General features: G+C 35.1%; 6 protein-coding genes, 3 long non-coding RNA genes, 1 other non-coding gene and 1 pseudogene across 18 annotated transcripts; 3 read left to right on the top strand and 8 right to left on the bottom strand.

Moving 5' to 3' along the window:
- Positions 1-123,204: 123,204 nt before the first annotated feature.
- Fezf1 (FEZ family zinc finger 1) lies at positions 123,205-126,479 on the bottom strand. Its single transcript, XM_003475149.3, has 4 exons — positions 125,347-126,479; positions 124,960-125,094; positions 124,595-124,727; positions 123,205-124,224 (listed from the first exon to the last, which is right to left on the bottom strand). The coding sequence occupies exons 1-4, from the start codon at positions 126,145-126,147 to the stop codon at positions 123,875-123,877; spliced, it is 1,419 nt and encodes a 472-aa protein (XP_003475197.1). The 5' UTR covers positions 126,148-126,479; the 3' UTR covers positions 123,205-123,874.
- A 523-nt stretch (positions 126,480-127,002) lies between these two features.
- On the top strand, positions 127,003-131,382 carry LOC134472687 (uncharacterized). Its single transcript, XR_010042618.1, has 4 exons — positions 127,003-127,898; positions 128,372-128,497; positions 128,798-128,941; positions 131,010-131,382. It is a non-coding gene; the product is annotated as an uncharacterized LOC134472687 (long non-coding RNA).
- A 9,261-nt stretch (positions 131,383-140,643) lies between these two features.
- Cadps2 (calcium dependent secretion activator 2) lies at positions 140,644-630,978 on the bottom strand. 8 transcript variants are annotated; one of them, XM_063241432.1, is made up of 30 exons: positions 630,500-630,978; positions 516,477-516,590; positions 456,502-456,834; positions 433,869-433,949; positions 427,705-427,941; positions 421,889-422,010; positions 384,794-384,905; positions 364,212-364,351; positions 314,310-314,376; positions 292,502-292,610; positions 291,084-291,284; positions 279,175-279,311; positions 276,731-276,918; positions 265,576-265,677; positions 256,645-256,708; positions 253,254-253,377; positions 251,293-251,313; positions 229,726-229,829; positions 220,269-220,425; positions 208,653-208,794; positions 208,409-208,528; positions 203,671-203,826; positions 202,128-202,275; positions 201,523-201,537; positions 194,861-194,935; positions 181,545-181,628; positions 181,408-181,440; positions 166,621-166,728; positions 148,077-148,181; positions 140,644-141,639 (listed from the first exon to the last, which is right to left on the bottom strand). In XM_063241432.1, exons 1-30 carry the CDS (start codon positions 630,839-630,841, stop codon positions 141,466-141,468), a joined length of 3,915 nt encoding a protein of 1,304 aa, XP_063097502.1. In that variant the 5' UTR covers positions 630,842-630,978; the 3' UTR covers positions 140,644-141,465. The 8 variants fall into 8 exon arrangements, with proteins under 8 accessions (XP_063097502.1, XP_063097508.1, XP_063097519.1 ...); XM_063241438.1 differs by lacking the exon at positions 201,523-201,537; XM_063241449.1 differs by lacking the exon at positions 208,409-208,528.
- Positions 392,284-392,385, bottom strand: LOC111758439 (small nucleolar RNA U13). Its single transcript, XR_002792614.1, has one exon. It is a non-coding gene; the product is annotated as a small nucleolar RNA U13 (small nucleolar RNA).
- LOC134474248 (uncharacterized) lies at positions 474,129-524,467 on the top strand. The gene is made up of 3 exons (XR_010044981.1): positions 474,129-474,625; positions 497,685-497,808; positions 524,300-524,467. It is a non-coding gene; the product is annotated as an uncharacterized LOC134474248 (long non-coding RNA).
- Positions 475,560-477,606, bottom strand: Rnf133 (ring finger protein 133). Its single transcript, XM_003475150.3, has one exon. It carries the CDS (start codon positions 476,752-476,754, stop codon positions 475,636-475,638), a length of 1,119 nt encoding a protein of 372 aa, XP_003475198.1. The 5' UTR covers positions 476,755-477,606; the 3' UTR covers positions 475,560-475,635.
- Positions 477,687-492,385, bottom strand: Rnf148 (ring finger protein 148). Its single transcript, XM_063241503.1, has 2 exons — positions 481,785-492,385; positions 477,687-480,140 (listed from the first exon to the last, which is right to left on the bottom strand). Exon 2 carries the CDS (start codon positions 480,126-480,128, stop codon positions 479,217-479,219), a length of 912 nt encoding a protein of 303 aa, XP_063097573.1. The 5' UTR covers positions 480,129-480,140; positions 481,785-492,385; the 3' UTR covers positions 477,687-479,216.
- A 100,918-nt stretch (positions 630,979-731,896) lies between the features above and the next one.
- On the top strand, positions 731,897-733,050 carry LOC100736237 (dnaJ homolog subfamily A member 1-like; annotated as a pseudogene).
- A 26,519-nt stretch (positions 733,051-759,569) lies between these two features.
- On the bottom strand, positions 759,570-760,463 carry Tas2r16 (taste 2 receptor member 16). The gene has a single exon (XM_003475151.1). The coding sequence runs from the start codon at positions 760,461-760,463 to the stop codon at positions 759,570-759,572; it is 894 nt and encodes a 297-aa protein (XP_003475199.1).
- Positions 760,464-853,208: 92,745 nt separating this feature from the next.
- On the bottom strand, positions 853,209-1,042,224 carry Slc13a1 (solute carrier family 13 member 1). 2 transcript variants are annotated; one of them, XM_063241413.1, is made up of 16 exons: positions 1,042,140-1,042,224; positions 1,037,395-1,037,488; positions 927,082-927,210; positions 920,531-920,667; positions 918,076-918,263; positions 917,381-917,438; positions 917,250-917,298; positions 877,890-878,041; positions 871,518-871,637; positions 867,850-867,948; positions 867,322-867,423; positions 864,344-864,450; positions 862,419-862,528; positions 858,735-858,896; positions 857,419-857,556; positions 853,209-855,742 (listed from the first exon to the last, which is right to left on the bottom strand). In XM_063241413.1, the coding sequence occupies exons 1-16, from the start codon at positions 1,042,178-1,042,180 to the stop codon at positions 855,605-855,607; spliced, it is 1,824 nt and encodes a 607-aa protein (XP_063097483.1). In that variant the 5' UTR covers positions 1,042,181-1,042,224; the 3' UTR covers positions 853,209-855,604. The 2 variants fall into 2 exon arrangements, with proteins under 2 accessions (XP_063097483.1, XP_003475090.1); XM_003475042.4 differs by lacking the exons at positions 1,037,395-1,037,488; positions 1,042,140-1,042,224 and adding an exon at positions 952,752-952,907.
- Positions 1,042,225-1,075,955: 33,731 nt separating this feature from the next.
- LOC134472684 (uncharacterized) lies at positions 1,075,956-1,087,632 on the bottom strand. Its single transcript, XR_010042617.1, has 3 exons — positions 1,087,524-1,087,632; positions 1,082,355-1,082,411; positions 1,075,956-1,081,785 (listed from the first exon to the last, which is right to left on the bottom strand). It is a non-coding gene; the product is annotated as an uncharacterized LOC134472684 (long non-coding RNA).
- Positions 1,087,633-1,090,714: the final 3,082 nt, after the last annotated feature.

The raw sequence follows: 1,090,714 nt of genomic DNA, 5'->3' as shown, positions 1-1,090,714 counted from the left end.
TTATTCCGTCCCATCCTCCCTTACTTTTCTTCCTATTCAGAGTTTCCTTAAACAAATTAGTCATTACGAGTAATTGGATACCTATTTGGGAAGAAGAAATCCAGCAAGTTTCTAACTTTGTTCTATTTATGTCACAAAATTTTGCATTTCTTCAATGAACATCAATTTTTCCAATGTCACCTATAACACATACACAGTAATGTCATTCTACTTTTTATAAATTGGGTTTTACAAAAAAGTGAAAACTAAAATATAGAAAAATATGAAGTAGTTTAGAAATTTTTTTTTTGATTGGGCTTGGTTTGGTTTTCTTCATCTTTAACTTTTTTTATTAGAACATGTTCAGTTTCTACAGTTTATAGCCCTATTGAAGAGTGGTTACACATACAGAAAAACAAGTTTTTAAAGGAAAATTCCTTTTGTTGCTTAATCCCCAAATTTTCTTAGAATGAACACAACTTATCTTTTTTTTTTATTTAAAGAGAGAGAAAAAGAAAGGAAATAAAATTTAAAAAACAAAGCAGTAAAAGGGTACAAATAATACAGAATTTCAAGGAAAAAATACAGTAAGGTATCACTAGTTAATAGGTTACATACTGTCATCTTTGAAATAGTTGTCCAAATTATAAAATTAAAGCATGTAAAGTGAACATTCATACAATGAGATTGCAGACAGTGCCGATCAATGATCCCACAAAAGTTCAATAATATGGATTTCCATCCTACACACTCAAACATACATGCAGTTATATCCCTTAGACCACCTTCCTTTCCTCTCTTTTTAATAACAATTACACTTTTTGGGTTTTTTTACTCCCACAATTCTTATTATTTTTTTGAGAGAATAAAACCTAACATGGCTAAACAAAACAGAGTCGGTTAGAACAAAAGGATGGGCATAGTACATGATGTAAAAATAGAATAACAAGTGATCTAAAATGGTTACCATTGTGCCTCTTGCTATTTTTTAAAAAGTTTCCTATATCGTCAGGTATAATAGAATTGATCAAAAGAGTACAGAACAAGACCAGTAAAACCTACACTGGAGACCTTACAGGATTTCAAAAGAAGATAATAATCAAACCATAATGGGCATCTAAGTGAATCTTATTGCCTTCAAAGTGGTTGCCTATACCCTCAAACTTGATACTGTCAAACAAAAATAGAATATAGTAAAATCTGACAGAACAAGGTGGGGAGAGCAATACTGGGGATCATATCAGTTTAATAGGAAAACAAAAAAGTTACTATAATATATCCCACTATTTTTTAATTTAGTTTTCCCTTAATTGAAAAAAAAGTAAGAAAAAAATAGATTAATTTTTAAAAAGGGTGGGATTGAAGTAGAAGAGGACATTGTATTAGAACAACACAAGTCAGAACCCAACAATTTAAGCATCATTGAAACACAACTTTTTAAAAAGTATTTTAAAATCCATTCAGGTGAGGAAAGAGCAAAAAACAACTACAGGCAATATACATTGAAATTTCTGCAACCAGGTTGTGGGTGAAGCTAGATGTTCAGGGCATTGTTGTACCAACATCTGCCACCTTAGATAAAGGAAGAGAATTTAACAGAAAATGCCTCCCCTCCAACCTCAGCCACTATACCTCAATGTCTTAGTTGTTCAGGTAATAGCTCGTGTTGCTTCTGTCTCCTAGAAACAGCTGGTCACCATGTTGTATAGCTAATCACTGTGATACATGTTATAAAAACCATCCCCCGTTGACAAGCTATTCTGCTTTTGTACTTCCTGCTTGCTTATCCCATATAAGTCCTAGACCACTAGAGATCAGAGCCTGATATTCTGGGAATGATCCCAATCAGTGCCAGCCTATGTAAATAAATCTTCCTCCAAATCCTGCATGTCGTTTCCATGTTTCTGTTTGCCACTACAAAAGATCATTAATTCCTAGTTAATTAGATGCTATAATAATATGAGCAAATTGAGGGAAGGCAAATTTTTTATTTAATCTCTCTGATATATGATGGATCTAATGTATCCAAATAAAGTGTTCTTCCTCCATCCTCACCTTTCCTAAGAAAAGTCTCAAAGTAGATGATGCCTTGAATTATGAAGATTAAAGAAGGGGGAAACTAAATTAAATTAACAATTAATTAAAGTAATTAAATTAATTAACAAATTAATTAAAGTAACATAAAACATATATTTAATCTTTCTAGAGATTGATCTGGGTATAGCCATTAGATCAGCTTTACAAGCTTCAGGATTTTCTCTCCAGTCTGGGTGAACTGAAGGAAATCAGGCTTTTACATTAGTCATCTGACTATTGAAATTGGAAAGAAAAAATATATATATATAATTTTTCTGCAGTGAAAAATTAGTAGCTAAGAAAAATAATCACCAGCTAGGCAAGGTCAAAACAAAACACAAGGTGAAAAAAAGTGGGAAAAACATCCGAGATATCTCAGATATTAACCTGACTTTCACAGTAGTTGCTATTTATATAGCTTCTCAGCAACAAGTGTAGTAGAATTTGAAAGGAAGAGAAAAAGAACAACAAAGGAGATGCTCTCAGTGGCTACTGTTATGTTGTCACTTCTCACACCAGCACACACTTGTGCATCTGATAGGGGAAGGATTTAAAGTAATAATATGTAAAGCACCTTTGCAAATCAATAATTTAAAAAATAAAATAAAGTGAAAAAAGAATTAAATTGGTAATTCTTCAAAGAAGAAATACAAATAACCAATAAAGAAATTATAATGAACTCAGTATCATTAGCCATTATGGAAGTACAACTCAAAACTATTATAGGACATCACTTCACAGCCACCACTGTGACTATAATAAAAAAGACAGATGACAGTATTGGTGAAGATGGGGAAACTTTGGAACATAGATGGATTACAGGTAGGAAATAATATAGTGCAGCCCTTTGGGAAAATAAATTGCCAGTTCCTTTGATGCCTAAGCAGAGTTAGCATTTCATTCAGTGATTAAATCCCTAGCTGTATACCCAAAAGTAATAAATAAATGTCTAAAAAAGAAAGTTGTACACAAATACTCATAATAATTATTCAGATATCAAAAATGGAAACAACATAAATGATCACTAGCTGATTACATCTACTAACATCAAAATGTGATACATAATACAGTGGGATTTTTCCAGTAATAAAAAGAAATGAAGTTACTAACACATGCTACAACCTGAACCAGCTCTAAAACAGTATGTCACTTGGTTAAGCTTTTAAAAAAACATACAAAATACCCACAACGTATAAAAATCCCACAAAAGGAAGATCTATATATAGAGAAAGCAGATTCAAATTTGCCAAAGGATGGAAGTGATGAGACGATCAAGAGATGAAAGCAAAAACTATGGAGCATAGTTTTGCAATAATTTCAATGTTCTAAATTTAAATAGAGGATTGCTATACAAATCTAGGAATATAGTAGAGAGCAGTGAATTGTATAACCTAAATAGGTGCACGATATGGGATATGAATTATACATTATGCCTCTGGCAGCTGTTTTAAAAGAGACAGGTAGGAAGCCGATTGGACTCTAGTGGTGGTTAGAACTTAGGTTATCTTGCCTGAGTGTACAAAAGAATCACCAAAAGGACTTGTTACTGAAAAGATTTATAGGCCTCACAAGAAGTATTGTACTTGGTAGGTCTGTGACAGGACAGAATAATCTACATTTTTAGCATTCCTTCAGATAGAGCTCACGTTATAAGTCAAGGGACCAGACATTAATAATAATAATCACTGAGCTACATCCTTTGCCCTTTCACATTTTGAACTACACTATATATATATAATAGTGTATAATATATATATATATATATATATATATATATATATAAAACGTGTGTGCAATTTGTATTTGGTATATATAAAAATTGTTTTTAGGAAATCATGAGAAGAAAGAAAAGAAAAGAAGGAAAAAGGGAGGAAGGAAAGGAAAGAAAGAAACCAAACGAGGGGAGGAAACCTCAGATGGGACTCAGACAGGGAATTTTTTATCCAGACTATTTTTCTTGGAGTCCATTTCCTGACTAAACCTGTTTGGGAAGTTTTCCTGTCCAATAGTCTTTTGAGAAGTTTGTCTGTAAGAAGAATGAGAAGGAATTGAAGAGAAAGATTTTTATAACCAAGGTTTAATTTTTAAACAAACATGGTAAAATCTATCTTCTTCTTCATCTTTTTTTTTACAGTTCCATGAATTTTAGCACATGCACGGGTTCATATAACCACCACTACTATTTGAAATGCAGTCATATTGCTCTCAAAAATTCACTGTATACTACCTTTGGTAGTAACATCGTAAACACATTCCTAACCCTGGCAATCCTGATCTATTCTGTGTTGCTATTGATTAGCTTTCTAATTCTATGACAAAATACCTGAGATAATCAACTTTTTAAAAGCGAAGTTTGTGTTAGCTCTTAGTTTCAGAGGTTTTCAATCCGTGATCAGTTAACCTTATTGCATAGGATCTATGGCAACACAGAAAGACAGGACAAGGACACATAACAGGAGATTTTCTCACCTCCTAGAGGTCAGAAAGCACGAAGAGAAACAGAAAGAAACTTGGGCCCTAATGTCTTTTTAAAGACACAAACCTAATCACCCAATTTCCTCCCACTAGACTCCATCTCCTAAAATTTCTACCACCTTCCAATAGTGCCATGGGCTCAAGAGCAGACTTCAACCCACAAACCTTTGAGGAATATTAAGAACAAAACTACAGCGGGTGCTACAGTTTTGTCTCCCCAATATGACATATAAATGAACTTACAGGGTTTATAATCTTTCGCTAAGCATAATGCATTTGACTTGTATCAACTTTGCTGCATATAAGGATAGTTTGTTTCTTTTGTTTTTGAATAGTAGTCCATGGTATCCATGTACCCCATTCATTTGCTAAAAGGTTTTGGAGTTATTTCCAGCCTTTTGGAATTATGATTAGAGCTACTCATAGGTGCAAGTTACTTTGTTTTCATTTTTCTGCCTTAGGAGGAGGGTTGCCTGATCATATTGTAACTTTGTAAGAATCCTCCAATATATTTTCATACAAAACAGCCTCTTTGGTGGAATATATTTTCATGTGTTTTGCTCAATTCTAATCAGTTTTTTCTCTTTCTTTTCAGTTTTGAGCAATGTATACTCCAGATACAAGTCTGTGGAAGATATTTGGGCTATAAATATTTTGTGCCTTCTCTAATTTACCCATTTATTCTCTGAATAATGTTTTCCACAGAGCAAAAGTTTTTTATTTTGATGAAGTCTGAAGATATGAACAACTATTTCAAAGAAAATAAGAGACATTATGATAGTCACTGTTGATTTCCTGTTATCTCGTTTTGAAATACTGTGTTGCTTGCGTTTTGTTCTGATCTGCTTTGTTCTGTTTTGTTTTGTTCTCTTTAAAATAAACAAATTTTGATGAACTCTAATTTATTGTTTTTTTCTTTTCTTCATATGTCTTTGATGTCATCCAAAAACTCTTTTTACCCCAAAGCATAAATATTTTTCTCAGGCAATTTCTAAAAACTTCTAAGGATTCAAGTGATATACTTAGATTTATGATTTATTTTAAACTGATTATGTGGGTGGTTTTTTGTTGCTGTTTGCGCTGGGAATTGAATCTGGGGTCTTTCGTGCTAAGCATGGGTGTACCACCGAGTTGTACTCTTTCTCATTTACAAAACATTTTACTGGATATCAGATTTGAGTTGGCAGTTCTTTCCTTTCAGTGCTTGAAAAATGTGGGATTTCTTTTTCTCTTTCATAGTTTCTGATTTTGTTATTGGAATAACTATTACCTGGAAATAATGTCATCTTTTGGCAGGGGCTATCTTTGAAGACTTTTTTAATGGACAGCAGTTACAGTTCTCAGTTATCTTGCAGTCATCTTGTTGCAGTTTACTGAGCAACCATCTTAAATCTATAGGTTCCTATCTCTTGCCAGGTTTGGGAATTTGTATCAGTACATATTAGTAATGCAGAACAATTGGATTCATTTTGGTAGACTGGTCCTGCAAATAACATAGTTTGATTATTTTAATTCCCATTAACCTCCTCTCCTGCCCCGCCACTCCTTGATCCCCTTCCTTGCCTCTGAAAGTCTGTTTTCTAGTTTTCTGTCATCCTTCATTTTTTATTTATTTTAGGTTAAATATTGGTCTCTCTGAGACTGTTAATTACTTACCATTTAGTTCTCTCCATTTTCCTGTAAATAACACCGTTCTTTATGACTTGGAAAATTTTCAGTTGTTGTTTCTTCTAATATTTTTGTCTACCTCATACTCCATCTTTCTCCTCTTTGTCCTTTGATGACAAAGTTAAATACGTTGGTATTGCTTCACGGATCCATTATACTTTGTTCATTTTGTTTTCCAATCTTATTTCTTTCCAACTGTTCAGAAAGCATTATTTTCATTGAACTTGCCTCAGGTTTACAGACCTTCCTCTATCATCTCCATTTTGCTATTAATCCCATCCAGTGAATTTTTTCTTCTAAAATTTATATTTGGTTCTCCTTTCTATCTCTTATTTTTGGTGACACTATATCCTCTCATTCTTTTCAGAGGGGTTTTTCTATTGTTTCTTGGGGTATGTTTATAACAGTTGCTTTAAAGTTTTGTCAGATAATTCCAACATCTGCATCACTTCAGCACGGTCGTCAGCTAGTTACCTTTCTATGGTGGAACTTGAGATTTGTGCAGCTCTTTATATAACAAGTAATTTTGGATTATCCCCTAGACATTTGAATTTGAAGTTATGACAGTTTAGTTCAGGTTTAAATCTTGTGTAGAATGCTCATAGTTTTATCCTGATAGGCTCAAGCTGCAAGTTCAGACAGGCCTTCTATGCGTTTGGACCCCGCTGTCAGTTCATTTCTCAAGTCACATGTGGGTGCCACTCAGCAGCCAGTCTGGAATATACTTAGCCCATTTATCAAATCCATTACGCTATTTATTTATTTACTTATTTTAATCTTTTTTATTTAAAGAAAGAAAAAAATTTAAAAAGAACAAATTAGAATACAGAATTGAAAAATATTAACATCATAAAATCACTAGTTGATACATTACATATTGTCATCATAATGATAGTTGTTAAAGTTACAAAATCAAAGCATACAAAGTGGCTAAACACTCAAACATTGACAGTGTGCACTCTGTACAGTGATATAACAGAAATTTAGTAACACAGTCAACTATCTTACACACTGTACATACCATTATATCCTTTAGAGCACTTTCCTTCCCTTTCACTTTTACAATATCTATTATACTTTTTGGATCCCATTATTCTGTCAGTTCTTATTATTTTTTACACTAGAGAGACAATGTGATATTTACTCATGTGAGTCTTGTTTATTTCACTAGTGAGGACATTCTCAAGCTGCCTCTATTTACCTATAAAGGCCTCAAGATTATCCTTTTTATAGCCAAATAGTATTCCATTGTACTAAAATACCACATTTTTTTCATCCTCTCTGCAGTTGATGGGCATTTTGGTTGTTTGCCAGATTTAGCTGTCACAAACTGTGCAGCTATGAACATGTAGATGAATCACTGTGACACGACCTTTTCAAGTTTTCTGGAAAATACCCAGGAGGAGAATAGCTGGATTGAATGGAATTTCCAATCCTAGTTTTTTGAGGAATCTCCATACTGATTTCCACAGTGGTTGCACCAGTCTGCACTCCCACCAATAGAGAAGTGTTCCTTTTTCCCTGCATCCCTGTCAACATTTGTTATCAACTGTTTTCTTGATGGCAACCATTCTTTCGGGAGTGAGATGAAATCTCAATGCTGTCTTCATTTACATTTCTCAAATGACTAATGATGGTGAACATTTCTTCATATATTTATTTGTCACTTGTATATCTTGATCTGAGAACTGTGTGTTCATCTCCAATGCCCATTTTTGGAAAGGTCTTTGAATTTGGGGGCTTAATGTTTTTCAGGTTTTACAGTTTTTATAAGTCCTTTGTCTGAGGGATTGTTGGCTAAAATTCTTTCCCATTCTGTGGGTTTTCTTTTCACTTTGTTGGTGATTTCTTTTGAAGTGCAAAAACTTTTTAGTAATATGAGATCCAAGTTATTGATTTTTTAAAGTATTTCCTGTGTGGTTTGCAATTTATTCATGAATTTAAATTCCCTCCCTACTCTTATGTCTCTGAGATTTTTACCTACTATGTCCTCCAGTAGATTTAGTGTTTCTGTTTTACCATTTAGATCCTTGATCCACCATCACTTTAGTTTAGTGTATGGTGATAGGCATGGGTTTATTTTCAGTCTGGCATGTGGAAAGCCAATTTTTCCAACACCATTTATTAAAGAGGCTTTTTTCCAGTGAACTTGTTTAGACCCTTTGTCAAGTATAAGTGGCTGAGTGTCTTTGTAGTAGTGTTTATACCTTCTAATCTGTTCCATTTATCATCAGATCTATTTCTTTGCCAGTACCATGATGATTTTGTAACTGTGGCTTTGTAATAAAGTTTCAAGTCAGGAATTGAGATGCCTCCCTGTCTTGCCTTTGTTGGCCAGAATCACCTTTGCTATTCTAGGTTTATTATGTTTACAGATGAATTTTAGAAATATTTTCTCTAGATCTTTAAGGTATGTTAACGGTATTTTGATTGGGATTGCACTAGATCTGTATAACAGTTTTGAGAGTATGGCTATTTTCACAGTGTTGGTTCTTCCTAACTGAGAGCAGGAATATCTTCCATTTTCTAATATCCTCTTCAATCTCCTTTTTTAGAGTACTGTAATTTTCATTGTATAGGTCTTTTATATTCTTGGTTAGGTTGATTCCTAGGTATTTCATTTGTTTAGATGCTATTGTGCAAGGCAATGTTTCTATAATTGCTCTCTCATGGAGTTTTTTGTTGCTGTACAGGAATGCTATTGATTTTTGAGTGTTGACTTTGTATCCAGCTATGCTGCTGAATTTGTTTATTACCTCTGGTAGTCGTTTAATGGAGTTTTTGGGATCTTCTATGTAGAGTATCATGTCATCTGCAAATGGTAATTTAACTTCTTCTTTTCCTATTTTTATTCCTTTTATTTCTTTCTTTTGTCTGATTGCTCTGGCTAATATTTCCAGAACTATATTGAATAAGAGTGGTGATAGGGGACATCCTTGTTTTGTTCCTGATTTTAGAGTGAAGACTTTTAGTTTTTGTTCATTTAGTATAATATTGGCTGTTGGTTTGTCGTAGATGGCCTTTATGAGATTGAGGTACATATTATCTATTCTGAGTTTCTGTGGGTTTTTTTCTTATCAAGAAAAGGTGTTGGATTTTATCAAAAGCTTTTTCTACATCTATTGGATGGTCATGTGATTTTTATTTTTAGCTGTGTTGATGTGATGCATTATATTTATTGATTTGCGTATGTCAAACCATCCCTGCATTCCTGGAATAAATCCTACTTGGTTGTGGTGTATAATCTTCTTGATGACTTGCTGCATTCTATTTGCCAATATTTTATTGAGAATGTTTGCATCAATGTTCATTAGTGAGACTAGCCTATAGTTCTCCTTTTTGGTTGGGTCTTTCTCTGTGTGTCAGAGCAATACTTGCCTCCAAGAATGAGTTAGGGAGGACTGATTCTCTTTCAATTTCATTGAATAATTTAAGGAGTATTGGTGTTAATTCTTCTCTAAATTTCTTATAGAATTCAGCCATGAATCCATCAGGAACTGGACTTTTTTTTGTTGGTAAAGTTTTAATCACATTTTCAATTTCAGTAGCTAATATTGGGTTATTCAAAATTGTTAAGTTTTCTTGATTGAGCTTTGGTAGTTCATAGTCCATTTCCTCTGATTTTCCACCCTTTGTGAGTAGAGGCTTTCAAAGTAGGTGTTCATGACCTTTTGAATTTCCATGGGATCTGTAATAATATCCTTCTTTTCAGTCCTTATTGCATGGATTTTAGTTTTTTTTTTTTCTTTTTCTTGATAAGGTTGGCCAAGGGCTTATCGATTTTGTTTATTCTCTCAAAAAAACAGCTTTTGGGTTCATTAATTCTTTGTATTTTTTTAGTTGCATTTGCATTAATTTCTGCTCTAATCTTCATAATTTTGTCTCTTGTATGAGCTTTGGGTTTGGCCTTTCTTTTTTAGAAACTTGAGATGTAGTATTAGGTTATTTGTGTTTGTTCCATTATCTTCATGTGACTGTTTATTGCTATATATTTCCCTCTTAGGACTGCTTTCATTGCATCCTGTAGGTTATGGTATGTTGTATCTGCATTTTAATTGTATTGTAGATATTGTTTTATCTCTTCTTTAATTTCATCCATAGCCCACTGGTTATTCACAAGGCTGTTATTTAATTTCCATGTCTTTATGCTGGTTTTATAGTTGTCTTACCATTGATTGCTAATTCTGATCAGATATTATGCATGGGATACTTTTGCTCCTTTTACATTTAGTTAAGAATATTGGTTAATACATTGTCTATTTTGAAAAATGTCCCATATGCAGCTGAGAAGAATGTATATTCTGATGTGGTTGGGTGAAACACTCTGTAAATATCCACTAAGTTCATTCACTTATAGGTATGATTCAGTTCTGTTATTTCTTTGCTGACTTTTTGTCTGGTTGATCTATCTTTTTGCGACATTAGGGTGTTAAGGTCTCCTATTACAATTGTGTTCTTGTGTATTTGGTTTTTCATGTGCATTAGTGTTTGTCTTATATAGATGGGTGGTCCTGTATTTGGTGCATATGTATTTATAATTGCTAGTTCTTACTCGTGTAGTTTTCTACTTACAAGTATGTAGTGACTTTATTTATCGCTTTTAATCCTTTTAGGTTTGAAGTTCACTTTGTCTTCAAACAGAATAGCTACACCTGTATTTTTCTGGATTCCTGTTGCATGGAATACTGTTTTCCATCCTTTGACTTTCAATCTAAGAGTTTCTTTTTGAGTCATATGTATTTCTTGTATACAAGAATATTGTGGGATCCTGTTTCTTGATCCATTGTCAACCTATTTCTTTTGATAGGTGAGTTGAACCCATTTACATTTATGGATATCACTGACATATACTGGCTTGAATTTGCCATGTTGTGTTCCTATTGTTGGTTTCCTGTTTTTCTCTCTCTTTTAATTTCTTGTCTAGCCTGGTGGTTTCTTTCTGTTGTTAGTCTGGAGATTGTGGTCATCTTTATCTCTATCTAGCATGTCTTTCAGCACTCTTTGTAGGGTTCGTTTGCTGGATATGAATTCCTTCAGTTCTTTGTCATGGAAGTATCTTGTTTCTCCATTAAATCTGAAAGACAGTTTTGCTGAAGGTTCTTGAAGATGGTGGCTTGATAGATAGCAGGATAGAGAGCCTCTCTGAGAAAAACAACTCAGACACTAGAATTTAACAACATGGAGAAGACCAGGTGAAAGGAGAGGGGTTCTCATGACCCAGGAAGAAACTGAGGGGAAAAAAAGGAAGAAAGGAAAAACATGGACTAAAGGCTGGAACCAGACACACTCACTGGGACTGGTCCCACACTGTGCTGGGCATGCCATGGAGTTGGATGATTCACAGCTGCACTGAAGCCACGGCTGTAGATAATAGGAGTTGGTGAGTCTGGGGCCTTTGGCGGGAGGACGTGGTGCAGTGTAGAGTGTAGCTAAGGTGGAGAGCTGAATTAATTCATGGTGAGTGCTGGAAATTGAGTCCTGTGGTGGGTGTGGCTGGCTGGAAGACATATTGGAGTTGGGCAGAACAAGGCCTGACCACTGGAACCATAGTGGTATCAGTCAGCTGCCCTTGGCCCAGAAAGGACTGGTGGGATCTGCTTGGGCTGGGTCACACCCCTGGTTGGGACCCAATAGTCAGGGACAAAACTGTCCCATACCTGTGATGTCCGCACAGCATAGACTAACATGCTGAAAGTACTCGCTGGTTGTCTGGCTCAGAGGAGAGGGGCCAGCCTACATCTCAGATAACAGTAAACTGGAGAAGGCAACAAGCCCCCAGACAGCACACTTTAGAAAAAACATGAGCAATATGGAGAGGGACTGAGACCTCCACCATACACCTGTCTGAAAGAAACCAGAAACATGACAAGAGAAAGAAATAAGAAAAAGCAGCCAGCCACTGACCCTGGGAAAGTAAGTCCAGGAGAAGTAAATACAGAAGAGATCCAGGGCAGCAATCATGCAATATCAGCCACAGCATCAGTGGACATAAACAAATACCTTTGTGACCTCATAGATGAACTTAAAATTGAAATTCTAATTCAAGTGAGGCAAGATATGAAAAGATTAATAAAGGAAATGCTAAGCCCCTCTCAAGAAGACACAGATGGAAGAATGGAGGAACCCAGAAAAAGAAGAGAAACCTTTGATGAAGAATAAACAAAACCTAAAATACATGAAGCAGATCCAAAGAGATTACCAGGAAATTAAAAACTCTATTGAAAGCTGCCAAAAGCCTTGACAGAAACTAAAGTTAGCCTTTCAAAACTTGAAGATAGATTTGTAATGTGTAATCATGAAAGAAAAAAAAACCCTCTTAAAAATAACAAGGAACCAGGAAGTAACAATACAAAGACTAGAAGACAATAAGAGGATCTATAACTTAAGAATAAAAAATGTGAGTGAAGAAGCAGGAGTAAGCACAAATGAATTACAAAGGCTATTCACAGGAATAATTAAGGAAAACTTCCCAAACATAGGACAAAGAAATGATATCCAGATAAATGAGGCATACAGAACTTCAGCCAACTACAACCAAAACAAATCTACACCCAGACATATAATAAGATCCCAGAAATTCACCACAAAAACAGAATATTAAAAGCAGTCAGAGAAAAGAAACAGATTACCTATAAAGGAAGACCCACCAAAATAATGATGTGTCAGCACAAACTATCAAATCAAGGAGGGCTTGGAGTGAAGTAGTCCAAGCCCTGAAACGGAACAACCTCCAACCCAGATTGATGTACCCTGAAAACCTCTCTCTCAAAATTAATGGAGAAACAAGATGGTTCCATGACAAGGAGGAACTGTGGGAGTTTGTGACCACCAATCCAACCCTACAAAAATACTGAAGGACATTCCAGAGAGAGAGAAAAAAAATACCAAGATTCCAGCAACAGTGGCAGAGAGGCCTCAATGAACAGGGAAGACAGTGGAATGAAGGAGAAAAGTGGACAAATAATAGCAGAAAAATAGAATAGTAGAGATGAGACAGAGAAAGTTGGCTATAATCTCAAATATAGATGACCTGGATATCTAACAAATAGAAACACAGGTAGAGTAGATCAGGAGGTAGGATCCATAGAGATGCTCTGAATAGAAAATACATTCAACCTGAAAGAGGGTTAATAAACTGAAAGTCAAAGATGAGAAAATGATGCTCTATGTGACAGGGAACCAGAGAGAAATAGGAAAAACTCATCCAGAAGCTGCAGATAGGTTGGAAAGTCATGACGCTTTTGTGCAGTGGAGAGCTACTCAGCTAGAAGGAAGGAAAACCTTGATGTTTTATTAGGTAAAGGAATACAGCTCAAGATCAAGTTCAGGGATAAAAAGGTTCAGTATCACTTTGGTAGATGATGGGTCACCCCCCCCCCCAATCTAAAAACTAAAGGAGTGGGACCCAAAATATACAAAGCACCCTGAGAAAGGGAAAGGGGAGTAACTGCCTAAAAAAGGAAGGAAAAGGACATTGTTAATATTGTGTCAGGATTTAAAAGCCACATTAGTCTTATTGCTCTGCTTGGTTTGATTTTACTTTGTTTCAGTCTGTCTACTCATATTAGAATTGAGGGCACAGATAGCTATCCCAAAAATAGCAGGATATACTAACTATCTAATAGGAAATTAAGGATAGTTACCTAATAGGAAATTAAGGTAGTTAATCCTAAAATAGTTATCTAATAGTTACAATTTCCTATTAGATTAAACTAAAGCCCTGTTTTACTCACATTGTCTTACTATGACTGATCTTATTTGAATCTGGTTTGTTAGACAGCTGTTTTGTCCTGACTGATTTTATTCAAATTTGGTATGCTTGATAGTATCAAGTCTAAGGGTAGAGGCTGCTACTCTGAAGATGACAAGATGTAATAAGATACCCATTCAGGTTTGACTATTAATTGCTTTTGAAGTCCTACAATGTCTCCAATGTTGTGTTTTTATTAAAATTGTTATGTAATGGTATATTCAATTATATTATGCCTGATGATGTAGAACAAGTCTATTGAAAATAACAAGAGACAACATAGTAACTACTGTAGATCACCTAGTACTGTGGTTTGATATGTCGTTTTCATTTCATGTTTCTAAGAATTTGTTTTGTTTTGCTTTGATCTGTTTTTCCATGTAATAAAGAAAAAATAGGTATACATGTAGAGATTCATACTTGTGTAGGATTTCTAAACAGTTTACAGGAACATATTATATAATGCACAATGCAATGAACAGATACTCTGAAGAAGAAAAGTCACTAAGATACCCAGTGTTAATTCTGTAGCACTATGATATAAAATCTAGCAACACTATTATTCACTCTTCAGAGTGATATTAGTCTAGTCTCTTATGTTTAATTTCAACATATGTAAAGATATGGACAGCTACTTCGAAGAGAACAAGAGACATTATGGCAACCATTGTTGACTTCCCTATTGTCTGGTCTTGAAGACCTAAAAAGCCTTCATCATCTTGTCCTGATTAGCTTAGTACAATAATGTTCAGTATGTATTCACTGTATATGAAGATGTGGACAACTATTTGGAAGAAAACAAGAGGCAATGTGAAAGGCAGTGAAGATCTCCAGTGGACTTGCTTTGAAATCCATATTTCTTAAAATTGTTTCCTTATGATCTGTTTTGTTCTGTTTAATTTTACCCACTTTTAAAAAAAAGACAGTTTTTGTGAGTACATAAGTCTGAGTTAGAAGTTATTTTCTTTTGGACTTGAAACACTTCACTCCAAGCTCATCTCAACCTGAAGGTTTGTGCTGAAAAGATTGTCATGATTCTAGTAGGCTTTCCTTGATAGGTGAGTTGTGTCTTTTCTCTAACACCTTTTAATATGTTTTTAGGCTGCATGTCTGGGATCTTAATTATTATATGTCTGGGTGTAAATTTATGTTGGTTGTGGCTGTTTGGCATTCTGTATGTCTCACTTATTTGTATGTCAGATTTTTCCCCTTTTTGAGGAAATTTTCTGCTATTACTTCTGTGAATAGTTTAGTTATGTCATTTGCATTGACTCCTGCATCTTCACTAACAGACTCCTGCCTATTAGTGTTATATTGTTTCCCTTGGCATCATCTTGAAGCTGCTGGGTTGAAATTTCATGTTGCTTTGTTGTTTTTATAAGCTCTACTCTTTCATGATTGCTGTCTATGGTCCTGTCCTCAAGATCCAAAACTCTATGCTCAGCTTCATTTAAATGGCTTTGCCAGCTTTCAATACAATTTTTTTGATCCTTGTATATCTCTTTGAATTTGTTTCATGGATTCTGCTTGTTTTCTGCATTGTTTATTCAAAGTTTCAATCAATTTCCCATGCTCCTATGTATCTTTTATCTATTTCTTCTCTAGCTATGTTGAGCAACTCATTTACTAAGATTGTTATTTCTGTCTTTATGTCAGATATTATTTCTAATTTCTCTTTAGCCTCATGGATTTGTTTCTTTACTTCATTTGTTATCTTTTCAGAGATTTCTGGTGTATGACTTTTAAAGTCCTCTATTTCAATATCATCTGTACTTGCTCCTGATGGATCAAATGTTTGAGATTGCATTTTGCCTTTTTGTTTTGTCATTTTCACCCTTTGGGTAAATATTTGGTTTTTCAATCCCAAAAGTCTCAACTGTCTGTAGTATGAATTTTAGGGCCCTACTGTGTGGTTGATGTTTGTCTAATTGCTGGGTACCACAATAAGGGGAGAACCAGTCACCTGAATTCCTCCTACAAGGACCTGTTGGGTGAGTCATATATTCTTTGGGCTCAATAGCCTAGAAGTATTGATGTAGGTCAACTCTTATTTCCTGTTGTTGCTATAGCCTCAGGTTGTTGCAGGTTGCCAAGTCTCCCTGTCTACAGTGTTTGTGTCAGCTGAGGCCCTATTATATCACTGGGGGTCCCATAATCTTTTTAAATTTTCTCCAAATTGGGGGAGGGATTATTAGTGCACTCCTCAATCTATCTGATTTTCTCTATGTGGGGAAGGGGATTATCCACTCTTTTGCTAGGTTTGCCAAGTTCTTACAGTTGGAGGAAATTTCACTTCTGCTCCTATTTACCCACTGAAGACCTCTATTTTAGGGGCAAACTCATCACACTGACTGGAGCTAGCTGAGGTCTTCTGGTTGGTTGAGGGGTTCCTGAGTCTTGCATCCAGCCTGCATAGTAATTCGCTATTGTCCAAGGTTCTGGGAGAAGGGATTGGATCCAGAGATCAACTGCAGTACTAGGTCCAGTAGGCAGGTGGGTTCCCCAAGGGCAGGTCCACAGTGGTTGGAGGCAAGGCAGCTCAATCATGCTGGAAGCATCTCAGGCATGCCTGACTGAAGGATGGGCCTCCCCCCATTATGCTATTTAGGATCAAATCATTCACATGTAATTGAGTTCTGAGCCAAGCAGGCAATAAACAACATTATATGTTTATGTTACCAATCGTATCTCTCTCTCTCTCTCTCTCTCTCTCTCTCTCTCTCTCTCTCTCTCTCTCTTCTCAGTTATTCCCAGTATTTTCTACTTGCCTTAAGCTCCATTTATCAGTCCTCTAGTCAGAAAGCTGAAGTTTCAGTTACTCCTCTCTGGCACTCATTTCCATAACAGTACCAGACCAAGTAACCCGAAAACAGTAAAAATAAATAAATAAATAAATAAATAAATAAATAAATAAATAGGGCTAGCCTATTCTTTTGCTATCATTGCTGCTCCAATAAAGAAATTTTTGTCTCTCTCAAGTGTTTTAGTCTCTTAGGATCCTTACCAAATGATATTTATACCTTTCCTCGTGCTTTAACTAAGCAGCTAAAGAATTTGCTCCACACTCTGACCACTTCACTGTTCATTTTTAAGCTTCTGGTAGCTTGGAATATGGATTAGGAGCCTAGAGCCTAGAAAGAAAGTTATTGATGGTCTCATTGTACTTCAAATTTGTGTTTCTTCTTCAAGCTACCTTCCACTCTTAAAATTTCAGAAACTTTAAACTGCTAGTCCTTGCATTCTCTCCAGAATTTATAGCTTTTTTGAGTGGAAATGAAACAAACTCAATTAACTTACACAGACTTGAATTTGTATTAAATTGTTATTGTCACAGAAAATGCCTCCCTGCCCCCAGCCAATATACATCAATTTCTTAATTGTTCAGGTAATAGTTCCTGTTCCAGTTCTGATTGCTTATGGTATCTTAGAAACAGCTGTTCACTGTGATGCATAGCTAGTCACTATAATGTGCACTGTATAACCAGTCGCCAATTGATAAGCCACTGTGCTTCCGTACTTCCTGCTTGCTTATCCTGTGGATTATACAGGATATACTAGACTATCAGAGATCAGGGTCAGATATTCTGGGAATTATCCTGATCAGTGCCCATTAATGCAAATAAATCTGTCTCCAAATCCTGGGTGTCTTCTTGATATTTCTGCTTGCAGTTGCATTATAATGATACATGATTTTATTTACAGGTATAGATAAGGCATGATTGAAGAAAAAAATAAAAATACTAGGAAAGTAAATAGTAGGATTCAGGAGTAAATTTAAAGTGAGTGACAGGGTCAAGAACAGACGGGAAAAGATAAAAGGTTAAAATGGAGGAGTACGTCTACTGAAATGGGCAGAATAAAGAAAACAGTTAAAATATAATGGAACATAATGACATATCTCATACCCAATCTCTCCAGTGAAAGGTAAGACAAAATAGATCTGACAGCAATATGCAAAATATTTCATTCAAACATAGGTGAATACACATTCTTCTCAAACACACAGAGAAAATTTTCTAGAATGGAACACATTACATTGCAAAACAAATTTTCATGAATTTCAGAAAACTTAAACCATTTCAAGTATTTTTCCCAAACAAGATGGATTTGAACTATAAAGTAATAGCCAAAGGAAAAAGGAAAAAATCATACATACATGAAAATTGTATAATACACTCTTGAGCAAGACTTGGACCTAAAGGGAAATAAAGGCAGACATTAGAAATTATCTTCAGACAAATGAAAACCAGACATAGCAAAACATAGGGCATGCAGCAAAACAGAGAAATTTATATCAATAAATGTCTATACTGGAAAAAAAAATGATCTGAAATGCAACACTTAACTCTATACCTCAAGGAGTAGTAAAAATAATTAAACCCAAAGTTGGCAGAAGGAATTAATCAAAGACTAGACCAAAAATAAGTCAGAAGAGGAACAGAAATAAAACTTTTAAATCAGCAAGATTTATTTCCTGTATCATGATTCCATCCATTTTTGTACAAATGACATGATTTCATTATTTTTAATGACTGAATTCAGAAAGACAAATATATATTTTTCTCATATGTGAAATCATAAAAATGAAATGATTTGAAAGTAGAGGTGGAATTATTTAAAGAAGAGGAAAAATGAGAAAGAGAGAACGGAAGTAATGGGGACTGAAAAAATTAAGGTATACGATATACATGTCTGAATCTGCCACAATGAAACTCATTCTTCTGTGTAACTAGATGCACAAACAAAAGAATTCAAAACAACTAGAAAAATTAAATTAATTTTTAGAAGATAAAATTTTCAAACTTTTAGAAAGACTAAAAAAGAAGAAAATTAAATGAGTAAAATGAAAAATGAAAGAAGAGACATTACAACATTTAATAGAAAAACTGTTCATAAAAGATTATCATGAATAATTTATAGCTGAACAAATTGGACAATCTGATAATTTATAAAGTCCTAGAAACGTATAGTCTACCAAGATTGAAATAATAAAAAAAGAAATCCTGAAATGATCCATAGTGAATAAAGACACCATATTAGTATTTTAAAACTTTTCAACAAAGAAAATCTTAGGACTAGGTGGTTTCATAGATAATTGCACCAAACATTTAAAGAATAATTAACAACAGCCCTTCTTAAACTCTTCCAAAAAATGAAAAATAAAATGCCAAATCTGACAATGACAACCCCAAGAAAACTACAAGTCACTATATGTGATAAATGTGGATGCTAAAGGCTTTTTCAAACCACTCCCAGACTGAACTCAAAAGCACAGGAAGAGGATCATATACCACGGCCAACTGGGATTTGTCACTGAGAAGCATGGGTACAAGCAAAGCAATCAGGATAAGAAAGTGCATTAAGAGAATGAAGGAAAGAAATTGCACAATCCTTTTAATAGATGCAGAAAAGGTCTTTTGCAAAGTGAAACACTGTTTCATGATTTAATAATACTCAAAATATTAAGAATAGGAATAAATTACTTTGGCATAATAAAGGCCATATGTGAACAGCCCAACTAGGATCATATTGAGTAGTCAAAAGCTAAATAGTTTGGGGAAGCTGAGAAGATGGCAGATCAATAAGCAGTAAAGTCACTCTGAGAGAACCAACTAAGATGCTGGAACAAAACATCCTAGAGGAGATTAGACAGAAGGAGATGGATGCGCTTGAACAAGGAAGAAACTAAAAGGGAAAAAAAAGAAAAGAAAAATGTGGACCGAAGGCTGTAGCCAGACATGCTCTCACTGGAGCCTGTCTCCCACTGTGTACAAAACACGGCAGGAGTCCGAAGAGACACAGTCATGGTGAAGTGGAGGTTGGTGAGCCCAAGGCCTTGGTGAGAGCATGAGGTTCCAGAGGGAGCAGCAGAGCAGAGACTAGCACCAGCTCAGAGATCTGCACCAGCTGGTGGTGAATGCAGGGAGCTCAGTCTTTCTGTGGGAGTGGGTGATTGGCAGGGCAACATTTTGGAATCAGGCAAGATAAGCCTGAAACCAAAACTGCAGTGGCATCAGTCAACTACCCCCAGCACAGAGCAGGTGGGTGAGAATTACTTGGACTGAGTCCCACCACTGTGTGTGATTCAGAAGCCGAGGACAAGGTTTCTCTGAAGCTATCTCCATCTAGCCCCATCCATGTGGCACACACTAACATGGTGGAGACTCCCAATGGTTTGCCAGCTCATAAGGGAGGGCCAGCCTGCCTTGTCCCCTTCCCACTTGTACTTCAGTGGTCATCAGCAGACTGGGAGGGCAGCAATCCCTAACCAGCACACTTCAGAGTAATCTTAATCAATACAGGAAGTGCCAGGGACCCCTGTTATCCACTCATCTAGAAGAAACCAGAAACATAACAAGAGGAAGAAACAAAAAGAATCTAACCCAAATGGTACTGGCCCAGGAGAGGTAAACACAGAAGGGATGGGGTTGCACACCTGCAGTTTGTGAAAAAGCAGCATCTGACAAAGAATTATCTTCATGACATTGTAAAATAACTCAAAACAGAAATTCTAATGCAAGTACAGGAAGATATAAGAAAAATAATAACAGATATGCCAAGTACCTCTCAAGAAGAAAAGATGGAAGAATGGAGGAGCATAGGAAAAGGAGAGAAACTTCCATGAAGAATATAAAAAAAATCTAGAATACATGAAACGGATTCAAAGATACTACTAGGAAATTAAAAATTCCATTGAGAGCTAGCAAAACTGCTTGCAAGAAACTAAAGATAGACTATCAAACCTTGAAGACAGGTTTGCAATGTATGATTGCAAAAGGAAAGATCTCCTAAAAATAAAAAGGAACCAGAAAATACAAAGGCTAGAAAATGACAAGAGGATCTATAACTTAAGAATAAAAACAGAGAAGAAGCAGGGGTAAACAAAAATGACACACAAAGGCTATTTATAGAAATGATTAAAGAAAACTTCCCAAGCATAGGAAAAGGAAATGATACTCAGATATATGAGGCATACAGAACTACAGCCAGCTAAACCAAAATAGATCTTCACCCAGACATAATAATCAAGATCCCAGAAATTCAACACAAGAACAGAATATGAAAGCTGTCAGAGAAAAGAAACAGATCATCTATAAAGGAAAACCCATCAGAATCATGACAGACTTCTTGACACAAACCATCAAATCAAGAAGAGGTTGGAGCAAAGTATTCCAAACCCTGAAAGACAATATCCTCCAACCCAGAATGATGTACCCTGCAAAACTATATCTCAAAATTAATGGAGAAACAAGATGCTTCCATGACAAAGAGGAACAGGGGAGTTTGTGACCACCAATTCAATCTTACAAAATATACTGAAGGACATTCTAGAGAGAGAGAGGGAAAAAAGACCATGGTTTCAAGAACAGTGGCAAAGAGGGTTTACTGAACAGGGCAGATAGTGGAATAAAGGGGGAAAGTAGACAACCAATGGCAGAAAAATAGCATGTGAGAGAAGCAGAGAAGATTGGCCATAATCGCTAACATGGGTAACCTCGATACACTGATAAAAGAAACACAGGCAGAGTGGATCAGGAGATAGGATCCATCAAGATGCTCTACATAATAAATATATTTAACCTGAAAGAGAGTTGATGGACTGAAATTCAAAGATGAGAAAATAATGCTCTATGTGACAGGGAACTAGAAAAAACTGGGGGTAGCTCATCCATCATCTACAGATAGATTGGAAAGACATAACACTTTTATACAATGGAGAACTCGGCTACAAGAAAGGAAAACCTTGAGGCTCTTGTAGGTAAATGGATACAACTTGAGACCAAGCTCAGGGGTAAAAAGCCTCAGAACCACTTAGACAAATAGTGGGTTGCCTTCCTTATTTAAAAACTAAAAGAGTTAGTGGGGTATAAAGTGTACAATGCACCCTGGGAAAGTGAAAGGGGAGGAATTATCTAAATAGAGAAGGCAGAGGACATTGGTAATTTTGTATCATGATTTGAAACCCATATTGCTTTCATCACTCCATTTGGTTTTGTTATATATTCCGTTACAGTTTGTCTACTTGTACTAGATTTGAGGGCATAGGCAGCTATTCCAAAGATAGAAGGATATACTATGGCAACCATTTTCAATTTCCTGTTAACTCAATCTGAAACTCTGTATTGCTTTCACTGCCTTGTTTTGACTAACTTTATTTGAATCTGTTTTGTTCTATCACTGGCTTGTCTTGACTGATCTTATTTGAATCTGTTACATTTGATAGTATCAAGTTGGAGAGTGTAGGCAACTACAATGAAGACAGTAAGATTCACTATGATACCCATTCTGGTATGACTAGTATCTTCTCTTGAAGTCCTATAATGTCTCCAATGTTTTGTTTTTATTGATTTTGTTCTGTACTGCTATGTTCAATTTTATTGTACCTGATGATATGGGCAATTCTATGGAAGGTAACAAGAGACATGATGGTAACCACTGTAGATCACCTTTTATTGTGATTTTAAATCATGCACTATGTCCATCCTTTTGATTTGAATGAATTCATTTTGTGTTTTTCCCCATTGATTTTATTCTTTTCAAAAAAAAAATCTAAATAGTTTTCCTCCAATGAGAAATCTACCAAAGAAACTAAGAAAACAACCCCAATTTACAATAGATCTTAAAAGAATAAAAATTTTCAACTAAGACAGGCAAAAGACTCATATGCTGAAAACCACAAAACATTGCTAAAACACATTAAAGAAGATATGAGCACATAATAAGAGGTAATCTGTGCATGAGCAGGTTCACTCATGCATACATAGCATATACAAAAATGTTTCTGTCTTTCTTTTTCTCTAAATGTATCATTCTAAAATATCTTTTTTACCCATCTATTGCACTCATGTTTTTGTTTCTCCTGGGTCACTAGGAGAAACAAAATCCTTAACTGCTGTTTGAGGACAACCAAAACATACTGCTTCTGGTGGTGATTAAAAGGAATAACAAGGAGAACCTAACGCTGTTTCTTCACCTCATTCTATTATATAAATGGCTCTGATCTCCATGTGGGGTATTGTAATGTATACGTGTGGTTTCTTCAGATGAAATCATAATTTCATTGACAAAGCAGTTAAGTAGTTAAATTTTGGTACTTTGTTAACAAACAAGTGTCAGTCATAAGAAATAGAAGAGCTAGTGTCAAAGGGGGAGTTTCAAGAATCTGTGAGCCTGGGTGTGATGCAGAAGAAAAACTAGACTGAACTAGATAGGATGAAAAATGATAGAAGATAAACTAGCATGTTCTGTGGCATCTTGATTTCTATAATTTGTCTTTTCTTCCCTCTGGGGTGCCCTCATAACAGAATACATTCCAAAAACCAATAGCTAAACAAAAAAAAAATATTTATTTTATTAACACCAGAGCAGATACTTTATATTCTAATGGCAAAAAGACAAATTAGTAAATACAGTGTAGGTTCCAGATTGAAGTGAGTTCTGACACTGTCTTAAGAGTATTAAATAGAGGAAAGTAAAGTTGGAGGTAAGGATGGTATGCCGAGCAGATATCTGATTCATTAACCCAAGAAGCTTCATGGATAAGACAGTATGCCTATTTCATCTACCAAATCTGCTTGCTGTGAGAGTACTGTTCATATATCTAATTACCGTTTAAAGTTAATATTGTACAAGAGGTTCTTATGATTGATACATTGTATCAATTTGAGAAGTTTAGAATTTTAACTGAAAAGCCAGGAGTGGTGGTGCATGCCTGTAATTCCAGCACTTGGAAGGCTGGGGCAAGAGGGTCATTACAAGTTTGAGACCAGCCTGAGTTATGAAGTGAGCACAAGGCCAGCCTGAACTGCATAGTGAGACACTGTCTCAACATGTCAAGAAAGAGAAGCAGAAGGAGAAGAAGAAGAAGAAGAAGAAGAAGAAGAAGAAGAAGAAGAAGAAGAAGAAGAAGAAGAAGAAGAAGAAGAAGGAAAAGAAGAAGAAGAAAAAGAAGGAGGAGGAGGAGAAGAAAAAGGAGGAGGAGAAAAAGGAGAAGTAGCAGAAGCAGACGCAGAAGCAGAAACAGAAGCAGAAGCAGAAACAGAAACAGAAGTTGTTTAACTGAGCGACTCAGCAGAGATCCAGGACCCTCACTCCATAAATATCCTCGTCCTGTGTAGAAGAGGGCAAAGAGATTTTGTGAGTGCTACACTTGCCCTGGGGGAGAGGTGGTCTGTATACAATATAAGCCAGGGCAAGAGGCTTATTTCCCCCCACTTTCGCTCTTGCTGCTGCCTTGAAGTGTTGCCCAAGTGCCATGCCACCCTGCTTTGGTGCCAGCTGATTATGGACTGAAACCTCAACAAACTGTAAGCTAAATAAATCTTTCCTTCATTTTGGGCTTTGGGTGTTTTGTTCAGCAATGAGACAAAAATAACCAAGACAGAGGTAAAATGTGACAGCCAAAAGGATTAATTTTAGCAAAGGGTGCAAACTCCTGTGAATCAGGTTTGTAAGTCTTTCTCTTATGTAGATAATTGTGCAGTGGTGATCAGAGAGAGAAGGACTCGCTTAAAAATTCCTTTTCAGTAAGAGGAACACAACTATCTGCAGTTGTGAAGTGAACATCTCTTTCCTATGAACAGAATAGCAAACAGGAAGACACAGAAATTCTTACCATTTCCAATAAACCCAATGATTTCAACAGGAACACTGGTGTAGGAAGAGAGCTTAGTGCAAGTTGATTTCCTAGATTCATTTTAAACATTGAGAATAAAATTAATTATTAGATAGTAGTAGTTTTTGTTGTGGTTGTTTTGGTACTGGGATCAACCTCAGGACCTTGTACTTGCCAGGCAGGTACTGTACAGCTGACCTACATACCTGGCTTGGTAGTAATATCTTTAAAATGAAAACAAAATCATAGGATGTAGGCTTCAAGAAAATTTCTGTGTAACTGGAAAAATGATATTGTACATAACAATGTATTATTGAATGTTACAAATAAAAGTTTATACATTTGACCTTAGGAGATGGTAAAAATTTCCCAAGTCCTTATTTGTTCCTGATTTCTGTACCCCAAATTTTAAATAACTTCTAGATCCCTGATCTCCCAAATGAGTATATGGCGGAGGTTAAACAAAAAAGACAAATTGTATGATTTTTTAGGGCTTCAGGAGGGCAAGACCCCGCCCACTTTATTTATGAGGTTCAAAACAAGGGGCGGGGAAACTGAGGAAAGTGCAGGCAATGAGCAGGACCTCGGGAGTCACTCAAGGATATCTCCAATTAATGAATCAAGACAAATGAGTAGCACTGTCTTGTCATGAAGACACGGTAGAAGTGAGACTGTAGGAGTAATTTCTGCAGCTGCAGTCTCAGAGATCTTGTTACTTGGGGTTGGAGCCAAGTGTCCGCAGCTGTGGCTTCATCTTGCCCTTTGAGGTGATCTCTGGCCTCACAGGCCACTCCAGGCCTCAGCCAGGACCAGTGACTCATAGAGGTTCCCTTACTATGAATCAGCTCCCACCGCCAGGTAAGGGGCCTAGGCCTAGGACAGACTCACAGATAAACATAGAAAGCCAATTAGTAAAATTTAAATCCTGCTCAGAGCCACTTCATAGTGGTCTCAAACAGTGATAAACTCCCAGTAGACCAATCCATTTTACTTAACTTCTTTATTCTTAGCTGGTATGGTGTGCCACACCATAGTAGATGCTGAGTTAATTAAAGGGGAAAAAATGAATGTTGTGTGTACCAGCTAACTATAGCTGGCTGTTGTTGGCTGTGTTCATTAAATATTCAAGATTTTTAGAGCTAGTCCTTATTAACTTGAGACTCATGAAAATGAGTATATTTCTATCATGGAAACTAGCACACAGTATGAAATCAGGGTTTGTTTAGACTTGGTTTATCAGCACCTTGTTCTTATCCAATCATGTTCACTCCACTCTGATTTTTTCAAATTGAGACCATCACTGCTTGCAGTGCTCTCAATCCAGATGGTTATGAAGCTAAGTAGTGTTTTCTCTGTCCATCTTTAAGAACCTCAGAAACACATCTAGTCTCAATTGAGAGAACATTTGGAACCTAAATGTAGCAAGACATCTTAGTTTGGATTTGCAATTTATATATTTTTTTCTCCAAAAACAGTTTTAAATAAGCATCCGGGCAGAGTTTTGGGGCTGGGGATATGGCACAGTGGAACAACACCCACCTGGCAAGTGTGAGGCCCTGAGTTTGATTCTCAGTCCCCCCAAAAAAGAAAAAAGATAAAAGTTTAATGTGTAAAAGTTAACACTGATAATGATAACCTAAGGCAAAGCTAAATAAACCCTGACAACTGAAAAGAACTGATGGTATTACAGATGCCCCCGCAGATCCCCTGATGTGCTGTGGAGAACAGTGCCACTGTTTTCTTCTGTGCAAAGCCTACTTAGCCTTGAACAAAAGGTAAAAGATTTACTCTTTGAAACACTTTATCACAATTTCAAAGTCAAGGTTTTAAACACCACCACATTTAAGTGGCTCTCACAAAACATTGCTCAGACTTTAGCTACAAGAAGAAAAATAGCAAAAAAATATTACTAATGTTGCAAAAACATTATTCATGCCTGTGGTATTCATTTAAATAATCTTTTCTCAATACAATAATAAGTGCAATGAAACCATTGAATTTGAAAAAAAAAAAACATTAGCTTACAAACCTGGTAACCATTAGTGCTTTATTACTAGCACAAAGCCATTATTCTTAAAAAAAAATCATTAGCAAACTTTGAACACTGATAACTAACAGTTTCTTACCAGTAGACCTGATTCATACTATCCAATAGATGCAAATAACTCTATGTATGCATAGAGTTATGATTCTAATCTTCCATTCCATGAAAGTCATACACCAAAGTTGATCGTTGTCAATTTTATTAGCTCCAAGGCACCTAGGGGATTAGCAAACACATTTCTAGGTGTGTCTGTGTGGGTCATGGAGTTCTCATTTTAGAGTCTCTGTTTAGTCCCTGGATTCCTCCTCCTGGGCACCGTTTTCCAGTTTGGCTCCCCAATCACTGTGAACTAAGTGGCTTTGCTTCATCATACCCTTCTGCCATGATGTTCCTTGTCTTGTACCCAGCTAATCATAGACTGAACCCTCAAACTGTGAGCCAAATAAATCTCTCATCAAGTAATGTTTTTCTTCCAACAAGGAAATTACCAAATGACCAATCACCATGGGAAATCCAGTGTAGCTTCTCTAAATTCAAATTCCAGATCCTAAAGGTGTTTTAAAAATTTGTGGAATAATTAGTTCATGCAAAACATTTATCTGTAAAACATTTATGTTCAAAAATTTTGTATTCTTTTTTGAAATAGAATCCTTCAAATTATATAGTAATCTTCACTTCTCACAAGAATCAAGATCTTCTCAAGCTCCACTCTTTCTGGTTTCTTACACTAGGGAGACAATACAGTATTTACACGTGTGAGTTTGATTTATTTCACTTATGAGTACGGTCTCAAGATGCATCCTTTTAACCCATAAAAGCTTCAGTATAATCCTTCTTTATTGCCGAGTAGTATTCCGTTATATAAAAATACATCTTTTTTATCCAGTTGATGACCATTTGAGTTGTTTCAAAGATTTGGCTCTTACAAATTGTGCTGCTAATAAATTTGGTGCACATATATAACTGTGGTACGATGTTTTCAATTTTTCTGGGAATATGCCCAGAAGTGGAATACCTGGGTCAAATGGGACTTCTAATCCCAGATTTTTGAGGAACCTCCAAAGTTATTTCCACAGTGATTGCATCAATCTACACTCCTACCATCAATGCAAAAGAGTTTCTTTTTCTTCACAGCCTCTCCAGCATTTGTTTTGGTGGTTTTCTTTATCCTGGCCATTCTTTCTGGAATGAGATGGAATCTCAGTGCTGTTGTAATTTGCACTTTTTCTATGACCAATGATGCTGAACATTTTTTCATGTATTTATATGCCATTTGCATTTCTTCAATTGAGAAGTATGCATTCATCTCAGATGCCCATGTTTGAGTCTTTAAATTTCAGGGGTCTGATTTTTTTTTATTCTTTATATGTTCTAGATAAAAATCTCTTATCTGAAGGATGATTACTAAAATTTTTCCCAGTGTGTTTTCTTTTCACTCTTGGAGATTTCTTTTGACTTGCAAAAACTTTAATAAGATGGGATCTCAGTTGCTGATTCTTGGAAGTATTTCCTGTGCAGTTTGATTTTTGTTCATGAATCCTTCTGCCTACTCCTATGTCTACCTACTTTGTCTCCCTGCACATTTAGTGTTTCTGTTTAATACTTAATGGATCTTTGATCCATTTGACTTTAGTTTAGTGCATGGTGATGGGCAAGGGTCTAGTTTTAGTTTTTAGCATGTGGAGAGCCAGTTTTTCCAGCACCACTTATTAAAGAGGCAGGTTATCTTTCTTCCAGTGAATATGTTTGGCTCCTTTGTCAAAGATAATGTGGTTGTATGTGTTTGTAGTTGTGGTCATATTCCCTAATCTATTCCACTGATCTTCAGGTCTGTTTTTTTTTTTTTTTTTCAGTACCATGCTTATTTTATGACAACACCTTTCTTAGTATAACTTCAAGTCAGAGATTGTGATGCCTCCTGCCTTGCCTTTGTTGCCGACAACTGCCTTTGCTATTCTGGGTCTTTTCTCATTCTAGATGAATTTTAGGAATGATTTCTCTAGATCTGTGAGGTATGCTATTGGCATTTTGATTGAAATTGCAATAAATATGTGTAACAATTTTGGGAGAATGGCCACTTTCACAATATTTGTTCTTTCTATCCATGAACAGGGAATGTCTTTCCATTTTCTGGGATCCTATTTGATTTCTTTTTTCAGAGTATTTTAACTTTCACTGAGTAGATCTTTTACTTTGTTTGATTGATTTCTAAGTATTTCATTGTTTTGGATGCTATTTTGAAGGGTGTGGTTTCTCTTATTTCTCTCTCAGTGAGTTTGCTGTGTGTGTAGAGGAATGCTATTGATTTTTGAGTACTGATTTTGTATCCAGTTACATTACTGAATTTGGTTATTACTTCTAGAAGTCTTCCAGTGGAGTATCATGTCATCTGCTAATAATGATACTTTAACTTCTTCCTTTCCTATCCTTATTCCTTTTATTTCTCTTTCTTGTCTAATTGCTCTGGCTAATGTTTTCAGCACTATATTGAATTTGAGTGGATAATAATAGATATTTTTGTCTTGTTCCTGATCTTAGAAGGAATGCTTTCAATTTTTGACCATTTAATATGATGTTGACTGTTGGTTTGTCATAGGTGGCTTTTATCAGATTGAAGTAAAGACCATCTATTCTGGTCTATTCTGATTTGCTGTAAATTGCTTATTATGAATGAGTGTTGGATTTTATGAAATGCCTTTCTGCATCTATTGAAATGATCATGTGATTATTTTCTTTGGCTCTATTGATATGGTGTATTGTGCTTATTATCTTGCATATGTTGAACCATACTGGCTGGCATTCCTGGGATGATCACACTTGTTTGTGATGTGTATTCTTTTTGGTGACTTCTTGCATTCTGTTTGCCAGTATTTTATTGGGGATTTTTGTATCTATGTTCATCAGGGAGATTGGCTTGTAGTTCTCTTTTTTTTCTTGGTTTTTTCTGTGGTTTTGGTATCAGGATAATACTTGCTTCTAGGAATGAGTTAAGGAAAATTGCTTCCCTTTCAATTACATGGAAGAGTTTGAGGAGTGTTGATATTGTCTTCCTTGAATTTCTTGTAGAACTCAGCAGTGAATCTATCTGGACCTAGGCTTTTCTTTGTTGGTAAGGTTCTAACTACATTTTCAATTGTATTAATTGAAATTGGGTTGTTCAGCAGTTTTACATCTTCTTGATCCAGCTTTGATAATTCATTTGTATTTGAGAATCTGTCCATTTCTTCTGTGTTATCAACCTTATAAGAGTAAAGATTTTCAAAGTAGGTATTGATGATCTTCTGTATTTCCACAGGGTCTTTAGTGATTTCACTCTTTTCATTCCTTATTGCATGAATTTGAGTTTTTTTCTTTCTTTTTAAAAATAAGTTGGCTAGGGGCTTATCAATTTTATTTATTCTTTCAAAGAAGCAACTCTTCGATCCATTCATTCTTTATATTGTTTTATAAGTCTCTATTGCATAAATTGCTGCTCTGATCTTTATAATTTACTCCTTTCTTTTGCCTTTGGGTTTGCTCTTCTTTTTAGATGTTTGAGGTGTAGCATCAGGTTGTTTACTTGTGTTTGTTCTGTTTTCCTAATGTGGGAATTCACTGCAATGAATTTCACTCTGAGGACTGCTTTATTTGCATCCCACAGGTTTTGGTAAGTTGTATCTGCATTTTACTTTGCTTCTAGATATTGTTTAATTTCTTCTTTAATTTCCTCTGTGACTCATTGGTTGTTCAGTCATGTGTTACCTAATTTCCATGTATTTTGTCAGCTTTTGCAGTTTCTTTTGTCATTAATTTCCAGTTTCATGGCACTGTGATCAAACAATATACATGGGATAGTTTTGATTCTTTTGCATTTACTTGAGCATGTTCTATGGGCTAATATACTTAGAGAATGTTCCCTTTTCAGCTGAGAAGAATGTATATTGATGTTGGGTGGGTGCTTTGTACACATCTACTAAATCTGTTTGTTCACATGTTTGATTCACTTCTGTATTTCTTTGCTGATTTTCTGTGTAGTTGATCTATCTCTTTGTGTCAATGTGTTATTCAGTCTTGTTATAATTTTGTTGTTGCTTATTTGATTTTTCATTTTTAATATTTGCTTTATATAGCTGGGTGCTGCCATGTTTGGTGCGTATATATTTAAGATTGTTATTTCTTTCTCTTGAAGGTTTCCCATAACTAGTATGTAGTGATCTTCTTTATCTCTTCTGATCATTCTTGGTTTGAAGTTCACATTGTCTGCCAACAGAATAGCTACCCCCGATATTTTTTGGGAGGGTTCCTGTTGCATGCAGTATTGTTTTCCATTCTTTGATTTTCAGTCTATCAATTTCTGGATTGATTTATATTGGTTTCTGGTACACACCATATGATTGGATGTTGTTTTTTGATCATTTCTGCTAGTCTGTTTCTTTTAATTAGTGAAGTGAGGCCATTTACATTAATAGTTATAACTGATATATATTGGCTTGTTTTTGTTATGTTATCTTTCTGCTGTTGATTCTTTATGCTCCCCTTTTGTTTAACTGTTTGCCTTGCTTAGTGGTTTTTTGTTGTCGTTGGTGGTGGTGGTGTTCTTGAAGTTGTAGTTATTTTTAAAATATCTCTAGAATACCTTTCAGTAACCTTTGCAGGTTTGGTTTCATGGTTCTTCTGCTATTTTTTGTTGTGGAGGTATCTTATTTCTCCATTAATTTTGAAGGACAGTTTTGCAGGGTACATCAATCTTGGTTGGAAATCAAATTTTCTTTAAGGATTTGAAATACTAAAATTTGTGCTCTTCTTCATTTCATTGTTTCAATTAAGAAATCTGCTGTGATTCTGATTGGCTGTTTTTTATACATTGTCTCTTTTCTCTAACAGCTTTTGATGTTTTTTCTATGTTGAATGTCTGAGATGTTGATTATTATGTGTCTTGGCATAGATTCATTTTGGTTATGGCTAACTGGAGTCCCATATGCTTCACTTATCTGTATGTCAGTTTCCTTTCCCATGTTTGGGAAGTTTTCAGCTATTACTTCTGTAAATAGTCTTTTTTTATATCCTTTGTGTTGTCATCTTCTGTTTCATTTACACCTATCAGTGTTATATTGTTTTTCTTTGCATCATCTTGCAAATGTTGAATTGTTATTTACTAATTCCTTGTTACTTTTTAGAGATCTTTCCTTTCCTGTTAACTATCTGTAATCTTGTCTTTAAGTTCTGAAAGTCTATCTTCACATTCATTGAGGTGGTTTTGCCAGATTTCGATGGAATTTTTGATTTCCTGGATATCTTCTTGAATCTGCCTCATGCATTCTGTTTCTTCCTTATAGATTTCATTCAAGGTTTCCACATTTGGGCATTGCTCCTCAATTTTTTAAAGCATGTCTTCTTTAGATGTGTTCAGCATTTCTTTTTATTATGTTTATCATTTCTTCAGATTATTTCTGATCTCAGTTCCTTTACATCTTCATGGAGTTGTTTCTTTACTTCAGTTCCTTTCATTTCAGAACTTTCAGGTGTATGGCTTACACTTTCTTCTATGTTCATGTCTCTTAGGCTTGTTTGGGAATTTTTGGAGGCTGCAGATTGCATTTTGTCTTTCATTTTGACATTTTCCTGTATTTCCCTGGGGAAGCCACCTGTAAGGTCTTAGCTGCATCCTTAGCTGAGGGTCTTTCCATACTGCAAGTAGTTTCCTTAGTTGAGTGGGGGTTCATTAGGTAGGCCTTACCAGGTCCCTAGTGGCCCTGGAAGGCTCTTCAAATGGTGGGGAGTATGCTGGATGACCTTCAGCACACACCCCATGTGGCACTCTGAAGCTCCCCAGCTGCTTGTGGTTGTTGAGTGGGACTCTTATCAGGTTCTGAGTTATGTGCCAAACCTGAGTAGCTAGATGGAATTCACTGCAGTCCTTCAGTTTCTACCACTTACCTCAGGATGTTCCCCTGCCACTGGAGGTCTCTGGTTGAGGCATAACCAGGACCTGAATGGCCTACCAAAGGTCCCCAGCTGTTTGGTATGCTGGGTGGGGCCCTATCAGGATCTGAGAGGTACCAAGCTTGCATAGCTAGATGGAGTTCACTGTGCAGGACTTCAGCCTGTGCCACTCAGTAGAGGTTCCCTCAATACTAAGAGTTAGTGGATGGGCCAAACCAGGACCAGAGCAACCTATTAAATTTAAAAGCTTCTAGCCAGGTGTGGTGGCACATGCTTGTAATCCCATCACTAAGGGGACTGAGGCAGGAGCATTGCTGTGATTTTGAGACCAGTCTGGGTTACAAAGTGAGCTCAAGATAAGCCTAAACTGCATAGTGAGACTCTGTCTCAAACAAAAAAAAAAAAGTTAAAATAAAGGCTTCTGCCCAACAAAGGAAACACTCAGTAGAATGAAGGAACAACTCACAGAATGAAAAATAATATATCAGTAATTCTTAAAACAGTAGCTTAAAATTTAGAATATGTAAAGAAATTTTTTTAAAAATTAACTCCACCAAAATAAAAGACTCAATTAAAAAAATGAACTAGGAAAATGCATAGACACTTCTCAAAGGAAGAAATTAAAATGGCCAATAAATATGAAAAATTTTCATCTATCTAAATATCTATGGCTATTAGAGAAATAAAGTTCCTAGAGGCACAATACCATTATCTATCTAAATATCTATGGCTAGTAGAGAAATGCAAGTTAAGTGTCCAGCCTACATCAGAAACAATAACAATCATCAAGAAACCAAAGAACTGTGGCTGTGGTTAAGAAGTGACCCTACATTGTTGGTGGGAAGGTAAATTAGTACAACCATTACGAAAGTCAGTATGGAGATCTCTCAAAGAACTAAAATTAAGAATTCCTTTCAATCCAGCTATTCCCCTTCTAGCTATCTTCCAAGAAGACCTTAGTAAATCATAATAAAATTATACATGAATACCAACCAGTCCATCAACAGATGAAGATGATGAGGTATCTAAACATAGTGGAATCCTACTGAGCTATAAAGGAAATACTTGAGAAATTTGTAGGAAAATAGATATATCTATATAATATAATGGTATGTGAAATAAATCAGACACACAAACTTAAGTACTTTAGGGTATATCTCATTTAAGTAAGACAAAGTATAAGTGCATAAAGAGAAAAATAAAGAAATGACAAAAGGAAACAGGCAGATAGATGCTTTTCAAAGACCATGGGCAAGGGACACAAGTAAGGGGAAGAGGAAGGGAAGAAAAAAATGTAAGATGTGCCTTATACATGTACCAAATACCTACAAGAATGAAAATATTGTATGTTGTAAAAGTAGAGTAAAAATATTATTAAAAACAATAATAATGAAAATGGGGGGAAAGATTTAGAAACTAGGCAGGGAGATGGTGGGAGGGAAAGAAGAATAAAAAAGGCAAGATGTGTGTCGTGGTTACTTTTTCTTATTGCTGAGACAAAATACCTATCGCTCGAAATTAGGGAAAGAGAGGTTTATTTAGGTTACAGTTTTTGGAGGTTTCAGTCCTACTCAGCTGGCTCCAAGGCAGGATGGCATGGCTAAGGAGCAGCCATTCATGGTGGTTGCAAGAAACAAGAGTGAAAGGGCAAGAGAGGAGGCAAGCAGACCTCCTTCCCTCCCTTATACTGTATGCCAGCTCTGGCCCTGGGCAGGTGCAGCACTCACAACAGTCCCAGTGGGAGGCAACGAAACAATCACAAATGCTGGATTCAGCTGCCCCACGACTGCAAGAGGCTTTGGGAGGACCTTTAAACAAGGCATGCATTGTGTTATATGCATGTACCTACTCCCTGATATGAGCACAAACTTCATGTATTTCACAAATATACTAATAACATTTTTTAAGAAATCATCTTTCTTCTGCAATGTTACAGCCTGTATAAAACTCATATTCATTTGTGAGAAAGAACACTATCAAAGGGCAGAGAAAGACCATATTGAGTCCTTCAAGCAGGGTGAATCTGAAGCTAACACTGTATGATTATATTTTTCTTATTGTAAATACATCTCTCTTCCCTCAGCCAATTTGGTTCGGATTTTCTGTCACCCATAACTATAAGAACTCTAATATATCAGGTTTGTGGTAGAGGCACTATAACACATCATTTTTGGTGAAGTTAACACTTCTAAGTATCAGATCCCACTGGTGCTAGTTAAGGACATTAGTCTGGAGGACAAATTACTAGAAATTACAGTGATTTGAAAATGAGGTCTGGGCAATGCCAGCAGTTCATTCTACTCTGTATTATCTCCATTAACTTTTATTTCCTAAGCCATCACAATATTAAACCCAATGTTCTTTAGTAAGAATATTTTCTCAGTTTTGTGACAGATATGCTTAAAGTGTCTTTCTAAAATTTTGCATTTTAATTACCTTATAGCAAAAATGTAAGGACCATGTGTTTGCTATGCCCATATAACACCTTTACAGTTGCCACTGAAAAGGCTCTCCACAGGGAGCCCTGGGAGTTCCTGCTTGTCCACACACTTGCTTCCTTTATGCTTTCCCAAAGAGAAATTGTGGAGCTGCATTAACTAGAAGGTGAATTTCAACATTTTTCTCACAAGATATACAAAGAATGATCAAAATGTCTCCTTATAGTCAGGGATGAGACCTAATTTGCATTTTGTTTGGCTTGATTTTTTTTTTATTTTTGGTTTTAATTATTAACTCGTATTAATTGTATGAATTAGTGAGATTCACTGTGATATTTCCTTTCCTGCATACATCATGCACTGATCATTTCTGTTACCACTTCCATCGTCCCCAGAACTTTTCCTTGTCTCTGATAACCTCTCTCCTACCTTCAGTGACCTAGATTTGTGGTGAGATTGATATTGACAGCCAGTATCCAGGAAAGAGATAAGACGACAACAAGCACAAGCTTTTTGTTATTAGGGCTTAATGAGATGATGTCTGAATTATTTCAGAGATGACTGCAGAGTTGACAGTGGTTAGGCTTTCATGTAATCCTTATTATATGTCTAATTTGTTGTCTAGATCCATTTCAAAGACTTAGAAGTGATGAAAACTGGAACTTGAATTATTAACTTGAAGCTCCTAGAGGCACAAAGATGAAACTATATTCATAATGACACTGCCACACCAAATATTTAGGTTTTTCACCTTTTGTTGCCTTTCCAGTCCCAGGCTGAAACCCTATGTGAGCATTAACAGGCAGTCTAATTCTCATTTAGCTCATGCAGACATTGCTGACAGACTCCCCCTCCAAATGCCATGTATATTCTCACAGATTAGTTTTGAACAATAGGTTGAGAAAGGTAAGGGAGGAGACTGGTGCTACCTGCAGTGTAGAGGGTCATGAGTTCATATTCCATTTATGCTTCCACTAATTCTATTTGTTTCCTGTGCATTAGATGTTCCAAGATAATGAATACTTCCATAGCAACAAAAGCCTGATAATAAACTGTTACCTTGATTTCCACACTTTTAAAGAAAAATCCCTCAGTAGTAACCATACCAGGAGCCTCAGTTCTAAATATGCAATAATGGCTACAATGTGAACAGCCTTTCTATTCTATTTTCTTAGCAACATCATTGATTGATTCTCTCATGAAGGAATTTTGGTTAGATTAGGTGATTTTTTCAGTTGTATAGTTTATTGGCAATTAAAATATGCAGTTACTTTTGAAACAGTGTAATAAGTGACTTTGATGCAGATTTATTGAATCTTGATATAATACGTATAATTTATTTTATGACATCCATTGTCTTTGTCTCTCTGATTACAATTGTCAAAGTACTCTGACACTAAGAACATATGTGCATAACTGGAAAAAGTATATTTTAGATACAATGTTCTACCAGTTAAATTTAAGAGCTGCTGTTTCTGCACTTTCTGTATTTCCCACTCTTTCTTCTATGCACAACATAGTTTGGGGCAACCTTTTTTACGTTGTGTGAGCAAGAAAATGTTTTTTAATGAATTAAAATTAAGAAAGGGAGTATACATATTAACCTTAAGGAACATAAGTTCTGTCACCTGGAAACTGAGTTTTGGCAGTTTTGAGGGTTTAAAACATTCAGTATTAAAGCTTTCATTCTCTTTGTAAGTGCTTGACTGGACCCACATATAGCACACAGGCCAGTGCAAACTGACCTCTGATAATACAGAGCTGCAGTGATCTCAGTATAAAACCTGAAAAGATAGCTGCCTTAACATGGACACTAAGAAAAATCCAGTGGCAAAAAGCAAACAGACATCCAATTTTTAAAAGCAAATAGTCATCCAGTTTTTAAAATAGGCAATAGACATTTCTCAAAATTATACCAAAAATAGCAGCAAATATATGAAAAAGACCACCATTAACAATCAGCAAGGAAGTGTAAATGGAAACCACAATGGACTATTGCTTATCTCTAGTAAGAATGCCTGTTCCCAAGAGCCTAAAAACAAATGCTGCTCAGGCAATGGAGAGGACACATATGCACCTGCTGATGGGAGTCTACATTAGTATAGTAATTTTGGAAATAATGTGGAAATTGCTCACTAATTTAAAATAGAACTACTTCATTATTTTAGTAAGCCCACTGCCAGGTACATATCTGTTATCATCTAGATCTAAAATGTCATCAAAAAGTCTCATGTGTCTAATGATTTTTGGGTGATGATTGAATCATCAAGGTGGATTACAGTGGATTAATGAGTTCATGGTCGAATGAGCTGTTGGGAGGTGGTGATTCACTAAGAAGGTGAATCACTAGGAGAGTGATTCAGAAGCATGTATTTGTGTCACTGGCTCCTCCCTTTGTTCTCTGCCAGGATTGAGAAGCTTTCTTCCACCATGGCCCTTTTTCTCTTGAAGCCAGGTAACCAAGGACTAAACCCACTGGAAATATGAGCCAAATGTGGTGTTGGGTGTTACATTCCCACAGTAGAAAGCTCACCAATACAATATCTAAAGGAAATTAAATCTGTACATCAAAGAGGCATCTGTATTTCATGTTCATTGCAGCACTGTTCACAATAGTTAAGAAATGTAAACAACTAAGTACTCATCACAGAAGTACAGAAAAAGAAAATGCTTTACACTAATCAGAATACTGTTTAGCCATGAGAAAGGAAAAATCTTATGCTGCCTTATGTCAGCATAGATGGAACTAGACATAATTATATTAGAATGAAATCAGCTAGATACAGAAAGACAAGTGCTACATAAGCTCACTCACATGTGGAATCTAAAAATCAATGATTTCATAAAAGAGTTGTTTTCTGAGGCTAAAGAGAGAAGATAAGAGAACTAGATGGAGAAAGGCTGGTCGGTGAGTACTAATGTGTAGTTTAGAAAGGAGCAGGAAATTCTGGTATGCTATTGACAGTAAGTTTGCAGAGATTCTATTAATATATGACATATTTTTAAAAAACAAGAATTTGAATGCTTTCACCATAAAGAAGTATCAAATGTTTGAGCAAATAGACATTTTACATGATTTATCATTATATAATATATACATATTTCTAAATATCACAGAATCTCATAAATTTCTACAAATTTATTATTGATATAGCAGTTAAAATGAATTTGATTTCAATTTTTAAATGTGAAATATTTATTTTGCTTTCTGGAACTTTTTCCTGTGGCCATAGGAATTCAATAAATAGCCTTCTTACCTATTTCATTGTATCAGGAATCTGACGGATCAAAGCATAAATTTTATTATTTTTTATTTTGAAAAGAATAAAACCAAATGAGAAAAAACAAAACAAAAAAATGGAGTCATTCAAAACAAAAGGATGGACATGATACATAATTTAAAATGAGAATACAAGATGATCTACAGTGGTTACCATGATGTCTCTTGTTACCTTCAATAGAATTGCCCATATCATCAGGTACAGTAAAATTGAACATTGCAGGACAGAACAAAATCAATAAAAACAAAACACTGGGGACAATATAGGCCTTCCAAGAGAAGGTAATAGTCAAACCAGAATGGGTATCATAGTGAATCTTCTTTTCTTCCCTGTAGTTGCCTACACTCTCAGACTAGATGCTATCAAACAGATTTGAGTAAGGTCAGTGATCAAACAAAACAGATTCAAATAAGACCAGTCAAAACAAGGCAGTTAAAGCAATACAGTGTTTCAGATTAAGTTAACAGAAAATTGAAAATGGTTACCATAGTATACCCTGGTATCTTTGAAATAGCTGCCTATGTCCTCAAATCTAGTACAAGTAGACAAATTGTAACGGAATATATAACAAAACCAAGTGGAGTGATGAAAGCAATATGGGTTTCAAATCATGATACAAAATTACCAATGTCCTCTGCCTTCTCTATTTAGATAATTCCTCCCCTTTCACTTTCCCAGGGTGCATTGTATACTTTGTATCTCACTAACTCCTTTAGTTTTTAGATTAGGAAGGCAACCCGCTATTTACCTAAGTGGTTCTGAGGCTTTTTGCCCCTGAGCTTGGTCTCAAGTTGTATCCATTTACCTACAAGAGCCTCAAGGTTTTCCTTTCTTGTAGCTGAGCAGTTAGTTCTCATTGTATAAAAGTGTTATGTCTTTCCAATCAATCTGCAGATGATGGATGAGCTACCCCCAGTTTTTTCTGGTTTCCTGTCACATAGAACATTATTTTCTCATCTTTGACTTTCAGTCCATAAACCCTCTTTCAGGTTAAATGTATTTCTTATATAGAGCATCTTGATGGATCCTATCTCCTGATCCACTCTGCCCGTGTTTCTTTTATTAGTGTATCGAGGTTATCCAGGTTAGCGATTATGGCCAATCTTCTCTCACATGCTATTTTTCTGCCATTGGTTGTCTACTTTCCTCCTTTATTCCACTGTCTGCCCCATTCAGTAAGCCCCCTCTGCTGTTGTTCTTGAAACCAGGGTCTTTTTTTCCTCCCTCTCTCTAGAATGTCCTTCAGTATATTTTGTAGGATTGAATTGGTAGTCACAAACTCCCCCATTCCTCTTTGTCATGGAAGCATCTTGTTTCTCCATTAATTTTGAGATATAGTTTTTCAGTGCACATCATCAATCTGGATTGGAGTATATTGTTTTTCATGGCTTGGAATATTTTGCTGCAAACTCTTCTTGATTTGATGGTTTGTGTCAAGAAGTCTGTCATGATTCTGATGAGTTTTCCTTTATAGATGATCTGTTTCTTTTCTCTGACAGGTTTTAATATTCTGTTCTTATGTTGAATTTCTGGGATCTTGGTTATTATATGTCTGGGTGTAGATCTATTTTGGTTTCGGCTGACTGTAGTTCCTATATCTGAATATCATTTCCTTTTCCTATGCTTGGGACATTTTCCTTAATTATTTCTATAGATAGCCTTTGTGTTTCACTTGTGTTCACGCCTGCTTCTTCATTCACATTTTGTATTCTTAAGTTATAGATCCTCTTGTCATCTTCTAGCCTTTGTATTGTTATTTCCTGGTTCCTTGTTATTTTTAAGAAATCTTTCCTTTCATGGTCACATCTTGCACCCAGTATTCCAGGTTTGATAGTCTATCTTTAGTTTCTTTCAAGCGTTTTCCACCTTTCAATAGAATTTTTAATTCCTGGTAGTATCTTTGAATCTGTTTCATGTATTCTAGATTTTTTTACTATTCTTCATTAAAGTTTTTTTTTTCCTTTTTCTATGTCCCTCCATTCTTCCATCTGTGTCTTCTTGAGAGGTACTTAGCATTTTCTTTAACATTTTTCTTATATTTTCCTTTACTTGTATTAGAAATCTGGTTTTAGTTCTTTTATAATGTCATGAAGATAATTCTTTATGCCAGATGCTCCTTTTTCAGATATCACAGGTGTGCAACCCTGATCTCTTCTGTGTTTACCTCTCCTGGGCCAGTATATTTGGGTTGGAGGCTGGAGACTTCCTTTTGTTTCTTCCTCTTGTTATGTTTCTGGTTTCTTCCAGATGAGTGGGCATTTCCTGTGTTGGTTAAGATAGCTCTGAAGTGTGCTAGTTAAGACTCCTGCCCTCCACAGTCTGCTGATGACTGCTGAAGTACCAGCAGATTGGGGCAGGCTGGTCCCTCCCCTCTGAGCTAGTCAACCACTGGGAGTCTCCACCATGTTAGTGTGTGTGTGGCACAGATGGGTTCGGTTAGGTACAGCTTCAGGGAAACCTCGTCGTTGGCTATTGGATCCTGCACAGGGGTGGGACTCAGTGCAAGCAATTCTCACCAATCTGCTCTGTGCTAGGAGTGGCTGCCTGAAGCTGCTGCAGTTCTGATTCTGGGCATATCTTGTCTGACTCCAAAATGTTTCCTCATATATTGCCCACTCCCACAGGAGGACTGATTTCCCTGCACTCACCACTAGCTGGTACAGATCTCCCGGCCAAGTGGTACTCTCCATTCCACTGCTCCCCTTCATGGCTGCATCCTTCCACCTAGGTCCTCAGGCTCATCAACCCCAACTTCACCACAACTGTGTGTCTTCAGATTCCAGTGGTGTTTCATACACAATGGGACTGGCTCCAGTGAGAGTACGTCTGGCTACTGTCTCCCATCTATGATTTTCTTTTCTTTTCCCTTTCTCCCTCCCCCTCCCCCCACCCTTTAGTGTCTTCCTGGGTTGAGAGGATCTATCTCCTTCCATCAGGTCTTCTCCAAGATGTTTTATTCCAGCATCTGAGCTGTTTCTCTCAGAGAGGCTCTTTATTTTGCTGATTATTGATCCACCATCTTCCCAGCTCTCAAATTTTATTATTTATAAAAGTTAGAATAGAGGATGTGACTGAAGTGTTCAGCCTCAATATGTTTCCTAATGCTTTGCCCTTTATTAAATTTATTCACCAACAATGATAGACAATACTTTATCTCTCCTGCAGAGACATTCATTCTCTCTGTAGACATGTATTTAGTATTAACTGTAGGCCAGATATTGTACTTGATGCTAAGGATTCAACAAAGGAATCAAAGTAACTGCATTCATGGAGCTTTAGGGACTTACCAATAGACTAATTAATGTACAAAGTAAGAGACGGGGCATTACATTGAATTAGTAGTCACTGGAATATTTACAACAGATAAATGACTCTAAGGAAAATCACTCTGCTACTTACAGAAAATTAAGGTCGAAAAAAAGTCAAGTATTACTAGAGTTCAGGTAAGAGATAATCATCATATCAGTCATGTGTCAACAATGTATGTCGTTAGAAATAAGGCAGTTGGGAATATGTGATGGTTTTCTCTTGCTCTTTGCTACCTTATTGATCTTTGCTCCATGGGTCAGGAAACCAATATGAGTGTTCAGTTTGTCAGTGGCTCAGGTGATCATTAGGATTGGGCTATGATAGTCTGTCATCTTGGGTAGGCTGAATTACATTTCATGTAAACTCTTTTTCATGTAAATTTCAATTATGGCTGTTCAGAAGAGATTCTTGGAAAAGATTAGGGTGCCAGATGTATACATATGTATCTATTTGTAGATTGATAGATGATAGATAGATAGATAGATAGATAATTCCTTTTCTAGCTACTATGGTTCTGAATTCCATGTTCCAATATTCTATGGAAACAGCTTAATCAGGTTCCACAATTGTTCTGTAAAGTCAAATCCCTACAACACATTATTTTAGATGCTGTTAAATATCATAGTGTTTCTGCTTTGGTAATTGAACACTGATACAATACACTTCAAGTAGGCTTCCAGCAGAATTTGATACAATACATTTCAAGTAGGCTTCCAGCAGAATATTGGCTTTTTAATACAAAATAGAAGAATCAAACAGACTCCATGGTGTTTGGTATAAGCAAACTAGAAGACCAGTCTTAGCTACTTTTCCCATTACTAAGACAAATTACCCAGCATCCAAAGTTAAAGGAGGAGAGGTTTGCTTCAGCTTACAGTTTTTAGTGGTTTCAGTTCATAGTATGTTGTTTCCAACATAGAACAGTATGACAGAGAAACATCAGAAGAGAAACAGTCCATGGCATGGCAAAGAGAAGGCAGGTAGCAGCAGTCAGCATCAGCAAGCCTACCTTCTCTTTCGCTTTTGTATCTCATCCAGGCTACTGATTGGTGCCACTCATACTCAGGGTGGGGCTTTCATTACCTGCACCCTTAATCCACACTCGCACTTCTAATCCAGCCACCTTTGAAACTCCCCACCGATGACTGCATGAGGTGAAAATCACTGGTATGCAATTGAGTATGGTAAATATATATTTAAGGATAGTGTCTGCCTCAGTATACAATACTGTGAAGAGAGGACCAGGGCACTATTCTGTTGTGCACAATCAGGTTTGAAAAGGCAAGGACAAACAAGGGTAAAGTGAAGAATATTCCATTTTTTCTCTAAAATCCTTTGGTCAGGTGAATGGGTACCCTTGCACATGGAGAAAAAAGCAAAGGGAAAGGAAAAAGCTGGAGCATTTCTTTTCCTCCTTGAGAGTGCAGTGGGAATTCCCTCCCTCCTTCTAAGAAAAATGAAGAGCTATGATGGTACAGGAGTAAGCATTCCCATAATATGAAGCACCATATAATAGTATATCAGCAGCATAGTTATACATTCTGCACTGTAGTGCAAGTTTGCTTTGAGGCACAATTTAAACTCCAATTTTATGTAAATATTCTAATATTCCTAGTAGGATTTGTTTCAATTAATATAACAGAAAAATATTCCTTGACCACAAAAATAGAATCCATGATAAAAGAAAATTATAGGAAATTACATTATGAACTGAAATCTCTAAAAGTACCTAGGGGACATTTTCTAAACATATTTCTGAATCCCTCTTTCTTTTTTGTCTGTTTTCATTTGAAGACATCTCAAGAATAGATCACTTGTGAGCACATCCCTGTGGACTTCTCTAGTCTGCAGAGTCCCAGCCCTACACGATTTGCCAGCCACAATTCACTACATGAATTTGTCCCTTGGAGCTAGAGCTAGGGACAAAGGAAACTGTGATAGGTAGGCCAATGAATCAAAGTCCTAAAATTGAAAATTTTCCATGTAAGCTGAGTCATCTTGTTTCTGTGACTGGGAAGTGGAACCTATAAGTAAATTCCATAAAGGGTACAAAGAGAACAGAAGATAATGACTTCATGGCTAAACTCTTGATTGGATCAGTTTTCTGAGGTTTCCAGAACATTGGCTTTGCAGAGTCACCTGACATGTATGTGTGTTATCTGCTACAGAAGACTGTGTAAAGTAGAAATGTGAATGGTAAAAAATAATTCTTTGGAAGAACACAGAACTACCATCTTAACTTAGAACATTCTAAGTACAAAGAATGCCAAAAGCTCATGGGATGTTTTTATGAAAATAAGATTGTCTCTGTTCCTGAGATCTTGAAATGAAAATGCAAATTTTTATCACTTAAAGGAAATCAAGTTGTTTTAAAAATACATAATAAATTAAAATATTAGGAAATTGTATACACATTCTAAAATGAAAATTTTATTCTTGATACTACTTTAACATTCCAGTCACACTTGTGAGAAATTTGAGATTTTAATAAGTTGCTCCTATTAGGAAGACTAAATTTCAATATTGTTATTTTCCTGTATAAGAATTACCATTTAATCAACAGAAAGGTTATTTACATTCTAGTATGGTGAAAGGGTCAATACATAGAGTGAGGCTCTCCAAAAATATGAAAAAATATTTTCATAAATGACAGTAATTTTAGCTCACAACTATAATTAACATCAGTTGGGAGAACTTTTAAAAAATATGTACAGATGCCAGCACACCACTCCAGATTAATTTTAGCATAATGAAATAGGAAATAGGTATACAGAGAGAGCATAGGTGTGCCTTAGAAGTGCCTTGAGGAATTTCAAAATATATGTGTTAAGGACGATGATTCTCAGTCTCACTACACTTACAGTTACAATCACCTACAGTGAAAAATGTTAATGACAAAACCACATCACTGACCAATCCAATCAGTGGGATTTATTGCTGGATCCAAGCACCAGTTAAACTGTCATGAGACATTAAAATGATATACTGCCAAGGTTGAGAGCCACTGCCTTAGAACCACAGGTCTAATGGTTTACTTTCTTCCTTAATATTAGCATTAATATTAACTGTTTACTATAATATTGATAATTTAGTTAATATATGTATATGTATTTCCTTGATAGAAGAATATATTAATATTATTCTTGCACCAGATATTCTACTGACAATAAAACGTCACAGAAAAGGGGTACAAATGTGGGGCAGAGTAAGGTGTAAGTCCTAACAACCAGCCTAAGTACTCACCTCTACCCATTTTCCTCTGGTTGAATGGATGTTGTATGGGTCCAGAGAAAGCTTGATGAGAAGAGGAACTGGGCAGCCATCACAGAGCATGAAGTAGACACAGAAAGGTCAAAGCTACAGTGCTGTGGAGAAGAGGAGCATGGGTCTGGGATGATGGAGAGGCTACCCATCACCAGCCTTGAGTTGACTTTCCTGACTTTAATAAGAATGAGCACTGTATCTCTACTGTGTTTACATGTCAGCTGTTGTTTAGTTGTTTCTTTCAACAGCCAGACCTATATCCTATTTCAAATCCTGACCATCTAGTCTTGCTAAAGGAATATGTAGTCTTCAAAGCATTTATATGATTGTTTCTCTACCTGCATGAACAAAGCTTACCTGATATTTCAATGAAATGCAACTTTGAGTAAACTAGTAATTTTTATTTAGTGGAGATTTTCACTCTTAATTTTGGAAACTAGGGAGAAATTTCTCATATTCTGCTTCTAAATGATTTTCAACTTCTAGACATTTGCAAGGTTTTCTAAGCTGAACTTAATATTAAAGTTGTTTTTCAAATATAAATAAAAGTGCTAATTAACAAAATATTAAAATATTGTCTATGGTAGTAGTTGTCAAATTGTTGTATATCTTTGGTATTTAAATCTTTTTGAAAGAGTTTTTTCCAGCCTTTGTTGATTAACATATTGAGAGGTGACACATTGACATTTTATAAACAAAAATCTCCAGAATAAGCCATGACTCCCTTAATTGCCATGTTTTCGCACTGTTTTATTAATTTATGTTGCAACTGTATGTATTCCAATTTTTACTATTTTTCTTCTAGAATTACCATATTGTTACCTCTGTGAATTGCAGTTAATTTCAATTTGAAATTCTTTCCCTCACAATTGTGCTTATGCTGCAATTTACAAGTTTGCCACAGGATGGCACCACATTTCACCTTTTCATTTTTTTCATTCGACTGCAGGCTAGAAATAAAATTTTGAATTACAAGAATTAGCCAAGAACCAAATATTTTAATACTGTTAAAGCACACCCTAATTTCTGAGTCAATGCTGACACCATCATCTTGAATCATATGTTTGTAACTGAAAAAACAAATTATAAGCATGAATCACCATCACAACTGAAAAGCACTCAATATGGGTTGTATGTAACAACAGAATATTTAAACTTGAAATTTAATTAATTCAAAAGAAAGCTGTTGAATACATAAGTTTCAACAAGCTCTAAGAAACTTACAATGCATGGATAAAAAAATAATGCAAAAGTTATAATTACAGGTATTTGGGGTGGAGAATCTGAAGCTCATGATAACTTTACTGCATTATCTTCTCTGCATACTCACATCGATGTCTCATGCCCTTCCCAGAAAAAAATTACTACTGCTAACAGGTTTATGTAGGTAAACTTTTTATACAATTGGATCACAAAATAGTATTCTTCCGAAAATTCCTAGTTTAACAATTTATCTTAGGACATTTTTATGCATCACTATACACACTTATCTCAGTTTTTAATTTGCTGCAGCATAGTGATTCCCTGAATAATTTTTTCCATGATTTATTTTACTAACACCCCACACACAGATATTTGAACTATTTGAGAACATTTCAAATAATAATACTTTAATGACCATAATTGTATACATTTATGCATACATATTATTGAGTATCTGTAAGTAAAATCCCAGAAACAGAATTTCCAGGTCATAGAACATAAGGACAAAAATTAAATGGCTTTCTTGTCAAGGTACTATATCTGTGTTTGATCCCTTCTAGTTAAAAAAAAAAATCTCATCTCCATTTTCCTTAAATTTTACATGGAAATCACAATGCTTTGACATGACCTGCATGTTCCCTGGCTGTAGCAGAGATCTGCATCTCATGGATGAGATAAATAAGTTTCAAATGTGATAGCAACCTGACAGATTTACATACTTAACAGATTTTACATATTTACACATTTGACTTATGCAAATGTAAGCCCACATGACTGCAAAAGCTGAATTCATTTTCCTATGCTGCAATTCATGTATATATACATTATGCATCTATAAATATGGTTTCTGTTAAAACAATCTGAATAGAAAAACTAATTAGCTTCTGTGGGACTTAGGATCTATACTTTGGTTGAATTTCTGCTGTTTTCTGAACAAGAAAGAAGAGTGGAATCCTCAGCCTGCCATCTAAACCTTCTGGCACTGCAGTAACACAAGTCAGCCCTTCCAAATAAGGGGACATTTGAAATTTTATAATAATCCACGGATCAAAGAGCTGACATTCTATCTGGAAGTTTGGAGATTATAGAGACCAACAGAATGTGATTAAGCAAAGCAGCACCTGAAGTGAGAGGCTGCTGTCAATTTGTAATTCAAGGAGAATGAAAAACTGCTAGCAGCAGAAACATATGTTTATTTGAGCCAGATAAAGAACTCAGATACTGTTGACATTTACATTATATTATTTGTAGTGATCAGAAAGGAAAAAACTCTGTGTATTTCCTTACATGACATGGAACTTGCTTGAAGAGCAGCAGTTTGTTTCTCAAGTCAAAATTTCTCTCCTTAAGCTTCTCTCAAATACTGTCACTCAAAACAACCTTCTTTGCTCACCCCATCCACTTCCTGAACAGCGTTGTCACAGCAGAATGCATCTGTGTGAAGTCAACCTATTATTGCCCTCTTTTACAGGGAAGAATACAGAGTTCCTAGTAACTTCCAATGTCAACGTGTGGTCATGACTCACTCATAATGTTCTTTGTGCTGCCCCAGAGGCCAGAAACCTCTTCAGGCTTCAGTCAGTATCACTCCTTCCACTCTGCCTGGACCATAACTTGCTAGTTCTGTACCTTAGCTCCGGCTGAGGCCAAAATATATTCAGTGATTGGATATATGTGCATTCTAAATACAGTTGCATGTGTTTGATACTATGTCTCAAAGAAAAGTGACAAATACGTTTGATACTATTGTATATGAAGTTATGCTCAACTGTTTCAAAGAAAGAGACATTATGGTAGTTACTGTTAATTATGGGTTGTCTTCTGGTTAAATACTGTGTTGCTTATATTGTTCTGTCCTGATCTGCTTTGTTATGTCCTGTTTTGTCTTAATCTCTTTAAAATAAAAAAATAAAGTGACAAGTAGCCCTGAAACGAGACTTTCATCCCAGGGTGAGGAATCCATGCAGGGATTCTGAGGGCCCAAAAGGAACCTCCTACAGGCCACCCCCACTCTAGTATTCTTCCTGCCATGATGAAAAACTTCCCTACTCAATCCTAAGCCTTGCACCAAAATTAGTTCTCTCCTTGTATGTCTTGCTCAATTTCATTTCTATACATTTTCCCCAAGGAAATATGTTGGAAGTAGTTAAGAAATAAACTACATCTATAGGATATATGTACACAGAATAGTTGTAATATTGCAGGGTGAAGAATCTTCCCTTCATTCTTATTCAGAAAACAGCACAAATCCAACTAGCGTATGCCCTCATGATTAAATCTAGAAGTTCCATTCATTATCTTTGCATATAACCTGAAGCACAGTCTCTAAGAATTTTTCGGGGTTGGCGGGGTGGGGGTTTTTCCCGGGATTTAAACTCAGGACCTTGTGCTTGCCAGGAAGGCGCTATATGACTGAGCTATCCCCCCAGCCCACTAATGATCTTTTAAAATTGTATTATGGCCCATTAGCTCCTCTGAAAGTCCTCCCTACTTTGTGTAAATCCAGATTTGGTATCATTCTGTGTGGCAAGATAAATGGATTCCCAGATTTCTAGTGAATAGCTTGTTTCTGTCTATTTTCGACACATGTTTTTGTATATCTGTATTGTGTTATGAATATTGGTTATGATTCTTGGTTGAAAATCACTGAAACAAAACTAACTTAAACTGAAAAAGAAACGCAAAAGTTCAAGTGGTAAACATTCAGACAACTGGATTTACAGGCTCCAATAATGTAAACTTTGGATTCTCCCTCCGTCTCTTAAGCCTGCCATGTTTTGATTGTTTCCTTCTTTAGCATTTGTCTTAATTTTTTTAAATAAAGTGACCTATGAGTAGCTTTACAGTTAAATTTCACTAACATAAAATCCACAGAAATATTTTTTTTTCTAAGACCTGAAACAAAAGTGTCAGAATACCTTTAGTTGATTTGAGTCCCAAGCCCAGATTTGAGCCAGTTACAAAACTGGAAAGAGTATGTATCTGAAACCTGCTTCTGGGTAAATCTCCATGCAACATATGACTTGAGAGTGGGTGTCACATTCTCAAAGAGTAAGAAATATAAGGGTATCTTCTATTCTTTAATGGCTGCTCTTAATCAGATTCCAAATTTATCAAGAGTAAGAACTACAACAGATAATTATTTGAATTCCCAAAATACTACTTAAAACAATGATACACATGAAAGCTCACAAATAAATTTGTACTTACAAGTGTTCTGGATGTCTAGACTTCATGTGTTAGAAGTAGACTTTATCTAGATCAAAAAGTCAGTTCCTTTTCTTAAAAATCATTGCCTAAACTTCACTAACATTCAGTGAGTTAAAACCATAGAGAAGGGTCTGTACATATAATTTTATGTGTATTATCTAATATGATAGTTCCACCCAGTGAATACATACAGAAAGATGAAGTTTTACTCAGAGTCTCATAGTTAATAAATGATGAATCACGAGGATCATTTTGATTCTCATATGGAATTCTCTCCACTAGACTAGAGGAAAATAGAGGATAGAAAAATATTTGCACAGAAAGAGAGTTCAAAAGGAATAATTTTGGGAGAGACATGCATTCATCCTTTGATGCATAAAACAATCTATATGGATTTGCCACTGGCCTGTCATACATTTATGAACCCTGCCTGATCTTCACAAGCTCTCCAGTTAGGGCTCTGCACAAAAGCACGAACTTAGAGAAAGATAAGCTATCTGTGCTCCACAGCCTCATATCAGTGTTATTTCCATGTTTATAAGTATAATATTTATGCATTTTTAAAAATTACATGTAAGTTATACAACCTTGATGAAGGATAGAAAAATAGAACAAAGTAGAGAGAAACAGATGATTGTATATGACTAAAGCAACATTCTACCTAATAGGTGAGGACTGACCATTCAAGGAATGGGGTCTCAACTGGCTGTACATTTGGACAATAAAACATTTGATCTGCCTCACACGATACACAGAAATAAGTTATAAAAGTTAGATACTAAGGGAAAATACTAACAGATGTTTTAATAACCTGAGGGTAGGCAAAGTTCCTGTAAGAAATTCATGAAAATCAGACTTTAAAAGAAGATTGAAATATTTGACCAGGTAATATTTGGACCTTCTATTTCATGGAAGGCAGTACAAACCCATCACAAATTATGGCACACTAAAAGTGATTGTAAAGCTATTGAAATCAAATAAACAGTATGGGGAATATACCAATGTCAGTTCCCTGGTTTTAACAGTGCACCATAGTTAAGGTACTATTGTTGGAGGGTGGGTGAGGGCTGTGCAGTGGTGATCACCTTTGTGATGTACCTTTGTCTTAAAATAAAATGTTTAAAAAGTGTGTGTATAAGAGAACAGTCAAAACCACTTTGCATTTAGTTGTGGGAAGCAATAAATATGTAGATAGTTGTACAAAAAAGCAAATAAACATTTTCTTTGCACAGCATTATCAAGAGCTAGGTTCTAAAGCCAGCAGAACGGAGCCAGAACCCAGGGTTTCCTACACAGACTCAGCCTTCATTCGGCTGGGTTTCTCGTCTGTAAAACAGAACTCAAAATACCTACTGCATTTGGGGTACTGTGATAACTGAATGAACTAATTCCTGAAAAGCACTCAGCCTAGCACCTAGAAAATAGTAACTACATAATATAAGCCTGCTATAATTAATATTATGCCATATTTAACTGTATCATGTAGAGTCAACACCTTCGTAATTTTGGGTTTTTTTCCCTAGGTGTTACCCTGGTAGAAGTATTTTTTTATATATCATGGCAACTATTTTTCACTTCAGTTTTATGCTAGGAAATAGTTCATTAAATCTTTCTTGAGAAGCCATCAGAACTTTAATTTTCTTCACTACTAGTTCACAGCATCCTGGAAAGTAGATTATGCTATTGGCTATTTAGTCTTGGAATTTTGTTCCCACTGTTCTCAGGAAGTGTTGCCAAGGAGAACAGATGAGAATCAGAATTGTGAACAGTTTTTATCCAGATCTCACTGCTAGCTCCATCTCAGACGGCTGGTCACATTAGAGACTAAAATGAGTTGTTATAATGTGACCTTTAAACTACACAATCTTTTTATTAAAAAAAATATTATTTACTCAAATGGCAGCAGGGACCTTAGAGCCCACTGCTACTTACAGCATTTTCTGCTATAGGCAATTTTCTGTCCTGGAGTTAAAAAAAAAAAAAAAAATGAATGAGCCTGCTATGGGAATGACCAATGAAACTACATGAGAGACTAAACAGAAAACTAGATAAAGGATAAAAACACAAGTACTAAATGTCACAGACTGCTCTCATTATCATCAACATATCAGGTCTTCTAGAAGCACTGGTTTTAGAATCAAGTCCTTAATGTCATGTTTAAATGATGATGCTCAGCTTTAGGTACAAATGCACACAAGAAATTTTCAGAAAATTTACATTTTTCATATATGCAAATTTGTTCTCTAATCCAGACTGTTTTGCCACCAAGTAAAAATTGGAATTAGAATTTACATTTCTACTTGAAACTTCATATGGGAGATGCAAAAAAAATACAAATGAACAAAATGTAAAACTAAGTAGCCATCAAACAATATATTTCAGTTAATTGTGAAATGGAAGTTTTAAAGCTTCCTTTAGAAACGGTGAGGAATTCTCACTAAAATACTGAATGTCGTGATGAATTAAAGGGGACATGTTCCCATGGACCTTGGACCAGTAACAAGGGCAGAGGTGGGGGAAAGCCTTCCTTCCTAATAAAAGGAAAATGGTACAGTGCTTTCATTCTACTACTATCAATGGTCCTACCTCTTCATAGAGATTTGCTAAATCCAATTTACAAGAATGCTAAAACGCCAAAGAACTACTGTTGAACCCAATCTGAATTGCTCAGACCCAGATCTGCTCCTCAGGTTATTTTCAACCTGTTTTTATTATTAAGCTGCTTTTTAATGGCTGCCGATAACACTGAATAATGTCTTTCAGTCTCAAAATCTTTTCTGATTATAAATGATGGGATAGCTTAATGGCAAAGTGCTTGCCTAGGACGCATGAGGTCCTGGGTTTGGACCTCCAGTCATGACCAAAGCGGGGAAAATGTTAAGGGGACATAAGAACTGATTTTGAATGACTGGAGTCTCGCTCAAACTGTCTGGAGACTAAAACAAAAGAGAAAATTTCACTTAATATTGGACTTGCTCTTGCATTTCTGCCCACTTTAACCTATAAAACATGATAAATGGGTCCACTATTCTTTGTAAGAATTTTTTGTAAAGATAAAGTCAGTGGTTCATTATAATAGCATGATTTCAGTAAACTTAATGATAATCAAATTTGTGTTAAGAAATTATAATGATTAAAGAGAGAGAAAATATCTACAGTATTTAAATCAGCAATTACTTCCCCAAACTAAATTAATAACTAGAGACACAATTTACAAGTAAGAAGAGACTAAAATGACCCAGATATCTAATTAATTCTAGATTTTTCTGTTCTTTAGGCAAGGTAGAGGTCACAATGTGAAGAGAGCAACAGCAAAGGTCTCCCCACAATGCCAGATCCTGAGTGGAGGTAGAAACTCAGTGGTGAGTTCACAGAGTGGTAAGTTCACAATTTTCTGATTAAATTATTTGCTCAGCACGTCTATGTGGGAGATAAGCTAAGAACTTTTTTCCTCATTCATGCTGGCATCAGTGATATTGCTCAGATTATGTAAGGCAAATCAGCTTTAGTCTTCTTTTTAAGTCATCTGAGCTCCCTAAATTCATGACTGATAAAAATGGAATCAATGTCCTGAGAACAGCATGCATTTTCTGAATCAAAGAGGAGCTCAAGACCTCATAAGCAACACAGGGAGAGGATAAAATACAACCACAGATTGCTTTTACTCAAACTTTGATCATAACACTAATGAAATCATCCTAAGATGATATATGAAGGGGTTATACTAAATTCTTATCAAAATATTCATCTAGCCATTTTCCATATTAATTGATTATGAATTGATATTCCAGAGAGTAGTATATTTTGTTAAAAGTTTATATAGATGCATAAATATTATCCAAGATATATGCATTGTAAGGTGATAAATGACTTGTCCAGAAGTGCCTGTAAATTAAATTAAATTTGAGAGTGAAGTTCTTCTCTGTCAAAAGAATCTCACACAATCTATTGCTTTTCCCCTGCTGAGTGTGCTAATTTATTTTTTCTTAACTAGAAAACCATGAAATCTCTAAGACTTGTTTTTTCGTTTATTAATTTCTTTCATTGATTCTAAGATATTTTCACCACAATCATGCATCAGTGGATACAGTATTTTCAAGCTACCTAATATAATGTCAGACAATACGTTTCATAGCAGGAGAATCTTTTAGAGTGTTAGGCATGTTACTTCCCAAAACACAACATCATAAGATGAACTGTTACAAGCATTGATGAATTACAAAACAGAACATTTTGATCAACAATGCATGCAGATGGAGTAAGATTCCCAACCACTTTACTTAGGAAATAATTCAACATAACACATTTAAGTAAAATATTTAATATTATTGGCAGTTGTTTATGACTTTTTCCTTATTCATGGAGCTCAAAAACCTCAGGCGAGTACATAGTACCACTCAACCTGTCAGACGTAACTTATAGCTAATAAGTACAAAAACTTGGTCAAAGGAACTTACCTGTGATTCCATGTCTATGAAACTGTAACCTCTTTTCAGCATTCTATTCCTTCCAATTTACCAAGATTTTGCTCTACAAACTTTTCAATTTTTAAAATTAATTTGAAATTTTAAGTACTGTAAGAGCAGGTTACCAGAGCTATACCGCTAGTTGCATGAACTTGGAGAAGTGATTCAGTTTCTCTACACCTAATTCTTCACATACAACCTGACATTATTTTAAACTTTCAGAAGATTGAACAAGACAGTAAATATTTAGTACTCTATGTAGCAAACAGTTCATGTTACATGGACTATAACAAAGGCCAATTACAAACTGAAAGCAAGTTTTAAATGTGTTAACTTAAAACTCTTGAATCAAAATGGTAGAGGTTTTCCTGGGGTTTTTTTTTTTTGGGGGGGGTAGAGGAATTTTTTCTCTTTAAATAAAATTTTTAAAAAGATTGAAAAAAAGAATAAAAGGTGAAAAAAATTACAATCTTAGGTAAAGTTACAGAAATATTGAGTGGAATTGAGCTGTGCTAAGATCTTTGCAATAGGATTTAGGAATTATTTTGTAGCTTTCTTCAACATACATGGCAACATTTTCAAGAATAAGCACAGATAAAAGAGAAATAAGGTGTGTGGCTTCCAAATTACTAAAGAACAAATATATGGTGAAAAAAAAAAACCCACAAAGACATAATAAGCACAAAGAGTAAACATGATGCATTTAAAGCTCGAAGTTAAGTGATTCAAACTGCTAAAAAGCCTAGTATTGCACTAGTCAAAAATGAAGCAAGAAATTGTTGAGCTAACTTCAATATCAAACTTTAAACACCTTGGCCAGATGTGGTGGCTGTGAATTCAAGGCCACTCTCTTCTACATAGTGAATTCAAGGTCAGCCTGAACTGCATAACAAGACTGTCTTAAAACAAACAGCGACAACAACAATAAAACAAACAAAAAAAACCCAACTTTAATTGTGATTTTGTTGAACAAAGATGGAAATTTAATAATCAAGGTTTTTTACATCTTTAACTTTTTATAGGCCTAGTAAATTTTCCTTGAAAATAACAAAGGAAATGAATTAAACAAGTGATGAAAAACTCACTATCAGAGAAGGGGCTTTCACCCAGCTCTATTACTAAGAGACCAGCAGACAGGAAAAAAAAAATTTAAAAAGAGCAAGCTACACGTACATAGAACACCCCTTTTAAAAAATGAAGAATTCAAACTCTCCTCAAGCATATATGAACAAGTAAATCGTTGACTAGAAGTCAAAAATCAGGGCTTAAGAAAAAAGACACAGTTAAAACTCATAATTCCAAATAAATGCAGCAGAAGCATTTTGCTATGAGCATTAAATCTACTCATACATATCACTAAGATGAAAATTTAAGAGAAATATGATTATAGAAAATGAAGGCTTTAACCTTCGGCAGTATTAAAAATAACATGTCAAGCAAATTTTTAAGAAAGAAAATGACAATAAGAGTAAATCCTGCTCCCACACCTCAAAGACCTCAGTAGCCAACAGACCATCAGTGACACCTTCCATCACCTGTGATATCTCAGGGGATTGGTAGGAGCCTTGGTAACCCCACTGCCAACCCAGAGGACCTCAGTGGGCTGGTGAGAGTGCAGTGAGCTCTCCCCAAAAAGAGGACCTCAGTGGGTCAACAGGAGCCTCAGTGAACCCTCCCCTCACCTGGAGGACTTTGAGAACTGGCAAGACCCCAGAGGAGTCCTTCCTTACAGAGAACACTGGGTGGTTGATGAGAGCACCACCGAGGCTTCCCCACTCCATGTGGATGGAATCTGACTGAGCCTGAGAGACCCCAGTGACACAGTAAGGTCCTGGCTGGTGTGCACAATATTGACAGGTGGACCTGGAACAGACTGAGGCCATAGTAAGAATACGAGCTAAGGGTTGGTTCACATCAATACCCCTAAACTGGTCAGCCTAGGAAGAATAGAGGACTCATGTAGTTGATCTTCGGGATGAATTTAATGACTGGCCCCTCACCTACATTATAGGACCCAGCAACTGGTTGAACATGAGCTCCACAATAGGGCTTTAAGATAAGGGTTTTAAGATACACAAAATAGCCAGTCAAGACAGGTGGGGTTGAGAAGAGCAAAATATTAACCCTAGAGGTGAAAATGACAAAATGAAAAAGCAAGATGCGATCTCAAACACCCACCCCATCAGGAACAAGTACAGAAGACCCTGAAATAGAGGATAGTAGGAGTCATATGCCTGAAATTTCTGAAAAGATAGCAAGTGAAATAAAGAAACAAATACATGAGACTATGGAGGAAATCAGATTAGAAATAATCACTCAGGTAATGAAAGAAATGGAAATCTTAATAAAGGAACTGATCAGAGTAACTAGAGAAGACATGAATGAAAAAGTACAGGAGCATGAGAAAATGATGGAAACCTTGAATGAACAATGTAGGAAGGAAACAGAATAGTGAAACAAATTCAAAGAGATATCCGGGAAATTAAAGATTCCACTGAAAGCTGGAAAAACTGCTTGAAGGAAACCAAAGATAGACTTTCAGAACTTGAAGACACAATCAAAGCTAGCAACTACAAAAGGAAAGAACACTTAAAAGTAACAAGAGACCATGAAATAACAATTCAGTGGCTCTAATATCTTGCAAAGGAAAACATTCTAAGGTGATAGGTGTCAATAAAAATGCAGCCATCAACACAAATGACATAAAAACTATTTACAGAATAGCAGAGAATTTCCCAGGCATGAGAATAGACAGATAAATGAGAAATATAGAACTCCAAACGGCCATCACCAAAATAAATCTACATCCAGACATATAATCAAGATCTCAGAAATTCAGTATCAGAACAGAATATCAAAAGCTGTTAGAGAACAGAAATATCTCACTTATCAAGGAAAACCCACTAGAATCACAAACTTCTCATCAGAAACCCTCATGTCAAGATGAACTTGGAGTGAAGTATCAAGCCCTAAATAAAGTAATCAACTTTGAATTGATTGATGTACCCTGAAAAATTTTCTTTCAAAATTGATGAAGAAATGAAATACTTGCATGACAAAGAACAACTCAAGTAATTTATGTTTACCAAACCAACCTTAGAAAGACTACTGAAAAAAATACTAGATAGAAGTAAAAATAAGCACAATCCCCAGAACTACAGGAAAAAAAACCCAGGCAGGGCAAACAATGAACCAAGGGCTGGAAAGCAGCAAACTGACAACAGCGAATAACATGACAAAGTCAAGTCGGTATGTATCAGTTATAATCATGAATGTAAGTAGTCTCAGTTTACCAATTAAAAGAAATAGATGGATTGAATGAATCAAGCAACAATATCCAACAAGATGTGTACAAGAAATATATCCAATGCAAAAAGAAACTCATAGACTGAAAATCAAAGGATGGAAAACAATATTCCATGTGACAGGAAACCAGAAAAAAGAAGGGTAGCTAATATGTTTGCAGGCAATGTGAACTTCAAACCAAAAATGATCAAAAGAAAAAAAGAAGGTCATATATATATATATATATGAACACTCAATTATATAAGACAAATAGTAATAGACATGAAAAATCAAATACATAATAACACAATATTAAAGGCGGGCCTTAATACATCATTGTCACAAAGAGATAGATCAACTAGAAAAAAGTCAGCAAACACATAACAGAACTGAATTAAACTTGTGAACAAACAGACTTACTAGCTGTTTACAGAGTGTTCTACCCAACAACATCAAGTTGCACATGGGACATTCTCTAAAATAGACAATAAGTTAACCCATAGAACATAAGAAAATGCAAAAGAATAGAAATTATACCATGCATGTTTCTTGATGATAGTGAAGTGAAATTGGAAATTAATGGCAAAAGAAACTTTAAAAACCTACATAAACACATGGAAATTAAATAACACCATCCTGAACCATCAATAGGCTACAGATACAATTAAAGAAGAAATTACACTATATCTACAATTCAATGCAAATGCAGATACAACATACTGGAACCAGTGGGGCGCAGTGAATGGGGTCCTAAGAGGAAATTATAGAGCAATGAATTCTCACATCAGGAAAACAGAATTAGCACAAATAAACAACATAATACTTCACCTCAAGCTTCTAGAAAAAGAAGAGCTAGTCCAGACCAAAGCTCATGGAAGGGAGTAAACTATAAAGATAAGAGCAGAAATTAATGTAATTGAGACTAAGTGTCGATGTCCGCTCCCGGCCGGCAGGAAGGACACACGACAAAGTCTGGTAGTGGACAACCTTTTCTTTTTATTTTCCTTCTCCGTACAGCCTGCCCTGGGATCGCTCCCAGCCGAAGCCTCCTCTGGTCCGCTCCCCGCGGCTCCTTCCGGGCTTCGCTCCGAAGCCTCTACCGGTCCGCTCTCCGCGGCTCCTTCTGGGCTTCTACTTCCGGGCTTCTACCTGGCTTCTTCTTCCGCCCAGGGGTGGCACCGGTATATATACGGGTACAGTGTCCAATCATGTTAAAGTAAGCAAGGCAAGCTGATTGGCTAACATCATCAGTTGCCAGGCAGACTATATTGTTGAGCGGGTTGCTTACGCGGTAAGCAGGAAACTAACGTGCTCGATGGGAGGGGCAATCTACCTCAGGCTTCACTCTTTACTACAGGCCTCACGTCCGCCAAGTGAGGCGACCGGGCTCGGGGCTGTGGCTCCCAACAACTAAGAAAATAATACAAAGAATTAATGAATTGAAGAGTTGGTTCTTTGAAAGATTAGACAAAATTGATAAGCCCCTAGTCAATCTTATCAAGAAAAGGGAAGAAAAAAACTCAAATTCATGCAATGAGGAATTATAAAAGTGAAATTACTACAGATCTTGTGGAAACTCAGAAGATCATTCACACTTATTTTGACAATCTTTACTCATAGAGGCTGGAAAACATAGAGGAAATGGATAGATTGCTAGAAATTTATGAATTGCAAAGCTGAATCGAAAAGATCTAAAAATTTCAAATAATCCAATATGTTACTGAAGTTGAGAGCATAATTAAAAACTTACTAACAAAGAAAAGCCCAGGTCCTGATGGCTTCATGGCATAATTCTACAAGAAATTTAGAAAAGATTTAATGCCAGTGCTCCTCAAACTGTTTAATGAAATTCAAATGGAAGCAATTCTCCATAACTCATTCCTGGAGGCAAGTACTACTCTGATACCAAAACCAGAGAAAGACTCAACCAAAAAGGAGAGCAATAGGCCAACCTTCTCAATCAACATTGATGTAAAAATTTTCAATAAAACACTAGCAAACTGAATGCAATGAGTAATGAAGAAAGTATGCCCTATGATCAAGTAGGATTTATCCCAGGAATGCAGGGAGAGTAAATCAATAAATGTAATACACCACATCAACAGAGCCAAAGATAAAAATCACATGATCATCTCAACAGATGCAGAAAAAGCTCTCAATAAAGCCCAACACTCATCTATAATAAAAAAAAAGCCTACAGAAAATCATAATAGATAGTCTCTACCTCAGTCTGATAAAAGCCATCTATGATAAACCAACAGCCAACATCATATTAAATAGACAAAAACTGAAAAATTTCCCCCTAAAGTCAAGAACCAGACAAAGATGTCCACTATCACCACTCCTATTCAATATACTTCTGTAAATCTTATAGCAATTAGACAAGAGAGGTAAAAGGAATAAAGACAGGAAAGGAAGACGTTAAATTATCATTATTTGCAGATGACATGGTATCTTACATAGAAGAACCGCCAAAATCTAGAGTGAATAAGCAAATTCAGCAGTGTGTCTGGATACAAAGTCAAGAAAATCAATAGCATTCCTATACACAAACAACAAACTCATTGAGAGAGAAATTATGGGAATAAAACCTTTCACAATAGCATCCAAAATAACGATATACCTAGGAATCAATCTAACAAGGGATATAAAAGAACTACACATTGAAAACTATAGTACTCTAAAAAAGAAATTGAAGAAGATATCAAAAAAATGGAAAAATAGCCCTTGCTCTTAGAAGAACCAACATAACAAAAATGGCCATACTCCCCAAACTGTTACACAGTTACACAGATTTAATGCAATCCTGATCCAAATACCACTGACATACCCCAAAGATCTAGAGAAAACATTCCTGAAATTCATTTGGAAACATAAGAGACCTAGAACAGCACAGGCAGTCCTGGGCAGTCAATGCAAGGCAGGGGGCATCATAGTCCCTGACTTGGAATTATAGTACAAAGCTACTTTGATAAAATCAGCATGGTACTGGGGAAAGAAACAAACCTGAGATCAATGGAACAGATCAAAGATGCAGACGCAATTACAAAGACACTCAGCCACTTAATCGTAGACAAAGGAGCCCAACACGTTCACTGGAAGAAAGCTAGCCTCTTTAATAAATGGTGCTGGAAAAATTGGCTTTCCACATGCTGGAGATTAAAACTAAACCTATGTCTATCATCTTGCACTAAATTAAAGTCAAAATGGCACAAAAAATGAAATATTAAAATAGGAATGCTAAGTCTATTGAATGACAACCTAGGTAGAAATTTTGAAGACATAGGGATAGCCAAAGAGTTATAAACAGAGTGCAAATCACATAGTGAATACTTCAAAGAATCAATAACTGGGGTCTCATCTTACTAAAACATTTTTGCACTTCAAAAGAAATCATCAACAAAGTTAAAGAAAACTCACAGAATTGAAAGAATTTTAGCCAACTGTCCCATAGACAAAGGACCTATATCTAAAACATACAAAGAATTAAAAAACATCAGGCCTCCTGAATTCAAAGACCCAATCCAAAAATGGACATCTGAGATGAACATGCACTTCTCAGATGAAGAAATACAAATAGCAAATAAATACATGAAGCAATATATTTTTATAGAATAAAGAATATAGAATAAAGAAATGTTTACCATAACTGGTCATTCAAGAGATGCAAATTAAAACAACATTGAGATTTCATCTCACTCCCGAAAGAATGGCTGCCATCAAGAAATCCAACCAATAGCAAATGTTGATGGGGTTGTGGAGAAAAGGAACCGTTGTCCACTCCTGGTGGGAGTGTAGACTGGTACAACCACTGTGGAAATCTTCAAAAAAGCTAGAACTGACGGTCTCATTCAATCCAGCGACTTTCCTTCTGCATATTCTCCTAGAAGAATTGAAAACATCAGGCCACAGCAATATATGTGCACCCATAGTACAATTTGTAATACCTAAATCTTGGAAACCACCCAAATGTCCATCAATCAATGAACAGATAAAAAGAGATTATTTTTTATATAATAGAGTTTTACTCAGCTATAAAAAAGGATAAATTTGAGACTTTTATAGGAAAATGAATGCAACTTGAGACCATACTTGTAAGTGAAATGAATCAAAGTCACATGGCTAAGTGTCATATTGTCTCCCTAGTGTTAAAAAAAAAAAACCTGAAAGAGTAATGATCCAAAATGTACAATAGATATTGTAACAATGAAAGGGAAAGAAAGTGCTCACATGAAATAAAAACAGGGATGGATAAAGGAGAAAAGGAAGGAAAGAGATTACATATATATAGGTATACATATACATGTGTGTATGTAATATATGTACAAGACGGATAACCAAACTGCTAATCTCTGTAAATTCATCAAAAAGAACAGTTTGAGATTTCACTGTTTGATTATTTGATTATTTTTTCATACCTAAATCTTGTAATCTGACTTCTAAGATAACAATAAGCAAAATACTAACAAGTGTTAAATCTTCTATTTTTAAAATTTCTGTATCATTTTTATCCTTTTTAATTTTGATTTTAAAATAAAAAAAATTTTAATAAAAAGTAAATCCTATAATCTCACACTTTCACACTTTTATTAGTAAAAAAATTACTATTCTGCAAAATTAAGGTTTAGCCACATGACCACATCAAAAGAACTAACAAAAGAGGTTGAAAATAAGAATGCAGCTATCAATTGGAAAATAAAAGTTAAAAAAAACTAAAATAAAGTACAAATTTATTCATTTTCTTATACAAAGAAAAAATTCTGTTTAAACTTCTTAAATTGAAATTTAGAAGTCTGAGAACAACATATAAAGTTATAATATTCAGTAGAAATTTTAAAACAAACCAAAGCTTTCCAAATTATAAAAAGAAAAACATGTAGACATCAGAAAATTAATGCAGCAGAAGGAAGATAATGGAGAAACAGCTTCACTTAAGAAGACAGAGATTAAACACAGTATGTTATATGAATAAATATAAATAGCATAAAGTCTCTAAAACCTTTCAGATTGAATAAACTTTTAAAACTGTATAATTTTTGTAAAATATATGTGGAATAACAGGGTTCAGAAAAGGTTAAAAAAATTATATTACATAATGGCAGGTACACAAAACTAACTAAAATAAACCAGAAGTTGAACTATCTTTTCTTACAGTTCACATTTACTTAGTCCTGTGCACCAGGAGTGTGCTTTATTTTCATATTCTTAAAAACAATCTTCTGAGGCTTATTAGCCTCATTTTACAGATAAAGGAATTTAAGTGCAGAGAGGTTTTAAAACTTAGCTGAATGAGATCATCACATTAAGTGAAATAAGTTAGACCCACAACCTTAAATATCACATGGTTTTTCTTATATGGAAACCCAAAATATAAATAGAAAGCAAACAAAAAAAGAATCATAATAGGAAATAAGAAGATAAATGTTTCACAAAAGGGAAAAGGACCAAGATATGGAAGGACTGGAGAGGGAAGAGAGGAAAAGAAATTAAACCGTGTTAGGTCCATGTAAGACCTTCCCACAAGAAATGTAATCATGATGTACTGAAAACATGAATTAATAAAAATAAAAACTTATCTGAGTTTATTATATCCTTCCTCTGAGGAGACAGAACTCCAACACAGGTTTTCTAGCTCTAGATGCTGAGTAATTAGTCATATCATGCTGTCTTACAATTAAAGAAAAAATACATATACTTTTATTTATATTATTTCAACACAGCAAGTTATAAGGAAGGATATGATATAGTATTAAAATAATAGTTACTGTTGAAAGTATCTATGAATGATTAGAGGCTTTGGGGATTTTTTTCTCCATTTCTTTGTTTCTTTGACGTGAGACCATTTATAGATTGTTCTCATGTAATATTGGAAGCATACCAAAAATTATGTAATACTTATGTATATATTTGACAACTAACTATAAAATGAACCATGGTGAATCATTAAGAATTAAGGAGACATTTATTACAAATGCTATCACATCTGGATCCTATGGTAACTTTAGGATGCCACTTAACATCCTTTAGGACATCACATGTATGGTACTACATGTGAATGTAATAACAATATGTGCAACTAGATGATATAATAATACCAACTTTGACTTCTTTATGCATTAATAAATATTCTTAAAAGTACCCAAAAAAAGTGGATCTGAATGTTATTTTCTCAAAAATGTAATAGCTGGAAGTCTCAGTCACAATCAGAGATGTGACATCACTTTAGGCATAATAATGCCCTTGATGACATCTGAGTACCCCACTTCAGAGAGTGTGAGACACTATTGAAGTGTCCATTGTAAGTTTATATAGCATGCTACGTTATAACCCCCCACAAGAGTACATGAATCCCAAAAGAAGAAAAGCAACTTTGTGCAAGTGTTTTGCTTAAATATAATGTCTACAAAAAATCACCCATGACTAGAGACTCTTATCACTATTAATGATAATAGGAGGACTTATCTCCATAGGTACCATCTGCTTTTATCCCTCTACTCTTTGTCTCTATCAACATCCTTTTTAGTTCAAAGAAAGAGAAAAGCACCTGGAAACCTTGAACCTCAACTATCTTTCCTACTTGATTCTGAGAGGAACAAACAAGTATTGTTCAACAGTTTTATAATAAGGTTAAGAACCTTTAATAATAATGCCAGCACATTGGCAGTATATTGTCAAAAGCTTTATACTAACTCTAAACGCAGAAGCAGAATAAGCTGTGTCATTGGTGCTTTTAGGTTTTCTTTCAAAAACCATTTTTCAATAATCTGCACTGTGCTAAATCTCTAGTACTTAATGGAGAAGTTTTCTTTCCTGAGACAGCTACTTACATGAAATAAATTTTTTGCCAGCAAATTGAATGCTAACGGAATTTTTAAATAAGTTCACATTTCTTAGAAATACATTTTATATAATGCATGCTTTTCAAGTGTTAGTTTACCTCTTTCACTACAAACAGTTGAAATGACAATTCAGGAAATTGGATGTGAAGATGGTATTTGTAACACTACAAAAAGCAAAAACAAAAATACTTCAGTCCTACAGTATAAGTCTAACAGTGCCAGCACAAATATATTTTCAGCTTAAAAGTATGAGCCACAGGAAGCCCTGTTTCACAATAATCTATACACTGTCACACTATTATTTTGTAATACATATTAAATACACCCAGAAGCTGTTTGAAATAGTTTATCATTGTACTTTGAGGTAAAATACATAGTATTATATAAAAATAATTTACTAGCAGGAGCCAAGATTGTTAGGTGCCTTATATGTACATATCAATATTCTACTTAATCATCCAAATGGTGGACCTATAATTGTCTCCTGAGGAAATGAAAGGTTAGAAAAATTAAAGAAAATGCTCACAATCCTAATGCACAAATGTGGCAGTCCTAGCTTCTGAACCGGGGTCTGATCACCTCAGAAGTCTTTTTTTAATGGACCTTTCATCCCATCATGTATAAATCTTAGTTTTTCATCTAGGTCGGAGGTCAGCCTAACATATATTTGTTTACGGTAATTTAAGGGAAAAAATGATAGTTTCATGTCACCAATGGGCTTTTGCTTTCATGAAGCAGCTGATCATTTTTTAGCAATCTGGAATTTCTAGTCATTACCACCAACACTGCAGCAGTCTACCTTTCTGCTCCTATTGTACCTTTAGTCCACTATCTACACACCTTTACAGTACAGCTAAATGCTATGAAGTACGTAAACAAGTACCAGATAGCAAGACAGGAGAACAAACACTCAACAATTTGCAGTAGAATTAACTAGTAAGGTGATATCTGTGCCCCAAGCTAGCTTTATAGTTTCCTCAGACAATGGCTCATGAGTTAGATGCTTTGAAATGTCAGGGTTTATGAAAAATGCTACTTTTTATTCCAAATTGGAAGCTGACTCTGAGAGTGATTAGCCTATAGGGGGTTTATTAGTGATCCGACTTATAGGATCAACACCAAGAAGGTAGAAGCAAGCTCTGGCCAAGATACTGGGCTATGATCATCCTCTTCTGACTACACAGGAAGATTTAGAGATAGGATGACCCCACTAAGTTGTCCCAAGTTGGGATAAAGGGGTATACAATTTATACTCACTGAAACAAGCACAAATCTGGAGCAAGACAATTTTTCTTCAGCTGAGGCAATCCCAATGTAATCTGACTTCTAGAGAACATTATTATTTGTATCCAGCATTATTTGCGTCAGCTAAAGAAAACCTAGACAGGATGTCACATGTTAACCTCATGTTGTTGAATTACACACTCCCTAAATTCCTATGCTAAAGCTCTAATGTTTAACACATCAGAACATGATATTATTTGGAAACAGGATCACTGCAAATGTAATTAAAATGAAGTCATGTTAGTGAAGTGAGGCTTTAGTTGATTATGATTTAGTTGATTTTATCGATTATGATACGATTGGCATCCTTACAAAACAAAGACACTTAGAAGAGATACATACAGGGTTAATACCATTTAAAGATGAATGTGGAGATACAATGATATCTCTGTAATTCAAGGAACATTAAATATTGCAGGTAAACCACCAGAGCCAAGAAGAGAGGCCGGGAGTGAACCCTGCCAACACCTTTATCTAGGACATCTAGTACTATGAGGCCATAAGTTTGTGTTTAGGAAGGCACTGTGTTTGTGGTATTGTTAAAGCAGCCTTGGTAAACTAATTTTTGTTGGGATGAAATTATTACTTATAAATAATAGCATTGAAAGAGTTTGCCTTATTTTTTTAAACATACATGTGAAAAAAAGATGAGTTGGTAATGGAAATAAAAAAAGAGATGATGGGGGCTGGGGATTTAGCTCAGCGGCATAAGCACCTGCCTTGCAAGCAGGTGGTCATGAGTTCGATCCCCGGTACCGATAAAAAAAAAAAGAGATGATGCATGAAAACTCAGAGTTTAAAGGTGGAATCCTAAAAAATAGCATATGGGTTAAGACACAGGATAAAAGGTTTGGGGATAGAGCTCAGCCACACAGTGCCTGCCTTACAAGTGTGAAGTCACGCGTTTGATTCTTGGTAACAAATAAAAAGTGGTACAAGGTAAAAAGCAGAGGTGGTACAGCTCTGGCACACACTTTAAATACAGTTACTCCAGAGGTTAAGGCAGAAAGACTGAAAGTTCAAGTCTAGCCTAAGCAACTTTGCAAGATCTTATCTCATAAGAAATAAATAAAAAATGAAATGGGCTGGAGACATAGCCCAGTATTCTACGGATTCAATCCTTGACAATAAAATCAACCATACACCAATCTACAGATTGGTTGATGTGTATAAAACTCTCTTCCAGTGTTAATAGTTGGATAAATGTTCATAGATACAAACTGAGATACAGCATAGCATAAGAACTACTATTTATAAGCTTAGTAGCTTTTATATAGTATATTATATAGTATAGTATATTGTTAATCCAAAAGCTTCATGGATTACAAGGATTTATAGTCGGCTCGTAGTTATCATGGGCTAGTCACTGAGAGTCTGGCCTAGAATGGTTTATCTCCCTTCCCACCTCCTGCATGCATCTTTGCTTCCCTGACACTGTGACATGTGCAAATGTGAGCAGCTCCTCTGCTCTACCATGTCGTACTGCCTGGGCGTCTGCACTTTAGTCAAATCAGATCAAAACCCCTACAAACTATAAGCCAAAATACACCCCTCCTCCTCTGAATTGTGGGTGTCAGAGATTGTGTTTCAATAACAGAAAGTGTTTAAGACAAGAACTATGCCTTGCAATGTGGTAACTCCTAGCATGTTAGCTACTGAGCACCTGCAATGTGGCTGATTGAACTGATATATGTGAGTATAAAATATGTAGCACATTTTGAATATTTAAAAAAATCATGCAAAGTTTCTCAATAATTTTTATAATGACTATATGTTAAAATAACACTGTGGGTATTTTGGAAAATATATTATAAAATTAATTTTATCTGTGTATATTTATCTTTTATCATGTGTCTACCTGAAAATTAAATTTTTTAGCTGACTTACATTTGTCACTTACATTTTATTTCTATTGGACAGTGCCCATCTAGAAGCTTTCTATAGATTCTGAGAAGGTAAAACCCCTATAACTCTCACAATGCATAAAGTTTTAAAACTAAGTTTGTGATTCCTGTTTGCTTGTTTCCTATAGAAAAGAGCTGGAACCTCACTGAACATCAGAATTCAGACAAGAGGTGATGAGTGTAACATATTTCAGAGCAGTGGTAAAAAGTAGGTGGCACCTATTCAAGGCATACAAGCTCTGAGAGTGTCTGGGAAAAAAACAGTGTGAGGCTGAGCTTTGTACCACCAAAGCCCAAGTTTTTCTCCTCCCTCTCAACCATGAGACCAGACAGAAAAGGCTTGATGTCAAAGAGTAAATGCTCTGTCACTAACACTGAGAGGTGGCTCCTAAAGGACAGTTAAAGAGGAATGTGAGAGATAGCCACAGGTAAAGTTGGCAGGGAAATGCCTGATGATTGCAGTCAGAAGTATGAATACTTAGCTGAGTTGGTGGTGCATGTTTGCAATCCCAGCACTCTGAAGGCTAAAGCTGGATGATTACCAGGAGTTCAAGGCCAGCCTGAACTACATAGGGGGACCCTTCAAAACAAAACAAAAGTACCTTAACGCTCAAAGACATTTGAGCTGAAAAGTGGTTTTAAGGAAATTTAGTATCCTCCGAGGCTTTACAGCACTGGGAGCATTGGAACAGCGGAGGAGAGAGTGCACTTGAAAGAGATCAGCCTCAAGGCTGCCCTTCAAGTGCTCTTTACAGGACTAACAAGGAGGCAAGAAAAGTGGTGGCCAAGGCCCCATCAGTTTGGCAAATTGAGATTGTTAATCCAGAAGCTCAAAATGACACATTGTTGACCAGACCTCACCCCAAAACCTACAAATCCACATACCACTTAGTGATTCATCCCAGACGCAGATCCATAGTCATGTGCAAAGATAATACAAATGGAAAAGCCATGCCTTGACTGTTCCAGACCTCAACCTGGATTATTTTCAGCTAAAATTCAGGACAGCTGGTTGTCCTAACTTGTAAAGGATTTTATCTTCCAAAGAGAAAAAGAAAACTACTTGTGATGAAAGTTTCTGGGCCCATAACACTAGGGTCTGGCCTGTCTTTTCACCAGTTGCTCTAACAACATCAGTGAGGATATTGATTTCAAGTTAACTATAATTTGACAATAAAGCCCCTTAGCGGGATGATTGTGTGTAACAATCAATATCCAAAACAGCCTAAATGATCACCAAACCTAAATGATGAAATATATCACACCAAAATTGAATGTCACATCCTGTGTTTAAAAAACATAAAGGAAGTTTAAGTACATATGACAAATACATGCCTAAAAATGACTTAAGCGCTTTTCACTTACCACAAACTCACTTTGAGTGCACTGTGTAAAGATGTTGCCTAAGAAATAATGAGCTCTCCAGCTTTCCTAAGAAATCCAAATGAAAAGAGATAATCATCTTACTATCCCACGCTGGCCAAACCACACCTAAGGTGCTAAGTTCTATTCAAGTAGCACATTCCCAAGCAATGTGCCCATATTTCCTCTCTGCTTGGAAGAAAATTAGCAGATGATGAAAGACCTTCATTCTTTCAGATGGTGTGAAAAAAAAAAAAAGAAGCTGGCAAGAATTTACCAGTAAAAACAACAAAAATGTTTGAAAATCCAAGGTACAGAAAATGAACTCAACTTATTTTGAATGAGCCTGAGAGGCAGAGCCAAAACTAGCAGGTAAAGGTTTCAGAAAGACCAGACACTTTTAAAATCTCCGCAAAGGAAAAGGACAGAGTAGCCAGTGAGCTCCTTCTGAAGGTGACAATTGTAGCAGGCTCTCTTAACCCCTCAGCAGGAGCAGCAGAAAAAAGATTTGCGCAGAAACAGAAAACGCACCTTCCGCGAATATAAACTCTATGACTCACTCATTCCTGATGGACACCTGCCTGGTACTTTCAACGCCTGCTTCTGCCCGTGTCATCTGTTCACTTTATATTGCATTCTTTTTTAGGGTCACAGAATCCTGGACTCAGAAAGCACCTAGGTAACCTCTAGTGTAGTTCACCTCCGAGACCCTCTGAGAGAAGGGTTCATATCACTACTTCTGGGCTCTTTTCTGACACATCTCCCACTGTTTGTTTCCTACAATAGATCCACTGCCTTATCCCTTTCATCTCCATCTGACCTTGCTGATTGATAAAAGTGATATAAAGATGAAATCTGTCCATATTGATAAAGATTTAGAACAGCGCCTAGTATATAAGTGCTCAATAAACATTAGCAATTATTACTCTTTGTTTACATTTTCTTCACTACCCTGACTGTAGTTTTTATTCCTGCCTGCCTTTTACTTCCCTTCCTCCTGATCAACAGTATACATAGCCATAGCTTTAACCAAGCATTTCTGAGAGTAAACGCATGAGAGGGACATTCACAAAATGTTTATGATTGTTCCCTGTCATTGTTCCATGCAGAAAAATTCCCATTACATTATATTAATAATAAAAGTAAAGATGGTTTCCAAAGACTTGTTTGTTGAACTAAACCACATTGTGGTGCTGGCAAAGCCATCTTGTATGAGAGAATTGATGATGAAAAATATGCAGCTCTCTCCCTCTGCCATATCAACATTTCTGTCCTGCTGCTGGACAGAATATTTCTCCAGTATATTAGGATGACAGCACTCTTCTACGACAGCCATTAAACCTGCTTCCCAAGTCTTCAAATTGATTAGCTTCATGGAATAATTACTTTGCCATAATGATCTACTTTATAAACCCTTTCCAAATTCCACATACACCCTACCAATCTAGAATGATCTAAAATATGCCGTGGGAAAACCTGACCCTATCTCCCACAACTTCTACTACCCTAAGTTTATTAGGAACACAAAAAGTTTCCTCAAGAGCAAATGCAAATAGCACTGAGTTGTTTATGTCAGAAACCAAAACTCCCACGCTGTCAACGTCCCCTGCTGCTTGATGCCCTTCCTAGGCGTCCTGTGCCTAAAAAGCTCGGCCTTCCTCAGTCTTTCCCTGAGCTGCCTCCATTTCTTCCAGCCAGTGGCAGCAACAGATCTTTGAAGTCCTCGGGTTGAGTGTATGCAGCTTAATATCTACCACTTATTCCTCCAAGCCTTAGAAAAACAACCCATCATCTTAGTCAGTAGGCAGAAGCCAGAGGAATCACTAGGCGGTCACATTAACCATTGATTTTGGTGTCTTCTCCAAACCCTTTCCAGATCCCACCAGCATCACCAGTCTCCACATTTTTTCCTATTCACATTACACTCATCACTGGTGACATGCCACAGCTAAGCTTTGTTGGCTACAACGTGTCAAATAGAACATAGCCAAATTCTATTTCGATACAGTGTATAGGTTGGTGGCTCCCCTCCTCTACTCCCTAAGCAGAGAGGATGACTCAAGGGGAGAGGCCAAAAGAGTCTTTTGTTCTGATTTATCCCAATTCACCATGGCTTATTAAGACAATGTTTAAGAGTGGTAAAACTGGCCTTTCTGATTACTTACAAATTCTAAGTCATACAGAATTAGGAGAAACTAATCTTTTGGTGGTGCCTGATTCCATAAAGCATAGATAAGATCACTTGAATCTCATCTGATCTAAATGCAGTCAGGAGCTACTTTTTGCCTGAGAGCTATTGTATATGATCTTGAGATCCTTAAATAAAGTTTCCAGAAAAACCCAAAAACTGTTATATTAAACTTTAGTTAAAAATTCTAGGTATAGGTATTTACAAGAAATTTAAATACTAACAAGTTAATCTAAACTATAAAAATTAGGCATTTGACACTTTAATAATAGGAAAGCCTTGTATACCACAAAGGTCCCACAGTTAAGGAAAATGTGACATGGGAGAAAAATCAAATGTACACACTAATAATATATATGTCACATTTTTGAATGAGAGAGCTCCTGTGATTCATTTTATGTTTCAATTATGAAAAATAATTTATTTTTCAATAAACAAGATTAATAAGGGAATTAAGCTCAAAATCCAAAATATTAATTCTTATCACATTTATAAAGCCCTAAATTATTATTATTATTTTCTTTGGACAATCCTTGCTAAACAGGAAACATAATGAAAGACAAAAAGTGTGTGCAATGAAAGCTTGAATGAAATATATACATTTTCTTCATTCAGCTTGAATGAAAATATACATTTTCTTTAAAAGTGAGAGGAAAAGTGAGAAACTAAAACTATACATGTTTTTAAATTGAGTCTGATTCTTCTTAAAGTACCAAAAACAAATATCAGACCATGTTACTTTTAAGTTTTTGTGACAGTGGAAGGATAAATAGCTGAGCAGATCAAAATTTTCTTAAGGACTATTTAAACAAACAGCTTACTTTTAAGCAAGACATAGATAGCTCAGGTTTTCAAATCTTTATTTTTAGCTGGAAATTCTGTTTAACACCTTTTGCACTGCCTCTTCCTTCTGGCACAGTGGTGAGCAACACAGAAGGGAATATAATGTGTGGTTTCTAGCGCTGTTTTCAGGCACTCCTAAAAGAAGTACTCACTCCCCTCAGTACAGTAATAGCCCCACTCCTCTCAAATACAATGACAGCTTTACTTCTGTGATCCAATTAGGCTAGTCTCAGTACCTCCTCTGAGTTTCCTGCTAGATCTAATTGATAACAATTAAATATCACCAGTAGGTCCAATCCATATTATTTTTAAATGTACCATCCCAACTTATCCACAGGCAATAGATGCTGCTGTTCTGTGAAAGACTCTCAGATGCAAGACTACTTTGCAATTACAGGACAGCATGAAACTTCCATCTGCCTGCCCTTCTGTGTTCAGCAGCTTAGTCTCTGGGTGTCAGCCAGCTAACAAAAGACAGTACAGCTCTATCCTTATTAGATTATGCTGTTGACAGTATGATAATCTGTGTGTGGGGCAAGGCTGAAAAGAAGGGGAATGAACAGACTTCTCTTTCACTCAGCAAGCCTGTGAAGAATGTCATTTGGATTTTGGCAAAGGATACTGTCCTAAGAGCATCCCTTGTTACATTTCCGTGTCAGCTCTGTTTAGATGGCATTCTCAAAACATCTGCTTTCCTCCTCTGTTCTCCTAGCTCCAAATTGCACTGTCAGCTCCTTGGGGACAGGAAATCCCATGTGTATTCATTCCTCAGGTCTCTGGAGGGCTGGCGGTCTTCTCTGAGCAGTAGGTAATCAATAAGGACCTGTTAGGCTAATTTGTTTGCCACTCCTGTTTGCCAACAATTCACAGCTTCAGCACATTGCTTGATACAGCACTTCAGTAAGTCACTTAGGAGTCCTTGTAAGTGTCACACAATGGAAAAAACATTGAGCATCCCAGTACCCAGAATTTGGCCCCAATATGCTGTTTAAATTTTAAGGATGCTGTCCAGAAATGTTCCCTTCAAGGTGCCTTCACGATTCTTGACACGTCCTCAGGGAATCCTCCATGTCACCTTTTTAGTAACATTAACTAACTCCTGTTTCGTTAAAAATACAACCACTAGCAGCTGTAATCCAGAAAGTCCTCTCCCTCATTATTTTTTCCCCATGACTTAGCACCATCTCGCATGCACGCTTATTTGTTGGAAACTATTGAGAGACTGATACACATAAAACATCAGAATTAAGAATTACATTCATGGGCTTAAAAGCAGACAGACTACCATAGAAAAAAATCAGTAAAGTTGAAGACAAGTCAACTGTACAAACTGAAATGTGAAGATTGAAAATAGAAAGAGAGCTGGGGGTTTAGCTCAGCGGGTAAGTGCTTGCTTGGCAAACACAAGGTTGTGAGTTCAATCCCTGATACCAAAAAAAAAAAAAAAAAAAAAAAAAAAAAGACAATAGAAGGAAAGTGGAACCATATACCTGAAATTGCTTGCATAACACCTGGGAGTCTGGTGTATATAATTCAAATGCTAGAAGGAAAGAATAAAATTAAAATAAGAAAAAATTGAAAATATAACAGCAGTTTTTTTTTCCAAGTGTGCTAAAAAAACTTGTCAATAGATGGGCCCTAGAGGCTCAATGAGCCACAAATAGAACGCTCTTCCTCTCTCACACAAACAGATAAACTACTGAAAAACGAAAGTAAAGACACGGAGAGCTGAACAGGTGAAAAATAGAGAAGAAATCAATGGCAGAGATCCATGGGAGGAGCGTCACTGTTATCTAGGACAGAGAATTGAGCTGAGTGGAGCCAGACCAGAGTGGGTGCTCTCTTACTATTTATCCAAACACTGAACAGATCTGAGATGACATGAGGGTGTGCCCATTCTCCCTACTGGCAAAGGGGTGCCCCCAGCTGAGCCTAGAAGTAGCATGAGGTTCTGCGGGAGGGGCTGAGGACATCCATGGGGAAAGTTGTTGAATGACACCTGGGCCAGTGGGTTTGGGTCCCAACCTCCTTGTCTAAACAAGGAGAGTCCCTGGAGGGAGTGCACAGAGACATCCATGATATTTACCCCCACACTGCAAGCTGATTAAGGTAATCAGATCCACAGACACACGCTTGAGGGTCACCCCTGGGCACTGCTTGCAGCTTACATGTTGAGAGGGGTATGGCCTTGCGCAGGAAATTGTCAGCCTACAGGAGGAAACCACTTCTCTGCCCAAAATCAGATTGTGAGGCCAGTATAAGCTCTCGATTAATGCTCTAATGTATGTGTTAAGGTTTTAATCCTTATCTTTTCTCATTCTTTTTCTTCTAGTTTTGCTTCTTTTTTGGTATTGCTTGGTTATTACACTTTGATTTCCAAGTTTTTCCATTTGACCTGCTCCCTTCATAGTGCTTCTTGCTCCTTTTAGTTTATCCTCTTCCCTCCCTCCTCATTATTCTTTTCCTCATTATCTCACCTCCTTGCCTTAGTCTTCCTTTTGTCCGCCAACCTAATGGCATAACTATAACACTGGTCTGTATAAGTGCATTAGACAATAAAATTGAACTGATGCTGTAACTGAAATAGTACCATTCACAGACAAGTCAGGGTAATTCTTAACAAAATTCAATTTAGATAATCAAACAAAACTACCTACAAATATATTAATAGATTCTGACAATCTCAAAACTTCTTTCAATCTCTAAATTCACTTCAAACTATCTGCATACCTTTTGCTACCTACGCCATTATTCACTCAAACCCCAACACTAGTTCCTAGCCCAGATATAATAATAATCCCAACAGAGGCTGACTCCTGTCCATTTTTTCCCTATTGAAATTTCTTAGCTGTGTTTCTCATTGACTTTTCCCCTTCCTCTCCTCTCCCCGCCTCCACCTGCCATATTGCAGATGAACCACAGACAGCAGTGTAAGAGAGTCCAAATGGATGAAATTCTTCAACTAGGTCTTAACGTTTATGATTAATGCATGCTTGAATCTGTGGATATTGTTATAACCAGTAGAAATTCTCTCCATATAACACAGTGCTCATCCAACTTAATTGAATTCAATAGGTTGTAGTGGAAAAAAAATACATGTGGAGAAGTAAAGCCAAGAGCTCACCAGTGGAAAACACAATTAAAGACACAAATTGTTTTCATTCTACTTGATGGCCCAGCCATCAGCACACACACACACACACACACACACACACACACACACACACACACGTGCATGCGTGAAGACATATATGAAAAACAAGGTAGAAGAAGGCTTCCAAAGATTCCCAAGAGACAAGATAGAGAAGAAAGCAAACATCACACATCTGAGCTATATGAAATCATTAAAGAAAAAAAAAAAAAAAAAAAAAAAAACCTCGAGTTCACAGAGGATCCAGCTCCCAAAATAGAGAAATTATTGTTTTTTAAAAAACTGGACCAACGTGATTATGGGAGAAACAAAGATGAAGTTGATCAAAATGTTTGAAATTTACAAAAAAAAAAAAAAAAAAAAAAAAAAGCCCAAAAGAGTGCCAAATAAAAAAATCCTGGAGATGAAGAATTCTATGAAACTTACGAGTAGCAGAAATGACTGATTTCAAGATAGGACTTCCAAAACTGAGGCCAAAATGGAAATACACAATGATTTACTCATAGAAACTTTTAAAAAGATAAGAGGAAGTAAAATTCATGCAACAGTTACTAGATAACAGTAAGACTAACCTAAAGCTGTGGAGTTACACAAAAATTAGAAGATACCACACATAGAATAAAAATCTGTGTGCAGAAAACTTTCCAAGTATGAAGAAAGAATGCCATATGCAGGTCAACAAGGTCTACAGGACACCAAGTAATTATAATGAAAAAAAAAAAAAAAAAAAAAAAAAACCTCTCCAGAATACATCCTAGTCAAAATTCTAGTCAACAAAGAGCCAGAATCTTAAAAGTTCTAGAGAAAAACAAAGAAAAAAAAATCACTTACAAAGGTAAACCCATTAGGATTATATAAGATTTTTCAACATAAATTTGAAATTCATGAGAATTCTGAGTGAAGCATTTCATGTGCTAAAAGAAACAACTTCCAATCCAAAATAATTTATCCTGCAAAACTTTTTGAAATTGATGGAGAAATATGGATGCTTCATAGCAAAGAATAATTTAAAAGGTGCACAAAAACAAACCAGGGCTAAAAAAAAGAAAAAACTGTTAAAGAATATACTACAGAAAGACAATGAAACCAACAAGGCCAAAAAGTCAGGTGTGGTGAATGCATCAAGCAAGGTGAGCAGTTAATCAAAAAAGAGAAAATGGAAGAGTCAACCTCAGGGAGAATAGAATGCAATGCCAAAAATAAATCATAACCTATAAGTAATAACCTTCAATATCAATGGTCTCAACTCCCCAATTAAAAGATAAAAATTGGCAGACTGGATCAAAAATAGACCAAATTATTTATTCTATTCAAGGCACTCATCTAAATCTGCCATGTTGCGACTTGAAGGACAACAAAGAAATCAACCAGCCAGCCTTCCTGGTAAGCAGGCTGTGCAAGCCACGCATATTCCAGGGAGAGAAAAGACAACAACTGGGTGGTTTGAAGGACAGGCTAAGCTGATAGCAACTAAAGTACATAAAGCAACTAAATGCTTCTATTGTTTGGTTGCCAGCAGTCTGACCATCTCTTGGGAGATAGACAGTATGCAAGATAGCAAATTTGGGGGATTTCCTTCAATCTTGTCTTTGAAGTCCAATATTGTTCTCACTGTTTTCTTTGTTCTGATTGTTTTGCTTTATTCAATATTCTGTTTTGATTGTGTTTTATTTTTGGTTGATTTTGCTATTCTTAATAGAATGGACAACTATTGTGAAGATATTCTACAGTAGCTATTACTGTTTTATAGTTATCCTGCTCTGAAATTCTGTACCAATTTTGCTGCATTGTTTGATTGGCTTTGTTCTGTCTTATTTTGTTGGATTTTACTATCCTTAAAATTAAAAAGATACTTATCTAATAAAAAACGCATAGACTATAAATCAAAGGATGAACCACAATATTCCATGCACCAGGACCCTGAAAACAAACAGTGGTTAAAAAGATATCCTCATATAAAGTAAACTTCAAGTTAAAACTGATCAGAAGAGACAAAGAAAGTTACTACATATTAGTTAAGGGAACAATTCAATAGGAGGAGATTACAGTTGTAAACATATATGCACAAAGTATCAGCATATCTTACTTGATAAAATAAATACTGTTCAATCTAAAAAGTCAAATAAACACCAACACAGTAATAGTGGATGAAATTGAGGTATCATCTCAGTTTCACAAATAAATCACCCCAAAAAATTAATGAAAAATCTGAGCTGAACCACACCTTAGAACAAACAGACTTAATAGATATCTACAGAGGGTTGTATCCTTCTATAATAGAATAAACAATCTTCTAAGCAGCACATAAGCATTCTCCAAAATGGAGCATATAGTCCAGTCAGCCTGCTTAAATATATACAAAAGAATCAAAGTGTACTATCAGATTATAGTGCCCTGAAACTAGATATGAATGCCAAAAGAAATCACAGAAATTTCACAAACACAAGAATATTAAATAGTATATGCCTGTATCATCAATGAGTCACAAAGGAAGTCAAGGACAAAATGAAACATTTCCTAGAATCAAATAATGCCAGTGCATCATATGAGAACCTATGGGATATAGTGAGAGCAGTTGTAAAAGGGAAGGGTATTGTTTGCTGTGAATGTTCGTGTTAGGAAAACAGAGGGAGCTGAATATAAAGAATAGCACACCTCAAGAAACTAAAAGAACAAGAACAATCCAAATCCACACCTAGTACAAGCATGGAAATCATAAAGACCAGGGCAAAATTAATGACGTTTATATTAAAAAATGTACAAAGAATCAATGAACTGTAAAACTGGTTCTTTGGAAGAATAAAGAAAATAGAAAAACCATTAGCCAGATTCATCAGAAGAGGAAAAGAAAAGATCCACATTAATGCATAATGAAAAATGTGTGGCTGGGGATTTAGCTCAGTGGCATAAAAGTCTGCCTAGCAAGCACAAGGTCATGAGTTCGATCCCCAGTACAAAATACTACTACTACTACTACTACTACTACTACTACTAATAATAATAATAATAATAATAATAATACTATTTGGGGTTGGGGATTTAGCTCAGCGGCATAAGTGCCTGCCTTGTAAGTGTACAGTTGTGAGTTTGATCCCCAGTACCGATAAAAAAAAAAAAAGTGTGAAATCACAATGCACTCCACTGAAAGTCCAGAGTAATGAAACAAAACAAAACAAAACAAACAACAACAACAACAAAAAACCCTACCAACCATGAAAAGCCTAGGACCTTGTGCATTTATCACTAAATTCTAAAAGACCTTCAGGGAAGACACAATGCCAATAACCCTCAAACTCTTTAATGTAATTAAAAAGAAAGGAAACTTTCATTTATATAAGAAAGGAGAAGTTCATTTATGTAAGTTAACATTACTCTGATTCCAAAACTAAGCAGAGATCCAACTAAAAAAGAAAACTATAAGCCAGTCCCTTTTATTTAATTTTTTTTATTTTAAAGTGATTAAGACAAAAGAGGACATAAACAAAGCAGATCAGATCAGAACACTGCAAGTAACAGCATTTCACTGCAAGACAACCCCTAATTAACAGTAACTACTATAATGTTTCTATGAAATAGTTGAGTATAGCTTCATATATGATAGTATCAACATAGATGCAGAAATATTCCACAAGACACTGGCAAGTAGAATGGAACAAATCATTAAAAAAAAAAAATCATACATCATGCCCCAGTATGTTTCTACCCAGGTATGAAAGGATGGTTCTACATTCACAAATCAATAAATGTTATGCACCACACAAATAGAAGCAAGGACAACAATCAAATAATTATATCAATAGATCTATTATATCAATAGATCAATAGATCCAATTTTGACCAATCCAACTTCCACTTATGACTTTAAAAAAGGAGAAAATTGGCATAGAAGAACTTTATCTCAACCTGATAAGTCATTTATGAAAAATCAATGACCAACATCACATAAATGGGGGAAAGCTGAAAGTTTTCCTTCTGAAATAAGGAAATAGACAAGGATATTCACTGTCACCACTTCTGTTCAATATAGTACTAGGTTCATTAGCTGTAGCAATCAGCCAAGAGAAAGAAGTAAAAAGAATATACATATATATGTAAAGAAGAAATCAAATTATCATTATTTACAGATGACATAATACTCTACATAGAACATCCAAGCAAGACCAACCAAAAGACTCCTAGAATTTACAAATTCACCAATGTAGCAGAATACAAAATCAATACACAAAAATCAATTGTATTTCTGTACACTAAAAATGAACATACAAGAAAGAAATTAGGAAAATAATATTATTCATAATGGCATCAAGAAATTACATAGCAATTAACCTAACCAAAGAAATAAAAGTCTCCTTCAATGAAAACTGCTTTACTCTGAAAAATGAGATCAGAGAAAGCATCAGAAAATGGAAAGACATCATAGGCAGAATCAACATTGTCAAAACAGCTTTCCAAAACTAATATGTAGGTCTAAGGCAGTCTCAATCAAAATACCAACAATATTCCTCACAGAGCTAGAGAAAATAATCCTAAAATTCATACAAAACTACAAGAGACTCACAGTCACAAAAATAATCCTGGGTCTAAGGGCAATACAGGAGACATCACAATCCTGGATTTCAAGTTATATTACAAATCTACAGTAATAAAACCATCAAGATACTTGCACAAAAGCAGACATGTGAACCAATAAAACAGAATAGAAGACACAGAAACTACTATAGACACATTCAGCCATGTAATCTTTGAAAAAGGGGCCAATAGCATACACTAGAGGAAAGATAGCTTCTTTGACAAGCAATGCTGGGAAATACCCCATGCAGAAGAATGAAGCTATAGCCATAGCTCTGACCACATACTGAATTAAAAGCACAATGGCTCAGAGATCTAAATATTAAAACAAAACACTTAATCTGCTAAAAGATAAAGTCAATAAAACTCTTGAAGTCATTTGCATAGGCAAGTGCTTCCTGAACAGAGCCCCAATTACATAAGAAATAACATCATGAATCAACAAATGGGGCCACATCAAATTAAAAAGCTTCTGCACAGCAAAGGAAACAAGCAACAGAGTGATGTGAATATACAGAGTGGAAGTAATTTTTTTCAACTACACCTAGGAGAGAAGGTTAACATCTAGAATGAATAAAGAAGTCATAAAAATTACCCCCCAAAAAACCCTGTATGAGTCAGTGCTCACTAGAGACAGATTTAATATAAGATATATAAATATATAAGGATTTAGAAGGTAGGTTTACAATGGCCATCTGAAGAGTCAAGTGTGGAAGAGGGCAAAGAGACTGTCTGCATACTGTAGATCCAAAGGACTCAATCAAATGTTGAAGGCCAGAGCTCACTGTAGAGTCCTGTACGAGTCCAAGAAGCTGAAGTGTCTACACTGGAGGGTGAAGTCTGCTTCAGGACACCAAAGCCAGGAGATAGACATCCAAGGTGAAAGCAAAGACTGGAGCTCCTTCTGCTCAAGAAACAGCAGTGAGACTTCTACCTTTGTTCTCTTTTTAAATTCCATTCCAGGCCACAAGCCTATTAGTTGGTGCCACTCACACCTAAGGTGGGTCTTCTATCTTCAGTAAATCCATTCAGCTACCCAGCTACGCTGATTTAACCAGTTAGAATTTCCTTCCTCAGCTTGGCACATTAGTTAACTATCAAAAAATGGGGAACTCAAATAATCACTTCCCAAAAATATAATGGACACTAAACAGATGGAAAAAAATGTTCAATGTCTCTGGACATTAGAGAAATGCAAATTAAAACAATAGCAAGATTTCACCAATGCTGGGAAGGCTGTGAGGGGAAAGTAGCACCTTAAATTGTTGGAAGAAATGCAAACTAGTACCAGCATTATGGAAACCAATACAGATATTTCTCAGAAAACTAAAACTAGAAATTTTATTTGACCCAGTTAAGTACCTTCCTGAAAGGTCGTAAAAAGAATTCAGGTATGCCAGGTATATGTATCAACTACTCACAATGAATGCATTCATTATGTACTAAAAATGTATGGAGAGGATTTAAAGATATCATATTACAGTTTTATACGTGTGTCCATGTTTATAGCAGCAGAATTTGTAACTAAATCTTGGAAGCAGCCTATATGTCTATCAACAGATGACTAGGTATAAAGTGATATTTACACACAGTGGAGTATCACTGTACTATAAAAAAGAATAAATTTGAGTCATCTGTAAGAAAATAGGTACACCTTGAATTCATAATGGTAAGGAAATTCCTAAGTCAGACACACAAGCTTAAATATTATATGGCTTACTCTATATGAGAAACCCAAAGCACAGCTAAGTTAAAGGGCTAAATAAAAGATAACAGGGAACAGGAACATAAATCTTTCTCAAATTGGAAAGGAACCAAGAGATTCAGGGAAAGTGAAGAGAGCAGAAGAGGTCATAAAAAGAATTCAGATATGCCAGGTATATGTATCAACTACTCACAATGAATGCATTCATTATGTACTAAAAATGTATGGAGAGGAATATATATATATATATATATCAAATCATATATATTTTCTTCAATATATAAAATATATATATATATTCTTCAAATCAACTTAAAAGCTTTTGATGGTTAAAAAAATAATATCCTAAATCTTGTTTATTTGAGGTTTATAGCATATATAGAAGTAAAATTATTAAGAATAAGAGAACAGAGGAAAGTATAAAAGTAGTTATATTACCCTTTTCAAAATGTAATGCAATACCACCTGGAGTATATTGTGGTAAAATGTGGTAATATAATCTCTACAAGAAACACAAAAAGCAAAAGACAGAGCTATACCTAAATAGACAATGGAGGGAAAAAATCGAGTATAAAAAATTACTTCATCCGAAACAAGGCAACAAAGGCAAGGGTGAGGAGTGGATAAAATACAAATGGTAAGAAGAGGTGGGAAAAGTACACAAATCTATAATTATAATTGTGTATATGAGAAGAGGAAAAACAAGAAAAAGTCCCCAGCCCCCAACCCTGAGAACATTGATCCAGGAAAGGTAAATACAAAGGAGATTAAGGACAGCAAACATGCAATATCAGACATGGCACCAGTAGACCTTAAGAGACATCTTCAGGACCTCATAGATGAGTTTAAAAATGAAATATTTAACCAAGTAAAGCAAGATATAAATAGATTAATAAAAGAAATGCTAAGCACCTCTCAAGAAGACACAGATGGAAGCATGGAGGAACAAAAAAAAGGGGGAGAATCATCTGATGAAGAATATAAAGAAAATATAGAATACATGAAGCAGGTTCAAAGAGATTACCGGGAAATTAAAAACTCCATTGAAAGCTGGCAAAACTGCTTGCAAGAAACTAAGGATAGATTATCCAAACTGCAGGACAGGTTTGCAATGTGAGAGCATGAAAGGAAAAACTTCTTAAAAATAATCAAGGAAACAAGCAGGAACAATACAAAGGCTAGAAGATGACAAGAGGATCTATAAATTGAGAATAAAGAATGTGAATGAAAAAGCAGGGGTACAAACAAAGGAGCTACAAAGGCTATTCACAGAAATAATTAAGGAAAACTTCCAAAACATAGGAAAAGGAAATGATATTCTGATATATGAGGCACACAGAACTCCAGCCACCTACAACCAAAACAGAGCTACACCCAGGCATATAATAATCAAGATCCCAGAAATTCAATATTAGAACAGAATATTAAATGCTGTCAGAGACAACAAACAGATTACTTATAAGGAAAAGCCTATCAGAATTACAGCAGACTTCTCAACATAAATCATCAAATCAAGAAGAGCTTGGAGCAAAGTATTTCAAGCTCTGAAAGAAAATAACCTCCAGCCCTGATTGATGTACCCTGAAAAACAGTCTCTAGAAATTAATGGAGAAACAAGATGCTTCCAAGACAAAGAGGAACTGGAGGTATTAGTGACCACCAATCCAACTCTACAGAGAATACTGCAGGACATCCTAAAGACAGAGAAAAGTACCAGAATTCCAGGAACAGTGGCAGAGAGGCCTCAATGAATGGAGCAGAAAGTGTAATAAAGAAGACAAACAGACAACTAATGACAGAAAAAGAGCACTACAGAAATGAGGCAGAGTATGTTGGTTATTATCTCAAATATAGATGGCCTTGATACACTAATTTAAAGAAAAAAAGAGAGAGAATCACAGGCAGAGTAGATCAGGAGGTAGGGTTCATTGAGATGTTCTTTATAGGAAATATAATTAACCTGAAAAAGGGTATATGGCCCGAAAATCAAATATGAGTAAACAATGCTCTATATGACAGGGAACCAGAGAGTAATAGGGGCAACTAGACCAGTATTTGTGGATAGGTTGGAAAGACAGGCTTTAATAGGTAAAGGAATATAACCAGAGATCAGGTTCAGGAGGGAGAAGGTTCAGAACTGCTTAGGTAAATAGCAGGTTGCCCCCCCCACCAATTTAAATCAGAGGGTATTGGTGAGACCCAAAAATGCACAGTATACCCTGGGGGAGTGAAAGGGGAGGAATAGTCTTTAGAAATATGGCAAAAGATATTGTTAATAGAGTATCAGGAATTAAACCCATATTACTCGCACCGCTCTGCTTAGATAGAACTTATACCCAGTTTGTCTACAAACACTAGATCGGAGGGCACAGACAGCTATCCCCAAAATATCAGGATATAGCACAGTGATCATCTTTAACTTCCTATTAACTTAAACTGGAGCCCTGTATAACTTTTACTGTTTTATCATGACTGATCTTAGTTAAATCTGGTTTGTTTGATTCCTATTTGTTATCAACAGATTTTATTCAAAACTGCTATGATTGATCCTATCAAGTATGAGAGTATAGACAACTACACTGCAGATGACAAGATTCACTACGATACCCATTCTGATTTGATTGCTACCCGTTTTTGTAGTTTTACACTATCTACAAAGTTGTGTTTCTATTAATACTGTTATGTACTGGTATGTTCAATTATATCTGATGATATAGCCAATTCCATCGAAGATAACAAGAGACAACACAGTAAACTCCTTGTACAGCAGTTTTATATGTCTTTCGTTTTGTCTATAGGAATATGTTTTATTCTGTCCTGCTTTGTTTTGTTTCTCTTTCTAATACAGAAAGGATAGAAATACATGTTAAGACTCATGCATGTGTAGAACCTATAAACAAGAACTGACCTTATGACATGACGAAATGAACAAATACTTTGAAGAAAAAGAGATGCTACAGTACCCAGTGCTGATAACAGTGTTATGATGTGAAATCCAGCAATACTAGTATTCCTTGTTCAGTGTGATTTTTAGCTGGCTTTGGTTTGTTGAATCTCAACATAAATGAAGATATAGATAACTGCATGTATGTTTAAATGTAGAGGATTGATAACTATGATGTTAAGTTTTTGCTGGATAGTTGAACAGAACTATTTGCAGTCTCACTGTTTGAATTCCCATTTATATGTTCCACTTTTGTATCTTGAACAATTATTTGTACGAGGACAATATGTAAACATCAACTAGTGATTTATTACTGTTTATTTTTTCTTTGAAATTATGTATGATTTCTACTCATTTTCTGTTTTTAGTCTGTATTTAAATAAAAGTATTAAAAAATTTAAAAAATGAATATCTATGAAACAAAACATGCTATTCCATAAGTATGTGCAATTTTATGTTTTGTGTATTAAGTAAAATGAACTTTAAAATTAAAGTGTTTAATACATTATCATTTCAAAATTTGTGTGATACAGCCAACATAGTGTTTAGAAAAAAGTGTATTGGTGTAAATGCTTATTATAAAAAAAGCTTAAAATCAGTATCCTTGCTCCCACTTTAAGAAACTATTTTTACTTTAAATTGAAAAGAAAATTAAGCCTAATGTAATAAAAAACAACAAAAATAAAGAAAAATCATATAATAAGAAATCAACACACAGTAGAGAAAAAAAGACTTCTTATTTTTAGGTAAAGTTCCTCCATATGGCTTGCGTTAGCTTGAATTTGTGATCTTCCTGTCTGTGCCTCCCAAGGATCTGGGATTGCAGGTTTGGGCCATTATACCCAACCAAAGGAAAAAAAATATTTAAAACTTGAAAATTCAATTAAATTAATAATCTCCTAAAAGTGAGGATATGGATCAAAGGCAGAACAATTTCCTAACACGTATGAGGCCTTCCATTTGATTTTTAGTGCCATAACCAGTCAATCAATCAATCATCCTATAGTGTATCAACCAGCTTTCCATTGCTTGGGGGGAAAATGGATCTAATGTAAAGGAAGGAAAGGGTTTCAGATGTTTTGGTCCATGATCTCCTGGTTCCAAGGTAGACATATTATAGAGGAAGTGCATGGTGGGATCAAGCTGCTCCCCTCATGACAAATGGGAGGCAGAGAGAGGGGAGAATCCTGGAGGAGATGCATCCTGCGAAGGCATTGCTCCCAGTGACCTGTTTCCTCCAAGTAAACCCTCTGTCATTCAGCTATAAAGCCATCAATGGATAAAGTTAATGTCCTCATAATTCAATCACCTATCTAGGCCTCACCTCTAAATATTTTCACATGGGGGATCAAGCACTCAATACTTGAGTACTTGGAGGACATTTGGTATTTAAAGTTTAATATCTAGCAAGAATAATTAAATGTTAGATGATGCACAAATTTCCAGTATTGTGGTGAAAGTAGATATCATTACAGATGTTACAAATAGCTAAAAGATAATCAAGAGATATTTTGAATAAGTTCATGTGAATAAATTTGACAACGTAAAGAAAATTTCTTGAAAAATGCAACTTATGGGCTGAGAGTTTAGCTCAGCAGTATAAGTACCTGCTTGGTCAACATGAGCTCGTAAGTTTGATCCCCAGAACAAAAAAAAATAAAATAAGATAAAATAAAATAAGAAAAGAAAATGCAATTTACCCAAAGAAATACAAGATAAATTAGAAAATCAAATACCTATCAAAGAAAGTATACCAAAGAAAGTGTAACCAAAACTTTGCAACTATCCTGTGTCCAAATGAATTCATTAATAAATTCCAATAATTCTTTAAAGAAAAAATTAACTTACATAAATTTGACTGAGTTAAGAAGATCTCAGGATAACTGATAAAATGTTACTTCTAAGTGTGCCTGTGAGGCAATTTTTGAATAAGATTACCACTTGAGCCAGAAGACTGAGGAAAAAGGATCACTAATGTGAGTAAGATCTCTGTTCAGGGGATCCTGAGTAGAAAAACAAAAGGAAATTCTGACTCTTGCTCTCTTATTTAGTTGACGTATCTATTTTTTTTCCACACTTACACCTTACTTTTTGACCCTCCACACACAGAATGAATTACACTACTGGATTTTCTGGTCTTCCAACTTGCAGATCGTGAATGTGGGAATTCTTAACCTACATAATTATGTGGACCAATTTCCTCCAATAAATTTCTTCTTATATATATGATTAAAGTTTAGATCAAAATTGCCCCTCAAAAGTCTGATGTGTTCAGAAGTGGGACCTGAGCAGAAGACATGAGTCCCTGGGGGAATGACCTAAAAGGGTATATTCTTGTTCCTGTCTCCTCCCTTCTCTGTTTCCTGGTTGCCATGAGGAAAGTAGCTTTCCAAGATGCCCTTCCTTCATGCCATTTATGCCTTGGAGTCAGTCAGCCATGCATAGACTGAATCCTCCAAAACCATGAACTAAAATAAATCTCTCCTCCCCTAAGGTGCTAGTGTCAGATATTTTGTCTCAGTGGAAGGAACATGACTAATATATAGGCTATCTGTATAAACAAAGATAAATAGATACCCTGTTGATCTTATTTCTCTGGACAACTTTGACGTAAACCTAATATCACACAAACTATTTCAAAAAATAGAAGAGGAAACTTTATCCTGAATCAATTTATGAGGTTAAATCTGAAAAGATACCACAAAATGTAAGTGTTACAGAATAGTATTCTATGGAAGTAGAAACACAAATGATTTTAACAAATCTCAGCAAATCCAATTTACCAATAAATAGAAAAGATAATAAAATATGGTCAAGTAGAAATTAATCCAAAAATTAAAGATTGATTTTACATTTTTACATCAGTCAATGTAATTCACCTCATTTTAACAAAATAAAGGGAAAAATTGTATAATCATCTAATGTATGGATAAAGGCATTTGACAAACTCATGAGAAAATCTTTTAGCAAACTAGAAAGCAAATAAAACATCCCCGTAAAAAGAATGTAGTAAGGAGTTGTGAGGAGAACAATTAGAATCAGGACACAGAATTTATATTATTATTTTACGATGATCACCTAGACGTAAATGCAAGAAAGTGCAGGAAACCTGTCCACAACACTAAAGACACAGAATATTCAGCCATGGGTCCACAGCAATGTCCTGCATGAGTCCAAATGAAAACCTAGATCCCGTGACAACACCTCCCAATGGGAATCCAATGGGAGGTCTAGAGCCGGTGAGAAGGATTTATGCCAGTCTGTTTTACAAATCCGCGTTGGGAAAGCCCAAAGGTCAGCGGTGGAAGCTAGAAAGTCTATGCCAGTGGGGTGAAGAAGCTGTGCTGGTAGGTTGAGTGTCCTACACTGGAGCTGAGAAGTCATGCTCAAAACAAGGATCAGGGCTGCCCTGAAAAGCACCACGGGCATCCTCAGCAACACAGAGGTCCCAAGCTTCTCCAACAATAAGAGCAGTCGAGTACATGCCAGAAAGCCAGCATGGGAAGTTTCTCCTGGAGATTAAACAGTATGCATCTTTCCCTGAGGAGCCAGGAAGCAATGATTGATGTAAGGACCAGAGCTCCCCAAGGTGAACCATAGCCACTCTCACCAACAAGGTCCTGAGTTCCTCCGATGACAATGGTCGAACTCACACTGGGGAACCTAGTCATGATGAGCTCCTCCAGGAATACCAATGGCTCAAACAGCAACACTTATAAACCCACACCGCCCTATTCATCTTCTCCGTGTCTCTATTTATGCTAGCAACTTTCCTCAGGTGGAATATCTATGCTCAGCACAGCACCATGCTGATTTAATTCAGCTGTTGTTAAGTTGACCACTAATTTTTAATCCAGAATGAAGAACATCCATGAAAAATCTATAAGTATTATTACACATCATGGTGAAATACTGAACACTTGTTGCACCAATAATATTAGGAAAAACACAAAGATATCTGCCTTTACACCTTCCATTTAACATTATAAATGTAAGTCTTAGACAATGAAATAAAACAAAAGAAATAAAAGTAACTACTGGAAAGAAAGAAACTATTCTCAGACAACATGCATACGGAGAGAATTGTACATACAATAAAACTACAATGGTCAACATGCAAAAATGAGCTGTATCTCAAAACAATTTAGAATTAGCTTTTTAAAATAGCATCAATTTAAAATATATAATTAGGAATAAATCTAACAAAGATTGTGTAAAAATATACATTGAAATTACAAAACAGTTGTGAAGAAGTTTTTTAAATCCCAAAGGAAAGATATGTCCTACTAAGAATGAAAAAAATCAACATTCAGGTGGCTGAGGCAGAAAGATCACCTCAAATTTGAGGGTAGCCTGGGATACATAGAAAGTTCAAGTCCAGCCTGAGAACCCGTCTCAGAGAAATTTAAAAGAATCAATACTGTAAATGTTTCTTGTCTCTTCAAACTGTTTTCATTTTTACTACAGTTTGTTTTCCTATAATTCTAGGAAAATTTTGGCCTTTATAGAAATTTACTAGCAGATCCTAAAATTTTTATGAAAGTGCAAAGAACTTAGAATATTCAAAGCAATTTTGGAAAGGAAAATTGTAAGGCTTACATTTCCAGATTTGATTTTTGAACTTCAGTAATTAAAACAGTGTTTAATTGGCCTAAGCATAGGTGAATAAATCAGTGAAACAGAGCAATGAGTCTAGATACAGACCAACACTCAAGTGGTTCATTCAAAAGGAAAAGGAAAATTTTTAACAAATTATTTGGAGCTTGATAGATACATGGAAAAACATGTCTCCACACAAAAAGTTTAATCTGAAATGTAAAAACTTCAATGTAAAAGCTGGATCTATAAAACTAGTAGAAAACCTAAGTATATATCATCATGACTTTAAGGTAGTAAAAGGCCTCTTTGATAATAAAAGCATTAACTATAAAAGAAGAAATTCAGAGATTCTCTTTAAAAAAAAAAAACTCTGCTTGGGGCTGGAGATTTAGCTCAGTGGTATAAGCACCTGCCTTGGAAGTAGGCGGTCATGAGTTCGATCCCCACTACCAATTAAAAAGAGAAAAAGAAAAAAAAATTGAAAAAAAAAACTCTGCTCATCAAAGATGCCTTTATAAATTGTTGCAGTTTATATCTAGATGGGTCCCCAAATCTCATGCATTCATAGGTGTTGCTTTTGGGAGGCTGCTTGGTCATGGGTGTGTAATACTGGATTTTGGGTATGTGATAGTTGGAGAAGTCCATTGATTTATTTAGCATAGTTCTGGGTGTGGATACACATTATTCCTGAAAGCACAACCCAATAACCTACATGGACAGAGATCTAGCTCCCTTTCAGTTTATTTCTCAAGAAATCCAAACTGAAACAATTAATAAAAATCATCACATGATGTGCCAGAATTAAAAGGTCTACAGTTTAGAAAAAAAGTTTGTGATAAGGATAGGAGTGATGCTAGTCCTCCTTAGAAGTGCAAGTTATCGATTTTGATATTTCATTTCTAATTTTGTTTCTCAAAATGCAAGCTTGCATTTTAAACTCTAGCATAGGCAGACTCGGTGGTGTTCTCAGAGGAACTGCTACCCCACTACTTGAAAGCAGAGGGCGCTTTGGTATGGTACATATGAGAGCAAATTATACTTTCTGCAGCAAAGAGAAAAGGTAGTTTCCAAATGGCTAGTGCTTATTATTGGTACTGAGAGTTCGCTAGAGAAAAAAAAAATACATATATATTTGTATACCATATACCTTATAAAAAAAAAAAAATATATATATATATATATATACACACACACATATATTTAAAGGTAAAGAGGACAATTAACATTCAATATTGAGGAAGAAAGACATACACACAATATAGGAACAGTCATAATTGGAAGTTGTTACCTCAAATATGGCCCCCACACCTCTTTTCTGTGCCAGATATTTTTTACTAGACCCCAAGTACAGAGTGCATTAATCATAATCCTAAATTCAGAACAGGCTTTCATCATTTGTACAAAAAATGCTCTCTGTTTCTCATTGTGAGCTTTTAGGCTTTAATAATATAATAAATAATTGTGAAATAGTACCATACAGAAAGCAAAAGCAGTGGTAATAACTTGCATCCGTATGTGATCCTTCTTCACCTAATTCTCCTGTTTCCCATGTTGAAATTTTCACATATTCGTTGTTGCCTAACTTTCCTTTTGATACAGTTTTATTTTAGCTGTATGTACATACTTTTGTTTGGGTTGTTTTTAAGTTTCTAAAAAAACTAACTTTACACACTGTATTTTATATTTCATAGTAAAAAGGATTATCTAGTTATCAAGCAGGAAGTAATCTATAAAGACTTCTTCATGTAAAATCATAATCCTAAAATTCACCCGTGTTGTCATACATATCTGTGTCCATACATTTTGTCACTCATTTGTTTTTGTTATTTTAAAGATAATGTGCTAACTCTAAGCAATACAAAACTTTCATGCATTTCTGGAAATTCATCCATATATGCCATAATTTTTTCTTTATTCTTTAAATTTTTAAATCTTTTATTTCCTCTATTTTGCACAGAATCTGCATTTCTCTTTACTCAGGACACTTTTTCTTTTTCCAACACAATTTATAGAAACCCAGGACTCACTTGCTTCCACCACAGGAAGAGGAATGCTTGTTTTTCTTGAAAACTGGAACAGAGAAACACAAAATGCCATTAATATAATACCCACATTTGAATACCCCTGCTGCTCACACATAAACGATAAACCGTGTTCTTATGGGTCCCTTAAGCCCACCTGAGGCCTTACACCAGTTGAGCTGTTTGTAAAGATTCATTTGGTTGGGCATAAAGAAATCTCCTGTGGTATTGAAAAACAACCCTCAGAGAATAAAGGACCAAGCTGTTGGGCATAATGAAAAGCAAGTATTAAACCTAAGCCATGCAGGCACTTCAACACACCTGGAACAACAGCCTGATGCTTTAGTGAGACAATAGCAGAAAATGAATCTCATGTGTATTCCAGATGGTTCTGAAGTATCACAGACAAAAAACACCCACCACCACCTCCTTTCTACCACAACTCTGATTAAAATTTCCTGTGACTTTCAGCTAAATACTAAAAGTTAATTGTTTGAAAAATTCACTGAGATGTGGCATGCTCCCATCTTCCCAACTTGCATGTGAATGTGAAGTATTGAGATTACACTGACTTCTGAGTGGGGGTGATGACCCACAGAACACACAGATCTCCACACAAAGATGAATGCCGTAGAAGTAGCAAAAGAGTTAAGGTCCACAATGCTGGAGATTCAGAGGGTGAGAGAAATCCCGGTTGTTTGGAGTAGGAGCAGTGGATGGTACGGCTACTTTTCTCCAGATAACAGAAGGTAGACAGTTCCACCACTCACAACAGCTTTTAAAAGAGCAAATATTTTCTATTCATTCTAAAGAAAATTATGTTTATGAGACTAGAAAATTGTGTGGATGCAAATTCTCCAACCTGGTAATTATCTCTGATCCATTTCAATAAGCAAAGGTTTGGGGGTGTTATTCATGTCTGAATCATTTTCACTGCTTTTTATTTGCAGAATAGATTGGAACTGATGAATAAGAGACCTTCAACTCCTATTAACATTTTGCATGCAATAGAGGCTCTCCAGAAATTAAAAGACAAACACTGGTAAATCAATAAAAGAAAACATTTTATTTCACCTTGGGCTCAGCCACCCACTGCCTATCTTCTCTCCATCCTTGGAAGTTTTTCTTTTGAGCTGATTGAGCCAGAATATAGACAGTTGATGAGGAGGTGGGAGTGGGCATTGTCACTGAAGCGAGCTGCTTGAGTAAAGGTAAGATTTTTTGGAGTGGAAAAAAATAAAATGATTTCTTTGGTGAAAGGAAGAGGTTATAGAAGAGGAGGCAGACTTCAGAGGTAGCTGCATATTGGGAAAATTGGAAGGAACAACCCCTGGGGTAGGAGTGTGGGGGTGGGTGTTATTGGAGGACTTGGGGTAACCAAGCATGGCCAAAGAGAGGCAAGAAGTCATGAGAGACAAACAAAGGACTCACATCCAACAAACCACCATTAAGATACTAACTGTGCTGCTTGCAGACTATGCAAACTTGGACAAGTTGCTCACTTTTGTCTATTACAATGTTATCTCTCTCCAAAATGGGGCCAGTAAGAATCCCTAATCCATGATGTGGTTGACACAATTACATGAAATTATCGATACAAAGTACCAAACATATTATGAGAGCAAGTGTAAATATTAGTCACTATCATTGTTAATCGTTGCTATTAAAATTATTTCTTGCAGAAAATTAATTCTCTATAGGAGATCAATAAAAATATTCATTTGCTAATGCACAGAGTTGTGATATAAAGGAACCAATTATGGGCTATAATATAGAGCAACTAGGACACATGCTGTTTTCATTTTAAACAGTCTTAAAATTTGTACCTTTCTAGGAGCAAGCCACTGCAAATTATTTATTTAAAATATCCTGAGCGCAAAGTGAATTTTACTTTTTGAAGCTGCCAAGAAAAAGTTCACGGGAACTTCAGCTTAAATTCTGTGGGGAAAAAAATTGGCTCAATTCTAGAAAAAAAAAAAAAAAAAAAAAAAAAAAAAAGAGTTAATTCACACGTGAAAGGCAAGTCCATGCAGAAAAGGCAGCACTGCCTCTGAGTTTGGAATCACCTCCTTGGGGAGGAGCAGGGCGGCTGCAGATTGTAGCAGATGGGGATTATGTTTTCTTTGTTTGGCTTTATGAGGCTAAGGCACAAGAACTCCATGGAGTTACTCAACTGAAGATTAGGCAGTTCTATACCGACCTCGTGCTCATTTTCTATTGAAGGAATGAGGAAATTCAATAAAAAAGACATGCTCATTTTCTAAACAAGCAATTTAAAAGTCAAGTAAAACAGACTTATGTTACCTATTGAAGTGCAGTTACTGTAGGAGGCAGAGTAAAGCTCACCAACACAAGGATGGCGTATACAAAATCAAATCCCAGCTCTTCATTTACAGAGCAAGCTGTGTGCTACCTCATTTGTTGTAGAAGAGCTTGAATTAGATGACCCTAAGTTTGTTTCCAAGTCTCAAATTCTGATTCTGCATCACACACGTTTTCCTGTGTCTCCTAAGTCCTTCAAAAAAGTGTAATCTTTTCTTGCATTTAAAAACCTACGACATTTTGCCCTCTTTTTGAATATTTATTTTGTCTGACTTGTATGTAAATGTATGTCTTTTGTTTTTCTTCTGACTATAACACCCTGTTTTGTTGCAGTTCTGGGGACAAAACTCAAGACTTCCTCCATGTTAGGCAAGCAACATACCACAATAAGACAGAAGGCCAGGGCACAGCAAAGCTCCAAGATCCTACTCATGAACTTCTTGCAAGAACTCAAGCAGGTTTTCCTTAGGCTGACTGAGACCTGACACCAACCTGAGGAGTAAGAGACACAAAAATAAATAAAAATGAACCACATGCTCCTGGCTTCTTTCACAGACTCTACTTTTATACTGCATAGTACACTTCTTTTCCCTACTATTTCTTGGCCCCAACTTGCTTTGTAGAGCCTGATTCTTTTACTACTTTCAATAAATGTGAAACATTGCTATAGTTATACTTGTCTAGGCCAATTCTTTGCTCAGAACAGAAAGAACCTAGAAACCATCTCTAGAAGAGGACTCCAGCACTGCAATACCTGGTAACAACTGAGTTAAATCTCAAGCCCTAGGTTATCACTATCTATGTCCCCCAAATTGTTGTAGGACCTCCAAATGATATAAGGGAAATATTATAACTCCCAACATACTAGATATCTCACGAGTCGAGTTGTGTTCCCCAAAATTGAAGAATGGAGGTTTCTAAGGAACAGTGGAGGTTAAGAGTAGGAAATTTTATTGAGAAATAACTCCTGAGAGAGACAGGAGGGGACACAAAAAGGAAGTTGCTGCCAACTCCATTTTACAGGTGATGATTTATAGGGAAAGATCAAAAGGTGGGTACAAAATTATGATCAACCAATAAGATTACAAGTAAAGACATTTAAGTAATATTTATCCGATGGTAGCAAGGGCATATAGATGACATCACTATCCTTGGTGCATAATCTGTAGTCATAGCCTTAATCTTAGTTTTAGCCTTAGCCTTATGTCTTAGTCTTAGTGGGAGAGGATGGTCCACTTCTAATGAGGTATGGAAAATCTCAAATGGGTGGTATTGCTAACTTCAAATTCCCATTTATTACTTACGAAAGTATGCAAATCTGGCCAATGTGACTATGATCTTCTTCAGATAGTCTCCAGTCATTCTGATATTTTCTCAGCTCCTACACCAACTCCCTTGAGGGCCTAGCTCTGTCTGATTGCCTACCATGTTTCTACCTAACTTAACTGTCTACAATAAATTCATTTATCAGTGCATTGTGATCCAATAACACATAAAACAGGTTATATACTGCACTCAAGTGAAATTTATTCTAAGTATCTAAGACCAATTTAATATTCAAAAATCAGTTTCTTTAATTCATTGTATCAATATGCTGGCAAGAAAAATCATGTGATTGTTTCAATTGATACAGAAAAAGCATTTGACAGTATCCAATACCAACTCATGAAAAAAATGTTTTGCAAAATTGGAAGACAGCATTTCTTTGGCTTGATATATAATACCTACAAGAAAGCTCCTATAAGTCACATTAAACTTAATGGTGAGAGATTGAATGTGTTTTCCTTAAAATAAGGATAAGGTGAGGAAATTCACTTTTACCATGCCTACTGAACACTGTACTAGTGCCCTACAATAGCTTGTACAATAAAATGAGAAAAAGAACTAAAAACACAGATTGGAAAAGAAGAAATAAAACTGCCCTCAGTCACAAATGGCATGCTTACCTACTGAGGAAAGACTAAAGAATCCAACCAAGATATTCCTAGAAAATCTAGAAAGAATCTAGAATCTAGAAATCCAGAAAGAATCTAGAATCTAGAAAGAATCTAACCAAGATATTTCTAGAATTAATAAGCTACTGTAGCATGATGAAAAGATACAAGGTCAATACAGAAAGGAAAAGTCGCTGGTTTAATATACTAACATTCAGTAATTGTAACCTAAAATTTGAAAAACTACCATTTATAATGTCACCAAACCATTCATAAATGTAAAATAGAATCTATATGTGGAAAAATATAAAACATGAGTAAAAGAAATTAAGGAAACTTAATGAAGACATAATTTACATGTGTTAACTGGAGAGTTGAATTAGTGAGGCCTGGGAGATTTGGGAAATATTGAAATGATTCTGTATGGAACTATAACTGTGGGTACACAATGCTATATACCTCTCAATACCCGTGGAATTACACAGAAAAAAAGGGTTACTTTTGAGGGTATGGTTTTCCAAAATCTCTCAGGAGACATTGGTAACTCAGGAAGGCAGATATACTGGACAGGAGAATCTAAACGAATAAAGCCACCTCACTGAACGGGATGAGGGTAAAGGGCTGACATAAGTAACATTGAAATAAGTATCATTGAAATAAGACAAAAGATACACTAGCTGAAAAATCACTTTGTCCCCGTTGTACAAGTTAGTAACTCAAAGATCACTGAACATGAACAAAAAATTAGTGAAACCTTGGTTCCCACGGTTGTACTTGGATGTTACAAAATAAAGGAGGGGAGGATGGGATGACTCTGGATTCAAATTCAAGACCTAAGTATGAACTGATGTTTAACTTAAAGATGCATATGGAAATGGTATACTTACGTGAGTACGCAGCAGTATGTACACATACGTATCTTTGCTGTTAGAGAACTGGAAATAGAGACAGGAAGGACAGTAGCAAAGAACACACCTCATGTTCAGATCCTGACTCTGCTAACATTCACAATAAAAGGAAGAATAAAAGGACTCCTCAAAAGAAACAATTGAATCTAGAATGGGTGAAGAAAATATACAGAAAGAATCTGGAACATCTCATGGGGTGATTTATAAGGAAACATGCAGGCATGCACATCGGCGCACACACAAACATGTTTTTATGAGCATATGTGAAAGGAAACAAAGCGTAAATAACTTAAAACCTAATATAAAAGATAGACAATAGGTATCGGGGAGATAGATCTTTGCAAATGGTAAGATGATCTGGACACAGAAGGAAAGAAATAGTGAGGAAGGGAAGGAGAAAAAAAGAACTAAGATACGTTAAATACATTTACTTATCTCTAACATGAAAGTGAACATTATATACTGCAAACATGTACTAATAAATTAAATAAATAAATACATATTTTTAAAAAGGGACACAGGCCAGGCATGGTGGTGCACACCTGTAATCTCAGCACTCGGGAGGCTGAAGCAGGAAGATGGTTGTGAGTTTGAGACCAGCCTGGGCTACAAAGTGAGCTCAAGGCCATCGTGCACTGCACAGTCAGACCCTGACTCAAAAAGACAAAAATAAAATAAAAAACAAAATAAAAAGGGAGGCATGGATGCTAACTGAAGAACACTCGGTGATCAAACCTGGAATAATTTCAGTACAACATAGTAGCATGGAGTTATAACCTAAAGTACAAGAATCTGACCTCTATTGGTACTATATTTGGAAGAAATATTGCTGAAAGCACAGAAGTGATCACTGGTAAGTGAGAACTAAACAGATTTCAGTGTCCATCAGTAAGTATGGTACACATTAAACAAGAGTTTGAGATCATCAACAATCACAAAAAGATTAGTTAAGGGGAGCCAGTGATAGGTAGGCCTACAACAGGACCAGTTCAGATCACGGTTCTGATCACAATTGCCAATTCAAAAATGCTTACACTAGGAGAATAAACAAGAAGTTTACAGAGGCGCTGGAAGCTGAAAGAAATCCACCAATTCCCTCCATATTCATTTTACTAAATTCTGTTGCCTAGCCTATGGGAGGCTATTTTAATTAAATTGATATTGATTGATATAAATTAGCATAGAATAATAATAACAATGCTAGATAGAATATCACTTTGCTATACTTCTATAATTTTCTACTTTGTGACTCCCTGCCCTTTTGACCGGTTCATTCTATGATTCTACCATAATAATGTCCAGTATTGTTGCTTCTTTTGCTCCAGAATTAAAGATAAATGTTCTGGGCATTTAGATCAGTGGCATAAGCACCTACTTAGCAAGCGCGAGGTCGTGAGTTCTATCCCCGATACCAAAAAAAAAAAAAAAAAAAAAAAATGCTACATGTGTCTAGATAACTCCTAGCATATTGTCAAGGAAACCCTTTGGCAGCAGTCAACCTAGGCAAAAGAAAATTAAAGCTTATAGAAATCATGAGAGGCCAAGTTGTGAAAGAAAAGAAGCAAAAGCCAGAAACGCTAACAGAAATCAAAAGACTAACAAACTCCAAAGTTATGCAAATATTCAATTGAATTGAAATTTGCAGGAAGCCAAGAAGAGGCAATGGAATGGAGCAAAAGCAGACAATAACAGCAAAACCTTGACAAGGAAGAACATGCTTGGCCCCTGACTTGACTCCTCATTAATTCAGGAGAGCATCAGTCCTGAAGAAGTCTGGGTAAGTGGCTGCAGCACATCCTAGCTGACTAGAGAGGGAGATCACGAACAGGAGTCCCGCCCTCTGCCTCAGGTGGCTCTTTAGATACTTAGAAAAGAGCAGCAAGAAGCCAGCAGTGGCAAATGGACAAAGAACATGGATAGATAATACACAGACAAGCACAATATATACATAGCCAGTGAACGTATAAATAACACTATTCAAATTTTACCAGACAAAGACAAGTACATTAAAATAGTCTTTAATATTAATTGTAATCTTTGTGAAGATGATATTTGAAACTAGGTAAGATGCAAGGAAATGTAACTGTGCTGGTCAGAATACGAATGGAAATGTTTTTGAAAAACATTGTGTCCGCATGTGGACGTGCAATGCCACACAGAATACACTTGTTCATTCACTCATTCATTCACTCATTCCACAGGTCTTTGTTGCATGTTTGGTGTTAGATATTAAACTAATGTCTTGTCATCAGAAGCTCACAGTGTCAGGGAGGAGAGAGGACAGTCCAACAAACACAGAATTCACTATGATTTGTGATAAGTGAGCACATAATGAAACATTGTAAGAAGCTGTGAAACCGTAAAGGAGGAGCTGATGTTGTCTTAGTAAGGCAGGAAAAACTTCATTCCTTAGAAACTGATATTTAATCCGAGATTCAAGAAACAGAATTTAAAGAGGTGAGGATTGAAGATTCTTGGGAGGGGTGACTGTTCCAATCAAAACAAACAACACAGCAAAAGCCCTGAGAGAGAAAGGGCTTGCATGCTGCCATGTTTAAGAAGCTAAGAGCACTTCAGGGCAGAGCAAAGGAACAAGCACGAAGTAAAGGATTTAGGCGCAATACCCCACCTTAAACTCGGGAGGGAAAAATCTCACAACGTGATCAAAAGTACACTGTTTTAGGTCTTTAAGGGGACCAGAGGCTTTACTTTTCAAGCAGAATAAAAACCTAACTGGTGAAATGTTTTATATATATATATATATATATATATATATATATATATATATATATATGTATATGTATAATTAAAATGTAAATATAATATAAAATATAATATATAATAAATTATATATATAATTAACATGATATATGATCATGTGTATAAATATTTAAATCATTAAAGTCTCTGGAAATTGTCCTTAAGGCATATAGAACACTCCTTTGAGAAAATCAGCTGACTCCTGCTGGTGACTGTACAGTCTGGGGTCGGAATTGCGGCTCCTACCTGTCTCCCACTCCCAGCTTCAGGGTAGTGAAGCTCTTCTCTGGGTCCTTGACTCCAGGCAGATGTGGCCAAGATGGAGACTGTGTCTCCTCTCAGGACTCAGCCCTAGACTCTGGTTTCCTTTAGCCATCGAGCTGTCATCACTTCTCATCCCTAACTGCAGCCCTGCTTTGTAGCAATGTATTACAGGGTGCCAAGACAATGCCCAATATCTCCCCTCACAGCTCAGGCACGGCACAGCTGAGCTCAGCAGCAAGGAAAGGAAAGAACGGGATTAGGTGCTGCTTTCTGTGGGGACCATGGTGGCTTCCCTACAGATTTTGATCTTAGTTACACAACTCTACGATTTTACTTTTTCAAAAGTGTGCACCTTAAACTAGTGAATGGTTTACTCTTAATACCTCAGTAAAGCTGTTTTTTTTTTTTTTTAACACATCTTTCCTGGTGTTTTAAATTTATTAGATTTAAGAAAAACTACACGGTCTGTGAAATCACTTCATGTTCAAACTCCAGGCTCAGCCTCAGCGAATAAAAACTTGGAGAGTGACAGATACTGTGCAAAATAAGGACTTTTTTCTGTTTATACTAGTTACTATTTCAAGATGAATAGCTTCATAAATAGTTGTTTATAAGAAATTGACTTACTGTCTTTCTTTACAACAAGTTTATTTTGGAGAGGTTCAAGTTCAGATGTCCTTTCTGATGAAACTATCTATAGATTCAGCATAATCCCAATTATGATTCCCCAGGATTTTGAATATTGACAAGTTGATTCTCCAGTGTATGTGGAATTATCCCAAAATAATCATAGTAATTTGTACAAAGAACAAAAATAATAGTAAAGGTTTACTACAAATGTACTGTAATCAAGATTGTATACTATTAGAATAAGTATCAAATATATCAACTGAACAACTTATGAAGCCCAGAAAGAGACACACAATTCTATGGTTATTTGAATCTCAACAAAGACACTAAAGTAGTCCGATGGAAAAAGAAAAGAAAGGTCTTTCAACAGATGGTGCTGAAAAACCTGGATATACATATGAGGGGGGAATATGACTCGACCCCTCCCTTGTATCCTTCTTCACAGTGAAAGATGGATAATACACCTAAACATAAAGTTAACAGATAGCACATTTACAGAAAAGTAAGAGAAAATATCTTAATACATTTAAAACAGGAAAAAAACTCAGGATTCTCAGAAAGGATGGACAAAAAGAGAAAACACTGGTAAATTATACTGCACTAGTATTAGGAAACACTTATTGAAAGTCACCTTTCAGAAAAGAATGGAAGAAAATATTAGTAAAACTTATTTCTGAAAAAACATTGGATTTATTTACCTAAGATATATTAATCATTCTTACAACTTGATATGTATAACAACCTTAAAATAGGTTAAATATTTTTGTAAATAGCTCATTTTTTTTTTATCAGTACACATTTGCAGTACACAATTTTTACATTCCTTGTGAGGGATTGTTACATGTACATAACACTGTAATTCCTTTTTGTATCCTTTCTTTTCCCTCCTTCCCTCTCTTCTACCTCTACCCATGTTTTAATCTCCTTTCTTTAGTATTTTATACATGTTTGCAGTACATAGTGTTTGCCTTCCTTGTGTTGATATATGAATAATCAGTGATCACATCAAAATGTATTCAACGTTCTTAAAGAAATGATGTATCACTATACACACGTCACAATGGCTAAAATCAGAATGACTACTAGCATCAAACATTGGCCAAAAGCAGAGTGATTGGGGCTGGTGAATGTTTCTGATGGTTTGTACAATGTTACAGCCACTTTGGAAAATACTTTTTTATGAATTAAATACATATCTTTTGTAGGACCTGATAACCTCACTTCCTGGTGGTTACTAGAAAGAAATAAAAATGTGCTTACAATGAAGCTTGTAACATGCTTAGAATAGCTTTAGTTTCAGTAGCCAAAATTGGAAAAAGTTCTCAGGATGTCCATCCACTGGCAAAGGCATAAACAAACCTCAGGATGTTTACACTATGAAATACTATTGTGTAGCTTGAAAAATACCTGCTGTCATACCAAACAACATGGATGAATCTCAAAAGCCACATGCAAAAAGGGGTCTTATACAAGAAAGTACAATACTGTGCTATTCTAGTGATATAAAGTTTCTATGAAGGGGCAAATTAAATCTGTTAGGAAAAGAAACAGAAAAGTTACTTCTTAGGTGAGACTACAGGATTAATTTAGAAGGAAAATGAGGAACTTTTGTGGTGAAGTTCTGTTCATTGCTGATGGTTTAGATTATATTAGTATGTGTATTGACACTTCAGATTTTTATAATTCATTTGTAAATTTTATTTCAAAAGAGAAAAGCTATACATAAGTAGTAAACTGTAGTTAATATATACATGTGAAGTATCTATTGAGAAGGGTATAGAAAATTGAAATTCACTGAAAAGCATTATGAAGGTCCCCCAAGATGTATGTAATTACTATACACTGGAAACATACATTATTAATTTCAAAGGGAGTACTGTGAAATAAGATGGACTGTTGGGTTAATGGATGGATAGATAACAATATGTAATTTGTCAAGTAGTGATTTCTTAGTGTTACTTCTTTTTGGAAATTCTATATTATTTCTACCATTTTTTCTGTTTTGCTTTTTTTCTCTAAATAAAGAAATAGATGGATAGATACATGATATATCAAGTATAGTAAAATAATAATTAAAGAATGTATGCAATGAGCGTATGTGTTTACATAAAAGTTCCTTCAAAATTGCTGATTTTTTTCACAAGAATAAATTAGAAAAAAAAGAATAAATTAGAAGCATATCCAGAAGGAGACACATTGGCTAATTTCTCTGAGTCTCTTTTTGTAAGTGATGAAACTTCATTTTCATTGGCAGGCACACCGACAGATGTCCAACGTCAGCGAAACACTGGAGCTGCCCACATCGACTGGCAAGAGCCAATTTCTAAATTGCCAGGAATTCTGATTTGCCAGTGAATGTCACATTCGTACCATCAACTGGCTACAGTGTGATTATTAACACTAAGGATATTGCTGAATACTACAAATCAAGAAATTTTGGGATTTTTTTTCTTTTGTTCTGAATTTTGAAAGCCAGTCGTTAAGCATTTACAAACACAACATTGCCCATCCTCATCAAACCTCTGTTCAAGGAAATGAAACATGATAATACAAGTCAAGCCAAGTATGTCTGAGTGATGAATTGTAATATGGTCACTTGAACCAAATTAAGCCTTGTCCAGCATGAAAGAAAATTATTAATGACAGGCAAGTGACATTGTATATCACACACTGCTTATTTTATTTTTAATTTTTTTTTATTTTAAAGATAATAAAATCCAACAAAACAAGACAGAACAAAGCCAATCAAAACAATGCAGCAAAAACGGTAGAGAACTTGAAAGTTGGATACTAGGAAAACAATAGCTACCATAGTATATTTTGTTATCTTCTTTGTTATCCATTCCATCAGGTATAGCAAAACCAAAAACAAAACACAATAAAATCAACCAAAACAGAATATTGAATAAAGCAAAACAATTAGTCAGAACAATGCAAAACAGTGAAAACAATGTTGGACTTCAAAGACAAGACAGAAGGAAATCCCCATATTTTCTGTATTGCATATAGTCATCCTCCCAAGAGATGGTCAGTCTGCTGGCCCTGGGCCTGAATAATCAACTCAACAATTCAAGCTTTTAGTTGCTTTATGTACCTTCGTTGCTATCAACTCAGCCTGTCCTCTGAACTTGCCAGTTGCTTGGGGTTGTAGGGAAGAGTGGTGTTTGATTCTCAGCCTGTGTGCTGGTAGGCTCACGGGACTCTCTCTGGAAACCAGCGGCTTTCATGGCTTACCAGGAAGGCTGGCTAGCTGATTTCTTTCTTTTTTTCTAATTTAATTTTATTTTATTTAAAAAGGGAGGTAAAACTAAACATAATAAAACAGAACAAAGCAGATCAGAAGAAAACAATGTAAGTGACACATTTCAAAATAAGACAAGAGATCTACAGTGGTTACCATAATGTCTCTTGTTTTCTTCTAAATGTCTATATCTTCACACACAATGAATTCATACAAAACAAAACAGTATAAGACTGATCAGAACAGGGTAATTAAGGCATTACAGACCTAAAAAACCAGACAATATGAAAATCAAAAATGGCTGCCATAATGTCTGTTCTCTTCAAAATAGCTGTCCATACCTTCATGTATGTTGAAATTAAACAATACAAAACAGCCTAAAACCACTCAGAACAAAGAATAGTAGCATTATTGGATTTCACAGCGTGTTGATACAAAATCAGCAATGGATACATAATATCTGTTTTTCTTCAAAATAGCTGTTCATTGCATCACACATAATATAATCGATTCTCATAAACTTTAGAAGTTCTAGGCATGTATAAGCCTCTACATGTATACCTATCCTTTCTGCATTAGAGTGAAAAACAAAACAAAACAGATTACTAGAAAAATAAGAAACAAAAAAGACAAGTAAATAACAATAGCAAAGAGCCCAAAACAATAATGATACAGGCCTACAAAACATGGTGGTAGGAACAGAACAAAGGTTGCTATTTTACATAGTGATCTTCAAGGGTTCCTCAGGTCACAAACATGCAAAATTGTTCCAATCCTATGAATATTAACTGCTTTATTCTACGAACTTATAGAATTTGTAGCACAATCATCTTAGTTTATACAAATTTAGATATTTTTTGTTTTCCCTTCCTTTTTACTGATTTTCCCTGAGATATTATTTTCCCCCTGTAAGAAGAGCCTTACCCTTTCACTGTATTTATTGAGAATTTTGTATCTTATATACTCTTACCATTTCTTACACTAGGGAGACAATATGGTATTTACTCATGTGAGTTGGATTTATTTCACTTATGAGTATGCTATGCTCTCAAGTTGCATCCACTTACTTATAAATATCTCGGTGTGATCATTCTTTATAGCTGAGTAATATCCCATTGTGTAAAAGTACCATGTCTTTTTTATCCATTCCTCATTTGATGGGCATTTAGGTTTTTTTCCAAGATCTGGCTATTACAAATTGTGCTGCTATAAACTTGTGTGAACATATATCACTATGATATGATGCTTTCAATTCTTTGGGAATATGCCCAGAAGTGGAATAGCTGGGTCAAATGGGACTTCCAATCCCAGCTTTTGGAGGAAACTCCAGACTGACCTCCACACTGGTTGCACCAGTCTGCACTCCCACCAACAGTGCAGAAGAGTTCCTTTTTCCCCACACATCTCCAGCATTTGTTGCTGGTAGTTTTCTTTATCCTGGCTATTCTTTCTGGAGTGAGATGAAATCTCCATGTGGTTTTAATTTGCATTTCTCTAATGACCAATGATGCTGAACATTTTTTTCATGTATTTATTTGCCATTTGTATTTCTTTATCTGGGAACTGTGTATTCATCTCAGATGCCCACTTTTGGATTGTGTCTTTGAATTTCAGGGGTCTGATTTTTTTTAATTCTTTATATGTTCTAGACAGAAATCCTTTGTCTGAGAGACAGTTGACTAACATGTTTTCAAAATTCATGGGTTTCCTTTTTACTCTGTTGAAGATTTCTTTTGACATGCAAAAACTTTTTAATAAGATGAGATCTCAGTTATTGATTCTGGGAAGTATTTCCTATGCAGTTTGTCTTTTGTTCATAAATTTTCTACCTACTCCTATGTCTTCAAGGTTTCTACCTACCTTGTTTTCTTTCTTTTTTTTTTTTCTACTTTGTTTTTCAGCAGATTTAGTGTTTCTGTTTTAATATTTAGATCTTGAAGTTATACTACAAAGCTACTGTAATAAAATCAGCATGACACTGTAATAAAAACAGATCAATTGAATAGATAGGAAGATTCAACTACAGCTACAAACACACTCAGCCTCCTTATCTTTGATAAAGGGGTCAAACACATTCACTGGAAGAAAGATAATCTCTTTATAAATAGTGCTGGAAAAACTGGCTCTCCATATGCTGAAAACTAAAACTAGACCCATGTCTATCACCATGTGCTAAGCTAAATTCAAAATGGATCAAAGATCTAAATACTAAAAGAGTTTATTTTTTGGTTGGTCCTCCAAGTCCCAGCATGGCTGATTCTCGGGTGACACTGACTTTTCTTCCTCTGGAACCTGTGTGGCTTGCACATCTTACCAGAAAGGTTGGCTAGTTGGTTTCTTGATCACACTGCTTATTTTGAGAGCAAATTATGGCATCAATTAAGCTATTTAATCTTTACAAGAAAATTATCACATCAGATAGTCATTTATATCATGAAATATGTTAAACTTTTATAATTTAATTAAATTTTAATTTCACATCTACAATTTTGTTATATTTATTCAGACTTAATAAGAGCCATTAACTTTTAAATGAATTAATTTTTATAACTTGCTCATAATATTAAGTAATAATATATTTTAACTACATGCTCATTGCATTTTTAATAAAAGATGAGGTCTTTAGTTAAACCAGAGAATAGCTGTTTGTTTAGTTACAGGCAATAATTTTTTTAGATAGGTTTGAGCTGAGAGGAAATTGTTTTCTTCATAAACAACAAAACCCTTTTTGGCAAAATGAGAAAAGTGAAGCACTGAGGCAGAGCCTTCCCATTATGTGTTGTCTAAGGACCAAGAAGTATAGAATAGAAATGCTTAGTCATAGTTGGGAATTGCCCAGGTAGCTTTTGCAAAAAAGAGGAAACGTTTTTCTCCAACAAATTATGGGCAAACTTGATATGGAAAAACTCTTCACTAATGCAATTTTTAAAAATGGAGAAAACTGTGTGTTAAATATATTTAATGGCATTAAAAACTCAAGGAAGTGAGACTCCAGATCACGACAAAGAAAAGCCTGAAGAATTAACCTGAAATGAAGCTTCATTTTTCTGTTGTCCTGAGTGCTGTCCCCTGAAAAGATCTTCTGGATTCTCATCTTTTGCATCCTATCTGAAATCACTGTAGTAGAAATTCATTCTCAAAAGATAAGGACTGGGAAGTACTCTTTCTAATATCTTTAAAAAACAGCTGATAAAAGGCAAAGTATACATCTTCTCTGAGTCTATAGGAAAGAGATTTGCTTTCGAAAAGCAAATTCTAATGATAGGTGTCCCAATCATTTGTCACTGCATAAGAAGATATACGTTTTCAACTCTATGGCCTATGATGCCTGTTTCCTTACCACATGCTATCTAAAGCAATGGCATACATTTGCATCTTATCACAAAACCCAACTTCTAAATTAGTAGAAATTTCTGTATTAAAATAGATAACCTGTGTTAATAAACATGATTCAAAATCTGTAATAAAGCCAACAAAATAAGTTCATATATTACCAATCCAAATAAAGATTACAAGTAGGTCAGTGGCCTGTGGTCACTGGGAATCCATGCTCTTTCACCCCAATGCTTCACAATCCCTGTCATATCTGGCCCACTAAGCACAAAGTTGATTGATGGCACAATTGCTTATTAAAGTTGCTGACCAGAAGTCAAATACCATACTTTACTTAAATACATTTGTTCTTTATTTCTGGGTTTTATGGATAGTTTTATCACATGTATTTTAATTTTTATAATTAATAGATTCACATAGTGTGAATTCTTCAGTAACCTATATTTTATGCAAACTATGTTCCTGACTTTTACTCATTTTTTGCACATGGCAGTATCTCATTCTCTTTACCGCCCAGTGTTTAATGCAAAGAAGAGAAAAAACACTTCAGGTATTTCTAGTGCATTGTACAAGTGCTTTATAACTTATTTCTTATTTTTCAGTAAATAGATGTTCATGTTGCTTCTAAGTTTTTATGATTATGCTATTATGAAAGCTTATACGTATCATTAGGAACTTTTTTTCCAAAAACTCTTTGAGGGCTGCCTGGTAAGCCCAAGATCCTGAGTTCAAATGCCAGTACCAGGAAAAAAAAAATAAGAAAAGTAAAAGAAAGAAACTCAAAAGCTCTTTTATATATTTAGTTAATGGAAGAAGTTTTGGATAAGAGGGAAAGTGAAAGAAAACTTACAATGCAAAAATATTTTGAAAGCAACAAAAATAGATTACTTTCCAATCAGGAGATTATAGTGTTGTACATAAGCTACATACTTAACTACCTTTGCTATTATAAGTTTGTTGGGTCTGAAAATGAATATTGGTCATTGGCATTTTGAGAACTTAAAGGTTAAATATTGTTTTACATGTCTATGGGCATTTGTTTTATTTTCTCCCCTATGTAATTCTTTTTTAATATTTTGCCTATTTTTCCGTTAGTTTTTTTTTTTTAATTCCTTTACATGTAGTTTTGTATTCCTTTTTCTTTAGGCTTACTTTGGCTCACCATGGTTTGCTGACTTCAAAGCAGAAACAGCATAGTAGAAGTGTATGGTGGACAAAAGCTCCCTAACCCATGACATTCAAGAAACAAAAAGAGAAGAGAGAAACCAGGGACAAGAAAATACCTTTCGATGTCACACCTCCCGTAACTGGCCATCAATCAGGCCTCATGTCCAATCAGAACATTTAGCCATGAACTCATCAATAGATTAATTCTCTGATGAATATAGCATTCCCATGATCCAATCACCTTCCAAAAAACCCATTTCTGATTACATGAGATTTGGAGAGATACTTTAGATCTAAACATAACCATGTGTGCTTAAGATTTTAGCTCTTAGTCAGGTGTGGTGGAATATGTCTATAAACCCAAACTCAGGAGATTGAGGCAGAAGGATCATGAGACTAAGGCCAGTCTGGGCTACATAGTGAGTTCAAGGTCAGCCTGAAGTGCATAGGGAGACCTTATCCCAGAAACCAAAACAAACAAACAACAACAAAATAGCTCATACATGTGATATAAACACTTTGTCTATAGTACTTTTGTTCTTTGAGCATAAGACTTTAATTTTAATGTGGTAGAATTTGTCAGATATTGCTTTTATGTTAAGCTTTTTCCCAGATCTTAAAGAAAAAAATAAAAATATATATGTCACATATTTTAATGTGTTACCTTTCATATGTAAGTCTTTAACTCAAACATAATTCTTGTATGGGATGTGAGGTAGGGATTCAATTTTATTTTTCCCAGCACTACTATTTTGAAAAGTCTGCCTCTTCTTGCTAGCATACTGTAGCACCACTTCTTATATAAACTGAGTTTTTTATATTCAAGACTTAGTTCCTGGGATCTCTCTGTGTGTGTGTTCCAACTGCACTGCTCCTTTGTATTTGATACAAGAAAAAAAAATTGCCTTAGAGATTTCTAGCAGACAGGGGTTAAGGCAGAAAGGTACATTTCAAACTCATAAGAGCTGGCAGAGCAGAAGACACTGGGAAGTAATAACCTTAAATTAATATTATAATTTAATATATAGTTATGGAGGCCAGAAATCTGCTAGAAGTGCTGCCAAGTTTGTAGCCCCCATATTTACAGAGAGTGAACAGACAGTACGACATGGAATCTAGCAGATACACTCATTGCGACAGTCACTTCACGAAGAATGCTTCCCACTTTTTCAGTCTTCCAAACTTCATTGAAATACATCTCTTTGGTGAACCTAAATTACATGCGTATACATGGCAGATGAATTTCAGAAAATGCCTTTCGCTTCTATCACCTACACTACAATGAAAAATAGTGTAGAAAAAGATGCCAAGTACAGTGGACCCTTGATTTATGACCACAATTCCTTTGTGAGTGCTGGCTGAAAATAAAGTTGATTGTAAGTCATGACTATTTTTCTGGTAAGAAATAAGGGAAATACCCCTAATGCATTCCAAACCTCCCAAAGCACCCCTTAACTAACCTTTTCCTGATAAAAGAAAAGGTGTATAATGTGTGCAATTTACCAGAAACACCAATAATTTTCCTTGTTGCATTCACTGAAAATGTTTAAAATGTGCCTAGTTTACTAGAAATAACAATTTCACATTGTACTCACCATTGAAATTGATGTTTGGCTTTTAGCAAAGGATGAAATGGAAGGTGGTTATTATTTGGAAGGAGAGTCCCCTTCCACAAGAGCCTCAGGAATCTGGCTCTCTAGTGTTTTTTCTCTCCTTGAAAGAGTCCATAGCAAACTAGACACCTGCTTCTGGCTCACTAGGTTTCAGTCTTTTCAGAACTAAAAACTGGTCTAAGGTTCTGTTTCTGTCTTTTCTTTAACAGTCCTCTGTAGTGTGACATGACATTGTCATTAATCAAGTGAATGCAGCGATTGGCTTTTTCTCTGTCTGGGTGGGTCTTCTCCATGAGTAATGGTAGTTCTGCCCATTTTTTCAGGATTTCCTTTATTTCAGAACTTTGCTGCACTGATGGTTAATACTTCCCCTTCTCTTCAAAAAGCTCCTCAGCTGCTGCTCTCTGTTGCTCAGCCAGAAGTGGCTGAAGTTCCTTTGTAGACAGTTTTTCTGAGCATTCCTCCACCGGTGCCTCAATGTCACCACTGTCTGCCTGCAAACCTATGGACTTTGCTTTAGCAATAGTGTCATCTTATTGGGTCAATTAAAGGCTCAGGCTCCTTTACACAGCCTTCAAAGATTCTCTCCTGTATAATTTTTGCCCATACTTTCTTCTAAGACAGATCTCAGTATCCTTAAGACATACTGGCTCAGGATATCTCCATGTATCCCATATGGGAAAGAATGTTGCAATGTTCCTTACAGAACACTTTAAGTGTTACATCTGTATCTGAGACCATCTAAAAGCAATTCAGAAACATTTTCTTGGTGTATAACCTCTTAAAGTTAGCTATAGCCTGTTGGTTCATAGGCTACAAAGAAGAATTATGTCTGGTGGGAGAAACTTGACTGAGAGTCATGGAATTCTTCAGCAAATTCTTCTTTAAAATCTCATGGGCATCCAGGAGTATCATCCATGATGAGTAGAGCCTTGAGTGGTAACCTTTGTTCAGAAATTTCTTAACAGTAGGACAGAAAGCCTTCCTGATCCACTCAAGAAGTAGTACTCTTGTTACCGAGGTTTTGCATTAGATCTTCACATGACCTCCAGCCTATTCATGACTAAGTTTTCTAAACATTCTAGAGATGCTAAACCAAGAGAGGCTCTATCTTGAGGTCCCCACTTGCATTGGCGCATAACAATAAGTTTAGCTTATCTTTCATAGGCTTGTGGCCTGGCATTTTCTTCTCTTCCTGGGTAATGTTTGTTCTCCTGGGCATTTTCTTCCAGAAAAGGCCAATTTCATCAAGATTAAAAACTTGAGAGCAAGAGCCTTTCTCTCTGTCTTTGTTTTGAAGCAGTGTATGTAATTTCCAGATGCCCTTTTATCAGCATCGCCTGCTTCAGCATGCCTGTTATACTAGGAACTCCAGTTCTTGCTTTAAAAAGTGTGATGCTGGTCTTTTGTTCCCCATGAAACGGTTCATCCTGGATTTCCATTGTACCACAATTTTGTCTCTTGCTCTTTCTTCTTTGTTTCTCTCTCTCTCTCTCTCTCTCTCTCTCTCTCTCTCTCTCTCTCTCTCTCTCTCTCCTTCCTTCTTTTCTTTCCTCTATGCTCTGTAACACCTGGAAGGAGTTCGGGTTCACTTTAGGGGTCGCAGATAACTGGCATCCAATGTAGCCTGAATCTGTGGCATTCTCACCTGCCTGGTGGATTCACTAGGACTGCTTTGATGGCATTTGGATCCTGTGTGATAATTCCAGATATGTCCAGCATAGAGGTAAGGACTGTCCTCTCCATGGATTCACTGCCAAGTTCTATAAGAACTTGAGGAAGACCTAACACACTTCAAACTGTTCACTGAATTAAAAAAGGAAGCAGTACTCCAAAGTCATGCCTGGAGCATTACCTGATTCCCAAACCAGGAGACCCAACTGAAAAAAGAGCTACAGGCCGATGTCTTTAACGAACATAGATGCAAAATTCCTCAGTACAATACTGGTAAACAGAATTCAGCAAATCATCAAACAGATCATATATTATGACCAAGTAGTACACATTACAGGGATGCAGGGATTGTGCAACACATTCAAATCAACAAATGTAATACACCACATAAGCATAATAAAGGACAAAAATCACATTATTACCTAAATAGATACAGCAAAGTATTCAAAAAAATTCAACATGCATTCCTGACAAAAACCCTGGAGAAAATAGATAAGGAATGCTTTTATTTCAATCTGATAACAATCATGTATGACAAATCAGTGTCCAACATCATACTAAATATAGAGGAGTTGAAAACATCCCCTTTAAAATCACAGAAAAGTCAAGAATGTCCACTATTACACTATTGTTCAATATAGTTCTTGAAACATTAGTCAGAGCAATTAGACAAAAGAAAGAAGAAAAAGGAATATGAGTAGAAAAAAAGAAGTTAAATTATCATTATTTGAAGATGATGAGATAAGATAAGGACATGCATATTGACAGAGAAGCCAAGAAAAGTTTGGATATGAATATCAGCCTAAGGGGCAAGATTGAGGCTGATAAGGTAAATATAGACTTACTTACAAGATACATAGAGGAGATAGCATGGTTATAGGTTAATACAGTTAGCAAAATTTTGAATGCTTGAGTATAATCTTGATCCAGATTAAAAATGCAGAACTACAACAAATAATATATTTACCTCCCAAAGCCCCACAAATGCAGTCTTTGAAAAGCAACCCATCCTTCTTTCCCTTAAGTAAGTTTTTATTTCACCAATAAACATCTGTCTTTAAACCCTACATTCATGGAACAGTGTAGCAGTTGTTTGTATTTTAATTTAGTTATTTTAGATAAATGTGATGATATTTACATGTAATAATGAGGCGAATTATATTCCAGGGTGACCAACAAGTGTGACCAATGAAGTCTAGTAACTATTCATAATTTTATCAGCTATTTGAATATCTTTTTCTGTGAAGTACCTAGTTACAAAAAGTCTTGCATTCATTTGCAAAGATCCTATTTTTTATTAAATTATAAATATTTCTATATATGCTGAACTCATTGAAAATATCTTCTGTAATCTGTGCCTTGTCTTTTCCAATGTTAACAATATCTCTGAAGTTAATTAGACTCTTTAAAAATTTATCTCACTACCTAATGGTCACAAAAATATTTTTAATGCCATTTTCTAGAATCCTTCTTTTATCTGTCATGTAACAATCTGCTATTCAGTTAGAATTAACACTTTTTAGATTATGGAAGGTGGTTTTTTGACTTGATCTAACATATTAAAATAGACTGTCCTACATCTGCTCTGTGGAATTACATTCTTTTTTCCCCCTAATTTTAAACAGAAAACAGTAAAAAAATATTAATAAACAAAGTTTCAAAACAGGCTAGTAGGAAAGTAACAATATATCAACACATTGCATATTGTTATATTCATAGTAGTTGTTCAAAGTAAAAGACACAGTTATGAAATGTCCATAAAGTTACTAGCATAAAACTTCCCCCTCAATGAACAAAGTGAAACCACCTGTATAACTGTCTTAACTGTCTTGTGTGTGTGTATGTATATATATATATATATATATATATATATATATATATAATTTTTCCTTTTCTTTTCCTCCCTTTGCCTTTCCATCATCACAGTTTTTCTTTTGGAAGCCTCCATTCTGAACATGGCTTTCTATACTCTTGTAACATTACCATGGTCCATTAGGAGTAAAAGTGCTACACAAGATCATAATAAACTATTTTTTTCATAATATAAATTGCCATATGTCACAATATATCTAGAAATAGTGTAATAGTAAAAAAAAATAACAAAATAAAGTTGCCAAGCCATGCCTTACCAGCACAAAACGTTTCAGCATTACCACTTGATAGATTATCCTCTATGAGATTTGTACTTATAGCCCTCACCTTTTCACTATAACTTGCCACGTGTCTTTTATTTATCCATAATAATAGCCTTTCTACCTCATCTGACACTGATGATCATGGCTTATTAATTTTAGTAACACTTTTAGCAACACTAGCTTCCTAATACAAATCTTTTCTCCGTAAGATTTTTGAGGTGGTGAATTTTGACAAGCTGTATGTACATATTAGTGACATGGGTCACAAAAACACCACTGTCTTATTTCTCCACAGTTTCCTTCTTTTTAATTGTTATTGCTTTCTTTATTCTTCCTTCCTTCCATAGCTTCTTTCTAGCCTTTTGGGGGCCATTCTGATAGCAGTAATCATAGTAATCATGTAAAGCATCCACACACATGTACATCTGGGCTCAGACTGATGCTTACATACATTTACATATGCTTTTCTGGCATCAAGAGTCTTTATTTACAACTACACAAGCAGTTGAAAATTTAGGTTATAACTCAAGACTTTGGTCACAAGTTAAACCTAAAATTCCTTTTCATGTATGAGGCCAGTCACAACTTGAGGGTCCATTGTATTTACACACTACCCAGTAGTTTCCCTCATCTGACTAGCAAGTATCTATACACAATCTTTTAAGATACTTAAACATGCCACCTACTACTGTATTCTTTCACTCAACATCAGAAAACTACTGCTTAAATAAACTAATGTTGTTATCTTCTCCTCAAAAATATGATCACCAAAATTCTGTCACCCCCTGTATTTACCTCCTCTAGCTCAGTGACTTTCACTTTCTGGTACAATATAAATCACAACAATAGAATACAGGATATAAAAGGGTATGTGAAAAGAGTAAACAAAAGAATTGGTTAAAGTATAGAAATATGTATAAAATAAAGTGAAGAAGACAAAGTATAGCTGTTGTGGTCTTAATTTTTGCAAATTACCACGTGGTTATAGTGGTACCTTTAAATCCCCTCTTTATGGATTCCATCCTCTTTTTATTTTTAGCAAGCACTTTATAGTCATTCTCATCTGCCAGTGTGAATCTATTCCTCAAGAGGAATATTGATTCTACCACTTATATTTGCTGTAATTCTTCATTAGATTATGACAGTGAGCATAAGAATATTGGAAATCCTTAGAGAATCTTCCAGGTTTCATAAACATATTTTGTTATGAAACTTGTTAAACATTGTTTATAGCTACCTATTTCTCCTTGACAGGAAAAAGCCAGCCTGAGCCAGTACAGTCACCCATCTTTGACTATTTCCTCAACAACTTTATAAGACCTAAAGTGATACGTGAATTTGCCCTTCCATTTCAATGAAACCATGATTATGTCCCCTGATTACAGCTTTGCTGCTTTGTAAACTAAATACTAAAATCTATCATATGTGTCAGAAGTAAACTTTTGCAACTGAAATTGCAGAAGTAGTAATGAAGAAACACTCAAAACTCTCTATTTTCTACATGAAATGAATCACGGAGAATTAGCACTGAGTGTTGGTTGTTGGGTTAGGATACACAGGGTATCCTGTAGGACAGCTTCATTACTTTTGCACAGTGTTGTCTCTCATCTGGCATACAATTCAATTGACAAGTACATATTCTTGGGACTATTTCTTCCAGGTAATAGTTACAGGAGACTATTGCAACTAATGGATGTGAACCCACTAGTTCCATTTTATTGGCATAAAATGACTATTCTAGACAGCAAATGAGAAATTTAAAAGCCATGAACAGAAATGCTGGCAAATGTAGTGCGTAAGAAAGACAAACCTATACAGACTATATGTCCATTCCACCAAAACCAACATGTGGCCCTCTATAAATAAAGAGTCTAAGTAAGCCATGTATTGCCTGCTAGTTTTCTGGTCTCACCTTAGTACATATTATAGGTTCTATGTTGAATTCTAGTATTGGTGGGAAGGCTATTCAGTCATGAAATCTAGGTCAGTCTTAATAAATGGAAATTCCCTGAGCCCTTCTGTGTCTTTTACATTGCCTTTATGGGCACTGTGTTTATCAGTTCACTAGGCCAATACTGTGATGGATGGGGAGAATGAATTATTGACATAGAACAGGTTATGGTCTGTGTGATAGACAGAAAATTACAGGGGCACACATCTGTATTGTCAGCTACTCAGGAGGCTGAGGCAGGAGGATTGCAAGTTCAAAGATAGCCTGGGCAACTTATCAAGACCCTGTATAAAAAATTAACAAAATATAAAAGGGTGGGTATGCAGTTCAGTGGCAAAGTGAACCTATCAAGCAAAAGGTCCTGGGTTCAATTCCTAGCGATGAAAAACAAAACAAACAAAATCATTTCATTAGAAAAGCTTTCCCAAATACCTATTTACTCTGAGACTTTATTGGATTCTTCTTTCAGAAACTGTCAGTCATATTTCACAATATGCTTTGTATTTATAATTAGTTGTTAGGTATTTATAATTACACATACATGACTGAGACTCAACACAGCATGGGCAGTGTACTCTGTTTCATCTCCATTGTCATAGCATTTAGTGCAAGGTTTTCCCACAGTAGGTACATAATGAAGTTTGGATAATGAGCTGATTCAGCATTCGCAGCACTTTTCACATTTTTCTTTCAAATGCCCATCTCAGAGTCCTATGGGCTTTAGGGTAAAGTTTGAAACAATGTGCTGCATACTTTAAATTTGATTTCTTGGGCCAGGGATTTAGCTCAGCGGCATAACTAGCAAGCGCGAGGTCATGAGTTCAATCCTTGTACCAAATAAATAAATATGATTTCTTATATTGTAAACTCATTCTTAAAACATTTGCATTTCAATGAATAGCACTATGTGTATGCTATTTGAGTAGCATATGTGTACCATGAATTATGTGGAACAATGCAGCAACTTTTGAGATTCAAAGTAGTCCTGCTTTCTGGCTTTTTTAATACTAGAAGATGAGTCCACAGCTACTGCACTGAGCTACATCCCCAGCCCTTTTATTACTTTTTTATTTTGTTAAGTTATCTTGTTATATGGTTAAGTTTACCACTTTGGACTCAAACTTAGGGTCCTCTTTCCTTGGCCTCCCAGAGTACTGGCATTACAGGTATGCTAAACTGTACCCAACTTTGGTCCACTTATTTTTAACCATACTACTTCTCTGGGGTTTACATACCTCATTAAATAAATTGATTAAAGTAGTCCCCAACAGACTAAAGAAATCATATATATTACCAAAACTTTTATAACATGTGTTACTTGTATACCTTGCAACATTGCCATATTGCACTGGAGTTAATCTGTCCTTCCATGTTATTTGCCCTGTGCCTCCTTTGAAGTGTTAATCTTGCAATTTGGGGCCACTATTAAATAAAGTAAGGGCAATTTTAATGCAAGCAATATGGATAACTTACCTGCTAAGTGACTGATGGGTACATAGTGTATACAGCATGGGTATTCTGGACAGAAGGATGATTCATGTCCCAAGTAGGATAAAGTGGAGGAGGGAAAGAATTTATCATGGTACTCAAAATTGTGTGCAATTTAAAACTTATGAACTGCTTAGTTCAAGTTAGTATTTGCTTATGGTTGACCATAAGCTAATGACAGTATGGAAAGTAAACCATAGATGTGGGGCTTGGGAACAACAGTATACAAATAAACACGTTAAATTATCTTAAAAGTAAAAACAATCCAATCAACCAAACCACATACAATTCTATTGTCTACTATTAGCAGTGGAAACCCCCAAAATTTCCTAATTATATTAATGCAGAAGTGCTTTTTATTTTACTATCTAAATGTTCTTTCTCATATTTAATTAAATTTGGATTTTTTAAAGTGTAATTTTATCTCCAATTTTGGGAATATCAATTATTTGATTAATGGCTACTATGAAGTTGAGTTTTTCCTAGTCTGGGTCTACTTTTGGCTCTAATTAAGTCCTACTCCTGGGCTGGGGATTTGCTCAGCGGCTAAAGTGCCTGTCCAGCAAGCACAACATGGTAAATTCCTCCTCAGTATCAAAAAAGAAAAAAAGAAAGAAAGGAAGGAAGGAAGGAAGGAAGTCCTACTCCTTCATTTTCCCATGTCATTCATTCTCCTTGCTGATCCTAATGCTTTTCTTAGGAGAGGTGAAAGTGATCTGGGATTAAAGTCAGAAGAGGAGAACCATGGTGTGCTGTGACTGCTCTTGGTTCTGCCTTTTGCTATCTGGGTGACTTTGAGTAGGCCTCGTTCTCTCTGAAGTCCTCAAAACCCTTATCTTCAAAATGGTGCTGTCAACTTGGTCTTGCTAATTCAAACTTTTGCAGAAAATTCAATGAGATTTTATATACTGAAGTTTTAAAAATATAGAACTGCACACCATGCCACATCTCTCCCAAAGCTGGTTAGAAGCAATGGAGACAGCCATCAATGGACTGGAACCTCCAAAACATGAACCAAAATAAACTTTTCCTTACTATAAATCATTTATCTCAGGTATTTTGTTACAATAATGGGAAACTGATGAACCAACATTCTAGTAAGTCAGCTGGCACCACATATTTTGAATTACTGAATGGATGAATAGTGAGTTTTAGCTGTGATTTGCTGAAAGTCTTGCTGTGCAACCCAGGCTTAGACTCTGAGTCACTATATAGTACAGAGATAATTTCTCTCATGTATGAATTGTCCTCCAGTGAACCTCCACATCCATTTTTCCCCACTGCCTAAACTAGCCTAACCATTATAAATTTCTTGTCATTTGCTTTTAACTTTCTCTTCTTCTCAGGAGAGTAACAGATGAATTGGTGCTTTCCCTTTAGGTCATCATGACTCTTGAAAGGCATTAAATGGCCCATCTCCTCACCCTCTTCAAATCCTTCTATATAAATAATTGCGTCTTAATTTTTAAACATTGTTACAGATGCTTAAATCTGTATCTTGTAAAGCTATTAATCCCAGAATCAGATTTATAAGTAAATTTTTAAAATGTAATTAATGCGTAAGGGTAGTAGAATTATTACCCTGCAAGGAAAAAAAAAATGGTAATCCAAGTATTTAGATTACTAAGGAAGATGGATTGCCGCAAGTTTGGGGTCCACCAGGTGAGTTCATGGCCAGCCTCAATGAGACTCTCTCTCAAATAAACTAAAACAAGGGAAAAAAAGAAAAAAATATTTTGTAATGAGATATTTTTCAACTCTGTTATATGAAATTTCAAAATTAAAAGTATTTCACAGAAAAAAAATTTCACAAGTAAAAAGAAACAAAATGTGTTACGTCCATCTACCAGCCTCTAACAATAAATATAATCATATGTAATGCAAACACATACTAGTAAAAATTTTTTAAAATTTTTAAATACTCCACAAAAAGAAGAGATAATAAAAATTGAACAAAAAATAAACATCCTGGGGCTGCTCAGTGGCATAAGTACCTGCCTCGCAAGCAGGCGGTTGTGAGTTTGATCCCTGGTACTGATAAAAAAATATATAAATAAATAAACATCCTGTTTAGATTACATACAAAGAAGGATTCCACATGTATAATATAACCTTACTTAACATCATCCAATTTCAACAATTACTAGTTCATGGTTAATCTTATTTGATCAGTACTCTCACCCACTTATTTCCTCCTACATATTTTCAAGCAATTTCCAGACATTTTTTCTTCCATTCTCAAATAATTAAATAAAGAGTTGGAAAATATTTTTTAAGAAGATTGTAGTACTTTTTTCACCTATGAAAAGAAAACAATTTCTTAACTTTAGTAAGCACCCTATCAGTGTTTAAATTTGTGACTTTTATGTTTACATTCTACTAGTAGAACTAGAATTAAAATAAGATTCACACATTGCAATTGGTTTTGTTTTTAATAATTTTTTAACCAATAGGTTTTATCTCTACCCTTTTCTCCTTCTCCTCTCTTCCACCAACTCATAATTGTTTGAAGAAGCTGAGATGCTAGGTCTGGATTTTGCTGAAATTTTTAAAAATGTAAATCCATCCTTACTTAAACCTTGTGTCAACAAAGTACACTTTTGGAATGTTTCACTCACTGCTATGGACAGTCCTCATAATTCATATGTTGAAGTACTAGCAACAAACAAATGGAACTTGAGCCTTTGTGAGGTAAGCAGGGTGAGGTGAGATCATGAGGCTATGGCCCTGGTCTGCTGGGGTTAGCGCCTGCATGAGAACAGACACCAGCCAGTTTGCTCTTTCTTCCATCTACAACCCTTCCCCCAGCAGGCCCAAAGAGGTCCTCCTGAGTGAACAGCAAGAAGGCAGTCAGTCCTCTGCCAACCTGAAAGGGAAGAGCATGGTTATGCTATCATCTTGTTTAGGAGCTCTCACCCTCTAGAACTGGAAGAAAATAATTTTCAAGAGTTTAATCTACTCAGTCTACTATGTCAGCTCAAGCTAAGACACAATCTGGATTTGGTTCATGTTTAACTGATGAAATGCATTTTTATTGTGAGTCATTAAAAGATACCCCTTATTTGTTACTGTTGTTAAAAGGCCATGCACTAGTCTGAACTTCCAAAATTTTACCACACAAAAACTCTACACCATCCCTATCAAGAACAACAGAATGAATCAAGGTGGAGATCTGCTCTTCGTTTTGTAATAAGTTTCTAGTCCTGATCAGCTTTCTCTCTCCATTACCACTGTTCTGTACCCTTAAAAGCCACTTGTTTGACAGCAAAATATTAATTCAAGGGACTTATATTGGCAGAATTTTTTTCCATCTTTACTTAGGAACTTAATCTTACTAAGACCAATAGCAACATGATTTTATTTGACACCAATATCATTTCAGTCTTAAAAAGGCATATGATAATTTGTGATAATTTTATTCCCATTCTACCGTGTGATGAATTTTAACTTTTTCTCAAAGTTCATTATGAGTAACTCATTACAATGTTTGCAATACACAATACATGCAACACATAACAAAAGCATATATATATATATATATAAATCCCAAAGGCACTGAGATACCAGGCTTCCTCTACTCTATTGCATAGTCAGATAACCTAGGTTGACTTAAACTAATAACTGCTTTAATACCAAGAGTACAGAGATAACCATTATGTTGGTTAGTATATTGTTATTTGTTTTTAATTTGCCCTGGAGGTAGAAGGGATACATGAATTAATTTCTACAAGCAATGAGATCTTTAACAAGCCGTATTCTATTTACAAATATAGTTATTTTTGTTTTTAATTAACATACTTCTTGTGCGAGAATAATGTAGTTTCAGAAAAGCCTTGCAAAAAGGCAGTGATTTATTAGGTTCAAGATTTCTTATTCCCTCAGTAGCCAACAATTTTATATTTTTACCCACTGGAATTTGGTTCATTTTAAATGTCAAGCTCTCTCAGATGCATGCTGTTTGGTAACAAAACAAGTCATCATCCTTTAAAGTAAACTTCATGAAAAACCCCACAAAGGTTAGTAAAATGATTAAATATTTTTGTTCCTGCTCCAAATTTTGAGGTTGAGATCATTTTACATTTTGTAATTGCATGTTTTTGGTACTTTTAAAAAGATAATAGACAAACAGTATATTTATATATTGTTCAATTTCTTAAGTTGTCACATGTTCAACAAAACTATGATTTTTCACATTAACAACTGGTATACGATAAGCAGAAAAACCTACTAAATAGGATACACATATTCATCTGCATTATGTGTTGCAGATGAATTTCTTCCACATATGGAAAAGAACAAAGTTCCATAAGAAACTCTCTAATTTTCAAATCTCACTAACAAGTACACATTTTCAGGAAGTTACTAACCAGAGCCTTCATTTAGCACTAAAATCCAACAATTTAGCTCTAATCTTGTGTAATAACTTGCTCTTACACTCAAACTTTGGAAGTCTGAATGAATTACTACTTTCAGGAAGAGATTATGAAACTTCAGCATACAGCTTCTGTGTTAAAATAGGTAAAAATTAACTACTTGCACTGTTAATCCTGCTATGTAACATTCTTATTTCCAAACACTGAATAAAACCTAAGTTTCCAGTGGGTCACTGAGTTTCTAAAATTGGTCTCCATGACCACAGAAGCCGTCTTCCTCTGTACCAAAGTCAATTCTGAAAGGAGGAGCTGAGGGTACACCAGTTCTCTCAGTAGGTACCCTGGACACTAGAGTCTCATCCTCTCTAAACACAAGAGAAAAGAAGCTGGCTTGGGACAAAACCAAGCTGCTGCTCACGGTTACAGGTAAACTATTTTATAAGTAAGCATAAAAGTCCATGTAAACGCACAGCCACGCACTCACACAGATACATGGACATGCAAAGGCTAGCGAGCTAGAGGGAAAACAGCCTCTCAACATTTGTTGGAGCCAGTAAGACTAAGGGTCTCTCTGTGTCACTGCAGCTCATAAACTTAATCTCTATGTGCTAAACTCACAGTCTTTTAAAGGAGATTCTCCTTCATGTTTAGGAAGCTCTGAGAGTTTTGTCTTTAATCAAAGTTCATTAATAACTCACCTCCTAACAAGCAGTTTTCTTGAGTGCGGAGTTTTAGAGTATTTCTTTTTGGTCACTCTACTCACCTGCTGCTGAAACTTGTGAGCCCAAGACAGTCATTTCCTCCTGCCTCCCTTCACAAGAACACTGCACCGTCCCAACCAGATCTTACCTAAAGTCCTTCCATATAGCAGATCTATGATTTTAAAAACTCTTCCCCTCTCTAATTTTTTTCTCCCTATCTCTCCTTCTATCCTTCTTCCAGCATCGCCAGACACCCATTGTATTCTTCCATTTTAAAAGCATTTATTTTCAGTATGTCAGAGTACACTGGCACCAACCAGGAGCTGGGAACATTGCATATAAATACTCCTCAATTGTAGGACTTTGTGGTTTAGTAATTTACCTCAATAATGCTCACTTTGTTTTCCCCCAGAACAATCTTGTCATCTTGAGTGTCTGAAAAGATTACAGCGTGGGTTCTGAGAGTAAGTTCAAATACTTATTGAAAATAAACTCAAGAAGCAGAAACCATTGTCTACCTTCTAATTAAATGCACATACTAAGAAAATGTATATACTGCAAGTTTTAATGATCCTGATCTCGTCTTTATTCAAAGGTGGGGAAAAACTGCTTTCAAGATCCAACCAGAGCACCTTGAAAGGTGGCTGTCCTCAGCCTCCTGCTGATTTCCTATAACTCGGTCTGGGGTACCTGCAGCTGTGAGGGAATGTGCCAGGACCTGGGACCAGACAGTCAACTGTGTATGCAGAGAGATGGTGCGTTTGGATTTCGGGCAGATTCAAGCTTTCCAGCTGCAGAGTTCCCTACATGCCCCTAGCTTTCTGAAATCAAATATAATAAGGATTTTGTTCTAAACAAAAGAAAAAGTGTGTGTGTGTGTGTGTGTGTGTGTGTGTGTGTGTGTGTGTGTGGTGGAAGGTAACAGATCAGCAAAGGGAAATAACTAGATTGCTCACAGCCTGGGTTGGGACTGTTCCCGGTGCCCCAGGGAGGGCGGTGCGTGCTGGGCCGAGCCCTGGGGCGTCTGGACACCTCTGCACTGGGGAGGACCTCGCCGTCCTCCAGGTCCTTTGGAGCTCGCGCCTGCCGGCCGGACAGCCTTGAAGGACACCAGGCAAAACAAGTTCGAGGGACCATGTGCTGGCTCCACCCTCGTCCGCGTTCACCCCGCGCGGTCCTTTGCCATCTTCTTGTCTTGAGGGCCACTTTTGGTGCCCACAAACGTCACGCGTCTGGCTTTGAAAGGTGAGCTCGAGTTCGCAGGGAAACCGCCGTGGCCTCCCGCGCCGCAGCCTGCCCTCCCGCCCGCTGCACCGCCTTCGCTCCGCGCAGCAGGACGCACAGATTTAAACGGCCTCGCAGCCCCGGCCAGCGGCCCTGAGGCCACCAGGAGCGGGCTGCACCCGGGTGTGAGAAGAGAGCACCTGGGCCCCGTGGGGCCCGCCCGCGCGTGGCTCCGCCGTGGACCCTCGCTGCCCACGGCTCGCTGCCCACCGCCCGGCCACTGCGCTGGGGCGAGGGAGGGGCCGAGGCTCCCCAGAGGCGGGCGGGGTCTGCGGGCCGAGGCGGGACCCCCGCGGCCGCTCCCCCAGCCTCACTCCTCGGACGCGGCCCCGCTGCAGCAGCACTGCTGTGCTGGGCCACGAGTTTGTCTGGCAGCTTCTACTGAGCAGCTAATAGTATAACAACCCGGCTTTGATAAATCTGAACTAATTACCCCTCTTAATTAAAGTCTTTAGCAGTTGTTTCACTGTTTTGGCAAGAAAACAGGAGAGACTTGCAGTTAGAAAACATCAGAGCCCGAGCTCACTGCGGAGCTGCTGATTAACACTTGAAGCGTTTCAAGGACCTGGCACCCGCCAGAGTTTGGTTTTCATCCATGTCTCCTCCTTGAATGGAAGTATATTCATCTACAAACATATATACACATATACAAACACTGAGGCTTGCTTTGCCAGCTGTGTGGAATTGTCAATATGTGCCTTCAGGATGCAAACAATAGATATCTTTCCACATGTTGTAATGCATTTGTGAAAATGCATGTAACACCCAGCTCCTAGACATATTGTCCTCACTTTATCCACTATAAATATATCAGAAGATCCGAGGCAAAGTCATGTTTCTATTCGAAAAATAGACATTTTTTGTCTGAATTTAACCACATTTCATAACCTTGCCCAACGCAGTAACTCTTTAGAGAGATTATTTGCACCTTCAGATCAAACCATGAGTTATTATTTAACCCAAAGTTCAGCTTTAAAAAAAAATAAGACAGAGAAGTATTATTTTTTAACTGAAAAATACACAGCACTAAAGTTTGTTGATTAAATAAGCATGTTCCAAGTATTTATTTCCAAAAGTCAATGAATCAACTTTCACGTGCAAGAATCAAAATCAAAATTCAAATTCATTAATAATTAGAAACCCTTATCTAATACGTATGTGTATAAGCATTATGTGTGTGCTCCAGAATGTGGGATGCACCTTTACAGGCACATACATCTATGTGTGAGTATATAGAACATACACACACTGTTCTGTTATGGCAGAAGAGGAGGAAATAACCATCAGCAGGCATTTTGAGATGGCAGGATGGACACAATGAAAATATGTACAGTAATAAAATTAAAATGATGCAGCATTCCCGAGTAGAATAATACAGATCTCAATAAATACAGCAGAAATTTGCTTTAAAAACAAAATAAACACCATCTCTCCACCCGAGATGAAAAGTCTTTGCAAATTAAAAATATCATAAAGCAAACCCGTCCAAATTTCTCGTAATTGTTAGCGCCTATTTAGAATATAATACACAAAATCACTTAGCAGATACATGCAAGAGGCAAAAGGCCAAGGAATGCAAAGACTTCGGGTCGCTCTGACGTGCGGGGCCCATCATGCCTTGGGTTCTGCAGAAGAGCTTGAACGAGGAGGTCCGGCTCTAGCCTGCTCTTTGCCGCAGGGTTGGGAGGAGCCTTGGCGGAGCTCACTGGTGGAGCCCGGGCTGCAGTGGCCCAGCGGGCGGCAGCGCAGCCTGCAGAGGCGGCAGAGTCGCTGGAGGCTGCTGTTGTAGCGAAGGTGGCGGCTCGCTGCCTGGTTCCCCCACGGGCGTTCGGGTCAGCCCCAGGCTGCTGTCGTGCAGCTTACGGACGTGCTTCTTGAGGTCAAAGTTCCTGCAGAATCCTTTGCCACAAGTGGGGCAGGTGAAAGGCTTCTTATCGTTGTGGGTGTGCATGTGGAAAGTGAGGTTGTAAACCTGGTGGAAAGCCTTGTTGCAGATATTGCACTTGAACTGCTTCTCCCCGCTGTGGGTCAACTTGTGGTTTTTGTAATTCCCTGAAACAGACAAATGACAGGGATATGGCTTTTAAAACAGCTTGAAAAGGAGCCGGTGGACGCATGGACGGGGAAGAGGGACAGAAGAGCAGGGACAGCTCTAACTGGCAGTGCAGGGCAATTGCTTCCCGAAGTATATTTTTAAAGAGGAAGTTTCTGCTACATTTTAATAACATTCATCACTTATCTAAAACAAGGTAAGACAGTTAAAAAGAAACATCCCTTATTCCTTTCTCTCACATTAATCAGATCTTAGGGTAGGAGGTAAGAATGGCTCCAAGTAACTAGTTGTACTTTAAAAATTGTTTTCTAAAAGATCCCTAAAAGATTTAAGACCATCTTGAGAGACAACATCTCCTGGGTTGCATACCTTTTTGATGAAATCCTTTGCCACAGAATTCGCACACAAATGGTTTGTAGCCTGCGTGTATTCGGGTATGTGTGTTTAAAGTGGAACTTCTATTAAATGCTTTACCACACTGGTTGCATTTGTGAGGTTTTTCCTAAGAAAGATGGAGGGAAAAGCAAAAAGTTTAAAGTACTTTGTAGAGTCCTGCAAGCAAAGCACGGTAATATTCTAAAAGCTTTTATGTAGAACAAAGGCAAACAATACATGTCACCCTCAGCCTGTCCAGCTAGCCCTTTAAACATATCCTATGCTAAAGAATAACTTTATTGGGCACTCTCCCAAACATTTCAGAAGTATGCCATGTAAACTGAGACAGATGTACACACCTGCGTGTGGATGATCTTGTGCCTGCACAGGGTACTGGCTTGTCGGAAGCCTTTTCCACACACTTTGCAAACGAAGGGTCTGGCTCCTGTGTGCACCGGCATGTGACGGGTTAAGTTATAGTGTGCATTAAAAACCTTAAAATTAAACACAGGTACAGCAGATTAGCCGAACAATCAATCTGAAATCAAACTGGGCGGAGGGAGGCTAGAAAGTATAACATATATATGCAAATAATTACACCCCAAATAACAGGAAGACAGGGAAGGCAAGAAAAACAGGAGGAGGGAAGGAAATGAAACAAAACGAGGAAGAAAAGAAAGAAGGAAAATAGGGAGAAAAGAAAGGAGAAGAAGAAAGGAAAGAACGCCTTTCTGCATAGTACTTGCCTTTCCACACACTTCACAAGTGAAAACTTTGGGCTTGGCATTCGGAGAGCCTCGGCTGAATTCTGAAGTTTTGAATGCAATTTTTTCCGACAGAAGCTGGGCGCTTTCTTTCATGTAATGCTGCAGCTGAGCCTGGGACAGGTCTTTGAAAGCTACTCCCGATGGGTACTTCTCCACCGCCGGGACCACCAGTTTATTCCTTTCGGCTAAATACGCTTTCGGCTGCGGGTGCAAAGGGGAACTGAGAAAGTAGGAGGCCACCGGGTGGATGTTCACTCCCGTGGCCGGATGGCACTGGCCGTCACCTCGGTTCAGGTAGCACAGGGCGCCCATGGCGTGGAAGGAAGAGTGGTTGACCACACGCGGCCTTACCAGTTTGTACTGCTGCAGGGGCAGAGCATCGCGGGCCAGGTCGCCCTTGAGACTCAGTGCACAGTTGAGCAGGTCGCTGCAGCTGAACGCGGGTGCGGAGGGCGCCACCGCGGGTGCTGTTGGAGCTTCCAGGCTTGCCTTCCGCGGCTCCGACCCGGTCAGTCCGGCCTTGCAGCTCGTGTCGTAGGCCACAGGCACGAAGGGGATCATGCAGGGGATCGTCGAGTTCAAATGCAGAGAATGCTTGGGATCCCCTTTAGGCACGGCTCCCTGCAGGAAGTGGGGGACTGGCAGGGCCTTGGGCTCTGGGGTGCGCGCCATGATTCGCTCGATGGAGAAAGCCAAGGGTTTGGGTGTGCTCATCACGTTGCCCCGAGCTGGAGCAGTCGCTAACATTTTGGTGGTCGCGTTGGGGCAGTTACTGTCCATGTCTGAGTCGCCAGCGTCTGTCTGTCAGCCAGGGCGAGGATCCTCGGTCGTTGCCTTGTTCCCTGCTTGTCACAGACCTGCGGAGAGGAGGACAGGCACCATCACCACCAGCAGCCTCCTCCGCCTCCTCCCCAGCATCACCAGCCGAACCTGCCTGCCCAGCCCAATGGACTCCTGCCAGCCCATCGCAGAGTTCTTGGCGCACCAATGACTCCGGGACAATCACTACTTATTTCTATCAATAGAAAGTGTTGTGTCAATAACGCAGCCAAGATCTCGCCAATCGTTAACTTCCAAGAGGAGAAGGTAAACTAGATAATTGCTCAATTCGCTTCCAACCGTCAACAGGAAAACTTTTTTTTTTTCTCTGCAGTCGGAGACTACTTTTCATTGGCGAGCGATGTTCCCCCGCCCAGAAGAGGCGGGGGCGCTCTCCGCAGCGCCCCGCGCCCGCCCTTCCGCGCGCTCCTTCCCCTGTTCCTAGTCTGCTACCTTCCCGCCACCCCCCCCCCCTTGCTTCCTCTGTCCTTTTAATTCTCAATCTGTTTAACCAGGCTTTAGAGGCTAGGCAAATCTGAGATCAATTTTCTCGTTTAGCTCTAAGTGACATCATCTAAAATCATTGTGCAAGGGCTAAATAAGGAAACAGAGTCTAATTCAGGGGCAAATGCCAGGCTATATTTATCAAACGCCAGGCTTCAAGAAAGCCTGGGCCAGGAAGCCTCTGGCAGCGAAATCCGAGGTTTCCTCGCTAGGTTCCCCTGGGCTGGGATCCGGCCGCGCCGCCGCCTCCACGGCCCTCCTCCTTCCTCCGGGGCGGAGGACTTTAGGCTCACGGCTTCTGGGTGTCTCCACGGCCGGCACCGAGTCTGGACAATTTGGAAGACGCCAGCAGGTAACTGGCCTCCCAGAACACCCCTGAGAACTAAAGGCCTCGGGAGGCTCGTTATGTGTTTGTGCTTTTGTAAAGGCGACGTCCAGGCAATAGGCTTGGGAATGATGCACTTTCATCCACAAAGTTGTGGAGTTTCAAGGAGTGAGCGGGTGTGACACCGCCAGAAACCTTGATTAGAATCTGACCCCGCCCGGGATACACAAAAACACCCGCGAGTGCGCGCTTCACGAGTTTGCTTTGAGAGCGCGGAAAGAACATGTCAGCCTGCGTTCAGCTAGAGCTTTCTTTGAACAGAACATTTCAGTACTGAATGTCAAGCGGAGAAGGGAAGTAACTAGAACTTCTGGTCCCACCTCAGCTACCAGTGTCTGCGTCTCCTCGAAGCAGTGCAGACAGCAGCCAGGGTCCGCGCGCAGCAATGCGGCGAGAAAGGCAAAGTGCGGGCGCCGAAGTAGTCGCCTCCGCCACACTCACGCCTCCCGGAGAGCGCGGGAAGACCGAGCCCCAGCCACATCCCCTCCACCCCCACCAGGCGCTCTCGGGGTGTGGTGCCGGAGGGCCGTGAGGTCAGCGTTCGGAGGGGTTCCGGGAAGGCGCCAAGGGGCAGATTCCAGCTGTCCGGCCGGCCGGAGCGCACGCGCACCTTCCTGGGTACCGCTGATTGCAAGCCTGAGACTGCGCGGAGCTGAGCTTTGTGGCCAGGGGCGCACTAGAGGCTGCAGGGAGTTGGAAGACGCTGCAGCCCTGAGCTGGCACCGGGAGGCCAAGGGAGAGCGCAGAGTTGAGAGGACAGGGCAGTAGGCCTGGCTGTCTGCAAAAGTGGCCTTCTGCAGCATTCCAAACTGCCATCTACCTGGTGAGTAAACTCGAGTGAGTAAGTGTGGAAGGGGGAATCTGGCTAAGCCTGGTGTGTTGTCTTTGCGCGGGAGCCCTGGAAGGGATCAGCAGTGAGGCTGAAGGAGACCTGGAAACCCATAGGATGCTGAGTCCCTGACCAGTGTCACCCAAAGATGAAGCTGGCCTCAGCATAGTCCTCCTCCTATCCCTCATCTCCAGCACAGGACAGGCCAAGAACCCAGACCCCTCAAACCCTCAGACCCACGCTGGCTTTATGGCGCCCGTTTAAGAAGCCGATAGAGGTGGAAATCAAGAGGCTTGGGCTAGCAACGCGCTTGGTGCCCAACTTTGAGGAGGAGCAGCTGGCCGGCGGTGGGTAGCTGAGGGGGTGGGGGAGGGAAGTGAGTTCCATTTGAAGTTGGGGGTGGTCAAGAGGCCAAAGAGACCTGCCCCAGCAGCTGGGCCTGGAAGTACCTTATTTCTGGTCGTTAGGTGATTTACGGCTGAGAAAACGGATACTGCAGTGAGCAAGAACAGAAGGAAGCCAGCGCCGGACAGCTGCGCAGAGCCGCCGAGAAAGAGGTGATACAAGACCTGGAAAGCGCTCTAGAGCCTTCGGTACTGGACTGCAGCCACTGGGGGTCCCCCAAACTGGAAAGTTTCCTTCCTTTTGCTCTTGGGGTTCCAAAGTGTGTCCTCCTTTCCCATGCTCAGACAAAGGGCTCAGGACAGGCTTTGTGGGAGGAAGGGCAGCGCGGGTGGGTGGGTGGGGGAGGTGTGGAGGTGTCTCTGTCCCACGACAGATGGGTCTCAGTTAAGACTTTAATTGCTGCCTTTGGGGGAGGATCAGGTTCCCTTTCCTACCTGCGGCTTCCCAATAGCGAAAAATCCCCCTCCTGCCGCACTCCTCCGTCACAGGGCCAGCTTTAAAGAAAAAAGCGGAGAAGCAGAAGATATCCCGGCTCCGGAGAGCTTGGAGCACCCAGCGGACTTGTGCAACTCCCTGGGCTCTGGACCCTCACCTGCCTTCTCCAAGAGGCCACTAGTCTGTTTTACAGCGGTGTACGTCCCTCCCTCTTTATCTCTCCCCTCCCTCCTCTCCTCCTAAGCACAGAAACAGTCTTCATTTGATCTCAGTAAATTTCTCCTTCAGTGGACACTAAATTAAAAAGGGAAAAATGTTGGTTAAGGGGGATGCATGTTTTGTATAGCTAATATAATAGTTTGCTTTTCACTGGTCTTTATAGGATTTGCCTTTTTGGCAAGCGTTTGAAAGTGTCATTTGAGTCATACAAATGTGGCAAAGCATCAATTATGCTCTTCTTTTAAAATAGCCCTGATCTTGCTAATCCTAAAGACTGAAGAGGTTCTTTACAAATGCAGGTCTTGATAGCCCAACGTTTGTTAATATTTTCCATTCAAAACCTGAACAAAACCTGTTAATTTTGAAAAATATTTCCATAAAGTAAGGATTGTCTTCAAATATATTTAAGAGAGGTTATTTCTTGCCAAGTCTATATGGTAGTATGTTTTGTTTCCAAATATTTGGAAAAGTAATAAATGCAGAATATATTTGACAAATTCAGAAGCTTCTAAAATGCTTCAGCATTGAGAATTGTTTAACTTACTGAAAAGAACAAGAGAAAACTTTGTTTGTTTTGTTAATGGCTAAGTGGAAACTCTTTTATGGAGTCTTTGTGTTTTCTTGGAGATATCTATCCCCCACCCTTTTCCCCAGAGGTAATGATTAAGTGTTCCTCCTCTTCTCCACCATGGAAAGGCAATATTTCTGTGCCATAACCATCCACACTCAATTATGGTGGAAGTTCAGAATTTTAAGTGTTTCGTTTATCCTGAGGGTGCTAGAGATGTCCTTCATAAAGAAAACAAACCTGGGTTAAGATCACCTGGAAAAAATAAAACTCCTCCTCCAGACTGATCTTTTTTTTTTTTTTTTTTTTTTAGGTAATCATACTTTTACTTCAATAACTTCCTAACCTATATTCTTGCTATTACTCAAAAACTTGCATAATTTCCTTGTGATTTTTGCTTAAGCCCCTGTCAGAAGGGAATGTAATTGCTGCTCAACATTTCTGCAATTTAAAACAAAAACTAATATAATAGAGCCTTAAGTCACCAACCAAGTAATCCACTATCTTGATTTTTTTCCTCTATAAGACAATGTATAAGACAAATCATGCTATTGAAATTTTTTAAATAGGAAAGAACTTTAAAACATTGTAACATACTCAACCTTCTGCTGAATGTATTGCTTTGACCCTGGTCTTGTTTTTAAGGTTTTCAGGCCAATCAGGCATTCCTAACCTCTTCCCCTTCCCCAAAGCAAGCTGGGTTCTCTTTGCTTCTTACTAGCTGCTCTGAGATGAAGGAGGGAGAGAAGGAAGCATTATCATTATTAATCTGACCACCTCCCAGGCATTCAGACACAGTTACACTTTTTTCTGATTAGGAAATAGTATCAAAGGCTTTGCAATTTACCTCCAGAACAGGGAAAACTTTCCTAAATTCCTTGTAGTCTTTATCTCTGATCATTTTCTTTTTTCCTGGTGTATGATGGAGAGAAGGTAGTGGGTAATGAAATAGAGTATAAATAGGAAAGATAGATTCTGCATGGTTTAAGGAATGCCTTTCTGAGTATCTCACACTAGTGAATGAATACAGCAAGAACTAACTTCCCAGGATATAAGCAAACTTAGGGCAGCAAGCTCAAATTTAAGGCTGCTTGTGTGCTTTTAGTTAGTTCAATAGCAACTAAAGAATTCTTGCTAATTATGTGTAACCTGTGAAGGTTAGTATCATAAGTTAGGAAAAGGAAAGCTCCTTGAGCCTCCTCTCTTTGGGGGAGGAGAAATGGGAGGGTAGTCTGTCGTTTGTCTCTAGAACTTTCTTGTTAGGATTTCTTTTATATTAAGATTTCGTTTAAACCCAGTGAAACTAGTCTTCTCAAAACGACATTTACATGTTAAATCAGTTTACAGAGGGAAGTAAAGAGCCCCACGCCACGTGGGAGCTGTGGAGGAGGGAGCAGGCTTTCTGACAGGGGTCCACTGGGGAGGTGAGTTTCGGCTGCTGCCACTAACGCTGGGATTTTTCTCACCCGTCTTCACAGGCCCCAGAGTTTTGTCCCTCTGGACTGTGACGCTCCAAGTCAGGGCCGGACTGCATGGAAAGCCAAGTTTATAAACAAGAAACTCTATTCTCCAATGTTTTCGAGGGAGCGGCTTAGGAGTCAAGCAACAAGAACAGCAACAACAAAAACGGCCAAGTTTTGCGTGCAGTTTACAATGGTGTAACCAACCAAACTTTGAAAGGAGAACAGTTAGAAGTCACCACAAACAGGCTACTTTGTTCCGTTTTTATAAGGTGCCTACAGTGAAAGGAAAAACTGGTTAGTGCGACTAGCTGATCAGAGTTTTAATGTAGTCCCCAGACGATTTTAAAAAGTAATTTTGTGGTCAGAATTAAAACTTACTCAACACACAGTGCGACTCTTTCCTTGATGGTACCTAAGGACAACATTGAAAGCAGTTTTGACGTTATTTTCAAACTTTGTCCCTTAAATGATTCCATGAAAGGACAGTAATAGAAATTCAAAAAACACCAAGTGAAGAATGAGCTTATACAAATAAACAAGCGGGCTGGGGATTTAGCTCAGCGGCATAAGCACCTGCCTTGCAAGGTCGTGAGTTCGATTCCCCGGTACCGATTTTAAAAAAGAAATAAATAAACAAGGAATAAAGGTAAATCAAAACCCTTGAGCCAAAAATCTCTATAAGAGTCGTTTATGAATCGTTACCTTCTCAGCTCCGGCAGACCGCTGCGCGGGCTGCAGAGCGCCCCGCGCGCCCGCTGCCCTCGGCCACCCCGCTTTCGTGGTCTCGTGGCCCCCGAACTGTGGCTCTAACGGACCCCCGGGAACCCGAGTCCCGACGCTGGCACAGCAGCAGGGGCGTGCGCCTCCTGCACGATTCGTGTGCTACAGCAGTGTCATTTCACAAAAGCCTAAAGCAAAACAGAAAAGCTGAAACTCTCCTGGTCGGGCTCTCCTTCTCTAAGTCTCGGTTAAACCCCTTGCTGGCAAAGCTCAGGGTCCTTCTGCAAGGACCTGGGGGCGGTGACTCCGGAGGCGCGGAGGGCCCGAGGACCGGGGCGCAGCTCCCGCCCTCCCGCCTGCTGCACCGCGCTCCCGGGCAGCTCCGCAGTGCGGGTCGGAGCTCGGTCAGGGCGACGCCACCGCTGGTCGCCCCAGGACCTCGGCGGCCTCGGACATCAGCGTCTTCGCCCGCCTTCCGGGCGCAATCGCGCGGTTCCTCCTCCTGGTAGCCCGCGGGCCCCCGGCGGCTCGGTGGAGAGGGCGGTGGAAGCCCGGTGCGCCAGGAGAGGCCGCTGAATCCGGGAAAGACCGAGTGACAGATGGCGGAGAGCTCTCACTTGGGAAGTTTTTGAACACAAAGTTCGCTAATAGCCTTGCCTGGAAGACTAGGGTGTAACTGAAGGGCAGTTTAATCTAGAGGTCAGGTGAAAGAAAACAGGCCAGGAGGTGTGGCACGCCTTGGAGTAGAGCGGTTTTTTATTACTAGTTTTGCCTGTCATATTCTTAAATTCAATGAAGTCTTGATCTTAGCCAAAGGGCAGAGAAGCGCTAAGGTAGCACTTCTGAGCACAGTTTATCCTCCAGAACCCCTTCCTGGGCATTGCCATGCATTGTGCGTGTGCGTGTGCCTGTGGGTGTGCATGTGTGTCTCCACCTCTGCTCCCGACATTTCGGTTCTCCAAACCCTGTGGTCTGTGCCTAGCAGCGGTTGGCGCCTCCTGTGTCCCGGGAGAGGATGCAGATGTCCCAGCCACTTCTCCGCTGAGGCGCTTTCCCTTCCACCTTGCAGGCTTGACTTCCTCTCGCAGACCTTCCATTCCTGTTCCCGAGCTCTGCTCTGGCCCTGAACCTCCTCCACCAGAAAGGCGATGGCAGTGTGTGTTGGGGTGGGGGTGACCCCGCGGCCTCCTGCAGCTGCACCCCAACCCTCTGTCCTTGTCCAGGGTGGACACCCTCTGCTATCCGCAGTTCCTTCCTTTAGTTCTCTCTCGGACAGGATCCTCTTCTGGAGTTGTGCATTTTTCAAGAGTTTAACACCAAAAATTCCAAGGAAAGACTTGGCCCAGCATTAGGAACTTTACTAATGTTTCAAACACTAACTTAAAGTACTGTCTTCTTTGATTTAATTTGGAAGTTATTTCTTGTGTTCTCTTGCCGTGGATATAGTCATTTTGCATTTCACTAACGCTGACTGCCTTCACTTTAGGACTGGATGCGCTGCGAAGCATGAAGCGCCGGGGCAGGCAGGCCACACTGCAGCAGTGGCCTGTGGCCTGCGGTGACCTCCGAGGGCCGGGCCGCTGACGTCACCAGCCGGGCCATTCCCTCGGCCTTGGCATGCTCGCGGGCGAAGGGTGGGAAAGGAAGTTTTGTCCCGGCTGGAGGAAGAAATGCACGGGGCTGGGAATCATTTAGATCTTGAACGGGGTCGCTCCTGTTGCTTGTGAAGGCAGGCGGGGGTTGCTGTGTGTGAGTAGGGGGCTGTCTTCTCTACCTAACCCTGTGATTCACAGCTTCTCAGAGATTTACATAATACAAGGGCGTAGATGTAAACCTAAAGGACAAAAATAATAATTCAACATCACATATTCCATTTTCGCACCATGGGCCTGGATATGTTCCCGGCGTTGGCACATTAGCTGATTTTCAGAGCTTTATGCTCACAACGGAGAACATCTGAACTTTCACACCACTATTGAAAGGAAAGGGAGACAGCGAAAGAGAAAAAGAAATTGGCTTTAATGACGCTGATTTAGATTTCTGAGTAATGGCAAAAGGTTTTAATAAATTAAGAACATATGCTGTGTACAAAAGACAGCAGGCATGGTAATTGGGGTCCCTCACTTTCCAAAGTATTTATTCCCCTTTTATTTGGCTCTCAAGATTTCATTCTGAGCAAAGCCTTTACCCTTTAGCATTAATAGAAAATTCCAATTTATGATTTCCCCAAATCAGTGAGGGCCTCAACACCTAATGAAAGAGACCCTGTTGTCAACAGGGTTCCACTTGCCAACTCAAACATAGGATGGAAAAGCAAACCGGATACAAAATACACGTTATCGCTGTCCTGACTTTTCAAATAAGTGTTTTTGCTTCCTTCTGGCTTTGCTTTGGATGCCATCTGAAAATCAAATTCTGGTACCCCACTTGCTAATGAGTCCTTATGAAAGGTGGAAAGAGAAAAGCTAGGGCAGAGGCTGTGAGATCCCACCATCTCTGTATTTTGACTAAGAGGAGCCAGTATACTGCCTTTCACAAGTGAGCCTGGTGTCCACATCTCTAGAAAGCTCCAGGAAACCTCCCAGGGTGCGCAGTAGAGGCTGCCTCTCTGTTCAGGTTCGGAATCTTGGTCATTGGAAATCACAAACGGGAATTTTTTTCTTTCCCCCTTTTCTGCTGTCTAGATTTTATTGTTGTCCTCTTAAAAAAAAAAAACCTGCAAAATTTGCCATATTGCCTAACAATGGAATCCCTCCCGGTTTGTGGTTACTATTTTAAGTTATTTTTAGAGGCTTTCAATTAGAAGCTTCACATGTAAGAATTCCAGAAGAGAATGCCTTCTTTCTCAAATGTAAGGCCTTTACTCAGCCCCCAACTGCTGCCTTCCAGAAAAGGAATAAAATATGATCCCTCTTTTCCCTCCCCATTCCTATGCTTTGAAAGTTGAATTCTTTAATTATCTGTTGAAACCAAGAAAATCTTTTCCTTCTTTTTAAGAAACTTCTTTGTCAATAGTCACAGGACCATTTTAGCTGGGATATTTAGGACACTGGAATTAATGATGCCAATTCCCTGATGAGTCTTGATCTTCTAGCCTGACTTCCCTAATCGGGAAGCTCTGCTGGGATAGCAGATTCCTCCATGAGCAAAGGCTGCTATGATTCTCTTTGCTTTCAGAATGAAGCCTCCTTCATTCCTGAGAGGTGTTAGGATTGAAGAGATTTTAAAAATAAAGTTATGTATAAAAAGCTCTCACCTTGCTAAAAAGCTACTATAAACTTTTCCAAAGTTTTTGGACAACTACATTTAAAAACAGTCCCTCTGCTCAGTGGTAGATTTTAGGTCAAGTACATCGAAATGTTAAAGTACACAGAGGAATCACATTTGCTGAATTATATTTTTACAACCTCAAGGGCTTTCTTTGTTTTGGGGAGCCCACTTTTCCACATTTAGTCCTAACCCTGTGATCCCCAAAACACATTTTTTCCCCTGCAGATTCAGGACTGGTATTTACAAAAGGATTTTTTAAAAAATCTCAGCTTGGTGTTTGGTTAAAGCTGATTTCATTTAAACAGTTATGCACCTCTAAAACTTGTTAACTTTTATATATACTATTTCAATTGTATGAAAAAGCATACCTAGTAATCACACAATGTGACAAAATTGTAGCGCTTGAATGAATGATAGTGAATGAGCTTCTTCAATACAATAACTTTCAGTATATTTAAAAAATTATTACTAAATCATGTGCCTGTACTAATAAAACTTTCCCCTCCCAAATCTGCACCCTCAAGAAGTCTTTTTGTGCTTGTCTTTCCACTTTTGCAGATGCCGTTCTATTGGGCTATGACCTTTTGCTATGTGACCTTCTCTAATGAAAATTTTCTACTTCCCCACAAAAGTTTCTTTCAAACATAAAATTCATTTTGCTTGCCTGATATGTTAAGAGGATGTCCTAAAGAATAAACTTCAGCAGTCAATTAAGTTTTCTTTCTTTCAGTCATCCCCAAGAGAGATGCTACTGTAGGGCAGGCAGGTAAGGAGAAGAAGGTAATAATGCTAAAGGGCAAACCAGAGTAGATTTAGAGAAGCGAAGGTACTAATTTGATGGATCACTTTTAATTTTGGTGTAGGAACATACTGATGTCATGTTTTGTAGGGCTCTATAAACAAATAGGCCAGGCTACAAAGAATAGCTGCTAAGTCTGATGGGTTTTGAAATCACCTTTTCATTTGAAATCAACTTGTCATTGAACAGTGAGAATCACTGATCCTGGGGGAAGATAATGTAGTTGGAGATGGAGGATAGGTGTAGAATGTTTATTTGTTGATTTCTTTTTTCTGTTGCTCACAAATATGCACACAAATAGAGTAACAATAGGGAGCAAACTATAGGAAGATCCAACTGTCCTAGTATCAAGAGTCCTTAGTTCTGGGATGCAGAAGCTGCAGGTTGGCTTCATGAGTATTCAGTTCCAGCCTCCTCAAGGCCATTGAGTGTCTTGCTTTGGCACTGCCTGGGCCTGCACCTCCAATGCCACTGATGGCTGGGTGGTGAGAGGTGGGTCCCTTTGCTGTTCTAGTTTTCAAGGTACCCAAGAAGTGCTGTCAGGTTAGCAGGACTAGCTGGTGGCTGGCCCTAAGTCCCTGCAGTCTTCTTTTGTGATTGACTGCTGTGTCTGGAGCCTTGCTGGGAAACCTTTAGGTAGCTGAGGGCTTCTGTCTTAGGCTTTGCACTTCACAAGTGCTTCCAGTGTTAATTTCTGTTGGGGAGGCAAGATGCCATTCTAGACCCTTTACACCTTGGAAAATGTCTGAGCACCACTTCACCCCTGAAATTTGTTGGAAGTCAGATGTACTGGCCACAGGCTGAGGCCTGGAATTCTTCAAGTGTGGTCTGGCCCCTCCTGTATCTACTGTCTTCACCCCAAAGTTTCAGAGGCCCTGACCACCACCATCCCCAGGTGAATTCAGGGTACCCTGCCTATGCCTTCCTTCCCTATCAGCAATCCAAGTAGTTTCAGGGCCTGAGTTGGCTTGCCCTCCTCTCTCTCTTCCTTTAATCCCACCAGGCTGGCCAGCTGTGTAATTCAGGAATTAGACAATTATAAACAGTGAACAGACCGGCCAGGGCTGGGGCTGCAGATTTGCAGAGCCGAGAGTGATCCAAAAGGACCTGTACTAGCCAGGAAAGGATGCATGATGACACCAGTGGTCTGTGTTGGTCCCAGTAGGCCTCCCATGGAGTTTCTTTGAAACTGTCATCACATTAAGACACAGATAATAATGGCCATAATTTGAGTCTCTAATCCTTACAGCAATTGTCCTTACTAAATCCCTATTTTAAAGGTAAGTTAAATAATTTATCTAAGGGCACAGTGCTCAGATACATAGAAAAAGTGTAACTCTCGGTATTCCTTTACATATTCTAAGGCCCAGAGGTTTACCTGGTGGGCTTTTGATGTACACTCTTGGAGGCTGAGATAGGACTGCAAATTCAAGTTCAAACCCAGCCTGGGAAAGCTATCAAGACAGTCTCAAAAAATGAAAAAAAAGATAAAAATGTAATTTCATGGGAAGGCTTTGAGTTCAATCCCTGGTATTAAAAAAGACAGAAAGGATTCTTTTAGTGGCCCTTGGTGCTGTCAGGTGCAAACTTTTCTGATTGGTAGTTGTTTAAATAAGAGGTTTTCTTCATTTTGGAACAGATCAAATTTCTTGCCTTACCTCTTTGGTGGTACACACACTCACACTCAGATCCTACAAAACAACCCCATACTATACATGGACAGTCTGTTCCTACTGGGCTGTCTCTTGTGACTTCTGGAACCCAGGCTTGGTGCTTTACCTTCAACCTGTTCTATCTGCACCCCTCTAAATATCTTAGTCGACGTCAGAGGAAGGCAGCTCTAGGTAGCTCTGCACTCCACTTTCCAGACAGTGGGGCCTGGGGCGGCCCAGGAAAAGCCAAGCTTCCTTTCCAGCTCCCGGTGGTGGGGCATTTCTGTGGCGGTGACTGCTCCCAGTCCTGCTGGCTACCTCCCGAGGCTCCAATCTGGACTTAACTCCTCCGCAGCTAAGAACCAACAGCCTCAGACTTCCTAGGGTTCCCCAGGAGACTCACTTTCCAGCACTTCCCTACTGGCAGCTGTGGGGACCCTGGTTGGTACATAGGGCGAGCCCTGAGATTCCACAGGTCAGACCTCCGAATTTGCACAAAACGGGTTGCGGCGAGCGCAGGGCAGCCGTGGGGCCCGTGGTGAGGTGCCCGAGGTGCTGAGCCCGGTCGCCCTCCCGGCCCGAGCCGCCCGAGCCCTCTCAGGATCACCGATCCCGGGCTCTCCTTTAGGGACCCAGGTCGGGAAATTCCCATTTTCTATTTTGGAGATAATAAAAGCCGCCACACTCTTGATCTGGTCTCCCCTCTCGGGTCCTTCAGGTAGGACGGGAAGCCCCCTCTCCCGCCTCTCGCTTAGGGGTGCGGGGGCCTCAGAACCCGGGGAGCGCTCAGAGCACAGCCCCGCCAGGGTCCCCGCAGGGCTCTCCCTCTTGCGCCCCGCACCGCGGCCCCGGGACGGGGCTTCCGTGCTCTGAGCAGCGGCGAGGTGGGACCTGTGTCCCGTCCACCCTGCGCACTCCCGGGCTGGGGTGAAGGGGATGCCCGACCCGCCCTGCAGTCGCCTGGGGCCAAAGTGGGGCGCGGGCGGAGCGGGCGCCCCCAGACGCAGCGCACCACGTTTTGTGCCAAAGTAGCAGGAAATCCCTTCTCTTGAGCGAGGGACAATGAGCTAGGGATAAAGGGAATTCACGTGGAAAAATACGTGATTGCGAGGACGACCCTTGGCTGGAGCAGTTTTCCCCTGAGTTCGCTGCTGGGCAGAGCTTTTTCTTTCTGGAAAAAGGCATTATTGTTAAAAGTGTTTGCAGAAACTTTCCTTCTGGGTAGGTCCGTCTCAAGAAGGTATTTTTTGCCCTTTCCCAAAACCCGCTTAGGAGGGTAGAGCTGTTTCTTTTGCGTTAAAAAATGATTTTGCTTAAAAAAAATTCTGCAAAATTTGCTTGTTTTCAACTAAACCTTTTAAAAACATACTGTGTTTTAGAGGATAACGCAATGTAAAAACGTGGCTTCTTTTAATATAGACAAATGTTTGACGGTTTTCGTCTTCATCTGCCCCCCAAAATTATTAGGTCATTTTAAACAATTTGCAGCCAAGCTGAAGAAAATTTCTGGGCAAAATCCTCCAAAGTACTTTTCAGTCTTCTCAATTACTTTATAAAATTCTAGTTATTCATATAGTCTCAAAGGTCACCATAGGAAGTCTTTTAAAAAGTTGAGCGCAGCTCCATGACCTGCCTGGAGGGCTGCTGTCCTTGGGGTGCACCCATGGGAATGGGAGGCAGGGAAGGCAGCCTTTAAAACTCTCCTAGGTGTGGAGGGTAAGAGGAAACACCACCGAAATCTGTAAAGAACTTTAAGGGGCTAGTAGGCTGGTTAGACAAGGGTACTAGGAGCAAGGACTTCTGGAGTCCCAAAACTTTCAAACCCTGAATCATATGTATTCCTTCTGTATGTCTGAATGTTATCAAATACTGTTTTCAGTACTTTTAAATACTTTTAAAAAAAAAGTACAATAGAGTGGTTGTCAGTTATTGACACTGTAGGACACCATAGATCAGTTGCACCAAGATGACCCATATTAAGGAAATGCTTATTTTATGTAAAGGAAAAGAAGGGAAACTGGGCAAGTGCCCAGTAGTAAACTCACTATGAGTGAAGTTCTGGGTTCAGTCCTAAGGCACAGAAGACACGCGCGCGCGCGCGCGCACACACACACACACACACACACACACACACACACACAGAGAGAGAGAGAGAGAGAGAGAGAGAGAGAGAGAGAGAGAGAGAGAGAACAAAACAAAACAAAGAATGGAAAGCAAGAGAACAAAAGGGTGGGTAATTTGCAAGTACAGACCAATTTGAGCTGTGGGGAGAAACCTTGGAGAGGTATTTGGTAAATTTATGCAAAGTTATGTTTCAAATCTTTAGAAGTAAAATACATTGGTTCTCCAACTGTGTTCTCCTATGATGTTATAAATACTGATTAGGTACCCAGATTGGTCCATGAAAACCTGAATTTAGGGTAAAATGATCTGGACACTTGAGGGCTGGAAGAAAAGGGTACTGAGTGTGGCAGTGGAGAAGAAAGGCAGGAAGGGCATCCCAAGACTGCCTTTCAAAAACACTGACTTTGTAGAGTTCATCTCTTATCTAAGAAAGGAGAAGAAACCGCCTGGTTTCATGTTTATCTTGTTATCATACCCCAGGACCCAACAGTTGAGCCCAAAGGATACTGAAACAGAAACTGTGGATTACACTTATCTTGCATTAGCTGCCTTCATTTAAAGATTACTTATGAACATAGCAAGATGTGGTGGCAGGCCTCTGTAGCCTCTTCTACTTCCAGGAGTTTGAGGCCAGCCTGGGGGAACACAGAGAGAGCCCAGCTCAGAAAAACAAAAGACAAAAAAAAAAAAAAAAAAAAAAAACAAACAAACAAAAAAAAACCACATTTATTAATTAGTGCAGTAGCATAATATGCCAGTATATGTTGGGAAAAAATTACCAAAAAAATCAGAGAGAAATTACAAAGCATAATACTATTATCTTTCAAAATCGTAGCAATTAAATACTTTTAGGGAATTACTTCTAATGATACCAACTCCTACTTAATGTTACTGTACTGACAATAATAATTAACATTAAATGGTAATACTAGCTAATCATATATACTATTGGAGTATGTAGTATTTTTCTTATGAATATTTTATGTCATAGCAATTTTACAAACAAATCTTTGTGCCTGGTAAGAACAAAAGAGTTAATATCTTTTGGTTGATTAAAAACAAAATAAAACACAAAACACCAACGTTTGAAGTTCTGCAAACATCTTTTACTGCATTTAATCTATACAACTCTAATAAATACAGAGGTTGTGAGGACCAAATGGAATTTTATTGCCAGCAAGCTCTTGAGAGTATGGTATGTTGATGGAAGCACATCTTGGGACTTCCTACACTTAAATGTTCAGAGTGAAACAAGACAGAAGAAGCCCATTGGATAATCTAGTCTATATTTGGGTTGGTAGTCCTTTAAACTCAGGGTTATCCTGCAGACCAACTCAAGGTAATAAAAACCAAGGTGAATGTTTTTATACACATCATAACACTGGTGAAATAACAATAAAACCAGCCTGGCACATAAATCATAAACTTTAAGGTACACAGCATTTTAACAAAGGACTGGCACAGTGATCAGACGTGGCTTCTTCTCAACGATGTGGTATACGGAAGTTACGTGTTTCACTTTACACACAGGACATTGCTTGGATGAGATTATAGGGGAAAAAAAGTCAAATTTGCTTTAAAAAGTAAAGAATTCATGTCCCAATTACAGAGTCAAAGCTCATCGTAGGCCACACTACACAAAACAGAATGATCTTCCAAACAACACTTGGCATTTTTCCCCCTTTTCGTACCGGGGATTGAATTCACAACCTCGTGCTTACAAGGCAGGCACTTACACTGTTGAGCTAAATCCCTGGCCATTATTTTTTCCTTTTAACTCTAACTTTAAATGTCTTTCTTAAAGAAATACAAGCATTTTTATTTGGTCAAGACAATAAATATAATTACAAGGACAAGGTACAAAAAATAGTGCCGATGTCCTCTTTTCTTCCAGCACTGCACGGCATCAGGCCTCTTCTTCCTCATCACTGTCTTTCATAGTGATGCCCTGAAGCCCTCCTCCTTCCGAAACAGAGGCAGTGGCCTCTTCCACTGTGAGACGTCTGTGCAGAGTATCATAGGTCTTACTATTGAGTGTTCCTTCCAATACACCCTGCAACCGAAAGTCCCTGTAGGTTTTCTGGAGGAAGAAGAAAGAATTTGCTTAGATAAGCTAGATGACATGTCTGCATGTAGATGTGAGGTGAGGTCAAAATATACAATAAATATTTACATTGAAAAATGTATTTACAGTGAAAGATGCATTGCTATCTATCTCTCTCAAAATACTTGCTCTCACTCTGAACACACTTACTCCTATGCTCACTACTCTCTGAAGCAGCCTCTATCAGTCTTTTTTCATGCGTATCTTTATGGGGTCTGACCAAAAATAGGTTGAATGTCACAGCTGAGTGTCATATAATGGAAAAACAGGCTCATAAAAAAAAAAAAAAACCTTTCTGTGTGTCCTCACCTACCCTCCTACAGAATGTGACACCATTTGACTTCTGGATCTTCCCCAAACTCAACGACGACTGCAAAAGGTAAATAAACATCTGGAATCAATTCCATACAACAAGGCAACCACAATAGTGTGACTGAAGACGCTAGGAAAAGATGAATTCCAGAACTGCTTCAGGAGGGGTTAAAGCCAACGGGATGGGTGCGCTTCAAGTTAGATGTGTTTGCAGTCAGTATTTTGAGGGGGATTAATGGCCATGCATGCTTCATGGTAATATTTTTAAAATTAAACATTCACCGTATTTTTTTTATTACAATCTGTATATAATTATATGCAGTCAGTTGGCATTTAGAAAAACATCTTGGATAATCCACTAATGGATTCAGATTGTGACTGCCCACATCAGTCACCTTGGTGATACACTTCTGGAATGTACATTTCTGAAGTGACTGACATGGAATAGTAATACTCAGACTATAATCACTACGAAGAGATCAAAATGTTATGACTTTTAGGTGACAAATTTGTTCCCCTCCTCAAAACATTACTAGTTGAACTTCATAGAATTTACTGTTTGAATCACCTGCAACAAAAATAAAATGATTTGTATGTACATATATATTAAATAAGAAATTCTTAGTATTTCAATTAACACTGTATTTTGTAAAATGCACTATTTTGGAGGGCAAATATATTGAGGGAGAGGCTGATCTTATTATCAGTGAAATAAATTCACACTCTAAGAATTTGTGAATCGCTAAATGTATTTGCATGTACAATGGATTAAAAAAATTCCTCCTATTAGGGAAAAATTTTGTATACCTAATTATCTGCACAAATTTTACTAATTTCTTTGAAACCCTCTTAGAATGGAAAGGGCCAAATTCTGGCTAAAGCTTTCACAGATAGGGTAATGAAAGAAGTATTTGTACTTTTGTAATATAATTAAATTTATATGTTATAGTTATAATTCTAATAACAAAAATTTAAAAAAAAAATATGTAATTTACAGTGGTTCTAAAAACCTCTTCTGTGGCATTTAAAAGACATAAGCTTCCTAATGTTTATTTATTTTTCTTTGGTACCAGGGATCGAACTCACAACCTCATGCTTGTCAGGCAGGTGCTCAAGCTGCTGAGCTAAAATCCCAGCCTCATGTTTACTTTTTTAAAGAGATTATCTCCATACCCTTTCCATGTCTAAGGGAGACTGTTATATTATTAGAGATACTATTCTAAATTTTTAAAGTTGGAGACAAAATTTTTTAGCTAGTTAAATACAGAAGTAAGGGACAAATGAAGTAATCCTGTTCTGTGTTAGGGTTACAGTGAGGGTTAGAAGGCCTTCATTAAAATTCTTTCTGAGAAGTCTTGTTATGTTGCCCAGGCTGGCCTTGAATGCGTGGGCTTAAGTGATAGTACTTCATTGGCCTCCCGAGTAACCAGGACTGTCAACCTGTGCTACCTGGAAGACCACTTTTAATGCTAACCATTTTTCACAGGGCTCCTACTGCTCTGTAATACACTAAGCATATTAAGCAGTCAGACAGACTTCAATGGATTGGCCCAAAGAATCCGTGCATGTCAATATAACACTAGTCTGTTCTAATTGATTGTTAGAGGGCTTTTTCTTTCTTTTCTCTCTCTCTCTCTCCTTTCTCTCTCTCTCTCTTTCTCTTTCTTTTCTCTCTCCCTCTGCCATTATTTATACTTAATAGATGAAAAAAAGTCAAATGAGAAGGAGGAAAATTACACTTTAGGTCTCAATGTCCTAACTCCAGTAGCTGGAAATTATCAATAAAAGATGCTTGATTTCGCTGAACACAATGAACGTATTGTAATACGTCTATCGTTACAGAAAATACCAGAACAAAACTCAAACACTTGAACTGAAAGTACTTAGTAACACGAGTTAGGGAATGCCTGTTAATCCCCTCATTTAACACACGTAGCCTCTACTAACAGCCTTCTGGGAAAAGACCATTGGGATTTTCACATTTTATCATCCTCTCTTTCATCATTTAACTGATGTTTATGTTATCATTCCAAATTCAGAAGCACTATGTAAATCATAAGGGTAGATGATTATGTATTTTTTGATAATCATTTGCTTTAAATAAAATTCATATTTGAAAAGTCTATTAATGTCCAAAAATGAATTGAACTCCAAAGAATGTTCCAAATGGAACATTTAGACAGAATTAGAATGGATTTAGACTGAGAACACTTTTTTCTCAAGTAACCAAATCTATTTTCACTTAAATTTTAATAGTTTAAGACATATTTGGTCTACCAGCTTTACAGTCTGTCAAGTGAGTAAATGATAAATTACATCAGCTTATGATGATAAAAACATCAGGTTACTCTGAGTTATGAATCATGACTACAGTGATATTGAATGATGCCAAACTCATGGTAACTCACATTAGAACCAGTGAAGTAATTCTGAAGGGCAAATTTTATCTAGAGTCTAAATACTAATATGCTTTGCATTTTCATCACAAAATTTTATGTTCAAATTTATAATTGTAGTTAGATTAAAAATACTGTACATCAAGAACACAAAACATTTACTGACAGATGAGATAAAGTATTATTGCCTCACTGACCTACATTTGTCTTTCTTGTTTTATTGGAATGACTTCCTTTAGACTAGGTTGGCAAGGACAGGTTTTAATTATAGATTTGCAATCCCAAAGGCTTTCTAATTTATATACAATTAAAACAATGTCTTTATTCCATTAGCAAGCAATAGCCAATTCACTCTGTTTAAAATTCACAAAACATTATCAACACTGGAATATCCTCCTGGTATCCTCCGTGGCTGCCACAATGGCTTGGTTGGTTCCTGTTTCAGACAAGTGCCTGCCCCAGGGTGCTGCTCACTTGCCTTCCTTTCTCCCAGCATAACAGGCAGCTAATTTATGGTAACTGCTTTTAACTGCCTTATGGACACTACTGAGAACATAAATGCAACAGCCACTATGATTTCTGGGTGGACTGTATTTTCTCCTAAATAAATCAATCTGATGTTAAAATTTCACACATAACTTCAGAGACCTTGAGTTTGTTTTGATTTTTATGGAAATCTTACTGGTTTTTGTTCTTAGTAAGCAACATAAGTGAAGCAATTAGAGTGTAAGTGTCTTTATAGGGAAGCTGGCTATCAACCATTTTGATGGCCAGTGGTCTCCACGGGCCCAGAAGAATGGTAAAGCTTGTGGGCAGTAAGGACTGGAATGCCAGTGTCCAGCAGCTTAGCTCTGGGTAGAATGCACCACTGCTGCAACACTCGGACCAAGTCCTTGAAAGAGAAACCTTCTTTATGGGCCTTGCTTTTCAGGGAGTGGTTTTGAGACAGGTTTCACATTATTATAGGTCAAGCTGGCCATGAACTTTCAGTCTTCCGGGCTTAGAGTCCCAATTGTTTTATAAATTCTTAAATATTCACTGGGAAATGATCATTATGAAAAAAAAAAAAAAAAACTCATTCTGAAGAATGATAGATATATATATATGAAATTGGTAAAGTTTATTTATATTTAAAGTAGGGGTGCCGAGGCTATAGCACAGTGGCATAGTGTCTCCCTGGTAAGCACAAAGTTGTGTGTTCAATTCCTGGTACCAAAAAGAAAGAAAAAAATGAAAAAAGACAGAAAGAGAAAAAGAAGAAAAAAGAAAAAATCAGAACATTAACCAATTCACTATTATTTTCATTGTGAAGGGAATACATTTAATTATTATTGAGAGCTTTATGTGTTAATTAAATGTGCTAAAGCATTAACTGAGCCTGGTGAATGCTTATAAGAAGTAAGGCATCTATGAACTAAGGTAAACTGGACTAGTTATGTGTAGTGGCACATGCCTGTAATTCAGCACTAGAGAGGCTGAGGCAGGAGGATCACTGTGAGTTGGAGGCCAGCCTGGGCTGCAAAGTGAGATTTTAAAAAACCAAAAAGCAAACAAAAACGACTAGAGTACAATGAAATGTCATTGTATAATTTATAATAATAATAATACTTTGCAGTAGTAGGGATTCAATCCAGGGCCTTCACACAGTTACACCCCCATGCTTTACTTTTATAAGTTATTTATTTATTTATTTCAGACATTGTCTCACTAAGCTGCCAAATTGCCCAGGTTGGGATTAAATTTTCAATCCTCTTGCCTTGGCCACCCACAATGCTGAGATTACAGGCACTCACTTTCCATGCTCAACAATTTATGTTCTTTAATGTTAAAATATTCACTGGTATAAACCTCAGCAAATATATGTATACAATAAATTATTAACTATAATCATATTGTACATTTTGATTATATAAATTTTTGTCAATTATACTTCAATAAACCTGAAAATAATTTCACTGGTGCTTGTTTTTTTTTTTTTAACTACAAGCATGTGAAAATGAAAAAAGGAATAATTTTGAAAAAAACAAATGGAGGCAAATAATAAAGGGAGATTTTAATACTAAAGAAAAAAAGGCTTAATGATTTACAAGCTAATTCCAGTTGCTGAGTATGTAACTTCCAACATTCTGAATAGAACAGACATTAGTTAAAAATGACTGACTGACGGATAATAACCAGCTAACGCTAATATGCATCACAGTGCAGCATGGACTGAAACCCTCCAGGTGTATGTCTACAGTAAACACATTGCCTTAATTCTCTTTGATAAAAGCATACTTTACTTGAAATCTCTCCAACTCACATATAGAAACCAGGAAGAAACAAAGGAAAACTAGTCAAATAAAATATATCAGAATGTGCTTTTGCTTTCTTTGTAAAACATAGGATGCCCAGTAAAAAGTGTTCTGGATTAAAGTGGTTTTGTTTGTTAAATGTATTGTATAGCTAGAGTATTAAAAATTTTGGTGACAATAAGTTGTCACTTGTGATTAATCACAATTACTATTATTATAATATTACATTATAGATCTGGTTCTACAGTCCAATAGATTTGTTAATTTCTGACTTTGAAATAGAACTTTCTGTTCATGGTTCTGTCTAACCTGTGATAACTTAGGTGTCTATAGCATGAAACAATTTGTATTAGACTACAGAAAACAAGAGAATGATGAAAAGTATATTAAAATTATTTTAATGATATAACAGATTTTCTTGGTATGTGTTAGAATCGTCTGACGGCCCTATTAAAATAGTGAATGTTGGGTCTGACCTTTGGTTCCTGACTCCGTAGTCTGGGCTAGAGCCTAAAGACTTGGAGTTCTTACACGCTCTGAACTGATGCTTATAATATTAGGACAGGAACGACACTTTGAGAAGCCCTGCGTAGTTTTGCACATACATATACTCATAATGTGTATGTGTACACATTAGATGCTGTTATAATGGAAGTAAAGATATGTTTAAAGAAAGTTGATTCTCAGTAGTTTAGAGTTATGTTCTCATCTATGAGTTAGATTTTTTTCTTATGAAGAGTTTACCCTGGGTTAAATTTTTTACTTTTACTAGAATTTACAAAAATTATGTTGAATGAATATATTATTTTAAATCTCCTTTTCAATAAATATAACATATATAACCTTTTCCCTTAAGGGCAAATTCAAAATGGCCTAGTGAAGTTACATGACATCTTTGTTGGTGGTTTTAGATGGTTTCCAACAATCAAATTGATAATCTTTTATATATGAGAAGGGGCATGCATGTTCCAACAGAATTTAGGCAGAGACAATGTGTTATGTTCATTAATAAGATATAATAAAATAATCAAAATTGTCCTTACTCTATTGGCAAGCACTGTTTAAAAGCCCTCAGAATGAAACACCATCCTAGTAAACACAAAGTAAATGTTTGTGAGAAAATACTTTTTTTAAGAAAATTGATTCAGTTATTGTAGACCCCATTACATTTAGGTAAATGTGCTAGGGGATTTATGTACTTTATTATAAAATGTGATTGCTTGTTAACAATATCCTTTTACTTATTGGTGCAAATACATATATAAATTTATATTTAGCAATCTAAAGATTACCTATTAAAGTGTTTGAGTTATGCTATTTAAGTGTTTACATTCACATTTTGTGTAAAAATATCTTGCCATTATTATTTATAGCTTGATGGGCAATTCATATCCAAACAAATTTTGTTTACCTTCACAATCTTGATGAGAGTCTTTAGTTGGTAAATATGAAGCTGGAGGTCTAATCTATCAGCCAACCACACACAAATGACTTTCATGGAATTGCTGTACCATTGCTGGAAAGAAGAATGGGGGCACAGAGAACAGAAAAAGAAAAAAAATCCTTTTTAGAATTCATTTAACAGATTCGGTAATGAGGGGGTAATGAAACATTGTGAAATGACCACAGATAAGCACTTAAAGTCAATAATGCTATAATTTCCTGTTAACAGAATTGTATGTTTTGGTAGAAAATCTGCTAAGTTGACCTGGGCTGTTCTTTACATGAATTAGCATTATGGTCTTTCAGCTATAATGTATTCATAGGAAACAGTGCTGTTGCACTTTGCAGCCTAGTAGACTGCTTTGTAATTTTTGAGCAACAATGGGTACTAAACATATATTATAGGACCAAGTAGATGGCTGAGCAGCAGGAAAAAGACAGGTATATTATTTTGAAAGCAAAATTTCCTATTGGCTTGTATGTTACATAAAAGATCAAATAGTGATGTATTATATTATAATGTAGTAAATACTTAGAAATAACATTTTGAAGGGCTGATGGCAAAAATATCCACACTTTATTAAACAGTAATACTGTAATAGTCATACCTCCATCTTCTATCAGTTAAGAATTTGCCAAGATGTTTTAAAACCAACTGACACTAAGATTTATTGAGATCACAGGAAGAAACACTATCAAAATGCAATTCAAGTATAAAAATCATGAAACAATGTCAGTGGACTAGATTATGAAAGGTAGAGGTCAGTTTCACTCAGTAAATGTTTCTGGAGGAGTTATAGCTTTTCTCTATTTATTACAATTCTGAAGGATATACTAAAATTGTTCTCTAACATAATTTTTTGCTCCTACATAAAGTACATGGGAAGAAAAAAAAGAAGAAATTTTGTTTCCTGTTTTCAAAGAAAGGCAATCTAGCATTAATTGTGACATTTTGAGGGATTCAATTATTATGCTACAGAGCTAGGTTTACATAAAATGGTAAGAATAATGTACTATGTAGATAAGAGAAATAGCATCCATTCGTCACATAAGAAATGTCAAAAGAGTCTTTGAAAGTAGTTTTATGTCTTGTTTGCATAAACACAACAACAGTACCAACATATTTCTAGGTATTTAAACACGGAAAAATATCTTAATATTTTTTCTCTATTCAGCAAGACAGTAAATTTGATTTCTAAGAGGAATCTTAATTGATACAAATGTGAAATTTCTCTGAGCTTGTATTTAGTAACATTGTTCAAATACAACTTAGTATAAGGAATAGTAGTTTAAGTAAAATTAAAAATAAGTTTCACATTTCATCATTCATTTTTATTAATTTGTTTGAATACTTTACATGCTTAAAATGAGACAAGCAAATTAAAATAACTGATTTCTAAGTATTATCAATCCAATAGATGAATGAACGTGTCAAGTTTTTAAATTGTGGGTTAGACTGTGATTTTTAAAACATCTGTTACTAATGTACCTAGTTTTTTGTTCCTTCCTTATGAGTACTTTTTGATTTTCCAAGACATATCAAAATATGACAAATAAATTTTATAAAATGAAGTAACTACACTCTGTTATTAAAAAAATTAACCCCTAGGGAATTCAGTATCTTAGCTGAAATGTTAAATCCCAAAGTCATATATGTATAAATTTTAATTTCTGATATTCTTTAAATTCCACATTTATTTATTTCAGATTATAGCCTCAAACTTTTGAGTTCATTTTTACCACAGGTAAACACAGGCGTTGATTGGCAATATTGAATTGAATATACTGAATTAAGATTTTTTTCACCCCATGCCACTCTCTAGATACTCTGAAAGTTAAAATATGAAAGTGGATACGGTTTTTGAAAGTTACAGCACATTATAAGGGTTAGTATGTTTTTTTATTAAAAAAAAAAATATATATATATATAGTACAAAGTTTAGCAATAACATTCTAGTTAATTTGTTAGAGTATGTGATTATTATATACACAGGTAAGTTGTATAATTTGAGGAAAATGAAAATACTTTCTTAAAATTACTCCATATTTATGCCTTTAAAAATCCTTACATAATAAAAAGAATTCAACTATATTTTCCATTACATATTAATGATACTTACAATTGATAACTGACAAGATATTTAATGTAACACAGGGATTATTAATATAACTTTTAGCCAGTGCCAATATTATAATTTGAGAGAAGAGGAATTTGGGGATAAATTTTTCTAAAGGTAAACGCAGAAAGAGTAAAACAGAGCTACTGTTTAGTAAAATTTTTAAAGCTATTTTGCCATCATCTTATTTTAGAGCAAACTATTCCACAAAGAAAAGTCTTTAAGAAAAATTATTGTATCAGATAAGAATGCACGTGTTTGGTTCCTGAGTCAGGGTATTTTGAAGAAGCCTCGCAGCTAAGTTGTGTGAATGAGGAAGGGAGAGCAGGAGCTGGGCTCAGAGCTTGGCGTGTGCTGCTGCTAAGAGCAGATGAACATCAAGACCTACTACACGGCTGCTTTCTCCTACATGGGGAGTGTCCCCGACCCTCAACAAACAAAACCACACTCAGAAACCTCTAGAACCTTCTTCCTTCCATAGTTGGAATTAATATCTCCTTTGTTACGCAGTTTAAAGGAGAGTGTCCCATATTTTCAAGTTGAGAAAAGAGTCAAAATTTGGATTAACTTCGTGTCTCTTGTCAAACCAAACCAATCCTCCCAAACAAAGCAAGCAAACAAAAACCTGAGAAAGGTGAATGTGCAGTAAAGTGTGAATGTTAGCAAATGCTTTTTCATTTTGGAAAAGTTAATATTATAAAATAAGTGTTCGCTTTTGCCTTCAGGGGTGACATGGAAGGGGCACGCTGGCCTGCCCGAAGCCAAGGGCACAACGGGACCATTTTATTCTTCGCTTTGGTCTACACAGGAATAAAGCAGTAACTGTATATTTTACAATTTTTTCTACATCAATCCATGACAGCAGCCTACCACTTTAACAAAAAATATGGCTTTTTTTTTCCTTTTTGTGGTTCATTCAACTCCTGTAAGGGCATGCATTACTCACTTCATTTTCTTGAGATATCTCTTTTAAAGGAAAAATAAAAGAAAAGGAAAGGCTAGGGTTGACTCTGCGAGACCCTTGTATTTATTCACACTTATTGTGCATGACTGTAGACTGGTAAATCATATTAGCAGCCCGTCTCCCTATCAAGCTGCTACTTGCTTTCCAGCCCTGGGAAGGTTCAACAAATCAACAGGAGCACGGAAAACAGAACATCAGTCTAATCTAGTGTTTAAGGTGAAGTTTTCAAACCCAATCTAAGAAGATCTTTAGAGCAAGCAACAAGCTGAAGGGCTCAGAAGGTGGTATTGACAATGAAAGAGTGTTGAAATATTGAGAAGCGCAGCACTTGTGCATTTTTAATAACAAGAGGGTCAACAAGGACACAGCTCCCTCAGTGCCAGGCGCTGCCACTGACTATGGAAATTGCCACACCAGGGCTATAAACGCTCGCAGTTCATCAGCTTTCTTAAACAGTTCATCAGCTTTCTTAAACACCCTGAACCCCCTCAGTGGACCTTTAGTCTTGAATTAACAAACCAAAGCAATGAAAGAGGGTGCAGGCTGAATGGCTGGCATTGATCCCCAACTGTGTCAGCACTGCTACAGGCCCTGAAAAACTCTCTCCATTGTCAATAGAAATTGACAAACCTCCTCTCCTAAATAGTGCAGCTGAGCCGGCGGGCTCCACGCAGCTGTAAAGGGCTCTGCTCTTGGGGCCGGGGAGCACTAACAATAGAACAAGCATGAGCTCTTTGTCAGTCCCAGACTCGGCAATTTTCTAACAAGGATTAAAGTTGTTTCTCCGCAGAGCTGGTGAAAAGAGATTTAGCAACATACCGTGCTTTCTTCATGCAAGTTAAAGAGAAGTAGTTAAGGAATTTCATTATTCGGTTGACTGGTGGAAATATAAAACAAATATATTAAATATGCACAACTCTTTTTTGGCCTAATTTATAACATTTGGAGCATGATTCCATTAAATATAACACTTATCACCTAGGAACAAGCACTTCACATTTATTTTGGGTGTTTTATTTTTCAAAAGTCCAGCTGCTTGCCACCTGGAATGAGGTCTCAATACATACTAATGCACAATGCCTTTAGACCCTCTGCAGTTGATATTCCTAAATCTGAATCACAAGACCCCATAGGGTTTATATATCAGGGCTGCTTCAAGCAAATGATTTCTGTCAGAATGTGGCTTCTGATGATGGCAAGGTAAAAACAGATGCTTAGCTAGGGCACAAATCTGTGACATATTTTCTGCTTAACTGTTTAGCTTTTTATTGATTATGAATTGGCACAACTGGTTGATATATTGTTTTTCTTCTCCAGTTATGCTTGTCTCAATAGGTGAACAACAAAAGAGGGAAAAGAAAAGAGCCAACATTTTTTAGTGCATCAAGAGGTGGTACGGCTAAATTTCTACAAGATATATGTATTTCTTCACTTATTTCAAAAGATAGCTGTTCTATGAGTAGCCACTGTATTGAAACAGCACCAAGAAAATCTCATCTTAGGAAATAAGTATTTTGAATTGAATAAAAGAACAAACTATTATAAAAATGCTAAGTGAAGGCTTTGATGGTTGAGAAATCTAAGCCATTCTTTAGTGGCTTTAGAGATCAACAAAAGAATTGAAAATATTGATGTCCCATAGTTTCACCAGTACTGTACATTAAAAAAGTAAGTGTAAACACTTCATTATTTATTGAGTGCTCCTTTGGTCAACAGTATATCTATTTAATTTCACTGAATTTGTGGCTCCCAACTCACTCTCCATTTCTAAACACTCAAATGTAAATTTTGTGCCAACAGTAAATTCAACATAACGCCCCGCCTCCATTCAAGGCATTAGTCTGATGCTACAATATCTTGATTCATAACAGGCTCCAACAGCAGAAGCATTTTGAAAGTTTTAAGTGTGAGATTTTTGACTTAGAAATGGATAAAGAGAGACAGTTGAGGAAAACTGGAAGCAGCTTATTTACAGCTCAACATTCAGGAAGTGTTCAGTCCAACAGATACCTACAAATAATCTCAGTTAGGCCCAGAGACGTTCTTGGGTGTGAGGGCAGGGATTTTGGCCATAGCAGGTGAGGAGGGCAGGTAATCCTAGCCTTTCTTGCTCTTCTACTTGCTTGACTGGACCTGTCAGTTGACCTGTCCATACCTCTGTTTTCTTACCTATCAGAGGGGGACACTGTATGAATCTAGCTTTAACGTAAGATTCTTGTGCTCAGTAGAAATACTGTGAGTTTAGAGTTGGCTGTTAGAGGAAACAATGTAATGAATTTGTGATTCTTATAAAAATGAACTAAAGGGACGGAAAACCAAACAGTCATTCTTCTGGTTTTTATATGCTTCTACAATATGGCTTTATTCTTTTTTTATAGCTTTATTCTTTCAGAATAAAAAAAAAAAAAATCCAAGTCCAGAGTTTCAGAAATTTCTACTGAGTGTTTTTTTGTATTTAACTTACTCATTTTGGTCTCTGAATGAAATATAGTCCTATTATAAAAATTAAATAACGAAGCATAGTAACAAATGAATAAGATTTATAAAGAATTGTGCTATTTGTCTTTCCCCCCTTTTCTTCCTCGTCTTCTTGTTCCTTCTTCTTCTGTTTATTTGTTTTCTTTTTTTCAGTCCTAGGAATTTGATCTAGAGTCTTCACACTAAGCTACATCCACAAGCCTCATTTTTTGAGACACTGTTTTGCTAAGTCAGTAAGTTTCCCAGGCTGGACTCCAACTTGCCTCACATTTCAAGATTTCTGGAATTATAGGTGTGTGCCACCTTGATTAGCTTAATATTCTTATACATTCTGATTATAAAGGCATTTGAGTTTTTACTTTTTGTCTTTTTGAGACAGGCTTGCTATGCAGTTCAGTCTGGCCTTAAACTCATTGTGTAGCCCAGGTTGTTCTCTAAATTGCAACCATCCTCCTGCCTCAGCCTCCCAAGTGCTGGGATTTCAGGTGTGCACCACCACACTCAGCCTATGAGTTTTTATTTTTCGTGGGAAGTTCAAGTGGATGTTAAATTTTTCTTTTGTTCTTACATTAATTCTGAAGTAGATTTTATTATTTCCATTTTACTTATCTGGAAACTAAGGTTACACAGGGAGAAAATTGAGTTGAGAGCCAGTAATTTACTTATGTAAGTTTGCACAACAGCTGTACTATGTGGCATGGTAAATATTTTTCTCTAGCATCAGTGTCCATAACTACTAAGTTATTTTATTTTCCTTTAGGCAATAGTCTGTATTTATGATCTGTCAATAAAATCCCTGATTCTTAAGAATTGTTTGATGATCACAGAAAAAACTAAAAACAACAACCATTCCTGGAGGTTCCCGAATTATGGCACAGGATTGTCTACAAATTCAGGAGATGTCTTTTAATTGTTTTAAAGATAATTAAAATTTTTTTCCAGTTTGAAGCAATTCACATTTCCAAAGGACAAACATATCTGTAACTCCAATAATGTAATGTGCAATATAAATAAATTCTTTGAAAGATCACACTCCATATTAGATAACTAAATGGTTGTATGTAATATCTCTCCTATAAATGCTCTTTTTTTTTGTCTTTTTCATTTTTATCGTTACCAGGGATGGAACTCATGACTGCCTGCTTGTAAGGCAGGCACTTATGCCACTGAGCTAAATCCCCAGCCCTTATAAATGCTCTTTTAAAGATTTGTTTAAAGTGTCATATCTCCTAATGCTTAAGAACACTAGAAGATATTTTATTTAGTGAAATAATTCCATGTGGAGAAAAGATCCTTGGTGCATGAATAGTGAAACTATATGCTATGTTAATTATTTTTAACAGTAGAAAGTAGTTAATTCATGTCTATATTTTTCTTCTACATTTAATAAAGTCATACTCAGGGTGATTTTCAATTTTTAATTCCACCAGGAAGTTTTTAACTTAGGAGCATTATAATACTTATTACGGTACAGAAAATGTCAAAAGTGCTAACATGGGAGTGTTGGCATAGCAGGTGCTCAGAAATGTTTGTTGACTACTGAATGAATTATCTTGGCAGTTTCATTGTTTCTCCCTTTGAAAGTCCATGACCATAATAACAGATAATTCTAGATGTGTTAGAATTCCTTCAGTGACAGAGAAGGTAAGTGACATAACAGGACAAGTCCCATAAATGGGAAGCGGCATGAGCTGTGGTTAGTTTATTACCCTTTCATTAGTCCAAAATGCCCTTCATTACAAATTATCCTTTTTTTTTTTTTTTTTTTTTTGTACCAGGGACTGAACTCGTGACCTCATGCTTGCCAGGCAGGTGCTTTTGCTGTTGATCTAAATCCCCAGGCCCTACCCCAAATTATCCTAGTAAACTACAGTAATACACTTTTTGACACTATACATGGTATACTAAAATCAATACTGCTCCATATTCTTTTCATCAAGTAGAGAAGTCTCTGTAAGTTTATTCTGCAGCTCTTTTCCTAAGATTAATGACTACAAACTAATAATTTCAGAAAATCACTTATTCCACCCTCCTCATCTCTACTCTGTTACTAGTGACAGGATGCATACTAATATTTTTGAGTGAAATGATTAACTAATAGTTTGGCTGATTCAGGGGTCAATTCAGTTACAACAGCACCCACACCAATGCCAGAAGACACATCTTTTAATGATTTATTTGGCACTATGACCTTTTATCTGGTTAAATCATTCATTTTGAATATTTTAAGATTTTGGTTAAAACCTTATTTTAAATCAAGAACATATGTCTTAATTAAAGATGTAAGGGGTTGGGGATTTAGCTCAGTGGCATAAGCGCCTGCCTTGCAAGCAGGCAGTCATGAGTTCGATCCCCAGTACAGATAAAAAAGAAAAAGACAAAAATAAATAAATAAATAAATAAAGATGTAATGAACAAATGCAGCTGATCTTAAATGGTACAAGTGAAGTTTCAAGATAAAATGTAGGCTACTAAATGAGTCTTCCTTTTCATTTTTCTTGTAACAATGAGTAACTTTTCAAAACTTTTTTTTTTTTTTTTTTTGAGCGTGTCACAGGTAGGCAACCGAAGTAGACAACTGCCTCTCTGTCTCTAAGTAATGGGGCATTGCTGCAGCAACCAATGGGGAAAACGGAGTGGCCCAAATCTCTGCTACATATTAAGCTTTCTATACCTGTGGAATCTTGGCCTGCCATTTCTTCAGTTTGGACTTCTATTTTCCATGTCATCTTCCTGGCTAGATTCACATTAGCCTTTCAGAGTCAGCCCATCCATTATCTCTGCTATGAAACCAACACTAGTTCTTATCAGGGAGAATTAAGTGCTCCCATATTTGCTGCTACTAGCTCTCTAGCTGCGTGTCTGTAAGATTGTGGGATACTGTAAGAAGTCTATCTTAATTTGCTTTGAGTATCCACAAGGTATTAACTGACCTCTGATTTTACTGGTTTCCATTCCTTAGCAAAATTTCTGGCACATAGCATGTATTATGTATTTGTTGAAAGACTAAATGTTTCTAATTATTTATAAATATGAATGGTATTTTTAAAAACATTTTACATTTTATATGTCCCATATCTATACTTTACACACCTACAGAACTCTTAGCCTTATGATTATTTATGTTATACTGCATATAGATACAGAAAAGTAATGGCAGAGTAGCTTTTTAATAGGAAAAGGAAAGATGTTTACTAGTGATAAATTCATGATTTACTGGAATCACATTTTATTAATAGAAACAATTTATAGACATTGAAATTATAGAAATTATCAGAAAGGAAACAATTCCATTGGCTACTGAAACTTAAAACAGGAGCTTAAAATGTGACCATCTAGTTTATTTTAGGTGGTGAGTGAAATAAAGAAGTACTAAAAATTAATAAAGTTCCATATCTATCTCCACCAGTGCCCACATATGTACTCTCACACAACAAAATATGCTGATGCTACAGGTTTAGGTGTTTCTATGCTCATGCTGAGTGGCCCTCCAGAGGCTGTAACCTAAGCAGGAACTGCTCATCCCAGCATATATTCTGGTGGGCTGACACCCATTCCTAAGAGGATCACAGGCTGTGGGGCATATTTGGGGACATGGCTGGCTATGCCACAGGCATATTTTCACTATGTAGTGACATGCTCTGGATACTTTCTATACTTGTTTGCTTTGTGAGCTGTTTTTATAGAAAGAGAGAAAAAGATGGTGCTATGGGAATGTTCATCCTGTTTGAGTACCTTAGTTTTTGGGCAAAGGACCCAGGATAGCAGGGAATGACTGAGGCCAGCCTGAGCTGCAAAGTGAATTTAAGTGCAGCTTGAGTTACATAATCAGACCATTTCTTATCACCCTCCCCTGGAGAAAAAAGCCCCCCAAAAGAAATCACTTCCAAACTCACCCAAAATCAAAACCAAAACTGAAACCAAATCAAACAATTACATCAACAACAATAACAAACCTCAGGCAGAGACAGTAGGGAATTGTAGTCTGATCCCAAAGTCAGGGCATTTGGTGTCAGAAGTACTAGAGCTAGGTACAAATCATGTTGACACTGAATTTTTAGCAAGTTTTCAATTATGCCCTTGAAACAGAAGTAAATAATATGAATAGTCACTATCGTTTATTTGAAAGGGTATATGATTTTAATTATGTGTAATATTTTCATTTGAAAAAAGTATCTGTATCTATTCTACTAGTGCAAAACTGAAAGGTTATGTGGCTATTAACCATTTCTCAAGAAGAGTTGTTTATCAGAATGTGAGCTCTTTAAGATAGAAATTAGCCTGTCTTGTTTAATACTGTGGTTCCAGCTGCTCGAACAGTGAGTGATCTCCACAAATCTTTAAAAAATACTTACTGAATAAAAAAGAAAAGGAGTTTTTCCGGTTCTAGTTAGAATCTTATGGTGTCATTGTGATACATATATCAAACTATGTGGGACAAAACCAGTCCTGAATCCTAACAGTCACCACCATCGTTTACATATGGTAACTGAATAGTGTAATATTTGTTTTCTAGACTCTTTACAGGGGAAGCATCATTTGAATGGATATTCTCCATCGATGAACATATTAGAATAGGACTAATGCAGAAAGTCAATGATAAAATATAAAGACCATATAGACCAAGTTTATGGAGATGAGTAAAGCAAAAGTGTTAGAAATCTATGTATTAGAATACATAAAAAGAAATGAGGCTTGACGGAATCTGGTTTAGCTACACTCAAATACGGCATCTTGTTCCTGACTATAGATCTTCAGCATGACTGAGAACACTGAGAAGTTTCAAAGGGGAGCCACAAAGATGATTAAAGGGCTAGAAATAGGACCTATGAAGAGAAGTTAAACAAATAGGGATTATTTATCCTGGAGTAGACAAGTATGACAGGTGCCTTAATAACTGTCTTCATCTATATGAGGGATTATTCACTAGAGGATGCTGGCTGCTTGCTTTTTATTCTCCAGTGAGAGGAAAGGGTAAAATAAATTAAAAATGCAGTATAAATAATTTAGACAAGATGGGGGTAAGAAGTTTCCTTTTTTGGAACCAAATATCTTGCTCACATTAAGACAGTGAAATTTATATAGTTCCTGTGTAGGGTTGGGCTGAGATGAGGAACTACAAGTCTCTTTAAGTGTTTACGTTCTTTAAAAATTACTGTTGTATAATTTCCTGTCAATGCATTCAATAAACACGTCGAATGATGGTTTAGCCACAAAAGCTTCCATCCACAGATTTCTTTTAGTTGGAATTAGTCAATAGTGGCAACCTCGCTGCCACTGCTGTGCCCACGTCTGCATAGTGCTGACCCTGCAGAGGGGGCTGTAGAGAGGACTCAGAAAGGAGGTGGCTCACAGAGGGGGGAGTACAAAAAGCCACGGTAGGAAACGGCCTTGAAGCCATATGTGTTATCAGCTTATGAAATTAGAACTGAGGGAAAGGAGAGCAGTAGCTGTCAGCCCCATGAAAACAATGCACTGGTCAACTTCTAGAGATGCTGGTCTCAGGGGAGGTCTGGGCATTCTCATTAGTAAGTCACTGGTGGCCAGCTGAAGTGCAGGCATGCAAAGTCACCAGGGTAAAACCAAGACCTACTTGACAGAGCCAGAATTTCTAGGCCATCTTAAAGTGAAAGAGGCATGGAATTTTGGAAATGTTCAACATGTTGCTTACAATCTAACATTTAAAAATGTGCCAGTGACCATGTCTAAATCTTTAGTAACTAGTAAGTCTTGACTGGCTTGTGTGGATGAGTGCAAATGCATACTATGGGTGTCTAGAAAAATTTCTGGATGAATATGAAAGTTCTGTCACCTTCCATTCATCAAAGATAATTTTACCATGGCTAAGAGAGCACAGGTGATCAATATCTTTTCCTTATTCAAACAAAAATTTCCAATCAGTACACAAGTGGAATTTTTAAAAATTGTGCACACAATTAAAGGTGAGTTAAGGCTCTGGTGGAAATCTAAAGAGCATCAGCAAATTTGAGCACTGCTCAGCTTTTGAATTGCTTTTCTACTTCTCAGTTCTTTTAAATGGTTTTCTATGGCAGGAACATTTTTCTTAATTAGTCACAGCTAATTAGTGTTCTGGCATAGACAAGTAATCAGAAATGTCAGAGCTGCAAGGCTACATCTCCCTAATCCTTTGATAATAATTTAGCCTCCTGGGAGGGCCCCAAGCTGTGGTAAGTAGTGACTGACAATAAGGCAAAATTAGGTGGGCAGCAGACCATTAGGATAGAAAAATAAAAAGCACTACCAAATCCTGCTGAGCACCATCAGGCAACTAACTGCACTGCCAGATGAGGTGCCTGTTTAAGCCTGTGTTGTTAATTAGCTGATTCTACCAGACCTGCCACACATGTCCAGGTGCCTCATGCAAAGATGTGTATTTCTGGGAATGTGCCAAATGACAATTGTGCTCCACGATCACATTTCAGGAATCTAAGTAAGAAGTCCACATATTTCTTGAAGAATCTTTTGATTATCAAAGAAATAAGATCAACAAGCTACAATACATTTTCTTGTTGAGTTTCTTTTAGGCCATTAGGCACGCTTATCTCAAGTTTCTCAGGTTTTAATTCAACAACGGCTTACATTCAAATAAGGGCCTTTGGCCTCTCTGAACAGAGTCTGGGCTTGCTAAAGCTATTTTGGCATACACCCTACATCAAAAGTAGATCCTTTTATAAATTCTTACACTTACAAATAATAACATTAAAATGAGGATTATTAACTTAAATGAACCAGACAGCTATAATTCTGTAATTTGAGAAGTTTTAAAGAGAAACAAACTTTGAGGGGGGTTAAAAAAAAAAAAAAAGGAGCAAGATCTACATGGCATTTCTTGAGGCAGATAAGAAAACACAGAGAGCAGGTCTGATTATGAATATCTTAAAAGAGATCAGACAACTTCAGTGGGAATATAAATAGATAGGGTAAAAAAGAAGGAATATAATAATTAGAAATGGAAAACTCTCGAACATCTGGAAGGCAGTATATTAAAGCAGCTACTTCTGGTGCTAAGATATGTGAGATGTGGGGTAAATAGATGTTATTTCTAGAAGATATATAACAGATTATTCAAGCGCTTAAATTTACCTTTACACTACTGTACTATATAATTAGGTATTAGGGCACAAAACAAAACAATATTTAGACATAAATTATTCCAGGCAGCCTTAAATACATCATCAGACTTATTATCTTGCTCTATTGATGGAGAAGAAAATAATGGTTATGACACATGGTTAATGTTAAGTATTTACTTTTGAGTGCTGACAGAAAACTCATGGTTGGCCATAAGGAACTAACAATAAATGTTTTATACTTGCATACTTTAAAAAAAAACTTGTATACTTTTTATACAGAGACAAAGCCAAAACCTATTCTGTAATAATAATCTGTATTAATTTAGTCTATAAATATAGCCATGAATAATTTGAAATGGAATGATCAACTGAAAAGAAGAAAATTGCCATTTTAAAATTGACATTCACATGTGGGAGAATATAATATCATTGAATTGTAAGAAATGCAAGAGGGCAAAGACGACTTCCATCTTAATGGGTTCTAGCTTGTATTGCTAATAAAAAGGCCAATTACATAGACACAAAACCTCATTCAAAGAAAATGACTGAAAAAGAACAATGTCACTTCTAACTACATATGAACAAGAGCATTGGGAAATGTTTTGTCTAACGGTTATGCCCATCCATGTTTTGGTGATTTCAACTATTTGTGGAAAAACAACAACACATGAAATCTTTAAGTAAGAGTAATATCGATGTTACCAAAGATAAATACACTTGCATGAGAAAGCTTGCTCTGTTTTTGATTTGGCAGTCCAGAGACAAACGGCCATACACGTGCAAAATTAGTTTTGTTTTTAGAAGCATATTTATTTGTAATATTTCCATTTTTTATCAAACTACAAATGAGCTCATTTATATACTTTAGGTCAACTTGCTTAAAATGTCTACTTTTGAGTTCTTTAGTAATAAGAATTCTTTTCATAGAAAGTTGTTAGAAATTAATACTTTATGAAACATTGGATGAATATCACTGATTAGCTAGCAGTTAAAGAATTACCTGTAATTTTATAAGTCATCATAACAATATTTTTAAAAGATTTCATTGAGATGAAACTCCTCAACAATTAAATATTTAATCAGTTTATAACACAGGAGAATGTTTAATCTGCATGACTTGCCAATTATATACTGCACCCTGGTGCGTTTTCAGCAACATGAAATCTACGATGAGGTTGTTTCCAAAGGACTTGAGATGGGCAATTCCCAATGCATGCATGAAAGGTTGGTGACTTGAGCAAGGTTACTGTGCATCTCAGAAGGTAACAAATATTTCACCCAGCCCTCGCTCGGCTCCCCACACTGTCACGTTCTTGGATCTTGGGAAATGATAGCAGAGGGTACTCTTGTGGCAGACGTCAGTTTTGACTTCTAACACAACGCCACTTTCCATCCCAGAGAAGTGCAGCTGTCTAGGCATGCCCTGCAAAATCTTTTCCAACACCTGTATACCTGTGGCTTGTGCCACATGACTTGAAATTTAGAAGAGTGAATATCATTGTACCTGGGAAGAAATGTCAAGGCGACATTAAAATTGAAAGTGAAGAATTAGAAAATCTTTGTCAATCTTTTATATTGACATTAAACAACTTGAAAATAGTTTTGATTTGACAATAAATTTAAAAAGACATGTGGCAATGGTTTTTATGTTAAAAGAAAAAAGAACCCTGAGGTAAGAGAAATCACCCACAAATCAGATCCCTCTCCAGGCATATCTAGGATCTTTCCTACTAAAGGAGAACTTCCTTTAGATTTCTCTTACCCAGATAGAGCACTATTATTAACTGAAAAATAAGTATAACATGAAGATTTTAAGCAGCATTATATGTCTATAACCACTTGAGAGGCAGAGATAATTTCTATATTAATAACCTGGTCACTTGGAGAAGTGAGGCAGGAGTTCCAACTACTGCTCTAAATTTTGGATTCAGGACAGTGTGCAAGATACACAAAATGTCACATGGAAGAAATATTAATTTATATAGACTTTTCTACTTATCTACTGCACTATTACTTTTTAGTGGAACACCTTGCTTCCATTTGCCTATCATGAAAGAATTTAAAAATTGCTACCCTTGCTGTAAGACTCTTTATGCAACTGACTTGATTTCTGCAGCCTTTGTCAAAAACTGTTATGAAAAGAATCACTGGTTTAAAATGTGGGTGGATTTCAGAAACCATCTGAAATTCCACTATTTTTACTTATGAATCCTCAGCAATTAAGCTGTGTTTTGAACAGCTGATGTGATTTCTGAAAGTTATCCAGATAACTAATAACATTACTGCATTTGAAAGTGAGGTTCCTGGATTCTCAGATTTGTGCTCCTCCCAAAGGACTATTCTATTATTTCAAATCCTGTAACTCTGAAGTATGGTTGAGGCATTATAGACTTTGATCAGTGGATTTTGGAGAGTCAGTTTTAAGCCTTGGTATCTAATAAGTCATTCTGTGGGGGAAGATTCGTTAACCTAAAAATAGGATAAAATAGGAATGATGGCACCTAGCCCAGAAGTTTGGAAATGATAAAGATAAACATCTAGTACATTTTCTGGCATAAGGAAGTGCCCACGGAGTAACAGTAACAACAGTTATTATTTTGATAACATGAAAGATTAGGGATGTATCTTCAACTCCATTATTCTTGTTAACAGCATGGACCTGTCATCATTTATTTACAGTATTTAAAGTTATTTATTTTAAGCATAAAGTTTTTCCTCAGCTTAACTACTTATAGGGTAAAAGAGAACTCCTTCACACGTGTTCTATTATTACTTTCACTATTTCAGGATTTCACAGAAAAGTCTAATTCATCCTATGTGTGGCCTTTAGGGTTATACAGATTTTCATCATTTCCCTCGACAGTGCTTTGAGGTTCAGAAGCAAAATGTCTCATCTATAGAAGCTGGAACAAGAGGAGCAGGACAGGATGCCCAGCCACACGGTTCATGGTGTCTGGGTGTGCAGGCTGTACATGGAGAAGGCTAACATTCATGTTCCAAGCTGTTGCAATGCAGCGGACACAAATCTAGGGCAGTTATTATAATTATTATTATTTTATTTAACTGATAACAAATTTTAGAGTTATGGACACCATAATTACTTAGGGAAAGTTCCACAGGCTTTTCAATAGCCTCTTCCAGAAAGAAGATTGTGTAGAACACATGGATTCTCTTTTAAAGGCTTTGGGCCAGGATCAATGTCTTTTCTTCTTTTGGGGATATGTTTATGGTATATAATGAATACATTTTTTGTGAGGAGTTTGTTCATGTACATAACACATCTTATTTTTCATCCCATCCTCTCACCTCTGCTACCTCCAACCTGTTCTCTTTCCCATTTGCAAAAGCTCTATTTCCACATTTTTTTCTAATTCTCTTTTCCACCATCTCTTTTCCCTTTCTTTCCTCTCCCCTCCAGGAAGAATGTCTTATAGGGTAATTATTTTATACAAAAATGGTATTAGACCTAGTAAGTAAATTTCACCCAGGAAAACAGTATGATATTTTCTAAGAGTTAAACCTTCACATGCATGACTGGAAATTACAGTTACTGGTCCCTTATCTGAGTTGATAAAACCACTCTGTGTTAAATCACCATAATGTGTATGTGCATGTTTTCTTCTGCCTCTGAACTTAAGAGGAATCATTTACTTACTTAGGAAGTATGCTAATTGGAATAATGAAAAGTTTGTCATGATGCTGAATGCAATTGTTCTGTTCAATCTTTTATCTCTAATAGGCTAAGGTTGCTAACAGCATATTTAGGGTCGTTATTTTCAACTGTTTTTTGACACCTAACAATATTATTTTAAGCTTCAGCCAAGTGGATTTCCAATAATTATATAACATCTCTCAGTAATGATTTGTTGCTTAAGATACATGTTCTACTTTACCTTTCAACACATATTTGATAACCTCTCATTTACTAACTGTAATTGAAGCAAATTCCATGTTGGCTAATTAGGGGCTCTTAGTGTCCCCTCATACATGTTATTCTTGATGACATATCAATAGAATTAGGGCTTATTTTTATTTTTAATTAAAGTAACAAAAAGGTACAACTTAAAGTATTAGACTGTTTAGGGACATTTCAATTATTTTACAAATAACAAGTCCAGTGTCCTACTGTGGATGTGCAAAATGACAAAATCTTTGTGACAAAAATGCAACGGTTTAGAAGCAAATCCTCAGCCATTCCAGATGCTTAGGTATGAAAAGAGAAGTATAAAGGGCATTAAAACTGGTGGATTATTTGAAAGTTGGTTTCCTTGGAAGCATTTTAGTCAGCTCCATTTGTTATTGTTGGCACATACGTGAAAAGTTCATGAAGGAAGAGGAGCTTAAGTGAGGAATATCTTTGAGGTGACAAAATTCTATATTTGTTACGCATTGAAGCTGAGTGAGAATGGTTAAAGTTTGCAGGTCACAAATAGGTCCTCAGACAAAGAAACGAAGATGTTAAGAAAACATCCTGCCTTCTGACCCCTGCCCTAACAAATCTATCTACAGGAGTCTATTTCCAGGATTGCTCTAGCTTATTTGCACCAAGGATATGGCTTTAGCTATGCTAGAAGGAAACCTAAAGGAAATAGCATCAACCTAACTTCCACGTCAGTTCTACATTTTTGAAAATCACAACATAAGCAAAAAAGTAAAAGCAGACTTGGAAATGAAACATATGCTTACGGAGCAATACAAATGGAAGCAGAAGTTGTTAATATGGTTTCAGTATTTTGTCAAAGAGCCAGCTGGATGGATGATAATTTTTCTACCCCTGCAGGGCATCAAAGCTTTTAGGAAATCATTCTTTTCACACATATTAACACTTAGCTTATTAAAACAGATGATACTTTTATTGTAAAATAGCTTGGGTAGAGGCTGGAAACATAAACTCCGAAAGATAAGATTAATTTTGACCACCCAATCTGACAAACAGCAAACACTGACAGGACGCGGACCGTGGTGGAGATGATGACGTAGCAGGACCCTTTATAACTGCCACAGCTGAACTGTCACCAGAGAGCCCGTGAATTGTTGTTATGAAAACATTTGGAGTAACTTGCATAATTAAATGAAACTGCCAGAAAAGCATTTCTAAAATGCAGAGAAGATGTATATAAATAAATACACTTAGAAGCAAATACATTTCAGAATCAGCATTGCAGTGGGTTATGCAAAGTTTTGTCTCAAGCAGAGTGCTGTTTCTCTTGAAATGAGTTAACAGTTGCAAGTGAATGACAGTATTGTTATTTAAATTGACTGCTCCCTTAGTTACTTGTATAGATACTCAATAAACAAAACTTGATAAGCAGGGTATCTAAAACCACAATCCCCCAAGTCTTCTTGTCATGTCTAAAGGAAGACTGCAGTCTGGACAAAACTGGAATATATACATTTTAGCACCTATCAGTACTTTAAATAGATAACAATGATTAATAACAGTGCAGTAGCAGGTACTTGGCTTTCCTGCTGTGTGGTTCTTTAACTGAAAAGTATTTTGACTCATGAAAAACTTCTGCAGTAGGAAGCATATTCATTACAAATGTTCTGTTTATGGAATGCTGCACAGGCAAGTGAAGTGAAACTGTACACAAGGGTAAACTGATTACCGCAGTGTTTGTTAAAACTAACCTCTAAAGGCTGTTGAGATTCTTATTCTAAAGGTGATAGTTTTCACATAGAAAAGGGAAGTTAGTTAATGCTTCTATCAGCAGTCAAGAATATAAAAATTATTCACTGTATTAGCTGCATAGAAGGAAGAGGATCAGGGAAGCCAGCTTTGCAAACATACCATCAAAATGCAAATTTTCTCTGCAGTGTTTTGTTAACACCAGCATACATTGTGGGGTAACTACTTACATCAAACAACTTTTCTATATACATTTCTTCATTGACCTTTTCTCGAAGAATATCCTGGTTTTGTCGAACAAACATAATATAGGTGTCAGCCAGATCCATTCCTGGTTTCTGTTGTAAGGGAAAAGCATGAGGAATAAAATAATATCAGATCTCATTCGGGAAATTATTATTTATCATTTCCTGAAAAACAATTTTGAAAACTGTTCTAGTAAAATATTCTAGAGTCTAAATCAAAATACGAACCTTCAATAAATTCCATAATTGAATAGTTTATGTTAATGGTCAATTTTTGATGTCATATTTATTATTTAAAAGATGCAAAATGCCTGGTTGTGGAACAGGGATTTAGCTCAGTGGCATAAACATCTGCCTGGCAAGTACTAGGTCGTGAATTCAATCCCTGGTCAAAAAAAAAAAAAAAAAAAAAAAAAAAGCTTGGTTGTAAGTCTGTAGGTATTTTTATAAAAGGCTATCTTGAAAGGTCAATCTGCCATGCAGTATACATAAAAGTTATTTTCAAAAATTTTTCACATGTACATAAAAAAAAAAATAATGTAGAAGGGGCTGGGGATTTAGTTCAGCGGCAAAGGTGCCTGCCTTGCAAGCAAGCAGTCAGTTGTGAGTTCAATCCCCGATACCGATAAAAAGGAAAAAAAGACAAAAAAAAAAAAAAAAAAAAAAAAAAATCCACATGAGATTGTTTCCTAACTGCAAGTATAATTCATTATTAAAATATTATTACTGTTAAATGCTTTCTTGCAACTGCTTCTTTTGATTACTATGAAGTGTCAAAGGAATACAAACAAAATGTTTTATTAAGCACAGTAAAACAGTTATTAGAAAGACACAGAACTGCTGGGTGTGGTGGTATATATCTGTAATCTCAGCTACTTGAGAGACTGAGGCAGAAAGACTGCAAATCACCAGTCTGGGCAAAAGAGAAAAAGCCTATCTCAAAATAAAAAATAAAGAAGATCTCAGAATATAGCTCAATGATGTAGCACTCCTGGGCTGGACTCCCACTATTGGGAGAGTTGGCTAAAAAGATTTATTATGAAGTGAAACATAAAACATGTATTAGCCAATGCTTTTAATTATTTATTATCTTAAGGATTTATTTAGACCTGCAATGAGAACATCAGAGAACTAGTTTATGTAGAGAAAAGAGGTAAATTATTTAACTTTCTAAAGTTATTTAACATTTGGTGTTTTTTAATGTTACAGAAGGTATAAGAGTTAACAGTCTCTTTTGCTATAGACTAAAAAGTAATTACTAAGAAGGGATACAATCCTAAACAGCTGCTAGAGTTTTCTTCTCAATTTGTGATTAGCTTTTTTTTTTTTGCATTTCATAAAGCTTGACTAGCTAATGAAAATAAGTATTTGCACTGTCTACATCTGGGGTTAATTCATATTCTGTATTAAGTTATTTGATTAGAGTATATTAGAACAAAATAATGGAACCGATCCCCAAATAGGACAGTCATGCATCATTTAATGTACATACGATGCACTTACAACCCTTTGTAAAGACTCATATATAAAAGTAAATATTATAAGAAAATCAGATCAACAAGCACAGATCATTTAACTACTGCTACTTTTAGAAAAACAGCTCAAGCTGTACATCTGAGTGATGCTAGCACAGTGGGAGCACCTTAAAAGACAGAAAGTCCTTGCTTCATTTTTTTGGTAGAGAGAGGAAAATATTTTATATATCATAATAAAATTGGTATCTCTTTCTTAATGTGTGGTATGGGCAATAATCTACCACATTTATGGTATTTATAAATGTTAACTTTTCTCTTAGAAAAACTTCAAAGATAAAATGATAAACAATGGGATTAATTTTCAAAATAGATTAGTATGACAGTTACAATAGTTGATACATTACGTACTGTTGTCTTCTGAGTAGTTACTCAGAGTACAGAATTTAGACATGATATCTTGTCTAAACAATATTAGCACAAAACATTCTTTTCAAGGAACAGAAGCTAGCTGTATAATTATCTTAATTATCTTGTGTGTATATATATGTGTGTGTGTGTGTATACATATGTGTGTGTGTATGTATGTATGTATTTCTTTTTCCCTTTCTTCCTTTCCCTTAGAAAATTATTTCTGTGTGCTAAGGATCACTTCAGTTTCTTATTGTTCTTATATTTAGCCTAAAGCGAAATATATGCCATATAAATTCAAGGATCTTTTTCCTACAACACTGGCATAACAAACTTTGTTAAAATTTGAAATAACTATGCATTTAAATATCCTTACTGGTCACTTCCTCAAAAATATCATCTATCTATCTATCCATTTCAGACTTAAAGGAAGCAACTTAACAAATTCACTCTTTTCTCTCTCTATTTTTTTTTTTTTTTTTTTTTTGTTACTTGCACTCAAACTCAGGACCTAGTGCTTACCAGCAGGCACTTATACCACTGAGCTATATTCCCAGTCCTCCACTATTTTTCTACAAAGTTGTTATAATCAGCATTTGAAAGTCTAAGTAACTATAGGGGGAAAACTTGGGGTTTGTTTTTTGAGGGTGGGAGTGGAAGAATTATACATCAGTTTTTCGAATGAAAAGCTAGTTAAATCATACAGATTACTGATATTTAGGGGGGTAACTAACCCATTAGATAAGTATTTTTCTCTGTGACTCTCAAACTTTGTCAAAACACAGAAAACGAGAACATTCAGAAACGGTACTGCCACAGGATGAAAACAACACGAGGACAACTTTCTACACTTAATAGCAAGTTATCTCTGTATCTGAGTTTCAGTCAGGTGCCTGGAAACAAGTTGATATGATATACATGATTCCAAGTTCTGGGTACAGCTACACTCAAGAGTGGAAGAATAGACAAATGAGAAGCTTGCCAAAATCAAATGATAGTTTACAATTTAAACCTAAAAGAATCCGAATGCTATATCCCATTGGCTGATTCATGGGACAAAATACTGAAGTGCATAAATTATGACTTCTATAGCTTTTTAAAGACACAACAGTCTCTGGTTGAGGATGAGATATAAAGCATTTAAAAGTTTATTCTAAGAAATTAAATACTGTTTTTTTCTTTTTTGAAATTGCATTTTCCCCCTTTGCCATATTAAGATCTACTTGCCTGGAAAACAAAACCTAGAATTCTTATATTCCTCATCAGCATTATTTCTTCCTTTATCTTTGAGCTGTTTACCTATGCTTGAAACTGTGACATATGGGAATTTCACACCTAGTGAATATATTTTCATGTAGCTTGTAGCATGAGACTATAATCATTAAAAGAATATACACAAGTAAGAGTAACTGCAACAGCTGGTGACATTTACCAATTAGAATTATAGTTCTTTAAAACACTTTATCCTTCATTTGGTGTATGAAGGGTAATTATCTCTGATAAATTGCTGAAAAAGATGTAATTTTCCTTTTAAACAGTTTCTGCGCACAGTACAAATGTGTTTGGATAGAAGAAATTATCACTGGTTCAGTGCTCCTTTGTGTAAGGACTCTTGTTTTATGGCAGTAGAATTTACACACTTCGAAAGTCACTGCATCTAATTCTACTACTGTTTATCTTATTAGAAAAGAAAGTATATTAAAGAAAAAAATCAAAGTAGGCACAGTACTAAGATTTTGGGCATGTTTTGAAATGTAAACAAAAAGAATGCATGTGATTGCTTTGTGGAAATAGAATACATAGTTACAAGTCCTATTACAAGTAGATGCTTAGCTCTTTTTACCAAAAGAGGAGCCCTGGTGAACTTCAATAATGGCAGATTTGGATGAGATTTTATCATGCATATTGTATCCTAGCGAGTTATATATAGAAATCTTTTCTAAATTGGTAATTAAATTATACCTTCCTTAATGAATGTGAAAAAATAACAATTAAAAAACCATACAGCCAGTACTCTCACATATTAAATACCATTTAGGGAGAGTAAATGATTTATTTTTTTCTACTCTTATTTAAAATTCTTAGCTCTTCAGCTCACTAAACACTAACTTCTCTGTCTTGTTTATTAATGTAATCATCTCCAGATCAAAAGAGGAGTTCTTAAATTACTTTAAATTTGACCAGAAAAGAACAGAATTTGGTTCACAAAGTTATAGTAAAGAGATACAAAAATCTAAAAAAAAAAAAAAAAAAAAAAAAAAAAAAAAAAAAAAAATCCCCGGAGCGTAAAGAAATCAATCACTGTGGAAGGAAATGAAGTATTTAAAGGTGAGTTCCTCTGACACTGGCTGGATAAGTAATCGAATACATCAGTGAGTGAATGAGTTTAAGTAAGGGTGCAAACTCCAGTGATTTTTTTTTTTCAAGCGTTAATTATTAGTTAACCTAGCAAGATGAACATGCTGCTTAAAGAGAAAAAAATTCCTTGTTAATTATATGCTGCAAACGCTCTTACTTCCTGCTGCTACACCTAATCCCACAGGTGCAAGTCTTTGCTTTCCCCATTCATGGGTAGGTGGGTGCAACGCTGCAGTCATTTTTCACAGCAACAGATTTAGATACAGAAGAAGCTGCTTAACCTTCCGCTGGAGGTTAACAATACAGTACATAAACACTGTCAGGGTGTCTGTTTAACAAGGAGACAAATTTTTAAATATACTCTTCTCATCTCAAAGATGAATAAACAGCTACAAAATAATTGGTTTAATTTTAAAGTGTACTTCTCATAACGTAGAAAAACTTGCCTTTGAGAAATAATCAAGAGTGAACCTGTGATATCCTCAATCCTGATGATCTAAATGCTTCACAAAAGAAATATCTGTATCTGGTCATTCTCTACCATTTTAAAAAGTAGGTCTAGTAAGATGCAAGACAAGATCACACCTTCTAAATCTGAACATTTTATAGTTTAGCTCAGTTGAGAGTCAACACTATACTTGATCATCAAGGAACACAGGACAAAAGCCTATCTCAGTTATTGAAAAAAAGTGATTTCACTGCTTAATATCTTTTTTTTTTTTTACCTTGGCACTTATATATCAATTTCTGTATTTTTGAATTTGAGTAAAAATTAAAGTGTCAATGTAGTTAAAAAATCAGAAAACTTTACATATATCAATCATGATACTGCAAAAAATCCAAACATATTTATCAAATATTTTTTAAACCAGGGAGAATGTTATATTGTATTGTAAAATGTTATATTGTATTGAATTGTTATATTATATTGTATTGTATTTTTTAAACCAGGGAGCTGTTATATTGTATTCATTCAGAGAGTCAAAAGGAACTACCCAGAGCTGCAGTCTTCAAATTAGATTCATGCTAAAACTTAAAGCCTGATGGAACAAGAAACAGTTCATAAAAAAGGGTGCCGGGAAGGAAGTTTAAACAGTGATGTTTATAAAAATAGGAAATTTTGAAGATTTTCTAGTAGATTTTCTAGTTTTTTTAAAGCAATGAAGGAAAAAAATTCTTATTAAAAAATTCAAACTATTCTGAAAATGCAGTGGCCACAAATCACGTTTTTCTTTGTAGCAATATTCAAATTCTATTAATTAACATTACATTTACTTTTTACTCCAAATTGAGAAGAAAATTCTGAATTAAAAATGATGGCATATGCTTTTGCAAACGTCTTTGGAGTGTGTAACATGTGTTTTAAGTTTGAACATTTCCCTCAGTCCTCATCTGAAAGTGGAAGGCATCCCATTGCTCCAGAGCTCTTGTCCTAGATTGAGCCTTCTGTTTTTGCAGCAGCCTTTAAGAGGTGACATCCTTCTGTAACACTGTGAGAGCAGCTGATACCAAAATCTGATACACTTGTTGCCCCTGGAAACTTATATTGCAATGAATCCTTTGCACCATTTTCTCTAAGTAGTGACATAGTTTATGTATCTGTAAGTCTAGAAAACGTTGATATAAGCATTTTTTTGTACCAGGGATCGGATTCACTACCTCGTGCTTGCCAGGCAGGTGCTTATATCACTGAGCTAAATCCTTGGCCCTATATAAGCATTTTTGGGTTCAAATATTTTAGTGTACCTGTGGAAATCTTTCCAAAGGGGGAAGTTATTTTAAATGTTAAAAGGAATTGCTGGGGCTGGGGATTTAGCTCAGTGGCACAAGTGCCTGCCTGGCAAGCACAAAGTCACAATCCCCAGTGCCAAAAAAAAAAAAAAAAAAAAAAAAAAAAAAAAAAAAAAGGAATTATTGAACAAGAGTTTAAAACATTAGGTTGAAATACTTAAAAGGAGGCAAGTTGTTTCTCCACTGAGGTTTTTGGAAATTATTATGCTGTCTTCATTTAAGACTACAATCAGCTAACAACTTCCTAGCTACTTCTAATCTATAATAAGAAATATCTCAATTGTAGGAGTAGCTGCTCTTAAAGCAGCATCCATGAGGAATGTACTAGTATCAAATAACCCTTACACCATATTTGTAATGATCTCATTGATGATAGTTAATTAAATCTGTCAGTTTAAATACTGTCCATTAACTTTTCCTTCATCTATTTCTATGAGGACTTGAAGAAGTGAAATTAAAATGCTGTGAATATGATTTCATTTTTAGATTTTAATGTTTAGAAGAAGAACTGTGACTGATTCACTCAAGCTTTTGTATTATGGATTAAGGGTGGTAAGAGAATGCCAATGAGCAGAGGCAAACTGTAAATTGACTTTAGATGAGAAAGAAGATCTAGATAGGCAAATATAGGGGATAAAGGTAGACAAATAAATGCTCATTGGGAAGCACAATACACAACTCACACTCCCTATGTGTTCCTTTCATGATGTGATGGTTGGTGTCTAGATGTCCCCTCAAATCCTCATGAGGTCACCAGGATTTTTCGGAGGTGACTGAATCTAGGGTGTGTGATTAATCTGTAGTGCACTGCTGGGATTAAGGGTGCTGGATCAGTCCATAGATTGGATTGGCACTGCCTTAATCCTGGTCTACTGGATAATACAAGGGAGAGAAAGGTGTTTGTCTCTTTCTCTCCTTTGTTGCTTAAATTGTTTTCTGCTGCCATGAACAATTGTTCCCTTGTCATATGCTATGGTGCCCTTGAGCAAGCTGACTGAAACCTCTACAAACTGTGAGCTAAATAAGTTGTTTCTTCTTTAGCCCTGGACGTTGGGTATTTTATGTCAGCAATGAGAGAAAAATAAAACACATGACAAGCTTCTGAATCTGGTCCTGGCGTGCATGTCTCTCTCACTAGGTGACTATGTCCCAGTGGGCAGGAGCTCCAGTCCCCAAGTTCTGCTGAGCTCTCATTGTGACGTAAAGCACTGAGTAGTCAGATGTTCTTATCTAAGTAACAAACAATATCAGAAGCAGGTAAGCAAAGGAGGAAGCAGAGAAAGACTAGTGTCACTGAACGAGCCAATTATACCATTAAAACTCAATACTAATAAGTGCAAAGTGCTTACTATTCTAGAACAGAGGGAAATATAAATTAAAGCTAACAGAATCTTTATTTTGGAAGCTTGTTGCATTCTGAAATTGGGCTGGAATGTGTAGAAAAACACATGGTAGCAGGCAGTATCATTCTTAATAGAAGCCACGATTTCATTTATTTCCATTGTGCTTTATGTGCGGCAGAACATGTAGGGATTATACTATTATTCTTACCTCACAGCTGAGAAAGTGGAAGTCCACAGGTCAAGCAGTTAGTATGGACAAAAGAGAGATCTGAATTTGGATCTTGGATTTTATACTAAGTATTTATAGCACAGAGTTATGTTCAAATAACATAGAGAAATCTCTGAATGGGGGATGGAAAGATTAGAAATGCTGGGCAAGTATCATAAAAAGAGGATATTTGAAAGATTTACTAATGAAGATTAGAAAACATTGCTATTAAACATGGCTATCTTGTCTGTTAGACTTTTTCTTTCTTCTAGTTACAGTAAAAGATATTCTTTGTTCTGGGTCATTATTTTCAATGAAGGGACCCAGGTTCAATGGTGAGACCTTAACCATCCAGGCTGCTTTCTACAGGAGGAAATAAAAAGATGTATTGTTTTAAAAAGAATTATGTGATATATCCACAATAATTCTAATATGATCAACAAATACTTATTTTCTAGAAATAGAGACACTAGATTTTATTATGATTACAATAATATATGATAAGATATTTATTGAGCGCCAATTCTACTTTAGGAATTATGAAACAATGAGCCTGTAAGAGGCAGAGTGAGGTCTCCATTTGGTAGACAAGGGAATTGGTGCCCAAGGTCACACTGATAATAAACAAAGCGATGGAGCAAGGATTCAAACACAGACAGACTGGTTCTCTGTAATCCTTTCTGTGCAGCCTCTATAGACCCATCCTACTTGATTTTTTTAAAAAAGCCATTAACCTACATTATTGTTTCAAGTGACTTTTCACAAAACTTTGTAAGTATACATCGCTTTCAGGTATATCCTACCACCTTTATATTTAAGCAATTGTTTGCTTTCTGTTTTAGTATAATACTTCAGCCCTACTGAATTTCTGGTTTTGCTCAAGTATGCCTGTCTGTAAAGCCAATGTGAAAATTTTCATCCCAGTCTTGTATTTAACATAATGACTACTCACGTTGGGCTTGGGTTCCCTAATTACTGTTGCTACAGGTTCATTCAATCCAAATCTTGTGCTTTTTAATTTTTAAGAAAAATTTTTGTTAACCTACATTTGCAATGTGAAATGAATACATTCATCACTGCGAACTGGTACCTTTACATACCACATCTTGGTCTTTTTACTTTTTCCCTCCTCTTCTTCCTTTCTGTCCTCATTGCCTGCACCCTTATCTTCAGAAAAAATATCTCTCCCTTTCCTATAATCTATTTTTTATTTGGCTATTTAAATTATTTAAACTTTGGTCTTCATATTTAAGAGGAGCCATGTAATATTTAACATTGTGTTTGATTTATTTCACTTAGCATTATGGACTCAAGGTTCACCCATTTTTCTACAAATGACTCCTATGTATTCTGTATGGCTAAGCAGTACTAAACATTTTTATGCATCTAAGGTTTCACAACATGAACATCTGACCCCTATAATGGGTTCATAGCCCATGTAATGCCGTAAGAACTCTCCAGGGTGTGGTTATTGAATCCTGAGTCAGTCTACCAAACTGTCCTGGAGAGTGCAGGACTCTACCAGCTCTTTCACCAAGAAGCATAGGTCCTGGAATTTATTTCTATTCAGAAATATGCTGGTGCTTTATCCTTTCATGGACTTTTTTTTTATACCAGGAATCGAACTCACAATTTTGTACTTGCCAGGCAGGTGCTGTGCTGCTGAGTTCAGCCCTTCTTAATCTTCTTTTTTATAAAGAAGTGTCAGAAAAGTTATATATTATGGTACACAGAAACATAAGATTATGTTCACAACACACTGTATTTAAACGGCTTGAGTCATTTTCTGTTATGAAGTCTTACATATTTTCAGTTGTGGTATAATCATTCAAAATGAGTATGTTTCAGCCATATGAATGTCTCTCTCTTTTTTTAAAACAAATTAGGAATACCATTAATTTCATAGGTAATTTTCACTTTATAGAATAAATGTATTTGTTTTCAAAATAACTTTGTATCACAAAAAATTATTATTTTTTTTTGCCACAGAATTATTTCTAGCTCTTTATCTGCTTATCATATTGCAAGGGACATTTTTGGGTTCTGCTGTCTCTTGGATGCAACTGCACAGATACCAAAAAGTCACATAGTGACAGATTGTCACAGTTAGACCTAATGCTGATTACATAATGCCCTGGCCCAATTTATAAATTACTAAACTGAGGTCACTCAAGTGAAATAGTGCCCAAGGCCAGACAGTTAAAACGAATGAAAACTCAGCTATTATTAAGTTCTAGGCTAGTGTTTTTTTTTTTTTTTTGAGACTGGGTTTTACTATGATTTCCTAGGTTGACTTTGAACTTGAAATTCTCCCGCATTAGTCTCTCAAAATACAGTTTTGTGCCACCATGCCTGAACAATGCTTTTTTTTGAAAATAAAATTGCAATTTTAGAATCATTTTAGATTTATAGAAAAATCTTGAAAATATTGTATTTATCCCACATCTAACTTCCCCTTTTATAATCAACTTTGAATAGTATGATATATTTGTTACACATGATAAACATATATACTGATACATTATTACTAACTGAAGTCTATACTTTATTTATTTATTTATTTTTTACTTTTATATTTTCTTGGAGACAGAGTCTTGATACGTAGTTCAGGCTGGCCTTGAACTTACTATTAAGCCAGGGTGGCCTGGAACTCATAGTGATCCTCCTAGTGCAGCATCCCAAATGCTGGAATTACAGGCATGTGCCACCATATCCAGTCTATTCAGATTTTTAGTTTTTATCTAATATCCTTTTCCTGTTCCATGGTTTCATCTAGACACATTATATTTAGTTACCATATTTCCATGGACTACCTTTGACTGTGTCAGTTTCTCAGACTCTCCTGGCTTTAGAGTTTTGAGGTATATTATCAGATATTCGCAGTATACCCTCTATTAAAGTATGTCTAATTTTTTCCATGATTAGAATAGACTTACAGGCTTTCTGGAGAAAGATTATAGGTAAAGCATCATTTTAATATATTATATCAGGGTAAATATCAATATGACTTATCACTGTTGATGCTGATCTTGACCCACTAACTCGGAAGTATTTGTCAGATTTCTCCAAAGTGAATCTATTTTTTCTGCTCCACTTTTCATACAGTGCTCTTTGGGAGGAAGTTGCTTTGTGAAGCTGACACTTAGTAAGTGAAAAGATTTTGAGGAAGTATCTGTATAAATTATTCAGAATTCTTCTGTATTGGAGTTATTGTTTTAAACTGATGTCACTTATATAACTCCCTGGCCCATCAACCATTTTTGCAGCATCAGCCATTTTTCTGAGGAGCCCTGGCTCATCTTACTGGAGATGGGAGACCAATCTCTGGGTGTCCTGTGAGCTTGTTGCTAAGGAGATACCATTGCTTCAATGTTTTCACAGCTAACAGAACAAGGGAATGTATGTGAGTACACCAATTTACACATAGCTATGTGTGTATATTTAGAAATATCGTTATATGGAATCAGCCCTATCTATATTAAGCAAAAAAAAAAAAAAAAAAGTTTAGGTTGATGTTTCCATCTCTAATCCATTACAAAATCACTGCAGACTCTCCCTTTAGTTGCTTCCAACACTGAGAACATGGATCCCTCCAACCACCATCCATTTATTTAATGATTTAATTCTAGGATAAATGTGATGGTTCTGAAGCACTCATCTATAGAGAAAAACTTTATCGGTTAGATTTCAATATTTATTTAGAGTTGCTTTCTCTTCTATTCTTAAAGATACCATGCATTTCCAAAGGCATTAAGGTCAACATCCCTCCCAATTATCGTCAGTAGTTATTTCATATATTTTCACTGGTTATTTCATCACAGTTTCTTTTCCATTCTGGGAACCTATGACAAGAGATTTGATTATGTTTTTAAAAATTCATAGATTTGTGTTCACTCTTACGTTAACGTGTTGAAGGACAAATAGTGTCACATATTTCCCATCATAGTATCATATGGAATAATTTCATTTTTTAAAAGAATCCCCTTTACTTCAACAATTCCACTCTCTGTGATCTTGAAAGGTAGCAATTACAAATCCACTTTTAGTATTTACAGCTCTGTCTTTCATAGAACGTGATATAAATGGAATCATATAGTATGGAGTCTGTTCATACTGGCTTCCTCTAGCATTACGCATCCATCCATATATTTAGTGTTATAAGAGTTCTTTTCTTTCCTGTTTGCTGAATAATATGGCATTGGATGGATATAGCTATGCTTGCTTATCCATTTACCTAATAAAGAACATTTTTTGTTTAATTCTAGTTCTGCAAATGTTCAAATGGGAAGAGGAACTAGGGAGGGAAGGGGAAAGAAGGGAAAGGAAATGGGAAAAAACTTGAAAAAAGAGGGAAAAATGGAAACTAAACTAACCTATTTGTAAATAGGTAGAGGGGTTGTAAACAGGTAGGGGAATAGGGAAAAAAGAACCAAGATCTATTATGTATAGGTACCAATTCCCATGATGAATGTGATCATTACATATACCTTAAATGCAACAATAAACTTAATTTTAAAAAACCCAAAACTTCTTGGAACATATACATAGAAGTTTTGGTGTAAACACATATTTTTGAATTCATTGGACAAATACCTAGATCATGACTGATGGGTTGTATGGTAAGACAATGTTTAGTGTTACAGAAAGTTGCCAAATAGTCTTCCAAAGTGGCTGTACTGTTTTGCTGTCTGCCTAGCAATGAATGAAAATTCTTGTTTTTCTGAATCCTTAACCTTTTGCTTTTGTCAGCTTTGGACTTTTGCCACCCTAATGGGTGGTATTCTGACAGCTCCTTGTTTTCATTTGTATTTCCACCATGACAAATGATATTGAGCACCTTTTTATATATTATGTCTTTTTTTGCAGTTAAATACTCAGATTTTTACCCCATTTTAAAAATTGAGTTGTTGCATTATTATGTATTGAGTTCTACAGACATTTCAGATACATGTCCTCTATCAAATACATATTTTGAAATATCATTTGTCTTTTCATTGTCTTAACAGTGCAGAATTCACTTTTCAATTTTAAATCAAAATAATTTTTTTCTTTGATACATAATGCTTTTGGTATTTTTAGTATCTACAAATTCATCAACAAACTCAAGGCTGTGTATATTTTCTCTTATAATTTCCTCCACAAGTTTTATACTTTTGCTTTTTACAGGTGGGTCTATGAGCCTCGGGTTAATTTTTATGAAAGGTGAGTGGTACTCTTTTTCTCATGAGTTCTCCTTAAGGAACTATTTCAGAAAGACATATTGCTAGAGTTTGGGTATAAACAATAGTAATAGCCAAGAGGACCTTCTCGTTTTGAAGTTCATAGTCACAGGCAGAAACTCATTATTTGATAATCTGCCACAGGAAAGTCATGTCTGAGACTGGTTAAAGCACTTTCTATCTCTTTCAATTCTGAAATTCTATGGGGTATAATGGATCTACTACAGGGTCAAATAAAGAACTTGACAAACCTTAAGAACACGATTAATTGTGGCGTCTCGTTCTGTTTGTAAGTCAAAATAAACCAAAACTGTAAATGTGATAAAAGTCCATTGAAATTTGGATATATACATTACTACTGGTCCTTTCCTTTTAGGACATCACATCACGTGTAAAATCTTTCCCTTAATTCTTGTTTTTTTTCTCTTTTGTGCTGCCACTCTGCAGGATTCTATGTGTGTGCTTCATTACGTTTACGACTTGTACTGATTTTCTGATTCTAGATACAAATCAAGAAGCATGTGAAAATTTCTTTGTGGTAATGTTAAAAATAAAAGACCTCCTTCCAAAGACATTCCATGGAAAGGCAGTAATGTCCGGGGCCTCTTCATTTAAAATGGTCATTAATCATTATTATAGCAACATCGCCAGGGACAAGTGCAAGCATGAACTCCAAAAATAAAAGCTATCTATACATGACCTCCAGGGTTTGCAAGGACTCAAACTCTAGCATTCATCATGATGATATAGATATGTGACATTTCTTAAGTAGGAAGAGATGATTTAAATTTCATTTAGCTTTAAATTTCAAGGCTTTTACCACTTGTCTAGTTCTTTAACAATATATACATATACCAAAAATCTATCATTAAATGGAGCCCCTTAGGCCTTGATCATATATAATATGTATGTGTGACAGTAGAATTTTTTCTTAAATTTTATTTAAAAGGAAAAAGAGAAAAAACAAAACAAAACAAAGCGGTATAAGGGTACAAGTAATACAGAACTACAAAAACAAACAAACAAACAAACAAACAACAACAACAAAAAACCAGTAAGAAATCACCAGTTAATAGATTACACGTTATCATCTTAGAGACAGTTGCTCAAATCACAGTATCAAAGCATACAAAGTGGACATTCAAACAGTGAGACTGCAAACAGTTGTGTTCAATGATCCAACCAAAAACATTAATGTTGTAAAAAAGAGAGGGAAAAAAAGTGCTCTAAAGATAAAACTGCAAGTGTGTTTAGGGGTGTTAAATAGATGACAGTAGAATTTTTTAAAAAGCTAATGTGATATGATGATCATGGTTTTAAAATGCCATACTAACTTCTTGGTTATGTTTATCATGCAAATTTTTTTTTTTTTTTTTTGCCACGGCTACGTTTAATGAGGTCTTTAACTGGTTCATCTTTAGTTATTTTTAATTCTTTTTTTTTTTTTTTTCAGACAAGGTCTTGGTTTGTATTCAGGTGTTCTTGAACTCACTATGAAGTCCACCCTGGATTGGAACTTCTGGTGATCCACTCTTTCTGCCTCAGTCTGCGGAGTGCTGGATTACAGCTGTGTGCCATCATGAGCAGTTGTATTTTGATTCTTACAAGAAAACTGGTACAGTTTTCATTTGAAAGGAGAAGACAGCAAGGATCTTTCCTTATAGTTTGAGGTGTTTGCTATACCATTTTAAAGTGCTACAACTTCTTCTGCAGCTCTAGGTTCACGTTCTCAGGTTGAACTAACCTCTTTACCAGATCCTGAGTTATAAGAGAAACAGTGTACTGAAATCATGTCGTGCAGCTTTGTTATGAGGGTTAGTGTTTGCTTAAGGAAAATAAACTCCTCCCTAGGGGATGGTATAGTTTAAAGATTTGAAGGAAATTTGTGGTGAGTTGTAATTATTTTAAAGGGAGGAAGGGAGGGAGAGAGAGAACTGAGAATTATATAGTTTGAAATATAAAATACTTACAGGAACATCAACATATTTTGCTGCTGCTTTCACCTTAAATGGAAAGAGATAATTGTGAGAATTATATTTTTAGCTGCTCCATACCTACTATGATAACAGTTAAGAGGCAGCAAAAGAGAACTTATTCAAATACTTACAGTGAATGACAGAATGGATGAAAAGAAGGATCCTTCATCATACCTTGACAGCTTGGACAACACCCCTTCCAGGACTGAAACAAACTACAATATTGTTTATGGTGAGCATCTAAAATGTTTCTGTGCATACAATCTAACAGCAGCCCAAGAAAATTCTGATTCAACTTTTCCAAAGGCATAAACATCCACAGTGAACAAACTGACAGCTGAATTGTAATGTTTACTCTTTCACTCTGAAGATAAACTCCAAGGCCCTTTCCTATTGCTGGAAATAAATATCCCCCTTAAAAAAATAAAGACACAAGCCTAGTCATCCTACATGCGAGATCATCTAACAAGTAATCTTAGGTTTGTGAGACAATTCCTTAAAATATTTTCCAACTTCAGTACAGATGCTGAAAATCAATGACAGTCAAGATTAACTCAGATTCCTTTCTACCATCACTCAGTTTTGTCTATATCCACACAGGTCATTGAATTAAAAAACAAACAAACAAAAAAAAAAAAAAACAAAAGTAAGGTGTAATAGTCTGTACCCTTATAGCACTGAGCAAACTCTGATGTTTGTTAATAAGCATTTGTCAAGCATATTTAATGGAGACATTTAGGGAACATCTCTCCTTTGAGAAACTTACACAGCATCCTGGAAACTCAAACTGATACATGCACTGCTGCCTACAGTGCACAGCAACAATGAACTTAGCGTCCATATCTTGATCCCTTCACTGCACATTATGTAGGCTCATTGTGACCACTGTGAATCTCAGACATCCATTCTTCAATCAGTTAAATGTGTGTGTTGGGGGAACAGGGAGAGTATATAAAATACAAATTACCCTCAAGTTTTTTGTATTTCTACAGTTTTTATTTCTATAAAATTAAGAAGTACAATGTAATAATAATAATATGAAAAATTTGGAAATGTAGGAAGTTTTATTTTATTTAAAAGTATATAAAATGAAAACGTGAAAAATTTTACTTTATTGCATAGAAGCATTAATATCTGGCATGATGATCAGTGGATAGGAGAAACTAGTAATGTGCTGCCCTAAATATTTCCTCTACAGAACTAAAATAATAGGCACTATTGACAAATTATACATTCCCAAGGGGAAAATACTGACAAGGTTTTTTAAATATGAAAAGGGAAATTAACGAAGGCTGAGTTTTGTTCACATAGCAGCTCCTTTCAACAAAGTGATAATAGTTTCAGGGACACAGTTTATTGGTCTCTGGTGACCATGGAACTCACTGTGAGGACACAGAAGACAATATTTTCTCTACGGCTGATCAATTACTGCAAAATAGTTTACGTAAAAGTGGCAAAATCTTCCCTATTGGTTTCTTCAGCACATCATTTACAACATGATGTAAGAACACAGAAACAAACTCATGCAAACGGCTGGCCAAAGTTTTATTTTTAAAGAATTATATTTGGATAAAGTGTTTTAGATCCTAAGGGATCTAAACAGCAAAACACACAGAAGTATAAATGGTTCACAACTGAAAGTTGATTTAGCACTTTTTTTGCTGCCCATTAGGATTTCTTACCAGTCAACTTGATATGGTTTGCAAAGACCCAGAAGACCAATACTCAAGGGCTATGTCTGGCCAGGGGAAGGGAATTCCAAACTTAATGGCCCTCTGTGGAAAATGCCTTGTCTCTTTTAACTCAACTCTACGGGAGTACGTGTGTACTGGGTGATCTCATTTGCCACAAGGAGAGCGACAATTGCTATGGTTACCAGACAAGCTGAGGCATTGAGGCCCAAGCAAAGCACCTCATTCTTGAAGCATTCTATTGGGTCTGTTGGGTCACATGTGGGTCTGTACACATGTGAATGGTGCAGAGAGAAGGCAAGGTAGAAGCAAGAGTCCTGCGTTCAGATTTAGAAGCTAATGTGTGTGGTCAAGTTATAGTTCTGCCCGTTTGGTTCTAACATAATATCAAGTCATTTAGTTTGCTTTGCCTTCCTTCAAGATACTCATCAGAAAAATGGGGAAAACGAATATATAGTGCTCCCCTATGAAGAAAGATGGTGATGATTTATGTAAAAAGTCACAATAATAAAAGAAATATAATTAATGCTATTATGATTAGTTAAATCACTACTATTTGTCTAAAAAGCTATGCTCCATCACAAGTTAATTAGGACTGCTTAGTTACAAGAGCAAAAATGAATTTAGTGCTTAGTTAATGGATCTATTCAATAACTGTGGAGGTCTTTGTGAAGACAGAATAAAGTTGAGGCTGTCAGGAGGCTGCCTGTTGGTACACTGGAGAGGACAAAGCCTTTGAACACGGATGTCTTGCTCAAGGGTCCACACTATTTACTATCATGCTACAGAACTGAAGAACATTAAATGCAATGATATATATGTATGCAGCACATACATGCTCAATAAAGGTCATTTTGTTACTATTATTGGATACCTAAGATAGGAAATATAAAATAAAAAAAAATCTTAGATCTTTCCCTTTAAGAATATACAAACTAGAGAAAGAGCCAGACATAAACACAACAAGGTACGTCAGAAAGAAAAAGTGAGTGTTATAGGCACAGAATGTAAGTGAAACTGAGGGAGAGAAAGAATAATGCTGGCAGACCTGCCCAAGCTTTGTTTGACATGGTAGAGGAGGTGGGATTAAGGAAAACAGAGGTGGAAAAGATAAAATGCTTCTTAGGAAGCTTACTGGCAGAGAATTTGGGGCAACGGTCTATCCATGGAGGCATCTGGCAGGCTGTTTGGTTTCTTCTCTCTTTAGAGTATAAAGCATCATTATGTTATAACCAAGTAAGTTGTATGTATGGCCTGTGGTCTGCTACAACTAACCACAGCATTCTTTTCCTCCATTTCAACAATAACACATGCTACTCTTTGGGTTCCACACCGGTGGTCCCTGTGGAGTCCAATACAGCGGGGACTCTAAGTGCTTACATGCTGTGAACAGCCACTGCACCTCTGGGATCAACCAGTCGAATTCACACAGTTCCTACAGGAAGGTTTTCTTTGTAAGAGTTTGGTTGAGGCCCAGGCAGTGGAAGAGCTACCTTTAAAAACCAAACTCCATTAGCATCAAGATTAATAATGACACATTATCCACTTGACTTTTAATTGCAGGAAAAAGCAAAATTCCAAATAAATCTAATTAAATGTTGGATGTTATTGCTGCATCTTTAGCTGCTTCCTGTGAACTCTCTCTGTACAGCTCAGGGAGTATATAAAGACTTATGGGTTTGCCTTGTTCTTTCTGATCTCCTGAGGGTAGCAGGTTTGAATGAAACACTTTTAATCTCTTTGTCTCCCTGTTTGTTTTTTTTTTTTTTTTTAATTGTGGATGCCATGTACTGGATTTGTTTGAATAATATTTAACACCTCCAGCCTATTTGGGTAATTATCCCCTTTGCCTCTTGATAGATTATCTCCAGGAAATTAAAGATGAAAGCATTCTGGAATGACTTGGAGAATGAAACATAAATGTCCACAAGGCACATTGGTTTAATTTCCTATTGAATTTTAAGATAAAATAGGAATCATTTAACAATATCTAAAATTGACATGGATGACAGAACCAAAAATTTTAAGCAGCGATGAGGAGTCCAGCAATAGACTGATGGTTTCAAAATACAGAGCTACTGCATTTTTAGCAAAGACATTTCATGGGGTTAAACAAGGCATTATTCTCAGGATTTGCATTGCCAGTTATAAAATTTTCCACAGAAACAGACAGTCTTCCAGAAGACTAATTATAAAAAAATAGGTAATGTTGGTAAAGGGAAACTAGAGATGATTATTAGTAGATGTTTTATTTTTTGTCTCATAAGATGAAGATTAATCAGCATTATTAAAATTCCATATGATAGGCAGAATATCACAGGACACAAAAAGTTTTTCTTGAATTAGTATGCTAATCTTCATAGTATAATGCAATGGTCTCTTTCCCATCCTTTCTTGAGCTGTGAATCCACATTCTCTTTGAAGCTTTGTTTCAGTTGGCTCTAAGAGGTCTTTACAGATCATGCACATCTATACAAAGGTTGGACAGGGCTTGATGGCAGCTGTTTATTCATAACATATCTTATTCTTCAGAATCTCTTAAAACAGTTTGTCCAGATGCTGGTGAATTCACTGTCTTCTCTCACTGTTCCTTTTCTATTTGTCCCATTTAGAGTGACATATCTTATCTTTTATAACCTTTCTACTATGGTTCCCAACACTGTATATTACTCCTTTTAACTGCATAACTTGGAATGAACAGGTGCCTTCTGAATATATGGCCTTGATCCAAACAAGTACATTTAATGAAATTAATTTCATCAGGCTGAGTTTGCAAGATAGTCTTACATCGTCTAGGCAGTCAGCTAAGAATTGTTTTCTATGTTATCCTTGTTAAATTCAAGAAAAAGTAGTCTACATTATCAAAAAGAATGTGTGATTCATCTGTACCTATTCATCTGTAACTGTATACTCAGTGAGAACGTAGCTCTTCTTTTGTAAGGTTTTTTTTTTTTTTTTTTTGGCAAAAAAGCAAGGATATATAGAAAGTTGAATACTATTGTGGTGATATTTTAATTTAAAACCAGAATTGACAGAACCTGTTATAGGAATGTGTTATAACAGCAGTCATTTTCTCCTTCTTGGCTCTGCTGATTATTTGCTATGACCAATTATTATTCTCAGTCTTCCGGTTTGTGTATGGCATCTTGATCACTACGTATGAATTTTATTCTCATCTACCTGACTTTCAGTAGCTCTACCATCATACATGCCCAAACTGGGCCCACAGTATGTACCTCTGGGTATGTACATATCACACAAGGAACACAAAGACAAGTTCATACAACGTGGGTATAATGAGTATATCAGTGGAGGATGAAGTCACCACTCTTTCCCTTTCTGGTATTGTTAAATTCTATACGGTGCTGTAAACAGGTTCTAGGCTTAGAGACCAGGATGAACTTCTGGCTGTGTTGCTCTGTATTTACTTTCTGACTTGGAGCCTCTATTTTCTCATTTGCAAACAAGGGGCAACACACTGGTGATCAGGCTGACTTGATTAATTTTAATATAAAGTGCCAATAAATATGACATTTCTTGTATCCTTTCCTTGACAACATTTTTTTCTTCTCAACATTTGTCTTCTCAAATTTTTTTTTTCCTTGGTAAGACGATTAAATTCCTTTCAGGTTGGAAGCAACTCTGTTTTACCTCTTCCTTTTCAGGTTGCTCTTCATTTCTTCTATGAGGACCCCAGTTGCAGCACCTCAATCTCAGAGTAGCTATTAACATAGAATCATATTAAATGGCTGAAATTTTATGATACATTTTGAACCCATCTCTTCCCTGCACTCAAGACTCAAGTATTCAAATATCTCCTTTGAAACCTTTCCCTCACATATCCAAAGGTATCTCAGTCTCAACATGTAAGTCACATAAACAATGATATTGTCTTGGTTACTTTTCTCTCGTTGCTGAGACAAAATATCTGATGCCCAAAGTGAAGCAAGGGAAAGTATTATTTCTTACAGTTTTGGGGGTTTCAGTTCATACTCATCTGGCTCCAAAGCAGGCTGGCATGGCCACTACAAACTGCAAGCGCAAACAGAGCAAAAGAAGAAAGACACACCTTTTCTTACACTGTATGCCTGCTCCAACCCTGGGCATGTGCAATACTCACATCACCCATCCTAGTGCCAGACTACAAACCAATCGTGAAAGCCAGACTCAGCGGCATCCATGACTGCACGATGCACATCCAAACACAAACCCTAACAGATATAATAGCCTTTACTTCTAAATCTCTTTGACTCATCTCCATCAGTGAATGAAATTATTATCTATTCCAAGGTCTGAGCCATGGATGTAAAAGTAATCACTAATGCTTTCATCTGCTAAAATCTTTCAACAGTACATCTTAAATGCCTTGGGTTAACTTATGAGCGACCAATGTAACAGCTTCCTCCGTAATATAAGTTTCTTCTTTAAAGTGTTTGCTAGGGGTATTCAATGAGTCTTCTAATCCAAAGCTGATTTATTCCTTACCTGACTCCTGATACATCCTAAGCATCTCTCCACCTTTGCACCTCCATTTTGCACCAGTTCCTGGGGCCTGCAATTTCTCTTACTGTTGTAGTCAGGGGTTGTAAGGAGGGCAGTTATACACAGGACACAGAATTCATAGTGCTATTTTCTGATGATCAGCCAGAGTTAAATACAGGAAAGTGCAGGAAAACCGTCTACACACCAAAGACCTAGAAAATCCAGCCGAGGGCCTAGATCCCATGGCAATATCCTGCATGAGCTAAGCTGAAAACCTAGAGCCCATAACAGTGTCTCCCATGAGTCCAACTGGAGGCCCAGAGCCCATGATAATTACACAAATCTGCTTCACAAGTCTGCACTGTCAAGGCCTGGAGTTCAGCAGTAGAAATAGAAAGTCTATTCCAGTGGGGTGGAGGTCTGTGCCAGTAGACTGAGTGTTATGCAAAAAGTGATGATCAAAATAAGGACCGGGGCTCTCCTAAAAAGTACCACAGCCATCCCCAGCAAGAAGGAGGTCCTGAGCTTCTCCAACAATGAGAAAAACCGAGTAAATATCAGGAAACCAGTGTGACAAGTTTCTCCTGGAGATTAAACAGCACACACCTTCCCCTCCCGAGCCAGGGAATGATGCTGAAAGTAAGGACCAGATCTTCCCCAAAATGAACCACAGACACTCTCAGTGACAAGGTCACAAGCTCCTCTGATGATAACAGCCAAGTTCATACAGGGAGGTCAGTGTGACAAGCTTCTCCTGGAGAACCGATGGCTCACAACAACAGCAACAATGAATAGGAGAACCCTCCAGGTCTCCTTTTTATGCTGGCAACAGAATCTAAAGTATTTATGGATAGATAAGTGGTAGTGTGGTGTTAAGACTTTTAGAATGATGACACTCCAGAGATTTAGTTTTCTTTGAAATTGCCTATGTTTTGATTACAAAAAGACCCACCAAGGGAAAAAAAAAAAAAAGCTCCAACAATCCGGCTGCTATTAACTCACTTTCTAAAAACCTTGTTTTGAACTGTCAAGCAATTTATACACTGTCTGAACACATGGCAAATGACAAACAACTTGCATCATTTTGTGGTTGTTGTAGCTTTCAGAAATATATGCCAAATAAACCTTCCAGATATGATATAATAATATATAATCTGGTAGATGTGAAGACATTTTATACCTTAAATGTGAAAAATTATCCTGGATTCAGTCACCAGGTTTTAATTTCTGGAGCAATAAACCATATGATACTGCAAACAGACTTGTTGCACCTATTTAAAAAAGTAACTGGAATGTCATATTTGACAACTGGTTCACAGTTACTCAATGATGTTACATCTGCTAAAAGAATACCAGTTGACAGAACAGGATCTATTCACAAGAACCAAGCAGAGATTCTTAAAAACGCATCTCAATAGAGATGTATAGTACAATCCTTGAATTTCAGAAATATATAATGTTGGTCTTATGTATAGTGAAGAAAGAGAAAGCAGTATTGATACTGTTGATGTTACACAATGATGATAAGATTGATAGTGAATCCGCAACACAAACGAAGCTAGAAATTGTCGCATTTTACAGCACAACCAAATGTGGATTAGATGTTGTTGACCAGTTATGCAGCAAGTATAATGTCTCTCAAACCACAGTGTTGGCCAATGGTTGTGTTTTGCTCTATCCTAAATATGTCAGGCATAAAGAGCATCATATTTTAGAAAGAAAACACCACACTAACATATCACAGAGAGATTTTCTTAGATAACTGGGACTGGAATTGGTAAAAGATCAGAAGAAAAATATGTATCTGCCAGAATGCACAAGAATTCTGGAGCAGACCAGTGAACCGACAGGTGAAACATCATAAAAACATCCTAAACAAGTAACAAGATCAGAAAGACGTCAAGTATGCTACCAAAAAAAAAAAAAAAAAAAAAAAAGACAGAAAAACAAAATGCATGTGCTACCACTGTAAGTGACACTTGTTTATAGAACATGCTATTTTCACATGTGAAGACTGCCTTAGATGTCATAATTCAAGTAAAGATTTTTGTTAGTTTTACTTTCATTTTAGTTCATTTGTTTTTTGTTTTTCTAGATTTTGTAAACAAAAGCCAGTTGATATTGAAAATGTTGATGTTTATTATAAAAACTCAACAAATATTTAACATTAAAAAAAGAGTAGCACTCATAACCAGTTCAAATAATATTTAAATAGTACTTGCCTTGTGTGGGTCACTGTTTCAAGATCCTATTTGCATTAATATTCATTAATACTAATAAATAGTAGTCCATACTAATACCTTTTATATTAATAGATATAATTTATGATAAGAAATACTACTATTATACTAATAAATACTCTTACTTTACAGGTGAGGAAACTGAGCCACAGACAGTATAGTTAAGAAACTTGTCCAAGGTCAGATAGCTTGTGTTGAAATCAGAATCCAGGTCTACAGATGAGCTTTTATCCTAGATTCTGCAAATATGTATAATAGGATATATATATATATCCTATATATGTGTGTGTGTGTGTTTCAAGAACAACAACATAAAAACATATAAAAGTATGTCTCACTGATAAGATAGCTATATAGATAAATGCAGAATAATATAATTCCATAATTATGGTATATGAATCACTTTTAATTCTCATACAAATATCAGAAGACAAATACTAAGAATATATGTAAGCATAATGATTTGGCAATGGGTACAGAAGAACAAATTATATTCTGACATCAGTAACAAGTGGATATGTATGTGTATGTGTAATGAAAGTATAGACCTTTTTATATTAATAAAGTTATTAGTGTAAAACTACTTGTCATAAGAAGTTTTAGATGAGTTGTGGTGTTATGGCTTGAGTATGGATGTCCCCCCCAAACCTCATGCAGTCAGGGAGGTGGGCTTCTAGAGTTTGTGAATGACTCATAGTCCAATGCTGGGATTATAGATGTGAGGGCTACACTCAAGTAAGTGTGGCCTAGATACAATATAAGGGACAGAAAGAGTCTTCTCTCTGTGTTCTCCTCTTTTGCACTTGTTGCTTGTGCTGTTTTCTGCAGCCATGAACTGTTGCCTTCTGCCCTGTGCCACTCTGCCTTGGAGCCAGCAGATTATGGCCTGAAACCTCCAGAAACTGCGAGCTAAATAAATCTTTTCTTCTTTAATTTTGGGTGCCTGGTATTTTGTCTTAAGTGAAAAGTAATCAAGACGTGTGGCAAACAAAAGAAAAACTTACTGAATAAAAAACCCCAGTGAAAATAACCAAATATATTACTACAATAAATCATTGAATTACAAGGAAGACAGAAAGAGGAAGAGAAGAATCAAAGAACTAAAAACAGACTGAAAAAAACAACAAAAATGTAGCAATGTTAAAGTATTGGCATATATAAGAGAAATATGTAATTCTTTACTTATCAAGAATTACATTAAGTGAAAATGAATTAAATTTGTCAATTACCATAGACAGAGTAGCAGAATGGATAAAAAGTCAGATCTATAGCCTGGGGATTTAGCTCAGTGCTCAGCAGGCACAAAAATCTGAGTTCAGTTTCTAGTCAAACAAAATAAAACACAAACAAAAAAAAGCCTGAAAAGATAACCAGTATTGGTGAGTACGTAGAGAAAAAAGGAACACTTGCACATGTTTGGTGGGAAGTAAATGGTGTAGCCACTATGGAAAACAAGGTAGAATACTCTGAAAATATTAATACAGATATGATCTAGCAATCTAACTACTCAATATATATTCAAAGAAACTGAAATCAGAAGCTCACAGAGATAGCTATATTCCTGTGTTCAGTGAAATATCCTCAATTGCTAGAACTTGGAGGCAACTTAAATGGATAATGAAATTATGCACATATCATATGGATTATTATTCAACCTTAATAAAGAAGGAAATGATGCTATTTGGGACAACACAGATGAATCCGGAGTATGTTCCATTCAGTGAAATAAGTCCGACACAGGAAAAGCACTACAAATCCAAATTACATGAGGCATTTAAAACTGTGACACTAATATAAGTAGAGCACAGAATAGCGGTTGTCAGGGTACATGGTAGTGATGGTGCACCTTTCAGAGCTTTCAATGATACAAAGAGTCACTGCAGCATATGTGCCAAAGGTTCACCACCACTGGTCTATGGGGATGAGGAAGTGGAGTGCTATTTTTCAAAAGGTGATTCAGTTAGGCTTGAGATCTTCTGTACACATAATATCTATAGTCAACAATATCATTTGCTAAGCAGGTAAAGCTTATTTATTTATTTATTTTTGTATTTTTCTTTTTTTATCGGTACCAGGGATTGAACTCACGAATGCCTGCTTGCAAGGCAGGTGCTTATGGCGCTGAGCTAAATCCCTAGCCCAGGTAAAGCTTATATTAAGTTTTGCCATTTCCTTCTCACCAAATAATAAATTATCATGGCTGGGATTTTTGGAAATGATGCATAATTTTGTGGCAATGAGCATACTGAATTTTCATTGAGTACACATATGTTTCCAAACTTTTCAAACTAAACACATTAAAACATGCACCAGTTTTGTCAATCATATTTCACTGAAGTGGCTTAACATATAATTATAGAGATTCATTCTGAACCAATTAGAAGGTATCATTTATTTTTATCCCTTATGAAAGCTTGTTTGGTCCAACTTATCAAATTAACTTACGCTTTTCAACTGAAAACTGAAGATTATAAGCACTATTTGATGACAGGAAAAATAATCCATAAATGACACTGTAATTTAGGCTTGATTTCCAAATAACCAATAAACACACAAGGCTACATTAATTAAAGTTAAATGAGAATATAATTAGTTGCACTAGTCACATTTCATGAGCTCCACAGACACACAAGCTAGTAGCTACTCGAACTATGCAGAATAAATATTTTTATCACAGAAATTACTGTTGGATAGTACTGATCTTTTAATCAGCTTTTCCTGACTTAACTCAAATATACTACTTTTTTCTATTAATGAGTTGTACCTGATGTAGGAAATTTAAAGTTTGTTTATTTGCCGGAACTGAATGTAAGAAGGTGTGCTGCTCTCTCCCCAGCCCAAATTGATTGGACTTTTTCTTAGGTGCCTCGTTAACCCTAAATCATCTACGTGCTAACATGCAATTGGATGACTGAGGTTATAATTTAAACTTCTCCCAAAAAGCAGGTCTTTGGAAGTTGGGCTGACCGAGAGGTTCCACCTGAGTAAAACTGCCCCGGATGCTGCAGAGGGAAGGAAAGGACAGCGTTATCTTTCTTTTTAGTGGGCTGACTGTGGTGCTGTAAGCTGCTGTGTCAGACTCACTGAAGAGGGAATCTCACTGTTTTTTGAAGAGCTTGATTCTGCAGTGGTCCATTTTCCCCTCCCTGCTGGTCAGTTTTCCCTTTCTCCTTTTCCTTTTTGACCTGTTGGCAAACATTCGATGTGCTTTTGTAGGTATCCAATTGTTGTGTTTGATAAGGTAGAAGTCAGGCAAACAAGAAGCTGAAGAGGTGGTATTATTCTAAAACTGTCATCCTTTTTTTGTCTTCTGCCTCAAGGCTTGCTACCACAGACTTTGGAAAACATACATACACATTAAAAATAATCTAAAAATTTTTTAGATTTTTTTTTTAGATTATAAAGTCATCCTCCTACCTAGTGAACGCTTATCTAATAGTCTTTTCTATGTGGTGAAAATTTAGATCATACTTTACACTTCTAAAAATTCAGCTTTTTTCTATTTAGCACCATATTATGAAATTTTTCCTTTATCAAGTCTTTAAAAGCATAGTTTCTTAATATAGATATTCCATGATTTGCTTTCTCATTTTTTGTATGTTAGAGATTAAAATTGCTTCCAAATTTTAATTAGACATGATGGAACAAATGTCATTATATATATTTTATACATCTCTCTGAGTAATATGAAAATAATACAAAAAGTGAAAGTGTGTTTATGTATTTCATATATACAAGCTATCTTCAGGGATGGCTTAATAATTTAGACTTCCATACACAAGAAATGTGAATGTCTCATCTCACCTTTTTAAATATTAGATGCTAGTTTAAAAACATCTATGCTGAGTTACTAGAAAAGTGCATATTATTATAGTTTTACTGTACATCTCTTAAATTATTAATGAGGCTTAAAACTTTCCATGATTATGGGGTATCTCTACATTTTTGTCTCAATAACATGCCCTTTGTTTATTAAATCAAGCTGATTTTTCTTTTGCTTCTAGTACATTCTTCCAATTATTTTATGAAGCTCAATATGGAGTGCTTTGACCACTGGAAGAGAAGAGATACATCTACATATATGTTATCACATGTGTCACTTGGAGCACACCATTTTCTTTCATCACTCTCTTTTTTTAAAAGGCAGATAATGATTTTAGATTTTTTGTGTAATTAATGTTTTGGTACATTTATACATTGTGTGTTGGTTAACTCGGAATACTTATAAATATATTTAATCTCAGATATTTATATACTGAATGTATGAGAACATTCAAAAATCCTTTCTAGATATTTTGAATCATATAATACTGATAAACATTACCTTGTGTGTAATCGATCAACAGAACTCAATCCTCTTATTTAGCTGTGATCTTGTTCCCATTAACTAATACCTCTTCGTTCTCCTTTTTAAATTTTGGTGCTCTTGGGTTTTCCATTACCAATTGGTCTCTGATCTCAAATGCATGCATGACAGTCTGGTACCACTTAGTGAGATTCTAAGTCATCTGACTGCCAAATAGCACACCCATTTATCCTTCATTTGTACTTATATAATGAAAGGCTACACCTTTCATCGAAGATATTTCAATCATCAAACAGGAAATCTTTGGAGAGGAGCAGCTCAGAAACTGCCTTGCCAAATTTGTCTGTCTTTGATACCACATCTAGATCCCCAGGACTGTTACTACAAGAAACAGGCTACACTCATGGCCCGAGGACTACTATATCAGCTCCAGAATTAAAACAAGTAGAAAGAGAGCAAGAATATGATGTAATAACATTACTGGAAGTTATTTTTGAAGGAACAACCCTTGCAGAAAAACCCAAATTCATTATATATATATACAAATCTCAAGAGTTATCAATAAAATGTTCAGTTGTTTGTGCTGACTTTTCTAAAAATTAGAACTTCTCTTGCATTTGCTTTTTAAATGACAATTTCTCAAGTATCAAGAAATGTGATAGTTCTAAAAATTCTCAGTTGAAAATTATTTTTAATTTTATTCAAAAGGTTAATAAATAATACATTACCTTTGAAACTAGCAGCGAAATGATTTCTTTTACAGTGTTGTCAATCAAATCATCTATTTTTGAATGGTACTGTTGCTAGACATTAAAGGACAAAGATGAATTAGTGGATACGGACACAAAGCTTTTGGCATAAGTCATAATGTTCTAAAGCTGCTAGTTATGACATATCAGATTTACTTAAAATGACCATTTTGAACATTAAAAGAACAAAACCTTGAAAATGATCTACCCAATCAACACATTTTACATTGTGATTTGAAAATTTTCCCATGTGCACTGTTGAGTTAAGCAGCTAATGGGGTTATTATTTCGATGAATTGAATTCTTATTCTTATTCAGGTTCAGGAATGTGAAGGATACTTTTTGTCTTCTCCTCTGTAATTAAGGTGGCCATGTATTTTCTAAAGGGTTGGTTTAGCTGGAGAAGCAAAAAAGGCTTGAGAAAGATTTAATTAATACAGCATTTCATGTCTGACAACTCTCATTCATAAGTTATTTTAAATGTGCTTTAGAAATAAAATCAGCTCCCAATTGTTCTCACTAAAAGGACCTTTTTGTTATCCTAGGAAGCAGCAGTTTATACAATTCTTACAATATGCTCAAGCAAGGGCAAAATTAAAATTTCGTCAACAAAGGTGAATAGATGGTAACAAATTAATAGGCCAAAAAAGGTAAAATAAAACGGCACTCACTCCCCATAGTTTTATTACATGAAAGACGCCTTTAAATAAATACAAAAAACATGTATTTAAAGTAAACCTGAAAGACTTTTTTTTTGGCTTTCATTAGAGAATACTAGAGGGTTTCATTCTTAAATTAACAGGAGTTGGGCTTCCACGGCATGCGAAGGCACATCCATTTAAACAGTAATTCTTCCTTTAGAAGCATTTATCTGACAGCAGATTGTTGCCAATAGCCACTTCACAGAAATGTGACTTGTAAAGACTAACCCTATCTTGATGGTTCAAGGCTTCTTGGAGCAGCTAACATAATGCATAGAGTAAAAGTACTCAGGTCAGTATAAACATTAGACCAACTTAACAGCTGCTGGTTGAATGGTTTCCTTAGATGTAAGTTTTTGAAAGCTATTTTTTTTTTTTTCTTCTGAAAACATGTCTCAAAGTTTCCACACAAAACAAAACATCAACTCAGGCTGGCTTTGGAATATTTGGAATGATTCCCATCCCCTTATGGGACCTGAAAATTTTAAATGGCCATCTGTGTAAATAATAAAGGAAGGAAGCATAATTTTTAAACTTTCGAATCATTTTATTTCCCTGAATGTGAGTGTGTATGTGTAATGATAGTGGCCTAAAACAAATTACATGGATGTAAACATAGAACTTGCTCAGCATATATCCCATTCAGGGAAGCTTATGATTCTCAAATATGTGGTTCCTCCGAGGACAAACGGAACAGAAACCCAGGGGATATTAATACTGACATCTTTGCTTTTGGAGTAGCTTACAGACAAGGAGAAGGGAAAGCTGCAATGAAAACCAAAGTAGAAGCAAAAGAGCTTGAGTAAGCTGGCACTTCGGATCCAGGCTACATCAGTCACTTTCTGAGTCAGGCACGCACCATGACATGGGCACAGTTTAGACCAACTGAATAATTCCGGGGCCTAGATTGATTGGCAGGGTAGGCCCCCCAGAGGCACTTATAAAGGGCCCCCAGCTTCCTAAGAAAGCAGGCACTGACTCCAGCAGTGGCTGGAGGGCTTATGTAAATTAATAAGTCTCCTCAGATCTGGCCCAAGATCTGGGTCCATGTAGCAAGGGGAAATGAAATATCAGCCCCGGCTCCCCAGTAGGGTGGAACAGGAAAAGACACAGGAGACTCAAGCTTCTCATTTTACTCTAATAGGAAAAGTAACCCAAAACATAACCCAGACCTCCAAAGGGATAAATACATTTTAACCTCAAAGCTTAGCTTCATGTTATATATTTCATTTTTAACACAAAAGTCTAAAATATCACTAGAAATCTATTAGATACAAAGTAATAGACCTTCCCATGTTAAATGTTTTTAGGTTGAATTAATTTTAGCAATTCTTAGAAACAAAAGGCACTGATGAGGTCATTTAAGCTCATTTTATTGAAAAATGGGAAAAAATCAATGAACTTTAGCATCAAGAAATCCCCTTGAAAGGCACACCTTTTGATTGTTATTTTCTTTTATATCTCATCCAGCCATAAACAGAGAGGGAGAGAGAGAGGAAGGAGGAAGGAGGAGATGGAAAGAGGAGAGAAAAATGAGAATGAATAAAAACAAATTTAAAGTTAAAAAGGGGAAAACAGAGAAATATACATTGTAAATGTATAACCAGATGGGTAAACCCAAATAGGCTAAGGTTTGTTAGGTTTTATAATCTAGGGTCTTCTACTATAAATTTACTTGATGAGATCTGACTATGTCAGTTGTTAGAGGCAGTCTAGGAGAATGGGTCTAGAGATGGGCTGAGAATACCTATTTATATATATTTATCTATTTATATTTTTTGCATGATGCATTTATTTAAACAATATATATTATATTATATTATATTATATACAATACTGTGCAAAGACAATAATCAATGTAATTAAAACAGCTAGAACACTGCTCATTATGAGATCTGGATAGCTTTCAACGAAAAAATACAAACATTCCCAAAAGAGATAACAAATAAATACAAACAAAATTTATCTGCAAAGATATTTACATTGCCTAAGCTGAAACTGACATGTTTTCCTCCGCTCAAAGTGCATTGTTGATACAAATTTTGAAAGTTTTTGTCCTCAACTATAAAAGTATGTAAGATTCTTATTGAATATTTCAACTATATACCAAGGTTTTCGTAGATTCTAGCTCACTCTTCAGCTAATTCTCCATATACTTGTCCTTACATTGTTTATGCCCTGGTTCTGCAGCAAATGGCTGTGAACTTACATTAAGATGACCATACAGGAACCTTTGTTGCATGAAGTCCAGGCCTCCCTATACTAGTGATTACCATAGTTTTATCTCTTATTATGTATGATGGCTTCCCATCATTATGTCTAGATGTTCCCCTAAAGATTCATGTGGTCACAGTGCTTTTTTCTTTGGAGGTGGTGGACTCTAGAGTGCATGACTGATTCAGAGGGAAATGCTGGGACCATGGGAGCTGGGATTAAGGATGGACTGCTGGATCAGTGTGCTGACTGGAATGGCATTGAACAATCCGGCACTGAATAATATTAGGGATAGGAAGAAGCTCATCTTTATTTCATTCCCTCTTGTTCCTTTTGCTGTCTTCTGCTTCCAGGAACTGTTGCCCCCTCTGCCATGTGCCACATTGCCTTGGAGCCAATTGATTATGTATTGAAACTTCTACAAACTCTGAGCTAAGTACACCTTTTCTCCTTTAAATTTGAGTGTTAGGTATTTTATTTCAGCAATGAGAAAAGTAACTAAGACATCACATAAAAACATAAGAATGAAAACTTAGTGCCAGTGTAACCAAGATTTCTTAAAGATTGTGGTCCTTCTCTTGGTATATCTTTTTTAAAGGCACTGGGTTTTAATTCTGGAAACGTAAGCATTTTTCTTTGAGAATAAATCCTGCAGCAGTGGGGTCCACTGGTTACTTGAGTTGCCCATTAATATGTTCTTATCCTCATCTTCAATCACTGGACACACTGGATGAACTGGCTCCAAGGGCAGATAAATGCCTCCAGCTAATGCAGTCACCTGCTTCTCTGCAGCAGTGAATAAGGATACTACACACTATGCTGGTTTTGTGATCTCAATATCCTGAGGAATGGGTCTGCGGTTGCTGACTCATTGCACAGAGCTGTCACATAAGCAGATCATTCGCTTACTAATCACTCCATGCAGGACCCTGGCAGAGTATGTTTGCATCATCATTTGGCATGTAAGAAAACAGAATTGTAATTTAGAAAACAGAAAATGCAGGGTGGTAGGAAGTAGGAAAGGGTTTTATCTCAACAATGACAACAGATTTACCTCAGAGAGGTAATTTCCTTATAACAGAAACATTTTTTTTCTAGGTTTAACTGAGTAGTATGTATTTTCACACAGTTCTGAATTGTCTATTTAGTTTTTTCAAGAACTTTATGTTCTATAAAATTGTGTCTACTTATTCAACTGTACTTGTAATATACGTACCAATATTCAACAGTTCTAAATATATGTGTAGGTATGTTACTAGTGAAAAAGCAAAGTACACAGTCTTTTTTTGTACTGAAATTCTTATTTACCACTTTTCAGAGTTGCTAATGGGTTTTACACCTGGACATTTTGAACTATGTTAATTGTGTGAAAGTTGTGAGGAACTAATTGTCTCTGGTGAGTAGATACAGGTGCAGACATAATGAACAGTATCAGATTATTCCTCAAAAACCCTCCAACTCTTAATGTAAAGAATCATTTGAATATTGGACAGTGTTTGACATTTGTGTGTGCCTGCTTTTCTTTTCAAGTACTAGAATGAGTTGTTTCTTACAGAGGAGGATTTTTAAAGCAGTTATTAGTCAGTCTGTTCATTTACTCTACAAATATTTACTAAGTTCTTATTATGTGTCAGGTACTGCAAATGTGTGCTAAAATAACAATAAATGGACAAACCAAGAATTAATGGGAATAGGCAAGATGATGTTATAATAATCTAGATGTGAAAAGAATGGGCTTATGAAGAAATTTAATATTCTCAGGCAGACAATCAAAGGCTTACATCCGAGTACTGAAAACCATGAAGAGGTGATTAGGAGTCACTGGCACTCAAACCAGCTGCCTGCTCATCCAGATAATTAGAGATAATAAATCATGTTGTAAGTGATCAGAGAATAATTACTGAACATTCTGTAACATTTATGTCAATTAAAGTGTGTGTATGTGTGTGTGTAAAGCTATGTGCTATGGTATTAGAAATACATAACCTCCTGAATTTCTTAGAGTATGAAATATGAGTACATACACATATATTATGGCCCAGCAGTTAATTGTCTATATCTAGGATAAGTAGGTATGAAAGTCACAAAGAGTAGGTCTTCTTATCTACTTTTTCCCTTAGCTAAGTTCTTATGTTGGGGTGAGAATTATTTGCTTTGTAAGTGTAGTTCTGTGTTCAACTGTCACATGTTAAGCTATAGGGTTTGTAAGAGTTAACTTGCTTTCAGAACACAGAAAAGATCCTAACAACATCCGAAGAATGTAATCTAGCCAATCCTTTACACAGAAAGGGTTTGAACTCATGTATTTCAGAGGCATTGGGTATTTTTTCTGGAAGACTTTGAATGTGTAAGGGTAAAAGTGTCGTGACAAAGGCCTGTTTTTCCTTGACTCCGATGACGTTTACATGCCACAGTATTGGAGAACTTGTACCTCACTAAAATCTACAGATCATTCTATATAAAGTAATTTTGGCTGTGGCTTCCTGATGCGAATACTTAGGGGTCATCCTGAAATGTTACATCATGTAAATTTCCAAACTTTATATTTTTCTGGTATAGCAAAACTCTATAGATATAAATGTTTAAAAATGTTAACAGTAACTTTGCTCCTAATTTTATTTAGATTTGCTTTCAAAAAACAGAATTCATTTGGTTTTAAACAATACTATCTTGTAGAAAAATTTTTTGTTGGTGGGAATATAAAGTAATACAACCACTATAGAAATCAGTATAAAATTTTTCCAGGAACTAAAATTAGAGGTTACATTTAACCCAGATATCTTCCCCAAAGAGCTAACTACATTGTATTACTACATTGTATAACTACATTGTAATACTTTCACACCAGTGTCTATAAAAGCACAATTCATAACAGCTAAATACTGGAAGCAAACTATATGCCCTTCAGCAAATGAATAAATAAAGAAAATATGGTATCTATACATAATGAAATATTGCTCAGCTATAAAGAAGGGTAAATGAGATATCTGTAGGAAAATGGAAGCACCTAGGAAACATAATGTTACATGAAATAAATCAGACACACAGGCTTACATGATATATGGTTTCTCTCATTTGAGTAAGGCAAAGTATGAATACAGGGCAAAAAAAAAAAAAGCATGACAGAAGGAAACAGGAAGATAGATCTTTTGCAAATGGGAAAGGGTCCAGGGGATGATATATAAGAGGGGACGACTGGAATGTAAAAAAATGTAACATGTGTCAGGTACTTGACAAATATCCATAATGAATGTGAGCATTACATCTCATAAATATGAACTAAAAACAAGAAGAACAAAAATAGGAGCTGTGGATTTAGAGACAGACAAAGGGAGGTGGGTTGGGAGGGCAAGAGAATGAAAAAGAATTAAGACGTGTTATGTACATGTACCTACTGGCTAGGATGGATGGAAACTTCATGTACAGCAAACATGTGTCAATGAAAAAAATCTCATCTTTAAAAACTAAATGAAGTTTACAGATTTTCCAGGCCAACAATGAAGAAACATTATCCTTGATATTATTTAAGACATTGAGTATTTTTATGTATCTCAGTTTGTCTTTGGGCTAATCTGTCTGCTTTATATACTTGCACACACATACATATATAATCTAAAAGTCTAAAATGGAATAAATGATGCCATTTTAACTTGAAAAGATGAAAATAAAAACACATTGATAAAAATAATAATTCAAATGAAAAATGTGCTTTAAAAAAACACTTACCCATTGACTACCCAACTGGATCATGCCACAGGGGAAATGATGATGAAGAGAACATAGGGAAGAATAAAGAAATTATGGAAAAATAAAATGTAACTACAATGGAAAAAAAAAACCCACAACAAAATGTCAACTTAAACAGATAATCTAAAATCAACTTCCATCAAATTACCACTCATCAAAAATAAATCATAGGATAAGTTGAAATTGTATTTCTGAATGTATAAACCAACAGAAATAATGGAATATTGATTGATAAGAACTAGGGTTAATTTTAAAGCACATTTCTACTTGATCTTTAAAAAATGAAAACTTTTGTGTAAAGTATTTCATGTAATATATTTTGTGGCTTACTATTATGAATGCAAACTATGGATATTCTAAATTTGTATAAACAAAGCAAGTAGCTTTTTAGTTCTCTAATTTGCTTATAAAAAGCAATGTTTATGAAAATATGCAACACCTAAAAGGTGTATCTGAAATCCAATGGCCACTTGGAAAATTTTAGCCAGTATTTACATGATGAAAGAGACACTTACATGAGCCAAGGTTTCTCCCCTACCAGGGCTCTCATTGCTGCATGTTCACAGGGTACACACCCCACTCACCTCTTGTCCTCCGTCCAGGGCACAGAGTTTAGTGCTTTGTTTTTTGGCATCAACTAAGACATTAAACATTGTGCACACAGAAGCAGGAATGCGCAAGTCAGTTGTTTTGCTTGCCTTTTGCAGCTTGAGTTCAAATGCAGTTCTTGTTCTAGTTATTAAAACATGAATTTAGAGTAAGAAATTCTGACATATGCCCCACTTATTTTGTAAAAAGAAAACGACACTACAAACTGCTAATTTAAAACATGCAAATAAGGAGTGAGCAGGGTGGCACAGCTTGGGATGAGAGTTCTTCTTTACAGGTGTATCAAATGAAAGGTCAGAATGTGATATTTTATTTAAGAACAAACATTTCAAAAAATTTTTTTTAGTATTTTGGGAATGAGCTTTACATTGTCATTCAGAAAATATCACTATTTAAATGAAGTTTTTTGTTGTATCTTATACATTATAATTCCTGGAAAAACCTCACAGTTTCACTGAGCTGCCTGAATTTATTCCCAAATAGGGAAAAAACCCCAAAAAACAAATAAAAAAACACCCTATGTCCTTCTCAGTATTAAAGCAGAATAAGGGCTTATCTAATTATAAAATTAAGTCTGAAAACCTGTGAAATACAATGATCTGTACATAACAGACAATGTGTATTTCTTTCAGGTCACTTACATTTTTAAATATTTGAGATTATAGTAGGTTTTTAAAAGATACTGCATAATAAGCAATTTGATACTGGTTTTGCTAAAGTTTTGAAGACTATCCACAGATTTGAATTATATATGTTTTTTTTTTTTTTGCATAACATGAAACAATCTAATTCATAGCCCTGCTCGGGGCGGGGGGCACTGAAGACAGAATTTTTCTTAGTTTAAAGAGTTTAGGAATCCAGTGTTTGACTGTTATTCTAATATGGTACCCCCCCCCATTTGTGCTTGAACATATCACAAACAAGGCAATGGAAAAAGGAATGCTTGATCAGTTAGGATAAAATATTGGTTTTGTAGAAGATATTAAGAAAATTAAAGCACATTTGGAAGAATCCAAATCTTCATAATTTATTTCTAGTTAAATTCTCAAGAATGCAGATAGTTGCAACTCATATAATGTGGGTAAAGAATACGTGAAAATATTGAATAATCCCAGAGCAAGTAAGTGCTGATATTTTGAGTTTGCCATACTCATACTATTTCACAGAACACAGACAGAGTACGTAATGCATAAAGAACTCAACAAACCTTTTCAATATGTCTCATAAGATATAATTTTGGGAAATTTAAAGTGCAATATTCCCAAGGAGATAGTAAACAAAACAGAAATGATTAATATGATATGCATGCTACTGATCAGGATTTCAGGATTGGGATATCTGAAAAAAATAGTATCAGGTCATTTTATAAATTACATAAGTTGCCAGAATTTAGGTCAAAGAACCTAATTCCATTATATTTAGGAACAGCAGCACATGTGGAATCATTTTCTGTAACAATTATAAGACAGGTATTTGGGTGCAGGTATATTAAGGAACAACTTGAAAACTTATGTCTACCTTTTGACACAGGCTTCTATCATATCACTGGCCATGAGTTTAAGTCTTTGTTCTAAGTGATGGGCAAATTCTTGTTCTGGCCAATGAAGATCAAAGACAAACATTTGCAGTGCATCAAGTTTCCAGAAAAGATCTTCTGATGTTGCTGAGCCATTGCTAGAAGAGAAAGGAAAAATGAAGAAAATAGTGAACTTCCACTGTTAGCTATGTGGATCACCAATACATTTTTTAAAAATTTGTGTATCTATTTCCATCAGTGAAAAGAATACCACATAAAGTCTCTAATGAGCCAACATTTCCTTTGTTCAATATTCTAATTCCTTTTCACTTCTTTATTTTTATTTTTGATATACTGGAGCTCTAACCATGGTCTCTCCATACTAAACACATAAACCACTGAGCTACATGTTCAGCACTCTTTCCACTTCTTTGAAAGACATGGCAAGGAGGAAAATAAGGAATAAATAGAACAGAAACATTTCATGAAATGGGGTAAAATGGATAAGGATACTAATGAAAATTAAGGAATAAAGACAACTTTTAAATGTTCTTAACCAATCTCTAAGACAGAAGAAAATACAGAAATATTCCCCCTTTGAAAATCCAAAAAGAACATTTCATACAAGAAAATTCATATGCAATGATGAATTCAGCAACTAGTAGCTTTGCTCTTTTATTCATGCGTATGTCTCTGTCTTTGTGTTGACTTCTGTTTCTCTGCAGGTGTGTAGCAAACAAAGCCCTTACAAATCTGTCTCAGTCTCAGGTAAATGTGAAATAGGTGCTGGAAATAAAATGACAGGACAGGTAGGGAAACACTCCTCCCTTTGTAAAAAAATTCTGAACTGCTTTGTGCCTTCTGTAGCTCACAATTAAAATCCAACCTAATACAAGCTATGCTCTCATGAAAAATGACATTTAAGGTACTGTGACGTTGGGGCAAAATCATGCATTTCAAGTCTTTATGCCTAACTGAAGAGTCAGGATTTGCAGTGCATTTATTACTATGGTAAAATTAAGGGCAGTATTTTCACATGATATATGGAGGTAATTTGTAGAAGAGTTCATATAATATTTGGGCAAATGACAGTGCTACTACTTTCCATAATGCAAGTAAATAGTCTGATAGTTAAGCAGGTTTTGAAAGTAAAATATTACTACATTAAAACATTGAGACTTAACTGTAGAAGACAACAAAGTAAAGGCAAAACAATACAAAGCAAAAACCTGCTGTCTAATTTGTCCTCAGATTTCTAACCACTGCTACCCATGTACTAAACTAAAATGTATATTTTTACTTTACAAAATACAAAGAAATAAAACAAACATTTATTACAAAGGCATAGAGAAAAATTTTTATAAAAATGAAATTATTTAAATAACTTTCCTGTTTATCTTAATATACTTTAATTAGCCAGTTTTAGGAAAATCCTTCATTGTTCTGGCTAATTAAAAGCTTTGGGTCTGCCCTCCACCCTGGCCTCAGCATCCCCGCTCCATCACTAAACTATGCTGCTTTCTCCTTTCCATTCAGACAGATTCCTTGTTGTGTCCTGGTCTACCCAAAAGGTCCGCAGGGTCAAGTTCTCAAGGGGCCAATCACAGCCAAACAGTGAATATTACTCATCGAACTTTACTCAATTTGTTTCCTCACTTTAATATGTTCTGAATACACCATAAAAAAAAAAAAAACAAAAAAAAAAAAAACCTGGCAAAACCATTCTCAAACTACTGCAAAAAACGTGTGAAAGAAAACATCATCCTTACCTTTCCTTTGCCATATGTAAATAAAAGTAAGAGAAAAGAATGGCTAGGCAAAACTTCCTGTAGGTCCGTAGTACAGAAAGCAGTTACACAGTGTGATAGAATAGAGGGCTTTTGTTTGAATTGGATATAACTGGCAAAGAAGCAAATTTGCGCCTCATAATGTTTTATTTTGAAAAAATACAACTTTAAAAATATTCTTCAACAACACAATGAAAACAAAAATCATCATCAAAACAAAATTTATTGAATAGCAAAGGAACAATTCTATTAAAATTGACTTTCTAAAAATACATAACAATGAAATCTTTACAGGGAACATGGACAGTATTTTTTTCTATTCGATGCTATGGTAGAATTCTAGACAATAAAAGTGCTTAACTGGCAATGTAATTAAGATAACAAGTGTTTGTTATAATTAAACAGATACATGAAAAATGTAAATAGGCTTTCTCTGGAGTTGGCATACGTAACCTGCAATTTACTCAGGGCTTTTTCATTTAAATTATTTCTAATCAGTAACCAATTCCTAAAGGTATTATTAACAGATTAAAGAATTCTTGTGTGAATAATAGACTATAAGATCATTTCCTAAATATGCCAGTGTGAAATTTAACTTACTGGCATTTCTAGAGCTAAAATGTTAGAAAGGAAGGTTTCACATACTGAATGTGCAGAAATACTCTTCCTTCTTTTTTTCTCTCTCTTCCTCTTTTCCTCTCTCCCTCCCTTCCTTCATTTCTTTCCTTTTTTTTTTTTTTTTTTTTTTTTTTTTTTTTTTTTTGGACTAGTTGTCACTATGAGCCATGAATTAGTAGGTCATTCAAACCCGTGGTCATTTTATATATTTGTTTTTCTGATGCTTGGGGTTTGAACTCAGGTCTGGCATTTACTAGATTTGCTTTACAACTGAGCTGTATCTCAAGTCTGGTTACTTTTATATAATTCCTTTTATATAATCAAGTGTTGTGCCTTTAATTCTTATGCAAAATGGAAATGTTTCTTGCCTTTTAATATTTTATAGTAAAAGAGAAAAAGTAAATTTTAGTTACATCTTTAACACTAGGAATATTTTTAGCCACCATGACAGAGAGCCTAATATTGATCTTTAGTGAGAGAAGATAATGGAGATCAACCATGTAAAATACATACATTTTGCAATTTATTTAGAAGGATGAAAGAATAATCACTACATTTATAAAACTATAATTTGTCATGATGTCTGTTTTAAAATTCATATTTTTAAAAGTGGTCTTCAATAATGTTTCAACGTTCACATAAACATCAAGTTGATGAAATAACAATAAGTCAAAATTAAATTTTAAGCATGCTGCTTACAATAGTGTCCTTGATTAAAATAAATTGTTAAATAGATAAAGAATGAGGGAGATGAGTTAAATTATATGACAGTGTAATGAAATACACTAAAGCACAGATGAAGACAGTTTCATTACACTTTGTTGGTAATTTCTGTGCATATTCATATACCACTCTGCATACCATAATGTCTCAGAGAATTTGCCTATAAGAAAACAATTCACAAGTAACATAATATCCTAGTAGTTATTACATGTATAATGAGGATGTTTAATTTGGAGAAATATGGCCATACTTCTTGGCATGTTACTATTTCCATTCTTGGTCATTTGCTTCTTGTTTCCCTGACTATATGTATACTAAACTAGGATAGATATGACAATTGGTGGTGGGATAAGGACAAATATAGTGTGTTTTTAGGCATTCTGGAGATGAAATAAATTGAATAGGAGTTAAAAATTTGTAGGCAAGCAAGGAAAACTGGGTTTTAATTTTACCTCTGTCATTGCTGTGGGGTATTGGGCAAGTTCTGTTTCTTAACTTGAGGTTTCCTTAAGTGTACAATGGAGATAATGACATTAACTCCCAGAGTTGTTATAAGAATTAAATGAGATAAAGAACATCAAATTCTCAATAAATGGAAGATATTTTTCTTCTAATATGTATTCTTTCTAGCTGACTCCACTTGAGATCTTGGGCAAGGATGTGACTGTTTGCATTTTTACATCTGTAAACTAGGATTATTACTTGTTTATTTGATTGCTGCAAGGCTCATATTTAAAAAACTTTATTATAAATAATGATGACAGTTATAATGATGATGATATAGAGTAGTAATAATTATCATTTATTGGGAGTTTTGAATATGCCAACATGACTAGTAGGAGTCATTTATTGAAAGCATGGATGTGATAGGTACTTTTATACAGGTTTTTTTAATCCTCACAAAAATATCTTTAAATTCAGTGTCAACTATTTCAGAGTTGAGGAAAGTAAGGATAAGGAAGATGAATAATTTAAATTAAGAATGAAATTCAGGCCTTATCAATTTTGCGTCCCATAAATTTTCACTTTAGTGATTCTGAGTTACTGAATCTGCAATAAAGTAACCATGTATACCAGTTGAGATTTGAAAGGAACAAAACAAGAACTCCCTGGAGTTGGGAAATAAAGGACAATGTTTTTCTTGCTAGATATAATCCTGTTTCTTTAATATAGAGACTAAGATAAAAATGGAAAAACATTTTATTCTCAAAATTGTTCTTATAATTGTTTTTGACACGCAAAGGTAAGTTATGTGGGCGGTAAGAAAGCTGAACCTAAGCATCTTTCAAATGTGTTTACCACACTATTTATATAAGGAGAACTCTGATCATATCACTCAAAGCAGACACCTTGGGTCACAAAATGAACTTTGTACCACAGATTACTTATGCATTAGACAAACCAGAATGCTTTTTCTTTTTTCATTCTGTATCATTTATCATCAATATGCTAAGCTCAACAGCTTAAAAAACTCATACACATAAAGCCAAAAACATAGTACTCCTCAACCAATGATGATAAATGCCATGCAATCTAAACACATCTACACAGAACACAGCCCAGGCCATGCACTAGCTAATACACCACCAGGAAATAAGTGAGGAATACACACGTGGACTCATATAAAGAAGCCATCCATGAAGAAGTAGAAAAGCTAGGAATCTGTGGAAGATTAAGAGGCAGACTTGGAACTTTTGGAAGAGCTACATTGGGAAGACTGTTGGCGATATTCCTGTAAAGAAACAAACAACGTGGGAAGGGACCACCATAAGCAATAACTACAGATGGCCATGTGTAAAGTCATAGGGTCAGGGTTGAAAAGTAGATACTCTGTGAACACTAGGTAAGATACCTACTTGACAGGCTGCCATGTCTCTTGCTCAAAACCTCTGTGAACTGACTGGGCGATGGAAGACTCCATGAGATCCACGTAGCGGACAACCAAGGGCACAAAGATCTCTTGCAAGTGTTTGTGAAATTTTCCATTACACAAAAGTGCTGAAATAGCCAAGCAGAAACAGTATTTGTCAGAGGAAAAATATCAGTCACTTGGAAAATATGGATGCAATAATATTTCCTGATCCTGATTGAAGAGAACAGATAAACAGTTCTGATATATAGAGATAAAGGAGGTTGTTCTCTATATTGAATTCATACCATGGAAATTGACCAAAAAGTGTAATAGCCTTTTATATGGCTGTCAAAACAAAAATAGACTACATCTCTATAAAATGTTCCTGGTAGGTGGTATGTTTGTCCTTTCTAAGAGGTTTAACATATAGGTACACAATCTCTTTTAAAATTTGGGGAAGCTGCCACTTTCCCTGAAGGTCCTGACACATTTAAATGCAGCAGTTAAAGAGAAAGTTAGATTCTCTGTGATAGATTGTATATCACAAAAGAGCTAAACCTGTGCAATTCTAAGAGGTAAGCTTAATTGCTTCTAAGATCTTGTATTTGCTTTTTCACTAGGATAGTGACTTTGGCTTTGGGAATATCTATTTTGGTTCATGAACTTCTTAGTTATTTGTGGATTTTCTTTTTGGTGACCCAGTTTACACCTCTGTATTGCTTTCAATGATTGGAGAGTGAATATTGGAGATTGAATACAGGACTTCTTATATATGAATACGAAATCTACCCCTAGTTACACCTCTACCTTAGCACATAGGTATTTGAAATAGCATATCTTTTGGATTTTTTTTTTCAGTTTTCTATCATTCTTTAATGAGTTGCAGTTTGGAACATCCCATTTAAAGCAGCTGTGGAAGTTTAAGATTTTATGCTGTTGGGAGAAAACTTTTAGTCATACTCTACCTACGTCATCCAGGAGATGGATGCTTTCCACATGCAGGATGTAATTTCATAGAACACAGGTCAGTATGTGCCTAAAAATACCTAGAAAGAATAGGCTTTCTACAGGAAAATATTAATACTAAGTAATATGTAATTAAGAATTTGTAATTTTTTGGTTAATATTGTTATTGATTATAAATAGTTCTCAAATGACATATCCTAAAACTAATTATGACTTTTTGTAACAACCTCTTGAAATGAAAATATTCACTAAAAAAAAAAAAAAAATATATATATATATATATATATATATATATATATATATATATATTTAATGGTGAGAAAAGGTTTTTCTGCAGGACAGCACAGCATCTTGGTTAAATCTAAATAACAGAAATGCTTTCCATGGAAGACCTGGAGGGAAGGTTTCGCACTAAGGAGACAGCTAACCCAAATTTTGGAAGAACAATAGATTAGTATCCTTTCAGAAAGAAAAGAAAGCCAGAGGAGGAAGTTAATACCCTTTTTAAAAGATGAGGAGTAGAATAAGTAATGGGAAGAGTGATTCGTAGAAATGTACAGATTATGGAGCATGGTGAAGGGGATGGGTTTTATTGGGTGCAATCTATTGTTTTTATTATTAAGTTAGGGATAGATGTGATAATCTCTGGCTGCTGTGTGGAAAATGAAGTAGATGATTAACAGCATGGAGAAAGTTAGCGATCAGCTCCTGCAACACTGATCTATTTTTTCTGCTTCTGATATGGTCAGTCTTTCTTTGTGGTAAAAAATCTTTTCTGACTTATCTGCATGCTAAAAACTTTCCCATTATATTAGTAAGAACATATTTTATGACAAATGCCTTGCTTAGAAGACTAATGTTATCTTGGTATTTTCATTATCATATGAAAAGGAACTTATTTATTCTTGGAGATTTAATCATAGAGAGTACTGTATACTGTGTGATTCAGTTACTTTTATCCAACGCCATCTAAATAAGGATGCAATATTTTCCCTCAAATATTTAAAGTGAAATCTGATTTATTTGGTCTTTAAATTTAAAGACTTCTCTCTCTTTTTTCTCTTCTTCCTTCCCAACCTTTCTGGAGAACCAAAAATTCAGTTAAGTTAAACTGTACATTTTCTTATTTATTCATCACAAAAGGGTGTGCAACAAACTATGATTTCAAAATTGCTTTTATCAGCAAGAAAACAGGAACAGAGAGCTCGAAACACTAGCCTAAGTCCATTTAGTCATAAGACAATAGAACTAAGACTTGAAACCAAAGCCCCATGTTCATCTTGGTAGATTGTAATAGTATCCTCTCCTTACTTAGGTTACTAGAAACCACTGGTTATTAGCCATCTTCCAACCTAATCTCAGAACATTAATATCTCTGCTATAGGAATACTGAATTAGAATTTTGAAAAAAAACTCCTCAGTTACAATATGAAAAAGCTATGTTGAACAAGACTACTACATTTAATGACTGGAAAAATAAATAAATGTTTTGAAAATATTAAATTCAGTAATAATGTAATCCTCAGTGAAAGATGGGAAGTTGTACATTGGCATACAGCAAAACTATATGCCTAAGCCTTCATTTATATGGTCTATTAACAAAAAAATTAGAACACAGGCTTTCCATCTTGATAGGTTCTATAAACTATCATCATTATTTTTAATTACATCTAAGACCAATGTTTATATAATAGATTTTTACAAATGAGCAATGCACCTTACCAGTTCAAAAGTTACTTTCTTATAGTAAAGCCATATTTAGTTTGTTAAAATGAAGAAACATATAAGGAGAATTATACTCAGCATTGCTATTAAATGTTATGATTCCAAGATTAAGAAGCGATTGACTCAATTCTATTTCTAGGAAGAGGTATCTTTTTTCACAACTTTGATAGGTACCAGATTTACTGTCTTGCTTAAAAAATCTTGTATTCCATCCTCAGAGTAAAAAAGATTTTTCTACATAAGAAACATGAAAGTTCCTACCACATGCTTTTTTCTCACTTTCTACACCCCACTAGTAATCAAGACTTGTTATTTTATATCACACTCTTATACTACGTCTTTTTCCTTCATGATACCGGTGTTGGCCTAGCTTAGCCCTTTAATCTCTTGTCTTGATCCATGCGCTTACTTCCTAACTGGCCGTTACTCTAGTAATTCTCTCTCTGCCAATCCATATTCTCAAAATCTAGAGGGTTTGCTAAAATATGAAACAAGTAATTGACTTCTAAAGACTGTAATCCTTTAGTGGATCACCATGACAAACTTCAAAGCCCTTCATGTAGTACAAAAGTGCTCCAAGATCTGTCTTAAAATGACCTCTCTGGCACACATGCTGTGTGCCTGACTCCCCTATTTACTATGTACAAAGACTTTCAAGATTCACTTGAAGTCCTCAAATATTTTAAAAAAGGCTTCATTCTGCTGGCTCCTTGACCAATTACTGGCTTTCCTTGCTTATTTCCAACTCTGCACAGGCTTCCATGTGGTTCTTCTTGTACAAATGGTGCAAGCATCTCCTGACATCTCTGACCCTGAGGTAAGATCCATGTCTGTGTTCTCAGTACCTAGCCACGTTCTTGCCTCAGAGCAAACGTTTAAAAGTTTATTGAATGAATAAATACTTGAATGTAACTAAAATAACTATGTTATTACTCGGGAGATTGTATTAAAAGACAACAGTTAGAGCCTAGATAAGTCTAGAGATTGCCTCACACTTCATACATACATATGGTAGGAAGCAATACTACTATAGGAAATCCTACTATTGATGTAACATGTCCAAGATCAGATTGCTAAGATTCTCCTGGATAGAAAGGTTGGTTATTTCATAGCTCTTTTTTTTTTAATGATGCAGCAAGAGAAGATTTTTTTTTCTGATCAGTTATGGTTCTTAAAAATGAATGATGTTTTCCCCCACAGAATTTGGAGAAAACGGAGATTACCTAAAGTTGCTATGAACTACAACAAATATTCCATTTTGGTAAAACTTTGCTCATGTTTCTGCTGAGAGGTTTTTTTTTTTTTTTTTAAATTCAGTGCATGAGCCCGTATTCGAAAGTTTTGGAAAACTGACACTGTTATTTCCTTCGTAGGTGAGCAAGGAAGAGGAGGGAGGAGGGAAGACAGAGATGGACAGAGAAAAATGGGAAGAGGGAACGGAGAGAAGCAATGAAGGGAAATACACATAAAGGGGGAAAAGAAAGAGATCATTTGGTATCAAAGAGCAGCACTGCAGGAATATGTACCGCAGTATGCATGCTTATGTAAATGTATGCTCTTTTTCTTAGTTGCCCATATGCCAGTTTGTATCCTACTCCTATCAGACACTGACAAAAGCACCTCTTAATACGTAGCCTGAGGCATCAGAGTGAGTGCTTCCACCTTCTCCATCTGGTTTCATAACGATAGGTTATGATACGGGGCTGGCACCTGTCTAAGTCGAGCCTTCACAAGATACTCCTTGTTAACAATTCACTGGAAGAGGCAAGTTCTCAACGTGGCCTCATCCAGGAATGTTTCTAACACTGCGCCTGAGGTGTGAGAGCAAAAAGATTGCTTGAGTCTCAAAAAGTGGTTACAACAACATCGCTGGAGGATCAGCACCTACTTTGTTCATCAAAATAACTGTCTTTCTCCCCACCCAAATTACATGTTTGCCAATATCACCTTGTCAGAAAATAATGAAGCATCAATGACACAAACCCTATGGTACAATTAGAAATGACAAAAAGAAAGCAAAAGGATTAAAGCCTGAACTTTTTATAGCGATACATAAAAGCTTAATTATTTTGATCACCCTAATAACTAATAAATTAGAGTTGATTATTTACATACCTAGAAGTCTTACGACAGTAGCTGTCATAGTCTTTTTAAGAGTAAGATTTTGATGAAGAAACTAGGGTATAATCCAATTAGTAATACTCACTGAGACGATAATCACTAGGCAAAATAAATAAGCAAATAAAATAATTTGTGGGTTTTTTTTTTTTTTTTTTTTGTACCAGGGATCGAACTCAAGACTTTGCACCTGCCAGGTAGGTGCTTGTGCAGCTGAGCTAAACCCTTGGCCCCCGTTTATTGTTTTTAGAGTAAAAATGTGCTTCTAACTCTTGAACTCAAAATCTAGTTTTAAATTGGTGCAATCCTTTTCAGTTAGTTAGTACTCCTAGATTATTAGTAACAATGCTCTTTCCGCTAAAATTCTATTTAGGTACTTTAGAAGAAAATGAGTAATTTATTCACTAAAACACAACAAACACCAACCACAATAAAATTAGCAGATGGCCCCAAAACTACAATTATTCAAGGAATATAATTGTATCAACCCTGAGTAAGATGAACAAAATGGATAAAGATATAAAGTTAATATGCTGCTCTACAAGTTGACAAGTGCATGTAATGGCCATCACAGGAAATATGAGCTTCAGGAGAAAAGTCAGAAGAACTACATCCACAAGGTAAAATATAAAAGGAAAATATACACAAACTCATTTAGAACATGCTGGGATCTAGGAATAGCACCCAGCCATGAATCTGCCACATTAAATAGGCACTCAATAAGTGTCTGTTCATAGCATAAATGTCAATAAAAATCTGCCTCCTAAAGGCAGCCCATTAAGTAGAAAAGACAGTAGATTTTATTCTTCTGCAAGATTGGTAAGTAGTTTATGCAGTTTATTACTGTTACTTTATACATTAATTATCCTAGATTCATATCCAACTCTCATTTTCCCCTGGGGCATTTGTTAAACATACATAGATTCACACATATACCCATGTGTGCATATGTACATCAAGAGACAGAAAGTGACAAGAAATAAGAGAGCACAGATTAACATCTTTGGGCAACAAATTTGCAAGTCACAAATACAAGTTTAAAACTATAATAAAAATTTCATAATGTCAGTACATGAAACTGACATATCTTACATATACAACATACTATATTATAGTTCATTGTGCATCCATCTCTTCCACTATATTCTATACTTTTCAGGTGCAGGAATCATTTTTCATTTACCCAGGTATCTTCAAAGTGTCTGGAATTTGAAAACTATAGGTGTTCAGCACCTATTTCTTGTGGGATTCAGTAAATGTCAATATAAATTTTAACCAAGAGTTAGGGCAAAGACAAAAAAATTTCACAGGCCAGCAGTTCTCACACTGCCTTTTATGAGATTATTTAATATCATGACCAAATGCAGAACTCTGTAATTTTACTGCACTTACAGCCTTTCAATCTTTGAGCTTTTGTCTTGCAGTGCCTGCTCCTATTAATGGGAACAACTGACTACAGCTGTAACACTATCAACTGCCGTCAAGTGTGGGGTTCTTGATATTCATAGTCTGTAGAAGTTAGATATTTCTACAAACCTGACGTGGAAGACGCAGAAACACTTCAGAGCAGGTTATTGGCTTGAAGTTATGAGACTCTAAACAATAAAAAAGTCAGATTTAAATATAAAGACAATGTCTGCAGTAAGGAAACTAGGGATGTACTGTGGATTTCAATTGAGAAAAGAACGTAGTTCTTCTCTGCTTTTATTATTCCATTAAATAAATTGTGACACATAATTTTGAATTCAATGAGCTCTAGGGATTACAGTTCAATACAATGTCACATTTTGGTGTCATTCCATCATATGTAAAAGTACCAGCCTATAAAAACTATGCTAGTACATAGCCTCAGTGTGATCGAGAAGTTATACTCTTTCTGCATTGTTCTCAGTATCTGTACATACAAATATATCTATAAACACCAATTTGTGAATTTCAGACGTACCCTTCACTTAAGCACTTGAGGTGGAATAACACGCAGGTGTCAGCTCTTCATATTTCAAAGCCTGAACATTAACCTAATATACAATATGGTGACCTAACAATTCCTCATTTGAAAGAAATCTGAAAAATAATCTCTGATACAGCCTAAGTGTGAGAATAACCCAGCGGGATTTCCACCTCTTCATTTCTTAATGAGTTTTTTGATAATGAGCGGCGACTTTGCCAGTCACTCTGGGCTCTATTATGGCTAATTTGACTCCACTTCACTCTCCTTGTTAATTATTAACACTAGCCTTTTTATCCTCATGAGACCACATTCCAATTTTTCCTTTTTCGATTTTTATGAGCCCATCTTTATGGAGGTGAAAGTCTTGGAGAACAGGGTTTTCACTTAGTGCCAAGCCTGAACATTTATTATTCGTTTATGTGGAGATGCTGTGACATTGATTACATAAGCACGGGTGTTCTTCTGGACGGCTTTAATGTGCTAGCAATGTGAAAAGGCTGTTAATTAAAGAAGAAGCACCATGGTATTTTTCACTTGGGAATCAGTTCCCAATAGAATGGTCATTTGCCACTTGCTAGCATATCCACAGATGAAAAGGTGACTAGATCCAAGGGTTTGCCTTTCAGTAGTGCTGAAAGAAATGATCTGTGCCATTTACAGATGGCTTTCATTTGTCAGAAGTGGTCACTTGCCATATCCATTCTCTATGGGACAATTGTGGAAAATAGCATGAAAGGCTAGAATCTATTTGCTCTGGCTTTATACTCATTCGGTATCATTTAACTATCATGCTAATTGCTTCATTACAAAAACATTTATTTCCTCTTATTTTCAGCACATGTCTTTCAAAACTGTTTCATTAGATACCATTTAAATTGACTGCTTAGCTAGTGCTGTCTTGATCTGGGGGCAATCGCTGGGGTAGGTAGAGGTAGAGTAAAAGGCAAGCAGGAGCTTTGGTCTTTTCTGGCCAGAAATGAGGGAGCCTGGGTCTGTTTGTGTCATCATTCTTGCTCTGGGAATCAGTGTGTGAGTCTGGGAGGGAAGGCAGACCTGGGGACAGTGGCTGGAAGTGTGGTGCAGCTGGTCCTCTTCCCTGGAGGAAAACACATTTCATATCCAAGGGTTCAAAGAGCTATGGTTTTCTATGATCCTGGGTAACTGTAAGGCAAGACATGTAGCTCAGACATGAAGTGGTTTACTTCTCCTTAAGGTAGAAACCAGATTGGTGTTCTTAAGTCTGTTTTTCTGCTAATTAGTTTAGCTCTTGGAAATTCTGTCACAGACAAGATATTGCCTACTTATGTACTAAGATAATACATAGCTATCTTTGATCTCTTCTTTATCCTCTACCCAACTTCTTCTGTCCCGATAAAAATATAATGCTCTATGCTTTCTGGGTTCATAATAAAAGTTGAAGGAATCTTGGATCTCTATTAACAAGATTATTTAAAAAATATCCCCAAACCTCCTTTTGTTACTGTGGAATGAAACTAAAGATCGAATGAACAAGTTCCAATTGCCCTCTGTCCTAGGCTCCTGTGGGCAAGCCCCGGCCCAGTTTCTTGCCTTGTAGGGATTTAATTTTCTGAGCAGGAAAAATGAAGAAGCTTTTTCAAGATTTCCTTCACATGCTAGAAGATAAACGTACATTTCAGAACATCAAAGCATAAGGATTTTAATAAAAATGATGGTAAATAATTTATGGGCACACCTGAGTTATTCACGGAAAAAAATCTCTCTGTTAAAAGGTTCTCAAACCAAAATAGTGTACAGATTCTAACTAATTATTTCCATTTGTTTGAGGAGTCTTAGCAATTTTAATTTTAGTAAAGTGAGACTAGTTATTAGTAATAGCTAGTGATTAGTAATTTTAGTATTGCCAATTATTTCTTAGTAAAAAACCACAATAATTTAAGGTCTATAAATAATTAATATCATAGCTTGTATAACACAGATACACAGAGAATTATACTCTGTAAATAAGCAGTATTATTTAGCAAATTATCTCCCTTCTCAAGACTGACCATTCAGAGTTCTCTGTTCCTAGTACCCTGAGCTATTTGAGGCTACAATTAATTGGTATTTGCTCCATTGCTCTAATTGGGTCAGTATGCAAAAATTACAGCCAAGGCTATTCTCTTTTCAAAGGGAGCTAAAAGGATAGATGGTCAATGTTTTCCCATAGATTTCTAAAAGGATAATTTGGGGGTAGTTTGAGCAGACATTAAATATTTGAACTGAATTTACTAAGTCACTAAATCACACAATTATTAATGATATTCATTATTATCATCAAGAATTATAGCTAGAAAGAATTGTTTTACCAACCTCTGAGCTATTACTCATTGGTCTTGGCTTTAGGAAGTAACTTATGAATTGGTGGTGAAAGTTACTGCTTTCTATTTCAATTCCCAGGTCACACGATGCTCCCAGTACTGAAAGGAAATTATGGCACTGGGGAACATTTCTATTTATCTCACTACATAAAGGAGCTGTTTTTCTCAGAAATAATTGATGTCTTCTAAATTCTGCTAATCACTGCAAAATCAAAGCTAAGATCTATACTCATCTTTGAAACTGACAATGTTCAAAAGAGGTCAGTAATGAATGCTTCTCTAATCAACAAGTAGTATAAAGTACATATTTAGTAGTGGTTGACGTCATAGAAATGGTATAAAACAGAAGAATATAAAACTCATGAATTAAATACTTGCAAATATACTTGAAAATTAAAATTTTGTCATTCTCATCTTGATAAGCCAAAAATTTCTATTTGTAATGCAGGAACTCTTCTTAAGAGTAAGTAGAGATTTCCCAAGAAAATTTCTAAGACATCTACAAAATGTTTTGCTTGTTCTATAAAAGAAATTTAAGTATTTTTGAACAAGTCAAATGATTTATCAACTGTACTAACTGCTTGATTATGAACACTGTTAAATAATTCTTTTTAAATAAATTCCAATTTAAATCTAAACATACATTCAAATAGGGAAAACAGTGTTAGAAAAAAAATCCACACTTCTTTATCCTTATTTAGTAAATGAATGCATGTATTAATTTTTGGCAGGTTTATCATTATATGTGCCTTAAGATAATGTTAACTTGGAGTTTGTTAGCAAAACATGAATGATAATAGGAAACTGAGAAATGCAAAGGGTCATTCAAAGTCTGCTAGCTGGTAGGTGGGAACCAAATTGGACTGTCACAGCTGGGTAAAGCTAACATGGAGGTTATCATATGTGGATAATTAATTGTGGGTACTAGTAACTTCTAGGAAGAGGCATTGTAGTTGAATCTGAAGTAGGAACTGTCATTCTTTGACTTTGTAACAGCGTATTTTGGGAATAAAATGAAACCAAATAGAAGAAAAAGTAAGATATCTAAAAGATTCAAGAAAAACTTTGGGCTGAAAATTGATAATATCTGCAACTTTATGTAGCATCTATTATTATTTTAGTTAATCACGCCACCAATGATACTATTGGTATCATTATTTTCTTTCTTTTATAGGTACAGTACATAAAGCTAAGAAGTTTAATTATTGTCAGAGATCAAGTAATAAGTGGCCAAGAAATGTGACTCTGGCACCAAAACCAATATTATTGATTCCTATAACACGAAATCTCTTCCTAGGACAGAGGTTCTTAACTTGCTTAATGTTCTAAATCTGGGATGGTCACAAAAAGTACAATGTTACACAAAATTTCTTCTCTATATAGATTTCTCTTTAACTCCCAGCAAGTTTTAGCAGGACTCAAAAGCATAAACAACCAATGAAAGACAAGAAACATGAGATTATAGCGATAAGCAAAACTGACACAACAATATTTTTTAAAAGAAAAGACAACTGTAAAAAAAAAAACAGATTTAAGTTTAAAAGTAGAAAAATTTAGCAATGGCCTTTTGGGAAAAGAGTAACAAAAATGTGAGTTTTAACACAAAGAAGGTTCTAAAGGCATTAACAGTGTGATCCTTAGGGAGTGAAAGCAGCCTCAAGCTGCAGGAAGATAGGGCAGAGGACTCGTCCTGCTCATAGCGTGTGGGAGATTTGGGTCGGCAGGTGAGTACTGTGTCCTGTGCACAACATTCCTGGTACACAGAGAGATGCCGTGAGGTCTGTTCAGGTAGATGATGAGAATGGGAATGGAGGAAGACTTTACCTGGGAATAGTATACTGGAGAAAGAAACTCAGGACAGAAGATGACTATCTCACTGATCAAGGAGAACATGTTACAACACAGGTAAAGAGGAGGGATTTAACTTGGTCTAAAATGCACTGGCTGCTCGACCATCTAGCAGAGTAGCTGTAAAAGTTATCATTGCATTGGGAAAATAGTCTCCATGGAGGACTTTTACACTCTTTTTAAATTCTCCATACTCTATGGGCAAGTCATACCACTTACCAACAATACATTATCATCCAAAGAAATAAATTTACTCTCAGGCCAGGAGTATTACCACAATACATGTCAGTAGGAGCCTTCACACAGAATGATTTCCAGAATGACAGATTTCTGAGGTCTCTGAGATGCAAAAAGTACGCAAGTATCCTTAAGTATTTCAGAAGTGCCGACCTGTGTGGTTTTCCATTTACATGGAGGAGTGTGAAGGGTGCCTGTGTCATGGGTCCTCAGTGGAGGCTACAGGGCAGGAAGAAGAGGAACCTCAGAATTCAGGGAAGCAGTGTGGCAGTTCACCGGTCTCCCTCAGACCTTGGCTTGAGATAGCCACGAAGGCTAAGCAAACATTGATATTATCCATGTCAACTCCTGTTAGGGCAGTGTTAGGGTTCTGCAAATACTCTTGGCATTCTCCCACCTCCCAGTTTCACACAGGAAAGAAAATACAGGTGCTCACAGTCATTTCTGAGGAAATTATTAAGCAGTTGGAAAAGAGGAAAACTATCCCAGGAGTCTTGTGGTTGAGCCTCCAGTGCAGTATCCATATCTACTGTGAATAAAGCCCAAAATTTCTCTGCATGCTCAGCCAATAAATCAGGCCACCAGGCAAATGCCTATAAGAGCATAAAGAAAGAAAGCAGAAATAAATTGCTTGTTAGAAACATATATAGATATGGTGAGACTTGAGAATACTTTACAACATGGCTTAGTTTCACAAACAAGTACAACAAAGTCTAATATTTTGTGACAAAAAAGTTATAGAGTATGTATGTTTAAATAATTTAGTATTTATGTATAAAATACAAAATTTAAACTAGAATTAAAATATACAAAGCTATATGTTGTTTTACAAAATTAATATTTGGCATAACATTTGGGAGATTTATAATGGAAAACAAAATTTCTTATACATAATTTAAATATCAGGACTATGACTGTTTGCTGTATTTATTTCCAATATTTTTCTTTTTCATGTGAAGAGAAACATTAACACATTTGACATTATAGTCTACAATAATTTTTGCCTTTACTTTTAATGACAACATAATATTCTACATTAAGGATATACTGTTACTTATCTATTCCCTACTAAAATAGCTATTTCCAATTTGCAACGACAGTATGATAAATATTTTTATATAAAAATCCTTTGATATAATACTGACCATATCCTTGGGAAAAACTAATTATTACTGGGTCAAAAGATATATTAAGAGTCTTTATGTGTCCCAATTTACAATAAAATTTGAAAGCCTTCCCTGATACACAAAGTTTTGTATTGCTATGCATTGCAACTTTATGAAGTTATGAACTTCATAAAGTTATGAACATAACTTCATAAAGATTTCTATGCCCTTGAAACAAACTAGACACTTTCTGGTAGACACTCAGCTATCCAGTATTTTTATTTCACAGAACCTAGAACTGCTTATTAGAATACATATGTGACTTTTAATGTCTGCCTGTTAAATTAGACTGCAAGCATTTTAGGAAAAATTTCTGTATGTTTTAGTTATTATTTTCTACTTAGTGAGGCACTTTAATATGTTTTTTAGCTAACAGATGTAATTACTTTAAAAATATCTCTGTTTGATAGGAAAGTTTTTAGAATTCTTGAAACCAACAGAGACTTCTCTGGCTTTAGTTTTGTTTTACTTTGCACTGCTCTAATAAAAAAAAATCTTCACACAAATAAGGACCATTTTTCTTTTTTTATTTTTAGTTTATGCTTGTAATACTTACTAGTTATGCTTGTTTTGGGGAACTGATGCATGTATATAGCATATCTTAATCATTTTCCTCTCTTTTACCATGTTCCTAATTCTTTTTCCTGATTAGCATCCATATCTCTAAAATATTTGCTTTTTTATTTTCTAGACTCTCTCCTTTAACTCTTATATTTACTTATGACCTAGGTTTCTCATACAAGCAAAATTATATGATGTCTAATTTTCAACGCTTGAAAATTAGACATCATATAATCACTTAACATTACAGTCCCAAATTCCATTCAATTTTCTATAAATCACATTGTTTTATTCAGTTTTGCTAAGTAGTATTCCACTGTACACACACAGCCGCCCCCACTTGTCTTTTGTTGATTATCTAAGATGTTTCCAGAGCTTAACTATTGTAAATTATGCTACTAAACACATGGGTATGTACATATTACTAAAGTACAATATCTTTAACTCTTTTGGAAAGAAATAGCTGGGGGAAATGGAATTTGTAATTTTAGTTTGTTCTTTCTTTTTTTTTTCTTTTTTCTTTTTTGCAGACTCTTCATACTGATTTCTATGGTGGCTTTATTAGTTTTTAATTTTCACTAATGACCAGGAGGGTTTGAAGGACCATTTTTAACACCATTTTTAGTGAAATATCTTCCAGGTCTTCTTATATGTTTCTACTGATCTTTTAACCAAGTAACAGTAAAAAAATTCAGACTTCTATAATACAGATATTTTCACTGTTCTCTCAATTAAAATTATGCATTAAAAAGATTTAAAATGGTAAAGTTGGAGAAGTCTTTTATTTTCAAATTCTACTTAGTTTATTAAACTGTAAATTAGATAGCTGAAAAGAGATAAACCACAATACAAAAAAGCAAATTACAAAATATTCACATACTATTTTATCAAAAAACTTATAGTGACTATGGCCTTAATATAAGAGTTTTAAAAATTATTTTTAGTACCAGGGATCGAACTCATGGCTTAGCGCTTGCCAAGCAAGCACTTGGCCGCTAAATCCCAGGCCTAGTATAAGATGTATTATAACAAAATAATAATATAAAATTTCTACATAACTATCAGTAGATCAATAAACGAAAAAGTTGACATAAGAAGCAGGCATGGTGGCACATGCCTGTAATCTCAGCACCATGGGACACTAGGGCAGGAAGATCAAAAGTTTGAGATAAGTCTGAGCAATGTAGAAACTCAGCAAGATCCTGTTTCAAAAGAAATAAGAATTGAAGATATAGCTCAGTGCAAAAGCTCTGACTTCAATCTCCACTGTGGAAAAAAGGCTGAAGGTTAAGGAGAAAAAGTGTGTTATAGATAAATAATAGATGAGAATTAGTGACATTTTACTCAGTGTTGTGATAAGCACTCGTTGGGAGTGCTGTGCTCTATACAATAAGATGTGCTGTTGTTTGCAAATATTATCTCTGATTTTTTCTTGGTTTAATTAACTATTAGAAGAGGTATACGACAATAGCCTAACCATAAAAGATGGGATGGACACACGATTTCACTCCATACATTGTTCCTGGCCTTCATAGTGGTGACACAGCAGAGCAGAACCCTAGGAAGAAAGCAGTACTGCGGCTTTGGCAGCACATAGTGGTACTGTAAAAAGACACATTTCAAAATCTCACTTCCAGTTCACAGCCAATACCTCTGCAGAAGGTTAAAATTAAGGAAATAATAGTCATGTTAGGTCATGATGGTTTCTGGACTTTGACAAAATTTCCCAAGGCTTGCTTTAAATTTAACTTTAAAGACAGAGCCAGGGTGGAGAATGAAATAGAACAGAATATAACTTCAAAAGACAGCTTTAAGATTTGGCTTCAAACTAGACAATCTCATATTTTAATTATATATTTATGACTCCAGTCGTACTTCTGGTGCTATTCCTGGTGAATGTAAGCCAATCTGTGACAAATGCCTGCTATTCTAACCATGACTGGAGAAAGGTTTAAGCAACCATTGTCTTTAAAAATTCAAAGCAAGAGTTGCAGGTACCGTGAGGGCACAAGATCATTCCTGCCACCTGTCCCTTCCTCTTTCTTACTATTCCACTGGTGCCCTACCCTTGACTGGAGCCAAGAAGGGCTATATAATTTCCTCCGTAGGGTATTACTTCATGGGAGATGATAGAGGTCCAACAGCATCAAGGCCTTCACCAGGCAGGAGACACCTTTCTCAGACATGCATCAGTCAGGGGGGCACCAATCAAAAGTCATGATTATCTGGGCTAAAGCTATCTTGGCTCTATAAACCACTAATTAGTGTAAAGAGATGGCAGAGGCAGAAGACAATGTTTAATTTGCTTAAGAGGGAAATAAAAGGATGTGGGATGCTGATAATACTTTGAAAGATTGGCCTCTTTACCAAATATAGCTCTAAACAGTGGCAAGTCAGAATAAATCCTGAACCTGAAAGCAAAGAAGAATTTTTGAATATATTGGTGGAACTCAAGTAATCAGAAGGACATCATTTCTCATCATTCCCATTCCTTCATTTGCAAGTTGACAATAGCAATATTTATCCATGTGAAAAATCAAGTCAAAATGAAAATTTATTGCTATTAAGTGTAAATGCAGCTATTGATGATTACAAAGAAGTGTTAAAATTCACACACAGATCTTACAATGTGGCTGTGTTTTAAAAACAGTGTCCAAACTGGTGTGGTGGCACACACCTTGAATCATAGCACTTAGTGAGGCTGAGGCAGGAGGATCAAATTCCACCCCACATTGGGCAACTTAGAACTTGTCTCAAAAACAAAAAACAAAACAAAACCAAAAACAAACAAAATGAAACAACAACACAAATGGAGGTCATGTGGCTCAGTGCTAAGGCCTTGCATTCCATGTACCCTACTGCCCTAGAAATTTTATAGACACTTAATTCACCAAATAATCCTTTCAAGTAGCTGGTATAATTGCTCTTACTTTAGCAAAGAGAGATTGAGTGCCTTGCTAAGGTCGTAAGAGTTTGTAGTAAGAGAGCAGTGCTTTGAATCCCATCCAGCTATAATCTAGAGATCAAGTCTGACAAACACAGTCTTTTCTTAAAACACTATGTAAGACACACTGGCCATTTATCATTTATCTATCTGTCTACTCACCAATCAACCATCTATGCTTTGCAGATTGGTGAGCTATTAATTGTCTTTTGACTTTTTTTATTGCCAGAAATATCTATCATGGTCTGAATTTTAAAATATTTTCTAATTTCTCTGATGTCTGAGGCATTTGATTATTTTTACTCTCAAAATATAATAAAATTTAAAACAAAAAAGGAGGGTAGCTGCACAAGGGATCAAAAGCAATAAACCTGACTTTGGGATGTATCTCATAATTTTTTTTCCTTCCATGATAACATCAGTTTGTGATCTCATAATTTGTAGATGATCCTAAAGCTCTGGTGACAGTGCTACCAGTGCCTAGTATTCCCTGCCCTTGCCACCTATGTGGACACACACATACCCACACAGCTCATTATCTTTATAGATCTATATTTATAGATCTATATATACAGATCTATATTTATAGATATAGGTTATATATCTATAATAGGCCTATTATAGAAATATTTAAGCTTTTTGAAGTGGCCAGTAGAATGAACTAGAACATTCAAGGTGATACCTGAAGTAGCACTGAACTGAACGAATATCAGATTCTTCTGATTCAATTTTGAATACCTCCCTGATTTTCAGGTTCACATATAAATAATGAAATAAATAAAAGAGCTCATGAGCTGAAAATGCCTCATGTCAGTTTAAAGTATTACTCTGATATTTACATATTTAAAAATTAAATATCTAGGAATAACTTCTTCCCTCTTTCATCCCTCCCTTCCTCGCTTCCTCCTTTTCCTTTTTCATGGAGAGTGAACCCAGGGGCCAGGATACAGCCACAGCCCCCCTTTTTTTCTTGAGACAGAACATTGTTAAATTGTGCAGGCGGCCTTGCACTTTTTCTCCTCCTGCCTTGGTCTTCTGAATAGCTAGGATTATAGGTTTGTGCCATCACTTCAAGCCCCAGGTTAAATATTTCTGCAACTAAACTGTAAAACACTGATAACAGAAGTTGAAGAGAATATAAAGAAATAGGAGACACCCATGTCCATGGATTGGAAGACTTGATATTGTTATAATGTCCACCTATAATTAATGCAGTGCTTATCAAAGTATCAATGACTTTCTTCACAGAACTAGAAAAAATATACCAAAATTCACATGGAATCACACTCATACAAAAATCCTAGATTAAAGCATTTGTGAGCATAAAGAACACAACAGAAGGCTTCATAGTACTTTACTTTAAAATATACTATCAATTAATTAGTAATTAAAACAGCATACAACTGGCATTAAAAAAACAGATCAACAGAAAAGAGTGCCTAGAAGTAAACTCAAACTTCTACAATAAACTACTCTTTAATAAAGTTGTTAAGAATACATATTGGAGATCCACATTCAGAAGAATGAAGCTAGACCCCTTTCTCTTGTCAACTGCAAATATCAACTGAAAATGGATTAAATGAATAAATGGAATAAATATAAGACCTAAAAATATAACACTACTAGAAGAAAACAGGGAAAGTACTTTGGGAAAATCAAAGGTTATGTTTGGATAAAACCTCAAAAGTACCAAAAATAAGAGGACAATAAACAAATAGTATTATATCAAACTAAAAAGCTTATGTACAGCAAAAGCAATAATCAATATAATATTAATAGCCAGATGTGGTGGCTCACGCTTGTAATCCCAGCACTCGGGAGGCTGCAGTGGGAGGATTGATGCAAGCTTGAGACCAGCCTGGGCTACAAAGTGAGCTCAAGGCCAGCCTGAACTGCATAGCAAGACCCCGTCTCAAAAAAGACAAAAAAAAAAAAAAAAAAATCAACATAATATTGAAATAATGCACAGAATGGAAGGAAATATTTGCAAACTATGCACTTAACAAGGGGATATCCAGAATAAATAACGTATTTACTTAGCAATGAAAAAAAACTGTAATTATAGAATAGAAAACAGATCCAAATAATGTTTCTCAAAGGAAGACATGCAAATGAACAGAATATATGAACAAATGTTCAATAGCATTAAACATTAGGGAGATGCAAATCAAAACCAAATTGAGCTATTGTTCCACCTAAGTTGGAATGGCCATTATCAGAAATACAAATGATAACCTGCTGTTGAGCATATGGAGAACCTTTGCACACTGTTGGTGATAATGTAAACTTGTATGATCATTATAGAAAATTGTGTGAAAGTTCTGAAAAATGTTACAAATAGAACTACCATATGATTCAGCAATCCCACTTCTGGGTATACGTCCAAAGAATACAAAATCAGTAGGTAGAAAGGACGCATGCCTTCCTGAGTCTATTGCAGTACCATTCAGCAGTCAAAAAATGGAAACAACCTAAGCGCTCATGAACTAAGTAATATAGAAAAGTGTAGTGCATATACACAACAAAATATTAATCAGCTTTAAGAAAGCATGAAAACCTACCATTTGGAAAAGGGTGAAAGATTTATACGATCTGAAGAGAAACCAGAATATAATTCTACCATTTAGGACCACATACATGGAATTGGTGATTGCTAAGTTAAGCAAAATTCCAACCAGACCACTTAAATAGGAAAATAGCAACAATTTAATTAGAACATGTTGGGAATCTAACCTGAGTTTTAATCTAGTCACAAACTAGCTGGACACCTTTGACAAGCTGCTCAACCTTGCTGGGACTGCTTTCTTATCAGAAGAATGGGGTGTGGAGGGAGCATTTCTGGTAGGCACTAGAACTTTCCAGCCTTGTCAAGTGAGTGGCTTTTGGATGAAGAGCTGGTTTTCAGATCAGTTTACCTGAAGTTTCCGGTCAGATGTGTTAGTCACTAAAGTTTGGAGACAGCCTTAAAGATATCCTGGAAAGAAGTTTAAATCATCTGAAGAGAACACACAGGAATTCTAAAGAAAAAGTTTGAGGAGAGGTTGAGAGGCCTTCAGAAACAAGGCAAGACAGCCTGGTAAGTAAGTTACTGTCAAAGATCTGAAGGACACGAAACCTGCTTTACTGAAAATTGTTGAAGGATGGAAACAACCTCTCAGCCCTGTAAACTACCACTGTGGCGAGAAGTAGGATGAAAAGGAAGGAGCTGACCCAGGAGCCACTTGAGGGTCTCTCTGAGGCAGACTATTAATCTCCACCAGGGAGCTAAGCTAGGTGCTCTTTCATGGAGTCAAGAAACTCTAGCTTGAACATTCAGCAAAACAAATCTCAGTGTAGAGTGCAGCCCACCAATTCAATCTGGAAACGATTTTGGAGTCAGACCAATTCCCTCTCCAGAATTGCTCAAAGAAAAGTTAGACCTGATTTAAAGGTGGGGTGGGGGAGACAAACGCCAATGAAAAAAAAGGAATATATCAAAGGCTGTTTTCGTTTATTTGATTTAGATAGTTGATAGTTATAACTTTCACAATTTTAATAAGAGATATTACCCATTTGGTGCAACAAAGATTATTCCATTCCAGTCTATAACTCATGAAATGAATTAAGTTGGCTTTAGAATTACTATAGTTAGAGTGAGTTGTCTCTTAAATTTAAATAAAGAGTTATCCCATGCAAGGAAAATAGTGGAAACAATTTTACTCACCTCTCTTCCCTGAGGATTTCCAAGAATTTGGAAGCATTGTGGAATAGAAAAATGCCATAGTGTTACAAAGCATTTTAAAAAGAAGTCATCATAATAGATTTACATTTAGTACATAGAAGAATATTTATGTGTTAGGATTGTCTATTTTAACAAAGTCAACTATATTTTTGTGGATTCTAAAATAAATAGTATTTGCATTTTAATTTATTGATACATTATACTTTAGCAACCATTTTTATGATTGCATGGAGTATATTAAGTAATGTTTAAATTTTAATTTCTTTAAAATGAACAGAAATATTAGATATACCCGTGTAGCTAAAATCAATACTGCAATTGGATAATAAACCATTTTCTTTTAATTTAGAAAGGCTAATTACTCTTATGATAATGACTTTTAACAAAAGACAAAGACAAATATAATGTATATTTTATCATATAATCATTTTCATTGTAACATAGCAGTGATACTAGCCTTGAAAAGATCCTCCTGGGAATTCATTTCAAATTATTGAAGCAGCTGTTTCTTCAGTTTAAAATAAAATATCCATAACAAGTTCACACATGACAGATGCAAGCTAAAAACTAGATTCCACAGTGTGAGCTAAAAGCAGATGTTTTGAATGATCATATTTATAACTAGAGACAATAAATCTTAGTTACCTGTAGAAAGATTTTCATGAATACTCTTTTCCAAGAATTTGGTTGAAATATAGTTCCTGCAGTTTTCTGTATTTTGGAAAACTAAGCTAAATTAAATTTAAATGTTCTATAAATGCCTATGTATCTGGTCCTTTTTGTTGTGTGTCCTCAAGAATAAAGGTCCTCTCAGGGCACTGCAGCTTAATGCATTTATGTAATTCCACACATTTCCTCTACCCAATTCAAAGTCAGGAAGTATTTTGCTTTGTAAATAAACTTGCAACTATTAGAAGGAATGAAAATTTTAAGTCTTAGAATAAACAATTTGCCTGGTGAAAAAAATACTGCAGATCTGTAATAAATGTTAATGTGTTGAAATTTTCTAAATGATAAGCAATGCCAGGACAGTGAAAAATTAAAGTTTGATGGTATGAGGATAGAGGTATCAGATGTGTACAATTTTGAATGTTTTGTATTATATTTTATCCTGAAGCTGGTAAAAATTTTCTATTTTAGTATTGATTAACTTATGTTTCTAAACCTATAGGGATCGTAGTACAGGAGTAAAAACAAGCAATTTGTAATCACAAGATGGGTTTGTGTTCCAGCTTGGTTTTGTATTCTGCATGAATCCTGGGGTTCATCCCATAATTTCTCCTTAGAATATGATTCTTATCAATATAATATTTAATATATATGGAAAAATACACTTTGTAATATAGAGATCTCATTTCCAGGAAATTCACATATAGTCTCAGCTTTCTACATGTGAACAGCCAGATGTTTATCAAGATTATGCTCAGGCTTTTTCAATATTGCTTACACTATAGAAGAGCTTTAAGGAGAGCTTTACACCATTGTTAAAACAAGTGATCACCTCTGCGTGATGCTCTTCATTCTGCTGTAAGACTTCTATGCAGAGCTCTGCTAGATGAAGAACCTCTTCCAGCTTCCTGGCAGGAGTTGCCAGGTTCATGGTCTCTATATAAAAAAAAAAGATTATAATGTTACCTTGAAAATACAATGCCAAACATTCTAAGATGTAATGATAATACCAAGGTATTGAAACAGAAAGAGAAAGCATACTTTTGAGAAACAAAGGATGCAAAAAAATTGAATATATTATTTGTTAAAAACCCAGCTCACTAGATTGCAGAAAATATTTCACCCACAAAGCAATCACAGGGATCTGCAAGTGCTTTGCCATTTAGTACATAAGAACTAACAGGTGCAACAGCACATTAGATGCTCAACTTCTGCAACAAACAAGTTATATTTCTCCTCAAGGTCAAAAACACAAAGCAAGCAGATACCACAGTCTTTTCCTTCTCTCTGTATTGTATTATAAATACAATACCATTCTTACCAAATGAGTCATTCCTAGCATTAGCAAAAGCCAGGCTTTCTTTTTTGTTGTTATTTGAATTCCTAGCTTGAACATCTATAGTTCATGTTGATCTTAAATTCAAGAAGTACAAAGTCACCTAAAACAACTGTGACAGCCTACAATTAACTGATTTCCTTCTTTACCTCCCTGCCACCTTCTCACCCCACCTTGCTACTGTGGGGATGGGAGATGGGGAACAGCAGAAGCATTCTTTGAAGCTGAAGGTTCTTTCAGAATTAAACAAATTGGTGTGAAAAGGAATGGGCCGTAATAAGATTAAGTGCGGCTTCCCAACAAATGCAGAAGTGAGATTGGCCCTGTACAATAAAATTGTTTCCAGACTAAATATGAACAGAGTTTTCATTTAGAAATTTAAAGATAAAACTTTGCCTTAATCTATTTTGTGTTGCTTTAACAAAACACCCAATACAAGGTACTTTATAAAGTAAAAAATTTATTTAGCTTATAGTTTTGGAGGCTGAAAACCTAAGACTGGGTGGCTGCATCTTTTTGGCCTCTGGTGATGTCCCACCCTCACATAAACACAGCATGGCACAGCAGTTGGTGGGGAAACAGCCACATAGGAAGGGACCAAGTGTATGCAACTACTTTGTTTTGTAACAGCCTCTCTTTAGAGGACTAACTCCAAGAACTAGGTCTGAGAGATCATCATTAATCCATTCTGAGGGCAGTGCCCCCATCATTCAATCACTTTCTCCCAAGTATCACATTTTAAATGTTCCACTACCTGGATGCCATCACCATGAAGACCAAATTTCCTGCAAATGAACCTCTGGGAGGCACATTGAGACCGTACTGAAATCAAACCACAGCAACTCTATGTTAGATTCCTGTGTTGTATTTTATTAAGGAGGTGGTAAGCAAGGGAAATAAAAATCAGAAAAAGAGCAGCTCTGTGGACCTTATATGCCACTTTTTCTGCAACATTTTCATTCCCTCAACTTTTCCTTAAAATCTTGGTCTTAAATTTGGAAGATTCTTTGCTTTGTCTCAACTCATTTCAAAGTATGTATAATGATCCAGTGAAATAGTTTTTACAAAATGCTGATTCATTATATTTTGTATAACTTATTGTAGATCAGAGTGTGATGCACATGTGGTTCACATCCTGGGCCTCTAAGCCTACTAAGCTCTGGGAGACAGAAGGCCATTGCTTGTTCATGCAGAGACTAAAAAGTTCTGTGACTCTTTAGGAGTCATATTATCAAATGTCATAGTTAAGTTTTTGTGCAATGCTCTTATCCATGGGAAGTAGGAGTCAGGGTGAAAGAAACTGAAATAACCAAGGTTTAGGCTTTCTAAGGCAGAGTCAGGAGACTGCAGAGCACTGTCAAAGGAATATTCATTAGATTTACACAAACAGCTAAGGTCAATATGCACTGGCCTTCTCTCATCTAAGAGCACCAAAGACCACTAATCAGAATGGGTTTGTAATTTAGAATTTCTGCTCATATGAAAATCCTCTGTGAGAAACCTGTGTTGTGGCTGTCTTACACCTTGCAAGGCTGCCCCATTTCAGGGCACTAAAAATTACAACTCTTTTTTTTTTTTTCAAATAAATGTTATTTCCTTTGACTTCCAGATCATTTTTTAAATTAACAGTAATTTAAGACATGTTCCTGACTGCAAACAAATTCAAAACCTAAAATTACAACTGAAAGGATTCTTAGACGTCAACTGTCAAATCCTCCATTTCACTAACTTTTCAACTTCTCAAACAAGGATAAAGTCAAGTGTGGGAAGCCGCCTGAGATGGCGCCCATTTCCTGCTTCCGGGTTCTTCCCGGCCTGAACAAGCCCGCCAAATTGTCATGTCTGCCCAGTTACCCGTGACGCTAGCCTATCAGCTTGTTAGACGCGCTTCTCTGTGATTGGATACTGCTTCCCCTTATAAGAGGTTGTTCCTGCCCCCAACAGGCGGAAGAGGAACCAACGTTGAGGGTGGCGGACCTTGTTAGATCCGGTTCGCTGTACGCAATAAAGTTTGAGAGCTGATCCTGCTCGAGTTTGGCCTCCTGTCTTCCGTGGCTCCGGTCACACTCTTGACATAGCACAAGGACTTACTCTATTTGGGGCATTTCTGTTTAGTCGGGAAGCCAAGACCCTTAAGAAAAGTTGGAGACAAAGAGAAATGGACACTAGAAAGGCAGGGCCTGGGAAGAGAGACTGATGCATGCAATTGGGGAGAACTGTCATGGAAAGGTAAGTACAGTGATAAAGAAACAAGCTCCCAGAGTCATAAGGGGAAGGGTCTTTAGAGAAGAGGACTTGCAGGACAAATGTGGCATATTTTACAGGTCAGCAGTGGTGATGATGATCGTATCTTATCTGTCATAGTTTCTTGAGGGCCATTTATGTGTCAGGTACAACATAGATACTTCTTAGGAGATATCATGCTATTTTCTTACCACCTTTAAATAGTCTCTTTAAAAAATTTGTGTCACTGACAGATAAGAACATTTGCTCAAACAGATAGAATATATCAATTCAATGATGAAGGTGAGACTTCAACTGCATGTGGGTTCCTAATATTTAAGTCCTGTTTTTACTTGACTTAGAGGAAGCATGTGCTAGGGAAAGCTAGGTGAGGGAGGAAAGCTTCAAGCATGCCCATATGGAAACCGGAAGCTTTTTTTTTTTTTTGTCTTTTTCCTTTTTATCGGTACCAGGATCGAACTCACGACTGCCTGCTTGCAAGGCAGCACTTATGCTGCTGAGCTAAATCTCCAGCCCCAGACTGGAAGCTTTTGCTGATAGATAATTTCATTTCTTAGCAGGGCCTCAGAATAACTTTATTTTTAGGGAGTGTATTTGGTGGTTGTGTGCAACAAGGATTGGTGAAGTTTTGTGACGTGGACCCTGAGGGTCCTATTCAGTGGAACAGTAGACTATGGGATGATGACAGGGGAAATGGAAAGAAGGGCAGCAGGAAGGAAGAATGGAAGTCATTCATTAACAGACGCTAAGAGTAACGAACTAGATAAGCTCAGAGGTTCATTCTAGATTAGAGAAGCCATGCTACCTATACATTTTGGGTTTGATCTAATGAATTATATTATTTTAGTGTGTGTGCGTGCACACACGCATGTGTGTACATGTGTGTGTGTACACAATGTATTTAGCAGGAAAGAGAAAAGCAAAATGTTAATATTTTTTAAAGTCATACGTGAGGAACTTATTTTTCCTATATACTTTATCACATTTTTTACTGAATCTTCACAACCAATCTAGCAGCTGGGGAAAAGTGACTCCCATTTCTAGTCTCAGAATGGTTGAACAATGTGTACAAGATCATGTAGAAGCTTTTTGTGATGAGATTAAAATCTTACTCTCAATGACTACAATTCTTTTTTGTTCAATTCACTTAAGTTCTCTTTCTTACACACACAGCTCCTTTCATATCCTTAGCTGTAAGTATTCAATAATGGGAAAAAATCACAAAAACGATTTCAAAACTTATTTAAGTGTGAATGTGTCTAAACCAGCATTTATGCTTGATATTATCATAAATGAAAACTGAGTGTACCCTGTGCCCAGGGTAAACCTTAAAAAACAGTGTAACACATTTTATTCTTCCTAGATTAAGTTTACTGAGAGGTTCAAAACTTTGCACTTGAACATAATAGCCACTCTAATACTTTAAATAAATAGCATTTTTATCAAGTACATGATTGTATTCCACCCTTGGCTTTCACCCATTTGACTACAGTCAAGAAGTTTAATGCACTCGATAGTTAGAATTCTATTAGATAACAAGGTTATCAATAGCTCCATTAAAAACAGGAACACTGAATATTTGAGAATTCCTCCTCAAGATATTTTCTTTAGCTCTTTCTCTAACATTTCCACAGCATTACAGATTTCCGCTCCATTCTTCAAACTGTACACCAAGTTGCTGATTGTTGTAGTACATTTCAAATAGTGACATTTAAAGCAAATATGCCCAAAGCAGTAAGGATTCTTGATGAATTTTAATGCATTGCTTTTGGCTATAATCCTTCTTCATTTAACATTTTTAACGTTCTATGATAACACTCCTTGGCTCCCTAAATAATTTCCTCTGAATTATACCTTTGTACACTTAAAAAGAGACCCCACTGGGGAAAGAGTAGGGTGGTGGGAAACCATAAGAAGACAGCCTGACTGCTTTCACTCAATAGGCTTTAATTCTGTTCTGTGGCTTTGGAAGAGTGCAACTCACTCCTAGCACATTCTGGTTGGCTGCTTCTCTGGCTGCCATTTCCGGTCAAGGTCTCTAGTGATAGTATACAGGGAGGCTCACTGTCAAGGCTGCAAAACTCCATGGGAAGAATACCACCAAGATTAGTTTGGTGCCTTTTTCTCCACATAGGATCTGTTGACATTTGTTAATACTTTTGACTTGAGCTTTGAACTTTTTTGAGAAATAACAATTGAATATACTCAAAGCATACACTAGGATTCACATGGGTGTCCAATCTTTGGTCCTGCTGGGCTGCACTGTGATGACAAATTGTCTTATGATGATGAAGGGCTAGGGCAATAGTCTCATCCCAATACTGTGATATCATCTTGTCTTTCTTGCTTTTAGAACATGATGAACTTTTAGAGAATACAAAGAAAAGCACTTTCTGCACATGCACTCAGATTTCTTATTTTTTTCAACTCTCCAGATTTTATGGTCTTGTATTTCATCAGTAAATATTGATTATGTGTAACATAGTGTATTGGGAACTTGTGGGACGCAATGATTAGAAATATAATGTTTCTGACTTTGAAGAATTTATGGGCATCTGTTAGCTGGATGATCCTGTGAAACCCAGCTGCAAAAACGATGGCAGTGGGATAATGTTTGGCTACTAAAGGTCCAAAACATATTAAAGGTCGTAGATTTCTAATTAATACTGGGGAAAGATACAGTAGAGTCACAGTATTAAACTAAATCTTAAACTAAACTTGTGCATCTCATTCAAATGGTGCCTTTGAAGGAGGTGTTTGGATAGGCTGAGCACAATGCTTTTATCTTCTGCAAGGTTATATTGGTATGCCCTCTTTATCTCCAATCAGGAAGGGCTGAAAAGCACATAAAATAAACACCTGGGAAATACAAACCCAAATGGAGTGTGAGCTGATCTTTTCATATTCTACTCACTACAGAGATGTATTTTGCTGTCTAACTAATGACAGAGACTTTCAGGAGTCTGAACAAGAACAGACACACATCATCAATCTCATTTTTATAAAAAAAAAAGCAGTAAGAGACACTTGAGGTGAGAAATGTGAGAAGAGATTCAAGAGGAACTCTGGCAATAACATCCAGAAAATGGGGAAAACTGTAGAAAGCAGGAAGGACATGGGAACATGATCACCAGTGATCAAGGTGAAGGCAGGATTATAGTCTGGAAGGTGTAGAGATGTGAAATGGTAGGAATTTACCTAAAGCTCTGAGTCCTGAACAATGAGGCTTCAATCTGAGAGCAGTAGAAGTTGGGACAAGGACGTGGCATCTGATTTGTTCTGTCACCCCCCACCGCAAAGCTCTCTCAGGGGCAAACATTGTCAGCTTCTATGGGGCCTGGATACTGGCAAAGCTTTTCTCACCTCAGGACCAGGTGAAGAAATGGTGGATGGGTCCCTTCATTTCCCTTTCCTCTCGTTACAGCAGATGGCGACACCCCCACCATAAGCAACACACACACATATGCACATATGCATGCGCACACGCACACACACACACACACACACACTGCTATGGGTAAAGAATTTGCTTCAACTAGAAAGACCAGACTCTATCCTGGATAACTCCTCTATGTAAGATATCTCCTATGTACACATAAACTATAAACCCAGGGAATTTGTCCTGGCACCCTAGTTTGTTCTAATTTGAATTTTTTTTTTTTTTTTTTTTTGGTACCGGGGATCGAACTCATGACTGTACGCTTGAAAGCCAGGCGCTTATGCCACTGAGCTAAATCCCCAGTTCTAATTTGAATCTTAAATTTGTCTGGTGTCACTGTTTTTCTTTGCATGGTTCAGAATAATGACTCAGTTGGAAAATCTGTCTCAGTATTGAGGTTTTCAGGCCTATCCTCCAGCTCCAGATAGAGCAATTTAGTAGTGAGTATCATGGTGTCATGGTCTAGAGCAGCCAGGCTTAATCTTGACCAGATCAAGCTATTCATGGGCAATGAAGGAGGGAAATCAGATACTTCTCATTTAAAGAAAATCATCCTTCCCTCATCATCTGCCTGCCACTTCTTTGCAACAGACTAATTTAGATGATTCTGAGGTATCTCTTTGGATTTAATGCCTTAGAGGGATTACTCTGTAGCTTGCTGAGAGGACTATCTCAAAAAACTGGGGGGGGGGAGGTGATTACTACAACTCAACTTGGCATATATTTGCTATAATATCTGTAACACCTCCAAGACCTGGCACTGGCAACTTATGGAAAAGAAAATGAGGCATCACAGACACACTGCCTACAGCCTAAGTGATATTACAGTCTATGAATTCTGGGACATACAGAGCTTCATCAATGAATGGCAATCTTCATTATAGATCTGCTGATCTCAACCTCAGCATGCAGCAGAACCACCTGCATGGCTTGCTAAAACACATATTTGCTTGATGTTGGCTGCAGAATTTTGGTTTAGTCTTTTGAGGTGAGGTCCAAAAATTTGCATTTCTAACAAGTTATCAGATGAGGCTTGCGAAGTTGGCCCAGGGAACCCACTAATACCTATGAAAAGCAAAGTAAAAACAAACATGACCTATGTAAAATTCATTTCCCCTTTACTTGAAATCAAGCTATATCTTTACATAAAGCTCATGTTAGATAAAACATTTCTGTAGGGTTACCTCAGAAAGGGGGTTGTTTATATTTAGCCAATCCTATGTACAAATGAAAATAATTATGTAATAAGATATGGGCTCCCAATGGTAGTTTAAAATCCATATCCTCTAATGCCACAGTTGTTTGAAAACAATAGGTCTGTGGCTTCCTACTTCCAACAGCTCTCTTTGGGACCAACTCATTAAATGACCCTGTCATTTAAAGCAACACTTTCAGTTAGTATCTCCTTGGAATTAGCCATGCTAATGACACAGCACTTTGGAATAATTGTTTGTGGTCATAGTCACATTAGCTACTTCACTTGGATTATCTTTCACATCAGTAAATTAACTTTTAAGTCAATAGCCAACTATGGAACAAAGGAACAAAAGCCACTGGAGCATACATGTTGGCAGTTGCAGGGGATCTAAAATGAGCAATGTTTATCATTCACAGTAAGTGGTGGGTCACAGGCAATAGGCCACAGAATGTCAGTCATGGATGCGAGATAAAAGTAAGTGTGTGAGACTTTCTTTGGGAAGAATTTAAAGTGTATTTTCCTCTTAAGACCTTAAATTAAAGAATGACAGTGATGAAAGTACACAGAAAATATTACTAGCATCCTCATATATAGAAATTATTGTTTATTATTATCATAAACTTCAGGTTTTCACAGTTATTTATAAGAGGTGAAAAACACAGACATCTTAATTTGAGTTTCATTTACATTGTCTTTTTATTGAGACCTTGCCTCTCTGTAAGATTGTAAAGTAGGAAATCTGAGGTCTCTTAGAGAGAATATATCTCAGTACCTCTGGCTACAAAAACTATAAAGGCTTGAAGTAAAAGAGGGTTTCTATGTTATATACTTAGTTTGCTCTGGTTAGATACAGATAGAACTATGTTTAGGATTTTAAATGACAATCTGAAGAATTTTTCACTGTAATTCTCCAGCTAGTTGCATAATATATTTTTTCCCTAATGACTGGTCTTGAGTCATATCATACATACATGAAAGTATGTGTGTACTGAAATGATAAACGATCCTTTCTAGCTGTGTGTATCTTCATGTGTACATTGTATCCATTTCTCGTAAATAGAAGTTGAATTTTGAGACTGAAAATTGCAAGAATAATCATAGTGACAGTCAAGCCCAGCATTAAATCATTATACAACTGAGGTCTATAGCATCTTTCATTTCATGCCTGTATCTTGTCTTTTGGTTACATTTACCTAAAACATCTTTTCCATATCATTTGCTATACTACTCACATATAAAAGAAATATCATTGCACTGCCTCACTCATATGTGTCCTCTGTCCCTATTTCTTATCCTTTCTTTTTTTTTTTTTTTTTTTTGTCTTTTTCCTTTTTATCGGTACCAGGGATCGAACTCACGACTGCCTGCTTGCAAGGCAGGGGCTTATGCCGCTAAGCTAAATCCCCAGCCCCTTTCTTATCCTTTCTAACTCATTTTCTTACACTCAAGGAGAATATCTTCCAGTGAATAAGGAAGAACACAAGCAAGGCATGGTCAGTGAGGCAGTTTGGCATGATGATACATTGCTTAGGAGTGGATAAGGCAGAAGGTAACAGCTACAGGGCCTTGTCAGCTACAGGGCTTGTCAGTTAGAGGGACCGAAGAAGAAGTAAAGAAGAATTTTCTAGAGACAACAATACTATTTGAAAAGATTTTTGAGCCTTGGGTAAGAAATTGATCAAAAGATCTTAATGTCTGTATTTCCTTCCTTCAATATGTGATCAAGGTCTTCTAGGGCAGCTGAGTCATGCATTAGTAGTGATAATATATCTGATGTTAACACTTGGAGAAGGTCTCTTAGATAAGTGTAAAGATGAGGTGTAGGGTTAGGGTTATTGCCACCTAGACTATTTCTATAGCGTTAGCATACTGGGTCTACCAACCACTGTGAATAAGTGCATGCATTGATGCTTTACAGATATTTTAGAAGTTTCTTCTTTGAAATTATATATATATATATATATATATATATATATATATATATATATATCCCTGTGTCAAACAGCTCCAATTAGGTGTTTAATTTTTTAGTTTAGTCTTTGAAACCATTTGGACACTTAGCTCTGGCCTATAAGGAATGAGCCTGTCCTAATTTTCAAAACCATTTCATATATTAAGGCTTTCACAACCTAAAAATACTGCTGAAAAAGGGAAAAACCTGTCAGTTTGCATTACTCTGATCTTGTACAATTGGAACAGGCTTTTTAATACATCTAAACTACTCAGATTAACAAGGTGCTGCAGGAGCCATACTGCTATATGTCACTTGGTTTACCTGTTGACACATGTTAGTAAATAAATGAGGAGGTCACCAATCAGCTGCTTTCAAGCTCTGGTTTTACAGAATGACAACTGCTACAAAACTGCTTGTAAAAGGTAAGGAAACTTGTTATTTTTAAGACTGCATTTAGCTATAGATTGCATGCCACGTGAAAGTAAAATCAACAAGAATGACGAAAAAAAAAATATATTACATGCTGTCAAGTGAGCTGAGCAAACTGACATCCTCTTTGAGACCTTTCAGGGAGCAGGTGTTGAACACTTGTAATGAGATTGCCATGTATCTTCAGAGCCAAGGGGAAAGATTCTATCAAGTGCCGTCAGTGTCACAGATCATGGCAGAGAGGACTCCTGGTAAGGAGCACACTGAAGGCGACATTACAGAAATGTTCTGCTTTTTTTTTTTTTTTTTTTTTTCCCCTTTCAGGAGGGGATTATACTCTCACTCCGACATTTATCAAGACAACTGTTCACCAGAGAGAAACATTTTGAAGAATAGAATTTTTCCAGATTCTGGGAAATCTGCAAAATGTATTCTTAGTGCATTATCTATATATCAGCCATTCCTAGGTAGGGAATAATTAGAAGTAGGAACATGCTCTGTTTTGTAAGAGTTAAAACAATTTTGTTTCAACTTTGATATAAGAAATACCTAGAAAATTATCTAAGATGTGAGAAGATAAAAGTTGAAGATATTTAAATAATAAAAATGCTGAATCCATATTGATAAGTATTTTCTTCATTACACTGACATCTCTAATCTCTCTGGGATCTAGATTTTATCAGAGAGAAATCTAGTTTGTTTTTACCAACTGAAGCCCCCATTTCAAATATCTCCTCCTAAGCAGCCTTCAATTTCCTCACTGATTAGTGCCTCATTTTTACTGCAGCTGAAGGGAGCAGGCTCACATGTACACAGGAGAAGGTTCTACATTCCTGTCTTACCTGGTGTTGGTTTCTGAAGATGTTTTAATAGCTTGTATTAGAACCTGGTAAGTCAAGTCTCTAACACATCATTTTAGGTTAGATTACTTATTCAGTACCTGTTCTTGCCACAGAAATCCTCAATAAAACACTGGTAAGTAGAATTCAACAAGTCATCAAGAAGATTATACACCATGATCAAACAGGAGTCACCCCACTGATGCAGGTTCAACAACTCAATACATTGTATTAACAGAAGCAAGGACAAAAACCACACGATCATTTTAATAGATGCAAAAAAAAGTATTTGACAAAGTCTTATACTTAGTCTTGATAAAAATAACTCTACAGAAAACTTTATCTCAATTTGATAAAATCCATCTATGACAAACCAGTAGTCAACATCATAATAAATGGTAAAAAACTGAAAGCTTTCATGCTAAAATCAGGAACAAGACGAGGGATATCCAGTATCACTACTCTTACTGAATATAGCTCTAGAATCATTAGAACAATTAGACAAAAAAGAAATAAAAGGAATAAGGATAGGAAAGGCAGAAGTTAAATTATAGTTATTTGTAAATGACAAGATATACTATATAGAATACCCTCAAAAAATTCCACTTCTAGATTTAATTACCAAAAACAGTACTGTACCATAATATAAAGTCAACACTCAAAAATCAGTAGTATTCCTATACACAGATAACAAAGTCACAGAGTGAGTAATTAGGAGAACTATAACTTCCACAATAACATCCAAAAATTGAAATACTTAGGAATTAACCTACTAGAGGCAGTAAAATAGCTTTACATTGAAAACTACAGTACTCTGAAAAAAGGAGATTGAAGAGTATATCTGAAAATGGAAAGATAGCCCTTGTTCTTGGGGGAAGAGAACCAAATATAATGAAAATGGTCACACTCCTAAAATTATTATACAGATTTAATGTAATCTCAATAAAAATACTAATGGCATACTTCACAGAATTAGAGAAAAACAATCCTAAAATTCATTTTGAACTAGAAAAGACACCAGAAGAGCAAAAGCAATTCTTGTTTACAAAGCTAAGGCAAGGGGCACCACAATCTCAACTTGAATTATACTATAAATCTACAATGATAAAAACAGCATGGTGCTGGGGAAACAGCACCCCAAAATCCAGACCTCAGGATTAACAGAACTGACTACAAGATGCAGATGCAACTCCAAACATATTTAGCCACCTACTCTTTAACAAATGAGCTGAAGATCTTCACTACAGGAAAGATAGCTTCTAGTAAGTGGTAATGGAAAAACTATCTCTCTACATGCCAAAAGACTAAAACTAGACCCTTATCTCTCACCATGCACTAAGCTAAAATAGAAATGGATCAAAGCCCTAAGTATTAAAATAGAAACACTGAATCTGTTGGAGGATAGAATAGCTAGAATTCTTGAAGATGCAGGTGTAAGCAAAGACTTTATGAACAGAACTCTAATCACACATGTAATAAAGAGTCAACAACAGGAATCTCATCTTATTAAAAAGCTTTTGCACAACAAAAGGAACCACCAACAGAGTGAAGAGACAACCCACAGAGTGGGAAAATTTTTTTTTCAGCTGTTCCTAAATGGACTAATATTTAGAGTACATAAAGAACCAAAAATATAAGACTCTCCAAATCTAAAAATCGAATCCAAAACTGGGCATCTACTTCTTCCCAGATGAAGAAATAGAAGTGACAAATAAATATATGTAAAATAGAAATGTCAAATAAATATATGACATCACTGGTCACTCAAGAGATGCTAATTAAACAACACTGACAGTCTATCAATAAATCAACCAATAATAAATTCTGGGGCTGTGGGGAAAAAAAGCAACCCCACCCCATTGCTGTTAGGAACACAGACTGGAATAACCACTGTGGAAATCAGTGTGGAGATTCCTCAAAAAGCTAAAATTAAGAAGTTCCATTTGACCTAGTTACCCACCTTCTCTGTATGTTCTCAAAAGAATAAAAAGCCTCATTCCATATATCTATATTTATATCTATCTATCTACACTTATAGCAGCACAGTTTGTAATTGCTAATCTTGAAAACTGCTCAAATGCCCATCAACTGATGACTGGATCAAGAAGATGCAGTTTTTAAACATAATGTAGTACTATTCTGTCGTAAAGCATGATAAACTTGAAACATTTCTAAGTAAACCAATGCACCTTGAGACCATATTCTTAAGTGAAATAAGTTGGATACACATATTTTAATATCTCATAGTTTCTCTGTTGTGAGAAACTGTAAGTATAAATAAGGACTAACTGATAATACATATTGGGAAACAGGAAGAAAACATTCAAATGTGAAGGGAAATGGAGAGGAGGGAAGAGGAGAGAAGAAAAGAGAACAGGAGGGAAGATGGAAATGAGGAAGGGAAGAGGGCGGGAAGGAAGGGGGAAAAGAGAGTTAAGATGATTCATGTACAGGTACACAGTCCACATGATGAAAGTTATCATGGGTATCTACAATGTACCAATAACATTAATTAAAAATCTTTTTAACACAGGTTAAAAAAGTTCTTATGATAACCTAACCTGAAAGGAATCCTAAGCATAAATCATGTTTCAATTCTTATCTGTAGGACTAGTGATGACCAGCACAACTGCTTGAGATTTACCTCATCTATTACAACTAACACACTGTACAACAGAAATATAGCTGGGAAAAAAAAGGACAGGCTGGATGAGTCATAGAGATTATAGATAAAGGAAAGGTGTCCTTTGTTGAGGTCACAGAATACCTCTGCAGAGGCAAGACAATTTGGTCAGTGCTGGCAGGATTCATTCCAATTTAAGAGGGAGAAAGTCCAAAGCAGAGGGTGGTATGAAGCTTTGTCAGCAGTTTTAAGTGGAGTGAAACACAGTATCACTTTCCTAATATTAAATTTAGATGAAGCAGGAAGGATGCTAAAGGAATACCTGCTCAGAACCAGTTTCCAAGGACAGAGGGGCAAGTGGACTCAAGTGTCTTAAGGTTCTCCTGAGGTGGTCAGAACCTTCACTCCTTCCTTTGGTCACTAAAGCTGTGGGCAAATAGCAAAAGCAAGGTCCTGAGAGTGTTGCAAGTACTGCTGGCCTGTTGCCTCCAGTGTACAAGATGGACCTCTTGCTCTCTTCTGACTTCTCACGTGCTGAGTTGGTTACTTGAGTTTGTAAGAGCAACTGACTGGGCCACTGCACACTACAGACTTTCTTCTGTATGAACAAATGAAAGGGACACACTGAGCTTGAAAGACTCACCAAACGTGACATGAGCAAACAGTATCTTCATTTGTGCTTTTCAGTCAATAATCTCTTCAGCCACTGCTTACTATGCCCCTAAGATACCTTTACATGCAAAGGAATTACTCGGTTAACATCACGATGAGCTAATTAAACAGTGTGAACACAAACTGCGTAGTGTAGGATTGTTTCTTGCTTGGGTTAGTGAATAGGAGAGGCAATAAATCCAGGAGGAATCTTGATTCATTTCAGGTCAGATGTAGAAAAGGCCAAAGTGAATTACTATTATTTCCATGGTATTTAGAAGGGAGTATGTTCTTGATGTTTTCCAATAGGTGCATTAAATAGAAAAGGCAAATTGTGTGGCCAAAGAGCAGTGATGAAGACATCTAATTCAATATATTAAGTGAACACATTGAGTAAAGTGGTTTAAAATTAACACTTCAGTTGTACTCTGCTACATTATGAAATCAATGTAAATTACAGTTATCAGAAAAAAATTCATCTACTTAGGCAATTTAAAGATTTAATTAACTATGTAAAAACACCCATAACTTTTCATAGATAGTACAAAAATAGTTTTCAATTTGATCTTTTATCCATATAATCATAAGTACTAATGCGTGTAATACATGCAGTGAGTTCTCACAATATAGATACATACTGCTTTACAAACTAAAATCTTTAACACACTTTCAATTTTCTTAAATATTCCGAACAAATAATAATTGTTTTAGAACCAAAAACTATATGTATTTATCTGTCCCTTCTCAGCATGTGATTTAGAAATAAATTTTACTTTTCCCAAATAGCCAGATAGAAATTCCTTAATTACCTGTTGGTTTTTTTGGTTGAAGATTCAATTTTCTTTATTGTACAAATTATTTTTAGACTTAAAGTTTAGGGTCTATTATTCAAATTTTATAAAACACAGTTTACAGTGACATATCATATCATTCTCCAAATAAGCCAAATTTATAAGCAAACCCATATTTATAAGAGAAAACTACTACATTATCCTAGAAATCCTGGTAAGAAATTATTCCTTGCTAACGAAATATGTTCATCAACTGTGCAGTTTTGTATGTACACCACATTCTAGACACAAATTCTTGAGTGGAGCAGATTTTATTTATTTATCATTATTGTCTGACACAATAGTGCTAAATTAAAATGCCACCCAGATGGCACACACATCCTAATGATGTAAGAACTGCTACATGCAACTTCTTTTCTCAAAGTAAGCGCCATGCCCTGTGGGAAAGCCTTTGTATCCCATCCAACTGAGACTCTGAAAGTGAGCACGCTGGGGGTTAGAACTGAGAATCTGGCAAGAGAGGGCTGAGAAGAATCCTTGTGGCACAAAGACATCTCCTATTTGGATCATGCTGCCTTTTGTTGCCTCCATATTTCGAGATTCAAAAGAATAAGGCATCAAGTCTATGCAAAAGGTCCCATGTGGAGGCAAGGTCTAAGGTGCACTTCCTTGTTGCTAAGTCAAAAGTTATAATACACAGTGTCCAGAAGAAAGCAGGGACTGTGATTAGATGTATGTTATTATCCTGATCTCTAAGAAAGTCTTTGAACTAAAGACCAAATTGATTTTTCTTTAAAAATACCGAATTTGCCTGGGAAAAAATCTTAGTGAACTGTCCCTCAGACAAAGATTTTCTTTCTAAAACATATAAAGAATTTAAAAAAAATCAGACCCCCAAAATTCAAAGATCCTATCCAAAAATGGGCATCTGAGATGAATACAGAGTTCTCAGAAGAAGACATACAAATGGCAAATAAATACATGAAAAAATATTCATCATCATTACTTATTAGAGAAATGCAAATTAAAACCACACTGAGATTCCGTCTCACTCCTGAAAGAATGGCCAGGATCAAGAAAATTACCAACAACAAATTCTGGAGAGGCTGTGGGGAAAAAGGAACTCTCCTGCACTGTTGGTGAGAGTGTAGACTGGTGCAACCATTGTGGAGGCCAGTCTGGAGATTTCTCAGAAAGCTGGGATTAGAAGTCCCATTTGTTCCAGCTATTCTAGTTCTAGGCATATTCCCAGAAGAACTGAAAACATCATACCACAGTGATATATATATATATGCCCATGTTTATAGCAGCACAATTTGGAATAGCCAGATCTTGGAAACAACCCAAGTGTCCATCAACTGAGGAATGGATAAAAAAGTTGTGGTATTTTTATACAATGGAGTACTACTTAGCTATAAAGAATGATCACATTGAGATATTTATAAATAAATGGATGCAGCTTGAGACCATATTCATAAGCGAAATTAATCAAACTCACATGTATAAATACCGAATAGTTTCCCTAGTATAAGAAAAGAATACATAAAAGTATGTGGTAGTCTTGATCCCCCATTATATTGCTCTGAAACCTTATAATGTAGTCATTCATTAGTTGGAATGGTTTTATTCTGGGTTGTTTGATTTTATTGTCTGCGATGATATGAACAGCTATTCTGAAGAAAACAAGACATTTTAATAGCTAGTGCTGATTTAATATCATCTTGTTTTGAAGTCCTACCATGCTTTTGTTCTTCTGTCTCCATCGGTTTTATCATGTTCTATCTTATTGGATTTTATTAGATGCAACAGTATAAACAAAATTTTTTGTGGACAAGGAGATAAAATAGTAACCATTGTTCTTTTTCTGCTAGTTGGTTCTGAATATCCTGTAATACTTTCTCTTAAATAGTTTTATACCGTTGTTTTATGTTTGATACTATAATGTATGAAGGTATACTCAAATATTTCAAGGAAAGAGACACTATGGTAGCTACCGTTAGGTCGGGTTGTCTTGTGGTGAAACACTATGTTGCTTAAACTGTTCTGTTCTGACCTGTGTTGTTATGTCCTCTTTTATGTTAATCTTTTTAAAAATAAAATAAAAAATTATTGAATTTGCATCAATAAAGTATGACATTTAAAAAGAAATCAATAGGAAAATAAAGTTTCTAAGTCATTCTGAATTTTAGAATATAAAAAGAATCTTACCACTACATAACTAGTATAGTTAGTGATAAAATTACACTAAAGGAGAAAACGGGTTGAATTCACAACAATGTAAATCAAAGATTTCTTAATTAGTACTAAAAAAGTGAATTCAACCAAAGAGTATTATAAATCCTATGAATTTTTTTTACAAAGATTGTTTTCTAGAAATTCAAAATTTTCAAAATGAACTATCAGTTCTCATGAAACATGCGAATACTCAAGAATGAAAGAAGAAATTTAGAAGGAGTCCCTTTTTTATTTAATCCATTACCAAAATTTAAAAACTCTTTATTCTGTACATTTGTGCTACCAATGGAGACCTGGGGAAATTCTCAAGGATGGAAGCAAACTGTGAGTCAGAATAGAGCAACACACTGGATTGTACAACCATGAAAACAGGTTAGATAATCTATCACTGTTAATGCAACTGTTGTCTATGAATTGTGGCCTCCTAACTGCTTTTCCATCCCATAATAAGGGCATGAAACTCTGGTTTTTCCAATTTTGCCTTTTTCACGTGGTTAGCTTTAGTCCTGTATTTTAATTACTCAGAGATTGGTTTCAATGACTTTCTTCAAGGCAGTTTGCCAGTTTGTGGTTGTTCTGCTGTCAGTAGCCTGATAAGTGTCTGTCCCATAAACTCACTGTTTATTCAATATATTTATCCCGTACCAAGTATGTTCCAGGTACTTTTCTCTACACTGTGGATATAGCAATATTATTAAAACACAAAATCCTCTGTCCTCTGGGGACAGACATTCTAAGATGATATGTAGAATGAATGAACTCTATTGTGCAGTTCGGGTGGGGTAAGGATTTGTAAATGGTAGTCTCTTTTGACACCTGACATTATGAGATCTAGGGAGAAATATAAAATGATTTTTAACTGAGTGCAAGTTTAACTGTGCCAGCTTTCCAAGAGAGACAAAGAAGGAAGACTATAGATTAACAGTGAGTTTTATGCTCTCGTTTACCAGCTGTGGACTGTAAACAAGTTAGATAACTGTCCTGTTCAGGTTTCTGAATAAAAGGGGATAAAATAACAATAACATGTATTTGAAAGGGCTGTAAAAGGTAACTGAGCTGATATATAGAAAGTGTTCAGAGTAGTGTTTGTCACTGCAGTATTTGCTCTTACTATTAAATAACTGTCAATATTTGGGGGAAAACTAGTTCTACAAATATTCACCCTTGGTTTTTGTGAAGTGGCTTAATTATTCATAAGAAAATGCCATTACTTTGAGTCATACAGTCTCTGAGGTGCAGCAATCTATGCAGAGTATGAAGGTGACTCTGGGATCTGAGAGATACAGGTATGAGCCCCACATCTTCTGAATTTCAGTAACAGCATGACCTTGTACAAGATACTAACATTTTCACGCAGTCTCAGTTACCTCTTCTGCAGAATATTTACTTTATAAAACTGTCCAAGGAAATAACATAGCAGTGTAAATAGTAAACCTTTGGAACACATAAGGCAGTCAACAGATGGCAGAATTACAAAAAATATTCAGGATTTTCTCTTTTACTAAATAGAACATATATTCAAGACACTACCATTTGAAAGGATCATCAAACATTTGAGCTTGTAAAGATGAACTTTATATTATGTTACTCACTTTTAAAATCACTTACCTTTGGTTAATCTGCTACTAAATACAACTTTTTTTTTTTTTTTTTTTTTTTTTTTTTTGGTACCAGGAATCGAACTCACAACTTTGCCTTTACCAGGTAGGAACTTGTGCTGCTGAGCTTAATTCCAGCCCTTAACTGTATTTCTTTAAAACTCTTGTTACTCCATAACATTTTTCAGTTGAGATTAGTTTTCTGTCTTTCAGTACACTTAATCAAAGAATATCCCTGGGGCTGGGGATTAGGTCAGTGGCATAAGCGCCTGCCTGGCAAGTGCTAGGTCCTGAGTTCAACCCCCAATACCAAAACAAAAACCAAAAACCAAAAAAACCAAAAACGAAAAAAAAAAAAAAAAAAAAAAAAAAAAAAAAACCAAAAAAAAAAACAAAACCTATCCCTTTTCTCTTTCATATATAAGCACTTAATTTTCATAAAAATATTCTTCCTGGAGTCCTTGGCCTACACAGTTGAGCAGTGCTATGGTTGCTAAATAGAAATGTGGGAGAAACCTTCTAAGTGGGAGCCAGGTTTGTTGGGAAGCACACTTTGCTCTTCCCTCTTCTGTTTAACTGAATAGAGAAACTCCATAGTGTACCTCGACCCATGCTTTGGAGCACTGTAACCCCTCCCTGTTTCATAGGGAATAAAGTGTAGCCCAATTGCTTAGGGACCAGGACCCCTAAGTCTAGTTCTAGTTGGCTGATTCACTCTATAGAAGTAGGAAACCCACAGCCACTTCAGGACTTCTTGCTTATAAACTAGGACAAAAACTATTTGTGTAATAACAAGGCTCTGGGATATAAAAGTCCATAAAAGATTTTGAAATGTTTTTTTTGAAAATGTGCTTTTATTTTAATATTTAGAGCTTGATCCATTTTGACTTTAGTAGATGTAAGTTCAGTTTTAGTTTTCAGCAGGTGGAAAGTCAATTTTTCGAGTACTATATATTAAAGAGACTATGTTGCTTCCAGTGAACCTGTTTGGCTCTTTTGTCAAGATTAAGTGGCTGAGTGTGTTTGGGGTTGTGTCTGCATTTTCTAATCTGTTCCACTGATCTCCTTAGTTTTTTTTTTTTTTTTTTTTTTTTTTGTCATCACCATGCTGATTTTATCACAGTAGCTTTGTAGTATAATTTCAGGTCAGGGATTGTGATGCCCGCTGCCTTGTCTTTGCTGCCCAGAAATGCTTTTTTTGTTCTCTGCCTCTTCTGGTTCCAAATGAATTTTATGAGTATTTTCTTTAGATCTGTAAGGTATGCTGATGGTATTTTAATTGGGATTGCTTACATCTGTATAGCAGTTTTGTGAGTAGGGCTCTTTTCTTTGGTACCAGGAATCGAACTCAGGACTTTGTGCTTGCCAGGCAGGCACTGTTTCACAGAGCTAAATCCCCAGGCTGCCATTTTAATTATGCTGTTTGTTCCTATCCAAGAGCAAGGGATATTTTTCCATTTTCTGATATACTCTTCCATCTCTTTTCTTAGGTTACTGTAATTTTCACTGTATAGATTTTTTTACAACTTTTGCTAGACTGATTACTAAGTATTTCATTTTTTTAGATGCTACTGTGAAAGGTGTGATTTCTTTAATTTCTCTGTGAGTTTGTGCTTGTGTATAGGAATGTTATAGATTTTTGACTGTTGATTTTGTATCTTGCTACAACTTCTGAATCTAGATATTAAACCTACATGTTTTTGGGGGGAGTTCTGGGCGTCTTACATGTAGAGTATCATGTCATATGTGAATAAATGATAATGTAACATTGTCATTTCCTATCTTTATTCCTTTTATTTTTTCTCTTGTCTAATAGCTCTGGCTAAGGTTTCCAGAACTATACCGAGTAGGAGTGGTAATAGTGGACTTCCTTTACTTATTCCTGATGTTAGAGTGAAAGCCTAAATAAAATTGATAAAGCATTAGCCAACATTATCAAAAAGAGGAAAGCAAAAACAGAAACTCAAGCAACTAGGAATGAAAAGGGGAGATCACAACAGATTCCAAAGAAATCCAGGTGATCTTCAATACCTACTATAAGAACCAATATTCTAGTAAGATGGAAAACACAGAAGAAATTGACAGATTACTGGACATAATCAAATTGCCAAAACTAAATCTAGAAGATATAAACATTTTAAATAACGCAGTATCAGCCAATAAAATTGAAAATATAGTTAAAATTTACCAAATATTGAAAATGTAATTAAAATTTAGCAAAAAAGAAAAACCCAGTCACTGATGGATTTACTATTGAATTCGTCAAGAAATTTAGAGAAGAACTAATGCTACTACTGCTGAAACTCTTTAAAAAATTTTAAAGGGAAACAGTACTTCCAAAGTGATTCCTAGAAGCAAGTATTACCCTGATTCCAACACCAGAGAAAAATGCAACCCAAAAAGAAAACCTCAGGTCAATCTCCCTAATGAACATAATTGCAAAAATCCTTAAAAAGATACTGCCAAACAGAAAACAGCAAATCATCAAGATGTTATATAATAACCAAGTAGGATTCATCCCAGGCATGCCAGGATGGTTCAACAGACACAATCAATAAGTCAACAAATTAACAAATCACATTAACAGAACCAAAGGCAAAAATCACATGATTTTCTCTATAGATGGAGAAAAAAACACTTAAAGTCCAATGCCCACTCATGATAAAAAAACCTACAGAAAATTGTAGTAGATGATATTTACCTTAATCTTATAATAGCCATTTATGACCAATCAACAGTTAACATCATATTAAATGGTCAAATACTGAAAGCTTCAACAATATTGTACATTTAAAAATTACTAAGAGGGTAAATCTCACATTAAGTGTTATTTTTTATCACAAAATACTATTAATAAAGAAGAAAAGGAAAAACTTTTAGAAGTGTCATGTTTGTAGCTCAGATTTTGCTGATGGTATTACAGCTGTGTACGTATCTCTAAACTATCCAGTCACAGAAATATGTACAGGTTTTTATATGTCAATAGCACCTCAATAAAATGGTTTAAAAATAATCACACCATGAGGTTAAAAAACAAAGCACGTGCATGCAGAAGCAATTACCTGTTTCCTTTTCTGCTGGGCCTAAAACATAAGAAAAGAGAATTTAGGAGAAAAAAGTAAAGTCTACTCATGTTGCTCACATAAAGCAGAAGGTCAATCATGCAAAGAGAAGTAGCCTATTATCTTATTTTAACTTAAATTTTATTTAGTTCCAGATCTGGTCCTGAACATAAAACCAAGGTACTTTTTATAAAGATGAAAAAAGAGAGGGAAGTAGATAATGAAAACATCATCATTTTTCAGCTAATAAGCAAACATTTGGGTTTTGTGAAAGGAGACAAAGTGATTGCCATAGTTGCACAGCTGAGTGGAACGTTAAGATGTATGTTCTAGAATATTCTCGCATTAGACCTAAGATAAATGAGGGGTGATTTTAGGAAAGGACAAGGTAGGCACGATCCCTATTCACTCACCATTTGGTCCTGGTATAGTCTTTTTCCTAACATAGACTTGTTTCTGTAAGTACAACTAAAATTTTTTAACCAGTTTTAAACGGTCATTATGACTATAAAATACAGAGAAATACAAAAATGTACTGCATTACATTTTCATTATTCTTATATAAGGTAATGGCAAAAAAATACTAGGAGATAGTTAAGAACAAAAAGCACTTAAGAGTTTTTGACTATGGCTAACAATATTTATATAGAATAATACTGTGCCTACTCAAGGTTTCCACAAACTTTTTTCTCTTTGACAAATTTGAAAGGCATTAATGTCTATTTTTATATCTTTTTTTCAACTCGTGTTCAGAACATTTGATACTCCCAAACATGAAAGTTGTTTGAATGAGTATTCAAAACTGAAAACCAATGTGTTTATTTTCCACTTTCCCCAAATGATCTAACGTTCATTGCTTTTGCTTTAACACAACATGATAACGCAATTAATGATGTTAAACTGGTAACTAAGGAGGTTTCATGTTGTTATTCTCGTGATATAATATTGGTTGCTATAGTGACGAGATGGCTTTTTTGTTAATCACTCGGGAGGTTGGTTATTACATGCTTGTTAGAGTACTTGGCCAGATTTGGAAAGAAAAAAGGAATGATAGCACAAACAATTATAGTTAGTCTTCTGCATTAGCTCAATTTTGGTGAAACTATCCTAAGATCACATAATCATAAATATACATTTAATTAAGTACATTTTATATTAAAAGTTAACTTTTTCTAAAGAATGACTTTTTTATATTCGAATTTAAGAATTAAACATTAACTACAAAATTTCCCTGCTTTCCAGTAATGCTATATGTATTACACACACCAGTTTTACAGTAATCTGAGCGAAGAATTTGAGGCTTTTTCTATTTTAAATCAATCAATCAAAGTATTGACCAACAAGAACTGATTTTGATATTTTGTCACAAATTACAATCTACTTATCTTTAAACATTATGAATATCATCCTCCTTAATGAATAAAACCTGAAGAGGAAAAAAGTGTACAGTTCTCTCAAGAGATCCAGTCTTTCAAATGCATCAGCATATTGTAAGCAATTAAAAGCTACAGAAAGTTCTACCAAAACCTTAGTCCTTATAATCATCAAGTTTCTTCCTTCTCTGAGTTATACTGCAGAACAGAAAATAAAATTACATAATACTATACTGATACTGATCAGAAAAGAATCCACAACTCACAGTTTAAATGTTAGACATACTTACAGTAATGTCAAAAAATACAACCCATGAAAACACCTTTGGTTTCTTGAAAACTCAAAATAAGAACAAAGAACAACTTAAGCACGAATCCTGGGTCTTTCATTCAAGCAGAGTCCCAGGAGGCATATTAAAGCAATGAATAGGAAAAAGCTCTTCAGTTCACCAGCTGAGATTTTAATGAGACATTTCCCTTTGCCCTGGTACAGGACTGTTCAGGAAAGGGAAGGACTTCTTATAGAAAATTCAGTTAATAGGCATTGTTGGCTCTCCCTGCCACTTCGGCAATGCTCACCGAACTGACCTTCTATTTTGGCATATTCTGTGAGTCTAGTGTAATTGATCAAGGCAGCTTTTTCGAGGCATTTTCTGACCACTTTCTTCACCTCTTCTGCTGGTATGGGAGTGGCAATATCTTTCATTAAAACCTACCAAGAGAGGAAAGAAGTGGAGAGAGGGCGTGATAAAAGGGAGAGAGAAGAGGAAGGGAGAGTAAGGGGAGAAGGGGGAAGGGAGAAAGGAGGAAGAGAGTTGAGGGGAGAAGGGAGGGAGGGAGGGAGGGAAAGAGAGAATTATATAAAACAAATACTAAAATACAAATTTCACGCGTGATCCTACCCCTGATTATTCCTAGAGAGGAGAAGGGGGTCCTTAGTAACTTGAGGGGAAGTAATGAGCCGGCACTTCACAACTGGGAACCTAATCCTCCAATCTTGGTTCCTCCTATCTAAGCCTCATTTATGCACATCAAAACCGCCCACTGGCAAGGCCACCATTCAGTGCAGACTGTTACTTTTCCTCTTGGGACTCACGACACCATTAGAGCAGCTGTTTCAGATCAGGATTAGAGTTCTTGGGACAAATCATAAACAAAGTTTGTTTTGTAAAACCTTAGTTTAAAAGGCCTAGATCTTTTAAGCAATATATATATATATCTGAAAATGATAAGAAAAATTCCATTAAGAATGGTGTAACAAAAAATCAAGAGCTCTGATATCACTAATTAAACTGTAATGACTGTGACCTGCTGAACATACCATGACAAACCATAAAAGAAGGGGGAGGAAACTTCTTTGTCTTATGAAATGAATGTTTAATGCATTATCAAATGTTAAAATACATGGAAAATTTCTTCATTGAAAAAACACCTAATTATGCTCCCTTGAGTTCCTAAAATGTGATTTTAGCTTGCTCTTTACAAGGTTTTATTATTGGAAAGGGACAAATAAAAAATTATATTCAAAATGTCCTGTAATTTTAAACACTTTTAAAATGGTGCTCTGAAAATTTTCTTTAAAATTTTCTCACTTATAAAACTTTTAACAATAACTTTTGCATATACTATTAGTTAAAGTCTGTTTTTCCAAATGCAGTTTTTCTTGCTTTATTTATATTCAAATGATCAAACGTATGGCAAAATGTTAATAAAAAAGATAGTATTTTAGAAAGTGCTGTAGCTATTCCATAGATTTATCTTTAAAAAATATTTACATTACACAAAAACATTAAAGCTCTATTATGTCATTCTTTTTTTTAGTCAGCTACATCCTCAATGATTTTATAATTTTTTAAACATCAATGATGTTCGATATTTTTGAATTTTCAGCAAGATTCCCTTTTTTTGAAATCAGCAAATTTGGATACTTGAAAATTCTTCCTCTATCAGATTCAATTATTCTTCATATTATTTGATATATATGAGGCATTTTAATAAGTGCTGACATTAGGCTCTTTTTAGCCAGAAAAAAGTCTTTTTTGAATAGCAAAATAGTTCTAATCCTCAAACATATACTCTATATATAATTACTGCTAAAATTTAATATTGATTTTGTTCCATATGCAGAATTACAAATTTTACTATTACACTTTCCATGGTGATAAACTTTAAATATCAGAAATAGCTATTGGAAATTAGGATATGTATGTCTGCCACAAAGATTAGTTCAGGACAGTAGGGGCAAATCTATGACGGGGTGTTATTGTGCTTTTCTTTCAAGATAAAAGATGTTAATGTACAGATTTTTTTTTTTTTCTAAACTAAAGTCTCAGTATTAAGGTTTAATTGCAAGGTTGAGATTTTGCAATAAATAAGTGGGTTTGGGGTTGCAATTTTGTACTAGATCTCTGAAAGGCTCGCTCTCACTGGTCTAGGCTTTACAACAGCGCTATGTCATATTATCTAAGAGAAGTACACTTAATTTGGAACAGGGAGGGGAGACCAAATCTCTTTCCCAGCAAAGTGCATAAAAAAGACTGGCAAATGCAAAAACAAACACCAATCTCTTTTTCATACCTCCTCCGACGTTCTTCCAAAGTGTCAGAGGTATTAACAATTCACATATAGATTTTTTCTAAGTTATCAGTAAAGAAATATAAAAAAATGAAGAAATATCCCTTAACATTTCACTTTCAATTCAGTAAGAGATGTGATTAGTGACTATAACTGGAATAGAGGTCACTGTTCACCCTGCCACCTGTCAATGCAGGGCACCAGGGCATCTCTGCTATTGCTAACTCTTCCCTGCTGAGAGGAGGAGGGAAGCTCTGCCATGGAAACCAGAACACAGAGAGGCTGCACTGGTTACTCATGATGGGATGCTGTTCCAAAAAAGTAAAGCAATGCTTGAGAATATCATTTTATTCATGAAACTTCAACAAACAGAAGGAAAAGAATACTTGTTGATAAGCTTGAGTTTCATGCAGTTTTTAATGTTACAAAAATTGTAACACAAAATGATTTTAACAGTAATATTTCTGTCACACGATGCACATTAATCAGGTATAAGACATGCATATGTACATGAAATCTATCTATAATCAAAATATTTCATTATAATCATCAGTTCTAACCTCATCTCCAAGTTCTTAGGTCACTAAAATGAAGTTGTAATGTCTCAATGGTGTCTTTCTTTTTCCGCTTTTAATGGAAATATTAATAAACAATATAATTTCTAAAGTTAACTTGGCAGAAAATAAAAGGCACAAGTTAAGAAAACAGGGTAAGGACAAGTGAATCATAAGTTACGTAGAGAATATTGAGATATTTTTAAAATTTTGAAATTGACAGGAATAAACCATATTACACAACCAATAATCCAACTAGCATGTGAATAGACTTATAAACAGATGAAAAAGATATTTCCCTTTCTAGCCTTAACTGCCACAAGTAAGGAGTATGTACTTTGATTTAAAAATATTTTCTTAGCATATACTTTACTTTGTTATTCATTTTGTGGTCGAAATAAATGTCTAATTTGTGAATTCATTTAAGGTAACACACAAACTGGGGTGATAGAAATAAATTATGAGATGGATTTGGAATTTTGGTAATAGGACTATGATGGGCAGAAGTACAAGAAACGTGAGGAGATAAAAGAACAAGATGACTGAAAAGTCTGAAAAGCAGTGATAATTAATAAAGACCATTTGATGAGAGAGAGAGGAAAAAAAGTAGAAAAAGGGTAGTATTAAAACAAGCCACAGTATCAAGCTAAAAAAGCAGCAGAGGAGCTCCAGAGAGGAAATGACCAGAGAGGGAAAATACGAATATAGTTAGAAAAGGAGAGAAATTTGTGAAATGCAGTGGACTCAGAATTCAGACTCATGATGAGTGACATTACCTCCCTGGTTCAGTAACTAAAATGTCAAGCAGTTGATAATACAGAGCCTATTTATAAAGTAATGTTCATACATACCCTTTCAAGTAATGAAAGTGTAGCTTTTAGAGCACCTTCAGGTCGTCCAAAGGGAAAACAGTATCTTTAAAAACAAAAGAAGGAACAGAAAGGTCAAACATGTAAAAGCTAAGAGCTAAATGATTTCCACTTATGTTACTTGGCATTGGTGAAATACCATAAAAAGAGGTTAAAATATCATCAACACTTTCAGGGAAATGTTACCTGTCAAAGTTCACCTGCCTGATGATTTCAGAGCTTTAAGCAATAAAGGTACTAACTGTGATGAAATAAAGCCACTAACGTTTTTATGATGCATGTATTACAAGAACACAGTCAAGAAGGAATCTTAAAGATCATGTGTAAAGAGAGAGTATTACCTACCTAAGGTTTGTGGCTATTTAAATTGCACAAGTACATGGAAATGTCTGGCACTACCGAAGTTTACATGGCACTAAGGATGCAACATGATACACACATAGGTTCTTAGACCCAAACGTGCCAACTCCCCCCTTTGCTACACTTGCCTGGCCACTATGGTGTCTAATACTCTGCCTCCCTGTGCCATACACACGAATCCTCTAAAACCTCTGTCAGCAGTTACTTGTCCCAAGTATTTTTGGTCTTATATATTTTAACTACATAGCTACTAGAGGATAGGTAATGGGGATGTTCTGAAGTCAAGGACAGAGGAGGCTGGGAGAGCAACGGGAATCCCTCTAAAGTTAGCTACCTCAAGATGGTAACAGGTTTATTGCTCTTTACAGTCCTTCCTTATGGCATTTTCCACATGAAAGAAACTGGACAGAGAAGTCCTTGTTCGAGTCCTTCCTATGTTGAACCAGGTGCAGCAATGCATCCTCTTCCAGGCCTGCGGCTCTCCAGGATCAAGCCTACAGACATCTTGGGCTACCTTAAGCTGCCAACTTGCTCTGACTTAGAAATCTGCAAAGTAATGATGGGCATTGAAGTTTATTCATCTTTATGTCTTTTTCCATTATTCAGGGAGTTAGTGGATGTACTTCCTCAGATATATGATAAAAAAGTACATACTACGTTTTTAAGTTTAATTTGTTTTATGAGATCAAATTTCAAAGAAAAAAAAGATTGGCTTTTTTCTCCTTTCCTTTTAAAACAAAGCAGGAATTGAATTTATTTCAGGACTGGGTCTCAGTTTGATTAAAGTTTCAGTAATCACAGTTAAATGCAAATGAGCACTACATAAATTTCTCTTTAGACTATTTATAATTTTAATTACCATTAAAGAATTTTGTTACTTTACATTGCCTCTATGTAACCTATTATTTGTCCCTCTACAAAGGCCACAACTAATTTATTTTAATAGAACTGTCTTTGTGTAGTGGTATATTTTAGAGCATTAGCAAATTAACAAAATAGCTTTAATCATTCTGTATACTATAACACTTAATCCACCTTTAAATAAAACACAAATTGGGTTCTTGTAGTTCCCTCCCCCTGCTTAATCTTTTCAGTGTATTTGCATAATCCATCCATTGTCTTTCCTATTGTTTATTTCCATTAACCTGTGGGTGACACATTTTATGAATGGAATGTTACTGATCCCCAGATTACATTTAGCATTTCAGAGCTCTGAAGTCCCACTGGGTATGTTCTGAATTAGCATTAGCTGCCCATGATGTGTAAATAATTCAACACATTTACAGAGTACAAGTAATCCTGAATCAATAAAGTACAGAAAATAACTACATAGAAGCTTAATTAATCTTTACAAAACAAGTTTTAAAAGAAGGGAATCATTTTGTTCTGCTTTTCAGGACAAATATTGTCAGTTTTTACCACTCTACAAGCTCTGTAACAGTATGGCAAAGAGGAAAACAATTATCGAACAAAATTCAAGCACATTTTATACCTAATAAGTCAACCTCATTCTCACTTTGGTAAATTAATTTCACAGATAAACTAGCCCCCATAGACCTGTCCAATGATTAGGCCCATTCTTTTCCATATGTATTTTTAAATACAACATTTAATTTGATCAAATTTATACCTGCATATATACTAAAGAGGAAACTGCTAGAAGGCTTTTTAATGAGAAACAGAATTCTTTTATATTCATTCTGTTCCATATCAAGTAATCTGGATTTTCTAGACAAGTCAACATTCAGCTGATCATTTTGGATTATTTAAATTTCATATCTCTAAGTTGCACACTAGGATTTTCACTTCTTGATTTTTCAGTTTTAGATATTATCCTACTTTGCACTATGGGACAGAAGTCCTTGGTACTTATTTTTGTATTGTTTGCAGTGCTGGGATTTAAATCAGGGCCTGTATAACACGGGGCAAGCGCCCTACTACTGAACTACAGCCCCAGCCCCTGCATATATTTTTAAAGCTTTAATTAGAAGTGTATAGCTAATGAGTTATACATTTTAAAAATATAGAATTTCATTTTTTTTGGCAGCACTAGGGATTGAACCTAGGCAAACACTTTATCACTGTACTACATTCCCAGTCCTCTTAATTTTCTGGGACATGGTATTGCTAAATTGCTCAAGGTGGCTAGAATTTGTGATCCTCCTAATCTCTTGTGTTGCTAGGACTACAGGTGGATGTAACTATAGACAAGTCCTTAAATTTTTATATGTTCTTATGCCTTGTGAAAACATTATATACACAAGGTAATTTATGATCTCCAGAATATTGCCTCCTACACTAGGTAAACTGATTGATTTTCTGTCATTTAGAATAGTTAGTATGTTTAGAATTTCATGTAAGGAGAAATATATGATCTATATTTTCTTGAGCTTGATGACTTTCCTGGCATAGTTATTTTGCTATGTACCTTTGCTGTTACATGTTTCAACAGCAGATGACTTTATATTGCTGAATGGTATTCCACTGTATGGGATACATCATTTATTCACTATTTGTTGATAGTCATTGGCTTATTTTAATGTTCTTATTATGAATAATCCTGATATGAATATACTTGTAAAAGTGTAGACACATGCTTTCACTCTTCTTAGGTAAATTCCTAGGAGTGAAATAGCTGGATACTATGATAGGATTTAAAATTTTCAGGACTTACAAATTTGCTTCCAAAATGAGTTGTAGTACTATCTTCTTTTAAATAGTGTTTTAGGAGTTCATTTCTTCACATCCATGTGTGTGTTATGTATGTGTGTGTATGTGTGTGTATGAGTGAATTGTAGCTACACTACTAGGTATGTGGTATTAATTATAGTTTTAAATTACACTTTGATATTGAGTAACAATGTTGAATAATGTTTCATACTGTTTTTGCTATCATGCATATCTGATAAAATATTTGTTGAAAAATTTTAATTGGTTGATTCATTTGTCTGTTTTGGTTTGAGATAGGTCTCACTATGTAGCTCAGGCTGGCTTCGAACTTGTGGAAGTTCTCGAGGCGCTAGGATTACAGGTGTGTATGGACAACTAGATTCATATTTTAGAATTAAGTTTTAACAGTTTTATATATATAGTATAAATCAAATAACCCCCTTCTGTGAGTTGTATTGAATAAATATTTTTTTCTATTTTGTGACTTTTTCTTTGATGATATCTTTGGACAACCAGAAGAATTTATTTTGATGAAGTTCAAGGTATATATTACAACTCTGGTATTTAATTTAAGTATCTTTGCTTAGTCCGAGACAGACAGATTTTCTCCTATATTTTCTAGGTCTACTATTTTAACTTTTTTTCAGACTTCGGTATATTTACATACAATTAAGAATTAATATTTAGCTGGAGACCCAAGGAACTGTTTTCAAACACCTGTATGTGTCTTCTCTCTTGTTCTCCTTTAGAAATGTGGCCTGAGGCCTCTGGCGCCCTTGGCCTCAGGTCAGGGCATCTGGAGTTTTCCCAGTCTCCCCATTCCTGGGCCATGGCACGGACAGTGAACAGGGCAATCAAAGGCTCACTTCATCTGCTTTCATCTCATAGCAATTACTGTCATTCACTATCTTATATTTAGTGTTGTAAAAACATATTTTTGTTGTTTTTCCAGTGCTGTAGTAAATACAATTTGCTTTTTTCTCATCTTGAACAGTAGAAATTGTTTTTACTATTATTGACCAGTTTTCCGAATGTAAACATAATTCTTGTCCCTTTATATACAGTTTGCATAATTTTTAAGTGTTGGACCAAAATTTCTTAGTTGTAGATGGCCTAGACAAAGGAGATGCAGTATTTACTATGATTACTTTCTATGACCTGTGCTCTCTTGCTTGCACTCATGCTCATCTGATCACTATCTCTCTCTCTCATACATACATATTTCATAAATTTCTTTCAGTTTTTTGAGACAAGGTCTTGTTGCATAGCTACAGCTGTCCTAGAACTCACTACGTAGCCCAAAGCGAACTTGAACTCACGGCAATCCTCCCTCCTCAGCCTTCTGAGTGCTGGGGTTACAGGTGTGTGCCGCCAGCTGGCAACCTGCTCAATATTTTAATCACCAAAGCTTATTTTTGTTTTTAATTTCTACGTTATACATATTTAATCTAACTCTAAACTCTCACACAACTGATCCAGTGTAACGAATAGAACTCCAAACTATTCTGGGTGAGTAAATCTCTTCTCAACTTGTTAACATCTTTGTCCATTTAGTCTATTTGAGTTTTCTGACCTACTCCAGTAAAAGCTAGTCATTCTTTAAGCATACCTGTCACTTTGAGGGTCCTCTATTAATCACTACGGTTTTCCTTTTCTCTCTTCTGAATTTCCTGTTCCTAAGATCTTAAATCTTTGTTTTGACCAATTCTACAACTTACCAAAGGAAAGATAGGAAGCATATTTTTTGAGTGTATGTCTGAGAAACACCATTATTTTACCATCACACTTCATCAGAGCTTTTGTGTTCTACATTGCAATGATTTTTTCTCAGAATTTCAAAGCCCCAGTGCACTGTTTTCTGAGTATCAGTGTTACTTCTCACATCAAAATAAAAACACCAGGCAGGTCTTTAAATTTGTCCACTGCCTGATATACAGTAGCACTAAATATTTAAAATAAATCATTGATGAAAAAATAATTCTGATTCCTTATTCTCTCTGAAAAGCGTATTTTTTAGTTTGGGAAGATTTTCTAATTAATTTTTATGCCCAAGTTTCTAAAAATTCACAAAAACGTACCCTGGTAAGCAGCTACTATATTTTCCTGCATATTCAATGGCCCGTTTTAATCTAAAAATTTAAGTCTTTCAATTGTGGAAATTTTTCTTAATCAAGTTCATTGATAATATCTTACCACTAAACTTAACTTTTCTTAGGGTTACTATTATTTTGATGATAAAGCACCCAGGGAGATACTTAATTTTTCTTACATTTTTATTCCAATTTTCATTCTACTTTCTGGAAACTTTCATTACCTTAAAATCTCCATAGTATGTCTGTATCTTGTATGTATGGCATACTAACACAATCTCTAAGAGCAACTATTTGTTCTCACTTTATTTTTTTGTCTTTTTCCTTTTTATTGGTACCGGGGATCGAACTCACGACTGCCTGCTTGCAAGGCAGGTGCTTATGCCACAGAGCTAAATCCCCAGGCCCTTCTCACTTTATTTTTAATTTTGTTTTTATTTTATATATGCTCTATCTTTTCAAACCTCTCCAAGACCAATAATAGATTTTCCTCTAATTTCCTTCTCCCCATATTCTTTTTGTTTGTTCCAAGTTGACTCCTCCTCCATTATTTCCCTGTACTGGGCTCTGTCTTTCATATTAAATGGTTTTTTTTTTTTAGATGTGTGAAGATCAAGATGTATGATTTTTTCAAAAGTGTATTAAAAATGGGAGTGGAAGTAATATGCACTTAGGTGTTGCTCCGAGAAGATGGTCTTTACAGAGTGGGTGTTGCCTGGATTATTTGACTTGGAAGTCTTCATTTTCCACAGTTTTTAGGTCTTTTGGGCTAATCTTAGACCAGGGAACACACTTGGGTTATGGCTGCCAAGTACAAGCCTGTCTGCCTGCAGCATTTTGAGTCCCTGATTCTCAAACTGCAGAATAGATACTTATCTGTCTTGGAATCTATCTTCAGATGCTCCTGAAACATTCTTCTCCTTATTTGTCCCAGTCCAAGGGTCTGAAGAGGGTAAAATTTTCAATCTTCTGTCAGCGTAGGAAAAGAGATATGGGATCTACATGTTTCTTGAGCAGATTTACAACAAATCTTTCTTTACTCTTACATTCTAGGGAAGCTCCATACTAGAAATTTGTAAACATTTTGGTGGGTGCCTAATGTAACTTCAATTGCTTCTTTAGTTTCAACTTGCCAATTTGATTCTTTTGCATTTTTCTTTCCTGGATGGCCAAGTTAGGTATCATTAATTCACTTGACTTCCAAAATATTTCTTTAAATTTTGTCACTTTTCCCTCTCTCATTCTTGTCTTTAGATTTGTGTCTTCTTCAAAGAAGCACTGTTGTGTGGGATTAGGTTTTACAGACGAGCAAGATACAGCGTGTATTTAGTATGCTTTTTCCATATCTCATATCTGTCACTGTCAATCAGATTTTCTTGATCTATATTTATTTTTCCTTACTATTTAATCTGCTTTTGAAACTCATTTCGAGATAGAGTTGGGTCTAAAGAAATAAATTCCAATACATGTTATTTATCATTCCATTTTTCCTTAAGAGGTCATAAGAAATTTAATTTCTTTCTAAATTTTAATATAAGTAGCTAACTAAAATAACCTGGTAAAATTCTTACAATAGACCTAATGGATTTTTAAAAACATATTATTTTTCTAAGTGTGTCAATATAGTTATCTATGATTTTTTTTCTATTTCAATACTTTTTAAAAAAGTCTTGTCTTCCATAAACTCAGGAAAAATAAAAGTAGTAAAATTTATGAAAACTATGAACATCCAAAAGGAACATAAATCAGTTCAAAATGTTTAGACCAATCAACTTCTCCTCATATGCCAAACAAAAAAGAAATGTGTGTATCTTTAGAAAAATTATTCAAAGATTATCTGTGCAACTGTGTGTGTGTGTGTGTGTGTGTGTGTGTGTGTGTGTATCACAGAGAAAGAAAATTGCAAGAGAAAAGAAAGTAACATAATAAATTATGCACATGACTGTTGTTCCCTGCATTATTATATCATTACTAGGTCGGGGTGAGGAAGCCTGAACTGCCCTGTGGGGTAGCTCTGATAGTCTAACTCCGTTATCATGATCCCCCTGAGTCTCAGGACAGAGGTATCTGGTGCAAGGGACTCCACTTGGCTTCAGATTTTGGGTTAGAATTGGATATTTGATCTATCAAGGGCAATTCAAATATGAAAGAAATTTTGCTAGGATATTCTAAGGAAAGTTTGCATGACTATAAAAGAAGCACAGAGACAGTTACTTTTTTTTGAACACTGGCATGGATGGCTCTGAGGCTAATGGAATCTGTAGTCTTCCTGCTGCCAATGTGAAGATGAAGCCATCTCATAAAGGTAGACAGTAAGTCAGGAGGCCTGAAAGTCTGCCCTAAGACCAGCAAGCAAGTGGGCATATAGATTAATTTACTATTTATTTTGTAGAAGGGTTATTATTACTTGTAACTGAAATATTTTGTACAATAATCATAGAAATGCAGATGGTTACTGGTATTCAATTGGATGATGAGCTCTGTGCCAACAGAAGTAAAAAAGGAAAAATTCCATTGACACTCATTGAAAGACACAAAACTACATTTAAAGGACATTTACATAACCCAATAGACAATGTTTTCAATAATAAATATGTAAATAGATATCTGCAAATACAAAAACTTTTTTTATGACTTGTTTATAAACTCAAAAAATTAGATAAAACATTCAGTCTTAAGCCTAGAAGTTGAATTTGGCTATGCTCTTGAGCACTGCATGAGTCAACCTCGTCTTACCTGTCTAGCTTAACCACTAGTTACTGTGATGAGAAAAACATTCCTTTATTCAATAACTGGTTTAAGATGATGGTCTCAGCCTCAACTGAAAATTTTCTGTGTAAAGGAACAGATGCAGCATTTGTGTGTATGTGTGCGTATGCATGTGTGTAAATATTGAGAATTCTTTCAATGTCTTTAAAATTATAAAGTGTAATATTTTCATATTATAGATATGGACACAGAGTCTTGAAATGGCCATGCATATATAACAGCCAAATGGGCAAAGAGCAGTTTGGGGAAGGCAGGTTTACCTAATTACTTTTTCAAGGAGCCCAGAAGAAATAACTCTAAATTATATAAGTGCAATAGTGGACATCCTGAAGGACACAATACATTGGCATGGTGACCTTTTATAGGGTAGAATGATAAAAAAGGAATAAGCATTGGTATATTTGTGTTTGTATTAAGCTCTTTTGAATTAACTATAAGCAGGAGATAATGTATTTATCTTTCACCTTGCAAATGTTTCTTATTACTAATATCTAATTTTTTGAGTAAGGAACTGTGCTAGGTGGGGTTTGTGTTCTCATAGAATACAAATAAAAAGCTAACTAACAACTTAAGCAGGGGGTATTGTAACCACGCTACAAGTGACACCTAAAGAGTACTAACTGCTAAAAGGCTTCAGACCATTATTTGCTGGAAAGAGCACAAAAAGCCCCACTGTAAAGGTGGGATGCAAAACTCTCCTTGCACGGTCATACAAGAGGAGGAGCACAGTCACCAGAGCCAAGGTAAAAGGGTATGCGAGGATGGATAAACACCAGAATATAAAAGGCAAGCAAGAGGTGTAATGAAATGGTATTTCAAGGGGCATGGGTGATATGAAAGCAGCGGATACTGAATGATAGGATGCAAGCAGATCACAAACTGAAGAACGTGGGTCACACTCTGTAGGTGATGAAGTATTAAGAATTTTTGCATAGCAACAGGAAGATGCAACACAGAAATCTGTAAGGAAATGGAGGATTAGTAAGATTAAAAAACAAACTGTAATGATGAATAAAAAATATACCTGAAATGGCTTATCTGATTTTCTAAAAGGGAAGACAATCTCTCTTTAATTTCCTCAAATCTCTCTTTTTCTTCCACTGAAACAGTTCCAATTCCATCGGGCCTGGAGGAGGGAAAACAGAATCAGTAATTGACATTGATAGAGTAGATACTTTGTATGCATTATGAAGGCCCCCAAATCCCACAACCAGATAATTCAGGAAAAGGCAGGGCTGAGGATATAGCTTAGCAGCACAAGGGTCTGTCTGGCAAGTGCAAGGTCCTGAGTTTGATTTCTTGTACTAACAATGACAACAACAGCAACAACGAAAAGGTATATAGGTCCACGATATTCATATTAGTTGTATTTATAGTAGAAATTTATTGAAAGTATTTGCAACTATTTGCTTCATATTTTGACCTAGAATGAATGAGATGGAATTATTTTTTTAGACAAACTTCAAGGTAAAGAATTGACAATAAATATGTCCCAGATCCACAGAAAACAGTAACTAGTTCTTGAGACTGACAGGGAAATGTATTTTATAGCAGTATAAAGCATTTGACCAATTAAAAGAATATCCCCTGACTAGAAAAATAAAAATAGACTGAATGTAAGTTAAAATGTCTTAACTGCTTTTCTTCTAAATATAAATTAATGTGATGAGAGTTAACTATAGTCATTGTAAGAAATACAGTTACAAAAAATATGGAAATTTTAGACACGTGTAGAGGTTTATTCCTCTATTGTTTGTTCCTTAACTATTTGAGTATATAATTATTATAATAAAAGTACATGTAGAGGAGAAAGACCAGCATTGTTTTTTCTCAAAGATTTTATGTTTAAATAGTCCTAGGGAATCGATTCAAATTTTGATTATGATTAAAAAGTAGATATGAAAACTTAAAAGAAAATCTTACTAAGGCAAGAATTGAAAATATAACTGGTAATAGGAACTTAGAATTCTGTATCAATTTAAGGTGCTAGTTGTATAGCAATTGCCTAAAATTTCAACTGTTTACATTGGCTAACATATTAAAAGAACACATTAATCTTCTATTCATTTAAAACTCTTTTATGTATTCTGCATTCGACATTTAACAGGTACTTCTTTCCCTATTAGCTTATTTTAAAATCTATATTGCAACTCCCAAAGGTATACACTTACCATTCTAATGTACTAATTTTAATGTTCATATATAAAATAGGTAGAAAAAAACACTACTAAAACAAAGAAAAATGAATGCTTACATAACTTCGCTAAGAAGATTTTTATTTGATGGTGCACTCTCCTTTTGTACATGTATGCAGAAATATACACCGTATATTTATTGCTTGTTAACTAGTCAATTAGGATAAAAGCAATTAATTTTAAAAGTTATACCTGAATAGTACTGACAAATGACCTTTTATTCATATCAAAACATCAGTTAAGTATGGAGGTTTTTTTCCCGAATATACATTAAATAATTTACTTCAGCAACACACATGCTTTTGAGATTTGTACTCTGAAAACATTTATTATGATTACATTTTGTTTCTAAATAGGGAAATAACAATTAATTTCATATTCAGAATGACACACAAATGACATTCCATCTGAATGAGTTTTGAATGGTAATTATGGAAAAATTAATGACAAAACACTTTTTGCTTTTGATACTTTCAAATGTTTTCAATAAGGAGGAAAAAGTCCAATATATATATATATATATATATATACTATCAGTGAATCATAAAGCCAATTCTAATGCTATATATTAATTTAGTAATGGACTTTTCACATATTATCTCGCAACCAACTCCCATTGAGGAAATGGTAGCAAATAACCCAGACTATGACTTACGAATAAACAAGGATCACAAAGCTCACCGGAGAATTCTTCATAAATCATTAATCCGAGAATTTGGGCATTCAGATAAAAACTATACTTAATTTATCCTATTTCCAAGCCTCAATAAAAACTCATACCACAAAGTTACAGGAGGCTATTTCACTAAATATACCTATGGAAAGAACAAAAACTTATCCTTATTATTCAGATAAGTGACATGACTCATTAGTTTAGTAGACCCTACTTGGTTCAACTGTCAAATGAGATCACAATCCAGGGAGACATTGTAATTAGTCCTACCTCTGGAGCATAGTGCCTACTTGATAGATGGAGCCAGGGGTTCAAGTGACAAAAGAAAGGTAAGTAGGGGGTGTTCATTTGTGTTCAACTTCACTAAAACAAAAAATGTTACAGTGAAGGCTCATCATTTTATTGAGTTTAATATGAATCTATGTAAAAATCAGACAGGTTAACAATTTGAACTTGCCTTTGTTCACATACTCTTATTTTAGTGATTTGTACCTAGAAGAAGAAATATCGAATATTAGGGATATGAAATGGCCTGTTAACCTAAACAATTGAGAATGAATGACAACTTTGTGACAATTCAGTCAACAGCTTATCCCACGATAATTCTTACCAATAAATGCAAACATTTATTGTGTTGCCAACATTTTTCTTGTTGCTTTCATTATTAAAATAGCAATTATCAATTACAGAATTCTAAATATGCACTTCCATGCTAGCTGTTTTTTAATGCAGAATAATGAAATTCTCATAGTAATCCTGCATCAAGTTTACAAGGCAGGGGAACATGTTATATATGGCAGAAAATCATAAGATTTTGGTTGTTATTTTAGTTTTGCAAAGTAATTTACTTTAAATCACAAGATGCTTTTTCTCTTGAAATAATAAACATAATAATGTCTTTTAGGTTGAATAAGCATGCCAGGAGTTAATGTTGTGTAGGACAGTCTGGTTAAACTAATTATATTTCTTTCCTCTATCTCTTCCTTCAACTCATCAGGTAGGATGGTCTTGGAAGTCTGATGATTCCACGAGAAAAGATTGCAAAAGACTATTATTATACAAGCAACGAGTGGGCAAATGCCAGAGTTCCTGTACTTTTGAGTTCCTCACAGGCTCCTTTTCACCTGCCCTCGCCTCTGAGGAACGTATGACATTTTAGCTTCCTCTAGAGAGTGAGAAGGGGAGAGACACCTGGGGGGTGGCGTTTCGGAACTGCCAATTCTGCCTGCAGCACAGTAGGAAAAAGTCACTTTGCACTTCGTGTATTTCCCACCAATATCCATTTGTGAACAGAATGGGAATGGAGAGGAAGACACAGCACGAGAATAAGAAATGATGGAAGATGATGAGGGTGAAACAATCCTGCCTCCTTTCTTGTTTCCTAACCTCTAATATTTCCACTGTTTCAACACAAATCATCTATAATTTAGGTGGTCATATATTTGATAATCAAAGCCCTGTGATTTCCTCTGAAGTCCTAAACAGGTAGTATAGGAAACTGATTATCGAGTGGAAGAAATATTTTTTTTAATTTTTTAAATTTATTTTTATTTATTTTTTCTTTCTCTTTTTTCTGGTACCGGGGATTGGACTCACAACCGCCTGCTTGCAAGGCAGGTACTTATGCCGCTGAGCTAAATCCCCAACCCCGAAGAAATGAATTTTTAATGAAAAAACATTTGATAAAATGAAATTTTGAAATTATACCTCTACCAGCCTCCCCACTTTTTTTTTTAACAATTATTTTGTTGTATGGATTTTGTGCTGCAGTCTAACTTGACTGGAGATTTTAAAAATGAGTGGACATTTCTACAGTGACAGCAATAATCTGATTCCAGGATCTTATGGTTTAGTTTCTGTTTTGTGCCATGATCAAACAGATATTTGACAGCTAGTCTTTCCAGGTAGCAAACACACTGCCTTGGATTAATCCAAACTAAAACCACTGGTATACAGAATTCAAAGGAAATGAAATACTGACTGGCATTTAAAAAAGAATTAAGTTTCTTGTAGAGAATTCTTTGGTATAAATACCAATGTATGAATATTAGGTATGCCTTCTCCATACTTAATATTTATACTAATGTGTATACTGCTGTATAAATATTAAGTATATCTTCTCCATACCTAATATTCTATTAAAAACATGTACTCTTCTTTAATTCTTTTTTTCATCTAATTTCTCTCCTTCTCTTTCTCCATTTCTTCTTCCTATACAAATAACTATTTGATAAATTGAAAAAATATTGAGCAAGGCATGGTACATTTGTATCCCAGCACTCAGGAAGCTGAGGCAGGAGGATCAGTGTGAGTTTGAAGCCTGCAGGGCTATATAGTGAGTTCCAGACAAGCCTGAACTACATAATGAGAACCTGTCTCAAAATTTTTTTTTTCATTATAAGGTTTCCATAAGAAATATCATGAGAGATCAAATATACAATCTGTAAAGATACGGTCCAAATGTCACTCATTTGATTACTCAACAAATATTTATGGAGCACCTGGCAGGGTCACACAATACAAATGTTTCTTACTCTAATACAGATTTTATTAAAAGAGAAAAACAAACAAAATGACACAAAACCAGACCCCTCCACCCAAACCAAACCAAACCAAACCAAACCAAACCAAACCAAACAAAAACCAAAACAAGCCACAAAGATAGTAAACATACAATTAAATTTAAGAAGAGCAGAGCATCAGGATTCAGTTTTGGAATGATACGTCAGTGGAACCATGACAAACAAGCAGCAGTTAATTACGTGGAAAACAGTATGGAGAAAGCTCCAGGACTCCTCATAAGGATGTTCAAATAGCATGTTCTCAAAATGTAAACTCTATCATATGACTTCTGTTTCCAGTATAGTTGAGTGACTTTATATTTCTAGCATCTCTCTTCACTATCAACTACACAAAATACAATAAACTAGGTAAACATAGTTTTGCATTTGTAAGGAAACAAAATAATTCTAAGCTCAGGAATAAGAAAAATGAAGAAGCCCCATCTAGGGTAAGGGTGAATGTGAACAGCAGGGCTAACACAGGTACCAACACTAACACTAAGCAGACTTTAAGAGTTGTGTTTCACAGAACAGACTGCTGCACCACACATCTATAAGAGTTGAGAAGTCTGAGAAGTTTGTATAAAGCTGGAACATGTAGATTGGTCTAGTGAAATAATGGTCCAGAAAAAAAATCAATATTCCTTCCAAATGGGACCAACAGGACAATCTATTGGTCCTACCTCTATAGATTATGAAAACTATTTCTTGAGAAAATGTACCATAATCCCTGAGCTCATAAACCTATGAAATACTTATATAATTAATGGAGCACCAATATAAGAATATAAGTTACTCTAGTAACATACTCTAACACGGAAGAAAATCAAGAGCAAATTGTCTTTGAAAGAGGATATTCTCAACAGAGAATTCCCACAGATTATGTATTCATTACAAAATAAAAATGCTAGTTGACTAAAAAAAAGTGATAATGACAAAGTCTAATGATAATTTTCATTCACCGAGCAGGTTTAACAGTTTCAGACTTAAAATGCACCTAATAAAACAGCCTTAAAATATCCAAAGCAAAACCTGAGAGAAACAGTAGAAAGAAACCACCACAGCAGTGGCATGTCTCCACTCACCTTGGTCCTAAGCTATAGATCACACAAGAAAAAATTAGAAAAGGTTTATTAGATTTGAAGACCAAGGAAAGAATATACGTTTTCCTGAGCAATTTGAAACACCTGCACTATTTGAAAGATTTATGATATTTGACACAACTTGATCACAAGGAAAATCTTGACAAATTAGGAAGATCTTGCATCATATAGGTCACATTCTCTGAACATAAAAAGGCTGAAAATTAAAGAAAATAACAAAAAAAAGCTTCAAATTCTTAAAAACTTATGTACATATAAATAATTCTATGGCAATAAAGAAATAATAGAAAGTTAAAATGTCTTAGAAGAAAAAATGTTTTTTTGAGATATTAAGGATTAAACCCAGTGCCTTTTGCACTGAGCTATATCCCAGCCTTAGGTATGTATATATGTGTGTATATACATATTTGTTTTTTTAAATTTTGAGACCATCGTAACTAAGTTGCATAGACAGGACTTGAACTTCAATCCTCCTTCCTCAGCCTTCTAAAATGCTAGGATTACAGGTATGTGCCCTTATACTCAGTCCTCCAAAGCCATTTTAGTCAGATACTGCATGTAAAATTTTTAATCAGCAATAAAGGCAGTGTCTAAGGAGAAATGTATGGTCCTCAGTGCTTATACTTAAAAAGGTAGAAAAGCTGATCAGAATTGAGTGAAAAGCAGGTGAGGAAAAATAAGCAAAGAAGGAAGAATGAGTAACTAAGGACATAATTTAACAGCGTACTACCAAAAGGGTTTTCAGGGAACTTTTTGGGTGATGGAAATATTCTTCATGACCATAGCAAGTGGATAGATGCCCACACATTTATCATAACCCACACAACTGCAAGAACTATTCAGCCCAGAGTGAACTATATTGAATGTGAGCCTAAAAAAGCAAATCAAAAACAAACCAACACTTCAGTAACCAGGATTTGAGGGCTCCTAAGACAGAAGTCATACTGTGACAAAAATACAACACAAATTCATTAAAGAAGGTAGGGGACAAAAGCTTCTGCCCTAGTGAACTTTAGAAAACTATTTTTTTGAAACTGTATGACTGGAAATGGGAATCTAATGACCAAGGAACAACATGGGCTGAACTCCTGTTAGCAAATTCTGAAACTGCTGCCAATATATACCGGGCTGAATACCCACAGTAAATTGATGATGAATAGTGGATGGCAGACATCTGACTTTCTGCTGTTCAAGAGAGAAGTTAAGGGCAAGAAAGAAAAACAAAAGGCTACAATGCATGCTGTGAACCTGGATAAGCAGTCTGGCTCTTGATTCTGTTCTTTGGTAACCCGGCATGTCTAACAGATACTGAAAAACTTGCTGTTGTTTCTTCCTCTGGGGTTTATCTTCAGAAAGTGCTTTTATTCAGTGTTTCAGAAAAATCCAAGTGGCTTGGCATGCATTGGAAACACAGGAGACTGATTTAGTGGCCTCTGTAACTGCTCCCCAAGTTGCTGTATCTCTACTTACCTGCCATGATGATGGGATTTATGGCTGGTTTTGGCTGGGACCTAGCCACTCCATTACACCTACAAGGTTTCCCAGCAACATGGGAGAGGAGGGTGGGAACATTTCAGAAAAAAAGTGCTGTTCAAAACTCATCTGTGGTGATTTGCTGCTAGGCAGGGACACTCTCAAAATCTGCCCAAATACTGCTGGTCTTTATATACAATGATCTAAAGAAATTTAAGTAACTAATACAGCTTCAGTATCTCCAACCCCAAAATCTGAAACCCAGAGCACTCTGCAGTCTGAGTTGGGCATGGCGGAACATACCTGAAATCTTAACCCTAGGGAGGTAGGAAGAATTATAAAGAATTTGAGGTCAGTTGGGGCTACTTAGTAACATCATATTCAAAATCAATCCAATAGTCAATCAAACAACATGAACGAAACTACCCCAGAATACTCTGAAATCTGTAACATTATGAGGACTAGGGATGCCTAACCAATAAGTTTTCTACAAACATTCCAAAATTTGAAAAACTCTGAGACCTAGTCTGAGACATTTTCTATAAGGGGTACTCAACCTGTACTCTGTCTATAAAGTATTACTATTTGGTAATGAAAGAATATTTTATCATTACAAATATTTACTTCATTATATGACTTATGTCGGAACCAAGGCAGGTAGGTAGCATTTATGTGTTTACACCAAATTGAGGAGAAACTGAGGCAGTATGAGATTAGAACCAGTTGTTCAAAGTCAAATAGCTCAAGAGGTAGAAGAGGCAGGACAAAAACATAGATGTGTTAATTCCTAGTTTACCGGTATTTCTAATATACCAAGTGTTCTCTCTCCTCCTTTATCTTTACTTTTGTTTTTCTGTTATCGAACACATAATTTATCTGTACTAGTGTGAGGCTGGGTAAGGTATAGATATTATTCCTCAGAAATTTGAATTAATCAGATTTAGGGTTGTTCTAGTTTCTCAATGAATAGAAATGATCCTTTTGTGCATATTTAAAAGACACTCACTCATCAGTATCATTCTCCTGCTTTCTTACATGTAGCATATTAAGATAAAATCTGTTGGATCAGTCATATTACATCAGAGTAACTTTACTTCCTGCAGACATAAGCCCCCACACTAACAATTCATGTAACGATTACACTTAATTTTTTTTCTTTTGTTAAATCATACATCCAAGACCAGAATGAAGCAGTAGCAGTGAAAATTTCTGATATTCTATCTGATACAATATCTATGATGCTATTAAAAATGAGTCATTGTTTCTAAAATTAGAGATAGGAAGTTGGGGTATAATTTCTGAGTAGATAGTCAAGGGGAAACATTATCATCCATGAAGCAGGAAGTATCACAATACGATGATTTGGGTGAGGCCCATATGGGTTGCCTCCCACAGTGGTATGATCTAGAATCCATGGAAAACAGGGACTATTTTATACTTACTACAGTGATATTGTACTCTCGCACCTTACACTTGAAAGCCAGCACATCTGAGGTGACCTTTGTAAGGCACGTAGCGCCTTTATGAGGGTGCTACTAAATGGCAGACAAATCAGTGAATGTACTGTATGCCTCACATTATTAAACTGGGACATAAAAGCCATTTTGTGTGGCTGCTTTAATTTCTGACTTATAAAACCAAGATGTATAAGCACAAATGTCAACCTAGAACTTTGCCCTGCCATCCATTGTCCCAGAAAGTCTCTTTTCTTCTTCCTGTCAGCCTTGTGGTACTGTCACCACGTGAGTGTCGTGCTATTCATGGGTATCTGTGGCTACCATCCTGCAGGAGTGCGTCAGCTTCTGTCCTTGACTCACTTTCTTTCTGCCTTTCTTTTTAACTCTCTTGTTCAGTCTTGGGACCAGCCAGGCCTCTTCTCTTTAACTCTGTTCTTTTATTTCTGAAACACTCAGAGTACTATTCAGAGATGTACCACACGGAATGCATACACCTAGAGACCTCAGCACTGTAATAGGATGCACTCCCTGAAAAATTTCAAATCCCGACAGCGCTGCTGTCCTTCACTTCAGTCAGTAACAAAAGGCAATCTTTCTTCCTTTTGAATTTTTGACAAGAGGTGGTTCAGGTAATGAGCAAAACGACTCTCTGAATGTATGTCTTCTTGACAGATGTAAAAATGATCATAAAGAAGACGGCAAACATTGTAGAAAGACTTGACATTGACAGCATGTTTAACAAAAGTCTGTATCAACATCAGATGCTGCAGACTTGTACAAGAGAAGCTCACTTTCAGAAGGGGAAGTTGTGGGACCAGAATATTCTATTAGCAAAGAAATTAAGAATATAATTACCTACCTACTTAGCATGAGTCAGTACAGCCCTACTACATATTTTCACATATTTCCTCTCCTTGCAATTTATATCCTTGTAGGCTGTGTAACAAAGGGAAGTGCTTTAGGATAATCACAATAATCAATACTGATGCAATCTAATTATCTGGTATTTCTAATTGTCTTCTATTTTTCCTTTTTATAGATGGAAACTCTGGATTTTGAAAAGGGTAAGTGATCTGCCTAAACAGTTTGTAAATTTCAGAGTCAGGCTTCCAGTGGACATTTCTTGCCTCTTTATTCTTTCATTGTGGCAGTGCGATACTGCTGAATATTATCTTCTCTGTAACTACTACAGGAAACATCATTTCTCTTGGCTTATGCCTCGTAACTTCTACCCTAAATTGAGATTCAAATTTCCCTAAAATCAGTACTTCTCTTTTTCTCTTTAAGCTAACTGCCATTTACTATAGAATCAGAAACAGGCTCAAAACTATGTGCATAATGTAACTTTTTAGAAAATAGTTAATGCGTAATATTAAGGATAAAATATGCATGAACATATAACATACCTTAAATTACAAATTATCATTTTAAAGAAAACAATAGTTTTACAGAATAAAGGTAACTATAGCAACCTCTGATTCTAATCAGTCAGCCTCTTAGGTGGTGACAGCAGCTTATAGGTGCCTTAGTAACTTTCCATTATAATGTAGCTCAAATACACATATTCTGGGGGGCCCATTAGCTGAATGTTCCATTTAATGTTCACGCTTTAATTCTACCTTTTTGTGTCAGTGATTAAAATATTTTGGTTAAACACTCTGCCATGGTTTTGTTTGTTTCACTGCAGTTTTCCTATATTCCCTGTTATTTCATATATTCATTAGTTAGGAGGAATTAAAGCAGATCCAAAAGACAGGATAGAATTTTAAGTTCTAATAAAATACTTCCTGACCCTGGCTATCCACGATTAGGCATCCTCACTGGTCCCTGAATCCTACATAACTGGAGCAAGGAATGTTCAGTATGGGATACTAGGACAAACTACAATTGCTAACATTTGTCTAATTTCTAAGCAAGCATGGTGTCCATAATGAATTAAAAGCCTGAGATGATTCTAAGTCTAGGATGAATTTTTTTTCTTTTCTTTTGTAGTAGTGGGGATTGAACCTAGGAACTTCACACTGACAGATGTCTCCGCCCTTTTTAAAATTTTAGACAGGGTCTCGCCCAATAAAAAAAGTCCTAGTCTAACAAAAATTAAGTGTAGGAGAGTGATGTGGACAGATTTTAGCTACAGTTACAGAAATGTACAGACCTATACGAAGTAATTTTCTTGCCTTCTTGATAAAGCAAAAGGTCAGGTCCGTGGCTCAAAATGCCAAAAGGGGACACATATTTAAGTGTGTAAGAGGGGGAAACAGCTGGGAGGAGATTCAGCATAAAACCAAAACCTATAATTTATCTTGCCTGATCAACAAAAATTTATTTTATAAAAGAAAAGCAAGGATCCTTAGCTATGCATATACTTACCAACAAATTCTTCCTAAACACACATATGCATTATAACAAGAATCACCTGGATACTTGAAACTGTACAGATCCAGCACCAGGTAACACGTAAGAACTAAAAGGCAAATCCTACTCTCCTAGACATTTTTTCTTTCTGTTTTTCAAGTGGTTTGCCAGCAAAAAGAAACAAAGTGCAGCCCACCTAAATCACCAGTATATTGATGCACATTTTTCCTTTGTGTTTTTTTCCTTATAAGAAGTGTTTGCTATTTTAAATCTGTTACTAGGTGATGCTTGCAAAGCACATTTTTCTCTCTTTTCCAAAGCCAACCTTATACATTTCACTCTGAATTTGCAAGGCAAAATACCTGTTGCCGTGCACATGAGAGGCACAGAATGCAAAGCTGTAATGGAGTAGTGTTGGGTCAATGACAGCACCGTTTTCTGAATGTTCCATCAGTTCTGTAAGGTAGCAGAGATGTCTGTGACAGCCTCTCACGCCATAACGGGCACAGTACTCATCTAATACAAAGACTTGGCCAGGGCTAAACCATCCCTGCAAAAGAAAAAATAAGTAAATAAATAAAAAGAGTGGGAAAGAGGGAGAGAGACATATTTTCTCCTTTTATATAAGATTTGTGTTTCTGCTTTTTTTGAAGATACTTTTAGCCAATGTAAGAAGCAGGCTAAAGAGTCTTTTGACATTGATTTTGTTAGCGATATATTTCACATTATTTTCATATTTAGTGTTATCAGTTTTAGAATTGGTTTGAGACACTGGTGACCTAATACTATTCTCTCTTTACTGCCTCAGCAAGGAATGGGGAACTTGTTTCTTTTCCTCTACTGTCATTCAAAGGCAGTCAAATTTATTCACAGGAACTATACTTGTCAGTCCCAAAGAATGCTATTTGAAAACCTCAGTCTTCATACAGATCAGTTAAAAAGAGGACAGGAAAGCAGACGCTATCGCTAAAACTACTTACCAAAAGCATGTTTAAAATGAACTAACAGAACATTTCAGTAAGACTAGCAGTGGCACACATATAGTATCTGGATATTTTTTCATTCTGTCATTCCATGATTCATATGACAGAATTAATATTTTACAGTGCTAGTCCCTAGCCTTCCTGAAACGAAATGTCTGACTCATACATGCATACCAACCAAAGCAGCAGGAGCCCGCCCGGCTCATACCAAAGCAGGATTAGGAACAGTGGTTTATAAAATATCTTGAGTTAGATTCATATATGTAGATTATCTTGAAGTTATAAAGAGAGAAGGGAGAGGGTGAATTTTAAAAGGAAACAGGGTAAACCTCAAAGAGAAGGGAAAAAAGGTAAGATGAAGAGGAAATGAATAAACGGGGGAAGGGAGGGAAAAGGACTACCACATTCTTACCGCAGTGATGGTAAAAGTTCTGCATTGTAAGTGTTACACACATTATATCTTTACTATATTAAAGAACCTAGACATACAAAATATAAAGAAATGATTGGCTCTAAATATTAAACACATAAAACATGTAGTTGTTTTGCTTGCCATATTATAGATAAATTCGCTAAAGTTGAGAGATTCCTGGTGAATTTATCTGCCCCAGTACAAATCATTTGGTAGCCTGATTTCTACCAGTTATCCTGCTTCCAAACACTCTTTCTAATCATATCACATTCTCTCCCTGTAGGGACAGTGGGAGAAACACTGTAGTAGTCTCTTTATAGTCCATTAACAAAATCAAAACAGTATGCAGCAATTCAGTAACTTACTGCTCAAAGTGGAATCCAAGAGGATGCTTGCTTTATGTGCGCTTATCCCCAGAAAGATATTCTAGAGCTCGGCAATAATCTGTTTTACTCTCCATATAATTGCAAAATGTAAGATGGATCAGGTTTAAGCTTTACTATTCATGCAGAATAGTAACGATTTAATAATCTGTACATGAATTACTGAAGCATCGATGCAATTACAGCAGTAAACTGTTTAATTTCTTCTCATCTATTGAGGTATTTCCAACAAGTTGGGAGAATATGCTATGTAAACAGTTACTTTATCTCATATAAATATTATATATTAAACTTTAATATAACTTACTGCATGTAGTTCAGTATCTAAGAGACTAAAGTGTCGATAGACATATTCTGGCAGAAAAAATTCCAGAACAACTACCATTTCCAATGTAAGTATTTGATAGGCTGCATATCATTCTTAGCTACAGAGTTGAGTCACCACATGGAGAGATGTCATGTTCCTTTCAAATAAAAATTATTACTTTTATCCCAAATATTGGTTACTCTCAATGGATACAGGATAGCAGTTTAATTACTTATTTCCCTTTTGCTTCTCCTCTTTTTAAGGAATTCTGTTCTGTCTGGAAGGTCTGATGAAACCTTCCTCTGTTTTACATGATATTGTTCATCCCACTGTATTTTCCCCCACAGCTTAAGTTCTCTTCCTGAGATGCAAAGAAGGAAATGCAATATATCAACGTCTGTGCAGGTGTCAGTAAACATTGTAACGGAGGTTCTAAGTCTTTAAGGCATTCTGTTTTCACTCAACCTTCTCTGAAGGAACTGATAAAACAGTTCAGTGTCTATTTAAGTCTATTCTCCTGTCTATTGAGTGGCACAGCAGTGGTCTCCAAGTGTATAATTTTCAAATTGGGAAGCAATCGATTGGAATCCTTTATCCTTTACTCCAACTACAGTTATTAAATGAGTCAGGAATAAAATGCTACTTGATAACAAGTATTTCTCACTCTCTAACATCTTCTATTCTAACCTATAGTTGACCAGATAGATAGATCTGTACTCACCAAACAAGAATAAGAATCATTCAGTCTGTGATCCAAAGTCTGTCTCTGGAGTATTCTAAAAAGGAAGGCGTGGTCAAGCTTGCAAGGATTAGCAGAAATAAACTCATCCATATCATGCTTCTGAAAACGGTCTGCATCTATAAATTTAGAAAAGCATGAATATAGCCCAGGTGTTTTTCTGGTTTAGCAATAAACAGGTACGGCTTGTGAAGAACATAAAATTTTTGCTGCATGATAACAGAAGGCTATCATTCATTTCATAAAATATGGTGCAAATAATTAAACTATTAAAAATTGCAAATCTGAGTAAATGACAAAAATTCATCTAGAATGAGCAATTCTGTTTTCATTCAAAGCTAATTCCAGTATCTGTTAGAGGAATAATCAAATTTTTCAATTACAAAAATAAGTTGATGTATTTTAAGTATATATTTACTGAAGAAAGGACTGGAAAAGAACTCAGGTCTATTCATGAAAACGTAATAGCAACAATGGCCAGAAGCTTGCTTTCCAAATGGCAAACTAGGGCAGAAATGAACACACACACAGGCTTCCGCTGGATCACTTCCAGTCTTCTCTTTGTATGGAGCTCTTAATGGGACCAACCTTAATGTAGAAATGGCAGTGAATGCTCTCAGGCTTCAAGTTGGAGAGAGATGAAAAAGGGAGCATCATGTTTGCGCAAATATGCAGACAAAGCGTAACGCCCCAAATGGCACTCCAATCAAAGGCCCAAATTTATTGTTCTTTACAGATTGCATTTTTCAACGCCTGGAGACCCTGCGGGTTTATCAAAAGGCAACCTTTTATGATTGCTTTCATTAATGGTATGCTTTGTCAAAGTCTTCAATGTGATTTACTAAGTATATAGAGAAAGCGCTACCTACTCCCCAAAAGGAGTGCTGGGGTGTTACGACATTAGCTCTGTTAGAAACACGGCACATATCAGGCAAGCAATGAGTTATCAAGATGAAAGTGGACTCTTCACACAATGGTAATGCTGAAGTGCCATTGTTCCTTAAAATTCATTGACAGATCTCTTTCTGGTTACCACAAGAAAAGCAGAATCCTAAATGTAAGCTAAATGTAGTTTCTAAAACCTACACAGTCCAGTCCTAAAATTGTAAAGGAAAAGAGACAAAAGTTTATCGATTAAACCCAATTATGGAGTCAGGCTCATAATAAAACCCAATATTGATCTGTAGGCATGATGCTAACATAATCAGTCACATTTAGATATTTAGCCCAGATCATATTGATCCATGTCAAGTTCAACTTTCAGCCATATTTGTGGATGGCAGAACTGTATAATTCGAGCTGAAGGGTCTTCAGAACCACATTTTAAGAAAAAAGCTATAAAAACAAATGTACATCCCACATCAATGACAGATATCAAATGGTGAATGAAGCCGGGGAGCAACAAATGACACTTTATTGATGTTATATGGGATGAGATTATAATCCATGAAGAAAATAACACATACGCTCCTTTGTATTTAATAATATTCCCTTAACCGATTAAATATATTATGTGTGATTAACATTAACTGAATGAACATAAAATTAAACTGATTTTTCTGAACTGAAACATGAAAAATCTAATTTCTATATTTTATATATGTGATAATCTTGAAAGATGAAAATTAATATATAATATGAAATATCAAATGACTAAGCCAGATATTCAAAAATCCAAAGCACATACATTACAAAATTGGAAGATTATTTTGTATTTAAAAGGAATTTATTTTAGAATCATTTCTAAGTAAAATAAAAATTCTTTCAGTATCATTTTTATGAAGTCATTATAGAACATCTGCTGACTTTTATTCATTATTTTATCAGAGAAGGTTATAACAACAGTTAAAGATAATGTCCAAAAGTGGCTTAGCATTGGAGAACAGGATATGTAATACATTTCAGAAAAAATATCTGTAACTATTGTTTTACTATGAAAATCTGTATAATTTTTTTTCTTTTAAAAACAATGGGCAAAAAGGTTTTAAATAAAACATACAAGTTTCTAAAAAATGTGTCCATAGACCATTTTTATAACTAATATCATTGTTTTTTAATTTACAGAGTAATTTCTTCATGAAATGCAACTTCAAACCATATATTTACTAATGTGACAGATCGCATACATAAATCAAAAACTAAGTTCCCAGCAATTCAATGGTGACAGAAATGATATATATTATAGCAATTTAGGTCACAAGGTAATAAAATTGGCAGAGAAACATGTTAAATTAAAAAAAAAAAAAAAAAAAGAGGATAACCTGAACTTCTCCAGGGCAATACTTTTATGAAAGTGAAATGTTTACAGGAATTTTTATCTTCAAAACGAAGGTTAAAAAGACCAAGTATCTTTTTTTTCCTTTTGAGTCTGACAAGTATTAATCAAAATATTAGGTGAAAAGATAATTTATTTTTTTTAGTTTTTGAAAAGATATTTTAATATTTAAGTTAATTAAATGATATTTAAAAAAACAAAATTTCTCATTTCTCTATATGAAAAATCTTTGGTTTTATTTATTTATTCTTGACTATGTTGCACTAAGACTTTATTTTCCATGGGTATAAGACACAGTTTCTTGGCCCTTGTTTTAAGCCAAAATATGAACACTGGTGTTCATAGTACTGAAAAACAAAACATATGACAACACTAGCATAAAAGCTAGGAATGAAGAAATAGATTAAATTAGTTCATTTTGTATATTTGAGTTTTGCAATATGACGGTATGGGATATATAAAGAGAGTAAAATGGTTACTTAAGTACATTAACATATCACATACACTTTCGTGATAATAGCAGCTGAAATTAATTTATTTCATAAAATTAACTAATGCAGTATAATTTTGCCATGTCTAGTTTCCTGTGCTGTTCATTGGATCTCTAGGCTTGCTCATGTAGCGTAACTGCTACTTTGTGTTCCGTGATCTGCATTTTCCCATTTTTTGTCTCATTTTTCACTTTTAAAGTTCCTTCATGAACTAACGCAAAATAGGAAATCATGTATCACTAAAATAATTATAAAATATTATAAAGTATTATTATCTGGTTTCACATCATTTTCTCTTGACATAACATTTATAGTTTACTTTTAAAAGACAGAGACATGATCTGAGTCAAATGGGAAACATGCTTTCAGTGAATCAACAGAACTGAATAAATCTAGGGTAGTAAAACTGGATTATATCAGATTATCTTCAATTAATGCTTATTATAACACTATTATACCAGCTAGTGTTTAAATGAAAAATTAGTCCTGGTACTATTTAAATGTTCTCTGATAATGGCAAATTTCTGTTCAGTTTGTCTTTTGAAACAATCTAAGGAAATTATTAAAACAAGTCAATAAGAAATCAGCTGAAACAATGTGCTGCAATACTGCCATAAAATGAGATGATTAACTTATGGACTAACTACAGATGTGGGACATGGTAACTGAGGATGCTGGTGGAGTTTCTATGGTAACAGCTGGATATATATGCTCTAGCATCTTTAGGTGGTACAGCTGCCAGATGTGCTAACAGTGGATAGAATAAAATCCAAATTGACAAAGATTTTTATTTGCTAGAGATTTAAGAATTTATAGAGGTTTTCTTCAAATGGAACCTGAAAATTTAACTTTTTCATTAGGATAACAGCAGTAGGAAGTCAAGAGAAAAAAATAAGTAGGTTGACATCAATTTAAACAGTTAATACTGACATGAAAAAAGCTAGTATGGAAAATAAAATGTGAGGACTCCGAGGGAGCTGGTCAACTGCACTGTGGTAGGAGAGTCTATGTGGTGGAGACAGAGCACGCCAGCCCTGCATGCTCAGGAATCCAAATCCCAAAAGAGGCACTCAAGTCAGAGTTCAGAAAATGAGACAGAAAGAAATTAATTGAACCATTTCTTTCTTTGCAACAAACACTAATTATGTAGCATTTGTGCTGCTCATGGTATTGTAAGATACTTTGGACATTGAAAATGAAGAAAAAAAGAAGGGGTATTCTGGAAAAGAAAAAATGGACTTTCAACAGCAATCTGAGATCCCTGAGGTGTCCAGAATTTGGACTCCAGTGTGAAAAAAAAAATAGCAAAGAATGGGTCTCCTCTATAGAACACCGAACAAGCTACACAGTTAATAAACCTTCTGCAACTACAATATAATTTACTGTTCTGTGTTTAGGCATCTGCCTGTAGCTGAGCTTACTATTATCATTCCTGATTAGATTATGTTTTTTCACCTTACACTCTCACTGAAATGGAAAATTTACAGCAAGTTAAAAGTGGCACAAAACTATATCTTATAATCTGAGCAACTACTTTGATGTTAACCATATGCATTAACCATTATCAATCTATTATCTTGTTTTGAAATTTTGTATCATTTTTAAGTTTTCTCTTAAAAAAAGTGTCATAGAAAAGGAAGCACTATCACTCCTGTACACCTTAATAGGAAGAGTTTAATGGTATGTAATTTTATGTAGGTCAGTCTGGTTAGTATATTCTTATGTTATGTATGCAGGTTTCTGCTAAACATGACAAATGGTTGAAAGATACATCATTTAGGAGTTTGTTCAAACATCAATTATTAAATCAAATGATTTAATAATTCTTTTTAAGTTGGTTAAATCTGGTATATGGATTCATGTATCTTGTTTTCTTCAGTAAATAATGTCACAATATTCTTACAAGATGAATATTTTAATAAAAACTTCATGATCTGGAATTGGAAATCAGAGAAGTAAACCAACATTAAAAATTTATCAGAAAAAATATATTCAATGTAAAGTAAGGCTAATTCTTCTCCTATAAATTGTAATTAACATACAAGATCAGAGAAGTAAATTCATAAATTTAAAATAAGTTTGAATAATTTAAAAATAGTCTGTTTAAACATACTCATCTAAGAATTTAAAATATTTAACATAACAGCAAATACATACTGGCTCTTCTAGTTCATTTTTGATAATTTATTACTGGATGCCAACTACTGTGTTACATTGTACTATACAATATGCACATTTGTATTACGTTAGGTAGAAAACTAAGAAAACGAAAAAAAAAATGCTTGTGTCTGGCAGAGGCAGAGCACAACATCTGAAGAAGAAAACTTGTTTAGCAGCATAACCTGCCATCTGATTTCCTTGGAATTTCCACATATCAAGGAAAAAAGGAGGTTGAAAGGGTGCACTTCTCAGAGAAATCTATAGATATATATTATTCTTCACATTTTAAGACAGAATAGGTTGTTCTTTCATAAATTAGATTTCACACATTTATAACTTTGTTCTATTGCTAGAATCGGCATACTATGTTTCAAAGGCTAGGTTCCTGGGGGATGGAGAGTGGAGGTGTAGTGTAGTGGTAGAGTCCTTAGCTCGCACAAGTTCTCTGGATTCAATCTCTAGCACTACAAAACAAAACAAAACAAAACAAAACAAAACAACTCCTCTAAAGACTAGGTTTTAAAGCCTAGCATGGTGGTCCATGCTTGTAATCTTAGTACTCTGGTGGCTGAGGTAGTAGGATTACTGCAAGTTAGAGATCAGCCTGGGCTGTATAGTGAGTTCAAGGTCACCTTACACTACAAAATAAGTCCTCCCCTCAAAACAACTGTGTGCATGTGAGTGCGCACGCGCACACACACACCCACACACACACACACACACACACACACACACACACACACACACACACACACGTGGTTTTAAAAAAGGTATGAATTTACTTCAAAGAATATTTGGTAATTAGAATTAATGAATTGAAACTAGTCTGCCCAATTAAAATCAATCAACTGAATGTTTTAGGTGTAAATCTGCTTATCTTTTTGTTTGTTTTTTGTAGTACTGGGGACTGGACCTAGGACTTTTCACTGAACTACACACTTTCACAGGTTCTGCCTATCCTCTTACCTTCCTCCATTTTTGAGACAAAAAACAAATCAATCAATCAATCAAACAAACAAACAAACAAAATTCTATCTTGTTAGTTAAATTGCCCAGGCTGGGTTTAAGCTTGAGCTCTTGCCACTTCCCACAGTGCTAGTCAGCCATCATACCTGTCAGCTTTTTATTTTTTAAATAGTTGTTTTTTACTTAGCAAAAGTAACACTATATATACAATTTAGAACTTTTCCACTTAGCATATATTGACCTCTTTTTGCATGTTATAACTTCTTTATAATTATTGCTCCAGTGCCTGCATGGTGGGTATATATTAGATTGCTCTTACTTTTCTGTTATGTTGAATACATATTTTTGCTTTATAAATGTCATATTCTAGGTTTGGCTAGGAGATAAGAGATTGACACTGTGAACGAGATCGTCATAGTATTCAAATAAAATTGTAATCTATTTAAGTCATTACTTACCTTTACCAGCTAGATATAGGTCAGCATGAAAGTGAAAGAGCACATTTAAATAGGTTAGGAGCATACATTTATGTGTTTAGTATAGCTATTTATTTTATCTTTGTTATTTTTGATGACACTAAAAGTTGTTCTAAGAAACGATCAAGAGAGGAGAAAAGGAAGATTCAACAATTAAGTAATGAACCTCAGCAATTCAAAGGTGTTCCTCTAATATAGGTCACTATCCATATCCTCAGACAGATGAGCTAGAAATTCTCCGTCTGCTTTCTCCTCTCTCCTTGCTTTCTCCCCTCTCTGCTCCTGCTTTCCTTCCCTGACTCCTCCCTATGTCAAAGAGACACTTTGCCATTAAAAACTTCACTAACAATCTGCAACATGAGATAAATATTGCTAAAAACTAAAAACTATTTGGCTTTTTGTTAGAATAACTGTGTCTAGTTTCATGTAGTCTGATCAACACTGCCTTAATGATAGAAATTTGTTACATGGTTGTCAGAACCAACTGATTATTTAGGTCTTTTACTTCATTAATTCCATATTGTTCAGCAATGGCTTTAAGGCTCTAGACTACTGATCTCAATCACTCTTCTTGCCAGGATAAGCAAGGTAGATGATACCTGTGACTCAGCACATTCCCTGGGGACTCCTTGCACTTGTAATATCAAGAAAATGTACAAGATACAAGGGAATGAGGATCCTATTGCATATAAATAAATATCACTGTAACTTGGGAATAGTTCTCCAACTTTAATTCTGCCCCTTAAAACACCTGGCAATACGTGAAGATATGAGTACTTTTGCTTATCAGACCCAGGGGGAGTGACTGTGTGAGCGACTGTTCTGGAATCTAGTGGACAGAAGCCAGGGATGCTGCTATCATAAATCCCCTGGTCCAAACTTCTGGTACCAATTATCTAGACCAAAGCATCAATAGTTGAAGTTGAGAAGTCCTTCTTTCACTTAGAAAGAAGAATACATTCATTCTCATATTCATTCTGAAGTGATAAAAATTCAGGGAAGGGAATTATCCTTTAAATACATCAGGCAATACAGATAACTGACACCTGACAGATGGAAATTGGACAAGGTGAACCTTAGTGTCACCAGGTTACTGGCAAGAGAAACTGCACAAGGAACATCCCTAAGTCACAAGTTACCTGCTGAGCATCAAGAAAGGTCTTGTTCTAGAAGTGGGAGAGACTAATTTTAGACCTAATACTGCTTGGTTCCATCCAATAAAACTTAAATGAAAATCTTGAGATAAAACAGTTTCTAAGAAAATTAACTATGCATTGCAGAGCCAAGTTCAGAACATTTTCATGAAGAAAATGCAACGAAGGAATATTATAATCAAATTGCTCAAAATACCATCAAAAAGAAAATCTTTAAAGTAGCCAGAAGAGAACAAAGGCATGTTCAGAGGAACACACTGAAGTGACAACATATCCACCACTGGATAAACAAAATGTAAGCTAGGAGCAAAACTTGTAAGGTACAAAAGGAAAACTATCTTTCAAAATAAAGGTAAAATACTTTTTCATATATAGAAAAGCAGAAAAAATGAATCACCAGAAAAATTGCACTATAAAAAATTTAAGGGAAATCCTCCAAAAAATACATTACCTATACAAAAGTGAAATGCAAAGGACATAGAATAAATTGTCTTGCAAAAGAGGAACCAAATTGGAAAACTTAAATTACCTGACTAAAAGAGACAATAATTGAGACACTGTAGTAATGATATCAAGGTAGATGAACTGGTCAAAGGAAAAGAAAGGAGTTTCACAAATCAACTTGTATGTAGTCAACTGATTTTGGACAAAATGCAAGGGCAATTATGTGGAAAATAGCTTTTTCAACTCCATGTGCAAGAATAACTGGATATATATTTAACATCTATGAACTGTGTACTCATGTACACCTCTCACGATTCATAAAAATCAAGCTTAAGTAGATGTAAAATATGAAAGCCAAAGTGTAAAATTTCTAGAAGAAAACTATAGGAGATGTGGTCTTGGATTAGACAAAGCATTCTCAGATAGTAACACTGAAGACACATCTTTTTGAATAAATGACACGATTGACTATCAAAATTAATTTCTCTTTGGTAGATACCATTAAAAGACATGAAAATACAAGCAAGACATAGATGAAAAGAAAATATTTCCCACTCATCTGATAAACATTTTATATCCAGAATACACAAAAGTCTCTAAAATTCATTTAAAATATCCAATTACAAAATAGGCAAAATATCTGTAAAAATAATTAACCAAGAAAAATAGATGGATAGCAAAGAAGTATGTGAAAACAGAATTTCCCCTTATGAGTAGCATTCAGCCAACAAATATAATGATAAGATGCAAGGCAGCTGAAATGTCAAATATTTAGAATATATTAAAATACAAAAGGCCCATACAGAAAACATTAAAATATTAAATACTTAGCTTTCAGTATATTAACAAGTATTTCATATTTTATAGTATGCGATCAAAATAAATATTTAAATTTTTACAATAAAATATACTACTATTACTCCTCAAAATATTTCCTCTTGCTTCAAAAACACTTATCACAACATTCTTATTGCTTTCTAAGGCAGTTCTGGAAGTCCCATTCTGTAGGTGTCTTGAAGAGGTGTGATTAAAAATAAAGTGATCACTGCTATTCAGCGCCATCCAATGGAAAGGCACCTTGTTAAAATATTATCACGTGCTCTCATGCACCTTATTCACCAGATCTGGCATCATGTGACCTTTTTTCCACCATGTGACTTCTGGTCCTATCTTAAAATCAAAATGATCGCAAAAGGGAAATGTTCTGAATCAATTCAGGACATCATGGCAGCCACATCAGCACAGCTAAAGATACAAAACAAGACTTTTATGACTGCTTCAGAAAGTAGCAAGAATGATGGGATAAGTGTTTTTGAAGCAAGAAGGAATTTTTGAGAGAGATTTATGGCAATGTACTTTTTACTGTAATCTATTTTAAAAAATTTAAACAATCATATTTTTCAATCATACTTGGTAGTTCAAGGAACTAAGTATTATTCAGTAAGGATCTGGAGGCATACTATGTTTCTGTCTCTAGAAAACTGACTGAGTAAAAAATTAAAAATATAATACACTAGATCCAGTGGAGCACACACAAATCATTAATATATAGCACGCTACAGGTAGAAAGATGAGACTTGCGGTCTATGCATAGAAATATAGATGGAATTTCAAAACAAAGAGCCAAATAAAAAAGTAAAACAAAGGAAGAGAGATAATACGTATCATTTATGTAGCACTGAATGGCTACATGCCAAACAGCAATTTTCAAGAAGACAAAGGAAATTCACATTAAATGTTGTAGAATTGTAGATTATCTGGGTAGGGGCAGAAAATGATCTATGGGGATGGGAAAAATTATAAATATTTAATTTTGTATATCAAGAATCAAAACCAGATGGCAGTACTCATCTATAATCCCAGCACTGAGGGAGATTGAGGCAGAAACATCACAAGTACAAGTTTTGACTGGGCAATTTAGTGAGACAGTCCTTGCCCTCCCCAAAAGCCTGGCAGTGAAGGCCAATGGTACAGCAGTACTCAAAACTAAACTAAAAACAAACAAATCAAAACCAGAAGAAAAAAAAGTACAGATCTGCCACTGGGAGGGAAATGTTTTGGGGAAGTGATCTGAGTAGATTTTATATTGTGGTGGAGGTGTACAATTAAAAAAAAAGAAAAAAATACCTAGAGGAAAAAGTAAGCTCTGAGGAATTTCAAAGGAGTACTGCACCTTGACTGCCCAAGTATGCATAGTCCAAGGAATCATATCTAGATTGACACTTTTAGTAGTCAAGAAGCAATGCACTTTAGTTCTAAGACTTAATGTCTGAGTTAGCCTCTAAGGCTTTCTGTACCCCTGTACGTTGATAAAGAATACCCAAAAAGTTACAATGCACTTCTGCAGCAGTAATTCCCTAATCATGATACAAGGAATTCAGAGGTGTCTGGAGTTGAGGCAGGAGGATGCAGACTACATGGCTCACATCATCAGATGTCTTGGCAGGTCCATGAGTCATTCACACTATCACACAAGTGAAACCCTATGCCCTAGATCAGTGATGATGAACCTTAGAGAGCTCTCAATAATAGCCCACTGTGGCACGCATGCCATAGGTTTGCCATCACTGTCTAGGTCATTGTGTTGTGGAATAAGGCCTCTTTTGAACTAAATGTTATATTCAATGATATCACAGTTTTATGTCATGAAAATTAATTTACTCTGGATGAAACGGAAAAAGAAGAGATTAGAATCTTACACTGGCTGAATTTAAACTGTCAGTTACTCTGCATTGATGAGATTAAGTTTTTCAGCAACATTAGAAATAGAAATTCACAATGGTCACATCTAGAGATATAAAAATACCCTACATTATGCCATAGTTCTGATGGAAATTCTTATCTATCGTGCCATTCTTGGCCATGTATAAGGCTAAGGTAGTGAGGGGAAGGCATAAATGAGAACATACACACTCTAATTTTATCTTTAAATGTGACCATGATGCTAATTTTAACATATCAGTAATTTTTACAACCAATTTAAAATGTTTAACATGTTACATCCCTAAAGAAGCTCAAAAATATGTCTCAAGTGAATTAAAATAACCTGCAAATATGGTTTGTGGTTTCTCAAAGGAAATACAGAAAAATCTCCTCTCTCACATTTAATTATTTGGTCTAATGTGCCTTTAAGATGCTCAGATGAGATACTGAAAGGTGTCTATAAAGTGATTCGATGCAAGGAAAGTAAAAGAAGAAAATAATGCATGTCAAGATGTTACTACCCTTGAGAAAAATCTTGACAATAAAACATCACAACTTGAGTTTAAAGATAAAGACCAACTGATATGCTATATATAAGCAAAGCCAGAGTGGTTTTCTAAAGCAGCACAGATATTTGGTTTGTTGGTTATTAAAGCTATATTTGAAATTTTTTGCCATTATTACATAATTTGCTATTCATCACCAGTAAATTAGAATGAAAAATATAGGTGATTTAATGATTTAAGTTAGCATACAGAAAGCGACAAAGTGTTAAGGTATTTGAAAAAGTAACGGCTTTTAAGGCTAAAGAAAACATTGTACATTACTCAGAACACGCTAGAAAGTGAATTAATTATTTGATATCTGGAATATTATCAGCGCAAACTTGAATATGCAACATTTTCCCCTTTTCTATAGAATACTGAAGTATAAGTTAGAATAAACTAAACATATGTTTTTGAGAAGTCTTGGAATATTGCCTAAATGTTCTTGAGAGTCCCAGAAATATCCCAGTGATTGGAAAACTTAAGAGTGGTATCATTTACTCTAGATTTATACAAAAAATTAGATAACTGATTCTGTGAGTACTAATGTGAACTATTTTTATTTAATTAAGAATTAATTAATGGTATAAACTATAATACTGAACAAATTTGTCTCAATTTTATATCTCATTAAGGTTATTAATTGATAATCAAATTATTTTTTTAATAAAACTTACAAAGCTGAGCATCTGCATGGAGAGTTCCTCCTTTAGGATTCAGCTTCTGAGTTTGAATTGTAGGAATTGGTTTATATGATTGACCTGTAGCTCTATACATGGCTTGAACCCATAATATTCTGTCCTGTTCATCATCACTGGCAAATATCACAGTATCTCCTTCCTTAACAGCATTAAAAAACATCTGACCACCCTGAAGACCTGTGGAAGAAGAAACATCATATAGTATTTATACAATTGGCAGATTTTAGTCTCATTCACTAAAAAGATACAGCAGATTTAAGCTTTCATATCGTTTTCAAATGTAAAATACCTTAGGGAGACAATCTATGGTACAGAAGCATTATATAAGACATACAAACGTGCTCTGCTGAAATGCATTGTATAATCTGCCAGAAAAAGAACTGCTTTGTTTGAATATTTACCATTTTATATGTGGGAGAAACATACATGATAAATAGGGGAAAATACAAATAAATTAAAAATGGCATCCATATTGTATGGTGTTTAATTTTCACAAGACTATAGCAGAGAAGATATTTTGTATTTCTAAATGACTAGTTATTGACTATGGAGATTTCTATTTCTTAATCTGTATCTGTATTAATTTCTTACTCTGTTTTATTAACATACTTCTTAGCATTATTGTATTAATGACATTAATATCAATATAATTATTTGTTCACTGGTTTTAAACACCAGGTGTCTAATGCCATGCACAGGACAGGTTGGGGACACCTTATCCTAAATGCGTGGAATTAGAATATTTTGGAATTTTTTTTTTTTTTTTTACTTTGGAATGCTTACATCTATGTAAGTTATCTTAGGAATTGGACCCAAATCTAATTACAAATTATATTTATTTATATTTCTTGTAGGCATAAATTGAAAGTAATTTTAAGCAATCTTTTTTAGTGTCTCTGTGTTTTAATGGTCTGTGTCATAGGAGGAAAGTTGTAGAATTGTCTACTTCTGGAATAGTTGGTCACTCAAAGATATTCCAGATGTGGAAAACAGAAATTTTTGAGCTAGGCATACTCAGTTTATGATATAAAAGAGGGCAAGAGAAAAAATATAAGAATGTGTCCTTTGAGAGAAAGTTAATGGAATGTAACATATGACACATTTGTTGTTTCATTCCCTTTTTCCATTGTAATTTTTGCTTTCTAGTAAAGAAGTTCCTGTACAGATGCTGATGTTTTTCATACAATTATGTTATCAAAGTAACTTTTACATATTTCAGGTGGTGATGAATTATGACTGGAAGAAAATAGATCTAAAAAAATTTTTTAGTCCCAAATTCTTTTCCAGGCATTTTACTCACCAACCGGGGTTTGAAATCCAGAACAGACACATGATAGTTTTCAGAATTTCATGCATTCGGGCATGGCAGGAAAAGTGGTTCACTTTATAATTACCTGGGTGGGGATCTGTATAATCCACAGTGTATCCTTCAAGTTGCATTAATTCTTGCGGTTCGGACTTTTTTTCTCTGTAACTGCACATAGCAAAAGTATACTGACTAACCTGCTCAAGAAAAAAAAAAAGTTTGTAGATTGGTCACATTAAATTGATAAAATTCAATACTTAGTTATTTCTTTATCAAGTCTTTTCCCCAATAAAATTATAGCATATGTTTTCATGTAAATTATTATTTGTAGCATTTTAAAAAACCCAGCTGGGAGATTAAAGAGCTTCTTATTTGTCAAGTTGCAGCTAGGCTGTCATATACTTAGGGTCCAACATTACCCAAGTCAAAAATGCCCCAGCCAAGTTTCTATGAGGTACTAATAAAACTATTTGTGTTGAAAATAACTTTAGACTCATTAGGTTAGATAAGTAGTATAGATTTATGCTTCAAGGTTTTTATGACTTTGAAATGCTAACACAGATTGTGAGACATATTTCCATGCTTATAGTAATGAAACCACGTTTTAGTTCACTTATCATGAGGGTTTTAACTAAAGTAAAATATAGTACAAGTTGGGAATTTATTTTCCACATGATGAGATGCACAGTAAGTTTCAGAGTGCGGTAAACTTTAGGCAGCCAGTGAAATCACTGTTGAGATCACTCTCCTTCTTCATTCTTTCCTGGAACTGTTTATTTCCTTGTGCTGTAGTCTCACTGGCTAGTAGCATAGCTGCCAACAGCTCTGAAGCCTGTCTTACTGGCCCATCTTGGGTCATCAGGCTGATTTGAGCCAAACATATGGCTGAGTGGAGAAAGTATCAGCTCAGCTTGGGTGGAGAGGCCACCATGGACAAAGAATGTTGAGCATTGCAATAGGCAGACTTGCGGAAATTTCCCTAAAATACAGGGGAGGTGCTATTACCAGCAGGAGAAAAGAGTGCTTAGTGGATTAATAAATTCCTGAATAGTAAAATATCCTACAATATTGGGTTTCATATAAAAATTTTGTTAGTGTAAATTATTTCTTTTTCATTCTTAGACATAAAATGAAATTAAGGAGAGAACACCTTTTAATAGGCAGTGACGAATCTAAGACCACCCCCAAAAAGAACTCAAGAAGAAAAAAAGGGCTACATTAAAATTAAGACATTCTTGTCATTAAAAGTCACAATGAGATCAGCAAAGGCAAAAAACCATGATGGAGGAAAAGGTATATGCAGACATAGTCAGTAAAGGGTATCTTCACAAATGTCAATCCACAAGGAAAGTCCAGAATACACAATAGAAAAAGGCAACTAAAGACAAGTGCTTTCCCTGTGAAAGTACTTGGTAGACACAGTTAACATCTATAATCAGTTGACATTACTACAGAATAGATTATCCTGGATAAGTGTCTGGATCTCACATTATCAGTTTACGGCCTTCTAAACAAACACTGGAGTTTCCTGGAAATAGAGAAAGTTTGCCTCAAAACAGCAGCAAGTCTGAGTTTCCAGCCTGCTAGCAGGTCAGGAGCAAACCTGACGGATAGAGCAGCAATCATGTTACTATTTGTTATGTACTCCTTTAATCCACAGACTGCCCTTCTTAGAGCATCACTCAAGGAAGCAGATGAACAAGTACTGAAAGATGTATATGCAATGTGTTCACTGCAAGGTTGCATGTGGGAAAAACTGGAAAAATATACAAGTGGTTTTGTTAAACTATATTGTGGCACAACTGTACAGTATGGCACAACGAGCCACACTAAGAGATGTGAGAGATTTTTCTAACTAGGAATTACTTGTAAGATTATAATGCATAGAGATCAAATTAAAAACAAACATACAGTACAGACTACTTTTATGAGTAAACATTATGCATAAGTGAATAGTAGTTAATACATTAATATATTTATAGTGCTCACTGGCTGGTACAATTAGAGGTTATTTTAAATTATGTTTCAGTGTGTTCTCTGAATTTTTTTTTCCACTACTTTTTAATGAAAAAGCAATCCATGCATAAAGATGAAAACAATATTAAACCTCTTAAAGTCTCATGTAGTCATAGGCTGGGCTTTTCAGGTATGGCTGGATCTAGGGTATGTTATTCTGAAATCAAAGCTGTGTGATTACTGAAAGAGTAATGTGACTGGTTTGGCAAAGTTATTTGTGTGGATAATGGGATGGCTCACCCTTAGGTACAGGTGTCACCAAACGAAGGGTAGGCAGGCGGAAAGGACACAAGAGGACAGAAAGAAGGCTGGCTGGTGGCTTCACTACTTTGCTGCTTTGAGGCCTTCTGCCACCAGGAACTGGTTATTACTGTTGTTGTTGTTATTGTTCTTACTATTATCTTTGCTACTCCTCTGCCATACCCACCTGGTTTGGAGGCAGCAAACTATGAATTGAAACCTCCATAAACTATGAGTTAAATAAATATTTCCTCGGGGCTGGGGATTTAGCTCAGCGGCATAAGCGCCTGCCTTGCAAACAGGCGGTCATGAGTTTGATCCCCGGTACCGATAAAAAGAAAAAAGAAAAAAAAAGTGTAAAAAAATATATATATATTTCCTCCTTTAAGTTTGGGTGTTGGGTATTTTTTAACAGTAATGAGAAAAGTACCTACCACAGAGGCCAGTGTCCTGTGACACTTGTCACATGTATTTCTCCTTCCCCATTTCCAGACTGTCAAGAAATGAACCTTTTCTTTTGCTTCTGTTTAAGGCTTACAAATGAGAATGAGTGGCCCCGATTAGAGACTTATCATCACCAAATAGGATTCCTGTTTTCTTGTACAAAAAAGCATGACTGTAGGAGGCTCAGCTGTTGAGCTCTTGCTGTGCATTATCTTAGGCTTTGAGTTTCATCTCGGGCACCATATACACGCAAAAAAGTATAACATCTATGTGTGTGTGTTACTTTTTTTGTGGGGTAATGGTGGTAAGGAGAGAATATAGGGTGCTTAGTGGTAAATATTAACAGTACATTTGTGTTATTTCTTCTAAAATGAAGCCCTCTCTCTCTTCCCTTTCTCTGTTAGTACTGGAGATTGAAGCCAGGCCTTTTTTATTATATACTTTGAGACAGGACCTCAGTAAGTTGCTAAACTACCAAGGCTGCAATCAAATTTAAATTTGTGATCATCTTGCCTGAGCCTCCAAAGTGCTGAGATTCCACGGGTATGCCACTGTGAACCACTGAAGCCTATTCACTTATGGACAATAATTTAAGTCCTAAATCTTACTACTCTACACAAAGCCATTTAGTATAATGGTAATGCTGATGAAATAGTTCAAACACAAAAGTATAATAAGCTTATAATAATAAAAAACACACACATACATACTCACCTCACCATCTATTTTTCTTATTATATGGAGACATATATGTATATATATATATATTTTTTTTCCTTTTTCTTCTTTTAAAGTACAAGGGGTGGCTGTATGTACTTACCCAAATCCATTTTCTATTTCCCTAAGAGTAACTATCATCATAAATTTTGTGTTTATTATTTCTATGCATTTTGAAATTTCTATTAGATATAAGTGAATTGATCAACAAAACTAAGAAGTTTTTACATTTTAAAACTATACATGTATGGATCATACATACTTTAATGCAAATTTTCCCTAAAAGTTCAACATATTTCTTATGTTTAATCTTCTGCTGCTTAAATTATCATACTTCTAACGTTTCATTCTGTTGCAATTAGTGTGATTCTGAATCAATATATTTTGAAACCAGTTCTACAGATTAACACTTAAGGTTGTGTTTTTTTAAAATTAATTAATGTTCTACTTTTTATTAGGTTCTGGAAAAAGACCAAGATATATACTCTTGCCACTTCTATTTAACATAGTAGTAGAAATACTACTCTGAGTTAGGTAAAAGAAACAAACAAACAAAAAAATCCAAATGGGAAATGAAGAAAGTTAAATTGTCCCTGTTTGCTGATGATTTAACCGCATGTATAGAAGTTCCTAAAGACTTTAACAAAACAGTTTAAACAAATGAAGTCAGCAAGCTACAGGATACAAAGTCAACACACAAACTATAATTTCTACATAGCAATATTGACTTAGAAGATTAAAAAAAATTAAAAAAAAAAAAAACTATCTAACCACCATCCAACCACTCACCTACCTAATGAGAAATCTAACTGAAAAGATGGTCTCAACATAAAACCTACAAAACATTGATGAGAAGCTGAAGACATAAATAAATGGAAAAACAACAAATTTTCACAGAGTGGAAGAATTGGTACTGCTATTTGTATTGTGCAAAGCTATCTATCAGTTCAATCAAATGTCAGTGATATTCTTGAAAGATAAAACATTGTAAAAATTTACATGGATTTTCAAAAGACCCAGAATAGTCAATTCAATCTTGGATATAAAGAACAAAGTTGGAGGTACCACACTACCTGATTTCAAAGCTATAGAACCAAAGCAAATCAGCATGTTACTTGCACAAAAGCAGACATATTGGCCAATGAAACAGAATAAAAAGACTGGAATAAATCCATTTGTTTACAACCAACTCATTTTTGACAAAGGTGTCAATAACACACACTGAGGAATGGAAATATTTTTCAATGAATGGTGCTGTGAAACTGGATATCCAAAGCATGAAAATGAAATTAGAATTTATGTCCCACCATATACCAGGATTATATAAAAATTCAACTCAAAATGGATTACTTAAAAAAATAAGATTCAACACCATGAAACTACTACAGTATAAGAAAACATAGAGAAAATGTATCAGACATTGGAGCTGAGAAGCAGAGGCAATAAAAGTTAAAACAGACCAATAAGATAATACTTGTTACACAATGAATCAAGCTATAGAGTAAAGACACAAGTTACAGAATGAGAGAATATATTTACAAATTATATATCTGGTATCTTGATTATATAAGAAAATCAAATAAGTCAATAGCAACAACTCTCAAATAATCCAATTTAAAACGGGTAAAAGGTACCACTGTCTGGTACTCAAGAGACTTAGAAATGGCTAACAAGTAGACGAAAACAATGCCCAACACCACTAATCATTGGGGAGATGAAATGCAAAATCAAGTAAGAGATCACTGACCCCAGTTGGAAGGCTATAAAAGAACGGCAAGTTTTAGAAAGGATGTGCTGAAAGTGGAACACGTATATATTTGTGAAATGTAAATTAGTTTAACCACTATGGAAGAATAAATGGAGCATCCTAAAATCTTAAAAACAGAACTTGCATGTCATACAGCAATACCAGGGGTATATAGCTAATGAACTGAAATTAGTTTGTGAAAACATTTGCATGCCTAAGTTGACCTCAGTTTGCAATAGCCATGATATGGAAATAATGATGTGGTATCTATTTGCAGTGAAATCATATTAAGCCATAAAAAATAACTGAATCCTCTCACTCATGGCAATAAGAATGCATATGAAGGATATTACGTGAAATAAGACAGACACAGATAAGTACCGAGTGATCTCATGCACACAGAGAAACTAAAATAGTGATTTTATAGAAGCTGATAGTATAATAGTGATGAAGGGGGGGATGATGGTAGGGGTGGGGAGAGGTTGGGCAGTAGAACAGTGCTACATTTAGACAGGAGAAATAAGTTTTGGTACTCTATGGTAGGGAGACTGTAGTCAACAATGAAGTACATTTTAAAATAACCTTGAAATAGATTTTGAATGTCTTCATAACAAAGAATGTTTAAGGTGAGAGATAGGCTAGTAACTAATTCAATCAGCACATGATTTTTATATATATCAAAACACCACACTGGGGCTGGGGATTTAGCTCAGCGGCATAAGCGCCTGCCTTGCAAGCAGGCAGTCGTGAGTTCGATCCCTGGTACCGATAAAAATGAAAAAGACAAAAAAACAAAAAAACAAAAAACCAAACCAAAAACACTACACTGCAAGTCCCAAAATATGAATAACTATGTTCAAATAAAATGCCTTCAAGTGTATAGTCAAATATTTTTTATTTTCCAAATATTTCTTCTGATCTATCAGTTTTATAATATCTCACTAAGACTGTTCACTTATAAATTTACAAAATTCTTTCACATATAGGAGAAAGTGGATACACACACACACATATATTTCCCCCCTTGGTCTGTTCTGTCTTGCTGGTAAACTTTTCCATTTATATTTATGTAGTGTATTTAAAAAAAAAAAAAACCTTAATAGTGGCTTCTGCCTTGATATTTATTTTGTTGGCTATTTGCACAAGTATACAACATTTCTTTTGGACCCTAATTAAACATTAACAAATCTCTTTTATTTCACAGTTATACAAAAAGTATATATTGATTCTTTTAGAGGTATTTCAAATATTACTTCATTTTTAAAAATGCAAATCTCCTTTGAATACAGGAGAATTTTAGTGTTCCACACCTATCTACCACTCCTAGTTCTCAGCCTAAGAGTTTATCCTGATTTAATATTTAATATCTTAACATTTAATAATGTACAGTATTTATTAACATAAACACACTTAAATCATTTATTGTGCTGTTTATTTTGTTTTATTTAATATTGCTTCTCGAACCAGTCTAGTATTCTGAATTCAATTTATTTCTGCCTTTGGTAAAATCATTCAATCAATTTTTCTTTTATTTGAAGATATGCTTTTAGCAGTTGTGGTGGCACACACCTGTAATCTCAGCATTTGGGAGGCTAAGGCAAGAGGATTTTTGCAAGATCCAGACCAGCCTGGGTTACAAAGACAACTCATGATCAGCCTGAACTGCATAACAATACCCTGTCTCAAAAAAGACAAATATATATTTTCAGAGACATTACCTATTTATGACACAATATCTGGTTTTAGTTCATTGCTTTTCTCTACCTTTGGTATCTTGTAGCCTAATTTTGAAATTTCTAAAGGTGATATATTTATTCTGGTTAGTATTTGCTGGGTTTCTTTAACTAGGCAATTCCTGTCCAATGTAAATTTTAGAATTTTGCATTATGCTTTCAAATGTTGCTTCTGTCATTTTTCTTTTGTCATTTTTCAAATTATATGAGAAACAGGCCAAAGCTTATCTTTTTTCCTCAGTATCTTTTAAACTCTCTATAAGTCCCTTTATATTTTATTGCTAGTTCTAAGTAATTTATTCAGATTGTCATTAGTACTCTAACATTGAATACATAACTAATTTTGTGCTCAGATGTGTCTATCTATTGCTTAACCTATCTAATAAGGCTTCAATTTCAGTGACTGTGTTTGTTAAGTTTTGTAAGCTCCATATGGTTCCTTCTGAAATTTGTTATTTTTCATAGTTTTATGTTCTTCTGTTATTCTTTCAGAGTTTTGAACGTATTTAAATATTTTATTACCTTAAATACAACCATTTTGTAATCTATGCATTCAATTAATTTATAACTGATATTCTTGATGAAAACAATCACCTCTGTTTTGTAATTTTAGATTGTGAGCTAATATTTGGTCCATTTTTATCTGCAGATAACCTAAAAAGCCTAGGTTAAAAAGTTATCTATCTTAAAATACTTTGAAAATGTCAGATGAGCCATGATTATCAGCAATCCAGAAAATTTTTCATGTTAAATTTTATCTTGATAAAAATTTTTGATAAAAATATTTGATAAAATGATCCAAGACTTCAATACTTTTTTGAGTACAAGCTAATAAAACTGTCAGGATTTTTTTCATCATTCTTACTAGCCTGAGGGAAGATCTTTTTTCTGTCTACTATTCCATTGAAATACAGCTCTTTTCAGTTCTTTAGGAGATCTCTGTTCCAAATTCCTACTTTAAGTATACCTCAGGGCAAGTTTCCCTGCTGTGAGTCAGTAATAAAATCTCAAGCACTTATTCAAATCAGCATCCACTAACCCCACACTCTAGCATCACTGAAGTCAGAATGCAAACTCCAAAGTTTAGCCATTCTGGTTTTTGGTCCTTGACATGTTCTTTTATCTTTCAGTTCAGCTATGCATTTAATAAAGATGTGTATTGCATCCTAACTAGCATTTTCAGATACTGGGTACAAAAATATCTTAGAATAACCTTAACATTATTTCATATTATCAATTACTAATTGTAATACTATTACTAATTGTTCACTTTTAATTTGCATCATGGAGTTTCTGAACAATAGTTCTAATTTTAATATGCATAAGAGAGGTTACATATGTCAAGGATGGGGCTGATATACAAAACCAAATGTTAAATCTGTTACAAATAAATTAGAATTATTAAACATTGTATGACTGCTACAAAGCAACGCTTTTATAATAAATCACTAACAAACTAAAAATATATCCAGCATATCATTCATAAGCTTTGCATATAATTCTCCCACTTGGGAGACACTTAAAAACTGACTAAGAAGAGCCCCTGGACATACCATCACAGGAAAAATCTCACATCTACTAGGAAACAGATGAAGAGCACAAGAAAGTATGATTTCCCCAAAAGGCTTTAAAACATCTCCACCAGTTTCTACTGAGAATATACAGCTATAACTGTGTAAGGTACCCTAGGCATATTATTCTACATGACTCACACACTTGAATTCATTTTTTAACTTGAACTCCCATGCAAGAAACCAGTACCTTCAGCTTTAAAATACCACGTCCTATTGCTCAATCTAATAAACTCCTACCCTTTCCCCTCTAAAACTGTTATCAGTTTGTATTCATTATATTTCTAACTGCATCACCTAGCTTCTTTTTATCTTGTTTTTGACTGATCTCTCCATAATATGCAAGAAACTGGCTTCCTTGGTAAGATGATTTTAGATGTAGAATACAGTCCACACTCAATTCTCATGTGCTCAGAAGTGGATCTTTTTGGAAGGTGACTGACTCATGGGGTGCGACACTTATCAGTGAAGTTGTCCATTAATGAATTCACTAGCTGAGTGCCTGGTGAACCTGGTTGGAAGAGGTGGGTCATTAGAGCATGACCTGGAAAGGTGTCTCTCTTTCCCAGCTCCTCCCTTCTCTCTCTTGCTTTCTGGTTTTGAAGACAGGAGCCTATTGTCTGCTTCATACATTTCTATAGTGTTCCTGCCTTGGAGCCAAGTGATCATGAACTGTGACCATGAATCTCTTCGACTTTAAAATGTGGGTTTCAGGTACTTTCTCCCAGCAACAAGAAAGTGACTAAGACACCTAGCTGTGGCACATAGTCCATGCCTCTTGATTTTAGCATCAAGTTTATTTGAGCTCTATAAATATTTTATTCTTCACATTTGAAAATGTATTAGTTTTGCAAATGTAGACCACATACTTATCTTTTTTAAAAAAGTAATAATCTGACAGCCCAAATAACTTAACTTGAATTCCTAAATGTATTTTCTTTCAATTATCATATTAAATGACATTCAGTTTCAAACATCAATCCATATAAAATGTCCAGGAAACAAAAAACACAGGGAAAATTTATTCCCTTATCCAAAATGTAGCTGTTGCATACCCACTGTGACTGTCACGAGTGTAACAGCTATGAGGAAAGGGTCTACTCTTTCAGTTAGCCATAATAAGACCACAGTCATTAAGAAAGCAATGGAAATACTCTGGAAATAGAAAATTAAAGAACTAAATAATAACTTGGAACACAAATAACTAGGGAGTAATTATTCACAGTACAAAAATTCTTATCTTTTAAAAAATATCTCATTCATGTAAATAACGTGCTTCTAGACATTTTATGACTTAGAGGTAACACAAAGTATTGACAGTGTTACAAAATGAAAAAAAAAAGATAACTAGTTATCAAATGAAATGCAACATAAAACCTATAATGTCACTCCAAATCTAACTTATAAAAATACAAACTATATGAGAATATGCACGGGGTTGGATTTCTTAATGTGATGTTTACTTTCAGATAATCATGTAATAATTAAATGAAAAATCATTGTTATATTTGCTGGAAATTATAGATTTTGAGTTTGTAGTGAGAATTTGAAGAGGGTACATTTGGCAATTAGAAACTGTGACATCTAGAGAAATAAAGTCTCACTAAATAAGGAACAGTGGAACCATGAGCTAAGCTTCACTGAAAAGAAAACAACTTTGAAAAGATTCTTCTTTAAAACATACTAGTATTAGAAAGGAGACATGTAGGTCTTCAAGAATATAATCTTTACTTTACCATCCCTGGATGAAGCATCTAATGTTTCAAGATCACCCAAATGGAACCGATCATCCTGAGTCCAGAATACAATTCCTCTTGGGTATTCTTTCCAGTACTCCACATTATTTTATGATTCTTATTCTCAAACTTAAAAACGACTGTGTTCAAAAATTACCTCTTTATTTCTATCAAAGTCATTATTTATGATAGCACCAAATCTATAATCCAAGACTACCAAGACAGAAAAAGGGTGTCATGGTTTATGTCGGTGGCCCCCAAGCCTCAAGCCTTTGCATTGCCTTTGTGATTGGTTCACTGTTATGCAGAACAGTTTCTTAGTTTAGAAAAATACATTCATTCACAAGTAAGTTGTAGAGGTAAGCCATTTCTAGATCATTAAGTGCGATATCTGCACTAAAGCTCATCTTTTAGGTATAATTGTTGTTCACAATGTGTCTGATATGTGTGTTTTTATCTGTTATGTGTCCCTTATAACTGCAATTAAACTTCAAAATAATTTTTAACCCATAAAATTTTGATTACAGGGGCTGGGGGTTTAGCTCAGCAGCATAAACCCCTGCTTTGCATCCAGACAGACCTGAGTTCGATCCCTGGTACCGATAGAAAAAAAATTTTGATTACAGTTTCAAAAATATTCTAATCTGTAGGCATTATTAAAAATATCACAGAGATGTATGATAGAACCATCAAGAAGAACTTAGGGCATGAGTTATTTCATAAAGACAAAGTGTTGGGAAAGAGCACTGGAAACAAGAGTTTGGGCAGAAAAAGTTAAAGTATAACCATTATAAGGGGACAAAATCATAAGAATATTTAGATTCTATTTATAAACTGTGTATTATAGAAAGCAATACATTGCAGTTATTTAAACTTATTTATTTATTTTTGAGGTACAGGGATTGGATCTAGACCCTTCACACTGAGTTATGTCCCCACCACTTCTTTTGAAACAGGATTTTCCTAGCTTGCTAAATTGCTCAACTGGACCTAAACATGCAATTCTCCTGCCTCAGCCTCCCACAGAAATATCTGAGTCAGATTAACAAAACAGGTTAAACACTAATGACTGCTCTTTTTAACTGGTCTTTTACAGTGACATATTTGATCTTTCTTTGATGCTTCGTAGAGAACTGGTAGTCTTTTAATACTTACTAAACAGAATGTCACATAACAGATCTTAGCTTCATATGCATTTTATTTTCTGCCTTCCTCCATATTTCTCTCTTAAATTCATTCATACATTTGTGCAGTTATTCATTTAACAAACACTAACTACACATGTGGGCCTTATGTAACAGCAATGTCTGAGTCAGAAAATGATAATTTCACAGCTTGAGAATGGAGGAGAAAAATTAATTACAAATAAAGAGCTGCTTAAAATGTTTTGAGTGGTGAATTGTTTTGCAGTAAAAGCTGAGTACAGAGAGAGATGCACAGTTTTCATGCTGTGAGTGAACTGTGGACTACTGACTCTCCGTTTCTCCTCACTTTACACAGTTTTCTTCCCACTAGTATGGATGGTTTCCACATCTACGCATATAATGACAGTGTTATTGAAATGTTTGTTGAATGACTATATAAATAAAAAGAAATAGGACAAATATGTAAATGAAAAGCAACTGGGAAGACAGGTAGGTGGCAAGAAATCTATACGTAGTTTTAGACACTATTTATAAAAACTGTTATCTTGGATAAATATAGACATAAAGGTTTAAAAATCATTTAATTAAAAACAAAACAGATGACTCTCTAAAGTTCTTTATATCACTTATGGTTCATGTTGTCATGTATTAAAATTTTTTGACTTTTTATATTGTAGCCCACTTCAAATGTGAAAATTTTGTTGCCGCTTAAGATCCAGTTAAAAAGAAGCTTTCAAAACTATGTAATGTAAAATGCTTACATTAATGCCACCTTTTCATTAGAGCTGCTGTTTTACGCTTTGTGCTAAGTATTGTGTTTCTAATTAGCTTTAAATAACACCTTTATTTTTTAGCATGATTGATATATAAACTTGCAAGTCCCAATTTGAAAGTATTTTAAGAAAATTAAAAATAAAAATGAAAAACTCTAGCTCTAGAGGAATCACTCAATGTGTAGAGACACAGTCATTTAAATGATGGAGTATGTAAACACTCATTATTTTAGTTTGCACCTAATATTTTAGTATCTCAAAAATTACTCAACAGACCTAGAGTCTGTCAAAGATAATTGAGCCTAAAGATATAACAAAGGGTACAGATGGAAGAGTAATGAAATACCAACGACAAACAGAGCTGCCACTGATAATTAAGAAATCTGACCCATGAAAGAACTTTGAAAAGTGCAATTTGGCTGTTGGGATAACTGGCTCCAGGAGCAAGTTAACATTACCACTGTCCTTTGACTCACTGCTTCCAGATTCCATTTCCATAAAATGATGCTATCTTTCATACTTCTTTTGATTTCTTTAATACTCCCAAGGCTCTTATTTTCATCACTGTTTTTAGATAGTTGTGCTAAATCATATTCCCAAGGCCACATCTATAATGAATCCATGGTGGAAATTTAGGTGAATTCTTTTGAATGTTAACATCTTGTAGCTCCTTGAATGTAATATCTTGATTGCTAGACCAGGTCATCCAGTCTGGGGAGCTGTAAGGAGTTTGACTTTGAGAGTACAGTCAGTGTTAGCTGGGAATAACAGTTAAAACACACTGCTGAAAGGTTAGTCACAAGAAATGCTCCCTCTGCTCTCAGTTAGATGCAGTCCTGCAGCCTCCACTCTGCACCTTACTACCTGCCATAGAATTGCACAGAAACTGGTGGTCTGACCTATCCTGAACCAGTATCAGTGCTCATTTTCAAGCTTACTTGTGTATTACTGAGCAAAGGTTACATGATTTACCATATCAAAATTGAAAATTTCCGTGTAGAAGTGCAGCAATGATTAAAAACTCAATATCTTTGACCCAATCCACATGTCATAACTCCAAAAAAAATGGATTTATTGAGAATTTGGAGATACAAACACACTTCAAGGTCAGACTTAAATTAGGTTTCAGTATTACTACTTCTGATAGGGCATGTTCACTTAGTCACTGTGGTTTCAAAAAGTATTTGCATCTGGTGTAGGAAATCTCCCATTTTGTTCTCAATTGCCAATCTGTTCAACACCTGTCCATATCCACAATGTGTAAGTTCCAGCTAAGATTTTAGAGACCACAGTTATTGAAGTTTCCATGTTGCATTACTACTGTAGGGATCATGGTAACAGCTGGCTTCTTAGCAACTGCCACCATCTAATTTCTATAAAGATTAAGGCTTTAAAAATCCCTAGCTGCAAATATTTGTAGCAGTAGCTGTTAGAGTTCTTTTTTTCAAAAAAATCCCATAGTTTAGTTTAATCAAAGAAAATGAATTTTCAAGATCCTGGTAGATCCTAGTGGAATACATATTTATTATTGCCTCTCTTGAGCACATGGCTTAAAAATCCTTAGCAATCATTGTAAAAATTAAAAGAGAAGTTGGGCTTAGTAGTGCACACCTGCGATCCCAGCACTTGGGCGGCTGAGGCAGAAGAACTGCCATAAATTAGAGCTGCCAGAGATACATAGTAAGTTCAAGGCCAGCTGAGGCTACATAGTGAAACCCTGTCTCAAAAAAATTGTCTTTAAAAATTTAAAGGAAGGCAATCTTTTATGATGATGCTAAGGGCAATCTGCACACATCCATTTAACACACATTTATTTGATTTCTACTCATGGAAAACATAGCTTAAGTAAACTAAAAGAAAGAAAAGGTTCTTATTTTCTTGGGACATATATTCTAGAAAGGATAAAAAGATAAAACAAATGTATAAATAGTGAATCTGAATAAGAAATAAATGTTGCAAAATATATACACGAGCATAACGCAATAAGGAATGAGCTGGAAAGTACTTTAAACTGGGCCAGAAGAAAGGGCACATTTGAAAAGGTAACATTTGAACCGATAGCTAGATGGGTACGTAGAATGAGTCAACCATGAGTACAGGGAAGAGAACAGTATAAATTTATATAAAGATTTAGTAGTAGTCAAATAATCTGGGCAGAGGATTGGAAATTTAAACCTAAAGTACAATTACACAAAACCACTGTATATATCTGAGCAAAGGTAGGCTAGTGACTTGATGTTAAGGTCTTATTTTTGGCACTGCAATTAATTTAGGGGCTGCTCAGTGATGATGAAAGCCTGGGGCCAGAATGCATAGGATTGTCTTAGTTACTTTTTACTCATCACTGAAACATAGTACTTGAAGCCCAAAGTCAGGGAAAGATTGTTATTTCTTACAGTTCTTAGAGGTTTCAGTCCATACTCAGTTCGCTCCAAGGCAGTGCGGTGTGGCAGGGCAGCCCTTTATGGCCGCTGCGAACAGTAAAAGCAAATGCCAAAGCAAAAGCAAAAAAGAAAGACCCTCCTCCTTCAACCTTTACACTGGTTCTACCCCGGGCGGGTGAAACATTCACACCACTAATGTGAGCACTAGACAGTGAATCAATCAAAAATACTAGATTCATTTGCCTCCATGATTGTATGAGGGTTGAGGGGCACAAGAACACAAACTATAACATTCCACCCTTGGCCCCCCAAAGACTTTTACACATCCTTTATACAAAAGACATTTAGCCCATCTCTAAGAGTTGCCAAAGTCTTAGCAGTTTCAGCATTTCTGAAAAGTCCTAGTCCAAAGTCTATACCTAGATCTATGGCAAACTCTTGCCATGATCTATGGTAATCCCTGGTACAAATGAAACAAGGTTAAACATTTCCAAAAAGCAATGGCACAAGATAAACATTACCACTTCAAAAGTTACAAATGGGAACAAAGCATTGGAACCAAAACAAGTCCAAAATCCAGCAGGGCAAACATTAAGTCCTGGAGTTCCACACTTAGCATCTGAAGTAATATGGTTGCAAGCTCCAAAAGGCTTGGGTGATTTTACCCCTATGCACTTCCTGGCATTTCCGCTCCCACAGCTTCTCTCTTAAGCCCACTCTGCTTGGTTTTTGCAGCTTTCCTTGGATGATCCATGTTCCTGGCTTTTTCAGACTTCTGTGGTCTCCACTGTACCTTTGATTTCATCTTTAGCACTTTACATTTTGCCCTCTCAGGGCACACTGCTTGGCCTCCCAGGCCTTTGCAATCAGGGTCAAAACTGTCTTACCCTCAGAACTTGTGCACTTTCCTTGCACCTAAAACTAGCACCACATGGATGATGTCAAGGTCTGCTGCCAGCTGGAGCAGTAGCCAGGCTTTCCTTTCTCTTGGCTGTAGGGGTTGAAAGCATGTATTGCTGAGCTCTCTGAACCTGACTGTGAGGAAAAGCTTCGTTATGTTGCCACCATTCTGGAATCTGGTGTGCTGGCATTTTGGAACCTCTTGTGGCCTCTGTCACCACTCTGGAATGTGGTGCTCTGTAGCTTTCTCTTTTGAGCAAAGTTTTTCACTTTTGGTGGTTTGAGGCTGCAAAAGGTGAAGACCCATTGCTTCCCAAAATGGCCCCAGGTCATCTTTTTTTATTTCTTTGTTCCTTCTCAGCAATCTGAAGTTTCAGATCTATCTTTATAGACCATAGCTTTATTAGAATCTGCCTTCTGGCCAACTCACAGTGTTTTAAATTATCCTGCTGGGCTCTTTGCTCTTGATGTGCAACATAAATCTGGCTGAAGTCCTCTAACAATAGCCATGTCACCGACTTGATATTTCACTGTCTTGCAATTTCCTTTGCCAGATTAATTAGTCCATTGCCCTTAATCTCAGTTTCAGGTAAAGTTTTTGGACACGAGCAAAATGCTGACAAACTTTCTGCCAAGCCATAACACATATTGTTGTCTGTTTCCTTTTATAATTTTAGCTTTTGGGATAGGAAAATGATCATTTCAATGTTTTATGACAATTTAAAGATAAATCAGTGATTTTCAGTGTCCAAGAGCATGTCATAAAATCAATTTGGCCATTATCATCAATTTCTTTTTGCTATGGAAAAAGTCATCTTAAAAATGAAGCCTAAAATAAAAATTATTTTTCTCTGACATTTTGTTCCAAATAAACTCCACAAGCGAAAAGATATTTCAATTTTTGTTTCCACTGAAGGTATGTATGCTTAAGGATAAGATAACATACATTAAAACAATTGTGAACTACAAAAAAGTAATTTAAATATAAAATACACAGTCTAAGTTTTTGGTGAATATTTAAGCATTAAGTACTCTAAAGATTTAAAATGTTAATGTATCAGCAATCTTTGATCCAGCAATATAACTTCTATAGAAACACTTTCACATATATGCAAAGATCAATATACAACAATTATACTGCTGCTAGCACTGTTGAAAAATGTTTGCCTTAGGCTAAACTACCCCTTAGAATCATTCACTAAAAGTAATAATATAGACTTTTACTGGTTGACATGGCTATTTCTCCGTGAAATATTTTTTAAGTTGAAGAAAGAAATTCACAGAAAAATACATATGGAGTGATTTTATCAGTGTTGGTGTTGTGTGTGTAAGAGAGAAAAAGATACAGGGAGACAGAAGCTACATACATACAGTGAGTGAGAGAGAGACAGACATAGAGAAAAGAGATCATGCAACTTATTAGCAGTGGTTCCTTGGATAGTTATTTTCTAGTTTTCTGAGTGGCAGGGCGTTAAACTCAAGGCCTTCTCCTTGAGCTACATCTTTAGCCACTTTGAAACATTTTATTTTGAGACGGGCTTTATTAGTTGCTACATTGCCCTACCTGGGCTTGAACTTGCAAGTCTCCTCCCTCAGAGTGCTGGAATTACAGGCATGTGACACAAAACTCAACTTGGCTAGCTGCAAAAATGAGGTAACAATAACATGGCAGTGTTGGTAAGATTTGATGGGGACTTTGAATTCTCCATAAAAGCTGTGTATGTAAGGCCTGTCATATAAAACATGTGACTAAAGAGCCACTGTTATGATATTTGGATCTGATGACAGCGCCCTCTTTCACTCCATGCTCCCTGTTCTCCACAGTCATCAGTTGATGTCCTAGACTAACCCTAGACCATGGCACTAAACTTTTTATTATGCACTTCCTAATGGAATTCCTAAGTATAGAAGAGGATTCTGCCACAGTGAAGCCCATGCATGTGGAACCTCAGAAAACAACAGGCAGAGACAGTTCCCTCTTATGTTTAAAGTGGATCTTGATGGCATCAGTTATGGATTGAGAACTGGTGGTCCACTTAATGCCAGCTGGATTACATCAGCATGCATTGAGTGAAGATGCTCCACCTGAGGAGGGTTGCCAGGATAATGGTGAAGATGGGAGGTGTTGAGGATTGAGGCGTTAAGGAGGCATTGTGGGTTCTCCTACGAGTTGCTGTCTGAGCCGTTGGTTCTCCTGGAGAAGCTTTGGTCCTCACATCGAGCTTCCTGGCTCTGGAGGGAAGGACGTGTGCTGCTTGGTCTCCAGGATGAACTCGTCACATTGCTTCCTGGCAAGTACCTGACTGTGCTTGTTGTCAGAGGAGCTCGGGGCCTCCGTGTCGCTGAGGACAGCTGTGGTGCCTTTCAGGATAGCCCTGGTCTTTGTTGGGAGTGTGACTTCTCAGCTCCAGTGTAGAACCCTCATCCCACTAGCACAGCTCCTTCATCCTGCTGGCATAGACTTTCTGGCTTCCACCGCTGACCCTTGGGTCTTCCTGGTACGGATCCATAAAAGAGAGGCATGAGTCTTTCTTGTGGGCTCTGGACCTCCAGTTGAACTCCTGGGAGGCAATGTCCTGAACTCTGGGTTTTTATCTGAACTCATGTGGGACATTGAGAGGTTTAGGCTCTTGACTAAATAATCTATGTATTTGGTGTTGCAGATAGATTTCCTGCGTTTTCCTGTGTTAACTCCCGGTAACCATTATAAAAATATTATAAACTCCATGTCCTAATCCTAGTTGTTCTCTGTGTATAACCCCTGACTACAACAGCATCTTCCTAAAATTGTTCCTCCTATGTCTGTGGCATGTACTGATCACCTAGTGGCATGGCTGGCTGTTTACATTGTGTCAAGTCAGCTGATATGTAATTAACATTATGTCTTGATAGCCTGCTGTTGTTTGCAGCAACTTCAAGTCATAATTCTGACACATCAACAACGAGCAGTGAACACTTGATACAGGGCCAAAGCAACGTCAATGTCTCCTTCAGCTTCCAGCAATGTCACACAGTACGTGGCCTTATGAGCAGAGGACTGTTTATGCCATTACCCCCGGCCCATTTCTTTACTGTAGCACACCATTTTCTGCCTCCCTGTATATTAATTTAATTGCAGCTATATGGCAGAGGAATTAAAAATCACTACAGTCTAATAAAACTGAATTTGCTTGATTTTACTCTAAACTGATCCTGAATAAATTACTTCCTTCTGAGCAGCAGTTTTCTTTTCTATATAATGGGGCTAATAATATCTACCCTTAGAGCTTATTCAGAGGAATAATAGGATAATACATTAGAAGTGTTTTGCACAAATGCTTGAAATATATAACTGCCTAATAAATTAAATACAGTAATGATTATGGTAAGAGGTAAGTACTTCATGAACTTTTGTACTTTTCACAAAGTATGTGACATCCTGGACACAGTTTTTATAGAGTTTTAGTAGGATATAGAAGACATAATTCCATTTGGCCAAATCATAAATAGAGTTTTAAAGTTATTAACATTTTTATAGTGAACTACCACATACTGTGTTATACCATCAGTATTGCCCTAGTCTAATATTTTCAATTTGATTTAAACCAAAATTTATCTTCATTAAAAAATAAAGCCTGTTAGACAACATAATCTATTTATCACTCTAAATATGTTATGTTCAGAATCTAAACAGAAACCAAGACTAGTCTTACTAAGATGTTAAACAAACACCCAAAATTAAATAATTTTTTTCATTTTTAGACTCTAATCTAAATTGATATTTTCGCTTTCAATTTTAATGTTTATAGGAGCCTTTGAAAAGTCCTTGCACCTCTGCCTCCTCGAGTGTTCACTTTGAACAATGACTTTGCAGCTGGCCAAACCTGACTCTCAATCAATTTTTATGAGTACAAATTCTTGGGCTGATGGCTGGGTCTCTGGCTACATCACTCATATAATACACTCACAAGTGGTGATGAGATTCACATTATCACCAGAGCACCATTCTGCCGATGGCAGCAGCAGACCCAGCAGGGGTATTCTGTCCTCCTTACGAAAAATGACTCCTTCACCTTTCAATAATGCAGCCTGCAGGTATGGATGTACAAGCTGTGTGTGGAAAAAATGAGTGCTGTCTTTAAAAATACTAATAAAAACTACCCAGTTCTTCCCAATGGGCCATTCTCTTTGAATTCCCATACATATCTATCTTGATTTTGAAGTGAGTGCATTCAATTTTTCTTTCCATTACGTTTAGAATTGAAGATTCAATTGTGTTTAGTACTTCAAAAAGTTGTCAGAGTACTGGCATGTACATTTCAATACACTTAGGCATGGGATTCTCTGTATGAGTGCTTGTATTCATAGGCACATATATGAGTATAAATAGATTGTGCTTAAATAGAACTTCAAAGTTTAACATGTTACTACTGTTAGAATAAATCTAAATTCATTGTAGTTTGGTGCTATTTCTCTTGAATGTCAAATATAGATCATATAAGCTTTCCATCTACTTTGATTTTAATTGAGTTTTGCCTTTTAAAATGTAAAACACATATTTTAGTTATTGGAAGACCTTGTAGCTCCACAGTTAATCTTCACCAAAAACATATCAATCGTTGATCTTAAGGTAACTTAATTCCTTCTTTAATTTCTAAGAACCCTCTAAGGGGTAGTAAGGTATACACATTCTGTAACTGTTCATTCTTGTAATTGTATGCTAGAAAATAAATTGAAGGATTACCTTCAATCTTTTCTGATCAAAATCATAAAGTGATCATTTGACCTATCAAAAGGAGCCTACAAAGTCTATTTTTCATGTTGAAATAATCAGTACATTAGAAACTTTTGTGTTTATTTCTGTGGTGCTAAGATTTGAACTCAGGGTATTGCATATTACTAAGGAAGCACTCTGTGATTGAGCTACATCCCCCAAAACTCTTTTGTCATTTAACTAAACTCTTCAGAATAACAAACGTCCTCCATCTATTCTTTATAACACAGTGATTAATACAAATGACCTGTTGAACATTTATCCTGGCTTTTAGTCTCACATTCTTTTATATATATCTCTACCAATTGAACTCTAGGCTTACAAAGAGTCTGGTTTGCTTTCAAAGTAGTTTATGCTGGTAACTTCATATACTGAAATCATAGAATTTTATGGAATTCTATATCAATGCATGAAATGAAACTGAAAAAAGCAGCTTCTCTCAAAAAAATAGTGGAATGCTTTTAAAGACTTGCCCAAGCCAAACTGTTATGACAAACTTGTCAATTTAGATGTAGGTATCTGTACTTTAGGAATAAAATTGTCCAGAAAGATCTATATTCAAATTACATCATAAATGGACTTAAAGTCATGTGCCAATATACGGAATCAAAACTTGGATGTGGCTTCTGGAGAAAAGATCTTTCAGAACTCTGAATAGGGAATCTTTAATTAGGCTAAATCCTTGAGCTTTGCAATAGAAGGTTGACACTTTGTGTGTATGTGCGTCTTTTATTAAATATCTGTTCTAACTACACGAGAAAATGTTACAATTCAGCCTGGAATAAAATAGGCTAGCTGGTTGCCATGTACATAGAACAACTTTTGACTGAATTTTTACACTTTTTATAAAGATACCACTCAATCATGGGACATCAATAAAGTAATTTTTATCCACGGATTGATGGCTGGTTCTGTCTGTGGAAGAGAGCAAATGATAATTTTCCTTCCTTGGCGTTTCACCATGTCATTCTGACCCAAACCAGTTAAGCTTGTTTAATGTGTGGAAGGAATCAATGAGATTTTATGGGCTATTTTGTGATAAGAATACTGAGTGATTCTCTTCATATATTTCTGCCAAGAATGAAATAGCTTGAATGTGTCATGGAATGCAGTGACTTTTACTTAGAAAATTGTATTTTACTATAAATTTAACATATTTTAATGAGCAAAGTTTACCCATAATTTAAAGGTCAGCCAAATTGCACATTCAAAATAACCTATATTCAGAATCCAATCACCAATAACCATACCAGTAAAGTTGATTTAAAAACATATTTATGTGAATAAGTAATATATGTACCTATTTGTATAAAAATGAATGATAAATGCCTATCATTTATCTACACAATATCAGTGTGTAGCTGTTTTGAAGGGATGGTCTTAAGAGTCCTACAGAGTGTCAAAATCTTTATAGGATACCTGTGGAGTCAAAACAATTTTTGCAATATTATTCAGATATTTTTGCCTTTTTCACACTTTATTTTCTTCTGAGCATACAGCAGAACTCTCCAGAGACTACCCTTCATGGGCTACTGCTACAATAGTCACTTGATACAAAAATGCTATTTGGATTGACATATAGTGGATTTATTACTTTTATTTTAAAATAAATGTTTTTACAATTTCTTAGTTTTAATTTCTAACACAGTGAATATCAATAGATATAACCCATATAAATGGAAGTTTGAGAACTAGTGTGTCAGAGTGATTACATAACACACAAAAAAAATGACTAACCTGAACAAGAACAAAATAACGTTTTTTCCATCTTTTCCAAACCTTCTGTCCAACAGCATATAGATATCTGGTAAGAAAAATAAACAAAGAAAAGGATACATGAGTAATGTTGTGGGTCCCATAATCACATTTCTTCTGTAGGTATTGAGTTTTGAGACCAGCCTGCTAAAGGTAAAGTTTAGTTCAGTTGGGATCTGAGACAACATGCAGCTTCTGTGTTACAAAATGACTGAGCTTATTCCAGGTTCTTGAAAGGAAATTGATTTATGTGGCTTATCAATTTGTCCGTCCTTACCACAAATTGAACGAAGTAGGAGTTAGAAAGGATAATCAGAGAACCAGTTGGAATTTTATTCTTACACATACTTTTTACAAGAGACAAAGGACACGGGACCAAACGCTTTGGTTCTTGGATGACTAAAGATGAGTAGTGTGGCTCAAGAAGGAGCTGGCTGCAGAGTCAAGAATGCAGGGTGAGGGGTCACTGTCTAGCTGGGTGACCCCAAGATGTCCCTGTGCCAATCTCAGTCTCACTTCCTCACCCATCAAGTGACTTGGGATTGAATTTTCTGATTTCCCAGGTTTCTCTAGATTCATCATTTTGGGATTTACTCTATTTAGGGAAACACCTCACTATCTATCTATCTATCTATCTATCTATCTATCTATCTATAATTTAAAACTATAAAAGTCAGATAAGAGTGCCAATAACATTATTTCAAACATACATTTTAATTCTCCATTAATGTGAGCTGACTAATGTGATTAATCATTTGGGAACTGAGCTTCTATTTTTAATAAATGTATAGAAGATATACTGTATCCAGGATTGTAAAACAAGAAATTAAAAACTAATCAAAGATGAGTTTGATGAAAAGTAAGCCATTCAAAAATCATGCTGTGAAACCACATATCTATCTTGTATGATATTGGAAATCACAGTCTAATTTTAAAAATATTTTTTCAACATTACAATTTTTTTGCTGAAGTGAAAGTTTAACAATGCTGAGGTTATTTAAACTAGTTTAATTTACACACGATGATAAAATAGTACAAAAAATCATGACTAAGAGTTTATTTAGTGGCTTTGAGACTCTAGACCAGTGATGGTGAAATCTTTTAGAGATGAATGCCCAAACTATAACTCAGAATATATTTATTTACCACAAAGTGCCAAAACTGCTATTAAACCTGAATGCCGAGGTTTTAGTTTAGAAAAACAATTCATAAATTAAAAAAGAAACAAATAATACATGTGCCATTGGTTTGTCACTTTCTCTCATTATTTATAGCTGAGATTTTAATTGGATTTTATAGTTTGTAGTTCTTTCATAAAACAAAACGTTATTTTTTGCTCCCTTAGAAAAGAGTAATATATGATATTGGGTAAGGTGTGGTGAAATGAACGGCCATTCTTATTCACGACTAGTGGCAGTGTGAAAGATGAATGGCATGACAATATGTAGAAACAATCATATCTTCTCATTCTGTAATTATTAAGATAATGGTGATATATGCAAAAATGTATTCTACAGGGCACATAGGGTATTTATACTACCGATAACTAGTAATAACTTAAATGTTAACAATAAGGGCATTATTTATCAAATACTGGCATATCCGATTAAGGAAATCCTCTACTGGCACTGAAATCACTTCCTTTTTATAAAATTAGTAACAGAAAAGATCTCATCATGTATTACTATGTGAAAAAGAGAATTCAATACAATTCTCATACTTAATGATTTTAAATTTTTAAGGAAAACATATAAAATGAATATTTCAAAATATTAATAAGACTTTTGAGAAATGGATTGTAAAAGATTTAAGCATCCTTTATTCCTTGTATTTTGTAAGTCTTCATAATTAGGGACAATACACAGTTACTTAAAGTCAGAATAAAAACAATCATACTCTTACATTGGAAGAATCATCCCAGTGATCCAATTCAATTATGTATTTGCCATCAGCTAGCAGAAGCATTTGGTAAGCTTCTCTTCATTTGGCTCTCATGATATTATCGATGCTTACAGATACGTTAATTCATTTAATAACTGGCAGAAACGTCTACTGTTCTTGTTCTCACTTACTGTTTCTTCTCAATGTCCCCTTAAAAACCTTTGCACACCTTTTCTCTAGCCTTTAATTTCTCCTCTGTGGTCCTAGTGATAGATGTTTAGCTGCTCTCTTTCTGTCTTTCCTATATAATTTCCCTTTCCTGAAATGCACACACCCAAGCTTCTATTATAGGGTTAACAGCAATGATCTCAGGAGCTAGATAGTGTGGACATGACAGCTGCCCCTTTACAAAAGTGAAATAGCAATATGTGCCCTCATAGCCATCCAGGAGCCACAGAGGCCATTTACAACAACCTTTGCCTGTGACCACAGCGTACTTTTCAGCTTTTGCAAAATGCATCACTTAGCAGACTGCTGGGATCCTGGGTCCTGCACAATAAATGTGAATAGTGATGTGCCAACTATCAATACCACAAGCAAGTTATTTTAAATATCACAGATGGTGAAAGCTCCCCACAAAAAAAAAGCTAGTCAGCTACAATATCATCAAAATGGTAGATTAACAAATGTGAAGGGCCGGGGATTTAGCTCAGCAGCATAAGCACTTGTCTGGCAAGCTTGAGGTTGTGAGTTTATCCCAGGTACCAAACAAAACAAAACAAAACAAAACAAATACAAATACAAAACAAAACAAACAAGCAAGTGTGTATTAAAATATATGGTTTCCCTGAAGACAAAAACTAGATAAATAGATGAATGCACACCTGTGTATTTGGGAATGCTGTATTTATATTGGTAAAAGATGTTGTAAGAAATAAAGTAACAGAGAAATTGGGACTGGAACCCAAGTACATAGCTGAATGCTGGGCCTTGAATTGGGTCTGTTGCTTTACATATAAGAAAAATTTTACTGAACACAGAGAGCAATGACAATTATTATATACAATTATATACTTATTTCACTTAACATAAATAAGACACAAAAATAAACATCACATGGTTTGTCACACATCAAAAACCCAAAATATAACTAAAGAGCAAAATAAAAAATAGGTAATAGAAAGCGAGATAGATCTATATCAAATGGAAAGGGGAACAAGAAATGGATGGGGCAGGGAGCAGGAGAAAGAGAAAAGGGGATAAGAAAAGAATTGAGATGGGTTGTGTACATGTAACAACCCTATACAAGGAATATAAACATTATGTAACAAGAATATGTACCAATAAAAACTAAAACCTAAGGAAATAAATGAAATGTAGTAGGTTTCAACTACCCATACACAAAAGAATTTTACTGACTCTTCACATATGGAATCATAAAAAGTAGTAAAAGACTACCTACAAAGAAACATTATAAACAAATATAATTTTTTGGGTTTTTAATGTTTTCATATTAGTTGGACAAAATTCTGATGCAAAACATAGACATAAAAATGTACAGAGTTTATTGTAATAAATCTGTACATTAAATTTTATTTCTGTGATTTTGTTTTTTCTGTCATAAGGGTGAGTTTTGGAATTAGACATTAAGTATCACTGGGTATTTTCTTTCTCTCTGGTATAAAAGATTTTTGAAATTAGGGTTATATTTTTTTAAAAAGGAAAGAATGAAGAAAAAAGTTCACCAATACTATTTAAGTATAAAAACTCAAAAACAAAGTCAGGCGCAATAGTTACAAATGATTAGGTTGCCATTAATAATGATGCTAAGATACATTTTCTAATAAAATGGGGAAGTTGTCCTTACACTATATGAATAGAAAAATGCAATAAAATGTTAAACTTGTCGTTAATATTTGGCCAGTGACATTAGAGATGAATTTAATATTCTTCTTTATGTCTTTTTATACTTGTATGATTTGAGTCCTCGATTGACTACGTCTTTCTTTCTTCTGTGTTTATTAAGGTTTACTGTTGTAGTCAATATAAAGTAAAATTCACCTGTGTAAGAGGTGCCATTTGATTGCTGTTTAAATAGTCTTGGAACCATGACTGCAATCACCTTATACAATGCTTCCATATCCCCCAAACTCCCTTTGAGCTTTTTATGTTTAATTCTCTCCTCACATTCCCAGTTTCAGAAGCACTCATTTGAGTTTGTACTATTTTCTAGAATACACAAATTGAAATTATATAGTACTAGCCTTTCGTGTCTCAACTCTTTAGTAGAAAACTTTGGAGATTCATCTTTATTTTTCTGTGTATCAGGAGCCCATTTCTTTATATTGCTAAGCAGTGTACTTCATCCTGTAAATTTATTTCAGTATGTTAATCCATTTACCAACTGGCAGGCATATGAATTATTGCCATACTTTTGTCATTTCTTTTTTCCTAATTTTGAGACGGGGCCTTTGTATGTAGCTCAGACTGGCCTTGAACTTACTCTGTAGCCTAGGCTGGCCTTGAACTCATGATAATCCTTCTGCCTCAGCCTTCAAAGTGCTGGGATTATGTTGCCACATTTTTAAATGTGAAAAATAAATCTGCTACAAATGGGTATATATTGTTGTCATGTTTTTTCACTTCTCCTGAGGAAATATTTGAGTGGGGTTTTTGGGTCATATTGAAAGTATGTGTTAAGAAACTGTTAAATTCTAAATTTTGTAAGAAACTTAATGTTTTTATAAAGTGGCTGCTTCACTTTGCACTGCCTCTAGTAGCATATGAAAACACAGCTTTGTAGTATGAAAAATTTAGTATCATTTAATATTTTGGAGACTTGGTCATTATGATTCTAAGAATAATTCTGGTATGGCAATAGCCTTTGTCTTCATCATGAATGTAGTGGAGAACTCATAAGCTGTCCTGGTTACACAGATTTATTGATTTTCAAAGCTATTTCCATGTATGATATGCAGAGCGCCCTGAATTTTCTACAGATAAGTTTTTCCTCCTTGGGAAGATTAGGGTACAAGAACAAAGAAAAAGGAGCCAAATGGATTTGAATATTGAGTAATTATTACATAACCTATTTATTTAAAAATATCTATAAAAATTGAATGCATTCACTCCTAACTCATTTTTGTACCTAGCATTGTTACTGAATCACTATTTTATGTTTAGTGCTTTTTTCTTTTATGGTATATGAGGCTCAAAAAGGTCTTGAAATTTCAAAAAAAATATACAAATGTTACATCATCTGATATTATGTTTTGCTAATAAATGTTATCCCTTACACAGCAATGTGCAAGCATTGCTAAATTTATATAGACACTATATCCATATCAATATCACATTTTTTGAGAATTTATATATAATCTGATTTTACTTCAAGAAGTCATGTGATTTGTTCTTTGAACACTCTGAAAGTTTCAATTTCTTGAGATTTTATAACATTTCACGACAATCATAATAAACATCCACTGTAACTATAGACTGCTTTTCCACTTTTTATACGTGGAGTTGATTCAACTATAACTATTTGAGAAACAATGGCAATAGCATCAAATAGATCCTTTCACAAGCTATTTCACAAAAAACGCTGTTTCAAAAAAACCTGGTCTTTTTTAAATTATAGTTTTCATAAATTCTTATCATCTGAGTTCTAGATATAGTGGTGTTTTCATTATTTATGAAACAGGATTGTACCAAAAAAAAGGAACAATATCACTTGTGATATGTGTTGTTATTTAGGAGGGATAGAACTTTGGCAAGGACACAAAAGGTCCACTAGTGGATCTGCTTCCCATCTGTCCTCTTCCTCAATATTGTGTAACCTGCCAAGTCATTACAATACTGCCTTTCTACCTACTGTAGATTACCTCAATAAAAAGTTAGTTTTTAATTATAAGTAAATCAGACCTCCCAAATACCTGTCAAAATGAGAACACATCCTTTAAGTGAGTTTTATTTGACAATTCAACATGTTATCCAACAAAAAAATATGTTTTACACAGCGTGAAAATTTTTAAATTGGCAGTGAATTTTTTTCACCTTATCTCAAGAAAGAAAGCAGGGTTTTGGAGTAGAATGGGGTTCTTACCATTACTTATTTGCCTCTACCTACAGTTTGGGTTTTAAACAAAACATTTTTTTTTCTCATGTTTTAAAACTTAAGCTAAAAATAAATGAAAAATAAAACAGATAGCAGTTTTCTTGGCCATTGCTCTGTTTTCCAGTATTGCATTAGAATACGGTTCTAGGGAAAAAGAAAAGTTCCCTAAGTAAAATTAAATTTGATCCAAGAATTACTTAACAGAATAAAAATTATTCTATTGCATGTCTTTCACAAGCATGTATTTTTCAATGCAAATTTACATTAAACATAACACTTTTTCAATGGAAATATTTCCGGCGTATCAACACCACTCATTAATTTAGATTATTATGGATTATTTAAAACCAATTGCTCAGATACTTTAAAAAAATGTTTGCTTTCATCAATACATCCAATTGAAGTATTAAGAAGTTGTTTCCTTTCAATGAAAAATTGCCTGCTTAACTTTAAAATCTCTTCTTACGTGGGATTAGGCAACAAAGAAATTAGCAGCACTGACACAATGCTAGGATTTAACACAGAAGAGTAAAGCTGTGAAACATTTGGCGTCATAAATCAGTATAAACACAGTAACAATTGTAAAGTATTAATGCTTCTTCTAGGGTTAATTTTTCCAAAGCAACATATGAATATTTGCAAAGAAACAAGGTACAAAAGCAACAAAATGTGTCTTGGTGTATTTTCTCTTTCCTCTTTTTCTTTTCTTTCTTTCTCTCTCCCTCTCTTCCTTTTTCCCCCCTCCTTCCCTTCCTTTCACTTTCCTTTTTTCTCTCTTTAACTTTCTGATATTTCTATCCAGAAAAATGTCATACTACATCCTGAAATATCAGCAATATAAGGAAATAAACTTTAAGATTTTTGATTGTGTATTTAAAATACAGTGTTAGGGGAAATTTTAAGAGAAGAAATACAAAAATTTAGTATTTGCTCACTTGACTTTTTTCAAAACAGAAATGTTTAAGTTTTAAGTTAAAATGTTACTAACCAACAAAGTAAATATATTTTGATCTATATAGAGTATCTCACTAAAAGCTATGCACCTTTCTGCTTATCAGTGTAATACTTGCAATTCATCTGTTAAAAAACCACCTATAAGTTATAAACAGTTACTTCTAAAAGTTTTCATTTGTGGACTTCACTGGTCTTTTTGAAATCCCACAGAACGTTCTATGACAGGAGAAATAAACAATTTTTCTTTAAGTATATGGTGGTTTTAACAACATACATTCCAGAAGCAATGAAATGACTCATGACAACACATTTATTAAGTAAAATTAAGCTCGCTAAAAGTAAACTTCAAACAAGGAAAAAATCACCATAACTACTAGGCTTATTTTTGCTAAATTTCAAATAGAGGATTTAAACTTCATCACATTAAGATTGTAATACATAGAGAAGTATTTTAAATTTGTTTTTATGTAACATCCTTTTTATGTAATACCCTTTTGAATTCTGGTAATAGTAAAGACAAAGCTAATATTCTTTTAAATATGCTCTTTGATACAGAAAATAGTAATAAGAAACAGTTCATTTAACCAAACAATTTGAAAGTGCCTTATCAAATCTTTTTAACTTGAAGATTGTCCAAAGAATACTTTAACAAAGAAAATTTTCCAAACATATCACTAAATATTGTAGCTTAGTTTCAATTAAGAGTGGTGGCATACACTTCTAATAGAAAGGAGAATGCAAAAATTTATTTGCACTGAATCCATGCTGTGATAGTTCATGGTTATACTTTGTGATGAAAAATCATCACTAATGAATATTTGAAAAATATAATTGTATATAGAAGATGGGAATTATTCAGTGCTTACAAAAAATGGATTACTTTTAGCAGATCATTTATGAGTCTAGCTTCCTATTCAAAGACATAGAACAATCAATCTACATATTGAATGATAAAGCCTTTTCTTCTACAAGGCTTCATTTTTCAAGGAAAAATACAAAAAGAAAAAAAAAATCAATATATAGAGTAGTTAAGTCCTGGAAAGGGCTTTCTTAAAGAGAAACCTCAGTCAAGGTTGAAGGAGCAATTAATGCAGGCTCAAAAAGCTGGGCCATTCTGATAGAGTTCGGTTAACATGTGGCAGAAGTAATCATCCACTTGTGAAAATGATTTTCGGTTCATTCTCAAACACCTTTCAGACACTCATGATCCCATTTAACTGACAACAATACAGGCTATCTGTGGGCACCATTGCATTTGATGTGAAAACCAAGAGGGACCAAATGCCCTCAGGCACTTGCAGTCATCCCTGAAAGTCCTCTGCTGCTTATAGAAAAGGAATCTTCCTTTCACTACATTCTTCCTTTTATTTAACTCCATGAGATTAAGTATTTATGTTTGGATTTGTTTTCAGCAAAGGATGAGAAGAGAATCTGCTTCAAGATAACAACTGTCATCTGGGTATTATGAAACCCAGAAGTAAATACTTCCCAACTGATCTTTCTTGTTCCTGAATTCTTACAGGAGAGAGTTCATAGGTGGGAATACAAGGAAAGAATCTTCAGCAGACAAAATTTCCTGAGAAGAAGCTGGGAAGGAAAAAACAACACCAAATTCTTCTTATTGGGCAAGACATTAAATTTCTGTCCTAAAATGGGAGACTTATCATAGCAAATCTGAATGAAATAGTTCTTCACTTATACTAGGTATCTCATTTTATAGAATTGATAATGTAAAAACTGTCACTCTTCTATTTCCTAAGAAGTTGCACTTTCTGCTATTTAAATGCCAGTTAAACTTCAGGTGTTACCAGCAAAAAAGTATCTTAAAAATTGGTTTCCAAAAAAACAATCTAGAAAACAAGTAGAGGCAATGTGCCAGGAGAAGAAGACTATAAAAGTGCATTCTTGCCTCAGATCAGGCACTAAGCAGCATTACTGATATTCTTAAAGAATGGGTTCTAATATAAAGGTCAATTCACCAACCCAACTGAAACTCAAAACATTAGGTAAGTAGTTTTACACAAACAACTAGGTAAGTAGTTCAAGTACTTTTAAATAACTACAGAAAACCAAAGATTCAACTAAATCAAACTGTATAGAGAAATCTTTTTAATAAAAGTATCTTAATATTTGTCTTTGATAATTATTCACTGGTATGTTTTATATCTTAATTAGTAGGAAGTCTCAATATAAATTTTTAATGCTTCATGATCTCTCCATTTATTGATATTGATGCAATTATACATTATCATTTTTAAAAAACTGACAAAAATTGCATAATTTATGGCATAAAACGTAGTTTGAGATATACATAGGCTGAGGAATGGTTACATAAAGGTAATCTACACAATCCCTTGATACATTCTACCACAGAAGGCTATTTTGAAAAAGCCTGGGTTCATGCTTTTCCTAATTTAAATATTCTTTTTTTTTCATCTGTAGGAACCTCATTCTTTGTTAAAAGTTATAGAAAATTCATGAGCTTTCTAAACTGATTACAAAATGTCTCAAGAAAGTATGAAAGAGGGAAAATATGCCAAGAATATACTGAGCAGCCTCTTAAATCCCAGGCAAACTTGCAGTCAGATATGTGTTGACAATCCGGAAGAGAAAGGTAGACTCTAAAAATCTGAATGTCCCTAAAGATCCAGCACTTGGCATAAAGACTCCTCAGTATCTGACAATTTAAGAAATGGTTTACTAGTGCCATCCTAGATGTTTTTGTGAGATAATCCCTGGAAATGCAATTATTTTAATCAAGATAACAAAAGTTTTAGTGAAGTGTGCTTATATCAAAGTAAACATATTCTTTTCAAAGTAAATATTGTTTACTATTGAAAGTATTTTTGGCCTAATAGTCTCAAAGTAAAGCAAAATGATCAAGCATGGCTGAACATTCTACACAATGCACGTAATGTTGAATTAGTAGAAACATTTTAAGTCTCCGTTTCCTTTCTATAAAGGAAGATATGTAGTCTGTCTTTTTCACATTAAAGATTGCAAGTGAAACATGTACATAAAACATGTATCTTTAAAAAATTATATTCTCAGAAAGAAAATCATTGAGACAGTTTGGGGTTCACTGTTTCCCATAGTGTGTGCGCTAGAACATCTGGATACAAGAAAGGGTTATGAAGAAATACAATGGGTTTGGTGGGCAAATAGACTGAAAAATCCTCAGTTAAATAAAACTATACAGGTTCTATATGTTCTAAGAGCATGCAGTGCACCAGTTCCATGAAACACTGGGAAGAAGGGAAGGTGGGGGAGAATAGTACATGAAGCATCTCTAAAACACAGAATCTGGTTTTGTAGAACATCCTGTAGGAGTCATACTGCCTAACACATACTCTGGGAAATTAGCTGGACTAGATTACTGCTATTTTACTTCTAATGTATTTTTGCAAGGAAACTACAATGATTTAGTTTGAAAAGAATTTTCTTTAAAAATTAATCTTAAACTTCTAGGATTGATTCTTAAAAGGTCCTTTAATCTTGCATTCTGGAATTGGTTAACAAGGACCTATATGGAGAGGTCTGGAATTTAGGAAATGTTTGTGTCCATCTTTTGAGTAATAACTTGCTTGGATACAACTTACTTCTGTGAGTTACTCCAAAAGTATTTAAACTCCTCTTGACATCCGGCATGTCACAGATTTTTCTTCCTAGCTTTGTTTTACCTAAATCGTATCACTTGAACTTCAACTTAATGCTTTGTGACCAATTTTAACTGTAGTTGAGGACTGTGGAGTTTTGGTCCAAGACTCCCAGGACTGAGCCAGTGTGACCCCTTTGCTGTTACTTAGGCTCTAGAACCCTTCTTTGGCTTTAGTGTGTCAGTTCCTGCCCTGCTGCCCCTGCCTCAGTGATTGTTATGGTAATTCACCCACTAACTCAGGCTGAGCACCCACTTTGCTTTTTTTTTTTTTTTTTCCTAGTTAATCTATCTCTTGCATTCTGCTCTTGCATTCTGGACAGACATAGTGGTTGTGGACATTTCTGTGATTGCTCACATCTAAAAATGTTACCTGTACCGAGTGAGATCTTTTGATACTTTGTTAGGCTCATGTTCACATTAATTATTCCTTTGTAAAAACAGTTTCTGGTACTCAGAATACTACACTTCCATAAAAAATAAAAGCTTGAGGCATTTATAGGTAAATGGATGTAACTTGAGAACACAATGTTAAGTGAAATAAATCAGACACAAGCTCAAACACTGCATGGTTTCTCTTATAAGGGGAACACTACATCATGCATACACACAAACACAGAAGATAAAAAGGAAGTAGAGAGGAGTTTAAATTACATACTGTGATGTTTCAAAAATATTTCTATATATATGCTAATTTGTTCCATTTATACTAAAAGTTTATCTCAGTTCCTTGAAAAGAAAGTTTGTATTATCTCTTATTTTCTGTCAGCATACTTTTGGTTTATGCATGGCAGTGAGTAACTACTTTGAAGATAGTGATACACTGTGTAATAACTACAGTTATTCTCTTATTATCTGGCTATGAGAATGCTTTATTTTTTTGTACAATGAAAAAAAAACCCAACTACTCTCTAGGTTCTTCATGGTTCTCTCATCGTTTGCATGTTGTTTGCTCTTCCTTTAGTCAGGCACATCCTACATAAAGTCTCACTCATTTCCAATACTTACTTTAAACTGATCTCACTCTTGAGTCAAATTTTCTGTTTGTTTTCTGCCTTTCACTGTAATTATGATTTAGTACAACCATCCCTGACATGAAGCGTGGTCGAAAAACTACTGTGAATGTTTAAATTAAAAAACAAAAACCAGTAAAAGAAACATTACCATTAATTCCAGTTAATATACTTTTCTTTGAACATACTTACCCCATTCTTGCCACTTGCTGAAGCAGTTCTGAAAGTCCTCTCTTGTGGCTTTATAATTGTGCTCCTATAGTTGCCTCCATGTCCTAAATTAATCCCAAGCATTTGACTTTCATGGTCATATTGACTTTGCTGAGTGCCAAATGTGAACGAGGTGGATGAAGATAAAATGCAATGTTTTTATTTGACAGGAAATGCCAAAACCATTTTGAATTGTTCAGGACAGGAAAGATGGGATAGATGAGCTCAAAGTAGGGGAGGGGTATTGTGAGGGGACTTAAAGGGAATGTGTCTTTTACTATAATCAAGTTTTTAGAAGTTAAATAAACACTCTATGCTTTGATCAGATCTTATGTCCTAAGAAAGTCATACTCCTTTGTTTTATATACTGGTGATATATGGGCATTTCTCCAAAAGTCTCGGCCTGAAGGCTGACTAATGTTTATTTCTAACACAAGACAGAACACTTCATGGGTGCATAAATCACATTAGTAGACTTTCCACTGGATCCTTGGTGCCTAATAAGGTGCCCTGATACAACAATATTGCATAAACATTTGTTTGGAATGAGGAATGGGTTACTCTTAATTTTGTACTTAGGAACAACTAAAATAAAGATGCAATAAAGGAAGTTAAATCTTTAGCAAAAATTTGTTTGATACACTCAAAAGAAAAAAGTTTCAGGCAGTCCAAGACTTTCCATCATATTGGTTTTTTCAATATATATTTACTTCAAAAGTATTCAGATAAGCTTAAGCTGAAGAATGTTGCCATAAAATTTAACATAATATAGGAGATCAAAACATAAAGGAACACGGAGCAACAGTTGTGAAATCTGGCACCAAATTTTAGGCAGCCCAGGTATCTCATGCTCATGTACCAAGAAGGGGCATCTATGGCTTTGTGACCTTTGATGCAGACGGCTGCATCTTACAAGGGTCTTTCTGTCAAAATGGAATAGTATACATCTCTAAAGATCTTAAAATGATACCAGAATTTGAACTTTCATTAGTATGCTTTGTAAATAATGTAGTATGTTTTTATAAACATTGTTAGAAGCCAGTTTTGGAATTGTTGAAGGGAACAATACTTCCTTTCTTTGCTTGAGTTCTGAACAAACTGATTAAAGTCAGAAATGTTGACAGAGGATAAAACATCATCTTTAATACTGATGTAGGCAGAATCATTTCTGTAATAAATAAGAGTTTCTTCATGAGGTTCAGTTTTATTACTAGATTTACTTTCCACAGCCCAGTCATGGAACTCAGCAAAACAGGTCTATCCATCAGGAGCTTGAGTCCCTGACAGACAGGGACGGTGGGAGCAGACCACCAGGTCTCCCTCTAGACAAATCACCTTCAAGGGGCAAATAATGTGTACAGGGTATAAAAGGTGCAAAGGTTCATCTGGTGTGACCAGATTCTTCTCTGAAGCTAACCAATTAGGAAGACGAAAGAAGAAAAAACTCACCCCCGGCAAAACAACAACAAACAAACAAACAAATGAAGCCAGTGATGGAGCAAGAAGAGTACCCAGGAGGACTATATTTTGGAAGGTGGAATGAACCAGAGAAAAGAACACAATTCTCTTAGTCTAACATTTGTGTAAACTGCTCTGCATTAGATATGAGTTCATTTTTCTCATCTGTAAAGCAGGAGTAACAATAATAGTGTCATCATATCTATCAGAGTGAGAAATGTGAGAGACTTTCAAACCACAGAGAGCAATGTAAATCAGACTACTAATAGTAATAATATTAGAATATACAGAAAAATATTACAGCCTAACCTTTAGAAAGACTTAAAAACTTGGAGGTATGACAACTGAGTTTTCAACTAAAAAAGCTTTGAAACGGGGTGAAATACTTAGGTATACATTTTTTTTTCTAAAATGAGGTATCTATGATATTACATAAGTTATACATTAAAAATTTCTTATATTTCCATAGCAAATCCATACTGTTTTCAAGATGCACAATTTCTTAGGTCCCCAGTGAGTTGTCACTATTTATTAAGCAGCTAAAAATTCTAGACTATTACAAAAAATACAGTTTGATTTTCAGTTTCTTTCTCACACATATTTAGTAACAAAGCAAAGCCAATAGTGATAAGGAATCCATGTCTGATGAGGTTAGATTTACTGGATTAAGTTTTATGATGTTTATTTTTCTTCTATAACTTAAACCTCACAATATCTATTTTAAAAATGATTTTCTTGTAAATCTGTATTTACATCTTATAATCTGAATACAGGGTAAGCTGAAGAATAAAGTATAGATAGTCAATAGAAAAAAAACATGACTTTTGACATTTACATAACATACTCAGAATTTCAAGTCCCAGATATTTTTGGTTGAAACTGACCTTGTGATATCTGTCATTATTCCAATTCTACTACACAAAAAGTTTTTAAATACTAATTTGATAATATGTCTTGACAGGTTTGATACGTCCAAAGTGAACTATCACTTCACTTTCTTTTAACCTTTTTTCTTACGTTTTTAAAAGAGAAGGTTTTGAAGAATATTTAATTCTACTTAAATAGTGCCATCCTTAGTATCAAGTTTTTCACTTTATTCAGGAGACAGTGTTTTCTATTATGAGGGAATGCTTGTGCCATCTACTGGACAAACATGTATTACTGCTTTGTCAAAAGAACCGCATTACTACTTCCAATGACACTTGTAAATTATTCCCTCTAAAATGCAAGTTAGAAAGAAAATCCGCCCTTTTTCTTCCTTTAAGAGGGATCAGTAGAACAAATCAATACAATTTCCCAGACACTACTATACATTAGTTTAAATACATACTTTTATCTTGATGGAATCATTTCATACTTATACATTTATAGGTTATCAAGGGTATAAAGAGGTAGAAATATGTTGTTGAGGGACCAGAGGCATAGCTCGTGGTAGGACGTGTGCTAAGCATGCTCAAGGACCTGGAATTAATCCGCAGTAAAAATAAAACTATATCAACAATATAAAAAATATTGTTGAGAGAAAAAAGGTAAGTAAAGCATCTACATAAAATTACAGGTCCTAATTTTTTGGAGGGGCATTCTCTTCTTTACTGGTTTTTTTTTTTTTTTATGTTTTTTTTTAAAGAGAAAAGAAAATAAAAGTTTCAAAACAGGTTAGTAGGAGAGTTATAAAGTTAATACACTGTGTATTGTCTTCGTACAACCATATTCAGAGTACACCACATAGGCATGACAGCTTGTCCAAATAATATTAGCTCAATCCTTTATTTTCAATGAACTAAGAGAAACAAGCTGTATAACTATCTTAACTATCTTGAGTATAAATATTTATCTTTTCTTTTTCCCTTCCTTCCTTTTCCCTTTCTTCTATCACAGTTTGCCTTTTCTTTTGAACAGCTTCTTCTCAATTCATAATATCTATTATACAATCTGGACCTTACTCACTCAGTTTCTCACAGTAGTGAGACAATATGCTTACGCACATGGGTCTGACTTATTTTAATTATGAGTATGGTCTCAATTTGCCATTTACCTACAAAAGTCTTCCTTATGACTGAGTAGTACTCCACTACATAAAGAACTGATCCTTTTTTATCCATTCCTCAGTTGGTGGGCATCTTAATTGTTTCCAAGATTTAGCTCTTGGAAAATTGTGCTGCTGTCAACATGAGTGCACATATATTGCAGTGGAATGATGTTTTTAATTTTTCTAGGAAGATACTCAGAAGGGGAAAAACTGGATTGAATGGGACCTCTAATCTTCATATTGATTTCCACAGTGATTGTACCAGTCTACACTTCCACCAACAGTGGAAAAGTGTTTCTTTTCCCCACAGTCCTGCCAGCATATATTATTGGTGATATATTTTTGAAGATAGCCATTCTTTCTGGGGTGAGTTAGAATCTCACTATTGCTTTAATTTGCATCTCTTGAATCACCAATGATGTTGAGCATTTTTTCATGTATTTGCCATTTGTATTTCAACTTAAAGTGTGTGTTCATCTCAGATATGTTTGAATTTTAGAGTTTTGATTTTTTTTCCATTTTTAATGTTCTAGTTATAAGTCCTTTGTCTGAAGGACAATTGGCTCTAATTTTTTGCTACTTCATGGGTTGTTTATTCACTCTGTTGGTGATTTCTTTTATTGTGTAAAAGCTTTTTAATAAGGTGAGATCCCATTTGCTGAACCTTTATATTTCCCTTGCAGTATGGGTTTTGTTCATGAAATCTCTGCCTATAACTATGTCTTTGAGATTTCTACCTATTTCCTCTTTTGTTAAATTTACTGTTTATATTTTAATATTTAGATCTTTTATTTTATTTTATTTTTGTCTTTTTCATTTTTATCGGTACCGGGGATCGAACTCACGACCGCCTGCTTGCAAGGCAGGTGCTTATGCCGCTGAGCTAAACCCCCAGCCCAATATTTAGATCTTTAATCCATTCTGACTTTAGTACATGGGGATAGACATGGGTCTAGTTTTAGTCTTTGGTATGTGGAAAGCCAGTTTTTCTAGCACTATTTATTAAAGATTATTTTGCTTCCAGTGAACCTGTTTGGTTCCTTTGTCAAAGATAATGTTGTTGGAGTGTGTTTGGGGTTAAGTCTGCATTTTTATTCTGTTCCACTTATCCTCAGGTCTGGTTTTTTGTCTGTAATATACTTATTTTATCACAGTAAGGTCATCCAATGAAGTTGTGTTATTTGGTTTTTCATGTCTGTTAATATTTGTTTTATATAGTTGGGTGACACTGTGTTTGGCAAATATTTATGATTGTTATCTCTTCTTGGAATTTTCCCTTAATGAGTACATAGTAACCTTTTTTGTCTCTTTTGATCAGTTTTGGCTTAAAGTTTGCACTGCCTGCAAATAGACTAGCTACCCAATTTTTCTGGGTTTCATGGCATGGAGAATTGTTTTCCATCCTTTGGCTTTTAGCCTATGAATTTCTTTTTGGGTTAAATGTGTTTCTTGAATGCAGTATATTGTTGGACCTTGCTTCTTGATCCATTTTGCCAGTCTGTTTCTTTTGATTGTTGAGTTGAAACCATTTACATTTGGTGGTTATAACTGATAATGTATTGGTTTTTCTTTTTCATGCTGTTTGTTTCTTGTCTTTCTCCTCTGTTTAACTGCTTGCCCTCCCTGGTGGCTTCCACTGGTGCTCATGTATTTGTAGCCTTCATTATCTTTAGTATGTCCTTCAGGGAATTCTGTAGAGCTGGTTTGGTGGTAATAAATTTCTTTAGTTGTTTCTTCTTGGTCATAGAAGTATCTTATTTCTCTGTCAGTTTTGAAAGACAGGTTTGTGGGGTACATCTTAGCTGCAGATTGTTTTACTTTAGGAGTTGAAATACTTCACTCCAAGCTCTCTTTGATTTGAGAGTTTGTGTTGAGAAATCTGATGTGATTCTGATAGACTTTCCTTTATAGTTGATACACTTCTTTTCTCTAGTTGCTTTTAATATTTTGTTCTTGTGCTGAAATTCTGTAATCTTGATCATTATATGTGTATATAGATTTATTTTAGTCATAGTTATTTGGAGTTCTATTGGCTTCATTTATTTGCATGTGAAATTCTTTATCCATGTTTGGGGAGTTTTTTGCCATTATTTCTGTGAAGAGGTTTTCTGTGGCTTTCACACTGTCTCTAGTTTTCTCACTGATTCCAATCAAATAGACGTTGTTCTTCTTTACTTCATTCGGCTATCCACTTTTGGATAGATCTTTCATAGTCTCTTGCTATTTTTAAGAAATCTTTCTTTTTCTGGTCACTATTTGTGTTCCTGTCTTCTAGATCTGATACTCTATCCTTGCCTTCATTCAGTCTGCTGCATATACTTTCAGTGGAGTTTCCACTCTCCTGTATTTGTTTGGATCTGTTTATTCTGTTTTTTCTCTGTGTTTGGCACTCATGGCTACCACAGTTTTACTGAAATCCTCTGTTTATGTGTGTCTCCTTCAATAATGTCTTTCACTTTGATAGTCATTCTTTTTGTACCTTAGAGACTACTGTTTATTAGGCCTCTTCCATTTTTTGTTCACTTCTGCTGCTATCCTTTCAGAAAGCACCACTTGTTGGCTTCTGATTTCCTCTGTCTGATTGTGCTCTGGATTTATTCTGGTTGAGCTAAGTGTTTAGGATTGCATTTTGCTTCCTTGTCTAGATATTTTCTATTTTATTTTGTTTTCTGTGTTGACGCTTGTAGATTTCTTATGTTAAATAGCTTCATCGCTGGTGTTGAGATGTTCCTAGGATGATCATTTGGACGTCTTCTAGATATAGATGATCCTTGGTCTTTATGTCTATCCCAGTAACCTACCTTCCCAATATATTAAGACCAAGGCACTGCTATCTGTTTAACTTAGGCCTCATTCCTTTGACTCTGGACTACAATTGTAGTTATGAGTTTTTACAATCACAGTGTTATCATATGGCAGGGGAAACTGGTTATAGCATATATGATATCGTGGTTAAAATAGTTCAGTTGGCAATAACAATAGACTCAAATATGGCCTGGGTACTGACAAACCGCAGTAACTATTAAACTGATACCCATAACCATAGGAGAAAGGTTTACAGAAACATAAATAATCCAACTTCTACCAGAAACTTGGAGGTGATGATTTTCCATTTAGTAGAGTGATTTTACCCAGTTTTAGGGGAAGGGTGTTTCAAGAGAATAGGGGATAGGATGGAGAGATGAATGAGGTTAAATACAGTAGGAGCAAGATTGGAGGGCACCGGATGATCATCAAGGTTTTGGGTAATTGTAGGACAATGGAGGGAAGGATTGGAGGTGAAGGCCTAGGAATTTTGAATGAACCAGAGAAAGAAGAGATAATGTTCACTTATGTGAAAGTATCAAAAGTCAAGTGAGACATCTGACTAAAGAGAGGAAAAGAACAAACAGAATAACACAAAAAAGAAAGTTAGAGATCTAAACCATGAATGAGAGAGAAAAGAGAGAAGCAAAGAACAAAGAAAACAAAGAAAAAGACAAAAATTAAAAATCAGTAAACAAAAATACCTTCACATATTTAAAAAATAACTATACAGAAAGAAAATCAAAACAGAACAGAGAGAAAATATGAAAAGGGAAAACAAAAAATGAACAATAAAAACACATAAACAAAACAAAAACTAAACACTAAACCAGCTGAATACCAAGAAGGGAAATAAACCAGAGAACAATTAGACATTCCTTTAGTATCTATAATTCTGTAGAAGTCCAAGTCAGATCCCAGAAAGGTGTACTTTGGCCAAGAGTGCAGGTGGATTTTTTTCTAGCTTTGGATCTAATAAAGATTAGATTTCTGGATTTGAGAGATGGGATTAGTTTTCTGTGGCTGGGGCTTTCTCTGGTTATAGAGAAGAGAACAGAAAAGAAAACGGACAATAAAATAAAAAAGAAGGGGGTGGCCCTACCCACTACTTCTGTACATTGTGTATTTGTCCCCAAGCACGGACACCGGTTCTCCTAACTTAACACCTGTAGCTTGTATTGTTACTGTTGCATGAGACATTTCCAGGCCTCTAGTCTCGCTTTTCCATCAAGTGCACCTTAGCCAGTGTCCTACTGTGTCACCGGCATTTTTGCAGCTGTCCAGGACCTGAGTCCTGGCAGTGGAGAGGGGAACAGATTTCAGACATCTTTCACTGGTGGCACTGTCCCAGGACAATGAGGGAGGGAGGAGCATGAACTCCCTGCAACTTCAGGTCCTAATTTTAAAATAAAAATAAGCAAACTCTTTCCTCCACCTACAAGACTTTAACTATATTAGATGAATTTGTTGATTAAGATTTTTAAACAAAAAATTAAATAATAACAGCCAATCTGACAGTCAATTTAGATTTTTCTTGATAAGTAAAAGCAACAAAAGAATGAAAAAACAACTTCTCTGAAGACAAAGCCTCTAAATATCTTTTTCCTTCCTATCTTCATGGTGGGACAACTGACATAGCAAATAAATAAATGGATAAAGTAAAAGGAAACGAGATCTATTTAGTTTCCATTAACAACGTATGCTATGTTTCCCTAGGAAAACAAAATAGGAATTTTGATTTAAGATTCATGCTAAAGACAGTCAACTTAGATGTCAAAATAACACAGCCTGGGGAGACCTGGCAGAGGGAGATGAATCCTCTTGACCCAGGAAGAAACTAAAGTAAAAAGAACCAGGCAAACATGCAGTCCTGGGGCTACTCTTGAAACAGCTAAGAGTTCGTGCTCCTGCTGCAGTGTCCGAACTCATGCGGCTGCGACTCATTGAAAATGCCCAAATTCCTGCCGCTTTGACTCGCTGGAACCGCAGTCGCACTGAAGTGCAGTCACACTGAAGTCAGAGGTCGGTGAGCCCAACAGAGAACAGAGATGGCAAGGAACCTGCATCGACCTGTGGTGCATGCCGGAAATAAAACCCTTCCACAGAAGAGGGACGCCAATGAGATGACATTTTGGAATCAGGCAGAACTGGCAAGAACAAGGAACAAGAGTGACTTCAGTCAGTTGTTCCCTTGCCAGATGAGACTGGTAGAGTATGCTTGGCCTGGGTCATGCCCCTGGCAGAGACCCAATAAGTTGTCCCAAACCAACTCCCTATGCACGGCACACACTAATGCAGTGAAAGCCTCAGCAGCAAGGCATACACTAATGTAGTGGGCCAGCATACGCTGCCCCTGTTTGCGCTTTAATACCATACTCCTCTATATGCCTGTACAGAAGAAACAAAAAATATAAGAGGAAGCAACAAGGAAAAGTGCGCAGCCCGCAACCCTGAGAACATTGATCCAGGAAAGTTAAACACAAAAGAGATTGAGGACAGCAAACATGCAATATCAGACACGGCCCCAGTGGACATAAAGAGATATCTTTGGGACCTCAAAGATGAGTTCAAATGTGAAATATTTAATCAAGGAAAGCAAGATATATGTAGATTAATAAAAGAAATGTTAAGTACCTCTCAAGAAGACACAGGCGGAGGAATGGAAGAACACAAAAAAAGGACAGAATAGTTTGATGAAGAATATAAAGAAGACATAGAATACATGAAGCAGGTTCAAAGAGATTACCAGGAAATAAAAAACTCCATTGAAAGCTGGCAAAACTGCTTGAAAGAATCTAAGGATAATAGAAAGTCAAAGTGGGTTACTATATTATATCCTGCTATATTTTTCCCTTTAATTAAATGGATAAAAATAAAAAAGTAAATAATGGAGTGGAGATTGAGAAAAAAGAGGGCATAACAGCGAAACAGGGCAGATCAAAACATAACCATTTAAGCAGAATAGTGTTTCACCACCAGCTAATCCTGACCCAAAAATAGTTACCATATTGACTCCCTCCCTGAAGTCCTTGAGTACAACTTCATATATACTGTAGCATTAAGTATATCAAAACAATGTAACATAGAAAATGATATCACAGAGTTTTATTGGATCATTGAACAGAACTGTTTGCAGTATCATTGTTGGAATGTCCACTCTACAAGCTTTAATTTTGTGACTTGAACAATTATTTCTAAGATGGCAATATGTAATCCATTAACTAGTGATTTCCTACTGCGCATTTTTTTATTCTGTAAATCTGTATAACTTGTACCCCTTCACTGTTTTTTTTTTCTTTCTTTTCTTTTCTCCTTAAATAAAAATTAAAAAAAAAAAAAAAAAAAAAAAAAAAAAAAAAAAAAAAAGAATCTAAGGATAGATTATCCAAACTGGAGGACAGGTTTGCAGTACGGGATCATAAAAGGAAAAATTTCTTAAAAATAACAAGGAAACAGGAAGTAACAATACAAAGGCTAGAAGATGACAAGAGGATCTATAAATTAAGAATAAAGAATGTGAATGAAGAAGCAGTGGTACAAACAAAGGAACTACAAAGGCTATTCAGAAATAATTAAGGAAAACCTCCCAAACATAGGAAAATGAAATGATATTCAGATGTAAGAGGCATACAGAACTCCAGCCACCTACAACCATAACAGAGCCACACCCAGGCATATAATAATCAAGATCCCAGAAATTCAATATAAGAACAGAATGTTAAAAGCCAGCAGGGAAAAGAAACAGATTACCTATAACAGAAAATGCATGAAAATCATGGCAGACTTCTCAACACAGACCATAAAATCAAGAAGAGCTAGGAGCAAAGTATTCCAAGCCTTGAAAAAAAACAAAAAACAAAAACAAAAACAAAAAAAAACCACCTCCAACCCAGATTGATGTACCCTGAAAAACTGTCTCTAGAAATTAATGGAGAAACAAGATGCTTCCAAGACAAAGTGGAACTTGGGGAATTTGCAACCACTAATCCAACTCTACAGAGAATACTCAAGGACATTCTAGAGAGAGAGAAAATTAACAGGATTTCAGGAACAGTGGCAGAGAGGCCTCGATGAATGGAGCAGAAAGCAGAATGAAGAAGAAAAGCAGACAACTAATGGCAGAAAAAGAGCACAACAGACATGCGGCAGAGAAGGTTGGCTATAATTGGCTATAGATGGCTATATAAGGTTTCACTATATAAGGTTGGCTATAGATGGCCTTAATACACACACAAAAAAGAAAGAAACACAGGCAAAGTAAATCAGGAAGTAGGGTCCACTGTGATGCTCTTTATAGGAAATATAATTAACCTGAAAAAGGGTATGTGGATGAAAATCAAGTATGAGAAAACAATGCTATATGTGACAAGGAACCAAAGATTAATAGGGGCAACTGGACCAGTATTTGTGGATAGGTTGGAAAGACAGGCTTTAATAAGTAAAGGAATACAACTACAAATCAAGTCCAGGAGGCAGAAGGTCCAGAATCACTTAGGTAAACAGCAGGTTTCCCCCCAATCTAAAAAACGAGGGTTTTGGTGCGATGCAAAAATGCACAGTGCACCTGGGGGAATGAAAGGGGAGGATTAGTCTTAAAAAAGATGGCAGAAGATAATGTTAGTAGTGTATCAGGATTGAAAACCCATATTACTTGCACTTCTCTGCTTAGATTTTATTCTGTCACAGTTTGTCTACTTGCACTAGATCTTAGGGCACTGACTGCTATCCCAAATATATCAGGATATAGCACAGTAATCATCTTTAATTTCCTATTAACTTAGTCTGGAGCCCTGTATAACTTATACTGTTTTATCATGACTGACCTTAGCTGAATCTGGTTTGTTTGATTGCTGTTTGGTATCGACAGATTTTATTCAAAACTATTATTTACAGTATCAAGTCTGAGAGTATAGGCAACTACACTGAAGATGACAAGATTCACTATGATACCCATTCTGGTTTGATTACTACTGTTTTTGAAGCTTTACACTATCTACAAAGTTGTGTTTTTATTAATATTGTTATGTACTGCTATATTCAAATATACTATGTGTCATGATATAGCCAATTCTATTGAAGATAACAAGAGGCAACACAGTAACCATGGTAGAACTCCTTGTACAGTGGTTTTATATGCATTTTTCATTTCATGTGTTTACAGGAATATGTTTTGTTTTTGTCTTGCTTTGTTTTGTTTCTCCCTCTAATATAGAAAGGATAGAAATACATGTTAAGACACATGCATGCATAGAACCTATAAACAGTTTACGAGAACTGATCTAACGCATAATGAAATGAACAAATATGGATAACTGCATGCATGTTTAAGTGTATAGGATTGATAACTATATTACTATTTTTTTGTTGGATAGTTGAACATAACTGTTCACAGTCTCGCTGTTTGAATCCCCACTTTATATGTTTCACTTTTGTATCTTGAACAATGGTTTGTAAGAGGACAATATGTGATCAACTAGTGATTTCTTACTGCTTATTTTTTCTTTGAAAGTATGTATTATTTCTACCCATTTTCTGTTTTGTGTAGCTTTCTTTCAATAAAATTTTAAAAAAAGATTCACACTAAAATTTCATCCCTAATTTAGCTGTTGCATATTTATATCTGTTTCCACTGTTACAAGTAAATTAACAGAAAGTTAACAAAAATCATATAATAATGGCAAGTGGTCAGCAATTAATCCTTCACTTACCAAGGTTTCTCATTTTTCTTTCTTTCTCTATATTTGAAAGACAATAATAAAACAAACAAACAAAATTTACTTAAGATCAGGAAGTCAGACCTTAGAGTTAGTGTTCTTTGGTGATAATTGATTCATTTAATATTTACAGCATGCAGTTTTAGAGCAGAAGACATGCTCATCATTGAGAGTAACACAAGGTAGAAATTATTAGGAAAAGTAAAATTAAATCATCATGGGAGTTTTATGAGGGAGATTTTCAGATGGATGAATAAGGGTGACTCATTATCCATAATAATCAAATGAAAATAAAATGAGTGAACTCTACTTTAAAAGTAATTCAGAATTCTTGAAAAGTTTAAGAAATTTTTTAATACTAAGCTTAGATACAAAAAAATTTTCAATTATATCTGTTAATCTTATTTCATTAGCGTTCAAGAAAATTACACTATACCAGAGAAGAAAGGCAAAATGAGTAAAAATATGTCATACTACATTCTGTCATGATATACATCATCTACTGATAGTGTTAAGAAAAACCCATGTCAGTATACTTTGGGATCTTTTTCCATATAGTATGTTGCCTTTTTATTTTAAAAAATTATCTTTTTAAAAAAACTGTCTTACTAAATTTCAAGCATTGTACTTTGTATTTTTCATATTTTTCAACAATCCTGTAAGGTTCACACAATTTATTGCTTCAAAAAATAAAAATATATTTTATAACCAACTTCTGACATTTGTACTACAAAATATATAGTTAGGACTATCATTATGTCTTAGCAGGATTCAATGAATGTACTTCCTGACTTTGTTACAAGATTCACTTTAGCACTCTAGTTAAATATGAAGAGATAACTCCAGCTATTACACAGATATTAACATTTACTTTCATGTAAGCTCTTTACAAAACTCATTTATGGAGAAGACAGTTTTGACTTCAGAATAAGAGGAACAAGACAGTTCCTTGCATACTTGTGAAAAGCACATCCTATGTAAATGGAAAGTCTTTCCCTGAGAGGGGCTGTTAATGCAGGAGCCTTCATCTGAAGGAAAACACTATAAGTAGTAGAGAAGGCTTATGAGGTGGCTTCTAGGGTCAGCCATCTTGAGCACAGCACACAGTACCACACCACAGCAAACAGCCCAGAATCTCTGAGTGATGACATAAATTAGCAACAGTTTCTTAGGTTCTCTGTGATTATTATTTGTTCTTCCTCAACACAAAGACTTTCAAAAGCTCTACACTGTAAATTCTCAAGGAAAATTAAAGTGTTATAATGGAACAGAAACACGAGGAAGAAATAACATTTGAGATCCTGAAAACTATTACAAAGCATGTGAAAATCTTGGGGTGGGGTGGTGTTCTTAGAATTCAAGTTCTAGCCTCACAGTTTAGGCACCTAGATCCATACAAGGATGTATTCCTTCACTAAAACTACAGGTTTGGTGCTCCTCTCTACAGGCAATGATATTCATTTCTAGAGTTCATCTAACTCTCAGGAATAGAGTCTCAAAACTATGTATTGAGAATGACTGTAGTTCCTATAAGTAGTATTATCCTTGGATATAAAAAAATCTAAATGTGGTCTTAGATGAGTATGTTTTTCCAATGATAAATGGAGATAATGACTGGTTTCCTAATTGCTTGAAAAGATTATCCAAAGGATTAAATTAGCCAAGATACATTATAGCGTTTTAAATAAGTATAAGGATATTATACGGATAATAAAATATAGTAGTGGCATTATCTTGAAATCAAGGTTGAATCTATCATATCATTACAAGGAATTTGGATTTCAGAAACTCCATTAACTGATTTGTCTGCATAATATAAAATATTTACCTCAATCTTCACCTGATTCTACTTGTTAATCACATAATTGTTCTAACTTATATGAATCCAGTTATATCATCACAAGCAAAAAAAAAAATTAGTGTAAGTCTATAAACTTTATTTGTTTCTATTGTAGAAAAACTTTCCTAAAAGAAAAACACATTTCAAACATATTTTCTAAGCTAATTGGTAACAATAATTTTTCAACAGTTGAAAATAAAAAAAGCATTTCCAAATTTACTTATTTTAATGTATTGGTTTTCAAATGTTAGAAAGCAACAAAATCTTCCATAGAGTTTGTGAAAACACAGGTCCTGGAGCCCCACCCATAGTGTTTGATTGGCCGGTAGGGCCTGAGATTCTGTATGTTCAGCAAGCTCAGGGCTCATGGTGAATCTCCTGGCATGGTATCACACTGTGAGAACTAGTTTTCAACTATACATGTTCTGAAACCGCAATAACCCCCACTTCCATCCTACTTATATATTTAACAGTTATTTTATCTAAAAGCATTTTATTAAATTTTCAGGTAGAGCAGTGAACATTTTTTCTAACAAACACGAAATAACATTGCATTTTTTTCTTAAATTTGATGATAGTGCCCCCAAGTGGATGAAAACATTACCATCAAGAGAAGAAAACAATTCTCAAAGGATGTGGTTATATAAATTTCTTTGTTAGAATTTTCAACCTCAGGCTTTGCTCAGTACATATTCAATACAGGAAAAACAAATACTACAAACATTTTTAGTAAAGACTACCACTTGTCTGCTTAGAATTTTATTTATCAAGCTCAAACAGTGGGCGAGGTAACCTCCAAATTTCTTTCAGCTTTTAAATTCTACACTGAAGTAACCAAAAATCCTATTTATCATAAAATAGATTATATCAATAAATAGCAGGAAAAACAGTGTTATTATAGTTTCTCCAACTATTCTCTATCCTATAGATTCTCAGAGTCAAGTTAATACTGCAGTAATTCATTTAGGGTTCCAAAAGAAAATGATTTATATATAAGCAATTGAACATGACCTAAGATGACTAAGTCAGCTTTAGCTGGACACCCAATTGCCCCAAAGTAGGATATCAGTAGTTATTGATTTGTGACAAATCATAGAGAAATTTTTTTTGTAATAAAAGAAATTTTTCTTTCTAGGAATGTACTAAATGATATTTCAAAAATTTATAACATAAAACACTAGTAAAAAGGCTTGAAGCATAAAGGTTTGACATTGAATAAACATTTTTCTTACTAATTTTCTTACCTATATGTATGTTTCTCTCTGCCTATCTGATTCTTACCAACTAGTACTTACATATTCACTTATTTTTTTTTTTTTTTACTATTTTCTTAATTTTAGAAAGGCCGTTTGCACTTAAAACATACACCAACAGGCTCAAGTTTTTGTAATAACTCATATCAAGTTATTCTGCATGACAGGTGGTCAAAAATCAAATGCAGAAACATACCTTTTTGTGTTTACTTTAGCTTGCTTATGCACATGCATTTCTTACATGAAATACTTAGAAGTGTCTCATGTTATTTTATACCAATTAACAAATTACTAACATGTCATGTTAATAAAAAAAGCAATTGACCTAAATAAAAGGGCTAATTAAATGGAGTAAGATAATTAAACGATTCTCAATATGTAATCAAAATTTATGGCTGGAAGTGTTTCACAATGTTGTCTTTTTGTTTTCAAGTATCTGCCTGTCTGCAAAATTCTAATCAGTATATCCATATGCATAAAAGACAAATCCAGTGCAGATGTTAATTTGTTGCATGATAGAAATCAGGTGTTCAATTACAAATAATGGGGTGTATGAGAGAATGTCCAAGATTTCCATTTAGCTGAACACATGCATTTCAGCTTGCAAATGATGGCAAAGCATTCAGATTGGAATTAGCTACTAACATGCACCCAAGGCACATCACGTCCAACTCCTTTATTATGCTCATTATATAATATTCACATCTTCAGCCCTGGGTGTTACCTAATTTGCTAATGATTTAGGAATTTGAACATTTGCTGATCTAAATACTATTTATTGTACCTGAATTCTTTTAAAATGATGACTTTTACTTTGATTTAAACTCTCAAGCACTAAAATGGGAGGGATTTTGTTTCCTAATTTGATTATTTAAATAAACAAATGCATTCACTTTTGTGGTACAGTCAACTCCTTTGATCAGTATTACCAAAAACACTTTAAGATTTTAAAATATGTGAACACTAATTTAATATTTTTTGCTCATCATAGCATCTAAATGATATTTTAAAATAACCAAGTAAAGGCAATCATGTATATTTACTGGCCTAAAAGATATTATGGCACGTTTGATTTTTATACAAAGTCACAAATTGAAGAAACCCTTATAAATTAATGCATATATATTAGAGATTGATAATTCTCAGAGGAGAAACAAATGTCAGACTGACACCAAATTACTCTCTCCTAAATCAAGACCCTAATATTTGGAGTTTACAAATTAATTACTAAATAACTAATAGGGTCATGTCTCAAAAACCCTAATGTCAGTTAACCATGGAAGATGCAATAGAAAGATTATTTGATTCAATGACTAAATAATGCCAATGCACATCAAATGGGACTTCATTATTTTAAAAAAGAACACAATAAAGTATTTTTTAAAAAATTACATTACTTTTTAATTCCTTTCATTCTATTAATTCAGTGAAACTGATTTCAAAATATGTGACTATTGATGGTTCCTTCCTCATGAATAAATAAGTGCAATTTTTCAGTATGTGGCATCCAATAAGATTCTCAAAAGTTATTTTAAAAAATGAGAAAAGAAAAAAATGTTTCTGTAGATTGAGATGCAAAATGATTATCTGATGACCTTAAAGGCCAAATCTGGTTGCAGAGGAGCTTTGAAACTAGAGAATTTCAAAAACTCTATTTTGGAATTCTTTCTGGAGGATATATTCTATTGATTCCTACCATTCTAACTATTTTCCTTTTCATGAATTTACGCTTAATTACTTTACACATGGATTTGGCCTGCTTGGTCTTTGACACCATTTGACTACTGTGAATTTCTCATGTGATCACTGGAAAGAAAAAACATTGCAATTATTAGTACTGCCTCATAGTTTAAAGAACAATTTATGCATCAGACAAACAGGCTCAAATTATGGTCACTTTCTAGATATATGACTGTAAATTGCTTAGCCTCTTCACGCTTCAGTAATCTGTTAACTGATATCTTAGTACCTATCACATAGAGTTATAAGAGCTAGGAAAAATATATTTTAAATTCTAGAAACTACCAATGTATTTCAAGTAATTATTCTGCTTTATTTTGATATGACAAATATAAGAAGTCATACAATGTCAGTTTGCTAATTGTATAAAACAAATGAGTACTGTAATATAAAAGGATAATTTTCTACCAGTTAATGAACATGTTTTATATTTGAAACACCTTATAAAGAAACCTTATAAAGAAGCTTTCCAGGATATTATTCACTTTTATACAAAAATATAATGGTAGAACTATCCTGTTATCTAATGCATGTTCCTTTAAGTGAGGAAAATATCACTATCACTGATGAAAAAACTTACTTGTATATGCACTTGAAACTTTCCAAGAATTTCATGGCAAATTAGATGCTATGTGAAAGCTTAATGGTAACATCTCTAGGCTGATACTGAGATTAGTGTCTGTGAGTGTAATTTATATTTCTTGGGTCTTTTGCACAAATTCTACCGTAACTTTTACTCTCAGTTTCCCAATCACACTTGGAAGAATGATAAAAAGACCTTAGAGAAAACCCTAGACTAGACAGGCATGCTGGCATATACCTGTAATCCCAGATGTCAGGAGGCTGCGTAAATAGGATCACTGAGAGTTTGAGGCCAGCCTGGGCCACACATCTAGTTGGAGGTCAGCCTACACTACATAGCAAGAGCCTGTCTCAAAAAAAACAAACAAACAAAAAAAAAAACAAAAAACAAAAAAACACAACACAATACACAAATCCAAAACTTTAGATATTAACATCATGCTCTGAGATATCTGATGTGTGTGTGTGTATAAACAATGTACATAGGTCTTGCTAAATAGTTGTTAATGAAAATGATGAAACTGAACATGATACAATGTATCTAAATTTAAGACATAAATAAAATAGTACATATTTTACCTATAAATGACATTAAAATATGTATCATCTATTATAGATGGGTTACTTATGTGGACAGAAACAATTAAAGATCAGAACAAAAATGGAATGGTTGAAAAGAAAAAACAAAGGAAGGGCTGGTAACAGTGTGCTGTGGAATGAGGAAAAGGAGCACTGCATTTTGTGTCTCAAATTCTAAAGAAACAAACAAGCTATCAGAGCAGATCCATCCACAGTTTTTATAACAAATGTAATTGTGCCCAACTTACGCAGAACAAAAATTTGAGTATAATTAATTTTGCAATTTTCATACGTAAATCTTAAAACTGTTGAGCCAATTATGAGGCATATTCAGCTGCACGTAATAATCACGGGAAGGAAAAAGTTTTCCTTTCTCATGTTTTTGCTTTCACATTTTCACTTTTCCTATGTCCTTCATCTTGAGGAACTTCACTTGATGATTTACCCATGTGTCCAAATGTTTCTGGTCACATTTGTTACTTAAGTTCAGCATTATTTTCAGAAGTTTATTATTTAAACTCCTTTCAACTATATTTTTACATTGTTTGAAGTTTAGAATTTTTAAAGTCCACAATGACTCATTTGCAGATGTTACTACATAGTAATCACAGAATTTGATTCATATATTATACTGTAAGCATATGTTAACATCACATTTTATAAAAAGATTTTTGCGAATTGTGATAAATGCTGAAACAAAATAATGAAAACAAAAAGTGACACAAAACAAAACCTCTCCACAAGTATGAAAGCAATTAATGAATTTAACTTGTGTTAGCAATTTTAAAAACATCCTAAGTTTTAAAATACTATGAACTTCATTCTTTCAAGTTCAATAATCCAATAAAAAATTAAATTGTACCAAATTAAAGAGACATTTAAAATTTTATGATTGTTAACCTTTCTTAACTATGAATCATTTTAACAAAGTATGTTGTGGGTATGTTCATGAATTTGGAACTAAATTTATATCACAGCTCTTATAAATATTCAAACTAATTATTTCAGAATGAATATAGAAGGACAGTTTAATTAGTAACGCGTCTCCTGGCAATTAAGGTTCTCTTGCTTCTCTCAGCAATTAAAATGGCAAAGCATATTATTAAGGTCCCACAATTCTTCATACCTCTTACTGACAATTACCATGGGAAACATTAAGGTAAGATCATGGCTATAATCCATTCACTGAATATTTGGTTGCAGAATAAACACTCTCTTTCTTTCCTAATAACTTTTCATTTGACTTATATTGCCTATCAATCATTAGTGTAATTTGTGCTCTGTATAGCAAAGTTCAATTTTTCATATTATGTGGCTTATTACAACCAATTGATTTTGCAGAAATGCAAGGTGTAGGGGTAATTTTAATTAGGAAATAATTTTTAACCCATTTATTCATGATATAACTTTAATGATCAGAATGATGAATACAAAGAGAATCCTTAATACTGGCAGAAAGAAATCAGTGCAAGAAAAATAATTCAACTAAAATTAATGTATAATAAAGATATCTGCAGAAAATGATATATGGACCAAACTTAAAATGATAGGTGAAAATGAAACATAAAGGGAAGTATTTTTAACTCTTATGCCTAAAGTATATTTTTAAAAGTGTTATTACGAAGTGACTATCTCTTTTTGCTGTTTGATAATTAAAGATTTTAAAATAAATATATATTACTATGCTAAGAAAATATCCTGAAGTTATGTTAAACTATAAAATTAAAACACAGTATTTTAAATGTAAATAATTTAACTATTGTAAATTGATAACAGCTGATGTGTACTGCTAATTATGTGCTAGACAATGTTTTAGGCACTTTAGCAACATTAATTCATCTGATACCCATAGCAACCTTTCAAAGTAGGTGATTATTGCTGGGTGTGGTGGTGCATGCTTGTAATCTCAGCACTCCGGAAGTGAAAGCAGCAGGATCACTGTGAGTTTGAGGTTAGCCTGGTTACATAAGAGAGTTCAAGGCCAGCCTGCATGGCGTGGTGACACCTTAGCTCAAAAATAAATAAAATAAAGTAAAATAAAATATAACAAAACAAATGATTTTTGTATTTTATTTTACAGATGTAAATGTGAGGGAAGTTGAATTACTCATTCTAAGACAATTTGTGTTAGGACTGTAACTAGGCACACTGGGTGCTCGCTAGAGGCACTGCAAATGAACTGTACAGGTACAGTTATTGCTCTGTCCTTTAGTATGCTTTAATTATGTATCAACACATTTAATCACTTATTCATGTATTTCAATTTGTTATTTATTTATTTATTCACTCAGTTATTTATTTTTGTCTTTGTGAGACGGGGTCTCACTACACAGTTCAGACTGGCCTTGAACTCACTTTGTAGCCCAGGCTGGTCTGAAATTCACAAGGATCCTCCTGCCTTGGCCACCACGGTGGGTTTTGTATTTCAATTTAAAAATAGCTAGCACTCACTTTCTCTTAAATAAGGTCCTTGGTCTAAGGGTTAAACTTTTATGGAAACAATATATGGCTGGTTGTCTATAAGTGTAAGTTTGGAAGGTATAAGTAGGTTTTATGAGAGATCCATAATAATTATGATGCTTAAGATCAACGCAAAAGCTAGACATGTGCCAACATTTATTCTCTTTGAATAACAGGGCATAATTATGTCTGATGGCAAAAGAGGTATTTTGGGGCATAACTTTACCCATACTTTCAACAATATCATTACTCTCTTGCTCCATAGTAGCTGTGATTCTCTTCAGTGTTTTATGCACTTGAAGAAATCCAATTCTTATTTACTTTATTTAGTTAGTTGTTCTGCCTTGATCATCTCTATATCATGCCAGGAACGCACGTGATCATGCAGATTGGATCAATTTTCTTTACAGAGCTTTTTACGTTTTGTAAGACTGGATGAGCCTTTTTTTTTTTTTTTTAAAAAAATCTTTCTTGCAGAGTTTCTCTGTTTATTTAAATTAATGAACAGTGATAAACACATGGGTCTCAAAATTACTACAGAGAAAATGTTTCTTAGTTACTGTTTTGTTTACCTTTAAAAATAAGTTTTACAGGATAATGGATTTTATTGTGGCATATTCATAATATGTATATAAAGTTATTATTTCTACCCTCCACTACTACTATGTTCCTTATTTCCTTCCTCTTTAACAGTCTCCCTTCTACTCTATCCTGATTCTACATATGAGAGAAAATGTGAAATTTGTTTTTGGTTTCTTTCACGTAACAAGACGATGTCTAGTTCCATCTATTTTCCTGCAATTGACAAAATGGTAAGTTTTTTTCTACTTTAAAGTTGAATATTCTTTCACTATGTATATGTGCCACATTTTCTTCATCCATTCACCAGCTGATGGACATGCATCTAGATTCCCACTTCTTAACGTGAATTTTGTTGCAATAAACTTGGGTACACAAGTGTCTCCATAGTGAATTGATTTTAATCCTATCAGGAATATACTGTAATATAGGTGGATATAATGGTAGCTCTGTTTTTACTTTTCTGAGGAACTTCTATTTCAGTTACTGGTTTCAAATAACCATTGTATATTTTTCTTTCACCAAGTAGAGTGACCAAGGAAAATAATACCCAATTTACTTGGGCAATATCCTTCGATATGGGTATATAAACACCTTCAAGGAGAATAAAGAAAGTAAAAACAGACTCTGAAGAGACAGAGAAAAATGTGAATCAGTAGGCTTTGCTAATTTTCCCCAAGTTTATTATGATCAGATCACTTTTCTGTCCTCCAATCAAACACTGCATTACAGTCTATAAAAATACAGTTCTCCTTTCTCTTTGGGTACCACTTCTGTTATCTCTTATGTGACATAAAATTTATGTTCATTAAATAAATCTGTATGTTTTTCTCTTGCTAACACATCTTTTTCTTAGGAGTCTTAGCCGTAAATCTAGCAATGGGCAATAAAAAAAAATTGTTCTCTTCCACATAACTAGGACACAAATATATGAATGTTTAAGCATCCAAAAAATGTAATATGTAACAAAAACCAAGAAATAAGATGAAAGGATCTTACTGAAGGAAACATATATTGTTGAAGGAAATGTATATACATTTGACTGATCAATTTGAAAACTTTTAAGATTATCTTGTGCAGATAAATATTCACCTTTTCATCAATTGAGCAACTCTACTCCTTGGTACACTTCTCAAGAGAAACTAGGCACACATATACCTGGAGACATGCAAAGGAATATTCATAGTGCTATCAAAAATATCAAAAATCTAGAATCACTCAAAACTATTTTGATGAAATGAACCACTAGTGTATGCACATAGAAAGGCATATTATATAGGACAGGTTATATCTACAATTAAATCTATACATATAAATCCATGTGACATGCAATGGTCAAGAATTATGATTAATCCAATTGTGTGCATCTCATAAATGAGTAATACAAGTGAATAGGATTTTGTAGCAAGCCAGGTGTATCAGTCATTTCTGTATACTAAACCACTTTAAATTTAATGACTTGAAAAAGCAGTATTTCTTATGAGCCTAGAGTTGACTGATCAGTTTTACTGATCTGAGATTGGTTAGGCTGGCCCCACTCTTGGTCTTGGTCATCACCAAACTGCCTTACTGGCTCTGTTTACTTTCTCTGAGCTAGCCTGAATGTCTGAGATCTTGGTCAGAAAAGCTAGGCTGATTTAGTTCTACTTTCTAGGCATGTAGCACATATGTCTCCTCACAGTGAAGAAAGTCAGCAAGGGAGGAAGAGGAAATACACAAATGCTTTTTCAAGCCTATGCTTATGCCAAGTTGAGTACTGACTTAGGAGCCAAAGTAGGTCATATAGTGAAGCCCAAGGCTGGAGGGACTAATACAGGTATAATGCCAAAAGGACGGATTTGGGGAGCCCATTTATGTAATTAGTCTACTGTTTTTAAAGAGAATTAACAATGCAAATTCAATTATCTCTTTTGATAAGCAGATATGGTTGACTTAAAAATATTTTACATAAGGAAAATCTAGGAAACCAGGAAGAAGGCTCTGAACACCCACCTTGCTAGAGTCTGTAGGCAGGTGAGATGAGAGATAAAGGCAGGGAGGGTTGGCTGGTGGAGTCAAGGAAAATGCCTAGCACAGAGGGCTTCTTCTATAGCTCTATGATTCAAAGTCTGTCTTGTTGATGGTACTGCAACAAAGTGGTGAAGTGAGACTGATTTCAGGCCACAGACTCTACTTGTGTAAACTGACTCACCAGTGTCTTGCAATTAGCTGAAAAGCCTATTTATGGGGAAAGCTTAGATTAATTGCAGATAAAATACATATTTTTGGCATATCTATGCAAATGTGATAAAACATGCAAGTTAGTGCCAGACAGGTAATGATGGACTGAGTAAAAGTAGAAGAAATAAACTGATTTAGTAAAAGCATTTTGAAAGTACATGAACTTATCAGTTTAGATTTTGTGTGTTTGGGCTGGAGAGGCATCACACAGGGAAGAAAGGGAGGAAACTAGAAATACTAGATGAAGGTAGATTTTTGAAGAATTTCAATGCTAGGTTGAAAATTTTGCAAATAATCCCAAAGGCAATTGGGAAGCACCACAAATATTTTTGGTAGAGATATAAAGTGTTCCTAAATTCCTGAAAAAATAAGTGAATGTAGAAAACTTAGTACAAAAATAACTGAAACTGGATTTTGTTCTTATTACAAAAGAGATTGAATTAGGATTGGCAGAAGAAAAAAGGATTTCATTTTGGGAAACACAGCATAAAGGTAAACTAATGTGTGAGGAGAAATAGAAAATTAAAGATAAACCTTATCACTGTGACTGGCACAAAGGGTAAGGCCTCCAGTTTCATAAAGTAGAAGGAGCTGACACTCAAAATTTTCTGCTATTGGGACTACTGCCATATGCTTGTATTCCATTGTCAAAAGAAATGATTTTTTTAGAAGTATTATATAAAAAAGGGCACTAAAAAGACATTCATTTTTCCAAAAGTGACAAATGGATTCTTTTTTAAAAAATCACAGAACAAGATGTACTATTTCTCTCTGCTTTGATTAATTTTGTGCTATCCTTCAGTATGTAAATAATCTTAGGATGAATGAGTGGAAATTTTGGCACCTATAAATCTTTTGCTCCCTCTATTCATGTCATCAACAATGGTATTAATTAATATTGAGTTGTGATGATACTTATTTTTGTAACTGGAATACATACCCATCCAGCTCAATCAAATGCATTTCTCTATCTTCCCCATTACAGTTTACTTACAGTAGTTTTCAGGTGTCCTAAATATCAACTAGAGAGGGAGCTGTGGCCATGAAATTATCTCTAGTATCATTACCCATTCAACTGAACTCTAGTTACGGTCATCCAGAGAGGGGTAGAAAATCGGTATGACTCTTTTGACTGTATGCTATTATTTATGGAAATAACTCTAGAATTATATACTTAAATAGAGAAGTTGTCACTTTAAAAAGGATTTTTTGTGATATTTTATGTATTTTCAGACATTAGCCTAAGGCTTACAACTTTTTTATCAATCATTCTCTCCTCTCTGGAACTATGCCATATTCCTTCAAACTATTTTATTCTTCCTTTAGTCAGAACTTAGGTCTGCCGCCATGCATGTTGGTCTTTGCTGTAACTGTCATGCTTCTTCTGTCTCTCTAGTTTGCAGAATCTCCAGCCTCTGACATCCTTCCTGGTGCTGGCTTCTGCCATGCTCTGACCGGCTAACATCTCTGCACAGCCTGATGCAGTTCGCCCTCTCTTGCTTGCTCTCTCCTCTCTTCCTTCCCCACTGTGGGTCCTGGCCTCCAGTCTCACACTGGTGATTACAAAGCTGGTTTCTCCTCTATCTCTCCTCAACTTTGTTGTCTGTTGTTGAGAATATTTTCATAAAGTAATTTGTCAATTTAAGTGTAGAAAGTGTTCATTAAATAGAACTGACAGAAAAAAGTTTTGAAAAATAAACTTTATGAACTGAGTTACTGTAGTATAAACAAATGATTTTTATTGATGCCACAGATGAGCATAAAGCTCAAATGTAGTGCTTATATTTTTGCCTTAAATAGTTGATAGTATTCATTACATAATACCCTATTCTTACAAAATTAAAAAATATTAATCTTGGAGTATACTTTTACCCAGAAGAAATGTTACTCTAACTCCCTCCTATGTTCTAATATCACAGAAATGGTCTAGGTATAAATGTAGACTGACATTTACTATTAGAAATTCAGAGGCTATGGATATAGCTCAATGAATTTTAATTTAAATCCTGAAAAACAACACATTTTATAAGACAGTCCTTAGATTCATAAGCATATAAAAATTTATAGACTAAGAAATTTCCTATAATTTTTCTGGGCCAATAATATTTTGAAACATTCCAACAAATTTATATTACAGTAACATCAGTTAGATAGTACCATAATTTGAAGTTTAGATGCAAAGGAATTCTAACCAGAATTTCTTTAGAAAACAATCCATTCATTTATCCATTAGATATTTATTTGGCTTCTATTCAGTGTTCAGCAATGTTTTAGAAATTGAGTTTAAAAATCACTATATTAAACAAAGTTCCTACCACAGGGGAATTACATTTATTTTGGGAACTAGGCAATAGCAAATCATGGTAGGAAGATAACATTTGGTGGGAGAGGTAATGAAAAATACTAGCCAGTGATTATAACAAGGGAAATCGTCACAGTTTTAAATAATCAATTTGGTTACAAGCAGAGAGAGCTGGCTGGCACCAGAGAGAGAAGCGCCTGATTAAGGGGGCAAGATGGCCATCTGTGGAGATGGCTTGAGGTGCAGAGCAGACTCAAGTGAGGATAAGAGCATGCTGTAGCAGAGGCAGCAACAGAAAGGACTGCAGATCTCAACAAGGATCATCTTTACCAGTGATTATTTTCATAAAATATTAACATATATAACTAGAGTAATTATTCAATTACATGAACATCTTCAGGGCTATGGCAACCATAAAAGAAAAGTCTTTCAGACATTAAATGTTCAGTAAGCTGTTTGGGATTATTAATGCCTCCTTAAATAAAACACATATAACACCAAAACTTAGGCCACAGAAAAAGCACCTGAAATAAAAGTAAAAGTAACATATTGAGTATATAAAAGCTAGTGAGATCAATAGGATATTATAAATCAGGACATATTTTAGTATCACAACCAACAAGACCTGAACAATTGATAAAAGCTTTAAAAATAAAATCAGAATTTAATGATTTAAGCAAAAAAGATTCACTAAAGCATAGCTAGTTAAAATATGCAATGAAAGCATGTGCAATTTTGAAGTTAGAGTGCCTAAGACTGAAATAAAAAGGTCTGTTTTATTAAATATGAAATAATATTCAGATATTCTTCTTTAGAACTTGACCATATTGCTTAGATAGCTCATTTAAGTCAGTTGCTGAGGCATGGTTCAAAGACTGCAGATAATCTGTCCATATTTCTCCCTTAGACACACAGATAAGTCAGAATAAAGTTAGAAAAATAAACTTACAAATGGATACAAACTATCTCACTCATAATAGCTGTTATATAAAATTGATGACGCTTAATAATTAAGCAAAGGGTTCCAACAGAGGACATCATTTTACATTATGAAAGAGTAATTGATGATTTGTACATTTCTATTTTCTCACCTGCTTTAAATATTTTTTCTGAACAAAGTCTAATGATATTTTAAAACTACCAGAATGTTAGTATTATTTTTACCATATCTTTATGAAAAATGGTAAATGAGGAGACACGTTTAACATGATTTGAACATTGTGCAATGTATACATGTGCTAAAATATTATATGGTGCCATTAATATGTACAATTTTTTTCACTATTTGGTGCACCATTCAATACATTTAATTTAAATAAAAATTATAAAGAACAATTATCAATTTAATAATGATACATTAGTTAATTGAACAGTAAATATGTAATTAGCTACAGGGTAACATACTACATGGGTATCTTATTTCATGTTCAGTATGACCTAATTTTATAATAGAAAAAGAACAAGCTAGAAAGCTAAATAACTTCAGAAAGTTTATAAATAGATCATAGGACTAGTTTGAACTCATTTTCCAATTTTAAAACGTCTATGCTTAACCACTATCAGCGTAGTTTCCTATTTATCAAAATGTTCTTAAATAGAATAATTTGCCATGAAAATCATTTATTTCCATCTTGCCTAAGTGTATCAATATTTCCATCTCAGTTTTTAAAGATATATCTAGTTCTAGGTTTAAAGAAGTTAAAGAAATAAGTTTCACAAAAAACATGGTAATTATAGTTAATAATGATATACTATATTTTTGAAAATTGCTAAGATATTTTAAGTATTGTTACCAGAAAAAACCAAGTATGTGTAGTAATGTATGTGTAAATTAACTTGATAAGTAAGTCATTCCATAATTTTATATACATATATATGCTGTATCTTCAACACATATACACAATAAATATATATACAAGATTTTTAATTGTCAATTTAAATGAATGAATGGATGATAGTAGATGTTTAAAAGAATGGAAATAGATTTCAGGGCTAAGAGGAACCTAAAATACAGTGTTGAAAAAATATTACATACAGTAGTTACAAAATATAGTGCTGAGTAATACTGTGAGCTAGGCAGCCACTTTCCTAAGCACATTATGTATAGTTAGGTATTGCTCCTCTAAACAGCTGTGTCATGTCATTCTATAACATTTTCACTTTGATATTCAGGAAACTGAGGCACAGAGAAGTTTTTGTATCTTTCTCAATACTCCATAGCTATTGAGAGATGGAGTAAGGATTTGAATCCACGTTGTTTGAGTCCACAGTTCATACTTCTCAACTACACTCTCTTTTGATAATAGACAAGTTTTTCAGGATTTATAGTATAATCAGATTTTTAGCAAAGCAAATTTAACTTTTATCAATTAAAATAAAACCCCTGACAACTACATTTATGCATTGTTAAAAAGTATAACTATATCATAGAAAACATGGAAAAATTTCACCCATTGTCTCATCTCCTTATTTAAGTGTGTCTCCCTTTGGAATTTTACATACATCTGTTTTAATATTCAGTATCAGACTATACATAATTCTATAGCATGTAGCATGTAGTTTTTGTAGCTATGTTAGTCTTCATGCATCCTTTCCTTGCTTTGTGAGAATTTAAATAAATTACTTAATCTCTCATCTGTCTCTGTGGTGCCCTCACTTTGACTACTACTGTTTCCTCCAAACCCTGTATCTCCTTAATGAGGGATGTATATGGAATGAGTGGAATGTAGGCCTAGAGAGGTAGAAGACAAAAGGATTTGCTAACTTGTAAATTTCTAGGGCAAAGGAGTCTTTTGTATTTTCTAGTTCACTGTCCCTGTTAGTCACTGATGAAACTAAAGACAAGGCATATTAACTGAAGTTAATAACAGATTTCATACTAAAACTACAAGAGACTCGATTTCTAAGCGAGTGCTTATACTATATCACTAGTACTGCCATTCAGTTGCATATGCCAGAGGACGACCAAAATACATTTAAAATTAAGTCCAAATTTCTTTACCACTTAATGTTCAGGAGTTTTGTTTTATATATTTAATACTAATATTTTCAAACTTTTAAGTACAAGCAAAAGAATAAAAAAAGATTATGTATAGTATAAACTTTTCATAGTAAGGCCTCAATTTAGAAAATAAAACTATTCCATTATAATTCAATACATTAACTGTTAAAAATCAAAATAAATAGTATCCCTAAAGACTTTTCACTTAATGAAGTTTTTCAAATTTATGAAGGCAGATTATGAATATATAATTCTTTTTTTAAAATAAAAAATGATGTCATTAAAGATGCTTAATTATCTGGCCTACATGCGTCTGTAAGGTGCTCAGGTATATTTTGGCAGGCAAAAGGAGGGGAGTAAAGAAAAGAAAGGAGAGAGAGGGGAGGAGACTAGGGAGGGACTTGATTCATGAAAAATAGAAGAAAATAAAGCATGTCAAGGTGTTCCTTCCCTGGAGAATCCTGAAAAGGATACTGAATAAAAAGATGAAGTCTGAGCTTAAAGTAAAAGCAAAATTTTTGCAGGACAAACCTGAGAATTATAACCCATTAAAATACTTGGTTTCATGATTACTAAAATTATGCTGAGAATGTTTCTACCATCATTAGTATAATTCATTAAGCACTAAGAAATACAGTTCTTAATGATTTAGCATACAGAAATCATGAGTATTCAGGGATTTGGAAAGATGAAGTTTTTTTTTTTTTTTTTTTAACTTAATCATCTTACTCCAAAAATCATCTTACTCCAAAACAACTATGTTAATTACAGATAGAGACCACAGACATATTTCTCTTCTGTAAGTTGTATTTTTTAAAAAAGAATTTATCATTGCTTAAGAACCTCATAGAAGTTTTGGTAAGCTTAGCAGCAAGATTTTTGTGTCATTTGGTTAAGCCAGACTGAGACACATTTAATCTGGGAAGCAAAGTCAGATATTAAAATAGGATGATTTTACATCAGAGCATGTGGGAAACTGTTTTTTTTTTAAATTTTAAAGAAAAAAAATAGAAGAATCAAGAAGCAAACAATTAAAAAAACCAGCAAAAGCAGAATGACGATAACAACAACAAAAAATAATATAGGATTTCAAAACAAGATGATAGGAATTTAACAATGGTTCTTATACTCCTATATTAAATACTGTTATTGTCAAAGTAATTGCTTAGGCTACCAGGTACAGGCACACAAGATTATCAAAAATGTAATTTGCTTTGAGCAGTTTCTGTCCCTTTTATTATATCTATTATAACTTTGGGATCTTACTACTTCAGTTTCTTTTACTAGCAAGATAAAATGATGCTTATACATGCAAGTCTGATGTATTTCACTTGAGTATGGTTTCTAGTTACACTCATTTACCTATGAAACCCTTGAGTTTATCATTATTTATGGTTGAGCAGTATTCCATTGTATAAAAACATCACATTTAAAAATCCATTCCTCAGTTAATGGGCATTTGGGTTTTTTCCAAGATTTAGCAATTACACATTGTGCTGCCATAACATACATGCACATATATCACTGTGGTATGATGTCTTCAATTCTGGGAAAATACCCAGAAAGGGAACTGCTGGGTCGAATGGACTCTCTAATACTAGTTTTTTGAGGAATCTCCATATTGATTTTCACAGTGATTGTATCAGACTACACTCCCATCAATGGAGAAAGATTCCTTTGTCCCACACAGCCCTGTCAGCATTTGTTATTAATTCCTTGATGTTAGCCATTTTTTCTGGAGTGAGATAACTCAGTATTTTAATTTGCATTTCTCAAATGACCAAAGGTGTTGAACATTTTTTCACACACTTGTTTGTGTGATTTGTATATTTTCTTCTGAGAATTGTATATTTTTGGATTGTGTCTTTAAATTTGGTGAGACTAATTGTTTTCAATTCTTATATGTTCTAGATAAAAGTCCTTTGAGGGACAGTTGGCAAAAATCTTTTCCCAATTTGCTCGTTTTCTTTTCATTCTGTTGATTTCTTTTAATGTGAGAACACTCTTTAATGAGACAAGATCTGAGTTGTTGATTCTTTGAAGTACTTCCTTTGCAGTTTCTTTTTTGTTCATGAAATTTTGGTCTATTCCTAGTCCTTGAGATTTCTACCTACTTTGTCTTCCAGCAGGATTACTATTTCTGTCTTAATATTTAGATCTTTGATCCATTTTGACTTTAGTTTAGTGCATAGTGATAGGCATGGATCTAGTTTAACCTTTGGCATGTAGAGAGCCAGTTTTTCCAACATCACTTACTAAAGTACTGTGTTTCTTCCAGTGAACATGTTTGGCCCCTTTGTCAAAGATAAGGTAGCTGCGTCTGTTTGTAGTTGTGCCTGTATCTTTAGTTCTGTTCCACTGATCCTCAGGTTTGTTTTATTGCCAGTACCATGTTGATTTTATTATAGCAGTTTTTAGAAGTTTGAGGTACAGCATTATGTTGCTTATTTGTGCTTGTTCTGTTTTCTTGATACGAGAATTCACCATTGTAAATTTCCCTTTGAGGACTGCTTTTATTGTGTCTGACAGGTCCCAGTAAGTTGTATTTGTATTTTTGTTTAATTGTATATATTGGTTAATTTTTTCTTTAATTTCTCTGTGACCCACAGGTTGCTTAGTATAGTGTTATTTAATTTCCATGTGTTGATGGAGCTTTTGTGGTTTGCCATTAATTTCCAATTTCATTGCACTATGGTCAGATAATATGCATGGTATAATTTCAATTCCTTTGCATATACTTTAGCATGTTCTATGGGATAGTATATGGTCTGTTTTAGAGAATGTCCTGTGTGCAGCTGAGAAGAATGTGTATTCTAATGATGTTGGGTGGAACACTCTATAAACATTTACTAAGTTCATTTTCTCATAGGTTTAAATGAGTTGTTATTTCATTACTGATTTTTTGTCTAGTAGATCTGTCTCTTTAAGACAATGGGGTGTTAAGGTCCCCTGTTTTAACTGTATTGTTGCTTATTTGATTTTTCATGTCTATTAATATTTGTCTTACATAGTTGGGTGCTCCCGTTTGATGCATGAATATTTATGATTGTCCTCTCTTCCTCTTGAGGTTTTCTCCTAATAAGTATATAGTGATCTTCTTTACCTTTTTTGATCATTCTTGGTTTGAAGTTCACACTAACTGCAAACAGAATAGTTATCCCTGTTTCTTTCTGGATTCCTGTCACATGAAGTAATATTTTCCATCCTTTGACTTTTGGTCTATGAATTTCCTTGATTTAATATGTTTCTTGTATACAGCATACTGTTGAATTTTGTTTCTTAATCCCTTCTGTCAGTCTGTTTCTTTTGATTGGTGAATTGAGGCCATTTATATTAATGGTTATAACTGATATGCACTGGCTTCTGTTGTTGGTTGCCTACTTTTCCCCTCTATTTAATTGATGATCTTCTTGTTGGGTCTCTCTGTTGTTGTTTCAATTGTGGTCCTTTTTATTTCTTTCTAGAATGTCTATCTGTATTCTTTGGAGGACTGGTTGTATGGCTATGACGTTCTTCAGTTGTTCTTTTTTGTGAAAGTATCTAATATCCCCATTGATTTTGACAGGTAGTTCTGCAAGGTACATCGACTTGGATTGCAAATTGAAATACTTCACTCCATGCTCTTCTTGACTTGAGAAAGAAGTATGTTGTGATTTTGATAGGTTTTCCTTTATAGGTGGTTTCTTTTTTCTAGCTGCTTTTAATATTCTGTTCTTATGCTGAATTTCTGGGATCTTGATTATTATAATTGAGGCACAGATTTATTTTTGTTATGGCTAATTAAGAGTTCTATATGACCCTCTTATCTGCATGTCAGGTTCTTTTCTCATGTTTGGGAAATTTTGTGCTATTACTTTTGCAAATAGTCGTTTTATGTCATTTGTGTTGTCTTCTTTTTTGTTGACACCTATCATCCTTATATTGTTTTTACTTTCATCATCTTTTGAGTGTTGAATTATTTCCTGATTCCTTGTTATTTTTAAGAGATCTTTTCTTTCATGATCAGTAGCCACAATCCTTTCAAGGTTTGAGAGTCTATCTTCAGTTTCATTTATGGAGTTTTGCCAGGTTTCAATGGAATTTTTGATTTCCTGGATATCTCCTTGAATCTATTTCATGCATTTTAATTGTTTCTTGTACTGTTCATTCAAGATTTCCATTACTTTTTTATGCTCTTCTATTTTTCTTATCTATATCTTCTTTGGATATACTCACCAATTTTCTCATTATGTTTATCATTCCTGTTTTACCTGAGAGATTATTTCTGAGCTGGTTTCCTTTACAGCTTCTTGGAGTTTTTTTTTTTTTTTTTTTTTTTTTTTCTTTACTTCTGTTGCTGTAATCTCAGAAATTTCAGATATGTGATTTCCAATTTCATCCATCTATGTCTCCTGTACTAGATCTGGATTGGCTGAATGTTTGAGATTACATTTTGTTCTTTCATTTGGCATTTTCCAGTGTTCCTCCAAATTAGCCAGATGTCAAGTCATAGTTGCTTCCTGAGCTGGCAGTCCATCTGGCAACTGGCCTCACTGAGCTCTGCTGATGACTGCTGGTCCCTGGGCCCAAACTCTAGTCCATGTGGGCCTCAGAGATGGTTCTTAGGTGTAGGCAAGTCAGCAGTTGAAGCTTTCTTGTTCCCACGTGTCTCATCTATGCTTCCTGGGTGTGGGTGGTATACTGGGTGCAGCTTCCCAGTCCCTGTTGGGTCTGACTGTGGGTTCCCAGATGACTGCGGGTCACTGGACACACACTGCTAGTCCCTGCAGGCCTCAGAGATGATTTCCAGGTGTGGGAAGGTCACTGTGTGCAGACTTTCAGTCCCTGTGGGCATCACCAAGGGTTCCTGGATAACTACAGAATACTGGGAATAGACTCCTAGTCCCGGTGGGTGTCACTGAGGGTTTCCAGATAGCTGCCAGTAATAGGGCACAGACTTCAGGTCCCTGTGGTCTTCAGAGATGGTTCACAGGTGAGGGCACATCCTGGGCACAGCCCTCACTGAAGGTTCCCAGGTGACGCTAGGTCACTAGGTATGGGCTCGCAGTCCCCAAAGGTCTCACCAAGATTTCCTGGATGACTGAGGGTTGCTGGGCATAGACTGTGGGTCCCTGCAGGCCTCAGAAATAGTTCCTGGCTGTGAGTAGGTGGCTGGGCACAGGAAACTCTTTCTAAAATGTAGGTTTTAAATAAGAAATCCATTTTCTTGGGAAAGAACAGAGTTGTCCCTTTTTTGTAGGGCTGTACTTTCCAAGCACATTCCACTTAGCTATAATTAAGATTTTCCTCTTTAGTCATTGGACTATCCTTAAATTAATGGAAGATCTTAAATCTTAAATTAGTTACAAAACTAATTTAAAATGCAACTTTATTAAGTGGCAACTTTTTGAGTGTGATGTTTGTGTGAAATTTGTTACTGTAGGAAGTTTGTGTAGGTATGTGCAACAGCCTGAGCACCCTCTTCCTGAGTCTCTGATGGTCAGGCGTGGGGTCATAATACTCATGCAGGGTGCCTGGAGCTTATCCTGTTCTTCCTTTCAGAAACTCAGTTGTTCTCATTCCTGTGCCTTTATTACCTTTATGATATATATTAAATTAGATACACTTATTTATAAACATTTTAAAGAAATTCAACCACTCATTCACTAAAAAATTTAGAGCTGAGTATACTTAACACAAAGAGAAATTTCAGATGTCTATGGGAATAATTTTGCTAAGAATTTACCTTTCCAAGTCTTCTGTTTTAAAACTCTTCCTTAGTTATATATTTATGACATTTTAATTCATTTTTTACTATAAAACTAATCAATTACATGCAGGTTTCTGTGGTTATAATGCTTCTACACAAATGTAACAGCTGGTTTAACTTTCTTTTTCTTAGTGATATTTTTATTTATTAAATTTATTTTATTATTATTATTATTATTGTTTTGGTATCAGGGATTGAATTTACAACCTCGCGCTTGCCAGTCAGGCACTTGTGCTGCTGAGCGAGTCCCTAGCACTAGTGATACTTTTAAGTGTCACAATAGTTTTTATTTCATAAGTTCCACTTTATTCTACTTTTCTTTTCATTGAGAAAATAACTTTTGAGTTAGGAAAACAATTTCATGTAATAAAATGAATTCATTTCAAGTTAATACTGCAAGTTAGCCACTAGGTTATGCTAAAGCACAGTTTATTTTTGAAGAACACATGTATCTTCCAGCTACGAACAAAAGCAGAAAATATATTTAAAAGGCAGATATGAGTCACCTATGTCTTTCAAAACCAAACTGGTAATTTCTATAATTTGTTTACATGGAATATTCCAGAAGAATAAATGAATTCACTGTTTTGCAAAGTACATGTTTGTGATAATGCCCAATTTGATTTTAAAAGAATGGAATAATCACTAGGCTTAATTCATCAAAATTAATGCCTGATTTGATTTGCATGCAGTTAGGCCTATTTAAAAATAATGATATCTACAAGTCATAGACTGATTATTTATTTGAAACACGAGCTGCAGATGAAATACATTTTACTTTCTGCTTCAAAACACACGAGCTGAAAACCAACATTTAAATTTTAGTGCTTTTTACACTATTCCCTGTAAATTATGTTTAGAGTCAATTTTTTTTCAACGTGTAAGTGCACCTTAATATCATATCTATGAACTCTTTCCTTAAAATACTGAGGAATATACTATTATTATTATTCATATTATTATCTAGCCTTTACATTGGGAATTACTAGGGATTCAAGAGGAATAAGAAACTTACAGCTTAGTTAAGAACAGATAGAAAATACAGATGATATTGATAAAATATTTAAATGAGGGAACACAGGGGTTGTATATAAATGATAAATAAAAAATACATGTTAAAGAAAAGTATGGAATATGCATTTTTTGCTTGCACTATTGAAAAAGAGAATAGGTCTATACTACTAAAGTCCCAGCGTATTTTCAGTTTTGATATGCTGTGAAAATAAAATTCAGCAGCCCTCCAATTTATCATTCAGCCCCTTCAACAAATTTATCTGCAAGTGGTATTTGCCATATTTTAAAGATAAATTCACCTTTCCTTTAAATTTGACTTGTCTCATTTTTAATTATTAATTATCTGTTAATTATTTATTAGAGAATGAATTATTGACAGAACACATTGCAGCCTCAAAGGAAAATGCTACAAATTAATTATTTCTGTTATAGTGTTGCTTTAGTGTATGTTAGAATACTGAGAAGAAAAGGTTAGGTGACTTTCTTTAATGTAGTTTAAGTGTAGTGAAATCTATGTATGAAACACCTTACAAAAAGATGAATATAGTTATGCTGTGGGTAAAATTAGGTTTCCCATATGTAACTACATACAGGAGTGATACTCAAAATAATTAATATAATTCCCACACAGGCACCAAAAAGCCAGAACAGATGCTGTGATAAAGCACTTCCAATGGCCCTAGCCCAGAGCCATTAACTATGAAGACTTGTAATGTTAGTATTAAGACAGGTTTTGTTGAAGATAGGTTCTTCTTCAGTGAGAAACCAATTGCAGAGTGATTACAGTGGTCCTAATTTACTCAAATTCAATAAAAAGAAATTTTCCTTTGGTGTAAGGGAGTGGTTACCCCCCATTCCACCCTTTTAATCATTGTAAAGAACTTGTATTGACCACCTGCCCTGAGCATTCTAAATTTAGAAACTGCTGAATTAGAGCAGGATGTTTTCCCCCTATGTGAGCTAAAGAGTTCACTATCAGTCCCAAGCCTTACTACTTGTCCAATCTTCACTCCTGGGATAATCTGAATGCTTCAAGAAAATTCACCGTAGAGCTTACCACAGGCAGAGTAAAACACATCTTGGCATTTTGACAGAGTCCCATTTTTTATCAGGTCATTCACCCAAAGAAACTGAGACTAAGTAAAACTGAGTAAAGTTCTCAGAACATACTTTTGGCACAAACTCAACATTCTACTAGTCTAAACATTTTAGAGAACTTGTGGCATCTTCAGTCTCAAAGCACTCCATACCGACTGTGCTGAACTTGTCACCATTAGCTGAAAGCCTTCCCAGGACAATTGCCTTTGTACATGCTGTGTCACAAAGCTGGAATGCCTTTCCTGCCTATGGTCCCCCTGAGGCATTCTTGCTTTAAATTCTGCTTTGAACATTCCTACAGGCCCAAGATGATATCTTCTGGTTTTATCAAGGAATTGCTGAATACATGTCTCTGCACAAATTAATGGTGAACAGGTAGATGATTGAATAAAATAATAATAAAGATTAAATCCTAGGATTGTCATGTGCTTTATGAGCTAAGTCAGACTTTACTTTGCATTAATATGTTCAAATGCCTTGATGTTGACTACCCAAAGGGAAATATCTTTAGTAAGAGCCTATTATCTGAGGTATTTTTCTCTTCTGTGAGATCTCCTCTGACACTGTGTTCTATTAACCCAAACTACGGGAGCAATTGAGTCTGATCCCAAGATAGTAACACTGTTTTCTCATACCAACCACAACATATACATGCTGATGGCCCCTGTCAAAGATCAAATTTATTTCCATTACTGTTTATCCAAAAATCCTTATCTTTTGGGCCATCAGTGATATCTGAGCTAATGTTGGTAATGTGGCTCCCAAAGCAGCAGACTCTTCATTACAGGAAATTTTATTGCAGTATTGAAAAGCTTATCATTTAACTCAGGTGAGCCATTTCAACAATAACTCTTCTACATAGTAAAAGATTTTTTAAAATGCTCTCATTTTTTCCTAAATTTAACACCCACCCTTTGCTGGGATTTGGCTATGGTAAATTCTAAAGCACTATCTGGGGTTTTAGAAGCTCATTTTATTTAAGAGTTCAAACCTGTTCCTTCCTAGATACAAGAAAAAGAGAACCCTGCCAAGGTGAAGGTTGCCTTAGACCCTGACCATTCCTGGGAGACAGTCCCTGTACTACTGCTTATCCCAGAGCAGGAGCACCCTTCTACATTAGGCTTCACTCACTTAGGCCAGTGAACTCATGCAGCCTTTTAGGTTTAACCGGAACCATCTTTTAGTTTTATATATTCTATGAAAGCTTAACTATTTCTAGGACTTGATTGCCAGGCGTGTTCTAACTGTTACTATATTTCTATTGTGAACAGTACTACTTAGTGGTTCCTTGTATGTATCAGTGTTGTCAGTACAACTGGTATATAATACTGAAAGAAACAAGTGCCAATATGGTGTCAACATGCAGGCAAACAGCTATAGTAAGGAAAAACCCATGTATTTATCTATGAAGTGGTCCACATACATAAAAAATAATAAACCTATATATATATATATATATATATATATATATATATATCAGTGCATAACAAAATTGTTACATAACAAAACCTATATACAGCATATATATCAGTGCATAACAAAACTGTTACATGAAAGCCTGATATACTGGTTCTCCCCCTAAAGTAAAATGAAATCCAGTAGTTCGAAGGAGAAACATTTTCAAAAACACTCACCCACTATGCTTCATATGTGGCGGTTTATCCATTCGCACTGCTAGTTTGATTTTTAAGTCAGAGTCCTGACTATTTTTTGGAACTATCATTCGGTGTAATTCAGCTGACTTAGAGCTGTTAGAAGTTGGATATAATATGACCTGTAAAGGATAGAAAGAAAAAGAAAAAGTGTATTTAAGTGCATAGTACCGTGTCTGTGAATTGGAACCGAAATCTATTTTCTATATAACTTTGGTATTTGAAAAGGGGTTCTCAATGCCCAAGTGTATCTAATAAAACATTTGACTCACTCCTGCTATTGCATGTAGGTTTTCAGTATTGGTTTATTTATTTTTGACAAGTATTTGTATTCACATTATAACATAATGAGTTTTCTTCCTGTGTCATTCACAATGAATTAATAGCAAAACAGCACAAAGTTGAATTGATAGTTGAAACACATTTAGTGAATGCCTACAGTGTGTCTCCAAGACTCTTTTGAACTTTTCAAGGCCAAAAAGTTCAGAAAGAAATATCTTTCGAAATTACAGATAATATGCTTTTTAAGCAGAGCAATTATTGAAATTGTACACATAAATGCCTCATGTTTGAATATTTTCAATGGAAAGATTTTAAAGGAAAAAACTAGAGTTGGAAACAATAACTGCAGCATAGTTTTTTGCTCGAGATCCATAACAAAGAAAAACTTTTGTCCTGACTACATATTTTCAAAACTATTTTGATGATATTAGTTAGTAAAAATAACTGTTAAATGCAAGTGCCAAGTTATCAAGTAATTATTTTAATGATTTTTTTCATTACACCAACCCAGGAAAGGCAATATGCCCTTCACAAATGAAGTACCACATAGACAATGCAAAGCTCTTTCTCCTTTATTATGTCCTGACAACATTTAAACACAGACTAATTGTTTAACAGACTCAAGCATTAATGCTCATTTTAAAATGGAAGTTCTATAGCCTGAAAGACAGAACAAAGATGCAAAGTGCAATGTATCTTAATTTTAACCATTATTACCTTAAACCCACAGGAGAATTAAATGAAGTTTATTTACAAATGGAAGGATTGCAATGATGCTCAAGGATGCATACATGGCAACTGAATTTGTTGTAGTATTCACAAAGCATAAATGGCAACTGAATTTGTTGTATCTTGCCCTCTTCAAAAATCTTTTTTTTTCTACATACAAGTATTCATTGAAAAATTTAAGCAATTATTTCTACGAAAGGCAATATAGTTATAAAAGCTTCTTAAACCGTTCTTAACTTTTAAGTGTTAAATGCAGGTACTATTTTGAGACATTTTTCAAACATATCACTCTGTTGAGTCCTGGGTACATAGCGGACATCAAAGAACAGACTAAATGGTATTTGCAATGTTCTCAAAATTATGATCACACTTTAGAATTATTTTGACTGCTAAAAAATCCACAGGAACATTGGACAGATTCTTTAAGTGATAGTAAAGGAAAAAAAAAATAAGTTGATAGCTTTAGGCTCAAATCAGTACACATAGTTCATTTCCAACCTATAAGGTGAACCCCCAACAAAAATAAAATTCAAAGACTAAGACAGCTATACATTCTTTACATCTACAATATTCCCAGCCAGTCTGAAAAGTTTTTCCTCTTTCTCTTTACATATCTTTAAAAAATATTATTTTATCACAAGCCACCTACAGATTTAATTTAAGTGCTTCTTTCTATGTTTACACAAAATTGGTATTGTTCCAATTCCAAAAGTCTTACAAGAGAATATTTAAATTTTTTGAAAAGTTCTTTTTGTATAAATGCCAACAATAGGATACTAAAGTTTCCAACTAATTAGTTACAGCTGACCCATAAATTAAGGATCATCCCTATTCTGAATATTATTATTTCTTTTTAAATAATAACTTATTCATTAGTTTATGTTTGTCACACATAACGATTACTTGGCTTTCTGGTACATGTACGTGACATGTATTAATGCTTTCTTTTACATCTCCTTCCTCTCCACTCTCCATGAGCCCTCTATTTCCTGGTTCTCTTCCATTTGCAGTAGGTATACCTTCTTGTTTCCTGTTACTTTTATTTTATTCTTTATATACACTTTGGATTTTTCACATGAGAGAAATAATATGGCATTTGAGTTTATGTCATTTATTTCATGTAACATGTTATTAAGGTGCATCCATTTTCCTACTAATGTTTCAAATTTATCCTTTATAGCAGAGTACAATTCTACTGTGTATGAATACATTTTCTCTACCCATTCTCCTGTTGATGAACACATAGGTTGCTTCCATGATTTGTCTATTATTAATTTTGTTGCTATAAACATCAGTATGCGTGCAATATGATATCCAAGTTTTTCAGGAAGATACCTAGCGGGGTAATAGCTGGGTCAACTGGAATTTCTACTTCTAATTTTTGAAGCTTTCCATACTGATATGTACAGAAATAGACATGCAGGTCAATGGAACAGAACAGATGATGTAGAAAGAGCTCAGGGCACATTGTCTTCTGATCACTGAAAAGGAGATAAAAAAACATACATTGGGAAAAAGATATGCTACTCTTTAGCAAACAGTGCTGGAATAACTGGCTACCCATGTGTAGAAAACTGAAGCTGGACCCATATCTTTCACAATGCACTGAACTAAAACTCAAGAGATCAAAGATCTAAATAGTAAAATACAAATGACACATTAGAAGACAAAGTAGATAGAATTCTTGAAGTCATAGGGGTAGGCAAGGATTTTCTAAACAGAATCTCAACTGTACAACAAATAGCATTAAGAGTCAACAAATGGGATCCTATCAAATTAAAAAGCTCCTGGATAGAAAAGGAAACAGCAACAGAGTGTAGAGTCTCTACATTCTATACCCACAGAATACCATCATCTCTGTTGCATTTTCTTCTTCTGACAGGTATTTTTGACTGAAGTCACTGGGATAATTTATGTTCAGCACTGCTCAACGATATAAACACCTGAATGCACACTATGTGGGATACACCAGGATGAAAGAATATAAATAGCTCAATCCCCTGAGGAGCTCGTCATATTTCATACTTGGAACTGACATACCACTCTCTCTTATCAGCACTCTATTTTAAGGATATTCAGGGGTTTCCTGATTTTATTAATCATGAGATTTACTTAACATTATCTGTTTGACTCCTGTGTTCTAATATATAGCTAATTCCTCGTGTTAAATTCTGCTATGCCTTATATCTAAATTTCACCTAAAGCTGCCTATGCTCATAGGTGGGGCTTTCTGGAGGTAGCTAGGTCATGGGTATATGAAACTGGATCATGGGTGATACTGGATTAGTCCATTTATGGGCTTATAGTTAGGTGTGCTGTTGGGAGGTAAAGCCTGATAAAACATACAGGCCATCGTGGGTATGGCCTGGAGGGATATATAGCCCTCTTCCTTCTTTCCTTCCTTCCTTCCTCTCTGTGTCTTATCTATATGCCATGAGCTCTTTCTTCTCTGCTAGGCCGCTCTGCCATAGCACCCTGCCTTGGATCCAGATGACTGAAACCTCTACAAAATGTGAATGAATAAAACTCTCCTCCTTTTGAGGGTGTTAGGTATTTTGTTCCAGCAAGGATATAATAGTTGACATACTGTGTCAAATTGAGAAGTTTAGAAGCTTAGCTAAGTAACTCAGTAGTTCTACATCCTGTAGTATAGAGGACATGCCCTAGGACGACTGACTATAGTATAGGATGTTGAAATGGTTGATTCATTGAGTCAATTTGAGACATTTAGAAATTTAACCAAATGACTCAGCAAGGGTCTGGAGTTTTCACTTTGTAAACATCCTGAACCTGTGTAAGAGGAAGGCAGGCAGATGGTGTGAGAGTTACACTCAGTAGTGATAGGTAGCCTGCTTACAATAAGGAAAGAAAAGAGGCTTGTTCTGTTCTTTTTGCTTTTGTTGCTTTTCTGTCTTCTGCCACCTTGAAGTGTTGCCCCTATAGTATACCATCCTGCCTTGAAATTAGCTGATTATGGACTAAAACCTCTACAAACTATGAGCTAAATAAAACACCTTAATTTTGGGCATCAGATATCTTGTCTTAGCAGTGAGAAGAAAGTAACCAAGACAAAGGGGAAAATAACTAAGACAAATTACTTCTGTTTGAAAGGCCTGGAAAGGTTTGTTTTTCTTGACAGAATGGCAGTAAAGGTGGGAACACTGGTGCACATAAAAAGTGGAGGCCCACAAATAGGAAATCCGTTTTTAAGAGAAATGAACCAGCAAACTTAGTTCATTACCGTGAACTTAGTATTTAAAAAGATTTGTAAATACTCTTTAGATTCCTGAAAGCACAAGAAGAAAGTATCCAGATTTTTTTCTGAGATTTAGCCATAAATAACAACAGATAAGAAGCTCCCAATGTGTAGAGCTCAAAGATCTCTGTGGAGTACAGGGCAAAAGAGTTCCTTTCTGAAGCACACACAGGTATAAACATGGGATTCTGAATACTTCCAGGGAAGGAGTGGTCTCACAGTGCCTGTCTGACAGGATTTCCTTGTTGTATCGCATAATTATTGCTGTATTTCCCACTTTTCACATTGAAAATTTAATTCTAGCTCTCTTGTTCCTGATCCACAGCTGCACACTGTGTGTGATAGGGTAATGTCTTAGTTACTTTTGTCTCCTTGCTGGGATAAAATATCCGATATCCAAAATTAAGGAAGGAAATGTTTATTTAGCTTAGTTCGTAGAGGTTTCAGTCCATAAAAGGCTGGCTCCAAGGCAAGGTGGCATGGCACAGGGACAACACTTCAAGGTGGCAGAAGATAGCAAACACAGAAAGAGCAAAGGTGGGGGGACAGCAAGCCTCTTTTCCTATCTTGTACTGTAAGCAATTTACCACACCCTAGAGCAGCTGTAGTGCTCACACCATCTCCACACCTCCTCTGAACAGGGAGAGGATATTTTCAAAGTAAGGGTCCTGCAGCCCTTTTGAGCTGCTTAAACTTCTAACCTTTTCAAACTGATATAATGTATCAACAATTACAGGAGGATGGGGAGGAAGGGTGGAGTAGTGTCAGGTAACATGGATTGCAGCTCATAGTTCGCCAGGGCACAAAAAGTCTCGAAATGTGCTGTGTTGGCCTGGATGAAGGGACAGGATGGGGTTGTGGGTTGTTTCAGCTTCAAGTAGAAGCAAATGGGTTGTATGTGTAAGAGGAAGGGAGACAAAAGTATTTGATATGACGAGGGCTGGAGCACAGCAGAGCACATACCTGTCTGGCTGTTGCTAGTGAGGAGCTAGCTGGTCAGCCAAGGTCCATGATTCCTGTCACTCTGCTATCAACAATGGACTTGTGAAATTTCTAGCTAATCGAATATGAGACAAATTATAAAGATCATTTTAAATGAAGGTGATTAAGATGATTGAGATCCATCTACTGTATCCCTCTTACTCCTCCACAAGCTGAATGTGGAAAACACCAATGCCAGAGGATGTAATGGAAGAAAGCAGGGCCCTGAGTCACTACATGGAAGGAGAGCACCTCTGATCTCAAAGTCTCTACCATTCTATGAACTCCACTGTTCTGAACTACTGAAATGTGGTCAGTTGCTTGCTACAGCATTTATTAGTCTCTTAATTAGAATATTGCTTTTATAAATCTTTTATGTATAAATAAGTGCTTAAAGAATTGTTTTCATGGGGACTGGAGATACTGCTCATGATGCCTGTCTAGTACGCACGAGGTCATGAGTTCAATCCCCAGTACCAGAAACAAAACAAAACAAAACAAAACAAAACAAAACAAAACAAAACAAAACATTCACTTCAGCAGGACTTAGCTCATGCACAGGGAAATCTGTTTGCAGTCACACTAAAATATTTAACAGATTAAAAAATTAACCAGATCCATTTGTAACCTAGGTTTATATCCACATTAAATTATAGCTCTATAAAAAGTTAACTTTTTTTTTTTTTTTTTTTGGTATCAGGAATCAAACTTATGATCTCGTGCCCGCCATGCAGGCACTTACACCACTGAGTTAAATCCCCAGCCTAACTTCTTATATTATTTAGCAAAACATTTTATCTTTGCTGTTTATTTCACATAAACTTTATACATTTCTGCTTGTAGTTTATTTTTGTCACTGACACTCTAAAATGTCTTTTCAGTTAGTGTGACACAAAATTTTTATGATTCTCATCTTAAATATAAAGCCAGTGTATCTTATTTATAATCAAATGTCAACATTACATGCAGCCTTTGCTAAGATTTGGTTTAAAAACACAAAATTGTTTTTTCAGGCCCTGTATAAAATTCTGTCATATTCAGTAAATAAGAACTAAAACTTAATAGAAAAGAAATGAAAATATAGAGAGGGATATGTTTAGAGTAATGTGGGATTCAGAAGGTTCTTTCCCTTAAAATGTACTTTTATGAGCTCTCAATTGCTTCGTGACTATCAGGATACTTTGATTAAAAGTAAGTCATTTGCATTTGTGTGTATGTCAATAATTTGTGTTTACTCTCCAAAATCCCTGTAAAATTCATCAATTCAAGGCTATAAATTTTTCAATTCTTGTCCAGCAAATACCTGAAAAACAAAATAGATACTAAGGTAATAAAGAAAATAGAAGGGTAAGCTAAATAATTTACTGCCTTTTCCTGTAATTCCTTGTTAGGGGGATTATTGTTTCCTTTGCAAGCCTAAAAGAAAATAAGGCTTATAAGGCAGACACAGGGAGAAGAGAAGAAGGACATGAAGGGTATTAGAATTGACCATGTTAGCAATGGGCCCTAGAAAAAGACACACAATTCTAATGAAGACATTGTTTCTACTTCTCTAGTTCTTGGTCCCTTCCCAAGATTGGTTGAGCAGCTATTCTTTGGTCCTTGAACCCACCCTATTTGCCCAGCTTACTGCATAAAATAATTTCAATAAACACAAATACTAATTGTACTTTCTGCCTTGCCAATACTCTTTTACAATTTCATACACTATGATGCAAACTACATGAGAGTTTTAAGATTTAAAACAAAGAAGAGGACTCCATAATTGAAACTAGAAGCCAAAAGGCCATGATGTATCACATTCAAGGACACAGTGTTTTGGCAAGGGGCTGTCCAGCACTAAATAACAAGCAAGAGGTCAGACATGATAGGACCTGAAAGGCCTGAGATTGGTTGAAATAAGAGCTCAATGACAACTTCAGCAAAATAAAGTTTAAGTGAAGCACAAGGGCAGTTTGAAGGTGATATCTATTTGGGGGATGAGGATAAACTCAAAAGTTAAGAGAAGTTAAGATCAGGCAAGTTAGGCAAGGAATATTTCAGTTAGGTAATTTATTATGTGCACAGCAAGGCAGAGTGAGATCACAGTTAGTTGGCAGGCTGAAGAAAAAGGATGATTGTGTCTATGGGACCAGAAAGGCAGACAAAAGATGTACTGTGAAACAGGAAGTTTTCTGAGTTTACGTATGTTAACCTATAGTTAACAAATAATCAAAAATGCTCTTACATCAGGGACAGAGAGAATGTAATACTTATATTTTTATTTTAAAATAAATAAAAATGATACAGAATTTCAAAACAAATAATAAGAGATTAACAATGGTTAATATATTGCATATTATTATCTTCAAAGCAGTTGTTTAGATTATAAGATATAGGTACGAAAAAAAATGATCAAACCCTTTTTTCTTTTCTCCTTTCCTCTATCCCAGTTCTTTCCTTTTAAGTAGTTTCTTTCCCTTTCATTTTCACAATATCAATTGTACGTTTTGGATCTTATTATTCTTGAGGCTTTTATAGGTAAATACAACTTGAGACTGTACTCATAAGTAAATGTTCATATTCTTATAAAAGATTTACTTTGGTATAAGTAATTCCCTCTCTCCAGCAGTATACATCCTAGAGAAGGGTCATGTGACTCACTGTGTGTTCAAGTGTTCTCATATCCAATTACAAGATTAATTGGTCTTAAAAATGCATCTCTAGAAAAAGAAGAGACTGAAAATGCTAGAAGCTGAAATCATGTTTTAGTTTTTGATTAAAGATCTTTTTTTTTGCTGAAAAACATGTCCTTGAGACAAAGAGTGTTTCAAGCCAATGACTAAGGCAATAAAATATCTTTGCAGTTAAGGGGAGTCTGTTTCTATGAGAAACTCTGACTCCTGGCAGTTGACTTTTATCTATCTTATTCAACTGACAGAGACCTATAGCTAGTCAAGTTTCAGGGTGACAATTCCTTGTCAACCTTTCAAGACTTCTTCAGTGCTAAGGACCTTGAGATTGTACATATTATCAAGCACTCTCTGAACTTTCTTCATTTCATAAATATTTAGAGAAGCTAATAAGTAGCACATAATTTCTCCAAAATTGGTGCTACAACAGCATGATGGATTGGTGATGACAACATACGAATTAGGTGAGTTTTCCAAAAGAAATTTACCTCCTCCCACAGCAATATTTTCTAGTGTTTCAATACACTTCAGGTTGCTTAATTCTTTCATCTTTGATTTAATATCACTGGTTACCACCATACTTAATTGAAACAAAAAACACTTGCTCACTCTCACTAACACAATGCTCTTTTGTATACTGAAAGATCAGCATTAAGTCTTCTGTCAACCTTACTGTGCATGGGGCTGAATTCATTCCCTTTTATTTTCAAACATGAGAAGAATCACAGAATTTAAAATATGGAAATGATTAAACTTTCAACCCCTTACCAAATCTCTAACCAAATCTCTACTTGGCCTAAGACAGAAATACATACCCACTTCCTTCTATAGTAATTTGTTTTTTCATAAAGACGACATTTTTAAAGAAAAGTTAAAAATGAAACAATAACTCAAAAAAGGAGAAAATATTGTCTTAATTATAGGATTTTCCTTAGCATTAGCTTGTTAAAAGACAGAGATTATGTGCTTTGTGATTTGCATGACAGGAGGTCGAGGATAAGGCAAGAAAAGAAAATTAGGTAAGTGTAAATTTTTCCCCAATTTTTTAATGAAATGTCTATTTATAATGAACTATTTTCATGGCATGCAGCTAGGAGAGAATGCTTCATAAGATATAGGACCACTGTGTAGTCAACAGAGAAATTTACCTGTGACATATAAGCTAAGTAAGCCACTATCAGCCATTTTTTCCATTTTTTATTGGAATTGCATGCATTTAAGGCATATAGTGATATATATATATATATATATATATATATATATATATAGTAACTGCTGGAATAAAGCTAATTAACATATCTGTTCACATTATTACCAGTTTTGTTTCCTTTTATAATTTATTTTAATTAACAATTATTATATATATTTATAGGGTAAACAATAGAATGCTATATAGCCCTAATAAGTAAGTTCTGTTATTTGTAGCAGCATAGATTGAACAGAAGGAAATCATTTTAGGTGAACCAACACACACATATAAAGACAGATACCAGAAGATCCCACTTATATATGGAACCTAAAGTAGTCAATCTCAAGGAAATAGTCAAAAAGTGTTTACTAGATTCTGAAGAAAAAGAGAGATGACTGGGAAAGGCAAGGTATTGATCAAAGCATACAAAGTTTGAGTTAAGACTATTTTATTTCTATAACTAAATGATTCTGTTTTATTAGTGTCTTAGTATATACATGTTTACAGTATATAATGGTCATATTCCTTGCGTGGTGTTGATATATGCTTAGAACACATCAATTACTTTTTTCATCCCCCCTCTCTTCTCTCTCCCTCATCTCTTGATATACTTTGAGAGTTTGAGAAAGATCTATCTCCTCTACTTCCTAATAGCTATGTAACATTTTGCTTTATATTTACAATTTGGGTTCCTCATATAAAATAATCCATGCAATATTACACTTTTGTGTCTTTTTTCACTTAACATTATGGCTCCCATTTCCTATCACTGACTCAAGTTTCACTTTCTTTTTGGTAAAGTGGTACTCCATTGTGTGAAAATATAACATTTCTTTATCTGTTCATCTGTTGATGAACATACAGCTACTCCAAGTCTATTATAAATCATGCTGTATAAACATAGCTATGCACACATCACTGTAATATGATGAGTTTAACTCTTGAGGAAAGATACCTAGAAGGGGAATAACAAGGTCAAATGGAACTGCTAGTTTTAGCTTTTTGTAGAATCTCCATCCTGATTTCCATAGTGGTAGTGATAGGTTACATTCTCACCAGTGGCATCACCAGCATTTGTTGTGATTTAAGTTCTTGATGGTAGCCATTCTTTTTGGATCAGGTGAAATCTCAGTGTTATTTTAATTTGCATTTCTCTAGTGGCTAGTGACATTGAGCATTTCTTTATGTGCTTATTTCCCATTTTACTTTTGAGAAGTATCTATTAATTTTACTTGCCCATTTTTGATTGATCTTTTATTGGAGGGCGCTGAATTCTATGTGTATTTTAGATATTAGTGATCTAGTATTTTGGAGGTGTCAAAAATGTTTGAGTTGTTTATATATCCTAGATCTTAGTCCTCTCTGAGGAATAGCTGGCAAATTTTTCCTATTTTGTAGGGTGCCTTTTCATTTGTTGGTTGTTTCTTATGGTGTGCAGAAGGCTTTTTAAAAAAAATTATATAATTCCATTAGTTGATTCTTAGTATTGTTCCCTGAGCAAGTGAGGTTCTGTTCAGAAAGTTCCTGCCTACACGTATGACTTCAAGATTTATACCTATTTTATCTCCCAGCATGTTGAATGTTTCTTTTTTTTTTCACAGTTATTTGATATATTTTCATTTTAGCTGTTCAGTACATGGTGAAAGATATGGGTATATAATGTTCTGCATGTGGATAGCCAGTTTCCCAAACACCATTTATTAAAGAGCTTATTTTTCCTGCAGTGTATGTTTTTTGGCTCCCTTTTCAAAGATGAAGTGGTTAAAATGTCTTTTAGGTTCTTTCTGCATCCTATTATGTTCTGCTGACTCATCAATGTGTCTTTTTCCTACTACTATGCTGTTTTTATCACTGCAGCTTTATATTATAACTTCATGTCTGTGATTCCTCCCACTTTGTTCTTGTTACCCAGGACTATTTTGACTATTCTGGGTCTCTTCTGGTTTCATATGTATTATAGGATTAGTATCTTGATTTGTAACCCTGGTTCGCCTTATATATTGTTGCCGATACTCAAAACAAATTCTGGTTGGTTGGAAAGACAGATGGCTAGAGGGATACTTTAAAAATCAAAAATAAAAATGAATTTATAAATGGATATTTTATTGAAACAAAATAAGAAAAAGATGTGTCAAGTACATCACTGTCATAATTTGATAACAGAAAATGATAGTAGTAAATCCTAGAATTTAAAATCAGTTTTCCTGTAATTATCTAAAAATCTATGATACTGTCATCTTTCCATTTCTGAAATGTACAGGTAGAATATTGGCTTCCTAAAGTCGCTCTTGTTATAATTCCCACTCGTAAATGTGTTATCTTATATGGCAAAGAGAAGCTAAGACATCAGGTAGGATTAAGGAGACTGGGCCACACGTCCTCACAAATTATCTTAATATGGAAGAAGAGTCAATATTGGTGTAAAATGACATGAAAAAGACCTCATCGGCCATAGTTGGCTCTCGAAATGGAAGCACTCCATTAACCAAAGAATACAGGCAGCCTCTAGAAGCTTGAGAAGAAAGAAAAGTAAGAAGTCTCCTTTAGGGCAGTTTTAGCCTTTTGAGACCCATTTTGGATTTCTGACCTTCAAAACTGTAATAAGAGAACAAATGAATGCTGTTTAAATTGCTGTTTCAGAATTTGTTACTGCTGAAACAAGAAATAAATGCATTCAATAAAAGCTTACATTCATTCAGCAAAAACTTAAGTCTATGTTTTAAATTACTTTTACTAAGTGTATGATTCAAAGGTGTATTTACATACATAGTCCTATTATTAGCCTTATCTGCTTACATGGTTTATATGGATTCTTGTATGTATGTTCACATTTCTAATATTTTTAAAGGATTCTGTCTGAATAAAATCTTTTGAATATATACATGTAAAAACAAAATGTTGAGTTTTTCCCACAAGAAATCTACATACTTTAACACACTTTTACCAGCTTGCATCTTTGGTGTACAAACAGATCTACTCACTTTTATTGGTCTTTTACTAATAAAATTAATAAAAGGCTGCCTGATGGGACAGTCATGAATATACCACTGATGGTTCAAGCTTCCCAGCCATAGGTTTTATGAATTGTAGTCCCACAACAAACATGTTAAATGGAATTAACAATAAGATTGATAATTTTGGTTATTAGAATAAAGACCACTACGTTTATATTTCTAACAAATTTCACCCAAGAGATCAATACCAAATGATCAAGGATTATGTCTTGAATTTCAAAGTTTTTTTAAAAGATTTTAAAAGAAATAATCAAGTTTGTCAGATACTAGATCTTCTGGCTCAATTAAGGATATTACCTTTTATTGATCATCACATATCATTTTCATTGCTTGTAAGGTATTGATTTTATACTTTGTCTTGGATGCAACAATATATTCCATCATAGCTACATCTGTATTTTAAAAGACTTATCTAGACAGAAGAGCATCATTATTATTCTTGATCTACTCCTTTCAGCCATAAATTAGAATAGTAGTAACCTTTACCTTTACTAAGAAACAGTTTCTTTTATAGAACACTGCATGAACAGCTTTATTATGTTTCTTTCTATTAGCCAGGTTATTAGAGCATCTGTCTATTATGGAGAGACTCTCACCCTACAAGACCATGTCATTAGCAAGCATCATTCTATTCTCTATTTCCATGAGCTTGACTTTTTCCATTTTTAATCTGGTTTATTTCACTTAGCATAATACCCTACAGGTTTGTCAATGTTGAATATGACAAGAATTTCTTTTTTAAGTTTAATATTCAACTGTACATATGAAAAACTGTTCAACATCACTAATTATCATAGAAATGCAATTTAAAACCACAATCGCTGTCATATCATACTTTTTAAAATGGCTATTATCAGAAAGACAAAAGATAAGTGTTGACAAGATTTTAGAGAAAGAACTCTTGTGCTCTGTTAGGAAGACAATTAGTACAACATTATTGGGGAAAAAAAAGCAGTTCCTCAAAAAGTTACAATAGAACTACGTGTGATTCAGCAATCTCATTTGGGTATAAACACAAAAGGAAGGAAACTGGTAAGTTAAGCAGACATCTACAGAACCGTATTTACTGTAGCACTCACAATAGCTAAGATACAGAATAGTCTTGCCCACTGACTGATGGGTAGGTAAAATGAGGTAGGTGCTTTTCAAAGTGGCTCTGGATACTTCTAAGATGCTGAGAGGTGTTTTTCCTTTTTTCTTTATCAATCAGCAACTAAAGGAAGAATGAATTTGAGGATGTTTCAAACCGCTTCACTCTATTACATATAATATACAGACAAAATATACTATGATCTCATTATTAATAGGTTTCAAATTACATGTCCTTTCACATTTATTGTTCCACATTATAATCTGATAGGGATTTTAGGCATTCCAGAAAACAGTGATTCTTTTCTACCACAACTGTGTATCAGATAAATGAAACTGATTTACACAAACTTCAGGAAACTCACTCACTTGGTCCACCCCTCCAACATTCACTGGATAGGTACCGCCAGCGGGCTACAAACTGCTAGAAAGATGCTGCTGCCAAATGGATGATATATCTCAGAGGGATAATACACTAGATGCCACTACACTGGCAAAAAATTTAGTTCCTCTCTGTGCCATCATTTCTTTATCTGGAAAGTGATTAAACTGGATTAAATGGGAACAATATCTGTTTAATTCCAAGTCCCAATAACTAATAAACATAAATGGCTGGAAGCAGCAGTTGGTCTTATTTCCTAAGTAGTTATAAATAAAGTATCACATCTATTTATAAAAATTAAAATAATCCATTTAATAAATTTTCTTAAAAACTTATCCAAATGTAAAATATTTCTTTTATTTAAGAAGAAGATTTTTCCGCTGACTCAGTCCCAACAGTATCTTGAGAATTAAATAACTTCAAATTATCTACTATTCTCCCTTAGCTAGCTCCTTGGCTTTTAATTTCTCCAGGAAGAAAGCTACTGACTGTATTTTGACTGCCATTTATATTTGTAGTTCTAGGAATTACAAAAGCAACAACTTTATTCTTGTGCATGTACTACTACAAAATACTATTACCGTCTTAACTCATTATCCCATTTATCTTTCCTAAAAAATACAGATTTTCTTCAAAGCAATAATAAGGCAAAATGAAAATATAATCTAAGCATCTAATAGTTCCAGGCACTAAAGTGTTAAAAATATAAAAAGATGCAAAACAATCCATAATACATCCAATTGGGAAAAAAAAAAAAAAAAAACAAAGTCATGTACACTGAAAACCGTAAGATAACATATCTATCATGAAAAACTAAGACCTAAAGAAGTGAAGAGATACATTGTGTTCAATGAGGAGATTCAATTTTGCTAAAATGTCTACACATTCCTATATTGGCTATTTTTATACTGTAGGACCAAATAGCTGACACTTCAAACTCAAAGGTAGAGAGGATTGTATTTAATTTGGTTCAGTGCTTCATAGGTTTTCATCTGTGATCAGCAGGATCCAAGGCAGAAATACGGTGACAGAGGTGCTGGGTGGTGCATTTCACTTCATGAAAGGAAGTAAAGAACTGGGAAGCACAGCAGGAAGAAAGGGGCCAGAAACAGACACAGTCCCTGAGTCCACAGCCTCATGACTCATCCAGAAACAGCCAAAACTATCTACACTAAAGCCCTAAGCTTATCAAGTTGATGAGAGTAACTGTCACATTCTCAAACTTGTCTTTATTTTTTTGCTAGAAATACATGATCTCATTCTAAAATTCATAAGGCCAAAAAAAGAAAGGATCTCCAATATAGGGAGAGAAGGAAGGAAAACAGGGAAGAAAAAAAGTAGGGAGGGAGGGACACAGAAAGGAAGAGACTCACTATCTGATTTCAAGACTTTTATAAAACTCAAGTAATAGTGACAGTGTGATGTTGGCATCAAGACAGGAAAACGGATCAACAGAACAGAATAAAGTGTCTAACACTCACAGATAGATGAGATAACATTGATTTTTCAATAAACATGCTAAAGAAATCTAATATAAAAGGCCTTAAAACAAACTGTGTTAGAATGATTTGTTATCAATACATAAAAATGAGTTTTTATCTGTATGTAAATGTAGGCACAAAAATGAATTAAAAATAGAAGACCTAAATATAAAATCTAAAATAACAAAACTTTTAGAAGAAACAGGAGAATTCTTACTCTGAGTTTGGAAAAGATTTCTTACATACAGCACCAAGATCATGAGCCATGAAAAGGAAACTTAACTGAACTTTATCAAAATTATAAATTTCTTCTCTTTGAAACACACTAAGATGACAAAAACACACTTCAAGACTGGGAGAAAAATATTTACATTGTATAATCTGGCAAAGGAGATGTAAACACTGAATTATGATCTTTGAAAACTCAAAAATAACAAAACAAGTAACCCAGTTAAACACCAAGGAAAATACATACTGGAACAAATTCTTCATCAAAAAATAGGTACAGATGGCAGAGATGCACACAAAAAGATGTTCCAAATCATTATCTAAATTTTAGGAAAGTGCAGATTAAAACAACAATATAATAACATTATATTAGAAATAAGGGGTTACTGCAGTGTATACACCCACCATTTGTTCCATCTGGGACAGAGGAAGTCCTCTGTTATTCCCAGGAAGTATTGAAATGTCAACTTATGCTACATTAATCACCTACAGGGAACCACCACGGAGGAGGTCTATTTATAGCTTGCCCAGCCCCTTGCTGTGGTGAGAAGGTAGGAATACTTTCCTGTACCTCTGCCATCAGGATCCTTGATAACTTCTCAGAGAACTGCAGATAAACATGCTGCTGAATAACTATAAAATACTTGTTATTGGCTTTCCTTTCGTTCATTAGAACAAGTCACCTCCTATAACATCTCAAAGCATGGTTTTTATAAGCCATACAAAATTACTCCTAGAAAAAATTATTTGGAAATAATTTTTTCCACGTCTGAATTATTTTTGGTCCTTCACCTGCCTATGGTCATCCTTTTTGTCACCACATGGCTATTGAGATTTGACTATAAATTCTTGGGAGTAGTTGCTGCATGAGAGAATTTAAGGGAAATGAGATATTTTTCTGTGATGTTTCAGTTTCAGAAAAGTTGTACTGTTTCCTAAAACAGATACGGTAGTTTGACAAAAAAGACAAATATACAAGTTAATTTTTACATGCTACATTAAGATATTTAACAGAATATCTATTTTATTTTTCAGCAAATTGTATGAATTCAAATGGAACAAAGTAACAGGTTTCTAGAGCTGGCTACTTCAATAAAATTGGACTTAAAATTTTGAGTTAAAAAGATAATACCTATGATTATGATTTTATTACAGATTCTCTAATGCTTTTCTTATTTATATGCAGATACATAATGCTGACAATTTTTTTAAATTTTCCAAAAAAAAAAAAAAAAAAAAGGTTGTCTGTTCGAGTTTATCAAAGGTCTAAAACTTGGATATGGTAGTGCATGCATATAATCCCAGCATTGGGGAAGTTGAGGCAAGGTTGCTGCAAATTCAAGAATGCAAAGTGAGTTCAAATCCAGCCTGAACTGCATCATTACAGCCTGTCTCAAAAAAAAAAGTAAAAAGGCCTTAAGCTACATTTATCAATTTAACTTTATACTTTTTTTTTGGAAAAAAAATTAGAATAGTCACTTATTTAATAAATCATCTCAAGACTATTTGTGGTCTATTATCTTACATGTTAAAACTGCAAGTTCTACAATAATCACAAATACATTAAGGTCATGTTTAAAATCCTATAGTTCAGCTATATAAACAGAGTATCTGGATAAGCAGGCTATATTTGATTTAAAAAGTGTAACTCCTAAGCATTTTAATATAAATTAGGAACTCGCAGAGACTTCAACTTGACCAGAACTACATTATAAGAAACAACAATAATAGTATATCTGGGAAAATGAGAAAGACAAAAAAGGGGAAATTAGACTGACTGGTGAATTAGAGATCCTAAGACAGGGCTGCTCTCTCAAGGACACAGTTATATGAATAGGTCAGCTTCTCTCTTGTCAAACTTCAGAAACAAAATTATGCATATTATGATAATACATCAGAGAGTTCTTTGATGTTTAATACAGCAAACAGATACAGCAGTTTGACAAAAATGACAAATATATAAGTTAATTTTTATGTGCTACATTAAGATGATGTAAACTTCTTGAAAGATAATAGTTCATTTTAATGGAATAATCAGTTCAGCAAGCTAATTTATCTTAACATTTAAAATATACTTGAAATTAACCACAACCTGTTATTTCTACATGGTATTCACATTGATAAAACAAACATAATAAATGTCACATTGATGTATTAGATATGAATATTCTCATTTTAAGAAATGTTGCACAGAAATATGGAATTCTTCAACTGAAGGAACAACACATGCAATTCATAAAATGAAAACAATTATTTCAAAAATATTATGACTTTAAAAATGTAGCAGAGATGAGTGAACTTTTAACATTTTTGTTACTATGAATATTATTTAATCGAACTAGAAAACAAGATGCTGTGACACACACTACACAGGAAAATAAATGTGTATGGAGGTAGACAGGTCAGCATTCTCCATACACACTGATGATTTTGACACTAATGCCATGAACTCACAGTGTATCTACAATGTTTTTCCTAACAGCTGGCAGAAAGAATGGCTTTGTAGCAATACTTTTAAAACTGAGCAATATTTTGATAAGCCTCCAAACATCTAGTTTTGTACTCAGAAACATCATTCAGCAAGTTAAATGATTACTCATAGGTACACTGCACAATAATTCATTCTGAAAGACCTAATACAAACTGCAGTGCCTGCGTATAGATGTCCCATGGAACTTTAGATTTTCAATTGGCTATGTGAAGCAATCCCTGCTTTTTAGGTTTTTCTAAGACAAATAGTGGGATAAACTGTATACTTTTGGGAGCTTGACTGGTCAGTTCTTTTAGCTACTAGAAATATTCATAATTATTTCCTCACAAAAATCCCTATTCTATCTCCAGGTATTTCCCTAGAACCTGGTGGCATATTGGTCATCAATTCAGATGAAAAATCTCCATGTGCCACCTACAGTTCCATAAATAGGTATTTGCATCTGCCACCTACAAATGAATGTAGCCTTCAACTGCACACTTCTTAAGCCCTGTGAGCCCTCATTTCACTGTACTGCACGCTACCACAGACTTGTATTTTTTCACCCTCTTGGTCACTAGGATCTTAGGCTTGGCTGCACATTAGGGCACTCTTTGCACAGTGCTCTCAACACAGATGCACACGAGAATGGCTGAGAAAGTGTTTAAAATATTCTTCTCTGGGCTCACTCCAGACCAAACTTTGGGCCCCAGAATATTAGTTTCTCTGAGGATCTTCCCTCTTCATGACTATGAGGAAGAATGTTTGTATGTTTGGTTTTTTTTCCTGAGAACATCGCCAAAACTGACAAATGATTACAATATATATTATAGTTACGAATTTCTTGTAAGTCAGTGATTCTCAAACAGGCTTAATTTTGTAAATGAGCCTCTCCCCCAGGAAATATTCGGCAATATCTAGAGATAGTTTTTATTATTTTACTGGGAGAGGAGGCTGGAGGAAATTGGAGAATCTACTGACTAGAGGTCGGGGTTGCTACTAGGTATCAAAACCAGGACAACATTCTATGAGGAAGAAGCACGTTGCTCAGAATACCAATACTACAAACACTGGAAACTCTGGAGGAGACAGAAAGGATGCAAGGGACCACAGCGCCTGTCTTAGGGATGCAGTTGTGTAGAAAACTTATCACTCATGTATCCAATTTATAAATTGCTTTATTATTTGGTCATTTTAGAAAATAAATTAAAACTATTTCAAGAATTACTTACAGCATGAAATTTAAAATGGCTTCTATTAGATACTGAAAAAGTTACAATAGAAAAATAAGAAAATCAATATGATTGTTTCAATGAAAAACTCTGTTTCATACATTCACAAAGATTACATGCAATCTCCACGATTCTTCTACTGTAATATGCTACATATATACTTTTATTGAATGAATAAATACTGTGTGAATAAAAAGCTAATAAATAGTATAGTACGACTCTTAGGTGTTTCACCTAAGAAATACATGTACTAAGAGAACAAAAGAAGAAATCTGTAATTTGAATGCAGATTCAAAAAACTTCTAAGAAAAAATTCATAAGTTTGCAAAAGGTTAAACAGAAGAAATGAATAGAAATTTTTAACTTCAAGGAAAAAAAAAAACCTTCTAATACCTAGAGTGTTTCCAGTATCCTTCAGTATCTAGCAATGTGAAAGCTATACATCATTTGCAGAATTTTTAAAGATATCTAAAGGAGTTATTCTTTGTAACACATGTATGAGTACAGATCTCAGATCTCAGTAAGATTGATTCACACTGCAAAAAAAAAAAGGTTTATAGCTGCCTTCTTGGAGTACTTATAAGGTGTTTCAGAAGTAAAAGAGAAGATAACCTTTGGCACAGGGGTGCATTTGATCAGATCATTAATCAACCAAAAGATAATGCTTTAACTGTCAATGTAGGGTGACAAAAATACCATAAATGATGGTGCTGAGTACCATCCCATAAAAAGTAAAGCTCATAAAATCATTATGATATGTCCTTAACCCACTGTACGCACTGGATCCAGTATCATGTGACTTCTGACTTTTTTGCAGTGTCAAAATGTGTATGAAAGTAAAGGCTTGAATCGAGTCAGAACACCAAGGCTCTATGACAGCACAACTAAAGACATGAAAGAGGACTTCCAGAACTGCTTTGGAAAGTGGCAAGAACAATGAGGTAAGTACATTCAAGGAGAGAAAAAGTACACTGAGAGGGAATAATGTTAATGTATCTTTATTAAAATTAAAATTTTCATTGTATTACTATACCTCATAGTTTACATATGATCTGACATTAGGAAAAAATAATTCAGTGTTAATATGTTGGTGAGAAAGACCACAGAAAAACCTAAGAGATGAGCGAGAAAAAGGCCTTCCCAGGTTACTGTGGAATGAGGCTAATCATAATTAACACAAAGAACAGATAACTCCATCTATGAAGGTGATCCTTTAACCCATGAGGAGAAATGCATGAAAGAAATGTGTGGAAGTCCAACTTGCCTGGCACAATTCACATTCAGTGTTTAGAGAAGCACACATATAAGAATGAGTCGGTGAGGAGGAGCTTCATGTAAACCTTACACACCCAAACCCTACCAAGATCCTTTCTGTGTTAGTCACTTACACAAAATACTTGGAGTTATACAGTGGGATCATGGGACAATATCAATGAATGACTATATGTAATTTGCTAGCATAAAGTTTACATGTTGTTTACTTGCTTGCTCCACTTTGCCTCTGAATCAAAAGAAATTAACATTGTGCTACCCAAACACACAAGCTAACCACAACTTACCCTTCCCAGCTCCTTGTCTTCCAAGGCTAGCACGCCAGTGCTTTCCGTGAAAAGCTTTACTTTGACCACAGGCCGAGGGTGGGTGGTTGTGAAATCTCCTTGAGTTCCCCATCTGTAATGAAGTAAGAAAGACTGTTAACAAAATGACAGCATTAATTTTTCTAGGTAGATGTGTCTCCATAAAAAAACGCAATTGAAGCAAAACTAATCTTTTGTGACTCGATGAGATTTTTATCTTTGCTTTTATTTCTGACAGATGGCAAAGAAAACAACAATATGGTCTATGGCTCCTTACAGTTATTCAGCTGTTCAAAAAATTAACATGTTCGACTATGAAACAGTGTTGCAAGAATTCAGGTTAAGGTAAAACATTATAGGCGTAGTTATTATTTTCCTAATTCAAATACAAATGATAACATCATTCTTGTGTATATTGGGGAGAATTGCCAAGAATGTGTTTATGTAAGACACAATTTCTCAGAAAACTATCGTTTAGTAGGCCTTTACTCTACCTCCTCTGTAAAAATCTTCACTAAACACCTATTTTTTTTAAGCTGAGGTAATTATCTGAGGTCTACTGCATTATATGACATTTTATAGCTCCTACCAGGAATAAAGAAAGATGCATCATAAAAATGAGTGGCTTGCAGTTCATTTCCCATTACTGTAGAATGAAGTAAGTCTGTCGACATCTGGCTTCTTAAATCATCATGACAAAATAACATGTTTTCTTGGCTTATCTTTTAATTAATAACATCTTGTCTTTATCACACACAAATTCATTTTAGCTTATTGACAAACTTAACTGGCACCTACTTGATGTGAAAAAATCTTACCAGTATTTTTTATAACTCTGAGAGATCATAGGCAATGACAGCACACCATGAAAAACATGTTACTGAGCAATAAAAAAAGATTAAACAAAATAATGATTCACCTTAAAACACAAGCACCAAATAATATATGCCAGTTGTTTTATGTTTTTTAAAGAAAACAATCAATGATTTTCATGGAGCTGTCTATATTTTATTTTATAAATCTTATTCAGAAAGTTTGTTAAACCCAGGTAACTGAGGAAACAAAGCAGAATAAAATGAATAACTATGTTCTACCATACATTTATAATATTTGTACAGTAAAACAGACCCCATTTCAAAGAAAAAAAATAGCATTTCAATAGTTTGTTCTTCTAAAACTGAAGTGATATGCCAGAGGGAAAAGAGAGATTCAATTAGAATGGAAAAAACACTTTAATTTTTATTTCACACTTCTAGAAAGATGTTAGCAAAGATTTTTTTTTATTTTCCCTTATCATTTCATAAAATTACATGGTCAAAGGAAGAGTAGATGTTAAATAGGAATAAAAATAAAAATAGATTCAAAACTAGAATGAGAGACTAGAGAAAAATTCTCTGTCTATTGTGTAGACATTTAAGCTTGAACAGTCAGACGATTTGGGTAACAACTGTGGAGGAGTGTCCCACGACACATTCTATTTCATTTTTTTCTTCAGTTTTCACTGCATAGTTAAATTTGCAAGGCTACTCTTGAGATATTCTCTTGTATCTGCTATCAACTAGTTCTGATTGCCTTGTATGCACTCTCCACAGAATTCTGAAGTTACATTTTTTTTTTTTTTTTTTTTTTGAGACAGAATCTTGCTATTTAGTTAAGGCTAGCCTGGATTCACTATTTAGCCCAGGATGGCCTTTAACTCACAGTGATTCTCCTGTCTCAGCCTCCAAGTGCTGCATGGTGGCTTATATAAATTTTTAGAATTTTTATCTCTAATTTTAAAATCATTCAGAAACATTATAAGGCCTTCTATGTTCTTTCAAAATTCCCAACGTACTCCAGTATACCATTCTTCAAAGAGAACAATATCATTGAACCTTATTAAATATAAGGAATCTTTTGAGCTTTGCCTTTTAGTGTTGTCTTCTTGTTATTTTACACAAAGAGAAATGCATACTGATTCTTTGCTAAACAAAATAAAACAAACAACAACATATATTAAAAAATTTGTGCTCACTGGGATGCCATCAACTCATAGAAAATTCTTTTACTATTACTTTCCCACAAACAAGCTTCTTCAAAAATTATTCCACAGTCTGCTGTTATAGTATATCTCCCATTTACTCATTAACATCTTTCATTCTCAATTATTACATAAAAAAGTTCTCATAAAATAACATGTAGTTAAAGAATAGCAATAAGAGAAAACCAATATTTCTACCATTCCGGTTCTTGTGGAGAAGGTATCAGCCCTTGGTACTGAGCCCTCTGGTCCTGACTTGGTCACATATTCTTTTATTCCACAATTCCTGCTATGCAGAAGTAGCCAAGGTCCTGAATTTTACATTGATGTTTCCCTTTAATTTCTCTTAAAGAGAATATTGCTTGTATTTTAAGTATGAACATTGGTCTAGATTTTGGTAGATGACCTTTAACTGGTTTTATAAAACTTTATTAATACACATATAAATGAAGTAGGATATATATATATATATATATACATATATATATAAATCATATATATCATAGATACATATATATGCGACAAAGAAAATACATATTCTACATATTAATGATACATTATGCAATATCATCTATATGGTACATAGGGGACACACATATTTGTTTGTGTGTGTATACAAGATATGGAGAACATACCATTTTGATCAACATTGGATTGCATATATGCTGGTTTCAGTCCATATTATCTGGGTTTCTGTAAGCACACTCTACTATACTGGGAAAGGAAGTTTACAACTTCAAGACCATGGTTACTTTTCAACCATTAGAGTTATTTAAAACTGAAGAATGAATACTGTTGGGAAAGGTAATAAGTAGCAGATATACTAAATCAGGTAAGGTATCTGATCAATGTATTTCAACATAAGCAATCATATACTAGCATACAAAATATTTGTTAAAATATAAAGAAATATATCAAAAATCTAGACGCTGGAAAGAAGTCTGAGATATCCTTCTTCAAAACTGGTATATCCAGTAAGTCAGGGCCTTTTAGACAATACATGGAAAATTATTATTTGGACCTATAGGTCATCTGTTATGAATACAGCTAATTAGAAGGTCTGGGACTTGAGTGTTGAGGACAAGGAACACTAATGGCCAGTTTGTGTGAAATGAGGAAGGTACTTTCAGCCAAGAAGAAGCTGAGCTACAAGATACCAGAAGATTCTGATTGTAATGAGCAAGGAGATGATGGTTTTATTGACAGTGAACAATGCAATTTAGAAGGATGTATAATTATAAACATAGCATCATTTAATAATTCTTAAACATCCCAATATTCCAGGATAAATTGTGTAGCACCACTTTGATAATTTCTCCTATTAAAAGTTAAAAATTTAAAAAGATACAGTACGAAAATACAAATTCTAGAATACAATCTGAGCCATCTCAAAAAAAAAAAAAAAAGCAAAGAGAAGAGGAAATAACAGGCCTGTCTTCAATATTTATCTAGACATTTCCTTGTTTCACACTTAACTGGCATGTTTAAGCACTTATGATAATTAATTCCAGTCATTATCTCCCTATTTTCTCAGCATTAAGTAATAAAAGAACACATTACTTTTGCAGTCAATTTCCTTGAACCAAAATGTACTAACTTTCTGCACTTGTAAAAAATGCATTATTTATCAGGATTCAGACTTCCAGTATAAATTTTCAAATGAATGAAATATCTAGAGAGCACTATACTAGGACTTCCTGGCTATGAAAACAATGTAATTCATATACCAAAGAAATAACTGATGTTAACTTTGCATTTGCTATTAAATGAATGCTATTAGAAATTTGTATCAGGAGCCAAAATATATGTTGTTGTCTTTTCATCCAGTAAGACAATTTCTAGAAATTTATTCTAAGCAAATAATTTTAAGTATTGAAAAGAGTATAAACAGAAACATAATATCAATACAGTAAAAAAGAAAAAAAAACTCATTGGTTCACATTAAAAGTTATTAAGTACTTATATGTGGCAGACAGAATGTCACCAGTCTATCATATTGGAATTTATATTCTTTTTTTTTTTTTTTTTTGGTCTTTTTCATTTTTATCGGTACCAGGGATCGAACTCACGACTGCCTGCTTGCAAGGCAGGAGCTTACGCCACTAAGCTAAACCCCCAGCCCTGGAATTTATATTCTAATGAGTTACAGATAACAAATACTTCAACGATTATATTCTTTAACGTATACCCTTTTCTTCCCTGCCCTGTACTCTTATCAGCTATATACCTTCCATGGTCTGCTGGTATCTAGGTTTACAATTGTGACTTGGAGGATGTCATGGTTTATGTCTGTGGCCCCCAGGCCTCATAAGTTTGCATTGTGCATTTGTGATGCTTCATTGTCTAGTGCTTGGATTGATGGTGTCAGTGCTCCATTCACAAGGGGTGGAGCCAGGATGTGATGTAATGGCAGGAAGAAGGTATGTCTTGCTCTTTGCTGGTTCCTGCTTGCTGTTTGCAGCCGACATGAACTGCGGCCCAGCCATGCCAGCCTGCCTTAGAGCCAACTGAGTGTGGACTGAAACCTCCAAAAACTGTAAGAAATAAACCTTTCCTTCCCCAACTTTGGGCTTCAGGTATTTTGTCTCAGCAATGAGTAACAAGTAACAAAGACAGAGGATTATCAAAAATTACTAGCATTTGTGTTTTAAAATATATTAAAACTCAAAAACATTAAAACTGAATGTATAAACTGTTTAAATTCCTTAACATATTCATTCTAGCTTGAATAACTTGTGGGTACACGCATGACTAACTTATTGGACAGCTTGTACCACTGTTGGTACAAATGGATCTAGTCACTTTTACTAGTCTTTTACTAATAAAATTATAATAAAAGAGCTGCCCAATTGAATAGCCATGCATGCACCACCAGTGGTTCAAGCTGCTTGACAACAATACATGGATTACAGCCACTTTATGATATGCAATAATGCAAAATTCACATCAGGAATAAAGCACACATTCATGATCAGAAAAATTAAACACTTCATAGTAAATTCAACCTATGTTCTAGATTTATGAGCAACACCACATAATTCAATAAAGTGCATATAACTTCTAAATTAATCCATTATTTTCTATTTAATTACTGTTTATGAATTTTTAAAATATGTAGTTAAATATGTAGCCAATTCAATCTACCTAACATAGGTTAATTTTGACATCCTATTTAAAATATTTCTTAATCAGAAACTATATGAATATTAACTCACATCTTAACATTTTTAATTTAAAATTTCAAACTATGAAATTTAATCATGATATAAACTGGCAGTTTTACCTCATTATTTATTTATTATAATATCACTGGATTAAAAAGTAAAATATATTTATAAAATTATATAAATTTGGGCTGGGTTTTAAACTTTATGCTATAAAGGTCTATTTTTTGAACTATGTTATATTGCTTTAGTTATTGTAGTTTTAGAAAATGTAATTTCTATTAGAACAAAAGGGAAATCAAAATGTCAACATACTTTTTCTCAGTAAAAAGGAAAATCTCTATTGAAATTAGTTGTAATACTTTTTGGTGAAGTCTTAAACTTCTTTTCTATTAAGTGTTCTATATATTCTTGTAAAATGATTTCATAGAGTTTTATATTGGGGGCCCAAGAGGATCTATTTCCTTTTTATTACTTGACTATTGCTTTTATATACAAAATAGCTAAATTATTTTTAAAGTTTTTTTTTCATTTCCTATACAATGAATCTCTTTCAAAATGACATCTTCTACATCAAATTATCATCAATGTATTATAAAGTTGTTAAAATAATCAACAATGATATGTAACTCCAAATGCAGTACTAATTTTATACCAGGACATACAAAGATCTAATTATGGACATGCAAATAAGTCTTTAAAAATTATAAATAAGCTTATATACTTTTTAGTTTGTTATGTTTTAAACAACTCAGCTATAAATTATTTTCATAATTTAGCCATTATAAGATTAAAATGATAAAACACTGATCACAAATATTTGTCTAAATAAAAGCTTTAATTTTTGACTCAAACACCTGATATTGGGTGGTACGGGACTTCAAGGTTATCTTCTGCAGTCCTGAAGAGACTTGCAGAGAAAACCAAATTTGAATTCAAGAGGTCATTTTTGGTGAGAAAGTAAATGGATCCCCTATACTAATTCATTCAGAGGGACCAAGAGGAAATAAAGGCACTTCAGGGTATGTAATGAGTGTAATGAAAGGCCTGAAGATCTCCAGTGTCAAGCAATACAACCTGCAGTTGTGAATGTGCAGCTGTGCCCATGCTCTGTAAAGCTTTTGTTATGCAGGTATCCTTGACCTACATAAAGAAACCTGTATCCTTTGCCTGTACCTGCTGGTATCTTTGTATGAGTCATCATCTTGTTCCTGATGGAGATAAGCACAATAAGCCTTTCTGAAAGCCAAAAAAGCAGAGGGAATGTGCATGTAACAAAGCTACATCATCAGGACTCACAGAGTATACCAAGATACAATATCTCCCTAACACAAATAAACAGTGCTATCTTTAAAAGGAAAGGAAAACCTTGAATAATATAATAACCTCTTAAAATTGGGAATTAGGTTTAATAAAAGAACTGCTGGTATGATTTTTAATCACACAAATATAAATTAAAACACTTAAGGCATTTGGAAAGCAATCTTAAGCACTGTACAAATAGTTTTACATATGGCATTCCTGATTAATAGGAGCAATCCAGACAGCTTCCTGGAAAATTCTAAGCAAACATTGATATTTAAAATGTCCAACACTTCTATGTTATTTTAAGACTCAAGTATATCAAAGATTACATAATAATGATATATATATATATGTATATGTGACAAATATTAAATTTTTTATGGAACCATGGATGGTTGTGACATAGCATATAGTCTGATCTAAACTGTAAACTACGGAGGAACTTATTTTGGTAAATTCAAGTTTCTGATTTTAACAGGTCTTTGTAAATGAAGATACAGATTTGAGAGTGATTAATACAAAAATGGTAGTGGCAGTAATGAAAACAAATGAGCTCATAAAGGGTGAATGCTCATGTCATGGTCATAGGGACTTACACACAGTACACTGTAAACCCAGAATTTATACAAGTATCTGTACATTTATGTATAAAGTGTGTATATATATATTTTTTTCATTTAAAATAAGAGGGATATTCAAATTATTCTATACTTTATTCTTTTATGTAATGACTTAAACTTTTTTATCCAGCCATGGAGAAGCACAGTTCTTGTTAAGACTAAGAATTCCAAAAGCTCTATCATCATTTATTTAACCACTTTTCTGATGTCGGACCTTATGGTTATTTCCAGTCTTAGTATTACAAGCAATTTTGTGACTGATATTCTTGTATGCATTCAACTGGTTTTACATAATTATTGAAAAGAACAAAAGGTTGGATTTCTGCAACAAACCAAGATTTTAAACTCCACTCCCCCACACCACACCAGACTTATTGTATGTGCCGAAGTGCTAACAAGGTTTGAGGGAAACCACATCACACAATGGGATGGACACCGAATCATCATGCTTATGAACACAAGTATCTGAAATACTCTTACGTATAAAAAGGCACCTCTAAGTAGTTTGATTCATAAAACTTTTACCTAGGTGATAAATACAATTTACTGCAAATTGTTTTGTTAGAATCAGGTCAAAATTTTAAATAATTTATTGTAATATAAAAGAATATTTTCTAGAATTTTAAAATTTTATTATAAGCAGAAATCCTACCATTAAACATTTTTATTAGTATATGTTTGTTATACAATAACATTAATCCTGGGGAACTGGAAGACACCCACCTGGCAACTTTACCCTTTTATTTCCTTTTCCTCCTTCCCTGTTTCATAACATTCCCAGATCTCCTCCCTGTTTCCACAAAGTCTGTCTCCCTGTTTGATGTAATCTATCTTTCATTCAAATTTGAGTAGTTATTAAGAACAGGTGTTAAACTTCTTTTACATATTGAGTACATTTTTAAACAAATTTTCTGTATTTGCAAATATATCCATTTAAACTGGATGGTCAATAGTGTTTATACAAATTGCCAGAGTTATTACCATTTCTGTTGTTTGCACACTGTAAAAGTACTGTATTTGAAATTTCAATTCGAGATATCTAAATAGAGCCACACTGAAGTTAGTAATGTACCCAAAGCAATACAGCCGTGGCCATGAGTGAAAATAACGGCACTACTTTGGAGGTTGTAACATATTTGTCCTGTTACTCGCATTGCCACATGAGACATCAAAGTACATACCCCTCTTTTCTATAAATAAAGCCAAAATAATTATGCACATCTGTACATCAAAGATAACCATCTCAATGAGTCAAGATATAACCATCACAATATTCTTTAAAACAATTTCACATAAAACTGAAAAATGTCAGATCAATTAACTGAAAATAAAAAGGCAGACAAAAATCACAGCCAGTATTGGAAGTCTTTCTTATAGTTAAGAACAGGGGTAAGTAAATAAAATTAAATAGTGTGGGACTTGGCAACAATTTCTGGGCTTGGACATCAACTCAAATAAAGAAAAAGACTGGGCAAGTACTTAATCCTAATTTAAAAATACTGTCCTCATAAGATTCTTGTGGTATATATGAAAATGAACCATGTAAACACTGAAAAGACAGCACAGCACCTTCCATAAAGAAAATATATGCAGAAGGTTAACTCTTTTTATTAGTGTCCATGGTAACAGCATTTAACTCTACCGTCTATGAAAATACCTACCTGAATAAAAAGACATTTGAACATCAAAGTTTTAGTCAGTTCCAGAAAATCTGACACTAAAAGATAAAATCAGAAACCATAAAGAGAGAGAGACCAACTATAGTAAAATACAGCAAAAGAAGAAGAAGAAAAAAAAAAAAAAACAGCAGGAAAAAGGGAAGGAGGCAAGGCGAAAAGGAAGGAAGAATTGGGGAAACAGCAGTAGTATAAGACTATTCTCCTGTTTTGAAGTCCTGTACTATTTCCATTATTTTATTTTATTGGTTTTATTCTGTACTATTTTGTTTGATTTTACTATGCCTGATGGTATGGGCAATTCTTCTGAAGACATCGAGGCATTATGGTAGCCATTATTGATTTCCTTGTATTTTGTTGTTTTGATTGACTATTCTGTTTTATTTCATTTGGATTTATTCTCTTAAAAAAAAAGACCATTCTTTGACAGGCAAGGAGATTATGAGGCGAAAATTACTTTTAATCTTAATGTAGCTTTACAAATAATCTTTCAAATGTTCCTTTAAAATAATGTATAGTAGAAAATGACCAGATGTGAATTTTAACAGAAGAATTAGAACACATTCTTCAAAGTAAGCCCATGTCTTATCATTCTAAGCTTTTAGGAGGATCTGTCCAGTACACTGACTAAAACCTGTTTTCGTGATGGAAAGACAATGCAGTTATAAGCTGCTTCAGACATGACAAGGAGAGAGAAAATTCTGGGATGTCTAAGACATCTCATACTCTGTAAAGGCAGAAAATTTTGAGAGGATGGATCAGGGTAGTAATGATAATCTTTGAAACAAGAAAAACCTCCTAAAGGGACTTGCCTTCATTGTCTCACTTATTGCCTCTTGGACATTTCCTTTTCTTTTCAAGGAGACAGCTCCCATTTGGCTGCTCTGAAGACTGCCAAAGCTTCAAGAATAAGAGTATAAAATTGTCCTCTAACACTCGAATCTCTTTTATGAAGAATTCATACCATTAAACCTCCACATCCAGAGTAGGGATAGTATATTAAACTTACATTATTTTCTTCCGGGAAAGGCTAGCAAGGATGTTAGCATAAAGTAAGGTTTCAGAAAAAGACAAATCTCTAACAAGTGTTTTCCTTACTGTTCCTAATATCGGGGCAGTCAAAATACACTAGATTGAACTATCTAATTAATAACAACTGTCATATTTTGCATTACAGTTTTGCATGACCAAGACGGTACCACAAAAATCTTATTTTTTAATAAATTTAAACCAACATATTAAGGAGACCAATTACAGATAAGTATAATAATAATATATAAAATAAATTAATCTTAAAGCATTGTTTGACACATACAAATCCCCAGAATGAAGCTTAATAAAATGAAGAACTGAGTACGACTATACTGCATAGCTAATATTTAGTCCTCTATGAAAGTTTAAAATGTTGTGTTCACACCGCCCCTATCCTTTCAACTTTAATCTTATTTGACAGTACCAACTTTCTCACTCCTGTTTTTTGACTCCAAAATGATAGGTGTATGTATTACATGAATTGGAGGGAAAAAAAGTTTAAAATGTAACGGAATTAATCTGTTATCCTTTAAAGATTAAAAAGTAGTATAAAGACTTAAAAGATATGGTTCCAAATTGCTGATTATAGTTATCAGTAACCAGTGCAGCATATTCATATTTGTAGGCTGCAGGCTCCATCAGTTATTACTACTTGCTTTGTTAGAGCGCCTCCAACCACTGATGTCTCTTTTGATGGAGTTGTAAGGAGAGCTAATTTTCTTTGAAGCCACTCAGCAGATAGTACAAAAATGTTTTGCTTTATAGTTCCTTAATTTGAAGATCTTGGGATGTTGAGTCCTACAATGTTGGTCTCAAAGGCTTACATATAAAACCAAATGCCCTTCTGCTTGTTCATTTGCTCATGGATAAATGGTTCTCAGTCCTATCTTTGAGCAGCAACATAAAGACTTTAAAGGAGGAATAGCAGGCTGGCTCATCTACATAGGTTTACTGCTTTCTCCTGGGACGGATCAGTCCCTTGGGGTCTCCCTAAACATAAAAAAAAAATTAACTGTTTCCTCCCCAAATGACAGTTTCTGTGTTTTAAACAGAATTTTGAACTGCACAGATATAGTATGGAAGCAATAGGGAAAAGTTTTTCTATAGATTTCTTGGCTGCTAGAGAGGGTTAAGTTGCCTATGTCCATTTCTATGGAGACTATAAAGAATCCAAAGCACTAGGCTTTTGGCAAAAGCACACATATAGCACAGAGGCAAGCAGACTTCAAGTACATGCTAAGAGCTCAAGATTAGTCCCAACAGTATCCAGTAGAGAAACCAGTTCAAAGGTACACGGCATACAGATGACATGATGCCAGAAAGCCCCGGAAGAATCTGGTAAACTAGAAAGTCTGAATCTCTCTGTTTCTCTGTTCCCTATGACATCTACTTTGTCCATTACTTAGGAAAGAAAATGCACACCTGTTGTGGATTTCTGATGACAGTAACAACTAACATTTTGAGAAACTTTGGAATACAAATGTTACACAAATATACTTCTAAAGCTTAAGGGCATTTAAGTTGATTTTTCCTTGGAAAAACATCTTGACAAGCACAAGGTAAGTGGGAGCTCCATTAAGATTTTAAAGGAATGGAAATCACTACTATGATCTGTATTTCTCCAACGTGTGCCTATTTAGTACTTGAAAGAAGATATAAATATATATTTCTCTGACATTTGCCTATCTAATATTTGAAAGAATATTGCATTAACAATATTTTCTGTAATTCTTGTCCTTATTTGGGCAAATTCAGCAAGGATATTTAATAAGTACATATGACAACGTAAAGATGAAGAAAAATAGATACTGGCTTCCAATGACTCAGGCTTAAGGTAAAATGGAGAGGTACAAAATGTAAACCAGTATGGAAGTACTGAGGAAGACCACAACAGCCTTCATGTGAAGGCAGAGTCTGCTTCATACCTTTCTGTGTTTATGATTTCTCTGGTATAGTTTTACTCCCACTGCCTCCACTATTATATTTTGGATATATAAATATAGAGTCATATGTTCAAGAGCAAATACAATGATGTACAGAAAGAATATAAACTTTGTAATCTAAGACAACTGGGTTTGAATGCTGGTCTCCTTGCTCAAAAGCTCAGTTAATTTAGGTAGTACAGTTATACTTTTATATGATCTGTTTTCTTATCTATACCACAGACTAATAAGTCCTGCTTCACATAATTACTCAGAAAAGGAAATGAAAAGGTAACACACACATCAGTTAATTTGTAAATATTTGTTTGCATTCGCCTGAGCATAGCTAGTATCTATCTTTCTAAAATTCATATGCTGAAATCCTAACACAAATGAAAGTAATATTAGGGTATCTGGGAACTGATTAGATCATGAAAGTAGTGGCCACCTGAATGACATTGTGTCTATAAAAGTAACTTCAGAGAGATGCTGTTATATCACATACAAAAACAAAAGAAGCTGTTATCCATGAACCAGAAAGTAAGACCCCACTAAAGTCTGAATACAAAAGTGCCATTATCCTTATCTTAGAACTTCCAGGCTCTGGATGGTGAAAAGGCAACGTATACTGTTTATAAGCCATCGATCTAGGGTATTTTGCTATGGCAGATCAAATAGACTAAGATGATCTTGTGTCAATAATGGGTGCAACTTGAGACCACACTCATAAGCGAAATAAATCAAACTCACATCTATAAATACCATATAGTCTCCCTAGTGTAAGAGTACGTAAGAGTTTATAGTAATCATGATTTTCATTACATTGTTTTGAAACCTTATAATGATCACATTTGTTAGTTGTAATGGGTTTGTCCTTGTTTGTTTGATTTTACTAACTGTGATGGTATGAACAGCTAATTTGAGGGAAACAAGTCATTATAATAGCCAGTACTGGTATAATATCATCTTACTATGAAGTCCTACCATGCTTTTGGTATCTTCTGTTTCACTGGCTCTATCATGTTGTATCTTATTGGATTGTATTACGTGTGAAAGTATAAACAAATTTTCTATGGAAAATGAGATAATATAGTAGCCATTGTTTCCTTTCTGTTATTTGGTTCTGAATGCCCTGTGCTACTCTCATTCTCTTGAATGTTTTTATACTATTTTGTTATGTTTGATACTATTGTATATGAAGTTATACTCAACTATTTCAAAGAAAGAGACATTGTGGTAGTTACTGTTAATTATGAGTTGTCTTCTAGTGAAATTCTGTGTGGCTTACATTGTACTGTTCTGACCTGCTTTTTATGTCCTGTTTTGTCTTAATCTCTTTAAAATAAAAAAAATATGTCAATGAGAAGTGTAGAGACACAGTTAACTTCCTCAAGACTCAAGATTGAGGTCTCTTTACCTGTTTCATTGGTAAATTTTTTCTTTATTCACTTTGCACTTAGGCAATCATGGTTACTAAAAAAGCCTTATTTTAATGAAGTGGAGACAATGATAAAATATAAAGAGTAGATACAGGTCTGTGCCACCTGGAATGACCAGTGTCAAACAAAAGGGCCAAATCAAAGAGGTGTGTTAGAGTACCAGAACAGCATACAGTACTGGAGGGAACAGGCAGACCAGGCAGACAGGCATAACCACATTAGAACAAGATGACCAGAAAACAATAAACCAGGCCATTCAAGGACTGCAGCAGGAAGGAAACGCGTTTACCAAGGAGAAGCTCTCCTGTGACCCAGAGTAACATGCAGGCTGCTGCTGGCAGGAGAACAGCCAGACCCTGGTCCCTTCTGGCATGTGGCTGGCAAATACAAAGAGCTATTCCCCTTACTACACTCCCCACCACTAAGCCACTAGCTGATCTGGAGAAACACAGGCTGTGATGATAGCTGCTGAGGTGAAATGCAATGTGATGCTTGTGGCATTTCACTGATCTTGCAGGTCTAGGGCCAGTGGTCTGATCATCTTTTCAGAGGGTAGCTATATGCAGTGTGGCATCTAGGGGAGATCTCCTTCTGAAGGTGGTAGCTATTGTTAATTCCCTATTATCTTGTTTTGAAGTCCTGAATCATTTTCATTGTTTTGTTGAGCTGGGTTTTATTCTGTTTTGTTTTGTTTGATTCTGTTACATCCGATGGCATGGGCAGCTATTTCAAAGATAACAAGATATATTATGGTAGCCATTTTGGATTTACTACTATGTTGTTTTGAAGTCCTTTACTGCATTCATTGTTTTGTTTTTATTGGTTCTATTCTGTTCTGTTCTGTTCCACTTACTATTTATGAAGGTATCTACAGCTGTTCTGAAGACAACAAGAGGCATTATGGTAACTATTGTTGATTTCATATTGTTTTTGAAATCTCGGATCACTTACATTGTTTTGTTTTGATTGGTTTTATTCTGTCTTATTTTTCCTGATTCCATCATCTTTAAAACACATTTTTTTAAAAATGTTAAAAAAAGAAAATAATAAACCAAAATATCCTTCTCAAGGATAACTTGAGAAACACAATTAGAAAAATCTATGAGGTACTCTTCTTGGCTGCAAACTGGAGTGATTAGCCTTGAACAAATAAGCAGCCTGCTACGATGAAAAAGGCAAGGAACTATTGTTTTCCCGTGAAATATCATTATGGAAGGTTCTTCCCCATCAAACTCCAGAATATGAAGCAGCTCCCTTTTGTTTCCCCTAGAAAAATTTTACAGCTTTGAGAAGTTCTTAGAAAAAGTTCATGTCTACAAATTAAAGCAAAATCTCATATTTACAGTTAAGATGTTATTATGGGGAAAGCTGAATGAATATAAGAAAACCAGATGGTAGAATATTAATATCCTTAATATGGTTCTCAAGGCTGGATATATCTATACTATTCAGTCTTATCTACCCTCCATGAATCCTCACCTGCAAGGTTCCTGCCAAAGGACATTTATACCCACCTGATCTATTAATGTTCACTGTAACTAACCAATTTAATCCTGACAATGATTAGTTAACCACACCTTGTCTTTCTGGTCACACCTCTAGAGTTATATTCTCAGAAAGTCTTCTATAGCTATTTCTACTTGTTCTGCTACATGGAGCCTTAAATAAGTTATTTTGTTATATGTGTATAGGATCATATTCTTGTCTTCAAAACCATTACCTATTTTTGCAATGATGTATTCCTGGTATTTAGCTGTTAATGCCTCATTTTAGATTGCCAAGCACCTTTTATCATAATTATGGTTGATTTTAGTTATTTCAACTATAGAATTCACAGCACACAACTTGATAATTATTTGTTCGATGGAAAAATCACTGAATGACAGCAAATGCTTTATTCTACTCAGTGTTTAATGTACTATGAAGAGGGTCACAGCAGTTGAATGTCCAAGTTTTCTTGACACATTTTACTGTGGTAAACACAGGAAGGAAACTGTGTTAGGTCAGAAACTATTCTTGTTAAATTACTGCCACATTGGATAATTATACTGATGAGATATACAGATCTGACTGCCATTGATAAACATGTAAACAAGGGGATTTCATATTTTAAGAGAAATTTCTGTAGATAATGCAAGCAATGCAAGAGAAGGAACTCTATTAAATAAGAATAACAACTAGACTCTGACACTATTTCATATTCTTATAGGTAACTAAAACAGTAGTCTTATAGGTAACTAGTCTTATAGGTAACTTCATAGTCTTATAGGTAACTAAAACAGTATCTCTGATTTTAGCACGTATACCAGTGCTTCATAAAGACTGCATGGCTTAAGGGAATATCTATATGTCAGGACTGCTACAGATGGATGAACAGCATGTGTACATGCAATATTTTAAATGAATTTTGTCTGAAATTATTCATTTCTGATCCAATGTGTCTATTTCAGTTAAATGTGAGGGGAAACTTTCCTCATGAAAATTTCATCTTTAATAAATATTTTACAAACTATTTTAAGACTTTATTTTTAGGCTTTGTGGTATTTAAGCTATTTTTTATATTTTTGCACCTGTATTTTGAGGTATGCTTTCCTTATCCCATCATCATTGCGTCTACGCTGTTTCAGTAGAGGATTGTTAGGAAGTATTTCATGTAAGAATTGAGTGCCATATGTCTGCTTAAGACATGATGCTGTTCTATGAGATGAATCAGACAGCTTTTTATTCACTAAATTTTTCTCTAAAATGAAAAAATTACATACTGAGGCAGTCTACTGATATATATTGTAAAAGAAAACACTACAATTTGAAAATAGTTTACTCCAATTTTCATTGTAATAGCTCACAAACATTAAGTTAATCAATTAAATACTATCTCTACTAGAATTATAATTAGATGGATCAGAAAGTTTAATTTGGATTTACATTCTAATTTAATTGGATAACATACATTGGGAATATTTAAAGGGAAGCCTGTAGCAGTAGTGGTACAAGAGGACATGGTATGTTTTAAAAGTTCTTTTTAAAGGAATAATATGTAAATTAAATATTATTCTAGTGAAACATTGCCTAGGCCCTCTAACTACAAAACTCATATGTTAACCAAAAAAATGGAATTTAGTGGTCTGGCTGGATATTTAGAATTATAAGACTTTTTTTCTTAGATAACCTAATTGGTTTTTAGCTGCTTTTTTAGTTGCTTCTTTATTAGTCTTTATTGCATAGGTAAAAAGTAGAAGCAAGCAACGTGGGTGGACATTTTTTAAGTGAAAACAAGCACAGTTGTATATTTGGTTAACTGAAAAATGTATCATTATTATGAAGATGTCTGTTTTAAAAATACACTCCATATTTTAAAAATTAGATTATATTAGCTTTAGGAACATAAATTCTAATGTTAAAACTCACATTTAAGAAGTAGTTTCCCCCCATGAAACTATGTGAGTTATAAAGAAGATTTTGATAATATCTGCCATTTATATCACTGGAAAAATGTTCTAAATGAGTAAAATGGAATACTACTGTTGTATTATTTATAATTAGTGAAAGAAAATTTGAGCCACAGAAAGAGATCTGTATATTGTCACTCAGCAGACCTTATTTAACTGTGAATAAAGAGAAATCAGATGGTAACTGATTCCTGGACACTAATAAATTCATTTGGACCCAGGCTTAACTTTCTCATGCATGACTAAATGGCTGGTCAGAGCATATCTACGTTTTTATGTGCACACTTAATATTTATAATCAGTAGCCTCCCTGTAGATGAATTACTCTTAAATAGGCCGCGATGCAGAGGACAATACCATATTGAAAACTACTCCCAATATAACATCCATTGTTAAATTCCTATCATTTTGTTTTGAAATCCTGTATCACCATTTTGTTGTCATTTTGCTTTTGTTCTTGTTTTTTAATTGTTTGCTTTTTGATTTTTTTTCCCTTTAAAATAAAAAGTAAAACACAGAAATAAACAGTAATTAAGAACAAGAAATAAACAACAATAGAAAAATAGTAAAGAAACTACTCTCATCAAATCACAATAGCTTTCTTGATTGGAAGGTGAGAATCTAAAATGGAAAGATGCAAGAGGCACAGAGGTCGGAGAAAGACAACTTATGCTGAAAACTTTCAAGTTTGGTTTCATCCTGAAGGCAAAGAGAAGTTGCTATTAAGAAAGGATGTAATATAATCGGATCTCTGTCTTAGAAACTGAAGTAGAAGCAAGCATGAAGGCAGAGAGTTCAAGGAGAGGCTCATAAAATGAAGTGAAGCCAAAGCAAGATGCTTGGCAACCATAATGATGTAACGGATTGCAAATCTGTTGGGCATTAAGGAAACAGTATCAGTGAGCTTTATGCCGATCAGAAAAGGAGGAAATTACAAACACCCAAGTTTTTTCCTTTTTATTTTGCTATGGTATCTCTGTAGCGAGAAACATCATATTATGGGATTCACAGGGATGGTAAACCTAAAGGAGTATATTCTTTAAAAAAGTTTATTAGTATGTATTTGTAGCATGTGTTTATATTCCTGGTATACAGTGAGCGCATGTACATACATAATTATTGTTTTTGCCTGTTTTCCCACCCTCCATCTCTGGATCCTGTTTTCATCTGAGAAACATCTGTCTTCCTTCTACTTGTTACCTATCTTTTATAATATTCTGTTCTTTATTCATAATTCAAGTTTCTCATAAAAATGAAACCATGCAATATTTAAGCTTGTGTATCTGATCTATTTCACTTAATATAATGTTCTCAACTTGCATCTATTTTCCTACAAATGACTCAAGTTTATCTTAGGTACAGTAGGATACCACTATATACAAATTCCACATTTTCCTTATCCATGTATATAGACTGACGGACATACAAGGTGCTTCCAAGATTTAACTACTGTGAATTGTGTTGCTACACACATGAATATGCATGCATCACTGTAATAGGATGTTTTTAACTCAGGAAGATACACAGAAGCTGTGTCAGACAGAATTTCTAATTTTAATTTTGTGAGAAATCACCATCCTGATTTCCATAGTGGTTGCACTGGTTTACATGTCCAGCAGCTATGTAGAAATGTTCCTTTTTTCCCATGCTGCCTTGCCAGCATTTGTTATTAACTGATTATTCAGTGATGGCCATTCTTTCTGTAGTAATATGGAATCTCAATGTTGTTTTAACTTGCAATTCTCCAATAAACACATGAAGAAACACTGAGTCTCTGTGGAAAAAAGAGTGTACTTAAATGTACAAAGAATGTTTCTACTTTGAATGTATTGAATTTGAAGACCCGTAAGATAATCAAGTGAAAATATACAGATAGAAGACATGATGTCAAGTACAAGTCTGACTACTAAAATGGCGATTGTATTGATTGTAGAGTTTCTTTTATTAACAACTTTCTTTTCAACCCCCAAAAGTTATTTCTTCATAGTTTTTAATAGGTATTGGCTATTTGTGAAAATTTCTTTCAGAATTGAATTATACTGCATGCAACATTAACTGCATACTAAAGTAAATGAAAGTATGTTGTATACACCTATTATTAAAAGAGAATGATTATAAATATTATTGGAAGGTTATTGCTCACTGATGAAATATGAATAAAGTTCCTGGATCAGATAATTATCATCCTTTAATGTATCAATTTCCTTAGATGGTGCTCGGGAGCTGTTTCATCTATGTGTTCTCCGATTACCAAATCTTTAGATTTGTTTTAAAACAGGATAATTAAACAATGGATAGACACTTTTTGTCCGGGCCTTCAGAAGATACATGATGCAGAAAAAAAAATACAAAAACAAAAATGCAAAAGAATACCTATAGTAGCTAAGTAAAGAAATTGGTCTCTTTGTGAACAGAAAGAGAATCCCAATGGAGTCAAAGCAACAGAGCAAAGCTCAGCTTGGTATAAACAAGCTTTTTCTTTCTAAAGATCCCCACTGTGAGGAAACAGCAAAGGTCACTAGCTAGGTTGGAGACCTCTGAAAATCTGAGCTATAAAACATTCACAGATATGCTTAAGAAAATATTAATGATAAAATTTTAATGTAATCACCAATCTGCCTGATTATGGGGGAAACAAGTCCATCTGTTAGTAAGTCTCATCACAAAAGTGACTAATCATATGAACTCCACAAACTTGCTGCTTGCTTGCCAGAAATAATATAACTTTTGTAGTTATAATAAGTTTACAGCAGCACAAATCAGGACCCTTCTAAACTAGATTATAAATTCTTTCTAGTCTTACTATTACCAGCATATGTGTTTAGCAGGGAGCTCAAATAAACATTAAAGCCCAATGAAATTTAGTTATGATAGGCATTTGTCAGAGCTTAACTTAGAATAAGCTCTGTCTGGTATTTCCTAAGCAAAGGTGTCATTTATTAAAGATCTGAAGAGCCTTTGTCAAGAGAATGATTCAGTGAGCTTTACCTAGAATTTAATATCTGTAGACAGAGAAGGTAAAATTGAGGTGACACAAAGCCTTGCTCAACTCAAAACAACTAGATAGAATCATTTTGAGTTACCAGAGGGAACTTAGATTGTAAGTTGTTCAACATTTAACATATAGACATTAATCTTCAGTTAATGATTTTTATAATAAAGACATAGGATGCTACTTTCGAAACACAATTTTTAAATGTAGAAGATATGTTATGTTTTTATATGTGTAAAATTATAGCCATAGTGAATAAATATTGCTTCCTATTATTTTCCTAGATATTTACCCTATTTAAAAATTGAAGTAACGGCATAAAAATAAAGAAATGTAGAACACTTCATCTTGATCATTTTGGCAGAAATACATAAGATTTAGAATTCTTCACATGAAATTATTAAAATTTTTGAAGATTCTTAAGAGAATTTGCCAAAACCAGTATCATCCAAATGTTGCCATCTGCCAGCTAAGTTATATTATGGCACAAAGAGGAAAATTAAGCATTAGAACACAGGGAGAACTTCAGAGACTTGCTCCAGGTAAGATTTTATTATTTTATAAGCCAAAAGACTTCCAATCTTTGCCAACCAAATCCATCTTGCATTTTATGTAATAAGAAAATATGAGCCAGAAATACAAAAGTATTACTTGTCTAAGAATTGACTGATTATTTTAATTTCTTTCTACTACACTGTCATTTCTGTGGTCTGTTTAGCAGACTTGAGCCAATGAAGTTCTTTCTGAGAACAAAACATGAAAAGGAACTTTGTGTTTTCACCTCCATACATGATGTCACGCCAGTTCTTTGCTGCAGTGTTTCTACAGTCTATTGTTTTAATTGGGAAGATATGTAAGTATCAAAAAAATCCCTGAAGTTTATATAAACCAATTCTTTGCTAAAATAAATCAACATTTAAGGAAAATACTGTTAAATATTCTATGTTACAGGTTTCCTATAAACTTTTTTCTTCAAATTTCACAGGAAAGGAAGAAAGTATGAATGATGAGTCTGACTCTGTGAAAGTTACCTGGTAAAGAAACAATGTCGGAGAAGAGAGATCTAATTTATTTTTTTTAACCAGGAAGCCTTGCAATTTTAAAAATGTATCATAAATAAAACTGTCACTAAGCTTACTAATATTCAATTATAAAAACTGTTATAAGTAAACTACAGGAATGATATTTACTACTGTGGATATAATAATAAAAATGCCTCTGTAAGGGAAAAGTGTCACTTAGATGGTTTGAGCTAAGAGTTTATGTATATGAATGAATCAAATCTGATGTATGTATAAAATAATTATACAATGGATAAGTCAAAATTCTTACCAAATTCAGGGAAACAAAAGTGCATCTAGTTTTTTAAAATGAGAATTATCCCACCTGAATGTATGATACAGGAAATCTATAGCATATATTTAAAATAAATTTTACTTGCAAAAATTGTATCTTATTACAGTCACTTCAACCATCTTTCACACAATTACCTAACTGAAAAAAAAAACCTATCAATACATATACAAATGTATACTGTAGATATTAAAAAATCACATTTTCTGTGAGTAAACAGATACCACAGATATTTTTAAAATAAATATTTTTCTATACATGTGACTAAAATAAATATAAACACTGAATTCAATGCATTATGTTATACTATGTTTATTAAAATGCTAATGAAGAAGAGAGTACTAAGATCAACCTGGGTACAAAAAACCTGTATGAAGCTGAACAGATCTTAAAGCACTAATCAGAATTCCCATGCAGAAAAAGCCCACGGCATACAACGCGTATATGAGTACAGAGGTCTAGAAAGTATGGCATTTTGGGTTCGCACTCTACTTGGATCTCAAGTTCACCAAGGTCCACAGGGTATGCTGATTTAGAGAAACAGCTTTTTGTATTCCTTTCTTACCACTGATGGCCTGCAAACAGTTTGCTATATTTTGGTTGTTTGTTGCTCAAACATGTACATGCTTGTTCATGCACTGAGAGCCTGGTTCTTAGTGTGGCAGTACTGTGAAGGGGTGTGAAACCTCTAAGGTGGGGGCTTAATGGATGGCATTTGGTCACTGAATGCCTGCTGAAGGAACTGATGACATTCTCATGAGACCTCATCAGTTTTTGGGTGTGGAGGTCATTATAAAGGAGCAAACCTTACCCTTTCTGAGCTTCTCTCTGGTTTCATATCTCACCTTGTTACGTCTCACTCTTACACATGCTTCTGCATGATGCTATGTTCACATAATGGGATGTGGTGGGGGTGAGGGCTGACTGGAACAAGCTTCATGCTATTTGTACATTAAAGCCCCAAAACTGAGAAAATTTTTCTTTATAGATTTCCCAGACTTAGGCATTTCATTATTGTTGCAGAAAATGAATTCATGTAGCCTCCAAAACACTTTCAAGAACTCTTTCAGATTGCTTTATAACTAAAGGATTCCAGTATAAGATTACATTTGATTTAATAACTTCCTGTCTTCTATTGATCTATATCTTCTCAGTGTGAGGCTCCATTTGCATTTCAACTCCACAGGAAATAGTTGAGCACCCCGTGCATAATGTATTAACACAGTGCCAACACAGAAGACATGGTTGCAAAGTTATCACAACAATTGTAGGGTGCTTTGATGCTCAGAGCTAGAGGTCTTTTGACAGCTGCATTTTACTGAAGCAAGTATAAATCTTCTGTGACATCAACTGAGAAACAAAATGAATGTTGATGGCAAATATATGACAACCAAAGAATGCTTCCCTTCATAACTAGCATTAGACATGATTCATGCTGAAAACCACTTCTGTTTGATTGAAACTCTCACATCTTAAAAAAATTGCTTACCAAATAAATATTATATGACAGTAAAACCATCCAAGTCAACAATTTTAAGGTGTCAGAGACAAAAGGTGATTTCCCTTTATAAAATAATATTGTTTCATGTAGTTGACAGCACCTAATCCTTCACTAAGAATGGGTCCCTTCCAGAAATTACCTGGATTTAAAAATAAGAGTTTCTAAAGTAGAAAAATGAACACACAAATATAGAAATATATAAGAAGGATACTAAAAGGCTAAAATGAATGAGCATATTTAGGGAGAAGTAAATGCAGAAGATTATGGTCCCATTTATATGGCCCACAAATATAGTTTCCACATATAGTGCTTCAATCAACAAAATAAACCTTGAAGTAGGTAATAATGTTTCCATTTTACTAGTGAGGAAGCAAACCCAAAGAAATTTAAGCACAGTAACTAGTCACGATAACACAGTTTATCTGTGAAAAGGGTAGATTGTATACTCTAGTATGTTTCATTATTTCCTTTAAATCCATGTGGCCTGATAAATATCCATCATAGTCTGATATTAATACCTTCAAATGTTGAAAGGTTTTATTACATATTTTTAATTAGTGCATGTTTGCAGTACTATAATAATTATATTTATGTGGAGCTTGGTACATGAACACAACACATCTTGATTCTTTTTGTTCCCTTTCAGTCCTTTCTGCACTCCCCAATTCTTGACACCTTTCAATGTGAAAAAAGCCTCTTTCTTTTTACAACAGTTTGGTTCTGTAACTCAGGCTAGCTTTGAACTCACAGCATCTTCCTACCTCAGAGTCACACATGTTGAAGTTACAGGTATGTGCCACCATGTATGGCTTCTATGTCTATTTTTTCTTCAATTTTGGGCTGAGATTGAGATGGGCCTAGGCTACAAAGTGAGCTTAAGGCCAGCCTGAATTGCATAGGGAGACCTCGTCTCAAAAAGACAAAAAAAAAAATATAAAAGAAAAGAAAAGAAAAGAAATCACATAATATTTAAACTTGTAGGTCTAATATATTTCAATTAACATGATCTCAAGGTGCATTGATTTATGTAGAAAAGTCTCAAGTTTATTCTTTTTGGCAAAGTAGTACTGCATTATATATAAATACCTTTTCTTTATCAATTGATCTTTTGATGGACATTTAGGCCATTCCAAGACTTGGCTATTATAAATTGTGCTGCTATAAACTAGGTATGTATATATCATTATAATATGGTGACTTTAACTCCTTCAGGAAGATTCTAAGGAGAATAGCTGGGTCAAATAAAATTTCTACTTACAGTTTTTTCAGGAATCTTTGTCTGGATCTCCACAGTTACTGTAACAGTTTACACTTCCATCAATAATACAGAAGATTCCTTTTTCCCACAGCCTCACCAGCAAATGGTTATAATCTGATTTCTTGATGATAGCTCTTCTTTCTAGAGCAAATGAAACCTTAGTATTGTTTTAATTTGCATTTCTCTAATGGCCAGTCATTATGAACACTGTTTCATCTACTTATTGGCCATCAGTACTTCTGAGAAATATCAATTTATTTCACTTGTCCATTTTTGATCATTCTTTTATTTTGGGAGGTCTATTTGTTTTTTGAATTTTTCATATATTCTAGATGTTAGTTCTCTATGAGGGATAACTGGGAAATTTTTCCTCCATTCTGTAGGTTTTCTCTTCACTCTTTTGGTTGTTTCCTTTGGTTTGTAGAAGTTTTTTAAGTTGATATAATCTTATTTGTTGGTTCTCCATATCATTTTTTTGTGCAAGCAAAGTTCTCATAAAGTCTTATGTCTCTAAGAGCTTTACCTATTTTATCTTCCAACAAATTGTTTCTATTTTAACATTGAGATCTCTGCTCCATTATGATTTTGGTTTAGTACATGGTGAGATACATGGGTCTAGACTCAATCTTTGGCATATAGTTTTTCCAGCACCATTTATTAAAAAGGCTCTTTTTCCTCCAGTGTATGCTTTGGGCTGCTTTGTCCAAGATCAAATAGCTGAATGTGTCTCTGGTTGTCATTCTTTCTCTATTCTGTTTCACTGATTCACATTTCTTTTTTATCTAGTAGTATCATACTTTTTTAAAAAAAATCACTGAAGTTTTATTATGTAACTTCAAATCTGGGATTGTGATGTCTCTTGCTTTTCTGTTACTATCCAGAAAATTGCTTTGCTATTCTGGAACTCTTCTCATTTTATGTAAAGTTTTGGGAATGTTTTCTCTGGATCTGCAAAAAATGTTGCTGGTATTTTGGTAAAAACTTGATTAAATCTATGTAATAGTTTGGAAGTATAATCGTACTGTCTATATTGGTTCTGCCAATCTAGGAACATGAGATCTCTTTCCACTTTATGATATCCTCTTTGATTTCCTTTTTCAGGGTGACATAATTTTTGTTGTAGAAGTCTTTCGCTTCCTTAATTCTTAAGCATTTAAACTTTTCTTGAGGCTTCTATGAATGGTATTATTTTCCTAATTTCTAAGTGAATTCATTATTAGTGTACAGGAATGCTACTGATTTCAGAGGTGTTGATTTTGTACCCTGTTACACTGTTGAATTTCACTTTAATTTTAGAAATTTTTTAGTAGAATTTTTTGAGTATTGTAAATAGAGCACCATGTCATCTATATAGAATGATACTCTGACTCCTTGGTTTCTCGTAAGTATTATTTTATTTGTTTCTCTTGCCTGACTTCTCTTGCTAATGTTTCATGACTATGTTAAACAGGAGCCGTGAAAGTGGATATCCTTGTCTTGTTGCTGATTTTAGAGAGCATACCTTCAACTTTTCCCTTATTTAATATGATGTTGGCCAAAAGTTTGTTGGAAATGGTTTTTATTATAAGGTTTGCTGACATCTATTCAGAGATATAATTCTGAATGAATGCTGGATTTTTTCAAAGGCTTTTTCTATTGTGTCTATTGACACAATCCTTTATTTTGTCTTTCTGTTTCAGTGTGGAATTACATTTATTGATTTTCATATGCTGAATAATTCTTGTATCCCTAGAAGGAAGCCTATTTAATCATAGTGTATGCCCTTTTTGATAATTTGTTACATTCTCTCTGTATCTTGTAAAGGATTTTTACATCTATGTCTATTAGAGATATTAACTTGTAATTTTCATTTTTGGTTGAATTGTCTGGTTTTATAATGAGGTTCCACAATGCTAGCTTCCACAAATGACTTTGTGAGTAATCCTTCCCTTTCAATTTCATTAAAGGGTATGAGGGGTACTGGAGTTAATATTTTTTTTTCTGATATTCTTTTAGAAGTCAGCAGTGAATTTGTTCTTTTCTAAATTGTAGGTTTTTTACTATTGCTACAATTTTATTGCTTGTGATAAGATTATTCAGGATTAAATCTTCTTAGTTCAGTTTTGGTAATTCACATGTATCTAGGAATCCCTCCATTTCTAATTTGTCAACCTAAAGATCTGTGAAGTATTTGATGATTATGTACTGGATTTCGCAGTATTTGTTGTGATACCAGCTTTTTCAATTCTAATTATATTGATTTGGGCTTTTTCTTTCCTTTTTTGAGAAATTGACTGAAAGTTTGTCTACTTTTTCTTTTACAGAATCAGTTCTCTAATTCATTGATTCTTTGTATCTTTTTCAGTCTCTATTTCATTGATTTCGTCCCTGTTCTTCATAACTTCCTTCTTTGTATCTTCATAACTTCCTTCTTGTACTACCTCTGGATTCAGGGTGTTGTTTCTCTTCAGGATACTGAAATGTATCATTAAGTTATTTATTTGGGCTTACTCTGTTTTTCTGGATGCAGACATTCAAAGCTATAAAATTCTCAGAGATGTTTTTATTGTGTCCCATAAGTTCTGGAATGTTGTAGTGGAATTATCATTTAATTTGAGAATCTCTAATTTTTTTCTTAATTTTTTCTATAAACTATTGATTATTCAAGAGTGTGTTGCTTAATTTCCATGTATTTGCCTAATTTTAGTGGTTTGCATGCCACTACATTGTAGTTTCACTGTACTATGATCTGACAATACTCATGGTAAAATTTCCATTGTTTTGCATTTAAAGATGCTTTCTTTGCTAATATGTGGTCAATTTTGCAGATAGTTTCAGGAGCTGCCGAGAAGAATTTGAATTCTGTTGTTGTTGAGAAGAGCACTCTAAATATATCTATTTAATTGTTCCAAGGATTGGTTCAGTTCTGATACTTTGTTGATTTTTTGATACTTAGTTGATGTTTTGTGATAGTGGACTACTGAGATTGCTCACTGTAACTGTACTGATAGTTGTCTGACTTTTTGTTTCAGTAGTGTTTTATGAAGTTAGGTGCATCATTGTTTGGTGCATGTATGCTTATATTTGCTATATTTTCTTGTTGAATGTTTCCCTTATCCAATATGTAGTGACCATTTTTGCCTCATTTGATCAGTCTTTGCTTAAGGTCCAGTTTGTTGGAAAATCGCATAACAACTTCTACCTATTTTTCATTTCCTGTTGCATGGAGTATTGTTTTTCCTCAATTCTTAGTGCATTAATACAGCACAACTTTTAGTGCATTAATATAGCACAACCCCAATACAATGGGATTGTGATTCTTGTGTACACCATATTTTTAGATCTTGTTTCTTGATGTATTCTGCTAATCTGTGTCATTTGACTGGCACAGTGAAACCAAATTAATGGTTATAACACAGGTATTGATTTATTCCTGAAATTGTTTAGTTTTATAGCTAATAATTCCCTTCCTTTCCTTTATATTACTTACCTGCATTCCATACCTGGTACATTCCTTGTACTGAGCCTTGAGGCATTGTTACCTCCATTGCCACTTTATTAGGTTAACCTTCAGAATTTTTGGAATGCAGGTTTGGCCATAAATTTTTAGGTGCTTTTTACCCTAGAAGCATTTTATTTCTCCAAAAATTTCAAAACATAATTTTGCAGGATGCATCTGGGGTTGAAAGTCATTTTCTTTTTAGGGCCTGAAACACTTCACTTTAAGTTAATCTTTTAAAGTTTTTAGATTTTAATCTTTAGACTTTAAAGACAAAGTCTTCAGACTTTAAAGATTTTAAAATCTGTGTCTCAAAGTCTGCTATAATTAACAGGTTTTAAAATTTTATTCTTTTGTTGCAGTTTTGGCTATTTGACTATGACACAGCTTAGGATATTTCTTTTCTGATCATGGCTATTTGGGCTTGCATATGCTCACTTACCTGCATGTTACATTCTTTTTCAATGTTTGTAAAGTTTTCTGCCATTACTTCTGTAAACTGTTTGTTGTGGGTTGTGCTATATTGATTTTTCATTAATTGTAATTAATATTAGTCTTTGCATTTGCAGCTCTTGGATCTGTTTTTCATATTCTCTGGTTGTTTTTATAGTGTCTCTCATTAGCTGATCACCAACACATCCATCTTCTAAAGTCTATCCTCACACTGGTCACTTCTTGAATTTTTATTAAAATTACTAATACTCAAGTGATACAAAATAAATATGTCACAGACATTATTAATATTAATATAGTTTATTAGATATGCAGTTCAAGGAACTAGATAATGTTATATTTTCCAGTTCATATATCCACAGGTGTCTAGTATTTAATTCTAGACTGATGTAAAGTTTAGCATCAATTTTAATTTTGGTCTTTGTTTTTGTATTCTAAGCTCTAAGAAAATAAATACATGGGAGCATTATGATAGCAGTGATCATTAATTTGTTTCCTTTCTATGTGAATATCCCCAAGCCATGATTAAAATGCAAAAACTATTTTCCAATCATTTAGAAGACTTGAATAAATCACGCATCAACTTTGTTGAAAGCAAAGCAGAAACCATCTAATATACAACAAAGTTTATTCTATCATTAATCGATTAGTGCCTCAAAATTGACAATGATATTTTCCATTTTGGATAGTTTTCTCAAGGGATTTCTATTTTGGGAAAAGAAACACCACAATGAATGTGTTTGGTGAGAGGTACACCTTTCTTTCATAAAGTAGGAGAAAGGTGACTGTGAAATGGAGGCTGAGAAAGGCATCATGTATATCTTTTCCTAGACAGAAGAGCTTTAGGAAAGTGTCTTTACAGAATCAGAGGAGTCACACGTACATGTTATCTTTCATCTTTGCATTTCTGAGAAAGTTATTTTGTTTATCTAGGTGTTTTTACATACCAGTTTGAAAAATGCTGTCTCAGAGAAGTTAGCATGTGTCCAAAAATGACCACGGAACCTCAGCCTAAAGTGAGTATATATAAAAAAGAAAGTACTGACCTATTGAAGGGAATGTGTTTCCCATGGGACTTCCAGAAAAACAGGAGATTGGGGGTGTGATAAAAGAAGTCAGAGACTATTTTTCATACTTTAAACAGTAAATAAAGTACTTTTATTAGACTAACAAGTAGCTACTAAGTCCTAGTAGTGTAGGTGGTGATAGTGGAGAATTGCAACATGGTATATAATATTTTTCCTGAAGACCTGTTCCCTTTATCCTTGAAGATCTTGTTTTGAGAAAATTTCCAACTTTCATGGGCCATTTGCTAAGGAAATGAAATTCAAGCAGGAAGATGATATATATGTTATATTATTAAACTAGCAGTTTGGTGGAGAGAAAAGAAGGTACTCACAGGATGCACCATGCTGTGAGGGATGTTGTAATGTCAAAATTCCTCACAGTATAGGGTCCTTCTCCTAAGATCTGCACCAAAGAAAAGTTGCACATAGACATTTGCGAAAAAAGAGGGTGTTTGCTAACCAGAGAAAAATATAGTGAGCACTGGTATATCTCTTACTTCATTTCTTGTTGCTGGAAGAAAATATCTGACACTCACAGAGGATAGGTTAAAGGAGGATAGGTTTATTTTGGTTCAGTTTGTGGAGGTTTCAGTGCATAGTTGGCATGTCCCAAGGTTGGGTGGAATGAACAGACAAAAAATAGCTGATGACACAGCAACGAGGAAGCAGCAAAAGGTCAAGGGAGCAGAAAGAATATATTTACCCTTCCAGGACATGCCAACAGTGATCTATCTCTTTCCACCAGATTTAACCTCCCAACATCATACCCAGCAATCAACTAATCAGTAGAGTAATCCCTTCCCAATAACCCTTCCAAAGCTCCAAATATGAGCATATGAGGCTTTGGGGTAGGAGGACATACAGATATAAACCACAAAATAGAAAGGCATTTTCCCCCTTCTTCTCCCAACCCCAACCTTAATAAAAAGTTGTAGCAGGAGATAGGCAGACAAAATAAGAGTGAAAAGAACAGACTGTTTTGGATGAGTCAGAAAGGAAATTTCTGAAAGTGCGTAAGTTTTTATGTAAAGTCATCTGAAATTTTAAAGTATTTTTTAATATCTAAAAGTGACCAGAAAAGTAGGGGATAGAAGGAAATCCCTGAAGTCTTGGAATACAAAAAAAAAAAAAAAAAAAAATTGGCTTTGTTTCTTGTTATGCCCTGACAAATTGGATAACTGATTAAATAATTATTTATAAAAATCAAACAAAACAATAATAACTACAAGAGGTTGCTCTAAAAAATAACAACTATAATGGAAAGTTATATGCAAGCTGTAAATCTATGACAAAAATGTCAATAATCATATTATCTTCCAGACCTTCTCACTGCTGTTTCTCAGTGGAGTTCAGGAGTGCTCTTCAGCTAGCATCTAGAATCATAACCATCTTATTTTTGCTAATTAGCTCAGATGTTTTCGATTATGGAGATTCCTAGATTAGTTTCGTACAAATAATGTCAATGAATCTGACATCTATATTTGGCCGTTATTTGTCTCTTTAGATCTTTTTTGTTCTAAACCATTAAGATTAGCCTTACAGAATCGTTATTTCTAGTGAACTTAGCAGCAAAAGTTATCTGCGTGATTTAAAAAATGGAAACAATAAGACACAAAATTTGTATTCAGTTTCAGCGATTTCCTCTTGGGGGACTGCAAAAAGGCACACTTTTTGATGCATGCTACAAAAAGTTAGTATACTTAATGTCTTGACTAAAATAAAAACATCAGAATAATGAATTGTATCTCACAATAATTCTGACATTAATAAATTAAAATGAGAGCCAGAATGCTTTTAAGAAAGAGCTTCCTTTGGTTTATATTTAATCCCTCTCCAATGACTGTCCCACTACTTTGTCATTCTGATAATTTTCCATTTGGAGCTGTAATATTTTTTCAACAGTTGACAGATTATTACCTTTATGATTAAAGATTTAAAGATTCCAGAAATGAATACTGCAGACTATGTTTGCTATCACTTTCATGAGGTAGAATAATATTCTGTCCATAAATACATTTCTGCTTGATGCAACTGTTGTGTTTTTCTTATTCTTTCTTGCCTACTTATCTTAATACTTCTTAGGTATGCAGGGAATAGAGACTCTTTAATAAAGATATTAAAATAGCTCTGTGAGACAAAGGAGAGAGAGAGGATGTAGCATTAACATAGTGCTGCTTACTGGTGATTATCTGTTCTTTAATGCAACTAACACTTATCCATTGTTTTGATGATTACATTTTTGGTTAATGTTGTGTAGTATATGCTGAATATTTTAACAACTCAGTTCTCATCTACATGTTTTCTATTTGTTTTTAACAATTAATGCCCTTGGTTTTATTTCCCTGGTACCAAGATCCATCTAAAATCTCCAAAAGGAATAATATCAGCACCTTAGGAACTCAAAGGATTCTAACCCCTTGAAGCCAATGGCCTTAAAAATCAGCAAGTATCAGGAAATTTGTGACTACTACAAATACCTCCTACATCGGGCTTGCTATTTAATCTTTCCATTTTCTTTCAGGTGGCATCACTAAGTCCTAAATGAATGAAATGACTAGAAATGTTAAATGCTATAAAAGTATAGAAATACTTCTGTACTTCATTCATAGAAAATAAAATTTTCCCTGGCTCATCGACAGACTATAAAGCAATGACTTAAAAACACATCAATAGTACAGTTTTCTCTGTATGTGGAAGGTATAATTTATCCACATTCCCTACCCTATAATAAAAAATAAAATTAAAAACAAAACTTACCAAATTAAATTACCTCATCACTCTTCATAAATCAAACTTCACTATCAACACCAGTTTATTGGACTCCAGGTCCTACATCCTAAGTTATCTAACAACCTCCCATGCTGTTTCCCCCTAATTGCTGGCAGGAAATCTGAACTACGGGAATGAAATAGGCAAGGGCTAGAAATCTTGATTAAGTTTATTGGAAATACGGACTAAATATGGCACTTTAATTAGCATCAGACAGAAGGATGAACTGCTCTCCAACAAAGCACAAACTGTTGAAGCAATAAAATTTAGAAAACGTGTCGGAGCCATAATTCGCAATGATGATGGAGAACATGAATCTCTTTCTTGTTGTGCCAGAAGAGTTAGGGATGAAAGTAACTGGACTACAGAAAACTGCAGTTGATCTGCAGTAAGAAGATGTATTTTTTTAAATGATCTGCTTTTAGGAAACATTCATCAATGCAAATATTTTAATTCACTTTAATAGTTAATTCAGTGTTTACAAAAAAATACTAGGGCTATTTTGGTTAAATTTCTCCATAGAAAGAAGAACCAAAAATAATAGTTGCTAAACATTTTCTCTCTGATATTAAGAATTTTAATTCATTTTAATTATTTGCTTACATTTTTCCAGTTTTTTCTGAGTGCATTGTTAGTGGTTTAGAAATACAGTGAGCAACACTCTATAAAAACTTTTATTATTTATGAAAAAATTAATATTAAAATAATCACTATTAAAAAAGCCAATTCATTTCATTAACCAAACAATGAAGTATCAAACAGAAGAGTTTGTAGAAAGTATACTAAACAATAAAAAGTCAGATACAGAATAAATATTGAAAAAATTCCATTTTTATGAAAGATCTAAAAAAAAAAAGCAAGCAAAATTATACTGCTCAAAATTTATGAGGGCTTTTCTGGGACTTGAGTGGAAACAGGAATAGACTGCAATTAGGCATGCAGATCTTTTCACAATACATTTCAAACTGAACTGTGAGGATAGTTGCCTGACTGAAAACATTTATGAAACATCATTTAACTTATGAATAGTGAATTTATGAATGGTGAATTTAACTTATGAAGGGTGAATTCTATTATATCTATTATATAACATATTATATAATAGATATATTACCTATAGCTATCATGTCATTTAATATATGTTATATAATATATAATTATAATAGATATAATAGAATTCACCCTTCATAAGTCCATATATATATATATAGATTCAAAATATACATGAATTAAAATTTGTTCTATAGAATGAAACATACTTTGAGGGTTTTAGGGCAGTAGCACTTTGTCAAAATCTCATAGACTAATAGTGTAGACTATAAAAAAGTAATGTAAAGTAATTTAAGTGCTGTAAAGAGCTTCCCTATCAATCTATGGAGGCACACTGGTGCATTTTCACTGCCTCATAGATGAGAAGACTTCAATCCCCTCACCTCAAGAATGGCAGAGTACAATCTGAAGCTTGTGTTTTCTCCAGCTGAGATGCTTTTTCACTAAATTATTTACTATACAAATGATATATGTCAGCAATCAAAGATAGCTTAAGGAGTAAAAATGAAAGTAAAGTATAGCAATACATATTGATGTAGCTAGAACAGTACATCAAGGACAATATAGCTATAATTGCTCATATATATATATATGAGGGTATACTGGGAATCAAACTCACAACTTCACGCTTTGCAGGAAGGTGCTGCAGCACTGAGCCAAATCTCTGACTCTATTACATTATTAAAAAAGAAGAATACAAATCAAAAACCAAATTTTCCATCTGAAGACTCTATAAAAATGCATAAGTAAAGCAAAACGTAAAGGTATAGAAGAAAGTAAATAATATGAAGTGAAAATTAATGAAAAGGAAATAGAAAAAACTAGTCAATGAAATCAACTTTGTAAAAGGTCAATTGAGCAAACCTTTAGTTGGATAAAATATTCAAACTCGAATTAAAATGGAAACAGAGGACATTACCATTACTACCAACTATATAGCAATAAAAACATTTTAAACAAATATTCTGAAAAATTATATGACAATACATTAGACAAGCTATATGAATTGGTTAAGTTTCTAAAAATAATAAAAATATTGCAACAAACAAGAGGATAGACAACCTGACAAATCTGTGACAAGATTGATCCACTTAGAAGAGAATTATTATAAAAAAAAAAAAGTTTAGGCCCACAAGACTGACTGATGAATTCTACCAAATATTTAAGAAAAACTAATAAATGTTCTCCATGTTCTTTCAAAGAATACAAGGAAACAGACCACGTCCATTTCATTCTGTAAGGCCACTATTTCTTGATACAAAATACAAGAGATACTAAAAAAGGTATCATAGCATATCTCCTATGAATACAGAGACAAAAGTCTTTCACAAAATGATACAAAACTAAATTTAGTAGCAACTAGAAATAATTACATTTTATAACCAAGTAAAAACTATATGAAGGATACAAATTTGGCTTAGAACTTGAAGACCATATAATAGACCATATGAACAGAATAAAAAATAAGATCATCTTAATAGATGCAGAAAAATTTTGACAAAATACATCAGATTGAAGGCATTTTACAGGCCTTTAAGCATATAATAAGCATTTACTAAGTCTATAAGCCTTACAAATTTTCTATAATAATCTCTCTGCCAGCATCCTATTTTGAAAAAACTATATACATTCTTCCTCTAAGATCATGAACAGCAGAATATCACTCTATTCAATATCATATTAGAGTCAGTTAGGCAAGAAGACAAAATAAGCATCTATCTTGGCCAAGAAAAAATAAAAATATTTTTATGTTTGAATGACATTCTGTTGTACATAGGAAAATCCTGAGAAATCCACTAAAAACTCAGAATAAAAATGTTCACCCAAAGGGGCTGGGGATTTAGCTCAGCGGCATAAGCGCCTGCCTTGCAAGCAGGCAATCGTGAGTTCGATCCCTGGTACTGATAAAAAAATGGAAAAAACGAAAAAGAAAAAAAGAAAAAAAAATGTTCACCAAAGCTACATTATGCAAGACCAATGCACAAAACCAACTATATTTCCATATACTTGGAATACATGAGCCAAAAATAAAATTAAGAAAATAGTTTCAAAAAGGAAAACTAAAAGCAGTAGGAATGCATGTAACAAAAAGAGCACAAAATTCATACTTTGAAAACTATAAAATACTGTTAACAAAATTAAAGATCTAAATACACAGACATCCATGTCCACTGATCAAAAGACTTCTTATTAAGATGAAAGTAGTCTCGGGGCTGGGGATTTAGCTCAGCGGCATAAACGCCTGCCTTGCAAGCAGGCAGTCGTGAGTTCGATCCCCGGGACCGATAAAAAGGAAAAACAAAACAAAACAAAAAAAAAACAACAAGATGAAAGTAGTCTCTACCTTGACCTCCATATTAGATGTATATTACCTCCATATTAGATGATCTTTATCAGAATCTCAGTTTAGGAGATTTGCAGAATTTTTGCAGAAATTGATAAATTGATCCTGAAATTTATATGGAAATTCACAACCACCAAAACTATCTGCAAAATAACATAATTGGAAGGTGTGTACTCTGAACTTTAAAACTTACTAGAAAGCAATAATAAAGAAAACAGTGTGTAGCACTTAGAAAGGCATATAAATCAATAAAATAAAATTGAGAGACAAAAAAATGAATTCTTTTATCAATGTCTACCTGAGAAAGAAAAAAATTTCTTTGACAAACTGCTGAAAAAACTGAATAGGCAAATGCAAAAGAAGGTAGTTGGAATCTTATAAACATCATGTATGCAATTTAACCTCAAACTGGCTCAATTGCATAAATTTATTAACTAAAATTATAGAAAGTTTAGGAGAAAACAAAGATAAATCTCTGTGGCTTTGTAAGGTAATAAGATTCTAAGATATAATACCTAAAGCTAAGTCACAAAGAATAAATAAAATGGACTTCATCAAAATTTGTGATTCAAAGGCAAATCAAGGAAGTGAAAAATTCACAGAATAAAAGAAAACATTCATGAATCATATGATGAAGGTATAGTATATAAAGTAGATAAAGACCTCTTAAAATTTGATAACTCAAGACAAGCAGCTAATTTAAAAAAGGACAAAGGGACAAAACACACATTTCTCTAAGAAGATATCATAATGGCACTTGAAAAGACACTCAGCATCATTAGTCATTACACAAATCCCAAACACATTGAGATACCACTTCATGTCTGCTTGGAAAGGTAACACACACACGAGACAGATAATGAAAACTACATATTGATAAGATGGAAACCACTGAAAACCTTCTACATTGCAGATAAGAATGTAAATGAGGCAGCAATTCCACACCCAGGTATATAACCCAAATAACTGAAAATATGGGCTCAAAAGAGTTACTTGTACACCAATCTTTATAATAGCATTGCTCTCACTAGCCAAAAGGGAGAAATAATCCAAGCATCTGTCAACCAAGGTGAAGTGATAAATATGATGTGAGTGTGGTATATACACGATAGAATATCATTCAGTTATCAAAATGAAGTCTTGATATCTACTATAAGATGTAAATGTGCTAAATGAAGCCAGTGACAAGTTTTTATGATTCTACTCATGTGAAATATCCAGAGTAGGCAAATCTTCATGGACAGAAAGTACCAGGCTAAATGGAAGGCTTGTTTTTAGCAAGTGAAACCAAGGAAGCTTAGGGAGTTGCTGAAGCCAGGCCTCCAGCAACTCCAATGAAAAGGAGGAGAACGAAGGAGAACGAAGGCAGAGGCAATAGCAGCAACACCAGTGAGGGTCAGTCCTGCAGACTTTGTAAGAAAGCGTAAGAAGTTTTAACTGGCTTCTTCACAGTATCAACATATTCTGTGCAAACCATAAATCTGAAAATGTAAGACACTTTACATAAAGATTAAATAGATGCAAAAAGTTTTGTAAGAGCAGTGTATGCACAAGGGACAGAAAATTTACATTTGAATCCCTCAGGCCAGATGGGTTATTTCTATCAGAGGTTGTGATGTTTACCAAATTCAAATCAGTTGAAGAGAACATCTCCAAATTTAATTAAACTCATTCACATCACTCAAAATATTAAACTGTCCACAACACACAATTTGATCACCTCTGATTACAGGATGGGATGGGAATCAATAATTGTTTCTCTAACTCAAATCCACTCATTGAACTATTCTCGGTCATTGTGCTGAACTGAGAGGTCCAACTGTCTATTACCACAAAACTGTGGCATAGAAATGGGAAAGCTGTTAGGATATGACTCTAATTACTGAAATAAGATCACGTCACCTTCTAAATAACATATGTTAATACATATTTTTCTTATAAATGACTTAGCAACATTTTACTTCCAGCTTCTTACCTGCATGCTGGATTCCTCATATGTACTACACAAGGTTTCTGTCACAGTTCTAATTCTAATATCATTATTCAGAAATAAGTACAGTGATTCTAACACAGTGTAGATAAGGCAGGTCAAATAAGAGTTTCAGAATATAATATCATGAAATCTTCCAAATAAGTGAAACACATTCCTTTAGAAAAAAAATCAAGTATTTTTCAACTAGCTTACTGTGGCCTTGAGGCTTCAGCCTGGTCAGTCTGCAGTTTCTCTCCTCCCTCTACCTCCATAGTGCAGTAAACAATTCGATTGGGAGCCACCGACTTCAAACCTTGCACTTCCATTATGACGATCTGAAAATAAAACAATTTAAAAATAAGTCAAGTAGATAGCATTTAGCATACACAGAAATATCAGCTTGAATTTAATGAGGAAGATTCACTGACAAATATATGGTACATTACTACATCACTAGCACTTTACATTTTTATAATCTGCCTCTTATAGAAACTATAGTAAAGAACTATTTTGCAGAAGTCTAGGTTCTGAAGAAATATCTTCTGATAGCTACTTAATAAAAGGAAGGTTAAAGTCCCTGAATATAGGTCATGAAATTAAGGTAACCTTTGATCTTAAAAATTAAAGCAAGTCTACAAAAATAAAGCAGAATCACAGAAAAAAAAACCTTAAAGTGTAAACTGTAAGTACATATTAGTTCCAGCAATACACATAGTTTCATGAAATGATAATAGTACTTATTATCATAGGCACTGTAACTATTATATCAGATCATTGGTGCAAATATATAATATCAGAAAGCTTCTATATTCAATGATTTAATGATTTATAAATTCTATTCTATATTTGTATTCTTTATTTCACTGATTTAACTATTTATAAATTTTCTCTATGCCCATTATATGGCTTCATAGAAAAAAATAATGAAAACTGTAATTTGCCACTGAAGATTTTAATAGTAACTTGCTAAGGAAAAAACAATGTTTTGGTTCATTAAATGTATGTGCTAATTTAATGCAAGACACTGAAAAACAGTAGAAATATTCATAGTATCTTATCTATAACTCTTGGAAGAAAGGAAATATACATATTTTTTCAAGCATGCTTTCTATATTTGTCCAAAAGGCTATCCTAAAATACTGTAAAGTAATAGTCTCACTGGATTTACAAATAATGTGCATTTTCCATACTTTTATATAAGAATCTGCATTATGAAATTTTCTAAATCTTATAGATTTATATATGTAAGTTAGCTTCATTATTGCTCTCATGGTAGGTGTGGTACATATACATGACAGAATATTACCCAGTTATAAAAATGAAGCCTTGATATATGCTACAAGATATATGTATTATATAAAAGATGCCAATCCTGAGATCTTATGGTTCTATTTATGTGAAATATTCAGAAAAGGCAAATGTACCTTACTAGCACCATAAGATTCTAAAGGAATTGTGATAGGATTCTTGATCCAAAAGTTCTGAAAGGAACAACTCTCCTTAAACTGTTTATATTTCAAACCTTGTACAAAGCGAAGGACTTAGGTTTGTAAATTCAAAGGTGTATTTTGTTTCATTTTTCATCAAACCTATGGAAAACTGATCACTAAGATGTAAAAGTTCAAACTCAGGACATGTCTCCTTCTTTTGTTGTTTTCTTAGAGTGAAACACATCCTGACAAATACAAGGCTGCCAGTCAGCATAATGACTGTAATCTCCACACCCTGAGAGGCTGAGGCAGGGAAGTTATGAGTTTGAGCTAAGCTTGAGTAACTCAGGGTAACCCAATCTTAGACTAAAAAAATTTAAAAAATAAATCAAGGATGGGGGAAGCTAGAGATGTAGAATGTAGTTCAGACTGAAGGCCCTGGGCTCAATTCTACTTTTTTTTTTTTTTTTTGTCTTTTTGCTTTTTATCGGTATCCCCCGGTACCAGGGATCGAACTCACGACTTCCTGCTTACAAGGCAGGTGCTTATGCCGCTGAGCTAAATCCCCAAACCCAAGAGCTCAATTCTATTAAATAACCCTCCTTCCCAACACACAAACACACACAAGCCCTGAGTGAAAACAGACTAAGGGAAATTTCTCTGGGGTTTAGAGAAATTGGGATCATGTACTAGGAATTGATTAAGGAAGAAAAATAAAGTTATTAGGTATTTTAATGACACCAGATTCTTGTTAGCAACACTGACATTGGTTACTTGTAGTAAAACCAGAAACTGAGTCAAATAAAAAATAACATCAATATTTAAAGCCAATTCATTTGGACTTAGCACTGTGACTCTGATAACTTTTCCAACCAATAATAAAAATTTTTGATGATCACTGATTGATTAATTAATCTAGTTATTTTGTCTTTTTGAGACAGGGTTCCACTATGCAATTCAGGCTGTCCTTGTACTCTGTAGCCTAGGTTGGCCTTGAACTCTCAGGAGTTCTCCTGCCTCAGCCTCCCGAGTGCTGGGATTACAGGCACGCAATACTTGCCTAGCTTGTTGGCCATGTAATACATGTAAAACAACAGAATTGTGTATCACAAAACTTAACAGCATTAGCTCAGGTTTCAAATCATTGTTAACGCAGTGCCACTTCTGCAATGTATTCTGTAGCCACAAAATAGAAGAGATGAAAGGAAATGTCTGCTTGACATTATTTCTGCCACCTCTACTAGAAGCTGCTTTTAAACAGGATCTCCTAGAACATACAACAAACAGTATTCTGTTCAAGACAATACTCCCATTTGTACCAGGAAGGTTTTATTCTGCAAAACTGCCATTTTCAAAACAAACAAACCAACAAACAAAATGTAATTTCTGCAATGAATTCATATACACAAATAAAACACAAATTTACAGATCTGATTGACAAGAGGATAAAACAAACATAGCTAGTTTCAGTCCTTAGTGAAACGACAGCCAAGAATTCCATGACTATCAGCTGACCTAATTTTAAGGAACTGTTTCAACCAATTCAGAAACTTGAAAAACTTAATTACATAAAATAAAACTTGAAAACTTAATCACATAAGATAAAATGGGTCTATGATACATCTTCTCAATGTATCCGGATAATGTAATAGAGACAAAGTAGAGCTGTATTATAATTAAACAGAAGACACTAGGCACTAGATTACTCACTCTGAGAAATACATGGACCCCAGAGTCACATGGCAGTGCTCATGCAACTGAAAATGTGGAGTTTCTAAGAAAATGACACTGGGAAGTACAATGAAATTGGAAACCATGTATCACCAGGTACAGAAAAAATCCAAGGGTCTAATATCAGTAAATAAAACAGTATGACAATTCAACTATATTCATGCACAGTTACTTCATACAGTGTACAGACTCATAACTCCTCAAGTCAACATGTTTTTCTAGTTTTACTTGAGCATTACCTTAACACATCATTGTATGACTTAAGGATTTTGGAGTTAGTTTATGTTTTGTTTTATTATTTCTTCTAAAAGCTTTATGAATAAAAAGACTTAAATATAATCCTGTATAACTGGTGATTTTTGATATCTTAAAAGTGTTTAATAAATATTAGTTGAGTGAACTGCGTGCCAGGCCTGGGTTAGATTCTTTCCATACCTCAATTAACAAAAAAACAGGGAGGAGGAATGAACTTTTTATCTGCAGCTTACATACTAGTAAAAAAAGGCAAACATAATAAATAACTCAACTCTGTGTTACACAGTAAATGTTGTGCCAAAAATTGAGCTCAGTTAAGTCAACAGTGTGGTGAGAGAAGGGAGAGGGGGGTTAAGTAGCAGTTTTAAAGAAGGTGACATTTGCACACTTTTCAAATCTGCACTTTTATCCCTTAGACTTAAGGGTTCAATTCTTAGCTAAGATTTCGTATCCACTGGACCAGTACTAACTAATGAAACGTTTGAGCTTTAAATCGGGTTAACTGATCAATATTCAGTTTTCTTAGACGAAATCCTGGTTCATGGGAGAACAGCGTGGCTGGTATCAGAGGCCTGCTGGTTAAGGGAGTAGAGTGGTTCATTCTCTCAGGAGTTCTGCAGCTACACACTAGAGAGTCATCACATAATATGATTTCATTTTGTTCCGGACAACATAACTACTACATAAAACAATGTGAACACCCAAGAACAGATACCTATTAAGTTCTATGTCCTTAGACATAGAAATAAAAGCTATCCAAAGTTTCATAAATATGCAAACTTCTCAGACCATGCAAAAGTAGATTTCAGCTTATATTCTTCTAACTCCATTACACTGTTAACTGAACAGTACTCCCTAACATACTAGGAATAAACCAAAGAATAACAATTCACAGATTTACTTAAACATTAATTTATCAGCCTAATATTATTTTTATGAGGGAAAACAGAATTCCTAAGAAGTTACAATTAATTTCAAATAATAAAAAAGAGAAAATGAGTATTTTGAAATCTTTAAATATATAATGGAAGGTTTATACATAGTATCAATTATATGCTCTATAATTTAGTATTTCATCAATCAATTTAAATGTTAAATTCTTGTTAGAATAATTCACGGTGTTATTGAATGATTGATGTTTTTGGCACAGAATATTTCAGAAGCGTTAGAAGCTTTTATATCAGTCAGCAAAAGAGCTGCAGCAGGAAATAACTAGGAAATTCCACAAGTAAAATACTATGCAGTGTAAAATTAAACACCATTTTATGATGAGGCTGAGGAGACTAAGCAACCCAGTAACAAAGCCATTTGGCAGACCCATTAGATAAATACAGAATGGAAGTCTTGGGTGAAAGCCACATAGTTCTACTCTGACACATTTTAATCTATCTATCTACAAAAAGATCATTAGCTTGGAAGTTAAAACAGTGAAAAGCAGTGCTCATTTCCTCAAGCTTGAAGTAGTGTCAAGAACAAAACCGACATTTGCTTTATCTACCATCAAGGAAGCAACTCAATAATACTTCTTAATCCTAAAACAGAATCAACGAAAATTTGAAACTACCTTTCAAGGACATAGAAAGCAGCACTGGGAGCTAGGAGAGGGGAAAAAAGGGAAAAGGAGGGAGGAAGGAAGGCAGAAGGAAGGAAGGAGAGAGGGACAGAGTGGGACACAGAATAAAACAATATAAGGAATGAGCCACAAGCTTCAGGAAAAGCTTGAGAGAGTTATAAATGTAAAACTGAGTTTGCTAGTATTTACTTACAAAATAGAAATTTGCGAGAAGAAAAAAGTGTTGTTTAAATTGAGTGAGATCTGATATTTCTGATATCTGACAATCTTTTATGCATCTTATATTTCATATAAATTGTTAAAGATGCTTCTGTATGTGTATTGTGTTTGTGCAAACCCATGGATATTAATTCCACACATAAATTAAGAAGAAATGTAATTATAAGACACATCCAACAAGTAGCTACACCAAGAAGAAGAACACAAGAATACAAGTGGCTTTTGTTTCTATACCTTTGTATAAAAGGGATGAAAGTGATGATCTGGGGAACACAATTTTAAATGCACGGCATTTATTCTTGTTTTCTGCAATACTGATTATGCCTATAATGAAAGTGGAACTCCTGGAAAGAATGCTCTACTTCCTGTCACCTACCATATCTAATATCATGCATTACAGAGATTTACTTGATTTAATTCCAGAAAAATGGCCTCACAGCTCAAATAATTCAGAAACAAGGTAAATAAAAATCTAGAAAGGAGTTTCTAAGTTAGACATAACTCAGTAATATTTTTAAATTCCCTTCCATCAGCTGTATTTTGATGCTGACTTTATTAATGCACTTCCCTAGTTTAGCTGGCATAAAAAAGTGCTTCAAAATGTTATTACTTTATTCTTTTATCCTAAAACTGCTTTTATGTTTAAAAGACAATTTGCATTCATTTGTATACACAGCTTGTCTACAAAATGAAGAATAATTTAACATGTTCAAAATATATTATCCTGTTTTAAATTCTAAACATTATCCCAAAGGTCAGCAGAAATTGTGGTGAAGCCTCATTTATGCTGCCAGAGGCCAGCACAGGATGAAGCCACTTACCTCCAAGGTGAATGACAGCACCACATCTGACTTGGACAGCTGAATCTCATTCTCATCCCCCAGGTCCAAAAATGCAGAATTCTGTGAACGTTTTAATTTTTGTAATTTAAATTCTGGGCCACCTTTTGAAACTGGAAGACTTTCCAAATTGGCCATTAGCAAATTCACAGAAGATCTCAACTCTTCTATATACATATTCTCCATTTCTTTTGCTATAAATCTGGGAAATCTTCTTTCCTTAAAAACAACAATGAAAAAAAAAACAATATTAAACAAGTCATATTTCAATTTTATCATCAAAGATAATATGTTGGTTGTAACACATTGTCTTAGAAGTATGCCACTCAGTACAATTAACCTACTCTCATCTAGGTTTTAAAGCCTTGTGCTTTGGAAATTTTGATAAGATCTGCAAAAGAGAAAAACTGCAAAACAGGCATATTCTGTTTTTGTTTCAATTAACCTCTGTTATCTTTAAATCATTTGGAGTAACTGGTCTATAAGACAATATTCAGGCTATATAGTTATGTTAGTTAGAAAATAAACATTTTAACAACATCTCTTACCACAGGTGCACTGCTGGAAGGACAGGCATTTTATGCATAAACATGCAATAAAAATGTCATTATTACTGAATAATGTCATGGACATATTTCTAGAATTAGTTAATTTTCACATCACACAAATGTGCTAAGATCCTCTATGGCCATAATTCAGTAATTGTTTTTTTTTTTAAATAAAAGTTTACAAAAATTTAAGTTTAGAGCAAAAGGCAATTTTATGATAAAAATCTGTCAAGTGAAAAAGATTAAGAATATTGATTTGGAAGATTCTCTTTTTTTTACTGAAGTACATGAACACTGCTATTCAAGGCTTTTATCTCTGCAATCAGACTTGTGAATCTTTCACTCAATTAAAAGGATGTTCCATATATTGATATTTAGATACCACCAAACTGTCCTTAGAGAAAATCATACCAATTTATATTCCTCCAAACAGAACATTAGAGCAGTTTTCCCTCAGACACCTGGGCTTCCTTTAATCTTTGCCAGCCTGACACTTGACTCCTCCCTTTTTAAAGCAGAGATGACATACCTTCACAACATCAATGCCAGGTTAACATGTCACCCTCTGGACAAAACTGGCGGGGGATAAAACCTGAGAACAGCTTTCTTTGAGATGGTGGCCTTATGCTCCAGAAAATCTCTGCCTTAAGTTTGTTCTCCTTGGTACCATTTGAACCTAACCTAAGAAATTCACATCCCTGGCACGATTGGAACATCCTGATATGCTTGCACAGCTCTGCTCAAGCTGGGATGGGATGGAACATCTGGCACGCTTTTGTGAATCAGTCCCAGTGTCTCAGGCCACCTGTTTCTCTCTCTGATCCCCAAAATAACCTTCACATATTTCTTTTAAAAAATCTTCTATACAGAATCAATATTAAAACTACATATTTTCAGAGAATATATAAATTAAAAACAAACTATTCTAAATAACTTTTTTGGGGGTACAGGGGATTGAACTCACAAACTCACACTTACCGATCAAGCACTTAAGTCACTGAGCTAAATCCCCAGCCTTAGAGAAGATTCTTAAGTATCCTTTCAATACTCTTTCATAGTTAGAAGCAACATCTCAAAATGATAAGCTTTCATTCTCAAGAAAAACACATAGGTTTTATCTATGGAACATTTTCATTCCCTTTAAAAAAATAAAGTTGTTTTGGAATGATTTTTTCAATACATTCACAGAAGAAAAAAGCCATAAAAACAGTAATTTTTTTATTTTTTTGGGATCAACTTTCAAAGCTATCTGCAAAAGCATCCAAAACAGGGGAAAAAAGAAAAATGAGGGTGATGGTCCTTTCAGAATCACAGAGGGAAAAGGGAATCCATTGATCACTTGGGAAATGCACTTAGTTCAACTAATGTTTGTTATTGATTAGCAGTTCCAGACAGTGAACCTATTTGTTATCGTGTAGGATTCTGTCTGAAAATACACAAACAATATTTGTATAGGAAGTAAAATAACTTGATAGGTATAGTTAAAGACAGCTGGTTTGATTGCTAATTATATCTGTGTGAAAATTATAATTTGTCTTTTAGTAATTATATCTTAACAAATTAAAAGGCAACTATATCACATATTTGAAAGTTTTGAAGCACTAATTTTTTTCAAATTTTCAAAGGTGTCATTTTCTAGATAACATAGAATAGTTTTAAAAATCTACCTTTAACTAAAAATATTTCATTCACTATCCAGTATCACAGAGGCCACTGGCAGGTCATCAACGTTGACTTTTTAACTAGTATTTTTAAGCTTTTCAGGGAATAGACTTTACTTAGAATTTTAAATTTTCCTCTGAAAAACTATCATAATTCTCTTTTAAAGCCTTGAGGTTTTGTAGTAGTATTTCATCACTTTTATGTAGCCTCTTTCATGGAAACAACCAAATGTATATCAAACCAGTATATATGTAATATTTAATCTTTCTTAATTGGAGTGGGATCACACACGGGCTTATTTTCTTTTTATGTAACTGTGGATTGGCCCCACAAACCATGGTTTAAATGTTCTCATTCACTCCGTGTCCCACACTAATGACTCTAAAGACATAATATATCCTAAAAGTGTTGGCATCATGTAAGGTACCCATTATTTTAACTTAGTGACTGCTCTGTAATGCTATTAATATAGGTCTGGCACTACTGTATTAGATGATGTCTGAAGTTGGTGTCACTGGACAGGTTTTGCAGTTGATCTCTGCTTGAATGGAGCAGGGTAAAAGCTAAAAGATACTAAATATGGTCACATTCTGGAAATATGCAAAATAGAGGCAAAAAGATTGCAAAAGGATGGCTGTATAAATTTTGCATGCGGGATGAAAAAAAGAAAGAAGTCAAACATGATGCAAAATGTTTTGGCTTGAGTAAACAGAAATATAATATTGCCAAGAACTGGCCCGCTCTGATCAATTGGAAAAGGCTTTTCTATTTTAAAGTTAATATACACTTGAAATACCTTATGATTACAACTACTGTGAGGAGTTGGTACGTGTACAAAATACAACTTAGTTCTTTTTTTACTCTTTTTTTCTTCTGGTTTTTCATCCTCTACTCTTCCTCTCTCCCTCCCTGATCCTTCCAAGTCTTGGTCTCCTTCCCATTTGCAAAAGCTCTATTTTCAATGTTTTTCCTCTCCAATTCTTTTTTGTTTTCCATCCTTTTCCCCTTGTCCCTTCTTCCTCTCTCTTTCTCTTATTTTCCATTCATTCAAAAAAGATCTCCTTATTCCCTCTGAATAAAATTCTGACTGCTTATCCCCTTTTTTCTATACTCCAGATCCTTCTGATCTATTTTGAGTAGCAGTGATCACCTTTCATAACTTAATGTCATGGACGACATGTTTACTGATTATCACAGGGCTCCTGTGAATAGAATATAAATTCTAGACATGCATGTAGGAATATATTTTTTTGTTTTGTTTTATCCCAACACAATTGCCTTTGTCTATGTTTCCCAAGCACCTAAGACAGTACCTGCCTATTCTAGTAGATGTTCAATAAATAATAATCAACTAATTTATAGAAAGAAAAAACAGGGCTCAAAAACTTTAAAATAACCGGCCTTCTTTATAGATAGGAAGTAATAATCATGGATATTGCCACAGGTCTTTGCCATTCTCTTAATACTTTTTTTGCCATTTCTAATTATCCCTTTGCTAACATCCTAAATGCAGTATCTCTATCTTTTTTGTGGGAGGAGGTTATGGGAATTGTTACAGAGGGCCTTTGCACTGATTCACACACACCCTAACCTTTGAAACAAGTTTAGCTAAATTACTAAATTGCTCAGGGTAGGCTGTACTTGTACCTTCCTGGCTCACCTCAGTGTTGGGACTACAGGGGGACATGGTTGCCACTAGTTACATTCCTATCCCTTAAAAGAGATTTCTGCCTGTGGTTTGGCTGTTGTTATATATGTTCTTCTGTGAAGTGTGGGAGTGTTACTGATTATTAAAATGTTAACTACTAATAAACCATAGACTGAACAAGCATCAGGAGCTAAGACAATGAGCCTGGATTCTGTGACAAGGTCACAGTTACAGGCCTATTTTGGTTACCTATTAGTTATGTAATCTTAATAAAGTGCATTATTGTTTCTGAACCTCAGTCTCCCTGTCTATAAAGTTTATATCATCTGTTCTTGTGGGTCATAGGATTATTGTAGGTATATAATAGAATAAGGTAATTGTAATTAGCCACGTAAGTATTTTATTAAAATGGCTTCAATCTGGTGAAATTAAACTGAAGAAAAAATAAACTTTATCTGCTATGTCAATAGTTTTGCTGAATGGCATCTAATTTTTAGACCTAGTTTTTTCCCTTTCCAACACAGTCTGCTTCACTTCTTTCCCCCACCTCGACTACTCATCAGTATCTCTGATGAAATCACTGAAGCTGCTCAGGGAGAAGGCCTTATATGTTCACAGCTGACCCTTTTTCTGACCAGGACTTAGGAAAACCAGCACTTTCCTTTTTAGATGTGAAGCATTCCCAGTAGTCTGCAGCCATCTAGAATATTACTTAAAGTATCATAAGTTCGGTCAGGCCCTTGGAGGAGTAAATTTCATTTACAGTTGTGTGCCCATATCAGGAATAATCTACATAAAAAGAAGGGATGCAAAAATCCAGTATCCTTCCCCGTGCTGTCTGTCATGTCTCTTCAGGTTCTCTTTCAGCCTCAAGCCTTTAGGAAAATCATTTCTTGCCAGGTTCAGTACAAGCTGATGTTTCAGGTAAACCAGGTTTCTCTCTACAGCTTCTAATGTCTACTTGATTTTTACCCTATGAATTACACATAACAAAGATCTAGAATGATTCAGTACCTCTCTAGATAGAGGACAGGAATGAGACATGTAGCTTCTTTTGTACCTTGTGTTTCACTATATCCCATTAGCTACTAATTCTATGTCTTATATCATCTCGTATCTTCAGGTTTTTCCATGGTATCCCTGACTTGGTTCTCAAGATCTAGTGCTATCCTTATTACCCAATATCTCTCTAATTTCCACTCTATTTCTTTATCTTTTCTAGTACATTTTATTTTCTGTCTTTTACTGCTTACTGTCTTAAACACTTTCTCTACATTTGAATTTAGAGAAGTCTATCAGCATTCTTAAAACTTGTCACATGTTTACAAATATCTGTTTTCTTTACAAAACCACAAAAATTTAATCATTAAAATTGGTATGTGATACACCTTCTCAAGGGGTGGAAAAGGCCAGCAGAATACCTGTATTCAATGAGCTGTCACCTGGAAGCTGTAAACATGTGTGCACAGTTGCATATGCATAACTTTTTGAAAGGGAGAGAGAAAACCTATCTTCCAAAATCCAAAGTTTTGCTAAGCAGAAGAGAGGGGAATTTCATGGTCTCAGAAATTCATGACAATATAAGTGCAGATCTACTGGGAAAAGATTAAATTTTTATACCACTGAAATAAATTAATTCATTAATTTACACTAAAGAAGGGTTTAAATGATTAAAAACCATTTTCCCTAAAAATATTCAAATTAAATAGAAACAAAGATTTCATCTGAAATCTATTTCTGTTCCTGGAAACAGTGATTATATGAATAATGTTAGTAAAAAGTGTTAATAAATAATGATTACACTGATAGTTGGTACTACTATTACCAAGTACTGTGAGGGATATTTTGGAATGTAACATGATTTGCCAAGGAGATTTCTCCCTGATTATATTCTTCTTAGTGCAACATGAAAGCTATGCTGGATTTACCATAGCAATGAGAGAAATACAGGTATTGCTTTAAGAAAAATTCTTAAATGAATCATGGTGGTACATGCTGGTAATCTCGGTACTCAGGAAGCTAATGTAGAAGGATTAAGACTTTTAGTCCATCCTGGCTACACAAAAAGTTCAAAGTCAGCCTCATCTATATAGCCAGACTTTGTCTCAAAATATATATATGACATTTCATATATTAAGGCCAGATATTCAAAATGGATAGTGTGTTAGGCATATGCATTCAGGTACTGGGGATTATGAAGTGTATCTCTAAAGGAGAAAATGATCAATCATGTTGATTCTTTGCCTATATGAAGTATGCTTTTCAATATGTCAATGCAAATAATTTACCTTTGCCATTTTTTCTGCCAACTGTAGCCGACCATCAAGTTCCCTTCTGATCTGGGCTGCTTGTTCATCTGCATTATCCAGCTTAAAAACAAAACAGAAATTATATACATACATACACACACACACATATACACACACAAGTACATATGTATGTTACTATCTAATGTCATGACTTATGAAGATTAAATGACTCAAAAACATGAATAAATTTTCTCAGGTACTTTTGAAAAGGCATGCAGAAACATTTCAATTATTTTAATAGTCCAATTAGATTACTATTTCACTGAGTTTTGTTCACAAAAATATTAATAAATCTCTAAGATTCAAATGTTTGGTTTGCTAAGAAATCTAATTATAATAATTATTTGCTGAGTTTGTTCACAACTCTAAACCAAGAAGTTCTTTCTCCCTGAGAACAAAAGTCAGCAATAAGTTTATTCAATCCATTCTTTTCTCTCCAGGGAGTCAGTCTTGAATAATTCTAGATAGATAACTGTCTTTTCAGTCTTTCAAATTCCCATTGTGCACTTTTCAGTGAGAAAATGAGTAATGTTTTACATATTTATATGCACCTTTAAAATTATTCCCTTCATTTTCACAATAAGTATATACTGGTGCTAAACTGTTAAAGTACTATTTAATTTGAATAATATAATTTTCTACCATTTCAGTCTTTATATAGTCTTCATTCTAATACCAATATATTCATTGTGCCAAGGATTGATTCCACTCTTATACAGATGGGTACCACATTGGAATTGCATTCTCTTCTAAGTTTGATTAAAAGTAAGAAAAACATGCTATTATCATTTCTTAGAAATTGTTCATTTACACGGAAAATCATTTTTAATTCTTCAGTGATATAATCCTTAACTTTTCTATTATTTTAACTTTTCAAAAGATTTCTTTTCTCAAAAAAGGAAAAAGACATAAATTTGTGTAGGCAGGTAGGTAGGTAGGTAGATATAGATAGATACTAATTGTATTACTCATTGGAGAACAGCTAATATTCATATGATTAGATCAACTTTTCATGTCTACATCTGTTAATCTATACAACCCTCTTGAAGGTAACAATATGTAATATTACAACAATGTCAAATTTCTATCATCTTGTTTTGTAAACCTATACTGTTATTGTATTTTTTTGGGTGTGGGGGGTCTGGCCTGTCTGTATTAGTTTTTGTTTTTCTTTTCTGTGTCTTTTTAATGTTAAATTAAAAAAAAAAGATTTCTTTTATCTCATCCCGTTTATTGTCTTTCTTCCTTTATTTTAAAAAAATGTGTTAAATTGAGGATATTCAATTTCTTTTGATTTTATTTTCCTTATCTATTCTTACTATCAAAAAGCCTGGACCACATAATAAACCACCATATAGAAAGGGCACAGTATTAAGCACAACATTAACCACCCAGCAGAAAAACAACGTTTTGCTGAAGAACACCTATTGACCATGCTGCATTTAAAAATCAGTCTGGAGGAGGGTGAAGTCTGAAAAAAAGATAGTAAGAATTAAACCACCAGATTTATAGGGCAGAATATATGAAGAGTCAAAAAGGGCAAAGATAGAGGGATAGGACCAGAAAGCCTTGAAGGTTAAACTGCCCAGGTATGGTGGTTTGAGAAGTGAGATTCTAAGAAAGACTGGAAAGGAGGTGACCCTGAAGAGAGAGACCAAGCTGCATGACAGATCCCTGTTTAGATTCACATCAAGAATCTTGAAGCTGGTCCACATGAGAGGAACTTCACTGAGGTTTTGCCCAGGGAGTGACATGATTAGATCTAAGCTTTGGAAAGGAAAAATTATCATTTCCAGCACAGACTGTAAGTCAGAGGGACACAAGAATCCTATTCTTGGTTTTAGCGTGTTTCTTGTTCTTATAAAGAAAATAAAAGCTTGTTATTACCTTTCTAAAATGTTCCCAAGTTATTTTTGAAATTAAAATTTATTTAAAATAAATTAAACAATAAGCAATATTTTAAAATAAATCCTTATAAAGGAGTTTGTTATTCCAACAGACCTATAAACTGTTTTTTTTTTTTTTTTTTTTTTTTTTTTTGTCTTTTTGCTTTTTATCGGTACTGGGGATCGAAATCACGACAACCTGCTTGCAAGGCAGGTGCTTATGCCGCTGAGCTAAATCCCCAGCCCCCTACCGATAAACTGTTAATTGTAACTAATATGATTGAAAAATCAAACAGAATAAGTTAGTTTTATTTTGGCTGAAACCAAAATAAAGAGAATTTAAAAACTAATGTAATTACAAAGAAAAAAAAAGTATGAGAAGTAGCTAATTGAAATCCTTCATTACAATTTTCTTAGACAAAATTGATGAACCACAACTTTCTTAAAACAATAATATTCCAAATGCACTAAATGTAAGAGTCAATATCTTCTGATAATTAAAGGCTGTCATACATTATCAACAGAAAAATAATATAATTATTTGCACTAAAAAGATTTATAGTTTCCCTCCCTGCAACAAATATACACATATGAATGCATGCATGCATGCACACATGAACACACACACACTCACTATAGCATTTAATATTTTTAAAAGCCATACTGCTTCAAATTTCATCAACATATTACTTCATATCTTTAAACATTTATATATTCAGATGAACATTTCTTAGTCAACCCTAAGTGAAACTGAGTTACTTCTGAGTTTTAATAGCATTTTGTTTGTAACACATAGTTTTTAACAACTTGTATAAATACTAATGCTTTAATTGAATTGGTCTGAAACAGATGTAGGCAAAGTAATATAAAGAGTTGCTGTATTAAATTGCTTTCCATTTGTAAAGCTAAATTTTCAGATGTCAAAAGAGTATTAACTTTAGTGACGACTAATGTCATTTTATGAAAATGTAATAGTATACTCCCGAAGAGTTTATCCTCTCCCTGAAAGGGAAAAACTAATATAAGAAAGGCAATGAATAAAATGTAAATAGTTAGTCTTGTTTTACATAATGTTTTGCAGCCAGGGATGAATTTATTACTCTTTAACAAGCAATAATCTTAGTTTAATGTCCATGTTTTGTTTTCTTGAATTTTGAGCACTTTATTTATAACAATTTATTTCATCAAACTGTATGTAAATTTAATTTTCATGAACATTTTCTTAAAGGCAGACTTTTTCAATTGAGCCAATGATACAATGACTTGCAGACATAATAAAGAGCGCTATCCATGATACACACTCCCCAGTTATCGCAGTGGTAATATCCTCAACTGTTGTATCATACCACAACCAGACAGTGACTAAGATAAAAACCATCCAGCTTATTTAGATTTCTTCAGTATTATGGTCTAAATGATTTCCTACCCAGATATAGAGATCCATGTATCCACCACCACAATCAAGACACTAAATGGTTCGAACACTGCAATGATACCTCAGGGGCCCTTTTAGAAACACATTTACCTACCTCAACTAAGTTGGTTAGGGTTAATAATGATTGGCCTTATTTTACACAATGATTAAACATAAATGCTATTAAGGCAAATAGGATTTTAAGTTCTCTTATGAAACTGGAGATGTGCTCTCATGAAAGGGGAACATCTGTGAGAGCTCCAAGTGGGGTCTCTTCTTTCCATTTGAAGAGTCATCAGCTTTGTGTGCTCCTCAGCACTCATGGCCATAACTAGCAACAATTTGCTGACCACTGTCAATGTCAGAACCCTAGCTCCAATCTCTGGAAGAAGCTCTAGAGTTATATTTCCAAATGCTTACTAATGAACTCCACTTACAGAAAGTGCCATGCCAACCTTAACAAGCCTAAACAAAATCTAGATTGTCAGTCCTTTATTCCACTCTAAGTCATACTATACATAAATAGCATCACCTCTGTTTAGCTGCTCAAGTCCCATACTTAGGCAACCTCTTTGAACTCTCACTTTACAGTTTCAATCCTATCCACCTACACTTATGGAGAAGAAAATGTAGAACCACATGGTGAGCCACTGTGAGTGCCTGGTGAGGTCCCTTTTTACATGTGCATGTTAGAAAGTTCCTCTAGCCACATTAAACACATCTCAGATTGCCAGTATGGGTATAAATATTGCTAAACTGAATATAATTCTCTTTCCTTTATTAATTCTCTATAATTTTTTGTCTTTTTTTTTGAGAAAGGATCTCACTATGTAGAGCTCACTTTGTAGCCCAGGATGCTTCCTGCCTCAGCCTCCCAAGTGCTTCAATTACACGTGTAACACACCACACCCAGTTGTGTAAAATTTAAATAAGTGATTTCACACACACATGAAAACAGAAATAAAAAATAAATATTGGGGCAGTGGGACAGAAATAAAAAAGAAATAAAAACTTAATGGATCAATTACAGAATTTAGACATTAGAATTTAGGATGAAGCATCAGACTCTAGTGTTGGAGCCGAGCACAAGACATACACAACAGAAAACATAGACTCTTATGTTTTGGCAGGGGACACAGGCAAATCCTAATTCCACCAGGGAACTACATATTGTAAGCTCCTTTTATTTTAGGTGTTGATTTCAATACTTTATGTGATAAGAGATTACTTAGCTCACAGATGTCTTTTGCTGACACATAATGGTTCACAGGTCTCTTAAAGAGTGACATTCAACCCTGATTATAATAGATGCCTAAAGCATCTCAAGTCTCTGTATTGCCTCTAGTTTCTATTATACAGAGCATTCTACCACTTTAACTATCAAACATTTCACTGATCTGACAAATACTTAGTACTGAAAAAGCGTTATTTTTCTTCTGCTCATTATGCAGGGATTACTGTTTCCAAATTTTAGAATTTACTAGACTAAGAAATTTTTAACTTGGGCCATTAGGCAACTGTGTTCTTATTAAAGATGTGACTGAAAGTTGCAGAAATATGAAATTTTTCCCTTAGAGAACTGTTTGATTCCATAGGTTACCCACAGTCTGGAAAGGGTGCTTAATTCAAAAGAAGTACAATTCTGGAAAAGTTTTCTGTATATAGAAATATTGATTATTTCATTCTACCAGAGGTTGTCCAGCTTCTGGGATGAAACCCATGGAAAACAAACCTCAGAGCAGGAATGAAATCTTATAACCGCCTATTCCCATAACATCCTGTTATGCCCCAGCATGGCCATTGAGAAGCAAAGCTGTCACCAAGAACAAACTGCCTTTGTTCTCCTTCTGTCTGCCCACAAGTTCAATGCCAAAGACCAACCCTCTTGACCAAAAGTATAAAAGCCAAAAACCATCCTTTGTCCTTTGCTCAGCCATTTCATATTTACCAGCTGAGCTGGTGTACACCTAAAACTAGAATAAATCTCCGTTTCCCTTTTGGTCTCTCCTGTCTCTTTGAGTTCCACAAGAAGCTCAGTCTATACAGCATTCTAATATGCTTGCTAAATTATTTGGAAGGGAACATCAAGTTATATGCTATTAATAATATGGACCTGACAAGTATATAGTTACTTATTAAGTCTGCATTTTCACTAACTTAATGTAAACAAGCCCTGCTGTAGGCTTGTCAGCAACTGCGAAAGTTGTAGCCTTCCAGGAGTTCACAATTTATATTATGAAAGACATTATAAGTGACACGTAAAACAGAATATTATCACCACAAGAAATTAACTGACCAAGTACTGTAGAAATTCTGAAATGAAAAAAATGTTTAAATAATGTTATCAGTATTGATTTACAAATGCAAAAATATAATAAATGAAGTGGAGGCTTGACCTGTAAATGACAAGGCTCTCCTTGCCCAATTCCTTGCTCATTCCATGGAAGCAGCTCTGACAAAGAGGTTGCTCTTGGTGATCACATAACCTCTCTCTGCAGATGTGCTTGGAAGGACAAGGATACCTTATGGGATCCTTACCTATAGTTAAGGAAATCTGAATTACTCTATAAAAACAACTTTCCTAAGTTTCATCCAGCAAATTAAACATCAACCCCAGTATTCATTAAATTTCATTTATTAATCCAAAAAGGATCTTATAAAAATGCCTTTATAGCACTGCTTACTATTAGTACTCTCTGTGATTAACCTACTTCTAGAACCAAGATAATTATCTTATATCACTAAAAAAGGAACAATGGCTCTACTTTTTTAGAATGATGTCTTTGTACACGCTAAACCTTAACTGTGCCTTTCTTTCTCCCACAGAAAGTTTTTAATTTCTACTCTAATTATGGCATATTTTTAATAAACTATTATTATTTTCTTACAATATTCTTATCCTTTAGTATACATAAACACAGTTTATACTGTTATAGGCACATTTGATATTTTTCTCAAGATTAAATCATAAGTGGTTGATTTTATTAATTAGAATAAACCTAATACTGATTCCAAAAGAAGTTTACTTACAATTTTCCTATTTATTCATATAGTTTTCTTGCAGCTCAATGGCTATCATTGCCAAATACAAAGGGATTTTGTAACAGAGCCTCAAAACACTGACAAAAAGCTTTATTTTTAGCAATTAATTTACCTCACCAATAATTCTATTAATTTCCCACCCTTACTTAAATTACAAATTATTTATTAAAAAGATGAGCTGTACTCTACCCACCTGGTATTGTTCCTGCTATCTATGCTGGGGCTCCACTCTCTCAGGTCACACTATTTGAGCCTGCCTGGCATCTGAGGCTATTCCTCAATGCAGAGTTATAAGTCAATATCCAGCCCTGGGCCATTTCTTGAGTTTCAGCTCTGAACTTCCAAAGGAAGGAAGGCTTTTCTTTTCAGGCCTTTTCAATGATAACAAATTAAAGCAGACCTGATCCTCTTTACTCCCCTCTCCACAAAATGGTTACCCTATTGTTACAATTAGACCATAATCTCAGAAGTGGAAGCAGATGGCGAGGTTAGAAAGAGGTGGAAGAGAGGAAGCTTCAGGGAAGAGACCGCACATGAGTGACTGTGAATGGCGCTATCAAACTTTAGCTTTGCCTTGAGGCCTCCTGTATTTTGTGCAATCTACTTTTCTAACATTTCAGGCAACTACATTATCTACACAAAGTTATTTCCTCATTGTTTATCAGTTTTCCACATCATATGTTTTGCTTGTATATCTCCTGGCATGGATGCTCCAATATACCACTTTCATTGTCCACATCAACCTTCTGATCTTCTGAGAAAACTAGAACTATTTAGCAACAAAGCAGGCATTCATTACATGTAACACTCAGTTGTCAGGGGACCAAGAGACGAATGGGTGTGGAGAGGGCATGGAAGACAAAGGGGCTTAAAAAGATGTGTTATGTCCATGGACCAACTCCTAATGATAAATGTAGTAATTATGTACTGTAACATGTATTAATAAAAATAAAATAATAATTTACAGTTGACTTACTGTTAAATTTCTTAGGTATTTATGACATCTGCCTCTAATGCCAGGATGTGCATTTTTAACCTTACCTTACCTTAATAATAGGAATGAAAAAATTCCATCTTCAATGATGAGAGTTTAAGTAACTAGGTTCAATTTTACTTCAAAGAATGATTCCACCCATTTTTGGAAGGTTGGTGGGCCTTGAAATTCCCTCTATGTTGACTCTTTTTCCATGAGGCAAACTACTTGAATAATTAAAACAAGAAGTCCTTTCATCCTTTTTCTAGCTCATTCAGAATTAACTAACTACTACAAGGTAACTAATGCTCTTTCTTGTAATGTCATACAACAAAAATAACATACAGAAATGAAGTTATTTCTAGACTCTTGAGAGTACACATTCCCAAACTGATGTTATAAATGAAAAAATCAGGTATGATTCTGTTTGCTAGATGCAACTTTTAAAAAACTTCCTTATATCTAGCTTGTAAATTATGCATAAAAATCTGACTCAGAAATAGCAGTTCTGCTAAGGATTCGGGTAGAACAGCTCTACAAGCCTTAAAAATTCATTTCCCAAACTACAAGCTCTTTTGAATACTTAAAAACAGGGAAAAGATGAATAAGTTAATTAGATATAAAATTACCCTATGTGAACTGAACTAAACTATATTAAATAATGAATCAAAATGTTCAAAGGCAAGAACATAAGATATTTAACTTCAAACATAAAAATCATGGGACTTCGGTTGCCTAGAGAATATGCACATACACTTTCTCGGTATGCATGTATGTTTACAGCCCTATCTATGTGATATCTATCCATATCTCTACCTATCTGATAGCTATGTATACATATATCTATCTGCATACACACACAGCAACTACTTAATAACTGTACTCACTTGAATAAAATAACAATCTATATCCACATTAATAGTAAAAAGAGATTAACAAAGTTTATCATTAAATAACAGATATTTTCACTCTCCCAGACCCTTCTGAAACATAACAGATTAGCTCTAGCTCCATTGTGAATAATAAGAGCTAAATATATCTGGTACTTACTATGCATCAGGTACCGTTCTAACTTTATCAACATTATTCCACTTAAGCTTCATAGCAAGCTGATTAAGTACGGAATAGGTCTTATGGTCCCACTTAGGAAAAATATGAAGCATTGATTGTTTTAAGCAATCTTTCTATAGTCATGTAGTTGAAAAATGGCAGAATCAAGGAGTATATCCTGCAGTTAATTCCAGAGTTCAAGGTAACCCCTCACATTCTTTATCAACTCAACACAATCATCTTTAATTAACTCAGTCATTTACTAATATGAATGCCCACAATAGAGAACGCATTGAGCATTAGTGTAAAATTAATGAGAAATACTAACAAAATATCCTAGGCTCACGTTACTAAAATGCAGTAAAACAATTGTATGTATCTATTAACACACAACAGAGAATGACAGGCTTTTGAGTTATGATGGATAATTGTAACTTCTCTTGAATTTTATTCTCTTCCAATATTTAAGTATTTGAAGAAAGGAAAGAGAAGGCTTTGTAGAGTCAGTGGAATTTCTCTTGGGTCTTGAAGAACAGAGGGGTAAGTATTCTAAGTGGAGAGAATAATATAAAGTAAAACAAAAATACATTATATGGGTGAAGACAGGGAGTAATTCAGTTTACCTATCACAGAGGACATATAAAGAATTGCTACATGTGAAAGAACATCAGAAAACCAGGCCAAACTGAAAGACACAGGTGCTAAAAGTTCACCCAAGGGGTATGAATTTCATTCTGTTGACCAAGGGAGTCACTTTCCCCTGTCTCTTGAAGGTAGGGTCAAGATACCATCAAGACAGTGTTTCAAACATGAATCCTGCAGAAAATGTACAGGGAATTGGAAGGAGGAGAGAGGAGGGAAGTCACTGTCATACTACATATTGGGGCAAGGAAGTCTCCAGCTGTGATAGTGATGTTGGAGACAGATAAGGACCACAGACAATATACCATTACAGAGCAAACAGCAGTGTCAGTTACTTGAATTTAAAAGGCCATAAAAAGGAAAGGCCTCATGATTATGAGTCAGAGTGCTAGAAGAGACATTAAGAAAAGGAGAACGAAGTTTTCCGATGAGAAAAAAAAAAAGGAAATCTGAGAGTACTCAATTTGAGGGGTTTCATACCCATCAATTTACTGTGGGCTCAAGTGACAGAATGGAATGAGCTGATCTACCTGCAAAGGGAGGGGAACAGCAGTATTGAAATTAATCATTGTAAATTTGGTTTCTTATTACTGCAGCAGTTTTCAGAGAATCCAAATTGGTATTGCAATCTCAATGGCATCTAGTTTCTCAAACTAAACAGAGTAGCAAACCTATCCACAGTTTTGAAATCCTATTTCACTTGTTCCAGGCCATGTGTTCTGTCAGTTCTCTCCATCCATAAATCTGCATATTCAATCAAATGTGAGTTGAAATTAAAAGGTAAAAGGTTTATGAGCATGTGTATTTTTCTTATCACCACTGCATAAATAATATGTATCTATCTCCAACCATTTAATTTTTAAATATTCAATAGTTAAATATTATTTAAGCAACATTTAAATATCCAAATTAACATTGGATTAAGTATTATAGATAATATGAAGATGATTTAAAGTGTATGGGAGAATGTGTATTGGTTTTATGCAAATACTTTACTAAGAGACTTGAATGTCCTCAGATTTTAGTATCTGAAGGGAATCCTGGAACCAATGCCTCAAGAGACACCTGTACAATGGTAAAAAACATTTGATGATGATTCACAGACTGAGATGTGGGTCTTGTTTATCTGAATATCTTCATATAAGAGCCATGAAAACATTTTCATGTAAAAATGGCATTGTTTAAAATGTTTAAGAGTATAGAGACCGTTTATCAGTTTGTAACAAATAGTTACAATTAATCCATCATTTATTACATAAATAAGATCAGTTTTCTCTATTCTATCTAAAATGATTAGAACAAGTGAAAACATTTCATTTATTTTTTTTAGCCAAAAGCCAAAGATAAGGTGTAAAATACTAATATTACCTAAATGATCCCCCAAATCTATATCTCCAACCGTTACTTCTCACTAAAACTGCATACTATACACCCAATCATTACTTGCTATCTCAACAAGGACATCAAATGTTTCAACTTGACTTGCACACATAACCCTCCTGATTCCTAAATTCTACTAGAAGTGTTGTTTTATGAGAAGTGTGACTACTCTGATCAAAGTGGGCCATGTATTAAAAATATAACTAGAGATGCCCCATCATACCATAGTTAATATAAAATCTCCATCAGATAAGCATTGGCATCCTTCAACTTTTGCAAGTATTCTTGGAATTTAATTTTATCCCTTTCTATAGGTGTTCCAGTGTTTTAACCTAGGTCAAAGTTCAGAACTGCATAAGCAGAGTAAAATTCCTAAGAATAATCCAGGACATGGAACCAAGAGAATGTGAAAACAAATTCCTAGGTGAATATCAGCAACCCAAGAACCAGGCAACAACAGATAAAGACAAAATCACAATCAAATGATCCAAATCAAGGCCAGTGCCAAGCTAAGAAAGATTACTTGGAAGATATTGTTAAAGGGGGAAAAAAAGACCCCAAAACCTGTCCCAGTACAATACTGGCCCAAGCCTGAGGAGGTGGGGTGCAGCAGGATATGGCCATCTACAATCTTTCCTCGGAACACAGAGAAATATCAGTTTAGAACCTCAGCATGTCATGCCATTCCTTTGCTGCTGCCCAGACAATGGTCCCTATCTAATTTCTTTCATCTAGTGTGAAAGCCTAATGTTGAAATCGTTTCCTAACTCATTAGCCTCATCTCCTGCTACACTAGCAATACACAGAGCATACCTCCCCAACAGAGTCCAAGCCATTTACCCTCCTTGTGCCTTTGTCAGCATTATTTTCCTATCAGTCAAAAATCCAATCATTTTGCGAAATTCAAGAATTTCTGCTTTCTAAAAATGATAAATTAATTAAAGCTCCAATAGAGAGATGGATGAATTACCTCTCATTGCTGGCCAGATTCTTCTTCAGCTTTCCCAACGGTCAAAATCTAGCAAAGGCCAAAAATTCCAAATGGAACATTAGTGCACAGGCCTGCGGCCCTCATTGTGTGTATGTCTAGGAGGACATTAAACTACAGATGCTGCCTCCCCGCCTCCCACTCCCAACCCCAGACTATATTTCACTTACACTGAGGAACCCCAGGCATCAGTGTAAAGTTTCTTAATTCATCCTAAAATGTATTCTGGGTGGAGAAATTCTAACAAAACCCATGGGAACTATTCTACACAACATTAGGATATCCATATTTATGGTGTTTTGCTTTATACAGAATATACATGCCTCTAGTAGCGTACTGACTGACTAAACATAGGTTAAATAGCTGCATGCAAATGTATTAAGGATTTCATTTTTAATAGATACAATAAATATACGTATTTTTAAATTTCATAAGGTATTTTATAATGACCAACCATGAAAAATAAAACTGCTAAATATAATTGAAATAGTACACTCATATAATTCTTTTATAGTCATTGACAAAAGGCCACAAGTAGATTAGCAAAAATATTTCTTCCCTACTGTTACTACTACAGGGATGTCCAAACTTTCTGTAGTCATGAGTTTTCTTACATTTTCCCTTCTTACAAAGGGAAAATAGATATAGTCTTCCAGTTTTCATAGACTATGTATGGATAAAAAAGAAAATATAAAAGTGCATACGGGGAGCACTCAAAGGTAGACTATATTCACATCTGGGATCAGGAGAAAGAAAGAACAAATTCAACAAAATATTTTAGGAGAAATGTTACTCAGGAATCTTTTAATGTAGTGCTTCCAAAAATAGGCCACAGTAAAAAAACAAAATGATGCACAGTTATATGGAGCAACAATAATAAAAATTATAATTCAACGTATTAGTATTATATTAGCATTACATTGATAACTTTAGAAATCTAATCTTTAGATAGGAAATTTACTCAACACTATTAACCAGAGGCCCAAATTCACTTAACTGAATCAAATTCATCCAACTTATGAGACACTTAGAAGTAAAATATAAATATTACTATTATTCTAATTAACAAACTTATAATCTCACAATTAGAATTTCGATACTATAATTATTCTTAAGATCTTAAGTTACTCCTTGGCTATATCTCCAAACTTTTAAAAACCACTGTCATCTAATGACACTTATTTCAATATACTCTCAAGAATTTTGAGATTTGAAATCACATATATGTGAAAAATATATCCCTAATATCATTTCTAAAATTGTTTTACTGTTTCCAAAGCCATTCTGAAATTTAGCAAATATAATCATCTGGAAAATATGCTTTTATTTCTGCTGAAAAAGACAAATTACTTTGGGTAAAATAAAACACCGTATCAATTTATGCCATTAAATGTAAAAAAGAAAACGATGAGTGCAGATCCCAATTTCCTATATGAGCTATCACATCTCTGTGTCTTCCTTTTACAGATCTTGAGTGGAGGTGTTCATTATGGTTACTGCCTTATGGCTTCTAGACATCCAGTGGGAAATTTCCACAGGAAAAGAGCAGAGAAACACAGCAAATATCTGTTTATCAATGTCTTTAAACCTCTACACCTACTGTCCAAACGTAAAATTCAAATTTCCCTCTAAACCTTCTCCAAAGCTAAAACTTTTAGGAAAATGGAGTCATAAAAGTGAACGCATATTAACCACCGACACCTCTTACTGCTTATTCCTTATCAATATATAAACAGTTCTATAATACTGCTTGACACCTCACAGGGTTTTTGGAACACAAGGACTTTGAGGTTAAGAGAGGAAGATGTCAATTCACTTTCCTTTGACTTTTGGATAAATCTAGATGACTCACTTTCTCCATTTAATAGAATGAGATTATAAAACATTGATGAAGATTGCTTTAGGCAGAAAAGATCAGAATCTAGATAGCTGTCTAATTGAGTTACTTAATCCTCTTAAAATCTAAACACAGGAGAAAAAGGAGGAGAATTACAGAAGAGATTTGGTCCCATGTACTCCACTCTTTGATCCCAGGTCATTTTGGATTCCACATCTCTCTATAGTTTGTAAGACTCTTAGCTACCTCTGTGATTTTCATCTCAAGCCAAAGCCCATCTCCTCACTTTACTCCAGCTATACCAGATCTTCAGTTAACAAAAAGCACTGCTGCTTCATCATCCTTCTGTCTAGAATACCTTAGCCAGCAAGTAAAATTATCATGTTGCTCAATTTCTTTATGATACATCCAAAGATAATACCACCCTTTCCAACTTCAAAAAGGTAGATCCAGGGATTTGCCAAATCACTATGGCATTTACAAGAATATTAACTTTGTCAATGAACCAAAGAAATATCTGAAGTTTTAATTGTGTCCTATCATTATAACACAATATATGGGGCATTTGTTTGCTTTGTAGTCCCTGCATGACCAATTAATTTGAACATACTGTATAATACGTTATGTCACAGTTTAAAATAATCTTTAATAAACATTTAATTTCTACATATGGAAAAGCAACTAACTGATATACTAAAGCAATGCTATTTTCATTAAAGTGAAATAAATGATCACTTATTAGCTTATTTAAGGCCATAAATGCATAACCTTAACATAATCCAGTATCATTCCTCCAAAAGATTATTTGAAATCCATGAATGTATTTAAATTATTCTGAAAATTGACTTTCCATGGACAAAGTATTCTTTCTTCCTATTTACTGCATTTGTAATATATATATATATATATATATATATATATATATATATATATATATTTTGTCTTTTTCATTTTTATCGGTACCAGGGATCAAACTCACAACCGCCTGCTTGCAAGGCAGGTGCTTATGCCGCTGAGCTAAATCCCCAGCCCCATTTGTAATATTCTGATCTAACTAAATCATGGCTAATAACTTCAGATTCTTGGGTTGGTATGATATTCATTTTCAACTGTGCCTTGTAAGCTTTTCTAACTTTTTCCTTAATATTTTAATGATGTGCACCACTGCAGACACAATTCCTCTTAAACCAAAAATTCCAAAGTATGACAATTTGTTTTTATAGCACAGCATCCAATTCATGACATGATTGGGTTATACATATTCTCTCTTCAAATCATTTTTAGGTTTTTCTGATTATAGCAAATATATATTTTCTTTTCAGTGTCGAACATTGTGATACATACTATCTTCAAACTTAGTGTTTTAAGAGTTTCTCTTTCATTAGTCACTATAGTCATTGACTCTGCCCAGATATAATGTAATCAATTATGCTTTTTTATATGGTAGCATATTATTTTCCTGTTCCAGATGTTAATGCTACTGCTCTGAGACAAGAATACAACAAAGTACACTCCTGCTGAGTCACATGGCAACTCTGGCAAGGTTCCCTTCTCATTTATGTCATTTTGTTCCTGAGGCTCTATGGACTTCCTGGCTCCCAAGGTCCTGTACATCTCCCCCAGAACTGTTCTTTCTCCTGAGATTCTGATCCACATCTTTGATGTCTCCTAAGGGATTACTGCTAGCAATAGCAAGGGACCATTCCATTTTTTTTCTCTCTCTTTTTAAAGTAGAGGGGGAGGTTGCTCCTACTCAGTATACTGAGCTGATCTTTATATGCTATATGTACATATGAAAGCACTGCACAGAAACCAAGAATTCTATGAAACTAATAGACATGAGTAAAAATACATTTTAAAAAACAGAAAGGGACCAGAAAAGGGAAAACAAACACAAAGGCAAGAGTATTATAGTTAGCAGGAATCTCAAAGCTTTTCCTCACAGAGAAGGTGGAATAAATCAGATAAAACTAGAACCAGGCTCCAGAATCTTCATTAATTTTAGATCTCTCCATTCTCAGACCCTGATCTACTATTTCTTTTCTCAGAATACTTTTGTTTTTTAAAGGAAAGTGATTTTCTGTGATTTCTACTGCCTTGCCTTAACCATTTCTTTTCAAACACTGCTAGGGGTCAACAAAGAAGCAATAAGATGCCTACACACACTTAAATATCTTCTTCAGTGAAGAAGAAGAATTGCATCTGTTGTCTTATTTGCATAATTTCAAAAAATAGTTCCATTTCCATGAGAAATCACTCCACTTACTTGTAGAACTACTTTTCATTTTAAAATCATTCTGAATTAACTTTTAAACTTTACTTTGAAATCACAAAATAGAAGAAATTTTCAGTTTTCATTCAGATAATGAAAGTATTTGGAAGCCAGCATTCCCATTCTTATAATCAAAAGCTAGACAAATCCAAAATCAATGACTTTTATTGAACTTACCAGAGACTTGATGACATAGAGAAAACTACTACTTCAAAATCTAGAAAGATAAATCCAAAAACATATTTGTAGCAGCAGTCAATGGATGTCATGGAATACACAACAGGAATATTTGATTACTTAGTAATTTTAACAATATAATACAAACTGAGCATAAAGAGCAAGAAACTCCAATGGTACAATTACAAAGGGCGGTTGGTCATACTATACAGAGCTTTTGTTCAAGCAAGCCCACCAAGCTCTTACCCCGAGGATCCAACAAAGAGACCCATGAGGCCAGGGCAGGAAGGAACAAAAGTATTTCTTAGATCTCTCAGAAGCTTCTCCTTAATGAAAGAGAAATATTTTGACAGAGGGCAATACCCAACAACTTATTTCCAATCTACTCTACTAGAAAATCAAAACATACATATACACGTGCATGCACACGCACACACACACACACATACACACACACACACACACACACGCACACACACAGTGAGCAGGGTGTTCAGAAAACATCTGATAATGATACAGCCAGAGAAGAACTATGGGGCAGGAGGAAATGACATCCATAGAGAGAGACAGACAAGTTTGTAAAGGTCCTCTCAGACACAGGTCCTCTAAAAGATTAAAGTCTAATATTTTTTTTTAAATTTTATTTAAAAGGAAAAAAGAGAAAAACACAAAACAAAACAAAGTGGTGTAAGGGTACCTGTAATACAGAACTACAAAAAAAAAAAAACAGTAAGAAATCACCAGTTAATAGATTACATATTATCATCTTAGAAATAGTTGCTCAAATCACAGTATCAAAGAATACAAAGTGGACATTCAAACAGTGAGACTGCAAACAGCTGTGTGCAATGATCCAACCAAAAACATTAATATGGTCAGCCATTTAACACCCCTAAACACACTTGCTGTTGTATCCTTTAGAGCTCTTTTTTTCCCTCTATTTTTTACAACAAAATTTACACATTTTGGGTTTTATTACTCCTTAGTTCTTATTACTTTTTTTGCAGGGGAGAGAATAAAGTCAAATATGGCAAAACAGAGCTGTCAGTCAAAACCAAGGATAGACATAGCACATGATGTAGAACAGAGTACAAGGTTATCAACAATGGTTATCAACGATGTCTCTTGTTTCCTTAAAAAGAATTGTCTATCTCATTAGATATTATAAAGTTGAACAAAACAGTAGAGAACAATCCCAATAAAACTTAGGCATTGTAAACATTACAGGACTTCCAAAGGAGACAATAGTCAAACCAGAATGGGCATCTTAGTGAATCTTATTGCCTTCAAAGTAGTTGCCTATACCTTCAAACTTGATACTATCATACAGAATGGAACAGAGTCTAATCAGTCAAAACAAGATCGTGGGAGTATTACAGGACTTCAAAACAAGTTAATAGGAAATCAAAAAAATTACTATTATATATCCTGCTAATTTTTTAAATTTTTCCCCTTAATTAAAACAAACATAAGAAATAACTAAATAATTTTTTTTAAAGAATAAGGGAGAGATTCAGATAAAACAGGACATAACAATATAACAATACAGATCAAAGCATGACTGTTTCAGCAACCTAGTGGTTCACCACCAAATAACCCGACTTAATAGTAGTTACCATAGTGTCTGTCTTTTTCCTTGAAATATTTGAATAAAACTTCATATACTATAGCTTCAAATATTTCCATATCAAGAAGCCCAGAATAAAGCCTTTCCAATTAATAAGTGAAAACTTTATAGGAGTAGGTAGAGAATTCATGAACAGGACTCAAACTGCACAGGAAATACTTCCCAGAATCAATAACTGGGACCACTTCTTATTAAAAAGTTTCTGCATGTCAAAAGAAATCTCCAGCATAGTGAAAAGAAAACCCACAAACTGGGAAAAGATTTTAGTGAACTCTCTCTCAGACAAGGGGCTCTTGTCTAAAACATATAAAGAATTAAAATAACTCAGACCCCCAAAATTCAAAGATCCAATCCAAAAATGGGCATCTGAGATGAATACGCACTTCTCAGATGAAGAAATGCAAATGGCAAATAAATACATGAAAAAATGTTCATCATCATTGGTCATTAGAGAAATGCACATTAAAACCACACTGAGATACCATCTCACTCCTGAAAGAATGGCCAGGATCAAGAAAACCAACAACAACAAATGCTGGAGAGGCTGTGGGGAAAAAAGAACTCTCCTGCACTGTTGGTGGGAGTGTAGACTGGCACAGCCTTTGTGGAGGTCTGTCTGGAGATTTCTCAAAAAGTTGGGATTGGAAATCCCATTTATTCCAGCTATTCCACTTCTAGGCATATTCCCAGAAGAACTGAAAGCATCATACCACAGTGATATGTGTGCACCTATGTTTATAGCAGCACAATTTGTAATCGCCAGATCTTGGAAACAACCCAAGTGTCCATCAACTGAGGAATGGATAAAAAAAGTTGTGGTATTTCTATACAATGGAATATTATTCAGCTATAAAGAAGGATCACATTGAGATATTTATCAATAAATGGGCGCAGCTTGAGACCATACTCATAAGTGAAATAAATCAATCTCGCATGTGTGAATACCGAATAGTTTCCCTAATGTAAGTAATGATTCAAATATATAAAAATATGTGGTAATCATGATTCCCCATTATGTGGCCTTGAAGCCTTATAAAGTCTAATATTTAATCAGATTACTGAATACTCCTTCGTCTCCAAAACCTTGTCACATTTTCATATATTGCCAGTGTTCCTGCAGTGTTCCTCACAGCTAAAAAAAAAAAAAAAAAAAAGCTGTGCGATATAAGCATTCTCTAAGGAAGCCCTAAGACAAGGGTAGACATGAATACAAGGGCACTGGACGAATCTCAAGTGTCTCACAGCTATCTCTACAAGCAAGATGACGGATGAAAAAGAATTAAGATATGTTATGTACATGTAGCAACTCATTAGTAAAGAAAACATGTAATGCAAACACATACTAATAAAAAAGGTAAAGCAAACAAGCCTAGGCACTACAGCAGAAGATATGAAATGTAACCATAAAAAATGTTCCGTCAAAATTATAGAACACAGAAAAAGAAACAAGACAAATAACAATTGCAAGGATGTGACAAAAGCTATGAATACTATAATTTAATCTAATTACATAGTTGATTAGATTAAATCTAATTACATTCTAATTACCTACGAATGCTCTATGTACAGCCATTCCTGGGCATGGTGGTACATGCCTATAAAATAACATTTAAGAGGCTAAGGCACAAAGATCATCTCAAGATCAAGGCCATTCTAAATTAGCTAGTTAAAGGCCAACATGAAATACATATCTAAACCTCGTCTTACAAAAATCAAGTAATATTTGGATCTTTGATCCATTTCAATTTTAGTTTAGAGCATGATAAAAGATATGGGTCAGGTTTTAATCTTCAGCATCTGGAAAGCCCGTTTTTCCAGCACCATTTATTAAAGAAACTATCATTCTTCCTGGAAAGGTGTTTGGTTCCTTTGTCAAAGACAAGATGGCTAAGTGTGCCTGGAGTTGTTTCTGTATCTTCTAATCTGCTCTACTGATCTTCAGGTCTGGGTTTTTTTTTTTTTTTTTTTTTTTTTGCTAATACCATGCTATTTTTTATCACAGTAGTTCTGCAGTAAAATTTCAAGTTGGGGAAATGATGCCCCTTGCTATTTTAAGTCTCTTCTGGTTCCAAATGAATTTTAGAACTGTTTTCTCTAATTTTGTGAATTTTGATCGGTATGCATAACAATTTTGGAAGTATGGACATTTTCACTATATTGGTTAAGATGAAAGACCTAAACATTAAAACAAACAAGCTTCTAGAAACATTAAAACTATCTAAAAATAGGTAGATATAGTGATATAGGCAAGACTTTATGAACAAACCTTAATCTCACAGGAACTACCACAAGGAATCAACAATTGAGATCTTATCTTATGAAAATGCCTTTGAATAGCAAGAAAAAACACCAACAAAGTGAAAAAAAAAAAACAACCTATAGTGTGGGGAAAATTTTTACCAGCTATTCCTCAAACAAAAACCTAATATCTAGAATATATAATAAACTAAAAAAAAATAAAAAAAACCAGAACCCTCAAATTTAAAAACTCAGTCCAAAATTGGACATCTGAAATGAATAGGCACTTCTCAGATGAAGAAGTAGAAACAGCAAATAAATATATGAAAAAAAAATTTTAGTATCAGTTTCATTAGAGAAATGTAATTTAAAACAATGTTCAGATTCCATTTCACATCAAAAAGTATCTTCTATCAAGAAATCAATCAATAAAAAATTCTGACAAGGCTTTAGGGAAAAAGGAACCCTTCTGTACTGTAAGAATGTAGACTGGTGTAACCACTCTGTAAATCAGTATAGGCAGTCCTCAAGAAAATAGGACTAGAGGTGCCATTCAACCCAGCTGTTGCTCTTCTTAGTATTTTTTACAAAGAATTAGAAGTATCACAAAACAGAGATGCATACAAACTTGTGCTTATAGTGGCACATTTTGTAAGAACTAAATTTTGGAAATAGCTCAAATGCCCACAAATTGATGAGTGGACAAAGAAAAAAAATTTTTTAATACATGGAGTACTACTTAGATATAATAAAGGATAAATTTGACACATTTCTAGGTAAATGGATGCAACTTGAGCCCATACTCTTAAGTGAAATGAATTGGACACACATGTGTAAATACAGCATTTTTTTCTAATGTGAGAAACCAAAAATGTAAATAAGGATCAAAATATATAATACATATTGTGAAATCATAAGAAAATGTTCAAATGGGAAGGGAAACCACAAAGTGGGGAGGAAAAAAAGAAGGAAAAATGGAAACAAAGCTTTTGTAAATAAAGAGGGGAAGAGAGCCCAAAGGAAGGATAGGGAATGGGAAAAAATGAATCCAGTTATATCATGTATGGGTACAAATTCACTATGCTGAATGTGATCAATATGTATACCTAAAATGTACCGATAAACAAGAATTTTTTTTAAAAAATCAAGTAATAATAAATGGATATTAAAAGGCAAAAGCTAATGGCATGGGAAAAATCAAATAAAAACTCACAAGACCCAATGTACAGTCTATAAGAACTTTACTTTAAAAATAAAAACACAGTTTACAAGTAAACAGATGAAGAGCCAAGTGTTATGGCATTTGCCTGTAATTGCAATGATGGAGGCAGGAAGATTGCCAAGCTCAAGACTAGACTAGATCACTTATGGAGACTCTCACTCAAAATTTTACAAGGGCTGTGCACATAGCTCTGTCATAAGCTGATTGACTACCATGAATGAAGTTCCAGGTCAATACTGTTCTGAAAAAATATTAATTAAACTGATGGGGAAAGTATATATCATGCTAATCCTAATCAAGAGAAAGTTGCAATAACTGTATTAGTTTAAAGTAATTTTACAGAAATAGTTTATTAGATATAAAGAATATTATGTTGTGATAAGCCAATGGCCAAAGAAAACATAAAAATTCTAATAACTATTTATTTTCCTAAGAGTATCACAATAAATGAGGTAAATATTGATAAAAGTGAAAGAAAAAAATAAGAGAAATCCACTATAATAGTTGATTTGAATTAGAAGTACCTTTTCCAAGTCACAGAAGACAGTGGCCCATACTCAGCTACAGACCGATTTATAATTTTGGCAAAACATTAATTCAAAACCATTTGAGTTCATAAACATAATCCCACAGATAGAAATATATTTTAACACCTTCTAACATCCAGTATGAATTCTATTAAGTAAGTATTAATTCACTTAGAGGTCTAGCTGTTCTGTTATACACTTTGGATCACAGAGAACAAATATCTTATTTTACTAAGCTTCTTTTGCCAATACATAAATGAAGGTTTTGCTTGAGTAAATTCTCTATAATGTCTGAATCTGAGTCATACTATGAAACTGCACTTAGCAACATTAAAATACACCAATGAGCTACTACTTTCTTTAAGGAGTGCAAAGTCTTAGCTGTATTTACCTTTTAAAGTAGAATACTTTAGTTTTACAGTCACCCTCTATTATTAGTGAACTACCATCTGGTTTAATGACACAGTGGGAACAATTATGGTGAATACATGAATTGTTCACAGGGTTAGGGTTCTACACTACTGTGCCATTATTTGTTATAATTTATTCATGTGAAATTTGCCACGGATCAGTAATTCAAAATAAAACATATGGATAAAATGCCGAAGTTAAGAGAAATACATTTGCAAAAAAGGTTAAAAATAAACATATGTATATTATAAGGGATAGCTTTTAATGAACAAATGAATTTTAAAATGCTAGCATTTTGTTAATTTAAATGTATATTAAGGTAAAGTTAAATAATTTAGACTTCAAAATACGCTAACATGCAAATGCAGGAGGAATACATTATTAGACAAATCATATGGTCTAAAAATGAAAAATATGGAAAATGAGATTTCATTCAATTTTTAATATGCATGAATTGAATTACAATTTAACCAGAAGTATATTTTAAGCTTGTTGTGCCTTTAAATCACATCACTTTAACAATTATCATCAATATTTTAATCTAACTAGGTTAAATAAAATTTAAAATTCCAATTACTTCCACAAAATTCAGTACTAGCATCACATCTTTATGAAAAATTATTCCTCACTGCAAACAGCCAAGACTCTTCAGGTAACAGGTATCGGTCATTTTACTATTCAGGGCATACCTCATATATACCCAATAGGCAAAAATCTGATGTCCCAAAATAGATCATATATGAAAACTTATTTCTGGGATAAAGATACATATATTCTTTTCTATCAAATACTTTTGTCAATTATCATTATTACTAAAATTCAATTTCATTCAACTTTTCATAAAAAGTTATTATGAATAGAACATCTTCACAAGCTTGTAAACACTTGAGGTTCATTTGATGAGTCAGACATAAAAGAGTTCTTACCTGACATGCATTATAGAGAAGCTGGTGTTCTAGTTTTTTAATACCTAGAATTTGCTGAAACATTTCATAGAGTTGTTCTTTGCTCAGAATAAGTTCAGACATGGCACTTAGAGTCATTCTGTTTGGTTGTTTGCACAAGTCCTCTTCACCCCTATAAATGGCATCATATTTGGCTATCCATGAGCTCAGCACTGTCTCTTTGCTCAAGCCATCTATTTCTGGCAAACTACGTACACGTTTCTCTATGTTTTTCTTAAACACTTCTCTGAAGTCATTGGCAGAACATCCTCCACTCTGTACCATTCTGGCCACTCGGTCACTCTTTAGAAAAACCTGAAAGACAAAATAAAATAAAACTCATTTATAATTCTGCATAAACACCTACATTACTTGGTTTGCAGCTCCCCAGTAACAGAAAATATGCCTATAATACTTAAAAAATATTTGCTACATAGTAATTCATGCCACAGTGAAAGTCTCGAATCTCTCAAATGATAAAAATGCTGACAGGCTGTATATGGTACTGATGAACCTGCGAGATGATCTGAATTTTATCTACATGGCATCACTTGAAGGTAATGGGCACCTGGATCCCTTAAGGTGGAGTCTTCACACATGAGATTATTGTTTTTGTAGAGGGACCCCAGAAGCCCCACCAATGCTGTGGATGTAAGCAGACAGACAGCAGAAAGATAGCTGTGTGTAAATTACAAGTTTGGCCTCAGTGGGCACATAGTCTCCCTGCATTTTGATCTTGATCTTATTAGTCTGCAAAACCATGAGAAATAAATTTCTGTTTATAAAATGGAAACTAAAAAAAAATAGAGTTGAAAAAGTAATCAGAGATATGAACCCTATTTCCCTACCTGTACTTGATAGTTTTGGATAATTGTTTAACACAGAGCATCTACTAACATTTGAGTGAGGATACAAAGGCAATAATATTTAAGGTCCAAATCAATAGCCATCATATTTATTGTTAATTCAAACTGCTCCACCCTGAGAGGTTAGGGTACACTTGCACTTATCTCTGATTTCATCACACTCCCTCTTTCTCCAGCTTTTCACATCTTCTCCAAACTAGACAGAGATACTATGAAAAACTTATGGTATCCAGGTTACACTTCTATCTGTCCACTAATATGAGATAAGGAATTAAGTAAAAACAATGAATCACAACCACAAAGAGATATACTCGTGAAAAAGGAAGAAAAGGGTAATAAAGTCATATTTTTAGAAAAGACACCAAGGTATGACTTTAAATCTTCCTTTCCTTCTAAACTATGAATCTAAGAAATTTATTTTTAAACACTTTTTTATCATTATTTCTAATAATCCTAGTTGGGTCACAGGACACTGTTTTTATTCTTATTTTCTTCTGCCTATAATGACAAAAGATTCTTCCAGAAGAACATGAAAACTATTAATGCGCCTTCTATAATTAACATGGAGTTACAAAGCTTCTGGCAGAAAACTGCATGCCAACTTTTACCCTAAAAATTGAGTCATAACACTGAACTACCCCCTCAAATTATGACTTCAGTACTTGCACAATTCCACCATGCCTGTCTGCATGCGGGCAAGCAGCACAGACATGCCATGCAGATAAGGACTCACCTGTCCTATTGTTTTACATGTTCACCTACCTGACCCCAAACTTCTCCCACATCACTTTAGTTCTTCTCTTTTAAGCATACTTATACAAACCATTCTCCTTGTTCCCTATTTTCACTTAATGGCAAAAAGATTCCTGATATTCACATATTTTGCTTAACTAACTTACTTGCTGAAGTCTTACTAAATTCTGCATTAGATAAGTAAGTATAACACATCCACATAATGCTTTCACTTTCCTTACCAGGTCTGGCTCAAATATTTACCACTGTGAAGTCTTTTTGTCTTATGTTTATGTCCATCAGTCAAAATAAGTTAATTCTTAAATGGCAGATATAAAAACATGGTCTTTAACATTTCTAGATAAAGGAAAATTAAATTAAGGAATTTGACAATCTGTTTTATCTACGAATGGCATCTACTTCAGAATTCTATCTTCTTTCTTTGTCTAAGACTACTACTTTTTTTGGGTGATGGCAACCAATATATAAATATAAATATAAATAATATAAATATATACATACACACAAAGTATACATAAAATTGCTTATCTAAGTATATAAAGATTATATGCTGTGTGTTTATAAGATATTTGAGATATAGACATTGAATATTAAATTGTATACATAAAATTACATATATGTTCTCATATTAAATCACATCACACACACATATGTATATATACATCAGGAAAAGAAAAATAAAATGTAAGCTAATGGCCACCACATTGAGTACCTCTTGTAACTGTAGAGGCCAAAGATAACACATTAATCTCAGAATGTCTCAATAAATTTAATATTAAAGCACTTATATCAGATTTTGCTTTCCTAAACTGTGTATACCTTTTTTTGGCAGACTGTACACATTTATGTATCTTAAATTAAACATAGGAAAGCTCAGCAACTAAGGGTTGGACTGCACCAGGTGTCAGTCTGGCGTTATTCAGCTCCAAATCCATGCTTTCATTCCCCTGCCTGTGCCAGTGTACATGAGCAGAAGATGCCCCCACCCCCCAAGGCAGTATATTTCAGTTTGTTAGTTGCTCAAGTAGTAGTTCCAGTTACAGTTCCTGTTACTTTTATCCTCTTAGAAATGACTGGTCACTGATCCATAGCTGGTCCCTATAATGCACATTATAAGAATTAATTCCCAACTGACAAGAATTCTGCCTCTGTACTTCCTGCTTGCTTAACCCATATAAGCCCTCGATCTCCAGAGCCCTGATATTTTGGGAATGATCCCACTCAGTGCCCACTGGTGTAAATAAATCTGCTCCCAAGTCCTGGGTGTTGTTTCGGCATTTCTGCTTGCTACTGAAAGTAAAATTTTAAGCAGTTCAGCACAGGATGCAGGAGGAAGCCCACTAAAGAAAGAGGGGCTGCAGGTTTTCTTCTCACCCATAGTTAGTGGCATTGACCCATCCACAACCAGATCCCTGAGGGCAGAATTCAAGTGTACCACATCCCAGTACATTCTGCAGTGTAGCAGTTACCTTGGATTATTTCTCCCAGAACCTCAGAGGGCAGATTCTTAAATCCCATAGTGTGACACTTAAGTGAATTTTCTCTGCCTTGTTGTAAGGTAAACCTTTAATGAGGTCTGAATCCCAGCCCTGGGGATGGGCTGGGGAAGAAGAGTAGGGTCCTCTTCCAGATTTCATTCTTCCATGCAAGCTCTTCTTCCTATTTCTCTATTTAAATATTCTTTAGACTTGCTTTTATCTATGGTAGCCATGCCCCCATTGTTTATATTTTAAACTTCCCCTGTTCAATTATTGTATGATATGTCTCTTCACTGATACAATAATATGTAAGTGTTCCACGAAACATTATTTCTATAGGAAATTACCTGGTTAAAACAAACAAGTTTTGGGGAAGCCTTGAAGATGATGGATCAATAAAGTAAAGTAAAGAGCAAAGTAAAGAGCCTCTCTGGGAGAAACAGCTCAAATACTGGAGTTTGACATCATGGAGAGGAACAGATGAAAAGAGACGGATCTTCATGGCCCAAGGAGAAACTAGAGGGGAAATCGCGGGGAAAGAAAGAAGGAAAGACAAAGAGAAAAAAAAAAAGGAAAGGTGAGGCATGGGCAGAAGGCTGTAGCCAGACATGCTCTCACCAGAGCTGATCCCACTGCGTGCAAGGCACTGCTGGAAGCCAAAGGTCACAGGGTCACAGTGAGCTTGGGGATTGGTGAGCCTGAGGCTCTTGGCGGAGGGACATGGTCAGAGGGAAGCAGCGGAGCGAAGAACAGAGCCGGCATGGAGATCTGCATTGGCCTGTCATGAGTGCATGGAACTTAATCCTCCCGAGGGAGTGGGTGATTGACTGGACGACATTTTGGATTTGAGCAGGGAACCCTGGATCCAAAACTGTCGCAGCTTCAGTTAGCCCTCCTAGTGCAGAGCATATTGGTGAGAATTTCTGGGACTGAGTCCCACCCCTGTGCAAGATCCAATAGCCAAGGACGAAGTTTCCCCTGAAGCAATCCCAAACTGGTTCAGTCTTCACAGCACACACTAACCTGATGAAGACCCACAATGGTTGACCAACTCTGAAGGGAGAAGCCAGCCTGCACACCCCTGCTTGTACTTCAGTGATCAACAGCAGACTGGGGAGGACAACCCTAATTCCCAGTCAGCACGCTTCAGATTAATCGTAATCGATAGCAAGTGCCTGAGATTTCTACTATACAATTGTCTGGAAGAAACCATAAACATGACAAGAGAAAGAAATAAAAAAAAAGTCCCAGGCTCCAACCCAAACAATACTGGCCCAGGAGAGATAAACACAGAAGAGAACAGGGGCATTACACCTGCAGTATTGGAAGCAACATCATCTGACATCAAGAAATACCTCTGTGACATTATAGAAATCAAAACAGAAATACTAATATAAGTAAAGGAAGATATAATAAGATTAACAAAAGAAATGTTAAGCACTTCTCAAGAAGACACAGTTGGGAAAATGGAGGAACATAGAAAAGGAGGGAAACCTTCGATAAAGAATATAAAAAACCTAGAATATATGAATCAGATTCAAAGAAATTACCAGGAAATTAAAAACTCTATTGAAAGCTGGCAAAACTGCTTGAAAGAAAATAAGATAGACTATCTAATCTTGAAGACAGGTTTTCAACCTGTGATTGCCAAAGGGAAGATCTCTTAAAAATAACAAGGAACCAGGAAGTAATAATACAAAGGCTAGAAGATGACAAGAGGATGTATAACTTAAGAATAAAAAATGTGAGTGAAAAAGCAGGGGTGAACAGAAATGAAATACAAAGGCTATTCACAGAAATAAACTTCCCAAAGAAAACTTCCCAAGAATAGGAAAAGGACATGATATTCAGATAGATGAGGTATACAGAACTCCAGCGAGCTACAACCAAAATAGATCTACACCCAAACTTATAATAATCAGATCCTAGAAATTCAACACAAGAACAGAATATTAAAAGCTGTCAGAGAAAAGAAACAGATCTCCTATAAAAGAAAATCCATCAGAATCACCATAGATTTCTCGACACAAACCATCAAATCAAGAAGATCTTGGAGTCAAGTATTCCAAGCCCTAAAACAAAATAATCTCCAACCCAGATGTACTCTGCAAAACTCTCTCAAAATTAATGGAGAAACAAGATGCTTCCATGACAAAAAAGAACTAGGGGAGTTCATGACCACCTATGCAACCCTACAGAAAATACTGAAGGACATTCTGGAGAGACAGAACAGAGGAAAAAACATGGTTTCAGGAACAGCGACAGAGAGGTCTCACTGAATGGGGCAGATGTGGAATGAAGGGGAAAAGTAGAAAGCCAACAGCAGAAAAGTAGCAAGGCAGAGATGAGGCAGACAAGGTTGGCTATAATCACTAATACAGATAGCCTTGATACACTAACAAAAAGAAACACAGGCAGAGTGGGTCAGGAGATAGGGTCTATCACGATGCTCTACATAAGAAATATAGTTAACCTGAAAAAGGGTTTGTGGACTGAAAGTCAAAGATGAGAAAACATGGCTTAATGTGACAGAGAACCAGAAAAAAACGGGGGTAGCTCATCCAGCAGCTGCAGATAATTGGAAAGACATAACACTTTTATACAATGGAGAACTACTCAGCTATTAGGAAGGAAAAACTTGAGGTTCTTGTAGGTAAATGAATACAACTTGAGATCAGGCTCAGGAATAAAAAGACTCAGAACCACTTGCGTAAATAGCAGGCTGCCTCCCTAATGTACAACTAAAGGAGTTAGTGGGATACAAGATGTACAATGTACCCTGCGAAAGTGAAAGATGAGGAATTGTCTAAAAAGGGAAGACAGAGGACATTGTTAATCTTGTATGATAATTTGAAACCCATATTGTTTTCATTGCTGTTTAGTTTTGTTATATTCTGTTCCAGTTTGTCTACTTGTACTAGATTTAAGGGCACAGACAGCTATTCCAAAAATAGCAGGATATACTATGCTAACCATCTTTAATTTCTTATTAACTTAATCTGAACCCCTGTATTACTTACACTGTCTTGTTATGACTGAATTTATTTGAATCTGGTTTGTTAGATCACTGTCTTGTCTTGACTGACTTTATTTGAACCTGTTATGTTTGATAGTATCAAGTCTGAGCATAGACGCTACTACTTTGAAGACAGTAAGATTCACTAGGATAACCATTCTGGTTTGATTATTATCCAGTTTTGAAGTCCTATGTCTCCAATGCTTTGTTTTTATTGAATTTGTTCTGTACTGCTACATTCAATTTTACTGTGCCTGATGATAGAGGTAATTCTATTGAAGATAACAAGAGACATTATTGTAACCATTGTAGATCACCTTGTTATAGTTTTAAATCGTGTACTATGTCCAACCTTTTGTTTTGAATATCCCCATTTTGTTTCCTTTTTCATTTGGTTTTACTCTTTTCAAAATAAAAAACCACAAGTTTTACAAAGTTAGTAATGCATATAAAGCAAGAAGAGCAATACATTTTCAATGTATACTGTAAGTATCTTAAAACTGACTTCAGAAGAAATTTTGACATTACTCTAAGTTGATAGGTATTTTAATTTTTCAACATCTTTTGCCAAAAGAGACCTATATTATATTAAATAATCAAAACACAGTCTAGAAGGACACAAATGAACTTACATTTTTGCATCCTGATTTCCCTTCAAAACCATATCTAAAATGAAGAGATTTGATTAGTACTGTCATCACTAGCACACCTTTGGCAGAGATTTACAGGACGGGTGGAGTGTGAGCCAGCTACAACAGAAAGAAGACAAGACAAGGTGCAATAAAGATAATGTATCAAATATAATCTATCCTTTTAAGGAGCTTGAATGAGGAAAGAAAATGTGAGAAAAGGTAGTAAAAGTTAAGTGAAAATCACATTCAAGCAATGAGGGAAAAAGCCAGTAAAAGGAAGTGTTTAAAGGCATATAAGACCTAGGAAAAAATAATTGTATGTCACTTCAGAGATTACATTATAACAGACTATGACACTTTCTGTTCCTCTCTGTCCCTGGGTGAAACAAGTTACCCCATAGCAAGGAACTGAGGCCCTTCTGTAACAAGTTTCCATGAACTGAGGTCTTCTGTTAACCTTGTCAGTGAGGTGAGTCACAAATGGGCCTTGACTGACTGCAGTTTCAGCTGAGAGCTTCATTGTAATATTATGAGACACCCTAGGCAGAAACACCCAGATGGACTGTTCCTATATTCTCAATACTGGAAAGTTGTAAGATAATACTTACTAGTGTTTTAAGCTGCTAATCTATTATAAAACAATAGATAATATACACATATATTCACATGATTGACTTCAAATTGGTCTCAGTACAATCATCCCTTAGGATAGAAGGCTTTATCTTCTTCCACTCCATCCATCATACTGATACGTCTATCTTGGTCTTTCAGTACATTGTACCACCTGACACGTATTTACAGTCTCCCTATAACGGAAGGTAAGCACAAACAGAGGAGACCTAGTTTAATTTGTCAATATTAGATGCCTAGTTTGTTCCTCAGTAAGGATTCAATGCAAAAAAATTTTTTTGAGGAAGTAATGACTATACAAGCATATATTTTATATATGCTTTATACATATATAAAATGTTCAATGCTAAAAAATGATTATGTAGGAATCTAGTTCATAGATCCCTAAGGTAGAGATGACTGTGAGAGAGAAACCAGGAAATGGATAAATAAATATGTAGTACCTGAAAATAAAAACCAGAAAGTGGTACCATCTGGGAAGCCATAATGAAAATTTTTACATGAGGAGGAAGTTCAGGGATCTGAAAGCAGGAATGAGGAGGAAGCAAGGCCTACCTCCTCTCCAGGGATGAATTACCTGTGAATTACCAGTTACTTCCAGAGCTCTCTGCTTTTCAGGTACTTACAAGGCCACTAGAAGGTGCAATCCACCATTCACTACATGCTTTTTTCACATAAGCTCTAGACGTGAGTCTCTAAAATATACGTAAGTGCACTGCAATTTGACCCTTGTAAAGCTCTAATTTTCCATCAAAATCACCCACAAGGTGTCCTAAGCCAACTGTTAAATGCCCAAAATTATTTCTCTTACTCAAATGTTAATGTTTCAAGACCCACTGGCTTTTCAAAAAACTTCACATGTTCATTTCATCATCATATAATTATCATTTTTTACCATCTTATTTTCCTCTGGTTTTCTTTTTAGCAGCATTTATTGTCTTTCTTTTCAAAATGAAAAGGGAACACCAGAACAGCAGATTTTTTATTTGTTTGCTAACAAATTTAGGACCCAATACAGATCCCCCAACCAGTTGACTATTCTCAGGGATTTCTTCTTCAGTTACCCTGGCTTAGATTCTGTGGTGTACACTATCACAGAAACTTTACTTTACTTTCTTTATAGTAATTGTTTATACTATAACAACATCTAATTAAAATTTCTGACTTATAACTGCTTCGCTTACTAAATAGTAAATTCCATAAAGCCACAGACTGTTGTATTCACTGGTAGCACCCAAGCACAAGGCCAAACTCATAGCAAACACAAAATAGTCTGAAAATGAGAAAATGAGCAGTGAATGAGTGGTTTGGGTGGCTAAAGTAATGATTTAAGTTTTCTATTCATGACCTTGTATAATTTAAATAATTAATAAGTAAACGTTACCTATTTTTTGTTTTATATTTGTAACTGAAAAAAGTATAAAATAGGGATCCCGGGTCAGGGATTTAGTTCAGAGGCACAAGCGCCTGCTGGGCAAGTGCAAGACTGTGAGTTCAATCCCAGGTACCAAAACAAACAAACAAAAACCACCCCGCCAAAAAAAAAAAAAAAAAAAGCAAAACAAAACATGGATCTTGTCTAGACCAATGGAGGAAAAAACAATATTGCATAAAGAAATATGACCATCAATGACAGAGGAGAGGGACCCTACATTTGTAAGAAGAAACTGATCAACTACCTACAGGACAGAGTTCACTGTGAGGAATGAGAAGCAACCACTGGGTGAATTAGTGGGGACTGGGTACAAGAATGCAACCTCATGTCAGAGGTGATAGAGATGTGTAGAAGTGACATATTAGATGCCTACATCCGCTCCAGGGTGTCATGCTGTGAATTACCAATTATTTTCAGAGCTCTCTGATTTTCAGGTACTACAATGCCACCAGAAGGTGCAATCTACCATTCACTACATGCTTTTTTCACACAGGCTCTAGACATGAGTCTCCAATACATACATAAGTGCACTGCAATTTAACCCTTGCAAAGCTCTAATTTTCCATCAAAATAACCCACAAGGTGATTTTGCCTTAAAGAGCAGTGGGTAGGAATGCAAAGCTTTTAATAAGCATACCACAAATTTTAAAGCTGTGAAAACTCTCCATCTATTTGTCAGTAATTACTATCAATTTTCCATATGATCAGAGGGAAGAAGTGTTAAAACATAGACCCTGTCCATTTCAGTTGTAGTCGGAAAGACATCCTAGAGGAAAGAAAGAACAATGAGTGATGTCATAAGGGAAGAAGTTGGGAGGCATTTTCTGAAGACAAAATTTATACTAATTAACATAATAGATCTAATAATTTATAAAATTTGTGCTTTTTTTGCAGAAATGACAATCTTGCCCTAGAATTCTTCTCTTTACCACTATGCAATAAAATTGGGGACCTATTGATTTATCTTATGAGATATGAGGTACGAAACTATGTAACAATGATAGATTTATTCTATCAAATATCTTAATACTGTTATGGAGTTAAAAGTAGGCAAGTGTGGCTATATTTGCAGTGTTGTCCTAGGTCTCTAGTTTTTGACTGGCCCCACGTTATCTTTTCATCTAACCCTAGGATGCTCTGTGAAATTCCATCTGGTAAACCTGGAAGGGGCTATATTTGTGCAGAATTTGCCATGGGAACCAAGTAAATCCACAAACCCATTTATGGGCAAATAATTTGTCTCTTTAGAGCTTCTAATACATCACCTCCTTTAATCTACATAACACCCTTTGCTTGTCAGATTATTTTCTTTTTCACAGATTGAGGAAATTAATAGATCCAAAGTCACAAGTTTTTTTGGGAGAACAAAAGACTAAATAATGACTTTGTTCTCCAAACACAATATACTTTTACAGATTCATCTTATGTATACAACAGGTACATCTCTGGCACCCAATGGTCTTGCTGAGTGCTAGTCAACACTTTTGGAACTACCAATCAGTGACCTTTTTATAAAAATGCCACTGAACATAGAACCAATTCAGTATGAGGGTCAGGAACAGAAATCCAGAGAACCATATCATACTTCATATATTACATTTCATTAAATTTTAATTTATACACGGGCTTCTCTCTGAGCAATTGACACTTTTCTCATTTAGTTGCACAGTTTATACACTATAAAGAGATCACTGAATAACTTAAAGCAGTGATGGCAAACCTATGACATACATGCTACAGTGGCCTATTTGTTATCACTGAAAGTTCTAAAAGGCTCCCTGTCATCACTGTCCTGAAGTCATAGTGAATGATTAATAAAATTGAAATTTGATAATACTGTAACAAGAAACTGTATCTGTAAAGGGTGAATCTGCATAGTTGTTCAAATAAGACTTCACATATGCATTTCCACAGAAGCACTTATTGTTCACACATTGCTGTTGATCCAAACCATGCACTGCTTCTTTGATTCAAAAGATGTTATAATGGCGAGAAAAACATTTCCTGCTTGCCAAATCACTGTGGCTATCTTTGGGATGGCTTCTGGGAAGTGAGCCAACATGTGCGCAGCCAGGAAAACACTGAGAAATTACAAGCATCCCACTTAGAAGAGACACATTTTTCTCTTTAATAATGCCAAATAATATACTGTCTCATGAGTCTCATAACCTATACTATCCTTAGAGAATTAGTGACACAATTTTTAAAGACTACATCGGGTATTATCAGTTTATGAAGCTTGTGTCAATGGTTGCATTTAGTATCATCAGAAATCATTATTTTTTAGTTTTCTGGTACACAAACACTGGTGCTTTTTATCAGGCCACTTTGTAAATCCAAAGGCAGTAAATGAATTTTCACCCATCTCCCCCCACCCACCCATCTAGCTTCTCAGACTTTTCCTCCATGGCTCTCAAAAGTATACTTTTCTAAAGGAAAACACTTATTTAGCACCCAGTACTCTTCATGCGTTCATTTCTCAATTGTGCAATAAATATTTCCACTTGTGAAATAAATATTCTTTCCACTTGTGCAATAAATATTTACCAAGGAAAACTATGTCCAGGCTAAAATGCTTAGCACTAAGAATACACTGGTTAGCAAAATAACAATGGCTATCTGTCTTCCCAGAGCTTATCTGAATTGAGACAAACAAATGTATACATAAACTTAACACACCTGTGACTTTATACTACTGCAAATTACAGGTACTATGAGAGCTTTACAAAAGGTTTTGATGCTGATTAGAGAGGCCATACAGGATTCCCTGAGGTGGTGAGTAGAAATCTATAGACTAAAAGAGCTAAGAAATGGGGAGAGACCATGGAATGGGGAGTGGAAGGAACACATTCAGTCTAACTGGCTCTTAAGAATGGAACTGAGCCTGGAGTGAAGGGGCCAAGATTGGAGCAGTATGAGAGGACCTTGTGTTTAGCTCATAACCATATAAAGGAGCTGCTAGTATCTATCCTAAAAGACAAATGTATAAGGAAGACAAGGCACATGACCAAAGTCACAGAACCACAGAATGGATGAGTGCAGGTTTAAGCCCATTTTGCTCTTGAGGCCCCGTTTTCTTCACTATAGAATCAGTTTTGGGAATTTAATGATTTATGGCTCATTGACCTGAGTTAAAGCAAGCAAGGAATGGATAGATTGGTAAGGATTGGAGAAGAATCTGTACCTGAACCACTCCACCTCCTCTGTGAAGCATCTCCAAACTTGATATTATTTCCTTATTTCTGAGCTATCTTGGCACTTCCTGTACTCTTCAAACATATTGAACAGGTTGGCCTTGCGCCATATATCAGCACTACATCTGTCTCAAACAGAAAGCTGTAACATGAAGCCCCTGTAGTGTCTGGTACCATTACATTCAAACACTAATGGTCACTGTTAGATCTTGTAGTAATAATAGACACTTTGTAAAGTTATGGAACCCAAGGTTGCTGTTTAACCAGTGTGGCATGGAGTTGTCGTAAATTCAAAGTCAAAAAGAATACAAGAACTACAAAGTATGTATGTATGTATGTATGTATTCATATTCAGGTATGTACATATATTTGCAAGTTTATTTACTTATTCATTTGGTTTTGTGAGACAGGGTCTTCACTGTATAGTACAAGCTATCCTTGAACTTACTGTGTAGACCAGGAAGACTTCAAACTCACAGCAATTCTCCTGCTTCAGATTCTTAAATGCTGGGATTATAGGCGTGTGTCACCACACATAGCTTTACAAAGTATATTTTAATAAAACTAAATTTACTTAATGTAATGGATTAAAAACTGGTGGTCAATTTAATGCCAGCTGGATTATATCACCATGGAGCAGATCAGAGATGTCCCACCTGAGGAGAGTTGCCAGCATAAATAGAAATGTGAAGGAGAAGCTATGCATTGAGGCGTTGTGGGTTCTCCGACATGTTGCTGCTGGCTGGTTTTCTTGGAGGAGCTCTGGTCCTCACTTCAAGCACTGCTTCTTGTCTCCAGGGAGGAAGACATGTGCCACTTGGTCTGCAGGATGGACTCATCACATGGGCATCCTGGCACGCACTCCACTCTGCTTGTCATTGGAGGAGCTCGGGGCCTCCATGTCGCTTAGGATCACTGTGGTGCTTTTCAGGACAGCCCTGGTCTTTATTATGAGAGTAGCATGACTTCTCAGTTCCAGCATAGAACCCTCAAACTACCAGCAAAGCTCCTTCACCCAGGTGGCATAGACTTCTAGCTTGCACTGCTGACCTTTGGGCCTTCCCATCACGGATCCATAGAAGAGACTGGTGTGAGTCCTTCTTGTGGGCTCTAGAACTCCAGATGGACTTGTGGGAGGCATTGTCATGAGTTCTGGGTCTTCATCTGGACTCACTGGGACACTGCTATGGGATTCAAGTCCTTGGCTAAATATTCTGTCTTTAGTGTTGTGGCTATATTTCCTGTCTTTTCTTGTGTTAACTCTGGGTGACTATCATGAAACAATATTATACACTTGTCTTAGTTACTTTTTACTCATCACTGAGACAAAATACCTGATGCCCAAAGTTGGGAAAGGAAAGGTTTATTTCTTACAGTTTTTGGAGGTTTCAGTCCATACTCAGTTGGCTCCAAGGCAGGGTAGCATGGCAGGGCTACAGTTCATGGCAGCTGCAAACAGCAAGCCGAAACTGGCAAGACAGAGAGAGACACACCTTCTTTCTGCCATTACATTATATGCTGGCTCCACCTCCATGGGGGTGTAGCACTGACACCATCAATCCAAGCTCTAGACAATGAACCAATCACATATGTACAGTGCAAACACATGAGGCCTGGGGGTCACCAACATAGAACATGACAACACTCCATGTCCTGATTTCAATTGTTCTCTGCACATCTCCTGACTACGACGACACTTAATGTTCTAAGTTGAAACTATAGGTAGTCTCTTTTTGTTATATAAAATTATTAATACATTACAGATTATTGATTGTAGTAATAATCTTTCTCATGCAGAAGAAAAACTAATATATATATATATAAAGCTGTATGTGGCTTTTGTTTTTACTGCTCTGTGAATTCCAAAAATTTGGAAATTACTATACCATGCCTCACCATGTTATAAAGAAATCGCATTTAAAATTGACAGCAAGTAACCTCTTATTAAAAAATAAGAGGTTAGGTAAGAAATACATCTAGATATTTATCAGTAACCTAGGAAATAGTTATCTCAAAAAATCTTTCCTTAGAACTATTCTAAATCCTTTATTTCAAATCTAAAGCCCATAGAGCAAATCTAAAGCCCCAAACTACCAAACTCTTCTCAAATTCTGCTGCAGGAATTAGGATGAATCCACATCAAAATGAACATCAATGTGATTTGAAAAGTATAGTTTAAAGTATTTTAAAAGTATTTTCATGTCTTCTAAACATTATAAGGTTGTTCTAAAGCTTTTTCCTTTTAATACGTTAATAGCAGATTCTAGAGTATTCTGTTACAAGTATTTTACCTCACCAAATAGTTTAAATCTCCCTACTCCAACAACAAAGTCTCCTTAACTCTGTAACTATAGAGACTGCAACAGAAGGATTTATGAAGGCACTTACTAAGGGCACAAATAAAAAAAAAAAAAAAAAAGAGAACAAAGACTGCTGGCTATGACGTGGGCATTTAGTATATGTGACAATGCACAATATGAAGACCCTGAAAGGGAAAAAGGGAGCAAGGACATGGTAAACATCTGTGTGTCATATGCAGGTGAAAGACACCACCTCTTCCAAGCCACTCTTCATTCTTCCCATACTCCAGTATTTCATAGGAGGATTGTGAAGTCAGTTCCTAGGCTGAAGTTTTCTTCTTCCTATTCTGAAGAGGAAAGTATTTTCTTTCCACTTCAATGGTACAGAAAATCAATTTTTAAAAATTCTAGTGTATTATTTGTAAAGCCTCATCCTGTTTAATACTTAAAATGATCTATCTTTATTAAACACAACAAATAAAATGGGTATCCTTCTCCATCCTGAAGACAATTACAATTTTAAGTGTGTGCTTCTGTTCTTCTCATCCTAATTTCTACAGTGCCACTGCCTTCTGATAAGCTAGAAATAATATGCCAGAAATCTGCAGGGCATCAGAGGACATGCGGGTCCACAGTGTGGCACAGGCTAAAAAACTATAAACTATGACAATGTGTCTATTTCCTTACTGATGGAACAGAGGTAATAACACATTTTTCAACACCATCATCACCACTGTTGTCATTATTATTATTTTAGCATTAGGTAATACAAGGTCCCTCACTGCTCATCAGAGGCTGGTTTAGGATCTCCTAGAAAACCAAAATTTGTGGATGGTCAAGTTTCTTATATAACGTGCATGTAACCTGTGCATATTCTACTGCATGTTTTAAAATACCCAGATTTATAAAACTTAATATGATGTAAAGGATATGTAAGTAATTGTTGCACCATATGTTTAGATAACTCTTGACAAGAAAAACTGTCTGATTATATTCAGGATAGGTGTAAGTTTTTCCAAATATTTTCATTCCATAGATACTTGAATACAGGAATGTAGAAACCATATACAGGTTGGACTTTTAAATGAAATACGTTTTTAAATCAGTGCTACTCAAAATGTTATCTTGGCCCAGTGCTTGTTGTTTATATCCTAGATATCAAAGATTAAAGAAAGATTAAGTTTTTAGGAATTTTTTTGAGGTGATGTGACGATATCATGGAACCTGAAATAATCATTTTCCACCAATGTTTTATTATGGAAATGTTCAAACATACAAAAAATTGTTTATAGTTTGAACTGAACACACATATACTAACAACTGAAGTTCTATAATCAACATCTTACCCTACTCTTTTACACATCTGTTCATCCCTCCATCAATTTAAACTTATTTTTGTTATATTTTTTCAGCATAAGATAAACACAAGACATTACATATTACAAAATATTCCACTGGAAAGCAATAAACACTACAGATTCAATGTCTCAGGAAACTTTTTTTGAGAAGATGGGTGAAAGAAATTTTGTATGGTTTGACAATTATTTTTAGGATATATATATATATATATATATATATATATACATACACACACATACATATATACATATATATACGTACACAAACATATTTTCATACTGGGTCTCATTATGCATTTCAGACTAGCCTTGAACTCATTTTGTAGCCCAGGCTGGCCTTGAACTCACAGTGATCCTCCTGCTTCAGCTTCTTGAGTGCTGAGATTACTGGCATGCGCCATCACACCTCACAGGTGTGATGGCACCTGAAAGAACCATTTTCATTTCATTGCATAGAACAATGAAAGTAATATTTGTATAAGATCTAACAATCAAGAAGAAAAAGGCAGCAATTAATTCTATTTGGCAAAACTGCTATTAATATAGTAGAAAATAGCACACCCTCTGCTGGCTCACTGATGTGAACACAGCTCCTTTTATACTTATTTTTACATTTATCTTTATAGATGTCTCCTGAGCCTGCTTTCCAGTATTTGTTAAGCTTGACTTATGGATGAGCTAGGAATCTGTGATGGAGGCAGCTACTCATTTGGCAGTGTGAACTAGACAGGAGCGATTAAAATCCACTTCAAGAGCACACCATCTTGACACAACTTCCTTATAGCAGTAGTGAAGGTAATACCACCTCAAAGAACCACCAGCTGAGGACCAGCCTTCAACCCACTATCCAAACCATAACAATATGTTTTCAGATGTTTAGTGAATAGGTAGAAAGTGTGAACCAATATGTTCCTGCTTTTCAGTGGATTTTTTTCTTAATCCCCTACTTTAGAAATTACAAATTGTCTAAAATCTATTAATTTTCTCACAAATCCTTAGTAGTTATCATAATGGAATTGGAACTGGGGAGAAGAAATACATGCTTTTCAAGTATGCATTTCAAGTATATGAATAAATCATATACTTGAAATATATCTAAATATGTCTAACTGTGCTAATATGTAATAATAACTGCATTATTTCTGTAGCACTTAAGATTCTATAATCATCCTCACATAATACTGATGTAAGAGAAATTATTTTTCCCAACCTGTTAGATGTCAGATGTGCTTAGTCTGTTACCCCTAAAATTGAAGAGTGAATTCCAAACAACGTAAGAACAGAAAAGATTTATTTAAAGATAACTCTTAAGAGATGGTGGTGGGGGTGTCCACAGTGGGGTTGCCACTTAGGTCCTTTGTCAGGGGTAATTTATGAAGCAAAGTTATAATGTGGTTGCAAAGTGGGTCAAATAATAATCAACCACAGGCTAGGTAAAAATATCCCAGAGTGAATATCTAATATTTGACACAGCATTGCTATTTCCAGGTTGTGGCCATTAAAGTTATAGTAAAAGCGGTTTATCGACCTGTTTACAACATTCTACAGGCAAGGATTAAAACTTCTGTTTTGTTCTGACACATGAGAAACAACTATGTAACGTACATAGTTCACTCCCTGGTATGTGCAATGCACCCAGCAGAAAAAGTTTCTGAATTTACAGACTTGACTCCCTGCACCCTACATCCAAAACAGAATCTGAAACCTTTATAAAATATTCATTGAAAAATCTCAAAAAAAAAGATATGCACAGTGTTAAACATTAAATAGCCACATTAAGAAAGCCATCTTTTATAAAAGTAAACACATACTCTTTTCTTATACATGGAGGTAAGCTGAATCCAATTTGACAGTGATGGACAAAGGAAAGAAAAAGGAGGAAACACAAGGAGAAAGCAACAAGGATTCAGTGAAGAGAGGATAAAATGGCACACTCACAATAATATTAAAACCAAATTCCTCTATATTAAATCTAGCATGGAATAAAGACCCCATAAAATTTGCTATAAGCTGCAACAACCCTCAGAACTCTGAGTCCAAGGGGTTCCATCACCACTGGATACACTCATTTCCAAAGTTCTGATGATTTGTTGGGTGACCAATAGAAATCCCTGGAGCCAGCCTCTCAGCTGTCAGCCTGTAGCAGCCTAAACACCAACAGTGGCCAATCTAACAGCAGCAACTTATGCTGGTATGGGAGCTGGTCCTCCCAGAGATTGCACCAGTGTGGTCCACAGTGTGCTTTCTCTGTCTCAGAGCAAACACAAAACAGCACTCAAAACAGTGCTTCTTCTGAATCAGCCAATACTTTAAAGACCAGCTCTTGTGGCTAACAGTCTAACCTCTCCAGCTTTGGGTAAAACACCTGGGTGTACCATGGAAGATATTGTCCTAATCTGGTCATCAGCTCTGATGTTGCCATGACCTGACACTCGCTGGCCTTGGTGAGTATCCCTCCTCCTCTAAACTGTCTAGCTGGTGCTGCAGGTATCAACTGCCCTTCTACTTGTCTCTGAATTCTTGGATAGGCAGCTTGGAGCAATTAACAGAATCTCTCAATAGGTCTCTCTCCAGGACATACAAAAATACAATAATCAGTGTTAGCCTGCTAGTTTCAATGCTTCTCATTAAAATTCTGCTAAAGTGCAATGCTAGTCAAAATAAACTATATTGAAGAATTCTGAAGTGTAAATATTTCATTGAAAGGCGAAAACATTAATTTGGAATGTGTTAGAATACATGTGAAGTAAATAGGCCATGACTAAATATCACAGAAATTCTACATCATTTAAATCTATATATTATGATCACACATGTAAGTAATAATAGGCAGTGAAACATCTGCTGTACAAAGAGTATTTCATTTTTAAAAGTTGTTTTCTCTGTACAGATCCAGATCACAGAAAATGTATTAAAAGAGAACTCTTGATCAAGAATAAATTATAAAATTGTATACAGCAAAATTTTCATGCCAAGAATGGGAAAAACACACGATGACATCAAAATTAATATACTATAAACATTATGAATATATAAATTTTACTCTTCTTAGCACATAACAGTAACTATGTTTTCAAAGTTAATTTACAATTTCTGTATTAGAAGGAACATAACAAATATATTTTCTTAGTAAAGCTCAGTATTGTGTATATATATACTTAGAGAAAAAAAGTGTCCTTGCCTTTAACATGAATGTGTACATAAAAATAAGTTCATGTATACTCATGGGACCAAAATACATTAACAAAAAAATTATGTTTAGCAAATCTCAAAAATTAAGTGAAAAAATGCTGCTGAAACATTTTTCCCCTGACTTTGAACCTTAACAAAGAATACACAAAATTACCAAAGTAACAGAAAAGGACACATACACCACACTTCAAACAAACTGCTTGTTAGTGCTAGGACCTGATTTGACAAACAGGTTTAATCCACTTCCTCAAAGGTCATGCTGTCAAGGTGAAGGATAAGCAATTTCCTCTATTGAATTGGGCTTGCGGTCACTATCCAGAGAAGTGATGTGTTCTTCTGCATCTGGTATTCTTGCAGGGGTAACTTCATTATTCGTTGCCTCTTCCACAGGTGACAGGATTTCAGGTAATTCATTCGCCATTAGAACTTGCAATGATTCTATTTTATATTCAGAGTTCACTTGAATCCCAAAAGCTTTAAAAATGTCAAATTTGCACACAGGGCATGTGCCATGGGATAGAATCCAAGGGTCAATACAATTCTTGTGGAAAATGTGCTTACAAATCAGAATGCGAATTGTATCATTAGGCTTATAGGGTTCAAAGCAAATTATGCAGCTGTCTCCACTTGGATTTAGTTCCTCATCCCCTTCCTTTAATACCCGAACCTGAAGTTGGCCAAAAACTATTTTAAGATTTGTGGCTAATTGCTGCCATCTCCTGTTCTGATTTCTTGTAAACCAAAGTGCAAGAATATAATAAAAGGCAAAATATGTTAACATAGCAGTACTGAAAACCATGAAACAGAGAAAGTAGCGATTCATCCAGATGATATCCTTTCTCCCCACCTCAACTGTAACTGTAACAGGAACTCCCTTCTGAATTAAACGCAAAATTTCCATTCCTTTTAAGTTGCTGATCATAACTACAACGATGTCTTGAAAAGGCTGATGAGACATAGGGAAAACCTGCTTGCCACTTCCTGGAAGGTTATAGATGATCACTCCACGAGCTCCCTTCTCAGTCGCCACCCTAATTTTCTGTGTGAAGTTACAACCGCCCCATTCAATAAGTGCAAGCCATGTCTCTGAGTTTGCTGATCTGCTGAAAGTGGTATTGGGGTTACATGCATTTTTAGTTCTTCCATCTGGAGGCACTAGAACTCCTGTCACTCTCTTCAAAGTGAAGCTTCTTCCAAATACTTCAGTTTCCCCCAAAACTGACAACACGCGATTCCCTACATGAAATGATGTATTCATATAAGCAGCCCAACCTGCATTGGCTTTGGCACAGTTCACACTAAAAAGCCAAAGAAAACTGATGTTCAAAAGCCAGGAAGACAAGGTGTTGTTCTGTCCAGTGCCAATCTCAAGGAGTTTCATGTCTCTCTTTGTTTAAGAATTTAAAAACTAACTCAACAAAAAGGTGTGGCTTCTGCATCTGTTGATGATCAGTTTAAAACAAGAAGGAAAAAAAGATCCTGCGAGAGTCTTCCTGGGAGAAAACAGGATCCACTGTCCTCCGGTGTGCTTTCATAAGAAATTCTTAAAGATGTCTTGAGTTTCTGATGTTTTGAGAGAGAGAAACTACATTGAAAAAATTCCAGTCTCCCCAATATAACCTTAGGTATCACTTACTGTTGCATGGTATTATTATGACATAAAAGATCAAGTAGCCAATTAGGTAAGAGTTTAGAACAAGCTGTAGGTTTATTAGCTTAGATGTTTCTAACATTATTATAGGTGGTTTCTGTGCTATTAAAGGACAGATTTAATCTTGAACTACATAATATGGTTGTGAGTAACACACTGAAGAATATAAAGTTGATGTAATGTACACACCTTAAAACTATGGGGGCATATGCAAGAATACTATAAAACCATCATTTTTCTTCACAAGAAAATAATTCAAACAAATAAAAATGTTTTATTAAAAGTGAATGGCAATTGAAACCCAGTATTTTGGTCAATTGTGAGGTAAAAGTGGTGAATCTCGTAATGCTACTTTTATATCGCATTTGATTATAGTTAATTCTTTATTATATAAGTCACTGTACTATATCTATTTAATATAAGCTTTCTCAGAAGTTCGTTTCATCTTGTTTTGATTTTTAAATTAGAGCATTCTACTTAATCTACTTTTGTTTTGGTTTCTTACACTGATTATAAATACAACTTACAGGAGTAAAATCAGAAAGACTAATATTTAGGGAAACTCCCTCCCACCACCACCAGATCCTCACATCTGTTACCAATATAATGTAACTACATATTAGAGGAGACAGAATATAGGAGAAAAGATTAAGTACAGTAGTATTAGTTGAGTAAAATTCATTTTTCTAAACATAAAAGAACTATTGATTTCAAAAAGAAAAATTGCAAGGTTCACATTTAAAGCTGACCACTGACAGCAGCAATGGTTAAAGGCCATAAATTGATGTTAACACAAATTTTGGCCAAACTCAATGTTCCAAATGGAACAGCCAACATACACTATCAGTTTTCTCTACATTTTGCTACCCTCATGTCAATGCACAATGTGGTTTTAAAGCTAAAGAATGGTTTATAAAGGAACATGGTCAGCCACAGCTGCTGCATACATTTGAGTGGTTGCTTTTCAGTAGGTGAGAAACAAAAACCAAAAACCTTTACCTCAAACATAAACATCACTGCCTCTGTGCATTTGGTGGTTAGAGACAGTTTTACTTAGGTCTCATCAGGATAAGACAGTTGGTAATTTTTATAAAACGTGAATCAACAACATCATAACTTGAAGCAAAAAAAAAAAAAAGACAAAGGCTCTACAGAGCCAATAAAATATGTCATAATAGGATAGTATATTGATGTGACTTCTTCAGCTTATAACAGTTCACTTTCTGTAAGGCCATTAATTTTATTGCATGTATACACAAGTTCCTATTCTTAAATCTGTAGTACATGCTGTGTAGATTCTCCAGGCATCATCTAAATCTGACATCAAAGGTTTAGCATGTTATCTGGAAAGAGTGATTTTTATTCAAACAAAACCCAAGTCCTTCAGCTCTTTCATTGTTAGATAGGTGTTTATTCATCAACTAGAAAAGAGAAAAAACAACTGCGTAAAATTCCAGCTTTATTATACAAATCCCAAGCCAAGAAATATTCACTGACATTTAGAGAAGGAAAAAAAAAATCCAGTAAGGACATTTCTAGAAGGGAAATCTACTGTAACTGATTCACTATGTTAGGATTTAGAGTTTTGGCAAATAGAGGTAAATTTTTGTACTGCTGCTCTAAGGCCAATAATAATTTATAGCTTTAGCTACTTAACCAAAAGTACTATTATATAAAATAATTATTTAGAATATATTAATCACCCATTTACTTGCTCTGATAAGGAAATTTTTCTGGATATTAAAATTAACTGACCAAGGTGAATTAATTGTAATGAAGTTTAATGACCCGAAATGCATGTTTTGAAAGACCAAAAATTAAGGAAAATCTGAAAAAAAGCACAAAAATTAGTATTTTAAAAATGGAAAGTTTAAAATAGAAATTTTCCCCATTGAACTGATTCATAATTAGTAACTTGTTGATAAAGATCACATTGTCTATAACATATACTAATGTCCTTATTTGAAGAAAAGCAAAGATACGTAACAACTAGAACTTATTAGAAAGACAACATCCAAATATCTGGGAATGAAATGGAATTTTATTTTTACAACACAGAAATTCATCTTCTTTGGTAGCTGGGTACAGAAGCTGATTTGACACTTTCTCTCCATATAAATTGACGTAAGATAATTGATGTCATCTCAATCTTTGGAGAGACTTGCTTACATCTTCAGATGTTTTTCTGTGCTTCAACGTTTGAGAATGTCACATTTACACATGGGACATGTCCTATGGGCTAAAAGCCAGGGGTCAATGCACGTCTTATGGAAAAAATGTTTGCAAGTTAAAATACGTACTACATCTTGTGGTTTGTATGCATCGAAACAAACTACACAAGTGTCCTCATGTGGATCTACCTCCTTATGCCCTTCTCTGAGCACTCGAAGCTGAAGTTGACCAATAGCTTTCTTCACATCAGCCTTTACTTGTCTTCGCCTTCTGGTGTAAGCAACGGATATATCAGATGTCCAGGCACAGTACAAGCAAATGTAAGCAACTGTGGCTGACACAAAGGTAAACAAAAACATGACACACTGGCTCAGCCAAGGCATATGCATTCTTCCCACTTTGATGATGATGTTCACATAGACTCCTTTCTGAATCAAGTGCAATAGTTCCATGCCTTTGAGGTTGCCTATCATCACTGCCACTATGTTTTCTGTTCCCTGGTGAGACATAGGAAATACTTTGTTGCCAGTACCTGGATAGTTAAAGATGATCACTCCATTTGCTCCCTTCTCTGCTGCCACATTGATTTTATGTGTAAAAGTACAGCCTCCTCTTTCAATGAGGGCCACCCAAGAGTCTGCCTTTTCAGGTCTGCTGAAATTGGTGAATGGATTACAAGCATTCTGATTCCATCCTTCAGGAAGTACCACTGCACCAGACACACTTTCCAGAGGAGAATGATTCCCAAACACTCCATTTTCTCCTAGTTCTGATATGATCCGATTTCCTACCTGGAATGTTATGTTCAGATGAGCTGTCCATATTGCTTTTCCTTTGGCGTCAGGAAGGCTGAGTAACAGAAGGATGCTAAATCTCAAGAACAGAGATGAAACAGAACTAGGAGATGGAGGATTAAATCTATGTGGGTTCATCCTTCTATTTGCCTACTGATAGAAAACAAAACAACATCAGTCATAAAAATAAAGACGTTTGATAGCTTCAATTACTGGCAGCAGATTGCTAAAGCACACAAATGGAGGAAGTCTGTGTGGATCAAAGACATTTTGTTCCTTCTGGCATTTATATTTTGAGTGTTTTTCTGATGATGAGACAAAAGAGCAAGAGTTTTTACTATTAGGTATTTTCAAGAAAATTATGACTTCTTAATGAAGAAATTGTGACATCAGAGGTAGTTAAACCAATCCAGGAGTTTATAGTACTGCACTGTAAAACGAAATTCAATTGGCTAAAAAGGTATAAAACAAGGAGTCAAGATATATATACATATATACACACATATGTAAAGCAATGTATACATAAGTATTTCTTTAAAACCCTTGAGTTTTCTTTTCCTACGTATGAATATATTGAAAAAGTACTTGACCATTTTATACTACTTTTTTCCTATTTTAAGACAAGATAGAAATGAATCATGTATTAATAACATACCAGATAAGGTGCCAGGTCTTACGTACATTTCCTTATAAACTGATCTGTCCCTCTGAGGGAAATGATAACAAATCATTCCCACTTCCTTCCAGTGTTAAGTGGAACATGACAGAAATGGAGTACAGACTGACAAGTCTGACAAGACAGATCTTTCAGCAAATGCAACTTCATTCACTGAAGCAGTTGCTAAGAACCTACCATGTGCTTCAAATTCTAAGTGTGGGCTAATATTAGAAAAGAAAGCAGGAAAGATCCTATCCTTATGAGCGTATGATATGATAGATTTGAAACAAATCAACACATTTCACTTAAAATTGCGTGTGACTTTGCAAATAGGGACAAAATATCAAAAGACAATAAATGAAAAAGGGTTCAAAGTTAGCACTGCAGATCAGGGCAAACTTCTCTAAGAAAGTAATATCTAGTCTGAGCCTTTCAAAATAAATCAGCTACAAAACAAAAACTGGAGATTTCAGACACGGGAAATGGCACCTTCAAGATTCTATGACAATAAGGAACAAAGCAAGTTAAAGGATCTGAAAACAATGAGCTTAGTAAAGATGATGAAGTGGTAAAGGCAAAGATTAATCATATTATTTAGGTTCCTAAATGCTAGACTGAGACCTCTAGATTATGTCCCTAAGAGACATACACTTTAAGATTCTCAGCCTGGAAAGTGACTTAAATATCTTTCAAACTATCCATTAGCTTTTATTTAAATTCTCACCTGGAGTCTCTGTCACAGTCAACAAACTGACAATATTCATTCAAAAAATTATCTACTATGGTGCCTATCCATATGTACCAGACATACTGCAAGCTCTGAGAATACAAAAAGAAAATCTCTGCTCATTAGCAATATAGACTCAAATTTGTTTAAAACATAGTCATGTTGGGAGAGTTCTGTCATGTTGACTCAAAGCTTTTTTATGTTCCCATTGTTATGGATTAAGAACTGGTAGCAAACTTAACCCCAGCTGGATTACATCACCATGGTGCTGAGCATAGATGTTTCACTTGAAGAAAGTTGCTAGCATAAATAGAGATGTGAAGAAAGAGTAGCTAGGCATTGAGATATTGAGACACTGAGGCGCACTGAGGCGCACTGAGGTGCGTTGAGGCATTGTGGGTTCTCCTACATGTTGCTGGTTGAGCCACTGGTTCTCCTGGAGAAGCTCTGGTCCTCACATTGAGCACTGCTTGCTGGTTACAGGGGGGAAGCTGTTTGCTGATTGGTCTCCAGAATGAGATCATAATGCTGGCTTCCTGGCATGTACTTGACTGTGCTTGTTGTCAGAGAAGCTTGGGGCCTCCATGTGGCTAAGGATGGCTGTGGTGCTTTTCAGGACAGCCCAAGTCTTTATTTATTTATTTAAGGAAAAAGAAACAAACAAAAAAAAATACATGGAGGAAAAAAAGGGTAGAAATAATACAGAATTACAGAAAAATAAACAGTAAGAAATCACTAGTTGATAAGTTACATATTGTCATCTTAGAAATAGTTGTTCAGGCTACAAAATTAAAGCATATAAAGTGACATTCAAATAGTGACACTGCCAACAGTTCTGCTCAATGATCCAACAAAAACTTAGTAATATGGTTATCAGTCCTACACACTTGTTTTTTATCTTAAAGAGGGTAAGATTAAATATATCAAAACAGAACAAAATAGTTTATAAAGAAACAATTTAAAGAAATACAGATTTCAAAGCAAGTCCACTGGAGATCTTCACTGTCTATCTTATTATCTCTCATTTTCTTCCAAATAGTTGTCCCCATCTTCGCACACATTGAATACATACTGCATATTATAGAACTAATCAAATCACTACAGGATGATGAAGGCTCTTTAGGTCTTCAAGATCTGACATTGGGGAAGTCAATAATGACTACCATAATGCCTCTCATTCTCTTCATACTAGCTTTCCTTATCTTTATGTATGCTGAAATTAAACTTAAGAGACTAGACTAATATCACTCTGAACAGTGAATAATAGTATTGCTAGATTTTATATCATAATGTTACAGAATTAGCATTGGGTTTCTTAGTGTCTCTTCCTCTTCAGAGTATCTGTTCATTACATCTTGCATTATATAATCTGTTCCCATAAATAGTTTAAAAATTCTTCCCATGTGTGAATTTCTACATGTATATCTATCCTCTCTGTATTATAGGGAAAAACAGATCATAATAAGACAAGAAAACAAATTCCTAGAAAAACATGCAATGAAAAAGACACATAAGACCAAAATATTAGGTGATCTACTGTAATTACTATGCTTTCTCTTGTTATTTTCAACTTGTCCATATCATCAGGCTTAATATAGTTAAGCATAGTATTACATAGCTATTTTTATAAAAACACAACTTTAAAAACATTGTAGGACTTGAGAGCAGTTAATAATCAAAACTGGTATGGATATCTTTTATATCTTGTCATCTTAAGAGCAGTTGCCTCTACTTTTAGACAAGATACTATCAAACATACTAAATTTGAATAAAATAAGCCAAGGCAAAACCGCGGTCTAACAAACCAGATTCAAATAAGATCAGTCATAGTAAGACAATGTAAGTAATACAGGGTTTCACTTTATAAATAGGAAACTAAGGATAGTTACCATGTAAAGCCTGCTATTTTTGGGTTAGATGTCTATGCCCTCAAATCTGATATGAGTGAACAGACCGCAACAAAATAAAATCAAACTAAACAGAGTGATAAGACTACTATGACTTTTAAATCCTGATACACTATTAACAATGACCTCTGTCTTCCTTTTTTAGGCTATTTTTCACTTTTCCCCTTCTCAGGATGCTTTGTATGTTTTGGGTCTCACTAGCCCCTTTAGTTTTTAGATTAGGGAGCCAGTCCATTGTCTATCTGAGTGCTGCTGAACCTTTCTACCCCTGGGCTTGGTCTTGAGCTGTACTCCTTTACTCACTGAAGTCATAGGCTTTTTCTTCCTTCCAGCTGTATAGTTCTACACTGCACAAAAGTGTCATAGCTTTCCAATCTATCTGTGGCTGCTGGATGACTTGTCCTTATTTCTCTCTGGTTTTCTGTCATATATAGCTTTGCTTTCTCATCTTTGACTTTCAGTTTATTAACCCTCCTTCCGGTTGACTGTATTTCCCATTCAGAGCATCTTGATGGAGCCTGCCTCCTAATCTACTCTGCATGTTTTTTTTTTTTTATTTTAGTGTATCAAGGCTATCTATATTAAAGATCATAGCTTACCATCTCTGTCTCATGTCTGCTACTCCACTTTACTGCTATAATTTGTCCACCTACTCCCTCACTCCACTGTCTGCCCCATTCATTGAGGCCTCTCTGCCACTGTTGCTGGAATCCTGGTATTCCTTCCTCTCTCTCTCTGAAATGTCTTTCAGCATTCTTTGTAGGGTTGGGTTGGTGGCCATGAACTCCCACAGTTCCTCCTTTTCTTGGAAACATCTTATTTCTCCATTAATTTTGAGAGAGGGGACATCAGTCTTGGTTGCAAATTATTTTCTTTTGGGGCTTGGACTATTTCCCCCCAGGCTCTTCTCAACTTGAGAGTTTGTGTTGATAAGTCTGTTGTTATTTTGATAATTTTTCCGTTGTAGGTAATCTGCTTCTCTTCCCTGGCTGCTTTTAGTGGGTTTCTGGAATCTTGATTATTATATGTCTGGATGTAGATCTGTTTTGGTTTAGGTGGCTGGAGTTCTGTATGCTTCATTTATCTGGATATCATTTCTTTTTCCTATGCTTGGGAAGTTTTCCTTTAATATATCTGTGAATATTCTCTGTAGTTCATTTTTGGTTACTCCTGCTTCCTCACGTGCTTTATTCTTATGTATCCTTTTATAGTCTTCTAGCCTTTGAATTGTTTCTTTCTGGTTCCTCATTATTTTTAAGAGGTCTTTTCTTTCGTGATTATATATCATAAATCTCTCTTCAAGTTTCAAAAGGCTAAGTTTAGTTTCTGTCAAGGCATCTTGCCAGTTTTCACCGGAGTTTTTAGTTTCCTGGTAATCTCTTTGGATCTGTTTCATGTATTCTAGGTTATGTTTAAATTTTTCATCAGAGGTTTCTCTTTCCTTTCTGATTTCCTCTGTTCTTCCATCTGTGTTCTCTTGGGAGAGGCTTATCATTTCTTTAATTAATCTCTTTATATCTTGCTTCACTTGGATTAGAAGTACAGTTTGAAATTCATCTATGAGGTCATGAAGGTATTTCTGAATACCCACTGATGCTGTATCTAGTATTGGATGGTTACTGTGCTGGTTCTCTTCTGTATTTACTTCTCCTGGGCTTGTTTTCCCAGGTTTGGCAGCAGGAGATTTTATTTCTATTTCTTGTCATGTTTCTGGTTTCTTTCAGACTGGTGTGTCCTGGGGGGTCTCTGGCCCTCTCTGTATTGCTTAGGGTCTTTCTGAAGCATGCTGACTGGAGTTTTTGGTGCCCTCCCCAATTTTCTGTTATCTGAGGTACATGCAGGGATGCAGGGACTGTGCAGGTTAGCCTTGAGTCTCTGTGCCAGTCAACCTGCAAATTAGGCTGTCCTTGTGGATGTCACAGAGTCGCGACAATTTTGTACCTGCTTATTGGGTCCCAACCAGAGGCATAGCTCAGCCCCAGCTGACCCTGCCAGTTCTCTTTGTGCCAGGGGCAGCTGGCTGATGTCACCGTGGCGCTGGGCTCTGCCCAACTCCCAGCTGTCCTCCACCAGAGCTCTCTGCACCAGGGGCAACTATCTGACGTCACTGCGGGGCCGGACTCTGCCCAACTCCAAGATGTCCTGCATCAGTACTCTCTGTGTCTTTGACACTGCCGCAATGCCAGGCTCTGCCCAATTCTAAGATGTCCTCCAGCCAGCGACACCAGCTGCAGGACCCAGTCCCTAGCACTTACCAGGAATCAATGCAGATCTTCCTCTTGGGTCCTCTGCACACTGAGCTGCATGTCTTCATTGCATTCCCAGCACAGCACAGATCGGTCAGAAAACTACATGGTGTCTGGCTTCAGAGCCCAGGAGCTTCTCACAGTCCCCTCTGGCACAGCCAGGTGGCTCTGGCTGCTTCGTGGGGCTCCAGGTCCCAATTTCCAGCAGTCGTTGAGAGCCAATATAGCTCTTCCCCTGGGATTCACTGCTCACTGCACCATGTCCTTCCATTAAGGGCCTGGGATTTGCTGACTCCCGTTATTGGCAGCCGCGGTCTCAGCATGACCTTGGATCCTTCAGGCATGCCTAGTACAGCATGGAACGGGTCTCAGTGAGCTCATCAGGCTTCAGCTCTCCACCCGTGCTTTTCTTTCCTCTTCCTAGTTTTATTTTTCCCTTCAGTTAATGCCTTAGTTAACAAGAATCACGATCCATTCTTCTGGCCTTCTCCATGTTGTCATATTCTAGCATATGATCTGATTTCTCCACAGAGACTCTGCATCCAGTCCCCTAGCAAGCCATCATTTTTTTCTCTAGCCCTGGTCTTTATTACGAGCATGACTTCTCGGCTCCAGCATAGTACCCTCAACCTACCAGCACAGCTCCTTCACCCCGCTGGAATGGACTTTCTGGCTTCCATCACTGATCTTTGTGCCCTCCCATCATGGATCTGTAAAAGAGACTGGTGTGAGTCCTTCTTGTGGGCTCTAGATCTCCAGTTCAACTTGTGGAAGGCACTGTTATAAGCTCTGTGTCTTCATCTGGACTCATATGGGACACTGCTATGGGTTTCAGGCCTTGGTTATTCTTTCTTTAGTTTTGCAGATAAATTTTCCACATTTTCTTGTGTTAATTCTGTGACCATCATAACAATAGTATTATAAATTTCATGTCCTGATTCTAATTGTTCTCTGCACAACCCCTGACTATAACACCCATAATACCTGGCCCCATAAGATTTTAGTTCAAATTTGCTTTTAAAAATAAAAATTGGTCAGATTTCCCCATTCCTACACTTTTCTTTGGGCATGATTCACTTCATGTCTGAACCATTCTTATAGATACATTTTTCCATGTTTAAATGGAATGTGAATTCCTTATTTCTTATCAATTAACATTAACAAACTGAAGCCTAAATACAGTTTAAAATCACCATTTTAGGAGCTATTAAATACTTTGTGATAATTAACCTCTGGGGATGAAATTGAAAAATAATGTAATTCTGATACTGCTTTTCTGATTTGCTGATTTTTTGAAGGGTGAGAAATTTAAATCATAGCTTTATTTTGAGTCAAGACATATTATTAAAGGCTCATTGAAGGCAGCAATTCATAGAAACTTAGTAACTCCATTGTATTTTTCTAACCAGTGAAGTGACTAAGGCAATAATAATTAGAACCTTCGCTTCTCTTTTGACCCAGTTTTAGGACAAAATGCTCCTTAGGAAACAGTTTTCTACCAACAAAACAGTGGTTCTGAAGGGGAGCTAATTTCATCTTCTAGTGGATATTTAGCTATTGCTGGAGATATTTTTGTTCATCACAACTGAGCAGAGCTTTCACACAGAGTAAACAGAGGCCAAAGATGTTGGTAAAAAAAATATCTTGAGTAGTCCCACATGATAAGGAGGTAGACAGTTTAACACATCAATAATGTAAAAGAAAGTTTGTGCTAATGGAACAGACTTGGGAGAAGGGAACTATCAGAAAAGTTGCTTATCTCTTTTAGACTGTAACATCTGGCTCTTAAATTTGCAGTTTAATTTAAGAGCAATTAAATTTGATAATCATTAATACATCTGTCAAAAACAACATCTTTAATGTGTCTCAAATTCTCAAGTTTTCCTGGAGTAGAAATAGAAATCTACTAGGGCAATCAATTAGTTCCATAGATGTGATTACTAATTATGTTTATTTTATCAGAATTAGATCCAAGAGTCTTCTTAGGTCAGAATGAGCAAGTGAGAAAAAAAAAAAAAAGGAAAGAAAGAAAATTTTTCCAGGAATTAATCAAATTTCCCTTAGTGTCTCTTTAGCTAGAACTACTGCACAAACCCATTTAATGGAATTGTTAGAAAATCTGGGTGCGATTCCTGTGACTGGCTTAGGTTGATCATACTTTTCCTTACTGGGGAGAAGAGTTTTTCCAGCTGAACACACAACCAAAGGAAAGGTGACAATATCTGTTATAGTTTGTGTCTAGGTCACCTCCAAACCTCATGCAGTGGTGGAGGTGGCTGAATCTAGCGTTTGAGACTAGTCCATTGTCTAGCACTGAGACTGGCGATGTGAGAGCTGCACCTGCCCAAGGGTGGAGCCAGCACACAATATAAACCAGTGAAGAAGGTGTGTTTTTCCCTTCTTGCCCTTTGGCTCTTACCCTTTGCAGCTGCCATGAATGGCTGCCCCTCAGCCACACAACTCTTCCTTGGAGCCAGCTGAGTATGGACTGAAACCTCCAAAAACTCTAAGCTAAATAAGACTTTCCTTGCTTCACATTGGGCATCAAGTGTTTTGTCTCAATAAGGAGAGAAAAGTAATCAAGACAATATCAGTGCCTTACAACCAATGAAGTAAAACACAAACTAGAAAATCAGCAGGTGTATGAAATGATAAATACATACTCTAAACTTCTGGAATAAAATCAAATGCATAATATTTAATGATTAAACACAACAAATATGTCCTACGTGCTATACATGAGATGCTAACATGCACAAGAGTCTATATTAAGTGACCCGACACTACATAATCCTGCCCCTAAGGACAGAATCACTTAGGCAGGAGAAAAAGAATCACACACACACAAACACAGAGTATACTTGCACATACTATATAATTTTCAGATTTCTTTTAAAATCTTGAGGGCTGGGGATATAGCTGATCGGCACAAGTGCTTGCCTGGCAAGCACAAGGTCCTGACTTTGATTCCCAGTACAAAAAAAAAAAGAGAAAGAAAAAAATATGACTGATATTTATCTGCTTCTTAACCTCTACTAGTAAAAATCCTCACACTTCCAGAAACCTCCACTGTAATACAGAAAAAAACTACTAAATAAATTTTTATTGCATTAGATAGCATCTCTAAGTTGTAGGGAAAACAGGAAGGGCTTCATCATATTACCAAAGTGAAGTATCCTGGCTTATAACATTATGAAAAATCTCTAGCAATCCAAAAAATACAACTGTTTTACATTTAAGCTCAAAAGTGTAACTAGCTACACACATCAGCACACTTCCACCTCCACCTGCCACTCTCCACCCCAGCTCAGGCTGCTGAGCAGAGCCTGTGCGCCTCAGCACCCTCTCACTGCCACCAGCCAGAGGGCAACCACCAGGCTCCACCCTGGCTTGAGCCTCTGAGCCAAGCCTGTGGGCCTTGGCACCCTCCCACCTCTGGCGGTCAGAGGGCTACTGCTGTGTTCCATCCCTGCTCAGGCCTCTGAGCTGGGTCTATGTGCCTCCACCTCCTCCCACCACCACCATTGGTCCAGAGGGCAACTACTGTACTCCACTCTGGCTTGGGCCGCAGAGCCTAGCCTGTGTCCTGGCACCACCCTGGCTTGGCCCATCGCCCTGAGCTACCCTCTCAATCTCTTAGACTAAGCACTGCTTAGTCTCTCCCTCCAAAAACCCTGAACTGCAGTAGACTGGCAGTGATGATTTGACAGAGGACTTGGTGGTTCCAGTCACAATGTACCCAACAATCACGCAGACATCAATCACACAGTAAGTCCTAGGACATAAGCTGCTGACAGTTGTGACTATTGGGATTAAATAACCAGATATTGGCCAAGAAGGTGAAAATGACAAAACGAAAAACCAAAATGCAATCTCAAACATCTAGTCCATCAGGAACAAGAACAGGTGATAATGAAATAGAGGACTTCAAAAGTCATACACCAGAAATCTCTGAAAAGAAAGCAAATGAAGTAAAGAAACAAATCCATGATGCTATAGGGGAAATCCAATCAGAAGTAATGTCTTAACATAGCTCAACATAGCTAGGGAAGAAATAGATAAAAATAATTACAGGAGCATGGGAAATTGATTGCAACTTTGAATGAACAATGCAGAAAACAAGCAGAATCCATAAAACAAATTCAAAGAGATATCCAAGAAACAAAAAATTCTACTGAAAGCTGGCAAAACCGTTTAAATGAAGCTGAGAACAGAATTTCAGACATTGAGGATAGACTTGCAGAGAGTGACCATGAAACAATAGAACTTAAAAAACAACAAAGCAGCATGAAATGACAATCCAGCAGCTTCAAGATGATGCCAAGAGAAACAATGCAATACTAATAGGCTTCAGTGAGGATGCAGGAGACAATGCAAAGGACATAAATAAGTTATTCAAAGGAGGAATAGCAAAAAGTTTCCTAAACATGGGGAAAAATCTGATATATAAATAACTGAGGCATATAGACCACCAAACAGTCATAACCAACATAAATCTACACCCAGACATATAATAATTAAGATCCCAGACATACAGCCTAAAAACATACTAAAAGCTGTTAGAGAAAAGACAAAACTCACCTATCAAGGAAAGTCTGTTAGAATCATGGCAGACTTCTCAGCACAAACCTTCAGGTTAAGATGAGCTTGGAGTGAAGTATATCGAGCTCTAAAAGAAAACAACTTTAAACCCAGACTGATGTGCCCAGTAAAACTGTCTTTCAATTTTAATGAAGAGGATACTTCCATGACAAACAACTACTGCAGAAATCCATCTCTACCAAACCAACCCTAGAGACAATATTCAAAGACATGCTATCTAGAGATAAAATGACCACAATCTCTAGAAAAAAAAAAAAAAAAACACCAGGTTTCTTGTTTAAGGAATTAAACAAGGAAGGAAAGCAGGAAACTAACAGCAGGAATACAATATGGCAAAGTCAAGACAGTACATATCATTGTTACCCATAAATGTAAATGGGCTCAATTCACATGTCAGAAGAAAGAGGTTGACAAAATGCATTAAGAAACAGGACCTCACAATATGCTGCATACAAGACACACATCTGACTCAAAAAGAAACTCATAGACTAAAAGTCAAAGGATGGAAAACAGTATTCCAGGAAACAGGAACCCAGAAAAAAGCAGGGTTAGCTATTCTGTTTGCAGACAAAGTGAATTTCAAACCTAAAGGGATTAAAAGAGATAAAGAAAGTCACTACATACTTGTAAGTGGAAAACTACATGAGGAAGGATTAAGAATTATAAATATACATATACACCAAATACAGGAGCACCCAACTATATAAGACAAACACTAATGGACATGAAAAACCAAAAACACAAGAACACAATTGTAATAGAAGACCTTGACACCCCACTGTCACAAAAAGATAGATCAACTAGACAAAAAGTCAGCAAAGAAATAATAGAACTGAATCATACCAGTGAACAAAGGGACTTAGTGGATGTTTACAGAGTGTTCACCTGACCACATCAAAAAATACATTCCTCTCAGTTGCACATGGGATGTTCTCCAAAACAGAATACATATTAACTCATAAAACATTCTTAAGTAAATAGAAAGGGGATGAGATTATCCCATGCATAATATCTGATCGTAGTGCACTAAAATGGAAAATCAATGGCAAAAAATCTGCAAAACCTGCAAAAATATATGGAAATTAAATAACAACTTCTGAACCTTCTGAACAACCAATGGGTTGCAGATGAAATCAACGAAGAAATAAAACAATACCTAAAATACAAGGCAAATGCAGACACAAAATACTGTAACTTATGGGATGCAATGAAAGCAGTCCTAAGAGGGAAACATAAACAAAAAACAACAAAAAAATTACAAAGAATTAACAGAGCTGTTTTTTTAAAAGAATAAATAAAATTGATAAACCTCTAGCCAACCTTATCAAGAAAAAGAAAAAAAATCCATGCAATAAGGACTGAAAAGAAGGAAATTACTTCAGATCCCATGGAAATTCAAAAAATCACGAACACATACTTTGAAAATCTCTATTCACACAGAATGGAAAGCATAGAGGAAATGGCCAGATTTCTAGAAGCATATGAACTACCAAAGCTCAATCAAGAAGACATAAGAATTTTGAGTAATGCAGTATGAGCTACTGAAATCAAAAATCAAAAAAATTAAAAATTAACCAACAAAGAAAATTCCAGTTCCTAATGGATTCACTGCTGAATTCTATATGAAGAATACGAAAATTTAGAGAAGATTTAAAGCCCATACTCCTTAAATTCTTCAATGAAATTGAAAGTGAAGCAGTCCTCCCTAAATAATTCCTGGAGGCAAGTATCTCTCTGATACCAAAACCAGAGAAAGACCCAACCAAAAAGCAGAACTATAAGCTAATCTCACTAATGAACATTGATGCAAAGATTCTTCATGAAATATTGACAAATAGAATGCAGCAAGTCATTAAGAAGATTATACACCACGACCAAGTGGGATTTATTCCATGCAGGGATGGTTCAACATATGAAAATCAATAAATGTAATACATCACATCAACAGAGCCAAAAATAAAAACCACATGATCATCTTAATAGACAAAGAAAAAGCTTTTGATAAAAGTCCAAAACCTTTTCATGATAAAAACTCTGCAGAAGCTCAGAATAGATGGTAAGTACCTCAATCTCATAAAGGCCATCTATGAAAAAGAAATAGCCAACATTATACTAAATGAACAAAAATTGAAAGCCTTCACTCTAACATCAGGAACAAGATGAGGATGGCTACTATCACCACTCCTATTCAATATAGTTCTAGAAATATTAGCCAGAACAATCAGACAAGAGGGAGAAATAAAAGGAATAAAAATAGGAAAATAAGAAGTTAAATTATCATTATTTATAGATGACATGATATTCTATATAGGAGACCCCAAAAACCCTATTAAGAGACTACTAGAGGTAATAAACAAATTCAGCAGCATAGCTGGATACAAAGTCAATACTTAAAAATTAATAGCATTCCTGTACACAAATAAAACTAACTGAGAAAGAAATTATGGAAATATTGCCTTTCACAATAGCATTTTAAAAAGTCAGATACTTAAGAATCAAACTAACCAAGAATGTAAAAGATCTATATGCTGAAAATTATACTACTCTAAAAAAGAGATTGAAGAGGATATTAGAAAACAGAAGGATATTCCTTGCTCTTGGATAGGAGAACCAACATTGTGAAAATGGCCATGCTCCTAAAACTGTTATACAGATTCAATGCAATCCCAGTCAAAATATCATTAACATACCTTACAGATCTAGAGAAAATATTTCTAAAATTCATTTGGAAACAGAAGAAACCTGGAATAGCAAAAGCGATTCTGGGCAACAAAGGCAAGACAGGAGGCATTTCAATTCCTGACTTGAAACTATATTACAAAGCCACAGTAATAAAATCAGCATGGTACTGGCAAAGAAAAAGACCTGAGGATCAATGGAACAGATTAGAAGATGCAAACACGACTACAAAGACACTCAGCCACTTTATATTTGACAATGGAGCTAAACATGCTCACTGGAAAAAAGATACCTTCTTTATTTTTTTATTTAGAGAAACATAGAACAGAAAATGGGCAGAAATAGTACATCCTTTCAAAGAAAAGAAATAAACAGTAATAAATCACTAGTTGATGTATACATATGGTCCCCCTACAAATAACTGTTCAAGATACAGAAGTGGAACATATAAATGGGAATTCAACCAGGGAGACTGCAAACAGTTCTATTCCACTAGTTCTATTCCACTTAGTTTTCCACAACAAAAACTAAGTATTATGGCTATCAATCCTATACACTGAGACATGTACGCATTTATCCATACCTTCATTTAGGCTGAGATCTAACAAAACTTATTAGATTAAAATCTTTCTGAGCAAAGATTAATAATATTGCTGGATTTCACATCAAAACACTCCAGAATCAGCACTGGGTACTGCAGTGCCCCTTTTTTTCCTTCGAAGTATTTGTTCATTTCATCAGGTGTCATAAGATCAGTTCTCATAAACTGTTTATAGGTTTTATGCAAGCATGAGTCTTAACATGTATTTCTATCCTTTCTATATTAGAGGGAGAAACAGAACAAAGCAGGACAGAACTAAACATATTCCTATAAACACATAAAACTAAAAAGATATCTAAAACTGCTGTATAAAGAGTTCTACCATGGTTACTGTGCTGTTTCTTGTTACCATCAACAGAATTGGTTATATCATCAGATAAAGTATAATTGAACATATCAGTACATAACAGAATTAACAGAAATACAACTTTGTAGATAGTGTAGAGCTACAAACACAGGTAGTAATCAAATCAGAATGGATACTGTGGTGAATCATTGTCATTTTCAGTATAGTTGTCTATACGCCTCAACTTGATACCAGCAACCTAACAGTTTTGACTAAAATCTATAATAATAAGCAGTATTCAAACAAGCAGATCAGTCATGATACAACAGTATAAGTCATACAGGGATCCTGATGGAGTTAATAGGAAATTAAAGATGACCACTGTACTATGACCTGATATCTTTGGGACAGCTGTCTGTGGCCTCTGATCCAGTGCTTGTATACAAACTAGGATGGAACCAGTTGCAACCAAGCAGAGTGGTGCAAGTAATAAGGGTTTTAATTCCTGATACACTATTAGCTATATATTTCTGTTTTTTTTTTTTTTTTTAAGACTATTCCTCCACTTTACTCCAAAGAATGAACTGTGTGTTTTTGGGTCTCCCCATCACTCATGGTTTTATATTGGGGGGCAACCTGCTATTTACCTAAGTATTTTTGTACTTTCTCATGCTTGGGTTGGATTTCTAGTTATATTTCTTCATTTATTAAAGCCTGTCTGCTCAACCTATCCATAAATACTGGCCCAGTTATCCCTATTACTTTCTGGTTCCCTTTCACTTCGGGTTCCATTTTCTCATATTTGATTTTGGCCTATATAACCTTCTTCAGGCTAATTATATTTCCTATAAAGAACTTCTTGGTGGACCCTACCTCTTGATCCACTTTGCCTGTGATTCTCTCTTTTTTCCCTTGTTAGTGTATTTAGGCCATTTACATTCGAAATTATATCCAACCTTCTTTGCCTTGTTTCTGTTGTGCTCTTTTTCTGTCATTAATTGTCTGTCTTTTTCATTTCACTTTCTGCTCCATTCATTGTGGCCTCTCTACCATTGGTTCTGGGATCCTGGTACTTTTCTCTCTCTTTAGAATGTCCTGCAGTATTTTCTGTAGAGTTTGATTAGTGGTTGCGAATTTCCCCAGTTCCTCTTTATCTTGGAAGCACCTTGTTTCTCCATTAATTTTTAGGGGACAATTGTGCAGGAAAGATCAACCTTGGCTGGAGGTTATTGTCAAGGCTTGGATTATTTCATCCCATGCTCCTCGAGATTTTATGGTTTGTGCTGAGAAGTCTGCTGTAATTCTGATGGGTATTCCCTTGTAAGTGATCTGTTTCTTGTCTCTGACAGCTTTTACTATTCTGTTCTTATATTGGATTTCTGGAATCTTAATTATTATATGCCTTGGTATAGCTGTTTTGATTGTAGGTGGCTGGAGTTCTGTATGCCTCATACATCTGAGCATCTTTCCCTTTTCCTATGTTTGGGAAGTTTTCCCCTCATTATTTCTGTGAATAGCCTTTGCAGTTCCTTTGTTTGTACTCCTGCTTCTTCTCTCACATTCTTTATTCTTAAGTTATAGATTCTCTTATCATCTTCTATCCTTTGTATTGTTACTGCTCATTTCCTTGTTATTTTTAACAAATTTTTCCTTTCACGCTCCCACATTACAAATCTGCCCTCCAGCTCAGATAATCTATCCTTAGTTTCTTTCAAGCTCTTATGCCAGCTTTCAATACAGTTTTTAGTTTCCTGGTAATCTCTTTGAACCTGCTTCATGTATTCTATGTTTTCTCTATTTTCTCCATCAAACAATTCTCCCCTTTTTTTCATTTCTTCCATTCCACCATCTGTTTTTTCTTGGGAGGTGCTTAGCATTTCTTTAACTGTTCTACATATACCTTGCTTTACTTGGTTAAATACTTCAGTTTGGAACTTGTCTATGAGGAGCTTGAGATATCACTTTATTTCTATTGGTGCCATGCCTGATATTGCATGTTTTCTGTCCTCATTCTCCTTTGCATTACCTTTCCTGAATCAGTGTTCTCAGGATTGGGCACTGAGGACCCTTTCTTGTTGCCTTCTCTTCTCATATTTTTTGTTCCTTCCATACAGACATATATAGGATGCGCAGTTTCTTTCTTTGTTGGTTACAGTTTGTTTGAATTGTGCTGACTAGGGGTTTCCACTCACTGCAGTGTAGAAGGGAGACACAGATCGGGGCAGCCTATGGTGGGCCCACCTCTGTAGGTCAGTCAACCTGCTGAAGGCTTCACTGCCTTAGCGTGTACTGCTAGGCACAGGGACCTGGTTTGGGCTAGCCTATTGGGTCTTAGTCCGCGGTGTCACCCAGGTCAAGTGCTCCCCACAAGAAGATATACAAATGGCAAATAGATGCATGAAGAAATATTCACCATCACTTGTCATTTGAGAACTGCAAATTAAAATAGCATTGAGATTTCATCTCACCCCGGAAAGAATGACTGCCATCAAGAAAACACCTGATAAACAAATTTTGATGAAGCTGCAGGGAAAAAAGGAACACTGCTCCACTGTTGGTGTGAGTGCAGACTGGTGCAACCACTGTGGAAATTAGTATGGAGATTCCTAAAAAAAAACTAGGATTGGAGGTTCCATTCAATCCAGCTATTTCCTTCCTGGGTATTTTCTCTGAAAAATTGAAAAGGTCATGTCACAGAGAGATGTATGTGCACCCATGTTCATAGCAACACAGTTTGTGATAACTAAATCTTGGAAACAACCAAAATGCCCATCAACTGTAGAGTGGACAAAAAAAAATGTGGTATTTCTGTATAATGGAATACTACTTAGCTATAAAAAGGATGATCTTCAGGCCTTTATAGGGAAATGGAGGCAACTTGAGAATATTCTCATTAGTGAAATAAACAAGACTTACATTAGTAAATATCACATTGTCTCTTTAGTGTAAAAGATAATAAAAACTGATAGAATAAAGGGATCCAAAAAGTATAATAGATATTCTGAAAGTGAAAGGGAAAGAAAATGCTCTAAAAGGTTATAACGGTATGATTAGTGTGTACTATAGATGACCATATTACTGAATTTCTGTTGGACCACTGAACAGAAGGGCTTGTCAATGTTGAGTGTCTAGTCACTATTTATGCTTTGATTTTGTGACTTTGGCAACTATTTTTAAGAGGACAATGAGTAATATATCAACTAATAATTTTATGATGTTAATTTTTTTTTAGTTTGGTATTGTTCTACCTTTTTTTCTGTTTTTCTATTTTTTTTAAATTTTCTTTTCTTTCTTTGATAAAAAAGAACAATATGCAATATAACAACCATTGTTAAGTTTCATTCTGTTTTGAAAACCAATATCATTTTGGGTTTGTTGGTTTTACTTCTTTTGCTTTTTGTGTTTACTTTTTTATTTTCTTTAAAGAATTAAAAAAATACTTTAAAAAAGTGGTAACTAGGCTTTTCTAAGGAACTAAATGCATCATAATAGAATTTGAAATCAAGAGAACAATGGTTCAAAATAGTTCACTGAGAGTAAGAAAAATGCAAATAATGCCAATAATAGGTACTTTCTAAAAGCAGAAAACTTTATTTTTCCTGTAAAATTTTACTTTAAAATTTCATTATCCTTGATTAAAAACTGGTAATTCCTCATAAACATTAACATAGTTAGTTTCTACTCCTAAATTTCTCTTGTAAATTAATCTCTACCCCACATATGCTCCAGGACGTATGCACTAATAAGAGAAAAATATTTTAAAATATACTTTCCTTAAGGTTTCTGAATCTAAGAAAGTTAATTCTGAATATGCTACACAGAGAACAAAGTAAATTAAAAATTGAGTCTCTGCATTACATTTACACTCATACACCGGAGCAGGCCAAGTAGATGTCTGAAGAAGCTCCTTACCACTGTAGGAATAAGGGAGTATGGGAAGACACTTGTTCTGGCAACAACTACATGTGAATCTATGTTTTCAAAGCAGAATCCAACCACACATGTGTGACAGAGGACAGTTCTGTGAGAGAAAGGAGAAACGACAGACAGGACGCACGACATCAAAAATCTCTAGCAGGCAGACAGACAGGAGCACCAGAGAGGCTGCGGAGGTAAGCCTCTGTCTAAGAGATTAAAATGGTCAGTCTTACAACACTTGGGCGAACACTTTCCCCTACTTTATTGTGATTTTCATTATCATTTTTGTAGTCTAGAATTTTGTAGTATTCACGTTATATTACTTCCCCACCTCAGTCTAATTTAAATGCACCCTGTTGCCAAAAAAAGGAGCAAAGCTCACAATGGTATTCCTGTTTGTTTAAAACCTTAGAAGACTCCTTTTATAAACAATGAATAATACCAAGCTTCCAGGAGTAACATTAGTCACTCCAGTCCTCTTCCCTCATTCCATGACTCATTTTCTACTAGAGTCAGACCTGAAATTTATGGTTCTCCAATTCAAACAGATTAGAACTACCAGTGCTCCTTTTACAAGAATTAGCACGAAACACTTTATACAGGCTTTTTCTCCTACAAAATTAACCTGTCTCTACTGTGTGCACTGTAAAATGGCCCCAATTACCACCCTCTCTACTGATACTCCCTTGCAAAGGAATAGAGGATGTCTTTCTACCAGGGGCTTTGTTTCCAGGCCCCTTGAATCTTGCATAGCCTAGAGCCTAGTGACAAGTTGGCAAACAGATTGCAGCAAAACTAAAGATCGTTAGCATCAAGACTCAGTTACCAGCCCTGAAGGCTTCATACGCTTCCTCTTACTCTCCTGCAACTTTCTACTGAGAAGCAGAGGCTGGCCTGACAGAGGAGGAACACCTCCTTAGAGAAGAGTTCAGTTGTTCTAGCTGAAACTTTCCAGATCAACCTATACACATGAAAACCTATGTGACAGCCTTAGATGAGCGCAGCTTCCTAGCAACTCTAGCCAAATTCATGAGTAGGTCTATTCAAGACCTGAAAAATCACCCAGTCAACCAGAAACTGCTGAGAAAAATTAGGCACTCTTAAACAGCCACAAGTTAACACAAGTTGTGAATACCCACAAGTTAACACAAGATTAATGTTTAAAAATTGGTACTATTGCTAATTTCTTTGAAGCTAAATCAAAATACGTCTTGATAATAACCATTTAGACTGAATTCTGGTTGGAAAGAGTGGAGAATAGCCAATATACTCAAAAAAGGAAAAAAACAAACAAAAAAACAAATGTACCCAAGCAGAGTCCCTTGAATGACAACCAGCACATGTCCCACTGTATTTACAGTCTACTCAGTTTCTCTTACTGAAACTGGAGATCAAAGAACAAGTGGATGTGAATGCTCCTTAGAGATTCTGCTATTTCTAAGTTGAACTGAAACTAATGCAGGTTCTAGACCTTCCTAAGCCACCCATATACACTGAAAATTTGCATAAGCTTTACTTTCTAAGACAAGTCTGAGTGCAGTGGACTCTGAGTGAGCTCTTAGTACTTAGAAATAGCAAGGTAGAGATGATTAAAATTTTCCCATTTAGATCCCTAATATTTTTTTCCGGTCCATAGGTCACAAAACCCTCTTTCAATTATTAGGTAGTTTAATTTCTCCTAAAAAACACTATGGAAGAAAAAGTCTGGACTCATCACACTAGCAAAAACAAGTGTCCTGAAGCACTTGTCTGTGTGACTGAATTTGAGGACAGCACTCTGCTATGTGTTAGTTGTGGGAGATGAGACATCCTCTGCCACAGTTCTCATCTGCAGGGTGGGGCAGTAATGCCTGTCTCTAGGAGCCATATGAGAGTATAAGATAACACATTTCGCATCTATTTATAAATTACCACACATAGTGCTAGCTTAGCTCAAACAGGCCTTCTCTCCCTTCATAATCCTGCAATGCCTCTATTAGCCATTTTCCATCTCATAAACTTCTTTTCATCCTTCAAGGCCCTTTTTTCTCAGTCTCCCTTGTCAAAACAGCCTGCTATGACATCTTGCTTTTATGGCTATTTTGCCTTATAGTTAGATTTTTATGTCTATGTTTTCACTTGATAGCGAATATTTGGAGGGAAGGCATGTGTGTGTCTTATTTATTTTTAAAAATCTTGTTCCTATACTACCAAAATAAAACTTGCTCAAGGTCCATGACAAATGTTTGACTTTTTAGGCACTTATTCTTCAAAATATTAAGATATATCAGCAGCTTTGCCAACCTTTGCCTTATACAACTACCAATTTTAAAAAGAAGAACAGGCAATAATTTGACAAGTCTTCCCTCAGTAGAGAATCACACTGACAACAGTTGTCCAGAAAAAGGCTTATTTAACATCACAGGAGCAGAGGCCATCTGCCTTACATTTTCTCTCCAACAGTCAAGAATAAATTCCATCCACGTTTCTTTTCTGAAATATGTACTAAACATAGAATGAAACATAACCATAATATTTCTAATACATAACAAAAGTAGACTTTATTGGACAAAAACTGTTAACTTCTTTCCTATATAAGGTAATCTACATTATTCTGGAAATATACAGGAATAATTATAGAGATACTGGTATATATACAGACTATCTCTATGAATCAGCAAGCAAGCCTACATAGCTATTATCAGGGGAAAACTCTACCAGGCTAATTATGTAGACCTCACATTCTCAAAGGAAGTTTTAGTTACATATAAATAGTAAAACTTAAAAGCAAAGTTCTCCAACCCAGAGTGCCTTTTATTCCCAACCCAAGATTTAGTCAAATACTACAATCCCCACAAAGCTCCCCTAGTTAATCCAGTCCAAACTAAACTTTTTCTACTGGGATCCATCACAATCATTTTTATATTTTAAAAATATTTTACATTACAATAGTATAAAATTTGCATATTTTTAAAATAAAAAGCACTCATGTATCTTCTAAAAAAGTACTGATTTCATTTTGTTACATCTTTTCTTAGTAAATTATTCGCACACTTCCTTGTGATTTTATGTAAATGTTAAAAGAATACTAGTTTATTTTCCCCTAATATTGTGCAAATATTGTGTTTCTCTCAAATCATAAGCTTTTGGAAAGCTATGTCCCTTTGTATTTCTATGGAGCCTCATGTAATAATTCATATAAAATAATTTAGTTATTGGATACTGGCATGATCAATAACTTGTCACGTGCTACTCTTTTTTCATAACACCTCCAACATAATATAAGAAGCATTCATTGAAGAGCTACACTATTAATTGCTTCATTCATTCATTCCACTTATTATCAAGATCATACATTCAATATGTACACAATTCTGGGTGCTGAAGCTAGAGCAAGGATAAAGCAGGATAAACCAAAGCAGCAAAAGAAAACCAACTTCTTGATCTCATAAACCTTTCATTCCCTGTATACAATGATTCCAAGACGAAGGTTGTAATTTACTTGAAACAGATATTTTGATAAGATAAATACACTAAATACAAAAAAAAAAAAAAAAGCACAATGTCTTATTCTATTTATACTGCTTAAATGAGGTGGTTTTTGAATAACAGAAAATTATTATAGACAGTTCTGGAGCCTAGGAAGTCCAAATGAAGGCAGATTTGGTGCCTGTTAAGGACCCTTTTTGTGATGCTACCCTCTTGCTGTGGTGTCACGCAGTGGAACGTAAAGTGTGTCTCGAGGCACTGATCCCAATCATGTGGGCTTTGCGTCATGACCCAGTCACTTTCCAGGGGCTCCACTGGCTAATTCATCGTCTCGGGGTTAAAAGTTTAACATCCCATGGTGAATACAAACTTTTGGAGCACAGAATTAAAAAAGATCCCGCCCCTCCATGGGACAGCTTATTCAACACATAGTTTTGACATCAAAGCAGTACTTTTCCTAGTGTATTTCAAATAATGGAAATTAAATGTTTATTTTTAGTTGAAGATTCCTTGACTAATATCTGACATAGTTTTCAAAATTTATATTTGAAGACAAGTCTTTGCTTTATACAATTTTGCAGAGCCTGGTTTCATCAATTAATTGTTATACTAGTAATCCATGTCAAATCATAAGCACATTCATGTTAGTAATGACTTAAATCTTAATTTGAGATTTAAGAAAAAGTGAGGAATGTTGTTCTGTAAGAAAGCAAAAGTGTACATAATCCATATTACAGAGAGAAAAAAAATCTATTTCTAGGAAAAACCTAGAACTAAATTAATGCTCTTCTTGTTGGCATCTGTTCTACTAAGAAAGGTATAATGAGAGATATTCCATCGGTGAGAAAAAATAGTGTCTTGCAGGCCATGGAAATCTAGAGAGAAAGTTATATGTTTAATTTAAAAATATATGTAAATGGCAGTCTCTACATAACAGCATGCAAAGTGGATTCAGTTTGATTTTCTACATCTGACTTACCTATATATACATTTAAAATTATTCAACAAACTTCTTTAGTACTCTATTCTCATCAATCATTTAATAAAAATCAAACAAAATGTGGGGTCACAAGTAAAAACATAGAAGAAATAAACAGCCAACTGAAGAGTCTGAATTAAATCAAATGTGCTTTTTCATGTTTATATCTCAATAGCAAGACACATATATGAGATGGGTTATGAGGGGCAGAGAACAAATGAAGAACAGGCCACAGCAAAATCAACTGCCACACACACAGAAAGAAGTCTGTTCACTGTCTTATTTTTGAGATTATCAGTATACTGCATTGCATTTGAAGTGTAGTATTCTTATGTTGGTTAAATAATAGTAACTTACAAAGTTAAAGCTGTCAAAAATAACAATATAAATTTCATTGCAAGTTTTTACTAAGTACTTAGTGTTTAGCATTTTATGTATTATCTACTTTAAAATTCAAAATACTGCAGTCATATACATAACATTATAATCTTATCTGAAAAATGTAAAAAACAAAAACTTTATAACTATATACAACTAATTATGGATAAACCAGTATTTAATTCCAATATCTATATAAATGTCTCATAGCCCAGTTACATTTGTTTTTTTATAACTAGGTCCACATGTATAGTTATTTTGCATTTCGGATAATGACCAAAAACAACATTTCCAATCCCAGTTAATCCCTTACTTTTAAAAATCTTTAAAACTCTTAATTCACTACAGGAAATAGTCTACAGGGGTTTTTTCCAACAAACACTAGCTATGCTTTTGCCTATAAATTTTGAAGCACTAATCATTCTGGCAATTATGCACACATTCTAATATTATTTGTAAATTTCATATAAAAAGTAATTGTAGAAGATTCAATGAAATGAGTGGGGGTTTGTTTAAGTATTTTTAAATCCAATATTAAAAAATCAAAACATCAGTAATTATATACTCAGGTACCATCAGTACATATTAATAGATCTTAATATGCTGGATATAGATTAATTTCCCAGATATGCTATAGCAAAGCATCATGGACTATGTGGCCTGATACTCTCCCACAGTTTGGGAGGCTAAAAGGCCAAAGTCAAGGTGTTGTTAGTGCTGGTTCCTATTGCAGCGGTAAGGGAGAATCTTGTTCTAGCTGCAGTCCTAGTTCCTAGCATCCCAGGTGTCACCTGAGAGTGCAGATGAAGCTCTAACATTAATTACTGCCACAAACCATGCAAGCCAGAGACTATCAACAGCCTGCAAAGGCTCATAGAGTCCTAAGAAGCTCTCTGTTTGAGCTTATGAAGGAAATAAAATATGGTTTGCTCTCCACCTGTACTGTGAACTGTCTTTAATTCTACTAGAATACACACCAAAATATCCAATGTTGACAATTTCTGTAACATTTATATGCTATATATGATTTTCAGTAGCCCCCCAAAAATTGTTGCTTAATTAAGGGAATTTTATTATAAACTGAATGACAAAATAGAGACTCTCTGTAGCATGTATAAGAATTCAAAATATATCTATCTGAATATTCGTACTTGTGAATTCACAATATGTTTCACAGCTTATTTTCAAATGTCTTTGAACATCACCTACTGCTCTTTAGTATTATGAGTTAATTTCTTAGGCTTGTCAGAACCCAATTAAGAAGTTATCTCCTCTTCTCAGGTTAGTCCCACCTAGCAAGCTGAGGTGACAGATATTTAGTAGCAATGCCTGAATAGTCTGGCAACTTCAAAAATGTGTAAATTCAGGGTATAAAAAGATACAAAACAGACTATAAATAATCCTCATGATTTTAAAATTTTAATAAGAACATTAAATGGGATACAACTAAATAAAAACTTTCACAAAATTATAAGACACACTGGCATTTTAAAAACTGGCAAGACCCTTTCCACCAAGGAGTATTGGTTACAAGTGACCTACATATGATATTGCTCAGATTTTTCTATCTGAAATTTATCTGGGGCCTGAAAGAGTAAAAACTAATTTTTATACTCCATGGAAACAATAAAAATGTAGTCATTTTTAGGAAAGGGAGAGCAAACAATAATGTATAAAGTGTCCTGGTACAATATTTTACAATTGAAATCTTTTAAGCCCTTCAATCTTCTAGTTAATGACCCTCACATATACAAATGTACCTTGGAGAAGGCATAATCATTTTCCTCATGTAGGAAAATTACTGGGCCGAAAATACCCAAATGCTACGTAATTACCTTACCACAACAGTTTATTTCACTCTCTTTACTCAAGAAAACACCCAGAGTTTACTATGGTAGAAATTTTATATGTGACTATCATTCTACAAGTCAACCATTATACCATAATCTGACTTCATATTGGTATTCCCCAATATATTACCCTCATCATGAAGCTTTTATCATGGAAAACTCATGGGAAAAGGAAATAGGAAGTGGAAAAGCAGAAGGTAAGCAGGTGATGAGAAAGGGGAAAAGAGAGAGGCAGAAGTGAAAGAAGACAGGATGTAAGAGGGAGGTAGTAGACAGAGGAGGGAAAAATGCAAGCTGGTTTCTTACAAGATATGGACATTAAGCTCAAGCTAACAGGATAATAGAGTTCTTTCAGCAGATAAGGCTTACAGACTTCTAAATAGGAACTTGAATAATGAAAAGCAAATGTAAGCACAGTTTAAGTAAGTAAGCACAGGTTCTTTAAAAGTCAGGTGTGTATGTGGAAGTTTAGTGAAATGATGGGATTAAAGTAGGCAGGGAACTGATCAAACAGGGTCCTGGTGAGGCTTTTATAATCCAAGCATTACATCACAACACAAACCCAAAAGGTATAAAGCAAAAAAGCAGAAGCTCTGCTCTCTGACCACATTTTAAGGAAAAGGGGCTCAATCTTTTGACTATAAGCTGGCTTGTCATGAAAATGTGTGCTAACAAAAAAGCCTGTTTCTCAGTTAGATAGGGAATCTGCCCCAAATCAGTGCTCACAGTGGGCTCTATCCTGATTTTTCTTCCAGTCCTGCTGGTGGTATGCTTTGAGACTGTTTGAACATTTCCCCTTAGGATTCCAATGCTAGAACCTTGGTTCCTGGTGTAGCATGAGAGGTGATGGACCTCTGAGGGGTAGAACCTAGTGGGACACCACAAGGGGATGGACTTTGGAAGGAATTAAGGTACTGAATAGACCTCTAAGATCTTAGGAGAGGGGTATTGTAAGAAAAGCAAGCCAGGCTTCATGGCAGGCACTGGCTTATGCCTTGGAATGTGGTCTCATCCTCTCAGGCCTGCTCTTGCCAGGATGCCATCTGCCATCGGGTCTTCGCTAAAGCTGACATCATCACTATACTCTTGAATCTTCAGAACTGTGAGCTAAGTAAACTTCTTTACAGATTACCTCATCTCAGGCATTTCATCACAATAAAGGAAAACAGACTAACAAAATAACTTTTGTAGAACATGCTACATTTATAATAATAATTTGCCACCTATTGCTTCAATAACAAAACTTTTATGCACTATTGTCTTTTTTTTTTTTTTCCACACACCGTTGTCTTATGCTATTACAAAGTGTACACGATTTTGAAGAAGTGAATAAAGGAAAGTCAAAGTGTAAACATGTGTATGTGTGGATTTGGCCCTTTTTGAATATCTGCTTATAAGTAAGAACAAAGCAGCATCTTCAGAAGCGGGCAGGGGCACCTAGACCCACCTACTACGATACAGATCTCTGAGGAGCCAGCCTTACTGATACAGACAGCTTTTCAAGGAGGAAAAGGTAAGGGAAAAACAAAGGAAAGACAAGGAAAATGGATTTGGGGCAGAAAGGACAGCTGGCCTGCCGTAGGGAGCTCTGCATGAGGGAAGCAAAGCTGTAAGTGCCCACACTGTCCTTCCTCTGCTGTGAGCTTGCTTAAATCATTCACATGCTTTGTCTGTCCTTCTGTTAAAGAAGTAGGGGTCCAAGTTCACACCAGGGCTACCACCTGTGAGTGTACTAGACCATGCAATGAAGCCAATTTTAAAAATAAAGGCACACTAGGTAAATGTGTGTGGGGAGTTGTTCTCCCTTACCAATACACATGAGCAAAGGTTAAGAATACTTACTTAATACGATTCCTCTTGAGGGCCTTTCGCATCCATCCATAATCAACAGTGTTTGAACATTTTTGTCAAAGCTACACTATCAGATGTGAATAGAATTTTATATGAAAAGTAGATTAGCTAGGATGAGAACTAAATTCCTCTATGTAACCTATAAATTTTTTTAAACAGAAAACTCTGTCAGGAAGCTAAAATTCTCAGCAGTAAAGGATTAAATACATTCCAAAGAGATTGAAAAAAAATGCAAAAGTAGAAAAACATCACTTACTGCTTCATCAAAATTTGCAGCATAAAGGCCACTGGGGAGAGAAAAATTTCCTCCCTGAAAATATTTGTTGTAATCTTAAAAACTAAAAGCTCAGATAAAACATCTCAAAGAAAGAGCTTTCTCAAAAGGATAATTCTTGCAAAAGAAAAATTAAATTATCAAGTAATGTTTCCTCAATATGATTGAATTAAACACTTTGTGGGTGCCTTCTAAGTCTGGAGCACTGAACTATTCCAATTACTCAAAAGTGGCTTAAAAATAAATTATGACTGTCATGTTTAAAATGTAATCAGAAATTTAAATCTTTTTATAGTAACTGTTGAAAGACAATAAATGTATGCAATAGTGAGAGCATAATGATGTCAATTAACAGTTATAATTTCTAGGTGTGATTAAAACAGACTTACCAAATATTTGGAAATTTAAAATATATGAAAACAATACTGATGTTATAAATGTATATTCTCAAACATATCTTTATTGCAAAGTTCAAAATACTGCAAAAGCATAAAAGATGACTTCAAGTGGTATACACATAGACTTGTAGGTCTCCTAATTCACTCTTAAAAATTAATATCCATCATCCTATAATGATCATGAAAGTGAATCACCTAAGACACTGACTTAAAAACTGGATTATCATGAGATAACTGGCACACCAAGACTACTTATAAAAGATATCAAATAGAATTCATTATCGCCATTTTCAAGCACTGTTATTGATATGACCAAATATTAGCATTTTTCTATGCTCAACCTAAAAGCTGTGTGAAATATAGTATATGTCTGGTATTGTGCTAAGTATGCTACTATGCTTATCGCCATTTTAAAGCACTGTTATTGATATGACCAAATATTAGCATTTTTCTATGCTCAACCTAAAAGCTGTGTGAAATATAGTATATGTCTGGTATTGTGCTAAGTATGCTACTATGCTTAATCTTAATTCCCATTGCTTCATGAGAAGTTCCTATATTGTCAATTTATACGTAGATAATATTTTCACTGTGAGGTAAATGTCAATGCATTTACTTCCTCTAAGTTTGCTCAACATGGAAAGGAAAACATTAAAAGAGAGACTTGGCCTCCACCAGTACCCCAGGTATTTTTAACAGTTATCTGCCATACTTCTGTCTTACATATCTGACTATAATTTCAGATTATTTATGCTTATACTTCTAGGACATGAGATAGTACCTAACGAGCACTTGAATAAGTGTTTATTTAATTAAACTGTTTAACTCAAATGAATTGATAACCTGGTTTAGTGTCTACTACATGATCAATACTATTAAAGAATGCTGTCCTGCTATCAAAGAGCTATAGACAAGAGAAGGCAGAACACATAATAATGTAAATTAAGTCCTCAACAGTGAAAAGTCATGACAAACACGAAAAAACAAAGCTCCAAGTAACAACACAAATAGCAACTCAAATGTATTTAGCTCAGGCACTCTGCTCAGCAATTTAAATTCATTAACTGGCTTAATCATCAACCATCCTTAAATGCAAGAACATTATTATATCCATTTTATAGGTATGGAACTGAAGTACAGGAAGTTTTGTGAGTTTGAGTTTGTTTTTTTGTTTGTTTGTATCAGGAATGAAACTCAGAACTTCCCATTTGCCAGGAAGGCATCATGCCACTGAGGTACATCCCCAGCCCCTAGCAATTTAAGTAGGTACCAGGAGTGAGTTCTAGGTCAGGTAAATTCAATGCAGATGTGGGATTCAAACCCAGATAAAAATAAATTCACCAACACTTTTTATCTACTACTTCCCTAGGACCAAACTATATTTCCTTTGCAATGAATCTTACAAAAATTTTCAAAGTCAAAGATTTTCAGCCATTTTTGTAGCATAATCCTTTTAGAAGTTTGATGAAGGCTATGGTTACTTTTTAGGATGATGGTTTTATAAATGCATAAAATCAAATCCATGGAACTACAAAGGAAATCAGTTATAAACAAAGAGCTACAAAATATTTTTAGAAACAAATTTGTCTTATAGTGTTTCATGCTTAACAACTCATTAAACAAAACTTGACAAAGGAATCCGTGTAACTGAGAGTGCTACAGCTTTTGTAAAGTTTCTGAACATCAATAATATTTTGAGATAGCTGCAGTAAAATGTGATGTGATGTTAAAATGTATGTATTTCTTTTGGTGATAAAGACACAGGGGCTAGTAGTATTACTATGGTCTGTTGTCTACAATTCTAATTGTAGTGAAATCTAAGTGAAATCTAACATTCTATTAAAGGTTTGTGAAAATAAAAAATCTACTGTCTTCCCATCTGAGTTCATGGACTTCTGAATTTGGTTTCAAATGAAAATCCTGGTTTTTCTCTGAAACTGTCCTCCTCCTCCTTCTGCCTCTTCCTCTTTCTCCTTTTCCTCCTCTCTCTCCTCCTCCTTGCACCTTCTTCTTCCTTCTCCTTCCTCCTTTTTCCTCTTCTCCTTTCTTCCTTCCTCTTCTTCATTCTTCCTTCCTCCTCTCTCCTCCTTCCTTTTCTTCCTCTTTCCTCCTTTTCCTTTTCCTCTACCCCTTCCCCTTCTCCTTCCTCTTCTTGCCCTTTCCAATGGGCCTTGCTCACACCTTGCCTGGGAACACTGAGATTGTGTGAAACCTTACTATAATAAAGGGCAAGGTGAAACCTATGCACCCTGAAGGGCACCTTCATAGCACATAAAATGGATACCTGTTTATGGGACAAATACATAGAACATTTTATTATTCTCATGCCCATAAAAATAGTGAGTGTCTTCCAAATGGTTTAATTTTTTAAATCAGTGTAATTATCCAAGATATCAAGTCTTATCCTCAGTTCATTATTCTAAATAAAACTGCTATCACAGACCTAGATTCCTTTGCAAAAGAATGTTCCAATCATGACCTTAAGAAAACAAGATTCTCCATCCTGCAGAAAGCTTCAGCAAGAAAAATTAACACTTTCACACTCCCTGTAAAATCTCCACCATGCAATACTTTCATTGTGCTACCATCATTAATTAAGGAGTTCAATTTTCTGGAGTCATTTTGTTGTTTTTACCCATTAGTTTTTTGGTAGAGTTTCTTCCAAGAAATGCTGGTCTTTGATTGGCTGAAGTAATCTGGAGAAGTTTGTTTTTAGCTGCAGTGGGAAACTATGGAAACCCAGAGGCCAGTGTTGGGTGGGTGTACCAGGGCACCCAGAAGACCCAAGAAGTTACCAGTGGAGCAGTGAAGGGTGGAGATGTAATACAAAAAGAGGATGTGGTCACTAGTCCTTTGTGCAGGTGGTGGCAGTGGTGGCACTGAGGTGATCGAGGAAGGTACAGGGCATATTTAGCCAATTGAAGATGGCCCGGAGGGAATCTTGAGGTAGGGATCACAGATGGGGGAACCTTCATGGAAGCCTAAGAACAAGTCCAGATTGAATATGCAAGACACCAGGCATAGGCAAAAGAAAAATTTTTCCTGGGAAACACATTTCCTATTTAGTAAAACAATGGGGTAAATCTTCAAAGTCCACATGGTGGACAATTATGACCATGTAAAAAATATATAAACAAATACTTTTAAAATAATAAAGAGATGATGTTTGTAATGTGTTTTACATTGTGCTACATGAAAAAAGATCTTTCAGTTGAGTATTTTAATAACAATGTAAAACTAAATTTTATAAGCTAAACCACTACTGTACGAGATACTGAAACAGATAATCAGATTTCCATTTAGTTAGAAACAGTATTACATATTTTGCTAGTTTAATGCATTATACCTTACAAGAGCTTAATTTCTCATTTTTGTGACTAAGGAAAAGCTTTATCTATGCCAAAGTAAGACCAGTATTTATTGCTACCCTTGTGCTAATAAGGTTACAGATGCTTTCTTTCATGATCTCACATGTGAAAACATACAATAAAAATATTTTAAAACAAAAGCTTAAAGGCAAAAAGGACTATTGAGTGAATGTGACAACAGACGAGCAGAAGAAATCTATTTAACTGATTGAGTGAGCACAAAGCATAAAACTCATCACAGCTTTTGGATCATAAAGTCAGGGAAATGCGATTATTTGACCCTGAAACCTCTTAGATATGAAATCGTGACTAAAGTAAGAAAGGAAAATGTTAGATCTAAAATTAGGAAGATGTTTCTGAGCTAAACAGCTGCCTGCAAATGATAGTGTTTGCCCAATGAGGTAGATCACTAAGTTTAGCTGTTGAAAGAACTTTACTTATTAAAGTAAAAGTAAAGTAAAGTAAAATAAGTGAAACCAAATAACTTCTAAAAGAAAAACATTTAAAGTTAGAATACTTCCCTAATTAATGAAGAAGTGAGTAATTGTAGAATGGAATCTGTGACGAAATGGGTTTACCCATCAGAAAGCTATGCAATGCCACTATCAGAGATCCTTCAAAGACCAACTTGTTAATCCCCAACAAGAAAGATATCATGTTGGGTGCACTGACCTCAGTTAAAGAACTGAAAGGCTGACAGCCTGATAGCTACACTCTCTTAAAATGATTGTAAGTAGATGGTATAATCTGCTCCTGAAACATGTTGACTGCCAAAGTTACAGGAAGACTATGACATAGTATGAAAGCAAGAATCTCAGACCTGTCAATACGTATTTCCTAGGAAATAGGGAATGCTACTCTGAAGTAAGCTGCCTATACCTATGCTCTCTGGGGCTATCCAGTTGAACTAAATATATAGATCATGACCAAATTGGGGATTTGTGTCAGTTCACTGATAAAGAGGGAATATCCTTATAAGAGCGGAGAAACAAAAGAAAAGGGAAGACAAAGTTAAATAGAGGTCTCATGCTGTCCCCTGCCACAAATCTGCAAGGTGGGCATGAAAAATTCATAATTTTAGTTTCTTATAAAAATGTCTAAGACACTGGAGAGAAATGCTCAGAAAGGTGATTTCCTCAACTATCATCAAACAACAAAATTGTGTAATATGTGCATTACCTAGTTTCTGTAACAAAGTAGATGCTATCAAGAAATTAGGTGACACTATAGAGCACTCAGACAGGCAACAGTGGTTCAGTTACCCTAAACAGAATAGGAATCTCAGATGTGAAAACACATTTTCTAGATTCTTACAGAATACTTAGTTTCAAGTGCCACTCTTACAATATAAGAAAATATGGTATGAACTAACATAGCTAACACCAAAAATAATAAATTCAATGTGATCTGCAGAGCTCAATGCAAATTTAAAATCTTTCTTTTCATTATTGGTTACTGGATTTCATCTATGAATGTATTGACCTTTTTTCATTCCCTTCTGTCATACACTGCCAATCTTGGTTTACTTAGAGATCATCAATTCACTACAAAAAAAAAAAAAAATCATGCCTTTTCCCTGACATTATTTCAAAGTTTATAAAAAGCTTATGATAAGCCAAACATCCCCTGGCATATGAAAAGTAAATCTTTCCATTTGAGAGTCAAAGAATAATAAGAAATTTTCATAGAATATTTAAATGCTGATCTTCCTGAGCCCCTTTCCCTCTAGTATACACCCTTAAAACTAAAAATACACTATATGTATCAATTCTAAAAAATGTACTATATAAGCAAATCACAAATGCCCTAAAAAGTTCTCAGCTTTCACAAACAAAACTTTGTTTTTAAATAAATACTAGGTTGGGGTATATACTACGAGAGAAAGAAGATAGAAACATGAAAAGAATGATACAAATGGATTGCTGGTGGTAGGAAGTCAGAGCAGATAATTACAATTTCCTTGCCAAGTTGACTAATGTAGTCAAGTTCTTTACAGAGAATTATTCTGTACAGAGAAGAACATACATAAAGACTCAAAAATCATAAGCTGGAGATTTTTATTGAAGTTTTAGTATCTAGTTGTGGTCTCCCTCTCTCCTTCTCTCCTTCTCTCCCTCTCTCCCTCCCTTTCTCTCTTCTTCTGTGCCTCTGTCTCTGTCTGACTCTCTCTGTCTCTCTTTTTTTTATTTTATTTTAAAGAGATTAAGATAGAAGAGGACATAACAAAGCAGATCAGAACTCTCTCTCTGCCCCTCTTCTCTTCTCCTCTTCCCTCCCCCTCCCCCTCCTTCTCTCTCTCTCTCTCTCTCTCTCTCTCTCTCTCTCTCTCTCTCTCTCTCTCTCTCTCTCTCTCTCTCTCTCTCTCTCTCATTTAACATTTTGGAGACAGAAGAGCATTCCAGACAGGGAAAAAGAAAAAGTACCCAAAACACATTATAACCCTCAGTGGTATATGCATTTGGAGGAAATGTGAGAGATTGTCCTCTTTCTGCAGGTAGGGAAGTAGATACACCACATAACTCTTAGTGAAACCTGAGTTTTACAGTACTAATCTAAAAAACTATTGGCTAGAATAAGGAATGAGGGGGAAAGTATGGTGCAAATTACTGTCACCAATGATTTATGGACAAGAAAATAGAATCGAAAAGAAATCAAATGTAGTGTCTCTGTCTTATATATGAACTCCTTCCATTCTGATTGGATTGAGAAATAAGTAAATATCAGAGGTAAGGAAACTTACAAAACATGAATGCAAGAGGTTAAAAAAAAAAAAAAAGAAAAAGAAAAAAAGAACAACTGCAGCCTAAAACGGATTTATGGTTATTTAGTGTGCAAACAACACCTGTATAAATACTTAAAGGATGAAGGTTAAAATGCAAAATTAGACAAAGGATATGAACAAGTAATTTATAAACAAAGAAATATTGAGCCTCTCAAATAGCAAAATAAATTTTAACTGTTTTTCTTGAAGGCAATTTGTAATCTGCAAAAAAATCTGAAACAATGCTCACTGCCCACTACCCAGTACAAATCTATGTACCTTGTACAAATCTATGAGATAGCCAATTTAAGAATATGAATAATCTTTTCAACATTTTTAATAACCAAAACACAATAATCTTATCTCTAACAAAAACAAAATCAAATGTTTAAAAATAGACATCTAATTAATTTATGATTCGTTTGTTAGAAACTATTTGGATGGAGAACATTTCATATTAGAGAATGCTCATAATATAATACTATGTAAAAAATTTAAAGTAAGTTCAATTTTAAACATATTTAACAGAAATACTAAACTATTAAAAGAAGTTATCTGTATGCATTGATATTACCGAGAAAATGTTCATGTCATTTCTTTTTATAATTGATACAATCTTTTTAAGTTGTTCAATTAAACAAACTTCTGTTTTTAATATTTCTTAAATCATTTAAAAAATACATACCACTTCTATTAAGAAGAATACTCACACAGAAAATGTCTCTAATTACCTGGCACTTACTATGTTTTACATAAAAATATGCAATAGACCCCAAATTAGAGCTACAATTTCTTGAGATGAAAACAAATATTTATGAGTTTCATAGCAAGAGAAGAAAATACTGAAAATACATTTAACTTTAAGGAATTCTCATTTGTCTCATTACACAAGAAAGAAATAGAATAGCTAATAGTAGTGATGGCAGTTGTGGTGGTAAGATTTATTTTAATAATTCTTTGGTTAGTTTTTAAAAGAATAAATAATTGTATAAGTGTCATTCATGCTTTGGAAACACAAGATGAAATGAGCAATCAAAGTAGGAAAAATACCCATCCTTTCTTCCAATCTATAAACAAAGCCAAGCCCCCAACAACAAACACACAAAAAAGGAAAAAATAAAAATTTCTAAGATCTATTATTTTACAATAACAGAATTTACAGTTTCTATTTTGCTGCAAAAGTTGGTAAGCAATTACACACTGTCTTTTGGAAATCTTGAGGAGAAAGGCCATCTACATTTCCCTGTATCTGCTATCAATCACACTGTCATTTGGTGCCTTTGGATGACATCCACCTGCATCCCCTGAAACAGAAGTAGCAATCTGATGAGAAGAACAATTTGGACAGTAACAAATTGCTGTAAACCTACATTTGCCCATTTGCAGAATCAGCTGAAGTTTCCCAGATTAACAAAAACAAAAACAAAAAGGATATGGCCAAAAAATACTGAATGCTTGTACAATTAGTGTCCCTTGTATATCTTCTAGTCAACGAAATGCTTAAAGAAAGAACTCTGCAAAAAATGAAAGTAGAGTATAATCTGTCAATACTTAGCTGCTATAATATTATCTGTGATGTAAACATTAACGTTCATTAAGAAGTTACACATGCCAATTTCCTTTTTTTTCTTCTTTTTCTGTTTTCCTCCTTTACCATTTTGTCGACTATGTAACTGGTTCAGATACTTCAGGTCTTTTTTTTAAAACTATACAAGTTTTATCATGAAAAATATTGATAGACTTTTAAAAATGCATTATTCTCATTATAGTGTTTAAGACATATTATAAAAAGTTGTAATAGAAATTAAATAGCCATATAGAAGTATATACTTTTACATAACATATGGAAATGGAAAAGCATTAAAGTGAATACATATTAGATTTGATATTAGGATACACAATTATAATCACATAGATGAAAACAGTGATTCATAAAACCATTCAAGAAATATTTATGAAACAGAGAGGAAACATTCCTCATTTTCCATTTCTATCTTAATCCTAACTTTACTTTTGGGAGCACATACGACACGAATCAAATCTGTCTCCAGGATAAACATCACCAAATCCTTCAAGTAACCCACATGTGATACACTGACTAACTAATAAACATGTATTTGTCCACATCTTATTTCACCCAGAAAAGTGCACTCTTCCCAGGTAGAACACAGTGAGTGCTCTCTCCCTCATTTGAGTTATAATATTTTTATTAAAATACATAATTGTGCCTTTTACTAAAGTGTGTTCACATCATAGACTAAAATTACCACTAATTTTGGAGTGATTTTATATTTACAAAAAGTTATAAAGATAGTACAGTGAACTCCTTCATCTCTTCATTCAAGTTTCCCTTGGGCTCATTGCTTTATTTTTAAAATGTGTATCTTTTATTTTTAAAAATGTACTTTCCTGAGCTACATTTCCTTCATCTTGAACAGAGACATTTTGCTTTTTGTTTCATCACATGATGCAAATAGAAGATCTTACTTGTATTACATTTTTTAAGATCCACAGCAATAATTCATCATGTAAGGCTTGAACACTATAAAATTAAATGTAAGGTTTTGTACCTGTTAAGATATTCTGAGTCAAGATCAAGTTAGACAATATACCCACTGTTGCCACCAGACTTGCATTGTATGAACTTGGTAAGCAAGATTTCCATTTAATTCATAAGGTAGAGGTTTGAGGTAATAGAAGCTTTTGTAGAGTTGCAGTAGGAAACTCTAATGCATATCTCCATGAATTCCAAATCCAATATCTGTACATCCAGTACTTTTTTACATGAAAATATTCCCCAACTCAGAAATGGTCAGACTCACTGTGACTCCACATTTTCTTTCTTACTAATCTAATGAATATTTGTATGCTATATCTCTCGAGCTGAAAAGTTTAAAATATTTGCACAATTGAAGCAACTCATTTCCCAAATAATTCTGAAATGCTTAGGGAAAAAAATGGAACAATAAACTTAACATCTATTGGCAACTCATTGAAGCAGTTAATAACCATGTGTGAAAACTTGTACTCATAGGAAATCCATAGAGATTTCCCAATAAGTCACAAGCTAAAATCAGAAAAAAAGTTAGAAAGATGGTATTTGTAGTATTATTCCTTGAATAAGAAAAGAAAATCCAATTTATCCTCCTGAAATTAGCTACCTGCTTTAACTATTATAAAGCTTAGGGAAAAAATGGCATAAGATAGCAATTTACTGTTGAAATCCTGATTAAAAAGGATAAATTAGACATGTGAACCTAAAGATAGCTATATTGAACTATATCAATAACTGCCAGAAGATTTTCTAAACGGTTACTTTTTCTCATAAGATGTGAATAATTTCCAATTCTGTTTATCTCTCAAAACCAGGCTGCGGAATTAGTTTTTCAATTGCAAAACAAAATTGATAATACTTTCAAGAAGGTGGTAAACTCACAGACTTCCTGTTATATCATGAAGCTTTTAAAATGGGAAGGTGATTTAAAATTATTTTTAAAAGTATCCGAATACTGAAAACAAAGCTATTTAAACTTACCTCATAGTAACTCCGAACTGCATTGCAAAATGCTTCATCAGCTACAATTTGGGTGTCTCCATTAAGGAAGGCCTGGAACCGCTCTTTCAGTAACTGCAACTGTTGTTTGTTAAGCTACAAGAAAAATTGAAATAAGCTGATAAATGAACTGATGCATGAAATTATATATATATAACTTGATACCTTATGGTGAAGAAAGCTAAATTATCCCACTATATGTTCTTGCAGCTTAATTTTAAAATGTTTCAAGTTATTTCCCAGGAACCCCAGAATCCTGCTATGGAGACAGAGCCCAAATTTCTACCCCACAGTAATTCCTGTGATAAGCATCACAGTCTCTTTGTAGAGATAGAAAAATCTAAACTTTGGGTAAGAAAATACCTACTGTACAAAATTCCCAGATATCCTGCAACAAAGAAAAGTGACAGGGTAAGAACTATTGCAAATGCACAAATAACACATTGAAGAAAAATGAGAAGGAAGGCTGTAAAGAAAAATACGAAGGAAGGCTATAAAGAAAAAGAATTTTTAAGAAAGAACTATTGGTTACCAGAAGTTTGGAATCTATGAACAAAAGTATTTCAGTATCTGAGGTGAAATAAGGAGAAATACTAAGGGAATAAGTCCAAAATTAAAGAGGTAAGAGGTGAATACATCTTCCAGCAGATTGGGAAAGGAGAAGTGAACCAGGGAATAGAATATAAAATTATAACGAGATTTCCTTAGCCTGAGTCTGGCTCCTATAACTGTTACTGATGGCAGATTAGACACAGGCTATGACTTATTAACCATGTTCTCTGATCATCACCTATAGGCAGAGTCAGCTACTTAATTTGTAGAATCCATTGTAAAATGAAAGCAAAGAACCTTTTATCAATACATGAAGAATTCAAAATGGCAAGGACAGGTCATCAAACGAGTATGGGGCCATGCTAAGTATTGCACAGACTTGTGTCCTGGAAGTGCATCTTGACCATGGGGCAGAAAGAGTCACTAGAGGTGTATCAGATCACACAGAAACATGGTTTTGATGATTCGAGAATGATTTCATTTAGGAAATGACATCTTGGAATATATAAGGAAAAGCAAAGGTGGAATCCTTCCATTTTATTGGATCCGGATCAGACTTCATTAAAGAACTCAGTCCAGGTTTGAAATCCACTGTAACATACAAAGCATTTGGAACACACTGAGGATAAAAATGATTAAAGGATTAGAGAAACTAAACAAAACTGGTATGATTCAGCTTCTAAAAGAAGGCTGATGTGAAAAATAGTTTAAATATCTTCAAAAGCCTTACAAATGCCATTTAAATATAAGCACACAAGATCTTTCTCAAAGAGTTTTATTTAGGAATTTATTTTGCAGTAATGAGAATAGTCTAAGAATAAAGTATTTAAAAAAATACTACTTTTAATAATGTATTGATAAAGAACTGTCCTACTGTAGTCAGTGTTAAAAAAAAAAAAAAAAGACAACTTTGACTTTTGAACAGAGAAGAGAAAACACCATTCTATTTGTTTCTCAAGGATATCTCCATTTCAGAGAAAGCTAAATCAAACTGAAATGTGGGAAACCCCGAGTATATTGCAGTTTCCATCTATAATATGGAGGAAAATGAAGGTAAAGACCTTTTTGTAGAAACGTGCGCTAACAAGGCAAATCAAGTCCAAACCTTTAGTTCTCTAAAGGTGATTTACAAAGGGACAGATGGAACTGGACAACAAATGCTGACAGTCAGGCAGGAGAGAGCACTTTGGTTCCCAAGCCAGGGGAGTCATTGAGAAGGGTTTTACCTTGCAAATCCAGGTAAAATAATGGAAACAGAAATGCATGTGAAAATGACAGTGACCCCGAGGAGACCTTGATGATCATTTATATGAAAGCAGAAACTGTATATTGTTTCTTTCTCTTTTCTTCTATGATTTTATGTTTTAAAATTTCTCTAAAAATTATCTTTGCAATCTGGAAAAACAGTATTTCAGTTTAGTTCTTATAACAACTATTTCTCTTAGTAATTATGGTGTGGAAAAACATGGATCAAGGAAAGGGAATTAGAATAATCTTAGAAATTCTAACAAAATTGATACAGTTCACAAAATGGAACAGAGGCACTTAGATAAGTATCAATTTGTATAAATAAAACATATTTGTAATTATGTTTAAGAGATGAAACAGTACCATATAGTACTATTACATGTAGTCAATAAATATTTTATTAGTGTAGAGAAGCAATCTATGTTTCTAAATATGCAAGATAAGAGGAGAAAATAGAAGTGGAACTTAAAATACAGCACTAAGGATAGTTTTCAGAAATCAGTTAACTAAAATCTATTTGTGTTATGAAAATAAACTACATACAAATAGGTCAATGGAGCAGACCCAAGACAGAACTCAGACAATCAGAAATGCACTATAAAATACTGCACCTCATCTCAAAACAATAGTAAATGATCACTGTACTAAAAGAATGGTATTAGAATAAATGAATAAATTTCCAGAAAAAAATGCACTATAACTCACAATGTATGAGTTAAAGGGTTTATTTAACACTTTTTAAGATATAAAGATGGAACCACTAGAAGAAAATGTAAGAAAATTACTTAACATTAAAGGAAGGCTTTTCCATCTATGATTAAAAATTTAAAAATCTGTCACAAAAAAACTACAAATCACAGTAAATCTAACAATGCATATACTTAGACTAAGTAAGACTTATTTCAGGTATGCAAGAATGGTTTAATGCTATAAATTTAATTAGTATACTCCATCACATCAGTAAGCTAAAAAAATTAAAAATACACAATCGTATCTATAGATACAGAAAAAGTACTTGACCAAATCTATATTCATTTAATATAAATCTTTCCAGTAGAAAGAGATAATATTTTCAACTTGATGAAGAATATGTACAAAACCTATAGCTAACATCACATCTAATAGTGAGAGATGAGCAGCTCCTCTACTTTATGGGATGACTTGGTGTTATATTTCAAAACTAAACTCCACTCACACCGTATAATCTAGAAATCACACTTATTCATATTTACTCAACAGAATCAAAATCTCATTTCCAAATATCAATATGGATATTTGTGATAGTTTTATGATCTCTTTCAGTATGCAAATGGATAAATAAAGTATGGTATATTCAGATAAATATTTAACACTAGAAAGAAATGAGCTATCATGCCCTGAAAAGACCTGGAGAAAGGTTAAAAGCATATTATGGAGTGGAAGAAACCAATATGGAAAGACTATATACTCTAAAGTCTAATTATATAATATTCTGGAAAAGTCAAAGCTAAAGAGACTATAAAAAGATCAACTGTGATAAGGGAGTGAGAGAAGAACTGGAAAAATACAGAGAATTTTTAGGCAGTGAAATGATTCAAGTGACACTATGATGATGAATAGATTCCATTGTAAATTTTCCAAATCTAAAGAATGTACAACATCAAGAGTAAAACTCATGTAAACAATGGACTCTGGGTGATAGTGATGTGTTAATATAGGGGCACATATTTAAGCAAACATGCCACTCTGGTGGGCGAACGTCAACAATATGGTGGCCATGGATGTGTAAACAGTAAGCAGTTATACGGGAAATCTCTACTTTCTACTACTCAAGGTCAATATTCTTAGAAATCCAAAACTAATTTTAAAAATCAACTCTTTTAAAAATCCAAAAGTCATAATTTTTTAGTTGCACTAAAAATAAGCCTTGTATAGCAAAAATAGCATATGCAAAGTAAAGAAGACTAGTTAGAAAAAAAATACTTTTAGTTCATATCCCAAAGAACTAATCTCTGACCACAGAAAAAACTTCTAGAAATTGTTTAAGAATCTGATCAGTAAAGCAAAAGGAAAATGAGAAAAGAAATATTCAGAAATACCTTTTCTTTCCTTTTCAAAATGTTTATCATAGTAATTTTATTAGTTATTCACATATTAGTTGTACAAAATAATGTGCATCACTATGACTTTTTCACACATGCATATAAAATGCTTTGATTATATCACCCACCCACTGTCCTTTTTTGTACACCCCTGCCTCCCTCTGGACTCCTTTCCTTCCTTAATAGTTCACTTCCTACTATCATGTCATCATCTTTCCCTCTAGATTTCACTTATGAGAGAAAGTAAGTAGTACTGGTTTTTCTAAGTTACTTCACTTAACATGATGATCTCCAGTGCCATTCATTTACTATTATTTATATATGTTATTATTTATAATAACATGATTTTGTTCTGCATTGTGGCTAAAGAATACTCCACTGTGTATATATACCACGTTTTTTGTTTATTTATCTGCTGATGGATCGTTCGTTACGCTGATTCTATAACTTGGCAATTGTGGCTAATGTTACAATATACACGTAAACATAAGTACACACACCTGCAGGCATAGTTACTATAGGCTGACTTTGAGTCTCTGAATTATAAATCTAGCAACTCTATGGCTAGATCATATGTAGTTCTATTTTTTTATTTTTTTGAGGAACCTGTTTTCTATTGTGGTTCACAATATATATTCCCATCAACAGTGTACAGTATCACAGTTCCTTTTTCCTCATATCCTTCCCAATTTTACTTTTTGCTTCATAAAAGCTATTCTAATTAGTTTTGATTTTTTTGATCAGTGACTGTTAAGCTAAGAAAGCATGCCTAACTTCATTCATAACAAAACTCAAACTGAAACTGACAGGCCATTTTTAATGTTTAGAGGCATATAAAATTTATACAAGAAAAATAATATATAGCTTACAATAAATGCATACATATGTGTTAACATCAATTTCACTTTGGGATTGATCCTACAGATATACCTGTGCACATACAAAACAATATACATACACTTTTATGCATACATATGCATATATATGGTTACTTACTTTCATAGCAAGAAAATTGAAACAATTTAAAAATCTTAAAAATGGAAGGCTAATTACACTATATCTAATCAATAATATGCTATTAATTGCATTAGAAGAAAGTAAAAGTTATGTATATATTGCTATAAAATATTATCAAAATACCTTGGAAAAGGAAGCAATTTAGAAAATACTGTAAAATAAATCACCACACATATAAAATGGATAAAATGGAAGCATGCTGATAAGTTTCCTTCCCTATGGAAGGAGGATTGTTTTTGGGTACAGGACAGAGAAAATATAAATGTGAAAGATTTTTCAACTTATATCACTTTATCCACTATGTGTTTAAATCAGAATATCTACTCAAATTTTAATTTAGATTTAAAATAATCTGTAATAGAGTATTCTATATTATAATTTAAAATAAGTTATAAACAGCACATTTTAAATTTCAAAACAACTGTTATTCATAACAAATAGTTCAAATCTATCTTTAATGAAGACTGGCCAATGACCCAATTGACTTTCAATTCTCTTTTTTAGGTAGAATTGAACTTCTTTTAACATATCCAGCTTAAGGATTCGAAAGAAACTTAGGCCAAGAGAGTCTGTAAAGAACCACAGTAATCATCATGTTCAACATTCTAAGCAGTGCATTAATCTTTTAAAAAATCTACAGCAGGTTATCTCTCAGACTCCATTTCACCCCCTGAATCCATTAACACACACACACACACACACACACACACACACACACAATTACTTCAGTGGAGCCTAGCCTAACCTGAGACACTATAAAAATTGAAATGTGCTTCCCTATCGTGGTACTATTTATCCCTAGTTTTTTTTTACTAAGACATAATAGACTAAATGTTAGTTTCTTTCTTTCACATGGCGTCTAACATAGTACTTCAAGGATTCTAACAAAATTACTTGGCTCACATATGAATTTTCTCTTTTCTAGGATAAGTTTTTCTAGTTCCTCTTCATATCCCAGGTATTCTTCTAAGGATGTACTTTAGGCTGTCCACAAAATAAAAAATGTTAAATAAAACTACATGAAAGCACATTGGAATCAACAGAGTTAAGCAAATAAAACTCAACAGCAATATACCTCTAAAAATGTAAAAGTCTAGTCTATTGTGACCAACAGAAACAAGTGGGAGAACCACTTCCCACATAGTAAACACTGTATCTATTAATTCATCCTAAAACCCAATTAACTCATCTTGGCAGTCACATCAACTAAATCACATCTGCTTATAATCAACAAAAACTTCTAAAACATTCTTCCATGTTCTTCATTGAGCCATATTTTATCTTACTAAATTTATTTGGTCCACTGTTTCAGTTGATTGTCTTTTTTTTTTTTTTAAATTGACTCCTTTAACCCATAACTATATAGCTCCTTTCTTTTTGTTATATTCCCTAATATAATAATGAATTCCCCAAAGTCATCATCCAAGGCAATATAAAAATATTTATCAGTTCAGGATTAATAAAGAATCCTAAATCCTACCATTATGTATTCATTTTCAGTTTGATACACTTTATCAGTTAACATTCTGTAGGGCAATTGATTTTATTATTAATTTTCCCAATTAATTTTCAGTTAATTTTGCAAGCAAATTTGTCTTCAGACTACTATATTACCAATGAATACATATTTTTCTAATATAAATAAAAACTGGCAAGTAAAAATTATCTAATGGCAATTGGAAAACAATTTTATGCAAAATTAAATTTTAGAAATTTAATTAGAATACATATAGCCTTGTAAAGATTAAAGGAAATGAAGAGATCAGCCTAACATCAAGAATGCTTCATATACAGTCAAAACTAACTTTTGTAAATACAGGATGGCTTTGATAACTTATCCATTATAATAAATGTCACTGGAAAAACACTTGGATTCCAGAGTTTAGGAGTGTTTTGTTTACCTTTTTCACATTCAAGTTAGACGCTAGCCTTTTCATTCTAAATTGTGTATCAACTGAAGATGAATACAGGATTTTTACTAGGCAGGAAACCAGCCAATTTTCTACTCAGGAACACAGCAACCACAATTGTATACAGAGTTGCCCTGACCTCCAGTCTCCATCTGAACACTCCCAGAAAGGGCAGAACCAAGGCACTCTCAGGCAGGTTCCAGAGTGAAGCAGCCAGTGACTAGTGGGTGCTTATCTCTAGGATTGGGTGTATATTTTCCTCTTTTCTCAGAGAAAAATGTAGAACAATTTTTCAAGAAAGTAAGATGATTTATTCTAGGCACAGATGCTTTTTCAAATGCACAAAGGCATAATTTTAAGGAATTCTAATTACATATATGTAAAAGATATTATCAGGGAAAGACTAAAGAGTATTGTCTCTCTTTGCATCAACACTCTGTCAGAAACACCTACCTCAAATTTCTTGGGTGATATCAGCAGCACCACTCATGTTTCAGAAACAAGAGCTCCCCAAACTGTATGACAGAACCACAACAGACAGGGTTCAATCATCTGTCCTACATGATACACCCTGTGGGAAGCACTGGTATTATATACTATGCAAACATCCTTTCATGGTCTCTTCCATAAGCACAGGCACAGGTTGAGGCTTTTTAATTTGAAAAGTACAAACCCCAAATTATTCAGATTTGAGATAATCTGGGGTTTCAAATATTCAGATTGGAGATGCTCAAACTATAAATTCTATGCAAATACTTAAAAAAAAACTGAAGTCTGAAGTCTGAAACATTCCTTTTTCCAAACATTTTAGATAATATATACTTATCCTATGTTTGGGACAGTAAATATAATCATCTAAGTCATAAATACCACAACTATTTAACCATAAAATCTAGTGGCCATGTTGAGGCTGATTAGATAGAAGCAAATATTCATAACTTCCAGAAAACATAGGAGGGTGCTGAAATGAACCTTTTCTGACTCTTTCCTCTTCCAGCTGGCTGAAATTTGATGCACCTATTGGACCTGTCACCTTGGTCATAAAGACACTGGAGGAACAAGATCAAAAGAGCTGAGACTACGTGCTTTGGAGAAGCAATGCCAACAACGCCAACCTAAACTACCCATCTCTCCTTTAAGTTAAGAATCATCTCTATAAGAACAGGTTACTTTATTTGGGATTTATTAGTCATATGTAATAAATACCAATATAGAAAAAGCCCAATGAGGGACCCAGCCAGAGGGAAAATGTCATAGAGTACTTGCTGGTAAAGTTTATCTTACTTCAAAAAAATATTCTTTCCATAAGTTTTTTTTTTTTTTTTTCAGATGCAAAGTTCCTTATTCAATGAATCTATCCCAATGCTGGATAAACATGTGAGTCTACGTGCTGGTGGTAAACTGAAAATAACATTGTTTTGGCATACTGAATCCTATTAATCCACAACATTACAAGGAAAATTTAAAAGCCTCAAACATACAACAGTGCTTTAACATATTTTATAATGAAATGTATATTAAGGGGTGAGTATACATTTTTTCATCTTTCCACTTTTGAGACAAAATATCTGATAAAACACAATTTAAAAGAGAAAAGATTTATTTCGGCATACTGCTTCAGAGGTTTCAGCCTATGGTTAGCTACATCCACAACAGAAATGGCATGACAGAGTAAAGCTGCTTATCTCATGTCAGCCAGTAAGCACACAGAAGAGAAGAGACCTGGATAGAAGGACCAGGGACAGTCACAACCCCAATGACCCTCCTCCTTTAATTAGGCCCATCTCCCAATAAGCACACTAAGCTGTGAACTCATCGATAGATCCACTCCTGAAGTTAGTGCCCTTGTGAACTAATTTCTTTTCATGTACTACCTTCTAAAGTTGTTCCACTGGAGATCAGATCAAGCTCTCAATAGATGAGTCTTTGGGATATTTCACATTTCAACTATGAACAAATAGGCTCCCAGTTGGTGTCACTCAGCTACTATATGAATAAGTTTTACCTACATTTTCACTCCCAGCTGAATTCGAATGTCAACAACCTTTACATGCCATTACAGCACTGTCTAGCCTGATTAATTCTAAAATCACTAACAACAAAGACGAGGCTTTTGGGAGCTTCTCTGCACACTGTAGAACATTCCGCACATATCATTTGTGTTCCTGTTCGTCTTTATAAAACTATAATTGGCAAAATTTGTACATTCTTAAAAGTACAGTGTGTTTTGACATGTAAAATGATCACCACAGTGAACCTAACTCTCATATCCATCACTTCAGGTATTGGTGTGTGTGTATATGGTAAGAATACAAAGCCTACTATTCCTGTCTGATGTGATTCATAGAGTTAAAAAAATGTATGTATTAGTTGAGTCCTCTACCAAAATGAAAGTTTCTTTAGTATAAGAACTTGGTTTTAACTTTTTACTGTAACCCTCACTAAAACAATACTTAGCACTTGGAATGTTTTGCAAATTTTTTTTTTTTTAAAGAACTAATGAATGAACTAAGGAACAAACGTCAGTTGTTATGATGTCACTTCTATTAGGATCAATATGCTATGTAATATTCTCTATTTTTGATCACCCCACAAAAACAGTATGTTATGCAATTACAAATTTCCAGATAATCTCAACAATCACAATGGAAACAGAAAACAGCCTATCAAAATAACTGATCTCATTAATTAGTGAGTGGTGGTAGAACAACTAAAGGGTCTCTGTAGTCACTCTATTTCTATTACTATCCAGATAGACTATGTATCTCATTTTCTGGTTTTTTGCTTGTTTGGTGGTTTTTGGGAAAGGGTTTTTGCTATGTGGTCACAGTTATTTTTAAAATTTCATTAGTACATATTTGCAGTAAATAACAATTACATTCATCCTAGGGAGTTGGCTCATAACACATCTTAATTCTTTTTTTCATTCCCTTTCCCTCGAGGAGCTCCCTTAATCTCAGTGCCTCAAATTCTTCTTGATAATAATCATACTCATTGAATGGGGGCAGGGTCTCTGTATTAAATGAGATGCTACAGTAGAAATGCTTTCACACATAATACATGTTTTATAATTCTTATTATTTCAGAAATACATGGCCATCTTACTTAAGCAATTCAAAAAGACACAGACAAGAAGGAATCTAGAAATAGTTGTCAAAGAATAAAAACAATAGATGGATCTACAACTGTACTCTGCAACACAGTAGTCAGTAGCTACAATGGTGATTTAGCACTGCAAATGTGACTAGTCCAAGACATTTGTTCAAATTTAAAATACAATCTGGATTTTGAATTCCCACCACAGCAAAAACAAAACGTATTACTAAGTATTTTATATTGCTTCACTTTGGATACATAAAGTCAAATAAACCATTAAGTTAATTTTCATCAGTTACTTTTCATGGGTTTAAATATGGCTACCAGAAACTTTTAGATTACATAGCACTTGCATAAGAGTTCAGCTACACAGTACAATACAGGTATGTTTGTGATACTCATTTGTCCCTGGGCATCACAGAAGAGGGCTGTAACTCACCATGGAAAGAGGGAAGGCCTCATCCACAGTGGCAGGTTTCAATGTATATAAGCATAGGGTAAAGTTCTATGGTACTTAATGGTACTTAGAAATGTGGGAGAGAAACAAAACAAAAGTCAAATACAATCCTTGTACACAGTTATCCTTTCCTACCTGTGGGTTCCACATCTACAGTCAACCAAGTGAAGATAGGTAATATTCAAAGAAATAAATTGTGTCTATACTGAATATGGACAGAATTTTTCTTTGTCACTTTTCCCTAAGCAATAGGGTATAGCAACTATTTATATAGCACTTACATTGCAGTAGGTATTATAAGTAATTTAGAGATGATTTAAAGTGTACAGAAGGATATTTGGAGATTATATGCAAACAGTAAGCTACTATATTTTAGGAACTTCAGCATCTGTGGATTTGGTACCCATAAAGGGTTCTGGAATCAATTTCACAGGGTCACAGCAGGACAAATGTATTTGCATAGTGCTTTGCATTGTGAGAAAGTGAAATAAGTGTTATTATTCACCCCAGCTTCCAAACGCTACGGATTGGAAAACAAACAGAGGTTAAGGCATAAAAGCAGAGAGAACATATAACTAAGAGACTAACGTAGGTTTCTGCAATCCAAGTCCAGAGTTAGTACTGTATCACTACATTCCCCTTTGGTACTGGTAACACTCAGTTTGACTCTCTTCATTCACCTGCATCTTTAAAAAGAAAATCAAGTTAAGTGCTATGGATTTATTCAACAGAACTCTTTTTGTATCCTTAAATGCTGTGATAAATACTTAAGAAGGAAAACCAGCAAGGGCTATTAGTCATTATCTTCCAAATACCTACTTTAGAACCCTATTATTCATTGACAACATAGGTTTTATTCACCACTCAGAATAAAAGGAACCATGAAAATAGTTTTTAGTGACCCTAACCAGTAATATGAGCACATCAAAAACAAATGCAAATCAATTATCATAAACAGCAGCCTGAGTAGTCTCTGTTGTAACTCACAAATCAGAGACAACTATGGAGGAAGAAGTGAAAGGGAAACAAACCTCCTGAGCTGTTCTGAGAAGCTCACGTTGCAATCAAGACACATCTACTCCCAGCCTAGCCACTCATGAAAGACGGAGAAAAATCAAGAGGCTCTGCAAAGGAGTCTCCTAAGAGGTTAATGGAATAAAGCACAGAATGGGAAGACCAACACATGCTATGCCACCTTATAGGCCTATAACATATCAAAGTACTATCACGAGCCATCAAAGATTCTAGCTACTGTTTTCTTAAGAGTAATGCTAGTGGACTATGTCAAGGTAGTTAACCTGGTAACAAAAATATGATGAATAATTTAACAACTATTAGTAACAGTCAACACTTCTGGACCATTTACTATCTTATTAAGTACCTCTTTATATAGATTTTGCTAGTATCAAAGGTACCAGTGTGGTAATCTTTGCTTTCCAAATGAAGAATCTAATACTCAAAGAAGGTAGTGGTCCTATTCACTAGATTTGGTAGCAGAATCAGATAGACATATCTAGCATGCTTTTGTTTCTTACACTTGGAGACTTTTCTTGACCTCATGAAGTACTACTCTGTACATGAAGGTAAATACACAGTACCATCAAAGCCTAACAAAGCCAAGCACATAATTAAATCAGGTCACCCTTCCATCATTTTGTTTTGGGCCAATGGGCTTTTGCACAGACTATTCTTTCTATGTTGAATTACCTTCCATCTTTAGAATGTAACTTAGATGAAAACTATGAACTCTTTCTCCTGATGCTTTCCAGATCAAGTCATCTTATCTCCTGTGCCCCCTCTGCATCTCAGACATACATGTACCATTTGCTTATGTGGCATTCTCCTGACTAGAGTGCAGATTTCTAAACAGTGACCTGTTGTCTTTACACCTCCCACGTTAAATATGATGTTTGCAGAAGGAAATTCTGCTATAGCAGAAAGAAATTCATCATTCATTATTAATTTCCAGACCACTAACTTGTCATGATCATGGCGCAAAGTTTTTTGCAGTATATAACTGAGTAAGGAGGAGGGAGTAGACACAGTCTTAGAAGAGAATTTCAAGACAGCTGTCCAAATAATATGCTCATGGCCAGACATAGTGAGGTCTGAAGAAATAGCAAAAGATTTCTTTGTTGAGCTGCAGGATGAGTAGCTCTATTTTGCCGATGATGTTCTCGGGCAGGAAGAACTCTGTTGTCTCAGTACCATCTGCTATTTCAAGGCAAAGTTTTCTACGCTGAAGCCAAATTTGAGGAAACAGTGATTTTCTGTTTGTTACAAAGACTGGCAGCAGATATTCTTGTGCCTGTCTGAAAGTCAAACTGTATGCTGGCCAGGTTTATGATGGATGAGAAATGACTGCAAGGGAGGGGAAAGAGAAAGTCAAGGGGCTTAAAGAGGGAAAAAGAACAGCTAATGAGCCAAAGCCAAACATTACTGGTCTGCTTTGGTCTGTCCTCTAAGAAGGAGAGACATAGTAAACTTCAAAGCAAGACTACTATCTTCAAATGCCTACCTAAATATTTCTCTAACAATTAGTAAAATTCCAGTTGGCACACAAACAGAAAATTGAACTTCAATTACTTTGAAAATAATTTTTATTTAAATTCACTTTACGTTGATACATGAGTTCAAGAATTTAAGAACATAAATTGCAAGGATCGCATTATTTCATTAAAATTAAAATTGTTTTATAGTTATTTCCTCCTTTAACTTCACAAAATTTAGCTGGTAACCATGCTTTGCTACTATGAAAACTTCACTACAAACTCATGGATGTATGAAGGCTACACATTTTCTTTAAGATTAAAATTAAAAGAATTGCACATGTGACTGGGGAGACATAAATATGTACACTGTATTTCCTTAGTCTGTTGCAATTCCAAATTTATGAATAGCATACTGCTTATAAGTAAAAGCAAATTTCTGCCACAGTTACTCATCAAATGTAGTTAAAAAAAAGAAAGATATGTAACAATTTTTCCAGCAAGAGAGACAAGCAAATGAGAGTTTGTTTTGTCAGCTACAGAGTGAGCATCAACTAATTTAACAAGGACACAATAAACACACCCAATGGTGCTTTAAAATAAAGCCTACGTCTATGGCTAGTTGAATAAAATGGCTTTTCTATGCTACACAATCAAGTCTAAGCATTAAGTTATGCTGCCTTTTTGCATCTTCTAGGACTGTCAAAAAACATAGGATTCTCAGATAAATTTAAAGTCAGGTAAGCAATAAAAAATTTAGTTTATATATAGTCATTATATGAAATAAATTTTGAGCATATGTCCCACCCAAATTTAGTACATACACTAAAAAAAAACTTCATTATTTATCTAAAACTCAATTATAAATGTGTGTCCATTCTGTGTTTCTATTTGCTTTGTATTTTCTGATTCTTACTCTATGACTCTGACAACTTTTTCCTTTTGTTCTTTGAACTGTCTTAATTTTCCTATTCCTAGTTATGTTTGTCTCTTTGGCCTTTAATGCTCATTGTTCCGGTCACCTAATTCTTTATGCATAAAAAGGAAGCTGAAAGGAAATTTCCACAGCCAACCTCAATATGTTGTACAAGAATAAAACCAGACAAATAATGACATGCTATTAAGAGGCACATAAGATCGCTTTTAAATAATGGAGAACCTAATCTAATCCTAAACTACACTAGGCTAATTACAATCACCCAAAAAGCTTTTTAAAAGAAGTACTGCGGTTGGACACACGTGTAAATACTACATTGCTTCTCTGGCGAGAGAAAGTGTAAATAAGGACCAACATGTATAATAGATATTGTGAAACAGGAAGAAGATGTGCAAATAGGAAGAGAAACTAGGGAGGGAGAAGTGGGAAGGAGTAAAGAAGAAGGTAGGATGGGCTCATAGTGACAGAGTGATAGAGTGATGACAGAGTGGCAGAGTGACAGAATGATGAAAGGAAAAAATGAGAAAAGAAGGAAAAATGGAAACAAAGCTTTTGCAAATAAGAAGGAGAAGTGGCTGAAGAGAGGACAGAAAAATGACAGAAAAAAAGAATCAAGTTATATTGTATATAAGTACAAATTCTCCATGATGAATTTGATCATTATATATACCTAAATTGTACCAATAAACTAAATTTTTTAAAAGTGTTGGAGGAGGAGGGGAGAAGTGGTCTGCAGCAAAGTTCAACCTCTCCAAGATCCAGAATTCAGACAACTGAATTCAGACAGGCCTAGGCAAGGAGAATAAAAGATAATCATTGCTGAGAATCATTAAGGGACTGGCAGAAAATTAGAAACTACTCAAAATTTAAAAAACAAAGAAAGAAACAAAGCGATCTGGAAGTTCATTCTGACTCTAGTAAAGGAAAAGTTGCCTCTGCAAAGACAAGTACCACCCTGGACCAGGAGCTCCAGGGAGAAACAGCAACCCAGGCCAGCAGCTCCAGAAGGAGCCTAAAACTGTTGTGAAATGCAAAAGCAGCACAGGGTTTTGCTTTGAGGTGACACCTCCAATACACAATGCAACAAAGAGGAATCCAAGGAGGTGCCTGCTATACTGCCAGAAAGTGCTTAATCATGTACCAAGTCAGAAGGCCTTGATCATTTAAGACTGGGACTCAGAACGACTTAAAAACAACTTCACTTCAGGGCTTCCAATATAATCCTCCCACAGAGATAGGTTGAGAAACAACCACAGAAAACAGTCCTGAATGGACAGGGAGCAGGTTATATAAAGAACTCGAGAAGTTTAATCTCTGGCTGGGAGTTAGGCAATAGGTCTAATTCTCCCTGAAGCCAGGCCAGGCTTATATTTCAAGGAGAAACAACTACGTTGCAAAATGCTGGTCACAAGTGAAAGAGTTTTGGCCCAGACAGGACTCTGTAGCCAGAAAAGCCTCAACCAGAACCAGGGAGCTCTTCTCTCCCCCAGGGATTCACTTGTGACTCTATCTCCCCCTACCCTTAGGAATCTGCCCCTGGTGCCAAACGTGTGCCAATGAGATACCTGTGCATCTCTAATGGCCTTAGGACACTACCCTAAGCTTAGGCTACTTATGAGAAAGCTGGACTCCAGCGTTCAAGGAGTGTTGGTTTTCTCTCTCCCGGCTCTCAGAATAAAGGCCTCTTTTGTTTTATACTTCTCATCTTTTAGATATAATCTTATCAACAAGTACTTGAAACCTTGCTCTGCTGACTGCGTCCAGCACACAGCCAAGGGTGGAGTTCAGTGTAAGCAACAACACATGGTGGACTGTACAAGTGCCACAACATGGGGTTAACAGGGAAGCCAGCCTCTGGAAGGGCAAGCACCTCCCAAATACACACATCACAAAGTTAGGTGGAGAAAACCATGACGTGCCAGATTTTAAAATTACATAATCTGAAAAAAAAAAAAAAAAGACACGTTCAAAAACACAGAAAAATTTTTCCTTCTTTTTTTGTTTTTGGGCTTCTTATTTTTTTCCCCTGCCTTTTTTTCTTCCGTGGCTTAATTGAAGTGTAAGGAAGTTTCTTTTTACTTTGTTTTTTCTTTTAATTTGTTCCTATTAACTTTGCTTTTCTTTCCTTTTTCTACCTTTTTCCTTTAATCTTCCTTTTGTTCTTTTCTGATATCTTTAAATATTATATAAACATCTTTTATCCTTAATAAAATCCTTTGTTTTATGCCACCACCTTTCTAATTTCCTTCTCATCTGCCATTGTTAATTTGTCATCATACATTCACCTATTCTTAATCTTCTATATCTTTACTAATATAGCCATTAAGATTTATTAATCTTAAATAGTTAATCATATGTTGTTACTACTGAATTCTTTTCTGCTGTTAGGGAAGTATATCTGTCACCTTCAGTAGATATTTTAATCCATGTCCATATTTGATATGCTTTTGCATTTACACTATAATTATAGCTATCTTTTTGATGTGTACAGGTGGTATATTATAGATTATTATCATATGTCAATATCCAATTTGTCTTGGATGATATTGTTGATTTAATTGCTATTGCCAGGGTTGCATGATAGTTACTATTAATAGATTTTTCTGTAGGATAATATCCAGATTGATACTGAATCTTTAACAATACAGTAGTTCATTCTCAGGAAACTGGGTACTGGGTCAATTATACTACAACCTATACCAAGTTAACATATAAGGTCAGATTCTGGAACACAGGTAAAGGACCAGAATGAGCCTTGCCCAGAGATATCACTGAAAACCAGACACTAACTAAAGCAATATCCATGTAGCAACACAGTCTTTCCATTGTATGTGCCACAGACTCCAGCACAAAACAAAAACATGAGAATACAAGGTAACAGAATGTCTCACCAAAACTCCTAATTTCAACTTCATAAAACTCTCCTAGACACAGCACATGAGATAAGCATTAACAATTATAACAAGGGACCACAATAGCCCAAAGTCACAATTAGGTCAAGTAGACAAATATCAACAAAGAAAATCAGAGTTGAACAAAACCTTCAAACAACTACAGAGATTTCCGTCCAACAACAGAATACACTTTTTCAGTATCACATGAGATTATCTGCAAGGAATTAATTAAGAGCGAAAAAAACAACTTATAAAATGCAAACAAATATGTTCAGCTACTCATCACAGGACTAATACAGTGCTAGAATATATAAAGAACTCAAAAAATTAGACCCCCTCAAATAAAAGACCCAGTCAAAACATGGGCAACTGAAATGAACAGACAATTCTCAGAAGAAATACAACTGGCCAAAAATATATAAAAAGTATATTTATTCTCTTTGGTGACTAGAGAAATAAAAATTAAATAAAAATTCATCTTACTCTTAAAAAAAAAGTTGGCTTCCACAAGAAATCCAGTAGTAACAAATCCTCGTTAGGCTGTGGGAAAAAAGGAACACTCATACAATGCTGGTGGGAATGCAAACTAGAAGAACCATTATGAAAATGAAAATGGAAATTCTTCAAAACATTAAATCTATAAACTACATTTGGCCCAGCTATTATCCTACTTTATATATATATTACTGAAAGAAGTAAAGACATCACATTACAGTGATATATGCACATCCATGTTTACAGCAGCCCAATAAAAATCACTAACTCTTCATTGCAAGCTATATACCTACAAATAAATAAACTGATTAAGAATCTGGGTAGTTATGCACAACGTAATACTATGCCATGAAGAAGGATAATCTTGAGTCCCCTGTAGGAAAATGGATGACTTTGACACAATAATATTGAGTAAAGTGAAACATAACTACAAATTTTAATATTGCATGGTTTCCCTTATAGCAGAAATCTAAGATACAAATCAAAAGCAAAATACAAGATAGATAATAGGAAATAGTAATATAGATCTGTCTCCATTGGACCAATAGATTGGGTGGGGGAGATTATAAAAATAATTAAGATGTGTTATATACATTCACAGAAGCTCCACAAGGAATGTGATCACTATATACTACAAATGTGTATTAATAAAAATTAAAATAAGGCAAAACATAAATAAATAAAGAATAAGAAGTATTCGGGTACTGAAATCCTGTAATAAATCTACTATTTCAGAATTCTGAATACAGTATCCTGGAAGCCTAAAGAATTTTATAATTCCTTAAGGACTCATACTCAGCTAGGTTTGGGATTCCCTGGAGACTTAAAGAGCTCTATTCAACTAAATCAAAGTTAAACAAGAATCACTGAATAGACTCAATCTAGACTATGCAAATAGCATAATCCATTGTAATTTTTAAATTTGTTTTTTTTAAATTAACCTAAAACGGTTACATACACAGGATTATAGAAGATAACACTAATGACAATTTTAAGTCAGGGTTTACTGGTGACAGAATTATGAGTAGACTGATGTTCCATGTGTATAATTTTGAGTCATATTTTAAGAAAAAAAGCATTTTTTAAAACTCTTAATGTTTTGTCTACTTGGAAAACATGTAATCTGAAACTGTTAACATATAAGGCAAATTTCTCATTAGAAATGATTATAAAGGATTATCATTTCTATGGAACAGACATTGAAATAAGAAGTCTTTAAGGCTCATGTATCTATTTCATCAAGAGCAAGATTGAGCACAGTAAGATGGAAACCAGTAGCATGCTCTTTTTTAGCCAAAGGCCAGAGAACACTTCACATGCAACTCAACATGAACTTGCCTGAATCTTGCAGAAGAGGGACAGTAACCTTTTGTGGTGACTTTTCCTCAAACCTACAAGAAAAGCATTTTATAACAAAATATTGGCCATGTCATAAGAAATTACTTCACTTAAATATGAAAAGGCTCTCACTCAGGTAGGTATAGCACAAACAAAATTTTTAAAGACAACAGAAGGATCACTGCACACTATCACGGATGGTGCACAAGTGTTCCACACACTGCCAACCACACTGTTCTAAATAGAATGTCTATACTCTACCACACAAATGGGAATGAGGCCACCAAACTGAAAAGCTGTGTAACTCAGTCTATGGCACAGCCATTTTGGCCCCAAACCCCTGAGTATTGACAGAAGACATGCCTGGCTGCATCCCAGCTGCTGTCCACCAACTGGCAGACACAAGGCTGAGTCAGCTTGAAGAAAGAAAGTCCTTACTCACCCTCCATTTGATTTAAAAGTATGATGTGTTCCATTTCATAGGAGAAAACTCAAATCCACAAAGCAGATGTCCAAAAAACTCAAAAGGGACTAAGAAAGCTAAAAACTGAAAGAGAATCTAGTACTATAAGAATAAATAGAACAAAAAAATAGTTTGTGCTAAATTGGATCTAAATTTTTTTCATACTAGAAGACATTATTCTAGCATTGGTCTCTTTCTTCATTTTGCCTGCAGAGAACTGTTCTTATCCTATGAAGGTACTCACTTACATTGTTAAATTATAGAATAGCTGAATTAATTTTGTAGCAAATAATACATAATATATTCTCATATTTTCTTGAAGAGCTATCTGAAACCCTGAGTATTATAAATCCTAAAATGTACCTGGGTTATCACTGAAATTTGGTTATAAGGTAAGGTGTGAAAACAATTATGACTTCAATACACAAATTAAATATGTCAAATATTATAAATATTATTGAGTACCAAAAATGCTTATGTATTTTAAGGAATTACATGAACTAGATGAAATGTTCAGACTTAAGCAAATTTTTCATAATCCAGAGACTTTTTATGTGAGTTTTTGGATTCATCACATTTTCCCAAACATTAGCCAAATTTGCCTCTCTTAATTGCTAGGATTCTACAATGATAAATTCTTTGGATTATGGTTTTTAGTAATTTTCCACAGTACTTGGCAATTGAGCAGAGCAAATGAAAAAGAAAAGAAAGAGGAATGAGAGAAAGGAGTCTGATAGGAATCCAATGGGAGAAAGGAGGGAAACAATAAGAGGAAAGATAGATGAGAATGCATCATATTAAAACTGAAATTTCAATTCTCCAAAGGAAAGTAAACCAACAAAGTGACTAACAGATGTTCTGGCAGTATATCTAGTCATTCAACAGTTTGGAGATACAAAAAATTGCTTATTATTCAAGGCAAATGGTACCTATAAATTCATTTCTTAATAACGCTCTTAAGTTACAAGCACAATTTTAATTAAATCCAGTAGGTTATAATTTGGTCAAAGATAACTTTTCTAGAAGAAAGATGCATTTTATGCTACATATATACACAGTGCAAAAATTTATCAGCACATTGTTTTAACCTAAACCTTTACATATTACTTCCCTATTGTACATTGTCCTATAATTTTCTAAATGTGTAGAAACAAAAAACCTTAAAGCAGTAACTTTCTCAACTAGTATTTAAAATAACTATGCTATCACTTAATTTTTAATGTCCAAGAACCCATTAAGTAATTCAACAATTCAGCAAGTATTTGTTGAAACCCTAGTAAACATCAAATACTCTGACACAGACGAGAAAGACAAAAAAGATGTTTGATCTTATATTACAATTTAGTGCCACAGTATTTTGAGAAAAATCTATCCTCATATTGTAACACACTACAAAATAAAACTGAGATACTTTAAAAAGAAGTACTCAAATACAGCTATGATTTAAGAACGCTTTTTTGTTCCCTTCCTGTGATCTTGGTTTGTAAAATATTACACTTCAGCCAAAACCCACGGCTGCCAAAAATCAGATGACTAATTTAAAGCAAACTCACTTGTATATATATAAACAGAGCAGTGCTTTCATACACTTGCAAGCAGACACACACACCCCCACCCACCCTGGCTCCGTCCCTCCCCTGGAGTGGGTCACTGCATACTTCACAGGACACATCTCTCCAACAAGTGTGTTTTAAGTCATTGACAGGACATTTTAAAACTTTCACATAGATCAATTATTTAAACACCATCTAGGTCTTCTTCCATAAACTTTATTAATTAGGTAATTGCTATTTTGGTGAGGAAGAAAAGACTGGATGCAGAGTACTTCCCACTCCCCATCAATCCAAGCAGCAGCTTTATAGCCCTACACAAAACCTCAATTCCTTGACATCAGCTAAGTCACCCAGTAAGATCAGCTTAGTCGCAACTTGTTACACATCATCAAAAGTTTTTGTTTTAATCAACATCTTTTCAATAGCATCTAACTTATTTAGATATATGTCTATTTAATGAAAAAATAAATCATCCAAACTAATTTCCCTAAAAATATGTTTGTGTCTCGAAAGTAGAATTAGCTTACCAGTAGAAAGTAAAATCTATTTTTCTAAAATTCAAAAACAAATTTTTGTTTTGCATATACATGCAAATTAGTTTTGTTATTAACTTAGTTTTGCTCTTTGTACTTTTTTCCTATTAATACAGAAGGTAGTATGGGCAACCACTACTACATTTTCTGTTACTGTTGTCATTATTAGATTGTTAGTATTTCTAATTGACTCTAATTATGTGAATTTTATCAACTGTATTTCTTAATGTACCTATGATTACTATATTATATAAGTTAACCAAATTTTGAGTCCTAGAGGAATAAGTTAAAAACTGTTTGTCTCTAAAACAAATAATGCAAATTAATTAAGAGTAATTTACCAAATGCTATATAAATGCATTTTTTTCAAATGTTTTATAAGTGTAATACCTATATGATAATGAATTTCTAAACTTAAAATTATTGAATTTAATGAAAATTCAAAGCTTAGTGTCCCAAAATGTTATTATTTTAAAAAATTTAAGTCTGTTTTAAAATACATTCTTAGTGATACAGATACCTTTAATACTTTTAAAGTCACATTTCTGAATTCACAGTGACTCATGGTGTCTTTTAGAACTTTTATACCTAAGAAAATTTATCTTAACTTTTTACAGATTTTTAAACACTAAAACAGGTTATTTTTCTTTTTAACTCTACAATGTTTTCATGTAATAGTAACATGGAAGTTTTGCCATTAATTAAACATCACAATGAAGATCAGACCATATTTAACCTTGTATACTTCAAATTTTGCAGCCTAAATATCTTATTTGCAAATAAAAATTATCAAGCTACCAACCAAATCATATTAGAAGTTTTAGGGCTTTTTTTTTATTGTGAACTATTTTAAAAGTATCAGAATGAACTCAAGTTCATAAACTTAATTCCTACAAATAATTATTTCCCATAAACTGCAAAATCACTTTCTTTTTCAAGTACGATATTTATCAACATTATATTGTATTTGGGGCCAATGAAGCAAAAGATATTGAAAGACACCAGTTTTCAAAATTTACAGTAAAAACAAAGAAATCTGATAACAGATAATTCTAGTCCAAAAGATTATTAAACTAAAAGAATTTGCACTGTATATGAAGGAGTCCCCACCTGGTAAATGTTACTCTTATATAAAAATTAAAATTCTTGAAAAAGTAATGCTTTTTAGTATTTGTAACACCATTTCTTTTGCAGAAACACAAACTACTATGGGGGATAAAATTCAGATTGGTAAAAGAAAACTGGGAAGCATCAGGAAGACAGAGAATAAACAGCACCTATGTTTATATTCTTCCCTGAAAGGCATACATACAGCCTCTGACATCAAGAGCTTTTTCTGAAAACACCATAACACACAGCTCTCTTCCAAAGAAGCCTTCTTATGTAGATGTTTGAATTCCACATTAAATTATGCTACAATAGTCACAATAAAATCCAAGCTGCTTCTGACCCATATTTTTAGCTTTAATATGAAGAATTTAAATCACAGCATCAGGTTGTTTCTCACCACAGTGCAGTGATGGTATAGAAAGAGTTCATGTTTAATCAAGAATTTATGACTTAAAAGAAAAATCTCTTTATAATACTGAGAATACTTTATTTTCACCTTTCAGATTCATTGGTTAGTTACTATCTTCAAAAGCTGACTAACTTAACTGACACAGGTGGTCCAAAATGAACTACCTCAATATTACAAGAATTGCATGTATACACGCTAACCCATTCAGACAAGCTTTATGGTTTCAAAACAAAACTTCAACTTGGGAAAAATGAGGTTAAAACAAGTCAGGATATTTAGTTATCATTGGCATCCCAATTCTGTAGAGTATTTAAATGCACAAATACAATAAATATGCATTCTTGATATAAGCATGTTACTTTAATACATTTGTATCATTAAATGAAATGTATCATACTATTTTAAAAGGATTTATAGAATATTATGAGTTGTGCTGTTGTAACAACGGATATGCATGTATCACTATATATAATGACTTTTTAACTCTTTCAGAAATATATGTATGAGCTTGCCCTAGCTGTTCCCCTTGTACCTATAGCTAAACTTTGGAAGTGGCCTATATATCCACTGACATGGCATTTATTGCATTCAGTGGGGCACTACTACACCATAGAGGATAAACTTGAGTTGTTTGACAGGAAATAGATGCACCTTAATCATAATGTTAACTGAAATAAATCAGACACCCAAGATTCAGTATAATATAGTTTGTCTTATAAGAGAAACTCAAAATATAAATAAATTAAAGAGCAAAATAAACAATAGGTAACAGGAAATAGAGGGAGAAAGCTTTGGCAAAGGGGAAAGTGAGCCACAGACACAGTAGGGAAGAGGGAGAGTAAAGGAGAACAAAATATTAAGCTGTGTTAAGTACAGGTACTAATTTATTATGATGAATGTAATAGCTATGTATGTACTACAAACATATACTAATAAAAATAAAGAGCCAGGGATGCAGCTCAGTGGAACAGCACCTACATGGAAAGCACAGGTCCTGAGTCAAAATCTGATACTAAATAAATAAATAAAATAAAATAAAATTTAAAATTATAAAAAAAATAAAGAAGAGCTGTACTTTAGACTTAAAAAAGGTAATGGATTAAGGAATATTCATATCCTTACTAAATAATTCAATTTCTAAATACTCCAATGTTTTGCCATGTCTTAATCGTATCTTATTTTACATAAAAGGCCTGAATTTTTCCTCTGCTTCCCTACAGATCCCAATGCCCTCAGGTTTGCACCCTGAGTTGTAGGGCAGAAGGCACTGCCACTCCACATGTGCAGAGATAGCTTTTACTTCTAGTAAATGTTATTGATAGCTCCTCTTTAGGTACACAGGTGGGAATACTCTGAGACACTGTTGACCAGTTTCTGTTAAGCATACTTTTCAAAGTTCTCTGAGCTGCAATAATTTTTAATTTTACCAACATGCAAAATCATAAAAACTGTACATATTAATGGGGTAACATTTTTGTTTCCCATTAATATGTACATATGCAGTATACACACACTGCATATGGCTATGTGAAATATTTATTTCCTCCACATTTATCATTTATGGTAAACATTTTCATATTTCTTTTGGCTTTTTGACATGTACCAAACATTATGACCATCTACAGTCACTCTACCAGACAAGAGCACACTCAGACTTCTTGTTCCTATCTCACTGTAAGTCAGTATGTACTGATCAGCTTCTCTGTACCCTACCCTACCAACTCGACCCACTCCTCATAGAAACTATTGTGCTTTCAACTTGCCTGAGATCAACTTTTCTAGATTGTACATAGAAGTGAGATCGTGGGGTATTTTGTTTTTCTGTGCCTGCCTTACCGAACATAACAAGTTTTTTTCTTTTGCATGGATGAATTGCATTTGTGCATATGTACTACATTTTTCTATGCATTCATCAGTTAATGGATACTTAGGTTGTTTATACTTTTTGCCTATTGTGAATAACAGTGCTGTAATGAATTTAGACTCTGTCAAAAGTTTGTTATCAGACCAAACTCAAAACTCTACTTCTTATATTATTAGAAGTTAACATGTTAATTTGTTATTTATGTTACTTCATGTTACTTATGTTAATTTATGATACAATTTGAAGCAACCGTGATTCATATGTCTGAAAAATAAAAAACCTGGTTGAAGACTGAAAAGTTATTGAATAGCCCTCTTGTACTAACTCTCCATGGGTGACTAGTTGATTTTTTTCTAGTGCTGATTAGCAATAATTATGCATACTATACGTGCAGATCAGGCAAAAGAAAAATGTAAATTTATTAACTGAAAAATATTTAAAACATAATGGATTACTAACCATACAATATTGCTTCTGCACAATAGAATTTATTTTTTTCTTCTTCCTCTCTCCCTCTCCCTCTCCCTCTCTCTTTCTGTTATTGTTGTCTTTGAGACAGGGTCTCACCATGTACTGCAGGCTGCCCTCAAATTCACAAACATCTTCCTGCCTCAGTCTCTGAAGTGCTGGGATTATACACATGTACCAACCATGGTCAGCCTTTTTTGGCTTTTTGAGACAGGGTCTAGCTATATAATTCATTCTGTCCTTATACTCATTATGTAGCTCAGGCTTGACTCAAACTCTTAAGAAAACCTTTTGGTTCAATCTCCAAAATGCTGGGATTATATATTTTTTTTAAGAGAAAGTGCTTTTCTAGGGAGATTCAATTACACATGCCTTCCCAAGTATATTCATTTGGTTCAGAGAAGAAAAAGCCTAAAGTTGACAAGGTATCAGGAATCAAAACAAGCACAATTATGACTTCCCCAAACAATTATATTTTGTTTACCTAAAGCGTTAAATTTAGGTTTAAAAAGCAACATCATATAATAAAATGCCCTTCATATTAAATACTATGAAAAGCAAAAAGAATCAAGTTGAACTTGCTTCCCTTTTATTAATAATTTTTTTGTAATTTTAGATAACTATCTCCGACTATAAGTTTAGTTATTAGTATGTATGTATCAACATTCAATGCCCAGGAAATTTTAAGTCCACTTGCTAAAAATTTCCAAAACTTATTCATTTTCATACTGCTGGCAGGTTCTCAAATAAATGAATTTCTTATTTCTTTTGACTTTGTGCACCTAACAAGACACAAAAAGGGTCAGGCTGAAAACAAAGCAAACTTATGAGAGGTTGAAGAAAAAGAAAAAATTTTGTTGTCATCATTCATATTACTACTCTAATAAATGTTATATATGTAATGTATAATATTAAGTTTGTATATATGTGAGTCTCATTATATATAGAAGAGTCTACATATGATTATACATAGGAGAGTCTACATATGACAGTCTATATATTACTAGATTCTATATTAATATATAAATATAAAATATATATAGCAATATATTAATATAGAATATGCCATATATATTTATATATATGGCAATGACTGCAGAAATAAAACAAATGTAATCTAACATCTTATTTTAAACAAAACATATTCAGTATAAAGTACAATGATTTGTAAAATAACAATTTTGAGATATTCTGCAAACACCAAAATTAAAAATCTACAATAGGTACGGTTTATATGAATTTCAATATTTATGTTTCTGTGGGCAGCTTTAAACAGGCCCGATATATCAAATTGTATTCTCTTAAAATAGTACATGAAATGCTACACACAGGTACATAGGGTAAAGGCATCTTAATCCCCAAGGAAAAAGTGATTTGTATCTGTTTATTGACCTTTCCCTTTGCAGTTTGCAGAACTGTACTAAGCCACTGTTTTTCAGACCAAGGAAGAACTGAGTTCATTTTATTATTTGTTTTTGTAGCATGAAGCCACTGGAATTTAAAAAGAAAAAGTGACAGCAGAAACCATCTACGTTACTGAAATTAAGTCTCAATGGATTTGGGGGTGGAAGGAGATAATCATAAAAAATAAATAAATAAAAGCACTAAGTTTAACACATTTTATAAGTACATTTACACTGAACAGGCTTTTTTTTTTTTTTTTTTTTTTTTTACTTAACACAAATTAAAATCAATGCCTAAGATTTTTTTTTTTTTTTTAAATTTCGGGGAAAAAAAATAATTAGCCAGGAAAGCTTTAGATAGTTTTGGAGCAACATTTCTATTAAATTTGAATCTGAAAACAAAAAAAAAAAAGTTTTTTCTCCTAAATGGAGAATTTCTTAGGAAATTATGACAAAACTGATCAATGTAGAATGTTTTCCTGTTTGTCTGCCTGAATGCTCTGCTTAGGCAGCTGCCTGAAATTCAGAATCTAGGAATATAATAAAATTACTGTGGTCCTAAATAACAGTAATTTTATTGAAAAGGCACATATGCTTAAGAGTAATGAAGGAGATGTCAGGACAAAAAAAGCATAAAGACACAGCAGGAATTGTCAATTGAAATGCAAAGTTTAGAGAAAAAATTGAAATACTATTTTAATAAAATTATACTTCTTTTTGATTATTTAAAAGCACAAATTAAAAAAGACTATTAGCTTGGTATAAGTAATCATGAAAATAACCTTAGAAATACAGCAAAGGTATATGATAGAGATAGTGCTTCTGAATTCTCAGAATTCATTTGGAGTTTCACAGGAAAAATATTTTTGAAACTTTTTAAAATCATGAACAAGAGCTTTGTTTCATTAGATTACACAGTTACACTGATTTTAAAATCAATTTAATGGTTTTAGTGGGTAACTGAGTGGCACTTAGAACTGAGACTACAGAAATGCAGAACTCTTTCTTGCCCAGAGCTTTATTAATCCAATTGTCACTATTTCTGAAGAACCCACTTATCATATTAATTTGATTTTAATATTATATTATCTAATTCTATTCAAATTACGTGGCAATCTTTTAAAGCTAGCTAGTAAAGAATCAAAGTCTAAATAGAATTAATTCCTTAAGCATATGAAATAGAATCCATCTGTGGCTCATGTGAGTATTTAACTAATTCAGTCATAATTTGGCATTTATGCATATATATACACATATATGTACATGAATTTTATATACAAAATATAAAGAATCAGTATGTATATTACATGCATACTGAAATATATAAATACATAGGTACATATACAATATATAATTACTAGGAAACTGTCTATCTATAATCAGCTGTATATACAAAATCTATTCCTGAACACTGTGTACCTCGCCAAATGATTCATAATTAGCATTAGGCAAGATAAAAGAAAGGATGCAAATATGCTATATAAACTCCTCAATTGTAAATATTTGTAAAGAGTACATATATAAATACAATTATTTACAGATTTTTCAACTAAAAATTAATTTCCATACTTAGAAGACATTTACATGATATTAAATTATATTCATTTTAAAATATTTTGCTAAAAGGAAACAGGTATTTTTAAAGACAAATTACAAGAACAAAAAAATCAACAAACAACAAAATTTTGGAAACTGAGAAACAGACAACTACTGAGATAGTAGACCCAAGAAAGCAAAATGTTAGACCTATAATACAAACGGTTAAGCATCAATCTTGATCACTACCAAAGCATCCTTGAAACTTCAGCAGCTCCTAGTATCAAACATCTGTGTATTTGTGGAGTGATAAGTAAATATAATAAGAAAATACTGAAAGCTATTTAGTCTTGTATATACTATCCAACTGTGCACCACTGGGGTGATTGCTCCTAATGATGGCAAAAGACCAAAGATTTCTTCCACAGGAAAGACAGACTATAACCTGGCAGGCCTCTTGTGACATAACTAAAAATGAAATGTAATATTGAAATTGAAAAACTTAAGTGATTAAGTGAAAAACTTAATTGAAAAACTTAAGTGATTAAGTGAAAAACTTAATTATTTACATAATTAATACTACACAACAAGCTTCTACCTTCATTCTTTCCTGGGACACTAGCACCTTGGTCAGATCTCATCTCTGTTCACTTATAGCAAACAAAGGTGAAAAAATTAATTTTAGCTGATGTCTAAGGTTTACTCCAAAATGATTCAGCAAAACTACAAATCAAGGATCCTTATATGTATGATGAGGGTTTTCAAATTTTTTTTTTAATCTCCATACCCGTAAAAAATGTACAGACAATTTAAGATTAACTGAGAGGTGAGAAGCTTCTGAGAAAGTTAAAATTCAAAACAATGGAAAAAGAAAATATTAAAAAAAAAGATCAGCAGGAAGATATAAACACATCATCCCTTTGACTATCTGAGAAAGAACAAGGTTGACAATAAAACAAGAATATGAAACTATAAAAATATTCAGAAAATAACTACAACAAAATAGATCTTGGAAATAAAACTATGAAAATAGAAATGAAGGGCTTAAAAAAGAGACTGAACGATAAAGTTCAAGAAATCCCCCAAAAGCAGGGACAAAAAGAAAAAGTTATGAAATATAAGTAAAAAAAAATAATAATAATTAGATAATCTATTCAACACTGAGCTCAATAGAAAGAGAGCAGACAATAGGCAAACAAACCATCAACAAATAATTCAAGACAATATCCCAGAAAGGAAATTACATGAGTTTCCAAATTAAGAAGCTGTGTTCTCAATACAAAAGATAAAAATTAACATGTCAAAGCACATTATAATATAAAATGAGACATTGGAATAGCTTCACAGTGTTTACCAGAAAGTAACAACAGAACAATGCCTTCAAATACTTGAAAGAAACAGATGTCTACTTGAAATTCTTTATCCAGTCAAACTACCAATTGAGTATGAGTGAAGAGAGATACTTTATAAACCAAGAATTTCAAACATATCTCCCATACTGAATCTCTCCAATAGCTATGGAGAAAGAAGAGAGAAGAGAGAAGAGAAAAAGGGAACACAGAGGGAGGGAAGGGCAAGGAAGGACTATGGAACACAACCAGCTTTGTGAAGGGTTTAAAGGACAAAGGCAATTCTTTTTAAGGAAGCAAGAGGCATTATGGTAACCATTGTTGATTACCTTGTATTCTGTTTTTATATCATGTACTGTGTCCATCCTTTGTTTTGACTGACTGCTTTGTTTTGTCACATTTGGTTTTATTCTCTTCCAAAAAAAAAAAAAAAGTAATAAGAACTGTGGGAGTAATAAAACCCAAAATGCGTAATTATTATTGTAAAAAAGAGAGGAAAAGAAAGTGCTCTAAAGGATACAAATGCAGGGTGTTTAGGTGTTTAAGATAGATGACCATATTACTAAGTTTTTGTTGGATCATTGAACACAACTGTTTGCAGTTTCACTGTTTGAATGTCTACTTTATATGCTTTAATTTTGTAACTTGAACAACTATTTCTAAGATGACAATATGTAATCTATTAACTAGTGATTTCTTACTGTTTGTATTTTTTGAAATTCTGTATTACTTCTACCCTTTTACTGTTTTTTTTTTCTTTAAATAAAATTAAAAATTCTTGTAAAAAAATAAAGGGCAATGCAGAGAAACTTCTGGACAAGCAAAACAAGCAATAGATACAGAAAAACGAAGCTAACAAGTCATCAGCTTCAGGAAAACAAAAAGAAATGCAATACCACATAACGCTGCATACAATTCCATGTTGCAAAAAATTACAATAAATAATATTAATAACAATACAACTCTATGGGAAAACTAAAGGAAGAGAAGAAATGCAAAAGAGATGGTGGAATAAGATGCTAGGTCCCAATCCACAATGACAGGAAATGGGAAATAATGGCTAAAAGTGACAAATCCAGTTAAAGCGATATATGAACATTATTTAGAAATAGAGGTTATGTGTAATTATCACAAGAAACAGGAAAACCCAAAAATAGTTCTTAATGTTAGGCAAATTGGTATATGTGAAGATAATACTATCTCTAACATCAACATACTCATATTCAAAAAGTACTATATCACAGTCAAAATATAATCTCCAACCTACAGTATAAGATATCTTAATTCATTGTGCCTAACACAAAGGAGTTGCTCATAATGTTTTACTGCATGAAAACCTGAATGACTCTCTACCCCAAAAGGAGTTCAATTAGTGACAAGACTGACATGGAAGGTAAACATGAAGTATTTTCAAGATATTTCAAAATTATGAAAGCAAAAAAAGCAGTATTTTAATGTCTCATTATGAAATTTCAGTGTAGCTGAAAATACTAATCACATAACAATAATTTTATCAACATAACAAAAGTGTATGTGCTATACTTAATCAAGAAGCTATACGATCTCCTCAGGTACACAGTTGCAACTAAAATTCTCTGGGTTTCTCTCTCCTTTGAGCATATACCGTTGGAATATCCTCCATCCGGTATGCTTCCCTCTTCAACTCTGCACATGGCTTCTTCTATTACTCTGCCGAGATATCACATTTCTTCTCTGATTCCTAGGGTTGAAGACCTGTTGTGGGTCACCACATCACATATTCATAGGCCAGGCACAGAAGAACATGTACTCAACTCTTTGAAGTGTCTTTCTTCAACTTGAAAACAAGATCTTGATATAGTGACTGTATCCTATTTATAATTGTATCCTCAGCAACCAGCAACAGCATGCAAGAACTATTGGCACATAAATATCTAGTAAATGAATCTGTTTATTAATTCAACTAGCATTTATTAAGGATCTACAATGCACTATGCATTTCTAGGAACTGACAATACAGTCATAAAAAGAACAAATGGTCTACCCTTGTGAAGCTTATGTCCTAAAGAAAGAGGCACATACAAAACCATAAACTCAACACAACATAGCATTGTGAATTACAAAGCATAATAATTAAAGGTAGAGGAATATTAATGGAGAGGACAGAAGTATTCTTTAAGGTAGGATGAGAAAAATTATTTAGCAATGTGAAAACTGGCTATGACAGAAAATACATAGTGCAAATAATATCAGTGGGGGGAAAATCTAGATAATAAAAAATAGTCTAGTACCATGGTCCAGAGAAGTACACTGCTCACATTCAAGGGAGGTATGTCATGAACTGGTTAGTTTCCAGTAAATTATTTCACCTTTGTAAAGTCTTAGTTTTCCTATCCACAAAATCTTAAATCCTTATACTAAAATATTTATGGACCACACATCCCATTCTAAGTTTACTGCTTCTGTGCTTCCTACTAAGTACAGTTTACCAAGTGTGTTGAATCTTGAAACAGTCTCCCCATGACTAGTCCCTTGGTGAATGTAATCCAAACAGAGGGGCTGATCTGACATCTAGGTCTGTACGTGGTCTGGTATGTACCAAAGTTTAAAACTTCCAAACCATGTTTTGTCCAGATCTGACTCTTAAAAGGTTCACAACTGTATTTTACCTCAGACAAAATTCAGCCTTTAAATTACAATTATAATGTAATGTATGGCATGGAACTACTTGGTGCATTGGTGTCTCTAATTCAAGGATTTTAGGGTCAAGTCTGAAGGCCTATGTAATCTTTCTTGGTTAGTGACAAATGATTAAAATGGCCATGGAGACAATCTGATTTGGCTTGCATTTAAAAAAAAAAAAACGATTAACATTGTAAAATCTAAGTGTGAACAGCAATCAAGAATAGTACCTACAACATGAATATTTGATGAATGTGTGATAAATGATTGACAATTCATCAATGGGAATTGGCAGAAACAAGAACTCGAGGATCACAAATACCTTAACTCTACATCTGAAGAAGCTAGGCATCAACCACTACTGTGCCCCTAGTCTCCCTACACCATCACTCCACTAAGGCTACTAAAATGTCTAATCAAATGAAAGTATCTGGAACAGTGATGGTGATCCTTTTGGAGTTTTCAGTATTATAAATAGCCACTGCAGCACACGCTCCCATATGTGTCACCACTGGTTTAGAGTATTCCTTAACTAAAAATGTACCCTATTTGTTAGAGATACAATACATCTGCTATATACAGGAACATACTGAGTAAAGATAAAAATAGTAATAGTTGAAATAGCAGCTACCAATAATCATGTGCTGTATCTCTACTTCTAGCTATAATATAAACCATTTCATCATCAACATAAACCTCTATGGCAGTTTTTATTATCTATAGTGAAGAAGACAAATTCCAGATAAGTGATATTCCCAAAGTCACACAGAGCTAGTTGATTGTGGATCTAGCAGGAAAATCTCGATCTGTTTGATTTCTAGATTATTTTATTTCTGATGACAGTAAATAGACAGTATGCAGAAAGTTTTTTAATTATATGAACCATGATCATATTGATACAATAGAGGATGACTCTTAACTGTAATTTATGATTTTACACTAATTTAAGAATATTCCTCTATCCTTGAACATTTGTCAATATGCCATTCAGTTCAATCTCCTCACACAAATCTAATCATTATAAATTACTGAACCATATGTCAGGGAAAAATGAACAAATGTTCATTTCTTTCTCTTTGATTATATAGACAGGTTCAGCTCAAAAAAAAAAAAAAACATGCCATTTCACCACCAAGATAATTATGAAAAGCCAACTGCCTAAAACTTAAGAATGGTACTAGTAAGAGTACACACCAATATAAAAGGTAAATATCAAACAAGTAAAGAACTATTTCCTAGGCTTTTAATAAAACTCTGCAGAACATAGAGCTGTTAGATAATGTGCGTCAGCACATCCCGACATCCTAGCTGTCTGAATAAGGAGTGACAGGCAGCAATCCAGACACTGTTGGCAGAACTGATACTAAATCCCAGCTCTATCCACCACTCATTAGTTACTGAGAAGATGACCCGTGATTATTTCTCATATTCTCGAAAGCTTCATTTTTTGCCTGTAAAGCAAAAATTACAAAAATATTTACTGAGACTGAAACAAAAATGAAGCTAATGCATAGAGAACAAGAAAAATATAAAAATGATATCTTATTAATAAAACCATTTTATAACATACTTAATAAAATCATTATTCCACAATAACTGAAAAAATTCAGGAGGATGTTGCCTTCCAAAGTAGATTTCAGTACACTCAAACATAGGTTGTTTTGAAATAGATACTTTCAGGAACTTTACTAAATATATTTTTAAATGCACATTAAATGCTGCTTTAATTTTTCCACTAGATAGTTAAAAGATCTTAATTTACAGAATGCTTCTTAGATTTTAAACACTAAACCAAGAGACATTTTTCTTGCTTTAATTCTTACAACTCTAAGGATTTGATACCATCAGTCTCATTTCATTAGCAAGAAAACGTGAACTCAGAAGTTGAGGAAACTGCCCAAGCAGATAAATCATACAGCAGGGATTCAAAACTGAGATACTTGATTCCAGAGTCTACCCTTTGAAATATAACACTACTGTAAGCCCTTATTTCCTTGGAGACCATGGGTGTGCCAACCACAGTGCTTTTCAAGGAAGTTAGCCTTCCCAGTTGGAAAGGGATTACTGTATGATTATTTCTAGGAGGGAAAGTCAATAGTTGAAAGAAGCATTCAATAGCATGCAGTTAGATCAACAAAGAGTTGAATTCTGCACAGCTGGCACATGCCCTTTTTCTTACTCCCCTTGATTCACCTCTAGACACTGAGTAAATAATTTTAGGAAATGTAAATTAATCATTTATTACCATTATACATCATCTAACTCCATGTATCTTTAATAAAATATGATCAGTTATCACTGGTTTGAAGAATTCTCAGATTTCCAGCCTGATTATGTACTTTGGAGTTAAAAAGGTTGAAGAAAATATTTCATGACTCAGTTTAATCTATATTGAAGAATTAAACTTCCATATTTTGGGGATCCTTATTGTGACTGATCAAGTATCTCTCCCTTGGTTATTTCACTGAAGCATTCCTTTCTGTTCACATTTCTAAAAAATTAACAAAGATAAAATGGAAGAGATGGCTAAAATAAGTTTCTGGTCTTGTATATATATGGCTTTTATCCTATCCTGTAGCCAATTGTCAATTACACATTAACAAAGGGAAATAGAGTCATTAAACAAAGTTCTTATTTGGCAAAGCTGATTGTGAAGAATCTTCAAAATTCTGTAATTGCTGACTAGGCTCACTGAGACAAGCACCTGATACAGATTACTCACAGAGAAACAGTCGATATTGACAAAGTCTAAATTCAGGGTTATAACCTTTATGTCCTACTTACTGCCCTAGAATGCTAAGACAGCAAAGGTAAAGGTAAGATAAAGATTTAGTTACACAAAGCTGAAGCACAAAAGTTATATATAAATGTAAGATTATCCTGTTAGGAATAGGAATTAAAAATGTCTTGTTATGAAACTCATTTAAGACTTTTTAAAACCAAATATGCAGCAGAAAAATGACTGTTTACTCAATGGTCACGTAAAAGAACTAGAAAAGTTTTTAGAGATGTCTTGTGCCATACATACCCAGTGATCATTCAATAATGATCTTTCAGGTAGTATTAGACATAGTAGATTTCAATTTAAAATGAAATTGAAAACAAAATACCTAAGGAGTATATAATGCTTCCAATTCTGCGGAAAGAAATAAAATGTATGATATTTTCATATTTCTTGTACGTGAAGAAAATCATATTGTAGATAATTATGTAAGTAATAATGGTTCCACAGGAAGCCATATGTTTATTACCAAATACCTCCCTTTTATGTTTTGTATTCCAGCACAGACTAGCCCAAGGATCATATAGAAAGTCACAAGACAGCAGAGAAGATACATTTTATTAAACACACACACACACACACACACACACACAAAGGAAGAAAAACATCTCACTTACAAAGCACACAGTTTGTCATAGAAAACCTGAAAGACAGAACATGCTGCTAAGTGTCACCACCAGAAGTCACAGCTACCTTAAGTACCTATCTCTATTTCACAAAGCCAAGGCTCAAATTGTACTGTCAAACTGGGTCTAAGGTCGATGAGAGATACATCTTGCAAGAGCTTCAGAGATCAAGTTGTTGAGTGAGACAACTATAATGTGATTTTTTGCTTTTTTTAAAAATTAGCACTATCCTCAGGATAATTCAGTTTAGTTTTATGATGACTGAATAAGGAAAGGGTTTTTACTTTCTTGCCTACATGTAGAACATATGTTTGAAAACCCATATTTGAAAATTACAATTCGAACTCATCTTTCCTCTCAGATGACAATTTGACACTTCTGCTTACTCCAAATTCATAACAGTACAGCTATCCTTACATTAGGAAAACATCACTGAGCTCCAAAGGTCACTATAGCATGATTCTAACGTCTCCTTGAAACTGTCAGGCAACAGTATCTGTGCTTTCCTTGGCTCAATCTTTTTGTTTACTGAAAACCTATCACTTAATGTCTCCAATTCTTCATACTATCATATTCTGCTGCCCATGCTTATTTTACACGTAATTTTCTTGAAGTGTCATTCATCTATTTGCTAAAACGGCCTCTTGGAATGGTTTATCAGATAAACACCAAATTCTCCTTATAGACTAAGATATTTATTAGTGCCTTAATAAATGTTAATATCTTAAATATCTTAATAATAATGTTAAAAGGACATCAAAGAAAATAAAAGTATCCTGTGTGTCAATATGTATTGTGTGGGAAAAGTGAGACAAATGACCTTTGTGGTTTTTAGAGACTGTGTTCTCTGCAGATTCCCCTCAGAAGAGGTTACTATGATTTTTCAGCTGTTCTACCAATATTGACCCACAAAGCTCATTGGTGTCTTAATATTTTAAATATTTTAATAAATATCTTAATATCTTCTCTTTTTCAAAGCAATAGGAGATAGCCCAAAAGACATGGCACTCATGAAGTTGATTCTGCACACATCAATTACATAACCTTGCACAAGTAACTCGACTTCTCTGCGAATCTTTTCCCTTTCTAAAAAGGGATAGAAGCAGAAATCTCAAATGGCTACTGAGAAGATTAAATTATTTTCACTGTCATGATTATAATTATGGCTAACATCTACTGAGTACAATCTATGTACCAAATACCATTCTAAGTACTTTATATATATTAATTCACTCATCAACCAAAGCAACTCTGATATGCATATTAGAATTTATTCCTTACAAATAAATGGAGGCATAAAAGGTTCTGTCCAAAGATACTAGCTATAATTGACAGAAGAAGAACTAAACTCACGTCTGCCTGAAGACTCTCAATTTGTCTCATGTATCCTGCTGAAATGGGAATGCTGTGATTAAAAAGTTTCACTTCTTTCCTACCCCCATCTTCCACACTACCCTATATCACACAGACCATGACATCAATTTAATAACTCAAGTGGGAAAAATATAGTACTGTTACAGAGAAAAGGTTATTAAAAGGCAAGAGAATAAATTCCCCTAAATTAAAAAAACACTAAAGAAATACGAAGACCACCCTCTACCTTAGGTAGACACTAAATAACCTCTTCTGAGGGTAATCTAGAGAACACAGTGTCTATAAGGATCATTGTTTCCTCTCCTCCCAACCCACATATTGGTACGTACATAGGATGCTTTTGCTTTCTTTGATTGTCCATTTACCAAGCATAACAAAAAAGAGACAAGACACTCCCCTCTTCAACCAGCACACAGTGCCGCTTAGGGAGAAATCAAATACTATCTGAAGGAGTCTAAAGTCCATGGACCAGTATGGTCCAGACTGAGGAGTCAGGTTAGAGGCCAACCTGGACATCCTGCATAGCCTCCGGGCCACATCAAGCAGCAGCGGTACCAGCAGCTACAGCATGACTAAGGGTGGGTCATTCATGCAGATTCACAAACAACTGGTTTAACAGGGCTTTTGAGGAGAAAAATTCTCTGCCATGAAATAGGTCTCAAGAGAAAGCCAAAGAGAATTGTCAGTGCTCCATTATCCTTGACTGAGGCACTTCCAGATAAACTAAGTGACTGGAGACAGCTGGAAACTGTGATGCTATGATATAGACAGGGCAAGTTTTATCCTGCTGCACATTAGAACCAAGGGAGCTTTTAAAAATACCCATGCTGAGACTCAACCCAAAGGACTCATTTAATTGTCATGGAACAGGGCCTAGATATCCTTGAATTTTCAAAGCTCTCAACAGGTTACTACCCTGAAGTTGAACACCAGCAGCCACAATGTTTGGTTATTAAACTCTTGCGAAACACTGCTGGAAGTGCTTTATCAAAGTGGTCATTGAAAGTCATTAAATAATTTATGACTGTTGTAAAGTAATTAGACTTTTCAGAAAGAATACTGGTTCTAGTGAAGAGGGAAAAGAAAAGTTCAGAGTCTACCCTAAGGTAGGCTACGGGTAACCTGTTCATCCATGATTTCACCTATGTGTGCACCCACAAAAGACTTGAGAGTCTCTTATTTAGGAAATACATGGGATCTGATGAGTAAGACCCAAAAGCCGTCCTCTAAAGGAACTTTCAATGCAGAAAGAAAAATACATTAAATTTACAGTAAGAAGAATGTGACTGTGAAGGATATAATGAGAGCAGAAAAGAAAGACACTAAATTAGTTTGAACAGCCATGAAATGAATTGTAAGAGGAAGAAGGAAACTGCAGGACTGGACCAGTCAGCAAGGCACCAGCTCATTCTGGGCTGTGAGGACTTTATTTTCATAAAACTAAATGACACGTGGCTGGAACAGGGCAACTATGATAACCTGAAAGCACTCAAAGTCAGACATGACTCAAGGAAAGAGTTTCAATTTCACAGTGGGACACTACATTTAAAGTTTGAACTGACACGAGCAGATTTGTGTTTCAGGAAAATAAAATCAGTCTGACAGAAGAGGACAGATGAAGAGAATAGAAAGATTTCATAGTAGGCCATTCAAATAAACCAAGTTAAGAATAGTGAAAAAACAGCAGGGAATTGGTAGGGAAGAAATACCATATATTTAGTGTAGAACCAGTTCTGAATTTGAGACACTTGATATGAAGAAGTGAAAAAAAAAGATAAAAATCAAGTTACAGTGTCAAACTAAAACCACTAAGCAATGAAGAATAGAGGCAGAATATGGAGTGTAAGTGACCTATGGGGGGGGGGGGGCTGTGATTATGGTGTTAAGGAGAAAAAACTAAGTCAATCTCAATGGTACATTAAAATAATTATCTTTCAAGATTAGTTCATATTTACCTGAGAATGGTTTGAAATATAAATTTGATTAGTATATATCGCTTGAATAGGTCATGCTTTTGAAACAATAATTAATTGTTTGACAGAAAGGTATTTTCCAAATTCAATATCCATTCCAGAATTTCAAAATTTAAAAAAATCACCTAAGGGATACCATCACATGAGAAATCTCAAAGCAACATTCTTAATGGGTGAGAAATGTGAGTCCTATTAAAAACCAAAACAAAGTAAAAATTCCAATTTACTTTTATATATTACTTTCAATACAAAAAAGAATTAATTGAGTAATCAGTGGTAAATAAGAAAATCTGGCAGCAAATTCAACAAATACAAGCTAAGTTTAATACAAAAAAAATCAAGCTTCGTGGATAGTAAAAATAATTGTTTAATATAATAGAAAAATCCACTGGCAAATGCAATCACTAAAATATAGCGAAGGATCAAAATTCTACATAAAGCAAATAAATCTTTACTTAATGATTTACAGGAGAAAGTAACATGTTTAAAAATTAAAAACTGGAGGAAAAGTAACATGTTTCTAGATAAGAAACTAAATAACAAAGCATCCAACAACTGCATGCACAGTTTTTGCAAATTCACTAGTTACAATGGACTACTGTTCACCTAAACAAGACATCTAAACCTTATAAAATTATAAGAAAATAACTGTAAAACTTCAGGCTCTTAATACAGAACAATCTTTGCCTTTCTATATAAAGCAATGACACAGAATCAATTATTTTAAATACATGAAACTTTTCAACATCAAAATTGATCCCACTGAAAATAAAAAAAAAAAAACTAAAGGAAAACTGCATGACGTAAAATGGGCAAAAATTAATACTTTTATCAAATATTGGATAAATTCTTAAGTATCCAATTGTAGGAATGAAAAGAAAGTACATTACAGCAATAAAAATTTTACTGATTAAAATTAACTAAGACTTTAAAACCATGGTCAATGCCAAATATTGAATAGGAGACAAGGAAACTTGCAGGTACAGTGGTGAACATAGGAAACTGGTACAGCATTTCTGAAAGGCAAGTTGGCCTAAACCCTAAACTTGTTCATAGTCCTTAAAAGCAAGCAAGTCCTCTTCTATAATGAACTAATCCTGATAAAATAACTGATTCAGAAGATCAATGTTGATTTACTTAGTGCTATTAATTACAGCACTAGATGATCTGACCTAAGTTGCTGATAATGAAGATATTTAAACCATGCTTAGCCTAATAGGAAGAATAAACACAGACAACTTTAAGTATTAAACACTATGAAAAAAGAATAGAGAGATGGATTTGGCATAAAAGTAGTGATAGCATATAAAACAGAGGTTCAGAAAAGGCTTCATTAAAGAAATGTAGAATTCATGTAGAACAATTTTATCTATGACATATATGTTGTACAATGAGACAGTATTACTTCTTTAGGCATCGCTGTAATATCACAAAGGTTGGAATACAAAATACTGTCTTTAAATATTTTCTGCTTGTATTAAACTACTCTTATTTTAAAGAGAATAAGACTAATCAAAACAGAATAATGCAAGTATCACAGGGCTTCCAAACAAGACAGCAGAAAATCCACAATGGCTACCATAATGTCTCTTGTTTTCTTCAAAATAGCTGTCCATACCTTTACACACAATAAAATCAAACAAAACAAATATAACACAACCAATCAAAACAAGAGAATGAAAGCATTACAGGACTTCAAAACAAGACAACAAAAAATCAACAATGGCTACCATAATGTCTCTTCTTTTCTTCTTGATGGTTGTCCATATCTTCACGCATACTAAAACTGAACAACAAAGCAGACTAAAGCCAATCAAAACCAGAGAATGAAAGCATTACAGGACTTCAAAACAAGGTAACAGAAAATGAACAATGGCTACTATAATGTCTCATTATCTTCAAAATATCCACCCATACTATCACACATAATAAAATCAAAACACAATACAATGAAACCAATCAAAATAATAAAAGTATTATAGGACTTTAAAACAGAATTATATGATATCAACAATTGCTACCATTATATCTTGATTTCTTGAAAATAACTGTCCATACCATCACACACATTAAAATCAAACAAAACAAAACAGAACAAAACCAATGTAAACAAAAGAATGAGAGCATTATAGGACTTCAAAGCAAAATAATAGGAAACTAACCATGGTTACCACAATGCATCCTATTATCTTCAATATAGCTACGTATACCATCAGACACAGTAAAATCTAACAAACAAGACAGAAAAAACCCAAATCTAACAAAATTATGAAAATGATTTTTAAAAAGTTCAAAACAATAAAAATTAACAGTGGTTACCACCTTCCCCTCCTAAGCGTTTCTTCCTCTATCACTTTCATAGTATCTATTGTGCTTCTTGGATCAAACTAATCCTTCAGGTTTTTTTTTTATGCTAGGAAGATAACTCAGTATTCACCCATATGAGTTCAAACCATTTTGCCCATGAACATGATCTCCAGTTGTATCCATTTACCTACAAGAACCTCAAGGTTATCGTATTGTATAGCTGGGTAGTTTTCCATTGAATGAAAATACCACATCTTTATTATCCATTCTGTGGTTGATAGGCAAGCTACTCTTGCTTTTTCTGGTCTTCTGTCACATGAAACAATAGTTTTCTCTCCTTTGTATTCAGTCTATGAATTCCCTTTCCAGTTAAATGTGCTTCTTGTATACAGTATATTGATGGATCTTTTTTCTTGATCCACTCTGTTTCTTTTTATTGTTGAATTGAGGCCATCTATATTAATGGTTACAGCCAACATACATTAGTTCATCTCTGCTACGCTAGCCTCCTGCTGTTGGCCCTCTGCTTTTCTCCTTCATTCAACTGCCTGTCCTGTTTGACAATCTTCTGCTGCTGTTCCTAAAACCATGGTTATATTTATCTCTCTCTAGAATATCCTTCAGCACACTATGTAAGGTTGCTTAGGTGGTCATTAATTCCTTCAGTTGTTCTTTATCATGGAAGAATCTTATTTTTGCTTCAATTTCGAAAGATAGTTTTGCATGGACCATTAATCGAGGTTGGAAGTTGTTTTCTTTCAGGACTTGAAGCACTTCACTTCAAACTCTTCTTGACTGGATGGTTTGTTTTGACAAGTCTGCCACAATTCTTATTGGTTTTCTTTTATAGACTGTTTCTTTTCTCTAACAGTTTTCAGTATTCTGGTCTTGTGCTGAATTTCTGGGTTCTTGATTATTACATGTCTGGGTGTAGATTTACTTTGTTATGACTAGCTGGAGTTCTATATGCCTCATTTATCTGTATGCAGATCTTTTTCCCATGTTTGGGAAGTTTTCTGCTATTACTTCTTAAAATAGCCTTTTTATTTCATTTATGTTGACCCTGTTTCTTCACTGATATCTGTTACTCTTAAATTATTTTTCTTTGAATCATTTTATAGCCATTGAATTATTGTTTCCTGGTTCTCTGTAATTTTTAAGAGAACTTTCCTTTCATGATCACTTACTACAATCCTGACTGCAAAGTCTGAAAGTCTATTTTCACTTTCTTTCAAGTGTTTTTGTCAGCTTTCAATGGAGATTTTAATTTCCTGGATATCTCTTTTACTCTGTTTCATGCATTGTAATTCCTATATTGTTCATTCAAGCTTTCCATCACTTTCCTATGCTCATCTCTTTATCTATGTCTTCTTTAGATATGTTCAGCAGTCCTTTCATTATCCTTGTGATTTCTTCTATTTCCTGAGACATTATTTCTGATCTGATTACTTTAGCAGTCCCATTAAGTTGTTTCTTTACTTCAGTTGCTATCCTCTCAGAGATTTCAGGTGTGTGACTTCCGTATTCTTCCATGACTCTATCTCCCAGACTTGTGCTAGAGGCCTGCAAATCTAAGACTGCCTTTTGTTCCTTTTTCTTAACATTCTACTGGATTCCTTCCAACAATCCAGTATCAGTTGGCTGTCCCTCCAAGGTTTAGGGGAATGGGACCAGCACTTGGGTTTCTCTGACCCCAGGTTCCCAGGGAGTTAACAGGGTGTGAGTAGAGCTTCTCCCAACCATGCGGCTACACTGGGGCTTCCTTGATGGCCAGGGGTGCACAGTGGTGGGGCTGCTTCTTCTCTCAGCCTGTGTGTCTACACTGGGACTCTTAATGGCAGCACGCACACAGGGGTGTGTTTGTCTGATTTTCCTAGTGGGCACTGGCTGTTGAAAGGAAGCAATGGTCTTAAATGGTGGCCTGCTGGTACACGGGGCTTATCTGCCTGTGTTTCCATGCCTGCCCTGGCTGCCCACAGGAAGCAAGCCTTCTGATGGTGGCAGCCCTCTACTAGTAGTAAACTACTCTTCTATAACTGTAATTCAAATTCTCTTCCCACTTTTCTTACATGTAACTCTTCACATTTTAAAGCAATGAAGACAGTTTTGCTCAGTAATGTTTGACATCCATATTTTGTATAATTCTATTTCTTCTGATGTTAGCCAGATTATAAACATATACTCTCATGTAACAAACTTTTTACACTGCCAAAATTTTATTAATTGGCTTCAAAAAAGGCAATAAATAGAATAATAAATATAGTTCAGAAACACCAAGTTAATGTCTTGTAAGCATTTTAAATTTTAAAAATAAACCAGCTAATGACTGTTTTTGTGGTAATGACTTTTCAATTTCTTTTCCAATTTCAAACATCTGACTATTAATTTCAAAAAGTATAAATTATTAAAGTTGATTTTGAAGTTCAAACATTAATTTTTAAAAATGTATTGAAGTTTCTTGCTACAAAAACAAAAAAAAAAGTAGACTCTAGAAACTCACTGACAAACAACCATGTTAAATCAAGTTATTTCCTTTAAGTGTAGAGTATTTTTGATAGAGTATTCTATACCTTTAAGTATCTTTTGCTTTTCTAAAAATCAAATGATGTACTAATGCATGCTTATGTTTAACAGGAAGAACCAGAACCAATCCAAGGCAGAGTTAACCCTTTTTTGTTTCTATTCTTCATTTGTTTTGATATAATTTTGTCTAAGTACAAATTATGGATTTTCTACTATTTATGATACATCCACTTACCACAACATTTTGTCAACCAGCATTTTTGAAGAATACTTTTTTTTTTTTTTTTTTTAAGATTAGGATGAATTTAGTGAGAGAAAGAAAGCTTTTATCTAAGAGGGACAGAAGGGAGGCTGGAAAGTGGGTTGTCCATCAACCCCTCTTCTTAAGGTGTTTATTGAGCAAAACAATGAGGAGAGGTAGGTTTAAGGCAGGAGAGAACTACAATCAATTAATAATATTACAAGTATAGTCACTTAGGTAATACTGATCCAATGAGAAATCACAAGGTGACTATGAGGTGGGGCAAGACAATGGTGAACGAATAATGTTATAACAAGTAAAGTCACGAGTAATACTGACTAAATGGGAATCAAAGTGGGATGCAAAGCATGTAGCAAGCAGACAGGAAAGAGCCAAGGACTTTTGCAGAAGCGTAAGGATATTTGGTCTTCTACTCCAAGGTGATAGAGTCTATTTAGAATTCTTGCTGTTCATTTCTAGGGGAAGTATATGGGCGAGTAGCTTTTTTATTTTTTATGTTTTGAAATCGGGCCTCTATTGAATGCTTTCTGGCCACAGTTGTCTTTTGCACTGATCTCAAGGGCCCAGCCTTGTAGGATTGCCTACAGTGCATGTACCTAACTTAGACACACCTACACTATTCCTGCCCTCTGAAGGAGTGCCCCTAACTGCCATGAGGAAGCAAAAGGCAAAGCATCATCTTCCTACTTCCTGCTAAAAAGGGTTCCAGTTGTAATAGGCAGTCAAAGATACTCCATAGAGGGTCTATCTAAAGGCTCTCGATGGGTACCATGTGTTCTTCTCTTGGGTAGATATACAGCTTTAAGTCTGGAGGAAACAAGGCCAAAGAAACAAGTCATATGGGACAAATAATACAATCAAGAAGATAATTATGAACATAGCCAACAAAGTTTCCACTAGGAGGAGTCAGTAATAGCTTTTCATAAAAAGGATAGGGAGAAGATCCAGGGAATTTTAGAATCTGACTCCATTAACCTGACATCTAATATATTAAGCATCCATTTTTGCTAGTATCTCAAGATCACTTTTTAATCCTGCAGTCTAATTTCACTTTGGATATCCCTCTTTTATCCTGCAGTCTAATTTTACTTTGGATGTCTGTTTTATCCCAAAAAATATTTAGGAAAATGTTTGATTTCTGTTAGATTAGAATGTTTAGTCGTTCCAAATTTCTAGCTTAAATAGATGGCAACCAAATTTAGACAATCAGTTCTACTTTTGATTAATTATTGAATTTTCCTTTGAGGTCTATAATATATAATTAATGTTTTTTTACTCTTTCATGAGCACTTAATAATATATATGATCTTTTAAATTTAGGTGGTATTTTGTCTATGTATATATCTATATGCATAACTACTGATACATAATCTATTTGAAGACAAATCTCTTAGATTATTATTATTTGCTTTAATCTATTAAATTCTAAAGAACAATGTTGAAGTCTCTCAACTATGTATTTTTAAAAATATAAAATAATCTACTTGTACAAGTTTTAATTTTGTTTATTTGGTTACTATGTTGTTTTCTATTATAAATTTTTTTCTAACAATTATCTTCCTTCTGGGCATATAGTGCCTTTTATGTAGGAGTGATACTTAAGAAAAACATCCAGCAAACATCACACCATAACATCTATGAACTGCAAATTAACAAATTAGTCTACCATGATTTCATAAATGAAGGCAGAAGACATAAAAACTGTAGTCAGTGTTCAAGAATGTTATTCACAACAGAGAGGCAGAAGTGGATTCACAGGCACATTAGTTCTTTATCTCCAAGTCCCACAGAAATGAGTCAAGGTTGCCCAGTGGTACTACACACATAGTGGGTTATGTCACAACCACCCTACAGTTCAGGAAATACCAATGTTGTAAAATATTAAAGTTACCCTCTTTCTGTTAAAATAAATTGATCTCACCAATCCCATTAATCTATATTGGTGGAGAACTTGAGAATTTTACAAAACTGTGTCCAGACATGGGTCTTTTCTCTGGGGAGAAACTACAACTTGCCAAAACTTTCCACTTTGCACGTGCAGATCATTCCTTAGTTCATACAAGTCAGGGAGACTGTCTTCTCTATTTATGTTCCTTTTGATTATCTAGTTCAATTTCAATTATGTGCATTTTATGTCTTTCAGATCCGCTCTCCAAGGCTCTTTCCCCTCAGGATTTCTATCCTTTCATCACCTGATCATATTTTTTCTGTAATTTAAAGTGTATTTGGCATGTAATTTTCCAGGTCTCAGCAGTCACCATCCACTTTTTTATTCATGAACTATATTATTTAATTAAGAATCAAGTTTGCAATTTTATGGGCTAAAAATTAAGCTTATTTTACAATTTTATTATTTCTTTCAAATGTTCAATGTTCCCTCCAACACTGCTACTTTCCATTTGTTTTTATTGTCTGATTTTTCTTCTTTCTTTGGAGGTCCTTTGATGTAGATTGTCATCTTGGCTAAAGCCTCAGGTCAGTCTTTAATTTGGTAGATACTTTAATTTAGTAGATACTCTTTGGGAGCTCTTTGTTTTTTAAAACTTATAATGTCCAGGACCAATTCATTGACAATCTCTAGAGGAGAGATTCAAGCAATGTCACCTGAGGTCCACAGATTCCCCCAACTGGGGTCCAGCTTCAACAGCCTAAAGCTGATTCTGAATCTTACCTCTGTTAAGAAAGTAAGCTCCACAGTCAGTACAGATTGAACTCCTTGTTTTACTCTTCCCCCCCTTCTCACTACTGCCTAGTCTTGACTAGTCTTAAAAAAAAATGAAAGTAAGCTCTCATTCTCCTGACTTCCATTATTTACTTGTCCTTCAGCTAGAACTTTGTCAGAAAAGCATTATACTTGATCTCCAAATCTGGCTTGACAGTTTACTAATGAGATTCATAGCCTTTAGGTTGTTCTGATATTTTAATGTATCTTTAAAGACCCTGCAGATGCAAGAGGAAGTTTTTCTGCTCTGGGGCCTCCTTGCCATCTCAGGTTCAGGGGCATGGATCACCTGATCCATCCCTTCAGATTTCTCTTGGGGTTTTGGGAGAAGGTCAAGGTAGACCCAGTACACTTGCATATCCCTAGTCCTAAGAATACTTCTATCTTTGACGACCAGATAGATCTAGAATGTGTCTTTTTGACACTATCCTGAGGTTTCAACACTTCTCTCAACAAGACCCAGACCATTTAAAGAAAGTTCTTCATCATTTCTCTTTCCTGTAACTCTGCCTAGCACAAGATCTTCCTTAAAAGCCAATTGCCTGAGGTCCTTCTGGTTCAGAAGACCCAGGCAACATGGTTCTCAGAGGAGACATAAAACACATTGAATCTTCAAACTGTAATTCTTGGATGTGACCATTTGGACTTTGACTTTTTTAAAGCTTCTACTATTTCTAGTAGCAAATTCTCAACATTGGGGGGTGGGGGTAGATGAGAGGCTAGTGAGAATGCCAGTCTGTTAACTGTGAGAATTACAATGACAAAAGTAAATTTCAAGGAAGAGGGAAAATTAAGCAGAAAGAAATGATAAGAATATGCGTGAGACAAAGTCAAAATGATTTATAGATAGAGACAAGCATATAAGCAGTACTTTTAAAGATCAGTGGATTTAAAGAGCAAAAATGTTTATCTGGAAGAGGAAGAACACTAAATGCCATTTGTCAATCTCTTCTAACTAGTATTTGTCAACCTTACGAAATTTTGTAAGATTTCATCAAGAACTTTTGTATTTATGGATTTAACAGTGAGTACATGGTATTCACTAGTGAGATAAATATATAAGGCACAAGCTTTGTGGATTCCAATTTTGAGAAGTAAATGTTTTACTAATGTGATTTCTGTGTATAAGATATGACTGCAAGTACTACTTTGAGAACTCTCTCCATTATATAAGAATTGAGTAAAGAGTAGAAAAGCATCACCAGATTCCTAATATTTTTTTCTATGAGAGTAGATTTAAAAATTGTATTCCCTCCCTTTTAAAGAGAGACTTGAACTAAAGAAGCTCACACTGGAAAACTAATGAATGTGAAAACAAGTCTCCTTATAATCCCATTTTCCCAGCCCCACTAAAAACCAGTTTCATTTTAACAATGCCTTCATGTTTTTCATAACTATATATCCACTGCTAGAAAATGCACAGCATTCTAGAATAGCTGAGAGTAATAAATTAGGCAACCATTAGAACACTGTTAGTTACAAAAATCCACCTCACTCAAAGAGTTAAACAAAGCAGTTTTCAAATCCCGATCAGTCATCCTCACTAAGACACTTCTGAGTACTCACATGGTCCAGCTCGCAAGAGAAGAGAGAGTTCCCATCACACAGGACTAAAAGACTAGATGGCAAAAAATATGCTGCAAGACCAAGAGCAGCTAAAGGTAAGTAAAAATTAACTCTAGTAAGAAAGTAAAATGCTGTCCGGTAACTCATATGGCTGAAACAACAGACATCAAAGAGCCAACTTCAAAGATAATGGGAAAAAACATTTCTCTCCAGGGTGTTTTACTAAGCCCTTATTTGAGTGTCTACTATTCTCTTATGAGAGACTTTATACTCTAAAATCATAGAAAATCAGAAGCATTGCTGGTTAAATTACATTAGTCAGAATAAAACATTCCACTCTTGCCTGGAGGATTTAAGTCATTTCACACAAAGAAATAGCCTTAATTTACAGCACAGGTGCAGAGCTTCAGGAAAGGGATTTCTGGACAGGATGCTGCAAATCATTTGAATTTTGTACTTTTAAAGAAACGGGATGTTGGACCACTTCACAGTGATGCTAATCCATTTACACACAGACCTGCTTTGCTTTGAACCTATAAAGTTACTTCACTTTTTCATCTAAACACCACCCTTGTCAGAAAACATATAATGATTTTCTTTTTGTTTCTTTGGTGCAAAACCCCAGGAGTAGTTCCTCTAGTGCAGTGATGGTGAAACTTTTAGAGGTTTTAACAATACAAACACTCCACTGCTGCATACCTGCTATAGGTTCACCATCACCATTCTAGCATGTTGGCTCTGTCATTATAATAAGCCAACAAATCTGTTTTTTGTTTTGTTGACTGCTTTATCCTTGATGGTCTACAACTGATGGAGCTATGTAGACTGTTAAGGAGTCTTCTAGGAACCATCTTTCCTTGACTAAGTTTAGACTTAAGCAAAGCCTTATGCATTAAAACTGATCTTTTGGAGGTCATATGGTAGAACTTTACTTTGTTTTTTGTGCTCAACTGGACTTAAGTGATTTGTCTTAAGTGACTTGGGACCTAAATTTTTAACCAATCACCAAGTATTAAGGAAAAGGATGTTCCAGCACTAAAACAGCTCATTATTTCACTAATTGTGTGCTTTGTTTTCAACACCCAGAAGACATTGGCTCTACTGGATGCTGACTATAAGAGAAGCAGGACTTCCTCATTTAACTTAAACCCTGGGCCCCAGAGTTTAAAATGCCTAGAGTCCATGTAGCACCAGTGATGGAAAGTGCCAGATTTCAGAAGCAATGGCAATGGAATCATTCTGACTGAAAGAATAACTAATAGAACAGCTCAGAGTAGCATATACAGGGTAACCCCTTTCTTAGCTATCAGAAATGCAATCATATATTGTAGCAGTCCATCTTACCTAAGGCCAGTACATTTCAAGGAAGGATTAGCTGTTAATTGGCTCATTACACCCCAGGCCCAGTAATTAATAGGGAGAGTTACTGTTTAATTCCCTCAAACAAGATCTTGCTTTGAAAGCTCTAAAAAGAAAAGGGAGTTGCTAAAAATATCTGCCAAGGAATACAAAAACTCAACCATTTAATATCAGCATTACAGCCTAATACAAAAATATCTTTAGTCTCCAAATCAAGGTAACATCAATGCATATCTTTCCCATACACAGCAACTCAAAACAACAATCACAAAATATGACTTATGAAATTAATTTATAGCTAAAATGTCTATATTCAATATGTAATTATAAATATAACATGTGAAACTATACATTTAGCAAATGCTTTCAAAAATTATTTATGGGTTAAGTCTAGAGGTAAAAAAGAAAACACGGATCTAATAATTTGAATTCATAAAGTTTAAAAACATGTTTGTGAAAACAAAAATCAAACCATAAAACACCAAGTAGGAAACAAAAATATTTAAAGAAACATCTGTCATCCAGAAGGAAAATGTTTCCTATGAAAAAAAAAAAGTATTCACCAATGCAGACAATAAGCAATACAGAGAAAAAGAAAGAAGTATTGCTGTTATTTATTTTCTTAAAACGAAAACATATTATAAAGGAAAAGTGTAGAAAAAATAAAATCAACATTTTCATGTAAGAATCAATCAAAAACCGGGCAAGTATTTCTGAAGTGGAAAAAAGGGACCTGGTGTCAAAATTTTCAAAGATATAATGTAGATTAAAACCAGAAACAACAACAACAACAACAAAAAAAAAAAAACTGGGTGGAAGAATTTTCCCTCAAATGAGATTTTATTCAAATTTTCCACAACCCAGGAATATACTCCAAACCACCTTTCTTCTTGCCAACTTAACTGCTGAAAATAAAGACTTTATAGTAATGAATGAAAGACATAGAACCATGATATTTAAAAATATCAAAGTATACAAAGATCAAACTAGCTCTTAAGAATAAAATATCCAATTTAATCTATATAAAACTGGTTTTAGTTCCTAAATCTAGTACTCATATCCTTTAGTCATTCTTAAAATTTAATCTCCTGAACAGCATCTAAATATGAAATTTGTGTCAATATAGCTCTTAAAGATAATGTAGTGCATGACTAATTCTGCCTAATTGATCTACCATTTGAAGATGCTCAGGCATAAAATTTAAGACTTTAACATAGCCAAACTCTCCCAAGAGTTCATCTTTATAATTTTTTTCTAGCCACCAATTCTTAATATTAAAGGGTTTCAGAGTATTAGCTGTAAGGAGATGGTGGCACCCAAAATACGAAAACAAAGGAAATAGGTGCAATCCTTTGGAATTCAGTAGATGGTTTGACCAAAGCATATGCACAGGTACATGGATATCTTCCACTTCACTATCGAATGTCTGTTCTTAAACACTATGGAACACCCTGACCATAGCCAAACAAAGCTAAACTGTATGAGCCTGTACCACTGGGCTAATAAAGCACAACAATCAATGTGAGGAGTGCAAGAGAAAGAGTATCAGGTTCAGAGGCTGAAGTTCTGTTTTGACATCACACTGTTATGTAAGAAATAACTCTTCCTCTTAAGTATGAAAAAAAAATCTAGCTTTCAGATTTTATATTACAGAAAGAAACACTAAAGAAACCACAGATGGGATGAGACAGGGTTGTTTTCAGGTAAAACACACACACACATGAATAAAGGTTTAAAACTTGTTATATCTGGGTCCTTCATTCAAACATTCTAATCATCCTTAGGTCATTTTCTTCTTGACTCTTGGGTGAACTAAATCTTCAGTCTGTCCCAAACTGAGCAAAGGTTTAGAAAGTCCAACAAATTGAAAGGTATGTCAGCATAAAGAATAACTACTGAAACAATCTGGAGAAAGACTACAAAGTATATCATAAATAAGTACATTGAAGCTGAACGATTATCCATGTTTATTTCATTGGCATTTAATTATTTTAAGTGAAGTAATACAGGATGAAATAACTTTTATAAAGCAGCCTATCTTAGAAGTTCTGGAATTACAGAGTATACTATTAAATTTAAAGCATTCAATCTAATTATAAATTATTTGTTCAGAACTAAAGGCCAGCATCACAAATCAATCAAAGAGGTACATTACAATAAATACATTGCAAATAAATGTATCTTTATCTCAATTATATTATTCACACAACCACTATAAATAGTCTGCTTTATACACATCTAATTACTTAGTAAATCATGCATAAAATAAAGAAAATACAATTTAGTGTCTAATACCTTAAGAGCACTAAATCAAATAGTTAATTCAGTCTGTAATAGTAGGCCAATTTCCACATACCACTTTTGAATTGTGCTTGACATTAAAAATGAAAAAACCTTAAAAGTTAAACACACTGTCTGCCAATCAAACTATAACAATGCAGCAAGCAAAATATATTGTGAAGCACCATTTGATGAACAAAGGAAGATAAACAAGAGATCACCATTATTCTGGTAACATAATGTGTCTGAGGGAAAAACAAAAACACACAAAACAATGCATTTTAAACTACCTGCTGTGCTCTGAATTTTTGTGTCCCCTCAAAGTTCACACAGTGAAATTCTAACCTATAGATGATCATATTTGGAGGTTTAGCCTTTGGAAGGTGACTAGGTGATGAGCTTTTGCCCATGTGAATGAGGTTAATACTCTTTTAAAATGGGTCCTCACCTCACAACTCTTTCAGCCAGCTGAAATTAAAATGAAAAGGTATTTGTTTATTAACCAGGAAATGGCTGCGTTCAGTTACTTTTCTCTGATTGCTGAGACAAAATACCCAACACTCAAAATTAGGGAAGGAAAGGTTTATTTAGCTTACAGTTTGTGGAGGTTTCAGTCCATTATCAGCTGGCTCTAAGGCAGTGTGGCATGGCACCAGGGCAACACTTCAAGGCAGTGGCCAGAAAAAGCAACCAGAGCAAAGGAGGGCAGAGCAAGCACCTTTTTCTTCTCTGTATTATACAGAGGCCACCACCACAAGCCCCTCCAGGGGATGTAGCATTCACAAAATCTTGCCTTCCTCTTGCACAGGATGAGGTTATTTACAGTAAGAACCTGGCTGCCTGTTGTGTCTCTTATTTAAACTTCTAAACTATTCAAGTTAACACAATGTATCAACCATAACAGGTTGTTAAATCTGGGACTTGTCAGTCTTTATGGATGGTCAGAAGTAAAATTTTCTTGTCTAATCCAAGTGGTTTATAGCACTTTGCTATTGCAACCAAAATGGACTTACTTACTTTTAAGAATACAATAAACTTTAGAGAAGGACTCATAAGATACCAAACATAATGGCCTTACATATTTCAAGTAAATTACATTTGGTGGTCTTTCAAAGTGCCCATTTTCTTTACAAAGCCAAGTAAAGACATTGAACCAATTACAAACATTCAAATGATAGATGGCTCAATTCACGCCAAGAAATGACTAACAGCCACGTATCAGGTCTCTGCAGGTGAAATGCTCAGCTGTGACTGCCACACCCCTTGCAACTTCTAGTACGGAACACCATGGATAGGATCTTTATAACTCTATAAGTGGATTCATCACAGACTATGTATATCTACAAATTAAGGTTTTCATATTGAATCATTGTTTAAAGAGCAATGGATATGAGAAACACTGTAAGTGAAGCTTTCAGCTATATCATGATACATACTAAAAACCTTCCTAAAAGAAACACTGGTTTATTATGTTAAATGTATGAAAAGAATGTGCAAGCCTCCTTTATTCACCAGTTTGCTCTCATTTTCGTTTCAAATTCTATTGATTAGAACTCCTTGTTTCATGTCTCCCATCCCTGTCTTTAAACACTGTTCTTTTTTATGAAACTTAGACCCAGAATTTGATCATTACAATATTTTAAAATTTCTGTTAAAGCATCCTAAATACTATAGCAAAGCTCTAACCAATAGGATTTTTCTTTCTTTACCTAATGCATCATAAAAGGCATTCTAACTATGATGAGTAAAAAAAGGAGAAGGGTCACTGTGACCCTCCCCAAATACTCCATCCTTTGTCCCAACCATTAATGCTAGGTGAGGGCTACAGCTCACCTATCCCTTGTACCAATGTAAAATGGTCTGATGAAGAGTCAAATACACATACAGACTTCATCACAGACTACCTAGGCCAACTACAGTGTGCAGTATTATCTAAAGTCATGTTTAGTTAGTGTTAAAATGCAGCTAAAAAGGTACATGCTTATGGTACTTAAGTCTGCAATACCATAGACAGATGTTTTATACAACCACACGAACTGTAAAACTAACCCAACATTATTCTTGAGAAGCTTACTTTCATTTTACTCTTACTATGTGTGTGTATGTATGTATGTATTATAGGAGAATCCTTCTGACATTGCTTAATAAGGGTCATTTACTGAAGTCACTAGTGCTACCATTTCCTCCCACGGTAGATACAATGTACTGGAACTCTACAGTGCCTTCTGTTTTTATAATAAACCAATCTTTATCAAGTACATGTTTTAAGAAGAAAACATAAAAGATACTCTATGGAAGGAATGGTATTTTTTGACATTTTCTAAATTCACAGAAGATATTTGGGCAAAACTGTCTGAACTTCTACTTAATTTTTCCAAGTGAAGAGTTGAGAGGGGATGCAATTTCTCTCTTTAAAGAAAGATTGTTAACATTGTTATTTTGGACAGCAAGGTGTCCACCCAATGAAGTCAGTTTTATCTCAATGGCAAGGGGGGAAATTTTGATCAGTTGTTCAGTAATGGCTCACATTTAGAAAAATGGTCTCAACATGAAAATGCTGTCACACTTTTACATTTACAGTTACAGATAAATAACTCAAAAATGGCTTCATAAACAAAATTTAAAGTAGATTCAGGAATACACTACCTCTTTCTTTAAAATCTAACTCTGAGATATTGCCAGTTAACTTAAATTATTACCTAGAAATATTGTGCCCAAATAAAGCAGAATGCAACATGGTATTTTTTTTTAGATTGAGGTAAGAAAGAAATATACTCTATTAACTACAGAAAATAAACCTATAATTCTTCTGAATGAAATGGAAAACAATAATCTATATTAAGTGTTAAAAGAATTCTTACAGGAGATTAGAGTATTAATATTGGCACTGAAATAAGTCAATACATATTTACTTAAAATTTTAGAAATATTCAACTGTCTAATGTCTTATATATGGGATTTGTGTAGTGTCTTATAATAAGCGTACTTCTTTCAGCCAATATATTTAGTGGCATAGGAGAAAAGTCAATGAACCTCCAATCAAGGGGTATGAGTTTACATCTGGTTCTGCTACTCTAGAAATAATCCTTCACAACTCCTCCTCAGAAAACAAATGTACAACCCCTATCCTTTGGTTATCACAGGAAGTAAAGAATATTACATGCCAACAGTGCTACACAAATTCCATTTACAAAGTAGAACTTACCTGTATGAGATTATTTCACTGTCTACTGTTGAGGTGAGTGCCTGAAATATATTATGTCTCCAATACAAAGAATAAACAAAGAAATCCAGAGCCATAATAATAATGTTTACAGTCCTGCTATAACTATAAAAACTCATAACATCAATACCGTTTATAAAAATGTTTTGATAAACATAAAGTTGTTTTGGAAAAATTAACCTATCTTTCAGAATTCTCAAGATAAAAACACAAATTTTCCATAAAATTATCAGAATTGATTTACCACAGAGAAAGTTTTACTTTACAAAAATAGAATATTTTTAAAATGTAAATTTTACAAAAATGTATTAAAATTCCCAAGCAGAGATTTTTAAACTTTAAACTGCCAGGAATCACCTGAGAGTCTTCTCTAAATACAGATTCTGATATAGCGGATATAAAATAGGGCCTCAGAGACTGCATTTTTAATAAGTGCCAGATGACAATGACGTTGCTGCCTACCTAGATTGCACATTTTTAATAGTAGGGTTCTAAACCACAAATTTTAAAAACTAAGAACCATTAATCAAATACCCAGAACACTAGAATAAGAATTTAGGAGCAAAGAAAATAAACAAAAAATTCATGTGAACTTTCCATTTTAGTAATTAAGAAAAATCAGTATGTATTTGTAATAATAAAAAAGTAAATAGAAATTATAAGCTAAAAATCAGAAACAAAGCACTACATTTAAAAGTAGGAATGCCTTCAGCCAAAATAGTACTGAAATGAAAATGTATGGGCATATGTAATGAGACTAAAAAGACAATATATATTCAACTGGGAGTCTAACATAATACAGTAACCAAAACTGGATGAGAACAGCATCAAAGAATCCTAAAAACCAAAGCCAATTCTGGTTTATACTGGGCATAAGTGGCCCAAAATGAAGAAGATCCCCTAAAGAAATGTTCATTGACATTAATGGACCAAAGCCATGTAATCGTATTAATAAATACTTTCAAAGAATTTGATCTGGGTAATGTTTCCTAACAAAATGTATTTCTTTATGTTGGGAACAGTATTCAAGATCCTACATTAAATGTTTTTTATATATAGAACACAAATCCCACTATGTAAGTTAATAAAATATGAAATATTATATACACCTCCCATTAGATCAGAAAAAGAGGATACCTATTATTATTGTTACTACTGAGTTATATACCAGTATTTTCACTCACAGATATTATGGCTTGGGTCTAGGGGTTACTCGAAACCCCCATGTACTCTTGGTGGGGATTTCAAGAGGTGGTTAGACACAGAGTGTGTGATGCTGGGTTAAGGGTGTGTGATTACAAAAGTAGACCACTGAATGGTTTGGCATGTTGTGGAAGTGGCTAATGAGAAGGTCCTCCCTGGATGTAAGTGCTACCAGACCAAAAGGTACAGAAAGAGGTTCGCTGGAATCACCTGTCCTTTGCTGCTTTTGTCTACCATCTACTGCTTGTCTTCTGTGATGCCTCTCTGCCATGGCTTCTTCCTATTTTGGAGCTAGCTGACTGTGAACTGAAACCTCTATAAACTGTGAGCAGAAATAAACTCTTCCTCCTCCAACTTTGGGGTTTGGGTATTAGGTCTTGGCAATGAGAAAAAAAAATAACTAAGACAATATAGTAAGGAAATTCTACAAATTGTCTTTACCAGAAAATATATAACTGTCTACATATAAAAGCAAAGAAAACTTTTTCAATAAAAAATTAGTATTATTAAGACTCATGAGGATTCAAATACAAAATCAATATAACAAACAGATAACTAAGAAGCTTTGAAACATCAAATAGGATAATTTAAAAATGTCTAAAAAGTTTCACGTGTAAAACCTACCTGAAGAATAAAACAAGAACCTGAATAAGAGAAGCAAGAGATTTTGTTTTGTTTTGGGAAAGAAATCTGTACAATAAAAATGTGACCTATGCCCCTAATTAACCTATAAATAAAAAGGCATAGTTTTTTAAAAACTAATGTACATCTATGCACTATTTTTAATGTGAAAAAGAAATACAGTACCAAGGATGCTCTAAGACTCAAGAGTCTTTCTTCTGCTAGGCTTAGCTGAGCCCTTTTCTGCTGTAAAGTCACTGTGCATTCTGTTCCGTTGGCTTCATATATTCCACACTTTAAGTCTGCTCTACTGGTTAGCCAATCTCACTGGATCCCAATGCCAAAATACTCTCTTCTGTGACCTCCTTATCTCAAGTGGATATACACACTCCGGCCTTCACATATATAAGTTGTGGTGTGGGCCTATCCCATCCCTCATCCTGTTTACCCTTACACCTTCTTATCTTTGGGCCCTTCCATTTGACCACACATGCATCCCCTCATCCTCTCCAACACCTGCAGGAATGCCTTGAGTATGCACTTGCAGTTCAGAAAAAATTTGAACTACATTTATATTTAGGTGTTCACTATTATCAACAGTCCAAAGTTTGCATGATTGCTTTAATAAAATTTAGATATGAATATACACATTAAAATGATTTTTCTGAAGAATGAAAGACATTTTAAACTGTATAAAATAGAATGTACAGTACAACCCACTTTTATAATCAAATTTATCTGTACAAAATACATAGCAAAATGACAATCTCAAGTCACACTGATGGTACATTTAAAGTGGTTTTCATAAATTTATATTTCAGATTTATTTGTGTATTTTCTAAAAATATTATTTTAAAAAACACCAACCTAGGATTCTATTAATTGCAAGCATCTGTGTCTGTGTTAAGGAAATAGGCCCCTTGCCTTTCTCAAAGGCTGTTATTATGTTTGCCCCAAAGTATGTAAACTTAGGGGAAGAAAAAAAAAAATTAACACTCTGCCATTGAACTCAATAAGCCCCACTTTGGAAATATAGCTGAAAGCTGTTATAGAAAGTCATTGAGTTCCTAATCTTGTTGGTCCTGGATGCAATCCCCAGTACCTGAAAAAAAAAATTCTTGAATGACAAAAAGATAAGGGCCAGTATTTTCTTTTATAGGATAACCACAATTCAAGAGGACTCATTTTTTCCTCCTTTCAAGGTTGGAACAAGACCAAAATCTCCACAAATTCTAATGCTGAAAGGAAGAGAAAGCAAAATAATATTTTGTTGTTATAAAATCTCATTTTAGCATTGACAAAATAGTATATTTCTGCCCCAGTGGCATGCAGCTTGTCATTTTCTATGGTGATTTCTATCACAATAGTATACAAGAGTGTGACACAATCATAAATCAAGTAACCTTTCACCACTAGATGGTGAGCGTGGTTTGATAGCTCTTATCTCTGAGGTTCCAGGTCTTTTCAATAAAAAATTTGAGACATCAGACCCATCTTTTTCATCTGAAACATTTAATGATTAAGGAAACCATTATCTAAGATGCAAATATACATAAGAAAGTTCATTCACAGATAGTTCCCAGAATATTTTTTTAGCCAAAGTGATATACTTAAATCCTAGTTTTTCTTAATATACATTTTAGATTTGAACTTACTTGGGACTAGGACTGTTTAAGAAAATGAGAATTCCTGTACTTGAGATCATTAGCTTTGACTTCCTGTTTGCCTGTCTTTATAGGTGTGTCTTGAATAGAAAGACCGACTGCAAGCTCATACCCGGGCTTCTGCTTCAAGCGACAGCTGCACTCTAGTCAGTCCACCTGTGGCTACTTAAACCAGCCGCTGTACTGCTCTCGCCTTGTTGGGCCCTCCTAGCATAGGCTGAGACCTGGTCCCTCCTTTGATTGAGAAAGTAGAGGGGTGAATCTAAATGTGAACCCCAATAGTTTCCTTTCCCACCTCAGGGTCAGGACACTGGCAGTATCAGTAATTCTCTGGATTAGTTAACTAAATGGATTAGATAAATAAATAATGGATTTATTTGGATTTAATTAATAATGGATTAGATAAATAAACTAAATGGATTAGTTTATTGTAAAGTGACTTTTTACAAGGTTAAAGCAAAGCATATCTATAAGCCACTATTTAAAATACATATTCACTCGAGATTTAGCTCAGTGGCCTAAGTGCCTGCCTGGCAAGCACAAGATCACGAGTTCAATCCCTGGTACCAAAAAATAAAATAAATAAAATACATATTCACAATTGCTGAAGAGTACCAAACTCATTCTTACAACAAGGGGTTTAAATCATATTATCGTTCTATTTTTCTTTTAGAAAAATGTTAATTTAATTAAACGCCTGCTCCTGAAAATCCTATATAAATGAATAATTGGTAATTTTGAAAACAAAAGCTAATTTAATTAACCATTTTATACAATATTTATTAAATGGCATTTTAAGAAAATGCCTAGGATTTTGGTAGACCTAGAGTATGTGTCTTACCCTCTTTGATTAACACAATTCTCAAGTAAAAAGGACATGTGAATCCGCTTCATATTTAACACAGATAAACCCTAGGAGAGGACCCTGATAACTGCTGAATGAATTTTCATATAGTTTCACTGTTTATCTCCTTTAAACATATTTTAGATAGTTTAGAAACAGATAAGTAATACTTCACAAAATTTAACCCAAGAGCCAAAGCTGGAAAATATCCATATGTATAAACTGACAAATTAGATATTAGATATCCTTCAAAACTTAGCATCTATTTTGCCCTGACATGTCACATAACTAACTTCCTGGTTTAGTCAAGCAACTCTACTGAAAACAAGTGTCAGTTTGAGGGTATCTGACCTATAAAAGCCTAGGTTGAGGTGAGAACTGACAGGGGTACACGAACCAGCAACCAGAAAATACCTGCCCTCTAACTCTCAGGAGGCTCCACCCTACCAGGAGAACTGTGCTGGATACAACGAATCTGGGGTAGCAGCACCCTCTGAGCTAAACCTGAGGGCAGTTGCAGTGAGGCACACTGACCTGTAATGCTAGGTTTTCACAGATGTTTTGTATTTCTAAGTTTAAATCTCCCAACAAAATAAGACTTTCTCCTTTAGGCAGGCATCATGTTCTTCTATCTATATGGATATACAAACCTCTGTTTCATGACTATTTCTGAAATAAATAAAATGTACTAGCTCTATTTATTTCAAGTTCTACGGATATTCTGTAGCAGTCAAGATATCATGAGATTTACATTATCAGAAGCTATTCATAAGATATTCATAAGGAACTACGACAAAACAATGGATTAAGATGGAAGGAAGTGCCTCTATGTAACTTCTTATTTCTGTAGACTTAGAAGTTAATCCTCACTTTTGAATGAATAAGTAGGTTTAGTAAATCAGTTTAGTTCTCTGCTGAAATAGCAGCACTCAGAATTGGCAATAAAATAATAATTTGACTTATGCCAGGTTTTTCCTCATACTGCATCCACCAAATAAACAGAAAACATCTAACGAAATATATTTCGTGTGAAATAAAGACCAGAATGTGCAATTTATTGCTCAACTAATTCCTTCTCTAGTAATTTCACTAGGTTATCAAGGACAGTTAAAGTCTTTACAACATGGACAGCCTTTAAACAATGACTTAAATACCTTAAGATGTCCAGAAAAACAAACTGATCAACCAGCGTCCTGTCATCAATTAACAGCAGCCCTATGATTCTACATTTCTTTCACAGCTTGTCATTAATGTAGTCTGTGAGATACTTGTGTTACAGTAATTCAGATTATTTAAACCATGAATGCTATACAGTAGTACTAAATTTTTTTTTTCAGAATTGCCACTTACATAATCTATTCTAGCATGATTATTTCATTTTATCCGAGCCTAGAAATCTCTTACTTTAGCCTATTGTCTAACGGTGACTTTAAAACCAAGGTAGGCTGATGGAAGTTTTAAAGACTGTGTCAATCTGCAGGAATGGAAGAGAATATACTCTACAGCTATCAGTTTAGTGCCTCTCAGTTCCATTTATCTTTCACCTCTTGCTTTTAGATAAAAAACTGACACTGGAATAAGGGTTTCTTCTTTGTAGCAAGCACGATGTATTAAGTTTTGTTAGTAAAAACTACCAGAGGGACAGTGCAAGCAGAAAGAAAATTCTTTCCTGGTTTCTATGCATCTGCATTTGGTACTTCACGATCCTGCCACCTAGCTATGCGCACAGCAATCAGAGGTCACAGAGTAGTATTCTACCCCAGCTAAGGGATCCAAAACAAAGATCTTCATTGAGCTCACAGCCCCACCCTGATTTAGTGAACACTGTAGCATGACTCTCTCATCATGAACACTACTGTGCACATCAAGGCTTTTATCACTTGTCTCTGAGCCTGTTCCCATACACCAGCCTGGCTCCTTCTGAACTCCCAGTAAGCGTACTCTCCTGCTGCTCTCATATGATCTGTAACTTGGAGTGGGGTTTTCTACTTGCCTGGCTAATAACTATCTCTACCCTGGTCAACTCAGGAGACCTCTCTGACACCCAGTGAGCTGTAACCATATGTTTTGAAACGAGATTTGAATAAAGCCTTATGAAGAGCCTTCCCTTCAAAGTTGGTTCCTTCACTGGTGCTTAGCTTTCTAGGGCTGCCATAACAAAATACTACAGAAAGGGTAGCTTCAACAACACATAGTTATCTCCCCATAGGTCCAGAGTATAAGGCCAAGATTTCAGCAGGTTACATTTCTTCTGGAAATGGCCCCTGTCTCGTGATGTTTCATTTCCATATTCTTGCAATCGTGGAAGTTCGACATTTTTACTTCCAGAAACACAGTCAAATGGATTAGGACCCATCCTATCCTAAAGTCCTTATTTAATTTAATCATTTTGTAAAAGACCTTATCTTCAAATATGATTGCCTTTGGAGGTTCTGGGACTAAAATATGAAAATGGACTGGGCCACAAATTAACTCAACATACAGATACTTTATTATGGGCTTATTTGTAATTACACATATAAGTTTTTTAATTACACATATACATCTATAGTTTATATGTATGTATTCTATTTATACAATACTTATATACATAAGCATATTTGTGTGTGCACACACACACATACATACATACATATACAGAGAAAGTTCATACTGTTGCAGAAATAACTCCAACTTAAGTTTAGCACTAATGTTTTATTATCTTTTAAGCAGAAGAACCCTGAGGTGGTATTTTGGGTCACTTGGCAATGGTTTTTGTTCTTTAATAATTCATGGAGATTTTTATTTGTTTCATTTGATGTTCCACATGTTCTTGTTCTCTCATTTATATATAGTAAGTGTGTAAAAATATAGAGTATATATTTTTATATATATACTATATATAAAAAATTAAACAATATACACTTTATCTACATGGTTTATGATTTTTTTCCTTTTTGGTACTAGGAATCAAACTCAAGACCTTTTGCTTGCCAGGCAGGTGCTGGGCTGGTGAGCTATACTCCCAGCCCTACACGGTTTAAAGTTTTACAAGCTTTAAAATGAAACATGAAACATGTCTTAAGACAAAATATTCTCCCAAAAAACCTAGTATGAAGTAGGAACTTTAAAATATCATATTTTAAAAAAATCATAATCATCAATTTAAAGGACTGCCTCATACTAAGAGCTAAAAATCTTGGTGTAATTTGGCAATTTTATAATGGCCCTATAAAAGTTCGATTAAAATAAGCCATATACACTGATGAGCCATCTCAAGGAAAATAACAGGCAACCTCCTGTTTCCTTATTCTTAGAGTATAGAAACTTGTAACATATAATTTTATGTAACTACCTAAGGCCACCCCTACAGGAGAAATGCCTGTTCCTTATCTATACACAACTAACATTTAACAGATTCTTCCCTTTTGTTTGGTTCTTCCACCTGTCAGCCTCTATGCCAAAATTTCCCAATGACAGTCACCAGAAAGTACAGGTGTCAAGTGTTAGTCAGTATGACACAAACACTCACACGAATACACAAATACATGCTTGTGCATGATTTTTGCCTCAAATGAGCTGGAAAACATTGCATATTATGGTCTACTTGGAAACCAAGGCCACAGGGTCTCCTTTATAACTTGCAGAAGAGAAACCTGGTTAAATATGTTCAGTCTAGCTTTTACCCAAATGTATTTGTACCTAGAAATGTTCTGCATTGGAAATAGTTTTGGAAAATGTTGTGTGAAGATATAATTTTTCTTTACTTCTTGAAATAATTTAGAAAGAAGCAAAAATTATTTCTGTCCTGTCTTGAAGTTTGTATACTTCCTCACAAGTGGGAATAGAAAGATAGTAGAGTGTGTCACATTTTGATAAATGCATGGGATGTGAGGGAATCATTCTAATACACGATCGCTATTGCCCATCTAACAAGATGGGCAAACAAACTGTCCCTTTCTAAATACATTGTGTACAGAAACAATATGCTACTTATATAATCTCATTCAGTTTTCCTGATAACTATACATAAAAGTTTGTTATTCCACTTGGCTGATGAGAAAACTAAGGACAAAGTACAAAAGTATTTAACTAATTAATACATGGAATTCTTCTGCCTTCTAAATTATTGAATCTCTTTTCAGTCCCTATTCCCTTATTAGCAAAGTAACCTGCTATAAAATCATCCTTGATAGTTATGCACATCAAGCACGATTTCTTAGAATCAAAAGTGTAGCTCATAGTGAACAGAATAAACTTCCTGCTTGTGTTTTTATGTATTACAATGCCTTTCATTTTCAGAAAGATTTGAACTGTTTGCATTTTAAACTTTAATTTTAAAAATAAGGTTACTCACAGAAAGTTTACTGCATTACTATTTCAATTTAAAATCCATATATCCATAACAGCACTTAAATCTAAACACTTTAAAACAAAAGAGATAATAAATACATTCACAATAGCTTTTAGAAATCTATTTTCTGTAATTTAAAAATTAAATGATTTTTAGTATATTCTAGATAAAATTATCTTGGAATTGTTCTATATCATAGAAATTTAAGTATATCAACATGTGAGCGATCTCTTTACCAGATAAAAATATCTTTTCATAATGAAGATAAAAGAATCAGTTTTTCCAAGACCTTTCCTTATATCACCATATGCTTACATGACCATATGCTCAGCAAGAGTACTGATCAGACAGGCAATTTGTGAAACTCAGGAGTCTTGTCTCATTTATTCATTCAATCACTTAAAGTAGTGACTGCTGCTTTTTCTTTTGCCAGTTTTAAAATTCCAACATTCTCATTCCTGGATCAATCTGAGCTTTCACTTATTTTTTTTATCTGATCTCTGTTTTCATGGAACCTGGTGGACAAATGTTTCAATGAACCAAAGATTCTTAGTAGATCTTGTCCCAGTCCCAGTTCCAGTCAGTGATTTTTAAAGCAAGTCAACTTGCCATCTACAAGATGAAAAAATCAGTGTATCTATATATATTAAATACTGTATTTTGATAAATAATTGATACAAAAAAAACAAAACATGTAAAGGGTATTCAACCACAGAATGGATGAACAAGATGTTGTAGTTTTATACAATGCATAATACTCAGGTATAAAAAAGGATGAAGACTTTTATAGGTGAATGGAGGCAACTTGAGACTACCCTCATAAGTGAAATAAACCAGACTCACATTTGTAGATATTGTATTGTCTCTCCAGTATAAAAACAATGACAAACTTAAAGAATAATAAGATCTAAAATGTATAAAGGTATTTCATAATGGAGGAGAAAGAAAGTACTCTAAAGGATATAACTACATGTATAACTGAGCTAGATAACCATACTATTAAGATTTTGTTAGTTCATCAAACAGAATAGTTTGTACTATCATTGTTTGTCCACTTTTTATGCTTTGATTTTGTAACTTAAACAACTACTTCTCAAATAACAATATATAATTTATCAACTAGTGATTTCTTACTGTTTTTTAAAAATTCTGTATTATTTCTACCCTTTTCTGTTTTACCTTTTTTCCTCTAAATAAAAAAAAAAATACAAAATACTAAAAGGCAATACCTACAGTACAAATGCAGAAAGCTGTTTTTTAAAATATTGGTTAGGGTCCAGTTCCTAATCTTGTGGGGGCTTGTGGGACAGAGAGGTTTTTTATTATTATTATTATTTATGATATGGGCCAATGACTTATTTAACTTCATTCTCCTGACAGTGCTCTGCATATAATATTTATTGATTCAAAAATATTGTAATTTCTCACAATCTTCCAAGTATTATAACATGATAGATTATATACTAAGAATACAATGTCTATTAGCCACTTAAAAATAATTACAGTGTCCTACAGTTACTCTAAAGAACACTATCATTTGTTTATTCATATGGAAAACATATTAGATACTTTCAGCTGTCTTGCTATATGCTTCTTGCCAATCATGCCGGGGATCCCACAATGCAAGAAATCAGATTCTTTTGGTATTATTTTATATACAACATGGAATGCAGCCAAAATAGCTACATAAGAGGATGTACACCACTATATCAGATATCAAAGCAGCTTAGGGAGGAAAAAGTTTTAAGAAATGAACATTATTATTCTAGAGGAAAGTACAAGCTAATTATGTATTTAATAGTCCCCAGCCTCTTTGTTCCTCCCTGCAAGATATAATGCCTGCATTTACGTATTTCTCTTCTATTTCCACTTCCAATTAAAAATATATTTAAAGTAAAATCATTAAAAAGGACAAACACTTTTAATTTTCTATGCAAGTTCAACTTTTAGGTTTAATTATATGAACCACCTAGAGTAATTACGTTGCTTAATTATGCTAATTTGTAATAACTACATTTAAATTTTTTGTTGAAATGTAACCATGAAGTTATATAACTGATCATTCTAACCTGTTTATTATCATAAATGGAATGTTTATTGTTCCATAGTCAAAAAACATTAAAAACCACTGGCACTTGTAAATTGCTTTACTTATTAAGAGCCTCTCAGACATAGAAAAATTCTTAAAATTGACTTCTGTCATTCTCAAATTGTATTTAAGTACATACCTATAAATACTTCGGGCTGCAAAGAGGCATTTTGATCATTTACTGAGTAAATTATACTTCTAAACAACAGCCGTGTCAAGACTATAAGATACAATTCAGTGACTCCATTTTTAGTACAACACACATGTGCAAAAAGACAGTGGATATTAGAAAAATTATTCTTTGTTAGTTTTTGTTTGACCATACCAAGGATTGAACTGAGGGCCTTCATACTGAGATACATTCCAGTAGTTTCTATTCTATTATTTTGAGACAGAGTCCTTAGGCTGAACTTGCAATCTTCCTGCCTCAGCCTTCCAGAATGTTGGGAATACAGGTATGCACCATCACACCCAGTTTAGAATATAATTACTGAATAGGTAGTGTTTCTTTAAAACTATGTACCAACTCCCCAATTTCTTTAGATACCTTTCCTTAAATTAATGCTGAAGAAATGAAGACATCTCACAAGGTTATTAACCAGATACAAATGGTTTCTCAGTGGAAGTTTTAAAGGTAATATTTACTATCCACCCTTTCTGTTTAGAATATTAATTTATCAATGTTCATATAGAGATCCCTGGGGCCAAAAGAGTCATACCCATTTCACAGCTGAGAAAATTGAGGCCGAAGAAACCTTTAATAATTTGTCCCAGATCACAAAGCTGCAAATAGAATCTGACTTAAAGTTCTTAACTACATGAGGTTATTCTGGTTCCCAAGTGACACCTTGCACACAATTTTAAAAAGAAAGAAAAAAATCAAGCAAATAATGTTTTCAATGGTATTGGTACCAAAAACTAATTTTGTGCACCCTGAAAGCTAAAAATGTCTTCAGATGTTTAAATGGTTGAAAAATGAAAATGATACTATCCCTGACATACCAAAATTTACAAAAGTAACATTTCAGAGTCTGAAAACAAAGTTTTATTGGAACTTATTTTTGTTTTATAGGCAAAAGTCAAAGTTAAGATTCAAAGGAAATCTGGAAAAACTTGTTCTGCCTAGACTTTGCAACTTTACTTCTTACCTACAACAAAGAGTTTCAGAAATCATTCTACATACTGGATGCCTTGTTTTCTCTAGTCTAAACTGTAACAGAGTCAATCTGAATGACAACCCTTGCCCTGGAAATACACTCCTAAATAATGACTGCTTCTTAAATGAAATATGCCCTAGGTCTCAAGTAATGCTCAAGAGTTGCAAAGCTGTGCCAATGATTATACTTTTACTAAACACCGGGAGGAAATGGTGAGCAGCTAATCTCACAAACCACAATGCAGAAAAATTCATCCATGATTTGTAACACTGGATAACAATATTAACCTCCTTTCAGAAGTCAGTGAAAATGAGAAATTATCAATTGTTTTCTGTCCCATAGGGTGTGCCATAAGAAGGAGAAACATGTAAATCCAGAGAAAAGAGCATCCATGTCTAATAATAAGAAATACAAAACGAATCATAGAACATTCCACAGAACCATTAGGTACCGAAAACTGTAATACAGAATAAATCCATATGACTTTCCACAAAATTAAAAAAATCACATCCATTATTACTTTCAAACTAGCAGTAACTGATCAGTCATCTCCTATTTATTCTCAAATAGTTCTCATTAATTTGGTTATCAGTTAAGTGAGTTAGCAAAAGAGAAAGCCTTTCTCAAAGTTTATGTTTTACTTAAGGGAAACATTTTATACCAAGGCATACGGTACACAATTCAGTCATTGTCACAGAAACTTGGGGATCAAACTTCGCTGCCAGGTAGGCGCTTACACCACTGAGCTAAATCCCCATCCCACCTGACAGACATTTCATAGCAATTTCTTAATTGTACAGGGTCATTCTAAGGGAGGGGGAAAAAGATTTACTTTTCCTCAGTTTCCTTCCTTGTGGAAATGGGTATCTTAGAATTTATCTCCTAAAGCATTAAGTGACATAAGACATGTCCAGTATTTAACCCTCCACTTGCTCCCATTCCTACCCCACTCTTCATGCCCCAGACTTTACTTCAGGTACTGACTGAAAAGTACCTATGTTAATATACATACAAATCCCCTGGAGCCCTTGCTTCTATACAGATACCAGTTCAATAGGCTAGGCATAGGGCTACACTGCCTGATTTTTTAACAAGCCCCGGTGAGATTAATTTTGCCTGCCTGCAGACAGGGGTTTATAATTAACTGAGGCTGGAGATCACCTATAACCAGAGGAATTTTGTTGCATAAAACAGAAATCTGACTAAGAATTCACTCTGTAACTTAAGAAAATATATGACATGTTCAGATATTAAGTCTGAAGCTGGTCTCTGGGAGGCTCTCTTCCTTACTCTTCCTGGGCATTTATGCTTGTAAAACGGCGCTCTGGAGATCTGCTGCACACACCTTAGTAGGAAGTTCTACTTCCACACTCTGACTTTCTTAAGCTCAGTAACTCCTATGTGCAAAGGCATTGGTTGTAATAGTCCATTTTCACACTCAAAAGATATTATTTTGCCTCCTCTGATCTGGAGCTGAATGGCTGACTCTTAAAAAGTTTCCCAATCCCTAAAACATTATTTGACAAGAAATATTAAAAAAAATCAATGATGCAATTAAGTGTTTACCTATATCATTTAATTCTCAAAAAATTGCAACATAGATATTTTATAATCATCGCTTTACAGAGAAGAACACTAAAACGTAGGAACCATAAGAAACTTGTACAAGAGTTACATGGGAAATAAAAGCTAAGATGGGCATCTAGTTACAATACATGTGTTCTTAATCAGTGCATCCTCAAATATTTATTATACAGCCCCTGGAGAATTTAAACTCATGGAAAATATTATTAGTAGAGTTGTTTTTCAGTATCTGTGAGGAACTGGCTTCAGCACACCTAAAAATACCGACATTCTCAGATGTTCAAGTCCCCCATATGAAATGATATGGTACTAGCATATAATCTACCTATATCCTTCTGGAGACCTTAAATCCTTGAAAGAATACTTACTATACCCAATACAATGTAACATTCATAAAAGTAGTTTTTATTTTATTATTTAATGAATACTGACAATGCAAATGTTTGTACATGTTCAATCCAGATACAATTTTTTCCCAATATTACTAGGTTGGTTAAATCCTGCAGGTACAGGAGGTTCCACTGTATTTGTCTTCTTGAATCTCTGGTAGCAGATATGATTAAACTCTGGATTTTTTGCCAACTTGGTATCTCAACTATAGTTTAATTTTATTGAGAATTGAGTGTATTTTCATATAGTTATGATTTCTTTGAATTGTCTCTTCATATCTTTGCCTTATTTTCTATTTTCTCATTAATTATTTTTCTTTTCAGTTTTATGAAGCTCTCCACATCCCAGTATTTATTTCCCTTTTACCTATAATAGCTTATACAAACCTTCCCAAATTTGTTGGAATACTTATCCTTACTTATTATGTTTTCCTTATGTAATATATTACTGTTTTTCTTTGCTTCTTTAATGTTGAATCACATAAAGAAAAGTTTCTACAACTCCTAAGAACTTATAATGTTTCAACTTTTATATTTAGAATTTATTCTGAATTTGGAATTTTTACTGCTATATTATGACAGAAACAAATCTAATTTTGTCTTTCCCCATATGGTACAATGTTGTTTCAAAACTATTTATTAAAAAGTTCATTTTTGGGGGGCTGGGGATTTAGCTCAGCGGCATAAGCGCCTGCCTTGCAAGCAGGCAGTCGTGAGTTCCATCCCCAGTACCGATAAAAAGGAAAAAAGACAAAAAAAAAAAAAAAAAAAAAAAAAAGTTCATTTTTTTCCCACTGATTTGAGATGTCTTCTTTTTTCATTTACTACATTTTTGATCAATGAAAGAACAATAACACAAACATAAACTAACAGCCAAAAACTGTGAGCAATCCAAATATCCTTTAATGGGTGACTAAAAACCACAAGGTAGAAACAAAAAGAACAGGCAGAAATAAAGAAAGCTATTTAGCCCTAACAAATATGAAATGTTATAAAGTTTCTACAATATAAAAATTGAGCCAAAATCACAAATATATTTACTATTGATTCAGAAACCCCATCTGTGAGGTCACACCAAAAATATAGTAGGAAAAATACTAAACAACCAAGCACGAGGATAATATATTACCAATTGTAAGAACCAATAAACTAAGGTTTACTATTCAGTGCAATGGGAAGATCTCTGTGATGTTTACACAGAAAGATCACAAGAAAAACTACTCAAGTGAAAATGCATGGTCTACAATAGTATTTCAAAATAATGCCATTTTTATGAGTGCTAGAGAAGGATAAAAATTTAAGTGGACAAACAATTCAAATTAAATGGACAGACCAAAAACCATTTGCATGATGTTGTAGTCAGGGTTTATAAGGGAACAGATTTAATACAGGACACATAGTTTATATGATTATTTTTTAATATTCACTCAAGTAGTCAAATGCAAAAGAGTATAGGAAACCTGTCTATACACTAGAGACTCAAGAATCCAACTGCAGGACTAGATCCCATGCAATGTCCTGCATCACTGTAGCTGAAGACCTAGGGTCAATGGCAATGTTCTCTGCATGTTCACCTGGGAGCCTAGCACACAACCATGTCTCATGCAAGTCTGTATCAAAGATCTGCACTGGGATGGCCCAAAGGTCAGTGACAGAAGGCAGACAGTCTGAGCCACTAGGATGAAGGGTCTGTGTTAACAGGCTGAGTGATCTGCACTGCAGCCAAAAAGAGATGCTCAAGGTAAGGATCAAAGCTTTCCAGAAAAGAACTGCAGCCATCCTCAGTTTTAAGCTTCTGCAGTGATAAGAACAGCTGTGTTCATATCAGGAAAGCCAGCATGACAAGCTTCTCCAGGAGAATCAACAGCACACCATCTTCCCCTCGAATTCTCTTTTTATTGTTTACTGTTGGCAACAATTCTCTGGTGGCCCTTCCACATCCAGTACACACTGATTCAGTTGACCATTAGTTACCGCATATGACTCCATGTAGAGAGTAAGAGGGGACACTTTGGAAAACAGATTTCTGTCAATATTCCTTACTATATAGTTCTGACTTTTGAACAAATTTTATCTTTAAATTCTTTAACTTACTTTTAATTGAAAATTTTATGAAATAATTACAGAATCACAATCAGTTGTAAGAAATAAAAGCTACCCAATGTGCACATTGCCAATTTGCCTCAGTGTTAACATTCTGCAATACTACAGTGGAATATTACAGCCAGGATAGTGACCTTAATACAATCCACCTTCTTATTGGCCCCATCCTCATCCACGTCAGCAAGGGTCAACTGAGAACCTAGAATTCTACTCTCAAGAGAAAGTAATGAGGTACCCAACACTTCCACCTGGGACTTCTGTCTAAAACATATAAAGAATTTTTAAAAACCAGACCCCCAAAATTCAAAGATCCAATCCAAAAATGGGCATCTGAGATGAATACACAGTTCTCAGATGAAGAAATACAAATGGCAAATAAATACATGAAAAAATGTTCAGCATCATTAGTCATTAGAGGAATGCAAATTAAAACCACCCTGAGATTCCATCTCACTCCTGAAAGAATGGCCAGGATCAAAAAAACCATCAACAACAAATGCTGGAGAGACTGTGGGGGAAAAGGAACTCTCCTGCACTGTTGGTGGGAGTGTAGACTGGTGCAACCATTGTGGAGGTCAGCCTGGAGATTTCTCAAAAAGCTGGGATTGGAAGTCCCATTTTTTCTAGCTATCCTACTTCTAGGCAAATTCCCAGAAGAACTGAAAGCATCATACCACAGTGATATATGTGCACCCATGTTTATAGCAGCACAATTTGTAATTGCCAGATCTTGGAAACAATCTAAGTGTCCATCAACTGAGGAATGGATAAAAAAGTTGTGGTATTTTTATACAATGGAGTACTACTCAGCTATAAAGAAGGATCACATTGAGATATTTATAAATAAATGGATGCAGTAATTTGAAGAAAACAAGACATCATAGTAGCTAGTGCTGATTTAATATCATCTTGTTTTGAAGTCCCACCAAACTGTTGTTCTTCTGTCTCCATTGGTTTTATCAAGTTATATCTTACTGGATTTTATTATATGTGATAGTATAAACAAAAATTTTTATAGGCAAAGAGATAATATAGAAACCACTGTTCGTTTTCCGTTAGCTGGTTCTAAATACCCTGCAATACTTTCATCCTCTTGAATGGTTTCACACTGCCTTGATGTGTTCGATGCCATAGTATACGAAGTTATACTCAAATATTTCAAAGAAAAAGACACTATGATAACGACTTAGGTCGGGTTATCTTGTGGTGAAGCACTAGGTTGCTGAAATTGTTATGTTTTGACCTCTATTGTTATTGTCCTCTTTTATCTCAATCTTCCATTTTTAAAATTTTTTTAATTAAGGGAAAAAATAAAAAAAAAATTAGCAGGATATATTATAGCAACTTTTTGATTCCCTGTTAATTTGATTTGAAGCCCTGTATTGCTCCCACCATCTTGTTTTCACTGATTTTCTCTGTTCCGTTCTGTTTGAGAGTATCAAGTTTGAGGGTATAGGCAACTACTTTGAAGGCAATAAGATTCACTATGACGCCCATTCTGGTTTGACTATTATCTTCTTCTGAAGTCCTGTAATGTCTCCAATGTTTTGGTTTTATTGATTTTGTTATGTACTGTTTTGTTCAATTTTATTATACCTGAAGATATAGGCAATTCTTTTTAAGGTAGCAAGAGGCATTATGGTAACCATTGCTGATTACCTTATGTTCTGTTTTTACATCATATACTGTGTCCATCCTTTATTTTGACTGACTGCTTTGTTTTGCCATATTTGGTTTCTTTCTTTTCCAAAAAAAAAAAAAATAAGAACTATGGGAGTAATAAAACCCAAAATGTTTAAATGTTGTTGTAATAAAAAGAGAGGAAAAAAAAGTGCTCTAAAGGATACAACTGCAAGTGTGTTTAGGTGCGTAAGACAGATGACCATGTTACTAAGTTTTTGTTGGATCATTGAACACAGCTGTTTGCAGTCTCACTGTTTGAATGTCCACTTTGTATGCTTTAATCCTGTAACTTGAACAACTATTTCTAAGATGAAAATATGTAATCTATTAACTGGTGATTTGGCTTTTTTTGAAATTCTGTACTACTTGCACCCTTATACTGTTTTATTTTTTTCTCCTCCTTTAAATAAAAAAAAAAGAAAAATTGTTAGCACACTCATTGTCAAAACCTATTTATCTGTAAATTAATCATATGCAACCATCCTTGTCCACAGTCATTTGGAGACAGGAGGGCATATATCCTTGAGTTTAGTCTTCTATCCTCATTAAGTGCTAGTGGAACATAAATAGACCTCTGCCTATGCTACCAGAGACCCACCCAGCATATCTATGGGAGAGGACAGCAGTACTGCTGTTCTGTTTCTGCCATTTAAAGTAAACATAACATGTAAAAAATCAAGAATTGTTTTTAAAGGCTGCAGATAAACTGAATTTTAAAAATCATGCTTGGCAAAATTGTGACATTCAAGAAATCACGGTACAATATGGAAACTGCCATTAAGATAATGAGATGCACATAAGCACTAAGCATTCCTCTTTCCCATGAACTAAAGCAATTTTGATACTGTGAATGTGTGGCTGCTGGCATTTTAAAAAGACAGCTTAAAAATAATGAAATATGCATTCTCTTCACTTTCCCCCCTCCCCAGATTCTGTGAATATATGCCTCCTCTTTAAATGTAGAATGGCAACATGGTATTTTTGATAGCTCTTTCCCATTTTAAAATGTAGGAAACAATCTAAGAAAGTAAAGAGATAGGCTCACTCATCCGTGTACAACTACTAATTTTTCATAAATTCTCTTTGTGTCATTCATATTTGTGTTCTATTGATCATATGAGATAAAACTGTAACAGCAACATCACAGGCCATTATAAAACTGAAAATTTTTGCTAATTTAATAGTAGAAAATGGTTATCAGGTTGTTTGTATTACTTTTGGCACTAATGAAATTGAGTGTTTTCCACCATACTGAAACTAAAATGTTATAGGGAATCAATTCGAAAAATGATTAAGGAATTAACATGTACCATGATTTACATTTAAATACTAAAATTGAAAAAAGGAAATGGTTAATTAAATAGCAAAAGATTCTTAAATGTTAAGAGAAATGTTGAGAAAAAAATTTCTTAAAGTTGAACTTGTATACAAAGACAATGTCTTTTAAAAATTCACTTCAAGAACCGCAGAAGGTTTTAAGTTGCAGTTTAAATGTTAACAATAAAAATCCTTGATTAATTTACATAGCAAGGCAGGGAATACAGCTCTACAGCACAGCACCTGCCTAGCAAGTGCAAGGTCATGAGTTCAATCTTCAATACCCAAAAAGAAAAAAAAATTAGATAATAATTCTTTTATAAAAACTACTACAAGAGTTCAAGTGTTTCAGCATATTGGGGTGTTGTAGAAAGGCTGTAGATGAGAAACAGTCTGAGCTGAATTTTTTTGTGTTTGTTTTGTTTTGTGGAGATAGGGTCTTGTTATATAGCTCAGGCTGGCCATGAACTCACTATGTAGCCCAGGTTGTCTTTCAACTCACAGTGATTCTCCTGCCTCAAGGTCCCAAATGCTGAGTTTAAAGGTTGTGCCACTACACCCAGTTTGAGCTGGATTTTAAACAAAGGATTCAGTTGTTATGGGAAAAAAAAAAATCAAGAAAACAATGAATAAGCAAAGTAGCAAGACTGATTAAAAGTAAACTTCAAACTGTTTAGGAAGGTGTGCCCTTGAAGATAAAAACCAAAATAGGCTGGAAGAGTAGGACCTAGAGTTAACATCATGGAGCAGGTGAGACCATTACAGTAGAAACACTAAACAAATAATAATAATAATAATAAAAATCAGAGCCTAACCCTTGGTAAATTACTCTAGACAAAGAACTGAAGAGATTCAAAGTGCTAAGGAAAAAAAAAAAGCCATTAAAACCTTTTAGGAGTAGACTGAAATTAGCAAAATTTAGCAGAAAGGTAAAAACCAGAGGAGTAGGACATGCCCCAAAAGGGAAGGAAAATACCATCGATTTAGTGGTAAGACACTCAGCAATTATTTCAGTAGCAAGGCTAGGTTGCTGTAGGGCACAGATCTTTTACATTTTCCATAAAAAAATAAAAATAAAAATAAAAATAAAAAACCACCAGCAGGAATCCAAGTTTCTCCAGTAGATAACTTAATATCCTACGGACAATGTGAGAAATCAACAAATCAGATTTTTCCTGTGGTCACAGTTGGTGTCATATAAAATGTGACGTGAGGGATGCACTTTGTAGGAAGTAAAGCAGTGTTGCCACACAACCCTCTAGGGAAAGCATTCCAGGCAAGGGGAAGAGCCCGAGCACTAGAAAGGGCAGGCCTGGAATGTGTGAGAAAGTGCTAGAGGCTACCGCTGAGGGGAAAGGAACATAGCTAAGCAACAACAGGCGTGAAATGAAATCAGAGGCCTGACAAGACAGAGGTTCTGATCAGGGACATTTTTTTTGTCTGTGAAAGTTACTCAAGAGTTTTGCAGAAAAGTGAAAAATTACCTGGGCAGCATCATCATGCATAGATGAACGTAACACAATGACTGAAGTGCTCCCTGCAGTGTTTTCTGTGTTTAACAGCAACAGTGTGGATGGACTTGCATCAACTGTGTTGGCCAGCTTTGTAATGAGCTCATCAGTGGAATCAGGACACAGATCCAAGGACAGATGTAGTGCAACAGGAATCACCCATGCTGTTAATCCCACATGCGAAGACAGTCTTGTCACTTACCTAAAGCTGCACAAATACCATTTCTCTTAAGTGTTCTGTGACACAAAAACATATTCCTCTTTAAACTGAACAAAGATTTCAATGCTCAACGTCAGAAAAAGCAAACATTAAAAATAACCTAAGTGACCAATTTATGACAATAAAGAAACAATCATTTCACTCACTATTATAAAGCAAAATGTAGAAAGTGCTTATAGATACATGTATGAAAAACAATATGTGATATGTTAAAAGTACAACCATGTGAACAATGTATGGATTTAAATGGAAAATTTATTATATTAAAATGTATATGTTACATAAAATTTGATGAGATCGGATGCGTTCAGGGTGGTATGGCGGTAGACAAATTTGAAATGAGTATTCCAAAAATATGACAAGCATGTGTGGAGCAGGAGGAAGTAAATGAGAAGGAAAAGGAAACATGTGTACACTGTCCAATAAGTGCCCAGGCAATGCTTAGCGTAAGAACAATCATGGTTTTGCTCCAAAGACAATTAAAGGAAATAAGCTAGAGAGCCTGCTAAGCCTTTCAATAACCACATTAGCAGGGAAGTGTTTTAAACATGGAACTACACAATCAGAGGTAGAAATCAAAATACAACTCTTGTATTAAACTAGGATGGAGGCCCAAGGGAAAAATGTGCTTTAATCTCAGGTGATTAAGGTACTTAAGAGACTCTGTTGATGCTCAGAATTAGCCAAGGATACATAACTTGGAAAAATAAAAAGCTTCATTAAAGGAGCAACCCTTTATGTGAACACTAGATAATCTGTATTTTCAAAAATACAGTACAAAAGCCTGTACTCATTTTTTCCCATGAGCTATTCCTCCTTCCTTCCATACATATATAAGAGAAGTTTATCCTAAAAAAAATACAAGGATGAAAATACAAAGAGAGTAGTACAGCTTAATAACACAAGCTATCAAAATGGCATCAAAATAATAAATTTATAAGGATTGTACCACTATTTTGATCTATGAGGTACCACTTCCTAATGCCAAAAAAACAAACTTTGGAATGGAAAGGCTACTAGATATACATAGCAGGATCAAAACTGAGATGTACCTGCACTTAATGTCTGTCCTGTGAAAATGTTCAGAGACATCTAACTTCCATGCAAGCTGATTCACAGCCAGTGCACTGCCCCCTCCAACTAATCAGAAAAGATGCTATTTAAAAAAATACATTTTAACAACTCTCTTTAAAATCTTGATCAAAATCTCTACCTGAAATATTATCAGAATCCTGACTCTAAGGATTCAGTCTAAATTAAACCAAAACCTCCAGAGCCGTAGGGTGCCTGGATCACAGATCACCTCAAACTAACAATGCATTTCTTTTTTGTATTCTCAATCTTGGAGAGATCCACCATCATCCATTCAGTGATTCAACCCCAAAAAGGTAGGACTCATTTTAGATGGCCCAAATGCCTTTACACAGCTGCCTGGTTTTATATTCACACCACTATTTAGACATTAGGTTCTTCAGGACAGTTCCTTCATTCAAGGACTTTTGAATCCTCAGGTCCTAGGTACACAGCATTTAACAAACGAATAAAACCATTCCATAAAACCAACGTATGTTTACATACACTGATTAGCTAAAAATCTCCCAGAATGTGACATCAGACTGTAGAGTGGACCAGCCTAATAACAAGAAGGACTGGGTGTTGATATCCAACCCATAGTACACATTAAAATCATCTGAAGAATTGTAAAAAAAAAAAATTTTAAATCCATACTTGGGTCACACACTCAGGGCTCTGATTTCCTTGGTTAGAGATAATATTTTTCTTGGTTCTCAAGGTGAGTGCATACCTGGCATTAATTGAGCAAGAGGCAGTGACATTAGATAGGTCCCAGGTTTCAAACATACTATAGGACATCCACACAAAAGGAAAAACACAATTTGAGTCTAACACACACTCCAATTTATATAAATATATTTCCAAAGTTTTAATATATACACAATTTTTCAGAAACATAATTCTCTATGAATGAAGAGAAGACAGACTTAATAGAAAAATTACCAGTAGTTAATTGCCAGTTTAGAAAAATATTTACTAGTCATTGTTTTAAAACTACCACTAAAATGCACTCATATGAATATTCATTGATGACTAGTATCTTTTGGATTTTATATAAATATGCATACCTACATCTTAAATTTTATCTGCCAAGGTAATTGCAAATAACTTTATACATAATGAAATATTATTATTATTATTATTATTATTATTATTCATCTTTTTCCTTTTTATCGGTACCAGAGATTGAACTCACAACTGCCTGCTTGCAAGGCAGGGCTTATACCGCTGAGCTAAATCCCCAGCCCCAATGAAATATTATTTTATTAAGCTTTTTTTTACATATTGTTACAGATATGATATATAGTTATAATATAAATAGTTATAATATCTCTAATAAGTTTAAATAGAAAACCAGTATTATAAATGATATATTATTTTACAAAAGGGAGCATTAGTCCTAATAGAATTGAATACAAGTGTTTTAAGATCACTACTCTCATTTTAAATGTGTATATTTTAAAATAGATTTCACATAAGTTCATCAACATTATAATTTTTGTTACTTTATTTGATGATATAGATTGTAACCATTATCATAGTTGAAAATTATCTCTTTCTACTCTCATGGTCCAAAGAATTTCTGTATCCCAAGGACCCTAAGTCTGCAAACAACTATGCCAGCTGAGTGACATATAGAGTGGTTGCTAAGCCATAGAAAGAAAAAACATTCTGACAATGAAGTCATACTTTATCTGGCTATAGTGACAGGTAACAAGATGAGAAAATAAAGAATCAAGAAGATTGACTTAATTGCCAACTCACATTAATGGGTTTTCATTTATTACTATGATAGCATCAAATTACCAAAAGTTTTTATTTTTGAAAACATTCTTCCTAGAGTGGGCCACGAATCAAAGATTAGCAGGAGAGAAGACTTGAAGTCTCAGTTTCATCCCTGGTTTTCCAATGTGTTCTTGGTTAAACTATGAAAATATATGAGTTTTAAATTCTTCATTTGTTGACCTGCAATACATAGCTGTTCTCTGACCAAAATCATGCAAAAAACTGCACCAGGATGACAAAATGTGATAGATACTCTTTAGAGATGGAAACAAATGGACACAGGATTTTGATATTCAGTATAATATTTTTATATATGCACAGCAGTGTATGTTTGATTTCTTTAGCAAGCAGTCACTCTCACTTGAGAAGTTGTGATGTTATAAAACCAGACTGTGACATTTAACAAAGGCAATTTCACCATAAAATTCAATGGATTGACAATACACACTAGGGAAGGTATAATTCAAAATTCTACAATAATAAGAATACAAAAGCAAGAAAAAAAGAGTGTGTGCTAATGAAAAGGTGATAAAGAGAGCCATGAGTCTAAGAGAAGATCTAAAATGGGAGGTGTGACTGCAAGATAAAAAGGTAGGTAGGGGTTCATCAGGAGGCAAAAATTCAAAGAGAAAGCAGGATCCCAGGGAGACCCACTGCCAAGCACAAGCATGGAAATCATCGTATAAGCAAAGAGGCCTGACAAAGAGGCAAGCAAAGATGTCAAGGTCGGCACACTGAGTCTCATAGGAAAACGGGATGCCCAGCAGAGAGGTGCTCATGGAAAAGTAAGGCAGAAATCCAGTTTCCAGGCAACGAGGCACCAAGATGAATACAGAATCGAACTTATGCAACCTAAAGCTGAAACTCCTTATACAGTGCTTTCCGGGGGAGAAGTTTGAGAACAAGTTAAGGTTAAATATCACAAAGGCAAGAGCAAGTGAATTAAGGAAGCAGGAACACAATTCAAGTGTGGCTGGGTAAGATTTCATATTCACATGAGAACCCATTTTTTTAAATTAATAGTTTTTAATAAATGTTGAAGCTCAGGATTCGTTATTGTGATAATTAACAGTAGTGTCAACTTGAATAAGGAAGGCATGGCGGATTGGTTTAGCACAGTTCTGGGTATGTTTGGAGAATGAATTTATAGAGGACAGAAGACCATCCCTGGGTATGAGTGGTACCAAACAATAAGCTTGTAGCCTGGTTGGAATAAAAATGGTAGAAAGAAGGGTGTTTCTCTTCTGTTCTTTCTGAGGAGCTCATCACCTTCCGATGTCAATCTCCAGTCTGTCAGCCCAGATTCTTTAGCCTTTCAAATCAGACTTTTGGCTTCCTGATACAACCTGGCATGGGACTCTGCAGTGAGATCCAGGCCTTTGACTTTTGACTGAATTTTTTGGATCTCCAGCACACAAGATCTCCCAGACCTCCTTTTCACATGTATCCACTCCTGACTCTGCATGGGGGCACTGTAAATCTACCTTATAAGTCCTACATATACATTAAGTCTGTTCTTCTAGTGAACCTAAGTGAAACACTGATTAATTAAAAAATCCATTTCCAATAGATGAACCATGTAAAGGACATATTTTCAATCATTTTATTTCTAAAAGATTCCTCCTCAAAGAACATCTACAATAAAGTAGATATAGGCAAAGTCAAGCTCAGTATTATAGGAGAGATTAAAAACTGTCATTGTATAATCTGCATTATTACATTCATACAAAGGAAACATTTTAGAAGAGTGGAACTCACAACCATAGAAAATAATATTAACAAACTAAATAGAAAACTCTCTCTTATTTAAACTCTCTCCCTTATAAAGCATCCTAATTTACACAGTTTGAGACCAGGGACTCAGATATAATGTGTGCCACAGTTTACCCAAACTCATATTAGATAAAGGATTGAGAATCCAGGATGTGATTTAAAAGGTCAGAGAGATACTGAAGCGTAACAGAAAGGCAAGTGGGGAGGATTCATTTAAGGCTTAAAAGACTGAGCAAAGTTCAGAAGATAGACACAGAGCTAAAAACAACAATATCAAAATGAAAAGAGGTTAAAAACAATCATTTTATTCTAAGCCTTTTATTTTTTTTTTCCAGTTTTATCATCCTATAACTCATAATAAGGGTAAGGTCAAAGTGCTTTAGAGAGATTTAAAATTTCAAATAAGGCTTCTCACAGGCTTCTCAGTCATTGCTTTCCACTTCTAAACCAAATAAATACATCCTATATTCTCAACCACAAATCTCAAGAATGAGGGAAAGAGGAGTTATCATTATAAATTAGAAACAAGATAATGAATACAAAAGATTTGAGATGACAATATTTTTCTCACAAGTCCTTGGATTGGTGAGTTGTATAACCATTATGGAACCTGTATTATCTTCAAAGATCAATCAAATTAGCTCTCAAATTTCTCTTTATATAAGTGGAGATGTACTATATTACAATTCAAGCATCACCTTCATCAAGTCCCAACTTCATTGTCACAATGCCTAGGAACATCCATGATTTGACTTTCAAATTTTAATTTACTTCACCTAACAATGCATATTGCCCTTCAAATCTCACCAAATTACACAAAGTCCTCCCAACCTACCTGTCACTCTCCTACAGCTATGTCTCAGCCTCTGATATTACTGCATATGCCTCCTCTGAACCCTTCTTTGTTAACATGTTATTTTCTCAAGACCTAGTTCAAATGCCACCATCTCCTTGGTACTTTTTTTAGTCACCCCAGTGAAAATTACCCCCTGTACAGATGTCACATGTTTTCTTACTATTCATGTATATGAATTATAAACTATTTACAAATTACACACACACACACACACACACACACACACACACACACACACATATATATCACCACCATGATACTATAATCTCAACCAAAGCAAATCAAATGAAAGTTAGAAAGTTATCAGGGTTATCTATCATGTCCCCAGGGCACAGAAATTCCAATTGAAGTCATGTTTCCTAATAGCTGTCATGAAGTAGCCACTCAGGTACTGTTTACTGGCTTTCATTTTGCGAGTTCTGGCCCAGTATAACGCAACAGGATATTAAAACAGAACTCTTCTGATACCAACTTTAATTGAAGTATCAAAGGATCAAAAATAAAACGACCTACTACTGTCTAGGTTGTGTTTTTGCACAAAGTTGTTCAACAGAAGTAGCAGGAGTAGCTTTAATCCAACACAGGTCTAATTTCCACAGAGCATGGACTGGGGCAGGGCTCTGGCTCAAATGAAAGGCAGCCAGGCCATCAGCAGTGATTTGAGCTAGTGAGATGGGAAGACAGAGCTGGAAAACTATATATAATAAGTGCTGTTTTCCTAATTAAGGTGCAGAATTTAAAGAGACAAACTTTTTTAAATTAAGAAAACAAATATTTTTGAGGGCCTTAACAAAATACTACATCTGAGGATATAACATGAATTACATGAATTGAGCTAAAGCAATCAGGGCAGAGTATCAGTAGATAATGTGACTAAAACTCAGTGACTTTCTCCTTCCCCACAGCCACACTCCAGACTCCAGTAAAATGAAAGGAATTTTTTTTTTTGTCTTTTTTCTTTTTTTATGGGTACCGGGGATCGAACTCATGACTGCCTGCTTGCAAGGCAGGTGCTTATGCTGCTGAGCTAAATCTTCAGCCCCAAATGAAAGGAATTTTAAAAGGACCACAGAATAGCCTTCCCTGCAGCCTCTGGACTTCAGGAACATCACACCGCACTGCAGTTAGATCCAAATCTGAGAACTTTCAAAGTGAAGAACTAAGAATGAAGCTGGCTGACCAGTACAAAAGAACCGGGAGGGCCTCTCCTGTGGACATGCGGACTGCTGCGCTCCCACCATTCCTAGGACAGAGGGAGCAAGACTTAAGAACAGATGCAGCACTGAAGGGGAGATTATCTTGAGATCTATTCTGTTTTGTGTGACCTCTTGCCTGGCATGAGGTGATCTCAAAAAGAAAGTGGGTAAAGGTATGACATTAAACTAACCAAAAGAGAGCAGTGCCAGCAACACAGAGCCAGACCAGAGCTGGATGCTCCCAGGAAGAAGTCTTAAAAACAATGGTGATGAAAATCAGAAAGCATCCATTCTGATGTTAATTTCAAACTCTTCCAAGTCCAGGATATGCTAACACCACACTGACACCTTCCTGACTGGCACTGCCCTTCAACCAATCCCCCATGATGAGTAAGACACCAGGCCAGTGATCAGGGTCAGGAAGAGCCCACTATTCCTCTCTCCCACTATGTCTTCAGTCTGGAGCAGGTGCATCTGCAGAGGAGAAAATCTTCAATGTTAAATGCAGTCAGGGGCTTTGTCTATGATGTGGGACTGGATATTTATTACTGAACTGAAACTGCAGAGAATTACAGACAAGAGAAGCTGCTATATTATCCATGTCATTGTGCAGATAAAGTTATAGCCCCAACCTGGGATTCCATCCAAGAAGAAAGGCTTTAAAAACATGCACACACATGCATGCACCTGCACACAAACAGTCACATATACTATTTGAAGAGAGAAAGAAGAAAGTAGGAAGTCTTACTATGGTTATACATCAGCACCATGTGATCCCTCGTTCAATACAATGGCTAAAATAACATTCAAAGGAGAAAACGGGCAATTCTACATATGCAGCAGTAAGGAAACACAATGAGTTCTAGCAAGAATTTCAAAGTTAAATTTCTGAAACATATATTATCATGCAAGATACAAAAAGGGAAGTGTTACATCTTACAAATTACATTTAGATATATTAAAATTAAAATACTGATGATGTTCTGATATTAAGTGATAAAGGCAATCAAATCTATTAAGCAAAGGTTATTTATCTCTACTCTAAAAAAACAAAAAGACATAAAACTGATTTAATAGCACTGTGTAAGAAAAATTGCTTTATATGCTGGTTTAAATTGAAGCCTAAAGCAAAAAGTATAAATCTCTGAAATACCAAGAAAAGTCATCGTAAATATTTTATAAACATTGAGAATCTTGATGGATATGTTTATAAATCTCAAAAGTAAACTTGAGGTTGAGTTTAATTAGATACAGAATTGAGCAAACATAGTAACCTAAAACCAAGAATAAGGTTTTTAAAATCAGACTATATAAATGAAGAACATATATTCAGAATCACCACAGGAATACTGAAATAAAGAAATTATTATGTAAGCTATGAAAGTGCACAATACATTGGAATCTCGCCAAATTAAAGAAGCCATAATTTTACAAAGGAAGTAGACTAGGGCTGGGAATTTAGCTCAGGGCAAAGCACCTTCCTGGAAAGTGCTAGGTCTTGAGTTCAATTCCTAGTACCGAAAAACAAAGAAACAAACAAAAACACAACAAGTATAGAATCCTCTTGCTGATAGTCAAGTCAGAATGCAGGCAAAACTAAGGAATGATACTGGAGAAATGACAAAAAAGAGGAAATTTAAAAGAAAGAAGCAGATTCATTAGTTACATCTTCATAAGAACACCCTAATAGGAAATAGGTTTAAGCATAGTCAAACAGGAGGCTCCAAAAAACAAAACACAACACTAAAGCTGATTATGTGGCAAAGACATAAAAGCCCTCTTCCAGAGATGATTCACCCATTCCTTCCCTCCTCTATAACTGTATTCTATGCTACACAACACTGATAGCAAACCTCTACCAACAAATTTCTTAAGGTGGGCAAACAAAATTTTAATGCTTATCAAAATGCAGATCCCTGTGCTCAAATCACCCCTACCAACTCAGCATGCCTAGCAGCAGGCAGGCCCAGAAATGGGTACTGCACAGTATTTTTCAGGTGACTTTATTGCACACTATGGTTCAGGAGTCATTGCTCCAATGACCTAAATTCAACATACATAATCTAATTCAATATTCACCTCCTATTGATATAGGGAAAGGAAACGCCCAACCTATTAGATATCTGTATGAGTTTGTGTTCTCTAAAATCAAAGAATGAATTTTAAGAACAGTGGAGGTAATATATTTATTGAGAGAAAGAAAGCTTTTGTCTGAGATAGAAACAGAAAGAGCTTTGTTTTTTCTAGGGAGTTTAACAGAATAAAACTACAAAGTGTGGCAGGTCTAAGGTGAGGAAAACATCGGAACTCGCAAGGTGGGCATAGGGTAGGACATCATGGCCAACCAATGAAATAAACTGATCATGTAAAACTCATTAAATCAGAGACAAAAGGGGAAGGAGTCATGTAGCAAGCAGGCATCCTTACAGAGCAGTGAGTCTTCCTGTAGGGGGTCAGGACAGTGACTCCTGATTTGCTCAGAATGATAGATACCTATTCAAAGTATCAATTCCTGATGCTTATCCCTAGGAAGCATGTGGACGCATTTGATTTGTCTTGAGGTCTGGCCCACAGGGGAGATGTTGTCTGCCCCACAGTTGTAAGCTATCTGAACCTATGTGCTGGCTCCTTTGAGGGCCTAGCCCTGTCTCACTGCCTATAATATTTCTATCTAACTCAGCTGCCTGTAACACTATCAGAAGCAACCTATGATAAACTCCTTTCAACTCTGAAGGGTCTTTCATTACTTTCTTTCAATAATTGTATGTGCAGTTCTGTATTTTTTTTACATTTTCTTATACTTATTGTTCATCTGTAACTTCACTTGTGTGTTAAATAAAAATGGTTAAAACATACTACAATTTTGCTATACCTATTTAACTCAGACTATGTGTTCATTTAATCACTAACAATAGAGGCATGTTGTACACCTATAATCCCAGCACTCTGGAGGCTGAGGTAGGAGGATCCCTGTAAGTTTGAGGCCAGTCTGAGCTACACAGTGAGTTGAAGGCTAGTGTGAACTATAGAGTGAACCGAAGAAAAAAGAAAGAAAGAAAGAAAGAAAGAAAGAAAGCTAGCTAGCTAGCTAGCAGTTAGATAACTAAACAATAGCCTTACAGCACCTGGCAAGCACAAGGTCATGAATTCAATTTATGGTATCAAAAAGATAGCCCTACAGGAAACATACAATCCTCATCCGGCCTTAATTTTGAGTTTTCAAAAGTAAGTTAGTTTCAGCTTAAAATGATAGAAAAAATGTTGCAAAGAAAATCTAGATAGCCTTGGGGCTGGGGATTTAGCTCAGCGGCATAAGTGCCTGCCTTGGAAGCAGGCAGTCGTGAGTTCGATCCCTGGTACCGGTAAAAAGGAAAAAGACAAAAAAAAAAAAAAAAAAAAAAAAAAAAAAAGAAAATCTAGATAGCCTTATCAGCTAATGCTCCAAACCGCTTCTTACTTAGGCTGTTCTCTCCTTCAAACAAATTCTGTTTCACAGTATGGAAAAGCAGCAAGAAAAAAGTATGCCTGGCACAAAATAGTAGTAAGGGTTACAGTAGTAAGGTGGTAAACTACTCATTATCGCATAGGATTCAAAGCAACCTAACAAAGCCAACAACATCCCCAGCTAGGAGCAGCTGTATTTGGTGAGAACAGAATAACAAGCTACCATATGGTCATTTGCCAGGACAGAGCCTCCTATACCAGCGGTGGTAAACCTATGGTACTTGTGCCGCAACTGTTATCACTGCAAGCTCTAAAAGGTTCACCATGACTGTCCTGTAAACACTTTGCTTATACTTAAGGTTTTGCAGTTTTGTAAGTGTCCCTGAAAAAAAGCAATGCCTTTATCCCAGTCACCAGCGTGAAGAAGGGAAAAAGACACTGAGGCAGTGTCCCCAGGAGACCATGCTATCCTCACACACACAGCCCTCAGGGGTTGCTGCCAGAACAGAGGCCACAGCCTCCAATGCCCAGATTTTTATTTCCATTATATTTTGTTTCACACTGTTATTCAGAGGCCACCATAGGTTAAAATATAAATATTTCCAAGTTAGTATACTGTATTAATACTTTGTACCCATGTGAAAAATGCAATAATCTGACTTTTGCTCCCAAGAGTTTCAGACATGAAAGAACCAGTAGCTTCAAGCAATTTCCAGGAGATAGGGATGGTAGAAAAAGGAAGTATGAAGATTTACACACAAAAGTTATCTTTCTGAAGACTTTACAAAGAAAAAAAAAAGCTTCTAAAATATCTTGCAACTGCTTTTCATGGTCTCCTGAGAATTCTGATGCATGTGCAGAAACCTGCTTTCCAAAGTCCCAGGCAAGTTAACAAATAATGACTATGTCTTTCAACTTGTATCCAGTTTTCATTTGGAAGCTAATACAGAAATTAAGGCTAAACTCCTTGGTAAGCTGTCTAGAGAAAACTTACAAATTTGCTTTTCTATCAGTGATTAATTTAATAATTTTCATAGCACATATCTAACTGATTTGTGTTTATTAAATTGTTAATGTTGAAACTTTCTGTAAACTATCCAGGGAAACAGTTTCTTCTTTTTTTTTTACCATAAACTGCTTAGCCAAAAATTCCAGGAAAATCTTTTTATCTGCATTTTTACCAAGCATCTCCTCTTTAAATTGGATAACTCAGTGGGCTTCACTTTGACATTTTCATACATGCAGATACAATGCTTTGATCATATCTGCCTTCCATCTACTGGTTCTTCCTTGTTTCTCCACCCCTGTCCCTCTTCCTCTTCCCCTTCCTTATCTAACAGCCCTCCTTTACTTTCCAGTCAGTCATCTTTTTGTTTTGGTATTGATACAACATAGGTACACTGGTATCTCTTCCGAATGCTTTTTTAAAAATAAGGATTGAATTCATGACCTTGCCAAGCAGGCACTTGTGTTGCTAAGCCCCCAGCCCAAATTTCTTTCTTTTTAATGTATTTCCCCAGCTGTTTTCTGACTCCCTATTGAGGAAACTGTTGCATATGCCAATATCTTTAAGTATTCACTCCACATTATCTTCTACTAATTTCAAAGTTTCAGGTCTTATGATCCATTTTGAGTGCATATTTGTATATAGTGAGAGATAAGGGTCTAATTTTGATATCCTATATTTGAATATCCATTTTTCCAGCAGCATTTTCTTGCACGTTTGTCAAGAATTAACTAGCTGTTTATACATGGATTTGTTTCTGGGTTCTCAATTTTTGGCTTTTTTTTTTTTTTTTTTGGTACCTGGGATCAAACTCACCACCTTGTGCTTGCCAGGCAGGTGTTTAAGCTACTGAGCTAAATCTCCAGCCCCTCAATTCTATTCTACTGGTATTTATGTCTGTTTTATGACAATACAATACAGTTCTTGTTACTAGGGCTCTGTAGCATAATTTGAAATCAGGTATTGTGATGGCTCCAGCATTGCTTTTTTGCTCAGCATTGCTTTGGATATTTTGAGGTCTTTTGTGTTGCAATATGAATTTAAGATGGAACAATGAATGTCATTGGTATTTGAATAGGGACTGCACTGAATTACACTGAATCTGTAGATCACCTTTGACAGGCTGGCCATTTTAACCATTAATTCTCTCAATTCATAAATACTTGGGCTTTTCCACCTTCTAGTGCCTTCAATTTTTCTTCCTTCATGTGCTATAATTTAAATGTAGAGGTCTCTTATGTACTTAGCTAGATGTATTCTTTGAGACTATTATTGTGAATGGGATTGTTGCACTCTTTCTCAGAAAGTTCATTACTGTTATACAGAAAAGCTACTGAATTTCTTTTGTATGGGGATTCTGTATTCTGCTCTTTTGAGGAATTTATCACCTTTAAGAATTTTTTGTGGAATCTTTAGGATTTTGTAAGTATAGAAATGTCTCCCACAAACAAGGATCATTGACTTCCTTTCCTGAATTTTTTTTCTCTTGCCTAATTCATCTGTATAAAATTTAAAATATTGTACTATATTGAATAAGGATATGAAAATGAACATCACTCTCTTGTTTCTGGTTTTTGAAGGTAAAACTTTCAGCATGAGGAAAACATTTTGTATGTTGTTGGATATGTATTAAGTCATACAGCCTTTATCATGTTGAGGCAAGATCCTTATATACCTAATTTATTCAGAGCTTTCATCCTAAGATGCTCCTGAATTCTACAAAAGCATTTTCTGTATGTATTGAGATTATCATGTGTTTTTTTCTTGATTTTATTATGTATGTGCTCTATTGTGTTTATTGATTTGCATATATTGAAATAATCTTGCATACCTGGAATGAAACCAATATAGTCACTACATATGATCTTTCTAATGTGCAAATCTGTTATAAAATGACTCACACTGCAGAAAATTATCAAAGGCTTGACTGTGTATACTCAGAATATCAGAAAAGCCACTGCTACAGATTTCTAGAAATGTCCCATTGACACAGGCACCAAGTTCATTAACTATGAGTTCCTCTCTCCCAACCATTCTGAGTGGTCAACAATGTCATTATCTTTTTTTTTTTTAATTTTCCCCTTAATTAAAGCAAACATAAGAAATAACTAAATAATTTTTTAAAGAATAAGGGAGAGATTGAGATAAAACAGAACATAACAATATAACAATACAGGTCAAAGCATGACTGTTTCAGCAACCTAGTGCTTCACCACCAAATAATCCAACTTAATAGTAGTTACCATAGTGTCTTTCTTTTTCCTTGAAATATTTGAATAAAACTTCATATACTGTAGCTTCAGCTATTTCCATATCAAGAAGCCCAGAATAAAGCCTTTCCAATTAATAAGTGAAAACTTTATAAGGCTTCAAGGCCACATAATGGGGAATCATGATTACGACATATTTTTATATATTTGAATCATTACTTACATTAGGGAAACTATTCGGTATTCACACATGCGAGATTGGTTTATTTCACTTATGAGTATGGTCTCAAGCTGTGCCCATTTATTGATAAATATCTCAATGTGATCCTTCTTTATAGCTGAATAATACTCCATTGTATAGAAATACCACACCTTTTTTATCCATTCCTCAGTTGATGGACACTTGGGTTGTTTCCAAGATTGGCGATTACAAATTGTGCTGCTATAAACATAGGTGCACATATATCACTGTGGTATGATGCTTTCAATTCTTCTGGGAATATGCCTAGAAGTGGAATAGCTGGAATAAATGGGACTTCCAATCCCAGCTTTTTGAGAAATCTCCAGACTGACCTCCACAAAGGCTGTACCAGTCTACACTCCCACCAACAGTGTAGGAGAGTTCCTTTTTCCCCACAGCCTCTCCAGCATTTGTTGTTGTTGGTTTTCTTGATCCTGGCCATTCTTTCAGGAGTGAGATGGTATCTCAGTGTGGTTTTAATCTGCATATCTCTAATGACCAATGATGATAAACATTTTTTCATGTATTTATTTGCCATTTGCATATAACAGTAAATTTTTGTGATTTCCTATTAACTTGTTTTGAAGTCCTGTAATAATCCCATGATCTTGTTTTGACTGATTAGACTCTGTTCCATTCTGTATGATAGTATCAAGTTTGAGGGTATAGGCAACTACTTTGAAGGCAATAAGATTCACTAAGATGCCCATTCTGGTTTGACTATTGTCTCCTTTGGAAGTCCTGTAATGTTTACAATGCTTAAGTTTTATTGGTCTTGTTCTCTACTGTTTTGTTCAACTTTATAATTTCTAATGAGATAGACAATTCTTTTTAAGAAAACAAGAGACATTGTTGATAACCATTGTTGATAACCTTGTACTCTGTTTTACATCATGTGCTATGTCTATCTTTGGTTTTGACTGACAGCTTTGTTTTGCCATATTTGACTTTATTCTCTCCCCCCCCAAAATAAGTAATAAGAACTAAGGAGTAATAAAACCCAAAATGTGTAAATTTTGTTGTAAAAAAGAGAGGGAAAAAAAGAGTTCTAAAGGATACAACAGCAAGTGTGTTTAGGGGTGTTAAAGAGCTGTCCATATTAATGTTTTTGGTTGGATCATTGAACACAACTGTTTGCAGTCTCACTGTTTGAATGTCCACTTTGTATGCTTTGATACTGTGATTTGAGCAGCTATCTCTAAGATGATAATATGTAATCTATTAACTGGTGATTTCTTACTGTTTTTTTTTTTTTTTTTTTTTGTAGTTCTGTATTACTTGTACCCTTACACCGCTTTGTATTGTTTTGTGTTTTTCTCTTTTGCCTTTTAAATAAAATAAAAAAAAAAAAAAAACAATGTCGTTATCATCTAACCCCACGCAAAGTGAAAACAGAGTCTATTATTTAAGGAATGTTAATTTAACACATTTTTATTAAGTTTTTAATATTAGACATGTAAAAAATAGCATAGGAAGCAGGAGAAATCAGGAAACATGCAGATCTGATGCCTATGAAAGGAAATAGAGAAGGAAGGGAGACTGCACACAGTGAGCCTCAAGAAAGATTCACCCAGCCAATAAGAGCCATAAAGCTAAGGTCACTCAACAGTGGGGTGCACATCTCACCAGAATAGACCTGCTTTACTGACCTTTTTGTGCCCCATCACTGGGTAAGGGGAGCTTACAGAAAGCATGGCCTTAGAGTCAAAGTGGACCCACACAAGTAGCAGCTGGACATAATTCAATGTTTCTAATGGCAGGAGACCTGAGAGCACATTTTCCTGGCACATCCTGTAAAACAACTCTATGAACAACAGCTAAGATGTGGTGACCACTTTCTGTGTAGAAAATGTATTATTACACGTCAATTTAATGTAACAACAATGAGATAAGTACTACCATTATCTCCTTATTACAGAGCAGGAAACTGAGGAATAATTGTCCCTGATAGCCAGAAAGTACAGAACTGTAATGTCAATGCAGACACCTTTAATACCTCAAAACCTTGAAGGAAAAAACAGAGGTTTTGTTGTTGTTATTGTCCTTTTCCTATTACAAATTCAGTTAAACAGTTTGAAAATATTCACTCATTTTGTATGATTCCTACTATTAACAGTAATGCTTCCTAGAGGAATGGGGCTAGGGCAGAGTATGGGAGAAGAAGACACACAAGAAGAGAAAGGGGATGTGGAAAAAGTGGGGACGGGTCAAGAGGTAGAGGTGACCTCACTGTATGCCATGGTCTCAGGGTTCTGTGAACAGTCATCTGGAGCCCAAAGCAAAGCTCCAGAGGCTCTGTGTGCTCTCTGGCTAATGAAACAAAACAAAACAAAACAAAAACTCTAGTCTCAGCCTTCCTCCAAAAAGCCCACTGTGACTGGTTACCACAAACCAGCCGCAGGCCAGGATCACCCTGGGACAACATCCTAGGAGGGCTGGCCTTGCTTCCATTAGCCCTCTATTCAGGAGATAGGATAATGACAACAGCTATCAGAAGAAGAAAAAAGTCCAAAGAAACTAGAGGTACTGAGGTGTCAAAGTGAAAATGCCACCCATGTTTGCCATAGACCATCACCAAAATGCACACTAGACATTGTGCTGCTAAGCTGTGCTGGGACAAAGCGTGTTACATACATACAAAGACCACAGAGATTTCCATGAACAACTTCTAGGCTAAAGCTTATTATTATTCCAGATAAGCAGTATGCATAAATAATGATGGACAATCCAACTTTAAATATATGCAGAGAGCAAAAGGTTCCACAGAAAAACACTTAAGGTTATATTGTGTTACATAAGTGTTGGTATAAAGGGAATGAATGCTCACGTGACCCAGGAAACAGGTACTCTCACTGACAGGGAAACACTACTATAGACACGAAAACACTACTATAGCACTACAGCTGTGAGACACCACCTAGGTGAATTCAAAAAGGATTCTTGTCCTTGAAATTGATAGTATAAAAGAAGATTATCACCTTTATTTAAGACTTGAAAAATTCAAAAATGTTTATTGATTTGTTACATATCAAAACATAACCCATACAAATATAACCTGTAAAAGGCTTCAAATTACTTAAAAGCCTTTCTGCCTTGGGAAAAAGCAGTTTGTGTTGAGTCTGAAAGCTTTTCAGGTGTGACATTTATCTCTATGTTCTATAGGTGGGGTAGGAGGAGAGCACTGATACGGGGAGGGAACACCACGTAAAAAGGGGTTGCTAATTTCTGGGAGGGGTCATTTCCCTGGTATAGTATTAGCAGTAGTGCACCTCAGCAGTGTTCACATGACAGCTAGTTCTTCCTAAGACAATACTGCAGAGTGGGCAGGAAAGGGAGTAGACGTTGGCATGAGAGGTACCCACAGCACGTTAATTTATTCAGTCTCAAGAGTAATCGATTTCCTGGTAAATGGAAAAAAAAGAGAGAGAAATATTGAAATTTATGTTTATTGCTATAACTCTAATAAATGGTAGATGGAATTTAACTTCTAAACAAGGATAAAAGACACTCTCATTAACACTAGCAGCATACCCAGGCAATTTTTTTTTTTATACCCACGATCGAACTCAGGACCTTGCTCTTGCCATGCTAAATCCCTGGCCCATCAAGACAATTCTTAACTAACTAATAATAAACAATGACAAAGTGGACCAGGGTGACAACGAGAGTCTAATCCTGTAGATGGAGGTACAGAGTGTGGTACTCACAAGAAAGTGATAATAAAAGGAATTTACAAAATAAGCGAGGCTATAGAATTAGGAAGAAAACAGAAATAGGAATATGGAATTCTTTAGATAGAAGATTGAACATGAAGCAAATATAGACTGAATCTACACCTTTCTTTCAAATTCTACAACTTCCTCTGAACTTATGTACTCTTTTTCATTAAACAAAAGATTCCTCCATAGCCACAGCCAAAATTAAATTCATTAGCATTGCCTTTGTTGGCATACTGTTGGCAGCTTAACTCTCATTCCAAATCCCTTCTCTTCTTTTTTCTGCCAGTACAGAGACTGATAAGAAAATTACTACCATCCTAGCCTCCCGTGCAGTTGTGGTTTGCCTATAAATGTAGAAAGAACTGAGGTGGGAAGAGATTCTCCTTTCCAGAATATGTGCTCTCCAGGACACAGTCCATGGGCCCCTTCCCTTTCCTTCATCTGCTTCACAGACACCTCACTGCAGGAACCTGCAACCACAAAAGGGATGGAAGAGCAGAAAACAGGAGGAACTGTTTGTGATGCACCCTGAACCACTGTTTCATTCCCTGTATTCTTACAAAATAAATCTATGGATTGAAGCCACTATAATAAATGCTTTGAATTCAGAGCCAACAAATCCCCAAGTACACACAAATCCTTTGCTTCTCTATTTCAGATTTTGGTGATGGCATCCCCAACCCATGGAGGCATCTGCAAAATATTAAGAAGGATCTATATATCCCCTATATTCAGTCCCTACTTGTCTCTCTGTATCTTAAATATCTCCTATGGCCATTATCTCTCTTCTCCACCTAGTCTATCCTTACCCCTTCAGCATTCACTAGTGCTTTTACTCAATAAACTATGGATCGCCACTAAATGCTTCTCTCTGCTACCAATTTTGTGAACCTTTCCAAACTCATGAATCTCTACTTCCAGGTTTCTCACACATCTCACCAATCTCCCAAGAGCCTTCATAATAATGGAGCGCATTCATGGCTAAAAATCATGTGAAAATGATTTCTTCTACTTTTTAATCATAAATACACACAAATAAATGCAAATTAAAACAAAATCTCATTTGTGTTGATCAAATACACAAAATGTCTAACAAATTTTTTAGGGAACATAGTACATACATTTTTGCTAATAAATAAACAAATAAATAAAAGAAGTCCAGGTGCTGTAGCTCATTGGTAGCACACTTGCTTAGACTGCAAAAGGCCCTGGCTTCAATTCCCAGTAATGCAAACAATAAATAAATAAATAAAATTAAGAAACCTACTTGTTATGGTTTATGTTTGGATGTCTCCCCAAAGCCTCATGCAGTCATGGGGGCAGGCTTCTAGAATTTGTGATTGAATCATGGTCTAATGTTGGGATTATGTGTGTGAGTGGTAGACTTTCTCTAGGGTGGGTGTGACCTACGTACAATATAAGGGTCAGAAAGAGACCTCTCTGGTGCTCCTCCCTTTTCACTCTTGTTGTTTTTACTGAATTCTAATGCCATGAGCCTTTGCATTCTGCCATGTGCCACTCTGCCTTGCAGCCAGCTGAGTATGGGCTGAAACCTCCACAAACTGTTAGCTAAATAAATGTTTCCCTTCTTAATTTTGAGTGACAGGTATTTTGTCTCAGCAATGAGAGAAAAGTAACTAATGCATACTGTATAAAGATATTGTTAAGAAAACACTCAATTGACAAGGGTGCAGCCAGAGAAGTATACTTACAAACTATTCACAGTATGTATATATGTATACACACACACACACACACACACACACACACACACACACACACACACATATATATCAGCAGTCTTGTTCTACACAGAATGATTCAATATGTACGTCTCAAACTGTACATGCTCTTTAACTTCTTATTCTCAGTCTCAAAATGTAAAATTCACCTTCTTACCTATAAGGGATATGCAGATGGTTATAACTGTACAAATGTTAAGTAAATTATGATAAGTATATATAAGCAAAGCATATAGAACCATTAAAAGCCTTTTTGAGTAAGAAGATATTCAGTGTGACACAGATTTTCTACAACTTATACTTCAAAGGTTAAGTGGTAGGGGAAAATATATAAAATTTTTTCTATGCCATGACCAATGGGGGAAAAGGAATAGAAACAGCAATGATAAAGATGAATTTTTTTAGCACTCATTACTGGGGAGATAACAAGTGTTTTCCTCTTCTATTTTCCTGTTTCTGAATTTTCCAAATACTTTACTAAAAGCATTAATTATTTCTATGTTCATAAAAATACATACAAACTTTGGAGATTCAGAATAACCTAAAGACAGTAAAAACTGAAGCAAAGGAGACATTTGGATTCAGTTACTTGTTCAATGATGGTGACTGTTCCTAACCACAGTCGATATCACTTGGGGAAAATAGGAGACTGACAAGAGAGGCCTTCAGGCAGGGCCATGACTAAGAACAATAATCTCCTCAGTGTCACGGCTCCATTACAGTTTATGAGATTCATAATTCCAGTTATAAAGTCCTGACATCTTAAGAATTCCTATTTATACAGTTTCCCAAACAATTCTAAACCCACTTCATAAAACCATTGCTGCTGGTGGAAACTAGCTATATGAGGTTAATGCTTTAAGGGAATATCATTTGTCCTGCAGTACACCCACATGCTCCTGAATTCAGAGTAATCTAATAAAACAATTTTAAGAAAGACCTTTTACAAAAGAAACACGGTCTCTAATTTGAAAGATAAAAGAGGACACCTTGGAAATCCCTAAAGCAAATACCCAAGAATGTGAACACACAGAAAACTGAGTTCAAATTCGAACACTATCATTAGCAAACTGTATCACCTTGGTAGACTGCTTATGGTTTCTGAACAAACTCAGAAACAGACAGAAGATGAACTCAAATGTCTAGGATTTACAAGGCTCATTTAATTTTACTCTTTTCTTTCAGAAGCCAGATGTGCCTTTTAATTTTTAACCTTCATTCTCTAAGGAACAACATCTCAGAAACTGGTAAGTATTTATATTTTAGGCACATTATGTATGGTTGACATTTTAAACTATGTATTTTCATGACAATATTGATACTATTCTGTTGTGAAGCCTCTGGATAGCAATATGTAATTCTACAAAAAACAAAACAAACAAACAAACAAACAAACAAAAACTGCTGAAGGCTCAGTGAGGTCCCTGGAGAGAGAAAAATGAAACACACATAAGTAAAAAATATGGTATTTAAGTAAATATGCTGAATCTTTAATGAGAATCTTTAATGAGAATAAAAGAAGTTACTTCATAAATTGTTAAAATGTTCTGTCACACATTTGCCTCTTGGGAGAAAAAACACAGATGGTACTAAGTACTACAGCCATTACATATTGATATGGTCAGAGAGCAGGGCCTGAGGGCCGTGCACATAAACAGAATTGAACTACTTCTGCCCAATTGTATTTAGGTTTCTCTCTGATAGTAGCACATATATCAGTAGTTTTTCAGAGTATACTTCTGACTCCCCTTATTTCTGTCTTACTGTTTGGCTCCTAAAGCTGCTTAAGACTTTCAGTTTGAGTTCTGATTAACTCAATGATAGCATTACCGCAAAGAAAAATATCCCTAAAGACTCTTACAAAGTTTCTATCTGATTGAATGCAGAATTCATATATTAAAATGAGTTGACTAATTGACTAGATGAGAACTTTTCAGTTTTTATTCTTAGTGTATAAAATATCTGACTAGTGTCTCTAGGAAAAAACATACTGCTTAAAAGAGCAACAAGTTGGTTTTGAAATTTTATTCTCTAGGTAAGGGTTTTATATTTATCTTTCATATTAAGGTCAATTTGAAATATATGGACTTTTCTAGTTTTAGCTCTGTTATTACACTAGGAAGTCAAGACAAAATTTCCAAGTCACATAGAAAAGTAAAAAATGAGACATTTAATATTTAATTAAGCATGTGAATATACTATTAAAATGTTATTTGATTCTTCAAAGTAATCCACATTACTCTGTTTACCCAAAGTAAAAGGAAGAGCCAGGAAATTTACTAATGATAATCTTAGGAGTATGATTAGAAAATTCATCTAAATATAACATTCTGGGACTTATAAGTATGTACTAATAAACACAGAAATATAAAGAAAGCTCAAAGAGCTGTTGTTTCCTAAAGCATAGCAAATTCCAGCCTTTTTTTATATCCCTCCCCCTCCAAAATGCTCCAAAAGTAGACCATCCAAGAACTGAGAGACATGCTCATGTGTCCAAGTGCCTCACACAAATTTTTAAAGCTCAAATGATTATTTTAACATTTTAGAATACTGAAGGACAAAGACAAAACCCCAAAGTATTTGAGAAGGCAAGAATAGGTCATTTAATAATGAATGAAACCAGACTTCAAACTTTTAATTAGAAACATTTGAAGTTAGAAGTGTAATGCCTTCAAAGTTCAAAGGGAGAATCAGTCCAGAGTGAGATGCCCAGCCAATTTCCCCACCAAAATAAAGAGTACTTCAGACCTGCATGTAGCAGAAAATTCATCACATACCTGTTCTTACAAAAGTACCCATGAAAAGGTTCAAATAGATTGAATAAAAATAAATAAATAAATAAACAATGACACTCCAACTCAAGATAACTAAAGAGAATGACAACTCTCAGTCTCTGTCCAAACACCAGTTCAGATAAGAGTAAGAGGAGGCAGCTACAGGAAGGATGTATTTGGGAGAACAAACAAAAATAGAGATTACTGCTATCCTTTATACTGACTCAAATCTACTCAAACACCTATCTCATGTTCCGTACATACTCCTTAGGCCCTCCAGTCTACTCTCCCAAGTTCTCTACCCTGCTCTGTGCCCTGGGAGGCTAATGAGCCCTGACCACTGAGCCTTTGTGCTGGCTTTTTTCTGGGTTTCTATTTTGAGGAGGTGCAGCACAGAATCAAAGGAAGACAAAAAGATGATAGGAGCTTTATCCTTTGGCTTCCTCCCTGCGGTGTAGATCTTGACAGTAACTGGATTTTTCACTATAGCCCACAGCCACACAGTAAACCTTTTTTACCATGGCAGTATTCACTCAGTTCCAGCCACAGCTCCCTCCCTCTACTAATTTAGCCCTATGGTTTCCTTCCTGTTACTGTCCCTGAATGCTCCACTATCCTCATGAGCATCCTCAGTCCTGCCCAACCCTTTTATATGGGAATTGTCACTTGAAGTGTGACAGTTGTTACCTGCTGAATCCTAACTGATACACTCCCTTAAAAATACATAAACAACCCTTTTTCTTACCCAGAAATGAAATTTAGAGCTCAGTTATATTATCTTCAAAAACATTTTCAAAATTATAAATGATTAACACTACCTAGAATAAACAGTAATGTGAAATAACTGAAAGAATATGTATTTCACAGTGTAAGCAATGAGACATAACTGGTCCGTCCAGAAGACAAAATAAACTAGATATGTACACCCACTTATATAATGAAGAGGTCTGGCTTTAGGGAAGTCAGGCAATATTTTACAAAATGTTGTCAACACTATTCTTTATTTTTTGACATTTTGAAATAAGGGCTAAATAGTTTTTGTATATACCCATAAAATCAAGGGGAATGTGACAACTGAAAATGAATGCTGACACAAGCATCCTGTATTGGGAAAACAAACATCACAAGCATCATTGCTGTTGGGGACATTATTTTACAACACGGTAAACAATTCTCAAAGAAATTCCTGACAAAATAAAGTTCAATATCCCTAAATTTACCCATGAGCTGTCTACATATCTAAAAATACCTGCTACACATTAAAATAATACAGATGATACCCTGTGCTTTATAAAGAATTATACTCTATTTTCAAATAATTATAAGCAGGTTTTGCATACATAAAGAAAATGCGTAATAGAATATTGAGATATCACATGGGAGGAATATGAATCATCATTATGCTTTTCAAATTTCTAGAATCCTTCAGTCTACCCATTAAACAATAATAACAACCTCCAATCACAAAGGAAACCAAAAAATACCCTTAAAATTTTCTTAAATGTCTGGAATCAAGTACTACTATCCATATTGAGAACTACTGATTTAAAATTTAGAACAATTTAAGGAGGCAAGAGAAAAAAGGATTTAAACTATAAGAAAAAGCAAATAAAAAGGAATATGATCAAATCATTCTGCAAGTTAATGCAATAAAAAATGGTAAACCTTGACACTATTAAGTAGTTTTCACTTTGTAGAACCAATAATTTAACATATGATATCTTAAATGGAAAAAAATCTAGAGGCAGGTATTCATGGCAATGGTTTCAGATTCATGTATGTCTGAGCCCATACCTTGGAAATTCTGTTAGTATTTTTCTTGGTCACAAAATGGTTGCTATGCTATGGCTCCAGACATGACTGATATGACTCCAGACTTAAGAGAGGGTTGGGGAAAGATCAATGCCAGCAATGATGGCTTCTTGTCTCATGTACCAAAATATATCATACGGCTACATGTAACTGCAAAAGAAGCTAGAACAGCAAATATATTACATAGGAGTGGAAACATTTTCATAAGGACGGAAGGGGCAAAATGATTCAGGCTGGCATATAACAATGTCAGTCCAAAAAGTATGAGCATCATGTCTATAAGAAATAGATAATAAAGAGATAGTACACTACTTACATTACAAAGCCAACCATAGTTAGGATATGGACATAACCAAGACTTACCTTAACAAATACCCAAATACTTGAACTTACATACAAACTAGCTTAAACATAATAGAAGCTCACTACTCTGTGGCACAGAAGTCTGATCTAGGTAGTGATGCTCCTTTGCAAAGGTGCCAGGATCCTATACTCTAATTTGTCACTCTGTTGTACTCAGTAGAGTCCATCAACTTGTCTAGATGGCTCTTCTAATGCCTGCCACAGACACAGACATTCCAGTGAGAAAAATGACCCAGGACTGTGTTCTTCCCTTTCAGGCAATGGCCTATAGGTTTCTATGTGTCACTTTTAGCCATACTGTACTAACCTAAACTTAGTCCTCTGGGAAGATTTAGCTGCAAGAGGAGCTGAGACAATTGTGGGGTCCTAGAGATACATTTTAGGGTAATCATGTAAGTCACATTCTTATTCTTAGTCTGACAAGACTCACTTCCCATTCTCCTCAGTGAAATCTCAGAAGTTTCTATTATCTTCTGAATTCTGTAAACACAAGGAAGGACTGTGGGCCCACAATTTCTCATTAAGACATCATCTCGGGGCACCTGATAGTGTTTTCATGTGAGGGAAAGAGGAAGTCAGGCTGTGTTCTCCAGGGTTCTTCACGCTCTATCGATAAAAATAATCATCCTTAGTTCTACCACTAATGAGAGGGAAAGGAGATGAGAAAATGTAGCCTTTAGTCAAATAGCCACATTCCTGACTAAAAGTACTGCTTGCAAGAAGTGGAAGGCATGCTAAAGTCTACTAATAGAAAACAGGTGTGTAATTAACCATACGCTAAGTGGAGGAAAACGAAGCCAGATGCCTGTGCGAAAGAGCCAAAGCCCCACTCTCCCTCTACAGAGAAAGTAATGGATAAACTCTAAAAAGACTGAAAAAAGTAGCATGGGTAACATTTCTATTTTTGATGTGTTTTTCTAGAGGAATCAAAAACATAAATATTTAAGAGTTAAAATGAAAAAGAGTGTGGAAGACCATTATTTTCTGTGGTAAAGTATGCAAGGGTGACTTTTAACCATGTAAATCTATTCACTTTGATAAAACAGTTTATGCTTAACCACATTTTAATCTCAAAATATCAGTTTTTCTCTACCTTACGATATATTTACAAACTTAGTTCAATAACGTTGAATAAACACTTTGCCTATATTCTATGACTTCTTAACCTGAATTACTGTTAAGGTCTAACTAGTCTTCCTGCTTCCATTCTTACCCACTAGAGGGAAGACTTAAGATCCATGAAGTGGTGTCACTGATTCTCCATCCAAACAGATCTTTCTAGAACGTTAATCAGATTATTTCCTGAACCTATTCGGAAAGTTCTCCTGGTTATGTTTATATCCCGAGCATTTTATGATAGCCCACACATTGCCACTGTCTATTCCCTCCAGGCTCATTTTTCCCAGTTTTCCTTATACACTCAACTCGAGCCATCTTGGGTCTCTTCACTGCTTTTTCTAAGAAAAGCATCCTCATCCAAAATCTGAACCTTCTGGACAGTTAGCATTATCTCCTCCAATCTCCAAGTAGCTCAATCCTTATAATTCAAGTCCTGCTCAAAAGCTACTAATGCTAAAACATCCCATAACATCTCTTCATAGCAAGGTATACATATGTATCTGTTAATCATTCCTCTTCTCTACCAGAAAATCATCTTCCAAGGGGCTGTCCTGTCCACACATATACTCCTATTCCAGTGCCTAAAGAAATGCCTACCACAAAACAGTTGTTCAAATACTGGGTATTTCTTGACTAAATTAAAAATAAAACTTTTCTGAATGTAAAGTATTACAGAAAAGTGTAAAGGAAACGTTTTTTGAAAATCTCTGTATCAGGCACTGTATTTTTCACAAATTGTTTAACATAATCTTCACAACACTCCCAGGAAGCAAGTATTGGTCATTTTAAGGTGGGAAGCAGCAATTTAGAAAGCACAAGTGGCAGATCTCTATTGTTCACTCCAAAAGTAGCCTTCCCCTAACAACACAGAACACTGAAAATGTGAAATTCTAACAAAGAGGGAGGAAACAATACATCACCACTGAGCTAAAATATAACCAAGTGTTCTCCAACTTTTTAATGCAAGTATTCTAGCATTTGCAGTTTTTCAGTTTACTCTTTCATCCACAAATGAAAACAACTAAATTTAATAAGTATGACAAATGTCAAAGATTTGTTATTGACAGTATATATGATCTTTGTCTGAATTGTACCACATTTGAAACCTATTCTTATATTCACTCGTTTTGTGAAAAAAACAAAAGTATAACAAATATGCATGTAGTAGGTATACATACAATTATACTTACAGTTTCCCCTTTAAAAAAAAAAGTCTAAACAAAGAGCAACACTGTTGATGCATTGTTGTTGGATGGCAAGCTTCCAAGTAAAGACTCAAACTGTTCTTCCACTAGGGGAAAACTGAATTCAGTACACAAAATACATGCAACGTCAATATACGAGAAACTAGGATACATGAAATCAAACCTAAAACGAACTGCCAGGGTCACCAATGTTGGTGTTTTCTCTCAATTGCTAAATATAATTAAGATTTTCAAACCTCATCTTACATTGCTTTCTCCAATTTCTGTTAAATGCTTCCTTCCTTAGTTTCTGTAACACACACCATCCTAGTTCTTTTATATCTAGCTATTTCTTCTCCATTTCCTTTGGCATTTCAGCCTTCTTTCCTGTTTCAAATCCTAGTTTTTTAAGGTAAATCTTTAAAAACTTCTCCTTGCTACATTATCTTAGGTCACCTCATTCAAGGTCAGAGCTTCAATTACCATCCATGTGACAACTCTCAAAAGTAATCTTTGTAGTAGTATCTCTCCTATGGTAACAAACAATTGACTTTTTTATCTATATTTTTCTGAGGACCACAAACTCAACTTCCTTCTCAAATTTCACTTACAGTAATATGTGTTTGGATAAAACTGTATATCTATATCACCACATTGCTTATTTCTTATATACAGAGATAAAAGTGAAAGAAAAAAAGTGACAAGTCTAGGATTGTAAGATAGCATGATCAAACTATAGAAATTATTATGGTATTATACACTTGAATTACATAATTTTAATTTTTCATAATTATTTGGACATATTGGACTATCACTTCATAGGTACACTGTCCAGTAACCGTTATTAAAATCAACAGGAAGCTTTATTTCTTCAGAGGAAGCTTTAAATAAGTGTTCATTATATAAAACATCTAAAAGTAGATTGGATCTAGTAGAAGTAGGGATGATAGAACAAGAATAGGGTTTATCTCCCTGATTACTACTGCTCAGAGAAACATACAATTCATTTAAGAAAACAAGCATTTCACATATGAAGGAGAGCTGTCTTGTTACAATGCAGAATTCTTTCTGATATAGTCTCCACTTTTAAAAGCTTTTTAGCTATCACAGTATTTTGAGTTTGAAGTATTTTTGTGGAAAACTAAATTAAGGCTCATCTCTTTAGATAAAATTTGGAATATATTTCCCTAAATTTCAAATAGTAAAAATGCAGGATTCACAGTAACAGAATTTCTTTTTTCCTATCTCCCAACTAAAAATTTAATGCACATCCAGAAATGTGCATACTTAAATAAGGACAACACCACCACAAACTAAAGATAAAACTATAACCCAATTTCTAAAAATACCAACCGTGTAACTTTTAAACAAAATTAGAGAAGCAGCCCCTTAAAATGCATGTGCTTTACCCTTGTAATCAAAAGAGTAATCATAACTATGAATCAGGAAGAGATTTGTGTTGTGTCACTGTTACTGGCCTTGGGATGAGAGAATTGAAATACTGTGCAATCCAGGAAGCCAAGTCCTGTATGAGAATGATCTTCAGAAAATGTAAAACACATACACCCTACCTGACACTTCATAAACATCAGAAGACAGACAAAAAAGAGCAAGTCTATATAGCAAAAGGCATAAAATAAAACCCAAATGAGATAGAAAACAGTAAGCAAAATGGAAATCAATAAGTTGTTACATCTGTAACAACTAACAAAATGCTTCTGTCTTATCAATGACCAGATAAGAATTATTGTATAACAGGAAGCATTAATTGAAAAGTACAGTGAATATTTAATTATTTTTAGTTATTACATTAAGACATATTGCCATTAATCCCTGTCAAAATACTCCCCCTTGCTGTAAGCAATCCCACCATCCTCATCACTTTCTGAAGTTCTGGAAGTCCTCCCCTGAATGTCTTCAGTTGTGCTATCATTGCTGGCTAGACGTTCTGAATTTATTCAGAATGTTTACCTTCCTGGTCATTTTGTCTGTGGGAAAGAACCACAGGTTACAAGGTACCAAAGTTCAGTGATTAAGGTGGATAAGGATATGCTGTAATGGTCCTGGGTGAAACTGCTGCACCAGAAGTGATGTATGACATGGAGCAGAGCCCTGATGAAGGATGAAGCTATTTCTTAAGTCATCCTCGTAAATAATAACATTCAGTGTTTCTCACTGGGTTTATGTATACAAACTTCACGGGCAGAATTCAGTCAAGGTCAAAAAACACAATCACTTTCACCTTGATTTTGGATGTTAACCAAAGCACTGGTTTCACAGGAGACCTATTGGATAATTTCTGTTGAGAACCCTAAAACGTGCACTCCGAATCATAAACACAGACCCGAGTTTCATCTCCTGTGATGATATTTCATAAAAACCTGCAATCTGAACCAAAACAATCAGACAACTGTGCGAGTGCACTGAAATACATTGCTCATAACTATGATTTTCAGTATACTTCAAAACATACATTACTAAGATTCAACATGCTGTTTCTCATACTGAAGACACCTGCCTTTCCATTAGAAAAGTACTCACATTAATATTTACTGTATTTTCTTATCACATCTTATAACTATTTAATGCAAAATAATCCAAGACTCTTGTCTGTAAACACATATAGGCATATAAATACATGTGTATCTGATACACACACACACGAGTATATATATATATACATTCATAGTATCCTTAATATATATATATATATATATATTAAGGATACTATGAATGTCTGATACACCACTTCAAGAAAGTCATTTCAGTATTAAGTTTGAACAAAAGTAGAATTTTTGTCCAATATACACATTAAATGGGTCCAAGAGAGTTGCTTTTCACTAACTATAAGTATATACTTATGACTGTACACTACTAAGAATCTAGCATCAAAATTTATGAATTAAATACAGCCAGAAATGTGAGCTATATTAATATGTAGGATTATTTAGTTAGTGACAAAGAAGATAAGAATAATTACTATAACAAAGCTATTATTAGATATATAGCAATTTTTGAATCCTAAAAACAGATTATATGCTGATTTGTGATGGTGGACTTAAAGTTAATTACATACTAAAATGCCAAGAATAATTCAGTAAACAACATTCTCTGTCAACATAAAATTAGAAATCTACTAAAAAGCAAATAAATATCTTTCAGCAGATGAAATTTTTAACTATTCTTCTAATTAACTATCTGGTTCAAGGGAAAAAAGAAAATATGAGATAAGGTTTAAAAATTAACTAAGAACAAGTTTTATGGTGTAGAAAAGTGATTGATGCCATGCTGTACTTATTGGCAAATTCATAGCTTTGTGTATTTTCATTATTATAGTACAAAACAGACAACTAAGCATCCTAACCAAGAAGCCAGAAAAAAGAATCACTGTATTTCCCCTTCTCTCGCCTCCTAAAAACAAAACAGAGAAAAAAAGTAAAACAAGAACAAAGCTCAGAAAACCATTCGCTATGTATAAAACAGTACAACGTACACATTCAACAAGTATTTTTGTAAAAACATAATTGGCAAATCCAATGAAATTTTATTTTGTAGTAGGAGGTTAAAATCTAAACTAAAATTTAGAACCAATGTAAAAGCTACTGAATAAATAAGTGAATAGTTTTTTATGCTAACATACCTGAAAATCTACAAATAATCAATATTCTGAAATCATGCGATGAGAATTCTTTCTTATTCCAGGTAAAAATATCAGTAGGCTATATAAAAAATTTAAATAGGTTTTGAATGTAATAATGCTTTCAAAAATCCAAGTATCAGATACTTTCCACATAAAAATGACAAAAATAACTATTCTAGAACACAGACAAAAGTAAAAATGTATCTTCTTTAGCATTATTCTTCTAACATTTGCAATAACAGTTCAACCCAGAAAATAACTGATAGACTATTCTCTTATTAATCTCAATGTAGAAGTTTTTTAACTATAGGAAACCTGAAATCAAAGATATATAAAAAGTCATAATCAGGTAGAAATTACCCTAAGTACACAAACATATCTTAATACTAGGAAATCTAGCAAGCTGACAAAATGAAACAAAGCAAAGCAATCAACCACTTCTACAGGTAAATGAGAAAAGAAAGTGTAAAATTTAACACCATTCTTGATGTTTTTTATCATGTTAATATAATAAAATATAAAAAGACAAATACATAAACGGGGAATATCCATTCTAAAATTCTAACCAGTTAACTTGAAAAGTACCAAAAGCATTCTCTACTAAAGCCAATGTCAAGCAAAGAGTGATGGCGACAAGTGCACTCTAAAGAATCCAGGAATATGTAGAACAGTGGTGTAGAAGACCAGACCAAAGCCACCTCTCTCGGCGCATCATTCAACCAACTACCTAGAAAAACTAGAAAAACAATACTAAACATTAAATTGTGTGCCAACATGCATAACCAATATGACTAGTTATAACATAAAAAGTTAGAGTATCTCATTTAACCATAATTAGATTATAGAAAAAAGCCACAATAAGAACATGAAACATAAAATAACACTGATTATAAATACAAGAAACCTATGTAATAAAAACTATAAAACATTGAAAAACTTTATAAAATACTGCAAAACAAGGCTCAGAGACATGATGTAGAGATGTGCTGTGCTCCTAGAAAACTGAATAGAATAAAAAATTTGTTTCTCTCATTAAACTGACAATGAAAGATGACACAATTTAAACTGGAATATATATATGTAGTAGGCACTATGTACATATCTCATTTAGTCATCATAAGAATTTTTCAAGATTGCTATCACTATTTGACAAATGAAGAATCCAGAATCCCACAAAATGGAATATATTCACATAGTGAATGAGTATTTGGAAAGAAGCCCACAAAATATCCTGTATTTGATACAGTGTTTTTAAAAGGAAGGAGGGACAAATGATGAAAGGAAGTTTTGACACAAAAAGGGAAGTAACCATATCATAATGTAAAATATACAATTATTATAAATTAAAATTACATAGTACTGTCAAGCGGAAAAAAGATTAATTCATTTAGATTGACCATCAGCCCACAAGATGATTTTATCTCTTTTATTCTCTACAGTATCCTCAAAACACTAGACAGAATAAAATCCACATAGTAGGGGCTCAATAATTTGACCAAATAATTAACAAACAAAATAATATATCTACTCATAAAGCTTAGTAACAGAAATAATAATCAACATTAAAGCTGCAACAGCTGCTTAGCTGTTTGGGGGAAATTTTCAGTTCAACCCCTCACCCTAATTTTTTTCAAAATGAATAACTGTTATCTAAAGTAAGAAACTCAGTAAAAGAGCAACTGAAATATGCCTAAATGTAAAATGAAAAGCAGACTAAGAAACATCCTCAACAAAGGAACACTAGCCTTAATATATTATCAATTACTAAGCAATGCTAAAGCCTAGATAGAAAATAATGAAAAAAGGATATTAGACCACAGACATTCGAGTTCATCCTTACAACCAATCAGAAAGAAGTAAATTAAATATCATCTCAGTTATTATGTTGGTGAAGATAGCCTTTAAATCATTCAGACCCTTTGGCCCAATAACATTTCCATTATAAAAATTCATCGCCACACTAATGTTATAAAATGAAAATAGTCAAGCCATACAATGATGTAATAAAATTTCTAGAAACAAAGAAGATAACATGATGCTTTCTAAGGTAGGGAGCTCCAGAGGATCTTCTTTATTGTCCCACTGAAAGAGTACTAGAATCTTGGAGATGGCAGAAAAATACCAAGACGCTCTTAGATAAATCTTTCTTGAAGTAGTATTAATGATACTAGTTAATAAGACAAACTACTTAAGAATATCTTTTAAGCTAACTTCTTGAAAATCGACATACAAAGAGGCAACACCGCCCAGTAAAAGTCTTGGGGACCTCTGTGAACTGACTGTACAGTTAGGTATTACTCAGTGTAGGCTCCAACTCTGAGATCCTCCTGGTCTCCTTCCCTGTTTAGTGTGAGATGGAAGATAACATTCAGGCTTACACTGTCAGGTCCAATATTTATTTTCTGTTGTTGCTAATGTAGTGATGTATCTGCGGTTCTACAACAAATAAATTATAACTGCTAATGCAACTGAATAGCCTTCAGAATATTATCTAATTAAAAATCCTATAAAAGTTTAAATAAATACACCCTAGCCTCCCACTGTATTGACTCAAAGGATTTTTTATATTATTTAGGTATATTCTTTTGCTTCTTGCTTAGACTATTCTGATTGCCTTTCCTTGTTGTGGAATATACATTTACTAACTAATAGACCAGGAGTCTCACTCATCTTTGCAAATCCTGTACAGGACTATCACCTGACTCAGCTTGTGAAAACAAGCTGTTTTCTATAGCTTGTCTTTAGAACAGTGGTTCTCAACCTTGGCTGCACGTTGAAATCACCTGGGAAGCTTTGAGACTACAACCTCAGAGATTGATTTAATTAGTTGAGAGTATAACGTGGATAATGGAATGTTTAAAATTTCCCCAGGAGATCCTAATGTGCAGTCAACGATAAGAATCAGATTTTTCCTAAGAAATAATAAAAAGATCAAGTAACTAAATCCACTGAAACTAAATACACTAAATAAATGAAATGTTACAGATTTGGGGCAACAATTTCCCAGCTTGGTGCTTGAATACTCCTCAAATGGTGGAGAATGGAGCCTCATTGATAGTTCCTATTACTTATAATATTAGGTCTTTCCTTGCCTAAGACTGAAACAGTAAAATCATGAGTCACATTCCACATCTCCCCTCAAAAAAGTCTCAAGTTAAACCTGAATAAAGTAGCACAATAACTGAAAAGTGGTTTGCCTTATAAAGAACGATAACTGGCAGCGTTTTTCCTTTTGAAAGTCTGATATTCCATAACCTAGCAGGCAGCTTTCTTGATTTTGTTTTCAGAGTGTATGACCTTACAAACTGTTATGAGAGCACAAGTAAATGGAGCTATTTCCATTAAGAAACAAAATCAAACAGAAGAGGGAAAACTGTAAAATATTTTATTTCATCTTGTAAGTAGTTGTGATATCAAAATAGCTGATTTCATTTTTGATAAAAGCAGGGAAGACCAGTATCACTTAATTCATTTTAGTTCCATCAGTACAATACTTTCCTCTAAATTAAATGCTGTCATCTCAGGATGTCTAGAGTTTGATAGTGGCACTAGGAAGGCTTCTTTGAAGTCTATTCTATACCTACAGATACTAGGTGTGACCATTTTTATAACTTTCTTTAGAAAGAGGTCTCAATCCATGTTTAGAAACACTGGTTTCCACAGGAGTAGAAGACCTTTTCACTTTGCCTTTATATTTCCTTCAACCTATACTTCAGTAAATCTTTGAGATATGAACTAACTCTGAGACTCATGTTATATCCAACAAAAATTTACTGAGTTCTAAGATGTCATATATTATGCTAAGAATATACAGCATCTGGCCACATTTGTCTTAAATCCCAAAGGGAGGACAACTTCTGCTTTCACGAATCTATAGCTGTTATAAAGCTGGTTCTTTCTCTGAACTTGGGGGTCACCTACACAGTCAGAGATTTAAAAATACCATTTTAAAGTGAGACAAAAGTGGTCACTTTATTGTACAGACTAAGTATCCCTTTTGTGAACTGCTTGAGACCAGGAGTCTTTCAGGATTTGGGGAATTTTGTTGTTTTGTTTTGTTTTAATGGCTTCATATTTTGGAATGGGACGTAAGTCTAAATTGCATATTCATTTATACACATAGGCTGAAGGTAATTTTACACAGTATTTTAGGTATGCCTGTTGTTAAATATGAGTGGTCAGATGAAATAGTGTGAAATTTTCTACTTGTCAGCTCTCAAAAAGTATCAGATTTGGGGGCATTTAGGATTCCAATTTTTTAGGTCAGTGATGCTAAACCTGTACTATCATACTCAAATGAGAGTTGGGAGCAAAAACCACATACATATTATTTAACCTACTACTCTCCCCACAACACTGTCCTACAGATGAATTTTACCTAAGAAATTACTGCAGTTTTACGGCATCATTGGTATATATGTCTCCAACTCAACATTACTGAAGAAAATCTGCAAAGTGATGGAATTCATTATATAAAAAGGTTTATTTAACAAGGCATATTAAGTATAATTGCAAATGGCAGCATACACAAAAATGCAAAGAATACAAGTATATGATTTATATGGAAAGTTATTAAAGGTTAAAGTTTTAACCTTTCTTAATTCCCTCTTCACTATTTCTAGTTTAAAAAATTAATAGTTAACTAGTTTTCAAATCTGAATTTTACTAAATAAAAATAAACTATAAGCAGAGAAATCACTGACTACAAACCTACATCATCTTGGTTAACCCAAACAATCAGCATTTTAAGTAATTCATACTGTAAATAGTTATAAATTTACATCTGTAGTCTGTAAACACACTTTATGAGTAAATATACTTAACCTTTTCTGTTACCCATTATGCTTTTCATAATCACATTACCTTCTTTTGGGGGTCGGGGATTACTGGGAATCAAACTCAGGACCTCGGACTTGCCAGGCAGGCCCTATGCAATTAAGCAAAATCCCTGACCCCCAATCGCACTGCCTTCTAACCACCAAGGACTTGCTGCTTTTCCTTTAGGTTTTCAGCATTTGCCATTCTGCAATAGCTGCCTGATCATTTATTATTTTTCTAGACTCTACACTGATCTCACTTTGAATGCCCAGTGATGGGGAACCTATGGCATGTGTGTCACAATGGGTATTTGTTATTCTCGTAGCCTCTAAAAGTTTCACCATGGCTGAATTAGTCATCCAGACTCTGTAACTGTTGTTAGCATTGTGATGGTGCAAAGGTAAGAAAGAAAGGAGCATCTGAGACCCAAGTACAAGTCACCACTGAAGCCATTCTGTGATGATATTTGTGACTTCATGCTCCTATCATACACAGGCCTGGAAACATTTACTCAGACGGTGGGTGCTCCATCACAGAGTCTAGGCCATTCACCTCCCAGATTTTCTGTAAAGCCACTAAGAGTCAATCAGAGGCCTCGACTAGCATAAACTGATCACTGCTATCCTTGAGTAGAAATATCTAGCAAAAAGCAAAAGAACACAGATTTTAATTAACTGTTGCTTAATGCTATTAAGCTTCTTCAAATAGTCCATGGACACCTGTTATTTTTGTAGACCATTTTAGCCAAGTGGAAAAAAAAAAAAAAAAAAAACTCCTGCAGCTCCATTGTGGCTCTTAAAGACTGGCCCTTAATAGTGAAAAGGCTTTGATGGCCGACAAACCTGAGGTCTGGCCTTCAGGGTAAAACACTTATCTCTGTGATTAATTTTCTCCATTTATAAAATGAGGACTCCTTCAGATCTGAATTTCTGAATCTCTAAATTCTCAAAGTTGGGAGTAGTAAGCAGGAATATGCATTTCAATGACAACAATTTAAGCTATTAAATCTTTTAAATGAATGTCTGACTTCTTGAAGATACAGAATAAAAATATACAATGGATTAGTGATTTTGCAATTATCCTGTTACTTCTTTTATGTAACCCAACTGTATAATTCAAGATTTAAAGTAAGTTTTTGGCATTAATTGTTGGCTTGCACATCAAATTCACATGAACATAGTTAAATTCCGTATCATTTTGTCCTAGGAGGAAAACTTGGCTGCCAAGAATTGCTTCAGCTCCCTTTAGCAAGCAGCTTGTATTTTAAAAAGAAAAAATATAAAGGGCCTTTCTGAGTAAGTTTTAAACAAGAAATACTAAGGTTATTATAAGGGCTTCCCTTCTAATAATATTAGTTAATAAAAGTTTATTTCATTGTGCTTGATGATCTCAGTAGTTAAAAAACAAAATTTATAAGCACTCTAAATATTTTTAATGACATGTAATGTTTTGCTTCTTTTTTAAAGTTTGGGATTATTTTTAGAGTTGTATCAGTAGTCCCCTCAGCAGTACTGTGAATACACCTACTTGCCAATTCAAATAATTTCCGGAGAGACAAACATTCTATTTAAGAAGGAGTCGGAGCCACACTATTTGAACAACCAAGACAGTCTCTGTTAACAAAATTCAGCAAGTATTCACAGTATAAATTATCTACTAGTAAATGATTTTTTGCAAAACCAGTGTCAAGGATAATACTGCAAATATAAAAAGCCTCTTAATTTCACCAAACTTTATTTTTTCATGCTGACAGACTAAAAATAAGCTTAAGTGTAATAGGAAAGGTGAGACTGGATGATATTCATATACTTGGTATAAAATTATACCACAAAACAGACCTGAAAAGTTTAAGAATGACTACTGAAATTCAAAATTGCTTGACCTATAGAGTTGAGAAGATTCAACAGGTGACTGCCTAGGAAAAGACTCAGTACAAGCAACAGATAAGAACTTAAGGTATCATCAAAGAGTAAAAGATTAGGCTCACGAAAACACCCTAAGGCAGTGATGGTGAACCTTTCAGAGCTTTCAGTGACAATGAATAGCCCACTACTGTGTGCATGCAATAGGTTTGCCACCACTGCCATGGCAAGTTCAACCCTGACCTGACAAATAGTCTAATCATCATGCCAAGTGCTATGGTGCCAAAAAATGCTACTCTGACTTACCTTTCTCCTCAACATGAAGATTCTGAAATGAGCTTGTCAGTCTAGCAGCTCTAACTTTCTATGACTCTGAACTTCCTTGAGGATTAGATTACATTAAGATCTGTGTGATTAGCCTTCAGCTATGTGGGAATACTAAGGAGTCCAAGAAATTAAACAAATCCAAAATAGCTGCTCACTTTGTGCCTGTTTTTCAAAAGTTGGGAAGAACCCCTAACATAAGATGCATTCTCTCAGAAAAATTTAAGTGTATAATACAATGTTAAGTATAGTCTTACACATGTGTACTTATCCCCAAATTTAATGAGTTGTGCGATACATGTACATATGTAGCTTTCCACATATCACACCTCAATAAAAAGTAAAATGTGAACAATAGGGTAGGAGGGTTTGGGGAGGAAATAGCAATGTGCTAGAAAGGCGTAGAGAGACTATTTATTTTGAGCTACAGCTACATTCAAAAGTCACTTCAGAAAAATCTTCAAAGTTGTGAAAGAGATGCTTCAGAGATGCTGAAGTTACTATTTCAGAAAAGTACTAAATGACCATTCTTCTAGTTAGACCTTGAGCAAACTACAGTCTAGCTGGATCTCTAACTGTTAGCACAAACAGAAAGGACTGTTACAGATTTCCACAGAATCTTCAAGGTTCACCATTCTATTAAAGATTTTCTAGACAATATGTATTGTAGACATTTCTCCAGTTAGGACAACGTCAGTCCTTATCTTTGTCTGCTACAGAACATACAAACACTGGGGTCTTGTTTTAAAACTAGAGTTGGGAGGGATTTCATCTGACACAAACTCCTTATCTCTTGGGAAAAGAGCCAAAAACAAAGCCTTTGCACCAATTCTTTGTTTTCCATCAATATTAGCCTTCCTCAGGCCTATCCAGTCCAGGAATTACTTACCCATGGCCACTTTACAAAACTGCACACCTTCTTCAGTGTTTACATTTGATGTCCTGGTTGTATGACAAAATAGGAAACTTTGAGTTTAGATTCATTTTTTATTCACCAAGGAAAATATCTGTCCCTTTGCCCCAGTGAAGCACTCTCTTTACTCAACAGAAGAAAGTGTTCAAGCTCCATCTGTTTCACACTGACCCACATCAAAGCCAGCCCAGAGCCAGGGTTAGGTGGACAGGTACGCATTCCTGCTGCTGAAAATTAAAGTTGATAGGAGTTGCATTGTAATTTGGTCATGGCTGAACCTGACCAGTTGGAACTACGCCTGCAGGGCTAGCTCTGTGCTTGTCTGGGTCTCTGGGAAGGTAAAGCTGACAGCTCCTGTAGGAACCGGACAGGGGAGAAGATAACAGCGCCACAAAAAGGCAAAAGCATCATGCTGCCCACTCCCCCAAAAAACATTGCCAGACCACCAAAGACTACTCAAATTACAGTGCCCTGCGTTTCACGGCAGAACAGCCCGCAGGTGCCTCTGAGCTCTCCCGGGAGAAAACTGCGGGGAGAAGCGGCTGCAGGAGGCGCCTAGTCCCGCCACTCACCTTCTGCTGCCTGCGGGCCATGTCCGTGGGCTGCTTGGCGTTGAAGGGGTACGCGATGCACCGCACGACGAAGACGTAGAGCTGCAGGCGGATCCTGCGTTCCTGCTCCTCGTCCAGCTGCCGCTCGGGCTCCTCTCGCCCCTCGCTGAGCCCCGAGGGGCTCGGGCTCCCAGGTCTGGCGGCTCCGCCGCTGCCGCCCGAGCGCCCCGGCGCGTCCCGCCGTCCTTCCCGAGCCGCGGCCGGGGACGCTCGCTGGGCGCCGCCGGCCGCCACCAGCACATCGCGGCTCTCCTCTTCCAGCCCCTCGTCCGACTCCTCTTCGCTGGAAGACGGGTCCAGCATGGTGCGCGGGGGCCCTCAGGCGCCTCAGCCCCCGGCGGCTGCACCCGTGGGTCCGAGGACGCCGCAGGCTGGAGGGCAGCGGCCGCAGAACGAAAGGGAAAGTGGCCAGGGCTTTCCGGACACGTCGAGTTGGAGCCAGGAGTGTTTCCTACCTCCAGGGCGCAGGGGGCGGGCGGGAGCCGGAGCCGCGGGGAGGGGGAGCGGGATGGAATAGGCGGGGTTAGCGCTGGGGGGCGCCTGGCGCCTCGGGGAGCGCTCGGCCGGCTCCTCCCGCGCCAGCCCGAGTCTCCCAGAGCCCGCCCGGCGAGGCGGCGCGGCCCGAGCGCCCGGGCGCAGGTGGGGAACCTGTGGAGCCTGCCACTAGCAACACGTGGAACGGAATGTTGAGGAGCGGGCGCGGGGCGCCGACTGCGCGTGCGCGCGCCGGCCAGGGTGGTGGGTGCCTCGGCGCGCAGTTTGCAAAGGCTAAGAGCCGCCAAGGGGATAGGGGAGGGAGCGCCCACCTGCGGCTGTTCCAGCTGCCTCGACCCCACTCACTACCCGTGGGCTTTTCTCATGCACAGCTCCCAGGGAAGGTGGGGTTGCCATGCGGGATAGGAGGGCTGTCCTCTAGCTAGAGGTGCAAGAGAGCAGTTGGGGCATTGCTGGGACCACAACGTACTGCCCTAGGTTACCCGGCCGTGCGCAAAGTGGTGCCTGGGCCATTCCTCTCGACAGATTGTTTCGACTAGACTTTGAAAAGTCGCCCGCTTTTCTCTGCTGCTGTTAGACGCTCAGTTGAAGACCAAATTATAAAAGTCCCCTGAACATATGTGGTGGGGGGAGGGGGTGGAGGGAAGAGAGAGTGAGAGATTTTCTTTTAAACAATTTTATTCCTGCAGACACATAAGCACTATAGTTTATATTTGCGAAATGATACTCTGACTCAGCTCAAACACAGTTTATTTTCTGAGTTGAGACGCCACCGATTCAAAACAGATTGTATAATATAAACATTCAACAAATATTTGAGCGTGTCGGGGGTGGGGCCAGCGCTGTTAGTCTTGGCTGGAGCCAAGGTGGCTTGGTGCAGATAACACAAGATCGCTGCCATTTCTGGCCTCAAGTGGGCGTCACATTACAGCACCTGCAGCCTGTCTTAAACTCATGACTGCCTGCTTGCAAGGCAGGCGCTTATGCCCCTGAGCTAAATCCCCAGCCCCATATCTGCACAGATTTCTCAGTGCCTGAACCACCTAGCAGTTTCTTTTTGTATGTATGTTACTTGTGTCCTTAGTTCCAACAGAGAGGAAAAACGGTATGTTCAACAAGGTAAGAGTGTGCGATGACTAGGCTGTCAGGGAGATGGAGCTCAGAGAAATTAACCCCGGAGAAATTAAACAATCCCTAGCTCTGAGCTCCACAACCCAATGAACAGTCTCCCTAGGTGGGGGAAGACAAGGAGGCATTTATTTCAAGGAAACCTTTCCTATCTATTAATCCTTAATTGGTCCTGTGAAAAAGGGTCTTTCCCTTTGGAGGCAGCTGAATGCTGAAAGCTAACTGCTGAGGAAGAAGATACAGCAAAACCCATGTATTAAAGACAGGTAAATAATAAGTGGCAATTTTATTCATTAGGTTCAAATATTTGATGTTTATATAGCACTTTACAATCTGAAGAACTGTGTGAAATTATTTATCTAATACCATCATCTAATTCCAAGGTAGGCGATACTATTATTATGATGGCCCTTTGTACCAGATTTTGCACTAAGCTCTACATATCTTATCTAAGTTATTTATTGTTAGTTCTATTGTACAAATAAGGAATCTGTGGTTACAGAGCTAGTGACTAATAGAATGAGAACTCAACTTAATTCCTACTTTCAAGTAGTGGCCTCTTTAACTGCAATTTACATTAATAACAAATTAATATACGTAATATATGATGTTTACTGAACTGATAATTAAACTAAGGATTTAATTCCTAGAGACAAGAGTACAATTTAAGTATAGTAGTTTTATTTTATTTTTCTTCCCAACCAAAGCTATCTCCCAGCTAGAGGGATCCCATGTGAAAACATGTAATAAATCTTAAAATAGCATATACAATATTTTCTTAATGAAGATGAATATAGTTTAAGAGGCATAATTTAACTATCCAAAAAAAAAAAAAGAAAAACAAAGAGAATGCTTAAGATTTTCATTAAGGATGCATTGCTTAAGAAACTAACATATGGTAAAGCTGTAGTAAAGGATCTAGAAGAACAAAGAACAGTTCTCAAGGTCAAAGGATGTCAAATAAGAAAACTATTGCCAACAAAGAATATCAGTATTGAAATTGTAATCTGATGATTCAATCGATAGCTGAGAAGAAAATGGAAATATTGTGAAGAAACACTTCACTCAGGGGATAGTAAGGAAAGCCTTCCAGGATTCTCAACATGTCTTGAATGATTCAGAGCTGTGGTGATAAGGGCTGTGTAGACAGGAGGAGCAACATTTGCAAAGGCAGGAAATTGTTTGCCACATATGAAAACTTCAAGTAAACTGGCCTGTCTGAAGGGAGGATGAATATAGAGATGTGAATAAGCAAGGATAGGGCTGTGTGTTGCATTTTATCGATATCCTGCAGAAAATGGGGACACAGGGTTTTAAGTAAGGTGATGTGTAGGTACTGAAAGTCTATTTACAGCAATGTAAGAGTAGTCAGACAAGAGGCAAAATACCACGAGGACATTGCCAAAGAAATCCAGTAGTGAAACAATTGGGAATTGAATTTAAGACAAGGGACAACAGGAGGAGGAAAGCTAAAGATGGACAAATAGAATAATGGACTACTTGTGGGGAACTGAGGGAAAGGTCAAGAATTAAATAAGATTCCCAGAATATAGTAACGATTAATAATAGATGAAATATGAACTTCTAGAAGACAATTTTGAGAAGCGTCAAATTATTGGGAGACTTATGTAACATGTCAGAAAAATCCTAGACAGAATGGTAACCTGTTACTCAAGTCTAGTTATCAATATATTGGTGGTAATTAAAGTTACTAGTGTGAATGATGAAGTCCACACAATGAGTTGCATTAGGAAAACTCTTTTTCTTAACTTCCTTCAATTAAATAGTACTCTGAAGAAAAATAAAAGGACCTATTAGCAATGAATTGTATACTAATAATTTTAACTAACATTTTTCAATTTTATGCTTGTTCTGATGTTCTTGCAAAAGGTGTCTCTTACATATTTCATTTTCCAGTCTTAATTGATGCTCTGGAAACAACTGAATAATGATACCAACAAGAGACTATGATTAGTTAGTACCATTTTATAACACATACAATACATTCAAGCTTAGTCAATGATTCATTTTTACTTTTGTAAAGGTGAGCATAAAAACAAATTGAAGTTATACTGCTTTTTTAATGAAACACCTCAAATCTAAGTAAAGGTGGATGCAGAGTAATAAAGTATAAAATGTGTTTTGGTGATGATATGTAAGGAAACAAGTGTGTGACCTGAATACCTATAGGTGACCTATTTGACCTGCAAGGAAACTATTAACTCTTTAAAGTCATAAGTGAAGTCATTGTTTCATTAAAGAGATATGTTTCTGGCATTCACTATAATTTATATACTAATCTGATAAGATGAAAACAATAAAATGTAGCTCCCACGAAGATACCAAGAAACAGATATGATTCCAAAGGAAATAAATGTAGCAGTATATGCTGCTGTGGTGTTAGGGGAAAAAAAATCACAGAATATCCCTTATGTGTTTTGGAAGTAAACAATATATTATCTTTTGGAAGTAGACGATACAGTCATAAGCAAAATTATTGTACAACAAAGAGAAACCATTTTCATTTCAAAAGGTAGGAGCTATTTTATAACGTTTGGGAAGCCTATCAGCTCAAAACGCAAATCATCATGTTAGTGTGCATTTAGAAAAGTAAGATGTAAACAATACTTTTTGAAATGTTAAAATTATTCATATCTTATGAAACAATTATCCTCTTGAAAACTTGATTTAAATCCTTTTTGTCTCCTTAACATGTTTTTCCTGTCCTGTTACAATCTGAGTCTTCAAAGAGAACTGTTGTGATACCTAACATTTTATATCTAATGGGTAAAAAAACACGCAAAGAGTAACTGTGAAGCTTCCAGTATCAACGTGAAATACTTAAAAGACAATCTGGTATATAGTTATTTCTCAATGCCAACCATGTTATTGTTATTATCATTATTTTCATATTAAGTTTACTTTTAACCATAGAAGTATCATGAAAAAATGTAAAATTGCAACTGATTATATGCATTTTTTATAAATGAGTTTTATACAAGACCTAGAATTTATATGTGCACATTATTAGCCTTGAAATAATCAGACTAAAGTAACTTCCAAATGTGTTTTGTGTTATTTTATTAAGATCTCAGAAATTCTGTCATTTTTATAAGAAGACTTGACTTCAAATAAAAAGCTACAACCCTTTAAGAACCAGTAAAGTTTGTGGATATTCATTAGTAACTGAATATATCTGTTATTTAATTTTCCATGAGAAATTTGACAGACATAATCAAAAGCAAGTTGAATTGTAAAGTTCAAGGAAGAAAACCTAGGGGCACATTATGGCCTGTGTTTTCAAATTGTCCTGAGGAAAGTTTAACTAATTCAAGATACATTTGCATACATGATTACAATCTTCAAAGAAGCAATATTTAACCTTACAGAAGATGTTTGCATATTAAATGTTAATGAAACTACAAACTATGTGAGATTTTTGTGACAGCTGATAAAATCTAGAGATAGTGCTTATGAATAGGTAAAGCAATAAAAAGCCAGGGCCTTTTATTCTGCCCCAGTTTTCCTCATTTTTGTAGTTAACGACTTTATTGTCAAACACATTTTCTACCAATCAATAATATATATTGAGTGCCTGTTTTATATTAAGCGCTATACTAGTTTGCTGTAAAAAGAGAACTGTATTGATTGAGCAGAAATTCAACCAATGTCTCTCACTGAAGAGATGAGAATTCTACTTCTGTGGGAAAACTCACAATGTTTCAATGATAGTGCTCAAGAGAACAAAACTAAACTGAAGTAGAGTTTTTATCAGAGAAAATTATAAAGGTAGTCAAAGTGTTATTATATGGGAAAATTAAAGCTGTGTTTTTATTACCTATCTAGTATTTCTCTGGTCTATAGAAATTATTCTCATACTTTTTGGTCTCTAGATTTACATTTACCTATAATTAATGATTATATTTTATTAATGTATTATATTAATATATTAATGATTATATTTAATTAATGATTATATATAAACCAACTTTTGTTTGTATAGATTACATTTATCACTATTTCCCACATTAGTGAAATAAAACTAAGAAACTTTTGAAATAGCTCTTTATCAAAATTTAAAAACCTGTATGTAACATGTCAAATATTTTTATTAAAAGTACTATATTTCAAGGATAAAATGTTGAGTGGTACCTTTACACTAAAAGTCTCTTTACTGTCTGATTTAATAGATAAACAGGTTCTTCACTCAATCTTGCTATTCAGTGCTTTGATTCAAGCAAATAAAAAACTAACTCCACATAAGTATGTAATTTCAAAGGGAAGTATTTTAATAACCTTTTATATAATTATGGATATTTTTTAATATTGCACCAAAATGCAACCAAAGTAGTTTCCTAGAAGTTAGGTACAACAATCTAAAATTGAAACCATATCAAAAAACTTTTCTTATTAGGTAATATTTGAAAAATCACAGTTTATTTTGTACTTTGAACGAATGAAATTTTTACCTATGCATGATTTTGTCACGTCATTTACTGTTCATTTGGAAGATACTACTTCACAGAATTGAATAGATGTTCCAAATGTTGGCATATTTTATTATGTAATACCAAAAAATTATATTTGTCACTGCCAATCTCATGATAAGTGTCCTTTTTTATTTTAACGAGAATAAAACAAAACAAAACAGAACAAAGCAAATCAGAACAGAACAATGCAAGTGACACAAGACTTCACAACAAGTAAACAGGAAATCAACAATGGCTACCATGTCTCTTGCTCTCTTCAAAATAGCTGCCCATACCCATATACACATTGAAATCAAATAATAGAAAACAGACTAAAACATCAAAACAAAAGAATAAAAGCATTATAAGACTTCAAAACCAGATAGTAGAAAATGAACAATAGTTACTATAATGTCTCATTTTCTTCAAAATAGCTGTTCATATGATCACATGTAATAAAATCAAACAAAACAAAACAATAAAACAAATTAAAAGAATAAAAGTATTATAGGACTTTAAAACGAGATAATAATAAATCAACTATGATTACCATAATATATACCATTATGTTCAAAATAGCTGCCCATGCCATTAGATACAGTAAAATCTAATAGAACAAGACAGAACAGAACCAAACCAAACGGAATTATGAAAACATTACAAGAGTTCAAGACAAGACAATAAGAAAGAAATGTTGGTCTCCACTTTTCCTCCTAGGTGTTTCCTTCCCTATAACTTTTATAATATCTGCTGTGGTTTTGGATCCCACTAACTCCTTCTGTTTTTTATACTAGTGTTCACCCCTACGAATGCAAACTGTTTTGTCCATAAACATGACCTCCAATTTCATCCATTTACCTATAAGAGCTTCAAAATCATCCTAGTTTATAACTAGGTATCTTTTACTGTATGAAAATACAGTAAAATACCGTATCTTTCTTATCCATTCTATGGTTGATGCACAAGTTACCCTTGCTTTTTTCTGGTCTCCTGTCTCATGGAACAAGTGTTTTCCTCTCTTTGATTTTCAGTCTATGAATTTCCACTTAAATGTGTTTCTTGTATACAATATGTTGATGAATCTTGTTTCTTGATCCACTCTCCCTGTTTCTTTTTATTGCTGAATTGAGACCATCTACATTAATGATTACAACCAGTATACATTGGTTTATCTCTGCCATTCTATCCTCCTGCTATCTATCCTACTTTCTCCCTTCATTCAATTGCCTGTCCTGTTTGGTGATCGTCTCCTACTGCTGTTCTTGGAACCACAGTCATCTTGATCTCTCTAGAGAATATCCTTCAGCATTCTCTATGGGATGGTGGTCATGAATTCCTTGAATTTTTCCTTATCATGAAGTATCTTATTTTTCCATCAATTTTGAAAGATGTTTTGCAGGGTACATCAATCTGGTTTGAAATTTGTTTTCTTTCAGGATTTGAAACCCTTCACTCCAAACTCTTCTTGATTTGATGGTTTGTATTGAGAAGTCCGATGTGATTCTGATTGGTTTTCTTTATGGTGATCTGTTTCTTTTCTCTAACAGCTTTTAAGATTCTATTTTTGTGCTGAATTTCTGGGGTCTTGATTATTATATGTCTGGGTGTAGATTTGCTTTGATTATGGCAAGTTGAAGATTTATATACCTTACTTATCTGTATACCCTGTTTGGGAAGTTTTCTGCTATTACCTCTATGAATAGCCTTTTTATTTGATTTGTGTTGACCTCTGCTTCTTTATTAATACCTACCACGCTTAAATCATTTCTCTTTGCATCATCTTACAGCCATTGAATTGTTATTTCCTGGTTCCTTGTTATTTTTAAAAGATCTTTCCTTTCACAATTACTAGCTGCAACCTTGTCTTCAAGATTTGAAAGTCTGTCTTCAGTCTCTTTCAAGCAGTTTTGCCAGCTTTTGATCAACTTTTAATTTCCTGGATATATTTTTGAATCTGTTTCATGCATTGTAATTCTTTTCTTTATTGTTGATTCAAGTTTTCCATCCTTTCCTTATGCTTCTCTTTTTTATCTATGTCTTGTTTAGATATGCTGAGTATTTCATTGTTTTTCATTTCTTCTTTTACCTGGACATTGTTTCTAATTTGATTATTTTTACAATCTTATGAACTTATTTCTTTACTTCAGTTGTTATCATCCAGATGTTTCAGGTGTATGACTTCCACTTTCTTCTATGACTCTATTTCCCAGACTTGTGTGTGGGCTGGAGGTCTGAGACTGCCTTTTGCTCCTTCATCTTGTCATTTTCCTGGGTTCCCCCCAATAAGCCATTTGTGAGGTCCCAGGCATTTTCCAGATTGGCTGCCCCTTCATGGTGTAGGGAAACGGGACAGGCCCTTGCGTTTCTCTGACCCCAGCTTTACAGGGAGGTAGCAAGGCATGGAGTGGGCTTCTCCAGAACTCTGCAGCTACACTGGGGCTTCCTTGATGGCCGGAGGTGTGTGGTGGTTGGGCTGCTTCTCTCAGCCTGTGTGTTTACACTGGGACTCCTGTGATGGCGGCAGGCACACAGGTGTGTGTTTGTCTGATTCTTCAAGTCGGTGATAGCTGCCTAAAAGAAGTAAGGGCCTCCAATGGTGGCCTGCAGGTAGGGTTCTCGGAGCTTACCTGGCTGAGTGTCACTGGCTGCCCTCAGGTAGCAGCCCTCTAGTGGCAGGCTGGCAGGCATAGGCAAGTCTGTGCCCATGCTGGCTATCCGCAGGAAGGGGTGTTCCAGTGGCAGAGGCTGGCAGGCAGAGGTGGATCCACTGGCTCTCTCTGCACTGGCTGCTGAGAAAAGTCTTTAAGTACAGGAAAACTCTCAACCTCAGACTGGCAGATACAAATTTCACAAAATTATAATTTTCACTTTTAAATTTGAATTTTGCCTGGCAATGATACTGTCTGTTGATTTCATTAAGCTTGCTGTATTCCCCTTTGAAAAATTACCGAATATCTAGGTCTGAATAATTATTATGTGTTGCTCAGCTCTTCTCAAGTGAACATAGGTTTCCATGAAACACCAGCTAGTTCACCTTACAGCTCAACAAGTACTTCTCCATGAGACAGCCATCTTACATCTTTATCAAAAATGATTTATACAATACTTCAAATATTACCTCACAGAATATTTTTAAATGCACCCAGGTTTAAAAAAATGAACCTAATGATCGATCAAGAGTTAATAAAATTAATAACTATTATTGCTTAACATGGGTCATTAAAAGAACCCTCCCACCACACCCTGCCCCATGTATACTACTAAAGAATGCATAAATCTTAGAAATATTTTGATTGGTAACCTTGACCAATGCCAGGGCCCTAGCAGTTTTGCTACCTTTGCTTCTGCAACATCAGTGCAAGGTCAACACAAGAAAAAAGACAAATAATGTTCTAGCATGTTTATGAGAATAACTGAAGCTTGTAAATTCTACCACATGGTTTTGGTTGACCCTGGGGTTTGAGGGCTACATTTTGAGGACTCCTACTTTCTAGGTTTTGCCATTAATTTCACTATTGCATAGCAAATACATTGGTATTAGTCACCAAATATTTGTATCAAATATTAATCTTTCATATTGATTTAAAGATAGAGTAGATATTATACTACATTGAGCAAATATACCCAGTGGATGAAGATAGAGATTTTAAAAATGTTTTCTTTTATACGTTAACTGAAGAGATATCTGACCTTTCATGAATAGTTACATATTCTGCCCTTCAAAATAAAAGCATTGCATTAAACTAACATTTGTTCTAATGTTAATAAACATTGCTAATTTTTTACCTAAGGATAATTCTATAGTTGGTAGCTTGGAAACTTTCATATCTAAATCAAATGTAGTATTTTGAATCTGAATGTAAATAGTTTATTATTATAAATCTGAAATTTTCTTGAATTTATTAAACTAAATTTGCCTGTCCACATCTGAGAACATAAGAATATGTACATGATATGGTTAGAATTTTTCAGCTTCATATTACTTTTCTATTAATGTGGACAATATAAGAATGAATTAACTTTATTAAAATATTAACAAGTTTATATCTGAAACAAAATTTAGAATTACATTTACATCATGTAGAATATGATGCCTAATGAAACAGTATTAGAACTTGTACTAGTCTGTGCAGATAAAGCCAGTTTCTAACCAACATATTACTACTACAAAGTAAGTAACATAAAAATAAATATGCAAGAACCATTTCACTTGTGCAGCTCTTTTTATATAATTTAATTCTGGTGGAAGGTGCACCCATGTTTATAGCACCACAATTTGTAATAGCCATATCTTGGAAACAACCTAAGTGTCCAACAACTGATGAATGGATAAAAAAAATTGTGGTATTTTTATACAATGGAGTACTACTCAGCTATAAAGAATGATCACATTAAGATATTTATAAATAAATGGACACAGCTTGAGACCATACTCATAAGTGAAATAAATCAAACTCACATGTATAAACATGGATAAATACTGTATAGTCTCCCTAGTGTAAGAAATGGTAAGAGTACATAAAAGTTTATGATAATCATGATCTCCCATTACATTGTTTTGAAGCCTTATAATGTTTCCTTTCATTAGTTGGAATAGTTTTATCCTGGGTTGTTGGATTTTATTATCTGTGATGGTATGAACAGCTATTTTGAAGTAAAGAAGACATTATAATAGCCAGTGCTGATTTAATATAATCTTGTTTTGAAGTTCTACCATACTTTTGTACTTCTGTTTCCATTGGTTCTATCATGTAGTATCTTATTGGATTTTATTATGTGTGGAAGTATAAACAAATTTTTATGGACGATGAGATAATGTAGTAATTATTGTTTGTTTTCTGTCATTTGGTTCTGAGAGCCTCGTAATACTTTCATTCTCTTGAATGGTTTTATATTATTTTGTTTTGTTTGATACTATTGTGTATGAAGGTATGCTCAGTTATTTCAAGGAAAGAGACATTATGGTAGCTACTGTTTTATCGGGTTGTCTTGTGGTGAAATACTGTGTTGCTTAATTTTGTTCTGTTCTGACCTGCTTTGTTATGTCCTCTTCCATCTTAATCTCTTTAAAATTAAAAAAAATTATGGTGGAGGATGGCTTGAACCGCACTAGAAGTGAGTGAGTGTGTGGGTACATGTGTTCGTGTGTGTGAGAGAGAGGAAGAGAAAGAGACAGAGAGAAACTAAAAATTACTGATTTTCTCCACCACAAGACTGTTCTTATCTTTATAATTCAATGCCTTGTTTTCACTAATCAAAATTATAAACAAAAAATACATGTTAAAATAAAGAAAATACCAAATACCACAGAATCTAGAAACTTAAGTGTTTTCCAAGAGGATTCAAAATTTTTATCATGTAAAGCAGCACACCGAAAAGTTTAGAACTATTGTATCTGTGTTTTGGTTAGAGTAGATAAATCATGTAATGTCTCAAGTCCCTGTTTGGTATGGTAAAGTAAAGATCAAAGATATGAACTGTACATATGAAATTATGCCTTAAGAATTCACTGAAGATTTGTGTTTTTCAATGTTTCCATAATTTTTGTGATTTGGGTATATTCTACACATAAAATAGTAAAAAAAATGGCATTAGTAAATGCTTACTTTAAAATATTTTTATCTAAAAATCTGCACAATAAAATAGGCATAAATCACTTCTAAGAACAGTCAAATGTTAAATAAATAAAACAGGACTTTATCTTGAGTTGCACAGTTTCAGAAGATAGCTAAAGCAATCATATCTAAATTTCTGTACACTACTTAGAAAGTATGGCTAATGGCTAATAAGAACATGTCTACTTTTTATCAGTTCTCTAGTTTTATGGCTTCTTTGCAAGGTGTTGCTCCATGATGTCCTCATGTCCTCCAGAGAAAGACAATATTCTAGGCCAAATATATGTATATATATATTTTACAATTTAAGGATTTTTGTTATAATATGAGTTATTCATTTTCCTTTATAGTAGAATTCTTAATTTTGAAATAAAAAATAATTGAAAATTCCCATCATATCTTTAGGTACCATACTACTGAATTCATATGTATACAGGTTCTCAGGACATATTTTTTAATGACACAGTTTTTCTGTTCTCAAATTAAAAAAAAAGGTTTTTGTATTTTCAAATTTTACAGATATAGAAATATCCATAAGATGGTGCTATATCTTTAATTTGATTCAATCAGATTCTTGAAAGCTAAAATACATTTACTACATATAAAATTAAAAAACTGAGTCAGAGTTCTAAATTTAGTAAATCATGTGCTGTCCAGCTAACAATGTAAGTGTAATTGGTATTTTAAAGTAACTTAGTTTTCACTTACATAATTTCACTTATATAATTGCTAAATGTCTTTGTTCCAGATCTAGTTGCCAGGTGTAGGTTTTAAAAAATTGAAATTCTTGTATCATTTTCTGAAGAATAGTCACTTTGCATATACCATTTGAAACTAATGTAGCAGTTGAATTATATGCATATCAATTTATACCAAGGTCAAAGTAGTTTTGAAAAGTCCTTTGAAATATCCATTTTGATGGAAATTGGAAATGGCATTGCAAACAAGCACTCCTTTCAAATCTTGAACTGGGCAGTAATTAGTTCCATAATTTTCTATATCCAGTGAGATTATTTATTCTGAAAGGGAAAGATAATGTAAGAAATGCTAATTGTGCAATGTGTTTTTGATTTAGTGTGATGTAGTTAAGAGAAATAATATTTCAATTCCCATTTAATTATTACTCAAAGACAATGTTAAATATAATCAGAATTTAATAAGTAGAGTGTTTAAAAACTAGTTATAATCTTTTACTTTAAAAATGAATAACCCTTTATCAAAGGAACAGAAAGAAGTTTTAGTGAAGGTAAAAAAAAAAGACTGTTGATGAAAGGAAAGATTTGGAGTCATGATGGGTGATAACATTTACACAAGTATAACTAGGGCATGGACTGAATGCTGACCACCCAACCACATAGAGATCTCAAATGAGCTATTTAAGGCAATGAGTTTAGCATCATTTAATCTCATAGATTTACTTTTGTTTCAATTGCTTAGAATTTTTTCTTCCTTTGAATAAAAAGAATTGACATCACTGACAACAATAGTCACGTTTCTTAATCCAAACTGATGCTATAATTTTGCATAAAATGAATATACTCATAGACATGATAAATTACTAGTAAACAGAGAATTCTACACAACATTATTTTACAAAGAAGCAAAGCATAATGAATAGTTACCATTAGAAAACTTTATATTTCAACTATACTCTGTCAGCAATATATATTGGGCTTTTTAAAAATTATAAAATAATTCTAAAAATGTTTGATGCTAAATTTGAAAGAACATAATTAGCTTTTGAAATTTCCCAGAATGTAGCTTTCTTAACTTTTTCTTAATGCATACTTTCCTTTGCTAACAGAAATAGAACAATTGAGTGATACTGGGACTAACATAAATAAATTAACAGGACAAAATTAAAATACTTTAAGTTAGAAGAATAAAATTAAGAAATAAAAATCAAGTACTATTATTGAAAAACATTTTCATTAAAATTTTCACCAATGTTTTGACCATTTTTCTGCTCTGTTGATCTTACTGTTGGTTATCTCATGAAACATAATAAACATTTACACTAATGGTGCTTTTCCACATACCACTTCCTGTGACAATATTTTGTATTCAGCGTCAAGGGTGTAGTTTTATGAGGTATAAGAAACATCATGTACACATTAAAAAGATTAGGAAGATCAGTACTACTTAAAAGTTTTATTTGTGCATTCATTTTGAAAATAGGCCAAAATGATGTGCTGTAAAAATAATACCTATCATACTTATAATACTACCTATAATACCTATTAGAAGAGAAGAAGAAAGTAAGTATGTCTATTTGGAAAGACTAAGCCATGACAAGGATGAAACATCTGCAGAAAACTTCCCATATCAGTTAAAGAAGACCATAAAGGATGCCACAAACCAACATCAGACTAGGTTTTATCATGAAAATCCTCAATGCTTAATTAACCCAATGTGCATTCATTAATAATTCACTTTGAGCTAGGCACTCTAGTAAGTTGAGTGAATTGAATGATGAGCAAAATATATAAAGTTTTTCCCTTGTGAAACAAAGTTTAGGGGAGAAGAAAGATATTAATTCAAAAACCACACAAAATTAAGATATAATATATGCTGAAATAGTTGTAATAAAATAAAGCTTGTGGGATACAGAATGTGGGACATTTTTGAAGGCCTCAAGGAAAGTATAAATGTGGCTGGTTCTCAGTTCCTAAAAGAAAGGCAGTGACTGGAGCATAGGGAATTCAAGCTGTATAATGAAGACTATATTACAGATTTTAGCCTTTATCCTAAGAGCATTGGTAGATATTAAATATCAGAGTATATTCATGTTTAATTTTTATCAGAAAATTTAGTCAGGCTGCTGTAGAGTTTAGAAGATAAGAATAAGTGAAGGCAATAGAAATGGAGGAATTGAAATGCTTGGAAAGGCTGTAGAATACAAAACTGAAAAGCCTTGAAGAAATGGGTGTTAGGCAATGAGGAGAGGACAATTAAGATTGTATCATAATTTTTTTAGTTCATGTAACTTTGAGATTAAGAAATTATTTCAGTTAAAATTTGTTTCATCTGTTATAAAAAAACCAGTTTAGTCTTGGTATCTTCTTTACACCTTAGAGATTTGAGCAATTCATATCTTTCTCTCTCAAAAGATGTATGTCTTTACCATTGTATTAAAGTCTCCTCGGTTAGCTTTGCATTCCTTTGGAGTCCCTGGAACATAAAATTAGATCATCTTTGGTAAGTAGGGTGAAACTATATTTAATACTCTGAATCTTACTGAGGAATTCAGAATGTTAGTTATACTTGTATGCCTATTATTTAATCCCTTTATGTGGTTGTAAATATTTGTTCAGCTCATAAATTATAAGCATATGATTTTTGAACAGAAACAGTAGATATTCAAGAAGTAAAATTAAGAAATTCAATTAGAACAAGCTAAATGACATGCTTACTTTGAATTTCTCTGTGATTTGGCATGAGAAACCAGCTGTCCACCTAATCTTTTTTTTTTTTTAATTTAAAGAGAGAAGAAAAAAAAAGGACATAAAAAACAACGCAGTAAAGGGGTACAAATAATACATTATTTCTAGAAAAAATATATACAGTACAAAATCACCAGTTAACAGGCTACACATTATCTTCCCAGAAACAGTTGTCCATATCACTAAATTAAAGCATATAAAGCGAACATTCATACAGTGGTATTGGAGACAGTTCCGTTCAATGATCCAACAAAAGCTCAGTTATATGGTTTTCCGTCCTACACTCTTGAACATACCTGAGGTTATATCCCTTAGTCCACCTTACTTTCCTCTTTTTTTTTACAGTAACAATTAGACTTTTAGGGTTTTATTACTCTCATGGTTCTTATTACTTTTTTGAAGAGAATAAAAACAAATGTGACTAAGCAAAACAGAGTCAGTTAGAACAGAAGGGTGGGCATAGCACGTGATGCAAAAATAGAATACCAGGTGATCAAAAGTGGTTACCATTGTGTCTCTTGCTATTTTCAAATTGAGTTGTCTATATCATCAGGTATAATAGAATTGATCAAAACAATACGGAACAAAACCAATAAAATCTACACTGAGGACCTTACAGGACTTAAAAAAAAAAAAAAAAAAAAAAAGATGATAGTCAGTCCATATTGGGCATCATAGTATATCTTATTGCCTTCAAACTGTCCACCTAATCTAACCCTGAAGTCTCACAACATTCTGAATGCTAAGTAAATTAAATGCAAATGTCTTAAAAGTGAGACACATTATTAAACTACTTTGCCTGTATAAAGGAAAAATGATAAATGGATATTTTTCTTCCAGCACAGTAACCAAATTCACCAATTCAGATATTCATTTGACTGTTTTCTGAACTATTGGCATAAGTAAAGCTGTTCTTCAGCTGCAGAACAAGTATTAAATTCAAAAAGTATGCAACTGATAAAATTGTCTGCAGACCAAAAAAACATGCTAACATAAGACTGCAGCAACATTCTCACTTAATGTTAGGTTTTATAGGACATTAGTCTGGGTATTGTTTTGTTAGGTAGTACCTGTAGGAAATGGAATGAACCACTTCTGTTTATCAAATAACAAGTTTATTATAAGAAAAAGTGACTTCCTTAATTTTCCTCAGTCTTGTCAAAAGTACAAATTAACTACATCCCCAATTGTGAACCCACTTTGTGGTTTTGCAATTTATTAACTGAGGAAACTCTTTCAAAAATATTCATTTAACTTCATTTACTACACATGACACGCCAAACACTTTTCTAAGAATGAAAAATACAGCAAAAAACAAAGTTCCTTTTAAAAATTATACTAAAGTACAGTTAAAATAAATCACATATTTAAAACTTTAAAGATTATTTTCATAGCAATCATATAACAAAAGGAAAAATGTTAAAATTATTTGCCAAAATTTAGATCCTTAATTCTAGACCTTAAAACTGTCTGTTGGGTTGTAAAACTTCACTTCACATCCAGCAGACACTAGTAGTTTGATTCACTGTAGGTCAGTATCTGGGTCTGTAATAAAATCATAGATCCCTTTGCTTCAGTTAAGTGTGGTTCATGAGTCAATAAGGTCTGTCATTACTCCCTTTGTATCTGATGCTGTCAGTGTCACTGACTTTACTATTATACCCGAGGTGATATAGTCATTGATGTCAACTGGTTTTTCTCTATGTGACAATACCTGGATTACACAGGGATCAAGAGTAATATGGTTATCTACACGTGAAGAACCAAACACTGGGGCCAAAAGTCTGCAACCTATTCTCCCAAGTATACCAAGATATATATAGTGTTCCAACCAACAAGAACAAAATACATGTTCTTTTTGGTTGCACATGGTACTTTCTGGAAAGTAGACCACATATTAGCTAATAAATCTTGCTTACATAAATGCAAAAATTTACCAAGCATATTATCAGAACACAGTACAATGAAACTAGAAGTCACTGGCAAGGGAAATCACAGAAGTCATGCTAATATATGGAAATTGAACAGTGCACTCTTGAATAGTCAATGGGTCACAGGAAAAATAAGACATGGCTAAGAAATCAGACATTTCAGAGATATAAATGGTAATGCACGGACAATACCAGAACTTATGGAACACAGTGAAAATGGCCTGTCAAGGGAAGTTTATAGCTGTGAATGCCTACATCAGAAAAACAGAATGAGTATAAGCAAATAACCTAATCATGCACCTCAAGGCCCTAGAAAATTCAGAACAATTCAAATACAGAGCTTGAGAAATCACTAAAATGCTGACTAAAAAAATATACAGAATAAATAAACTGAAGAGCTAGTTCTTTCAAATAAACAAAGTAGACAAACCCTTAGCCAATCTTTCCAAAAAGGAAAGACACAAATCAATGCAATTAGAAATGAAAAAATATGGAAGCATGAGGGAGATCGCTGAAATCCAAAAATTATTAGCAACCATTTGACAAGCCTGTATAAAAAAATTGGAGGACTCAAAAGAAATGAAGAGATTCCTAAATGTATATGGATTGCCAAAACTGAACCAAGATTAAAACTTGTGAATAATCTAATAACAGCCAATGAAATTGAAGCAGAAGTAAAAACTATCAACTAGCAAAAGAACTTCAGAGAACATCTAATACCAGTACTTTTCACTCTTTAATGAAACAAAGAAGGAAGGGGTATTCCCAAAATTACTTTTGGAAGCCAGCATTAACTTTATCACAAAACCAGGCATAGATTCAACCAAAAAAGCAAACTACAGGACAATCTCTCTAATGCATATGGATGTAAAAATCTTCAACAAGATACTGGCAAACAGACCACAAGAAATTATCAAAAGTAGGTTGCATTCCAGGACTACAAAGATGGTTCAGTATACACAAATTAATAAATGAAATTCATTACATAGAGAGAAGCAAGGACAAAAATCATATGAGCATCTCAATAGGTGCAGAAAAATCTATAACAAAATCCCATATCAATTAATAATCAAAACCCTGAGGAAAACAGATATAGACGGAACTAATCTCATTTTATAAAAAGCCATTAATAACCAATATACTGTAAACATCATATTAAATGAGGAAAAAACTTTCAGTACAATGTAGTACAAAACAAGGACTTTCATTATCACCACTCTTGGTCAACATAGTCTTAAAAATAACTATAATGATAAGGCAAGAAAAAGAAATATGTAAAGAAACAGACAAGTTAAAGCATTATTATTTACAGAAGACATAACCGTCTACTTACAAGACCCAAAAATTCCCACTAAAAAACTCCTAGAATTATTAGTCAAATTCAGCAGTGTAGCATGATACAAAATCAGCAACATTCCTATATACTAATAATGAACTGACGGACAAAGAAATTAGGAAAACAATACTATTCACAATAGCGTAAGAGAGAGTAAATACTTAGGAATTAATAAGAAAGTGAAAGACTCTACAATGAAAATTATGTAATTCTAAAAAGGGAAATTGAGGAGGTCATTAAAATATATCCCCTATTGCTGGGTAGGCAGAACCAATAAAATCAAATGGCTATACTTCCAAAAGTGATACACAGATTGCATGTAATCCCAATCAAAATATCAACAGCATTTCTTAAAGAAAAAATCCTAAAATTCATGTGGAACCTGAAGACAAGCCAGAGTAGCAAATGCAATCCTCAGTAACAAATGTGAAACAGAAAGCATCACACTTACAGATTTGAAGGTATACTAAAGAACTACAGTGAAAAAAAATAGCATAGTAATGGCAGAAAATCAGGCATGTAATCAATGGAAAAGAATGGAGGAGGCAGAAACAGCTCCAGCCACATCTAGTTATTTGATCTTTGACAAAGTGGCCATACACTCAAGGAAAGATAGCTTCTTTAAAAAATAGCACAGCAGGGGCTGGGGGTTTAGCTCAGCGGCATAAGCGCCTGCCTTGAAAGCAGACAGTCGTGAGTATCCGGTACCAATAAAAAGGGAAAAAGACAAAAAAAAAAAAAAAAAAAAAAAAAAAGCACAGGAAAAAATGGATATCCACATGCAGAAGACTGGGTCTAGATCCATATATTTTGCCATATACCAAACTTAAGTAAACTGTATCAAAGATCTTCACATTAAACAGAAACAATCTGCTGGAAGACAAAATAGGTCAAACTCTTGAAATCATAAACCTCGGAGAAGACTTTCTAAACATAACCCCAGTTACATAGGAATAGTATCAAGAATCGATAAAGGGGATCATATCAAAGTATAAATTATTCACAGCAAGGAAAATAACCAACAGAGTAAAGGGACAAGCTATAAAATAGGAAAAAATATTTTGCTAGCTGTTCATTGTGCAGAAGACTAACATCTAGACTAAACAACAACAAAAATAAAATATTAAAAATTTCCCCAAATAAAAGACTTAATGAAGAAATGGACAACTCAAATGAATAGTCATTTCTTAGAAGTAAAAATGGCCAACAAATTCATGAACATGTTCAACACCATTGACCATTATAAAAATGCAGAGTAAAACTACATTGAGATACCATCTTATTCTAAAAATAATGGCTACAGTCAGGGAATCAAATAACAACAAATGCTGATGAGCATGTAGCAAAAAAGGAACCATTCTACACTGTCAGGGGGAATGTAAACTAATATAGCCACTATTGGAAATCAGTATGAAGACTCCCGTAAAAATGAGAAATAGAAATTTCAGTTAACCCAGCTATTTCTTTGCTAGGAATTTTTCCAAAAGAGTTAGAACATCATATTACAGGGATTCATGCATACCTATTTTTTTTTACCAACACAATAGCTAATTCTCGATAATGGCCTATATGTCCACCAACAGATGAATGGATAAAGAAATTGTAACATGTATAACAATGGATATTATTTAGCCAAAAAGAAAGATAAACTTGAGACATTTGTAGACAATTGAATGCAACTTAAGAATATAATATTACATGAAATATGACAGACAAGCTCAAATATTACATGGATTCTCTTATATGAAGAATTCTACCTTGATTCATGATGAACTTGTTCTGTGATTTAGGAAAAGCTGGACACATTTTTTGTGTTTGTGTGGGAAAGATGGCTGCAGTCATCTTTGTCACTGATGCAGTTTGCAAAAAACCCCAAATTTTGCCAAAACTTCTTTTGAACAAAATTGTTCGTGAACAGAGCACATGCACATATACTCACATATCTATGAAAAGAAATAATGACCTACTAGGTCATTGTTTACTCACTAGGTAGACATTTTATGGACATTTATGAGTTTTTACAACTCCTCATTGATGTTTCTACATGTATCTAATCATTTAATATGTATGTATATATATTTGTATGTATGTATCTATATATTTGTAGATAAGATCCATATAAAAATGAGGGCAGAGAGAAGGAGGGAGCAAAAAAGGAAATTGATAAATGGGAAGTACAGAGACTCCCCAAGATAAATGTAATCATTATATACTTCAAACATATACTAGCAAAAACAACTCTTTACTTCATCTGCCAACTGATTATCCTTACTTGCATTTCTAATTGTAGCTCATAATTTCCTCTATTACTAGCAGTGTGTATGGAATTGATACAAACATTTTCAAGTTCTAAATCCTGTTACTTAGATTAGGTGGCTAAATAATTAACCACCCCAAAACTCTGTTGAACAAGCACAACTATTCTCTCTTGCCTATGTGTTACCTGATCCAGGCTGGGATCTGAGGCCAAGTAACCAGTTGGTTCCAGATCTGCTCTTTCATCTTTGCTGTTGTTACCTGAGGCACATCCTTGTCGTAAGAGGAGAATTCATCATTGCATGCATACTTCAAATCTCTGTTAGTGTCATATTAGCTAACATCCCATAGAGATTTGCTTCAAAGGTCAATGGTAGTCTTTAAAAGTCTTCTGAAATACCCAATGAACGTTAGAAATGCCAGTGTATGTGACAGTGTATGCCTTTCACATGAGAAATGGCTTCCTGGAGCCAGGAGGAAAGGAAGAGAAGAATTTCAAGGGGCAGTAGGAATATTCTGGGAGTTTTGAAGAGATTCTGTATGTTGATTTGTAGCTGCAAATGTACAGGAGCATATATCTGTTCAAAACTCAAACAGGGTGCATAGTTTACATAGATGACCTTTACTGTTTGTATGTGATAGTTCAAAGTAGATTACATGGCTAAGTCCAAAGTCTTTCTAAAAAAGACAAATTGGGAAGAACATTTTGTCTGCCATAAGGTCTGAAGCAGTCGCATGACTAAAAAGAGCATCAATGGAGTTAGAAAGCAAAGGTGGAGGAGAGTAAACATTTGTGAAGAATACTCGGTCAGGGAAGTCTTGGTATCACTTCTCAGGTTCCCCTTGTGTAAATCTTATTCAATACTGCAGGGAGAATTTAACAAAGCACTTAAGATTTTGGTATATGTTTAGCGCTAGGTAAACACTAGGCACAAATGTTTCTAAATATCTCTGGTCATTTGATGAAATACCTGTCACTAGAAAGTCAGGTCCTAATATCAGAAGACATTAGCAATATATCTAAAGTTTTGTGTTTTTGATGAAAGATTTCAGGCATGACACATACGCTGTCATACAGATTATAGAGTTTGCAGGTAAATGATAGATTTTCAGTGTGAGAAAGAAAAAACACCGAGCAAAAAGATGGGAAAGCACCAAGATGGCAGTTTTACTGAATGGGGTCTCAGATTACATTCATATGATTAAATGAATCTTTCAAGGACTATCGTTTCCTCCCTCTAAGCTTACTGTTCCAAAAAAAAAAAAAAAAAAAAAAAAAAAAAAAGACCATGTCAATCCACTAAGTCATTATTTACCCCATAAGTGGTAGATGTCTTCTATGTACTTTGTTTTGAGAATCTGATTTTTTTTATCAACCGGTCTGGATTTTGTACAGGCCCTGGATCTTATTAGTATGCTCAGATATTACATTCTGTTGAGTTAAAGTTTAAAACTGCAGTCTTATGTGATTTTTTTCTACGACTAATGATTTAAAAAGTGAAGGAAAAAAAGGAAAGAAAAATCGTGTCTTCATTGCATTTAAGTAGCCCCGTGCCACCTGTCTCCAGGCCTGCTAATGTCTTGCTTTCTACCTAACAATCCTCACCTCCAGGACTCCAGGATCCATCTTGTTTCCTTTCATGGCCCTTTTATTTCTCCCAGGATGCACATTTCTTTGCTCCAAGACAATGTGTTTGTACTTAGATGAAGATATCTCAAGCTACCATAGCAATAAAATGACTCATCTATAAAGAAGGTCTATCAGGTAAGTCATATGAGTTTCCTGTTTTTCCTGAGCACTTCTCTTGTTTGCACTTTCTGGTCCAGAAGAGATTGTAAGCTCTCAAAAATGCAGTTTATTAAGTTAAATTTCTCTTTATATTTTTTAAATCTTCTGTAATGAATGTATGTCTTTATTTAATAAGGAAAGAATTAATTATAATACAGATATCCTAATACAGTGGTGCCATCTCTATGAAGTTGTCTATAATGTCCCTTGGAAGATAACTTTTTTCTGTGATTGTCCATATGTTTTCCAAAATCTTTATTACAACAGTGACTAGGTTGTATGTGGAATGTTTTATGCTTATATCCCAAAATGAAAACTTCTAAGAACTATGTTGTTACTCTTATATCTTTTCTAACCCAGAATATGACACAAGCTGGATGATCAATGATATTCAATGGATAGAATTTGGGGTAGGAAATAAATGGACTAACAAAAGTCATAGGATTTCAATTCTGCCCTACTTTTGAAAGTGATATTCACTAAAGAGTAGGATTATTAAATTGTATCTTAATAAAGTTGTTGTAAAAAGCAGTTTCCCAAAGGCAAAAGATAAATACTCCATGGGATATTACTTTTTTGGTATAGATAGTAATATTTATTGCAAAATAAATATAAAGTAATATTATTGAATATTTTGCACAATAAACTTTGGAGGACCAAGTATGGCGGCGCATTACCTATAACCCTTGTATTTAGAGGCTAAGGCAAGAGAATTACTGTGTGTTTGAAGCCAGCCTGGACTACCTAGTTCAAGGTCACTAGACTGTATAGTGAGAATCTGTCTCAGAAAACAAAACAAAAACTCCTTTGGAAACTTTAGAGACTATTAAAATTAAACATTGTACAGAATATGGAAGGCAGCATAAAAATAGTCTTTTTCAAAAATTATGTTGGGTGAATTAAATGCCTATATAAAACTGAATACTAAAGCATCATTTCATAACAAAAAATTTACATAAGACGGACAAGACAAAAGATACATTTATGACATTTTTGGAAAACTACGGGAGAAAATCTTTTTGATTTTGTATTTATCCAAAAATTTCCTAGAAAACATGCAAATATATAAAACACAAAAAATTAATACATTGAACATTATCAAAATAAAACACTTTTATCTTATAATATATTAAGAAAACGAAAACCCTTTAGAATGCAAGAAAATAATCCATACACTGACAAAGGACCTGATTCTAAAATATGTAATCAACTGTTATAACTGATTAATAAGATGTGAAATATCCCAACAAAGTATAGGCAAAAGATTTACTGAAAGAGATACTTTTAAAAGGATAATTCTTTCCTTATTAAAGAAAAGATGATATGCAAAATAAAAATTACACATGAAAAGATGTTCAGCATTATTAGTTATTAGACAAAATACAGATTAAAGCTACAACAAAGGCCCAGCATCGTGATACATACCTATTATCATAGCACTCTGAAGGCTGAGGCAAGAGGGTCCTATGAATTTGACCCAAAGCCAGCCTGGGCTACAAAAGCAAGTTCAAGGCCACCCTGCATGACATACCAAGGCCCTGTCTCAAAAAAAAAAAAAAAAAAAAAAAAAAAAAAAAAAAAAGCAAACTAACAAACAAAAATGATGAAAAAAACTGAAAACAAAAGCAAAACAAAACAAAAAACCCACAATAAAAATAGTACTCATGCCTCCTAGAATTAAAAATGTTAGAGTAGCAGTCACAAACATATGCCAAAAAAACTTAAAAAATAAAATGAAGTTAAATGAAAAGACTACCAAGATTATGAATTGTAGAACAACTGGAAGTTGTCCCTCTGTTGAATGGAATTTAAAACAATACAACCATGTTGCAAAAGCTATTTGCCAGTTTCTTATACAGGTATACATGTAATTGTCATGACTGTGCAACTCTATTCATAAGTATTTATCTAAAAAGAGTCCTTTGTTCAAATACTGACATATATGAATGTTTCATGAGCATTATCTACATCAACTCAATGTTAGAAACTGTCCAAACGCTTGTCAATATAAAAATGTACTTTAAAAATATGGTAAATCCATAAAACAGACTACTGTTCTGCAATTCAAAGGAATGACATAACAATAGGTGTGGTGTGGATGAATCTCAAACCTATGGAAGACATGAACATACATAAGCATAATTCTTTTATGTAAAATTGTAAAAGTTGTGTATTAGTTTATCATAACGAAAAGTAGGCCAGGCACATAGGAAGAGAAGCATCACCAAAGGCCATGAAGACTATTTTGGAGTTTTTAAAATAATCTGTATATTGATTTGTAGCAGGAGTTGCACAGGCACACACATTTGACAAAATCAACACATTGGATAGCTTATGTCCCCTTTGTAAATTATGCCCTAATAAAGTAAATTGGTTTTTTTTAAAGGTTTTCAAAAAAACATGGAATGAATGAAATGATCTAGAGAAAACATTATATTGTCTGATAATATTTATTACAAAATAGGAAAAAATGCTATTGCTGAAGGCTTGTAAAACTATACTTGAGTTAGTGGCTTAAAATTAGCATTCTATAGAAGATGGAAAGCAGTATTATCAAATGTAACTTTCTGTTAATCTTTACCTTGTAGTTCTATGAAGCTCTTGCTCCTACCTTCCCAGTCCTCCCTCCATTCTGTAAGTAAAGAAACATTGCTATCTCTTCTTTTTCCTCCTTCCTTGTTCTCCTCCCCTGAACACAATGAACAAAAGAGCTGTTCTTTTGATACTTTTTATACTGCTGGTTACACAAAAGGATTGATTTTTTTCTTTTTAATTTGGGAAAGAACTTACAGTTTTGAAAATAAAATACTAGAGGTGGTGTATGAAATTCCATTTAAAAAGCTGAGGAACTGTACTGACAAAAAAAGAATTAAACATTTCGTATGCAGTCTCCAGAATTCATAGAAAATACTCCCAAGGTCAAGGTAATATATAGGTGCTTACAGAAGCTCATAAAATTCAGACATCATTTAGTGCATCTTTGAGGACATCCTTGCTAATTTCTAGTTGCTTTCCCTCACAATTGGCACACTAGAATCTGCAAATTGATCTTACATTTGTTTCCCTTTCTTTGCTACTTAAGAAGTTTAAACAGAATACAGTTAAGGTGCCCTCTTCTAAATTAAGCTGATGTTTTCTATAGTTCAACCAAACTCACAGTAAAGTTTTAGCAGAACAGAATCTAGTAGTTGTAGCAAATTTTTTTCAACACCTATTTAAAAGAACTAATATTGAAGAATCCCTGCAAACACAATCACATGAGATTCTTTTGCATTGTAATAGAATGTGTGTAGCTGAAGAAATATTGCTATACTTAAAAGCAGAATTTTCTCCAACACACATATACATACTTTATGTTCACCAAACCACAGAATTTTCAAGAACTGGAATTAGGAAGGAAAAACATGATTTGGCTGGATGGTACTAAAGTATTTTTTATGTAGAGGTCTTTGTAGTAAGATATTCATATGCTAACACCTTGAAGATAGATACCAATGAATTCAAATGAATTTGAGTTCAAATTAATTTGAGTAAAGACTGACTGGAAATTTAAAACTTTGCAGCCAGTGAACGATAAAAATATAATCTTGGCATGACTGTTTTTTGTTGATATTGTTAATCTTCAATAATAAAATTATCTGGAACTTTTCCAAAGTGACTGTAAGTTTACAGTCTTCCTTTCTATAATATAATTTAATTTTATTTATCACACTGAATTTAATATCTAATCACACTGAAAGTAAAGTATTTCAGTAATTATTAGGAACTACAGTGACAATAACAGCTACACACACTGCCAAACACATAAAGGTGAAAATGCCTAGTATGTGCCGGTTCCCTGTTCTAAGAGTTTTACATAAAGATTTATTTCATCCTTACAAAACAACCATAAAAAAAGGACCTATTAATAGGCCAATTTTAAAACAAGAAATTAACATATAGAATGATAGTAACTTCTTCAAGTTTGCTCACCCAAGTAAGCAAAAGAGTTAGAATTTGAATGTAGACAGCCCAACTGTAGGATGCAGACTCCTAACCACTATAAATTACAAATCTATAAAATACATAACTGTCTCTAACTTTTAGGTGAATAATGGGATTTATTAGGTGAATACTTTAGAAGATCTTAACGAAACCCAGGTTACAAGAGGTTTGCATTGATGACACAGGTGTCAAGTTTATGCTATCCATTGAAGTCTATGTTCTATAAGAATGAAGATCTATTGTGGATATATTGGGTTCATAAAGGAGACAGTTATACAAAAATTAAGGAAGATGAGACGAATGCTATACTATGGAGGTATGAAAAGTACTAGGGAAGTACAAAGGAGGTGAAGATGGAATGGCTTTACACAATTCAGACAAACTTCTCAAAGAAGGTATTACTCTGAACTCATCAATGAATTGTGTTCTTGGAAAATCATTTTTAGAATACAACCAGGTAGTTGCAAGTACTACAAAATCCAAATGATTACCAGAAGTGAGGCTTCCAGTACTAATAACAAGTCCATGTCCAGTGGCATAGCAACTGGGTATACTTTTAGCAGCCTGCAATTTGCTGGTATTTCCCCCTAAAGCTTACTTCTGGAGAATGACTTAACTAATAGTAAGAAGGAAAAAAAAAACCACTAAAGTAAGTGGGCAAAAAAGCACCCTAAATAAATGATCATTTATGTGGATTGTTAATCAAATATATTTTGAAATAATAATGATCTAAAATCAAAGTAAGAAATGTTCCATTTGATTCTTGAAAACAGATTTATTTTCCTACTATTATAATTTCATTAACCTGAAATACTCTGTATTATTAATGTGGCAATGATTATATAATATTTCAAATAAATTTTGAAATAATAATGAGTGAGAATCATTTGGTTTGTCTGTCCTACCTATTTGATTTCTGTAAAGGCTAGTTCTGAAACTAGAAGTCCATTATCCATTCATTATCTTATCCATTCATTAATCTGTAAGATAAACTTGGGAAGTTTATCTTGCTCATATCAGTGGCCACATTTCTTGGTCACATTCAACCTCTACTTAAGTTAGCAAAAGAAAGTATGAGGAATAATCCATAGTTTCATTTATTAATTTGCAATGACAGAAAAATTAGTGCAAACAAGTGAAAGATTTTTCTGAAAGAATGTCTTCTATTTTGTTTTTTAATTCTTTGATCTGTGAACTCACAGTTATAAGGCTGTGATCGCACTAAAAGTGCCCAAGATTTTAGAACTAATAATCCCTCTGGCTAAAATACGCTGCTTTATGAAGACAACCACACCAGATCAATGGATGCTCATCAAGGAATGAAAGGAAGTTTTTTGATATGTAAGTCCAAGTAACACACACATACCTCGAAATACAATTAAGATGACTAAAACAGTAAAACACTTATTGGCTTATTTGGTTGAAGTCGAGAGGCCAAGAAGTCCATTTAATTCAGTAATTTGGGTTCTGTTTCTTCACAGTTTCCTGTCTTAGGCCTTCTTCTGAGCATTGAGTTTTTCCTCAGGCTGTTCCCATAGTAAAATCAAACAAATATTGAACACAAAACTGCCAATTCATTGTGCAAAATATTCAGCAACATATTGAGGAAATTGGTGGGAAAAGAAATTTCCAAGAGGCAAAATGTTAGATTAGTCAACAGAAGATTCTAAATGGCTTCCTGTCTAAACTTTATAGGAAAAAAAAAGTCACAATTAATTATATTGTTAATTGTATGTTAGGAACTAGCTATCACCCTTTTTTCCACTTCCTCTGCATCTCAGAATTTGCAGTCTCAAAGTCAAATTTTTCTAGAGTCTACTTGTATTTTTCATGTTTATTCTCTCCCCTATTGGAGTTTCCATAGTGATGTGCACTTTGTCCATCCAATCATTAATGGGTAACCCTCAGAATATTAGTTGTCACTTTTGTTTAATATTTTCCTAAGTCCAGAAAATGTTTTTTCAGGCAAGACAGAGATTATCAAAAGATAAATGTGTACCAAATAAGCACTCCAGATAGATTGATGGACAAGCTGTAGAACTAGATTAAAGACCTGATCTGAAGAAATTAACTGTAAAAAGATCATTCAGGGATTTCTTAATAGTGAAACCAACATTAGAAATAAAATAAATAGAAATTTTCTCAATATATATTAATATCAAGCAAATTTTGGCTTTTAAATGAGTTTCTTCCAGCTGTATTAAACCAATTAATTTTCCCCTGCTACTATTCTTTATATTAAGTAAAGAAGCTATTTTGGTATACCAATATCTATCCCTCCTCTTTGTAATAAAAAAATTAGAATATATAATTTTTCTAATCTCCACTTGCAGAATTTCCATTTACTATTCCAAAGTTAGAGCAACATGGTTGTATTAGTTTCCTATTGCTGCTGTAATAAATGGTCACAAATTTAGTGGCTTGAAGCAACACAATTTATTATATTCTGGGTTTAGAGGTCAAAAGTCTTAAATGTGTCTCAATGAATTAAGCTTACATTGTAACAAGGCTGTGTTCCTTTCTGGAGGTTCTAAGGTGTTGCATACATTATGACCCTCGTCCTTTTTCTTAAAAGCCAGCAGTATGTTGTTGAATCTTTCTCATCTCATGTCACTCTGACACTCACTGTCCTGCTTCTCTTCTATATTATTTTTTATTATATTGGGATATATATATATATATATATATATATATATATATATAGTAATCTGGGAAAATCTCCATATTTTAGCATCGTCTGATTTCAGCCTTTTCCTTTGGCTACCTTAGAGAGAGAGATGATGATGATGGTTACACACATAGAAATCCAGGGCAAATTTACATATGACTATCCCCTAGAACTGAGCATAACCAACTATGTTTCCTGGCTCTGACGGGTAATACATTAATTCATTTTGCTTCAGCAAACTTCTGACGCTCTGCAGCTAGTGCTGAAATAATCAGACATGACTGTGTGAATGCTTTGCAACTGAGCTCCAGTTACACAGCAAAATAAAACTCTGGTCTTTTAGTTTTGTGGCACCTCAGTTTTTCCTGAATGCCAACGAATTTTAGTATTTATCAGAGTTTAATTCAATCTCACATTTCCTTCCCATTTGATTGAGGGTAGTATTCCAGCATTCTAGAACAATATGGGAAGAAATGAAATGTTAAACACTGAATATAATTTGGTTACTCAAATCACAAAATTTTATGAAACTTTTTAAAAGAAATGACATTTTATGATGTGATAATGTGAAGATCACATTTTAACACTATTAGCCACATAAAATTTGGGTGAGTAGCACTGAACAATGTAAGACAAAATGACTGAGGCTAGTGTTAATAGGTACTGCACTTAAAAAGTAAAAATTAGGTGGTTTGGTTTGGAGGTGGAAACAGGGAGATTATATATATTTGAAAATTGTAAATTTCAATGATATTTGTGATCTTTTATGATGAAGCAAAAAGTCACATTAGTAACCAACTCTGTGTAACATATGATGAAATAGATTATTTTTTAACAAGTAAAAATTATTAGTGAAAATTTAGAAAAAAATGTATAGGAAGAAATATCAAATATGCATCTTAGTCATAAGAGATGTACAAAATTCTATGGGGAGTTCATAAAAATAAATTATGCATATGTTTGTGCATAGGTATTTATAGATACATACTTATACATAAATAAATTCATAGTGGAATGTTCAGAAGTCTTATTTAAATTGGACCTTAAAATATAGATTGATCTTTAAAAAGTTTTAATTCATTTCTATTTTCTTCCCTACTTACCTAATTTCCTTTTTGAAAATCTATAAAGTCTTTAAAGAAATTCTATAGGCTAAATATTCTTCATATTGTTAATTTTTCAGTTTTTGAATAATTATTTTTTCCTTTGATGACTATAATGGACGATGACGGTATATTTTGTGTGCATTGGTGCTGAAGTTGAGATAAGCTTTTGACAGTATTAGATTACATATCTGTTATCCTTTTTCTTATACAATATGGAAACTAGGAATGAGATTTAAATCAAATTAGCCATGGATTCATAAATATTTTAAGGTTTTGATGTGTATTGAATTCAGTGGGGATTTTGAAAAATAAAATTTCATCTAGGACATAATACCGAGTGGTTTCATAACAAAATTTCAGCTTAATGTTAAACCAATAATTCAGAAAAGATTTCTTAATAAGCTAATATGAATTGAGAAATAAGTGAGATACTTGAGAATCTAAATTAAAACTTTCAAACTTTGAATGAACGTAAGTCTTAGTGACTTTGAATTTTAAGGAATATAGAGGTTAGTAGACTGGATGTAGGTTAGTAGACTGGATGTAGCTAAGTGAGTTGATAGCAATTGGTTTAGGTTATATATTGTGTAGAGAAAAATTCATATAAAGTATAACATGCTCTGGAAAAAGATAAGTTACACATTAAGGAGCAAGATGACAAATGAACACACAAAGAGTAAATAGAAATAAGACCTTTCTTATTAGACTTTCCAATGAAGGAACCCAAGTATTTTAATGAGTTAAAAAGTCAATTATAGCAAGTCAATAGTATTTTGAAATTTTTCAAAAAATTGATGTTTCTTTCTCTTTTAAATTTATGTAAGAAATTGGATATCCAACAATATTTTCAGTAAGTAAAATGTACAGAATTATATACAATATAACTACCATACATGCTAGAGTCTCATGTCCTACTAATGATGTGATTGCTGATTAAAGGACAGCAACAGGAGCAACAGAGGCAACAAAACCAACAGCAACCACAAAACCCTATAATGTTATGCGTATGGAACGGTGAACACTAACGCTGAATAGTGATTTAAAATAGTGATTTCTTCCATGCAGTCACTGCCCGAAAGATGTTAAATAGTAGACATTGTAAGAACATGGTTTTCTTTCTTTATTTCTTAGTAAAATACTGTTTCTTTATACCTTCAGATGAATATCCTGGAATGAAATTTGAAAGCCCCCTAACTTGCTTACTTCTTTTCAGTGCAAAGTTAAGGGCAACACCTCAGCAAATATTTATTTAAACATGTAGCAATTCTTGATGTGGAGTTAATTTTTTTCAACCTAGTATCTTCTTGTTTGTGAAGAATTTTGTATGGAATTGTGATAACTTGCAAGAGTTCACTAGGGAAGGCTTTAACAAAACTCATAGAATTGATTTGTCTTGGAAATACATCAGAGACTGAGGTTTAGTTCTCAAACTTGCAAACTTTGAAACTTGATAGCATATTAAGAACTAAATTTTCTTTGAGAAAGTACTAACAATAATCAAACTAAGAATGAAGTGTATAATCAAATGTTGATTACTTTACAATGAGAATAATCATGTAAATCAGTATAATTTTTTTTTTTTTTACCTATTTAATGCATTGGACACATGGCCTTTTTAGAAAAAATCGTTTATAATTAAGAGGTTGGAGAGAATTGAGTTTAAATGTACATTGGCTCTTCCAGTGGAAACACTGCAGTGTTTCATTTATACCAGATTGGCTTTGGCTGTATTTCTTTCTGGATGCTTGCATTTTCATTTCCTACCTTAGCTTTTCTTTCTCCCTCTACCTCCCAAGCAAACTAGCTTCTCCACTCATTAAGATCTTCTTCCTTTAAATACCTTGCTATTTCATTCAATCAGGTTACAATTAGCCAGGGGAATCATTTAATCTCTTTGAGGGAAAATTTGCTTACTTCTGCTTTATGCACTGATTTTGGTGCTTTTCTCTTAAAGCAAAGTCATTTGACCTTTTGCTAAATTCTTAAGAGTCACTCTTTGTAGCTCTACATTAAAAAAAAAAAAAAAAAATGTCTAACAGCAGAGTTTACCTGGAGCAGCACACCGGGAGAGCAAGAACTCAACAACAATTGCTGATTGATTGAGAAACCTCATTAACTGAAAGCTGGGCATAGCCTTCATTCCAGTTCAGCTGGTTTCTGCGTGAAGCTGCATATTGGCAATTACAGAAATGGTTGCCATTTCCCGTTGTGGTTAAAGAAACTGGCAGGTTTAAGCAATCAATGCCATTACCAAATAATGACTACATCTAAAACGGAAACATTCCAATTGGCCTGTGAATCATTATTCATTCTCTTGAGATTTACCTGAGCTTGTATACTGATTTTGTTGTGAAAATGTAGAATAGAAAAAATCTTGCAGCTGAACTAGGGATAGGGAACTACTTAGCTTCTCTTGCCCTGTGTGTACCTCTAGCTACTTTATTAGCATGCTCATGGCTGTGGGTTCTGTAACTGCCTTAGGCATCATGAGACACACTCAAATTAACATGCATGTAAAAAACTTTTGCCTTAATTCCCTTAGGGCTTTATTCATCCAAAATTATTTTAGGCTGCAGTTCTGCTAATCTATGTCCACAGATTTAAATAAGGAATATTCAACAATCATCATTCTTAACAGTAAGACACTTTCAAATGCTTGTCAAGGGCATCTGCGCCCAAATAAGATCCTTTGTCATGAATAACATGAAAAGCAAAGATAAATTAATACTGCCATTTTAAAACAAATCCTAAATAAGTAGCCAAATATCAAGACATTCTGCTAACAATGTCTGCAAGACCTCAACCAATTTCACTTATGGATTTAGAAATAAGAGCTAACTAATTCTTTTTTTTTTTTTTTTGTCTTTTTTTCATTTTTATGGGTACCAGAGATCGAACTCACAACTGCCTGCTTGCAAGGCAGGTACTTATGCCGCTGAGCTAAATCCCCAGCCCCCAAACTAATTCTTTTTTATGTCACAATCTTGTGCTCTCTGCCAGATAACAAATAATTTTTTATAAAATGTCTCAACGCCTTAGCATTATTCCTATATTACTGTAGACTTTCTTTCATTTGGTATAAATTTGCCTAAGACCAAATGTGGCAAATATATTTCACATGGAACAAGTTTTCAGACATGAGGTAAGAATGTCAGGTACTGGCTCCCGCTTTTGAGTTCACAATAAGGCATGCTTTTAAGATTTCAAAGACAATAGGTTAATAAAGTATATCAGGTCTGAGAACAAATCTTTTTTCTGACAATTATACCACATCTGCCAGCTTGGTATAGCAAGAAAACTGATCCTAATTTTCTCATATGTGTATTTCGTTTTAGAGTCATTTTATGTAACACTATAATATAATTTGTAATAGAGTGAATGGAGAGCACAAGGGCAGTTGATACGTAGTAGATGTATGTATATATGTATGTATGTATAAAGAATAAGTATTATTATTTTCTTATAAAAATTCCATTATCCCTCTGTTCAGAGATCACTGAAAAAGGACAATTATAATTTGTTTGGCACTATTCTTCTGGACTGTGAGGGCATAGTGTCTGTACCTGATATTAGTGCAACATGTGTTCATAATGAGCTACAATGTGTTCCTAATACATTATCCTTTTACTGCAAAAACATCCAAATCATATTTGTCAATCAGATCTGAAGAATTCCATAAAAATATATACCCATGCCCCTTTTTTGAAATGCCCCTTGCATCTTAGTCTACAGATAGTAGTTTCCCTTTCACTCAAAGCCTAATAACAGACAATAAGATTATTCTCAAACAAAATATTTGAATAATAACCATGATGCAAAATATAGTAAAATTATGTCATTGAAGGAAAAAGTAAAATGAAGTTTTGTCTGTTCAAGAATCTTAAAAGATCAAGAAGCAGAGTGTTTCAGTATAGATAGGGACTTTTACAAATCATCTTAATTTTTCTCTCTCACCTCTCCTCACATTTTTAAATAAAGAAACTGATGTTCAGACACATTACTAGTAGAAGCAGGGAGGTAAGACAAGCAGAGGGCAAAGCGATGTAAAAAGATTCAAGATGTGTCTTGTACACATGTCAGCTATCCATAATGAAAGTATTCAGTATGTATTATAAACATGTACTAATAAAAAAATCATGACTCAATACTGCAAAGAGAACAATTCAGGGTTTCTGAAATTCCATTGTAGTATATATTTATATATCTATATCTATATATATATATATATATATATATGGCATTTCATTGTGTTATATATCATTTTCTTCATTATTTATCCAGGCAGAGAGCTTCAGGGAAACAGATAAAAACTGGTAAATTTTCAAAATTTTAATCCTGTCTTCCCATGTGTATATAGATTTTGAGAAGAAATTGCTAGGTCTTGCTGTTTAGAATAGTTCACCTTTCTTTTCTTCTGGTCACAGAACTAATGCTTCCATTGGTGTTTGATTTGCCTCCTCTCTGGTGGAGCCATGTGGTGGGATGAACTGACTCCCTTCTGGTCCCATGGAATGCGGAGGCTAGCATGGCCAATCAAAATGTCTTGATCAACACCGATTGAAATGGACTCATGGCCCAAAAGGCCTCAACTTGGGGATTTTGTTTGAATTGTTGGAAATAAAGGTATTCTTTATGTTATACTTCATCAGAAAAGGTGTGGATTTGGAGCTTCTGAAAAATTACTAAATGAACTGTTTGATTATAAAGCCAATGGAAAGAGGAATGGAATTTATACAGGGGAATTGAGTTCTGAAGACAGTTAATGAAGTTACCACTATCCTGGTACTTTTTTATTACTGGAATTTATAAATCCTCGTGTGTGTGTGTGTGTGTGTGTGTGTGTGTGTGTGTGTGTGTGTATGTGAATGCACGTGCACGTTTAAGGGGATTTGAATACAGTTTAACAAGATTTGTAAGTAAGAGGACCCTTAATGTGAAAAAGGTGGAGAATTATTTTAAGAAATAGAATTCAACAGGCTACTGTGAGAAACAGTCCTATTTTCTCATCCATGATCAAAGTGCAAAAGTAAATTAAATCTTTCAAAGATCTTGTCATCTGCTCCTCCTTAGCTCAAGCCTGGATAAGTCACATACATCAATTAAGCTGGATATAATCAGTTTGTTTCTTCATGTCAAAGACTCAAAGAAGTCTTCGACTAAATGGGCAAGGGAAACTCAACTTTGTTTTTTTCCTCAGTGTTTGAATTTATTGAATGTTATTTAGTAGTTTTTGAATTAGTGAATGAAATTTAAAATGAAAATCTGATTGAAAGTTTTCATTTCCAAAACATATTAGTTTCTTATCGACAAAGAGATATATGAGCATTGTAGTATATTTGAGAAATAAGAACCAGTAAAGCAAATAAAAATAAATTGCACTATCACTCTGAAAAAATTTTTATATATACACTTATGTAAAAATATTGTAGAATATATCACATAGTTTTGCAAGCAAATTTTATCATGGAATAATTGTTGCAAAGATTTTTATGTCAATAAATATTGTTCTAAAATCTAATCATAACCACTTAAAGCTTCTGTTTGCAAGTAATACATACTGGTTCTAGTTATCCTAAAGGATTTAGATAAAAAATACAGTGAAAAGTATTAAATCCAAAGAAACATAAAGAACAATTTTAAGAAATTGAGAACATCCTGCTTCATGAATTGAGTGAAAGACTGCAAGGTAGAATAAATTCTGTCTTGGTAACTTTTTTATTGATGAATCAAAATACTTGACACCCAAAATTAAGAAGGGAAAGGCTTATTTAGCTCACAGGATGTGAGCTAAATTAGTATGTAATTAGCTCACAGTATGTGAGCTAAATTTGTATGTAATTAACTGACTCCAAAGCATGGTGGCATGGCACAGAAACAAGAGAAAAGGAACCAAGACAAAATTTGGTGCCAGGAATATGGTCATTGCTGTGGCTATACTTCCCTGTGTGGTTCAAAAGCCTTTGGGGATGCCTTGTGGGAAGATTTTGGAAAAGTTCAGAAATATCACCTGAAGGAGTAGACCTGGAATGCCATATGCTGTTTTATATAGTAATTCTGGTCAAGGCTCACAAGAACAGAAGACTGACAGAAATCCTGCCAGTGATGACCAGGTTAGGGGAGCTTTCTGCTGTGAGGGACTGCAATGGGTGCTGGACTTGACATGATGTATGTAAAAGTTTGGCATAAATTTGTCTATAATTTGCTCAGGTCCAGAAACTTTGCCTGAGACTAAGTTAAAGTGTGGTGGACTAATTAATCTGGCCAAAGATAATTCAAGACAGATAAATGTTGAGGCAGTGGCATGGCTATTGGAGGATTTTTGCCAGATTTTTGTTGTGAATCAAGAGCAAAGAGCCCAGAAGGATGATTTAAAACATCATGAGTTTGGCCAGAAAGGAAGCTCCAGTAAAGCTATGGTCTGCAAAGAGAGCTAAGGAAATCTAGATTTTTGAGAAGATACAGGAGAATAGAAAAGATGGTCCAAAGGCATCACAAAATGCAGCAAGTCTCCACCCTTTGCAGCTTCAAAATTGCAAAAGTAAAAGACTTTGTTTTGAGGAGAAAGCTGCAGAGCACCATGTTCCAGAATAGTAGTGGCTGCACTAAGTTCCAGAATGGCAGTGACAGAAATTTATCCCTCAGAATTGAATGTAAAGTGCCCAGCAATCCAAACACTTAACCCCTCCAGCTAAGAGATAAGAAAGCCTGGCTACTGCTCCAGCTTTCAGCAGAGTTTGGCAGCATCCATGTGGTATTGATTTTAGATATTCACAGAATGCAAGAGTTGTGGATTTAAGAAAGCTTCCACTTCGATTCACAGAATGCAAGAGTTGTAGATTTAAGAAAGCTTCCACTCCAATTTCAGAAGGCCTGGGAGACCAGTCAGTGTGTCCTGTAGAGGCAATATGTGAAGCTTTGAGAGGGAAGCCAAAAGAGAAGTGCAGACCCCACTCCTGGTACCAAATTCTGTCTTAGTTACTTTTCTCTTGTTGCTGAGTCAAAATACCTGACACTCAAAATGAAGGAAAGGATTATTTAGCTCACAGTGTATGGAGGTTTCAGTCCATAATCAACTGACTCGAAGGTGGTGGTGGCCTGCATAAAATCTAAGGGATAAAAAGAGGCTTGATTCTACTTCCTTTTTGCCCTTGCTGCTTTTTCTATCTTTCAGTCTATTAAACCGTTTCCCTATGCCATGCCACCCTGCCTTCGAGCCAGCCAATTATGGGCTGAAACCTCTACACACTATAAGGTAATTAAATCTTTTCTTTCTTAATTTTGTGTATTGGATTTTTTTGTCTCAGCAAAGAAAGAAAATAACCAAAACAAATTACAACTTCAGAATTTTACCTTTTATATTATATGCTCAGAAGATCATATATGTTTATGTGCTTCCTATTTAACCAAAAATATATGGGCAATGTGAGTGTTATATCCAATGTTGGTAGGAATATTATCCAAAAGAAAAATTTGGATGTAACTCTTAATGCCTTGTTGTTAGAAGGAAAAGAAATGCCTACAATGAGAGTTTTAATAATTAGATAGTATTCAATAATATGATGAAAATATTAAAATGGTCCTTTACTATTTATTACTTAGATTGTTTCTAATGACTCACTATTGTAAGTAAAATTTTAAATAATTTTCTTGAAAATACAGAAGAAAGTAAGCACAGGTAATGATATAATTTTAAGGAAAAGATTATCCCTGTGTTTTAGAAAGGCTGCGACGAATTTAACATAGCTGCACTCAATTACTCTTTCTACCATCATAATCTTGAGAATATATTATGGATTAGATACTATTTTTTAGAGATATGTTGGATATCAAAAGAGAATATAGTTCCTGCTTTCAAGATGCACATAAAGTATATGTGTAGACAGACTTTGGGGAGAGGCTGAGCTGAAGGTTGAACACACATTCAAAGCTAGAGCAAGGCCAACCCCAAAATCACAGAGCTCCAAAATCCATTATACATTTTTGTCCTTATTTACGTTTTCAGTTTGTCACACCAGAGAAACAATTTACAAGTGTTTCTGATTTATTTCACTCAAGAAAATGGCCTCAAGCTGCATCCATTTAGTCAGAAATGTCTCAAGCTTATCCTTCCTTACAGCAAAGTAGTACACCATTATATAAATATATATACTATATCTTAATCCATTCATCAGTTGCTAGGTATTTGGGCTGTTTTCAAGATTTAGCTATTATTAACTGTGCTGCTACAAACATGGATATGCACGTAGTGTATGTATGATGCTTTTAATTCTTTCAGGAAGATGCCAAGAAGGGAAATAGTTGGGTTAAATGGAATCTCTAACTTTATGACAGATTGTGTATTAATACCACATTTTACTTATCTGTTCATCTGTTAATAGACATATATGCTGTGTTCTAGATTTATCTCTTATAAATTGTGCTGCTGTAAACATGGTTATACATGTATCCCTGTAATATGATAATCTTAACTTTTGGGGGAAGATAATCTAGAAACACTGATTACATCCACATTGATTTACATAGTGGTTGTACTAATTTATATTCCCACCAACAATGTAGAAGAGTTGCTTCAAAAGCAACTGCCAATTTTCCTCACATTCTTGTCAGTGTGTGTTATTATTAGATTGTTTGAATGATACCCATTCTTTTCTAGGAAAGACAGTATAACAGAGTAGTTTTAACTGGCATTGCTCTAACGGCCAGTGATTCATTTTCATTTTTGAACATATTTCTGTTACACGTAGATTTTTAACTTGACCATTTCCCTGCACCACAGAACTGTAAATATTGTTATCTAGTTTGTTTTTCTGTTGAGAAGCACTGTCAATCTTATCACTGTAGGTTTAAACGTAATGTGCCTTTCCTCTGGAGTTTGGCTTCTCTCTTTTACTTTTGTCATTTTGTGCCATGCCTACGTGAACCACCTTTTTATTCTGCTTGAAACTTAACAAAGCTTCCTGAATCTGTAGTACTATTTCCTATTTTGTGAAGTTCCTGGTTATTACATCTTCAAGTATAACATTTTTATCTTTTTCTATCCTCATTTCTATAAGGAACTTAATTACACAGATCTTAAACTTTCCAATGTTTTGTACATGTTATTGTCTTTCTGTTATATTATTTCTCTATATTTTGGGGTTATACCATTGTATGTTTCATTTTTTGCTTCACTAATGATTTATATTGTGTTTATCTGCTCGTAAATTTCTAAAAGTCAGGTGTCATGGTGCACATATGCAATTCCAACACTTATAAGGTTGAGCGAGGACTGCAGAGAGTTCAAAGTGAGACCCTGTCTCAAAACCAAACACAATATTTTTAAAACACATTTTAAACTTTACATATTTCTTTTTTTGCTTTTAAAATTCTATTGATCATAGTTGAAAATTTTTGTTTTCTTTTAATAGTTTAAAGATAACATTCCATTGTCTACTAACTTTCTTAGATTCAACTGAAAAGTCTATTATGATTATTGATTTTTTGAAATAAATATATATTTTATAGGCTTTCATGTTTCCACTTCTTTGTTTTTTAAAGCACTTCAATTATTATATGTCTATGTATGGTTTTCTTTGTAATATCATACTTATGTTTTGCAAATTATCTCAGCCATTGTATCTTCAAATATTTCTTCATCTCTATCACTGCTTCCCGTATGTAGTTCTAATTCCACAGATTTAGTTTTTCTCCTGTATATCTAGTAGGATGTATTCTGTTCTTTCCAATATTTGCTCTTTGTGATTCTGATTGGGCATCTTCCATGTTCTTGAAAAATTATGACAATTACTTCTACTATGTAAATAACTTACTGAAGTTTAATGGCTTCAAAAGTAACTAACAAAATTTGTTTGATCATAATTCTGTGGATCAACAATTTTGCCTGAAATGACCTGATTGGCCTCATCTGAAGTTTTCTTGTCCTTATAGTAATCTCTTGGAAATAGATGATGCAAGAAGGCATTAGACATATATTTAATATAGTGTTAGTTTTAGTGTGAGCATCTCCATTCTCTCATCTAGCATGTTATGATAGACATAAAAATATAGATGCATTGAGTTATTGTCTTAAGAAAAATGACTCTTTGATTCTTATGCTTCACAATTTCAGTCCTGCAAAAACTTGTTTATAAAAACAAGTCACAAAACCAGCCTATAGTCAGATGATGAGAAAATAGATTCTTGCTTTTGATGGAAGAGAGTCAGTGAAGGACACATTGCAAAGGAAATTCAGAATCTATGTGAATCACATGAATTATCATAAATATGTATAGCTTATTGTCAAACAAGACATGAATTATCATGAATATCTATAGCTTATTCTCAGACATGGCAAGTGCCTGCAGGGAAGAAAATATCTGGTCAGAAATAACCTACCAAGGAGATAAACAGTTTTTTTTTTTTTTTTTTTTTTTTTTTGTACTCTAACTTAATTGGTCTTCCTTTATTCCACAGTATTTTTCAAAGTATAATTTTGGGGGTTGAGAGTATGGCTTGATAGTACAGCACTAGCCTAATGTGAATGAAGACCTAGATTTGATCCCCAGCACTGCAAAAACAAGTAAAATATAAACACACACACACACACACACACACACACACACACACACAGAGTAATTGTTTTGTGGTTTTTGCTACAAGTTTTAGTCATCTTTTGACCTACTGCTATCTACAATAGCAAGAAGTGTTGCAACAAAATGGTGATTTAAAAATTGCAAATCTGCAATACTATTGTGTTGTTGTTTTTTTCTAATTAGATAATTAAATAAAAATAATTTATGGGCCATTAAGATCCAGTTGAACAATGCAGGAAGACACAGAGCCTTAATTAAGATCCTAGAAATACAGCATGAGTATAATTGTAAGGGCTGTTGAAGAAAAATCAAAACAAAAATAAAAAACAAATTACTGCCTATCAGAATCACGGCAGACTTCTTAACACAAGTCAAGTCAAGAATAGCTTGGAGTGGAGTATTTAAAGTCATAAAAGCTGGGGATTTAGCTCAGCGGCATAAACACCTGCCTTGCAAGCAGGCAGTCATGAGTTTGATCTCTGGTACTGATAAAAAGGAAAAAGACAAAAAACAAACAAACAAACAAACAAAAAAAAACCAAAAAAACAACAACAACAAAACTTCAAATCTAGACTGATGTATGCTGAAAACTATCTTTCAAAATTAATGGAGAAATAGGACTTCCAGGAGAACATGGCGGATGGATAGCAGCAGCTTCGTAAGCTCTCTGAGAAACTGCGCTTAAAATCCAGGAATGGTGCCAGACGAGAAATCCTAAGCAAGGGGAGATATACTTTGCAGACCCAGGAACAAACTAAACTAAGAGAAACCAACTGGAAATGCAATCCCAGTGATATAACAGGAACTGATAAGGTCTCAGTGTGGAAGCTGGACCCTGCGCCACTGGAAGCTGCGATTTGAATTTCCTGTAACCACTGCTGCGTCCCAATCTGTGTGGCAAGGAGGGAGGCACAAAAACTCTGAGAGTGGGAAGCGGTGAATAGAGTTGAGAGCGGAACTGGCTGGGAGCCCTGCATCAACCTGTGGTGAGTGAGCTGACCGGGGACCCTTCCATTAGAGTAGGAGCGGATAGGGGACCCTTCTATTAGGAGGCTTCAGCAAAGGACATACTGGAACTGGGCAGACTAGCCAGAACAGGTTGTTACAGTGACTTCAGTCACATATTCCTCTCTCAAGCGGGATTGGTGGGGAGTGCCTGGCCTGTGTGACCCAACTGACTAAGACCCAGTAGGCTAGCCCAAACCAGGTCCCAGTGCCTGGAGGTGAACCCTAGCAGTGAAGCCTTTGGTGGAGGGGCAGGCCCAGCATAGGCTGCCCAGGTCTCTGTCTCCCTAGTACACTACAGTGGGTGGGAACACCTAGCCGGCATAATTCAACAAACTGTAACTAACAAAGAAAGAAACTGGGCCTCCTATATTCGCTTGTATAAAAGGAACAAAAAATATGGTAAGAGGGAGCAAAACTGTGAAGACAATAAGATTCATTATGACGCCCATTCTGGTTGACTATTATCTTCTTTTAGAGTCCTGTAATGTCTCCAATGCTTTGGTTTTATTCTTTACTGTTTTGTTCAATTTAATTATAACTGGCAATTCTTCTTAAAATAGCAAGAGGCAGTATGGTAGCCATTGTTGATCACCTTGTATTTTGTTTTTACATTATGTATTATGTCCATCCTTTTGATTTGACTGACTGTTCTGATATGTCGCATTTGGTTTTACTCTATTCAAAAAAAGTAATAAGAACTGTGGGGGTAATAAAACCCAAAATGTATAATTGTCATTGTACAAAAGAAAAGAAAAGAAAGAGCTCTAAAGGTTATAACTGCATATATGTTTACGTGTATAAGATAGATAACCATATTACTGAGTTTTTTTGGATCATTGAACAAAACTGTTTGCACTCTCACTGTTTGAAAGTCCACTTTATATGCTTCAATTTTGTAACTTGAACAACTATTTCTAAGATGAGAATATGTAATCTATTAACTAGTGATTTCTTACTGTTTATTTTTTAAAGTTTGTATTACTTGTACCTTTTTTTTTTGTTTTTTTTCTTTTTCTCCTTAAATAAAAAAATGGAGAAATAAAACATTTAAAAGACAAAGAACAAATGATGAAATTCATGACCATCAAACCAGCACTACAAAAGGTACATAAAGATACTCTAGACAGAGATAAAAATGACGACAATTCCAAGAATGACAGCAGAAAGAAATCACTAGGTAGGCCAAGCAATTAAATAGGGGTGAAAGGTAGGGAAACAACAAGAAAATAACATGACAATGATAAACTAATACATATCAGTTATAACCATCAATGTAAATGATCTCAAGTTACCAATCAAAAGAAACAGATTGGCAGAATGAACCAACCAAGAAACAAAATCTAACAATATGCTGTATACAAGACACATATTTATAGACTGAAAAGCAAAAGTTGGAAAACAATGTTCCATGCAACAGGATCCCCTCCCCGCAAAAAAATCAAGAGCTGCTATTCTGTTTGCAGATGTGAACTTCAAACCAAGAATTATTAAAAGAGATGAAGTTCACTAGATGCTTCTTAGGGAAAATTTCAAGAGGAGGAGATAACAATCATACATATATAAGTGCAGACACACCTATATGAAACAAATATTAATAGACTTGAAAAATCAAACAAGCAAAAACACAATTGTAACAGGAGACCTTAATACCTCACTGTGACCAATCTCCAGGATCAGCCACTCTATAATTAGAAGATGCCTAAACCACTGCAAGCATACTCAGCAACCTTATCTTTGTCAAAAGGGCTAAACATATTCACTGGAGAAAAGATTACCTTTTCAATAAATTGCCCTGGAACAATTGGTCCTCTACATGCCAAAGACTAAAACTAGCCCTATGGCTATCACTACTTACTAAAGTCAAAATGGATAAATGATCTAAATTTTAAAAAAAATGCTAAATCTACTGGAAGAATAAAAATCTTTAAGAGATAGGTGTAGGTTGAGAGTCATGAACAAAACCCAGATGACACGTGAATTACTTCAAATAACAACTGGGTTCACACCCTTTTAAAAATATTTTGCACAGCAAATGAAATCACCAACAAAGTGAAAATACAACTTAAAGCATGAGAAAAAATTTTAGCCAATTGTCCATCAGATAAAGGAATTCTGTCTAGAACAGAAAGAACTGAGGGGCCCCTCTCCCCTCCCAAAGGAGCTTGTTGGCCAGTGAGAGCCTAAATGAGTATTTTCCCAACCTGGAGAAGCTCAGCAGGGCCAAGAGTGCCAGCAGCATCTTTTTTCATCCAGCAAACCTCACTGGGCCTGCCAGAGACCTGGCAACCCCTCCTATAACCTGGAGGAGCTCCCAGGCTTGTAAGAGAAGTGACAATCCCTCCCTCTCATCTGGTGTACCTTCATGGTCTGGCAAGAGTGTGAGCGAGCCCTCCCTTCACCCTGGGCAGATGTAAGACACTCCATGACACATTAGGGCCCCAGTTGGGGTGCACAAAATAGACAGTTGGCTCTGGTGGCCTGGAAAAGTCTAAAGCAGAAGTAACAATATGAGCCAAGGGTTGGTTCTAGCAATTCTTCTAGGATAGCCAGCTAAGGAAAAATCTGGGACTCACTCAACTGGGAATTCAGGTTATTGGCCCCACCACTGCATCTGGCAACTGGGTATGCTAGGAATACAGAAGGATACAAACTAAGAGGCACATGACAGACAGGTGAGGCTAATTAGATTGAAAAGACTGAACTATGAAGCAAGAGGTAAAAATGAATAGACAAACAAGCAAAATATAATCTCAATCTCCTACTAATTTGGAACAAGTACAGGAGACAACAGCATAGAAAACACCAGAAGACACACACATGAAATTTCAGAAATGATAGAGTGAAAAAACAAATTCATGGAATTAGAAATTAGATCACAAATAATCTCTTGGGTAAAACTAGGAATGACAAACTTAACAAAAAAATTGCTCAGAATGGCTAGAGAAACGTAGATACAAAAATACAGGAACATAGGAAAATGATTGAAATCTTAAATGAACAATATAGAAAGGAAACAGAATGCATGAAATATATTCAAAGAGCTACCCAGGAAATTAAAAATTCCATTGAAAGCTGTCAAAACTGCTTGAATGAAACTGAAGATAGACATTCAGACCTTGAATTCAAGATTATGGCTAACAATTATGAAAGGAAAGATCTCTTAAAAATAACAAGGGACTATGAAATAATTCAACAACTTTAAGATAATGCAAATAAAAACAATACAACACCTATAGGTATTAATGAAGAGGCAGGAATGAACACAAATGGCATAAAAAGCTACTTGCAAAAGTAATAGCAGAAAATTTCCCAAGCATGGACACAGAACCTCACACACAGATAAGCAAGGCATCTAGGACTGCAAACAACAATAACTAAAATAAATCTAACACTGAGACATGTAATAGTCAAGATCTCAGAAATTTGGCACAAAAACAGAATATTAAAAGCTGTTAGAGAAAAGAAAAACATCACCTAGAAAGGAAAGCTCGTTAGAACACAGCTGATTATTCAACACAAACCCTCAATTAATAACAGCTTGAAATGAAGTATTTCAAGCCCTGAAAGAAAACAACAGATGATTTATCCTATAGAGCTATCTTTGAAACTTCATGGAGAAATAAGTTACTTCCATGACAAAGAACAACTGAAAAAGTTCATGTTCACGAAGTCCACTCTACAAAGAGTACTGAAAGATACTTTAGATAGAGAAAAACATGACCACAACTCCAAGAACAAGACAAAGAAACTACCAGGCAGGGAAATCAGTTTCACAGAGGAGAAAATCAGGGTACCAACAGCAAAAAAAAAAAAAAAACATGTCAAAGTCTAGCCAATACATACCACTTATATCAATGTGAATGGCATCAATTCCCCAATTCAAATGAACAGATGGATCAAGAAACAAGACACAACAGTGTGCTACTTACAAGAAACACATTTAACAAAAAAATAAACTCATAGTCTGAAAGTCAAGGGATGGAAAACAATACTCCATGCAACAGGAATCCAGAAAAAAGCAAGGATTGCTATTCTATTTGCAAACAATGTGAATTTCAAACCAAAAATGATCAATAGACATAATGAGCATCACTACTTATTTGCTAGGGGAAAATTTCAAGTGAGATAGATAACAATCATAAATATATATGCACCAAATATGGGAAAATTCAACTGCATAAAACAAATATTAATAGACATGAAAATATTAATAGACATTAAAAAAATCAAATAATTCAAAACATAATTGTAACATGAAAACTTAATAACCCATTATCACAAAGCAATAGATCATCTAGACAAAAAGTCAGCAAAGATGTAACATAATTGAACCAAACATGTGAACAAATGATTTTGATAGACATTTACAGAGTGATCTACTCAAGAACATCAGAATACATATTTTTTTAGCTGCACATGAGATTTACTCTAAATAGGCCATATTCTAGCCCATAGAAGATGCAAAAGTAAATTTAAAGGAATTGAAATTATCCCATGCATATTATCTGATCATGATGTAATGAAATTGGAAAAACTTCACAAACATATGGAATTTAAATAACCTCCTGAATAACCAATAGGTCACAGATAAAATTAGAAGAGAAATGAAACATTACCTACAATCAAATGAAATGGCAGATACAATAGATCTGTTCCTTTGGGTCACAATGAAAGCAGTCTTAAAAAGGAAATATACATGAAAGGAAATTATAAAGTTTAGAGAAGAAATTAATGCAATTGAGACTAAGAAAACAATACAAAAAATAAAGAATAATAATGATGTTTCTTTGAAAGACTAAACAAATTGATAAGCTCCTAGTTAACCTTACCAAGCAAAGGAAAGAAAAACTCAAAATTCGTGCAATGAGAAATGAAAAGGCTGAAATCACTTCAGCTCCTGTGGAAATTCAGATCGTCAATACCTACTTCAAAAATTTTTACCTTCATAGGATGGGAAACACACAAAAAAATGGACAGGTTACTAGAAGTGAATGAATTCCCAAAACTGAATCCAGAATATATACAAATTTTTGAATAACCCAGTATCAGATAATGAAATTGAAAATATAATTAAATCTTAGCAGTAAAGAAAAGCATAGGTCATGATGGATTCAGAGCTGAATTCTACAAGAAATTTAGAGATTTACTACCAATACTCCTCAAATTCTTTAATGAAAATTAAAGGAAATCAACTCTCCCTAACTCATTCCTGGAGGCAGTATTACACTGATTTGCAAACCAGAGAAAGACCCAACCAAAGACAGCACTACAGGCCAATCTCTAAAATGAACATAGTTCTTTAAAAGCCCTCAAAAAATACTAGCAAACAGAATGCAGCAAATCATCAAGAAGATTATACATCATGACAAAGTCAGCTGCAGCCCAGGAATACAGGAATGTTTCAGCATATGCAAATCAATAAATGTAATACACCATATCATAGAGCCAAAGACAGAAATCACACAATCATCCCAATACATGCAGAAAATGTTTTGATAAAGTACAAACCATATTTGTGATAAAAAAAACTTCAGAAAATTGTAATGGATGTTCTTTATCTCAATCTGATAAATGGACAAAAACTGAACGCTTTCACTTGAAATCTAAAACAAGACAAGGATGTCCACTGTAATTATTTTTTCCAATATAGTTCTGGAAACATTAGCCAGAGCAATTAGATGAGAAAGAGAAATAAATGAATAAGGATAGGATATGAACAAGTTAAATCATTATTATTTAACTCTTCGTAGAGACACCAAAAAACTCCAAAAGATTACTGGCGTGAATAAGCAAATTCAATAGTGTAACTGAATACAAAGTTAACACTCAAAATCAATAGCATTCTGATACACAACCCACAAATTCACTGAGAAAGAAATAAGGGAAATAACACTTTTCACAATAGGATCCAAAAAATGAAATGCTTAGGAATCAGTCTAATACAGAAAGTAAAAAATCTGTAAATTGAAAATTACAGTACTGTGAAAAGAAGATTAAGAGGATGTCAGAAAAAGGAAATGTATCCCTTGCACTTCATAGGAAGAAACAGCATAATGAAAATGGCCATAATCACAAAATTGTTATACAGATTTAATGCAATTCTGATCAAATTATCATCAGTATATCTCACAAATCTAGATAAAACATTCCCAAAATTCACTTGGAAATGAAAGAGATCTAGAGTAACAGAGGCAATCTCAGGCAAGAAATGCCAGGCAGAAGCCATAACAATTCCTGACTTGAAATTATACTGCAAAGCTACTGTGGTAAAATCAGCATGGTACTGGCAAAAACAAAACAAAACAAAACAAAACATAACAAAACAAAACAAAACAAAACAAAAACAAAAACAAAAACAAAAAAAGATCTGAGGAACAATGGATTAGAGATGCAGATAAAACTACAAAAACACTCAGTCACTTTATCTTTACCAAAGGAGTTAAACATATTCACTGGAAGAAAGATAGCCTCTAATAGATGGTGCTGGAAAAATTGGCTTTCCACATGCCAAAGACTAAAAATAGATCTATGTCTATCGCCATGCACTAAGTTAAAGTGAAAATGGATCAAATATTTAAATATTAAAACAGAAACACTAAATATATTGGAAGATAAATTAGGTAGAAATCTTAAAGACTAGGGCAGGCAGAGAGTTCATGAATGAAACACAAACTTCATGAGAAGTATTTCAAAGAGTCAACTACTAGGATCTCAAAAAAAAAAAAATCACCAACAGAGTGAAAAGAAAACCTATAAAGTGGGTAAAAATATTTAGCCAATTGCCCTTCAGAAAAAGGACTTCTATCTAGAACACATAAATAATTGAAAAAACTCAGAACCCCTAAATTCAAAGATCTAATAAAAAACTGGACATCAGAGATGAATAAATATTTCTTAGGTGAAGAAATACAAATGTCAAATAAATATATGAAAAAATGTTCAGCATCACTGGTCATACAAGGAATGCAATTTAAGAAAACGCTGAGATTCCATCTCATCCCAGAAAAAATGACTACCAACACTGCTGAAGAGTCTGTGGGGATGAAGAACCCTTCTTCACTGTTTGCGGCATTGTAGACAGGCCTGACCCCATGGGAAACCAGTGTGGAGATTCCTCAAAAAGCAAGGATTAGAGGCCCCATTCCAACCAACTGTTCTCCTTCTGGATATCTTTTCAGAAGTATTAAAAATATCATACCACAGTAATATATGTGTACCCATGTTTATAGCACCACAATTTGTAATATCTAACTCTTAGAAACAACCCAAATACCCATCAACTGATAAATTGTTTTTTAAAAAAAAGAGTGGATGTGTTTAGCTCAATGGCATAAGTGCCTGCTTGGCAAATGCAAGGTCGTGAGTTCAATCCTTGGTACAAAAAAAAAAAAAAGATATTTTTATGCAATAGAGTACTATTCAACCATAAAGAAAGATAAACTTGAAACTTTTGTAGGTAAATGAATGCAGCTTGAGATAATACTCATAAGTGAAAAGAAATCAAACTCACATGTGTAATTAGTGTCTACCTTGTGTGACTAAATTAAGTAGTAAATAAATCCTGAAATGTACAACAGATATTGTTGAATAGGAAAAAACTTTCCAAAAGGAGAATGGAACGAGATTGTATGAAAGGGGAAAGGACACTTGGGAAAAGGGAAAAAAAAATGCAAGTCAATCATAATATCAGTGTCTCTTTTTCATTAAAAAGAAGGTTCATGCTAATATCAACTGGAGAAGTTTTTATTCCCATATCCTTTATCAAGTGACTACTTAACATGTAATGTATTAACTATTGTTATTCCCCTTTTATTTTTGTAGTGAAATTTTGTTTTACTTTTTTTTCCAAAAAAAATTTCTTATGGTTGGAGAAAAGGAAAAACAAGAGGTAGAATTTTTTAACCAATTCTGACTTCATCACTTGAAGTAAACACTCTAAGAAAGTTGTCCTGTTCCTGTTAATTTGTTCTTGCTTTTTGACAAGCTTTATGATTTAGCTTGGATTGATCTAGCTGCTAAATAAAGCAGTCTTCACAGGAAAAGTAGGTAATAATTTATATAAATCAGGAGATAAGATCACAGCAGGCATGTTTGCACGAAAGGCACTGATAATTTTTCATTTTTGCTCAAGTAAAACACAAAATTGCTTCTACGTTTACAAACTTCATTATATCTAGATTAAAGCGAACTAATTGAAAGAATTTTTAGTGTGACACAGACTGCCAAAACTGCGAATTTTCCTTGAATTTGCTAAGTAATTTATTGAGTGGTTCCTGTGGCTTGTTATTCATTCATTTTGCAATGATTTTTACACTGTTATGTTTAGCACAAAACATGGAATTAAGGCATAAAATAAAATTGAATTTTATCATATTCGCTGATTGTTAAGCCATTTTCTCTCATTTCCTAAGCTACATTTTCTGTAATTATCTTTGGGCTACTGTAGTTGGGACTCTGAAAATCCCATTTCTGCTTTCCCAGTTGAGTTTCTGTTCCACTTTGACAATGGAGTGTCCTAAAGGAATACCGGGAATCTGGAAGAGGGAAACTCGACCTGTCCTTCCCTGGTTTCCTTCCTCCTGCATCTGGGCAATGTTTTTATTTGTTTGTTTTTTACCCTGAAAAGGCAATAGATGAAAGTAAGAGGCAGTTCCAACTTCTGGTTATTTTCCCCAAACTCTGAGCACCAGCCTCATTTTATCTCCTCCTCTGAGAGAGAGAGAGAGAGAGAGAGAGAGAGAGAGAGAGAGAGAGAGAAAGAGTCATTGGCTGTATTGTATCTTTAAGTATCTGAGTCCAAAGTGCTGAGTTCCTCTGCTCTGAGGTGGCACCATTCTGGCCATCCCTCCTCCAAATACTAGCTTCTGGTTTTCATGTGCTGTACTCTTTTTACTTCAAGTCTATGGTGATAGTTGATCAATTTAGTTGTTAAATTGGAATAATTTATGCTCCCATTGAGTCTTTTTTGATCCTTCCATACATTTCAAATCAATTTCTTCTGTTTTTGGAGAGAGTAAGGCTAAACTATGATCTTGCCTTGTAGTCCAGGCTTGGCTTTACCTTGTTTTGTTAGTTCAGAATGGCCCTAAATTCCCAACAATCCTCTTGTCTTTGCCTCCTGAGAACTAGAATTATAAGCATGAGCCATCGTGATTAGCTGAAATCAATTCCTTCTTAATTATTAATTCTTTTAAAAAATAGTATGAATTCTACTTTCCTTTATAATACAACATTTTATGTGGGAGACCAGTTAATGAGAATCAAGGCCTCACCAGGGATTTAACTCAGTGGCATAAGCGCCTGCCTGACAGGCACAAGATCATGAGTTCAATCCCCAGTATTATATATATATATATATATATATATATATATATATATGAATCAAGGCCTAATTAACCTCCTCTGTGAGCACAGTGGAGAAAGCAGCAAGTGGTGCTCTTTTGGTGGTATGCAGGGAAGATGGCACATTGTAGTTTCTAAGGACAGTCACACAAATGAGATCCAGTTATTTACCAGAACAGGAACGATAGATAATGGGAGGCAGATGAATCTTTTGTCACTCTAATTGCTTGTTCTCATGTCTGAATAAATAAAGATGAATTGAGTTAGATATTCAGGGCTTTCCGTCCACTAGAGGCAAGAGCCCAGTGAGCCACACATTCTAAACTCTGTATCTTTTGGCTTAATTCTTGTCTTTCCTTTCAGGCAGAAAGAAAGAACCCCGCAGGCTGGTTTCCTGCCAGTGGCACATGAACAGGCTCCTGACTGGGAAAGTCTACCTGGAAAATGTACAGTGAGTCAGCAATGGGAGCTCTGCAGTAAAAAGGAACTGAACAGTTGTCCAAATTACAAAATTAAAGCATATAAAGTGGACATTCATACAGTGAAATTGGAGACAGTTCCATTCAATGATCCAACAAAAGCTCAGTAATGTGGTTTTTCATTCTACACACTCAATAACTGTTTCTGAGAAGATAATATGTAACCTACTAACTGGTGATTTCTTACTGTATATATATATATTTTTTTCTTTTCTTGAAATACTGTATTATTTGTACCATTTTACTGCTTTGTTTTTTTATGTCCTTTCTTTTTTTCTCTAAAAAAAAGGAAATGAACCAGCTAATGAAGAAAAAAAGAGAAGAAAAGTGAAGAACTTTCTTAGCTAATGAGCAAAACAAAATAAAAATGAGTATGCACAGAAAACTTTCTCAGCCAGGTTAATGGGGGCAGAATTCATTAATCGAAGTATAGCATTTTACCCCTTTATTGAAAATTTTGTTATATCAGTTTGGCATTCAGTTAACACCCAGTTGCTTTTTCATATGTTACAAGGTGTTATGTACCCAAACATAATCCTTGGGTTCCATAGACTAATAAATTTAATGTAGAAAGTTGCAATCAAGTTGGGGAAGTTTTACACTGTGTTCATGGCCAAGGTTCTGTATGTCCCCTGAAATTTTCTCCACATGGAGCTTGGTCCATGAAGTTCTTTATCCTTTAACTATGGGAAAACATGCGAACCATAACAATCTGCAATAAAATGTTCATGAGCATAATCCTTTGGAGTATGTGACGCAGTTGGCTTTTGAGAATGCTAATATGGACTGTAAGCCAAGTGTAGGGGGCCATCCAAGCAACTAAATGTCTTGGAAACTATTGAAAATATGCCAAGATATGGGTACTGTGTGTCATATGTATTTGTTCAATCTATGTTTGATTTAATTGAACAGGATTAAGCTTCTTCAAGTATATAGTTTCTTGTATGTGGCAAAATAGATCATATCTGTGGACAGTACACTCAACCCTAGGCAAAAAAGAGGACAATTGTCCTTCTGTAGGCAAAGTGCCAAGCCTTTGGCTTAGATGTCCTTCATAACTGGTTGGTTAGTCTTCTCTTTTTGCTGGGACAAAACACCCGACATGCCAAATGAAGGAAGGAATTTATTTAGCTCATTGTTTGTGGAGGTTTTAGTCCATAATCAATTGGCTCCAAGGCAGGGTGGCATGGCACAGAGGCAACTCTTCAAGGCCACAGCCATAAAAAGCAGCCAGAGCGAAAATGAGACATAGCAAGCCTTTATATAGTAAGCAGGCTACCTCCCCCAGGGTAGGTGTAGCACTCACACCACCTCTGTGCCCTCCTCTTGCGTAGGCTGAACATATTTACAAAGTAAGGATCCTGGCTCTCTGCTGAGTGTCTTAGTTAAATTTTTAAATTTTCCAAGTTAACACAATATATCAACCATAACAAGTATCATATATTAAATGTGATTTAAAACATATACAGAATTCTAAAGAACCTTGCTTATCCCTGTAAGGTATTGCCATCTACTTGGCACTGTCTTCAAAAAGCCATTTTCCACTGTTCAATCAATCCAGCTGCTTCTGAGTACTGCAAAACAAGGCAGGACCAATGAATTTCATGAACATATATCTTCATGAATAAGAAAAGGTCTATTCACATATGTCCTCCCCAAAATGTGTCAGAGTTGATTTATAAAATGTAATTGGAAGAAACAGCCTTCATATACAATCTATCATTAAAAACTCAACGTTTTCCATTTATCTAGAGCACATGTGAAACAGTATAATAGCAGTGAGATTTCTAATTAATTTTAAAAAAGAAAACTACATCTTTCAGATATCTGCAATAGATAATTTTTCACTTAAGGATTTTTATATCATATATTGTTATAGTAACATTTTCAAACATTTAAAATAATGAAAATTGCAATCATTGTTTTCAGTCATGTGTCTTCTAAGCCACTAATCATCTAGTCAAACAAATGGCTACAGTCCATAAACTAGTATGTTGTCACAGTCTGACCAATTTTTTTCTTCTAAGCAAAATGTATGAATAGGTGCGTCCCCATAGTTCTGAACACTGTGAAGATTTCCCTTCACCATTATCCTTCAAGGTTGTCTGAAAACGAGGCTGTAGTACAGAGAGGTTGTCATACCATTGCTATCCACTTTTAGGCAGTTACTGTATAATGTACAGAACCGTTTGTCAGCTAGGTCCTAGACTTCTCTTTCCGTATCAGTTGATCACAGTTGATGTCTCATGTGTTAGCTTTCCCAATTCTGGGACAATTTACCTGAGACTGACAGTTTAAAGGAGGAGATGTGCATTTGACTTATTGTTTCTGAGATTTCAGCCTATGATTGACTGGTTCCAAGGCAGGAATACAGAGGCAGAAGTACATGTTGTAACAAAAGGTTTTAGTTAATAGTAGCTGTGAAAAAGAACAGTGGAACAGTGCCAGAAAAGACATGAAGGACCCAAAATAGATCCCAAAGTCATGTCACCATAACACACCCAGTGGCTTCCATGACAACATGACAAACCAGCTTAACCATCACATCCCACCCTTTATCAACTTGATACACAAGCATGTCTCCTTGAACCATATATTAATAACTCTGTTCATAATTCTGCTAGCATGATACAACTATCTTGTGTACACTCAGAATACTATAATTCCTAACCCCAAATCCCAACAGTCCAATTTGTCAAGAAGTTCATGTCAAAGTCTCTACAGAAATTCAGGCAAACTCTTAGTTTTGAACCCTTGTTAAAATAATTAAAAAGTTACATAATCTTAAGGTACAATGGCATGAGAAAAACATTCCCATTCTAAAAGACAGGAATGAAGAGACAGAAAAATATAAAATCAAGACTAAAACAGCAAAACAAACGTGAAGTCCTGTACCCACATATGCCAGCTGTCGACCATATGATCTCTCTCGGGTTGGGTCTGCTCATCGTCTGCACCTTTCTTCCACAAATATTTCAAATTTCTGTCCGCCCTAACTTCCTAGGGTCCCCACTGTACCTTTGGCTTAACTCCCACAGGCTCACATATTGTCCTCTCAGCAGATCCTTCCCTGTCCTCCCAGGCCTTCTTTTAAAATCTGCATAAAGACTTCCCTGGTCCAACAGTACTTACATTCTGAATGCTGCAACACTAGTGATACACGGATGATTCCAATGTCTGCTGCCAGCTTGAGTAACATCCATACTCCTGTGAACCACAGCAGTAGTGGGCTCTGAGTGCCGGGATGGCTGAACGCAGTGAAGTGAATCTAGACTAACCAATTTCCTAGGAGGCTTTTCTTGAAAAGGGGACCAGAGACAATCTTCTTAAATGAAAGGTTTGTGCCTTTACCTTTGAGCCTTTGATGAGAGAGGTCATCTAGATGATTCCTAAGATGCCTTCAAGGCATCTTTCTTTTTGTTTCTGTAGAGAGTGCTGTGCTTCTTTTTATTGGTGCTAATCTTTTCAACAACCACTCATCTTTGGCTCTTATACATAGTTAATTTTGAGGCAAAATTTAAATTTGTAAAACTGTTTGCTCTTCCCCTTCTCCCCCCAGTTCTCATATAAATTTAGCTAAAAACAGGCAGCTGTTCCCATGCCACAAACTGAATTGGGGATGCTGTGAAGTGCCCTATGCCAGAGCAACTGATCTATGGTTATAAATCTTAGTCTGTCTCATAGTTTCAGGACATGAGTAAAAGGTAGACTTTCTTGCTTTTCTTTTTTTTCAGAGTGTAACACATGTGACTATTAGTTCAATTGTCAATGAAGTCCTTGGCTTCAGCTAAAACGTCCTGAGCCTAGCCTTTACTACCCATGTTCCTATCAGCATTTTGGTCTTCCAAGCTTTGATCAGAATCACCCATTAGGTTTTGCTTATAGCGTTCTATAGCTTCAGTGTGCCACATCTCCAAACCTTTCCAAAATACTCCCATAAACCTGGTCCAAATGTTTCTGAACCATATGGTGAAGTATAGTCATAGCAATTCTCCTATTTCTATGGTACAAATTTTTCATATTATACAGATTTCTGATTGCTGGAATAAATATTCTAGCACCTAAAAGTTAAATATCACAAAAATAAATATGACATATATTTAGTTCACAGTATCAGAAGATTCAGTCCAAAATCAGCTGGCTCCATGGTAGGAACATCACAGTGGAAGGGTTTGGCATAACAAAGTAATTTAATTAATGGTGGCCAGGAAGCAAAGAAAGGAAACAGTTCCAGAAGGAAGGGATGAGGGACCTCAACGCAGATATAGAACCCAAGGTCATACTGTCACGTTCTACACAGACATATCTAGAAGAGTCCTCTAGATCTAATCTTCTAGATGGTTCCCAAGGCAATCAAGTTGACAGTCCACTTCTGGTGTCACTCATGTAAACTATAGTTGCACATTGGGGGACATAAGATAATATAACAAGGATATCAACCATGGGTATTTGGGTCACTTTATGCAATTTTATTGTGACTTTTGGATCTTTTTAGACATATATATATATATATATAATATATATATTTCATATATATGAAAAATAGACATTACATATATGATATTGTATCCATTTAATAATAGATTTTTGCTGTGCATATCTGATTTTATAATTCAGTGGTTCAGGTAACATGCAGTTCATGATGGGCATCTCATGATCAAGCATTTAGTTTGATGTCTCATGATCAAGCATTTAGTTTGCACTGAAGTCCAGCAGGCCATGAGATGTTTCTCAATGGCAGAGTAGTTATCTCTAGAAGATGTCAGACTGTTTCTCTAAAATGTTAAGGACTTGTGCTATGATTCAATCATGAAGGCCTGCTCTCTATCTGCCATCTCTATCTGCCACTGACTCTGCAAATACCACTGAATATGCTAGATTATATAGCTCAAGTGTTAAAGCAGCCTGCACAACAGCATGGAATCATTGCAGAGCCTTTTCTTGTTCTGGACCCCATAGAAAACTGGCAAATTTCCAAGACACTTGATAAATGGACCAAAGTAACACACTGTACTGAGAAATGTGTTTCTCCTAAAATCCAAATAGGCTCACTACACATTATACTTATTTCTTGATTGTGTGTGTGTGTGTGTGAGAAAAACAACAACTTTTTTTTTTTTAACCACAGAGTGAATGTCTTTGCATACCTCCATGTCACTGGGCTACCACAAATTTTACTGAAGTAGAGGGACCTTGAAATTTAACTGAATTTATTTCCCATCCTTGACACACACATGATTTACTAACAAATCCAGAGTCATTGCTACCTCTGGCATTTGATTCAATCAGCATATTGTCATTAATGTAATGAATTAATGTGCTTCCTTATGGAAAAGATAGATGGTCATGGTTCCTATAAATTAAGTTGTTACACAGGGTGGAGAGATGTAATTCTTATGAGGTAGGACAATAAACATTTATTGCTGACCTGGCCAACTGGAAACAAACTCTTCTGGTGAGCCTTATTGGATAGGGATAAAGAAAATGCATTTTCCAAATCAGTATCTGCGTACTATATATTAGGAGATATGTTAATCTCAAGCAAGTAAACCACATCTGGTGTAGCAGTTACAACTGGAATCAGCACTTGGTTAAGTTTATAATAATCCAGTGTTGTTCTCTAAATTCAGCAACATTCTGCAAAGCCACACAGAGTATTAAGTGGGCATGCGATTGGAACACCAGTCCTTCTTTCAGTTCTCTGATGGTGGCAATGATCTCTGCGGTCCCTCCATTTTAATGGCTTCTATTTGGCATTTCCAATCTTAGCAGCTCTTATTTCACATGTTAAAGAGCCAATGTGTGGATTCTGCCAAGAACTAAGTGTTTATTCCTAATACTCATTATGAAATTGAAGAAATGATCACAGCATGGATCTGGGGGCTCATTTGGCCTATTGTAAATTGAGCCTTGACTGCATTGATTACCTGACCTCTATCAGTCCCAAGTCTCACTGTAGGAATCAGTATTAGGCTAGACTGTTTCCAGTATCCCCAAATGTCTATCTATTTCATTTTCCTCAATATATGGTTGCTCAGGTAAAAGATCAGATGTTCCTTCTGAAAAGTATGAAAGATTAATAGAACATTTTGACAGTGCACAAGGGTCCTTCCTCAAAGATACCTGATCTTCCCTTCATTCAAGAAGTTCTACTTTGTATATTAGCTCAAATCTGGAAGTTGGTCGAGGGGTTGTGATTTTCTGTTATTATAATTTGAGGTAGATTTTTGTTCAGTTGCTTTGATTTTTTTTCTGCTTATATATACCCTGTAAAAATTAGTAAGTTTTAATCTATTTTACTTCTTGGAACATCGTGATCAATTAACCAGTTCCATAGGTCTAAAAGTCAGGGGTTCTACATCCCTAACTTCACCAGATTCTTTCCAAACATTTTCCTCCCGATTTGCAAGGTTTTGTTCTTTTCTGATCAGTGTCTTCATTTTAACTACAAGTATCCTTCAAGGATGAGAGCTAAACTTGCATTGCAGTTCAACCAGTTGTTAGATGAGGACTTGTGTTTAGTTTTTGGCAGCATCAAAAGCTGTGACTCCTTATGACTATAAAGAAAGAAAATTCTCCTTCAGGGGACACTTAGAAGAGTAAGGTACTCGTATGTGCGTGGGGCTGGAAAAATAAATTTTTAAGATTGTTCTTTTCCTTTATTACTTTGTCTGAAGATGTTAGGAGCAGCCACCCAATCTGAGTGCATTTCTTATTCTTCCAAAAATTATTCAAAATATCATGTATAGAGTCACTTAATTCGATTTATCTCCTGAGTGTTAAATTATGAATGTCAAGTGGATTTATGCTGCACATTTCTTTAAACAGTTCACATCATAAACTGTCAGTACTGTCTACAGTAGCAGAAGGATTGACTATGGCAATCTTAGTCATCAAATTAGAGACCCAAGTCCAGGACTCATTAAGCTAAAGAGAGAAGTTCAACCATGCAATGCTTTTCTCTAGGAACATTCATGGTCCTGGCACCAATACTAAAATCTTTATTGCTTGAAGATTCTCTAAAGAAACAGAATCAATCTTTCTTTCTTTCCCTTCCTCCCTCCTTTCCTTCCTTCTTCCTCTCTTCTCTTCTCTTCTCTTCTCTTCTCTTCTCTTCTCTTCTCTTCTCTTCTCTTCTCTTCTCTTCTTTCTTCCATCTTGCAAAGCACCTTGTTAGGTAGACTTGCAGAATCACAGGCAGGAGAGTTCATGATGGCCATCTGCATGCTAGAGTCAGAGGATCCAGCAGCTAAACAAAGCAAGAAACTGGAGAAGGAATCATGATTAGGGCACAGAATCAGTCCAAGACTAAAGGACTGGGAACAACTTGAAGAATCCCTGGTGTGAGTCTTTTTTGAAAGACAGAAGAAACTGGAATCTGATAGCCTCAGGCACTGGCAGTAATAAAATTTGTACCACTCAAGCAGAATGGGCCTTTCAAATACAGACCAATTTCTGAACCACTTTTTCTTGCATTCCATACAGCTCCAAGCCTATTGAATGGTGCTACTTATTGTTAATGGTGGGTCCCACCTTCATTTAATGATCTATGTGCCAGTCATCCTGGAAACACCCCACAGACACATCCAGAAGGGTTGCTACTAATCTGCTAGGTATTTCTTACTCAAGACAAGTAGCGTATCATGATAAAGCATCACAAAGACTTATAAATTTCTCCAGGAATCATAAAGAGGTATTATAATCTGGCTTTGTAAAACACCTGTATCTAACGTTTCATTGATACTGTGTGCTCTCTCATCTTTTTATTCTTTCCTTCTGTCTTTCTTAGTTAACTTATTTTCTCCACATATCATAAAACCTCTAGCTGTGGATCCATTTTTAGTTCAAAGGATGTTCACCACTCATCAAAGTGCTAGTGTCAAATAGGGGGAAAGAGACCCTGAGTGACTTGTTTGCATGAGTATCTGCACCTGATCCACCTGCCTTAGCCATTACAAATCCAGCTGTTGGCCTTACCACTGGGAGGACAGCTGTAAAAGACAGAGAATTTATGCTAATTCTACGTCTCAAAGAAATTCTAACACATTTCCTAATTTTGTTTCATTAAAAGAGATCATAGCTTAAGGAGATATTTTTGAAGATTATAATTGAGGGATATTCCATTTGTATTTAATAATTATTAGATTACTTTGTTTTATTTATTTATTTGTTTATTTATGGGGACTAGGAATTGAACTCAGGACCCCATGCTTGCCAGGGAGGCACTGTGCCACTGAGCTTGATCCCTCACCCTTATTAGATCATTTTAACACTGCTACCTACATGTTCACTACACAAAATGATAATTGTAGAGTGAGCCATAGTAAAAATAAAAACAGACCTAAAAGACTTCCTTCATACTGGTATATATTCCACAAGTTACATCGATTTATACTTAAATATACATATTAAAATTTCTTAGAATGACCAGGGATATAGCTCAGTGGCATAGCCTGCCTGACAAGAGAAAGATCCTGAGTTCAATTCACATACCAAAAAAATTTAAAAAATTGTATTTTCACCCTGGAAAATATTTTGAATAACATTACATGTCAATCAATATATGTCAAGAACATCATTTTTAAAAGACTTTATTACTTTTCCAATCTTATATTATTGGATGTTTTAAGCCATTAATATTACTACTAAATTTTTGTGCGTATCATTAATTAATTCTTCTGAAAAAGTTTTAGAGGAATTTCTAAGTATATAAATATATATTTCTATATTTTGGAATTGCAAGAATTGCAATTGTTAGTTGCTTGTCAAAAGTCCAGTGTACACATTGCTGGATCAGCAGACAGGCCACCTTGACTAACATTCCCTCCCACATTGTAAGGAATTACTAGTTTTTATTTGTTGGCTGATTTCAACATGATTTTTTAAATCAAAGTTGAACATAAGAAAACTTGGGAAATAAAAAGTCCTGTCATTACATTACTATTATTATTATTTTCATTATACATACATATATATATATATATATATATATATATATATGTTTGACATTTACTTAGTCAAACATATAAAAAAATTTTTCATCATATTTTTCTTTTTTTGGTTTTCCTGTTTCTATATAGTTATTCTTTTCCTGAGGAATTCTTAGTAGTTGAAGAGGAGATACTGAATTTACATTTTAAATTTAATGTTTGATACATGAACCCACCAAATTTTTAAAGTGTCTTTATTATATTTATTATATTTACTTTGTAATTACCACAGGAGTTTAAGCTCACTACTTTCCCATTTAAGTTTTCTATTTTGGTTTAAAACAGTTTTATTACTGATATAAGTGTTTAGAACCCTATTAGGAATCCTATTTCAACTTTGTACTGCAACTCTGATCAAAACCTAAAATATAATTTTTAAATAAATAGCCCTTGAAAATAACAAATCCATGAACAAAAGAATTGAATTACCTATAAATCTTATCTACTTAAAAGTAAAGTAAATCAGACCTACAGGTTAAATGTTGCATTGTTTCATTTATATAGAAAATTCAATATAAAAAATAAAGTCCAAAACAAAAGACAATAGGAAAAAAAGAGACAGAAGAGTTATTGTAATCCAACATAGCCAATGTATCCAGAACTGTACCTTGCTTATAATAACTGTTCTGTGTGTTTTCTGTGTTTCTGGCCTGTTAAATTGGCTGTTTTTCTCTGTTTATGATAATTAACTTGATAAAAATTACATAAATAAATTTAATATTATCAAAAATGAGAGTAGAGTAAAAAATAAATCATATCTACTTAGGACTCAATAAATTATGCATATTAACTAATTTGGTTACAAGGTATGCTAGTGATAATGGTTTAAAATATTATTTGTTCAATATATTCCTTTTAAACTTAACCAGAAACTTCCAAAGACTAAATATTCGAGTACAAAGTTTATGCAAGTAAGAAATATTAGGTACATCTATATTCTTCACATTTCAAGTGCCCTCAAGCACTCATAAGGAAATGAAAATTCAGTGAAGAGCAGGCCAAATTTTAAATGTAGATGTTGAAGGCAAACATGAGCAAAACCAAACTAAAATTTTTACAGAACATAAATATAAAATAAGCCTATATTTAAATATAGGTATGAAAATAAACTTCTATTTAAAAAACTCAAGATTAAGGGGAAATATTTTAAACCCATGAAATAGCTGGAAGATGACTGAAAGGATGTAATTAAAATAGTTTTTCATCATTGGATTCTAATTTTCATCTTCACATTGCATGATCTCAATTAACGTAAAATTCTTTGCCCATTTCCCAAAGTTATATGGCTGAGGCAGTAAGAAAAAAAAATCATATAACAAATGTTCTAGGCTACTTAGAAATCTATCATCCTGAAACATTCTGATTCTCTTTTGTTGTGTATTATCGAATTCTGCATTGTGGATAGCAACAAAAGAATCTACAGGTATAAGATATAAAAATGTATTTTGCTACTACTTAAAAGAAATAATTCTAGTGTGAAAAATTCTCACTCACTTCATGCAGAGATTGAAACAGTCTAATTAATCACCTCTGCACTTAATGAAAAATGCAAAGAAGTCTTGAAAATCTTGTAGATGGTAATGGCGCAGTGGAAACCAGTGGCTGTAGAAAAGGGAACAAAGTACATTTCTCAACTATGGAGGAATCTGTCTTAGTTAAGAATGCGTTCAGTTATCTAATATACCATCAGCAATGAAAGCTCTTTCTATGTTGCTCAAAATGAAAGAAAAATTGACACATCTAAAAGTTTTAAAAATATTTATTTAAAATTTCTAAAGAGAGAAGCAACTGTAATTATAGCACCAGAATTTTAAGAACATCATTTAATAATTATAAGAACTTATTTTAATTATACAAACATGTATGGAGGACCACCTGGATAACTCTACTTGAATAAAAAGCAATTACCTTCATTTTGGCTAAACTTGGCCCTGTCTCTAAGTGCTTGCTGATGTGTACAGAGCTGGCTATGCCATTTCCTTTTCCCTTCAATTGACTCTAAGCAATGTAAGTAAGACTAGCAGAGGTAATGATGCATACTCTTTGAAACTAGGTGACAAAGGCACAGTCCCCACCCTATTACTCCCAAAACATTGTTGAGATGGGATGAAGAACATGGCTCTATTTCTGTGAACTGGGTTCAGTCCTTGAGATAAGAGGCTATGACTTCTCAGGGCAGAAAAGTTTGCACATCAGAGCTGAGACACCAGCTCCAAAATATGTTAAATGCTACCTCAACTGTGTTATGAAAATTGATCTTTCTGAACATCTTTCTTTCTGCAAATTGCTTTCAGGTCTCCTCTAGCCAACTCACTGTACTCATATATTTCCCACCATTCTCACAGTCACTCATCCTCAAACTGCTCCTTTCAATAAATTAATAAAATCTGAGTTAGGCCCTGGATGATGGCCATTGTTCTGATGAAACTTCATCCTGGCTGGACTTAGGGCCCCCTGAATCCATAATTATAAATATGCCTCAGTGTCTTTATTCTCACTGTGGGTGGTACTGGAAGTGGTAGTTTAGAATTAACTTGTTAGAATTCCAATAGGGTTTACATGGGAATACAAATATAAACTTCCTGGGCTGTGACTAGGATGGGAAAGGGCTCTCTATAAAGATGAATATTTCTGAAGCAGGTATATCAGAAGCAAGCACTGTGAAGGATTTTTAAAAGTAAAGTTTATGTTTTTCAAAATGATTCTTTAGTAATTTACTTAGGTCTGAAATTTGAACATGATGACTAATAAATTTTCTTTTTTTTTAATTTTAAAGAGATTAAGACAAAAGAGGAGAGAAGAAAGCAAATCAGAACAGAACAATGTAAGCAACACAGCACTTCCAACAAGACAACAGATATTAAGAGTAGCTACCATAATGTCTCTTCCTTTGAAATAGTTGAGCATACCTTCACAAACAATAGTATTCAAACATAACAAAATAGTGTAAAAGCATTCAAGAGAATGAAAGTATATGGGGCATTCAGAACCAAATAACAGAAAATTAACAATGGCTACTATATTATCTCATTTTCCATAGAAAATGTGTTTATACTATCACACATTAAAATCCAATAAGATACAACATGATAGAACCAATGGAAACAGAAGAACAAAAGGATGCTAGGACTTCAAAGCAAGATGTTATTAAATCAGCAATGGCTGCCATAAAGTCTTGTTTTCTTCAAAATAGCTGTTCACACATAATAAAATCAAACAAAGCAGAATAAAACCATTCTGACTAATGAATGAAAACATTATAAGGCTTCAGAGCAATGTAATGGGGAATCATGATTACCACAAAATCTTATGTACACTTACCCTTTCTTACACTAACGAGGCTATACAGCATTTATACATGTGAGTTTGATTTATTTCACTTCTAGGTATGGTCTCAAGTTGCATCCATTTATTTATAAATATCTTAATGTGATCATTCTAATAGCTGAATAGTACTCCGTTGTATAAAAATATCACAATTTTTTATCCATTCCTCAGTTGATAGACACTTAGGTTATTTCTAAGATCTGGCTATTACAAATTGTGCTGCTATAAACATGAGTGCACATATATCACTGTGTTATGATGTTTTCAGTTCTTCTGGGAATATGTCTAGAAGTGGAATAGCTGGGTCAAATGGGACTTCCAATCCCAGCTTTTTGAGGAATCTCCAAACTGACCTCCACAGTGGCTTGCACCAGTCTACACTCCCACCAACAGTGCAGAAGAGTTCCTTTTTCCCAATGGCCTCCAGAATTTGTTGTTGGTAGTTTTCTTGATCCTGGCCATTCTTTCTGGAGTGAGATGTAATCTCAGTGTGGTTATAATTTGCATTTCTCTAATGACTAATGATGCTGAACATTTTTTTCATGTATTTATTTGCCATTTGTATTTCTTCATCTGAGAACTGTGTATTCATCTCAGATGCCCATTTTTGGATTGGGTCTTTGAATTTTAGGGGTCTAGTTTTTTAAAAATTCTTTATATGTTTTAGACAGAAGTTCTTTGTCTGAGGGACAGTTCACTAAGATTTTTTCCCAGTTTGTGGGTTTTCTTTCCACTATGCTGGAGATTTCCTTTGACATGCAGAAACTCTTTAACAAGATGTGATCCCAGTTATTGATTCTGGGAAGTATTTCCTGTGCAGTTTGATTCTTGTTCATGAATTCTCTACCTACTCCCTATGTCTTCAAGATTTCTACCTATTTTGTCTTCCAACAGATTTACTATTCCTGTTTTGATATTTATATGTTTGATCCATTTAGATTTTCATTTACTATATGGTGATAGGCATGGGTCTCATTTTAGTGTTCAGCATATGGAAAGCCAGTTTTTCCAGCACTATTTATTAAAGCAACTATCGTTCTTCCAGGAAACATGTTTGGCCCCTTTATCAAAGATAAAGGGTTGAGTGGATGAGTGTATTTGTAGTTGTGGTTGTATCTTATAATCTATTCCATTGATCTTTCGATCTGTTTTTATTCCAGTGCCATGCTGATTTTATTACAGTAGCTTTGAAGTATAAGTTCAAGTTAGGGAATGTGATGCCTCCCGCCTTGCCTTTGCTGCTTAGAATTGCATTTGCTATTCCAGGTTTTTTCTGGTTCCTGATGAATTTTAGGAGTGATTTCTCTAGATCTATAAGGTATGTTAGTGATATTTTCATTGTGACTGCATTGAATCTGTATAACAGTTTTGGGAGAATGGCCATTTTCACAATATTTATTCTTCCTATCCATGAACAAGGGAACTCTCCATTTTCTGGGATCCTCTTCAGTTTCTTTTTTCAAGGTATTATAATTGTCCTTGCATAGATCTTTTACTTCTTTAATTATATTAATTCTCAAGAATTTCATTTTTTTGGATGCTAGTGTGAAGGGTGTGGCTTTTCTTATTTCTCTCTCAGTGAATTTGTTGTTAGTGTATAGGAATGCTATTGATTTTTCAATATTACTTTGTATCCAGCTACATTGCTTAATTTATTTATTATATCTAAGAGTCTTTCAATGGATTTTTGGGGGTCTTCTATGTAGAGGATCATGTTATCTACAAATAATGATAATTTTACTTCCTCTTTTTCTATATTTGCTCTTTTATTCCTTGTCTAACTGCTCTGACTAGTATTTCCAGTACTATGTGGAATAGGAGCAGTGATAAAGGACATCCTTGTCTTGTGCCTGATTTTAAGGTAAAAGCTTTCAGTTTTTGGTCATTTAATATGATGCTAGCTGTTGTTTTTTCATAGATGGCCTTTATTATATTTTGGTAAAGACCACCTACTCCAATTTTCTGTAAGGGTCTTATCATGAATGAATATTGGACCTTATCAAAAGCTTTTTCTGCATGTATACAAATGATCATGTGATTATTACTTTTGGCTTTATTGATATGTTGAATTGGGTTCCAGAGGCTGGGTGGCCTAGTATAAGTGCCCTGCACACTTTCCCCTGACTCCAACTAGTTTGGGACCCTCACTCGGCCCTGGCCAGGGAACTTTGTGGCTTCTGGATACACTGGACCAGTGCAGCAGATCCTGAGCAGGCCTGCAATGGCCTCCCCATTCCTGGCTGTGGTTGGCAGACTTTGGAGTTCTAAGCAAGCAAGTAGGTGCCATCAGTTCCAGAGGCTGGGCGGCCTGGTGTAAGTGCCCCGCGCACTTTCCCCCAAGTCCAGCTAGTTTGGGACCCTTGCTCAGCCCTAGCCAGGGAGCTTTGTGGCTTCTGGGTGCACTGGACCAGCGCAGTGGGTCCTGAGTGGGCCTGCAAAGGTCTCCCAGCTTCTGGCTATGCATGGCAGACTCTGGAGTTCTAAGCAAGCAATGGGCACCATCTGTTCCAGAAACTGGATGGCCTGGGGTAAGTCACCTGCCCCCTTGCACTCTCCCCCCGAGTCCAGCTAGTTTGGGTCTCTTGCTTGGCCCTGGCCAGGGAACTTCGAGGCTTCTGGGTGCATTGGACCAGCGCAGTGGGTCCTGAGTGGGTCTGCATCCAGCTGTGCTTGGCGAACTCTGGAGTTCTAAGCAAGCAAGTGGGAGCCATCGGTTCCAAAGGCTGGGTGGCCTGGGCTTCTGGGTGCACTGGACTAGCGCAGTGGATCCTGAGTGGGCCTGCAATGGTCTCTTAACTCCCGGCTGTGTTTGTCAGATTCTGTAGTTCTAAGCAAGAAAGCAGGCACCATCGGTTTCAGAGGCTGGGCTTGAGCTGGCCTGCCCCACCATCAGTGACCCTGTACCAAACAGGGGAACTGGGTGGCCAGAGTTCCAGGAGCAGAGGGCATAGAAGAGGATTTCCAACTGACACTGGGGAAGCCTTAGAATAACACTTGAAACAGAAATATAGGAAAATGACAGAATGAAAGACCAAATCAAAATCTCAAGCCTCCAGCCCATCCCAAGAAACCTTAGGAATGATGTACATAGAAGAAAATATATGCCATACACCTCAAATATTGGACATAATAGCAACTGAAATAAAGAAGCAACTCTGCAAAGCTTTAAAGGAATTCAAACTAGAAATAATCTCCAAGGTAAAAGAAAAAATGATATTTTAAAAAAATGATGATTTAAAAAAAAAACGAGATGCTGAACATATCTTAAGAAGACACAGTTAAAAAATTAGAAGAACTAAACAAAAAGATAGAATCCTTGGATGAGCAATAAAAGAAACAAGCAGAATACATAAAGCAGATGCAAAGTGATATACAGGAAATCAAAAATTCCATTGGAGGGGCTGGGGATTTAGCTCAGCGGCATAAGCACCTGCTTTGCAAGCAGGCGGTCATTAGTTCGATCCCTGGTACCGATAAAAAAGGAAAAGACAAAAAAAAAAATTCCATTGGAAGTTGTAAAACCCGCCTCAATGAAAGTGAAGATAGAATTTCAGACCTCAAAGACAAGATTACAGCTAGTGAACATGAAAGGAAAGATCTTTTTAAAAAAACAAGGAATCAGGAAATAACAATTCAACAACTGCAAGATGATGCAAAGAAAAACAATATAAGATTGATAGGGATTAATGAAAAAGAAGGGCACAACATAAAGGATGTCAAGAGGATATTTAGAGAAGTAATAGATGAAAATTTCCCAAACATGAAATTGGAAACTAACATCAGGATCAGTGAAGCATACAGAACTCCAAATAGTCATAACCAAAATAAAACTACACCCAGGCATATAATAATCATCATCCCAGAAATCCAACATAAGAATAGAATATTAAAAGCTGTCAGAGAGAAAAGACAGATCACTTATAAAAGAAAACCTATCAGAATCACAGCAGACTTCTCAGAACAAACAATAAAGTCAAGAAGAGCATGGAGTGAAGTATTCCAGATCCTAAAGGAAAATTATTTCAAACCTAGACTGATGTACTCTGCAAAACTGTCTTTCAAAATCGATGGAGAAATAAGATACTTACATAACAAAGAACAGCTGAAAACCTTTCTGATCACCAAGCCAACCCTGCAAAAAATGTTGAAAGACAGTTTAGATACACTTAGGAAAAAACCACTAAGCAAAGCAGATAATTAAACAGAACAGAAAGATAAAGATGAAATAGCAGAAGGATAACATGTCAACAATAAACCAGCATATAACAGTTATAATCATTAATGTAAATGGTCTTAATGCACCAATTAAAAGAAACAGACTGGCAGAATGGATCGAGAAACAAAATCAAACCATATGCTGTCTACAAGAAACCCATCTAACCCAAAAGGATACTCACAGACTGAAAGTCAAAGGATAGAAAATAATACTTCACCCAACAGGAACCCCAAAAAATTGGGAATAGCCATTCTGTTTGCCGACACTGTGAACTTTAAACCTATAATGATCAGAAGAGATAAAGAAGGTCACTACATACTTGTTAGGGGAAAACTTCAAGAGGAAGAGATAACAATCTTAAATATATATGCACCGAATTCCAGAGCACCCAGTTATACAAAGCAAGATGAACAGAAATGAAAAACCAAATTATCAGTAACACAATTATAACAGGTGACCTTAACACACCATGGACACCAATGGCCAGGTCAACCAGACAGAAGATCAGCAAAGAAATAACAGAATGGAATCACACCTGTGAACAAATGGACTTGATAGAATATACAAAGTGTTCCATCCAACAACATCAGAATACACATGCTTCTCAGCAGTACATGGTCATTCTCTAAAATAGACCATATGTTAGCTCACAGAACATATTTAAAAAAATGCAAAAGAGTTGAAATTATCCATTGCATGTTATTGGGTCATAGCGCAATGAAATTAGAAATTAAAGATAAAAGACACAGCAAAAATCTCAAACACATGGAAACTGAAGAACACAATGTTGAGTAATCAGTGGGTCACAGGGGAAATTAAAGAAGAACCCATTAAACAATACCTACAAGCAAACGAAAATACAAATACAACTTTTCGGAATCTGTGGGATGCAATGAAAGCTGTCCTCAGAGGAAAATTTATTGCACCTAGTTCCCACATCAGGAAAACAGAATGAATACAAAAATAATAACCTGATATTATTACACCTCAAAAATCTAGAAAAAGCAGAGCAAGTCAAGCCCAAACCCAAAGGAGAGAGGAAATTATAAAAATCAGAGCAGAAATCAATGCAATAGAGACTAAGAAAGCAATCCAAAGAATCAATGAATCAAAGAGCTGGTTCTCCGAAAGAATAAATAAAATTGATAAGCCCCTAGCCAACCTTATTTTAAAAAGGAAGAAAAGCTCAAATTCATGCAATAAGAAATGAAAAAGGTGAAATCTACAGTTTACAGACTCTATAGAAATACAGAAGATCATCAACACCTATTTCAAAAATCTCTACTATCAATGGTTTTATAACACAGAAGAAATACACAGATTCCTAGAAACATATGAAGTACCAAAGCTAGGTCAAGAAGATGTAAAACTTCTGAATAACCCAATTTCTATAAATGAAATTGAAAATGTAATTAAGTCCTTAGCTACAAAGAAGAGCCCAGGGCCAGATGGATTCACTGCAGAATTCTACAAAAAGTACAAAGAAGAATTAATGCTGACACTTCACAAGCTCTTCAATGAAATTGAAAGGGAAGCAATCCTTCCAAAGTCATTCCTGGATGCAAATATTACTCTAGTACCAAAATCTGAGAAAGACCCAACTAAAAAAGAGAACTATAGATCAATCTCCCTAATGAACACAGATGCAAAAATCCTCAAGAAAAAATTGGCAAATAGGATGCAGCAAATCATCAAGAAGATTTTACACCATGACCAAGAGGGATTCATCCCAGGCATGCAGGGGTGGTTCAACATATGTAAATCAACAAATATATTCCATTATATCAATAAAGCCAAAAGTAAGAATCACATGATCATTTCTATTGATGCACAAAAAGCTTTTGATAAGGTCCAAGATTCATTTATGATAAGAACTATACAGAAAACGGGAATAGATAGTCTTTACCCTAATATAACAAAGGCCATCTATGACAAACCAACAGCCAGTATCATACTAAATGGCCAAAAATTGAAGGCCTTTACTTTAAAATCAGGCACAAAACAAGGATGTCCCTTATCACTGCTCCTATTTAATATAGTACTGGAAATACTACTCAGAGCAATTAGACAAGCGAGAGAAATAAAAAGGGTAAAGATAGGAAAAGAAGAAGTTAAATTATCATTGTTTGCAGATGACATGATAAAAGACCCCCAAAACTTCATTGAAAGACTCTTAGATATAATAAATAAATTCAGTAATATAGCTGGATACAAAATCAATACTCAGAAAACAATAGAATTCCTATATACTAACAACAAAATCACAGAGAGAGAAATAAAAGAAGCCACACCCTTCACATTAGCAATCAAAAAAAAATGAAATATTTAGGAAAAACTCTCATGAAAGAAATGAAAGACATATACAGGGAAAATTATAATAAACTGAAAAAAGAAATTGAAGATAATCTCAGAAAATGGAAAGACATCCTTGCTCATGGATAGGAAGAATAAATATTGTGAAAATGGCCATTCTCCCTAAACTGTTATACAGATTTAATGCAATCCCAATAAAAATAGCATCAACATACCTCATAGATCTCGAAAAATCATTTCTAAAATTCATTTGGAGTGAGAAGAGACCTAGAATAGCAAGGACAGTTCTAAGCGGCAAAGGCAAGGCAGGAGGCATCACATTCCCTGACTTGAAGTTATACTACAAAGCAACAGTAGTAAAATCAACATGGTACTGGAATCAAAACAGATCTGAAGATCAATGGAATAGATTAGAAGATACAACTACAACTACAAACACACTCAACCACTTTATTTTTGATAAAGAGGCCAAACAGTTTCACTGGAAGAACAGTCTCTTTAATAAACGGTGTTGGAAAAACTGGCTCTCCATATGCTGAAACTAAAACTAGACCCATGCCTATCACCATGTATTAAATTAAAATTTAAATGGATCAAAGATCTGAATATTAAAACAAAAACACTAAATCTATTAGAAGACAAATTGGGTAAAACCTTGAAGACATAAGGGTAGGTAGAGAATTCATGAACAGAACTCAAACTGCACCAGAAATACTTCCCAGAATCAATAACTGGGATCACCTCTTATTAAAAAGTTTCTGCCTGTCAAAAGAAATATCCAGCATAGTGAAAAGAAAACGCACAAACTGTGAAAAAATGTTAGTTAAGTGTCCCTCAGACAAAGAACCTCTGTCTAAAACATATAAAGAATTAAAAAAAATCAGACCCCCAAAAATTCAAAGATCCAATCCAAAAATGGGCATCTGAGATGAATACACAGTTCTCAGGTGAAGAAATATAAATGGCAAATAAATACATGAAAAAATGTTCAGCATCATTACTTATTAGAGAAATGCAGATTAAAACCACACTGAGATTCCATCTCACTCCTGAAACAATGGCCAGGAACAATAAAACCAACAACAAATGCTGGAAAGGCTGTGGGGAAAAAGGAACTCTCCTGCACTGTTGGTGGGAGTGTAGACTGGTGTAACCATTGTGGAAGTCACTCTGGAGATTTCTTAAAAAGCTGGGGTTGGAAGTCCCATTTGTTCTAGCTATTCCACTTTTAGGCATATTCCCAGAAAAACTGAAAGCATCATACCACAGTGATATATGTGTACCCATATTGATAGCAGCCCGATTTGTAATAGCCAGATCTGGAAAACAACCTAAGTGTCCATCAACTGAGGAATGGATAAAAATGTTGTGGTATTTTTATACTATGGAGTACTACTCAGCTATAAGGAAGGATAATATTGAGATATTTATAATTAAATGGGCACAGCTTCAGATCATACTCATAAGTGAAATAAATCAAACTCACATGTATGAATACCAAATAGTGTAAGAAATGATACAAATACATAAAAGTATGTGGTAATCATAATTCCCACTATATGGCTTTGAAGCCATATAAAGTTTTCACTCATTAATTGGAATGGTATTATTCTGGGCTGTTTGATATTATTGTCTGTGATGATATGAATGGCTATTTTGAAGAAAACAAGACATCATAATAGCTAGTGCTGATTTAATATCATCTTGTTTTGAAGTCCCATCAAACTGTTGTTCTTCTGTCTCCATTGGTTTTATCATGTTGTATCTTATTAGATTTTATTATATGTATAAACAAAATTTTTTATAGGCAAAGAGATAATATAGAAACCATTGTTTATTTTTTGTTAGTTGGTTATAAATACCCTGTAATACTTTCATCCTCTGGAATGGTTTCACACTGTCTTAATATGTTTGATTCAATATACGAAGTTATACTCAAATATTTCAAGGAAAGAGACACTATGGGAAGTACTATTAAGTCGGGTTATCTCGTGGTGAAACACTATGTTGCTTAAATTGTTCTGTTCTGACCTGTATTGTTATGTTTTTATGTCCTCTTTTATCTCAATCTCCCCCTTTTAAAAATTTTATTTATATATTTATTTATTATTTTTGTAATTAAGGGAAAACTTAGCAGGATATATTATAGTAACTTTTTTTGATTTCCTATTAACTTGATTTGAAGCCCTGTATTGCTCCCACCATCTTGTTTTGACTGATTTTACTCTATTCTCTTCTGTTTGATAGTATCAAGTTTGAGGGTATAGGCAACTACTTTGAAGTCAGTAAGATTCACTATGATGCCCATTCTGGTTTGACTATTATCTTCTTTTGAAGTCCTGTAATGTCTCCAATGTTTTGGTTTTATTGGTTTTGTTATGTACTTTTTTGTTCAATTTTATTATACCTGATGATATAGACAATTCTTTTTAAGGTAGCAAGAGGCATTATGGTAACCATTGTTGATTACCTTGTATTCTGTTTTTAACATCATGTACTATGTCCATCCTTTGTTTTGACTGACTGCTTTGTTTTGTCACACTTGATTTTATTCTCTTAAAAAAAGTAATAAGAACTGTGGGAGTAATAAAACCCAAAATGTGTAAATGGTATTGTAAAAAAGAGAGGAAAAGAAAGTGCTCTAAAGTATACAACTGCAAGTGTGTTTAGGTGTATAAGGTAGATGACCGTATTACTAAGTTTTTGTTGAATCATTGAACACAACTGTTTGCAGTCTCACTGTTTGAATGCCCACTTTGTAAGCTTTAATTTTGTAACTTGAACAACTATTTCTAAGATATAGATGTAGATGTAATAGATGTAATCTATTAACTAGTGATTTCTTACTGTTTATTTTTTTGAAATTCTGTACTACTTGTCCCCTTTTACTGTTTTTTTTTTTCTTTAAATAAAATTTAAAAAAGATATGCTGAATTACATTTATTGACTTAAGTATGTTGAACCATCCCTGCATCCCTGGGATGAATCCCACTTCGTCATGGTGTATAATCTTTTGATGATTCACTGCATCCTGTTTGCCAATATTTTGAGAATTTTTGCATATATGTTCATTAGGGAGAATAGCCTGTAGTTCTCTTTTTTAGTTGGGTCTTTCTCAGGCTTTGGTACTAGAGTAATATTTGCTTCCAGAAATGACTTAGGAAGGATTGCTTCCCTTTCAATTTCGTTGAAGATTTTGAGGAGTGTTGCCATTAAGTTTTATTTTATTTATTGTAGAATTCCACAGTGAATTCGTCTGGGTCTGGGCTCTTCTCTGTAGGTAAGGACTTAATTACATTTTCAATTTCATTAATAGAAATTCAGTTATTCAACAGATTTACATCTTTTTGACCCAGCTTTGGTACTTCATATGTTTCTGGGAATCTGTCCATTTCTTCTGTTTTTGAACCTATGAGAGTAGAGATTTTTGAAATAGTTGTTGATGATCTTCTGTGTTTCCAGAGTCTGTAGTGATTTCACTTTTTCATTCCTTTTTGCATGAATTTGAGTTTTTTTTTATTTTCTTTTTTAATAAGGCTGTTTAGGGGCTTATCAATTTTATTTGTTCTTTAAAACAACCACCTTTTTGATTTGTTGATTCTTTGGATTCTTTTCTTAGTCTCTATTGCATTAATTTCTGCTCCGATTTTTGTAATTCTCACCCTTCTTTTGGCTTTGAGCTTGATTTGCTCTCTTTTTCTGGATATTAGAGTTGTAGCATCAGGTTGTTTATTTGTGTTTATTCTTTTTTCCTGATGTGGGAACTCAGTGCAATAGTTTTTCCTCTGAGGACCACTTTCATGACATCCCACAGATCCTGGTAGGTTGTATTTGTATTTTCATTTGCTTGTAGGTATTGTTTAATTTCCTCTGTGACCCACTGATTGCTAGAGTGCATTATTTAATTTCCATATCTTTGTGGAATTTTTGCAGTTTCTTTTATCATTAAATTGTAGTGATCCAATAACACACATAGGATAATTTCAATTCTTTTGCATTTACTTAAATATATTATGTGGGCTAGTATATGAACTATTTTGGAGAATATACCATGTACTGCTCAGAATAATGTATATTCTGATTTGTTGGATGAAACGCTCTGTATATGTCTATCAAGTCAATTTGTTCAGAGGTATGATTCAGTTCTTTTTTTGTTTGTTTGTTTTTTAGGGTTTTTTGTCTTGTTGATTTGTTCCTTTGTGTCAATGGTGTGTTAAGGTCTCCTGTTATAATTGTGTTACTGCTTATTTGATTTTTCATTTCTGTTAATCTTTCTTTCTATAACTGGATGCTCTGGAATTTGCATATATATTTAAGATTGTTATCTCTGCTTCTTGAAGTTTTCTCCTAACTAGTATGTAGTAACCTTCTTTATCTCTTTGTATCATTCTTGGTTTAATGTTCACATTGTCTGCAAAAAGAGTAGCTACCCCTGCTTTTATGGGGTTCCTGTTGCATGAAATATTGTTTTCCATGCTTTGACTTTCAGTCTAGGAGTTTCCTTTTGGGTTAGATGGGTTTTGTGTATACAGCATATAGTTGGATGCTGTTTCTTGATCCATTCTGCCAGTCCGTTTCTTTTAATTGGTGAATTGAGACTATTTACATTAATGGTTATAACCGTTATATATTAGTTTATTGTTGGCATGTTATCTTTATGCTGTTGTATCTTTACCTTTACACTCTACTTAATTGTCTGCCTTGCTTAGTGTTTTTTTTTTTTTTTTCAGTGTACATATAGAATGTCTTTCAATATTCTTTGCAGGATTCATTTGGTGATCATGAAGTTCTTCAGCTGTTCTTTGTTATGGAAATATTTTATTTTTCCATCCATGTTAAAGGACAGTTTTGCATGATACATCAACCTGGGTTGGCACTCGTTTTCCTTTAGGATCTGAAATACTTCACTCCATGCTCTTCTTGACTTCATTGTTTGTGTTGTCTGCTGTGATTCTGATAGATTTTCCTTTATAGCATAGCAGATCTAACAGCTTTTAATGTTCTATGCTTATGCTGGATTTCTGGGATTGTGATTATTATATGTCTGGGTGTAGTTTTATTTTGGTTATGACTATTTGGAGTTCTATATGCTCCGCTAATCCATATGTCAGTTTCCATTCTCATGTTTGGGAAATTTTCAGCTATTCTTTCTGTAAATAGCCTCTTGATATCATTTGTGTTGTCCCCTTCTTTTTCATTTATCCCTGTCAATCGTATGTTGTTTTTCTTTGCATCATCTTGCAGCTGTTTTATTGTTATTTCCTGCTTCCTTGTTATTTTTAAAAGTTCTTTCCTTTCCTGTTCACTAGCTGCAATTTTGTCTTTGAGGTCTGAAACTTTATCTTCACTTTTGTTGAGGTGGTTTTGACAACTTTCAATGGAAATTTTGATTTTCTGTATATTTCTCTGAATCTGCTTCATGTGTTGTTTGTTTCCTATATTGTTCATCCAGGGATTCTATCTTTTTGCCTTGTCCCGCTAGTTTTTTAACTGTATCTTCTTTAGATGTTTTCAGCATTTCTTCATTACTTCTATCATTTCTTTTTTTACCTGGGAGATTATTTCTAGTTTGAATTCCTTTATAACTTCCCAGAGTTGTCTCTTTATTTCAGTTGCTATTATTTCAGGCATTTCAATTTTATGGCTTTTATTTTCTTCTATGTACATGGCTCTTAGGCTTTCTTGGATTAGGTTGGAATTTTGAGATTGCATTTTGGTCTTTTGTCTTGTCATTTTCCTATATTTCCATGTTTTAAGTGATATTCTGAAGTTTCCATTGGGCATGTAGGAAAATCACCTCCTATGCCCTCAGTTCCTGGGAGTCAATGGAGATTGCTGAGCATGGTCTAGTCAGGCCCCCAGGACTTCCTGTGCCACCTCTGGTGTTCCTGGAACCTGGGAGGGCTCTTAACCACTGTGGGTGATGGTCCAAAGCTCTCCTCAGGCTAGTGCCGACATGGACATGCTAGAACTCACCTTGCGTGCCCTCAGCTCCCTTGATTGAGTGAAGGTCCCTGGGCATGGTCTAGCCTGGCCTGCAAAACCTCTCAAGCATAGTCCAGTGTGTCTAGAAGCTGGGCAGGCACATACCCACTGGGAGCAATTGTCTTTAACTCTTCCTGGTCCACCATGCTGGTTCACTGGAACTCATCTCACTTGGCTTTAGCTCCCCGGGTTGAAAGAAAGTTGTTGGGGGTGGGCCAGCGAGGCCCACGCAACCTGCCAAGCCTAGTCCAGTGTGTCTGTAAGCTGACAAGCACTTAATCCCTGGGAGTGATATTCTTAAACTCTCCCCAAGCCTAGTCTGGTATGCCGGAACTCACCTCGCGCAGCCTCAGCTCCCCGGATTGAAAAAAGCATAAATTTTCAACTATGTTTTACTTATGAAGCATACTTTTTTATGTTTAAAAAATTTATAGAGATAAATAGGTATCACTTGCAAGGATGGATAAAATATCAGAAATTTTCAGCTGATGAAATTTGAAAATAATTCAATTATTCCTTCTCTAATTTTTTGTTGCTTGCCAAAAGTCCTGCAGGTATAGTCAGCCCATCTAATACCTGAGCTTATTGCAGTTATTTTAAATTATAAAAGACATTTTATAAAATGTGGACAAGCAGAGAAAAAAACAAAAATTATCCAAATTTAATACTTTACATTTTTTTCTGATTTTTTAAAGAAATAAACCAAATGATTCTGATTTAATAGATTAGATATTCCTCTAGTTATGGGATTTAACTTTAAATTGTCACAAGAAATATGAATATAAGATATTTCTTACCTGTCTTCTTGATACACTTGATTCTCTCTGTAACATGCTTTGCTATAATAAAATATGGATTAAAAGTCTTTCTGTAAAATGTTTTGATTTGTGGTAACTTTGGAGGGACTGATTGTTTTCTTCCTGACATTACTTTGTGAAATTAGATTGGGACACACTTTTCCCTGAAGAGCTCCACATGTACAAATGTTTCTGATTATATGAAATCATTCAGAATGTATAGAGTCATCATGCAGAAAGCAGTGTCCTGTTCTCCTCTATTGCCATCAATGACAAAATAAAGACATATGAGTTTAAATTGAAGAAAAAAAGCAATTTGTTTTACCTATGGGAAAGATTTTATTATTTAAACTCATTTATGTTAGAGTAGCATGCATAGACCTCTTATAGTTAATGAAAAAGAGGTAAACGCTATTTGGAAGTTATTGAGTATCAGACACTGTTTTAAACACTTTATTTGTGCTAACTCATTGAGCCTCTGTAACACTGCTGTAAAGCAGATATTATATTCGCTTTGTAGATAGAGAAGCAAAGAAACAGAACTTTTCTAAAATATCAAAGTACATAATGAAAGCTTAGATAAAATTAATTGAACTAAATTTCTCATTGGTTGGTTAATGATTATGTTGTGGTCTTTCTCAATCTGCATCCTCATTTCCTGTATCATTTGGTGGTGCTTTGTTTTATTTTCCCTGATACCATCTGTTCCTAGGTTACAATCTCATCAGGTTTCTAAACCCAACTGAGTGAGTTCTTTAATGTCTTCATTCTAACAGCATCTAATAGCCTAGAAGTGATGATAATGTAAATTACAGCTGCTTGGTGTTGTGTCACCTCTCACAGCACTGTTTCTTATTTTAACATGATATATAACATCTAAAATTGTCATTCATCTCTATTTCTATTCCCATTCTGTGTATATCTTGGTTCTACATTGAAAATGAGCTTTAAAATTCTAGTGAAAGGTTTTATGGCAAAGTAAAGTTCTAAAAGTTTTCAAGTGACGGCAGATGATGGAGAACAAAGTGGAAAGAAAATCTCCATTAATATTGAAATTTTCTGTAAAACAGATTTCTTGTCAGATCGTTTATTCCTTTAATTATGTGAAAATGATTTTTAATAATTGAGTCACTCTAGATGTATTCAATCAAAATATTTAGAAGTGTGTGTTGCAATCTGATTTATTACTTTTAAGAGAATAAAATCAAACAACATAAAATAGAATAAAGCTAATCAAAACAAAGGAATGAAATAAAAGATTTCAAGACAAGATAATAGGTAATCAACAATGGCTACCATAATGTCTCTTGTTGTCTTCAAAATAGCTGCCATACCATCAGACTCAGGAAAATCAAACAAAACAGAGCAGAATAAAGCTAAGCAAAGCAAAATAATGAAAGTGATATAGGACTTCCTCACAAAATAATAGAAAATCAAAATGGCTACCATAATATATATTGTTATCTTCTAAATAGCTGTTCATGTCATCTAAAAATAAAACAATGACATTGATACAAAATTTTAAAACAAAATAATAGGGAATTAACAATGGCTACCATTTTCACTTTTTAGTTATTTCCTCCCCTTTCACTTTCACAATATCTATTGTACCTTTTGGATCTCACTAATTCCTTCAGTTTTTTTGTATTTGGGAGGCAACATGGTGTTCATCTATGTGAGTCTAAACCATTTCATCCAAAGGCATGACAACAAGTTGCAGCCATTTACCTACAATAACCTCATGATTATCCTTCTTTATAGCCTGGTAGTTTTCCATTGTATAAAAGTGCTGCATTTCCTTATCCAATCTGTGGCTGATGAGCATGCTACCCCTGCTTTTTTTCTGGTTCCTTGTTGTATGGAGCATTGTTTCTCTCTTTTGCCTTTCAGTCTATGAATTTCCTTTTGAGTTATTATGTTTCTTGCATACAGCATATTGATGGGTCTTGTTTCTTGATCCACTCTTCCTGTGTTTTTAACTGGTGAATTGAGGCCATTACATTACATTGGTGAACGGAGGCCATTAAAACAATGGTTATGAGCCACAGCGCTGGTTCATCTCTTCCATGCATTTTCCCCATGTTGGCTCCCCACTTTCCCCCTCCATTCAACTGTCTCCCCTCCTCAGTGATCCCACTCTGCTGCTGTTCTTAGAAACATGGTCTTTTAAAACTATCTCTACAATATCCTGCAATACTCCTTGTAGAGTTGGTTTGGTGGTCAGGAATTCCTCTAGTTGTTCTTTGTCATGGAAGTATCCTATTTCTCCATTAATTTTGAAAGATAGTTTTACAGGGTGCATCAATCTGGTTGGAAGTTATTTTCTTTCAGTACTTGAAATCCTTTACTCCAAGCTCTTCTTGACTTAATGGTTTGTGTTAAGTTTGTCATGATTCTGACAAGTTTTCCTTTATAGATGATCTGTTTCTTTTCTCTAACAGACTTTAATAATCTGTTTTTGTGCTGAAACTCTAGGATCTTGATTATTATATGTCTGAGTGAAGATTTATTTATGGCCAGTTGCAGTTCTATATGTCTCACTTATCTGAATGTCAGATCCAAAATTCTCTGCTATTAATTCTGTAAATAGTCTGTTTATGTCACTTGTGTTGACTCCTGCTTTTTCACTGACACTTATCACTCTTAAATTATTTTTCTTTGAGTCATATTGCAACCATTGAACTGTTATTTCTGGGTTCATTGTTTTTTTAGTGATCTTTTGTGATCACTAGCTGCCACCCGGTCTCCCATGTCTGAAAGTCTAGTTTCTTTTAAGTAGTTTTGCCAAATTTTGATGGAATTTTTAATTTCCTGCATATCTATTTGAGTCTGTTTCATGCATTCCAATTCTTCTTTTATTTTGTTCATTAAAGATTTCCCTCATTTTCCTATGTTCCTCTTTTTGCTTTTTATTCATGTCTTCTTTAGATATACTCACCAACCCTTTCATGTTTTCCACTGCTTCTTTCACCTGAGATATTATTTCTAATCTAATTTCTTCTACAGCCTCACGAATTATTCTCGTTATTTCAGTTGCCTTCATTCCCAAAAAATTCCACCTTTTTCCATGTTCATGTCTCCTGGACTTGGTTTGTGTGGGCTGGAGGTAAGAGATTGCAATTTGCTCTTTTGCCTTGACATTTTCTGAGGTCCCTCTGGACTAGCAAGTTGTGGGGTTCCAGGTGCTTCCCACATTGACATGGTGTAAGGTGATGGGCCAAGCACCTGGATTTCTCCTAACATGGATTCCTGGGGAGGCAGTGGGGTGTGGGGTAGTTTTCTCCAGACACAGATCCTCCAAGGCATAACTGGCTAGTTCTCACGACCCACACTGAGTACAGTTCCCTGAAGGCAATATTGCCCAGCAGGCTTGTGGCGATGGGGCTGCAACCTGTGCTATGAACAAGCATCAATGGTTAATCTTACACATTCATGTATGAGAACTGATGTATTATTTAACACATGCCACTCAGAGCAATGATGCCAGAGAGTAATTGTGGACAAGTACATCCTTCAGAACATTTTAAGGAATGAATTTATATATTTTAAGATACTTTATTCCAGGTATAGAAAATCAAACCAATGTGGTTACCCATGGATGAAGCCATGGATAGGTTTCCCATAAATTAAACTTGTACAGCGCAGCTATAAGGCAAACTATCCACTACTGAGATGACTTGTTTCAAAATTATGTCCAACTGGGATCTTTCACATTTCTGGTATTATCAAGGTGAGGCTGCCCAAATGAGAGGTGGATTCCTAGGCCTTAGTTTGCAATATCCTACCTGAAATTGGCTGTTGTTTTGGCTCTTCATGGAGCTTTATGCTTTCCTAACCCTAGAGGTGATACGTCTTTGTAAAAGGGGCAGAGCTGCTAAGATGATTTCTTGCGCTTCTTTTTGTTGCTGGACATCTTTACAATATCCTGAAGTCATAAATTTGGCTAGTTTTCCTTTGAAACTCTAAGAGTTCAGCAAAAAATTAATATAAAAATGATTTAATAATTTATATTTAGTACCACAAATTATTTTCAGTAATACAAATTATCCGCAATAATAGAAAAAAAGCAATTTTCATTTTATAAGAAATGTTCAAGTTTTCAATGACTAGTTGTATTCATTTCTACTTTATTTAATGAAAAAGGAGAAAAACTAGAAACAGAAGCTTAACTTGCATGGATTAAACTCTTGAAAACCAATACTTGTACATCCTGTACTGAAAATAGTTATTAGAACATTTCTTTAAAATTTTAAGCCTTTTTATAAAGGAAGTTGCATATAAATATGTGGTTTGAGTGTTGATGAAGTGAGTGTGAATTCATAAACTCTGTCTTAGTGTAGATGTTTGAAGGAAGATCATTTTTCTTATTTTTTTTAAGAATTGTTAAACATGGTAAACGAAATTAATAAACAGATTCATCATGTACAGGTCTGTGATGGCCAGCACTCTGGGAGGCTGGTGCAGGAGAATCACAAATGTGAATTCAGCCGGGGAAACTCAATAACTTAGTGAAACCCTGCCTCAAAATTAAATGGAGTGTTTTTAACGAGCTGATGTTATGTCTTAGTGGTTAAAACTATGAAGTTATTATCCAATATCTCAAATAGATAAATAAACTCAATATATGTCAAGGCTGTTTACTTTGAATATTTAAATTCAAATTAAATGTTTAAATTGAATATAAGAATATTGAAATGGAAGGAAAATATTCAAGAGACTTACACTTCATTTCACTTGGATATGCCTAAAACTTTATTTCAATTTGTTTTCAATAAGAAAGAAAAAATATCCCTTTGAAACTTTTCTGTCACTTCCAAATCTAAAAATGATTTTCACCTTTGAATTTGAGATTTATTTTTACATGCCAGTTAATGTACATTTACCTTGCTATTGAACTAGAATGTGGAAAATTGTGTTTCTTAATTGAAGTTACTGTGTACACAGAATAATTTAGCACCAAGGTCCTAACAAAATTTATTGTTAAATCTTTACTAATCTAAAATGCATGGCAATACCCAAGTTCAGTACTGCTTGCTTGGAATACAATTAAAATGAAAGCTTGTGAGACTTACAGGCCATTGAAGGTAACACAGTCTGGATCTTTTTAAAATTACCAGCTTTGTCTTCATTCCTTTTTTCTTTAATACTAACTACAATTTTGAAGAGATTTGACCTGAGCATTTACCATTCCTCCCCAGAAACTGTATGGTAGTGTTATAGGAAAAGGTTCCCTCATAGTGGCATCTGATATATTTCCAATGTCTCCTGTCTCCTAACACCATAATGACAAGCCAGCTGTTCTCCACTGACATACCTATTCTTTACCCACACACCTGACCTTAGCTTGTCCCCATGCATGCGTGTCTTGCTATTTCAATCATTTTTCTCTCTCCTCATTACTTCTACCGCTGCTGTATTCCAACCTGTAGAGCTATATACTCTGTCAAGGGAGCACCCACCCATTCTGCCTTTACTTCCTCTGCTCATCTCAACCACACAGAATATCAGTTTCTTTTTTCTTTTCCTACTGTTTCTGAATGTTTTCTAAAGTGGTTTCCATTATTTGCTTTTTACTAAGATCATTCGAATTAAAAAGTGACCAGAGGAATATAAATTCACATCTATTTAATATATTATCCCTCTTTGTTAGTGTCGTGGACCTGTCTAATTTGGCACAGATTATTTTGTTTCTCCACTTATAAATTTGTGTGCTCTTAAAGTTTATTCTTCATTGCCTCCTCCCCTCACATTTTTTGAGGTGATTATGATCATATCCAGAGGACTAATTGTTTCCTTGGGAAACTACTTGTTTGTAAGAGCTCCTCATATTTTGTATTCAGATACATCCTAATGAATTACATTACTCTGACCTCTCTTTCTGAAATTCCCATTTAGATTCTCCAATAAAAATTAATTTTTCATCCTAAATTCAGTTTGACTAGCAGAACATTCACCTTCATTGTCCATTTTCCCCAGGCTGCTTGGCTTTTCTTCAATGCTGTGATTTCTAGACTGTTTTCAGCCCTCTACAATTTTTTCTGTTATTTTACTTTAATTCATTCATTTGTCCTTAATTGCCATATTCCTTATGTGTACCTCAATAATAAAGTATTTGATCTCATTCAGTAAAATTTATTAACATTGTGTTATAGTTGATACACTGTGTCAACTTGAGAAGTTTAGAATTTTAACTAAAGAGACTCAGCAGGCAGCCAGGATCCTTACTTTGTAAATATTCTCATTCTGTGCAAAAGAAGGGCACAGAGATTTTGTGAGCCTTATATCTGCCCTGGTGGGGGGATAGCCTGCTTAAAATATAAAGGAGAAGAGGCTTGTTCCCCCTTTTTACTCTGGATGCTTTTGCTGGCTACTGCCTTGAAGTGTTGCCCCAGTGCCATGCCACCTTGCTTTGGAGCCAGCTGATTAAGGACAGTGAGCTAAATAAACTTTCCTTCCTTCATTTAAGGTTTCAGGTATTTTATCTAAGCAATGAGAGAAAAGTAACCAAGGCACATTTGATATAATTCTTTTGAACAAAACAGATAAAATGATGAACATGATATATCTCTGCTGTCAATAAATTCACTGAGAGGAAAGATTCAATTTATGTTTGATGTCTGTTGTAACTTGTATATAGATGGCCCCCTAAAGCCTCATGCCCTTATTGGTGTGGCTTTTCAGAGCTAGCTGTATCTAGGGTATAATGCTGGAATTAAAGGGTGCCCAACTCTAGGTTTGAGTGGCACCTCCCAAAAGGCAGTTCAACTGCATGAAATATAAAGAAAGTCTTGCTTGGTTGCTGCTGCTGGTTTGCTACTTCACTACTTCCTGCCTTCTGCCTGCCCAGCCCTGCCATGCACCGTTTCTCCTCTGCAGTGCTCCCTTGCCTTGGAGACAACTTACTGTACTGTACTGAAATCTCCACAATCGGTGAGATAAGTAAAATTTTCTCTCCTTAACTTGTAGATGTTGGGTATTTTGTCTTAGCAACAAGAAAAGTAATTAAGACAAGGACATAGACGTACTTATCCTGAACTAAATTTATACAATGTTTACACAACTATATGCAAATACCACACAGATATTATCAGCCTGTTCAGGAGCCCCAAGGGAAATTTTCATAGGTAGGTCCCAAGGTTAAAGAATGTATGTGTGCAAGACATCAGAAACAATAGCAGGCAGCACAGAAAAGAGCAGAGTACTAGAAAAAGAATCCCTTGCATCTTTATTGTATAATTCTTATACATCTCATGTATAAGAATTGTTATCTCATGTTTATATTCTTACATAATGCTGTAATAACTGCATGCATGTTTACCTGTGCTAAGTCATGGATGCATAAGTGTATCCCAAGGTGCGCCTGTTCCAGAGAAGTAGGGTCACATTCTCAGTGTTCTTAGATGTTTCTGAACTTTGAAGTAGTGGTTTCCCTCATCCCACATCCTCAAAGGTCGGGTATCTATAAATGTAACATTCTGTATAGAAAAAATGGTGCCATCTCATTACCTGCCACAGAAGTCTAGGCTGAAAGGCCAATACTTTCAACTTCTCAGTTGGTAGTAAAATGTTGTGACATCTCTTCAGAGACAGTGTCAGATAGGCTAGATAGGGAGCAAGCACTTTCTAGGAGGATTGAAGCTTCTGGCCTATAGTTCCAGAGAAGGTCATGTTGGCAGCATAGATTCTACACCATCCAACAGTAAATAGGCAATCTTTAATTTCAGTGTTGGAGTGATGTCAAAGGAGGCCTAATGGATGGTAATGAATTTGCAATGCTCTTTAATATTAAAGGTGCCGTTCCCGTGGTATCAGTAGTGATTTGTGATTAGTAGTTGATAACTCTTTGCTACCACTTCCAGGGAGACATAGTTGTCCTATGGTATCCTTCAAAACAGTACACTGGTTTTTTACAGTGATGATATCATGCTGATTTAGTGGCTGGGCATGAAAGGGCTGGTTAGTAATACACTTTCCAGAGTGTAAGAGGTAAGTTCTATGAAAATTAAGAAACCTGGCATGTATAATGTTTATTGATAGCTCCTGTTGTTTCTTGACACATAGGAATTCAATAATATATATACATAAGTCTTGAGGACAAGGGATGGAAGGAGAATTCACTGTATTTACTACCACTTATGGTGAAGATTGTGTCTGCTCTTTTCGCAATGTTGGTTTTGCAATGCAGAGATCTGGGTCCTCAAAGGATGCTTTTTATAGGAAAGGGAAGGAAGATCCCGTTGAAGTGTAACCTTGGTGAGAAGGGAAGTCAATATCTTCACAGGGATAACTTTTATTAATGGTGAGGCAGAAGTAAGAGCTACAGTTAAACCATAGAGGAAGGTCATATCAATGATGGGAATCAGGTGATCCATTGTATGTCTCTTAGTTAACTGCATCATGATTGGAAAAGTGGAGCAACTAATGCCAGAAAAATATGTGATGACTGTTGGTTCAAATCACTTAGGAATAAGGGTTTGGCTCACACTGCCCAGTAAGATGGGAAAACGTGTCAAAATGATAGCTAATAGTGAAAAGAATTTATAGTACTTAGTATAATATAATTTATGATCCATTTTTGCTTGTTCCATGTTTGATTTTTATTAAGCAATTCTGACAGTTATTTTCTCATTGCTAAGAAAAATATTTAACACCCAAATTTAAAAGATGAAAGATTTATTTTGTTTCATGGTTTGTAGAGGTTTCAGTCTATAGCTGATTGGCTCCAAGGCAGGTTGGCATGACAGAGCATCATCAAGGGGAAGAACAGTCCGTGAATAATATTTATGATTATTTCTTCTCAATTTCAGATGACTGGAACCATTTTTGGTTCCACATTTCAGTCAATCAAACCCATAGAATGACTGCAATCTATCATTTCACCCAATGCATTAAAGTTTTTGATTAACTTAATCATATCAATATATTTTCCTTGAATTACTTTTCTAAAATATTCAAACACTTTTAATTCAGTACAGTAAAACTTTCTAGTTTTAGTTAATGAATAATGGCAAAATTTTGGGATTACTGTGTATTCTATCACCCAAGCCATATTTTCCTCAACATCTGGGATCTTAATATAGTTTAGATCAAGAATAATGAAAAGAGAAAAATTGGAGAATAAAAAATTAAGAGCTTCATGAAAAGCAACCCTTGTGGAAAGGTCATTACAATTTCTTGAGGAAACAAGAGCATATTCTCCTTAGGGAGTAAAAATAGGAATGGGCAGCTTCTGTGGCAAAGAAGACAGTGACGTTTGAAGATTCTGATTTCTTGGGAACATACCCAACTGCTCTTATTGCAATGAGAATGGTTTCCACTTTTTTCAAATTAACTCTGAAATTTAAAAGTGTCTGGTTCTATGGAGTCTATGGACCTTGTAATTTAGCTACATGCATGTTTGAACTTTGTTTTTTATTTTTAATCTCAATTATTTATATATTGGACATAATGTAGGAGAAAATATTTCCCATCCAGTATACTTCAGTTGTCCGAGTGATAGTTCCTGTGCTATTTGTGGTTGCTGCTGTCTCTTAGAAATGATTAGCCACTATGATGAATATTGTAAGAACCAATTCCCAATTGACCAGCCATTTCACCTCTGTACTTGCTGCTTGCTTATCCCATATAAGTCCTAGACTACTGGAGATCAGGGCTTGATGTTCAGGAATGATCTCAATCAGTGCCTGTTGATATAAATAAAGCTGCCTGCAAATCATGAGTGTCATTTTGGTGTTTCTGTTTGCCATTGAAATTATTTTGGGAGTTTAAAGCTTTCAATAATTTTCCTTCCTCTAGCTTTTTCCATTCTTTTTTAATGTGTATAAATGATCTTCGACTTCACCATGGTTCAAAAACAACTCATACTACTGTTTTTACTTTCAGTACAATATTAAACAAATTGAAGTAGGCTTTATGTTGGATCATTGTGCCAAACTGTACGCTAAGGTTAATGCTCTGAGATGTTTAAAACAGAATAGGGAAAACTTGATGTTTGGTAGGTTAGGGTTATTAAATACATGTTTTACTTAATGCTACTTTCAAATTATGATAGGTTTATTAGTGTGTAATTCCATGTAATTCTAGAAGCAACGGTACTTATAAACAAGAATCCAACCCTATGGTGTTTCTACTATTTATTTTCATTAAAAGCTTGACCTTCTATAAATGTTTGAGTCCACATGAGAAAAATGACCTTATTACACACCTAATTAAACTACATGGAATGAGTGAAGGGTAAATTATTTCACAAAAACCAATGTTGCTAGTGATGAGAGAGAGTAGGAATGAAAACAAAAACTAGTATTCATTCACTTTTTTCATGGTTAGTCCTTTTTCTCCAAAGGTGAATATGAAATATGCTATTACTAATTTTTAAAAACTTTTTCTGAGTATAAGATTAGTTTGGAGCAGTCCAGTGGATAAGAAGTTTGGGAATGAGAAGTTTGGAAGTTAAGGCCGTCAAGAAGATGAGACTGCAGAACAACTAGGCTGAAAATGGGGAAAGAGGTCATGCTTACTCTTATCTGTTTAATGCTATACCCAGTAGTTAAAAGATATTTACATTTTAAAAATATTCTATGAATTAAAAAAAGAAAGGACCTTAGGTCGTATGTGTTTAAATAAAACTTTTTCTATCCTGAAGTAAAAGTGATTTATTATATTTTGGTGGTATTTGAGTAATAGGAATCATGTTACTCTATTTTGTTGTTCATTGTTTTCACTCTATTTTCATTTTTGTGTTAGAATAAGATCTATGTGAATTTCTGAAAGGAATCCCATTAAACTTTCTGCTTCTCATAGGTCACAGTCACTTCCAGAATACTGAGTTCTGCAGTTATTTTGTAATTTAGTATCTTGATGAATGTGCTTTAAGTCATATCTAGGGCAGCTTGCAGAACTTCTTGTAACACAAGATACATGACTTTGGGGGACTCCTATAAAAAGTGGCAGTTTTGGTAAATGCTAATAAAGCCTGCCACTCCCCAAAAGTTGAGAAGTTTCTCTGAAATCTCAGGAAGAGCTTTCCTGATTATTTAGTAAAGTTAAATTGGATGAAGTAATAACAGAAGCATCTGGCTTTAACTTCTGCTTTTCTAAACTTTTACCAGAGAGATTTTTCTAATGACTCTTTTTAACCTCATTTTCATCTGTCATTGTCAACCTCTTCTGTGGGAGTCTTAAATTTATACATTTGTGACCTGCCAGTCACTATGCAGAGCTAACAATGTAAGACTACTTCCAGGTTTCAGTGTCAGTTAGGATCTTTAAGAAATAAACACTAAACACATGCTCTTAATTGCTCAGATTCCCAGCTTGCTTGACAATTAAATTCATTCAGATGAACTCAGTCTCCCTGTGCAGTTATTTTAAAAGAAGAAGTTCTTACTGCATTACAATCTTAACACCACATTTTATAATGTGGACAACTTGAACGTCATAAACCCAAAAGGTTTGTGTTTAATTTGTTATGTAATAGAACAGTAAAGTGTCACAATATACTGTAATGACTGAATTATACTAAATATAATTTCATCTTTTCTGTGGAATGAGAACTTTAAAAAGACTATTTATCCATCAAAATCCATCTTCTTCCTTATCCCACAATAATGGAATTTTTAATGACAAAAATAATAACTAGCTTCCATCTTAAAATGTGTTCATATAAGCTAGTCCTTACCAAGGTGCATCATTTAAAATAAATGTTTAACTCTCCTCTTTCTTACTGATACAGTACAGATAGGGCACTGAGATTACTTTAATCTGTATCTACTCTAGGAATCTAAGAGGGTAAAAAAAGAACTTTTTGGACTACTTTCAATATTAAGTAGAACAAAATATCAGTTGGGCATGGTGACATATGCCTGTAATCCTAAGACTGAGGAGGCTGGGAAAAGAAATTCTCAGCGAGTTCAAGGCCAGCCTTGACTACCTAATGTGTTGAAGATAAGCCTGGATTATACAGCAAGACCCTGTCTTTAAAAACTAAAAAAACAAAACCAACAATAACAAAAAAAAAACCCCTAAAACAAAAAGTTAACTTCTATCATGTGTGCTAGCATTAGAAGGATCATTTGATGATCCTTCTAATTTCCTATGTAGAACTAATGAGAGGTAAGGGAAATTTTAAGGGTTGTAACCTACTGAGATATTTTCTGAGCATTGTGTGGCTTTGAATGGGAAAGTGGAACAGTAATGCCTCCTCTTACCCTTCTTTTCTTCCTGGTCATGAGATGATAGTTTGGTCTATCATGTACTTCTCACCACAGTGGGTTGCCTTCCCACAGGCTCATGAGTAAGGAACCCAACTGGTCATAAACCAAAACCCCCAAAATAGTGATCCAGAATGAAATGTTTTGCTTTATATATTGATTTATCTCAGGTATTTGTTTAGTATTATTATTTTTCTTTTTATCTTTGCTTTTATTCTTTAATCTCATACAGTTATTAAAGTAATGAGATGCTAACATGCGTGCTTGAGTATTTTTAAATTTGGTTATGACTAATAGCTTCTAAACTGTATTATAAGTAAATCTGCTTTAAACATACAAATAACTTTCCTTAGCATGGAATTTTATACAGAAATATGAAATATAGATTCATTAAGTAGAAAGACAATGGCCTCTGATGTAATTGTCTTTTTTCTGTGTGTTTGCTATGGTAAAAACTACCACAGGTATGAATGTGTCTAAAATGCATAATTTCTTCGTATACTTTTCCAGAACCTCTTGGGTTCCAGAACCTCTAGGGTTGTTTTGCCTTTATGATATTTGTTGTATCCGTATCCATCTTAATTTATTATTTAATATTTCCTAAATTGACATTACAAAACTCAATTAAATAGAAACTGGCGTGACTTAGAGCAGATAATACTTATAAAAATTAATGCATTGAAACCACACAAAACAGACCCACTCCCCTAACCTCTGGATCCAGGACAGCTGTGGGATAATCAGCTGCCCTCCCCCTGCCCCAAAGATCACTGGCTGCCCCTCCCCCTCCCCCTAGGCCTAGGACAGCCACAGATGCTCAGCTTCTCTTCCCCTTCTACCCCTGAACCTGGGACAGCCACAAATCATTGGCTGCCCCTTTCCCTCGAACTCAGGACCATGGACAGTAGTGGATTCACCTTGTTGGGCAGATAGGAGAATCAGTAAACCCTCATCCACCCATAGGGCCTCAGGGGGCTTGTAGTGAGTTTCCCCCTCAGATAGAAGACCTCAGTGGGTAAACAGGAGCACTAATGAAGTCCCTCCCAGCTGTGGGACCTTGGTGAGCCTGACAAGAGTGTGGGTGAGTCCTTCCTCCATACAGAGAATACCAGGTGGGTTGAGGAGAGTGCTGATAAAGCCTCCCCAAACTCAGAGGAATTTGAAAGGGCTTACTAGACACTCATTGACAAAGTAGGGTCCCAGCTGAGGCAAACACTATAGCCAGGTAGATCTGGTGGCTTGGAACATCCTGAAGACATAGTAGTAGCAGAAACTAAGAGTTGACTTACATTAATACTTCTAGGCTAGTCAGGCTAGGAGGAATACAGGATTCACCCAACCGGCCCTGCAGGAGGACTTCAGGTGACTGGCCTCTCCCCTTCATTATGGGACCTAGCAATTGGACAAACATCAACCACATGGTAGGACCCCAAGACACATATGATAGACAGTTGAGACTAGTAGGATTGAAAGACCAAATATTAGTCCAAGAGGTGAAAATGACAAAATGAAAAAGCAAAATGAAATCTCAAATATCTAGTCCATCAGGAACAAGTACAGGAGATATTGAAATAAAGAACATTAAAAGTCATATATCTGAAATTTCTGAAAATATAGTGAGCAAAATAAACAAATCAATGAGGCTATAGAAGAAATCAGATTAGAAATAATCTCTCATGTAAAGACAGAAATGACAACCTTAATAAAAGAGTTGCTCAACATAGATAAGAAGACGTAGATTAAAAAGTAGAGGAGCATGAGGAAATGATGGAAAACTTGAATGAACAATATAGAAAAGAAGTAGAATGCATGAAACAAATTCAAAAAATTCTACTGAAATCTGGCAAAAAATTCTACTGAAAGCTTCATTTTTATGAAGCTGAGGATAGAATTCTGAACTTTGAGGACAGGGTCACAGCTAGCAATCATGAAAGAAAAGAACTTTATAAAATAACAAGGTGGCATGAAATGACAATTCAACAGCCTTAAGATGATGCAAAGAGAAACAATATAAGATTGATAAGCATTAATGAAGATGCAGGGATGAAGATAAGTTAAATAAAAAACTATTCAGAGAAGTAATAGCAGAAGATTCCCCAAATATGGATGAAGAATCTGATAAATGAGACATATAGAATGCCAGTCATAAGCAAAATAAATCTACACCTAGACATATAATAATTAAGATCCCAGAATACAGCATAAAAATAATACTAAAAGCTGTTAGAGAAAAGACGCAGCTAACCTATCAAGGAAAGCCCATTAGAATCATGCCAGATTTCCAGCACAAACTCTCAAGTTAAGACAAGCTTGGAGTAAAGTACTTAAAACCCTGAAAGAAAACAATTTTCAACCCAGATTGATGTACCTTGCAAAACTTTCTTTGAAATTTAATGGAGAAATAAGATACTTCCATGATAAAAGACAACTGAAGAATATCATGTCCACCAAACCAACCCTAGAAAGATTACTGAAAGGCATACTAGATAGAGATAAACATGACAACACTTCCCAGAAAACGACAGAAAGAAACCATCAGACAGGGCAAGCAATTAAACAAGGAGGGAAAGCAGAAATCCAACATCAGGAAAATAACATGACAAAGTTGAACCAGTACATATCAGTTATATCCATCAATTTAAATATCCTCAATTCACCTATTAAAAGAAATAGATTCTCAGAATGGATCAAGAAACAGGATCCAACAATATGCTGTATACAAGAAATACATATGACTCGAAAGGAAACTCATAGACTAAAAGTCAAAGGATGGAAAACAATATTTCATATAATGGGAACCCAGAAAAAAGCAGAGATAGCTATTCTGTTTCCAGACAATGTGAACTTTAAACCAAGAATGATCAAAAGAGATAAAGAAGGTCACTACATACACGTCAGGGGAATAATTCAAGAGGAAGATACAAGATCAAATACATGCACCAAATACAGGTGCACTCAACTATATAAGACAAATACTAATAGTCATGAAAAACCATATAAGTAACAGTACAATTGTAATAGGGGATCTTAATACCCCATTGCCATAAAGAGATAGATCCACTACACAAAAAATCAGCAGAGAAATAACAGAACTGAAGCAATTTGTGAACAAATGGACTTAGTAGACATTTACAGAGCATTGCACCCAATGACATCAGAATACATATCCTCAGCTGCTCATGAGACATTCTCTAAAATAGACCATATATTATTAGCCCATAGAACATTCTTTAGTATATGCAGAGTGATTGAAATTATTCCACGCATATTATCTTACCATAGTGCCCTGAAATTGGAAATTAATGGCAAAAGAATTGCAAAAAAAGGCACAAATACAAGGGATTGAGTAGCCTCCTGCCTTGCTTTCATTGCCCAGAACTGCCTTTGCTTTTCTCTTGAGCAACCAATGAGTTACAGGTAAAATTAAAGAAGAAATTAAACAATATATACAATTCAATGAAGATGCAGATACAACATTCCAAAAGCTACAGAATGAGCACAAATAAACAACCTAATGCTGTACTTCAAACTTCTAGAAAAAGAAAAGTAAATCAAGTCCAAAGCTCATAGAGGAGAGGAAAGTATAAAGATCAGAGCAGAAATTAATGGCATTGAGATAAGAAAACAATGTAAAGAATTAATGAATCAAAGATCTGTTTTTTTTTTCTGAGAGAGTAAACAGATTGATAAACCACTAGCCAATCTTATCAAGGAAAAGAAAGAAAAACTCAAATTCATGCAATAAGGCCTGAAAAGAGAGAAATCACTACAGATCCCATATAAATTTAAAAGATCATGAATAACTACTTTGAAAATCTTACTCACACAAGGTGGAGGACACAGAGGAAATGGACAGATTTCTAGAAATGTATGCATCATCAAAGCTGACTCAGGAAGATATAACAATTTTGAATAACCCAGTATCAACTACTGAAATGGAAAATGTGGTTAAAAACCTACCAATAAAGAAAAGCGCAGATCCTGCTGGATTCATGGATGAATTCCACATGAAATTTAGAGAAGATTTAATACCAATGCTCCTCAAACTTTTCAATGAAATTGAAAGGGAAGCAATCCTCCCTAACTGATTTCTGGTATTACTCTGATAATTCCAAGTATTACTCTGATACCAAAACCAGAGAAAGACCCAACCATAAAAGAGAACTATAGACCACTCTCACTAATGAACATTGATGCAAAGATTCTCAATGAAATACTGGAAAATAGAATGCAGCAAATCATCAAGAAGATTATGCATCATGATCAAGTGGGATTTATCCTAGGAATTAAAGGATGGTTTAATATATGCAAATCAATAAAGGTAATACAAATCAACAGAGACAAAAATCACACAATCATCTCAATAGATGCAGAAAAAGGTTTTGATAAAGTCCAACACTTGTTCATGTTAAAAACCCTACAGAAACTTGGAATAGATAGTATCTACCTCAATCTGATAAAGACCATCTATTACAAACCAACAGCCAACATTATAGTAAATGGACAAAACTGAAAGCTTTCACTCTAAATCAGGATCAAGACAAGGATGTCCACTGTCACTACTCATATTCAATATAGTTCTGGAAACATTAACAATCAGACAAGAAAGAGAAATAAAAGGAATAAGGATAGGAAGGAATGCCTTCCACAATAGCATCTAAAAAATGAAATACTTAGAATTCCACCTAACCAACAATGTAAAAACTTTTATGCTGAAAGTTATGCTACTCTTAAAAAGGAGATTAAAGGGGATATTAGAAAATGGAAAGATATCCTTTGCTCTTGATTAGGAAAAACCAACACTGTGAGAATGGCCATACTCCCCAAACAGTTGTACAGATTTAAAGAATTTTAGCTGGTAGTCTCTCAGACAAAGGACTTCTATCCAGAACATACAAAGAATTGAAAAACATCAAGCCCCCCAAATTCATAGACCTATTCCAAAAATATGCATTTTTCAGATGAAGATAAAAAAATGACAAATAAATATATGAAGAAATGTTCACCACCCATGGTCATTTGAGAAATGCAAATTAAAACAGTATTGAGAGTCCATCTCACTCCAGAAAAAATGGCTGCCATCAAGAAATCAACTGATAGCAAATGTTGGCAGGTCTGTGGGGGAAAAGGAACACTGCTCCACTGTTGGTGGGAGTATAGGCTGCTGTGGCCACTGTGGAAATCAATATGGAGAGTCCTCAAAAGCTAGGATTGGAAGTCCCATGCAATTCATCAATTGCCTTCCTGAATATTTTCCCAGAAAAATTAAAAAAGTCATGTCACAGCAATATGTGTGCACCCATTTTATAGCAGCACAAATTGTCATAGCTAAATCTTAGAAACAACCAAAATGTGAATCAACTACAGTATTTTTATACAATGGAATATTACCCAGCTATAAAAAGGAATATCTTGAGGCTTTTATTGGTAAATGGAGGGAACTTGAGATCATAAATGAAATGAATCAGACTCACATTTGTAAGTATCTTATTGCCTTTCTAGTATAAAAAATAAATAATAATAATAATAATAATAATAATAATAAACTAAAAGAGTAATAAGATCCAAAATATACAATAGATATTGTAGTAACGAAAGAAAAAGAAAATCCTCAAAAGAAAAGCACAACTTATAGGTATATGCATATAACTGTATGTATGTTTAGGTGTGAAAGATAGATAACTATACTGCTGGTTTGTAGAGGTTCTGCTAGCAAAGGGAAAATAAAGGGACGCACACACTAAGATTCAGCTAAGTGGCTGCTGCTTGATCAGTGTAAGCAAGCAGCTTATGTTGAGATAAAGAACAAAGAAACTCATACTGCTCATGCTTAGATTATATAACTTGATTGCTTCTTGTCCTTCAGGGACCTCATGTTTTTGTCTTGAGGGGGGATGATTCAAGGCCAGCACTTTGTACCAAAACACTGTCACTTGGATGTGTCCAGGACAAAATGGAGTCAGTGTGGCCTCTCTACACTAATTCTTTGTTAGTTCATCCAAAAGAATGGTTTGTGCTGTCATTGTTTGATTGTCTGTTCATTTTTTATGCATTGATATTGTAAATTGAGCAATTACTTTTCAGATAACAATGTATAATATATTAGCTAATGTTGATTTCTTACTGTTATTTTTTGAATTATGTATTATTTCTCCCCTTTTTTCTATTTTGCTTTTTAAAAATATAAGAAAATACACAAAAATTCCATTTCTTGTCAATATCCCTGTACATGAAGCCTTATCTCTACTTATTTAGGGGATCAGTTCGATATAGAGGGACATATAATGCATATTATTAAGAAGTTGAGATCTTTTTAATTTAATCAATTGACAGATAATCTTAAAGGAAAAAATACCTCTGTGTGAATAAAATTTTATTTGATGCTACACAAAACCTACAGTCAATTAGAATTCTCACTACGCATTTAAAATATCCTGTTCCTTGATTAGTTTTCCTGTAAATAAGAGATAGTCATGATCAGAAGAAAAGTTGGGATTAGGGTAGTATTATAGTTCATGTCTACATGAGCTCCCAAAGCCTCATGCAGTTTTAAATGGGGTTTTTATAGAGGTCACTGATCCTAGAGTGTTTGGCTTGATTCATGGTTTAATGCTAGAATTAAGGGTGCTGGAATTAAGTGTGTGTGATTGCTAAATCAACCTACTGATTAAACTGGGACTGCCCTCATCTCAGTAGAGTGGACACAATATAAGGAACAGAAAGAGACTTGCCTGCCCTCTCTCTGTTGTTTGCATCTGGTGTCTTCTGCCATCATGAATGGTAGCCCCTTTGCCATGTGCCACCCTGCTTTTTTTCTAGCTGATTATAAACGGAAATCTCTGCAAACCGTGTGCTAAATAAACTGTTTCTCTTTTAATTTTGAGTGTTGCATATTTTTGTCTCAGCAATGAGAAAAGTAACTAAGCCAGGTAGAGTGTCAACCATGTTCCACTGTTAGTGGGCAGTGTATCACTCTGTGGTATGTAGTGATCACTACATGGGAAGATAGCACACTACCTCAATGGAAACAGTCCTTGTTACCTCTTTCTCAAATTTTTGCTTTTGAACTGCACATTAAATAATTCTAAAAAGTAACTGTTGCTAACAAATTTCTGATCCTCAAAATCCTCATAGTTATAGTGTGAGGCTCAAAAAGTTTCAGGAGCAAAGTGGTTAAGCTTCAATGGACATTTAACCCCAGACATGAAAATAATGAGCATATAAAGAACAAGATGAAAAGATAGTGGATAATTTTATAAGCAAATACAGATTTGTTTAATTTGAATGGTCTCTGATTACAGAGCATATTCTAAACCTTTGATTAATTCTTGTTTAGAAAGTGAGAGCACAACAATGTATTTCTGCTGAAAGGATGTGTAAATGCTCTGCCTACAAAAATTGACACATAACGTTCTGTCTTTACAAAGGAATACGTGAGAAGATTCTATAGGAGCTTCTAAGAAGGGGTTCTCTTACAGGGTTTTCAAAAAGGGTTCATAGTGTTATTCGTATAAATTTGTCATTAAAAGGAACTTCAACATATTTTGAGAATTTTAAACATTGTAATTGAAAGTTTTATCTTTAGAAAAGGTCTTTTTTTCCATAATGTTTACCGATAAGTGAGAGTTTTATTTGTTCAAATTTTCCATTTAGTATTTGATACTATGCATTCCCTAAATAGGAAACTCAAAATATTTCCTTCCCCATTGTCATTTTAAAATTCATCTGGATGAGTCGTTCAACTAATGCAATTTGATTTGATAAAATCTACCAGATGAAAGATGATTTTTTAAAATCTGAAACAGAACTGTGTTTCAGAACCAACTTCCTTGTACACATAGCAAGCAGGAAAGAAAGTCCTTCCCTTTTTTTCATGTCTAGCCTTGAGATCAATATGCTCTCTTCATCTTAAAATTTCAAGACTAAAAAATTACAAATATCTTTTAATAAGAGAATTTAACAACTATTTAAACAATTTTGTAATATGAAAAATATTGAGACTGAGAAATTTTTAAATGTTTATTCCAAACTATTGACTTATACAATCATTAAACCAAGATTCTAAACTAATTCCTTAATTCATGGTCCAGTTAATTCATATTTTCAGGTCATTAGAAATAGATCTATTCTAAAGTATTCCAGGATAATTATGAGTACAAAGTTCATGGAATTATCATAGGCAAATGAATACTCACTATAGATTAAAATATTTCTAATTTCTTAGATATTTTTCCATTCAGAAGGATAACTTTTCCCCTTGATTTGAGTCAGCACTTTGTGAGTGGCTTGACCAATACATGCAGTAAAGAGGGCTTCTAGTATTATATCATAAAAATTCTGGAAGCTTCCCATGGTATTTTGGAACACTCATTATGCAAACTTTTAAATTTGTATTCCAGTTAATCTAACTTACCAGTTTGATTGAATTAAGAGATTTCTGGATAGATCATCTGATCATGGAGGCAATACACTCAACGATGGATTAATCAATTTATGTTCATAGTTGAATATGCTATTAAAAGGTGAGCCTACAGCTGGAAGTAAGCTACTGGAACATGACTGTGGGAAGTGTAGGCTTTGCTACCATTGTTCCCCTGCTCTGCTTTCTGGCTACCATGAACTATCAAGTTTTGACTGCCATGTCCTTGCACCATAAGGTTTCTTCCTTGGAGCCAGCCAATGGTAGACTAAAATCTCTGAAATCATGAGCCAAATTAAATGTATCTTATATTAAATTGTGAGAGTTATGTATTTGGTCCCAGAAATGGAACAGGTGATAGATGCAGAGAGTTGGTACCAAAGAATTGGTGACTATTGCTGTGAGTATGCTTAACCATTTAATTTCGGAGGAGACTGGAAAAGTTTAGAGGTGTGAGCTACAGATGCTCTAGAATGCTGTAAAGATAACTTAGTGAATAATTCTGGCCAGGGCTCAGAAGACCATAATGCTGATAGGAGTCTAGAGAGTAAATATCAGACTCATGAACTTTCAGTTTGAAATGAGGATTGTTCTTCAAAAATTGAACCAGAGGCAATTCATGTCACACTATAGAAAAGAATTTGTCCATATTTTGTTCATGTTCTGAGATTTTGCTGAAACCTGAATTTAAGAGTATCAGACTAATTTATCTGGTGGTAGAAATTTCAGTGCAGCCCAACATTCATGTGGTGATGTGAGTCCTGCTGACTACTTTTACACATATCTACGAAGAGAACTAGAAGGAAAAGACAGAATAAAGAATTTTTAAACATTTAAATTTTGACCTGAAAAGAATGATATATAAAGTTTGGGCCTAAGGAGGTACGGTTGCTGAAGATGTTAGTTCCATTAAAAAGGAACTTTGAAGAAGAACAAAGTTTCTTTGTGGTACCTTGAGAATATCTCAGGAGTCAATGAGACCCCATCCACTGCGAACTCAAAGATGTAAAAGTGTAAACCTTTTATTTCAGAAGGCAGCCCTGGACCCCCTGCTTGAGAAGCATTGCCTAGGGAATTGGTTTCATGGGATTCTTCTCACTGTGCTCAGTTATTAAGGGATTCAGAAGCTGCTGCAGCTGGGCTCCAAGGGTGCCTGGTTAATACATCCACTGATGGCAGAATTGGTGTTGTGCATGTGATTCTGGTTTTATTTGCACACAGAATGTAAGATTTAAGGTGCCATGGAGGCTTCCAGCAAGATTTCAAAGAACAGTTGAGAGACCAGTCAATGTTACTCTCAGAAGACAATGCATATGAGAATGAATCTGAAGGTGCAGTGAAGATCTCAGGAAGACAAAAATGCCAGGAAAAGGGACTAAGTTGAGTTGCATGCAACAAGTGGAGTGAGAACAGGAGAGAGGCCATGTGGGCTAAAACTAGCAATGCCCTAGGGGTGAGGCTACTTAAGCCCTCTGGAATTCACATTTTACCACCATATGCTCTAGGTGCTGGACCTGAAAGTATTATTCTTTATATTTGTTCTATTGGGATTTGGTTTTTCGTTGGTCCTATTCTTTTCTAATCCTCTGTTTCTCTCTTTTGGAATGGCAATATTTACGTGTGCTATTGTATATTAGGATATATAACTTCACTTTTGAATTTTATTTTTCTGGTACTAGGGTTCAAACTCAGGACGTCATGCTTACCAAGCAGGTGTTTGTGCCACTGAGCTGAACTCCAACCCTCAGGAATGGATGTAAACTTGATATAGTAAATAGAGTTTGTAATTAGGAATAGGCTTAGTTATGGACCTTTGAGCTTGTTTATCTACTTGAAACTTTTTTCTTTATGAAGTACATGGGTTGCATTGTATTATCTTTGCTTCTCCAGGGGAATTTTTCTATTATTATTTTTATGTATTGCACACCTATTTTCTCATTATAACATTGAACTATTAAAGGCATTATAAACATGAGTGTGGTTCTGTAATTTTTGTTTTTCATCTATTGTATTTGATTCACTTAATGCCTAATAAAGGATATTATACAAGAAAGGTTCAGCAATTTTGACAGAGAATATATTTTGGTACATTTATTTATTGTATACCATTGAATTAGTCTACTCTATCATGATTTTGCTACAAGTATAAATTAAGTGTACTGGTAACCTACTGAGCATCCTAAAAAATACCTGAACATATTCCCACTTCTCTAAAAATGCATTCTTTAGAAAATCTGCAAGATAATTGGACATATTATAATCACAGTCTGTGGGTGTATAACCCTTAAATTGAAAAAATAATAATAAGACCACATAATAGGATACCATGTTAAACTGAAGTAAGAGTTTGGCAGTATTATAGGTCTTTGTTTTTAGTGTTTCAAGAGGTGGCGGGTTTATATTTGCTGAAATTTAAAGGACTTTATCATCTGCTATGAGGCCACATGAAGAGAAACTACCTTGAATGCCTTTATAGTCCACATTCAACCTTTCTAATTAGAATTCTTTCCATTATTTAAATAAATAACTATGCAAAAATCATTTATCTAGCAGTTACATACTAAACTGAATTATTAAAAATCATGGATGAGTGGTATTAAGCATTTATTTAAGCCATATGTTAATATTAATAACATTTTTCTAAAACAATGATCTTAGCTATGAATCTCTAATTAGTGTGGAACTTGATAATGTTGGGGGAAAAAAACTCTTCATGATCGATTCTTATGCTTTTGCTTTTACTATTAAAAATAAATGGATATGATTATTTAACAATCCAATTTTCACACTCTCCTGTTTGCTTTATGTGCCTGTTTCTTTCATATTTCTTGCATTCTTGCTTTCAAATAGGGTGGTCATTTTCTCATGTGTGCCTCTGTTGATTCTCCACATTTTGGCTTAGTCACTGTTTCAATTCTCAATTTTAGGTCTGATCCCCCACAAAGTCTCTGGTTCTTTGTAGAAATTCTCTTCCTTTTTCCATTGTCCATTCTCATTTTTTTCTTTTTTCCAATTCCCTCTCTCCTCTTCCTCCTCAATCTTTTTTTTTGGAGGGGGTCCTGTTTTTGTCAAAGAAAGAAGAAGCAGATTATAAACTCAGATGTTTTGATGTGTTTATGTGAATTTTTTCCATCTTATTTAAAAAGAATTCTTCCATTTTGTTCTATGCTCTGTACATATCTTGCCATTAGGAATAGACAAATAGAAACTAGAGGAAAAAAGAATCTAAAAGAATAAGAGCAGAGGAATAAATATGGAAAGTTGGAAGGAAGAGAAGGAAAAATTGGAATAGATTCATTAAAAAAGACAGTGTTTGTGTTTTAAGCCCTGATTAAATGTAGATGGAAGAAACCAAAATGGGGGATGGAACTTTCTAGAATGCACTGAGAGGTGGAGGAGCAGTGGCTATTGGGTCTGCACTAGGTTAAAGCACTCCTTCCAGCTTCCCCCACTCTGGCCCAGCCTGCTCACTGCCTGAGAAAATGTTGAAAGAAATCACTTATTATGATGTTTTGGGGGTCAAATCCAATGCTAACCAAGAAGAACTGAAAAATGCTTGGAGGAAATTGGCTTTAAAGTATCATCATGATAAGAATTCAATAGAAAGAGAAAAGTTTAAATACATTTCTTAAGCATATAAAGTTTTCTCTAACACCAAGGAAAGGGAATTATATAAGGGCAGGACAGGCAATTAAGGAGTGTGGAGCAGGTGACAGATTTGGATCCTCCATGTATATCTTTACATGGTTTTTGGTGGAGGAGAAACAATGCAGAGAGAAAGGAGAAGTAAAAATGTGGTGCCTTAGCTCTTGGTTACCCTACATGTATATAATGGTGCCACAAGGAGACTGGCTCTGCCAAAGAATGTGGTTTATGACAAATTTGAAGGCTGTGGTGGTAAGAAAGGAGCTATGGAGTGTGGTCCCAACTCTTAAAGTACTGGAACACAAAGAAGAATTCACCAGATAGGACCTGGAATAGTTCAGCAAATTTAGTCTGTGTGTATGGCGTGCCATGACTATGGGTAACACATCAGCCCTGAAGATAGATGAAAAAAGCTGCAATGGAAGGAAGATAGAAAGAAGAAGATTGTGGAAGTTTATGGTGACAAAGGCATGAAAGATGACCAGAAGATAACATTCCATGTTGAAGGAGACCAAGGACCGGGACTGTAGACGTTATTATTGTATTAGATCACAAGGACCATGCTGTTTTTACTAGATAAGACCTTTTCATGTGTATGGATATACAACTTATTGAAGAACTGTGCAGCTTCCAAAAGCCAATATCCACTCTTGACAACTGAACCGTAGTCATCACCTCCCATCCAGGTCAAATTGGCAAGCATGGAGACATCAAATGTGTGCTAAATGAAAATAGACCATATGAAAAGGATTGCCTAATCATTGAATTTAAGGTAAACTTTCCTGAAAATGGCTTTCTATCTCTTGATAAACTCTCTTTGCTGGAAAAACTTTTACTTGAGAGGAAGGAAGTAGAAGACAATGATGAAATGGATCGGGTAGAACTGGTGGACTTTGATTCAAATCCAGAAAGACAGTGCCATTGTAATGGAGAAGCCAGTGAGGATAATGAGCTTCACCCTAGAGGTAGTGTTCAGAGTCGGACCTCTTAACCAGCCCAGTGAATAATACTCACTGCTGGCCTTTAGTGCAGTAGAATGTGTGAAGGACTATAAGCATCCTGTGTTCACTAGTTATTGTTTTTGTTTCAGCATTCAATTATAGCAGTGCTTTAAAAGTTAATGAAGAATAAACACAAATACAAAAGTGCAGATTTTGCCCTGTATGTATGATGACTTCAGTTTGCAAGACAACATTTAATGCCTGTAAAAACACAACGTCTTTAAGACATATCTTGTAACTGATTCAGTGGTATACGTAGAGAAGCTTAGACTGAAATTCTAGGTATATTTGTCGACTTTGGTGTATGACCTTTCACTGCTAAGATATGGAATAAAATGTATTTAACTGGCAAAAAATATAAAGAAATCAAATTGGATGTTGGTAATGATGACGGTCATCCCATCCTTGGCCTTTATGGATTTTCTTTAAGAATTTTTTGTCTCTATCACATTAGTCTTTAAAAAAATTCAGCTTGTCTTTGTATGTTTTTTCTTTCTTCTTTCTTTCTTTCTTTCTTGCTTGCTTGCTTACTTGCTTGCTTGCTTGCTTGCTTGCTGTGCCATGCTGAGTATCAAACTCAGGTCACCATATAGACTACGAAATGGGATGTATCTCTAGCCTCTAAAATTTTTCTTTGGTTTTATTAAACTGAAAAAATTTTAATATACTATAGCAAAAATAAAAAGACATCATAAAGGGGGAAAACCCTGAAGACAGATATCTGTTCTCCAGAAGCTCTTTAAATTCAAGTATGTGGAACTCAGATCTCACACATTGGTCCCTCCTGTGCCCTGCACAAACACTATTTACATAGACAAACTAAGTCATAAACTTACTTTTCATTTTAATATTTTTACTTTCAAAGTGTAAACTACAGGTTATTAATGCTCACAGCTTTATAAAATACAATATACTTTTTTATGTGGTTAGGCATATAATATTGCTATTCTCTCCATGAGTTAAAAGTGCTTTTCTTATTATAAGTCATTGTTTCTCAAATTTTTCTTGTGTTTCAGAGTTGGATAATCCAGTTTAAGTTAGTCACTTGCCTGCTTTCGTTTTTTCCTCTCTTCCTTCTTGTTTTCTCCTTCCCTCCCTCCCTGCTCCTATTTATTCCAATTTTCTTCCTTTTCCTTTCATACTGTCTGTTTCTTTCTGTTGGGTGATGCTGTTTGATACAACAGAGATTTTCCTAATCTTTCAGCACAAAGGAAGAAGGTTTTGTTTCTTGAAGGAGAGACTGTGTCACTTCCAGGAATCATACATCAAGACCTATACTGTATTTAAACAGAAGCTGAGTTCCTTACAAATACAAAGACCTTTGTGTGCTCTAAGAGCTGTGTAGCCAAACAATTGACTGAAACATATTGTCAAATAGGAGTGAATGCTTTACTCACACCCTGACTTTAGCTCTTAGTCATTTTCTCCCTCTTGCTTCCACTCCTACTTTATACTGATGGGAAACAGAAACTAGGAAGAATGTTTTTCTAATAAGAACAAAGACAGAAAATATTTTGTAAAGCACATGTCTGAAACATTAATTATATATATATATATACATATATATATATATATATAAAACTGAAGCAAAATTTTAAAAAGGTAAAACAAGACATTCGAGTGAAGCATGGTATCAATTTTAGGATGTGCTCTTGTATTAATAATATTCCAGGTATAAATTGAAAAAGTAAATTTTAGCTGAAGAATGACATAGAAACACCAGAGTAGAAACTGATTTCAGCTTTCACACATAAAATACTTATATTTTAGTGCAAATCAGATCTTTATCTGCCTTTTTCTGTTTGTCTTCTTTGTTCTGCAAGCTTTCACTTGTGAAATTAGCTTTTCTTTTAAGAATGAAAGCATGAACATTCTACAAACATCTTTCATTTTTCTTACAGTGTTACTCCTGGTTGTTTAGAATCCTTAGTTTGCTGGAGATTATAATTTCATACAAATTGACCTGTAACCTGGGCAACAGAATAAATGGACTGGGTGGGGCTCTTACAGTGTGAGCAATATCACATCTCTTCTTAACAGAGAAGAATGAAAGTTCTGCTGCTCCTATGGTTGACATTAGTGAACACTGAAGAAAATAGCCCAGGAAAGTGGATTTTAATTATACACAGATATTTTGCATCATTATTTGCATCATCACTTAGCCTATTGTTGAAGTGATGAATATTGAGCATATGAAGTTTGTATTGTCATGGCTGAGGAGTATGGGGCTAGATCAGGTAGGCATTGCTGGAGAGATGTAGGAATTAGGACAAAGTAGGAGTAAAAAGTTATGGAGAAACACATTAATTTTAGAAATCAAATAAAAGTGAAAGATTAGGAATTCTATTTTTTAGAGAAATCTTGTGTTTATGAAGAAGCAAGAACGAATTGTACTATTATAGAAGGGTGATTGTGCTGTTTCTTTGTGAGAGCAAAAGAAATGAAAACATTCAAAGAACTGAAGATGAATGGAGAGGGATATAAGATATAGAAAAGCTTGGAAATTAAACCTGGTCAATAAAGCTTTCCTTTCCTTTTATTTTATTTTCTTTCTCTTTGCTCCATCTTTTCCTTCTGTATTTTCTCTCAGTTTTTGCCTTCTTTCATATTATATAATTAATCTGTATTCATTGTTGAACCTTTAGATAATACAGAATATATAGCAAAAAAAAGCATCATTTGTAATCCATCATTCAGGCAATAATAACATGATAAACATTTTGGTGCATTTTCTTCTTTTTTTATTTTAAGGAGGAAAAGATACAATAAAAATAATGACACAGAATTTGAAAACAAGATAATACATTAACAATGGTTACCATATTGTGTACTATTATTTTCAAAGTAGTTGCTCAGATTATAAGAGATAAGCATGCATAATCGATCAAGCAATATAAGCACAAACTGTTTTTTTTTTTTTCCAGTGAACTAGAAGAAATCAGTAGTGTAACTGTCTTACCTTTGGTTTTTATACCTTGAAATGGGGTTGTAGTTTTTATCTGATTTTTATATGCACAATAATGTAACAGAGCAAGTTTGGCAAAGTTTTTTAGGTAAATTGCTTTTTCCAAGTTTTAATAGATCCTTTTGATTTTAACCCATAAAATTTTAAGCAACATCCTTGCTTTGTCTTTGCAAAAATTTTTCAGTTTTAAGCATGATTGCTTGACTTGAGAAGGATGATTTTGACTGTTGCTAAAGTATAGTGTCATGACCTTCATGCAAAATTAAAGCAAAAACATGTCAAACAGTGGTTTAAAATGACAAAACAGTTTGCCACTTTTCATAACTCCAACAGCTGATTGGAGGTTCTGGGTCTTAAGAGGGCAAAAGCTGAGGGCACAGACTTCTTAGTTGTACTCCCACTTCATCAACGGTCTGTTACTGAAAGCACTGCCTTGAGGCAGCTCAGGTGCCAGAGGTGGAGAATGGACTAACTTTTGATGGCAAGAACAACAATACACCCAAGCAAGAACATTCCAACAAAAATTTATGATTTGTTAGGGGACTTTCTAACACAAAATGCTTTAAAATTTTTTTCTTTTAAGTTATCATTCCTTGTGTTCTTCTTTTTTTTCCCTCCTATCCTTGTAAGCAGCTTGATTGAAATATCTGGCGATGCTAAAATATCTGGAGGTGCTGTTCAATAGTTTAAAAGGTTACAAGTCTGATTGGAAGTTCTGTGTACAGTTTGGGACTTGTCAAATATGGGATTCCCTGCAGGGGTGCCTGGCTGGGCCATTTGTTTTAGAAATGCTTAATGGTCAAATTCTCTAGGAAAGCATTACTGCTTTCCTGCCTGGAAGATGTAAATTCTGCTGCTGTGACTGTCTAAGCTAAGCCCCCATAGGAAGCAGTTTTCAGCATGGGACTCAGTGGCAGCCCTGTCAGCACTCCCGTTTCAGGCACCCTGCAGATTCCACAAAAGTACAGCTGTGAATTTCATTGTCTAAGCACACTTGTGCAAAATTTCTTGTGATATCAAGGGATTCACTTCTTGACTTTGTTTATTTTCAGTTAGGCTCCAGCTTTCCAGGAATGCTAATCAGGTAACCAAACGTCTACTTTGGATCTTTCAAAATTTTGTTTTTCTGGCTCCTCTCCCTTTCTCTTTGCTAGTAAGTGTTTATGATCCTTTCCTCTAGCTCAGCACTTGTATCATTATTTTAGTGTGCTTCCAGGAAGAAGTAGTGACTACTGGGTATATTCAGTTTCAATCAGAACTTTCTGCTCTGTAGATACTACAAATTTATGCAAGATATTAACTCACTGTGCATGATTTTCACAAGTTTGTTTCTGCTCAGTAGAGGCCACTTATCATTAAAATAAACCCTCTGGGGGCCATAGTTAATAATTGCCAGTAAAAATCTTTAGATTTTATGATACTGTGCTTTGTGCTACTATCCTTACCCCAGCTCTTTGAAAGCAGGGATGAACATCTGACTCAAAGAAATCAAGAGTGTGGGTTATGTCATGGCAACATCAGTGCTCTGTCTTATATGGGCTTCCCCGTATTGAATATTGACTGCTATTTTCCTAAAGAAGTTGATATCAGACACTCAGTCACATAAAAAGAGAAGAGTCTATTACTGATAAAAAGCATTAAATTTAGAGATTAGCTGAGCAAAAATCATATTGTAACATTCAAGTAGGGGACAAGGTAAGACTGCTATTTTGAGGAATGAAAAAATTGGGCCACTAAGTTTCTCTGTAAGAGCGGAATATTTGATAATGTTCACTATTTTCCTTACATTCATCTCACAAGTTTAATTAACACAAGTTGAACATAGCTCTGCTCCTTCTGCAATTAGAATATAGCAAGTTTCCTGTAGTTTGATAATGGTAAATACATTGCCACTGTGATAATGTAATGATAATACATCTTGTCTTACATGAATTAGGGTTAAGAAACTCTATAAAGACTGTATGTGTAGGAAAGTAGCATTTCAAGTAAAAACCAACGTGTGCATTTCTACTTCTAGTTTTACTGCTAGTTTCTTGAAGTAACTCTCTTACTCTCTGATACAGATTTTTTTCTCTATCTGCTAATTAAGGCTTTCAAGTGGAAAACTCAAAGATCCCCCTAAGTATCAAACTGTATCAACATATCTATGTTGTCAGATTCTTACAAGAACATGAAGGTCAGGATTAAAATATAGCTCCCTTTCTTATGTTTTTACTTGTCTCTTTGCTGAGCACTTCCCCCACTGTCTTTCTATTTATATGCTATCATAAGCCAAACTGTCTCTCTGTAGATGTTTTATTGGTTACTAAGCAAAGTCCAGTCAACAACGTTTAGGTATTGCCCAAAAGAAGAGGACTGCAGTACTTGCCAGTGTGAGTGTGGTGGGTGGTTAGCAGATAGGAATAGCAAAGGCAAGACTATATACACTTCTCCAGAACTTCTGGTGTATAGGAATGATTTTCAAAGAAAACAATTTGCCTTCCTATGGCATATTAGATTCCTTGAATATGGCAATGTCTCAGTACAAAATGAAAAAGATACTCGGGTTCTGATGTGGGATACAGAGAATTATAGATAGTTGACTTTCTGTGGATCTTCGCATCAGAAAATCATTAAGCCTCTGGCTTCCTGTGGCATAGGTAACACAGAAAAGCAAACTCATTGAAGAATTAATAGGTGGGAGGAGAAAAGTTAGTTTGTTTAATTAGGTGACTGACAACTTACCTCTTTCCATCTTCCAAAGATTGGGATTTTTACAAAAATTTAAAAAATTGCAACAATCAGAGAAATGGTTAAATAAAATGTGGTAAGTTATATGCTTAGCCTTATTATTATTTTCTAATATAATTAACATGATCATTGAACATAGCCCTGGAAAGTCACTTTGGGTTGTTTAGGCAAACAAACAGTTAGTATCTGGTATTTCCTATCTTCCAGATGGAGGGGCTGAAACCAAATACACATTCTCTCAGAATTGGATGCAGATGCTTGCTGTAATGATGGCATATTCCTGTTTCACACTAGAAAGGAATTGTGCTCTCTTTTAAGTGGTAAAGTAATTACTAGAAGGCCTAAGAGTAACATCTCAGGATACTTACTTGAAGACATTGCTTTATTTTTGAATTTCAAGTTCTCTATGGATTCACAGGAGAAACATTGCTCACAGCTTATGGTCCTGAAGGCTTGAGTCACATCTGAGGTATTAAGGAATCTAGGGCTGCTACTTTGACAGCTGATGGAATTGACAGGCTGACAGTGTGTGGCCCTTCCCTTGTTGGTCCTAAGGAAGATGATGAGGGAAGAGGTTTTTCCCATTACTAAATCTCTGGAGTAGTAGAATATGGGATTTCCTTCTCTTGAGGCTGAGCTTCTTTTAACTGTTGAAGAATCTGTGGAATTTAGCCAGTGAAGTGACATCTTTCAGCAAAGCCTCTGTTTCTTTAGGGAAGAGAAAATCATTAGTGAGAAAAGGGTATCCATATAGCATTTCAAATAGACTCAGGCTTAGAATTAGAAGTGTACGTCTTATTTTCATAAGAGCTACAGGTACAAAGTGAGGTCACTGTACGTGGATCTCCTGAGCCTATGCAAAGATGCCTGTTTAAGGTCTCATTCATTTTCTCTACCGTTCCCCATGATTGTGACCTCCATGCAAGGTAGAGAATACCCAGGACCTAAGACACACCTTAGGCGGCTATTGCTTTAAAAGAAGGCTTATTGCTCTGTAAGCTTCTAGAAAGTCTGAATTTGGGGATGATTTCTGAGACCAAAACTTTTACTAGCTCTTGTCCCTTTTTTGTTCTACAAGGAAAGGCCTTGAGCAATTTTGGGAAATTATCTACACAGATCAATAAGGATTGAAGTTCTATGGCATATGAATAAAACTGAGCTGCCAGTCTCTCCAGGGTATTTGCTATGTCTCTGTATGCCTGAAGGAACATTGTTTGGCTAAGAGGATTGTTCTTTTGGCAAAGCTCACATATCTTAACTATCAGTTGTATTGTTTGAGAAAGTTCCTTTATATGAACAATTTTGAGGTCATCAATATGTCTCTCATCAAGGAAAATGGTTGATGCAAAGACTTAATTTTTTTTCCATTGACTGACACTAGGAAGGAGTAATTTACCCTCATCTGACTGTAGTCATTCTGATGGAAGGAACTTACACCCATGGGAGACATCTCACTCGATTTCTGACTGAGAATATTTGGGTCAAATAATTGGGGATACCTCAAGTAGCTTCTTTTGCTGCTGCACCAACCAGTTAATTGCCTTTAAATACTTTGTCAACTCTTTTTTGTGCCTTCTACAATGAATAACTGCCACTTTAGAGGGCATATAAACTCTTATCATCTATCTTCTTATGATACTTTATGAGAGATCCATTGGTTGACTGGTAATTTCTTTCTTTGCATATGGTTTCATAGGCATATAATACTAGGAAATCATACCTTGAATGAGTAGAAATGTTGACTTTTTGCCCTTCACTATGTTGTAAAATCCTAGTCAGAGCTGTAAGTTCTGCTAGCTAGGCACTAGTCCTAGGTACAAGTGAGAAATTTTCAAGAATCTGATATAGGCTTACTGCTTCAAATTTTGTCTTCTTGTCCCATTTTGCATAAAGGAACTGCCATCACAGGAAAAGGTCAAACCAGGATCAGGAAGGAGTGCGTCTAACAACACTTCTCTGGTTTTATAAGTATGGAGAATGACCTGTTCACAGTTATGTCTTTCGGCCTCAATTACCTCCTTTTCTGGTAGGAGGACAACAGGGATTAAGGAGCAACATGTCTTTATTTGAATGGTTTGTCCTTCTTAGAAGTACAGTTCAGTATTTAAGGAGTAGTTATCTAATAGCTATAGATTCCTTTGGACGAAAGAAGTCCTTCCATATTACGAGGTATATATACAATGAGATCTTTGTGTAAAGTCATATTGAATGCCTCTAGTACCAAGAGTGGCACTGAAGCCTCAGCTCTAAGGCACACAGGCCATCACTTCACTATAATTTCTAATTCATGACTCAGATTCCTATATATTGTTGAGTAGGTCCCTGTTTCAGCATAAGCACTCCCAAAGTCATGCCACATTTTTCAACAAAACATACAGATTGAAACCTATACTGCTAGTAGGCTCAGTGTTGGGAAATTTAGAAGTGCTATTTAAGATTCTGGAATGGAGTTTGAGAATCTTGTTCTCAGATTAAAATATGAGTTTCTGCCTTTTGGGCTTCCTTTGTAAGCTGATAGAGGGGTTGTGCAATCTCACCATATTCATCCTGATATCTGAAAGAGAAAAAAGCCTGTAATTCCCAGGAATCCCTTTAGCTGTTTTAGAGTCTTGGTCTGTGAGAAGGAAAGCATTGATTTAATTGTCTCTTCCCCCAGTCTTTTGGTTCCCTTAGATATCATAAGGACCAAGTATTTTACCTCAAGGCTGAAAAGCTGTCTGCTAGGAAATCCAGAAGAGCATGGGTGCCTTGGCTAGAGAGTGGGCACACAACAGTGTATCATCTATATAATGCAAGACATGCCAAGTCATGGGAGAGTAGTTGCCCAAAAAATGAGTGCTATTTCTGAATCCTTCAGTAAGCACAGTCAAAGTCAGTTGAAAGTCCCAGTCATGAAGATAAAGAGAAATTGAGAATTAGTATGTAAAGGAATAAAAAAGAAGGCATCTTTTAACAACATGAAAACCAGCTGACATCTTCTGGCGTCTAAGGTAGGAGAGTATACAGGATAGATATCACTGGGTGGATTGGCACTACTGGTTCATTTATCAGTATAAGCCAACCTGTTCTCCCAATTAGGTTTTTGAATTTTTAAGATCAGTGTTGCCTGGGATGTTGTGGGCTTTGAGTAAACCATGTGTCCTTAACTTATCAATTATAGGCAATTAACTTAACTTCAGGCCTTAGATGGTACTGTCTCTGCTGAGGAAAAATAGTAGAATCTTTGAGATATATTTGCACAAAATCAGCTCTTATTTCTCTAATTATTCTACCTTTAGTTGCCCTCTTTTGAAGATTTATTTTGGTCTTCCTGAGGAGGAGACAGTATACCTGACCTGGGTGCGTATATATTACAAATTCAAATAAGATAAAATTTCTTTCCTCAGTAAAAGAACTGGACTTTTGGGCCCAGTTAAAAAGGAATAGTAGAAAGAAAGCCATCCCATTTACAGCGTAAGGATTTTGAGAAATGGTAAGTTACCTCTATTCCAATGATTACTTTTACTGAGGTATAAGACCAGAGTTGAAAAGAAGGACCAAGAAACACATGACAGAGTCCAGCAAAAGGTTGTTTTTCTTCCCTCTATGTCATGATTACCTGTGAGCTCATCCATGGAGATGACAGTCAGGCCAGAAGGAGAAGGCAGAGAGTGCCCTGTGGTCCTTTTGTCTTGGACCAGCTAGTAGGATGTGTATGAGCCCTGCAGCCTTCACCGTAGAGAGCAGTCCAACCTCCAGTGTTCACCTTTGCAATCAGGGCATGACTCAGAAGACCTCTAATTTAAGTCTCTCCTAAGGTGACCTGGCTTTCTGCAACAGTAGGTTGAGTCATTGAACTCATCTTTGAACCCTGAAGATCAGATTTACAGTCTATTCCTTTTAAAGTCAGAACCAAAGAAGCCACTTTCTTTTGGTCTCTTTTTTCTCCTCTTGGCCTCCTCCTGGTTTCAGTTATAAACTACTGAGGAGGCAATTTTCACTAAAATATCAAGTGAGCTATCTGGAGCAAAGCATCTTCAGTAGCTTTTTCCTAATATTTGAAGCTGACCACATTATAAACCTGTCTTTAAGAATAATATGTGTTCTATTGAATCATGGGCCAGGGATGTGTTTTATTAATGCCTTTTGCAGAGGACCTAAGAAGTCAGAGGGATTCTCACCTTTCTCCTGAAGAACAGGTGACAATTTAAAATAATTGAAGGGCTTAGTTCTCATCTTCCTTAGAGCATCAGAATGCATGTTTGAAGGTATCTACTATTCTAATCTCCTGTCTGGTGGTAGGTCAGGAGGAGTTTTGGGTAGGGAATAGTTGGGCTCCAATGAGAACTGGTTGTTCCCCTGGTGCCAGTCTTTTGGCCTCCTAAAATTAACAATATGATATTCATCCTCAAATATAATAGTAGCTTGTAATGCTGCTTGTCTATCATTAGAAGTCAATTTTGACTTATGAATAACATTGTATATCTTTCCAGCCTATATATCTTTCCAGTTCATAGGTCTGAGGAAGCCCTCCAAAAACCTCAATGTATTTATTAAGATCATCTGAAAACTTTCTTAGATTTTGTTTGATGTTTTAGGTCTCTAAGGGAAAAGGATACATGAACATGGATAGTTGTTTATTCACCATTTACTTCTTGTAGGGGATATTGTCCTTGAGGAATTTGAACATAATCTGCTAAGGCTAGATATAGTCTTATAGAGGCTTCAGTTATGACTGGTGTAGAAGCTTCACCCTCAGGACCTAAAGAGAAAACAGGGGAAGCCTCAGACTTAGTAATAATGAATGAGGCTTTGATTAAAGTTGCCTTAGGAACCTCATTTTTGGGTTTAGTAATAGTGGGTGAGGCTTTGATTAAGATTGTCTCATAAATCACAATTTTTTTATCCTTAATGTCCAAACAGTGGGAAAAATTAACCTTAGACTTAGTAATAGTGACGCCTTAGGGGTCAGAGGTGTCTGATTTTCCTATGGCTTACTTTCACATTTATTTACACTTACATGCAAAGAATGTCTTAACATAAGGCATCTGTGACCATTTTTCTTACAATATGACTCTAGTTGTGATGTAGTATCATAATCAGTATTTCCCTTTGCCAATATTTCCATTTTGGCTCTAGGGAGTAGGTAGGCAAGTGCAAGTGCAGAAAAAAATATTAAAGCATTCTTTCTCAATATATGAAGGTAAACATTTTCCAGTGTTTAAAAATATATTCCAAAAGAATGAAAGATTCTGACATTGAATCTCTCATCTGAAATACAAGAGAAAGAATTGGCATTCCTTTAATTTCTACTTTATTTTTATACCCCCAAGGTGTGCCCAAATGTGAACCATTCTAGAGCAGGTGACTGTCATCTGGAAAGGGACCAGAAGATAAACAGGTTTAACTTGCCACTACACGTTCAAGAACCTATCTTCCCCAGAAACTCACACTCCTAATTCTGGCAGGTGTTTCTAAGCACTAGCCACAATTGATTCCAGCTGTAACAGTCATGTTTAAAGAAGGAAGCATTTCTAGCAACCAATAGTCAAAATAATCAAGAGATCTAAACCACTGGTTTCCAATTCTTTGAAACAAGATGAGGGCAAATTTGAAGTGATTGGAGCATCTTACAACCTGCAAGAAAGATCACCTCTAGAGAAGGATAGGTATGTACCTAATCACTTAGATAGCAAGAGAAGCCTATTAATTTAAAGTTCACTCTAAAATTTCTAAGTCTCTGAAGCTCAAAGGTTAAACATCCCCACCACCCAGCATTCACAGTTCACATACTAGTAAAGGCACACTTATCAGTTTTGTACATGCATATGAAAGAAGAGAAAGCCTAAAATACATTGTTTTCCTCTTAGCATATGTAAGGCGGTTCTCTTCTGTGAAAGGTAAATGGTTGAAAATTGTCTCAGCTTGACCTACTAGAGTGTGTGTGTGGGGGGGTGGCCAGTAGTGGTCTAAGGACAAGGTGATTTAAAATTAACTCCTGGATAGTTGGAGAAAAACTTTGGGGACATTTCTAACTTAGCAGCAAGGAGAGAAAAGTATAGATTTTCTGATTACCCAGTCGGGCTGTCAGGACTTCCACTGAGAAACCTTTGGATATCCACCAGACGGTCACCCTGGTCATGACCTCGCAAGTGTCGTCTCAGCTTTTACTCAACCAGTGATTGGTCTCCAGAAAGGAGTCCAGCTGCCTTTCTGGTCAACATTCCATTGGCCATTGACATCGTGGGTGTTGGGGAATCTGTCCTTGGCTTTAAGAGTGGCAGCTGCTTAGACGCATTTAGTTCACTGGTAGAATGATTACTATTTGTTAAAGTTCTACAAGGGACACATAAAAGCCTGAGCTAAGAACAGATTAGATTTCATTACAAGACTCATTTTACAGTATTTTATATCACAGTTCACTAGGGTGTGCTCTAACACTGCTTTTCCCCAGTACTGCTTTAATAAACCACAGCAGTCAAATAAGTCAAACAACGAACAGTATTAAATTCAGTGACAAAGTCAAAATACAGCATATTGCCAAATACAACAGGAATAAAATGTCCCACCAAAGAAACATCATAGTCTTTCCATGTTCTCAATGTGTATTTATCATCATTTTACAAAAGACAACGCATCATAAGCTATCTACAAAGACAAGGCATAAAATTCAAAGCATACCTAATTGACAAAGACAGGGCATAAATTCAAGGAAAAATTCAAGGCATATGCAATTGACAAAGACAAAAATGACAAGTTTTGATTAATCTGGTCACAATTCAGAATCTATAAAATAAATGCAAACCCTTACCTCCATCCAATTATCTCACTGAGGTATCCAAAATGATATAGGGATAAAACAGGAGCTCCAAATAATCCAAATAAATACAAGGGGAAATATTATTATTCCCAACCTGCTCTATGTCCAATATTCCAAGCTTGTGTTCTCCCAAATCGTGCAATGAATTCTAACAAACAATGGAGTTAAGCACAGGCAATATTTGTTGGGGAAAAGAAAGCTGTATTTACTGGGGGAAAGAATGCTATATCTATTGGGGGAAAGAAAACTTCTGCCTAAGAGAGACAGAAGTCCCGAGTGGGTGACCAGGGGTTCCACTTCTCAAGGAAGATTTGTGGACCAAAATCATGAAGCAGGTATAAGATGGGATAAAAACTATGATCGACCAATAATATTACAAGTATAATCACTTAGGTATATTGGTCAAATGGGGAAGCAAGTCATGTGCCAAGTGTACGTGGACCAAGCAAAGACTTTTTCAAAAAAGGATGAGTCAGAGATTCTTCCTGGGTCCCCACCCAGGTAATTGATGGCTATTTAGAATATCAATCATTATTGTCAGGCAAAGGATGTAGGGGTAGCCATTCCATCGTTTGTCTTGAGATCCGGCCTTCAAGGAGTGCACCTCTGCCCATGAGGTTCATGTGTTCTTAACTTCTGTACTGGCTCTCTCAAGGGTCCAGCCCTGTCTGATGGTGTATAATATTTCTAAATAATGTAGTTCACTATATTAATACTAACAGAGCTGCTTTTCCCTACTGGCTCTAGAAAAAGAACTTTAGGGTGTGATGGGCTTCACAGGAATGCAAACCTGCTCTAGACACAGGCTTGGACAGGAGTCTCTGTAGATTGATGGAAAACCAGGCACCCTGTTTCTTTTCTTTGCTTGCTAACCAATAGGTTTCTCCTTTTTTCAGCAAAGCCTATTTCCTTAACCATACCATACCCATACTGTGTCTGTCAAGCAGGTCCTAAAATCTGGTTTTAATGGTTGAAGAGTTATGGAACCTTGAGGGGTCCACTGGCTGTAATAGTTGTCATTGAAAGTAATCATCTTCAATTTTTAAATGGTATTAGAGAGAGTGCACACATTAAAAAACACTGCACAATATTAGGAAAAGTACAAAGCACTCATGATGTTAAAACTTTGTATTCAGTGTGCAATAAATGTTTTTAAAACATAAAAATACTTTTATTCTTTTCTACTTAATAGCATTTAAGGCATAAAGTAAAACATTAGGACAAGAGATTGTTAATGGAGAATATTATCTGTAGTAGAACACCAAACGTCATAAACAGTTTCTAAATAAACTAAAAATAAAATAAACAATTATAAACAGAGTTTCTCAGTGAGTGTTCTTACTAAAAATATGATTAGGGTAATTAAGGTTTTTAAAGATACACAACACAAAATATTCTACATAAAAGTAGTTTTGTTTATCCCTCTAGCAAAGTGCATTCCAAAAGTACATTCTCTCTAGCTGTAAAAGGCACAGAAAAAGAAATGCTCCAACAATTTTTCACTAGCTTTTTCTAACATTTTAATAGAGACCAAAACTACCAAGAGCTACAAGAGTTAAGTTTTTGTCACTTGCACTTAGCCTTCTCTGAGACACATTGAGTGGTATGTTGAGACTGGATAGTTATTCCAAGAATTATTAAACTTTATTACTCTTATTCTATGTAGTTTATGTTGCTAATTTAAAAGTATTTAAATGAATGTTTTTAATACAGGCACTGCACGTTATTTTCTTATCATTTATCATCATTTTATTAAATATCTAGAATTAATGATATTACCTGCTAATAACAATAATAATAATAATAACAATAACAATAACAATAATGACTTCTTCCAAGCTTCTATACCCTTATTTACTTCTTAAAGACTTGGGTAGAGTTAACTTGTGCAGACTACTTTCTGGATTTGGAGAGTTAGCAGAACAAATATATTTTTTTTTCCTCTATGGAGATTGACCCATGGGTTTTTTTTTCCTCTCTCTCTCTCCTTGTATTAGTGGTAGTAATGTAAAATTTCACATTAGAGTGTCAGTTCTTTAGTAGTAAAGTTTTCATAAAGAGTAATGACTTGATAGTATTCAAAATACTGGCTGATGACTTAGCTCAGTGGCCTAAGTGCCTGCCTGGCAAGCAAAAAGTCATGAGTTCTATCTCTGATATAAAAAAATATTTTTAAAAAAATTTTCTGTGATGTATAGTGATTTTCCTGTTTTTATTTTTTATGTATGTTTTCTCCCTTTTATATTGATTCAGTTGCTTCATAGTGCTTGCATTTAGTTTATTAAATAAAACATTTTGATTAAATTTTCTAACTTTTAATTCATGAATTTTGCTTTTATTTTATTAAAAATAAGAACAAAAGAGATTATAATTTCTTTAAATGTTTCCTCTTTAGCTTTATGAGTTGAATACTTAATTTATATCCTGATATTATCTTTAGTTTATTTAATAAGTATGCACATCTTTGTTTCTCTTTGTGTACTTCAGCCATATTCTGGTTGTCATGGTCTTGTACTTAATACTATTTTCTCTATTGTGGAACTTTAATTTGCTTTTCTTTTTGAAATTCAGAATTGGTGACATTAACAACACAGATAGGCTCTTTTTCTGATTTTGATAATAAAATCCCTAACATTGCTATTCTATATAAAAGGAAGCTATATTTGCTATTGCTTTTTGAAATATGCAGGGTTTTTTTTAACCTAATACATGATTATTTTTTTGTGAATGATGTGTGGAAAGTTGCAAAGAAGGTTTTATTTGTGATTTTTGTGTACAGACTTGGACATTAAGTCATTCTGTGCTTTTACTATTGTTAAATCTAATTGATTTAGAGTCCAGGGTCCCCAAACTCATCCTGTTGGGTTTCTCTTCTTTCTCTCTCTCCCTTTCTCATAAAGAGGAAGAGGAGATAGCAGACCAGTGCAAAGCAAAAGTAATTTTACCATAAAGAGCCACTGACACTGCTGAATCTAAGCTGAGGTCTTGTTTATGGAGCAGGGATTCCACCTCCCTGAGGATCAACACTTGATCCATTGATACTGGCTTTGTGCTAGGGGTTCAGTATAATGGGGTATTTGGTAGGCATGGCCACCCGCACTAGGAGGGACCATGTGGCCTGCACAGAGGCAGGTGTCAAAACCTCAATCTGTCAGCTTCAAATCACAAAACTGCTTGAAAGCTGCTCGCAGCTCAGGCTGCTTTTTCAACCACCCAAAAGATCTTTTAACCCTCTCCAGGGTCTCTTCTGTCTGTACACTATTCTTTTATTATCTCATTTATCATTGAATGATGTGAATTACAGACTTCTACAAAAATTCTTTTTCTTTTTAATTTTAACTTTTATGAAACAAATTTAAATGTCTCTTTTGCTTTTAACATATAATTATGTTTCTCTTTATAGTTCAATCTGAGAACGTGGTTGTCTATTTAAATCTATTTTTTCAAACATCTGCTGAACTAAAATCCAAAATGCATGGAAGAAAACAAATATTAAAATATTTTCCCACTGCTCATGAGGAACTATATCAAAACTGTCATGTTTTGATATAGTCAAAGTCCATTCATCATCCTCAAAAACACTTTTTTTTTCATGTTTGAATTATGAGATCTGTCTAGTTGCTTGATTTTATGAAGTTTTAGCTGAAAAGAGTTATTTTTGTCAGTTTATACATTCTCAATGACTGCTTTTCACAATAACAGTAGATTCCAGTAGTTGTGCCTAAAATTATATGGCTCATAACAGTTAGGCTGAACTAATTAGTATTAGGCCTTAAAAAAAAAAAAAAAAAAAAACAAACAAACAAACAAACTTGGCCAATTCCTGTTTTAGAACACCGATTTTTCCACCTTCAATGTTCTGCTAAATTACATAGAAAAATACAGCATTCTGGGTTCTTCTTTTGAAATATTTAGTGTATCTGTGGAGGTCTAGAAATTATTATTTTAAATATTTCAAGTGATTCTGATTCAGATTATCTTGAGTTAAAGACTGAGAAACACTACGTGAAAACCATCAATAAAAGCTCAAGAGGAAGTTTGTAAGAAAATTCAAACAGCAATATATGGTATTTTTTTCTTTTTCTGCCAAATTAAAACCAAATCCCAATACCTCTCGTCTTTCCTGCAAAGTACAAAGTTCTTCTCATTAAAAACTCTCCCTTGTATTGAAAACAAATATATTTCCACTGAAGTATAGCCCTGCAAATTTCACAAGAAGGATCTCAAACTTGATTTAGTTTGAGACGTATCTCAAGAGGTTGGAGCAATGGTTCTTCTACCTGTCAGTCATATGCTTCTGAATACATTTTTATTTGTTCCTGCTCCTTTAATTTAACATGCATGAGAATAATTTGCTTTCAAAAGATAACTCTTGTCTTTGAATAATTTTCTAAAGGAAACTGTTGTGGCAAGAATAAGTAAATACTTAGTTTGCTTCTCAATAAAATTTACTTAATATAAGGTGAATTCAGGATTGAATTTCTTCTGTTTGTGCCTCAAGAAAGGATATTATATTTTAATGAGCAGCTCTCGATGCTTAATATTTTAGTGTTAAGCATCAGGATTATTGTGTCTTGAATATAAGAAATGGTTAGTAATAAACAATGCTATCTAAGGCAAGAATTGTAAAGAGACTTTTCTATGATTTCCCCCAAAGAATTCTGACTAAGAAGTATGATAGGCTTTGTCTAAAAGTGCACTCCTGGACCCGGAGGATGGCTTGCAAGGAACAAGGTCCTGCAGTGATCCCCTGCACTGCAAAAGCAAAACAAAAGTGAAAGAAAATTCTCTTCAATATTGCAATTTGTTAACCTATATAGATTACAGGAGTCTGTATGTTTAATAAAATTAAAATTACTCATATGATAAGGAAAGTTTTGAGAATACTTTTACAAGATTGGGCTTGTCTATGGCAGGTTTTCTTTCTTTGGTATTTAACAGTTACAGAAAAGGTAGGCAGGTATGTTCTTCGGGCACCCTCTTACTGATGTTCCTTATTCCTTCTTCACATAGATGTCTGCCTCTGGTAAGAAGGTGGAAATGTTTGATTTGAATCCACCCCATGACTTCATTTGTTGGCTAATGGCATGGTCTTTGCCACATTTGATGCCCTGAGTTCTCGGTGAAGCCAAGTCTGTTTCTCCTTGCAAAAGAGTTTAGGCCTGACGATTGTCACTTTGCCCATTTTATATGTTTCTATTCTTGTGACTGCCACATTAATCTTCAATATCTGTAAGAATTTATAAATTTTGTAAAGAATTTTAGGTACAAAAAACTCTGTATAGGCACATATATATAACAAAAGCATGTCTATTCAGTGGATGTTGGGGTAGACTGAATATTGTCAAACGGGAGAGAAATAAGATTCTGTACTATGTTCTTAACCAGAATCTGAAAAAGGGATATAGTGTTTGAAAGTACTCTCAATGATACAGAATAAATTTTAATTGTCTAATAAAAATACTTTTATACTTTTAACATTTCAGCAAAAGAGTTTAAAAGTCTCTATACAAATGCAAAAGATATTTCTTAATTGGTGAGGATATACAGATGACATACTTATTTGTAATTAGAAATAGTCACCCCTGCGGGGGAATATAAAGAGTAATTTCATTTTTCAAAATAGACAGTGCATGCAGATCTAATTTTTCCTCCAATGTTAAGATTCTGTGGATTTTAAAACATTCAAAATTTTGTTTTAAAATATATTATTGTAACCAGGTTTCTATTTTCCTTTCTTTTACATGCATAGTAGGTAGTTGTGCATAGAGAATTAAGGGAAAAAGGAAAAAAAAAACCTTGGAGTACAGCTTACTCTAAGAATGTAGAATGCTGCAATAGGAGTGCTCCCATCTCTCAATGACAAAGAGCAGGATAGATGAGCAAAACCATAATTTTCTTGAACTTGTCAGAGGACCCAGAATACAGAGCAACTGAAAAGCCTAAAATCCAGAGGAGAAAAAAACTCCTCCAAGGAGAGAAGAGTTGCATAGAATTCATCACCTATTGTAAGGCAAAAGAGGAAGATGTGTCAGGCCCTGTATTTATACCCTGATGGAAGAAATGGTCTTCCTGTCATCAGGCAAAAATATTACTTACCTTACCTTCTATTAATCTACATAAGATACCCAGCACTCAACCAAAAATTGTGACATATTTGGACAGTTTTGAGCTATTGGTCAGATATTTTGTAGAATGCTCTTCGATTTGGTTTTATCTGATGTTTCTCTTTGTAGTTAGATTGTTTGTTCAGGAAAAAGATGACAGAGGTAGAGTGTTATCTTTTTATTATGCTAAGGGGACACATTTTTGGCAGGACACAGCTTTGATGAAGTTGAGACCATCTTACTGTAATGTTTGCTCAGATTCTGCATTGTAAAATTATCCCCCCCTTCCCCCACATTTTAGGTTCCATGGAGGAAAGTGACTAAACACTGCCACACCAAAGAGGTGGAGAATCATGTTCCACTTCCTCGACAGGGGAAAACCTATGTTCATTTTTTTTTGGTTGTTATTTTCTATTTGTTTTCTATTGCAGTGTGGTTGAAGTTAGTTTAATAGTTCATACTCTTGTGAAACAAATGAACAAATTCTTGTTTCATTGGTAGATGGAGGAGGGAGGAGATGTTTTCTGTAAAAATGAGTGAAGGATGCTGGATATGGCAGCAGATTTAAAAGCTAGACTAAAATGTGGTGCCAGCTGGAGAACAGTTTCAGCCAAAGCTCAGGGGGCGTGCCAAGCATGAATTTCACAGTAGAGTTAGTCTAGTCTGAAGGGGCTGGTCTTCAATATACATCTGTATCATCTAGCCATTAGCTGCAAACTACAATAGTGTGGGCTAAGAATAATTTCCCAGTTTGTGTTGTGTCTGTTGGCATTTCCCTCAAGAAAGGAGGTGCCTGTGAAATGTTGGCAAGCAATACTATCAACACAGGGTAATAAATTCACTGTCTTGGTAAAGTGGATCAGTGAGAGAAATGACCTATGATAGCTAGTCTTCTCTTCTTCCTCTCTGTTCCATTTAAGCATTTCCCCATTGATATAGAGCACAAAGATAATACTATAAAGTTTATCATTATCTTACAGCTACTTAACACAAATATGTTATCAGCCCTCAGATAGTAGAGTTTGGAACCCTAGATTTTGACAAATGCCAAGGTAGTAATTGTGTTTAATTATCCTTGTTGCTTCTGGATTGTCTAGAGGTAGTAATTGCTTGAAAATGTTCATGATTTACTTTGAAGTGTAAAAATACTTCTTAGATACCTAATTTGTGTTACTGAACAGTGGTGATAGATTTGTGAGGTACTCTAGGGTGTGGAAATTTCAGATTGTATGCATATGTGTAAAAAGGTTGGGTAGACTTCCTTCGTTTCTCTGCACTCCTGAGGGTCTTCAGTAGAGGCTAGAAAGCTACTCATGACATTCTTCAGACTCATAGAGTAGCTTAGAGCTCATAAGTTTCTATCCATGTGCTATTGAGGTGACCCAGCGAAAGAGGCCCTCACCTGAGTCACAGAAAGAGGAGGAAGCAATGGGGGGTGGTAGCTGTGTGATGATATTTAATCTTGAGACAGAAGCAATGCATGCTCCCAGAGCAGCTGTGATGCAAATTCTTTTACCTGCTTCCTGATGTCATGGATACCAAGTGGTAGGTGATGTGGTCTGAGTAACCTTGTGGCGTGGCTGGGCATTCCTTTTGGTTGCGCTGAATTTGCCTACTTTCCTAGCATTCCCTGAAACTTAATATGCACCTACAGTCTTGAAGTAAATCCTCCGTTCTCAAACTTACTAGACTATCTCTCCCTAAGAACAGTGACCTAGATGGTGATAGTAATCATCCTATGTAGTGGGAGGATGATTCTCAAAACAATATCTAAATGAGGTGACCACACTCTAGGTGCTGATTATGAAATTTATCGACCCAGAGACATATTCCTGACATTTCTCCAAGAGCACTGAGACTGAAGCTGAAAATGTGAGGCTCAGGTGGGCATATGCATGGATCTATTGGACAGTTAAAGTAGTGAACAAGTTTCTAAATTTGAACTATGTAGTCACGAGACTCAGTCAAGAAAACAGCCTGAATATGAAGGTGGCAAAGATGGACCTCACAGACACCACGTTAAATATTAAGTACCAAACCATGGGGGTAGTAGCAGCACAAACTAAAGCTTTGTGGGTTGCTTTTATGGTTTCCATGGTTTGTAGCAAAGATGTTCAGTTTTTCAGTGATCAACCCAAATATCTTTGGCCCCAAAAGTCTTACTCTTCCATCCTCACATATGTATTATGCTATGCATCTGATGTTTCTTTGTACACATATTTCAGGCCATAGGAATTTAACACTAATGTATTCCTAGAGGCATAGACAAGCTAATCACAATGCAAAACACTGATGTCATAATTGAATGAGTGAATCAGCATTGAGTGAAACCTGAAGAAATTTATATGACCTGATGTCAGTTCCTTTAGATAATAGCTTAGAGGATCTGTCAACAAGGCTAGATAGCTTCAAGTTGGTTGACCAAATATTCCTCCCTACCAGGGAGAACTGGATGAAATAATACAGTTCAAACTTATTTTTTTTGTTGTTTTACTTGTTTGTGAAACTGTTTTATTTGAGACCTGTTTTACTTCTTGTCTATGCAATATGTTATAATTTGGACTCTGCCTTGACCTGAATCCTGAAATTCGATTACAGAATGTTATAAAAACTCATTTTCTGATAAATTCTTAGGTTATTTCATTTAGGGCAGTAATAGGGAAGGCAGTTGATTTCTTGATTTATGTCTCAGAAAGAGGTCTTATTTCCAGATTGTTGGAGTGAGCTTCATCAAACTCTCAAGTACTGACAACACTGATCTGCCAATATTCTCAAGAAATAGCTCCCCACACAGTCTATCTTTAGGTTTTAAGAATGAAAGCTTGTGAAATTTATCTTTCCTCTAATTTTAAACTTAAATTTGAACATCTACTTTGCTCTGAAAATATAAGCAATCATTCTCATCTGATTCAATTTTGGATACGTTTCCACATAAAATTATATTTGTTTATTAAAACCCAATATTTAGATTAAAATTTAAAGAAAAAACCCTAATTCATGATGAAGAATTTACCATATCTGACCAATATAACCTGTCGTTTAAATTTTTTTCTCTAAAAATAATTTGAGATTTGGCATTGGAATTAAGTTTACCCAACTGTATACTTGCAATCAAAACTAGCAAGAAGCCAATTCACACTTAAGATCAATGCTGTAAGTTTTGTTCAAATAGAAGAAATTATCTCAAAGAAATGTTGTTTTGGGAGTTTGAGATATGGCAAATGGATGATAAATTAAAAAATCTATGAAGAAGGGCCAAATAAGATACAGTTCCCTCTCCTGTTTAAAAGCAATTTGGCATTATTCCAAGTCACATTGATTGTAAGTACATTCTCTTCCAGACTTCACAAGAAAATATTTCCAAAATTATCTACCCTAATATGCATTTCTGGAACAAAACTAGGTCTGAACAATTTTTAAAAATTGGTTTATAAATACAGTTATGTCATGAATGTCTTATTGCTCCTATGCTATCCACAACATTGACCTCTGTACTTTTTTTTAACCTCCTCTTTTTCTCTGTCTCTTTTATATCAAGACAACTTTTGAAAAGATTTTGCCAAAATTTACAGTAGGAATACATAAAAAATAAAGAGGAATGCCATTGTTTCAGTATAAACACTAGAATGGAAAAAGAATGGAATCCTATGTTGAGTGTTTTAAATGCATGGAGAGATTTTATGATAAAGATGCCAAATTTCATGTTGTTTTTCTGGAGTCAGGTGGTGACAAAGAAACTAAGATCATCAGAGGCAGGACTTTGCTTTGGTCTTTGATTTAGATTCTTTGAGAAAGAAAATTATCTTGGCATACTTTTATAAATTGAAAGAAATACACACTATGGAAAAGCAATCTCAGAGAAAATGAAAAGGCTTTTCATGTCTTACGGACTCTTATGACTCTTGCAAAAATTTATTGAATAGGATGAGCGCAGAAAAAAACACATTTTCCCCAACCCTTTCCTTTAAACAAATTCCCAGTATTACCCTTTTCCAACACTTAATAGCATTTTGGGTCCTCTAGATTTCCAAGAATGTTCTCATTTTCAGGTTTTAGAGTCTAAATCAAAACATTAATCTCATATCCAATTAAAATCTTCTTTCCTCTGCTTGAGCTGATATAGAGAAGTAGGAGTAACAAAGAAAAAAGTAGGTGTCAATTCTTTCAATCACCCATCATGTCCTTTGTTCTTGTTCTTATAAGATACTCAAGTTTAAGGGGCAGAAGAAATTAAAGGGAAAAAAGGCAACATCTTGTTTAGTGCTCCTGTAATTTGGCCATCAGTACCTCTGTCAGTCCAAATACTGCTAGTTTCTTGTTTTATAGATCCCTGAGAAGACATCTTCACCTTATTCTTTTCGTAAGAAAAAAGCACTTATTTACTACATACCTTAACCCAATACAGGACATCTGTAGCTATTTTCTAACTGGGGCTCTTAAAACTAAAACCATTCATGGTTGATTTAAGTGGATCTGCCATGGGTAACATGACCCACAAACACTTCCTAGGAAGAACAAGCTGCCAGACTATCTTTGTATTTCTGGCAATGTACAGTAGGTTGACAGTAAATATGTATTGAATCAGATTTTTTTCTGTATTCAAATACCAGAATTCTGGATTGTTATTTATGGTCTCATTGTCATCTAGCAATAATAAATTTATTTCTTGCCTCTAGAAAACTATATTATAAAGCTAGAAGTAAAAGGTAGAGAAATTTAATAATGAAATAGAACTTACATTTGGTGCTAAGAAAGTAACTGTGGCAGCTGATGTTACAGAAAAAAATGTTACCTTGAAGAGCAAAAGTCAGTGATGGGTTTGGTGTTTGTGCATGTAGCTGAACTGGTACCAGGTCATGAAGGGTAGAGGGAAATTAGGCATATGGTTAAACAGGAATGCAGTGAAAGAAAGGTAAATAGCATCAACAGATGTAAAGAGCATTTATCTCATGCATGGATATTTCCTATGTAAATTCAAATATCCTATGCATGGAATGCATGAATGTTCAGGCAATGATTAAGGGATATGTCTGCAACAAACAGTCAGGTTTATGGAGGAGATTTGGGGGACTTTAGGATGGGCGGATGGATCAGAGTCAGGCCTTGGGGTCTTGAATATCGGGTCAGAAAGAGGCAAAAAGGTGCTGTTGAAGTTTTAAATCCATATATTTTTCATGAAAGGAGAAGGGGTGAGGAAAAGAGAGTATTATCCAGTGAATACAATCTGTGGCAACTACATATGAGAGGACCCCGTGCCAGGTGTCACCAGAACCTTACCATTATTGCCCATTTCTTCATAATTACAAGGCAGTCTTTAAGATTATGGGGCACAGACTGGAGAGTTTGAAGGTTTACTTTCCAGTTGCCAATGATTTGGATTTGTACATATTCAGCACCCGGAGGGACCCTCCTAAATTCACTGTTACCTGTCTGCTCTCTGTTGTGAGTTATCAGGCAACATATTCTATGCTGGGAATAATGGATATTATGTGGGGTAGAGTCTCTATAACTTAGGTGCATCAAGTCAAATGGCCCTTTGGTTACTTTTGTATCTAACAAACAGAAGCTATTAAGAGAATTTCCTTGTTCTTGGTCACAAAACATTCTTTTCTCTGACACTCTTTTCTAAGTGTCTTGTTTTTATCACTTGTATATTTAAGGTTTTTTTTTAAAGTTTTATTTGTTTGTTTTGATACTGGGGATTGAATTCACCACCTCTTACTTGCCAGGCAGGCACTTATGCCATTGAGTTAAATCCCTAGCACCTTATCACTTGTATCTTTAAAAATTAAAACTCAGTGCTTCATCAAAACTTATTCCATGGTCTTCTCTCCTTTTTTATTGGCTATAAATTTGGCATGAGTCAACAACAGTGTGAACTTAAATACATGGTCTTTCAGTCTTAAATTTGTTTTTCATTTGTCTGGATTGGGCAATCTTGACCAGTCCTTGTCTCTTCAAAATGAAATTGGAGGCCAAATCTCTTTGTCAACTAGTAGATGACAGAAATATATAGGGTAATTATTTCTTTCTATTTTATTTTTTCTAATTTCTGGATCACTTCAACTGGTTCTAATACCCCCAACCTCATGAATATGATATATAGATTTTCTTTCACTTTATTATAATGAAGATAGTGAAAATATTAAAAATATTTAACAGTTTCTGTCAACCGTATATGATGGAGGAGACTGTTTCTTTCTATTCTCTATTTATATACATATGAAAATAATGGTTCCTATTTTCTCTAGCTTTCTGAGACTTTAGAAACAGCAAGACCCCTTCTCAGTAGTAATATCAATGACAAGTGTTTATAATCCAAATTTCCTGGCTTTTGTCTGTACTATTCCAGCAGGATCCCAAATCCATATAATCCACCTTCCCACCAATCTCTTTCCCAAGTGTCCTCGGTTAGATCAAAGGATGTCAGTATGTACCCTTTTCCCCCTTCCTTTGGCTCAGTGACATTTATGACTCTGATTTGGAATCATGGGTACGTCCATCAGCTTCCACTCCACTTCAGCTGCCTTGGACTGCTGGAGTCAGGCAATCCTACAATGCAGAGTGCTGCTGTAAGTGTGACAGTACTGCTCATGCTCCTTTCTGCACAATAGTAGATTGGCAAACGTATTCCTTGATTTTTCCTTGCCTACATAACCTCAGTTTTAAGTATGAATTCAATGTGTAAACAAGTCATAGTGATTAGACAGAGGTTAAATCAGAATATCCATCTTTTTTCAAGGGCCAAGCTGAGAATGAAAGATCTAGAAATTGATCCTTACTAAGATATTTGATTGCTAGTAAGTGTGGGAAAAGTAGGAAATAAAGAGAAATGCCACGGGGAGAAAGTGAGACTATACCTTGCAAAAGTGTGAAAGAACCTATTGGATTAAGGAGATGTAAAGCAATTTGTAAAAAACAGTAATGTCTTATAGGTGATTTTAAAATTGATTACTGTGTAGTTCTCACATTGTTATTCATTTGGGGAGTCACAGCACAAAATAAAAGAAGTATAAAAAATTTAAACCTATGTCATCCACGTATGATTTTTTTTTTTTTATATTTTTGTGCAAGATTTCACTATATAGTTCAGACTTGCCTTGAACTCATTTTGTTCAAGGCCCAGGCTGCCCTTGAACTTCCTGCCTCAGTCTCCCGAGTATGTGGATTACAGGCGTGAGCCACCACATGCAGCTAAATCATATGTGATTGGTAACCAAATCATAAACATTTGGAGAGTCTTAAATATGAGTTTAAATTGGCAAGTGGTCTCTGATTTGGGGGAAGAGTATAATACCCTGGCAGATTAAATTAAGGAAAAGCACAAATTTGACTTGAATTTCAAAGGGATGAAGGCTAAGTATTTGGCAAAAAACAAGGAATCTGTGTCACTGGATAAAGTTCCAGAATTATGAGAGAACGCTAATTCAATGGCAAGACCTTTTCTCAACTAAAGTTGGGAAAATGAATTAAGGGCTTGGCATGGAGAGTATTCAGTACATGGCAATAAGTTCCTGTGGAGAAGGCATTCATATTATAGAATGAAATAATCAATAATCACGAGAAGGGTAAAATGATGGGGGAACACCATGATTTTGACAGTTAAGTATAAAATATATTGGAAGCAAGGTTCTAGAGCTGACCAACACAAAGGAGAATGGAGACATCATGAGAAAGCCAGGATCAACCTAAGAATTATGGAAGAAAGAGAAAAGAAGTGGAACAAGTAGAGACAAGGTTAAATATTTAGAGATACATGGCAGAGGGGACGCAAGGGATTGAGGCTTGATTCATGGTGTATCATTGACACACAGATAATTGTCAAGAACAGTGCTGGTTATTAGTATTAATTTATATCAATGCGAACTCCCATTTGCTGAGACTTGTACCTTGTGTCTCAGGTAGACTCTAGGCCCAGCACTTCACCTTTATAGCCTTTTTCAAGGTAGGGCTGCTCATCATCAGTGAAGTGGAATGAACAGAGATTAATGCATACATGCCAGCTTCCCAGGCCCAGTACCACCATCCTCTCTTAGATACGATGCCTGTGTAGGTAATTATTACACTCAGAAAGTAGGTCAAGAAGATGACGAAGAAGACAGCAAGAGACTTCAGGGCAGTGGAGTGAGCTTTCTGGCTGGAGCCGGAGTGGCCAGTGTTATACTTTTGCATTTTCTTCCGGTGCTGGATCAGAGACGCCATAAGGAATACGGTGCAGATCAGGAACAAGAGAAAGGGAATTGTCAACAAAAACATTTTTTGAGCCCCGGAAACATAGGGCTCCAACATATTAAGTCTCTCAATCAAAGAGTTGTTTGTGGGTACATGCGTCAGTGGGGCTAATTGTAGGAATATGTGATTCCTAATAGCTCTAGGGATAACTGCTGCACAAGATATCACCAGAGCACCCAGTAATAACCAGGGCACCAACCTCGAAATTCTCCACCTCAGCCAGAGGAAGATGGGATGGGCGATGCAAGAAATCTTGACACAGTAGAGGACAGCAAGCAAGCTGGTCAACCAGAATGTAAGAATATTAGTGAATTCCCAGATGGTTCCTGTGTGCCATAGTACACAATCAGGATGAAAATAGAAGCAAAAATTGTTCAGCATCGATGTCCACTGTAGAAAGAAACGACAGATGCTCAGGCTGGTGAGAGTCATTTCCACAGGTGACAATCTTTTGACCTGTACCCACTTTCTGCCCAGCACAGCAACAGTGAAGCTGCTTTGTGCCATTACTGTCAAGGACTCAAAAACATAGATAATTATAAAAAAGATCCCAAGTCGACGGAGTACCATGCTTCTATTCCAAAGTTTGTTTCTAGACAAAGAATTGGAAGCTCTGTATCAATCTGTACGTAGGAAACAAGTTTCTGTTTCAACCACTGTCTGGTATAAGACAGCAAATGTGCAAATCTGGGTGCAAATGTTCTCCAGCTTGTTTTGACTTTATCATTTTCCTGTCTATAGAATTTGTTTATGCTTTGCTTGGTGGTTTGTTACTACATCTGGATGAAGAACAATATTTTTTTAATGTTGATTTGTTTTGCTAAAGTGATTTGATTATTTCCATAGAAGCATACTTATATCATAACCTTGGTGCTCACTTCATTTTTTTATCTATCTAGGGTACCCTTAGATTATTTCCCCATCTTCTTTAAATAGTATCTTCTTATTTAAATGAAAATTGAGCCTATAAGAAAGATAAATCCTTCACTTCCTATTCATGTCTTGGGAATGTTTCCATTCTGCTGAATGCTGTGTCAGTGCTAACCTCAGAAAACCCTGCAGAACCAGCATTCTCAGCAACTTGTGGTAGATGCCACGATCAGCGTGAGAAGGTAAATAAAATTGATAACAAAGCTTTTCCTCTGATATTTCACACAAAAATATGGCCGGAATCCAAGATATGCATCCCATTCCAATGCAGGCCACTCTCATAATCACCTACTGAATTCTCCAAACCAGAGAAATAAAACTCCAGAGAAATCACTGAACACTCTTCCGTGAAGACAGACTGTCCATAGACACTATTTTTCTGCCAATTTCAATGCCTTGAGCATATGCTCTGTATATTTTTGGAAATTGTTTTTGTTCTATTAATGTCACTGGCTTTTTTCCCTCTTCTTTCATGTCTAGGTTCTTTTTATCATTTCTTACAGATGAATTGAAAGAGAGCCCTTTACTTCTAAAGCACTTTACTTCTGAATAGCAGGCATTCTTTCATAGCTGAACAGACAGGATAGAGAAAAAATACTGTTTGCCTTGATTCAGGACAACTATTCCAAGTGGTCAATGTGTAATTAGTGATTTCAGAAATGAGAGGTGAATTTTAGTAATTATTGCATCATGAGAGGGACAAAGTGAAAGTTACTAACCTAATGTTTGATAAACTCTAAGCCTGTGTGGACATTTAATCACTCATAAAATAAAGACAGGAGCAATATAACATGAAGGTGAGAATTTGTTGATACTGAAACAACAAAACGTAAAACTCTGAACAAATTTCCAAAGGAAAATAACAGATTTAAAAATTGCACTAGGTAACAGAATTTAAATTAGAAAGCATCTGCATTGCATTCTTAATAAAACTTGAGAAACAGGAAATAAAAACAATGAGACAATGAAATAGTAGTCTGTGATCAAAAGATTTATTGGCTGAGATGTATCCAGACATAAGAAGGAATGAAATATAAAAGACTGGTTAGTAAAATATGCAATAATAGTTTAAATGTCTGTCTTCAATTCCAGATACACTACAACATTATCTCATGTGGAGTAAACTTAAAGTGTGATGCTCTGATCTTTCAAGGGATTCCTGAGTCACACTACTATGCTATTAGCCTCTGGATCATCTGACCACAATGGTTCAACCAGGAATTAGTGCCTGTCTCAGGCAACTCCTCATATACCAGCCTGGAGCTGGAGAGATGAACTGGCACCACTCAAATATACAGGGCCATTCCTATGAGGCAGTGGCCATTGAGTAACCCAGATATTCATTTAGGAAGTTTGAATGTGGGACATGTACACTGGTCTACAGACTAAGAGTGGATGTTTTCTTAGGCCAGGAGTTCAAACAGCATCTCTTCTACTCTGTGTGTGTGTGTGTGTGTTTGCACATGCGCGCAAATCTTCCAGAGCCATGTCTATAGTATCTTCTCTGAAGCACCTCCAACCCTGGATTGCCCTCTTCTCCTCTCATTCGGCTTCCATTTTAGCCTTTTCCCTCATCACCCTGGAAATGGCTAGCCATTAACCAGTGATGGCTGATCAGGCACTGGGCAGACGAAAGCCCTGCTACTTTCTGCAGAGCGCACTCGAACTGTGGAAAATCCAGGTATTCTAACTAGAAAAGAGGATGAAGGGCCACCTGTCGAGGCTGTGTGTTACATTCACTTTGTCATTGCTCAGTTTTCTTTTCTTCTTCTCAGACAGTAAACAAGAGTGAAGGCTCCAAGCTTATTTTCTAACCCAAAAGTTGTCTGGGAACAGAAGTGTCAGTCTGTCCTCCTGGATGTTACAATTTTCACTGTTAGAGGCATTACATATTCCCTGAGCGTGTTCTTAGTCTCCCTACTACTTTATTTACTTTCCCCTGGGGAAGACACACTGATTTTTCTCATTTGAAAAAAATACATTAGTTTTGTAAGACGAATGTACTTAACTCTGGATTTTACTATTACTAAGCAAACTTTATACATCTATACTTTGAGGTACTAGTCTTTTTGCTGTTATATATTATATGTGTGTCTATATGTATATGTATATATACACATATGTCATATGTATATGTCTGGATATATATACATAAATGTGTATATTTCATTAAAACATTGAAAACAGGAATATTAAGAACTTGCAATTAATGAAAAGGTAAATAACATTAACAAATAATTTCACAAGGCAATATTTAACTTTACTAGTAATTTAAAAGTACCAACACTACTGAGGAAACAGTCTTTCACATTGCAAAAAAATGGATAATATCAAATCTAAGACAAGAAATGGCAATAATAGAAGGCTTTATGTTCTGCTGGAAGGAATGTAAATTAACATGGTTTCATTGAAAAATAATTTGGTCCAGAATTACAAACTTTTGGAGCATTAGTTTCACTGTTATTACTTACAGGAAAAATTGTATATTACAGAGAAAATCTTATATATCTATGACAAAAGGAAAATTTGACAAGTCTAGTTATTTCAGAACTATACATAATACAAAGAACTGGAAACTGTAAATGAACATAAGTTTGAGAATAAACGTGATGTAGTCATATGATGGCATAAAGCAGACATTAGTTTGCCTTCTTAAAATTACATTAACAGAATTTACCTGTCACAGGCAAGATTTTAAGTGCAACTCTCTTCATTTAATGTCTCCCTTCCCTACTCAATTTGGAGGTAAGAAGCAATTCAAGTTACTGGGAACAAAGGAGAAGAGAGATGAGGCCTTTTGTGAAAAATATCCCTCTCTGATAATAACAGCTTCACAAGGAGAAATCCTTTGTTCTTTTCATCTTGTTTTGCCTGTTATTCTATACTATGCCATGATGATGGGAACTGCTGCAGCCATTTTATCACTTTGAGGGGAAGGGAAATGCAAGTAAAAAACACAGAGCCTCATATTGTTGAATATTTAATAACAATATGGGACTGAATACCTTATGAGATATGACTGTGGGCAGAATGCACACTACAATATAATTCACCAGAAACCTTGACCAAGGATGTGTTTCCATTGGGTTGTATTATAGTGTATAATGAATATATACTAGTGTATAGTACATATGGTGATTATATTATAGTGTATAGAGATTATATTATAGTGTATTGTGAATATATTATATATATTATGTCTCTGAGTGTGAGGAGAGAGAGGAAGAAAGAGAGAGTATCACATAATATTTTTTCTTGCACTGAGAAGTATGTCTCACTAAAATTCCAGAATTCACCATCTGTCTAACTGGTTTGGAGGAAAGGCAGGTTAGTGTGATGTAGTTTATTTCAGCAAGCAAAGTAACCATAACAAGGTACAGGACATTCCTTTACACAGCTTACAGTGAGAAAAGATATCTTGGAAAAGGTTTTGCTTTGGTGGGAAGGGGGGTTTTTTGTTCTAAGGCCAGAGTAAGTTTTGCCAGGTGGAGATGGAACTGTGGCTATAGCTTAATGAATCTTCAGGAAAGATGCTGACTACTGCTGATGTGAGAACATCTAGATTTCTCAGTAGTCTTTAAAGGAAAGAACTGATTCTCATGAGAGAAAAAACTGGAGGATGCTTGTGGAGCAGACTTAAAAGTTGAGAAAATCAGATGTGAGACTTGTGGGAAACTCAAATTATCTTGTATCAAGAAGTGTATGAATGTCCTTTTAAAAAAACTGAGCAGTATTTAATTGTGTATATGTACTACAGCCCCTTTCATCCGTCATTAGGCACTGTGCTTATTTGGCAGCTGTGAATACTGTTGCAATGAAAATGGGGATGCAGACATCCCTTTAGCACTTTGGTGTCAATTTCTTTGCATCTATTCCCAGCAACAGGATGCGAAATTACATGATAGCTCTTATATTTAATTTTTGAAAAACTGCCATAGTGTTTTCCAAAATAACTGTACTAATTTACCAAACAACAAACAGCATGCAAACCTTCTCTTTTGCCCAGAAGTCTATGAGACCGTATCAGAGCATTGGTATTAAAATAGCGCCTATATATATGACTTTTTAAAGCTGAAGGAGCCCCTCATCCATGAGCCATGTTTCTCTTCTAGAAATGAATGACACACTAATAGAAGAGGGATACGTTCTGAGTTGTGGCAGAGCACTCCACTGAAACACATCAAAATAGAATGGCAGAAATGGAACAAAATTGAAGTAGAAATTCTAGTAACCTGTGTTCTTGCAGCAGTTAATATCTCCTTGTGTGGTCTCTGTAGATGAATATCTCATGGTGTTTCTACTGGTATTTGATAACATATAGGCTAAACTGTGATAAGAGGTAGATGAGTTCTCCTCTACACAAGCATCAACATGTTTTAGAGTTTAAAAAAATATTCACAAGTTGTTATTGTGCAAAAATGTTGAAGAATAGTCCTCATTCAAGCAAATCATAGAGAGAATAATTTCCAGCAAAACTGTATGAATATAGATTGAAGCTTTATTTCTCCCATTCACTGAAGTCCAATTCTTAATATGGGGGACAGGATCAAAAAGAAAATATAAACACAAACAAGAGGAAAAGACTCAGAAGGAGAAGCATTAGTTGAGACTCCAGGGCAGTAAAAGTGACATAACATCTCAGACCCATGATTGAATCCTAAGGTGATATCGAGGACAAGGGAATAAGTGGTCCCCACCTCTGACAAAAGGGGTTTCACACCATGCCAGAGGTCCAGGTAGCAGCCTATCTTTCCTACATGTTTATCCCTACATAAGGAATCCAGATGAACACTCTGCAGTATCAATTAGGACATACTATGTGTGACAAAGATGCCAGAAATAAATAAAGACTGCATGGAATTTGTGAAGTAGAAATGTCCTGCTAACTTTTGTTTCTCAAATTTGAAAATTCTGGGAACTGAACAAAAACTTGCATGATCATTTGGAGTCATAAATATTTTCATATTCATGAGTCATGAATGAACACATCATATCAATACTTTTTGAAGAGCAAAAAATATAAGAGGAAGAGCAGTAGTGAGTGGTTTGTCTCCTTAAAAAAGGCTATGCTTTTGTGTGTAGGAATGAGAGATTTTTAGGAAAGTAATTTGATTCATAAGTAAAGAATGTCTTTAAAAAAACTTGGGCTTGGAATTCCACCCATTTTCTCAATTGTCTTTAAATTCCTAACGTTAGATAGTCCCTGGATCACAGATTCTGCATTGACTTAGTAACTGAGAGGTATACTTTGAATGGTTGCATTTCAAGACTTTCTCCATATTTTTTTTATTTATATTATGGAAAAACACCCCTTGGGACTATCAAGAAACAAAACAAAATATAACACACACATACACACAAAGAGAGACAGACAGACAGAAAGAAAGACAGAGACTGAAAGACAGAGAGACCGAGAGGTTTTTTTCTTTTTTTTTTAACCTGGTTTAATTCTTAGCCTGGGTAAATTTAGCCTTATCATTTTACATATATAAAAATTTAGACATTTCTTTAAGTTCAACCAGTGAGGAGAGCAATGACTTTCATTAGGCATGTTAACAATCAGGTTTATTTTGAAGTTTCAAGTTTCATTACATGGTTCATAAAATGCATGTCTGTTGGTCTTCTGATTCAGCAAAAAAACACAATATTATGTAGAGAGTAACTATAGAATATCTACTAAATGAATGATAAGAGCAAGATAGACAAAAGAATCATGTGCTTTAGTATTTCATAAGTATAAGGACCCAGAAAAGTCATACAGCCAGCATTAAAATATGATAGAGAAATAGACACTGTCATAATATGTGCTTGTATGCCTATGTCATGCCAAAATCTTAAACTGGAAAATACACCATTAAGTATGTGCCTAAAATGATAGTTATATTTTAGGGAAAACCTTATGTTAGGACATTTCATTTGAACCATTTATTTGAAATGGAATGAAACAAGTGGTGATTATAAGTTCTTGTAAGTCATATGAGGCATTGGGATAAGGAGGGTTTCCATGACCTGCACTGCTGTGATGCACACTAGCAACTAGTGCAGACAGACAGGACTGGCATGACGGACTGCAGGTTAGCACAGTCTGAATTCAGCAATGCTCAGGCCAGGCCCTTAGCCTGTGTTAGTTTACTTATGCTGTTGTAGGTGAAATGATTGTTCTCAAAATGGTCACATCTTAAATTCCCAAACATATGAATACATTAACTTGGATGGCAAGGGAGACTGTTGAATAGTAAGATAATAAATTTGTGTTGTTTTTAAGCCATTAAGTTGATAGCAATTTATTAGAGCAGCAAAAAGAAAACAAAATAGATACCCACTATCAGAAACAAGTATTCAACTGTTAATAATTTAATTTGTAATTTATAAGTACCTGTATCTGACAATTAAAAAATGAATGATTTTTTACACAAGGAAAATATCAATAGGCAGAAGAGACTAAGATTAAAAAAGAAGACAAGATTGAGAAGATGGTGGCTCGAGTACCAAGATAAAAAGCCTCTTTGAGAGGAACAGCTCAGATGCTAGAATTTACCTCCAAGGAGAAGACCGGACAAATAGAGGGGGATTCTTGGGCTTTTGCTGGGAAGACGGCAGCTTGACAGGTAGCCGGGCAGTGAGCCTCTCTGAGAAAAACAACTCAGACACTAGAATTTAATAACATGGAGAAGACCAGACGAAAGGAGAGGGATTCTTACAAGCCAGGAAGAAACTCAGGAAAAAAGAAAAATAAAAGAAGAAAGGAAGGAAGGAAAAACATGGATGAAAGGCTGGAACCAGACGTGCTCTCAATGAGACCAGTCCCTCCTTGTGCTGGGCGTGCCTTAGAGTCAGACAACTCAAGGTCACGCTGAAGTCATGGTTGCTGAAATCTGGGATTGGTGAGCCTGGGGCCCTTTGTGGGAGGATATGGTGCAACAGAGAGAGGAACCAATGGGGAGAGCTGCATTAACCCATGGTGAGTGCTAGGAATTGGGTCCCATGGAAGGTGTGGTAAATGACTGGATGACATATTGGAGTTGGGCAGGATGGGCCTGAAACCAGAACCGCAGTGGCATCAGTTGGATGCACCTGGCCCAAAGAGGACTGGTGGGATCTGCTTGGGCTGAGTCATGCCCCTGGTCAGACCCAATAGCCAAGGATGAAACTTTCCTGACTGTGATGTCCATGAACATGGACTAACATGCTGAAGTCACTCGCCAGTTGCCTGGCTCAGAGGAGAGGGGCCAGCTCATATTGTCCCTGCATGTACCTCACAGATCAACAGTAAACTGGAGAGGGCAGCAATCCCCTAGCCAGCGCACTTCAGAAAAGCTGTAGACAGTACAGAAAGGGCCTGAGACCTCCACCATATACCTGTCTGAAAGAAACCAAAAACTTGACAAGAGAAAGAAACAAGAAAAAGCCTCCAGCCACTGACCCGGGGAAAAGAAGTCCAGGAGAGGTAAATACAGAAGAGACTGAAGGCAGCATCATGCAATATCGACCACAGCATTAGCTGACATAAAGCAATACTTTCGTGACCTCATAGCCAAACTTAAAACTGAAATACTATTTCAAGTGAGGCAAGATATAAAAATTAATAAAAGAAAAACTAAGCACCTCTCAGAAAGACACAGATGGAAGAACGGAGGAACCCAGAACATGGAGAGAAGCCCTTGATAAAGAATATATACAAAATCTAGAATACATGAAACAGATCCAAAGACATTTCCACGAAGTTAAAAACTCCATTGAAAACTAGCAAAATTCCTTGAGAGAAACTAAAGTTAGATTTTCAAAACTTGAAGATAGATTTGCAATGTGTGATTGTGAAAGGAGTGATCTCTTAAAAATAGCAAGGAAACAGGAAGCAACAAAGCAAGGCTAGAAGACCACGAGAGGATCTAAAATTTAAGAACAAAAAAAGTGAGCAAAGAAGCAGGAGTAAATATAAATGAAATACAAAGGCTATTCACAGATATAATTAAGGAAAACTTTTTAAGCATAGGAAAAAGAAATGATATCCAGATAAATGAGGCATACAGAACTCCAGCCAGGTACAACCAAAACAGATCTACCCTCAGCATATAATAATCAAGATTCCAGAAATTCATCATAAGAACAGAATATTAAAAGCCATTAGAGAAAAGAAACAGATCACCTATAAAGGAAAACCCATCAAAATCATGACAGACTTTTTGATACAAACTATCAAATCAAGAAGAGCCTGGAGCAAAGTATTCCAAGCCCTGCAAGAAAATAACCTTCAACCCAGTTTGATGTACCCTGCAAAACTTTGTCTCTCGAAATTAGTGGAGAAACAAGATGTTTCCATGACAAATAGGAACTGTGGGAGTTCATGACCACCAATCTATCCCTACAAAAAATATGAAGGACATTCTAGAGAGAGAGAGAGAAAAAAAATTACCAGGATTCCAGCAACAGTGGAAGAGAGGCCTCAATGAACAGGTCAGACAGTGGAATGAAGAAGAAAAAGCAGACAATCAACAGCAGAAAAATAGCATAGCAGAGATGAGGCACAGAAGACTGCCTATAACCTCTAACACAGATGGCCTTGATACACTAACAAAAAGAAACACAGGCAGAGTGTATCAGGAGATAGGGTTCTTCAAGATGCTTTGTTTAGGAAATATAATTAACCTGAAAGAGGGTTTATGGACTGAAAGGCAAATATGAGAAAGCAATGTTCTAAGTGACAGGGAACCAGAGAGAAATAGGGGTTGCAGATAGGTTGGAAAGACATGAAACTTTTGTGCAAGAGAACTACTCAGCATAATGAAGGAAAACCTTGAGGAATACAATTTAAGATCAACCTCAGGGGTGGAAAGGTTTATAACCACTTAGATAAATAGTGGGTTGCCCCCTAAAACCTAAAGGAGTTAGTGGGACCCAAAATGTACTATGCACCCTGGGAAAGTGAAAGGGGAGGAATTGTCTAAAAAAAGAAGACAGACATCATTGTTAATATTGTATCAGGATTTAAAATCTACATTCTTTTCAACACTCTGTTTAGTTTGATTTTACTCTGTTCCAGTCTGTCTACTTGTACTACATTTGAGGGCACAAAGCTATTCCAAAAATAGCAGGATATACTATGGTAACATCCTTAATTTCCTATTGACTTAATCTGAAACCCTGTATAACTTACTTGTCTTATTATGACTGATCTTATTTGAATATGGTTTGTGAGATTGCTGTCTTGTCCTGATTGATTTTATTTGAATCTGTTATGTTTGACAGTATCAAATCTGAGAGTATAGGAAACTACTCTTCAGATGACAAGATTTACTAGGATATCCATTCTAGTTTGACTATTACACGCTTTTAAAGTCCTATAATGTCTCCAATGTTTTGTTTTTATTAATATTGTTATGTAATGCTATGTTCAATTATACTATGCCTAAAGATACAGACAATTCTATTGAAGATAACAAGAGACATCATAGTAATCATTGTAGATCACCTTGTATTGTGGTTTTATATGTCTTTTCATTTCATGTTTTTCTAGGAATTCACTTTGTTTTGATCTGTTTTTCCATGTAATACAGAAAGGATAGGTGTACATGTGGAGACTCATGCATGTGTAGAACTTCTAAACAGTTTATGAGAACTGGTTATATATAGTGCATGATGAAATGAACAACTGCTTTGAAGAAAAAGAGACACTAAGGTACCCAGTGCTGATTCTGTAGCATCATGATGTCAAATCCAGCAATACTATTATTCTTTGCTCAGAGTGATTTTAGTCTGTTTTGTTTTGTTTAATTTCAACATATGTGAAGATATGGACAGCTATTTTGAAGAGAATGAGAGACACTATGGCAGCTATTGTTGGCTTTTTTATTATCTGGTCTTAAAGACCTAAAATGCCTTCATCATCCTGATCAGCTTTATACTATTGTATTTTGTATGAATTCACTGTGTGTGGAGATATGGACAACTATTTGGAAGAAAACAAGAGACAATATAATAGACAGTGAAGATCTCCAGTTGTCTTGCTTTGAAATATGTGTCTCTTACATTGTTTTGTTATGATCTGTTTTATTCTATTTTGTTACGGTTTTTTTACCCTCTTTAAAATAAAATTAAAAAAATAATAAAAAAGAAGATAAGTATAGTCATGCTTTAGGAGCTGTCATTACAGACTGAGCTTACCTAAAAAGCCTTTAACAGTGAAGCTGAACTTTGTAGATACCTGGAAAGCTTTAAAGACAGTAACTGAGGCCTGGGTTCCATTGCTAACATTCTGGTATTAGGATTTAAAAAATCACCCCACCTAAATATAAAGGGTAATTCAGTTTCAAATTCACACCTTGAACGTTATTTTGGAGAAAATATGTACCCAGAAAGAGTAGTAAGAAGGAAAAAATGACTGTATATATCTTTTTTACTTTGCAAATAAGCTACAGGGAAATGCAAAGTTCTTAACTTTATAAAACTTAAGCAGTTGTAATAGTTACAGAAGTATCCATTTTCAAGGGAATATTTTGTGTTTCTCCATACTGTGAAGGTGTCCCTCTTTAAGTACAGTATTATTCCTAAGTCTCCCCTTACACACGGGAATCTTGCTGGAGTTTTTTTAGTTTCTAATTTTGTGACTATGCAGCAAATTCTTCTGGCATCACCCAAACTCTGTTACGATTGTTATACTGGAAAGGTCACAACTTTTCAGTGGCTGCAAGTAAAATGTTTAATGCCCATCTTCTTCAATCATTTCAGATCACTCGCCACCCCATGTGTATGTTAATTATCTGCAATCAGTAGATCCCATACATTCTATGAATAAAAGGTTCTGGGTTTCTAAATGAAGACTCTGACCCTGTGAAAATTTACACTCTGAATGCTTCTTTTACTTACTCTGCATTATATAAATCCAGAGGTAATTCAGTTTTAGAGGTCACTTAAATTTATTCTTGCTACTGCATATAGTAGGTGTAGCCTCTTTCTAGTCCATGACACAGACTAATTTTCTCCTGGTATATATTTCTGTTCTGTGGGAGAGCACATCCATCCTTCAAGACTGTGGGAAAAGCTATTTCATCTTTGCCCAGAGTGAACAGTGCATGTTGTTTATTTGCTTTTCCTTTCATAAATCCCCTTCTTAAAAATTGGAATTGCTTCACAGTTCTGCCATGAAGTTTTGTGCCTTTGGCCCTTGTTAAAGCAGTCCTGATTGGGGAGGGGGGCTGGATTCAGATGTTTCTCAATTAGCCAAACACATTTTATTTCTTGCTTTGCTAACATTCAGCACCAATCAGCATTGATCTTTTTTATGTGGTGATGACACTCCATAGACTTGCCTTTTGGTGAAACAAGTGACAGGAACTAAAAGGTAAGGTAGTACAGGATGGGGTTAGCACACATTCTATTTCTAATTCTGTGACTGAACTAAGTGGCCTGAGGGAAGCAATATTTTCTTTGGTTTTTATCTCATTGTTTAAATAGGAATCAGAGTACTAATTTGTTTAGTCTGCAATTTATTAAATGTACACATTATTGAAACCCTGGGAGCATGTACCAGTCAACTGGCAAATTATAAATTATACACAACACAAGAAATAGATTTAATACTAAAATGAATTTACCCAGGAGTCTCACATATAATCCTGATCAAAAGTAGTTAAACATTGCCTTCACCACCAAAAATACTGCCTACTGGAAGCAGCTTGCTTTCACCATTGTTACCTGGCAGTACAGTATTCCAGAGCCTCTGGACCCTCTGATCACTCAAGGTGCAGACCTCGTGAAATGTGGGAGTCTGGCAGTGAAGGACCTTTCTCCCTCTGCTGTTAAACCCAGTGAGAGGGTTACCAAAACCAAACACATACTGTGGAGCTTTGGAGAAGCTTTATTTATTATATTTTCCTTGCTAGGACCTAATAGAAACCCATAAATCTGGGAGGAAATAGGGTACAACAATAATCCTCACCTCTCTGGTAATATATAAAGCAGTGATTCTTATGCATTAGCAGCATGGGAATTTCCTGGGAATGGTTAGAAACATTAATTGTTTGATCCTTTCCCAGATGCAAATACTCAGTCAGATAGGATAGTCTATCGAATCATAGTCTGAGAAAAGGACCCAAAAAGCTGATTTTTAACCAGCCTCATTGTTGATTTTTATGTTTGATAAAGTTATAGAATCATTGACATTCAGGCCACTTTATGACCCTCCACTGGATGCTCCAGTGTTACAGACTGGTTTCTCCAACCCCCAAGGAAGGTGCAATTTTGGCTCAAGCTAAGACTCTCTCAAATATGTAAAAGTCATAGTTCTTTTAAAGATGGATGATACCACTCTGTAAAAATGTCCTTGTCCTTATTTTGAGGAAGTAAGACATTTTTAGTGATCAACTCACTTACAGAGAAGTTTCATGACAAATACTTACGTAACATTATATGGGAACGGAGAATGAGAAGTAGCTGGGAAACTGAGCTGCAAGGAACTTCCAGTTGATTATTTTCTGTATTTTTGTCATCTACTTGGTCAAAGATTCATCAGCCTTAGGTGCTAACCATGCATACCTCCATGTACCTGAAGGATTTACATGGAAAAATAATGGGGAGAATGAAAACAGCAAAAAAGAAAGTCATGGAGATAACAAAAAAAAGGAATTAAAAAAATGAGTAAAAGACTACAAGATTCTCTAGTCCTCTGAGTTTGTCAGAGCTGTCTCAGAGTTGTTTACAGGTTGCCTCAATCCTCTTTGCAGAGGCAAAAGAAGATTCTGCAGGAACTGCTGTGTATCTCTGGAAGTAAGGAGGTCAGGAAGCTCTTCAAGGGTAGAGAGGTTAGGCACATGTGATTGTCTTGCTAGACCCAGCTTGGGTTCCTTAAACTTACTATCCAAATGTACAAAGAACAGGAGAAATAATGCTATTAATAATTTCACAGAAGTAAGAAAGGGTGTCAATAAAGAAAATCCTAAAGATGTGAACTGCCTCTCATCGACTAACAGCTGACAAATGTTTGTCACTTCTTTTCTGAAAATTTCAAAAGCCAGAAATTATCATGTAGGTTTCCAATCTGACCCAGTATCTTTAAATCAAGCCACATCATCCATTTAGATGGTGTTAAGGCAGTAACAGCAGCACTCTGGTGCTTTGATAGGTGAGTATATATTTGATAGAAGACTACAAAGAAGTTTAAAACATTCCTATGTGATTATTTCTCTGAAAAATAACAATGAGAAAGTTAAAAAATGCAAATAGGAGACACCATTTAAAAAGTTTCTTTTTATAAAGATCCACATTTGAGGTACCAAAGGATCCATGAAAGCAAACTTGCTGGAAACAAAGAGGATTTTATACCTTTGTATTATTCCAATTTTACAGACTAAAAAATAAAAAGCAGAACAATTTAGCAAGGAATAGTTTAAGTCACAAGTGAAAGAATTTCCTGCAAAAGGATAAAACTACACGAGTTGTAATTGTGTTCATTCATTTACTCAGTAAATATTTACTAAGCTTCAGTTCTGAAACAGGCCCTCTTCTGGGCTGTGAGAAAAGAGGAGGAGCTTGTGAATATTAAGTTAGAGATGTAGAGTACTTGCCCATCAACAAATGAATACCTTTATCTGCCTATTTCTTACTGTCTTTGTTTTGCTCATTATTTATATTTTGAGTTTCACATATTAAGGAAACTATGATTGTTTAAACTTGTCTGATTTATTTCACTTAACATTAAGGTGTATTCATTTACTTGTAGGCTTTATGACTTTACTTTATCCTTCTATTTGGCAGAAGTACCACAATTTTCTTCAAATGTTCATCTGTTGATGATCATATACTCTGCTTCCAAGATATAGTTATTATGAATTATGCTGCTATAAAATGGGTATGTGTGTATTACTATAATATAATGTACATTCTTAAAGATAGCATATTTGCATATTATAGGAATGATCTGGCTTTAGTATGTGCAGAGTGACGTGATGATGGTTGGGAGAGACTTCTTTTGACCTTGAGTAGGTAAGAGAAAGAGGAATTCAGTCAAATAGAGGAGTTGGTCTTTGTTTTATGTGTTGTCACATAGCAGTAAGGAAAAGATGTATATACATGATAATAGTATGTGAAAGTTCCTTTGTATTGTGCCTATCTTCTCATTAAAGTAGAAAGTAAGCTCCCTTTAGGTAAGAATGGATAGTGGTGGAAGTATTGAATTTCCAAATGACCTCGGGAAGCTCATGTTCAAGTCAATCAGGTCTGGCAGCTGTGCCTTTGAAAACTTTAGAGAACAGCATTAAATGAACTTTGCCTAGTTAACTGTTAATCAGATTTCCTGCTGTAGAAAAAAGAACTCCATATCCCAGCTTCGGCCCTTCTAGATCCACAACCATACTGATATCAAAAGCCATGCTTTTATGGAATGCGGATGCCTAATAACTATGCACAGGGGATAAAATGAAAGGAGCAATGCCTGTCCATCCCACAAGGGGGACTTCTTAATTGTGTGACTTTAAGAGATTCTTATTAGCCTGTTCAAATTCTTTTAGAAATGCACCATAGTCTAAGAATCTTCCTACGTATTTCCTTTGCCCCCTTCTCTTTTCTAGAGGCCAGATCTGCCCTTTAGTCTGGATCCAATCTCTGTCTTTAGCTTTTTTACTTCCTGTTTCACATGCATTACCTCAAGTCTTTCACACATCTAATAATATTTTAATGTGTACTTTTTTATTTTGAAGAGAATAAAACAAAGTGAGAGAAAACAAAATGGGGTCAGTCAAAACAAAAGGATGGACATAGTACATGACTGAAAACCAAAATACAAGGTGATCAAGAATGGTTACCATAATGTCTCTTGTTAGCTTCAATAGAATTGCCCATCTAATAGGTACAATAAAATTGAACATAACAGTACAGGACAAAATCAGTAAAAGCAAAGACATTATAGGACTTTAAAAGAAGATCACAGTCAAACCAGTATGGGTATCATAGTGAATCTTACTGTCTTCCAAGTAGTTGCCTATACCTTCAGACTTGATACTATCAAACAAAACAGATTTGAATAAAATCAGTCAAAACAAGACAGAGATCAAATATCACAGATTCAAACAAAATCAGTCAAAACATGACAGTGAAAGCAATACAGGACTTCAAATTAAGTGAATAAGAAATTAAAATGTCTACCATAGTATATCCTGCTATCTTTGGAATAGCTGTCCATGCCATCAAATCTAGTACAAGCAGACAAACTGGAACAGAATATAACCAAACTAAACAGAGCGATGAAACAATATGGGTTTCAAATAATGATACAAAATTAACAATGTCCTCTACCTTCTCTTTTTAGACAATTCCTCCCTTTTACTTTCCCAGGGTGCAATTTACATTTTGTATCCCACTAACCCTTTAGTTTTCAGATTAGGGAGGCAACCTGTTATGTACCTAAGTGATTCTGAACCTTTTTACCCCTAAGCATGATCTCAAGTTGTATCCATTTACCTACAAGAGGCGCAAGGTTTTCCTTCCTTATACCTGAGTACTTTTCCATTGCATAAAAGTGTTTTGTCTTTCCAACCAATCTGCAGCTGATGAGCGAGCTATCCCCACTTTTTTCTGGTTCCCTGTCACATAGAGTATTATTTTCTTATCTTTGACTTCAGTCTATAAACCCTCTTTCAGGTTAATTATATTTCTTATATAGAGCATCTTGATGGACCCTATCTCCTGATCTACTCTGCCTGTGTTTCTTTTATTAGTGTATCGAGGCCATCTATGTTAGTGATTATGACCAACCTTCTCCGCCTCATCTCTGCCATGCTACAAATTTTATGCCATTTGGTGTCTACTTTTCCCCCTCACTTCACTGTCTGACCCATTCAGTAAGCCCCCTCTGCCACTGTTCCTGAAACCATGGTCTTTTTTTTTTCCCTCTCTCTCTAGAATGTCCTTCAGTATTTTTTTTTTTTTTTTGGTAGGGTTGGATTGGTGGTCACGAACTCCCCCATTTCCTCTTTGTCACTAAAGAATCTTGCTTCTCTAATTTTGAGAGACAGTCTTGCAGGTACATCAATCTGGGTTGGAGATTGTTTTCTTTCAGGGCTTGGAATACTTTGCTCTAAGCTCTTCTTGATTTGACCATTTGTGTCAAGAAGTCTGCCATGATTCTGATGGTTTTCTTTTATAGGAGACCTGTTTCTTTTTTTCTGACTGCTTTTAATATTCTTTTCTTGTATTGAATTTTGGGATCTTGATTATTATATGTCTGGGTGTCAATCTATTTTGGTTGTAGCTGTCTGTAGTTTTGTATGCCTCATATATGTGAATATTGTTTCCTTTTCTTTGTGCTTAAGAAGTTTTCTTTAATTATTTCTGTAGATAGCTTTTGTATTTCCTTTGTGTTTACCCCTGCTTCTTCATTAACATTTTTTGTTCTTAAGTTATAGATCCTCTTGTCATCTTCTAGCCTTTGTATTGTTACTTCCTTGCTCCTTGTTATATTTAAGAGATCTTTCACAATCTAAAGTTGCAAAAATGTCTTCAAGGTTTGATAGTCTATCTTTATTTTCTTTCAAGCAGTTTTGCCAGATTTCAATGGAGTTTTTAATTTTCCTGGTAATCTCTTTGAATCTGTTTCATGTATTTTAATTTTTTAATATTCTTCATTGAAGGTTTCCTTCCTTTTTCTATGCTCCTCTATTCTTCCATCTGTGTCTTCTTGAGAGGTGCTTAGCATTTTTTATTATTTTTCTTATATCTTCCTTTCCTTGTATTAGTATTTATGTTTTAAGTTCTTTTATAGTTTCACAAAGATGTTTCTTTATGTCAAATGCTGTTGCTTCATAAACTGGAGGTGTGCAACATCCAGTCTCTTCTGTGTTTACCTCTTCTGAGGCAGTACTGCTTGAGCTGGATGCTGGAGGTTGCCTTTTGTTTCTTCCTCTTATCACGTTCCTGGTTTCTTCCAGACAAATGGATAGTGGGGTGCCTGTCACTTCCTGTATTGGTTATAATTACTCTAAATCCTGCTGGCTCTGTTTTTCTGCTTTCCCCAATCTGCTGGTGACTTCTGGAGTATCCCCAATAAATGTTTAAGTGATATGATACAAGCTATATGATTACATTGGTCATCATCAAAAGGTTAAGTTATCTGCTCTCAAGTCACTTCTGCCATTAGAAGACACATAGGTTTTTTACAGCAATGCAGTCCTGGGACCTCCTGAGTACAGTGCCTGTCTTCCCGGAGAAGGCAGATGCCCACACTACCACCTTCTTCACAAACTTCCATACACCCTTGAGGAAATCTTAGCCAGCCCACACAACTGTCTTTGATTGGAGGCCAAAAGTAGCTTCAAATTCCAGTCCACTTTCTGACAATGCTTTTACCTCAGCAGTTTTCCCCCAACTTCCAGTCATGCCACCACACCATGTCTACTTTTTTAGAAATGAGAACTAATATGTGTTTCCCAGAGTTGGCCTGGGAAAGAAGCAATAAGCTGGAGTTCGGGGACTGATTGACTCATATCCCACAGCAGGCAAAGAGGACCTCAATCTGAGTGTTGGTTGGTATATAAAGAGTCCTTGACAAGGATATGCTGATCTGTTTGCTAAAGAGTTCAACATCCCAAGATGTTACCTGGGAAAACATCAGAGGTAACTGTCCTTAAACTTGCAGTGATTTGAAAAAATACAGAGAGATAAATATTTAGTAAGACAGCAGAGTACGATAACAGATAGCACACAGGGAAATATAAAACTGAAGGCCATTGACAAGTAGTCAAAGACTAAGTATAAGCAATACAGGCACTTTACCTAGCTTGTAATCTGTATCTCACAGAATGGAAGAGTAAGGAGAAAGCAGTAAAAAGAGTATTTGATAGATAGTGTTGCAGAGACTCTGAGCTGTATAAATGTCTAACTTATACAGGTCTGTTAAGGTAAAGTCACGGCCCTGATTGGGACACTTAAACATGATTGGAAGGGCATCTGAGTGTCTGCTTCTGAAGCTGTGGCTCTACAGACCACCACTCAGCACTCAGAATGGTGCTGCAAAGATATTGCAGAATACTTTCCTGGCAAAGCAACAAACACAGCCCTCAGGAGCAGCCCTGTTTCCTCTTAAAAGATAGTAGGTTGATAATAGAGGTTAAAATCCACTAAGACCTAGATAAAGACATGGTAGGACATAAGAGAATAAATAAATCAAATATAAGAGGAATTGCAAGAAATGATGAGATAGGTGTATAGCAGATTAGATACATGGATGAAAAATTAATGAACTTGAAATAATAATAAAAATATTTGAAACAAAATTCAAAGTGACTAAAAACTGGAAAAAGAACAGAGTTGTTGAATAACTTTAAGGAGGCTAACACATGTGTAAATTGGAGTCCTCCAAGAAGATGAGATGAAGGGAGAGGAAAAGACAGAAAAATAATTCAAGATACTAAAAAATTAACAATAAGTTCAGTAGGTAAATGGATAAAGTATGCTAAATCCATTCAATGGAGTACTATGTAGTGCAAAAAGCCATCAAGCAATGGAAGACAGTGAGGAACCTTGAATGTATAATTCTAAGTAAAAGAAGTCAGTCTGACAAGCTATATGATCCCAAATATATGACATCAAAATGGAAAAAAGTATGAAAACAATTAAAAGGTAAGTAGTCTTTAGGTGTTGTGAGATGAAACACGTTGGGCACTGGAACCATACTACATTGGTAGATAGATTGTTATACGTGTGGTCAAAATATGTAGAATGTATAACACCAAGAGTAAACCAAATGTAACCTATGAGTTTTGGGTGATAAGGAAGTGTCAAAGCTGGTATTCAATTGTAACAGATACATCATTCTAGGACACTGATGTCAGGGAAGGATGTGTTCGGGGTGGTGAGGAACTCTGCTCAATTTTTCTATAAACCTAAAACTGCTCTATAAAACTAAAACCTATTTAAGAATATACAAATATTTTGAAAATTTATAAACTGCATAAATTTATATAATTAAAGAATTCAATGAACTCAAATAGGAGAAATATGAACATTATTACACCAAAATATATTATAATAAAATTGTTTAAAAAAACCTGTAATAAAAAGAAAATATTTAAAACAGCCAGAGGAAAAGGTCTAGAGTTTAAAAAAGTCAAGAATGATAGACTTCTTATAAAAAAATGAAATGTCTGATCCACAAATATACTATCCTGCATGACACAGCATCTTACCAAGCGACCTACTTCAGGGAAAAGAGATATGCAAAATGATCTTTGATCCCATTTCCAAAAAGAGTAGACTTCTATAGATGTTGCTGCAGTATCAGCTCTAAGGGAAGAGGAATTTGGAAGGATGAAATATAATTCTCTAAATGATAAGAGGAGAGCAAGAGGAGATGAAGTGAAGGGAGGTAAATGGGGGAAAAAAAGAGGAACTAAGATTTATTGTGTACAGGTACAAATTTCCTATAATTAATGTGATCATTATGTATCTAAGTTGTACCAATAAACTTAATTGTAAAAATTAATTATTATATAAAGTTAGAGTTTTATATAAGTCACAGTTGCACAAATAGGAAAATTATGGAGCTGGAAGTCAATCACTGAAGCAGAACTAATCTCATTCAACTTACTATTAGCAACCTTCAGGAGATTTTGTAGCTCATACACATGTAACTCTGGGTTTTTTAGGGTTAAGATCTTGGTCCCAGTGGGAGCATGCTCCTACAAAAGGGTCTATTAGGGTCCTCAGGATTAAAATATGCAGCTATCACCACCATACTTTTTTTTTTTTTTAGTTGAATACCAACAGTTTAGGAACTGTCTCATGGCCAAGGTAACTGGCCCTGAATATCAAGAAGAAGTAAGGTTAAATTTACACGGCATAATTGGAGGGCATATGTAGAGAATTCTAGTTGCAAGTTAAAGCTCCTAAAAATAATTAAACTTCTAAAATGAACATAAATGGTAGTATAATAGGAATATGAAATTTTAAAAATATTTACAGTTGCCAAATCATTTTTTGAGGGAGGAGAAAGGATTACTTAATAAGTTAAATTCTCACAAAAATAATTTCAGTAAAGACACAATATTTTATTAATCATAGTCTTAAATCTTAATCAAGGGAAGAGTACAGGGAAAACTTTCTACTAATTATTGCTCAGCTCCATTAGTCTAGAGAATTTTCATTTGTCGGCATCCATTAACAACTTTTGTACTAACCAAGGTTTATTTGTAACAAATGAGCTTTCTTTTTAAAGTGATTTTTAAGAATTTAATTCTTTCCTTTTCTTTTTAGTCTTGAGTAGAATTGGCTTAATAAAAGGGTAGGTTTCATGTTATCTCTCGCATTCTGTAGATTTGTGAAATGTTAGAAAAATCATTATTTGAAAATCATAATTGGTCTTGGGATGAGATCAGTGATAAAGAACTTTGCATCTATGAGATCTTGCATTTGATCCCCATTTTGGAAAAAAATTACACTTAAGAATTCACTTAAGTTTCAATATTTTCCCATCTTGAGAAAAATATCTTCTTGGTTTTTCCCCTTAGGATATCTTCACATGATAGATTTAGGTATTTCTTGTTTTGTATGAAAATCGAGCCATACAGTACTTCCTGTTTTTAGGCTATTTGTGTAGAAGTGGTTGCCTGCTTTAGCAATACAACTGAGATTTAAGAAAACAACACATAGTTAGTGTTTTATACTTCTGATGAAAGACCACTCTTTGACCAAGTCAACCATGATTAGCTGTTGTCTATCTGAATTGTTTGAAAGAAACAAAACCTTTTTTTTACTCTGTATACATAAAATATAATAATATCAACAACAACAAAAGCAAACAAAATAAAGTGTCTGAATAAAGTAGGTCCCTTTTTAAGTGCTTTGTATGTATTTTTCAGAGTTTTTAGCAGACTCCAGGGCACAACACTTTTGTCATCACATGGCCAATGAAGAGACAGCACAGCCAGCACTGGGAGACTTGGAACTCTGGCGTCAGAAGCTCTGCTCTGTCCTATCATGCCCTATGTCCTAGGTACATTTAGGAATATGAAAGAAAAATATTGAGATCATTGGAATACCCTTTCTACCTTACACAACTAAAAATTTATATTCAACTCCCACTGCACTCCTCTCTGGTAGCCCTGGTTTTTATTTTCTATCTCTATGACTTTAACTACTCTAAGTATCTCTCTCATATAAGTGAAACTGTAATTGTGGGGGTTTTATGTGGTAACTGACTTTTTTCAATTGACCAAATTATTTCATTTGGTATAATTTTCTCATTTTATTCATGCTTCAAAACACATTGGAATTTACTTCCTTTAAAGGCTAAATAATGTTACCTTTTGTGTATGTCCTTGTGCATATGTGTGAGTCATGTGCTGTAAACCTGGGTATACAAATATCTCTTTGTAATCCTTCTTTCAGTTCTTTTCAGTAGATATGTCAGAGTGGAATTACTCAATCATTTGGTAATCCCTACTTTCAGATTTTTAATTTTTTGGAAGAACTGCCATGTTATTTTCCACAATGGCTCAGTCATTTTACATTACTACCATCCACGCACAAAGTGTCAATATCGCCTCATCTTGGTCAACATTTGTGCATGCATGTGTGGATGTGTTCTAGTGGTTGCTATACTAAGTACATGAAGAGGTATCTCATTGTAGTTTTGATCTGGATTTTCTTAATGATTAATTTCATATGCTTGTGTGCTATGTGCACATTGTAGAAGGGACCAAGACCTTCACCTGTTTTGCCCTTGAGTTTTATATTCATTTTGTTGTTACAAGTTATGTCTATATTCTGAATATCAATAACTTATTTGTGTGTGTGTGTGTGTGTGTGTGTTTTGAGACAGGGTCTTGCTATGCAGTTCATGCTGACTCTGAGCTCACTTTGTAGTCCAAGCTAGTCTCAAACTTGCAACAGTCCTCCTGCCTCAGCCTCCAAGGTGCTGGGATTATAGGTAATGTGTCACCATGTATGGCTCTGGATATCAGTAACTTCACAGATACAAGATTTACAAATGATTTCCCCTTTTATGGGCTGCCTGTTAACTCTAAATACGTTAAATGCATATATTTTTAAATTATAAAGTCCAATGCCTCATGTTTTCTTTGAGAGTTTTATAGTTTTAGGACTTACAAGTAGAATTTTGATCCATTTTTAGTTGATTTGTGATATCTGATAGAGACCAATTTCATTATTCTGCACATGAAGTTCCAGTTTATTCTGAACTATTTGTTGAAAATGACTGCCTTTTCCACATTGAAAAATCTAGGCATTTTTGTCCAAAGTCATTTAACTGTATTTGGTGGGCTTGATTCTAGGCCCTCTATTCTCTTCTTTTGGTTTTTATGCCTACATTTATGCCAGCACCAAATTAATCAACTGGTTAATGTATGTTGGTATTCAGTTTTGAAATCAGGGAGTTTGTGTTCTCTAGTTTAGTTCTTTTTCAAGATTGTTTTGTCCATTGAGTCCCCTTGATATTCCTTATGAACTTTAAAATGGTATTTTGTTTTTCTGAAACAAAATTAAGATATTGATAAAGACCACATTGAAGCTGTAGGTCATTTTGGGTAGCACTAATATATTAACACTAGTAAATTTTTCAGGCTATGAAAAGACAAGTACAGAATATTTCATCCAACAACTTACTCAGGTGTTAAACAGAGCCAGATAGACAGTTTTCAGCTGCTCATTACTCTAGCTAACTCAAGCCATCTAGAATTACCTGTTGTTCTTTGCATTCCACTTTATTATCTTTGAGCCCACTGGACTTAGCAACATGTTTTTCTATTATCAGGAGAGCAACAATCATTTTCTTTCACTCATCTTTATTGCTGTAAGAGGAAACTCCTACTTTCTAGTTGATTGTGCCCAAACAGAGGCCTAACTAACTATTGTCTCCTTCTTTCTTTCAAATCCACACCTTATCCATTAACAAATAGATGATAAAAATGTACTTTTAACATTTGCCATTTCTTACTTCTTGCTACTCTGGAGCAAATTCTCATCATTTGTCATCACGAGAAAACTGCAATAGCCTTTCCACTGATCTCATTCTGTTCATGAATTTTTCCTTACAACCAAACATAATTCTTCCAAAACCCCACAGTTTTCCAGTGAGAGGTTTGCAAGTAGCCTATCCGAGAGTGTAATTTAGTTCTCCTTGCTGCTGATTGGCTACTTCTCTGTAACACATTTCTGGCAGGTTCACGTACATTCCTATATCATAACAGTTTGCTGTTCTTTATTTTTGCTCCTCTTAAAGCTGTAAAATCCCTAAGATGTTGTCAAAACTCTCTGCACCTTCTAAGGCTTTATTAAAACACTTTTATTAAATTAAATTATATAATTGTATGAAACACATATTTAGGAACCAGAGTTTAAAAATAGGCATTTATAATCACTTTATGATCATATCTGAAATTTTCAGTTTGTCACAATTTTCAGGTGCTCTAGGAATGCAACCTCTGCAAATTTTGGGTGCTCACTATAATTCTTTTAAAATGTATTTCAATCATGTTATTCTCCTCTACACAAGTTTTATAATTTCCTATCTTCTAATATCCTACAATGTCCTATAAAATGTTTCTTTCTCAAACTTATCATTGATTTGTTCAGGCAGATTGCACCTCAGTGTCTTTGAGGGTCTTTTAATTTGCTATTTCTAGTACTATTTAGCACTTTCCACCAAGTACAAAGTTTATTGTCTCAATTTCCTGGTCTTTGCTTAAATATAATCTTCACAAGCATGTCTTCTATGTTACCTTAAGACTGCATTTATTTCCTTTCCATGTCTACTTTGCCTGACACATCTTTCCTTTCTTCTCTTTTGTTTATGAACTTACTGCTGTTTTTGTAACTTATACTAAACTCTATTTAGTGTGTGCTATCTGAGCCAGAATACAAGTATCAGGAGGAGAGGGATTTTTTGCTGTGTGTATTATCCCAAGTGCTTACAGAAGTATCAAGATCAAAAAGAGAGCCTAGTGAAGTTTTATTGAATATTTTATTGAACTTTGCTTATAGTATCATAAGTATTTTAAGGCTAAAGATTTTTAAAATATCTGTTTATTAAATCAAAAGCAGAAGACAAGACACTATGCTTAGATGATTAAAAATTCGTTTATGTTGACTATTCATCATGAATGCTACTGAAAACATAGGTATCTCTTTATGGAAAATCCCAGCATCTGCGTGAACACAACAGAAATCACCACTGCTAGAAGATAGGTTTTCTGTCTGGCGTATATGTTTTTTTTATTTTTTTTTATTTTAATTTTTTTGTCTTTTTCATTTTTATCAGTACCAGGGATCGAACTCACGACCGCCTGCTTACAAGGCAGGTACTTATGCTGCTGAGCTTAATCCCTAGCCCCGAGCGTATACGTTAATGCATTCTTTCTTAGAGCAGTAATTCAAAATTTATTTTAACCACTCATAAGTTTTTTACAAAGTACCACAAAAGTGACATGTAGTGGTGGTGAGGAGTACTTGGAAGAAATGTCGGTTAGGTACAATGATTCTATGATTATGAAATATGATAATAAACAATATGCTGTTGCTTTGAATATCCTCAAAGACTAAATTCATACAGGATGTTCTTCTTTTCCTTTTCTGTTGTTATGTGCTGAAATAACCCATCTTTTCAAGTTACCTTGGAATTCAAGGACTTGACTAAAGAATGTTTATCTATCACAGAAGTTTGCGTACTTCCTAACACCTCACTTACCTGGGTCTCTTCTTTCAGATATACAAACCCGGCTGACAGTAGTAATCTTTCTTCACATTCCTATGTGTTTTTTTTCTTCCTTTTCACATTGATGACCTTGTTTTGACTTTTTAAGTAGCTTCTTCAGTATTACTCTGGCTGTCATTTCAACTTGCCATATCCTCTGCAATATCTTTGATGGTTTTTCAGTGCCTAATTTCTCATACATAGCTCAGAGGAATGGCTTACTTAGATGAGTACCAACCTTTTCCCATTTATTACCTTCCACTCATTTTCCTTCTCCTACTCTCAGGTTCTCAACTAGCAGCAGTGCCTAACCCAGCCTATGTAAAGAAGCTTAATTATTATTCCTGTGTTTGTCTTTCTATATAAAATTAAAGAAAATTGAATTTTGTCTTCTTGGCTGAAGGTCTGTTCTTCATTTGCCTTTATTTATTATCCTGCTCCACTTCCCTTGAGATTACTTTTACATTTGTCTTCTTCCTTATGAATATTATCTCTCTGTTTCTGTAGGATTTTTAAACTTTCATACACTCTTGTGTTCCCAGATGATAAAATCAAAATAAACAAAGCCAAACAATCAGAAACAAATTGCACAAAACTCTGTTAATTCTTTTGACCTTTTCTCTACCTCTAAGCTTTTAATGCAAGATTCAAAAGTATAAGCTCACCAACTGTTTATAACTGTGACTTCTACTCATGCTCTATAAGCTATTTTTTCCTTCACTTTATGCTTGCCCAGGATCAGCCGTTACTTTCTCCTAGTGTTTCATTCTTCCCTAAGTGTTCAGTGAGCATCTACATTACACATTAGACAGTATGGAAAAAGATAAACCTTGAACACACAAGCTCTAAATTACTTATAAATAGGAAGGCTAGATTATACACACGGTGATGGTTAGATGTGGGTATAAAGTATGTATTTGGATGTAAAAATCATATGGTAAGAGGCTTAGAATTGTGTTCAAGTAGCATGAAGACAAGTGATAAATATTCAGTAAGTGAAGGATGTTGTGTAATATGCTACCTTGTCAGATTGATTGAGTTAGAACCCTGGCTTCACACTTAATAGTTCTATGACTTTGAACAAGATATTTATTAGCCCACTTTGTGTGATTGGCTATACTATAATGAAACACTCGAGGTTGGCTAACTTATAAACAGGTTGATTTAGCTCACATATGGAGAAGGAAGTTGAGACACCATGGCACTGACTGTGGCGGGGCCTCTCTTAGAAATGTCATGTGGCAGGCAGCATCTCTGTGGAAGGAACACAGGCAGGAGCAAGCAATCCATGAATCAAGGCAAGAAGCCTGGGCTTGGGGAGGGGATCTTTCATGACTTGTGCTTGTGAGAACTAACTCAAGATCACAAGAAAACAAGCTCCTTCCCTTCTAGAGGGCAATGGCCCCATGATCCAGCAGGCTCCCACCCAGATTCCATTTTTAGTGGGCCTAACAATTCTCACATTGCCACAGTGTGGAGCAAGGTTTCTATAGGCTATCCTTGGAAGATAAGCCACAGCCAAGCCAAAGCAAACTGCTTACCTCAATAAGTGAGTTCTCTGTGATAGGGAATTTCACTACTTCAAAAGTATAGCTTGCAGGGTTTTTTTTTTTTTTAATTTTATGGGAAAAAAGGTAAAACAATTTCATAACAAAATAATAGGGGAATAACAATAGTTAATACATTATATACAGTTATCTTGGAAGCAGTATCGCTCAGGGTATAAGATATGGGCATAAACATTTTCCAACCAATAGTAGCACAACCCTTGCTTTTTAATGAACTAAAGATCCTGACCATATAGCCGATTTGTATAGCTTGAGAATTTAAAAAAAAAACACATGGCTTTATGAAACTCCTAGTAGGTGTCAATTATCTTGTTATCAAATTGATCACAGAAAATACAAGTGATACTGTGAGACAAAAGAAAAGGGAAGAGACTAAAGTTTACCTTGTCAATATCTCTTAAAATAAACATTTGAAATAGAAAATATTTGAAGTAGGAAACACTTAAAATGGTTTTTCTGGCTGTATTATTTGTCTTTACTGTTTACTATTCATTTCATTCTTTGGGAATGTATTTATTTTATTAATTTTGAAAATTTAAAGTAGAACTCAATAGCATTTTCTCTTTCAGAGTAACACAATTTGGTTTTTAACTGGTCACCTTTTAACTCATTTAAGACCACATTTTTTAGATTTCTTTGCAATTATATGTGACTCGGATAGATTTTTCCTGTCAATGATGCAATCACACATAATAACTGGGTTTTCAAGGAGTTCTCTCTCCCTCTTATTGCCTGGAATGTGGATACGAAAGCTGGAATTCTAGCAACCACCCTGGGTCACGAATCAGCCTATTTATTTCAGTGCAGTGAATTATAAAAGTCATGATGACAATAGATATCATCCTTCCCATGAATTGCCTACATTTACATTATTTTTGTAAGAAAAGTAAACTATTTGACTTAAAACTTGTTTTCTGATTATTATTATTATTGCTACATGCAGCTCTACCTAGTCATATCTGACACAATTATATTCTTTCGATAATTTAATTCAATTTTCCCTATCTAAATATTTGTCTAAGATTTTTCCAAAATTTAATCACAGATGAAAATGTAATCACTCCAAATGAATTAAAATGTATTTTTTAATTTTGAAAATATTTACTATTAAATAGTTATAGTATTTTATTTATTTCACAAAACTACTTTATTATATTTATCCATTCATTGTGCTGATAATAAAACAAAACTAAAGAAAAACAATTTTTCTACATGGAAAGGTAGAAAAGTGGATGATAATCATACACTGGAGAGAATGATAAAGGAAAAGCATTGATTAGAGGTGTTTAAAATGCTACTTTCCTCAAAGTATGGTTTGAAAAAGGCCGATTCTTTCAGGGTGTACTTTATCATGAGAGGTGAGAAACATCGGAAAAGTGGTGTTTTGTTCTCAGGCTTCAATCTCAGTATAGAAAAAACAACCCCTTTAGAAGTGATTGCAGTGTGTAAGGAAGAGACCAACACAGATGGAACATAGTAATCAAGATTTAATAAGCAGAGGTCACGGAGTCAGGGTAAGTCATCGAGGCTGAATTAGGAAGATGAACAACTCAGATCTGTAACCATGGAAACACAATAAGCCAAGGATAATTCTAAACATCTGATCGGTTTTTGTTTACCATGAAATGCCACTTGGACAAGAAGGAAAATGAAGTGCTGAAAATACCCAGGCGTACATTTAACAAACCTTCTCAAAGCCAAATAAGCAGATAGATATTGAATGTTTGCCACAAGTAAAGGCAGGCTCATCTGCCAACACTTGCAAGTCAGACAAGTCTTCCTCTGGGAGGAACAGAGGAAGCAGGAGGATGAGTAAAACTTCCCATCTCTCTGATGGTATGCAATATGAAAAATTAAAGTTACTAAAGACACATGACCAGATATGTGAAGTGATTCAGAGAAATAAAGTACAAGGACACTGTTATATCATTTTACTGTATTACACTGAAATGAGATGGGTATAAGGTTACTAAAGAGAGCTTCCATTTCTTTCAAATAGGTGCCGATACTGTAGTTAGCAAATGTGACCCAGCTGACTCAGCTTTCCGAGAGGAAAATGTTGCAGTCAGGAAGCCAGTAAAGAGGGCCTGTGTGTTGAAGTGCACATCACAGAAGTGTTTTATACATACCCCTTTATTTCTCTCAGACTCTCCTTCACAAAATATTCATTCTTTTAAAAATATATGGTTGGGTTAAATTTCAACCTCTGGCAAACAGACAATTAGTAGATTTCGAACAAATACTAAGAAGAAATAAAGTGACTTACAAACAGTACACTGACTCTGGAGAGGGTGAGAATGGCGACTGAGTATACAAATGAGGAGTAACAAGAAAAGAGACTAAACAAACAACATGTTACTGAAGGATGAGGACAACTCTGTGGATAACAACTTGCTAGTATTCACATTAGAAAGAGATGCCCCCACTTACCTCTTCAGCCATGCAGGTAATACAGGTAGAGAAAATTGTTGACAACTAATGTTTATTGAGTACTGGCTGAGGCCTAGGCACAGAGTATGCACTTATGATCTCTAACTCTTGAAACAACCATGTGATATAGATATTATCATTGCTCTTATTTTACAGAAGAAGGAAGTATCAGATAATTTAATCAATTTGCTATATGTCACTAAGCTTCAGGGGGCTGAAATGTCATTCAGATTCTAGTTTCTGGAATTGCAGAGTGCATACATTTTCCAATATCTTTATACCATCTGTCACTACACTATACTTCATCTCAGTGGGGAAATAGTTTTTAACCCATTTTAACTAGATAAGAAATGAGCTACTTAAGTTATATTTATATAGCTTGATATACTGAGAGCTAAGCATATACTTAGCTAGACTTCCACATTATTTTATTTTCTGGCTACCTATCGCAGGAAAATATCACTAGTATCCTCATCTACTGCTAAATAAACTGGCTTAGGTAAATGTTACTCATTCATAGTCCAAAAATTTTAAATGGTGGAATGGAGTTGAGTTTTAGAGCTGGAACTCCTATTTCTACAGCATGATGTCTTGCTCAGTGTAGAGGAACATGGGTCATGGGATTGGGGAGTATTCTTGAAAATCATTGGATGAATTCCCTAAAAAAAAAAAAAAAGATTTTTGGTATTTATCATGTGATTAGTAGCTTTTCTCCTTCCTCTTGGAAAAAAGGTAACTATGGATAAATTATGTTAATTAAGACAGCTACATCAAAGTGTATGAAAATGTTTCTGAATTGTAATAAATGGCAACATATTCAAAAGGGGTCAAGATAATTTTGTTGCACTCCTTTGAGGATCCTCACCATTTTTGTAAATTATTTTCACTTGGCACTTAAAGTCCCATGTCAAGAGAATAAAGGGCAAAGTAACCTACCATTGAATCTTCCTGTTACTGTATCAAATGAATAAACCAATTTCTTTTTGGCTTTTATGACTGTCTCTCATTCCTTTCTTGTGACCATAGTATGTGCTCCTTTAAAGTACTTACATCATGATTTCCACAGATGTTGCTGTGTTTTGGCCAGTCTGGAACCTGTAAGAATGGCCCCACAGATGCCCTACCATAGGGTGAGTCATTGGGTGGTACTTCAGATTCTGTTGTGCATTCAAATCTATTATTCTATCTGTGCAAAAGGCTGCCTCCTGTGTAATGTTCCATACTTTTCTACTATCAGTCGAAGCCAGAAGGTTCACTTGAGATTTGGGCAGTCTATAGAAGAGATATAGAACTGTGGGAATATCTGATAAAATTTTACTGTTCCAGAAGCACAGAAGCAATGATAAAAAAATCTCACTCCTTTATAAATAATATTACACAAAGTTGGCAAGTTGCCACAAAGTTATATCACTGATTATTTACATGTTTATTGTGCATGTGTGGGTTACATAACATATGCTGATGCCCCAGCAAGCAGAAGGCCAAGGCAAAAGCGCAAGTCGAGCCATCATGAGTACCCTGATCACACCCTCCATCCCACTCAGGGGCTTTCAGTTACAATCTACCTGTGAATTCTACACATGGTTCTGCTGGTGAAAAGCATGAGACACTGCTCTCATAATCCACAACAACACAGTCTATAGCAACAAGCCTCTAATAAGTAGGCCCTCCCTTATAGCAACTTGTCCCTGGCTTTCTCCCCTCCAAATCTTAGGCCTTCAGTGAAACATACTTTAGTCCCAGGATCCCTGGTAGTTTTTCCCATATGGGTCTGTTGGATGCAGTAGTGTTCAGGAATCTGGGAGTCTGGGAAGTACTGTTTCTGTGTTAGTGGTCCAATCTCAGACCCACCCTCTTATTGGGCAAGGGTTCTTGATGAGCACAGAGGCTGATTCATTAATGCTTTTAGAGACTATCAGAGCAGCATACACTACAGACAGCTGGCTCCGAATCAGTGAACACTGATACAGCTGCCTTGAGGTCTGTAAGAGAGACATAAGCAGGCAGAATATCAGCAATATTATGGTGCATTTGAACAAGCAGTGGCTTTGGGTACTGCCTAATCAAATGCCACCGAACCATGACATGTTGGTGGGGCAATGCAAGTATCTCTATAGGAGCACCCTAAAAGTACATCAAAAGCCATCTCATAGTTCTGGTTGCAAGACCTATGTCAATAGAAAAGAAAGCAGTCGAGGGAAAAAAAGCAGTAGCCAAATCTGTTGCAAAGTGAAAAGTTCCCAGCCTTGGACTACAGCAATCCATCATTTCTGCCACAAAGGACAGGGTGGTATGCAGCAGGGGAATGGATTTATTTAGCTCTCAGGAGTCCACCATCATCCTCTAGGAACTAATGGTTTTGTTAATCATCCACACAGACAAATAATCAGGACTATGTGGTGGTCAGATGACTCTTTTCTATCACTATCTTCTCTAGTTCCTGGATGAGCCTGATGATTTCATCATGTCTTCCTGGCAGATGGTGTTGCTTCACAACCATGACCCTTCTGGGCACTGGTGGTATCAAAGGAGGGTGTCTCATAATCCTTACTAAAGGCACAATTTCCTTTGAATTTGGAATTTGGAACCATAGTCCATGGAGTACACTCTAATTTTGGAGACATATGCATATTATATTCCTTGTGTGGCAAGTGACCTGTTTCCAAATGTAAGAAGTCTGCTACTACTTAGTGGTATGACCCCGCATAGCCATCTATATAAAAATACGGTCCTGAAACATCTCTGGCTTCCTGATGACAGCATGCACTCAGCTTCAGTGTCTCCTAAAGCCAGAACTCATTGGTGTGACCAGTGAATTGCTAATTTCACACAAGACCTCTGGTCCCTGTAGGCTCCTATCAAATTGGGGACCTTAACATTAGCCTTGTTCAAAGGTGAACAAAGTGCCTGAATTGCTAAAGTGAGGTGTTCTTCCAACTTAATGACCCAAGTCGTGGCTTCAAGGTGAACATCCTTCTCTACCTTTGCGTTCCTCTCCACAAATGTGAATCTTTGATCTTCCAGCCATTGTTTCTGTAAGTCTGTCAGGTAGACGTTCAACTTTTTATTGATCTTTGCCTAATAGACAACAGGTCTCCCCACATTTATATATATGTGAGCTTATTGAATGATACTAGCTCCTTGGATTGTAAATGATCGTAGCTCCTTGGATTGTAAATCAGAGACGAATAGACTATAGGATTTTAATTGCAGCTATCACAAATACTTTTCAAAACTCTCAAAAACATCTCAGGCTTCTTATTGGTTTAATTTCTACATGGCAGCTAATTATTGAAACTTTCTACTAATGAGATATTTAGGGATTTATTTTTCCTTTTATTCACTATTTAATTAAATTTTGAAATTATATTAAAATTTAATATAATATTTAATATAATTTTTATCTTGTTGCTAAGTTTTAGTTTGTGGATTTACTATATTTCTAATAAACACGTTATTTAAAAATAAAACCATGCAATGATGCATACATAAAAGATATTTTCTGTATCAAGTCTTGTATTGTTCTAGTGGTTTTATTACAAAAGGTAGCTAAGTGCTCAACTAGACAGAAAGTTTGAGAGGAGTAATCAATGTATTATATGAATTAACATGTTTGTGTAATTAATACTCCTTTGTACTAGAACCTTAGAAATATACTGCAAACATACAATGCTGTTTTTCCCAGTAGGTCACACAGACCAATTGAAGTAACTAGGAGGCATCCAAGACATTCCTTAAGTCATTTGACAGATCAACAACCAAGATGGAACCATCTTCTTACGAGTTATTCTCCCTGGATATAGACACAGCACAATCTAACTTCACCTGTAGAATAGACTTTCAGGGTGCTAAATTTGTAATGTTAAAGGTGATTTTTCTCTCAGTAAGCAAGAACTGCTTCTGTGTAATGCTGACCTTTTTCAGGGTTTAGCTGCAAGAAATAGGCACATCCAATGGACTGATTATTTTAACTACAGAATCAACTGAGCACATTCTTTCAATGATTGTTAGCATTCTAAGGACTTTCCACATTTCATTTATTCAGGTTTAAGATGGGAAACTCATTAGAACAATGATAAAAACAGGAAATTTTTTTATTGGGAGCCCTCTAGGGATTCTGCTCCATGACTTTTCTGTCTGTGAACGTCTGGAGTTCAGTATTCCTATTCCTTGAAGGAAAATATTAATTCTTCAAACATCTAATCAGGGAAACTCATTTTAAAATCATCATCAAGTTGGGACCTGGGGAGTATAACCCAGTGCCAGGGCTGCTGCCTATGCACAGGGAAAATGTACAGGCACTTTGAAACAACAGAGAGGAAATTATCGGTTACATAGAAGCAATTACAATTCAAACAAACAGCAGATCAGGGGGTCCTATATAAAATAACATATAAGTATTTAAGAGAAATGTCAAGCATCCTTTGCTGGTGTATTGTAGACAAGATCTTTGGAGAGAGCGAGAGTTGGTGGTATAAGACTTTTCTAATTCTGACAGTCCATTTTCAGTTGTCATAACAATAGTATTCATCAGTGTATTATATGTGTTGCCAAAGCAAGCACTATTTTGTAATATAGACACAGTTAACATGTTTTTTTAAATTTTATTTTGTAAATGGCATCTTGGAGAGCAAAGACTGTCCATTCCTCCTAAGTGGTTAAATCACTTACGCTCCTCAACTGTAAAATTTATTACTGTCTCATTCCTCAGTTAGAAAAGCATATGTGATGACTGTGTGTGCATCCTTTTTACATCATTTAAAGTTCTAGATAATTGTCTTCATATTCCTATTATTCTTATTATAGCTCCTTTCACTGACCATTTCTCTATTCTCGTATCTACTGTAAAAGGATTATTTATCCTTATTTTACAATTTATAGTAAGACTTAATGCAGGTTAAATTGTCAGTCATACTTCAAACCAGAAGTGGGCACATATTTCTTCTCAGCATAGAAATGAAGATTCTCTTTTCAGGTAGGAGGCGCCTTGCTACAGCTCTTCAGTTCAGCTTACACCATTTGAATCTGGTGTTCAGGGTTACTCATGTCTGATGTATAATTTGATCAGAAAATGAGCAAATTTGAAAAATGACCGGAGGAAACAACGAGCTAAAACCAAGGTATACTTTACAGGGACAAGGCAAGGAGTATCTGTAAATTGAACAAGATGGGCTGGCTCCCAGTAATTTTGACTGAGTGCATGAATTCATTTGGTGAGCAATTAAGGGGGAATCACTTAATTTGACATAGATTTTATTAGACTTAAAGCTATCTCTCAGTATGTCTCTTGGAAAGGTCATACTTGCAATTTTCCCAGCGGGTGAAGGAAAAAATGTCTTTCATTAACTTCAGGCATTTTGCTCTTTGTGTGAAAGACTGAATATTTGGGAATGAAAGTAAAAGACACATTCTACACTTCCTGGTTGAATGTAAGAGAAAAAAATAGATGGCAGAGAGAACAGATAAATCTAAAAGAAGATGATCCAAATCCTGCCAAATGATTACATATATACGTATATGTATATGTATATATATATATATATATATATATATATATATATGAACATTTTGCCACTTAGAAAATGCAGTTGTCCTTATTAAACAACTGTAGAAAACCACAGGATATGACATCCCTCAACTGAGCACTAAAATTTGTTCAGCTAAGGAAAGTCCAGGTCATATTGCCTCTAAGCTGAAGGAACATACACAAACATGTGGAATGACTTATTTCTTAAACTGCTGTGATTCTTGATGATAAATTTGCCTTTCACATGAAATGAAAACAAGTCTCATGAGAGAGGTTAATGGAAAATAAAATTCTTGAAGGTTTTGTGTGGGATTATTTTCATAACATTATCGTAGCATTTACATTTTCACCAAGTATTAATTTAAAAGATAAATAGAATGGTAATTGAAAAAGGAAATATGTAAGTAATGAAAGGAGAAATGTTGAAAGGAACAGGGTGATTGGTCGGAACCATGTTTTTAAGGCAGGAATGTCAAAAGTTGATACATTTATATAACAATCATGAGCATAATAAATTGCTTTTATATTATGGGCAATCACTTAGGCAAAAAATAATAAAAGGTTTCTTTAATGAAGTGCAATAGTTAGCAAATTTTGTTATTGTTCTAATATTTGGCAGTGAGAATATGAGTATAAACCAAGATAATTTACTTACCAGCAAAACAGAAAGAAAGAAAAAAAGAAAGAAAGAAAAGAAAAAAAGAAAAGAAAAGAAAAAAAGAAAGAAAGAAAGAAAGAAAGAAAGAAAGAAAGAAAGAAAGAAAGAAAGAAAGAAAGAAAGAAAGAAAGAAAGAAAGAAAGAAGACAGTAAAAGTCATTGGGTGGGAGCACTGGAGAACCTTGTTAAAGAAAGCACCAAACTCAATTAGTGTATGACTTTGGTTCTGCCCACTACCTCTTTCTTTCTCTGTGGTATGGATATTTTGTCTAGAACTACAACAGCCATTTTAGGGACTTAAAATTAGAAAACACCATTAAAGATAGTAGAAGGGAAAGGCCTAAGATGTTATTATGATTTAGATTTGATATATACTCCCAAATTCTCATGCAGGGTTTTTGGAAGATGATTTGATCATGGCAGCATTGTACTTATCAGTGGATTAATTCATCAGGCCTTCATAGCTGATCATGTTGTTAGGAAGTGTTTAGAAGAGGCTGGTGACCTAGAAGGGTATGTATCCCTCCTTGGCTCCTTCCTTCCCCTCTGTCTTCTGGTTGCTATGACACAAGCAGCTGACCTTAATCCAGGCTTTTGTGCTGTGCCATCTGCCTTGGAGCCAACAGATGATAGACTAAAAATGTGAACCAAAATAAACTTCTCTTCCTTTAAATTATGGCTGTCAGGTATTTTGTCTTGTGGTAAGAAAGTGACAAAAACAGGTGCCCATATTGTTGACTACATTCTGGTGCTTGTGCAAGCTGAGAAATATCCAACTTCAGATTTGTTGTGTTAAATGAAAAAGAAAATCCTAATAATATTTAATTCACTTTTCTACATTTTTGATGCTCAATAATATACATGTATATATATTTGATATGCTAACTGAATCAGGATAATTATAATACCTGTACTTTAACCTAAAGTTTCTATGTGTCCAATGTTTGCATATATCCAACAATGTTTTCAGTTTCAGTTTATACTAGCATCGTATCCATGTCATGTATGTTTCACTAGCATTTCATATGCAGGGACTCTAAAATTCTGCTCACTTTCTCAATAGTTCTTTCTTATTTTCATTTCTAAAAGTGCAGAGAAAGGCATCATTATTTCCTTAGTCAAGAAAGCAGAAATGTGGGTGTTAAACTTTTATCTCTTTGGAGGTATTGATCGTACATTCTTGTTATTAATTCTCAACTTTGTATATGGTCTTGGGAGATTCAATATCTTTTGTGAAGACCTTTACAAAATTTTTAGTTCTTAATGACCCTTGTAAACCACATAAAACTCAGTCTAGATCTATATGATTTATGTGAAAATTCGCTAACATCTTAAGTGTATCTCTACTTTTCCCCTTGTCATGTCACACATAGAAACTTACGTATATGTTGGAGGAAAGGGATGAAACTACCTGCCCAGAGTGACCAACTTGAAAGTCTTATAATTTCTTCATTCACCAGAGAGATGAATTATTTGTAGAATGTACATCTCTAACAGATTTAAACATATGGACATAATCTACTGCTTAGAAAATTTTAGCTTGGAAGATACGAAGTGAAGGTATCTTAAAACTCCATATGAATCTCTTCCTGGACCCGGCCATTGTCTCTCCACCCAACTTTAACTCAAGCTGCATTTCTTTACTGCTTTTTCCCTCCCCCTCTCCAAACAGGATTATAGATATAAACTCATGCACCACATGAATGTGTTTTAGTTAATGGTAGAACACATACAAAATAGTGGTCTGATGAGAGTATATTATCTAGAGGTATCATAACCATTTTAGCTTCTTTAAAGTACACTCTGTGATGGTCACACAAGAACTAAATCCCCCACCAGCATTTTTCTCAGGAAGTATCTCCATCATTGTGCTGCACAATTGGGCAAATCTTAATCTGTTTGAGAGAGTATAACAAACATGACATAACCAATTTGCTTTTAAGCAGCAGAAATTTATTGCTCATGATTGTGGAGGCTGAAAGGTCTAAAACGAAGGTGCCAAGAGATGTGCTGTCTAGTTAGGGCTCTTTTTGTCATAAATAATTCCTTTCAGATGCGTCTTCACAGAAGAGGCCAAGCATTTCTCTAGAGAATCTTTTATAAAGCAACTAATATTGTTAAGCAATCTGCTGTCAGGACTCTTAAGCAGGCCTACTACTTAATATTATCACATTAATGTTAGGTTTCAACATATAAAATTTGAGGGGACACAAATATTCAGACAATATGCATATGTGTACGTTACACATGGTTCATGTACATACATATACATCCATGAATATGTATGCAAACATATGTCTGTATGTACACCTTTTATTTTATAAAACATTGTCTGTCTATCTCTATCTAACTAGCTAACTAGCTACTTTAGTTTTTTTCAAGAAATACGCCAAAAGTTTTCATCCTCTCAGCCTTCACTTCTTTGTGTCGCCTCATTTCCATTGTACAAGTTTAATATCAACAAACTCCTCTTTTCAAACTCAATTCAAAGGGATATTTCTGATATGCAAGTCTTTCTTACTCCCTGGAAACAACTGCTTTTCACCTTCTATGTATTCATTGACCCTGTGAACAATTCTAGCCCTCACTGCTGATTTCTACTGTTCTCTGTGTAGTAAGCTGGATGCTAGTGAAGGTCAGGGACTGCCCATCATTTATCGCTGCATCTCCGTATATGTCTCAGCAATATCTGACTCATGATACATTCTCAGTGGATATTTGTACTGTTTATTTACTTAAAAACAAAAAAAATTTAGAAAAAAAGAAAAATTATTATACCATATTTATATTCTTCCTACTGACAGGATTTACAATTTTTTTCTGTATAAGAGCACTAGTCAAAAACAAAAGCCCAAAAATATGTTCCCCAAGTTAGCCCCTGATTTTGCACATATAAACAGGTCAATATTTTTATATAAAATCTTTCAACAGCTCTTGAGTAATTTTTATCTACTTCCTTTGTTTTAGATACATCCTTATAGAATAATTAGTAAGACTTTAACTCACTTAACTTATCCTTAATACAGTAAATGTCTAGTTTTCTTTTATAAAGCACAATAGAGAAAAGGATAGAAATGATACGGAGTCTTTAAAAAATGGGAAATTAACACTAGTTAATATATTGCAATTATCTTAGAAGTAGGTATACATTTATAAATATTGGTATGTGTCTGTATGCGAGGTAGATATCATACTTCTAAACTCTGTTAGTTCATCAAAAAGAACAATTTGTGTGTCATTGTTTGAATGTTTGATCATTTTTACACCTAAATGTTGTAATCTGAACAACTACTTCTAAAATGTATAGTTTTCATACGCTATTTAGCGTTTGTTAAACACCTGTGCTTCACCATTGACACTTTGCAAAATCATTTGGCAATGTTTTAAAGACTTCAGTCACTCTCAATAACTATGATGACTCTAGAATCAGTGTAAAAGTAACAAGAATTTAATGATTCATAGACATTTTCTTATTTTTCTAGAAGGAACGAGAACTTTTTTCTATTTCCCATATAAACTTCTATAATTTCCAGTGTGAATCTATTATATCTTACATGCCATTTCTCTTTAAAATAAATTTTTTTAGGCTCTAAGACAAGAAAGCTCATTATTTCAAGAGAGACACACCTTCCATGGATTTGCTGTTTTCATACATGATTTGTCACAAAATAAATTTATTGCTAAAGAGCAATTTGGTAAATTTATCACAATTTAAAGTACATTTCTCTTAAATCCAGTAATTCCATCCTAAATGAGGAATGATATATGGACAAGGATATTTGCTTAATCCAGAAATTCCAATGTAAAGGATAAATAATGTTTATATAAGGATAATGTATTGTACCAGTAAAAGATGAAAAATAGCAATGACCTCCATAGGAGACTAGATACATACGGCATCTCTTATAATGATATTAGTAAATAAAACATGTATAAAGTATGTATACTATATTGTCTCATAATAACAAAAGCAAAATCTCCAAGAATAGTAAAACAACAGAATTTCTTTAGAATGATATATGAAATGCTAGTAAAAGTATTGGCTCAGAGAAAGGTACCTAGTAACCTGAGGGAGGGGAGTTTTGGATTAACATTTCACTGCTTATACATTTCAACTTTTGAAACGTGACCAAGTACATATATTACCTATTAAACAACAACAGGGATTCATTTAAAAGAATCCATGTGCCTAATTCAAAAGAAATCAAATTCATATGTCAGTGCCAATGTTTCAATTAGTATTGGCAAAGTACATACATCTTTTTATGGCAAAAGAATAATTTTACAAAATTGGTGTTTGAGCTGCTGTAGTGGGGGAGGTCTATGCTCTTATGTAAGCAGTATACATTTTCTAAAATCTAAGTTTTCGTATCTGCCCTTTACCCAAAAATCTACCTGGTAAGTGTTGTAGTCAGAATTTACAAGTGAGTATATTTAATATAGGACACATAATCTAAAGTATTATTTTATAATATTCACTCAAAAAAATCAAATTCAGAATAGTGCAGAATATGCTGTTAGCAATAATATGGGACTTCCACACCCTGAACCACAGATTCAGTTCAGCTTGGTATTACAAGTTGCCCACTAGTTAATCGGTCACAGTAAGTATCTTCAGGTCAAGTACTATGTTTTTTTCTTTACATGCATCAGAATATCTAAAGGAATTTTAGAAATGGAGGAAGCCAAAAACACATTCATTGTGGCAGGAAGAAATTAGTAATGGGGTTTAGCACCTTTAGTAATTTCTACCTCTAACTGTGTAGAGTAAAATTATAGTAATTTATTTTGGTGCTTGCAAATGAAAACTTAGCATATGCTATTTCTTCAGCAATTGAGTGATTGTAGAGAGTTATTAGCTATTAACTGGATTTATTGAGTGTACTCCTCAAATAGGCCTCTAGACATACCCATAACACTATGAAATAAAGATGTCATTGTTGCTGTTACGGCTTGTAATGAAAGTCATCTACAGGCAATTCATAAAAGCAAGTATTAGATAAAATCACACATGCACACCCTCCTGCTACTCATCTAGTTTAGGAAGACAAATGGTCTTAATGTTCCTTTCTCTTGCTTATTTTTCTAAGCATCCTGTCATTACTCTTCATCCAGCAGAGCTATTTTTGGTAATGTAGTGAAAAATCTGAAAGGTCGCTGTGTTCACTTATTGAAGGAATGGATGTGCAAGGGCTACCTCCTTTCCTTCTGGAAAGGTTCAAATAAGCCCTTTTGGCATATACCTTAAAAGGGATCAATTTGTGTGACTGATGTTGTATGTAACCTTTTAAATAAGACAATGGAGAAAGAAGGAATAAATGCCAGAATGACTTAGGTAAGAAGTAGAACAGGAAGAAGTAGGGGAGATGGTGTAGTGTATATCCCCAGCCAAACTTTCTGTGGGATCAGTGAATGATCAAGAAAGTAAAATGACTCATTTTCAGGAAGGACATGGACAATGGTGTAGCCATTGTGCTGGGAGAATACAGTCTCCCCTGTCCTGGGAGTCCATTCTAGGGAAAGCCCTCAGTAAAGGAAATGTTTAACTGGTGCACCAATGATGTCTTGCAGAATAGAAACTATTTAAGAATATAATGGAGACTCATGGAACCCCAGAAACCTTGATAAAAACCTTAGGAGCTGAAGTTACAATTGATAAGTAGGAGAAGAAATGATATGGGCTATCACCATTACCCTGCCCCTACTAGTAACACAGGCTGAGTGTTTCTAAGTAAAGATAGATAAGCCATACTCAATCTTCCTTTATTGAATTCAGCATTAAATACAACCTCCCATATATATATATATATATATATATATATATATATTCATATTCATATTTTGCTAACATTTTTCTGATTCTAAAAATATTAGTCTTATACTTTGGCAAGAAATCAAGATGGACTTTCTATTATTTAATCAAGTATTAAAATTTACAGTGAATAAGTATCACCTTTAGATTTATGGAAATAAAACTTCTGGTATTTTCCTACTAAGAATATTTTCATTCATATGAGAGTATATGTAGTGATAAGAAAATCTTGGTACCTCTAGATTCTTCTAGAAAAGAAAAGAAATTATATATATAAAATTTCTTCATCTTCACAATGGTAAATGTAACATTAATGATATATACTGAGTTCTTGGGTAAAATCTTTTAAAGCAAAGCTGTATTTTTGTATTTTTCTTATTTGACTATCAGGAATTCAATGTTTGCTTGAATCATCAAAAACTTTATTTCAGACAGCAACTGACATTTTCTCATATTAAAAAATAAATCCTTGAGCTGACAGACATCGACTGTAGGAGGGAAGGTTTGAGCTGACAGTTGCTTCCTAGCACAGGCTTTTAATTACAGAGTCAGCATGCAAGCTTCAGAAGCCCCAGGAGTCACTAGCTAACATTGATTGGTGTGCAGTCCATTGCTAGAGTGGTAGCAGGAACAAGACTGGCAATTAAATATGCATTTTAGTGGGGACAGGGAGGATGGATGTCTACTTTAGGAACAGGAGACTTAATAATATATAAAAGGGGGGCTGTTACTCATTCCATCTCCTTGGCTTTATCAGGAAATGAGTTGTTTCTCAAAATTAATATTTTTAATAATTAAGACCTTGAATTCATTTGCTAAAATATTCACTTATCTAAACTACGTCTCTTAATGCACATTAGACATTTTCATCTGTCTTAAGTACAATATTCTGAACAAATTGTAAACCTCTGTTGTGCAGACAGCTTCTGTTGATAAATGTCAATTGTTTCAGGCTTACTACAAGCAAAATGAGACCTTATCTTTCCTGCCTCTGAGTCTTACATCAGGTGCTTTTCCTTAACATCAGCTGTTAGCCCAACAGCCCTCTTTACTCTTGCTAAAATGCTGTTTTATGTGATCTAGGTACACAGATGAATGGGTTCATTAAATTTTAAAAAATCCATATCATTTTAAATCAGGGAGTTTTTATTTTCAGGCTTAAGTATTTTATTACTGCCACTTTTCTAATCAATTCCCAAAACATTTGCAGAGCATTTATTATATGCCTGGTGAGGAGGAGGTTGCCAGAAATGTGTCATTTGGATAAACAAAATGCTACTGAACTCAAATTCTTTAGTAGTTTTTTTGTTTTTGTTTTTGTTTTTTGGTACCAGGAGTCAAATTCATGACCTATGTGCTTGCCAGGCAGGCATTGTGCCCTGAGCTATATTCCTGAGCCTCTAATTCATTAAAAACAGGAGTGCGAGTTTAAACATTTTCCTCAGGCTCTCTACATCCATAGATATGGTCAAGAACTTTTACTTTTCAAGATTTTATTTTTTTTTTCTCCAACAGCAGAGAATCATATATGACTTTCAACTTTGGTACCAAGCACATAGTTTTATATGGAGATCATCATTTACAAGCCCTTACACTGTTCTGGACAAAATTCTGAACTGATTGTCTAAAATGTTGACTCATTCTCCATATTCAGAGTTTGACTGCGTGCTTCCCATCAAAAAAGAAATCACTGATTCTTAATTTCTTTATCTCCCCAATATGCTTGTTCAAAAATAATGATCCTGGATGAATCTTTATAATGTTAAATCCTACATAAATATTTAGGACTTGAAACCTAAGAAGGGATATACAGGACACTGGCATCATTCCTTAACCTTCAGTAAAGAATGAAATAAAAAAATGTATAAGCCAATGGACTTCCTTTCTCTTGCATATTCCCTTGGTTACAATTTCCCCCTTGTAGGAGACTCAGTGGTGCAAACTTTACTCTTTTTAGAAGCCCCACCACAGCCTAATAAATTTAAAATTTCTAGACTTTTCCTCCATTAATTTTAAAACAGTGAGTAACTCTTCCCAGATGACTAATGTATGGCTAGAGTTGACACCATTTGATTAAACTGATTTCTAATGCACACTGAACAGACGCTACTTTTGCAAAGCCTCATTCTAGACCATCTGATATCTAACTTAAACTAATTTCTGAGATACTTTCGCTGAAACAAATCTTATTTCAAACAATTTTTGATGATGTGTAAATCAAAGAGTATATATCAGAAATGCATTTTTCTCCAATCACCCAAGATAGAGTACAGGATGTAAAGAGAATGCTTCATATTTTGACATTTCAATAATGTCTATTAATCATAGTCTTATATGTTACTATTGAAAAATTGCCATTTAAATATCATGAAAAATAATATTTTTAGAAGTCTATCCATATGCAATCTAAGGGTGGAAATATTTTATAAGCCTACCTTGAATTATATATCAAATGAAAAAACCTTTTGCTAAAAATAATCTGGGAGAGAAAAGACATTGTGCAAGATGATAAAAATGTAGGCTATGGAGAGAGAAGCAAGGAAGTTACCTATTTTGGTTTGGGTTTTGGTTTACAAGGTCTCCATACAAGAAAAAGATAATGTATTAAAAATCAGGAAATAAGGAAGTTACATTAGCGCCTTCTAGCTAATATGAAAACTTTAAATGAAAGTCCTATAACTTGTTCTGCCAGTTTGCCTAGAACTCCTCAAAGAGCAAAACTCAAAACTGTTCCAATGGAAGGGAAATGACTTTTTATCTTTTAAAGAGAAATCTGTATTTTATTTATTCTTAAATTTAAAAATAATCACAGTATTATACAGATTTTTTTGAGTGTGGTTCACTTACTTTTTAATAAATTTATTTTTTAATGGTTTTGGTTAAAGCTAGAATAGCTTCATACAATTTAAAAAAGAAAAGAAAGAAACCTTGAGATTGAGATTGCCCCAGATTTTTTTAAAGTGAACAATGGTATCTTAGAATCTTTAAACTACAAGGAAGAAATCTGCTCAGCCAAACTCAATAATGAGCTTTAATCTTAGACATACGGAAGGATGGAATCACAGGGTAGCTTTACAGACAGCTGTTCTGCCTCCAGTAGTTCCAATTTATTATCTCTGTCACACTAGAACAGGGCACAACATCTCTAAAAATCTGCCAACAAGCATGCAGTTGGAAACATTAGACCATTGAGCTACACTGCTTCTTTGAGAGACAGAACCAGATATTGCAATGGCCACAAGGAACCTGATAACCTCACATTGGGAAGTGAATTTAACCATTCACTCAGGTGCAGTGTACGCCAACTATGAAACTGTAGAATTTAATTCTGCATCTTTGGATTTATTGAGTTACCTATCAAAATCCCTGAAATTATCAAGTGTGAAAAAGGAGAAGATAAAAAAGATAAAATGCTTATTTTACAAATGTATGTTACAAAAATCCAGTTGAGTGAGGAGGAAATGTCCCCTAGTCAGGACCATAAATTGTGGCCTGGAGCCAAAAGAAGCATTGGGTTGCTCCATATGATAAGAAGTAAACAAGAAAGGCTTTGACAGCCTACTGAGGCAGCCAACATCTAACTTTTTAAAAAACTATTTAAATGGAGTTATTCCAAGGAGACTGTTTTTATTGTTTATTGTTGCTTTTGAAAAGCCCAGGTCTATTCAAGTGTATCCACAATTAGATATTTATGAGCAAACAAAAGCATCTCAACAGTTCCCACAGAGACTTGTATATATTTCTGACACCAGTCCGATTTTCTTCCAGGTATCCAAGAGGAGACATTTAGAGAGAAAAAGACTGACAGCTTTGTTTTACCATATTTGACTTTATTCTCTTCAAAAAAAAAAAGTAATAAGAACTAAGGAGTAGTAAAACCCAAAATGTGTAAATTTTGTTGTAAAAAAGAGAGGGAAAAAAAAAGTGCTCTAAAGGATACAACTGCAAGTGTGTTTAGGGGTGTTAAATAGCTGATCATATTAATGTTTTTGTTTTTGGTTGGATCATTGAACACAACTGTTTGCAGTTTCTCTGTTTGAATGTCCACTTTGTATGCTTTGATACTGTGATTTGAGCAACTATCTCTAAGATGATAATGTGTAATCTATTAACTGGTGATTTCTTACTGTTTTTTTTTTTTTTTTTTTTTTTTTGTAGTTCTGTATTACTTGTATCCTTACACCACTTTGTTTTGTTTTGTTTTTTCTCTTTTTCCTTTTAAATAAAATTTTAAAAAAAGAATGATCTCAACAGATCACTCAAGTGTATTTTTCTGATACATCATCATTTTGAGTCCCCAAGAGGCTTAGTTTTATTGTAACAACACTAACATGAATTTTGCAGTCTGAATTGTGCCCGTTATTTTAATTTTAATTGATTTGATGCCTTCTAATGTGACATTTTCCAGAATACATGGTTTGTGGCTTTAAAAGAATGGATGGCAATTATCTTACCATGAAGATGCTGAAATAGGAAATACCATTACTTTGAAAATGCAACACCTAGAATTGATCTATTAGAGAATAAACAAGGAAATTAGCCCTCTTGTCATAATAGAAAATGGCCCCACCAGCCAGTATACTTCAGTTTCTTAGTTGCCCAAGTAATATTCCTGTTTCAGTTTTGCTTTTTGTCTCTTAGAAATGGCTTGTCATTGTGATGCGTAGCTGGTCACTAAAATGCAGATTGTATAAGCCGGTACCCAGTTGACAAGCCATTCTGCTTCTGTGCTTCCTGCTTGTTTATCTCATATAAATCCTCGATCATCAAAAATCAGGGCCTGATCTTCTGGGAATGATTCTGATCAGTGCCTATTGACATAAATAGATCTGCCTCCAAATCCTGGGTGCTGTTTGGTGTTTCTGTTTTCCCTTATATCAGGTACATTGGCTAGGAAGGCTGGCCATGCTAATCTCTTTGGAGTTCTGCAGTAGCATTCCTTGTTCCTCACTCAAGCAGTCACTCAGATCCCAAAGGGAAAAGGATACAGTCTGTGTCTGTCTGTCTGTTTGTCTGTCTGCCTGATTATAATAAGATCCCTGGGGACAACCCAGTTAGTGCATTTGTCAGTCCTGCTAAGCTTGAGCAGAATGTGAGTCTGATCAACTCCTGTTAGGCACATCCTCAAGGGAAAGGAGTTGGAATATTTAATCTCTGAATGCCTGCTGAATAAATGTGTGAGTGAGTGGAAGACAGCGTAAGTAATAGGCTGCTCTATCTGTGCACCAAGTCTGGGATGCACTGGTCATTGTGGCTGTTTAGGACCCTACCTATGGTTCTGTGGTGATAGACGCGACCTCATACCCTCTTCATACCTCACCTAAGTCCCCACAAAGGGTGCATTCAGATGGGGATCTAACTGGTCTCTTTCTGAGGTGCACTTACCCTTTGTTGCACCATCATTCATTGTTACGCCACATGCACATTAGAGAGACAGAATGGAAAATAATTAGTTAAAACTCACAGTCTCTGACTGGGGGGGGGGCTATTTTGGAGTTAAAAGTGGAAACCTAACTACTGCTTGCATCTCAAAGGAAAAAAAAAACAAAAGGAGAAAGGGGCCCATTGTTCCTGAGAATTCCACAAGCACCCTTGTTGACTACTGCAGTTGCTACCAACACCTATAACTGCCCTCCCTGCTAGTGACTCATACTTCCAGCCAACTGCACTGCTTCCAGCTAGCCATTGCCTGCATTTGGCTGCAGAGGCTTGCCTTCCAGAGCCTTCTGCTCACATGCCTGTCCTGATCAGATGGCATCACTGGAGATGACTGTTAATGATTCCTTCTGAGTTTCATATTTTTGACTGAGGAAAAATTGAACTGTCAGCCCTGATAAATGAGTTGTGCCCTGTCAGGCTTGAATAAATAGGGCACAGCAAGCTCTACCAAATTGTGGACTCTTGGGAGCCCACAGTCATTGAAAGAGATGGAGGCAAATCTGTGACTTTCCTGGTAGATGATAGAATAGAACTCTCTTCCTTCAAAAGTTCTCTCTGTGACAAAGTTACCATCCATGGGTCTGCTGAGACTCTTGCCTCTCACTCCCTCCTCTAGGCACAGACTCACAGCTTGGGAGGACATATTCTTCACACCAAGCTAGCCAGCTTCCCTCTTGTTTAACCCAGCACATTCAATTTTGACTGTCCTCCAAGAGAAAAATGATTCCTGAATCATCCTGAGCCAAATAACTGCAATCCAGGAGTTCTGAAATCTCTGCCCCCATAGGTAGAGTCTGAAGACGTGCCTCTGGGCCTGACTGTCAACCACACAACCTCATTGTAACTCCCATTGCTGTCAGATGTCACGGGAAGCACAAACAGGCATTCATTTACACACCAGCCTGACAGACTGTTAATTACCATAGGCAAAATTACTGTACCATCAAAAAAGTAGCCATCACCTTGAGCTTTGTGGTTCTTGACCCATAAATCCTTTTTAGACTGTTCTAGATTTAAAAGATGCTTTCCTATGCTTGTGAGCTGCTCTCATAAGCCCCTTCAACTGGGGAGATCAATTGCCACAGGGGTTAAGAAGTCTCCCACTATTTTGGCCAAACCACCAGCATCTTTTCTCCAAAGTTTCTCTGTCACTTCCAGCTGCGTGATGGTCCCCTAAGCAAACAGTATAGACTGTCAAACTGCTAAAATATATCTCTCCTGGCTATAAAGCCAGTTCAAGATCTCCCAGCTGCTAAGGCTGCTGCAATTTCCCTCCATGTACATTGCCACTTACAGGCTGCTAGCACACCTGCCTGGATCTAAAAGACGCCTTCTTCTGCCTTCAGTTGGTTCCTGTCAGCCAGCCCCTCTTTGCCACTGACCTGGACTTCAGTATCCAGGAGTTCAAATACTTGTTTCCTCTTTAAAAAGTACTTCCGATTTTCAAGATACCTGCTGGGAAGATACAAAAGCTCTGCTACAATATCTGGCAGAAACTGGTATCTTGGATTTCTTGGAGTTGCTGGTTTTTATAAAATTTGGATCCTTGAGTTCTTCTGATAAAGAAAGCTGACAAACTCACCTTAGACAGAGACCTAATTGTCCAGGTGCCACACGCTATACTGGAATGAACTGTTCTTAAAAAATGGTCCCCCTGACACAGATACTGAGTATGCCTTGTTTATGAATGGAAGTAGCTTTGTTAGGAATGAAGTCCAACAGGCTAGATATAGTGTGATTACTTTGGGTAAAACTATTTTGACCAAAACTTTCCTGCAGGGATTACCTATACAGCAAACTGCTTCCTCATGCTCTTTGCAAACCTACCACCAACTACACAAAATAATCCAGTCCAGAGTCCTTAGCTCCAAGGACCCAATTGACCGAAACCTCAACCTCATCCACCAGATCTGATCCCAAAATACGTTCTTCAGGCTAAAGCCTCTGCATTGACACCCATACACCTACAGCCTACTGTGGCTTCAGTGTTGTCACCAGCTTAACTACTCATTCCCTCTCCATGCCCTACCCACACTGAGAAGACAAAAGTTTGTAGGATCTTGTTGTAAAACATCATTCCTAGATATAGCCTATCCCTGATCACTGGCAATGAAAACAGGCCTGTATTTTTAGCAGAGGTAACTAAAAAACTACATTAAATAAAACTACACAGAACATATAGGCCACAAAACTCTAGAACTGTTTTCTCAAATAAAGCAGCTTGTAACTCACAGGTATATAACTCAGGTGTACAACAACTACCTCTACAAGTTTCAGAAATTCAGCCTTAGATCAACTGAAAAATTTATCTGGACCAGACTGCTCACTCTGAAGAGATAATGCCCTGAGATCATTGCTCTGGTCACTCTACATGCTGATCAGTCTATGTACAGCTGAAACCTCAGGATACAGTTCACAATATTGCTCCATACCTATTCCTCTAGATTTTTGTGTCTTTTTAAGGCTCTTATCTCAGTCCTTGCTTCTCTAAACTCCTGCTAGTTGCGTGTTTTTTTTTTTTTTAATTGATTTGGATTCTGCTAACCCCAGCCCTTGCTTCCCATCCCCTGCTAGCTGTGTTTTTTTGCCTTGAACTCTATGGATGGTTGCCTCAAGAGAATATAAAAATATATCAAGCATGACCAAGATTTGATGAATGTCCAGAACATATTAGACACTCTCCTATATCAGATTAACTCTCTCACTTCCTTCCAGAGTAACATTACAGAACATATAGGCCTAAATCATGTCTCTTTCTAAAAACATTTTAGGGAAAAACTCTGCAATAAGACACTTTGCAGAAGCTTGAGTAGGGCTCATCCTAGGATCACTGACAACTCTAATGTACTGCTTCTAATTGGGCTTTGCATCAAAAGATCACATGTAATATGCCCAGCAAAGATTTTCTGGGGAAAATAAAAGGGGGGAGGGACAGCAGAAAATGCAAGCCCCCCTAGTCGGTATGCTGTAGTTTCTTAGTTGCCCAGGTAATAGTTCTTGTTCCAGTTTTGGGTGCTCTTGTCTCCTAGAAATGGCTGGTCACTATGATACACATCGTTTAAACCAATCCCCAGTTGACAAGCCACTCCTCTCTGTGCTTCCTGCTTGCTTATCTTATATAAGTCTTACACTACCAGAGAAAAGGGCCTGATATTTTTGGAATGATTCTAATCAATGCCTCTTGACATAAATACCTTCAAGTAGTGGGTATTGTTTTAGAGTTTCTACTTGCGGTTTCAATGGGACACTGCTTTATTAAAAAAGTAAGCTCTGGTATTAAAAAATAAATAAATAAAGTATTTCCTCTAAGTTAATGGTAAAACTAGAAATAAGACCAGAAGTAAACTGATAAGCTAATTTAAAAATTTATAAAGCAAAAAAAATGACAAGAATTAATAAGATAATCTTGAACAAAATTAAAAATGGAATCATCCTTTGAATTAATATTAATTAAAGCAGTATAATACTTGTACAGAAACAAAAAACAGACTACTGAAGCATAATAAAGGATGTAGAAACACAAGTCCAAGCAGCATTAACAGCTGTGAGATCTGGGTCAGGCATGCAAACAGGGTCTGTGAGCGCTGGTACAGGTGCTGTTATCACTCGAGTGGACTCATCTTTTCAAGAATGAGTTTCTTATTGAAGGCCAAATTCAGCCTCTTTTTCACCTCTTTTTTGTCATCTCATCTTTTCCCATGGGATAACAAGGTGATAAGTCCCTCACCAGACACTAGATTCTAGATCTTGGATCTCCTATTCTCCTGAACCATGAGCCAATATAATAAATCTACTCATTGTAAATTACTCAGTTGCAGGCATTCTGTTATAGCAACACAAAGCACAGGAAGACTGTAGGGGAAAAGTAAATTACAAATTATTTCAGACAAATACAAGTTAAAAAAATGAATATGAAGAATTGGCAAACCAATAATAAAATACTGGGTTGGGGTTATGGTTCAGTAGTAAAGAATTTGCCTAGCATGCGTAACAATTTGGATTCAATTCTAATGAAACTTTTCCTCAAATCATTTTAAATAGTCACAAGAATTCATCTCTAAAATTTAAATAGGAAAATTTATATTATTTTTGTATGATTAACAATAGAAAATACAAAAATGTGTTTATTGTGTTATTTTTGGTAATTTACCACAATTTTCCACCAACTAAAATTGATAAAAATTTATACTGTAAATGCATAGAGTAATTTGGCAAAGAAATGAAATAATGACAAAATTTAGAATTACACATTTATTACCACCATGTTTATATTCTTTAAATGTGCAAAAGGTTTAACTTCAGGAAAGCTATTTGTCTATTACACAACACTTTACCTGAACATAAATACTTTTATTTTTCATACACTTTACCTGAACATAAATACTTTTATTTTTCATTTCTGCATCTCCTGCTTTGCTTTTGCTCTAAAGCAAAATAATGATTTCAAAATTGCTAATGAAAAAATAAGTAGTTCATGTTGGTCACTATACTACAAAAATGTCTAACAGATGACTATCATAGTGGCTATAATGTAATATTTTTGGTCATATAAACACTTTTATGTTGTGACTTATTGAATGTTTTTACAAATTTGATTAATTTTAAAAATGTTTCATTTACTTTTAAACATAAAATTTTAAAATAGTTTGATATAGGGAACCTAGATCAATATGACCTATAACAATAGCTTTTTTCAAACTGGAGAGTGCTTTTTCTTGCAAAGAGACATTTGGCAGTATCGAGAGATTTGTTTGTTGTTTTCACAACTGTAGGGAGTTACCACTGACAATTAATAGGTAGAAATCAAGGATGTTTCTAAATGTCCTACAATTCACAGAACACATTCTTCATAGAGAAGAATTTTCTGGACTAAAATGTCGACCATACCACACTTGGAAAATCTTGATTTATATTAAAGCATAGGAGAATGACATACAAAGATCTGATAGTAAGTTAATCCTTCAGAAAAGCAGTCAGAGAAGGAATCAGAGTCTCCTGGAGTAAGAGATTTCGATGTATATTAAAATTTTGTACATTGTTTGGTTTATTCTCTTTTTAAAGTTACATTTGGTTAGAAGTTCTGCTCTCTTCACTACACTTTCAGAGAATGAAAAGATCCTGGTTGAGGCCAAACACTTACCTATGTAATGATAAGAAAGATAGCTTTGCTTAGGTAGAGGAGAGTAAGGGTAAGCATCAATAACTTGAAAAAAATAATTTGAAAAAGGTGAATTAAAATATAAATCTCTTGACTCTGTGCTTTATAAATTTACTATGGAGCTAAAAAATGAGATTTAAGTCCACAGTTACTATTGTAGTCGAGGGTTATATGGAGAACAAGGAAATATAAGACACATAATTTATAGTATTAATTCATATTTGTCACCCAAATAATCAAACACAAAAAGGGCAAGAAATCTGTCCACACACTAAAGAATTCAACTGAGGGTCTGAATCCCATGGCAACATCCTGAATGAGTCCAGATGAAGACCTAGAGCCTATCCTCAGTGACAATTAGGGCTGAGCTCTTTCAATGATGAGTTTAAACAGCAGAGTCTACTTTAGGAAGCCAGTGAGACAAGCTTCTCCTGGACATTGAGCAGCACACCATCTTCCTCTCCAAAGCCAGGAGCTGGAAGTAAAGACCAGCGCCACCCCAAAGTGAACCACAGGCATTCTGAGTGACACCAAGGTTCCAAGATCCTCTGACAATGAGAACAGCCAAGTTCATATCAGAAAATAAGCTCAAAAAGCTTCTCTAGAAGAACCAGTGACGTTCGGAGAACTAACAACACCATGGAGAACAAATACTACCTATTCCTCTCTTGTTCTCCTTTTTATCTTGACAACAATCTTCAAGAAGGTCATCCACACTCAACACCATGCTGATTCAGATCAGCTGGTATCATAATTTGACCAGCAGTTATCCATCCATCACAGTTACTATTACTTAAATTAAAGGAAAACGTGATAAAGCCAGTTCCTGTCTCCATAACATGGATAAGGAATATAAATGTCCTTTGATTTCATCTATTTAATTAGCAAAAAACACTGAAGTAAATACTCAAAAGCAGTGCATTACAGCCTTTGTAAACAGCATCAAGTGAGTGGAAAAGGAAAATAAAAGAAATAGCAAGGATTATTTAAAATATTACATAATGGCAAGAGTTTAAGTATATTAAAGGCCAAATAATAAATTGCATTTGACTGGCTTTGCATATTTTCCCATAGCCTATGCAAATAATAACTCAAATTATGCTAATCTAATGTGTTGTGGCAATCTTAATTTAATCCAAACCATGACGGTTAGAGGAAAATGATGAAAACTTGTTTATTGCTAACCTTGCTAATATCAAATTTGAACTAAATTATTTTTTTTCTACCTTAACTAAATTAGTACAAGTATTAAGTACATTTTGCTGTACAGAGAAGGTTAAATAACTATTTATAAGTACTATGAATCAAAATACTTGCATCCAAATTCCATGAGTTAATGTCCATAAAGGCAGAGGGCTTTTTTTTTTTTTTTTTTTTTTTTCTTTTTTAGAACCCAACAAGTTAACATTTGTTTGAGTTAACTCAGGGCACAGGAAACTGCTAGTCCTGAGGAGTCAGGAAATTTTGAAGATGAGGTGTTTTGCCAAGTTCGGACAGAGACAAGACTTACTGGTACAAGAAAGAACAGCCTGGCAACAGTTTGATAAAGTTAAAAATTTGGCATAATTGTCCTCGTGTCTTTCTACTCTAAAGTATACACCTGTGTTCAGCAAAACATAGCACCTTTGTGTCTCATAAACAGAGTTTAAGTCAGTATGGGCCTCCATTCTGGTAGCAGTCCTCTGACACCCCCACAAAGATATTGTCTGGGTCTCGTGTCCTCAATTGTTTTCTTACTCAGGGTTTGTGATCGAACCTGACACAAGTCTCCTAGAACTATGTCTGTCACACAATAAGCATTCAGTACGTGTGAGCTGCTATTTTCAGGAAGGGTAGGTCCCAGTGCAGCAGTTTTGATTCTAATGTCTTCTGACAAATGAAATGAAGAAAGCAGAAGTACAATATTTTCAGTCTAAATATTACTGTTTTTGAACAGAGGGGAAATATCTGAGAAAATTCATCTACTTATAAGATGGATATATTCTTCTATGATACTTATATCAATTACAAAAAATTCACACTTTCCATTCTATGGGCCACCAGATGTTCTTCAAGCACCCCTTTTCAGAATCACAAAAAAAACAAGTAATCCGGATAGAAACAGAAATGTGGGTAATAAAAATTAATGTCACACACCCTCTCACAGCAAGAACAGATGGGATGACAGTTTTCAGACATGTTGAAATGAGTGAAAGAAGATATGTTCTGAGTACAGAGAATTAGTTGAATTTTAGAAGGAACCCTACAGAAAGTGTAGATTGGCTGAAAAGAATTTGTTCTGCTGGTAATGTTGGTCATGAAAAATAATATGAGATCTATCAAAATAAAACTTCACAATCTTATTAAAATATAAAATTAAATTTGAAGTAATGTAGCACAAAATAAAAAAGGTGTACTGAATACAACCACCAAATGCTATGAGCACAGTTGCCATTACTGTTAAGCAACATATCTGATATATGTTACAAATCCAATGCATATATGTCATAGGACATTAAGATAATGGTATTTCAAATGTTCGTAAAATCCACAAACATACAGGGCTGTTTCAAAGTATCTTTTTGCCTTTAATAGCTACTTTTACTGTTTTGCCATCAGGAAACATTGCTTACCATTGTTTGGTTCTAATTTGCTAAGATATGTTATGTAAACTGGTTTATGGTCAATCTATAAAGAAAAAAGAGCTATGAAACTGTGTGAAAAACATAGGAGCCAGTTAATATAGCAATGATCACATTAAAACATTAATTTCCCAGATTTTAAAACTAAAGTGAAAGCTTGTCAAACAAAAATTTGAAAATGAATCAATTTTTAAAGAAGCATGTATAATAATGTTAAAGAACCAGCTGGATAGGCATGTAACAAGTTTTGTGCTGTTTTTCAGGTTAAACAAGGGGATACGTGCACCCGGCATAATATTGGTTAAGCTTTGATAATAAAATTGAACATAAAGAAAATATAAAAATTATGCCTCATTTTATGAACACTGATACTAAGCATAAAAAGGCACTATGACCCTGGGGATAAGAAATGTTTCTTAAATAAGTTGCATAGAGTATTTTTATGAGGAGAAAAAAATTTAAAAACATAAATACTAAAGGAGAGATTCTAAATTTTGCTATATTAGAAACTTGGGTCAAAGAAAATATATCATGATAGTATAAAAACACAAAACAATTTGCCATCTATTTGATGGATATTTAAAGAATAACTACAAAGCAGTGAAAAGAAATAGTAGAAAACTAAAAAAAAAAAAAAGTACAGAAATTCAAAGAATATTCAACTCTAACAGCTAATAAATATGTAGAAAACCTTTAGTTTAAGACCAATCAGGGAAATGTTAAAGCAATGTTAAGATAAATTTCTATGAGAATGCCAAGAGGTAAAATGTCTAATAGTTTATGTAGAATGTATAAGCAAATAGAAATGTTTATACATTGCTGTCAGGAGTATAAATTGATGTAAAGGGTTTATCTTGGAAAATCAGAAATTTCCATTTTCTATTTAGAGATGAGAAATTTAGATCACTTTAATCTTCCTTAGAGAGTAATACATATATGTGCATGAGGAATCTTGCACAAGGATGCTACAATGGAAAGACGTGTAGTTGTCCTTCATTGGGAAACTCATAGACATTTTAGGTTTACCACAGGTGAAGAAACTGAGCTGCACTCAAGACAAGTGGGCAGAACCAAGCTATCTTAGGCCTGTGTGCTCAGAGGAGCTGTGTATTCCCAAGTATGAGCCTCAAGCCACTGGAGGAAGTTACTTTTATACCATTTTCAAGTAGAAGGTGGGTCTTTTACAAGAGTGAAACTTTAAATATGGGAACAAACTGGAAACAGTATCAGGCGGGGTACAATTTGTAGCTTTGGTATACTCTATTCACAGAAGCAAAAGGTACACTGCAGACTATTGACATATTTGGGTTTTAAAACATTTTGAACACAAACATTATTTTATAGGAGAACTATTTTTTGTTATTATCATTTTGTTTTATATTGTTTTTTGAGACAGGTTATTAATAGGTAGTTTAGGCAGGTCTTGAACTCATTATGTAGCTCAAATCAGTCTCAAATATGTTATGATCATCTTGCCTCAACCTGCCAACTACTGGGAATCCAGTGGTCTCTCAAAATAAAATCTAATATTATAGTGAAATTAAAATGAAAAATTTAATTTCTGCATGTTAACATGATTAATAATAATAAACTATGAAAACATTCCCATAAAATGATGTTATATAAAACCTTACAACACTAAAATCAATGTCATAAATTATGTATACATACATACATAAAAATGTAGAAACTATATAGCTAGATGGGAATAATATGTACTAAATTCAGAATAGGATTACCAATAAGAAAGAAAGTGGCAGTCATGATTTAGGGATTTTAGTCATTGTGTAGGATTTTTATTTCTTTGTAGAAGATATGTGGATTGAATATTACAAAGCATTTTTATCTTCTGTTGGATACATAAGATGGTAAATACACAATTTTCTGTATTTTATATATTTGAAGTATTTCAAAGTTAAAATTATAAAAAGTGTGTATACTAATGAAGTATACAGAATGCTATAATGTTCATTCTCTAGATACAATATTTAAACTCAAACCATAAGCCATGCGACCCTGGCTTAGAACTGTCGCATTTGTTCTCCACTTGGTCCTCACTCCATGGCCTTCAGTTCATCCAACCTATCTCTGCCCTAGATCATTATAAGGCTTGCTTTGCCTAAGTACTGTTTTGCCAGTATCTTAGGAATTTTTGTATTAGATAACTAGATTAAGAGATCAGAAACTTAACTATTAAACTAGTTAAATAGTGTCCCTAGAGTAAACAAATGTAATTATTTTAATAGTGTGTCACTAGAGTAAAAAGAGGATCATGTAGAATGTATGCTTAAAGTTTTAAATTTAGCATCTGCAGATTTTCCTGTATGGATTTTGCTGCACACATTCTTTATTTTAGGAAACATTGTTTGATTATAATATCTATGATACAATTGAAAACTTTCTTGGAAAGAGAGTCAGGTTAAAAGTTTAAAAGTATAAATTGAAAGGGAGAATTATACTGTTTCTAAAAGAGAAGGGAATCATTTTCTCCTTTCTATACTTTTACTTTAAATTTGTTGATTCTTTTTTCCTTTACTGTACAGAAGGTTTTTAGTTTGTGGAGACACATTTGCCTAATGTCCTTTTGGCTTCATATTCTATCCTAAGACCAATATCAAGGACCATTCCCACAGTTCTTCTCAGAGTTTTATGGTTTTATATAATCCATTTGACTTAACTTTATATATACATAGTATTTATACAAAATGTTATATACAAATATAAATATATATACATTTACATAAAATTATTAAATGAAAAATATATACCATCCAATTTTATATGGATGTTGAGTTTCCCCAACATCATTTAGTTATTGAAGAAACATTTCCCCTGTTATTCTTGACATTCCTGTCAAAGATTAGTTGACCATATACACAGAGATTCACCTATGGAGTCTCCTGGTCCATTAGTCTCTGTAGCATCCTAATTTGATTATTATAGTTTTATAGTTTGTTTATACTCCATGTAATGCCTTCAAGTTTGTTCTTTTTCAAGATTGTTCTCACTCTCTGTGGTTCAATACAAATTTTAATACTGTATTTTTATTTCTGTGAAAAATGCTATTGAAATTTTTATTGCAGTTGTACAAAACTTTAGATCACTTTGAGTATATGGACATTTTAGTAGTATTATTTACTCCAACATATATGAGTGGTTTGTCCATTTCTTTGAGGCTTTTTAAATTTTTTAATGAATAGTTTCACGTGAAAAATCTTTTAGCTCCTTGGTTAAATTTGCTTGTAAGCATTTAGTCTTGATACTACCATAAATGGATTCATTTAAAAAATTTCTCTTTCAGATAGTTCCTTGATGGTTTATAGAAACATTGTTGATTTTTAAATTTTGAATCCTACAACTTTTCTCAATTTTCTCAGTAGTTTTAGTAATTTTTGGTGAAGTCTTTAAGTTTTTTTTTTTAACCCAAGATCATATTATCTGCAAACAGGGACAATTTAACTTCTTTGACATTTTTGATATTTTTATTTGTTTCTCTTGAGTAAGTATCTGATTATAGTTTCTAGTACCATATTGAATACAATTGGCAAGAGAAAATATCCTTATCTCACTCTTCATCATAACAAAGCTTTAAGATTTTTATCATTGAGTATGACACTAATCTAGTATTTGTAATACCCAAACTGTATTGCATTGAAATATGATCATTTTAGAGTGACAAGAAAAAGATGGTGGATAGATGACAGCAAGCAACAGAGGCTCTCTGAGAGTCAGCTTGGATTCCAAAGGTGGCGCAGCATGGGAAGTCCCAAACAGAGGGAGATGCACCCTCCCAATCCAGGAACAAATTAAGCTGAGAAAAACCAATTAAAAAAATACAGTCCCGGTCATACGATTGGAACAGCTCAGTCTCAGTGCTGCCACTTGAACTCCCTGCCTGGACTCGCTGCTGCTGCTGTGCTTGAACTAGCCCAGACAGGATAGTCCGCCAACTTCAACTCACTGGAGAGGCTTTCACACCCAGGGCGAGAGTTGGCTAACCGAATTGAGAGCAGAGCTGGCGGGGAACCCTGCACCGAACTGCAGTGAGTGAGAGGAATAAAATCTCTTCCATAGAGGAGAGGAACCTCCAACAGAGGACATTCTGGGACCAGGCAGAGGGGCTAGAACAAGAGCAGCAGTGACCTCAGCTGGCTACTCCCTTCTCAAGTGGGATTGGTGGGGTACACTCGACCAGGGTAATGCTGCAGACTGAGACCCAATGGGCTAGCCCAAATCAAATCCCTATGCCTGGCAGTGTACCCTAAGGCAGTAAAGCCTTCAGCAGGTTGACTGACCTCGAGGGGTGGCCCATCATAGGCTTCCCGGTCTGTGACTCCCTATTACTCTGCAGTGGGCAGGAGCAACTAGCCAGCGTGATTCAAACAGACTGTAACCAACAAAAAAAGAAAGTGGGCCTCCTATATACACTTGTATGGAAGGAACAAAAAGTTTGGGAAGAGGGAGCAACAAGAAAGGGTCCTTGGCCGCCAATCCTGAGAACACTGATCCAGGAAAGGTAAATGCAAAGGAGAATGAGGACAGAAAACATGCAATATAAGACAAGGCACCAATAGACATAAAACGATGTCTTCAGGACCTCCTAGATGGTTCAAAAGTGAAGTATTTAACCAAGTAAAGCAAGATATAAGTAGAATAGTTAAAGAAATGCTAAGCACCTCCCAAGAAAAAACAGATGGAAGAATGGAAGAACAAAAAAAAAAAAAAAGAGAATTGTTTGATGGAGAAAATAGAGAAAACAGAATACACGAATCAGGTTCAAAGAGATTACCAGAAAATTAAAAACTCCACTGAAAGCTGGAAAAACTGTTGAAAGAAACTAAGGATAGACTATCTGAACTGGAGGACAGGTTTGTAATGTGGGAACATGAAAGGAAAAATTTCTTAAAAATAACAAAGAAACAACCAATAACAATACAAAGGCTACAAGATGACAAGAGCATCTATAACTTAAGAATAAAGAATGTGAACAAAGAAGCAGGGGTGCAAACAAAGGAACTGCAAAGGCTATTCACAGAAATAATTAAGGGATACTTCCCAAACATAGAAAAAGGAAAAGATACTCAGATGTATGAGGCATACAGAACTCCAGCCACCTACAACCAAAACAGAAATACATCCAGGCATATAATAATAAAGATTCCAGAAATCCAATGTAAGAACAGAATATTAAAAGCTGTCAGAGAAAAGAAACAGATCACTTAGAAGCGAAAGCCCATCAGAATTACATCAGACTTCTCAGCACAAATCATCAAATTGAGAAGAGCATTGGGGTGAGATAATCCAAGCCTTGAAAGAAAATAACTTCCAGCTAAGGTTGATCTAACCTGCACAATTGTCCCTAGAAATTAATGGAGAAACAAGATGCTTCCAAAATAAAGAGGAACTGGAGGAATTTGCAACCACCAATCCAACTCTACAGAGAATACTGCAGGACATTCTAAAGAGAGAGAGAAGCACCAGGATTTCAGGAACAGTGGCAGAGAGGCCCAAATGAATGGAACAAAAAACAAAATGAAGAAGACAAATAGACAACTACTGATGGAAAAAGAGCACAACAGAAATGAGGCAGAGAAGGTTGGGTATAATTTCTAATGTAGATGACCTAGATATACTAACCTGAGGGAAATAAGAGAGAATCTCAGGCAGAGTGGATCAAGAAGTAGGGTCCACCGAGATGCTCTTATAGGAAATATAATTAACCTGAAGAAGGGTATATGGATCAAAAATCAACTCTATATGATAGGGAACCAGAGAGTAAATAGGGGCAACTGGACCAGAATTTGTGGATAGATTGGAAAGATAAGCTTTAGTAGGTAAAGAAATACAACTAGAAATCAAGACCAGAAGTGAGAAAGTTCGGAACCACTTAGGTAAATAGCAGGTTTCCCTCCCCCCAATATAAAACCAAGGGTGTTGGAGAGACCCAAAAATGCACATTACAGCCTGGGGGAGTAAAAGGGGAAGAATAGTCTTTAAAAAGCAGAAGATATTGCTAATAGTGTATCAGAAATTAAAACACTTATTACTCGCACCACTCTGCTTAGATAGAACTTATTCTGTCCTAGTTTGTATACAAGCACTAAATCTCAGGGCACAGACAGCTATCCCAAAAAAATCAGGATATAGCACAGTAATAATCTTTAATTTCCTATTAACTTAATCCGGATCCCTGTATGACTTATACTGTTGCATCTTGACTGATCTTAGTTAAATCTGATTTGTTTGATTGCCGCTTATTATTGACAGATTTTACTCAAAACTGATCAGTTGATGGTACCAAGTCGGAGAGTATAGACAACTATACTGAAAATGACAATAATTCACTATAATATCCATTCTGATTTGACTACTACCTGTATTTCCAGCTCTACACTATCTATAAAGTTATATTTCTATTAATTCTGTAATGAACTGATATTTCAATTATACTTTATCTGATGATATAGCCAATTCTGTTGATGATAACAAGAAACAGCACAGTAACCATGATAGAACTCTTTGTACAGCAGTTTTACATGCCTTTTTAGTTTTATGTGTCTATAGGAATATGTTTTGTTCTGTCCTGTTCTGTTTCTCCCTCTAATATAGAAAGGATAGAAATACATGTTAAGACTCATGCTTGCATAAAACCTATAAACAGTTTATGAGAACTGATCTTATGACACATGATGAAATGAACAAATACTTTGAAGGAAAAAAAGGGGCACTGCATTACCCAGTGCTGATTCTGGAGTGTCATGATGTGAAATCCAGCAAACATGACACAATCATGTTTATAGGCTTTGTTCAGAATGATTTTAATCTGCTATGTTTTGTTTGGTCTCAACATAAATGAAGGTATGGATAAATGCATACACATCTAAGTGTATACGTTTGATAGCCATATTACTTAGTTTTTGTTGGATAGTTGAACAGAACTGTTTGCAGTCTCCCTGGTTGAATTCTCATTTATATTCTCCACTTTTGTATCTTGAACAATTATTTGTGGGGGTACAATATGTAAACATTAACTAGTGATTTATTACTGTTTTTTTTCTTTGAAAGTATGTACTATTTCTGCCCATTTTCTGTTTTGTTTTGTATTTCTTTAAATAAAAAAAAATAAGATCATTTTGGACATAACTTACAGGAGAAATATTAAAATCCTAAGTAGATGTTGAATTGCACCATATATTTTTCTACATCTATTGAAATAATCTTGAGATTATCATTTAGTTTATTAATATGTATTCAAACAGGTGCTAAGTAGTTGATTTTAAAATTGTATAAAGAAATTGCACAAATTAAGTGCAAAAAACTCCCAAAAGTTGACTAAAATGGATACAGACACGGAATAGAAATTTTTTCAAAGGCTCAATACAATTAATTGTCAAAAAATGCAAATTTAAATCATGGTAAGATACTATTTCATATCTGTTAGGCTGGTTATTAACAAAAAGACAAGAGATATCAAATGTTAGGGAGGGTATGGGGTGGGGGAAAAGGAACTCTTGCATTCAGTTGGTGAGATTTTGTACATTATTGCAGTGATTTAGAAAGGAATGTGAGGGTTCTTTAAAACACTAAAAATAGAATTATAACCTGTTCTACAAATCACATTTCTGTATATATATCCAAAAGAAAGGATGTCAGTATCTTGAGAAGAGATTTTTTTTTGAGAAGAGATATTTTCACCTCCATGTTCATTGCAGTATGATTCCCAATATCCAAGACTGAAAACAGCCTGTCCATTGGTGGACCAATATAGCTATCCACAGAAAGAAAATTCTGTCATTTGCAACAATATGTAAGAACCTAGAGGACACGAAGCTAAATGAAATAATACAAACCCTAAAAGACATTTATTATTTTACTTAATGTTTACTCTAAAAATGTTGAACTCAAAGAATCAGTAAGTAGCACGATGGGTACAGGAACTGAGAGCAGGAGAAATGGGGGAGATGTTGTGTCAGAGGATATAAACTTTCACTGGTAAGATGTATGACTTTTAGGGCTTATCAGGCATGGCTGTTGTTAAATGTATTTAATAGTTGGATTCAATAATCATTGCATAAGGCATTTGTGTGTTACATGTTGTAAATCTTGAATGTAGAAAACCTTTGTGAGTTAAACATTAAAAAATTTAAAAAGAAAATTATCAAGAAGATTCAAAAAATAGCTAAATCCTTCCCCCACAGAAACGCAGTGATTCATGTGAACAAAAACACGTAATCAATGTCATAAAACAGCAAGTATTATATCAAAGTACTTCTTAAAAATTTAATATATGCATTAGGAATAAATTAGTAGTCATAAGATATGCACTACTACTCTAGTATTTTAAAGACAGAGAAGCTGCTCCTTTAAAAGTTAAATATGTGAGCTAAAGTTAACACATTGAGAAAATTTAAGCTTTGTTATTTCTTACTCAAAAATCAGGTTCTTGGTGCTGTACGGTGTTTTTTGTTTGTTTGTTTTTTTTACTTTTCTAACATTAAATTAGACAATTGATCTCTGACAAATACCCTAGATATAGTAGACTGTTAGATAACACTGTACAAAATTCTTCCTACTTACATCCTGTGAAGAAAACTCCTGTCCCTCCCTTTTGCAGTCATTTATAACATCACTGAAACATTAACAGTAAATTAACACTTTCTTTACAGTCAAATGATGGATGATTTCTGTAATGAAAGGACTTTACGTACTCACATTTTTTCCAAAAAGCAAAAATACGGAATGAATCATCTTCTCCAAAAGATCATCATCAACTTTCATTTATTTTCTTACAGTAACAGGAGTATTTATCCCAGAGAGGCATTTTCATGAAGAACGAGAACATACTAGAGTTGTGTTTTTAAATAACTCTTTGCACAGTGAGTTGAATTAGCCCATGATTAATTCTGATCTCTGAATGAAAAATAACTGATCTTTCAACTCTCTTAAGATTTGTTGCATATTCTCTTACAGAAATTCAGAACAATAATTGAAAGACCAAGAGCATTATTAAATCATCAGTTTTCCCTAAGAGAATGAAAAGAGGGATTAGAAAATGTCAGGAAATAATTTTTGGAAAATATCTTAATTCAGAAACTGACATTTCTTCATGGAGAGGCAATGCTGGAAATGCCTACTTTGATAATTCAGATTCTGTCACTTGGTCTCAGGAGGCACTTATTCAGATACTAATAAAAATGAACAATGTGAAAGTGCCTTGAGAACATGTGATTATGGTATGATACATTTTTCAATCATTACATTTTTAAAAGGTAGTTCATCAGACATTCAGATAGTAGGAATGAAAAAAACAAATGGATTATGAAGAATAAAAGTATGGAGAGAAAAATGCTCAAAAATGAGGCATTCCTGCACAACCAGAGGGCTGTATCTGTCATTCAGTCCTTCAAAATTTCAAGTATACCTGAAAAGTGCCTGTAACTTGAAGAAAGCATTCACCAATAACCCGGTACCTTTCACAGCCTTCCTGGCTCTATCACTATTTATTTTCATTATAATTCACAATTTGTAGTTCAAAGTTTTAGAAAAATGTGAGGAATGTTTTCATAGCTCATAAAACTTTTTTGAAGTCAATATCACAAAGCAACACTGACCCTGGAGAGATTCTCTGGATATGCTTGGCCAGTATGTGTAGCCTGAGTGAAATCTTGAATGAACACTATTCAGTGAAAAGCAAAGAAAGTGGGTTATTTGTGATTATCAATTAAATAAGTGAAATTAAGACTGATCATTTAGAAAGATTTCTGCAGACTTTCTTTCTACAATCCACTATAAATAGTTTTTTAAATTGATGTTTGCAGACTTAGAGTTCAAGAAATTTTAAAGAAGAGACTAGACAGCTTTGTTGTTCCATGCATTTCTGGAAGTAACATTTTAAACCTTCTCAATTAGGTATGATTTCTCTTTCTGTATCTTATCTTGACATTTCAAAATAATTTCTAAATTAAGTATACCATTTCAATATAATTGCAGATTTACATAAAGTTGTAATAAATACTGCAGGGAGATCTGTATCTTTCACCAACTTTTCCCCAAGAGAAATATCTTGCAAAACTGTAACCCAGTATTACAATCAGGATATGACAGTTTCACAACCACAGAATTCCTGTTTTTCTTGCCTTTTGTCACTGGATCCAATTCTCATCCCCTCTGACAACTGCTCATTGCTTTTTGCTTTCTATAACTGGAATTGCACAGTATGTAAACTTGAGTGTATTTTTCCACTCATAATTTTCTGGAGTTTCATCCAAGTCTTTTTTTAATGTGTATTAATATTTTGTTCTTTTTAAATACTGAATCATATTCCATTGTTGACATATACCACAGTTTGGATAGCTGTTGACATATTTATGAAATCCAGATTGTTACCAATTCTTTTTTACTTTTATTAAAAAAATTTCAAAAACATTCAAATAGGTTTTGTATAAATTTTCATTTCTCAGGATTTCATTTTTCAGAATCCTATGATGTCTTCACTTTGAAGAATCTACAGATATCTTCCAGTAGATTCAGTGTTTCTGTATTCATTTCTAACAAAGGATAAATCTTAGTCATTTATAGGAAAATATATGAGTCTTGAGACTATTATACTAAAGGAGGTAAATTAGACACAGAAGACTAAGCACTGCATGGTTTCTTTTATATGAGGAAAATGAAAGGTGATTAATTTAAACAAAAATAAAAGAGAGATGGTAGGAAACAGTGAGATGAACATTGTGGAGATGGAAAGGGTAGTCGGGAAAGGAGCAGAAAAAGGCTAGAGGAGGATAAATAGAATGATCAGGATGACAGATATCTATGTACTAAGATGATTACAATGATGTACCATAAAATTATGGTGCTTTAAGTACATAAAATTTAAAAAACTAGAAATATATTTTACAGGATGGCTGGAACTTTTATTTTCCCACCAACACTAACTGGTTATGCTTCTCCTCACCTCCATCAAGATTTAGAGATTTCAGTACGGTTTAATCATTCTAATTAGTATGTGATAATATGTCATTGTGGTTTGAATTAGTAAATTTTAGTGGTTAATGAGGTTGACATCTTGCCAAGAGTCTATGTGAAATCACAATATCTTTTACACATTTTGGATCTTATTTACTTTTTTCTTCTGTGAAATATTTCTTCACCTCTTTGGCCCATTTTTAAAATTGGATTGTTTGTTTTCTGAAATGTAAGAGATCTTTATATATTTTAGATAATTTTTTGCATTTTTATTTAAAAACAAAAAATATAAAAACATTAAAGAATTTTAAAACAAAATAATAGATAACTGACACTAGTTAATATAGTGCACATTGGGGGCTGGGGATTTAGCTCAGCGGCATAAGCGCCTGCCTTGCAAGCAGGCGGTCGTGAGTTCGATCCCTGGTACCGATAAAAATGAAAAAGACAAAAAAAAAAAAAAAATATATATATATATATAGTGCACATTGTTATCTTCAAGATAGTTGCTCAGATTACAAGATTTAAGCATAAAAAATCAAACAATGAAAACAGTTATTTTTGAAGAACAAATAGAAATTACTAGTATAGTTATCTATCATACACACACATATGTGTGTGTGTGTGTGTGTATATATATATATGTACATATGTATATATATAATCTTTTCCCTTCTTTTTCTCCTTTTCCCTAACCCAGTTTTTTCCCTTTTGAGCACTTTCTTTCCCTTTAATCTTCACAATATCTTTTGTACATTTTGGATCTTATTTACTCTTCCAGGGTTGTTTTTCATTAGGGAGACAATACAATATTTACACTTGCAAGCCTGATGTATTTCACTTATGAGTATAGTCTCAAGTTGCATCTATTTCCCCATAAAAACCTCAAATGTATCCTTTATAGTTGAGTAATGCTCCATTGTATAAAAGTACCACATTTTTTGTTAGCCATTTTGAGGTTTAGATAAGAAATTTTTATCAAATATGTGGTTGCAAAATATTTTGTCTCATCCTGAAGTTTGTTTTTTTATTCTCTTAATTCTTTTGATAAGGAAATTTTTTATATTTCGATGAATTTCAACTTAAGTTTTTCTTTCATGGATTATTCTTTTTGTATTGAGTCTAACAGCTCTGCTAATTCCTGGACACTGATAATTTTCTGCAAAATATTTTCCAAAAATTGTGTAATTTTACATTATAAGTTTATGTTATATTTTGAGTTATTTTTGCATCAAATGTGAGATGTAAATTGAAGTTCCCTTTCTTTTTTTCTTTCTTTTCTTTTCTTTCTTTCACCTATAGCTTTTACCTAGTTCCAGAACCACTGATTCAAAAAGTTGTCTTTACTACATTGAATTCCCTTGTCCCTTTGTCAGAAATGATTTATGTATATTTATATGGGACTGTTTATTTCTAGGTTCTCTATTCTGCATTGTTATGGATTAAAAACTGGTTCAACTTAACACCAGCTGAACTGAATAGGCATGGTGATGAGTGTAGATTGGCCCACTTGAGGAAAGCTGTCAGGATAAAAGTGGACATTGAGAGGAAGAGTGTGGTGGTGTGGGTTCTCCAAAGTATGGTTGTATGGGACTGTTTGTTCCTCTGGAGAAGCTTGACATGGCTAGCATCCCAATATGAATTTGGCCATTCTCATCAGAGGAGCTTGGGACCTTGTCACTGAAAATGACTGTAATTCACTTTGGAGGAGCTCTGGTCCTTATTTAGAGCATTGCTTCATGATTCTGAAGGGGAAGGTGTTTGCTGTTTAATCTCCAGGAGGTTTGTCACTTTGGCTTCCTGATATGTGCTTAATGGTTCTCATCGTCGGAGGAGTTTGAGACCTCATTGTCACTGAGGCTGGCTGTGGGAATTTTCAGGGAAGCCCTGGTCCTTGGTTGTATCATCACTTCTTGACTCCACTGAAGAATCCTCAACCTGCTGGCATAGATCCTGCCCCCTGATGGCATAAATTTTCTAGCTTTTACCACTGACCTTTGGGTCCCCCCAGTGTAGATCCATAAAACCAACTTGAATGACTCATTGTTGTAGGCTCTAGATCTCTAGTTGGACTTATGGGAAGTATTACCATGGGCTCTAGGTCTTCAGCTGGACTGATGCAGGACATTACTATGGAATCCTGGCCCTCATCTGGATTTTCTAGATCTTTAGTGTTATGGACAGATTTCCTGCACTTCCTTTGTATTTAACTTTGGATGGCCATCATAAAGTAATATTATAAATTATGGGTCATGTATGTAATTGTTCTCCTTGAAACTCCTGACTACAACATGCACTATTTATATGTATATTTATTTTTCCCCCAAACAATGCTGTCTTGATGACTCTTATTATGTAGTCTTAAAATTTGGTAGGATATCTACTTCTGGCTCTATCTTAATATTTTAAAATCCATATTTAAAGTCTAGTTTCAACTAATTGGAGAGATTTTTATTGACAATATAGAACCACATAGTTAATTGTTTAAGTATCTACAATGTTTAGAAAATAGATTCTGAGAATACTGCATAATGATGAAATAGTATATTGGGAAAACTAGCACTTGAACTTACAATAATGACTTCCATATAGGTTTTCCCAGGAGACAATATTTTCAATAAGATTACAGGTTAAAAGTACAGTTTCTTGACATTTGATTTATGTTTTATAAATTATTTGACCAATTCAATATTTTTAAAAAGAGTTTACCACCAGGCATGCTGAAAACTTCTTTATGAAATGGTTTATAGATTTCTCGGCTTACATGTTTTAGTCATATATATGATGAAATAGATAATAGGTACAGGAACTAGATTTTACACTGTGGACAATGAGACTTTGGCTCCATGGGAAGACTTGGTTTCTTTATAACTGTCATAGTTGTGACTTTAAGGAATAATGGGGAAGTAAACATGAATAACACTAGTCTTAAGAAATACATGATCCAATAAAGTAGCTTTAATCCAAAATACAAATTATTGGATACATGAAGTCACATATAATCCTGATTATAGTTATAACCATAAGAATATTTTAAGGCCTAGATTTGGTAATAGATTTTAGCTCTGTTCAAAGTATAAGATGACCAATGGCTCAGTTTCTCTTGAAAGAAGATAAAGACATGCCTGACAAAGCTATGCAATTTCTAAAGGCAAGACCCATCACTCCCACTCCCCCACTTCTGACTGTAAATAATATTTTTCCATTAATATGGAAGAGAAATTCAAACAACAATAACAACAGACCACAAGAACCACAAGAAAACTTTGTGGACATGATAGATATGTTTAATTATCTGGATTATAATGATGGTAACACAAGAATGAATATATATATATATATATATATATATATATATTCATCAAATATTATACATTATATGAAGATTTTGTGTACCTCAATAAATATGAAAAAAATCTAAGAAACAATATAACCTAAGACATAAATATTAGGTATCTAATAATGTTGCAGTTGATAAGAAAATGGAAAGGGTTTTCTTAAGCATTTGTTCTAATAAATTAGACTCAATTTATCATGTAGAAGCATTGTATTTTAAGTGAGAAATGAATATCTGATTCAATTTTACATTTGAGTTATTTAAACCTGTATATTATTTCCTCTTGATTATTGCAGATGTTGTGAATAAATATAAAAGTGATAAAGAATCCTTTACTTTGCAATGTCATCATGCAGCTCCTCATAAAGAGTCCCTCTCTTAAAATTGGAGATTCCACAAGCACCTAATTAAATTAATTTGTTTGGTTTCCACATTTAATAGGAAAAATAGAAGAATCAAAATCAAATTAAACTTTTCTAGATGTTTTAATATCTAGATGCAGCTAGGAATGAGATATACTTTTCTGCTTAAAATAACCAGTAAACAAGACAAAGTATTCAGAGGAGCTACCTTTGAGAAAACAGTTATCTCTGTGGAAGAAATGAGTTTGATGATTATTTTAGCTCATCATGTGGAGACAATTTCTAGGCAGTAGTTCATAAAAAAGGAAACCAGTCAGATATGCTGTTTGTCCTGAAGCTGAAAGTCTGAAAAGGATGAGAAAGATAGTTTGCAGAGAACCAGAGAGGAGATACAAGTAGAGACAGATATGAAGAGCCCTAATCTGTCCCATTGTACGTTCTGCTGAATATTGACCAACATGTGCCCATCTGGTAACAACTTGAAAGTAAGGAAAGAGCCACACAAATGTATCTTATAAGGCAAATCTAAGCTTCCCAAAGGATTGGATATAGTTCACTTTCTCAATTGCCAGAGTAAAAATCCTTAAAATTAATGGAGCATAAAGTAGGTAAAAGTGTTATCTCAGTAAAGGGGAAAAAGTAACCAAGGCTAAAGGTTGTTTTGTTATCATCTCCTTAATCTTAACATGCTTGAATAAAAGCATTATTAAAAAAGTCATTACTCTTGGAGATTGATAAATATAGTATTTAAATCTTCTAAAAGTTGAGCATATCCATAGCTCTAAAGAAAAAGGCCATGCATCAATAAAGAAAAAAATGGGCTAAATAAAAAAGAGTGAAATAAGACAATTAGACTAATAAAGAAAAATAATGGACATACAGAGCAAGATGGTAAGCAAATAAGATCCTCTTGCCATCTCTCTTCCAGACACATCAAGTTAAATAGCTATTGATGTACTAAACTACCAGTTCAAGGCCAAAAGAAATCAGGTGAGATATTATTGACTCTTTTTAGTATAACACAATGAATGAAATAAAAGGACAAAACCTCATGAGCAAGGCAGGAGGGAAAAGTGAGCCATGTTACCCTTTCTCCAGCTCCAAGCAGTTCAAAAAAGAGATATTCATGTCCAATTAGGAAAAGCAGAAAGAATTAAGTCTGGGACACAGCACCAGGGCTAATACATTGAAGCCACATACTAGAGAAAAGATCCAAGACTCCTGCAGTAGGAAAATGTTTGTAGATTGAGTTGCTAGGACTGCTAAACCAAGTATCCAAGAGACTGCCTCTACATGCTCTTGTGATATTAGATAGTAGAGTGGAAATCACTGAACCACTGAAAAAGAAGGCATAAAAGTTAGCACAGGGCTTGTTATCAGATCTGATTACTAGGCCTGCTACAATAAGACAAAGTACCCAGTATAAGTAGTAGGCCCTGTACCCAGCCAGGCGAGAGCACACAGATAACCTATAAACTACCTCTAGAATAAGGGAAAGATCTGTGTGCCTGTGGGACAGACTCAAAAATAGCTGTGCAGCTCCAGGGTTTGAATAGACCTGAGGAATACCTCCCCTCGTTCTGAGGTTTTGAAGTCTTGGGATGCTTCAAGATTCAGTACTGATTCAGTTTAGTACCAGTCGTGATCCCAAGGGTCTATCTCCAATTGCTTGCTCAGACAGCACAGCTGTCTCCAGGTCAGTGCTCACAGGCTGGAACCACAGCAGTCCCATGCACAGATCTGTGCCACAATGAGACAGATTAGTGTTTCAGAATGCATCATTGCCAGCTGCAGTCTGGGCTTCAGTGCATTGTTGAAACTATTTAGGTCTCTGTGATTATGAGGCTCTGGCAAAGTTCAGCTTAATGTCAGTCAGCTCATGTAGACAAGGGTCTACTTCTACCCATACTACTCCAAGTTTTGGAAACAGATTGATGCCAGACTCCATTTATTAAGAGTGGAAAAGGACAATAAATACAAGATTTTGTGCTGGAACTCAATCCTGTGCTGATGAAACCTAACATTGGAAAAATCCTAATGATCTTATCTCCAGATGTGCCTATGAATAGAGATTCTAGAATAGTTCCAGTATCAGGAGAAGATATTTAGCATCAGTCATTTGGATTTCTGTTGCAATTATTATGCTCTGTGGCTGGCACAGAAATGCTGGGCCGTGAACTTACCTCAAGGATAAGCAGCCCAAAGAAGTTGTGACTTTTTTCTGAACTCAATGTTTTGCTGGTCTTAGTGGTGTGTGAGCTCGGAGTATGACAGAGCTTGTAGGTTTTAGTGGTTAGGTGAATGATATATGTATGATTCTGGGCTGGATATCCCCAGATCCAGAAAGAATTCTGTACTACCTGGTCACCGACTAGTAATTGTGAATGTCTTCTGACACTGGGTAACAGAGTGGAATTCAAGACTGAACTACTGAGAAAGAAGGCACAAAATCCAGCACAGGGATTGTTATCAGATCTCATTCCTAAACCTGCCACAATAAGACAAAGCACCCAGTAGAAATAACCCAGGAGAGGATTGTGGGCACAGTATATCTCTCTACTTAATCTCTTGTTTCTTTTCAAACAAGTCAATACAGTATATGAGAAAATCTGGACTTGGATTTTTCTTTAGTTCTGATATTGACCATGCAACAAGAAAAGAGTCCTGGAAAATTTGAGCCTAGTTTCTACTTACAGTGTTATAATAATGAAGTGACTATAGATTCAGAAAATAAGAAAATTGCTTAGAATTTTTGGAAAAACAGGTACAAAAATTAGTCTAGAAAGATTAGAATGAACAACAGATCTTCCAATGACCAGAACATTAAGTACCAAGAGTTTTCAAGAAACCATGAATTTACCTAATACTCAAAGCAAGGTGGCAAAATTGATCATTCAGTAGTCAGTCTGAGAGAACTCTCAGAAAACATAAATCATTTGTTTTAAGGAATGTAAATGTGTTTGAAAAAAAAGAGAAATACTCTGAGTGAAATTTATCAAATAGAAAAAAAGCAATAGAACAATAAAACAGAAAGTCTAGAGCTGAAACATACACTCAATAACATTAAAAATGCAGTAAAACGCATTAATGTCAGGACTGCTCAAACAGCAGAAATAATTGGTTGGCTTAAAGATAGGTCATTTCAAAATACACATTTAAAAGTTAAAAACAAAAACCAAAAAAATAAAGAGGAAAGAAGACCATTTATAAAGTTTGGGGCAGTATTAAAAAGCAAATAGTTGAGTTACTATGGCTTAAGACTGAGACTCTCAAAAGGATAGAGAGCTTATTTAAATAATAACAGAAAATTTCTCAAACTTAGGAAGAATACAAGTAGCAATATACCAAAAAGGTCAAAGTTAAATTTAATTCAACTGAGTGTATCCCAAAATATCTTGTAATAAAACTCTCACAAGTGAAAGAAAAAGGGAAGAGCCTGATAGGGATTCCTCAGGTCATCCATCACCTGACTTCTTGATATGGGCTACAAAGGTTGGGAGAGAGTGGTATTTTTCAAAGAACTGAACATCATAAAATGTTAAGTATACTGAACATAGCAAAAATATACTTTAGAAGTAAAGGAGAGATAAAGACATTCCCAAGACAAACGAAAGTGGATAGACTGTATCTCCATCAGACACATTCCATAAGAAAAGCTAAAGGAAGTTCTTAAAACTGAAATTGAGATTGACAAGTGAGAAGAGAACACACAAACTTGTAAAACTTGCTGATAGAAGTATTTACACAGGTTCAGAATTTTTAGAATTACATGCATGGTATTAAGCTATTCTTAGCTTTAATATACAGACCAAAATACAACAATGAAAAATAACTCAATGTATTGATAAATAGACAATGTAAAAAGATGTAAAGAGAAATTTAAATATTCAAATGTGAAGAGGAATGCAATGTAAGTAAAGATGTTTCATACAAATGTATTTTCTCTGAATCCTTTGTTATTTAGTTGTTTCATTTTTATCTTTATGATATTACATTATTATCATTTAAAATATCTTATTGTGTCTTCTGAGACCTCCTGCATCTTTTTGTATGTCACATCCATTATATGTTTGTATCTCTTTGAGCTGTTTTCTAAACTCTTCTGCTATGCCTTCAAGTAATTCATGTGTGTGTGGTTTATACTGCTCTGTACCCTGGTTCCTCCGAGTTTGGCTTTGGGGGAGGTGGACGTTTTGGGAGGTGTTTTGTTGCCTTTTATTGCCACATTTCTTTTACTTTTGCTTACTTGCTTGTTTTGGTTTATTCTGAGCTGTAGATGCTTATAGTCTAATGACTTTGGTTGTATTAGAGGAATCTTTTTAGTTGCATTTCAGTGATGTACTTTGAGCATAGCTGACTATAGTCCTTTGACATAGCACCAAGATTTGATCATCTAGGTCATTTTTGTAAAGGTATATGCAGTGTAGTTAGTCCAGCACCATGTTTGCTGGGAATATACTCTAGTATTGTTAATGTCACAAAGACAATTTGTGTGTATATTTATAGAAAAATAATCATAGGTATGTAACTATGTTGATATCAAGTGAAACAGCTACAGTAGTATTGTCTGAGGCAAATTAGATATTAACATACCATACGAACCAGTTATGTACTATCCTTATTCCTACAGAAGAAACCATTAATTATGATGTAAACATTAAGATAGCTTAGGTATTGATTTACAGCTAATATATACTAAATATTACAACTATGTCTCTGTTCGTGGCAGAAAAGAATTTATAAGAAATTTTACAATGTTAACTATTAGAAGATTGATTCCTTAAATTATTTCACAAAGTAGGAAGGATGGGATTCTTTCAAATACAGTCTATGAGACCAGAATTGCACTGATACCAAAACCACATAAAGACACAACAAATAAAGAAAATTGCAGGCTATTATCCTTGATTCCTATCACACTAAATCTAAGAATTCATTTAAAGCACTATTCATCATAATCAAATGGGATTTATTCTGGGTCAAAAGGATTAACATGCAAATCAATGAATATGTTGCATCATAACAATAAAATAAAGACAAAAATTCACATCTTACCTTTATTGATATAGAGAAGGCGTTTAATCAAATTTATCCTTTCTTGAAAAAGTGTTGAACAATTTAGGCATTCAAGGAAAGTAACTCAGCATAATAAAGGCCATTTGCGCATAGGAATTGCTAAATTTGTATAGATAGGAGAAAACTGGAAATCTTTCTAAGGTATGAAACTAGATAATGTTACTCAGTTTCATAACTTTTATTCTGCACAGTGCTGGAAGTTTTACCAAAAGAAATTAGGCAATGGAAAAAGAATAAAAGGTATCTAAATGGGAAATGAAAAAGTTTTTGAATGGTGTAATTTTATCTGTTAACCTCAGTGACTCTATGAAAAAAAAAAAAAGCTATTTGAACTGAAGAATTTAGAAAAGTTGTGGGTTATGAAATGAAAATTTAAAAAGTCAGTAGTATTCAACAATAGGGAAAGTGGAAAGTAGTGAGCAGCAGAGAAAGAGCCTGTCTATGATTTGATGCCCAACACTGGAATATAGCAGTGTAAGGAAAAGAAGGTGGAAAGTGTCTTTGGAACTCAGAAAGGATCTGAACCTCATGAGAACTGAAGCTCAGGAAGAAAGAGAAGAGAGACTTCAACAAAGAAAAAAGAGGTGGCAAGCAGTGCTTTCTCCCTGAGCCCAGACTCACTGCATGGGGAGACAGCTTGAACCTGCAGATACACAGTAACTTCTGGTTACCTAGGAGGCCTCCACGGAGAAACATACCACTGAAACACAGAAGTGGATGAAGGAGTATGCAATGGCTGGTGAGTTATTGGGATTCAGATGTCCCCAAAGAGACAGTGATTGACTGGTATCCATTAGGAGAGGGGCCAACTTAGCTCAGGATTCAGAACATCTGCAGGCCAGCTCTAGCTAGTGGCTCCCAGTATCAGGGTGAGGCTGCGATGGTCAAGTCAGAAGGAAACCAAGAAGCTGAGTTTAAGCTAGCAGGGAGCTGAGTTCAAGCCAGTGGGAGACACAGTGTTACAAGATCAGCAAATAGTGTTTTACCCTTACAGCCAGAAACCAGTCTGAACTTCAGTGGGAAAAAAAGATGTATTCTTGCTAGGATTATTCACTAACCTTCCATAAAGATATGACTGGCTTGCTGGAATTCTTCAACATATATCTGGACTCATTCTGCCTAGTTTGTCTATCAGTGACAGCAGAGACACTCCTTGAAGTGTACGATTTTTATGTTGATTGTCCTCCAGCCTGAATTTTAACCTTTTCCTCCTCTTATGGTTCTCTATTTTTCCTCTCACTTTAAAAAGTTTTCTCCACCGTGGATAAAAATTCCATCCAGAAGGCTTATTTACTTTTCTTTTCTACAATTTCCTGATTTGTTTTGTATTTTATTATGTAAGCAGAAATCTAATCTATACAATTAAAGGTGCTAAATTATGTTACCACAGTTTGTGATTGTATGAGCTGAGTTTGATACTATTTTTAGTGATGATTCTATTACTTTAACTAAAATGATGTAATTGTTCTCATTAGTTGTTCTGCCTTATAACCCAGGGCTGAGATTGTCTAAGGATCATAAGCAATACTTTAGGCTAGCGCCAAACAACCAGGGGACAAATACACTCCAACCTGTCATTCACAATAAATAAATGCAAAAAACTCAAAGCTCAAAAGTCAACTAGACCTGGAAGAAGTGTCGACGAGTAGTCATTTCTCTAGGGTTCTAAATACTAGCAATAAATCTACATACCATGAGCAACTTATAAGTATCAATCCAGGAATTAAACTAAAAAAAAAAAAAGAAAATGAGAAGACACTTAAGACACCTGAGACTTCCAGCTCACCAAAGACAAGCCCATGGGGGCAATGAGATGGAACAAGTTAAAACCACCCACCTAGACTCTCTAAAGTGGTAGCAGCAAAACCAACAAAGCAAATGAATAAGGCTCAAAAAATCAAACCAGCCTCATTGGTGAGGCTGTTGGTGGGAGTGTAGACTGGTGTAGCCACTATGGAAATCAGTATGGAGATTTCTCAGAAGACTAAGATTGGAAGTTCCATTCAATCCAGCTATTAGCCCCCTTGGTATTTGCTCATAAAAACTAAAAAGTTCATGTCACAGTGATATATGTGCACTTGTCTTCATAACAGCACAATTTGTGATAGCTAAATCTTGGAAACAACCAAAATGCCCATCAACCGCAGAGTGGATGAAAAAGATTTTTTATACAATGGAATATTATTTGGCTATAAAAAGGATGATCTTGAGGCCTTCATAGGTAAATGGAAGCAACTTGAGAATATCCTCTAAGTGAAATAAGTAGGAATCTTATAAATATCACATTGTGTCTCTAGTGTAAAAAGTAATAAGAACTATAGGAGTAATAAAACCCAAAATGTGTAATCATTACCCTAAAAAAGAGTGGGAAAGAAGCTGCATGTATGCTAAGGGAATATAAATAACCATATTACTAAGTTTTTGTTGGATCACTGAACAGAACTTTTTGCAGTCTCACTGTTGGGATGTCCACTTTTTATGCTTTAATTTTGTAATTTGAACAACTATTTCTAAGATGACAGTATGTAATTTATCAACTGGTAATTTCTTCATGTTTATTTTTTTGAAAGTCTGTATTATATCTACCCTTTTTTCTGTTTTGCTTTTTTAATCTTTAAATAAAATTTTAAAAAGGAAAAACCTCAAAAAATAACAATTGTATACTATAAGTTGCAAAAGGCTAGAAGAGTTTTCAAAGTTCACCATAAAGATAAATATTTAAATGGATAAATGAATTTAACATAATGCAGTGTATACATGTATCAGACATCTTATGGCACACTACTAATCTGTACCAAGTATTCGTATTGGTTAAAAATATAAGAAAATGATGACAATGCTGATGAATATATATGAACTCAATGGCACATCATTTTTCTTTGAGCAGAAAAGAAGACAATGACATTTCACATAGTTTGGTAGTCTTCAATACAGAATTATATACAGAGAAATAAGAAGAAAAATAGTGTGGTAGTCAGAGTTTACAAAAGAATAGATTTAATACAAGACACATAACTTACAGCATTATTATATAATATTCACACAAAAAGACAAATGCAGAGGACTGAAAGAGATCTGTCCATGCACTAGAGATCCAAAGAATCTGGCTGAGGGTCTGGATTGCATGGCAATGTCCTGCATGAGTCCATCTGACGACCTAGACCTCATAGAAACGTCTCATGTGAATTTGAACCACAGATCTATATTGGGATGCGCCAAAAGTCAGCAGTGGAAGCTAGAAATTTTGAGCTAGTGGCGTGAAGAATCTGTGCCAGCAGGCTGAGGGTCCTGCACTGGAGCCAGGAAGCAATGTGCAGCCATTCCCAGCCACAGTGAGGATCCAAATTTCTCTGATGATGAAAACAGCTGAGTTCCTATCAGGGCAGCAAGCTTCTCCAGCAGCAGCATGTAAACTTCCCCTCAAGTTCTCCTTTTGTACTGTTGGCAGTAATCCTCAGGTTGGTTTTGTGTGCCCAAAACCATGATGACTCAGTTCAGAAGCTGGGTGTTCCAAGTCGAACAGTAGTTAAGTGCACTGCACAGTGTCTGAATCAGTAGGCCCGTCATAGACTTGCTGCTGAGGAGAGGTCAGAAAGCATGTCCATTTCAGCAGGGATAAAGACCTACAGCTGCTTGGATTCATCAATGACCTTATATACTATGCTGCTGGGGCCTAAATATCATGAAGAGTTTAAACTATCTAAAACTTCATGAAGTGAGATTCATGAAGTAATTCATGAATTCATGAAGAAAATTCATGAAGTAATGATTTAATTGAATATAAGTCATTATATACCAACATGCCCTATTATTCCAAAAACACAACAGAACTGGATGTTTTTTAAATATTGTAAACAGAATATAAATTTTTCTATATTTTCTCTGTGCACTGAATTTCATAAATCACAATTCACTTTTTAATATACTATATTCACTTTTTTTAATCTGCAGTAGTTTCTCTCAACTAAGGGCTACTTGTATAAATACTGAATATTAAGCTGTAAATTTCTGCCTAGAGATCCACAAACTAAGAGTAACTTTTTTTATTTACAGTATACTTCTGTAGGGTTTTAGTGAGATTCTAGCTAAGGACCCTTTGCAGAGTTTATCAACCTTAGTGATTGTGTATGGACAATTATTTCTGTGTGATGTGCTTAGGAACACCAATAGTTTAACGGTATTAAGAACATTATCTTATTTTCAGTTTCACTGGTTTAGATACAGCTCTATGTTTAATGTTTATTTTTTGTTCTCTTTTCACGTTTTGAGACAGTCTCACTATACATTTTAGGCTGACCTTGAACTCACTATGTATCCCAGGCTGGTCTTGAGCTCATGCTGATCCTCCTGTCTTAGCCTCCCAAGTGCTGGAATTACAAGTGTGTTATCACTTGCAATCACAGCCAGATTTTTATGCATATCAATTCATTTAATCTTCATGACACTAGAGTTATAGTTTCGTAGTGCATTTTGGAATGAGGAAACTATACCACCCAGAGGTCAAATCATACATCTAGGGACACTTGCATGGTGAGTGGTGAATCAAAGCTTCAGTCCTAGCAGGCAACAACCTGCTTCTGTGCTTGCAAGTACTGAATTAGAAAAACTGATTTTGATCTTTATTTTACTAAACTGATTCACTCTGTTCTGTCACTATGGGTTATAATCACAGTTTTTCCATGAAGCAACTAATATGCTGAGTCTTCTGGGTTTAAAATGTAAGTCTCCATCCTTCCTGTTTTCACTTAATAGAGAGACAGCAATAATGTAGGCTAATTTGTATCTACAAGTACGTGATCCCAACTTTCCTCTCAGCATAGTTAGGACTGCAGAATGGTCTGAGATTCTCCGAAGTCCAATCAAACCCTTGAAGTAGTAGATTTGTAAGTTGTGGCAGTAATAAAAGATGTTTAATTCAGGGATGACATAGTTGCATGTGCTAGGGACCATGGATTGGCCTAGGAATCCGAAGTGAATGGAGTTGAACATTTGAAGATATAGTGGATCTGGACAGCCCTATGGAAGCCACTATGAACAGCTGCTAATCACAAAATGCATCCAGTGAGAATTTTGTATGTAGAACTTGGGTTAAACTGCAATATGGAAACAAGTGAGAGGAAGTGAAAATGAAAAACTAAATTGACTAAATTAAATTCTGAAAGCACAGTTTAAACACTGAAATTAGTTAGTCTACTTAGATTTTAGATTAAGTGTTCTTTTGACATGCTAAACTGGGGGCATGAGAGTTAAATAATATAAATATATAGAAAAATATAAAGATAATTTCAATTTTGTACATATAAATCTATAAAATTATATTGCACATATTAGTTTTAATACACAGTGACATGGACTTCTAAAAATGACTTTTCCTTTTTGTGGAGCAGAGATAAGGTATGATATTGTGTAGGGAAAGTATAACCATATTGTTCAACATTATGGATAAAATAAATAAGGCTTGGTGAAGTTATCTGACTAAAATAATATTCCACTGAAAATAAGTTGTAAAGATGCAGGTTGAATCATGTTTTATGATTCCAAATTCTGCTTTTTTCATTTGGGCCAGGTTAAATTCATTTATAATGATAATGAATATAATGATAATGAATGCTATTGAAAAAATTACAGAACGTCCCTACTCTAAATACAAAGGCACCATTAATATAATAATATGTTGCATTAATCACCTTTCCCCCACTGTAACCAAAACCTGATATCCACAAAAGGAAGACAGGCTTGATCTGGTTTTTGGTTTCTAGTAACTCAGTTCACAGTTGATTGGCTCCAAGGCGGACACATCATGATGGAAGTGCATGATGGAGGGAACAACTCAACTCATACAGCCTAAGAGCAAGGAGGGAAGGGGGTAGATGAGAAGCAAGGTATATCTTCCAAAGACATATTCCAAGTAGTATACATTTTACAACCAGGCCACATTTCCTACCAGCACATTTATGAATTCATCAATGGCTGGATTCTGCTGTCATGTATAGCATTCCCATGATCCATTAACCTTGCAAAAGCCTCACATCTAAACACTTGAAACATTTGGATAACTTCTAAATCCAAAACATAACACATATTAACACTCAAAACATGAAGAGTAGATTTATAAAGATAAGAAACTTCCTTGTCTTCAGATATATGAAAATAGTCTGATTTCACAGTCTTATATCACAGACAATAATTTGGATTTTATTTCCTGAATGTCTTTGAACTTGCCCAAATTTTCTGAGTAAAAAGCTGTTATGGTTTGTGTTTGGATGCTCCTCACCCCTCAAGCCTCATGGAATCATGAGGTGGCTGAATTGAGCATTTGTGATTGATTCATTTTCTAGTACTGGTATTGGTGGTAAGGGTGCTGCATTTGCCCAGAGACAGGGCACCGGCATACAATGTAAGAGCAGGAAGGAGGTGTGCTTTTCTCTCTTTTGTTGCTTTTGGCCACCATGAACGGTTCCCTTTAGCCACACCACCCTGCCTTGGAGCCAGCTGAGTACAGAATAAAACTTCAAAAAACAAACAAACAAAAAAACCTGTAAGCTAAATAAACCTTCCCTTTCCTAGTTTAGGGCATTGGATATTTTGTCACAACAATGAGAAAAAAATAACCAAGACAAAAGCCCAGCAAGTCTGCTTGTATATATTTGGACAGGCTGAAAGAAGGACTTGTGGTCCTTTGTTGATTAAACTCATCAATATCTTAGTTCAGGTGACAAGTTTATGGAGTGAAAATGCACAGATTTTATTTTTTTTTAATTTTTTAATTTTTAAAAAATTTTATTTAAGAGGAAAAAGAGAAAAACACAAAACAAAACAAAGCGGTGTAAGGCTACACGTAATACAGAACTACAAAAACAAAAACAAAAACAAAAACAAAAAAACCAGTAAGAAATCACCTGTTAATAGATTACATATTATCATCTTAGAAATAGTTGCTCAAATCACAGTATCAAAGAATACAAAGTGGACATTCAAACAGAGGGACTGCAAACAGCTGTGTTCAATGATCCAAAAACATTAATATAGTCAGCTATTTAACACCCCTAGACACACTTGCTGTTATATCCGTTAGAGCTCTTTTTTTTTTTTCCCCTCTCTTTTTTACAACAAAATTTACACATTTTGGATTTTATTACTCCTTAGTTCTTATTACCTTTTTGGGGGGTGGAGAATAAAGTCAAATATGGCAAAACAAAGCTGTCAGTCAAAACCAAGGATAGACATAGCACATGATGTAAAACAGAGTACAAGGTTATCAACAATGGTTTTCAACGTTGTCTCTTGTTTCCTTAAAAAGAATTGTCTATCTCATTAGATATTATAAAGTTGGACAAAACAGTAGAGAACAAGACCAATAAAACTGAGGCATTGTAAACATTGCAGGACAAGTCTAAGAGGTTCAATTCACCTTGGCTCATATTGAATTTTTCTCTTTTCGCTAGTAATTTTGGTGTGGAAATAGAGCTGTGGGAGAAAATATTACCTCATCAATTTATAACCAGCTTTAAAAAAAGGAAAACAGAACTTCAAAATTATTCTTGACTTACTCCATTCTTATGTGGTTTAAAAATAAAAATGTTTTGAAAAACAACCATGCCTACTCATATAATTCTCTATTTTTGTTTCCACCTTCTAACAGAATGTGAAGGAAGGACAGGAACTACGTAGCAGAGGACGTGTCACCTGCAAGGATGTTAGAATACTTATTGCTTACTGGAAGGGTTATCATAAAAACTTTTTATTAAAAATTCCACTTTAAATGGAGACTATGATTCAGGATTAGATATAGAAGGTGTTGTATCTTTAGGCCAGGGAAAAGAAAGAAAATAGATTAGCATTGTTCTTCAGCAATTTTGATGGCTATTCCAGGTTTTCCTTTCCATAAACATTTTAAAATCAACGTTTCAGGCACACATCTACCCTCCAAATCAGTTAGAAATTTGATTGAAATTACTTTACATTGACAGATAAATTTAGAAGAAAGTGACATCTTTACAATATTGAGTTCACTTATTTATGCTTGTAGCAGTTTTTGTTGATATTTTCTTTGACTGATTGTTAGGTATGAGAGACTTTAAAAATTCATTTTTAGAAAAATGCATGTTGGGTTTACATATAGAAACCTCGTTAAAGTAATATTGATTTTCTCATAGAAAATCACATTATAAGTAATTAATGGTAGCATTTGTTCAAATTTTTATGGCTTTTATTTACTTTTCTTATTTAATTTCATACTGTAGTGTGCCTGATTTATTGGAGGCAGTGATGACATGTATTTTTGTTTTATTCTTCATCAAAAAGAGAAAGCTTTAACCTCAAACCAAATTCTATATATTAACCTTTATGTCAGGCTAGATACTGGTTGGTGTTTTTTGTATATTTGGTGGACATTCTTTTCATTCTTAATATTGTTAATAATTGGATGTTTTCTTTAATTTAATTGAATTATTTTTAATCACAAATAGGTTTTGAAATTATTTGAACAACTCTGGACAGTATTGCAACAATTATACAGTTTTCCTCTTAATTATGTTCATGTGGTAAAGATAATTAACCCATTTTTAAGTATTAAACTTTAGATTAATTTAATAATATGCCTAAAATTTAAACCCCATCAATACTAAACTCAAACTGAAATTAACTCCATAAACACAAATGTGCTTCATTTTTCATTCATAGTATTAATTACTATTTTAAAGATTTAAAATATACATTTTGGAGTAAAGTTTCTCCATAATTTTATACCTTGGACCTATATTGTCTGATTTTGATAGTGATGTTTTACTATCATCATCAAATTAAGTAGGGAGTAATTTTTTTATTCTCTGAGACAGTTTATGCATAATTAAGATTCTGCTCTGAAATATTTACTAATTTTACTGGTAAAGTTGTATAGATTTAATATTTTCTGCTTTGGGAAGAATTTTAAATACTTATTTGAAATTTTTAATGTTTGGAAGAAGGAATTTTAAACATTTTTAACATTTAGAAGATCATTTATTTGTTACCTATACTTGACTAAGTTCCGAAAGTTATATTTTAGAAATTTGTTCATTTCATTTATATTTTTGCTTTCATTAGAATAAAACTATTCATATTTTCATATCATCTTTTTATAACTTTCTATTAAATGTGACAATTTGTCAGTCTCAATGTTCATTTCTTCTTGCTTTCTCAATTCATTAATCTTGCTACGAATTTTTCAGTTTAATTACTCTTTTGAACAATAGATCTGTGGCTTTCTTGATCTTTCTTTATGTATCTATTCTATTTTATTAGTTTTGCACCTTAAAAATTTTTTGCTTTTTTGGACAAAGTTTATTGTTATTTTTAATGTTTATAATGTATACATGGCTCATTAATTTTTAGTCATTAATTTTTGAGCTCAATATTTATTTCAAGGAATATTTGTGCTGCTTATTTTCATTTTGCTCACTTCTAAATCTTTCAAACTTTGACATACTTTCAAACTTTGACAAACTTTGATTCCTGAGTCACATGGAAATATTTTTTAAAGATGCAAAGTTACTGGAGATTTTCCTTATTAATGTGTGTTGATTGCCTTGTATTTAGATTACTTGTTTTTGTGATCAAAGTCTAGAAAACTCTTAAATTGTTTATGACCTAATATGTGGTCAGTTTTCAAGAGAGATCATGTGTGCTTGAAAAGAATGTTCTTTTAGAAGCTGAGTGAAATATATTGACATAGAAAATATCCAACTTTTGGTGTTAATACTGAATTATTTTCTTTTTGATAGGACAGATACAAATGAGATATATCAAAATTTTCCCTCATTTGTACTTTTAGCTTTGCCAATTTTTGTTTTCTATTATTTGAATCTAAATTATTAATTGAATATAATTTATAATGGCTGCAACTTCCTGGTAATTTTTTATTACTATTTCATTACTTGATTTGCTTGCTTTAAAGTTTTATCCTAAATTATTTGGGGCCTAATTTTGATGTTGTTTTACCAAGTTACTACTGGTTTTTAAATATTCTTTCTTTCAAATTTTCTCTGCTTTTATTATTTAGGAATATATGACTAACTTTTGTTTTTTGTACTAGGAAATCAAACTCATGACCCCACACTTGCAAGGCAGGTGCTTATGCCACTGAGCTAAGTCCACAGACCCTACTTTTAAAGAATTCAGTGTGGTAATTTTGATTCACAATTTGTGAATTTAATACACGTGTGTGTGTGTGTGTGTGTGTGTGTGTGTATGTATATATATAATTGGTATGTTCAGAATTCTTCTTATATCTTGTGTTATTTTCACCTCAGTTGTTCCAATTCTATTTTTTCCTCTTTTACTTTTTGTTTTATTGATTCCTTCCTATCACCTACTCTTAGTTTCCACTACTTTGGATATATTTAAAATTGTTCTGTTGGTACCTACCTAAAAATTCTATCATTTAAATTAATAACTTCTTCAATTATTTTTCTGCCTATCTTCTGGATAAACAAGTAATTAAAATATTTTGTGTTCTTTGAATTTGCACAGTACATGTCCTAATATTCTAACTCTTTCAAACTATATGTTTACCTATTTATTTATCCATTCTTCTAGCATCACATATTTCATGGTTTATGTTGGTGGCCTCATGCATTTTCAAATATTTTCATATTTTCATTATGCATTTGTGATTGGTGCATTGTCTAGGGCTTGGATTGGGGGTGTGAGTGCTACACTGGCCTAGGGGTGGAGCCAGGATGTAATGTAATAGCAGAAAGAAGGCCTGTCTTGCTTTTTTCCGGTTTCTGCCTTGCTGTTTGCAGCCGACATGAACTGCGGCCCTGCTGTGTCACCCTACCTTGGAGCCAACTGAGTATGGACTGAAACCTCCAAAAACTGTAAGAAATAAAGCTTTCCTTTCCCAACTTGGGCATCACGTATTTTGTCTCAGCAATGAGTAAAAAGTAACTAAGACAACATATCTTCCTTAAATTATGTTTTATTTTTCTTCTTCCTCTATTATGTCATTTAGATGGGTCTTGGTGAGTTTTTGATGATGAACTCAGATTTTGTTGGTATTAAGTTTTCATTCTTTCATTCATTCTTAAAAGTGATTCTCTGGATATATAATTCTAAATTGATATGTCTTTGTTTAGGTGCTTAAAAATACTCTTTCTAAACTGATGTTGCTTTACTATGATTACAATTCTTTCTATGTTTTCTATTTTCTCTTTATTCAGACCTTTTCTTTTTGTTTAATGCTCTGTGATTCACTATCATGCAAGCAAATGTGGACATCATATTTTATTTTTTAGCCCTGTTTTGGATTTATCCCGCCTCTTGAACATCACAATTTGTCATTGTATTAATATTTTAAAATTTCAGCCTTGGTATTTCAGTTCTTTTTTTTCTCCATTATTCTTTTTATTATCTACTCCTGGAATTCTGATTAAGTATATACTGCATTTCTTATTCTAACTTAGTTTTTAACTTCTCTTTATGAGTTTCATTTTTCCTCTCTTGTGTTATATTGTACTTAATTTTTTTGGAACTTGTCTTTGTAGCCATACTCTTAATTTTCTGGCTTGTGTAGTGTTCTAGTTAATCTATTGATTATTAAATTCTATAATTTTCATTTCTATAATTTCTACTTTACACATTTTCAAATATTTCTCATTTTTCAGGGTTTCTAGTTGCATATTGTTGTTGTTTTGTTTGTTTGTTACTTACCTCAAATTTAGTAGCTAAAAAAAATAATCGATTGTGATCTTGCAACAACAGCAGAAACATGAAAATGACACCCAGGATTTGGAGGCAGATTTATTTAGTTCAACAGGCACTGATTGATATCATTCCAAAAATATCAGGCCTCACAGTCCCAAAGAGAGGCCTTTACAGGGTTGCAAAGGAGAACATACAACCAAGTCCTGTACTTGGTTGTCATTGATTGCTTCTTACAGTATGTATCACAGTTACTGCCATTTCTGAGACATAGAAGCAACCAAAACAGGAGCGGTAACTGTCACTGGGCAACTGAAGTATACTGGCAGTGGGACATTTTCTGCTATATCCCCCCGCCCTTTTCTTAAGTTTCCCCAGAAAATCTTTGCTGGGCATATTTGCTAAGGCCCAGCAAGAAGCAGTAACATTAGTGGTTGTCAGTGATTGTCAGATGGGCCTTAGCCAAGTTCCTAACACTGTTTTTTTTTAACAGAGTTTTCCCTTAAATTGCTTTTAGGAAGACATAATTTAGGCCTGTCAGTTCTGTAACATTAGTCTGGGAAGGGACTGAAGAAGTTAATCTGAATGTCCAGTATGCCTTGGATGCTCATTAAATCAAAAGTTTGGTGGGATGGCCTTCATGGCTGAATGCAGGCAATGGCTGGCTGGAATTAGTTCAATTGTCTGTAAGTAGATGAGTCAGGCGTGGGGAATCAAGCTATTGTGTTAACAGCAACTGTCAGGCAACAAGGGTACCAACGTGGAATTCTCAGGCAGAATGGGCTCTTTCTTTACTTTTTTTTTCTTTACCTTTGAGATTCAAGGTGTGATTTGGTTTCATTTTTACCTCTGTAAAAGCCCTTTTGTCCTACATTCAGAGACTGTGGGTTTTGACTAACTAGTTCCTATCTCTGACTTCCTACATGTATGTTGTGCTCCCTCAAATGATGAAACAACAAAGGTTGGGTGCCCTGCAGAAAAAGCCCATTCAGTTTCTCACCATGATCCTGGCAGGGACACAGGCCTGACTAAGGTAAGGAGGGCGCAAAACCTCCATTATGCAATATGTGAATCTCCACGGAACCTCAGGTGAGCGCCTGGTCAGTCACCAAATTAGGGCTTCCCACTCTTGGTACACAGATGGGGCAGCCTATTGCTTGTGGTCTCCATTCCATTCACTCACACATACATTCAACAGGTACTTGGAGGTTAAAAATTTCAAGCCTCTTCTTTTGGGGGGAGGGGGTGCTGAATAACAACAGTTGATCAGACTCCCCTTCTTCTCAAATGGAGCAAACTAAGTGGGGTGCCCTCAGGAGTCTTACCAGAATCAGGCAGGCAGGTAGACAGACAGGCAGACTGCATCCTCTTCTCTTTGGGGTCTGATGTGGGCTGCTCAAGTAGGGAAGTGGGAATTCTCCTCCAGGTCTCTGAAGGTACCTGAGACATCTCTGGTGCATGCTTTTCTATCTGTTCTTGGAGAGTCCTTGCGAGAGTCCTTGGAGAGTCCTGTGAGGTTCACCAATGGTGACCAAAGAAGTCAGCCCAATCAGTCTTCCCTGCTGATGCGCCAGATGCAAGGGCAAGCAGAAACACCAAAATGACACCCAGGATTTGGAGGCAGATTTATTTATCTTGATGGGTATTGATTGGGATCAGTCCCAAAATATCAGGCTTTCAAAGCTCACAGAGGAAAATTTTTATGGATTGCAAAGGAGGGGGTACAGAGGTAGAGTATTTGACTGTCTTTGATTGTTTTTTACAATATGCATCATAGTGATCTATGCATCACAGTTGTAACTAGAAGGAGAACAGGAACTGTCACCTGGACAACTGAAGTACACTGACTGGGAGGTGATTTTCTGCTACATTCCTAAGGTTGTATAGATTCAAAGTCCAAAACAAGGCTAACAAAACTAAAATCTCTGTATCTTCAGGGCTGCATTCCTGCCTGAAGGACCTGAGGGAAATTCTGCTCTTAGGCTCATGTGTGTAGGTGGAAGGTAAAATTCAGTTTCACTCAGTTGTAGGACTGAGTTTCCTATTTCTTTGCTGAGTTTCAACCAATGGTGCCATTTCCTTTCTAAGGGACTCTTACACTCTTTGCTTTGAGACCTCTTTCACCTTCAAGGCTAGCTATGGTGGGTTGAGTTCTCATTCACACTTTCTATTCTGCTTCATCTCCTTGTCCTCTTGCCTTTTTTTTTTTTTAAGGTTTTGTCATGTCAGTGGTACATCTTGATAATATAGCACAGTTTCCTCTTTTTAAATTGAGGTGTTTAGTCATTTAATGTTCCTTCAGAGCAGTACCTACATTAACATCTGACTGAACAATCACAATGGATAAATTTTAAATAGACATTTAAGAATCTTGCTTGTCACACTTACTCCAACACTTTCTTTTAGGTTTTGAAACTTATATTTAATCATATTATACTCTCTGCTTGATAACTGTAATCCCTTTCATACTTTGATTATTTCTTTTGTTTATGTTGGCTCACTACATTTTGCTTCATGTCTTGGAATTAGTGAGTTTTAATTAAAATATCTCATGAACTTTATCATTAATAATTTTTGAGTGTGATGTTGGAGAAAACATTCTTTCTTTTGCTAGGTGCTCAAGAATCACACAAACTCTGAATGATTTTGAAGCAAGTTTTCTGATTAGGTCTTCCCCTCATATACTTATAGACAAGTATTTACACTTGCCTCTTTATGAATGCAAGGAGGGTTTTACTTCCTTTCACCTAGTGCATTGGCCATAACACAAAAGGTTCTCTGTTGATTTTCTTCACTAAGGTGATTTTTTTTTAGCACATTTCCACTGAGAATACAGTGTTTTAGGCCCTACTTCCAGTTCTCAATTCTCTCCTAAAGTGGTTTGTTACCAGTTTGTCTCATATTCTTTTTTTGTGTGTTCTTATTAAGACAGTTCAAGATCTGTGGATATTAGAAGTCATCAACTTAGTTCTTATTTATTGGAACTGGGAATTGAACTCACAACCTCATGCTTGCTGTGTTACTTGCTGAGCTAAATCATTAGCCCCTTTTATTTCTCATTTAAATGTCCAGATTCTTGATTGTACTTTGTCTTTCTCTTTTGAGGACTACCATTACTTTCTTGCCAATACAATGATGTCAGTTATACTATATTGCTTTATTATCTGAACTCAAGAATAGTTTCCTCTCTGGTATTTACAGCACTATACTATCAGGAAAATCCTTTTAAACAAATGAAAGTTTTCCTATTTGAAAAAAATCTATTTAATTTCTGCCTCAGGTGCATGTCATTTTAATTGTTTATTCCTTGACTACCCTGGTCTGCTTGTGCAATGGAAACATATGGCTTTGGTATTTGCATTTGTAGGAGTTCTAGTACACATTTACTGAACTAAAGAGCTTAATTTGGTAATAATATGACTATTGCTACTCTGTAGTGATAATTTTAACTATTTTCTTTTTTAGACAATGTTAGAGTAATACAGTGGAATTTGTTTAATTTTACTCTTTCACTAGTAGTATAACTCATCCTGTGCTACAAATAAAAAAAAGGATATGTTTAATTTTGTAAAATCAATACGTCCAAGCGAAGGTAACTGTTGGGAGCCACCACATTGCCGAGCCGCCGCATTTAGCGATCATGCGGCCTGTGGTAAAGAGTAAAGCCTGAGTTAGATTACCCCTCCCATCGAGCACGTTAGTTTCCTGCTTACCGCGTAAACAACCCGCTCAATAATATGTTAAGCCAATCAGCTTGCCTTGCTTACTTTAACATGATTGGACACTGTATCCGTATTTATACTGGTGCCACCCCTGGGGGGAAGTAGAAGCCCGGAAGGAGCCGCGGAGAGCGGACCGGTAGAGGCTTCGGAGCGAAGCACGAAAGGAGCCGCGGGGAGCGGACCAGAGGAGGCTTCGGCTGGGAGCGATCCCAGGGCAGGCTGTACGGAGAAGGAAAATAAAAGAAAAGGTTGTCCACTGCCAGACTTTGTCGTGTGTCCTTCCTGCCGGCCGGGAGCGACACCGACATTTGGAGGCCCGCACGGGGACTGATCACCCCCGAGACGTGACAGCGGACAACGCTCCAGTACAGAGCTGCGAGACAGGTGAGTTGGGGATAAGCCTGGGCTCTGGGTGGCGTGCACCTACAGGGCTTTTAGACTCCCCTCAGGCTCACGCGTAAGTGGCGGATTCCTTGGGCCTCACGCGGTGAGTAACATATTAAAAGATGGGAAACATGCTAGGTAGCAACACTAAGAGCGAGGGTGGTTGTGGAGAAAGCTCTCAAGAGCTTACAAAAGTACGCAGGGTATTTGAGCAGGCCCAGTCAGGGAGCTCCCGAGAGGGGTCCGTCAAGGGGAACAAAGATGCTAAGGAGGAGGCCGGGGCTCTAGCCTCGGAGTCGTCTGACTCCGAGGACGAGGGAAAGTTGAATGGCAAGGAGGCCAAAGAGACCAGCTGTCAGGAGCCTAAGTCGCTCAATAAGGAGTCGCAGGGTTCTTTCCCAGCGTTGCGCCGTGAATTGCGCTCCGCTCAACTTGGTCTGCAGAGGAGTAGAGAGCTCCTGAGCGCTCCCCGGCGCGAGAGGGAGGCGAAGCCTTCCGCCCCACCTTGGGGGCTGTTCCCGGAGGCGATCCCTCGCCGCGAGGCGGCCGCCCGGGAGCTCCCTTCCCCTTCGCCAGAACAGGAAGTGATGCACGGGCCCCCATTTTCCGCCCAATCATGGCCGCCGTCTTATGCTCCGCCGCCGGCGGGTCGGTATTTTTACAGGCGGCTTTGGCAGGGGGGACGTTTGTCTCATGAGGTACATCCACCACCTGGGATAGATAGTGGCCCCTACGGGATATTTCCTGTACAAGTAGCTATGGGCCAGGGACGTAATGCATGGGAGCCTTTTGAGATAAAGCAGATTAGAGAACTTAAAAATGCAGTTACAACCTTTGGGCCGACTGCGCCTTACACCATTGCCATGCTGGAGAACCTGTCTTCTGGGCCCCTCACCCCCGCGGACTGGATTCAGCTGGCAAAGGCGTGTCTGCCCTCGGGTAGTTACCTGGATTGGCGAGCCTGGTACGCAGAGTTCTCTGCAGAGCAGGCTGAGAGAAACGCCAATCGGGGAAACCGGGGGTGGAACAAGGAAATGCTTATGGGAGAAGGTCGGCACGCTGATGATCAGACTCAGTTCCCCGGCGCTGTCTATGAACAAATCAATGCCATAGGGCTCCGCGCCTGGAAGCAGGTAAGTGGTGCCGGAACAGCCTCCTTGTGTCTTTCAAAAATAGTTCAGGGTACCACAGAGCCATTCGTTGATTTTGTGGCTCGGATGCAAGATGCCGCCGATAAGATCTTTTCCGATAGGGAAGTGGCTCAACCGCTGGTTAGGCAGTTGATTTTCGAACAATGCACAAAGGAATGTAAGGCAGCAATAGCCCCACATAAGAATAAGGATCTTAACGCCTGGATCAGAATATGCAGAGAAATAGGGGGGCCGCTTTCTAACCTTGATTCCCTACTGGCCCCCCTACGGAAATCCTTTCCCAAGATAAGAAATAATATGCTCGGCCAGTTGGTCGAGGCCCTGAGACACCAGCCTATATAGGCAAAGCCTTCAATGAGTTCTGCAAAATGATGGAGGTTCAATTAAAACATGGTATCCCATACAATCCCCAAGGTCAAGGAATCATTGAGAGGGCTCATAGAAGCCTCAAAGAAATTTTACAAAAACAAAAAGGGGGAGTAGGCCAAGGCCTGGCCCCAAAGGCACGATTATCCATGGCACTATTCACACACAATTTTTTAAATTTAAATAATGATAATTGCTCCCCAGCTATGGAGCACTGCAACCCTTCCTCCAACCATAAAGGGTGGGTTAAATGGAAAGATGTCCTAACAGGACAATGGATGGGCCCGGATCCGGTGGTTAGCTGGAACCGAGGCGCGGTTTGTGTTTTCCCACAGGAACCGGGACGAGAACCACTGTGGGTACCGGAGAGACTGACACGGGCAACAAAGCCCTCGACTGAAGATCAGACCTGCCCTACCGGAGATCCATCACAGACCAACCAACAAGATGAATAGAAATAGCGGTAGCCCAAAATGGACAAAAAGATCCTCAGGCATATGCATGGCTCGCTCGCCTAGCCTACGACCGAGTCTAGGGACGGTGAGCTTCCCACACTCCTCCTCTAAAAAATTATGATATAGCAGGGTAGATGAGTCAATGACGGGTAAGAGCATGCCTCCCCAGCATGACTCAACCTAAGACAGGCCCTACCCCATACCGCACGAAAGCCGCTGAATTACTAGGTTCTGCCCGAACCAAATGTCGCCCCGGGGGGATCATGCGGAGTGACATGAGTGTATGCCTGTGTGCATCCAGGTTCCGTCCGGTTCCTTCCTGGCCCTGGAAAAAGGACGAGGGCCTCGGGGCCTCGGCAGACTCGGGGACGGCCGACCCGGGCCGACGCCGAGAGCCCTTGGTGGGCCTCCTATCAGGGCATAGGCCTCTACACTCAATTCAGGACGGGCTGCGATGCGTAGACTTATTTAAAATAAAAAAGGGGGAGATGTTGGGAGCCACCACATTGCCGAGCCGCCGCATTTAGCGATCATGCGGCCTGTGGTAAAGAGTAAAGCCTGAGTTAGATTACCCCTCCCATCGAGCACGTTAGTTTCCTGCTTACCGCGTAAACAACCCGCTCAATAATATGTTAAGCCAATCAGCTTGCCTTGCTTACTTTAACATGATTGGACACTGTATCCGTATTTATACTGGTGCCACCCTTGGGGGGAAGTAGAAGCCCGGAAGGAGCCGCGGAGAGCGGACCGGTAGAGGCTTCGGAGCGAAGCACGAAAGGAGCCGCGGGGAGCGGACCAGAGGAGGCTTCGGCTGGGAGCGATCCCAGGGCAGGCTGTACGGAGAAGGAAAATAAAAGAAAAGGTTGTCCACTGCCAGACTTTGTCGTGTGTCCTTCCTGCCGGCCGGGAGCGACACCGACAGGTAACAGCTATCTTGAAGAAATCAACACAATTTTGTAAAAAGGAGCCACCACAAAGGATTTATCAAATATTTATCTGTGACATCAATATACAAATATATTTGATAATAATATATAGTGCACATCAAGACACAGGCATTGTGCAGTGATATTGTTTTGCCAATTGTCTTTATAATAATGTTAATGAGTAGCATTGGTTAAAAATGTACTTCTCTGTGTCCCAGGCTGAAAAAGAGAGAACAAATACTTGAATATGAGGTAAAATGAGAACACATATTTGAAAGCATGGACTTCTGGATTCTGAAGGCGCTCACATGCACTGCAGCCACTGGGAGACCAAAAGATGCACATGCACCCATGGGGCTTTCCAAGTGCTTGCTCCAGCTGACAGTACACGGGCAGCTAGTGACACTGGTGTTATTATGTAGACAAGGTAAGATCTAATCCCAAGTAACACATTAGAATTTAAAATGACAAAGATCTCTAGTTAACCTTCAAATAACAAAATCACTATCTACCATGGAATTGGAAGACAAAGATATGTTTGATCATCTGTTTAAGATTGCTTTGGAGAAACTTAAAGACACTGTGCAGTACTCAAACTAAAAGAGCCAGAAACTAGGATGTAAATGGGCCAAATGTCAAATTAAAAAGCCACTTTTGATATATGCACCAAACATAAAGATGTAGCAAGAGAACTGTGTAGCTCAATTAAAGAAATTTTGACTGAGAGTTACATTTCCTTGTACTTTCTTGGCAGCAGTTGGAAACAGATCATTAAAATTATTGTAACTGAAATGTTTATCTTATTTTCTGGAGATAAAATTTATCATTATATTTTGAAGAGTCACATTTTTTACAATGAAAATATACCTATAATATAATTCATTCAGCAGTAATACATTGAATGACTGGAAGAGGTGAGAAATAATACTTTTGATCATAAATAAATGTGTAACAAGTAACAGAAAAAGAAACAAGAGACTAGGATGAACTTTGTTTTCACGAAGTATCAGTATTATATTTTAAGCTTTAAATATACAAACTTTACTTTGAAAAACCATTAGTTTTGCATTGAATAATTAATACATAATTAATAAACATGATAATTCATATGAAATTTAAATGAAACATTATTTTAAATAATTTATATTAATTAAATAACCATTTAATCAATTTCAGTAATAATTTCATACATATTATTTGCAAAAACAATAGATTTGTAACATGTAGAAAGGTACCTATGAAAATACCAAATAACTCAATTATTTTTTTGGCTTTGTCTTCTATTATGTTTTGAAGATGAAAATTCTGTGATATAACATCTCCATCTTTTGTTTTTAATCATTTTTTCACTCTATTCTTTTATTGAAATGCTAACAGACATTGTTTTTCACATGTTATTTTTATTTGTTTTAATGTTCAGGTTTTTTTCTTTTTTTAATAGTTTGCACATAAATGACTTCTCATTTGTAAATATGTCAAATTTTAATTTTTTATTATTTTTTGTCTACTAATACTTCATTTCAATTTTGATATGTGGATTCATCAGAACTTTTTATTTCTATGTACACACATTCATTTACAATTTCTATGTCTCCTTTTTTACAGATAAAATTCTACATTTCTAAAATAAGATAAACACTGAAAGTTGTTGTACACCTGTATAAATATATGAATAGTTTACTATTCTTTCCAACCATACTGTATGAGTAGTACAAATCATATCAAGCCTTGTTCATAGTTATCCAAACACATTTCTCAGTGCAGATGCCAGAAAAGTATGGACCATTAATCTATCAATTGGATCAAGTAGAAATTAATCATTAACAATGAGTTTTCTGTGATTCAATGATTATGTTATAAATTTAGAAATATATACTAATTCAATTCAGTTTTATACTCTGTACATGGAGAATAATCCTACTGAATTTTACTCCAGTGTGGAAATGCACATCTCATTAAACAATCTTTCTCTACCACCAGATAACAATGATTTTATTTTTCAGAATTTTTTTGAACAACACTATAGAAATAATGTACTCCAGTAGCTAATGAAGTTGTATACTGTGTTATCTGTTTTTAATTTCATGGAAAGTTTTTAAACTAATAAATTAATGTTTGAAATATTATACTGCACTATGATTTTAAGATAAATCAAATGGCCTAACCTCTCTGAAAGTCAAATTATAAATTATTCTTATGAGGAAACAAGATACAAACCACAAACAAAATCTCAAGCCTAGGCTTCTCAGTGAAGTCATACAAATACCCTTTGGTCAGGGTCCAATAGAAATATGGAGTCCAAGTTTCGACAGCAGTTTTTGTGTGTTCATTGGAATTGTAGCAGCTATACTATGAATGATTTAATTTTCATTAGTTAAACAGTCTTTTGTTCCAATGAATTCTTTCCTCAAAGTCACTAAGTGATAGTAAGAAATTCAGTGCTTGTCATGGTGTGGTGATATTACCAATTACAGGAGCCCAAGATGGGTAAGTTTCAAGGTCGAACATGGCTGAAATCCACGTAAATATGGCGACCATCACCACAGCAACTCCAATAATATTAACACCAAGCCCAGCTTTAATCTGGAATACGAAAGAACGTAAATGTCAGCCTCCCCAAAGGAAAACCCACAGGCAAATTAACATGCTGTTGCAGAAAGATCATGTCATATTCACCTACACCCTAAATGACTAATATAAATTGCTATTTTATGAAACAATGGGTTTCTCTCCCATAATTATCAAAAGAAAAATCTGCCTTAATTAAATATCATTTCAGTAGACAGACTTGAAATAATTTTTAAAAAATATATTCAAGCCATTCTGATTAGAGAAAATCCTTATAAATATGTCCTTGCAAAATAAGTCAGAATTTGAGTTTTATGTGCTCATATTTCAATGCATAAGTTTCAAGATGTCATATTACAGTTGTATCCTTCATATGCACTTAATTTTATTACTAATTCACCCTGAAATATTATCTCACTGAAATTTTATAATGCCACTTCTGTTCGTCTTTCTTAGTATTCCCATTTTTCTAGCTGGTGTCCATTAAACAATTTCAAAGTTGCCTTCTGTTCATTAAAATACATCAACCTTCATTCCTTTGTCTCTTTTTTGCTAGTACAGTGTCGTTAGGCCACAACCATGCATGCATGTCTGAATATTGTCTTTGGCTGCATTCATGATGCAATAGCAAAGTTGAGCATGCATTTGTGACAGAGAGACTGTGACCCACAGAGCTTCTGTGAACTGGCCTTCTACTGAGAGTGTTCGGCTGCTTGTGCATTCTTGGTATTAAAGTCTAGAGCTGCAAGTTAAGGCGGGGTATACATAACAAAGATTATTATAGAGACCCTCTTCTCTCTCTACATAGGCCACTTATTTATTCTAGAATCCTATTTTTAGCACACAGGCATTTCATATGTGTACGTTTTATTTAACAAAATGTGCACTAGCACATTTTATTTAGTGAAAAGGCATTATGTGACTTCTCCGTAGAAACCTTTCCAGAATTTTTATGTTGTTAAAATTCAGAAACAACAGTCTGAATGGAAGGAAAGAAGGAAGCTGTAACTTCTTTAGATCTACATTTACACAGCAAGTTCTCCAAATTTACTTTGGACGTATTCTTGTTTGAACTAGTTTGGAAATTAGTTATGAAGACTGGGTTAAGACTGACATATTTTCAAATCAATTCTTAACTACACTAACTTGAATGTGGGAAAAATGTGCATATTTTATCACTTAAATTTTTCATTATTATTGGCTTGTGTTTAAGAGTCAGTACAAGCAAGGTACCTTTTCATCTGTCAGGCATTGAGCCTAATGTCTTATTCAAAGCAAATGTCATTGCATAACATATTGGTGATGGCAAATAATAGTGTTATTTGATTGCTGAATTTCATTATTTGTATTTCTTCCTTTTGCTTAGGTCAGGTTCTGACTTTGACACAAGAAGTTTAAGCTCTTGTGTTGAACAAGGTTATGCTCTTCTTTTCCTAGGCCATTACTAATGTACCTGACACCTTGGTATCTTTTACTATAAATTCCAATATCATGTTCACTTCTGAATAGCAACCCTAAAAATCAAACCTATGACCAGTCATGCACTGCAGAAACAGAATTCAGGCCATATTTTCTAGAAGCACATTAGTGTGTAAAAGTTGAACCTATTCAAAACAACACACACACACACACACACACACACACACACACACACACAGTATTGTATCTGATAAAATTCTTAGCTGACTCACCATGTCAATGACTCTCAGATGGCCGTATGAAAAAACAATAGCATTGGGTGGATTTGCTACTGGTAGTAGGAATGCAAATGAGGTACACAGAGTAGTAGGTAGCAAAATAAAAAGAGGGTTCACACCAATGGCTTCGGCCTATGGTAAAAGAAAAAGAGAAGTAAGATCTTGAAGTTAGGCACCAGACATTAAAATAAGCAATTACAAAAAACTCCCTGAAGTAGTTGAAACCTCATTATACAAAACTATGCACACAAATGAAGTTATAACTTGTTTAGAACAGGTTCTTCTTATTAGTCTTGTTTACATTTTTTTTTTGAGACAGGGCCTCACTGTGTAGTTCAGACCAGCTTTAAACTCACCATGTAGTACAAAATAGCCTTGAACTTGTAGTGATCCTCCCATCTCAACCTCTCAAGTACCTGGATTACAGGCATGTACCACTATGCTTGGTTTACATGGTCTTTGTTGGCCATTTAAACACTATTGTCAAGTTATTTACAAAATAAAATTTCATTTATTCCAGAAACTAAGGACAGAAACCATTTATCTTTTCTCATGCCAAGTGCAGAACTGTTTATATATAATACATTAATACAAAATGTATAAATCAATATAATTGAAGATATGTATTTAAGTTTTATAATCTCATGAGATGGCTGCAATAATCCAAAAAATATATGAAGACACAAGTCCAGAGAAGCTAAACAAAACTTATCCAAGTATACAGATGGCAAGCATGAGAGCTAAGTAAGGTCTTAGGTCCCTCCGGCTCTAGAGCTTCTAATTATACCACCAACTTTACTGCTTCTATGAAAATGAAATTTAAAACTTGCTTTAGGAACCACTAGAGGAGATGCAAGAGTATTCTTAATTAATCACATCAGTTTCTGACTATTCTATCTTGAAATATAAAAGAGTGAAATTATTCACTTCAGAACATGGAAAATAGTTCTTTTAGTCAAGGTTACATAAATAGCTTTAAAACAAATACTGCTCTACATGTCTTGTAGGAGATCAATTTTTTTTTTTATTTTAAAGAGAAAAAACAATAAAAATAGTGATACAAAATTCCAAAACAAGATAGTTGGGCAGTAACAATGGTTAATATGTTTCATATTGTTATTTTCAAAGTAGTTGCTCATATTATATGATATAGGTATGAAAAATTGATCAAATGATATAAACACAAACATATCTTGATATCCATTTAAACCATAAACGTTTCCATAACTCAATGTGAAAACTAGCATCCCAACATTCAATGATCACTACTGTGCATGAAGAGAACATGAGTGCTTAAATGAGATACTCACCAGTGGAGTTAATATTGGGAGAAGAAGGGTAACTGTAGCTGGATTGCTGGCTACCTCTGTCAAAGACGTGACAATCAGAGAAGATATCAGAATTATTAGCCATATTGGTAATGAACCTAATGGAGATAATTTATTTCCTATCCACAGAGATAGTCCTGACTCCTAAAAAACAAATTTTAAGTAATTGTTATTCATTAGTAATTCATTTTAGCACAACACAATTTAAATGCATAACCATTCTTTATTCTAAAATCTGTTTAATAGCTTTAGGTACCTATGGTGCAGAGTAACTATCAATCTTATTTTAACATTATCAAGATAGAAGGAGGTTTTGAATTTTTTTCCACTTTTTAAACTAAGCCTTGATTTTATATTATTAATGTATATGAATGTTTTAATAAGCCCTGTAAAACTATAGGCTTTCAGAGAAAAATAGTTCTTGTAGCTCGCCTCTAGTTATTCTTAAACTGTGATTCCCAGAAACAAAACCTTTAAACTCTTAACAACTAAGGTAGCTACATTTAGGTATACTAGTCTTTCAAAATATTAAAATCATTCATTTTCCTAATTTTCAAATTTAGAAATTATTTTTTGTCTTTATGTTACATGAGAAATTAGTTTTCTTACGCCACCCACCCTACATATATTTCCCACACCATATTATAACCTTATACTCATGTATTGACAATTTTTATTAAATAAATGTTTAATGGTTGCCACCATGATTACAGAAATATTGTTTATAGTTGAGCCACTTAGCATTCTATAATTATATTTACTTTCTTTATTTTTTCCTTTGGAAATATCTGTATCATTCTTTCATTTGCTTAGTTTTCTAAACACCTTTCACCAATTCATCACATTCTCAAGTAGAACTTGAAAATTCCCCACCAATAGACAAACATACCAGGTATTCATTTATTTTTCTTGTTTCTTTATGGAGATGTCTATTCTGGAATACTTTCTCCTACTGATCCATGGGACTAGATGTTCTTTAAATCTATTCAACTGTTGTTCTGGAAACTTCCTTTATTACTATCAGTTGCTTTCTCTCTCTCCCTTTAGAGAAATTTTCTTATTTACTCTGTTGTGTTAGTAGAGCCCATCTTGCTATAACTTCCTGAAAATTGATATATGGAAGTTAAATTATTTGGAGTTTTATGTATCTGAAAACCTTTTAGTTTCTCTTAACACTACTTTCTACTTTGACACCCCAGCATTGGTAGTACTCTAGATTTAAAGTAATTGTCACTTAGTGGTTTTAAATCATTGACCCATCTCCTGTGGCTTCCAGCAGAGCCCCTTATCCTGATCACACAGTGATCTTTCCTTCATTGTATGTTTTCCACAAAAATTGGCTAAACTCGTATTGGCAGGTAAGTGTATCTGTTTGGTTGGTTAGGTTTTGTTTTTGTTTTTTTGTGGGTTTTTGTTTTTTGTTTGTTTGTTTGTTTGTTTTGCTTTTTATCCCTAATGCAAGGAAAAATTCACCTGTTGTGAGACTATTTCAATGAGTTACTGGATTTGTGATCTTTATAATTGTGACAAACCAGGATAAGCCCATCACCATTTGTATCCTTTTTAAATCATCCCCAGTTAGTTCTGACTTTTCATTTGCTTTCAGTGTAATTGGCTGTGACCTATCCCTGCCTCTTCCGGGATGTTTTTATGAATCACTGTTTCTTATTGGTTCTTTAGCGTGCCAGCCTACTGTCTCACCATTTTTTGTACAAAGTCAATTACCTCTCAAATATCTTCCTTCCATTTCTAAAGTTTTCAACATCTGTAGTCTACTGTTATCCCTATCATAGGAGGGTTTTTAAATTTATAGACTGACACTTCTTAGTGCTGCTCTTACCAATGGGGATCTAAGAAAAGTGTTTAATTCCGCATGTTTACTTTAGGAGAAAAATTTTGAGGGATATGTGAAAAGGAAAGAGGAGCAGTTTATTTACCAATAGGAATATGAATGTGATTACTAGCTTGCAAGAGCTCTATCATGTTAAATCAAAGCAAGGACATTTTAAGATAGAGGCAATTAACAATGAAGTAATTGCTGTAGGTATTGCTCTCTTACTGTTCTCAATTAGAAGTGCTATCTGATTCTAGACATTTTTCAGGCTAATTACAATTTAGGTCAAAATTTTTAAAAATTAATTCTCTCAAAATCTTTTACAAATTCATTGCCTGTGGGTGCATTTGCCTGTAGTCATATTTTTTGAAGCTCATGACTGAATTCTGGCCACTAAGGATTATAGTAGGGTTGCTGTGGGTATTCTTCAAAGTATCTGATTCTGAATACAAAAATTTATATGGCAAATGATACCGTCATCAGTGATGTGCTTAATGTTCCACTGAGAGAATCTAGTGCATTAAACTAGGGACACACCTTCTAATTTACTCATATTTTGCTGTTCTAGGGTCTGGTGGATGTTTTCAAAAGCATTCTGAGGGTCTAGGGTCCAATCTAGACGTTCGAGGGGAAGAGAGAGAAACAGATCTCCAATCAATGCTAAACATTTTGATTCTGACTTTCTTACAGAACAAATTAGTAGACATGGAATGGAAGTTATTTAATTTAAATCAGATCTTATTACTGCTGAAATACAGTAGTAGAGTAGGAAAAATATAAATGTCTTATATTTCTACCAATTGTATGGGCAGGAAATGAGGCAAGCAAAATCTATACCTAAAACGATTTTGTAGAAGGTGCTCAGAATTGAGTCAATTTCCAAGACTTTCAGCTATTACTAAATCCTCTTGCTAAAAGTCCATTATCTAAATTCTATGCATAAAATTGGCAATAAATGTAGAAGTAAAGTCTCACTGCAAGTTAGCAAGAATAGAAGGGAAGATAGCTGTTTTGAAAAGTATAAAATCTTACCCCTTACAAAGGGTTTGACATAGCACCTCTCTTACCATTCTCCACAGTTGGATGAGTAAGGGTATTGAACAGATATAATCTTTGAGTATTTCACAGAGTCTATGAACTTAAGAAGCAACTGGTTTTTAATAACCCAAAAGTTTAAGTTGTTTATGGAATTCTCATGGGTACTTTCCTTTCAGCCACTATACAATGATGAACGCAATAACACGGGGCAAGATTGCTACACCATATCTAATGGATATAAAGATCAAACAAATAGCCAACTGCAATTGCACTCCTCATACTGTTTTTATATCTTCTTAAGAATAGACATAGTATCAGGCATGCTTATATGAAATTCCAGACTTCATCCAAAAGGACTTATTAAGTACAGTTAATGCCAATACTATTTCTTATTCTCCTTTGACAGCATGGTGAAATTAAAAAACCACTCAAATTCATCATGAAACAAGGTTAAGGTATACACAAACAATAATTATATTTCATGAGGCATTACTTTACATATTATAGGTGAAATTTCTCCTACTGTTAGTCTTCTACTCTGTTGCATTGATTAATAATTTTAGTCTTCTTACAATATTTATTTTGACACCATAAACCATGCTTTGTTCTTGCTACATGGAAAACTTCTTGAACTCTAAAGCTCACCTCATCTATATACTATTCTCACTGCACAACTATTGAAATCTACATTACTTAATAGAATAAATCTGAATACGCCAGAAGCCCGGCTGTCTCTGTGTTCTTCTTTTTATCCATCTAGTTAGCTGTTAAATAACTTACACACAGAGTATTACCTCACAGCCATCTGCCAGAGCAAACCCTCCACCGACAAGGATGGCTATATCCCAAGGCATGAATGACTGGAATTCTTTCCAAGTAATTAGTGGAGAATAATCAAAAGGAACTGTGAAACAAAAGTCCTACAGTTAAATATTGCTTAAGACATGACAATATGACATATTACTTTTTAAAATTCCGATTCTAAATAATTATCTCATGGAAAGTTTGTAATATTCTTATATTGTTTCTAAAGAGGAGATTTATCAGGGCTTTGAGTAATTTTCACTTGGCCTAAGTGGACTGCTATAGTATAAGAAAGAAAAAAATTACAACTTGGAAAAGAATTTTTGATATTTTGAAATTTATTTTACATAATTTATAACATTGTCTTTTATAATGTGATTCATTCTTTAATTACATTAAGCTAGCTTAGGAAACACAGGGCATTGAACTGCATGTTCCCTTATTAAGTAAAATATTTATAATATGACACTGATTCAAGTAATATCAGCACAGGATTTTAATTATTATTTACCAATATTTACTTGAATGTTTTATTCTCTTTAAGTCATAAATGGTATCATAACAGATTTATCAGCATTCTAATGTAAAGGTAATTCAAAGTTCAGATTAAAAGATCATTTTGAAAATGATAATGCTTATGAAGGAACTTTCATAAAGATATATCCAGATATTTGGATTCTATTGATTTGTTAAGTTTAATTATGAGCACATTATCCCTATTTAACATTTATAACATCTACATGGTGATATTATAATAATATTAATAAGCCTACTTCCCATCTTCTCCCAAATCAAAACTTGCTCCAAACTACACTCCCAAAACTGCTTACACAAATGACTAAAATTTTACTACAATGTTTCTTAATTGGGTTAAGACTCTCTATCCCGACAGAATGCAAAAGTATCTGAAATGTACCTCTCATTGAAAATTTAACACATTGTGCCACACTTGTCATACTTAAACAAAGTATGAATGAGTTTATCAGAGAGAAAAGCATTAAGTAATGGGGGTAGAAAGGTGAATGGGACGAGGGCTCTTTCTGAGGAGAAGTTCAGATGTAGGAATCTGGGAAGATAAATCCAGCTATTGGTTCCCTCATAGGGTTTTGATTACAGTGGTTAGAGTTTTCAGGGTTTCATAAAAATCAGTACTAAATATTGCACTATTTCCTTAACACATGGTGGAACCTTCAAATCTCAAGTGAAGAGCACAAGGCATTTATTTTTACATTATGCTGCTCTTATATATTATGCCCCGATAATCTGAGATAATAGTCCTCGATGGATAGTGACTCAGGGACTCAGGTGAGTTAACCCAGCTGCATGAGCCCTATTCTCATGACAATGCAAGCAATCAAAACAAAACAGCTCCACCACTCTATTCCTATTAGTCTATTTCCAAACTACTATAAATCTTTTGTCTCACATTGAAATCAGGAGTCTGACTACTAACAATATGCCATGTTAGCGTACACATAAGACATGCCTGGAGCCTATGATGAAGAACTGTGAATGTGGGATGTGTACGCTCATGCATGTGTGCCTGATTCATTGCCTATATACTGTAAATACAGTGAATACTCCCACTGAACACCATTTTTCAGTCATGACCCTAGCTTATGCCTGTGCGGAATTGATTGTTTTTCTTTCAGAAATACTGTGAGACTATAAATGCTATTTCTCATGATTCATGTCCCCATTTCTATACCTTCAGCATTTACTACAAAGCCTCATCATGAAGTAGTGGGTGGAGACATGTGCTAACTGAAGAAGAGTTCAGTGTGCAGATGTGGCCTGCCAAGCCAGCAGTTGGGTCAGCAAGGCTATTCCTTCTAAGTGATAGCAGAAAGTGATGACATGTTATAGTTTTTTTTCTTTTTCTGTCAAATTCAATCAACTATAAGTGATACTCAACCAATTTGTCCTTTAGGTGTAGTTTTAGTCAATATCTTCGCTGGGATCACGAAGAAAAGGAGTCCCACAACTAAGGCAACAGTTGAATCTGTTACATATCCAGAATACCTGAAAAAATATATATATACTTTTAAAATGGCATTAAAGACTTACACACTAAAGTACTAATTGATTACACTAATAAAATTTTGGAAATTTCATCGAGTACAAAACATTAAATGGAGTTCATTTGTATGATATGCATGTAAGTAATAATGGGGGTGTATTTTATTTATGATGGGTAATTTGCTCTAAAATCCATGATCTTCCAAATAAATGTCATAATTTAACTAGAACTAATTGTTCCAGACCATATTCCCATTATTTTTTGTGTTTCTCCTTATTTCCAGTATCACATGTAGAGACATTAACTTAATAGGCCAACAAGGCAAATTTTCCCTTTAGGTATGCTCACATATTTATTAACCATTTTTTCTTTGAATTCTTTCTTTGAATTCTGTTGGAAAGAATTGAGTTTGAAACAATTGCCATACCAGATAAAGCCCCACAGAATTATGACTTTTACTAATTTGTGGCAAGATCTGATATTACCAGAGTCTTCCCAATTCTTTTATAAATTACAAAAAGTAATGATTTGTTTTCTAGAATTTATCACCTGTTTCTGCAGCTATAGGTCCTTGGTGTATCATCCAAATGAAATCAACTCATTTAACACTTTGTACTCTATGAAACTCAATCCAGTATTAACTAATGGAATGGTTCATGAGATGTTCATAGATGATCACTGTACAAATTAAGAGTAATTCAGGCACAGATGAAGTCTTAGAATCACCAGGCCATTCCAACAAATAAGACAAGTTTCCAGAAGCCTCAACAATTGGGAAACATCTGGAGACAAGACATAAATGAAATAGATATAAATAATTAGATTTTAGCTTTAGAAATCAGCAAAAATAAGCACATTTTCATCACCTACAAAGTACACATTCCATAAGGATTGTTTTTCTATCCTGAAACTCAGTAAAGTATATATGCTACAGAAGCTACTCAGCTCTCATACTGTACCTGCAAAACCTAAAGAAAATTCATTGTATTTCTCAATGCAATAATTTTTTAAAATAAATCTGTTTTCCTTAAGTAGAGATTTATTTTTTATTGTTGTTGACTAAAAACCAATCATGGAGTAATTTATTTTATAAACCTGACAAATACTTATCAGTGTTGTTTTCTCATTTTAGCTATAATTTTGATTAAATTTTTGCCAAATGAGGCTAAGAATCATGTAACTGGATTTTGTTTTATACAGAAAAGCACATTGAATTCATTCCAGGTTCAAACAGATGGAATAGAAACATTAGGTGGTAGCTATAAATCTTAATATATCATGCTAACTTTAGAAACTTTGAATGCCTAAAACTTCTACATAAATGTATTCTATTGAATGCATCTGTTAAATAAAATTAAGGTATCAATATTGAATAATTTATTTTCAAAACAGTTTAAAAGTACTAGTTTTTATTGGAACACATTTGTAGTTCATATGATTTCATTTGTCACGAGGAGCTGGTACATGTATACGACACATTAATTCTTTTTCTATCCCCTTGCCCTTCCCTCTCTCTACCCCTCCATTTCTTAGTTCATTATGAATTAAGTAATCTCGTTTAATAAAATATTAAATTTATATAAATTTTATTTGCTTTGGATTTGTCATTAGATTTCTATCTTCAAATCCCATCCTCAAAACTTTGTTACTTTTTCTACTGTTTCCTATCAGATTGCTGGGTGGCATAAGTACCTACTCATAGCAAGTACACTAGTTTCCTGCTACAAACAAGGCAGTCCCTGAATTACATTAACTTCCTGTTAGGAATAAAACTGAAGTCAGGTATGTCGAATTTCCTTTTGGGGATTTTTGCCTGGTTTTATTAGTTATTGTCTGATTTAATTTAGCTTTGACACACTAGCATTTAAAGAAAGATTTTCCCACCCAGTACAGTAGGATTTCTAGTTTAAAAGAGACCTATCTTTATATGTTGCTCTAGACCCTATTATAAAGCCACAAAGTGCTGATCAACTATTAAGTAATAACTAGCTTTGACTAATTTGATGGGGTTTTTTTTTGTTTAGCCATCTCAAAATGAAAAATTTTACTCCAAAGGGAAATAAAAATGATTTCAAAACTGAAGCTAATCTTCGAAAACCACATTGCATTGTTGGACTTATGTAGTTATTAGAAATTTGGATTCAAGTTTTGCATATTTGAAAAATACTGGTAAAGCCTATAAACTCAGAAATTTCTGATTCAGAGAGAAGACTTCTTATTCTAGAGATCCAAAAAAATATCTAACTGAAACAATTGCGGCTTTGTCCCACACGCTATGTGAATTTCTACTGGGGAGTGTAAGACAGGAAGTACAAGTCATAGATCTACTAAATTTAGGAATTAGAATATTTTGGTGAAAGATAGATGGGGAACAGAAATCTCAAAACCAGATTACTTATATTGACATGAATATGGCTCCTAATTTAGAAAATTTTGTTTCAATCTTCCCCCTCACTTCACATGACTCAGCGATGACTGCTGGTATATAAGGCGCTGGAAGATATAATTAGTTCTGATTGGCTTCTAACATTAGTTTTTAAAATCAGTCATTACTTATTCAGGAATTCCTTAGGTATGAAAAGGAGGATAGGTTGAATTTGTAGTGAACTGCCACAAAAATATTCCGAAAGACAAGATATTGAGCCCAATAAATAGCTTTCCATAGAAATAAGATTGAAACCTTAAGTTTGTAAAAGGCACAGAATGGGAATTTATGTCTGATTATCCAGAAGCACTAAGTGACAGTTCGTATAATAAACATTTATATAAAAAAGGAGAACAAATCTCATAAACTTTCAAACTTTCAGAACTGCTAAGGAGGGAAGCAGAATGTAAAACAAGAAAGTCTGACAAGCATATCACGTAATACTTACTGTGAAAAAAGTACAGACCAACCAGTTATAAATCCTGGATCTCGGCTGAACCAGAGCAGGGTCATTGCAATGAAGAGGATCAAAGTAATGATTTCTTGGTATCTGTGGAGAAATTCCTATGCTGTCATTTATTTTCTAACAAGATATTTGTAGAAATTCTCTTAGTTATCATCGAGAGTAATCTTAACAGAGTACCAGACTCTGTAAGAACTAGATTTGCTGATAATTTGAGAATATCAGTGGACTTAGAAGGGGCCCTTCTTTCTTTCTGGGGCCTTGTACTGTCTTGACATTCTACCTGGCAAATTTTAGTTAGATAGTGGTAGATATCTTGTCAAGTTAAATTACATTTACAAAGCTTAGCAAATTTGGAGCCCTAATTAAGTGTTATAAGTATCTTGAAGACAAGTATGTGTTTATACACTTTAAGCAACTACCTAAAGCATGCAGCATCTATGGAGTGGATATGTGCGTGTGTGTGTGTGTGGGGGGGGTGTGTGTGTGAGCACATGCACATGTTTACCTTACCTCATTGGTCCAAGTTTTTGGTATTCTTGTTTAATCACTGCAGCACAAAGTTTTTCTTTAGCTGTTTTGGTTTTGCCACATTTGAACATCTCCTTAAAACTGAAAAAAATATGTTTGTTAAGTAAAAGATTCTTCCATTACTACTCCCTTTGATGAAAGGTATTTTGTGAAAATTTTATAAAATGTGAATCTCCCTGCTAATAACCAAATGTCTCTGTATTCTGCTTATACTTCTCCTTCCTTTTCTGAGTGTTCTCTAATCTCTTCTCACTTTTTAGTACTTAATTTTTGTTGTATATTTTCCATGACATCTTCTACTTGCTTCCAAATACTTTCGCAGCAGTAGAGCTTGCTGTGTACCACACATCTGTATTTAACACTTTTTTATATACCATTATATTATATTTTAAAAATATATTTATTGTACATCTTGGTAGCTAATTGTTGCACATGTATGTTATGCAGTGACAATACCATAGGTATGTTCTTTGGCCTGATGGCTTTTAACACTAGTATATACGCTAAATAGTCAATTCACTAACTCAGTAGTGCCTCTGGCAAATTTATGAGACAGTTCCTATCAGATTCACTACATTTCATAAAGATACTTAACTTGAGTTATACACTAGGGTGGGGAAGTTACATATATTGTTACTGGTCAGAGTCCAAATGAGTTCCATTCTCTAAAACCAACTTTACTGTATGATGCTTTCCTCTAAGTTTCTTCAACTCTATGTCCCAGTAGTACCCAATATCTTCTAGTTTATTTCCAGTAGTACCTGCTACTCTTTATAGCTTTCAGTTTCTTGTTCTCATGACTCTTTTTACTGTGACTAGTATTCTCCCCTGAAGTCCAGAGTCTGCAAAACTTTGAATAGTGAGGGATGTGTGTGTGTGTGTGTGTGTGTGTGTGTGTGTGTGTGTGTGTTGCTGCTCTAGATATAGAATAAAAAGAAAAACCTTGTAAAGGCAGGAAAAACAGAGAAATGGCTATATTCTTAGAGATTATCTTTTGGAATAGAGTAATTCAGTTTATATTATGTGTGGATGTAGAAAGCAGAGATATTTTGTCTTGTAAAATTACAGGGAAAAATCGTGCATGCTTAGAAGAAGAGAGTAAGAAGGAAAACCAGGATAGTAAGAAGGTAGTTATCTAAGAAGGTCACATTTTGTGGTTCAATTATTATTTTTATTTATTTATTTTAGTTTGTTGTTTGATTTGATTTTTCCCCTGTAACTTGGCCATGCCAAGTCATTTAGGGTGTAATTTCATTTGAGGGTGTATATTTCCTTACTTCTTAAGCCATCTATCTTACATTCATAATTACCCTCATACATGTACATCAAGAACTGAAATAATTGCATATTGTTCAGTTTCTGATCACCAAGGGCATAATTAGTTACATTTTATAATCTCAAATTCTTAACTAGTTATTTTTCCAATTTAAAAATTTTGTCCCTTGACAAAACATAAATACTACTATTATAAGAAACTAATCCATGGGCTACTAAAGAACTATCTAAAGAAAAAATATAACTAAAGAGAAAGATAGGACTCTCCTTAGACCCAGTGTGACCCATATGCATTTTGCCAGTTTGGTTGTCAAAAATAAACAATTAAGTGAAAGCCAAGTTGGCATTGTTACAAAGAAAGGTTACTATTTTCACAAAGGAACTGAGGAAGCATATGCCAATGCATTAGCCTCTTCATTTAAATAAATTTGGAGGCACTGATAGATGAGCTTCTCTTCTGATGTATGCCGTGGTCATTTATAATGGGCAAGCTAACTGTGTTAATGGCCAAGACACTAATCAGAATGTATGTTGGCCTGCTGAAGGAGTGCCTGATAGTTTCTAGTTGTCCATCTAAGATCTCTGCAGGCAAAAACCCTGGCAAACGAAAAGGACACTGAAATGTTAGCTGAAGCATGAAGCTGTTTGTTGTCTAACCAACAGTGGACAGCCAGGGGACTGTTGAAACATGCTGCTGATCATGATTTATGCACTTCGCATAATGCACAGTGCTTCACAGGATTTTTCCCTCCTGCGGAGCATATTTTAATGTATCTTAAGTTTCTAAGTAGTAGGCTATTTTAAAATCATAACAATCATTGCATATGTATTTTATAAAGTCACTACACATAGCCACAAAGATCAGAAACTACTGTAGGCCTACGGCTGACTACTTTGTCCATTGACATGGGAATCTATTCCCTGTAGCGGGCATTTCTACCAGTGCCAGTGAATAGACCCCCAAAGGCTCAGATTTCCTGGGGGGGGGGGTACATGCCATGCAGCTGGTCTCTCCTCACTGATGCCCACCTGCTGAAGGCAGTGACATTCCACACATTTGCTCCAGCAGGAGAACTGCCACACGCTGATCTCACAATCTGTATAGATTTTTTTTTTAAATTATCAGTACCATTTTCCCTCTACTAACACAATTGGACAATTCTGGAGAAAAATTAGAAAGGAAAATCAAGAGGGGACAGGGTCAGTCCTTATGTTACTAAAGCTGGAAAAATATAGTCCAGGTAGGGAACCATGCCTGGTCATACTGTTTTGATTTTCAAAAGAAGTACAGAGGGCTGGCTTTAGACTGACTTGGTGAATAATATGCTATTTTATTCATGGGTCCTTGAAATTATTTAAATACAACTGTATAAAAATGAATTTGAATTATTTTCTTTTCAAGAAAAATTTTCAATATTTGCTACATAGCTATTTTGACTCTCTTTTGAAGTATTATTAAATGCACCGATTGGAAGGTAAACTAAAAAATGCAAATGGCATTTTAGATTTTGCTGTGGAGTTCTTCATAACATTTACTGCTGGCTTGTCACATGAGTCACATAACTTATTAGTGTTTCTGAAACCAACAGCTAAAATCCTAGGCAAAATAATATTTTGAGATTCTCTCTGAATACATATTGGGTATTTTGTGGCATTAGTAACATTTTATTCATCTGTGTTTCTTACCTTGGCTTCTATGTGTTCATATTTAGATCTAAGTGTATTGGAATTAGAATGTTGGAAGGGATCTTACTAATCCTTTGAGTAAATTCTACTGTTTTATAGTTGAAGATACCATATGTAACAATAGGTCAGGACTTGCAAAGATTATTCACTGGGGCTTTGAGAAGCCTCAGTCATATTTCTGGTGTCCTGATATCTAAGCCAATATTCTTTATACAGAGAACAGTCTCAGATCTTTACTTTATCTTTTATTTTGAAGGTAGTATCAATTTTGGTGCTAGGACAAAGCAGGAAGACTTGCATGTTACATATGAGAGCAACTCAATAAAGCAAGAAAATTTCCACATTGTATCAATAGAAGGGACCAAACCTGTAGAAACTTTAGTCTCAGAAGCTGCACTTGGTGCTCCTTACAGTGAGTTCCTTATACCCCTTGCCTACTTTACCTCTTATTGGCTTAATATTCAAAGGACACATGGATAGGTTGTCTTTTTAAATATTGTCTTTGATAGCCAACTTTGTTTAATTAAGAGTTTTGTTTAACCTTAAAAATATGTGTGTCTGGTGGCTAAGAAAACAAACTTGCTAATGCAACATGTATGGTATAAGAAGAAAAAGCACTGAATAAAGAATTAAAAACTAGGAATTCAGAGACCTTCATTTATCTTGCAAACGTAAATATATTTACTTACTTGAATCCTAGGAAAAGCCACTGAAGCCAGATCCAGGACAGCAGCAGAATAATAACAGCAGCCGGGAAGGAAAACATAAACCATGATCCAAAGTTGAGGCACTGACAATCAGGGTAGCGTCTGTGTAAAAGCACAGAGAAGAGTTCAGGGAACAGGGACAAGGAGAAGTCTTTCCCACAGCCATGGTCATTGGTCACGGTCATCTCTACTGTGCTGCTGTTAAGAAGAAAGTCCTCACCGTTAACTATAGTAGTTAGGTTTACTTCCTGTTTTGGTTCTGTAACTGTATATTATTTTTGAATCTAATAAAAGCTAGAGTATGTTTTCATTTTTGTCCTCTTTGTTCAGTCTTTAAGAAAAATGCTTATAATAAAACCTTCACCACACACACACACACACACAATGCATGGGGGGTGGTGGTGTTGTAGGTACAACACAAAAGGCAACCAGCACATGATCTCACTCACACAAAGAGTCTAAAAACATTAATAGTAGAAAAGTGGTTACCACAGACTGGAGACAATAGCAGGGCAGAGACAGAGAAAGGCTGACCAATAGGTATTAAGTTACACTGGATAGAAGAAATAAATTCTGCTTTCCCACTGTATAGTAAGATCAATATAGATAATAATAATGTGCTGTATATTTGGTAAAAAAGGATTTTAAATATTACACTACAGAAAAATGATAAATAGTGAAGAGATACAGATGTTCATCCTGATTTGAACACATCTTGAAGTATCACTTGTTGCAACCTTAAGATATACATTTTTAATGTATCAATTCAATTTTTTAAAAAAGCCTTGGTTGATGTTAAAATGCTGCGTACTGAAATGGTGAAATCTGCAGAAAGACCAGTCGTCAGGGCCCAGATGAGTGAGTGGTGGGAGCCAAAGAATGCACCTGTGGAACTTAGGAGATCTTCAGAGATGGAGTGGAGGCTTGAGGAGGGTAAAGGGGGGGAATAGGGAAGAAGAGAATTGACATAGGTTATATGACTCTACCAAAATACCACAAAGAATCACATTTTTCTACACTACTAATGTGCACCAAAGAAGAAAAGGAAAGAAAAGAAAAGAAAAAAAAAGAATGCTCCTGTTGGTATGTCAACTTGAGTTGTCCTTTAATTTTTCAAGTGGCAATATTGGACGGGCAGCAAAGTAACTGAGACCAGAATTCAGAGGATGTGGTAAAAATCTGGTAGTCACCGGTCCATACGTGGTATCACAAGCCATGGAAATGGGTACAGTGATGTAGGAGAGAGAGATTTAGATGTAAAAAGGAACTGGCAGGGTATTTAGGCCACTTTAAGCATAAAGCCCAGGGAGAGGTGTAGGAATGAACAGATAACTTAAGTTCACTTGATTCTAGTGAAGAGCCTGTAAGGAGGGCTTTATAGTTCCATTTTACATGAGAAGAATCTGAGGTTAAGTGGATTGCTCAAGGTCACAGATTTTTCAATAAAGCTGTGTTTTCAACTTGATGAAGAGGTTTAGCTTAAAATAACCTCTTTTTATTAAGCCATGGCATTCTCCACACCAGCTACAGCTGAAATAGTAAATTCAAAATCTATCTATCTATATCTATCTATCTCTATATAGATATAGATATATTAAAATATCTATAAGGTAGAACACAACATTTAGGTTCTATGAACATTTTATAATGATTACAGAAATGATTGCAACACAATATGGAGACATATCTTGACCTGAATCATGCGTACTTAACTATTACACTTTAGGAAGAAAGAGCTGTCACTGCAGTTCTTATGACCAACTATAGAAAGATGAATAGCTTTGATATCAGTCGAATATGCAGAAGTGTCTTCAAAAGACTAGTTGTAGTCATAGAATGTTACAACATTGTAGCAGCTTTTGGTCATTAGGAGTATAATAAGCTAGGGCCCATATGGATTATAGTCCTTTTGATTAATGACTGTTATGATTATTTATGAGATGAAGCCACTTCCAGTTTTGGATTTGTGTATATCCTGAGCTTTCTGTTTGAAAATATTAACTACTTGTTATTCATGAGCCAGGCTTAAATGTCTAACCATGATAGTAAATTAGAAGTGGCAGTGTTACCAATGGCCAGAACTGTTGACAAGGAGGTATGTGGCAGCCTCAGCTGGAATCAAATGCACACCAGGCCTTTTAACCCTTACAGTAGCAAGTTCTAGTTCTGCCTTCATTTCATAGATGATGAACCTGAGGTTTGCAGAATTTAAGATAACACAGGGATGGCATAAATTCTGAATTAAGATCTGAGTGCCAGCTTTGCAGCATACACATTTCTTCTACAATAACTGACAAGAGTAATTGTTTATGAGAAATGTGCATTGCATTTTTATGAAAAGACAAAAGCATGGTAATGTTTGAAAGTGTTACTTTTCAATAATTGGTCTACTCCATTTTGACTTAGTAATGAAGAGATGGTAGGCAGAAAAGCTTTGGATTAATGGTAAGTACATTTCTATTACTAGTCTTTGGTTTGTATCTGTTGAAACTGTAGTCTCCCATTTATCCACAGTCAACCATGATCTGAAAATGCGATTTGTTTTAATTCTTTATTTCATTAAAGTTCTGTGTTGTACCACAGGATTGCTTTTAATATGAGGAGTTCACACACGTACATACACAATCTAGTTCTTTTTTATCCTATCTGCTGTTCTTCTCCCTTCTCAGTCCTTCCTCTCCAACTCATAATCTGTTTCTCATTTTGAAAAAGCTCTATTTCCATTTTGCTTTAATTTTCTTTTAAAAATCCTTTTTCCATTCCTTTTTACCTCCATCTCTTGTTCTCCTTCTCACTGAAAAGATCTCCCTACTTCATATTATCTAGGCTTTATTTTGCTTTTTATTTATATCTTGGGTTTCTCATATAAGAGAGACCATATGACATTTAAGTTTGCATGTCTGATTTATTTCAGTTAACCTTTGGTCTCAAAGTGCATATATTTACCTATAAGTGTCTCAAGTTTATCCTGGCTTATACCTCAGTAGTATTCTATTGTGTATAAATGCCATATTTGCATTATTCATTCATCTGTTGATACACATTCTTTCAAAACAGAAATGAACCATATTCACATAACTTTTGTTACAATATAATTGTTTTATTTAATTATTTGTTTTTACTAATCTCTAAATGTGCCTGATTTATAAATTAAAATTTGTTGAAGACGTGTATATGAAGAGAAAGTAGTAACTGTATGATTTAGTACTAGCTGAAGTTTTAAGCATCATTGGAGGTTTTGAAACACATATCTACAGATAAAGAAGGAGAACCACTGTAGTTTTGAATCACAGAATAGGTAACAGTAACTATGTTCATCATTGAAAATACATCTTTTCTTCCCCCAAGCTGTTTTCTATACACTTAGTAATAACAACCAACACTCACTGAGAACATGCACATGTTCTGTGTTTGCACCATTCTTAGTGTTATTTATTTTATGTAAAAGCCAAAAAATAACTCTCTATGATAGAGTTCACATTATGCTTCCTGTACTTCTAGAGAGGCAATGAGTAGGGAAAGCTTAAGTAACACCCAGTAACTTAGCTGATAAATGGAAGAGCTGGAATTTGAAATCATATTTTTTGATGCCAGACTTTATACCTGTAATCACCATTATAGAGTATTACACCTCTATAGGAAGGGTATGTAGGATATATGCACTTTATAATGCATATAACTCTGACAAAGGTTCAAAAATGCCATATTACTTTAAGCTACGTGTAAAAAAAGACCTCAAATATCTATTAATTTCTATATATGTATGTTTTTCTAGAAAACTTAATAGAATCCTCCTGGTAAGTTTTATTTTCTGCATTCTTCAGGAGACTTCAAAACAGTGTATTGCACATTGTTAGCCCTCACAAAGTGTTTGTTGATTGACTGAATCTATAACCAGAAGTCTGTTCTTACTTGCACAGAACAAATTTCAGCAGTTTTTGGCATTGTTATTCCTATTTGCTTTGTATAAAAAAGCATACTAGAAACATATAGCTATTTCTCTATATTAAAAGCTATAGAAACTATCTACTGTCAATGTATCCAACAAAAGATCATATGGATAGATGGATTGATAATATGTAGATAGCCAAACAATGTTTGAAAATATGTCAATCTCTCCCTCAACAATATATTTGTTAAGATGTCACCCTCCTTCAAATGTTAATGGTTGAAAGTCACTGAAATTCAGGTTTCATTTGGAGCTGGAAAAGATGCAAAATGAAATTTTGTACAAAATAATCTTTTGTATTACTCAAAAAGATAGCAAGTAATATTGAGAGAAAAAAGCAGCATTATTATAGTAGATTTGTATGTAAAAAGCAATATCTCCCCAGCTTCAAATATCTGAACAAAGAATGTCATTCTTTTGCAACAGTTTTAAATTTTTATATTTTTCCAATTAAATTGAATGGACACTTTCGATGTTGTTTTGTGGTATTATTGCATTTTGTAAGATCAACATTCAAGAAAAACTTTATTAAGCATTGTTTAATAATATTCATTATATTTTTCCTTGAGATTATTTCTCCCTTTATACCAGTATTTTCTACCAAAAATGGATTCTTTGAGGTTTTTCCTAATTTTCTGAGGTTTTGCCTAATTATTTCAAGAACTAAAATACCCTCAATCTGTTATTATAAGTAGATTAACTCATTCAAAGACTAAAGAAAAAAATTAAAAGAAAAAATTGGTTGATATACATGTTCAAGTATACAAAAGCCAAAGTGAAACTCAACATGGATTACTAAATCAATTGAATCAATTAATTTCACTGAAATGATCAAAACTAGCAACTCTCTAACAAGAATAAAAGGGTTTTATACAATTTTGTTTTGTTTGAATTTCTTATGTGTGAAGGTATGGACAACTATTTCCAAGAAATAGTTGGTTGCCACTGTTGATTTTCTGCTGTCCTGTTTTGAAGGCCTGCGTTGCTTACATTGTTTTGTTCTGATTTGCTTTGCTTTGTTTTGTTTTGTTTTATTCTCTTTAAAATAAAAAAATTAAAAGAATAACAATAAGAATTTTGTTTAAATGTTATGTAGAGCAGATTGAAACATGTAATTTCACTTAATGGGGAATTCATGATCAAGGATACAAGTCTAACTTTCAGGAAAGGGTCAGGTATGTTTCCCATCTTGGGTTAGGATATACACTGAATATATCTACTCTGCCACTGTCAGCTTCAGAAGATTTCCACTTGTAGACAAAATGTCTTTTAAAGATTTCTTTTAAAATTACTGTTGCAGTATACACGAAAGATACACATTCATTGAAAGAAGGTGTGGATAGGGAGGTCTATGTGATACTGAATGTAAACTTCTATACCAGTATTCTTCATATGCAAGTTCCTGTTCTTTGTAAACTATGGGTTGACATTCTTTAAGTCTTGGATTTGTTGAAGAAATAGTGTGCATCACATTTTGTAAATAATTTCAGGAAGTTCATAGAGTCTATAAATTTTCTTCCCAGAATGTAGTTTTCTACTTCTGAATCCTCATTTTTCTGTGAAAAAGACTAATTTCTATTCCTGAGCTTTCTTGATGTTATGAGCCTCTTGAAACTAATAATTTTATGCTTCCTATTGTTTGAAACACATGTTAACTGGAGAATACATCTGAGATGTTAAAATATTTAAGTTGAGTGATAAGTATTTTAAAATCATGTACATACTTATTTGTCATAACCCTACAAACCATGTCTATGATATGTAAAATCATATCTTGTGAGAACAATGTAATTTTTCTGCTTCAAATTCACAAAGTATAAATTGTGGCATTTTAAACCAAAGTGATATGACTGCTGAATCCTAAGATTTCTCTCTTTTTTTTTTTAATGGATTGGCATTACAGTTTCAAATTTATATTTAGAGTCACATATGTCTGCAGAATATTACTGCCATTTCTTGTAACTGCTCAATCTTTCAATATTTTTTTAAATTTGAAAACCAAATCTTCTGCAATTAGTACTTCTGCTCACCTTTGTTATTTAAATTCAAATGCCAGTTCCTAAGCCTTACATAAATTGTCCCATGCAAATCATCCTTTTTCACCCTAGCCAACGACCACTTACAGAATTATTTGCAATGAAAATTGTATGAGCCTTCTGATGAGAGTCATCAGCCATGTTTTTCACCTCAGCACACTGTGCAATCAGTAAACATGTGTTTACTGAATTGTTCCTGAATTTTAACTCTACTCCAAAGAAAAACCTGCAGACCTATAGATATTCTGAAGGAGGAAAAGATCAATTAACCAAGCATAGCCTCTCTGTCCTTGAATTCTCTGAATCAGGTAAGAAAAACTTATATTTTAAATTCTGTGAATTTGTCACTAATCCAATGATTATACTTACGAATTGAAATGCTCATTGAAGATCAAGTTGGTGGAGGTACCAGTGATTGTGGTCAGTCCACCGATGGTAGAAGAGTAAGCAATACACAAACACATAAGTTTGCACATCATGTGGTCCTTCTTTGATCGATATGGTTTTCCTGTGACAGAGTTCTGTTCAGAAAGAAAAGGCACCATGAGAACAGCTCTGTTTGTAGTCATAACTAGCAGTGAGAATGTTTCTTATGGAATGAGTGTATTTTTCCACCCACTGATTCCTATCTGTATTGGTTTTCTGAGATGGGGCGTTTGGGAAATAATTAACTTTAGAGGAGATCCTGAAGATGAGACTTGGTCCGAAGGGATTATTGCTCTTATAAGAGAGACATTAGAGAAACTGATTCTTTGTGTCAAGAGAAGACAGTCTGAAGACAGCCATCTGCAACCCTGGGAGACAGCCCTCACCAGACCCTGTCTGCCAGCACTCATTCCTAGATCTTCAATCTCCAGAATAATGAGAAAGGAAATTTCATCCTTTAAAATACGTGGCCTGTGGTATTTTATAATGGCAAGATGAGTGGACTAATGAAGCATTTACCTTCCCATCCATAGAAGTAGAACAGTAAAAGATACTTAAACTTAAACCACTGAAGTATTTCACAAACACAATTTTGTTTATTTCCTAATTCTTTCTTGTCTCCAATGCAACTCTTCCACCATCTCTTCCTTTCTTACGATTGCAAAGTTCTCCACCATTTTTCTGTAATATTAGTTGTATTCGATCAGCAATTTCTTCAACCTTTGGGGGGGGGGCGTCCCTACTTTTATGCTTAATGACATCAGTATCCAGAGGATACTTCTCAAAACTGAGTGTTTTCAATCCCATATACCTATGCACTGAGAGATTCTGTCACTATGTTTCTGGTTCCATATTACTTCTTTCAAAACATTTATACTCCACTCAGGCAAAAATGAGTCTCTTTCTCTTTAAGGATCATGTAATTTGGAAATCTCTCTCTTTATTCTTTTGACCATAATATCCTGACCTCCTGGCCAGTGCTCTTACTTAATGTAATGCTTGTAGCTGACAAAGCGTTAGTATCCCTATTTCAAATTCTTCAAGAATCTGGATGTCTGTATCATGCTTATGAATAACTGTTATTCACAAAGTATTATCTCATTACCAAAGACCTTCAATCCTGTTTTGTTTCGCTTTATTCCCCATTCCTAGAGTTACTCCTTATGCATTACAGATCTTCAAATGTTTCGATCAGGGAAACTACTGTTCCCTACGGAAGTGTGGTGAATGAGAGTTGGACTCCTTGAGTGTGGACCACAAGCAACATTATTCATTTTATTGCTCATGACCTACATAACACACTCTGTTGGCTTGGTTCTTTTTCTTATGCTGAAATCTAGGTAGAACTAACAACTTCCTTGTTGCTTCATTTAATAATAGCCTGTCACTCACGTTTAGTCAGAACAGCAGCTTCATTTCACAGGTTGAAAAATACAATGACACATTTAATAAAAAGAGCTCCAAATTTAAAGTTAAACCTCTTTTTCCACGGTGAGGTCCAGTTGAAAACTCTAGTTAGCAGGCAGATTTTGGCTTGGCACTCTCTCTGTCTCTCTCAACTCCAATTCTTCCTATCACTTGCTAAACTCTGTATCCAAATCTCCCATATACAAAATGTTGGAATGTGTAGAGAAAGATTAGGAAAAGTTTTATTTCACTGGTGTACTAATTTAAACACTATGTTTTATTCTCCAAGCTTGGAAGGGATGGTGTTAAAGGCTTCCAAATGGTGAACACTATTATGGGTTTTTAAACAAACTCTTATCACCAGGTAAGAACTGGTTGTTGTCCTTCTAGGCAGGTAAAGACCTCTTCCAACTAGATGCTTGTGACTCACTCACGCTTTCTGTATGTGATAGTCAACCTGATCTCTTTGTGCCAAGGTTAGCTTAAGCTGTCATAAAGAAGAAGCTGTGGAAGAAGTTGTCGACCCAGTGAAGAAATCCCACTCTTCTCAGGTGTTCCCTACATCTGCTCCATTTGAAATGCACACCATTGTCATGAAAATATAACTGACATTCCATGTGTCAGGAAATTCAACCATGACATTTAACTTGCTAATTTTTAATGTGTCAAAAACTAATTCCTTAACCTCTTCTAGTCTAAGACTAGGGGGCAGATATCAGTTTCTCTAAGTGGTGATTTCTTAATATCTATCTTATGATGGGATTTCCATTCTGTCTTTGTTGGCAGTATGTGGGCGGGAGAGTTAGGAAAAGACTCAAACTATTTCTGTAGATAGATTATCTCTTAGTCTTCTTTATTTTAAACTCTAAATTTAATAATAGAAAGCTGCTTTTTGGTTACTTTATTTTCAGATCTCATATAATTAGAATGAGGAAATGTCTACAGTATGTGCTTACTATTATAGCTATTTAGGGATACAAAAAAATGAATTTTATCCTCCTGTTTACCATACATTGACCGACAAATATCTAAACCATTTTTCTTGACTCTCTTTGAATGTCCAGATTTTACCAAACTTCAGCTTTGATATGCCCAATCATTTGTCATCTCCATACCGTGAATAGCTAACTATTGTTGGTAAAAATCATGCACCCCATAGAGGATTTGGCTACCCTGCTTTCATAATCACAGCCATCGACTGTTACACCACGCTGCTGCTCTACCCTACCTTGTTTCTCTGACCAAGTCACTCACAGAGTGAGTAGAAGCCAGCAGACAATCGTATGTCCCTGTAAGGTACAGAGATTTGTCTGTATCTGCCACTCTTTTCCACAGACAGAACGGAGTCAGTCATCCCTCCAATCTCTTGTTTCTCTTGTTTTCTCCAATCTCGTTTCCCATTCCTTGGGAGCCTTCTCAAAAAACTTCCATTATAGATATTCGTACTTCAATCAGCATTTACTCATTTCCAAGCTAGCTTTATGTCCCCAAACCCCTCAAAAAGTCCTTTTTAAATTAACTCTATTCTCAATTGACCACTATCCTATCTCACCATCATTTTCACGAACTGCTAAGGTCTACATTCACTAACTCCATTTTTCTTAACCACTTTAACCTGATTTCTGTCTCATCCTTTCACCCAAAAGGTACTTTTTAGAATTATTAGCCTTCATATTGCTATACCCAATAATACGTATTTTTGAAGCTCAACTTGCAGATTTCTCATCAGTACCTAAAAGATTCAATCAGTTCTTCCCACTGCAAGCCTGGGTTTTTCTGTAATATCTCACTGTTACATAATCTTCCTAACAAATATCTAAACCATTTTTCTTGACTCTTTTTGAATGTCCAGATTTTATCAAATTTCAGCTTTTGATATGGCCTCTTCCTCCTCCCCCTCCTCTTTCCCCTTCTCCTTTTCTTTTTTCTTTTTCCTCTTCTTTTTCTTTTCATCATCTTGTCTTTGTTGTCTTCTCATTCTTCTCCTCCTCCCCCCTCCTTCTCCTCCTCCTCCTCCTCTTCCTCTTCTTCTTCTTCTTCTTCTTCTTCTTCTTCTTCTTCTTCTTCTTCTTCTTCTTCTTCTTCTTCTTCTTCTTCTCCTTCCTCTTCTTCTTCTTCCTCTTCTTCTTCCTCTTCTTCTTCCTCTTCATCTTCTCTTCCTTCTCCATTGAGACAAGGTCTCACTATGAGGTCCAGGCTGGCCTCAAACTCACTATGATCCTACTGTCTCAGCCTTCTGAGTGCTGGGATTAAAGCATGTGCCAAGATGCCCAGCCCTCTGACTTCTTTTCTGTCTTCCTTGCCATCTTGCTTTTCTTTGTCATTCCTTAAAACTGAACTTTCTTTGAAATTCTGTCTTAGGTACTTGTTACTACAGTATTTCTCCTTAAATTTCATAATTTCATAGACTTAGTGATTATAGATACGCAAAACTATAAAATTTCTTTCTACAGCTCAGGTTCCTTCTCCTAGGTCCATATATTCAACTGTCTGCTCATGAGAATGATTTAAATCAACACAAAAGTGTTCAAAACCAAACTCCTCCCTTCTTTTGTCAAACCTAACATCATCACACTTTGTGTGTGCTTAGATTTTAACAAGCATAATGGTCTAAATTAAAAACTTATTGAAATGTATTTATTTTATTCCTACAACACAATGAGGTAGAAATATTTTACCATGTTTTTCAAGGAAGACATGAGACAGAGAAGTGAAGCCAATTGTCCAGGGTCACAGAACCTGGAAACAGCATACTTGAATTTTAAGGCCTTATATTCATCTTTTACCATCCATACTCTTAGCCACTGTTCTATTCCTGTCCATCTTAAAAATACTCTCTTCCCTATCTCACTGATTTCTGTCAATTTTATCTACATACACATGTCTGGGTTCTGTTCAGGGTATCAAGTCTTATTTCAGACCTGTCTTATACACTGTAACCTTAAAAACAAATCCAAATGTATTTAAAAATATATGAATATTCGTTGTCTTTCCATGTTCATATATATCCTAAATATATTTGTAGCTGTTTTAAGGCTAGAGTGCATAGAACAAGTTTGAAAGATAAGAATTACTGTAAGAGGACTCATAAAGAGGTTATTACAGTAGTTCAAAACACATTTTCTTAATCCACTTATCCACCAATAGATGGGTTGTTTCTGTGTGTTGGCCTCTGTGAATAAAGCCACAGTGAGTGCAAATATCTCTCTGCAAAATTAATCTTTGTTTTGCAAAATTTTCTCTGCAGAATTGATTTCTGAAGAATTGCATGTATACCCAGAAATTGTTCTGCTCAATTACAGCAATATCTATTTGCTCTATAGCCCTCTTTTTAATTTTTTGAGGAAACTTTATAGTGTTTCCATAATGGCTGCACCAGGTTATATGCCTCAAAACACTCTGCAAGTATTCATTTTTCTTCATGATGATAAATAACAGAAATGCTGTTACATTCAGATAAGCATGCCATCTGTGGCAATGGTAGATGTAGGGTCTTTTGGTAAAATTATGATAAGGAAAAAAATTACTACTTTTTAAAACTCATCATGAATGTGGGAATGGCATTTATCATGATAGATTCAGGTGCTTTAGAGTAGAAATCAGTTTTTAGCTTTTAATTAACTTAAAGGTTATCCCTAGCGATATCCATGCTACATCTGAAATAACTAAATTTACAGATGTCTCATGTGTCTTATGTTTTTTACAAGGAGATAATATGTAGTTTCTACATGATAAACATGGAAAACTTGCAGTTGGAGATTTAGCCTGCCTGGCGAGCATGAGGTTGTGAGTTCGATCCCAGTTACCAAAACAAAACAAAACAAACAAACAAAAAAGAAAAAGACAAAAAAGAAAAATGAGTAAAACATATGTAAATAATTTTAAATTTTTTTATGAATGATACAGAGTGACAACTGAAATTTAGGGTCTACATATTAAAAATTTTACTGAAAGAAAGACATCAAATACAAACTGAAAAGTGAGCAATAATGTAGGTATTAAATTAATAAAGATGGATATGTAAAATACATGTATGTAATTTATCACTGAGGTATTAAAACTTGCAAGAATCCAAATAAAAATAGATTTCATATAGAAGCATAACTAAATATTTATAACATGTAAAAGAATTAAAAGGTATTTGCAGATAAAAAATTTAAAAATCAGAACAAAAAATAAGTAATTCTAATGGAATTTACACTTCTTTTTTATATAAACACCTTTAAAACATTCATTATTGTTACCGTAAATAAACATACATGAATTGCTTATTTCAGACAAGCATGAAAAATTTAGAATGCATTCAAAATTTCCAGGAAATAGTAATACTAACAAATCAACACTAATTAAAGGTTAGGTGGAGCTGTTTTCAAGGTAGAATAAAAGCTGTACAATTTGTTATTTAACTAGTGAACATGAGCCTTAATCATTTACATTGATTGTTATTTCCCCCGAGTGTGTATGATTGCTGTACTGAACTGAGAGGCTAGCACTGAAGCACGAGGTAGAGATGAAGACTGACATCAGAAGTACTGAAAAGAAAGGGGAGACTCTAGGAAAGGCCTGAGATGAGCCACTGCTCAGCCATCTAGTGATACATAAGTGATGAAGGAAAGAGGTTTCAAAACAAATTAATTGTTAGTCCTCTGCCTAGATACTGGTTTTAACCTCAGCACAAGTATTGGATCCGGACCCAAGAACTGGAAAAAGATGTTTTAAGCAGACACAAAGATTTTGACCTCGGTGACACTGGTTTGCAAAAATGAAGGTAACAAAATAATCACTATAGATTTCCACATATAGAGGAAGAATCTGTTGTTTTGAGTGCGTGCTTGCATGTGCAAGTGTGTATATTTTAGCCTAAGAAGTTGTTAGAGACAAAAAAAAAAAATTGCAAAGCAGCGGAGAGTGGTGATGCACGCCTGTGATACTGACACTCAGGGATTCGAAGCCAGAGGACTACTGTGAGTTCCTGGCCAGCCTGGGCTACAGAGTGAGTTCAAGGCCAGCCTGAATTACATTGCAAGATCTTGCCTCAAAAACAGAAAACAAAAACCAAATAAACAAAGATTGCAAATAATGAACTAGGAACAAAGTATCTAGAAAACTGAGCTTGAGGCCTTCTAGGGATGAAGAATACAGGAAAACTGCTTTACTGAAGCATTCAAATATGTTGTGATATGAATAGGAAAGTGTTCATGTCATAATAGAGACTTCTGTGGAGCTAAACATGCAATAACAAGATTTAAAATATATCCACATACATCTATGTGCCTAAAAATAAAGCAGAAATGGCATACACACATCAAAATATTACCAGTGGTCATTTCTTGATCATGGAATTAGGGGTATCCTTTACCTAATTCTTAAGATATTTTGAATCTTCTATTAATATGAGAAATTCTTTTAACATAGACTGTTAGAATAGATAGTTATGCAGAGATGATCTGGTATAGAGACCTAACTTTTAACAAGGGTAAAGGTTAAAAATTTTAACAAGAACCTTCAATATAACATAGCTGGTCACCAAAGAGTTGAAATCAGAGCCTGTGGGTCTGAATTCCCTCCCAGTGATTTTCCTCTCTATCCTCTTGCCTTGTGGAAGACTTTTATTCGTGTAAATTTTGAATCATCATACAAGACTTTACATTTATTAAAAGTTCATACTGCTTTTATCACTTTTGTGAACTACTATGCTTTTATTCAATTCCAATTTTCTCTGTCATACATTAGTCTTTTCAATACCTGTATATGACCCTATGAGTATGCCTTCCACCCCTTTGAAGTAACTGCACAAATTTTGACTAGGACAAAATCAAATGCAGAATTGTATGACACCATCATAATTTTATGACACCATCAAACAAGTCAGAACAGAAATTCCGCAGTCCAAATATAACTCCCTCCTGCCACCTGGTGGCAGCACTTGTAGCTTTTGAGGCAAGTTACACATCTCTAACCTTGGTTACACAGGCAAAGTTAATGGTCTCAGTACTATAAAAAATAATTCACTGGAATGATTGTGGTAAAAAAAAATTAAGGCTCCTACTTACATTCAAATAATTATGAAAGGATAATTTCAAAAATATAAGTTCCTACTAACCATTTTGTTTGCTAAATGTTAAATATCATTAACCAGTTTAAAATCTTCTAGAAGTTACTAGATATTTACTTGTATTTACCTTAATAATGTGCCATATCTTGACTTCTAAGGTACAGAATTGCTACTAAATTTCCACTATAGTGGATGATGAGCAATTAACATTTTTTTATAGCTTCCTTCACTAAACATACTCTTGCAAGCCAGCAGTGATGGTGCACACCTGTAATCCTAATATCAGGGAGCGGAGGAAGGAGAATCGTCATGAGTTCAAAGGCAGCCTGAACTATATCAAGACTCCATCTCAAAAACACAAAAGCAAAAACAGAAACTCATACATCGTGATATTATGGAAAAATAAATTTGCTTACAGTAGAGTGTGGTGTTTAAGTGTGATGTTTACAGCTCTACTAAAGCAAAAGATATATAGGTAGGTAGATACATAGATAGATATAGATAGATAGATAGATAGATAGATATAAATATATAGATATATATATTCTTGTTTTTCTCATTTGTTTAATTTTTTTAAGTACATAGCACTAAATCACTCAAAAATGTTTCCTAATTGTTTAAATATTTCAGGAAAATCAGATGATAGGATACCTTAGCCACATCAAATATTCTACCAATTTTTTGTCCGGGCAACATCTCTTCAGAGCTCCTCTTCATGCCTTAAATCTGTTCATGTTTGCCTTAGAATTGCATAGAGCTAATTGGTTTCAAGTGAACCATGTATTGATATTTTAGCTGAATAGTGATTACAGGTAGGAAATAAATGTTACTAAAATTTTGAACCCTTTTTTTCTATTATGTGTGAATTTCCAATGTTGCTATAGAGAAGTATTCATATTTTTAATGTTTTCATATTAGGTTTTCATATTTTTAATGTTTTAAGGAATCAGCTCCCTTCCTCATTTTGGAAGCATTTATAGACTCCTCACTATGCAAAGTATTTTGAAATATTAAAAATTTCAACATACTTTGCCATGTGTGGATCTATTTCATCCATTGTACTGATATTTAGGTGAGCCTTTAATAATAAGATCTATATTCTTCCACTGTGGAAATTTTCTTACTTTTTAATGCATTCTTCTCCTTTTCCTTTCTGAATTCCTTTCAAATTTTTGTTTACATTTATAATATACTTTTATATCTTTATATTTTACATTTTTACTTATACATTTATTTATATTATACATTTTATATTGTCTTGTTTTTTTTTTGTAGAATACTGTTTGTACTTTATGAATGAAATTCTTTGTCTCTCTGACCATACTAATGATATCTTCTTTGCTCATGTTTCTGTCTTCCTGCATAGACTTTGCTTCCTGCAAGTGGATGTTTTCTTTTGGTATGTTTTGGATTTTTTTCTTTTGTGCCTGAGGTTTTTTTTCATATTCTCAAGATTTTATGGTTGTCTGTTCATATTTAAGATAGTGAAAAGCCGCTTCAAAACTCAGCCCATGTGTTTTTGGATTTGTCATTGGCAGTGAAACTCACTGTATCTTTTGTCCTCAAAAAAAAAAAAAAAAAAAAAAAAAACTTCTAATGTGAGTATATATATATATATATATATATATATATATATATATATATATTTGGCTTTCATATGCTGATTGTATTTGCAGGAAAGGATAGCCTGGTCTCCTGCCTGTTGATACCTGAAGAGCATAGTTCTGGCTACTGGAGCCTACGAGGCAGAAGGCAGGGTTCTTGCCATGCAGCTTGCAAGCAGTGATTCCTATTTTCATTGTGACAGCTGACCCAGAGCTCTGCCTGGAGCTCCTTACATTCCATTTTTTCACATCTGAAGATTATAATTCTGCGTGGTGGAGGAGAAGCAGCTGAATCTATGTGGAGTTGGGAAGACATTTTGGGATTTAACTGCTTCACAAACGGTTTTTTTTCTTACGTCTCCCTTTCAACATTTTAAAAACTTTGAGATCTGCTGCTATCTAAATTAGATTATTTATTGGTTTTCTTCAGTACTGATTTAGGATTCACTGTCCATGAATAACTGATTCATTTTCCATCTATTCTTTAAATTTGCAGCTTCCAAGAATTATTTTGTCATCCTTTCTCTTGATATTCATATAACTATGATTATAATTTTAAAAGTCTATTTGCTTCTGCTTTAATGAAGATTCAGAACAGTGGAGGTAAATGAGTCTGTTTAATCGACCATCTAAATAGAAGATGTGTGTACCTTTGATATTAAAAAACAAAATTGAACTAATCCTAACAGAAATGAATTAAACCTAACCTTTATGGCCCACATGGTGGTGGATGATGTTAAATAGTATGTAGAGTTGGGGGAGGCGCCATTGCACTGGGGTACTGGACATTAGGATACTGCCTTTCTTGCTTGTATACTGTTTCTATGTGATCAGTTAAGTAGATGACAGATGACAGATGATTTAGTTTTAATTAAACAAGGCTTCCCATAATGAACATATAGTTTTAAATTATTTCTTTAAGGAAATGATTCCTGTAGAAACTGCAGAATTAAACTAGTACTTAAGTGAATAGTAATATCCTGATGTGAACTCTTCATGAAGATCTAGTGAAGATGTAATCTGTAAAAACTTACATAAATAAGTGCAATTGGAGTAAAATTAAAATGATCAAGAAGATTCTTTGAAACAACATTCACACCACGGTAGTTAATAAAGGAATGTGTTACCCATTGTAAATTGGGATATAAACTCATACGTATAGTAATGGCGGGAGGAGCAGAAAGGTATTTAAAATTTGGCATTCAAGGCATGACAGCTCTTCATGAAAGTTGTTTTTTCAGCAATGCTAAAAAAATCTGATTTAAAGCCAGAATTTACTTGCAAAATTGTCCTATCCTAAATGCTAAATATTTAAAATTTCCTTTGCAATTCCGTAAGTAAGAAGTATACATGTACCATTGGAAAAAATCTTATTATTTCTATAGTGGTAAAAATGATGTGATGACATACAGATAATATTGAGGTTTGCTCTGTTTAGCTTTATGACACATCAGATTCTCTACAAAAGAAAATACCATTTATAATATTTTAAAATATATTTTTTAAAACACTTCACTAAATAATATAAAAATTAGAAATCTGGATTAATCATAAATAAAATACAAACAGGTATTTTAGATAAGTCAAGTTTTGACCTGAGCATTTAATTTATCTTGTTGCAAAGACAGTTTGGATTGCAAGGTAATACCCAAGACCTACTGTGTATAGGGAATCAGACAGAAAAATATTCACAAAGATGATATCCTTTGTAGAAAAAGAGAGCAATAGAATGTAAAGCTGAGTTAAGGAAGAACAGTATCCCCTGAAAATTCCTAAATGTAAGCAGTTTAAAGCATGAATTAGCATTACTTATATGTTAAAAAATAGTGATCGTAAATTCTTACAAGAAACTGAAATCCAGGATTTCAGTAATTCCCATGTAAATTTCAAGGAAATTAGCATTTCAGTGTTTAAAAGCATAGAATAGCCAAAAAGTTAGAACCGTCAGAAAACAAAAATGGTTAGAGACAGAGACTAACAAGGACATCAAAAATGAATGTTATTATAGAATATAAGCAAATGTACTTATGATTAATGAACTTAAAGGATTAATTATATCAGTATACAGAAAAAGACTGTAAAACTTCTCAAATAAAAGGGACGAATATAAAATCTCAATGACTAGATCAAACAACAAATAGAAATAAGGCAAAATGACTGAACTAGAAGAAAACTCTAAGTTATTGTTATCATGCAATCTAGCAACACAAATAGAAAGAACAAAGTTTAACATGTGTTAACTTGTTGACATATGAGACAGAGAATAAAAAGAACCAAGACAACGTAGTTAAAGATTGGGAAATACATCTGATAATACTAAAAAATGACTGAATATACAGATTTAGAAGGGTTATAACTTACTTATATCAAAACAAAACTGCAGGACACACCTCGTTCTTCCTCCCAACACACACACACACACACACACACACACACACCATTTAAAGCACCCAATGAGAAAAGACTGCCTTCAAAGGAATAATTATTTGGATTATAACTAGCTTAAATAAAATAAAATGAAAAATGAGTCAAAATATATTTTAATATGCAAAGAAATGATCATGGTTTATTTAGCACTCTATAAGTACAATGCATTTCAAGAAGAGATGGAGGAGGAAAAGGATAGAGAAAATAAAGAGAATTACACTGTGTTATGCACATGTACCAACTCCCCACAATGAATACAATCATTATATACTGCAAATGTACTAATGAAAAATATTTATTGAATACCTTTCCACTAAACAAAAGGAGCTGAACACTAAAAGACAATCTCTAAGTATGTTCTCCATTCTTTCACAAAATTTGTATTACTAATAAAATTGAGTATTTTTTGGAAAGATTACTTGAATAAAAGGTTTGCAAAAGAAAGAGAATGAGGAGCTAGGACATAGAAATTAAACAATGAGAAATATATCAGCAAATACTCAAGAATTACTGAAAAAGACTGACTAATCAACAGATTCAGAAGGATTTTATCTTCACTATAGCAACTCCAGAATGCACCTGTCTCTGCCCCCCCCCAGCACATACACATCTTTAAAGCATCTGATGAGAAGAGTCTACCCACCTGATGGGGTGGCTGAGACTATGATACCAGCACTATGAGAGGTAGAAGTAAGAGATTTGAGAGTTCAAAGCCAGCCCAGGCAACTTAGCAATTTGGTGAGACTTTGTCTAAATAAATAAATAAATAAATAAATGAAATGAAATAAAATAAAAAGGGGATGGCATATTGCTCAGAATGAAGGTCTGGGCTCAGTACAAAAAATAGAGTGTAGGTTTCTGCCCACAGTAATGTGAGAAGCTCAGCAAGACCTGGGTTCTCTGGCCTCCCAGGCCCAGGACAGTGGTGAGCAGAGACCTGAGCCAGTCTGGTCAGATGTAGAAGACTTTTTTCACATTATAACCTTTGTTTTGTACATTTGATTCCTCATTATAATACATTGTCAAATATTTTTTAAAATATCTAATATTTTTGGATGTTCACAAGGTTCTGTAACGTTTTCTAAAAAGGAGAAAATTAATGTTTTGTAAATTTTTTTTGTGAAGACTCAGAGGATGTGTCATAGGTAGATAACCAGCCCCCCTTGAGTAATGCACATTGTGTTTGTTTATTGTTTCTGTGAAGAAAGGAATGCTAGTGCACTTACAGTGAGGCAAGAGCAACCATTGCCTCTTATGTCTGTGTGTTTTCTTTCAGTGAGCTGTGTGTGTAGTGAGTGCAAAGGATAAGTGAAGTCCTAATTTGCAACATCTAGTCTCCCTAGATATTAAAGAGGCAAACAGTGTATGACAAAGGTAGAGTAAATCAGCTAACAAATTTTACACATTTTGTGTTAAAATTCCTAGGAAAATTGTCTCTTGAAGATTTGAGCATTGTGCCTAATTGGGTTGGTAGAGAAGAGAAGGTTTGTGGACCAGGCCACTCATATTTTAAGGATACTCTAAAACCTAGGTATGGAGATGTGCATGCAATTGGTTCAAGACTGCCGTGTAGAGAGGACAAATCAGTTTTCACTGGAAACATCTCATCTTAATCTAGATGCTTAGAAACATCCTACATAGTATAAGGATTGTAAAATATCACTTTGTTGGTATCTTTTTGCAGAAGTTTATATGGAATATGATTTTTGTGACTGAAAATGCTAAACTATGTCTGTGAGAAACATAGTCCTATCTTCACTAGTTCAGTGGTTTGGAGGTAGGTTGGAAGCAATCGTAAAAGGTAATACTTAGCATGCTTAGCCAGTTTCAGACACTTATCATGAGTCGTGTGGGGACTGTCTTGCTGTGGATATAGTGTATGTAATCTGCAAATAAACTCCAATTTTGCAATATTTAGTCCCTGGATTTTAAAGGGGCCACCAATGCACGACAAAAACAGTAAAATTACATATTTGTATACTGTGCATCAACTTTCATAGGAAAGCTTGTGCTCTGTAAATGAATTTTGAATATGAATTTCTCAACCATTTAAATATTACATATGCAAGCAATTGTTCTCTAGGTTGAAGGAAGAGAGAAGGGAATGAGGAAAAATTAGTTTAAGACCAAAATGGTACCCTTTAGAAGATACCTATGATTATACTTAATGTTATATGCATAATTTTATTAGTGCTATATGCATAGCAGACAAATTCTTCTAAGAAGAATGTAGTTCTAGATTCTTGGAAGCATTTGATGTATTTAAAACTATGAAAAGTAGAATAATGCTTTCTAAAGAGTTTTTAAAGACTGATATTAATAACTGTATTAGGAAACTATGTTTTATAGGAAAGAAATCATTTAATAAACTTTATGAACAATATACTTTCTGCACTTACTCATTTAGTTGAAGAAGGTAGGAGAGGAGAAATTGTAAAACATGTTTTGTTAGTATATGCTAGAAAATTTCAGATTATCCACTGCCATTATGATATATGAATTTTGTTTAACTTTATAGTATACATTTTGTGTGGACAAATGAGTCCTTGTTTTACAATATCTAGTCTCTTAATATTAAAGGTGTATGACAAAAATAGATTAACATACATTGTACACTTTATCAGACTAACACATTTTATATACTTTATTTTGAAATTCATAGAAAGGCGATCTTCTGTAAAGGACATTTGGAAGTGAAAATGTAAAACACCACTGTACTCAGACTAGCCCAGAAGTGAAATTGTAACACAGCATCAAAGTAACACACATTCCTCCCCCCACCTAGAGGACATTGGAGGGCTAACAAGAGAGTGGGTGAGTCCTCTCTCCACCCAGAGGAATCTGGGTGGGCCAGCAAAATAGTGGGAGAAAACTGATGGGTCTGTGAGACTCTCTCAGGAACACAATAAGGCTCCAGTGGGGGTGAAGACCATAAGTGGTCTAGTGGGCCTGGAAAGTCTGAAATAGCAGTAACAATACAAGCCAAGCGTTGATTCACATCATCACTCCTAGCCTAGTCAGCCCAGAAAGAATCCAGGACTCAACTGACCAGCAGGAGGAATTCAGATGACTAGTCCTTCCCCTACACTGTGGGACTCAGAAACTGGGTGAATAGCCAGCAGGACACAGACTAAGACACACGTGACGAAGAGGCAAGCCCAGTGAGACTGAAAAGACAAATAAGACCAATATACGAGCCAAGAGGTAAAAACAAGATGAAAAAGCAAAATGCAATCTCAGAACTCCAGCCATCTGCAACAAATACAGGAGACATTGACATTGACAATGGAAGACACACCTGAAGTTTCCAAAAAGATAGCAAGAGAAGTAAACTAACAAATTCACAAGACTAGAAAGGAAATTGGATCATAAATAATCTCTCAGATAAAAAAAGAAATAACTATTTTAGTGAAGGAATTGCACAGCAAAGTCACTTGAACAAAATTGAAAATAGACTTTCAGACCTGGAAGACAGGATCACAGCTAAAACTCACTAAAGGAAGGTTCTCTTAATAATAAGAAAAGACCATGAAATAACAAATTCAATGGCTCAAAGACAATGAAAGGAAAAACAATATAAGATTGATTGGTGTCAATGAAAAAGCAAGAGTCAACACAAACTTAAAGAAAAAAATTGCTTGCAGAAGTAATAGAAAATTTCCCAAGCAAATGAAGAGAATCTAGCATACATATACATGAGGCAGGTAAAACTTCAAAAAGCCATAATCAAAATAAATCTATGCTCAGACATATAATAATAAAGATGCTAGAAATTTGGAACAAAAACAAAATATTAAAAACTGTGAGAAAAAAAATATAGCACCTATAAAAGAAAGCCCATTTAAACCATGACTGATTTCTCAACACAAACCCACAAGTCATGAAGACTTTTCAGTGAAGTGTTTCAGACCCTAAAAGAAAACTCCTTGAAACTCAGATTGATGTACCCTGAAAAACTATCTTTCAAAATTCATGGAAAAATAAGATACTTTCATGACAACAAACAACTGAAGTAATTCATGTCCACCGAACCAATTCTATACAAAGTACTAAAAGATACTCTAGACAGAGATAAAAATGACCACAATTCCAAGAATAATAAGAGAAAGAAAGAACTAGGTAAGGCAAGTAATTAAGCAGAGGGCAAAATCAGGAACCAACATGAAAATAACATGACAAAGATAAGCCAGTACATATGAGTCATACCCATTAATGTAAGTGACATCAATTCCCCAATCAAAAGAAACAGGCAGGTTGGATCAAGAAACAAGATCCAACCATATGCTGTATACAGAAAAGAATCACATTTAATGCAAAAATAAACTCATAAACTGAAAATCAAAGGATAGAAAACAATATCACATGCAACAGGAACCCAGAAAAAGAACAGGTTGCTATTCTGTTTGTAGGCAATGTGAACTTTAAAACAAAAATAATCAAAAGAGATAAAGAAAGTCATTACATGTTGGGCGCAGGTGCTCAACATACCATACCCCACCCGGGACTAAGGACCACATCAGCTTCCGCAATGCGCTACGTCCCTCTCCAAATTAGCTACCCCGTGCGCACCTTGTGCTCACTCAGTATTCGCCCCATGCTGACTCTGTGGCAACTCCTGATTGACCACAGCTGGGTATATTGGCCAGAACCCGCGTTCCATCCCAACCCTGCCTCCTTGTGGCAGCCTGTGATTGGTCATGGCCGAATATATAAGCCAGAGCCCGCAACAATAAAGCGGCAGTTACCTGTTACCCACAAGAGCGTCTCCTGTCTCATTGGGGGGCTGTGCCAGTCAATTACATATTTTTTTTTATTTAAAGAGGTTAAAAAAACAAAAAAAAGGGGTAGAAATAATACAGAATTTCAGAAAAATAAACAGTAATAAATCATTAGTTGATAAGTTACATATTGTCATTTTAGAAATAGTTACAAAATTTTTTTTTTGTCTTTTTCCTTTTTATCAATACCAGGGATCGAACTCACGACTGCCTGCTTGCAAGGCAGGTGCTTATGCCACTGAGCTAAATCCCCAGCCCCAATAGTTACAAAAGTAAAGCATATAAAGTGACATTCAAATAATGAGTTCTGCTCAATGATCCAACAAAAACTTAGTAATATGGTTATCAGTCCTACCCACATTTTTTTTATCTTAAAGAGAGTAAGATTAAACATGACAATATGGAACAGAACAGTTCATAAGGAAACAATTTAAAGAAACACAGATTTCAAAGCAGTCTACAGATCTTCACTGTCTATCTTATTGTCTCTAGTTTTCTTCCAAATAGTTGTCCCCATCTTCACTCACATTGAATATATACTGAGCATTATAGAACTAATCAAGTCATTACAGGATGATGAAGACTTTTTAGGTCTTCAAGACCTGATTTTGGGCAAGTTAATAATGGCTACCATAATGTCTCTCATTATCTTCATAGTAGCTGTCTTTATCTTCACATATGCTGAAATTGAGCGTAATAGACTAGACTAATAACACTCTGAACAGTGAATAATAGATTGTTAGATTTAATATCACAGTGCTACAGAATTAGCATTGGGGTTTCTTAGTGTCTCTTCCTCTTCAGGATATCTGTTTATTACATCATGTATTATATAATCTGTTCCCGTAAATAGTTTAGAATTCTTCCCACATGTGAATCTCTACATGTATATCGATCCCTTCTGTATTTTAGGGAAAAACACATCAAAACAAGACAACAAAACAAATTCCTAGAAAAACATGAAATGAAAAAGACATATAAAGCCACAATATCAGGTAATCTACAGTAGTTACTATGCTTTCTCTTGTTATTTGAAGTAGAATTGTCCACATCCTCAGGCATTATATAGTTAAGCACAGCATTACATAGCTATTTTTATAAAAACTCAACTTTGAAGACATTGTAGGACTTGAAAGCAGTTAATAATCAAAACTGGAATGGATATCTTTTACATCTTATCTTCAGAGCAGTTGCCTCTACTCTTAGACTTGATACTATCAAGCATACCAAATTTGAATAAAATCAGCCAAGAAAAAATAGCAGTCTAACAAACCAGCTTCAAATAAGATCAGTCATAGTAAGACAAAGTAAATAATACAGGATTTCAGTTTAAGTTAATAGGAAATTAAGGATAGTTACTGCGGTTTAACCTCCTATTTTTGGGTTAGCTGTCTGTGCCCTCAAATCTCATATGAGTAGACTGACCAGAAGAAAATATAATCAAACTAAACAGAGTGATAAGACTACTGTGGCTTTTAAATCCTGATATACTTTTAACAATGTCCTCTGCCTTCATTTTTGAGGCAATTCTTCACCTTTCCCCTTCTCAGGATGCTTTGTATATTTTGAGTCCCACTAGCTCCTTTAGTTTTTAGACTAGGGGGTCAACGTATTATCTATCTGAGTGTTGCTGAACCTTTTTACCCCTGAGCTTAATCTTAAGCTGTACTCCTTTACTTACTAAAGCCACAAGGTTTTCCTTCCTTCAAGCTGTGTAGTTCTACACTGCACAAAAGTGTCATAACTTTCCAACCTATATGCGGCTGCTGGACGAGTTGTCCCTGTTTCTCTCTGGTTTCCTGTCACATATAGCATTATTTTCTCATCTTTGACTCTGAGTTTATTAACCCTCTTTTAGGTTGAGTATATTTCCTATTCAGAGCATCTCGATGGATCCTGCCTCCTAATCTACTCTGCCTGTGTTTCTTTTTTGTTAGACTATCTATATTAGAGATTATAGCCCACCTTCTCTGGCTCATCTCTGCTATTCTATTTTTCTTCTATTATTTGTCCACTTTTCTCCTTCATTCCACTGTCTGCCCCATTCATTGAGGCCTCTCTACCACTGTTGCTGGAATTGTGCTACGTTTCCTTCTCTCTCTGGAATGTCCTTCAGTATTTTTTGTAGGGTTGTGTTGGTGGCCATGAACTCTCACAGTTCCTCTTGTATTGGAACTATCTTGTTTCTCCATTAATTTTGAGTGAGGGTTTTTCCGGGTACATCAGTCTTGGTTGGAGGTTATTTTCTTTCAGGGCTTGGACTATTCCCCCCCCCTGCCCCAGGCTCTTCTTGATTTGAGAGTTTTTGTTGATAAGTCTGTCATTATTTTGATGATTTGTCCTTTGTAGGTGATCTGCTTCTTTTCTCTGGCCATTTTTAATATTCTGTTCTTGTGGTGGATTTCTGGAATCTTGATTACATGTCTGGGTGTAGATCTATTTTGTAGATTTATTCTGGGTGTCTGGAATTCTGTATGCCTCATTTATCTGGATATCATTTCTTTTTCCTATGCTTGGGAAGTTTTCCTTAATTATATCTGTGAATAGTCTTTGTAGTTCATTTGTAGTTCCTCCTGCTTCTTCACTCATGGTTTTTTTTTTTTCTTAAGTTATAAATCCTCTTTTCATCTTCTAGCCTTTGAATTGTTTCTTCCTGGGTCCTTGTTATTTTTAAGAGATCTTTTCTTTCATGATCACATATCATAAATCTCTCTCCAAGTTTCAAAAGGCTAACTTTGGTTTCTGTCAAGGCATTTTGCCAGCTTTCAATGGAGTTTTTAGTTTCCTGGTAATCTCTTTGGATCTGTTTCATGTATTCTAGATTTTGTTTATATTCTTCATCAAAGGTTTCTCTTCCTTTTCTGAGTTCCTCCATTCTTCCATTTGTGTTCTCTTGGGAGGGGCTTATCATTTCTTTAATTAAACTTTTTCTATCTTGCCTCACTTGGATCAGAAGTACAGATTTAAATTTGTCTATGAGGTCACGAAGGTATTTCTTTATATCCGCTGATGCCGTGTCTAATATTGCACATTTACTGCACTGGTTCTCTTCTGTATTTACCTCTCCTGGGCTTATTTTACCAGAGTCAGTGGCTGGAGGTTTTTTTTTTTTTTTTTTTCTATCTCTTGTCATGTTTCTGGTTTCTTTCAGACAGGTGTGTCCTGGGGGTCTCTGGCCCTCTCAGTATTGCTTAGGGTCTTTCAAAAATGTGCTGACTGGGGTTTTGCTGCCCTCCCCAATTCGTTGTTATCTGAGGTACATACAGGGCCCCAGGGATGGTGCAGACTAGCCTCTAGCCTCTGAGCCAGTCAACCTGCAATTCCCTTTGGGGACTTAGGCTGTACCTTGTGGACATCACAGAGTTGTGACCTTTTTGTCCCTGGCTACTAGGTCCCAACCAGAGGTGTAGCTCAGCCCCAGCAGATTCCACCAGTCATCTCTGTGCCAGAGGTGGTGGACTGATGCTGCGGTAGTGCTGGGCTCTGCCCAACTCCAAGATGTCCTCCAGCTAGTGACAGCAGCCATGGGACCTAATCCCCAGCACTCACCAGGTATCAATGCAGTTCTCCATTTTGGCTCCAGTCCATGCTGCATGGCATTCTCCTGCCAAGGCCTCAGGACTCAACAATTCCCATTATCGGTGGCCATGGCTTCAGCTCAACATTGAATCGCCTGTTTCCACTGTGCTCCCACCACAGTGTGGCCTGGTCTCAGTGAATGCTTAGGGTTCCAGCCCTCCACTCACATTTTTCCCTCCTCTGCAGAGGTAGATTCTAGCTTGATGTGGTTTTTCCATGTCTAGATCAGCCTACTGCCTTTTCAGAAAACTGTGTGGTGCTCGGCTTTGGCTCCCAGGCACATGGTCCTTTCTGTGGCCTCCTCTGGCATGGCCAGGTGGCTCTGGCTGCCCTACAGGGCCCTGGGACCCAATTTCCAGTACTCACCAAGAGCCAATAAAGTTCTCCACCTTGGCTCCACTCCAAACTGCAACACATCCTCCCATCAAGGGCGCGAGACTCACTCCTGTTATCAGCTGCTTCAACTTCAGTATGACTTTGGATCACTGGACTCCAGGGCATGCCCAACACAGTGTGGAACTGGTCTCAGTGAGCATGTCAGACTTCAGCCCTCCACCTGTGCTTGTTCTTCCTCGTCCTATTTTTATTTTTCTCTTTGGCTTAATAAGAATCATTCTCTAATCATCTGGCCCTCTCCATCTTGTCAAATTCTAGCATCTGCAGAGGTCTCTATCCAGCTTCCTATCAAGCAGCCATTTTTTCCAGTCTCTTCATTACATATTTTTTAGGGGAAAAATTCAAGAGGAAAAGACTTGAATATATATGCACCAAATATGGTAGCACCCAACTATATTAGACATGAAAAAAATCAAATAAGCAATGACAGAATTGTAACACAGAGACTTAATGCCCCATTGTTACAAGAAATAGACCAATTAGACAGTCAGAAAAGAAATAACAGAACTGAATCAAATATGCACACAAAAGGACTCAGTAGACATTTACAGTGTTCCACCTAACAGCACATACATTTTCCTTAGTTGCATGTGAAATGTTCTCTAAAATAGACTATATGCTAGCCCATAGAACATACTCAAGTAAATGCAGAGGAATTGAAATTATAAATGTATATTATGCTGTTATAGTGCACTGAAATTGGTAAGTAATGGCAAAAGAAATTGCAAAAGCTACATTAACCTATCAAAATTAAATAACACCCTACTGAACAATCAGTGGGTCACAGATGAAATTAAAGAAGAAATTAAACAGTATCTACAACTAAACAGAATTAGGACAGAAACTAGGACATAATGAAAGCAGTCCTAATTGAAAAATATGTAGCAGTGAATTCTCACATCAGGAAAACACCACAATCACAAATACACAACTTTATGCTGTCCCTCAAGCTTCTAGACAAAGAAGAGCAAGTTGAGACCAAAACTCACAGAATGGTGAAAATTATAACAATCAGACCAGAAATTAATGCAAATGATACTAAAAAAATACAAAGAATTAATGAATTCACTCTTTGAAACAATAAACAAAATAGATAACTCCCTAGCCAACCTTATCAAGAAAAGGAAAGAAAAAACTGAAATTCATGCAATGAGGAATGAGAAGGGTGATTACAACAGATCCTGCAGAAATTCAAAAGACTGTCAATATCTACTTCAAAAATGTTCACTTGTATAGGATGGAAAAACACAGATGAAATGGACAAATTCCTAGACATATATGAATTACAAAAGCTGGATTTTGAATAATTCATTATCAGTTAATAAAGTTGAAAATTCAGTTAAAATTTTACCAATGAAAAGTCTAGGTTCTAATAGAGTCACAGTTGCATTCTATAAGAAATTTAGAGAAGATTTAATGCTAATACTCCTTAAACTCTTTAATGAAATTGAAAGGGAATCAATTCTCCTTAACTATTAGTGGAGGGAAGTATTACTCTGATATCAAAACCAGAGAAAGATCTAACCAAAACAGAGAGCCACAGGTCAATCTCCCTAATGAACAGAGATGTAATAATCCTCAATAAAATACTAACATAGAGAATATGGCAAACCATCATGAAGATTATACACCTTGACCAAGTGGGATTCATCCTAGGAATGCAGGGATGCTTCAACATAGAAAATCAATAAACATAATATGCCATATCAGCAGAGCTAAGGACAAAATTCGCATGAACATCTCAATAGATGAAGAAAAAGATTTTGATAAAGTCCAACACTCATTCATGATAAAGTCATAGAGAAGAAATCATAATACATGATCTCTACCTCAATCTGATAAAAGTCATCTATGACAAACTGTTGTATTCCAGGTTTGCAAGGAGAAAATGACAATAGAGAAGCTATGATTTGTAGTATTATTTTATAATGGTCATCCAAAGATTCAAATATAAAAGAGTGTAGGAAATCTGTTCACATGCTGTAAGACCTAAAGAATCCAGCTGAGAACCTGGATCCTACAGCAACATCTTATGTGAATCAAGGTGAAGACCTAGAGTCCATGACAGTGCCCTGCAGGAGTTCAACTGGAGCTCTAAAGCCCACACCAATCTCTCATGTGAATCTATTTCATGGATCTGCACTGAGAAGGACCAAAGGTCAGCATTAGAAGCTAGAAAGTTTGTGCTAGTGGGATGAAGGATATTTGCCAGTACTTTGAGGGCTGTACACTGGATGCCAGAGGCAATACTCAAAGAAAGGGCCAGGGATTACCCAAAAAGTACCACAGCCATATTCCGTGACAATGAGGTTCTGAACTCCTCTGATGATGAAAACAGCTAAGTTCATATCAGAAAGCCAGCATGACTAGCTTCTACAGGAGACTGAACAGCATATAATTTCCTCTGGAGTCAGGAACTGATACTCAAAGTAAGGACCAGAGCTCCCCCAAAATGAACCACAACTACCCACAGTGACAACTAGGTTCTGAGCTCCTCTGACAATGAGAGAAAACAAGCTCATACCAGGAAAAAAGCTAGACAAGCTACTCCAGGAGAGCCAGTGGCAACAGAACCAAAACACCATGGAAAACCAACAACACCCAGGAGAACCAACAACAATACTACTTCCTCTCTAGCTCTCTATTTGATGTTGGCAATAATACTCAGGTGGGCTATCTGCATTTGGTATCATGCTGATTCAGTTCAGCTGGTATTGCAAGTTGACCACCTGTTATCAATCTACTACACAAACCAACTGTCAACATCATACTAAATGGACAAAAACTGAAAGCCTTCACTGTAAAATCAGGAATAAGACAAAGATGTTCATTATCCCCACACCTATTCAATATGGTACTAGAAATGTTAGTGAGAGCAATTAGACAAAACAAAGAAATAAAAGGAATAAGGATAGGAAAGCAAAAAGTTAAATTATCATTATTTGCAGATGATATGATACGCTACATAGAAGATGCCAAAATCTCTGCCAAAAAACAACCAAAGTTATTAAGCAAATTCAGCAATAAGATTCAAAATCAATAGCATTCTTGTATGCAAATAAACTCACTGAGAGATAAATTAGGGAAAGGCCACCTTTCATAGTAATATCCAAAAAATGAAATACTTGGAAATCGATCTAATAAAAAAGGAGATCAAAGAGGATATCAAAAAATGGAAAAATTTCCTTGCTCATGGACAGAAAGGACCAACATTGTGAAATGGCCATATTCCTGAAACTGTTATACAGGTTTAATGCAATCCCAATCAACATACCATTAGCATACCTCACAGATCTACAGAAAACATATCTAAAATTCATTTGGAAATGGAAGAAACCAAGAATATGAAAGGCAGTCCTGGGCAACAAAGGCAAGGCAGGAAGCACCACACTCTCTGACCTGAAAATATACTACAAAGCTACTGTGATAAAATCAGCATAGTACTGGGAAACAAAAGAACCCAAACAAACAAACAAAACAAACCTGAGGATCAGAGGAATAGATTAGAAGATGTAAAAACTATGAAGACTCAGTTACCTTGTCTTTGACATAGGTGCCAAACATGTTCACTTGGAGAAAGATAGCTTCTTTAATAAGTGTTGCTGGAAAAAATGGCTTTTCACATACCTAAGACTCAAGTAGACATCTCTGTCACCATGCACTAAACTAAAGTCAAAATGGATCAAGCATCTAAATATTAAAATGGAAACACTCAATCTCCTGGAAAATAAGGTAGGTAGAAAATTTGAAAGCATGGATGTAGGCAGAGATTTCATGAACAAAACCCAAATTGCATAGGAAGTACTTCAAGGAATCAATAATTGGGATCTCATATTATTAAAAAGTTTTTGCACTTCAAAAAATTATCAATAGAATGAAAAGACAACCCACATAATGGGAAAAAATTAGTAAATTTTCCCTCAGACAAAGGACTTCTATATAGAATGTATAAAGAATTGAAAAAACCCAGATCCTCCCAAATTCAAAGACTCAAAAAAGTGAACATTTCAGATGAATACAAACTTCTTAGATGAAGAAATACACATTTCAGAGAAATATATGAAAAACTGTTCAATATCACTGGTCACTTGAGAGATGCCAATTAAAATAACACTGAGATTCCATCTCACTCATAGAAACAATGGCTATCATCAAGAAATCCACCACTAACAAATGCTGGCAGGTGTGTGGGTGTAAAGAAAGTCTTCTCCACCCTTGGTGGGAAGGTAGATTGGTACAACCACTGTGGGAATCAGTGTGGAAATTCATCAAAAATCATTGAGGTCCCCGTAAATCTAGCTATTCTCCCTGTGGATATTTTCCCAGAAGAATTGAAAATATCATACCACATCGACATATGTGCACCCTTGTTTATAGAATCAAAATTTGTAATAGCTAAATCTTGGAAACAACTCAAATGTCCATCAACTGTGGCTTGGGTAAAATAAAAAAAGATGTGGAATTTTATACAATTGAGTACTAATCACCTATAAAGAAGGATAAACTCGAGACTTTTGTAGTTAAAAGGGTGCAACTTGAGACCACAGCCATATGTGAAATAAATCAGACTAGTATGCATGAACATTGTATTATGTTCCTAGTATAAAAAACTGAAAGAATAAATAGATACAAAATATATAATAGATATTGTGAAAGTGAAAGGGGGAGAAACTCCTCAAAAGGAAAGAGTTCCTGGGATGAGGGAAAGGGGAAAAGAAAGAGGGGAAATATATATGATAATTTTACTACTAATATCTGTTAGTTTATCAAAAAGAATAGTTCAATTCCTGATACCAAAAATAAAAGTCAGATAAGCCTTAATGTCAGTGTCTTAGTTACTTTTTACTTGTTACTGAGACAAAATATCTGATGCCTAAAGTTAGGGAAAGAAAAGGTATATTTCTTACAGCTTTTGGAGGTTTTAGTCCACATTTAGTAGGCTCTAAGACAGGGTAGTATGGTGGGGCCACAGTTCACGGAGGTTGTAAGCAGTAAGGTGGAAACTGGCAAGACAGAGAGACATGATTTCTTCCAGCCATTACATTGTATCCTGGCTCCACCTCTAGGTGGGTGTTGCACTGACATCATCAATTCAAGCACTAGACAATGCATTGTGAACCAATCACAAATGCATAATGCAAACGCATGAGGCCGACATAAACCATGACATTTTACCCCGGCCCCAGGATTCATGCACATCCTTTGTACAAAAGACATTTAGTCCATCTCCAAGAGTTGCCAAAGTCTTAACAGTTTCAGCATGGATGAAAAGTCCAAGTTTTAGTCTCTTTGGAGATCTATGGCAAACTCTTAACTGTAACACCCTGTACAAATAAAACAAGGTTAAACATTTTTTAAATACAAAAGCACAAGGTAAACATTACCATTCCAAAAGTTATAGACAAGGGAGTATAAAGCATTGGAAACAAAGCAAGTCCAACATCCAGTAGGGAGAACATTAAGTCTTAGAGTTTTATGCTCAGCATTTGAAGCAATCTGTTTGCAAGCTCCAAAAGGCTTGGATGAGTCCACCCCCAGGGCATTTCTAGGGATTTGAGCTCCTGTAGCTTTTCTCTTAAATCCTCTTAGCTCACTTTTTGCAGCTTTTCTCAGATAATCCATGTTTCTGGCTTTTTAAAAACTTTTGGGGTCTCTATTGCATGTCTGGCTTTACCTTTACATCTTTACAAATTGCCCTCTCAGGGGCACACTGCTTGGCCTCCTAGACTCTTTGCAATTGAGGTGGAAACCATCTTACCTTCAGAATTTTTTTTTTGGCACGGAAAATCAGTGCCATGTGGATTCCGCCAAGGTTTGCTGCCAGCTAGAGCAGTAGCCAGGCTTTTTTCTCTCTTGGTTGTAGGGGTCAATTGCCTGGATTGCTGGGCCCTGTGAAACTGATTGTGAAGAAAAGCTTCTCTATGTTGCTGCCATTCTGGAACCTCATGTGGCTGCTGCTGTTTTTTAACCTCATGTGGCTGCCGCCATCCTGGAACCTTGTGTGGCCTATGTCACCATTCTGCAGCATGGTACTCTGCAGCTTTTCCTTCTGAGCAAATTCTTTCACGTTTGCAGTTTTGAGGCTGTGAAGGGTGAAGATCCACTGCTTCCTGTGATGCCCCATGGCCATCTTTTTAATCTCTCTATTTCTTCTCAGCAATAAAAGTCTCAGTTTTATCTTTACAATCCACAGCTTTACTGGAGTTTTCTTTCTGGTCAAACTCACAGCATTTAAAATTATCCTGCTGGGCTCTTTGCTCTTGATCTGCAACATATATCTGGCTAAAAGCCCCCAACAATAGCCATGCCATAGCCTTAACTTTTGACTGCCTTAAAATTTCCTTTGCCAGATTAATAAGTCCATTGCCCTTAGTCTCAGTCTAGGCACAGTCTATGGGCATGAGAAAAATGCAGACAAACTTTTTGCCAAGCCATAACATACATCAGGGGAGTCCAACAACCAGTGTGGTCCTTCTTCCCAGCAGAAACCTCTCAAGCCTGTCTTTACCATCAGGCTTTCTATCAACCTTCTGGTCTCCTGAGCTCTGACCAGAATCTCCTCTACAGAACAGCCTCAGATGCCCCAGTTCTATGCATTCAGGCAACATGTCCAAACCTTTCCAAGTTCTGCCCACAAGCCATTTCCAAAGCCTCTCAGAGAAACATGGTCACGTATAGTCACAACAATGACCCCACTCTCAGTACCAAATTCTATCTTAGTTACTTTTTACTCATCACTGAGATAAAAACATGATGCCCAAAGTTGGGAAAAGAAAGGTTTATTTCTTATAATTTTTGGAAGTTTTAGTCTATACTCAGTTGGCTCCAAGGCAGGGTGGCACGGCGGGGCTGCAGTTAATGGTGGCTGCAAACAGCAAGGTGGAAACCAGCTAGAGAGAGAAACATGCCCTCTTCCAGACATTACATTGTATGCTGCCCCCCCCAAGGCAGGTGTAGCACTGATGCCATCAATCCAAGCACTAGACAATGAACCAATCACAAATGCATAATGCAAACACATGAAGCCTGGGGGCCACTAACATAAACCATGACAATCAGATAAAATACATGTAAGTAAAAACCATTATTAAAAACAGTCACATCATAATAATAAGTTCATAGTAAGTGACACAGCTTAAATAATAATGCTATATCAAGTAGATGAAGTAAAAATGGTACACAAATCATGTTAGATTTTTAAATAACTAATTGATTAAAGTTATTGAAGATTTAAACAATGTCATTAAAAAAGTTGACCTATCAACACCTAGTGGAGGCAAAAAATGGTTTGTAGTTTCATTGTTTGATAATTTTTTCATTCCTAAATTTTGTAATCTGAACTACTTTGAAGATAGTATAAAATATATTAGCCATTGTTAATCTCCTATTATGATGTTTTGAAATTCTGTATCATCGTTTTTGTTCTTTTTTCATTAAATTTTTTTAAAAAATGATACATGTGCCTGTATCGCATGTGATAAAGTTGGAGAGAATTGGAAGAAATGAAGAATTCTAGATTGAAATGTTCTGACTTATAAGATACTTTCAGAAATAGCCAGGATTACCTTAGGCAGTTTACTCAACATTATTAAGTATATAGTGAACAAACTTACATCCATATTTGAAACATTTGGTTTCTACTTGTCCACAAGTGCATAAAATATGTTAACAGTATAAGTAATAAAATGTATGATTATCAGTTTGATAAACTTCATAGTGAAATGCTTTTTTGGAAATGGAATGACTGAAGCATTTCTCTGAAGTACACATTATTATATTTGTTGTAATTCAAGGAGGCTGTAGGAAAACAAAGTGGAAAGAGCTTTAAAACCAAAGTGGTTTTGATGAAGCAAAATTGACCATTGTACCTTATGCCTTTGCATAGTTTATTTTACTTTACCGTGTACATAGTTGTTTATAATGGGCAAAGAATGCTAATTTACCACATGTATTTGCAATGTTAGAGAAGTTGCCTGTGTATTATAAAGGTAGAGTTAGTAAACTAACAAGTTGAATGCACTCATTGTTAAAATTAAAAGGAAAGTGTGTTTGTAAAACTACTTTGTTGAATCAGGAGAATCAGAGGTTCGAGCTCAGACTTAGTAACTCAGAAACAGAAAAATCCTGTCTAAAAATAAAAAATACTTTTAAAAAAGCTAAAAATGTTGCTCAGTGTGAAGGTTTGAGTTCAAGCTCTAATACCAAAACAAACAAACAAAGCACCATTTAGGGAGTAAAATTGTTAAATTTTTCTCTAAGTATTACATGTAACTATATCTGTTGTAGGATCACTAGAGATGAAAAAAGGAAAGGGTTCTGGGCTTGAATGTTCCTCTATAGAAGACCGTTTCAAATTACACCCTTTGTTAAATTCATGTGTGCATTTTACTCAGTGCTACTGTATGTATATGTATCAAAAGAAAGTTCAGTTCTTGTTACAAACATATAGACTATCTAGATGTTTAAAAGTTCACAGCATATGGAAAAAGTAGAGGGATAATATAACATCCTTTAAGTATTTTTTGTTATTTCATAGGAATTGCTACATTGTATGAGTTATTAAACTTCATCTCCTGAAGAGCATGCCGACTGGTCATTGATTATCCGTGGGATGGACTTAGGAAGTATACACAGGGAAGTGCTTTTGGCCCATTAAGTTGGTTCAGATTGTCTAACCAAGGTTCTATACATGCATTTTCATTAACTTAACATTTCTGGTATTAAAAGGATAAGTCCTAATATCTAATTTACATTAGAAGTAGAAAATTAAACCTCATATAAATGTCCTTTTATTAGTTATTAGAAGGAGCTATCTTCTGTAAGTGGCTTTTGTTAAAGCCACCTTGTGGAGCTAGACATGGTCCTGAACTTAGGCACTGGAATCGTAATGCAGGAAAAGGAAGAGTCAGGGAAAACTCTTTGCTAGTTCTCTTTGCTAGTTTCTTTTCTAGTTTTTGCCTCCACTAGGTGTTGATATATGGAAAATTCCTTTAGATTATAACTGTAGTTATATTGCAGTTTTTATAAAATACTTGGGTTTATTTTGCACAATGTTCACACTCTTAATCCATAATATCAAAGCTTTATAGACGTTCTGCAGTGACAATATATGGTTAAAAAAAAAAAGCCGAGCTAGTGAAAAAAAAAAAAAACCACGGAATTTAAAAGCATAAATAAAAACGAAAAGATAGAAGCCAGAGCGATTGATACTATAAATAACCAGACTTTTTGCATTAAACCTTAGAAATTTATAACTAAATCAAAGAAAAATAGAAATCTGAATAGTCCTAAAGCCAAGAGAATAATAAAATGAATTTTAAGCAGTATTCTTTCTACCTCTCTTCTAGTCCTATTAGTTGAAGCTTAGAATGGATAGAGAGAAATAGGGAAGTCATTTGAATCAACAGTTTTAATGTCAAAGACGGTAAACTAGGAACAAAATCAGGGCCATCCTGATTGTGGAATCATCATACCAGTGTGTTTCTATCTTGTTATTTTAGGTATTTTTTGTTGTAGTTAAGCCCATACCTTAACAGCCCAGGTGGTAGAACCAGAAAGAAAACAAGATTACCAAATAATTTGGAGCTGGGGTTATCTTTGCAAGGGAATGGAGGTGATCTTATGAGGAAGGAAAATAGAACCTGATTGAGGCTCATGGAGATTTCTAGAAACCTTTATGTTCTATTTATTAATCCAGCATGTGGTATATTCCATTGTATTGATTTACTACCCCAAAATGTTTGATTACATTTTAACACACACTCACACACATGCACAAAATAATTCCTGATCAAAACATATAACAAAATTTGAAGCCAAAATAAATGTATTCTTTTCTAGAAAAGTGCAGTATTCAGTTAAGTTACACAGTATGGAAAGTTTATGGTACAGTTAGATTAAAGTGTGCTTGTTTCTAATGTAGATGAGCCTATGCTATATTTGAGATAATACATCAATAACATTAAATGTGAACAACTATATTTTTATAAATCACAAAACACACATTGGAGAAAAGATACCTTCAGCAGTCAATATAGCATTTTAAAAAATAAAATATTTTGTGGAAACACAAAAAAGTATATCTGTGGAGGTAGGAATTTGATTTAATCAAAGTAATAATCTAAAGTGAACCCACATTCACATGTCACTGCTAGAATTACTGAAGTGTGTGATAGCCCTGTCTTAACTACTGTAATCATGGTCTTTAAACAATAGAATGTACATGAATAAAAAGGAGACATTTAAATTGTATCAGACAAAGATTGAATATCAGTATAATTCCTTTTACTACCAAATTTCACCCAGTATAGGAAAAAAAGAACAGTAATCAAGGGGAAAGTCTATTGTTTAAAGTAACTCTACAAATCAATCTAAAGCACATTTTACACATTTGATCTAGGGGTTAGTATTTCAGTATTCTAGACCCACTATCTATTTATTTGGTAAAACTAACATGTCTACTTCTAATATTAAGAATATGTTTACTACTGCACTTTGAGTATTTTTGAATTTTTAGAGAATGAAAAAATGTCCTGTAGAATTTCATTCCTTTTATTTTAAGGTGGGAGGGACCCAGACAAGAAAAACAAAAAGCAAAAGAGACAAGCAAAGACAAAACCCTAAAATAATAACAATACAGACTATCTAAATGACAGGAATTTAACAATAATTGCTACACTGCATATTGTTATCTTCAAAAGAGTTGTTTAGAGATAGAGACATAAAATTTGTCTAATTGTGTTAGTATTAACTTATTTTGCAATAACTAGTAGAATTGGTAGTATAATATTCTTAGGTATCTTATGCATGTATATTGAAATTATAATCTTTTCTTTTTTATTCCTTCCTTTTCCCTATCTCAGTTATTTTCCCCCCTTTGAGCAGTTTCTTACCCTTCCACAATTTTTATTGTCAATTTGGGATCTTATTTACTCTTTTATTATAGCAGCACAATTTGTAATAACCAAATCTTGGAAACAACCCAAATGCCAATCAACTTAGCAATGGATAAAAAAAGATGTGGTATTTGTATCCAATGTAGTACTTCTTAGATATAAAAAAAAAAAAGGATCACATTGAGGCTTTTATAGGTAAATGGATGCAACTTGAGACCATATTCATAAGTGAAATAAATCAGACTCATACTAAATAACTTTTTGTCTTCCTATTGTAGAATTTAATTTCTAGCAATAAGTATTTTTACTCCAAAACTAAACAATTAAAAGCAAGGTATACACTCTGATAAAAAAAACCATAGAAAGACTGAACCAAAAGGAGAACTATAGACCATTCTCACTAATGAACATTGATGCAAAGAGTCTCAATAAAATACTGGCAAATAGAATGCAGCAAATCATCAAGAACATTATACACCAGACCAAGAGGGATTTATTTCAGATATGCAGAGATGGTTCAACATATGCAAATCAATAAATGTAATACACCACATCAATAGAGCCAAAAATAGAAATCACACGATCATCTCAATAGGACACAGAAAAAGCTTTCAATAAAGTCCAATAAAAACCATACAGAAACTCAGAATAGATGGTATGTACCTCCATCTCATAAAGGGCTTTTATGACAAACCAACAGCCAACATTATACTAAATGGACAAAAATTGAAAGCCTTCATTCTAAAATCAGGAACAAGACAAGGATGTCCATTATCACCACTCCTATTCAATATAGTTCTGGAAATATTAGCCAGAGCAATCAGACAATAAGGAGAAATAAAAAGCATAAAAATAATAAATGAAGAAGAAAAATTATCGTTGTTTGCGATGACATAATGCTCTACATAGAAGACCCTAAAAACTGCACTAAAAGACTACTAGAAGTAATAAACAAATCCAGCAGCATAGCTGGATACAAAATCAACAACCAAAAATCAATAGCATTCCTGTACAGCAACAAAAAACTCCATGAGAGAGAAATTACAGAAATATTGCCTTTTACAATAGCACCTAAAAAAATGAAACACCTAGGAATCAAAGTAACCAAGAATGTAAAAGACCTATATGCTGAAAATTATACTACTCTAAAAAAGGAGGTTGAAGAAGATATTAGAAAATGGAAGGATATTCCTTGCTCTTGGTTAGAAAGAACCAACATTGTGAAAATGGCCATACTCCCAAAACTGTTATACAGATTCAATGCAATCCCCATCAAAATACCATTAATATATCTTACAGTTCTAGAGAAAATATTCCTAAAATTCTTCTGGAAACAAGAAACCTAGAATAACAAAGATGATTCTGGGCAACAAAGGCAAGACAGGAGGCATCTCAATTCCTGACTTGAAACTAGACTACAAAGCCACAATAATAAAATCAACATGGTACTGGCAAAGAAATAGACCTGCAGATCAATGAAACAGATTAGAAGATGCAAGCACAACTACAAAGACACTCGCCACTTGGTACTTAAAAAAGGGGCTAAACAAGTTCACTGGAAAAAAAGATAGTCTCTTTAATAAATGGTATTGGAAAAATTCGCCTTCCACATGCCCAAGACTAAAAATAGACAAATGCCTATCACCATGCACTAAACTAAAGTCAAAATGGATCAAGGATCTAAACTTCAAAACAGAAACATTAAATCTACTGGAGGACAAGGTTAGTAAAAATCTTGGAGATTAGGGGTAGGGAGAAAATTCATGAATAAAATGCAAACCACATGAGAAATACTTCAAAAAATCAAAAACTGGGATTTCATATTACTAAAAAGTTTTTTCACTTCAAATAAATCACCAACAAAGTGAAAAGAAAACCCACAGAATGGGAAAGAATTTTGGTCAATCCCTCAAGGGACATATATTCAGAACATATAAAAAAATGAAAAACATCAAGTCCCCAAATTCAAAGACCCCTCCAAAAATGGGATTGGAGATGAACACAGAGTTCTCAGATGAAGATATACAAATAGCAAATAAATACATGAAGAAATATTCACCATCACTGGTCATTTGAGAAATGCAAATTAAAACAGTATTGAGATTTCATCTCACCCTGGAAAGAATGACTGCCATCAAGAAAACAACTGATAAAAAATATTGGTGAGGATGCAGGAGAAAAAGGAACACTGCTCCACTGGTGGGAGTGCAGACTGGTGCAAACACTGTGGAAATCAGTATGGAGATTCCTCAAAAAACTAGGATTGGAAGTTCCATTCAATCCAGCTATTCCCCTCCTGAGTATTTTCCCAGAAAAATTGAAAAGGTCATGTCACATTGATATATGTGCACCCATGTTCATAGCAGCACAATTTGTGATAGCTAAATCTTGGAAACAACCAAAATGCCCATCAACCGCAGAGTGGATGAAAAAAATGTGGTATTTTTATATAATGTAATACCATTCAGCTATAAAGAAAATGATCTTGAGGCCTTTATAGGTAAATGGAAGCAACTTGTGAATATCCTCATTAGTGAAATAAATAAGACTAACAGAAGTAAATATCACATTGTCTCTCTAGTACAAAAAATAATAAGAACTGACAAAATAGTAGATTCCAAAAAATATAATAGATATTGTGAAAGTGAGAGGGAAGGAAAGTGCTCTAAAGGTTATCATGGTATGTATAGTGTGTAAGATAGGTGACCGTATTACTAAATTTCTATTAGGTCATTGAACAGAAGAGATTACACTGTCAATGAGTGCTGAGACATTTTTATGCTTTGATTTTGTAACCTTAACAACTATTGTTAAGATGACAATATGTATTGTATCAACTAGCGATTTTATGATGTTGATTTTTTTGAATTCTGTATTGTATTTTTTCTCAGCTTTTCTCTTTTGGTTTTTTAAATTTTCTCTTCTTTCTTCCTTTAAATAAAATTTTAAAAATTAAAAAAGAAAGCTAATCCAAGTAAGTTTAACATAAAACACATAAGCTATATAAATTGAAGGTTCTAAACACTTGCCTTGAGATATAACTAAGATCTTTTGAACCAGGAAATCAAAAAAAATTATCTGATTTCTTTAAACACATTCCTGTTTTAATGTGGCTTATGTCTAAGTGTGATGTTGGAAGTTTTTATTGGTCTATGTCTTTTGTTATTTATGCTGGATACTTTTTCAATGTGCCCTATTTCTAAGCTCCTTAGTGATTTTAATTAATTACTTTTACTGGAAAGTTGTAAGAATTCCTTGAGACCTTCAGTGAAGTTGTCTTCTTGCAGAATTTGCTTGTTCTGCCAGAAGTTTAAAGACATTAAATGTGGAACTATTGGAATTAAAAAAAAATGAAAAATAAAAGCAAGATACAATTTTCTCAAGGCTATGGTAGTCATTATTGAATTTTATTATTATTTAATTATTTAATTAATTTTGGTACTGGGGATTGAACTCATAGCCTTGCATTTATCAGGCAGGTTCTTACACCACTGAGCTTGTTTTGAAATTCTGTATCACTTTCATTGTTTTGTTTCATGTTTTGTTTTATTGGCTTTTTTATGTTTTATTTTGCTTGGTATTAGTCTCTTAAAGATAAAAATAAATAAAATTTTGTCCAAGGATATTTTTTCTTTGAACTTTTCTTTTTGAGAAACAACAATTTACATTAAATGGATGAAAAATAATTTTCTCAGATTTTTTTATTAAGGGCATATTTTCTAATTTCTTTTTCATTTAAAGATAGCTGAAGGCTTAGAAATTGAGCTATTGTAAGTCTCTAAGGTATCTCTTTAAATAGTAATACAGTGGATGGAAAGAACTAGTGACTTGATTTCTTCTTGATTTCCGAAGGTACAAATTGATTTTGGATACTTAGAACTCATTTATCCTGGAAAGTGTATGATTCAGGGTTGATCTCCCAGCTGCTACAGTGACAAATAAATTCCCCCTTGTGTTGTCAGTGTCTTAAGGGTCATTCTCTCTTTTTTTTTTTCCTAGTTCTTTTTCATCTCTAAAAATATTTTAGAAATGTTGTGAGACTAGAGTAGGAATGAACAACTTTTCCTCTGGACACAGGAGGCAAACCCTATTAAGGTTTAGGTTGTGTCCTAGATGGAGAGAAGAATCTTGTGAGTCACAAAACTACTCCTTTATTTAGTCAACACCTAAGTGTAACTCCTCCATACAAATACTAATAAGTCAGTCCTGGAATCTGAGGGACTTCTGAGTATCTATTGTCTCCGTTGCCAATGTGTAATTATCACTTCAAGCAAAACAACAGCAGCAGCAAAATAGTGATTCCTAGTATCTATCTGAGAAATTGTTAGTTCTGTTAAGAATTTTAGGGCTGATAAATCTTAGCTCCAAACAATTTTTAATCTTTCCACTTAAAATGAAATTAATTTGACACACCATTTTATCTATCTGCTTTTTTTATAATTTATACATTACATGAGTTATTTTAATCTGTTTATAATTATCTGAGATGATTTGTTAACTAAAAGTATTTGCCGAGCAAATATTTACAAATATTATATGGCAATCACCATTTCGTATATTTAAAACAGGTAGTAAATGGACAAAAATCTTGGCCTTGAAAGATGTTACATTTTAGTGGAGGAAGCAGACATTAAAAATAAGTGGAGATGGACTAAGACAGGAGAAAGGGGAAAGGAAGGATTAAGGAACAAGATATTCCTTGTATACGTACCAATTCCCCATGATGAATGTATGTATTATGCATCACAAACACATACTAATTTAAAAAAGGGAAAACCATAAAATTATATTTTGAAAAATGGTCTTGCTAGGTTGCCTGGACTGGCCTGATACCTGCAACCTACCACAGTAGCTGGGATTTTCGGCATACCATGGCTGGGTAAATGTTTACTTCTTAACAATAGTATTATTAGTATAATTCTGCATTTTATTTTGTGAGTAACTCTTAATTTTCTTCTATGGCCATATTTTTCTAAATACGGCTTAAGCCATATTTCCCCAAATAGAAGAAATATTTAGACTTTTTTTTTTTTTGCCTTGTCAGTCAAATTCAAAGGCAAACTACTTGGAATTTATTTTTATTTGTATATTTTAATAGGTTAACCTATAAGGAGATTATACAGAAACCATTGTTCATTTTTTGTTAGTCGATTCTAAATACTCTGTAATGCTGTCATTCTCTTGAATGGTTTTACATTGTTTTGATATACTTAATGCTACAATATACGAAGTTGTACTCAAGGATTTCAAAGAAAGAGACAATATGGTAACTACTTTTAGGTTAGGATTATCTGGTGGTGAAACACTATTCTGCTTAAATGGTTATGTTTTGTTCTGCGCTGTTTCGTTGTTATGCCCTCTTTTATCTCAATCTCCACTCCATTATTTACTTTTTTATCTTTATCCTTTTAATTAAAGGAAAAAAAATAGCAGGATATATTATAGTAACCCACTTTGACTTTTCATTACCTTGATTTAAAGCCCTGTATTACTCTCACCATCTGGTTTTTAACTGATGTTCCCCTATTCTGTTTTACTGGATAGTATCAGGTTCGAAAGTTTAGGCATCAGCTGTGAAGATAATGAGATTCATTATGACGCCCATTCTTGTTGACTTTTACAATGTCTCCAATGTTTTGGTTTTGTCGGTTTTATTCTTTACTGTTTTGTTCAATTGTATTATAACTAACAATATAGGCAATTCTATTAGAGATAGCGGGAGGCATTATGGTAACCATTGTTGATCACCTTGTATTATGTTTTTACATTATCTATTATGTCCACCCTTTTGACTTGACCGATTCTGTTCAGTTATGTCACATTTGGTTTTACTCTCTTCCAAAAAAGTAATAAGAACCGTGGGAGCAATGAAACCCAAAATGTGTAATAGTCATGGTACAAAAGAGAGGAAAAGAAAGTGCTCCAAACTATATAACTGCATGTATATTTAAGTGTATAAGATAGAAAATGATATCACAGAGTTTTATTGGATCAATGAACAGAACTGTTTGAGTATCATTGATGGAATGTCCACTTTACAAGCTTTAATTTTGTGACTTGAACAATTATTTCTAACATGACAATATGTAATCCATTAACTAGTGATTTCCTACTGTTCATTTTTTTCTGTAAATCTGTATAACTTGTACCCTTTCCCTGCTTTTTTTTTCTTTTCTCCTTAAATAAAATTAAAAAAAAAAGAAGAAAGAAAAAGCAGAACTTTATGAATGCAAATTTGCTTTCTGTTTTATACACGTAGATAACATAGACACAGATCCTCTATGTAGCTGGCTATTATTAAATTATCTAGTGGAAACTTGTAAAGGATTATTAGAATCATGGCATAAACCATATATTTATTCATATAAAAACTATACCTGTTAAAAATCAAATATATTTTAAGTATACAACATACAAAATAAAGCTTTCATGTGTCTCAAACTTTTCTACAACAAACAGATCTCTTGATTTTTCTTTATAGATGCTAAATTTTTAAGCATTATGTTCTAGAAAAACCATAGAATTAACACTCAAGGCCTTGTATTCACTCATTCATTAATTGATGAAATTTAGTGTCTGTTGAAATCTTAATCTGTGTCACACAAGGGAATGTGCCAGGGTCTACCACAGAGCGAATATACATGCAGGCCCACATGCATACTTACGGAGTTTGTACTCCTCTGATATGTGCTATCATTTTTCCAGAGTCACCTGTCTACTTCATTCCTGACAATCTACTCCAGTTGTTCTAGATTGTGGAGGGCTTGGCCTCTGTGCATGCCTTTGTTTTATGTCAGACTTACTTTTTAAGTCTATATTCCTTGATAAAGCTATGCTACTTATAATAAACAGTAAATATTTCATCAATTAATGAATAAGTATGCCTGAGTCAGAACTTCAGAATTGTATCTGAATGGCTTTGGCTATAAATTTAGGCATCACGCCAAAAGAGTTTCTCAATATGCCCACAAGAAAGTTCCTGAGTGTAAGTTTATTCCTATTGTATAAGTTTGCCAATGTTCAGCAGTGTTTAAAGTCAATTTCTAGTGCATTTTTCCATCCTATGCCTAGGCTAGTGTTGATTTTTTATGTTTCAAGGGAATTATTTCTATTCCTAAAGATAACATTGGAATCAGTTCAAATATATGTAATATATATGTATAACTATAAATAAAATTCATCCCTAAAAACCTTAATGTATATGTAGTTCATGACTTAAAATTTTGTAGTGTTTACTTTAGTGTTTATTTTTCTGCATAGAAATTGCTCTTTCTACAAAGGTTTCTATAAACAAGTGTTCTTTTTCCTATTGAGTTGCATACTAATGCTGTATTGCCTAAGGAAGGGACATATGCCTTATTTTCATATTCTTAATGCCATGGTTACTGCACAACTGTTTCTATATAGAATTATTTTTCAATGGTATTGAGATATACTGCTCCCAATGAAACCTGGTATAGTATTTTTACATTGATTTATTCTAGGGAAATAAATTATATGGGATAGTTTACAAAGGTCTCCTTTCTTCCTTTAATAGCTAGATGTCTACAACTACTCCTTGCTTGTATTTGACAGAAGCAACTCATGAATTCTGCGTTGAATTTTTAGTGGCAATGGAAACAACAAAGTTATGTGATCACTTATAGTTATATGAGTAGGAGTAGATTTAAGTTTATAACCTGAAAGACAATGCTCCTAAGGAAAATCAAGCTATTAGGTCAGCAAGATTTTAATAGAACAAAAAAATGTAATCCATTAACTAGTGATTTCCTACTGTTTATTTTTTTCTGTAAATCTGTATAACTTGTACCCTTTCTCTACTTTTTTTTCCTCCTTAAATAAAATTTTAAAAAAACAGAAAAAAATAATACACACAGGCTAAAATTACATTCTTAAACTACATTACCTCACTATCATCACCATGATTCTAATAAAAGGAGAAAATAAGGACAACACCAATTTTCAGAGTCTAAAATGTTTCCCATCTAAATGTTGATTTGTTACACATTCATGAAGAATCATCAAACTATTAAACTACATTTTGACTTAGTCCAGCAAGTCATTTTTAGATAACACAGAAAGCACTATATCTAAAAATGCAGATGTATCCAATCACAAGTCTAATATGATTTCATGTTTAGAAAGATTCAAATTTAATGTACCTTTTGGGTCTCCGTCTTGCTTGAAATTTCCTCGTTATCATTACTATACCTAAAAAAATAAATTAAGCTAGTTTATAATTTTACTAAAAAGCAGTTTGGAAAATCCTAAGCAAAATGTCAATATTCTTTACCCTGTAAATGATTTTGTTTTCTCTTTCTTTTCCTTTGTTCCTTGTCCCATAGCAATTTCTACAAAACATAATAAAATGAAAACAATTTAAGTAAGTCATCCCCGGGTTTGCATGCACGTATGTATGAGAAATAGAACTATTATTAGGAAATAAAAATAAATTCAATTTGTACTGGTATAGCTTTCATCTCACAAAGTATTTGGGGGGGGGTGTGGTTGAGACATCTTGCTAAGTAGCCTAAACTGGGCTAAAATGTTTCCCAGGATCGTCCTACTTAACATCCATTTCGCAGGATTACAGGCATGCATCACTGCACCTGGCTCATGAAGCATAAATAAACACTAACATCCTCCCACCAAAAAACTTTTCACTGGATCAAAGCAACCAGAATTAAATAGGGAAATCTGATGCTGAGTTCAAATAAGGTGTAGGAATTAAAGATTACCAGTATTACATAGGAAAGTCATTTTAGGGCAGAAAGAGTAACCAAGAAGTGTAGGTAAGACATTCCTCCTGTTTTTGCTAGAAAATACAAAGTCAACAGTTAACTTAGGGTAAGATATATGTATGAGTCCTTTATAGTGTACTATAGGAACTATAGGAAGAGATTTAAATTCTTATCATGCATGTATGAACAGTTTATAAATAATTGCCTAAATGACTAGATCTACTGTGGTCATATCAATACATGATACCATCAATATCCAGTCCTGCACTGGCAGCCTCGTTGATATAAGTCATCTGATTGGACTCAGCCTCTGCTTCAGCATTCATGATCTGCTGTGACACGGCCTCCACGATGGGCATCACCATGGCAGCAGTAGAGGTGTTGCTAAGCCACATAGATAAGAAGGCAGTACTAGTCATGAATCCCAAGGTCAGCCTGCAATGAGAAATTGCAGATGTGGATTCTCTATCTTTGGCAGCTCTGTATTATCTAAAGGTAAAGGATATTGTTTGTGAGTTGAGAATTCAGTTCTTCAAAACACAGAAGGTTAAGGTTCAGCCCTGGTGGTGAACTCTGAATACAAATATAGCCACATAGAAATCGAAGTAATACATGCAACAGTGGAAATGTTGACAGATTTGTCCCTTAGGGACTAAGAGAATTGTCTCCCCCAGAACAAAAAATTGATTAAGGTATTCAAACTGCAAGTCAATATATAATGTAACAGCTTACAGAATTACACTACACTTGAATTCTCTTTAAAGAGGACCATGTGTCCTCAGATACAGGTAGGATGAAGATACAAACACTTTTAAATTTAGTGCCTTATTTTTTTATTTTACCTTTTGGTCATATCTGTGTTTATTAGATGTGTGCCAAGGAGATCCAAGAAGAAGAAAAAGAGTTTAAAATTTATAAATCTTTTTACTCCTCTATTCTTCTGGTTCAATACATGGTCAGCAAAGATAGGCGAAAATCATTTGCTAAAATGAGATTTTAAAATTTTCTTTACTATCTTGAGTCTGACATTCCTCCTTGTCAAGAATTGTATTTATTACATGGCCGTCCGTGGAAAGTAGTTTGTCTTTAAAAATAGTATACCTGAAACTTTAGGCTTTTAAACTACATTTGCAAACTTTCCACTTCACATTTGGCAAAGAGTATGATCTCTTTGAAGTAACAGGCTCCAAAAGATCATTCAGGAGTTGTTTATAAAATTCTTAGACTCTCTTATTAAAATAAGTTTACAAGAATAACTTGCCATATATTTCAAATTCAGGTATAGTTTATATTTCCTTTGTGTGAAACAAAGTAAAAGAAAAGAGAAATATATTTGAACAAGTATTTATTCAAGAATAATAATAATGAAATAAAACCAGAAATATTGTGACTCATGCCTATAATCCCAGTGCTTTGGAAGGCAGAGGCAGGAAGATTGCAAATTTGAGGTTAGCTTGGGCAATTTAGTGACTTGCACTTTGTATGGAAAAAAAAATTTTTTTTAAAAAAGGGTCAGAACTAAGGACTTTGGTTTAATACCCTGTACTGCAAAACAAAACACAAAACCATACACACAAAAAAAAAAAAAAAATGAGAGAAAACAAAAAAGTAGTGTCAGGCACAGCTTCTGTTGATGAAAATGCCTTAAGCAGGAAAGCTGTTTGATGGTATGAGGAATGGGCTCCTCCCCTACTGTGCAGCGTTATTCTCTCCCCTGAAGTACTGGTTTAGAATCAAGGAAAGCACATATTTCTGTACCACAGATGAGACAGAGAGCATTGTTTCATTTTAAGAGTAAAATGCCTTGAATATATGTGTTACAAAAATGTTTAAGTAACTTCAAATTTGTCAAGGATGAGTCATATATTTTATATACTGTTAAAATTTAGCAAAACAGTTTTCTCTACAAATGATAAATGCAGATGGGACTCTGCCCTAGAATTATGCAAGAGAAGTCAATAATATTTTCTTAATTTCCCAAAGAAAGACAAGAAGAGAAAAACCACCTAAGGCTTTAAAGCAAAATATCATTATGCAAATGATTATGAGACTGAAAATTTTCTCTAGCTTACATTCACACTCTTAAAAAGGATTTAGAATAAAACCAAAATATCCCATTAATTTAATGAAAAAAGGATTTATTTCAATGAGTCAAATGAATGGTTTTGCGTTCTATAGATGAAAGTTCTTAATTGATTGTTTCACTTTGCAGCAGTTGATTTAAAAAGAAAAATGTTCACCTTGGACTTTTTCTGCACACATTTGTATTTTGTCAGTAATATCTTTGTCTTTGGTTCATAACATCCTCCTGTTGATAAAGGATGCTTTTGAATAAGTTTTGAATGTATAATCAGCCAAACAAACAAGACAGGAATGAAATCTGCTCTGAAGTCTATCAGTCATGTCGGTTGAGGTTGAGGCTTCCCTCACCTTTGACTGAAATGGTCCATTAAAGGTGAAAGAGTTATGTGTGCTCACTTTTAATCTCCCTGTAATTAGATGCGCAGTGAAAGGAAAATTGTTTTTTCCCTCAGTACAAGCATACTTTATGTCACTTTCATATTTGTAGAAGAAGAAAGAATCATGAATTATACTGGTGTATAAGCGAGTTCCTGGACACTGTTACTTATTTGACTATTTGCTTTGCACAAAAATGGCCTGTTCAGAAGGTGCACTGGGAGCTGGAAATAAACAGTACTTACCATGCTGGGTTCACACCCACCATCATCACCATCTTGAGGGCAATCCTCTTGTGTAAGTTCCATTTTTCTATTGATGTTGCTAAACTGATGACTCCAATCAACAGCAGGTGAAAATCTTTGAAGTAACTAGATGCCACCTGAATTCACAATTAAACCCATAATTATTGTTGGGGGCGAGGGGAAAGAGATGCATAAGAAAGACATTATTAGTGTGTCCTTTGAACTTCAACTACTTTGTCTTTCCAGTTTGGTAGAGACGTGTTTGAATATAAATGAAAACATGTCCTATATCCTCAGTCTGAAATAGTACTGTTAACAAAAATATGTGGGAAAAATAAAAGAATACTCAGGATACTGGGTTTGTATAATTTCAGCAAACTGCTCCTATGTCTTAATTTCTACATGCATAAACCATGTTTGTTTGTTTTTTAGTGATCTGTAGCAGAGTAGTAGTAACAAATTTGGCAAATTCCTGAATCAAGTTTGGAAGTAGGATGTGTCTCATTTATTCTTGTATTTATGAAATTAGCACATGTCCAGCACATATACATGCACTCAATAGATTTTAATTAATATATCTTGACTCAACAAGTTTATAAGATATTAGATAATGAAAATTCAGTTATATAGAGGTCAAAAAAGTATCTTGAGTATACAAGAGAGACCTCCCTCAAAAAGGAAGTGAAGCAAATAATCACTTTTTCCTACATAATTGGGAGGTCTTTCTTCAAGATGATATTCAAGCTGACTTTTGGAAGATAAATACAAATTTGAATTTTTCTCTGCCTTTATTTCTTTTGGAATTTTGATCATGGATATACAAACCTCTTGCTGCTATGGTCTGAATGTTGGTGTCCCTCTCCCTAAAAATTTCATAATCTGAAATCTTCTAAAAACCTAATATTGCCTCCACAATTTTATAAAAGAAACCTGAGTAAATGCCCTTGTTTCTTTGACTGCATAATGATACAACAGCAAGGTAATATCCATGGCACAGAAAGTGGGCTCTTTTAGACAAGTCTGCACATATCTTGATGCTTTCTGAATTCCTCAGAGCTATGAGCTTTAAATCTGTTGTTTAAAAATTACTCATTTAATGCATTCAATTTAATAGCCTCAGTATTAAGTACTAATAATATTAATTAGTTTTAATAGCCTCAGTACCAAGCCACCAACCCTATTTTACCAATCCTATGAAGAGTATATGAAACTAATTACTTTAAAATGAATTTAAAAGAATTACATTAAAAATGCAAACAAGCATTCATAAAGAAGCTACTATAGTAGTCTAAGTTAATCAAGAGTTTTACCATTATAGTTTTAATTATCCATAGTCAACTGTGGTCAGAACATATTAAATGGAAAATAAATAATTTAAACAATTGAAAAATTTCATGCCTTTTAAATATATACTTATAAACAAGTTAAAAGCTTATGCCCAGGATGTAAATTAGCTCCTTGCCCAGTGTATCCATGGTGTGTACACCACTTCCACAGTACACACTTACATAGTGTCTACTTCTCAGTTACCACACTACAGCTGCTGTGGCATCACAAAAGTCGTGTTTGAGTAAAGTGTTAGTTAAAAGTGGCCTCAAAACACAAGAGTACTAATTCAAAAAAGGTACCATATGATAAAACACGGAAAAACAGAATAACTGTAGAACTATATAATAATTTACAGTACAACAAGTGAAACAAAACATAGTTCATATAGGGTTCAGTCCTTCAGGGTTTCAGGCATGCAGTGGAGTCTTTTGCAAGTATAAGAAATCTACTACGTTAGTAAGTGATTTAAGCACAGGAATAAATTCAAGGTCCTGAGATATTCCTGCTATGATCTGTTTAGGTTACACGAGGAATTATCAGACCTTGTAAAAAGGCTATCGATAGTACTCTAAACTTTCTGGGTCACATGGTCTCTATCATTCTCAACATAAGAGAAACCTAGAAGATTAGTAAACCATTACTTCTGAGTGTGTCTAAGTGGGCCATGGTGGTGGGACTTTGAAAATTTCATCTGGCTCCAGGCTCCCCCTCTCTGCATATTTAACTGGCTCACTTCTAGGCTGCATGAAGTGACCAGCTTTATTTTCACCATTACCTTCTACCATGACATTTTTGACTTGGAATCCAGCTGATCATGGACTGAAACCTCAAAAATAGTACAAAATTGAACCTTTTCTTTTGCACGCTGAGTATATATATATATATACACTTTGTCCCAGCAATGGAAATATGACTAGTCCCTGGATAGCCTAATTGTTTAGGGGGAATGGAAGAAGGTTGTGTTATTGGCTGTAAATGACACAGATAAGTACAACTATTTTTTAAACAAATTGATACATCAATTGAAATCTATAATGAGATTTGAAACCTACTTGCAAGAAATGGTAATTATAATTATATCTGCAAATGGGATTTCATAAAAAATACATGAACTTTTACAATCAGAGCACTGGGGTTAGTTATATAATTCACCAACTAAGTAACCTTTGTACAACTCATAAGCGGCTGTAAAACTTGAGTACACCTCACATCAAGTTTGTGAATTAAATTGAGATAAGGTTTCTTAAAAGGCAATTTGTTAGTTATAAGGCAGATGATTTTAAAGTTTTTTGTGTAAGTCATTTTGTGAAATACAATTAACAAGTTTCCAGTTTTTATATTAACGGTAGATTTGACAAGCACAATCTTGCTTCAACCATAAAACATTTTGTCCATGTGGATTTCAGGGTTCTAAACATTTCTGATTTTCTTCCTGCATTATTAACCTTATCTTCTTAATCTCCTTCCTCTTCTCACTAACTTATTAATGTTGCGGTTATCCAGAGCTCTGTTCTTTGTACTCTCTCTTCATTCATTCCTCAAGTATTTGCAAGTTGTAAGACTTTAAACATCATTAATATGCTGATGACTATAAGATCTGATTTTTCCAGATGAACCTTTATGAACCCTGGACTGTTGACCAGATAAATCTATCTGCTTATTCAACATCTTGACTTGTTCAATAAGTATTTAAAACCTGTTTAGTACTCAACTGCAGGTGTTAGTACTTTTACAATAAACCTACCCTACCCATAATTATTTTGTATTCCAATTGATGGCAAATCCATTTTCCTAGTTGGCAGGTCCAAAAACTATGTATCTTAAAATACCTTTTTAGCCATAGGCCACATTCAATCAATGAGGAAAGTTCACCAATTTTAGTTTCAAAATTTATCAATAACACATTCAACATTTTATTACTATTCTGGTCTGGATTTTCACTGTGTCTCATTTGGATCGCAATAACCTGCTTCTTGTCTCCTTCTTTCTACGTGGTCTCTTGATATAGTAGTGCACATTTTTCTTTTAAAATCAAAGTCAGATCACTTGTATCCCTTGCACCTAAAACTCTCCCAGGAGTGCCACTTCATTAAGTGTTAAAGTCTTACAACAGCCTAGATTGGTTCTACACAGGTCCCACCTGTCTTCATGTTATTTCCATGACATCATCTTCTATCACTCTGCTCCAGCCACACTGCAGACCTGGACCTGCCATACGGCCTTTGCACTGGGTGCTCCCCATTCTGCAAATGTCACCTTCCAAGTATTTAAAGGGATTACTTCCTCTTCTCTGGTAAATCTTTGTCCAGGCATCCTCATGTCAATGAGGTCAATCTGACCAACAGTTACCCTTTCTAGTACCCATTAACCTTTTTCCAGAGTAGAGCACCAATGACCTAGGAAACTCACTATTTAATTCATCTATTTATCAGACATATCCTTTACTGTGTCTTTTTCTCTAGGAAGATTGGATATGTTCATTTCTTTTAAATTTACAGATGTTTTCCCAAATGCTCAGCAAGTTCTATCATATAGATATTCAGTGACTGAACAAATACATACTGCAACATATATATATATATATATATATATATATCACATAAATTTTCACATATACATAATCTATAAGTAACATTTTATTAATAATTAATTACTAACATTTGTTACTAATATTAGTATTATTAATTATGATTAATAACAATATTGACATTTGTTTTTAAATATAAAATTAGGCACACTATATGCTTAGAATTTCAATTTTAATTCAGTACATATGAGAATATTTCAAATGTTGATATTCTTCAAACACAGTAATGTGTTTAGCAATATATAAGGATTTTGTATTGGCTTAATAGGAAAGGAAAGTTAGAACAATTGTGGCAAAAAAAGAGGTTCTTAGGGCACTGAATTTAGATGGAGATATTTATAATGCATTGTAGTGTTCAATGAGATATTTGATATTTAAAGATGCTGCAACAGGGTTAGAGGATGATTTAATACTTGTGAAACTGTAAATATTAAAACATGTAACAATGTTATACCGTTGTTCATATCTGTATTTCACATTAAACTATTTAACTTATTATGAAAATCCTTTGAGTTCTGTGGCTTTATGAGTTCCACTTGTTGATAATGAAAGAGTTGCTAAGTGACAGGATAAGGATCATATAAGTGGATAAGATAAATACTGAATTTCAGACTTGGGCTTACTCACTAAACATCTAGCCCTTTTAAAATATAGTGTAGCTTGACAAATTATTTGTAAGTGTTAAAGCTTATTTGTCCTATCTAGAAAGAGGATAAAAGACTAAAGAAAGTTTTTGTCTACTAAAAATCTTAACCTAAATGTTTTGAGTTAATATAAATTCCAATTAAGATCCTTTACAGAAATTCACATAAAGTATACAACAAACTTAGATTAAGATACCAGAGAGAAAATGATAGGGTTTTTATCTTCAAAATACTCTGAATGTTTAATGTGATCTATTCATTTTCATCAATCAATAAATAATAATATTAGCTAAAATATATCAAGATATTACTATGCATCAACTTTTACATACATTAACTAACTTAATTCTTAAGTATTTCTAACAAACTAGAGTTAGTTCTAGAAATAAAAAAATAGATATTGCTGGTAGTGGAATTGGAGGTTGTGGATTTGAGGCTGTGGGGTTTCAGGGTAAAAAGTTGAAGTCTAAAAATCATAAAGACTAGAAGTGGGAACATATAAGGAGGAGATCATATTATTTTAAAAATCCAAGCAATAGCATCATTAAAGAACACTGGAGAATCTTAGATGCCAGGTAAATTTTTCATGGGTCAAAGTGACTGAATTTCAGTTTGGGCTCAATAAAGCTAAATTGTTTGCAAGAATAAATTATTCAAAATGATATGATTTTCTTTGGGTGTCATTAGAAGTTCACAACACTTAAACCATGAATGATAGCATCTGTCAGAGAAATATTGTGGATGGAATTCTTCCCCAGGTAAGAATTGAGCTAAAAGAACTCCCTCACAAATGTAAGAGTCTCTGGCTATTAAATTAGTCAGATGCTGGTACCTCTGGAGATAAAGAATTCTTGGGCAGGTACACCCACCAACAATCACATAAGTATACTCTCATCTACAGATTTGTTGCCTGTAAGTAAGCACCCCTATACCACAAAGAGGTAGTGCTCGAGAGCATTAGGAAACTTAGATTCTTCATCACAGATTCCATGTCAACAGAACGTCAGCCTGGTCATACTTTCTTACAGCTCCATGTTACTTAGAGAGAAAAGAATCAAGATTAGCAAGAGAGAGGAAATGCAGTAAGAAAGAGGATTTCAGAAGGTCAGAAATATAAAACGATTTGACTTTTAAAACTGGAGAGAATAACATGACAAAAACAGAGGGAGCAGCTTATCTCACAGAAAAAAACTGTAACCAAAAGTTAATTAAGAAAATTCTCCATCCATGTTAAAGACAGGCAGACATCAAGAGAGCAGTGTCGTGGCTACAGAAAAGTCCAAAGGTGATAAATTGCACTAACTGGCAACTCACAATTGTCATCTTTCCTGAGAATGTTTCAGCTGTTGTTTAGGCAGCCGTTGTTTACTGGGTGGCTGGAGACTACATGGAGATAGATACTCAGGTTGCAGTCCATTTTACGCTCTTAATGGGAAACTGAATCCATTTTCTTCAGATGGGTACCCTTAGATTGTGTAAAGGTAAGAAACAACTCTCAGCATGAATAAATTCCTCTCAGCAAGAACAAAATAGAAGTACACATGAAAGTTAATTTGGCTTTATCTTTTGAAATGGCAGGTTTCTGGAAAAGAAAACAGGGATGCTTTTTCTTCATTAAAAATAAAAATTGTTTTTCCACTGCTGTGAAACTAAAGCCTGGTGAATAGAAAAAGGTTATGGAAGATGTGACTGAGATGAACCTTTTATTAGGAGGGGTCATCAGTCACAGATGTCAACAAAGGAGATGGAACATATTTTTCCTACAGAAACACAGGATGTAAAAGGTAGCAACCCATGGTTTGTTTGTTTGTTTGTTTTGTTTTTTCCAGATGGCCAGTAGGCATGCAGAAACCCAGAGGGAAGGAACTTGGGAGACTTCTGGGGCAGCCTTGCTAAAAAGATTATTGCTCCTTGAAAAAACAACTTTCACAAAGGAAATCACAATATAACGTAAAGAATCTAATGATGACAACTTTTGAGGGGGAACTTACCCTTGTAGAAGACAGGATCCCAAACATGGGGAACATTAATCCAGGAAGCAAAGCGGTTACTGTCAGAGGCAAAGCCTCTGTCACCCAAAATATGGCAACAACAAAGAGTACATAGGCACTCTGTGCTTCCTAGAAAGAACAAAGGCAAAACACAAGGTTAAATAAGGAGGCTGGGAAGATTATTGTTCAAATCACAGTCATATCTGTTACATGGAGCCGTGTTGTGGTGACAAAGGGAGACTCTCTGAAGTTCTCTGTGTTTTGAGTTGCCAGTAAGTAGGACTTTCAGGGATTTCAGGAGACAAAATTCAATGGACATCAAAACCATTTATTAAATTTCTTTCACATTTCTTTCAAAACAGGCTACCATAATTAATTTTCTTTGCATATATCAATACATATGAATGTTTTTACTTAACGTCATTTGGCTTCACTGATGGTGGAGTGTGAAAATAAGCCTGGTTGTAGCCTTTTATCCTGAAGCACGGGCTCTAACATCTAATTTTCCCATGGTTGTTTGGATGGGGCTAATGCACACTTGCCTTCTCATCTTTCTACCTAAAAGGGCGAAGTCAACTGGGCAGAAAACGTTTTCTGTACTTTATCTCAGAGGAAGGGCAATGGTAAATTAAGTGCCAGGGAAGAGCCTGAATCAGCTTCTAAGAGACACGATCTTAAATCTTTTGAACCTCCTGCCTTGTTTTTTGAGAAGAACTGCTTCATTGCTGGGAAGACACAGGGAGATTCAACAGGAATGTGACTCTTGGTCTGTTACTCTATAACCTGTTGCAGTATAAAATTGTAGGCTTGCATTTTAGATCACTGATAAGAAGTAATTAACACATATTTTATGTAACTTACATAATTTTGATATGCTATCATGTGAAACAAACAATAATCAATGAAATTAGTTATATTATATAATTTTGTTTTACTCTCATACCACTGATTCTCTCCAGAACTGTATTTGAAAATTTAGAAAAGCTGTCTTTCAGGGTTAATGAGGTTTCTGTTGCTGTTGCTGTTTAAGCCTTATATAGTTCCCAGCTGTGCTCTCTGCTTCACCTGCTTTAGAATGAGTCCTTGTGCTCCCTATTTACTCTCCCAACATCCCTACATCTCTGGTAGATTTCTAAGAATCCTTAATAAGTCATGATTGTGTCATAACTTTGCTCTGCTATGTTTTTAAAGGAAAAAGAATAAAGGTGTTTTGATGCTGACAGGTTTTTGCAGAGTCTGCCTCTACAGTCTTGACAAACAATAAAACTGAAACAAAGCCAAGCCTTGACTGTGTCTTCCTAAACTACTCTAGAGAGAATGTGTGAGTAGCAGTTTAATTTTAAGTGCCAATGTAGTAGAAAGGCTGTGTATTTTCTGGCAATGAGGATCCATTAATAACTCTTAAGTTTTTCCTTGCAACTTTATGTTTTCTATCATACTTTTAAGAACCTGGGTTTCAAAGACAAAAATGAACTTTTTACTATCTTGTTTCCTAATTAAAACTAGCTAGTCTGCTGCTCCTAGTTCTTCCTCTGTCATTGTACTCCTAAGCCTGTCCCTGTATCCACTCAACTCCTGAATTGCAGGCAAGGATGTTCTAAAGCCAGATCACTTCCTAAGAATCTATTTTGACTTTGTGACACCCTTGTATAAACCACATTAAAAAGTTGCCCACCCCCACAACACACACATAAAAAAAAAATTGGTTACACTGAGAACTATATGGAGCACCAATTTATCAAGGTCTACTAAAACATCAGAGAAATAAAGAAAATATATGGCATTATCTAAATGGGTTCACTATATACAACCCTATATGCCTAAGGTTTGAAATTTCATATCAGTGAGTCTTCTTTAGCTAGATAAATACTTTAGCATTAGCTAATTTGTTTATATGGGACAATTTTGGGGACAGAATAAAAAATTTAAATATTCAATTATTAGCTTGTCTACATTACTTTCCTATTAACAAATCTAGCCCTGCCTTGAAATAATCTAGATTCGGTTACTATCAGTTATGTTTTGAAAACAACTTTGCTGTAGACTCTTTTATTTAACTCTAATTCATAGTATATATTCAGAAGTAAACCAGGAAGTCTTCCTTAAGTGCTAATTTCTGTCTTCTGATACCTATCTTTTGTACCCCTTGATCTTATTTGGCCATTTGGATGAAAGAGTCTGCTACTTTACAATGAAAATTCAATTTGTTTTGACTCAGAATGTTGTATTTGTGGGTATGTGAATGTGAGTGTAGATTTGTGTGTAATTTGAGGCAGAATTTACAAACAAATAGATTTCATATTTAACATGAAGTAAATCTCTGAATTTTCTTTTTAAAAAACTGAAAAATTTTGTACTATTGATACTATATTCTTGCATGACAACAATTTCCCAAGCTCCAAAAGAACTTACACACAGGTTTATAGTCATCCTCCACACCTCTTCACTCGTTCTCCTACCGTCTTGGATTTTGTCAGCACTTGAATGAAATCTTTGATAGTAAAATACTGCCTACTTGTTTTGCCCTTCAAACCTTGTTTCCTGTCTCGGGATCAACACTTATTGCTCATTAAATCTCTCTCTCCAAATTTCATGTGGTCCATGAACCAGCAATATCAGTACTAAGAGCTGTGAAAAATGCAGAATATGAGGTCTTTTCCTAAACGCAATGAAGTAAGATCAGCGTTTTCCATCTTTCCAAGTGATTTTCATCTAGATCAAAGTTTGAGAAGCCTGAAGACATATGTTTGTAAAGAACTTCTTTCTTATCTTTAATACTGGGTCCAAAATCATACTTTCCAGGTAGTATTCTTCTGTTTAAGGTGATTTCCTAGATTTATAACCTATTTAGAAAACTTGTCTTCATTTCAATATGCAGATAAATTCATGTTTTGTCATGGATCTGCCCAAAATACATATGTATATTTCGCATTTTGTCTATGAGTTCAGAGCATTACAATTGTAGTTGTGTCAAGCACCATATCTGTACCATCTGTGTAATAGTAACTTTTCTGTCACTAGAACAAAATACCTGGCACCCACATTTAAAGAAAACATGTTTATTTTGATTCACAGTTTCAGAAGGTTCATGGTTGGTTGTCTTCAAAGCAGAAATGGATGTTGGAAGGGAATGATGGAAGAAAGCTGCTCCCCACAATGGAAGCCAGAAAGCAGAGAAAAGACAAGAATCCAAAGACAAGAATACACCTTTCTAAGTCATGTTCCCAGGATCCAGCTCCTTCAACTGGGTATTATATCCTGACATCATGTTAGTTACTAACTCAATGGATTAAAGCAGTAGTCAGTATAATGCATTCATGATCCAGTCACTTCGAAAAAGCCTACATTTGAATACATAAGATTTTGGGGGGAACATTTTAAATCTAAACCACAATATTTTGCCTCTGACACCAGCTTTACATATGCTTCCTTGCTGGATGAACTGCAGGATTTTCACATCTTTCAGCTTTGCTTTTTGTTTCTGATTCTTACTGTAGATCTGGGTAAAAGCAGCCAGCATCCCATAGCTTGAACACTGGGCTATTTGGGGAATTCCACTGTCAGATAAATTAGCCCACCACTTTTAAATTCACCCTTACATGAAGTCTTATAACATGGACAGAAATTCAGATTTTTTGCCAGAATGAAACATAAATAGCCTCTAGTCCAGTTTTCAATAGTGTGCTCATTTCCAACTAAAACCTCATGAGCCTGGCCTTTGCTACGCGCACTCCTATTAGCATTCCACTTTTTAAAATATGACCACAATCACTCAACTCTGTTTAACATTTTAGGAATTCTCTACCCCGCATCTCCAAACCTCTTTAAACTCCTACACACCAGTTCCAAAGGCTTCTCAACCACATAGTCACATATAGTCAAACCCATGACTTCACTTTTGGTGACCATTTTCTGGATTAGTCACTTTCCACTTACTGGGACAAAATAGTCACACCTACAATTTAAGGAGAGGAGAGATTTATTTTGGCTCATAGTTTTAGAAAATGCAGCCTACAGTTAGTTGGGTCCAAGCAGAAACAGCAGGGTGGAAGAGCACAGCACAGGAAATCTGCTCAGTCTATGGCAGTTAGGAGGCAGGGGCAGTGGGAGGGAGAGGAAAGGAAGCAGCTGGGAAGGAGGACACACCATCCAGCTCACACTTCCAGTGGCCCACTTCCTTGCACCAGGTCTCACCCACCTTATATACATTCAGCTATGAGCTCATCTACCGATTAATTCACTAAATAGTATAGTGTCTCCAGAAACTCTCCAAAAGCCCACATCTGATCACAAGAAAATCTGAAATTAACATTTTAGATCTAAACAATAAGAATGACTGATATCTAGCTTCCAACATTTGGGGATTATCCCAAGTTTTTCCCATATGCAGAAAACTAAAGGTTTAGCAAAGGAGGAAAATGAACTACCCATGATTATTCTTTTTAATGTTAACCTTAAACCAACACACAACACTGTATGCATTTCTGTTGTATAAGTTTTGAAATACATACCTATATGACTAAATATAGATAATTTTATATGTATTATCTTGTATAGTTATTAGAGTTGTCACATTGTGGTGAGAACATTTTATACACTGTTTTGAACCTTTTCAAAAGTAAAACAAACAGTTATAGTTACTACATGCACAATAAATCACTTAACTTTATTCTTTCTGTCTTTTGAACCATCAGGCCAAACATACACATACCAAGTTATTTTAGCCTCTGATAACCACCTATACTCTACTTCTATGATATAGCTTTTCTGAAATTACACATATGAATGAGATCATGCAGTGTTTGTCCCTTTTTTCTGCCTGGCTTGTTTCACTTAACATAATGCTCTTCAGATCCAGCCATTTTGTTGTAAATGTAGAAGTTTTAGCCTTTCTATGGGTGAATGGTACTCTGAATAGTTTCTGTATAATAATTTATTTTTGTATATATACTAAGTTACAGATTGTGGGATCATCTGGTAATTTTCTTTTTACTTTTTAAAGAAACTCCAAAGTGTTTTCTATAATAATCCTGCTAATTTTCATTCATATCAACAATGTTTGTGGGTTCCTTTTTCCACAACCTCAAATAATTTATCTTTTGTCTTTTTGTAGTATTTATTCTAACAGACTTGAGGTGGTGTGTCATTGTGTGTCTAAATTGCCTTTCCTAATAATTAGTGTTACTGAGCATTTTTAATCTTTTTGGCCATTTGCATGTCTCCTTTTGAGAAACCTCTATTTGAGTCTTTTGCTCACTTTATAAAAGATTTGTTTTGTTACTATTGATCAAATTCCTTATATGTTTTTAAATATTAACTCCTAATCAGGTGTATAGTTTAAATATTTTTTGTTCTGTAGGTTATCACTTCACTCTTATTTCCTTTGCTGCACAGACATTTTTTACTTGATATAATTGCATTGGCCTGTTTTCCTTTTTGCTTCTTGTGCATTGGGGTTCTTGTCCACAATATACTTGCTCATTTCACTATATTGAAGCATTTCCACTATGTTTCATTCTAGTAGTTTTATTATATCATCTTATCTTTAGATCTTTATCTTGAGCTGATTTTGTGCATGATGTGAGATAAAGGTCTGATTTTATTCTTTTGCTTGTAGGTATCATGTTTTCCTAACATCATTTGTTAAAGATATAAACTTCACTGTGTGTTCTTCGAAACTTTGTTAAAAATCAAATTTTGTAAATGCATGAGTTTATTTCTGGGCTCTCTGTCTCATTGCATCTTTCTGTAAGTCTGTTTTTCTACCAATACCATGCCATTTCAAATACTAACATTTTAAAATATATTTTGAACTCAAGATGTCTTCAAATTTGTTATTTTGGCTCAAGAATGTTTATAGCGGTTTTGGGTTTAGGGGATACACATGAAATTTTTTATTGTTAGGGTTATTTAATGTGTAGAATGGTTATATTCTCCCAATTTTTTCAGGGCAATATTTGTATACATCTGGTGGGAGGTATTCTTACTAATTAGCAAGCCCTTTTCATTCTTTAGCTGATAATTATACATACATTCCATTGATGGATCCAACACAGGAACACCTCCTTCTTTTTGTTCTTTTCTCTAGTGTAAACATTTTTGTGGTTATAGGAAGAAAAACATTTTTTTCTTCAATACTATGTAAGCATTCAATAACAGGAGTTTAATTCAGGCATAATGCAATGTACATTCTATTAAGAATATCAAATTAAAATACAAGGAGTAGTTGATTGTTTTCAAGTTAAATATTTATGAACACTTTTACTAAGAAGAAGATTAAAATGTAGAATAAAACAATCACCTGTTATTCATATTCATCCCAGGAACTAATATAAAGAAGAATGGCTTTTTGTGAGCAGCTTCTTCTGATACAGAAGAAAATTTCGAAGTTGTTTAACTTTGCAACAACTCAAGAATGATGCTGGGGGGCTGGGGATTTAGCTCAGTGGCATAAGTGCCTGCCTTGCAAGCAGGTAGTCGTGAGTTCCATCCCCGGTACCGATAAAAAGGAAAAAGACAAAAAAAAAAAAAAAAAAAAAAAAAAAAAAAAAAAAAAAAAAAGAATGATGCTGGATATTTGGTTTCTAGAACCAGATTTTAGGTAGAAACTTCTGGAGATGGTAAGGGGAACTACAGTTGCGGGGAGGGAATACGGCAAGGGAAAATAAAAAGAATTAAGATTTGTTTCATACCTATAACATCTCACCATGATAAATGTAATCATTAGGCACCCATAAATATATTATAAAATAAATTATGAGGCACGAATGAAATGCATGATAAATGTTTAACAAAAATATTACAGCAAAAGACATCTTACCATTAAACCCCATAATAATGAAGCCCCTTGCTTCAAAATATTTTTTCCACTATTCTTTCTACTTTCTGAAATTGTTCTTAAGTCTTCTTTCATGTGTTGGTGCACTTTTGTGGTTCTCCTGATGACCTAAATCAATTCAAAATGTTTACCTTTCATAGTTAGTTTAATTTTGGAAAAAGTCAGAAATATTTTTATTCCAGATCTGTTGATTAAATTGGGTGAAAACACACCTTAACTTTTATGCAAGCCTGCTTTTCTGCTGGAGGGCACTTGGCAGTAGCATTCACCTCCTAAGGATACTCACAAAATAGGGTTTCCAGATCTGCTTCAGAAAGTCGCAGTAATGGTGATATAACTGTGTTGTCAGCAGTGGGAGCTATTTTTGAGGGGGTCAATGGCAGTGTATCCTTATTGTAATAAATATTATATTTAGACATTAACATACACTTTTTTAATACCACGTGGTTTCTTTTCATCACTAGAAATGTATAACTCTTTTGTCACTAGAAATTTATAGCATGATGTAATATTTCAAGCCCTGCCATCTGTTTTTATATTGGTCTCTTCTCTATGCTTTTTTGCTTCTCTCTTTCTCTGTGTTCTAAATGAGTTTCTTACTACTGCATCAGAAATGCCACAAGCCATCAACATCATTGTGCACAATCGGCACTACTACTTTATCACAAAAGAACCGTGATAAAAGGGGAGAGCAATAAAAGATGTCTAATCATAAAGTAATAGAGTGACTGAATCTTCTTCCCCTTCTTAATCCACCCAAAGCTGTGGAAGTGACAGACCCATTTGATATTATTTTTATAACTAACTCTAAAACCATAACAAGTACATGGGTTTTTTTCCAAATTCTGCCAGCAATATCAAAGTACTTTAACATTATAAATTCTTGAACTTAATAACAGTAACAAAAGTAGTGTCTATTTTCATCTTGTTTATTTTTTGTGATGGAAAATACAAAAATAAAAAATGGAATTCTAACTAACATAGGTCTTACCAAAAACATTTAACAAGTATTATTCCTTCTCAAAATTCTGTATGTGAACCAAACACAAGGGAAGAGGAAGAGGAGAAAGAGGAGAAGAGAGAAGAGAAGGAGGATAAAAGGAAAAACAATAACTTACGAAAATGCAAAGATTTAGGATACCAGTTGTCTGTCCTAAAATCTCTACACCCCTACCTCCTTCAAAATTATATATCATGAAGTTCAGCAAACAAATCACACTCACTCAGTTTACTAGAAAAGAAGATAGAGACTGCATTAGATCATCTCACCTAAGGTGTAATTCGGCCCCACCTGTTTGCTGCATTTGTGTATTATGCTTCCCTGGCTCATGAATGGCCACCCCAGTCCTTCTTACTGCAAGAAGGTGTTGTCATATTAATTGGATAATTGAGCTATTATGGCATATTCCATACACTGAACATATCAAAGTGTCCAAAGCAAAGTATTAAAGGAGTAAGTTCAGTACACAGTTTAAAAGTTTTCAAAATGATGAAACATTTAAAACAGAAAATAATATAAAATATTTATATATCATATATTTAACAAATATTGACATTTTACCACATTTGCTTACAGTTTTAAGTACATAAAACATTCTAGTGAAAGACTGCTGAATGTCAGTCCTTCATGTCCTTTCCATCTGTCAGCTCCAAAGTTCACAGGTGTCTAGAGCAGTGGTGGCAAATCTATGACACCTAGGTTATTTGTCTTCCTTTTAAGACAAAGGTGGTAATGTGTGAGTTATTCTTCTAAACTAAAACTTCAGTATTCAGGTTTACTTGCAGTGTTGTCACTTAGCAATAAATGAGTGGAGCTGGGGTCCCAATTTTGACACTCGTCTCTCAAATATTTGCCATCACTAGCCTAGAATGTGCTTTCCATTCTCTCCATTTATGTTTTTGTGATTTTTCCACATCCAAACTTTGCTATCTTAATGAGGAAGATATAGTTTTAAAATTAAATAAGTTCTCTTTATGTGTAACATATTTTTTCACTCAGTATATTATGTGTTTCAAGTGTATTGATGCTGATACACTTCAGTATAACTGATTCATTCAAAGGTAATATAGCATTCCTATGTATGAACATAATAGAATTTATTTTTCTGTATTTCTGTGGATACTTGTTTGCCTCCCTGTATAATTCTCAGTATTATAAGGCTATGAATGAACATCTTTTTTATTTTTTTAACTTAGTTCCATGTAAACATATGAAAGAGATTTTCTATATAATTGTAGGAAACAGTGGCAGAATCTCTGAGTGAAGTGTTCTTTGAACTTTATTGTTCATTGTAATCCAAGGTGGTTGTATAATTTTTTTTGTACTAAGGATTGAATTTAGGGTCTTCCCAACAGGCTACATTTTCAGGCATTTTTTAAAAAATTTATACAGAGTCTCACTAAGTCACTAACTCAGGCTGGGCTTGAAATTGTGACCTTTCTGTCTCAGCTGTACTAATTTATACTGGCACTAGACATGTGAAACAATACTCACCATTCCCTTACTGCCACCTTTTTAAAAATCCTGTCTTACAATACTATCACTTATCTCTAGATAAGTCATGGACTCTATAACATATACTTTAGTCTCAATGTATATACCTTCCCTCTTTCACAAATGTGAAGCAGGGACACTTGAAATGGCTATTGTAGGCTCTAATTTAAGAATCAATAGATATTCTTGTGTCAGAGAAAGACAACACCTACAAGAGGACCCACTTCTGGCTATCGTATCAGGTATAACTGAAAAACAAGGGTATGGAAACCTTTACTTGTGCTCTGTGGCTGTTGGGGGCCACAGTATTGGACCACATGTAGATTTCCGCAATCTATTGGCTTCCCTGGCACATTTGTTCCATGGTAAATGCCTCTTATCACTGATGGGTAAATGATGTTCACCAGTTATCATGGATGGTCTGAGAAATTAAACCAATCCAGACTAATATACATCAGATCCTTACCTATACGCAAGAAATCCCTCTATTTGCCTTTGACTTATACATTTTGTTGTCATCCATGACTTCAGGACATGGAACGTTGTGTTGTTCAGAGTCATCTCTTCCAGGCATTGTTCTTCCTTTTTTTTTTTTTTTTTTTTTTTTTGTCTTTTTCATTTTTATCGGTACCAGGGATCGAACTCACGACCATCTGCTTGCAAGGCAGGTGCTTATGCTGCTGAGCTAAATCCCCAGCCCCGCATTGTTCTTCTTGACTACTCACTTGCCTGAAGAGGAACTTTTCCTCAATATTTGATTGGCCATGTGGTACATTTTCAAGCTTGAGTAAACTCTCAATTGTTAATATCCATCATGGTTAGGATGTCAAATGTGGCATAACAAACAGTAAAACTTGTGATAAGCAGAAGGCCATCTCATGCATCTTGCAGGGCTAATATTATGTGTCAGTAATATGTTGCAACTTGGATTTTCAGTAGAAAAAGCTACTTCAGGACAGATAAAAACAAACCTTGATAAATATATCTTTTTTATTTTAAAGAGATTAAGACAAAACAGGACATAACAAAGCAGATCAGAACAGAACAATGTAACCAACACAGTATTTCACCAGAAGATAACCCATAATTAACAGTAACTACTACAATGTCCCTTTCTTTGAAATAATTGAGTATAACTTCATATACAATAGTATCAAACATAACAAAATAGTATAAAAACATTCAAGAGAATGAGAGTACTACATGGCATTCAGAATCAAATATCAGAAAACAAACAATGGCTACTATATTATCTCATTTTCCATAGAAGATGTTTATACTTTCATATGTAATATAATCCAATAAGGTACAGAATGATAGAGCCAATGCAAACAGAAGAGCAAAAGCATGGTAGGGCTTCAGAGTACGATGATTTTATACCAGTACTGGCTATTATAATGACTTATTTCCCTCAAATTAGCTGTTCATAGTGTCACAGATAATAAAATCAAACAAACCAGTACAAACCCATTCCAAATAATGAATGAGATCATTATAAGGCTTCAAAACAATGTAATGGGGAATCATGATTACCATAAACTCTTAGGTACTCTTACTATTTCTTACACTAGGGTGACTATTTGGTATTTATACATGTGAGTTTGATTTATTTTGCATATGAGTATGGGCTCAAGTTGTGTGCATTTATTAGTAAATATCTCAATGTGATCATTCTTTATAGATGAGTAGTACTCCACTGTATAAAAATACCACAACTTTTTTATCCATTCCTCAGTTGATGGACACAGGTTGTTTCTAAGATCTGGCTATTACAAATTGTGCTGCTATAAACTTGGGTGCACATATATCACTGTGATATGATGTTTTCAGTTCTTCTGGGGATATGCCCAGAAATGGAATAGCTGGGTTAACTGGTATCTCCAATCCCAACTTTTTGAGGAATCTCCAGACTGACTTCCACAGTGGTTGCACCAGTCTACACTCCCACCAACAGTGCAGGAGAGTTCCTTTTTCCCCACAGCCTCTCCAGCATTTGTTTGTTGTTAGTTTTCTTGATCTTGGCCATTCATTTTGGAGTGAGATGGAATCTCTGTGTTGTTTTAATTTGCATTTCTCTAATGACTAATGATGATGAACACTTTTAATGTGTTTATTTGTCATTTGTATTTCTTCATCTGAGAAGTGTGTATTCATCTCAGATGCCCTGAGATGGGTCCTTGAGTTTCAGGGATCTGATTTTTTTTTTTTTTATTCTTTATATGTTTTAGACAGAAGTCCTTTGTCTGAGGGACAGTTCACTAAGATGTTTTTCCCAGTTTGTGGGATTTCTTTTCACTATGCTGGAGATTCCTTTTGACATGCAGAAACTTTTTAATAAGATGTGATCCCAGTTATTGGTTCTGGGAAGTAGTCCCCATGTGATTTGATTCCTGTTCATGAATTCTCTACCTACCCCTGTGTCTTCAAGATGTTTACCTATTTTGTCTTCCAATAGATTTAGTGTTTCTGTTTTGATATTCAGATCTTTGATCATTTAGATTTTAGTTTAGTATATGGTGATAGGCATGGGTTAGTTTTAGTTTTTGGCATATAGAGCCAGTTTTTCAAGCACCATTTATTAAAAAAATTGTCATTCTTCCAGTGAACATGTTTGTCCCCTTAATCAAAGATAAGGTGGTTGAGTGTGTTTGTAGTTGTGGTTGTATCTTCTAATCTAATCCACTGATCTTCAGATCTATTTTTATTCCAGTACCATGTTTTTATTACAGTAGCTTTGTAGTATAACTTCAAGTCAGGGTTGTGATGCCTCCTGCCTTGCCTTTGTTGCTTAGAATTGCCTTTGCTATTCTAGATCTCTTTTGGTTCCAGATGAATTTTTGGAGTGATTTCTCTAGATCTGTGAGGTATGTTGATGGTATTTTCATCAGGATGTCATTGAATCTGTATAACAGTTTTGGGAGAATGGCCATTTTCACAATATTTATTCTTCCTTTGCATGAGCAAGGGATGTCTTTCCGTTTTCTGAGATCCTCTTCAATTTCTTTTTTCAATTTATTATAATTTTCCCTGTATAGATCTTTTACTTATTTTGTGAGATTAATTCTTAAATACTTCATGTTTTTGGTTGCTAGTGTGAAGGGTATGGCTTCACTTATTTCTCTTTCCATAATTTTGTTGTTAGTGTATAGAAACACTATTGATTTTTGAGCATTGACTTTGTATCTGGCTACATTGCTGAATTTATTATTGTATCTAAGAGTCTTTCAATGGAGTTTTGGGGATATTCTGTGTAGAGTATCATGTCATCTGCAAATAATGATAATTTTACATCCTCTTTTCGTGTCTTTATCCCTTTTATTTCTCTCTCTTGTCTAATTGGTCTGGCTAGCATTTCCAGCACTATATTGAATAGGAGCGGTGATGAGGGACATGCTTGTTTTGTGCCTGATAAGGTAAAGGCCTTTAATTTTTGGTTTTAATATGATGCAGACTGTTGGTTTGTCATTGATGGCCTTTATCATATTGAGGTAAAGACCATCTATCACAATTTTCTGTAAGGTGCTTATCATGAATGAGTGTTGGACCTTATCAAAAGCTCTTTCTGCATCTATAGAAATGATCAAGTGATACTTTTGGCTTTATTGATATGGTGGATTACATTTATTGATTTGTGTATGTTGAACCATCCTTGCATTCCTGGGATGAATCCTACTTGGTCATGGTGTATAATTTTCTTGATGATTTGCTACATTCTGCTTGCCAATATTTTATTGAGGATTTTTGTGTCTGTGTTCATTAGGGAGATTGGCCTGTAGTTCTTTTTTTTAGTTGGGTCTTTCTCTGGTTTTGGTACTAGAGTTATATTTGCTTCCAGGAATGACTTAGGAAGAATTGATTCCCTTCTAATTTCATTGAAGAGTTTGAGGAGTGTCAACATTAAGTCTTCTTTGTATTTCTTGTAGAATTCCACAGTGAATCCGTATGGGCCTGGGCTCTTCTTTGTAGGTAAGGACTTAATCACATTTTCAATTTAATTGATAGAAATTGGGTTATTCAGCAGCTTTACATCTTCTTGACCCAGCTTTGGTACTTCATATGTTTTTAGGAACCTGTCCATTTCTTCTGTGTTACCGAACTTATGAGAGTAGAAGTTTTTAAAATAAATGTTGATGATCTTCTGTATTTCCACGGAGTCTGTAGTGATTTCACCTTTTTCATTCCTTATTGCATGAATTTGAGCTTTTTGTTCCCTTTTTTTAAAAATTAAGTTGGCTAGGGGCTTATCAATTTTATTTATTCTTTCAAAGAACCAACTCCTTGATTCATTGATTTTTTTGGATTGTTTTCTTAGTCTCTATTGCATTAATTTCTGCTCTGATATTTATAATTTCCTCTCTTCTTTTGGCTTTGGACATGACTTGTTCTTCTTTTCCTGGATGTTTGAGGTGTAACATTGGGTTGTTTATTTGTATTCATTCTGTTTGCCTGATGTGGGAACTCAGTGCAGTAAATTTTCCTTTGAGGACTGCTTTCATTGCATCCCACAGATTCTGGTAAGTTGTATTCGTATTTTCATTTGCTTGTAGGTGTTGTTTAATTTCTTCTTTAACTGCCCCTGTGACCCACCAATTGCTCAAAAGTGTATTATTCAATTTCCATGTGTTTGTGTGGTTTTTGCAGTTTCTTTTATCATTAATTTCTATGGTCTGATAACATGCATAGGATAATTTCAACTCTTTTGCATTTATTTAAATATGCTCTGTGGGTTAGGATGTGTTCTATTTTAGAGAATGTCCCATGTACCACTGAGAAGAATGTATATTCTGATGTTGTTGGATGGAACACTCTGTATATGTATATTCTATCAAGTCCATTTCTCCACAAGTGTAATTCAGTTCTGTTATTTCTTTGCTGATTTTCTGTCTAGTTGATTTGTCCCTTGGTGTCAATGGTGTGTTAAGGCCTCCTATTATAATTGTATTATTGTTAATTTGATTTTTCATTTCTATTAATAATTGCTTTGTATAAGTTGGTGCTCTGGAATTTGGTGCATATGTATTTAAGATTGTTATCCCTTCTCTTGAAATTTTGCCCTAACCAGTTTGTAATTACCTCCTTTATCTCTTAGGATCCTTCTTGGTTTAAAGTTCACATGGTCTGCAAACAGAATAGCTACCCTCACTATATAGGTGGTTCCTGTTGCATGTAGTATTGTTTTCCATCCTTTGGCTCTGTCTGTGAGTTTCCTTTTGTGTTCTTGTAGACAGCGTATGGTTGGATGTTGCTTCTTAATCCATTCTGCCAGTCTGTTTCTTTTAATTGGTGAATTGAGACCATTTATATTAATGGTTATAACTGTTATATATTTTTATTGTTGACATGTTATCTTTTTGTTGTTGCACCTTTATCTTTCCATTCTGTTTAATTGTCCACCTTGTTTAGTAGTTTTTTCCTATATGTATCTAAACTGTCTTTCAATAGTTTTTGCATGGTTGGCTTGATTATCAAGAAGTTCTTCAGCTGTTCTTTGTCATGGAAGTATCTTATTTCTCCATCAATTTTGAAGGACAGTTTTTCAGGGTACATCAGTCTAGGTTGGAAATCATTTTCCTTTAGGGTCTGGAATACTTCACTGCATGCTCTCCTTGACTTTATTGTGTTGAGAAGTCTGATGTGATTCTGATAGACTTTCCTTTATATGTGATCTGTCTCTTCTCTCTAACATCTTTTAATATTCTATTTTTATGTTGAATTTCTGGGATGATGATTATTCTATGTCTGGGTATAGTTTTGTTTTGGTTATGGCTATTTGGAGCTCTATATGTTTCACTAATTCTAATGTTAGTTTCCATTCTCATGTGAAAAATTTTAGCTATTACTTCTATAAATAGCCTCTTGGTGTCATTCATGTTGTCCCCTTCTTTTTCATTTATCCCTATCAATCTTAGATTGCTTTTCTTTGCATCATTTTGCAGCTGTTGGATTGTTATTTCCTGGTTCCTTGTTATTTTTACGGGATCTTTCCTTTCTTGTTCACTAGCTGCAATCTTGTCTCCAAGATTTGAAATTCTATCTTCACTTTCCTTGAGGTGCTTTTGACAACTTTCAGTGGAATTTTTAATTTCCTGCATATCTCTTTGTTATCTGCTTTATGTATTCTGTTTGTTTCTTTATATTATTCATCCAGGGACTCTATCTTTTTTGTTTTGTTCCTCTAATTTTTTTAACTATGTCTTCTTTAGATATGTTCAGCATCTCTTTCATGATTTTTATCATTTCTTCTTTTACCTGGGAGAGTATTTCTAGTTTGAATTCCTTTAAAGCTTCCCAGAGTTGTTTCTTTATTTCAGTTACTATTATTTCAAGTATTTCAGGTTTATGGCATATATTTTCTTCTATGTACATGGCTCCTAGGCTTTCTTGGGATGGGTTGGATGCTTGAGATTGCATTTTGGTATTTTGTTTTGTCATTTTCCTATATTTCCGTGCTTCAAGTGTTGTTCCAAAGCTTCCCCTGAGCATGTGGAAATTGTCTCCTATGTCTGGGGCTTCAGGCACTCCTCTGGTAGTGTAGCTTCCTCCTTGGGCAGTGAGGCTCCTAGATTAATAGAAGGTTACCAGGCATGGCTAAGGCAGGCCTAGAGCCTCCTCAAGCTATGCAGCTCCCCCCTCTAGCAGCAAAGCTCCCAGGACCAAAAGAAGGCCACAGGCATGGTCCAGGCTGGCCTGAACCCCCCAAGCCCAATCTAGTGTGACCACAAGTCAGGCTAGTCCCCAACCACCCAGAGCAAGGTTCTCAAACTCTCCTGGGGATCAGATGTTGTGCAGGCATCCATCTCCTCCGGTGGCAAAGCTCCCCGGACTGAAAGAAGGTCACCTAGACAGGCCTCAAATCTCCTCCGCAGTACACCTCCCTTCTCCAAGCGTGGCAGCGGCACTCTCTAGACTGAGAGAAGGCCGCCAGCAAGGCCCAAGCAGGCTTCTGCAGCCAGCTCCCTCCTCCAAATGGCAGCAGCAGTGGAAGTGCCTTCCAAACCAAGAGAAGGTCACTGGCAAGCAATACATATATCCTAAACACCATTTATGAAAGAGACACCTGGTAATGGATCCAGAAGCATTTGGTAGGTAACTCGGGCTAAATATGAGCATAAGAGCATAATTATCCCAAACTCCAAGAATGACCTCGTAACAGTCTGCATGATCAGTTGGCTATCTGACTGTGTCTAGCCCCTGGTAGTGCCTGCTTCTGCTATTCATTCTGATTATGCACATTGTCATAATAAACTGCTTGAGTGTTAGTTGATTCTAAGACTCATCTGTGATAAGAACTGAAACAAAGGAAAAAGCTTCCTCTGGAGACATTGGTTTATTACAACCATTTGAAACCCTGAACAAACACATCTGTTTATTGATTTTTAATTTCCATGACTTCCCTTGCATTTGTAGAGCATCTAATCAGTTATGTTTTATATTCACCTGTTCTTTCTTTATACTTCTGTTTTGAAAACTATTGTTTTTCTTTCTGTGAATTCTTTCCTCTGCATTTTTATTCTATTCAGAGTGTTTTTACCCTGCTGATTTTTCCAGTCTTTCTTCATTGTCCTCTTTTGCCTAGAAAATTTATTTTGATTTCTCCTAAGTGGTAGTTCTTTAATTCTCACACTTTTTCCTTCTATGCTTATTCCTTCTTGTTTAGCAGTTTTATAGTTCTGCTCAGCTTGTCCTTATTTACCAGTCTAGAATGAGTCTTGACAGCTGGGGTTCTTTTCCTCCCAAGACAACAGACACAGTCATCTGACTGAGTCAGGGGCCTGTGGCGAGATCCTTCCTAGCTGAGAGACTGGCAGTGTCATCTTCCTATGAAACACCATTGGAAGGGGTGTGTCTAACTCCATAGCTGTAAGAAAACCACTCTCCAGTCCTCTGATTTTAGCATTGAAATGATGCTAATCTCAGAATGATATGGGGGATGAGAATTTTATACCACATGTTCTTACTCTTGCATCTGTATTCTTTCTACTTAATCATTTATCTTGATTCACTATAAAACAGTCTCCATCCTAAGCCTATGATTTCTTAGCATCTCTTTTTCTTTCCTGTGTTCCTTCTTCTTTTACTCTTTCCTGTTTTCCTGGCAACCCAAATACTCTGGCCCTCACTTCAATGGGCAAATATCTTTATATATTCTCCAGAGCCTTCATATTTGTTGTCAATAAATAAAATTGGAACTAAATGTTTAGTTGTAGAGGCAAATTCCCCTTAGCTGACATTTTCCCATCCTTCCACCCCCAATTAACTGTATCATAGTCAAATCTGTCTTAGTCATCTCAAGTACATGAGTCCAACTAGGGCACTTGCTAAGGATGTGGAAAAGCCAACTGCCACCAGGACAGGCAATTTAGATTATGACCTCTACAGACTTACAAAGTTCTGCCTGTCAAATTATCTTGGGACATGTTGCTGATTATATTTTTAAATCACTATGGTTTTCTATTAAATTATAGCACCAGATAGAATTGAAGTACAAATTCTACTTTAAAGTACAGTCTCCCCATTTTGATAATGACACACTTACTGATATTAGGGAGCAATTTGGTTAATGAATTGTTTCATATGTAAGTACATTCTCTTCATGGCACAGCATGAGAGAAGCAGACCCAATCACAGGCCTCACTCACTGCAACTGATTTTCTAAGACAACACAAAGAAATTAAGAAATAAGAAAAATCACCCACTCTAAATCTGTATACTAAAAGAAAAACACTGTTATTATCTGACAGGACTTGTAAAGGTCTTTGCATAGTTTGTGACATAACTACCCCTGCTGTGGTAGTGATTTCGCAGTCCATATTAATTACAAAGTAAAAATGCTTTGAAATGCCCTCATTTTGGGAGGTAGAGAGTATGAAGGAGCACTAATACCAAGCTAAGGAGAAATAATTAACATTTCTTGTTACTTTTCAGACAAAATATGTAGCTGTGTATACAATTCCTGGCCCTATTATGCCAATTACCATGGGAACTTTTTAAATTCCTCTTTTTCACTCAACCTCTGCACCCGGCCGGTACCCAAGATATATGATTTTCACATCCCACTCACACAGTGGAACTGGAAATAATCACAGAGATCATCTAGTTCTCCAACCTGACTGTGCATAAGGGTATGATCAAAATGCAGACCATGAGTTAGCTTTGGAGTCAGCCTCCTGAGCCTCCCAGCTCAGAGATGGGTATTTTATAAAAGAACCTCAGGCAAATCTAGGAAAACAGACCTACAGACAATATTCAGAAACTTTTGAAGGGAATCTTGCTTATTTTATGGAGGAGGAAATGGTCCAGGGGTACATGCCAGAATCACTTAGGAAATATTTCAGAATATGATAGACAGGTCAAGATAGATCAAGTTATGATTTCATAAGTCTCCACTAATCTCAGCAATTTAAAACAATGAACACATGATTTGGACATAATATTTGTCTTTCATTAGTCAAGGCTGCTCTGCAATCCAGTGTGTTTTATGGTCTCAAATGCAGGAACAAAGAGTTTGCCCTGCTGAGCACAGCCTGTAAAGTTCTCATGTAAATACAGTTAAAGAATAATGTCATGAAGGCAGAGACAGACAGATTTCTGTTCATATCCTCTTTTCCCTTTGTGGACTGCAGGGACTTTGTGCAAGTTTATTAATCTTTCTGATTTTGATGATTTGTCTGAAAACCAGAGATAACATTGCTTTTTCAAAATTTATTATGAAGCTCATACAGCATTCATATCTATTATCATTAAGAAAAAGGTATTAAGAAAAACTTATCATGGATGGAAAAACAAGCCATGTGAAAGAGATCCTCTTGTTACATCTCACAGTATTTAAAGCTCTTTCATTGTATCTTCTTTCTCCTGCATGTATTCCTTCTTACAAGATCTAGTAGATAAGTCTCACATCCTTCTGCCATGTGAGATCATTCATCCACCACCATTAAAAATAGCTAATATATGTGGCAGTCCCTTGTTTGATGCTGGAGGAGACAGAAACTGAACAATATGTTTCACACTCTTATAGTCTAGAAGGTGAGGCAATATAGCCCTAAATGGAATATACATTCTCCTGGAAGCCAATATATCCGTGATGCAATGAGAACATCTTAGTTTGTATGAATCTCCCCTCCTAAAGATAGTGTCCTGCAAAAAAGGGACACAGCATGTGGAAAGGCAGAGGAACGCTTGTGCTAGAAACTGCAAATTGGGAAGTACTGCTGGAATGGAAATTATGAAAGTGGGAGAAAGATACTGATGTAGGCTTTGTGGAATGTCATTAGGACAGATGACAAAATCTTGAATTTCTATCAGTGCATACATGTTTTCTTTAGGTATTGTTCATTTTGTAGGAAAAAGAATCATTGAAGAAATTTGACCAGAAAGACAAAGTGAAATCAGGCAGGCACTAACAAATTTTATTTTGGTAGGAAACTTCAGAAGAGTGTAAAAAATTATCCATGAGAAGGAGAGGGGCAGGGATAGAGACAGGGACAGGGACAGGGAGGGAGAAACACCAAGGTAAGCCAGGCCAGCAGGAACAGAAAGAAGGAAGCAGAGGGGGAGATTTAGGGGGATTTAGATGGAGAAAACACACAATTGAGTGACAGGGGTGATGGATTTTTGGAGCTCAACACACAATTTTCAGGCCTGTGAAAGCAGTAAAGGGTTTGTCTTCTCTGGAATAACAAAAATAGAAGGAGCAGCAGATTATAGGCAAAAGGGAGTATGTGTGGTTGAGAAAATGAATGGAATACAGGATCCTGAATACTCTGTGATTCATTCCTCTTCTAATTAGCCATAACACAAATGATTTTCTTCAGTCATCTAGTGTGCATATATATAAGCTTACTTTACGATTAATGTTTGTCACATTATTAGCTTTTCAGTAAATCTGTAAGTTTTGTGAAGGCGGAAACATTAATTTAAACTTTATGTCACAAAGTTTACTTAGTTTGGTCTCAGAAATTTTTTATAAAATATTTGTAAAATTTTAAAAAATGTGAAATTTGAACTTTTGGCTTTGATTTTATTTGCCTGATTTTCACTTTTTTCATTTTAAAAAAACGTTTCCTGACCTCTAGCATTTCTATGCCCTTTGGTGCCTGAAATGTTCAGCATTCATAGCATTTTCTCTTTTATCTTGAATTTCTACCATATTTAAAACTCATTTAAAAATAATAATTATTAAAATATGGTTAAAATAGCAATTGTTTCTATTATTATATTTAGAGTGTAATAATATTTGACCCTTTAAATGCTGTTTATATGTTTTTGGAATTTTTCTGTTACCTGTTTTTCCACTTGCAGTCTTAACCACTCATTTTCATTTCTTTTGACAGACTTTCCCACCTACTGTCTTTTCTTTTCTATTATAGCTTTTACATTTCTAAAGTTTGTATTTCCTCACAATCATCACATTTTGCTATTCTATACCTTATTTTTTGATTTAACACCATACTCCTTGATCACTATTTATTTTCATCTAATTCCAGTCTGCTGTGTACCCTCGACAGTCTTGATGTTTCTGGGACCAGGCTGTGGAGAGAGCCAGGCAGCACAAGGCAGCTGAGCTGCGGAAAAAATATTGTTGCTCGAATTTCCTCCCCCTAGCTCCTGCTCTGCAGGGTACTGATTCTCTTCTGCAGCAGCCCTCTCAATCTCCTCTCTCTTGAGCCTCTCTTGCTATAAAGCACATATTTCGTTAGGAGGCTAGTGTACCTCAGAAAAAAATAGAAATCTACTTTGAGTTTGGTAAGCCATCAACTAGAGAATTCTGCTCAGTATCTGTGCGGTTTCTTTTTTTTTTTTTTTTTTTGACTTCTTATTATGAAAGGGAGTTCTACTTAATAGCTAGAGAGTGTGTGGTATAATGAAAGAAATACATTCAATTAACACTATCTATTGTTCAATTTTTTTTCTCTGTTACTACTCCTCAAATAAATCTGGTATTGTTTTTATCTTACTACTTCATGAATAGAAACATAAAGAAAAAGTAAGATAATAAGGAGATAATAAGGAAATAGTGCTGAAATGTTATAGAAAGAGAAAAAAACACTTGCTAGAAATAGTTGTAAAACAACAGTTACACATAGAAGATATCACTACAACTATGGCATGTAGCCTAGGCTCGTTTTAATGTTTCTATATTTGAATAATTAGGGAATTTCCTCTTCAAATGAAGGAAAAATGCTGTAATTATTTCATTCAAATAAATAGCAACTATAATAAATGCTTGATGATCATTTAGTACTAATTGGGAAAGAACTAAGAGTACTCTTATATTTAGATGACAATTTAAAGGGATTTATCTAATGCTTCAGTGTAAATCAATAAGAAAACAGAATTTGTTTAGTATAAGCCAATTTGCTCCAATGTATTAGGTGTATTCTTACCTTCATGGACGTCGAACAGACACAGATATTCAATTGTATTTAAGATCATCGACTGTGGACTCTGACAGATACTGGTTAGAAATAATCTGTCCAGCTAGATTTTTGCGAACTTATTTGCATTTGTGTCTATTTCTAATTTGCAAAGTAACAATAATAATGATGGAACAATAAGAATTAAATTTGAGCTTTTTTTTGACTTATGCATGTTTCCAGGATAATGCTTTTGTAAAATATTCTCCTGACAACAAGGTTTCTTCCTACTAGCAGATATTAAGATACCAACTCAGTGTCATAATTCTTAGTGAATGTTGAAACACGGGAACAATGGTAAGTGACAAAAAAATCCTGAGAAGCTTACATAACCACTTGTAAACCTGTGACTGTGGAACACAGTAAATCACACACTTCTCTTTAGTCCATTGACAGATCTCAGAGCACTAGAATTGATTTCAGCACTTAGAATTGCTTGAAGACACTCAATTGCCTGAGATCAACTGAGGCGATGGTACATTGACCTCTTCTGCTATGTGGCCTATCTCAGAGACATGATGCAAAAGAGGTCTGCCTTGCTAATAAATGATTAACAAACCACAATAATGCAAAGTACAAATAAAGAGCACAATAAAAGATTAATCAAAGGAAACAGCGAGATAGAGCTTTTGTAAATGAGAATGAGTTCAAGACACTGAAGGCAAAGGATAGCAGGGAGGTGAAGGGGAATTAAAAGATTTAACATGTGTTATGCATGTGTACCAAATACGCACAATAATGTAAACATTATATGTCTAAACATGAGTTAAATTAACAAAAAAATAATAATAGCAATGATAATAAAAATAGGAAAAGGGGATCTAGAGACAGCGAGAGATGGGAGGAAATGGGAATTAAAAAACGAATCAAGTTGTACTCCGTATATATAACTATTCCCTGTGATGAATGTAAACTTTATGTACTGCAAATATGCACAGATACAGTTTTTAAAATATAAAAATTCCAAAACCACTGTTAAAGAATAAATTCTAAGTTGTGACAAAAACCAAGTTAAAGACCATTTTCTACATCAGCTAGGAGGTCTCTGCTAAAGTTACTTGTCTCTGAGTATCATTCCTTCAACGTAAAATGAGAATGACAACACATAGGTAGTGACTTGTTGGATGGTACTGAAATTAAATAAGCTAGCTTGGGAAAGCACCTGGCACGGTGCTCTGAAAAATCAGTCTTTGCTGTTCCTTTTGAGATACCTTTGAAAATATTATCAGAGTTTCTATTTATAGAGGACATTCTGTTGTCTAGAGAAGGAAGTAAGGTAGGAGTTAAGACCAGCATATAACAAAAATTCAACAACCAGTAACAAAATGAAAACATCAGGCAATAATTCATTTTTGTTTGTTCAACATTGTGGAGATCTATTGTTTTTCAAAAACTATTGCTTTGGTTTTTTGTTTTGTGTGAATTATTTAACCTATTAATCCTTCCTTATAAACTTAAGATTCTTCAGTTGAGGGACCTACAATTAAATGTAAATTGATTTGCATCCATGCTTCAGCTGTTTACTTTTTAAGTGCTTCAAAATATACTCCACTGAAAAATGTCCTGCTTGCATTGTAAGCAAGGGTTACAGCAATGTTCTTCAAGTATAACTGACAGTTAACTGGATGAGTGAATATGCATTTAAACTGTCCAAAAAATGAAATTATATTATTCTAGTAGAAAAAATTACTCCCATTAACTTGATTGAGTATTCACAAGTAATCTGATTAGAAGGAAAGAAAAGAAGAACACACTTATAAATGCAATATGACAGTAAGAACTTAGCTTTGTACTTTTGTACTAATGTACTTTTTATCATACCGTCTTGGAAAAAAGTCATTGGATGCCTTTCTTAGCATTAATATTCTTTCTAGTTAATGAATCATGTACTCAAAGTATCACTTGTTTATTTATGTCATCTTTTTCAGACTTCATATTCATTTTCTCTAACAATTATACACGATAGTGTTGCATATTTATATATCAAAGAGCAGCACAGATGCTAGTATAGTAAGGTCTTAAATTTAGCTTAACTAATTTCCTCTTTTTACTGCAATAAATAAGGATGTACATTGACAAAAGAAGTATTAAAACATGGGAAGTGTCCAAACATAAACTAGAATATTTTAAGATAAGAATGAGTTCTCGGAGACCTATTGGAACTGGGGTGTTGGAGAGGGAAGGTCATCATACATATTTGATGGAGCTACAGGACTTCAAAGTAGTTTGGGGTACAGATTTAGTGTGAGGAGTGGCTGAAGCTAGAAATTGATCACACAAGGCCTAGGCCAACCATCTGAACAAGGTGTTCCTGTCAGAAAACAACAAACTCTTAAGTTGCTGTGCTTGCAGACTACTAAGCAAAAGAGTGTCATATGACATTGTTGCTAAGTGTATAAATAGATACAATTGAGCAGTTGTTTTCCTCACATGCAGAGAGAGGGCTCCAGCTGATCTCAGCTTTCTCCATATTGTCTTTCATCTTTATTTCTCCATCCTCTCACCATTTTTACTCTCCAAGAACTTTACAAGCTGTGCTGAATGTGGCAATTCAGATAAGAGCCCTATGTCTGTAACCCAATTTTGTCACATGCCATGGCTGCTAATATCACACTGCTGCCACTGCTCAAAGGAAGAGATGCTGCACCCTGGGATGCTGCAGCTGGAAGACTTCATCCTGTAGGAAACAGCCCCAAGCCATGATGCGGGGACCAATCCCTTCCCCAGACTGACAGCTGAGGGAGTTTTTGACAGAATCTAAAAGAATTTTTTGTTGCTTCACATAAATTTCCGGAAAAATGACAAAGACTTCTGAGGAAGCCTGGAGAGACCACCATATAATCATTAATACGATTCTATTTTACCACAATGAGTAATATTTGTTAGAGAAAAACATCAACTAGGCTCTCATCCACTAAAGGGACTGTGTGCTTTAGGGTGGTGGGCACTGTTCCAGCTATCAAGTCAGTCAATGGAGAGACTTGTACCATCCCATTTATAGGATACCAGCTGCTGCTCCAAGTACATGTTTGATGAATATTTGCTCAATTAATTCTAGTAACAAGCCTGTTATAATTCCCATTCACTTATGAAAAAACAGAAGCATGAGAGGTTTATATAACTTATTTAGGACATTACGCTTGTAAGTAGTAAACCTGGGACCTGGAGCACAGGGCCTGCGCCCAGAGCCTGTTCTTTTACTAACAGGTAACACTTGCAGCTGGCAAAGAAAAAGTGTTCACTAAGTGCTGATTTGAATAATTTTCCCAAAGAGATTAAAAATACATTAAACTTATTATTCTGTATTTAATACACTGACTGCTATTTAAAGCAAACCTGAAAATGTTTACTGGTACATCAAATTAAATTAAAATCTGAAGTTATCAGAACATGTTGCAATGATTTATAAAATTTTCCAACTAACAAAGTAACTTACTTCTTGGTTTTAAGATCTTCTTATCCTACAAAACTAAATTTCTAGGAAGTTCCATAGCTCACAATAAGCCACAGAACAAGCAAATTAGGCTTTTCCGGACCCTGAGACTCCCAATTGTGTTCTAGTTCTTTTCCCCAGGTTTCCAGGAAAGAGATTGTGCTAACCGAGATGGTTTCTGGAGGTTAATAATTTGAATGACATGATCTTGAGGGTCATGCTTCATTTGTTCTCCCTTTCCTTTAGTTTATAGACAGGAAGCAATGCTAATTAACTATTTTGTTAATTATTCTACATAGTCATCCCAAGAATAGACCAACATCAACCATTAAAAAGCAGGAAAGTGGGCAAAACACAATGTGTAACCATGCTGACTTCAAATATCAAGAATCAGCTTTCATTCAGGTTACCGGGCAATTAATTAAACAGTAGCAAAGGACCATCAAACAGATCAGGAAATTCACCTGTCTGTCCTCCAAGTCCACCTACCTTAGCGTGGATGACGAGAGGAAGAGGCAAGAAACCCAGCAGACAGACAATTACAAGGAGAAGCCGGCGAAAAACAAAGATATAACTGAGTAGTAGTTTCATGGTGTCAAGCAGGTGGCTTCAGTGGTGTTCTCCTCAAAATAAGGCAGATGTTAAATAGCCAACCTGGATTAATATTTTTCCAACACATCTTTACTCACTGCCCTACGCAGACCGACATTAGTTAAAATTAAATCTCAGGTTTTTATTGCTTTACTATCACTATTAAAACATTGAGATAAGTCCAAGTATTTATAAGAAATCAAAGAACATTTGCTCAGGTGGTTTTGAAAAGAAAAATTGTTCTTTTCTTTCTTATTCTGTACCCATTAACTGGATAATAGACAGAAAAGTCACCTAAATTTGTATAACTGGAATCATCACCCCAATTGTGGTGATGTACATGTTTTCACAGGCAGTCACCAGCACCGGTCCAGGAAAGTATATTATTAATGTCTAACCTGCAATAGTAACTTCAATAGTAAAGATTTTAGTGTATGACTGTGAGAAAAAGGAAGTATTTTCAGTGCCAGTGGGTTTTCCTGAGTCTTTGCAGATCATGTATTGAGACAGCCTTCTATAAAATTAGTGACACATTTTACCTCTGGGCTTAAGCAAAGTTCTATGTCTCTCTTAAACCCAATTATCTATTTTGATAGGAAATCAAGGTAACCATAAAGTCCTACACCAGCCCTCTCATAGAAGACAAATTTTGCAAGCTTGAATTAAAAGTATTATGCTGATATTAACTACATAGCTATTAAAGAATCTTCACAGAAATGAGTTGTGAGAGCCATTCGTCTGTGTGGGTGTGTGCACGTGTGAAGACGGGGACTTTCCCAACAGTGATATGGAGGATGCATTTTAAAATCCCTTAGCGATAGAGATTTTCTGGTGCTGTCAATTAATTATCTAATAAATCTCGAGCAACTGCTATGAACTCAACCTGAAATATACAGTAGACATATCTCAGTCTTTCTATAATTAGTGAGTTTCTCTTGATACAGCCTCATTTTCATGTCATCTGTGGTTAGCATGTAGACATCATTTCCAATTCCATACCAATGGGACTCTGATTTCTTTTCTTTTCAAGGAAAACATTTTTTGCTAACCTTCACTACATTAATGAAAATGAGAAAGATTTTTTTCCTCAAAAAATATAAGTTTCTAGACAAAATTGCATGTAGTGTTTCAGGAAAATCAGATTTGTAATTAGAAAAAAATTCTAAAAGTCACATGACATCACTGTTTGCTCCAGATGAAAGAAAGGGCAAATAGGCATAAATAATAACAGAAATAAACAGTGAGCAATAATAAATAGACAAAAAATAGTGTTTAGCAGTGCATTAAAGGAATTGCTAAAGTTGCTAAAACAATCATGACACTATTAATACTCTGTATAACTCACTGCATGTATTCCCCCCACACACTATTTTTTGAAGAAATCTTTTCTGTTCTTAGATTTTTCTAAACCACCTGTGAGGTCATTTGAATTTCACTTTCTGATCTCAGCAGATTTTACCTTGTGAGAAGACACCAAAACTAAACAGGCATTTGTGTGAGATTTTGCAAAAATGAGGCGGTATACACATGTACAGGGAAGAGTAGCACTTAAACCAGATTGAGGCTTAAACCAGACTGAAAAGCGTCTGACACTTGTCCTGTGCCTCTTTTCCATGCCTATTTTCTTTCTTCTGGTGTGCATTTCTCATCACCAGAAGGTTCCCCAGGGCCCTAATACGATGGCCTGAGGCTAAAGCAAAGCTCCTCCTTCACTATCCACAGCCATTCTCCTGTCCCTCATTGATTTTTCCTCTGTCACTGTACAGAGAGAAAATAGCTCACAAAATGATTCACAATAAATGTGAAACATTAATATGTGATTAATATCTTTATAAGGCACCAAGGAATGAAACTCTCAGGGGCTTTCTGGCTTCTCAGGAGCATATCTTAAGGCATCTTTCAAATTGCTTCACGTTATACAATTCCACGTAGAGTACAAATTAGTCACAACTGTCAAATTTTACCTCTTTGTACAAAGAAGCAACTCTCTTTTAATATATTATCCATTGTGCTATGTTTTATCTAAATCCAATCACACCATTGCATAATCATATATTAGACTTTTTAAAAATGTTTTTTACAAATATTTTAGGTGACAAATATTGTTAACTTATTTATTGTTGCCCATTATGCATGGGGAGTTTATATTCATCAACTCATTTAATCTTCAAAATCCAGTGCAATCTACATCTATTTACACTGTTATTACTATTAACATTTTGTACATTTAGTAACTAAAGTTCAAAAAGACCAAATAAAATATTCTAGCTACTAAGAAGCATAACAACATAACAGTAATGTGCATCCAATTCTTTATAGCTCCTAAGGCAATTTTTTGGTGCTATGTCATATGTCTACAATAATGACTATTCATTTGACATTAAACACTACTCTTGATGTCTAAAGCTTGTATACAGGTATCTACTTTGAAAAACTTGGGAGCCTGGGGATTTACCTGGGGCAAGGAATTTAGCTCAGTGATGTAAGTACTTGCCTGGCAAGCACAAGGTTATGAGTTCCATACCTGGTACCAGGAAAAAAAAAAGAGAAAAACTTGGGTATTGTAAACTCTAGGTTTTGCCACTGACGATTATGAATGGAGACAAACAATGTGAAAATCACTTTCAAGAACAAAGAGAAAGAAACTTTCATTATCTATATTAAAGAAATACAATTGTCCATGCTGCTTGACAACCAAGGTGAGAAAAGCACCAACCCATATGCTTCTCAAACTGCCTCTTATGTCATATTTACTCTCAAGTTTGTGCTTTTCTTACAGCCTTCTTCCAAGAATACAGCCCCCTCTCTCTTTAAATCCCACTCATTTGATCCTACAGAATCATCTCAAACCTGATGCCTCTTCAACTCAATCCTGGAAATTCCTGCCTTTTCCCAGGCCCCTGATTTGACAAAACCAAGCAGGGTGTTCCTTGTGCTAACCACATCTGAGTAACTGGGAGTTTGACAAAAATGCAGGCAGGCACCTTGCCCTTGTGGATCAAAATAAGATTTAGGAATTTTCCTGTTAAATTGGATATTTACATGAATTTTATATACAGTGAAATTTGAGAATCATTGACTTAGTATCTGTAAGATATACTTTTTCCTGGAAATAGACTCCTTTGCATTTTTTATTTTTTAATAATGCATGTAAATATTAAATCTTCAATAAAGTTATTTTGTAGTACAGGGACAATTCATTTACTTCCTTTGCATCTCTATGTCGATAGTAAAGTGCTGGGTACAAATAGATGATTAGTGAATAGTTTCTCTAACCTTCCTATCACTATAAATAAAAGGAAATCAATTTAATATGATTATGTAGTATGATTTACAAGATTTACTCATCCAGTGTTAGGTTTGTACAGAGATATAATTTTTTTCCATTGGGAATGTTAGCTCCATTTCAAATATCCTTCATTCATACTTATATATAGATTGTGTGTACTTAGTCCATATTTTTACTAGAGAAAAACAAACAACAAAAGGCAAAACATTTTCATGTTTGATAAAAACAGTCAGGTACATTTGTATATGGAAAATCTTACATTTGCTTGTTGTGTATTTATATTTTCCTTCAGGGTTGAGAGTGTGCTAGGTTTAGTGAATTGCTTTTGTTGAGACTATTGGTCAAGAATTATAAATCAGGGTTTTTTCCAACATTCATTTGTTCTCAAGCCCTTATTGTCCCTAATTCTTCAACTTCACTGGTTACCTCCTATTTTCTAGATAATTTCATAAATCCCCAAATTTCTAGCCACTGCATAGTGAAACAGAGTGCTTATATGTGAACTAACTATTCAAAATATTTTCAGATACCATTAAAACTAGGGAGATTTATTTTCCTCTGACTAGCAGCTAGTGACCACAGTGGCACTTTAAGCTCTCAACTTCTTCATACTTACTGTTGTACTCTTTAAGATGATGAAAACTCATGATCAAACCAAAATGTATCAGTAATGTATGATATGAAATTTCCAGGCTCAAGTCAATTAACTAAGTCATTTTTCATTTTCATGTCCTAAAACAATAAATAAAATAATTATTTAGGTTAGGATAAAGTATCCTAAATCTGTAGATTCAGACGTGAGTCCTTAAATAGGCTTCATTTATTAACCACTGCTTCATTAATCATTTCTCCAGGATCGTGAAGCAAATGATGACTGAATAAAGATTGAACTGTGTCCTCTAAACCAAGAAGTGAAGCAAATTCCAAACGAAAAGAGCTGAATTCTAGCAAAAACGGCAACTGTTGGGAAACAGTGAGCATTGGAATCAACATGTGACTCGGTGATTCGCTCACGTGGGTTAAGTACAGTTTCTTTTGACCAAGTCTCACCATGTTTTTATCTTGGGTTTTCTAAGAGATGGAAGGGAAAATTCTGAGATAGAAGAGAGACACGTGGAGATGTAAGGAGGAAGGAGAAAGAACATTCTGGAATACTAGCACACTCTTAGAAGACAGATAAATAGAATGCTAGTTCATAGGTCCACTAAATTCAAGATTAAGGCAAATTAAAAATATGCACAGTTTATAGAGGATGATATTTTCTCCCAGGTATTTCTGATTTTGTAACTTCTGTCATTATTACCTAAGTAATAAGTCTGTGGTGTTGCTAGCTAATAATGCCAAAGGATCGTGTCTAATCAAAGTCGAATCAAAGTCATTTATAGAACTAAAGTGTCATGAAACAGAAAGTGTCATGCATTGATAATTTGTTTAGTATACAAAATGCTATTTTCTTTTAAAGTAAAATTATGTAACCTCAGGTAAAATGACTTCTGTTATAATACACATTAACTTCTTTCATAAAATAGCTAAGAAAATACTATTTGTGATCTTGTATCCTCATTCCTACTTACTGAGGATAGATATTTTTACTGTCATAGGAAAATGCTTATTCTATAATTATTCATTGACTCTTTAATGCTAAATTTGGGTGGGGGCTTTGGTACAGTCTGATTTGCTTTTTGGAGAGAAGCATATAGTACAAACTTTCTGTGAACATTTTTCAGGGAGAATTTCATACAATAAGAATTTAATAAACACCTGACATATGGATGAAGGAATGAATGAAGGAACAGATAAATTTATAGATAAATAAAACAGATCCAAATTCTTTAAGAACAGACATTGAACAAATCTACTTTAATTGTTGGACGCTGCCCCTCTTGCTTTTTCCTGCTTGTCCCTTACTCAGGTAATTTCATGTTCCAGCCTTCTTGGGTCAGGAAGCAGCAATGTGATCCTTATTACAGATTTCAGGAGATTCAGAGGCCAGCCCAGCACTTGTGGATATAGCACTTACTAATGCACCAGCACAGGGCAGAAAAGCAGATGAGGGTTAAGGTTCTCTGAGTGCCTGGCTGCGAATCCAGGCTTCTCAAGGAAGCCTGGGATTCAGAGCAATGAACTGAAGGGAACTCCCATATAATCCCAGCGGATCTAGCATTCATTCTTAATATGAAGTCAGATTTCTGCCAGAAACAACTTTTGAGTATAGGCAGAGAGACTGGTTTAAAGCAACTACTGAGGGGAACATTCACCACAGTTGGTCTCAGTTCTGCTACAAAGCCATTGTTGCCCGCAGCCAAAGTGTGTTTCCCCTCCCACATGTAGGGGAAAAGTAAATTCTGATTTTTTTCCACCATACTTTATCGCCAAAATAATGTGTCTTTGAAACTTCTCCTGTTTCTCATAACAATGAAAAGATAAAATGCTACCATATTTCCTAATTGTGATTTGCTTTTGAGTGTTGCAAATGGCATTGCACAATCCAGTTTACTGTCAAGCTGATCCTTCTTCTTTGAAAATTATTTTTACTGAATTGTAGAATATTACAATATATTATTAACATGAATATGATATCTTAGCCAGGTTGCCTTCTTGCAATAATTTTCTGTTGGCATAGTTACAGCATTCACTGTTTTTCTGGCTTCTTCTTCTTCTTTTTTTTTTTTTTTTTGAGCTTGCTGACAAATTTCATTTTCTTTATTATAGATTCTCAGAGGCACATTTCCAGAACAATATTTTCTGCTCACCTTATATAATTTTGCAATTAAGTCATTAATTGACAAATTATAAAGACACAGTTAATTTATGCTTTTGTCTTGCATGAACAAATACCACTGCCAACTAGTGTAAACTCTGAAGAGGCCATAAAAGAAATGTGGCTGTTGTGATTTGGTTGTATCTCATCCCTGAAATTGTTAACTGCTGATATCACAGTCTGCAGTGTAACTGTAATGAGTGGTGATAATGGGAAATTTAAGAAGTTGAGCTCAGTAAAAAATTTTTAATTCATGGGAGAATCACTCCCATAAATGGATGAATGCCTTTCTCAAAAATGGGCTTAGTACTCTGGTGAGTGGATTAGGTCTTGCAGGAGTTATTTGTTCATGTGAGAGGTTAGTAAATGTGAGAATGGTTTGTTATTAAGCAAATCAGCCCCTGCCCTCTGTTGCCATGGATGACCTCCTCTGTATATGCCCACTGACTTTCCAACATGTAAACCTTACCAGAACCCAAGCAGATACCTATGCCATGCTCTTTAACTTCCTAATAGCCAAATAGATCTCTTCTGTTTATAAAGTACCAAACCTCAGATATTTTTTAACAGCAGCAGAAACCAGAGTAAGGCAGAGGATAGTAAAATGGACTTCAACCACATCTTTCTGTTTAGTAAACTGATGTCAATAAAATATGCCTTCTCAGAAGAAAGTAGCCTGCACTTGACAATTCTAATTGTCCTACTAGAACATAAAATAAGTTATATTGGAGGGCAATTAATTCTTATTGCTCTGTTGTTTTGTATAATAGTCTCTATAATCTTTAAAACAATTCATGAAAGATTCTCCTGAAAAAGGTGTTGATGCAATTTGATCTTCTCTATTTTGGTGAATCATAGTAATTAGGTTTGGAAAATTGTTCTAGGCCCTCAGGAAATACAAAGTCCGAGGTGTTCGTACCTTCCCAATCCACTTTTGAATACTTTTAATGATGAAGAGCTCATTCCTTCTGCTTTATTTAAACATTTCCTCTCGGTTGGACTTATTATTTCCTGACATTGAGCCAAATTTGTCTACCTGTAGCTTTGTCTACTGTTTTATTCCACTTTTGATCACTGAAAGGAATTAGTAGAATTTGCATGGGACTCAAGCTCTTAAAAGAACACAGTGTCTTAAGAGTGAGCCTGACCCTTGAATTTCTCTGGCTTCTGTTTATCGTGTTACTGCTTCTCCCACACACACTCCCACAGTGATGACTTCACCAGAGACCAAATCATCAGTCTTAGACTTTAAACATTCAGGACTTAGAACTAAGTAAATCTCTTTTGTTTACAAAATTAGACTGTCTCAGGGTTTTCAGTAGAGCAAAAGAAAACAAATTAATAAATGTATACCCATAAGTAAGATTCCTGGATCACATAGCAGTTCTATTTTTAACTTCTTGAGGAAATTTCAAAGGGTTTTCCATATGGCTGCACCAGTTTACAGTATCACTTATAATTTTTAAAATTTCAGTTTGTTCTACTAGGTCATTTAAAAAATCTATGCATTTACTTTAAAAAATTAAATTTCAAATTCTACTTCTTGTGGAAATATTCCCTTTTAGTAAAAGAATAATTAAGGAAAATGATAAAAGAAAAAAAAGTGATAGACCAGGAAAAAGACTGAAATACTACTTTAACTAGAAAACATGTGATAGCAACATTCAAATAATTTATAACATTCTGTGTCTTTTTATCAGGTGTTTTAATAATTCTGGAGATTGTAAGCCATGGTTACTGCTATAGAAAGTTTATAGTATAATTTTAAAAACAGAATATGTGAACAAGAGTAAGGAATTGTTTCAGAGATTTATTTTTACCTGTTCAGAGGACAGTTTGTCCATAAAAGAAGCAGTAACCACTGTATTAGAAGGATGAGACTGAGGGCAGATGAAGATGAAGGAGATGTTTGAAACTCTGGCAAGGGGGAATGTAGGTCATAAAGGTCAAGCAAGAACTAAGACATGAAGAAGGACCTTGGCTGAGCTGATGGACTGGAGTTAGGGGTAATCCAGGCAGAGGATATAACTCTAAACAATACATAAACAAGGTCTCAAAAGTTGTTTGTCTTACTATCTTTATAGATAAATGATAGGGCAACAGGCTGGTAAAGATGATGAAACTTAAAAGTGATGTGTCATAAATACAAGGTTACAAAAGCAAGACTCTATTCTGCAAGCAGTAGGGAGTTTTGAAGGGGTTTAAGTAGAGGAATGAGATGATCAAGTTTACCTTTGAAAAAGATTACTCTTGGGCTATCAGGTTCAAGAAAATGCAACTGAATTTCCTGAAGGTCTACTGAGTGACCCATGGACACTCTGTGGGAGAGCTGACCTAGGCTGATACTAAGTGGAGGAACAACATCCTAGATTACACTCAGAACCAGCTCCAAATGAGATTGCCCTATGAGATGCTACTGCCACTGGAGGCTGCAGTGACTCTTGCCAGAATTCAACAACATTCACCAATATAATGGAATCAACAAAGATTTTTTTTTCCATTTGCTCACTTTGGAATCTAGGTGCTGCATTAGTGAACTTCATTAATAGGGCCAAGTCTTATGTCCATGACCCTACCACTGAGTAACCCAAAAAGGAGGATCTGGGTTCAGCTGTAGGAAGGCAAAATTCATAATATTGGAAATTCTCTATCCATTAGTAAACATGACCCTAATAGGTCAGGTTGTTTTCTTAGCTGGCCACCTCAATTGGCAAAATAATTAATGGTAATTTGGAAAGATGCAACTGTGAGAAGAGTTCTGAACATTATTCAATAGTTCAAGTGAGATTAGAACAATGATATTAGAAGAAAGAAATCAAAACTAGATACATGAACTTTTAGCAGGTGGCATCTGCAGAACAGAAGATATATTTGAAAAGAGATCTTGAGAGAAATAGGGTTATGGGGACTATTTTGAGGGACAGGTGGAACACTGATCTCAGTCAGAATTAGGGGAAATGATAAAAGTATGAATAAGGAAATATATATTTATATATACATATATTTTTAAAAAGGATTTGATTTTGGTGGTATAGAAATTTGCTTTGTGTATTTTTCTTCTACCAATATATTCCAAATGAAATGATCATGTAAAGCACTTGATTGTGTTCAACGAATTCATATATTCATTCAAACTCAAAAATGTTTGAAATACACAGTGTCATCATTTTGCAAATTTAGGTAATGTAGAGAGAAAAATATTATAGTTACCATTTTCAACATTTTCATCAGATTTTACTTTTCTTGGCAGTTAGTTCTATGTATTTAATGATTGACTCAATAGCTTGTACCTTTCTTTAATGCATAATTTGTGTCTTTGTCATGGTTTATGTCGGTGGCCCTCAGGCCTCATGCATTTGCATTATGCATTTGTGATTGGTTCATTGTCTAGAGCTTGGATTGATAGTGTCAGTACTACACCCACATAAGGTTGGGGCCAGCATATAATGTAATAGCAGGAAAAAAGTGTGTCTCTCTCTTTTGCTGGTTTCTGCCTTCCTGTTTGAGGCTGCCATGAACTGCAGCCTTGCCATGCCAGCCTGCCTTGGAGCCAACTGAGTATGGACTGAAACCTCCAATAACTGTAAGAAATAAACCTTTTCCTTCGCAACTTTGGACATCAGGTATTTTGTCTCAGCAATGAATAAAAAGTAACTAAGACAGAATTTGGTACCCAGGAGTGGGGTCATTTGCTTTGACTATACCTGAACATGTTTTTGAGAGGCTTTGGAAATGGCATGTGGGCCGAGTTTGGAAAGGTTCAGATGTGTCGCCTCGATGCATAGAGCTGGATCAGCTTAGGCTGTCATGTAGAGGAGATTCTGGTCAGAGCTCAGGAGACCAGAAGGTTGCTAGAAAGCCTGATTGTAAAGACCAAGCTTGGGAGGTTTCTTCTAGAAAGAAGGACTACATTGGTTGTTGGACTCCCAACAATGTGTGTTATGGCTTGGCAGAAAGTTTGTCTGCATTTTGCTCATGCCGAGAGACTTTGCCTGAAATTAATACTAAAGGCAATGATTGATTAATCTGGAAAAGGAACTTTGAAGGCAGTTGAATGTTGAGGCTGTGGCATGGATATTGTTGGGGGCTTTTAGCCAGCTTTATGTTGCAAATCAAGAGCAAAGATCCCAGAAGGAAAATTTACAATGCTGTGAATTTGTTCAGAAGGAAAACTCCAGTAAAAATATGGATTGTAAAGATAGAGTTGAGACTTTGAGTGCTGAAAAGAAACAAAAAGATAAAAAAGATGGCCATGGGGCATCCTAGGAAGCAACGGGTCACCACCCTTTGCAGCCTCAAAACTGCAAATTGAAAGAATTTGCTCAATGGGAAAAGCTGCAGAGAGCCATGCTCCAGAATAGTGATGGAGGCCACATGAGGTTCCAGAATGGTGGCAACATAAAGAAGCTTTTCTTTACACTCAGGTTCACAGAGCCCAGAAATCCAGTCAATTGACCCCTACAGTCAAGAGAGAGAAAAGCCTGGCTAATGTTCCAGCTGGCAGGAAAGCTTGGCGGCATCCACATGGTACTGATTTTAGGTGCTAGGAAAATACACAAATTCTGAGGGTAAGATGGCTTCCACCTTGATTGCAAAGGGTCTGGGAAGCCAAGCAGTGTGCTCCTGAAAGGGCAATTTATACAGATGTAAAGTTGAAGCCAAAGGTGTAGTGGAGACCCCAGAAGTTTGGAAAAGCCAGGACATGGATCTTCCAGTGAAAGCTGCAAAGAGTGAGCAGAGAGGGTTTAAGAGAGAAGCTGTGGGAGCTGAAATCCCTGGAAGTTCCATGGGGGTGGAATCACCCAAGTCTTTTGGAGCTTGTAGCCAGATTGCTTCAGAGGCTGAGTGTGGAAGTCTAGGACTTAATGTTCGCCCTGCTGAATGTTGGACTTGCTTTGTTTTCAGTGCTTTATATTCCTCTGTTTGTAACTTTTGGAATGGTAATGTTTATCTTGTGCCTTTGCATTTCAGAAATGTTTAATCTTGTTTTCATTTGTATAGGGTGTTAGAGTTAAGAGTTTGCCATAGTTCTTGGAGGAGACTTGGGACTTGAACTTTTCAGCAATGCTAAAACTGTTAGGACTTTGCCAACTCTTCAAGATGACTAAATGTCTTTTGTATGAATGATGTGCATGAGTCCTGGGGGCCAGGGGTGGAATGTCATGGTTTGTGTTGGTGGACCCAGGCCTCATGCACTTGCATTGTGCACTTGTAATTGGTTCATTGTCTAGAGCTTGGATTGGGGGTGTGAGTGCTACATCAGCCTAGAGGTGGAGCCAAGATGTAATGGAATGGCAGGAAGAAGGTGTGTGTGTCTCTCTCTTGCCAGTTTTTCACCTTGCTGCTTGCAGTCTCCATGAACTGTAGCCCTGCCATGCCAGCCTGCCTTGGAACCAACTAAGTATGGACTGAAACCTCCAAAAACTATAAGAAATAAACCTTTCCTTTCCCAACTTTGGGTATCAGGTATTTTGTCTCAGTGAGGAGTAAAAAGTAACTAAGATAGTCCATATCTAGTATTATATTTCTTTTTGCAATACTGGAGACTGGATATAAATCTATGCAATTAGTTGCATTCCCAGCTTTATGTTGTGGTATGTTATGTTATGTTATGTTACATTACATTATGTTACACTACGCTACGCTATGCTATGCTATGCTATGCTATGCTATGCTATGCTATGCTATGCTATGCTATGCTATTCTAAGACAGTGTCTTGCTAAATTTTCCAGGCTAGGCTGGAACTCGCTATCCTCCTGCTTCATCCTTCCAGAGTCCTGGCTTTATAGTTATGTGCTGTCATGTCTGAGTCCTATGTAGTTTCTACAGAGAACATTTTTATCTGTATTGCTTTATGGTGTTAACTGCTACACTGTAAGAAGTCTGGACTTAACTGCTATAATGTAAGCAGTCTGTATGTAAAACTAAAATGATTTTTGAAAGATACATTTCTATTTATTACATCGCTACTGTACACCTTTCCCAATTAGGCAGGCATTATGTGTGTTTCTTGGGGATATCACTTGGAGGAGATACAGGCTCTAATCTGTCCCTAGCAAAAGTTTGGTAATTAGTAAGCAAGGGCCTTAACCATGTAAAGACAGGTTGGGTTGGCTGGCATAGCCACCCCAGGCTAGATAGAGGAAAAGTGAGGCCCTGAAGCAGTGCACAAGCCTTGCACCATGTCAGCTGTGTCCTCCCAGTTCACACAAGTTCCTGAAGACTTTTGTTTGATAAAGCAAATGTCTCTTCTTAATCATTTGGATTTAGATAGTGACTATCCTTTCTTTTGTTTATAATGAAGTATAGTAAATGTAGGCATCCTTATTCTCTTGAAAGCAGTTGCTCCAGCTATGAACACAGATCTATCTTAACAGAGTCCTTTCATCTAAGTGGTTCTGTCTAGCTATTGTAGTATGGCCTAAAACAAACTATGTTTTATACTTTGATTTTTGTCATTGTTACAAAAAAAATGACAAACCACAAAGTGTTCTAGACATCTTTGTACTATCATAAGACATAGATCATGATTCTGAATTTATTGAAACAACTTGTTTAGCTATGTACAACATAATCTAATAAATAAAATTATTAGCTGTGATATGATGGAAAGGGGCTCATGCTTAAAATTATCAATCTTGGGTTCTAATCTTCACTTTGTAGATTGATTTTAAAGTTAATTAAGACAATTAGCACTTTGAACATTATCTAAAAGACAAGATTGTAGAGAAGACATTGTGATATTTGTGAGAGTATTGTGTTACAACCGAAGGATGTACAAACTGGTGTGTCACAAACTCAGTACAGGAACAGAAAGGATATAACATACTCAGGACTCACATTACCTACAAGGTGCTATATAATCTGCACACCCTAACCCAACATTGTCCTTCTGCCCCTGTTAATTTCCCATAACTCCTTGTGCTTCATTTCCACTGATCTTGCATGCCAGATCAGAGTTTTGTAATACTGTTGTCCCTGCAAGCACTCTCTGAACTCCATTCCCATTTCTGCTATTCTGCACATTTCAGCCTCATTATTGGTCCTATACTACACATTTCAATGCACTAGAGTACGTTGGAGCTGATCCAAGTAGTGTTGCAGGCAGCTGAGTTAGTTAGAAATATTATAGGCAGTGAGACAGGGATAGGTCCTCAATAGAGCCAGTGCAGATGCCTGGCAACTGTGGAGGGTGGGGTAGGGAGTCGGGGGATGGGACTGACACCTCCTTCTGTGGACCAGGCCTCAAGATAAAAGACCCAACAAATGCACTCATATCCTGAGGATTGATACCCTAAATAGTTCCCATCCCCCTAGGGAAGAGTCACTGCTCCTTAGGAATATCTGCTTTCTACGTGACTCACTTCCCCATTTGTCCCTAATGTAATCAATTTTACCTGAACTATTGATCTTATTGGCTAATTATAGTTATGTCCCATCTTGTGCCCATCTGCCTTGTGAGCTCCCAGTCTTCCCCCACCTTAAACCCATGGTTTTACTCTATAAAATTCCCTGGAAAAGACAGAGTCCTTTGCAATCTTCTCAGGACCCCTTCTGTCTCTCTTCAGACAGAAGCTCTCTTTCTCTCAAGAAATATATTCTACTCTTTACTTCCATTGTTCCTAAAATTCATTCTTCAATTTAAGAGAACATGAACTCATGGACATAGTAGTTTGGGCATTTCATACCCTTTATCAGTAACCCCTCATATCTCCGGACCTTGTACTTTATAGCATTTATCAGAACTGCAATTTAAATGCCCTCTCAGGAACTTAGTTTATGATATAAATATGAAGGGCCCACAAAATTTCTGTTTTAAGGAATTTATTCCCAATGCAGCATCCCCCCAATGCCCACCTGAGGATTTTGGTGAGAGTTCAAAAGTGTTTTTTGAGTCAGTGCAGTATAAGGGAAGTGGCCACACATCACCCGCACACCTGCTGTTATCAGGACCTTGCTTCCCTCAAGTAACAAGTGCAGGCAGGGAGAAACAGTGCGACACACTCCTGCATGCCTCCACAATTTGTGGAGGCGTCAGTCCACCCTCAGCTGGCTCCAAGACAGGGTGGCATGGCAGAGGGGCAGCAGTTCTTGGCAGTGGCAGATACCAAAAGCAACAATAGCAAAAGGGAAAGTTCAGGAAAAAGACTCTTTCTGTCCTTATATTGTACGTAGCACTCACACCCATAATCCCAGAGTTCGTGATAGCATTACCTGGAGTTGACCATATAATCTGCTCCTATCTTTTGACTCAGCTCAAGCAGGCCAGGCACCTTCATCTTTGCTGGTAGTCTCTATGTCAGTCACCCAGTCACCTGTGAGGCATTCTGTTTTCTTACATCTCTATCTTATAGTTTTATCTTTAGTGTCCATTTAGTGTAAATCTATTGTATTTAATGAGTGCCCAAATTTTTACCATCTCAACATTCTCTCTTTTTTTCTTCTGTGTTAGTATTTATTTTCTGACCGCTTCTTTAGTATCCTCTTGAAGCATGCTTCTTACATTTCTAATGCTTTCAGAATGTTTCAGGTTATGACTTAGAAGAGCTCCACAGTTAACACTGGCTTTTAATGGGAAAGTAGAATAAGAACTTGCAAAAGAGAATAGCATGGGTCCCACAAGCAGCAGAAGAATCACCTGAGAATATGAGGTGAATTACCAAAATGATGTGCCCCTGGTAGGTCATGAACAACCTCATGTAAGAAACATAAAGGTGAAAATCGTACTGTAGAAGGTTAAAGGGTGAGTGGTAAAGAGTCAAGACAGTCAGATCATGGTCGGCTCTAAAGGGAAATGGCAGATGCAGAAGTTTCAGATGGCTTAATTACTTGGATAAAAGCCCTCTGCATACTCAAGAGAAGTATGAGATAAGGTGGGATATTTTAAAAGCAAGAGATACACTAGATGATATAACCACTCAATATGAGAGAAGGGATCTATTTTTCATTTTTTTAGTATTTACAATGGTACCTCAGTTACAAACTTGATTCCACAATTCTGACTGGAAACTGAGTTGGACAAGAACTGAATCAAATTCAATCATTGGATTTAATGTTGACCTTATGGGGAAATTTGATTTCGTTAGGTTTGTAACCAGAATCCTGGAGACAACTGAGTTTGTGAACTGAGGTAGCACTGCACTTAATTGTGTGAATTTACATCTGATAATTCAATACTATGTACAATTTGTATCAAATCAGGACAGTTAAGTCAACTTTCTGTTTGGTAAACTTTCAAATGAACACTACATGGCTTATTATTCTTTACTTCTAAAGTTCTCAAACAGCACTTTTGTTCCGTTTTCTGTCAAGTCTTGTATCTTTATTAACCACTGCCAAGGCAGGTTTTGTCCTATTTTCTTTGCGTGTGCAAAGGAAATGAAAATGTGGAGGAAGAGAGTCCTCACCTTTTGCCACCTCTGACTCAATATCTACTCATTTTCCAAACTCTAGAATCACATCTGAATTTCTGCTTGCTTTGTCCCATTGAATCTCTTCTTTCTTATTTGTTTCTTTTTCCAAATTTGGCCCTTTGCATGGTAGGTATTCCCATCGGTATGACACGTGAAGCAGAGTGAAATGTACCATGAGTGCCTAGAATAAGTATGGTGTACTGGAGTAGAAGCAAAGGTCTTTAATGTACGTTTCTTGTGTCCATGTTCTGATCCCTGTAGTTATGATCTCTGTGACTTTAGTTCACTTACCTGACTTTCCAAATTGAAGACAGCAATAGTTTTTCAGGTGAAGGTTTATTACAAGAACTCAGTGAAAGTGATTCGAATATCACCAACATATCTAATATTAAGTTTAATGTTATATGGCTTAAAGTAGTTATTATTAGTTTTTAGTAGTTATTAGTAGTTGTTTTTAATTGTACTACTTTAGTGAAATAACTGTTTATTTAATTACATGTATATATGGAGATGCATTTGTTTGTAAGTTGCACATCAGTTTTGCCCCTCAATCTAGATTTAGAAGACACAGATTGCCAAAGTGGAGTATAATGAAAAGGAAATCTACTTCATAGTGTTGGATATCTTGGACCACTTGGTGTATCACAGTGTTGATTATTATTATAATTCCATGAGTGAAAGAATCTGATGAAGAAAACTCAGTGACTTGAGGGAAGATCTTCATTAATTAGTGCAGACTCAATGAGTAGGGAAAGTCCAAGTCTCAAAAATTTTCCTGCATGGATAAAGACAAATAAGAGAGCTAGATTTGTTAAACAGACTTTGGTTTCAAATAAGGACAGCTCTGAGTTAACACATTCCAGCAGGCCTGACTTAACACTGGATAAACTGTTCTCATTTTCTTCATATCACGAAAGGATTAAGAGCTTCTTGCCAAAGTAACCTGACAAAGACTTTGGTCTTTATATTGACTACACAACTTGGTCAAGATCACCTTCTAGTCCTTTCCTTCTAGCTTCTAATCCTTGGTATGGCTCCTGTCCTTACAATTTTGCCTTTTTGGAATTTTATGTAAATGGACTCATAGAACAACCCCTAATAATGGGCTTCTCAAGCTTAGCGTGATGCTTCTGATATTTACCCACACTGTTGCATATATCAGTATCTCATTCTATTTTATTGCAGAACAACATTCCACTTAGGAGTTTACCATTCACCCATAATCAACTGATGAGCATTTGGATTGTTGCTAGCATATAGCTATTCTGCATGAGACTATTAGAAATATTTGCAAAACTCATTTGTATACATGAGATTTTTATTTCTTTTAGGTGAGTGATTATTGAGTCATCTGGAAAGTGCCTGCTAAAAGGCTACTACATTCTTTTCCAATATGGCTGAATCATTTTGAATTCTTACTAGTAGAATGTGAACTTCAATTTCCCCACATCTTCACATTTCACTTATTCTATGCATGCACAGTGAGTGATATCCCAATATGGCTTAAATTTGCATTTTTCTATGGAACAGTGATGTTATCTTTTCAATGTACTTCTTAGCAGTTTACATTTATTCTTTGATAAATCTTTGTTTAAATCTTTTGCACATTTAAAGAAGCAGGATATTTGTCTTGCAACTGTTACTACTATTATTGTTATTAAGATGTAAACATTTTTATTTTCAATATTAATCTTTTACCAGACACATCACTTCTTCCAAATTACACTGCATATGCTAATGTTTCTAACGTTAAAGATATTTGTAATTTCAATTTTCTTATCTTCTTTCAAATTCCTTATAGCAAGTCTACCTTAAATGAAAATGTACTCTATGTTGATATTGATGGAATCTTCCCAGTTGAAATAAGTGATGAAAAATATAAACCAAAAGCACGATAGTCATGAAATCTCTGCTCACAGGAGCACTGTCCATTTGAATGTAATTTGATATCTACTAGTTGGGCTGAATAAGCAAGCATCTAACTTTTTCTTATTCCCTATCTTTTCTTTCTTGTTTGTTTGCTTGTTTTTGTTTTTGTAGTACTGGCAGATCAAACCTAGGAGTTCTGTACCACTAGGTCATACCCTCAGTCCTTTTAAATTTTGAGACAGAATCTTATTGAATTGCATAGGCAGAGGCCCCCTGAGTGCTATGATTACAGACATTCACCTGGCTATGATCTCCTATCTTTCTTTAGAGTGTATTATTTTTGTAACCTGAGTGTTCATTGCCCTAATATGCTTTGCTAAGAAAGAAGATAAGTTATATAAAACAGAATATTCTTTTATTATTGCTTAGTACTTATTGAAAGCCATAAACACATTCAAATGCTTTTATTATTGTTTATTACTTTTATTACTTATTATTATTTTATTACTTATTATATTATATTTATTATATTATTATATTTGTTATATTATTTTATTACTTATTATTATTGTTTATTACACATTCAAATGCTTTTATTATTGTTTATTGTTTATTACTTGAGGACCAAATATATTGATTTCATATAATTCAGCAAATGTAGATTCTCAACATCACAGGAACATGTCTCATTAAAATTTCAACTTCTGTATTGTTCAGTAGAAAACTTCACCCGCAAGTACTCATTAAATATTTCTTTGATTGAATTACAGTAGATATGATGCCACTATGCCCTTCTTTCCTATACCCCATAAGTATTAATGGCATGGATAGTTCTTTACTTGGCAAGGGTGTTTATTGGCAGAACGTTCTTTCCATGCTTCTAATGTCTGGAACACATGAATCTGAGACCTCCACAGAGACTCTAACTATCTTCTATGTTTTAGCTGGTAATCTTTAGGTCCACCTTAGAACCCTCCTGCATTTCAAGAAACATATATCCAGTTGCCTCACTGAGACTTTTCTGTTTCAATTTCTGTGAATTTATCCAAATGAACTCATCTAAACTCGTATTTTTTTCACCAGCCCATGGCCTTCTCTGGGAACACACTCTAATGCATCCAGCTATACAGACAATATATAGGTTTTTTCCTTGACATCTTCCTCTCCTCACCCCTACATTCTGTCAGTATTCCAGTCTTTATGGTTTTTATGTCCTAAATATCTTTAGATATTTCTTCCCTTCTAAAATACCAACATTATCAGTATTAGCTGAAATTTGTGGATTTACTACTAATAATCTTCCAATCCTTTCTCCACGTTGATTTTGTCTTTAGCGTTTAAATTATTAGTATATGTTTATATAATATAATGATTACATTCTTTGTGGGGAGTTGCTACATGTATACAATAGATTTCATTTTTTTAAATCTCCATTCCCTTCTCTCCCTCTCCCTCCTCCCTTTTCTTGATCCTCTTCAATTTAAAAAAGATCTCCCTACTTTCTATTATCTATCTTTCATTTCTCTCTCTTTTTATACTTTGGTTTCCATATAAGGAAAACTATGTGTTATTTAAACTTACGAGTCCGATTTATTTCAGTTAACATTGTTATATTAAGGTGCATTCATTTTTCTATAAATAACTCGTTTTTTTTTTTTTTTGGCAAAGTAATGCTTGTGTGTGTATAAATACAACATTTTCTTTATCCAGTCTTTTGTTGATCGTCATACCGGCTGTTTCCAAGATCTAGCTATTATAATTTTGCTGCTATAAGCATGGAGATCACTGTAATATAATGTTTATCACTCTTTTGGGATGATATCTAGAACAGAAAAGCTAGACCAAATGTTTTAGTTTTAGTTCTTTGATAAATCTCAATACTTATTTGCATAGTGGTTATACTAGTTAACATTTCCACTAACAATGTAAAGCAATGTACAATTCTCACAGCCTTGTCAGTATTTTTTATTTGAGTCCTTGGTGACAACCACTCTTTCCAGGCTGATGGAATCTCAGTATTAATTTACATCTCTAATGGCCAGTGATGTTGAATAATTTTTTCATGTAATCATTGGACATTTATATTTCTGAGAAGTATCTGCCATTTCAATTGCTCATTTTTCCTTGGGTCTTTATTTGAGGGAAGATCTAATTTTTTTGAGCCCTTTATGTATCCTAGATATTAATCCTCTGTCTGAGGAGTAGCTGATAAGGTTGTCGCTTCACTGTTTTGCTTGTTCCCTTTGCTGTGTTGATCCCTTTGGAAAGGGATCAGACATGTTTCAATTTGTTATGATCTCATTTGTTGATTTTATATACTATATCTTGTGCCATTGGCAATAAGTTCAGAAAATCTCTGCCTAAACCTCTCTTCAAGAGTTTTACCTATTTGGTCATTCAGATTAAGCATTCTGCTTTAGCATTCAGATTTCTGATCCATTTGATTTTAGTTTAGTACGTTGTGAGATACGTGGGTCTGAACTCAAACTTCTGAAAATGAATAGCCTTTTTTTCCCTCTTAGCACCATTTATTAAAGAGGCTAACTTTCGTTCAATGTGTGTTTTTGTTCTCCTTGTCCAAGGGCAAACAGCTAAATGTGTCTGGGGATCAGTGGAACACAATAGGAGGAGCAGAAACAGCCCCGTATTTTTACAAAGTGATCCACTGCGGTCCCCTCTCCCTCTTACCTCACTGTCTCTTGTCTTAATGTTAAGATACAGCTGCTTAGTGGTCTTTGCTAGGACTTCCTCACGCTTCTTTTCCACCTCCATATGCATCTGTAGTCTTTGTAACTTCCTGTGGTTTAATGTGTATGGTTTTTCTTCAGTTCTTGTAGTCACCTTGATTTTACCCAAAGTACAACATTCATGCATGTCTTTTGCTTTGCCTTCAATAATAATGATATTCTCTCCCTTTTATATCTAGTTATTTCCTATTCTGCAATCTCAGTTCATTTCCTTATTATTTGTCTTTTACTCATAACTATGGCGTACAAGTAATCTTCATTTTTTTCTTAATAGCTATCATAAATCATGTGCTCAAAAATTAGATATTAAGTCAGAAATAAAGAAATTTGTCCTTGAGCTTGAAATCCACTTAGGATGTATCTTTTTTGAAAGAACATTGCTTGTTCTACCTTCTCTGAATGCTGACAGATTCTAGCAACCCCAGCTCAAGTCATCCCTACTTGAACTGCAGAATGAAAGGAATAAATTATTTTCCACAGTTTTTATTGTGACATCTTAGATGTGGTAGGTACTAGGAACACCACTGAAAGTGAACATAGTGAGGGTATAAATGAATGAACAAGCTACCCTGGTTAATATTATGCCATTGCTCTGACTTGGTCACCTCATTTTACTATATAATATGACCCTAAATCCTTGAACAATATCTCCTAGCACATATCCTACTCAGTTTCCCACTCCACACTGATTTGTGCAAATTCACAGCATACAGTTCCAGGCTTTACATCCCTCCACAGTACATACTTTTTACACTGCACATAATCTTTGCCATCCCTTCTCATAGGTATAATGCTCTTAACTGTCTCCATCGTATGTTTCTCCTATTAAAATGCTTTCCTACTTCCTGTTTGCCTGTTGGAATCTATGTACATTGTAAAGACAGATTGTATGCGCTGTATCCTGCTATAATTTTAGGATATATATATATATATATATATATATATATATATACCAATTCTAATTGACTCTAAACCAATTCAAATATTGGTAATATTGGTAGAGTCAAACAACTGGCAAGGTGTGGGTTCTTGCCTTGACTGTTTCTGTGACTGGTAGAATTACATAACTTCTTTAAGGCTAGGTATCCTCCTTTATATAAAAGACATCACAAGGGCATACTATTTTTTCTTTGTAAATAGGAACAATAAGAGTTATTGTGAGGATTAAACCAGAGAAGGTACACAAACTGATCTGCACAATACTTGGCATATGGTGAGCACTTAATGCTCAATAAAGTGAATTATTGTTGTTATAATACTAATTGATAATAAGAATAATTTTTAGAATTTTAGCTTTTAGCCCATACAGGTTTCAGCTTTCTCTGAATTGTTATCATTCTGAAAGTCAGTACCACCCAGGTTGGCCTTGACTATTCATTTACTATTCTATTGGAGTGGATCTTCCCTGAATCCTTGGAAATCTAATTCAGGAGGCAAGGTTTGTGTTATAGCATCAAGCAAAATGGAAGAGAACAATTAATGGTCTTAGGAGACTTGGAGTGAAAGTCATTCCATATATCAAATGTCTTGAATGCGGACTCTACAGCATCCGATGTGTTGTTCTGTCTATAAATGCAATATCTCTCCTGCTTTTGCAAACATTAATTTGTCTCTAGACTGAAACTTTCTTTTCTGAAGCCACAAATTTGTTTGCTGTCAGCACTTGTGATATGAAACTCTTATCATCCTGACAATAATAATTAAGAACGTGACATAGGGTGAACATAAACATCCAGAAACAATGAAGAATAGAAATGAACAACAGTCACCTCATTCATTTGTTTGCAAACCTAATTATAGACACTCCCACTGTTACCTTTTAGTATATATAATTCAATATATTTGAAACTTGCCTATAAAAGAATAAATGTGTCATTCAAAGCATTTCTCAGAGAGTGAATAATGGTAGCATAAAAGAAGGAAACAAGCTAGCCAAAAAGTCTTATGAAAAATTGGAAAGGTTTTACCCTCCTTTTCAAGGTTCTTATTTAAATTCTCCTTTCCCAATCACTGCTATCAGGTCACTGACTCTTCTCCCTGTTCTGCTGCCCTGTCTGCTAGATTTACTTTTGTGTTCTTTGTGTCGTCAGAAAGCTGATTTATTTTTATTTTTCACTTTTCCAATTTATGGCATCTCAAATCCCATGCTGTATTAGTCAGAGTTACACAGAGAAACAAAACAAAAAATTATCGTAAACCACTTCTGTCAACTGATTGCAGGGGACTTCCCTTGAGACCATATGTATAGACTGAGAGAGAGAGAAAATAGTGTAGCAAGAACCATGGGAACTTTTAAGCCTCTTCCCAAATATTAGTATCCTTTTGAAACACCTTCACAGGCACAACCAGAGACAGTTTTACCAACTACTATAACCCTACCAAATTGATACAGAAAGTAAACCATCATAGATACCAATTTAGCACCCTAATGTCAACAAGTGTAACAATTATCAGTGCTAACATCTGTTAAATCATCTCTAAGTAGTGACTGTGTGTCTGATTCTGTATTAAAAGCTTGGACACATAACCCATCTAATTCCCCCACAATGACTATGAAGTCATTTCCTAACTTCCTCTATAAGGAATGAACTTCTCAACCTATTTCACATCCTTCCCCATTTCTGTTGAATGCTTGTTTTTACCTTTGCAAGCAATTTCGCTGGCAGCATCTTTAATTTGATATTTTCTTACCTTGCATATTATTAACTCCATATCTAATTTTTTCTTAATAATCAGTCATATTCTGTGGGTCTGCGTTTCAACTCTCATTATTTAATCATTTATTCTTTTTTGATTTATTTGCTTACTTTGGATGCCCTGTTACTCATTGGTTGTCTTCTCCAAAGCCACTCTCATCACTATCTCACATTGCCTCCTCTTGATATTCTGGCATTCCAACCCCTAATAATGAACTGTCAGACTTATCTGCTTCTGTATACTAGCCTTTAATGGTGTTGTAAGATTATGTGTCAGGTAGGAAGGTCTGAATCCCTATATAGAACAATACATAATTCCCTCCCTTTCTTTTTAAAGCCTATATAATGATAATAATAAAAAATATTTACTTTGTAAGGGTGTTGTGAAAATCAAATGAATTAATACATGAAAATTTCTCAGTAAATCATCTAACATACCACCATCACCAAATAAATATTACCTGCTAAAATTATTGCTATTATTATTAAAAAGCCAATAGTGATCACTCAATAAATACAAGTTATTTGATATCTAAATCATCTATCTTTCTCAAATCAAGACAGCTTCATGAGAGTCATGATGACTCATGAATTGATATGATATTTTCATTCAAACTAGGCCACTTGAAAATTAAATGACAGTGCTTTAATATTTATGCAGGACAGCAGAGGTACTCTGTTTTCTCACTTAAAACCAGATTATATATATGATCACCATATGATCAGAAATATCTTTAGAAACTCAATTTCCATCAATTTTGTTAAATATCTCTGTGCCCCTCCTTTTCCAAATTAGTTTTAAAGATATAGTTAATGAGTGATCAGAATGTAACATGCCTATAATTTTATTATCCAGCATAAATTAGTATGCCAAATTATTAATTATAAAATCAGTAACTGCTAACATTAATTTCCTCATTGGTGTTCTTGCATATATTATTCATAAGTGAAAATATTTCCCAAATCATGTGGGAAATGAAAAAGTGAGTTCCCTGGCCAGTACTGGAAGATCAAGATCTCTATCTTTATTAATACACAGTTATTCAGAAGCATCCATGTATGTGTAGCTTATCTTTGCAACCCTTTTGTATATTTTTGTCTTTCTGATCTTTCATTATACATTAAATGTCTTTTTGATAATAAATGCCAAGTTCAGATAAAAAGGGGTATAGACATATACCCCCAGTTAAAGGAAGAACAAAAGACAAGTTTGCATTCGACAGATTATTATTATTTCTTTCTTTGCAACCTGTTTTTCTCCTACACCTCACCTTTTTTTTTTAACCTAAAAGCACAATCTTAGGGCTTAATAAATATTTGTTAATAGATGTTACTAAGCTGGGCTTGGAAAAATTTTTATGAACATTAAGGAATATAATCAACTCATTCTACTCTGTTTTCCATAGAATCATTTTCATTCCCGTCACACTGAGTGACTGGAACAATGAATTCTGTGAGTCCCCATGCACAATTTTCCCAAGGGGATATTTACTTATAATGCCAAAAGCAAAAGAAAAACATTATTTTCCTCTTTAAATGGCCTATTATAGAGTGTGCCAAAAGGCCATTTTGTTTTAACTAGTAACTCGTAAATTTTGAGAAATGCTTTCCCTCTTCCCACCCCTTCAATTCTGTCTAGACTGCAACTCCACCATCAAAGCAACAAAAAAAGAGTGAAAAAAATAGTAGTCTTTGCCTGAGCACCTGACCCTTGTCTTTGCCAACAGTGCAAAAAACCAGGAGTGCTCTGAGAGCTGACGATAGCTTCCCATGGAGGAAAAATAAAGGTTGGCTGACTTGTGTTTTCTTACTAACTCATTGCAGAAATAGGTCCTGCTTTCTACTATTACTATTAAGGTTTGTCATTAAAGGAAAAATACAGTTGTAATGATTTCTTTGCTAAATAGAAAAACATTTTTCAGTGTAAATATATCTACTGATCTCATGAATGGAGAGCCATTGCTGCAGTTTGAGAATGTGTGTTGAAACTTAATCCCCAATTCAATAATATTGGTAGATGGGACTTACTGAAAGATGTTTAGGTCATTATTAGGACTCTACCATTGTGAATGCATTAATGCCAATTATAAAAAGAGCCCACAAATATGAGTTCCATTTCTTACATTCACATTGAAGCCTTAACTTTCTTCCCTTTCTACCTTCTATGGATGACATATGCAAGCAAGAAGGCCCTCACCAAAAGTGACTTCTGAAGTCTACACTTCCAACCTCCATAACCATGAAACAAGAATTTTTATATAAATTACCCAAATTCTCTGACTTTCTGTTATAGCCTTACAAAACAGACTAACACAGTCATATTCTTGGAGGTTTTTTGTTTTGTTTTGTCCTTTTTTGTCCTGTTTTGTTTTGTTTTTATTAGAGATCAGTTGGAATTCTGCTCTTCCATCTATAGCCTTTCTTTGGGTTTCCTCTGTAGCCAACTACAAAACTTCTCATCATAATGGCTAGATTTCAGGCCAATCTTCCCAAACTATCCATCCTGTTAGATATGCACGTCTAACAGACTTTACTCACCATAAAATGTAAGTACTTGAACACCTCAAATCCAGGCAAATAATATTGACACCAACTCATAAATCCAGGAAAAATAAATTCAAACAACTCACATCCCCTAACTTTCTGTATTAAATATAGTACTAATGCTATAATACTATGAGATTGTTGCACATTCAGATTCAGAAATCTGCCCTAAACCTACTGCAATATTCCAACATGAAACCAACATTTCTAGAACCTAGTCAAACTTCATCTTGTGAAGGCCTTTTTAAAAAATTTCTCATCTGCATAATGCATTTATTGTTTTGCCCCATAGAAAATCACAAGCAAGATGTATCGATGTTCTCTGTCCTTTGGTCTGACCAAGCATCCTGAGACTTATCAGGCTCAGGAGTGAATTCATCAGCCAGAAAAGTTAGTTTGCTAAAGGGCTTGTTTAATTTGACACTCTTGTTCCTTTTTTCAGGTTTTACTTCCTGTTTTGTTTTTCAAAATGTATCAAAAGTTACATTTAAAATTAAAAATCACCAAATCTCTACAAGTATATGTTTTCTATAGTATACATTTTGAGTTAACATTTATCAAGGAAAACAACACATGAGTACCCAGGGCAAGGTCTGGGCATAGTTGGGAAGTGGGCTAAGTTTATCTCTTGTACTTTCTTCATGTCTGCAGCCCTTCATCAAACTCTGTAGCTGTCACAAATCCTAGCTCTATATCCAGCTGTTCAAACTTCCTTTCCATAATGTTGAATATAGGTCTGCAATTCCCCACTCCCCAGCCTGGGATTTATACGTCTGTCTTAGTGACTCATTTGTTCATTTATCCATTCTACAAATATTTATTGAGCACCTACTGTGCTAGATGCTTTGGGATACCACAGTCAGCAAGATGAACATGTTTCTACATTAGATGAATTGCATTTAATATGAGTGAAGTACAGAAAGCAAGAAAACAAAATAATTCTAAAATGTGGTGATACTCTAGAGAAATATGCAAGGAGTTGAGACAAAAAATGGGGGAGATAAAACCACTTTGAGCTAGTTAGGAAGGCCTTTCTAAAATCCAAAACATGGGAAGTGGTCAGCCATGAAAAGTGGGCCCAGCCAGTTCTAAACTCTGTATTAATTTTATTGAACATTTTCGCTCTAAGGTTATTTTAGAGCATTGGAGTTTGGATCTTACTAGAAGCAATGAAGAAAAGGTCTTAGTAGATTGTGGAGTTCAGATCCTGGCTCTGACACTGTATTTCTTTTAACCTTTAGATAATAATATTCAATTCAGAGGGTTGCAGCAAACATTAGAAGAGATTATACAGCACACTGACCTGTTGAGTACCCATTGCATTACTTAACTATGACTGTATAAGCAGCCATACAGAAACACATCTCTACAGGCTGATTGAAGACTGACTTCCCTGATGAGAGTTCAGTGTTATGTGAGCTCTGTCTTTTTCAACCTTGTCATTCTGTGGCTCAAATGGAAGGACAGTAGCTTTTTCAAGGCAGTATGGGGTGTTTGTCAGTTTCTTGTCACTCTAATACATAACTGAGATAACCAACCTATAAAGAAGATTCTTGTTTATGTCAGTTAATCTTGTTGTCTTTAAGCTGGTGAGGTAGCACTTCACGGCGGGACCTCATGGTAGGATAAACTTGCTTATTTCATGGCAGCAAGTGAAAGAAAAAGACCAAGGTCCTACAGTCCCCTGACTGGAAATGCCCTCAGTGCCCTAAATATATGCATTAAATTCTATTCCTTAAACATTCCACCACCTCCTAATACCACCAAGCTGAGAACCAATCCTCTAACACATGGAACTTCAGGAGACACTTCATATCCAAACTTCTGCCCAAATGTAAATATTTTTAACAATTTAACCTGCTTCAATTACTACAGTTGATAATAACAACATGTTACTTTACTAAGGTATTTTTACATTTTCATAAGATATTTAACATGCAGGCATGAATAAATGGTGTTTATAGCAAATCATTATGTTGCAGTAAGAAATTATTTTGCCTTATTTGTTAACTGATCACACTCCTATTGTCTATTTGTTTTGTACATTTGTGAAAGAAGCACTTTATTTGTTTCTACTAGAATGTCATACTTGTATTTTCCTTGAAAAATTCTCTTTCAATGACTGACACTGAAAATTATTATTACACAGATTGATCCTAGTGAGAGAATTGGTATTCTTCCGAAGCAACCTATATGCATAGGCTAATAAAAACAGAGTACTGGAGTAATAGAATCAGTTTATCTGTCTTTATGAAACTAATGGAGAGCTCATCAGAAAGCTTATGCAAGATCCACATTCTAGTGAATCTTGATACAACCACTCTGACATTTCACAGAAGAGGGAGTAAAAAATGGAGAGCCATACACATAGGTAATACCCATTAGTAGCTGGGATACTCTGCTATTCTCTCCAGGGGATGAGAGATTTAAAAAAAAACCATTATGCTTTAATTCCTGATGAAATCAATTCAGCCAAATTACCTTATATTGGTGCCATGACAGCTTAGTGAAAAAGGCATCCTGCATGCCAAAAGCTGAGCATGAGAGCAGCTTTCTGCGTCTCTCTTCACAGGCTTAACAGAGCTTCAAAATCACAGAGCACGCTGAAATGTTGTTTGGAGACTAAATAATTACCCTTCCCATACTGTGATTGCTTTTGGAAAAGAGCAAATAGGACCTGGAACTAACAATATTGCCCAATATTGTATCTGAGTTTTCATTTAAAGGCCTTTGAGGACCTGTTTATTCCAAGGATGGAAATTAGCTTGATTTTATAAGGTACTGAGCTGGAATCATTTTATGTTTGATGTCAGTAAGGTCTGTTAATTTTCATTATTCCTCAACCACAAGAGAAGGGAAAAATCAGCATCACTGGTGCTTAAATTCTAATTATGCACAAGGAAATAATTTTCCTGCTTAAAAACCTACCTGTTTCCTTATCTCCCTCACATCCTTTTCCCCACTAATCTTGTTCCAGAGGTGTCCTAAAATTACAAAGCAACAATGGTTCTTTCATGCTGAGCCAAAGATAAAATCCAAATGGACAGTTTTAGAATATGTGAGACTTTAATAACAGTTTTCTGAGAGAACAAATTTGTAGTTTCTGTTTTTGTCCACTGACATACTTTTGTATCTTTATCTTTTCAGACCAGAAAATACACACTTGAGTCATGTTAATCTGAAAACTGAACTTTGTAAGTTTAAACAATTGTATGAATACAATCACTTAATACTGTGTGTGTGTGTGTGTGTGTGTGTGTGTGTGTGTGTGTGTGTTACAGATATGGGTGCATTTTGCATGGAAGTGGTTAGAATTGTAGAGGCTGGCTGGAAATGAGTTGACACAAATTACCTGTTACCAACTGAAGAAGAGGCTGGGAGCCCTCTTGGGGAATCTCTTTTTTCCTCAGGACGTTATGAAGGCCCTGTGTAAGAAGTCTGGGAAATTCCTCTGGGAATGGATATGTAATAAGAAGGTACTGTGAATTGAATGTTTCTACTGACCTTATACAGATGTTATATGGGACTGAAAGGGATTTAAAAGAATTCTTGGAGAGAGAGATTCCTATAAGGAAAGCAGTAAGCAGGGCAAAATATCCAAGTTTGAGGCCTCACTCTTGCCCTGTTGAAGCTGTTAAACCACAGATTGTCTCAACAGCTACTTCCTTTGCTTTTTGGGGAGCATGAAGTGAAACAATGTATGAAACAAGATTTTGTAATTTATCCCAAATGGACTCATCAATGAAATCATGTCAGCTCTACCTTCAAATGGTATATCTCACCATTTTCATAACCTTCGTGCTGGTCCACGCCACTTCTGACTGGATTCCTATGATTACCTCCTAAACCTCCTGGTTTCCAGCCTTGTCCCGCCTCTAACTCACTTCAGTCTCTGTCTGTCTCTGTCTCTGTCTCTGTCTCTGTCTCTCTCTCTCTCTCTCCTCTCTTTCTCTATTTTAAAGATAGTAAAATCCAACAAAACAAAACAGAACAAAGCCAATCAAAGCAAAGCAGTAAAAATGGTACAGAACTTCAAAGCAAGATACTAGGAAAACAATATGGTGCATCTTGTTATCTTCACAATAGTTGCCCATTCCATTAGGGATAGCAAAAATCAAACCAAAAACAAAATAATATAAAACTAATAAAAAAAAGAATACTGAATAAAGCAAAATAATCACAAGCAAAACAGATCAATATTGGATTTCAATGACAAGATAGAAGAAAATCTTTTATTTGTTATATTACATACTGTCAGCCTCCCAAGAGATGCTCAGGCCTGCAAAATCAGCCAAACGATACAAGCATTTAGTTGCTTTATGTACTCTAGTCGTTATCAGCTCAGCCTGTCCTCTGAACCTGCCAGTTGCTTGGGCGGCGGGGTAGGTGTTGTGTTTGAGTCTCAGCCTGTGCACTGGTAGGTTCACAGGAGTGTTATCTGACTTCTGGAACCTACGCAGCTTGTGCAGCTTGCCCCGAAGGGCTGGCTGGTTGGCTTCTTGTTGGATCCTCCCAGTCCCAGGATGGCTGGTTCTCCAGAGGTGCTGACTTTTCTCTTCTTGGGAGCTTAGCAGCTTGTGGGGCTTATCAGAAAGGCTGGCCAGTTCGCTTCTTGTTGGATCCTCCCAGTCCCAGCATGCATTTCAGTCTCTTCTTTTCAGGGGAACTGGAGAGAGCTTTTATAAACCAGGCAGACCACGCATTTCTAAATGAGAACCTCCACTGCCTCCCTCTATTCATCCAGAGTAAAAGCTGAAATCTTTAAATTGATTTAATGATTAGACTGATTTATATGTTCTATTCATCTCCCATTCTGTTTCCCTGATCTCTTCTCTTTGGTTCATCAAACAGTCCGCACGCATTCTTTCTTTGGAGACCACACTTGCTATTCCTTCTGCCTGGAGTCCTCCCTCTGTAGACTCTTCATTGCTCTATCCCTCTTAACAGTAGGGCTTCAACAAACCTTTTTCTCTAGAAGCCAAGAACTCATTACAGTGAACTAATACATTTCTTAAATATATAATTATGATGTTAACTTGAAGTTGTCTTTCTTTTGCTTTGTTCTTTCAGATGTTCATAATGAAAAAAACTTAGTATTAGGAAATCTTAGCATACATCATTCAATTTGCACCTATATGTTTATTTGGTTCTATTGTTTTGAAACTATCCTTTAGTGCTCTTCCGTACCTCATCTTCACAGTACTATAATGTCAGACTGTCCTTGTGCAAAGCACTATGGTTTCTGTTGTGTGCCTACCTGATGGTCTCAGTTATTTCCCTAGCTCCATCCTACTGATTGTGTTGCTACCTGCAGTGTTCTATAAACTAATCTATTATTTTTATGGAACAAAGGATGGTGAACCAGGCAGGAAAGATGCAGTCTATTTAAAATAGTAATAATAATAATAATAATAATAATAATAATATCCATGCTCCTATGTCCTCCATGCTGATTAATTTTTCCCTATAGCAGTTGTCACTGTCTGACACATTGTATATTCATTGGTTTACTTATTGCTTATCTCCCTTAGGATGTAAGCCAGGAAAGGAACCCTGTTTTGTTTGCTGTGGAAATTTAGCCATAGTAGACATTTGATAAATATTTAGTTAAAATATTTTAAGTGGATGAATAAATATAAGTTATGAATGGAATTTTTCAGGAAATCTTTACCATAATAATTAGGTTTTATAAGGCTTTATACGTATACATTCTAAGGTACCTGTCCTCTCTTGCATCTTTTCTTTGATATTATTCTACAGATAAACCCTTAAATGAATGTGAGAGCACATATACATCAACACTCTGAGGAATATCACAAGAGTCTTAAAGTACAGCAGACATTGTACCAGCATTTTACATGCATGCTTGCATGACCTCTTTACTAAAAGGGTAAATAACTATATTCATATCATATTACTATAATAAAATACCTGTGGTAAGATATTTTATAAGGAAAAGAGGTTTAATTTTGATTCATGGTTCTGCATGTGCAAGGTTAAGGAGCATCATTGGTGATGACCTTGATGTGGGAGCCTGGAGGAAGAACAGAATATCAGATGGGATGAAAGAGGGAGTACTCATGTTTAAGTGTGTCTCTCCCTCAATTTATGAGGTCACCAGGATTTAGTCACTACGGTGTGCTTTGTTGACCTGATCCCTGTTCAGAGGCTACCCTTGTAAACACCATAGTGATTTGAATTAGATGTCCATCCCTTAAAATCATTAGCCTATAATTTTGGGAGCTAAATTCCTGCCTGAGATCAGGCCGACAAAGCATATTCAAGCCATATCGATACTCCCCCAAGAGCTGTACAGAGAACTGGTCCAAATGAGGTGGTACGGCCTTCCTGTGCTATTTGTTGTCTACTCTTTGCCTCTGAAGTCTCTTCCTGCATGTACAGCAATAGCCTACTGCATTTGTTTTTATGCTGTTTCATACACTATGTTGGCTCCTGAGGAGTTAAAGAACAATTAGTATCTTAGACTTCTCTGTAAATGTGTCTTGTTCTTCCGGGTTTATGTGAAACTAGAAGATTTAACCAGGTAACATAAAATTATTAATGTTGGAATCCAGTAAAACTCTTCTCCAAAAAGAGTTTAATTAGTTCACTCTTGGACTAAGGTTTTGTGTGTCAGCTATCCATAATGGAAGAAAAAAAAGAGAGTTTTCTATGGACTGAAGACAAGATCAAGCAGCCAACTGTCTCAGAAAAGTAACAGAGCTCTTCAATCAGAAATGTAACTACTAGGGCAGGAAATGGGACTACGGAGGAGACCGGGGACAGGAAAGGATAACCTGCCACCAAGATAGAGGAGGACAAGGGGAAGAAGAAAGTGACTGGAGAAGTTTCGAAGAAATATAACCAGAGAAATCTGAGCTAGTGATGAAACAAGAGGAACTGTGAAGGAATAAGAGCTGTCTCAGAGGCTGGGAGATTTTTTATGTGTGGTTGGTGTTTGCATGGTGTCTTTAGTTGAGCTGAAGCAGATCTTTTTAGTGACTGTGATGAAATTAATGTCAAGTACTTATCTGAAGGCTAATCGTCTAGTTACAAATTCATCAATTTGAACAACCATCCTGCAAGTTTTCATTTTATTCAAATGCACATAAATTTTCAAATCTTAACTAAAATGAACATATCCTTTGTCTACTTTTCTCTCTTATCTACCATTCTTATGAAAGGAAATAATTGCTTTAAAATATAACTATATAATATAATAAAATATAATACATGATATCTCATTAACAATAATAACAAAAACTAACTAGCAATAACTAACAATAATAATAAACTAACAATAATAACAAAAACTACTATGTTCCAGGTGCATTGTTATTTTTAACTTCATAAGAAATGTATGAATTAGCATTGAAGCCTGGTTTTAAGTGTTAAGTAATTTATGAAACTCCTATATATGTGTCTCAGTCACTTGTATATCATTATGCTATGTTATTTAAGCTTAAGTTATTTGAATATAGGTGCTAAGGTCTTGTGTTGCTTTTGGATTTGCTTTCTTTGTATGTCTCTTCAAATCTTTCCTTAAATTGTTAGAGGCATTTCACACATAACTATTTTTCATGCAGTTGCCACTAATATACTTGCTTTAATATGTGTGGAGACAAAACATTATTTTTAAATAAATGAAAGCCAAATGTATTCTTTCAATTCATTCAAAAGGATTAGAAATTTAGATGAGCAGCTTGGTACAATATGAATATTTCTTTTTTATCTTTCCTTTCTAAATTATGTTTACTTTTCCTTATCATTTTTTGTGATTGAAATTTTCACTCTTAAATATTTGCCTTGATACACATAATTAAATTCAGAATTACTCAAGCTTTTTAAAATCCTGGTGACACTCAATTTAATGCATAAACTTCAGAGATAGACTAAAATGGCATATAATTTTTGAATATCAGTACTGTTATTCACTCTCTACTGCTTTAGCCCACCAGGCTAATTTGATGGATTTAAAAGAAAAAGCTCTTTGATTTGGAAAGACACAGCAGAAAATTGATGGGCATGAATGTGGCATTTAGTCACTCAAATGAACAGGATAATGATAATATCACTAGACACAATAATAACATGACAGCTTCGTATAATGGAGGAACACTTCTGCGCCAGAGAATTTAAATGTCATACACCTGGATTCCCATATGTTCACCAGCTTCAGCCCTGTAAAAAACTCTCTGCTAAGCTGTGCTTACCAAATAATAACTTTGAAAGGCTCAAAGATATAATCATTACTAATGTTGGGGCAGGACATTCCTTTATTTATTCATTATAATCAGTCACTGTAAGAAGACAGCGGAATTCAGTTGGGACCTTTATCCTTAAGTCTTATAAGCATTCCTTTGGAAAAGAGACTTTCATTGTTATATCACTTAATTCAGATGTAACAACAGTAAAAGAGAGAGAACTGAGGAGATAGAGCAGAGAGGAGAGAGAATGGGAGGGAGAGAAGAGAAAGGATAGAAACTAAAAGGGAGAGGAAGAAAAAAAGGAAGGGAGGAGGAGGAGGGGAGAGAGTGTTGTATAGGTGTGTATAAGTGTATTGGTGTATGTTAGGGTGAGGGCATCTTTCTGTTGGAATAAATATGATTTTTCCTTCATTTAAAAATAATCCTGTCCTTCTTCTCTTGTCTTGTGGTTACTGGTTTACAGAAGTTCCAGGTTTTGTATAAAGTTCCTGAGTGATTACTGTTTATTCATTCACTATTTGGTGACTTGGCACCTTCTGTAACAGATAATTGCAAAGTAAGTTTCAACTTTTGTTATCTTTCTAAGGGCAACATCTTTTTTTTTTTTTTTTTGCTGGTTTTGGTTAGGAAGCACAAAATAATAACTGAGGAAGCCTGAGTTGTTTGGAAAACAGCTTTGTTCAGAAGGAAGTGGATAGTTTTTGTTCAATTCTTCAGAGCAGTCACCTGGTCCACACCTGCTTACTGACAATAAACAGCAAATAATGCCAAGTTCCAGGTGCCTATTACAAGGCGAAATCACACAGTCTAAATCCCTGTAAGTTTCACAGCAGTTTGAAGGAAATTGTCTAAGTAACTCCCATTTGCCTGAAGATAAAACAGTCTTAGGCAGCACTTTGGGCAACACCAGAGCCTCAAAAACCATGATTCCTGAGCCCAACGCCAGATATTCTGATTTAACTGACCTGGGTTATGGCCCAGCATTGAGCACATTCCAAAGCTCCTCAGAACTTTCTTCCTAATGTGCAGTCAAACTTCTTCTGGTCAAGAGGAATCACTCAGTTAACCACTGTTCTGTGTTTGAGTCACCACCTGGCCATGGGTTATTTTCAACATGCATACTGACTTTGATGACTTAATTACTAATTTAAAATCCTTAGTACACAGCAAAGCACTCTACAAATATCTATTGGTTGAAGTATACTTCTAGAGGGAAAAAAGATTTTATTTTTGTTTATGTTAAAAAATCAATATAAGCTGATTTGAAAGATTTAGAAAGGAAAGCCAGGTTTTCTTTCTTATGACCACTCATAATTTTTTAGAAGTAGTAAATACAAGTATCCTATTTTTAGCATATAGATATAAATATATAGATATGGAAATTTTTAATATATAAAAAGATAGGTTAATTCCACCAGTTTGTTTAGTTAGTGATATTACTCTTAATACAGTGAGAGATTAGGTGACATAGCTATCATTTTACTGAGAAGAACTTAATTACAGTTTAAGGAAAAACAAAAATGATGAATTGTGATTTTTAATGCAATTTAAGGAATTCCTATCTAGCTGTAAACCATTTGAGGCTTTAAAATAAATAAGATTTAATTTGTAGGTTTTCTATAAAATATTAAAATTATATTTGATTGAAAATATTAGCATTTATTACAAGATATCACTTTATTCAGAATACTTCATCTGTGGCCATAGCCAATTGTCTATGTCAAAGAAGGTCCTATCATTATTTCATTATCAGAGTCCTTTCCTGTACAAACAAAAACTCTCATATAAACTAAAACTCAACATATGAAATGTATTTTGTGTAACTAAATGATATCTTATGCTTATTTCCCAGATTTTCTTAGGCTTAACATTGTATCATGGAAATATCTGAGCACAGAATAAGTTAAACTAAAACTGAATTTCCTATGAGTCAAGTTTCACATGTGAATATTCCTATCAGCTTTCTGAGATTTTCTAGAAAAATTCAGACAGGACAGTCTTCAACCTGTCATGCTAGAATGGTCCATCAGAGTCAGAGGCCTGAATCTCTAAGAGATTCAGGAATGAGGGAACTGACCTGCCTCAGTTTTGCTCCTAGAATGGAAGTCAGGACATTAGTCTTGATTCAAATAATACTATCTCTCTATACTAAGTCTATCTCTGCTACAATATTTAGGGCCTTTTGTTCTGTGCTAGGGTGAACCAGCTCCCACTTTGGATTGCTAAACCTGAGTATTTAGCCGGCATAGCATCACATCTTTTCTTTTAATATCTAAGTAAAATGTTCAGTCTCCAAGTTTAGTTCTGATTTCATCACCTTCTCTCCATTTCCATTGCTGCTACCTTAGTCAAAGTAGTCAGTCTGTTGACTGGACTAAAATTATAGCTCCTTTACTAAGGTTCCTGTTTGCCTATGCACCTCAGGAAATCTACTTTCTACAGTGTAATCAAGAGAGCTTCCCCACTCCCCCAGTGATACTGCTTTTCCCCTGAATGCCCTCCACTCTCTCCACTTAGAATAAAACCCAAATCTTTATGACAGCTCTGCTTTCTTCCCAGCCTCGTTTTTCTTCTTTTTTGTGTCATGCAAGAATTCTTTTAAGTCATGCAGGAATTCTAGCAGACTAAAACTTGCCAATCTTGACATTGTCTTGGGGTCTTTCAATGTACCTTTCCTGTGATTGACAACTGGTTTTGTCTGTGCTTTAAATTTGCCATTCTATCAGTTATCTATTATTGTACAACAAGTTGTCCTACAAACCTCGGAGCTTATTACAACAAATTTTATTATTTTGTATTTGAGTGACGATGGAAATCAAAATTGAGACCAATTTTGAGTGCTTCTGGGCTTGGGATCTCCCATGAAGTTCCAATTAGGATGTCAGTCAAGACTGAAGTATCTGTGGCCTTCCCTGGGGCTCAAAGATCTGTTTCCAACGCGATACTCTATATAGCTATTGGCTGTAAATAGTAGTGTCTTGCTGACTTTTGGAGCAAGGTCTTAGTTTCTTACAATTAAGACTTCTCAACATTACTTCTATGCCTTCACAATACGGCAGCTAAATTTCCCCTAGCGTAAAATCTTCCAGCAATCTAAATGGCCTTACAACCTGGTTCATTTCCAGACCTCCAAAGAAGATACAGTTCTGTGAACACCTTGATTTTGGTCTTGTGAGAGACTAAGCAGAAAACTAAATGAGCTGCATTGTTCCAAGGAATCTGACCTCCAGAAATTGTGAAATAATTAATTGTTGGTGACTTAAACTGCTCCTTTTGGTGATTTTTATAACAGTTATTTAAAATCTTTAAATACTACTTTTCTTATATTAATTCACTGCATCTTGGAACAATATGAGTTTGTGTTATTATGAGTTATACCTTATATATTAGGAAAGTGAGATAGAGATACATGAATTGATTTGACCAGAGGCATTAAGTTGACTAACATAAATATAACTACTCATTATTGATGAAACTGTAGCTTGGAACCCAAGGATTTGGCTCTAGAATTTTACACTTAATGCATTGGTTTTAGCACACATATTGTACTATCTCTTATGAAGCAGATCAGCTGTCCATTGAAGAACTCTAATTTTTTGCTTTCCTCTCCTCCTTTGTCTTTTTCCCCTTCTATTCTTTACATCTAAGCATACGAATTTAGAATAAATCCAGAGTCTCAAATAGCATTTCTATGCTTAGATCATCTCAGTTAAGGAAAAGCGAATAAATGCTCAATATCTCCCTTTGGCTTTCTCTTCAAATAAATTTTAGGTAATTCTGAGCAGAAAGTAATTTATGTAAGCCTCAACTTTGCCAAGTTTAAAGAAAAAATAAAGGAAGAGGCTAGTCCAGTATCAGTGGTTTGGAAATTTGGAGAGTGTAGAACTCCTAACACTGGTTTTCATTCACCAAATATTAACCATTGGATACATACAGAGTGGGTGGAGAGGCTATAGAATAATGGTCTAAGCTAAGTATTTAATTTATAGTGTCTAATCCTAGAATTTCAGTGAGTAGTTTGAAAATTACTTGTCTGTGCAAGGAGTTTTTCTGCATCTTCAAATTCTAGGTTTTTTCTTATTTCAACCTCTGAGTTACTACTAATGTAAGATCATGTTTTCAGTTTAAATGTATTCAACATTAAAAAAATAGACATTATATATATATATATATATATATATATATATATATAATGCATGGATTCGTTGTTAGAATATCACATTTGCTGTGGACAAAGTTTAAAACACAAATGAAAGGGAGGATGACTCAATAACTGTGTGGAAAGGCAGTGCCTTTGGCAACGATAGTCTGTGGGACATGCGTTTGCCCTACAGTAAGGATCCAATGTCCTCTGCCTGTGCTGTTTGCCCAAGTCCAATTCTCCAATAGCCTGTGAATAAAGATATACACTTCAAGACCAGAAGTCAAGGTTCAAGATGCCATCTGCCCAGCCTTCACAGGAGTTGAGCATGGCATTGCTAAATGTGAGTGCAAGGTACAAAACAAGCCATATAGACTCAAAGGATGTATAAACTTAGTGAGAAAGGTTTGAGTAAAAGAAGACAGCTAAGAAAGGACTTTTTTTATTCTGACAGCTTTGAATAATTTCTACCTCATTAGACCCATCTGAAAAATATGTGTCACTAAGAAAGTGTTAAGAAGTTAGGATAATACCTTCTGATCCTAAAAAATGTCCTATAAAATTTATGTATATAAGGATAAATGAGGGAAATGCCAATTCTCACTTCACATTTACTGATTTAGAATACAGTATTTTCTTTTTTAGGTCAGGTGTAAAAGCCCACAGAATTTATGTGGCTCAGTTAACTTAATAGTGGATATTAAACACACACTTACATTTTAAAAGTGTTGTATTCATATTATGCTGCCACCTCTGAAAAGCCAAAAATCTTTTAAACATGAGAGACAGTCAAGTCATATCTTCTAAATTCACTTAAAAGTAGTTTTAAATTTACTTTTTAGCAAATTTGATTACAAATAAATTATCAATTGCATGACACATAAAAATAAAAAGGAAAAGATTCAAGAATTTAAAAACAAATGCACTAGATTCATTTGGTGTTTGGAGTTTATCTATATTGAAACCCCCAAATTTTGTGTCCATAATTATTTTTAAAAGTTGTTAGAAAACCAAACTGGATTCACATGTACTATTTAGTGTGACAGAGAAACGCAAAAATACTTTTAAAAAAGGTTTTCATCTAAAGATTACAACTGCCAATCAAAACATTGTTTTATTTATCTAGACTACTTACATCTGTGAAAATTTGATTCTTACTTTTCTGTGGCTTAGTAGCTTAATGCAAATTTATTGCCCTAAAATTGTATAGGAATCCAAAATATGCTTCCCTTGACTAATGCCGAGATATCAGCAAGAGCATATTTTCTATAGACACAAGAGGAGAATTTCTTTCTTTGTCTTTTTCAGATCTTAGAGGCCATCCACATTCTTTGGCTTTTGGTCCCATTCCTTTATTTTTGAAGCCTTCAGTAAAATGTCTAGTCTTTCTCATTCTGACATTTCCTATCTCACTCCTCCACTTTTAAGATCCTTTGCATTTACAATGGATAATCCTCCTGCTTAATACAGGATGAACTTGCTACTTTAAAGGATTGACATCTGATTAGCAAACTTAATTCCATTTGCAAACCTGATTTCTTTTTTGCTGTGCAAGTTTCATATATTCATAGTTTACAAGGATTAGAATAATGAAGTATGAGATAGAAGATAAGTAGGCATTTTTCTGCAGGCTATAGGTGTCATATATATAATGTTTGGTAATTAAAGTAGCCATAAAATACATTCTGAGATATAATTAAAGTAGTAATAATTGTCTAAGTAATAATAGCTATCTCATAGGGTCTTTATGAAAGTTAAGTGAAGAAACATTTACCAAAAATTACTTCAATTGCATACAATCCACAAATTTAAGTGCACATAATGCAAAGAAAACTCTAGAATCCACACTATATTCTTGGTCAAGATTTTAGACCTGCCAAGATGCCTGCCCTTGTGGACAGGTTCAGTGCCAAAGGGCTCAGCCACAGTATAATCATTGTTTTATCACCAGTTCAGATTGTGTTCCTGACAATTATTGTTCCCTTGGGAGGAAATAACTGGTGATAAGAGGTAGAGTCATGGAAAATTTTCTTTAGGAAGGACTTTGTGTTGACTGAGTTCACAGCCGGTATCTCATTAGTCCCCAGTGACTCAGCATTAGGTTATAGTCACACTTTAGAAGCCAAAGTCGTTTGTGCAAAGTAAAATTTCTCATAGGTTGCTCTGAGAGCAGAGGATCCTATCTAGTAAGTAGCCTCCTATGTGCTGAAGGTGCCAAAATGCTGATTTCTTCTACCTTCAGTTCCAGTGTGCTTTTCATATGTGACTTACTTATAAATGTATCTAGATGTAAGCTTTTTAAAAAGCTAGATATAATACAGGGTAAGCTAGCCATGTTGCTGCTCTAGCTCATTTCGACAACCGTAGTGGTTCTCCAAATTCCCTCTATGGCTGTCAGGTTGCATCAGTTAGAAAGTCTGCTTTTACCTTCTTCCTTACATCTAGGCCCCAGGAAAGAATATTGAATGAACAATTTTGCTTTGATAGTGATTCAATCAATTCCCTTTACTCCCTAAGTACTGTGACCTCTGTCTCTGGGATCCTGAAGCACGCAATGAGGTTCGCCATTCTGTCATACGCATAAACTAGGGATAAGCTGTGTATGTACAACTTTACCATGTTTGTGGTCAGTCTTCTTTGACATCACATCCAGCTTATCCTGTATGGTTAGGCCTTTTATTATCCAAAGTTTTATACTTCCACTTACACAAACCATAAAACAGAACAAAACAATAAAAAACAACAGAAGCGAAAAATGACAAGTTACATATTCAGTTTTGAGGCTAGTGTTTATTACTGCTTTTGAGGACTGTTGTTTTGTTTTTTGTTTGTTTGTTTGTTTGTTTTTTCCTACCAGGGATTCAACTCGTGATCCCATGCTTGCCAGACAGGTGCTTGTGCTACTGAGCTAAATCCCTGACCAAAGACTAATTATTTTGAAAATTTTGCTTTTAAGTCCAAATTTCAAATCTCCATAAAAGAACAATTCTAAATAAGTCAAGTACCAATTGTGAGTATATTATAGATTTCTGCCTCCACATATCTTTTGAATAGTTTGGTTCTAAGGAAGCAGGTCAGCCCTCTTCAAGCATCTTGTCTTAAGATGTAAAATAGCAAACACTGTCTATCATTCTAAAAGCTTTCTTCTGCCTAAAGGCAGAAAGCAAAATTCCAAACCAGCCATATCATTACCTGGAGCAGACATATATCATACATATGTATTATACATCTAACAAATGTTGGAAAAATAAGAAAACACATTTAACACCTCCTGCTCACCTCCACCTCTTTGAGGTGACTAAATGAAAGCATTGCATTTATTTTGTGACTTCCAGGGACACCTTAATGTACTCAAATACATTTCTGAGACACATCCAAAAACGGAAGGTAACATTCAGATTCTCCTGCCCTGCTTACCTCTGCCAACAGGGAACTTAGCAAACTTAAAATTGAGTTTCTCTCCTAGACTCTGACTTCTACAATTCTGCTCCCACTGTAACTGTTTTGTAGAATAATTAGGTGTGAGTTTCATTTTTCTGCATTCTACTATAAAATATTGTACTATGAATTCTGAAGAAGTAACCCAAATCCCTTATCACTGCTCAAATACCAGAAACATAATTTTATACTTAAGGGAAATTACTATGGTGGGCAGCCAGTACATTTCCATGCTCTATAGCCACTCCATAATAGGATCAGCATTTCAGGAGGCACAGAAGGAGGGGAAAAAATACAACATTCCCATCTCAGAGACAGCAAGGGGAAGAAGTGAGCAGTCTGGGCATAAGTGAAAACCGCAAGGAAATTTACTATGGGTCCCAAGTACACATGAGGGCATTTGCGTGGCTTGATTTGATCTCTTGAAGGGGATTAGGAAAAGCAAACAAGTTATTAAAAAACAAGAAAACAAAAATATCTTAAGTTTTTTGGTATGAATGACAAGACTTAAGAAGGAAAAAAAATAAATGTTTAAACAAATAATAAATCATTTTAGGTACATGATTGTGTAATTTCTGACACATAATTCTACTGTATCAACTGAGATTAAGAGAGTAAAAAAAGCTGTGCTTTGACAAAGGATAGAGGTCAATTTCTTTTAAAATCTCTCCTCCAATTCCTATAGACTATTAAGTCACACAATTTAAATAGCTTGGGAATTGCTTTGAAGAACCTCATTTCAGTGGATGTCTCTTTTTCTCTTACCTGCAATATGCTTCACTGCTCAGAACATCAATAAACAATTTGAAATGCAATTTCCTTGTACTTCTCTTGCACGCCCATGAAAAGAATCAGGACTTTTATATGCCAGGGTAGACAGACAATGCTTTCTAGGTTAGTGGTTTAAGTTTAAAAAAAAAATCTACATTTTTACATAAGGCCAGACTGCCTGATTTCAGTATATCTGCACTGGACTAGGTGGCACAGCTCAGAGCTGGTAGTCACATCTCATCTCGTCTCCTTTACTTGCTGTGGGTTTTTAGCTTCAGTTTGTTCTTTAACAAAATAAAGGAATTGAGCTGAAGGATCTCTAAATTCTTTTTCATGTCAAAAATCTGAATGATTTTTAAGACCTATGTATCATTTTATTATTATTACTTGAAAAAAATTTTAAAAATAGAAAACTGAAAATGATGATACAGAATTTCGAAACTAGGTAATAGGTTAACAACAGTTAATATATTTTATATTCTTATTTTAAAAGCAATCGTTCAGGGCTCGCCCCTCTGCGAGAACATGTGGGCTGCCCCTGCAGGCCTGAGTTGCCTGGGACTGCCACCTCAGGGCTCACCCTTTCAGCTGTGAACATCTAAGATTCCCTAGCATGACCTAGCTCCTCAGACTGTCGCCGCTGGACCCACCCCTTCACAGGAACATCTGGCCCACCCTGGCAGGCCTGGGTCACCTAGGACTATCGCTGCTGGGCCTGCCCCTTGGCCATGAACACTTAGGACATCTGCAGCACGACTGAGCAGCCTCAGACTGTTGCCACAGCCCATTCCTTGGGGAACCCACTCACTTCCTGGACCTAGTACTGCAGTTGATCTTTGGATCCAATCCCGTCTCACGGACACCTTGGACTGCAGTGAATTACCATGCTGGCTACATGGGAGACTCAGGAACCTGTCCTTCAAACAGAAGACCTCACCAGGCTGCAATCAGTGTGGTGAATTTGCCCCTAAAATAGAGTTCTGCAGTGGGTAAACAGGGGTGGAAGTGAAACTCCTTCCAACTGTAAGACCTTGAGGAACCTGGCAAGAGAGTGGGAAATCCCTTCTTCCAAACAGAGAACGTCAGACAAGTTGAGGAGTGCACCAATAAGTCCTCTGCCAACTTGGAGAAAATTAAAAGAGCTTATGAGACCCCAAGTGACACAGTAGGGTCTCAGCTGACACAAACACTATAGACAGAGAGATCTGGTGACCTGCAACAAGCTGAAGACATAGCAACAGCAGGAACCAAGAGTAGATCTACAGCAATACTTTTAGGCTAGTTAGCCCAGAAAGAGTATAGCACTTACCCAATAGGCCCTGTGGGAGGAATTCAGGTACTGGCTCTACTCTACCCAGCAATTGGACAAACATCAACCACACCGTAGGGCCCTAAAATCCACACTATGAACAGTTGAGACTGTTGGGATTGAAAGAACAAATAATTGCTCAAAAAGTGAAAATGACAAAATAAAAAGGCAAAATTGCATTTCAAACATCTACGCCATCAGAAGCAAGTAAAGGTGACATTGAAATAGAGGACTTTAAAAGTCATACACCAGGAATCTCTGAAAAGATAGCAAATGAAGTAAAGAAACAAATCCATGAGACTATAGAGGAAATCAAATTAGAAATAATATCTTATGTAAAGACAGAAATAACAACCTTAGTAAATAAGTTGCTCAACATAGCTAAAGAAGAAATAGATTAAAAAAAATTACAGGAACATGGGAAATTGAAACTTTGAATGAACAATGCAGAAAACAAGCAGAATCCATGAAACAAATTCAAAGAGATACCCATGAAACAAAAAACTCTACTGAAAGCTGGCAAAACCATTTAAATGAAGCTGAGGATAGAATTTCAGACCTTGAAGATAGGATCACAGATAGCAATCATGAAAGGGTAGAATTTATAAAAACAACAAAGCAGCATGAAATGACATTCTAGCAGCTTCAAGACAATGCCAAGAGAAACAATATAAGACTAATAATAGGCATCAGGGAAAAGGCTATGAGTCAATGCAAATGACATAGCTAAACTATTCACAGAGGTAATACAGAAAACTTCAGACTCATCAGGGAAAATCTGATATACAAATAACTGAGGCACACAGAATGCCAAAAAGTCAAAACCAACATAAATCTATACACAGACATATAATAATTAAGATTCCAGACATACAGCATAAAAACATAATACTAAAAGCTGTTAGAGAAAAGGCACAGTTCGTCTATCAATGAAAGCCTGTTAGAATCATAGCAGACTTTTCTGCACAAACCTTCAAGTGAAGATGAGCTTGGAGTGAAGTATTTCAAGCCCTAAAAGAAAACAACTTTAAACCCAGATGATGTACCCAGAAAAACTGTCTTTCAAATTTAATGGAGAAACAAGATACTTCCATGACAAAGAACTAAAGGAATATATGTCCACAAAACCAACCCTAGAAAGAATGCTGAAAGACATGCTAGATAGAGATAAAAATGATCACAATCTTCAGAAAAATAGCAGAAAGAAACCACCAGGCTGGACAAGAAAATAAACAAGGGAGAAAAGCTGGAAACCAACAATAGAAATACAACATGACAAAGTCAAGAAAGTACGTATCATTGATATCCATAAATGTAAATGGGCTCAATTCACCTAACAAAAGAAACAGGTTGACAGAATAGATCAAGAAACAGGATCCCACAATATGCTTTGTACAAAAAACACATCTGACTCAAAAAGAAACTCATAGATTAAAAGTCAAAGGGTAGAAAACAGTATTGCATAGAACAGGAACCCAGAAAAAAGCAGGGGAAGCTATTCTGTTTGCGGACAAAGTGAACATCAAAACCTAAAAGAATTAAAAGAGATAAAGAAGGCCACCACATACTTGTAAGTGGAAAACTACAAAAGGAAGAACTAACAATTATAAATATATATAGACCAAATGCAGGAGCACCCAACTGTATAAGACAAATACAAATGGACATGAAAACCCAAATACACAAGACACAATTGTAATAGGAGACCTTAACACCCTACTGTCACAAAGAGAGAGATCAACTACACAAAAAGTCAGCAAAGAAATAACAGAACTGAATCATACTTATGAGTGAATGGACTTATGAATGTTTACAGACTATTCCACCCAACCACATCAGAATATACATTCTTCTCAGCTGTGCATGGGACATTCTCCAAAATAGACCATATATTAAACCATAAAGCATTCTTAACTAAATGCAAAGGTATTGAAATTATCTCATGCATAATATCTGATCATAGCACATTAATTGGAAACCAATGGCAAAAAAACCTGTAAAACTTGCATAAATACATGGAAATTAAATAACAACCTTCTGAGTAGCCAGTGGGTTACAGATGAAATTAAAGAAGAAATAAAACAATACCTACAATACAATGACAATGCATATACAACATACTGTAATCTATGGGAAACAATGAAAGCAGTCCTAAGAGGGAAATATATAGCAATAAAAAGTCACATAAAGAAAATGGCATGAACACAAATAAATAACCTAATGCTACATCTCAAGCTTCTAGAAAAGGAAGAGCAAGTCAAACCCAAAGCTCACAGAAGAGAGTAAATTATAAAGATCAGAGCAGAAATTAATACAATTGAAACTAAAAAAACCAATATTAAGAATTAATGAATCAAAGAGTTGGTTTTTTGAGAGAGCAAACAAAATTGATAAACCCCTGGCAACCTTATCAAGAAAAAGAAAGAAAAAACTCAAATCCATGCAATAAGGACTGAAAAGAGGGAAACTACTACAGATCCCATGGAAATTCAAAAGATCATGAACACTTACTTTGAAAATCTCTACTCACAGAAGAGGGAAAACACAGAGGAAATGGACAGATTTCTAGGAACATATAAACTACCAAAGCTCAATCAAGAAGATACAGCAATTTTGAATAACCCAATGTCAGCTACTGAAATAAAAAATGTGATTAAAAACTTACCAACAAAGAAAAGCCCAGGTCCTGATGGATTCACAGCCGAATTCTATAAATTTAGAGAAGATTTAATGCCAGTACTCCTTAAACTCTTCAATGAAATTGAAATAGAAACAGTCTTCCCTAACTCATTCTTGGAGGCAAGTATCACTCTGATACCAAAACCAGAGAAGACCCAACCAAAAAGGAGAACCATAGGCTAATCTCACTAATGAACATTGATGCAAAGATTCTCAATAAAATACTGGCAAATAGAATGCAGCAAATTATCAAGAAAATTATACACACCAAATCAAGTGGGACTTATTTCAGGAATTCAGGGGTGGTTCAACATATGCAAATCAATAAATATAATACATCACATCAACAGAGCCAAAAATAAAAATCACATGATCATCTCAATAGTTGCAGAAAAAGTTTTGTACAAAGTCCAACACCTTTTCATGATAAAAACCATACAGAAACTCGGAATAGATGGTATGTATCTCAATCACATAAAGACCATCTATGACAAATCAACAGCCAACATTATACTAAATGGACAAAAGCTGAAAGCCTTTACTCTAAAGTCAGAAACAAGACAAGGATGTCCACTATCACCACTCCTATTCAACTTATAGTTCTGGAAATATTAGCCAGAGCAATCAGACAAGAGGGAGAAAAAAAGGAATAAAGATAGGAAAGGAAGAAGTAAAATTATCATTATTTGCAGATGACATGATACTCTACATAGAAGACCCTCAAAACATCATTAAAAGAATATTAGAAGTAATAAACAAATTCAGCAGTATAGCTGGATGTAAAATCAACACTCAAAAATCAATAGCATGTTTGTACAACAACAAAAAACTCCATGAGAGAGAAATTATGGACATATCACCTTTCACAATGGCATCTAATAAAATGAAATACATAGGAAGCAACCTAACCAAGAATGCAAAAGACCTATATGCTGAAAACCATACTAGTCTAAAAAAGGAGATTGAAGAGGATATTAGAAAATAGATGGATATTCCTTGCTCTTGGTTAGGAAGAACCAACATTGTGAAAATGGCCATACTTCCAAAACTGTTGTACAGATTCAATACAATCTCCATCAAAATACCATTAACATATCTTACAAATCTAGAGAAAATATTCCTAAAATTCGTCTGGAAACAGAAGAAATCTAGAATAAAAAAGGCGATTCTGTGCAACAAAGGCAAGACAGGAGGCATTTCAATTCCTGACTTGAAACTAGACTACAAAGTTACAGTAATAAAATCAGCATGGTACTGACAAAGAAATAGACCTGAAGATCAATGAATTGGAAGATGCAAACACAACTACAAAGACACTTAGCCACTTTATGTTTCACAAAGGGCTAAACGACTTCACTGGAAAAAGATAGCCTCTTTAATAAATGGTGTTGGAAAAAATGGGTTTTCCACATGTTGAAGACTAAAAATAGGCCTGCCTATCACCATACACCAAACTAAAGTCAAAATGGAACAAGGATCTAAATATTGAAGCAGAAACACTAAATCTATTGGAGGATAAGGTAGTTAAAAATCTTAGAGACATAAGGGTAGGCAGAGCATTCATGAATAAAACACAATCCTGACCAGGAAATACTTCAAAGATTCAACAACTGGGATCTCATATTACTAAAAGTTTTTGCACCTCAAAAGTGAAAAGAAAAACCCAAAGTGAAAAGAAAAAGAATGGGAAAGACTATTAGCCAAGCATCGCTCAGACAAAGGAACATACAAAAAACTGAAAAAAAATCAAGCCCCCAAATTCAAAGACCCCTCCAAAAAATGAACATCGGATATGAACACACAGTTCTCAGATGAAGATATACAAATGGCAAATAAATATATGAAGAAATGTTCACCATCACTGGTCATTTGAGAAATGCAAATTAAACCAGCATTCAGATTTCATCTCACCCCACAAAGGATGGCTTCCATCAAGGAAACAACTGATAACAAACACTAGTAAGGATGCAGGGAAAAAGGAGCACTGCTCCACTGTTGGTGGGAGTGCGGACTGGTGCATCCACTGTGGAAATCAGTATGGAGATTCCTCAAAAAACTAGCATTGGAAGGTCCATTCAATCCCACTATTCCCCTCCCGGGCATTTTTCCAGAAAAATTGAAAAGGTCATGTCACAGTGATATATGTGCACCCATGTTCATAGCAGCACAATTTGTGATAGCTAAATCTTGGAAACAACCAAAATGCCATGAACTGCAGAGTGGATGAAAAAATGTATTTTTATACAGTGGAATACTATTCAGCTATAAAAAGAATGATCTTGAAGCCTTTATAGGTAAAAGGAGAGAATTTGAGGATATCTTCATTAGTGAAATAAACAAGATTCACATTAATAAATATCACATTGTCCTTCTAGTATTAAAAATACTAAGAACTGACCTAATAATGGGATCCAAAAAGTATAATAGATTTTATAAAAGTGAAAGGACAGGAAAGTGCTCTAAAGGACATAATGATATGTATAGTGTGTAAGATAGATGACCATAGTGCTAAATTTCTATTAGGTCATTGAACAGAAGAGATTACACTGTCAATGTTTGAGTGCCTAGCCACTTTTTATGCTTTTATTTTGTAACTTTAACAGCTATTGTTAAGATGACAATATGTAATGTATCAGTTAACGTTTTTATGATGTTAATTTCTAAAATTCTGTCTTCTACTTTTTTCTCGCTTTTTCTATTTTGTTTTTTTTTTAAATTTTCTTTCTTTAAACAAAAAATTTAAAAATAAAAGCAGTTCTTCAGATTACAAGATAGACATGAGAATCTGATCAAACTGTAGGCACAAACCACTGTTTTTGATGAACTAATAGATATTAGTAACATATTTATTATATCATATATCTATCCCTATCTATGTATAGGTAGACAGGTACAGCTATATATATTCTTCTCTCTTCTCTTTTCTGCTTTCTCCCATTACAGTTGTTTTTTCCTTTTGAGCAATTTCTTCCCATCTTATTTACTCTTTTAGTGTTTTACACTAGGGAGACAATATTATGTTACACATGTATGTCTGATTTATTTCACTTATGAGTATAGATCTGTTTGTCTCTAACTGCCTCCTGTACACATGTACACAGACAGATCAGGAGTCTTGTTTTTATGTGGTGTCTTTGATTCATATCATTTGTGAGTCTAAATGAATGAGCACCTCCCAGAGAATGAAACAATAGGAAGCAATTCTATTAGGCAATTTATCAGCAGTTAAGGAAGTAACTTGAAACAATCCAATGAAAAGAGACAAATTTACCTGTCGCTCCAGAATTCATAAGCATAAAGCAGCAGAAGAAAACCAAATCTCCATATTTCAAGCAAAGAAATGCTGATGAAACACGTGGTTTATAATAAAAACTGAACAGCAAAAGAGAAAGGACAAGTTGAGGAGTTTGGGGGACAGACAGCATGATTGGAATGGGCAGGAAAGGCTAAGCAAAACTGCACGTGGCCTTTTCAAAAGACTATGAATTCATGAATATAAAAAGTTACCTTCATTTTATTTTTCTCAAGGAGAAGATGATCCTGAAGCTGACAGAATAACTATTTCACATACTTTCATTGATTTGGAGAATAAAAGATAAGATTTCTAAAGATGCTTTAATTATTAGGCAAGGAAAAGTGAAAAAGGAATACTACCTCAGCAGTTTTGATAGAATTATTTGGAATTTGCCAGAAAGTCCAGAGAGGAAATTTATCATCATACATGGTACATTATCAACTCAATCACTGAGTCAATATATTGAGTGGTCTACTTTTCAATTAAAATATTTAAATTTACACTATATAAGATTAAAAAAATCTTAAAATAGTCAAACACAATTGTATGCATGGCACTGAAAATAATGAGAAATCACCTGCAAGTGTAATTTCTACTTGGAAATCAGAAACCTACATTAATGATTTAATAAAAATAAAAAGCCACTTAATTAAGAGGTATCATCAGATTTTTAGACAAGATAACTTATTTTTCTGTTTTCTTTCTACATGGTGATATCTGTAAGTCCATCATCTTTCTCAAAATTGAAATCGGTTCCCCTATCAAGCCATTTTGGAAAAACTTAATTTTTCTTTCATTTAACTCCATCACTACTTTTTCTGGGATATTTCTTCTCTGACCATGCCTAAAGACTCGAAAAGAATTGTATTCAATATGTACATTTCTGTGATTATTTATCATTTCACTTACTCAACTATCAGCAAACTGAGCCAAAAAAAGATTGTTTTGCTCCTTTTTATACTTGTATTACTTGGTATGCTGTGTGATCAGTTGGTGCTCTATAAAGATTTTCTTTAATAAGTAAAGCAAAGTAAGATTTTTAAAAATTGGAAGATTGGTCCCCAGCATGGTAATATGAGAGGTGATGGAACCTTTAAAACACAAGGTCTTGAGAGATATCCTTAGGTCAGCTGCAGGCATGCCCTCCAAAGGGGTTATGGGAGCCCTCTCTCTGACTTCCTGTTCTGCGATTTGCTCTCTTCTTCCATTATTACACTTCCACTATCAGGCCTTGAGGTCCAGAGCTGAGGTAACATAACATCTTGTTCTTCAGCCTCCAGTACTGTGAGTTAATAGACTTTTCTCTTTACCCCACCTTGGGTGTTTTTGTCACAGAATATGGACTAATACAGCCTATTTGCCATGTTTATGAATTCTAAGACTTTGATGTAGCAAATAAGAAATAAAAGAATTTACCTGTCCAGCAAAACTGTTTGAGATAGGAAAAACATAATATGTGTTTGGTTGTACCTGCCTGCCTTTTTTACTTTATAGACTTTAACAAAACATTCTACAGAAACATCCATGTACATGTGTGAATAAATTTCAAAGATTTCTTTTGATCGTTTTCTCAGCATTGGAATCAGACCATCTTGGGCCACTCACTATTATGAATTTATTTAAAATTTATGAAATCCAGCTGAAAAAATAGAAAATAATTAGGAAATTCTATAAGCCCACCATCATTCAAAACTCTTGTGTATCCACTTTCTCACCTGCAAATGAAAATAATACAAAATTTATCAAGGAAACTAGGGGATAAAAGGTAAAATATGTATTATATTGTCCATCACATAGAAAGTCCTTTGTCCTGAGATAAAGTATACATGAATCTTGTTTCCTCTTAGAGTCTACATAGAAAAAAAAATACTTCTCATCTCTTCTGTGTGACTACATAAGTATTAAAATTTTCATCATTCATGGTGGAAATAGAATGCATATTAGTATACCATTGCTTATCATTATTACTGGGTGGTGATCATCAAGGTGCAAATCAAAATAAGTTGTTATCACCTACATGAAATAAACAGTACAACTTCCATTTCCTATTCTGTGATATTCACCAAATTACTTAATTTTTCTGTGGCTTGGGTTTTTCATGGGTAAACTGCTGATACTAATAATATTAATTTCATAGTGCTGTGGTAATTAGGCACATGAAAAAGAATACACACACAAACACCTCCTATAATATTGCCAACATTTGTGAATTCTACCTAAACACTTGCTATTATTGCTATTCACTTGAAATCAGTGAACCCTGAAATACCAAAATGGATGAGGATGGATAGCATGTCTAGTTAGCAGTCCATCTATGCACCTTTAAACTTGGGAGCTAAAACATCAGTGCTACTGAGATCCATTCCTGTCGGTTGCTGTCACAGAACCACACATGGGCCATGAAGAATGCTATCCTGCATGAGAAAACACAAGATCCCTTCAGTAAGCAGAAATTATAAGCTAACCTTTGCTTTCCTAAGCATGCTTCTGTCTGCAGTTATTAACATTTTAATAGAAAAAAGGAAGATAGTAACAACTTTCAAAAATAAATTTCATGTTAAAAATGGAAGTGAGAATATTTATACAGAAACATTTTTCTTACTTTACAAGCAATTTTCCAAATTCTCATTAACATATTTCTAAACTATTTTTTATTTAAACATCAATTTCTTCTGTTACATCAGAGTTTGTTACTATGGAGATGATAGAGATGGCATAGATTCATGGGCATAGACTGTATCCAAACAATTGAATATCTTTTTCTCCCATTAAATAAACATATCTATCCACATGTCCTTATTATTTGCATCCTGAGAAATGAAGATCTCATATTTTCCATTTAATAATAAATTCAGGCCACTGAGTGTGGATTTAATAAAATATTACTTATACTTGGAAAAGATAGATATACTGATAAATATTTTGATTCACATTTAATAGAGTAGGCATTTAGCTAAATATGAGCTATCACTGCGAGGGAAAGTGATTATAACATCCGAAGTTTTCAAAGTCACAATTTTTGTAACCTTTCTGTGTGTTTCACACTTGTATGGGTATAAGAATCAACACATGCACATGAAGGGGCCTCATGCCTGATGTTAATCCCATTAGAATCCATCTACCCAGTTACATCTCACTTACTTATACTTGCATTGGTTTGTTTTTTTAATTTTATTTAAAGAAAGACTAAACAAAACAGAAAATAGGTAGAAATAATACATACGTTCAGAGAAAAAAATAAACAGTAAGAAATCATTAGTTGACGTTTACACATTGTCGTTTTACAAATAGTTATTCAAGATATAAAAATGGAACATGTAAAGTGAGAATTCAAACAGCAAGACTGTAAACACTTCTTTTCAACGATCCAACAAAAACTTAGTAACATGGTTGTCAATCCTATACACTTAAACATACGTGCAGTTATCCATAGCTTCATTTATGTTTAAAGAAACTAAAGCAGGTTAAAATCATTCTGAACAAAGAATAAGAATATTGTTGGATTTCACATCATGACACTCTATGATCAGCACTGAGTACTGTAGAGTCTTGTTTTAAAATTTAATTTAAATAAAGGCTAAACAAAGCAGAAAACAGGTAGAAATAATACACACTTTTAAAGAAAAAAATAAACAGTAAGAAATCACTAGTTGATGATTACAGATTGTCTTCTTACAAATAGTTATTCAAGATACTAAAGTGGAGCACATAGAGTGGGGATTCAGACAGTGAGATTGCAACCAATTCTGTTCAACTATCCAACAAAAACTTAGAAATATGGTTATCAATCCTATACACTTAAACATACATGCTGTTATCCATATTTTCAATTATGTTAAGATTGAATAAACCCAAGAAGGCTAATATCACTCTGAACAAAGAATAATACTATTGCTGGGTTTCACGTTATGACACTTCAGGATCAGCACTGGTATTTTAGTGTCTCTTTTTCTTCAATGTATCTGTTCATTTCATCTTGCGTCATAAGATCAGTTATCATAAACTGTTTATAGATTCTACACATGCATGAGTCTTAACATGTATTTCTGTCCTTTCTATATTAGTGAGAGAAACAAAACAAAGCAAGGCAAAACAAAACACATTCCTATAAACACATGAAATGAAATAAACATATAAGACCATTGTACAAATTGTTCTACATGGTTCCTGTGTTGTCTCTTGTTATCTCCAATAGCATTGGCTATATTCATCAGATATAGTATAATTGAATATGTCAGTACATAACAGTATTAATGAAAACACAACTTTGTATATAGTATAGAACTTCAAAAACTGGCAGTTATCAAACCAGAATGTGTATCATAGAGTCTTGTCATCTTCAGTGTAGTTGCCTATACTCTCAGACTTGATACTATCAATCATAACAGTTTTGAATAAAATCTCTGCCTCATTTCTGTTATGCTCTTTTTTCAGCCATCAGTTGTCTGCTTATCTTCTTCATTCTGTTTTCTGCTCCATTCTTTGAGGCCTCCTTGCCACTGTTCCTGGAATCCTAGTACTTTTCTCTCTCTCTCTAGAATGCCCTGGAGTATTCTCTGTAGAGTTGGATTGGTGGTTGTGAATTTCCCAAGTTCCTCTTTGTCTTGGAAGCATCTTGTTTCTCCATTAATTTCTAGAGACAGTTTTAGGGTATATCAATCTGAGATGGAGGTTATTTTCTTTCAGGGTGTGGAATATTTTGCTCCAGGCTCTTCTTGACTTGATAGTTTATGTCAAGAAGTCTGCCATTATTCTGATGGGCCTTCCTTTGTAGGTTATCTGTTTCTTGTCTCTAACAACTTTTATATTCTGTTCTTATATTGAATTTCTGGAATCTTGATTATTCTATGCCTGGGTATAGCTGCGTTTTAGTTGTAGGTGGCTGGAGTTCTGTATGCCTCATATATCAGAATACCATTTCCTTTTTCTATGTTTGGGAAGTTTTCCTTAATTATTTCGCTAAATAACTTTTGTAGTTCCTTTGTTTGTATCCCAGCTTCTTCATTCACATTCTTTATTCTCAAGTTACAGATCCTTTTGTTGTCTTCTAGCCTTTGTATTGTTACTGCTTGTTTCCTTGTTATTTTTTTAAAAATTTCCCTTTCATACTCCCACATTGCAAAATTGTCCTCCAGTTTGAATAATCTATCCTTAGTTTCTTTCAAGCTGATTTGCCATCTTTCCATAGTTTTTAATTTCCTGGTAATCTTTTTGAATGTGCTTCATGTATTCTATATTTTTTTATATTCTTCACCAAATAGTTCTCTCCTTTGTTTGAGTTCCTCATTTCTTCCATCTGTGCCTGATTGAGGGGTGCTTAGTATCTCTTTTATTAATCTTATTATATCTTGCTTTATTTGGCTAAATATTTCACTTTTGAACTTGTCTATGAGGTCCTGAATATATCTCTTAATGTCCATCGGCACTATGTCTGATATTGAATGTTTGCTGCTCTCATTCTCCTTTGTATTTACCTGTCCTGGGTCAATGTTCTCAAAAGTCTTTTTGTTTTTGCTTCCTCTTTGCATCTTTTTTGCTTCTTCCAGGAGACCCGTTTCTTTCTTTGTTGGTTACAATTCTTCTAAAGCATGCTGGCTAGATGACCCTTCACATTGCCATATGCTAGTGAGTTGCAGACAGGGACAGCATATGCTGGCCCCTCCCCTCTGGATCAGTCAAGCTGCTGTGGCCTGCACTGTATCAGCTTTGGGTAGCTTCCCCTCCTGACCAGCCAAAACTCCGAGGCCAGTGTGGTTAGTGTGTACCAACACTGTAGGGACTTGATTTCGGATAACCTATTGGGTCTCAGCCAGGTCACATGACCCAGGCCTAGCTTACTCCACCAATCCCATATGGGAAAGGAACAATTGACTGAAGTCACTGCTGCCTTTGTACTTGCCAGTCCTGCCTGGTCCCAGAATGTCATCCACCAGAGCCCCCTATTTATGGATTAACTCCACTCCTGTCACTCACCACAGGTCAATGTGGGCACCCTGCCAACTCAGCCCTCTGCTCCACTTGCAGACCCCAAATTCAGTGTAACTGCTTCTCCATTGAGCCGAAGCGGCGGGTCCTTGGTTGGCTTGGCAAGTCGCGGCTGGACTGTGGTGGGATCTTGGCAAGTTGCAGCTGGACTTTGGATGGTCAGCAATTCGCCTTAATTTCTTCTTGGGATGAGCGAATTCATCTCCCTCTGTTTGGGGCTTCCCATTCTGTATTATGATGAATTCTAAGTTGACTATCTCAGGGAGCCTCTGGAGCCAGTTGTTATCTATCTGCCATCTTTGCTCCTCCCCCCCAGTTGGAAGTATTTTAGAATTTTCAGTAAGATAAAAACTCCAAAAGTAGCACTCAAGAGGCTGAGGAAGGAGGATCATTGTGAGTTTGAGACCAGCCTGGGCTAAAGAGTGAGCACAAGGCCAGCCTGAACTGCATGGCAAAACCCTGAATGAAGTTGAATTTTCCCAATAACACCTTCTACCAACCCCAAACAAATAGGATTCCAGGCAAGAAGTAGATCAGTAGCGGGTCTAAGCTGGAGGCTGCTGTCGCAGTGGCTGCACCACCTGCATTGGAGTTTCAACTTGGGATTTGGCTATTATGCTCATTATGATCACAACAATATAGATTTTAAAACTTCTCCAGATGTGAGTGGAGTCCCCCTGCAGACTGGAAAATATCTCATTAATAACAGCACTTCACCCACCTCAAAGCTCTAGGAAACCAAAAGAAAATCCAACCTGGTCCTCAGGGTAATAGCCACCTGTGGTTCTGGACACATGGAACTCTCACAAATACAGTGTTTTTGCCAGTAAACTACCCAAATTTTTTGTTGGAAAAGAGCCAAATGAAAAATGCCCAGTCTGAGGCTGAAATGTGAGTCTTTCACTAATGATGCCAGGAAGGGACTTTTCTGTGCCTTGTTCCTTTCTATGCTGCTCCTCTTTGATCTCATTGTTTTTCTTGCATGGATGTTGTCCTTGTCTTTCCCTCCCTCTCCCTTCTGTATTGACCCTGCTGTCTCTTCTCTGCTAAGTTTCCTGGGAAGCAAAGTCCCATCCCATCTTCTATGTGCTTATTCTTTTTTTCTCAGTCTCATTTGTCCTTTGTTGTTGTTGTTCTGCTTTTTTTCTTTTTTTAACTTGTTAGCACATGTGTGCAGTACATAATGCCCACATTCTTTGTGTAAAGTTGATATATGTACAAAATGCATCTTAATTCCCTTTTCTTTTCCTCTGTCCCCCCTCTGCCCATCTCGACTCTTTCCTATTCATTTTTTGTACATATTGTGAGCACAGAATGTTTGCATTCCTTGTGTGGAGTTTATACAGATGCATAACACATTCCAATTCTGTTTTCATTCCTTCATTTCATTCTGTGTTTCATTCACTTAGGAAACTTCCAGCTTTGGAACTCATATGAGCTAACATTTTAAAAAACAGAAATGATTGCATGGGCTATCCTTAAAATATACACACATTACTGTTTGAACATCATAATTTTATTCACTAGTTTATTTTCTTTCTTTCGTTTTTTTTTTTTTTTTTTTTTTTTTTTTTTTGTCTTTTTCCTTTTTATTGGTACCGGGGATCGAACTCACGACTGCCTGCTTGCAAGGCAGGCGCTTATGCCGCTGAGCTAAATCCCCAACCCTAGTTTATTTTCTATGCACACAACTAATACAGTAAAATTCATATGGGTAAGAACCATGTCGATATTATTCACTCTCTTATACTGAGTCTTCAACAAAATATCTTAAAGTGTGTTGAATTGTCTAATTCTCTGAAATCTCATGGTGGAACTTTTAAGCCCAATGAAAGTGTGGTGAGAGAAATATTGATACTTAAGTTATATTTGTGACACAATTATCACTGCATCATTCATTAAATAAGGAATTGTTAAGCATATAGTGTGTCCTGGATACTACAGATAGATCCACATTTGGACTACACACTTTGATTTTATAATTAATACTTCTTTGTCAAAAAATGTTTAGCAAATTAAATGTTTACATTGTTTATAATATTATATTATGAGTATTAAGTGTTTGTGCTTCTCCAAAATTTGTATGTTGGAAATCTAACCTTACTTCCTCAAAATGTATCCTCCTTGGAGATAGGCTACTCGAATAGGTAATCAAGCTCAAATGAAGGTGGGCTTTAATTAAAAAGGGGAATACTAGACAAAGAAAAAGACAATTATAGAAGGAAAACAATGTAAAGATCTATGAGGAAAAAAGCCAACTGTAAGCAAAGAAATGCCAACCTTGACCAGGGAAGAAGCCTGGAACAGAGCCTCTTCCACAGACTTCAGGACAGTGTATCCCTGAGGCTCTGAGTCTCATGCTGAGCACGGGGGGGTAGGGGGTGGGGGGAGAGGAAAGGAAAGGAGAGGGAGAGAGAGAGGGAGAGGGAAAAGGAGAGAAATGTGATGAGGAAGGGGAGAGTGAGAATAAGAGGGAGAGGGAGAGAAAGGGGGAGAAAAGGAAGGAAAGAAATCTTGCCAAACCTTTGATTTGACTTCCATCCTTCAAGCAATAAAGTTCTGTAGTCTAAACCAACCAGAGTTTGAGACTTCCTTAAGCATATTCTATGGTATCAGATCACACAGCAAGGCAACTAAGTAAAATAAGGCAAGATGGAAGGCAAATACGTTTCCAGCATTAATACTTGATGCTAGGAGGTAATACAATACTATCTTTAAAGTCTTGCAAAATAAAAGTGATCCTTAAAATAGATTTGAATAGCTATAAAAATATTGCTCAAATATAGGGTAAAATAAATGCATGGAAATTTGTGATTTTAACATTTGCATTATGACATGAACTTAAATGTTGAAACATGTTTTTCTTTTTCTGGCTAATAGGAATTTAGTGTGGTTCTCAAAATGTGCAAATACAAACAGCTATGTGTTAAATCTCAATGTGGCAATAGCTAATATATATATATATATATATATATATTTATTAAATTGAGTCAGATTTATGAAATATCAAGAATGGAGGCAGTGGTGGAGAGCATTCTGTCTAATTCGGTATCACATTAAAGAATATGAAGAATTCCTAGAGGAAGAAACCAAGATCCAGAGGAGCCTTTGAGCAAAGATAATCCAAGATAATGAAAGGAAGAAATTCACATTTCCTTTCTTTTTTATATTGATCATATCGAAAAACAGACCTAGATAAACTTAACAGATAGTTTAACTCTTAGAACCATAAGTTTCTAACTGCAACAGCCACAACATCAAAAGGCAAAAGACCGTGCCCAGCCATCCTTTATTCACTTTGGAGTCCCAAGTCTGGAAGAAATCCTTTTACTATTATGTTTATACTCTTTGGCATTTTAAGATTTTAAATAATTTATTTATGTAACTAATTTTCAGTTTCTAAATTGTTGGCATTATCTGTTTCTATACCATGCACTGAATTTTTGCACAGCATCCAGCCTTACTTTTTTCCACAGCATCAGAACTGCCTTTTAATCTGGGGTGCTGCCATCTGGGTGAAAGATGCCGTGTCCGGCTTCCTCTAAATTAAGTGTGACCATGTGACCAATCAGGTATCTAACTAAAGAATACTTTCTGAGCTTTTTAGATAGTTTCCTTAAAAATAAGGCATGGCAGAATTCCATTATTGGGCAGGTAATTCACAAAAATCTTACCATTGAATATAATTGGAAAAATTATATATAATTGGAAAGATTATATATAATTGGAAAGATGCACAACATATTATTTTAAAACGAAACAAGTTGAGAGGTTAGAAATTTACTGAGGCAGTTTTTAAGATGTTGAGATCAGCGGCCTTGCTGTTTGGCCCAGCCTACAGTCCACCCCTGCCCTTGCCCTCAGTCAGCCTGGCCCTCCAGGGTGCTAGGTCTGGCTCTTCCATGTCATAAACATGGTTCAGTGGCTCTGCCTGGAGGCCAAGCACAACCACATGAAAGTTTCTCAGGCAGCTGCAGACTTGAATCAGTTCTGCCTGCAGAATACTTCAAGATGACTCTCTGCTTACTGAAATATCCTTAAGTACAAATCCCTGCAGAGCACAGAAAGTGTGTTCCTTTTTTGTAGTCAAATGAAGTTTTGGAAGTTTCCCAGACCATTTTTAACTAACCAGTAACTATTCAGAAAAAAAGAAAATTGAAATGTGTACAACTGAAGCCTGAACAAGCCCTTTTTTTGCCTCGTGCTATAACATACACTTCTACTTTGGTCAGTCCTTGACATCTACCTCTCTGAATTTTCATGAATTTCTACTTGACGAGGGTATTTTTATACACTGGTGACAGCATACAATAACATACTTAGTAAACAAGATTCCGGAGAAGAGGGAGTCCCTGGGAAGTGTGCAGGGTATTGGTGATTTGCTTCTATCAAGGCATGGAAAGAAACAGAAGGCACAGATGTAATCAAACAGTGCTTAATGAGGCAAATCTTCACAAAACTACAGAAATGGTTAAGGAGAAACAATAAGGGAGGGATGGCAAAGTCTCTAAATTAGAAACAACTGGGAACAAACAGTGCAGCTCAATTGGAAGAAGCAAGGGGAAGAAAAATTACCTAAATATAGAACAAATAGAATAATAGGAAATCAGTGAGAAGTAAATGTAATGTAAGGACATGACATGAGCTTCTGTAGGTTCTGGAATAACAGTTCTATGAAAAGTAAAGTAGGGTTTTTGATGCAATTTTGAGTGAAAGGAATAAAAACTGCAGTTCAAGTTTCTGTAAAGTGAGAGGCCTTAGTAAACCACCAAGATGTTAGTTTGAGGCAGTGAACAGCTACACTTCAGAATAAAAATTGAATCAGGAAGAGACAGACATGAGAAATTACAGGAATTTGAACTTCAAATCACTCCTCTTCTTTATTGGATTAAAATGATACAGGATTTTCAAACTTCTTTTAGCTGACCACCAACAGCAAAAATGCTCACTCAAGGGAAAAAGCACTATCCCAGCGAGGCAGGAAGGCAGGACATGGTTCAAACTAGCTGGGAAAATAGGCGTGACAAAATACCCCTACATAGGCACACAACTGTATCCAAATCACTGCATGCAGACTTCTCCTGAGAATTCCAACTGATTTTTTGATGATAATCTGTACGTGACTGCTTTTACTCAGACCAAACTCTCTCTGTGGAGCCTGGTTTTTTCTTGCTTTTAATAAATGTGAAAATTTACCACTATTTTTGCTCATTTTGATCAATTCTTTGTTCAGGACAAAAAGAATCTAGAAGTCACTTCTAGGAGGAGATTCTAACACCCTAAAGCCTGGTAACACCAACTTACACATTATATTGATAATTTAACTTTCTAATATGCTGAAATAAGTAAAAAGAAAAGGTTATTTGAACAAACTATTTAAAAGTACCAAATAAAAATTTTAATAGAAATAAAATAACTGTTTTGAGATCTCAGCTGATAAGTTAATAGCATATTATGTATTTATGAGTAAAGTAATAGCTCAGAAAGTGATATCAAGAATACAAAAAGATATTAAAATATAGAAAAGTATAATGAACACAAGCAAGTATTTGGATTGAATTCCAAAAAGAAAAAATAGAAAAAAAGAAAAGGAGGAGGCAAAAGAATGGAAAAGGAAAGAAAATTAGGAATTAAGAATTCTTACAGAGGTAAGATCTTTAGGAGAAATAAGGTCCCATTCTTTCCAAACCTCATGGAAGCTTTCAATCAGTTAATACACTAAATATACTAAGAATACACTAAGAATCCCCAGTGCAATAAATTCAAAGAAAAGCAAACCAACACCTATGATAGTGTTTAACATGAAGACAAAGAGAAATAAGACAGAGTACATTAAAAATGACAACAGATTTATGGCTGACTTCAGTAGTAAGAGTGGACTCCAGGAAAATATCACATGATGTGTTTGAAGTAGTCTAGGGAGTGTAATTATTTAATGGAATGGATTATTCTCCAAGAATAAAGCTTGGAAAGCACAATGCAATTTATATTTATTCATATAAATAGGAAAAATCGCTGTAGAATGGTAAATCTGAGAATAAGATTATCTCTGGGGAAAAGGAGATGATTTTCAAGTTACAGAAAATATAAGAATTTCTGTGGTGATGGTGATAGTCTTCCTAGATTTTGATTGTGACTAGTTAGGTGACTTTATTTTGTTATAGTTATCTGATTTCTACTCAATATTTGACACTTTTATATATGAAAGCTATTTTCAGCTATGAAATTAAAAAGTGGAAAGGTGGTCTGTTTTCCTCTATCCTGCTCCCTGAAATACAGATATTATGAATAGATTTCCAGCAGCCACACTGTACTTGAGGATGAAGACAACATGCTAGGAAAACTGAGCAGTGATTTGGAAGATCCTGGGCATGCTGTACACTCAGTGGAACTTCCAGATTGGCTCCGTGCAGTTTATCTCCAAAATTCGCTCACTTGAATTCATTCATTATTTTGTATTTTTTGTACAGCCAAACCTAATCATAACAAGCCCAATGCACGTGGCCTTCTTACACCATGACTCCTACCTCCCTTTTTTTCATCTTCCCAGTTTAATTACCTCTCTTTTTTTTGGCACACAGTGGATGAGGAATTTGCTTACTTCTTTCCTGCCCATACTCATGCTTTGGTAAATATTGTCCTTTGGTCATCCCTAATTACATAGCTCTATAATAGATTCAAAATTTTATGTGCTTGAAAGCTGATGGGTGACACTGTAAGCTCAGCTGATATTGGAAATATATGCATTCAAACAAATAACAAAACTTTAGAAATTTAAACTTCCAAGTAGATTATACAGCAACTAAATCTCCTATAAACCTAAAACTGTTTACTCATTGAAAATTAATTTTTATAAAGTATTTTTGAAGGTACTTAAAATATGTGAAAAAAGTATCTCGATACCCATAAGTAGAAAATGCTTGAAATAAGTGATGATATACAAATTATAATAATGTACAATATTGACAATGATACAACAGAAAAATAACAATATGAAAAAAATTTTTCATATGTTTTAAGTGAAAAAGATATAAAAATTTGAAGTAGAAATGTGACCATTTTATTAATAAAATTTATGTTTATTCAAATATATTTTATTTAAAAATATATACTCCTAAACCAGTGGTGGCTAACCTATGGCACTTGGTTTATTATGTCTTTCTTTAAGACAAGACTTGTAAACATAGAGTTGTTCTTCCTAAACTAATACTTCAGTGTTTAGGTTTAATTGCATTATTAGCATTTTGCATTAAATAAATGGATTTTGGGTTGCAATCTGTCACTTGGTCTCAAAGTTTCACCAGACTATCCTAAGGATAATTCCTTGATTATAGACAGCAACTAATTTTTATTTCCATATTTATGCTTTTTTGCTTCTCTGTTACTTTAGTTCAATTGTTTTACTTTCAAAATCAGGAGAATATGTTATCATACAATACCAGGAGCAAACTATAGAGAGACCTCGGGGCTAATACAATTACTCTGGGCTCCTTGGTAAAATAAGATAGAAGGCTAAAAAACTTCTTGTGTATATCTGCTTGTGCTATTTTATGAAATAACTAGAAAATGCCATGGGAAAACATTTAAATACCTCGAACAAAAGCAATAAGAATCTAAGAGTAGAAATGTTCAATTAATTAAAAAAAAAGATTCCCTGTTGAATTTCATGACTAGAACATGAAACTCTTATTGGGTGTCTGGATTATGAAAGATGTAATACAACATATCAAACTATAAAAACAATGTTATTTAAATTAACTTGCATAAATACATGTGCCAAACATCAGCTGAAACACATTCAGAAGAAAAGCAAACTATGTTAAGTGCAATGGTAGTATTTCTAGTTCTAAAGAGGCATTTGCAGTCTACTACAAATATTCATACTAATGGAGTTCACAGCATCCTAGTCACTAACCTTGTATTGTGCTAGGCATTATGCCAGCCCCAGAATGAAATGCCAAATTCCTCATTCTTTGCCCTAAAAACACTTACGGTCAGGTTGGGAAAATAAGCAGTACTAATCATATGCAGGGTGGTCTGGGACTTGATAAGAAAGAAATGTAAACAATGCTTTATGAGACTGTAGAGAGTGAAGCACAGACTTTGGCTTTACTACTAATCTGAAATAGAAAATAAGCTTTCCAAAGCTATATTAGCTTATGATTTCTAATTGGAAGTTGTCAACCCTAGTTTGGAAAGAAATATGACATAAATTTCCTCAAAACATTGAAAGTAGGAACATTGAATGAACAAAATGAATTCATCTTGTAAAAAGGAAGAAGTTATTATCTTCTGACTCTAAAAAGCAGCATATGAAACGTGTAATGACTAAGGGATCACAAATGGTGACAGCCCAAAGACCTAAAGTCCATAAAGCAAGGTTAACATAGATAAATATAAATTCATTGTAAACACTTTAGCAATCTTACATAATAGGTCAAAACTTGCTAACAACTTAATTTCTATTGAAAGTCAGAAACTACAGTTTGATTTTTAAAAGCAATAATAATGAAAAGATCTGGCACAGGTTCCTTAAACAGACAAGCAACTTGGAACTAAAATATATTTTCTTTTCTAGGTTACAGAATATATGTAGTTATAACAGATGCTGATCTACTTCTAGAAGTCAGAGTTTGTGGTCACCACTTTGCTGAAAAGAAGACTTTACTTGTGGGTATTAAGTTTTTGTTATGGTTTGTGTCTGGGTGACCCCTCAAACCTCATGCAGTCATGGAAGTGGCTGAATCTAATGCTTATGATTGGTTTGTTGTGTAGCACTGGGATTGGTGGTGTAACTGCTGCACCCACCAGGAGGTTAGGGGGAGCCGGCCCACAGTGTAAGGGAGGGAAGTAGCCTCTTCATTTTGCCCTTTCTTGCTTGTTGTTTGCTCTCACCATGAATGGTGTCCCTCAGCCATGCCACCCTGCCTTGGAGCTAGCTGAGGGTGGACTAAAAACTCCAAAACTCTAAGCTAAATAAACCTTACCTTGCTTCACTTGGGGCATTAGGTATTTTGTCTCAGCAATGAAAGAAAAGTAACCAAGACAGTTTCCAAATACTGTATAATCAGTATTTATGGAATTTATGAATTTATGGAATAAAAATAGAAAAATCAGCAAATTCTAGAAATAAACTCAGTAATGTAGTATCCTAATGATTTCTTGAGAATAGGGCTTTGATTCCTGGGACCATACAGTTTCTTCCTTTGTTGCAAAGCTCAGCCATATCTTTGATGTCTTGTTTACAGTTTTTATTTTCTGTATCTCAAACATCAGTATTTCTTCTTCCTCACTTTCTATGCCACACTTGCTGCATTCTGATCTTTGTTACTTTTAATATCACAAATCTTTATAAATTTCCAACTTAATTGAGTGTTCTCCTTAAATTTGTCATGTTTTAAAAACATGATCAGCCTATCATTTGTTAAGAAATGCTGTATTTGTTATGAACTAGAAGTTGTTAAGGAATCACTACATTGGTTAATAGAAATAATCTTGTAGGAAGTTGGCACTAGTCATTTTAATAACTGACTATATTAAGAAAAGTCATTGTTCTCATTGCTTGCTTTCATCGCAGACTCTGTCTCTTAACTGACAACTGTCCAAATTATGATATTGTGTCCACGAGTGTGAAACTGTTATTACAGCTAAGACCTTCCTCTTTCTACATTTGATTTTAGATGTTTTCAGTTTACAGGCAATTAGAAAGTGATTTTCTCTCGAATAGTACAAACTAAAGAAATATGCATTCTCTCAAAGCAAAATACTAAGAAAATGCACAAGGATAAATAAAATGAAGATATATTTTCTGAAGAACTAACCAAAGCAGCTCTTCTGGGACACATTGTTGTTCACTGTTGACGTAAGATTAAGTTTACATGTCAGTCTCCAAAGTGAACTTACTAATGTTCTCTGGCTATTTTAATGTTAGAAGAAAGGAGCAAGAGTGACTTCTCATACATAAAAGGTTTCTTTTTTTTTTTTTTTTTTCACTAAAGACTAAAATCTACACACAAAAGATGTTGAGCAGGACAGAAAATTTCCTGAGAGATTTGTTCTTCTAATGCTAGTTTTAAGATAAACACTGCAGAAATTCTTTTTCACTTAATTTCCTTTCTCTTAGGAGACACAGATCTTTACTAATATAATTTTTATTTGCCAGCTGCCACATTATCAATTTTGTCAAAGTTGCCATGTTAAAATATAATGGCACAGAGAAAATATTAAGGAAACTTACCAAACATTTAAGAGTATTTTCCTATTGTCTATATGGAATTCAACATACGCAAGTGTTAGACGAAATTATAACAGTAACACTATCAGATCATCAACAGAAATAACTGGAAAAGTTGGTAACTGAGATTAGAGATGACATGACTTAGCTCTGCTTTGAAGAAAGGAGTCTAAGCTTCTGTCTTCTTACCTGTAAGTTTCTAAGCACAAAATGTTGAGAATTTCCTTTTTTGACATCTATAGCGGCAAAAGGCAATGCACCTTTAAAAGTCTGCCAGTGAAAATTACCCTGCATGAAATCTCCCATCTCTAATTTTAGGAGAAATTGAAAATATGAGTAAGAATTTTCATTGAATTGTTAAGGCCCTACTCTTAGAGTCCTCACTTTGATAAAAAGGAATACATTTGATTTTAGATGGAAGAAAAATCCCACGTTCCACTATTAGGTTAATAAGGGAATTGTCAATATTTAATCATTTTTTGTAACAAGAATGAGAACTTCATCTAGTTCTACATAAGAGCTAAGGAAAACTTCACTAAAACAACTTTGTTTAAAGGGACAAAATTTTTGAATTTAGATACAAAAGCTGTCAATCTGGGAACATTCAAATGCTTTATTTCTCAGAGTTATCTTCCTATTTTCTTGCCTGGTGGTGGGATCATCCATGCTGTGGTCATAGGAGTATTATTCAAGAATGACATGCTTTTCAGGCACATCTCTCTTTCCTAGCATGTTGGGAAATCCTTGTCATAAATACTCAGGCCTTCCAAAACTGAGCCAGAAGGACTTAGCTCTAAGTTTCAATCCATCTATCAACCAGAGGTTCTTGAATCAAACCTGATTTGTCAGTTCAGTGTGACTGTGGAAGACTGGAAAACTCATTAAAAGAAAGGGAATTTTGAAACATGTACATAAATTATATATATATATATATATATATACTATAATATATATTAAATATGTACATAATATTATAACCCAAGAGTAGGCTTAAACTATGGAGCTATATACTTCTTTAGTCTTTTTTATTTTTTATTACAAGAGAGAGTTTTGAAAGTAACCAAGTTTCCCAACTGGAACTTGAATCTTTGAGCCTCCTGCCTCAGTTTCCCAGAGTACAGGGTTTAGAGATGTGCACTGTAATTCCTGGCGAAACAGTACTATATATATAATGTATTTTTTTAATTTTGTTTTTGTTTAGCTTCTGTAACAAATGGTACTGAGAAAACTAGTTATCTATGTACTAAAGAATGAAGCTAGACCAGCATCTATTGCCCTGTACTAAAATCAATAAAAATGATTCAAAGATGGAGATATAAAAACAGAAGCATTGAAATTGCTATAAGATAAAATAGAGGACACACTTGAAGACATAGATACAGGCAAGGACTTCCTGGACAGAACTCCATCAGTACAATAAATAATATCAATGATAACAAATTTTGATAGGGGAAATAACTCCCAACCTGTTAGTTGTCAGATGTACATCAGTTCTATATTCTCACAACACTGAGGAATGAAGTTGCAAGCTAAAGGAGGTTACGGGAGTTTCACGGGAAATAAGAAAAATAGCTCCTGGATTCTCAGGAGGACTCCCAAGTGGGTGGTCACTGAGATTCTTGGTCCAAAGGTATTTTATACAGCAAAATCACAATGGTGGTACAACATGGGTTAAACTACAATCAATATATAGGATATAATTACACTTAACTGATAATGACTCAATAGCAAAGGTATATGGTAAGGATTATTAACTTCAGTTTATCTATAACTTGTAATCATAGAAAAAACTAATGCGTTCTTGAAAAAGGATAAGAATATTGATCTAGATGTTCTGCACGAGGTAGTGCTAATTATCATATAATCAAGCTACTGTTTGATTTTGCAAGCATAGTTATGAGTCTCCCTCTTAAGGCCTGGTTCTCTTCAAATTTGTCTCCAGGCACAAACTTTATGTCTCATCTTCTGCACTGAGTCCTCCGAGAGCAAGACCTCTCAGACTGCCTGTTAATTTCTATTTAACTCAGCTATATGTAATACTATGAGATTATATCAAATCAAAGAGCTTCTGCACAGTAAAAGAAACAACAGAGTGAAAAAATAATTACAGAATTGGGAAAAATGTGCCAGCTACTCTTTTAAATATCTAGAATATATAAAGAACTAAAAGCAATAAACTCCAAAATACAAATGATCTAATGAAAAAATGGACAAATAGACACTTCTCGAGATAAGTACAAAAGGTCAATAAATATATTTTTAAAAATGTTCGCATCTTTCACCATTTGGAAAATGCAAATCAAAACTCTGAAATTTCATCTTATTCCTGTATGAGCTGATATCAAGAACAACAAAAAAGCAACAGATGCTGGTGAGGATGTGGGAAAAACCAAACTTCTAAATTGCTGGTCGGAAAACAAATTAATGTAACTATTATGGAATTTCATATAAAGATTTCTCAAAAAACAGTATTCTTATAAAAAATAATAATGAAAACCTCTGTGCATATGTGGTAGGTTAACAAAGACCTGCATGTTTTAATATGTTAAAGTTTTCATTATGGTTGTATTTATTTATTTATTTTTTGAAGTCAGGACCATGTGCTTGCCAGGGATTAGCCATGCTGCTGAGCTGTATCCCCAGACTTTCATTATTATTTTAGCATGGCAAGGCCAAAAGAGCAGGAGAACACCGTCATTAAAACTATAGTTTGTTCTATGCCCAGGGAACATAGATCCCATGGGGAAAGGAACATTCTACACTAGGGACTAAGGAAACAGCAAAATAGTGCCAGGATCAGTCAGGAGAATGAAAGAGAGGAAGAAATGTAGAGAAGAGTCCCAACGGTAGTCTTCAGAGGAAGAAACAGGTGAGCAGACATAAAGGTGGTCAGTTTGAATAATTTCTGTGGATGTAGGAGCTGTCTCTTATAGAGCTGGGGTAATTAGGGTAAGAAGAGAAGGGCCTAATGATATGATAGCCTAAAAAAGAGAGTCAAAAGGCACGTCGTTGGCTCTGGATTGCTTGGTTTGCATTTTAAAAACATGCTGATGGCTGAGTCCTTCACTATCTCTAGGAATGTTCTCTCTGGCAGGGGAAGTGCCCCCAAGACTAGCAAGGACCCAAATGTCAAAACATCAAAATGCAGAAAATATAAGACACTATTTTGTCTAAAAGACTCTTGTAGGTATCAGGAGCTTTACATTCCCAACACAGCTATAATTATATAATTTTATAAGCTTGTCTCTCTACCTTTAATTCTTCTACCGGTGAAATAAACATGATTTGACTGAAGAAATCTTTACTATTTTAGATGTACATTAAGAATTCTTTGAGCTACAATCACTTGACAAGAGAAGACATTATTATATTTGATAAGATAACAAGAAAAGCATCAGGGTAATAAATCCCCTATTATATTTAGTCTGAGGCAAGAAAATTACATCAGGATACATTTTTTCTTTCTTTTTTTGCTACTGGTTGTTATAGCCACTCAAGTTCATATGCTTAGGTTCATTGACTCCCTGCTCATTGAAAGTGGTTCAATGGTTTGGTAAAAAAGAAAAAAAAAAATATGCTTATTCAAAGCTAGATCTGAGTATGTGGAAGAACCTATTTACCTCAAATCACTTCTTTGATTTGCTTCACTTCTCTTTTTGTACAGGCAGGCAATAAAGTTGCTAGGAATAAGGGCTCTGGATTGCTTGGTTTACAGTGAAGATCAGAGGGGAGGGAGCACAGAGACAGTGCAGATCTCCACCTTTGCTTTAATACCTCATGTATTTTTCAACTCACTGACCAGGGCTCTGGCCTTGGTGTGACATCTGCTTGTTTCCTCATTACTTTGAGGCTGAGACAGGGAGGGGATGTTGGCAATGTGCTCAGCAGGGGGGAGTTTGGAGCAGTTTATCTCCAAAAGCAAACAAGCTAACTTTTAAAGTTCTATTTTGCAGTGTAGGCACTCATCCCCTTCCCCTAGCATTATTTTAGCCCTCTTTCTTCTGTCCTTGAGGTGCTACATCATCTGGCTGATGGTCTTATGTTGGATTGTTGTGCAGATTAGAGGTAGAGATCAGAGGTAGCTGGAGTACAAGAGAAGGGACACCAGAGTCTTGAGCCTGAAAATGTATTGCTGAAACTGTGAAGTAACATGCTGTGAGGATATAGCTCAGCAGCAGAAGTGCCTGACTTGCAAAGTGCAAAGTTCTGAGTTCAATTCCTGGTGCGAAATACAAAAGAAAGTCAAATTCAGGAGATATCTAATCATTATATCTACTAGAAGGGGTTTTGCTTTTAGGAAACTGTGCATTAGAAGCCTCTTTATAACCTCTGAAGTTCTACTTATTTTGTTAGTGTTGACACACCTGAGAATGCAATTAATCATCTGTAGTCTTGTACTTCAGCGCCCAGGTAACTTTCCCTGGTGATGGTAACAGTTAGCTAGATCATATCCCCTTATTGGAGGAAATGTGATAGACGACTATAGTCATTGTCATAAGTCCTCATCAAATTAGAGCAATAGCAGAGATTTAGAGAGGATGGCTCTTGGGCTGAGTTAATTGTATAGTCCATGAAAGGTGCCACACCTATTTTAATTCATCTCAGGGATCCTTTGATTTTTCCTTGAGGTCCCCAATATCCTATAGCTCCCAAACATTTACAGGGACTTAAACCTATAATCAAGCATCTTGTAGACAACAGTTTTCTTAAACCTAGCTATTCATCCTCCCTCTACTACTCACTTCATAGTCCTAGACCTTAAAGATGCCTTTTTTTTTTTTTTTTTTTTTTTAACCATCTCCACTATACCCTGATTATCAGGATTCTTTTGTGTTTATGCGACTGACCCAGATACCCTCAGGTCTCAATAACTTATACCTGTCATCTCTATATTAGCACCTCTCCTTAAGGACACATACCACCCCTTTCCTTTCCTATTCATCAATTTCGTGGACACATCCCTGGTCATTAGTGACAGGTAAATTTTACACACATGCCCTGCCACAAAATTCATGTAAGTTTCCATGAAGGACGTAGCCAGGTGGGCATTTGAGTTCTCTTTGGGGACTCCCTTACTTTGCCTGCTGCAACACTGTATGGAAGGAATACTTTATGCTATGGGAACTATAAAGTCCAAATCAACCATCTTAGACCTTAAGATCAAAATTTTCAAAAGGGCTTCAGTGACAACTAAGGAATAAAAGTGAAACCTTCCAAGCTCTAAGCCCTTTGTGAGGTTAACTGGCCTCAGTTTGAAGTTGAATGGCTACTGGGGCAGAGGGGACTCCAGATCCTAATATAGCCTGAGCTATTTGGAGAGTGGTTACAAAGACCACTGGGACCCCCTGTCACCCTGACCAATTCTCATACATGGGCACATGGCTAGAGATCACACAGGTCCTCTTATCCTGAGTATGATTCAGCGAAGGCAAAAGGAGAAAGATCAGGATTTTCATTGCCTAGGGCCTCAGCCAAACCCTGAAGACCCCAAATAAGTCATTTCACCAGGGGACTTTCGAAGAATTCCAGCCCCCAATATATTTTTTGCACTGCTATCTGCACCTCCACCAGGACCCTCCCAGACAGTCCATTTCTGTCAGAGCCCCCAACCCAGCCAGACCTCCCTGATCCTATTGCTGCCACCATGGCTGCTGAAGAACCAGGCCACACAGACAAGCCCCTTGCCACATGGCTATTTTCAGCACAGCACCCAACCATACAGGTGCCCCTCTGTGAGGCTTGGGATCTTGTCTAGGGGGAATCCAACTGCACTGAGCAGGCTGGCTGAGTCGTGCTCTATTATCAACCCTTCAGCAACACAGACTTTCTGAACTGCAAGCACTATACCTGATCTATTGGAAGCCACAAATTGTAAATTGACATAGTATCTGTCCTAAACTCTCCATGCTTTGCCTGCTTTATGGGCTGATTTTGGATTATGAAAATCTCAAATTATAAATTGGCATAATATCTATCCTAGATTCTCCTTATTTTGCCTCTTTGGGTGAGATTGGATTGCAAAAGCCCGTCACTCATCTTTGGTCACAGCTGGAAGCCTAGGGCTAATAACTGCTATAGCACTCATAGGGCAAATAAGACTTGCTAAAGAGGATAAGGCACCTGGAAAAACTCTTATTCGTGTCCTTACAATCATGTTTTAATCTTCCTAGCCCACCACAGTCTCATTGCCGTTGCTATTCTGGAAGTACCTACTGCCCTTCACGAATTGTTCTTGACTCAGATGTAATGAATAAACACCAAATACCTGAGTGCCCCATGGCCTTTTGTTCCTAAAGAGCAATGGGTGGGCTCAAGGCTCTGCTATTTATCCCTCTACTTTGTCTCTTGCTCTTTGTTTCCTTTCCTGCTATGCATCATAACCCAGGAAGGAGATTGGAACCTACTGCCAGGGTCTCTAATAACTGGCACCGGGGGAAGGCTTGCTAATACCAACCTATTCAGAGAAGCCCCAACCCCTCACTGACCTCAGGAATTCCATTTTTCAGACCCACCAACCTACCTAGGATGATTGTCAGCATTACTTCTTAAGTTCTTCATTCTCAAGGAGAGACACAGAATGCTCACAGAGGCAGGAAAATGGTTCCATGGTCAAGCCCCAGCCAGTATATTAGATCCTGAATATTGAGCAAAGGAAGCAGCCCCCAACAACAAACCACAATGAGATTACAATGCAGAAAGAGGCTTCCTCCTACCATATCAGGCAGTAATTCTTTTGGGAGTCCAGAAAGGGACCAAGAAGCCCACCAACATGTCAAATGCACCTCAATAGCATAATAATCAGAGGAATAGCCTGGAGGCTTTTGAGTGGCTCTATAAGGTGTTCTGTATCTTCACACCCTTCCACCCTGAGGTATCTGAAAACCAACACATGATGAATGCAGCTTTCATGGCACAACTGGTTTTTTGTTTGTTTGTTTGCTTGCTTGCTTGTTTGTTTTCCCCACTTAATTTCTGATCTCCATAGGAAACTTCAGAAGCTTGAGAGTTTTGCTGGGATGAATGTACCCAGCTCCTGGAAGTCAACAAGATTGTTGTTAATCAAAATCAAGAAGCTCAGAGAAAGGTTGATAAATGTGTAAAACAGGTATCCGTTCTCACTACTGTGATGGGAAAAACTCAATGGTGGCTATCAGGCAATTAGAGAATCAAACCTGGCTGCTGAGTTATAGGCCCTGAGAAAAGTGTTCTCCTACATCAATAAGGTTGTCCTCGAGAGGATACCAGTCTCTTCAGGCAGCCCTGAACAACCATTCCTGCCAGGGGGCTCCATCAATGTTAAAGACTAGAAAAAGAACCCCTTCAGCCTGTGTAGACAGGCCCTCACACTGTTGTGCTTGCCACCCAACTGCTATTAAGACTGTAGGTACTGTCGCTACCTACAGGGTACCCTGTTCAGGAGTGAAGAAAGCTTCCCCTTGAGGACTGCTCAGTCGCCTGAACCACTCATCTGGACCCACAAGACTTCCTGAAAATTCAACTCCAGCAGAGACTGCCTCAACACAATATGATCCTTGGGACATCACTGAGAGACAACAGTCCTGCACTAGTCACACCAGAAGCTGACTAGTCTACACAAACTGAAGCCCAAAGATGCCATTCACAGGTAGATTTCCCCCATAAAGACTGACTATAATGAACCATTATAGCTGGATTTTAACAACCCTACTGATGTATAGATTTGGTCAGCCTATATTGGTTGACCCAATTTACTAACCCTGTCCCTCAGATTTATAGGCTTCCAAATGCCACCTCTGGTCTGTTTCACAGGGAAGATCCCCAGTTTTGTTGGCTGTGTTTACCCCTCCACAGAAGGATCTGTGGGAACTCTAGTTCCAGCCAATTGGAGTCTCCCTAGAAACTTCTCAGAACTTAATGTGATTGCTCTAATAAGGCTGATGGCTACCAGTATCCTCCATGACAGCTCAAGGACCAACTCAATGTGTTTCCATAGTCCCAGAATGGTCCAAAGAATGAACATATAGGATCAATACCTTACTCAACCTGATTCCACAATCAGATGCTACCAAATAAAGAGACCTAATGAAGACCTCCTGGGGTGTTCTATTTATGTGGAGACAGAGCTCATTGCTGCCTATAGGTAAACTGTGTGGACACCTGTGTTCAGGTTTCCCTCATCTTTGAAATCTCTTTCTATACAAACTAGGAGATAGAGATGGCCCTGTACTCTCGCAGCAGCCCATACAGGAAAAGCACATTGCTTGACTTGGTCTTGATTGGCTCAAGAACAGCTTCAGGAGCAGGAGCCAGTTGGTGAAAGGTGAATCAGGATGTTGTTATGGCTATACTATCAGCTATCCTGGGAACCAAACAATGACATAGAACAAGTAGCTGATTTGCTACTTTCCAGCCAAAGCCAGATTAATTCATTGGCAGCCATAGCTCTGTAAAACAAGTATACTTTAGAACTTGTTATCACAAAGAAGGGTGGTACATCTTCCTGGAAGAAGAATGTTGCTACTATGTACACCAGACAGGGATGGTCACCATTAAGGTCAAGGAATTAAAAGACATGATCCAACAGAGAAGGACAGAACTAAAAGAGGGCTTGTGTTAGATCCCAGGCCAATGGACATCATAGCTTCTGCCCTTATTGGTACCACTACTGGCCATCTTGTTACTTGTGACAATAGGGCCATGTCTTCTGAACAACTCCATAAGATTCACACACACAACTGTTACCAGGAGAGCCACTGCCCAGATCATAGCACTGCACCTATACAGCACCCTGGGCAATGATAATGTCTTACAGGACTGTATAAGGCACCAAATGAGGGAAATGAAAAGGAAAACAAAACTTTGGGAAAGTGAAACTTAAGACAAAAAGAATAGCATGCACAAAGCTGTCTTGTTCTGCTTCTGGTATCTTGCTTGTACCACCTGATTCTGGTATCTCCTTTGTAAAGTCTACCTCAAACCCCTAGGCTAAACATACTGTGTTCTACCTTTCTGTCTCTGTAACTCAGCCTGTGCATTCTCACCTAAAAACATTACATAAACAGCCCCAACGAAAGTTCAGGGCTCAGACTTTGGCATATGCATCTCCTCTGACCCCATTGGCACAATAAATTGTGGTTTCCTCCACATTTCTGAGTGCTGGTTTCTTGGCCGCTGATAAATCTAAAACTACTGTAACACTTTAACCAATGTCTAATAAAATACAATTTCTTAGCACCCCTACTAATGTTAAAAACAGTCTTCATATTGACTATTGCTGTATAATATTTTTGAGAAGCTAAATAATTTAAATTTTTAAGTTGAAAAATCCTAGCCAGTGCTATACTAATATAGATACCACATTTTCTCAAAGTTCAACCTGATAAGATTATATCCAAAAGATGAGAAGGAGCTCCTTGGTTCCACCTCTAAGGATTCATCGGCTGCAGTGTCCTGTCTGGGCCAAAACTCTTTCATATCCCATCTTATGATTATTATTATGAAGAAGGGTGAAGATTTCTCTCTTTAACTACTTCTTGCTGGCAGGGGGCACTGTACTGGAGTCTAGGGGAGTCGACAGGATGATGGTTGATGCCCAGGTACATGCTGGTGCCAGGTGTTTTAGCCAGGACAACTTCACTGGTGAATGCACGTATGTTAGACTGGAAAAACAAAGAGACAAGATGTTATGAGGAGGCACAGCACTATCATATTTAAGGACCCAGGTGAGGTAGAAAGAAAGGTGCCTTTGATTTAGACATGTCATCATATCAGGACGACATTGAGGTAGGATCATTGTCACGGTGAGGTAGAATTCTGAAAAATAAGTGTGAGGTTAGGAGGAGTGAAATTATGAGAGGTGATTACTTCCCCATTTGAAAGCATAAAAGTTAAGAGGGTAGATGTATAAAACTTGTCTCTGGTCCAGGAGTTGAACTGGAAAAAATAGGGGGAGCAAGGAAGGCGGTGGCTGTACCAGTATAGGGAAGGTAAGAGCTTAGGCTTTCAAGGATGTCACGTTTAACCAGACAGCTGAGGGTAGAAAGAACTGTGACAGTCATCACATAGAGCATTATGAAGATTATCTTACACATGATGTGGGAGTCTTTAGGGAAGACTGTCAAGAGTCCTGCTGTAAAAATGATCATTAATAGAACGTAAGAAATTAGGAACCAAAGTGGATAACAAAACATGACTTAGCCTAGTAACTATGGCTGCGAGTCCTTCATGAAACGGAAACGGGTGGGTAACAGAAGATGAGATGACCATTCAGAATGATCAGATTTAGGGCTGGGAGAGCAGCCTGAGTGATGTGAAACCAGGATTGGAGTCCAGCAACTTTGACCACTGTAGGGTAGCCAATTAGACCAGATGGGGGCCACTCCACCTTGGTTGTATTCCTGTAGATTTAGAACATTTGAGATAAATTAGATCTCCTGGGGATATGGGAGTATCTGGTTTGGCCTCTCCAGAGGGTTGTGGAAGGCAGAGATCAGCATGTTGTCACAACAATGTCAGAGGAAGGAGAGGACTGGGACATAGTCAGCAAGGGGAGGGATATTTTGGGGAGTAGGAAGATTGTGGAGTAAGAATGGCCTGCCATATATAAGTTCAAAATGACCTAAGAAAGTAGGAGCCTGGGGAAGTGGCCTGAGCTTGGCTAAGGCTAAAGGCAAAAGTTGAAGCCAAAGTTGGTGTCATTCTAAAGTGAGTTTTGTAAGGTGTGTTTTTATGAGGCCATTTGCCTTTTCTACTTCTCCTGAGGATTGTGGGTATGGGTTGTGTAAGTGCCAGGTGATGTGTAACCTTGAGGATACCTGTTGAGTGATCTGAGAAATAAAGGTGGGACCATTATCTGACTGAATACTCTGAGGTAGACCAAACCTGGGAATGATTTCTTGTAATATGACTTTGGTAACTACATCAGCAGTTTCCCTGGTTGTGGAAAAGGCTTCTATCCATCCTGAAAAGGTACAAACAAAGGTGAGAAGATATTTGAGAGTTTTGTGGTGGGGCATGTGTTAAAATCTATCTGCCAGTCCTGACCAGGAGTGTGTCCTCGAAACTGATGGGTAGGAAAGGAAGGGGGTGCCATACGTCCCTGAGGAGAGGTCCTAGCACAGAGATAATAGCTGTGAGTAATCTTGAGGGCAGAGGCGGAGAGTTTGTGGCACAGAAGAGTTAGCTAAAAGTACCTGGGAGGGGGTACAAGATTAAATGAGAGATGGGCACGTTCTCCGAGCAAGGAAAGCCTGTATGTAAGGGATCTCTGTTAACTTGTCACCAGTTTGGCAGAAATCATACAGATTTTTGAGAATACAGGGGTCAAATGTCCCCCCTTTGGGCCATGGGCTGCTGGTAAGTGGGTAGGTCAGCCTAACCTCCTGGCAGTAAAAGATTAATTGTTTAGTTTTTATGGTGCGTTTAATTTTAAGAGTACGTAGATTGGAAAGTAAGCATTGCAGAGGCGTCTTTTGGGAATTAGAAAAAGCGTTTTCCATGACTAATTCAGGCAAGAAATGAGCCGTGGTCCAGAGGTTGAGCTGTCACTCGTCCTGTGGCACCAAACGGCTAGGGACTCGAACTGGGTGTGTCCCAGGAGTCAATTGCCTGCCGATCTGAGTCACAGCACCAAATGATAAGATTATATCCAAAAGATGAGAAGTATAAAACCAAAGAGGCCTTTATTCTGAGAACATGGAGAGAGAAAACCAAAACATCCCCTGACCGCTGGAGTCTGGCTTTCTCTCTAGCGGACACGTGGTGTGGGGAGTATATAAGTAGCCTCGGTTTGGGGTGGAACCTAAGGGGGCATTAGGGATTCACAGGTATCCTATTGGTCTTTGTTTGGCACCATAGGTAAATTCCTAAGGGCGGGGAAGATGGAGTCACAGGTAAATTCCTAGGGGTGGGAGAGATAAGAGCCCCTTGGTTCTGCCTCTAAGGCTTCACCAGCTACAGTGTCCTGTCTGGGCCAAAACTCTTTCACAACCAAATGTATCTAATTTCCAAAATCCTAGTGCTGCAGAAGAAAGAAACTCTCAACCTTCTAGATGTCTGCTATTAGTTTGTGTTCTCTAAAATGGAAGAATGAATTCTAGGGACAATGATGGATAAGAGCAGAATCTACTTATTGAGGAAAGAAAGTTTCTCCAAGAGAGACAGACAGAGTCCTCAGCCAAGGACCCCACTTTTCAAGAAAATTTGATAGAGCAAAGCCACAAGGAGAGGCAGGTCTAAGGTGGGAGAAACTATAATCCACTAAGATTGGAAATATAATCAGTAGGTATCATTGGTCTAATAGGAAATCACAAGGTAAGTATGAAGTGGCACAAAGCTGTGGTGAATGCATAAGATTGTGAATATAATTGTGTAGATAATGTTAATTAAATGAGAAATCACAAAGTTAGCATGAGGTAGAACAAAACTATGGGCAACCAATAAGATTATGAATATAATTTCTTATGTAATATTGATTAAGTGGGATCAAAACAAGCATACCTGGAATTGGAGTCTTTCCTGGAGGGGTTGGTTAGTGGCCTTTTCTGGCTCTTACCCAAGGCAACTGATATCTATTTAGGGTACCAATTACTGCTGTTCATCCATAGGATAAGTATGTGAATGTAGTCTTTCTATGTTTTGTCTTGATGGCTGACTTTTAAGGAATGTTCCCCTCCCAGATTTGGAATGTATTCTCATCTTTTGCACTGACTTTTGAAGACCTATTCTTGTCTTATTGCCTATGTTTCTACCTAACTTAGCTGTCTATAATACTAACTAACTCAAAAACTTTACTTGTTTTTTCTTTATGTTCTTCAGTCTGTTGTTTCAGCAGTAAGAAAACTAACACAGGGTTTATGCTAATTGAGCACTTCTATTTTTAAATTAATTTGATATTATCTAAATGATATACAAACATGAGTACATAGCTACGAGCCAGGAGATTAGGGTGTGGCAGCATGTGAGCAAGCACATGTGATCTTTTGGTTATGGAAGATACATGTGCAGAAAAGCTGTTCTAAACCCCATACCTGGGCCCAATCAGAAAGTGCTATCTTTAATTCTTCTTGTAAGAACTTAGGCAGGTTTTTCACAGATTAGGCTAGATCACATTACCAGCCTGAAGTATGAGGAATACAAAACATGACTATCATTAAACTGGTGGCCACTGTGCTGTCTCACTCTTCAGTGGCCTGTTCTCACTCTTTAAAGCCTACTTCTTTGCCTATCTTTAATTAGCCTACACTTATTTGAAGCATATTTGTCTTTCTACTTTTAATAAATATAAAACCTTATTACATTATATTTTGCATGTGTCTTGGCCAATTCAAGACAACAAGAAAGTAGAAAGCATATCAAAAAGAAGACCAAAATACTCCAGAAATCCTCATAATGTACATACATTATATGTAGTAAACCCTTGTGTCCTGATACACATAAAATACAGACATAAAATACATAAAATAAAGACTTAAATATATTGTTTACTAGCTTCTTAAGCAGTTATACTAATAGTATAGTTTTTTTCTTTTTTACAGTCCAAAGCATTACTAGTCTTAAATTGGCATATTTAAAGGTAGGATTCCTTCTTGTGGAGAGGTAAGAAATATGTATCTCAAAGGAGATTTTTTGCCCAGTTAATCTGAGATAGAATTTCCTAAAATATTGTTTCTTTTTCTTAACTTATTGTAGATCTTAATCCACTTAAAAGCTCTTTTCCCAGGTTATAAGACATTTTCAATTGAGCTGAAATTTAGACATGGCTGCTCAGAGATTTAAATGCATTGTACACTTTTTATTGCTCAAGGCTTATAATTTAGGGGAAAAGTAATCCAGCTGAACAACTACACTCCCCACTGGAAAAAAGCACAAATATAAGCCCTCTTCAGTCAAATTTTCCTATTTTTCTAGTCAAGAAATGAAAGTGGCAGGTGACAAAAATCAATTTTTGGAAGACAAACTTTGGCAAATATTTTGAAACACAAAAGTTTAAAATAAATTAAGGACTTTTAGCCAAAATGAGGGAAATTTAAACCTAACAGAAATCTACCAACATCAGCCAAGTAGCTGCAGTTTTGGTGGGCACAGAGGACTTGTGCTTGCCACTGATCTGGAAAAGGGCAAAGATAGCAGCTATCGATGTTATCTTGCCCAAAGTTACTTTAAAAAACCCTCCTAAGGGCAGTCTTACAACATCGGAGTGTGCTTTCACTTGTACAGTTCATGTTGGATCACAATAAAATCGCCTTTTTCTAAGTCACAGGTAACTAAAACTGTCTAGGGAGCTGCAAAGCAGCAAACCACTTCTATTCCCAAGCAATTTACAATAGAGCTCTTCACACATACCACCAATATCTCTATCCTCTTAAAATTTCATATTCTGAACTTTCTTTTCTATCAGTAAACAGTTCAAGAAACTTTAACTCTAGATTGGCTCACAAAGAAGCCTGGTAGCTACTGAAGCCCCAGATGGCTTACATAATTTTAGGCAGTACTGAAACTCTGCTGCCCATGCCACAAGTTATAAGACGAGTAAATAAAAGCAAACAAAAGTAAATCAAAGCAAGGAGGTATTCCACCATGACCACCCCTCAAGTGCTTGGAAATTATTTCCATCTTTTAATCTCTTCTCATGTCAGTGCCCCAAAATGACCTGAAGTAGGTCCGAAAGGCCACAAATAGTGAAGGCATTTATTTCACCCAATAGTACTATCAAATGACTCAAGAGAAGAGTCAAATGGCAGAGATGGTAGATCTCCAGAATGTACTTTCCAGTGAGGAATCAGGCTGTTTTCCTTTTATTGACAAAAGCAGCAGCTGATACCACAAACAAAAAAAGAGGGAAATCACTGTGTGCAAAAGAGTGTCCTGGTGAGTACTAGAATGTCCCTGGTCACTGGATCATGGGTTCTGCTAGCCATCAGCAATCACTCACTATTCCTAAGCGCCTGCCAGGATGCATGGATCTCAGGAAGTGGCACTTTCCTTCTGGCTCACAAATCTGTTACTGGCCAGATTTATTTGCTTTCCATTAACCAAATCAAAAGAAGTAATACATTTTTGATAAAAAGAAAAAAAAAGAAACTAAGTCAAAGCTAGCTCTAAAGAGATAGAGGTATCCATTTATTTCAAATCATCATCTCCCCTTAAACAGTTGTGTTAGTATCCTTCAAGGTAAGGAATAGAGGGAAGGGGAAGACAGAGACAGTGCAGATCTTCACACCTGGTTTATCGCTGCCAGCCATCTTCAGTTCACTGACCCCTTTCCTGTGGAAAGGAAACTGCCGTCCAGGCCTTATGATCTTAGCGTTTGCATATTTTGTCACTTCTTTTGGACTAAAGAGAGGAGGGAGTAGAGGAAAATGGTTTATTTCTAAAAAAAAAGAAAATATCTAACTTTTAAAGTTTTATTTTGCCTTCCAGCTACAAGGGGATCGAACTCAAGACCTTTGCACTGAGTTACACACTTAGTCCTTTTAAAAAATGTGTTGAGACAGGATTTCCCCAAGTTATCAAACTGTCCAGACTGAGGTTGAACTTGAACTCCTTCTGCTTCAACTTCCCAAAATGCTGGGATTGCAGAGATGCACCTATACCTTGCTTTTAGCCAATCTCCAAAATAGTCAAATTGTGGCTATAGCATGCAGCCTAACAAGCCGCAACTTAAAATGTAGAGTGGCTTGAGCCTCACAACTTCCTGAAACCACATGAAATTTGTACATACTGCCCAGTTCAAGCTTTCCACAATAGCACTCTCACATTTTTACTGATTCGTGACAGTTAAGAAAAACCATCTGCTTTCTATCACATTATTTAGCTTTTATGTAGCATGAGGACATGGAGAATTCACTGTGTAATCGGTAACCAGTACACTTATCTACCACAAGTAGTCAAGAAGACAATAAAATGTCTTTATGCAGAATAGAAAACTCATTTGAAATTGTAAGACAGATGAATCTTTTTAAATTTATTAAGTAGTATATCTAAAATTCTCTGCCCAAAACTTTGGGGAGATATGGTGGCACACCAGCTTGTATCTTTTAGATAAAGAGAAAAAGTGAAAAACTCTGTGAACTTCATACTTTAGATGTACATCCTTGTTTCAAAGTCAAGGGGATTTTTGAGGTAGTATGTAAAATTTGAAAAAGAGAACAAAAGAGCAGATGAGGTCTTTCTGCATAATGAATAAAGTAGCAGTCAGTGAGTCTTAGTTTCTTGTGCTCGTTCCCATTTTTGGTTTAAGAAGGACATGCATATCTGACTTTAATTGTCTGTCTTACATCCATGAGTTGTTAAAATAGATAAGGCAGGAAATAGTGATTTAAATTAGAAACATTTGCAAGAAGCTGCACTAAAGAATTGGTATTTTTATAGAAGCACTTTCCATTTTTTTCTCATTGCCTACAACACAGAAAACTCTCAAATTATATAATTTCCCATAATTATCTAAGTGAGCGTCATTACCTTTACTGGAAAACCATATCATCTGCACATCCATAAAAGATTGTCACAGAGTTGAATTCAGGCTACATGAATAATGGTTCACAGATCATAGTGCTGAGTATTAGCTTAGTCTATATTTTTATAGGCTCTAAAGTTGAAGGTCACATATCTTCCTCTAGGTATGTCAAGTAGAGCATAGTTTTACCAGACAGAATGAAGGTAACTGAGTTCATTGGTAATTAAAGTCAAAGTCTCTGCCAGTGGACTCAATTTACCACATAATGTTATGTATAAGATCATTTTATGGAAAGCAAGGTAAATGTTTTAGTGAATATCATTTGGATCATATGCTGACTGTCCAAATTAAATATTACATTTCAAAATGTTATGCTGGGGCTGGGGATGTAGCTCAGTGGTGTGAATGCCTACCAGGCAAGCATAAGGTCCTGAGTTTAATTCCCGGGACAAAAAAAAAAAATCTCAAAATGTTATGCTAACTGTTAAAAGAACTCGCAAGAGGGCAATATTTGAGCTGGAGATTTAGCTCAGTGGCATAAGCACCTGCCTGGAAAGTGCTAGGTAGTGAGTTCAATCCCCGGTACCAAAAAAAAAAAGGCAATATTTGGTAAATCATTAAATAGCACTCTCACATTTTTACTGATCCCTGACAGTTAAGAAATATAATGACATGTTATAGTTATTTTAAACTATTTTTATATATAGTTTATTTTTAACTATTTTTATTGGGGACATTTTCAAACAAAGCCACGCCACATGATTAATTTTCATGTTCCCATCACTCTTGTTCAATAGTCATCTACTCATGACTAACTTGGTAGCACATTTGCCTTTTTCCTGCACTAGAAGCAAACTCCAGGCATCATATGATTTCAAATGTTAACACTTGTACATATGCCTGAAAAGTGTTATTCACGTAATCAAAACACTTTTACATTAAGTTTAGACTGTAACATTTAGGTGTCAAAATAATAGCTAAAGAATGAAGAGAAAAATTTTTGGTATCATCAAATATCAACTACTTTTGCAATTTGCACATATGAAATATATTTCTTCAGTTGCCTCTTTAAATCAGGATCCAATAAGATTCATCTTGCAATTTGTAGTTGTATCTCTTCAAACTATTAATTTATCCATTCCCCGTTCTTTACGTGTTTTTCCCATTTCCATTCAATTGTTAAAGAAACCAAGTTGGAACATAGTCCAGACTATGTCATTGTATCCTCTGTTGTCAGTTGACATGTTTGAGGCATGTCTTAAAAAGTTACCCATATTTATTAAATAAGTAGTTGGGTCTAAAAGTTTCAATCAAATTGGGATTCTTTTTTCCCCCAGAGTACTTCACAAGTGTGATTGTGTTATCTTATTAAATGGACACAATGGCCAATATTGTATCTTTTTTGTTATGTGATAGTCACTAATGATCATTGCCTAGCTCCAGTAATTCATTAAGAGTTTCATGATTCCTTACTTCTACTATTTCTTTTTCATTTATTGGCTAGAATTCCTTTACTAAAAGGGATATCACTTCTACCAGCGGTACATATTTGATTGAAATCGAAAAGTAAATGGTTAATTTCTTTCTGTGTGTGCTAGTTTTCAACAGTGACAACTTGGCGTCTTTTAGCTTTAAAACTATTTTATGCTAAGGAACATTTTTATTAGTTAGAACTTTTTAAATCCCATATACTATATGAAGTAGTTGCTTTTGTATATTGCCAGTGTGTTCCAAATCAATAAAAGACCAGCAAAGAGAAAATACAGTATAGACACAGACCAGATATTAGAGATAGAGTTTTTGCTATTAAAACGTAGGTAAAAATCTGAGAAACTAAGCCTATTATAAGACTAAAAGCTTGCATGTATAGGCTTGAAAAAAGTAGAGAACTTCTTTTCCTAATAAAGATTGTGTAGCTTTTTAGAAACATTTGTTTGGGGCTCGGGAGATAGCTCAGTGGGGAAAGCACTTGCCTAACATACAGTGGGTCTGAGGTTCAATCCCCAGTAACGGCAAAAAGAAAAAAAAAAATCTTCATCTTGAAGATAAGTAAATGAAGAGAAGCTGTCAGCAAAGCAAGAACCCTGAATGCCCTGGTCTGATTCCACAGGGACCCCCACTTGCTCCTTAGCGTACTCTTGGTTTCTCATGACTCACTCAGAGTTTTCTTCTTTGGAGACACCCGGACTTATGGCTGCACACATTTCTAATGGATCATAGAAAAGAACATTAAGGAAACAACGCTGAAGTACAGCCTGATGGGGCTGTTGGCTTGCTGACTTCTTCAATGTCTTACCACTGTTAGTGGGATGAATCTCAACTCTGTAACTTCCATTTAAGAGCATTAGAGTCTATTCTACCTATTCTAACTGGTAGTCTGTCTGTTTCTTTTACCACCATCCCCATTAAAGTCTCTATAGTCTGGAAGGAAAGTAGCCAAATTCCTTACTTCTCTCTGATCATTCTTGAATTCATTATTCCATGTCTTGATTAAGCTGCTTCATTTCTTTAGTCCTGAAATTCCTGCCCATCAAATGCTAAATCTGATTTCCTCCCCCATATAGCACAATTGATATTCCTCTCTGTGATATGAGGAATAATGATCCCCTCCCCAAAGATATCCGTATCCCAATCTCTGGAACCAGTGAATATATTGGTTTTCTACCATTGCTGAGACAAAATACCTAATGCCCAAACCTGAAGGAAAGAAAGGTCTATTTAGCTCACAGTTTGTGAAACTTTCAGTCTGTAATCAGTTCGCTCCAAGACTGGGTGGCATGGCACAGGGGCAATACTCAAAGGTGGCAGAAGACAGCAAAACCTGAAAGATCAAAAAGGAGAATCGAAAGCCTCTTTTCCTCCCTTACACTGTATACAGACCATCAGTTCACACCATCTCAGTGCTCTCCTATTGCACAATGTAAGAATATTTTCAAAGTGGGGATCCTGGGTCTCTGCTGAGTCACTTAAACTTCTAAACATCTCAAGTTGACACAATGTATCAACCATTGCATTACCATGCATGGAAAGGGGAATTGAGATTGCAGATGAAATTAAGCTTGTAAATCAACAGACTGGAAAATGGAAAGATTATTCAGGATTATTCAAGTGGGCTTGACAAAAATCACAGAAGCAAAAAAGTAATTCAGAGTAATGTTGTGAGACTCAACCTACCATTTTTGGCTTTGAAGCTAAAGAAAGAGGACAATGAGCACAGAACAGCTTCTAGTAGGTGAAAAAATCAAGCAGATTCTCCCGTGTCAAGAGAAACAAACCTACTTATGGCTTGATTTGTAACCCAGTGAAATACATATTGACTTTTCCATAGAAGTGAAAGGAAATATACTTGTTGGTTTAAAGCACTGAGAGTACAGTAACTTGTTACAGCAGTCACAAGAACTAGCACACTATCTGTTTTACTCATGTAATTCTTTATGCCAGTATTGTATTTGTGCAGTTGGAGGCTCAATTCCAGACTTCCTCTGGATTCAAGTTTCTGCTCTGTGCTTTTAAGTCTGATGAAGTTAAGCAGCTAATGGAACTTTTGGAATCTTCCATTGCACACAGCCCTTCTCCTTCAAGGTATTTATCACAATTATAATCATATAATCAATTGAGTGCTTAATTAAGTGTCTGTTTTTCATCTGAAATAATGGTCTAAGGGAAAAAGCTATATCTATCTTGTCAATGACTTGTATTCCAAGCACAAAACCACTTTAAAACATTTGCCAATTGAACAGATTGAGCAAATTTACCACATTAGGTGTCATGTAGGCAATAAAACATCAATACAATCAGATTTTAAAAAGCTCATTCACTGACCCAATGTAATACAGAGATTTAAAGAACAATCTCTGAAGAGATTTCATAAGCTCCTTTTTCCAACACCCATTCTCCAAGCTATTTTTTTTTAATCTTTTTTTCCCTTTGTTGTTTAGAGGAGGACACATTTCCCTATCAGGTGTATCTAGGACTGTGGGTATGGATTACCAGGGCATCTCTGCCTTGGTAGGCTCTTCATGAGTTCAGAATCTGATACTTAAGAATAGTAGGCTTAAGAAAAACCCACTACCAGGAATCAGAATGGATTTATGGTAAATGCACACACACACACACACACACACACACACACACACACACACACACACAGATTGCAACTGGATACAAACTGGGGTCTCAGGAGAGCTATGCTAATGCCAAAGGCATACCTCCAGTACTCTGAAGACCTTCCACTATTTAAAGCTTTACCACCTCCCAGTGATGTCCATCTGGAGACCAACCCCTTAATATATGGAAATATATACAATTCACACTATAAGCCCAAGCAAAGAACCAATTTTCTTTTATTTAGCCAGGTTAAACATACTACAATTCTAAATATTGATAGTAAAGGGAAATTATAAATAATTTGAAGTTTTCTATTCAAAACCACATAAGCTCAAATTGGAAAGAAGAAAGACTGTATTAGCAAAGCAAATCATTTAATTTTGTCTCTAAGTTCATTTTCTTTCAAATTTACTTATTTTTTGTCTTTGAAGATGTTTAATATCAAATTTATCAGCTTTAATAACTTCAGGAGTTTAGTTACAATTTTTTCCATTTCCAGTTTATGAAGAAATTCACTTATTTCTATACATGAGATTTTCGTTTCATTCTTTTAAAAATTCAAATTTCTGTCAATGAAAAACATATCTATGTAACTTGAAAAATCCAATTTTATCCTTTGTCAATGTTTCTCCAGTTACTTTGATTTGTTAAGAGTTTGTCTTACTTGGGCATGGTGGTGCACACGTATCACCCAAGAGTCCCTGTACCCTGGGAGACTGAAGCAGGAGGAGCACAAATTCAAGCCCAGCCCGGGAAATTCAGCAACTTAATGAGATCCCGTATCAAAATCAAAACATAAACAAAAAGAGCTGGAATATAGCTGTAAGTGAAGACCTTAGGTTTTATCTCTACTGGGGAAAAAAAGGTTAAATTTTTTTCCATGATTTGTACACTTGGCCCTATTTCTGAGTTTCCTAATGTGTTCCATTGGTCAGTCAGTCCACTCAGTGCCAATGTACAATATTTGATTTTAGAAACCATATACTATGTAGCTATTGGAATCTTCTATTATCTTGAACAGAATTTCCCTTTATGATGCTGTCATGGTTTATGTTTGTGTCCCCCAGGCCTCATGAGTTTGCATTGTTCATATGTGATGGTTCATTGTTTAGTGCTTGGATTGATGGTGTCAGTGCTCCACCCACATAGGGGTGGAGCCAGGATGTGATGTAATGGCAGGAAGAAGGTATGTCTTTCTCTTTGCTGGTTGGAGTTTGCTGTTGGCGGCCGCCATGAACTGCAGCCCAGCCATGCCTGCCTGTCTTGGAGCCAACTGAGTGTGGACTGAAACCTCCAAAAACTGTAAGAAATAAGCCTTTCCTTTCCCAACTTTGGGCTTCAGGTATTTTGTCTCAGCGACGAGTAAAAAGTAACTAAGACAGATGTTTATGGATTATTTCTAAAAATATAGAATACCTTTGCATTTATTCCAATGTGATTTATGTTTTAATGTTTTCCTTTATCTTCTGCATATCTGTGTGTTTTTTTGTTGTTGTTGCTTTTGGGGTTTTTTTTTTGGTACCGGGGATTGAACTCATGACCTCGCACTTGCCAGGCAGGCGCTTAAGTCACTGAGCTAAATCCCCAGCCCCTTCTGCATATTTGTTAACCTTAGGTTATTTACTTATTTTCTTTCAGTGCTTGGGATCAAATCTAGAAACTTGTGTGTGCTAGACAAGCATATTATTATTGAGTCACAATTTATAAACTTTATACAAGTTGCGGTTGAAAACTATGATAAATATTGAAATTAAAATAAAATTTCTTACAGTAAAAGACACATTGCTATACTACTACTCCAAGTACTTCCCTTTGCTTTAAACATATTTGTTTTATCGTTTTTGCCCCTTTCTGAAGCCGTTCTGTAAATCCTTCTATGTGAATGTTTTCAGCTAAAGAGATGGCTGCCTCGATGTCCTGAGTCAATTCAGAATATTTACATTAATTCTATTTTGATTTGGTAAGAGCCAAAAGTAACATGATGTCAGATTCAGCGAAGAAAGTAAAGGAGGACACACCATGAGCTTGCTTTTCCATTGGATTACTTAGCATCGTTTATTGGATTTCTTTTCTGCTTTGTCTTTCCTGTTTTTATTAGTGTGTCCCTGTGTCACATAAGAAATACATCATCCTAGTTCTTTTTATGCATTCTTGCCCTCTTCTCCCATCTCTCCTCATTCTCAAAACTGCTTACCATGGTTAGCATTCCTTCCTTATAAAGACCCTTATGAAAAATGATTTCAGAACTGCTTCACAAAGGAGGCAAGAATGGCAGGACAAGTATGTTCAAAGCAAGGGGAAGTATTCCGAAGGAGATCAGTGGCATGTATCTTAAGACTAGTAAAGTAAATTTTAAATAGTTACCTTACATTCCGATCACACTTCATAATTTTTTTATTTTATGTTTATTTACTTAGAGCCTTTAAATTTTTAATTTTAACCTGCCATTTTTATTTTCACCATGATTTTAGTTTCAGATATACACTATCCAAAAACACTTACTAACAATTCCTTTACTAAAATCATCTCTCAATCAAATGAAGACTGCCTGCTATCACACTTTTTAAGGAGAATTTGTGATCACAATATTACTTGAAGTTTTAAAATAGTTAAGGTGGTTTTCTATAATTGTGAAAATTGAGGCACAGCATATAAAACTCTGGCTCCCATGAACTTCTCAAAAATATTATTCCACTTTTACCTATTATTTTACACTGATAGTGATAATTTCTAGTCTGAATTTTAAATTTGTGATTTGTGACTTTTATATCTGAAATAACTTGTATAATAATATTTAATTCATATTTCAGTGTTGTCTTACCACTTACCTTTGTTTTATGACCTTTTTCTTAGGGTAGGGAAATTATCATCATCCTATAAAACACTTCCATTTTCTTTTCCTTTCTTTAAAAATCTGAACAACAAAATAATGTTCATCATCTCCTCCAGAGTTGGATAAGAGATGTTTCAATATCGAAGCAAAAGTGGCACAATTTCCCATTATTACTGCATGGTAACACTTTTCCTCTCTTATGGCTTGATTTTTCTCTTTCTGGGACCCAGATGTCTCTTTGCTATCAAATAAACCCTCTGGCTGATTGGCTATTAGCTATTTTCAATTATTTTTCCAATGCTGTCTTCAGTATCAGAAATGATGAGAAATTGAACATTTTCCCTTGGAGAATAAAAGTTGGCCCTATCTTGCTAGCTGAGTTCTACATATCCAAAATCAATAACCTCAGTTTCTTCCCACATTTCCTAAGATTTAAAGAAAAATTAGAATGCTGTAAATAAACGTGGTACCAGATGTACTCCAGCAAATGATAGCTCTTGGAATAGCATCTGAAATGACAATGTATACTCACTTGGAATTCAGAAATGAAAATGTCCCAGCGCCTTGCTTCATTACTGAAGGGAATCAGCCTTGTACCACAGCAATTGCCTGTTCCCACCAGCTGACAATGAAATGAATGCTCTGTAGGAGCTGAGATGATTGTGGCATTAAACTTAGCAGTCTCTCCATGATCCTGCAAGACTGCCATTGAATTTAAATCACTTCTGAGAAGAGGCTGTGTAGAACTTGTTCATCATTTAAAATCTGGAGGGCAATGTGAGTGAACTTAAATGAGTTAGGAATGCCATTATCAGCGAAGAGACAGCTCAGGGATCTGTTTCAGATCTCAGGCTGAGAAAATAGGACATAAACAACCAAACAGCTTGAGGAGAGTCAACATCATCTGTGGAAACCTGGATTGTTTTATTATTGTCATCAGTCATAATCATGATGATAATAATAGTGACCTGGTGTTTGGTGAACAGAAAACAACACACTAGAAACATAACTGGCTATAGAAAGAAAAAATCCACACAGCTTCTCTGACTGCTAAGCATGGCATTGAAGCTGCATAGACTGTGACCAGAGAAGGAATACTGAAGGCATTGAGAAGAGGTGACTGAGATAAGAGAAGCTCAGACACATTCTTATGCCTTTAGATGGAGATATAAGTCTTGGTCTCTTATCTAATCTTTTCATTAGCAAGATGATGAGTGAAATGGTAGTGCCAGAAGTATTACAAATGAAAGGAGTCATGCGAAGAGATTGTTAATATCTCTGGGAAAACTTTCTGAATATGGCATCTCATTTAATATTCAAAATTATGAAATCAGTTAGAAACTCTGATTTCTGTTCTACACGTGATGCAATTAAGATTTTGAGAGTTAAAGAAATGTTTCAAATGCCTGGTGACCCATAAGGAGGGCAAGTGCTAGCAGTGAGGCAGAGCCACAGTGGTCCAGAATAGGCTCTTGTAAGTGTTGATGCCAAACCCAAACTCCATTTAATTATAAGAGAATTACGTTTAAAACTGCACAGTCTTGTCAGTTTGCCTTTTTAATTTTGTCTAATGTGTATCTGTCCCGTATAATTAGTTATGTTTTATGAAAGCATGTAAGCACAATGATGATTAAGAACTTATCTCTTAATAGATGTATAAATTAATAAAGGAATTAGATGCTTTAATTGCACTGTCTTTAATGATTTTTTGTATTCTTGATTCATTATACAGTAAAAAATATGATTAAACATCTCAGGATGTTGTGAATTTCTCTCTTTCCCTTGTAAATCTATTAATTAATGTTTGGTATATTTTGAGGTGATCTGACATATCTACATTTAAAATATGATGAGTTAATATTTGCAGAATAATATTTTATCTTGTATTTCATTAATAGTTTTTTTTAACCTTAAGCTTTCTTTGCATGATGTTTTTGTAAATATATCAATTTACACTTGGTTAAAAACATGTTTTTTCTTTCTTCCACTTTTACATTTTTAAAAATATGATATTGATATCAGATTTTGTTCAATGTGAATGCATTTTTCCACTTTGCTTGTCTACAGTTTGGATGCTGTTGTTTAGGTCTTGGAGGTTAACAAAAAGTGCATGTGTTAAAGGTCCAGTCCCCAGCATGGTGCTGTGGGGAACTGGGCTTGTGTGAGGTCTTCAGGTCATTACAGGTGCTCCTTCGCAGGGAACAGTGGGATTGCAGCCCGTCCTATTCCTCTGCTTTGCTCCTGGCTCACCATGAAGTGAATGGCATTGGGGCAAAAGATTGAGAAGTGACAGACTGTCTTGGAAACTGGGTGTGACAAATTCATTGTGAAAATTCCAAGACACATGCACAGAAAAGGTCCCAAAGCCTTGTATGTGGACATCTCCAAGAATTGGAGCAGTTTTGGTAGGACCACCTAGAATTGAGGTCAACTTGAGGAGTGGGAGGAAAACAAGACAAGATGGACAGTTGCCTCTGGACTCTGCACTGTTGGGTTGTTTCACAGTGCTCCACGGTAAGGCTGTAGAGTGTACTTCTCCTCCTACTTCTTTTAGTTCAGACTTGCTCTATAGAGCAAGTTTCTTTTTCTATCTTTAATAAATGTAACATCTTGCTACATTTTGTACTCAGTATGTCCAATTCTTTGTTCAAGAAAAAAAAAAGAACCTCAAACCACCTCAGGAAGTAGATTCCAGCATCCTAAACTTGATAATAATTGTATTATACTACATGCTCCTGAAATGATATGGCACTACAGGCCCATAGCAATGGGGCCAGTGTATCATGCACCAGAGCCTCTAAAAACTGTGTACCAAAATAAACTTTGTCCTTTTTGGGTATTTGTTTCATTTAGATTACCAACTAGCACCCTGGATCTGTTATTTTTTTATTAGTACATGTTTGCAGTACAAAATGTTTACATTCCTTGTGAGGAGTTCATACATGTGCATAACACATCTTAATTCTGTTTTAACTGTATCTCTTCTCAACAAGACATAGTTGAGTTTTTAAATTCAATACCATAAAAAAGTTAACTGGCATAGCCTGCCAAATTTTCAGGTGCAGCTTTCACTCCACTTATATGTATAATAATTATGTATATATTCAAATTTATCTCTGTTCAATACATTTTCATTTTAATTGGCATATAGTAATTGTATATATTTATAGGGCATAATGTAACATTTCAATATTTTATATTTAATTAATATGTTAATAATTGTAATGTGTAATGATCAGATCAGGATAATTGGTATATCCATCAGTGTAAACATTTATCCTTCATTTGTGTTGAATATTCAAAATTTTCCTTACTAGTAATTTTGAAATATACAGTTAGTTACTATCAACTTTTGCTATTCTACTATCCCAGGCTCTGGTAATCACTACTCAATCTCTATTTCTGTGATGTCATTGTTTAACTTCCATTATGTAAGTGAGAATATGTGGGATTTCTCTTTCTATGTGTGATTTATTTCACTTAACATAATGTCTCCCAGATACATGCCTGTTTCTTCTAATGACAAAACTACTTCATTTCTTAAAAATAGCTGAATACGGCAGAGGAGGAGCTGGGCAGATCTGGGGTGCCCTCACTGGCCTCTCTACGTGTCTGGAGGACTCTGGATATCTGCGCCCAGACTGCTGGAGTTCCCTCAGGCTTCCAGGTGCAGTGAAGGAGAGAGGTGGGTTTGAGGCTTCCACATCAGCCTCCCCATTCCAGGCTTCATTTGGAGACCTGCTGAGCTCCCCATAGGTGGGCTGGCCCACAATACCAGCCTAGCCCAGCCTGTTTAGCTGCCGCGCCTGGCCATAGGCCTGCAGAGGAGGAGCTGGGCAGATCTGGGGTGCCCTAACTGGCCTCTTTGCGTGTCTGGAGGACTCTGGATATCTGTGCCCAGACTGCTGGAGTTCCCTCAGGCTTCCAGGTGCAGTGAAGGAGAGAGGTGGGTTTGAGGCTTCCATATCAGCCTCCCCATTCCCGGCTTCATTTGGAGACCTGCTGAGCTCCCGATAGGTGGGCTGGCCCACACTACCAGCCTAGCCCAGCCTGTTTAGCTGCCGCGCCTGGCCATAGGTCTGCAGAGGAGGAGCTGGGCAGATCTGGGGTGCCCTCACTGGCCTCTCTGCGTGTCTGGAGGACTGTGGATATCTCTGCAACCAGGGAGGGTCCACAGGTTCCTGAAGCACTGCGGCCTGTGGTGAGTACCCTAACCCGGTTGCGATTGAAGAACTGTGGAGCTTCCAAGGGGCAGGTGGGCGCACAGTGTCCCTGAGGCCCAGCTTGTCTGGAACTGCGGAGTTCTGAGCAGGCAGAGGAGGGCCACTGGTTCTGGAGGCCTAATGGCTTGGGGTAGCGCGGCACCAGAGTCTCAGTAGCTCCAAACATAGAAGGGGATTTTCAACAGATCCTGAGGAAGCTTTCAAATAACACTTGAAACACAGAAATATAGGAAAATGACAAAACGAAAGACCAAATTACAACCTCAAACCTCCAGCCCATCTCAAGAAACCCTAGGAGCGATGTATATAGAAGAAAATATGTCCCATCCACCTCATATATCGGACACAATAGCCACTGAAATTGACAAGCAACTCCAGGAAGCTTTAAAGAAATTCAAACTCGAAATAATCTCCCAGATAAAAGAAGAAATGATAAAAGAAATGAAAGAGATTCTAAATATATCTAAAGAAAACACAGATAAAAAATTGGAGGAACTAAACAAAAAGATAGAATCCCTAGACGAGCAATATAAGAAACAAACAGAATACATAATGCAGATGCACAGAGATATACAGGAAATAAAAAACTCCACTGAAAGTTGTAAAAACCGCCTTAATGAAAGTGAAGATAGAATTTCAGACCTTGAAGACAGGATTGCAGCTAGTGAACAGGAAAGGAAAGATCTTTTGAAAATAACAAGGAACCAGGAAACAACAATTCAACAACTGCAAGACGATGCAAAGAAGAATAACATAAGAATGATAGGGATTAATGAAAGAGAGGGAGACAACATGAAGGATGTCAGGAGGATATTTAGAGAAGTAATAGCTGAAAATTTCCCAAGCATGAGATCAGAAACTGACATCAGGATCAGTGAAGCATATAGAACTCCAAACAGTCATAACCAAAATAAAACTACACCCAGACATATAATAATCACCATCCCAGAAATCCAACACAAGAATAGATTATTAAAAGCTGTCAGAGAGAAAAGACAAATCACTTATAAAGGAAAACCTATCAGAATCACAGCAGACTTCTCAGCACAAACGATAAAGTCAAGAAGAGCATGGAGTGAAGTATTCCAGATCCTAAAGCAAAATGATTTCCATCCAAGACTGATATATCCTGCAAAACTATCACTCAAAATAGATGGTGCAATACGATACTTCCATGACAAAGAACAGCTGAAGAACTTCATGAACACCAAACCAACCCTGCAAAAAATATTGAAAGACAGTTTAGATACACAAAGGAAAAAAGCACTAAGGAAAGCAAATAATTAAACAGAACAGAAAGATAAAGATGCAACAGCAGAGAGATAACATTCCTACAATTAACCAGCATTTAACAGTAATAACCATTAATGTAAATGGTCTCAATGCACCAGTCAAAAGAAACAGACTAGCAGAATGGATCAAGAAACAAAATCCAACCATATGCTGTTTACAGGAAACCCATCTAACCCAGAAAGATACTCACAAGACTGAAAGTCAAAGGATGGAAAACAATTCTTCATGCAGCAGGAATCCAAAAAAAGGCAGGAATAGCCATTCTGTTTGCATACAACGTGAACTTTAAACTAACAATGACCATAAAGGACAAAGAAGGTCACTACATACTCGTAAGGGGAAAACTCCAAGAGGAAGAGATAACTATCTTAAATATATACGCACCAAACTCCAGAGCACCCAGTTATATAAAACAATTATTAACAGAAATGAAAACTCAAATTATCAGTAACACAATTGTAACAGGAGACCTTAATACACCACTGACACCAAGGGACAGATCAACCAGACAGAAAATGAGCAAAGAAATAACAGAACTGAATCACACCTGTGAACAAATGGGTTTGATAGACATATACAGAATGTTCCACCCAACAACATCAGAATACACATTCTTCTCAGCAGTACATGGATCATTTTCTAAAATAGACCATATATTAGCTCACAGAACATATTTAAGCAAATGTAAAAGAGTTGAAATCATCCCTTGCATATTATCGGATCATAGCGCTCTGAAATTAGAAATTAATGACAAAGGATACTGCAAAAATTCCGCAAACACATGGAAACTAAATAACACACTCTTGAGTAATCAGTGGGTCACAGAAGAAATTAAACAATACCTAAAAGAAAATGAAAATGCAGATACAACTTACCGGAATCTGTGGGATGCAATGAAAGCCGTTCTGAGAGGAAAATTTATTGCACTGAGATCCCACATCAGGAAAACAGAACGAATACAAATAAATAACTTGATGCTACACCTCAAACAGCTAGAAAAAGAAGAGCAAGTCAAGCCCAAAGCCAAAAGAAGAGAGGAAATTATAAAAATCAGAGCAGAAATCAATGCAATAGAGACTAAGAAAACAATCCAAAGTATCAACGAATCAAAGAGTTGGTTCTTTGAAAGAATAAATAAAATTGATAAGCCCCTAGCCAACCTTATTAAAAAAAGGAAAGAAAAAGCTCAAATTCATGCAATAAGAAATGAAAAAGGAGAAATCACTACAGACCCAATAGAAATACAGAGGATCATCAACACCTATTTCGAAAACCTCTACTCTAAAAAGTTTGATAACACAGAAGAAATAGACAGATTCTTAGAAGCATATGAAGTACCAAAGCTAGATCAAGAGGATATAAAACTGTTGAATAACCCAATCTCTGCTAATGAAATTGAGAATGTAATTGGGTCCTTGCCCACCAAGAAGAGCCCAGGCCCAGATGGATTCACTGCAGAATTCTACAAGAAATATAAAGAAGACCTAATGCCGACACTCCTCAAACTATTCAATGAAATTGAAAGGGAAGCAATCCTTCCTAAGTCATTCCTGGAAGCAAATATTACTCTAGTACCAAAACCTGAGAAAGACCCAACTATAAAAGAGAACTATAGACCGATCTCCCTAATGAACACAGATGCAAAAATCCTCAATAAAATATTGGCAAATAGGATCCAGCAAATCATCAAGAAGATTATACACCATGACCAAGTGGGATTCATCCCAGGAATGCAAGGATGGTTCAACATACGCAAATCAATAAATGTAATCCACCATATCAATAAAGCCAAAAATAAGAATCACATGATCATCTCTATAGATGCAGAAAAATCCTTCGATAAGGTCCAACACTTATTCATGATAAGAACTTTACAGAAAATTGGAATAAATGGTCTTTACCTCAATATAATAAAGGCCATTTATGACAAACCAACAGCCAGCATCATACTAAATGGCCAAAAATTGAAAGCCTTTACTTTAAAATCGGGTACAAGACAAGGATGTCCTTTATCACCACTCCTATTTAATATAGTACTGGAAGTACTAGCCAGAGCAATTAGGCAAGAAAGAGAAATAAAAGGGGTAAAGATAGGAAAAGAAGAAGTTAAATTATCATTGTTTGCAGATGACATGATACTCTACATAGAAGACCCCCTAAACTCCATTGAAATACTCTTAGATACAATAAATAAATTCAGTAATGTGGCTGGATACAAAATCAATACTCAGAAATCAATAGCATTCCTATACACGAACAACAAAATTACAGAGAGGGAAATAAGAGAAACTGGACTATTCACATTAGCAAGCAAAAAAATGAAATATTTAGGAATTACTCTTACAAAAGAAGTGAAAGACTTATACAGTGAAAATTATAATACACTGAAAAAGGAAACTGAAGATGATCTCAGAAAATGGAAAGACATCCCTTGCTCATGGATAGGAAGAACAAACATTGTGAAAATGGCCATTCTCCCAAAACTGTTATACAGATTCAATGCAATCCCAATAGAAATACCATCAACATACCTTATAGATCTAGAGAAATCACTCCTAAATTTCATCTGGAACCAGAAGAGACCTAGAATCGCAAAGGCAATTCTAATCAGCAAAGACAAAGCAGGAGGCATCACAATCCCTGACTTGAAGTTATACTACAAAGCAACAGTAGTAAAATCAACATGGTATTGGAATCAAAACAGAGCCGAAGATCAGTGGAATAGATTAGAAGATACAACCACAACTACGAACACACTCAACCACCTTATCTTTGATAAAGGAGCCAAGCAGGTTCACTGGAAGAACGACAGTCTCTTTAATAAATGGTGCTGGGAAAACTGGCTCTCCATTTGCCGAAAACTAAAGCTAGACCCATGTCTATCACCATGTACTAAATTAAAATCTAAATGGGTCAAAGATCTGAATATTAAAACAGAAACACTAAATCTATTGGAAGACAAAATAGGTAGAAACCTTGGAGACATAGGAGTAGGTAAAGAATTCATGAACAGGACTCAAACCACACGGGAAATACTTCCCAGAATCAATAACTGGGACCACTTCTTATTAAAAAGTTTCTGCATGTCAAAAGAAATCTCCAGCATAGTGAAAAGAAAACCCACAAACTGGGAAAAGATTTTAGTGAACTCTCTCTCAGACAAGAGCCTCTTGTCTAAAACATATAAAGAATTAAAGAAACTCAGACCTCCGAAATTCAAAGATCCAATCCAAAAATGGGCATCTGAGATGAATATGCAATTCTCAGATGAAGAAATGCAAATGGCAAATAAATACATGAAAAAATGCTCATCATTACTGGTCATTAGAGAAATGCAAATTAAAACCACACTGAGATACCATCTCACTCCTGAAAGAATGGCCAGGATCAAGAAAACCGACAACAAATGCTGGAGAGGCTGTGGGGAAAAAGGAACTCTCCTGCACTGCTGGTGGGAGTGTAGACTGGTACAGCCTTTGTGGAGATCTGTCTGGAGATTTCTCAAAAAGTTGGGACTGGAAATCCCATTTATTCCAGCTATTCCACTTCTAGGCATATTCCCAGAAGAACTGAAAGCATCATACCACAGTGATATATGTGCACCTATGTTTATAGCAGCACAATTTGTAATCGCCAGATCTTGGAAACAACCCAAGTGCCCATCAACTGAGGAATGGATAAAAAAGTTGTGGTATTTCTATACAATGGAGTATTATTCAGCTATAAAGAAGGATCACATTGAGATATTTATCAATAAATGGGCGCAGCTTGAGACCATACTCATTAGTGAAATAAATCAATCTCGCATGTGTGAATACCGAATAGTTTCCCTAATGTAAATAATGATTCAAATATATAAAAATATGTGGTAATCATGATTCCCCATTAGGTGGCCTTGAAGCCTTATAAAGTTTTCACTCATTAATTAGAAAGGCTTTATTCTGGGCTTCTTGATATGAAAATATTTGAAGCTAGAGTATATGAAGTTTTATCCAAATATTTCAAGGAAAAAGACACTATGGTAACTACTATTAAGTCAGGTTATAAGGTGGTGAAGTCCTAGGTTGTTGAAACAGTCATGCTGTGACCTCTATTGTTATATTGTTATGTCCTGTTTTATCTCAATCTCCCCCTTTTGTTTCAAAAAAATTATTTAGTCATTTCTTATGTTTGTCTTAATTAAAGAAAAAATTCAAAAAAATTAGGATATATAAATAGTAACTCTTTTCGATTTCCTATTAACTTGTTTTGAAGTCCTGTAGTACTCCCACGATCTTGTTTTGACTGATTAGACTCTGTTCCATTCTATATGATAGTATCAAGTTTGAAGACATAGGCAACTACTTTGAAGACAATAAGATTCACTAAGATACCCATTCTGGTTTGACTATTGTCTTCTTTGGAAGTCCTGTAATGATTACAATGCCTAAGTTTTATTGGTCTTGTTCTCTACTGTTTTGTCCAACTTTATAATATCTAATAAGATAGACAATTCTTTTTAAGGAAACAAGGGACAACGTTGATAACCATTGTTGATAAACTTGTACTCTGTTCTACACCATGTGCTATGTCTATCCTTGGTATTGACTGACAGCTTTGTTTTGCCATATTTGACTGTATTCTCCCCCCCCCCCAAAGAAAGTAATAAGCACTAAGGAGTAATAAAATCCAAGATGTGTAAATTTTGTTGTAAAAAAGAGAGGGAAAAAAAAAAAAAGAAAAAGAGCTCTAACGGATATAACAGCAAGTGTGTTTGGGGGTGTTAAATAGCTGACTTTATCAATGTTTTTGGAACATTGAACACAGCTGTTTGCAGTCTCCCTGTTTGAATGTCCACCTTGTGTTCTTTGATACTGTGATTTGAGGAACTATTTTCAAGAAGATAGTGTGTAATCTACTAGCAGGTGATTTCTTACTGTTATGTTTTTTTGTTTTGTTTTGTTTTGTAGTTCTGTATTGCGTGTACCCTTACGCTGCTTTGGTTTGTTTTGTGTTTTTCTTTTTCCTCTTAAATAAAAAAAAAAAATAGCTGAATACTATTCCATTCTTTATATACACACATTTTCTTAATTTGTTCCTCTATCATTGGATCTACATAGATTCCAAATTTTGGTTATGGTAAATTATGTTGCAATAAATATGCAAATGTAAATATTTCTTTCATATACTGATTTCTTTGCTTTGCAAGTTAGGGATTAGGTTAGGGATTAGGGATTAATCAATAAATGGCAATTTTATGTGAATCTATAACTATGGTTTTATTTTTGCTTTCAGTGTTACCTTTTCTCTTCTGTGTTGCTTTTTATTATTATATTTTATTATTATGTTTTTGTTCCATCTCTTTTTTACTACAAGATTTGGGAAACAGATTCTCCTACTACATTTGTATTATTTCGGGAGCTACCTTAAATTTTTTATCATGTGCCATCAACTTCTTAAAGTATGACATAAAGACTTTATCATCCTCCCAAACAATGCAAAGATCTTAGAATGCCAAACCTGTTTATTTGATATTGCTGTTGAGTATATTGGTTTCTCATGAATTTTTTATTATCCTCTAATTTTTTGCTGTTCTCTTTTTCTAGCCTATCTTTCTTTAGCAAATTTTTTGTTACTTATCTCTTTGTTCATGTCAGGTCATTCCTCTGAGATTACTCTTTGACCTTAAATATACCTTTCAAAATGCTTTAGGAAACATTGTCAGAGCACTACCACAATCAGGTAATTTGCCTAGACAGAAGATCACTACCTGGTCCTGGTCCATGAATCCTACTCAAATTTGGCCGTGGAATCCTGAGTGTTGGGATTACAGTCATGCACCACTGCCAGCTAACTTGCAAAGCTTAAATGGAAAAGGCCAGTTATTTTATAGACTATACTTCCGACTGAATTTGTCTGATGCTTCTTCAGAGTAACGTTCAAGTTGTCACTTTGGCAATAGTGCCGCAGAATTGATAAGACGTGCTCAGAGCATAATACCAGAAGACACACAGTTTTCATAGTTCTGATTTGTTCCGTGACTGATTATACTAATATTGGTTATATTTATGTTCTGGCTAAGAAGGTATCTGCCATGTTTCCCCACTCTAAAATTACAATTTTTCCTTAACAGGCAAATATTTTGAGAAAAAACACTGGGAACCTATGCAAATAATCATTTCTTCATTAATTTTTCACCTACTAGTTTTAGCTTCCATACAGATTTTTTGCTTGAATTCTTATTATTTTGATCATTATTAATTGAAGGTTTTCTATTTTCATCATTCTTACATTTCGACTTCAACATTGTGTTACCAGTATACATATAAATTTCTCTTTTTCTTTCTTTCTTTCTTTCTTTCTTTCTTTCTTTCTTTCTTTCTTTTCTTCTTTCTTTCTTCTTTCTTTCTTCCTTCTCTCCTTCCTTCCTTTCTTCCTTTCCTTCCTTCACTCCTTCCGTTTCTTTTTCTTTCTTTCTTTCCTTCCTTCATGAACATAAGAATTCTTTTTGTTTGTATGTTGTCTTTTGTACTGGGTTTAAACCCAGCACCTACATGCTAAATATATCTCCATTTTTTATGCAAATTTTAAGGCAGGGTCTCTCTAAGTCCCTGAATTGCTCAGCGTAGCGCAGACTTTCATTCACCGGGCCTCGGTCTCCTAGAGTGCCAGGGTTACAGCATCTACCACAGCTGCCATACAGCTCTCAGTACTTCTCACTGTACTGTCACGAAGTCACAAAATTCAGAAGGCCAAGTGTTTGGAATGCTCTTTCAGCCTACGATATTTTCAACTTACTATAGGTTTATCGGGACGTAATTTCATTGCACACTGAGGAATGTCTGCACGTACATCCATTGTGTGGTAACCTAATATCATTTCTAAAATATAAAGTTCATTTCAAAAAAATGACACATGTGTACTAGGCGTGCTTCTTACAGCACTGTGTGTTCTAGGTCATTAACACAAGTAAGAACACAAACACATACCTTCATTTCCCCCCTGTATTTTCCAGTCCTTTTCTATTTGGACTTTTCTTTTTAATTCATTCCTTAAGAGCCAGTATGTGCCAGAGAGTATATTTAGCACAAGGAAAGGAATGCAGCATAGTGTAAAGTCCTTGTCCTCTGCGAGTTTACCTTTTACACAGATACTGTAGCCTACGAAGACTATTAAGCTTTACTGCCGGATAACCTGAAATGATTGGTGATTTTTAACTCTCTTCTATTTTAACTCTCTTCTATGAGTTTAGATAAGCTGCTCCTTATAACACTAATGGTACAACACTGAAATTCATTTTATGTGAATTTTTAGTAAAAATCACAATTGTAATTTATTGTGGCTAAGTAAATAAATTTATTTATTAAACACATCACATCAAAGACAGCATATCAGATTTTAACTTTGTTTTTCTAGAATGGCAAAATGTAACTTGAAATATGTGGAAAATAACTGTAAAACAGAAAAAGTTGCATTTACTATCTAAGATATTTGGGGGGGTATTCCTTAAAATATCCATTTTATTTAAAAGGAATTTTTGGAAAAAAATAAAAGAAATTATTCCTATGGGTGCTTCCAAAAGCCAAACTGTTCACTATGACACCAACTTGTGTGAAGCGCACTGAGATTTATACAACTAAGAACACTCTAAAGGCATGTATGTCTTCCCCATAAAATTATATTTAAGGGAAAAATTTATCTTCTTTTATAATTTCGGGTCCTAAATTTTCCTTTCAGTCACTAAAAATGATTTTCTGAAAATTATGGTTTTAAAATGAATGTTTAATGTATTCCCTAAATTTCGAATTAAGCAAAAAATATTGTAGGGACCAGAGATATAGCTCAGCGGCCCAACACCTACCTGGCAAGTGCAAGGTCATGAGTTTGATCTCTGGCACAATATGTATCTCAGTTTATACTGATTACTGTTTTGGTCTGCATATTCAGTAAAATTTCAATTTACACATAGATTATCATTTCAGAAACATTCTGTTATTATTTGCTTGATTTATTCTTTTTAAATCTCAATTTCTGGTCCCATTTGTCACTTCAGAGAATACTTTCCTATTAAAAATATTAGCTTTCTTTACTTAAATTCATTCTTTTTAATTTTCATTGAATAATGAGCTGAAAATGTGTCCTTTAATTTTTACTTTTTGGATTTCTATGGATTTTTTTTTCTGTTATATGGATAATTTTTGTAATTAATCTGTACATTAAACAGATAATCCTTATTCATAGTGTATAGATTTTGGTAAGTATCATTTACAATGATTGGTTACTAATCTTTCATGTGTTCTTGTTTTATTTTGGGTTTGTCAAAAACAATAATGAGCCAAGACCAGAACAGTCAGTGGAGGAAAACTATTTAGATTCAAATACTCTTGCCACTATTTATATATGAAAATCTTGGTTGGAATACTTAGCCTTCTGTGCCTCAGTCTCATTATTTGAAAATCGAGGTTAACAATTGTATTTGCCCTGTAGGGCTCACATAAAAATTAAATAATTAAGAAATATAATTAAAACATATACATAAACACAATACTATATAAATATTAACTATTATCATATTTTCTTTAAACTCTATTTGAAAATTACATCGTTTGGTTTTCCTCATTTAATTTTCCACTTTTAATTTTTGGATTTGGTTTTATGTTATACAATTATTGTACTTTAGTCTTCATTTAAGTACAGTATGCCATTTTTGATGAATGATTTAGACAAGATCATTTCAAAAATAATTGCTATACTAGTCCTTTCATCTATCATTCTGTATTTGCTTTATTTTAAACATACTGTACATGGATTAGGGGGTCTAATATCCGTGATTGTTTTCACTGCATACACTTTCATCTGTTTGGCTTTGTTTTATAACCTTAGAAGTTTCAAAATGCTATCTCTGCTTCGGTGTGTTTGTTTTTGAGATAGGGTCTCACTAATTTGCCAAGACTATTCTCAAACTCATGGGCTCATGCGACCCTCTTGCCTCAGCCTCCCAAGTAACTGAGACTACAGGTGTGCCTAGCTGTAATGCTATGTTTGAAAATACATTTTAAAAATCACATGAAACAACCCAGCAAAACACTTTCCAAGTTAATCATTGATCTTGTCTCACAAACTCTCCCTACAACTTTGACCCTTTTTATGATGGAGGAAGCATTTCACTATTTTGGCTTTCCTTCCTTGCATCTGATGTCTGACTGCATAATCTAATCTAAAGCCCATTTCATTAGGTATGAGAGGGTGTTCAGTTGAACCCAGGTTTTAGTCTAATGATCATTTGGAATAACCAATTAAATTCTCCCCTTTTAAAATCTCTAATATTGCTCTAACATTTTCTCTCATGGTTCTCTATTTCTGACTTATTAACTTAATTTTTGCAAAAAAATTTAATTGCACACAGTAATCTGTTTCTATTTGTCTCTTACCATAGTAAGCACCTTCAATTTCTGTTGTCATTATATTTAAGTAGTTCTAACCCCACCCTGCCCCACTGTACCCTTGATAATTGTTTATGTTTTATATCCTTTGTTTTCAGGAAAATCAGTTATTTTTATTAATTTGTCATCTTTTGTGTCAAATTCTCTCACATTCTCACTATGTACCATGGCTACATTAATCGAATTTACATGAACCATACTAGAAACTCCATGAGGGTAGTGCAGTATAGGCTTTCTGTTCATCAGTTTCTTTCACAGCATGTTTCACAATTGCTGGATGTGGTTGACACTCAATAAATATTTATTGAGTATAACTGAGTTTTGTTATTCAGATTTATTATTGTATCACTTTATTGCCTCCAGTAATAACTAAAAATTTTAATATGTGACATGTTTATATCTGCTAAAGAATGACTACCAAGGCTTTCATAATATCTTTATGGGTTACTTATAAATAAAGTGAACATAAATTTGTCATCTAAACAAGGACATATTGGAGAGTGAAAATCAAGTCTATTAATATTTATGCTAAAATATCAGGCATAAGACATACAGTGTGCTGAGCAAAGCAGGAAATATAGTTATTATATCTACAAAGGAAATTATTTCTAATTAAGATCGATGCCCCTCCTCACATTCATATGTTGAAGTCCTCATCTTCAGAGCTCAGAATGTGATGTTCCTGAAGAAAGGTCCTTTAAACAGGGGATTAAGGTAAGGTCTTCTACACAGACATAAATCCAACATCATCAATGCCCTTATAAGCAGAGAATATTAAGACACACAGGGAAGATCTTGTGAAGATGGAATTCAGACATCTATAAACCAAGGACAGAAGACTCAGAATGAAACCAACCCTGACAACAGTGTTGGGCTTATAATCTCTAAAACTATGAAGAAACGAATGAGTTTCTAGGTCTTTAAAATTGAATTTAACTGATGTACAAAAATAGAAAAGTTGCACATAATGAAGTACCATATAATGTCTAATATGTATATACTTTGCTTAACATTTAAATCAGGTTAACATACTTGTTTTCTCAAACATCTCTTTATGCCTAAAAGGTTCAAAATCCCACTAGTTTTGAAATGTGCAGTACTTTATTTCTGTTTATGGTCACTCTGCTGGCAAATAGTAGAGTAAGTTTCAACTTAGGAACATTCAAGTTGCAACCTTTCACAGATACAGACTTCACATTACGGATATTTGTAGATGCAAGCAAATCACAGAAGCTGCTCACCTGTCTGCTGGACGCTGTCACAGTGGTGCTACTGTGTGCTTACTGTACAGTGCTAGAGGACAGTTGGAGATTACTATATTCGTGTGTGTGTTTATGCTTTATATTGCACAGTTGTGTCATGATGACATAAGACTTACTTTGTTACTTAACGTGACAAAGACTTACTTTGCCAAACTTATGAACAAATCTGACTCATGAGCATTCTCCCAGAATGGATGGAGCTCATTTGTAAGTCAGTGACTTACTGTAATGTATTTCTGCTGTTTAAGCCACCGATCTGGTATTTGGTTATTGCTGCCTAAACAAACAAATACTGTTGATCTCTCTGAAACTTAAATGTTTTCTTTGTGCACTTTTAAATGTGTATTTTATTTTCTTATGGAAGACACAAAACAGTGGGCTACCAACCAGTTGACTCCTTATGTGGTTGACTTATATGATGCTTTAAAAAAGTTAAATGAGGCCTGGGGATATAGCTCAGGGGCACAGTGCCTCCCTGGCAAGCATGAGGTCATGAGTTCGATCCCTGGTACCAAATAAATGAAACAAAAGATTAAATTAAATTAGGGTTTCTTGCTTTCTTTGAAAACTGAGAAAACTTGACAACTTGGGCTTCAATTCCCCATGGGAATAATGCCATATTTATTGATTGATGATAATTGTGTGGACTCTTGGCATTTTAACCTTTGCTCTGGAAAAAATTATTGAATTGTCTTGCTGGGTAAAATTATCAATATTATTCCCTTTTCAAGACTATATGTTCTTGCAATAATCTTTGGAAAGCTGATTACAGCAAAGGAGATTGGATATCCCCTTTTAGATGTACACTTAACTGTTAAACATAAGCATGACTTTGGGGCTTGGTTGGATAGAACTTCTAGTGCTACAATCAATCCCATCCAGTTCTGAAGTTCTGAATTTTAGCAGGAAATTGCAATTGAGTTGTTCATTTTGGGACTGTTTCTTTTCTCCTAATTTGGGTTCAGCCCTGACACAGAGGAGGCACCCAGCCTGACTCAAAGGTTGTTTGGTTTTTTTTTTTAAATCATATGAGCATTGTGACTGGGGCTGTCTTCTCGAACCTAGGATACTTTCCTTTTCTCTTTCCTGTATTAAAGGCTGTTAATAGTCCATATCTTCTTCATAGCTTAGCTCTGGTAAGGATGTTAGCTAAAAAACTCTTCAGATAGAAGATTATTCTGTTCCTTAACCCTTCCCTTTGGCAGAAAAGCATCAAAGGAAACATTTCCCTAGCAATGAAAATTGGACTATGATTGTTTCCTTTTGGTATCTGCTGCCTAGTGAATATTGGGAGGGTCCTTATCATACATATTCAACATCCTCCTTTGCTAGATGCTAAAAGAACAACCACAAATATCAAACATAAGCTTGGTTTCAGAAAGTTTCCAATCTGATTGTGTAATATCTTTGAGTAGGTAATGAGTATTTGTAAAGGCAGTTTATTAAATAACTATAAAATAATCCCCTTTCCCTACGTTATCCAAATAAAGGTCTGTTTCTGCCCCATTCCTGTTACCCTTGTCCCACCCACATTTTACCGAAGCTAACGTTATGTAGGAAACTCCCCACTCCATCTTTCCCCCCTACACCCTTTATTCAAGTCCTAGATGGAATGAGAATCTTCGGTTTGTCTGGATTTAGAGCACCTGGGTTCTGACTTCATGTGGTCATTCTATTTCTGTATGTCTCAGTGTTTCATTAAACTGTCTTCCCATCTCTAGACATAGAGTAGTTTTGAGGATTAAATATATAGCACTTATAATTTCCATTAGTCAATATCTGCCATGTTTCTCATATCATAGTTGTTGCTGACAAAAGTATGAAAGAAAAACAGGAATAAAGACCCAAAAAGGTGGGGGGGATACCTGTAATATATTCTTTGTGGAAAAGAAAAAAAAGTATCATTTTAAATGTTAACTTTTATGCTCATTATGTCATGTTCACAATAACCAAGATACAGAATAAATGTAAGTATTCATGAACTGATGAGTAGATAAAGAAGATATGGCACATTTACATAATAGAATATTATTCTGCCATAATATAAAGAAAACAAAATCTTGCAATGTATGGTATGGTGGCACACACATTTTTAATCCCAGAGACTTGGGAGTCTGAGGCAAGATAGTCACAAATTGAAGTTCAAGACCAATCAAGGTATTTTAGCAAGACTCTGAGACAAACTACAGGGGGAGGGGATGAAGGTGTCACTCAGTAGTGGACCACTCCTGACTTTTACTATTGTAAAGTAAAAAGAAAAAAATTATTCTGTCATTGGCAAGATGGATCTGGAGGACATTATGCTAACTTAAATAATCCAGACACAGAGAAATATCTCATGACCTTACATAAGCATACTCCAGAAAAGTTGATCACACAGAAATGTAGAATAGGTTTGTGATTACCAGAGAAAGGATGGAGTAAAATAGGGATTGGAGAGCTTCCGTGAGCAGACAATATAGAGGCTCTCAAAGGAGAACAAAGAAGTGAGATTACTTTTATCCATTTTGGCTGGTGGAGGAGTTTGGGAGGTGGGCCAAATGACATATTAACCACTGATTTGAAGGAGCATCTGCCTGTGTAAAACAGGAGACAGAAAGATCTACTGGAGGCTAGGGGTGGAGGCTTTGGTGGTTATGGAGTCTTGAGATTGGAAAGGGCTCAGTGCACGCACAAAAAGGGAGCTGGAGGTTTATCTCTGTAATAAAGAGAAAGAGAACATAGAAGTTACTCTTGGAGAGATAAGTTGTTTCTCTGGTTCTGGTACCAAGTTGGGAGGATGTAGCTAAATGCCAGGCTAGCAGAACCTATGAGAAATATTGATCAAAAAATAAAAGACAAAAAGTAAGAAGTTAGGAAAGAGATCAAGTGATGAAGAAAGGGGGTCAAAAAATAATTGATGTATTATGTAAGTATACCAGCTCCCCATAAGGAATATAATAATTATGCACTGCAAATGTATTCTAATAAAAAAGATAAAGGAATAATTTCAAGAGATCTATTGTACAACATGGGGTCTATAACTGATAACAGTGTATTGTGTATCATATTCTAGAAAAAGCTGTGAGTATATTTTAAGTGTTCTCAGTACAAAAATAAAATGATAGATATATACAAGATAATGCATATGCTCAGTAGCTTAACTGAGCCCTTCCACAGAATTCACCATATATCAGAACAATGTGCTTTATTTTATGGCAAAAATTCAAAATAAGGGGGCTGGGGCTTTATCTCAGCGGCATAAGCGCCTGCCTTGCAAGCAGGCAGTCGTGAGTTCGATCCCTGGTTCCGATAAAAAGGAAAAAGACAAAAAAAAAAAAAAAATCAAAATAAAATAGCATGAGAGTAACAATAGTTAATATATTGCATATTGATGTCTTCAAAGTAATTACTCAGAGTACAAAATATAACTATGAAAAATTCTCCAAATGATTGTTTCATACAATAAATATATAAAATCTTTATTTGTTCATAAAGATAAATAATTTTGAGAACTACTCATCCAACAAAACTTCAAAATTACCTTTTGTAATCATATAACATTTGATTATGCATACAATATACATAGATATATGTAATGTTACTTACAACACTATAGAGAAATGAAATTACCCAGTATCAAACCATGAAACTCTTTACTGAACATAGTTACTCAGCTGCTTCAACTACCATCTGATATAGTAATGGCTTGGATTTGTTCTTTTGGACTCCTTTTTTTAATACCAAGAAACTCCTTAACTGTGAAAGAGATGTCTGAGTAATAGAACTTTTAAAAAAGATAGATTATAACCTATCTGGGTTGAATTTTTCATCCCTAAAATGATTGTTCACTTTTTATTATTTTCTTGTTTGTTTTACTTTGTTTTTAATTTAATTGTATTTTTATTACTACGTGATGCGGTGCATAATGACATTCCTCCTGGGGAGTTAACACAGGTGTGTCAGTTTTTTTAATGAGTCTTTCTTCTCCCCTTGTTCCTTATTCCCACCATCTTTTGATCCTCTTCCCATTTACAAAAGGTCATCTCTCTGCTTCATATTATGTACTTTCCTTTTCTTTTTCAATTTATTTATACTTTGGGTTTCTCATATAGGAGAACCCATGATGTTTATGCTTGTGAGTTTGATTGATTTCATAAACATCATGGTCTCAAGATGCACTCTTGTGGGGGGTAGAGAGAAACTTCCTGTCCCTTAGAACTCTCAAGAATATGCTGTTGGAGTGATGTTATATCTCCTGTAACCATTAATTCCACGATTTTCACCCAAGTCTTCAATGCTTTTATTTCAGTCTAATTAAAAAGCACTTCCTGAAAACCTATTTAAATATCAGTCTAGTATTCAACATTAAAGAGACATGTAAAATGCCAGAAATATCTAATTTTCAAAGAGTCCCATAGCCTTATTCATTTAGGAAAAGGGACAATCTTACTCAGAGCTCTCATTCTTGCTATGTAATACTAGTTTCTCCTCGTAGAAGTTTCTAATCAGACTGGGTGATGAGGTGCGACAAATGGTCTGAGGATACAAGGCTGAGCCTGTTTAAATATTAAATGAAAAGAATGGACTGCAAATGCTCAAGGAATTAAAGAGGGGAAAACAGCACATGACTGAACATTTAGACTTTCAGAACTTTCTGAAATCATTTATCCACTAGGTTTAGTGTTTATATCAGCCAAAAGTAAATTAGTTTCGTAATTTTTTCCCAGGATATGTCTCAGGAACATGGTATTTAACATTACTATAGTTATTTTATCTATGTGCACTAAATATTGAAGCTGTAAAGATACAATAAACAACCTTGTTTATCTGCTTATATGAAAAGAAATATCAGAGGGATTTTAAAGCAAATAGGCTCTTTGCTGTGAAACACATACACTTTGTGAAACATATACAGTTGTCATGTGTAACTGCCACGTAACTTTAAGACAATAGATGAATTGATCCTAGTGCAAGTACCTGGTGAGAAGTGAAAACCTCACTTCAGATTAGATTAGGGGCATGAACTCTAGGCTGAGTTTCATTTTTGAAAAGGGACTTTATTTGTTCCCCAGATATACTAAAGAACTCCTAATTTTGGGGTGATTCCCAATCATCAGAACAGCTTAGTGAAAACATGGATTCCTAAACCATAGCCCCTAAGATTCAGCCTAGCAGGTTTTGTAACTATCATTGATGCAATGTTATGAATAATCAGGGGTGCCAGGTGGTCCACAGAAAACATCACTGATTTTCAAAATATAAAACACGTGAGAACAGGACAAAACAAAAAATAATTCAACTTGTGGAGGCACCACTGACATGAATGTGGTAAATGTCTAAGTATATAAATTCCTCAAAAGGAATTTTCTACGCTGAGCAGATCAGGGCCTGTGAACGTCTCTCTTCCTTGTCATTTCTTGTTTCATGCTGTGGACTTTGCTGTGGCCTATGAGTCTTGGCAGTTTGAATTCTGGAATTTGGTTTGTCCAATAGTCTGTATTACTTGTGGCACTACATGGGATGTTTTTTCCTTATACCTACTAATTCTCCAACTTGCCAGACTCTTAACTAAATGCCTCCAGTTTGACTCAACTCTGACACTAACATCTTTGGAGTTATCTTACACACCACAGGTTAAGGACTTAGTCCTACCAAAATTCAAAGCCCAGTTATAAAGTCCATATGCTGCCCGTATCTCTCACTACTGGAAAATCTCCCAACTCTGTCCTTTAAGATTTCTTTTAATTAGAGGCTTTCTGGAGATTCCATTGCATTTGGCATGATTTATTAAATCATTGAATGTTTGTGATTAAATAAATCCCTGGTCCCTCCCCATGCCCCATAAAGTCCTAGAAGGGCTGAAAGTTATAATTGTTTAAAAATATAGTTCATCCTCTCTCAGTGAGTAACCATTCTGAAGCTATATGTGGGCCATGAAGATTTCTCCCTATTACATGATTGAAAGGGGCTTGTTAAGAGCAACAAAGATGCTGCTTTCATACCTGTCTCTCAGGAAATTCTAAGGTTTCTAGAAGCTCTGTGACAACCAGAGAGAAGACCTACATTATATTTCTAATGGCACTTTTAATTACACTACATAACTTTTGTGGTAAAATATACATACAATTTACCATCTTAACTATTTTAAAAAATTGTTATAAGTACAATTTTGCAACAGTTCAGTGATGTTAAGTACATTCATTTTGTTGTGCAACCAGCACTATCATCCATTTCCAGAATACTTTCTCTGTGTAAAACTGAACAACTTCTACATCCCTTAATAATTCTAATCTCTCCCCATCCCAGTAGCAAAGTACCATTCTACTATCACTGTGTAATGCATGTAAGCGGCTGGCTTATTTTACTTATTTGTAATGTCTTCATGACTTATCCACACTGAATCTTCTTCCTTTTTAAAACTAAATAACACTACATCATATATATATGTACCATATTTTGCTCATCCATTCACACACCAATGAGTACATTGGTTTGTCCAGCTCACAATTGTATCTCTAGCATTTAGAAAAATTCCTGGCATAAATTAGGCACTCAGTGATTACTTGTTAAATAAATGAGTGAGCAACAGTGAAATTCATGGTCTTAACTCTGCTTATGTATGCTGCATAAATTGTTCATCTTGTTGTGAGACTGCTGCTGGGTCACCTGTTTATCCTTATCTATCTTTCTCCACTTCATCTTTCTCATTCTTTGTCTTACTATCCCTTCAGTATCCATTCTATCAATTTTCCCCTATCTTTTTCTATTCTCCGTCTCACAAAAAAAAATCAATAAAACAGTGAAATATTTATGCGGCAATGCTGGAGGAAGGCAGGGTTGATTAATTCAGTGAACAGAATCTGAACAACTATGCTATACCAGCTTCTGTAACAGCACTGAGACCATTGTATTTAGTTAATATCACCTACTGAATCTCAGTGTAGAACCTCAGTTTCAGGCAGGCCTTTAACTGCTAAGCATTACTCCAATGAAATTCAGTGCTTATGAAGTATTTACAAAACTGCTTAATTCAAGCAATACACAGTGGTAAATCTATTATACAGATAATACCCTCTGAAAGCAGTGATGAAGCTTAATTTTTACATTTATCCAAATTAAAGTATCTTGGAAGAGCATTTTCACATACTTATATGAACCAAAAAAGTATCTGAAAGAAAATAACTTCAATCTCAGGTTAAATGAGGTTCACATTCAGGGTGGTTTGATGGTGGAGCAATTTGCAAAGCCTAGACTTAGAAGTGATTGAGGTACATTATTTAATTTTTTGAAATTGCTTGCTGGCTAGATTCTAGGGTATTTTGTTTCAAATCTAACTGGATTTTATAAGCACTCAAAGGTGGGGATTTATAATGTCAACACTGACAGAATAATAGCTCTATTGGTTCTGAGTATTCAGTCTCCAAATCGAATTTATTTTCCTTCTTTAGTTTTCCCTTTTTCATATCTTTTGATACAACTTACACACACACACACACACACACACACACACACACACACACACACACACGAGCAAGTCTCCTGTTTTCCTTTACTGTACCTAAAAATATTATTTTATGTTACTTCTTCTTTCCCTAAGAAAACCAAACCAGGATGTCCGTACTTTTCATCTTTTCAGAACTCTAAATTCCTTGAGAAAGATCTGTCTTTATCTAACCACAGGCAGCTAAAAGTAACCTACATTCCGTATGCCAGCAATCATGCCTTGGTGAAGGTGAGATTGGCTGTGGCAGGTCTAACAGATTTACAGCTGCTGTAAGGAAAGCACATTGTACCTCATCAGTGTTTTAAAGCAACAGAACTGCATGAAATACAGAAGAAAACCTTAAATTTGAGAGTTGTCAAAGTCTAAAGATTAAACAGAAATGAAATCAAAACCCAACATCCCATTGATAAATAATGTTTGCTAAAATTTACCATCCATGTAGTCAGCTCACTAGGTGTCTACATTAAGCTATAATAGGATCCCCAAAATACATTTCCTGTCCCCAAAATATATCTTTCATGTTGCAACTTTACAAAATTCCTGTCTTCCTTAGTCTGAAATTTTCATCATCCCTTTCAGTCTATACAAATAGTTATTTGCTTAGAAGCACTATTAAAATATATCAAATGACTGGAGAAGATAGAAGAAAACTTCAATTCACATATTAGCACACACGACAATTATGTAAATTGTCCTATCACACTCAAAACATACAAGAGACTGAGGGAACAGGATATTAAGAAGCTCACACATGACTGTTTTATAATTCTAATGTCTAGACAGTTTTAGTATCTTATTTTTCCTTATTAATTTCTTCTTGTTTCATATAGTGCAGTAAACTTTTAATTCAATAATAAATAATGTACAAAAAATTCTTTTGGTTAGCAGTCAGGGTAAAGGAAATTCAACTTAACCAGGACTGAAATTGATCTACTTAAAAACTGAATTTTGTCTCTGTATGGGCTAATCTGTTTCTGGATTACTCTTAAAGAGTAAATCTTTAGGAGTTCTAACTGAAGTCTTGGATTGTGATGTCTGAAATCGTTTTTGTCTTTCAAGCCCCACAAAACAGATAAAGATTCTGTCTCTTGGATATCAATTAAAATGACTAGTGTCTTGAGAAAAGCAGAACAGAAGATTACACTCATTCACACACTTACTTTACTTGTTTTCTTTCCAGAAATGTGACCCTGGACTCCTTGGTGGCCTGCAGTCTCAGAGAGAGAGAGAGAGAGAGAGAGAGAGAGAGAGAGAGAGAGAGAGAGAGAGAACAGAGATTGATCTGTTTACTTTTTAGTTTATCTTGGTGGAGGAACTGGCTCACTGTGCAGTGGTCTACTGTAGCTAAAATAAGGTGTCTTGATATGTTGTCTTCAGAATTGACCCAGCATACTAGAAAGAGGTCCTGGGAAAGGAAAGTCAGAATTTGTTTTCATCTCTTGGGCTTTGTTTCTGTTTTGTATTGTTTCACTGGTGAGAGTTAGTTTTCTACTGATTGACTAGCGTTTCCTCAGTTTCCTCCTCATGACTCCATGACACCCTTAGGGTCAATCATTCAAAAATAATATGGCTGTTTTAACACCTCCTTGGCTGTGATGAATTATGATTCTCTATGTTCGAATCTGTTACTCATCTCTGTTGTATGGCCTGTGGCATTCTTGTTGAAGAACTCGATATAGAAATACTGTTTTTCTGATAATTTTTAACAACCAAATTTGTATAAGTAATAATTCTTTCAAAACCTTGGAAAAAATTTCATCCCATGGGATTGGAAGAGAGTTTAGAGAACATGTAATCCAATCTCTCATAAAAAAGTTAACTGCTTGAAGTCACTCTAGCTGATAGAAAGAATAGTAAGTATCTGATTACTGTCCATTGTTCTTCCCACAATACTCCGTCACTTGCTGCAGATATGTCACTCCATGGGAAGCTTTTAGTTGACCAATAACTTTGGGATTCTGTAGCATTAATGTCCTTCCTAGAATAAAAGTCTTTTGTCTCAACCAATATTATTCCATCCCGTCACCCAAGCTTTTGCTTTGAGGTACTATTCTGTATTATACGAAGATGATTGAATTTTCAGGCTTAATGTATTTAATGTGTGTGTGTGTGTGTGTATATATATATATATATATATATATAAATTAGAATGTTGTTTTAAGTCAGTTCTCCATTAAAAAATATTTTCCCAGAGAAAATTTATTAGACATGTTTATAGAGGAATTTTGGATTAGACAGAAGAAAGATTTAACCTAGTTGAGTCACAATAAAGACTCGCCTGATTGCAAAGTACTTTGAGATTTAGATAGATGCCTTACAGCCCTACTCCTACCCCACTAAGGCATGGGGGCCATACATTTAGGTACTCTGGATAAACCTGAAAGCTACTTCACACAGGCTGACTCTAAGAAAGGGTGACTTAAGGCAGGCTGCATTTCTTTGGCAAAAGCCACTTATCAGATAGGATCTCAAAAGAGGGTTATCAGATAATATCTCCTATGTCTCATTCCTGGAAGGAAACCTGGTTAGCAAACCAAAGCATCCAATAGAGATACTAAATTAAACCAGAATTATAGTAAGTAAAAATTAAAAGGGGTAATCATAATAAAAGGAAATAAACTAAAAATATACTCATTTCTGTCTCTCTGGTAGGTGTTTTGTTTTTTTTTTTTTTTTTTTTTTTTTTTTTTTTTTTTTTTTTTTTACTAAATAGTAGACAGCAACAGTATAGAAATGAAATAACCTGATATTTATTCATGGAGAGTTTGCATTCGTTATAAAAAACACTAAGAAGGCATGCAAATTTCATATTCACTTTCTTTCTTAGGAAAGGTTGAAGGTTACTAGAGTTCAAGTAATTATTTCCTAAAGATTACCTATATTGCCCATGTGTTTTTCATGCAAGTTTTACTTGCAGGGTCAGTAAAATAATGATCCTGAAGTAAAGGGAATTCAAAAGTGCACATTCCTCTCTGGTCATATGTTTCACCATGTTTACAGAAGAATAAATATTAACAAGAATGCTCACTTTATAGTCAAAAAAGTGTGTGTAGTTACTTTCACAATAATTTCAAGTACAAAGGCACATGTGAGTATGTAATACTGACGTTTATACTCTACAATATTTCAATGGTGAATTATTAATTTTGAGTTTAATTAAACAAGGAGTACTTAACAGGAAAAATATCAAGAAACAAAGTACTGAATTTTTAGTATTTATTGAGTGAATGAAAAAGCATCAAAATTTTCAACATCACTATTTTTTCTTGGTGTACAAAGTCTAAAAAGTAATAACAATAAGTTCCTCAAAGAACCACAGTGAAAATATTAATAGGACATGCTAAGAAAATCTTTACTTCAGTTATCACACCCAGAGCAGTCTTACACTCTTTTTTTTTTTTTTTTTTTTTTTTTTTTTTTTTTTTTTTTTGCTTACACTGCCAGCACACGTGCTTAGCTTTAGCTTCCTATGTGGCAGGCCATTCTTGCACTCCTCATCTTCTTGTTTTGCAGGAACTTTCTACTATATTATATAACATGCACTTATCAAGAAAATAAGATCGATAAAATAAAAGATTAAAAACCTATGTGAACTACAACATACATACAAACAAAAGTCTACCACAGAAATAATCATTGGTTCAACTGTCACAGCTAAGGCAGTCTTCACACATGACAACTGCATGTGCCATGCACAAGTATTGCTTACACCGATAGCACATATGGTTTGTTTTCCTGTCCTTTCTTGTACAGCACAGTTGAGATCTTTTCAGTTTTCCTATTGTAGTAGGTCCTGTGCTACTGGGTCTGCATTTTCATCTGTGAACTCACCAGTGTGCTACAGAATTCTTTGGAATAATTCCTTGGGCGGAAATATTTTGTTTTTCCTCTGCTGTGAATAATCTCCTTCGAGTTTCAGTTCCGATCTTCTAAGAAAATTTCTCTGTAATATTTTGCAATTGTTATTTTCTTTGATTCAGATGACTATCAAACAATTCATACCACACATTTTCGATCAAGTAAAATATAATCATTGGCCAGTGCTTTGTGTTTTAAGTTACATGATAGTTGCTGCATAGCTCATCAACAACATCTACTCCTCCTTTGATTTTGTTGTAGAAAGTTACCATCTCAGGCTTCCGTTTTATCAAAGTTTCCCTATCAATATTTCTATCATGGTGCAGTGTTGACATCATCAGTGCCAGTTTATTTTTCTTTGCCATATGAGGCCAATATTATATCCTTCTGAAATCTGAAGATTGCGCTATACAATTCTCTGTTTTGAAATTGCAACATTTCATTTGGCATGTCTGCTTTGTTCCTGCATACAGTTCCTCTGTTAGTCAATTTGTGCTCTGTTAGCAAATGTAACATCAATTGGAAACTGGTAAATCAATTGTTAAATGTCACATTGCAATTAGTTTGGGGATGGGAGTGACCAGTCTGTTCCCAAAATCACATGGTTTATTACCATACAAATAAGGACCTGGTGGCTGAATTCCAGGATATATTTCTAAACTAAAAGCATAAGTCTTAACACGTACAAAAACATAAATGTTTATTCCATATATTAAGGGCTTTTTAGTAATATACTGCCTGAAACTAATATGACCATGAAATGCTGCAAGATGCTCATCAATAATCACGTGTTCAAATGGCATATAAATTGCTTGACAATTACCCACAGATTTTTCAAACTATGAGTGGATACCAGGCAGATTATCCATTATTTTTCTGTCTTCACTGATGGTTTTGTCATCCAACCTCAGACAATTTTTAACGAATTTCCTCAATATCATTGTTATTCAACGTACCTCCAGCCCATAACCATCACCTTTCCATATGTCTTTTACATTCCTTCAACTGCCATGAGAAATCCCTGCTAAGTACAACAGACCTATGAATTCTTTCAGGTCAGTTAGCGAGACATCATAATAAATACATTTTCTAGTGTGGCTATTGGTGAATAATGAACATTTTACTTATATTTCAGTATTTGTGTATTTCACAATAGCTTTTAGCATTTCCTTTGCTACAAACAATTTCCAACATCGAATGGCAGTGTTGGCATTCTGTCTAATGGGTTTCACCCCTGGTAATATCTTCACTATATTTTTGGACCTAATTCCAGCATTGGTTCCTTCTGGTTTTGTGACCATTTTGTACCATTTCTACTAGTCAACTATGTACTCACATTGCTGTTTTCATCATACGAATCAAGGAAATCTGCATTCTCTGTGCCTGAATCGGTCAGTTCTTGTTCCATGTTAGTGTCAAAAGAACTGTGGCTCACATGGCTCATATCTCTGTCGTTATCATCTTCACCATCTATGCATGAATGACTTTATGATTCACTTTTGATAGCATTCAAAACTTGCAAGTCTAGTTTTTGGTGTGATATTGTACTGCATTGGGCTACCTTTACCAGAAATTTTTTAAAAAGACAAATACCACGTGCACAGAAATTTAGCAATGAGCATATCATGGGTAAAACACACCTGTTGCTGCTTTGAACCTCCTTACACGCCTTGTCATTTGTCTGTCAGGTGGGTGAATGCACACATGGCTTTTTACTCCAGGTGCAATGAGTCACACAGTCCTTTTATGATAAAATATATGTGTACAGAAAAGAAAAGTGATATAGGCATATTTTATACCTGTGATGCTTAGGTAAAGCCTGTTAGGCAGAGCATTATATGGGTAAAAACCCCAGTTTGATACTTTTACACACATGTACATGCCTTGCCATTTGTCATATCAAGTGGATAAACATGAAGCTTACCTCCTGTATCTCCGAGGTACAGCTACTGAGACATACAGCTGGCTATTATTATGCTAAAGTGAAAATTTACAGCAGAAAATATGAAATGAATTGTTGTAACCTAATGCTATGTACCAAAAATTATGAAAGAAATAAATGTTCTTAAACAGAAGATCTATCATGTCCATATCTATTATATCTTAAGAGCACATGATCTCTGAAATTACCAATTTTCAAATTTTTGAAGATGTAAATTAAATGACAAATCTGGTAAATTAAGAAAAATGTTGTATGTATACAATTTTTAACTTCATTCCAGCTAAAGTGAAAGTGAAAGTAAGTCTTATTGCCATATTAAAATTCTAAAGTATGTCTCTTATTAGCTTTTAAATTACATTCAGCTGGGTGTGAGTGAGTGTGTCATTATTCTTAGAAGTTAAGATTAACAATTTATGTTATTGAGGTCATAATGTTCTTATACAGAAAGGAAATAAATATATCTATGTGGCAAAATCAAATAAGAAATTAAAGATTGATTTGAAGGAATAAAAATAAATTCGTGAATCTGTCACTTCTTTAACCTGCCAGAGAATCCTTTTAATCCAGAAACAAATGTTGGTGATTAGAAGGCCATAAGACTATCCGATCTTAATTTTCAAATCTAAAATTTTTCCTTTTGATCTGCCCTAAATTCCCCTGTACTGAGAATGCTGTAATCATTACACATGGTATTTGGAAGGAAGCCTAGGCTTTGAGGTAATTTTTATGCACTTAGTGTCCTGCATGTATGTGTGCTTAGACATTTTATTGCTGTTAACGCAAGGAATTTAGCAGATTATCTGTTGGAGAGCTCTGACCAAATGACAGAATTTGGGAAGGAAATATTGTAAAATGATTAGCAGAGAGAGGCAGAGGAGTCAGTCAGTACAAGAGGCTTGAATGCATATGGCCAGGAGGTGTAGTCAAGAGCCCTAAAGACAGACTTTTCAGATTTTGTTCACAATTTTCTCTGACACCAACTATGTTAACTCACCTCCTATTGTATAATATTCTATGAAATAATAACTTTCTCTGATTTACATTGTGAAATTCTTGAAATCACGTATACTTTTATATTTGAGAATTTTCATATGTCTGTCATTCTTTTTTCTTCTTAGCCATGAACACCTTTATTTAAGGTGAAGCAAAGCCAAGGAACACACTAAAAAGTAAAAAGTGAAAATGTAGCTACTTGTATGCAAAATATTGATTATTTGTGCTTTACTATTAACAAAGTAAAAACAACCAAGAAAAGAAGTAACCTGTCACTACTATTTCCAAGCTAAGTATGTTGGTTGATTCATTTGTTCATTTTTTAAAAAAATTATTAGTACATGTTTGCAATACATAATGTTTAAAGTTTGTAAACTTGGTACATGTATGTGACACATCATATTTCCTTTTTCATTCCCTTTTCCTCCCCTCCCCTCTCCTTCTCTTGATCCCTTTCCAATTTGAAAAAAAAAATCTATCCTTACTTCCTACTATCGATCTTTCATTTTGCTCCATTTATCTTTTGGCTTTCTCATATAAGAGAAACTATGCCATATTTAAGTTTGTGTGTCTGATTTATTTCACATACATTATTGTCTCAAGGTGCAGTCGTCTTTGTTTATTCTTAAAACATGACTAGTAGTTATGATTGTGCCTTCTTTATTGTCATTTTGTAGTATAACGTTTTGTGGAAAATTTCTCTTGATTCCAATAATTACTCCTTTCATATTACAGTCTTTTGATTCTAAGAATTTGATAAATCATATATCCAAGCTTTCATAATTTTTCATGAAGAAATGAGAAAAAAAATATGTGATTATTTAGTCTGAAAGGTAAAGGATTTTGAAGTGATAATAGTTTTTAAAAGATTATTTTTCCAAAGAAATCCATAATTTTACATCTCTGTCTAGACATAAATAAATTTCTGCAGTAGCTACAGCCTTCTTTCACAAAAGGGCTGTTGGTTTGTTGGATGGTTATACAGAAACCAATTTGAGCATTGATCCTGGTATATTCTGTTTAAAATATTTGTATAATGTAGTTAGTAAAAATAAAATTCTAAAGAAAAGTCTGTGTGCAAAAATATATATGTGAATAAAAATATATATATGGAATTACCTAATCATGTAAATAATATAACAATTTTAATGAATATATCTCAATAATTTGAGTACTTATCTATAGGTAAATATAGTATCTAAACATAGATTTCCAACATGACTCTTCAAAGTGCACTAGGATTTAAATCCAAGAAGTAGAAATGCATGTATTTATATATAGTATAGCTTCTTCTGGGCTTCACACATTTGAATAGGAAAGGCTATTGTCTAAAGTTTTAAGAACTAAACTTCAGAAGCACATGAGAACTTTGAATGTTCTGAGATTTAATATGAGCAATTTCCTTGCTCTTTTGCCTGACTAGTAAATCATTTACTCCAGCAGGCAAAATTTTTCCTTTAAAAAAGCTTCGTTTGAAAAACAGAATTTTCAAAAACAAAATAGACTTGGAATAGGAACACTATGTACTTTGGTCTGAATACAGGACTACCAAAATAGAAAAGCAGTTGGCTTTTTACTTAAGACCCAGTAGGAAGATAAAGGAATATGCTTTAAGCGATAAAGAGATAGTTAAGAATCATTTCTGCTAAATTGAAGTAAAGCTACAAATAACTGATTGGATAAAGTTTAAACTCTGGAAGCTCTGAAACTATACAAGTGTACATATTGTGCCTAGAGGACTCAGAGGTCAAAGTAACGCTTTGTTCTGGAGTTGGATATCTATACCTACACATTGCCCATCCTCAAACTGAAGTGACAGGATCACAGGATCCAACAGGCCCATGTCTAAGTTATAAGCACTGGTACAGCACGTTTGTCTCCTTTTCACTTGGCACACAGAGAAAAATGACTTTCGATAGCAAAATCAAAATCAGGAAAGAGAGGTTATATAAAAGAGGGAGCCAAAACTATATACAGCTAGATTTTTCCCTTCACGTCTCAAAACAATATCTATTTTCCTTTCTACTCTGTGAATTTATGGATTAACTAAGTAATATGTCATATGTACCTGCACACAAACATATCTATATAACATGGTATTTCAAAGTTCTCCGCCTACTCTTATTCTTTATTTTTCTACCCAAATTACCCATAATAGCACCTCTTTTGTGCTTTTTTTTTGGTGGCCTACTCATCAGTGTAATAGAACACAGAGAAAAATACATATATACCCTTGCATAAGATACACACACACACACACACACACACACACACACACACACTAAATATACATACATAGATAGGTAGGTAGATAGGTAGATAGATAGATAGATTCATGATGGGGTGGGTATATATATATATATATCTTCAGGAAATGGTCATAAAAAGTAAACTCCAAGGAATATTTCAAGATTTGAGACTAACTAGCCAAAAATGGATTGCGGGCTGGGGAGACAATGCAAAGATGTGCTTCCAAAGACTGAGCTGACCTGAAGCACCACTGTGCCTGCAGTCAGACTTTATCAGGCTCTTGCCTCTAGGCCTTAAGGACAGTATAAATGGTCCGTAAAAATCATATAGATCCAAAGATCTTTGAAATTCTAGCAGAATAAAAGAATAATGCACCACAGTCAAGAAGTTTGTGTTAGCAGCCTAAACATGACTCACTGAAACCACATTACTAGATTAATGAGGAAAATATGGTTGTAATAGAAATGAATGCTGAAAAGATATTTGATAATATTTAGTATCTATTCTTAATCAACTGCTAATCTTGGTTCTTTATTAATAGTACCTGTTATAAATAAAGATGTAACATTATACAGATACTGACAAATAATACGGATATTTTCACTCAAAAAGCAAATTGTATGCTTTTAATGAATACACAAGGAGGAAGGTAAACAGAGGGAAGTTTTTACCATAGGGGAGCTATAGACACGCGAGAACAGGGAAAAAGGAATGACACAGGAGGTCAGTCAGAGGAACAAGAGGAGAACATTTAGGGAGAGCAGCAGGGGCTCCCACTGGTGGCCTTTAGAGGCTGAGGACAGGCTCTTCATTGACTGTTGTCCTGGTCTCCACTAAAGTCTCCCACTATAGCTACACCTGAGGTGACCCTATGGGTATCATTTAAGTAAACTCATCTTTTATTTGGGGAAGGGGAGCCTCCTCATTTTTATTTCCTGATTATAAAATAAAATGGTCATTTTTAAAATGAAAAATCTGTAAGACAATGAATTATTATTTCTGTACATTAATTTGCACATAACACACGTACATAAAACATGCCATGCTTGTGGGAATTCATATAGCCATTTTTTTTTTACGTTGGTACTGGGGATCAAACTCACGACCATGCACTTGCAAAGCAGGAGCTTATGCCACTGAGTTAAATCCCCAGCCCCTCGCATAGCCATTTTGGTGAGCACCTTGGAAGTATGTGCTGCATCCCTAACTACAGGGAGTTTGTAATAAGAGTGAGAAAATAAACTACTATAATAAATGATACACATAGTGTGTGATTGAAAAAGATGAATGCTTTAAAAAAGGAAAACAGAATACGTTTAGGAGTAAGATTTGGTAAGAAAGAGGCAATTTAAGCTATACTTGGTAAAAATCTGAAAGAGACTTGAAGATGGGAAGTTGCCACATAAATATCTGATATAAATTCACATTAGATAAATTTCTATTGGTAATAGAAATCTCAGTCTTAAGAATACCTTCAGTACAGGTCTATCAAGCACGAGGTCTTGGGTTAGCTGCTCAGCACTGCTAAAAACAAAAGATAAGAAAAGTGTTTACACGGTCACTTTACTCTCTGCTGAGAAAGAAATACCTGACATTTCCAGTGTAAATGAAGACAGGTTTATTTTAATTCACAGTTTCAGAAATTTCAGTCTCTGGTTTGGTGGCTCCAGTGTAGACACATCACTTGGAAAGGCATGATGGAGGAGTGTCACTGAGCTCACTTGCATTCAAGGAACAGAGAACAGGAGAGGCACTGAAGACAAAGGGCCAGGGATCGGGTATTGTCCCCATGTTCACATGTCCATCATCCATCCAGCCATGTTTAGTGATGCGGTTTACTTAAGTAGGTGCCTCTCAAGTCAGTCAGATTCACCATGCAGATAGTGGAGAGCAAAGGAAAGTAGAAAAGAATTAAGATGTGTTATGTATACGAACCATCTCCCCACCTGAAGTATAATTATTGTGTTCAGCAAGCACATACTCATAGACACAGAACACATTAACCATTCAATATTTAAAGAAATATATGTAAATACGTAGTTAATATTGTTTTATAATAACTAAACATATTTTAATATCATTATGTGATTTGTCTTTACTTCACTGTATCTTAGGATACATTATTATGACAATAAGTATAAAAGTTCATCATACCCTATTAAGATTATGTAGTATTTGAACGAAAGAGTGCAGTGGAAGTTATTTATCCATGCCTCGGTTTTCAGTACTGTAAGGAGTGCTTTAAATACTTATTTTTTTGCCCACTGTGTTTTATTTTGTTTGTTTTGTTAGAAAAGAAAAAGTGGTGTCTCTATACCAAGGTGAAGCATAGTATTAAGCCTTATTAACAACTAATATGTACTTTATAAACAGATAGTACAATAATCCTGCTAGGATTTTATAGTTATGTTTGTGCAAACAAATTCTTTGTGCAAACAAATTCTTGACCCGGAGCATGTCCCTGTTGCAGATTGTGATGGCTACTGAAGTGCATTGACTGCACTTTAGTCCTTGCACAGGGACTCCATATGCTCCCTGCACATATTCTGGAGGTCACTTGACCACTATCAAGGAGGCACAGAGAAGAAGAGTCACATCTTACCTCTCTTCCCTTTAATACTGAGATATAAGGGCTGCTTAGTAACTGTTGATGGCCATGAACTTTGTATTATACTGCGTAAGTTTCTCTGAAATAACAATTGATCTTATGGACTATACATGATGGTTTTGTAAAGGACAAAAAAATAATTCCATCCTTCCAAATTAGTTTCTCCTCTTAATTTTCTCACATTGTTTTTCCTTCAACTGTTCTAAAGAACATCTGTTCTCCTGTGATAACTCCCACAATACTTTGATGTGAGTTTATTACTTGCATTCCTGCTGGTTTATAAACAAACATACAAAAGCTATTGCTTTACAAGGCTAGCAATAGATACTTCTTTCTATGCTGATTTTAAGAAAAATTACTATAAACATTTTAGAAAATACTTAGACAAAATGCAACATGGGATATTAACATCGAAGTGTTTGCTCTTTGTAATCATAAGTATAGGAATTCATTCTAAAGGAACAATTCAAAATATGCATATGTAAAGATACTTTTATAAATATATTTCCTGCCATTTATTTATATGGTTCCATACAAAAACTGGTAGTTTTTCCTAGAGTTCTCATAGTGAAAACAACTTTGTTATGGACTATAAAGCTGAATGGACTAGGATATAAGGGAGCATTCAAGTCAGAGGGCTGAAATCAAGGTGTCAGTAAGGTTGGTTCCACCTAATGACCCAGAAAGAATGTTTAATACCTGCATCTCATCTTAGCTTCTAGTTACAGGCTGCAATTCCTTATCTATAGACACCTTACCCAGTCCCTGCCTTCACCTTTACATGCTGTTTTCCCTGTATGAGGCTGGATTTTGTTTCTACTAGATGATCTGACTTTTGGTGCCATCATTAGAAATAATGTACTTGTCAATATCTATTACCATAAGAACCACTTCGTAAGAGCAATCTCCTCTTCAGTGCCTATACCACTCTAGGATATTGTTCAATAGCATGACATTTATTATTCCTTAGTGAAACCTCCAAACTCTTCAAGCAAGATTTGCCTAATTCACATATCCAAATAGGGCCTTTTGAGCACCAACCCATGGGTACCATCCAAGATATGAAAAGATGTCATTGTTGGGATACAAGTTTTAATCTTTCAAATGTGGTGAATTTTACTGCACTGTTACAGAATTCTAAGGAATTCTGCTTATGGAAAATGCCTCATATGTTCATGGAGTATTTTAATTTTAAGTAAGGGAACATTTCAACACAGAATGTAACTTTCATGGCTACTTGTGCCATTGATAAGAAGAAAAAAAAAGTTGCTTCTGGGAGTTCAGACTAAAGTATCCATCAATTTGAAAAGGAAATAAGTAAAAGAAAATGCAATATGAAAAGTCATCATCTTAGTTATTACAACAAAAATACCAGTTTTTCACTTATCCATCATAGAAAAACTTTAAACAATACAATGAAACATCCTTTTAGCACAAACATCAGTCATAAATGAGGTTACATCATTTATATGCTTGTCCAAAGAGGCAATTTAGAACTACTGCCACAAGTTCTAGTTGTTTACAGAATGATAATCATAAAGTGAAGTGATGATTATGTGCTTGGAAATAAGTTTGCCCAGGACTGCCAGGAGGTGAAGGACAACGCTAACAGTACTTCTACACCATTAACTTGATAACAGAATTGTCAATATAGCTGCCAAGCACCAATTTGCTAAGCATCACTGAACACCAGCTATAGCATATCAATAAGGATTATTTTAAGAAAATAAACTATCTCTAATACATTTTCTATTTTTCTACATATCTGTGCCTTCTCTGAATATCTTAAAGTAGAAACTCAATATTCACCAAAAAATAAAATAGACTAGTAAAAACTGTATTATAAGCTCACAACAAGAAATATATGCTTAAAATGGGATTTATTTTTCCTTATTGCTGTTGGAATGAGCACTTAATTTTCTCCATAAAATGAAATGAAACTTTGAGGAAATTTATGGCTGCTGAGAGAGCAGTTTCTCACATGCCAAGCCATGTTAGCAAAGTTGGGAATAAATCATCAAATAAATCTAACCAGCACTACAATTCACCCCACAAGACAATATTTAACTTTCTACACGCAAGAGACAATTGCATGACACCTGTCATTAATGAAGTCGCTGAAATCTGTGAAGTGATAGCCTTAAATCACTGGTAATAGCATTCCTCCTCTTATTTTTTCTCTCATTAGTGTTTTTTTTTAAACTTTTGCTTGTCCTTTTCTCACTGCTGCTGCTCTAAAAAATATCTTTGTTCTGGGGCTGTAAGATCTGTGCAGCGACTCTCTTGCCCCCAGCTTTCTTCTCTTCTCATTTCCTGGCCCTGATATTCGTGCTGCTTCCTGGAAGCCTCTCTAAATGACAATCATGGAAGTCACAGACTTGCCCTCCTTCTTTCTCGATGCTCGATAGGGGATGTATTAAATGGTATTATCCATTTGTTCTGAAAACAATGATTTGTTCTGAAAACAATGATGTCTTCCTAAAAATAACTTACAATTTTATTCTTTTCATTGAACATATTTTGAGGTTTTCATGCAAATGCACTGAAAAATATTTGGCTAAAATTTCAAACTTGAAAGTTATGAAATGAATTGTCTTGGTAACTTCTAATAAATATTATACTATTGATTGGGAAGAGATTTGTGGCAAATTATGTGTCAAAATACAAATATTAATATATTAAATTTCATGGCCAGTTAAAGTAAAATCCTCATATAAGAGCAAAAGGTAGTATTCAATACCTCTTTTGGAGTGCCTTCTTTATGACTGAAACTTCACATTAGTTATTTAAGGAACATACCACCTATGATATGTATTGGTGTCTCAGTTATACAGTTAAGCACAATCAGTCTTGGAGAAATTATGTTACTTGCCAAAATTCCACTGTTCTGCTCAGCCTCAAACATAAAACCCATTTTATTAGATTCCCATTATTTCATAATATATTAGGCTAACTTGAAGGACATGATTTTATTTTCATAGAACATAACTCATTAATTAAGGAAATACTTTGTAACAATATTTTACTATTATTTTTATTTCACTGTTACATTTCTTACTAGTAAATGACAGTAGAATTGCCATCCTTTAGGAAATATGTACTTCTTTTTCCTTTGTGCTGCTTAAATCAGTCCGTGTACAGCTTATGTATTTCAGGGAAGGCTAAACTCTCCTTAACTGCAGGTACCGACAAATGTTCTTTGCCTACATGTGTCCAGTTCAATACAAGGCACATCCAAATTGAGACTTTCCTGAGACACTGTGGTGTTGACTTTGACTGTGAGCAGATGCTGCTGAGGAAAAAAATATGACTGAGATCCTAAGCATTTGTCCTTAAAATGAAAACAATAGCTGTTTTTCATTTTTGTTTTTGCTTTTGTTTTCTAGTGATTTGACTTGTCACAGTGCAGTCATATGAAAGAGAAGTCAGGTTAATTATCTCTTTCTCGTATATGTACTTCTGGGAATACTAGTTAAGCAATAGGACTTAGTAAAGTCATTTTTCTTAACTACCTACCTCAAAGAATTATTGCAAAAGAAGGAAAGTGTTTTGAAAGTACTGAGGCGTGAGTGAAGGTGTGTACAGAGAAAAAGTGACAAGACTCTGGATAACTTGCAGGCAGACTCTGTTGTTGACTAGATTCCTTTATATGCATTGTCCACAAAGTCCAGAAAGATTCAGAAGGTTAAATTCAGCTAAGAGAGGAATACACATACTGTTTTCCTTAGAAGAATCCTGAACCCCTTAACATCTTAGAACTTGCTTTATTAATCTTAGCATTGCCAGGGTCCAGCACAGAATCAAATCAAACCATAGTAAGTACTTTAAACATGGAACTATATATGCAGATATAACATAAGGCATATTCCACATATGTTATTATAACTTGTGTGTGCTAGTTGTTTGATTCTTTCAATGCTGAAATGCTTGATTTTGTATTCCATATTATATTTGGAAAAACTGAGGCACTTGAGAGTTTAAATAATCTCCCCAAATCCCATAACTAGTACTGAGCTCACATACTTAGAACCCAAGATTCTCTTACACCAGAGTTTTTGTTCCTAATCACTGTGTTATTCCTGACTTATAAAGTCCCATGAGATAGTATCCTCTTAAGAAACAAAATGGTACTTATTCATTTCCTTATTGTTCTGTGAACTCATGAACTCTTTCAGGAAGGACTTGAGGGCTACTCACTTTTAAATCTACTTCAGAAAATACCTGAACATTCCAGAATTGTTATAGTTGAATAAATATATCAAACAAAATCTCCACCACAGAGTAAAGGTTACCATACTGGCAACTTTCCCAGCACCTCTGAAACATGATTAATAATTACACCCATGTCTGAATTTGCAGACACAAAAGAAGTCATTCATTCAAACACTTCATGACTAAAGTCCTCTAAGAAGGGAAAAAACAAGAACAGTTCTATAGTGAGGGCCTAGACCAGAGCAAGAAGCCCTGATGTCCTTAGGGAAAAATCTACAGCATAATGGAAGGAAGGCACATCTTCTCAGGGTCAGGCTGAATGTGGCAACACTGCAAATAACATGTTTGGAGAACATAACAATAGCTGTCAGTTCAGAAATTACTGACAATTGTAATATATGGGAGATATTTTCCAGTGTGAGTTTTTTCATCACCTCATATTAGCAGATTGATTATTAGCTTATCAAGTTAGTCAGGTGGCATCTGTGGTATAACATTCAAGATGGAAATTGTTTAGCAGATGAGCAGAGAAAATACAAACATCACAAAAATAATAGCTTTAGAATATCCAGAAGGCTGATGGGAAGAGGTGGCTTGCAGAACTTCACCAGTCTCTGGTGCAGGGGAACCTGAAAAGATATCACACTATTACTTTAAGAGTGAGTCATTAAGATTAGTTGTAACATACATAGTAGATAAAACTTTTAAGTAGGCAAAGAACTGCTTTTTTTTCTATAGATTCTGTAACTAAGACTCAAGCCCTGAAAAAGTGGCTGGGCTTGAATCTCAGTTTTCTCACCTATAAAACAGAAGGGGACTGGAAAAGAAGATTCCTAAGGTTCCATTTGGCTCACACAAGCTGAAGGATCAATGGAAGCATATCAAAGCTAACATCAGCCTTAACCATTCAGCAGACAAAAAAGAAGAAAGTGGTGGGTTTGCCTATAACTTGCAGTGCCTTCAAAGACAGGAAGTCCAATCCAGTTCTAATCCAGTCCCTCACTCCCTGTGTCTATCAGTAATCATGAAGCAAAAAGTGCCCAGAACCAAAGTTAAGCACCCAATAGAGAGACAGACCAACAGACACTGAAAAATCTTTTCAAAGGAGGAACTAAGAAAAGAAAAAAAGGAATTGTTAATGATAACAGTAACTTTAGAAGTCTCCCAAACTATTAAAAACCAAACATTGCAACCTTACCTCCCCTTGAAAACCAGCTCTCAAGTGTTCAGTTCTCTGTCACAGTGGGGTTTGTCCCTGCATCAAACGGACAAACACAGTGAAAATTTATTTTATGGAGTTTCCAAAAGTTCTCTAAATGCAAGCCCATCTTTTCTTTTGAAAGAGTGGTAAATCTGAGAAGAAAACAAGTCACAGACACAGAAGGAATCTAGACTCAAAGTCTATTTATTTACAAATATGTACTGCTCCTACACCATATGGTTTGAACAAAGACATCAAAAAACGAAAACAACAGCAGGTCTCCAGCTTAGCTGCCATAGAGATAGCTCGGTTTCCAGGTCTGGACTATTCTCAGAGAAACATCCACTCACAGTCTGTTCAATCCCAGCACTTCTGTTTTTGCAAATGTGTCTACAAGTATCAAATTCCATCTTCTTTCTTTTCCTTATGGAGGAATTAAGTTGCATACCAATTTTTGTTTCAAAAATGACTTTTCCCTGTACAGAAGTCCTCTCATTCAAGATTAATATGCATGACTACTCAAATACTGTTTTAAATGACATGTCACAATGGTAGCACAAGTAGTGCCCTCAGCCACAGAGTGTGCTGTGCTTCTCAGGCCTGTGCACTTCCTGTCTGTCCCTCTCTTTTCTCCCTCTCAGCTGTTCTGGGAACTTTTGCTGAGTGTCCTCTTCTTTCATCTTCTCTCCAATGCTGCTGAGGGTCTATCTCTTTTCCTGTAATTTACTCTAGCCCATGTACATTTTGTAAACACATCCATTTGTGTTTTACCCTCTAACCTATAGTAGTGAATTGAGTGTAACAAAAGTCTTGCCAACAAGTTATGTATTATGTATTATGTTATAGATAGCAAGGGAGATGGTAATATTAATTGCATTTGAAATCAAATAATATAAATATAATAAAATCCTGTGTTAATATATGGGAGCATTTCTTTTACTGACTCTGAACTTTATTTTTCTTTATAAACTAAGAATAATTACTTGAGATGTGAGCACTTACTAAGTCAAATATTGTGCAAAACACTTACATGCATTGTCTTACCTAACCCTCACAACTGTCCTACAAAGTATACTGGACTAATGCTCCATTCAGTATTCAGTGTACTTTAAATTAGGAATTAAGACAGATACCAAGCAATTTGTCAATATTCATGGTTTCAGGCATTATTCATCATAATTTAGCATGAAATCTCACCTTGTATGATCAAGTTTATAAGGATCAACTAAGATGACAATGTAAGAATATTGTATAGGTTAGGAAGTGTGCTATAAGTGGAAGCCATAGTCTCAAATAGAACTTTAAATTAAAGAAGTTACAGAGTGTAAGCATGATTTAGTGGTGAAAAAACTTAAAGGTCCAGAATTAAACCTACACATGTCCTAGTTTGGAGAAGAAGAATTTGGCATTCCAGGAGGAAAAAAACACTATACAAGAAGTATAATTGTATAATAAAATGTATATGTAGATAGTGAAGATAAAGGTCTCTCACAGCAAGGAGGCTCAGAAATGAAGAAAACTGGAATAAGAAAATATTGAATTTAATAATCACGTTTTCTCTTTTTTTCTTAGTTTTCTATATTACTATCATCAGTTCTTTCCCAATTTTCCAACAAAATAAACAGACAATATTTTTTGGTAGTACAAGGGATTGAATCCAAAGCCTTCTCACTAGGACATAGCCTCAGCCTTTTATAAATTTTCATTTTGAGATATGGTCTCACTACATTCCCAAGTGAGGTTCCAATTTATGATTCTCCTGCTTCAGCCTCCAAGAGTCCTGGCATTACAGACCTACACCACCACACCTGGCTAATGCATCTTAATGCTATTTTCCCAACCATGGAAGAAAATTTGTGCTGGACAGGTTAAATAGACAAAGAAGAATTCCCTCAAGGGTATAGCAATAGTATTGAAAGATCAAATTTTTCTCCTTTAAATCAAAAGCAAAAGAGTGTTTAAGCACTGGAGTGAGCTGGTAGATTAATAGTAGAGGGCTAGAGTGGTAGTTGAATGTTATCCATGTGATTAGGTCATCTGTATTTGCTAGCTAGTGCTTATCAAAGTCAGTCCTTGATTCCACAGGGACAGGATGATCACAGCTCCATTTTTCTTCATGATTAAATTTTGAAGAGATGGCTGTGGATCATTAAGAAAGACATTCCTGGATTGTAAAATTTTCAAGAACTTGGGAGATGACTTGCATCTCAAAAGACCAGAGGAAAAGAATCTATAATTGCAAGTTTCTAAAGGTAAATGTTCTAGCCATCAAAAGGCTTGCTTTTTGCAGACAGTCAGTGAGGACAGGGAGACACAACCAGGGCAGCCCCTGTGTACCGACCACCACCATCAGAAAGCTTGTTTCTTGCAGACAGCCAGTGTGGGTGTGGAGACGCAGCCAGATAAGCCATGTGCACTCACAGGCTGTCATTAAAGACCCTTGCTTCCTTTAGACAATCAGAGCCCACTGGGAGAATCAGCCAAACACACCCATCGGTGCTTGACACCATCGAGGGATTCCCAGTGTAGACACACAGGCTGAGAGAAGAAACAGCCCCACCATCACACACCCCTTGCTAGGGAGGAAGCTTCAGTGTAGCTATACGAGTCTGGAGAAGCCTGCTTCATGCCTACTACTTCCATGGGGATCTGGGTTCAGAGAAATATAGGTGCCTGATCCATTGCCCTATACCACAGAGAAGCAGCCAATGTGGGAAGTGTCTGGGACTCCATAACTGACTTGTTGGGAGGAATCCAGGAGAATGTCAAGATAAAGGAGCAAAAGGCAATCTCAGACCTCCAACCCACACAGAACAAGTCTGGATGTAGACATGGAAGAAAATAGAAGCCACACACCTGAAATTTCTAAAAGGATAGCAACTGAAATAAAGAAACAACTTCATGAGACTATAATCAGATCAGAAATAATGTCTCACAGGTAAAAGAAGGAATCACATACATAATGAAAGAATTGCTGAGCATATCAAAAGAAGACAGAGATTTAAAAAAAGAAAAGCATAGGAAAATGATTGAATGAACAATATAGGAAGGAATTACAATGCATGAAACAGATTCAATGAGATATCCAGGAAATTAAAAAGTCAATCAAAAGCTGGCAAAACTGCTTGAAAGAAACTGAAGATATTCAGATATTGAACACAGGATTGCAGCTAGTAATCATGAAAGGAAAGATCTCTAAGAAATAACAAAGGGGCTGGGGGTTTAGCTCAGTGGCATAACCACTTGCCTGGCAAGCACGAAGTCATGAGTTTGATGCCTGGTAGCAAAAACAAAAACAACCAAACAAACAAAAAACCAAGGAACTAGGAAATAATGATTCAATGGCTGCAAGATGACACACACACTTACAAAAACTAATTTAAGAATGTTAGATATCAGCAAAGAAGCAAGGGTCAACACAAATGAAATAAAAAGACTGTTTACAAAAGTAATACCAGAGAACTTCCTAAACATGGGAAAAGGATCTGACACGCTGATAAGTGAGGCATATAAGATTCCAACTAGCCATAACCAAGGTAAATCTACACCCAGACATATGATAATGCAGATCCCAGAAATCCAGCACAAGAACAGAACATTAAAGCCCGTTAGAGAAAAAAAAAAAAAAAAAGAAAACCAATCAGAATCACGGCAGACTTGTCAACACAAACAATTAAGTCAAGAAGAATTTAGAGAGAAGTGTTTCAAATCCTGAAAGAAAACAGCATTCAACCAAGATTGATGTACCCTGAAAAACTATCTTTCAAAAGTGATTAAAAATAAAACAAAAAGAACAACTGAAGGAATTCATGACCACCAAACTAACCCTACAGAGAGTACTAAAGGATAATCTAGAGAGAGCTAAAGGTGATCATGGTTCCAGGAAGAGCAACAGAGGAGGGTTGCCAAACAGGAGAGATAACTGAACAAAGAAGAAAAGTGGAGGGTCAACAGCAGGAAGATAGCATGGCAGAGATGAACCAATGCACGCCAGTTGTAATCATTAATGTAGACGGCCTCAATTCAGCAATAAAAAGAAACACAGGGAGAGTGGATCAAGAAACAAGATGCATCGGTGTGTATCCTGTATATAGGATGCACATTTAACTCAGATGGAAATTCATAGACTGAAAATCAAAGAAGAGAAAACAATTGTTCCACGTGACAGGAGACCAGAAAAAAACAATGATAATTTGCCCATTAACTGCAAAATGGAAAAGAAAGATATTTCCATTCAATGGAAAACTACCAAGCTATAAAATTGGATAATCTCAAGGCTCTTGTAAGTAAATGGACGCAACTGGAGGTCATGCTCATGAGTGAAATAGCTTGGACTCATATGTGTGAACACCGAGTTATCTCCCTTGTATAAAAACAGAAGGAATTAGTGGGACCCAAAAAGCATAATAGATATTATGAAAATGATAGGGGAGGAAATGCCTAAAAAGGAAAAGCAGTAACCACTGTTACTTTCCTATTATCCTGTTTGGAATTCTCATATCATTTTCATAATTTTGTTAGATTTGGTTTTATTCTTCTTATTTTGTTAGATTTTACTGTGTCTGATGGTATGGACAGCTAATTTGAAAATAATGGGATATATTATGATAACCATTGTTCATTTCCTATTATCTTGTTTTGAAGTCCTAGAATCCTTTCATTCTTCTGTTTTGATTGATTTTATTCTGTTTTGTTTGTTTGATTTTATTATGTGTGATGGTAGCCATTGTTCATTTCCTATTATCTTGTTTTGAAGTCTTGTAATGTTTCCTTCTTACTTTGATTGTTTTTTTCTACTTTGGTTTGATTTTTATTATGTGTGATGTATGGGCAGCTATTTTGAAGAAAACAAGAGACATTATGGTAGCTATTGTTGATTTCCTATCGTCTTGTTTTGAAGTCCTGTATCATTTGCATTGCTCTGATCTGATTTGCATTATTCTGTTTTGCTTTGTTTCATTCTCTTTAAAATATAAGTAGATAGATAGATAGATATAGATATAGATAGTTAAAAGTAAATGTTCTAACAAAAGGCAGATCAGAGAGCTATAATCAGAAAGAAACCTGTCTAAGATTTAATTATACAGGGTGAGGGGCTGTTAAGGCTGTCTTTCTTAATATATATAAGCATGGTAGATAATTGTACCCTTTTTTCCCTAAACATACTCATTCTGAATCCATTCCTCTTCGAGTCTTGACTGGTTGTTCTCCAGGCATGATGCTTAGCTGTCATTCTGGGACTCTCTTTCCACCTCTTCACTTACCTGAAAACACTGAGAGTAGAATATATAGTCTTCAACAACATCCCAAAACATGATACATAAAAATAAAATACTAAGACTTTATGTATCTGAAAATATATCTGCATTTATTCTCACTCTTGAGAAATCTTCTGGGCTAGGTATAGAAATCTAAGTTAAACAACATTTTGCCTTCAAAATTTTGAAGGTGCTTTTTACAGTCTGCTAATTTACATTGTGGTTATTTAGAAGTCTAATCACTTGGCCCTTAATTCCTTGAATGTCACACATTTTTCTAAAAGCTTTTCATAGTTTATTGAGGAAGTTGTAAAAAAGTATTATAAACTGGGTGTCTTATAACCAACAGAAATTTACTTTTTACAATTCTAGAGGCTAGGAAGTTCAAGATCCAACACCAGAAAATTAAGTGCCTTGTGAGGTTTCATTTTCTGAAAGCTATATTCTTCCTTTAACCTGATGTAATTGAAAGAAAGGTTCCTCCTTACAGGGGCAATAACCCTACTCATTAGGGTTCCACACTTAGGATCCCTTCTCTCCCAAAGGCCCTCCCTCCAAGTTCTATTGCATTAAGATTAGTATTTTAATATAAGAATTTGGGGTGTGGTGCAACTCAGTCATAGCAAAGTTTTCAGGGTATCTCCATGGTTGCTGGTGGCTTAAAACTGTGCTCATTACATTGATTTCTTGGTGATCCTGTCATTCTAAAACCGCATGTTCTTCAGGGATGCAGATATTATTGAATTAACATTGAGAAATTTCACCCCTCTTTTCTTTGCTCTTTATTTGTAAACAATTATGATGTTAGGTTTCATAGACTTGTCATCTAATTTTCTCTCCTACCTTATATTTCTTTACTTTTTACATTGTTTTCTCAAATGATTTTCCCCACTGTAGCATCTTATTGCTTAAAACTTAATTTTTATGTTTTTATCTCCAAAAACTCAAGAATTGTATTACTTCTTTTAAGATATTCTGCTTTTTAAAGAATCAAATGTCTGAAGGTATGGATTTAAACATTACATTTGACACTCTCCTTCATTTTTGTTGTTCTCTTGATTTCTTGTTGACTGATTATTTGCTTGGATTGTCTTTCTTATTGGAGATTTTCCAAACTGTCAGGCAATTTTGTCTGTAAGGATTTTAAAGAACGTGGCACTAGAGCATTATTTCGAAATTTGCTGTATGAGAATTCTTAAAGAATATTAAAAATAGAGCACAGAGATTTTTTTGCATGGTCTCCAAATGGCAGTATCTTGGCTGGATGCACTGCCCCTACCAGGGCTTTCCCTCGCCCTCTTCAGAATTTCTGTGCCCTGAGAACAATGCTTGGGCTCCTTGATCAGCTTGACTAGGGGTGGGAGGCAGGCACTCTTAAGGATCCTGGGGAACTAAAGGAGAGAGAAGTCAGAATACTTTTTCCTGATTCCTTCTCTGTATCAGTACAGGATGTTAAGCAGTATTTGTTACTCTGCATACCTCAGGGCTTTTTTTTTTTTTTTTTTTTTTGAAATTAGTATATGTCTGCAATACATAATTATTACTTTCCGTTTAGGAGATGGGTTCAGAGAGAAATGGCCACATCCTGATCATTTTTACCATCGCACATTCTCTCTTCTCTCTTTAATTTGCTGGTTCCTGTCACCTTTCCTTACCCTTCATACCTGGACATGCAATGACTTCCTATTCTTGCTGGCTAATTGGAGACTCACCATGCCTTATTTGTTCACTCCCTCCACTAGCAACACTTCATTTGAATCATCGAGGATGAATCTATTTTCTTGTCAGGACTGTACCCAGTGTTCCTTTTCCAGCTTGTTTCATTTTCTATGTGAAGAATCCCATAGTAGTTTTCTAAGGAATTAGGATATCGTATGTCTAACTATGAGTGCTCCTGAGGCAATTGTCATTGGGATAGTGGTTTGCTACTAGTAGCTTATGATCACAGACAGTTTGCTTGGAATGTCTTTAAATTCAAAATGGCTAATGGCATTTGGCAAGATTTTTACTTTTCTGGTACTGGGGATTGAACCCGTGGACAGCACACTGAGCTACAACCCTGCTCCCTTTTATTTTTTATCTTGAGGCATAGTCTAATTGAGTCACCAAGTTCCTCAGACTAGGCTCAAATTTCAGACCCTTTTGCCTAGGTCCCTCAGAGTGATTATAGGCATGTCCACTAGGTCTAGCCAAAATATTTCTAATGGCCATTTACTCCATTCTATGTTGTAACAAAAAAAAAAAAAAAAAAGGGTGTATTTCTCTGATCTTCCTGTTTGCTCTTTCAAGTATTCCTTAAAAAAAAAAAAACATAGTCATCTGAATTTCATTAAAATGAAGTTACCAAAATCTAAGATTCTTCAAGATTTTTTGATGTCTCCTTAAAAGAAAGAAAAATCCGCTACATTTTAATTTTTGTTTGTTTCTATGCATCTTGTAGACATAAAATAGAGAAAGATTTTAGAAATGCAGTGATTTTCCATTGTTTAGGAATAATAATGCAGCTGATAGTTCTATTTGGCCCTTTCACCATCACTTTCATCCCAGACAAGTTTAGTTAGCATATCATTTGCATGTTGGCAAGACAGTTACTTTAATTTGCAATAATAAAGAAAAAAAGACAGAACCCAAACAGGAAATAGAACACCTTTTTAATAACTGATGCATTAAATGAGGAACAGTTTTCTTTCACGAGAATATATTACTTGACCTTCTGCAAAGATAGGTTCATTGGATTTAATTTTGAAGAACTGATTACATTTTTTTTTTTTTTTTTTTTTTTTTTTTTTTTTAGCCAGAGATGGTTTGATTTGATCAAGTCTGGTTAGGATGCAAAGAGGCTATTAAGGGATTTTTGAAGCATTTTTTTCTTGAAGAATGGTTCATTAATTGCTTGTGGATATTCATTCCTCAATCCTCCTACTCTGTTGGATTCAAACTACAGTTGTAAAATTATAATGTTTTTATTGATGTAATTAATAACAAATGTTACTTGTTAACTTGGTTATTGCCAAATTGGACACTTGACAAATGTACTTGAGGCCTTGCTCCAGTGAATTTAATATAGATAAGAGGCCATGTATCAACCTTAAGAGATGA

The sequence above is a fragment of the Cavia porcellus genome, unplaced genomic scaffold (assembly GCF_034190915.1).
Source record: "Cavia porcellus strain 051 isolate PalLab524CR breed Dunkin Hartley unplaced genomic scaffold, mCavPor4.1 scaffold_2, whole genome shotgun sequence".
Classification (NCBI taxonomy): domain Eukaryota; kingdom Metazoa; phylum Chordata; class Mammalia; order Rodentia; family Caviidae; genus Cavia; species Cavia porcellus.
Note: the sequence above shows the minus strand (reverse complement) of the source record. Positions and strands in the feature narration are given on the sequence as shown.

Excerpts from the sequence above, each read along its gene's own strand:
- Fezf1 (XM_003475149.3), bottom strand. The coding sequence starts at position 126,147 with ATGGACAGTAACTGCCCCAACGCGACCACCAAAATGTTAGCGACTGCT. Across the intron at positions 125,095-125,346 it reads CTTGTGAAGTGTGTGGAAAG|GTTTTTAATGCACACTATAA; the intron begins GCAAGTACTATG and ends TTTAATTTTAAG. Across the intron at positions 124,728-124,959 it reads ACAAGATCATCCACACGCAG|GAAAAACCTCACAAATGCAA; the intron begins GTGTGTACATCT and ends CATCTTTCTTAG.
- Rnf133 (XM_003475150.3), bottom strand. The coding sequence starts at position 476,754 with ATGAAACTCCTTGAGATTGGCACTGGACAGAACAACACCTTGTCTTCC.
- Rnf148 (XM_063241503.1), bottom strand. The coding sequence starts at position 480,128 with ATGAACCCACATAGATTTAATCCTCCATCTCCTAGTTCTGTTTCATCT.
- Cadps2 (XM_063241432.1), bottom strand. The coding sequence starts at position 630,841 with ATGCTGGACCCGTCTTCCAGCGAAGAGGAGTCGGACGAGGGGCTGGAA. Across the intron at positions 203,827-208,408 it reads GCTTCTTTATATGAGTCCAC|CAATGGCTCAGCAACATCAG; the intron begins GTGTGTATTCCT and ends TTTCTCTTCTAG. Across the intron at positions 166,729-181,407 it reads CAAAATATGTTGATGTTCCT|AAACCAGGAATGGATCTGGC; the intron begins GTAAGTATTTTA and ends CCCTTACAACAG.
- Tas2r16 (XM_003475151.1), bottom strand. The coding sequence starts at position 760,463 with ATGGTACTCCGTCGACTTGGGATCTTTTTTATAATTATCTATGTTTTT.
- Slc13a1 (XM_063241413.1), bottom strand. The coding sequence starts at position 1,042,180 with ATGAAGCAAGGCGCTGGGACATTTTCATTTCTGAATTCCAA. Across the intron at positions 918,264-920,530 it reads GTGGGTGTGAACCCAGCATG|GCTGACCTTGGGATTCATGA; the intron begins GTAAGTACTGTT and ends TTCTCATTGCAG. Across the intron at positions 867,424-867,849 it reads CAAAAACTTGGACCAATGAG|ATACCAAGAAATCATTACTT; the intron begins GTAAGGTAAACA and ends ATTTCTCCACAG.